Source organism: Ranitomeya imitator, chromosome 7, assembly GCF_032444005.1.
Source record: "Ranitomeya imitator isolate aRanImi1 chromosome 7, aRanImi1.pri, whole genome shotgun sequence".
In the NCBI taxonomy this organism is placed as follows: domain Eukaryota; kingdom Metazoa; phylum Chordata; class Amphibia; order Anura; family Dendrobatidae; genus Ranitomeya; species Ranitomeya imitator.
The window spans coordinates 22,006,903-23,086,902 of NC_091288.1; the positions used below are offsets into that span (position 1 = coordinate 22,006,903).

At 42.2% G+C, this 1,080,000-nt stretch overlaps 3 protein-coding genes across 6 annotated transcripts in view; 2 read left to right on the forward strand and 1 right to left on the reverse strand.

Moving 5' to 3' along the window:
• The first annotated feature begins 83,415 nt into the window (after positions 1–83,415).
• KYNU (kynureninase) lies at positions 83,416–159,700 on the forward strand. 3 transcript variants are annotated; one of them, XM_069735344.1, is made up of 14 exons: positions 83,416–83,494; positions 86,994–87,206; positions 90,902–91,022; positions 95,562–95,644; positions 107,087–107,148; positions 111,075–111,146; positions 113,041–113,115; positions 117,060–117,206; positions 136,685–136,783; positions 138,071–138,144; positions 141,204–141,256; positions 145,097–145,182; positions 155,876–156,106; positions 159,454–159,700. In XM_069735344.1, exons 2-14 carry the CDS (start codon positions 87,038–87,040, stop codon positions 159,598–159,600), a joined length of 1,419 nt encoding a protein of 472 aa, XP_069591445.1. In that variant the 5' UTR covers positions 83,416–83,494; positions 86,994–87,037; the 3' UTR covers positions 159,601–159,700. The 3 variants fall into 3 exon arrangements, with proteins under 3 accessions (XP_069591445.1, XP_069591447.1, XP_069591446.1); XM_069735346.1 differs by having other exon boundaries at positions 83,431–83,494; positions 86,981–87,206; XM_069735345.1 differs by having other exon boundaries at positions 83,453–83,489.
• Positions 159,701–168,871: 9,171 nt separating this feature from the next.
• On the forward strand, positions 168,872–865,088 carry ARHGAP15 (Rho GTPase activating protein 15). Its single transcript, XM_069732881.1, has 15 exons — positions 168,872–169,016; positions 171,691–171,894; positions 185,810–185,959; positions 275,681–275,749; positions 302,249–302,313; positions 311,980–312,064; positions 317,489–317,578; positions 565,488–565,586; positions 568,325–568,439; positions 605,051–605,173; positions 619,694–619,792; positions 645,763–645,840; positions 725,362–725,496; positions 821,408–821,513; positions 864,846–865,088. The coding sequence occupies exons 2-15, from the start codon at positions 171,757–171,759 to the stop codon at positions 865,015–865,017; spliced, it is 1,524 nt and encodes a 507-aa protein (XP_069588982.1). The 5' UTR covers positions 168,872–169,016; positions 171,691–171,756; the 3' UTR covers positions 865,018–865,088.
• Positions 865,089–1,041,367: 176,279 nt separating this feature from the next.
• Positions 1,041,368–1,080,000, reverse strand: part of GTDC1 (glycosyltransferase like domain containing 1) — a 223,800-nt gene continuing 185,167 nt past the window's right edge. Inside the window, exons 8-12 of one of the 2 annotated variants that reach the window (XM_069732882.1) lie at positions 1,065,962–1,066,078; positions 1,065,814–1,065,861; positions 1,059,947–1,060,017; positions 1,059,120–1,059,211; positions 1,041,368–1,042,499 (exon numbers count right to left, since the gene is read on the reverse strand). In XM_069732882.1, the coding sequence (XP_069588983.1) occupies positions 1,042,416–1,042,499; positions 1,059,120–1,059,211; positions 1,059,947–1,060,017; positions 1,065,814–1,065,861; positions 1,065,962–1,066,078 (412 nt within the window). In that variant the 3' untranslated portion in view covers positions 1,041,368–1,042,415. The remainder of the gene's footprint in view (positions 1,042,500–1,059,119; positions 1,059,212–1,059,946; positions 1,060,018–1,065,813; positions 1,065,862–1,065,961; positions 1,066,079–1,080,000) is intronic. The other variant, XM_069732883.1, reaches the window with a different exon arrangement.

Consider the following 1,080,000-nt stretch of genomic DNA (forward strand, 5'->3'; position numbering starts at 1 on the left):
TGCGGGGGGCTCAGGGAAGCCCGCAGGGAGCCCCCTCCCTGCGCGGTGCTTCCCTGCACCGCCGGCACATCGCGATCATCTTTGATCGCGGTGTGCCAGGGGTTAATGTGCCGGGGGCGGTCCGTGACCGCTCCTGGCACATAGTGCCGGATGTCAGCTGCGATAAGCAGCTGACACCCGGCCGCGATCGGCCGCGCTCCCCCCGTGAGCGCGGCCGATCGGCTATGACGTACTATCCCGTCCAGGGTCAGATAAGCCCAGGGCACCTCGACGGGATAGTACGTCTAAGGTCACAGAGGGGTTAATATCAGCATTAAAAAACAAACAAACCGGATTTCATGATAATTTGTTGGGAGATGTTTAGGGTATGTGCACACGTATTCTTGAGGTCTGCGGATTTTTCGGCAGCGGATTTGTGAAAACCGCAGGTAGAAGGCACTGCATTTTACTGACGGATTTCCTGCGGAATTACCGCGGATTTACCGTGGTTTTTGTGTGGATTCCACTGCGGTTTTACACCTGCGGTTCTCTATTATGGAGCAGGTGTAAAACCGCTGCTGATTCCGCACAAAGAATAGACATGCTGCAGAATGTAAACCGCTGCGTTTCCGCACGGTTTTTCCGCAGCATGTGCACTGCGGATTGTGTTTCCCGTAGGTTTACATTGTACTGTAAACGCATGGGAAACTGCTGCAGACCCGCAGCTGCGGAAACGCTGCGGATCCGCAGCAAAATCCGCAGCGTGTGAACATAGCCTTATACTTTATGTGTTGATATGTGGCCCCTAATGGTGATGACGTGAAATGCCGCCTTGTCCATTTAGTATTTAACTCTTTTGAATTTATAGCATGAGAAACTGGAACCATTAGTAAGGTTTATGTAAATTTAAAGTAGTTGTTTGGGAAAAAGTGTCTTGTTACCCTGAGTGTTGGTTCCCGTAAAAATAATAAAATAAATCATATTCGCCTCCCGTCACCCTCATTGATTTACTGCAGGCCTCTCCATGGACATCGGAAGCAATGCCTGCGCCATTTAACCAGTCACAGGACTGCTGCAGCCCCTCAAAAGCTACATGTGATTTAATTTGCACATTATCAGGCCTATATCTCTGGAACCACATGATGGGTTCACAAAGAAATAAAAAAACTGATTACTCAGAGGATCAGCAATAATAAAATAAGTAAAAATTGTAAGTGCTAATTCACAGTGTAACAGTGCAGAGCGACCTAAATACACACCCACGAGGAATCCAACAGGTTACACCCCCATGGAATCCTATGAGCCTTGACTCCTCATTAAAGACCATAAACATAAAATAAAAAGTCCCAAATCTCTGGAACCGCATGACGAATTCATGAAAAACAAATGCCGGAATAGTCAGAGGAGCAACAATAATAAAACAAGTAAAACATGACAATTTTAGCTTGGTGATACTTTTTTTTTTAAGGTTGGACACATCTGTGATATTACTAATAATATTAACAATTATCGTAATAACAATAATAATGATACTAACAATAAAGATATAACTATATAATACAGTTCTTGCAGTGGCATAATGTTCTGAATGCCACCTTTACCTGTTCTTCAGCATCTTAGTCTAAATTAAGAGTTCTGGGTGCAAACTAATTTCGAAAAGTTCAGACCCTCCGGACAGTTGATATCGAACATACCTACAGGATATCATTATTTCTCCCCGGTAACATTGCTATTGCAAGCGATTTTTTAATTTTGTGAATTAAAAGGTGACTTATATGAATTGGACTCCTGCCGCTAATGACCAGGAGAGCAAAAAATGACAACTCCTCTCGGCGATCAGAATCCGTAAATTGAATCGAAACTGTAGACTCTGTCAGGGAAAAGAGATTTTCAGTCTCATTAATATTTTCTTATGAAAGGATTTTTGCCAAGTTCCTCATCCCTTGTTATGTCTTTTGTCACAGGATAAGGGTAATGTGATGTAATTACCTATTCCTCTTATTGTCAAGGCATTTGACAAATGGCAGAATAAGATTTATCATTAGCCATTGAAGGTTAAAGTATTTACGTAACTGGTAGAAAAAGACGGAATCGGAGCATAAAAGAACCTTGGCTTTATTTATATTTAATGAGAGCCGGTCTATAGATTTATCACTAAATTGGAGCAAAACCCATTTCCAGATATCTATTATCATAACAAACTTGGAGATGATGAGCTTTAGACCTGTCAGATAGATTGATCTGTCCATTTCCCTAATCCAATCCAGAAACCCTTTATGGAATTTCACTTTTCACAATTTTAATAATGTAAACTTTTACAAGAATCGGAGAAAGTTTATTGCAGAAGCCGTCTGCGGAAGATGACTCCAGTATGGTCATGAGCTTTTTAAGGCACCTTTATCTTTGAAGCATCAATATTATTAGTAATGTTGAATAAAGAATGATCTGGACTAAGGATAAATTAATCAATTCAAAATATCTGAATTTTTTGGGGGTAGTTCGATTTATCCAATTCGAGCAAAATGCCAGCAAGATAGGTGCCATTTTGCTGGATACGTAAGGGCTAGAAAGGGGTTAAAAAATTAAATATCATACTCACTTGTATTGAGCGAGGCCAGATACAGTCTAGTCTGCATGTGCAAATCACATACTTGTGGTCGCACCCCCTCTTCTCCCGGACGCCGGCACCAGAGAATCTTCACAGTGTGCAGTGTGCGCCATGTGAAGATCCTCAAGTCTGCAGTCACATACAGTATAATGACTGCAAAAATTTGTAATTTTATACTGGATAACCACTTTTAACAGCAGAAAGTTTGTGCATTTTCTAATAAACCTGATTTTTAAAGTGGGTTGAATCATTTGATTGTGCCGGTAGCTACAGGCAGGGGCATAACTGTTGCCATTCTTCACATATACAACACACCAGTATTAGAAATGCTAAGTACAGCTTTTAGACGCACATTAAGAATATGTTTCCTGAAAATGAATATCACTCACATCCATTGGTTACAATTCACACCTGTCTGTCTATTTTTGGTATATCCCTCGCTGTAACTGCAGAGTTGCTAGGTCAGCTGATGTGGGTGGTGGCCACTCCCACCATCCTTTACATGGTGACCTGATGCATCAGCTGACTGTTGGTGATAGAGTTATTTTATGGAGACCAGTCATGCAGTTGCAGGTCTTTGGTGTCAGCTACTTCTGGTGTTTGGAGTCCTGTTTCTGGGTCATCTGTGGTGTGGAACTTGGCAGCGGAGTCTGGAACCTAATTGTAGAGATTTTTCCTCATCTGTCTTGTGTTTGTCACTGTCCCCTTTGTTGTTCAACCTGCAGTGGTGATGCTAGTGCCCTTGCCAGCCAGTGCACTAGCCAGGGCAGTGTGAGGTGACAGCGAGGGATGAGGTTCCTGATGGCAGTGGGGGGGGAAGGACCCACTTAGGGTGTTAGGGGAGTGCAGGGACATGCTTGGGTTTGAGCTCAGGTGGTGGCCATCCTTCATCTTCTTATTGGTAGGGCCTTCCTCTCCCCTTTTCCATCCCATTGTGTGTTCATTGTGCCATCCCCTAACCGACCCCCCTGTTGGGTCGTTGTACATATCGTGACATCATCTCTCTTGATTTCAAAATTTCAAGTTTGCTATTTACTAATTGTTCCAGTGTTGGCTTCTAAGTGTTCAAAGTTTTCTTTCACTTGATTCTTTATGGTCTTTTTCTTCTCAGTATCGATGTTTGTGTAACTTAATTATTCAACAAGGCAAATCGGTCCTACATCCCAGCAGATACTTCTGATATATTCAAATCTGGCTTAGGGAGAGACCGTGTGCTGGGGAACGTGTGCTATATATTTCTAAGTCCAATATATTCGAAGTGTTTCACCAATTAAACATGGCATGCGGACAGTAGACAAGTAAGCTGTGCAAGATTTCTAACTAAACATGTTTCTTGTTCTGTTGTATTACACTATTTATTTTTCATATCTCTGCTTTATATGTGTTTTACCTGCTGCTGCTGCTTACTTTCACCTCTACTACCCTTTTACACAACCTATATCCTGTCTCCACATCAGCTTCTCCCTTCTCTCCGCTGCCTTGTACAACACTGAGGCTGTGCAGACATTTCTCATTCACTCCAATCCATCCACTACCACCATACAGTGCACAAAACACTCACACAAATCATTGAAGCACCTGCTCTTTCTCTTTTTTTTTCCTTCTCCCAGTCACTGGTGACATATTTCCAACCCATGCTCCTCTTCCACAAGTATATATAACTCTCATCCTGCAACACATAGAAACCCTGCCAATCTTAAAAACATTCAGTGCTTGCCTTCTCCTGTCTCTTTTAATTGTGCCCTTGTGACGGTTAGCGTGCAACAAACTCCTCTACATCCAAGATTTATTCCTTTCTAATTCCCTTGACCTTTTGGCTCTCACTGAAACCTGGATCCAGCAGTCTGACACCATCGTTTTTCTCTTGTAGGGTGGGCTACAATTTTCTCATACCCACAGAACTGAGAATAAACAGGTCTGGGGTTATGTTATGGTCTGCTCCTTTCATTGTAATTCCCCTGGTACCCTCACTTATGCTTCATTCCTTTGAAGTCTACACTTTTAGATTTGTTAAACCCTTCTCTTGCGAGTGGTGGTTGCATATTGTCCTCCAGTCTCTTCCCATCAATTTCTGGATCACTTTGCCACCTTCCTTCCACACTTTATATCCTGTGACATTCCCACTCTCATCATGAGGAACCTTACCAACCTAATTGATGATCATCTCTCCCCATCTGCCACTCATCTTCTTTCTCTATCTTCCTTCTTCAGCCTCTTACAGTTTAGTAACTCTTCTTTTAAGGGTGGCAGTCAAGGGCCTTTTTCTTCAGAGCCAATTTTTAACGGCGCTAAGAAATAAGAAAATAGCATCCACCAGTGTCAGAAAATCTCCGAAGTTTCAGCTACTGGAGGAGAGGGAGCTGAGACCCCGGAGGACACAATCAGGGTCGATCACATCAATGCCGTTATTAAACAAATAATGGTAATCACATTAAAAAAACATTAGTCCCATTTAAAATTAATTTCTCTCTCCTCTGACATGAACTAATATGTCAGAGGAGAGAGAAATTATGTCTCCAGGCCGCCCACGGTACGTTACCTTGGTACCGGAAGCGCCATCCTCCGGCCCTCCTCTTGTTCCCTAAGCAAAATGATGGGCAGATGTACAGTGCACAGGAATTATTCCTATTGGTTACTGACTTATAGACCCTATCACAGTGACCAAAAGGTCAATATTTGTCAGCCCCCTAGTCAAATTATTTCTGTCTTTCTTTGCCTTTAGCTAGAGTTAGGCTTTAGAGTTAGTCGTTAGGGTTATGCTTTAGGGTTAGATTTTAGGGTCAGGCTTTATGATTAGGCTTTAGGGTTAGGGTTAACGAAATGCTACAATGTTAGGGCTAGGCTTTAGGGTTTCTTTAAAAGTACAACTTTTTTTTAGAAAAAGTATAATAAAAAAAATACTACTGTTAGGCTTACACATGTTATATTTTATTTTTTTGGCATTCATATAAAATAATGGCCCAAAAATGTCCACTGCAGAGCACGCGTATATCCTGGTTTGCTTCTGCAGTTCCAGGTGTAAAACTAAATCTGCTTCTGAAGCAGAACAGTTTTCAGTGATGACTCCTCTTCCTATATAGGATCCCAATGATAGCAGTCAGCCATCACAGCTGAAGCGTTAGAGGCTAAGTTCTGCAGTCCAACCCACCATTGTGGAATCATGACATTGCACTTTCCCCTCAAATTCCTCCTTTTTCAGCAACCCCTGAAATAAAATTAGATGGCACCAATTTCTCTCCCTTTGAATTTTTCAAAATTGTTGTTACCCCAGAAGTCCTACGGTTAATTGACCATCAAACCAATTTATATGCCCAACAATATATTTCCTAAAAACCCACATCCTTTCATTCCCATTCATGGATCTCCACACATTTCACTGAAATTCTTTTAAATTTGAGTTTATTAAAAAAATCCACTCTTCGTTCCTACTAGGCAACAAAAACTGTCCACAGTGCCCTTGTATTTACAGCTGTGTTGACCTGAGCTTATTATGAAGCCCTAATAATACTGCATATTGGTCCATTCACCTGTCGGTATTGCCATTGACTATCGACGCTGAGGCCAGTGACGTGTATTGTGCCCCACATAACAACGTGTGGCCTGGTCAACAGCACGGAAAACGAAGAACAAAAAAAGTTAAAATGAGCCATCAATGGAATGGAACCAAACCAGAAGGTACCCTATGTCAACACTTGATGTAAGGGCACACAATTCTATGTGCACCCCAGATTAGAATGTTTATTTTTTTATTCTTCTGGACTGAAGGAGGAGACGTTATTATTTATATAGAGGGATGGAAGAGCGGAACACAGATCCAGCAGAGCGATGAAACAGCTGTCAGATTATAAGACCTCCTAGTTTATTTATACCGGCTGAACAATGTCTGTCTGAGTTCTGGCTCCATGTGCAGAGAGCTTAGTGAATATTACATATTGTTCTTTAATTTACACTGCAGGGTTGCTGCCAGGTGGAAAGCCTCAAAGCATTGTTTATTAAACTTTAAGAAAAAAACTTTTTATGAAAAGTCAGAAAACATTTTGATAGAATTGCGTATTGTCTGTATATAGACGGTAAGTACAGGGATGATAATGTAAGCTAACACCAGCCAGGACCTTGAAGCGTCTCTTTTTATGCAGGGATCTGGTAAGTGAAATAAATGTGTACTGTCCAAGCCTAATAAAGCGGTTGTCTAGTTTATCAAAATTATATTTGAAAGTGACACAATTTACTATTGTGTTTCTATTATCACAAGTACCTGGATCTACAGCTATCTCCTCTAGACCCTGGTCCCACCAGCTCCATTTCCAGCCCCATGCTTTGCATAGGAGACCATTTAATTTCTTGAAATCATAGCTCACTTCCCCTCTTTCCTCAGTGGTCACAATGCTCTCCCGTAAATTGAAATGAACACCTCCAGTATAATGATGTCTACTGTCCACATGGCAGATTTCAAGCATATCTAAAAATGCTGGTAACGGAAAATCAGTCAAGATGGCTGCCCTCATAATCATATAAAAAAAATAGAATATCAAAGTTCTACAATCAGAAAATAAAAGCATGCAATGTTAAAAATATAAAAACTTAACTTATATAGAAAGAATGTATTAAGAATTTTGGATACACATTCCTTTTAAAATCATAAAAAAATCGAATTTATTAAATTTTTTACCTTTTTAAAATACTAATTTATTATTTCCTTCATTTCTGTTTCATGGACATGGGAAATCCATTGCGGATTGCTACGAGTAAGGTCATTTATCAATTTTTCACACCTGACAGTAGAGCGATATTGACACATTATCTTCTTACTAAAATTCCTTGTTGGCAGCTGATGATTCTCAGACCCCATCTGTCTTGTGATGTTATCAAGGATCACGATGGGATTTTATGAAACAGCCGCTCATGCCGTAATGTCCCCGCGAACGAGCGGTGGGGAAATTACGAGATGGATTCTGATTTCAAAATAACACAATTGAGTAACAATTCCCGAATAACAACTTTTTTTCTCTTTACTTTTTTATTTTCTGGTAATTTAGTGACTGAGGCCGGTGGCTCTCCCCTGTGGAGGTGTTTCAGTGCTCAGCATTTAAGCAACGGGGTTAGAGATTCCATTATAATTGGACCACTTTTGCTTTTTCCTTTTGAAAACCGTGTTATTATTTTTTTTTATTATTTCTAAAAAGTGACCATTGTAAATTGATTGTGTGTATTAGACACAGATTAATCTAAAAGATGATGGTCTTTCTTTAATAATTTTTTTCCAGTTAATTTACAAGATGGTTAAAAGAACATTTAGCTAAAATGTAAAAAAAAAATCCTTTCAGATGGATAAGACTAGAAAATAACATTCTCAGCTACAATACCCTTAATGGGATGAAAAAGATAATGTTTTCCTTAGTGAATCATTAGTCTATTCATGATGAAAATCTTGCCGCTTTGTATTCCAGGAGGTGCAGCCGAGCTATGAAAAACATATTAAAAGTGACTGAAAAATGCCGATTTGGTAGAACGTTGCTTGAAGGCCACGTCTACAGCAAAAAAAAAAAATATTTGTTCAATGCTTTCAAGCCAAATGTTAATGATTACATATGTATCAGGTAGAACAACAAGGAATTGAGATGTCTAAAGATCGTCAACTGTATGCGCTTTCCAAAGACCTTGATAAACCAATAACTATAGAATTCATTTTTGTTCCTATTCTTTTTTTCAAAAACATCTGTTTAGAATAGAGTATGATACTTTTTTTTCTGCCTTGATGCAATGGCTGCAACTCATCAAGTGTTGGTGTCAGACGCTCCTGATTCTCGAAAAGGTGCCATTATTTAATAAATTTGCCAGGTCTAAAAAGTGGAATGCGCCTTTGTATGCGCCTCACCATAAATCTCTCTCCAGTAGTTGATGGGAGTAAAATTTGTGGAATAAGGGATGTTGCCACTCTCCATAACAAGTGGGGTTGCCTTGTCCCCTCCCTGCCAATTCATTATGTCAGAGCTGTGCTTCTAAAAAGGGCAGGAGAACCCCAAAGTTGCAAAATTTGGGGGCAGAAAGTTTTACTTCTTTTCATAGCTTTCTAGTTATGATCTTACAGGTTTTGATGTATTGAGCTCTATGTGTTATTGGTAACAATGTGTAGCAGAAAATCAAACAGGTTGACAAAAAAAAATGTTATAGAAGTGTGAAGGTGGTGTGAACAGGTTTCTACAGACTTGTTCACTGTGCAAGTAGCCGATGTGTTTTTGGTTCTATAATTGTTCTCTTGTTTCTACAAGACTGGGGAGTCCACCACTCCTCTGTGGGCCATTTGCACTAAATCTGTTCCATCCAGCATGTCCACATGGATATTTTCTCTCTGAACCCTGCTTATACAGGTACTATACAGATGATCAGGTTTTTAAATACATCAGATAGGGATTATATACATTAGATAGGACTGCTCTATTATGGGTATACCTTGGCGATTGGTGGAGCAGCTTAATATACATTTTTTTTGCAGAAAAACGTATTAACTAAATACCCTGTATTTTTTTTCATTTTTTGACTAGCACTTGCTCATTTACTGTGACTTCTTTACAACAGAGTATTTTTTACCTCACTGGGCTCTTTTTGTGTCTAGAAGTGTGAAGGAGTTGTCCCCATTCAAAAGATTTGTGTGGGTATAAGTTTCAGTAGTTATAAAGTAAACCCCAGACTATTACTTACTCTTTCTGGGTCCAGATTTGTGTCTCGATTGCTGCCCTGGTCTATGGTCTGCTGATATAATGCCTTTCCAATCATTGTTCTCATGCCATCTACATTGGCAGAGCCATTTAGCTTTTTAGTTAGCTGCCGCACTGCTGACGTGATTTCAGGGCTGCAGACAAACAGCAGAGACCGAGGCAGTGGTATAGACACAACTCCAGACCTGTGCAGGATAAGTAGTACTTGGTCTGTGTTTAAATACACGCTGAAGCTTATACCCAAATGTTTTCTGAGAGAAGACTACCCCATTCAGCTTTGGCTGTGTTGAAAAATTATGGTGGTCAGTTGAACCAAACATAACGTGTTGCATAAAATAGCAAAAAGAGAAAAGAAGGCACTTTCTTTGTGTAGTAACCTGGCTCAAAACTGTATTCAAGTGTATGCTCACGTTATCCATCTATGAAACATTTGATAGTCAATGTAGAGCAACTAGTGAAGATATGGAGTCGAAAACCATGTGATAGATGCATAAAGCCTCTTGGAGTCTCAAGGGTGCTTGAAGCCATAAATCTAAAAACGCTGGGAAACTTTTTGTGACAATACTCAAAGGAAACTCTGATTAGATAGATAAAATATGCACAATGTAGAACACGTTACAACCTCAAAATGAGATCTTCATCATGAACAATGGCAATTGTGAAAATTAAACATGTCTTCTGCCACTAAGTTTTGCATCATCACAGCAGCTTAGCTATGTGATTCTTCTTGAATCTAGTGCTATAAAATGATCATGTCACAGGCGGGTAGCCTAATTGACTCTCTATTTTTTCTGGACAGCTTTTCAAAAAATCAGGGACAGACAGTATTTATTGCGGACATATTGGAAAACCATAATAAATCATTATGATTATAAGGGATATCTATTTATAGTCTACAGCTGGACCCTTGCTTCCGAGTTATTGCAAAAATTGTGTTCTCTCACTATCTTACCAAGTGATTAGGTACCATAACACAGGGCCGCCATCAGGGCATTACTGCCCTCAATATAGTATGAGGCCCGATGAGCAGAAGCAAAGAGGGGGGCCCAGACACACTGGCAGCCCTGGTCCTTGGGTGACCCTATTTGCTTCTGCTCACTGGGCCTCAGGGGCAACAAAAATCAGGGATGCTGAGGTGCCGCACGCCAGGTGCATAGCAGCACTGCACAGTTAAAGCAACTATCGTGATATATAGATACTGGTACAGTTTTGTTAATGCGCCCATTGGCCGAAAATGGGTGCTGTACTTTAAAGTAGGGTTGAGCGAAATGGTTGGGACAAATTCAAAAATCGCCGACTTTCGGCAAAGTCGGATTTCATGAAACCCCACCCGATCCTAGTGTGGGATCGGCCATGAGGTCAGCGATCTTCGCGCCAAAGTCGCGTTTCATATGAAGCTTTCAGCGCCATTTTTCAGCCAATAAAGGAGGACGCAGAGTGTGGGCAGCGTGATGACATAGGTCTCGGTCCCCACCATCTTAGAGAAGGGCATTGCAGTGATTGGCTTGCTTTCTGCGGCATCACAGGGGCTGCAGGGACAGTGGAGTTTATATTTTTGTGCATCAGCTCTGTAGCTTATTAGGCTTCCTTATAAGGCTCCCTGATAGCTGCATTGCTGTGTGTACGCCGCTGTGCAAACCAACTGCTTTTTTAAAAGGAAAAAATCCTGTTGCTCCTTTCTGCACAGTTATCTTGTTTATTTGTCCACACTTTTGTGTGCAGCAGTCCTTTATATTGCTGCCATACTTTTCCTGAGACCATTGTAGGGAGATTGAAATTGTACTACAGTCCTTGTATTTTTTCATATATCTTCCAGCCACTTTCTGCCACTGCATCAATTCAAAGTGACAGGAGACAGCATTTGTCCACTATGGTTACGAACTACTTTTCCTCCCTTATCGATGTTCTCCCTCACAGGTCATTCCCCTTTGATTACTGGGCATCTAAAATAGACACCTGGCCTGAATTGGCAGAATATGCATTACAGGAGCTCGCTTGCCCTGGTTCTAGTGTGCTATCAGAAAGTCTTCAGTGCTGCTGGTTTGATACTGACCGAAAAAAGGACACGTCTGGCTACCCAGAATGTTGATGATCTAACCTTCATTAAAATGAACCAATCATGGATTTCAAATTATTTTGCCCCACCTTCCCCTGCTGACACGTAGCTTGCCTGAAAAATGTCTTGCTTTTGGCCTCCTCTTACTGACTTCTCCAATTCCGCCATTTGCAGCTGCTGAATGTCCACCATAGGCTATTTTTATACCTCCCTAAATGGGCTGACTCCACCCAAAGGGCCGTGGACACCACCTGGTGCAAGCACCCGTGCAAGTGCTGTTTGCCTGGACAGATGGGTGCGCCCACTCTTGGGCGACGGCACTGGCACACGGTCCCTCATAGTACAATGAAGTGTCTCTGACAGTGGTGGTGCACAACCAACGTCAGACACACCATCGTAATATGAGGGGCCCCTGTGCCAGTACCGCCGCCCATGAGAGAGTTTCCCCCCCCAGCTCGAACAGTGCTCTACCACTTGCAATACTTACCTCTCCCTGCTCCACCACAGTGTTGTCTGTGCTGTTAAATCCTTCAATGGCACTGCCAATACAAATTTGTTGAAATGATAGATCATAGTTAAAATATACAGGGGCCCTGGCCTCCATTTAGACCAGTTAATACTTTGCACGTACTACCACTGTCTGCTACTCAGCAGAGGAGCCCACCCCTGTACCTAGCTATGCCACCTGTTTAGTCCTGTTACCAATTTTGAACTGCATTTAGCCTACTTTTTTATTGTGGGCCTACAAACTGTGTCTGCGCCACTCATTACAGTTGTACTCCACTGAACAAAGCAATGCCGCCTGTTTAGTTATGTTACCAATTTTGAACTGCATTTAGACTACTTTATTTGGGCCTATATCTGTGTTTCCTCCTCATCCTGCCCATTGCCCAGCCACTGCTAGATAAGTCTGCTGGTACATTGACCCAGACCACTACATTCCCCTTGCACTCTACACAGCCTGAATCTGACCCTGCTGAAAGTCAGGTTCCCCTTCCCGCATACTATACCACCTTACACGGGCACAAAGAGGAAGGTGCAAATGAAAATGCAGGTTCCTTCATCAGGTGGGGGGGCATACTCATTGGCGACGTCACTGGCACAGGGCCCCTCATAGTACGCAAAAGTGTCTCTGGCAGTGGGAGGCGCCACCCGCCGTCAAACACACCGCCGTACTATGAGGGGCCCTGTGCCAGTGCCAAGTGCCAACGAGTGGGCCCCCATGCTTGATCAGGATCACAGCACTTGCAAAGTTGAAATACTTACCTCTCCCTGCTCCACTGCCGTGACATATTCCGCATTTCCTGGGCCCACAAAAATCTTGAGCCAGCCCTACCCCCACAACTTTAGCCAAATGACCCCCTGTTTTCAATGCCTAACTATTATTATAAAGTAAATTAAGATTGACAAGCTTAAGAAATAAGAATTGATGTTTGTGGCACTAAAATGGGCACTGTAGGTGTTTTCCTGTCCTCCACTCACTGCCGACTTTGATTCCCCATTGACTTGCATGGGGTTTCGTGTTTCGGTCGGCCCCCGACTTTTCAAAATAATCGTCCGATTTCACCCGACCCGACTTTTGACAAAGTCGGGTTTCGCGAAACCCGACTCGATCCTAAAAAAGTAAAAGTCGCTCAACTCTACTTTAAAGACATGGCCGGGTGCATCATGGTCCTTTCATAGCATGTTCACATGCCCATATTGATTTCGGACTTGGAGAAGCGTGTCGCATGAACAGTGTGGGAGAAAGGCGCCATTGGGGGCTGCAGCAACAGACAGTATGAGGAAGAGGCGCATGGACAGTGTGAGGAAGCGGTGGGTGGAAAGGGTGAGGAAGCATCAGATGGAGAGTGTGAGGAAGAGGCGGGTAGACAGTGTGTGGAAGAGGCAGGTGGGCAGTGTGGGGAGGCTGCTAAGGGCAGGCTGGGGAGGGGAAGTTGCTGAGAACAGGTTGCTGAGGGGAGGGTGGGGAGGGGAGGCTGCTAAGGTCAGGCTGAGGAGGGGAGGCTGCTGCGGGCAGGCTGGGGAGCGGAGGCTGCTGAGGGAAGACTGCAGAGGGAAGGCGGGGCATGCTGCTAAAGTCAGGGAGTGGAAGCTGTTGAGGGGAGGCAGTGGAGGGCAGGCTATGAAGGGTAGGCTGCAGAGAGGAGACTACACAGGGAAGGCTGCTGATGGCAATCTGAGGAGGGGAGGCTGCTGAGGGGAGGCAGCGGAGGGCAGACTGCGGAGGGTAGGCTGTGGATAGGAGGCTGCTGAAGGCAGGCTGGAGAGGGGAGGCTGCTGAGTATGGATGCTAGGGAAAGGTTGCTGAGAGGAGGCTGCTGAGGGAAAGCTGTGGAGGGCAGGCTGCGGAGGGTAGGCTGCGAAGGCGAGACTGCTGAGAGGAGGCTGCTGAGGCAAAGCTGTGGAGGACAAGCTGCTGAGGGGAAGCTGCTGAGGGCAGGCTGCTGAAGGGAGGCTGCAGCAGGCAGGATGAGGCTGATGAGGCAGCCGTTGGATTCTTCTTGACTGAACGACGGGCGTGGAGGTGCCACTGGCTGTGCGAGTAACTAACTTAAGTCCATTTATTAATTTGTACATCATTTCAGTACATGATTGTGTGATACAATCAATCCTTCCCCTCCCCCTTCAACCCCACAACCAAACTATATAAGATACTGGATGAGCACTCAGGATCATCCATTAGCTTATAAATTTTGGTTGGAGGATGGAATTGGAAAAGGGAGAGAATAATTGGTGCAATTGGGCATATATGTTTGGGAAATAGCTTTTTTACTATTATTATTATGGTAGTGTAATTATTGGGAGGGGCAAAATTGTCTACGCTTAGACTGCAGTGCAAGGACTGGAGGCTGATCTAGTAACCTGATCAGGTCAGAAGACCTGTGGCCAGTCAATGCACTGCTGTCCAGGCATAGACTGATATTCCTCGATGGCTGAATGAGCCTTAAAGGGGTTATCCAGCCTAATCCACAAACCTGCAGTCCCTCTATGTATAACTCTATGTGACTGCAGACTTGAGAATCCTCATATCGTACACACTATGCTGTTGTGAATTCTGTGGTCAAGCTCCCTCCTGTGGTCATGAGTGGTACTTCGGCTGGTTCTGTCTATGAGCTTCCTCTGGTGGATGTGAGTGGGGTTGCGGCTTCTGAGTTTCCTTCCTCAGGTGACGAGGTTAAGTCGTTAGGTGCTGCTCTATTTAACTCCACCTAGTTCTTTGTTCCTGGCCTCCAGTCAATGTTCCAGTATTGGTCTTCTGCTGCTGTGGAGGCTTTTCAAGAGTTGAAGCGTCGTTTTTCTTCTGCCCCTGTGTTGTGCCAACCAGATGTTTCGCTCCCGTTCCAGGTCGAGGTTGATGCTTCTGAGATTGGAGCAGGGGCTGTTATGTCTTTCTTTTCCCCTTTACATCAGGGTGGTTCAGAACACAGGTGTAGACATGGACAATCAAGGTCTGTCCTCTTTGATGGATAATCTCGCTATAAGTGTACAGAACATTCAAGATTTAGTGGTTCAGAATCCTATGTTAGAACCTAAAATTCCTATTCCTGAGTTATTTTCTGGAGATAGAGCTAAGTTTCTGAATTTCAAAAACAATTGTAAACTATTTCTGGCTTTGAAACCCCGCTCCTCTGGTGACCCAGTTCAACAAGTTAAGATCATTATTTCTTTGTTACGTGGCGACCCTCAAGACTGGGCATTTTCCCTTGCGCCAGGAGATCCTGCATTATGTGATATTGATGCGTTTTTTCTGGCGCTCGGGTTGCTTTATGATGAACCTAATTCAGTGGATCAGGCAGAGAAAATCTTGCTGGCTCTGTGTCAGGATCTGGATGAGGTAGAGATATATTGTCAGAAATTTAGGAAGTGGTCTGTGCTCACTCAATGGAATGAATGTGCTCTGGCAGCAATTTTCAGAAAGGGTCTCTCTGAAGCCCTTAAGGATGTCATGGTGGGATTTCCCATGCCTGCTGGTCTGAATGAGTCTATGTCTTTGGCCATTCAGATCGATCGACGCTTGCGTGAGCGTAAAACTGTGCACCATTTGGCGGTATTACCTGAGCATAAACCTGAGCCTATGCAATGTAATAGGACTTTGACCAGAGCTGAACGGCAAGAACACAGATGACGGAATGGACTGTGTTTTTACTGTGGTGATTCCACTCATGCTATCTCTGATTGTCCTAAGCGCATTAAGCGTTTCGCTAGGTCTGCCACCATTGGTACGGTACAGTCGAAATTTCTTTTGTCCGTTACTTTGATCTGCTCTTTGTCATCCTTTTCTGTCATGGCATTTGTGGATTCAGGCGCTGCCCTGAATTTGATGGACTTGGAGTTTGCTAGGCGCTGTGGGTTTTTCTTGGAGCCCTTGCAGCATCCTATTCCATTGAGAGGAATTGATGCTACGCCTTTGGCCAAGAATAAGCCTCAGTATTGGACCCAACTGACCATGTGCATGGCTCCTGCGCATCAGGAGGATATTCGCTTTTTGGTGTTGCAGAATCTGCATGATGTGGTCGTGTTGGGGTTGCCATGGCTACAAGTCCATAACCCAGTATTGGATTGGAAATCAATGTCTGTGTCCAGCTGGGGTTGTCAGGGGGTACATGGTAATGTTCCATTTCTGTCTATTTCATCATCCACCCCTTCTGAGGTCCCAGAGTTCTTGTCAGATTACCGGGAAAAAGAACCGTAAGCACTACCCTGTGAAGGTGCCCGGGTAGGATCCCACACCATATATCAATATAAAATAAACCCGGCACTCAACTTATGGTGAATCTCTTGGGATTTATTAACAAGAGAGAAGATAAACGTTTCGGCCAATATTGGCCTTCCTCAGGACCCTCGGACCCTGTGAGCCTGCTTCTATCTTCTTCCTGAACTCACAGCACTGGCAGAATTTCACTGCCTCACCTTTCACCGCTCCTATTGGCAGTACGTTACTGAGGAAGGCCAATATTGGCCGAAACGTTTATCTTCTCTCTTGTTAATAAATCCCAAGAGATTCACCATAAGTTGAGTGCCGGGTTTATTTTATCTTGTCAGATTACCGGGATGTATTTGATGAGCCCAAGTCCAGTGCCCTACCTCCGCATAGGGATTGCGATTGTGCTATCGATTTGATTCCTGGTAGTAAGTTTCCTAAAGGTCGACTGTTTAATTTGTCTGTACCTGAGCACGCCGCTATGCGGAGTTACGTAAAGGAATCCTTGTAGAAGGGTCATATTCGCCCCTCGTCGTCGCCATTGGGGGCAGGGTTCTTTTTTGTGGCCAAGAAGGATGGTTCGCCAAGATAGATCTTCGAGGAGTGGCGTCATTGGCTTGAAGGAGCTAAGTATCGTGTGGTGGTCTTGACTGATCACAAGAACTTGACTTATCTCGAGTCTGCCAAACGGTTGAATCCTAGACAGGCTCGTTGGTCGCTGTTTTTCTCCCGTTTTGACTTTGTGGTTTCGTACCTTCCGGGCTCTAAAAATTTGAAGGCGGATGCCCTGTCTAGGAGTTTTGTGCCCGACTCTCCGGGTTTGCCTGAGCCGGCGGGTATTCTCAAAGAGGGGGTAATTTTGTCTGCCATCTCCCCTGATTTGCGGCGGGTGCTGCAAAAATTTCAGGCTAATAGACCTGACCGTTGCCCAGCGGAGAAACTGTTTGTTCCTGATAACTGGACGAGTAGAGTTATCTCTGAGGTTCATTGTTCGGTGTTGGCTGGTCATCCTGGAATCTTTGGTACCAGAGATTTGGTGGCTAGATCCTTTTGGTGGCCGTCTCTGTCACGGGATGTGCGTTCGTTTGTGCAGTCCTGTGGGATTTGTGCTCGGGCTAAGCCCTGCTGTTCTCGTGCCAGTGGGTTGCTTTTGCCCTTGCCAGTCCTGAAGAGGCCCTGGACACATATCTCTATGGATTTTATTTCGGATCTCCCCGTCTCTCAAAAAATGTCGGTCATTTGGGTGGTTTGTGATCGCTTTTCTAAGATGGTCCATTTGGTACCCTTGTCTAAATTGCCTTCCTCTTCTGATTTAGTGCCATTGTTCTTCCAGCATGTGGTTCGTTTGCATGGCATTCCGGAGAACATCGTTTCTGACAGAGGTTCCCAGTTTGTTTCGAGGTTTTGGCGAGCCTTTTGTGCTAGGGTGGGCATTGATTTGTCTTTTTCCTCGGCTTTCCATCCTCAGACAAATGGCCAGACTGAACGAACCAATCAGACCCTGGAAACATATCTGAGATGTTTTGTTTCTGCTGATCAGGATGATTGGGTGTCCTTTTTGCCTTTGGCTGAGTTCGCCCTTAATAATCGGGCCAGCTCGGCTACTTTGGTTTCGCCGTTTTTCTGCAATTCTGGTTTCCATCCTCGTTTCTCGTCAGGGCAGGTTGAGTCTTCTGACTGTCCTGGTGTGGATACTGTGGTGGATAGGTTGCAGCAGATTTGGACTTATGTAGTGGACAGTTTGACATTGTCTCAGGAGAAGGCTCAACGTTTCGCTAACTGCAGGCGCTGTGTGGGTCCCCGACTTCGTGTTGGGGATTTGGTTTGGTTGTCATCTCGTTATATTCCTATGAAAGTTTCCTCTCCTAAATTTAAGCCTCGTTTCATTGGTCCGTATAGGATTTCTGAGGTTCTTAATCCTGTGTCTTTTCGTTTGACCCTTCCAGTTTCTTTTTCCATCCATAACGTATTCCATAGGTCATTGTTGCGGAGATACGTGGCACCTGTGGTTCCATCCGTTGATCCTCCTGCCCCGGTTTTGGTTGAGGGGGAGTTGGAGTATATAGTGGAGAAGATTTTGGATTCTCGTATTTCGAGATGGAAACTCCAGTACCTGGTTAAGTGGAAGGGTTATGGTCAGGAAGATAATTCCTGGGTCTTTGCCTCTGATGTTCATGCTGCTGATCTGGTTTGTGCCTTTCATTTGGCTCATCCTGGTTGGCTTGGGGGCTCTGGTGAGGGTTCGGTGACCCCTCCTAAAGGGGGGGTACTGTTGTGAATTCTGTGGACAAGCTCCCTCCTGTGGTTATGAGTGGTACTTCGGCTGGTTCTGTCTATGAGCTTCCTCTGGTGGATGTGAGTGGGGCTGCGGCTTTTGAGTTTCCTTCCTCAGGTGACGAGGTTAAGTCGTTAGGTGCTGCTCTATTTAACTCCACCTAGTTCTTTGTTCCTGGCCTCCAGTCAACGTTCCAGTATTGGTCTTGCTTTCTCCTGGATCGTTCTTGTGGCCTGTCTGCCCTGCATAAGCTAAGTTCTGCTTGTGTTATTTTTGTTTGCGATTTTTTCTGTCCAGCTTGCTATATTGGTTTGTCTTGCTTGCTGGAAGCTCTGGGACGCAGAGGAAGCACCTCCGTACCGTTAGTCGGTGCGGAGGGTCTTTTTGCGCCCTCTGCGTGGTTGTTTGTAGGTTTTTGTGCTGACCGCAAAGCTATCTTTCCTGTCCTCGGTCTATTTAGTAAGTCGGGCCTCACTTTGCTAAAATCTAATCTCTGTGTTTGTGTTTTCATCTTTGCTCACAGTCATTATATGTGGGGGGCTGCCTTTTCCTTTGGGGAATTTCTCTGAGGCAAGGTAGGCTTTATTTTTCTATCTTCAGGGCTAGCTAGTTTCTCAGGCTGTGCCCAAGGCGCCTAGGTCTGGTCAGGAGCGCTCCACGGCTACCTCTAGTGTGGTGTGATAGGATTAGGGATTGCGGTCAGCAGAGTTCCCACGTCTCAGAGCTCGTCCTATGTTATTAGCAACTATCAGGTCATTTTCTGTGCTCGTAACCACCAGGTCCATTGTGGTTCTGAATCACCTGTTCATAACACTATGCGCTGTGAGGATTTGCGAATGTCAGACCCAGGAATGGTGGTCATGTGTCTGCCAGGAAGCAATAAACGACATTTGTAAAACAGCTCATTGTAACAATGCACAAACCCCATCCAATTCTTAGTGGTATCCAAAGAATGGAAAACCCCCATCTGGGAAAAAGACATCTACTTTGAGAAATCCCATTTTGTTGACCGAAAGTCTTCAATTTCCTCCAGTACCACCAAAGGAGAACACATGCACTATATGGTGCTCAATGCAATCAATGGACGATTCCTGTAAATAATGGACAGGGTGGGCCTTCCAGAAAAATGGGTTCAATTTCTAGCAGCACCCTGGTTATTTGAATGATGTCCCAAATGAGGGTCTCCTAGATAATTGAACAATTTTAAGCCTAGCTAAATTAATTATTGACGGTTTCCTATTAATGTGTTGATTACAGTAAACAAGGAGATCAATTGCCATCTTTCATTATACATTGATCTAAGAAGATCTCTTGAAATGCCCCCTGGTTCACGCAATTTGGCAGTAGAGCATTAGTGGGCAACACAAACTTGCTGTTAAAAGCTTTAATATTGCACTTAGAAATGCTGCTAATTAGAATTGTCATTTGGTGATTGATTACCACCTCCTAAACTGCTACAGAAGCTACTACAAGTATGTGAGTATCTTATCTTAAGGGTACGAAACTGCAGCGTTCAGCTCCAAGCTGTCAGCAAGAATTCTCCAAATGAAGCCCATTTTATCACTACAGTCTGTTCAATAGCTCTTCGGAGAACATATATGGCATTTTAAGTATCACAGAGATTGCTGGGATAAAAAAAAATGTTACATCTTAAAGCTCCCTATAAATCTATAATACTTACTGTGAAATAAATCTAGTTTTTATGTGTGGACACATGTAGTGGTCGCTGCCCAGTTGTTGGCCAGATTTATCTACTTATGGTCTCAGCCAGCAAATAGATTATTTTGGTAGGAAAAATAGATGTATGTTTGGAAACTTGTATAAATCATTAAACTTCCACATTTTTGGGAGGACAAAAAATTACATTTTTTTTTTTCAATTTATTTTGGCTATTTATGATATTTTTAGAAATGTGGGTTATAAAAATGAAATCTAAATTTAAAAAAAAAAAAATTATGATCCAGGTTTTTGTATTGTTGTAAAGAGGAAGCCATTAAAGAAGTTTTCAGGGATTTTGCAAAAGTGGAAAAAGAATAGGGGACTTTATAAAAAAAGAGATTAGCATTACTTACCTTGTGAATCCCTGACTAGTACAGTGCTACCTCTTCAGTCTTCAGGTACCAGGCGATCCAGTGACGTACTTATCGTTCTCGCTGGTTGTTAGCTCCATGTAAAAACATTGCTGGCATCGTTGCTTTTGCTGTCAAACATGACGATACACGCCGACCTGACGACGAAATAAAGTTCTGGCCTTCTAGCTCCGACCAGCGATGGCGCAGCGGGATCCAGATCGCTGCTGCATGTCAAACACAACAAGATCGCTATCCAGGATGCGGCAACGTCACAGATCGTTGTTGTTCTCGTTGTAAAGTTGCTGAGTGTGAAGGTACCTTTCCCCATCAGTATTGATGTTATTACACTCCGCTTTGTCCTACATTTGTTGGCCCCATTGGGGCTTAGGTCCGAACTTCCTCACAAAATGGGATTCTGGCATAAGTGCTACCTGGCTAGTTGACCATATTGATGTCAATGGAGTCAACATGTGCTCTGTCCTTGATCACTTTCGGTCGTATACACCTAGTGGAGGTGGACCCCCAGATGTAGGCTACAACGTCTGAGTGCCCATCTCTAGTAGGTGTATGAAACACGGCAGAGCAAAAGTTGACCCCGCCAGTTTCATTGTAGTCAATGGCAGCATTGGTGCATACGTCCAAATGCTATTTTGCAGGGGGTTCAGACGTAAGCCCCAACAAGACCAATGAACGCAGTGTAAAATGGCCCTCTAACGATTCCACCTTTCTGTGTGTCATGATGCAGTGAATTACTGTCTGTCATCCAAATTAGAGCTGGAACATGCTGAGTTGTCAATATTTGATGGACAGCTCAGTTGCCTAATCAGATGCTGGGGCGGGCTGAGCTGTCAGTGTCTTGATAGACAGTTTAGCCGTCCAATTGGAGTTTGGGTGCTGCTTGAGCCTCATCCAGGTGTCTGGTTCAGGTAATAACCTGACTATTTAACCAGCTCTCTGCCCCAGACTAGTGCCAATTGTAGCTTCATACCTTCTTGCTCGGTACTCTGTGCTGCGGCCACTCTTTGGACCTCGCTCTAACCATCCATTTGCTTAGACCCTTTGATTTAGTAATTAGACCTCTTGACCGTGACCTGACTATTCTTTTGTCTCATCCCTCTGTTTATGATGTACCCTCCAGACTTCTGACCTTGGACCTTTTGATTACCCAACCTCTCAGCTTCCCCATGAGTAGTGACTAGCATCACAGGCTCTTAATGGTCACATGATATACAGTACATGCAAACATTATCACAGGGGCAAGTAATTGGCTGCACCGATGTGTATGATGGTCAGAATGTCATCACTTCTGATAACTGCGCATACCACCAAAATGATGACTGTGACATAGTGAGAGAATCAAGGGGTAAATTATAATTAATTCTTTATTTTATGACAGCTTTAAGACAAAATGTAAAAATTATATTTTGATCATTGGATCTAAATGGATTTAAATAAAGACTTTTTTTGTGTGGCATGCTGTAGCTTTTATTGGTGTCATTTTGTGGTACACATAATGTTTTTGACCACTTTTTATTGCAATTGTGGGGGAAGTTCTGTGATCAAAAATTACAATACTGTTTATTTTCATTTTTTTCTGATTTTTTTTAAAGCATTTACCATAAGGGTTAATTTTATTTAATATTTTTGACAGATTAAACTTTTATTTATTGTGCAAAATATGATTATTTTGACATTTCTTTATATTGGGAAAAGAGGGTAAACTTTTTTCTTTTATAGATTTTTGATTCGATTTATTATTTTTTACGCCTTCCTTTTTACTATTGCGTAATATAGAAAAAATATACTGCAGCTTCATTTCAAAGGTGTATAAAGATGATGTCATCAGGGACCATTTGTAGACCTCCAACTGCCAAGGAAAGCCATCAGCAATCCATGATTGCATGGCAAGGAGAATTGGTAGGTGCAGGAATGAACGCACCACTTAGGCCACAGCATTTACATGGTCTTGTCAGAGATTGAAAGTAATGTTTAAGGGCTCAGAGCCTGCACTTTATGGAGCGAGCTCAACTTCTGAACCCACTTTATGCACCTGCACCAAATGGCATGTAAGGAAGGGGTTAAAAGTAATTGTTTAAAAGAGGGTACGAGGGTTATATTAACTGCTAAAGAAAAAATATACTGAACTGTAACACATAGGGACAGGTGTTTATGCAAACATGTTTTTTTTTTACTAGAGACGAGCAAATAGTTTTGTCCAGAGTCGCTAAAGTGACCCAGTAGATTCAATTTGGTCAAAATCAACTTGGTCTGAATCGAAAGTGAGCATATTGCCATGGAAAGATGTTTATTATGCTCTGAGGTCTCTATAGACCTAATAAATGGAGGGTACAGAAGGGGTTAAAAATACAAAATAGTCAACTCTCCTAGGTCCTCACCAGTCTTACACCACCCTTACCACCGCAGCTCACCGGGCCTCTATGCTGGTCTTCAGTTCTAGTATTTTTGGAGCTGTGCGAAGGCCCTGTTCACAATCTAACGATCTATAAGGAAATAGGGGTGACACAAAAGATACCTAGTGCTTGGGGTGCATGGTCCAGCTATCATTATAATAAGTAGGGGGATTCACAAACCAGTTACCGGCCTTGGCACTGAAGACGAAGCACGGAAAGAACCAAAGACTGGCCAGTGGCTGTGATGATGGTGGTGGCAGTGGTACTGGTGTGCGTAAGATATTTTTTTATTTGAACTCCTTCCTGATCCTTAAAATAATCCAACAAGATGGCAGCCATTTTCATGCATTGCTGGAAAATTAACATTGATATACAATATCATTATTTACAAATTTATTCGCTCATCTCCACTTTTGAATCCACGTTTAGTTTTGATCTTAAAAAAATTGAACCAAAATCCTCTTATGTGATTCCAGCCTAGGATAGTCATACGCAGTCTCGGACTGGCCCATTGGGGAACAGATGAATCACCGGTGGGTCCCAGTGCAAAAATGGTGTACCCCACCCAAACTGTATATATGGGCAGTACATGGCTCAATACACTTGTTTCACTTTGTACAGCCACAAATAACATCTCATTATAGATAAACACTGCGCCCCAAAGTCAATGTTACTTATGGGCCTTTTGCTCCCAGGTCCAACATTGGTTATACATTTGTGCAAAATTTCTGATGTGCTCACATAATACCGTAAGCATATTTATCTTTGCGCCCTCAGCCAAGTGCAACACTGTAGTCGACAATTAGAACTCTGCAAATCATGTCAACAGTCAAAGCATCAGCTGTTCTTATGGCGACTGCAGAAATGGCCATGTTGTGCTCTATGCTAGGTAAGAACAAAGTCCTCACTGGACAGATATGCTCAGACGTCAGACTATAGTGAGAAAAATTAAGTTAATTATCTATTTCATTATATGAAATTCTAGAGGTTTTATATAATAGGTCCTGTAGATTATGTGCATATGTAAAAAATGTAATAGATTTTTTATTAGCGCTTGCTCTTCATTTCCTCAGATCTTTTCTTCCCATGACACTTCTTGTCGTTCTTTCTGCAGCTTGTCACAGTGAGTTTGTATGGATTTAAGTCATGTCCTGAATTGGTTGTCCTTAGTTTATGAATATAATTCCACTACAGTAACTACAATTACGATTGACACATATGCGGAGTGGTAATTGATAGGGAGGTTGTGCAGAACAATTTAGATATTTGAAGGTTTCTGGAGAATCTACAGTCATGGAGGTGACTGGATGAGGGATCATCATGGCAAAATAATTGGTGACACAATTGAATACTTAAGTATTCTTGAAATGTTTTCAGCAACTTTGCAGTAATCATATAATGTAGCCACCGACCACCAAAATTCACATGATAGTTAATATTTCAGCTCATCTTCATTAGTGATTTCCCAGTGACATGATTAATTTATTCTTCCGACTAGAGGTCCTTTCTGGCTTCTCCGCTGAACCTTTGAAATACGCATTTTGCAAGTTTGCAGTTTTCGAAGTTCAACTGACCTTTAAAGAGTTTATTTCTAGATTTCCATATTGGTCAAGGGGGCTAAGATCCCATACGAAACCCTCAAATGCTTGCTGCTGCTAGTCATTCTCCTCCTACGAGTCAAAAAAATATATAGTTACAGTGACCTTCACGTGACTTTCCCTATGATAAATTCTTGTGGCTGCCCTTTAAGGATACCCATTTGCATCTATTGGACAGTAGGGATGAGCAATATTCATCCTTTACATTAGTTAGTAAAGAACGACGGCCAGTCAGGATGATAAAAGATCAGCAAATTCTACGCAGATTAATTGCATGCCATGAATTTTCCTCTATGCAGACAGTAAGTAAAGTCCAAGGGTCTTGGGGAAGGAAAAATAAAGCTAATTATGCACGGGGCAACTCTTATAATACAAAGACGCTCGTTAGAGAAAAATCGACTCTTTCACGTTCTACAAATTAATTGGATATGGAGAGATCCATAAGAGCTTGGTAATTTATTTTATGTCCAACGTTAGATATGGCAACTAAAGTACAATAGAATATACGGTAATGTGCTCGGTCACCCTCGTACGTTGGAAACATTGGGATGAACGCTACTGTTGGAGAATATATGAGATTTAATACATGTAAAGCTGATGAATGAGTTTGGAGAGAAAAGCTTATTTTACTTCATTTATCAGAACAGTCACATCGCAAGAAGCGTCGAAACACAAAAGAGATTCTCTCCCGTGAAGCCATTGGGATTTTTTTTTTTTTGCCACAAAGTTGAAAATTTTCTTCCCGCAGCCGTCTTTTTTATAAATGAATCTCCATAAGCATATTGGATCCTACATGTGACATAATCCCACAAGCGATTGCATTAATTCAATATTTCGCAGAGTGACTTTGAAAGTTCCAGAGAGTATTTAACAAATGTATTTGGGCTCCTAATTAAAACAGAGCTTGGATCTCCCACAGGTGGATGCGTTCAATCTGCAAATCTCGCTTTGAATTTACATAAGAAATGAACTCCTTACATTGTACGCGACGCTCTGCAAATGAACTCCCCGACACATTTGTTATTCCGGTAGGCCTCTACTTGAATTATGCATGCAGCGAACATGTACTTGACTTTGTGCCTCGTCTAATTTGACAATTTCGAAATTATTAAAACAATATGCTCAATAATCTAATTAAAAAAACATTTTCCGTTCTTCTCCAAATAACAACTTGCTAACAAGAAGCGAAGATTTGTGCAGACATTAGTCGAGCACTGACTTATTTTGCTAGGATATTAATGCAATGGAGCTGTCTTATAGAATTACTGAACAGACGGATGATTTTCCCCGACAGACACAAAAGTTACGTAATTAGTATGTATGAATTGAAAAAGAAATTTATTACTGTCATCTGGGCTTTTTTTATTTGAAATATTTTAAATTAAATTAATGTATTTTTTGGAGCCAGGTAAGAATTTATAATACAATGACGTAAAATCTGCATAAGGGTCATGGATGTAAATGAGCTCAATGCCAACTTAAAGGGAATCTGTAGAATCAACCCTACTAAGTCATCAATATAGGCATATAGGGCAGAGAAAGTTGAATAAAATGATTCCTTGATATCTGTAATTTGATGCCTTATTCCAGAGAAATCCAAATTTTTCTCAATATTTAAGTGAGCTGTTAAGCTCTATGGGTCGGATATAGATCGCAATGAGGATCTGCCCTAATAGTTTATTTAAAATGAAAGTGCACCTTGCCAGTGTGAGACAGGTAGATCAGGAGAACAGACTGTCAGTCATTACATGTCTCACGCTGGTAACTCTCCCTTTCATTCACAATTAGCACCAGAGACAGATTCTTGGAGAGAGCTACGTCCGGCCCATAGAACTTAGCAGCACATTTACATATTAGGAAAAAAATGAATTTCTCTGGAATAAGACATATGGTGGCAAATATCAAAGTACATTTTTATTCAACTTTCTGTGACCTGAATGCCCATGCACACTACTTATAAGTAGGGATGGGCTGACACCTGGATGTTCAGGTCTGGCGGGTTCAGCCAAACAGTTACAAAAAGGGAGGGTTAGGGTACCAGAACAGTACCAAGACCCAAACCCGGACCCCATTCACTTGAATGGGGGCCATGACATCCAGTGTTTGCTGTGCTGTCATGTGCATGACAGCATGGCAAACACCGCTTCTGATCGAGAGTGAAACCATCCCCGCCAGTCAGAGAGACGCGGTTCCCACACTGTCAAAAGACAACGTGAGCACTCAGCTGTGATCGGAGGTATACAATTAACCTTCGGTCACTGGTGTCAGCTGATAGGACAACTGCTCCCATCATCCAATACCTGCTGCCACAAATAACAGAGCAGTAGCGATGAATGGGAGTATTCATCAGCCACTCCTGCGCTGTAAATAAATAATTAAAAAAAAAAAAACTGTCGTGGATTCCCCTGTATTTTTGCTAACCATCCAGGCAAAATTCAACCCTGCAACCCTCAGCTGTCAGCTTCAGCACGGCTAGTTATTAAGAATAGAGGGGTCCCCACGCCGTATTTATTAATTATTTAAATAATTAATTTAAAAAAAAAGTGTGTGGTCTGTTATGGACCTGGTGGTTAGGAGCACCCGGAACGACCTGATGGTTAAACTAACACAGGACAAGCTCTGGGAAGTGGGAGCTCTGCTGACCGCAACCCATAATCCTATCACACACACTAGAAATAGCCGTGGAGCGTACCTAACTCTGCCTAGATGCCTCTTCACAGCCTAAGAGCTAACTAGCCCTAGAGATAGAAAATAAAGCCTACCTTGCCTCAGAGAAATTCCCCAAAGGAAAAGGCAGCCCCCCACATATATTGACTGTGAGTTAAGATGAAAGTCACAAACACAGAAATGAAATAGGTTTCAGCAAAGGAGGCCAGACTTACTAAACAGACTGAGTATAGGAAAGGTATCTTTGCGGTCAGCACAAAAACTACAAAAAGACCACGCAGAGTGTGCAAAAAGACCTCCGCACCGACTCACGGTGCAGAGGTGCCACTCTGCATCCCAGAGCTTCCAGCTAGCAAGACAAAATCATGATAGCAAGCTGGACAAGAAAACAATGAACAAATAATTAACTAGCAGGGACTTAGCTTCTGCTGGAGTAGACAGGTCACCAGAAAGATCCAAGAGCGAACTGAACCAGTACAAGAACATTGACAGCTGGCATGGAGTAACGATCTGAGTGGAGTTAAATAGAGCAGGCAGCCAAAGAATAAACTAAGTCACCTGTGAAACCTCAGAACCAGCAGCTCCACTCACAGTCACCAGAGGGAGTCCATGGACAGAACTCGCCGAAGTACCATTCATGACCACAGGAGGGAGTTCGATAACAGAATTCACAACAGTGGTCCCCCCCATTTTTGACAACTAGACTTGCTAAAGCAGACAGATGGAGGGTATTCTCAGGCTGATAAAGGGCCATGGATATTGGTCCCCTCCCAGCCTAAAAGGAGCATCCCACAGCTGCCCTGAAAAAGCGCATCTACTAGATGCGCCAATTCTGGTGCTTTGCCCGGCTCTTCACTGATACAGGGCAAGTGGGGTTCATATTTGTGGGGTTGATGTCACCTTTGTATTGTCCGGTGACATCAAGCCCACGGCTCTGTAATGGAGAGACGTCTGTAAGACACCTATCCATTACTAATCCTATAGTTATTAAGTCCTTTATTAGAAATAAAACAAAACAGTTTTCCTTTTTTATTTAAAAATAACAAACAGTTATACTCACCAAATGCCTAATTCCACCGGAGCCCTCGTTCTCCTGTAATAAAACTAAAATAAAAAAAACAACAATATCCCTCACCTCTCCATCGTTCTGTCCCACGCAGTAATCCATGTCTGGGGGAAAAACAGCTTTCAACCTGGACGCTGCCAAAATGCGACCGTCCAGGCTGAGAACCACAGAGGAATGAGCTGCTGCAACAGCAGCCTCAGTGACTGGCGATGACTTCATCGAGGTTACCTCCGGTCACAGAGGCTCCATGCTCAGTCGGGCTGAACTGCCATGACCTCGGTGACATCTCCGCTAGCACCGTGAGAGTAAGTGCAAAAACGCGGCAGAAATGCAGGTGTTAGGTCTTGCAGTTTTTTTAATTAAAAATTGAAAGCTGAGTATTACAGTACCCGCAAAAGCAATGAGATTTCAGACATCTTATGCACACACATTGTTCTTTTTCCTAACTGAATTGGAAAGCAGCTGCTTTTTTTAAAACTGCAGCACGTCACGTCTTTCAGTGTTTTTACAGCGTTTTTGCAGGTTTTTTTCACCCATTGAACTCAATGCGTAAGTGCAAAGATGCTATTATCAGGTTTTGCTCATTTTTGGTTCAGAAATTGCAGGAACAACAGCGACTGAACTGTATCAGCATGCACAAGAGACAAATGTACCTGAAAAAAGCAGCAAATATTGCAGCAAAACCTACTTTTTTTAAGAAGCTCACGGCCTTAAATGAATTATTTTTATCTGGAGCTGGAATATTTTCATTTTTTTTTAATTAAGGATAGTTGTTTTCTGCCAGATACTGAGTATTGGTCATACATCTACTATATGAACTGTTTTCTTCTGTATTATAGTCGTTCATCTATGTGACTTGCTTCAATAAAGCCCCCAAATTCACTCTTCGGAAACAGTGATACAATTTCACTTGCTAATAGAAAAGTTTCAGAACATCATACTACTTATTTTCTTAACTAAAAGATTGATCATTGATCTTGGAAACTGATTTTCAAAATGTACCGTATTTTTCGGACTACAAGACGCACTTTTTCCCCCCCAAAAAAGGGGGAAAAATAGGGGGTGTGTCTAATAGTCGCAATGCAGGCTTACCGTGGCGGCAGAGGTCCGGTGGCAGAGGTGCAGCGGCAGAGGTGCGGCGGCAGAGGTGTGGGGGCAGAGGAGGCGTAGTAAGCAGGGTCCCTTTCTCCGGTGAGGTGATGCAGCAGCCCGGTATGCAGCAGAGCTGGGTGAATCCTGTTGTTATCGGTGGGCGCGGCCATTTTCCTGAGGCCGCGCGTGCGCAGATGAAGCGCTCTGCTTCCCGGGGCTTCAGGAAAATGGCCGCGGGAGGCCGCTCGTGCACAGATGGAGATCGCGGCGGCCATTTTCCTGAAGCCCCGGGAAGCAGAGCGCTCCATCTGCGCACGCGCGGCCTCAGGAAGATGGCCGTGCCCACCGATAACAACAGGATTCACCCGGCTCTGCTGCAGACCGGGCTGCTGCATCACCATACCGGGGAAAGGGACCCCGCTTACTGCGCCTCCTCTTCCGCTGCACCTCTGCCACCGCACCTCTGCCGCCACGGTAAGCCTGCATTGCCTGCACGGTAAGCCTGGGACCCCTCTCACGCTATACCTCTCACTGCACCTCCTGATCCCAGCACCTCCTGATCCCAGCACCTCCTGATCCCAGCACCTCCTGATCCCAGCACCTCCTCATCCCAGCACCTTCTCATCCCAGCACCTCCTCATCCCAGCACCTCCTGATCCCAGCACCTCCTGATCCCAGCACCTTCTCATCCCAGCACCTCCTGATCCCAGCACCTCCTGATCCCAGCACCTCCTGATCCCAGCACCTTCTCATCCCAGCACCTCCTCATCCCAGCATCACCCCACCTCTGCCGACACCTTGCCTCCTGTGGCCCTGCTCTGCCACCGCCAGCCTTCAGGTAAGATACTGTAAATTCGGACAATAAGACGGACCCCCATCTTATAAAAAATCTTTTTTTCTGCAATTTTCACCCCAAATTTTGGTGCGTCTTATGGTCCAGTGCGTCTTATAGTCCGAAAAATACGGTAGATAAAATATAAATTTTTTAAATAAATTACGCTGTGCCTCCCATCCTTCAGACCAAAGACCCCGACAGAGACATATGTGGGGGGACATAGGTGTGATGTGAACGTAGCCTTACTTACAGTATTTCAACATAAAAAAACTTATTGTAATCAGTTATAGGCAAAAACACAATTACCTTACTTATTGCTTGCATTTGAACTGAAGACTTGTGGCGCTATCGCATAAAGGATGATTAGCTGCAAAACAAAATCTAACGGTAACCCTCAGAGGAAAAAAAAAGTCACATAAAAGATAAAAGAAGTAAAATTTCCCTGGATACTGGTAACCAAGGTGAAAGCATACACGAACTCCAATTGTCGCCTTGAGTAATTATCAGATGATTTGCTGCCTAAAAGAATGAGCACACACTCGGAGACTCACAGCCATGGGATAAAGTTTCACATAAAAGGTGCATTTAATGGTTTATAGTGACCGGGAGTGGCAGGAAATAAATATGCAGTCCGTTTTTAATAGGTCATAACAGGGTAGGGGTCCCAAGCATATTCAACCCAATATTACAGTATTACGACCTGAGAAGTGGACCCTCTGGTCACGGCTATAGAGCCCCCAAAGGCGAGCGGACCAGATGGAGCCACCCCCTATACAGGGAGTGTTTGGGACAGGCCCAAGGAGGGTGAAGCCACAACTGCTGGTGCCAAAGGGAGGACTGAAGTAAGGACCAGAGATGGGTCAGAGGATAGGAGAGAGATGGTGTCACTGAGGCAAACAGATCAGAAGAGATACTGGACGGGCAGAGACTGCAGAGAAAATGTACTGACCGGTATGCAGGAGACACACGATAAGTGGGGAACGTCAGGAACACTGGACCGGCAGGGACGGCTGGAGCACAGGACTGGCAAGACGGCAGGAACACAGGACCCGCAAGACAGCAGGAACACAGGACTGGCAAGATGGCAGGAACACAGGACTGGCAAGACGGCAGGAACACAGGACTGGCAAGACGGCAGGAACACAGAACTGGCAAGAAGGCAGGAACACAGGACAGCAGGAACACAGGACTGGCAAGACGGCAGGAACACAGGACTGGCAAAATGGCAGGAACACAGGGCTGGTAAAACGGCAGGAACACAGGACCAGCAGGGATGGCTGGAACACGGGACTGGCAGGGATGACAGGAACTCAGGACTGGAAGGACGGCAGGAACACAGGACTGGCAAGGAAGACGAGAATGAGGCAGGAACCAAGACAGAGTAAATGCTAGTGGAGCCAAAGAAACTACAGGGATGCCAGCTAGAAGCAGACAAACACGATAGATGCAAAGGCGTCTAACCAGGGCGAATGCAGGAGTGAAATTCCCGATGGGCGCCACCATATTTGGGGCGGAGCCAATGGGTCACGACCTCCCAGAAGCTCCAGCGGTAAGAGGAGCCCGTCTGCGCATGCGCGGGCCAGCAAAGGGACGAGCACACAGGAAAGCAGACGCAGAGGAGCAAGGAGGAGCGTCGGGAGCGCGCCGGACGGAAAGGTAAGTATAAGGTGGTGTAACATACAGCACGTTACTAAAGTTTGAGTCAACTTAAGAAAACAACTTTAATTCTTTACATCAACCATAAACATCACTAACTTTATATACAGTATTAGAAAAAAGACTGTCATATTAATTTATTTGGGGAGATAGCTAATTTGCATAAGTTTTCCAGGGGTCCATTGCTTGACATATAAGTGTCCCTATGCCATTCACATGGGGTTCCCAAGTAGGAAGACTGCCCCCTATACTAAAATTAGATTGCTCCTGTGAGATACTTTTTACATATGGAAGAAGCAATATGTCTGTATAAATACTTGTCCTCCAATAAAAATTACACTTTTTTGTAGGGGTCTGATGTTTTAGTCATGAGAAATGTAGAATATAAGCCTTATGCAAATCAGGCTTTAAGTGCCCTGGGGGGGGGGGGTGTTAATGCACTTGGATTGCTTCTTAGTAGATTGATACAACCTCAGTGCACTTCCAACCTGCTTTGCATATGGCTAATATGTTAGATTTCTGACAACTGATCTCTACTAAGGATGAGCGAGCATTAAAATGCTTGGATGTTCGTTACAGGAACTAAGCAATTCCTAATGCTTGGATGCTTATTTCGAGTAATGAGTATAATGGGAGTCAATGGGAGAGCCAAACATTTTTCCCGCAGACCTTTCAAAGAGGTCTGGAAGGCAGTGAAAATGTTGTAATGGATGCACAAAATGCTAAATGGAAGGAGAACCCCTGGAATCAGCTCTGATTCCCAGATTGCCACTGAGAACAATGGGGTCACACTTCTACTCCACTTTAAGGACTGACAATTAAACATTCAAAATTGATGAGAATTTGTAGTTTACAGGAAAAAAGTTAAGAAACATTCTTTCAGTATAATTTTTAAAGGAAGCAAAAACTACCAAAAATATAATAGAAGAGGTTCTCAGATATACCCTTTGTTATACATAAAGGATGGCATCATACACATTCTGTTCAAATTGTCATGAAGTGGTAGTCCTAGACTCATCAAGGCTATGCACTAAGTGCAAAGGCTGCTAAAAATTACAAGCAAGGTCATCCATACACCCTTGAAAGCACCAATGTAGTGCCTCATTCAAATATTAAGAAAATGTAGTTGTAGTACTCTCACACTCATAAAAGGTATGCATACAGTTCAAAGCCAGAAAAAAATATAAGAAGCGTCATCCATGCACCCTTGAAGGCACCAACTGAAGTGCTTCATAAAAAAATAAGAAAGTGTAGTTGTGACACTTCTACACACAGTGCAAAACCAGGAAAAAAATAATAATAAGGATAATACCGTCATCCACAACCCTTGAAGGCAACAACTGGCGGGCCTCATTCACATATTTTGATAGTGTAGTTAATGTACTCCTACACTCATAAAGGCTTTTTAAAAAGTGCTAAGCCAAAAAAAATGTATAAGTATGGTTCTCCAGTCATCCATAGACATTTGAAGGCAATGATTCGTGGGCCTCATTCAAATATTGAAGGTCAAAAACAGTGTATGTGCTGCTGTCAACTGGTGGTGTGGAAAAGCCAGGTCTAATCCAGGCTTTCTTCATTTTTATCAGACTAAGCATGTCAGCATTTTCTGTTGACAGTCGAAAATGCCTATCTGTTATGACTCTCAATGGCACTAAAAACCTGCTTGGACAAGACGCTAGCAGCAGGGCAGCACAACACCTCCAAGGCATACAGGTGTTGTTGGCATAATTGAAGGTCTCAGAGAAATTATGAAGTATGCTTGGTTTGTAAGCCAGATATTGCCTGACCGCCTTTAAAAACTTTTCCCTCTTCATCAAGAATACCCGGTTATCAGGGCATGGACTATGGGATGGTGTCATGAAATTGGCCCAGGCCTTTGACAGTGCACCCCTGCCTTTGCTGTACCTCTTGTGTGTGTCTCCCTCACCTCTTCTCCTTGTTTGGCATGAAAGCTTGCCTCCTGTCCCTAGCATTGTCTGATGGGAAAGTTTTCAACATATTTTCCACAATATACTTCTGGTTTAGCACCATTTTAGTAGAGCTCTCCACCTCAGGAAGGAGAGATGCAAGGTTCTCTTTGTAGCTTGGGTATAGCAGGGTAAAAAACAGTACATTTTTTGGCCATGATAAATATAACGTGTCATGGAAAAGGCAGCAATACATTAAGTTGGTCATATGTCAAAAGCTCCATACAGCCAGCACTTCCCTGTCTCCATCAAGATAACTACTCTCCAAATCTTCCTCCTCCATCTCTTCCTCCTCATTCACCTCCTCAGCCCATCCACATAGAATAGGTGGGACAAAACTTGTGTAGGTACTAGCCTCTGTTGCACTAGCTACCAGCTCCTGTTCCTCCTCCTTTTCAGCCTCTACCTCCTCATTGTTAGTCAATCCGCACTGAGCAGGTGAGATGAGGCTGGGCTTGGTGGTATCTCCCTGTCTCATGTCTTCCTCCATCTCCACCTGGTATGCATACAAAGCTTCAGCTTTAATTGTGAACAGCGACTGTTTAAGTAGGCAGTAGGCACAAATATGGTTCATTGCACTGATTATGGCATCATTGCTGCTCACCATCTTTGTGCAGTTCTCAAAGTCTTGGAGAAAAGCACAAATATCATACATATATTCACTCTTCAGTGATTATGTGTAGAAGCTGCCCAGAATATTGGCTGGAGTGTTGAAGCTGAAATTATACAACTAATCTCTGTTGCTTACAAAGCCTTGCCAGCATGTGCAGTGTGGAGTTCCGGCATGTGGTGACCTTGCACACCAGTCGGTGAGCTGGCACCTGCGTGCGCTGCGGTAGCACTGCAAGAGTGTCAGCAACTGTAGTCAATCTGCAAAAATGGGTTCTGTGTAGTTTTTAAAAAATATAAACCACCATAATTTTACACAGAGCGTAATAAACTGTATGGATGACTACTTGAATCCAGAAAAAATATATGACCGCAATGTAACATTAATTACGCTAGACTCAGTGGAAAACTAATTGATTCTAGAAATAAAATGTGAACTTTTTTTGGAGTTTTACAGTATATACCACCATAATGTAACAGTAACCATGTTAAACTGTATAGATGACTAATTGAATCCATAAAAAAATTGAATGTTTTAATTGAATCCAGAAAAAAATTTGGAACTTTTTTTAAATTTTATATATGACTGTAATGTAACACTAACCATGTTAAACTCTATGGATAAATAATTGAATCCATAATAAAAATTTTAATATTTTTTTGGCGTTTTATATTCTACCATAATGTAACTCTGTTAAACTGCATGGATGACTAATTGAATCCAGAAAAAAATTGTTGAATGTTTCTTGGGAGTTTTATATACCAACGTAATGTAACAAGAATCATGTTAAACTGTATGGATGTCAATTTTTATCACCCCACAAAAACGATTGTGATCATTGTGCAGCAGTTATATTTATTTATTTTACTCACTTATGTATGTCACTTATGTAGTGACATTAATTCCACAGCGCTTTACAAACATTGTCGGCCCTGTTTCCATATGTCTTTGGAGTGTGGGAGGAAACCGGAGAACCTGGAAGAAATCCACGCAAACATAGGAAAAACTTGCAAACTCCTTGCAGACGTTTTGCTTGGTTGGATTGGAACCCAGGACCCCAGCGCTGCAAAGTAACAGTGCTAACCATTAAGCCATTGTGCTGCCCTCAACAGCTATATATTTAGTAATGAACTGCAAAGCCCTAAGCCCTGCCTAGAGGCTGTATTCTGCCACTCTCCCTGCTCCTGCAACTGTCCCTATTTAAAATGTAGACTGTATCTGATACAAACAGCAAAGCAAATGATTAGCCCTTAGAAGGACTGTTAGTATGATGGTTCAGCATCAGCACCAGTATCAACACTAGAGGACATTGATTGGTTAAACAGTGCACACTCAGGCCTGAATAACTGCTCTCTCTCTCCAATTACAACTGTCCCTGAGCTGTGCAATGAAATCAGTGATCTGATCGTGGCTGCGCCTGTCCTATCATAACCTCTGATGAGGTAATGTTGCCAGTAAATCACAGTAATGCCACTGCCAAGATGGCTACAGCATTACAATGACTTACAAGTAATCCCCACATGCTTAATGGCTGTGAAACAGGCACCGGACATACATGGAGGGGATTCAAGCTTCAATTACGAGCATTAGGTAATGCTTGCCAAGTGCCAAGCACATTCGAGCACCCAGATGTTCGAGTGATATCTGAGTGTCACCAAACATGTTCGCTGCTCCATAATCTGTACAAAGAAGGTATCTTTTTTTTTCAATTTTGTCTAACTGTTAAAACATCATACCTGCCATCTGTACCAATTGTTCCAAATGTAAAACAATTGCAGGGCTTATGTGAATCCTGCTGAAAAGAGGGCAGTCCTGAAGAATCAAGGACATTCCCATGAGAGCGTCGGGGAGGCATTAACATCCCAACATTTTTGATCCTAAGTATGGAAGGTATGACAATGCCTGTTTAACCCCTTTCTGACCTCGGACGGGATAGTACGTCCGAGGTCAGATCCCCTGCTTTGATGCAGGGCTCCGCGGTGAGCCCGCACCAAAGCCAGGACATGTCAGCTGTTTTGAACAGCTGACATGTGCCCGTAATAGGCGCGGGCAGAATCACGATCTGCCCGCACCTATTAACTAGTTAAATGCCGCTGTCAAACGCAGACAGCGGCATTTAACTACCGCATCCGGCAGGGCGGCCTGAAATGACGGCATCGCCGACCCCTGTCACATGATCGGAGGTCGGCGATGCTTGTATATTGTAACCTTAGAGGTCCTTGAGACCTCTATGGTTACTGATCACCGGTGGCTGTGAGCGCCACCCTGTGGTCGGCGCTCACAGCACACCTGATTTTCTGCTACATAGCAGCGAACATCAGATCGCTGCTATGTAGCAGAGGCGATCGTGTTGTGCCTGCTTCTAGCCTCCCATGGAGGCTATTGAAGCATGGCAAAAGTTAAAAAAAAAAGTTAAAAAAAATGTGAAAAAAATAAAAAAAAATATAAAAGTTGAAATCACCCCCCTTTCACCCCAATCAAAATAAATCAATAAAAAAAAATCAAATCTACACATATTTGGTATCACCGCATTCAGAATTGCCCGATCTATCAAATAAAAAAAAGCATTAACCTGATCGATGAACGGCGTAGCGAGAAAAAAATTTGAAACGCCAGAAGTACGTTTTTTTGGTTGCCTCAACATTGCATTAAAATGCAATAACGGGCAATCAAAATAACGTATCTGCACCAAAATGCTATCATTAAAAATGTCATGTCGGCATGCAAAAAATAAGCCCTCAACCGACCCCAGATCATGAAAAATGGAGACGCGACGAGTATCGGAAAATGGCGCAAATTTTTTTTTTTTTTTTAGCAAAGTTTGGAATTTTTTTTCACCACTTAGGTAAAAAATAACCTTGTCATGTTAGGTGTCTATGAACTCGTACTGACCTGGAGAATCTTAATGTCAGGTCAGTTTTAGCATTTAGTGAACCTAGAAAAAAAGCCAAACAAAAAACAAGTGTGGGACTGCACTTTTTTTGCAATTTCACCGCACTTGGAATTTTTTTCCCGTTTTCTAGTACACAACATGCTAAAACTAATGATGTCATTCAAAAGTACAACTCGTCCTGCAAAAAATAAGCCCTCACATGGCCAAATTGACGGAAAAATAAAAAAGTTATGGCTCTGGGAAGGAGGGGAGTGAAAAACGAACACGGAAAAACGAAAAATCCCAAGGTCATGAAGGGGTTAATTGTGCATCTGGTAAGTGATAATTAGTCTAAAATTATGTTTACGGACAGATCACACCTATATCTTTGGATATTTTGATGCAACTTTAGATACGACTGCATTTTCTTCCAAAATTAGGCACAAACTGAACATTACTACTAGACTTCAGTGTCAAGGGAGAGAAGGGAATAAAATCTCTAAATTACTAATTTAAAAAAATAATAATAATTTCTCTTTTGCTTAGGAAGACCAGAGTGCGCCCTTTAATTTCAGATTTCCTATCTCTTCACTGTGGCTTTATTACCGAAACTTTATAAATAATTAGGATTATTAGCACATTCGTGTCCATTGAGCTCTGTCCCCAAACCTCTGTGAATCCACTTCTAAAGCAATTTTTACTTGTCGTTGTTAGGCTCGTTGAAATGCCTACTACTGGCAATTAATATTACTATTTATTCCAGAAATCACAATGGAATACACAAGGCCAAAGCCAAAGTTTAATTTCGCAAAGTGGTGCTAATTATGTATCTGGATTTGAAAAAGCAAGACAAAGGGAAGAATTGTGGCTGTTGGATATTTGCAATGTAGATGTTCTATCAGTCTGTTAGCTCCTCCGTGTGGTTAACACCCAAAATGCATTACATGTATGCACCAAAAAAAGGGGGACAAGGTTTCTATGCGGAGATGCAATATACTAGTAGTACTAGAAGTATTACCAGGTATGATCGGAGGTGTAACTGGAAGCTGCTAAAGTAAAATCAATTCCATAGGGAAAAAGTGCTATGTACATATTATGCTGGTGTATTCAGCTGTGACAGTGCGAAAATTAACGGCCTACCAAAAGCAAAGTCTTCCACCTGCCCTCCGTTGGCAAATCTTAGAGAGAAAGAAGGGTTGAGCATATTGGATTTAAAGTGCCCAATCCTTTGGCTTCGGGGCCACTTATTCCCCTCTACCCAGCTAAACAGAGCATGCATGTGTATGGACGAGCGGGGAAAAATAGCTGGCAAAGTATAGTTGTATTGAAACTTAAAAGAGTACGAAGCAAGAAAAGAAAACAGTGCGGCACTCACCCTTGGGAAGCTGTGAAATCGTGCTCTTTATTGGAGATAGATATTTAAAACATCCGTTAGGACATCAGGTCTATGGGAGGGTGCGGGAGTGGAGTGTGGACGACGGCCGTTTCGCACTCTGTGTGCTTCAACGGGTCCAGATCTCCACTCCCGCACCCTCCCATAGACCTGATGTCCTAACGGATGTTTTAAATATCTATCTCCAATAAAGAGCACGATTTCACAGCTTCCCAAGGGTGAGTGCCGCACTGTTTTCTTTTCTTGCTTCGTTGAATTTACTGCTGGTTGTCTATCAGTGCAGAGCACCGTATACCCAGAGCTTTCGTGCCACCTGTGTTTTTTCGGACATTCTTTAAGGAGTCAAGGTTGTACTAATTTGTGCTCCTCTAGTGCCGTCCATTATTCACTCTTCATCTTTGTTGTATAAAACTTAAAAGAGTACCTATTACCTACAGTATCTGAGGTTGCCCTAAGAAAACAGCGGGTAGACGCAGACAGGTGATTTCACCAAATGGCATCAATTAGAAAAAATGCTGAGAAGTGCCCTCACTGCCGTCTTAAAGGACCTGACTTTCTAGGAAAAGTTTGGTCTGAACTTATGAATTGTGAAATACCATATCGGTCACCCTCCTTCACTGGCACAGCGCAAAAGTTCATATTTTAAATAAAACTGTACTATGGCATTATATACACAACAGGTAGCAATTGGTAACAGCTGTGTGCCTCATGTGCAGCACTGGTTTCGTTATAAGGGCTTTGGAGGATTGAGGTATACGAGAAGTTTGGACCTAACTTTTGCTACAAAGTCTGATTCTTTAGGTGCCATTAGAGAAGAGTTTCAACATTTTTTCAATTAAAGTTATTTACTAAAGTCAAAAGGGCAGCATCAGATATCTGACAGGTAGTCTTCAATTAAGCACTCCTCCTCCCAACAAAGCTTTTATCCTCTTAATATATTGCAGCCACATTCTATAGCATTGTGCACTTACAACTGCTCATTCTGCCTTTCTACACAGATAATTACTTGCTCTTCTCTGTTCTATGTAGAAAAGGAAGTCTCTTTTCCTTACATGAGTCATCACCTGCTTCAACTCCTGACCCAGCTGCTCCCTCCTCCCCCGCCAGGGACTTTTGCAGTGACTCATGACTCATACAGAGAAAATTGACCTCATGTTTCTATATAGAGCTTAAAAGGATTCAGCTCATCAGTTTTTAATCACGTGATGTCATAGACCTAATGGAAAAGAGAAGAATTAGCTGGGTAGAAATGCAAATTGAGCAATTGTAAGTACACAGATCTATGATAACTGTAATATATTAAGAGGATAAGAACTTTGATGGGAGGAGGAGGAGGAGGGCTTTTTAAGCCCCATCCCTCAAAGTATAAATCTTTGTGTTCCACTGCAACTTCTATACATCTTTTTCCCCCCGGGATATAATCTATTTGGTGCTGTCTCATTAAGAAGAATTTCATCCTAATGCTATAACTTCAGTAAAAATGTATAGAAACTAAAGGACAGCCACTAGAAATATGAGTTATTGAACATTCCTCTTCTGTAAATGCGCCACAAACAATGTCAAGTCAAATTATACTTCTGTCACTGAGTGACAACCAATATGGTTCCATTAACAAACGCAGGAGTGTTGCCACCTGCTATTCACAAATCATGGATGCCAAATTTTCTCCAGCACTCAAGAAAAGTAAAAAATGTTCCGATCCCCCTCAATTCCCATTTCAGCGCTTATCCAGTCTCATTTCAACACCCTAGGAATACCCATGCAGGTCACCTCTGCTGCCATTCATTGATTTGCTGGTCTTGGAAAGAGAGACCAGTAGAAACCAAGTAGGTGTGGGAACATGAGTAGCAGGGGATCTTTTAAGATAAGCATTGGTATGATTGCACCTGTGCACCCCTCATATCTTTACTGTTTTTGTGATTGGTCCTTGGGCGCTGTGTGAATAATAGTATGGTCAATTCAACGATGGAGACGGCCCATGTAGATGAGACAGCAGCATGCTATCTTCTAGAAGGAGACAGATATCTCAATTATAAATTTTACATCGGGGATTCTTTGCTCATCCTAATATTTGTCATTTACAGGGAACATAAGTCAGGTCTTGTAACCTTAGCATTAAATTATGTATGAAAACTGCATTACAATATTTAGCTACTCGAGCCGGACCGGAGTCGAACACATCAAACTTATTGAGAATTTCACAAGAACAACAATTTTGTGCTTGGTTTTAACATAACTTTATTCTTTAATGAGTTATTTACAAGTTTATGACCACTTATAAAATGTGTTGAAAGTGCTGCCTATTGTGTTGGATTGTCAATGCAACCCTCTTCACCTACTCTTGTCACACAGATAGCAACACCGCAGAAGTGCTGGCACAGGCTTCCAGTATCCGTTGTTTCAGATGCTGCACATCTCCTATCTTCACAGCATAGACAATTGCCTTCAGATCACCCCAAAGATAAAAGTCTAAGGGGGTCAGATCGGGAGACCTTGGTGGCCATTCATCTGGTCCACGACGACCAATCCACTTTCAAGGAAACTGTTCATGTAGGAATGCTTGGACCTGACACCCAAGATGGTGCACCACCACATTATAGGTGTCAGGTCCGAACATTCCTCTGCAGTACAACAACTAGTATGATGTCTACACCACCCGCTAGACTCATAATAATAGTCCACCCCACACAGTATGATACTTCCACACAAGCCTACTACTTGCCCGTGTGTCCTGCATCTATGCTGAACTGGTCTCGGCTGTGAAAATCAGGACTATTGCACTGAATATGGGACTGTTGGAAGGTAGGAGTTTGTGTTGGAGCATGTGGTGATAGATCCACTTTAACAGTCCCACAGATTTTGCTTATGAAATAAGGAATTTGAGGGTAAATGACACTTGCTAGAACACTGCATTATTTATTCTAGAGTTCAGAGGGGTCTTGTCTTATAGACCCCTATAAAAAAAAAACCCTGACAAAATTGAAAGACACCTTAGAAAATGTTTAATCAGGCACAGATCCTTTAATGTCTGTCTGAAGCAAGCTACACTGAAACCAAGAGAATACACGACTGTGAGAGGTTTCACCTTCAAATGACTTTTGTAGTTTTAGAAACCCTTCTGCAACTTTATGTAATTCTTCCATTTCTTTACATTTTTCACATATCTCTGCAGGAGCTGGCATGTGGTTTCAATGCAGTAGAATAGAATATATTCAGTCTGTACACAATTGACTGTTTACCGAGAAGAAGGCTGAGCCATGCTGTGTCCGAGAGCAATACCATGAATATTGCTGATGATATAGAAACATGGCTGAAGTGCAGAAAAAAATCACAATATTCAGAAAAATAAAAACAGTTATGGAATAGAATAGATCTATTAATGGTAAACTGACCATACATTCATATATTAGGGAATGGCAACAGTAATAATAACATAACTGATGACTGTGGAATTCGTAGTTTTGCAATATTTTAGATTCATAAAAAGAGAATCGGCTCTAACAGTAAAATATTGGGCACCAACAAGGGAAACAAAACTTGGCCTTTGCCACTCTCACCCACTGCCAGTGGCGCTGCTATAATGAAGCAAGTTGCGCACTTCGCCTCAAGCGGCATCCAGTCCCTCAAAACAGGGGGCAGCAGCGTGGCGCCGCCCCCTGTAGTCAGATGTGCCGCAGGGGGTGCTCTCCTGTGGGGGGGCTCTCCTGTGGTGTGGGGGCGGCGCTGTCCTGTGGGGTGGGGGGCGCTGTCCTGCAAGGTGGGGGGTCACTCTCCTGCGGGGGGTGCTGCAGTTCTGATTGGCCAGGGTGTTATAATATAGACGGTATGCCTCTATCACATGACCTGCCATCCGATCAGCTGTTTCCGGGTCACAGGTCACTTACTTTTCCCATCATGGCCGCCTCCATGTGCGACATGTTCTCCTTTTTGTGTGGAGCCGGTGTGGCAGGCGGTGGAGATCCGCTACATCAACAGCGGCAAGGCACCGGGATACGGAGCTAGGAGGACCGGAGGGCTGCTCCGATACACACACTCCATATGTCACCACCTGGCTGCCTCACACCAGCGCAGGACATAAATGTGTGGTCTGTGTGTATATATATATATATATACATATATATATATATATATACAGTGGGGCAAAAAAGTATTTAGTCAGTCAGCAATAGTGCAAGTTCCACCACTTAAAAAGATGAGAGGCGTCTGTAATTTACATCATAGGTAGACCTCAACTATGGGAGACAAACTGAGAAAAAAAAATCCAGAAAATCACATTGTCTGTTTTTTTAACAATTTATTTGCATATTATGGTGGAAAATAAGTATTTGGTCAGAAACAAACAATCAAGATTTCTGGCTCTCACAGACCTGTAACTTCTTCTTTAAGAGTCTCCTCTTTCCTCCACTCATTACCTGTAGTAATGGCACCTGTTTAAACTTGTTATCAGTATAAAAAGACACCTGTGCACACCCTCAAACAGTCTGACTCCAAACTCCACTATGGTGAAGACCAAAGAGCTGTCAAAGGACACCAGAAACAAAATTGTAGCCCTGCACCAGGCTGGGAAGACTGAATCTGCAATAGCCAACCAGCTTGGAGTGAAGAAATCAACAGTGGGAGCAATAATTAGAAAATGGAAGACATACAAGACCACTGATAATCTCCCTCGATCTGGGGGCTCCACGCAAAATCCCACCCCGTGGGGTCAGAATGATCACAAGAACGGTGAGCAAAAATCCCAGAACCACACGGGGGGACCTAGTGAATGAACTGCAGAGAGCTGGGACCAATGTAACAAGGCCTACCATAAGTAACACACTACGCCACCATGGACTCAGATCCTGCAGTGCCAGACGTGTCCCACTGCTTAAGCCAGTACATGTTCAGGCCCGTCTGAAGTTTGCTAGAGAGCATTTGGATGATCCAGAGGAGTTTTGGGAGAATGTCCTATGGTCTGATGAAACCAAACTGGAACTGTTTGGTAGAAACACAACTTGTCGTGTTTGGAGGAAAACGAATACTGAGTTGCATCCATCAAACACCATACCTACTGTAAAGCATGGTGGTGGAAACATCATGCTTTGGGGCTGTTTCTCTGCAAAGGGGCCAGGACGACTGATCCGGGTACATGAAAGAATGAATAGGGCCATGTATCGTGAGATTTTGAGTGCAAACCTCCTTCCATCAGCAAGGGCATTGAAGATGAAACGTGGCTGGGTCTTTCAACATGACAATGATCCAAAGCACACCGCCAGGGCAACGAAGGAGTGGCTTCGTAAGAAGCATTTCAAGGCCCTGGAGTGGCCTAGCCAGTCTCCAGATCTCAACCCTATAGAAAACCTTTGGAGGGAGTTGAAAGTCCGTGTTGCCAAGCGAAAAGCCAAAAACATCACTGCTCTAGAGGAGATCTGCATGGAGGAATGGGCCAACATACCAACAACAGTGTGTGGCAACCTTGTGAAGACTTACAGAAAACGTTTGACCTCTGTCATTGCCAACAAAGGATATATTACAAAGTATTGAGATGAAATTTTGTTTCTGACCAAATACTTATTTTCCACCATAATATGCAAATAAATTGTTATAAAAACAGACAATGTGATTTTCTGGATTTTTTTTTCTCAGTTTGTCTCCCATAGTTGAGGTCTACCTATGATGTAAATTACAGACGCCTCTCATCTTTTTAAGTGGTGGAACTTGCACTATTGCTGACTGACTAAATACTTTTTTGCCCCACTGTATATATATATATATATATATATATATATATAAGAAAAAAATGAGCAGCACCACCAGTTTACTGGGAATCGGGCATAGTCTGTACTTGGTGTTATCAGGAGCCCTCCTTCGGATATTGGGTGCTCGCATAGAAAAAAACAATGTATCAATCCATGTGAAAGAAAAAATGCGGCGGCACTCACCAATCCATGAAGTAATGTGGTTCCTTTATTCAATCATGATAAAAAAGCTTTTCACGGCTCAGGGGTGTGCATGATGGACAAGAGTGTGCAGGTGCTGACGACGGCCGTTTCGTGCTAAGTGTAGTTCTTCTACTGGTCAATGTACGGCATTGACCCGTAGAAGCGCTACAATCAGCACGAAACGGCTGTCGTCAGCACCTGCAAACTCTTGTCTATTATGCACACCCCGAGCCGTGAAAAGCTTTTTTTATCATGATTGAATAAAGGAACCACATTACTTCAAGGATTGTGTGTGTATATAGTGCTGTATATATATATATATATATATATATATATATATATATATATAGTGTGCGCTGTGTGTATATATAGTGTGTGTGTATTAAGGTGAAAAATAAATCCAAACCTTCGGGTCCCACGCGGCGACTCGAGTATAGTATTCGAGCACACTGAATTGCTTGATTACCATTTGAGCATGCTTAGATAACACTTTATCCGGGCACACTTGCTCCTCGTCAGTTATGAAGCCATTTCTAGAGCTTTAGGACTCCAGCGAACCAAAGCGGGAGCCATTATCTATAAATGGCAAAAACATGGAACAGTGGGGAACATTCCCAGGAGTGTCAGGCCGACCAAAATCACCCCAAGAGCAGTTCAACAACTCATCCAAGAGGTCTCAAAAAACCCCGCAACAACATCAAATAACTGCCGGCCTCAGTTAAGGTCAGTGTTCATGACTCCATCATAAGAAAGAGACTGGGCAAAAATGGCCCGCATGGCAAAGTTCCAAGATGAAAACCACTGCTGAGCAATAAGAACAGAGGAGAAACTCTTTACAAAAACTACAGCCAGAAACATTCTACAGGGCAGCTGCCAGGACACCTTGGCTCCATCAAGAGGGACACAGACTTGACATTCTTCAGGATGCCAGCTTAGGAGACTATGGCACCAGCAAAACGAATACAAATATCCTACATTGACCATCACAAAACCAATGTAGATGTTCAGAGAAGCCAGGTTGAGACCCACCGGTAACCTGGCTCCATGACGACGTTAATATAAGCTAGATTGAGACCCACTGGTTGTCTGAGCCCCATGTAGATGTTCAGAGAAGTCAGATTGGGACCCACCAGTCATCTGGCTCCATGATGACATTCGGATAAGCCAGATTGAGACCCACTGGTTGCCTGAGCCCCATGTAGATTTTCAGAGAAGTCAGATTGGGACCCACCGCTCATCTGGCTCCATGATGACATTCGGATAAGCCAGATTGAGACCCACTGGTCACCTGAGCCCCATGTAGATGTTCAGAGAAGTCAGATTGACACCCACTGGTCACCTGAGCCCCATGTAGATGTTCAGAGAAGTCAGATTGAGAACCACTGGTCACCTGAGCTCCATGTAGATGTTCAGAGAAGTCCGATTGAGACACACCAGGGGCGCTGCTATCATGAAGCAAGTTGAATACTTTACCTCAGGCAGCGGAGCATCCTTAAAGACAGGGAGCGGCAGTCAGAACACATGGTGCCGACTCTCCCTGTAATCCCTGCTCTGACACTTGCTGTTAGTGTAGTGTCACAACAACCTAACGTGCTGCGTGCCTGGCAGGTGACTGTTACTTAACCGGGCTGAGGTGCAGAGGCGGTGCCCAGTCTCCTGACCTGCTGGGACACACACATTGCTGGGAGTCAGACTAGTTGCAGAGCAGTAACCGGCAGTAAGAAACTGTAAAAAAAACATCACCCGCCCCCTCCCACCGGCCCCACATCCTGCTGCACAGCTCTGTCATGGTTCACTGCTTCCCTCCATCAGACTGTCAGAAGTAGATAAGCTATGTGAACCAGCTGGGGTTTTCAGATCTGAAAGCAGTAAGGAAGTGGGATATAGCAGAGTTGGTGTGTGTTACCCTATGTGGATGAGCTGAGGTTGTCAGATATAGTCCTGCTAAGACTTATTTGTACTGATTTTACTATGTGGGGGGCGCCGTTTTGCAGCTCGCCTCAGGCAGCAGAGAGGCTAGGTTCATCCCTGCCCACTGCAGCTTTAATGCATTCTTGACACCTTTTCTGGACCCACAAAAAAAATTAAATTACCCTTTCCATTCTCATTATAGTCCTGTGTTGCTATCACTGGCACCCAGGCCCATGTTTCCTGGAAAGATCAGTAAATACAACAGCAAAAAGGTCAAGTGCAGCTTAAAACATGGCAGGACACTGCTTAACCTTGGCATCTCCGCAGCCGTTACACTGCATTACAAGCTGGAGCTTCGACACTTATTTAGCATCCAGCAGAAATATTGGGAACAAAAAATAAGCTGCTGACTTGGGCTCTTTTTGGGCAAAATATTGAGATCTTCTGACACTCTGTGCGTACTGAAAGGCTTTATTTTTGCAAAGTATAGCCCTATGGGCAAGGCAGCGTGAACTATATGCAGTATTTGGATAATTCATGGGGTATAACAATTCAGTGTATGCTCTCAGTGGGAAAAACAAGATAACTTTGTAGTTAAACAGCAAAATAACAGTAGTTATGATTCCTTTTAATGAGTATTGTGAGCCCCATCGGGGACAGTGATGATAATGTGTGCAAAACTGTAAAGCGCTGCGGAATATGTTAGCGCTATATAAAAATAAAGATTATTATTATTATTCCTTTTAATGAGTAACAAAAATAAAATAAATGATCTTACAAAGCAGGCTTTACAGACTTTTTAGGGCAGAGACAGCCTGCACAGAATGTGGTCACCTCTCCTGACCTGAGGGTGACATCTTGATGTATTTCTATGCAGCTGTTAAGCTCAGGTCAGGAGACCAGACAGCCAGCACAAGGTTTACCATGTGATCCTTGCAGAACAAATACAGCAGCTAGTCTCTGCCCTAAGGCCTCTTTCACATTTCCGTCGGTGCGGGGCCGTCGCAAACCGTCGGCCCGACGTACTGATGGACGTTGTGCAAAATAGTGCACAACGTGGGCAGCGGATGCAGTTTTCAGACGCATCCGCTGCCCATTATGAGGTCCGGGGAGGAGAGGGCGGAGTTTTGGCCGGGCATGTGCGGCCGAAAATGGCGGACGCGTCGCACAAAAAAAAGTTACATTGAACTATGGTCAGCTGGGTCCTCTCTCTCCTGTAGAGAGTAAGATATTATGGTCAGCTTGGTCCTCTCTCTCTTTCTCTCTCTCTCCTGTAGCGTGTAAGATCTTATAATCAACAATGTCCTCTCTTTCTCTCTCTCTCTCTCTCTCTCTCTATATATATATATATATCTCCTGTAGCATGTAAGCTCTTATGGTCAGTAAGGTCTTCTCTCTGTCCTGTAGAGTGTAAGCTCTTATGGTCAGCAGGGTCCTCTCTCTCTCCTGGAGAGTGTAAGCTCTTATGGTCAGTGGGGTCCTCTCTCTCTCCTGTAGAGTGGAAGCTCCTATGGTCAGCGGGGTCCTCTCTCTCCTGTAGAGTGGAAGCTCCTATGGTCAGCGGGGTCCTCTCTCTCCTATAGAGTGTAAGCTCTTATGGTCAGTGGGATCCTCTCTCTCCTGTAGAGTGGAAGCTCCTATGGTCAGCGTGGTCCTCTCTCTCCTGTAGAGTGTAAGCTCTTATGGTCAGTGGGATCCTCTCTCTCCTGTAGAGTGGAAGCTCCTATGGTCAGCGGGGTCCTCTCTCTCTCTCTCTTTCTCTCTCTCTCCTGTAGAGTGTAAGCTCTTATGGTCAGCTTGGTCCTCTCTCTCTCTTTCTCTCTCTCTCCTCTGTAGAGTGTAAGCTCTTATGGTCAGTGGGGTCCTCTCTCTCCTGTAGAGTGTAAGCTCTTATGGTCAGTGGGGTCCTCTCTCTCTCCTGTAGAGTGGAAGCTCCTATGGTCAGCGGGGTCCTCTCTCTCCTGTAGATTGTAAGCTCTTATGGTCAGCGGGGTCCTCTCTCTCCTGTAGAGTGGAAGCTCCTATGGTCAGCGGGGTCCTCTCTCTCTCTTTCTCTCTCTCTCCTCTGTAGAGTGTAAGCTCCTATGGTCAGTGTGGTTCTCTCTCTCCTTTCCCCCACATGTATTTTGCGAGTAATTCTAATTTTCCAGTATTACTAGTCCTGAGAATTTACTCACGTGAAATCAAATTTTGAGGCGGGAAAATTCAGCGAATTTGGCGAATTACAATTTCAAAAGTTGCGCTTATTTCTAATTGTGACCTGCTCTTTCTCTAAGAAGCTTTTTGGGCAAGACACGAATATTGCTGACACTGTTAGTATGAAGTCACTGAATACATGATTTTACATTATTATTATTATTTTTATTATTATTATTATTATTATTATTATTAATAATGATTTGTATATAATCATTACGGACTTATCCATCTTCACCTTTCCGCGACGCTCATTAAAAATTCCAGTTTCTGAAAATACACATTCAAAACATTAACAGACACACAAGCAAAATCTCTTGACTGCACATTGGAGGTGTGTCTCTCACTGTTAAAGATTTCATCACGTGCAAAACGACACATGTGGTCTATGTGGTTTTATGTCGTTGTACGTCCTTCTATATTGGCAAGACCATTCGCCCTCTCTATGAGAGGTTCAGAGCGCATTACAACTCGATCGATTCAGGCAAGGGGGTTCCACGTTTGGTCAAACATGTCAGGGAATTCCATGGAGGAAACCCGGAGGTGCTTTCTTTTGCTGGCTTAGAAAGGGCGTCTCTTCCAGTGCAAGGAGAAGATCTGCACAAGCTTCTACTAAAAAGAGAGGCCGTATGGATTATGCGCACTCGAGCGCAAGAATCTGCTGGTTTGAATGATAGATTGGATATGTCCATTTTCCTGAAATAAGCCGGTTTTATTGTGTTTTTGTATTGTTTTCATTTGTTTTCTAAATGTATTTTAATTGTTGTGTATAGCTGCTGCACATGTGTTCAAGCATCGGGGGTGCGGTTTAGCTGCCTCCCTCTGTTAAAAGGTGATGTTGAAGCGCCACTGCAGTGTGAAACGGCTGTCGTTCATTCCACTTCTGCTCCCATCCTCCCGACGCCGATGTTTTATAGTATTAGAATGAAGAAGTTTTTAACCGGTGAGTGCCATCCATTTCTTTCAATTTTTGTATCTATTGTGGCTATTTTCTTCGGAGTGGCACCCCGACCTACGGCAATTACCTGTGCACTGAGTGGGCTTCCCCGCTGTGCGGATTACCACTTTGTTGGAGCTAATATCCCTTGATAGAATGATAGCGCACAGACACATAGTGTAAACTTCTCCTGACAGAGTATCACTAAATTATGAGATCCTGAATAAAGCTGGCCAACTAACGCCGCTCATCTTGGGGAAAGAAAGGTAAGGACTCGAATATTGGCTTTCTAAGTGAGTCCAGAATGATGGTCATCGTAAGATTCAGAACCTTTCTGCAATTTGTTGCTCATATCTGATACATCTTTGTGCAGAAAGTAATCAGTGAACATCACCCAAACCCGGAAATAGTATAAGGGAAGTATCTTCTTCATCCTATGGAAAATTCAGTGCATATTTCAGATTTCATTCAGAGAAATACGAGCAAGTGCTTTTTTTTCCCCATAAGGATTGGAGCAGTAACAGAGGTGAACAACATACAGACCTTCTATGGTATTAACCGTATGTTCTATGACCCTTGGACTCGTTACCTCATGGGACATTTACCATTTTCACTCTTATTTAAACATAACATCTACTTTGTCTCCTGTTAGCAAACATCATGAGGACAGGAGAGAGAGATAAAACATGTTACAAGTCACTACTGCATCTATCTATAGGTACACTTCAACTGTGAGAGACACAATCTAAAAACAATCCAGAAAAAAATCACATTGTAGGATTTTTACGTAATTAAATTGCATTTTATTTCCTGAAATAAGTATTTGATCACCGACCAATCAAGTCTAACGTTTTGCTCCCCCATCCATAGTGTGCAGTCCATGCGTGTAGCAGTAGAGGGGTAGGGATGGAGCAGTGATGACGCTGATGTGCGGTAGTGCAGTAGTGGAGTGCTTGTGCTCACAGACGTTCTTCAGGAGTCGTTCCTCGTGTTGCGTTGGTGGTTTGGCGTTGGTGACATTTCTGTGTAGTAATGGGGTGGTAGCGATGTTTTATTGGAACAGTTGTGGTGTGATAGCGGCACAATGTGTGTGTGGTAGTTGTACAGTGCTGGTCCAGTAGCGGTGAGATACTTGTGTAATGGTGCGGTAAGGGCGCAGTAAGATTGACATTAGTGTCACAGTGGTTATACAGTCTTCATATATAGTAGTGGTGCAGCAGAGAGGTCGAATGCTACCGAGAAAAATTAAGTTAATTTCCTCTCAGCAGTGATACTTTGCTCTGAATGTCTCTAAACTTCCTGTCACGCCTAGTGTTACGATTTCACCCAATGTGGAGTCCCACCCGCAAAGAGCTGCCCAGCAGAGAACACTGAGGACAACAGAACAGCGACCGGTATAGAATTGTGTAACTTCAGATGCAAAAAGTACATGGTAACAAAAAGTGTATGGTAACATATAACTCCTTGCAGCACTGTCACTTTGCAGCGCTGGGGTCCTGGGATTGAATCCCACCAAGGACGACGTCTGCAAGGAGTTTGTATGTTCTCCCCGTGTTTACGTGGGTTTCCTCCAGGATCTCCGGTTTCTTCCCACATTCCAAAGACATACTGATAGGGAATGTAGATTGTGGGCCCCAATGGGGACAGTGATGATGATGTGTGTAAAGTGCTGCGGAATAGAATGGCGCTATATAAGTAAGTAACATAGATAAAAAAAATTGCATAGCATCACACTTGCATAGCTAAACAAAGAAGTAAGACAGGCAATTAACAGTAAAAAGAAAGCATTTGCACTACTAAAGCAGGATGGCACCATTGAAGCTCTAAAAAACTATAGGGAGAAAAATACTTTATCTAAAAAACTAATTAAAGCTGCCAAAAAGGAAACAGAGAAGCACATTGCTAAGGAGAGTAAAACTAACCCCAAACTGTTCTTCAACTATATCAATAGTAAAAGAATAAAAACTGAAAATGTAGGCCCCTTAAAAAATAGTGAGGAAAGAATGGTTGTAGATGACGAGGAAAAAGCTAACATATTAAACACCTTCTTCTCCACGGTATTCACGGTGGAAAATGAAATGCTAGGTGAAATCCCAAGAAACAATGAAAACCCTATATTAAGGGTCACCAATCTAACCCAAGAAGAGGTGCGAAACCGGCTAAATAAGATTAAAATAGATAAATCTCCGGGTCCGGATGGCATACACCCACGAGTACTAAGAGAACTAAGTAATGTAATAGATAAACCATTATTTCTTATTTTTAGGGACTCTATAGCGACAGGGTCTGTTCCGCAGGACTGGCGCATAGCAAATGTGGTGCCAATATTCAAAAAGGGCTCTAAAAGTGAACCTGGAAATTATAGGCCAGTAAGTCTAACCTCTATTGTTGGTAAAATATTTGAAGGGTTTCTGAGGGATGTTATTCTGGATTATCTCAATGAGAATAACTGTTTAACTCCATATCAGCATGGGTTTATGAGAAATCGCTCCTGTCAAACCAATCTAATCAGTTTTTATGAAGAGGTAAGCTATAGGCTGGACCACGGTGAGTCATTGGACGTGGTATATCTCGATTTTTCCAAAGCGTTTGATACCGTGCCGCACAAGAGGTTGGTACACAAAATGAGAATGCTTGGTCTGGGGGAAAATGTGTGTAAATGGGTTAGTAACTGGCTTAGTGATAGAAAGCAGAGGGTGGTTATAAATGGTATAGTCTCTAACTGGGTCGCTGTGACCAGTGGGGTACCGCAGGGGTCAGTATTGGGACCTGTTCACTTCAACATATTCATTAATGATCTGGTAGAAGGTTTACACAGTAAAATATCGATATTTGCAGATGATACAAAACTATGTGAAGCAGTTAATACAAGAGAAGATAGTATTCTGCTACAGATGGATCTGGATAAGTTGGAAACTTGGGCTGAAAGGTGGCAGATGAGGTTTAACAATGATAAATGTAAGGTTATACACATGGGAAGAAGGAATCAATATCACCATTACACACTGAATGGGAAACCACTGGGTAAATCTGACAGGGAGAAGGACTTGGGGATCCTAGTTAATGATAAACTTACCTGGAGCAGCCAGTGCCAGGCAGCAGCTGCCAAGGCAAACAGGATCATGGGGTGCATTAAGAGAGGTCTGGATACACATGATGAGAGCATTATACTGCCTCTGCACAAATCCCTAGTTAGACCGCACATGGAGTACTGTGCCCAGTTTTTGGCACCAGTGCTCAGGAAGGATATAATGGAACTAGAGAGAGTACAAAGGAGGGCAACAAAATTAATAAAGGGGATGAGAGAACTACAATACCCAGATAGATTAGCGAAATTAGGATTATTTAGTCTAGAAAAAAGACGACTGAGGGGCGATCTAATAACCATGTATAAGTATATAAGGGGACAATACAAATATCTCGCTGAGGATCTGTTTATACCAAGGAAGGTGACGGGCACAAGGGGGCATTCTTTGCGTCTGGAGGAGAGAAGGTTTTTCCACCAACATAAAAGAGGATTCTTTACTGTTAGGGCAGTGAGAATCTGGAATTGCTTGCCTGAGGAGGTGGTGATGGCGAACTCAGTCGAGGGGTTCAAGAGAGGCCTGGATGTCTTCCTGGAGCAGAACAATATTGTATCATACAATTATTAGGTTCTGTAGAAGGACGTAGATCTGGGGATTTATTATGATGGAATATAGGCTGAACTGGATGGACAAATGTCTTTTTTCGGCCTTACTAACTATGTTACTATGTTACACTTCTGTTTTCTATCTATCTTTCTATCTATCTATCTATCTATCTATCTATCTATCAACCTTAAAAATGGAAGGCAGCACTCCAGGTTTTAGCAAAAATATAAGTGGACTTTATTGGGCCCACATGGCGTGATGCAACATTTCGGCATCCAAAAGCCTTTCTCAAGCTTTTGGAAGCTAAAATGTTGCACCACGCCATGTGTGCCCAATAAACTCCACTCATGTTTTTGCTAAAACCTGGAGTGCAGCTTTCCATTTTTTTGGTCCCTGTATATTTGGCAAGTATATGGATTAGTTTCTTGGAGGCCAGTGCACCCATTTAATTGTATGCGTTGTTCCATTTTTTCTATCTATCTATCTTGAGAAAGGCTCATTGTGAGCGAAACCTTGCCCAGACATGTGGGTCTGAATAAACAACACAGCTTTTTCACTTTGGATAATCATGGAGTGCTGCCTTCATTTTTTCTACTTTGTCTAATTTGGGCAAGTGTTGGACCATCTAGCCCAGGAGGCCTGGCACTCACCGGTGAGCATTGTGCTGTTCCATTTTTTCTTTCTATCTATCTATCTATCTATCTATCTATCTATCTATCTATCTATCTATCTATCTATCTATCTATCTACCTATCTATCTGTCTATCTATCTCTATCATCTATTTTTCCATCCCGTATATCGACCTTATCTAAATGTAAACCGTTACGTAAATGTTAAAATCAATTTATAATATATTTAAAAAAATGGCAGAGAATATCCCAATCTGAAAGCCAAATGTTTTACTTGCTGACCCTTCTCATACACAATTCTCTTGCACACAATTCTTGCTCTGAGCTCTCCAGGAAGCCACTGAAGAAAGGGCAGAGAATCACGTATCACTGGATATTCTCCTACTAACCCAAGTCTTTTTAAATTGGTTTCAAGCAGTCGCCTGTGAGTCACATTTTAATAAAGCATTAGTACATAGTTACAAGATAAAGATCGGCCATGGAAACCAAGAGTCATTTCAGTCAATTATATCTGAAAAAGTTCATAATAAGTTTTCACAGTAACAGAACCTAATGTCTGGATAATGATGTTTGACAGCCGACTGTGCGAGGTCCGTTATTACTCATCAGTGTTTATGGTCATGAACAGACTCCGCGTTGCCATTCACTTAGTAATGTGTCAAAAACAACTGTGACAAAAGGGATTTTTATACTTGTTTTTATTTCAGAATCAAAATATTTAGACATCAGATACAATGTTGCAGTAGACGACAATTTTTAACAGTTTATCTGTGCTTTAGATAATTAACCAAACTTTGAAACAACCACAAAAAAAAAAAGTTGTGCTCACAAATGTCAGAAGGAAGGGTTGGTGTAGGTGCTTAGTTTAATTTATAATTGAAATGCGATTGATTTCAAGCTGATGAGAGATTTGATTTGTTAATGAACTCAATAGTAATAAGAAAGACTAAGCAAAATAAAATGTTCTTCATCTATGGTTGAACTTAACTTAAAGGGGTAAGGATAGTCACTGAGTGTGGAGATTGGTAAGGACTAGAGGTGAGCAAACTTGACCTTAAAAGTTTAGCGTTTGTACTGGACAGTTAGTCTCCGGTGCTTAACGCCGAATATGGAATTGTTCTGGAAATCCATTCTAATGTTTGGAGTTCCGAGAGAGAATTTTGTAACTCAAAAGTCCGGGTCCCCATTCGTTTCAATGGGGTCTAGGTTCTGGTTCACGTTCGGGTGCTGTTCTCGTACCCAAACTTTTGAGTCAAGTTCTGGTCGGGAATCTGTAACCAAGCTTCCATGGGTCCGCTCATCCCTGGTAAGCATGCCTTGACAATGTTGCTCCAGTAATATTGAGAATATTGATGCCAACTATTTCGGCGTTCAAGGCTCCATTTAGTACTTTTAATTGAACCCAATAAAAAAATGGTGAATCCCTTTGAGACTATGATAAATTCCACCACCAGCATCCAAATGACCACGATGGATTCCACCAAGTCGGTCCAACGTTCAGTGGAAGGAATTGCCTCCGATGTTGATGTGATCAGAGCCTAAGACTATATCCAGTCTACAATGCCAGGATTAAGCAGGGCTCTCCTCCTCTACTGGATCTCTGAAACCTCATATCCACTCTCCTTTAGGTACAATAAAGGTACATTTATAAATATAAAAGATGACTACACAAAATGTAATACAAAAAAAGTTTATTAATACAAATAATCATAGTTTACATAATTTACAGACAATTAAAGCATATTATAAAGTGGGGAACTTCATCAAGGATAATTAGGAGGGTCAGACTAGAATGAGTCTGTAACTTCCACAATTAAAACTCCAATAAATACATGATTCTTTATGTTTTGCAAATAAATTAGACTGAGCAGAAAGATGTAGAGTGTTGGAGACAGAATTGATCAAAGTTATTAAATGATTACTAATCTGAAACCTTCGATATTTGTATAATTCATATATAATGAAAGTGTAAATTACATAGTAGCTGCAGATGGGACAAAGTCTCATGCCCAGTAATCATGATTAATACAGTGTAAGACGCCTTTTAGATACATAAAATAATGACGTGTAACCAGTAAAGTACAATTAATATTTCAAAGCATGATTCACAAATAGTAGTAAAGAGGGAGTACAGACTCGTAGACTGACACCACCTGATGCACGTTTTGCCGTTGCTTCTGCCTGGGGTTCACACAATTAAATAAAATTGCAACAGCTTTGCACACTTTCTATAGGACTAAAGCAGGGAAATTGTGAGATACCTGTCCACAAGCTATTGAAGGATCTGTAAACTGAGAATAGGAGAATTCAAGATCCCAAATGGAGGGACGCTCCCCAAAGCTTCCTAATACTGTAGTCCTGAAAAGAAAGCTGGAAACAACAGCTTCTTCTGCCAGCAAATTTGCACACTTCTTGGACAAACCTACTGGCAGACAAAATTCAACCCTTGAAATAGACCTGTCTTAAGTGAATTTCAAGGTAGTCTAAAGGTACCGTCACATTTAGCGACGCTGCAGCGATCTTGACAATGATCCCGATCGCTGCAGCGTCGCTGTGTGGTCGCTGGAAAGCTGTCACACAGACAGCTCTCCAGCGACCAACTATGCGAAGTCCACTGGTAACCAGGGTAAACATCGGGTTACTAAGCGCAGGGCCACGCTTAGTAACCCGATGTTTACCCTGGTTACCAGTGCTAATGTAAAAACAAACAAACACTACATACTTACATTCCGGTGTCTGTCCCCCGGCGCTGTGCTTTCCTGCACTGACTGTGAGCGCCGGCCGGCCGTAAAGCACAGCGGTGACGTCACCGCTGTAATCTGCTTTATGGCTGGCCGGCGCTGACACAGTGCAGGGAAGCAGAACACCGATGGACGCGACAGACACCGGAATGTAAGTATGTAATGTTTGGGTTTTTTTACATTTACACTGGTAACCAGGGTAAACATCGGGTTACTAAGCGTGGCCCTGCGCTTAGTAACCCGATGTTTACCCTGGTTACCAGTGAAGACATCGCTGAATCGGCGTCACACACGCCGATTCAGCGATGTCTGTGGGAGATCCAGCAACGAAATAAAGTTCTGGACTTTCTGCTCCGACCAACGATCTCACAGCAGGATCCAGATCGCTGCTGCATGTCAAACACAACGATATCGCTATCCAGGACGCTGCAACGTCACAGATCGCTAGCGATATCGTTGTGAAGTTGGTCAGTGTGAAGGTACCTTTAGTAGGAAACATGTTGCTTATATACCGTGAGAGCCAAAGAGTGTATATTGGTTTTCTCTTTTAGGTGTGTCTTCATATCTATCCATCTGTTGGTCATTCTATATATTATCTATCTATCTATTTATTATCGATCTATCCATATATGCATTTCTCTCTATATCTGTTTACGTATCTATCTGTTCACCCCTCTGTCTACCGTGTATCTTTTTTGATTAGTAATGACTGTAAAACTTCCAAAGTTTTGAATTTTGCAACTTGCTCAAATTAGGTCGTAAAATTTGTTTTGCATCAAATTATTTCAGTTTAAATAAATATGCATTATTATGGTCTGGAGTCTCTCATATGAAAAAAAAAATATACACACACACCTTCATCTATCCCACTGTGCAGCCCTGCTTAGGTATAGTCACCAATGAGGAGTTCACTGGGCCATCGTTTTTGTCTTCTGGTTCCATTGCCCTTATGTGGCGCTGCTTGAGTGCTGCTGTTGTCGGGGGGTCTACATTTCATTAATTTAAAAAATGTCAAAGGTTTTGGCGCTGCAGTGTGCTGCCTTATTTATTTGATTGTATATGAGTTGGTGACTCTAGATTAGCACCTGTTCACACCCAGTCTATGTTTGGATGTAATGGTCAGTTTTTTTTAAAATTTGTATTCATTAGCCTTCTAACGGAGCACTCCGACTCTTAGCTACAGGAGATTTTAATCACAGCAGGAGCACTATCCCTCCACAGAGATATAGATTTTAGTCTAAGAAAGGTTTAACAGGTTCCCATACAGATGAAAACTTTATTCTAAACGAGGATTGGCATTGTTAGGTCCTGGTAAACGAGAAATGCCTTATCATGGCTACCAGGTACACATGAATTGGCCAAAGTATGCGCTAAAACTTTTTAAATTTTTCATTTTTCTAGTGCAGAAATGCAATGCAATTTTCATTTTTCATGCTTGCAAGTTTTGGCGCTACAGAGTGCTGCCTTATTTATTTGATTACATTTCATTAATGGTATCATGAATCCACAGATGTTCTGCTCTATAGTGAATAAGAAGAAGCTGCATTCACTCCATGCCTTTGGTAGACGTGCACTTTTCCAACATGACAATAATCCAAAACACAGATATGCTCCATTTCTGAAGAAGAACAGAGTGAAAGTGATTCAGAGGCCAAGTGTTTCCTAATCTGACCCCAACCAAACACCTATGGGGAATCCTGAAGAGCCAAGTTGTCATTGCTCTCCATCCAGCACCCAGATTCTAAAAGACATCGTTATTGAAGAAAGGAAAAAGATAGATGTTGCAATATGACGCCAACTTGTTAATTCCAAGCCTAGAAAACTTGGTGTTGTCCTTAAAAATCATGAAGGTCACCCAAACTACTTGATGTGGTAATTTTTTGTAGTGGGGTGTACTTATTTTTGCATCAACCAATTTGAGCAAAACTGAAGATTTCGAAATGAAAGTTCTATTATTAACCTTACTTTCATGTTATGGGCTAAACAATGTTCCATGAAACTCAATCTTGTCAAAATTTTGGAAATTGTTCTTTTATTCAAAGAGATGTTGATTAAATTTTATTTTTCAAAATGGGTGTACTTATTTATGCCGAGCACTGTATGTAAAGCACAAATTAGTCACTTCTCCACCTACACTTCCCATTGCAAAAAATATATCTGCAGTTTATGAAAGCTCACTTCTTTTCTTTTTTTTTCCCATTTACGATTTTCTGATGAAAGCATAAGAAATCCCTTTCTGACGCAAATGAATAACCGTTTCAGGACACAAAAGAACGAGAAGCAGTTATTTACTCGCCGGATCAATAATTCATACACGGTCTCATTATTTCATTATGACATTGCACTGTGTGTTATCGCAGTGTTTAGAAATACATTGTACATTCTCTGGATTAATAGGAACAAGTCACATTTCTTGGTTAGAAAGCCCCTCAACAATTACTCAGGAAAGCGAAATCTCCGACCCTGGAATGTGGCGTCTCCATCCGCAGCCAAGTTATAAATTAACATTAAAAGTGAATCTATAAGTCCTAAGCGCTATAACTCATAACTGCTGATCTCTATTTGTTATCTGCTCCAGTAGATTTGCCAAGCAAACCATTAGTGTGAGGATTAATATAAATGTCTACTGTAATAATGAGGTAACACACATTTGCATTGATTGAAATTGCTGTAAAAAAAAAAAAGTGCAGCGGTACTAATTTAGCGAAAGTATCCAAACCGAGGAAGGCGCAGTCAAGTTATATATTAACAAAACCAAAGAAAAGACAAAATGTGCATATACCCTAATGAAAATAAATAAGTAAAAAAGCAAGTGCATTAAATAATTAGGTGACTCTCCGCCACTATTCCCACTAGGTAGGTTTTAACATTAGATAATGTAGTTACTGTCCTAATTGGGTACACCTTGTCGCAGCGGGACAGCTTTATGCTTTTTTTTAATCAAAAGCAGTGTTTACCAAGTACCCTTTGTTAATTATTTAATGCACTTGCTTTTTTACTTATTTATTTTCATTAGGGTATATGCACACTTAGGAAGGAGAAAAAAGGATCATCCCCGCGCTGCCGCAAGAAGAATTCCAAAAATTGTAGAGTTTTCAACGTGGTTTATTCTACGCGTTTCAGGGTTCATGTGACCCCTTCATCAGGACACACCACAAATATTGTACAAGAGTCATAGGTATACAGGGTTTAAGTACACGTCAGCATTTGGAAGCGACGCCCAATGGATCAAACCTCATGGTCTTAATGAAATTACTCAAGTTTTTATCTGATTTTTGCAGGCTTTTAATGCATGTGGGCTGACTATTTTTTCATATACAGTTAAGTCCATATATATTTGGACAGAGACATTTTTCTAATTTTGATTATAGACATTACCACAATGAATTTTAAACAAAACAATTCAGATGCAGTTGAAGTTCAGATTTTCAGCTTTCATTTGAGGGGGTCCACATTAAAATTGGATGAAGGGTTTGGGAGTTTCAGCTCCTTAACATGTGCCACCCTGTTTTTAAAGGAACCAAAAGTAATTGGACAATTGACTCCAAGGTTATTTCATGGACAGGTGTGGGCAATCCCAGCTTTATTCCATATGACTGGGGGAGCTTTTGTCCTCTGGGCTCTCCAGGAATTGATCAGATGTGCCCATTTTCTCTCACTCCTAGTGAAGTGATCTTCATTTGGTGTATGCTCCAGCGTTTTAACTCCCCGTTTCTTAATTATTTCTTTTTGTGGTATGACATACTCCCAAATAATTTGATAAACACATTTCCACTTTTAATATAAAAAAAAAATTATTTTAATATTTATTAATAAAAAAGTATTATAACTATGGTTCAACACTGGCAACCTGTGTTCTCCCAGAGTCTATCCTTCTAGCTCAGTAGATCAAAGTAAATGCTTCACCTCTGAATGTTTCATTTTTTTCCGATGTGAGTTCGGTTCCACTCTTAGTGAGACTGTGCTTCTCTTTTTTTTTTCTCTTTCTTTTCAATTTTTGTTATCCTATAAACAAAAATAAGGCTAAATGTGTAAAATATCAATTTGTATTTGTCCTTCCTTCAATCTCACCTGGTGAGTAGTTCTCTTGGTGGGCAACTTTGTGTAAGGTTTGATAAGACCCTATTTGCGCTTTTGTGTCTCCCTTTTTTCTCTCATTAGGGTATATGCACACGTTGTCTTTTCTTAGGTTTTTTTTGTTTCCATGGCCAATGTGAACACGATTCTACATCATGCATGTTTTCATTTCATACTCTAGCTCAGTTTTCTGCTTTTTTCAAGTTTATATATTGTGCATGAAGTTAGACAAATTACAAAAAAAAACTCTAAGGGCTTGTTTCCATTTGCGAGAAACACGTCCGTGTCTCGCATGTGAAAACCAAGCTCTGGTGCCGGCACTTGGGAGCGGAGAGTGCGGCCGCATAGCAACACATGGAGCTGCACGCTCCGCTCACAAGTGCCGGCGCCAGAGCTTTGTTTTCACATGCGAGACACGGACGTGTTTCTCGCAAATGGAAACAAGCCCTAAAAGTGATAAGGGTGATGTCCAAATGTGTTTCTCTATGAGTCACTTCTTGGGTAGTTTTGAAATGGAGATGAGAAAATGTGCCCAAATTTGACTTTGGCAGATTCGCTTGAATTCAGCCAGGAAATTCGATTTGCATATTTTATGGGTAATATTTTATATCTGGCTTTTATTAACATTTTTAAAAAAATGTATATTAACTTTTTCAACTTTAATAAACTTTGTTCATTTTTTATGTATGCGCAACGCAAAGTCACGTTTGTAAAAACAACAAGACAGGGTGTAAGTTTTCTATTTCCGAAAACTGGTCTAGACGTTGATTGGATTCATAAGTGTGGTTGTAATTTACTGGAATTTATGCGTGCTACTGTTATGTTGACCTTATACTCTTTTATGGTGTTACACCTTTATTTACGTCCTTTTTTCTACATTGGTAATAAAAAGCACGCTTGTCTGAGGATCCGGCAGACAGGTTTTGCACACAGACAGACGTGTATATTTCTGCTTTGTCTCCGATCGATAGATGCCCTGATTTGACCAACACTGGCAGAATTGGAGATCATTTGAGTCTCATTCCAAATGAGCTCTCCCGGGAAAGGGGTTACCGCAACACGTCAAATTGCCACTGATTGCAGTCTGGGAGGGAGTGAACCTTCAGTGTGGAAAAATTTGAAAATGCCATAATATACAGTATTAGCACTGTATGGTAGTTGAGTATTACGTACCTTTCATATGAAAATATTATCTCACCCCTATATGGTATGGTGGTATTGTGTAGGTGGAAAATATGAGAATAAACTGTCTAACATGACAAACCAGTGCGGAAAGGTGGCTTCTATCAGCTGGATAACCGGCCTCAAGTTAGAGAAAGTATAAAATTGAACCTTAATCTTCAATTAATTGTCATATGCATAAGGCCGGCGTCACAGTACCGTGTTTTACGGACGTAAGAGAGGAGCTGAAAATACGGATTGCATACCGTACAATGCTTCTCTATGCCCCTGCTCCTATCAGCTGTATTTTACTGATCCGTATTATACGGTCTTCTACGGCCGTAGAAAATCGCAGCATGCTGCGTTTGTCACCGTATTGTGCAAAAAATACGCCAATAAAAGTCTATGGGGGCGAGAAAAATACTGATTACACACGGACCAGCAGTGTGACTTGCGAGAAATACGCAGCGCTGTTAGAGAGAAAAGCCGGCAATTCAGTGCGGTGTACAGTAAAATCACACTGACAGCTTACAATAGAATAGGTAGAATAAATGTGTACACATAGAATAGGTATATATATACAGTGGGGCAAAAAAGTATTAGTCAGTCAGCAATAGTGCAAGTTCCACCACTTAAAAAGATGAGAGGCGTCTGTAATTTACATCATAGGTAGACCTCAACTATGGGAGACAAACTGAGAAAAAAAAATCCAGAAAATCACATTGTCTGTTTTTTTAACATTTTATTTGCATATTATGGTGGAAAATAAGTATTTGGTCAGAAACAAACAATCAAGATTTCTGGCTCTCACAGACCTGTAACTTCTTCTTTAAGAGTCTCCTCTTTCCTCCACTCATTACCTGTAGTAATGGCACCTGTTTAAACTTGTTATCAGTATAAAAAGACACCTGTGCACACCCTCAAACAGTCTGACTCCAAACTCCACTATGGTGAAGACCAAAGAGCTGTCAAAGGACACCAGAAACAAAATTGTAGCCCTGCACCAGGCTGGGAAGACTGAATCTGCAATAGCCAACCAGCTTGGAGTGAAGAAATCAACAGTGGGAGCAATAATTAGAAAATGGAAGACATACAAGACCACTGATAATCTCCCTCGATCTGGGGCTCCACGCAAAATCCCACCCCGTGGGGTCAGAATGATCACAAGAACGGTGAGCAAAAATCCCAGAACCACGCGGGGGGACCTAGTGAATGAACTGCAGAGAGCTGGGACCAATGTAACAAGGCCTACCATAAGTAACACACTACGCCACCATGGACTCGGATCCTGCAGTGCCAGACGTGTCCCACTGCTTAAGCCAGTACATGTCCGGGCCCGTCTGAAGTTTGCTAGACAGCATTTGGATGATCCAGAGGAGTTTTGGGAGAATGTCCTATGGTCTGATGAAACCAAACTGGAACTGTTTGGTAGAAACACAACTTGTCGTGTTTGGAGGAAAAAGAATACTGAGTTGCATCCATCAAACACCATACCTACTGTAAAGCATGGTGGTGGAAACATCATGCTTTGGGGCTGTTTCTCTGATCCGGGTACATGAAAGAATGAATGGGGCCATGTATCGTGAGATTTTGAGTGCAAACCTCCTTCCATCAGCAAGGGCATTGAAGATGAAACGTGGCTGGGTCTTTCAACATGACAATGATCCAAAGCACACTGCCAGGGCAACGAAGGAGTGGCTTTGTAAGAAGCATTTCAAGGTCCTGGAGTGGCCTAGCCAGTCTCCAGATCTCAACCCTATAGAAAACCTTTGGAGGGAGTTGAAAGTCCGTGTTGCCAAGTGAAAAGCCAAAAACATCACTGCTCTAGAGATCTGCATGGAGGAATGGGCCAACATACCAACAACAGTGTGTGGCAACCTTGTGAAGACTTACAGAAAACGTTTGACCTCTGTCATTGCCAACAAAGGATATATTACAAAGTATTGAGATGAAATTTTGTTTCTGACCAAAAACTTATTTTCCACCATAATTTGCAAATAAAATGTTAAAAAAACAGACAATGTGATATTCTGGATTTTTTTTTCTCAGTTTGTCTCCCATAGTTGAGTTCTACCTATGATGTAAAATACAGACGCCTCTCATCTTTTTAAGTGGTGGAACTTGCACTATTGCTGACTGACTAAATACATTTTTGCCCCACTGTATATATGTAATTGAGACACATATATATATATTTCATACAGTGCTAGATAGCTTAAAAGCCGGTAATCAATTGCCGGCTTTGCTATCTCCTTCCTAAACCCGACATGATATGAGACATGGTTTACATACAGTAAACCATCTCAGATGCCCATTTTTTTGCATATTCCACACTACTAATGTTAGTAGTGTGTATGTGCAAAATTTGGGCGCTCTATTAAATTAAAGGGTTAAATGGCGGAAAAAATTGGCGTGGGCTCCCGCGCAATTTTCTCTTCCAGAGTAGTAAAGCCAGTGATTGAGGGCAGATATTAATAGCCTGGAGAGGGTCCACGATTATTGGCCCCCCCTGGCTAAAAACATCTGCCCCCAGCCACCCCAGAAAAGGCACATCTGGAAGATGCGCCTATTCTGGCACTTGGCCACTCTCTTCCCATTCCCCTGTAGCAGTGGGATATGGGGTAATGAAGGGTTAATGTCACCTTGCTATTGTAAGATGACATTAAGCCAGATTAATAATGGAGAAGCGTCAATTCTGACACCTATCCATTATTAATCCAATAGCATGAAATGGTTAAAAAACACACACACATTATTACAAAGTATTTTAATGAAATAAACACACAGGTTGTTGTATTATTTTATTCCACTCTCAATCCACCTGAAGACCCTCGACCTGTAACAAATTAAAAATAATAAACCAACAATATCTCATACCTTCCATCGATATGTCCCACGATGTAAATCCATCTGAAGGGGTTAAATTATTTTTCAGGCAGGAGCTCTGCTAAAATGCAGCTGTGCTCATGCCTGTAAAACCCCCGGGGAATGCATGGTTTGTAGGTCAATGACCTGTAGTTTCCTTCATTCGCGGTGATGCGCCCTCTGCTGCTTGTCCTCATATGACCTCGAGCGTGGGAACTTTTTAGAATATTTTCCCAGCCTCGAGGTCATATGACTTACTGCTTGCGTGGTCTGCTGGCTCAAGCGGTGATTTTCAGAGGCATGCAGATAGTAAGTCCTGCCTGTACATTCTTAAAAACCCATAGGAATTTTTTTTTAAAAGTCTCTAATAACCCCTTTAACAACTACCAAGTTTGTTATTTGTGCAAATTTATAATTAATTGTCAGGTAATATTGCATTAAACTACTCAGTGAGTCCCCAGAATCAATGTCATTGGTGGGCCCTTGATACCACAGTCTGACACTGCACAAACAATAGAGATCACTGCTCCCCAGAGGAGTAGCTACAATAGGTGCAGAGGTTGCAATCGCAGCTGGAACCTGGAGCCTAAGGGGCTCCAAAAAATCCCTTTGGCCTATATGAAAAGATCAATACTAGTGTATAAGTCAATCCAGGTCTGATGTAAGATAAAATACTTAGCTTCAAGTTACACCACTGCTTCTCCCCTGTCTCTATGAAGCACATGTTTTATCATAGAGGAAATTATACAACAGTACTGAGCAGTGTAGAAGTCAATCCAGCTCTGATGTAAGATAAAACACTTACTAGAAAGCAACAGGAGCTGAGCCTCCCTCCCCATTCCATAGAGATCAACTGGCAGCTGTAAGCTGATCCCTCATTAAGTTGGAAGTCTGTTTTGCCTTGAGCAAGAAGGATTTCCGTTTTATTTTTGACTAAGCTCAGGATGCAGGAGGAGGAGAAGTGGCTCATAAATGGAAAAAGAACCATATTTCTCTGATGAGATATATTAGAAAGTTTTTTTTTATATATTCACTTGTACTATGGATTGATGCGAAGATTGATGATGACCATTTATGCAGATATAACTAAGAAATAGCTGACAGTAATTCCTACAACTTAAAGATAATGCAAGGTCTCACATTTACAGTTTGTTTCTTTTTGTTATTTTTTTAGATATAAAACATGTAAAAATAGTAAATAACAGCAAGTAGTTTTATCTAACAAGGTCGCAACGGCAAACTGAAACCCAGCGGAGAGAAATTCCCAAGCAAACAATAGACGTCCCCAAATAAAACAAATTAAACCCTTAAAATAAATGTGTACGTAAGGACAGCGCGGTCTGCCTTAAGATTTATTAGACCTGCACAAAAATGAGACATTATAAATAATACAGAGGTCGTATTAAGGTTTACATAAACATATCAAAGTACTTTAAAATGCACTATTAGCAAGAACAGCACGATTGCCAACATCTGCAAAGCTTCCAGTTACTGTATCATCACTCCGGATAAGTGGCAATGAGTCGCTTTCTTCCTAATCAGCATTTCCACAGGCAAGAGGTGAGCTGACCTGTATTAATCTTTACTTACTTAGCTTCTGTGCCCTACATAGCACATACAGTAATTTGCCTCTCAACTCTCAGTCCGCGCTGGCCAGATATATATATTCTACCTTCAAGGGTATCCATTAAGTACATTGCTAATTAGCGGACAATTAAATAGATGATTTCTGACGCTTGTTTTGTTTCTGTTTGGAAAATCGAGAAACTGTGTCAAGGACATATGGTCCGAGACGTCTCGCGTGCCCGATCGCTTTAACATCTCATAAAGGAACTAAAAAAAAATTCAAGGGATGTTAAGAAATGGAGCAGAAAAGTAACGCATGAAAAGCAGATGTCCTTCTAAGTCTGGTCCATCTGGTTCTTAAGAAGGCGTCGTTATGAGTTTAGATAATTATTCAACCCTTAAAGAAACAAGAAACTCAAAGCAATAGCTCATGGGTGTAAAGGAAAGATGCTCTTATCAGTAGTAGTGGAACTGTAGACATCTACAATGAGACGTGAACGGTCTACTAGAGATTGGTGGATCAAGTCGAGAGTCTCGGTTTCATCGGCCATGTCTGTAGTCTTTCCACCGGATGGGAGGTTCACGCAATTCATATCATAAACACTATGGTATTTCATTAACATTTCCCAACAGAGTATCACAAAATTATTAATTTTTTCAAAGTTTGTCATCTAGTCTCGACAAGTCAAACCATAATCAATGGTTAAAAAGGATTTATTTGTTGGCCAGTGGATGCTCGTCATCAATGAAAACAACATACTCTTAAAACTGGAAGTCATTATCACATTCATCTCAAGCCAATTGCAATAACTGCTCCACAGATTTTATTAAGTGTTTGATAAAGATAGGTCATCAATGTTTCCCCAGTAAGAGTCAGAGACCCCCGCAAGTCAACATAATTAGGCACCACATTGCCCTCATTATTTACACTGCTACAGAGGCTCATCGGTCAATAAATGTTCAATAAATTCTTCTTTACAGGGCTTCGAGCACAGTTTGTAATAGGCGCTCCTCTTATTTGGATCTTCTTCTATTAGCTTTAGTGGATACTGGCTACAAAGAATATTTCATATTCTAGACAACCTTCCCTGTCCTGCATTACACAGACGATCCACTGATTTGTGTAATACTCAATTTGCCCTGTGGTGGCGCTGCAGAGGGCTTAAAACTTATGGCTTGATTACGTATTGCACTTGAGCGTTTTTGTCTTGTTTTTAATGTTTTTTTGCCCATTTTTCATTCGCGACTTACTCTAATTTTAATTTGCACCATTTTAATGTCTATTTTTCACCTGTCCTGTTTTTGTTTTGTTTGTGATTGCGGGTGGGACTTGCAGTCTCCAAATGTTTTTGGCTGATTCATCAATTGCTACTTTTTAAAAAGTCACAACATTTTTGCCCATATAAACTTCAGTCCTCTGTATTTCAGGAACGTGTAAAGATTTGTGCAAAAAAATAAAAAGCATTTTTGCTTTTGCACAAACTCCATTTTGAAGAACTTTGCACAAAAAAAACAACAAAAAATAATGAAAAACAATCCCGAAGATGATGAATCATCGTTTACTACCATGCCCATAGGTTACAGATGACGACTTTGTGACCCTGCAGAGTTTTTGTGAAGGGTCCAATCCAATCAGAGAATTTTACAAAGTGGGCAACTACTTTAAGAATATTTCGCCACTTGTAGTAACAATGAGCCAGGAAGCCGGCAGTACCTCTCCATTCATTATGCAAAAACATTAAAGATTCCATAACTGTTTCCATGTTAGACTAATTAGACATTAACATGTACTGCTAATAAGCAAAGTGAAAAGAAACACATGTATAATTATTTTACAAAAAGCCAGGGTAATAACTTTGGAGAAGTCAATGGTGATTGTCTGCCAGTCAGAGGGGATTTACTATAATGAGGCGCGCAGGTAATCAGCGCGGACTTGCAAGAATATTTTGTCATGATTGCTTTCCAGGGGGATCTGATTAGGTAAAACATGAAGTCACTTTTTAAAAATTGCCGTTTTCCAGGCTTGTTCTAAAATCTTAACTAAGTTTCTTACAGAGAAACTCAATGCGGTTTTTCATTAAAGGAGCTCAGTCCCACTTAACATTTGGAAGGGTGTCAACAATTTGGCTTAACCGGATTGTGTAATTATATGTAATTGTGTGCCTAGGGAACATTTTGCAATGTCTTCCAATTCTTTAAGGAAAGTTAGCAAGACACATGCTAAAATAATCACTTATTGCAATTTTTATCATTAGTTACTTCTTATTAAAGGGGTTGTCCACTACTAGGACAACCCCTTCTTAAACTAAATGTTTGGCCCCTATAAAATAATGAAGCCTATACTCACCTCCCGTGCCGGCGTTGTTCCTGTTGTGTTGGCACTCGCTCTCCCCAGGGCTATGATGCGGTGTTATGACACATGACGCCGACATCACTGTCTCCAACTTTATATGAACTAAACATGAAGAGGAAGACAGGTCTGCAGCTCATCCCGGACTTCCTCTTCATGTTCAGTTTGTCCAAAGGCGGAGACAGTGACGCCAGCGCTGATTGGGCACCGGGCATCACGTGTCATTCCACTGCTTCACAGCCTCGGGACCGCGAGTGTCGACACAGCTGGAACACAGCCGGCACAGGAGGCGAGTATAGGCTTTATTATTTTATAGGGGCTGAAAATTTTGTTTGAGAATGGGTTGTCCTAGTAGTGGGTAAACCCTTTCACCAAGTGGCATAGAATCTCAATAACATACAATGTCGGTGACGGGTCACCTAGGGTTCAAAGACATTGTTATGCCGAGTGAGCAGGGCAGCCAATCAGTGGCCACTATTGGGCTGCTTCAATCACACTTCCTTCCATGAAGCCAAAGATGTCCAAAGGAAGTTTGAGAACTGCAGCCAATTTGCAGCCAATGTCACAGAAACCTGTCGCCGGCATTGCAAGAACAACGTCAGTGAAGAAGATGAGCATCCATTATTTTTGCTTTACATTGCTAAATATACGAAAAAATGGTTGTCTGAATAGCAGACAACTCCTTTTATATGACTCTGTTTTCTACCAGCAGGTTTAGTACATTGCCATATAGTGGACAACACTTTTAAATAAACAGAAGAACCTAATATGTGGAGAGGTTGTATTAGGAGAAAGGTTCTATGTTGAAAGCTACTTTAATCAAAACACATTTTGCAAGCGCTTTATCTAAATCTTTAAATCTTTTTCTATCAAGTTTTTTATTTTCCTTTATTTACATTTTCTGTAAAATTTAGTGATATTCTACTGACCAAAAAATGTGCATATGAGTAAGCTGAATACCGTAGTGTAAATTAATATCTAAATCATAGGTGTTGATAAGTAAGAGGTGGTCAAGGGTTCCTCAAAGTTGGGATATTACTTTAGTCATTTTTTTTACTTTTATAAGATATAATTTTATTTAAGACTAGTTCTCCATGTTAGTAGAGGAATAATGAAATTCATGGAAGAACCAGATCCTTTACATGCTGCCAACTCTAGTGGTGTCCTACAAACCCCAATAACTATACTGGGGTCTTAAGGATTTTATTGGGTAGAGCATTTCCCCAAACAAAATAGCTCAGTGATCTTCTTTATATTGTCTGATATTTTGGATAGATTGTGACTGATAGAGTCTTACTTTACTTCTTTAAATATGGAGGCATCTTACGTTTGATGGTTGCAGTCCTTCATAGCACAACGCAATGTTTATGATGGATGAGTTCACACAAAAGGGTTTCCGCAGGCACGTCACTGCCCTCTTCATCCTCCAGCTCACTCTCATTCTAACAATGAACAAGTCTAATTCGATCTCCAGCCCAAACTCAGTGTCAGACTGAAGAACATTAGGCCCACTGAAGGATTTGATTCTGAGGGCCCACCTTTTTCCCCCACTGAGGAGACCCATAGCAAATGCAAGGTTTGCACTATGAACTCTCCTGAAGGAGAAGCCAGGGCCCACCAGAGGATTCTCTGGTTCCCTGGTGGGCCAGTCCAACCCTGCATATCTTTATGGTGGACAAAGAGTGCATATGCCAACAAGAGGATCACTTGGCACATCGCGGAGTCTTCTCCCTTCTAATGACATCATATGACATTTTCCAATAGCTTTGAGGGACCTTCTGCAGATAGAGCATGGAACTGCCGCTACAGAGTATATTGGCTCCTGCCTTCTACAAAATCGGTTCACGAGGTGCTCAGATGTAGTGATAAAGCACGACAGAACACATTACACACATAAAGTACACATTGTAACACCAAGTAAATTGCAAACGAGAACTGTAAACATGATTACCCCATTACATATGTTATTTAGGCACTTACAGTGCTGAGGAAATGAGAAGAGAACACGGAGGGTGGAATGTAGAAGGTTGCAGGGGAAACGGCATGCCATGTAATGTTCTGCTTTATTTTTGTAAAGGAAGGAAAACATAAATGAGAATAGGTGTGACCTATTGGATGGGTTGGGTGCTATACAGTCTGTGCCTTTAAACTCACTCAAATCGGGAACTGTTGACAACCAGTATGGCCATTTTTACAGCTCCCATGAGATTTTCTGCCCGGATGATAAATTGCACAATTATACAATAATATTGGAAGAGAGGGTGAATTGTTGGTTCCTTTAAAAGACTAGAATATCTTGGTTGGAATGAGGGTAGTATCTCTGATGGCTGCTATATTGGTATCATTTCGTCACTTTCTTACTGAAGGCTTGTTATGACTAGGTAATAATTTGGATAGGTGTCCTATAACCTTTCCTGATCTAGAATCATTGGTGAACCTCTAATGGAGGCAGAACATGACCCACTCTCCACCCGGCCTCCCATTTCAGTCGTGTCTACAAATCATAATTGAATACACTGGTAGTACAGAGAACCACCATCTCCTTGCTTCACCATACAACCTGTGTGTCGAAGCTTTGATGTACCAGGCACGACAATGCCATTAGGATGTACCTGCTTATGCCAACATAGGAAAGGCCGAAGAAGTTTCCCTGGGGATAGGTGCAAGATTTTTTAAGCAGTAAGTGGAGTGGATGGACCGAATACTAGAGAGGCATTATAGAGACATCTTATTATGAGGCGGCACTGTAGAGACATCACAGTGTGTGGGGGCTCAGTGGGGAATCACACTGTGTAGACAGCTCTGTCGGGGCATCATACTTTGGGTGGGGACCTCATACTGTGTGGGGGGGCACTGTGGAGGCATCATAAAGTGTGGCGGCACCATAATATATGGGGGTACTGTGGGGGCATCGCACTGTGCTGGAAGCATTGTGAGACATTATAGTTTGAGGAGCCATTGTCAAGCCACAGAACTGTGCTGGGAGCACTTTGGGGGACATTATATGTGGGATCAGTGTGATACTATGGAGGGAATACATTTTGAGGACTAATACTATGGGGCAGCTAATTGTGAGTGGGGTGTACTGTGGGGGCAAATTATGCAGGGGAATGCAAATTTGGGGCATCCATTGTGCGGAGGAAGATCATGGAGGTAACATGCTACATGGTTAGGAATTATACTATATGGGGGCTACGAACAGGATATCATAGGAGGTGAGAAGAATAAAGTCTACACTAGGTGAAGTATTTCTGAGCAAACTCAGGAAAAAAAGCTGTTTTTGTGCCACAATATACAAGTCCTTCTCAAAAAATTAGCATATAGTGTTAAATTTCATTATTTACCATAATGTAATGATTACAATTAAACTTTCATATATTATAGATTCATTATCCACCAACTGAAATTTGTCAGGTCTTTTATTGTTTTAATACTGATGATTTTGGCATACAACTCCTGATAACCCAAAAAACCTGTCTCAATAAATTAGCATATCAAGAAAAGGTTCTCTAAACGACCTATTACCCTAATCTTCTGAATCAACTAATTAACTCTAAACACATGCAAAAGATACCTGAGGCTTTTATAAACTCCCTGCCTGGTTCATTACTCAAAACCCCCATCATGGGTAAGACTAGCGACCTGACAGATGTCAAGAAGGCCATCATTGACACCCTCAAGCAAGAGGGTAAAACCCAGAAAGAAATTTCTCAACAAATAGGCTGTTCCCAGAGTGCTGTATCAAGGCACCTCAATGGTAAGTCTGTTAGAAGGAAACAATGTGGCAGAAAACGCTGTACAACGAGAAGAGGAGACCGGACCCTGAGGAAGATTGTGGAGAAGGACCGATTCCAGACCTTGGGGAACCTGAGGAAGCAGTGGACTGAGTCTGGTGTGGAAACATCCAGAGCCACCGTGCACAGGCGTGTGCAGGAAATGGGCTACAGGTGCCGCATTCCCCAGGTAAAGCCACTTTTGAACCATAAACAGCGGCAGAGGCGCCTGACCTGGTCTACAGAGAAGCAGCACTGGACTGTTGCTAAGTGGTCCCAAGTACTTTTTTCTGATGAAAGCAAATTTTGCATGTCATTCGGAAATCAAGGTGCCAGAGTCTGGAGGAAGACTGGGGAGAAGGAAATGCCAAAATGCCTGAAGTCCAGTGTCAAGTACCCACAGTCAATGATGGTGTGGGGTGCCATGTCAGCTGCTGGTGTTGGTCCACTGTGTTTCATCAAGGGCAGGGTCAATGCAGCTAGCTATCAGGAGATTTTGGAGCACTTCATGCTTCCATCGGCTGAAATGCTTTATGGAGATGAAGATTTCATTTTTCAGCACGACCTGGCACCTGCTCACAGTGCCAAAACCACTGGTAAATGGTTTACTGACCATGGTATTACTGTGCTCAATTGGCCTGCCAACTCTCCTGACCTGAACCCCATAGAGAATCTGTGGGATATTGTGAAGAGAAAGTTGAGAGACGCAAGACCCAACACTCTGGATGAGCTTAAGGCCGCTATTGAAGCATCCTGGGCCTCCATAACATCTCAGCAGTGTCACAGGCTGATTGCCTCCATGCCACGCCGCATTGAAGCAGTCATTTCTGCCAAAGGATTCCCGACCAAGTATTGAGTGCATAACTGAACATTATTATTTGATGGTTTTTTTGTTTGTTATTAAAAAACACTTTTATTTGATTGGATGGGTGAAATATGCTAATTTATTGAGACAGGTTTTTTGGGTTATCAGGAGTTGTATGCCAAAATCATCAGTATTAAAACAATAAAAGACCTGACAAATTTCAGTTGGTGGATAATGAATCTATAATATATGAAAGTTTAATTGTAATCATTACATTATGGTAAATAATGAAATTTAACACTATATGCTAATTTTTTGAGAAGGACCTGTATGTCCTTTTTCTGTCTACAAAAGCTGGGGGGTTTATTACAGCTCAAACATCCGGTGACCCGCCTGACCCAAGCCAATATTTACATTTTTTATGTGCCCAAATTGGACTTTTTCTAGGTAGACCATGATTTTTATGTATGCTCCTGACTAGAATTTTACTCGTACATATTGGAGCTGAATTAAACACTTGTACATGCTTCAGAGCAGAACTCGTCCAGCATTTTTCACTTTATTTTAATCTGTCCGGAATATTCTCTTAATAGTTTACCAAATTCGAAAGTGTAACCTTTACACCAAATGTTCTACTAAAATCTAATGGAGAAAAAACAATGCCTCCATAAATACAGCTTTGGAGTATATTACAGACTTTAGCAGTACAAAGTATAAGGTTTTATACCCCCCCCCAGGAATATGCAAGCACATATACGGTTGTTGCCACAGGAAGGGTTAACACGCAGCTTCCATTTTGTGCTGATTGCCGTATTGCCGTTCAGCCTTTTATCCAGCCGAATTCGAAACCTCTTCATCATGGGAGACAGGTGAACACTTTGGGCAGCTCAGTGTACAAAATGTTCTGGTAGCATTATTGCCTTTCATAGCTTAAGGTGGAGAGCTGAACTAGACCCAGGGTATTACAATTAAAATAAAAGTGCAGACATTTTGCCTTAATGCTAAATGAGACTTGCGGTGGCAATCCCTCAGACGGCCGTTACCGCTACCATTGCTGGGAGAATCGCATCCTTCCTATATTTCTGCCTGATTCTGCAGGAATAATTGCGCAGCCTCCCCCTGTTGTAATTGAGCAGATTTTCATTCCTAATGGTAAACATAATGTTTGGGAAAATTGCTCAGAATATTCTCTCTCGGGTGCCATGTGCGACATTCTCTCAGTCTTTAACCATTTCTGAGCAAATATTCTACTTTTTTATTATAGCATTATATCTGTTAAAGGCAAAGTATCAAAAAGACATGAAAAACTTACGTTATGGCGCTGAAGGGCACAATTTCATTTATGCTGTGTATTCCATGCATTTTATATGGAGGCTAATGTTTAAGAGGCATTCCATAATTGATGTTCAACACGTTAATTGACTGTTTAATAAAAACCCAACCACTTTACGTACTGCTCAATTACATGGCTTGTGGAAACCTCACACCTTTATGGCTCGGTGCATCCCCAAATTTGTCAGGATTGTATGCTATTATTGACACTCTCTATTGAGAGAACAGGAATCCGTATTTGCTGGTTATTGCATAGAGTTTGTGGAGCGCCCCATCAGGGCAAGGGAGTTCTCGGAATCGGGTCCAGTGTTCACAGGGGGATGTCACTGTGGCTGACCCGGACCGTGGCCATGGGATGTCCGTGTAAAAGGGGAAGGTCTTTTAAGGGGAAAAGTCTATGTTCGTGACGCCACCTGTGGTATTCAGTCAGGGTGACCAACGCTGCTTTAAGGGGTCCACTGGGGTGATGTTATGGCAGCTAGATGGTATACCTTCCCACAGGTGAAATGTATCCCCAGGGCTTCCCGGAGTGTAGATGGTGGATGGTGAACGGCGCAGTGAAGAACGAGGACACAAGGTTGCAGTCTCTTTACCTTTACTGAAGACTTCAGCATTCACAGTCCAGGGCACCAGACCACAGGGCAGGCAGAGTCCAGCCGGTTCAGAGGCAAGTCCAGAGTCCCCTTGTCCAGGTGGAAATCAATAGCCTTCCCTTGCGCTGTAGTGGTGTAGTCCTTTACTGCCTATGGCTTCACATAAGGGTCTCACAGATGTGGTGTTTCGTTCTCTCTGTCCCCTGTATAGGATAGGACAAAACCCGTATGACTGGTGACTTGAGCCTGTTTATAGGTTCTCTTAGATAACCCGGCTCTGTGGGTGTCACCGTGCCTCCTTGGTGTAGGTGCAGACAGGTAACCTGCAATTAGCTTTCCTGCTGGTCTCTGAAGTAAGGCGTAGAGGTCCTTACTACCTCGGTGCTCTGGCTACCGGAGTTCTGCGCCTCAGAAGGAGGCAGCCTGTTCGGGGCAGGTCCCCTTCTGGTATCCTTTCCTTTGCTATACTTTCCTTCACGCTCGCTGAAATATAATTCTACCTTCAAAATGTCTCTTTCTGGGAGCTACAGCTCTTAGGGCATGGACCCTCTGTCCTCCTCAGACTGCTGTCTGGAACTTTCTCTGCTGATTTTCTTTCCTTCTCAGTTTCCTCTTGCTGCCATGAGCTGCAGACCCCCACATCTGCTCAGCTATTCTCCTATCGTACCAGCTCCGCCTAGCTGATGCTGCTCGACAAGCTCCCTTCTGCAATCTCTTTCTCTAGTATAACTAATTCCAGACTCATATTGTGACCTTGACCAGTTGATTGGTCACTCTATAAACCTCCATATATATCAATACGTAAAAAAGGAGAAAAACATGGAGTTTGTTTAAAAATTATACAAAAAATCTTTAATTACATATACCAAAACACTAATACAAAAAATATATACAGTGGGGCAAAAAAGTATTTAGTCAGTCAGCAATAGTGCAAGTTCCACCACTTAAAAAGATGAGAGGCGTCTGTAATTTACATCATAGGTAGACCTCAACTATGGGAGACAAACTGAGAAAAAAAAATCCAGAAAATCACATTGTCTGTTTTTTTAACATTTTATTTGCATATTATGGTGGAAAATAAGTATTTGGTCAGAAACAAAATTTCATCTCAATACTTTGTAATATATCCTTTGTTGGCAATGACAGAGGTCAAACGTTTTCTGTAAGTCTTCACAAGGTTGCCACACACTGTTGTTGGTATGTTGGCCCATTCCTCCATGCAGATCTCCTCTAGAGCAGTGATGCTTTTGGCTTTTCGCTTGGCAACACGGACTTTCAACTCCCTCCAAAGGTTTTGTATAGGGTTGAGATCTGGAGACTGGCTAGGCCACTCCAGGACCTTGAAATGCTTCTTACGAAGCCACTCCTTCGTTGCCCTGGCGGTGTGCTTTGGATCATTGTCATGTTGAAAGACCCAGCCACGTTTCATCTTCAATGCCCTTGCTGATGGAAGGAGGTTTGCACTCAAAATCTCACGATACATGGCCCCATTCATTCTTTCATGTACCCGGATCAGTCGTCCTGGCCCCTTTGCAGAGAAACAGCCCCAAAGCATGATGTTTCCACCACCATGCTTTACAGTAGGTATGGTGTTTGATGGATGCAACTCAGTATTCTTTTTCCTCCAAACACGACAAGTTGTGTTTCTACCAAACAGTTCCAGTTTGGTTTCATCAGACCATAGGACATTCTCCCAAAACTCCTCTGGATCATCCAAATGCTCTCTAGCAAACCTCAGACGGGCCCGGACATGTACTGGCTTAAGCAGTGGGACACGTCTGGCACTGCAGGATCTGAGTCCATGGTGGCGTAGTGTGTTACTCATGGTAGGCCTTGTTACATTGGTTCCAGCTCTCTGCAGTTCATTCACTAGGTCCCCCCGCGTGGTTCTGGGATTTTTGCTCACCGTTCTTGTGATCATTCTGACCCCACGGGGTGGGATTTTGCGTGGAGCCCCAGATCGAGGAAGATTATCAGTGGTCTTGTATGTCTTCCATTTTCTAATTATTGCTCCCACTGTTGATTTATTCACTCCAAGCTGGTTGGCTATTGCAGATTCAGTCTTCCCAGCCTGGTGCAGGGCTACAATTTTGTTTATGGTGTCCTTTGACAGCTCTTTGGTCTTCACCATAGTGGAGTTTGGAGTCAGACTGTTTGAGGGTGTGCACAGGTGTCTTTTTATACTGATAACAAGTTTAAACAGGTGCCATTAATACAGGTAATGAGTGGAGGAAAGAGGAGACTCTTGAAGAAGAAGCTACAGGTCTGTGAGAGCCAGAAATCTTGATTGTTTGTTTCTGACCAAATACTTATTTTCCACCATAATATGCAAATAAAATGTTAAAAAAACAGACAATGTGATTTTCTGGATTTTTTTTTCTCAGTTTGTCTCCCATAGTTGAGGTCTACCTATGATGTAAATTACAGATGCCTCTCATCTTTTTAAGTGGTGGAACTTGCACTATTGCTGACTGACTAAATACTTTTTTGCCCCACTGTATATACTAACGAACAAACATGAAAGAAGATGATGTGTAGATGCCTAAAAACATGTACAGCGAGCCACATATCCATGAAATAGTATAACACATAATATATGGGAAGTGACACTTCCCCTTGAGAAAGCAGGGCTAAGAAGCGGCGAAACGCGCGTCGGGGACGTTCGGGCAGCGTGGCCACTGGTGAGGTGACATCCATACCTTCCTCCTTCTCCTACTTACACTCATTCCCCCGCTCTGGCTGTTACAATACGGTCTATGGAGACAGATCCCTGATTGAGGGGACTAGGTTCTTGGCAATGGAGCATGGACTAATTTATCAGAGGGGGTGATTCTGGTATTTTGATCTACTCTGGGAGTCATTAGGCGGGTTGGTGCTCCTGCACCTGTTGCTATATATTATGTGTTATACTATTTCATGGATATGTGGCTCGCTGTACATGTTTTTAGGCATCTACACATCATCTTCTTTCATGTTTGTTCGTTAGTATATATATATTTTTTGTATTAGTGTTTTGGTATATGTAATTAAAGATTTTTTGTATAATTTTTAAACAAACTCCATGTTTTTCTCCTTTTTTACGTAATCTCTTTCTCTAGCACATCTTTCTGCTTCCTTCCCCTCTGTCTCTCTGACAGGAGCGGACTGACTTTCCCTGCAGACTACCAGTTATATGTATATGGGGAGTTACCTAGTAAATAGGATCAGAAGCTCCCCCTGGTGGCCTGGAGTATGAAATGTGTTGCATGTTTGTGATACCTGGATGCAGTTATCCTTCCTTGCCTCTAAACGTAGCATCACTCTCCCCGTGAGGAAAACGACATTACTGCGACGACCAGGACCCTGGGGCGCCGCATTTGCTGCGGTGGGGAATCGGTTCACTTAATGTGAAGTTGGGGTCTACAACTACAACTATCAGGTATTTATGGTATATCCATATAATAAGGAGACAGAGTTGATGGCTATCTGTCCTTCCATTATTTACAGAGAGAGAGGACACAGTACTATCTGTGCATCCATTATTTACAGAGAGAATGAAAACACAGTACTATATGTGCCTCCATTATTTACAGAGAGAGATAGAGAGAAAGACACAGTACTGTCTGTGCCTTCATTATTTACAGAAAGAAAGAAGGACACAGTTCTGTCTGTGACTTCATTATTTACAGAGAGAGAATGAAACAGTTCTATCTGTGTCAACATTATTTACAGGGAGAGAGAAGGACACAGTAATATCTGTGCCTTCATTATTTACAGAGAGAGAAGGAAACAGTTTTATCTGTGCCTACATTATTTAAAGGAGAGAGAAGGACACTGTACTATCTGTGCCTCCATTATTCACAGAGAGGGAAGGCACAGTACTATCTGTGCCTCCATTATTTACAAGGAGAGAGAAGGAGACATTACTATCTGTGCCTTCATTATTTACATAGAGAGAGAAGGAAACAGTTTTATCTGTGCCTCCCTTACTTACAGGGAGAGAGAAGTACACAGTACTATCTGTGCCTATATTATTTACAAGGTGAGAGAAGGACCCAGTACTATCTGTGCCTCCATTATTTACAAGGAGAGAGAAAGAGACAGTACTATCTGTGCCATTATTATTTTCTAGGGCATAATGTTAACCGTGTAGACAAATTATTGGCAGATGATTTGCTGCTGCATTGATGTGATGCTTCCAATGGAAGTTAATCCCATCAGACAGACATGGAAAGCAGCATTAAATTCAGAGGACTTTATTTATTAAGATGTACATACCTCCTTAGGCAATATTCCCACTTTGCCACATGACAGCATGGTGGCTCAGTGGTTAGCACTGTATGGTGGCTCAGTGGTTAGCACAGTTACTTTTCAGCACTGGGGTTCTAGGTTTAAATCTCAGCAAGGACAATATCTCCAAGGAGTTTGTATGCTCTCCCCGTGTTTCCATGGGTTTCCTCCGGGTTCACTGGTTTCTGCCCACATTCCAAAGATATACTGATAGGGAATGTAGATTGTAACTCCCAATGGGGAGAGTGATGATGTCTGTAAAGCGTTGTGGAATATGATAGTGCTATATAAGTGAGCATAATATAATAAAAAAGCAAGCATAACTGCTGAGTGTTTTAGCTGCTGTTTTTAACATGAAAGTAATGTTAATAATAGAACTTTCATTGCAAAATCTTCAGGTTTACTCAAATTAGTTGTATCAAAAATAAGTACACCCCACATTAAAAACTACTACATCTAATAATTTATAGTTCCTGCATGATTTTTAGAGACAGCAACAATTGTTTTGGGCATGGAATGAACAAGTTGACGACATATTACAACGTCTATCTTTTTCCTTTCTTCAAGAATTACCTCTTTTAGAGCCTGGATGCTGGATAGAAAGTGATGACAACTTGTCTCTTCAGAATTTTCCATTGGTGTTCGGTTGGGTTGGGGTCAGACCAGGAGACATTTGGCCACTGAATCACTGTTTTTTCAGAAATGCAATAGATGTATGTTCTGGATCATTGCCATGTTGGAAAAGGGCATGTCTACCAAGGTCAGAGTGATGGCGACATCTTCTCTTTCACTATAGAGCAGTACATCTGTGAATTCATAAGATCATCAATAACACAATAGCATGTAGCTCTCCGATAACCAGCAGCGCTCATGCAGCCCCACATAAGGTCACTGCCTCCACCATGATTCCCTTTAGGCACCATGCATTTTTATTCCAGCAATTCAGAGAAAAATGTACATGTCTGTAATTGCACAACCAGGCTCTGATTCATGTTGCCTACAGTTTAGGCAGCATGAATCAGATGATATCTCCACCTTAAGAAACCCGCCTATTCTTTTGTGCAGTATTAAAAAAAAATGAACTGAGATATATACTGGTGTGCATGCAGCGTGTAAGCGCACGTTCACACTAGCCACTAAACAGAAAAAAAAATCAAAGACAGAAACATAATGATTAAATACCCTGCAGTAAATGAATAAATAGCATTGTGCATGAAAATAATTTACGGCATTTAGTTAACATGTTTTTTTATTTAAAAAAATGCAAAAAACATCCCGCCTTACAGTTTGTCAAGTGACATGCATGTAGATAAGGGATGAGAGGGAATGGGCCCATCTAGTGGACGCACAGCCATGGGGAACTACATCAATGATGCCCATTTCAAAGGAAAGGCAGGCCACATGTTTATATGCATAAGAAGCAAACAGACAGTATAAAAAAACAAAAAGCAAAAAGGTATGAACTGGGATATAAACTGTTGTGCATGCAGCGTGTAAGCGCACACTACAGAGGAGCCACTACACAGAGGACTATCCCAATTACATTCGCCGGGATGAGGTGGGATGGATTTCACATTTTTTTTATAAGGCAACATGCTTACTAAATACCGTATATTATTTTCATGCACTATGCCATTTACTTATTTACTGCAGGGTATTTGATCATTTTTTGTGCAGTCTTGTACACAACTTTGCCTGAAGGATTTTATCTTCTACCGTCTACATCAACATAGCTTCATATGTCTATTTACATCATTGTTCTATCAGCTGGTTGGCTGAAATGTCCTACCATTATTTATGTGCTGCCTCCACAACAGAGCTTGAAATAACGAGGCATCACAGAGTTGAGACAAGCAAAGCTCAGCTATGTTTGATGCCTGCTGCTGATAGATCAATGATACAAAACATCAAATGCTGCTCTGTTGATGTATGTGGCAGAAGATAATCCTCTGCCATGTCCTTCAGGTAGAGTTGTGTACAGGACCATACAGTGCACAGGGGAATATAGTGTATCCTAAATATAGAAGTGGTCACTGTTGGAAGCAGGGTATACAGTAACTGTGCTAGAAACTGAGTGTAAGGCTACTTTCACACTGGCGTTTTTTTCAATACGTCGCAATGCGTCGTTTAGGGGAAAAAACGCATCCTGCAAAGTTGTCTGCAGGATGCGTTTTTGCCCCATAGACTAACATTAGCGATGCATTGCGACGCATTGACATACGTTGCAACCGTCGTGCGACGGTTGCGCCGTTTTGTGGCAGTCCTCCGGGAGCAAAAAACGTTACATGTAATGTTTTTTGCTGCCGACGGTCCGTTTTTTCCGACCGCGCATGCGCGGCCGGAACTCCGCCCCCACCTTTCCGCACTTCACAATGGGGCAGCGGATGCGCTGGAAAAATGAATCCGCTGCCCCCGTTGTGCAACGCATTCACTGCTAGCGTCGGTAACCTCGGCCCGACGCTAGTGTGAAAGTAGCCTTACACAAGTCTGGAGTATCCTGGTCTACGCTTCCTTCTTCTGGGTCCGCTGCCTCTGTTGTGCTTCCTGTTGGGTCTTTTAAGTTGCCCAGCATGGATCAATGACATCATAAGCAGGTTCGGAAATGCAGTAATGCAGGGATTGCAGAACTATGCTGCATAACAATATTATTTGATTTTGAACAAAAGGATGAAACTGATCTCCTCGCAGGGAGTTAGTAATCATTAAACAAGAATCAAGGGGGTTAAAGAGTTAACGCGACAGTCTAATATTTAATCGGCACTTCTCGTCGTCTTTTCTGATCCTCATTCACATACAGTCTGATGGAAGTTGGAGTGGCGGCAACGGTGTCCTCAGATGAATGCCAAACAAAATCACGGTCCAGCTTCTGGCGGCAACTAGTGGTCACCGGTTTTGCCCGCTGAGCCCCTAGTCCATAAATCTGTGCAGCCAAAGTGGGGATCGCTACCAGAGTCCCTGTCCAAAACGGGTGCTGCTGTGCGTCTATCAGAAATGAGTAATGCACCTCAGGGTCCTGCACCTGTTCCTCCACGCAAGCACTGTACTCTGCTTAGCCAGGCGCACGGCGCTCTGCACACCCACTGTCTCACCGGAGTGTTCACGCAAGTTCTGCTGGGGTACATCACTACCTCTGAAACTGCGGAGCACGCAGCACACCTTCCTCTGCTCTCACCGCTGACGGGAAACTGAGACTTCTTTCCTGCGCTTCCTGTACACTACCCGGCTTAGTCACACCCTCTACCCAGGTGATGGGACTTGTCCGGTCCCCCATTCTTACCCCCAAGCAATGCTGGATGCAGCCTTGACAGTTCCGGACCCGGCATGACGTAGGTACCCGTAGCCCGGTCTTCCTCCTTACACCATCGTCCCCCTAGAGCTATTTAAGACCTATTTAGACACACACCTGAGTCTTGGAATTGAGTCTCTAGTCCTATGTTTGGAATGCTCCACCATCTTTGCCTTTTGTGTTTGTGCTTGCATCATCCCTGCTGGGTTCCACTTCATCCATCCTGTCGATACTGAGATTCCAGAGTCTGCCAAGTCCTCACTGCCCACGTGTCTTTCTGCTGGCTGCATCAATGCCCGTGACCCGTGTCTCCTCCCAGGCTTGAGGACCCATGTCACCTCATAAGCCAACAAAGAGACTCCACTGCACATACTCAACCAAGAGCACTGGAACTACAGCAGGACGGGCCCAAATATCCCTGGAGGGTAAAATGGCACAAATTAATAAAAATATATACCATTATTATAAAACCACATTGTCATTTTTCTTAATATGCTAAACCATTTGATAACCACCTAGCACCAGGTCAGGAATTTTAGGAAACTATTTGACCCCAGAATAATGATGTGAGTTTTGCTACAATTTACCACTGGAATTTTACTATTGTACTATTCCTACACAAAACGTGACTGTGCAAAACAAAGTGTTTACAAACTTCCAGCTTTCCTTGTGCCTCATTTTACAGACAAGAGTCTAGCAACCTTTGATACTGTGCAGGTATTTGCTGACGACTGGGGTGGGATTTAAAGAGCCATACCCATAAATGTTCTGCTAAGTGCAAATCATTAGGACAGGAAGAGATGTCTTGTATTTCCGCGCTGTGAGCTTTGCTACTTTGCTACTCTCCAGCTTTTCACACACCAAGAGTAAGGTTTGTGCAGACTTTTATAAACTATTACATGAAAGAGTCATTGCATTGAACGTATTGTTTTATAAGCCAGTAAATCCAGTAGACATATTTCTTAGATAAGGATACTACTAACAAGATATGTGCAGGATATAATTACAGTATGTATTTTACGTATCACTGCAGATATCTCAGCACGTACCTTTTGTTGTATCACAGGTTTTTTTTCACACCATACTTCAACTATCCATGTATTGAATGAGTGTTGTGCTAAGACAATAGCATAGGCAGGCTTCAATACATTTATGTATACATATTTATAAATATTTATAATAAAGCCACTGGTTGCTACAATGTTGTAACATACTGTAGCGGTAAAACAGGGAGTGAGACAGAAATTTGCAAAAAATAAAAAGATGTACGGTAGTTATTTGGTAACTGGTTATAATTAATCCGGCACTATATTAATATTTACTTATTTTTATTATTTTAAATGGAGCCGTTAAATATTAAACTGATTGGTGGTTTATTGAACAGCTCATCTGTTGAATGGTAGCCTGACTCTTCACAGCAGGAAACTATGGAAAACCTTTACTAACCAGACATTCACCTTTCGTCACCTTATGTACATGTAATGCATTGAAAGAAAGGACCCAATCAACACATGATTAAAGAGAAAGTCTCAAATATGGCTCAAAGAGGTGGAACTAGACCGGGAAACCCTCTTTTGTGCCATTCATATACATGTATGGGTGCATTAGGCAATCCTCTTAAGTAATGGAGTCAGAAACAGTGACGTACCGCCAATGTCCACAGGCCACGCTGCTATTGGGCCCGTGAACTTGGGGGATGGTGCCAGTGCCGACACGGCCCAGCCATCATCGCATGCTCAACTGTATCAGAATTCTGGAGGCTGATACAGTTGAAAGTAATGGTGATAGAGAGCGCGGAGCGTCAGCTGACGCTTCTTCCTCCATCACTCTCACTTGGTGTCTGATGTCTCAACACATAAGGTGCAATGATGTCGCTACATGGGGTGTGCAAGGGAAGGAAGAAAGCACTACTGTAAAAAATGCACACTTCTCCTGAAAATCATTAAAAAATTAGTGAAAAATCTTTATTTAGCACACAAAATAGCAAATGAAATAAAACGTAATTAAAAACAGATGTGGGTACACACAATCCATAGTCCTGAGAATATAAATAGAGGGAAAACAGCACATTGCAAGGTATGTGGCCCCATATACCGCAATATGTAAAGTATCATATGCTTATTATCATATACAATTTGGTACATTCAGGGGTAAGCAATGTCATATAACATATAATAAATGAGAAAACAATAAATGAAAAAGGAACAGCTTTTTCCCCTGACGAAGCCATACAAGTTACAGCGATACGCATGGGGCCGCTTCTGAGCCGTCCACTCTAGTCCTGGTTAACTGGGATTTGCTCCCATATCGGACCGATCCACACCAGTGTGAGTTTCCCTCAGGCTATTGGTTTTTTTTTTTGGTGACTGGCATTATTGCACCAACAGTTGTGATTACCTTTCCTTTCCACCATGTTCTGGGTTTGCTCACCATTGCCTACATGCTGGACATCATGCTTATGAGGGTCCCGGTGATCACTGTATTACCTGTACACTGACATTATACACAGACCTCCTGTGTATAATGTCACCGGGGTTCACGGTATTACCTGTACGCTGACACTATATACAGAGCTCCTGTGCATAATGTCACCGGTGATCCATGTATTACCTGTACACTGACACTATATACAGAGCTCCTGTGTATAATGTCACCGCTGATCACTGTATTACCTGTACACTGACACTATATACAGAGCTTCTGTGTATAATGTCACCGGTGATCACTGTATTACCTGTACACTGACACTATATACAGAGCTCCTGTGTATAATGTCACCGGTGATCACTGTATTACCTGTACACTGACACTATATACAGAGCTCCTGTGTATAATGTCACTGGTGATCACTGTATTACCTGTACACTGACACTATATACAGAGCTCCTGTCTATAATGTCACCGGTGATCACTGTATTACCTGTACACTGACATTATGCACAGAGCTTCTGTGTATAATGTCACCGGTGATCACTGTATTACCTGTACACTGACATTATACACAGAGCTTCTGTGTATAATGTCACCGATGATCACTGTATTACCTGTACACTGACACTATATACAGAGCTCCTGTGCATAATGTCACCGGTGATCACTGTATTACCTGTACACTGACATTATACACAGAGCTCCTGTTTATAATGTCACCTGTAATCACTGTATTACCTGTACACTGACACTATATACAGAGCTCCTGTGTATAATGTCACTGCTGATCACTGAATTACCTGTACGCTGACATTATACATAGAGCTCCTGTGTATAATGTCACTGGTGGTCACTGTATTCCCTGTACACTGACACTATATACAGAACTCCTGTGTATAATGTCACCGGTGATCACTGTAGTACCTGTACGCTGACATTATACACAGAGCTCCTGTGCATAATGTCACCGGTGATCACTGTATTACATCTACACTGACTCTATACAATGTGTACTATGTATAAAGCTCATGTGTATAATAGCACTTATAGCAATATTAGTATTGTGTTTTTTTGTTAATGAACAGTATTGTAATATTCATTCACTATGTGGTGGTAATATGTGACCTGGTCATGGTGTGATGGTATTTGTCTACTGTATGTGGTATTATTGGTCACTATGAGGTAGTAATATGTGATCTGGGCATGCTGTGGCAGTTTTTGTTCCTTGTATGTGGCATCATTCAGTCACTATGTTGTGGAAATATGTGGTCTGGTCATGGTGTGGTGGTATTTGTTCCTTGTATGTGCTATTATTTGGTAACTATGTGGTGGTAATATGTGGTCTGGTCATGGTGTGGGGGTAGTTGTTCCTTGTATGTGGTATTATTGATCACTATGTGGTGGTAATATGTGATCTGGTCATGGTGTGGTGGTATTTGTCACTTGTATATGGTATTATTGTTAATTTTAAAAAGTGTATGTGGCACATTCCCTTAAAGAAACATAAATAAAAATATATCTAAAAAGAGTATTAGATATTTTAACAAATGTTTAATAGGTTAGAGTAGAGAAGGGTCCGGCCAAAGAGTCTACTGTGTCATGTTGGTGGCTTAAAAAATATTTTGGCCAAAATAAAAGCTGCTGGCTATGTATGTGATCCGGCAGTAGATGGGAACTGTATATGTGTGATTGGTGAGGATGTTTCAAGAGTGAGCTCTGGGACTGTGGAAGGTTCAAGGGTTTGCAGGCGGAGCTGGGGGGGGGGGAGCCTGGGTGGAGTCTCAAGGGTGCCAAAAAATGTTGCCAGTATGGGGTCCTGAAATTCCTGGTGGGTCCCAATTAGAAATTCTGCTCTAGGGCCTCATAATTATATGTATATCATGCACTGAGTACATTTGCTCTGATATATTGAGTACGATGTGGGTAGTTTTGTATTTCAGGTCAGGTTTGCAGAGCTTTGTTGAGTCCAGTCCCTTCCATCATCATGAGTGCATCGAATCATATGTCACCTATAACAAGGTTAGAAAGCGTAGCGTCTCAGCTGGGATGCACTGTGCTGGATGAGGACTTCGCTCTCCACTTAGACAATGAAGATGAATTGAAGCACCTCAGACAATGTTTTCACATTCCAAAGATTATGGATTTGCCAACAAGTAAGACACATTATTAAGTTTTTTTTAAAGTCTTTGGCTTCTATTCTGCATATTTCTTTTATGAACTGGGTGAAAAGTAATCAGTAATAAGAACCTCCAGACATGCATTCATTGGAGCTGAGCCAGGAATAAAAATGGCAAATGTCATTGTCCCACCAAGACAGCGGATCGATTGTGACATTTACAATATAATGAAGTTTGCAAACTTATGCAACCACTTTTGTTTACTTTAGATGCATCTGAAAGAGAAAAGAGAAAAGGGATCAGCTTTGCAAATAGTCTTGATCAAAAGTGTTCCTATTATTTATCATTGTGTTATTATTATTATTGTATTTTATCACTTATTTATTAATATATTTATTACAATTTCTTATTATTCTTACACACCAGCTTTATACAGTTCCTCCTTTTCTTTTCCCATCTCTGATACATACAAATGTTTCCAATCAATCCTCGTGCCCCATTGATCTTTGTTATAAATGCCGTATATGCACTGTTGGTGTAGTATAATATAGCGCCACTTTCTGGTGGATTTGACAGTCGAATTGTTGCCTTTTAACATTCATTGCAATTAGGAGACAAGAGAATCTTCTGAACTTAGTTTCTGACAGATTTGCATGAATCGATAGGCACATTCAATTCAGCCCAAAATGAAAGTTACTCAATTGGTGTGAAAAGAGGTTTATTATACTTTGAGGTCTCTCCAGACGCTACGTGTTATGCCTATGTAGAAACTCACTAGGGAAAAAAAAGGTTATACACTAAAAAACTGCAACTGACCCTGTCGGTTTCTGCACAAACTTGGTAACCTGACTTTACAGTACCTAGTAGTGTCTGTGGGTACAGAGATAGCCCTAACAACAGACTAGGAAATGACAACACAGACCTAATTGCCTAAATGGCCATCAAATTTCTTCACGTTCCTCCAAAAGAACCAGAAGGCAGAGCAGAGTGGGAATTACCTACAAGAGGAGAAGTGTGCTGAACAAAGGAAAGATCCCAGAGTGAGTAAAGTAAATAACAAAATGTTAAAGAATAAAGCAAGTACTGTTAACAAATCTACTGCCTACTTCCTAAAGATAAACAGAATATATAAGCATAGGATAGCAAAGAAACAATAAAGCAAAAACCCTTAGTTGAAGTTTTACAAACTTGCTCCAAACATCAACAGAATGTCAAAACATCCAAATGAATCTATCACCAGCAGGAAAACACAGCTGGAGAACAGAATATAAAGCTGCACCCAAATGGTGATAGACACACAAATGCAAACACCTGTGTTAAGCTAAACAGACTGCAGCCAGAAAACAACCCAAACACCCAAGAAAAGGTATGTATCCTGTAACTTGGCGGAAAGAGAAGCCGACCACATGAGGAGTCAGATGATGTCCTAGAAGAACTGAATATCATGTGATTATCATTTTTTTCTTTACCTTTTTTATCACTGCCATGCAGATTTTCTGAACATCAAGTCCTCAAATTTTCAGATTTGGTGGAATCAAAAATTTTGGAAAAATTGGTAGCAATTTGATTAATTACCGGGTGATTCACTTATCTCCAATTACAATATTATCTGTTCGCCTCTTATCTGTACATCGCTCATCCTGATGAGATACACTTGTATACATCGAGGATAAATAAGACGTTGCATACCACAGTTTTTATTTATTCTGCCCTAGATCTTTCCTTTTGATTTTTCCCGGTGGCGTTGCGCTCTGTACACAGACTTCTGTCCCTGGGTATTGTACTCTGAATTCTTGTTCTAATTCGTGATCTTAGGTATTATTTGTAACTTTTGCCTTTGTGTTGCTGAACAAGACGTTTGCCTGCGGAATTTGGGGGAGATTTTAATAAAGGATAGAAAGGATTAAGTAGACATAGATTGATGGTTGTGCAACCATTGATTGGACGATCATGCGGCTGGTTGACCATTTTGCTGATACAGCCATCGAAGAACTGGAAGAGATCAGGAGCAGAGTCTTGCAGCATCCTTTCAGGAACATCACGGCTACTGTAACTGTAAAAATAAGGATTTCTTTTCCCTTCCTTTCGTGTGGAAGGATGACACAAAAATACTGTGTCTGTGCTGATAGGTTTCTGCTGTGCCAGCTATGGCAGCTTCTTACACCCCTCTATGCTGAGCCATGTAAATACAAGTGGGCCACATGCTGCTCGAATGCCCCTCGCTCTATCAAAGACCCCCTACTTTCTGCAGGACGCACATATGATCGTAAGGCTATATGGATCTTCATGAGTTAACAAGGTGCGTAGAGATGAGTGAATAAATTCACAGGACCCTGGTCCGGCCGACACGTCAGTTATTGAGCTTATCGAAACAAAACAATCGAATCATGAAAGGATTTGGCAAAAGCAGCTAACCTTCTTCTTGACTGTTTCCACTATAGTTAACCTTTTTACTGACTGTTTCCATAATAGCTAACCTTCAGATTGATGGTTTCCATAATAGCTAACCATCTTATTGACTGTTTCCACAGTAGCTAACTTTTGATTGAGTATGCCCACCGTAGCTAACCTCCCTATTGACTGTTTCCACTATAGGTACCCTTCTTACTGATGATTACCACAGAAGCGTACCATCTTAGTGATTATGTCCACAGTCGCTGACCTTCTTATCGACTGTTTCCATAAAAGCTAACCTTCAGATTGACGATTTCCTTAATAGCTAACTTCTGATTGAGTATGCCCACAGTAGCTAACCTCCCTGTTGACTGTTTCCACTATAGCTAACCTTCTTACTGACTGTTTCCATAAAAGCTAACCTTCAGATTGACTATTTCCATAATAGCTAACCTTCTTATTGACTGTTTCCACTGTAGCTAACTTCTGATTGAGTATTTCCACAGTAACTAACCTCCCAATTGACTGTTTCCACTATAGCTAACCTTCTCATCAATGATTACCACAGTAGCGTACCTTCTTATTGACTGTTTCCACAATTGCAAATTTTCTTATTAATGGCAATCACAGTAGCTATCCTTATTGACTGTTTACACACTAACTAAACTTCATTTTGACTGTTTCCACAGCAGCTAACTTTCTAGTTGTGTGTTTTCACTGTAGCTATCCTTCTTATTGACTGTTTCCACAACACCTAACCTTCATATTGACAGTTACCTCAGTAGCTATCCTTATTGACTGTTTCCACAATTGCTAATCTTCATCTTGATGGTAACCACAGTAGTTGTCCTTCTTATTGACTGTTTCCACACTACCTAACCTTCATGTGGATAGTAACCACAGTAGTTGTCCTTCTTATTGACTGTTTCCACGCTACCTAACCTTCATGTGGATGGCAACCACAGTAGCTATGCTTATTGACTGTTTCCACACTAGCTAACCTTCATGTGGATGGTAACCACAGTAGCTGTCCTTCTTATTGACTGTTTCCACAGTTGCCAGTCTTCATATTTACTGTTACTATAGTAGCTATCCTTCTCATCAATGGTTGCATGTAGCTGTATGTTGCTTTCTGAGTGATAATCAGCAGAAAATGATTACAATAACTAAAGATGTGATGAAGTCACCGAGATGAATTCTACATCTGACTCTCTGGCCATAATAAGTCTTCTAAGTGACAATGTAGGCGGAAGTTTCCATGCACGATATCAATGTTGTACAGAAGACTTTTCTATTATTACTTTATGGTTATTCTATGGTTTCTATATTTATTTCAGCTGACAAATCTCTTGTTAATGAAGAGGACGGGTGTGTATATTTTTGTGGGAACTCACTTGGGCTTTTGCCCAAAAATGTGAAATCCTATCTTGATGAAGAGCTGGACAAATGGGCAAAAATGTAGGTGCTGATTTCTTTTAATTTCTTTGTTTATATATAAAAATAGTTACAATTTTTTGCAGATTTAATTAATTAATTTTAAAGAAAAGGTAAACTGTTTTTCATTCATTTATTTTTGTTTAACGTATCCCTTAGGCATTGCAAAGTTAGGATTTAGGATATAGTTCCCATATAATACTGTAAATAACCTCAAATAATAACCATTAGCATACAATAGTACTTCCATTTAGCCATACAGCTTCAAGATAATACCGCCAAATATTATCTACAGAATTCAACCACATTGTGCCCAAAACAGTACACAGCATGGAAATATTTTTTCCTTAAATTGTCCTCATCATACTGCCAGACAATTCCCATATAATACTAATAATAACCACAAATAATACCTAGTGACATATAGTAGTACTTCCATTCAACCATATAATGGCAAGAAAATAGCGCCATATATATATACCACTTAAACAGAAATATCTTAAATATCTTTAAATTATCTACATAATACCGCCATATAGTTTCTATATTATACCACAATAAATCTAAATAATATTCACCAACATACTGTAGTACTTCTATACAACCGCATAGTGCCATTTATGGTCTAAAAAAAATACCACTACATAGTGACCAAATAATACAAAGTATCCAAATATTCTTAAATTGTTAATCGTGTCATATGGCTACTTTGTGACAAATATCGACATGTATCATTAAGTCGATGAGATCCTGAGTTCACCTTCACCATGAGAAATATTTACCATTTCTCTAAAATCCTCCGCGGTGACAAGGTCACGGCAAATGATCAAATGGATTCCTGGAACTGTGGGCAGAATTTACACACAAGAGGCTACGAGGATGATTCAAGCCATCAGAATCCTGAAGTGCCGAAACCCATTACCAGCACTTAGAGATCCAACTCCCCCCCGGCAGCAGCAATCCCTGCGCCACATAGTAATTAAACGTCTAATATTGAGAGGAGGAACAGAGGTGAAAGGCAGCGCTCATCCACAGCCACATTATCATTAGAATATTCCGGTACCCGATGGAAGCGATCGCATGATTCAATAGAAAAAAAATATCACATATTAGTGCGTAATGAATAATGGATGGCTATTAGGGGTAAAAGCAAATAGAAGCTCCGTATTAATTAATTATTGCTAATGGGAGACATGCAAACGCACAAATCAATAGAAGATACATTAATTAACGTCTAATAAAGAGAAGTTGTATAAACATAAGGGCATTTTAAATAATAAACAGGAGAATAAAAATGGAATATGGGGGCCCCAAGAAAAACATGGACCACAAACCTAGTCCGCATTGACCCGCTTCATTAAGTAATGGAGTTCGGAATATGAAATGTTTATGAAGATTTGTGATTTGTCATACCGTCTTTGCTTGTCAAGCAATTTGCATTTAATCCATCTTCCACTGGATGAATAGAGGTTGCTGGGTCCCATTATGGCTGCAATGCTGCTACCCTGGTAACTAGACATCTGCTAATAATGCTAAAAACAATGTAAAATATACTGTATTGGGGCTTACCTCGTTAAGGCACATTTTAATGGATCTTCTTAAAAATACAAGTTCTATAATGAAGGACTCTTGATTTATGACATTCCTGTGGGTTATAATACCTTTACTAGTGAAGATAGAACAGGCGCGAAAAGGTGTTCACGTAAAAGTATGTGAATATTTATATCCTGGAAGAATGTCTCTCTACTTATAGATATCCACTAGGAAGTCAATATTAGGCTTCTTTTACATTTGCCGTGTTTTTGCGGGACGTTTTTGCAGCCCCCATAGATTTCTATGGGGCCGCAAAACGGGCCGCAAAAATTTGTCAGAGCGCCGTACGGCCATGAAGGTCGTATTTACGGCCGTGAAAAAAATGCTTGATATTTTTCACGGCTTATGGACACGACCCCCATTAAAATGAATGGGGCCGCAAAAACAACGGAAGCATGTCCAGTGTGTTCATTTTGCGGTACACCGTGAAGACTGTATTTGCGGAATGCCGTATTTTTACTAGGACACTCCTAAATCTATTCCAAACCAGAAAAGCGGCGCTCCGAGAAGACTTTTGCTGCCCATTTTTGCGGCAGACCGTGAACATTATGGCAATACGGCCCGCAAAAATGGGCCTTAAACCCATGAAAAGGCCCGGAAAGATTTTGGGGGGATTTTACCTAAACTAGTTTTCCGCAAACAGCTGATTCTGGTTCCTTGTCAGTGCAAAGTAGACTTACAGGATAGCTACCTACAAGCGGCACTAGATAGACAGTTTCCTTTCTTCTGGGGGAGAGCTAACTGCATGACTACTTTCTTAGAATGCGCATGGTTTGGTAGCTCCACACTACATTGATCTCTACGTGGGTCAGAGTATAAAGAAAATTGAATTGCTGCTGCCCTTTACTCTCTCCCTGCTGAGGGTGAAAGTAAAGGACTTCAGTGATTCAAGTTGGAAGACATTTTCTTTATCTGCTTCACACGTCATTCATTTCAATATGGGTTAGAGAAGAAGGAGACTGGAATGACTGCAGTCCTTTACTTTCTCCCTGCTGATGGTAGATCAAGAAATAGCTAAAATGGCTTGTTGCATACAAGAGAATTGAAAGACAACTAAAAATGCCATTTTTTGCTATTGCCATTGATTGGGCACCGATGGTCCATAATTAATAGTTGCGCTATGTTGTAAAGAAAGCTTCTGTGGTTATAGAACTTTAAATTAAATGTACTGCTACCTGTATATGAGAAATAGTCGCTCCAATTCTTTGGTTCGTCAGGCATTGCTTTGCAGGGAAACACGGGTCTAACATTTATCCTTGTGGAGAGTGACAAGCCAGGCCTGGCATGTCAGAGTGAGGAGACTTATAATCCATGCATGCTCCTCTGGGAAATAAAATATGTAAATTGTCTCTTCAGAGAGAAAGAGGATTTGAACTCTAGCGCCACCTATTGGAAGCAGCGATCCTAAAAGACAATATCGAGCCTTTAACGAGCCTTGCAATATGACCTAGAATCAAAGTCAAACCAGAACCTCAATTTGCAGCTACGATGGTTTAGGGTGTTGCCCCTCACCAAGGAAAATAATTAGGGATTTAGAAGGTTAATACAAGACCTATTAAATGATGCCTTAAACAGGTCAGCCCGGATGACCCTTTTATCCCTTGATCTGTATGCGAGGTACATGCTGCCTCGTGCCTCCTCTATTATTACTCCACAAATAGTATTTATTCCCCCCTTATATACACATAGATCTCTCATTCCTCGATGCTCATTTATAACACCACAATTTGCTTAACTTTATAAAAGACATATTTTACTTTTCAGACATCTAGTTTTCTAACCATCTCAGCCGTTCCTACCGTTGTTTAGGATGCCATGCTTTATCCAGACTTTTAAAAAATCTATTTTCTCCTTATGAAAATGTTACGCTCCAGAATGTGGACCAGGGAAGCAGCAGCTATTTTTAAAGATGCGACATAAAGCAAAACTTTTACCCTCAAAGTTTCTTCAGCTACGTCAAAGTTCATTATTTCAATACCTAAAAAGTACGAGAAGAAGAGGGATTCTAAAATATCTGCATAGCATTTTACCGCAAACTGTAAATGTGAGAGGACATGGATATCCCGGTGCCAGCAGCAAAAGCACCATTATCTCAGCTGATTAGAATAAAGTATTCACTCGCCTCATTCGTGAGATCAGATTCTAAAAGCGTTCTCCAACAATCGTCTTGAGTCTGAAGGCTTTACGAATGTTTGCTTATCTTTAGGACTATTTTTTAGCCTATTGAGAATGTTACATCAGAAAATGACTAGTGATGAACGCACTAGTGGCTGTTCAGGTCCGGCAGGTTCAGGACAAAAATGTAAAGAAAAGTTCAGCTCACGTACTAAAACGGTACCTGAACCCAGACCCCATTCAGATGAATGGGGGGGCCTGAACATTGTTTGCCTTGATGACATCTGCGTGACAGCGCGGCAAACACAGGCTTTGATCACTGGCAAGATCATTACCGCCAGTCAGAGAGCTGCAGTTCCTACACCGTAAGTTGACAGCGTAAGCAAGCAGCTGTGACTGGCGGTAAAAAGGTTACCACCAGTCACAGGCATCGGCTGATGAGAGAGTACTCCTCCCCTCAGCCTATGCCTGCTGTCGCCGATAACAGCAAGAACAGACGCCGCTGATAGGAGTATTCATCAGCCAGTGCCTGTGCTATAAGTAAATAAATAACAAATGGTGTGGGATCTTTTCTATTTTTGATAACCAGAAACGACAGCTGCAGGTTGCAACCCTCCGCTGGTCACAGCTGCTGGCTCGCGCTGTCATCTGACAGCATGGGAATTGCAGCTCTCTGACCGGTGGTAATGATCTTACTGCCGATCAAAGCCTGTGTTGTTGTGCTGCCATGCAGATGACAGCATGGCAAACAAAGGATGTTCGGGGGGACGAACCCGAAGAGTAATACTGACTTCCTGGAAAAGTACGGACCCCGGATTTTACAGTTGATTTAATATTCACTTTTCTTTTTTTCAGGGGAGTTCATGGTCATTTCATAGGAAAGCGTCCGTGGGCCCTTGGTGATGAATGTATTGTGGACCTTATGGTTAAACTTGTCGGTATGTAAAATATGTTTAAATTGTTGTTTTTTTGTTAAAGTGATGAAGATCAACTAAAACTTTTTTTTTTAAATAATTTTGTCCAGCATAGTACATTCTGCAACTTGGAAAATCACTTTATTTGAGGATTTGACTTAGTTCCTGTAAAAAAAAATTGCATGCTAGTGATTACCAAACCCTGGATTGTTCCCGGTCTATTTGACCACAGTCAGCGTCATTTGTATCAGAACTCATTTATTTGGAGTACTGATGATGGCAGTGAAATGGTCAGTTTAGGATCTGTGTTTGGGGTCACTCACACCACCGTATAAATCAGATGGGTGCTATCCAAATTTTTTATTGGATTCCACCCGAACCAATGAGGCAGTGAAGATGGCCAATTTTTTTTTAATGACAAAATCCGTCAGCATGCTACGATTTCACTCCAAAATCAAATGGGTGCGAGAAAAAAATCGGATACCAGACAGAGACACAATACAGCATCTGATTTTTATGGAAACATTACATTTCTGTAACATTGGAAACTTTAAATGGTCCTGTAAATTATTAATAGCTGCTGAGTAAAAAAAAATCGGACCTGAGCTGACCCTTTCACTGCCATCATCTGTACTCCAAATGACATCAATGCAGCTGAAGACAGCTAAATACTGACGAGATAGAGAAGCAAGGGTCTGGAAGCCACTTACATGCAATGTACTTGCAGAAATCAAGACAAATTCCCTAGTTAAGTGACTTGTGAGGTTTCATACCTTTCGATAATAGACAAATTAATTTTGTTACTCTTTAAAGGGGTTTTCCCAAGAACAAATGTTGATTTTAGTTAATAGATTTTGGAATCATAATAATTTTCACAATTGGATGTGTTTAAATAAAATGTTCCTGTGCTGAGATAATCTTATAAATGTGGCCCCTGCTGTGTACTGTGTAATGGTCGTGTCTGACCGTGCAGGAACATGGTTGGATCATACCACATCTCCTGGGCAGGGGAGGAGACAAAATAGTATACAGACATTACAGCAGAGGTTCACAAATGATTCTTTCTTTGAAGTAAAACATTGTTTAAAAACAGGCAGGGAAAATTTTTACCTCTCAAAAAGAATCAGATGTGATTCCATGCTGTAATGTCTGCATACTCTCTTTTGCTTCCCCCCCGCCCAAGAGGTGTGGTATGATCAGACCTTGTTCCTGTACGGTCAGACACGACCATTACACAGTACACAGCAGGAGCACATTTATAAGATTATCTCAGCACATGAACATTTTATTTAACCACATCCAATTGTAGACATTTATTATTTCTAACCGTTTGTGCAGATACTTGAACATTTGTGGCCTGCTAGAGGTCATTTTGCAGGGCTCTGGCAGTGCTCCTCTGGTTCCTCCTTGCACAAAGGTGGAGGTAGCAGTCCTACTGCTGGGTTGTTGCCCTCCTACGGCCCCCTCCACACCTCCTTGTGTACTGGCCTGTCTTCTGGCAGTGCCTTCATCCTCTGGACACTACACTGACAGACACAGCAAGCCTTCTTGCCACAGCTCGCATTGATGTGCCATCCTGGATGAGCTGCACTACCTGAGCCACTTGTGTGGGTTGTAGAGTCCGTCTTATGCTACCACAAGTGTGAAAGCACAACCAACATTCAAAAGTGACCAAAACATCAGCCAGAAAGCATTGGTACTGGGATGTGGTCTGTGGTCCCCACCTGCAGAACCACTCCTGTATTGAGGGTGTCTTGATAATTGCCAATAATTTCCATCTGTTGTCTATTCCATTTGCACAACAGCATGTGGAATTGATTGTCAATCAGTGTTGCTTCCTAAGTGGACAGCTTGATTTCACAGAAGTTTGATTTGCTTGGAGTTATATTCTGTTGTTTAAGTGTTCCCTTTATTCTTTTGAGCAGTGTATATACATATATATGTGTGTCACTGACATCTATATATCCATGTATTCTATGTGTTTAAGTCTATTCTATCTATTCTAAACTGTCATGCTGTGATATTACTGTACGCGGCACATGAATTGCCAGCTTTTCAAATGTGATCAGTGAGTAAAAATCGGACAGCAGTCGCATGGTCCGAGTGCTGTGCAATTTATTTCTCACACCCATTGACTTCTATTGCGGAATGTGGTCTGATCCGAGCTGGAAAAAGAAACACAAGTGAACACATAATGATAGAGTAACACTGGTCCAAATGCAATCTGATTTTTATTCGGATTGCATTCGTCCAATTTCATTGCAAGTGGTCTAACATGTCGAAACTTCATATTATTTTTTTACAGTGACCCCTGGAATCCATTTTAAAGTTTTGAATAGAGTTGAGCGAATTGGTTTGGATTCGGTCGCCAAATCTGAATTTGTCATATTGGTAACCTATTCGTGTTGAATGTGTGTTTGATGATCGGTTCCGAACATATTCGGAAATTTTTACTCCCATTGACTCTAATGACGTTCGGCTGTGTTCGACGAATATTACAAAAACAGTATTCAATGCCGATCGTATTCAGAACCGAATCCAAACAAATTTGCTCAACTCTAGTTTTGAATAAGATTCTAACAGACATCATAAAAGTTAGGAAGAAGGGGTGAAGTGCTGATATTAACTTTGTGAAGTAGGCATATGCTGGTTCAGTGCTACAACGAGCTGATTCAGCAAAGAGCGGACACAACAGAGAGAGTTGAAGTGATGAAGTATATATGCAAAAGGCAAAGTGCATTTAAATTAGGATGATTGGACACTATTCATTACCACGGCGGAGGCTGATTTATACCGCACTATGTAAAGCCTTCTCCCAGCTCCTACCATTATTAGTTCTGTAACACTCGTCTTCTATTAATCATTCCATGGAGATCAAATAATCTTAAATCCTATCTGCATCAACTTTAGATCGAATTTCGAAGCCTGAAAATATTTAAACGTATCTCAAAAATTAAGAAAAGGGTACGAATGGAGAGGATGAGAAGTAGTTTAACTTTATCTACCAATGTCCTGTTTTTGGGGACGCCTAATCTTTTGCTTCTAGCAACTAAGATTTTATAGTTTTTATAATTAGGTCCAATTTATTGTGTTGTGTTTGTAAAATGAATGTTTTCAAAACAGGAAATCATGTCATTGTCATTTTTAATTGAATAGTGGAACGCCCTTTTCTGAAAAATCCGTACTTGTAAAAATGTGGCAAATTATGATTCTGATTCTTTAGGACCCAAAATCTGTTATTTAAAAAAAAAAATGAAAATTGCTAATTTGGCAAGTAATGGGTTAAGAAGTTTATCATCAGCGTAAATTTCCAATCACTGGGATTGCTGCAGATTTTCCATCATTAATAAAGTGGAAGCAAAGTGAGGGAGGATTCACCAAATCTCATCTGCACGCCGCGCACATTCTTTGCTTATTATTTGACATGCAATGCAAATTTTTTTTATTCTGTAGCGAGTCAATTCTTGTTGTAGAACGGTTACAAATTTGTTGCAGATTGTCTTCATTCAATGAAGAAGTAAAAACTCCAATAGTTACAAATTTTGCTGAAAGAAAGAACAAAAGAAACTTTTCTCAAAGTTAAAAATAATTCAGCGAAGAAGTAAAAACTCCAATAGTTACAAATTTTGCTGAAAAAAAAGAACAAAAGATACTTTTCTCAAAGTTAAAAATAATTCAACGAAGAAGTAAAAACTACAATAGTTACAAATTTTGCTGAAAAAAAAGAAAAAGATACTTTTCTCAAAGTTAAAAATAATTCAACGAAGAAGTAAAAACTCCAATAGTTACAAATTTTGCTGAAAAAAAGAACAAAAGAAACTTTTCTCAAAGTTAAAAATAATTCAACGAAGAAGTAAAAACTCCAATAGTTACAAATTTTGCTTAAAAAAAGAACAAAAGATACTTTTCTCAAAGTTAAAAATAATTCAACGAAGAAGTAAAAACTCCAATAGTTACAAATTTTGCTGAAAAAAAGAACAAAAGATACTTTTCTCAAAGTTAAAAATAATTCAACGAAGAAGTAAAAACTCCAATAGTTACAAATTTTGCTGAAAAAAAGATACTTTTCTCAAAGTTAAAAATACCTTTCTTATCAGTGTTGTTGTTGACAATGTGACGACCGGCCACTTTTAGGTGGAGTTTATGTAAACCCCATCACTTTGTGACCAGGACATCCCCCAAAAGTCCTGGTCACAAATAAACTTTCCGCTCTTCTCCTGGGATTTTTTTTTTTTTTACACTCTTGTCTGTTTTCCAAGAGGAAGTTGATGTGAATATTTTTCTGCCCAATGATGACTGAAGTATTCTAGGAATGATACCTTTATTGACTAACCAGAAAATAATATGTTTGCAGCTTTCAGAGCACAGTGGCTCCTTCTTCAGGCAAGATTACAAAGAAGAAGGAGCCACTGTGCTCTGAAAGCTGCAAACATATTATTTTCTGATTAGCCAATAAAGATATCACTCCTAGAATACTTCTGTCATCATTGGGCAGAAAAATATTCACATCGATTTTTCTGGCTAACACAGTACCACAATACAATTTGTTATTGTACACCAAGAGGAAGTTAAAACTTCAAATATAAGTTTCATTAACAGCACCTTCTATAGGCTGTTGTTAGTATTGCAGCTCAGCCTGAATTATTTGAAGCCGGCTGAGCTGCAATACCAGATGCAACCATAAGGCAAGAGGGGAGCTGTTTCTAGAAAAAAAAATATATATTTTTTGTAACTTTAATAAGTAAAAAAATAGGCGGCAATTCTTTAAACATGTTATTTAGTTTGGTGAGGCAGAATCAATGTGAAATAATACCATCCTCTGAAGTAGGCAAAGTCTACATGTAAACTAGTAGAAAAAAAAGCTGATATATTGTAAAGAATGTAAAAAAAAAATTCCTGGTTTTCTGGGAACGATCCTCAGCCTGGCAGAGCTAGTGTGTGATGATAACCATCTATATAAGTGGATGCATTACTTGCTGCTCTTAAAGAGCCAATAAACAGGATGCTAGCGCCATCACTACGTATTGTATATTATCATGCACTCTGAGCCATGTTAATTCATCTTTCCAAACTTTATGAATCCCTATGAAATCTTTAAACTTTCTTTTGCTTTAATAATGTACTTGAATGCCCCCATCCATCTGCCCTTATTATGAGGGGATATTAATCTGCTGTCGGAGCTCCAGCATGCCCTTTCCAGTATTGTGAAAGCATTAAAAATGCCTGAGTCCTGAATATATTAACAGAACTTCCAGTATAACACAAAAACAACACGCGGCAAGATCAGAACGTGAAAAGATCTTCTTCTACAATGACTTTGGTCTTAACTTCTTTTAAGATTCAACCTACCTGATAAATAAATGGAGTCTCTCCTGTGGCCCCTGTCTGAGAAATTTCTACTGTTCTCTAACTTACACAATATGTGTTTCATGATATTTATATTTATAGTGGTTTATATAGTCATTGACCCCTGGCATCTACGCACATTGAATTGCCGTGGATTTTGTAGGACAGCATATGGTGTACCTTCTAGTCATCTTGGCTTAACTTCACGCATGAAGATTTGTGAAGGTGGAATTGTCTACCTCGATTTCGAACTCCTTGGTCGACGATGAAGCCAATGTGGGATAATTAGTTCTTGCTGCATTGACTACAGACTATTGGAGCCATTGTCCTTGGTCTTCGACGAAAGCCCAGTGACCATTTCCAAAGAAACAGATTTGTGGATAGCATATCTTCAACTTACCATGGCTAGGACAAGCCACTGACTATGGTCAATATAGCATGCAGCTAGAGATTTCTTCAGGATGTCCTTGTATTTGATCTTCGGTGCTCCTTTGTCATGGCAGCCTGTGGCGAGATCCTAATAAAATGCTTTTCTAGGTAGGCAATGATCTTCCATCCTGGATTTGTGCCTTGCCCAGAACAACAGTTTTATTTAAAATGATGTTGATTCTGGTATCTCCTCCCTGTTGAAGAACTACAGTGTTGATGGCAAAATCTTTCCAAACAATATAAAGGATGGTATGGGGGCAGCGCTAATGGAGGTACCAGAGGAGTCGCAGGTGGTGGCAGTAGATATTATCTCATCTTGAACCCATACAGAAGATAATATGATGGCATTCTACACACTGACTTTTATGCATTTCTTCAGATGCTTGTTCTTCCAGACTCTTTTTTACTATCTAGCAAATGCATTGTATTGCCTTGTCAATCTGGTATCAACTTCGTTGTCAGCCTTAGCATCTGAGGAGACGATATATTCCAGGTGGTTGCCGGCTGAAACAAGACTTTTGTCTTCTTCAGACTAACTTCTAGTCTAAAGCATTTGGCAGCTTTTGCAAAACAAGATGTCTCCCCTATATGGGACACCATCACGTGTTTCTCAACGCAAGCAATAAATAGCCACGTATTTCAGTGCCTAGTAAAAGGACTATAAACAAGGATCAATGACCTCGGGGAGATCAAAACATCCAACACCGTGGAAACAGCTGTCTGTTGATGGATACCATGTTTTGGCATAGGTGGTTTTCCTTTTTGGATGCTGCCCTTCCCGTGGTTGTTCCTTCCCGGTGAAAGACCTGGCTATTTATTGCTTGCGTTGAGAAACACATGATGGTGTCTCCGCGATGTTGGATGTTTTGATCTCCCCGAGGTCATTCATCCTTATGTTTATATTCCCCTGTATAGGAGACAAGGGCAGCATCATCAACTAAGAGTCGCTCTCAAATGAGTTGTTTCAAGGTCTTGTCAATTAGTCACTTTAGGTAGAGCAGATTGCCATCAGTGTGGTATCAGATGTACGTAGATTCTGTCTAAATCTTCAAGATCTATTGCGGTTCTTTTAAGTATAATACTAAAGAAAATTATAAAAAGATTTTATGGAAGTACGTAGCCTATTATTTATTGGGATGGGTTCTGAAAGATCATTGGTATGAGTGACTTGACCAAGCTGGCCTTCATGTAGCTGAATGATCATGTTAAGGAACTTTGGAGGACATCTTAATAACTCCATGATGTGTCCAACCATTTCCTACTCACTGTGTCGGATGCTTTGCTGAGATCAACAAACGATACCTAATGTCCTTGATTTTATTCCCTGCATTTCTCTTGAGGCTGCATGGGTGCAAAAAAACATGTCAATGTTACTCCTGCTTTCTCCAAAGCCACACTAGATCTTTAAGAGCAATTCTTCCCTGATGATGGACAAGAGATTGGTTAGGCTCATTCTTGCTAGGAGTTTTTCCTGCAATAGAAAGTAGGGTTATCTAATGAGTTAGAGCAGTGTCACTTTTCTCATTTGTTGTTATATAGGGTGACTACTGTGAATGTCCTGTGATAGTTTGTCTTGTTCCCAGAAGCAGGCAAAGAGTTTACAAAGCTTTGTACTTAGTTCCAAACTTTAGATACCAGTTGGAAGAATTTAATCAACTCCTGCAGACTGACCCCTCTTCAGTTGGCTAAAAGCCTCAATAGTCTATTCAAGAGTAAGGATCTCATCCAATTCCATTTTCATTGACTGTTGTGGAGTGCAATGGATTTCTAAATCTTAGACAGTGTGTTTGTAGTCTAAAAGAGTCTATAAATGTTCCGTCCATCAGTTCAGGATGGACGCCCTTGCTGTGAGGTGCCTTTGACCTTTTGTACTGTGCAAAGGACTTTGGACTTGATGTGAATGACCATAATTTGGTTTTGGGCCTTCAAAAAACTCTCTGTAGTCACCGATGTCTGTGCAAAGATGAATGTTCTGTGTCAGGTTTACACACCGGTTGTTCTAGAACACATAAAGTTTGTGCTGGAGATTAGTGCACACAAGTGAGAAGGCTGATTTATTATCAAAGCAAGATTGCTGAATAAGGTGCGCTTGGTGGGCAGATCTTTTCTGTGCTAACAATTGCTATGTCTACTTGTTGTTTTGTCAAACAACTCTTTAATCTTCTTTGAGGAGAACCCTAGGACTTCTATGAAGGTCTGGAGGTTGCTGGCTTTTAAGTGTTTCCAGAATGCTTCTGCAGAGGAATCTATGGGACCACGGCCGGCTCCAGGTTTTTGAGGGCCCCGGGCGAAAGAGTCTCAGTGGGCCCCCCCTTTAACACATACCCCGATTCATGATCGCATATAAACACAGCCATGTAGTATATAACACTGCCCACGTAGTATATAGCAGCCCATGTAGTATATAGCAGCCCACGTAGTATATAGCACAGCCCACGTAGTATATAGCAGCGCAGCCCACGTAGTATATAGCAGCGCAGCCCACGTAGTATATAGCAGCGCAGCCCACGTAGTATATAGCAGCGCAGCCCACGTAGTATATAGCTGCGCAGCCCACGTAGTATATAGCAGCGAAGCCCACATAGTATATAGCAGCGCAGCCCACGTAGTATATAGCAGCGCAGCCCACGTAGTATATAGCAGCGCAGCCCACGTAGTATATAGCAGCGCAGCCCACATAGTATATAGCAGCGCAGCCCACGTAGTATATAGCAGTGCAGCCTACGTAGTATATAGCAGCGCAGCCCACGTAGTATATAGCAGGGCAGCCAACATAGTATATAGCAGCGCAGCCCACATAGTATATAGCAGCGCAGCCCACGTAGTATATAGCAGCACAGCCCACGTAGTATATAGCAGCGCACCCCACGTAGTATATAGCAGCGCCACTCACTCAGGCACTGGTAGGACTAGGAGCTCCTCCTGAATCTGCCTCATAACTTTAGCAGTACGGCAGCCAGCCAGAGGCGGAGAGCAGAGCAGAGAACGTGCTCTCTCCGCCCACAATGTCACACTGGCTGCCTTCTCTTAACCCCTATGTGCCTGCCTGGCTGCACTGACTGAGTGAGAAGATGCTTGTGTCAGAGCTGGCACATAGGGGTTAAGAGAACGCAGCCAGCAGTGACTTTGTGGGCGGAGAGAGCATGTTATCTCCTGCTCTGCTCTCCCAGCTGTATCTATGACAGCGTGAGTGGGCCCCCCTCTCTCCCCAGGGCCCCGGCATTTGCCCAGGTGCGCCGGGTGCTGACGCCGGCCCTGTATGGGACAACTGAGATCCAGAAATCTAGAATGAAGGTTTGGCAGGAACTTGGTTTTCCGCCCAGCTGACTGGAGTTCTTTTGATACTCTTCACTGCTCATTGACTTTGGTTTGATGTGCAATCTGAGATTATATCACTCAAAACGGTGAGTGTGACATTCTGAACTGGTCATCACTTGGGTGTGTAGGACATCTCATAGATCTATCTAGGCACTAAAATATAGTCTATGAGGTGCCAGTATTTGCATCTAGGATGCATCCAAGTTGTCTTCAGGCTGTCTTTCTACTGGAAGATGGTGTTAGTGATGGCAAATTGTTTCTTTGTGCATAACTCTAGAAAAATCGCAGTGCAGTTTCTGAAGTCGTATTTGCCAAATACTTCTATCCAGGCCATCAAATTTTTGCCTACTCTGGAGTTAAACTCACCATAAATGAGAACCATATCATCAGCAGGGGCATTATGGTTAGTCTATGCAAGATTGCAGAGAACGTGTCCTTATCTGCAGGGTCAGCTTGTTCCATAGTAGGAGGCAGATGGAAATTATGCAGTCAGAGTGTCCTGTTTGCATGGTGTCACGTTAGTGATAGCATGTGCACTTTACTTTCTATTTTATTTGCACTACATGAGTTTTTTTGCACCTTTACATTGCCTTATTGCACTGAGGCTCTTGTGCACTGGCACGTTATGTTTTTCATGGGACAACCTGTGCAATAGCTTCATACTTTATCTGATCAGTGTCATTGGGGTACTAGCTTATTATGCCCTTCTATTGGACAACTTATATAATGGCATTTATATCCATCTGACCACATGGGCTTGGACTCATCCCACCGAATGCCCGTAATCGTTTCCTGTGGGCAGAACAGAGCTCAGATAATGTAGGGTGACGGTACCACAGTTCACTCTGGTATAACTTTATTTGGTCACTAATAGTTAACAGTATATATGGTGCAAATCACAGAGTCTCATCCTTCTGCTCTCTTACCTGAGATAAGAACCTCCGTGATTTTGCGGCATCCAGGGCCAACTACACAACCAACAGCACCCCGCTTTGGCTGAGCACCCACTGAGAGGAGGTAGCATCAAGCATAGGCAGCGGACCAAGCACAGCAACATAAGTGACCAGGTGACCAGATTGTCTCAACCTGGATTAGCCAGACTAATTTGTGGACTCAGTGTTGGGCAGTGGAGCAGTTCTGTAATCCATCAGCTGAAATGACAGTCCCTAGGGTAAAGTCCCTTAGAATTACACCGGTGACAGGAGCAGGTCCCTTTTTATAATCCTGACCTCCCATTTCAGGGCATTGTGTCCCACAGGATTGAGGATAGATAATTAATCATGGCGGTTCTATCATTGTTCCCTTGTTCAATTAAACTGCATAATTGTCCTCCAAATGATGCAGACTAAGTACACCGCAGGGGGCTGATGCAATCCGTAATCAGCAGGCATTCCACAAATTAACAATCAAAAAGGGGCACCAGACAGACTCACTTGAAACAATGGCTTATGTCCCTTGATTTACTGAACAAGGGAATAGTTTGGCATAATTAAGAATAGCTCACCTCCTCACAAGTGGTCAGATTTTCCTCCTTGACGCTGAGTCGTCGCACAAAGTATTAATTAAATTTCAGTAAGCGAATTCAATACTTTTCCCTGTGTCATTTCTCTTTGTTACACGTGACTTAATTTATGGACATCTATGGTTTGATTTCTTTGCCTGTTTGGATTGTATGAGTTGTTAACGACATCTGGTGAGAATTTTATGTCAATAGCACCTTTTAAAAATATTATGTAGAAAATTAGATTCATTGACATCCATGAAGATACAACTGTGCATGTGCAGGATTTCAGAAAAGCTTGGGCGTGGATGACGACAAACTTGACTTCTAAGTACAGGATCTCCAACTCCTTGACTTTACCCCAGTGATTTACTCATGTCGTTGGCATCATTTAAGCATTTTTTAAATCAAAATTAGACCACCAATGGGGCTAGGAAACATTATTACAGAAAATACTAGTGCAGCACTGGATGGTAGTAAAGACTGTGCAGCACATCACTGCACACTGTGATAGATTGTAATATAATCAGAACCTTGTGATTACACGTGCCTCCATCTTGCTGTTGTCTTTGATTGGAATTCCTATTTCCATGTGTTCAACTTTGAAATGCAATTTGTATGAATTCAGCTGGAAAATAACGATAGCCATAAATCAGCCTCTCGTTCCCTGCGACTACTTCATTATCTGATCACCAAATGAGAGAAATAAATAGACTCTCGTTTTTATTCAGGTGGAACATTCAAATTGTGTTTACTTTCCCAGATTATGGAAAGTCATCGTCTCTTTCACTGTAGAATTTTTTTTTTTTTTTGTGCTAACCAAAATTATTGGACAATAAAATGGCTGAGATTTCATTCATGTTTCTTTGCAGGTGCCAAAGCCGGAGAGGTGGCGTTAATGAATGGACTAACTGTTAATTTGCATCTTCAGATGGTGAGTCCTTTCTCCTGAGCTCGGGTTTGTCTACTTTCCATTGCAGATTTCGCTTATCTATTATGCATGTTCGCACTAGGAACAGCATTACTTTCCCTTTCAAGAAATTGTTTTCTTGTAAATCATGAAGATGTGGAACAATAATCATCTCCATTCTCCGACGCTGCTGCTTTTGAGATTTTTCATACCCCAGCAAGTTTTCTCTGATACTGAAGACATTTTGCATACAATCCAAGCTACTTATAGCTTTTTGCAAATTTGTCCATTTTGTCTGCCAGTGAGCCATACCGCCCAAAATTGCAAAGCAAATCCAGTTTCATAATTTATCAAGAAGGATCTTTCTTCTCTGCTCTTTGTTGACCCCTTCTGAGTAATGAAATTTGCACAAATTTCCAAGAAGAAAGGGGGCAGGGAAATAACCAACTAATTTTGGGCTTCAAAAGTGTTTGGACAAAATCAACTTAAAAGTTAAATGCTATGCTGCTACCCAGGGAAAGCATCCAACATTCCCTACACAATATAGGGAGCCATCAGCTTACCAATGATAATGTGGCACCCCAGGAGTCCGGGTACCACAGTAGTGCTGTCTTCCTCACGGGGAGAAGAGTGCGATGTCTGGAGACAAGTGGGATGTCTTTTGGTAGGTTTACACACACAAAACACTTTCCATTTCCAGGCCAGGAGGGGGAGCTCAAAACCCTGTTTTAGGGCAGCTTCCCTCAATAAAGATCCTGGTTTGGAGGCGGAGGGAGGTCAGTTTGTAGCAGGAGTCTGTGTGCAAGGACAGACAGGAGTGGGGCACAGAGGAAAGAGAGAGCTCCAGAAGGCCATGAGCAGGCCTCTGAAGAGTACCAGTGCATGAATCCGGGTACCGGGAGCCCGAGGCTTTTGTGGATTATAAAACACAGAGCAGAACCGGAGGGTATTGTTCTACAAGGACTTCGCCCATAATTACCTGTGGCATAGCAGCACCTAGGAGCTTGGAGTCAACAAGAACAGACCCTAGTTCACACGGCCCGAGCTTTCTGCCATACAGGTACCTGTCCTAGGACAGCAGAACGATTAAAGACCTTGTTGAGACACTTAGTGGCAGCAGGGACTTAGAGACAGAAAGCGCAGAGTGGTAGGCTCCCACCAGACTTACCCACGGGTCGTAGCCTCCGTAACATCCCCCTGTGAATCGCAGGGCCCGGTAAAAAAATAATGGCTCCTCTATAAATGTAGACACTCACAATTGGTGTCACCTTTCAGTGTAAATATTATCTTCCTTTTTATTCTCTATCCTGGCCAGACCACCACGATGATGACCATCATTGGTTCCTCACATCTGCAACCCAGGAACGGATGAGCGCATGACCGCAAATTTGAGATTTGAATACATGCGGTCAAATGCCGACTAGACGTGCATGACTTCCACCAATACAAGTGAATTGAGTGAGGCTGGACACATCTAGTTTGAATGTGGTCGGAAGTATGAAAATCGCATACTTTACGTTGCGACTGTAGATTATTGCCCCAAACCTGGGCAACCCCTTTAAATTAATACAGACGCTTAAATATATGGAGACCCCCCAGATCAAACCCATAAATTAAACTCTGCAAACAATTGCAAACATTGGATCCACTAAGCCATTAAAATCCCAAGACAAGACCACTAAGCAAACACATACTCCAGAACTGACCCCAGACCAACCCCCTAAATAAGTACAGACCCCAGAGAAGAACCCTACACTTACACAGCCACTTATACTTTCCTCCTCTGCTGCTGTGCTCTGACTTTTGGACCCGTACAGAGATGATCATGCAGCCAAATGCCTGCAGGTCCTTCAGCGCAACAGTGGCAGGACCTGGACACATACGATGGTCATGCAACGTCATCTTTGCAGGGTTTAAGTAGTTTTGCTGCCCTTTATAAAAAGGTATTTATTTTGCAGTTATTAGTATCAAAATTTGTGACAATAATATAATGTGAATTACAGTAAATTGGTGGAACATGCTAAAGTTGCCTTCTTCTCTCTATGCCCCTATATGTATGAACGTAAAATTTGGAGCCCTATATCAGAAAAACAAAACCTGGAACACTATAAAGATATATTAATACATTGATCAGCACAGAATATAGTCTACATACTCCATAAAAATGGAAGAGAAAAATGTCCATCATACTCACATTTTAGGAAACACCTGTCTTTATTTTCCGGAGTGAAGTTCCAACACTGCTGACCAACCAGAAGTATCCAATGCAAGAGAAAGGTGGACGGGCACATCCAATAATAAAACATCTCCACGCTTTATTCCAAACATATATCTTTAAAAAATCCACACAAGGATGATGTGGTGCAGGCACCGCTCCGACATGACATGACTGAGCATGCTCTAAGCATGTCATACTCTATCACTAAGGGTGCAGTAGGCATAAGAAACGGGTTAGAGCGGTTCCTGCACCACATCATCCTTGTATGGATTTTTAAAGATATGTATTTGGAATAAAGCTAGAATATTTTTGTTATTGGATGTGCCTGTCCACCTATTTTTTGCACTGGATATTCTATATACATTATATATATATAGAATGCATTTGTCATTTTTAGATGGTTGGCATCCAGGTGATTGAGAGTTGGTGAACTGAGCATGGCGCTGAAAAAGTTCAGCCATACCCATGCCCTATTTGCAGAACCATGTCCCCTTCACAAATCATCTCTTTCGTTCCCTTCGTTCTCCATGTTTTCATCTCTGCCTCTTCATGTGGGAATAATCCATCCAGGTTTACTGAATTTTGTGTGGTCCTCAATGGTCCTGGAAGGTTTACAGATTCTCCTAGAAGCATGCAATCAATCAGAAATAAAGGTACACCAGGTCCGTATATATATATATATCAAAAGACATATCAAATTTTATTAGTTGCAATAATGGAAGAAGTATTTTAGTTGATAAACATACAAAAAAGTGGGAAACCACAAAATGGTATCACAATCCCAAAATGATGTGCAACAACAGATTTATATATGATAGTTTCAATCAATTCCACAAGTGTCTAGCATGTCCATCATCTGCTGGTATCCTAATTATAAACCATGTCATCATATAAAAAATGATCATCATATAGGAAAAGATAACCAGCAAAAGGTGCACTCATGAAATCATAGCAGAGGGAGCAATCTCAAATACATATCGTTACCTGGAATGTGTGGCCACAGCCCCGACGTACGTTTCGGCATGCTGTCTTCTTCCTAGATTTATGGGTGCTCCCTTTTTTTCCAGGAGTCTCTTGGATGATAGAAACTTGATTCCAGCTCACCCAGGTGCTCTATGCTCTTCCACCTGGGGCTCAGACACCGGCCTCGCCTTGGCCTCACATCAAGGAAAATAGAAAATATTGGAGTCTGTCTCAACAGGACTGAATTTTCCTTTTCTTTTTTTTTAAAAAAATATGGTGCATACAAAAGAAACATTTACATGGTCAACATGACCCAGTCGATGCGTTTTGACTGCACTCATGTCATGAGTAAGACTGCCTAGGGCAGTCAAAACACGTCAACTGGGTCTTGTCGACCATGTAAGGTTTTCTTTTGTATGCACCATATTTTCTTTTGAAAAATAAAAATAAAAGTAAAATCCAGTCCTGTTGAGCCGGACTCCAATTTTTGGATGATTGGGGGAGTTCACAAATATGGTTTAGAAGTCGCTACAAGGTTTAAAAATAATGAAATTTAACTTTACATATTTGTCCTGAAAATTACAAGGAATGTGAAATATCTTTATCCAGTTTTCTAACATTCTACGCAGAGTCGATGACATGTGAATTATTCAATCTGCATGATAACATGAACCATGTTTTTCAGATAGCCTTTAATGACGGCATTACTATGGATGCTGGATAAAATCTCGTGTATTCAGCATTTTTGTCTCGGGTTTGTGTTTTGCAGTTATCCTTTTACAAACCAACAAAAACTCGCCATAAGATTCTTCTTGAAGCTAAAGCCTTTCCGTCGGACCATGTAAGGAGCCACCTACCGATCTACTAATTAGCCATTATTGGACATATTTTTGTATAATTTCTGTGGTGATTATCTTCTTTTCATAGTAAATCCACCTTTCCATATTCTATAGGGCTCTATTTATTCCAGCTCAATAGAAAAGCACACATTACACATCACAATTGGATTTGCTCATTGATTTCAGGCTATTTCTCGAAGCCATTGGTAGCTGAGATCTGCACAAGTCGTACATTGCTGACAATTACTCATGATGTTTTTAATGCCCAATGTAAAATCAATACAGCGCGTGAGGGTTCAAAATGTCATCTATTTATACAGCAGCAAAACAATTGCCAGGCTCGCAGGTGAAAGCGCTCCTGGATCTGTCGATAGGAGTCTTTTCCTATATTTGGACTGCTGACTCTCGCTAGCTCAATTTTACAAGTGTTTTAAAGAAAATAAAAGAAATATTCCCATTCATCCATTGAACACACACACAGCTGACTTTTGTTTCATGCTTTCTGCACTTTTAAACTTTGCTGTATAGACTCGGACAGAATCAGCAGAGCAATCTCACTTTTCAAATCATTGTTCTGCTGAATGCCTGTATAAAGCTGGAAAGCAACAATATACCCACAGCTAAATCTCTGCCTGATGTGTAGAGTAAGAGTTTATTTTGGAACATGGGCTGGCTTGGATGTATACTATATTTTATCACATGGAGTTTTTCTCTCCTCTCCGCCCTCTCCAGGGTTGTCACATGTTTCCATATGTAAAAACAATGACGTCAGGTTAGAACTTTGCATTCTACTTACATAAAGCTGGACAAATCCTTTAGAAAGTGTCATGACTCTGGATGGGCTGGTTCTGGCTCCTTCCTGGTCAGGTCTGGGGTAAATTAGTCCACGTCTCTTTTGGTTCTGGGGCGGCTATTTAATGCTGGTAGTTCCTAGGTTCTGAGTCGGTTATACTTCCGTCTATTCGGTTTGAAATAGCTGACCCAGGTTATTTGTCTGTGATCGTTGTGCCTCTGTGCGTGTGCCTTGCTTTGTATGACCCAGTTTGCCCCCAGACTACTGCCTGATTTCTGCTTGGTACTTCTCTGTCTGTCCTGGCTTTTTGACCCTTTGGCTTGTCTCTGACTAATTTGCAATTTAATGCTGGTAGTTCCTGGGTTCTGAGTCGGTTATACTTCCGTCTATTCTGTTTGAGATAGCTGACCCAGGTTATTTGTCTGTAATCGTTGTGCCTCTGTGCGTGTGCCTTGCTTTGTATGACCTGGTTTGCCCCTGACTACTGCCCCTGTTTCCTGCTTGGTATTTCTCTGTCTGTCTTGGCTTTTTGACCCTTTGGCTTGTCTCTGACTAATTTGCTGATTTGCCCCTTAGTACTTCGCTCCCGTCTGGCTCCCGGCCCTTGGCTTGTCCTTTGACTACGTCTCTGTCTTAGTACTCTGTGTCCTGTGTTTTTTGGTAGATCCTCCATTCTCGAGCGGTAGCTCCGCTCCCTTCATCCCTGCAGTGATCACGTGACCTGCCTAGTTCAAGTCCTGTGGGCACTGCGGGCCTTATTCCTCCCTCTCCCTGCGCTCCCACTAGCGCCCCCTTAGGCTGCCTCTCTGTGACACCAGGCAGCATCATTACAGAAAGGAGGCCACGTCATAGCCTCCTTCCCATAGGAAACAGTCTCTGCTCACGTCTGATAGTTCGTTACTGTGTATCAGGAGCACAAATCTTCCCACTGTTCCAAAAATAAAGCAAATTTCGGGTATGTTATTCAGCGTAGATTCATTGTAGCTAACTTCATGAGTAAGACTGTTAGCGTAACGGAAGCTTATCTGTAGCTGCTTTATGTGGTAGCTAAAAGTTTTAGTTTGTTGCTCCATCTCTAAACGGAATATTGTGTCTTCTTGCAGTACGCTGTTGAATCCCAAATCCGGTTGCACGGGCTCGATGTGGAGACCAGCATGCTCCTAGTCCATCCCCGCAAGGTTTGAACCAAGAGACATTTTTATTTTTGTGTTTCTGTTCCGAAGTTTTAATTTATTCTTTATCTTTCATGTTTCTTTCTTTTTCGTTTATAGTTTTTTTTTAATATATTTATTTCAAAGGTTTGTATAAAATCAAGGGAACAAGCTAACAATGTAGCGTTTGATAGCCGAGGTCCGGATGAGCATAGTACACAGATGCGAGTCCCTTTGCGACTTACAAAAATGGATGCTATCATTATTATGCTGGGTTCCAAGTTAATTACACTCTGGGGAAAAATGAAAGCCTCGCGCTAAGGGAGAGCAGCACTTTACGTTTAATTATAACTCTTTTCAATGCCTTATAATTAGCAATCATATGAAAAAAGGATGTGGGCAAATGTCAAGGTGTCGTTTGAAGCGCGGCCTCCTACTACATTAAAACAATCTTTCATTTAAGAGAAACCTTTACTCTATCAGTGCTTCCGACTCGTACTCTAGTGCCCCTGAATGTCAAGACAGTTTTGTTTTTATAACCTAAGTCGCTCTAATATCTCTTTTTTTATATATATAATATAAGTAATTTCTTTTAAATCTTTATAGCGGACGACTCTTTGAATTTTTTTTTAAAAGAAGCTTCAAAATCCCTGCATAGACATAGAATTAAAAGCTAAAATTGAGTCTGCCTCCAGCCACCACTAGAGGGAGCATAAGAGTTTAATGTATACTGGTGCAGTATTGAGTTCTATGAAGAAGCAGTATACGATACGCTCTTCAGCCCCCTCTTGTGGTGACTGCTGGCGCACAAAATCATTATGATAATGCAGAATATTTAGAGTTCTGTATAAAGAAAGTAGAACCTTAACCGATGTAATGATATATGAATAAAATAATCATCACAAAATGTTAAATCTAAAAATGATCGGAGAGGAGCAAATATCCCATAATTTGATTTGGGCAGATTGGCTCAATTATGGCTGGCAAATTTATATTACTCCCAATAAATAAGATCCATATTGAGCCTGCCCCAATTTGAACTCACCTTTCGTCATATGTTCTGCTTCCTCTACCTCTGCCGGAGCACTGGACATCTTCTCTGGTGTTTTTTTTTTCATCCATGACCATTTGCTTTATTCTGGTGCTAAGGTTATTCTGTGGCTTTATATTGACATCACCCAGCCAGGTTGGAGGGGATAACACAGGTCATGACATATGTCAGTCCCAACGTCCATCATGAGTCAGTGACGCTAATCACAAGTCTTGGTATGGCTATTGTGTCTTAAAGGGAACCTGTCACCTGAATTTGGCGGGACAGGTTTGCGGTCATAGGGGCGGGGTTTTCAGGTGTTTGATTCACCCTTTCCTTATCCGCTGGCTGCATGCTGGATGCAATATTGGGTTGAAGTTCATGCTGTGTCCCCTGTAGTACACGCCTGCGCAAGGCAATCTTTACAGGTTCCCTTTAATGGAGCAATGGAAGAAAAGAGAACCACCTGCGTGGAAATGCAATCTCGTTGAAAATTGCAAAACAGCTCACAATAAACAGAATAAAGTTTTTTGGTTAGTTTTAATCCAAACTTATCGCCAAACCAGAGGACCCATAGAACTGCAAATACCCCTTTTAGAAAACTCGTCAATTCTTCCAATATGTCTGTTTTAGCCAATACATTCCCCACGAAATAACAATAATTGATCACATTTTTATAAAATTTTGCATTGTGCCGTTCCGGTGATACCCCTCCTGTAAATGTGTAAACTGACAACTTAGGCATTTGCTGAAACGCTCCGACACCGTCCATCGGAGTGTCACTGTGAACGGTGAATAATAACGCCCTGTTTTTCATTCCTTCATTCATTTCCAGGAGGGATAATAGAGGAGCCACACAAGACGTTCTAAGTAAAAAAAAAAACACTCCGACATTCTAATTTCACAGGATACGCAATTATTTAGTGAAACAAACAAGTCGGGGGAGCCGTAAGGACCTCTGTACCTTAGAAGGAAAAAGAAATGTAGCGCATGGTTCTAGAATGCGGCTTTTTCTTCCTGATAAAAAGCAACAATTTCTCACTATCGTCATCGTTAACATTTCAGAAGGTTACAATATACCCACCAGAACATACGGCACGATCCGTGCCATTTTATGTCGCTACATTTCTTTAAAGGCTACGTTCCGTAAACCTTTAACGATTGCATTAAACCGGTATAAATAACCATATACCGCCCGGCTAATTAGTCTCCCGGCACATAAACATTTTACTCCCTTTCTGCTTACGGAAGATTTACTATTTTTAAACAATTGAAACGTTGCAGTGCATCTCAGGTAAAGAGCGCACGTCCCCTCCCGGAAGATGACGACTCTGATCCAGAAAATTAGTTGCGATTTCTAAGAAAGTCAAAGCACATTCTATATTGGAGTTACGCCCTGCTCATTATCGCTAGGGATCTTTCATTTCTGCAGAGTATTTTGCTATCACTTTTTTAAAGATTGGTATTTTGTGCTGAAATCTGTAGCAGTCCGCTATTGCAAATTAATGCTGGTGAGGTGGGGGCGCTGTTGCATTGGCGAATATGTGTTTAGAGCCGTGGGGAAAAGTGGTACTGCAAGTGACCAATTATTACAATTACAACGCGAGGCTGCAAAGAACCAATTATTGTAATCGCCATTTAGAGACTTTTCCCCTAATATTCTATTTCCTATCAGTGGTACCAGAGCTCACACTTCCCCAAAGCAAATGTGAAAGGAGAACTACCAGAGGGTCTATGTTAAAACCCTTTCATTAGTTTTGAAGATCTTTCAAAATGTAACAATTTATCCCAAAGCGGCAGAAATCACGGCCCTCCTTATCAGTAGAGCTGCTGGACCTTGTCCCTATGACAAAACTTCTGTGTCAATCTCTTCTAGCAACTCTAATCTTTTCATAACAAAAATACTAAATACAACCACATTATATGTAAATAATTAATCTCTGCATATCTAATATCTAATCTATTATCTATCATCTATCTGTTATCTATCTCTCTGTTATCTATCTATTTATTATCTATCTATCTATCTATCTATTATCCATCTATCTATCTATTATCTATTTATCTTTCTATTATCTATCTATCATCTATCTATTATCTATCTATCATCTATCTATTATCTATCTATTATCTATCTATCTATTATCTATAATCTATCTATCTATTATCTATCTATTATTTATCTATTATCTATCTTTTATATATCTATAATCTACTATCTATCAATTATCATATATCTTTCTATTTATCTATTATCTATTATCTATCTATCCATCTATTATCTATCTATTATCTATTTATCTATCTTTTATCTATCTATCTATCTATCTATATCTATCTATCATCTATCTATTATCTATCTATCTATCATCTATCTATCTATATCTATCTATCATCTATCTATTATCTATCTATCTATCTATCTATCTATCATCTATCTATCTATCTATCTATCCATTATTTATCTATCTTTCTTTCTTTCTTTCTTTCTTTCTTTCTATCCATCTATTATCTATCTATTATCTATCTATCTATCTATCATCTATCTATCTATCTATCTATCTATCTATCCATTATTTATCTATCTTTCTTTCTTTCTATCCATCTATTATCTATCTATCTATCTATCTATCTTTCTATCTATCTATCATCTATTATCTTTCTATTATCTATCTATTATTTATCTTTCATCTATCTATCTATCTATCTATCTATCTATTATCTATCTATCTATTATCTATCTTTCTATCTATCTATCATCTATCTATTATCTTTCTATTATCTATCTATTATTTATCTTTCATCTATCTATCTATTATCTATCTATTATCTATCTATTATCTATCCATTATTTATCTATCTTTCTATCTATTTATCTATCTCATATAGATCTGTCTTTGTATTTTCACTATTTCTGATATTTTCCTTTCTTTCCCGTCAGGGTGAAGAGACTCTGAGGACTGAGGATATTCTGTCAGTGATAGAGCGAGAAGGAGACAGTATAGCGGTGATATTATTCAGCGGAGTACAATATTACACTGGACAATTGTTTGACCTCCCCAGAATCACAGCGGTGGGGCACAGGATGGTGAGTGCTGCACCCCCATGTGTCAGGGATCGGGGGGCGCCTTCTGCGCTAATATTGACTGTGCGCCCTGCAATCCTAGCTGCTTCCGCAGACCTTCCTCGATCCCCGCGGTGCTGACCGCAGCCTTTGTCGGCTCCTCATCCTGCACGAGGCGGATTCTCTACAATTCTGCCTCTTTATTTCTTATGATCGGCCTTCAGTGATTTGACCTTTCTGCTCTGGAGCCAAAGATAATTACGGACTAGTGACCTAGATTGGGAAAGAAAAAAAAATGTCTTTGTCGGTGCCGTGATTGCGCTGATTTATGGGCAGATGTAGCGGAGCTGAGTTTGTCACTGAAGTGTTGCTTTTGTGGATTAACCTAACTTGTGCAGCTGAAGTTCTGACTATGGTTTATAGGGCTGTTAAAGGGATTGTCCTATAAACAACATTTATTATTATCTTATAGGATCATTGGGGGTCTAAGTGCTGGGACCCCACAGATTCAGATAATTAGGAGCCCTAAGCCGTGTGACTTGTGAGCATGTGTGAACACCACTTTAGAAAGTGAGGGGTGGAGAGGTCGCACATGCTCACTACCACTCCATGTACATGGGACTTGGGGTGAGCGCCAGCTCCAGATTTATGGGGTCATTAGGCAGCAGCATCCCATTCCCTTTCCAGTTTTCTCCTAATAGCAATGTTATTTTTTTATTTTTTCTCAATAGAGTTTTATCTGTAATATCACAAAGTATTGTAAAATGATTGATCTCCTTGGAATCTACGGGCAGGACTTTGTAAACAACTTTGTTTCAAGCAAGTGATGCTCGTTCAAACTCACCTGTGGCAAGTAACAGGTGATGTTAATATGTAAATCACACCTGAAACCAGATAAAACAGGGAGAAGTTGACTCAATCTTTACATTCAAATAGAAAAAATAGAAACCGCGCTAGAGGACAGGCAGGGAAATAATGCAAGGGAGCATCAAGGACGCGATACTATCATTGGATATAACAAGCAGATTACTAGTAGGGATCATCAGATTGAGAACCCTAGGGGCTCCCATCCACCGTTAAGCAGTAATAAAAGGGTTAGAGGAGGTAAAATCCCAGCAGCAAATAGCACGTTTGGAAGGAACCCGAGAGGTCTCAAAGTACCATCTCACCGTCCCTCCATTAATCGGGATTTTTTCCGGGTAAGGTCAACAAATCAAAAAGAGATAGGAGGGGGGGGGAAACACCCCAAAAATAAAATAGAGGGTAAGGGAATTGGTAATGAGCAAAAAATATATAACTTGAGCGACCACCAATTATCAAAAAGTGAAATATCTCTATTGCAGAAGGGTTTGAAATTCTCACCTACATCTGCGCCTAATCCGTTTAATCTATATATTTCCATGAAGAAATTTCTACGTAATCTAGCTCTAAAAAAGTATTTTTTAAAAAGGGAGGGTACTACTATCAGCGATCCTAACGTATCCGGAGTTGGGTACATTCATACATCGTTATCTAATCCCTCCAAATTTACTCCTGTACAGGAGTTTTCTAACGCTTTCCGTACATTTGACACACTGGTCACGGCAGATATTCGAAAAATGGGCCGGAAAATAACTAAGAACGTACCCTATAACCTGACGGCGCAGGAAAGGACAGCTGTAAAAGCACTGCAAGATAATAATGACATTATAGTCCGACCGGCGGACAAGGGTGGGGGGATAGTGATACTAAAAAGATCTATGTATCGGGAGGAATCAATTAGACTCCTCAGCGATGAAATCACCTACAGTAAACTAAAAAACGATCCGACCACACATTTTGTTAAGAAATTAAACATCCTATGCTCTAGAGGGAAATCCATGGGTATTCTCAATAAGAAAGAGTTTGAGTTTGTGATGAACCGCACTCCGAGCATAGCGGTTTTTTACCACATCCCTAAATTGCACAAGAACCCGGTGTGCCCCCCAGGGAGACCAATTATCTCGGGCATTAACAACCTCACATCTAATCTCTCTAGGTATGTTGATATCCATCTGCAGAAATGCATGACTCTAATTCCGGCATACCTTAAAGATACAGGCCATGTACTGCAAGTCCTTGAAACTGTGAGTTGGAAACCCAATTACATTCTGGGCACACTGGATATTAAATCTCTGTATACGGTCATCAATCAGGACTTGGGTTGCCAGGTGGCAGGCAACTACCTTGAGCTATTGGGTATATACACGCAGACTCAGACCCAATTCATCCAGGAATGTATCCAGTTTATTTTACAACATAGCTACTTTTTATTTGAGGACCAATTTTTTGTACAAAAGTGGGGTACAGCTATGGGGACGATATTTGCCCCAAGCTACGCTAACCTGTATGTAGTCAAATGGGAGGAGTCACAGATATACCCGACAGGACAACTCCAAGAAGGCCTGATTTTTTGGCGTTGATTTATCGACAATATTGTGTTCATCTGGGAAGGCACCCAGGATGAACTCGATATATTTATATCCAGCTTAAATAAAAACGAATATGGCCTGGAGTTTACCCCCACAAGTAGCACGAACATCAACTTTTTGGACCTCAACATTTATGTGGAAGGAAACCAATTGCTCACCAGGTGTTACCACAAGGAAGTAGACGTGAACAGTTTCATTCATATAACCAGCTGCCACCTCCCTATATGGCTCACTAATATACCCAAGAGCCAGTTTATACGCATCAAACGTAACTGCACTAAGGAGGAGGATTATCATAGGGAGGCGGAGGCGCTGACACAGCAGTTCCTGGAGAAGGGGTATCCTAAAAATCTACTGGAACAAGCGAGAATGGAAATGGAATCCCTACCAAGAAACCAGCTAGTACACCCAGTTAAATCCCAAACTCTAGATATTGGTAACATCAGAAACCAAATAGGCCAATTGCCATTCATATCCCAGTTCCATGCAGGACACAGGTTTTTCAGAAGGATCATTGAGAAACACTGGACAGTCCTACGAGGCAACAAAATAGTGGGGGATCATCTACCCATTCGCCCAAGGTTCATTTATAGGAAAGCTCAATCTCTAGGCCACATGATTGCCCCTACCACCAAATTGACCATGGGTAATCGACCAAGAGGGTCGAGGATAACTACCCCACAAAATGGAGGGTTTGCACCTTGTGGCAGCTGCTTCAGCTGTATAAACACCAGTTTTAAAAAAACTCGACAAAACACGTTCAAGGATTCAAACGGAAACAGGGAATTTATAATTAAGGAAAGTTTCTCAACAGGGGTCATTTACCTGATCAAGTGTCCCTGCAATAAACTTTATGTGGGGCGAACAAAGCGGTGCCTTATGACACGGATCAGGGAACATCTGAAGAATATCCAGAAGGGCCACACGGGTCACCCTCTATCACGGCACTTTGTGGAGAAGCATAATAAATCCACCAAAGGGGTATTGTTTACTGGCATTCAACAGGTTCATAAAAACCCAAGAGGAGGGGACTTCATTGGGAATATGTCCAGGGTGGAAACACAGTGGATTTTCACATTGGACAGCTTGGCCCCTAGGGGCCTCAATCAAGAATTGGAACTGTTTGCATTTTAATAAAAAATTAATAATATAAAAAAACCTTTAAAAAGTCTTTTTATGAATATGGTACGGGGTCGAAAAAAGAAAAGGGGAGGGTCATTAGTATTCATAGGTCTTTGGAAGAGTAAAAAAAAAAAAAAAATCCATTTATCTTACCGAAACTACACCCTAGCGGTATAGCTGTGAATGCGGGAGTATTTTCATTTCTCCCCTCTTTTATGCTTCTTCTTTTTTCCCCCCCTTACGTATCCTTAGCGTAGTTTGTACGTTTTTTAACTTATTTTTAATCCATTATATCCTTAATGACCACATTGTTAGTACATCCCATTTACATAAGCCTGGTCGGCTACTGAGTTTAGACAGGATTTGTACTGCATGTGTATTCATATATGTGTTCTATTATATTTTAACGTGTGTGTTTATTTTATTTTATTTATGTGTTAGTACTATTAAACTTTATTGGTTTTATCAATATATACATACATGTTGCAAGTAGCAGCATGGGTGTAGTGACTGAATACAAACAGCAGCCGCTCCTGGCAGGAGATATGCTGGTTTTTATTTTGCACTTTCATATAGAGGGGTTGGCACTTACTGGGATGTCCGGGGTTAAAAGCATGGGAGGCGCCTAATCACGAGTGGAGTACATATAGAGCTTGGGAGTCAGAGCAGCGGTAACCCTGACGAAGAAGCGCGCAGTCGCTTTGAAACGCGTTGGTTGAATCTCTGTTTCTTTCCCCCTGGTTTTTTGAGCGGCTCAGCGCTCCATACTGAGTGACGTCACTAGTAGGAGGAGCTAGTCGGCCATTTTTTCTTCCATTCCTCGTGGTTCCCAGGACGCGCAACCGGCCGGAGCGCCCCTGGTCTCCACTTTGCACCTTACCACCGGGCACGGGCAGTGTTGTACCCCCTATCCACCGCCTACACCAGCATTCGTTCCACTACGACCCAGCAGTTCATCGCACGCTGCATCTTCCATCCCATATAGGTAAGCTGGCGGATATCGGTCATCTACTAGGTGCTAGCTGTTCCTATTTCTGTGCGGGGGGTGGTTGTATTCCAGTTCTATGATTGGTGCATGATCAGTTCATCAGGAAGATTGGTTTCGCTTCTTCTTTTTTGGGGCACTTATTTTTTAGGGGTACTGCATTTTATTTTATTTTATTTTATTGTATCAGTTCTGCATTATTTCCCTGCCTGTCCTCTAGCTCGGTTTCTATTTTTTCTATTTGAATTTTGTGTACATGGGTGGGCACAACCCTGTTTGATTCCAGCAGCTGAGGAGGTCGGACCTTCAGGGTGAGCGCCAGTGTTTTCTTAGTATCCAATCTTTACATTGTCTGTCTGTGTGTGCCACACTAAGCATGGAGAACAGAAAGAGGAGAAGAGAACTGTCTGAGGACTTAAGAACCAAAATTGTTGAACACTATCAACCATCTCAAGTTTACAAGTTCATCTCCAGAGATTTTGATGTTCCTTTGTCCACCGTGCTCACCATCATCAAGAAGTTTACAACGCATGGCACTCTAGCTAATCTCACTGGACGTGGATGGCAGAGAAAAATTGATGAAAGATTGTAAAGCAGGATAGTCCGGATGGTGGATAAGCAGCCACAAAGAAATTCAAGCTGTCCTGCAGGCTCAGGGTGCATCATTGTCAGCACAAACTATCTGTTCACATTGGAATGAGATGAAACGCTACGGCAGGAGATCCAGGAGGACCCCATTGTTGACACACAGACACAAAAAAGCTTGACTGCAGTTTGCCAAAATGTACATGAACAATCAAAAATACTTGTGGACAGATGAGACCAAAATAGAGCTTTTTGGTAAAGCACATCATTCTACTGTTTACTCAATGTGGCCTACAAAGAAACATGTACAGTCAAATATGGTAGAGGTTCAAAGAGGTTTTGGGGTTGTTTTACTGCCTGTAGCACCGGGTGCCTTGACTGTGAGCAAGGCACCATGAAATCTGAAGATCACCAAAGGATTTTGGGTGGCAATGTAGTGTCCAGTGTCAGAAAGCTGGGTTTGCGTCATGGGTCTTCCAGCAGGACAATAACCCCTAACATACATCAAGAAGCCCCCAGAGATGGATGGAAACAAAGCACTAGAGAATTTTGAAGTGGCCTCAATGAGTCCTGATCTAAATCCCATTGATCACCTATGGAGAGATCTTCAAATTGCTGTTGGGATAAGGCAAAATAAGAGAGACCTGGAGCAGTTTGTAAAAGACGAGTGGTCCAAAATTCCAGCTAAATATTAAGTTGTGTCGACAATTTTGTCCTGACCATTTTTGCAGTTTTGTGTGAAATTATGTCCAATGTGCCCTTTTTTCTGTTCTTTTGTGTTGTTCCAATACACACAAAGTAAATAAACATGTGTATAACAAAACATGTAATTGTAATAATTTACTGGGAGAAATACTTCATTTTATGGAACAATTTCAAGGGTGCCAACACTTTCAACCATGACTGTATGTTTGGCACCCCAGGAGTCCGGTTGCCACAGTAGCATTGCCTCCCTCACAGGGGGTGATGCCATGGTTGGAAGCAAGGAGGGACCCCCTTAGCAGATAAAACAAGGATCCAACAACTTTCATGCTCCAAACCAGAAGGGGGAGCTCTATCACCTGATTTATGGGGAGCTTCCCTATAAATTCTGGCCTGGAGGCGGAGTTAGTCAGTCAAGAGAGAGTCTGAGTCTGGGAAGCAGACAATAAAGGAGGAAGAGGCAAGTGAGGAGAACCTGGGGATTGGAGCTGCGACTGAGCTCATCCCAGGACTGAGCGCCAAAGACCGGACACTGGAGTCCATGGTTGTGTGGGAACTGCAGGCCCTACAACCCGGAGGGCAGGAGATTGCAAGTCTCCTGGCCCCAGCTGATACCCTGAGGCACAACAGCATACGATAGCTCGGAATCACCACGAGGGGGTGACAACTGGAACAGGCTCAAGCTGCCTGCCATGCGGGTAAATGTTCCATTTCATGGACCGACTGTAACAGGAATTTGGGGGGGTGAGCTTAAGGCACCAATGACATAGGGAGCAGCACAGAGGGGAAGGCCTCCAAATCCACCTGGCTACGTGGACCCTGAAATGCTTCCAGGCTGCCCGGATCTCCATGACCACCTGTCACTAGTGCCCCGGACTGCATCTGCCCTTCAAGATAAAATAAACTACAGTCTTTGTGTCCTCAAGTCCTTTTCCCACATCCTCAGTCCTGCACCCCAACATCCACAATCCCCTCACAAACTGGACCAGTACACCTGGGGCCCTGCACTACCTGTGGGGAACAGAACCATCCCAGCTGCATCACCATTGGCCCTAGTGGTCTCCTTAAGCAGCGTCGGCTATCCATTGCCGAACAACACAGGTGGCGTCACGTTAAAATCCCTTATAAACATTTCCTCATCACTTTTATTGCACGCCAAGGGTCACTGCTGCCATGACCATCCCTTTAAGAACCATCCGACCCGGTTCCAAGTACCTTGTGGCTCTAGCGGGCGTCGCGTACTGTATGTGCATAGCATAAAGTGTTATTAATGTGTCCTTAAAGATGGAAAGCTTATGGACGGTATGGCAGCACAATGTCTGTATCCTCCATAGTGACATTGTAATATAAACATTGATTCCTGTGCTAACAACCCCCCAAAAAAACTTGTGTTTACAGGAACTGTCCATCAAGAAATTGCTTACATTGCAGTTCCCTAATATTCTAGGTAAAGTGCCTTTATATAATGAGAATCCTCTCATTTCCCGCGCTATATTAAATATACGCAGAGTTTATGTCTCCATACGACCACATTTTGTCTTAATGCATTAGAAAAATGCATTTTGCTCCCTTTGCTGGGAATAAATTGAGTTTATTGTTCCGGCAGCTGAAGCTGCAGCGGGGCCGTATCAATGGATTAAAGTCACGGTACATTTTCTTACAAACACTCAACATGATCTGAGTGATTAACGGATTATCAGGGTGGATTTTACAAGGTTAATTACAAATAGGCTTTAAGAATCCTCCTCCTGTAGACAAGATAAGACCGGCGGTTCTGTGCTCAGCCACAAAGGATCGTTTTCTAGATGAAATGCCGGCTCTTTCCTTTCTGCATCATAAACCACTAGAAAGTATAAGAATAAGCATTTGTGCTGTAAAAGGCTGGAGACACACGTGCGGCAGCAGAGCCGCTCTGCCTCATGTTCAGGGCATTTTCTGCAGTGGTTGGGGGCATTTTTTTTTTGTTAAAATGGTCTTCCTTATTGATGGTGGAACCTGTCCATGTAGTGCATGGTGTGATAAATAATAAATGGCATTCTCATTGGCTTGGTTTGAATTCATCATTTCAAGATCTCTGCTTGCTTCCTCTAAATGGAACCAGCGGAGTTCATCGTGCAGGGATTGTGGGCGCTCTGACACATTGGAACAGTCAGTCAAGCAACTTTGTAATATAAATCATCAGAGAAGCCTGCTTATTTCTCAGCCAGGACTCATCATTCATTTTCAAAATTGTCAATTTTGGGGTAAAATCTGTATTCGGTGAAGACAGAATGTTACATTACTGAGATAGGAGATGACAGTTGTTACTGATAAGATTATATCCAGAGGTGAGGTGGTGAGGAACTAAAATCAGAGCTCCTCCTCCTCCTCCATATCCTTCCTCCTCCCTCCCTTAGCCTTTCTCTCTCATCCAGCCTCCATTATCAATCCTCCATATCCTCCCTGATTCTCCCAATCCTCCCTCATCCTTCCTCCCTCATCATTCCTCCCTCATCCTCTCTATCCTCCCTCATCCTTCCTTCCTCATCCTTTCTCCCTATCCTCCATCATCACTCATCCTTCCTCCCTCATCATTCCTCCCTAATCCTTCCTCCCTCATCCTTCTTCCCTCATACTCTCTATTGTCCCTCATCTTACCTCCCTCATCCTTCCTCCCTATCCTCCCTTATCATTCCTCCCTCATCCTTCCTCCCTATCCTCCCTCATCATTCCTCCTTTTTTCAGGCTTTAGGATTATTATATGATAAACCTAATTCGGTGGATCAAGCTGAGAAGACCTTGTTGGCTCTGTCTCAGGGTCAAGAGGCGGCAGAATTGTATTGTCAGAAATTTAGAAAATGGTCTGTGTTGACTAAATGGAATGATGATGCTTTGGCGGCAACTTTCAGAAAGGGTCTTTCTGAATCTGTTAAAGATGTTATGGTGGGGTTTGCCACGCCTTTCGGTCTGAGTGATTCTATGTCTCTGGCCATTCAGATTGATCGGCGCTTGCCGGAGCGCAGAACTGTGCGCGCTGTGGCGTTGTTCTCAGAGCAGATTCCTGAGCCTATGCAATGTGATAGGATTCTGTCTAGAATGGAACGACAAGGATTCAGACGTCAGAATAGGTTGTGTTATTATTGTGGCGACGCTTCCCATGTCATTTCAGTCTGCCCTAAGTGGACAAAGAGAATCGCTAGTTCTGTTACCATCAGTACTGTACAACCTAAATTTCTGTTATCTGTGTCCTTGATCTGCTCATTGTCATCATTTTCTGTCATGGCGTTTGTGGATTCAGGCGCCGCCTTGAACTTAATGGACTTTGAGTTTGACAGGCGTTGTGGTTTTCCCTTGCAGCCTTTGCAGAAGGTGATGAATGGAAAACTGCATTTAATACGCCCGAAGGCGATTTTGAATACCTTTTGATGCCATTCGGGCTCACTAATGCTCCATCTGTTTTTCAGTCCTTCATGCATGATATCTTCCGGACTTATATTGATAAGTTCTTGATTGTATATTTGGACCATATTTTGATTTTTTCCGATGATTGGGAGTCTCATGTGGAACAGGTCAGGATGGTATTTCAGATCCTTCGTGACAATGCCCTGTTTGTGAAAGGGTCTAAGTGTCTCTTTGGGGTGCAGAAAGTTTCTTTTTTGGGCTTCATTTTTTCTCCCTCATCTATAGAGATGGATCCGGTTAAGGTTCAGGCCATTCATGATTGGATTCAGCCCACATCCGTGAAGATCCTTCAGAAATTTTTGGGTTTTGAAAATTTTTATCGCCGTTTCATTGCTAATTTTTCCAGCGTGGTTAAACCCTTGACCGATTTGACAAAGAAAGGCGCTGATATGGCGAATTGGTCCTCTGAGGCTGTTGAGGCCTTTCAGGTGCTTAAACGTCGTTTTACTTCTGCTCCAGTGTTGTGCCAACCGGATGTTTCTCTTCCTTTTCAGGTTGAGGTTGACGCTTCTGAGATTGGGGCAGGGGCCGTTTTGTCCCAGAGGGATCCTGTTGGTTCCTTAATGAAACCGTGTGCCTTCTTTTCCCGTAAGTTTTCGCCTGCTGAACGCAATTATGATGTCAGCAATCGGGGGTTGTTGGCTATGAAGTGGGCGTTTGAGGAGTGGCGACATTGGCTTGAGGAAGCTAAGCACCGTATTTTGGTCTTGACCGATCATAAGAATCTGATTTACCTCGACTCTGCCAAACGGTTGAATCCTAGACAGGCTCGATGGTCCTTGTTTTTTTCCCGTTTTGATTTTGTAGTCTCGTACCTTCCGGGTTCTAAGAACATTAAGGCTGATGCCCTCTCTAGGAGTTTTTTGCCTGATTCTCCTGAGGTCTTGGAACCGGTCGGTATTCTGAAAGAAGGGGTGGTCCTTTCTGCCATTTCCCCTGATTTACGACGGGTTCTTCAGGAATTTCAGGCTGACAGACCTGACCGCTGTCCTGTGGGGAAACTGTTTGTTCCTGACAGATGGACTAGTAGAGTGATTTCTGAGGTTCACTGTTCCGTGTTGGCTGGTCATCCTGCCATTTTTGGTACCAGAGATTTGGTTGGTGGGTCCTTTTGGTGGCCTTCTTTGTCGCGTGATGTGCGTTTTTTTGTGCAGTCCTGTGGGACTTGTGCGCGGGCCAAGCCTTGTTGTTCCTGTGCTAGTGGGTTGCTTTTGCCATTGCCGGTCCCTGAGAGGCCCTGGACGCACATTTCTATGGATTTTATTTCGGATCTTTCGGTTTCCCAGAGGATGTCGGTTATCTGGGTTGTTTGCAACCGGTTCTCTAAGATGGTTCATTTGGTGCCTTTGCCTAAATTGCCTTCCTCTTCAGATTTGGTTCCGTTGTTTTTTCAGCATGTGGTCCGTTTGCATGGTATTCCGGAGAATATTGTGTCCGACAGAGGTTCCCAGTTTGTTTCTAGGTTTTGGCGGGCCTTTTGTGCTAGGCTGGGCATTGATTTGTCTTTTTCTTCTGCGTTTCATCCTCAGACAAATGGTCAGACCGAGCGAACTAATCAGACTTTGGAGACTTATTTGAGATGCTTTGTGTCTGCTGATCAGGATGATTGGGTGGATTTCTTGCCATTGGCCGAGTTTGCCCTTAATAATCGGGCTAGTTTGGCTACTTTGGTTTCACCTTTCTTTTGTAATTTTGGTTTTCATCCTCGTTTTTCTTCTGGGCAGGTTGAGCCTTCTGACTGTCCTGGTGTGGATTCTGTGGTTGACAGGTTGCAGCAGATTTGGGCTCATGTGGTAGACAATTTGGTGTTGTCTCAGGAGGAGGCTCAACGTTTTGCTAACCATCGTCGGTGTGTTGGTTCCCGGCTTCGGGTTGGGGATCTGGTCTGGTTGTCTTCCCGTCATGTTCCTATGAAGGTTTCTTCCCCTAAGTTTAAGCCTCGGTTTATTGGTCCTTACAGGATTTCTGAGATTATTAATCTGGTGTCTTTTCAACTGGCGCTTCCGGCCTCTTTTGCAATCCATAATGTCTTCCATAGATCTTTATTGCGGAAATATGTGGAGCTCGTTGTTCCCTCTGTTGATCCTCCGGCCCCTGTGTTGGTTGATGGGGAGTTGGAATATGTTGTTGAGAAGATTTTGGATTCCCGTTTTTCGAGGCGGAGGCTTCAGTACCTTGTCAAATGGAAGGGTTATGGCCAAGAGGATAATTCTTAGGTTTTTGCCTCTGATGTCCATGTCGCTGATTTGGTTCATGCCTTTCATCTGGCTCGTCCTGATCGGCCTAGGGGCTCTAGTGAGGGTTCGGTGACCCCTCTTCAAGGGGGGGGTACTGTTGTGAATTCTGCTTTTGGGCTCCCTCCAGTGGTTGTAGGTGGTAATGCAGTTGTCCCAGGGCTGCAGTCATGGTCAGGTGTTTCTGCTGATTGCAATTCTGACTGGTGTATTTAGGTTTGCAGGATTCATTAGTCCTTGCCAGTTGTCAATGGTTGTTGGGAGGTGTTGGACCTCTGTCTGGTTTCTCCTGCTTAGCTGCCAATTCAGCAAAGATAAGTGTCTGTTTTTTTCTATGGCACACATGCTGTGTGCTGGATTTTGTATTGTATTTCTGCTCTGTGTGTAGGATTTTCTGGAGTTGCAGATATATGTTCCACGTCTTTAGTTAGATGGAGGAATTTTTTGTATAATCTGCTGTGGATATTTTTAGAAGGGTTTTAATACTGACCGCACAGAACTCTGTCCTATCCTTTCCTATTTTAGCTAGAGTGGCCTCTATTGCTAAATCCTGTTTTCTCCCTACGTGTGTCTTTCCTCTCCTACTCACAGTCAATATTAGTGGGGGGCTGCCTATCCTTTGGGGTTCTGCTCTGAGGCAAGGTAGTATTCCTATTTCTATCTATAGGAGTATTTAGTCCTCCGGCTGTGACGAGGTGTCTAGGGTTTGTTAGGCACACCCCATGGCTACTTCTAGTTGCGGTGTCAGATCAGGATTTGCGGTCAGTACAGTTACCACCTACTCCAGTGAAAGTTATTCATGCGGCTCCAAGGTCACCGGATCATAACAGGTAAATGACTATTCTAGCTGCAGAAGTCTGGTTTGTAATGCAATATCTTCATAGGTGTATAGAGGCCCATTTCCAACAACCATCACTCCAGTGTTCTTATGCTACTTTGTGTTTGCTAACTGTGTAAGAAGGCTAATGGATGGTTAGAATACCCTTGAAAACCCTTGTGCAAGTATGTTAGCACAGCTGAAAACAGTTTGGCTGATTAGAGAACCTATAAACATGACCTTACTTTGAGCTAGATGAGAATCTGGAGCATTACATTTGTTGGTTCTATTAAACTCTCAAAATGGCCAGAAAAAAAGAACTTTCATGTGAAACTCGACAGTCTATTCTTGTTCTTAGAAATGAAGGCTATTCCATGCGAGAAATTGCCAAGAAACTGAAGATTTCCTACAATGGTGTGTACTACTCCCTTCAGAGGAGAGCACAAACAGGCTCTAACCAGACAAGTGGGAGGCCGCGCTGCACAACTGAGCCACAAGACAATACATTAGAGTCTGTAGTTTGAGAAATTGACGCCTCATAGGTCCTCAACTTGCAGCTTCATTAAATAGTACACGCAACACGCCAGTGTCAACGTCTACAGTGAAGAGGCGCCTCCGGGATGCCGGCCTTCAGGGCAGAGTGGCAAAGAAAAAGCCATATCTGAGACTGGCTAATTAAAGGAAAAGATTAATATGGGCAAAAGAACACAGACATTGGACAGAGGAAGATTTGAAAAAAGTGTTATGGACAGACGAATCCAGATTTGAGGTGTTTGGATCACACAGAAGAACATTTGTGAGACGCAGAACAACTGAAAAGATGCTGGAAGAGTGTGACGCCATCTGTCAAGCATGGTGGAGGTAATGTGATGGTCTGGGGCTGCTTTGGTGCTGGTAAAGTGGGAGATTTGTACAAGGTAAAAGGGATTTTGAGTAAGGAAGGCTATCACTCCATTTTGCGCCGCCATGCCATACCCTGTGGACAGCGCTTGACTGGAGCCAATTTCTTCCTACAACAGGACAATAACCCAAAGCACACCTCCAAATTATACAAGAACTATTTAGGGAAGAAGCAGGCAGCTGGTATCTATCTGTAATGGAGCGGCCAGCGCAGTCACCAGATCTCAGCCCCATTGAGTTGTTGTGGGAGCAGCTTGTCCGTACGGTGCAAAAAGTGCCGATCAGCCAAACGTACTTGTGTGAGGGGCTTCTGGAAGCATGGGGGGAAATATCTCCAGATTACCTCAGCATATTAACTGCTAGAATGCCAAAGGTCTGCAATGCTCGAATTGCTGCAAAGGAGCATTCTGTGACGAAAGCAAAGTTTGAAGGAGAAAATTATTATTTCAAATAGAAAATTTTATTTCGAACCTTGTCAATGTCTGGGCTAGATTTTACATTCATTTGGCAACTCATTTGATTAATAAAAGTAGGAGATTTCATGGAAAACACAAAATTGTCTGGGTGACCCGAAACTTTTGAACGGTACTGTATATATATATATATTTGACATGTGCTGGATTATCAAACGTGCTGATTTGCATGTACATACAGTACAGACCAAAAGTTTGGACACACCTTCTCATTTAAAGATTTTTCTGTATTTTCATGACTATGAAAATTGTACATTCACACTGAAGGCATCAAAACTATGAATTAACACATGTGGAATTATAGACTTAACAAAAAAGTGTGAAACAACTGAAATGATGTCTTATACTCTAGGATCTTCAAAGTAGCCACCTTTTGCTTTGATGACTGCTTTGCACACTCTTGGCATTCTCTTGATGAGCTTCAAGAGGTAGTCACCGGGAATGGTTTTCACTTCACAGGTGTGCGCTGTCAGGTTTAATAAGTGGGATTTCTTGCCTTATAAATGGGGTTGGGACCTTCAGTTGTGTTGTGCAGAAGTCTGGTGGATACACAGCTGATAGTCCTACTGAATAGACTGTTAGCATTTGTATTATGGCAAGAAAAAAGCAGCTAAGTAAAGACAAAAGAGTGGCCATCATTACTTTAAGAAATGAAGGTCACTCAGTCCGAGAAGGTGTGTCCAAACTTTTGCTTTGTACTGTGTATATATATATATATATATATACACACACACACACATTTTTCACTGTAAATGTAAAGAATTGCCAATGACGTGTAATCACCCTATAATCTGCAGCAGGATAAATTGCACACAACTAGCATTAGGCACTCAGGACATAAGAATCAGCAGTTAAGTGGAATATGCAGCAATTTATCATTATTTTCAGCTTTCTGAATGCTAGTATCTCTAAATAATTATACTTTGTCTGATATATTAATTTGTTGCTACGTAAAATGTCTCAGAAAGGAACACTATGTTTGGCCCTTAAGAAATGAGTCATTATTTTGCTTTTAAAGCTTCTAATCTGTCTCTGAGTCTTTTGCAGAAGAATGGATTTTTTAGTAGCTTGGTGCCATCTAGTGGCCATTATTGAGATTGATTATTTCAGAACATTCAGTGCAAAGTAACGGCAAATAGTGTGAATTTAGTGTATAAACAATAAATGTATACATATGGTACTGAGTACAAGTTTCAGAAAAGCATTACAAGAGCAAAGTAAGAATGCTTTCAAAAGTATAAGTGTTGTTAGTTGTGTTTTTGTTATAAAAATGCAAAGGAAATGAACAAAAGAGAAATTAAAATTAAATCAATATTTTTGCAACAGCCAATTGCCTTCATCAGCTCTTCTTGGTACTTGACACTTGAACACAATTTTATAAGGAACTCAGCAGAAAGTTACTCTAAAGACCTTGAAGAGGCTTGTATGGATCCTTCTGTCTCTTCATGTGATCCCAGGGAGACAGGATAATGTGAGATCAGGGATCTGTGTCATAGATCATCACTTCCAGAACTCCTCGTTCTTAATGACACTGGCTGGATGATAAAGGTACCGTCACATTTAGCGACGCTGCAGCGATCTAGACAATGATCCCGATCGTTGCAGCGTCGCTGTGTGGTTGCTGGAGAGCTGTCACACAACCAACTATGCGAAGTCCCCTGGTAACCAGGGTAAACATCGTGTTACTAAGCGCAGGGCCGTGCTTAGTAACCCGATTTTTACCCTGGTTACCAGTGCTAATGTAAAAAAAAAAAACACTACATACTTACATTCTTGTGTCTGTTCCCCGGCGCTGAGCTTTCCTGCACTGACTGTGAGCGCCGGCCAGCCGTAAAGCAGAGCGGTGACCTCACCGCTGTAATCTTCTTTACGGCTGGCCGGCGCTCACAGTGCAGGGAAGCAGAAGGCCGGGGGACGCGACAGACACCGGAATGTAAGTATGTAGTGTTTTTTTTTTTTTTACATTAGCACTGGTAACCAGGGTAAACATCGGGTTACTAAGAGCGGCCCTGCGCTTAGTAACCCGATATTTACCCTGGTTACCAGTGAAGACATCGCTGAATCGGCATCATACACGCCGATCCAGCGATGTCAGCGGGAGATCCAGCGACGAAATAAAGTTCTGGACTTTCTGCTCCGACCAACAATGTCACAGCAGGATCCAGATCGCTGCTGCCTGTCAAACACAACAATATCGCTATCCAGGATGCTGCAACGTCACGGATCACTAGCGATATCGTTATGAAGTTGGTCAGTGTGAAGGTACTTATAAGAGTTGTTGAAAATAATAAAGTCTCCTATGTGCCCTTCTGCCATCTATAGTACCGAGTGTCCCTACCATGTAATGATCATAAGTGCCCAATTAACATGAAATATTTGCTTGAGTTCTCCTCAAAGTAACTGACAACACTCTATAAAAAGTACAATGTAACCACAATATGTGATCTCACAGCTCACCTCCTCCTCCTGTACAATGACTGATAACACCTCTATATACAATAAATAACACAAGATCCACCATTCACAATAGGTGATGTCACAGCTCACCTCCTCCTCCTGTACAATGACTGATAACACCTCTATATACAGTAGATAACACAAGATCCACCAGTCACAATAGGTGATGTCACAGCTCACCTCCTCCTCCTGTACAATGACTGATAACACCTCTATATACAGTAGATAACACAGGATCCACCATTCACAATAGGTGATGTCACAGCTCTCCTCCTCCTCCTGTACAATAACTGATAACACTTCTATATACAATAAATAACACAGAATCCACCATTCACAATAGGTGATGTCACAGCTCACCTCCTCCTCCTGTACAATGTTTGATAACACCTCTATATATAGTAGATAACACAGGATCCACCATTCACAATAGATGATGTCACAGCTCACCTCTTCCTCTTGTACAATGACTGATAACATCTCTATATAAATTAGATAACACAGGATCCACCATTCACAATAGGTGATATCACAGCTCACCTCCTCCTACTGTACAATGACTGATAACACCTCTACGTACAGTAGATAACACAGGATCCACCATTCACAATAGGTGATATCACAGCGCACCTCCTCCTGTACAATGACTGATAACATCTCTATATACAGTAGATAACACAGGATCCACCATTGACAATAGGTGATATCACAGCTCACCTCCTCCTCCTGTACAATGACTGATAACATCTATATAGAGTAGATAACACAGGATCCACCATCCACAATAGGTGATGTCACAGCTCACCTCCTCCTGTACAATGACTGATAACATCTCTATATACAGTAGATAACACAGGATCCACCATCCACAATAGGTGATATCACTGCTCACCTCCTCCTCCTGTACAATGACTGATAACACCTCTATATACAGTAGATAACACAGGATCCACCATTCACAATTGGTGATGTCACAGCTCACCTCCTCCTCCTGTACAATGACCGATAACACCTCTATATACAGTAGATAACACATGATCCTCTATTCACATTAGGTGATATTACAGCTCACCTCCTCCTCCTGTACAATGACTGATAACACCTCTACATACAGTAGATAACACAGGATCCACCATTCACAATAGGTGATGTCACAGCTCACCTCCTCCTCCTGTACAATGACTGATAACACCTCTATATACAGTAGATAACACATGATCCTCTATTCACATTAGGTGATATTACAGCTCACCTCCTCCTCCTCCTGTACAATGACTGATAACACCTCTATATAAAGTAGATAACACAGGATCCACCATTCACAATAGGTGATGTCACAGCTCACCTCCTCCTGTACAATGACTGATAACACCTCTATATACAGTAGATAACACAGGATCCAGCTTTCACAATAGGTGATGTCACAGCTCACCTCCTCCTCCTGTACAATGACTGATAACACCTCTATATACAGCAGATAACACAGGATCCACCATTCACAATAGGTGATGTCACAGCTCACCTCCTCCTCCTGTACAATGACTGATAACACCTCTATATACAGTAGATAACATAGAATCCACCATTCACAATAGGTAATGTCACAACTCACCTCCTCCTCCTGTACAATGACTGATAACACCTCTATATACAGTAGATAACACAGGATCCACCATTCACAATAGATGATGTCACAGCTCACCTCCTCCTCCTGTACAATGACTGATAACACCTGTATATACATTAGATAACACAGGATCCACCATTCACAATAGGTGATGTCACAGCTCACCTCCTCCTTCCGTACAATGAGTGATAACACCTGTATATACAGTAGATAACACAGGATCCACCATTCACAATAGGTGATGTCACAGCTCACCTCCTCCTCCTGTACAATGACTGATAACACCTCTATATACAGTAGATAACACATGATCCTCTATTCACATTAGGTGATATTACAGCTCACCTCCTCCTCCTCCTGTACAATGACTGATAACACCTCTATATAAAGTAGATAACACAGGATCCACCATTCACAATAGGTGATGTCACAGCTCACCTCCTCCTGTACAATGACTGATAACACCTCTATATACAGTAGATAACACAGGATCCAGCTTTCACAATAGGTGATGTCACAGCTCACCTCCTCCTCCTGTACAATGACTGATAACACCTCTATATACAGCAGATAACACAGGATCCACCATTCACAATAGGTGATGTCACAGCTCACCTCCTCCTCCTGTACAATGACTGATAACACCTCTATATACAGTAGATAACATAGAATCCACCATTCACAATAGGTAATGTCACAACTCACCTCCTCCTCCTGTACAATGACTGATAACACCTCTATATACAGTAGATAACACAGGACCCACCATTCACAATAGGTGATGTCACAGCTCACCTCCTCCTCCTGTACAATGACTGATAACACCTCTATATACAGTAGATAACACAGGACCCACCATTCACAATAGGTGATGTCACAGCTCACCTCCTCCTTCCGTACAATGAGTGATAACACCTGTATATATAGTAGATAACACAGGGTCCACCATTCACTGTATTCTATTCTATGTAGATGGACGGGGGAGGGGGAGGGAGGAGCTCTGTCTCTAGCTCCTCCCCTCTCTACATACTGACTTTTGATAATGATCGCTCAATTTTGTCATAAAAGACATTTTTAGACTTTTCATCACCTCTTTTAACTTTTTTTTTCATTTTTTCACTTTTTTTTTTACTCTCCCTATTCCAAGAGCCATACATTTTTACTTTTTCCATCTACATGGTTTGTTTGTTTACAGGACTAGTTGTAGTTTTAAGTGACAGCATTCGTTTTACCATATAATGTACTGAAAAATAAAGAAGAAAGAAAACATAATTCCTCTTTTGTTTTTGAAGTTTTGTATTTTAAGTTGTTCCTTGTCCATTGAAAATGACCTGACGGTATGATTCTAAGGGTCAGCAGTCAGCACGATTATAAGTATACCCAATATATATATATATATATATATATATATATATATATATATATATATATATATATATATATATATATATATATATTATTTTTTTTTATTTATTTTTTTTATTTATATTGTTGTGGTTTAAAAAAAAAGTGGAAGTGATGAAAGTTTAGTTACTTTTATTCATTGAATGTTTATATTCGTTTCTCTACTGCCCTCTTGTGTTACTTTTTTGGAACTGCACTGCCATAAAATGATAACAAGTTTAAGCTCAAGAAACCATCGCTGAAACGATTTTCCAATTATTCTAATGAAATGTATAATTAATAAGGCAAATATATATTTTTTCTAGGGGTGCTACGTTGGCTTTGATTTGGCCCATGCTGTTGGTAATGTTGAACTTCGCTTACACGAGTGGGAGGTGGACTTCGCTTGTTGGTGTTCTTATAAGGTCCTTATTATTTTTTCTTATATATTTACTAAGTTTATGGAGCTTTGATATTTAGGGTAATTTGCAGAATCATTAGATTTCATTGCGGTGGTCCTGTTACTATGAGATTACTACAATATATATCATTAAAGAGGTATTCCCATCTTGTAAAGTGTTTGCCACTTAGACGGTCTGACCTGTAGGAATCTTACTAATCCTGAAAATGAAGGGAGTGCAGCACTTCCACATTCAAGTGAATAGAGTTAGACTCCTGCACGGCCGAGTGACCAGGACCACGGCTGTACAGGACACAACGCTACACCGGCAGCATGACGCCTTCATTCTAAGGATAAGTAATATACTATCATAATATACTTTTATTACAAGGTCCCTATTTAAATTAAAAGTTTCTTTTAAACAAGTGTTACCCTATCCATATAAGAGGGTATAACTTCCTAATCGCTGGGGGTCCGCATGCTCAATCTTCGCTCTACTCATTGTCTATGGGACTGCCGGGCATAGTGCTCAGCTACTTTCATCAGTCCCATAGACAATGAATGGAACGAATGTCACCTATGAAGGCTTCTGCTCTATTCATGAGCCCCCTTCTAAGGGTTCCAGAGCCCTGATCTCCCTTTTTGCATGGGTTCAAAGTGTTTGGACTCCCAGTGATCAGCAAGTTATACGCTATCCTCTGGATAGGGGATAACATGATCTTTTGGACTTAACCCTTTAATGCAGTGGTGGACATAGAGAAGGAACGCCCCTGAGCTAGACAATATATGAGCCCTTTGCAGTCCAAGAGTTGTCACTCAAATCCCCCATCTGGAATTCCCTGGGAATGATCCCAAATCTCCTATGACCCACAAAGGAACACCCACATTTGGACAGGGTTTACATAAACCCCAACCTTTTTTAATCTGGGGTGGCCCTAAATCTGCTTGGGCCGTATCTGAAAACTGTGGACAGTCAGCCCCTGTAACCACCTTAACGTGGACCCCCAACCTTGTGCATACTCTTATGTGCCATGTACCGAATGGTAGACGTTCCCTATATTTTGCTTTCCATGGTGGAATCACCAACTCTCCGCACTTTCCTGGTGAGTTTATTCTCGTAGACAGGAGCCCATCTGCCCATACCGGGCGGCAGTATAAAGCCCATTATCGGCCAGCGCTGAAGAATAAGGAGACAGGTGCTTGGCGGCAGATAATGCAGCGTGTTTTATGTGCCCGAGATCCACTTTAGCTCTATTTGATGCTTTTGCACATTGACGAAGTAATTAGTTGTTCTCTTTCTATTTGTTTGCAGTATCTGAACTCCGGGGCTGGAGGATTAGCCGGAGCTTTCATCCATGAGAAACATTCCAGCACTATTCAACCATCGTACGTAACGCTCTACTTTCCTATCAACTCATTAGTGTTTTTCTATGGGAAATTAGGTAAATTGTCCGGGCACCTAACCGGCACCACAGGGTCACATTCTTACTACTTGTTACAGGAATCAATGTCTTATGTGCGGGACCATCAGGGTGATGATGCTGGAAGCAGAACGTAGGGGAAAGGGTAGACATGGGATATACTCTCGTATATTGCTGGGATTGCCACCAACGTCCGATCGTAGGGTGACCGGACACTGCAGCCCAGTCACCGTTCCACTGTCTCCTGCCAGCTCTGCTCAGCTTTTATTACAGTGATCACCTGATTAGACATTGAGTATAATTAGCGACTAAATTATTCTCGAGAAAACAGCCGAGCAGAGAGGCACGATGGTATCCAAGGAAGTAGCCATTTGGCTCCACTCAAGACATTAGTGATGTATCAATATTGCAGAACCAGTAGGCATATTCTATTAAAAATGAATTTCACTCAGTATTGTGGGATGCGTTCTGGGGTATGTAAGAGAAAGCATGGTCTGACCCAGAGATTACATGAAGGTGGTCTCTCTGACACCCTGCTGAGGAAACGCAGGCAGTGTCTTGTGGTTTTTTGGCTCTCTAAAGACGTACATGCCTGGTATTATGTGGGGTACGTTTGTCACCTGCATGAGAACTATTACGGTAATGTATGGAATGATCCTGGCGCTGTATTGAGGTAATCTTTAGCACAGCATAAACGTCATCGTGGGGATGGAATATAGGTTTGGTAGGTGGAGATCCAGCAGAATCAGGGAGGAGGGACACTGAGGAGCCGTCAGGCAGAATAAGTGGGTGGAGATTCAGCAGAAGCATGGAGGAGGGACACTGAGGAGCCGTCAGGCAGGGTAGGTGGAGACTCAGCAGAAGCAGGGAGGAGGGACACTGAGGAGCCGTCAGACAGAGGAGATAGGTGGAGATTCAGCATAAGCAGGGAGGAGGGACACTGAGGAGCCGTCAGGCAGGGTAGGTGGAGACTCAGCAGAAGCAGGGAGGAGGGACACTGAGGAGCTGTCAGACAGAGGAGATAGGTGGAGATTCAGCATAAGCAGGGAGGAGGGACACTGAGGAGCCGTCAGACAGAGGAGATAGGTGGAGATTCAGCAGAAGCAGGGAGGAGGGACACTGAGGAGCCGTCAGGCAGGGTAGGTGGAGACTCAGCAGAAGCAGGGAGGAGGGACACTGAGGAGCCGTCAGACAGAGGAGATAGGTGGAGGTTCAGCATAAGCAGGGAGGAGGGACACTGAGGAGCCGTCAGACAGAGGAGATAGGTGGAGATTCAGCAGAAGCAGGGAGGAGGGACACTGAGGAGCTATCAGGCAGGGTAGTTAGGTAGAGACTCAGCAGAAGCAGGGAGGAGGGACACCAAGGAGCTATCAGGCAGGGTAGGTGGAGATACAGCAGAAGCAGGGAGGAGGGACACTGAGGAGCTATCAAGCAGGGTAGGTAGGTAGAGACTCAGCAGAAGCAGGGAGGAGGGACACCAAGGAGCTATCAGGCAGGGTAGGTGGAGATACAGCAGAAGCAGGGAGGAGGGACACTGAGGAGCCATCAGACAGAGTAGGTAGGTGGAGATTCAGCAGAAGCAGGGAGGAGGGACACTGAGGAGCCATCAGACAGAGTAGGTAGGTGGAGATTCAGCAGAAGCAGGGAGGAGGGACACTGAGGAGCTATCAGGCAGGGTAGGTAGGTAGAGACTCAGCAGAAGCAGGGAGGAGGGACACCAAGGAGCTATCAGGCAGGGTAGATGGAGATACAGCAGAAGCAGGGAGGAGGGACATTGAGGAGCTGTCGGGCAGGGTAGGTAGGTGGAGATTCAGCAGAAACAGGGAGGAGGGACACTGAGGAGCTATCAGGCAGGGTAGGTAGGTGGAGATTCAGCAGAAGCATGGAGGAGGGACACTGAGGAGCTATCAGGCAGGGTAGGTGGAGATACAGCAGAAGCAGGGAGGAGGGACATTGAGGAGCTATCAGGCAGGGTAGGTAGGTGGAGATTCAGCAGAAACAGGGAGGAGGGACACTGAGGAGCCATCAGGCAGGGTAGGTAGGTGGAGATTCAGCAGAAGCAGGGAGGAGGGACACTGAGGAGCTATCAGGCAGGGTAGGTGGAGATACAGCAGAAGCAGGGAGGAGGGACATTGAGGAGCTATCAGGCAGGGTAGGTGGAGATACAGCAGAAGCAGGGAGGAGGGACACTGAGGAGCTGTCGGGCAGGGTAGGTAGGTGGAGATACAGCATAAGCATGGAGGGGGGCCACTGAGGAGCCGTCAGACAGAGTAGGTAGGTGGAGATAGCTGTCAGTCATGTTAGATAAGTGGAGATTCAGCAGAAGCAGGGAGGAGGGACACTGAGGAGCTATCAGGCAGGGTAGGTAGGTGGATATTCAGCAGAAGCAGGGAGGAATGATGCTGAGGAGCTGTCAAACAGGCTAGATGGACAGAGATTTTTTTTTAAATTTCATATCAAATAAAACAGCCATTCGGACATGGATTTTCTAAGTATTCCAGCCTTATTAGGTAGAAAAAAACATATTTAATAATGTATGCAGTTTCATTTTTTTTAAATATGATGACAGATCTGCTTTGATTAGTTTAGTTATAGTTTAGTAAAAAAAAGGTTTACAAAAAGGATTAAAAATATTTCATACGCTGAATTTGCTACTTTAAGCTTTGCAGAGTGTATGTTCATTTCTTCATGGTTGGGAAGTTTATGATTCTCGTAGAGGGGCTCATTGAATATTGCAGCCTCTGTTTATAACTGCTCAGACTCGAGATTTGTGTACAGACTTCGGTCCTTCCGACCTTCACGGTGATACAATTCTTCTCCCATCTCTCTGGTCAGCAATGTTACATTCATGTCCCCCATTTTCTCACGCAGCGATATTTGATCTGAAGTCTCCAATCTCTGCCGGTCGCCCGCTGAGCTGACGAGCTGTATTCGACATACAGTTGTGCCGCGCTTTGCTGGCATTAGCTACTTCCGCGGCTGCTGTAATTGAACATAATGATTTTTATTTCCCTCTTGTTCCAGGTTGGTTGGCTGGTGGGGTCACGAGTTCAAATCCAGATTCAACATGGAGAACAGTACGTACTCGCATGGTGATAACACATCCGTAGGCTTTAATGCACCGGCGCCGTCTCCATAAAACAATGCGCTCAGCATTTCATTCGGCGCACAGCCAGGGCGACAATGACGGGCACGGAACTAATCCTTCATGATGTCCGGGATGAGCAGCGGACTCTACAGTTATGTTTTCTGCCTTGATCTTTAAATGGACCTGTCATTCCAAGATAGAAGACACATTGCTGTCTTTAAGACCTCAGACACGGATTTGTCTGTTTGCCGGTCTTGTCCATGGCTTCCTAGCATGACATCAATCCGGCACGTGTTACATTTAGTCTGATATATCCAGATGTAGCAGAGAAGAGTTTGCCATTTTCCATCCTTCTTCTTTCTGTTACAATGTGTTGCTATTTCTAGGAACACAGATACATACAGTACTTACTAACATATAGAATGTCAAATCCTTCATTTTTATGTCCCGCTCCCACAAACTTACTGATATGGCACAAAATTTCAACTTTTTCATGTTTTCGATGAAGCCTGTACATCTATTGGTCTGGCAAGCAGGATAATTAAGGCATAGTCAGCACTTTAGGCAAATATGCAGGTCAACTTATGGAGATTTTTAAAAGAAAAAATGTTACTTTCTTTAAAAACAGCACCAGTCATACGTTGTGATATAGAACTCAGTCATATGCATTTAGCTGAGACACAAGACATAATCCATGTGTGGTGCTGTTTTTGCAAAGAAGAAGCCAAAGACCATTAACCCTAATAAGAAACTCAAACTTTGTGATCTGTCTAGAAGAGTTCTCAGCATTCTCTTTATGATCACAGGCAAGATATCAATGACTGGTAACACCTCTATATACAGTAGATAACACAGGATCCACCATTCACAATAGGTGATGTCACAGCTCACCTCCTCCTCCTGTACAATGACTGATAACACCTCTATATACAGTAGATAACACAGTATCCACCATTCACAAAAGGTGATGTCACAGCTCACCTCCTCCTCATGTACAATGAATGATAACACCTCTATATACAGTAGATAACACAGGATCCACCATTCACAAAAGGTGATGTCACAGCTCACCTCCTCCTCCTGTACAATGAATGATAACACCTCTATATACAGTAGATAACACAGGATTCACCATTCACAATAGGTGATGTCACAGCTCACCTCCTCCTCCTGTACAATGACTGATAACACCTCTATATACAGCAGATAACACAGGACCCACCATTCACAATAGGTGATGTCACAGCTCACCTCCTCCTCCTGTACAATGAATGATAACACCTCTATATACAGTAGATAACACAGGATCCACCATTCACAATAGGTGATGTCACAGCTCACCTCCTCCTCCTGTACAATGACTGATAACACCTCTATATACAGCAGATAACACAGGACCCACCATTCACAATAGGTGATGTCACAGCTAACCTCTTCCTCCTGTACAATGACTGATAACACCTTTATATACAGCAGATAACACAGGACCCACCATTCACAATAGGTGTTGTCACAGCTCATCTCCTCCTGTACAATGACTGATAACACCTCAAAATACAGTAGATAATACAGAATCCATCATTCACAATAGATGATGTCACAGCTCACCTCCTCCTCCTGTACAATGACTGATAACACCTCTATATACAGTAGATAACACAGGATCTACAATTCACAATAGGTGATGTCACAGCTCACCTCCTCCTCCTATACAGACTGATAATACCTCTATATACAGTAAATAACACAGGATCCACCATTCACAATAGATGATGTCACAGCTCACCTCCTCCTCCTGTACAATGACTGATAACACCTCTATATACAGCAGATAACACAGGATCCACCATTCACAATAGGTGATGTCACAGCTAACTCTTCCTCCTGTACAATGACTGATAACACCTGTATATACAGTAGATAACACAGGATCCACCATTCACAATAGGTGATATCACAGCTCACGTCCTCCTGTACAATGACTGATAACACCTCTATATACAGTAGATAACACAGGATCCACCATTCACAATTGGTGATGTCACAGCTCACCTCCTCCTCCTGTACAATGACTGATAACACCTGTATATACAGTAGATAACACAGGATCCACCATTCACAATAGGTGATATCACAGCTCACCTCCTCCTCCTGTACAATGACTGATAACACCTGTATATACAGTAGATAACACAGGATCCACCATTCACAATAGGTGATGTCACAGCTAACCTCCTCCTCCTGTACAATGACTGATAACACCTCTATATACAGCAGATAACACAGGATCTGTTGTGAATTCTGCTCTTGGGCTCCCTCCGGTGGTTATGAGTGGTAGTGCTGCTGTCTTTGGATCGCAGCATTTATCAGGTGTGTCCACTTATTGCAATTTGGACTGGGCTATTTAGTCTTGCTTGATCCTTTAGTCAGTTGTCCATTGTTTTTGGAGGATTCTCATCCCTACCTGGTCTCTCCTGTTTTGCTGTTCTTTTCAACAAAGATAAGTTCTGGCTTTGTTTTTGCTGTCCTCATGCTGTGGACCTTATAGTTCAGTGCATTTTCATGTTTTGTCTAGTCCAGCTTTGTCTGTGTAAGGATTTTTTGCAGCCAAGCTGTATCTCTGGATATGCAGATATACCCTCCATGTCTTTAGTCAGATGTGGAGATTTGTATTTTCTGTGGTGGATATTTTCTAGTGTTTTAATACTGACCGCATAGTACTCTGTCCTATTCTTTCTTTTTAGCTAGAAAGGCCTCCTTTGCTAAATCCTGATTTCAGTCTGCGTATGTCATTTCCCTCTCCTCTCACAGTCAATATTTGTGGGGGGCTGTCTATCCTTTGGGGATTTTCTCTGAGGCAAGATAGTTTTCCCTTTTCTATCTTTAGGGGAAGTTAGTCCTTAGGCTGTGTCGAGGTGTCTAGGGAGTGTTAGGTACATCCCATGGCTACTTCTAGTTGCGGTGCTAAGTTCAGGGTCTGTGGTCAGTACAGGTACCACCTTCTCCAGAGTACGTCTCATGCTGCTCCTAGGCCACCAGATCATAACAAGAATCCATCATCCACAATAGGTGATGTCACAGCTCACCTCCTCCTGTACAATGACTGATAACACCTCTATATACAGTAGATAACACAGGATCCACCATTCACAGTAGGTGATGTCACAGTTCACCTCCTCCTCCTGTACAATGACTGATAACACCTCTATATATAGTAGATAACATAGGATCCACCATTCACAATAGGTGATGTCACAGCTCACCTTCTCCTCCTGTACAATGACTGATAACACCTTTATATACAGTAGATAACACATTATCCATTCACAATAGATGATGTCACAGCTCACCTCCTCCTCCTGTACAATGCCTGATAACACATCTATATACAGTAGATAACACATGATCCACCATTCACAGTAGGTGATGTCACAGCTCACCTCCTCCTCCTGTACTATGACTGATAACACCTCTATATACTGTAGATAACACAGGATCCACCTTTCACAATAGATGATGTCACAGCTCACCTCCTCCTCCTGTATAATGACTGATAACACCTCTATATACAGTAGATACCACAGGATCCACCATTCACAATAGATGATGTCACAGCTCACCTCCTCCTCTTGTACAATGACTGATAACACCTCTATATACAGCAGATAACACCGGATCCACCACTTACAATAAGTGATGTCACAGCTCACCTCCTCCGTCCCCTTTCAATGATTGATACCACCTCCTGTACAGTCCAGAAAGCAGATTTTTTGTTGCTTCCTCAGCACTACATAATTTATAGTAATAACTTTGTATTTTTATTCTTTAGAACTAAAATTGAGCCAAGGTGTGGATGGCTTCCGTCTGTCTAATCCCCCGATTTTTCTGGTGTGTTCCCTCCATGCAAGTTTGGAGGTAAGAATGATAGTGAAATGCACTATAGGATTTTTAAAGGGACACTGTCACCTGAATTTGGAGGGAACAATCTTCAGCCATGGAGGCGGGGTTTTTGGGTTTTTGATTCACCCTTTCCTTACCCGCTGGCTGCATGCTGGCTGCAATATTGGATTGAAGTTCATGGTCTGTCCTCCGTAGTACACGCCTGCACACCGCAATCTTGCCTTGCGCAGGCGTGTACTATGGAGGACAGAGAATGAACTTCAATCCAATATTGCAGCCAGCATGCAGCCAGCAGGTAAGGAAAGGGTGAATCAAAAACCCAAAAACCCCGCCTCCATGGCTGAAGATTGTTCCCTCCAAATTCAGGTGACAGTGTCCCTTTAATGCGACCACACGTCTCACAATAATGACACCGTAGCCAAGAAGGTGAGATTGATGAGGATTGATATGCAAAAATTATAAGATAAAGAATCATCTCAGAAATGCCACACATTGATCCTGCAGGAAGTTTCTCTTTCTTTGGAGTAACATTGTGTGCAGCAAGAAGACTGTCTGCTCACGTGTAAATTAGATTTTCTTTTCCAAAAACAGCACCACTTTTGTTGACAGGCTATGTCTGGTATTACAGTTCAGCTGAATTCACGCAAAAGAGGGATGAGCCTCGCTGGCAGCACAATACATGGATTTGTGAATAACTCATGTTGGGGAGCTCCCTGGCCCGCAGTCTCATAATGGCCCAATAGAAGGTACCAAACATGGAGACTGTGATTGGCACTATAACGGATAATTTGGTATTAAATCTAGTGATGAGAGAGTATACTCGTTACTCTGGTTTCACCCAGCACGCTCGGATGTTCTCTGAGTATTTCGATGTGCTCGGAGATTTAGTTTTCGTCGCTGCAGCTGTAAGATTTGCGGCTGCTAGACAGGCTGAATACATGTGGGGGTTGCCTGCTTGCTGCGGCTACGAAAACTAAATCTCCGAGCAGTCACAAATACTCTGAGATCACCCGAGCGTGCTCGTGGAAAGCCGAGTAACGAGTACACTCGCTCATCACTAATTATATCCTGACATGAGTGTGCTGTGTGGCAAACTGCATTATAGCAGATAACTGAGGGATGACTGAGGCCAACTGTCTTGTTGCAGATAACTGGGAGAGGCCAGAAATGGGGCCTTGTGTGAACCCTGAGTGGGGTGGAAATTAACCCAGGGAAATAAGGAGTGACGGAGGGTAGGGGAAGTGAAGTCCATAGAAAATGCATGGAAAAAAGGAAAATTAAAGGTGTTGCCACACAGCACACTCATTCACTGCACTCCCCCTTTCACTGTTAGAACCTATGTCCTCCACACTGTTTCCGTGTCCAGGATCATCGCTCCATAGCCTTTACTGCAGTTCCAGCGGTGAGCGCTCCATCCGGGCTTCCTGCTTTAGCGTTGCCGGGGCAATGCGTCTAGAGCGGCCTGGTCCCGCCTCCCTGCTCTGACGCGACGGCGACCTCTAGTTAAAAGTCGGGTTTCATTTTATATATATATATATATATATATTTATATATATATATATATATATATATATATATATATATATATGTCATTCAGACACATATATATATTTATATTAACTTCAGCGCGATATAGCAGAAAAGCCGGTAATTCAATTACCAGCTTTTCATTTCTCCTGTCAAAACCCGACATGATATGAGACCTAGTTTACATACAGTAAACCATCTCATATCCCCCATTTTTTTGCATATTCCACACTACTAATGTCAGTAGTGTGCATGTGCAAAATTTCAGCGCTCTAGCTCTTAAATTTAAGGGTTAAATCGCGGAAAAAATTGGCGTGGGCTCCCGCGCAATTTTCTCCGCCAGAGTAGTAAAGCCAGTGACTGAGGGCAGATATTAATAGCCTGGAGAGGGTCCACGGTTTTTGCCCCCCCTGGCTAAAAACACCTGCCCCCAGCCACCCCAGAAAAGGCACATCTGGAAGATGTGCCTATTCTGGCACTTGGCCACTCTCTTCCCATTCCCGTGTAGCGGTAGGATATGGGGTAATGAAGGGTTAATACCACCTTGCTATTGTAAGGTGACATTAAGCCAAATTAATAATGGAGAGGCGTCAATTATGACACTTATCCATTATTAATCCAATTGTATGAAAGAGTTAAAAAAAAACACACACACAATATTAAAAAGTATTTTAATGAAATAAACACACCGTTTGTTGTAATATTTTATTGTACGCTCAATCCACTCGCTGAAGACCCTCGCTCTGTAACAAATAAAAAATAATAAACCAACAATATACATACCTTCCGTAGATCTGTAACGTCCCACGTTGTAAATCCATCTGAAGGGGTTAAAATATTTTACAGCCAGGAGCTCTGCTAATGCAGCACTGTTCGTGGCTGTAAACCCCAGCAAATGAAGGTAATGTAGGTCAATGACCTGTAGTTACCTTCATTCGCGGTGATGCGCCCCCTGCTGGATGTCCCTGGAGCGTGGGAAAAGTTTCCAGGCTCGAGGTCATATGAGGACATCCAGCAGGGGGCGCATCACCGCGAATGAAGGTAACTATAGGTCCTGGCCACAGTCAAACAGCTATTTTAGTGACCATACTGAATAAAAACATAGAAAGCTATAAGTCTCAACACTCAGAGTTCACCTAGAATACGATAAATATAGCTTACAAATGTAAATTAATCAAGAAACAATGCATATCTAAATCAACTGTATATATTATTAATAATTTAAATTATAGTATTAAACGTACGGTAACTACTGACTGGTGGGTGAATTGAAATGTATATGTGTGGGTAGCACGATGGCTCAGTGATTAGCATTATTGACTTTCAACACTTCAAATATATCCTGATAGTGAATGTAGACTGGGCCCCAATGGAGACAATAATGAAAATGTCTGTACAGCGTTGTGGAATCTATTGGCACTACATAAGCAACAATAATAAATGATAACATCTATAATACCACTTTTCATCAACAGAGGGCAATAGATAGATAAACAAGCCAATTCTAATTCAGCGCAAAAGGGAAAAAAAATGCAATTCAGTTGTAAAACTAATGGAAAATTGAAAAATCTGCCTTCCATAGTACCACCACCCATAAGCCACAGATTGTCACATATTTACAATATTATTTAAGAGCAATTTATTCCTCAGTTAAAAAATATAAATAATGGTATTTACCATAGTAGGAAACTGCAGATAAATACTGTTTTGAACATGTGCAGGTGTCTGATAGGAAGACTAGCTACAGAGAGAAAACGAAAGCTATGTTTTCCCTGCAGCTGCTCGTTTCCAGTCATAAGGGTGGAGCTAGAGCTTAAGAGTCATCATTCACTAAGCAGCCACATATGTTGTAGAGTAGGATGTCATTCAGGTTATAGGGGGAGCGATTACAGCATGCTCACAGTGTAGTAACTGTTACAGCTCCTTGCATAACCCCGATGACTTAATTTTCTCCAGGTAGTCACAATTCTAATTATGCCTCCTTCAGATGTCCAATCTACACCTACGAGTGCTAAACATCATTTGCACGGATAGCACTCTGGCTCAGTGGTTAGCACGGCAGCCTTGCAGCACTGGAGTCCTGGGTTCAAGCCTCACCAAGGACAACATCTGCAAGGAGTTTGGATGCTCTCCCTGTGTTTGCGTGGGTTTCCTCCGGGTTCTCCGGTTTCCTCCCACATTTCAAAGACATACTGATAGGGAATTTAGATTGTGAGCCCCATCGGGGACAATGATGGTAATGTGTGCAACCTGTAAAGTGCTCCGGAATATGTTACCGCTATATCCGTTCATGGTCGGATAAAAATTGGCATCATAAGTCTATGGGTCAATGGGACCCAGTGCAGGTGGTCTGATGTTTTTTCATGGACTGTTGGAAAGAAAAAAGTGGAGAAAACTTTTTCATTTTTTTCTCCACGTACGAGAAAAACTGTTACGGATCTGCAGCTGAGGACTAGGGTAGAAGGGGGAACAGCTGACCCTGTACTAGGACTAGGCTGAAACCCTACGATGGAGTGGACGACCTATTCCTTGTGAATAGACCCACCGATGTTTCCTAGGCTAAACTCAAAACGAAGACCTACAGGTAGGGGGGAAGGGTATCCCTGAACGATCTAGGGACTGGGAACAAAAACAGGTAAACCTCCTAGTAGGAAAATACAGGAAACTGCAGAAACGAATGGAAAACCAAAAACAAAACTGGCAGAACTAGAGATCCCAGAACTGCACAATATCAAACACAGGAAGCTAACAAGGCACCAAGCCAGAACTCTAGCGGATTAACACTGCTGTCCAGCAAGGACTGGGAGGCAGGTGCTGGGTAATAAAGGGTGATGCGATCACCTGACCTAGGACAAACCCAGCAGCCTGAAAACCACAACAAGATGGCGGATGGTCAAAACGAAATAGATTCTAACAAAAACTGATTACATTCAGAACACACTCTGATCAGAGTCTGATCAAAATAATTGGTCCATTTGGAAAAAAAAAAAACGGACGACTGCATGAGGCCTAAAGCTGTTGCACGTTTAACACGATACTTGTTCCGCAGGCTGTAGGTAATAATTTTTATTTATTTTTTGCTGAAAATTTGCTTTCAATAATAAAGTTGTTATAATTGACCGATCTGCAGCAATTGTAGCAATTTCTCCGTGATTTCTAAGACGGACGTCCCGGCAGAGGCACTATAGAAATTTCAAGGACACAAGTCAAACAAATGAACTTTCTCTGCTCCGCGAGCCGAGCTTAGAAAGCTTTTAGAGCCGAGTCATTTATAACGTTCCCGAACGCTGATTGTTTGTATCATTTTCGACATCGTAACTTAATGCTTCATCTGTAACAACAGAAGCTGTTAAGCCAAATCCTGAAAGCTTTTTGCATGAATTTTCGCTGCTAAATTAGGCAAATTTGACCTGGGAATCTGAGTACAGATAGAAGATTTCACACCAGGGGCTCATTTGCACAAAGTACCTCACTGTAAAGACTCCATAAAAATCATATTTTCCTTTTTTTGGGGGGGTTTTAGTTCATCAATGTGAGACTACAGGGTTTTTCATTTATGAACTTATGTCACCACGTAGCTGCTATGTGTCTATGTCATTAAATCCGCTGCGGGGAGTCTCCAGCAATGAGTCGAGAGCTCAGTGATTCTCCTTTTTATGGCTGATTTTACCCTTTTTGGCACGGTGACTTAGGCTTTCCAAATGCTAATTGCTGCTGTAGAACCTCAGCAAAATGGATCTAACCGTTACTAGCTAAGTCCCAGCTCCCGATGCAATCAAGAAAATGGATCTACAATGCTTTAATGCTGTGAGGATGAATATACGAGCATTCAGGAAGGGCTTGGGAAGCTGCATTTTCAGGGACTTTTATGTGTTTATCCTATTGTCATTTTTTATTTACTTTCATGTGTAAATATTTACATTAAAATCTACTTTTACCTAGATAAGCTTTATTGGCTGACAGACACATCAAGGGTTAACCAATAAGAAGATGGGTGTCAATCCTTTTCTTCAGCGATATCTGGACTGCCTATGATGGAATAGCCTTTGAGTGTCACGCGCTTGCTAATAGATGAGCAAATCTTTTGAAATTCACTTTCACCAGCTTTGTCAAATTTTTCTTGAAAAATCCAATTTGCAGCAAATCAATTCCCTACAAATTGCAATGTTGCAAAGCTTCCAAAAAAGTGTGTAACACTCTGAGGTCTCCTAGGACAGTATCCAACCCCTTTCAGGTTCTTTGACATTATTAACTTTATATTTGCGTTAACATGACCTCAACATGTCTGGCTACGGGAAAAGGGATGGTAAATGTTCTGCACTGCTGTGTTGTCACACACACTGTCTGTAATGTTTATTCAGTGTTTTGTGGCTTAATCTCATTATCTTTATTGCTGAGCAGTGACATCTCACCATCCTGAATACCCTAACAATGCTGCTTCATTCCATGCCTCTGCTTTTATACAGCCTCTCCTGATTGTCTGTGCTATATCATGTAATGTTATAGTTATAAAGCATTATGGGGAGGCTCACATGGCAGCATCTGAGTTCATAAAAGCCTTCTCTTCCCAATGCAACCGTAAGGAGGTGGTGAACAGAAGATGGACTCAATTAGCGTAAGCAGGTAAACATCTGCTGTGTGAAATTGACAAACAGGAACTGAAGAATTGGATAGGTTTTTCCTGGAGGGAATAGTTTAGAAGAGACACAGGGTCAGGTGACAGATGTGTCACAGTTATTAAATATAAAAGGCCTGGCCAGGCCGAGCAGGGGGCAGTTGGCGCCAGAGTCTGCACCAGTCAGGTCTTGTGGCTGCGATGTGGGCTTACATGGACCATAGCCACAAAAGGGTCTGAGAGCGATCAGATCCTTAAGGGCTGAGCTAGACCTGAGCTGAGAGGAAGATTGATGACCTGAGCTGAGTGGAAGATTAGTACCAGATGGCCACAATGCCAGGAGCATATTTCCATCAAAATTTCCCCAATGTCAGTCAACCTAGAGGGGGCCCAATTATTCGACTGATGGCAGCCATCCTACTACCTATCTCTGTGACAGGTGTGGTAAGAATGGTGATAGATGCTTGTCTGTGGAAAGAATTTGGGAAAGAAGGGGATCGTACTGGTGAAAAGCCTCATCAGAAGTGGACCCATCGTGACTTATGGAACCAATGTCTTCAGTTGGGTAGCGCAAAGGGAAGGCCCCATCCATCATGACCATCGAAGAAACAAAGTCACAAATATTCATCCAGTCCTCCAAAGGTTACACCTACTGGAGGAAATGCCGCACTTGGAGGGTTTAGTCTGTGATGAGGAATGCCTGCCCCAGTAGGGCCAAGTGGAGAAACAAGGTCCACCCATTGCAGAGTGACCACAGAAAATGGGTGGAGATAAGGAAGAAACAGGATGTTGAGCTAAGAAGAATCTCATCCAACAGCAGGCGGAGCCATGGTGCAGGTTGACGAAGGGTAAGGGAGACAGCATCATTTGTCTGCAGGGAGATGCCTGCATTACCCTGATGCTTGAATGTGACTCGGGTGGAGCCGGTGGGCACCATGGAAGTTGAAGATGATGGTGAATCAAGGGAAAAGGTGAACATGTGACGCACACCTAATGCACAGTCAGGTGTTGGAGATGGTATGCTGATGCAACTGAAGGAGGTACCACGTTCAATGGTGTCACCCCATTTTCTGACTGCCATGGGGCTGGAAAGACCCAAGGCCTGCAGCCTGGTGGTGAAGTGTGGTCAGGTGGCCTGGTGGAGAAGGCTACTGAGTCCCATGAAGGAGAGCCAGAGATTGAACTTGCACATGGTGTACCTGAAGTTCCGAGTACTCCTGACAAGACAACTCAAGAAGGGCCTTGATAAACTGAGTGTGGCAACACAGGCGAGATATGCATAGGATGATTTCTTCTGACAATGCTTAGTGCAAGAGATGCAGGAATGTGCACAAATACTGTTGACATTGGGCCCACCTTCGAGGAACATTAAGGTACACAAAGACGCTTATCGTCCAAGGACTGAGTAGTTAAAAGAAAGGATGAATATAAGGAGGTGGTGAACGAAATGAAGAACAGTGACCTGAGAGGAAGATCTCTGACCTCAGTTGAGAGGAAAATTCATGACCCGAGCGGAGAAGATTGGTCACTTGAGCTGAGATGAAGACCTGTGTCGTGAACTAAGAGGAAGATAGGTGATTTGAGCTGAGCAGAAGACTGTGACCATGTGATGACCACTGTGATCCACGCAGGTAGAAGACAGTGACCAGATCTGAACCAGGCATGAAAGATGATCTGGCTGTAGCGGAGGACCATTCCGAAGCAGACATATGGTACTAGGAGTGGACTGGGACAGCACTTCAAGTAGCAAAGGTGACCAGTGAGTTGACAAGGTGACAAGGTGACAAGCGGTTAATGCCATGACTACTATTAGGGCTTGTGCACTGTTTTGTGGTGTTCAGATAGCTAGCAACAGTAACTTGTAGAGTGACACTCATGTAAAATAATGTTTACGGTGACCACTACTCAGACATAGGAATAATAATGTGCAAATAATACTGTGATTATATTTTGGATATCTGTGTTGCCAAATTCTGTATTGCAATAAAACCGGTTTTACTCTCTTTGCTTGTGCCATTTCTTAATTTCATACGTAAGGCACTAATCCTTGATCTGTATATATTAAATAAATCATTGTTGGTGCAATCTCCACTGTCTCCTCATTGTCTGCACCGTTGCATCCAAGTTACTTGCTTGAACTATCTTTTGCAATGTGAAACATGTCAGCAAGAATTTTTTTTGGCAATCCATGCGAATCAAATATCAAATTGTTTGAATTTGCCCGTTACTGCGAGTTTCTAAAATTTGACTCAAATTAGATGAGCATCTAATAAATGTACTCATCTTTATTGTTTATCTGTCACCAGGGCCGTATTTGCCACTAGGCACTCAAGGACACGGGCCTAGGGTGGCAACATTGCGGGGGGCGGCACCTGAGCAAGGGTTTTTTTTTTTTTTAGTCCCGGGTCACAAACCCGACCGACCGCCCCGCCCCCCCGCCTCCGAGTCCCTCCCACCCTCCTTGAAGACGATACTCACCCTGCTCCAGGGATGCCTGGTCTCAGCGTCTGTAGCGCGTCCTGAGTGAGCGGTCATGTGGTACCGCTCATTAAGGTCATGAATATGCGCAAATTCATGACCTTAATGAGCGGTACCACATGACCGCTCACTCAGGAAGAAGGCACTGCGCCAGTGCGCCGGGAGTCGGGACAGAGCCAGAGGGATGTCGGTGCGGCCGCGCGGTGTGGGACAGCTGACAGGTAAGTATGAGGGACAGGGGACGGGGGATGAAGGAGGAAGGTAAGCCGCCCGCGCCATGCAAGATGGGAGAAGGAGCGGGAGAAGGAGCGGGAGAAGGAGCGGGGGAGGGGGTGGAGAGATGAGCCATGCATACAGGGGGGAATTATGAGCCATGCATACGGGGGATTATGAGCCATCACTGTCACTGACACCTCACCAGCTTCCACTGCTGTCTGACACTGCCAATATTTTCCTTAGCACTGACAGTGAGGGAAGCAGTGCTGACTGGGTGCGAACAGCTCTGGGTGGTGCATATTCCACTCCTGGGGTAGACCAATTACTCAATAAGTTCAGCAGCCAATGTGCACCACTTCTTATTTAAACTCCTATAGTCACTTTTCAATTATCGTACTATACTACAGTTCTGGTACTGGTAGACTTCTATAGGATTGACCCTTTGTGTTCTGTTATAACTTTTGTTCCACATTTAATCTTTTGTTTGTTGGGAATTCAAACAGGCAATCCCTGCATGTGTTCAGGTTGTCTAACAGCCGCAAATCATGCAGCTGCGGGGACACAAACATAAGCTGCGAGCACGCCCAAGACACTCGGAGATCACCCGAGCGTGCTTAGAAATTTCGAGTAACGAGCACACTCGCTCATCACTACTCGAGGGCTGCTTTCTCTCTTTGTCAAATGTCTCTGCCTGATCCTGTGAACTTGAGCCCAGCTATCCCATAACTCCACTTTGTATATAATTTTGCTATAGCCTATCTCAGGTTCTTACCTGGAGTGGGGATACTTATTACCCTCAATCACTCGACTGACCAGCAGGTAATCCATGGATATAATCCAGAGGCGAGTGCATCTCATCCGGATATAGGAGTAAAAGGGTAAACACCAAGGAACCATTAGGACCTGCTATATGGGGTGGCTTGCAGCAGCGTTGAATGTATTGCTAAAGTGGTAGTGCGCAAGTTTGAACTCTGCTCCATTCACTTTACATAGGAGCATGGGTCATGCACGTGTACTATCCCATATAACCATAAAAGTGAGTGAATGGTTGGTTCATAAGAGAATTTAGATCACTGTCAGGATTCTCTGGTGCCGGAGCAGGTGATCATGTAGCAATTTGCATAATTCCAGCCACATTCCAACTAGACATATTCGATCTTGCTCAACACACTTGCAATGAGTGAGGCTGCGCACGTCTAGTTGGCATGCGACCACATGTATTAAAATCACAGACTTGTGGTCCACTGCCGAAATTGGAGAATCCTGACAGCGTGCACACAGCACGCAATATGAGGATTCATAAATATACAGTCACGTGGAGTGACAGCAGACTTGTAGCCGTAGACCGGACAACCCCTTTATGTTTACTCGCAGTCCTATGTAAAACCGTGAAGATGCATTGTTGCATCATAATGAGCCAAATAAAAAAAGTCAGCTCTTTTATAGCTCTAGTTTTTTGTCATTATGACACATTACTTTGCAAATGACATTTATTTCACCTCCTACCTGGGCAGCCATATTTTACTTTGTTTCATTTGTAACCCTCTATATGGCATGCAACAATAAAGGACCTTGGTCCGAAACGCGTCTGCAGTATTTTATTGCTTATGTGGTGGTGTACCATACAATGATTGTAATTTTTTACAACGATGGTGATAATATTTGTATCCTAGAAGACCCCGATGCTGGATTGGTACCTTGAAATAACCTTCTGCATAGTTACAAAGGTTAAAAAAAAGACACAGTTCCATCAAGTTCATCCTTTCACTTTTATTATTTGCAAATCCATAAACTACAAATGTCACTTTTCTGAGCGATTATTCTGTTTTATCCAATTACATGTTTAATGCCTCATTTTTTTTTCTTTCTAAGGTTTTCAATCAAACCAGCATGAAGGACTTACGGAAAAAGTCGATTTTACTGACTGGCTATTTGGAGTACTTAATTAAACATTATTACAGTGAAAATATGGCTGAACCCGAGAAACCTTATGCAAAAATAATCACACCCTCTCGTTTTGAAGATCGGGGATGTCAGCTCTCCCTGGCATTTTCTCTGCCCATAAAAGCTGTTTACAAAGAACTGGAAAAGCGAGGCGTCGCGGTACGTGATATTGTCCGTTTGTCATAGACGTGTTTGCAAATTAACAATGTCAATACTCGTTTTACTTAATAAAATTACACTTGACCCGGTAATCACATTAAGACATTACAAAGTTTTCCAAGCATTCCGCATTATGAGCGTTGACTTCCTTCTGCTACTTTGCAGGATGTCATCGCTCACGCCTGAATTCTTTATTTTCAATTAACTTCATACTTTTTATGTATAAAGATGGAGCAGCGGACATTAAAGCGAATGTGTTACGTATTTAAAGGAAAGGTTGTCAGGCATGTCATTTCGGTTAATTACATTTCAGTTTTTTAAAGAAAAATAATGTTTTTAGCATTTTTTTAAATCAACTATTTTTTGTAACTTTTGGAAATATTCTAAATGCGACCATATTGTAGAAGCAAAGAATAGAAGTTAATGACAGAGAAGATACCCACCATACATATTAGACTAATGTCATCCAAATCTGATAGTCAGCTGATCACATCAATACTATCTGATTGGTAAAGGGGCATACTGACTATCCACCAATGTATAATATCAGGGGAGAAAAGGATGGAATTCAACCACCCTTATGTTCTCGCGCGGGGTACTGTAAGCCGCTAGCACCGGTTTCCTCCATTCTCCCCCTAAACAACGCATGAATGCTTGAATGATCTATGTATAGGGAAGTGTGGAGACTTAGAGCTCAGCTAAAAGATGTTGTTAGGCTACGTTCACATTTGCGTTGTGCACCGCTGCGTCGGCGACGCAACGCACAACGCAAATAAAAACGCACGCAAAAACGTTTTTTGCCGAAATTTGGACGCAAGAAAAATGCAACTTTTTGCGTTTTCTTGGCCCGTTGCTTGCGGCAAAAAAAATGCATGCGTCGCACAACGCAGCACACAAAAACGCATGCGTCTTCCATGTTAAATATAGGGGCGCATGACGCATGCGTCGCCGCTGCGTCGCCCGACGCAAACCCGACGCAAACACGCATAACGCTAATGTGAAAGTAGCCTAAGATATCTATCCAACACTCAGCCTTCAGAAACAAAGCGCTGCCCAGTGGAGCTGTCATTTGACATTAAAACCTGCACCCTCTTATTATAGTGAGATGACTCTGCTGACGCTGTCTTAGCTCACACAGCAAAGCTGAAAAGAGAGCAGCAGAAACAAATAAGAAAATTCACCGCTCTTTATGTGTGCTCAAGTGACTAACCTGAGAAATGTTAGAATTTAGGATTTTCATGCTAAAATAAAGCAAAAAAATATATATTTTTTTGTAATAGAAAACAATGATGTTACTGGAAATTGAGTTTTTGCTGATCCTTCCCAAAATGAATGAGCTTTCTGAGAATAAAAAAATAACCCAGCTGAAAAATATTAAACTTTGTTGTATATTAAAGAGGTTGTCCACTAATTTTACATTGATGGTCTATCCTTAGAATAGGTCATTAATGTTTAGTTGGTGGGGGTGAGACACCTGGCACCCCCACCGATTAGCTATTCCCGATGTCAGCTGCCAACACCAGGAACAGCTGATGAATGGGGGTGCCGGTATCTCACCCTGACCAATTAGTCATCGATGACCGATCCAAAGGATAGGCCATTAATATTAAAGTACTGAAGAACCTCTTTAAGAAGGGAACAGGCTGCTTTCTTCCCAAAGAGTGCTGCAGCGGTCCAATGGTTGTGTTGGGTTTTGCTGCTCAGCTGTCTTAAAGTGAAGGTTGCTCGACTGCAATACCATAAACAACCTTTAGAAAGGTGTGGTGCTGTTTTGGAAGAAGGCAGCCATGGTTTATGTTCCTAGATGTAAACATCCACTAACCCCTTAAGGACTGGGCAATTTTTCATTCCAAAACTTTACGTTTTTATTCCTTTCTTCCAAAAGCCATGCAGTTTTTATCTCTCAGTCGATGTAGTAGTATGAGGTTTTAATTTCTGCAAGACAAGTTATAGTTTGAATGACCCCATTAATTGTCAGATCTAATATATTGAAAGGCGAGAAAAAATCCAAAAATAAAAACCGGCGTTCTCCCCCTCCTCTTTTTTTATTATGACATTTACTTTTTAGGTAAAAACATCCCGGTAACTTTATTCCAGAGATCAATGTGGTTATGGTGATACCAAACTCATACAGTATATGTTAACTACGATACTTAAAAAAAAATTCTTGTAAAAAAAAAGTTTGTCCTCAGTCACCATGATCTAGGAGCTATTAAAAATTTCTTTACTTTTTTTTTAGTGCTTTGCGTAGCAACTTTTTTTTTTTTCACAGAACAAGCTGTGGTTTTTATTCATATCATATTGGTGTCCATAGAACGTTCTCATCTCTTTTTATTCATCTTTTTATGGGAAGCAGAGTAGGAAAAAAAAATGCAATTTTTCCATTTTGAATTTTTTTTTGCATTTCGCAGTTTAGAATAAATATTTTAAATTTTATTTTAGTTTGGACTATTATGCACGCAGTGAAGTTATTGTGTTATTATTTTTACATTTTGCTAACTACTTTTGGGTGACATTTTTTGTTTGCTTCTTTATTTTTTTTTTTCAAATAGTTTAAAAAATTGGCAATATTTTTTTTTTCCATATGAACTTTTTTACAAAACAATATTAGGAACCTTGCAATGTTCACACTATCTACTGGGACTGTTTTAGACTCATACCTCACGTCCTTTCAAGAAAAGTTTTCAGCAGGCTCATTATCAACAGAGACAGGATTACAATGACACAACTAATTGCATAATATCCAACAATCCCAAAAGGCGATGTCACTGCTGACCTCTGCTCCTCCTCTCTTCACAAAGATCTTTGCACACGCTCATTAGATGCTTCAATGCGAAATCTAAGGTCACAACCTGACCAATGTGGCTAATGTACATGTGAATTTACAGATTTAGAAAGTTATAGTCTGAAAAGCCCCAACAGCCAGCGTAAAAAATGCAAGATATAACATTTCTTAATAAAGATTGAATTAGAGGGGAAAAAAAAATTGTAGTAATATAAATAAATAAATACAATATACATTTAACGCAAAAACCTGCTTCAAACAATAAGTCATTTTTTGAGGATAGCTTCCTTTTAAAGGATTACACTTTTGCAATTCGGAGTTAGCTTCCCGGCGGTTACGCTTGGGTGCGTAAAAAAAAAAAAAAATTTACTCCGTACATGGTGTAAGATTTGGTTGTAAAACAGACAAGAGTCCAAAAAAGCAAAAGTTTAGACTAGATATAGGTTTTGGTGTGGATGTACTGGTTTGATACTAGACCGGATTGCAATCGTAGTGGTTATAAGGTTAAAATTGACCTTCAGAGCTGGAAATGAAGCCTTACCATTACTATTTTCTCTTACAGTGCGATATGCGGGAGCCCAATGTTCTGCGGATCGCACCTGTTCCTCTCTATAACACGTTCCACGATGTCTTCAAGTTCGTTAAAATTTTGGGAGAAGCTTTGGCCGCCTTTGAAAGCTCAAAGAACACAGACGGGAAAGAAGAATAAAGATCAGATTGACTTAGTCTCGGGTGTTTCAAATAGTTGTGTCACAAATGTTTGATTTTTATATATACTGTATGTTGTAAAAAAAAAAAACAAAATAAATAAATAATATATTTTACGGCTCCGTATTATTAATCCACATTGATTATTTTTCATTGAGTTATTCAATAATATAAAAGTGGAGTAGATCTCACTATTCTGGGTGAAGGCTCCATGTGGTTGCACAACTCCTACCATCATCTCACACATACAAGTAAGCTCCTTCTTCAAGGCCAGAAGTCGATCCCTTATGGCATTTGCTGTCCGAGAATTGTCCTATAGGTCCAATTTATATATGTAAAAGAAAAGAAACACACAACTATATAAATTTGGTTTTGATTTAATTAAACGGACGTAAACAATGTGTTTCCAGGTCCTTCTTACTGCAAAATGAATGATTGCTTCCTTTAAATGTCAAGTTTGCCCAGAACAACTGTTTCCATGATCAAATCTGACAGATGTTGCTTTTTTTTATTGCTTTTGTACCCCCGCAATGACTTAACATTTATTGAGTAACTTCCTTACAAGCATAACCATGGAGGAGGAACCACACTGAGACAAAGATTTCGGTGGTGCTCAAAATACCATGAAGTTGTTAAAGATGGGAATAAGTAGGGAATAAGGTAAAAGATCAAAGAAGGAATGAAAGGTTGATATGAAAATAAAAAATATTGGTTTTGGGCCACGTTCATACCTTCCGGATCTGGTCAGTATTTTACAGCAGTATTTGGAAGCCACAACCGGGAGTGGGTGATAAATGCAGAAGTGGTGACTAGTGTTGAGCGATACCTTCCGATATTTGAAAGTATCGGTATCGGATGGTATCGGCCGATACCGGCAAAATATCGGATCTCGCCGATACCGATACCCGATACCAATACAAGTCAATGGGACACAAATATCGGAATGTATCCTCGATGGTTCCCAGGGTCTGAAGGAGAGGAAACTCTCCTTCAGGCCCTGGGATCCATATTAATGTAAAAAATAAAGAATAAAAATAAAAAATATGGCTATACTCACCCCTCCGAAGGACCCTGGCTGTCACCGCTGCAAGCGTCCGCCTCCGTTCCTGAGAATTGCAGAGAGTGAAGGACCTTCGATGATGTCGTGGTCAGGTGACCGGTCACCTGACCGCTCACATGACCGCGACGTCATCGAAGGTCCTTCACTCACTACATTCTCAGGAACGGAGGCGGACGCTTGCAGCGGTGACAGCCAGAGATCTTTGGAGGGGTGAGTATAGCCATATTTTTTATTTTTATTCTTTATTTTTTACATTAATTTGGATCCCAGGGCCTGAAGGAGAGTTTCCTCTCCTCCAGACCCTTGGAACCATACGCACCGAACACTCCGATACCGATTTCCGATATCACAAAAACATCGGAACTCGGTATCGGAATTCCGATACAGCAAATATCGGCCGATACCCGGTACTTGCAGTATCGGAATGCTCAACACTAGTGGTGACGTGTTTCTATTAGACACTTGGTTTTGGCTTAAAAATACTGATGTAAAATATTGACCAAATTCTAAGCGTGTGAATATGGCCTTAGATGTGGCATAAATCATCGTCTTCTACACAATCTTTCTTGTTTTTACTAAAGTTAATTGAACATTTGGAAGAAATATCATCAATCACTAAGAAAAATATCCACTGGCTAACACGGTACCAAGATATATTTCTTTCCTGTATCAATCACTAAGAGACATGCAATCATCTGTTAATGGAGGGGCTATAAAATTGTGTGTAACTCACATCATCTTTACTCTTGGATGGTCTTTTTCATGTGTTTATTGATGTTCCCAAGGAGTTAACGCTCTCTAACGCCCCTTTCACACATCCTGATGACACCAGTACTGGAAAAATTGAAAAAAAAATCACTACCAGTGTTATTAGTATTGTGTGACCTTGTGACTTGTACTTGTGTATGTGGGCGTCATCCATGCGGCATTTGTGTGGTGTCCATGTGGCATGTACCAAAATAAAATGCCTTGCAGAAAGTGATGATTTTTATGTGTTAAAGTTTGCAAATTTAGCAAATGTCCTTCATAGATAGAAAGATAGACATTTAATGTAACAACAACAGGACACGTTATAAAAAATGGCACCCTTTAGTGCCTTGTATGTTGACCTAATGTTATGACTATTAACCTAATAAATAAGCAAAAAAAATGGTGTGGGGTCCCCACAATATTTTTTTATAACCAGCAAGGGTAAAGCAGAGAGCTGACAGCTGATATTATCAGGCTGGGAAGGTCCATGCTAATTGGGCTCTTCTCAGCCTAATCTTACAAACACTCAGCCACCCCAGAAGTGGTGCATAACATAAAATGTGATCCAGTTGCGTCGCTTTTGCCTCACCTATTATGGATATCATGGTTCTTTGACAATCAGGGTAATGGTAGTTGGGGTTGATGTCACCTGTGAATTGTCCAAAAAAACACAGCTGGCATCAAGTTCTGGTGTTAATAATGGAGAGGTGTCTATCAGACACAATTATTACTAACCCAGTACTAAAATGAAAAAAAAAAAAAAAAAAAAAACATCAGAGAAAAATACATTATTTGAAAAAAACAGTCCCCAATTCTTTCCCTGGTTCACTAATTGATTTTATTTTTAAAATCCCACACAGGTCCGACGTAGTCCAGGGAAACCGATGCAATCCACAAATGGAAACCTAAAAAGCATAAAAAGTTAGTCCAGCTCTTTCCAAGACGTTTCCAAATCCGTTGTACAATCTGTTTTTTTTTATAAATTGGTGAACAAGGGAAAGAGTTGGGGAGTGTTTTTTTTTTAAATAAAGCATTTTTATGTGTGTTTTTCTTTTTAGCACTGGGTTAGTAATGGGGGTGTCCGATAGACACCTCTCCATTACTAATACCAGGGTTTGATGTCAGCTGTGTTTTTGGACAGTTCACCACTGACATCAACCCCAACTACCATTGCCCTGATAGCCACCGGACTAGGGTAATTGGGAAGAGTGAAAGCGAAGCACCAAAATTGTAGCATCTCATATGATGATCCACTTTGAGGGCAGCTGGGCTCCGGTATTTTTAAGGTGGGAAGGGCCCAATAACCAGGGACCTTTCCAGCCCATAAAATCAGTCCGCAGCTGTCTGCTTTATCTTTGCTGGTTGCTAAAAATACCAAGGTCCCATATAACATATTTACTTATTTATTAGCTTAACAGTAGTACAAATATAGTAAGCTACACAGGCAATCATTTTATATATCTCACTGATATCTATGTATCTGTCTTTCAATGATCTATTTGTCTATCTATGTAATCAATTGACCTCATATCTATCGATCTCAATTTTTGCACATCTTTAACACACAAAAATCTTTCATTTCTATTCTCCATTCTATTCCTGTACGAGTCACAGTGACAACACACGGATGTCACGCATATGTCATCTGTGTGCGCATATGTGCGATATGTATTGTCATTGATGCTGCCGGAAAAGAAAGGACATGTTTACGTGTGGGTCACTGTGAAATCACTGACATGTGCGCACTCTCTCTTTTCCCTTAACTTTATGCGTGTTGATTCCAGCACCCAATCAGGGCACAGAAACTATCCAGAACGTCATGACACAAGGTCTTCTGTGATTGGCTGCCAACGTCTCCTGTCCCTGGCATATAAAAAGCGGACATCTTGTTTTGCTGGCGCCATTGTTTCGGTGTCATGATGCGGAGAGGTCGCTCCTGTGCAAGTGCTGCTGCTGAAAGTTACCTTATTAGTAAGAAAGAAAAAAAAAGAAAAAAGGAAAGAAAATCACCCCCCTACATATAAGAGAGCTATAAAAAAGATGGAATCAGAAATAATGTTTACTGAAAAATGAATAAATAAAATGGCGATATCCACTGCATGTGACTTATTATCTTACTGTACTGAGACATTATCTAGGAACACAAGACAGATCTTTCAGAGATAATATCTCAGTGCTTCTTTTTTTCTGTTATACTAGCTTGAAGATTTCTGATATAGCAGAAAAAAAAATTGTCCGAGAGTGAAAACCATAAGACCCCAGTCTTCATGCACATGGTCATATTATGGCTCCATACAACCTCTGATATTGCTTCTAGCAGACAATGCTTTTTGCTTGGCTAGCAGATACAATCTTTTAAAGGGAACCTGTCACCAGAACGAACACTGTTATCCTGCAGATATGGGGTTAATCTGCAGATTAATAACCTTACTATACTGTATAACCTACAGAGACTAAGAAGAAGCTAAGTAATCCACCATTTCAAAAATTATCAATTTATTGAATCTGAAAATTCATCAGTACATAAAAACAGTAGACAACTAAGGTCACGACAATCAGTACGTGATAGATAATAACAACAGAAATACAGAAGCCAGAAAATATAGTGCACTCTAAAAACAGATACACACGTTCAAGCAAAAATAGTTCACGTAGGCGAAAATAGAGGCCATATAGAAGTTTAACTGCAGAGTCATGAAATATATCATATGATACAGGTATATATGAATTAGCCAACCTTATAGATATATAGGAAATAGTTAATAATAGAATACCGTATATACTCAAGCATAAGCCGAGATTTTCAGCCCATTTTTTTAGGCTGAAAGTGCCCCTCTCAGCTTATACTCGAGTCACTGTCCCAGGGGGTCGGCAGAGGAGGGGGAGCGGCAGCTGCCCATCATACTCACCTGCTCCCGGCACGATCTCTGCATGTCCCTGGCTCTCCGGCGCCCGCAGCTCTTCCTGTGTCCAGCGGTCACGTGGTACCGCTCATTAATGAATATGGCACCTGCAGCTCTTCCCGTGTTCAGTGGTCACGTGGTACCGCTCATTAATGAATATGGACACGACTCCACTCCCATAGGGGTGGAGCTGCATATTCATTACTTTAATGAACAGTACCAGTGACCGCTGAACATAGGAACAAGCTGCCGGCGCCATTGCATCGGAGAAGAAGGGACTGTGTCGGGAGGGTGAGTATAACGGGGGAGGTGAGCCATGCCATATTCACCTGTCTCCCCATTCCACCGCCGTGCGCCGCTCCGTCTTCCGTGTCCTCTGGCTGTGATGTTCAGGTCAGAGGGCGCGATGACGTGTTTAGTGTGCGCGCCGCCCTCTGCCTGAACAGTCACTTCAGAGAGACGGAAGACAGAGCGATGGAACGGGGACAGGTGAATATCGCAAGGGCCGGTGTCCCCACCTGGCCTGCTCAGGACAAGAGGTGAGTATGTCATTTTTTTTTAATCGCAGCAGCAGCATATGGGGCATAGTATTACATGGAGCATCTTATGGGGCCATAATCAACCTTTGTGCAGCATTATATGGGGAAAATGTTTCTATGGATCATCGTATGGGGCCATAATCAACCTTATAGGAGCATCATATGGGGCACATTTTCTATGGTGCATTTTATGGGGCCATAATCAGCATTTGTGCAGCATTATATGGAGCAAATGTTTCTATGGAGCATCTTATGGGGCCATAATCAACCTTTGTGCAGCATCATATGGGGCACATTTTCTATGGAGCATGTTATGGGGCCATAATCAACCTTCAAGGAGCATCATATGGGGCACATTTTCTATGGAGTATCTTATAATCAACCTTAATGCAGCATTATATGGGGCAAATGTTTCTATGGAGCATTTTATGGGGCCATAATCAACCTTTATGCAGCATCATATAGGGCACATTTTCTATAGAGCATCTTATGGGGCACATTTTCTATGGAGCATCTTATGGGGCCATAATCAACCTTTGTGCAGCATTATATGGGGCATATTTTTGTATGAAGCATCTTATGGGCCCATCATAAACTTTATGGAGCATTATATGGGGCTCCTGATTCACTATGGATATTCAAAAACACTTAACCTACTGATGTCTCAATTAATTTTACTTTTATTGGTATCTATCTTTATTTTTAAAATTTACCGGTAGCTGCTGCATTTCCCACCCTAGGCTTATACTCGAGTCATTAAGTTTTCCCAGTTTTTTGTGGCAAAATTAGGGGTCTCAGCTTATACTCGGGTCGGCTTATACTCGAGTATGTACGGTAAGTGCATACAAAGGCAGGAATTGATTTTAACTATAATAGTCTCCAAATCTATGTATACTGCCTCAACACCACAGATAATGCATGTATAAAATACTCCATGCTGATATATTATTAGTATAAACAGTAATTACTCATGGTCATGGTAAGAGGAATAGGCTGCTGCACACCTCGACGTGCGTTTCACCGCCATCTGTGGTTTCTATAGGAGGTCTTAAAGGGAACCTGTCACCCAAAAAACGCTATTAACCTGCAGATATGGGGATAGTCTGTAAATTAATAGCATTGCTAACCTGCCCAGTGCTGGCACTGCGGGGAGAAAATGAATTTTATTCCAAGGCAGCATTCCAGATTCTCTCATGGGGACGGCACCGGTGTTGGTTCAGTCACCACTCTGAGAGTACAGAGCGGTGACTGGAACCACACCCCTGGCCCTGACTGACAGCCAGCCCCAATGGAGAGCCAGTGTCAGTCAGTGCCAGGGGCACAGTTACAGCTGCCTCTCTTCATTCTCAGATCGATGACTGAACTCACACTGGTGCTGCCCCGTGACTTAAATCACACTGCTGACGAGGAGAGTAAAGTTATTTTTCCCTGCAGCGTTCAGCTATTTGCGGGCGTCGGGTAGGTTAGTGACCCTACTAACCTGCAGATTAACCCCATATCTGCAGGTTAATAGTGTTTTTACTGGTGAGAGGTTCCCTATAAGTCTCTGTTCACATAGATAGATAGATAGATAGATAGATAGATAGATAGATAGATAGATCGAAGATCCTTTAATGGGATTTAATAGGAGTTGATAGTATCAAATGCATATATGATTGACCAAATAGTGTGGACACCGAGTGAAGCAAATCCTTTTCCGTAACTATATATAGAGCATTTTCCTAGGTTCATATCACTGAAACTAATAACATCAGTGACACATATCTCCCCTTCAGTATACCACAATGTGGCTTCAAGTCAATCACACCTCTGTGTAATCAGCCTGTCCAGTTATGAAGCAACACCGGTTGTGAATGAATTTTTCCTGCCGTCGTGCAAATGGAACAGACAACAGGTGGAAATGATAGGCAATTACCAAGACAACCCCTATAAAAGGAGTGGCTCTATGGGAAGGGGGGGGGGACATAGACCATTTCTCAGTTCTCATGCTTTTTGGCTGTTTTTTTGGTCACTTTTGCATTTTGTCTTAGCTCTCACCTCTAGAGGTACAGTACAGTACCATGATAGAGTGTCTGCAACCCACAGAAGTTGCTCGGGTAGTGCAGCTCATCCAGGATGGCACATCAATGCGAACTGTGGCAAGAGCGGTAGCTGTGTCTGTCAGCACAATGTCCAGAGCATGGAGCAGATACCAGGAGACAGATTCATTCACCAGGAGACGTGGAGGGGGATGTAGAAAAGGCAACAACCCAGCTGCAGTACTGCTATCTCCTCCTTTGTACAAGGATGAAAGGGATGCCAGAGTCCTGCAAAATGACCTCCAGCAGGACACTAACATCCATGTGTCCTTCTCACAGGACCTGTGATGACGTCGCGGTCACATGACCGTGATGTCATGGCAAGTCCTTCTCGCAGGACCTGTGATGATGTCGCGGTCACATGACCGTGACGTCATGGCAGGTCCTTCTCACATACCATCCTTGCCACCGGAACCTGGCGCTTGCATGGAGCGGTCACCGGAGCGTCGCGAGGAGCGGGAAAGGCGGCGGAAGGTGAGTATATAATGATTTTTTATTTTTTTAATTATTTTTAGCATTAGATCTTTTTACTATTGATGTTGCATAGGCAGCATCAATAGTAAATATTTGGTCACACAGGGTTAATAGCAGCATTAATGGAGTGCATTACACCGTGGCATAATGCGGTCTGTTTGCGCTGCCATTAACCTTGTGTGAGCGCTGACTGGAGAGAATAATGGAGCGGGCACTGACTGCGGGGAGGAAGGAGCGGCCATTTTGACTGTGGCCGTTGCTGATTGGCTGTGGCTGTTTTGCCACGACCAAACAGCGAGTTGGATTTCCGTGACAGACAGAGGTCACGACCAATGAATATCCGGGATAGACAGACAGGCGGAAGTACCCCTTAGACAATTATATATATATACTGTATATATATATATATTTATACTCTGTATATATACGAAGATCAGGCATATATTTTACCTACTGAGAGACTGCTGTAGAGGTAAACATAAAAAATATGTACAACATACTGTATTTGACATAACTTTTGTTAGTATAAAACAAACAAAAAATGCGTATTATTTTAAATAAAATATTTAGTAATGCTTTAAGTCCAATTCATTGTAGTAGAAAAAAAAGAACAATAAGAGGAATGAACATACGGACAATAAAATACATAAATTTAGATGTTTATTCTGTTCATAACTTTAAACATTTAATAATAATTTTGAATTGATTCTGGTTCTCACAATGGCCATTAGAGCACATACAATAGCATGGCATTTCCTGTTTTTTACTATTTACATTTCAACTTTGCTGTGTAGAATGGATTAGAATCATCAGAGTCATCTTATTATCATTAGGGGATGGGTCTTTGAATGAAAGATGAGAAACACGTAGATAAGGATGGGAAAAAAAAAACACTATCTACAACGCTAACAAGTGTAACTTTGTATATCGTTACCCTGGGATTTTTCAGGACTTTGATACTGATGGGCTGTTTCTAGGCAATATTAGCAATACTAGATTGGTGGGGGTTTTTTTGCAACTCGCTTGAAAGGTGAATATATACAGCAAACAGAGTCGTACCTGTCGGACCCCCAACAATCTGTAAGTTGTCACCTATGAAATGCTGAATTCCATCTCTTACTGAAGGCTGTATTAGACTTTAGACACTTTTTTGACCCTTGTCTTTTTTGTTTATATGTGTGTTTGGTATTAGGCAATAACTTAATATATTACCGGACTTTGTGTTGATCTATTCATCATTTTTCTGCCAAGCAATCAAGAAGTGTCTCATCGGCCGGGTCCGGAGCCCCTTATAAACCTACAGGTGACATGGTAATACCGTACTCTATGTGAACACAGTTGTAAAGTCAGCAGCTAACCCCAATTAGTACAGCAACGAGTGTCTTGATCTTGAAAAACAGATAAAGTGGAAGTGAAATAGGCAAAGCCCCGAGCGAGCAGGAAGTGGTTGTGTTTGCATTTCGCCCTCGTACAGTAGAGCCTTCGCTACAACCAGTAACAGTTAGATATTCCTCTTGATTGTTTTCTACATGTGATGAGAGTGATTTCCTCTGTCACACAAAAACCACTCATTTTTCACGACGTTGGAAAGATAGGTCGATCAGCTTCCGAGGGTAAGTGGATACACAGTAGCGCATAGTATAAAGTTATGGCATTATATATATATATGGTGCAGGATATGCCATTCTCTGCAAACTTGTGCAGGTGCGGCGGGTTAGCCATGGAGTTTTTTTTTCTCATTTGGCTTATCTCCTTTTGTTGTCGTAATGAAATGTGTGATATTTTACATAGGACTGCCGATAAATCTACATGCTGAGTCATTTCATAAAATGAATAGTTCACAACAAACTAAACCATTCTATTTCTCTGCATTGTATTAAGAACTTTTATATAATGCAGTCTCACTGAATTTAGGTGACAAGGATATTAGATTTACTTGCAGTCCTATGTAAAATGACAGATCATGCCGTGTCAAAGCCCGCCTAGCTGTGTCATGTCACAATACACGCACAGCTCTTCTGCATCTGACAGATCATGCTACGATGCTTACTTTATGTAGGCGATGGATATTATGTAACATTCCATATGTGCACACTTCCTGTGTGAGTTATTTGGAGCTCCGTTGCTTCATTCTCGACAGTAATTCTGCTCTGAAGATTTTAGCTATTGGAAAGTGGAAATTACAATCAATATTTTGCACTTTAAATCTGGGTGATAACTCTTTAATTACAAGTTTTGAATTTATTCCCTATGCATAAGAGAAGGGAATAACTTACTATCGCTTTGACCACCGGCGGCTCTAAGAATGGGACTTTGCATCCTGAGATCACCCATAGGCAGAGCTCCATCTTGAATGGAGTGAAGTTGCATTTGCTAAAATTCTACAACATTTGTTGCTTATGGATTGTTGGTAGAACTGAGTACAGCGCTCAGCTTATTTGACCATCCCATAGACAATGAGTTGAGCTGAGGTGGAGCATGACCAACTTTTCTCAGGATCCAGATCCCTATTATTGGACTAACAAAAGTCAATAAGTTCTCTACTATCTTATACAATTTTCAGTTATAGGAATACCTGTCAGGCACAGTGTGGGAAGACTAAGTGCAACATGAGGGGAAGAGGGAGGGAGGAGTCCAAACACTAGAGAAGTGGGAAGTGGAGACCCCTAGGCAGATCTAAAATCATCCTATTTGCCCTAAACATCCCTATATAGGTTCTGCACCTATCGCTGAGCAGGAATCTGATCTCTGCCTAACCCTAGCAATTACAAGTCAGTGAACGTAGCGGTCCCTGGGGAGCTCCAGCAAAGCGGTGAAAGAGGTAAATTAAATTAATGAGCGGTCCAATGCAGCTCCAGACGTATACCTCCAATGGATGATGAAGACGGTTTACCATCGAAACGTGTTGTGGGCTTAAGAAATTACTACAGTGTCCTTGTGTTTTTTGCGCTCCTTTAACCGTTTTCTACATTGTCCCTAACCAAAGCGATTGGCACTGGTTAGGGAGGGGACAGGGTATACACTAGTCAGTCCCCACTACAACTAAAGACAGAGAGGGTAGACAAACAAGGGGAACAATTATCTTGAGCAGACTCAGAGAGGTAACACCAGACATCCTCCATCAGCACCAGAGAGGAAGATAGCCAACTGCTATAGCTCCAAGCCTTCCCCCTGGGAGAAATGTGAATATCACTGGAAATTCCCAGAAGCAGACTGGGAGTCTATAAACACCCAAGTCAAGTTGTGTCAATTAGAGCCGGAAGGAGGTTGCCACTGGGTCCAAGAGTCAGAAGGATTAAGACCTCTGCAAAGCCGATCGCAGAGACCATCTGCAGCCAGATGCAGAGCGACTGTCTGCAACATCTGACAAACCTGTGACAATACCCCTTTAATAAATTGCTATCTAGACTAGTATTTAGTACAGGGGTGTGATCCAGGGGTGGACATACCATTGATGCATCCTGGACAGCTGCACAGTAGCCCAAGAAGAAAAGAGGGACAAATTCCATCTCCAAATTAAATGGAGTTGTTCATTATGATGAGCTATTGGGCTGCAGAGTGCCCATATATTGTTCTTGCACAGGGGCCCTTTTCTGTCTGTGTCTGCACCTGATGTGATCCTTGCTCCTTTCGACCTAGTGCTGTGCATTAGACCATAACTCATTAAACAACTGGTCCAGAGCACAAATGTTAATTCCATGGGCGGACACAGTGCAATGTGGGTGCCTGTGCAAGAACAGTATATGGGCCCTTTACCATCCACTAGTTCATCATAATGCACCGCTTTATCTGTCTGTGACAGAAGCTGCTTTAGAGGTTGATGTGGCCCCCTTACCGGTTATCTCTTGTGCTGCACCAATAGTATGTCCCCCCTGGTTAATGCTAACCTATGCAAACAGCTATAAAAGTCTCATAAATGAGAATCATGAATAATCATAAAACTATTATGAAAGTTCTTCTTGGGTCTAAGAAGACCTCTGCATCATTCTTTGTCTATGGGACTGTCAGAGAAAGCCGAGTCCAAAGCTCAGCTTTCCTCATCAGTCCCACAGTCACGGAGCGCAGTTGCAGCGCACGTGCGCAACCTGTGATCAATTCAAATGGGAAATCCAAAACCCTGGTTTTCAAGCTCAGAGGAGGTCCCAGTGTTGTGGCCTCCAGTGATTAGGTACTCAGACAGCACCTATCACGTAGAGTTGTAATTGTAGGATATCACTTTTATGGAGCTTTGGTTAACTTCATGCTTGCTCCAGACGTATAATCTAACCTTCCATGTTTGTTTTCCAGCATTCACAGACTACCTAAAAGTTTTAACAAAAGCTGAAAGCTATCATCCTGGAGCCTCCAAGTCCCATGGGTTCCCCTGTCCAGATCCTGGACCAGTGGGAAGTATATGAAGACATATCTGGAAGGAAGTTTTATGTTAATACAATTAGCAAGGAAAGATCCTGGAAGCCTCCAAGGTCAATCCCACCGAAGACTGACATGAAGGTAATTAGATGCTATAAGGAATAGCAAAGTAGAGAAGAAGAGCTTCCTATTGGTGCCAATATAATAACATCTTGATAGTTCATACTAAGTACAAGCAAACATTAAGGCTCCTGATTCATCAAAACTGTGTTCTGGAGTAAAGATGCGCCTCGTAGGGGCGGTTTGACTCTTATCCTAAGTATATGACAAGGTTAGTTGAAGACTCGATATTGACTTTTAAGATTGGCATACATTTCTTTTGTAAGGTAGATGACTTTTTGTGGAATAAATTATGATAAATTATGATAATTTTGTTGGTTGTGCTTTGTACCGTCAAAGGCATTTTTCTAAAATTTGGTGGACCTAGGCGAGATTAACATAAAAATGCAACACTTTTTGCAACTTCAAGTTCAGTTGGATGCTAATATGGGGTTTTCCCATCCCAGTAAGTGATGACATATGACTTGGAAATGTCATCACGAATATGATCAGCGGGGGATCAACCTTTGGGACCACCACTAATTCTTGAGTAGAAGGGGCTGGAGTTGCACATATACTCTCCACCTGATGTTCACAGGGAGGTGAAACAAGGCCCATTCACCAGGACACCAGAACCTCCTTCATTGTTAGGATTGGTGGTACCCCAATTCTGATAGAGATTATTGACAACTCCCTCTTTGTACGGGGTAAGGAGAGACCTCTCAATCACCTGGAGTGGTGCTGGGAAGAGTCTAGTGGGGGCAGAGATGGACTTGTCTCTTCTCCAGCTGTGTTTTCCAGCCGGATCTTCAAGGTATATATTCTCCGAAAAGCTGGATCATTTCAGAGAGGAATAGATCTGGCTGCACTCGTGTAACCAGGTTGCAGTTCATGCCGCCCATGGTTATGGCAGCATGAATCACCTATCAGGTTCCTATTAAAGAATACTTCAAACACAAAAAAAACGCAAATTAGATCTCCATAATTCACCATCATTATAGATTCTTCTGAAAATGCAGAGAAGCAAACATGTTTCTACTCACTTTATAAGGTAGTGCAAAAAGATAAAGCCTCCATATAGTCCGATGAGTGTAGAGATGGTATTTAAGCCCTTCACGACCTATGATGTATATACACGTCATAGGTCGTGTTCCTGCACTCCATGCAGGCTCCGGCGCTCATCCTGCATGTTTTCCTATTTCATCAGGTGACATGCCCCTAACATCCGGGGGTGGAGTCGCGATTCACCCACTGCTGTTAGCATGTTAAATGCGCTGTCAATCTCCAACAGCGGCACTTAACATGGCCACGTCAGAATCGCATCACTAATCCTGCCCATGGGCGCCCATGTTACATGATCGGGATGGGTTGGCATGACAACCAGCAGTCTGCAGGAGACCCCTGTGGTTGTCATTGCCGTTCTTCTATGAGCACTGCCCAGTGGCCGGCGTTCATAGCAGACGAGTATTTTTGCTGCTAAGGCCGAGGTCACACCGGCGACTAAAACGGACGAGTGCAATGCGATTTAATCGCATTGCGCTTGGACCAATGTTACACTATGGGGCAGCTCCTAGCAGCCGATATTTTGTTGGCCGTTTTCCTCGGTCCGAGACAATCGCAGCATGCTGCGATGGTCACAGACACTCGGCCGACTCTATATAAGCCTATGGGTGCGAGTGAGACAACGCACATCACTCGGACATCATCATCATACGCTGACCGTGGCAATGGCGAGGTGGCAGCCTTGTATGTGTAAGACGAGAGAGCAGAAGAATTCAGCTTCAAGTCTCCTACGGTGACTATTGAGGCATGTAAAAAAAAAGTAGAAAAAAAAAGTTTTAAAAAATATTTAAAAAAATATATAAAAGTTTAAATTTATCCACTTTCGCCTCATTCCAAAACCCCCCCCAAAAAACACATATTTGGTGTTGCCGCATTCAGAAATGCCCAATCTATCAAAATATAAAAATAACTACGGTAATCCGATCAGTAAACAACATAACGAGAAAAAAAATCAAAGTGCCAGAATTACGTTTTTTGTTCACCGCAACATTGCAATAAAATGCAATAACAGCCCTCAGCCAGGCCCAGATGTCAAAAAATGAAGATGCTCCGGGTCTCTGGAAAATTGTGCCACTTTTTTTTTCTTAGCAAACTATGGATTGTTTTTTAATTGCCTAAATAAAAAAAATGAGCCTAATACATGTTTGGTATCTGAGAACTTGTAATGACCTGGAGAATCATAATGGTAGGTCAGTTTTAGCATTTAGTGAACATGGTAAAAGAAAAAAACAACAACTGTGGAATTGCATTTTTTTTTTGCAAATTCAGCACACTTTGATTTTTTTTCCATTTTCCAGTACATGATTTGGTATAACCAATGGTGTACACTAAAAGTACAACTCGTCCCACAAAAAAAAAAGAAGCCCTCACATGGCCATATTGACAGAAAAATAAAAAAAGTTCTAGATCTGGGAAGAAACGGAGCAAAAAACAGAAACACAAAAACAGAAAACCCCAAGGTCGTGAAGGGGTTAAAGGGGTTGTTCCATGAATAAAATACATTTTAATCAATGGATCTTAGAATAATAATAACTTCCACAATTGGATGTGATAAAAAAAAAAATGTTCCTGTGCTGAGATAATCTTATCAATTCGCCCCTGCTGTGTACTGTGTAATGGCCGTGACTGATCATGAAGGGACATGGTCTGAACATACCATATCTCCTGGGCGGGGGAGGATGCAAAAGAATATACAGATATTACAGCACGGGATCACAGCGGAATCATTGTGTGAGGCAAAACATCTCACTGCCTGTTATTAAGCCATGTTTTACCCCAAAGAAAGAATCAGCTCAATCCTGCGCTATCGGTATTCTCTCTTTTTCATCCTCCCCTACCCTGGAGCTGTGGTATGATCAGACCATATCACTGCAGGGTCAGACACGGCCATCACACAGCAGGGCCACATTAATAAGATTATCTCAGCACAGGAACATTTTTTTAAAACACATCCAATCGTGGAGCTTATTATTATTCAAAGATCTAGTCATTAAAATGTTAATTAAAATATAACTTTGCATGTGGCAAAATCCCTTTAAGGATTTTACATCCTTTATAGGAAATTAATAGATTACTTTTATACAGTGGATTTAGAGGTCAAATGAAAACTCAACAATTTAGTAATGAAAAATAAAATTTGAAAGGCTTTTTTCATTTTATATTAATCAGGTTCTCTGTTTTGCACAACACTGTTTTATTGGAAGGGTTTCCCAACAATAATGTTGTCATCATAAAATACAATTATTGGGCTCCTCAGTGATCGGCAGGAAGATCTCATCAGCCACAGGTGACTTTTGTATGCAGCGCCACTAGAGGACAAATAAAGTATTACACCGTTCTTATTAAAATCAATATGATGTCTATGAAATTCAGGGACCTGCGTTCCTAGCAGAGTATAATTGCTACAACTAAGAAACATTGACCCTTATGTCATAAAAAAACAATAAATAAAAAGTCTTCAGATGTAATTTACTACTAATATATCAACATGAAAATAGTATTTACATATAATAGTTGGCATGACTGCAGATGGCACCGCAGCATTATGGGCTGGTGAACCGTTCGGCATCTGGGCTCAGTGACCCTCGGTGATGCTTTTTTGTACCACACTCTGAATGCTACAAGGAAGAATGACACTTATTATGAATAATTCAGGAAGGAAATTAACAAAGTTTACTCACGCATGTAAGGAAGTACGGTATGTTCAGCAGGGTATTTTGGATTTTGTATGAGCACAGACGAGCTGAGAGCTTGTTCCATGCAGAGACCCCAGATTTTTTTTTTTAAAAGGGTGAGTCTGGGGGCTGATTTTCTTATATAAAAACCTTCTGCAAACTTTTCTACATTATGATATATGGTAATACTTAGGCCGGCTTCACACTTGCGAGTTTTACGGACGTAAGAGCGCAGAAACTACGTCCGTAAAACTCGCAAAAAATACGGCACAATTATTCTCTATGCCCCTGCTCCTATCTGCCGTATTTTACTGATCAGTATTATACTGGCTTCTACGGCCGTACAAAATCGCAGCATGCTGCGTTTGTCACCGTACTGCGCAAGAAATACGCCAATGAAAGTCTATGGAAGCGTGAAAAATACGGATTACACACGGACAAGCAGTGTGACTTGCGAGAAATACGCAGCGCTGTTAGAGAGAAAAGCCGGTAATTCAGTGCGGTGTACAGTAAAATCACACTGACAGCTTCCAGTCCAATAGGTAGAATAAATGTCTACACATAGAATAGGTATATATATATATATATATATATATATATATATATATATATATGTCAGTGAGACACATATATGTATATATATTAATATTTATTCCAGCGCTATACAGCTTGAAAGCCGGTAATTCAATTACCGGCTTTTTCTTTCTCCTTCCTAAAACCCGACATGATTTGAGACATGGTTTACATACAGTAAACCATGTCTTCTCTCCATTTTTTTTGCAGATTCCACACTACTAATGTCAGTAGTGTGTATCTGCAAAATTTGGCCGTTCTAGCTCTTAAAATAAAGGGTTAAATGGCGGAAAAAAATGGCGTGGGCTCCCGCGCAATTTTCTCCGCCAGAGTAGTAAAGCCAGTGACTGAGGGCAGATATTAATAGCCTGGAGAGGGTCCATGGTTATTGGCCCCCCCCTGGCTAAAAACACCTGCCCCCAGCCACCCCAGAAAAGGCACATCTGGAAGCTCCCAGGCTTTCTAGGAAAGTTCCCACGATCTATGAACATCCAGCAGAGGGCGCCTCACCGCAAATGAAGCTAAATATAGCTCATTGATCTATATTTAGCCTCATTCCCCGGGGTTTTGCAGCGAGGAGTAGCATTGCATTAGCAAAGCTCCTTGCTGCAAAATGTTTTAACCCCTTCAGAAGGATTTACATCGTTGGACGTTAAAGATCTGCGGAGGGTAAGTATATTGTTGGTTTATTATATTTTTTCTTTCACAGAACGAGGGTCTTCAGTGACTGGATTGGGCGTAGAATAAAATACTCCAACAACCATTGTTTTTATTTCATTAAAATAATTTAAAAAAATGTGTTTGTGTTTTATTTAACCCTTTACTACAATTGGATTAATAATGGATAGGTGTCATAATTGACGCCTCTCCATTATTAATTAGGCTTAATGTCACCTTACAATAGCAAGGTGGCATTAACCCTTCATTACCCCATATCCCACTGCTACACGGGAATGGGAAGAGAGTGGCCAAGTGCCAGAATAGGCGCATCTTCCAGATGTGCCTGTTCTGGGGTGGCTGGGGGCAGATATTTTTAGCCAGGGGGGGGCCAATAACCATGGACCCTCTCCAGGCTATTAATATCTGCCCTCAGTCACTGGCTTTACTACTCTGGCGGAGAAAATTGCGCGGAAGCCCACGCCAATTTTTTCCGCCATTTAACCCTTTATTTTAAGAGCTAGAACGGCCAAATTTTGCAGATACACACTACTGACATTAGTAGTGTGGAATCTGCAAAAAAAAAGGAGAGAAGACATGGTTTACTGTATGTAAACCATGTCTCAAATCATGTCGGGTTTTAGGAAGGAGAAAGAAAAAGCCGGTAATTGAATTACCGGCTTTCAAGCTGTATAGCGCTGGAAAAAATAGTAATATATATACATATATGTGTCTACTGACATATATATATATATATATATATATATATATATAGACAGTATATATATGTTTTTTTTTCTGTTTGAGACACATGGATCACTTCTATAGCGGTATGTTGGTTTTGCAAGCCTGCGAGAAAACCACGCAGTACGGATGCCATACGGATTACATACGGAGGATGCCATGCGCAAAAAACGCTGACACACCCTGCCTACGGAGGAGCTACGGACCACTATTTTCGGGACATTTCAGCGTATTACGGCCGTAATATACGGACCGTATTTTCATACGCTGAGTGTGAAGCCGGCCTAATGGGTTACAAGAGAAAACAAAATATGACAAACGGTGCATTTAAAAACTGGCAAGAGGGTCTACAATGAATGACCGGTAGTTGCTTTGCTTTCTGTTTAGCCATTGGCTGCTATTGAGTAATGCAACTTATTGTATTTGCAAAATGCAAAGTCTTCAACGAGGCCCCATGTACCACATTTTATTTATAGTTTTGGTGTCTCCTCACTTGGCTTTGTCCTTTCTCATGCTCCAGGATCCAGGTGCTTCTGGTGCTTCTCCACACTTTATCGCTTTGCTCCTGTCCTTCATTATGGTATCATTTAGGAGCTTGTTCCTGTGAGTCTATGAACCCCAATCATTTACCATGGAGAAACTCTTGGTTTCTAATTTTTCATCGCCAACTCTTGTAGAACATCTGGAAGAGCAATACCTGACTCCTGGAAGAGATGACAAATCTCCTTGGCACCGCACAAGCATTGCTCTCGAATCCTCCTGGATGGAAACACTTCCAGGAGATTTCTTGTGCATCAAGTGCTGCATTCAGCATTTCTCATGGACAAACATCCCAAAAAGTTGGCAAGTATGTTCTCATCTCAGGCAACCTCTACAAGGAGGGTCCATCATGGCTCAGATGGTTCTTTCCAATGCCCATTTCAGTTGCAATTGAGGACCATGACATTGATTGACACAGTGCCCTCATTATAGGGCCAACCACAGTGCCCTTACATAGTTCTAGTAAAAAGTTTGGCTAAACAGTATACTTTATTTATGGACGATATAAGAGGATTTCTCCACGGTTTCTCTGGCCTAGAGCATCATGATAAGACTCTGCCTACAGTCCCACCCCGGAACACGGGCATATCATTAACTGAAAACATCTAACACTAATTACACAAGAACCACAAGACAGATTTCTTCAGTCCAGGTATCATTTTAATCAGCAACATCAACCTGACAATGCCTGTAGTTTATTTATCAAAATCCTAACTACAGGTTTTCTTTAAAGAAGACATTAACCAGATGAAACATCCCATTAAAAAGGTTCTCTGATCAGTGCCACTGTAAATCCGGGACATTGTGGCATCTAAGGTTTTTAGTAAGTTGGCATATATTTTTCTTCCCAATTTTCTAATTGCCCACTACTAAACCAACCAAAGATCCCCTATTGAAGCAGCACTCCAGCAGGTTTTTTTTTATTCATTTGCCGGCGTGGTGCATAAAATCCAAGTCCCCTGCCCCGTGTCCGGAACTCACCTTCTGGCATTTTCATCTGTTTTTGCTGCCGCTTTGGTTTCCGGCAGTTTGTGACCTGTCGGCTGCTCCGGTGTTTCATAGAGCTTCGTGTAGGTCACTAATCAATGTAAATCTATGAGAGCCTCGTTCTGGTCTTGCTCTAACACGGAGCGGCCTTGAAACACAGTGAAGATGCTGAAGGTTGATTACATCACTGGGGACTTACATTTAAAGCACCATTCCAATGGTGAAAAATAAAAACTGCTGGAGTGGTGCTTAAAAGTACCAGTGATGGTGCCATTAACTGCTTCACGATAGGGACAATTTTCTTTTTGTGCTTTCGTTTTTTCTTCCCCTTTTGCCAAAGCCATAACTCTTTCAACTATTTTCCTGTCCACATAGACAAATTAGGGCTTGATTTTTGTGGGACAATTTTGTGGCACCCCATGAGTTCGGGTACCACAGTAGTGCTGCCTTCCTCTCGGGGAGGGTAGTGCTATGCCTGGAGATAAGTGGGATTTTCTTTGGCAGGTTATCACACACACAACACCTTCCAAATCCAGGCCAGGAGGGGGAGCTCAAAACCCTGTTTTAGGGCAGCTTCCCTGAATAAAGATCCTGGTTTGGAGGAGGAGTCAGACAGTTGGTCCAAGGAGACAGTTGGTCCCAGGAGACCAGTGAGTGCAGTTCAGTCTGTTCAAAAAGTCTGTGAGCGAGGACAGACAGGGACAGAGCACAGTGGAGATACAGGACTCCAGAAGGCTACGAGAAAGCCTCCACGGAGTCAGTGCACAGAATCCGGGTAAAGGGAGCCCGAGGCTTTTGTGGAGTATGAAGACACAGAAGAGAACAGGAGGGCATGGGATTACATGGACTTTGCCCATATTCACCTGCAGTACAGCAGCACCTTGGAGCCTGGAGTCTCTGTGAAAAGATCCCAGTAAGCAGGGCTCAAGCTGCTTACCATACAGGTACTTGTCCCAGGACAGGGGAACGAAGTAGGACTTTGCTGGGAACACTTAGTGGCAGCAGGGACCTCAGTTACAGCTAGTGCAGAGTGGAAGGCTTCTACCTGACCAGCCAAGGGGATTCCGCTTGTCTCTGGACTGCCTGGACTCCTAATTCACCTGTTGCCAGAGCCCTGGACTGTGGCCTGTCACCCATAGCAAACCAGTTAAAGACTTACAGCTTGTCTCCTCCATTTATTTACTGGCTATACCATCCACGCCCTACACCATAGGACCCCTGGGGACCCCGCTTCACCTGTGGGAAGTGTAACATCTGTGCTGCTGCTACACCCCCCAGGGGACCCCTTTAATGCAGCGTCGGTCCAACTACTGACTGAACTCCACAGGTGGCATCACAACAAACTTTGGACATTTTCCCCTTTAACGTTGAGGCCCAGGGCCACGGACCGGGTCGCAGCTACCGTGACATCACCCTTGCGACCAGACCCGGTACCGAGTACCCCACTGCCTTGTGGGCGACTCAACTTTTCTTTTTGAATGATTCCATTCACTTTACCACATAATGTGCTGGAAACCAGGAAAAAAATTCCAAGTGTGGAAAAATTGTGAAAAAAAAAAAACAATTCTGACATGGTTTTGGAGGAATTGGTTTTATGGTGTAAAAATTACCTCAAAATATGATTCTGCTTATCATTACGATTGCGGCAATACCAAACAAGTCCATTTTTATTTTTTGTTCAATAGAGTTGTGTGACGGGTTATTTTTTGCGGGGTGAGACTGTTTTTTTATTGATACCATTTTGGGATAGATGTGACATTTTGATCACTTGTCACAGCATTTTTTCTGGTATTGCTACATTGTTGTAGTTCCAGTGCCCCAATATTGGGATTGCTGATGGTTCCTGTGATCAGCAGGTTATCCCCTGTCCTGTAGATAAAGGGATAACTAGTTATTTTGGGAATAACCTTTTAAGGAATGCATAAATTGTGCAGCATAATATTGCAGTTGAATACACCATTCTGGGAGAGCAATATACACGATTGTCAAGGAGTGAGGTGCCATCCAACGCTGGAGAAATCACTATAGTCCATTACTGTAAAATGAGCATAGGAACTCAAAACCTATGAATATACAGTAATGCGGCACTAATACTCACCCCCCAATCAGTATAGCAAGGAGACTGCCAACCGCACTACTACACAACAATCCCAACCATCATCTCATTTACAGTGCCGTAACACCCCATAACTGTTTATTCTATAGTGCCAGACCAATAGCCCAAAACAGCCTGCTTTACAGTGCCAGACCAGTACCCCATAACTGTGTGTTTTACAGTGCCAGACCAGTATCCCATAACTGTCTCCTTTACGGCACCAGACCAGTACCCCATAACTGTGTGTTTTACAGTGCCAGACCAGTACCCCATAAGTGTCTCCTTTACGGCGTCAGACCAGTACCCCATAACTGTCTCCTTTACAGTGCCAGACCAGTACCCCATAACTGTCTCCTTTACAGTGCCAGACCAGTACCCCATAACTGTCTCCTTTACGGCGTCAGACCAGTACCCCATAACTGTCTCCTTTACGACGCCAGACCAGTACCTCATAACTGTCTCCTTTACGGCACCAGACCAGTACCCCATAACTGTGTGTTTTACAGTGCCAGACCAGTACCCCATAAGTGTCTCCTTTACGGCGTCAGACCAGTACCCCATAACTGTCTCCTTTACGGTGCCAGACCAGTACCCCATAAGTGTCTCCTTTACGGCGTCAGACCAGTACCCCATAACTGTCTCCTTTACAGTGCCAGACCAGTACCCCATAACTGTCTCCTTTACGGCGTCAGACCAGTACCCCATAACTGTCTCCTTTACGGTGCCAGACCAGTACCCCATAACTGTCTCCTTTACGGCGTCAGACCAGTACCCCATAACTGTCTCCTTTACGGCGCCAGACCAGTACCCCATAACTGTCTCCTTTACGGCGTCAGACCAGTAGCCCATAACTGTCTCCTTTACAGTGCCAGACCAGTACCCCATAACTGTCTCCTTTACGGCGTCAGACCAGTACCCCATAACTGTCTCCTTTACGGTGCCAGACCAGTATCCCATAACTGTCTCCTTTACGGCGTCAGACCAGTACCCCATAACTGTCTCCTTTACGGCGTCAGACCAGTACCCCATAACTGTCTCCTTTACAGTGCCAGACCAGTACCCCATAACTGTCTCCTTTACTGCGTCAGACCAGTACCCCATAACTGTCTCCTTTACGGCGCCAGACCAGTACCCCATAACTGTCTCCTTTACGGCGTCAGACCAGTACCCCATAACTGTCTCCTTTACAGTGCCAGACCAGTACCCCATAACTGTCTCCTTTACAGTGCCAGACCAGTACCCCATAACTGTCTCCTTTACGGTGTCAGACCAGTACCCCATAATTGTCTCCTTTACGGCACCAGACCAGTACCTCATAACTGTCTCCTTTACGGCGTCAGACCAGTACCCCATAACTGTTTCCTTTACAGCGCCAGACCAGTACCCCATAACTGTGTGTTTTACAGTGCCATACCAGTACCCCATAACTGTCTCCTTTACAGTGCCAGACCAGTACCCCATAACTGTCTCCTTTACAGCGTCAGACCAGTACCCCATAACTGTCTCCTTTACAGCGTCAGACCAGTACGCCATAACTGTCTCCTTTACAGTGCCAGACCAGTACCCCATAACTGTCTCCTTTACTGTGCCAGACCAGTACCCCATAACTGTCTCTCTGCAGTGCCAGACCAGTACCCCATAACTGTCTCCTTTACAGCGTCAGACCAGTACCCCATAACTGTCTCTCTGCAGTGCCAGACCAGTACCCCATAACTGTCTCCTTTACAGCGTCAGACCAGTACCCCATAACTGTCTCCTTTACAGCGTCAGACCAGTACCCCATAACAGTCTCTCTACAGTGCCAGACCAGTACCCCATAACTGTCTCTCTGCAGTGCCAGACCAGTACCCCATAACTGTCTCCTTTACAGCGTCAGACCAGTACCCCATAACTGTCTCTCTGCAGTGCCAGACCAGTACCCCATAACTGTCTCCTTTACAGCGTCAGACCAGTACCCCATAACTGTCTCCTTTACAGCGTCAGACCAGTACCCCATAACAGTCTTTCTACAGTGCCAGACCAGTACCCCATAACTGTCTCCTTTACAGTGTTAGACCAGTAATTCGTAAATGTCTCTCTGCAGTGCTAGACCAGTACCCCATAACTGTCTCTCTTGCAGTGCCAGACCAGTACCCCATATCAGTGCCAGTTGCAGCATTCTCAGATCGGCATCACGCACCATAGTCATAAAGTATTTGCATTATTTCCACTACATCCTCATCATTCAGCATGGCTGATACAGTTTTTGCCAATACGACACTAAAATATTTAATCTGTGCTGTAAAGTACCGAGATTATTCACCTATTACCTTTGCTACAAATGATGGCGCAATGAAGCAACAATAGAACGTTCACCAAAGGGTCAGGTCACCGTTATACGGGGTCTGTAATAAGAGTGAGAACACGACGAACAGGAGACCTGAACGGTTTAATGACTGAAAGTGAAACGATTTATCTAGTGAGACAGATATAAACGTATTTGTGGTGGCAAAAGTATCGTGACAAAGAGTGAAACTCTGCAAGCAGTGAGGCCGACATAAAGGCATCTCCACCTGAACCGCAAAAATGAGTCCAAATGAAGGTTGATGAGCGCGGTGCAATACAACAATATGAAGCCTCTGTCACCGTCATCCACTGTCGGAGGACAGATATAATGATTCCATCCCATAGGTTTATACATGCACAAATGTAACAGACCTGTGTAACTTATATCACAATATGTTTTCTGTGGTTACAAATAAAAGATAAAACGTTTTTACAATTTACCATGTTTTAAAAAAGAAACAATTCCTTAGCTCTGTTACATCTGCATTCATTTACGCTAGTTTTGGTTTGCAGTTTATATAGATCTGAAGGGTTATTATTCCAGACTTCTCACTTCCTCATCCGTGGTCTAAGGCGCTACTGATGTGGTCTGGTAAAGACCCCAAAAAAAAAGGAATGGACACCAGAGCTAAAAAGTAACAATTTTATTGAAAGACCATTAAAAAATTACATAAATACTGTAAATAGAAATCAGAATAAAAAAGATGCAATGAAAAAACGGAAAGGCGACACTAGTGCCACACACGGACGTTATACTAACTATGCTGCCCTCAGTGCGTGCATGGGCACAACTATTAAGGGAAGATCCCATATACATAGGTGGGTAAGAGCCATGCTAATGCTTTCTAAGTAATAGTAAGAGGCACAAAAAAAGTACCAACCTGCGGCCGTGTGTGGAAAGGGAGGCCCCGACGCGCGTTTCGCACAATGCTGCTTCCTCGCGTTTTCTTAATAGTTGTGCCCATGCACTGAGGGCAGCATAGTTATATGGGGTACCCTGCCATATTGTATCTGCACTAGGCACTTTAGCTGTATTCTTATATATATTTAGCATCTCCCTGCATCCGTTTATTATCTGAGAGCAAGTGTTTTCTTACTACTGGTTCCATACTGCCCGGTTGTCTATGTGCTATTACTGTTTATATGCATGTTACACTACTTTCATTATTGCTGAAACGTTATTTCTGTGTATATATAGATACACCCGTGGTAGGAGTATTATGGATACTTTCTTGCTCTTTGGCTTAGTATAACGTCCGTGTGTGGCACTAGTGTCGCCTTTCCGTTTTTTCATTGCATCTTTTTTATTCTGATTTCTATTTACAGTATTTATGTAATTTTTTAATGGTCTTTCAATAAAATTGTTACTTTTTAGCTCTGGTGTCCATTCCTTTTTTTTTGGGTCTTTATGATATTTATGATGGCGGAGCATTTACCCTCGGTGCCCTCTTTATAGGTTTACTGATGTGGTCTGGTGTCTACCGTGTGCCTGGCCGTTAGGGTGCATGTTTCTTATACTACTTAATAGGACCATGCATGAGACCCGTCAAGTGTCCGACCAACACCAAACCATTAAGCGGCACCTCTCACCTTCCACTGTCGAAAGTGAAATATACAGGATAATCAATCTCATCAAAAGGAGCCAATTTGGGGAAGTTGCAATCAGCCAGACAATGTAGTATTACTTGCTGGCCATGACATGAGGATATGGATAGCAGTTATACATTTTTTTAAGAATATCAACATAGTGGTGTGAAAGGCCCTAGATGTGCATTAGAGATGAACAATAAAACTTTGCAGCACATAGAAGATTGTATTAAAATAAAAGGATGTGCTGATGTGTTAGGAAGGATATTGGAAAACCTTAAGGGGCATGTTCGAGAGGTACTGACTCTCCTTGTAAAGATACAGCAGATTTATTGAATCTTATAGGTAACGCTTCCATCTAGAAGAATGAAAGCTATGTCTCCAGTTCTAGAAACATCTCACCCATAAAAAAAAACCTTTATTCTGACTCCAGATTTGCGCCAAGCCAGTTACACATCTATAGGCCGCTGTTTCAGTGTAGAACAGGACACCGGTTTATTTACATTCTTGGTTGTAGCTCTCGGTGGCAACGAATTCTGTTTTTTGAGGTCCAACTGGAAGAAGGAGTCTAAATGCAAATTATGGCTTCTTCTGAAGTGAGGAAACTGCTCTTTTCGTGCTTTTACCGCACTCATTCAACCTCTTTGCTATCCGTTTTCAAGAGTGATATTATATCATTGCTATTATTATATCTGTTTTTTTTAATCTGAAGGAACCACCGCAATCCCCACAAGAGAAGCCACCAACTGTACGAAATGCGGGTGCTGTACAGATGAGGATCAAAAGTGCCAATTTACAACATGAACGACTGAGCCAGAGCAAATCTATGGTCCTTATTGATCCCACAGAAGCCACAAAGCCGGTAAGAGCAAACATTGTTACTGATATACAGTATGCCCATATGTTGAGTTTGTGCAAAAAAAAAAATACATGTTTTACAAGGTGCACCAAATAAGGTCCCCAACAGTGACTTCTTGGATCTTGACATTATTGGACAGGACTGCATATCTTAGTCCAGCCAGAAGAGACAGGTGTCTAGTGCTTGTCCCCCAGCTGTACTGACCATGCTCAGGTCTACTTTTAGTGACTGTACATGTTTAACTAAAATCAAGGACTCCTGGTTTTCTCTATAGGTCAACAAGTTGCAGAACCCCATTGTGAGATTTCGGACTTAGCAAAGAATCTTCAGGGTTAGGGTTAGGATCCATTTAGGCTTAGGGTTAGGGTTAGGGTTATGATCCCTTTAGGGTTAGGGTTATGATCCCTGCCCCTAACCCTACCCCTAACCCTAACCCTAACCCTAACCCTAACTATTTCTGTTTATAGTGGGTTTTTTACTTTATTTTGATGATTGGCAGCTGTCACACATTTCTCAGCATGCGTTTAAAAAAGACAAACGCATGAAAAAACGCATGTAAACGCGTCAAAACGTCGCGTTTTTTTCACCACATGCAAAAACGCATGCGTCAAAAAAACACAGCGTTTGCACGCGTTTACATGTGTTTTTTCACCATGCGTTTTTTTTTAAACGCATGCGTTTTGAAATGCAAGTGTGAAACCAGCCTAAGCCTTATCACAATATGTTTTGCCAATGCGAATAAGTCCGCTATTTTCCGCCGTTATCACTGCTCTTACATTATCCTATGTACAGTGGGGCAAAAAAGTATTTAGTCAGTCAGCAATAGTGCAAGTTCCACCACTTAAAAAGATGAGAGGCATCTGTAATTTACATCATAGGTAGACCTCAACTATGGGAGACATACTGAGAAAAAAAAATCCAGAAAATCACATTGTCTGTTTTTTTATCATTTTTTTTGCATATTATGGTGGAAAATAAGTATTTGGTCAGAAACAAACAATCAAGATTTCTGGCTCTCACAGACCTGTAACTTCTTCTTTAAGAGTCTCCTCTTTCCTCCACTCATTACCTGTAGTAATGGCACCTGTTTAAACTTGTTATCAGTATAAAAAAGACACCTGTGCACACCCTCAAACAGTCTGACTCCAAACTCCACTATGGTGAAGACCAAAGAGCTGTCAAAGGACACCAGAAACAAAATTGTAGCCCTGCACCAGGCTGGGAAGACTGAATCTGCAATAGCCAACCAGCTTGGAGTGAAGAAATCAACAGTGGGAGCAATAATTAGAAAATGGAAGACATACAAGACCACTGATAATCTCCCTCGATCTGGGGCTCCACGCAAAATCCCACCCCGTGGGGTCAGAATGATCACAAGAACGGTGAGCAAAAATCCCAGAACCACGCGGGGGGACCTAGTGAATGAACTGCAGAGAGCTGGGACCAATGTAACAAGGCCTACCATAAGTAACACACTACGCCACCATGGACTCAGATCCTGCAGTGCCAGACGTGTCCCACTGCTTAAGCCAGTACATGTCCGGGCCCGTCTGAAGTTTGCTAGAGAGCATTTGGATGATCCAGAGGAGTTTTGGGAGAATGTCCTATGGTCTGATGAAACCAAACTGGAACTGTTTGGTAGAAACACAACTTGTCGTGTTTGGAGGAAAAAGAATACTGAGTTGCATCCATCAAACACCATACCTACTGTAAAGCATGGTGGTGGAAACATCATGCTTTGGGGCTGTTTCTCTGCAAAGGGGCCAGGACGACTGATCCGGGCACATGAAAGAATGAATGGGGCCATGCATCGTGAGATTTTGAGTGCAAACCTCCTTCCATCAGCAAGGGCATTGAAGATGAAACGTGGCTGGGTCTTTCAACATGACAATGATCCAAAGCACACCGCCAGGGCAACGAAGGAGTGGCTTCGTAAGAAGCATTTCAAGGTCCTGGAGTGGCCTAGCCAGTCTCCAGATCTCAACCCTATAGAAAACCTTTGGAGGGAGTTAAAAGTCCGTGTTGCCAAGCGAAAAGCCAAAAACATCACTGCTCTAGAGGAGATCTGCATGGAGGAATGGGCCAACATACCAACAACAGTGTGTGGCAACCTTGTGAAGACTTACAGAAAACGTTTGACCTCTGTCATTGCCAACAAAGGATATATTACAAAGTATTGAGATGAAATTTTGTTTCTGACCAAATACTTATTTTCCACCATAATATGCAAATAAAATGATAAAAAAAACAGACAATGTGATTTTCTGGATTTTTTTTCTCAGTTTGTCTCCCATAGTTGAGGTCTACCTATGATGTAAATTACAGACGCCTCTCATCTTTTTAAGTGGTGGAACTTGCACTATTGCTGACTGACTAAATACTTTTTTGCCCCACTGTATATAGTTTATGGCATTAATGTTACCTGTTACCCCTGGATGGCTCTGATGTACCAAAACCAAGGCAGAGGTGACATAATGGAGCTGATAGCAGGAAGTGTCCACAGTGTGTGGCTGAAGCCATATGTAGTACCAGGTTGTAGTGATCCCATGTGGCTCAGCAAAGAGACTGCCAGTGACAGTACATGGACTCCAATAAGTGAAAGTCAGACAAGACGTGTTAAGGAACAACTTCCCAGTCTCCCAAGGATGATGACACAACTTCCTCGGTGTAAGCTGCATTCACACATCCATGGAAGTATTATAAGTCCATGAGAAATGGACAATTTTTGCACAGATGTCTTTTTGGTTGCATCTTAGTTGCTTCCTACTTGCACCAATTTTTTTAATTACTTTTTTTCACTGAAGCAAATAGACTAGCTGAACTTTTTATACATTGAATCTTAAAGGGGATGTTCTCGAAGCATGCGCTATGAGCATTCTCCAGTGCTGGGAATGGCAGGTGTGTGACCACAAGTATACGACACGCATACATGTGGTCATTTGCCAACCAGACGTGCACAGCCTCACTCAATACAAGTGAATTGAGCGAGGGCGGACACATCTGGTCAGAATGTGGCGGGAAGTATACAAATTGCTTTCTTGCAGTCACATGACCACCCGGCATCGGTGAATCCTGAGAGCGTGCACTGTGTGAATTCGGTCACATAGAATTACTGACGAGTAGACTGTAACTCCAAGCCTGGACAACCCCTTTAACAATGTATCAGTAAAAATTTAATGAAGCATGGATGGAATATTCAATTACAAAGCCTGTCTCCCTAGTTTCATCCGTGTCTCATAGATCCCCATAGACTTTAATGGCCAAGTCGGACCCGTGAAACGGATGAGAATAGGACCTGCTCTGAGTCTCACAGACCAGAAACATGGATCCATTTTTAAAAGTGATGTATGTATGGAACTATGAAACACTATGGGTCAGTGTGCTGTCCAAGAAAAAAATAGACAGCACATGGATGGCCTTACTGCCAGCGACCCTACCACGCTTTCTTGCCATCTTCTTCTGAAGGGGAGCATTCGATGACCGTTACATTACATCTGAGCTGGAAGAGACTGGGTCTAGCTTCCCCTTCCAGTTCAGAAAGAAATGTATCCAGTGCGGCCAAAATAAGAGAAACTTCTAGCACCAGTACCGAACAGGATACCCAACTCGACTTTTTAATTTTTCTGTGCCGCTTATCAAAAAATCAGGGACAGACTATACTTTTTACAGACACATTGGAAAACCATAACAAAATGATTAAGGGATACAATTCTGCATCCCCAAATTTCTGATATTAAGACATTTGTAAACTGATCGAGATAATCTAGGAAAGTTTCTTCTGCATAAAAAAAAAATCACGTATAAATTTTTACGGGCAGAGCAACAAATTACTCTATTTTTACAGACAATCCTGGAATTTCTGGACGGTTCTGAGAAGTGTTGGGGGTCTGGATATGTTTTTTTTTTTTTTACAGAACCACCAAGGGTCCAATTTTAAAATAATTTTCACTATTGAACAACTTCTTCAAACACAACAGTTTCTGAATATAGAAAAAATTTGCCCAAATTTCCATTTTATGCTGGTTGTCGTTCAAGAATGCATTGTTACATTTTAATTGGCTGCTCGGATTTCGAGTCCGCCATTGTTCATTGCCATTTTCTATGTAGGTGTTACTCTTTTATTGACAGCAATAGTTGACCGGGACAAATACCTTAGAAAAAGTTGAAAAGTTAAGTATATTTAATGAAGCCAAACATATTTTATTGCCTGTGTTTAACAAAAGGCACCCGGCTGCCGTTGTTTTTTTGACAAGCATGAAAACATCACAGCGTGAGGCTGCAAAAAGGAATTATGTCGAGAAATTACAAGTGATCCATTTCGCAATGAATTATCCACCTCAATAGCCTGCAGAACTCAGCTACCAATTAACACCTACTTTATTACATGTTGGGATATACTTAATAACTTTCATGTGTTTCTGCACTATTACCTTGACGGATGCCTCTTGTACAATTAGGCATAATTGGCATATCAATATGCAAAAGTTAAAAAGATTAACCCTCTTAAAACTAATGAGCATTTCTGTATCCAGCTGCTAAATGAGACAAAATTAGCATTTTTCACTTTTGGATAGGATTTTATCATGCAGTTTTTCATTGTTGACATTACCTTGTTATATAAGCTCAGGTCTTTTTTTTTTTTTGGGCAAAATTTTCAGGATAATTAGAGGTAAATGAGCTTGAAGCTGCAAAGAAAAGAAAAAAAAAGTTATTTGCAACTAAGGAGTAGGGCAAAAAGGTTGTCGGCGTCCCCGTGATACCTGCGACATGACGGGAGATGGGACCGCTATGGAATTCCGCCAGTTGCATCGGAATAGCCGAACAGAAAGAAACTTGACGTGTTATTGCTGTATCGGATGGCAGATGTAATGCATATACTGTTTAATTATTTTTGGCAAATGCACAATGTATTTTTTTCTGTACAAATAGTCTGAGGTGGATTGCAGCAACAAGCATTAATACGGTACCACGCTGATTCCTAGCATAGATCAAAGATTGATGGGCGGCTGCTCCGGTTTTTAGGAGAACCCCCTGGTGTTGGCAGAGCTGTCACAGCGATTACTGAGAAGAGGACTAGGACAGTTGATGGCCTCGACAGTATGGCATAAATGTCATGTAGTAATTCTAAATGAGTATTAGGATTGCCGTCATAATTATTTATAACAGCCATTTTCTGCATTGCGGCACGGAGGAGATACATCACTAAAGAGGCTCAATCTCCGCAAAACACATTTAGATACATTTATAACAGATTTTCTTTTTCTGTCTTTTTTATTTTTTTCGTGGTGATGAATTATCAACTATGAAAAAATTTTCAATATTTTTAGGAGAACTATAGTTAACGGGAACGTACAATATTTCTGGGGTTCTCATCTCCCATCAGTCCGAATTGATTGCGGTAGTCATGCTTGGTAGATCTAGAGGGGATTTTGCCCCCTCCGGCAGAGGAGCAGTGCATAAAAGCTATAGGACATCATATGGCTCAGTGATTCCTCGTAGATCTGTTTTACAGCTCATGGCCTAAAGGACCAGACACAGATGTTGTGTAGCATGGTGGCGCAGTGGTTAGCACTGTTGCTTTGCAGTGCTGAGGTCCTGGGGTCATATCCCACATGACAACATCAAGCATGTAGTTTGTACGTTCTCTTCGTGTTTGCCTGGGTTGTCTGACTCCCTACCACACTGCAAAGACACGCTGATAGGAAATGTAGATTGTGAGCCCCAATGGGGACAGCGACGATAATATCTCTAAAGCGCTACGTAATATGATGGTGCTATATGAGTAAGCATGATAAATAACATGCTGAGAGTGTATTAGTTATTTCTAATAGAGCTTTATTAAAGCTGTCCGGGATCTCGGGAGTGCACTGTTAGCTCCTGCTCCAGGCCAGATTCAGTTTACAGTGTACAGTTTGGACCAGCAGTGCAATAATCCCTTTGGTCTGAGTAATCAATCATACAGAAGAGCCTGTGCCCCAGCAATCAGGAAGACATGTGGCTCTTCCTAAACAGTCATGGGACCAACCTTTTCATTTTCTAACATAAGAATAAAACCCCAGGAACATACAGCACAGACCAAAAGTTTGCACACACCTTGTTAGGACTGGCGGAACGCACCAAGTACAAGATGAAATGGAACTAGGTGCGTTCGCAGTCCGAGGTCCACCGTGCAGGTAAAAACCCTGCTGCTAGTAAGACGGACTATATGGCGGTACTACAAGTATACACGCACGGGTTAACTGCACCCTGCATGAAGAAAGCGATCCTGTTGCGTCACAGGACCGCGGTACCGCACATAGAGCGCGAGCAATAAGTCAGTGAACTCAACCCCAACTAGGATTGAAGTCCGATTAGACACTTGCTGGCACAACACCGCAACTGGGTGTGTAAGGAAACTATATAATAATACAAAGGCACAAGAGTTACGTGCGGTGCCGCACAGACGGACGCCACTAACCACCCAGGCTTGGGTCAGGAAAGCGCAGAGCAAGCGCACGGCGCCGTACAGGCGGACACAGCAACTGGTAGCTGTAATGTGTGTTACGTGCTGTTGGATAAGTCGGGCGCTAGATAGCAAACATACACCTTCCGCGAACAGACATTCAATAGGGAGGGTTATTTAAAGAGCGACTTTCACTCACAACACACACACATATTTACAAGACAATACTAGCGCATGGCCGTGCGGTCATGCGCAGTTTATATAGCTGCAGCACAGGAAACAGCTACAGAAGTTTTGCCCTTTCAGGACCTGCCAAAAGGACCAATGGGATGTGCTGCAGTACCTGAGCATGTGACCCTCGATCTCCAACAGGAGATCTTGCCCTGGGCATGCTCAGTGTGTGCAAATAAGGACTTAGATCCAGAAACGTCCACTCGCCGCTGCCCAGCACTGGCTTCAATGGCAGAAGCAGGAAAAGCAGCAGTAACTCTTCGCACAGAGTCAGACTGAGCGAGACGCTGGGATCGATGTCCCCGCTGAGCAGACTCCACTGCGGCTGGAGAAGAATGGGAGACCGCAGCGGAGACGGATCGAGATTCCCCCTGTGCAGCAGAGGAGACTCGACTCCTAACACACCTTCTCATTTAAAGATTTTTCTGTATTTTCATGACTATGAAAATTAAATTGTAAATTCACACTGAAGGCATCAAAACTATGAATTAACACGTTTGCCTTTCTGAATTCAATATGTTTGACAGGTCACCAGGGAAGATTCCTGCATTGTATCTGACCTTATTGTACATTTGGCCCGTGGTAAGAAAGTGCTCAAGGTCCTCCAACAAGCAATCTTGGCATAATGAACTTCTTCCTTGAAGGGAGATGTTTGTTGTTTCAGTGTCGGTTAAATGTAACACATCATATTAATTGACACAAAACAATGTTTTTCGTTTGTTTTGTCTTTTTTTTCCCCCGAGTTTGCCTTTTTTCACTTCTTTTTTAATTTTTTTTATTTCTATAACATGTTTGTTACTAATCAGAATAATTATAGCTGGGATTACGTGATGTGTCATGTGCTACTGAATCTTTAAAATTAGAATTGGTTCACCATGTAAGAACCTCGTTTGCTAAAAGTTATAAAAATAAGATATATACACAGCACAGATCAAACGTTTGGACACACCTCATTTAAAGATTTTTCTGTATTTTCATGACTATGAAAATTGTACATTCACACTGAAGGCATCAAAACTATAAATTAACACATGTGTAATTATATACTTAACAACAAAGTGTGAAACAACTGAAATTATGTCTTATATTCTACGTTCTTCAAAGTAGCCACCTTTTGCTTTGATGACTGCTTTGCACACTCTTGGCATTCTTTTGATGAGCTTCAGGAGGTAGTCATCATTCCCATTCCCGGTCTTCCAACAATCTTGAAGGAGTTCCCAGAGATGCTTCGCACTTGTTGGCCCTTTTGCCTTCACTCTGTGGTCCAGCTCACCCCAAACCATCTTGATTGGGTTCAGGTCTGGTGACTGTGGAGGCCAGGTCATCTGGCGTAGCACCCCATCACTCTCCTTCTTGGTCAAATAGCCCTTACACAGCCTGGAGGTGTGTTTGGGGTCATTGTCCTGTTGAAAAATAAATGATGGTCCAACTTAACGCAAACCGGATGGAATAGCATGCCGCTGCAAGATGCTGTGGTAGCCATGCTGGTTCAGTATGTCTTCAATTTTTAATAAATCCCCAACAGTGTCACCAGTGAGCCCCCCCCCCACCATCACACCTCCTCCTCCATGCTTCACAGTGTGAACCAGGCATGTAGAGTCCATCCGTTCATCATTTCTGCGTCGCACAAAGACGCGGTGGTTGGAACCAAAGATCTTAAATTTGGACTCATCACACAGATTTCCACTGGTCTAATGTCCATTCCTTGTGTTCTTTAGTCCAAACATGTCTCTTCTGCTTGTTGCCTGTTCTTAGCAGTGGTTTCCTAGCAGCTATTTTACCATGAAGGCCTGCTGCACAAAGTCTCCTCTTAACAGTTGTTGTAGAGATGTGTCTGATGCTAGAACTCTGTGTGGCATTGACCTGTTCTCTAATCTGAGCTGCTGTTAACCTGTGATTTCTGAGGCTGGTGACTGGGATAAACTTCTCCTCAGAAGCAGAGGTGACTCTTGGTCTTCCTTTCCTGGGGCGGTCCTCATGTGAGCCAGTTTCTCTGTAGCGCTTGATGGTTTTTGCAACTGCACTTGGGGACACTTTCAAAATTTTCCCAATTTTTCGGACTGACTGACCTTCATTTCTTAAAGTAATGATGGCCATTCGTTTTTCTTTACTTGGCTGCTTTTTTCTTGCCATAATACAAATTCTAACAGTCTATTCAGTAGGACTATCAGCTGTGTATCCACCAGACTTCTGCACAACACAACTGATGGTCCCAACCCCATTTATAAGGCAAGAAATCCCACTTATTAAACCTGACAGGGCACAGCTGTGAAGTGAAAACCATTCCCGGTGACTACCTCTTGAAGCTCATCAAGAGAATGCTAAGAGTGTGCAAAGCAGTCATCAAAGCAAAAGGTGGCTACTTTGAAGAACCTAGAATATAAGACATATTTTCAGTTGTTTCGCACTTTTTTTGTTAAGTATATAATTCCACATGTGTTAATTCATAGTTTTGATGCCTTCAGTGTGAATTTACAATTTTCATAGTCATGAAAATACAGAAAAATCTTTAAATGAGAAGGTGTGTCCAAACTTTTGGTCTGTACTGTAGGTGATTCCCTTTAAGAATTTTGAAAATATATATTTTTTCATTTGACTGGTCAATGCACTTATTGATTTTAGCAGCATTTAATGGCTTATTATGAATCTTGTATCTTTGGGGAATTGACATTCAATAGGAGTCTATGTAGTTCATCAATTTGGAAAACACATTTTCATGCATGCTATAAAAGAAGGGGGTTGTCTGATCAGGATTTTCATCTCTTGTACTGGCTGTGAAATGGAGACAAAAAGTTTCTCTCACTCTGGAGCCCCTATTCTGTCCTACATCACATGAACTAACTATAGATATGAATTTGCACTGTGTAAGTTCTACCTTCCCCTCTGGGGATGCTACAGGGAAATTCAAAACTTACCGTAAGGTTTCTCACAGATTACAACTAATAGTTGGAGGTCTGAACAAGGGGATACTTTGTTATTGTCTTTTAATCAAGGAATCTTTCCAAATCATGAATGTGTTACAGAACTGCCTCGGCTCAGCAGGACTTCATTACCTTTCCCTATGGCTGCTGGCCTCTGCTGTGCTCCATGCCGGGTTTTACTATATAAGGCCCACTAAAACACACCTCTGTGTCTTGGTATTAAGCATCTTGGTTCTGTTTCTTTTGCTGTGCAGCACTACCTGCTCTTGGCCAGCCACTTCCTGAATTGTCTTGGATTTTTAGTGCGTCCTGTCTGCCTGCAGCCTCCAGTGTTTAAAGCTCTTGCACCATACCTACTTTCCCCTCTCTTGTCTTCCTGCAGTCTCCAGTGTTTCAAGCTGTTTCAAGTCCTTGCACCATACCTACTTTCATCTCTCCTGTCTGCCTGCAGCCTCCAATGTTTCAAGTCCTTTTGCTATACCTACTTTTTCCTCTCCTGTCTGCCTGCAGCCTCCAGTGTTTCAAGCCCTTGCACCATACCTACTTTCCCCTCTCTTGTCTTCCTGCAGTCTCCAGTGTTTCAAGCTGTTTCATGTCCTTGCACCATACCTACTTTCATCTCTCCTGTCTGCCTGCAGCCTCCAATGTTTCAAGTCCTTGTGCTATATAACACAGCCCACGTAGCATATAACACAGCCCACGTAGCATATAGCACAGCCAAGTGTCAGGACAGAGCGACCGCCGGCCCGTAAGTGACTCGTATCCATGGTGATGGCGGCGCCGGTGGTGACTGGTGAGTATTGCAGCTGTGTGAAACACAGTCCCAGCAGCAGGCACGGCCTGGAAGTTACTCTGGCTGCGTATCCATGGTGACGGACGGTCCGGACTCCCGGAGGTGAGTATTCCAGCTGCAGCTGCACACCATAAATGGGCCCCCCCGTCTCGCCAGGGCCCCGACACTTGCCCGGGTACGCCGGGTGCTGACGCCGGCCCTGCTTGCGCCATACCTTCTTTCCTCTCTCCTGTCTGCCTGCATTCTCCAGTGTTTCAAGCTCTTGCACCATACCTACTTTCCCCTCTCTTGTCTTCCTGCAGTCTCCAGTGTTTCAAGCTGTTTCATGTCCTTGCACCATACCTACTTTCATCTCTCCTGTCTGCCTGGAGCCTCCAATGTTTCAAGTCCTTGTGCTATACCTACTTTTCCCTCTCCTGTCTACCCGCAGCCTCCAGTGTTTCAAGCCCTTGCACAATACCCACTTTCCTTTCTCCTGTCTGCCTGCAGCCTCCAGTGTTTCAAGTCCTTGTGCTATACCTACTTTCCTCTTTCTTGTCTGCCTGCAGCCTCCAGTGTTTCAAGCTCTTGTGCCATACCTACTTTCCGCTCTCCTGTGTCTGTGGATTCCAGTGCTTCAAAACCTTGCTCCATAAGTGCCTTCCAGCTGCTACATCAACACTCGGGATCCATGTTCCAATGTGAACCTGTGCTTACAGGATCCACCTCACAAGATTAGCTCTTAACAGAGTGATAGTCCAAAGAGTTGGACTTTAGAGTTAGCTCCAGGTAAAGCTCTGTCAAATGTCATACTTTAAGTAGCTGCTGTCTGGTAATGTCCCAGTGAACTTTCCAAATAATAATGTTTAACCCCTTAATCCCATTTGACGTACTATCCCATCAAGGTGACCTGGGACTTAATTCCCAGGGACGGGATGGCACGTCATAGCGATCGGCCATGCTCACAGGGGAGCGCAGCCGATGGCGGCCGGGTGTCAGCTGACTATCGCAGCTGACATCTGGCACTATGTACTGCCCCTGCACATTAACCCCTGGCAAACTGCGATCAAACATGATCGCAGTGTTCCGGCGGTATAGGGAAGCATCGCGCAGGGAGGGGTCTCCCTGCATGCTTCCCTGAGACTCTAGGAGCAAAATGATGTGATCACGTTGCTCTGAGGGCCTCCTACCTTCTTCTCCCTGCAGGCTCTGGATCCAAAATGGCTGCGGGGCTGCATCGGGGTCCTGCAGGGAGGTGGCTTACCAGTGCCTGCTCAGAGCAGGAGCTGGTAAGCCAGGAGCCCTGCATGTCAGATCGCTGATCTGATACAGTGCTCTGCAAAGTGTCAGATCAGCGATCTGACCTTATAACATGATGCCCCCCCAGGGCAATGTTATAAAGTAAAAAAAAAAAAAAAAAGTTGTGTAAAAAAAAAATAATCCTAAATAAAAAAAAAAAAAATTATTCCCATAAATCCATTTCTTTATCTAAATAAAGAATAAAACAATAAAAGTACACATATTTAGTATCGCCACGTCCGTAACGACCCCACCTATAAAACTATATCACTAGTTAAGCCCTTCAGTGAACATCATAAAAAAAAAACGAGGCAAAAAAACGTTTTATTATCATACCGCTGAACAAAAAGTGGAATAGCATGCGATCAAAAAGATGGATATAAATAACCATGGTACCTCTGAAAACGTCATCTTGTCCCGCAAAAAACGAGCCGCCATACAGCGTCATCAGTGAAAAATAAAAAAAGTTAGAGCCCTCAGAATAAAGTGATGCAAAAAGTAATTATTTTTTCTATAAAATAGTTTTTATCATATAAAAGCGCCAAAACATAAAAAATAATGTAAATGCGATATCGCTGTAATCGTACTGACCCGAAGAATAAAGCTGCTTTATGCATTTTACCAAACGTGGAGCGGTATAAACGCCTCCCCCAAAAGAAATTAATGAATAGCTGGTTTTTGGTTATACTGCCTCACAAAAATCGGAATAAAAAGAGATAAAAAAAAGTCACATGCGCGAAAATGTTACCAATAAAAACGTCAACTCGTCCCACAAAAAACAAGACCTCACATGACTCTGTGGACCAAAATATGGAAAAATTATAGCTCTCAAAATGTGGTAACGCAAAAAATTTTTTTTGCAATAAAAAGCGTCTTTTACTGTGTGACGGCTGCCAGTCATAAAAATCTGCTAAGAAACCTGCTATAAAAGTAAATCAAACCCCCTTTCATCACCCCCTTAATTAGGGAAAAATAAAAAAATTAAAAAAGTTATTTATTTCCATTTTCCCATTAGGGTTAGGGCTAGGGTTGGGGCTAGGGTTAGGGTTAGGGTTTGGATTACATTTACAGTTGGGATTAGGGTTAGGGGTGTGGTTGGGATTAGGGTTAGGGGTGTGTTAGAGTTGGGGTTAGGGCTAGGGTTAGGATTAGATTCAAGTGTGTTTGGATTAGAGTTTCAGTTATAATTGGGGGTTTCCACTGTTTAGGCACATCAGGGGGATCTCCAAACGCGACATGGCATCCGATCTCAATTCCAGCCAATTTTGCGTTGAAAAAGTAAAACAGTGCTCCTTCCCTTCCGAGCTCTGCCATGCGCCCAAACAGGGGTTTACCCCAACATGTGGGGTATCAGCGTACTCAGGACAAATTGGACAACAACTTTTGGGGTCAATATTCTCCTGTTACCCTTGGTAAAATAAAACAAATTGGAGCTGAATTAAATTTTTTGTGAAAAAAAGTTAAATGTTCATTTTTTCTTTAAACATTCCAAAAATTCCTGTGAAACACCTGAAGGGTTAATAAACTTCTTGAATATGGTTTTGAGCAACTTGAGGGGTGCAGTTTTTAGAATGGTGTCACACTTGGTTATTTTCTATCATATAGACCCCTCAAAATGACTTCAAATATGATGTGGTCCCTAAAAAAAATGGTTTTGTGAAAATGAGAAATTGCTGGTCAAATTTTAACCCTTATAACTCCCTAACAAAAAAAATGTTGGTTCCAAAATTGTGCTGATGTAAGGTAGACATGTGGGAAATGTTACTTATTAAGTATTTTGTGTGGCATATCTCTGTGATTTAAGGGCATAAAAATTAAAAGTTGGAAAAATTGCGAAATTTTCAAAATTGTCGCCAAATTTCCATTTTTTTCACAAATAAATGAAGGTAATATCAAAGAAATCTTACCACTATAATCAAGTACAATATGTCACGATAAAAAAATCACTGGGATCCATTGAAGCATTCCAGAATTATAACCTTATAAACGGACAGTGGTCAGAATTGTAAAAATTGGCCCGGTCAATAATGTGCAAGGGGTTAAAGAGTAACCGTTGTTTTAATTTTTTTACATCATAAACCAATAGTACACATGAAAATAAGTAACTTTATTATATATTTTATCAGCAGAATTAGTTTCTACTCCTGGATTCAATAAAGGATGGAGGAACTAGAGGCAGAAACAGACATTCTACTGCAAGTTCTCCTGAAATGACAGTTGCAGTTCAAAGTTTCTTATTTCCATATGTATTTATGTATTAATGATTTTGGAAAACATTAAAATAACAGTCATTCTGTAATTGTATCTTCTCTGGGCCCTCCTTTTACCTCCCTTCATTTTTGCCCTGATAAGTGCTTAGGGGAACCTTCTACAGTACAGACCAAAAGTTTGGACACACCTTTTCATTTAAAGATTTTTCTGTATTTTCACTATGAAAATTGTACATTCATACCGAAGGCATCAAAACTATGAATTAACACATGTGGGATTATATACTTAACAAAAAAGTGTGAAACAACTGACATTATGTCTTATATTCTAGGTTCTTCAAAGCAGCCACCTTTTGCTTTGGTGACTGCTTTGCACACTCTTGGCATTCTCTTGATGTGCTTCAAGAGGTAGTCACCAGGAATGGTTTTCAATTCACAGGTGTGCCCTGTCAGGTTTAATAAGTGGGATTTCTTGCCTTATAAATGGGGTTGGGACCATCAGTTGTGTTGTGCAGAAGTCTGGTGGATACACAGCTGATAGTCCTACTGAATAGACTGTTAGAATTTGTATTATGGCAAGAAAAAAGCAGCTAAGTAAAGAAAAATGAGTGGCCATCATTACTTTAAGAAAAAAGAAACTGGCTCACATAAGGAAAGGAAGACCAAGGGTCACCTCTGCTTCTGAGGATAAGTTTATCCGAGTCACCAGCCTCAGAAATCGCAGGTTAACAGCAGCTCAGATTAGAGACCAGGTCAATGCCACACAGAGTTCTAGCAGCAGACACATCTCTACAACAACTGTTAAGAGGAGACTTTGTGCAGCAGGCCTTCATGGTAAAATAGCTGCTAGGAAACCACTGCTAAGGACAGGCAACAAGCAGAAGAGACTTGTTTGGGCTAAAGAACACAAGGAATGGACATTAGATCAGTGGAAATCTGTGCTTTGGTCTGATGAGTCTAAATTTGAGATATTTGGTTCCAACCACTGTGTCTTTGTTCCCACCGTGAAGCATGGAAAAGGAGGTGTGATGGTGTGGGGGTGCTTTGCTGGGGACACTGTTGGGGATTTATTCAAAACTGAAGGCATACTGAATGAGCATGACTACCACAGCATCTTGCAGCGGCATCCTATTCCATCCGGTTTGCGTTTAGTTGGACCATCATTTTTTTTTTCAACAGGACAATGACCCCAAACACACCTCCAGGCTGTGTAAGGGCTATTTGACCAAGAAGGAGAGTGATGGGTGCTACTCCACAGTCACCAGACCTGAACCCAATCGAGATGGTTTGGGGTGAGCTGGACCGCAGAGTGAAGGCAAAAGGGCCAACAAGTGCTAAGCATCTCCGGGAACTCCTTCAAGATTGTTGGAAGACCATTCCTGATGACTACCTCTTGAAGCTCATCAAGAGAATGCCAAGACTGTGCAAAGCAGTTACCAAAGCAAAAGGTGGCTACTTTGAAGAACCTAGAATATAAGACATATTTTCAGTTGTTTCACACTTTTTTGTTAAGTATATAATTCCACATGTGTCAATTCATAGTTTTGATGCCTTCAGTGTGAATGTACAATTTTCATAGTCATGAAAATACAGAAAAATCTTTAAATGAGAAGGTGTGTCCAAACTTGAGGTCTGTACTGTATTTATTCAGTGCAAGAAAACAGAGAAAAGCAAAAAACCACACTATTCAGTAATGTTCCTGCCTCCACCTTAGGAAATGCAAGGAATTGTAGTTCTGTGTTTATATTATTGAGGAGAAAGGTCCTGGCAGGGCAGTGACTAGATCTTAAGTGTTCTATGTGTTTTAGTGTAGGATCAGTATAGGATCTGGAAGCTTAAAGGGGTTGTTAACCACCCGGATACCTGGCACCAACATTGCTGGAATGGTGCTGGCACAGGCTAATATTATTTTACATGGCAGAATATGGTTATCAAGAAAGGATTGTCCGAGTAGTGGACAAACTCTTTAAAATACAAGCTAGACATAGAATTTTCCATAAACAATCGTTACTTTCATCATATTCCTGTATTTTTTCGCTCTTAGTATTGGAATTTTCCAGCAAAATTTGACCTAAAACTACATCAGAATTTCACATAAGTTCTAAAAGTAGATAAAAAGATCAAAATAAAAAAAGAGTGAAAATTTGAAAAGGGAAAAAAAAAAGAAATTAGACTTTGTAATTTTTTTTATTAAGAAAAATGTTCCAATATCACATATCTGAGTGGCAAAAGTGTGTAAACCTTTAGGATTAGCAGATATTTTGAAGGTGAAATTAGAGTTTGATGATTTCAATCAATGAGATGACAATCAGTTGTGAATGGGTGACCTGTTTAGTTTAAAGAACAGGGATCTACCAAAATCTGATGACAACCATATGTTTATGGATAAGTCATTGCACTAATAAAGGGGATTTCTGAGGACTTCAAAATAAAAGTTTTTGACGCTTATCAGGCTGGAAAGAGTTATAAAACATTCTCTAAAGTGTTTGGATTCTAACAATCCACAGTCAGACAGATTGTGTACAATAGAGGATATTTATTACCCTCCCAGGAGTGGTCGACCAACAAAGATCATTCCAAGAGCAAAGTGGATAATTGTCCATGAGGTCACAAAGGAGCCCAAGGTAACCTGTCAGCAACTAAAGGCCTCGCTCATATTAGCTAATGGTAATGTTCAGGAGTCCATCATCAGAAGGATGCTGAACAATAATGATGTGCATGGCAGGATTGCACGGAGAAAGCCACTTTAATATTACAAAAGGATTTATGTAGCTGTAATCTGGAGGCTTGGGCTGAGAAATGTCAATTTCAATTTAATTTAGATAAATGTAAGGTTATGCATTTGGGTGGAGGAAATAAAATGTATAATTTTGTACTAAATTGTAAAACAATCAGTAAAACTGTAGCTGAAAAAAACTTGGGTGCATAAGTGGAAGGCAAACTCCTCTTTAGTGATCAATGTCAGGCAGCTGCTGTCAAGGGAAATAAAACAGTGGGATGCCATAAAAGAGGTGCAGATGATCATTATGAGAGCATAGTTTTGCCTCCATGCAAGTCACTAGTGCAGCCACACTTAGAATACTGTGCACAGTTCTGGTCTCCAGCGTATAAGAAAGACATAGCTGAACTAGAGCGGGTGCAGAGAAGAGCGACCAAGGTAATTAAAGGGAACCTGTCACCCCATTTTTTGAGATTGAGCTATAAATACTGTTAAATAGGGCCTGCGCTGTGTGTTCCTATAGTGTATGTAGTGTACCACGATTCCCCACCTATGCTGAGAAATAACTTACCAAAGACGCCGTTTTCGCCTGTCAATCAGGCTGGTCAGGTCGGGAGGGCGTGTTCACAGCGCTGGTTCTTCCTCAGCTTTACGTTGGTGGCGTAGTGGTGAACAAGCAGCGCGCGATCTGCGCTGTCATCCCTTTCGTCGGTGGGGGCGGCCATCTTCCTGGGGCCGCGCGTGCGCAGATCGAGTGCTCTGCTGCACGGGGCTTCAGGAAAATGGCCGCGGGATGCCGCGCGTGCGCATTAGAGATCGCGGCGGCCATTTTCCCAAAGCCGAGATGCAAACTCGGCTTTGGGAAAATGGCCACCGCGATCTCTAATGCGCACGCGCGGCATCCCGCGGCCATTTTCCTGAAGCCCCGTGCAGCAGAGCACTCGATCTGCGCACGCGCGGCCCCAGGAAGATGGCCGCCCCCACCGATGCAAGGGATTACAGCGTAGATCGCGCGCTGCTTGTTCACCACTACGCCACTACGCCACCAACGTAAGGCTGAGGAAGAACCAGCGCTGTGAACACGCCCTCCCGACCTGACCAGCCTGATTGACAGGCGAAAACGGCGACTTTGGTAAGTTATTTCTCAGCATAGGTGGGGAATCGGGGTACACTACATACACTATAGGAACACACAGCGCAGGCCCTATTTAACAGTATTTATAGCTCAATCTCAAAAAACGGGGTGACAGGTTCCCTTTAAGAGAATGGGTGGACTGCGATATCAAGATGGGTTACTCAGTTTGGTAAAACAAAAGCTTAGGGGAGATCTTTTTGAAATGTACAGATATATGAAGGAACGGTACAGAGATCTTTCTAATGTTCTTTTTACACAGATTCTTTACTGTAAGAGCAGTGAGACTGGAAGTCTCTGCCACATGATGTTGTAATTGTTGATTCACTGCAAAATTCAAGAAGGGTCTGGATGCCTTTCTTGATAAATATAACATTACAGGTTAAGGGTTTTAGATTCTGTGATTCTGCGTTGATCCAAGGAACTAGACTGATTGCAGTATTGTGGTGGGACGGAATTTTTTTACCCTAACATGGAGCTACTTGTGTCTGCCCCATGGGATTTTTGCTTTCCTTTGGATCAACCTTTTAGACTGTAGGTTAGACTTAAGTCTACCTTCAACCTTGTTTCATAGTTTTACTGATGTCTATCTGCAATTTGCTAAAGATCACCTGGACAAACCAGAAAGGTATTGGAGAAATGTTTTGTGGGTAGTTGAGACCAAATTAGAGGGTTTTGGATTAAACGAGAAACGTAACATTTAGAGAATGAAAACCACTGGATTACAGCATAAAAACCTTCTGCTCTCTGTGACATACCGTTTTAGGCCGGGGTCTCACTTGCGAGTGTGATGCGAGAAACTCGCACAAGTCTCTCGCATCAATACCCGGCACTGCCGCCGGCACTTGGGAGTGTGCGGCTGTATAGAAATACATGTAGCCGCACGCTCCGGTCCGAGCGCCGGTGGCAGGACCGGGTATTCATGCAAGAGACTCGTGAGAGTTTCTCGCATCACACTCGCAAGTGAGACCCGGCCTTAGTAGGATTATGGTTTGGGCTTGTTTGGCTGCACCTTGGCCAGGACGGTGCACATCATTAATGAAACAATGAAATGTGAATTTTATCTGCAAATTCTAAAGGGTAATGTCAGGCATCTATTTATCATCCAGCAAGACAAAGACTCAAAGAGCAAAAATCGTTCTGCAAAAGAATGGTTGAAGAAGAATAAAAGTAAAGTTTTGCAATGGCTTGACATTAATCCCATTGAAATATTGTGGAAGGACTTGAAGTGAGCAGTTCATGGTAGAAAAACCCACCAACATAAAAAAAGCTGGAGCTGTTTTGTAGGCAGGAATGAGCTAAAATTCCTTCAAGCCGTAATGTTTAGATGCTGTTTTTCCTGTACAAGGAGGTCACACTATATACTAAAAACAAAGGTTTGCCACTCACAAAAGTACTATTAGATCACTTTGCTCAATTAAAAATATAATAAAGTCTAATATTTCGGGCTCATGTAGATTTAGAAAAATCTGTTGGGATTTTAAGTAATGTTTATGCAGAAATATGGTAAATTCTCAAAGATTTACAAACTTTCAAGCACGATTTTACATACCCAATAGTCTTGATATTTCACATTTGAAATATCCTAAGGGTTCCCTTTATCTTGCTACAGTTGTTGTCCCACAATTAATAATACAAATTCATTTTCCAATGTGTGTGATACAATATTAATGAATGGAACAAATTTCACTGATTGAATTTTTTTTTTAATTTTAAAATAACCTTTCATATGTATTAATGGAGACTTAAGGATCACAATATGTTTAGCTTGGACATTTGATACCATCTTTTTAGGTGTAATTACTTGGGTTCATATTGTTCTTCTATTTTATGTTGGTCATCCCTTTTTCTTCACAAAAAGTCCAATTAAGAGTCGACATTGTCAGATTCGTTTCCTTTGCAACTCATATAATCTCGTATATGACAGTGGTCTACAATTGGTGGCTCTCCAGATGTGATGCATGTACAACTCCTGGTACATCGTGAAACTACACGTCTCCAAGCTGTTGCTCAATATTTTTGTCTTCCACAATTGGTATCTCACTTTTGTAAGCTGTAAAAAGTTCAACAGAATAGGAGCTGATGGCAGCTCATCATGGGGATGAGGAGTAATGGACCCCCAATGATCTAATATTGAGAATTAGAATAGGTCGTTAATGTTAGATCCACAGACAACCACTTCAAGCTTGGGACCACAGCTATCTAGCTTCTCTTATTATTGCTAACCTTTTACATCACAATTATAGATTTTACAACATGTCCATCATACATTTATTACTGGATAAATCTACAGATGTCTTCATCATTGCTAGAGCAATTTGATTTGTGATGTCATGGTCCACGATCCAGTTCTACAAATACCAAAAAAAGAAATCAGGTGTGTACAGGTGCAGACTATGAGTAACCATCTCCATATAGAAGTTACTAACAAAATAAAGTAGCTGTTATAAAATTGCAGCACAGAACTAGGAGAGATGGGGGAAAGCTGACCCTGCACTAAGACTAGGCTGAAACCCTACGATGGAGTGGGCAACCCGTTCCTTGCGAATAGACCCACCGACGATCCTAGTCTAAACTCAGCGAAGACCTATAGATAAGGGGAAGGAGGTCACTAAAACATCTAAGGACTGGGTACAAAAAAACAGGTCACCTCCTAGTAGGAAACACAGAGAAGGCTGCAGAAACAAACTGAAAACAGAAACAAAAGATAGCAGAACCAGAGATCCCAGAACTGCAAAATATCAAACACAGAAAGCTGTCTAAGCAACTAGCCAGAACTCTAGCGGATTAACACTATTGTCCAGCAAGGTATGGGAGGCAGGTGCTGGGTAATAAAGGGTGATACAATCCCCTGAATAAGACAACCCAGCACCAGGGGAAAAAGACCAGCGGCCAGAAAACCAAAACAAGATGGCGGATGGTAAAAACAAAACCCATTCTAACAGTAGCACTCTGTAGCGCTATAGCATGCAGACTTGAAATAAAGGAAGTTTGAATTGCATTACTGCTGGAGAAAATAGGAAAAATTGAGAATACTTAGCACCTAAATTGGCCAATTCATTTGAACCAGGCAGCCGCGATAAGGCAATTCTCGCGGCTGCCGGGTATACATAAACTGACTAATTTATGCGGTAAGTATTCTCAATTTATCATATATTATTTCATATATTTTCAATTTCATAAATTTGATGTTTGCATGCTATAGCGCTACAGGGTGCTACTTTTTTTTGTCAGCATCCAGTTCTGCCTCCATGGCAGCAGGTCTTCACTTCTGCTACCTATTCCTGGTCTTCTAGGACATCTACTATATGTTCCCTGTCTTCAAGGACCTCTGCTATCTGTTTCTGGTCATATGTCTGCCTGCAGCTTCCAGAACCTCTGCTTCCTATCCCCGGTCTTACAGTATCTATGTTGCCTGTTCCTGGTTTCCTGTCTGCTGGTGGCTTACACAGGACCTCTGTCTGTGGTCTCCAGGACCTCTGTTACCGGCCTGCGGTCTCCAGGACCTCTGTTACCGGCCTGTGGTCTCCAGGACCTCTGTTACCGGCCTGCAGTCTCCAGGACCTCTGTTACCGGCCTGTGGTCTCCAGGACCTCTGTTACTGGCCTGCAGTCTCCAGGACCTCTGTTACTGGCCTGCAGTCTCCAGGACCTCTGCTACCTGTTCCGGGATGCCTGTCTGTCTGCGATCTCCCGTATCTCTGCTGTCCGTTTCCATGTGCCTCAACTGCCTGACGCACTGAAACCCATGACCCATGTGCCCACCTGGACTTTGGGCTTTGAAGATCCACCTCACCTGCTGAAACTAACAGGTGCACAACCTAATAATCACCATAGGTGCCAAAGTGACAGGATGCCGGGTGCAGAAGTGAAGACTGAGGACTAGAGTGGACGTGGTGGATCAGGGCAATGCAAATTGAAATGCTCATCTCTAATCCAAAATCTTCTGAAAATATGTTAAAGACTCATTTTTTTAATACAAATTCAATACAATCTAACAACTTGCAAGCTAAAACCTTGACAGACTACAGTCCAACCACTACATAGCCACATAGACACATGTAGCATAAACAACTCCTAGCAGTAGTATCATTAAATCACAATTTTCAAAACCTTTTAATCTTTGCACAATGGTCTTGAGATAAATGAGGCAAAGAGAAAAAGTAAAGAAGGACACTTTGCTTTTTGTTGTTCCAACCAATGGATCTCTTACTTGTTTTTAAAATAGAACATTATGCATAAGGATAATAAAGAAAGTGCTGCTTCATTTGCAGAACTGCTAGCCGTGTGACAGTAAGAGAAATGTAGCAAGGCATTGCAGTCACCTATCTTGGCTGTGCTAGATGCAAAGCACTCCTTAGTACAGGGTATTTGTGACATAAGAAGAGTTGGTTCTCCACCCCATGCTGCACACATGCTTTTTCCGAAAAATGATTTTGCCAAGCGCTGTGTAAACTACTCCAGGAAGTCCAATAGAGAATTAATGGAGTGGTGGTTGGGTGTCCGACTTGCCATGTCATCTTGTATGGGGATAAAAGTACCCCAATCTGCCAATTGGTACAAGTTATAATGGTAGTAACTATTTTTAAAAAGTAAAACCCCTTAAATAAAAACTGTGGTATTGCAGGGTTCGAATATAGAATTTGTTTATAGTCAAAAGCCATAGGGACTAGTGATGAGTGAGTATACTTGTTGCTCGGGTTTCATCAAGCATGCTCGGGTGTCCTCCGAGTATTTTGGCGCTCTCGGAGATTATTTTTGTGTTGACGCAGCTGCATGATTTTTGGCTGCTAGACGGGCTGAATACATGTGGGGATTCTCTAACAAACAGCCAACCTCCACATGTATTCAGGCTGTCTAGCAGTCGCAAATCATGCAGCTGCGTCGACAAAAACTAAATCTTAGAGCACGCCAAAATAATCGGTGGACACCTGAGCATGCTCGGGAAAACCCGAGCAACGAGTATACTCGTTCATCACTAGTAGAGACTCATAGGTTGGCGTTGGAGATGTGGACACAAATCGGCAAAGTACATTTGAACATTTCCTGTTGCTGTCAAGTAAACATCTGCCCATCGACATGTATTGAATGGGTGCACAGACTTATTGAATGGTGACCACCCAAAAATTCACTTTAACCACATTAGAATCAATCTAATTTTTCACCTCCCTTGGGCAATCATGAGTGACGATGTTTTGGGAGCGGTGAAGAATGTTTTTGATGTCATGAGAAGACTGCCGTCGGAAGTCATCTTTCTACTACATCTTTCATCCTTCTTGATGACAATCCCCTAAGTTATAAAGTGATCCACATTTTGCAAGTCTGTCGTTTGTAGACCCGGGGTGGTCAATCACGAGACCTCCGCTGTGATATCTCATCATGGATGTGCACCTTAGATCAGGTAAATCTGCAGACAACATCATACCTGGCATACATCTGTTCCATTTTAATAAACAATTCGGAACGGCGTCTAGTGAGTGCTCTTCCTATCACATATTTCTTCAATTCTTTTTTTGCCCTCTTTATGATGAATTATAAAGAAGACTATAATAGTAATTTTATGCTAAACAAAAGCATAATTAAGCACTTAATATGAAAACCTAGTTACACCACGCAATTATAAAAGTAACGCTATCTGCCCACAGAAAGGAGATAAATGGGAGAAGACTAGCATAGCTGATGTTATCGCAAATTATTTTTTGTCAAATTTATTTTTAATACTCCCTGTTAAACGTTTTGTATCCCTAGTCTGCAATAAAAAATATTAAATACGTTCCTTAATCTGCTCTATATTGGTATTGTTTTATGGATCACTACTATGTGTCCTTTATAAGCAGGACAGAAAAATGATACTATTGTTTGAGAATATTAAACATCGCAAATGATGCAGTAACTCAATAAGTATCCAGCAGATGCCGGTAAGGAGCTTGGAGCACAATAAATAGAACAATCTCATTCCAGGGACTTGCTGGAAATCCAAAGTGATAGTTCCCGGACTACTCACACCTGATCGGTCGACAACCATTTTTCTATTCATCAGAGAAAATTAGTCCGATTATGCTGATCAAACTTTGATCTGGGTGTGATCCAATTTTTGTCAGAGGTGGAGTGAAAAAAAGAAAAAGTTTCTCGACCTTCTCCATTCTCTGTGAAAATCAGCCTGCACTCAGATGACATCCAAGTGCAGTCCAATTTTTTTACGGACCCACAGACTTGAATGGTCATGCGCCATCTGATCTTGAAGGCAAACAGGGCATGCTGCAGTTTCTTCCCTTGTACCACTGAGTCCGAGGAAACAAAATGGACATGTGCACGGCCATAGAAAAAGATAGGTGTGAGTGCTATCCAATAAACTCATGGATATCACTCATCTGATTTATAGAGTTGCCTGCATGAGACCCAAGGAAAAGTCATTAACATATTATTCCTGGACAGTCCCTTTAATTCTCATTTCTTTCCTGACTACTTTCCTAAATGAAAGTTAAAGGGATTTTCCACAACTGGACTCTCCCTCTACAACTACAAGGAGGGGAAAAATGGGATCCGAGCTGCAGTACCTGAGAATGGTCACTATAGAATGCACAGAAATGGGCTGCTCTGGCTTTACACACTGAACACGTACAGTGATCGCAGGACCTGGTAACAGCTGTGGTGATGAGTGTTGGGCCTGCAAAAATCTGATATTGATTACCTATTCTACAGATATTCAATAATGAACAATGTTGCAAATTAGTAGTCCGAACAACTAAAGCAATTGCTACCATCCACCTTTCGTGTCTCCCCTTTTCCTCATAGATTGTAAGCTTGCAAGCAGGGCCCTCATTCCTCTTGGTGTCTGTTGCTGTAATGTCTATTGTATGTACAAGTCCCCTCTAAAATGTAAAGGGAGGACAGGGAAGGAAAGAAAGGGAAGAAAGGAAGGAAGGGAGGAAAGAGTAGAAACGAAAGGGTAGGAAGTAAGGAAAAGGAAGAAAAGAAGGAAGAAAAGAAGGAAGGAAAGAAATGGAAGGAAGGAAGGAAGGAAGGAAGGGAAGGAAAGGAAGGAAAGGTAAGAAAGGAAGGAAAGGGAAGAAAGGAAGTGAGGAAAGGAAGTAAGGAAAGGGAAGGAATGAAAGGAAAGGGAGGAAAGGGAAGGAAGGAAGGAAAGGGTAGGAAGGAAGGAAGAAAATAGTAGGAAGGAAGGAAAGGGAAGAAAGGAAGGAAAGGGAAGGAAGGAAAGGAAGAAAGAATGGGAAAGAAGGAAAGGAAATGGAAGGAATGAAAGGGAAGAAAGGAAAGGGAAGAAAGGAAAGGGAATAAAGGAAGGAAAAAGAAGAGAGGAAGAAAAGGAAGGAAAGGGAATGAAGGAAAAGGGGAAAAGAGAAAGGGGAAAGAGGAAAAGGTAAAAGGGAAAGGGGAAAATGGAAAGGGAAAATGGAAAGGTGAAAAGGGAAAGGGGAAAATGGAAAGGGGGAAAAGGAAAGGAGAAAAGGGATAAAGGAAAAGGAAGGAAAGGGATGGAAAGAAAGGGATGAAATGAAGGAAAGGGCAGAAAGTAAGGAAATGGAAGAGAGGAAGGAAAATGAAGGAAGCAAAGGGAAGAAAGGAAGGAAAGGGAAGGCAGGAAAGGGAGGAAAAGAAGGAAAGGGAAGGAAGGAAAGGGAAGGAAAGAAGGAAAGGGAAGGAAGTAAGGGAGGAAGGAAGGAAGGGGAAGGAAAGTAAGGGAGGGGAGGACAGGGAAGGAAGGAAAGGGTAGGAAGGAAAGGGAAGGAAGGAAAGGGAAGGAAGGAAAAGAAGAAGAGGGAAGAAAGGAAAGAGAGGGAAGAAAGGAAAGGAAGTAAGGAAAGGGAAGGAATGAAAGGGAAAGGAGGTAAGGGAAGGAAGGAAGAAAGGAAAGGGTAGGAAGGAAGAAAATGGTAGGAAGGAAGGAAAGCGAAAAAAGGAAGGAAAGGGAAGAAAGTAAGGAAGGAAAGGAAAAAAGAATGGGAAAGAAGGAAAGGAAAGGGAAGGAATGAAAGGGAAGAAAGGAAAGGGAATAAAGGAAAGGGAATAAAGGAAGGAAAGGAGGAAGAAAAGGTAAGGGAAGGTAGGAAAGGAAAGGAAGGAAGGGAAGGAAAGGAAGGAAGGAAAGGGAACAAAGGAAGGGAAGGAAAGAAAGTAAGAAAAGGACAGAAGGAAAGGGAATGAAGGAAAAGGGGAAAGGGGAAAAGGAAAGGGGAAAAGGTAAAAGGTAAAGAGGAAAATGGAAAGGGAAAAGGGAAAATGGAAAGGGGAAAAGGAACGGAGAAATGGGAAAAGGAAAAGGAAGGAAAGGGAAGGAAAGAAAGGGAAGAAATGAAAGAAAGGGCAGAAAGGAAGGAAATGGAAGAGAAGAAGGAAAGGGAAGAAAGGAAGGAAAGGGAAGGAAGAAGGAAAGGGAAGGAAGAAAGGAAGGGAATGAAGGAAAGGAAAGGGAAGAAAGGAAGGAAAAGGAAGGAAAGGGAAGCAAAGGGAAGACAGGAAAGGGATGAAAGGAATGGAAGGGAAGAAAGGAAGGAAAGGGAAGGAAGGAAGAAAGCAAAGGGGAAGGAAAGGGAAGGAAAGGGAAGGAAGGAAAGGTAAAGGAAGTAAGGGAAGGAAGGAAAGGGTAGGAAGGAAAGAAAGGGAAGGGAAGAAAGAAAGGAAGGAAAGAGAAGGAAGGAAAGGGAAGGAAAGCGATAAAAGGAGGGAAAGGGAAGAAAGGAAGGAAAGGGAAGGAAAGAAAAAGAAGGAACAAAAGGGAAGAGAGGAAAGGGAAGGAAGGGACGGGTAGGAAGGAAGAAAAGGGTAGGAAGGAAGGAAAGTGAAAAAAGGAAGGAAAGGGAAGGAAAGAAAGGGAAGAAATAAAAGAAAGGGCAGAAAGGAAGGAAATGGAAGAGAAAAAGGAAAGGGAAGAAAGGAAGGAAAGGGAAGGAAGAAGGAAAGGGAAGGAAGAAAGGAAGGGAATGAAGGAAAGGAAAGGGAAGAAAGGAAGGAAAAGGAAGGAAAGGGAAGCAAAGGGAAGACAGGAAAGGGATGAAAGGAATGGAAGGGAAGAAAGGAAGGAAAGGGAAGGAAGGAAGAAAGCAAAGGGGAAGGAAAGGGAAGGAAAGGGTAGGAAGGAAAGAAAGGGAAGGGAAGAAAGAAAGGAAGGAAAGAGAAGGAAGGAAAGGGAAGGAAAGCGATAAAAGGAGGGAAAGGGAAGAAAGGAAGGAAAGGGAAGGAAAGAAAAAGAAGGAACAAAAGGGAAGAGAGGAAAGGGAAGGAAGGGACGGGTAGGAAGGAAGAAAAGGGTAGGAAGGAAGGAAAGTGAAAAAAGGAAGGAAAGGGAAGGAAAAAGCAAAGGAAAGGAACAAGAAAGAAAAGGAAAGGGAAGGAAGGAAAGGGAAGGATGGAAGGAAGGAAATGGAAGAAAGAAAGGAAAGGCAAGGAAGTAAAGAAAGGGAAATAAGGAAAGGGTAGGAAGGAAGAAAAGGGTAAGAAGGAAATGGAAGAACAGAAGGAAAGTGAAGGAATGAAGGAAAGGGAAGTAAGGAAAGGAAAGAGAAGGAATGAAATGGAAGGGAGGAAAGGGAAGGAAGAAAGGAAAGGGAAGGAAGAAAAGTGAAGTAAGGAAGTAAAGGAAAGGGAAGGGAGGTAGGAAAGGGAAGGGAGGAAAGAAAGGGATGGAAGGAAAGAAGAAAAAGGGGAATGGGGAGGAAGGAAGGAAAGGGAAGAAAGGTGGGAAAGGGAAGAAAGGAAGAAAAGGGAAGAAAGGAAGGAAGGAAATGGAAGGAGGAAAGGGAAGGGTAGGAATGAAGGAAGAAAATGGTAGGAAGGAAGGAAAGGGAAGAAAGGAAGGAAAGGGAAGGAAGAAGGAAAGGGAAGGAAGGAAAGGGAAGGATAGAAGGGAAGGGAAAGAAAGAAGAAAAGGAAAGGGAAGGCAGGAAAGGGAAGGAAGGAAGGAAGGAAGGGAAGGGAAGAAAGAAAGGAAAGGAAGAAAGGAAGGATAGAAAGGAAGAAAAGGGAAGAAAGAAAAGAAAGGAAAGAAAGTAAGGAAAGGAAGGAAGGAAAGGGAAGGAAGGAAGGAAGAAAAGGAAAGGGAAGGAAGGGAAGGTAGGGAAGGAAGTAAGGAAAGGGAAGGAAGGAAAGCAAAGGAAGGAAGAAAAGGGTAGGAAGGAAGGAAAGGGAAGAAAGGAAGGAAAGGAAGATAGGAAGGAAAGGGAAAGAATGAAGGAAAGGGAAGGAAGAAGGAAAGGGGAGGAAGGAAAGGAAAGAGAAGGAATGAAACGGAAGGGAGGAAAGGGAAGGAAAGTGAAGCAAGGAAGGAAAGGAAAGGGAAGGGAGGAAGGAAAGGGAAGGAAGGAAGGAAAGGGAAGGAAGGTGAACTAAACAAATGTGCAGTAAATTGTAAATTTCACCTTCCGATATGATTTTCCAGGTCAGTACAAATTCGCAGATACCAAGCATGTAGCAGGTTCTTTTTTAGTTTGTAAAAAATGATGCTATTTTCTGAGACCCAAAGAGTCTCCATTTTTCAGGATCTGAGGATGGTGATGGCTTATTTATTGCACGCCAAGCTGAAAATTTTATTGTTAATATCTTGGGGTAGATATGATGCTTTGATCACCTGTTATTGCAATGCCATGGCGAACAAAAAAACATAATTCTGGCATTTTTATTTTTTTTCTCATTACGTCATTTACCAATTAGATTAGTTTACTTTAAGTTTTGATAAATCTGACAATTTTAAACCCAGCAACAACAAATACTGTATGTTTATTTACTTTTTTTTATTGTTTTTTTTAATGGGGCAAAGGGAGGTGGTTTGAACTTTTATGTTTTTTTTTTCTTGAAGCTGCGATCGTCCGATGACCTTTGCTACACAGAAGTCACAATCTTGTATGAACACTGACCTTGGGCCGCCAATTACAGTAGATTTATAATGGCAGGCACAAGGGTTTCCTACAGAAACTTGGCTGTCATAACAACCTATAGACGCCCCGCAATCATGTGACAATGGCGCCGATGGGCATGTCTTATGACACACTTCCGGCCTGCGCAAGTTAAATGTTGTTGTTAGAGATTGACAGTGGTATTTAACTTGTTAACAGCCAGCTCTCAGATCAGCTGTCCTAAGCAGGCATAGATGCGGTCTCATCACCGGAGCCCACATCAAATGATGCAAGGAGACGACGTTTAAAGTCCCTCTGTGTCCAATGTCATAAAGGGGTGAATATAGCTTCTTGAAAAAGTTAATAAAACGTAATCTATAAAGTACATATACAGCAAAATGAAGCCACAGAAAAATAAAGTCCACTTGCAAAAATCAATCTTCTATCTGGTTACATCAACGGAAAAATAAATAAGTTAAGGAATTCACAAATTGTCAATTTAAAAAATAGAATAAAAAATAAAACCTGTGGCCTTCAAGCCAGAGTTAACCCAGTCATTAAGTTACTTTGTTACATTTTACTCAAAATATAATGAGGACAACCAGATACAATAATAGAAAATATTTAGCATTTTAGTTCCATTTTTGCCTTTTCTTTACATATATTTACAAATATAATCACGGAAATTAGCTTTGAACTCAAAGAGGAAGGAGTTTTTACTTTCACAAATTTTGAGCCACTTGTAGAAATGTGTTAGTTTGCTAACAAAATGCAAAAATGATTCCATTTTTGTGCATAGAATTACATACGGTGCACACAATTCAGAAAAAAAACCTGTTGTTTTGATGATGAAAATTTGCTGGAATTATTGCCCGATCCTACAATGTGAATATAATCTGACCTGGCATAATTTATTCTTTACAGTGACTTGGTGTTAGCACATATCCAGAATTTGGAGACATACATTTTTTTTTTGTGATTTGATTCAGTATTTTCCTGTTTTAAATGTCCCCACAGTAAAAGCCAATGAGTCGAGCTTCCCCGACTCACAAGCTTATTCAGCCTGTATAAGTTTTGCCTACGGAGAGAACTGTCAATCATTCTGTTTGGGCGGGGAAAGTGGGACTGAGGCTTTCACTGCAGAAACATGTGAACAACTTTCTAAAAGGAAAATACTGAATTAAATCATAGAAAACTATATATCCCTGAGCTCAGCGTCGCCCCCTCTATCTTTATCTATCTATTGGACATCAGAGAAAGCTTCTTTAAAATTAAAACCGTTTTCTACCCCAAAAAAGGAGCCAAATAATTTTAAGGAAATGTACAGAACCTTCAGACAGACACCGTAGGAAAGGCCATCTATATGATTAAAGTTTTCTAATTCATTGGAACCCAACTAATGGCATGAATAGGAGTTTGGGGTACTGTTTAAAAGTGCACATCATATGCTAAGTCCGACAACCTTCTTCCTGATTGGCTTAGAGGAGTCATGTGGTGGAGGTTGCAAGTCTGTAATGGGGACACAAGGGTGATCCGTCTGCGTCATTAATATGCAGGCAACGCTTCGGAACTGCAACACTAATTATAGGGGCAGTTTAGTGGATGCAATAGGAAAAAAAGGTTTCACGTCATGACACTAGAACTTTAAGGCCATGTTGACATGTTCAGTATTTCGTCAGTATTTTACATCAGTATTTGTAAGTCAAAAATCAAGAAAGGAACAATCAGAGGAAATATATAATAGAAACACTTCACCATGTCTGTATTTATCACCCACTCCTAAATTTGGCTTACAAATACTCATAAAAATACTGACCAAATATTGACTGTGTGAATGTGTCGTTAAAGGGATAGTCTAGTACCTTTTCTTAAGATCTAGTTGGATCAACACCCAGCAGATCTGGTAGTCTCTACCAGTCCATTCAGGTCCTCATTTACTTCTCTGTAGCATTGATGTGCCCTTCATGCCCATAACCACTACAGATATAAATAATCCTTAGTAATGTTTGTACAGACAGCACAAAGATAATGAGGCCAGTGATTGGCTGCAGCGGTCATATTCTGACTCTATAACTAGGCCTGCAAGTGTCGGGCACTTGGGACACCATATCAATGGCTGTTTCTATGTACCAGTACTCATACTAAGAGATTTCTTCCGATAGTTTGACTCAACTGCAGTGGCACACATCAAAAGTCAAAAGGAAGGTTTATTTTCAAGTTGAATTATTTTAATTAAAGACAATTACAGTAGGTAAAAAAAGTACCGTATTCTGAAGCAGAACTGCACAATATAAGATTCCTAAGATGGCAGACGTTCAGAGAATGAGGAAGAAGAAGGAACATCTGAGCTGAGGAGAGAGGGAGAGCAAACTTATAAAGGGCAAATCTTATTGCATAGCGCAACAGTAAAATTCAAGACAATACTGTATGATACCCAAGATGTGGGACATGACGTGCACAAGGATGTACAAAACTTCATGACTGCAAGAAAATAACTCAATAGAGGTGGGGATCACCAAAGCTCCAAGACATTGAATAGGTATCGATCATTTTTATTTTTTTCACATTTTGTGAAAATAAATCCAGTGCTTCTCCTTTTAATCCCAAAAAGTCATAACACAACACCGCTGCGTGGCAAAACCTCCAGTCGACATTCAGCCGTTCCGCGGTCACCTCTGCCGACGCGCCACCGCTGCTCATTCCATCTAATTTCTAATTACTTGCCTAGAAAAAGGTTTGAGCAGAACGAATTCCTTTTGTAATCTACTTCTGATTGAAAACTGTCTCTCCATTTGAACACAATAGAATTGATTTTTTTTATTTATTTGTTCAAGTTAGCCTCCGATAAGTAATTTAAATCAAAAAACTCCTAACCTTGTTAGCATCTGGACTGATTTCCATAATAACAACCCCTTCAGAACCTACAAAGTGATGAATAATTGACAACAAATGAAATGTTTTGATAGTTGTCGGCACAAAGCATGTTTAATGTTTTGTGTTGCTTCCTAGCTAATTATGTAGATGACACATTTGTCAGACCCTGACTGCCATTAGAAATGTGTTTCCAGAGGGGAGAGAAGCAGGCTATTCATGGAGTAATTAACTGCAATGCTCAATGACCTGTGAGAGATTCAAATGGCTGCCAGTTCAGACACTGTTTTGTTACAGAAGCGGAGGGGTAATTAAAATTCCGAATTACAGTGCGATGATGAAGCATTTGTTTGTTGACAGTATACTTTTCCCCTAGTTTGTTAATTCTTTTTTAAATGGCTTCTAATCCATTTTTATAGCTTTACGAGTTGTGTGTTTGAATATTTACTGACAGCTAATATTATGGTAAATGGGTTTTAGATGAAGCGCTACTTTTTTTTTTACAATAGCACAAGGTAGGTAGGGACAGGAATTAGCCTATTTAGCTCAGCCCTCATGCTGACAGACCAGCGGTTCCATTATTGTATCATGCCATTATCATTTTTGCTTCCGTCCTAAAGCAATATTGTTTAAGGGAGGAGGGCGACATGTGTGGTCTCAGGGCATTAACTGGTTAATTCCTGGCTTAGATGATGCATGTAGTGCAATCCCATACATGGTACAATACTACGCACTGCATGTTTATAACCATATATTTAGTATAAATGATGGCACCATATGCCAGACATGTAATACTACCATATAGTTGCCTAAACAATGATCATATACAGTGCCATCATTATATAACACTGCAAATAGAATATATTACACAGTACCTAAAGCTACATGCCCATAATTAACTTTTGGTGCAGATTTTCTGCACCCATTAATTAAAACAGGTTACTTGCATTTTTTTTTTAGAAAATATGCAGCATCAAAAACTCATCCTGGGAATGTAGCCTAGGAGTTCATTCACAATCATTCAAATAGGGCTGGAACTGTAGTACCCACCGCAACCACTACAAAGTTGATGGAGCTGTGCTGTTCAGTTTCGCAGCTGTTAAGTTAACATCTGACCAAGAACAGCTGATTGGGGTCTTTGTGTGTCAGACCCTCAACAATCTGATATAGGTCATTAGTATGAAAGTAGTAAAGAAATTATTTTAGGGTGTGTGCATACGTTGCAGATTCGGAGCGTTTGTCATGTGTTTCTGCGCGGATTTGTGGCTAAACCTGACGCCAGGAGCGTGAATGAGAAACCTGACGTGTCATGCACACGTTGACTATTTTTGACTTGCAGATTAGTCGCAGAAAATAATCTGCAGCTCGTCAATTTCCTGTGCTTTTTTTGCCTGCGTTTTTCACCCATCGAATGCACTTTACAAAAAAATGCATCAAAAACTCAACGTTTTTGTGGCTGTGTTTTCCTGCCAGGAGATGCGGGAATGGTGCAGAAATTTCTGTAATCAAATACTCAGTGTGCGCATACCCTAAGCATGGTCTACCTGTTTATAGTGATTAAAAGGGTTGTCCTCTTTTAGGACAACCACTTCTTGAACTAAATGTTTTGCCCCGATAAAATAAAAAGACCTATACTCAACTCCCGTACCAGCGCCGTTCCAGCGGTGTAAGCACTCGCGGAACCTCTCCTGAGGTTTTGTGACACGTGGTGCCCGGCAGCCAATCAACGCTGGCATCACTGTCTCCACCTTCGTGCGGGTTAAACATAAAGAGGAAGTCCGGGCTGCAGCTGATCTCTGACTTCCTCTTCATGCTGACGCCGCTGAAACGGCGCCGGTACGGGAGGTGAGTATAGGTTTTTTATTTTATCGGAGCCAAACATTTAGTTCAAGAAGGGGTTGTGCTAGTAGTGGACAACCCCTTTAAGGTGTTTCTCCAGTACTTTTCGACCTCTATTAATCCGTTAGTGACCAAGCCAATTTTGATCTTAATGACCAAGCCAAATGTTACAGTTCTGACAAATGTCACTTTATGAGAAAATAACTCTGGAACTCTGGTATTCCACTGATTCTGAGAATGTTTTTCATGGCATATTGTACTCCATGATAGCGGTAACATTTCTTCTATATAACTTGCGTTTAATTGTGAAAAAAATGGAAATTTGGCATATATGTTGAAGATTTTGCAATTTTTATGCCATTAAATCACAGAGATATGTCACACAAAACAGTTAATAAATAACATTTCCCACATGTCTACTTTACATCAGCACAGTTTTTGAAAAATAAATGTTGGGAAGTTAGAAGGGTTAAAAGTTGACAAACGATTTCTCATTTTTCCAACAAAATTTAGAAAACCATTTTTTTAGGGACCACATCACATTTGAAGTGACGTTGGGGGGGGCATAAATGACAGAAAATACCCACATGTGACACCACTCAAAAAACTGCACCCCTCAAGGTGCTCAAAACCACACTCAAGAAGATTATTAACCCTTCAGGTGCATCACAGGAACTGAAGTAATGTTGAAAAAAAAAATGAAAATGTATTTTTTTCATAAACAAATTATTTAGACCCAAACTTTTTTATTTTCACAAGAATAACAGGAGAAAATGGACCACAAAATGTGTTGTGCAATTTCTCCTGAGTATGCAGATACCTTATTTGTCTGGGAAATCTACTGTTTGGGCGCACGGCAGGGTTTGGAAGGGAAGGAGCGCCATTTGACTTTTTGAATGTAAAATTTGATGGAATAATTAGCAGACTCCATGCCACGAATGTAGAGCCCCTGATACCCTGAAACAGTGGAACCCCACCACAAGTGACTCCCTTTTTTAAGCCACACCCCTCAAGAATTTTACCCAGGGGTATAATGAGCATTTTGAACCCACAGGTACAACACAGAATTTGATAACATTAGGTCATATTGAACATGTTGTCATTAGTATTGAGCGTAAGTATTCGCTACTCCAGTTTGCATCATGTGCTCGAATGTGCACTGAGTATCACTGGTGCTCAAGTCATATGCTTTTGTACCCTCCCCACATGGTTCGCAGCTGTTAGACACCCAAAAACACACACAGAGATTTGCGATACTCTGTGCATACCCGAGCACCCGATGCAAACTTGAGTAGCGAGCACTAGTGCTCTATACTAGCCCTAATCCCAACCCCAACTGCAAAGAATGGAAAACAGAAAAATACAATTCTTTTATCATTTTTATCTAACTAAGAGAGTGACAAACGGGGATTTGATTTACTATTTTTTTTTTTTATCACTGTGATAGGTTCTATCACAGTGATCAAAAGAAACCAACAGGAAAAAATGTCTATTCTTGCTGGGTACATTTGTTTTTGTGATTTGTTTCTATTGATTCCAAGTGCAGTTTAATTAAATTACTGATTTGTTAAAGTAAACAATGCTCAACCAACTCAATGCCCTACCAATGTGGTAAGTAAACAATGTCCGACCAACTCAATGCCATACCAATGTGGTAAATAAACAATGCCCGACCAACTCAATGCCCTACCAATGTGGTAAATAAACAATGCCCGACCAACTCAATGCCCTACCAATGTGGTAAATAAACAATGTCCGACCAACTCAATGCCCTACCAATGTGGTAAATAAACAATGCCCAACCAACTCAATGCCCTACCAATGTGGTAAATAAACAATGCCCGACCAACTCAATGCCCTATCAATGTGGTAAATAAACAATGCCCGACCAACTCAATGCTCTACCAATGTGGTAAATAAACAATGTCCGACCAACTCCATGCCCTACCAATGTGGTAAATAAACAATGTCCGACCAACTCCATGCCCTACCAATGTGGTAAATAAACAATGTCCGACCAAATTAGTGCCCCACCAATGTGGTAGGTAAACAATGTCCAACCAACTCCATGCCCTACCAATGTGGTAGGTAAACAATGTCCGACCAACTCAATGCCCTACCAATGTGGTAAATAAACAATGTCTGACCAACTCAATGCCATACCAATGTGGTAAATAAACAATGCCTGACCAACTCAATGCCCTACCAATGTGGTAAATAAACAATGTCCGACCAACTCCATGCCCTACCAATGTGGTAGGTAAACAATGTCCGACCAACTCAATGCCCTACCAATGTGGTAAATAAACAATGCCCGACCAAGTTAATGCCCTACCAATGTGGTAAATAAACAATGCCTGACCAACTCAATGCCCTACCAATGTGGTAAATAAACAATGCCCGACCAACTCAATGCCCTATCAATGTAGTAAATAAACAATGCCCGACCAACTCAATGCCCTATCAATGTAGTAAATAAACAATGCCCGACCAACTCAATGCCCTACCAATGTGGTAAATAAACAATGTCCGACCAACTCAATGCCCTACCAATGTGGTAAATAAACAATGCCCAACCAACTCAATGCCCTACCAATGTGGTAAATAAACAATGCCCAACCAACTCAATGCCCTATTAATGTGGTAAATAAACAATGCCCGACCAACTCAATGCTCTACCAATGTGGTAAATAAACAATGCCTGACCAACTCAATGCCCTACCAATGTGGTAAATAAACAATGCCTGACCAACTCAATGCCCTATCAATGTGGTAAATAAACAATGCCTGACCAACTCAATGCCCTACCAATGTGGTAAATAAACAATGTCCGACCAACTCAATGCCCTACCAATGTGGTAAATAAACAATGTCCGACCAACTCAATGCCCTACCAATGTGGTAAATAAACAATGCCCGACCAACTTAATGCCCTACCAATGTGGTAAATAAACAATGCCTGACCAACTCAATGCCCTACCAATGTGGTAAATAAACAATGCCCGACCAACTCAATGCCCTATCAATGTGGTAAATAAACAATGCCTGACCAACTCAATGCCCTACCAATGTGGTAAATAAACAATGTCCGACCAACTCAATGCTCTACCAATGTGATAAATAAACAATGCCCAACCAACTCAATGCCCTACCAATGTGGTAAATAAACAATGCCCGACCAACTCAATGCCCTATTTATGTGGTAAATAAACAATGCCCGACCAACTCAATGCTCTACCAATGTGGTAAATAAACAATGTCCGACCAACTCCATGCCCTACCAATGTGGTAAATAAACAATGTCCGACCAACTCCATGCCCTACCAATGTGGTAGGTAAACAATGTCCGACCAACTCAATGCCCTACCAATGTGGTAAATAAACAATGTCCGACCAACTCCATGCCCTACCAATGTGGTAGGTAAACAATGTCCGACCAACTCAATGCCCTACCAATGTGGTAAATAAACAATGTCTGACCAACTCCATGCCCTACCAATGTGGTAGGTAAACAATGTCCGACCAACTCAATGCCCTACCAATGTGGTAAATAAACAATGTCCGACCAACTCAATGCCATACCAATGTGGTAAATAAACAATGCCTGACCAACTCAATGCCCTACCAATGTGGTAAATAAACAATGTCCGACCAACTCCATGCCCTACCAATGTGGTAGGTAAACAATGTCCGACCAACTCAATGCCCTACCAATGTGGTAAATAAACAATGCCCGACCAACTCAATGCCCTATCAATGTGGTAAATAAACAATGCCTGACCAACTCAATGCCCTACCAATGTGGTAAATAAACAATGTTCGACCAACTCAATGCTCTACCAATGTGATAAATAAACAATGCCCAACCAACTCAATGCCCTACCAATGTGGTAAATAAACAATGCCCGACCAACTCAATGCCCTATTTATGTGGTAAATAAACAATGCCCGACCAACTCAATGCTCTACAAATGTGGTAAATAAACAATGTCCGACCAACTCCATGCCCTACCAATGTGGTAAATAAACAATGTCCGACCAACTCCATGCCCTACCAATGTGGTAGGTAAACAATGTCCGACCAACTCAATGCCCTACCAATGTGGTAAATAAACAATGTCCGACCAACTCCATGCCCTACCAATGTGGTAGGTAAACAATGTCCGACCAACTCAATGCCCTACCAATGTGGTAAATAAACAATGTCCGACCAACTCCATGCCCTACCAATGTGGTAGGTAAACAATGTCCGACCAACTCAATGCCCTACCAATGTGGTAAATAAACAATGTCCGACCAACTCAATGCCATACCAATGTGGTAAATAAACAATGCCTGACCAACTCAATGCCCTACCAATGTGGTAAATAAACAATGTCCGACCAACTCCATGCCCTACCAATGTGGTAGGTAAACAATGTCCGACCAACTCAATGCCCTACCAATGTGGTAAATAAACAATGCCCAACCAACTTAATGCCCTACCAATGTGGTAAATAAACAATGCCTGACCAACTCAATGCCCTACCAATGTGGTAAATAAACAATGCCCGACCAACTCCATGCCCTACCAAAGTGGTAAATAAACAATGTCCGACCAACTCCATGCCCTACCAATGTGGTAAGTAAACAATGCCCTACCAGTTCAACTTCTTCCAGCTGTTTTTCATTTGCAATTGTGTATTTTTTCATGAACTCATATAACCTTACTTCATGGCTGCATTTCATACATGAATGTTTTCACATACGACTTGCATTGGTGGCCTAACAGATTGTATTGTTTATGTTTGCAAGGTGGTAGCAAAGTTTATCTTTGGAATCCTGAAAAACGCAGCAAGAACTCAGCATAAAGGGCAGGAAAACCTGTGTTTAGGTTTTGGCTGCAGACTTAGACTATGCTCATAATGAAAAGCAGATCCCCTTTAAAATCGATATCAAAATCTGAAGCTCGCCCAAGCATGGGAGACATCTGAATAACCTGAGTTGTGTATACCTGTACATAATTGTTCACCTTATGATAATTATTTAACACCACTCGTTTCAAGTAATAAAAAAAAAATCTGCTTCAAATAGTCTTTGAATCCTCTTCCTATTGAGTTCAATAAGAAATCAATTGCATTTAAATTTTTTCCCTTTTTTCCCCAACAAGGTTTTAAAAACATTTTGGTGGCTCCAAACTTGACACTCTTAAGGCAAACAGCTGCAAAAAAAATGTTGAGAGTTATATTCAACTCATAACAGTGAGAGCAGATGGAGGCTGATGGGAGCATTGATCAGTTGCCACCTGTGCTATAAATAAGTGTAGGTATACCTATAACGTTAAGAATCCAATATATATAACATCAAAAAAATAATAATAAAGCCACAAAGTAAAATAAATGCTTTATTCTAATGATATTAAAAACATGTATAAATAAAAACCAGTGAGCACCACAAACAAACAACAATAGGTGGGACACCCGGACTGAACAAGAAAAAACACTCAGTGTTGTATATGACTCAAAGCAGTAACAAGAGGGATATCCAACACTCTATATATGAGAGAATGAGCAGGGGCAAAACATGCCTTATATACATAAATTGAACAACAGTAATCTCAAAAGGAGTGTATAGCATATGTGCAACATATAATTATGACCCAAATGTTCAACAAAAGTGATTGGCATAAACCCCATACTTAACAGAGTGATATACCCTACCTAATTGGCAATAGCAGTCCAGGCACCCACCACACCCGACGCACGTTTCGCATGAAATGCTTTGTCCAGGGGTGGACGAAGCATATCATGCAAAATGTGCGTCAGGTGTGGTGGGTGCCTGGACTGCTATTTAGGTAAGGTATGTGACTCTGTTAAGTATGGGGTATATGCCAATCACTTTTGTTGAACATCTGTGTCATAATTATATGTTTCACATATAGTATATACTCCTTTTGGGATTACTGTTGCTCTATTTATCTACACTGCTCAAAAAAATAAAGGGAACACTAAAATACCACATCCTAAATATCACTGAATGAAATATTTCAGTTGCAAATCTTTATTCATTACATAGTGGAATGTGTCGAGAACAATAAAACATGAAAATCTTCAATGTAAATCAAAATGAATATCCCATGGAGGTCTGGATTTGGAATGATGCTCAAAATCAAAATGGAAAATCAAATTACAGGCTGATCCAACTTCAGTTGAAATGCCTCAAGCAAAGAAAATGATGTTCAGTAGTGTCTGTGGCCTACACGTGCCTGTATGACCTCCCTACAATGCCTGAGCATGCTCCTGATGAAGCGGCAGATGGTCTCCTGAGGGATCTGCTCCCAGACCTGGACTAAAGCATCCATCAACCCCTGCACAGTCTGTGGTGCAACGTGATGTTGGTGGATGGTGCGAGACATGATGTCCCAGATGTGCTCAATTGGATTCAGGTCTGGGGAACGGGTGGGCCAGTCCATAGCTTCAATGCCTTTATCTTGCAGGAACTGCTGACACACTCCAGCCACATGAGGTTTCGCATTGTCCTGCATTAGGAGGAACCCAGGGCCAACCGCACCAGCATATGGTCTCACAAGGGGCCTAAGGATTTCATTGCGGTACCTAATGCCATTCAGGCTACATCTGGCGAGCACATGGGGGGCTGTGTGGTGCTCCAAAGAAATGCCACCCCACACCATTACTGACCCACTGCCAAACCGGTCATGCTGAAGGATGTTGCAGGCAGCAGATCGCTCTCCACAGCGTCTCCAGACTCTGTCACGTCTGTCACATGTGCTCAGTGTGAACCTGCTTTCATCTGTGAAGAGCACAGGGCGCCAGTGGCGAATTTTCCAATTCTGGTTTTCTGTGGCAAATGCTAATCGTCCTGCACAGTGTTGGGCTGGGAGCACAATCCCCATCAGTGGACATTGGGCACTGAGACCATCCTCATGGAGTAAGTTTCTAACTGTGCAGACACATGCATATTTGTGGCCTGCTGGAGGTCATTTTGCAGGGCTCTGTCAGTGCTCCTCCTGTTCCTCCTTGCACAAAGGTTGAGGTAGCTGTCCTACTGCTGGGTTGTTGCCCTCCTATGGCCCCCTTCATGTCTCCTGGTGTACTGGCCTGTCTTCTGCAAGCACCTCCAGCCTCTGGACACTACGCTCACAGACACAGCAAACCTTCTTGCTATAGCTTGCATTGATGTGCCATCCTGGATGAGCTGCACTACCTGAGCCACTTGTGTGGGTTGTAGAGTCGGTCTCATGCTACCATGAGTGTGAAAGCGCAACCAACATTCAAAAGTGACCAAAAAATCAGCAAGAAAGCATTGGTGCTGAGATGTGGTCTGTGGTCCCCACCTGCAGAACCACTCCTTTATTGAGGGTGTCTTGATAATTGCCAATAATTTCCGTCTGTTGTCTATTCCATTTGCACAACTGCCTCTGTACAAATCCCTAGTTAGACCGCACATGGAGTACTGTGTCCAGTTTTGGGCACCGGTGCTCAGGAAGGATATAATGGAACTAGAGAGAGTACAAAGGAGGGCAACAAAATTAATAAAGGGGATTGGAGAACTACAATACCCAGATAGATTAGCGAAATTAGGATTATTTAGTCTAGAAAAAAGACGACTGAGGGGCGATCTAATAACCATGTATAAGTATATAAGGGGACAATACAAATATCTCGCTGAGGATCTGTTTATACCAAGGAAGGTGACGGGCACAAGGGGGCATTCTTTGCGTCTGGAGGAGAGAAGGTTTTTCCACCAACATAGAAGAGGATTCTTTACTGTTAGGGCAGTGAGAATCTGGAATTGCTTGCCTGAGGAGGTGGTGATGGCGAACTCAGTCGAGGGGTTCAAGAGAGGCCTGGATGTCTTCCTGGAGCAGAACAATATTGTATCATATAATTATTAGGTTCTGTAGAAGGACGTAGATCTGGGGATTTATTATGATGGAATATAGGCTGAACTGGATGGACAAATGTCTTTTTTCGGCCTTACTAACTATGTTACTATGTTACTATGTGAAATTGATTGTCAACCAGTGTTGCTTCCTAAGTGGACAGTTTGATTTCACAGAAGTTTAATTTACTTAGAGTTATATTCTGTTGTTTAAGTGTTCCCTTCATTTTTTTGAGCAGTGTATATCACGCATGTTTTGCCCCTGCTCTTTCTCTCATAAATATAGAGTGTTTGCTATCACTCTTGTTACTGCCTTGAGTCATATACACACACAGTGTGTTTTTTCTTGTTCAGTCCAGGTGTCCCACCTATTGTTGTTTGTTTGTGGTGCTCACTGGTTTTTATTTCTACATGTATTTGATATTATTAAAATAAAGCATTTATTTTACTTTGTGGCTGTATTATTATCTTTTTGGTGTTATACTGTGCTATAAATAAATAAATAAAAAAAACAGCTTGGTTTCCCCTCTATTTTTGATAACCAGCCAGGCAAAACTGACAGATGCGGACTGCAGCCCTCAGCTGCCGGCTTTAGCAAAGCTGGTTATCAACAATAGAGGGGTCTCCAGACTGGTTTTTTTTGTTACTTAAATAAATTCTGGTGCTTTGCCCAGCTCTTCTTACTAGCCCTGTAGCTGTAGCAAGTGGGGTTCATATTTGTAGGGTTAATATCACCTTTGTATTGTCTGGTGATATCAAACCCATGGATTAAGGTACTGTCACACTAGACGATATCGCTAGCGATCCGTGATGTTGCAGCGTCCTCGCTAGCGATATCGTCCAGTGTGACAGGCAGCAGCGATCAGGCCCCTGCTGGGAGATCGCTGGTCGGGGAAGAAAGTCCAGAACTTTATTTCGTCGCTGGACTCCCCGTAGACATCGCTGAATCGGCGTGTGTGACACCGATTCAGCGATGTCTTTGCTGGTAACCAGGGTAAACATCGGGTAACTAAGCGCAGGGCCGCGCTTAGTAACCCGATGTTTACCCTGGTTACCATCCTAAAAGTAAAAAAACAAACAGTACATACTTACCTACAGCCATCTGTCCTCCAGCGCTGTGCTCTGCTCTCCTCCTGCTCTGGCTGTGAGCGTCGGTCAGCCGGAAACCAGAGCGGTGACGTCACCGCTCTGCTTTCCGGCTGCCCGGCGCTCACAGCCAGACCAGAGAAGCAGAGCGCCGAGGACAGACAGCGGTAGGTAAGTATGTAGCGTTTGTTTTTTTACTTTTTAGGATGGTAACCAGGGTAAACATCGGGTTACTAAGCGCGGCCCTGCGCTTAGTTACCCGATGTTTACCCTGGTTACCGGGGACCTCGGGATCGTTGGTCGCTGGAGAGCTGTCTGTGTGACAGCTCTCCAGCAACCAAACAGCGACGCTGCAGCGATCCGGATCGTTGTCGGTATCGCTGCAGCGTCGCTATGTGTGACGGTACCTTTAGTAATAGAGTGGCGTCTATAGGACACATATCCATTACTAATCCTAAATTAGTATTGTAAATAAATACACAGCAAGTATAACGTCTTTTATTTCAAATAAAAACAAAACACACTTAAAATTTTTATTTAAATATAACAAACAATTATATACTCACATAACGCTATTTCAATTGAAGTCCTTCTCTCCTGTAATAAAGCAAAAATAAAAAACAACCATATCCCTCACCTGTCCCTCATGCCGTAATACATGTCTGGGGATTAATAGTTTTCAACCTGAACGGTGCCAAGATGCAACCCTCCAGGCTGAGAATCACTGATGAATTATTTGCTACGAGCACTGCATCATTGAGCAGTGATGACATCATTGAGGATACCACTGTTCACTGAGGCTGCATTCCCAGCCTGACTTATCAGCAATGACTTCAGCACAGTGAGAATACAGTAGGGTGAGGATACAGTAGGTGAGGGTAGAGCTGCTTGTGCAGCAGTACTCTGAAGCTAGGTTGCTGCAGGTTGTAGGCTTATTGGAAGAGGTGTTTCTTTAGGTTCCTTTTGAAGGTTTCCATGGTATGCAAGAGTCTGATATTTGGGGTAGAGCATTCCAGAGTAGGGGGGATGCACGGGAGAAATCTTGTATGCAATTGTGGAAAGAGGAGATAAGAGGGGAGCAGAGAAGGAGATCTTGTGAGGATCGGAGGTTGCATGCAGGTAAGTACCGGAAGACAAGGTCACAGATGTAATGAGGAGACAGGTTGTGTATGGTTATGTATGTCATGGTTAGGGTATTGAACTGGAGTCTCTGGGTAATGGGGAGTGTTATCTTTGCTAATGACAGGTGTTATGAAGGCAATCCAGTGGGCTTAGCGATCAGAGCGCACACAGTGATCTGACAAATACCCAAAAATACAAGAACGAGCTCTGAGACGTGGAAACTCTGTAGACCGCACACCTGATCCTATCCTAAACACAACTAAAAGCGGCTGTGGATTGCGCCTAACAACTACCTAGGCAACTCGGCACAGCCTAAGAAACTAGCTAGCCTGAAGATAGAAAAATAGGCCTGACTTGCCCCAGAGAAATTCCCCAAAGGAAAAGGCAGCCCCCCACATATAATGACTGTGAGTAAGATGAAAAGACAAAACGTAGGGATGAAATAGATTCAGCAAAGTGGGGCCCGATATTCTAGGACAGAGCGAGGACAGTAAAGCGAACTTTGCAGTCTACAAAAAACCCTAAAGCAAAACCACGCAAAGGGGGCAAAAAAAAACCCACCGTGCCGAACTAACGGCACGGCGGTACACCCTTTGCGTCTCAGAGCTTCCAGCAAAACAAAAGACAAGCTGGACAGAAAAAAAGCAAAAAAAAAGCAAAAAGCACTTAGCTATACAGAGCAGCAGGTCACAGGAACAATCAGGAGAAGCTCAGATCCAACACTGAAACATTGACTAGGAGCAAGGATAGCAGCATCAGGCGGAGTTAAGTAATGAAGCAGTTAACGAGCTCACCAGAACACCTGAGGGAGGAAGCTCAGAAGCTGCAGTACCACTTGTGACCACAGGAGTGAATTCAGCCACAGAATTCACAACAGTACCCCCCCCCCTTGAGGAGGGGTCACCGAACCCTCACCAGAGCCCCCAGGCCGACCAGGATGAGCCGCATGAAAGGCACGAACAAGATCGGAAGCATGAACATCAGAGGCAAAAACCCAGGAATTATCTTCCTGAGCATAACCCTTCCACTTAACCAGATACTGGAGTTTCCGTCTAGAAACACGAGAATCCAAAATCTTCTCCACAATATACTCCAATTCCCCCTCCACCAAAACTGGGGCAGGAGGCTCAACAGATGGAACCATAGGTGCCACGTATCTCCGCAACAACGACCTATGGAATACATTATGTATGGAAAAGGAGTCTGGGAGGGTCAAACGAAAAGACACAGGATTGAGAACCTCAGAAATCCTATACGGACCAATAAAACGAGGTTTAAATTTAGGAGAGGAAACCTTCATAGGAATATGACGAGAAGATAACCAAACCAGATCCCCAACACGAAGTCGGGGACCCACACGGCGTCTGCGATTAGCGAAAAGTTGAGCTTTCTCCTGGGACAAGATCAAATTGTCCACTACCTGAGTCCAGATCTGCTGCAACCTATCCACCACAGAATCCACACCAGGACAGTCCGAAGACTCAACCTGTCCTGAAGAGAAACGAGGATGGAACCCAGAACTGCAAAAAAATGGAGAAACCAAGGTAGCCGAGCTGGCCCGATTATTAAGGGCGAACTCAGCCAACGGCAAAAAGGACACCCAATCATCCTGGTCTGCAGAAACAAAACATCTCAGATATGTTTCCAAGGTCTGATTAGTTCGTTCGGTCTGGCCATTAGTCTGAGGATGGAAAGCCGAGGAAAAGGATAGGTCAATGCCCATCCTACCACAAAAGGCTCGCCAAAACCTTGAAACAAACTGGGAACCTCTGTCAGAAACAATATTCTCAGGAATGCCATGCAACCGAACCACATGCTGAAAGAACAAAGGTACCAAATCAGAGGAGGAAGGCAATTTAGCCAAGGGCACCAGATGGACCATTTTAGAAAAGCGATCACAGACCACCCAAATGACTGACATCTTTTGAGAAACGGGAAGGTCAGAAATGAAATCCATCGAAATATGTGTCCAAGGCCTCTTTGGGACCGGCAAGGGCAAAAGCAACCCACTGGCACGAGAACAGCAGGGCTTAGCCCTAGCACAAATCCCACAGGACTGCACAAAAGTACGTACATCCCGTGACAGAGATGGCCACCAGAAGGATCTAGCCACTAACTCTCTGGTACCAAAGATTCCAGGATGACCAGCCAACACCGAACAATGAAGTTCAGAGATAAGTTTATTAGTCCACCTATCAGGGACGAACAGTTTCTCTGCTGGACAACGATCAGGTTTATTCGCCTGAAATTTTTGCAGCACCCGCCGCAAATCAGGGGAGATGGCAGACACAATGACTCCTTCCTTGAGGATACCCGCTGGCTCAGATAAACCCGGAGAGTCGGGCACAAAACTCCTAGACAGAGCATCCGCCTTCACATTTTTAGAGCCCGGAAGGTACGAAATCACAAAGTCGAAGCGGGCAAAAAATAACGACCAACGGGCCTGTCTAGGATTCAAGCGCTTGGCAGACTCGAGATAAGTCAAGTTCTTATGATCAGTCAATACCACCACGCGATGCTTAGCTCCTTCAAGCCAATGACGCCACTCCTCGAATGCCCACTTCATGGCCAGCAACTCTCGATTGCCCACATCATAATTACGCTCAGCGGGCGAAAACTTCCTGGAAAAGAAAGCACATGGTTTCATCACTGAGCAATCAGAACCTCTCTGTGACAAAACCGCCCCTGCTCCAATCTCAGAAGCATCAACCTCGACCTGGAACGGAAGAGAAACATCTGGCTGACACAACACAGGGGCAGAACAAAAACGACGCTTCAACTCCTGAAAAGCTTCCACAGCAGCAGAAGACCAATTAACCAAATCAGCACCCTTCTTGGTCAAATCGGTCAATGGTTTGGCAATGCTAGAAAAATTACAGATGAAGCGACGATAAAAATTAGCAAAGCCCAGGAACTTTTGCAGACTTTTCAGAGATGTCGGCTGAATCCAATCCTGGATGGCTTGGACCTTACATAGTAACATAGTAACATAGTTAGTAAGGCCGAAAAAAGACATTTGTCCATCCAGTTCAGCCTATATTCCATCATAAAAAATCCCCAGATCTACGTCCTTCTACAGAACCTAATAATTGTATGATACAATATTGTTCTGCTCCAGGAAGACATCCAGGCCTCTCTTGAACCCCTCGACTGAGTTCGCCATAACCACCTCCTCAGGCAAGCAATTCCAGATTCTCACTGCCCTAACAGTAAAGAATCCTCTTCTATGTTGGTGGAAAAACCTTCTCTCCTCCAGACGCAAAGAATGCCCCCTTAACTGGATCCATCTCGATAGTAGAAGGGGTAAAGATGAACCCCAAAAATGAAACTTTCTGCACACCGAAGAGACACTTTGATCCCTTCACAAACAAAGAGTTAGCACGCAGGACCTGAAAAACCATTCTGACCTGCTTCACATGAGACTCCCAATCATCTGAGAAGATCAAAATGTCATCCAAGTAAACAATCAGGAATTTATCCAGATACTCACGGAAGATGTCATGCATAAAAGACTGAAACACAGATGGAGCATTGGCAAGTCCGAACGGCATCACTAGATACTCAAAATGACCCTCGGGCGTATTGAATGCAGTTTTCCATTCATCTCCTTGCCTGATTCTCACCAGATTATACGCACCACGAAGATCTATCTTAGTGAACCAACTAGCCCCCTTAATCCGAGCAAACAAGTCAGATAACAATGGCAAGGGATACTGAAATTTAACAGTGATCTTATTAAGAAGGCGGTAATCAATACACGGTCTCAGCGAACCATCCTTCTTGGCTACAAAGAAGAACCCTGCTCCCAGTGGTGATGACGATGGGCGAATATGTCCCTTCTCCAGGGATTCCTTCACATAACTGCGCATAGCGGCGTGTTCGGGCACGGATAAATTAAATAATCGACCTTTAGGGAATTTACTACCAGGAATCAAATTGATAACACAATCACAATCCCTATGCGGAGGTAGAGCATCGGACTTGGGCTCTTCAAATACATCCTGATAATCAGACAAGAACTCTGGGACCTCAGAAGGGGTGGATGACGAAATCGACAAAAATGGAACATCACCATGTACCCCCTGACAACCCCAGCTGGATACCGACATGGAATTCCAATCCAATACTGGATTATGGGTTTGTAGCCATGGCAACCCCAACACGACCACATCATGCAGATTATGCAACACCAGAAAGCGAATAACTTCCTGATGTGCAGGAGCCATGCACATGGTCAGCTGGGCCCAGTATTGAGGTTTATTCTTGGCCAAAGGTGTAGCATCAATTCCTCTCAATGGAATAGGACACCGCAAAGGCTCCAAGAAAAACCCACAACGTTTAGCATAATCCAAATCCATCAGATTCAGGGCAGCGCCCGAATCCACAAATGCCATGACAGAAAACGACGACAAAGAGCATATCAAGGTAATGGACAGAAGGAATTTGGACTGTACAGTACCAATGACGGCAGACCTAGCGGACCGCTTAGTGCGCTTAGGACAATCAGAAATAGCATGAGTGGAATCACCACAGTAGAAACAAAGACCATTCAGACGTCTGTATTCCTGCCGTTCAACTCTAGTCATAGTCCTATCGCACTGCATAGGCTCAGGTTTAACCTCAGGCAGTACCGCCAAATGGTGCACAGATTTACGCTCGCGCAAGCGTCGACCGATCTGAATGGCCAAAGACAAAGACTCATTCAAACCAGCAGGCATAGGAAATCCCACCATGACATCCTTAAGAGCCTCAGAGAGACCCTTTCTGAACAAAGCTGCCAGCGCAGATTCATTCCACTGAGTGAGTACTGACCATTTCCTAAATTTCTGACAATATACTTCTATATCATCCTGACCCTGGCACAAAGCCAGCAAATTTTTCTCAGCCTGATCCATTGAATTAGGCTCATCGTACAGCAATCCGAGCGCCAGGAAAAATGCATCGACACTACTCAATGCAGGGTCTCCTGGCGCAAGAGAAAATGCCCAGTCTTGAGGGTCGCCGCGCAAAAAAGAAATAATAATCAAAACCTGTTGAATAGGATTACCAGAAGAATGAGGTTTCAAGGCCAGAAATAGCTTACAATTATTTTTGAAACTTAGAAACTTAGTTCTATTTCCAAAAAACAAATCAGGAATAGGAATTCTTGGTTCTAACATAGATTTCTGATCAATAGTATCTTGAATCTTTTGTACATTTATAACGAGATTATCCATTGAAGAGCACAGACCCTGAATATCCATGTCCACACCTGTGTCCAGAATCACCCAAATGTCTAGGGGAAAAAAAAAAAAGTGAACACAGAGCAGAAAAAAAAAAAATGATGTCACAACTTTTTCTTTCCCTCTATTGAGAATCATTAGTTTGGCTCCTTGTACTATTATGTTTGCTAATGACAGGTGTTATGAAGGCAATCCAGAAACACAGTGTGCTTAGCGATCAGAGCGCACACAGTGATCTGACAAATACCCAAAAATACAAGAACAAGCTCTGAGACGTGGAAACTCTGTAGACCGCACACCTGATCCTATCCTAAACACAACTAAAAGCGGCTGTGGATTGCGCCTAACAACTACCTAGGCAACTCGGCACAGCCTAAGAAACTAGCTAGCCTGAAGATAGAAAAATAGGCCTGACTTGCCCCAGAGAAATTCCCCAAAGGAAAAGGCAGCCCCCCACATATAATGACTGTGAGTAAGATGAAAAGACAAAACGTAGGGATGAAATAGATTCAGCAAAGTGGGGCCCGATATTCTAGGACAGAGCGAGGACAGTAAAGCGAACTTTGCAGTCTACAAAAAACCCTAAAGCAAAACCACGCAAAGGGGGCAAAAAAAAACCCACCGTGCCGAACTAACGGCACGGCGGTACACCCTTTGCGTCTCAGAGCTTCCAGCAAAACAAAAGACAAGCTGGACAGAAAAAAAGCAAAAAAAAAGCAAAAAGCACTTAGCTATACAGAGCAGCAGGTCACAGGAACAATCAGGAGAAGCTCAGATCCAACACTGAAACATTGACTAGGAGCAAGGATAGCAGCATCAGGCGGACTTAAGTAATGAAGCAGTTAACGAGCTCACCAGAACACCTGAGGGAGGAAGCTCAGAAGCTGCAGTACCACTTGTGACCACAGGAGTGAATTCAGCCACAGAATTCACAACAGGGGAGCCAGTGAAGGGATTGACAAAGAGGAAAGGCTAGAGAATAATGGGAGAACAAGTGGATTAGTCGGGCAGCAGAGTTTAGGAAAGATTGGAGGGTTGCGAGAGTGTTAGATGGGAGGCCACAAAACAGGAGGTTGCAGTAGTCAAGGCGAGAGATGATGAGGACAGGCACTAGTGTTTTGAAGATTCTTGGTTAAGGAAAGTATGAATGTTTGGAAATATTCTTGATTTGGAGTCGACAGGAGGTAGAAAGGGATTGGATGTGTAGTTTGAAGGAAAGCAGAGTCCAGGGTTAACCCGAGGCAGCGAGCTTGTGGGACTGGGCAGAGTGAGTAGCCATTGACTTTGATGGGTAGGTTAGTTGGTGGGGTTGCGTGAGATGGGGAAATTCACATTTTTAAAAAATGTTTTGAGATCTGGAGGAAGATGTGGGAAGTTTCCTCTCAGTTCTGTTAAAAAAATTATTTCCTTCTCATTTAGACGCCGTTACAGCTGCCAAGTTTTCCCAGATAAATTGGCTTCAGGCTTACCACCCCAAAAATAAGCATCTTGTTTCTTTAACTGCTTCTTTGTTTCTGAACCCTGAAGTGGTTAAAAGTGACACAATTTTCATTATATGGGGCGATTTTGTGGCTCAGAACCTGAGGCAGGATTCATCTGACAAAGACATCATGTACACATATCCTTAAAGGGGTGTCCAGTCTGTTATTGTATGCAATGCTAGTGTCTTGTTGACGGCACTGCAGCCAGTAACTGAGCATCATGATTCTTCCCGAGTTGAGCAGCTGAGCTCAGACATTGGCTGCAGATCTATTGATGTGTGTCCATGGTCCGTAATCACGGCGCTTTGGACGAAGCGGAAAACCCGCTCCGCCCAATGCGCCGCCCCCTTCTGTTCGCCCGGTGATTCCGGATGTGTTCAGTGAGCACATCTGGAATCTCCGCACCCCATACATAGGGCCCTGTGATTTACCTTGCGGCGACAGACCATCACCGCAAGGTAAACAGACATGCTGCGTTCTAAAAAGACGAGCCGAATGTCCGTAAACGCAGGGCCGCCAAATGCGTGTTCGCACGCATAGTGGAGACGGGATTTCATAAAATCCCCTCCACTATGCTGTAATATCTGGACGCTGCGGGTTGAACACTGCGGCTGTACGCATCGTTCAATCCGCAGCTAATCCGGATGTAATACTGAAGGTGGACACATATCCTAACAGACACTGGAAGACTCAACACTGGACCTGGGAATGATGAGTAAATCAAAGTTTAGCTGTTGTTTTTAAAAAAAAAAAAAACTGCAGCTGTGTACAGAGTTTCCCAAATCCCATGTGAGCTAAGGAGAAAATTCCATACAACTTTATACAACTCACAAAAATCAGTCTATAAGCCAAATAGTTATAATGTTTCCAAATATTTTATGTGACTATTTGTGCTACTGATGGTCATATTTGAGAGAAGCATTTCGACTACAATCTTATGGATCATTTTTAGGCTTTTTACAATGCAAGAGGAGAGTTAAAGGGAACCTGTCAGCAGTATTGTTCACAGTAACCTACACACAGTGTCAGGTCGGTGCCGTTATACTGATTAAAATGATACCTTAGTTGATTAAATCTGTCTTATGGTTGTTCTTTAATCTTTATTTTCAGTTTTGCGCTAATGATATGATCATGCCCTCAGGCGGGCATGGAGAGGGGGTCTACATGTGGTGCTCTGATTAGATATTCATAGTACAGACTGCTGAGAGGCCACTGATCCCTCAATGACCTGCAGGAAAGATTGCATAATGAATATTTGTATACACTTAAAAAAAAAATCCTTCTGCAGGCGGGTGCCAGCTGTGACACCTGCTCTGCAGCATAATAGCATGTTTAGTGTGCCAATAATACATTTTATTCATGTTATTCAGCTTGTAGAAAAAATCAACTTAAAAATGGTGCATGCTGCGACTGCGCAGTAGCTGCCATCGGTGTCTAGCTGTGATCCGATAGCTGCTACTGTGCATCTAACTGGAGAAGAAAAAAAACATTTCTCCTCCATGATGCGCAGTAGCAGCTCAGAGATAGGTGACGGTAGAACTGCTTGTGCAGTGCTAGGGTGGAACAATGGTTACTGTAGGTTGTAGGCTTGTCGGAAAAGGTGGATCTTCAGGTTCCTTTAGAAGATTCCTATAGTAGGCGAGAGAATGATATGTTCGGGCAGAAAGTTCCAGAGTAGAGGGGATGTACAGGAGAAATCTAGTATGAAATTGTGGGAAGAGGAGATAACAGGGGAGTAGAGAAGGAGATATTGTAAGGATCGGAGGTTGCGTGCAGGTAAGTACCATGGGACTAGGTCACAGATGTATAGAGGACCCAGGTTGTAGATGGCTTTGAATGCCATTTTTAGGGTTTTGAACTGTAGTATCTGTGTAATAGGGAGCCAGTGAAGGCATTGACAGAGAGGGGAGTCCAGGGAATAGCAGAGGGATAGGTGGGCAGCAGAATTTAGGATAGATTGGAGGGGTGCAAGACTGTTAGAAGTGGGGGCACACAGCAGGAGCTTGCAGAATTTGAGTCAGTAGATGATGAGGGCATGGACTAAGGTTTTTGTAGATTCTTGATTAAGGAATGTACAGGTCTGGGAAATATTTTTGAGTTATAGTCGGCAGGAAATGGCATGGATAAGTGATTTGAAGGAGAGACCAGAGTTCAGGGTTACCCCAAGGCAGAGATCTTGCAGGGCACCCTCATCTACACCTTGTAGATGAGGGCCAGAAAGAATATGTGTTCCAGTTGATGGTAATCACTGCATCAAGTGAACTCTCCTCCACCTTAACATCACACAAAGTACAGTCCTCAGAGGTGGCACCATAATTACCCTTGTTTTCCCCCTCGTCACAACTCTCCAACCATCCAACTGACTTAAAAAATTGGCCAAAGTTTGGTAAATAACTGGGGTCACTAAGGGCTCTTTCAGACGTCAGTGTTTCCGGTAGCACCACAGGCCGCAAAACATCCTGCACATGTGCACACTGAAGACACACAGATGACATCTGGCTGTGTGTTTATCTACAATATAACTATAGGATTAGTAATGGATAGGTGTCTTAAAGTCGCATCTCCATTACTAAGCTGTGGGCTTAATGTCATCAGACAATACAAAGGTGACATCAACTCCAAAAATATGAACACCACTTCCCACTTGCCCTGTGGCAGTGGCAAGACCTAGGTAAAGCATCAGAATTGGTGCATCTAATAGATGCACCTTTTATGGGGCAGCTGCAGCCTGCTATTTTTAGGTTGAGGAGGCAAAATCCATGGCCCCTTACCAGCTTGAGAATACCATCCCACAGCTGTTAGCTTTAGCTTGGCTAGTTGTCAAAAATGGAGGGGGGCAAGCCATTATTTTAAATAGGGAATTGGGACCCATCGATTGTTGATAACCAGCCTTGCTGAGGCTGACAGTTGAGGGTTGCAGTCTGCAGCTGTCAGTTTTGCCTGCTTGTTTATCAAAAATCCAGGGGAACCCACTTCATTTTGGGGGGGTCACCCATTTTTATAACCAGGAAATGCTAACTATACAGTTGGGAGATGATATCAATAGCCTTGCAACCTCTATTAATATTGTCAATTTCCCAGAATATTATCATCAGCCCTCAGCTGCCCACTTTCCCTCAGCTGTTTATAAAAATTACAGGGAACCCCACTCCATTGTCTTCATTAATTTTCTTATTTATTAACAAGTACAGTAAAATACACACCCAGCGTAACCTTAGTTCACAGACTTCAGGTGTTCCAGCAGCTGGAAACTTTACTAACCTTAAAATGTCCTTCAAAGTTTCTTATGTGGTTTCCACCCCTGACAGCTGCCGGGAGGCCAAGAGGCTTTGAACTCTGGTAACCTGAAAAGTTACCCGAGTTGAAGTCACTGGGTCTCACGGTAGCTCCAGTACCGGACTGTTAAATGCCGGAGTGTCAAGTGCCGGACTCGCGGGAGTTCATCAATCCGGCACTGGCACTTGCAAAGCAAGAGAAAAAGCTGCTATGAAATCAGGTGACCTTACTGTTCTTGTAAGGGTGTACCCCGTAGTTTTCACATTCAGCAGAGGGAAAGTTGACGGCTGTGGTCTGATGTTTATATTCTGGGAAAGAGACAATATTCATAAAGGTTCCCAGGCTATTAATATCAGTTGACAGCTGTATACTTAGCCTTTCCTGGTTATTAAAATGGGGAACCCTCAAACAAATGATGTAGGGTCCCTCTATTTTTAATAACCAGCAAAGGCTATGCAGACAGATGCAGGCTGACACTAATAGCCTAGGAAGGTGCCATGGATGTTGGCCCTCTCCCAGACTAAAAACATCAGCTCTCATAGGCGCCAAGTCTGGCACTTAGCCTCGCTCTTCCCGCCTGTCCTGGTGTGGTCACAAGTGGGGTGATAGTTTGGGGGTTGATGTCACATTTGTGTTGTCAGTGACATCAAGCACCGAGGTTAGTAATGCAGAGGAGTCTATAAGATGTCCCCATTACTAAATCCATAGACATATTGTATAAAAAAAACACATCCAGAATAAAGTCCTTTAATTGAAAGAATGACACAGACTCCTTTATGAATCTAAAATAAAACCATACTCACATCATCGCCCAGTCTACAGAAGTCAATGTCTCCTGTAACAGAATATAATAAACAACAATATTCCTCACCTGTCTGCAGAGAAGATAATGATCCTTTTGTCACTTGACGGGTCTAGCTCTGCTGCTGTGTGACTTGTGCTAGCGCTTCTCAGTGTCTTGAGGTAAACTCCTAAGACCGGACTGACGTCACCACTGGACTGGAGAATCCAAATATTTAAAATAGATAAGCAGCTGCACTCACAAAATGTGTTTCAAATGATCCTTATTTTTATTTTAAATATTAAATGCAAAATTTAATTAATCATGGTGTTGACAATAACGATAGTTACAGTGATTAGCAGTTATGTTTCGAACCAGCCAGGGTCTTTTTCAAACTTCGCTGTGTCTACAAAGAGCAAGGTAGATGTGGTGCGTCACACTTTCTAAGCTGCTAGTTGTCAAGTAGCCTCTGTAGGGGTGTAATTGTTGGTGCCAGGATGAAGGGTGTAAGCGCAGCCAATGCTCATAGCTGGCTGGGTCGAAACATAACTACTAATCGCTGTGTCTATAGCTATTGTCAACACCATGGTGAATTAAATTTTGCATTTAATATTTAAAATAAAAATAAGGATTATTTGAAACATATCTTCACAAGGTCTTTTGTTTTTGTCCTTGTGTTCATATGAACATATCGGACCAAAGCACGTTCATCTCTGGGAGTAAGAAGCCGCCTCCTTCCTGAGCAGTATGATGGCTGGACATTACCATTTTGTTTGTACTTACGTATAATTGTTTGTACAGATGAATAAGGCACCTTCAGGTATCTTGAAATTGTACCCAAGGATGAGCCAGACTTGTACAAGTCCACAATTCTCGTCCTGATATCTTGTCTGATTTCTTTAGACTTTCCAATGATCTTATACAAAGAAGAAGTGTGATTCAGGTGTGCTTTAAAATACATCTACAGGTGTGTCTCTAATTAACTTAGATGTTGCCAAAAACAGAAGCTTCCAAACACGTGACATCATCATATGGGCAGTCCAGGCATAGTAATCTTACTGCATGTAAAGTTTTGTATTTGCAGTAAATAATAAATATGCCTTAAAAAATTCTCTCTTACTCATTATTATGCCATTTGGCATAGGCTTAGCCCCCTGCTGAGCTAGCTGCACACTGAAAAGAGTCTGGGTGTTCTGTTACAGCTGCATATTAGAAGGGGTTTTATAATCCCATGCCACCAAGGAGACAAATGTGTGGTGCCCCAGGGTCCTGGTCATCACAGTGACATTGCTTTCCTCACGGGGAGAGTGATGTTGTGCTTGGAAGCGATGAAGGAAATCTCTTTATCAGGTATCACAATGCACACAACATGATCACACTCCAGGCCACAAGGGTGAGCTTTTGATCCTATTCCTAGGTGACTCCCCCATATATATATATCATGGTTTGGAGGGAAAGTTAGTCAGATAGTGCCAGAGAGCACACTGGAGCAGTCTGAGGCAGGAAGAACGTATGAGGAGCTGTGCAGCCACGAGAAAGTGCTGCAGCTCCTGGACAGAGATACAGAAGGAAAGGACATCATTCAGTGAGCGTGAAGGAGAGCAAAGCACAGGAGAGTAATATCCAGGGAGATCACCTGCGAATGGGTTGCCTCCCTCTGAGGCGCATATCACCGGTAGCTGGAATACCAAGGTTGTAAGGGACTCTACGACTTACAGCAGAGACTGGCAGGACAGCTGAACTGCAAGTTACCTGTCCGCCTCAATACCCAGGAGGAACAATGACGCATAGAGCCCGGGTCATGATAGAGATCCTGTAAAAAGGCTCGAGTCACCTGTCATACGGGTTTGTGTCCTATCCTATAAGGGGGACAGAGAAGAACTGTGAGGACCTTATCAGAAGCCATAGGCAGTAAGGGACTACAACACCACCGTGCTAGAGGAAGGCTTTCATCTCCACCTGGTAAAGGGGAACTCTGGATTCGCTGCCAAGCCGGCCGGACTCTGCCTATCCTGTGCTCTGGTACCCTGAACTTTGGCTGCCTGAAGTCTTCAGTAAACCAGGTAAAGAGACTGCAAACCTGTGTCCTCCTTCTTTACTGCGCCATTCACCATCTTCCATCTACACACCGGGAGCCCTGGGGATATATTTCACCTGTGGGAAGTTATACCATCTAGTTGCCATAACATCCTCCCAGAGGACCCCTTAAAGCAGCGTCGGTCCCCACTGACCAAATACCACAGGTGGCGTCACGAACACATTCTATGCACCAAATCCCTTTAAAGACTTTCCCTTTTACATGGGCGCCCAGGGCCACAGACTGAATTGCTGCCACCGTGACATCCCCCTGTGAACGCTGGACCAGGTACCAAGTAGTCCACGGCCCAGGTGGGCGACTCAAATAGTTTACATTAAATTATATCTTCATATTCTTCACACCTACGCTACAACAAGAACTTTGCATCTCTCCTTCCTGAGGCGAAGAGGATCTTCTTAAATGTTGCTCCACCAGAAGGCCATTGTTGAACATATGTTAAAAAAATTCCAATCAGACAATGCTAGCAGCAGCAGACAAGCTTCCTCCTTGCCCAACCAAGGAGGAGAGGTGAGGGTGACACACAGCAGAGGCAGGGGTACACTGTCAAAGGCGTGGGCCAGTTTCATGAAACTATCCTAGCATCCAGGGCCTGATGACGATGGTATTTTTGACAAGGAGGGAAATGTTTTGAAAGATGGTCAAGCATTAACTGGGCGACTAGACCAGCGTACTCCCTAATTTCTCTAAGACTTTCAACTATTGGGTCTCAAAGCTCGACATCTGGCATGAGCTGTCCCTCTATGCCTTGGAGGCGTTGTGCCGCTAATGTCTTGTCTGAATAGGTTTTTAGTGCTGCCATGGGGTCATAATAGACAGGTGCTTTCACTTGTCAATAGAGAATGCTAACAGGCTCACACTGATCACCACCAGATGTAAGAAGCACATAACAGTGTTTTTAATGTTCAATATTTCAATGAAACCCTCCAGTTGTTGTCTTCAAGGGTGTATGAATGTCCCTCTTATAATGTTTTCCTGGCTTTGCTCTTTGTGCAAAGCCTTTATGAGTGCAGGAGTGCATCAACTATACTTTGTTAATGTTATTTATGAGGCACTACACTTGGAACTCTTAAGGTTGTATGGATGACCCTCCTTATAAGTTTTTCTTGGCTGTTGATGATCCTCCTTGTAATTTTTTCCTAACATTGCACTTTTCTTCAAAGTCTTTATGAATGTAGAAGTACATCAACTAGACTTTCAAACTATTTAAATTAAATACATTCTTCTAGATTCAGTTAGTCATTCATACAGTTGAATGTAGCTATTGTGACAATACGGTGGTATCTAAAATTGCAAAAAAGCATTGAAAAATATTTTTCGATTCAATTACTCAACCATGGAGTATTACATTCTTTTGGGTTAATTTTGGTAGTATATAACCCTCAAAAACCCATAACACTTATTTGGATTCAATTACTAATTTATATACTATTGCATGCTCTGGGGTATATTGCGGTGTTTGTATCCTCCAAAAAAAGTTAAAACATTTTTCTGGATTCTTTACTTTTCATCTACTATTCCGTGTTCTGGGGTACATTTCGGTGGTATCTCACCATAAAAAATTTTCAAAAATGTATCGGTATTATATTGCTAATCCATAGAGTAGTAGGTTTTCTTGGGTACATTTAGGTGGTATCTAAAACTCCCCCAAAAAATCTCAAAAATGTATCAGTATATTGCTCATCCATAGAGTATTTGAGTATATTTTGGTGGTATCTAACCCTCACAAAATCTGTTCAAAAATGTATTGGTACTATATTGCTCATCTACAGAGTATTACGTCTTCTTGGGTACATTTCTTTGGCATCTAATCCTCAAAAAAATTGTTCAAACTTTTTTAGGTATTATATTGTTCGTGCATAGAGTTAGAGTTATACATGTTCTTTGGTAGATTTTGCTGGTATAAACCTTGAAAACAAGTTGTTAATTTTTTCAGTATTATATTGCTCATCCATACTCCATTTTGCTCATCCATTTTGAACCAGTTACAGAAGAAGAAGTATTCAGGCTCCTTGCATCTTCTCGCCCGACCACTTGCACCAGTGACCCCATTCCGAAAATCTCCTCCAGTCCCTTTCCCCGGCTGTCACCTCTCACCTAACAAAAATTTTCAACCTTTCTCTCACTTCCGGGATTTTTCCCTCCCTCCTCATTTAAGCATGCCATCATACATCCATTACTTAAAAAACCATGCCTCGATCAAAACTGTGCCGCTAATTATAGACCTGCCTCTAATCTTCCCTTCATCTCTAAACTCCTCGAACGCCTGGTCCACTCCCGTCTTACCCGCTATCTCTCAGATAACTCTCTTCTCGACCCTCTTCAATCTGGTTTCCGCTCTTTACACTCTACTGAAACTGCCCTCACTAAAGTCTCTAATGACCTACTAACAGCTAAATCTAATGGTTACTACTCCATGCTAATTCTCTTGGATCTCTCTGCAGCATTCAACACTGTGGATCATCAGCTCCTCCTCACTATGCTCCGCTCCATCAGCCTCAAGGACACTGTTCTCTCCTGGTTCTCCTCCTATCTCTCTGACCGATCCTTCACTGTATCTTTTGCTGGTTCCTCCTCCTCTCACCTTCCCCTTACTGTTGGGGTTCCTCAAGGATCAGTCCTAGGCCCCCTCCTCTTCTCTTTGTATACTGCCCCTATTGAACAATCAGTAGATTTGGTTTCCAGTACCATCTCTATGCTGACGACACCCAATTATACACTTCTCCTATTATCATGCCGACCTTTTTAGAAAACACCAGTGATTGTCTTACCACTGTCTCTAACATCATGTCATCCCTCTATCTGAAACTGAACCTGTCAAAAACTGAACTCCTCATGTTTTCTCCCTCTATTAACCTACCTTTGCCTGACATTGCCATCTCGGTGTGCGATTCCACCATTACTCCAAAGCAACATGCCCGCTGCCTTGGGGTCATACTTGATTCTGAGCTTCAAAATTTCCAGTTTCATTTTGGTGACCAGCATCAGTCACAAACAATCATAGATACCTCCATATAGCTATCAAATGTGAATCAAGAGGACAAAATGGAGTTTTGTTAAAAAAGGTATACACAAAAACTTTATTAACAATGATACCACACATACAAACACGCACTCGTCATGTACTGACAGTGCAAACACAGACACAAACATTAAAAGACACCAGAGTAATGGGTCTACCGCATATAGGTAATGAACATATCACCACCCGGTATAAGGTAAAAAGGTGCAGGCAAAAAAGGTAAACCCCACTACAGATTCCCGCAATCCTAATCCTATATCGGATACTCCATAGGTATGGTGTGTAAATAGGCAGGGAATCTCGCCCATACTAAGTGCCTCACATCAGACACAATCAGAAGGGGGGAGGTAAAGGTAGAAAATGCCTCACCGTACTGCAAGTAGACCACTGTACACGCCCCGACGCGCGTTTCGCCTCGCTTTCTCAAGGGGTAGTATGCTCTTTTAGTGCCAATCCAGTCCTTAAATAGTGCACAAATTAAAAACAGATGTCCGGTCCCGTGTTGATGCCGTGAGCGTCCGGCGCATGCGCACGCTGCCCTCCGGGTCCACCCGCCCCCACCCGGACATATCCAGCCTCGGGAGTCGGCGGGCACCAGCTGGTCCCGCCTTCGCCCGCCGCAGGAAGTTGCCGGATGAAGGAGGGCGCACGCGCACCACGACAAGAGACTAGTGCGACCCGACTCCACCTCCCATATCATTTGCAGCCAAACAACGCTGCATGCGTAAATAAGGAGGCGTAACCCCGACATCACCAGCAAGGATCCATAATGTTAAATAGTCCATATCCATTCTATATCTTCATGTGAAGCATATGTGGGTACGCAAGCTGGAACTAGTATCGGGGGCATCTTCTCATAGATGATGGATGTACAATCGGATCCCACGATTCCCATGAGCGGCTGTGTATTATTCCATCTCCTCACTCCATATATAAATAGATACCGGTCACTAAATGCATGGTGCCAGATCGGAGAGAGGCATCAATCATCAGAGAAATAAACTAGTAAGCCTAGATATAAAAAGATAAGCATTAAAAACAACATAGATAACTAAAATGCAGGGACAAAGGGAGAAAGGGAGATAGGGAGACAAGAGATGGTAATTAACCCTAAATCCACATAAGTCATATTTTATAGATAAGGACCAAAATTAAGGGCTTCATTCAACCCAGCAGGTTTTATGGTCCCCAGTGTGACAATCCACATTAGTTCACGTTGTGCCAGTAGTTTCTTTATGTTGCCACCCCTAATGCCCGTGTGTATAACATCAATTCCTCTAACCTTAAATTCCTTGGGATCACTGTTGTGTACCAATCGGAAGTGCCTAGGGATGGTTTTGAGAGTTGACACATCCTCCACTGTTCTAGCTGCACAGATGTCCCTAACGTGCTCCCTGATCCGTGTCCTCAATTCTCGAGATGTTAATCCCCCGTATATGAGGGGGCAAGAACATGTGGCGTAATAGACTACATTCCTAGTACCACAGGAAATGTACTCTCTAATGTCAAATATTTTTTGGTCCACAGAACTGAAGGTGGAGGTTTGATGCGTATTAACGCATGCCACACAGTGACCGCACTTAAAGAAACCTTTTTTAGGGTGTGTGCCACCAAAGAAATTAGGGGTAGGAGCAACATAATGACTTTTAATAAGTAAGTCGCTGAGATTTTTAGAGCGACGGGGGGTCATGAGGGGTCTATCGGTGAGGAAGGGTCTCAGGGAGGGCTCAGCACTGAGGACAGGCCAATATTTGGTTAAGATGTGACGCATATTGTCCCACTCGTGGTTAAATACTGAAATAAATCGTATATTTTCATCCTTTCTGTCTCTTTGTCTCTTATGATATAATAATGAGTCCTGAGATACCGACTTTGCTCTATTGTAGCCATTTCTGATACATCTTTGGCTATAACCACGTTGTTCAAATCGTTTTTTCAGGTCTAATGCTTGATTTTCAAATTTTTGGTCTGTAGAGCAGATCCGCCTCACCCTTAGAAACTGTCCAACCGGGACGGCCCTAACTGTGGAATGGCTATGTGCAGTGGTGGCATGTATCAATGAATTGACTGATGTTTCCTTACGGAAGACATCAGTCTGGATGGTGGAAGAAGAGTCCACCTCCAGGCTGATGTCCAAGAAATCAATTTTCACTGCATCATATCTGTATGTCAATTTGATATTAAATCTGTTGTCATTAAGCATAGCCATGAACTCATCCAGCTGCTGCACTGTCCCCCGCCACAAAAATAAAACATCATCGATATAGCGTAACCAGCACAGCACATGGTCGGCGGCCCCCGCCCCCGAAACACCAAACACCAACCTCTCCCAGAAACCCAGGAAGAGGTTGGCGTACGCGGGGGCGCAGGCCGCACCCATGGCCGCGCCACGCTTCTGATGATAAAACTGGTTTTTGAAAGTAAAAAAATTATGTGTGAGGGTAAAGTGCAGCAGTTCCAGGATGAATTCACACAGTGGGCCGCCCAGGTTGGAGGTCTCCAAGAAGAAGCGGACCGCTCGAACCCCATCATCGTGACTGATGCACGTGTACAACGTCTCTACGTCTGCAGTCACGAGGATTGACTGATTGTGTCTGATGTGAGGCACTTAGTATGGGCGAGATTCCCTGCCTATTTACACACCATACCTATGGAGTATCCGATATAGGATTAGGATTGCGGGAATCTGTAGTGGGGTTTACCTTTTTTGCCTGCACCTTTTTACCTTATACCGGGTGGTGATATGTTCATTACCTATATGCGGTAGACCCATTACTCTGGTGTCTTTTAATGTTTGTGTCTGTGTTTGCACTGTCAGTACATGACAAGTGCGTGTTTGTATGTGTGGTATCATTGTTAATAAAGTTTTTGTGCATACCTTTTTTAACAAAACTCCATTTTGTCCTCTTGATTCACATTTGATTCTGAGCTTTCATTCACCCCCCACATCCAATCACTGGCTCGCTCTTCTTATCTGCATCTCAAAAACATTTCTAGAATTAGCCCTTTAATTACTTTTGACTCTGCAAAAGCTCTTACTGTTGCACTTATTCATTCTTTTCTGGACTATTGTAGCTCTCTACTAATCGGCCTCCCTCTTACCAAACTCCCCGCTCCAATATGTCCTGAATGCTGCAGCCAGGATCATATTCCTCATCAACCGTTACACCGATGCCTCTACCTTGTGCCAGTCATTACACTGGTTACCCATTCACTCAAGAATCCAGTACAAAACTACTACCCTCATCCACAAAGCACTCCATGGCTCAGCACCACCCTACATCTCCTCTCTGGTCTCAGTCTACCACCCCACCCGTGCCCTCCGCTACGCTAATGACCTCAGGTTAGCATCCTCAATTATCAGAACCTCGCACTCCCGTCTCCAAGACTTTACACGTGCTGCGCCGATTCTTTGGAATGCACTACCTAGGTTAATACGATTAATCCCCAATCCCCACAGTTTTAAGCGTGCCCTAAAAACTCATTTGTTCAGATTGGCCTACAGCCTCAACGCATTAAGCTAACTATCCCTGTGTGGCCCATTCAAAAAAGAAAACTTAAACCATAATCAGGTTCCTTGCATCATGTTCTCATACACTTTATGCAGTTAATAGCCCTCTGTGTCTGTACTGCTACATACTTAGGCAGTTAACTGGTTCATGCAGCTTTACAGGAACACCTGAGCCTTACACTATGGCTGGTCCGAATAACAAAAGCAATTGTTACCATCCACCTCTCATGTCTCCCCTTTTTTCTCATAGTTTCTAAGCTTGCGAGCAGGGCCCTCATTCCTCTTGGTATCTATTTTGAACTGTGATTTCTGTTATGCTGTAATGTCTATTGTCTGTACAAGTCCCCTCTATAATTTGCAAAGCGCTGCAGAATGTGTTGGCGCTATATAAATATTATTATTATTATACAGTATTATGTGCTCTTGGGTAGATTTTGGTAGTATATATATAACACTACAAAAATGCAGTGAGAAATTTTTATGGATTCAATTACTCATCCATAAAGTTTTAAATGTTTTGTGATACATTTTGGTGTTATATAAAACTCCAAAAACATTGAAACATTTTGCATTTATTCTGTTACTGATCCATACAGTATTGTGTGCTTTCTATTACATTTCAATGCTAAACTCACAAAATCCCTTCCAAAACTTTTTAGGCATTCAATGATTCATCCATATACCGTATGGCGGTTCTCGTTACATTTCACTGGTATATTAAACTCAAAAAAACTTTCCAAAACTTTTTATGGACTCATTGATTCATGCATACAGTTTAATGTGTTTTATGTAAAATTATGGTGGGTTAACATTTTTAATCACTGCTTGGCCTGGTACAGTTCACCAAATATTTTGGGTCAAAAAATTGACTATTGTCATATGTAATGCAAAATCTGCTTTGAGTGAGCTTCTGTTGGTTTGAAATAAAAACTAAAATTGGCCTGCTACAGGTCTACAGTGTACACTTTCTTAATATTTTAAAGAGGTGGTCCAATTGTTGCCTCTAAGGGTGTATAGATTAACCTGCTTGTAATTTTTGGCAGGCTTTGCGCTGTGCAGAACTTTTATGAGTGTAGGAGTACCACAATCATACATTGTTCACAATATTTGTATGAGGTACTATAGTTGGTGCCTTCAAGGGTGTATGGATGACCCTGCTTGCAATTTTTGGAAGGCTTTGCACTTAGTACATAGCCTTTATGAGTCTAGAAGCACCTCTACAAGAACAATTTGAACAGAATGTATTTGAGGCCCTCCTTTATGTCTAATACAGAGTGTATCTGAGTCCTTCTTACTTCACATTTTTGGCAGTTCTTGCTTCCTTCATAAATTATGCTGAAGTTTCCAATTTTTTTTACTAAAAAGGTCAATTTTGATTTACTTAAATTATTATTTTTCAAAAAATCCTTTTAAAATTTTGTCTCATTTAAAAGTCATTATACAGGAAAGAATGTTTCTTAACATTTTGTTCCTGTAAATTCCAATTTCATGTTGATTTTGAGTGTTTTATTGTCACTCCTTAAAGTCAAGTAAAAATGTGATACTATTGTTTTCAGTAGCGATCTGTAAGGGTACCGTCACACAGTGGCACTTTTGTTGCTACGACGGTACGATTCGTGACGTTCCAGCGGTATCCATACGATATCGCTGTGTCTGACACGCAGCAGAGATCAGGGACCCTGCTGAGAATCGTACGTTGTAGCAGATCGTTTGGAACATTCTTTCGTCACTGGATCTCCTGCTGTCATCGCTGGATCGGTGTGTGTGACACCGATCCAGCGATGCGTTCGCTTGTAACCAGGGTAAACATCGGGTTACTAAGCGCAGGGCCGCGCTTAGTAACCCGATGTTTATCCTGGTTACGATCGTAAATGTAAAAAAAAAAACCACTACATACTTACATTCCGGTGTCCGTCAGATCCCTTGCTGTCTGCTTCCCGCACTGAGTGACTGCCGGCCGTAAAGTGAAAGCAGAGCACAGCGGTGACGTCACCGCTGTGCTCTGCTTTCACTTTACGGCCGGCAGTCACTCAGTGCGGGAAGCAGACGGCAAGGGACAGACACCGGAATGTAAGTATGTACTGTTTGTTTTTTTTTATGCTGGTAACCAGGGTAAACATCGGGTTACTAAGCGCGGCCCTGCGCTTAGTAACCCGATGTTTACCCTGGTTACCCGGGGACCTCGGCATCGTTGGTCGCTGGAGAGCTGTCTGTGTGACAGCTCTCCAGCGACCACACAACGACTTACCAACAATCACGGCCAGGTCGTATTGCTGGTCGTGATCATTGGTAAATCGTATAGTGTAACGGTACCCTTAGTCAGAGATGCTTCCAGAGGTTTCTCCATGCTGTTCTCCTTCTGTTCACTTTTTCCATCCATTTCAACATTTTCACTGCCCCCCAGACCTCGTTGTAGTGTCTGCCAGAAAAAAGGGCGGCTTTCTCACTTTACTTGTCACTCAAAATGAGCATTCGAATATTAGGAATTGCTCGGTTTGAATAATGAGCATTTTAGTGTTCACTCATCTCTAGTAGAAAGTAATACTACTGCCTTTGTATAGAGATCTCTCACAGAAACTCCAGTATTAAGCAATTTGCCGAGCAGCGAGCAATGAACATAGTCCATTATTACTTGCTATAACCTGACATTACTGGTCTTTTACATTGTTTCTATTATAAATAACACATTTAAGATCTGCACTAAGTGACACAAAGGAAGCTATAAGGTGCGTTCGCAGCCCGGGGTCCACCGTGCAAAGATATTTCCTGCTGCTTGGCAATGGCAGATTGTATATGGCAGTATAAAAGAAATACACACGGGTTAGCTTCACTCGGTATGTATGGAGGCGAACCCTATTGCATCACAGGGCCGTGATACGGCAGAGTGAATGCTAGTGTGAGGTCACAGGACTCGGCCCCAAGGACACGGAGTTAGGGTCCCTCTAGCGCTCACCTTCGGTGCCAGGGGATCAACTAAATAAAAGATTTAGCTCACTGAGTGCACGCTGCGCTGCTTTGGCGGACGCCACTAACCGCCCTAGCTAGGGACCAGAAAGCACACTAGCTGCGCATGGTGCCATACTGGCGGACGCTGCTGAATTGACGCAGTAAGAATGTGCCTCGTGCTGGATGGCACTTAACTGGTGCTATGTCAGCTCCAAACACCCACACTCAGACAACAACGCTAGGGAAGGGGATCATTTAGGAGCTTTCACCAGAACATACGCACATACACACACGATTACAGTTTATACTAGCGCATTGTCCGAGAGGCTATGCAAACCTTTTATAGCTGCAGCCTTCCGGGACCTTCCCAGTTGTCCAATCAGAGTAACTTCAGGACCTGAGCATATGACCTCTGATGTCCAATAAGAGGTAGTCCCATGGGCATGCTCAGCAGACAAAAAGCAGGTCCCTGGAGCATCTGCTCCTCGCTGATTAATGGTGGTTACAATAGCTGAACCTGGAACAGCAACAGTAACCAGACACACAGCATCAGCTTGAGCAAGATGCTAGGACTGATGTCTCTGCTGAGCAGACTCCTCTGTGGCTGGGGAAGAATGGGAGACTGCAGAGGACATGGTTCAAGATTCTCTCTGTGCAGCGATGGGAACTCGACACCTAACAGTTGATGATTATGGCTTACAGCCAATGAAAACCCCAAAGTCATTATCTCAGTAAACTAGAATAATTAACAAAAAACACCTGCAAAGGCTTCCTAAATGTTTAGAAAGGTCCCTTAGTCTGTTTCAGTAGTTCCACAATCATGGGGAAGACTGCTGTCTTGACAGATGTCCAGAAGGCAGTCATTGACACACTCCACAAGGAGGGGAAGCCACAAAAGGTCATTGCTAAAGAAGCCGGCTGTTCACAGAGTGCTGTATCCAAGCATATTAATGGAAAGTTGAGTGGAAGGAAGAAGTGTGGTAGAAAAAGGTTCACAAGCAACCGGGATAACCGCAGCCTGGAAAGGATTGTTAAGAAATGGCCACTCAAAGATTTGGCGAAGATTCACAAGGAGCGGACTGCTGCTGGAGTTATTGCTTCAAGAGCCACCACACACAGACGTATCCAGGACATGAGCTACAAATGTTGCATTCCTTGTTTCAATTGTGAGGCAGTGACAGGTATTATATGCAAGTTTCCCTATGTATCTCCCAGGATGTGGACGGAGTCCTATTAGACCCACTGGAGAGCCTTGTGTCCACAGCAGGATGACTGTGAGTCAAAAGGCAAAATAAAAGTAAATGTAGACCTGGTCAAGCTATATGGCATAGGTAATTTTCAGGAAAACCCATTAAGGACTTTTATTTTTGGAGTGAACTACATAACTGTAGTGTGGCAGTTCATTCCCTACAAGCCAGGTCCTACAAGTGTCCCACAGCTACAGATTCCAGTTAAAAACCTTGCAGTAAGGGGTTTGGGTGTGTCAATGTTTGTTTGCAAGTGGAAGAGCAGGTGGCTCTCTAGCATTCAGCTTGTGAGGTAACACAAAGCCAAGAGCAGCGAACGCCTGACACCACGCAGCGTGATATGATGGTGCAGTCACCCTCGGCAATTGGTCTTGTATACGGACTGTTGTGATGCCCCAGCTGCGTTCCGGAGGATACCATGTGCTGTTCACTGTGTGAGTTGTTTTGACATTAAACACGTTTGCTGTGAACTTTCCTGTGGCCCCTGCCTATCTGTCACATTGCACCAACGCCGCTGCACTACATAAGCTACTCATGACCAATAGACAACGCCAGAAGCTTCTCACCTGGGCCAAGAAGAAAACTAACTGGACTGTTGCTCAGTGGTCCAAGGAGTGGTTTTCAGATGAAAGTAAATCTTGTATTTCATTTGGAAATTAAGGTCCCAGAGTCTGGAGGAAGAGTGGAGGCCACAATCCAAGCTGCTGGAGGTCTAGTGTGAAGTCTCCACAGTCAGTGATGGTTTGGGGAGCCATGTCATCTGCTGGTGTAGGTCCACTGTGTTTTATCAACACCAAAGTCAGCGCAGCCGTCTACCAGGAAATTTTAGAGCACTTCATGATTCCATCTGCTGACAAGCGTTTTGTAGACGGAAATGTCATTCTCCAGCAGGACTTGGCGCCTGTCTACACGACCAAAAGTACTAATACCTGGTTTACAAACAACAGTGTCACTGGGCTTGATTGGCAGCAAACTCGCCTGACCTTAACCCCATAGACTATGGGGTATTGTCAAGAGGAAGATGAGAAACACCAGACCCAACAATGCAGACGAGCTGAAGGCTGATATCAAAGCAACCTGGGCTTCCATAACCCCTCAGCAGTGCCAAAAGCCAATCGCCTCCATGCTACGCTGCACTGATGTAGTAATTGATGCAAAAGGAGCCCCGACCAAGTATTGAGTGCATTTACTAAACATACATTTCAGAGGGCCAACATTTCAGATTTTAAAATCATTTTTCAAGCTGGCGTTCTAAAGTATTCTAATTTACTGAGATGACTTTTGGGTTGTCATTGGCTGTAAGCCATAATCATCAACATTAACAGAAATAAACATGTGAAATAGATCACTCTGTAATGACTCTATAGAATATATGAGATTCACATGTGTGAAGCACATGTATCTATTTAGGTATTTAAAGGCATGTGCAGATGACCGTGTATTTTCCTTTCAAGAAAACTGATCCAATTATGCTAATCAGACTCTGATCAGAGTGGGATCCGTTTTTCTCAGAGAATTAAAAAAAAATAAAGTTGCTCCATTCTGTCGGCCTGTGAAATGTGGACAATGTTTGGATCTCATCCGAGTGCAGTACGATATTTACCAAGGACCCATAGACATTAATGGGCGAGTACCATCTGATTATCGGAGGCAAAGCAAGCATGTTCAGATTATTTTCCTCAGATCACTCTGTCAGAGGAAACAATCAGACATGTGCACGGCCTCATTGAAGAAGATTGGTCCGATGTTTCTACGGATCGCGCTTAGACCGAATCTACGGTCATCTAATATCTATATAATTTATCTCGTGTCTGTTTGTCTCATATCTATCTATCTAGAATCTAAAAATTGACAGAACTCTAGAAAATATTTCCAAAAATAGCTAACTTTATTAGTCCTTATGAGTCTTTCTCGTGCTTGTATTTTTTTAGCTGAAAATTTTTGATATACGGGCTATTAAAATTAGCTTTTTTTGGAAATATTTGATGGTATACTATCAATAATTTTGAGTTTAACGTATTGCAGCCTGTGGTTAGGGGATTGGAGACGTGCAACCGTGTAGATCATATACTTGTGCTGCTTTAATTCCTGGTCTATCTATTATCTATCTATTATCCATCTATCCCATATATATATTATCTATCTATTATCTATCATCTATCTATTATCTATCATCTATCTATTATCTATCATCTATCTATTATCTATCATCTATCTATTATCTATATATTATCTATCTATCATCTATCTATCTATCTATCTATTATCTATCATCTATCTATTATCTATCTATTATCTATCTATTATCTATCTAACATCTATTATCGATCATCTATCTACAGTATCTATCTTTATCTATCTATAATCTATCTGTAATATATCGCTATCTATTATCTATCTATTATCTATCTATCTTTCTATCTAATATCTATCCATCATCTATCTATATATCTATTATATATTTATCTATATATCTATTATCTATCCATTCATCTAATATCTATCCATTTATCTATTATCTATCTATCTATATCTTTGCATATTTCCGCTGTGTATTATCCATTGACAACTGCTATAACAATTATTTCTATAGGTTCCCCCTATAAATAATGTAAAGAGACATTCCCTGGGTGACAACATTCATATCCATGCACAAGTAACATGACGGATGCCTCATAACAGCAATTAATCACCCGTTGAGTGAAACGTTCAGTTATGTTGCCAAAAATCCGGAATCTGTGTTTCCATTAAAATTATATGACAAAGCGAACATTGATTTTGATTGGAGGGAAATGACAGCGGCATAGAGTGAGCGCTGATTATCCTGAAGACACTGTCATCTGGGATTGATTCCCTCTCTATTCCCGTCTATAACGACTCTTGTAATACAGATGACCCCAAATCATGTTACCTTGTCATGTCTCGGCATGGATCAAGAAGAGATGGGCTGAAAATAGCTCAACACTGACCTTGAACTTGACAGTAGTGAGAAGAAGCATTTGTGCAGTTAATATTTGGCGTTTATATGGCATTTAATGGAATTCTGCAGAGTGGCACAAGGGGGCAGGGCAGCACCATGTAACACACGGGTATGTGAGCGATACATTGCACAGGGGCTGCTCTATACAGTGGGCATCCTCTAACAGGAGCGTAACGGACACAACTTTCCTGCAAGCGCGATGGACGCTTCCTTTATACTCCTCAGTAAATTATATCATATGTGAATCTATCGTTATATTCAATTCTGGCATCAGAACAGCAGAGCAGCTGCTGTCGGATTTCTATATTATAGCGATGCGGAGATTAGTTGTGTTACATAACATCGTTATATATTTACATCTATATAGAAAGTACCATCACTCTGCAAAATATTTTCTTATCAGATTTTATTCCCGCCGTGACCCAGAGTATTAAGTCTTTTTCTTGTTTCTCATATTTGCAATATGGTTCCAGAGTTATGGGCCTTTTTCAGTGACGTAGATAGAGTCTGATGGGCAAAATTTTGCCAATTTACATGTTGGTCAGATGTTTTACCCTTGTATAAAAACATATGTGATCCCCCCATAATGTATAAGGTCATTTATCCTGGTCCCCTTTCTGATATAATATCCTCTATTCTGTGCCCCTTCCAGTAGTAATGTCCCCCATCCTAGTTTAATGTCCTCATCTTGGCCACTTTCAGTAACACATCCCTTCACTTGCTCCCCTTTACCCAGAGATTCTAGTTCAAAACCCCAACCATGACATACAAAGCCTGTGTCCTCCATACATCTGTGACCTCGTCTCCCGGTATTACCTGCACGCAACCTCTAATCCTCACAAGATCTCCTTCTCTACTCCCCTCTTATCTCCTCTTCACACAACCGCATCCAAGACTTCTCCCGTGCTTCCCCCCTACTCTGGAACCCTCTACCACAACACATCAGACTCTCGCCTACCATCGAAACCTTCAAGAAGAACCTGAAGACCTAAATCTTCCGACAAGCCTACAACCTGCAGTAACCACCGCTCGACCAAACCGCTGCACGACCAGCTCTATCCTCACCTACTGTATCCTCACCCATCCCTTGTAGATTGTGAGCCTTCGCGGGCAGGGTCCTCTCTCCTCCTGTACCAGTCGGTGATTTCTATTGTTTAAGATTACTGTACTCGCTTTTATTATGTCTAACCCTCCTCACATCTAAAGCCATGTTTCTTTTTTCCCCTCTTTCCCTAAACCAGGGTATTTCTAAAGGCTCACATGTAAAGCGTCATGGAATAAATGGTGCTATATTAATAACTAATAATGCATACCTCCCATCCTCGACACCGTGGCCTCCAGCACGGGCCCAATCACACCCTCTGTGACCGCAATCGTTAGGCCTTGGCCTCTTTGTGTTTGGCTAATTTGCATGGATTTTACCAAGCTGGTATTCTTAACACATGATGGATTTGGAAGGTTTGGAAATGTACAGTAGTGCCATATCTACAATGCTGAAGATATATGACCGCTCCTGTAAAACCCAACAAATACATTATCATTTAATAAGCACCATACAAAGACAATGCTGGAAGTGTTTGGAATAATGTAACAATATAGCGCTACTTTATTTATACGTTAAAAGATTTTCGCTAATTTTTGCAGACCAGGAACCGAAATGATGGAACTACAGAATAAACGTCTAAGAGACCATTACCTAAGGATAGTAACCATAAATAAAGTTATTATGTCCCAAATTCATGGAATATCTATATGTAAGACGTGGTCAGTGCTGGGTATCCAGTCACCACGTCTTACATATAGTTACATATAGTGTTTGACAAGAGTATGTAATGATGACAGTTCACGTATGCTGCACAATACATGTGACAATTAGTTCCCAGAACATGACACTATGTGCTTAGTGGTTGCAATGCAGCCTACAAAGAGGATTTACGATTGTTGGTTACTGATCATACTCGGTGGCACTGAACACTTAGAAATGTATAAAAGTCAGTCTCAATGATCTTTCACATACATCATGTTTTGCTCCAGACAGGTCGAGTAGTCTTGAGTCGACACTGAACACTTCCCTTAGCATTAAAAACTAGATAAAACACAAAAACTACTTTTACTAACTTTTCTAAAGAGACTTTTCTTAAGATCTCTCCGCGAGACAACCATTACTATGGTGCCATGCTGTTCCTTACATTGTAGAACTAAACCATTCAGAATTCTCCCTGCTCTTTAGTAATGGCCGTCACACTACAGTAGATGCTGTAACTACATGATACCATGAATGGAACTTCTCTCCTATGGGTTCAACACAAAAACATTAGGTGAACCACATTTTTACAGGTTCCGCTTTAATCGCTCTCAGCTCCAAGTTAGTATCTCTTCCTGAGTGGAAAATCCCAAGACTAACATTTTCATGTTTCATGTCACAACAGGTTCTCCAGGTGTCTTCTAAAATCTAAACCCACATACTGTATTCTCCTTCGGTAACAAAAACACTACTTTTGTCTACTCACTTTTTTGCTACTTTACAGTAATGCTGCGATGCAGTCCGACTCCTCCCCAATACTGGCACCTCCTGCTCCAGGCAAGGCATGATAGTACTAGCATACAGGTTGCTTATGCCATAGAAGGCACAATAACTCAGAAAGCTACACAACATTCTGTCGGCACATAAAATCATACAATCACAGAAGGGTCGGGACCTCCAGGGTCATCATATACAACCCCCTTCAAGGTGATATTGAAATAAACTTTTTGCAGAATGGGAACTTGGGAATATATACAGAGGATAGCAGCTACATATTCTTGTGAATATTTCCTTTCCAACGCTAAGCATTTTCAGTTTCCTTCCTTCATATTCTCTATGTCCACTGTTTTCACCACAACCAAGCTTTAACACTACAGTCCTACTCAGCCAGAGTCGTTTAGTTTTTCTACGATTCTGCATCTTGTTTTCCCTTTAGGGTGCCAGTATGGACGGTAAAACTGATGCTCTCAAACTCCTGCCTGGGACACTTTACTTGTCTCACCTATCAGTCCTGTACAGGCCTGTTATCTTCAAGCATCATAAGCTTCGGCTCTCGTGGCTAGGCCTCCTCTCCCAGGACCCATCTCTGGAAGGTCACTCTGTCTCTTAGTCACTTCTTTAGAAATACCCTGGTTTAGGGAAAGAGGGGAAAAAAAAAAAAAGAGACAAGTGCGGCGCTTCCTCTGAGCGTAATACGTTTTTACCAACAAGTTAAAAACATTTCTTTTATTTGTAGTTATGCTCACCTTCTATCGGTAAGAAATGCACGTTGAGATTCTCAAGGAATCAATTCTTTAGGCAACTCTTCTTCGTATGTTGTATAATCCAATAAGGTGTGCAGCTCACTTTGGAGAACTATGTGTTGATCCTGCTTCAGATCCACATAGGTGGCAATTTCAAAGAGAAAAAAAAAAAAAAAAAAAAAAAAAAAAAAAAAAAAAAAAAAAAAAAAAAAAAAAAAAAAAAAAAACTCCAAGTAAATGTGGCGCTAAGCACCTACGGATTTTTTTATGGATGAATTTAAAAAAATCCGTAGGTGCTTAGCGCCACATTTACTTGATCTTAGTCACTTCTGCTCCAGATATTGCTATCCTTTTTATTTCGGTCTCCTCTTGCTCAGGGGTATCCCGGGATGTTAGAGATACAGTAAAATCTCCCAGCAAAGCATCATGTGGCTACTACGACAGTGTACTGGCAATCCGGATGGAGGAGGGTGCTAGAAACCTCTATAGACCTAAAATAAGTCACATGTCCTGCCTTTGTGATAATTATATCACTGAGATTTACCTCACCTTGAGCACAAAGTGCCCTTTCCTGCAGAAATTGCCCCTAAGCAGAGGATTCTCCTTCCTGGTAGGAAATCCAGCCATGGCAGCATTGACTGCCAGCATTGGCCCAAAGTAGAAATGTTTTTTTTTCTTAAGTTTCTATTCTTACAAGAAATAATATAAACATTATTTTCATTCTATTATCTATAAACTATCATCTATTTCTTTTCTATCTCATATCTATCTATTATACGGTTTCCTGGAAAGTGGATTGGTCATCGTGGGCCAGTTGAATGGCCACCAAAGTCTCCTGTTCTGACCCTCTTCCCATTGGAAAAAATAAAGTTGGATCGAAAATGGGTGACTTCAAAATGGCCGACATGGTCACCACCCATCTTGAAAAGTTTTACCCTTCCCATATACTAATGTGCCACAAACAGGAAGTTGATATCACCAGCCATTCCCAATTTATTTAGGTGTATCCATACAATGGCCCTCCTATATATGCATATTATGTATAAGTTCCCCCTTTTGCATCATAATAATAGATAACGCAGCACCTCTTTGCGTTTCCAACTTATGCATCCAAGATAAAAATAGCAATTACTGATATTTCCATTTAAGACCTTTTTGTAGTTGAACTTGGCTGGAGATCACATGCCCCGGGCTAAACATACACACGTCTCCCAATTCACGTCTCTTGCAGATTCACATGGCTGCACCAATTCCTCAATTTGTTTTAGTACTGATTGGTTGGGGAAAGGCAGAGGTAGAATGTATCTCACTTTCTCAGTGAAAAAAAATATATTTTCCTTAAGGGAGTACTGAAATACACACTGCTTACCAGATACAAGCTGTTTGAAAAGGTGTTTGGCTGCTGAAATCCAATAAAACCAATTCAAAAAGGTATTCTCCGCTCTGGAGTCCTGAGATTGCGCTTATTGTTGCCATCTGTTAAACTGCCTTTCAGGTTTGCAATGCTAAACAATCACGGATTTCCTTAAAAGACACTTATACATTCCATGTGCTCCTGCAAAGCACATTAACCCAACACTAGGATTCTTCGGAGATGATTATATTTATCCTTGGTGTGACTCGTCTGCTAATTAACTCACTAAGTTGTCACTATGATCCCCATGACATAAGTGATGTGATCAGATTACGTTTTTATTGGAAGATGAACATATTTATGCGGAGTACTAAACAAGGCCCAATTTCCACGTCCGCATTTCATAGTCTGTAAACGGACCTCGATTTCCATCTTGGCCGCAATTCACCTGACCTTTACTCAACAGCCTTATGTATGTGCATGAGTCTGGGCTAGGTAATATGTGACCAGTCCAAAAATCATGGTCTGTATAGGGTCCATAAAGCTCGGATAGGTGAGACCACCTTCAGGAGGACATTCATGAGTATCTGGTAAATAATGTCTACCCCGTCCATTTGCAATGACCAAAATCCAAAAAGTGACCTCAAGATGGCCGCCTTAATGCTAGCAGATGTATGTGAATCAAAAACAATTATTGACCTTCCAATGGTGATTATTTTTGGATTGTAGTATCATCATGAATCACCAGAATGTGGGAATTACGCTTTGTGGTCTTCCCTGGTTCTTGCTTCGCTACATGTTTGTGGCCAGGAGGAGTTGAAGGAAACAACTTGTTGTGCATCTCCGCTTTGCCACCATGTGCCTAAAAGAAAGGTGATAATTTTGGGGTTGTAGGACCATCATTGCTTCTCAGAATATTAGACATATGTCTTGTGGTCTTCCTTGGTTCTTCCCTTGCTGCATGACTGTGGCCAGGAGAAATTGAAGGAATTGTTGTAAATCTCCCCTTTGCTGCCATCTTGTGCCTAAAGAAAAGGAGATACTTTTTGGTTTCAAATACCATCATTAATTGCCAGAATGTGGGACTTACGCCCTATTGACTTCCCTCGTTCTTCTCTGACTTTTTTGACCATGTCCAGATAGAGTTAAAGGAAGCAAAATTTTGTGTTGTGCATCTCCTCGTGGCTGCCATCTTGTGGCTATAGGAGAATAGGTAACAGTTCCCTGTTCGGGCTAGTGGAGAGAATTCTGAGGCTGCGACCGACACTGATTTAGCAATTATCATCTATTTATTTGATAGGTGCTAATTTTTGTAGACTGTAATTCTTTGAGAAGAGGCAGCAAACTAGCTACAAATAATAGATATCAAGAGCATCTCTACCTCTGGGAGACCTCGCATGTCTGGTCATTATATGGACATCACATTGATTTCAATTAACACTATGTAAAGCTTCATTTTACCTGTGGTGGTGCTGCAAGGAAACTCAATACATGTTACAACATTCCTAGGTTTCTAGAACAAAACTAAACAAATTTTGTTGAGTTAGAGCGAAAAACTGACACAAAAAAATCCCTTTAAATTTTTAGTAAGCACATTACACAAACAAACAAAATCATCCATCCCATCTCTCTCACGGTTTATCAGAAATGTAAATTATCTGACGTATACTTTTATTGGACTGCAAAGGGCTCAAATATTGTTCTTACGCAGGGACTGTCTTCTGTCTGGTGTAGACTGCCTGTTATGATGTATCTTGTACACAATTAAGTAAATAAGGCAGCACACTGCAGCGCTAGAACATACAAACTTGAAAAACGAAATTTGAACTGCATTACTGCACTAGAAATATGAAAAATGAGAGCGTTTAGCGCATAAAAATGACCAATTTTATGTGTACCTGGTAGCCCCTTTACGGCATCTCTCATATACCAGGTCCTACACTTGCCTTACCTCGCTGAGAATAAACGTCTCCATCTGAATGGGTGCATGTGAAACCTCTTCCTAGACTAAAATTTTCTCTCTCTGTGGAGGGGTATCGGACCTGCTGTAATTAAAACACCTGTGGCTAGGAGGCGGAGTGCACGATCAGAAGGCTAGAGAATACATTTCAAAAACCTGACCAGCACATCCAAACATAGACTCAGTGTGAACAGGTGCTGAACCTAGAGTCGCCAACTCGTATATAGTTAAGTAAATAAGGCAGCACACTGCAGCCATTGGCCATTTTTATGCGCTAAACGCTCTCATTTTTCATATTTCTAGTGCAGTAATGCAGTTCAAATTTCGTTTTTCAAGTTTGTATGTTCTAGCGCTGCAGTGTGCTGCCTTATTTACTTAACTATATACGAGTTGGCGACTCTAGGTTCAGCACCTGTTCACACTGACTCTATGTTTGGATGTGCCGGTCAGGTTTTTGAAATGTATTCTCTAGCCTTCTGATCGTGCACTCCGCCTTCTAGCCACAGGTGTTTTAATTACAGCAGGTCCAATACCCCTCCACAGAGAGAGGGAATTTTAGTCTAGGAAGAGGTTTCACATGTACCCATTCAGATGGAGACGTTTATTCTCAGCGAGGTAAGGCAAGCATAGGACCTGGTATAAGAGAGATGCCGTAAAGGGGCTACCAGGTACACATAAAATTGGCCATTTTTATGCGCTAAACGCTCTCATTTTTCATATTTCTAGTGCAGTAATGCAGTTCAAATTTCGTTTTTCAAGTTTGTAAGTTCTAGAGCTGCAGTGTGCTGACTTATTTACTTAACTATATACGAGTTGGCGACTCTAGGTTCAGCACCTGTTCACACTGAGTCTATGTTTGGATGTGTCGGTCAGGTTTTTGAAATGTAGTCTCTTGTACACAGTCACACAGACATTAGGGATTACTACTCTCCTGTCTCTATAGAACACATGATCAGAAGTCGAAGCAGCGTGGAGTACATAATTCAGCATTACTGAGCAGTGTAGCTGTGAATCCAGCTGTGAACTCTGGATTAAAAAAAAGCAGAAGCATCATCTGTATGCGTCTGTCTTCCTTTCTTTCACTTTGCGCTTTCCCATCTTCATGAATTTCAAAATCAGATTTAATGTGTAATCCTCTGTGAGATTACAGTCTGTTGTGTCAGATTGAAATAGTTTTACAGAGTGAAAGATGACTTGAGATGCCAAAGGAATACGTGGTTAATAACTAGATAAAGAGGCAAATTTCTCTGATAAGATATATTACAAAGTTTCTTATATATACTCGTAGATTAGTGTGAAGAAGTGAATTGTAAACTTCCCGGTAATCTAGAGTTGTAAAAGTGTAAATTCATAAAGTTCATGGGGTCTGATGTAGTAAAGGAGTTATTGTAACTCTTGGTTATATGCTATATAGTGAAGGAGTCAATTGTAAAGTTCCTGGTGGATCAGAGAAGTGAATAAGTACATTGTAAAGTTCCTGGAGATCTTGAGCAATAACGAAGTGGATTGTTAAGTTCTCAGTGGTCTAGAATAGTGAAAGAGTGTACCATGTCTATGCCTGATGAAGGGACCTGAGAGTCTCGAAAGGTTGCAATTTGTTACCATCTTTTCAGTTAGCCATTACAAGGGATCAACCACCGAGGACTCGGAGTGTACCATAGAGTCCCTGGTCATTTAGAGTAGTGAAGGGGTGGAATGTAAAGTCCCTGGTGATCCAAAGTATTGAATACATAAATTGTAAATTTCTTGGTCATCTAAAGTAGTGAAGAAGTGATTTTATAAAGCAGCTGGTGCTCTAGAATAACGAAGAAGAGGATTGTAAAGCTCTTGGTGGTTGGAGAAATGAAGGAGGGAATTGGCAAGTTCCCAGAGGTCTAGAGTAGAGAAGTAGTGGATTGTTAATTATTTGGTGGTCCAGAATAGTGAAAGAGAGCTTTGTAGAGTCCATGGTGGTTTTTGAATAGTGAAGTGGACTGTCAAATCCCTGGTGGTCTAGACCAATGAATAGGCAAAATTCTAAAGTTCTTGGTGTTCAGAATAATGAAGAAGAAAATTTGCTCTTCCAATGTAACGAAGGAGTGAAGTGTAAGTTCCCGGTGGTTTAGCGTAATGACGTAGTGAATTGTAAAGTTGTTGGTGCTTAGAGTAGTTAAGGAGTGAAGTGTAAAGTCCTTGGTGCTCTGGAGTAAAGAAGGAGATACTTTTTACTCATCTTTAGGTGACTGAGACATCCTACTGTCTTAAGGAGTTCATGTTGAGTCTCCTTTTTTTTTTCCTGTTCAGATCAACAAAATTCAGTTAATATGCCCTTTGGTGTCCAGTCCTTGTTAGTCCCTGCTCAGAAGTGAAGATCCAGGTCAATGGTCCAATTTTCTATCTAACGGACCGTTAGCGCTTACCACTTATTCTGTTTCTCTTACACCACTCCTTGTTCTCCTCATCTGTGTCAGTCATCCCTGCGTGTCAATCATAAGCCAAGAGGAAGAAGATGAGCCGCGATCTAAGTCTCTCCCAGGTAAAGACGTGAACCTGGACTGAGGTGAAACAATGAGAAGACTTATGTCATGTGGCACAATTTAATGGCAAACAATTAAGTGTAAATTTTGTTATAAAGTTGCAGACCTTTTCTTCATACAGTGATTAAACTTCAGGTAAAACCAGAATAGAAGTCTTCAGGTAGAACCAGAATGTTTATCATTTTGATGAATTCACATGTAGAGTCAGTACAACTGTTTTTCCAGCATTTAGCCCTGAATTTACATGTTTTACTCTTGGTATTTCTGACCGGCCAAGGCAGATAATTTGGCACTAAAACCTAGTCACTAGGGATATCAAAACTGGCATAGCAGAGCTTGTGTTGGCATGAGAATCCTGGCTGCAGCTCACATCACCTGAGCAACATAACAAGTCCTAGTATTCTACATATGTGTCTACAATTCCACCACGGACACTTCTGTCTGCATACATTCTGTTTATTCTCCGCTATATATTATATTCTGATGTGTGTAGGAATACATTTCTCACAACATCGAAGGTGTAGATTTTGTTGTGATGAAGAAAAGCTTCAAATACTTTCACGCCATTGATAGAGAATACGCAAGCTTTGGTGACATCAGAATTGATCAGCCAATACTATCTAATGGATAGGTGATATTATCGGCTTGGTCCCTAGGCACAATCCCATTGGTGACAGTCACACAGATTTGTCCTCCTCTTCTCGTTTTTTTTAAGATAGATGCTAACTATGAGAATAACAGTTTAAAACAGGATTTTGTGATACTCTGTAGAGAGTTGCTTACGTATTGTGTCTGCAAAAGCCCCAACATTGGTTGTGATGGGAAGTGCCGCCTCTGGAGTACTATGCTAGCATGTCACTATAATGTATTAACATAGTAACATAGTAACATAGTTAGTAAGGCCGAAAAAAGACATTTGTCCATCCAGTTCAGCCTATATTCCATCATAATAAATACCCAGATCTACGTCCTTCTACAGAACCTAATAATTGTATGATACAATATTGTTCTGCTCCAGGAAGACATCCAGGCCTCTCTTGAACCCCTCGACTGAGTTCGCCATCACCACCTCCTCAGGCAAGCAATTCCAGATTCTCACTGCCCTAACAGTAAAGAATCCTCTTCTATGTTGGTGGAAAAACCTTCTCTCCTCCAGACGCAAAGAATGCCCCCTTGTGCCCGTCACCTTCCTTGGTATAAACAGATCCTCAGCGAGATATTTGTATTGTCCCCTTATATACTTATACATGGTTATTAGATCGCCCCTCAGTCGTCTTTTTTCTAGACTAAATAATCCTAATTTCGCTAATCTATCTGGGTATTGTAGTTCTCCCATCCCCTTTATTAATTTTGTTGCCCTCCTTTGTACTCTCTCTAGTTCCATTATATCCTTCCTGAGCACCGGTGCCCAAAACTGGACACAGTACTCCATGTGCGGTCTAACTAGGGATTTGTACAGAGGCAGTATAATGCTCTCATCATGTGTATCCAGACCTCTTTTAATGCACCCCATGATCCTGTTTGCCTTGGCAGCTGCTGCCTGGCACTGGCTGCTCCAGGTAAGTTTATCATTAACTAGGATCCCCAAGTCCTTCTCCCTGTCAGATTTACCCAGTGGTTTCCCGTTCAGTGTGTAATGGTGATATTGATTCCCTCTTCCCATGTGTATAACCTTACATTTATCATTGTTAAACCTCATCTGCCACCTTTCAGCCCAAGTTTCCAACTTATCCAGATCCATCTGTAGCAGAATACTATCTTCTCTTGTATTAACTGCTTTACATAGTTTTGTATCATCTGTAAATATCGATATTTTACTGTGTAAACCTTCTACCAGATCATTAATGAATATGTTGAAGAGAACAGGTCCCAATACTGACCCCTGCGGTACCCCACTGGTCACAGCGACCCAGTTAGAGACTATACCATTTATAACCACCCTCTGCTTTCTATCACTAAGCCAGTTACTAACCCATTTACACACATTTTCCCCCAGACCAAGCATTCTCATTTTGTGTACCAACCTCTTGTGCGGCACGGTATCAAACGCTTTGGAAAAATCGAGATATACCACGTCCAATGACTCACCGTGGTCCAGTCTATAGCTTACCTCTTCATAAAAACTGATTAGATTGGTTTGACAGGAGCGATTTCTCATAAACCCATGCTGATATGGAGTTAAACAGTTATTCTCATTGAGATAATCCAGAATAGCATCCCTCAGAAACCCTTCAAATATTTTACCAACAATAGAGGTTAGACTTACTGGCCTATAATTTCCAGGTTCACTTTTAGAGCCCTTTTTGAATATTGGCACCACATTTGCTATGCGCCAGTCCTGCGGAACAGACCCTGTCGCTATAGAGTCACTAAAAATAAGAAATAATGGTTTATCTATTACGTTACTTAGTTCTCTTAGTACTCGTGGGTGTATGCCATCCGGACCCGGAGATTTATCTATTTTAATCTTATTTAGCCGGTTTCGCACCTCTTCTTGGGTTAGATTGGTGACCCTTAATATAGGGTTTTCATTGTTTCTTGGGATTTCACCTAGCATTTCATTTTCCACCGTGAATACCGTGGAGAAGAAGGTGTTTAATATGTTAGCTTTTTCCTCGTCATCTACAACCATTCTTTCCTCACTATTTTTTAAGGGGCCTACATTTTCAGTTTTTATTCTTTTACTATTGATATAGTTGAAGAACAGTTTGGGATTAGTTTTACTCTCCTTAGCAATGTGCTTCTCTGTTTCCTTTTTGGCAGCTTTAATTAGTTTTTTAGATAAAGTATTTTTCTCCCTATAGTTTTTTAGAGCTTCAATGGTGCCATCCTGCTTTAGTAGTGCAAATGCTTTCTTTTTACTGTTAATTGCCTGTCTTACTTCTTTGTTTAGCCACATTGGGTTTTTCCTATTTCTAGTCCTTTTATTCCCACAAGGTATAAACCGCTTACACTGCCTATTTAGGATGTTCTTAAACATTTCCCATTTATTATCTGTATTCTCATTTCTGAGGATATTGTCCCAGTCTACCAGATTAAGGGCATCTCTAAGCTGTTCAAACTTTGCCTTCCTAAAGTTCAATGTTTTTGTGACTCCCTGACAAGTCCCCCTAGTGAAAGACAGGTGAAACTGCACAATATTGTGGTCGCTATTTCCTAAATGCCCAGCCACCTGCAGATTTGTTATTCTGTCAGGTCTATTAGATAGTATTAGGTCTAAAAGTGCTGCTCCTCTGGTTGGATTCTGCACCAATTGTGAAAGATAATTTTTCTTGGTTATTAGCAGAAACCTGTTGCCTTTATGGGTTTCACAGGTTTCTGTTTCCCAGTTAATATCCGGGTAGTTAAAGTCCCCCATAACCAGGACCTCATTATGGGTTGCAGCTTCATCTATCTGCTTTAGAAGTAGACTTTCCATGCTTTCTGTTATATTTGGGGGTTTGTAACAGACCCCAATGAGAATTTTGTTACCATTTTTCCCTCCATGAATTTCAACCCATATGGACTCGACATCCTCATTCCCTTCGCTAATATCCTCCCTTAAAGTGGACTTTAGACAAGAATTTGGTTCTTGAAAGAACTTTTTAAGAATGGACAGTCACATTGTATAATCACATAAGGAGATCTCACCGCATAAATGAATGCTATTATATAATATACGGTATATGTGTTATATGGAATGACGCAATAATATGTGGTGGTGCTTCAGAAGATTGGGTATTAGGTTCTTGGCTTACTAATGTCTCGGACTTTAACATTGATAACCTGTCCTTAGGATAGGTCATCAATGTCTGTTCGGTGGAGGTGCAACATCCTGGACTCAGATGAGCTATTCTCGGTGTCAGTGGCAACCGGAATTGCTCAGCTGCGGTGCTGCACAGCACAACTCCGACAACTATGTCGTGGCCGCGGCTGAGTACTGCACATCCCCCCTCTATTGATTTGAATAAGGAAAGGATGTGCAGTACTCAGCTGCATCCATTATACAGTATGCGCAGCTGTGCAGCACCGTAATTGAGCAGTTCTGGCCCACTCCGAGAACAGCTAATTGGCCGGGGGGCGGTTGACGCAACCCTACAATCAGACATTGATGACCCATCCTAAGGACATGTAAAGAAGCTGCGGAGACACCATCACGTGTTTCTCGACGCAAGCAGTGAATAGCCAGGCCTTTCCCCAGGAAGGAACAACCACGGGAAGGGCAGCATCCTATGAAGGAAAGCCACCTATGCCAAGCATGTTATCCATCCACAGACAGCTGTTTCGGGGTTTTTGCCCCTCATCAGTGTGGAGTAGGAATCTGGCTATTAGGAGCAGTGCCTAGAAAAAAGGCTATAAAGGCACAGATGATTGGCCTCGGGGAGACCAAAACATCCAACACCGCGGAGACACCATCACGTGTTTCTCAACGCAGTGATTCCAGAACACTGCCCCCATCCCTTATGGGAAATATGCAGATGCATGTAAAGAAGCTGCGGAGACACCATCACGTGTTTCTCGACGCAAGCAGTGAATAGCCAGGCCTTTCCCCGGGAAGGAACAACCACGGGAAGGGCAGCATCCTATGAAGGAAAGCCACCTATGCCAAGCATGTTATCCATCCACAGACAGCTGTTTCGGGGTTTTTGCCCCTCATCAGTGTGGAGTAGGAATCTGGCTATTAGGAGCAGTGCCTAGTAAAAAGGCTATAAAGGCACAGATGATTGGCCTCGGGGAGACCAAAACATCCAACACCGCGGAGACACCATCACGTGTTTCTCAACGCAGTGATTCCAGAACACTGCCCCCATCCCTTATGGGAAATATGCAGATGCATGTAAAGAAGCTGCGGAGACACCATCACGTGTTTCTTGACGCAAGCAGTGAATAGCCAGGCCTTTCCCCGGGAAGGAACAACCACGGGAAGGGCAGCATCCTATGAAGGAAAGCCACCTATGCCAAGCATGGTATCCATCCACAGACAGCTGTTTTGGGGTTTTTGCCCCTCATCAGTGTGGAGTAGGAATCTGGCTATTAGGAGCAGTGCCTAGTAAAAAGGCTATAAAGGCACAGGTGATTGGCCTCGGGGAGACCAAAACATCCAACACCGCAGAGACACCTAAGGACAGGCCATCAATGTTAAAGTCCAAGACAACTCCTTTAAGTGACTTTGGGGGTAGGTTCTTGTTCATACACACAGGTTTCAGGAAATGATTCGGGTACCGCCAATGTGTCTACAGGGATTAGGTGCTTCCAAAGTGGCTTCAGGGTCACGTATAAACTACACAGGACTATGTGGACAGTACAGGAGAGGTGTCATGATACCTGGGTATAAATGCTGCAGGGGAAACTGCACCCAGCAGCAACGGAGCTGAACCAGAAACCGGGTAACTAACATGAACACCAACGGGACCTTTCACATGAGACAGAGTGACCAGGTAAAGCAGAAGGACCTACGATCATGTGACAGAGTGGGAGGCGATCAGGGGGCGGAGCCAGATGCCAGGGAAATAGAGAAGGAACAAGCATAAAAGAATAGTGAAACAAGCCGAGATCGTAGCCAGGAGATTACAAGATACCAAGAGGGAGAGTCAGAGAATAATCAGAAGCCAAGCCAGGGGTCAGTAATCCAGGAAAGCGAATAAAGCACATGACAGCAAGACACAAAGCAAGCCAGCACACACTACAGAGGTCAGGCATACAGACTGCAGAAAACCTATAGCTGACAAGGATACCAGGTTAGGAGCGAGTATAAATAGCCCTCCCATCTTGAAAGAGAGGCTAAGAACATTAGCCCTTGAGAGTACAAGACATAACCTTGTCCTAACCATGACAATAGGGAATTATCTATATTAGACTAAGGACAGGGGACCTAGCAACATACAGTTGCCCACACACACTACTACTAGCAAACTATAGAGGTTGCTCATACACCTCCATATTGGGGAGGGTACCTAAAAGGTGCCTCCCCGTTATTGGCTTGGGGCATTTTTACAGGTATGCACACTATCCCTTCAAGAGCAGGGAGCGCACGCACCACTAGGAGCGCCGTGAAAAGTCACTGTGTGACGTGCACAGGAGAAGGATGGAGAGGAAAGTGTGGACGTGGCCAGGGCAGTGAATATGTCAGAGTTCTTGCATGGAGAGCAGAGAAACCATGTGAGGATGCCGGCAATGGATGTTACATCTATATATGTTATGCCCGTGGTTGTGGAACCACTGTGCCATGGTTCTGGGAGAGCCTGGAGGGGCGTAACTACGCAAGCACCTGACTCTTTTGCTAGAGCCCCTGATGATGGGGTTAGACTTGGCTCCAAAGGCACATGGAGTGCTACACCAGGATGGACCCACAGAGCCCTGGCAGCTGACTACCACAGGGGACAGAGAAGCAGGACTAGCCAGTAACTGGTTAGCGAGATGAAACTTCACAAGCAGGACTGAAACAAGAACACATATGCAGGTTCTCAGGTGCAAGTTCAGGCTGGACAAGTAAGCGGCACAGGTACAGGTCAAACGGATCAGGATCAGGACTAGGGACAGGCAGGATAGATTGGGGTATGGGTACAGCAGGGTGGACCAGTACAAGAACAGACAGAGCAGGCCAGGTCAAGAGCACAGGGATCTTACTGCTAACTAGCAGGAAACACAGACAAGCTAAGTTGCTATGGCACCTCCCAATAGGGGAGAGTGCCTTATATACAAGAAGTTTGCCAGCTATTGACTGGGGATTTCTTTAGCAGCGCATGAGCTGGCCCTTGAAGAGTCAGGGAGCACGCATGCACCTAAACCTACTCTTAGGAGAGCTGCATGCTGGTTCTGGAAGCAGATGCCGAGGGAGCGCGAACGGGTTAGTACACACGCCGGAGTCTCTGCACGGAGGGAGGAGAGGACACGTGCAGAGGGCGCCAGAGGTGTTCCAACAATATATTAATATTCAACAAACGTTGGGCTCATGGTACAGTATAATAGATGCTAGAGCTGCTGCAGAACATCTTGTAAATAGAGATGGGCAGTAGAGGTTAGCCAATTAGAAGAAGTTTCATCAAAAGTGATCTGAGATAATTACTTTAGTTGGGAAGGTCAGCAGATTTGGCATCCGATAACTGAGAATGAGGAACAGAGGGCGAATCATTTCTGTAATGAAAGACTAAAGACTTTCTCAGAGCTTCCATATCAGCAGTTACAGGTTGCACTTTTTTTTTACATCTTTCATAAAATAAGTAAAGTTTTTATAGATTCCTACAATTCCTTTGTGCTGTTGGGGGAATTCATTGCTGAAATGGCCGGTTGAGCAGCCAAAGGGTTGCTTGGAAGTCTTTTCATTAAGTTTCCCCATTGTATCGTCTGCCCTAGATTCATATATGACTTGTGGTATTCTCTTTAAAATATGCAACGCTTTGTATACGTAACATCTAAATTTCTAAAATATTAATCACAGGATTGGTGGAAAAATAATGATCCTCTATAATAATGGGATGTTGTTCCTTTCATTTAAATCTTGCATTAATAATAAAAATGAAAGCTCGCAGATCTGTGAAGTTGTCTCCATAGCGTTGTGGAATCACACTCACTTACCCTACATGTTAATAACACGAGGAGCTGACACTCCAGAAAACAGGCCTGCAAAATAGAGAAAATAAGCTATGACATTTCCTTCCTTCCCCAAAGGAGTAACTGCCACCAACCAAAGTATTTTCATGAAAGCGCTTTTGCTTTAGATGCCGAATATTAAGGGAGCAAAACACTTCAGGACACAGTCTTGTCACCAGATGTTTTTTGCCTGTAATGTATTTGTTAAGTGGTGTTCTTTTAAATAGGTCATTTAAAGTTTTACATTGTGCCAGAGATGCCAGCTGGTATTTCTTTATATTTTTAATTTTATTTTATTTTATTTATTTATTTTAAATCAAAGTTACAAATATTCAAGCTGATTTGATACAATGTTGCAAAGTAAAAAAAATGGTTATTTTACATTTATTACAATTCACATTATCAGGATAAATCATATTTGTTGTCTTTTGCTTTTTAGAGACCAGCTTTCAAATCCTAATAATGGGAAAAGGGATTTTAATTAGATGTTTTGAAAGACATGTACATAACATATATTCTCCTAAACGAGTGGACACTTCCTCCTCTTTCTTAACACTTTCATGACAAGGCGATTTCCCCTTTATTTCCCGTTTTTTTTTTCCTCCCCTACTTCCAAGAGCCATAACATTTTTTATTTTTTCCTTCCACATTTTGATTGACACCGTTCATTTTATCATGTGATGCAGTGGAAAACAAAAAAGAAAAGTGCAAATGTGTTGAAATTGCAAATAAAGTGCAGTTCCATGATTGTTTTGGTTTCTTTTTTTATTGTTTACTGTGCTCAGTATATGGTAAAATTGATCTGACCATAAGATTCATCAGGTCAGTATGATTATGCAGGTACCAAACACGTATATATTTTATTCTTATTTAAATTGCGAACAAAAATTTGAAGTTTGTAAAAAAAAAAGCAAAAAAAAATTTCCTTTTGTTGCTCTGCACCACTCGCAACTGTTGCAGGCACATGATGGCTGATTAAATCAGCCATCATCTGTCGGGAAAAATGCAGGCTCGGCTGGCTAGCCCACATCAAAGGCGAGGGCATGACGTCAATATTTTTAGATAACATGGAACAACACTGAAGATCTGACAATTTGATGCAACGTAAAGTAGTCAGTGTACAGATTGTATAACAGTGTAAGTTTAATGTGGCTTCTAAATAACACACAACCAGTAATATCTAAAGCGCTAGCAACAAAAGTGAGTACACCCCTAAGTGAAAATGGCCAAATTGTGCCCAAAGTGCCAATATTATATGTGGCCACCATTGTTTTCTGAAGGGTAATACATACAGCTGACATTACTTATTACATCCGTCATGACTGGGTTTCTGAACTTAGTTACACTTAAAAAAAATACATACAATATACAGCGGCAAAATAATAGCCTCACTGGTAGCAGCCAAGGCCTTAAGTGCATAGATTTATGCACAAAGTTCTTAAATTTTTGTTTCCATTTTGTCATTTGCAGATCAGTAACATGTCTCTGTTCTGTGATTTCCATCACTCTTTGACGTTTCCTTCTTGATGTTGTTATTTCAATGATGAGTTCATGTCTGTGTATATAAGAGCAGTGTCACCACCATGATTCACTGTAGGCACTGTGCATTTAGAGAAATTAATTTAGAAAAAATCCTGGAGCCTTCAATGAAAAATGGCAGTGGCAGTGACCTTATGTGGGGCACATGAGTACTCCTCCTGGTATCTGGGAGCTACATCTCATTGATGGCATCATGAGCTCACAGATGTTCTATAGTGAAGTAGCAGATACTGCCATCACTCTGTGCCCTTGGCAGACGTCCACTTTTCCAACATGACAATGATCCATACGCACCTCTGTTGCTTTTCTGAAGAACAGGGTGAAACTGATTCAATGGTCAAGTGTCTCCTTATCTGACCCAAGCACACACCTGAAGAGGTGAATTCTGAAGAGATAAGTTGTCATCACTCTCCATCCAGTATCCAGACTCTAAAAGAGCTTTCTGGAAAGCTATCGATGTTGTAATATGTCGCCAACTTATTCATTCCATGTCTAGAAGACTTGGTGCTGTCCTAATTAATCATGGAGGTTACACAAATTATTAGAGGTAGTAGTTTTTCGTGTGGGGTGTACTCATTTTTGCATCAACTGATTTGAGTAAAACAGAAGGTTTTGTAATGAAAGTTATATTATTAATCTTACCTTCGTGTTATGGGTTACAACATGTTCAGTGAAACTCAGCCTTGTCAAAATTTTGGAAATTCTTTTTGAGTTGAGTGACATGTTGAATAAAATCTTACTTTTCAACGTGGGTGTACTCGTTTAGGGAACAGTCACTCTAGCTTAAAAAAAAAAAAAAAAAAATCGGTCCCATTCTCATCCAGAAAAGTTTGACTTTTTTTCTTTCCTATGTTTCCTATGTTACAGAAATGTAATGTATCCATTAAAATCGGATACCAAACTGGTGGTCTGTATGACATTCAATTTTTTTCTCTCACACCCATCCAATTTCGGAGTGCTGCGACATTTTTGGAGTGCTACCAGCTTTTGTTTTATCTCCATATCTTTCAACTGGATAATTGTGCCGCTTCATTCTTTTTATATAAAATATATTATATATATATATATATACTGTACATACAGTTTACAAGTAAATCTCTATATATATCAGTAACATTTCTATGCTTATGGAATTTAGGAGCTTTTCTCATAGTTTACTATATAGAAGATATCAGATTATTTACTCGCTAACTTACTAATTACTAGATTTGCCATCCCTCTTGTGTGCTACCTGGCCGGAGCTATTGTTTTTTTTTTATCATTAACTCCTTCTAATTAATGAATTCAGTCAAGACAACTGCAGGCAGAAACCTTACTGGGGACTTTGGGAATGGATCATCACGGACCTGTGGATGGGGCGGTATAAAGAAGGTCTAGGCATAAGTTATGGCTATAAATAACAGGTTGTCTTGCTGTTAATAGTCACTGCCTATAGGGTCAATTAGCAGCGGAAAGAAAGAACGTAATGAATTGTGAGTTTGCAGTTGGACATTAATTGGAAAACTTTTAGTAACCTTCATTTTGCTCAATTAGTGCTGTCTTTTGTTGTAATGAAGCTGAATCTTGCCTTCTCTTGTTTTTCAGATCTCTCGTCATCGAAGGAATCACTCGCAACACTATGTGACTGACCACCAAATCCATAAAGGTTTTTTAGTGAGTGATTATTGTAGAGGAGTTTAATGTTCTGAATGTGTTAATTGACTTCTAGCATAATACAGTAGGATTGTGCAGGCGCTAGTGTTGAGCGATACCTTCCGATATCGGAAAGTATCGGTATCGGTTGGGATCGGCCGATATTCAAAAAATATCGGATATCGCCGATACCGATACCCGATCCCAATGCAAGTCAATGGGACCAAAATATCGGAATTAAAATAAACCCTTTCTTTCCTTGTAGGTTCATTCTACATCAAGGAAAACAACTAAGAATAATGTAGGATGTATTGTGGGAGGTGGCGGAGACATTAAAGGCAATGAGGTTTAGCCCAATCAAATAGAATAGCATGTTTTTGTTTTTTTTTAAGACGTTCGGAGTGAAAAAGATATTGAGTATGTAAATTTTTTTTTATTTTGTCAGATATTGATGTTTCACTATTCCACGCCCTTCCCCTTCTTTTTTTTTCTTTTTTTTTTTTACTTTTCCCACACTTTCATCTTCATCATCATCAGCATCTTTGACATCAACTTCTTCTTCACCTTATTCATCTTCTTCTTCATCTTCTACCTATTTTTTTTTTTAATTACATTCTTCATATTCATTTTATTCAACTATTATTATTCTTCCTATTCTACATATTCTTTTTATTCCACTGTTATTATTCTTCCTATTCTACTTCTTCATCATATTCTCATTTGTGACAGGCATTCCCGTAGTTGTTATCTATAAAAGTTGGAAGATTACACCTTCCGTTCTGCCAGTCACAAAAGTTACATTTGTCCGCGTTCAGTTTGGCCTGCAGCATCAGGCTTTATCCAGGGGCACCACGAGGAGGAACGGACTCACCCCCATACACTGCTTAGTCTTCTTCTGCATATAATTTAGATAATATCTTTTGCTCTGATATTAAGTCTTATGCTTAATGTTCTTCTGCTCTTTGTTCTGCAGCCTCTTGTTCTTCTGCTTCTCGGTCTTCCATGTCGTCGTCTCCAGGGTCGTCGTCTCCAGTGTCGTCATCTCCGCCGTCGTCGTCTCAGCCGTCGTCGTCTCCGCCGTCGTCGTCATCGGGGTGGTCTTCCGGGTCGTCGTCGTCGTCATCGGGGTGGTCTTCCGGGTCGTCGACTTTAGGGTCTTCAACTTGGAAATGTAGCAGAAGGTACAAGAAGGCTGAGAAAATGCCAAGAACCAGCTGATGGAACTGGAACACGGATGGCTACCCGAAGGTTCAAGAGCCTATGGAACTACCGAGGACCAGCTGACGTTACTGGAACCCGGTTACTAAGCAGGAGGTACCCGTGCTAAAAAGCACTACCAAGGACCGCCTGACGTTGGCGGAACTCGGATACCCAGAAGGAGGCACCTAAGCCAAAGGCTCTGCCCGGAACCAGCTGACGGTACTGGAACCAGGATGGGGAGCAGAAGGTACAAGAGCAAAAGACACTGCCGAGAACCAGCTGACGGTACTGGAACCCGGATGGGTAGCCGAAGGTCCAAGAGCCAATGGAACTACCGAGGACCAGCTGACGTTACTGGAACCCGGTTACTAAGCAGGAGGTACCCGTGCCCGAAAGCACTACCAAGGACCACCTGACGTTGGTGGAACTTGGATACCCAGAAGGAGGCACCTAAGCCAAAGGCTCTGCCCGGAACCAGCTGACGGTACTGGAACCAGGATGGGGAGCAGAAGGTACAAGAGCAAAAGACACTGCCGAGAACCAGCTGACGGTGCTGGAACCAGGTGGTGGACCTGAAGGTCCACAGGAGAGGAGAGAACAGCTAGGCTGCAAGGCAGCCGCAGTTACCGAACCCCAACAGTCCTACAGGGGGAGCTGGGCCTACTGGCACTACAGAACCAGCCTTGACTACCAGTTCACGCAGCCCACATAGGAAGCTCCTAAACTGGAGGCACCCTGGAGTTGACTAACCCGACCGCACCACGACGGGGCAAGCATAGGCGTCTCAGTGAGCTTGACACAACCCGGAAACAGCTGGCGGTGCTGAAACCAGGCTTGGCACGAGGGAGTACCTGTGTCAAGAACACTGCCGAGAACCAGCTGGCGGTGCTGGAACCCAGATGCGTTGCCCCAGTGTGCAAGAGCCAATGGCACGACCGAGGACCAGCTGGCGGTGCTGGAACCCGGTTACTAAGCTGTAGGTGCCCGCGCTTAAAAGCACTACCAAGGACCGCCTGACGTTGGCGGAACTCGGATACCCAGGAGGAGGCACCTAAGCCAAAGGCTCGGCCCGGAACCAGCTGACGGTGCTGGAACCAGGTGGTGGACCCCAAGGCCCACAGGAGAGGAGAGAACAGCTAGGCCGCGAGGCAGCCGCAGTTACCGAACCCCAACAGTCCTACAGGGGGAGCTGGGCCTACTGGCACTACAGAACCAGCCTTGACTACCAGTTCACGCAGCCCACATAGGAAGCTCCTAAACTGGAGGCACCCTGGAGTTAGCTAACCCGACTGCAACACGACGGGGCAAACATAGGTGTCTCAGCGAGTTTGACACACCCCGGAAACAGCTGACGGTGCTGAAACCAGGTTTGGCACGAGGGAGTACCTGTGACAAAAACACTGCCGAGAACCAGCTGGCGGTGCTGGAACCCAGATGCGTTGCCCCAGTGTGCAAGAGCCAATGGCACGACCGAGGACCAGCTGACGGTGCTGGAACACGGTTACTAAGCTGTAGGTGCCCGCGCTTAAAAGCACTACCAAGGACCGCCTGACGTTGGCGGAACTCGGATACCCAGGAGGAGGCACCTAAGCCAAAGACTCGGCCCGGAACCAGCTGACGGTGCTGGAACCAGGTGGTGGACCCCAAGGCCCACAGGAGAGGAGAGAACAGCTAGGCCGCGAGGCAGCCGCAGTTACCGAACCCCAACAGTCCTACAGGGGGAGCTGGGCCTACTGGCACTACAGAACCAGCCTTGACTACCAGTTCACGCAGCCCACATAGGAAGCTCCTAAACTGGAGGCACCCTGGAGTTGGCTAACCCGACTGCAACACGACGGGGCAAACATAGGCGTCTCAGCGAGTTTGACACACCCCGGAAACAGCTGACGGTGCCGAAACCAGGTTTGGCACGAGGGAGTACCTGTGACAAAAACACTGCCGAGAACCAGCTGGCGGTGCTGGAACCCAGATGCGTTGCCCCAGTGTGCAAGAGCCAATGGCACGACCGAGGACCAGCTGGCGGTGCTGGAACACGGATACTAAGCTGTAGGTGCACGCGCTTAAAAGCACTACCAAGGACCACCTGACGTTGGCGGAACTCGGATACCCAGGAGGAGGCACCTAAGCCAAAGGCTCGGCCCGGAACCAGCTGACGGTGCTGGAACCAGGTGGTGGACCCCAAGGCCCACAGGAGAGGAGAGAACAGCTAGGCCGCGAGGCAGCCGCAGTTACCGAACCCCAACAGTCCTACAGGGGGAGCTGGGCCTACTGGCACTACAGAACCAGCCTTGACTACCAGTTCACGCAGCCCACATAGGAAGCTCCTAAACTGGAGGCACCCTGGAGTTGGCTAACCCGACCACACCACGACGGGGCAAGCATAGGCGTCTCAGTGAGCTTGACACAACCCAGAAACAGCTGACGGTGCTGAAACCAGGCTTGGCACGAGGGAGTACCTGTGACAAGAACACTGCCGAGAACCAGCTGGCGGTGCTGGAACCCAGATGCGTTGCCCCAGTGTGCAAGAGCCAATGGCACGACCGAGGACCAGCTGGCGGTGCTGGAACCCGGTTACTAAGCTGTAGGTGCCCGCGCTTAAAAGCACTACCAAGGACCGCCTGACGTTGGCGGAACTCGGATACCCAGGAGGAGGCACCTAAGCCAAAGGCTCGGCCTGGAACCAGCTGACGGTGCTGGAACCAGGTGGTGGACCCCAAGGCCCACAGGAGAGGAGAGAACAGCTAGGCCGCGAGGCAGCCGCAGTTACCGAACCCCAACAGTCCTACAGGGGGAGCTGGGCCTACTGGCACTACAGAACCAGCCTTGACTACCGCAGCCCACATAGGAAGCTCCTAAACTGGAGGCACCCTGGAGTTGGCTAACCCGACCGCACCACGACGGGGCAAGCATAGGCGTCTCAGTGAGCTTGACACAACCCGGAAACAGCTGACGGTGCTGAAACCAGGCTTGGCACGAGGGAGTACCTGTGACAAGAACACTGCCGAGAACCAGCTGGCGGTGCTGGAACCCAGATGCGTTGCCTATTAAAGATTGTCTTCCTAGAGCCCCAACTAGCGGTGTTGGAGCTAAGGGTAAGCAGGGGGAGCAGAGTGTAGGCCGAAGCCTGCACTGGAGGCAGCTTTGTGTCTGCGTTGCGTTTGCAGGACACTTTGCCGGCTACACAGTGGGGGAACAGCTGGCGTTGCTGAACCCCACTAACACAATGGCGTGTGTTTTTCTCTGTGCAGCTAGCACTTGCGGTCAAAAACTAGCGATGTTAGAGCCCGTGTTGAAGCAGGAGGAGGAGGAGAGGAGCAGAGTGTAGGCCGAAGCCTATTTGAACCAATTTCAAAGGAAACCTTTAACCCCCCCTCAGGTGTTACAAAGTACAAGAGACACACCTTGTGCAGTATTAATGCTGCACAAGTGAAAGGTTGCTCTATTAATTTGTCTACTTGCACACGCTGAATGAAAGACGTACACAATTTAGCCCATTCTACAGTCAAACTGTAGTGGATGCGTGACTTGGCTTTTTAAGGAGACGCAGCACAGGTGTCCCAAATAACGCCTTGGTGCTTGGCGCAGCTTCCTGAGCATTGTTATTTGCTGTACAAGAGTCTGCGCTCTTGTGCTATCCCTTGGCAATGCCCTGTTAGAGCTGCCCGTCTTATGACCTCATTTCATGTTGGCCGGTGCGGTTAATGATGGCCATAAATCCCAGACCCACAGTGCCTTTTCATAAAGTCACACTGCGGTGCTGTGATTCGTGGCCTTGAGCAGTAAATATTTTGGCCGCTCACACACGTCCTTACACCTGCTTCAGACTGGGCGGCCTCTGCTGATCCCTTCTCGCATGCCGCGGCCATGAGGCTGCACAGTCTGAAGAAGGCGGAAGGAGATGAGTTAAGACAGGTGAAGATATGCACTGCTCGTGCCCATCAATCACACCCTCGCAGTCAAAATAAGACAACGAGGAGCATTGTTTCAGGCAGGGCAGACGCACAGGCGCAACAAGCCAACCAATGATGACAAAAGACGGGAAGCGCTACCAAGGGGGGTGCTGCGTATCATTAGAAAGGAAAGTCACACCTCAGGGACAGTGGAATGGTCTCAATGAGACACATTTTGTACGTGTTGAGTTCCACGTGGGCAAGGAGAAAAAGTCAGCCACCTTGTACAAATGCAGCAGTACTGCTGTACTAGGTGGCTGTTATACATAGAAACACCTGGGGGTGGGGGGCAGGCTCCCTTCAATTTCAGTTCATGTACCTGCGTGGCGTTTGCAGGACACGTTGCCAGCTACACAGCAGGGGAACAGCTGGCGGTGCTGAACCCCACTAACACATTGGCTGGTGTTTTTCTCTGTGCAGCTAGCATGTCCGGGCAGAAACTGGCGTTGTTTGAGCCCAGGGTCAGCAGGAGGAGGAGAGGAGCAAAGTGTAGGCCGAAGCCTGCACTGGTGGCAGCTTTTGTTCAGTTGTGCCAGCGTGGCTTGTGCTGGACACGATGCCGACTACACAGCAGGGGAACAGCTGGCGGTGCTGAACCCCACTAACACATTGGCTGGTGTTTTTCTCTGTGCAGCTAGCATGTCCGGGCAGAAACTGGTGTTGTTTGAGCCCAGGGTCAGCAGGAGGAGGAGAGGAGCAAAGTGTAGGCCGAAGCCTGCACTGGTGGCAGCTTTTGTTCTGTTGTGCCAGCGTGGCTTGCGCTGGACACGTTGCCGACTACACAGCAGGGGAACAGCTGGCGTTGCTGAACCCCACTAACACATTGACTGGTGTTTTTCTCTGTGCAGCTAGCAGTTCCGGGCAAAAACTAGCGGTGTTTGAGCCCAGGGTCAGCAGGAGGAGTAGAGGAGCAGAGTGTAGGCCGAAGCCTAGTTGAACCAATTTCAAAGGTTACCTTTAACCCCCCCCCTCAGGTGTTGCAAGGTACAAGAGCCACACCTTGAACAGCATTAATGATGCACAAGTCAAAGGTTGCTCTATTTAATTTTGCTCCTTGCACACGCTGAATTAAACACGTACACTATTTAGCCCATTATACTGTCAAACAGTAGTGGAGGCGTGACTAGTCTACTAGTCATTTTAAGGAGACGCAGCACAGGTGTACAAATTTACACCTAGGTGCTGTGCGCAGATTCCTTACCGTTGTTATTTGCAGTACAGGAAACTGCGCTCTTGTGTTATCCCTTGGCAATACCCTGTTAGTGCAGGCCGTCTCATGACCTCATTTCATGTTGGCCGGTGCGGTTAACGATGGCCATAAATCCCAGACCCACAGTGGCTTTTCCTAAAGTCACACTGCGGTGCTGGGATTCGTGGCCTTGTGCAGTAAATATGTTCGCCGCTCACACATGTCCTTACACCTGCTTCAGACTGGGCGGCCTCAGCTGATCCCTTATCCCATGCCGCGGCCATGAGGCCGCACAGTCAGAAGAAGGCGGAAGGAGGGGAGTGAAGACAGGGGAACATATGCACTGCTCGTGCCCATCAATCACACCCTCGCAGTCAAAATATATGAGACAACGGGGGGCGTTGTGTCGGGCAGGGGGGACGCATAGGCACAGCCAGCCAACCAATGATGTCAGGAGACGGGCAGCGCTAACAATGGGGGTGCTGCGTGTCATTAAAAAGGAAAGTCACACCTCAGGGACATTGTAATGGTCTGTAATGAGACACATTTTGTACTTGTTGAGTTCCACGTGTGCAAGGAGAAAAAGTCAGCCACCTTGTACAAATGCAGCAGTACTGCTGTACAAGGTGGCTGTTGTACATAGAAACACCTGGGGGGGTGGGGGGCAGGCTCCCTTCAATTTCAGTTCATGTGCCTGCGTGGCGTTTGCAGGACACGTTGCCAGCTACACAGCAGGGGAACAGCTGGCGGTGCTGAACCCCACTAACACATTGGCTGGTGTTTTTCTCTGTGCAGCTAGCATGTCCGGGCAGAAACTGGCGTTGTTTGAGCCCAGGGTCAGCAGGAGGAGGAGAGGAGCAAAGTGTAGGCCGAAGCCTGCACTGGTGGCAGCTTTTGGTCAGTTGTGCCAGCGTGGCTTGTGCTGGACACGATGCCGACTACACAGCAGGGGAACAGCTGGCGGTGCTGAACCCCACTAACACATTGACTGGTGTTTTTCTCTGTGCAGCTAGCATGTCCGGGCAGAAACTGGCGGTGTTTGAGCCCGGGGTCAGCAGGAGGAGGAAAGGAGCAGAGTGTAGGCCGAAGCCTGCACTGGTGGCAGCTTTTGGTCGGTTGTGCCAGCGTGGCTTGTGCTGGACACGATGCCGACTACACAGCAGGGGAACAGCTGGCGGTGCTGAACCCCACTAACACATTGGCTGGTGTTTTTCTCTGTGCAGCTAGCATGTCTGGGCAGAAACTGGCGTTGTTTGAGCCCAGGGTCAGCAGGAGGAGTAGAGGAGCAGAGTGTAGGCCGAAGCCTAGTTGAACCAATTTCAAAGGTTACCTTTAACCCCCCCTCAGGTGTTGCAAGGCACAAGAGCCACACCTTGAACAGCATTAATGATGCACAAGTCAAAGGTTGCTCTATTTAATTTTGCTCCTTGCACACGCTGAATAAAACACGTACACTATTTAGCCCATTATACTGTCAAACAGTAGTGGAGGCGTGACTACTAGTCTTTTTAAGGAGATGCAGCACAGGTGTCAAAATTTACACCTAGCTGCTGTGCGCAGATTCCTGAGCGTTGTTATTTGCTGTACAGGAGTCTGCGCTATTGGGATCCCTTGGCCATGCGCTGTGAGCGCTTCCTGTCTTCTGACCTCATTTAATGTCGGCCGTTACGGTTAGCGATGGACATGAATCCCAGACCCACAGTGTGTTTTCAAAAAATCACACTGCGTGGCTGGGATTCGTGGCCTTGTTCAGTAAATATGTTTGACGCTCACACATGTCCTTACACCTGCTTCAGACTGGGCGGCCTCATCTGATCCCTTATCGCCTGCCGCGGCCATGAGGACACCCAGTCTGAAGAAGGCGGAAGGAGATGAGTGAACACAGGCAAACATATGCACTGCACATGCCCATCAATCACACCCTCGCTGTTCAAAAAAATAAGACACCGAGGGGCGTTGTTTCGAGCAGGGCAGACGCACAGGCGCAGCCAGCTAACCAATGATGTCAAAAGACGGGCAGCGCTAACAAGGGTGGTGCTGCGTATCATTAGAAAGGAAAGTCACACCTCAGGGACAGTGGAATGGTCTCAATGAGACACATTTTGTACGTGTTGAGTTCCACGTGGGCAAGGAGAAAAAGTCAGCCACCTTGTACAAATGCAGCAGTACTGCTGTACAAGGTGGCTGTTTTACATAGAAACACCTGGGGGTGGAGGGCAGGCTCCCTTCAATTTCAGTTCATGTGCCTGCGTGGCGTTTGCAGGTCACGTTGCAAGCTAAACAGCAGGGGAACAGCTGGCGGTGCTGAACCCCACTGACACATTGACTGGTGTTTTTCTCTGTGCAGCTCGCATGTCCGGGCAAAAACTGGCGGTGTTAGAGCCCAGGGTCAGCAGGAGGAGGAGAGGAGCAATGTGTAGGCCGAAGCCTGCACTGGTGGCAGCTTTTGGTCAGTTGTGCCAGCGTGGCTTGTGCTGGACACGATGCCGGCTACACAGCGGGGGAACAGCTGGCGGTGCTGAACCCCACTAACACATTGGCTGGTGTTTTTCTCTGTGCAGCTAGCACTTCCGGGCAGAAACTGGCGGTGTTTGAGCCCAGGGTCAGCAGGAGGAGGAGAGGAGCAGAGTGTAGGCCGAAGCCTGCACTGGTGGCAGCTTTTGGTCAGTTGTGCCAGCGTGGCTTGTGCTGGACACGATGCAGACTACACAGCAGGGGAACAACTGGCGGTGCTGAACCTCACTAACACATTGACTGGTGTTTTTCTCTGTGCAGCTAGCAGTTCCGGGCAAAAACTAGCGGTGTTTGAGCCCAGGGTCAGCAGGAGAGGAGCAGAGTGTAGGCCGAAGCCTAGTTGAACCAATTTCAAAGGTTACCTTTAACCCCCCTCAGGTGTTGCAAGGTACAAGAGCCACACCTTGTGCAGCATTAATGCTGCACAAGTAAAAGGTTGCTCTATTTGTTTTGCTCCTTGCACACGCTGACTAAAACACGTACACTATTTAGCCCATTATACTGTCAAACAGTTGTGGAGGCGTGACTTGTCTTTTTAAGGAGATGCAGCACAGGTGTCAAAATTTGCACCTAGGTACTGGGCGCAGATTCCTGAGCTTTGTTATTTGCTGTACAGGAGTCTGCGCTATTGTGATCCCTTGGCCATGCGCTGTGAGCGCTTCCTGTCTTCTGACCTCATTTCATTTCGGCCGTTGCGGTTAGCGATGGACATGAATCCCAGACCCACAGTGTGTTTTCAAAAAATCACACTGCGTGGCTGGGATTCGTGGCCTTGTGCAGTAAATAGGTTTGCCGCTTACACATGTCCTTACACCTGCTCCAGACTGGGCGGCCTCAGCTGATCCCTTATCGCCTACCACGGCCAGGAGGCCGCACAGTCTGAAGAAGGCGGAAGGAGATGAGTTAAGACAGGCGAACATATGCACTGCTCGTGCCCATAAACCACACCCTCGCTGACAAAATAAATATGACAACGAGGGGCGTTGTTTCTAGCAGGGCGGATGCACAGGCGCAGCCAGCTAACCATGATGACAAAAGACGGGAAACGCTACCAAGGGGGGTGCTGCGTATCATTAGAAAGGAAAGTCACACCTCAGGGACAGTGGAATGGTCTCAATGAGACACATTTTGTACGTGTTGAGTTCCACGTGGGCAAGGAGAAAAAGTCAGCCACCTTGTACAAATGCAGCAGTACTGCTGTACTAGGTGGCTGTTATACATAGAAACATCTGGGGGGGTGGGGCCAGGTTCCCTTTAATTTCAGTTCATGTGCCTGCGTGGCGTTTGCAGGTCACGTTGCCGGCTACACAGCAGGGGAACAGCTGGCGTTGCTGAACCCCACTAACACATTGGCTGGTGTTTTTCTCTGTGCAGCTATCACTTCCGGGCAAAAACTAGCGGTGTTTGAGCCCAGGGTCAGCAGGAGGAGGAGAGGAGCAGAGTGTAGGCCGAAGCCTGCACTGGTGGCAGCTTTTGTTCTGTTGTGCCAGCGTGGCTTGTGCTGGACACGTTGCCGACTACACAGCAGGGGAACAGCTGGCGGTGCTGAACCCCACTGACACATCACCTAGTGTTTTTTCTGTGTAGACAACACTTCCAGGTGGCAACTGACAGTGTTGAAACCCAGGGAATCAAAGAGGAGCAGAGTGTAGGCCGAAGCCTGCAGTGGAGCAAGTTGAAAGGGAACCTTTAACCCCCACCCCCCCAGGCATTTGTTGCTGAAAGAGCCATCTTGTACAGCAGTAATACTGCACATGGAAAATGGTGGCTCCGAAAATTATGCTCCTTGCAAACGCTGAAGTACACACTCATATAATGTGTCCCCTCACACCGTCAAACCATCCCGGAAGTGGGACTTTCCTTTGTAATGTGACACAGCACAGCCGTCATTCCAACCCCCTTGGTGCCGGGCGCCACCTCCTCAACGTTGTTTGGTTCTGTCACGGAGCCCGCGCTGTAATGTTATCCCTTGGCCATGCACAGTTAGCGGTGCCCGTCTTCTGACATCATGTAGGTGTCAGGCTGGCAGTGCCTGTGCGTCCAAGCTGCCCGAGATCCAACCTTGCAGTGTCATCTAATGTAGTCCCACTGCGGGCCAGGGATCCATGGGCATGCGCAGTGCATATCATCGCCTCTCACTCACCTCCTTCCTGCTTCTTCAGACTGTGCGGCGTCACGGCCGTGGCATGCTATTAGGGATCAGCTGACGCCGCCTAGTCTGAAGAAGCGTGAAGAAGGGGAGTGAGAGGCTAGTATATGCACTGCGCATGGCCATGGATACCAGGCCCACTGTGGGATCACATTAGACGACACTGCGAGGTGTGATTTCGGGCAGCGTGGACGCACAGGCGCAGCCAGGACGACAACAAATGATGTCAGAGGACGGGGCAGCGCAAACTGTGCATGGCCAAGGGATAACATAACAGCGCAGGGTCCATGACGGAATCAAACAACGCTAAGGAGGCAGCGCACGGTGCCAAGGGGGTAGCAATGACGGCTGTGCTGCGTCACATTACGAAGGAAAGTCCCACCTCCGGGACGGTTGGACGGTGTGAGGGGACACATTACATGAGTGTGTAGTTCAGCGTTTGCAAGGAGCATAATTTCAAGAGCGACCTTTCCCTTGTGCAGTATTAGTGCTGCACATGGTGGCTCTTTCAGTAACAAACGCCTAGGGGGGGGGGACAGGTCCCCTTACATTTTAGTTGTGCCAGCGTGGCGGTCGCATGACACGTTGCCGGATACACAGCTGGGGATCAGCTGACGTTACTGAACCCCAATAACAGAGGAGCAACTGTTGACTGTGCACACAGCACTTCCAGGCACCAACTGGCGGTGTTAGAGCCCAGGGACAGCAGGAGGAGCAGATTGGAGGTATTGCCGCACACACAGCTGGGGATCAGCTGACGTTACTGAACCCCAATAACAGAGGAGCGACTGTTGACTGTGCACACAGCACTTCCAGGCACCAACTGGCGGTGTTAGAGCCCAGGGACAGCAGGAGGAGCAGATTGGAGGTATTGCCGCACACAGCTGGGGATCAGCTGACGTTACTGAACCCCAATAACAGAGGAGCGACTGTTGACTGTGCACACAGCACTTCCAGGCACCAACTGGCGGTGTTAGAGCCCAGGGACAGCAGGAGGAGCAGATTGGAGGTATTGCCGCACACACAGCTGGGGATCAGCTGACGTTACTGAACCCCAATAACAGAGGAGCGACTGTTGACTGTGCACACAGCACTTCCAGGCACCAACTGGCGGTGTTAGAGCCCAGGGACAGCAGGAGGAGCAGAGGAACAGAGTGTAGGCCGAAGCCTGATTGGAGCAAGTTGAAAGGAAACCTTTAACCCCCCCCCCAAGACGTTTGTAGCTGAAAGAGCCATCTTGTGCAGCACTAAGGATGCAAAAGGAAAAGGTTGCTCTTTTAATTATGCTCCTTGCAAACACCGAAGTAAACACTAAAAATGTGTCCCTTTATACCGTTAAACCGTTCCGGAGGTGCGAATTTCCTTCGTAATGGGACACAGCACAGCTGTCATTCCTATCCCCTTGATGCCGTGCGCTGCCTCCTCAGCGTTGTTTTAAGCTGTCACGGAGCCTGCGCTGTTCTGTTAGCCCTTGGCCATGCCCAATTAGCGCTGCCTGTCTTCTGACATAATTTGGTGTCAGGCTGCCAGTGCCTGTGCGTCCACGCTGCTCCAGATCCCACCTCGCAGTCTCGTCTAACGTAATCCCACTGCGGGCCTTGGAACCATGGGCATGCACAGTGCATAACCTCGACTCTCACTCCCCTCCTTCCCTCTTCTTCAGACTGTGCGGTGTCACGGCCGTGGCATGCTAGGGATCAGCTGACGGCGCACAGTCTAAAGAAGGCGGAGGGAAATGAGCGAGAGCCCGAGGGGAAGATATGCACTGCGCATGCCCATGGATCCCAGGCCCGCAGTGTGACTCAATCAGAAGACACTGCGAGGCGGGATCTCGGGCAGCGCGGCCGCACAGGCGCAGCCAGCCTGACACCAAATTATGTCAGAAGACAGGCAGCGCAAATAGGGCATGCCCAAGGGATAACAGAACAGAACAGCGCAGGCTCCGTGACAGCTTAAAACAACGCTGAGGAGGCAGCGCATGGCACCAAGGGGGTAGGAATGACGGCTGTGCTGCGTCACATTACGAAGGAAAGTCCCAGCTCCGGGACGGTATAACGGTATCAGTGAACACATTTTATAAGTGTTAAGTTCTGCGTGTGCAAAGAGCTAAAAAAAAAGAGCTACCTTTTCCTTGTGCAGCATTACTGCTGCACAAGTTGGCTCTTTCAGTAACAAACGACGGGGGGGGGGACAGGTTCCCTTACATTTAGGTTGTTGTGCCAGCGTGGCGGTCGCAGGACACATTGCCGGCTACACAGCTGGGGATCAGCTGACGTTACTGAAACCCAATAACACTGGGTCGTATGTTTTTACTGTGCAGCCTGCACTTCTGAGCCGCAACTGGCGGTGTTGGAGCCCAGGAATAGCAGTTCAGGTGGTAGAAAGATGAACACAGCAGGAGACCTGGATGACACCCAATTACTTAATCAGGCAGAGGAGTGGCAAATTCCTGCGAGATCCAGGCCTGGTTCATTTTCAGGAAAGTAAGCCGGTCAACGTTATCGGAGGATAGTCGCATGCGACGGTCTGTTAGTACACCACCTGCGGCACTTAAGACACGTTCCGATAAGACACTAGCCGCAGGGCAAGCCAGCACCTCCAATGCATACTGGCTTAGCTCTGGCCATGTATCCAGCTTAGAGACCCAAAACTTGAACGGGGAAGAGCCGTCTGGGAGTACAGTAAGAGGGCAAGCCATGTAGTCTGTCACCATCTGACGGAACCGTTGCCTCCTGCTGACTGGAGCCGCCGGTGATGGTGTAGACATTTGGGGCGGGCACACAAAAGTGTGCCAGAGTTGTGCCATACTGGGCTTGCCTTGGGCAGAGGCACTGCTTCTGCTCCCTCTTTGGGCAGAGCCTCCCCCACTGCCTCGACGCACTGAGCTGCTTTGTAAAGCACTAGCAGCACTCCTCTCAGTTGGACAGGAGAAGATGATGGAATTCACTAGTGTGTCGTGGTACTCCCGCAATTTACGCTCCCGGGTCAACGCAGGGATGAGGTTTTGGACGTTGTACCGGTAGCGAGGATCGAGGAGGGTGAACACCCAATAATCAGGCATGTTGAGAAAGTGGTCGATGCGGCGGTCGTTTCTCAGGCACTGCAGCATGAAATCCACCATGTGCTGCAGAGTGCCAACTGGCCCAGAAACGCTGTCCCCTGCTTGAGACATGATCTCTGCCCGCTCGTCATCACCCCACCCTCGCTGTACACACTGACCACTGGACAATTGTGTCGCTCCCTCCTCTGGACGGAGCTCTTCCTCCTCCATTGACTCCTCCTCATCCTCCTCACAAATTGGCCCCTGCGTACCCCTTTGTGAGGAACCACGTGGCGCTGACTCTCCAGAAGCTGATGGAAAAGGTGACTCCTCATCCTCCACCTCTTCCACCACATCATCCCTTAACCCTTGCAAAGTTTGCTGAAGCAGGCAGATAAGGGGGACAGTCATGCTGACTAGTGCATCATCTGCACTTGCCATCCGCGTGGAATAATCAAAAGGACGCAAAACCTGGCAGACGTCCTTCATAGTGGCCCATTCTGTGGTTGTGAAGTCTGATCGGCGCTGACTGCGACTTCTTTGCGCCTGATGCAGCTGGTACTCCATAACTGCTTGCTGCTGCTCACACAACCGCTCCAACATATGTAACGTGGAATTCCACCGGGTAGGTAGGTCACATATGATGCGGTGTTCCGGAAGGCAATGCGGGATCTGGCCAAGCTGGAACGCCGCAAGTGAGCACACTCTAGGCGGACCTTGTGCAGCAGGGCATCAAGATCCGGATAGTCCCTCAGAAAACTCTGCACAACCAAATTGAGCACATGTGCCAGACATGGGATGTGAGTGAGGTTGCCAAGGGCCAAAGCTGCCACCAGATTTCGGCCATTGTCACACACTACCATGCCTGGCTGGAGATTCGCTGGCAGTAACCACACATCGCTCTCCTGCTTGATGGCATTCCAGAGCTCCTGCACTGTGTGGCTTCGATGCCCCAATAAAACTAGTTTCAAGACGGCCTGCTGACGTTTGGCCACGGCTATGCTCATGTCGGTCATAGGTAAACGTTCACGGGTCCATGTGGAGGTGGACTGTGACGGATCCTGCAGAGAGGAATCAGGAACTGGTGTAAGAGGAGGAGTCGATGCGTACAGACTGGATTCCTGCAATCCTTGGAGTGGGCAGGACACGTCCTGCGCCACTCGCACGATCTGTACCTGGCTCAACAACATTAACCCAATGGGCAGTGAGGGAAACATATCGCCCCTGTCCATGCTGACTGGTCCACGCATCGGTGGTGAGGTGGACCTTGCTACTGACGGCGTTCAGTAGCGCATGTTTTATGTTTGCCTCAATATGCCTGTGCAGGGCAGGGACAGCCTGCCTGCTGAAGTAAAAGCGGCTGGGCACCTTGTACTGTGGGACTGCCAATGCCATCAAGTCACGGAAGCTCTCAGTCTCCACCAGCCTGAACGAGAGCATTTCCAGGGACAACAGTTTGGCAATGCCTGCATTCAGAGCCTGTGCTCGGGGGTGGTTGGCCGAGAATGCCCGCCTTTTCTCCCATGCCTGGACTACCGATGGCTGTAGAGTAGACTGGGAGTGTGAGGATGACTGGGAAGGTGGTGCTGTGGGTGGAATTACACTAGGTCTCTGGACAACAGTGGAGGAAGAGGCAACACGACATGAAGAGGTGGTAGCTGCCGCTGTTGGTTGGCCTACGTCTTCACTGTGTTTCTGTAACTCCACCGCGTGCCTGTTCCGCACATGTTTCCACATATTTGTGGTATTGAGGTTGCTGACACTTTTACCTCTTTTTACTTTCTGATGACACAGCTTGCATTTGACAAAACAAATGTCATCTGCAACTGTGTCAAAAAAGGACCAGGCACTGCAAGTCTTGGGAGCGCCCTTTTTGGCTTTGGAAAGAGACAGGCTCCTAACGGGTGCCAAAGTGGAGGCTACAGGCTCCGCAGTCTTCCCCCTCCCTCTCCCTCTTTGGCCCGTAAGGGGAAGCTCTTCCTCAGAGCTGCTCCCACCACCTTCCTGTTCCTCACGCCACGATGGGTCAAGGACCTCATCATCTCCACTACCCTCTGCCACCAACTGCTCCTCCTGGGTAGTCTCGGCAGCACAGTACGCATCAGAAAGCGGCACCTGAGTTTCATCATCAGATGCGTACTGCGCTGTGGTCACCGGAGGCACTGGCCCACCTGCCTCTTCAGAGTCAGAGAGATAAAGCTTTTGGGCATCACTGCACACTGCCTCTTCTTCCATTTCTCCAATGCTGCTTGGCTGGCCCCCTGTTTCCAAGCCAAGAGATTCAGAGAACAGAAGTAGAGACGGCTCCTGTGCTGGGCTCTCTGACTGCCTGGCCAATTTGGCAGGTGGTGAAGAGACAGATGACTGCTCTCCAGTGCTCTGTGCCTGAGAGGATGTGGCACTAACTGAAGTCGATGCCGAGGCGTTAGCTGCCATCCACCCGACAACGGCTTCAATTTGGTCTTCACGTAGCAGCGGTGCACGGCGCTCTCCGACAAAGCTGCGCATGAAGGACTGTTCCCTGCTGAAACTGAGTGACGACGAGTCACCGGCGCCCGCAGCAGGCACAGAATCACCACGTCCTCTCCCTGCTCCTCTCCCTGCTCTGCGCCCACGCCCACGTGCCTTACTCCCTGCCCTCTTCATCTTGGTTGACAGATAAAGATAAGCAGAAAAGTACTAAGGCCTTAGTGTGCTTTTTCCTGAAATGCTCCTCCTAACAGGTGTAAGAAACACTAATGTTGTAAATTGTGGACTAAACTTTATTATTTTTCAAATGTGGCCTACACAAGTGTTAAGTTGTGTTTGGTGAACTTAACTTTTTTTTTGGTGCAGATCGGGCTACAGAGCTAGTTTAAATCACACGGAGACCGTGCAGACAGCCGTAAACGGCGCTGCAAGGCCAAAAAACCCTCCTCTCGGTTATCCTATATAGTGTTTTTCCACTATTTAGCTGGATACGAGTGGAAAGACACTAATAGGAATTTTTTTTTTCAAATTTTAAACTGGCTGCACTATTTGAAAAAAAGGAAATTGTTTTTCAAGGTATGAGGCAGTAACGCACCCTGAGCTGAATCCAACCGGCTATGGCTGCACACAGACTACAGGGCGAGCTGCGCTCACACAGAGACCGTGCAGACAGCCGTAAACGGCGCTGCAAGGCCAACAAACCCTCCTCTAGGTTATCCTATATAGTGTTTTTCCACTATTTAGCTGGATACGAGTGGAAAGACACTAATAGGAATTTTTTTTTTCAAATTTTAAACAGGCTGCACTATTTGAAAAAAAGTAAAATTTTTCTCTAGGTATGAGGCAGTAACGAACCCTGAGCTGAATCCAACCAGCTATGGCTGCACACAGACTACAGGGCGAGCTGGGCTCACACGGAGACCGTGCAGACAGCCGTAAACGGCGCTGCAAGGCCAAAAAAACCTCCTCTAGGTTATCCTATATAGTGTTTTTCCACTATTTAGCTGGATACGAGTGGAAAGACACTAATAGGAATTTTTTTTTTCAAATTTTAAACTGGCTGCACTATTTGAAAAAAAGGAAATTGTTTTTCAAGGTATGAGGCAGTAACGCACCCTGAGCTGAATCCAACCGGCTATGGCTGCACACAGACTACAGGGCGAGCTGCGCTCACACAGAGACCGTGCAGACAGCCGTAAACGGCGCTGCAAGGCCAAAAAACCCTCCTCTAGGTTATCCTATATAGTGTTTTTCCACTATTTAGCTGGATACGAGTGGAAAGACACTAATAGGAATTTTTGTTTTTCAAATTTTAAACAGGCTGCACTATTTGAAAAAAAGTAAAATTTTTCTCTAGGTATGAGCCAGTAACGAACCCTGAGCTGAATCCAACCGGCTATGGCTGCACACAGACTACAGGGCGAGCTGGGCTCACACGGAGACCGTGCAGACAGCCGTAAATGGCGCTGCAAGGCCAAAAAACCCTCCTCTAGGTTATCCTATATAGTGTTTTTCCACTATTTAGCTGGATACGAGTGGAAAGACACTAATAGGAATTTTTTTTTTCAAATTTTAAACAGGCTGCACTATTTGAAAAAAAGTAAAATTTTTCTCAAGGTATGAGCCAGTAACGAACCCTGAGCTGAATCCAACCGGCTATGGCTCCACACAGACTACAGGGCGAGCTGGGCTCACACGGAGACCGTGCAGACAGCCGTAAACGGCGCTGCAAGGCCCAAAAAACCCCCTCTAGGTTATCCTATGTAGTGTTTTTCCACAATAGAGCTGGAGACTGGTGGAAAAACACTAATAGGAAATTTGAGAAAAAATGTGCAGCAGGCTGCACTAAGAGCAAAAAAGGACAACTGTGTGAGGCAGTGTGAACCCCCCCTGAGCTGAATACAACCGGGTATATGGCTGCATACAGACTACAGAGTGAGCTGCACACACACACACACACAGAGACCTTGCAGAACGCTGTTAAAACAGTGCTGCAAGGCAAGAGCAAGGTGAACAGTGAAGAACACACAGCGTTTTGCTAAATTAGCCTTTGGAAAGGAAAATAAAGCAATTAGCTAGCTCGACTGGCCCTCAGTTAGAACACAGCGTCCTGTCCCTAACTGAAATCACAGCAGAGTGAGCGCAAAATGGCGCCAGCGTTTTTTATAGTGCAGAGTGACATCATTTCAGCAGCCAATCCAAGCCTTGCCAGTACTTACATGCCCACCATGCTAAACAGGATGTGCCCACACTTCCAATCATTCCTCATTGGCTGCTGCGTTCAGTTTGAATTCTGGGAACTTCCGATTCTGGTATCCGATATGCGGGAAGTATCGGAATTCGGTATCGGAATTCCGATACCGCAAATATCGGCCGATACCCGATACTTGCGGTATCGGAATGCTCAACACTAGCAGGCGCATAAAATTCATCCCATTCGCAGAAGGCCAATGAGTACAAATGTTTTTTTTTTTTATATATAGGCCACTGCTATGGGTGAGGGGATTTCTAGTCATTAGATGAGCCACGTCATGTGACCTTACACCTATTAGGTAATGTAGATCATTACATGTAAATTGGGTCCTCTATATACTGGAACAAAAAGGGGGTCCTAACCCTTGTTTGCAAACCAAATAGGCAACATGGAAGACTTAAAGAGCCCTCTGACTGGCTGCAGTGGTCACTATAGAACACCCGTTCCTCTGATTCAAATATGACCTAACTGCTGCAGTCAATCAGTGGCCTGTGGTTGGCTGCAGCAATCATTTCTAGAATTGGAAGCGAGGAGACAGGCGGGGGACACCTGCAGTATCAACGAGCAGCGGGGGTCTGGTAGATGAGTAATAAAGCACCATGGGCTCACTTTTAAACTATTAAAAAGTAATGGAGAAAGCCTTTAAGGGGAATCCCTTTCCCGCATGTACATGGCTCTCTCTTATGAACTCTATGGAAGTTACACCAGGAAATCTTTTATTTGTTCTTCTGACTAGATGGATGTCAAGGCTTTAGCAGGAAACATCCACCATTACAGGGATCTAACTGCTACGTATTTGACCAGTTGGCATTGAACCCAATTAAAACAATATAGCTGTAGTGCGATCCCTCAATAGAGAGTTTCAGGTGTCCACTAAAAGTGTCCTTCCTTACCTTTGTTTTTTGCTCAACATATCACAAGTTGAGTGAATTTAGATAACCATGGAAGAACAAGAAACCATGATTTTGTGATACTCTGTTGGGAGAAGTATATGCCATCAGTGTTTCTATGGGGTCATTCAGTGTGTGTGAAGTAGATTACAGCCTGATAAGGTTTTGCTGGCATGTCTGGATAATGTATTGAGTTTGCAATGTACAAAATTGGAGTCCTTACCAAAATTTCCATGAAGTTAAGAGTAGACACACTTAAAGCAATTCGGTGCATTCCCCTGTTGCACCAGGGAACCCTTAGCGCATGGGTGAAGCCTCCCACTGAATTCAATGTGAAGTTTGGTACATATCTTTTCCCGGCAGACTTAAAATCTGTCTTTTGGTAGATTGGATAAAACAAATCCGAATCTGTGGCATGTCAACTGAAGAGCCACAACACAAATACTGAGATTCAGCCTCCAATTTCTGCCATGGTTCTGTTGCAAATTTCCTGCACAATGAACTTTTTTGGTGAATATAGTCTAAGTGGCCACATGCCTTTCCTCTCTTTTTGGAGCATGAAAGGTATCTGGTAAAATGGACTTAATGAATTTGAGTCAAATCAAATTTGCTTTAATGGGATTTGCCGGAACTCGAAATTTTTTTTTTTTACTTGAATTGTAAATCTTTCTAGGGCCAGGGAAAAGTAAAAAATGAACTCCTCTTGCCCTTCACCTATCCTGGTGGCATAGCTCCTCACTCAGTGTTCCACTGGCTCGTTTACTCTCTCTGGAATCTGTCTTCAGTCTTCTTCACTCTTCAGCGTTGACTAGATCTCATGTAACATCTTGACGTAACGTCATGATATCATGTGAAAAGACTGGAGACAGAAGAGAAGGTTGGAGACAGGAAGGAATCGAGCAAGCAGAGGACAAGGTAGGGAGTTGTGGCACCAGGGCAGACGAGAATAATGTTTTTTTTATTTCCCTGGTTCTTAAGCCTAAGAGTCTGCTAAGACCCCCACAGTTGAAAAAACAGCTTTTACCAAATATTCGATTCACGTCCAATAAATTAAAATCAAATTTCCTTGTCGAGTTCAAAAGAATTTTGGTAATCGAATTTCTTCAGATTCGATAATACTTAAAATATTAGGATAATGTAAGACGAGCATAAGCAAATATGGATAAATAGGAGCCTAATAAAGAAGAACAAGGGACAAAAAATATGTATAACCCCCCATAACCCCATGGTCGTCTGCTACGAAAAGCATGACAAAGTTTATGATTTTTATGTTTTAAGAAAAATAGAAACATTTCGGACCTTAGGGCTCAAGCTATATCGTCGACACAAGAAGCAGTTCAACTGCAAATTCAACTCTTATACATCCATGAAAATGAATGCCTGGCGAACAAAATATTCACAGATAACTTTAATTATACAAATGAATTCTGGAGCTGTTCTCAAATTACTGGAAACAATTGAACTGTTTATTCTTCATATCTAATTGTTTCAGTGAAACATATCAGGTCGCCTTAAGGAGATATTTTCCTGGTTATTTTTTTTTAACCTTCCCTCAGCTGGAAAGATGCAAGTAGGGCAACAATTTAAAGAAATGATGCAGATTCTTCCAGGCAGGTTGAATGCTACACAAAAAAAAGAAGCACTGGAGAACATGTGCAGATTACTGACAATCCCAGCATCTGTCTAATGAAGCTCTGCCGGGCTATTTTGATACATTTTTAGATTCTAATAAAGGGGAACAAGACATGAACTGTGCTCTGTGGAAAGTGCGAATGTATCTCCAGGCAGCTCAGCAAAAATAAAAGTATTTAGTAGTTATTTTGCAACTCTAATAGAAAACATTGTTAGTTTGTTCTTGACAGGAATTTGCTGCGTAGGAAATATTGCACGAATCTGGGGGAATGTAGCTCATTATTTGGCCATTATGATGTCACGATGGCTCAAAGGGTATGACAACCATGCTGTTCTGGTGCACAGGTGAATGTTTATCTCTCACCTAGAGTAGAAGAGGACATTGTGTCTTAGACATATTGTCTACCTTTTACTATTTTGTCAAGAGAAGAGGTAGACAATATGTGCTAGAGGAGGGGTGGACTATATGTCCTAGACGAGAAGTGGACAGTATGACCTAAAGAAGACAATATGGATCAGAGAAAAAAGCACACAATATGGCCTAGAGAAGTGGTGGATATTTTGGCCAAGAAAAAAGGTGTACAAACATATTTATAGGGCCTAAATGAGTAGTGGAAAATATGAAGTAGAGAAGAGGGGAATAATGTGGCCTAGAGGAAAGATTGGCAATATGTCCTAGAGGAGAGGAGGACAATATGTGCTAGAGGACAGGTGGACAATATGTCATAGAGGAAAGGTGAACAATGCATCTGTGGCACCCCAGGAGTTTGGGTACCACAGTAGTGCTGTCTTCCTCATGGGGAGGAAAGTGCTATGTCTGGAGACAAGTGAGGTTTCCTTTGGTAGGTTTACACACACACACACACACACACACACAACACCTTCCACTTCCAGGCCAGGAGGGGGAGCACCAAGCCCTGTTTTAGGGCAGCTTCCCTCAATAAAGATCCTGGTTTAGAGGCGGAGACAGCTCAGTTTGTAGCAGAAGTCTGTGTGTGAGGACAGACAGGAGTGGAGCACAGAGGAAAGAGAGAGCTCCAGGAGGCCATGAGCAGGCCTCTGAAGAGTATCAGCGCAAGAATCCGGGTACCAGGAGCCCGAGGCTTTTGTGGATTATAAAACACAGAGCAGAACTAGAGGGTATTGTTCTAAAAGGACTTTGCCCATAATTACCTGTGGCACAGCAGCACCTAGGAGCCTGGAGTCAATGAGAACAGACCCCAGTTCTCACGGCCCGAGCTGCCTTCCATACAGATGCCTGTTCTAGGACAGCAGAATGATTAAAGACATTGATGAGACACTTAGTGGCAGCAGGGACTTAGAGACAGACAGCGCAGAGTGGTAGGCTCCCACCTGACTTACCCAGGGGAACATGCTTGTCTCTGGACTGCCTGGACTTCTCGGCCTTCCAGGGCCACGGACCGGGTCACAGCCACCGTGACATCCCCTTGTGAACACCGGACCCAGTACCGAGAACCCCTAGCCCGTGGGGCGACTCACATCCTAGAGGAGAAGCGGACAAAATGGCCTAAAGAAGAGATGGACAATATGTCCTAGAGGAGACATGGACAATATGGCCTATAATAAAAGTAGGATAAACAGAAGAAAAAAACAGCTCTCCTGTAGGAGCATGTGGTGTGAGGAAGCACAGGACTCATGTAGTTTCACGCGTGGCAAATCAGAAAAAAAAAAGTGAACCAGCTTCCAAGATAATTTTCTCCAAAGTTTATTGGTTCATTAATAAAACAGGATTAAGCAGGACATAGTTCACATGACCAGGAGTAGGAGCAACGCGTTTCAAACACACTAGGTGTTCTTTCTCAAAGCTCTGAGAAAGAACACCTATTGTGTTTGAAACGTATTGCTCCTACTCCCGGTCATGTGAACTATGTCCTGCCTGATCCTGTTTTTTATCCATGAACCAATAAACTTTGGAGAAAATTATCTTGGAAGCTAGTTCACTTTTTTCATAATAATATCAATTAGAGAGGAAGTGGACTATATGAGCTAAATGAGAGGTGGGCAAAATGACCTAGATGAGATACGGACAATATGTCATTGAGGAGAGGTTAACAATATGGATTAGAGGGGCAATTGAGAATATTTTCTAGAGAAGAGATAGACTATATGGCCTAAAGGAAAGGTGGATGATATTGATTAGAGAGGAGGTGGACAATGTGGCCTAGAAGACAGAAGGATGATGTGGCCTATAGGGCAGGTGGAGGATGTGTCCTTAAAAAATGAGGACTAAAGAAGAAACAGACAATCTAGCTTATAGGAGAGGTGAACAATGTTCCCTAGGTACAAGTCTTAAAAAAGAAGTACGGTAGATAACGTGTACTAGAGAAGTAGAGAATGTGGCCTAGAGAAAAGATAGGTAATGTGGTCTAGAGTAGAGATAGATAATGTGGCTTGAATGGTAAGTGCTAAATGTTACCTGGAGAATTTGACGTAGATATTGATGAGTGTTTAGTCCTAGAGGAGAGGTAGACAACTTGGCCTAACGAAAAGGTGGATAATGTGACCAAGATGATGGATATCCATGATGTTGTCTAAAGTTGTGTTTCTCAACCTCAGATCTAAACTACCCCAACATGGTCCAGAGAAGAGGTAGATAATGTGACATAGTGAGAAGGTTTGTGATATACTGATAGGACATGTGGACAATGTGGGCTAGAGAAAGGGTTGAAAATATAAGATGATGGAAATATGGCCTAGAAGAAAGGTAGGAAAAGGTGTGGTAGATAATGTTTCCTAGAAATGAAGTAGAAACAGTAGAATAGAGGAGAAGTTGACATTGTGTACATTAGAAATAGTGGACAATTTGAACAAAAATAAGCAGAGACATTGACAATGCGGCCTAGAGATAAATTGAATAATAAGTAGATAGAAAAAAAAGAGGCGAGAACATAGAGTTCCTTGCAGAATGGTGGTTAATGTGGCCTAAACAAGAGGTCATAAAAGTAGTGTTTGACAATATAGCCTATAAGTAGTAGAGAAAGAATGAACAATGTGTCTTGGAGAATTGGTGGCAATGTGGTCTAATGAAGATGAGAAGTGGATAATTTAGCCTACATGAGAAAGGTGGACAATGCAGCCTTAAAGAAGAAATTAAATGGAAAATGTGGCGTAGACAAGAAGAGTAGTGGACAATTTGTCCAAGGTAAAACCTGGATAATGAAGCCTAGATGATACGTGGGCAATTTACCCTACAGAATTAAATGATAAAGGTGACACATTGATACACTTACAGGAACAGTGCCGACTCAGCCGCATCACAGTACAGCAGACATGGCCACATGCAGTTCGCTATGCACGGCCCTGTCTCTTATACTGACATCACACAGCCTTCCCTGCGCTGCCTCCTTCCCAACAAAGAAGATCTTCCATCAACTATGTGGGCCAGACGGGAGACAAGAGACAAGCCAGGAGAAGCTGTGTTGTCCCCAAGCCTCATATGCAAAAACACCCCCAATTTGTGTGTATGTCTGTGTGCATAAATGATTGTGCACAACTACTTATGTATTTATATATTTATATGTTTGTGAATATGTCTTCAACTATGTATGTGCTTGTATATGTATATATTTGTGGAGAAAATGAGTATTTGATACACTGCCGATTTTGCAAGTTTCCCTCCTTTAAAGAATGCAGAGGTCTATAATTTTTATCATAAGTACACTTTAATTGTGACAGAATGTTAAAAAAAATCCAGAAAAATCACATTGTAAGATATTTGCATAATTAATTTGCATTTTATTGTACGAAATAAGTATTTGATACAATAAAAAAACAGAGCTTAATATTTGGTACAGAAACCTTTGTTTGTAATTACTGAGGTCAGAAGTTTCCAGTAGTTCTTGACAAAGTTTCCACACACTGTAGCAGGGATTTAGGAACACTCCTCCAGATCTTTCAAGTTTCGGGGCTGTCACTGGGCAACATTAAGTTTCAGCTCCCTCCAAATATTTTCTATTGGGTTCAGGTCTGGAGACTGGCTAGGCCACTCAAGGACCTTGAAATGCTTCTAACGGAGCAACTCCTTAGTTTCTTTGGTTTTGTGTTTCAGGTCATTGTTATGTTGTAAGACCCAGCCACGACTCTTCTTCAAGGCCATTAATGAGGGAAGGAGTTTGTTGGCCAAAATCTTTCGATATATTACCTCATCCATCCTCCTTTCAATATAGTGCACTCGTCCTGTCACCTTTGCTGAAAAGCACACACAAAGTATGAACTTTCCACCACCATTCTTCAAGGTTGGGATGGTGTTCTTGGGGTTGTTCTCATCCTTCTTCCTCAAAACATGTCGACTGAAGTGGATACTTAAAAGTTTTTAGGGTCTCATTTGACCACATGACCTACCCCACGCCCCCTCTGGATCATCCAGATGGTCATTGGCGAAATTCAAACAGGCCTGGACATGTGCTCGCATGAGCAGAGGGACCTTGCGTGCCCTGCAGGATCTTAATCCTTGATGGTTTAGTGTGTTACTAATGGTAAAGTTTGAGACTGTGGTTCTAGGTCTCTTCAAGTCATTGACCAGGTCCTCCTATGTAGTTCTGAGCTGATACCTGACCTTTCTCAGAAACATCCTTACCCCAGGAGGAAAGATGTTGCATGGAACCCCTGACTGAGGAAGCTTGACAGTCATCTTGTGTTTCTTCCATTTTCTAATAATTGTACCAACAGTTGTTGCCTTTGCACCAAGCTGCTTGCCTATTGTCCTGTAGCTCACCCCAGGCTTGTGCAGGTCTACAATTTTGGCCCCGGTTTTTTTAGACAGCTCTTTGGTCCTGGCCATGGTGGAGAGGTTGAAGTGTGACTGAGTGTGTAGACAGGTGTCCTTTATACAGGTAACAAGTTCAGACAGGTGTAATTAATACAGGTAATGAGTGCAGAGTAGGAAGGCCTCTTAAAGAAAAACAAACAGGTCTGTGAGAGCCAGAATTCTTGCTGGTTTGTAGGTGATTAAATACTTATTCCATGCAATAAAATGCAATTTAATTATTTTGAAATCATACAATGTGATTTTCTGCTTTTTTAATTTTTAGATTCTGTCTCTCACAGTTGACATGTACCTATGATAACAATTACAGACCTCTCCATTCTTTGTAGATGGGACAACTTGCGAAATCAGCAGTGTATGAAATACTTATTTTACCCACTATATTGTAAATATTGTATATTGTTTTATTGCATGGATAGATACTATAAATGCGTCTTGTATCAACAGATAAACCAGAACAAAGAAGGGATATTAAATAAAACCAAAATATCAGAAAAAGGAAAGAAATTAAGGTAAGAGCTGAACCCAATCAATCCCATTCCCTCTGGGATGTTTATGGCCGACTGGATTCAACTGCAATGATATAACTTGAATCAGCTTTCATAAAAAGACAATTAATATAAGGAATTATCATGCAATGCTCCTCGCATGTCATAAATGCACATTGTGGAGGAGCAGAGCCCTATATTCCTTCCTTTAAGGCCGGTTTCACACGTCCAGATAATTCCGGTACCGGAGAAATCAGTACCGGAGTTATCAATGTGTCGATGTGTCCGTGTGCTCATGTAGCACATCAGTGTGGCACACGTGCGGCAGCCGTGTGCCGCCCATGTGCTGACTGAGGACCACACGGACCGTGCAGGAGACAGCGCTACAGTTAAGCGCTGTCCCCTGCTTTTGGTGCTGAAGCCGGCATTCAGTCCTTCTCCCCAGCAGCATTTGCTGGAGAGAAGGAATGAAAAATCAAGGTTTTTTTTGTGTTAAAAATAAAGTTTGTGGTTCCCCTTCCACCTCCCATCCCCTGTGCGCCCGCCCGCTTCCCGAGAAATACTCACCCAGCTCCTGCGATGTTTGCTGTCAGCGCCGGCAGCAGGTCCTGTGTGAGCGGTCACATGGTACCGCTCATTACAGTGATGAATATGCGCATATTTATCACTGTAATGAGTGGTACCATGTGACTGCTCACACAGGACCTGCTGCCGGCGCTGAGAGCATACATTGCAGGAGCTGGGTGAGTATTTCTCGGCAAGCGGGCGGGCAACAGGGGATGGGAGGCGGAAGGGGAACCACAAACTTTATTTTTAACACAAAAAAAACCTTGATTTTTCATTCCTTCTCTCCAGCGAACACTGCTGGGGAGAAAGAATGAATGCCGGCTTCAGCACCACACGCAGGGGGGACAGCGCTTACTGTAGCACTGTCTCTCCTGCAGGCGGTTCTCCGTGTGCATGTGTGCGGGACGTATTGCGGTACGTGCTGCCGGAGAAAAGCAGACATGTCTCCGTGTTTTGTACACGGACACACGGTCCGTGAAAACACGGAGACATGTGCATAGCCCCATTTATTTGAATGGGTCTACGTGTGTCAGTGTCTCCGGTACGTGAGAAAACTGTCAGTACACGTACCGGAGACACTGACATGTGAAAGAGGCCTAAAAATGCAATCTTCATTCGCTTTGCACTTGGAGCTAGTCTAAAGTATTGGCATCTGTAAGATGTGACACTATAGGCCATGGACTCTTTCAGGAACTTTCATACGTGTATTTTGGTCTAAAAATAATTTTTGCAATTGAGTCTTGTTAAAATTTTGCAAAGTTTGGCTTTAACAAGCTTTTTATGTGCACATGTTGCATTTTGGCTGCATTTTTTCAGTGCAGATTTTTCTCAAAACCTGAAGGGTTTCCTGATGCCGGCAAAGCGAATGAGAACCTTGAAGTCTTGTGTACACGTTGCTTATTTGCTACTTTCAGATTTGGTGCAGGTTTAAATCCGTAACATGACAATTCTATCTGCAATTTTATTGCAGATTTCACCCATACTAAAGAGCGGGGAAAAATCTGCACCAAAAATACAATTCAAAAAACGCAACAAAAATGTGCGATTTTGCTGCTGCTTTTTTTTTGCCAAAAGATGCAGAAATTTTTAACGTGAGTACATACCCCGTCAGTGAGCTTTTTTCAGAAGGGAAATTTGTAACTTTTATGTGATTATTTTGTTCAAAAGTACAATTCTTCCCGCAAAACACAAGCCCTCACACGGCCATTTTGATGGAAAAATTAAAAAAAAAGTTATGGCTTTGGGAAAAACAAAAACACAAAAACGAAAATACCTCCGGTCACGAAGAGGTTAAGAAATACTTGTGTTATCAGTGATTTGAAGCCTGTGCTTTTGTGAAACTACAATTCCCAGCAGCCTTTGCAGTACAGTACCCGAGAAAGCAAAGATTGAAGAACTGATGGCAATTTATAAACCGAGCCCATAAATAAATATTTGCGTTGTATATAATGCATAATGTAAAGATTTTGCTTTCCCAATTTTTAAAATGTAACTTCATAATCATTGCTTAAAAATCCTTAAAATGATATAACAAATGTGATATCAAAAGATTAAACGTGATTTAAAAGACGCGTAATTACCGATGGGATCCATAAATACCGTCATACTGATTTATTCCCGGCCATAATCCGCTTCCTCTAAACATTACGGACAATGCACCTTGGTACTGATCTATCAAAGGTTGTATTTAACAGACAAAAAAAAAAGAGCCGATTTGCATAATGTTTGCATAATGACTCAATTTTGCCATATTAGATGCAGTGACATAACATTTTTTGATATCATAACGCTGGGTCATAAATTGACTCAATGTCATTATGCAAAATAATGCAAATGATATCATTTTTGTACAATGTTTGCTCGGGAGCTCAGCTCATGATGGAATGACCCTCATCACAGAGGGCAGTAAAAGGAAATACCTGAAATAAATGGCTTCATAAGACCACAAAGAGGAGAATTAGGCATGAATACGTTACCTTGGAGCCTCCAGATGATGCCTTAGCGCCGGAGTCGCGAGACGGAAGGGTCTGGGAACAGACTCCGGCCTCAGTCTGACGAGCGCTTATCATTCCTGATGTATTAGATTTATCCCAATAGCTATATTTGTCTTAAGGTCAATGTGCTAATATGGTGTAGAAAGATATAAATGTATCACATAATATATAGTAACATTACAATGAATAGTACAATTGGAAGAAAATGTAAAAATTTTGTAAAATATTCAGCTGTATCTAATTATCTCTCAAATATATGGACTGGATTCACTCTCTATGGCAGCGGTTTGAGGTAGGCACAGGCTTAAAGTTGTTTAGTGCAAAAGAGGTGGATTTATTGCAGTCCATAAGTCTTCACCCAAGAGAAACAGCCTTTCTCCGACAAAATGGTATAACATAAAATAAACAGTCCCCTGGACCCATTTCCAAAGGACTCCACACAAATCTGCACAGGATCACCAATCTTTCCACCTTCACATATACACCCTGAATGAGGCAGCTGAACTGCCTAAAATAGCCCGTTCCAAGTCCTGGAACTAGAGGTATAGGAACGCACGGTCCCACCCCGGTTTTCTCGCTGTTTCTAAAGCCTGGACCCAATATCCTGGTACATTAAAAATACTTCTCAGCATTGCTTCTCCAGGAACCTGCTGTAGAAGGCATTTGGTGTGCCTTCTAAATAGCTCAACACACAGCCATCAATGTCTAAACCGCTGGCAACAAGTGAGTACACCCCTGAGGGAAAATGGTCAAATTGTGCCCAAGGTGTCAATATTTTGTGCCCCCAACATTATTTTCAAGCATTGCCTTAACCTTCTCTGGGCATGGAGTTCACCAGAACTTCACAGTTTGCCACTGGAATCCTCTTCCACTCCTCCATTATGATACCACAGAGCTTGTGGATGTTGGAGACCTTGAACTCCTCCACCTTCTGTTTGAGGATGCCACACAAATGCTGAAATAAATGAAATACTGCCCTGCGACCCAGTTTCCGAAGGGAGGAGATCATGCTTTGCTTTAGTATGTCACAGTGCAGGTTGGCATTCATGGTTCCCTCAGTGAACTGTAGCTCCTCACAGCCAGCAGGACTCTTGCAGCCCCAAACCATGACACTCCCACCACCATGCTTGACTGTAGGCAAGACACAGTTGTCTTACTACTCCTCATCTGGTTACTGCCATACACTCTTGACACCATCTGAACCAAATAAGTTTATATTGGTCTAAACCACAGGACGAGGCTTTAGGAATCCATGTCCTTAGTCTACTTGTGTTCAACCAAGTGTTTGCGGCTTTCTTGTGCATGATCTTTAGAAGAGGCCTCATTCTGGAATGACAGCCATACAGACAAGTTTGATGCAGTGTGCGTTGTGTACTGTGAGCACTGACAGGCGGACCCCCTCACCCCTTTAAACATATGCAGCAATGTTGGCAGCGGATTTGACCGCTGCGGATCCACAGAAGTTTCCCATGAGTTTACAGTACAATGTAAACCTATGGGAAGCAAAAACCGCTGTGCACATGCTGCAGAAAAAAACGCGCGGAAACGCAGCGGATTACATTCCGCAGCATGTCACTTCTTTTCTGCGGATTTTCACCTGCTCCAATAGGAAACTGCAGATGAAAATCCGCAGAACAAACCGCAGTAAAAACCGCGATAAATCCGCAGTAAAAACCACGACGGGTTTTCACTGCGGATTTTGGAATTCTGCTGCGGAAAAATCCGCAGTGGAATCCGCAAAGTGTGAACTTAGCCTACAGCTGCAATAAATCAGATGGAAATCTGCTGGGAATCTGCAGGTAAAACGCAGGTCATTTTACCTGCGGATTCTGCAGAATCCGCATGGAAAAATCTGCAAACAAATCCTCAATGTGTGCACATACCACGTGCAGGAAACGCTGCGTGTCTGACGCTGCATAGAGCCGCAGCGTCAGACACGCAGCGTCCAGATGTTACAGCATAGTGGAGGGGATTTAATGAAATCCTGTCTCCACTATGCGTGGTAACACGCACGCGGCGGCCCTGCGACTCCGGACATGCTGCGCGTCTTTTCAGATCGCAGCATGTCCGTATATCTTGCGGCGACGCTGCGTCGCCGCAAGATATAGCACAGGGCCCTGTGGTGGGGAGCGATGATGCCGGATGTGTGCTGTGAACACATTTGGCATCATCGCGTCCCAGAAAGGGGGCGGAGCTTAGCGCAGAGCGGCTAAGCCGCTCCGGCGATACCGCCGGCCATCCTGAAAGTGGACACATACACTTAGTGGTTTTGCTGCAGATCTCACACATACTAATGTGTCGGGAAATTCTGCAATAAAAACAAAATGAGGCAAAAACACACGTATGTTATGCAGCATTTTTTCCTGCCAACACATCAGGATTTGCAGCAGAATTTTCTGCTGCAAATCTTAAATATATGCACCTAACCTAAAGCTATATTCACATGTTGCGTTGATGCAGCTTTTTTTTTTTTTTTTTTTTTGCTGCCTTTTAAACTAAGAACGTTTTTACAGTGACAGATAAAACTATGACATTTCAGATATCTTGTACACATGATCAATTTTGTTTCCTGACTGAATTGGAAAATTGTTGCTTTTTTGAAAACTGCAGCGTGTCAATCATTTCAGCGTTTATGCAGCATATTTTTCACCCATAGAAAGCAATGTGGTAGTGGGTCCTGGTTTTACTAGCAACCGAAAGAGCCAGTGCAGGTCTTGTGATGTCTGATTTATGGCACCTGGTGCTGTCTCACTGGGTCTGTGTGTGCAAGGTGAGGAGGCCTTACATGTGTAGCTCAGGCCGTGCTGGAGTCTGAAAGTGAAGCCCATGTGTTATATGGAGTGGAAATTTTCCATTAATAAACAACGAACTGAATCCTGTGTGTGAACCAGCGTCTACCACAGAGTCGCTCCAAGAGTTATTCAACTATGTGTGGGTGAGCTGTAAAATGGACGTACCCTTTAAAGCGGGTGGAAAGTTAAACCATTCATTCTGCATGACCGCGTCTCCGCTCATAAGCTGTTACCATCTTGTGTTCATTCTCCGCACTGCTTTGTCCTTGATACGTTGTTGCTGATTATTTTATTTTCATACACTTAACATATTCCCCCTGAGGTTCCAGCTTCCACCTTTCCTCCTGTTGTCACATTCCATTATCCGATCTGTTTCTGCTTTTCGTCATCCGCTCCTTCCATACACCAGTTATTTGCTTCCTCATTCTGCTTCTCTCTCCTTTGATCATTCTCTTCGGTCATTTTAATTGTCTTATAACAACAAGTTCAAAAGTATCTATAATTCCAAACGATGAAATAATCTACATTCTGAATGGGGCTTCTCTATTTGTATCATGTAACTTTCCTATACAGAGTTTGGCTGGGTTCACATTGCGTTAGTAGGTGTCCGCTAACGGAATCTGTTACATGGCGCAACTAACGCAATGTAACAGATCCGTTAGCGCACACATTGACCGCAATGTAACTAACGCATTGCTAACATATGCCATTTTCGGCATGCGTCAGCGATGTTCCGCTATTTTCTGACGGACCTCAAACACTGCTTGCAGCGTTCAGGGTCTGTTCTTCACTAGCGCAAATCAGGCATCTGCGCTAGCGGGATCGCTAAACGCAATCCCTTTTTGTACATTGCGTTAGCGCATTCCGTTAGCGTATGCGCTAAACGGATTGCACTAACGCAATGTGAACCTAGCCTTTCCTTTTTTATGCTTCAGAAAAACTCCACCCTTGTCCGTGGCTTGTGCCTGGTACTGCAACTAAACCTCATTAAAGTAAGATTTTTGAACCAAATAAGTAATAATAACTCCTCTAAAAATGTTCTCTAAGCTATAGTTACAAACAGTATGTAGTTTGTAACTATAGAAGAAGGCAATAAGAATACAAAAATGAGGCCAAAAAGGGAACAAAAAAAACCTTTGGGCAGATTAGTACCCAACTACTGACCCAATGCCTTTACCTTCTAACACCATTTATCAAATGACTTTTAACCCCTTCATGACCTTGGGATTTTTCGTTTTTCCGTGTTCGTTTTTCGCTCCCCTCCTTCCCAGAGCCATAACTTTATTTTTCCGTCAATTTGGCCATGCGAGGGCTTATTTTTTGCGGGACGAGTTGTATTTTTGAACGACATCATTGGTTTTAGCATGTCGTGTACTAGAAAACGGGAAAAAAATTACAAGTGCGGTGAAATTGCAAAAAAAGTGCAATCCCACACTTGTTTTTTGTTTGGCTTTTTTGCTAGGTTCACTAAATGCTAAAACTGACCTGACATTATGATTCTCCAGGTCAGTACGAGTTCATAGACACCTAACATGACTAGGTTGTTTTTTACCTAAGTGGTGAAAAAAAATTCCAAACTTTGCTAAAAAAAAAAAAAATAAAAAAAAAAAAGTGCCATTTTTCCGATACTCGTATCGTCTCCATTTTTCATGATCTGGGGTCGGTTGAGGGCTTATTTTTTGCGTGCCGAGATGAAGTTTTTAATGATAGAATTTTGGTGCAGATACGTTCTTTTGATAGCCCGGTATTGCATTTTAATGCAATGTCGCGGTGACCAAAAAAGTAATTTTGGCGTTTCGAATTTTTTTCTCGCTACGCTGTTTAGCGATCAGGTTAATGCTTTTTTTAATTGATTGGGCGATTCTGAGCACCGCGATACCAAATTTGTGTAGATTTGATTTTTTTTTTATTGATTTATTTTGATTGGGGCGAAAGGGGGGTGATTTAAACTTTTATATTTTTTTTTATTTTTTTCACATTTTTTTTTTTACTTTTGCCATGCTTCAATAGCCTCACACAGCACAATCGCCTCTGCTACATAGCAGCGATCTGCTGTTCCCTGCTATGTAGCAGAATTGCAGGTGTGCTGTGAGCGCCAACCACAGGGTGGCGCTCACAGCTACCAGCGATCAGTAACCATAGAGGTCTCAAGGACCTCTATAGTAACAATAGAGAAGCATCGCCGACCTCCGATCATGTGACAGGGGTCGGCGATGCCGTCATTTCCGGCCGCCCGGCCAAATGCGGTAGTTAAATGCCGCTGTCTAGTTAATAGGTGCGGGCAGATCGCGATTCTGCTCGCGCCTATTACGGGCACATGTCAGCTGTTCAAAACAGCTGACATGTCCCGGCTTTGATGCGGGCTCCCTGCCGGAGCCCGCATCAAAGCAGGGGATCTGACCTCAGACGTACTATCCCGTCCGAGGTCAGAAAGGGGTTAATAAAACCTTAAGGTCCCGACTATTTTTTAATTTCTGTTCTTTAATCTTTTTCTCTCCTTTGTCCAGGAGCCATAACTTTAACTTTTTTATTTTTCTATCAGCATGACCATATGAGGCCTTTGTTTTTTTTTTTTTAGCAAGATCCGTTGTAGCTTTGAATGTGCCCATTTAATTTTGCTATTCAATGTGCAGAAAAATAGGGGGAAAAAAAGGTAAAGTGGGTTGAAATAGTGTGTGTGCGGGATAATTAAATTCTGCCACTGTTTTGTTTTGAGAGTTTGTGAAAAAATACAGGGCAGTGCGAATACAGCAATACAAGACTGTGTTATTTTTCATTAGTTAAGTAACAAACAAAAAAAAGTAGCTTGTCAACATTTTTGCTTTTTTTTTTTTTAATGCAAACTTTAAACTGCTGATAAAAAGCAGTTTTTGTCAGGGTACATTTGTCTTTTGTCTTCAAAAACTTTCTGCAAAAACGCTGCAAGTGTGTGCAAGAGAGTTCAGAAATCTCATACTTTGCAGGTACTGTAAAACACTGCTGAAAAAAAGGCTATTTTCAAATACTGCATAAAAAAATGCAGAGTGTGAACATAGCCTTAAAGGGAACCTGTCACCTGAATTTGGTGGGTCCTTTTTTGGGTCATATGGGCGGTGTTTTCGGGTATTTTATCAACCCCTGCTTTGCCGCTGTGTTCCGGGACATAATGGTTTTCAGCTTTGCCCGCAGTTGGGCAAAGCATACTGCATGTGCGCATGGCAAGATTGCTTTGCGCACGCATTAATTAGGGAGGAAAGCGAATCAACAACAAGTCAATCTTGCGACCAGCGTGCGGCCAGCGGGAAAAAAGAGGTTAATAAAAGACCCGAAAACGCCACCAATATGACCCAAAAAAGGACCCACCAAATTGACAGGTTCCCTTTAATGAATCAGCAGGGTGCAGAGTGCCGTCTTGCTACAAAGCTTACTCTTGTCTGGGACTTGAGTAAGATTTGTGGTGTAAGGAAACCCACCGCTAGTTCTAACCACTTAGTTGCAACTGAGTGAAAATGACATGAAAATGCCAAAAAACGCAGAAAAAAATTGCGCAGCCTCATGGTGCACATAAATTTTGCAGCTTTGATAAATCGGGGCCGTAATTTTTTTTTTCACTTTTCCGTCAATTTAGCCAATTGGGAGTTTGTTTCTTGCATGATGACCTGTTGGTTTTATTGACCCCATCTTGGGGTACATACAATATTTTGATTGCTTTTTATTTTTTCAAGATGTTTGGTGACCACAAACTAAGTTCTGGCTCTTCACGCCGCATTCAGACTTCCATTTTTTTGCGTACAAGTGTAATCGGTGGTTTTCACAGGTAGCACTCATACCTGTGATAGTCAATGGAGCCATTCACATGTCAGCAGTTTTTTTTTTTTTGTAGACCAAGCTGTTCACGAAAAATCACCGAAACGTATGATTTTGATCAGAGAGACGGATCAAAATCGCCAAAGCAAGTCTATGGGTCACACACAATCATACTGCACTTGGTTTACATCTTAGTGTGGTCTATTTTTCTCGAGAGAAAAATGAAAGCCTCAGTTAGGCCTTAATTTTTTTATATGATTTAACGATACATTCAACTTTGTTTTAAAAATTTGAGAAAAATGTTTAGACTAAACATAAAGAGCATATTTGATTTTGCCCCAAATTCATGAAACTTGAGCCAATTTTGAAGAGTTTGGTGCAAAAAGATAAACAAATATCGCAAGACATAAAAAGAAGAAAAAAAAAACAAAACAGGCAAATGATTAATCAGGTTCTCAGTCTTTCTGTCTGTAAACTTTAACTATTGAAGTTGCTTTTCTTAATTTATACAAACTCATTGAGTGTGGACTCAACATCTTTTTATGTTCTAGGAAAAACTGGACTGCTACGTATGTCGTGCTTTCCGAAGAACGGCTGGAATTCTACAAGGACGCCAAGGAGCTGACAGCAAATATGGTCAGTGCATTCTAAAGACTTCTATAGTTTGGATCTAGTAGGCGATGGCGCTGACGTATCACTCTTTAGTTGGATAACATGACCTGTCCATTACAACTTTGAGAAGCCATGAGATCACTTTATGTTCAGTGGGGACCATACAGTCCTCAAAATGAAGGACAGTAGGACTAGTTAAGCAGTTTTTCATGCAAAGTGATGCTCCCATGTTATGCAGACAACTTTTTGAAGTGGTTTTTGCTTTTTTATCAACATCGACAGGCACCCCAATGGCTAGACCTCCACCAATCAGGAAATTATTTTTTTTAATTTTATTTAATAACACAACCCATCTGATTTTCTTGCATGACTTGACTTACTGCAGATTTTTGCTTCTGCAAACACCAATATGACGCATGTATATTTCCCAAGTGGTGCATGCATTGGCTAAAGAACTAAACATTGCATCTAGACTGCACAAGTCTTATGATGTTCCTTTGTCATTTTATTATTTTACTGTATTATAAGTGTAGAGGATCCATGATTCTTTCTGTCAAAGCATCATATAAGCCAAAGATCACTTTTTAAGGGGGCCTCATCAGTCACTGCCAAAGTCCATCGCATTGAAGATCCAGCACTGTGTTGTGGCTTCCACCTATTACTCAACCCATAAAAACAGATGTAATCTGACCCAAAAACTCCTAAAGATTAGAAAGTTATCCGATTGACAGTTTCATAAGAAATTATAACCGAAAAAAGGAGACATTTTTTTCCCAACTGTAGAGTGAAACTAAGGCTCGACTTTTCATTTTGTGATAAATTTGGGTTCCACCAAAATGTTTCTCTAATGGCGAAAAAAAATTATGCAAAGCCACTAGAATAATGTCCCTTAATTTATATTTTTACCCTACAGGGAAACATTGTGGTCAGATTACAATTGTGGAAAGCTATGATTTTATCTTAACCATAAATGTCCCCTATGGGGGGGGGAAATGAAAAACCCAAGGATTTGTATACCCTTGAAACTCTAATGATTGTCATTGGACCAGTCGTGATTATTTTTCCCTTTAGTAGAACATTACATTTGTGATTTTTACATGACTTTGATGCTTTTACCAACTCTTGAACAAAATTTCCAGTAGTTCATCCTTAGCCAAATGTAACCTCTTATAGAAAGGCATTGAATTCCAAAAATGCATTGCTTAAAGTGTTTCAAGAAGTAACTTAGAAATATTACGGGGACTCAATACTGCCCAAAACATTAAGTCCAAGTGCTAAAATATAAAAACAACTAATCTCTTACTGTTGATGAAAAGAAAATAAAATTACATAAAATGTAATAATAAGGGCAGAAATGCGAGTCTAGTATTGCGCATAAATTAGTAAAATGCGTGATTCCTGTCCTAGAAAGCCAACGGTAGCGCTCGCTATTTCTTCTATTGCAACTGTTACAGTTTTAGAAGCAAGCACTTGCAGCAAATTCCACTTTGTACTTTTTTTTTTTTTTCCACATTGTGCCCGAGGAGGGAGCATTGATCTTCGTTTTCCCAGATATGACAGATAAGTTGTTGAGACAAATCTGGCATGTATTCTTATAGCCTTAGATATAATGCTGTGAAAGTTTACAAACCTCTGTGTGGCAATAAAGGGAGAACAAGTCAATGAGAGGATGATGGTGCAGGGACATACAGAAACGCGTTTGACAGAGCCCCATTGTGAAGGATACCCAAGGCTGGATGAGACCTGCCATACCTTATTGGAATGATGGCTGCCCGAGAAGGTGATTTTCAAGCTGGAGTCACTTAGAATAAGCCATTTCCTCTTTTGGCAGGTGACAAAGATCAGTTTAGTCCTCGCTGCCAAGAGTATCTGTCATAACGTATCTCTTTCTAATAAATGAAGAAAATATGAAAAACAAAGCAGGAAGGAAAGTGATATTTTTTATTTGTCACTGACTCAAGCATGGAGAGGACAACTTGTTGTCACAAAGCAAAGTCAGTAGAAATGAACATCAGGCTGCGCCTCTTGACGGCAAATTCACCACTGTTGACCATCTAGGAATAACAGTGTATTAGAAAAAAAAACATTATAGGGTTTAAGACAGAGTTAAAAAATTGAGGAAAATTTTTTTCATTTGAAGAAGGCTAAACAATTTCTTTTTTTATGAAATCTTCTAGATTTCCCCCCAAAAATTTTGTGCTACATAATTATCTAGCGCAGAGTGAGCTTTAATGAGGTTGTCCATTCAATTAGAATTTTTTGAAAACAAAAAAAGATTTATAGACCATGGAATGCTCCTCTGGCTCTTTAAATATATAAGTAGCCTCTTCAGAAGGAAAAGGAGGCTTCTCACCCAGCCAAAGAATATATCTTGGTTTGCGCTGAGGAGCGGCAAACACCCTAAAACATACACTGTGTGCAGAATTATTAGGCAAGTTGTATTTTGATCACATGATACTTTTCATACATGTTGTCCTACTCCAAGCTGTTCAGGCTGAGAGCCAACTACCAATTAAGTAAATCAGGTGATGTGCATCTCTGTAATGAGGAGGGGTGTTGTGTAATGACATCAAAACCCTATATAAGGTGTGCTTAATTATTAGGCAACTTCCTTTCCTTTGGAAAAATGGGTCAGAAGAGAGATTTGACGGGCTCTGAAAAGTCCAAAATTGTGAGATGTCTTGCAGAGGGATGCAGCAGTGTTGAAATTGCCTAACTTTTGTTATGTGATCACCGAACAATCAATCGTTTCATGGCAAATAGCCAACAGGGTCGCAAGAAGCGTGTTGGGCAAAAAAGGCGCAAAATAACTGCCCATGAATTGAGGAAAATCAAGCGTGAAGCTGCCAAGATGCCATTTGCCACCAGTTTTGCCATATTTCAGAGCTGCAGCATTACTGGAGTAACAAAAAGCACAAGGTGTGGGATACTCAGGGACACGGCCAAGGGAAGGAAGGCTGAAAAACCACCACCTCTGAACAAGAAACATAAGATAAAACATCAAGACTGGGCCAAGAAATATCTTAAGGCTGACTTTTCAAAGGTTTTATGGACTGATGAAATGAGAGTGACTCTTGATGGGCCAGATGGATGGGCCAGAGGCAGGATCAGTAAAGGGCAGAGAGCTCCACTCCGACTCAGACGCCAGCAAGGTGGAGGTGGGGACTGGTATGGGCTGGGATCATCAAAGATGAACTGGTGGGACCTTTTCGGGTTGAGGATGGAGTGAAGCTCAACTCCCAGACCTACTGCCAGTTTCTGGAAGACAACTTCTTCAAGCAGTGGTACAGGAAGAAGCCGGTATCGTTCAAGAAAAACATGATTTTCATGCAGGACAATGCTCTATCACATGCCTCCAACTACTCCACAGCGTGGCTGGCCAGTAAAGGTCTCAAAGAAGAAAAAATAATGACATGGGCCCCTTGTTCCCCTGATCTGAACCCCATAGAGAACCTGTGGTCCCTCACAAAATGTGAGATCTACAGGGAGGGAGAACAGTCCACCTCTCGGAACAGTGTCTGGAGGCTGTGGTGGCTGCTGCACGCAATGTTCATCGTAACAGATCAAGCAACTAACAGAATCTATGGATGGAGGCTGCTGAGTGTCACCATAAAGAAAGGGGGCTATATTGGTCACTAATTTTTTGGGGGTTTTTTTTTTGCATGTCAGAAATGTTTATTTCTAAATTTTGTGCAGTTTATATTGGTTTACCTGGTGAAAATTAACAAGTGAGATGGGATTATATTTAGTTTTTATTAAGCTGCATAATAATTCTGCACAGTAATAGTTACCTGCACAAACAGATATCCTAAGATAGCCAAATCTAAAAAAGAAACCCACTCCAACTTCCAAAAATATTAAGCTTTGATATTTGAGCCTTTTGGGTTGATTGAGAACATAGTTGTTGATCAATAATAAAAAATAATCCTCTAAAATACAACTTGCCTAATAATTCTGCACATAGTGTGTGTCAGCAAATTTAGTTTCTGGTTTAGATTCTTATCCTAAGTTATGCGGCAAGGCTTGAAAAAGGGTGGTGCCAGAGATCAACTCATCTTCCTTCTGAAAAGGCTATATCCATATGAAAAAAGTTTATAATTAAACTATGAAAAGAAATGATACTTGCCTTACCAATTCCTTCCTGCTCTCATGCCGATGCTCTACTGGTCCTTTTGTAAGTCTTTGGACTCCTTTGTTCCAGGAAAGAAGTATCTTGCCTCGCCAAATCAGATCTTTTGCTTTGCACTGAGGAGGGGCAAACCCCCAGAAACACATGTCTACAAATGGAATTTCTGGTTTGGCTCCTTAACCCAAGTCATATGGCAACGCTCATTAAAGGGTCAATATTGACTTTTAGAATTGCTACCTCAATAGTTGGTGGCAGAGATCAAATGCTCATCCTTCCGAAAAAAAAAAAGGTTATAATTTTATAATGGGAGATTATAGCAAAATGATACTCCTCTTTTTTACTGTTAAACAGACCCTTGCTTCGCAGTTTAGTTTTTTTTTCAAAATATGCATTTTGGTAAATGTGGATATTTGTAATATTTGAGTAGAATTTAAATATGTATTTGCACATCTTTTCCACACTATGTAACATTAAGTGATTTGTAAAAAATAACATTTATATAAATAATTTTCAGCCCTAATAATATATATATATTAGGACCCTGTGCGCAATTTGCTGCTTCTTAACTCTCATCATTGTATCTATTAGCCCATGTACAATGACAATTTACGAAAACCGTCTCATTAGAGATCATAAAAGTCTATAAAATACTCCAGTTCTATCTGTGCCCATATATCTTTTCTTTCTGCAATGTTCATCCATGATTGAGTCTTCCTATAGGAAAAACATTTCTTTTCATCTGACTTTTATTTGGATAGTGATTTGCTTGTTAAATATTTCCACCTTCTGCTTTCGATATTACAGATTTTGTATCTTGTGTTTATAATTAGTGAAACTTTTTGATGGGTTAAAAAAAAAAATCTTTCAAAATTTGAAAATGGGTAAAGAAATCATAGAAATAAAAAGTTAGGAAAACTTCTCTAATTTTATATTTATTTTGTATAAATTGTGAAACAGGTAATATATCCGCAATGTTTGTGTTTATAAGTTTAGACACAATCGAAGGTCTAACATGTTCAGAGATCTTAATGAAGTGGTCAATGAGGGTACATAAACCAACAGTCGAGTGGAGTTGCACCTACTAAGGCCCATGATTGGCTGCAGTTGTCTGGAACTCTGATAACTCCCCATTCAAGTCACCCGACCGCTGCAGCCAATCATGGTAATTAGTCGTCAAGTGATCGAAGAATGGACCATCATTACTTCTGTACAGCTAGTGACCGCAAAAACAAACAGGTTTAGAGTAGATGAGTAAATATCACTTAATTGTTTTTTTAACTTATTTGTATCTAAAAGCAAATGTGTTTTCATGTTTCCAGAAATCCGGCACTAAATCTGAGTACATAGATCTACGGGGGGCGCTGATTGAGTGGACAAATGAGAAATCCAGTCGGAAAAATGTGTTCCAGGTAAAACAATATTTTCTTCAAATTTTAAGCTTGTGGTGACTTATTGCATCTAATCAAGACCATGAGAGGAGAACAATGCACAATGTTGCCGCATCAAATATTTCTCGATAGGGACATGTAGAACTGTCACCAAAATTCCCAATTCCATCTTAGACCTGATGAAGCTGGTGTACTTAGTTTGAAAGCCTATCGAAGCGATGTGTGTGTATATGTATGTCCATATGTGTGTGTGTGTATGTATGTATGTATGTATGTATATATATATATATATATATATATATATATATATATATATATATATATATATATATATATATATATCAGTACAGGCCAAAAGTTTGGACAAACCCTCTCATTTAAAGATTTTTCTGTATTTTCATGATTATGAAAATTGTACATTCACACTGAAGGCATCAAAACTATGAATTAGCACATGTGGAATTATATACTTAATTTCAGTTGTTTCACACTTTTTTGTTATGTCTCATATTCTAGGTTCTTCAAAGTAGCCACCTTTTGCTTTGATGACTGCTTTGCACACTCTTGGCATTCTCTTGATGAGCTTCAAGAGGTAGTCACCGGGAATGGTTTTCACTTCACAGGTGTGGCCTGTCAGGTTTAATAAGTGCCATTTCTTGCCTTATAAATGGTGTTGGGACCATCAGTTCTGTTGTGCAGAAGTCTGGTGGATACACAGCTGATAGTCCTACTGAATAGACTGTTAGAATTTGTATTATGTAAAGAAAAACGAGTGGCCATCATTACTTCAAGAAATGAAGGTCAGTCAGTCTGAAAAATTGGGCAAACTTTGAAAGTGTCCCCAAGTGCAGTGGCAAAAACCATCAAGCGCCACAAAGAAACTGCCTTACATGAGTACCGCCTTAGGAAAGGAAGACCAAGAGTCACCTCTGCTTCTGAGGATGAGTTTATCCGAGTCACCAGCTTCAGAAATCGCAGGTTAACAGCAGCTCAGATTAGAGTCCAGGTCAATGCCACACAGAGTTCTAGCAGCGGACACATCTCTACAACAACTGTTAAGAGGAGACTTTGTGCAGCAGGCCTTCATGGTAAAATAGCTGCTAGGAAACCACTGCCAAAGACAGGCAGCAAGCAGAAGAGACTTGTTTGGGTTAAAGAACACAAGGAATGGACATTAGACCAGTGGAAATCTGTGCTTTGGTCTGATGAGTCCAAAATTGAGATCTTTGGTTCCAACCACCGTGTCTTTGTGCGACGCAGGAAAGGTGAACAAATGGACTCTACATGCCTGGTTCCCACCGTGAAGCATGGAGGAGGAGGAGGTGTGATGGTGTGGGGGTGCTTTACTGGTGACACTGTTGGGGATTTATTAAAAACTGAAATGCAAACTGAACCAGCATGGCTACCACAGCATCTTGCAGTGGCATGCTGTTCCATACGGATTGCGTTTAGTTGGACCATCATTTATTTTTCAACAGGACAATGACCCCAAACACACCTCCAGGCTGTGTAAGGGCTATTTGACCAAGAAGGAGAGTGATGGTATGCTACGCCAGATGACCTGGCCTCCACAGTCACCAGACCTGAACCCAATAGAGATGGTTTGGGGTGAGCTGGACCGCAGAGTGAAGGCAAAAGGGCCAACAAGTGCTAAGCATCTCTAGGAACTCCTTCAAGATTGTTGGAAAACCATTCCCGGTGACGACCTCTTGAAGCTCATCAAGAGAATGCCAAGAGTGTGCAAAGCAGTCATCAAAGCAAAAGGTGGCTACTTTGAAGAACCTAGAATATAAGACATAATTTCAGTTGTTTCACACTTTTTTGTTAAGTATATAATTCCACATGTGTTAATTCATAGTTTTGATGCCTTCAGTGTGAATGTACAATTTTCAAAGTCATGAAAATACAGAAAAATCTTTAAATGAGAAGGTATGTCCAAACTTTTGCTCTGTACTGCATATATATTTACACACACGCAAAGTGTATGTATTGTGACAGTCACTGGCAGAGTAGTAGAAGAGATATGTGTCACTGCACTTTTTTTGTGTACAGATTGTCTGATCTGTGCCCATCGATGAAACATGGGGTCACAGATCTAAGTTGAGCACTTCTGTGTCAATACGAGGGGTTTTCCACAACTCGCTAGGTCAGAAGTGTTGACCATCACAATGACATGTCAAAGGTTTTCAATAATATCGGAAGCTCTTCCAATGTGTACGTTGAGGTTACGTCCAATAGATCTACAACCATCGGCAAAGCTGCCGTTATGGTAAACGGTCTTCAGACGGGATGACCTCTTTAATTGTAATACAATGCAAAGTAATAGCTGTCCTGGCTAATTGGTTATCTCATTGCTATCTTACAGTTGCCTCTTGCACATTGTGACAGCATTATACACTATGTAAAGAAACAAAACATCATTTTATGATCCCAAGAACATAAAGGTCAATGTAAAATGAAAACATTACGTCCCTTCTGGTCCATGGGCTTCGAGCGTGAGAAGAGGGAAGCAAAGCATTGTGTTATTGTTATTTATTTATTTTCATTACCTCTGGTATAATGAAAGGCCACACAGTGAAACGAGGCAATAATTAGCCCGGCTGATGTGTTCTCTTTAGAAATGTCAGTAAAAATTCCGTTGTCGAAATTAGCCTGAGTTTTCAATTTAAGACCATGAATTATTGATTGTATATGGAAAATGACCACTGAATAATTTGGATAAGAGGAATCAGTGAGACGAAATTATACCTGTTAGCAATGTTTACATTTAAAATCCATTATATCGGAGGGGAGATATTAATTACAGCCATATAATGAGACGGTTGCAGGTGCTTATGCCTGTATTATGTATTAGGGTTCGTAGAGCTGTTGGTTTTAATAATACGGAGAATTCATTGCTTATTATTTTCTGTTTAAATTAGCGCGAGCGGAGAAATGTTAAGGTGAAGCGGAGAACGAGCGGATGAAAAATAGACAGCGGGGACAATTACTTTCTCTTTAAACGCAATTACAAGTCTGTTTGGTGCCGTCAAGGAAGGTTAGGGCTTTCCATCACGGGCGATGCTGAAGGGGCGATTTATGGGAAGATCGCCTAGCTTGAAACATTTTTTGCTAAGTGCACTTTGGTGTTTGGACTGAAATTTAAGGCGCTGAGGATTAAAAGGATTACAATATAATCTTAAATAATCCTAACTGTCATTTACACAGAAATGGTGGTAATAACGAAATAAAACCGCATTAAGGACTGGCGCTCGGCTGATGAGGTTCTTGTTGTCCTGTGATTACCTCTTCTGAGAGTATGGAGGAATCAGATCTCTGTAGAGAGGTGGCAGAGCGGAGTTTGTTGGATGCAGCACAGCAAAGTCGGTCATTTTGCGTATTTCAACATTTTATCTTTTAGAGTCTCTGTTTATCACAGGACTATTGCACACTGCAAGATGAGTAACTGAGAGTAGTTGTGATCTGGATTTTTCTTTATCTTTCAAGTAACAGCTAGGAAAGGTGGTGATCGGCAATGAGCGAGTCTGCTGAAAGCCAGTTTGGCAAATCGGCTTCAATTTGTCCAAGAAATTCGAGTCACGTCAATTTTGTTTACTGAAAGTCAAAAGTTCTTTCCTATGCTCCAGAGCATAGTAAACATAGATTAAAAAAAATAAATTATAATTACTTTGCCTTAGCCCTCGTGTGTCCAGCTGCATTTACGCTTCCCGGTCCGGTCTGCCACAGCCGAGCTTCTTCGCAACTGACCAAACCTTTATGTCAAGATGTCGCACAAGACAGAGACAATGTCAAGGAGTAGAACTCCTGCAGTGTCATGACTTATGACAATACAAGTTGAAGTTGTGACATTTTGAGGTCTGGTCAAGCGCAGAGGAACCAAAGATACTGGGACACATCAGACTGGGTCAGATTGGATGCAGGAAAATAAGTCCAGAGTGGATAGAGGCTGCTGGACAAGTGATGGTGAATAGTGCTGAGCGAGTATACTCGTTGCTCGGGTGACCTCCGAGCATTATTTACTTTTCGTCACCTCAGCTGAATGATTTACAGCTACTAGCCAGGCTGAGTATATGTGGGAGTTGCTTGGTTGCTAGGGAATTCCCACATATAATCAAACTGTCTATCAGTCACAAATCATCCAGCTTCCGAGGGGGTGGGGACTAAATCTCTGAGCAGTCATAAAAACTTTGAGACCATCCGAGCGTGCTCGAGAACCTGAGCAACGAGTATACTCGCTCATCACTAATGGTGAAGTATTTTTTTTCTTTTTTTTCTTAGTTTAACTCCTTTTTGGCGCTGTACAATGAAATGAAATGAATTTGCACAAATCAAAATCAAAATAAAATATAGATTTACCTAAATCTATAAACTGTGGGAAATTCTAATTAAATTTAATTAGTTTAGAATTGATCTCTAGTGGCTCCCCTATAATTAAGTGTCCAACGCCGGACCCTTTTGGGCATAAATTCCAAGCCAGAAAGTTATCTACAGAAAGACTAGAGTCTCATAAGTCTGCCACTCCCTGGTCTTTACAGGTGATTTCTCAATAGTCATCTGATTATCATCACAGGTAGGGTTACAATGACAGGTACACATTCAATATAGGTAACACAGGGTACAGCATCAGTATTCAGAATAGGGGATGTCACAGCTCACCTCCTCCTCCTGTACAATGACTGATAATAGCTCTATATACAGTTGATAACACAGGATCCACCATTCACAATAGGTGAAGTCACAGCTCATCTCCTCCTCCTGTACAATGACTGATAACACCTCTATATACAGTAGATAACACAGGATCCACCATTCACAATAGGTGAAGTCACAGCTCACCTCCTCCTCCCTGCACAGTGACCTATGCACATTTCATAGAAAAGGCCCTCTTCACTTTTGTCAATGAGTCATTTCCATTCTGCAGGTTCCCATGGTCCATGTTGCTGCTGTAAATACTGTTAACAGTAACTCAAGTAAAGTGTTAAAGAAATGTACAACCTGAAAATAAAAGTAGACTTCCTTTACGGACAAGGGCCCCATGTACTGTTCTTAGACGGGTTCCCCATCTGTGTTCTATCTGATTCCTTCCATGAGTAACACAGCAGAACTTATGATAAGAATATTTGTTGATTCTCTCATTGGGAAATATTAAATTAGAACTGACTGATCTTTATTAATCTGCTCAACATGCAATCAAGTGTAGGAGACCAATGAAGAATCTTCCATATCCTTCCGTAATACAACCATTGAAGCATCTGTGACCCGATTAGCATAAAATAACCTAGATGCTCAATCTTTCATGCTTCCTAAACCTTACAAAGCCATGGCCGCTGCACATAAACTTCCTTACAATAGATTTTTTTATTTATTTGCCTACTTGGTCTTGTCTCAGCTGTTTGCCTTTCTGAATTCAATATGTTTGACAGGTCACCAGGGAAGATCCCTGCATTGTATCTGACCTTATTGTACATTTGGCCCGTGGTAAGAAAGTGCTCAAGGTCCTCCAACAAGCAATCTTGGCATAATGAACTTCTTCCTTGAAGGGAGATGTTTGTTGTTTCAGTGTCGGTTAAATGTAACACATCATATTAATTGACACAGAACAATGTTTTTCGTTTGTTTTGTCTTTTTTTCCCCGAGTTTGCCTTTTTTCACTTTTTTTATTTTTTTTATTTCTATAACATGTTTGTTACTAATCAGAATTATTATAGCTGGGATTATGTGATGTGTCATGTGCTACTGAATCTCTAACATTAGAATTGGTTCACCATGTAAGAACCTCGTTTGCTAAAAGTTATAAAAATAAGATATATACACAGTACAGATCAAACGTTTGGACACACCTCATTTAAAGATTTTTCTGTATTTTCATGACTATGAAAATTGTACATTCACACTGAAGGCATCAAAACTATGAATTAACACATGTGGAATTATATACTTAACAAAAAAGTGCGAAAAGCACCATTTCTCAGCCAATGAAGGTAAACGCAGAGTGTGGGCAGCGTGATGACATAGGTCCTGGTCCCCACCATCTTAGAGAAGGGCATTGCAGTGATTGGCTTGCTGTCTGCGGCGTCACAGGGGCTATAAAGGGGCGTTCCCGCCGACCGCCATGTTACTGCTGCTGATCTGAGCTTAGGGAGAGGTTGCTGCCGCTTCGTCAGAAGCAGGGATAGCGTTAGGCAGGGTCCATTAACCACAAAACCGCTTGTGCTGTAGCGATTTCCACTGCCCAACACCACCTTCGGTGTGCAGGGACAGTGGAAGCTACATTTTTTTTTTCCCCCTCAGCGCTGTAGCTCATTGGGCTGCCCTAGAAGGCTCCCTGATAGCTGCATTGCTGTGTGTACGCCGCTGTGCAAACCAACTGCTTTTTTCAAAGCACAAATCCTCTTGTTCCTTCCTTTCTGCACAGCTATCTTGTTTGTTTGTCCACACTTTTTATTTAATTTGTGCATCAGTCCACTCCTTATTGCTGCCTGCCATACCTGGCTGAGATTACTGCAGGGAGATAGTAATTGAAGGACAGTTCCTTTTTTTTTTTTTTTTTTTTTTTTGTGGGAGATTAAGATTGACATTTCTGCTAGTGCCATCCCTGTGTGTGCCATCTCTCACTCAGTGGGCCATAGAAAGCCTATTTATTTTTTTGCTTCATTTGGGTTATAAAATCTACCTGAAAAAATCACTACATCAATCAGTGGGAGAAAAATATTGGCCTCAGGGCTTGTTTGCCACTCCTGACTCCTGTGTGTGCCATCTCTCACTCAGTGGGCCATAGAAAACCTATTAATTTTTTTGCTTCATTTGGGTTCTAAAATCTACCTGAAAAAATCACTACATCAATCAGTGGGAGATTAATATTGGCCTTTGGGCTTGTGTGCCAGTCCTAAGCGTGCCATCTCTCTCACAAATAGTGGGCCATAGAAAGCCTATTTATTTTTTTTTTTTTTTGGTTTTATAAATTCTCCCTGAAAAAAAAAAAAGGGAGATTAATATTGGCCTTTGGGCTTGTGTGCCAGTCCTGAGCGTGCCATCTCTCTCACAAATAGTGGGCCATAGAAAGCCTATTTATTTTTTTGGTTGATTTGGGTTCTAAATTCTACCTGAAAAAATCACTAAATCAATCAGTGGGAGATAAATATTGGCCTCTGGGCTTGTGTGCCACTCCTGACTCCTGTGTGCGTCATCTCTCACTCAGTGGGCCATAGAAAGCCTATTTTTTGTTTTATTTGTTTTCTAAATTCTCCCTGAAAAATCATTTTATTTTATTTTGTTTCTAAAGTCTCCCTGAAAAAAAAAAAAAAACAAAACAGTGGGAGATTAATATTTACATTTGTGCTTCAGTGACAGTCCTGCGTGTGTGGCATCTCTCTCATTTGGTGCCACCAACAACAGAGTGTGTAACATTGTGCCTGATTTTCGTTGTGGTCTCACCCACCTGTAAAGAGGTAGCTAAATCATACTGAAGTTATAGCTCACCGTGGAAGTTGTGTGACAGCAACAAATACCGTTAGTTTGGTTACGTTTTTAAAACAATGAGGAAGTCTGGTGGAAGAGGTCGTGGCCGGGGGCGTTCATTGTCAGCTGGTAATGAGGGTAGTGGTAGTGGTGGAGCATCAGGTGGTCGTGGGAAAAAAAATATTGCACCTAAGTCTGGAGCTGTGGAGCCAGGTTCGTTGTCTGGCTACACAAGGCCTCGAACGCTCCCTTTTCTGGGAGTAGGAAAACCGCTTTTAAAGCCGGAGCAGCAAGAGCAAGTTTTGGCTTATCTTGCTGACTCAGCCTCTAGCTCTATTGCCTCCTCTCGTGAAACTGGTAAATGTCAAAGCAGCGCGTCGTTAGTGGATGTTCATGGTCAGGGACAAGTCGCTTCCTTGTCCTCTTCAGCAAAAACAACAACAGAGAAGAATGCAGCAGGCGACACAACGGGTTACTCCATGGAGCTCTTTACACATACCGTCCCTGGCTTAGAAAGTGAAGCAGTTAACAGTCCATGCCCATTACAAGTTGAATCTGACATGGAGTGCACTGATGCACAGCCACAGCCAGACTACTATGCTGGTCCTTTGACTCAGACCACAACATTGCCCTCGCAGGGTGCTGATCAAGAATCAGACCCTGATGAGACTATGTTGCCCCATCACGAACGCTATACCACCGACCGACACGGTGACACAGACGAAGTTGCACATGAGCTACAAGAAGAGGTAATAGATGACCCAGTTCTTGACCCCGATTGGCAGCCATTGGGGGAACAGGGTGCAGGCGGCAGCAGTTCTGAAGCGGAGGAGGAGGGGCCGCAGCAGGCATCAACATCGCAACAGGTTCCATCTGCCGGGCCCGTATCTTGCCCAAAACGCGTGGCAAAGCCAAAACCTGTTGGAGGACAGCGTGGCCATCCGGTTAAAGCTCAGTCTGCAATGCCTGAAAAGGTATCCGATGCTAGAAAGAGTGCAGTCTGGCATTTTTTTAAACAACATCCAATTGATCAGCGCAAAGTCATCTGTCAAAAATGTTCAACTACCTTAAGCAGAGGGCAGAATCTGAAAAGTCTCAATACAAGTTGCATGCATAGACATTTAACCACCATGCATTTGCAAGCTTGGACTAACTACCAAACATCCCTTAAAGGGACTCTGTCACATGAATTTGGCGGGACTGGTTTTGGGTCATATGGGCGGAGTTTTCGGGTGTTTGATTCACCCTTTCCTTACCCGTTGGCTGCATGCTGGCTGCAATATTGGATTGAAGTTCATTCTCTGTCCTGCATAGTACACGCCTGCGCAAAGCAATCTTGCCTTGTGCAGGCGTGTACTATGGAGGACAGAGAATGAACTTAAATCCAATATTGCAGCCAGCATGCAGCCAGCGGGTAAGGAAAGGGTGAATCAAACACCCAAAAACTCCGCCCATATGACCCAAAACCAGTCCCGCCAAATTCAGGTGACAGGTTCCCTTTAAGGTTGTAGCACCCTCGGCCAATGAAGCTAGTCATCAACGCAACATCCCTTCCGGCAGTGTAGGGCCACCATTTTCCGCACCACCTGCAGTATCTGTGCAGGTTTCTTTGCCAGGCCAAAGCAGTCAGGGTCAGGGAATCACCAGTTTCGTAGTAGGAAACACTGCATCTAGGGCACCGGCGGCAACAATACCATCTCCCACCGTCTCTCAGTCTGCCATGTCCACCGGCACCCCCGCTAGTTCCACGATCTCCAGCTCTCCAGTCCAGCTCACCCTACATGAGACTATGGTTAGAAAAAGGAAGTACTTAGCCTCGCATCCGCGTACACAGGGTTTGAACGCCCACATAGCTAGACTAATCTCGTTAGAGATGATGCCCTACCGGTTAGTTGAAAGCGAAGCTTTCAAAGCCCTGATGGACTACGCTGTACCACGTTACGAGCTACCCAGTCGACACTTTTTTTCCAGAAAAGCCATCCCAGCCCTCCACCAGCATGTTAAAGAGCGCATCGTCCATGCACTCAGGCAATCTGTGAGCACAAAGGTGCACCTGACAACAGATGCATGGACCAGTAGGCATGGCCAGGGACGTTACGTGTCCATCACGGCACACAGGGTGAATGTTGTGGATGCAGGGTCCACAGGGGACAGCAATTTTGGGACAGTTCTGCCTAGCCCACGGTCTAGGAAACAGTTGGCTGTAGCCGTTCGCACCCCCTCCTCCTCCTCTTCGTCCTCCTGCAGAAGCGAGAGCTCGTCCACAGACCGCAGTCGCACAACCACTCCATCCGCAGCTGCCACTGTTGCACACCAGGTCTCCCATTATGGGGCAGCTACTGGCAAACGTCAGCAGGCTGTATTGGCTATGAAGTGTTTGGGCGACAACAGCCACACCGCGGAAGATCTGTCCGAGTTCTTGCAGAAAGAAACGCAGTCGTGGCTGGGCACTGTAGATCTTGAGGCAGGCAAGGTAGTGAGTGATAACGGAAGGAATTTCATGGCTGCCATCTCCCTTTCCCAACTGAAACACATTCCTTGCCTGGCTCACACCTTAAACCTGGTGGTGCAGTGCTTCCTGAAAAGTTATCCGGGGTTATCCGACCTGCTCCTCAAAGTGCGTGGACTTTGCTCACATATCCGCCGTTCGCCCGTACACTCCAGCCGTATGCAGACCTATCAGCGTTCTTTGAACCTTCCCCAGCATCGCCTAATCATAGACGTTGCAACAAGGTGGAACTCAACACTGCACATGCTTCAGAGACTGTGTGAACAGAGGCGGGCTGTTATGTTTTTGTGGGAGGATACACATACACGGGCAGGCAGTAGGATGGCAGACATGGAGTTGTCAGGTGTGCAGTGGTCGAAGATTCAAGACATGTGTCAAGTCCTTCAGTGTTTTGAGGAATGCACACGGCTGGTTAGTGCAGACAACGCCATAATAAGCATGAGCATCCCCCTAATGCGTCTGCTGATGCAAAGTTTGACGCACATAAAGGATCAGGTGTCTGCAGCTGAGGAAGAGGAAAGCCTTGATGACAGTCAGCCATTGTCTGGCCAGGGCAGTGTACAGGACGAGGTAGCGGGCGAAGAGGAGGAGGAGGATGATGGGGATGATTATATTTTTAATGAGGAAGCTTTTCCGGGGCCACTGGAAATTGTTGGCGCGGCAAGGCCGGGTTCTGGTTTTTTGAGGGACACAAGTGACGTGGATTTGCCTGAAACTGCCCCTCAACCAAGCACAACCGCAGATTTGAGAACTGGAACTTTGGCCCACATGGCGGATTATGCCTTACGTATCCTCAAAAGGGACACACGCATTACTAAAATGATGAACGATGACGATTACTGGTTGGCCTGCCTCCTTGATCCTCGCTATAAAGGCAAATTGCAAAATATAATGCCACATGAGAACTTGGAACTAATATTAGCAACCAAACAATCAACTCTTGTTGACCGTTTGCTTCTGGCATTCCCTGCACACAGCGCCCGTGATCGTTCTCACACGAGCTGCAGGGGCCAGCAGACCAGAGGTGTTAGAGGGGCGGAAATCAGAAGTGGCGTTGGCCAGAGGGGTTTTCTGACCAGGTTGTGGAGTGATTTTGCTATGACCGCAGACAGGACAGGTACTGCAGCATCAATTCAAAGTGACAGGAGACAACATTTGTCCAGTATGGTTACAAACTATTTTTCATCCCTTATCGACGTTCTCCCTCAACCGTCATTCCCATTTGATTACTGGGCATCCAAATTAGACACCTGGCCAGAATTGGCAGAATATGCATTGCAGGAGCTTGCTTGCCCGGCAGCTAGTGTCCTATCAGAAAGAGTATTCAGTGCTGCAGGTTCAATACTAACAGAAAAAAGGACTCGTCTGGCTACCCAAAATGTAGATGATCTAACCTTCATTAAAATGAACCACAACTGGATTTCGAAATCTTTTGCCCCACCTTGCCCGGCTGACACCTAGCTTTCCTATGAAAAGGTCTTGCCTGTGGACTATTATGAATGACTTTTCCAATATCGTAATTTGCTGCACCTGATTGTCCAGCATACGACATGTTTACACCTCCCTAAATGGCCAAACTCCCCACACGGGGCCGTGGTATCGCCACTTGGCGCCAGCACCCGTGAGAGTGCTGTTTTTTTTTCTGAAGAGGTGGGTGTGCCCACTTTTGGTCGACGGCACTGCCACTGGGTCCCTCATAGTACAATAAAGTGTCTCTGGCGGTGGTGGTGCGCACCCAACGTCAGACACACCGTTGTAATATGAGGGGCCCTGGGCCTGTACCGCCGGCCACAAGACAGTTCCCCCCCCCAGCTCAAACAGTGCTCTACCACTTGCAAAATTATCTCTCACAGCTCCACCAATGTTTAGTCTATGCGCGGACATCCTTCAATGCCTGGCACTGACAATACCATTGTATTGACATTTTTGTTATGTTAGGCCTTCGAAGCCTTTCTGCGGTCCCTCCTTCCACTAGGCCTCCACTGAACATTGTACTGCTGCCCGTGTACCCCTGGAACCAATTTTAAATTGCCAGCAGCCCAATTTTGTTATGTTAGGCCTTCGAAGCCTGTCTGCAGTCCCTTCTTTCTAATACTACTACACTGACCAGACCACTGCTGCCCGTGTACCCCTGGAACCAATGTTAAATTGCCTGCACCCCTATTTTTGTTATGTTAGGCCTTCGAAGCCTGTCTGCGGTCCCTCCTTCCACTTGGCCTCCACTGACCATTGTACTGCTGCCCGTGTACCCCTGGAACCAATGTAAAAGTGCCTACAGCCTGTCCAATTTGTTATGTTAGGCCTTCGAAGCCTGTCTGCGGTCCCTTCTTTCTACTACAACTACACTGACCAGACCACTGCCGCCCGTGTACCCCTGTAACCTATTTTAAAGTGCATACAGCCAATTTTTATTCTCTATTTTACAATTATAAAGCCCAGATGGACTACGCTGTACCATGGTAAGAGCTACCCAGTCGTCACTTCTTTTGCGAGAAAAGCCATCCCAGCACTACAGCATCATGTAAAAATCTGCATTGTCCATGCTCTCTGGCTATCTAATAGTAGAAAGGTGCACCTGACAACAGATGCATGGACCAGTAGGCATGTCCACGAAAGGTTAGATGTCCATTACGGCGCACTGGGTTAATGTTGTGGATGCATGGTCCACAGGGGACAGCCTACAAAGTCTGTCTGCAGTCCCAAATATATCTCTGAACTAATCTCTCGATATCTTCCCTCATGTGACCTCCGGTCCTCCCAAGACCTCCTTCTCTCCTCCACACTTATTCGCTCCTCATCCAATCACCTCCAAGACTTCTCCTGAATATCCCCCATCCTCTGGAACTCTCTGCCCCAACACGTCCGACTATCAACCACAGTCGGATCCTTCAGACGGAACCTGAAAACTCATCTCTTCAGGAAAGCCTACAGCCTGCACTGACACCGCTGCTGCCTCATCACCAACGAAGCTACCGCCTCATCACCAACGAAGCTACCGCCTCACCAACACCAGAGCTACCGCCTCACCAACACCGGAGCTCCTGCAACCCTCAACCTACTGTCTCCTTCCCCATAATCCTGTAGAATGTAAGCCCGCAAGGGCAGGGTCCTCGCCCCTCTGTATCAGTCCGTCAATGTTAGTTTGTTTACTGTATATGATATTTGTAACTTGTATGTAACCCCTTCTCATGTACAGCATCATGGAATCAATGGTGCTATATAAATAAATAAATAAATAATAATAATAATAAATTGTCCTCCGCTTACCACACCAATGCTGCCTGTGTACCCCTGGAACATTTCATAAACTCCATTGACCAAAATTTGGGGTTTACAGCCTACTACCAGTGTCTGCCGCTCCAAGGTGTTCCCCGGGTTGCCTTTTCTGAGCTTTGATCTTCAGGCTCTTCTTAAGTAGTTGTTGAAAACAACACTGCATTCGGCCTACAAGTTGGGTCTGGGGTGTAGAGATGGTGTGTTCCACTCCAAGGTGTTCCCCAGGTTTCCTCGCCATTGCTGCGATCTTAATGCTCTCGTTTAGTAGTTGTTGGAAACTACACTGCATTAGGCTTACAAATTGGGTATGGGGTGTAGAGAGATGGTGTGTTCCACTCCAAGGTGTTCCCCAGGTTTCCTCGCCATTGCTGCGATCTTAATGCTCTCGTTTAGTAGTTGTTGGAAACTACACTGCATTAGGCCTACAAATTGGGTATGGGGTGTAGAGAGATGGTGTGTTCCACTCGAAGGTGTTCTCCAGGTTGCCTTTCCTGAGCTTCTATGTTCAGGCTCTCATTAAATTGTGGTTAAATGGAACAACTGCATTTGGCGTACTAGTTGGGTTGGGGCCTACTATCGGTGTCTGCCACTCCTTGCTGTTCTCCTCCACTGAACAAAGCTGTGCCGCCTGTTTACTACGGTTGCCAATTTTGAACTGCATTTCGACTACTTACTGATTTGGGCCTACTCTCTGTGTCAGCCTCTCATTCCAGTTGTCCTCCACTACAATGCCCCCTGGTTAGTCCTGTGTTACCAATTTTGAACTGCATTTAGCCCACTTTATTCTTCGGGCCTATATCTGTGTTTCCTCCTCATCCTGCCCATTGCCCAGCCAGTGATAGATCAGTCTGCTGGTACATTGACCCATAACGCTAAATTCCCCGTGCACGCTACACAGCAAGATTGTGACCCTGCTGAAAGTCAGGTTCCTCTTCCCGCATACCATACCACCTTACACGGGGACAAAGAGGAAGGTGCAGATGAAAGTGCAGGTTCCTTCATCAGGTGGGGGGAGGAATACTAGTTGGCGACGTCACTGGCACAGGGCCTCTCATAGTACGCAAAAGTGTTGCTGCCGGTGGGAGGCGCCCCCGCCGTGCAAACACACCGCTGTACTTTGAGGGGCCCTGTGCCAGTGCCAGTGCCAACGAGTGGGCCCCCCCTGCTTGCTCAGGATCACAGCACTTGCAAAGTTGAAATACTTACCTCTCCCTGCTCCACTGCCGTGACGTGGTCCAGATTTCCTGGGCCCACTAATTACTTGAACCAGCCCTACCCCCCACAACTTTAGCCAAATGACCCCCAATTTTAAATGCCTTCCAATTATTATAAGCTAAATTACGATTGACAAGCTTCAGTAAAAAGAATGGATGTTTTTTGCCATTAAAATGGGCAGTGTAGGTGTTTTCCTGGCCTCCACTCACTGCCGACTATGCTCCCCCATTGACTTGCATTGGGTTTCGTGTTTCGGGCGATACCCGACTTTTCGCGATAATCGGCCGATTCCACTCGACTCGACTTCTAAGATAGTCGGGTTTCGCGAAACACGACTCGACTCTAAAAAGGTCAAGGTCGCTCAACCCTATTATAAACATAATATGTAAAAAAAAATAAAAAATATCCTGATGCTTAGATTATCACTCTTTTTTTTTTCTGGTCCCTTCACTCCTCAGTGCCACCTGTCCAGCCTTTGTTGCATCTTCTGTTTCCGAGCATTGAAATCCCCGAGCTGCTTGACTATGTGATTTGCATACTTCTGGTCTCATGCCGACGAGATGGGCATGGCTTCACTCAATATAAATGTATCATGTGAGGCCGGACAGTGTGTAGTCAGAAAGTGGTTAGGAGTATACATATCGCATATGTGCAGACCTATGACCACCCAATCATCTTGCCTGCATCGGAGTATCCTGACAGCATGCAGCGCACGCGATATGAGGATTCGCAAGTCTGCAGTCAGGTACTGCAGACTTGTAGACTAGGGCCAAAACACCCCTATAAGCTTCCTCTTGTATCAACTATTTCTTCATTTGAAGGGGCTGTGCAGTAATTTTTTTCCAAATGCACCAGAAAATGTGAACTGACGATCCATAGTGCTGCCCTGGCTCCCTGATGGGCTCTCAGCATCTTCTTCCTCTGGCTGCAATTGTCGCATGATTTCACCAATCAGTGGTCACATCAGAGAGCACAAGACCGCTGCCCCAATGTGTGCCGTGCACATACTCGGAACAGAGCATAACATTTCCATCAAGGTTTCTTATAGCCAAGTCGGTTAAAAAAAAATGGAAAAAAGAAATTTTGATGGTCATAAAGGGTTTCTCCGTAGAGCCAGGGCACAGAATTGGTTTTATGTAGAAGACACTTTTTGACCTTGCAGTTTGTTCCCATAGATCGTTTACATCTCGTTCTTCGCAAACTACAAAGAAGAATTCTCCGAGTAAACTTTTCTGATTCGCTGTGACCTACAAAACTTTCGTCGAGCGCGCCGCCTGCCGGCCCTGGTGAGCACACGTGCACCCGAACACGTGCCTTTTGTAAAAATTATACGAATCATTTAGCTTTTGACAGTGACAGCGGAGCTCTCCGAAACCGCAGATGTTGTTTGTCCATCTGAAATAAAAATATTTATTTGGAGCCACAGGCAAGTTCTTTGTTTCAGAAAATAGAGCACAACTGCAGCTAATGCTTAATGTGCATATGAAGGCGATTTCGTCAAGGATGGCAGCCGTGAGATAAGCGCAGCCAAATAAATATCAGGGACTGTCACTATTGGGAAAATACAGAGGAGACGGCAGAATGTACCTGACTCTGCAGCCCGCTCCTCCTCGCTTCCACCTATTACAAGTGATTTTCTTCCGAGGAGGCAGATTTCGCTGCTGTTTTAGGTTATTTACTCACTTGGCGTTAGATTGTGCTTACGTTGTGCGGTCGCATCACTGCTGCCATCTTGTGGACCTAGAGATAATGATTGAAAGGTTTCTTAAGAAAAATAAAAGATTGATTCAGATTTAAAGATCTTAAAATGTATTTGTGGAATCTTGTGCAAAGATTTTGTTTTTATTTATTTTTTTATTTTTTTGACATTTTATCGGGGAAAAATGCATGCGAAAATGCCTGAATTATCACTTTGTTGTTTTTTTTTTCCATGGATGAGTTTTATTTTCTGCTTCTTTTGGTTGCAGTTTTTATAGTTGTGTTTTTACATTACAAGTCATGATAATTTCATTTCAAAAGTTCCTTTAGGCCCCATTTCCCAGGAGAAAAATCCATCAATTTTTACCAGGTTTTTTTTAATCCATTTTGCATTAGTTATTTTGGTCTGTGTCCTTTTCAACTATCGATTTGGCATTTGTATAGACAACAAAATCGAAAAAGTTCAAAACATTTCCTACCCATTAGTGTTCAGATAATCTTTTGTTCTTTCTTTTTTTTATTGTTGCGTTTTTACATTAGAGGCTTCCAATAGTTAATTTTGCCCCCATTCACATTTTTGCCTATGAGAAAAATCCACCTATTTTTCATCAGAGTATTTTTTTATTTTTTATTTTAATCCAGTTTTTATCTGTTTATTTTATTCTGTGTCCATTTCTACACATCAGTTTGGCGTTTGTTAAAAAAAAATAAAAATAGAAAACGAAACAGAAAAACCTTTTCTTACCCATTAGGGTGTGTTCAGATGATCACTTTTTCTATCCATGTGCGCTCCGTGTTGGTAATGGACAGCATTCATAGTCAATGTTAGCTAAAATGCATGTGTAAATTGGCAATCTGTCTCACGGACATCGGGTGATAGCAGCGCAGTGTCGAACTTCGGTGCCAAGGGCCCACCGGTAACCCCAACTCCAGGGCCCCACGTTTTGACTTTACTCTCATTCACAAATTTCTATAGCAATGTACTGGGTTAATTGTTACATGAATAAGTTGTCGCCTGTTTCTGTACATAGTGATTCATGTATATTGTGCCAAGTACTGCTCATATAAGAGGGTGCTGGACCACTCCTGCATGGGGGGCCCACCCGAGGATTCCCCTGTTCTCCCGTGGGCCAGTCCAAGCCTTATAGCAGGCACCTCCTGCAACCATCTGTGATACAGTTGGACACATGGAGCCGCACGCGGATACAGTCTTGTATGCAATCTGCAGATGTGGGAAGTCCGATAAATTCAGCAATTCGTGTAAACGGAGATGTAGACGGTAAAGAACGGACAGCGCTAGGCTGCACCACAGAAGGCGCGAGTGTGTCCATTTCATGCCGATACACAAATATTGAATGGCTTCTGTGCATGAATGACAAAGATCTAGCACTTATGTGTGATGCCCCAGGGTCCTGGTTGTCACAGTGGCATTGCTTTCCTCACGGGGAGAGTGATGTCATGCTTGGAAGCGGTGAAGGATTCCTTTTGACAGGTAACCAGCACATACAACACCGTGCTGACTCCAGGCCAGAAGGGGGAACTATAAACCCGACTTCAGGGGAGCTGCTCTCTCTGGTCCGGAGGAGGAGTTAGTTGCTAGGCAGTTAGGAAGAATTAGACAGTTGGTGCCAGACAGCAGATGGGAGCAGAAGGACGAGTGAGGGGCCGTACAGCCTGAGGTGCTGCAGCTCCTAGATAGCGAGATACAGAAGGAAGAACAGCTTGCAGCAAACATGCCGGAAAGTGAAGCACAGGAGAAGTGACAACAAGGGAAAATAGCAGCGACTGGGCTACCTCCCTGACATAGCGCAGATACCGGTATCTAGAAGATCGAGGTTGTGTCATACTCTAGGAGGCACAGCAGAAACCGGCAGGACAGCTGGACTACACATCACCTGTCCACCCTAACATCCAGGAGACACAGTGACACATAGAGCCCGGGTCGTGATAGAGACCCTGTAAAAAAGGCTTGAGTCACCTGTCATATGGGTTTGAGTCCTATCTGGTTAAAGGGGACTCTGAACTCGTTTCCAAGCCGGCCGGACCCTGCCTGTACCTGAGATCTGGTGCCCTGGACTAGGGCTGCCTGCTACCAAGAGTAAACCAGATAAAGAGACTGCAAACCTGTGTCCTCTGTTCTTTATCGCACCACTCACCATCTTCATCTACTACAGCGGGAGCCCTGGGGACCCAGCTTCAACCATCCCAGCTGCTATAACATCACCCCAATGGACCCCTTAAAGCAGCGTCGGTCATGCCTGACCGAATACCACAGGTGGTGTCAGGAACTCTTATTATTTCACAAATCATTTTAAAGACCGTCCCTTTTACATGGGCACCAAGGGCCAAGGACTGGGTCGCCGCCGCCGTGACACATCCTTTTAAGTACGGGACCTGGTACCGAGTACCCCACGGCCGTACAGGCGTTTCATATGCGAAAAACAGATGTGTGAATGGAACCTTAGTTATTTGGTGTCACATATGATCAGGGATCTATTTAAAGTCATTTTTGGAGTTGGAGACCAGTGACAAGTTCAAAATCATTTGGTTACTCTCCAAACTTACCAAATGCCACATGACCTTTATTAAATTTGGTGAAAATTTAACACAACCCTTTATTCTAGAACTCTTCCTCTAAGTTTTATGGAGTATTTTTGGGATCTTTTACAGCTGCAATTGATGAATCTTTCTAAAAACAGCTGGAAATTTAAACCACACTCACTTTAACCAAGTTTATAGAAATCTATCAGAAGAGCTAAAAACTAATAAAAATTTGTTCGCAATCGCAACGTGTTCAATAAATTTAATGCATGCCATAAATATCTTTTTAAAAAATCACATCATATTTCAATTAATTGGGGTAAAAACATTAACAACTGAGCCCTATAATAAATAAACTGCAACAATGAATGTCGACAAAAATTCCAAGACTAATTAAAAGAGTTGTCCTGAATTAGAAAAACACAGCATGGCTGCTTTTCTTTCCAAAACAGCGCCACTCTAGTCCATAGGTTTTGTGTAGTATTGCAGCTCCACCCGATTTGTGGCTAGGCGGCAATACCAGGGACTGCCCATGAACAATAATTTCTGGTAAAATGAAAAAAAGATATCGGAAACAGATATGTGCATAAATATTTCTTAATTTGACAAGTTGCTTTTTCCCCCCATAATATTCTATTGATACAAATGTATCCATTTCAATACATTTTTCAGAAAAAAATATATTTTTTGCAAAAAAAAAGAGCAAAAGCGTATAAAAAAAAGGGAACAAACCGATTGGAAAATACACTACGAGGAGCCTTCAAATGTTGTGTATGCCTACTAGTGGGTAAAGATCACTTGTGTACAATTACACGTTTCTTTGAGTTTGCAGAGCAGTAAAATGTCACTAATGCAAAGTTAGATTCTATATGCAGAATAATTTTCGAGGTAATTGCCTTAAGGACTCATTCAGACATTTGCTTCACATCCGTGTTCTCTCTATGATTTTCACAGACAGAACATGTACCCATTATATAAAGAATCCAGGTTTTCCCTGCTCTAACAGTAAAAGAATACGGTTCTCATTGCTCTTACAGTAAATAATCCCGTTCTCACTGCTCTTACAGTAAAGAATCCGGGTTCTCACTGCTCTAACAGTAAAGAATCCAGCGATGAGACAATATGCAAGATAAAACTACACATTTGCAGTATTGGTGTATTAAAATTGTGTCTCCATACACTTGAAAAACCAACGCGTTTCGGCTTACAAAGCTTTGCACATGAGCATGCAAATTGGCTGTTACCGAAAGAAAGAACTTTTTAATGCCATCTACTAGAGGTACGATAAGGAAAAAACTGGAAGGAGACATAGCGCAAAATCGGGCCTTATCTGGGTGACGATATTAAAAGAAATGCACAAATTGTGCTCACCTGGTTGGGTTGTGTGCACACAACCACTGATTGCATGTGCGGCTGCTGCAGACCCACGAGGAGATGAAAGCATAAAAAGGAAGAGCAAATGGGTTGTTCTATGAGAGAATGGAGGATACCAGCCCAATAGTAAGTGGTTTATTAGTCAAAGTATACAACTTCTTCATCAGGGCAGCCACAAAGGCGATCATGGTTGTCCTGATGAAGTTGTATACTTTGCAACCCATTTGTTCTTCCTTTTTATGCTTTCATCTGCTGGAGGTAGCCACCCTTTAACTCAATGTCCATCTCTTTGCGGGTGGCTGCAACATGGCTAGGAACATTCGATAACCCAGACATCCTTCTATGATACAAACATGTCATGTTGCAAGACTAATACCTCCAAAAGATGGCACCAGTGAACTTTTCCTTCCATGAGAGATCAAATTTGCATGTTTTTTTTTCCCCATGAGACATTGCAAAAAAAAAGACTTTATTCATTTGGTCTCCTAAAGGAAAACAACCAGTCCCTTCCTCCAAAATTTTGTAATATGAAAATTCAGAAGTTCTTACGTGGTCTGCACAAGTCGATGATATTTCAATAACAGCACACAGCCCTCATTACTCAGGAATGTGGAAACTGAGAGGGAACTGATCCCAGTAATAAGCAATTTAATGCACCTGTTTGCAGTCCGATGTCCTCCTGAAATCCCACGTTCTGACGACTTCATGTGTTTTTCTTCTTCAATGAAAACCATGGTAATTTTAAGGGTCATCTGGATTTCGAAAACCGATTTTTAAATAGTCTTTGACTTCCATTCATAATTCTTTATGCCTTTTACAATAGTGCGTTTTATATTGCGCTTTATTCATTGTTTGATTTGACACTTCATCCACATAACAGGATCCGCAATAGTGACCCTCGGCTAATACGTGGAAAAAGGACTTACATTTCTTCTAAATACTGGTAATCCTTTTATAAGTTTTTGATTGCTGGGGGTCCAATCCCTGGGTTCCCCACTGATTTCAAGAACTGGGTTCTAGAGACCCATTCTGAATGACACAAGTGTGCACATGCATGGACTCCATTCATTGTCTATAGGACAGCCGAGCAACGTGCTCAGCCATTTACATCAGTAGGGATAGAGTCTATTGCAGGGGTTTTACAGATGACACTGAGGGGGGTAGTGTGATACTCTTAGGGGTTTTATGGCTCGTACTTACGGTATAGTGTGATACCTTTTGGCTGATATTTGGGGGTAGTGTGATACATGTAGGGGTCGTGTGGCTGACACTTGGGTATTGTGAGGCTTGTGTGTCTGACATTTGGGGTGTAGTGTGATACATTTAGTCGTGGTGCGACTGACCCTTGGGGGTAGTGTGATCCTTGTATGGGTTGTATGACTCATATTTGGGGTGTAGTGTGATACTTTGGTTGACATTTGTGGATAGTGTGATTCATGTAGGAATGTTACGGCTGACGTTTGGGGTATAGGGTGATATTTGTAAAGGTTTTGTGGCTGACACTTGGGGTTATGTGATAGAGTACTTATAGGGGTTGGGTGGCTGACACTTGGGGTGTAGACTGATGCTTGTGAGGGTTGTGAGGCTGACACTTGGTGTGTATAGTGAGAGTTGTGTGGCCAACACTTGGGGTGTAGAGTGATGCTTGCGAGGGTTATGTGGCCGACACTTGGGGTGTAGAGTGAGGGTTATGTGGCTGACACTTGGGGTGTAGAATGAGGGTTGTGTGGCTGACACTTAAGGTGTAGAGTGATGCTTGCGAAGGTTGTTTTACCGAGACTTGGGGTGTAGAGTGATGCTTGTGAGGGTTGTGTGGCTGACACTTGGGTTGTAGAGTGAGGGTTGTGTGGCCGACACTTGGGGTGTAGAGTGATGCTTGTGAGGGTTGTGTGGCCGACACTTGGGTTGTGTGGCCAACACTTGGGGTGTAGAGTGATGCTTGTGAGGGTTGTGTGACCAACACTTGGGTTGTAGAGTGAGGGTTGTGTGGCCGACACTTGGGTTGTAGAGTGATGCTTGTGAGGGTTGTGTGGCCGACACTTGGGTTGTAGAGTGATGCTTGTGAGGGTTATGTGACCAACACTTGGGTTGTAGAGTGATGCTTGTGAGGGTTGTGTGGCCGACACTTGGGTTGTAGAGTGATGCTTGTGAGGGTTGTGTGGCCGACACTTGGGTTGTAGAGTGATGCTTGTGAGGGTTGTGTTGCCGACACTTGGGGTGTAGAGTGATGCTTGTGAGGGTTATGTGGCCGACACTTGGGGTGTAGATTGAGGGTTGTGTGGCTGACACTTGGGGTGTAGAATGAGGGTTGTGTGGCTGACACTTAGGGTGTAGAGTGATGCTTGCGAGGGTTGTTTGACCGACACTTGGGGTGTAGAGCGATGCTTGCGAGGGTTGTGTGGCCGATACTCGGAGGTTGTGTGATACTTGTGAATGTTGTGTGCCGTGTGGAGTTTGTGTGCCTTGCATTTCGGGGTGCAGCGTTTGCCTCTTATGGGGACGGTGTCCTCAGCTCATGTGAATAAAGCGCAGCTGTCATGGTTACAGGGTTTTGATTTTGGAGCATGTTGAATATTACCTGTTCCTTTTTGGTTTTAGTTAAATGAGATGCCCTCCACTGCTGTAACAAAGCCGCCATGTTCCTCTGTGATCTCACACTGATATGACCTGCAGAAAACTTTGGGCTCTCTGGGCAGTAAGACCCCAATGACAACGAGTTATAGAAATAAACCCTTGTCAGCCTTTGTCATTAGCTGTATATTCCCCTGTGCGATTATTCCCCTACATTGCTTTTTTCCGTCCGCCCTACCCCTTGCGATTCCGTCTCTAAATCTGATTTATAATAATTATAAATTACACAGTCGGCTGGCTGCTTGATATAAATACAGGTATAGCCTTACGTTGCTCACAGAGGCACAAATAAAATAAGTCAATCTGCAGTTTGCAGTGTTTTAGATTAAATCCGACCTGTTTGTCTGCTCATTTCCCTCCTATCTCTTTTGTTTATGATTCTTTGCTCTGCGGTGCATAGATGATTGAAGTATAAATGTAACACGTCTCTGACAGCGATGTCTCATCTCACCGGAAATAATCTGGTTAGTTAAGGACAATAAACTTAATTTAGGAAGCAATTATGTCACATAAAACAATCCTCTTGCACACATTACCTGTGTATGATGTTGTCTTGCTAACCCTATGCCTCATTGAGCATCAGCTGTTTGCAGGTTAACCAGACATATCCAAACTTCCGTGAAGGTGATTATTGCTTGAAACTACTATCGTGATAGAACTACTCCTATCATGCAGCTTAGAAGGTATATCTGAGGTTATCGAACATCTGTAGGAATAATATTGTTCAGTGCATATGTCATTCTTCCATGAAGGCCAGATATATGAAGCACACTACTTAGTTTTCCTGTGGACAGATTCTCCCACCTGAGCTGTGGATCTCTGCAGCTCCTCTGCAGTGATCATGGTCTTCTTTGCTGCTTCTCTAATTAGTACTCTCCTTGCTTGGGATGTTGGTTTAGGTGGACTGCCATGTCTTGGTAGGTGTGTAGTTGTGTCATGCTCCTTCCATTTTTGGATAATGGATTGAACAGTGTGAGATGTTCAGAGCTTGGGCTATTTTCTCTAGTCACCTTCCACGACGGCATATGGAGGTTGTCTCTTTGCCCTAATGGGGAACAGGAAACACAGAGAGGTTTAAAAGGACCTCCCACCTCCCACCTGCCAGTGTCTTTCCTGTTCCCCATGGGACAGGGAGAGGTCTCCAGGTGCTGTTGTGGCCGGCGACTGCGGTACCTTTGTGCAGGCTCTGCCTGTTGTAGCCGGGCAGCTGGTGGTCGCGTTCCGCCTCCTCCCCTGCTGCTCCCGTCGTCCTGCTATGCAGGTGCCTCAGGGACCCCCTCCCGGCCTTCCCGCGCCCCCACGAGGGCAAAGCAGGCCTGGGATCCCTCGCCGGGCTCCTCCATGAGCTGCTCGGCGTTCTCCCCCTCCATTGCCGGCTCGGCGTTCCGGATGTGACGTCGGCGGTCGCGCGCGTCACTTCCGGTCCTTCGTTCTCCTGGAGGCCGCTTCTTCCGGGTTCGCCGGCCGGCGTGTCGGACTGATGGCGTCCCCTCACATGGATCCCGGAGGGGGAGGGGGAACTGCTGATTGCTGGAGGCAGGTGCGGACAGCGTTCTTAAACCCTGCTGAACCACCACTGAGGTAAGACTAATTTTCCCAGTATGGATGGTTCCTTGTGCCCTGCATCTGCGGAGCCCAGGGCTACCCCTGCTACAGTAAGTGTTTTGCAGGGATAGGATCCGGGAGGTAGTACCTATAGGGGGTTTAATGTCCTCACTCCCCTCTCCCTTGTCATTTCAGGGAGAGAAGTCTGCCCCTAAAGCCGCTATTAAAAAGAAGTGCCCAGTCTGTTCTACTAAATTCCCTCTTAACTGGGACAAAAGACTCTGCCAGCCATGTACTGACAAGATTGTAAAAGCTGAGCAACCATCTCTGCTGGATGAAATTCGCTCCTTAGTAAAACAGGAGGTGCAATCTTCGTTAGCAGCTTTTACTACTCCTCCACCTCCACCTCCGCCGCCGCATTCCCCAGCTAAAAAGAGAAAAATTCAGGCGGTCGAATCAGACTCTGATTCAGACCTCTCCCATACTTCATCTGTGGGCTGGGAAGATCCTGTATCACCTAAAGCTGAGGTCAGGAAATACCTCTTTTCCTCAGATTACATTGAGGATTTAGTATCTGCTGTCCGTAATACTATGGGCCTAGAAGAGGAATATGAGCCACAGTCCGTACAGGATCAGATGTTTGGCGGACTCGGATCGGAGAAAAGAGTGGGGTTCCCGGTGCACGCTAACATTGTTAGTATGGTTAATCAGGAATGGGAACAGCCTGAGAAACGCCTCACTACCCCTGCAGAAATGAAGCATAGATTTCCTCTAGAGGGTGTAATCAAATTGGACATTCCAAAGGTGGATGTGCAGGTGGCTAGAGTCGCCAAAAGAACAGCACTCCCTTTTGAGGATTCCTCACAATTAAAGGATCCTATGGACAGAAAGATTGAAAGCCTCCTAAAAAAGTCTTGGGAAACTTCGTCTATCCTTAAGGCCAATGTCGCTTCCACTTGTGTTGCCAGGGCCCTCTCCTGCTGGTTGGAGAAATTAGAGTCTCATATATCTCAGGGTACCCCGAGAGGTGAATTATTAGATTCACTTCCCATCCTGCATAGAGCCTCTGGGTTTCTGGCTGACGCTTCTCTGGAATCTGTTAGAGTGGCCGCCAGATCTCTCGTACTCTCCAACTCTGCTAGAAGAGCCCTCTGGCTTAAAATATGGAGCGGTGATATCACTTCAAAAGCCAAGTTGTGTGCTATAGCTTTTAAGGGAGATTATGTTTTCGGTCCAGCCTTAGACGATATTCTTGACAAGGCTACTGACAAGAAAAAGGCACTCCCGGAGCAAAAACAACCGAGAAAACGGTTTTTTCGTGCCCCACAGTCTCAGCCCCCTCAAAGAGGGAAAGGCAAAACCGGCAGGTGGAGTTACGCCAAAGGTAGAGGGAAAAATATTTTTGTCCCCCAGCAGCTGCAGCAACAGTCCCAACAGGACAAGCAATGACTCCGACCCGGTAGGGGGGAGACTCTCAAAATATGTGGGTCAGTGGGAAAATATCACCAGTTCCCACTGGGTCCTCAATGTCATCAAGGAGGGCCTATTAATAGAGTTAATTTCTTCCCCCCCTCAGGGTCTGAAAGTTACTACCCTTACGTCTTCAAGAGATCACAATTTGTTGACATTGGGTCTCAGAGATCTTATGAAATCAAATGTGATCTCACCAGTTCCACATCTGGAACAAGGAAAAGGACATTATTCCCGTCTATTCTTAGTACCCAGACCCTCAGGGGACGTAAGAATTATTATAAACCTAAAAGGTCTAAACCGACATGTGAAATATCGCAAGTTCAAGATGGAGTCTGTAAGATCTGCAATTCCTCTGATAGGACATCAGTCCTTTATGGCAACCATCGACCTAAGGGATGCATATTTTCACATTCCTATCCACCCGAGACACAGAAAATACCTCAGGTTTGCGATACGGGGGAGTCATCGAGTGGAGCACTATCAGTATGGAGTCCTTCCCTTCGGCATTTCCTCAGCACCAAGGGTATTCTCCAAGATCATGGCAGAGGCAGTGTCATTTATCCGGAGTCAAGGTGTCTGTATAGTGCCCTACTTGGACGATCTCCTGATAGTAGCCCCCACCGAGATGACCCTGATGTCCCATGTGTCAACCACTTTGGAGATATTGAAGTCTCTGGGTTGGATTCCAAACATGAAGAAGTCTCAGCTTCAACCCTCAAGAACCAGAAAGTTCTTGGGGGTGGTTCTGGACACAACAAAACAGATGTCCTTTCTCCCAGACGATCACAGGCTACCATTAGTAGCAAAAGTCAGAAAATTCAAGGAGATGAGATGTCCTACTCTTCGAGAAGGAATGTCTCTCTTAGGCTCCATGACAGCCTGTATACAATCAGTGGCTTGGGCTCAAGCTCACTCCAGAATTCTCCAAACCCACATTCTAGACAGGTGGGATGGTCAACCTGGCACTCTAACAAGAAGGATTCACACACCAGGTCGAGTGAAAGCATCCTTAACATGGTGGATGAATTCCAGAAACCTCCTGAAGGGGGTGAGCTGGATTCAGCTCCCGATAACTACGATCAAGACAGATGCCAGCAGGAGAGGCTGGGGAGCCATAGTAAATCATGTTCCTTACCAAGGTCTTTGGAACCAGTCGATCAGCGAGAAATCGTCAAATTTCAGAGAACTCAAAGCTGTGGAAGAGGCCCTGTTAGCAGCAAGCCGTCAGATTTCCGGTCAACATGTCCAGATCTATTCAGACAACATGACCACGGTGGCGCATATCAGGCGTCAGGGCGGCACAAAATTCCTCAGTTTGAAAAAGATCTCCGCTCGAATTTTTTATTGGGCCGAGAAACACTTACTGTCACTGACAGCAATTCATCTAAAAGGGACTGCAAATATTCAAGCAGACTACCTGAGTTGCCAGGACATTCATCCTGGCGAGTGGAGCCTGGACCTTCAAACGTTCAATATGCTAGTACAAAAGTGGGGTCTTCCAGAAGTCGACCTCTTTGCCTCTCACCAGAACGCAAAAGTCAAAACCTTTTTTTCCTTGAACCCAAGAGGCAATCCCAGAGGAGTGGATGCCCTAGTCCAAGATTGGCACTTCCAGCTTGTCTACGCATTTCCACCAATCCCAATCCTGGCAAAGGTTCTAAGGAAGATACGAATAGAAGGAACTCCGACTATCCTGATAGCCCCTTTTTGGCCCAAGAGAAGTTGGTTCAACTTGATCATCCAACTACAAGTGGATGGACCAGTAATGTTACCTCTAAAAAACGATCTCCTCTCTCAGGGTCCTATTCTCCACGCAGACCCTCAGAAATGGAATTTAGCGGCGTGGTTACTGAAGCCCAGGTCTTGAAAGCAAAAGGACTATCGGACTCTGTCATAGCTACTCTCCAAAAATCGAGAAAGCCAGTAACCAACGCCATCTACAACAAAATCTGGAAAAAGTTTTCGTCTTTTTGTCTACCTAACCTTCCAGACCCTCTCAAGCCTAATATACCTAACATCTTAGATTTTTTGCAAAAAGGCTTAGGAATGGGTCTTAGGCCCAGTACTCTCAGAGTCCAGGTCTCGGCACTTAGCTCCTTTTTTGATCAAGATCTAGCAGGCCATCGCTGGATCAAAAGATTTTTAACATCAGCAACTAGGATGAATCCTAGAAAACAGATAATAGTTCCCCCATGGGATCTGAATGTGGTGCTTCAAGGTCTTACAGGCCCGCCTTTTGAACCTTTTTCCTCCTGCTCTCTTCAAAATCTTGCATACAAAACTGTGTTTTTGGTAGCCATAACTTCGGCTAGAAGAGTGGGTGAACTACAAGCCTTATCTATAAGAGAGCCGTATCTTCTAGTGAGAGATGACTCAATAGTACTTCGTCTAGATCCTTCTTTTCTTCCAAAGGTAGTCTCTGATTTTCATCGTTCCCAAGAGATTGTTCTACCAACCTTTTGCCATAATCCTGCAAATTCGGAAGAAAGAAGATTCAACACTCTGGACGTCCGACGTATTGTGCTGCAATACTTAGATCAGACCCGTGCTTTCAGAATCGATCATAACCTCTTTGTCCATCCCTCTGGGCAAAATAAGGGTAAAAAAGTAGCTAAAAGTACCATTGCTACATGGATCAAAAAGGCTATAACGGAAGCCTACCTTGCTCAAAACAAAATACCTCCAGTAGGGATCAAGGCCCATTCAACAAGATCTACGTCAGTCTCCTGGGCAGAAAGAGCAGGTGCATCCCCAGAGCAGATCTGCAGGGCAGCAACGTGGTCTTCACTTCATACTTTCTCTAAACATTACAGATTAGATGTATTGTCCAATAAGGACTTAGTCTTCGGCCGTAAAGTTCTGCAGGCCGTTGTCCCTCCCTAGTGCCAAATTAGTTGGTATTCCTCCATATGCCGTCGTGGAAGGTGACTAGAGAAAATAGAATTATTCTTACCGTTAATTCGGTTTCTAGGAACCTTCCACGACGGCACTAATTTCCCACCCGATATATATTCCTGGATTAGTTCTGGGATTCGGAAGGTAAACCGGTGCTATGGGTTCAGTTGTAAGTCACTGGCAGGTGGGAGGTGGGAGGTCCTTTTAAACCTCTCTGTGTTTCCTGTTCCCCATTAGGGCAAAGAGACAACCTCCATATGCCGTCGTGGAAGGTTCCTAGAAACCGAATTAACGGTAAGAATAATTCTATTTTTTTTTTTATAATCTAACCCTGTTTTATTCTTCTCAACAACTTTATCCTTGACTTGTCTGGTGGGTTCCTTGGTTTTCATGATGCTGTTTGATCCCTAATCTTCTTGCACAAACCTCTGCGGTCTTCGCAGAACAGCTGTCGTTATACTGAGAAGAAATTACACATAGGTGGACAAAATGTCCTAATTGTGACTTCTGGAGGCAATTTAGACAACTGGGGGCTGAATACAAATGCACCTCACAATATTCAAATGTATGTTTTTGAAATACTTAGAAAACCGTGTGTCATTTCCTTTACACTTGCTACTTTGTGTTGATATCACATAAAATCCACAAAAAATACATTGACGTTTGTGGGTGTAACATGAGAAAATGTGGGAAAGTTCAGACTTAGTGATGAGCGAGTGTACTCATTGCTCGGGTTTTCGAGAGCACGTTCAGGTGACCTCGGAGATTACGCTTTCATCGCGGCAGCTGAATGATTTACAGCTACTACCCAGCCTGAGTACATGTGGGGGTTGCCTGGTTGCTAGGGAATCCCCACATGTAATCAAGCTGGCTAGTTGCTGTAAATCATTCAGCTGACGCGATGAAAGCTTAATCTCACAGCAATTACAAATACTCGGAGGTCATACGAGCGTGCTCGGGAAAATCCGAGCAACGAGTACACTCGCTCATCATTATTCAGAGTATGGGTACTTTTTCAAGGCACTATATTAAGAAGGCTTCACTAATATGCCACATTCCCCCACATACAGGTGCTTCTCACAAAATTAGTATACCATCAAAAAGGTAATTTATTTCAGTTCTTCAATACAAAAAGTGAAACTCATGTATTATATAGAGTCATTACACACAGGATCTGTGGATCTCTGCTTGATATTAATCAGTTCTCAGCTTTGTCTGATTTGACTTTTTGATACTACCTGGGTCTCTTTTTTACTTTTAGCTACAGGAGAACGACAATATAGCTGCTCTTACGATGCAATTCATATACATTTTTTTATGGGTGGCATACTTGGTTCTTAGATCTTCTCCTGCTCTTTCACATTCACACCATATTTTTCATAATTGACTTCTCTTTCTCTACTTTGACCTTGTGGTGTTTGGAGTATATCTGCTTTATTGTTCTTTGCTATCATCATTCAGGTGCGTATGTAATGATGACTATATGCAGTGAATATGCAGTGTACCGCATTTATATGGTTTGATTATGCAAGGTATTTTTCTTTTTTGCAAATGTACTTATTTTAGCCTCATTTCTGTTCTCAATAATATGGTGCTCAGTTTTTCTCTTAAAAAAAATGGAAAATCACTTTATTTGGATTGCATTCTTTTGACTGTTGTGGTTGTTTGTAGTGATACATTTAGGCCTTGTTACATGGATTGTGGCTTTAGGGATTTAGTTTCACTATAAGACAAGCCTACAACCTGCAGTAACCACCGCTCGACCAAACCACTGCACGACCCAGCTCTATCCTCACCTACTGTATTCTCACCCATCCCTTGTAGATTGTGAGCCCTCGCGGGCAGGGTCCTCTCTCCTCCTGTACCAGTCGTGACTTGTATTGTTCAACATTATTGTACTTGTTTTTATTATGTATACCTCTCCTTACATGTAAAGCGCCATGGAATAAATGGCGCTATAATAATAATAAGACTAAGGTAAATAGATGGCTAGACGAGTCATTGAAGTCATTAGGTGTACTTTCAAGGTTGAAGAGGTTGTTCACTATTTGGTCATTTAAAATGACATGACATTTTAAGCCAAAACAAATTATTTAAGGAGGTTCCACAATTGGGCTTAGGCCCTTTATTAAAAAGCAAATGATATTTAGCCCCAGTGATAATGTACCCCCCAACAGCAAGATCATTATCAGTATAACTCCAGAAGATCAATAATCTGCCATACAAGATGATCCCATGATCAACCTGACCCAAGAGTTTGAGTAATCTGTCATGTGAAATGATCCTATGAGCAGCTAAATCCAAGAGCATTGGTAATCTGACATGAGATTATCCCATAATCATCCTAAATCCAATGTGTTATCTCATCTGACATGTGAGATGATCCCCTTACCCAATTTACCAGTGGATCATATAATCCCAAGATCAGCTTGACCCTAAAGATTACTAATCTGACCTGAGGGGAAATCCCATGTGCTGCCTGACCACAGAGGATTAGTAATCGGACAGGTAAGAAGATCCCGGTTAGCCTGACTGAGGATCAGTAATCTGACGGGCAAGATGATCCCATGAAGATTAATAATCTGACACGAAAGACTATTCCATGATCAAGCGGACTCCAGAAGATCAGTAATCTGACAGAATCCATCATCGCTACATTAACATTCTATCCACAACATTCCGAAGCCACAATATAAAGCAGAACCCTCCGAGCTGAGAGATTCACACGTTTCTTGTCGATCTTTTCACTGGTTACATAAATCTAACACCCGTTGGGCGGTCATGAGGTAAATATCGGATTTTAATAAAATCTGTTACTTCGCAGCCGATGTACCTGTAAACACCTGACACTTGTATTTCTGGCTATTGATTTGTTACAGAACATGCTGTTCCTCCATGTACATTGTTTATGAAGCTGAATTGCGCTATGTGCTGCAGATGTTTTTCTTTTCTATCGCTTCTATAAGGTGACGGAGAACCTGAAGCTCAAACGTTCATTATTGTCCTGTTCTCAGCCACCTACGACGTAAAGGCTCAATCCTGTCTCTGATGATAAAGGAAATGCTGAAAACTTGATGGGAGCAAAAAAAATTGCTGGAAGTGAAAAATGCCCCAATGGCCAGTATTAAAATTATTGGATTAATAATTAAATTTTTTTTTGTTGTTTTGACTCTGACCAAGAGGCTCAGTGCTGTCAGTCATCTGTGAGTGAGGAGGTAGAGCATGAAAAACCATTGGGCGGAATGGTGCGCTGGGTCTCGAGGCCATGCCAGTGGTCCACGGAGCAGCCTAATTAGCATATAGGATTAAACTTCAGCTTCTGCAGAACAGAGGCAATGAATAGAAGACTAAAGGCGCTATATCCACTCCACAAGGCTATGTGCTTCGTATATACAGCCAGTTTAGACTAATAGTCTCTTACTGCTGGAGCATCAATATTACAATTATTGTACACATCCAATTAAAGGCAAATATGGGGAAAGCATACATACTCAACTGTGGCATACGCTGCTTGTTCATGACATTTATGGTGATTATCTCTCATTTAGAAGACACAAAGTTGGGTAAGGGTCCTTTGATGTGGATGTAGGAGATAGTTTCTCTTTGTGGAAACCGCAATGAGTCTTCAAGGCAAGAAAGTGCTCCATCTGGTTAAAAAAAAGGTATAAAAATATGATCTCTCCCCCAGTATAAAGAAAGCTTGATTTGGTTCAAGGTGGGTTCTATGTTTGCTTGTGAGGATTGCTTCTCGGGGGGCGATAGCTAGGAGATCTAATTGATCAGGTAAGGCACCCTGGTAGAAAAGATATGCAAGTTGGCTCTCCTCGAGAAGAAAGCTTGATTTGTATCTAGGTGGGTTCTATGTTTCTTTGTGAAGATTACTCCTCATGGGAGGCAGCTAGGAAGTCTAATATGATCAGGTAATATCACCTGGGAGAAAAGAAATGCAAATTAGCCTTTCTCCAGAAGTTAAAACCTTGCCTCTTTAGTAGATGTAGTTAGTCTATAATTTTGATATCGGAGCATTACTACATGGCTTGATATTTGAGCAAACCAAAGTCTCCCACAAAAGAAATACACCTATTGCCGACAGCTGTTTTGGGTTTCTTGCCCCTCAGGATGGGTTGATTCTTGATGCCTTAACCCCTTGCCTTCCCACCATTGCCTGTGTCTAAACTGTTTAGAAGAATTGTATACATTTTACAGAAGGTGAAGCCCTTTGAAGGTTCAATGTGATCCCGATCTCCCTTGATTAAGGGTCAATTTAACCTTTTGGGAAGGTAAACTCAACTTTTACATAGTCCTATCTAGGACAAGAACAGGGTAGATGGATCCTCCATTTTTTTTTTGCGGAATGAGAGTGTTAAAGCTACTGTATGACACGCACTTCTTTGAATTCCATTTGAAAAATGGCCGTCTTCTGTGTTGACTACCCTGCCGATATTTAGAGGAACACGTGCATTGCGCCTGCGCCACCAAAAGTAATTATTTCTGCATTAATGATTATCACCGTATGAGAAGATGCTCCATCTCCAGACAGATCACGAAGCCGTTCCCTGCGAACACACTTAACAAGTTCTTCATAGTTGTTTGTGACAATGTGTAAACCGAAGTAAACAAAGTGTTTATGCAATGTGGTCCCAGAGCAGCTTGTTAAAATGTGAAATGTGCCACATCATTCTGGAACGGGTTGAGGAGCAAGTGAACCATTTTATCTATTGGTCCACAAGCCTCTTAAACCGCTAAACTTTAATTCCTCTGATCGTTCCGTGACAACTGGGATCCTTCATTAACAATGTTTGTATGTGATGAATATTGCAACATGTTATGGGCGCTGTCAGTTTCCTGTAATAATTGTAATAATAATCCTGACAGTAATTTCACATTAGTCGTTTTTCAGGTCATTTATCTAAGCGCAGGGGCTTGCAGATGGGATAGTGACGGCGAACGTAGAGAATAGCGCTAAACAATGTATCGTGTCGGTTTGTCATGTGGAAATCACTGAGGGTATTCCCATTATGTCAGTGGCTGCAATTTTCTACACCGCGTGTCACTTCACCCTGGAGGCGTCTTAATTACATCAAGACGATTCCAAAATATCAGCAATTTACACTATTTTCCCACTTCAGTTAAATAAATTGATGGCAGAATCTGCAACAAATGTAACATTTATCAAGTTTGGAATGTTGTGAAGAGATACAATATAAAACATGTCCTCTCCGGTCATCCATCATCATCGATCCAAGGAATGGAATTGACTATTTGATTATGTTCTTATTTTACTTTTGTGGTTCGGAATAGAGGTTTTATCCTTGTCTGAGAGTGAAACATTGTCTTCCGTTTCCCCTTGAAGCATATTTGTCTTTCAGCATTAAAAGCCAAAGAAAGGCATGTTCTTGGGGCCCTTGTGTCTCACAACAAGGTCAAACTTTTCTGTCCATCTATTAAGTCCAAGGACGATCCTACTCTGTATATTTTCTTCCCATTCTTTTGATGTGGGATGCTTCCCTTAATAAGATTTCTGCCAGCGCCATAGGTGCTAGAACTTCATTTCCTCTCTCTAACAACATTCATTGCAATTGTCCAGTGGCCAAAGCATTCTGAATTTCATGAAAAATAGAAATGGTCACAGATCTAATGCATGCCGACAACAACATTTACGGTATATAAAAAAAAGTGTGCCGTATATTACACACCTGTTAGGGCTCTGCTCCCTTCACCTCAGTCTGCTGCCCTCTGTTGTGCTCCACATTGAACTTTGCATTTTCCCCAGCATCTGACATCCTCTCTGTGAGCCTTTTAAGGCCCATTAGGATACAGACCTGTGTCTTAGGATTGTTATTGTTAGGCCGGGACCGGAGCATGCGGCTGCATATATTTCGATGCAGCTGAACGCTCCGGTCCGAACCGCCAGAGGCAGTGCTGGGTATTGAGGCGAGAGACTTAGTGGGTCCACCTCACCAGGTGAGCCATAGTGCCTCACTTGACAAGTTGTGAGAGTTTTTGAAGAGTGCAAGGACATCTAGTCTAACTCAGTCTTGACTAATACTATACTAAAAGTTGTTTATTGAAGTGCGTTACATATTTCCTAAAGGAAAGATGCAACCCAAAAACTTTTTTTCTTAAAAAAACAAAACAAAGCTGAAACTATCCCCAGGGTTGTGCACCCTACGTGTTTTAGACAAAGCTGCTGAGATCTTCCAGGTAAATGCACTTCAGGAAAATACTGTCGTTCCTTTTCCCGAGGCGGAATCGCTGATAGTTGTGCCATTACTTGCTCCACCGCCAGAGCCTTGTAGGCTATGTTCCCACGAGTTTTTTTACGCTGCGTATTTTCTCTATAATGCCATAAACCTATTTTATTTAATGGGCATAGAAATGGTGGAGAAAATCTGCAACATCAAAAGCTCACCATGGGAATGTAGCCTTACGCTATACTGATAAGTATGGAGAGAAGATGGCTTCTGAGTGGAAGCCTCCTGGAGAATGAGCAGGTGACTTCGTTAAGGGTACTTTCCCACCATCAGTTTTTGATGTTGCAGATTTTCTGCACCCACTAAATAAAATCGGTTACTTGTATTTTTTTTTTAAATATACAACGTAAAAACCTCAGTAAAAACTCATCATGGGAACGTAGCCTTAACCCCATCACTGTTTCCGAACCCTCATGCCACGTGCACACGTTGACTATTTGATGAGGTTTTTTACGCTGTGTCTTTTCGAACAAAATGCAAGCTAACTTATTTCACTTAATGGGTGTAAAAGTGGTGAAAATCTGCAACATCAAAACCTCATTGAGGGAATATGACCTAAGGCGACCCCTCCACGATGCGCTTTTGGTGAGATTTTGATGTTGCAGAATATCTGCACCTATTTAAATTGGGTTACTCGTGTTTTTAAATGAAATTATTTTTGTGTGTGCCTATTTTTACCTGCATTTTATTGCATTTTTAATGCACTTTTTCATCGCTTACTGGTATATCATGTTTTAAATAAAACCGATTTGATTTTAATACTTCCTAGTCTTTCAGTTTACCAAAACTTTATTTATACAGTCATGTATAAATTACTCGCATTTTTAGTGCGTTTCTGCCATGAAAATACATTGAAAACCCCTTTTTTGTTTTGTTTCTTTTACCTGCAGATTTTCCTTGTCTATAGGGAAAATTTGCGCATAAAACTCGGCTTACCTGCAGATAATATTGACATGTTGTGTATTTGAAACACACACCACGGGACAATTTATGGAGTGCAAAAAAGAAAAAAAAAGGGTCACAGTGATATCAGATTCCTAGAAATCCCATCCCCTTTACTGGAACTGTATGTGCACACGTTGAGTATTTGGTGCAAAAATATCTGCACCATTTCTGCATCTCTTGGCAGGAAAAACCCTGCATCACAGAGGCGCGTTTTGGATGCTTTTTTTTTTTTTGCATGAGTTTTTTGTGCAGATTTTTCCGTGCTGATAAGTATGAGTGAAATCTACAGTAAAATTTCTGAAAGAAGTAATCTGCAAGCCAAAAATAAGGACTGTGTGCATGAGATTTCAGGATTCTCATTCACTTTTCTGGCATCAGGTTTTGCACAAAAAAAAGCAACAAATCTGCAACATGTGCACAGGCCCAAGACGCTTGTGTTTTTTTTTTTGTTTTTGTTTTGCTTTTTTTTTGCCCAGCAAAAATCCGCAGCTTCAAAAACTTATCGGGGGAACTTAACCAGAGGGTTAGTGTAAAATCTACCTCTCGTTTTCATGAGTGCCTTGTGTTCCTCCACTATGCTTTACACCAGGGGTGTCAAACTGCATTCCTCGAGGGCTGCAAACAGGTCATGTTTTCAAGATTTCCTTGTACTGCACAGGTGATAATTTAATCACCAACTCATTATTTGTGTAGGTGATTAAATTGTCACCTGTGCAGTACAAGGAAATCCTGAAAACATGACCTGTTTGCAGCCCTCGAGGAATGCAGTTTGACACCCCTGCTTTACACTGCAGTCCAATTTTTACTTCTTCAAATTATTTCTATAAAGTAAAGGCTGCAAAATCACAAGTTTTTATTAGGCGACTGTTCGGTAAATACGGAAGCTAGGAAGCATCAATGGGATCAATCTGATTCAATAAAAAAAGAATATAAAGCAGTAATTTAAAGGTTTATTAAATTGTTGCTAACACAAGAGTTTATGATTTATTCGGATCAACGACAACCTTAAAGAGCCGACGATTAAACGAGCACCTCCAGAGTGATTTTCTATGGTCGATGGCTATTAAACAAAAATATTACAATGTATCAAGTTGACTGTTCCGTTCCGTTATTAATACAATATCTGCCACAATCATTGAGCGGGATGGGAATTTCCATCTAGCTATGCTCCACGTACCTGTCCCTCAATGTCCATGTCATGATTGTATCATCTCATCATGAGATATGACGGACCCCTAATGACTATTAACCTATTTGCCTCTCTGTATATGTAGCATAGATAAAGATTTGCAAACATTACGGCAAATATACTGGTATTAATGACCGCGAAGCCGCGTCTAATGTGATTGTCGCAATTCTTCTTAATTTCCAATTCATCGCTGGGAAATTAAATGCACCTGAGCCTTGAAGGGGATGTGTAAGGGCAGAGAAGCTCCGGAACCGCCGGGGACACAGACGGGAGGCACGGCCGGCACCAACTTCAGCTTTTTGTGTATTCGTAGGACATTAACGTTTGTCTTCCAGAACAAGTGGATTGTTTTCTAAATTTGGCACGTGATGGCCCTAAACAAAAATTGCAAATGAACTATAAGAAAGAATAGAACAGATGTGATCCATAATATCGTGTCCTGCAGCACCGAGCCCTTCTGTTTGTGTCGGCTTTAATATAAAAGGTTTTTAGACACTTGATTTCTCCACCACAGCCTTGTTTTACGTTTATTTTTAACTTTTATTTTTTTTTTTTTAATTCCTTAATTACTGTTAAGCCAAGTAAAACTAAATGACAAGGTATAACGATAAATGACAATACTATTCCTAAAGTGAATGGAGAAAAAAAAAATAAGAAGTTAGAGGCATATTCCCATTTGACACATTTGTGGCATATAGACAGGGCATGCCTTAAAGAGAATCTATTCGATGCAAATCAAATCGGTGATGAGTTTTTAGAAATTCGCTGAACTTGGCTAATACGAACAATTTTTGCGATATGCTTCGTGAAAATTGTGAAAAATGTCCACCACCATCTTATACATAAGCCAGAGAAGGATCATGTGATCTCGGCACAGCCTGTATAAAAGCAGAGGTAGGGAATGCAGTGGCCTATTTGTGGTGAAACTGGATAATCAGCGTTGGCAGCCATAAAACACAAAACTGATTGAACGCTCAGAAGTCAAGCAGGGTAGAGTGTGAGTAAAAGATAAGTGTCATGCCGTATTTTCAGAGTAATTGGAGGCTTTAGGTGTGACTCAATTTGTTTCAAATTTTGTCATAGAATAAGGCAACATTTCCACAATGAAATTTTGGTGAGTTTTTGTGCCGATTTTTCTGTACCCACTAAGTAAAATAGGTTACTTGCATTTTTTGTTTCTAAAATCTAAAGCGTGAAAAACTCGCCTAAAAAAATTTATCCTGGGGATAAAGGCTATTATAGTTTTTTCTTTTTATGTGGTTTCCATATTTCCCCATAGATTTTTGAGTTTATATAATTTCAGCATAGTGCTAATTGGAGTTTTCCATGTGCAAAAAAAGGAACAAGAAGGTTGAGCAAGATTTTAGATATTATAAAAAAAACTTTAAAAACTTAATTATTGTTCAGCATTTGAAAAGTTATGAACTTTTGGCATATATTTCTCAAACACTATGAAGCTGCTGTTTTAACTAACTAATTAATGCTCTTTTTGATGCTGCTTTGAACTGCTGCTGTGGCAAGAATCCATAATTAAATACTATTAACAAACAGTGGGTGAATGGTTACGTTTGGCCTGATGGAAGGGAGCAGAAAAGCATTTGTAAATAGTGTTTGAGTACAGATTCTTGCTAGAGCAGCAATTAAAAGCAGCTTCTAAAAGAGCATCAACTATTTAAAACAGCACTTTCAGCATGGTGCTTGAGAGAGATGGAAGAAAAAAAGGTACTGAAACACAAAGATTCACAACTTTGCAAAGACTGACCGATAATTATGTATCAAAAGCTTAGTTACACTTTAATCACATCTTTCTCTATAACAAACTGCTGATTTGAGAAAATGTATGCAAAAATGCTTTAAAAATAAAAACAATATATCAAAAATTAATAACGTGCTGTGTAAACCATTCCAAAATCTATATTCTGACTGCTTTCTATTTATACTATCAAAACTTATACACTGTCCTACAACAACCTCCATTTTAATTTTTTGGTAAACATGTTCATGGTTTGGCTAACAGCATGGTAAAGCATTCCAAATAAATCCAACTTGCACTAATTTGATTTTTTAGCAAATTAAATGGAAATAGTAACATTACTCTCTATTGATGCATAGAACTTATATTACTCCACCAAGTCCTATGTTTTGCCAACTTACTGGGTAAACATATCATGTAATGGATCTCAAGCTTACTCACTTGTGTTACATTCGAGTTGATGACTCTTTGTTGCCAGTCACAGTCCTAACCGAGTTACTTACTTGGATGGTATACAACTCAAGAATGATTGGCAGCCTCAAGAAATGCTAAATAGACGGTGCAAAAAAAAAATGGTCTCAATTTCTGACCTTTAGACTTCATAAAATTGAAAGCTGTAGCAACATTTACTGGGGATACTTTTTTATTTTATTAGCAAAAAGCAGATGCTTTTCACGAATATTGTGACATTTTTTTTTTTTTATATTTTTATATTTTATTTTGGAATTTTACGTATCTGTTGAAGTTATCCAACTTGAAGTTAACTAACTTTTTCTGTTTAACTTTCCTTTTTTTCACATTTTTATTACGAATGAGAAAATGGACGAAAAAAACGAGATTGTGGATAAATAGATGAGAATAAATATAAATTGTATCTGAAAAATGATCAAGCTGTATGCAGTGGGTATTCAACAATAACTGAAAAGGTAGCACACATCAAATACATAAAATGGCAGAGGATGTAGAGAAGTTGGATAGTATGCATCATGGGTAATTTCATTCTGATATACTATAAATACATAGAATATTGTTACTCACAAAGTGCAATTGTGCAGTATATATAGTATACATACAAATGGATCACCAACATGAATCAATGTGTGGGGTATGTTAACCTAATAAAATAAAGTCAAAGTGCAAGTAGATCCTTGTCATGATTAGAAGATCGGTAATCCAATAGGGGTGTCAGCTAGAGACCATGAGTCATACTATGTGCCCAGTTTTGCCTGGAAGGAAATGTACCTGGACCTCACAGGTCGCATGGCAAGGAGTGGTTTTTCTGCATCTTCTGTGTACGCATTCATTGCCCATCACCTCAGCTATCTCGCATTGCCCCTTGATGGCTCACTGTCAAAGGCACAGAGAAACACGCGTCGGGGTGGGCACATACCATGAATGCTGCTACTCATATCAATCCAAGTACATCTCCATAGTGTGGCATAGATCAAGCTACTACTTTATTGCAAAATATTATTTTATAAAGGAGGAATTTTTGTGCATGAGTGGGAGCTCTACGTGAGTTTGAGGAACTGGATTCAAATGAGAAGAACTTGTGTAATAGAAGTGGATATTCGTGCACCTATATATGTGCTTTGCTCTTGATTGCAGTTACCCATCATAAAGTATTTTACTTCTGGAACATTAAAAAGTGAAGGGATACTTGTAAATATAAATTATGAGTTCATACAAAGAAAAGAGTAGAGGCTGGAGATTGTCGTTGAAAATGGTAAATCAGAGGAGATCTGAGCTATCCAACTCACCGCATTTCTTGGAAATATCAACAATCCGAAGGAACAAGGGGAATAGCCCTCTCACATTTGCAAAACCACAGTGGATACAGTAAATATTTTAAGGAGTTTGTAAACATGAAAGATCTCATGAAGTAAGTTTAAAGAAGCACTCCTCCTCCTATCAAAAGTTTTATCCTTCCAAATATATTGCAGTCATCATATCATATATGAAATAAGCCCTCATACAACTATGCTGGTGGAATAAATAAAGATGTTACAGCTCTAGGAAGATGTGGAGGAAAAGTATGGAGGACATTTTTAGACCAAATAATCACCATTATTCTTAAACTTGGGAACTGTTCCTGTACTAATTTTAATGCATTTGCCCTTTAGTTCAGTTACGCAAGTAAAACAGGGTCAAACTTGCCCATCTATTGGAAACGTTGTATAGTATGAAATCCAACACGTAAAAAAGATGTATAAACGTTGACACTTCTGTCATACCTGTACGGCGTTTAGCCCAGAAACACCATGTGGCAAAAGGAATTAGAGGGCAACCAGATCTGGAGGTGCTCAGCCCAAATTGAATGCAGCTTTACAAAAAGTTAGAAAAAAGGAGCGGCACTCCCCACTGGTATGTGAAATAACAGCACTATATTCGGCCGTCACATGAGGAGAGGAGACAGAGGAATGATTGAGTGACAGCTGTGCACTCCAGAAGAAGCACAGTTCAAGCGAAACAGGTTTTGCTCAATCCTTCCTCTGTCTTCTCTCCCCACTTGACGACCTAATATAGTGCTGCTATTTCACACACTAGTGGGGAGTGCCACTATTTTTTTCTTTATTGTTTCTATCTTTTCCAAATTGCAGTCTCCATGTCAATCATTTTGTAATGCTATGGCTGTGTGCACGCTGTGTCTTTTAAGATGCCGATGCAGTTGTCGAGCTTTCCCTTGCAGAGCCACTTCACGCCATCCTTTGCCATCAGCATCTCTTTCTCTATACTGTGACGTACAAAGAATGGATCTATTCTTAGCGGAAACTGCCCATAGAGCGACCATGTCACTTCTTTTAACTGCGTTTCCAAACCCTGAAGCAGTTAAAAGTGACGTAAGATGGAACATGTGCACAGCAATGTCGTTTTTACATTGCTGTGCGTTATGTTCATTTTATGGGGCGCTTTTGCTGCATTTTTCAGGAGGATACCTGGCGGAATCCGCCTGAAAAAATGATTCCATGTCCAAAAAGCCAGTGACTGAATATCCTCTATTCTCGGTCTCTAAGTAAAATTATTGCCTTGTTCATCATCAATTCTAATTGACAATTTCACCGAGAATCGCCTGTTGTAGAAGAGCGAGTCACAAACCCCGGAAAGCGTCCTTCTCCCTACTTAGCAGGTGCGCTCGCCCTTTGAAAAGAGATTGTTAGCTGCGAATGGCTACAATCCAGTTCCGTTTGCACACTTGCGCTGATACACTTAGAGAAGCACGTATTATACTCAAGGGTGCTCCTCGGAGTGCCAAGAATTGTGTGCTTCAAAACCAGCACAAAATAAAAAGAGACACTTCAATGAAGATTCCCGTCCCTCGGAGTATAGAAATACGTTATTCATTATCCAGGGGTGTGCCTGCAATAAAGCGACCTGGGACGGCTGTCAGTGGCAAAGAAACAAACATAGGGAACAGCAAATCGAGCAGAATAAAATAGCAACTGAAATAATAATAATAATGCAATACAATAAATTAATTGAAATTTTCTTCCTTGCAGAATAGTAAGGATTAAAAATTGCTCAGGTTTTTTAAAAATTTTTTTTAGAAAAATTGCAACTTATGTACATGAGTTGTGATATTGCAGCTCTTGATTTTAGACCATCAATACCAGATGGGGTCATAATTGCGAGCACATGTCGATCATGAAGATAATGACGCTACAGCACAGTGCCACACTTTTCACAGAGGCTGTACCTGGTATTACAACTTACCGCAGCTCGATCTTATTTAAATAAATTGGGCTGCGCTGCAGTACCGGGAACAGCCACTATTAAAAATATGGAGCTGTGCCTACTAAATGGTTAAATTAAATACTGTTTGATCAGCAGGGCGCTGGCTGTCGAACCCTAAAGGTAGTCCATTAATTTAATAGTCTTGGATATATCCCTTAAAAGGGGTTGTCTGGGACTTTAACATTGTTAATTGTATTGTGCCATGGCCGGGTACTGCACGCATACTCCCTATTCAAACAGGGGGTGGATATGCAGTACCTTGCCACGGCCACTATTCCGTCTATGGAGCTGTGCAGCTCTGTAACTGAGTAGCTCCATCCGCTGCTGCCGGCATCGGGAACAGCTGATTGGTGGAGGTGCCTGGTGTCGCACCCACGTTGATCAGACACTGATTAGTTATCCTAAGCTTAGGCCATCAATGTTAAAATCCCGGACAATTGCTTTAAATGATAACATTTTGTCTGAAAAAATGTCACCACTAGAGGGAGCTTAATGCATAATCACTGGTAAAAAGAAAACCGCCATCTAAGCTAGATGTTATAATTTAAAGGGATTGTCCATTAAGAATAAAATCCTTTTAATGGACTATATAGTAACTTACATTTTTCTAGTATTCTTTAAAGGGAACCTGTCACCTGAATTTGGCGGGACCAGTTTTCGGTCATATGGGCGGAGTTTTCAGGTGTTTGATTCACCCTTTCCTTACCCGCTGCCTGCATGCTTCAATATTGGATTGAAGTTCATTCTCTGTCCTCTGTAGTACACGCCTGCACAAGGCAATGTTGCCTTGCGCACGCGCAGTATGCTTTGCCCAACTGCGGGCAAAGCCAAAAAGCATTAGTGCACATGTGCGGGCGCACTATGTCCCGGAAGTATTTCGCTGTGTTCCGGGACATAGTGCGCCGGCGCATGCACACTAATGCTTTTCGGCTTTGCCCGCAGTTGGGCAAAGCATACTGCGCATGCGCAAGGCAAGATTGCCTTGTGCAGGCGTGTACTACGGAGGACAGAGAATGAACTTCAATCCAATATTGTGGCCAGCATGTATTCAGGTGACAGGTTCCCTTTAATAATCAAAGTTGTCTTGATCAGACGATAGCCGTTCCAGTTCTGCTTTTGCCTGTTGTTAAAAACAGGAGCCAGTCAGGTCCTTTCAATCTAATATATAAAGGGGGCTGGATTAATGGCTCATTTCAATAACTTAGTGCCCTCCTCTGTTTGCATTGGCTGTGACAGAAAATTAGGCTGAGGAGCTATTGAACGTCAAAGGGCCCATATATTGTTCTTGAACGGGGGCCCACTTCTGTCTGTGTCCGCCAGTAGACTAAGGCATGTCTGTACATGGCTGTACAGTCTCTATACATCCTGTTCTGGCCGTTTACACCTGTGACTGATGCAACCAATCTCTGGCCACAGCATCCAGTGATTGGCTGTAGCTGTCACATGAGCATCTTGCCAGAAGTGGAAGGAGATCAATTGGTGGGCTACCAGTGCAGAAAAAAGTGTTCAGTGATTGGTGAGTTTTTTGGATTTTTTGGGTCCAGAAGTGGACAATTGGACAATCTCTGAAAGGATTTTTTTTTTACTGTTCAACCCCTTTAATTTAATGACACATGGGGAAAATAAGAGCAGAAAAATTAAAATCTGACTAGCAGAAAAGTAATTGGAGCAGAAATTTTTTTTTTCTTGATTTAGATGCTACTTGTAGGATGGGTCTTACTATATGTTTCCTTGTCATATGCTGTGGAAATACCTGTCCATGTGTTTATATCTAAAAGAATGAGACTGTCACCGGCGGCTGCAAGGTTCAACAATCTGTCAACCGCCTAGCCTGATAAAGACAGTGGAGAAAACTAGGTGACTCTGGAGACTCTTCTTAGTAACTGAGCAGTTTGCCTGCGAACAAAAAAGAAAAAAAAATATTTTCCCATGACTGCATCAGTTCAAGTGAAAATACGGGAAACCGAGTGAAAATCCAAAAATACATATATAAATATATAAGCCAGTATTAGTAAGCCGGGCTAGCATAACGTGATGGATCTGGACTGTGACAAAGAGAATTGGAAGCATTTCTCAGGGGAACGACAATAGTAGCTTGGAAGAAATGTTTCCCTTGATTTCTCGCTGTGAAGCCGATCGTTTTACTGTTAGATTGACTAGTCTGCTGCGTTTTTATATATTTTACAAATCACAAGCCGTGCAGCTTAAACGTGAAAAATGTAAACGTGTTCCGGAATTTCATGTATTGAAAGGTGTTTTGTGTTCCGGCGTGTCAGAATTAAATAAACATCTACTTTTTTTATTTCTTTATGTTTAACGTCGACTCTTACGGGAATTTTCCAGAGCAGCCGGATCGCTGAGAATCCTACTAGAGAAGCTTGCTCACTGTGAAACTAGAAAGAATACTGTAGGTTTTTAAACAGAAAAAGGAAAACTCGAAGAATAAAAAAAAAAAAATTGTAACTTTATAAGAGCATCGGTACATGACAACTTGTAATTGGTCATGTGCCGGTACGACACAGAGAACCGCCAAGGACTACCGGAGAATCTGTGTAAAGGATTGAAGTTATGGGCGCTGTTTTTCCTTTTATTTTAGAACATGTGCCTGTCCAATTTTTTTTTTTTTTTTTTTAACTTTTTTGATTTTGCTTTGTGATGGGGAACAAGACCATTCACCGAACATTGAAGGAATTTCAAGATAGGGTTGCTTGACTTAAAGGGAACCTGTCACTTCAAATTGGCGGGATATGTAAATGGCTTTTTTTCCGGTCTGATGGGCGGCGTTTCATCTTTATTTCTCCACCCCATCCATCCCTGTTGTCCGCAATATGTTTGAGAATTAGAGTACTTGTTCTCCATAGTTCGGGTGTGCGCAATGCAATCTTCGCTCGCGCATGCGCAGCATGCTTTGCCCAACTGAGGGCAAAGCCAAAAACCATTACTGCGCATGCGCCAGTGCACTATGTCCCAGAACACAGCAAAATACTTCCAGGACATAGTGCGCGGGCGGATGCGCAGTAATGGTTTTTGGCTTTGCCCGCAGTTGGGCAAAGCATACTGCGCGTGCACGAGCAAAGATTGCATTGCACACGCGAGAACTATGGAGGACAAGTACTCTAATTCTCTAACATATTGCAGACAACAGGGACGAATGGGGTGGAGAAATGAAGACGAAACGCCGCCCATCTGACCGGAAAAAAGATATTTACATATCCCGCCAATTTGAAGTGATAGGTTCCCTTTAAAAAGAAGCAACACAGTTGGTTGAACTCAAGGACAACCACAAGGGAAAATAACATGGGACGTCTCCCTTCAATGGTACAGACACTTCATCATACAGAAGTTCAGCTTTATGGTGCACAACTTTACGTGACACACTGGTAATTCTTGTCAGTCGTCGATCACACACCGGCGGTCTTTCTCAGCTTCCCGATTTCTAGGATATCGGGACAGTATTACACAGAACCTCCTTAATGGTGTTTTCTCATTGAGAAAGCTGAGGATCCCACTACTGAACATTTACTAGATTAGGGTCCATATAGCTCAGTTCTCCACACTGCCTCTAGAAATGAATGAAGCGACTTGTGCACTGACGCGTGCCATTCATTGTCTATGGGACTGGCATTTATGCAATGTAAAAGCTAAAAATCAAACCTGAGGGTAATAGGCAATGGATGTTTGGTGCAGTCAGTCAAGGATTTATCACCATTTATTGTGAGAAACCCTTTCTTAAAACAAAGGTTATCAATAACTTGCTTTAAAGGGGTTGTCCGGCCTTGGGCTACAGGTCTGCAGTCACTCTATGACTGCAGATTTGTGAATTCTCACAGCATGCGCACTGCGTGTTGTGAGGATTCGCCGATGCCGGGAGACGGCGTTCATGTACTGGAAGTATGCAATTTGGATACTTCCAGTCACAATCCGACTAGACATGTCCAGCCTCTCTCAATACACTTCTGTTGAGTGAGGTCATGTACCGCTAGTTGGCATGTGACTGCTTGTATGCAAATTGCGTACCTGCGGTGACATGGCTTTTGCTCCTGGTGCCAGAGAATCGCAGTGGCACATTTATAAGATTATCTCAGCACAGGAACGTATTTTTTTAAACACATCAAATTGTGGAAGTTATTATTTTTTCAAGATCTGATTGATTAAAATCCACTATTGTTCGTGGGAAAACCCCTTTAATAAAACTATCATTGAATAGTCTGACCATTTACCTTCTACAGTGCAGATTCACTTGAAGGTGTGCCAATGTATTGGTGGTATCTTGATTAGGCAGACAATGCAGCGAGTGCTACACAGGAGTGAGGTGCCGCTCCGCCATCTATGCTCCCCAATAATTCTGAAGAAGAGGAACCCACTGTAACTAAGGTTCGTATATATTGGGTATGTGGCATCTGATTCGTTGTACAGCACACCGATCCATATTCTATAGTGCTGCTCAGAAGAATGATTTTTATTTTTTTATTTCTTGGTCAGAATGTCCGTGAGAAAATACAATGGCGTCATGCCCTATATTCATCTAAGTCCCGGATGAGACTCACACATTCAAGTCTATGGGTGCAAGACTAAAATCTGATAGAGGGTGAAAGACACTCCAGATCAGAAAAATGCAGCTACGGGGCATGCTCAATGTAAAAAACAGGAATCGGTAGCCGGATTCACTCATTTCACCTCACGTTTCATGCGTTTTCAACCGGATCCGTTGCTGTACGCTTTTTCACCCGAGAGAAAAACGTTTCTCTGTACGTTTTCTCCGGCCCCTGGAAAACTAATTTTCTATGCATCCAGCAAAAAAACGGATGAAACGTGAAGCTAATACAAGTCTATGAGAAAAAAAAAAACAGATCCGAAGTCAAATTTTGCTGAATTCGTTTTTTTCAAAATTCGCCGGAACGTGCCAGACGGCGAAAACCTGATGTGTGAAAGTAGCCTTAGGAAACTTTATGCAATCATGTACATTTTTTAAGTAGTTGTATGAAAACGGATCTCACACTGACATAAAAAAAAAAGGCGCACACGGATGAAAACCTGATGAAAAATTAAAAATGTGTTTTCTGGATGATTTTTTCATAAGCTCGTTTGCAGGCACCCTAAAGAGGAGCCGGGTAATAATAAGGGTGAGAGAGCGGAAATGAGAAGTTTATTACGCTTGAAGCCGCATTCGTTCTCAGAGCCGAGATTTTTCTTTTTTCTCTAGAAGTGACAGTTACCCTTTAACGTTCTATCCGAAATGCAAACCCGTTCATTTTAATTGTATGTGTTCATGCTTTTCCTGAGAAAAAAAAAAAAGTTCTTTTGGGTTTGACGTTTACGACTTGAAAAATCAAGTTATTATGACAGTCGTGAAAGACGCCGGCGTGCAACGCTTGTCATCAGTCATCACCTTTTTTTCTCTCAGGCGTATTATTGGTTCCTGGACATTAATAACCATTTTTCAGCTACTCGGAGAAACTTGGGAGGTCAATTCCATCATTATTGTTTGTTCCTTGTGGCATTTTAATAGTCATTGAGCTCTTCGGAGAACTGAGACTAACAGTAATTTGAGATTTACAGTAGTGCCGTGGTGCCCGGAGGCCACTTTTTTTTTTTTTTTGAAGAAGGACTCGTTTATATAATGGAATGTGAGCAACTGCTGTAAACAACCGATACATCACTCCCAAAATGTGCACCAATTGCCATCGCCAACTTAATGCCGGTCACATGGGAATATTTGGCAGCGCAATAGAAAAATACATATACGTATTACTTATCTCTTGTATCTATGATGGAAAGGCAGCTCGGAGCAGAACTGGAAGATTGAATTACATCACGAGCAGCTGTTTTGGAGAAAAGACCATATTTTCTCACCACCACCTGTTCGCTTTTATTGTTCTAGTGTTGTAGGGTGGTGGGACAGCCCGTTGGAAGGGATGAGGCTCGGTGGCTGATTTGTGTGCAGAAATACCGAGTTTTTGGAACATTTTAGCACTCGGTGAGCTCAGTAAGATAACCCCTTGTGTATTCTATGGAGCAGCTGTTGTAAATGTGATCTTCAGACTTTCCTGCTTCTTTCTTCTATTTTTTTTAACCATACAAAAACTTAGATGTTCTCCATAAATGTACTTTATGTAGGTAGACCTCAAAAACCAACATTGCGATGCAGCATAAAGCAGAAAAAGTCATCATAAAGGATATGGTGCACTTAATTTAAGGACAGATGTATTCTTTCTTACATTTTATAAAAATCTCAAGATTTGAAGAGCAAGATGATCAGATTTGAAAAAGAAAAAAAAAAGGCATGATACTCTGCCAGGAGATGATTGTGCATTGGATCCTGTCGACGGTTTTGCTAGAATGTTGCGATAATGTAACCATTTTGTATCGTTATAACTTAAAAGGCATAAAGAGATTTGTGCAAGCGGCATGTCTGGACTTGAACCTGGCAATTCCCCTGCAGCAGCTGTTCTGGAAAGGTCTTTGCTATTTCAGATACCAGTACCTGTTCTTGATTGACACCACCTTGTGTTTTCCTGATTGGCTCCATCCTGAGATTTTTTGATTGGACACCCTATTTAAGACAGGCTTTTACACTTCCATCCTCATGAGACTGACCGCACAGCCTTTAATCTACCATGCGCTCCTGCTCCTCCTGTATAGTGTACTGACTTTTGGCTTTCCTCTGACTGTGCTACCTTCCTGTGCTACCCTTAGTGGTTGCAATAATAAGATTCCAATCCAGACCCGAATTGGTAAACAACAATGTGCAGGGAAATAAAAGAGCCTATAAAAACCAAAGGGTGCAACATTTTTACAGAAACCTAATTGCAAAAATAATTTTCAGCCCAGAATGCATGCATATAAAGGGCTGGTCCAAAATACAATTTAATTTTAAATCCTAGATCCCTATCTATTTAACGCCACAATCTAAACTATTTTCTAATATAGTTGAATTAAAAATTCCATATTCTTCCCTAACGACACTAACTCCCTTTCCTTTATTTTTTTTTGTTTTTTCTACAACTTACTCTTTGATGATGCTTTGTTTGAGGATCCTTGTGCATGCTGGAACACTCAAATGACGTGCCACCAGGAGGCAGAGGCTGCCATCACTGCCACAGCCTCTGCACCTTCCTTGAAACAAAGCGCCATCAGTGATGCTTGTTTCAGGGACTGGGCTAGTCACTGTGCGATGTGCACAATGACAGTGCACTCTCTCGCCTGCTCAGATCAATAGTACTGAGTCCGCACCACAGCTCACTCTTGGTGTGTGCTGTAAGACTACCCAGCATGCAGAGAGCAGCATCACCCAACATCAAGCTGGGTATTCATCTTACAACTTAAACTAAGGCCAGTTTCACATGTCTGTTTATTTCCGGTACCGGAAAAAAATCAGTACCGGAGATGAGTGTCCCATGTGTGTAATGCTAGCCGCAAATGTGTGACAACAGTGTGCTGCATCAGTACCACACGGACGAGCGCCAAGGAAGAAGCGCTACAGTAAGCGCTGTTCCCCGGCGCCGAGTCCTGAAGACGGCTTGCATCATTCTCCCCTGCTCTGCCGAAGGAATTTAGAATTAGAATTAAGTAAAAAAAAAAAAGAAAATTGACCCTCATGGTGTCCATATTCTTGATCTTCAGAGAACCTTATAGGAAATCAAATTTCGATCAATAAGTCAGTGGTGGGGGCCTGATATACATAAATCGGTGATTTGGGGAGAAATATGGTAACGGTTTCCTAAGGAAGTTTATTTATGACGCACATTATTACGATCAGCTTACTGTCTGGATATACCATTTACCATTATTAAAGAACTGAGTATTCCCTCATACAATTATGCAAAATATAAAGCAATTTGGCATCACGTCTGTTTCCAACAATATTACATTGTTAGCGCAGGAGCATAATGGCTGCCGTATCCATGAAATGCCGCGTTCTAGATAAGCCTCCCGTACGAGGGGACACTAACTCTTGGACGATTATAAATAATTGCGTTCTCTACAGCGGGATGTTATCATGAAGATTGGGAATCATTTCCTCTGGAATTGGGTGTTTGCTTTCTCAGCAATGTTTTAATTGAAATGAATTTGAATGAGAAACATCTCATTACTAACAACGTAGATGGAAGTCGGCGTACATTCTGTCTGGTGGTTTATATATGTTCTTCACAGATAACTTACATTTTATTTTGCTGTGCACCCTGAGAAAAAAAAATATATCTGACATCTGTTTAGATAGTTTAACTGGTTTATTGTTTGGCTTGGAAATGTTATGTGAGTGGATTTCAATTGGAAAGTGATTTTCTGTTTAGGTAGACTGTTTAGTACTAAAAGGGAAGATACTATGATGGAAGAACATTTCTGTGTTATATTACAGTGGATATAGGGATCTGGAAATATTACTTGCTGAGTAAATTTAAAGGCTGCAATTTTCCTCAAAGCCTGTGACAATTTACAATAATTTGGGTTACCTGCAGTACCGGTTTTCACCATTGTTAAAGTTTGAGATCTCCATAGAGAATAATGCAACAGCGCCCCCCAGCCATTATCTAGTGTAGATGATACATTGTATTTATATGAATCACTGTCTGTTCAGAACAGGGAATAACAGTGAGAGTGTGGAGGAGTATGAAACGCTTCAGGTCCTTCTACATAGAATCATAGAATGGTAGAGTTGGAAGGGACCTCCAGGGTCATCGTGTCCAACCCCCTGCTCAATGCAGGAGTCACTAAACCATCTCAGACAGATGTCTGCCCAGCCTCTGTTTGGAGACCTCCATTGAAGGAGAACTCACCACCTCTTGTGGCAGCCTGTTCCACTGAAGTAGTATCGGAAAAATAGGCATCACGTGGCATCAGCTTTCTAGACACCATGTCGATTATCAATCTAGACACCATATGGCACTATCAAAGCAATTTGGAGGGCAGGAGCCTCCACTTAAAAGAAACCTGTCACCCCCAAAATCAAAGGTGAGCTAAGCCCACCGGCATCAGGGGCTTATCTACAGCATTCTGTAATGCCGTAGATAAGCCCCCAATGTATCATGAAAGATGAGAAAAAGGGGTTAGATTATACTCACGCGGGCGGACCGATCCGATGGGCGTCGCGGTCCGGTCCGGGCCTCCCATCTACTTACGATGACATCCTCTTCTTGTCTTCATGCTGCGGCTCCAGCGCAGGCGTACTTTGTCTGCCCAGTTGAGAGCAGAGCAAAGTACTGCAGTGCGCAGGCGCCGGGCCTCTCTGACCTTTCCCTGCGCACTGCAGTACTTTGCTCTGCCCTCAACAGGTCAGACAAAGTACGCCAGCGCCGGAGCCGCAGCATGAAGACAAGAAGAGGACGTCATTGTAAGAAGATGGGAGGCCCTGGACCGGACCGCGATGCCCATCGGACCGCGATGCCCATCGGACCGCGATGCCCATCGGACCGGACTGCAGCGGGACCGCTCCTTGGTGAGTATAATATAACCTCTTTTTCTCATCTTTCAGGTTACATCGGGGGGCTTATCTACAGCATTACAGAATGCATTCCAGAATGCTGTAGATAAGCCCCTGATGCCGGTGGGCTTAGCTCACCTTCGATTTTGGGGGTGACAGGTTCCCTTTAATTGTCAGCTAAAATCTAAGATGTTGAGAAGGGGAAACGGTTTCATGGGTTCCTATTTGAGGACTTTCATCTAGGCAGATTGTGCAAGTTTAATTATTGCTGTAATAAATTTTTTTGTGCTTTTTCTTTTTTATACTCTAGCTTACGGCTTGTTCACACTTTGCTATTCTGGCATGGAATAAAGTCAATATTTTACTACCAAAGTGAAAGAGATTTTTGAAATTCCATTCACATGCTACTGATTATTTTTTTTTTGCAGATTTGATCCCTCAAAACGTTTTTTTCTTTTCACATCTGCAGCCTGTCAATTCTTTTGGCTTTCTTTGCAGCATTTTTCACCCATTCAATTGAATGGAGAAAAGTAAATTAAAAATAAAAAAATGGAAAAAAACACGTTTTCTTTATGCAGAGTTTTTCTTGACAACCCTGGCTTTTGAAGCAGAAAAATCTACAGCAAATAGTAAACGCGTGCTTATGGCTTTAAGGGCTCATTCACAGGTCCAGTTTTCTCACGTATGAGAAAACTGTCCGATTATTCCAATCACCCTTTGATCACAGTGTGCTCCAAGTGCCATTAGATTTTATCCTACTTGGAGAAAAAAACAATTCTCCATCTTTCTCCATTTTGACATTCGGTGAAAATCGGACCTCACTCGAATGTCATGTGAGTAAGGTCCAACCAATTTTTTCACGGACCCATGGACTTGTGTTGCCGATTTTGATCTGATGCTCTGATCAAAATCACACATGTCTCTGATATTTTCCGAGGACTACTCGGTCCCGGGAAAAATATCAAACACGTACAAAGCCTCATAAAATATCATAAGTACGACTGCAATCCATGAAACCACAGATAGCACTTGTACGAGAAAATCCGATGAGAGAATGAGCTCTTACTGTGTTTGTCTGTGTTTTTAGTTTACCATATTGTGCAGGGTTTGAAGATTCCAGATGTTTTTTTTTCTTGATTCATCAATTGTAGAGTTTTTTTTTTTGTCTTCAAATTTTTTAGCACATCTCCAGTCGCTCCTTGGACTGATTTTGTCTTTCCCCAAAACTTTTGTGCCATTTCGCAGAACGTGTGAATTTTTGGGCTCTACATAGTTGCAAAAAAAAGTAAAATAAAAAAAAAAATACAATTTTTGTTTCAAAATGTATAAAGAGCGTGCACTAATTTGGCCTTAAGTATTTAATAAACAGGCAGCAGCATCTCTATGTAGCAAGACAATTATTTGACTACCCTTAACCCGTTTCCTTAATTAGAAAGTTGGTTGTCAGTCATCTATAAAAATCAATCGACTCTTTCTGTGTAGGAATCTCATAAATGCTCAAACTAAATTTTCATTAAACTTTACCGTCTTCTATTTCCTGTACCGATTTGGTGATTCATCTTATTGTGGACCTTCCATCATGGACCTGTGCAGTAATCTAGTTCTCACGATACATACGAATCCTGAGTGTACGATATGTAAAGTACAGTATGTGACATATGTTTAATTTAAACACATACGTCTTTTCTTTTCCTGTTGTTTTTGCTAATATTTCTCAAACTCTTACTGACTAATTAATATCGTAGAAGGATGGAAGCCATCTGCCTGTAGGAAAGAGATTCTTATTCATTCTCCAACACACCAAACACAGGACATCTGTTGACGACTGCCCTATACATTTGGTTGAGTCCTTTTGTCCTTGCATTGTCAGATCATTAATATTCAGTAGTAATTCTATGATCTCCGAGAATATATAAAGACCGAGTCCTATGGCAAGGGTTGACTTGTCCATCGTGATACCCGAGAATGCCGGCTCTTTGATGATAATGGCCACTAAATGTCCAACAACTCCATTTGGATGAGACTTTTGAGCAAATCAGTTGCTAATCGTGTGTATTTCTTCATGGATGATTCACAAGTAATTCATTAGGCTTTATCAATGATGAATCCGTTATGTAATGGTTCCGTCAGCTTATAATGGGCTTCCATCGTCACTCGGCACTGGCTGCTGTTTTTGGCTAAATTTCGTTGGTATCCACTCCTACTGGGATCTTTACTTCACTGGCTCAAAGGCTAATTTTGCCGAGTAGTTGTTGATTTGTGGAGTGAGCTAAAGGGAGTCCTCAAACAAGCCAAGGTTAGAACAAGAGCTTCGCTAGTCAATGACTGAATCAGAGTTAAAGAATAAAGTCAGGGGTCAGAATTAAGAGGCAAGCATGAGTATTCAGTCGGTGGTCATCCAGAGTGGACATCCAATGGATCATCCAGAAGACCAATCAAGGAATATACAAACAATACAATACATATCACTAGTAATATGAAATAGGAGCCATCCATCTCATTACTCTACTGACTGGCTTCTCTAATTGGCTGGACAAAGCATCTATAACTGGCAGCAAGCACACAGCTCTTTTGCTGCCCAACCTCTCTGCCAGTTGCTACCACTTACGTTGCCTCCATGAAGAACAACACAGGAGGTTAGGATATTACATTGTATGTGCAATTAAAACAAGTCTATGTGCACGTTCCCTGTAAGATGAAACAAATTTCCTCATTGTGCCTCTAAAAAAAAAAAATGAAGAACACATCACAATTCAGCGGTCCTGATCATTAAGGAGGTTGTCCACTACTTTTACACTGATGATCTATCCATAGCATAGGTCATCAATGTCTGATTGGCCGGGGTCCGACACCCGGCATTCCCGCCAATAAGCTGTTATCTGTGCCGATGGCTGACAGTGCTCACTTGCCGAGCTGCTCCATCCATATAGTGGCCAGGGCTGGGTACTGCACATCTACCTCCTATTCAAATCATTAGGAGGTCAATGTGTAGTACTGTGCCACTACAAATAGATGGAGCAACTCGGTAAGTGAGTAATTCCGGGCGACGCCGATAACAGCTGATCAGCGGGGGGCGGGGTGTTGGACCCTGGCTGATTAGACATAGATGACCTATTCTAAAGGTAGGTCATCAATATAAAAGTAGTGGACAACCTCTTTAACATTGGCCTATCTCTATTCAAATAAATAGGGGGCGGATGCACAGTACTTGACAGCGGCCATTATACAGTAGATGGTGCTGCACTGTACAGCTCACAGCTGAGCAGTAGTGATGAACAAGTGTAATCGTTGCTCGGGTTTCCCGAGCACGCTCCGGTGATCTCCGAGTGTTTGTGAGTGTTCGGAGATTAAGTTTTCATCGCCGCAGCTGAATGATTTACAGCTACTAGCTAGGCTGAGTACATGGGGGGGATTCCCTAGCAACCAGGCAACCCCCACATGTACTCAGCCTGGCTAGTAGCTGTAAATCATTCAGTTGCGGTGATGAAAACTTAATCTCCGAACACTCACAAGTACTCGGAGATCACCAGACCGTGCTCGGGATAACCCGAGCAACGAGTATACTTGCTCATCACTACTGAGCAGTTCTGGTCGCTGCCGGTACCTAGAACAGCTGATTGGCGGGGATGCCGGGTGTCACAATCCCACCAATCACACATTGATGACCTAGTGTAACGGTAGACTATCAAAGTTAAAATAGTGGACAGCTTCTTTAATGCTGGCAGATGCAATATCAGTCTTAATAAATCGGGTCCAATGTTTTTGAAATTTCCCTCCCTTTACAAGTATATGCTAAATTGACTTTCGATGTTCCCATTGAATAGTACTTTATCATTCAGAGTAAGTGTTACTTTATTTTTTATTTTTCCATAACTGAACAGTGCACATGAAAATAACAACTTAATATCTTAATTACAAACATCTGCTTTTTTTTCCCCTCCAGGACTGAACATTCATTCTTAAAATTCTCAATAAGGCTACGTTCACATTTGCGGTGCGTCGGGCGCAACCACGGCAACGCATGCGCCATGCTCCCCTTTATTTAACATGGGGGGCGCATGAACATGCGTTGTGTTGCGTTTTGTGATGCATGCGTTTTTTGGGCGCAAGTGTCAGGGCGCAGAGGACGCTGCTTGTTGCATTTTTTTGCGCTATAAAAATGAATGCATGCGTCACAAAACGCAGCGTTTTGCATGCGTTTTTGCATGCGTTGTGCGTTGCGTCGCCGACGCAGCACACAACAACGCAAATGTGAACGTAGCCTTAACTGGTAAAATGCAGTCAATACAGATGATCCCATTACTGAGAGAGATGATGACGGTTAGTGCTTATAAAGTTCTATGGACAAATGTAACGGTCGTTTCAGTAGCACTTGCAGCAGAATGTCTGTCTCCGCCTCTAGCTCCTCCCTCTTCAGAGTTTTTATAGAACAAACTGTCATCTCCTATCTCAGTAATGGGAAAACCTGTCTTCGCTGTATGCAAATTTTACCCATGACCTGAGAATAAAAGATCTGTAAAAGGAGGAGAAAGAAGCAGATTTCTCTGATAATATATATTAGAAAGTTGTTTATTTTCATTTGCACTATTGATTTATGAATTAAAAATGAAAATGACGGTTATCCTTAAATCCATTGATCTTCCATAAGATGTCCACGCTTTTTCCTGGTTTTCGCACCTTGACTGTGAATATTACCTTGAATTCTGTAATATGATAAGAATCTTAAGTGTTAAGAATATTCTGTTGTAATTTTCAAAAAAATACTGGTGTGATTAAAAAAAATAAAATAAAATAGGACATAAAGTGGAAGATGATGGTTCTTTGTGTCCATTCATGCACAGAACTGGGACAAGTCTTATGTTGGAGTTTTGGGTCAATTATGGGACGGCACAATGGATTCATCTATAGATGATCGGAGTGATCATCAGGATTTCTGGTTTTATATTTTTACATCCCTGTTCTGATAACTTTCCTTCTAGGGACGACTCCGCTTCATTCCTATCCGGAACGATTGTGGTTCTTTAGTTTTGTATTTGCACATCTAGACTCCTTTCATTGTCTACTCTTGGGAATCCAGAGACAAAACTTTTTTTTTTGCCTCCAACGTATGCCTTGATTTCCAAACGTTAAACTTTTTTTTTTTTTTTGTAATAGTTTATGTTCTTGCCAATCTCAGCACAGCTCTACAAAGTAAAATATTTGGCAGCGAATTTATATTAACAGATGGAAGAAGAAATTAACACGTTTTTGCTTCGCTAATTCACAGTTCTTTTAGTACACTAATTCCAAATCACCTGTTCTGACTTTGTCAGGCTACAGACACCTGTTTGGGGTAATATTCCACAGCTAATTATTACATGAGAAATTTACTATCCAGCAGAAGGTTTTCTCTGTGAAATTGTCAGAGTTAACAAATTAGTAATACCAAACTCGTACATAACGTGTTTGCCGTTGTTAAAGCACCGCAGTTTAACCTTCTATGTCAGGGAAATTCTTCGGCTATTGTTCAAAGGTTTATTTCTTGATTATATCGTTATAAAGGCTTAAAATTAGTTTTGATAGGCATAAAAAAGTGAATAAAATAAGAAGATAAACTGTACAATAAATATTCAGATGATAATGCAGTAATAGCCCAGTTAGTACAAAATTATCTACATAATGGGAAAACTTAAGGAAGTTGGCAACTACTTTTTGATGACGAATCCATAGGATAGGTAGACCATTATCTCGTCACCCTGCACCCACCCTGATGTGCTATCATATCACCATTGATGTCGGCACAGCTCTACACCCTACTCTGTAGAGTGTAAGATTTTATGGCCAGTGGGCTTCTCTTTTTCTCCTGTAGAGTGTAAGCTCTTATGGTCAGTGGGGTCCTCTCCCCTGAAGGGTGTAAGTTCTTATGGTGAGCAGGGTCCTCTCTCCTGAAGGGTGTAAGCTCTTATGGTCAGTGGGGTCCTCTCTCATCAAGGGTGTAAGCTCTTATGGTCAGCGGGGTCTTCGCTTTCTCCTGTAGAGTGTAAGCTTTTATGGTCAGCGGGGTCCTCTCTCCTGAAGGGTGTAAGTTCTTATGGTCAGCAGGGTCCTCTCTCCTGAAGGGTGTAAGCTCTTATGGTCAGCGGGGTCCTCTCTTTCTTCTGTAGAATGTAAGCTCTTATGGTCAGTGGGGTCCTCTCTCTCTTGTAGAGTGTAAGCTCTTATGATCAGCGAGGTCCTGTCTCTTCTGTAGAGTGTAAGCTCTTATGATCAGCGGGGTCCTCTCTCTCTCCCTCTTCTGTAGAGTGTAAGCTCTTATAGTCAGAAAGGTCCTCTCTTTCGCCTGTAGAGTGTAAGCTCTTATGGTTAGTGAGGTTCTCTTTCTCTCCCCAACGTGCATTTTACAAGCAATTACAAGTTTTCCAGTATTGAATTCTACACAAATTTATTCACCGAAAAATGTTTAATTGTTGGGAATAGGGTTGAGCGACTTTTCTTTTTATAGGATCGGGTCGGGTTTCACGAAACCCGACTTTTTCAAAAGTCGGGTCGAGTGAAATCGGCCGATCCTATAGAAAAGTCGGGGTCGGCCGAAACACGAAACCCAATGCAGTGCATTGGGTTTCTAATGGTTCCCAGGGTCTGAAGGAGAGGAAACTCTCCTTCAGGCCCTGGGATCCATATTTAAGTGTAAAATAAAGAATCAAAATAAAAAATATTGATATACTTACCCTCGGACGCGCCCTGGTTCTCACCAGCAGACTTCCTTCCTAAGAATGAGCGCCTGAAGGACCTTCGATGACGTCGCGGCTTGTGATTGGTCGCGTGAGCGGTCACATGGGTGTCACATGACCAATCACAAGCCGCGACGTCATCTAAGGTCCTTCAGGCGCTGATTCTTAGGAAGGAAGGCTGCGGGTTGGAACCAGGGCGCGTCCGAGTGTGAGTATATACCTATTATTATACTCACCCTCGGACGCTTCCTTCCTAAGAATTAGCGCCTGAAGGACCTTAGATGACGTTGCGGCTTGTGATTGGTCGCGTGACGCCCATGTGACCGCTCATGCGACCAATCACAAGCCGCGACGTCATCGAAGGCCCTTCAGGCGCTCATTCTTAGGAAGGAAGGCTGCCGGTGAGAACCAGGGTGCGTCCGAGGGTGAGTATATCAATATTTTTTATTTTTATTCTTTATTTTACACTTAAATATGGATTCCGATACCGATTCCCGATATCACAAACATATCGGAACTCGGTATCGGAATTCCGATTCCAGATCAGAATATCACCGACCTCATGGCTGACCCCACACAGGGGTCGTGTCGGGTTTCATGAAACCCGACTTTGCCAAAAGTCGGTGACTTCTGAATCTGGCCGACCCGTTTCGCTCAACCCTAGTTGGGAACCTTGGAATAGAGAAATTCTTAAGAAGTATTGACAATAGATAGTGAACCATTGGGGCAAATTCTGAGTTCTGATTCTATACTGCAAATCCCCAACAATAATACATACAAACAGGACTTTGAATTTGAATATTCTTTCTATGTATCAGAGATTTTTTTTCAAATACACCTTGTGATCCTGTTGCAGAAATGCCATCTTTTTTTAGCAGATTCCCCCTCTTTAATTGCAATTGTATTCTAAAGATTTTACTATGAGAGGCCTGGATGTCTTCCTGGAGCAGAACAATATTGTATCATACAATTATTAGGTTCTGTAGAAGGACGTAGATCTGGGTATTTATTATGATGGAATATAGGCTGAACTGGATGGACAAATGTCTTTTTTCGGCCTTACTAACTATGTTACTATGTTACTAGAGGATCAGACAACATTCAAATCTGCCTGTTCGTGAGGCCTTGCCCAGGAAGTTTAAGTTAAGGATAAGTTATTCTTTGCAAATGTAATGTCTCTTTTTATGCTCCACGATTTAAGTAGAGGCCAGAGGAATATATATGCAAGATGTAAAAAATAACGAAATACTTATACGCATGTGCTGCTTTTTGCTCTAGGCCCCTCCTCTCCCCACATCATTCATCCAGTCCTCGTTGTATCTTCTGATCCCTCACCGATAATGCTGGATTCTCCGGGCCTCTTGTAAAGTGGCATGGGGAGGTAGATGTGGACTAGGTACACATTTCTTGCGCTTTTGCACAGTACATGAAAGTGGAGGTCCTGGCTGGGTGAGTGGACTTGTGCTGGGAAGGACCTATGCCAGTGCAGGCCGAATGTAGCTGATGACCGACTAGATGTTAGCCAGAATAAAGACCATCAGTTCTTCACAAACAAAACTTTACTAAACAGTAGTGTTGAGCATTCCGATACTGCAAGTATCGGGTATCGGCCGATATTTGCTGTATCGGAATTCCGATACCGAGTTCCGATATTTTTGTGATATCGGAAATCGGAATCGGCATGTGCGGTGCGTATGGTTCACCTGACCGCGACGTCATCAAAGGTCCTTCACTCTCTGCAATTCTCAGTAACGGAGGCAGACGCTCACAGCGGTGACAGCCAGGGTTCTTCGGAGGGGTGAGTATATCCATATTTATTATTTTTATTCTTTATTTTTTACATTAATATGGATCCCAGGGCCTGAAGGAGAGTTTACTCTCCTTCAGACCCTGGGAACCATCCAGGATACCTTCCGATATTTGTGTCCCATTGACTTGCATTGGTATCGGGGGTATCGGTATCGGCGAGATCCGACATTTTGCCGGTATCGGCCGATACCATCCGATACCGATACTTTCAAATATCGGAAGGTATCGCTCAACACTACTAAACAGTCATTGTGTGTCGACTATGTACACAGGATAGCGGGTATCCAACTTCTCCCACATTTTGTTCACTAATTCAGAGCATCTCAATACACAGTCTCATTACTTCCTCGGCCTCACACATTCCTGCCTCCACTGGTCTCATTTCCTTCTCCGCCACCAAGCTTACCACCACAGTACAGTCCATGAAATTAATTTCCTCTTATAGCGGTTCCACTTACGAATCTCCTCATAGAGGCGAGGGTTTGCCAGTATGGCCGAACTTGGCTTCAAGCTGTGTGATGCTTTTGGAACTTCTGCCTGGAACACTGACTTCATCTCATGTTCTATTCCTTCCCGGCACATTACCTTAAAGAGCTGTAAGCTACTCGGGGCCTTGCTGCTCGTGTACCTCCTCACTTGGTCATTTATTTCCACTCTAATTTATTCAATCATATCTAAATTGCACTAATTTGCGGCAAAATCCATAAGTGGTGATCCAAGGATCACAATCACATTGTACTATAACACCTAATCCACACCTTCATCTTTCCCGTATGTGTTCTGTCCATGTTTTCAATGGATAGAACAAGTTTTTGCATTTTTGTGAACCAATGACTCAAAAAAAAAAATGGAGACCTATCTGTTTTCAATTCATTTTTTACTGCTTAATGCCTTTTTTTACTTTTTTTTTTTTGCATACAATAAAAACTGGTGATGACACACTGATGGTAAAAATGAACAGGCAACTCAAAAATAAATGAAAATCGGATGCAGTAACATGATAAAAAAAAAATTTCTGTTTTTTTATGCAAAAAAATGGACATCTGAATATACTGTAACTTGTGTGTGTGTGTATATATATATATATATATATATATATATATATATATATATATATATATATATATATATATATATATATATATATATAATAAAAAAAATATTAAGTGATTTCGAATTCACATATTATTTCTAATAAGTAAATGTTGTAAATTACATGATTTACAAATAAGATTACTATATTCTTCCGGCCAATCTTGCATATAATGCTGGTCTAATACAAGGATGTTACGCTTAAGACGCTCTTGAATTAATGCCGTCTGATTTCTGACAGTCATTTACTGGCCAGAATGGACATTCTCATCTTCCATTTCCAAATCTCTCGAAGAAACCGGGAATTATCTTCGTATTTATATCTGTGATACCAATTAGAGTAGAATCGCACTTATCGTAAATAGGAACTGTCAGATATTGGGCTTCAAAACTGATAAACATAGTCTATCTGACAATTTGATGAATTCTCCACCTCGGTTATAGTTTGGAAATGGTTTTATTTGAATTCATGACTTAAGTACTTTTTCGGAGAGACGATGTTATAAAATGCTACAAATTGCAACAATTCCATACAATGAGGCTCCGGGTCATATGTGTCAACACAGCACAAAAAAATTTAATAGCGAAATGTATCATTTATTTTAGTGACGCTTTCTTTTCAGCCTGTTTTTTGTATTTCCTTTTTTATTACATCTTAGAATATTTTTATAAGAAAGTTCTTAGAGAAAATATTTTTTAAAAAGCAAAATATATTATTTTTTGCTATCCTTTAATGCTTCTCTTTAACTTCAAATTCATAATCTATAATTAGAGATGAGCAAACCTGAGCTTAAAAGTTCGAGGTTCGTACTGGACAGTTAGTGTCAGGTGCTAAACACCGAATATGAACTTCTCCCGGATGTTTATTGCAATGTTCGGAGTTCCCGGGGAAAGTCCGTTGCAGAGAGAGCGAAAAATATTTTTCAGCTCAAAAATTTGGGTCACCATCATTTTCAATGGGGTTCTGGTTCAAGTTTATATACAGCTCTGGTACCCCAACGGAACTTTGGAATAGTTAGCCGGGTAACAGAACCCAAACTTCCACTGGTTCGCTTATCCCTAGTTACAATATATTGTGATTTGGAAATTTTCCCGATCTAGAGAATGAGGCTCTCAAATGCACCAGTGGAATAAAGTGGCAACCACGTAAACAAGAAACCTCTCTATTCGCTGTCAATGGGACTGCTGGAGATAACGAAGTATAGCACTTGCCAAGTAGTACTATAGGCAATGAATGGAGCAGTGTCATGCATGCACGACTCTTTCAGTGTTCAGGTGGGGCATTTTAGTAGTTAGACCCAGAATGGTCAGCAAATTATCACCTACAACCCTTCACGTGAATAAGGTTCACAAACTAATATAAGAAAAAAATAATCCAAAACCAAAGTGAGGCAACACTCACTGGATTCTTTATCATGGAACTACTGGGAGACTGACATTCATGCAATAATGGTCTACTATACGCCTCAGTAATGGGAAAATCTGTCTTCGAACAGCAGGCGTCTCTTGCCCCAGTTAAAGTTCATACTCATGATTCCACCATAAGAAAGAGACGGGGCGAAACGGCCTGCATGGCAGGGCTCCAAGGCAAAAACCACTGCTGAACAGTAAGAACATAAAGCTTGTCTCAATTTTGTCAGAAAACATCTTGATGATCCCCAAGACTTTTGGGAGAATGCTCTGTGGATTGATGAAATGATAGTTGAACTTTTTGGAAGGTGTATGTCCCATTACTCCTGGCATAGAAGTAAAATAGCATTTCAGAAAAGGAACATCATGCCAACAGTAAAACATGGTGGTGATAGGGTGAGGGTCTGGGGCTGTTTGGCTGCTTCTGGACCTGTAAGACTTGGTGTGGTAAATGGAACCATGAATTCTGCTGTCTACCAACAAATCCTAAAGGAGAATGTCCGGCCATCTGTTTGTGATCTCAAGCTGAAGCGCACTTGTGTTATGCAGCAGGACAATGATCCAAAACACACCAGCAAGTCCACCTCTGAATGTCTTAAGAAAAACAAAATTAAGACTTTGAAGTGGCCTAGTCAAAGTCCTGACCTTAATCTAAATGAGAAGCTGTGGCTTAAATTTAAACAGGTGGATTCTGCTCTTAAAACTCCAATGTGAATGAATCACACCAATTCTGCAAAGAGGCACTCACTTGTTTTGCACAGGGCCTTGGATTTTTTTTTTCCCTTCATAATAAAAAAGCTTCATTTTAAAAACTACATTTTGTGTTTACATGTGTTTTCTTTGTCTAATATTTAATAATATTTAAATTAGTTTGGTGATCTGAAACATTTAAGTTTGACAAACATGCAAAAGAATAGGAAATCTGGAACGGGGCAAACACTTTTTCACACAACTGTGTCTGTATATGTATATACCACATAGTACTGATAATACAGTATATAATGTATAATTTGTACAAGTTCATTCATATACAGCCCTGGCAAAAATTAAGAGACCACTGCAAAATGTTCAGTTTGTCTGATTTTTCTCTTTATAGGTATTTTTTTGAGTAAAATGTAAATTGTTCTTTTATTCTATAAACTTCTGACAACATGTCTCCGAAGTTCCAAAGCAATAAATTTTGTATTTTTTTTTCAGACAAAGAAAAATAGCCAAAATTTTGTTAAAAAAACAGTGCTTTCAGACCTCAAATAATACAAAGAAAACAAGTTCATAATCGTTTGGAAACAACAATACTAATGTTTTAACTCAGGAAGAGTTCAGAAATCAATATTTTGTGGAATAACCATGATTTTTAATCACAGCTTTCATACGTCTTGGCATGCTTTCCACCAGTCTTTCACACTGCTACTGGCACAAAAATTTAACCAGTTCTTCTTTGTTTGATGGCTTGTGACTATCCATCATCCTCTTGATTACATTCCAGAGGATTTCAATGGGGTTCAGGTCTGGAGATTGGGCTGCCCATGACAGGGTTTTGATGTGGTGGTCTCTTCATTTTTGCCAGAGGTGTATAAAAAGTACACATGCCGAGAAAAACTTAGTGTTCATTTTATGGGAAAAACTGGACTTCCGAGATGATGGATATTCTTCCAACATTTTCTTTATTTTAAAATCACCATGTCTGTTACTTTTTATAGAAAATGCAATTAAAGCATTATGGATTTGCCAGGTGAGGTGAATTCTCTAAAATATAAGTCAGAAGGATAATGTAGGCAGGAGGCAATGGTGAAGTGCAGCTGGAATTGTCGGGAATATTCAAGGATCAGCAAGGACCAGTACAGTAGAGTATGTCAGATGGCAGAACCGGAAGCATTTGACAAAACAGAGGCAGATGTGCGGCTTGTACAGGAATAGTTGAGATTTATATGCAAACTGATAGGTTGCAGCAAGAGTCCGGTTACACTCAGATATAGATGAAAAGTATAGACAAATCTTGTAGGTGGGATGTGGTTGCACACAGGAACAGCAGAGAATCAAGCGTGCACCAGGATAGATGAGATGAGTTGATTACTAGGAAACTCCACACTCCTAAATTAATTGTATGGATGGCATCGGAATAGCAAAATTTAACTGATAATCGTGTACATTAATAGAGACACAGATATGAAAAATGCCAAAAATAGTTTAGAGTATTTGGTTATCTGGAATATCAGTTTGTCAGCGCTGTAGGTGTGGACAACACATACAGAGACTGGACTGAGCTTGGTAGTAAATACTGGTAGCTGGACAGAAGTCAGGAGTAGCTGAGGAGATAATTAGATACCTACCAGGAGCTGAGCCAAGCAAAAGGTGAAACTAAACTCCTGACTAATACCTGGTAGCAGAGTGCTATGCTAAAACAAAACTGTTATGATAGCATGGCGACTCACTCAGGAAAATAGATAACACACACTAAAAACTGCAACTGGCCCTGCCGGGTCCTGTACAGACTAGAGATCCAAACCTTACAGCCCCTAGCGGTTCCTGCGTGAGCTGAAATAGCCCTAACCCCAGACTAGACAATGGCAACTTGGACCTATGCTGCCTGAAATGCCGTCGATAGCTTTACATTCCTTCTAAGGAATCGGAGGGCAGAGCAAAGTGCAAATTACCTACGGAAGAGAAAGTGTGCTGAATTTAAGAGATGCCATAGTGAGTAAAACAAACCACAAAATACAAAATAAAGGATTAAGGTATGTAATTTTAGAGAATATGCCACATGCTTCCTAAAAAGAAACAGAAAATAAATGCAGAGTAACAACTATAAATAGCAGAAATAAAGAAACCCTAGCTGGTCTTTCACTGACTGGCTTAATCTACAGCAGTAGGGCTGGACATTCAAATAAGAGCAGGAAATACCAGCAGGGGGAAGTATATACAGACGAATCTGAAAGGTTATAGGGCAAACAAATGAATTAATAAAAACATCTCTTACCCTGAAAAGACTGAAGTAACAATAACAAAATAAACACCCAGAGAAAAGGTGTATCTGCTGTGGCTTGGAGTACGGAGAAGCCGATAATAAAGCACAGGCTCAAGGGTTTGAACCCAGACGTGTGACAAATACTTAGGCAGTTAATATTTGCATGTGCCATCGTTAAAAGGCCTTAGATGATGACATAAGAGGAGTATGCGATGTTACTACAGGAATCTCTTGTGGACTAGCAGAGAGGGAGCTGGCCAGGAAGGAAAAGAGCCAGGGCTGATGAGTAAGAAAAGGAAATGTTTAAAAAAATATCTGGGGCCTTAAAATTCAAATAAATGTTTGCCATTAAATCAAGCAAATGGGTTGGGAGTTGGTTCTAAAAAAAAAAAGAAATGATGTATTGGAATGGCACAGAAATTCCAGTACAGAACAGTGTATGTGTATGGATTTCGGGGGTCAGGAGGCATGTAGTTTTGTCAAAGGCTTGTTCAGCCAGCAGCTATCTTATGTGTATATCTCTGGTCAAGGGATACATGATGAATTACATTATGGTGAAGCCCCATTCCTGGCCAGGGATATCTTCTATTCCAGAGTCCTGTGCTCAGCATTTGTGGAGTCTCAATGGTCTGACCTCCACTGAACTGCAAGTTATCACCTATTCTTTGAAGAAGTAATAATTTTTAAAGTTAAGGTACCGTCACACACAACAATTTTGTTAACGATATCGTTGCTTTTTGTGACGTAGCAACGATATCGTTAACGAAATCGTTATGCATGACAGCGACCAACGATCAGGCCCCTGCTGGGAGATCGTTGGTCGCTGCGAATGATCAGGGCCTTTATTTGGTCTCTGAGCACCCGCTGTCATCGCTAGATCGGCGTGTGTGACGCCGATCCAGCGATGTGTTCACTGGTAACCAGGGTAAATATTGGGTTTCTAAGCGCAGGGCCGCGCTTAGTAACCCGATGGTTACCCTGGTTACCATTGTAAATGTAAAAAAAACAAAACACTCACATTCCTGTGTCTGTCACGTCCCCCGGCATCCGCTTCCCTGCACTCCTCCTGCATCCTGTGTCAGCGCTGGCCAGCTGTAAAGCAGAGCACAGCGGTGACGTCACCGCTCTGCTTTACGGCCAGCACTTACACAGGATGCAGGAGGAGTGCAGGGAAGCGGATGCCGGGGGACATGACAGACACAGGAATGTGAGTATGTAGTGTTTTTTTTTTTTTTTTACATTTACAATGGTAACCATGGTAAACATCGGGTTACTAAGCGCGGCCCTGCTAAGCGCTTAGTAACCTGATGTTTATCCTGGTTACCCGGGGACTTTGGCATTGTTGGTCGTTGGAGAGCTGTCTGTCTGACAGCTCTCCAGCGACCACACAACGACTTGCCAACAATCACGGCCAGGTCGTATCGCTGGTCGTGATCGTTGGTAAATTGTTTAGTGTAACGGTACCTTTAGGTATAACGCCTTAGATTGCAGGAGGGGAACTTTGTTATTTTAACCTGCATCTTTTGTTTGTTGTTTTTATTATTGCCAATATAAAATAGGTTAATATTATAATTTTATATCATGGATTTTTGTGGTGTTCCTCTTATTTATCTCCTTATACTTTCCTCTCTTCCACTATATTATGTAGTTTTGAAGCTATGGCTATATATTCTTTTTGCTCCAAGAAATTCCTTTGAGTTCTGTATTTTATTAGAACACAGCGACAGTAGTTCCATGGTAAGACTTATACCGCATACGATAAAATAAAATGTCAAACATCATTAGTCCAGCGGTGTAACTACTAATTTTTCGTTCAAGTGCACAGTGTGGATGGTAGGAGCTGGATTTCATCCAGGCAGCTTCACTATCATTTAGTTCTTAAAACCCAGGGTAGACATTTAAGCCCCCAACCCCTATATCTTCTCTGCAGGTGCATAGGAAGATGAACACTTTGCTTCTATTCTGGCAACTTCATCAGATGTGTTCTGTATAATTAAATAAGAAAGCATTTCCCCCCTAAAATTACAACATCTTATGTGCTCTTTGCAAATAACCAAGCAGGACAGAAAAGGAGAGAAAAAAAAGGTTTAAGTGTGATTAGCGCTCAAGTTTTTTTTATATATTATTAGAAATTTGTCTCCGGCTATAATTGTATTTTTTTTTCCTTTTTCTTTTAATTAATGCGGTTTCGCATTCATGTTATTAAATAGCACAAAAGTCTCTGTTTTAGTATTATTACCTTATTTGTATGTTCTACAGCTCGATCGTAATAGAAAATATGCAACTAATTCCTGGCTGTTTAGCAATTCCAACAGGGACTTTTGTCTTAATCAGTGTTATTGTAAGTAACATTATCATTATTTCTTTACAGCTGTGCCGAGAACATACGCTAAGTACATATCTGCTTGAAAAGACTTGTATTATGGTCTTATATAGAAGATCAGCCTTTGGCAGATAAATTATGATAGATAGACAAGAATGGCCCCAGTTGCTTTGTTCTGACGTGTTGCATGTATAGACTATTTAAGTCATCACTTTTATATTAAACTTCGTTGAAGTGTTGACCTTTTTTCTTGTGTTTTCATCTTTAAAAGATTTATAGCCAATGTCTTAAGACTTGGACTTTACAAAGCTATAATAAACGGTGCTCCTCAACTTTTCTACTTTAATTTTTCTTGATGAATGGATAGATGGGGAGGAGGTTGACAAATGAGGAGGAGGTTGATGGACGGGATGGGGAGGAGGTTGTTGGCCGGGATGGGAAAGAAGTTGACGGCCGGGATGGGGAGGAGATTGATGGATGGGATGGGGAGGAGGTTGATGGACGGGATGGGGAGGAGGTTGACGGCCGGGATGGGAAAGAAGTTGACGGCCGGGATGGGGAGGAGATTGATGGACGGGATGGGGAGGAGGTTGATGGACGGGATGGGGAGGAGGTTGATGGACGGGATGGGGAGGAGATTGATGGATGGGATGGGGAGGAGGTTGATGGACGGCATGGGGAGGAGGTTGATGGACGGGATGGGAAAGAAGTTGACGGCCGGGATGGGGAGGATATTGATGGATGGGATGGGGAGGAGGTTGATGGACGGCATGGGGAGGAGGTTGATGGACGGGATGGGGAGGAGGTTGACGGCCGGGATGGGGAGGAGGTTGACGGCCGGGATGGGAAAGAGGTTGACGGCCGGGATGGGGAGGAGATTGATGGATGGGATGGGGAGGAGGTTGATGGACAGGATGGGGAGGAGGTTTATGGACGGGATGGGGAGGAGTTTGATGGCCGGGATGGGGAGGAGGTTGATGGCCAGGATGGGGAGGTTGATGGCCGGGATGGGGAGGAGGTTGACAGACCGGGAGGAGTTTGATGGACAGATGGGGAGGAGGTTGATGGACAGATGGGGAGGAGGTTGATGGACGGGATGGGAAGGAGGTTGTTGCAGGATTGATAAGAGATTGATGGATGGGGAGGAGGTTGATGCTGGATTGATAAGAGATTGATGGATGGGGAAAAGGTTGACAGGAGATAGGAGATAGAAATGATAAATATTTAGAAATTTGGCAGCAAAGTTCAGCCATAAAATAAATGAACATCAAACAAGTATCATCCTTATAAATGTTGAAGATGCATGTCTACCAACTGTTCTAAATGGTGGCTTTATCAGCATTTCAATCAGATATACCTAAAATAATCCTAATATATGATAATGAATACTAATGGTTTTAGTGTTATTGTAGGCATTGCAGTTTTATTGTTCAGCAACCCATCAGTACGTGAAAGAAAAACATAGAAATTGTATTGGGGAAAGGTGGTTAAACATCTGCTCCAGAAATATAATTACGTAAATACTGATATACTGTATAAGGAACAAAGAGGGAAAAAAGATAGATAACATGTAGTGATAAATAGTGCCTGGGGCTAGAAAGTAATGAGACTGTTTTCCATGGAGAGTTTGGTCTGCTCTTCAAAATTCGTCTCTTGTCTTGATAAATCCTAAAAAGTGTAATTTACTTGTGAAAGTTGGAGAACAAAGACAACAACATTCTCTTGATAAGAGCACTTGTTAAGGTTGATAAGTTGGGTTTCAAATGTGTGAGAAAGAAAATGTGTCACAGTTTGTTTTAAGGTGACAACGTTAAGCATTCGGCAACTCGAAATTTCCTCTGTTAAAAACTAGCAGGCTTTTAAGAGCTCCTCGTGCATACTCCTTAGGAATGAAATGGCAAAAATAAAGACTTTGTTACATTTTTGACAGAAAAAAACTCTTTACACTTTATGAAATTCTGAAAATTAATTTTCTGTTTTGCTATCTATACTTTTTTTTCAGCCAATTTCTTCCTTTTTGCTTTTTTTTTCTAATGACTGTTATATTACCTGTAAATAAATGCATTTTCATTAAAGCTCAATTGCAGAAGTGAGAAATCATTAAAACAATTGCACAGTGAAAAAACAATGAATATTCTGCATTAACAGACCTATCCTATTCACCTTAACTATTTCACAGCCACATGGGTAAAATATAATGTGTAGCCACATCTTCAAAAACTATTTTCAGGAAGGCTGGACTTGCTGGAAAAAAAAACGGAATCAAAATTGCTGGATGAATCAACAATCCTAATTACGCAGACTATACAACATTGATATCCACAAGTGTGGACGGCGACAATATGGAAGTTGTAAACGACTTCAACCTACTCTGAAGAATGATCATTCAAGATTCATTGACGTCACTGGAAGTCAATAAGAGAATAGCTCTGGGCAAATCAACAATGAAGTCACTGAACAAGGTCTTCAAATCGAGGAACATTTCAGTTGCGATGAATACACAACACATACATAGTTTGGTCTTTTCTGTAGCAAATTATGAATGAAAAACTTGTACAGAAGAAAAGACATAAGGAGAATTGCTCCTTCAAGATATGGTGCTGAAGCAGGATGTTATCAATACCATGAATGGCAAGAAGAACAGATCAATCAGTTTTGGAGGAAATCATGCCAAGCATGTGACTCAAAGCAAGGATCACCAAGCTACAACTTGCCTATTTTGGACAACCTCAAATGAAGAGAGCAATCACTGGACAACATCATGGTCGGAAGAATAGAAGGAACAAGGTGAAAAGCACAACCAGCAACCTGATGGCTTGATACTATGATTATAATGACAAAAAAGTTCCTGGGCTTGCACAAGATCAATTTTCCAGCAGATTGCTCATTCATCAAGTCGCCATGGCTTGAGATCAAACTGAAGTCCATTAAAAAAAATGTAAAAAGCAACATACTCTTAGGATTGCTAATGGAATTGTCCACTTTATTTTAGGAGCATCTTCTGATAGCAAGGTTGCTGAGGTTTCTTTCTAATGGGACCAACAACAAACCAGCCATAGTTGGAGAGTCTACACAAAAAGCTCCATGTTTGCTTCAGTGCCACCTCCGGAAAACTGAAGCTAAGAAAACAGGTCTAATAGGAATCAGTGGGCTATGTGTGTAATGCTGGGAAATTGCTGTGTCTTCCAGAGTGAAATACTCTTCTTTAATAAGGCAACTATTTAATAAGGGGGATATAAGGGGGAAAATAAATTTAAATATCATACTCCTATCACCCCTCACCTGTATCGCTGCCACAGCTCCCTACCAGCACTCTGATTGCTCTTTAAGGCACCCACTCCAGCTTGGGTCTCCTCTTCACTTCATGACATTCATCAGTCCATGCAGTCACATCACTCTATAACGTCATGTTATAATGCCATGATGCCATAATGGGTATTCGTCATGGGAAGTGTCAGTTAAGAGCATCTAAGGCCTCTTTCACACTTCAGTCTTTTTGTTTGTCAAAATCCGTCGTTTTGGGAAAAAAAAATGGATCCAGCGAATTTGCCCACTGGATCCGGCTTTTTCTCATAGACTTGTATTTGCGACGGATTACGACGGATGGCCTCACATTTCGTCTGTCATACGCTGGATCCGTTGGGATTTGTTTATCCGTCGTCTGGAGAGGACGGACAAAGTAACATTTTTTTGTCTGCATGGAAAAGTCGAACAGCGATGGATCCAGCAGCGTCCGTCGTTGGCTAGAATGGAAGCCTATGGGCGAAGGATCCGTCACTGTCCGTCAAATGACGGAATCCAGCGACTGATTCCGTTTTTTTAGACTGAGCATGCTCCAAATCTGTATTTAGTAGCCAATTGGCCAGACAGCCCCAAATCTATATAAGCCTGCCATGTGGCTTCATTCCTCAATGTGCCAGCAAGAAGCATACAATCAAGAAGCCTGCCAGCAACCTGCCTGATGGATAGATGCATAGATGGTCACAATATTTGCTAGAACTTCTTCCATTTCTGCCACTCTACAACCTCTCTACAACCTCTCAAAGATAGGGTGTTAAAACACTCAATATATAGGTTTCCATTATTTTCCAGTAGCCAATCACGTTTGGGAGACTCCCATTTGGAGATATGAAAAAACGGATCCAATGAAAAAATGGATGCAAAGGATTTGTTTGTTTTTAACGGATCCGCTATACGGATCTGTTGGAAAAACAGATCCGCTGTTTCCATTTTTCACTATTTTTGATGGATCCGTGGCTCCGATGCGACGACAGATTTTGACTGACGCCAGAAGAATGAAGTGTGAAAGAGGCCTTAGATGGGTGAAAGGTAAGGTGACAATAATAGTTTTCAGGGTTTTTTTTTACCTCCTTTTGTATCCAAAATGAATCTAGCAAAATGGCTACCGACTGGCCACCATTTAACTGGATTCAATATGAATTGAATTCTCAAACATTCAGAATTGATAGAATGCATTAATTTTTGTAAATTCTAAATGATACATTTAGAACTGATTTACACATCCTTATTCCATAATAAAATAATTGAAAGTAGGTTTTCTAATCTAGGCCACACCTTGATTGTCACTAAAACGAAAGGCATGAGCTGAAAGATAAGTTGGTATACGCTCAATAAGTAGGAGCACGTTCACACTGTGGCCATTTAACAGACAAAACTAAAAGAAAAAAAGGCAAATACTCTATAGTAAGTAAATAAATAAACATCAATAGTACATGTAACTAACATAAGGTGCTTAGTTAACATTATTTAGATTTTAAAAAGGGTAAAAGTCATCCCAAAGCAACGAGGCATATCCAATCGGGACAGTTCAGTGTAGATGGGCAAGTAGCCAGAGACTGCTTTGTAGACCAACAATGCAACCTTCTTCAGGCTCCAGTTCATTGGTGGTCCAAGAGCTGGAATTCAATTTGACAGATCTGCTCAAATTTATTTTATGCTAATCGAATGTGCCTTATTATGTTGGAGACAATAGAAGCAGATATTAATTACTGGCTGCACGAAAATTCAATCACTCATAAAACTCTACAAATGTGTTACCAAACTTTTTGGATTGCTTTGTTTTGTCTATAGAAGTTATCCAAAAGTCATAAAGGAGTATTACAGTTCATTTTTGATCATTTCTCATGTATATAAATGGTAGAATGACAAGGACATTGCTATAGTTGCTATAAAGGTGGAAGTTCTGGATCTTGGAGTCTAAAGGCCCCTCTGCTGTGCAAGAAAACACCAGAAAAGGCTGTGATAGACCACAGATCTTGCATAGTGCCCCAGAAGTTACGCCTCTGATGATCTTTAACAAGCGGACCTCTTGGTAACATGACAAACTGTAAATATTCGACTACACAGTTTATGGTTTCATAAAGTTCTAGAACTTTCCAAAATCATCTAGTTTATCGTTCCCAGGCTTTACCTTACTTTGCTATGCCAACCGGAAAACTTTCCATTTTATAGTCTAATTAAAGAGACATGCAAATTCACTTTTGACACTTCCGAGCCGTGTATTTTGAGTTCAAACCTGAAAAAAGGGTGATTAACGTGAAGACACACCACGGTTGATGGAAGAAGCACTGTTTCTCTGCAGTCTAACACTCTGCAACAATTGTAATCTACATTTTATAGGAATGAGCAGTAAGTAAATCAATGTTTTGGAAGTGTTAGCTAAAACATTTTTGCTCTGTGATTTCAAAAAGTTGTGCCAACTATGTATGCATCAAAAATACAAGTCTCGAAACCTTGAACAGAAGATCCATTGAAACGGATAGTAAGGTTGGGTTATAATTGTAGAAATCTCATTATTTACTTTTTTTTTTTCTTCAACCCCAAGCAGGTTCAGAACCCGCATTCCCATATAATCACAAGACAACAGTCATTTTAGGTCCTATAGATGCTGTGGGCGTGTTTATGCAGATGACTGGCTTTAAGAACTGTGTTTAAAGCATGGAACATAAGAGAACCCTGTTGAGTGGATAGAGACAAAGGGTGTAACACAGTTAAGGTGCTCATCTGCATATCTCTGCCAACAATCCCTTTGTTAGGGATAATCACTGTTTTCTCTATCGCACCGTGGGAAATGAAGTTCTGAACTTGTTTGGAGCATGTTAATTCCTCTAATATGAAGGTTTTGTGTTCTCTGTGAAGTTAGACGACCATGACGTTGTGTCACCTTTCAACGCTTAAATGATCTGTTCTTTTAGTCCGATCAGTGGTGTCGACTCAACGAAAGAGCTATTGTTCACTCCTTAAGTGACAGCCTATAGTCGCTCTGGACTAACATATTAAGAAGCCCATTTCTGAGTCCAGCAGCCTCATTAAATAAATTAGACCTAAGGTATCTTGGGAAAAAAAAGTATAACTTGAAGTTTTGACTCATACATCCAATTTTTTCGCAATTGTTTTTTTTTTTTTTCTTTTAGAATTTTCTTTATCTTGAGGGTGGTCAAACTTTAAAAAAAATGGATACAAAAAATAAGGACAAATATCTTTCATTTGGGATTCATTATTAGCTGTAGCTTTTAAAGTTAAAAAAAAAAAAAAAAGTTGTACCAAAAACTCCATTCTTATTTTATCCTCGAGTAGGTTTTCAAATCGTGACCATTTAATAGACTTTTAATTCAACGCAGTGTTATTTTAGATTTATGAAAAATTTACATATGCAGATTTGCAGGTGGTCGGAAAGTTTCATTTTGGTAGATTATTTTGGAAAACAGTAGGTAACATTTTGCCAAAAAAACAAATGGGAACAAATTCAATTTAGATTTGCAGAACATGTTACAAAAAAATAATGTAACAAATTAAATATTAATGAGGAAAACTGTAGCAACTTAAGTATATTTTATGACTATTTTTAAGACTTTTAAATATCTACCAATGAATGGATTAGATATCTTCACACTTTTTAAGTGGACTTTAGTTAAAAAAAAAAAAAGATATAACTGAAAATTAATATACAATTCTATAGATTTTTCTACAGGGAATTTCATATTTTTACCTTATCAATACTTTTTGTTAATAGGTTTAATAATTATAGAAATGTTTAAACTTTTTGAATAAAATCTTTTCAAATTATTTCTTTAATGTATAAACAGTGCTAGGAAACACTTAGTAATTCCTAATTTCTTTTTTTTAAGCTGATGCTGTTTTTATTTCAGTTAGTATAATTTGAAATATTTTTTAACATTTTCAAAAATGTAGTGTCGAGGTGTTAAAAAAAAAAACAAAAGATAAAATTATTCAATCCTATATTATCCTTTTTATTATTCAGTTACAATACTTTGTCATGCATAATATTACGTGTGTTTGTTTGCAATCACAGTCAATGATTACGGGTTCCACTTCTGATAAACTTACAAACCTAGGCTGATTAACTCGATCTCAAAGGTTACATGGAGTACAATTAAGATTCTAATCATTTCCGAAGTTGCGCGTGAACGAGAGCAAACCTTTCAAACTCTCACAAAGATGTTCTGTAAAGAAATGTCATATTTTTCTTTTATTTTTAACACTGGTGTTTTTTTCCATTTGCAAATCAAAAAAAAAAAAAAGTTTAAAAAGAGCTAAAGATTAAAATACTTTGTAATGAGATACATGGTCTGTAAAAAATGTAATGTATGTTTCTGTCTTGTCCGTGGAGGGAAATTCCACTGGGCTGTGTCTATGATCTTCTTAGTTTGCCGGAGGGCGAAATAAGTCTGAAATCAAAATGTGATTTTTTTTTTTTTTTATTTCCTTTTCCGTGTTCTGTTTATCGTGGGATGTGATGTATAAATGAAGCATTGAACGTTGAGCGTTTTTTTTTTTTTTAAATGTATGTTTATCTCACCAGCTCACCTCTGAGGAAGCCCTTTTAGAAAGGGTTAAGTGACCAATGATCAATTATTATTGAGAACCAATCAATGGCGTAATCTCCATAATTGTGCGCATTTACACACAACGCACAAGCAAGAGAAACAAAGCCGCTCTTCTAGCTCTGCCTTGTTAGCAGTAATTTGTTAACACGACGTCTAAAAAAAGCAGCCGCAGCTGGTAGCACAAATGTGTTCTCAGTATTCAGGCCTTCACCGTGATTCGGTGATAAATGTATGGAATCAGATTCTTGCTAAAAACTACAATTACAGGTGATATACGGATCGAAATCACAGGGCTGGATTGTCGAAGAAAATTGTCCTAATGATGGGTTTTCGGAATGGGGATGCAGCTCTTTTCATTTTGTGTGACGGGTTCTGAGCGCAGCTGCACCTGCCGTGTGCCGTATTCTGCCGCACTTAATGATATCGGATGATATCATTAGGCAAAGTGTTCATAAACAGATGTTGAGCCTGTGCCTAAATGCTGTCAGACGAGCGCTTGCTGGCCTGAAACAGTATTATTTATATAGAACATTTACGTTTGTTATGTTAATAACCCCTCTATTAGCTCTCTAGATGTTACGATAGGAATGAAAATGCAGTTAATATGAATAACAGCCTCTTTACTCTTTGTACACTAGTTGAGTGCAACTTTTCCGGAGATAAACAGAAATCTTCTTCCCCACACCAAGACACTTGGAAAATATTTCTTGAGTGGCGTGATAATTTGCTTGACATTGTTGATTTTTTTTTTTTTCTGTTGTGAAGCCCAAAAGGGTCAATGTCTCCTTCAATGGTAGCCATATAGGGAGCACGTATAGTGTAAAGCACCAAAGTTTAGCATCAAGTACTAATTTTAATGGGTTTGGCAAAGATAGGCAGAAAATGTTTTTATGTATGGCCGAAAGTTGTAGAATTTTATTGTTGTGTCAAGCTTATTTCAAGACTATTGTTGACTTTCAACAGTATATTTTGTTGAAAGTGACAATCTGTTTCCAGAGAGTGTTCCTTTAGTGGATTGCTTCTCTACCCTTCAGTGTCTTAACAGTCACATTAAGTGATTGCCTAGCCATCTAAATGTTTCAAACACTACTTATGAACCCCATACAAATTAGGCAAACGTCGGCCAAACACACTGATATTTTGCCGTCTGTCGACAGTCTAAAGTGTGTGACTGCCCCTGACAGATGTTCACAGGGAACAAAAGGATCTGGAACATTGGACTGTCGATCATTTTGTTCTTTAAGACAAAAGCTGCCACCAGAGATGTCTATGATCAGCTCTCTTATAGAGAATACAGGCTAAGGACTCCTGAGTATGAGAAAACCAACATTTGTCAGACCGACGCCTATCTAAAGTTTATGGGGGGCTTAAGAATGCTAAAAACAACAAGAAAAACAATACTTACATTACCAAACTCACAATATTCTCATGTCGTTATCTGTTCTTTACCTCCAGTAATGCCATGTTAACAAAACTTGTAATCGCTGCAGATATCGCTTAATCATCACTTTGGCTGCAGTTAAGGACGAGTGATTCTGAAAAATTTAACGTTTCCTGACTTGCTTGAATTTATCCAGCAAATTCAACTTGCATTGAATGTATTAGATGTAAATTAAATGCAGAATATTATGCTCTGAGTTTTCTCCAGACCCCAAAGCATAATAAACAAAGGTAAAAAAATAAAGATTATACTTGCCCGAATCGCTTCTCTGGCTGAGCTGCATGTCCTTTCAGGGGAGGGCCGAGTGAGTATATTATTTTTTTTTATTTTTTTTGTATCTCAACTTTTCTCTTTGTTATTCAAGCAAAATGGATTATAAAGGATGTTCTTGAAGCAAATTGCCAAAATGTCTGGTACAAGCAAATTTTATTTTTTTTTTTAGTTGTAAAATTCAAGGCAAATTTGATTTGCCATGAATCGATTTGCTTGTTTCTAGCTGTAGCACATTGTGTGTTGACCAATCCACACTGGAGCCTGATGAACAGGGAACAGGGAGAGACTGGCGGAGCATTGGCTCAAGAGTAGAGAAGAATTGGTGAAGGGAGGATACAAAAATTAAAAATTGAATGTCACTGATTGTGTTCTGGGGTCTCTACAGACCCAAAAGCATAATAAATATAGCATGTAAAAGCTTAAAAATATGTTCCTTATTCTCACATCACCATTCACCTCTGTCCACTTCTGCTGCTCCCTGTCTGCTGTCCAGTCCTATGTGTCATTGTCCAGTCATATGTCTGGCTCGGTGCTCATCCTAGGTTGGAATTTTGTCTGTGAGTAGGCCCTTGAGCATGCTCTGTGAACTCCAAGGCCTGATCGCTGCCAGAAGCCCTGGCAGGGTAGGCACGAAAGACCAGAAAATGAGGATGGAGCAGCAAGGGTGAGCAGAAAGACATATGACTGGGAAGGTTAACAGGAAAAAAATATTCATACCTCAACGTTCATGTTTCCAAATGTCCCCTGCTGCTCCCTGCCTGCTGTTTGGTGCTCTGTGTCTTCTGGCTCATCGAATCTGTGGTCCAGGCCTTCAGTAATGAGTATACCCTGATGCATGGACAGAGAATTCCATAGTCTGCTTGAGGTCGGAAATCCCAGCCTAGAGTGAACGCTGGGCTGGAGATATGACGGAGGTAGGAGGATGGGACAGTGGGAAAGGAGCATCATGGATGGTTGGAGACGTGAACCATTAGATGAGTGTGTTTTTTTTATGTTTTTGACCTTTTTTCAAGCCCTTTACTTGTCAACAAGATGGCTGCCATTTGCTGAATTTCAAAAAATCTCAATGCTCCAGAATGACTATTTTTGAAAAATCTGAGTAGAATACTATTCCATTTAAATAAATTACCCCACCTCTAATTATAAAGTTAGATAATACCATAGTACTATATGTCCATAAACTGAAAGTGGCTACAGATAAAACTGCCTATACTCCCCTCCGGTGCCAACACCATTTCTTCGGTGACAGCATTCGCATTCCTGGTGCTCATGTGAGGTTAAGTCACACGAGCCCTGCACCCAATCAGTGCTGTCATTGCTGTCCCCACTTTCGAACAACTCTAACACGCAGCAGGTGCATCATTTTATGTGGTTACTTGCTGACGAAGTGTGATATACTTCGAAAAGTGTTGAATAAAAACTGGAAAAACACAAATCTTCCTTCTCAGATCTACAATTCGTCTGGTGACTCGTGGATCCATAACTTCTTTTCAAAGCGTATTTTTCTACTGCATCAGGTTAGCATATCCTGTTTTAATATAAATCAAGTGTGTTGGGAAAGACCCTATTTGCACAAGATGCATCTCTCAAAGCAAAGAGACTCAACTTCAGTCACCTAATATAGAATTGTATAGCAAACACCACGGTACATGGCGCAACTGTTAGAATTTAGTCTATAATATGACTTTCAATTTTCAGTTCGCAAAATTTATAAATCAAAAATATTCTTTAAATTGTTTTATTTAGGATCTTTAAATTATCCGCAATATCAAAGAGCCAGAGAGAAGGCACAAGTGATGGCATATTAATATTAATTGATAGTTTAGGTCTGAACCTCAACAATCCTCACAATTGAGCATCTCTACCCCTTCAGAATATTGTCTGGTTAACGGTGTTCCCAACCTTTTGGTTTTCTTGGAACTACACCAAACATTCGTTACCTGATTAATTAGACTAAAGTGATCTTTCTTCATTTGTGATCAGACACCAGTCGATCATAAAGTTATGGCTTATCTTTCCGTTCTACTGAAATATCAAATGGGAATACCCCTTCAAATTTGTCTCACATATATTGAAGTTTAAATTTAATAATACCCTTGTTTTTTTACTAATTAGTCCGAATTTCAGTATGCATGTATACCATCGTGTAAAGGCGAGAAAAGTGAGATTCTAGATATCGGACATAAAGATCCAAAGTGATGGTTACTTTTTTTTTTTTTATAGAAAAGTTTTACTTTAACCCTTTCACTTAAGGACATTTAAAGCTCATGCTTGAAGCTAAGGTGTCTGACCCAGACACAGCACAATTAGTGTCATCGGTGAACAATATAGTGTTCTGCCTCAGCACACACAGTTATATTATCCTCAGAGCTGGAACAGAAGACCATTAATCATCTGTATTAATAGAGGTAAATAGAGCGTAACCAGTCTGCTCTTCCTTTGCTCTGACATTTCTTTGTTTATTTCGTTATATAGCTATTTCTAATCAAAGCACTGGCATCAAACCTAGACAGATGCCTGGGTCCACCTTACAAGTCTAAAGAGTATGTGCCCAAATCAACTCTCAAAACTTATCGAGCCAAATGTGGACTAGACTGGGACTCACCACCAATGTCCCACATACACCTACAGCCCGTAAAGGGAGTAACCCTCATATTCCCAAACGAAGGTATTGTTGTTCAACATTTTTGTCCCTTACTGCCCAATATTGTAAGTGCCGTACTAACATTTTAGAATTTACAACACAAAGAGATTTTAGTTAAACCCATGCATGGCTGACACTTCGTTGATGCATGCTCAGAGTTTTGGACTAGACCATACTCATCGATGTCATCGTTGCTTGACAGTTGACACTGGCATCAGCCATAACTTCATTTATGGGCATATAACCCATTAGTTGTGATGACAAATAGTGACTAAAGCATCTAAGCAGTTATACAGCAGAAATGTCTATTTTTGCAACGTTGTAAGCCCAAAAGGTGCTCAATTAGGGATAAGCAAGCACTAAAATGCACCGGTGCTTGTTGCTCGAGCCAAGCAATTCCTAATACTCGCATGCTTGTATCGAGTAACAAGTATAATGAGAGTCAATGGAAAAGTCAAGCTTTTTATGGCAGACTCTACAAAGAGGTCTGAGGGGCAGTGAGAATGTTCAAATAGCTGGGAAGAGTGCTGAATGGAAGCAGAACAGCATGGGGAAGACAACTGGAAGCATCTGACTCCCAGATCGCGGCTGAGAACAGTGGTGTCACGGTGAAGCGCCCTCTGCGGGTTGTCCTCATATGAACTCGAGCCTGGGGGCTTTCCAGGAAAGTTCCCACGCTCGAGTTCATATGAGGACAACCAGCAGAGGGCGCATCACCGCGAATGAAGGTAACTACAGGTCATTGACCTACATTACCTTCATTCCCCAGGGTTTTACAGGCACGAGCACAGCTGCATTATAGCAGAGCTCCTGCCTGTAAAATATTTTAACCCCTTCAGAAGGATTTACATCGTGGGACGTTACAGGTCATCGGAAGGTATGTATATTGTTGGTTTATTATTTTTCCTTTGTTACAGAGCGAGGGTCTTCAGGTGCATTGAGAGGACAATAAAATATTCAAACAAACTGTGTGCTCATTTCATTAAAATAATTTTTAATAATGTGTTTTTTTAACTATTTCATGCTATTGGATTAATAATAGGTGTCAGAATTGACGCTTCTCCATTACTAATCTGGCTTAATGTCACCTTACAATAGCAAGGTGACATTAACCCTTCATTACCCCATATCCCACCGCTACACGGGAATGGGGAAGAGAGTGGCCAAGTGCCAGAATAGTCGCATCTTCCAGATGTGCCTTTTCTGGGGTGGCTGGGGGCAGATGTTTTTAGCCAGGGGGGGGCCAAAAACCGTAGACCCTCTCCAGGCTATTAATATCTGCCCTCAGTCACTGGCTTTACTACTCTGGTGGAGAAAATTGCGCGGGAGCCCATGCCAATTTTTTCCGCCATTTAACCCTTAAATTTAATAGCTAGAGCGCCCAAATATTGCACATACACACTACTAACATTAGTAGTGTGGAATATGCAAAAAAAATGGGGATATGAGATGGTTTACTGTATGTAAACCATGTCTCATATCATGTCGGGTTTAGGAAGGAGATGACAAAAGCCGGCAATTGAATTACCGGCTTTCTGCTATATCGCGCTGAAGTAAATATTAATATATATATATATATATATATATATATATATATATATATATATATATATATATATATATATATATATATATATATATATATATATATATATATACATACATATACATATACATATACATATATATATATATATATATATATATATATATATATATATATATATATAATTGCCTAGAATACTACTTCCTGCAATTTGTGCCAACTTCCGTGACTTTGTCCGGAGCTAATGTCCGGAGATTAATTGCCTAGAATACTACTTCCTGCAATTTGTGCCAACTTCCGTGGCTTTGTCCGGAGCTAATGTCCGGAGCTAATGTCCGGAGCTAATGTGCGGAGATAATGTCCGGAGATAAGTGACGTCAACAGTGTCCAGTGTCTGATTGGTTGCCGCCTGCTGCGAGCGACCAATCAGAAACGTGCCGTACTGTGACACACTCCGCCCGCCATTTTGGTGTGATTTTTGAATTTTTACCTCACAGCAAGTTTCTACTGCGTGGAGGCGGGCCCAGTGACGTTGCTCTTCAAGCTCCTGCCGAATTTCGTCAAAAAAATGATAATACCATTTACCAAAACTATATATATTTAGTTGTGAAGTGGTTCAGTGATTTTCACACCAATTTTGAACTTTTGTTTGGTGTTTTCTCCATATACTGCCTATTATTTTTGTTCTTTCTTACTATTATTTATTTATTAATTGTATTATTCTTACATTTGAATAAATAAAGTATATATGGATTCTAGACTCCCGATTCTTTAGAATCGGGCTGCCATCTAGTAATATATAATTGCCTAGAATACTACTTCCTGCAATTTGTGCCAACTTCCGTGGCTATGTCCGGAGCTAATGTGCGGAGATAATGTCCGGAGCTAATGTCCGGAGATAAGTGACGTCAACAGTGTCCAGTGTCTGATTGGTTGCCGCCTGCTGCGAGCGACCAATCAGAAATGTGCCATACTGTGACACACTCCGCCCGCCATTTTGGTGTGATTTTTGAATTTTTACCTCACAGCAAGTTTCTACTGCGTGGAGGCGGGCCCAGTGACGTTGCTCTTCAAGCTCCTGCCGAATTTCGTCAAAAAAATGATAATACCATTTACCAAAACTATATATATTTAGTTGTGAAGTGGTTCAGTGACATTTTCACACCAATTTTGAACTTTTGTTTGGTGTTTTCTCCATATACTGCCTATTATTTTTGTTCTTTCTTACTATTATTTATTAATTGTATTATTCTTACATGTGAATAAATAAAGTATATATGGATTCTAGACTCCCGATTCTTTAGAATCGGGCTGCCATCTAGTATGTGTATATATATATATATATATATATATATATATATATATATATATATATATATATATATATATATATATATATATATATATATATACATAGAAAAAAGGAACAGCACAATTTCAACTTATCTTCAGGTGCAGGGCCCCAGGATAACAGTCCATGTATCCAAATAATCTATACGTCAAAAAATGAGGCAGCACTCCATGTAGTCAATGTTCAACTTTGTAGGATTTAATCAACCCACTGTGCAGGGCGACGTTTCGGCTCAGACTGAGAAAGGCTTGAGAAAGGCTCAGTCTGAGCCGAAACGTCGCCCTGCACAGTGGGTTGATTAAATCCTACAAAGTTGAACATTGACTACATGGAGTGCTGCCTCATTTTTTGACGTGTGTGTATATATATATATATATATATATATATATATATATATATATATATATATATATATATATATATATATATATATGTATGTGTGTGTCTCAATGACATATATATATATATATATATATATATATCTCAAAAAATCATAAAAACATATATACTGTCTATATATATATATATATATATATATATATATATATATATATATATATATATATATATAGACAGTATATATGTTTTTATGATTTTTTTGAGAACATGGATCCATTGTATGTCGGTTTTGCAAGCCTGCAATAAAATCTCGCAGTACGGATGCCATACGGATTACATACAGAGGATGCCATGCGCAAAATACGCTGACACACCCTGCCTACGGATGACATACGGATCACTATTTTGGGGACTTTTCTGCGTATTACGGCCGTAAATTACGGACCGTATTTTCATACGCTGAGTGTGACGCCGGCCTCAAGGAGTGACAATAAAACATTCCAAACTAACGAGAAATTGCATTTTACATTAAAAGAAATGTTAAGAAACATCTTTTCCAGTATAATGAATTGTGTATAAGGCAACATTTTAAAAGGATTTAAAAATATATATATAATTTTTAAGTAAACCTAAATTGATTTTGTTACTAAATTAGACAGAAATTTCCTATGTTATGACGGAAACAAGAACTGCCAAAAATTAGGGACTCAGAGGGACTGAGTTACACCTTGTATTAGATAAAAGGGAGGTCTTCATACACATTCTGTTCATGTATTGGTCTCCTAGACTCATAAAGACTATGCACTTTTGAGGGTTATATACAAATTAAATGTACTCCAGACCACAGAATAGTCTATGGGTGAGTAATATAACACTGATGAGTATGTACACGTGTTAAGTAAAATTTTTGCACCATTTCTGCATCTCTTGGCAGGAAAAAAAAAAGCTGAGAAAACTGCATTGTTGCGTTTTTGACGTGTTTTTAATTGATTTGAGTGAGGTCAATGGTGAAAGGACAAAAACACACAGAGAATTGACATGCTGCAAATTATTTTCTGCACCTAATATGCAAATAAAAAATACTTAACGTGTGCATGACACTTTAGGATTCTCATTCACTTTGCTGGCATCAAACCGCACGTCCAAACTCTTGCCACCTCATGTCGCCTCCAACTCAAAAATATTGCCAGAATCCGTCCCTTCCTCAGCCCATAATCTACTAAAACTCCTGTGCAGGCCCTCATCTGCTGCCTCGATTACTGCAACACCCTCCTCTGTGGCCTCCCCGTTAACTCTCTTGCACCGCTCCAGTCTGTCCTCAACTCTGCTGCTCAGCTAATCCACCTCTCTCCTCGCTACTCCCCTGCTTCTCCCCTCTGCAAATCCCTCCATTGGCTCCCAATTCCCCAACAAATCCAGTGCAATCTACTAACACTGATCTACAAAGCCATCCACAACCTGCCCCCTCCCTATATCTCTGAACTAATCTCCCACTATCTTCCCTCACGTAATCTTCGATGCTCCCAAGACCTCCTACTCTCCTCCACGCTTATTCGTTCCTCACACAACCGCCTCCAAGATTTCTCCCTACCCATCCTCTGGAATTCCATGCCTCAACACGCCCGATTATCCACCACCCTTGGATCCTTCAGATGGAACCTGAAAACCCATCTCTTCAGGAAAGCCTACAGCCTGCAATAACCATTCTACCGCCTCCCCAACCACTCAAGCTGCCGCCTCACTAACAACCTGAGCTGCTGCCTCATCACCACCAGTGCTGCAGCACCCCTGTCCTCCTGTCTCTTCCTCATTACCCCGTAGAATGTAAGTCCGCAAGGACAGGGTCTCCCCTCCTTACCAGTCTATCATTGTAAATTTATTTTCTTTTAACGATATCTATAACCCTGTATTTAACCTCTTTTCTCATGTACAGCACCATGGAATTAATGGTGCTATTAAATAAATAATAATAATCAGGTTTTTTTGAGAAATCCATGCTGAAAAAAAAACAACAAAAATGCACCAATTCTGTAATGTTTTCGCACAGCCTAAAATTTTGAACAAGTTTTTTCAGGCTTCTATATCAACGAAATCTACCTAAGAATACATATAAAAGTCTGTGGATGAACAATATAATACCGATAAATTTTGAACAAGTTTTTGGAAGGTTATATACCAACAAAATGTACCCAAGAACACGTAATATTATGTGGCTGAGAAAGGTAAACTAGAAACAAAATTTTAATTTTTTTTATAGTGTTAAATATCACAAAAATGTAAACCAGAACCAGGAATAGTGTACGGGTAAGAAATGTAAACAAACAAACAACCAACATTTTCAAATGCTTTTTTGTACTGTTACAGTATATACCACCAAATTGTGCCCGAACGCACATAATACTCTATATAATACTCTATGGATGAATAATCTAATCCTGAAATATTTTTATATGCTTTTTGCAAGTTTTACATACCACTGTAATGCAACAATAACTCTGTTAAACTCTATGGATGAGTCATTGAATCCATTAAAAAATGAAAATGAAAATATATTGAAAGTGTAGTTGATGTACTTAGAGTCATAAAGGCTATGCAGAAAATGCAAAGCCAGAGAGAAATTATGAGGGTCATCTATAGAACCCTGAAAGCAACCATTGGCAGACCTCATTAAAATATGGAATATCACAGACACTTTATGTGCTGCGGTCATCTGGTGGTAAAGAAAATTGTGTGCTAATGCAAGCTTTGTTCATTTTTATGAGAGAGAACCTGTCTGCAATCTCTATTGAAAATCAAAAGTGCAACCCCCCTCCCTGGGGCACTAAAAAAACAACAGTTTCCTGCCTCCACCATGATGACAACTCTCCATCTCGTCCTCCTCATCTTCTTCCTTGTCCCTCTCTTCCTCTTCATTCCCATCCTCAGCCCATCCATGTAGGAGAGACAGGACAAAGGCTGTGTGGCTAGCCACCTCTGTTGCACTAGCCACCAGCTCCTGTTCCTTCTCTTCTTCCTCCTCAGCTTCCAACTCCTCATTGATACCCAATCCATGCTGAGCAGATGAGATGAGGCTAGGCAGTATCTCCGTCTCATGTCTTCCTCCATCCCCAGCTGTTCCATATGCAAAACTTCATGTTTTAATTGTGAGAATCGACTGTTTAAGTAGGCACAGGAGCGGGATAGTTGCATTTACTATGGCATCATCACCGCTCACCATCTTTGTGGAGCCCCCTTGGAGAACTGCACAAATGTTAGACATCGATGCCCACTCTTCAGTTGTTATATGCAGAGGCTGACCAGAATGCCGAAAAGCAAGTTGGAACTGATACTCAACCACTGGCCTCTTCTGCTCTCAACGCCTTGCCAACATGTGCAGTGGGGAGTTCCAGCACGTGGCGATGTCGCACACCATTTGGTGAGCTGGCACCAACATACATTGCTGCAACACAGCCAGTGCAGCGACAGCTGTAGCAGACCTGTGGAAATGGGTGCTGACGAAGCATACCTTGACTGGAAGTTCTGGAAAATCTGTATGTGTTTCAGAAACCGATGAACTACCAAGTTAAGTACATGTGCCAATCGTGTTACGTGTGTGAGCTTGCCAAGCTTCACACCACCACCAGGTTATGCTCATTATTACACACAACCATGACTGGTTGGAGGTTCAGCGGCAAAAACTAAAGATCTGCCTGGTCTGTTATTCCTTGAAGTAACTCTGCCGCAGTGTTCTGTTTGTCTCCTAGACAAATTAGCTGCAGCAGAGCCACTTTTCTGCCATAGTGCTGCTGAGCTTCCAGCTTCTGGCTGATGTGGATGACATGCTCTGACATAGTACACTGGAGATGGAGGGGGTGCAGGAACTGCTGTAGCAGGTGGAGGAAACTCAGATAAAAGTAGGGCCAGCAATCCTCAGTGTTGAGAGCACATGTGAAGTGCCAAGGTATGAGTCAGCCCCAGCCTCCAGAATGTTCACCCAGTGTGCCATCAGGGAAATGTAGCGTCCCTGTCAACAAGCACTTGTCCATGTGTCGGTCGTTAAGTGGACAATACCAGTAAGTGCATTGGTAAGAGCATGCGTGATATTACTGGACACAAGCTGGTACAAGGTGGGGATTACACACCGGAAGAAAAAAATGGAGGCTGGGGACTGAGTATCGAGAGTCGGCTGCCACCATGAGTCGGCAGAAATGCTCTGAGTCTACCAGCCTAAATTGCAACATTTCCACTGCAAGCAACTTGGAAATGTGCTTCATTTAACTTTTGGGCCTGTGAGTGGGTGGCTGGGAACTTTTGTTTTTGTTCCAAGGGATATGGTAGGGACAGCTGTAAGCTGTGCTGGGACAAGGATTTTGAAGTTCCGGTTGATGGTAAGTCAGAATGTCCAAGGATAGTTGCAGGGCAGGAGGCATCTGCACCAGTGTTCTGAACAGGGGATTGGGAAGCACCTAGCACAAGGGAAGAGGCAGTGGTGTCACTCAATGGCATCAATTGTGAATCGAAGCGTTTAGCCCACCGAGTTGGGTGGTTAGATGACTTGATTCTGATCATGCTGGTCGTGGTTAGGTTCTTTGTGGTCATGCCACTGCTGATCTTGTGATTGCACTGGTTGCAAATGGCCTTTTTGTTAGTCTCAGAATTCTCTTTAAACAGTCCCAAACTGGAGAACACCTAACTCTTTAACAGAGACATACACGAGTGTTGATGCTCTGTGGAAAAGTTTTCCGCCTTGTCCCTCTGGTCACCCCAGTACATCTTCCTGTCTGTTTTGGTGCTGCTGATCTCTCCCCCTCCACACTGTTGTCCTTGCTCTGAATGCCAGTTTCCAAAGTTGGGTCACTGACTCGGTTATCAACCACCTCATCTTCCACCACCACTCCCTGGTCCTCCTGACCTTGTGACTTAACAATAGCAAGACTTAACGGTAACTGTGTCTCATGAACCTCTTCCTCCTTGTCCCAAATTTGCCATTACCCACTGTCATGTTCTTGTGACCCTGGTTGCTCTAAGTTTAGTGAATCACTAAAGAGCATGTACTCCTGTCTCTCTTGGCGCATTGGAGCATACAGGATGAGGGGCCACAATAAAGAAATGATGTTGTAAAGAGCTCCTCGGAGTGTCCTAGTGTGGGCTCACTAGTCTCCTGGTACTCAACATGGCAGGAGCAAGGAGCATCAGGTGAGGATGAAGTGATCCAGACTTTAGGCTGCTGAGACTGGACCATATGGAAGACTGGGTGGTACTGCCAAGCTTGCAGGAAGCATTATTTGCTATCCAACTGACCACCTGTTCACACTGAAGTAATGTACCATGCCTCCCTGGAAAGTTGGACTGGAACCTATCTGTCATAGATGGGTGCTTTTCTTGTGCTCCAACAACAGGCGTAGGCGTAGTCGCAGTTGCCCCACATCTGCATGCACCATCATCAGCACTTCCACTTCCCCATTCCTTAATGCAAGCCTTTCACATTTTGTAATTGCTAGGTCTTTTGAAACCAACAACCTTTTAAATCAGATCTGCTCCCTCCCTGAAATCTGTGTGCTGTCTGTGGATTGGACGGATAGCGCTCATACCAATGTTATTCTATGGCGTCATGCACATGTCCAATTTTCCTGCAAGAATCCAATGGCACTCACCCATTCATGTCTATGCGTCCGTGAAAAAAATCAGACTGCACTCGGATGACATCCAGGTGCCACTTAATTTTCATGGACTGATTTAATCGAAAATGTGTCAAAACTTTTTTTATTTTATTTCTCTTCACCTCTAAGAAAATCTGATCCAACTCTGATCCCACTCAGATGGAGAGAAAAACGGTAGCAAGAACCTTCACATGGAGAGAGAGCTAAAGGTTGAGATTGATTTTTTTTAATCTAATTTGGAATGTGTTTTTGCCATTAATTTTAAATAACACGCGGTCATTATAATCCATTACATGCGAAACTAAACTTGCCGTTTCCACTAGTTTGGTTAAAAAAAAGAATGCAAGTGGAGAAACCAGTTTAATGAAATCCATTTTCAAAGAAAATTGAAGTATAAAGCATCTTTCCCCGAGAAGAGTATTTGATACCAAAATATTAAATGATAAACACAGATTGCTTTAAATCAGACAGGCCATTTAAAGAAAAGCATTTTAGCTCATGGTGATATGTAGCACCTTATTTAAATTAGGAGGTGTTAATTTGTGGCTTGAATAATATATTAATATAATATGTAAAGTGAATGGGATTGTTAATCACAGTTGCGCCTGAAACGACTTTGCTTCTGTGCACTGAATGTTAATTTTGCAAAACATTAATTTCAAAGATTTTGTAGCAGTGCTTTCGTAATTAAATATTAATGTCACATGTTATTGCGGTAGCATGTTTATAAAAGCCGTCAACACTTCACGTTAACTCAATTGTTTTATATTTATTCCTTCCGCATGTATAATCTCTCCCGTATCAAAATCTGAAAGCGTGCGCCATTTTGAAAAGTCTATTTTTCATTATAGACTTTTTTTTCCTGTTTATATCCAGACGTATAACATAGAATGTACTGACTTGAAATTGTACCCATCAACTGCACATATGTCCTTCTTACCTGTGCACTTGGCTTAACTGATGTCTAAACCAGCTGAAAAAAACCTCAGGATCTTGTGATATTTTGTTGCGTGATGTTTCCGCTATGTGTGTCAATATTGAGCCCCCAGTGTTGGTGATGTGAATTGCAGCCTGTCAAGTGTTATTTAGCATGTCCTGATAATATAATGAATATTACTTCATTAGAAATTGGAGTTTTGAACCTATTTCAAGAAAAGGGAAGGTTTGATATTTCTCTACTTGTTGGCAGCAACGCCAAAGCCTTTTGTGGGTCGAATGAGGGCTCATAAGGCTGCTGCCGATTTTACAAAAAACTGATAAAATCAATGAGTACAAGTCAGTTTTTCAGATTTCACAAACATAGTTTTATTCCTGGACCTTACTGCAAGAATTTAAAATTTCAATGACACGTCAAAGTTTCCTACCTACCATCAAGTAGAAATTCAATTGGCCATCCCTTCTTCCATAGGTCCACTTTGCCAATCATAATTTTTTAAAATTTTATACACGATTTTACCAAATGTGAATCTGCAACATTCCGAATGCATTTTGCAAAGCTGATAGCATGACAACGATGACAAAGGTGAGAAGAACGATTCAGGTTATAACCGGAGAGTGCCAACTCTCCCCTTCACAAACACTGATACATTTTCTTAAATCGACAATCTCTTGGTAAAACCATCAGCAAGAGTATCTTCTAACACTTGGGATGCTTTTCTGAAGAGAAACTCCCTGAAAGAAGTTTTCCAACGCCATATTTTTTCTTTTTACTTCCATGCAGTTATCTACTTGATTTCCCACCAATCATCTCTTTTTAATCTCATCCAGTCATGAGATGTTACCGCTATGCTTGAGCCATACACTGGCCACAGCTATGACTTTTGTGGCGTTGACACATTGTCAGTGTGGTCAGTGATTGTGTGTAGTCGTCATTAGGGTTGAGCGACTTTTACTTTTATAGGATCGGGTCGGGTTTCACGAAACCCGACTTTTTCAAAAGTCGGGTCGAGTGAAGTCGGCCGATCCTATAAAAAAGTCGGGGTCGGGGTCGGACGAAACTCGAAACCCAATGCAGTGCATTGGGTTTCCAATGGTTCCCAGGGTCTGAAGGAGAGGAAACTCTCCTTCAGGCCCTGCGATCCATATTTAAGTGTAAAATAAAGAATTAAAATAAAAAATATCGCTATACTCACCCTCGGACGCGCCCTGGTACTAACCGGGAACCTTCCTTCCTTCGAATCAGCGCTTGCAGGACCTTGCGGTGACGTCGCGGCTTGTGATTGGTCGCGCGACCGCCCATGTGACCGCTCGCGTGACCAATCACAAGCCGCGACATCACCGCAAGGGGTCTTGCAAGCGCTGATTCTTAGGAAGGAAGGCTGCCGGAAAGAAGCAGGGCGCGTCCGAGGGTGAGTATATTCCTATTAGGTATATACTCACCCTCGGACGTGCCCTGCTTCTTTCCGGCAGCCTTCCTTCCTAAGAATCAGCGCTTGCAGGACCTTGCGGTGACGTCGCGGCTTGTGAATGGTCGCGCGACCAATCACAAGCCGTGACATCACCGCAAGGTCCTGCAAGCGCTGATTCGAAGGAAGAAAGGCTGCCGGTTAGTACCAGGGCGCGTCAGAGGGTAAGTATAGCGATATTTTTTATTTTAATTCTTTATTTTACACTTAAATATGGATTCCGATACCGATTTCCGATATTGCAAACATATCGGAACTCGGGATCGGAATTCCGATACCAGATTCAGAAGATCGCCGACCTCATGGCCGACCCCACACAGGGGTCGGGTCAGGTTTCATGAAACCTGACTTTGCCAAAAGTCGGCGACTTCTGAAAATGGCCGACCCGTTTCGCTCAACCCTAGTCGTCATGTGTCAACAATCTCAAGGAGAAATGGGTGAACCTGAAAAGTGAAGTTCTGTATCCTTACCAGGAAAGATATATATCTTTGTACTGTGTTAGCCAGTTGATAAAAAAGAAAATATTTAGAATTGAGAGTCTTCAGTGGTTGATACTTTTTTAATGGCTAACTGATGGTAACAAATTGCAAGCTTTCGAGACTACTCAGGCCTCGTCATCAGGCATAGACTAAAAGAAATTCTGAAGCATCACATATTTATACACAACACAGCTCAGAGCTGTCATTATGGGAGAGTGATAAACAGTTGTCCATAAATATTGGAAAGTTCCTAGATAAGGAGTGAATGTTTTGTTGTTCTATGATGATTGGGGTCTGGCACTGTTATGATGCCCCATAAGGTCTGAGTACAAATTCCTTAATTGATGTAAGACGACATAAATCCATGCAACATATTCATTCCTGCATTAAGTGTGTCAAAGGTTGTCATAAATGTATACTCCTCATAACAGTGATGCTTCTTTTAGTCTACGCCTGATGAAGAGGCCTGAGTAGTCTCGAAAGCTTGCAATTTGTTACCATCTTTTCAGTTAGCCATTAAAAGGTATCAACCACTGAGGACTCTCAATTCTAAGTGTCCTTACCAAACAGTTATTGTCCATGCAGGAACCCTGAACACAGACTTCCCCAGGAAGTCTGGGTTACTGTTCAGATTCGACAACCCGGGCACCGGCTGTTTCCCAGGTTGTTATCTGTGTGACATCGAGAGAAACACTGACAGCTCTGAACAGAGATAAGTTAGTTACCTCTGGTCAGAGAACTGAGGTTCCCAAGCTGTCAAATGACAGCTTGAACCAGTAGGTAAAAAGGTCACCGCCAGTCACAGGCGTTAGCTGATAAGAATACTACTCCCATCAGCCTACGATTGCTGGCACTGATAACAGCAAGAGCAGACGCAGCAGATGGGATTACCGTATATACTCGAGTATAAGCCGAGATTTTCAGCCCACTTTTTTGGGCCGAAAGTCCCCCTCTCGGCTTATACTCGAGTCATATACCCGGGTGTCAGCAGAGGAGGGGGAGCGGGGGCTGTGTAGTCAGTTACCTGCTCCTGGCGCGGTCCCTGCAGTCCCTGGCTTCCCCCATAGGGGAGGAGCCGCATATTCATTGCTGTAAATGATCGGTGCCATGTGACCGCTCAATTACAGGAAGAAGCCGCAGCGCCGGGGAAGCCAGGGACTGCAGGGACCGCGCCGCAGCAGGTAAGGGGAGCGCAGCGCTATAATTACCTGCTCCTCGCTCCGGCTCCGTCTGCAGCGTCCTCTAGCAATGACGCTCAGGTTAGAGGGCGCTGTGACGTAGTCAGTGCGCGCCCTCTGCTGAGCGTCAGTGCTGGAGACGGAGCCGCAGAGGAGCAGGTAATTATTGAAAGCGCCGGCGTCCTGAGAAGAGAGGTGAGTATGTGATTTTTTATTTTTTTTATTGCAGCCGCATTCTATATGGCACAGCATTATAAGGAACACCTATGGGGCCATAATCAAAGGTGCAGAGCATATATAGCACAGCATTATAAGGGGCATCTATGGGGCCATAATCAAAGGTGCAGAGCATATATGGCACAGCATTATAAGGAGCATCTATGGGGCCATAAAGGTGCAGAGCATATATGGGGCACAGCATTATAAGGGGCATCTATGGGGCCATAAAGGTGCAGAGCATATATGGCACAGCATTATAAGGAGCACCTATGGGGCCATAATCAACGGTGCAGAGCATATATGGCACAGCATTATAAGGGGCACCTATGGGGCCATAATCAAAGGTGCAGAGCATATATGGGGCACAGCATTATAAGGGGCATCTATGGGGCCATAAAGGTGCAGAGCATATATAGCACAGCATTATAAGGGGCACCTATGGGGCCATAATCAAAGGTGCAGAGCATATATGGCACAGCATTATAAGGGGCACCTATGGGGCCATAATCAACGGTGCAGAGCATATATGGCACAGCATTATAAGGGGCACCTATGGGGCCATAATCAAAGGTGCAGAGCATATATGGCACAGCATTATAAGGGGCACCTATGGGGCCATAATCAAACGTGCAGAGCATATATGACACAGCATTATAAGGAGCATCTATAGGGCCATAATCAAAGGTGCAGAGCATATATGGCACAGCATTATAAGGAGCATCTATGGGGCCATAATCAAAGGTGCAGAGCATATATGGCACAGCATTATAAGGGGCACCTATGGGGCCATAATCAAAGGTGCAGAGCATATATGGCACAGCATTATAAGGGGCACCTATGGGGCCATAATCAAAGGTGCAGAGCATATATGGCACAGCATTATAAGGAGCATCTATGGCGCCATAATCAAAGGTGCAGAGCATATATGGCACAGCTTTATAAGGAGCATCTATGGGGCCATAATCAAAGGTGCAGAGCATTATATATGGCACAGCATTATAAGGAGCATCTATGGGGCCATAATCAAAGGTGCAGAGCATATATGGCACAGCATTATAAGGAGCATCTATGGGGCCATAATCAAAGGTGCAGAGCATATATAGCACAGCATTATAAGGAGCATCTATGGGGCCATAATCAAAGGTGCAGAGCATATATGGCACAGCATTATAAGGAGCATCTATGGGGCCATAATCAAAGGTGCAGAGCATATATGGCACAGCATTATAAGGAGCACCTATCGGGCCATAATAAAAGGTGCAGAGCATATATAGCACAGCATTATAAGGAGCATCTATGGGGCCATAATCAAAGGTGCAGAGCATATATGGCACAGCATTATAAGGAGCATCTATGGGGCCATAATCAAAGGTGCAGAGCATATATGGCACAGCATTATAAGGAGCACCTATGGGGCCATAATCAAAGGTGCAGAGCATATATGGCACAGCATTATAAGGAGCATCTATGGGGCCATAATCAAAGGTGCAGAGCATATATGGCACAGCATTATAAGGAGCATCTATGGGGCCATAATCAAAGGTGCAGAGCATATATGGCACAACATTATAAGGAGCATCTATGGGGCCATAATCAAAGGTGCAGAGCATATATGGCACAGCATTATAAGGAGCATCTATGGGGCCATAATCAAAGGTGCAGAGCATATATGGCACAGCATTATAAGGAGCATCTATGGGGCCATAATCAAAGGTGCAGAGCATATATAGCACAACATTATAAGGAGCATCTATGGGGCCATAATCAAAGGTGCAGAGCATATATAGCACAACATTATAAGGAGCATCTATGGGGCCATAATCAAAGGTGCAGAGCATATATAGCACAACATTATAAGGAGCATCTATGGGGCCATAATCAAAGGTGCAGAGCATATATGGCACAACATTATAAGGAGCATCTATGGGGCCATAATCAAAGGTGCAGAGCATATATAGCACAGCATTATAAGGGGCATCTATGGGGCCATAATCAAAGGTGCAGAGCATATATAGCACAGCATTATAAGGAGCATCTATGGGGCCATAATCAAAGGTGCAGAGCATATATGGCACAGCATTATAAGGGGCATCTATGGGGCCATAATCAAAGGTGCAGAGCATATATGGCACAGCATTATAAGGAGCATCTATGGGGCCATAATCAAAGGTGCAGAGCATATATGGCACAGCATTATAAGGAGCATCTATGGGGCCATAATCAAAGGTGCAGAGCATATATGGCACAGCATTATAAGGAGCACCTATCGGGCCATAATAAAAGGTGCAGAGCATATATAGCACAGCATTATAAGGAGCATCTATGGGGCCATAATCAAAGGTGCAGAGCATATATGGCACAGCATTATAAGGAGCATCTATGGGGCCATAATCAAAGGTGCAGAGCATATATGGCACAGCATTATAAGGAGCACCTATGGGGCCATAATCAAAGGTGCAGAGCATATATGGCACAGCATTATAAGGAGCATCTATGGGGCCATAATCAAAGGTGCAGAGCATATATAGCACAACATTATAAGGAGCATCTATGGGGCCATAATCAAAGGTGCAGAGCATATATGGCACAGCATTATAAGGAGCATATATGGGGCCATAATCAAAGGTGCAGAGCATATATGGCACAGCATTATAAGGAGCATCTATGGGGCCATAATCAAAGGTGCAGAGCATATATGGCACAGCATTATAAGGAGCATCTATGGGGCCATAATCAAAGGTGCAGAGCATATATGGCACAACATTATAAGGAGCACCTATGGGGCCATAATCAAAGGTGCAGAGCATATATGGCACAGCATTATAAGGAGCATCTATGGGGCCATAATCAAAGGTGCAGAGCATATATGGCACAGCATTATAAGGAGCATCTATGGGGCCATAATCAAAGGTGCAGAGCATATATAGCACAACATTATAAGGAGCATCTATGGGGCCATAATCAAAGGTGCAGAGCATATATGGCACAGCATTATAAGGAGCACCTATGGGGCCATAATCAAAGGTGCAGAGCATATATGGCACAGCATTATAAGGAGCATCTATGGGGCCATAATCAAAGGTGCAGAGCATATATGGCACAGCATTATAAGGAGCATCTATGGGGCCATAATCAAAGGTGCAGAGCATATATAGCACAACATTATAAGGAGCATCTATGGGGCCATAATCAAAGGTGCAGAGCATATATAGCACAGCATTACAAGGGGCATCTATGGGGCCATAATCAAAGGTGCAGAGCATATATGGCACAGCATTACAAGGAGCATCTATGGGGCCATAATCAAAGGTGCAGAGCATATATAGCACAGCATTACAAGGGGCATCTATGGGGCCATAATCAAAGGTGCAGAGCATATATGGCACAGCATTATAAGGAGCACCTATGGGGCCATAATCAAAGGTGCAGAGCATATATGGCACAGCATTATAAGGAGCACCTATGGGGCCATAATCAAAGGTGCAGAGCATATATGGCACAGCATTATAAGGAGCATCTATGGGGCCATAATCAAAGGTGCAGAGCATATATAGCACAACATTATAAGGAGCATCTATGGGGCCATAATCAAAGGTGCAGAGCATATATGGCACAACATTATAAGGAGCATCTATGGGGCCATAATCAAAGGTGCAGAGCATATATAGCACAGCATTATAAGGGGCATCTATGGGGCCATAATCAAAGGTGCAGAGCATATATAGCACAGCATTATAAGGAGCATCTATGGGGCCATAATCAAAGGTGCAGAGCATATATAGCACAGCATTATAAGGGGCATCTATGGGGCCATAATCAAAGGTGCAGAGCATATATGGCACAACATTATAAGGAGCATCTATGGGGCCATAATCAAAGGTGCAGAGCATATATGGCACAGCATTATAAGGGGCATCTATGGGGCCATAATCAAAGGTGCAGAGCATATATGGCACAGCATTATAAGGGACACCTATGGGGCCATAATCAAAGGTGCAGAGCATATATGGCACAACATTATAAGGGACACCTATGGGGCCATAATCAAAGGTGCAGAGCATATATGGCACAACATTATAAGGGGCATCTATGGGGCCATAATCAAAGGTGCAGAGCATATATGGCACAGCATTACAAGGGGCATCTATGGGGCCATAATCAAAGGTGCAGAGCATATATGGCACAACATTATAAGGAGCATCTATGGGGCCATAATCAAAGGTGCAGAGCATATATGGCACAGCATTATAAGGAGCACCTATGGGGCCATAATCAAAGGTGCAGAGCATATATGGCACAGCATTATAAGGAGCATCTATGGGGCCATAATCAAAGGTGCAGAGCATATATAGCACAGCATTATAAGGAGCATCTATGGGGCCATAATCAAAGGTGCAGAGCATTATATATGGCACAGCATTATAAGGAGCATCTATGGGGCCATAATCAAAGGTGCAGAGTATATATGGCACAGCATTATAAGGAGCATCTATGGGGCCATAATCAAAGGTGCAGCGCATATATGGCACAGCATTATAAGGAGCATCTATGGGGCCATAATCAAAGGTGCAGAGCATATATGGCACAGCATTACAAGGGGCATCTATGGGGCCATAATCAAAGGTGCAGAGCATATATAGCACAGCATTACAAGGGGCATCTATGGGGCCATAATCAAAGGTGCAGAGCATATATAGCACAGCATTACAAGGAGCATCTATGGGGCCATAATCAAAGGTGCAGAGCATATATAGCACAGCTTTATAAGGGGCATCTATGGGGCCATAATCAAAGGTGCAGAGCATATATGGCACAGCATTACAAGGGGCATCTATGGGGCCATAATCAAAGGTGCAGAGCATATATGGCACAGCATTACAAGGGGCATCTATGGGGCCATAATCAAAGGTGCAGAGCATATATGGCACAGCATTATAAGGAGCATCTATGGGGCCATAATCAAAGGTGCAGAGCATATATAGCACAGCATTATAAGGAGCATCTATGGGGCCATAATCAAAGGTGCAGAGCATTATATATGGCACAGCATTATAAGGAGCATCTATGGGGCCATAATCAAAGGTGCAGAGCATATATAGCACAGCATTATAAGGAGCATCTATGGGGCCATAATCAAAGGTGCAGCGCATATATGGCACAGCATTACAAGGGGCATCTATGGGGCCATAATCAAAGGTGCAGAGCATATATAGCACAGCATTATAAGGGGCATCTATGGGGCCATAATCAAAGGTGCAGAGCATATATGGCACAACATTATAAGGAGCATCTATGGGGCCATAATCAAAGGTGCAGAGCATATATAGCACAGCATTATAAGGGGCATCTATGGGGCCATAATCAAAGGTGCAGAGCATATATAGCACAGCATTACAAGGGGCATCTATGGGGCCATAATCAAAGGTGCAGAGCATATATGGCACAGCATTATAAGGAGCATCTATGGGGCCATAATCAAAGGTGCAGAGCATATATGGCACAGCATTATAAGGAGCATCTATGGGGCCATAATCAAAGGTGCAGAGCATATATAGCACAGCATTATAAGGGGCATCTATGGGGCCATAATCAAAGGTGCAGAGCATATATAGCACAGCATTACAAGGGGCATCTATGGGGCCATAATCAAAGGTGCAGAGCATATATGGCACAGCATTATAAGGAGCATCTATGGGGCCATAATCAAAGGTGCAGAGCATATATGGCACAACATTATAAGGAGCATCTATGGGGCCATAATCAAAGGTGCAGAGCATTATATATGGCACAGCATTATAAGGAGCATCTATGGGGCCATAATCAAAGGTGCAGAGCATATATAGCACAGCATTATAAGGAGCATCTATGGGGCCATAATCAAAGGTGCAGAGCATTATATATGGCACAGCATTATAAGGAGCATCTATGGGGCCATAATCAAAGGTGCAGAGCATATATGGCACAGCATTATAAGGGGCATCTATGGGGCCATAATCAAAGGTGCAGAGCATATATGGCACAGCATTATAAGGAGCATCTATGGGGCCATAATCAAAGGTGCAGCGCATATATGGCACAGCATTACAATGGGCATCTATGGGGCCATAATCAAAGGTGCAGAGTATATATAGCACAGCATTACAAGGGGCATCTATGGGGCCATAATCAAAGGTGCAGAGCATATATGGCACAGCATTACAAGGGGCATCTATGGGGCCATAATCAAAGGTGCAGAGCATATATGGCACAGCATTATAAGGAGCATCTATGGGGCCATAATCAAAGGTGCAGAGCATATATGGCACAGCATTATAAGGGGCATCTATGGGGCCATAATCAAAGGTGCAGAGCATATATGGCACAGCATTATAAGGAGCATCTATGGGGCCATAATCAAAGGTGCAGAGCATTATATATGGCACAGCATTATAAGGAGCATCTATGGGGCCATAATCAAAGGTGCAGAGCATTATATATGGCACAGCATTATAAGGAGCATCTATGGGGCCATAATCAAAGGTGCAGAGCATATATAGCACAGCATTATAAGGGGCATCTATGGGGCCATAATCAAAGGTGCAGAGCATATATAGCACAGCATTATAAGGGGCATCTATGGGGCCATAATCAAAGGTGCAGAGCATATATGGCACAGCATTATAAGGAGCATCTATGGGGCCATAATCAAAGGTGCAGAGCATATATGGCACAGCATTACAAGGGGCATCTATGGGGACATAATCAAAGGTGCAGAGCATATATGGCACAGCATTATAAGGAGCATCTATGGGCCATAATCAAAGGTGCAGAGCATTATATATGGCACAGCATTATAAGGAGCATCTATGGGGCCATAATCAAAGGTGCAGAGCATATATGGCACAGCATTATAAGGAGCATCTATGGGGCCATAATCAAAGGTGCAGAGCATATATAGCACAGCATTATAAGGGGCATCTATGGGGCCATAATCAAAGGTGCACAGCATTATAAGGAGCATCTATGGGGCCATAATCAAAGGTGCAGAGCATATATAGCACAGCATTATAAGGGGCATCTATGGGGCCATAATCAAAGGTGCAGAGCATATATGGCACAGCATTATAAGGAGCATCTATGGGGCCATAATCAAAGGTGCACAGCATATATGGCACAGCATTATAAGGGGCATCTATGGGGCCATAATCAAAGGTGCAGAGCATATATGCCACAACATTATAAGGGGCATCTATGGGGCCATAATCAAAGGTGCAGAACATATATGGCACAGCATTATAAGGAGCATCTATGGGGCCATAATCAAAGGTGCACAGCATATATGGCACAGCATTATAAGGGGCATCTATGGGGCCATAATCAAAGGTGCAGAGCATATATGGCACAGCATTATAAGGAGCATCTATGGGCCATAATCAAAGGTGCAGAGCATTATATATGGCACAGCATTATAAGGAGCATCTATGGGGCCATAATCAAAGGTGCAGAGCATATATGGCACAGCATTATAAGGGGCATCTATGGGGCCATAATCAAAGGTGCACAGCATTATAAGGAGCATCTATGGGGCCATAATCAAAGGTGCAGAGCATATATAGCACAGCATTATAAGGGGCATCTATGGGGCCATAATCAAAGGTGCAGAGCATATATGGCACAGCATTATAAGGAGCATCTATGGGGCCATAATCAAAGGTGCACAGCATATATGGCACAGCATTATAAGGGGCATCTATGGGGCCATAATCAAAGGTGCAGAGCATATATGCCACAACATTATAAGGGGCATCTATGGGGCCATAATCAAAGGTGCAGAACATATATGGCACAGCATTATAAGGAGCATCTATGGGGCCATAATCAAAGGTGCACAGCATATATGGCACAGCATTATAAGGGGCATCTATGGGGCCATAATCAAAGGTGCAGAGCATATATGCCACAACATTATAAGGGGCATCTATGGGGCCATAATCAAAGGTGCAGAGCATATATGCCACAACATTATAAGGGGCATCTATGGGGCCATAATCAAAGGTGCAGAGCATTATATATGGCACAGCATTATAAGGGGCATCTATGGGGCCATAATCAAAGGTGCAGAGCATATATAGCACAGCATTATAAGGGGCATCTATGGGGCCATAATCAAAGGTGCAGAGCATATATGGGGCACAGCATTATAAGGGGCATCTATGGGGCCATAATCAAAGGTGCAGAGCATATATGGGGCACAGCATTATAAGGAGCACCTATGGGGCCATAATCAAAGGTGCAGAGCATATATGGCACAGCATTATAAGGAGCATTTATGGGGCCATAATCAAAGGTGCAGAGCATATATGGCACAGCATTATAAGGAGCATTTATGGGGCCATAATCAAAGGTGCAGAGCATATATGGCACAGCATTATAAGGAGCATCTATGGGGCCATAAAGGTGCAGAGCATATATGGCACAACATTATAAGGAGCATCTATGGGGCCATAATCAAAGGTGCAGAGCATATATGGCACAGCATTATAAGGAGCATCTATGGGGCCATAATCAAAGGTGCAGAGCATATATGGCACAACATTATAAGGAGCATTTATGGGGCCATAATCAAAGGTGCAGAGCATATATGGCACAGCATTATAAGGAGCATCTATGGGGCCATAATCAAAGGTGCAGAGCATATATGGCACAGCATTATAAGGAGCATCTATGGGGCCATAAAGGTGCAGAGCATATATGGCACAACATTATAAGGGGCACCTATGGGGCCATAATCAGAGGTGCAGAGCATATATGGCACAGCATTATAAGGGGCATCTATGGGGCCATAATCAAAGGTGCAGAGCATATATGGCACAGCATTATAAGGAGCATCTATGGGGCCATAATCAAAGGTGCAGAGCATATATAGCACAACATTATAAGGGGCATCTATGGGGCCATAATCAAAGGTGCAGAGCATATATGGCACAGCATTATAAGGAGCACCTATGGGGCCATAATCAAACGTGCAGAGCATATATGGCACAGCATTATAAGGGGCATCTATGGGGCCATAATCAAAGGTGCAGAGCATATATGGCACAGCATTATAAGGGGCATCTATGGGGCCATAATCAAAGGTGCAGAGCATATATGGCACAGCATTATAAGGGGCATCAATGGGGCAAAAATCAAAGGTGCAGAGCATATATGGCACAGCATTATAATGAGCACCTATGGGGTCATAATCAAAGGTGCAGAGCATATATGGCACAGCATTATAAGGGACATCTATGGGGCCATAATCAAAGGTGCAGAGCATATATGGCACAGCATTATAAGGAGCATTTATGGGGCCATAATCAAAGGTGCAGAGCATATATGGCACAGCATTATAAGGGGCATCTATGGGGCCATAATCAAAGGTGCAGATCATATATGGCACAGCATTATAATGAGCACCTATGGGGTCATAATCAAAGGTGCAGAGCATATATGGCACAGCATTATAAGGGACATCTATGGGGCCATAATCAAAGGTGCAGAGCATATATGGCACAGCATTATAAGGGGCATCTATGGGGTCATAATCAAAGGTGCAGAGCATATATGGCACAGCATTATAAGGAGCATCTATGGGGCCATAATCAAAGGTGCAGAGCATATATGGCACATCATTATAAGGGGCACCTATGGGGCCATAATCAAAGGTGCAGAGCATATATGGCACAGCATTATAAGGGGCATCTATGGGGCCATAATCAAAGGTGCAGAGCATATATGGCACAGCATTATAAGGGGCATCTATGGGGCCATAATCAAAGGTGCAGAGCATATATGGCACAGCATTATAAGGAGCATCTATGGGGCCATAATCAAAGGTGCAGAGCATTATATATGGCACAGCATTATAAGGAGCATCTATGGGGCCATAATCAAAGGTGCAGAGCATATATGGCACAGCATTATAAGGAGCATCTATGGGGCCATAATCAAAGGTGCAGAGCATATATGGCACAGCATTATAAGGAGCACCTATGGGGCCATAATCAAAGGTGCAGAGCATATATAGCACAGCATTATAAGGAGCACCTATGGGGCCATAATCAAAGGTGCAGAGCATATATGGCACAGCATTATAAGGGGCATCTATGGGGCCATAATCAAAGGTGCAGAGCATATATGGCACAGCATTATAAGGGGCATCTATGGGGCCATAATCAAAGGTGCAGAGCATATATGGCACAGCAATATAAGGGGCATCTATGGGGCCATAAAGGTGCAGAGCATATATGGCACAACATTATAAGGAGCATTTATGGGGCCATAATCAAAGGTGCAGAGCATATATGGCACAGCATTATAAGGGGCATCTATGGGGCCATAATCAAAGGTGCAGAGCATATATGGCACAGCATTATAAGGAGCATTTATGGGGCCATAATCAAAGGTGCAGAGCATATATGGCACAGCATTATAAGGGGCATCTATGGGGTCATAATCAAAGGTGCAGAGCATATATGGCACAGCATTATAAGGAGCATCTATGGGGCCATAATCAAAGGTGCAGAGCATATATGGCACAGCATTATAAGGGGCATCTATGGGGTCATAATCAAAGGTGCAGAGCATATATGGCACAACATTATAAGGAGCATCTATGGGGCCATAATCAAAGGTGCAGAGCATATATGGCACAGCATTATAAGGGGCATATATGGGGTCATAATCAAAGGTGCAGAGCATATATGGCACAGCATTATAAGGAGCATCTATGGGGCCATAATCAAAGGTGCAGAGCATATATGGGGCACAGCATTATAAGGAGCACCTATGGGGCCATAATCAAAGGTGCAGAGCATATATGGCACAGCATTATAAGGAGCATCTATGGGGCCATAATCAAAGGTGCAGAGCATATATGGCACAGCATTATAAGGGGCATCTATGGGGCCATAATCAAAGGTGCAGAGCATATATGGCACAGCATTATAAGGGGCATCTATGGGGCCATAATCAAAGGTGCAGAGCATATATGGCACAGCATTATAAGGAGCATCTATGGGGCCATAATCAAAGGTGCAGAGCATATATGGCACAGCATTATAAGGAGCACCTATGGGGCCATAATCAAAGGTGCAGAGCATATATGGCACAGCATTATAATGAGCACCTATGGGGTCATAATCAAAGGTGCAGAGCATATATGGCACAGCATTATAAGGAGCATCTATGGGGCCATAATCAAAGGTGCAGAGCATATATGGCACAGCATTATAAGGAGCACCTATGGGGCCATAATCAAAGGTGCAGAGCATATATGGCACAGCATTATAATGAGCACCTATGGGGTCATAATCAAAGGTGCAGAGCATATATGGCACAGCATTATAAGGGGCATCTATGGGGCCATAATCAAAGGTGCAGAGCATATATGGCACAGCATTATAAGGAGCATCTATGGGGCCATAATCAAAGGTGCAGAGCATATATAGCACAGCATTATAAGGAGCACCTATGGGGCCATAATCAAAGGTGCAGAGCATATATGGCACAGCATTATAATGAGCACCTATGGGGTCATAATCAAAGGTGCAGAGCATATATGGCACAGCATTATAAGGGGCATCTATGGGGCCATAATCAAAGGTGCACAGCATATATAGCACAGCATTACAAGGGGCATCTATGGGGCCATAATCAAAGGTGCAGAGCATATATAGCACAGCATTATAAGGAGCATCTATGGGGCCATAATCAAAGGTGCAGAGCATTATATATGGCACAGCATTATAAGGGGCATCTATGGGGCCATAATCAAAGGTGCACAGCATATATAGCACAGCATTATAAGGAGCATCTATGGGGCCATAATCAAAGGTGCAGAGCATATATGGCACAGCATTATAAGGGGCATCTATGGGGCCATAATCAAAGGTGCAGAGCATATATGGCACAGCATTATAAGGAGCATCTATGGGGCCATAATCAAAGGTGCAGAGCATATATGGCACAACATTATAAGGAGCATCTATGGGGCCATAATCAAAGGTGCAGAGCATATATGGCACAGCATTATAAGGAGTATCTATGGGGACATAATCAAAGGTGCAGAGCATTATATATGGCACAGCATTATAAGGAGCATCTATGGGGCCATAATCAAAGGTGCAGAGTATATATGGCACAGCATTATAAGGAGTATCTATGGGGACATAATCAAAGGTGCAGAGCATTATATATGGCACAGCATTATAAGGAGCATCTATGGGGCCATAATCAAAGGTGCAGAGTATATATGGCACAGCATTATAAGGAGTATCTATGGGGACATAATCAAAGGTGCAGAGCATTATATATGGCACAGCTTTATAAGGAGCATCTATGGGGCCATAATCAAAGGTGCAGAGTATATATGGCACAGCATTATAAGGAGTATCTATGGGGACATAATCAAAGGTGCAGAGCATTATATATGGCACAGCATTATAAGGAGCATCTATGGGGCCATAATCAAAGGTGCAGAGCATTATATATGGCACAGCATTATAAGGAACATCTATGGGGCCATAAAGGTGCAGAGCATATATGGCACAGCATTATAAGGAGCATCTATGGGGCAATAATCAAAGGTGCAGAGCATTATATATGGCACAGCATTATAAGGAGCACCTATGGGGCCATAATCAAAGGTGCAGAGCATATATGGCACAGCATTATAAGGAGCACCTATGGGGCCATAATCAAAGGTGCAGAGCATATATAGCACAGCATTATAAGGAGCATCTATGGGGCCATAATCAAAGGTGCAGAGCATATATGGCACAGCATTATAAGGGGCATCTATGGGGCCATAATCAAAGGTGCAGAGCATATATGGCACAGCATTATAAGGAGCATCTATGGGGCCATAATCAAAGGTGCAGAGCATATATAGCACAGCATTATAAGGAGCATCTATGGGGCCATAATCAAAGGTGCAGAGCATATATGGCACAGCATTATAAGGGGCATCTATGGGGCCATAATCAAAGGTGCAGAGCATATATGGCACAACATTATAAGGAGCATCTATGGGGCCATAATCAAAGGTGCAGAGCATATATGGCACAGCATTATAAGGGGCATCTATGGGGTCATAATCAAAGGTGCACAGCATATATGGCACAGCATTATAAGGAGCATCTATGGGGCCATAAAGGTGCAGAGCATATATGGCACAACATTATAAGGAGCATTTATGGGGCCATAATCAAAGGTGCAGAGCATATATGGCACAGCATTATAAGGAGCATTTATGGGGCCATAATCAAAGGTGCAGAGCATATATGGCACAGCATTATAAGGGGCATCTATGGGGTCATAATCAAAGGTGCAGAGCATATATGGCACAGCATTATAAGGAGCATCTATGGGGCCATAAAGGTGCAGAGCATATATGGCACAACATTATAAGGAGCATTTATGGGGCCATAATCAAAGGTGCAGAGCATATATGGCACAGCATTATAAGGAGCATTTATGGGGCCATAATCAAAGGTGCAGAGCATATATGGCACAGCATTATAAGGGGCATCTATGGGGTCATAATCAAAGGTGCAGAGCATATATGGCACAGCATTATAAGGAGCATCTATGGGGCCATAATCAAAGGTGCAGAGCATATATGGCACAGCATTATAAGGGGCATCTATGGGGTCATAATCAAAGGTGCAGAGCATATATGGCACAGCATTATAAGGAGCACCTATGGGGCCATAATCAAAGGTGCAGAGCATATATGGCACAACATTATAAGGAGCACCTATGGGGCCATAATCAAAGGTGCAGAGCATATATGGCACAGCATTATAAGGAGCATCTATGGGGCCATAATCAAAGGTGCAGAGCATATATGGCACAGCATTATAAGGGGCATCTATGGGGCCATAATCAAAGGTGCAGAGCATATATGGCACAGCATTATAAGGGGCATCTATGGGGCCATAATCAAAGGTGCAGAGCATATATGGCACAGCATTATAAGGAGCATCTATGGGGCCATAATCAAAGGTGCAGAGCATATATGGCGCAGCATTATAAGGAGCACCTATGGGGCCATAATCAAAGGTGCAGAGCATATATGGCACAGCATTATAAGGAGCATCTATGGGGCCATAATCAAAGGTGCAGAGCATTATATATGGCACAGCATTATTAGGAGCATCTATGGGGCCATAATCAAAGGTGCAGAGCATATATGGCACAGCATTATAATGAGCACCTATGGGGTCATAATCAAAGGTGCAGAGCATATATGGCACAGCATTATAAGGAGCATCTATGGGGCCATAATCAAAGGTGCAGAGCATATATGGCACAGCATTATAAGGAGCACCTATGGGGCCATAATCAAAGGTGCAGAGCATATATGGCACAGCATTATAATGAGCACCTATGGGGTCATAATCAAAGGTGCAGAGCATATATGGCACAGCATTATAAGGAGCATCTATGGGGCCATAATCAAAGGTGCAGAGCATATATGGGGCACAGCATTATAAGGAGCATCTATGGGGCCATAATCAAAGGTGCAGAGCATATATGGCACAGCATTATAAGGAGCACCTATGGGGCCATAATCAAAGGTGCAGAGCATATATGGCACAGCATTATAAGGAGCATCTATGGGGCCATAATCAAAGGTGCAGAGCATATATGGGGCAGCATTATAAGGAGCACCTATGGGGCCATAATCAAAGGTGCAGAGCATATATGGCACAGCATTATAAGGAGCATCTATGGGGCCATAATCAAAGGTGCAGAGCATATATGGCACAGCATTATAAGGGGCATCTATGGGGCCATAATCAAAGGTGCAGAGCATATATAGCACAACATTATAAGGAGCATCTCTGGGGCCATAATCAAAGGTGCAGAGCATTATATATGGCACAGCATTATAAGGGGCATCTATGGGGCCATAATCAAAGGTGCACAGCATATATAGCACAGCATTATAAGGAGCATCTATGGGGCCATAATCAAAGGTGCAGAGCATATATGGCACAGCATTATAAGGGGCATCTATGGGGCCATAATCAAAGGTGCAGAGCATATATGGCACAGCATTATAAGGAGCATCTATGGGGCCATAATCAAAGGTGCAGAGCATATATGGCACAACATTATAAGGAGCATCTATGGGGCCATAATCAAAGGTGCAGAGCATATATGGCACAGCTTTATAAGGAGTATCTATGGGGACATAATCAAAGGTGCAGAGCATTATATATGGCACAGCATTATAAGGAGCATCTATGGGGCCATAATCAAAGGTGCAGAGTATATATGGCACAGCATTATAAGGAGTATCTATGGGGACATAATCAAAGGTGCAGAGCATTATATATGGCACAGCATTATAAGGAGCATCTATGGGGCCATAATCAAAGGTGCAGAGTATATATGGCACAGCATTATAAGGAGTATCTATGGGGACATAATCAAAGGTGCAGAGCATTATATATGGCACAGCATTATAAGGAGCATCTATGGGGCCATAATCAAAGGTGCAGAGTATATATGGCACAGCATTATAAGGAGTATCTATGGGGACATAATCAAAGGTGCAGAGTATATATGGCACAGCATTATAAGGAGCACCTATGGGGCCATAATCAAAGGTGCAGAGCATATATGGCACAGCATTATAAGGAGCACCTATAGGGCCATAATCAAAGGTGCAGAGCATATATAGCACAGCATTATAAGGAGCATCTATGGGGCCATAATCAAAGGTGCAGAGCATATATGGCACAGCATTATAAGGGGCATCTATGGGGCCATAATCAAAGGTGCAGAGCATATATGGCACAGCATTATAAGGAGCATCTATGGGGCCATAATCAAAGGTGCAGAGCATATATGGCACAGCATTATAAGGAGCATTTATGGGGCCATAATCAAAGGTGCAGAGCATATATGGCACAACATTATAAGGGGCATCTATGGGGCCATAATCAAAGGTGCAGAGCATATATGGCACAGCATTATAAGGAGCATTTATGGGGCCATAATCAAAGGTGCAGAGCATATATGGCACAACATTATAAGGGGCATCTATGGGGCCATAATCAAAGGTGCAGAGCATATATGGCACAGCATTATAAGGAGCATCTATGGGGCCATAATCAAAGGTGCAGAGCATATATGGCACAACATTATAAGGGGCATCTATGGGGCCATAATCAAAGGTGCAGAGCATATATGGCACAGCATTATAAGGGGCATCTATGGGGCCATAATCAAAGGTGCAGAGCATATATGGGGCACAGCATTATAAGGAGCACCTATGGGGCCATAATCAAAGGTGCAGAGCATATATGGCACAGCATTATAAGGAGCATCTATGGGGCCATAATCAAAGGTGCAGAGCATATATGGCACAACATTATAAGGAGCATCTATGGGGCCATAATCAAAGGTGCAGAGCATATATAGCACAGCATTATAAGGGGCATCTATGGGGCCATAATCAAAGGTGCAGAGCATATATGGGGCACAGCATTATAAGGAGCATCTATGGGGTCATAATCAAAGGTGCAGAGCATATATGGCACAGCATTATAAGGAGCATCTATGGGGTCATAATCAAAGGTGCAGAGCATATATGGCACAGCATTATAAGGAGCATCTATGGGGTCATAATCAAAGGTGCAGAGCATATATGGCACAACATTATAAGGAGCATCTATGGGGCCATAAAGGTGCAGAGCATATATAGCACAGCATTATAAGGAGCACCTATTGGGCCATAAAGGTGCAGAGCATATATGGCACAGCATTATAAGGAGCATCTATGGGGCCATAATCAAAGGTGCAGAGCATATATAGCACAGCATTATAAGGAGCACCTATGGGGTCATAATCAAAGGTGCAGAGCATATATGGCACAGCATTATAAGGAGCATCTATGGGGCCATAATCAAAGGTGCAGAGCATATATAGCACAGCATTATAAGGAGCATCTATGGGGCCATAATCAAAGGTGCAGAGCATATATGGCACAACATTATAAGGAGCATCTATGGGGCCATAATCAAAGGTGCAGAGCATATATAGCACAGCATTATAAGGGGCACCTATGGGGCCATAATCAAAGGTGCAGAGCATATATGGCACAGCATTATAATGAGCACCTATGGGGTCATAATCAAAGGTGCAGAGCATATATGGCACAGCATTATAATGAGCACCTATGGGGCCATAATCAAAGGTGCAGAGCATATATAGCACAGCATTATAAGGAGCACCTATGGGGCCATAATCAAAGGTGCAGAGCATATATAGCACAGCATTATAAGGAGCATCTATGGGGCCATAATCAAAGGTGCAGAGCATTATATATGGCACAGCATTATAAGGAGCATTTATGGGGCCATAATCAAAGGTGCAGAGCATATATGGCACAACATTATAAGGAGCATCTATGGGGCCATAATCAAAGGTGCAGAGCATATATGGCACAGCATTATAAGGAGCATTTATGGGGCCATAATCAAAGGTGCAGAGCATATATGGCACAACATTATAAGGAGCATCTATGGGGCCATAATCAAAGGTGCAGAGCATATATGGCAGAGCATTATAAGGAGCATTTATGGGGCCATAATCAAAGGTGCAGAGCATATATAGCACAGCATTATAAGGAGCACCTATGGGGCCATAATCAAAGGTGCAGAGCATATATGGCACAGCATTATAAGGAGCATCTATGGGGCCATAATCAAAGGTGCAGAGCATATATAGCACAGCATTATAAGGAGCATCTATGGGGCCATAATCAAAGGTGCAGAGCATATATAGCACAGCATTATAAGGAGCATCTATGGGGCCATAATCAATGGTGCAGAGCATATATAGCACAGCATTATAATGAGCATTTATGGGGCCATAATCAAAGGTGCAGAGCATATATGGCACAGCATTATAATGAGCATTTATGGGGCCATAATCAATGGTGCAGAGCATATATAGCACAGCATTATAAGGAGCATCTATGGGGCCATAATCAAAGGTGCAGAGCATATATGGCACAGCATTATAAGGGGCATCTATGGGGCCATAATCAATGGTGCAGAGCATATATAGCACAGCATTATAAGGAGCATCTATGGGGCCATAATCAATGGTGCAGAGCATATATAGCACAGCATTATAAGGGGCATCTATGGGGCCATAATCAAAGGTGCAGAGCATATATGGCACAGCATTATAAGGAGCACCTATGGGGCCATAATCAACGGTGCAGAGCATATATAGCACAGCATTATAAGGAGCATCTATGGGGCCATAATCAAAGGTGCAGAGCATATATGGCACAGCATTATAAGGGGCATCTATGGGGCCATAATCAACGGTGCAGAGCATATATAGCACAGCATTATAAGGAGCATTTATGGGGCCATAATCAACGGTGCAGAGCATATATAGCACAGCATTATAAGGAGCATCTATGGGGCCATAATCCAAGGTGCAGAGCATATATGGCACAGCATTATAAGGAGCACCTATGGGGCCATAATCAAAGGTGCAGAGCATATATGGCACAGCATTATAAGGGGCATCTATGGGGCCATAATCAATGGTGCAGAGCATATATAGCACAACATTATAAGGAGCACCTATGGGGCCATAATCAAAGGTGCAGAGCATATATGGCACAGCATTATAAGGGGCATCTATGGGGCCATAATCAAAGGTGCAGAGCATATATGGCACAGCATTATAAGGGGCATCTATGGGGCCATAATCAAAGGTGCAGAGCATATATAGCACAGCATTATAAGGAGCATCTATGGGGCCATAATCCAAGGTGCAGAGCATATATAGCACAGCATTATAAGGAGCACCTATGGGGCCATAATCAAAGGTGCAGAGCATATATGGCACAGCATTATAAGGAGCATCTATGGGGCCATAATCAAAGGTGCAGAGCATATATAGCACAGCATTATAAGGAGCACCTATGGGGCCATAATCAAAGGTGCAGAGCATATATGGCACAGCATTATAAGGGGCATCTATGGGGCCATAATCAAAGGTGCAGAGCATATATGGCACAGCATTATAAGGGGCATCTATGGGGCCATAATCAAAGGTGCAGAGCATATATGGCACAGCATTATAAGGGGCATCTATGGGGCCATAATCAATGGTGCAGAGCATATATAGCACAACATTATAAGGAGCACCTATGGGGCCATAATCAAAGGTGCAGAGCATATATGGCACAACATTATAAGGAGCATTTATTGGACCATAATCAAAGGTGCAGAGCATATATGGCACAGCATTATAAGGAGCATTTATGGGGCCATAATCAATGGTGCAGAGCATATATAGCACAGCATTATAAGGAGCACCTATGGGGCCATAATCAACGGTGCAGAGCATATATAGCACAGCATTATAAGGAGCATCTATGGGGCCATAATCAAAGGTGCAGAGCATATATGGCACAGCATTATAAGGGGCATCTATGGGGCCATAATCAATGGTGCAGAGCATATATAGCACAGCATTATAAGGAGCATCTATGGGGCCATAATCCAAGGTGCAGAGCATATATGGCACAGCATTATAAGGGGCATCTATGGGGCCATAATCAATGGTGCAGAGCATATATAGCACAACATTATAAGGAGCACCTATGGGGCCATAATCAAAGGTGCAGAGCATATATGGCACAACATTATAAGGAGCATTTATTGGACCATAATCAAAGGTGCAGAGCATATATAGCACAACATTATAAGGAGCATCTATGGGGCCATAATCAAAGGTGCAGAGCATATATGGCACAGCATTATAAGGGGCATCTATGGGGCCATAATCAAAGGTGCAGAGCATATATAGCACAGCATTATAAGGAGCATCTATGGGGCCATAATCCAAGGTGCAGAGCATATATGGCACAGCATTATAAGGGGCATCTATGGGGCCATAATCAATGGTGCAGAGCATATATAGCACAACATTATAAGGAGCACCTATGGGGCCATAATCAAAGGTGCAGAGCATATATGGCACAGCATTATAAGGGGCATCTATGGGGCCATAATCAATGGTGCAGAGCATATATGGCACAGCATTATAAGGGGCATCTATGGGGCCATAATCAATGGTGCAGAGCATATATAGCACAGCATTATAAGGAGCATCTATGGGGCCATAATCCAAGGTGCAGAGCATATATGGCACAGCATTATAAGGGGCATCTATGGGGCCATAATCAATGGTGCAGAGCATATATAGCACAGCATTATAAGGAGCATCTATGGGGCCATAATCCAAGGTGCAGAGCATATATGGCACAGCATTATAAGGGGCATCTATGGGGCCATAATCAATGGTGCAGAGCATATATAGCACAACATTATAAGGAGCACCTATGGGGCCATAATCAAAGGTGCAGAGCATATATGGCACAACATTATAAGGAGCATTTATTGGACCATAATCAAAGGTGCAGAGCATATATGGCACAGCATTATAAGGAGCATTTATGGGGCCATAATCAATGGTGCAGAGCATATATAGCACAGCATTATAAGGAGCACCTATGGGGCCATAATCAACGGTGCAGAGCATATATAGCACAGCATTATAAGGAGCATCTATGGGGCCATAATCCAAGGTGCAGAGCATATATGGCACAGCATTATAAGGGGCATCTATGGGGCCATAATCAATGGTGCAGAGCATATATAGCACAGCATTATAAGGAGCACCTATGGGGCCATAATCAACGGTGCAGAGCATATATAGCACAGCATTATAAGGAGCATCTATGGGGCCATAATCAAAGGTGCAGAGCATATATGGCACAGCATTATAAGGGGCATCTATGGGGCCATAATCAAAGGTGCAGAGCATATATGGCACAGCATTATAAGGGGCATCTATGGGGCCATAATCAAAGGTGCAGAGCATATATGGCACAGCATTATAAGGGGCATCTATGGGGCCATAATCAACGGTGCAGAGCATATATAGCACAGCATTATAAGGAGCATCTATGGGGCCATAATCAAAGGTGCAGAGCATATATGGCACAGCATTATAAGGAGCATCTATGGGGCCATTATCAAAGGTGCAGAGCATATATGGCACAGCATTATAAGGAGCATCTATGGGGCCATAATGAACGGTGCAGAGCATATATAGCACAGCATTATAAGGGGCATTTATGGGGCCATAATCAAAGGTGCAGAGCATATATGGCACAGCATTATAAGGAGCACCTATGGGGCCATAATCAACGGTGCAGAGCATATATGGCACAGCATTATAAGGAGCATCTATGGGGCCATAATCAACGGTGCAGAGCATATATAGCACAGCATTATAAGGAGCACCTATGGGGCCATAAAGGTGCAGAGCATATATGGCACAGCATTATAAGGGGCATTTATGGGGCCATAATGAAAGGTGCAGAGCATATATGGCACAACATTATAAGGGGCATCTATGGGGCCATAATCAAAGGTGCAGAGCATATATGGCACAGCATTATAAGGGGCATCTATGGGGCCATAATCAAAGGTGCAGAGCATATATGCCACAGCATTATAAGGGGCATCTTGGGGCCATAATCAAAGGTGCAGAGCATATATGGCACAGCATTATAAGGGGCATCTTGGGGCCATAATCAAAGGTGCAGAGCATATATGGCACAGCATTATAAGGAGCATCTATGGGGCCATAATCCAAGGTGCAGAGCATATATGGGGCACAGCATTATAAGGAGCATCTATGGGGTCATAATCCAAGGTGCAGAGCATATATGGCACAGCATTATAAGGGGCATCTATGGGGCCATAATCAAAGGTGCAGAGCATATATGGGGCACAGCATTATAAGGAGCACCTATGGGGCCATAATCAAAGGTGCAGAGCATATATGGGGCACAGCATTATAAGGAGCATCTATGGGGTCATAATCAAAGGTGCAGAGCATATAAGGGGCACAGCATTATAAGGAGCATCTATGGGGCCATAATCAAAGGTGCAGAGCATATATGGCACAGCATTATAAGGAGCATTTATGGGGCCATAATCAACGGTGCAGAGCATATATGGCACAGCATTATAAGGAGCATCTATGGGGCCATAATGAACGGTGCAGAGCATATATGGGGCAGCATTATAAGGAGCATCTATGGAGCCATAATCAAAGGTGCAGAGCATATATGGCACAGCATTATAAGGAGCACCTATGGGGCCATAAAGGTGCAGAGCATATATAGCACAGCATTATAAGGAGCATCTATGGGGCCATAATCCAAGGTGCAGAGCATATATAGCACAGCATTATAAGGAGCATCTATGGGGCAATAATCAAAGGTGCAGAGCATATATGGGGCACAGCATTATAAGGAGCATCTATGGGGCCATAAAGGTGCAGAGCATATAAGGGGCACAGCATTATAAGGAGCACCTATGGGGCCATAAAGGTGCAGAGCATATATAGCACAGCATTATAAGGAGCACCTATGGGGCCATAAAGGTGCAGAGCATATATGGCACAACATTATAAGGAGCACCTATGGGGCCATAATCAAAGGTGCAGAGCATATATGGCACAGCATTATAAGGAGCATCTATGGGGCAATAATCAAAGGTGCAGAGCATATATGGGGCACAGCATTATAAGGAGCATCTATGGGGCCATAAAGGTGCAGAGCATATAAGGGGCACAGCATTATAAGGAGCACCTATGGGGCCATAAAGGTGCAGAGCATATATAGCACAGCATTATAAGGAGCACCTATGGGGCCATAATCAAAGGTGCAGAGCATATATGGCACAGCATTATAAGGAGCACCTATGGGGCCATAATCAAAGGTGCAGAGCATATATGGCACAGCATTATAAGGAGCACCTATGGGGCCATAAAGGTGCAGAGCATATATGGCACAGCATTATAAGGAGCATCTATGGGGCCATAATCAAAGGTGCAGAGCATATATGGCACAGCATTATAAGGGGCATCTATGGGGCCATAAAGGTGCAGAGCATATATAGCACAGCATTATAAGGAGCATCTATGGGGCCATAATCAAAGGTGCAGAGCATATATGGCACAGCATTATAAGGAGCATCTCTGGGGCCATAATCAAAGGTGCAGAGCATATATAGCACAGCATTATAAGGAGCATCTATGGGGCCATAAAGGTGCAGAGCATATATAGCACAGCATTATAAGGAGCATCTCTGGGGCCATAATCAAAGGTGCAGAGCATATATGGCACAGCATTATAAGGGGCATCTATGGGGCCATAATCAAAGGTGCAGAGCATATATGGCACAGCATTATAAGGAGCATCTCTGGGGCCATAATCAAAGGTGCAGAGCATATATGGCACAACATTATAAGGAGCATCTATGGGGCCATAATCAAAGGTGCAGAGCATATATAGCACAGCATTATAAGGAGCACCTATGGGGCCATAATCAAAGGTGCAGAGCATATATGGCACAGCATTATAAGGAGCATCTCTGGGGCCATAATCAAAGGTGCAGAGCATATATGGCACAACATTATAAGGAGCATCTATGGGGCCATAATCAAAGGTGCAGAGCATATATGGCACAGCATTATAAGGAGCATCTCTGGGGCCATAATCAAAGGTGCAGAGCATATATGGCACAACATTATAAGGAGCATCTATGGGGCCATAATCAAAGGTGCAGAGCATATATGGCACAACATTATAAGGGGCACCTATGGGGCCATAATCAAAGGTGCAGAGCATATATGGCACAACATTATAAGGAGCATCTATGGGGCCATAATCAAAGGTGCAGAGCATATATGGCACAACATTATAAGGGGCACCTATGGGGCCATAATCAAAGGTGCAGAGCATATATAGCACAGCATTCTAAGGAGCATCTATGGGGCCATAAAGGTGCAGAGCATATATAGCACAGCATTATAAGGAGCACCTATGGGGCCATAAAGGTGCAGAGCATATATAGCACAGCATTATAAGGAGCACCTATGGGGCCATAATCAAAGGTGCAGAGCATATATGGCACAGCATTATAATGAGCACCTATGGGGCCATAATCAAAGGTGCAGAGCATATATGGCACAGCATTATAAGGAGCATCTCTGGGGCCATAAAGGTGCAGAGCATATATGGGGCACAGCATTATAAGGAGCGCCTATGGGGCCATAATCAAAGGTGCAGAGCATATATGGCACAGCATTAAAAGGGGCATCTATGGGGCCATAATCAAAGGTGCAGAGCATATATGGCACAGCATTAAAAGGGGCATCTATGGGGCCATATTCAAAGGTGCAGAGCATATATAGCACAGCATTATAAGGAGCATCTATGGGGCCATATTCAAAGGTGCAGAGCATATATGGCACAGCATTAAAAGGGGCATCTATGGGGCCATAATCAAAGGTGCAGAGCATATATAGCACAGCATTATAAGGAGCATCTATGGGGCCATATTCAAAGGTGCAGAGCATATATGGGGCACAGCATTATAAGGAGCATCTATGGGGCCATAATCAAAGGTGCAGAGCATATATGGCACAGCATTATAAGGAGCATCTATGGGGCCATATTCAAAGGTGCAGAGCATATATGGCACAGCATTATAAGGAGCACCTATGGGGCCATAATCAAAGGTGCAGAGCATATATGGCACAGCATTATAAGGAGCATCTATGGGGCCATAATCAAAGGTGCAGAGCATATATGGCACAACATTATAAGGGGCATCTATGGGGCCATAATCAAAGGTGCAGAGCATATATGGCACAGCATTATAAGGAGCATCTCTGGGGCCATAATCAAAGGTGCAGAGCATATATGGCACAGCATTATAAGGAGCACCTATGGGGCCATAATCAAAGGTGCAGAGCATATATGGCACAACATTATAAGGAGCATCTCTGGGGCCATAATCAAAGGTGCAGAGCATATATGGCACAGCATTATAAGGGGCATCTATGGGGCCATAATCAAAGGTGCAGAGCATATATAGCACAACATTATAAGGGGCACCTATGGGGCCATAATCAAAGGTGCAGAGCATATATGGGGCACAGCATTATAAGGAGCATCTATGGGGCCATAATCAAAGGTGCAGAGCATATATGGCACAGCATTATAAGGAGCATCTATGGGGCCATAATCAAAGGTGCAGAGCATATATGGCACAGCATTATAAGGAGCATCTCTGGGGCCATAATCAAAGGTGCAGAGCATATATGGGGCACAGCATTATAAGGGGCATCTATGGGGCCATAAAGGTGCACAGCATATATGGCACAGCATTATAAGGAGCATCTATGGGGCCATAATCAAAGGTGCAGAGCATATATGGGGCACAGCATTATAAGGAGCACCTATGGGGCCATAATCAAAGGTGCAGAGCATATATGGCACAGCATTATAAGGAGCACCTATGGGGCCATAATCAAAGGTGCAGAGCATATATAGCACAACATTATAAGGAGCATCTCTGGGGCCATAATCAAAGGTGCAGAGCATATATGGCACAACATTATAAGGAGCATCTCTGGGGCCATAATCAAAGGTGCAGAGCATATATGGCACAACATTATAAGGAGCATCTATGGGGCCATAATCAAAGGTGCAGAGCATATATAGCACAACATTATAAGGAGCATCTCTGGGGCCATAATCAAAGGTGCAGAGCATATATGGCACAGCATTATAAGGAGCATCTCTGGGGCCATAATCAAAGGTGCAGAGCATATATGGCACAACATTATAAGGAGCATCTATGGGGCCATAATCAAAGGTGCAGAGCATATATAGCACAACATTATAAGGGGCACCTATGGGGCCATAATCAAAGGTGCAGAGCATATATAGCACAACATTATAAGGAGCATCTCTGGGGCCATAATCAAAGGTGCAGAGCATATATGGCACAGCATTATAAGGAGCATCTCTGGGGCCATAATCAAAGGTGCAGAGCATATATGGCACAACATTATAAGGGGCATCTATGGGGCCATAATCAAAGGTGCAGAGCATATATAGCACAACATTATAAGGGGCACCTATGGGGCCATAATCAAAGGTGCAGAGCATATATAGCACAACATTATAAGGAGCATCTCTGGGGCCATAATCAAAGGTGCAGAGCATATATGGCACAGCATTATAAGGGGCATCTCTGGGGCCATAATCAAAGGTGCAGAGCATATATGGCACAACATTATAAGGGGCATCTATGGGGCCATAATCAAAGGTGCAGAGCATATATATATGGCACAGCATTATAAGGAGCACCTATGGGGCCATAATCAAAGGTGCAGAGTATATATGGCACAGCATTATAAGGAGTACCTATGGGGCCATAATCAAAGGTGCAGAGCATATATGGGGCACAGCATTATAAGGGGCATCTATGGGGCCATAATCAAAGGTGCAGAGCATATATGGCACAGCATTATAAGGGGCATCTATGGGGCCATAATCAAAGGTGCAGAGCAGTGGCGTATCTAGGGGGGGGCAGCCGGGGCATTTGCCCCGGGCGCAGCCGGCAGGGGGGCGCAGTCGGGCCGCCTAATTCGGCGGTCCGCAGTGTCTCCCCCAGCGGCTGCATTCTGCCGCCCCCCGCACTGGGAATCAGCTGTTCTCTGTGCCGACTGTCAAGCTGACAGCCGGCACAGAGAAGCTGCAGAGTGCCGGCTCCCAGTGTGTGCAGAGGGGGAGGGGAGCCCCTGCAGAGTGGCTGCGGCGGGCAGGGAGAAATCCCTGCAGCTCCACTGCCCAGCCGCACGATCTGTCTTCTTCCTGCTTCCTCTCACACAGACGCGCTGCTGGATGACGTCATCATTCAGCGGCCGGCTGTGTCAGAGGAAGGCGATGGAGCTGCTGTGCAGAGTGCGAGGAGAGGTGAGAGGAGTGTGTGTATGTGTGTGTGAGTGTGTGTATGTGTGTGTGAATGTATGTGTGTGTGTGAATGTGTATGTGTGTGAGTGTGTGTGAATGTGTGTGTGAATGTGTATGTGTGTGAGTGTGTGTGTGTGTGTGTGTGTGTATGTGAGTGTGTGCGTATGTGTGTGTCTCAGTATTGTGTGTGTGTGTGTATCGCGCTGCAGGGGAATGTGCAGAGAAGTGAATGGTGTGTGTGGGGGGGAGGAGAGGGCAATGATGGGGCTGACGGGGGGCATATGCCCTTGGAGGGGGGGGGGGGGCGCCAAAATGAATTCTTGCCCCGGGTGCCAGAAACGCTAGATACACCTCTGGTGCAGAGCATATATAGCACAACATTATAAGGGGCACCTATGGGGCCATAATCAAAGGTGCAGAGCATATATGGGGCACAGCATTATAAGGGGCATCTATGGGGCCATAATCAAAGGTGCAGAGTATATATGGCACAGCATTATAAGGAGCATCTCTGGGGCCATAATCAAAGGTGCAGAGCATATATGGCACAGCATTATAAGGGGCATCTATGGGGCCATAATCAAAGGTGCAGAGCATATATAGCACAGCATTATAAGGAGCATCTCTGGGGCCATAATCAAAGGTGCAGAGCATATATGGCACAGCATTATAAGGGGCATCTATGGGGCCATAATCAAAGGTGCAGAGCATATATAGCACAGCATTATAAGGAGCATCTCTGGGGCCATAATCAAAGGTGCAGAGCATATATGGCACAGCATTATAAGGGGCATCTCTGGGGCCATAATCAAAGGTGCAGAGCATATATGGCACAACATTATAAGGGGCATCTATGGGGCCATAATCAAAGGTGCAGAGCATATATATATGGCACAGCATTATAAGGAGCACCTATGGGGCCATAATCAAAGGTGCAGAGTATATATGGCACAGCATTATAAGGAGCATCTATGGGGCCATAATCAAAGGTGCAGAGCATATATGGGGCACAGCATTATAAGGGGCATCTATGGGGCCATAATCAAAGGTGCAGAGCATATATGGCACAGCATTATAAGGGGCATCTATGGGGCCATAATCAAAGGTGCAGAGCATATATAGCACAACATTATAAGGGGCACCTATGGGGCCATAATCAAAGGTGCAGAGCATATATGGGGCACAGCATTATAAGGGGCATCTATGGGGCCATAATCAAAGGTGCAGAGTATATATGGCACAGCATTATAAGGAGCATCTATGGGGCCATAATCAAAGGTGCAGAGCATATATAGCACAACATTATAAGGGGCACCTATGGGGCCATAATCAAAGGTGCAGAGCATATATGGGGCACAGCATTATAAGGGGCACCTATGGGGCCATAATCAAAGGTGCAGAGCATATATGGGGCACAGCATTATAAGGGGCATCTATGGGGCCATAATCAAAGGTGCAGAGCATATATGGCACAGCATTATAAGGGGCATCTATGGGGCCATAATCAAAGGTGCAGAGCATATATAGCACAGCATTATAAGGAGCATCTCTGGGGCCATAATCAAAGGTGCAGAGCATATATGGCACAGCATTATAAGGGGCATCTATGGGGCCATAATCAAAGGTGCAGAGCATATATAGCACAACATTATAAGGGGCACCTATGGGGCCATAATCAAAGGTGCAGAGCATATATAGCACAACATTATAAGGAGCATCTCTGGGGCCATAATCAAAGGTGCAGAGCATATATGGCACAGCATTATAAGGGGCATCTATGGGGCCATAATCAAAGGTGCAGAGCATATATAGCACAGCATTATAAGGAGCATCTCTGGGGCCATAATCAAAGGTGCAGAGCATATATGGCACAGCATTATAAGGGGCATCTATGGGGCCATAATCAAAGGTGCAGAGCATATATAGCACAGCATTATAAGGAGCATCTCTGGGGCCATAATCAAAGGTGCAGAGCATATTTGGCACAGCTTTATAAGGGGCATCTATGGGGCCATAATCAAAGGTGCAGAGCATATATGGCACAGCATTATAATGAGCACCTATGGGGCCATAATCAAAGGTGCAGAGCATATATGGCACAGCATTATAAGGAGCATCTATGGGGCCATAATCAAAGGTGCAGAGCATATATGGGGCACAGCATTATAAGGAGCACCTATGGGGCCATAATCAAAGGTGCAGAGCATATATAGCACAACATTATAAGGAGCATCTCTGGGGCCATAATCAAAGGTGCAGAGCATATTTGGCACAGCTTTATAAGGGGCATCTATGGGGCCATAATCAAAGGTGCAGAGCATATATGGCACAGCATTATAATGAGCACCTATGGGGCCATAATCAAAGGTGCAGAGCATATATGGCACAGCATTATAAGGAGCATCTATGGGGCCATAATCAAAGGTGCAGAGCATATATGGGGCACAGCATTATAAGGAGCACCTATGGGGCCATAATCAAAGGTGCAGAGCATATATGGGGCACAGCATTATAAGGGGCACCTATGGGGCCATAATCAAAGGTGCAGAGCATATATGGCACAGCATTATAAGGAGCATCTATGGGGCCATAATCAAAGGTGCAGAGCATATATGGCACAGCATTATAAGGAGCACCTATGGGGCCATAATCAAAGGTGCAGAGCATACAGTGGGGCAAAAAAGTATTTAGTCAGTCAGCAATAGTGCAAGTTCCACCACTTAAAAAGATGAGAGGCGTCTGTAATTTACATCATAGGTAGACCTCAACTATGGGAGACAAACTGAGAAAAAAAATCCAGAAAATCACATTGTCTGTTTTTTTTATCATTTTTTTTGCATATTATGGTGGAAAATAAGTATTTGGTCAGAAACAAACAATCAAGATTTCTGGCTCTCACAGACCTGTAACTTCTTCTTTAAGAGTCTCCTCTTTCCTCCACTCATTACCTGTAGTAATGACACCTGTTTAAACTTGTTATCAGTATAAAAAGACACCTGTGCACACCCTCAAACAGTCTGACTCCAAACTCCACTATGGTGAAGACCAAAGAGCTGTCAAAGGACACCAGAAACAAAATTGTAACCCTGCACCAGGCTGGGAAGACTGAATCTGCAATAGCCAACCAGCTTGGAGTGAAGAAATCAACAGTGGGAGCAATAATTAGAAAATGGAAGACATACAAGACCACTGATAATCTCCCTCGATCTGGGGCTCCACGCAAAATCCCACCCCGTGGGGTCAGAATGATCACAAGAACGGTGAGCAAAAATCCCAGAACCACGCGGGGGGACCTAGTGAATGAACTGCAGAGAGCTGGGACCAATGTAACAAGGCCTACCATAAGTAACACACTACGCCACCATGGACTCAGATCCTGCAGTGCCAGACGTGTCCCACTGCTTAAGCCAGTACATGTTCGGGCCCATCTGAAGTTTGCTAGAGAGCATTTGGATGATCCAGAGGAGTTTTGGGAGAATGTCCTATGGTCTGATGAAACCAAACTGGAACTGTTTGGTAGAAACACAACTTGTCGTGTTTGGAGGAAAAAGAATACTGAGTTGCATCCATCAAACACCATACCTACTGTAAAGCATGGTGGTGGAAACATCATGCTTTGGGGCTATTTCTCTGCAAAGGGGCCAGGACGACTGATCCGGGTACATGAAAGAATGAATGGGGCCATGTATCATGAGATTTTGAGTGCAAACCTCCTTCCATCAGCAAGGGCATTGAAGATGAAACGTGGCTGGGTCTTTCAACATGACAATGATCCAAAGCACACCGCCAGGGCAACGAAGGAGTGGCTTCGTAAGAAGCATTTCAAGGTCCTGGAGTGGCCTAGCCAGTCTCCAGATCTCAACCCTATAGAAAACCTTTGGAGGGAGTTGAAAGTCCGTGTTGCCAAGCGAAAAGCCAAAAACATCACTGCTCTAGAGGAGATGTGCATGGAGGAATGGGCCAACATACCAACAACAGTGTGTGGCAACCTTGTGAAGACTTACAGAAAACGTTTGACCTCTGGCATTGCCAACAAAGGATATATTACAAAGTATTGAGATGAAATTTTGTTTCTGACCAAATACTTATTTTCCACCATAACATGCAAATAAAATGTTAAAAAAACAGACAATGTGATTTTCTGGATTTTTTTTTCTCAGTTTGTCTCCCATAGTTGAGGTCTACCTATGATGTAAATTACAGACGCCTCTCATCTTTTTAAGTGGTGGAACTTGCACTATTGCTGACTGACTAAATACTTTTTTGCCCCACTGTATATGGCACAGCATTATAAGGAGCACCTATGGGGCCATAATCAAAGGTGCAGAGCATATATGGCACAGCATTATAAGGGGCACCTATGGGGCCATAATCAAAGGTGCAGAGCATATATGGCACAGCATTATAAGGAGCATCTATGGAGCCATAATCAAAGGTGCAGAGCATATATGGCACAGCATTATAAGGAGCATCTATGGAGCCATAATCAAAGGTGCAGAGCATATATGGCACAGCATTATAAGGAGCATCTATGGGGTCATAATCAAAGGTGCAGAGCATATATGGCACAGCATTATAAGGGGCACCTATGGGGCCATAATCAAAGGTGCAGAGCATATATAGCACAGCATTATAAGGAGCATCTATGGGGCCATAATCAAAGGTGCAGAGCATATATGGCACAGCATTATAAGGGGCACCTATGGGGCCATAATCAAAGGTGCAGAGCATATATGGCACAGCATTATAAGGAGCATCTATGGGGCCATAATCAAAGGTGCAGAGCATATATGGCACAACATTATAAGGAGCATCTATGGGGCCATAATCAAAGGTGCAGAGCATATATGGCACAACATTATAAGGAGCATCTATGGGGCCATAATCAAAGGTGCAGAGCATATATGGCACAGCATTATAAGGAGCATCTATGGGGCCATAATCAAAGGTGCAGAGCATATATGGCACAGCATTATAAGGGGCACCTATGGGGCCATAATCAAAGGTGCAGAGCATATATGGCACAGCATTATAAGGGGCACCTATGGGGCCATAATCAAAGGTGCAGAGCATATATGGCACAGCATTATAAGGGGCATCTATGGGGCCATAATCAAAGGTGCAGAGCATATATGGCACAGCATTATAAGGGGCACCTATGGGGCCATAATCAAAGGTGCAGAGCATATATGGCACAGCATTATAAGGGGCATCTATGGGGCCATAATCAAAGGTGCAGAGCATATATAGCACAGCATTATAAGGGGCACCTATGGGGCCATAATCAAAGGTGCAGAGCATATATGGCACAGCATTATAAGGGGCACCTATGGGGCCATAATCAAAGGTGCAGAGCATATATAGCACAGCATTATAAGGGGCATCTATGGGGCCATAATCAAAGGTGCAGAGCATATATAGCACAGCATTATAAGGAGCATCTATGGGGCCATAATCAAAGGTGCAGAGCATTATATATGGCACAGCATTATAAGGGGCATCTATGGGGCCATAATCAAAGGTGCAGAGCATATATGGCACAGCATTATAAGGAGCATCTATGGGCCATAATCAAAGGTGCAGAGCATTATATATGGCACAGCATTATAAGGGGCATCTATGGGGCCATAATCAAAGGTGCAGAGTATATATGGCACAGCATTATAAGGAGTATCTATGGGGCCATAATCAAAGGTGCAGAGCATTATATATGGCACAGCATTATAAGGAGCATCTATGGGGCAATAATCAAAGGTGCAGAGCATTATATATGGCACAGCATTATAAGGAGCACCTATGGGGCCATAATCAAAGGTGCAGAGCATATATAGCACAGCATTATAAGGAGCATCTATGGGGCCATAATCAAAGGTGCAGAGCATTATATATGGCACAGCATTATAAGGAGCACCTATGGGGCCATAATCAAAGGTGCAGAGCATATATAGCACAGCATTATAAGGAGCATCTATGGGGCCATAATCAAAGGTGCAGAGCATATATAGCACAGCATTATAAGGAGCATCTATGGGGCCATAATCAAAGGTGCAGAGCATTATATATGGCACAGCATTATAAGGAGCACCTATGGGGCCATAATCAAAGGTGCAGAGCATATATAGCACAGCATTATAAGGAGCATCTATGGGGCCATAATCAAAGGTGCAGAGCATATATGGCACAGCATTATAAGGAGCATCTATGGGGCCATAATCAAAGGTGCAGAGCATATATGGCACAACATTATAAGGAGCACCTATGGGGCCATAATCAAAGGTGCAGAGCATATATGGCACAGCATTATAAGGGGCACCTATGGGGCCATAATCAAAGGTGCAGAGCATATATAGCACAGCATTATAAGGAGCATCTATGGGGCCATAATCAAAGGTGCAGAGCATATATAGCACAGCATTATAAGGAGCATCTATGGGGCCATAATCAAAGGTGCAGAGCATATATGGCACAACATTATAAGGAGCACCTATGGGGCCATAATCAAAGGTGCAGAGCATATATGGCACAGCATTATAAGGGGCACCTATGGGGCCATAATCAAAGGTGCAGAGCATATATAGCACAGCATTATAAGGAGCATCTATGGGGCCATAATCAAAGGTGCAGAGTATATATGGCACAGCATTATAAGGAGTATCTATGGGGCCATAATCAAAGGTGCAGAGCATTATATATGGCACAGCATTATAAGGAGCATCTATGGGGCAATAATCAAAGGTGCAGAGCATTATATATGGCACAGCATTATAAGGAGCACCTATGGGGCCATAATCAAAGGTGCAGAGCATATATAGCACAGCATTATAAGGAGCATCTATGGGGCCATAATCAAAGGTGCAGAGCATTATATATGGCACAGCATTATAAGGAGCACCTATGGGGCCATAATCAAAGGTGCAGAGCATATATAGCACAGCATTATAAGGAGCACCTATGGGGCCATAATCAAAGGTGCAGAGCATATATAGCACAGCATTATAAGGAGCATCTATGGGGCCATAATCAAAGGTGCAGAGCATATATGGCACAGCATTATAAGGAGCATCTATGGGGCCATAATCAAAGGTGCAGAGCATATATAGCACAGCATTATAAGGAGGATCTATGGGGCCATAATCAAAGGTGCAGAGCATATATGGCACAGCATTATAAGGAGCACCTATGGGGCCATAAATGTGCACAGCATATATGGCACAGCATTATAAGGAGCACCTATGGGGCCATAATCAAAGGTGCAGAGCATATATGGCACAGCATTATAAGGAGCTTCTCTGGGGCCATAATCAAAGGTGCAGAGCATATATGGGGCACAACATTATAAGGGGCACCTATGGGGCCATTATCAAAGGTGCAGAGCATATATGGCACAGCTTTATAAGGAGCATCTATGGGGCCATAATCAAAGGTGCAGAGCATATATGGGGCACAGCATTATAAGGAGCATCTATGGGGCCATAATCAAAGGTGCAGAGCATATATGGCACAGCATTATAAGGGGCACCTATGGGGCCATTATCAAAGGTGCAGAGCATATATGGCACAGCTTTATAAGGAGCATCTATGGGGCCATAATCAAAGGTGCAGAGCATATATGGCACAGCATTATAAGGGGCATCTATGGGGCCATAATCAAAGGTGCAGAGCATATATGGCACAGCATTATAAGGAGCATCTATGGGGCCATAATCAAAGGTGCAGAGCATATATGGCACAGCATTATAAGGAGCACCTATGGGGCCATAAATGTGCACAGCATATATGGCACAGCATTATAAGGAGCACCTATGGGGCCATAATCAAAGGTGCAGAGCATATATAGCACAGCATTGTAAGGAGCATCTATGGGGCCATGATCAAAGGTGCAGAGCATTATATATGGCACAGCATTATAAGGGGCATCTATGGGGCCATAATCAAAGGTGCAGAGCATATATGGCACAGCATTATAAGGGGCATCTGTGGGGCCATAATCAAAGGTGCAGAGCATATATAGCACAACATTATAAGGGGCATCTATGGGGCCATAATCAAAGGTGCAGAGCATATATGGCACAACATTATAAGGGGCATCTATGGGGCCATAATCAAAGGTGCAGAGCATATATGGCACAGCATTATAAGGGGCATCTATGGGGCCATAATCAAAGGTGCAGAGCATATATGGCACAGCATTATAAGGAGCACCTATGGGGCCATAATCAAAGGTGCAGAGCATATATGGCACAGCATTATAAGGAGCATTTATGGGGCCATAATCAAAGGTGCAGAGCATATATGGCACAGCATTATAAGGGGCACCTATGGGGCCATAATCAAAGGTGCAGAGCATATATGGCACAGCATTATAAGGAGCACCTATGGGGCCATAATCAAAGGTGCAGAGCATATATGGCACAACATTATAAGGGGCATATATGGGGCCATAATCAAAGGTGCAGAGCATATATGGCACAGCATTATAAGGAGCATCTATGGGGCCATAATGAACGGTGCAGAGCATTCTATATGGCACAGCTTTCTATGGAGCATCTATGGGGACATAATGAATGGTATGTAGCATCTATTTTTATTTTTGAAATTCACCGGTAGCTGCTGCGTTTTCTACCCTAGGCTTATACTCGAGTCAATAAGTTTTCCCAGTTTTTTGTGGCAAAATTAGAGGGGTCGGCTTATACTCGGGTCGGCTTATACTCGAGTATATACGGTATTTATCAGCCTGTTCTATAAATAAAATACATTTTTTTACAATGACGGGCGTTCTCTTCTATTTTTGATAACCAGTGCAGGGAAAACTGACAGCTCAAGAATAGTGAAGTCCCACACCATTTTCTAAAATTATTTAAATAAATAATTTAAGAAATCCTGCCTGGGGTTCCTCCCATTTTTGACATCCAGCCAATCTAATGCAAAGGGAGGGAGAGAAAAAAACAAAAATCGATCATAGAGTCCAAAAGTTTAGAAGGTGATAACATCTTTATGTCTCCGTATGCCTTTTTATACAATAAACGTGACACATAGGAAACCATACAATGATGTATGCAGAGGCCACATGAAATCTACTGAGCAAAATTATATTCTACAGTACTGACTAGAGGTTTTCAGACATATTCTGGATATATATATCCCACAGGTATTATGCTGGTTGTAGCATTATATACACTGAGTCAATGGAAGAGGAAATGGGTATAAGGCTGTGGTCAGTCCTGCTATGTGGTACAACTACAAGCTTCATAGATATAACGGAGTATGATATCCTCCAAAACACAACCTGAATTGTAATGTGACAAGGTGTATAGCACCTATGCAAACGCAAGATATACACTATTGTTGGAGATAGTACAATACTAATAGATCTTAATACCTGTAAGGTAGCAGCAGCAGGGGCTCACCAGATCCGTGTATTCGCCCCAACATGCGTTTCTGATAGACAACTTCATCAGGGGCAATGGTCTAAAGCAGACAGCTGTAGGCTGGTATTCTCAGGTTGGTAAGGGCCATTGATATTGCCCCCCTAGCATAAAAAAGCAGCCCGTAGTCACCCCAGAATAAAAAGAATAAGCAGCCATATTTCTCACACGCCCAGCATGAAGATAATCCTCGGATGCCTCTGTCACCTGTAAAAGACAGAAAATAATAAAGAAGCTGTGGCAGTGACTTGGGGCAAGTGAGAATTTTTTATTTTAAAGTGGTTGTCTGGAACATTGACATTGATGGTCTATTGTTAGAATAGGTCATCAATATCTGATTGGGATGGGAATGCAACATCTGGCACCTCGGCCGATCAGGTATTCCTGTTGCCGATGGAACTGCCATCTATTGATTCAAATAGGGATGGAGAATAAGGGGAAAGTAGATGTGCCATACCCGGCCTCGGCCACTTGACAGTTGACGGAGTTCTGCTGTGCCGCTCCGTAACTGAGCACTTCCGCCCTCCGTGGCCACTACGAACAGCTTATAACTGTGGTGGAGGATGTTGGATGGCACATACACCCCCACCGATAGGAAATCGAAAATTCATATCAAATTTGATTAATTATGAATGGATTCCACCATCTCTAGCGATTATGGATTGGCAAATTTTAGTGATGAAGATGGCTTCTCTCGTGCTAGAGGTGAATATTATTGCAATGGTTTTTTTTTTTCATATTCTTACTCAATCCCTTTCCCAAAGTCTAGATTGTATTTTATACTCATGAATTTCCAACGCCTGTGCCAATGGTGAGACCTCCTCCTGTTGGCATGAATATATCAATAGCACCTGATGTTACTGATTATCAACAAATATATATTTTTTTGTCATTTTAAACAACATGAAGGAACTGGGGTGATGGGTTGGACAAGAGACAGAAACTACATTTCATAGCCATGATGGGTCTCTAACAATGCCATTTAAATATTATTTGTCACTGTTTAAAGTGAACCTTTCCCCTTTAAGCTTTTCCATTACGCTCATTTGCCCTGTCAATTTTGACAGGTTCTATGACTCGCGCACAAAAATGGTCATTAGTTACTGCATCTTCATCTTATTTAAGAAAAAAAAAAAAAGGGAAAGCATTCTGATGTCGTTAAAAGCCTGTAATTATTTTTATCCGAAGAGATAGTGTTGCTTGGAAGGTAATTTAATAACCTTTTGCATGTACCTGGGGAACGCTCCTCGGGGGAACTAAGGTGCTGACATGCCGTTTAGCCGTCAAAACATGACCTTTAATAGTTGCTTGGAGAAAAGTTAGCATGAAATCTAGGAATCGCCACCAAGCTAATTCTGTGTCATTATGCATGCAAAATAGAGGACAACACAACAAGCATTGTGGGAAAGATTCATAGGAACCGACCAGAGGAAAAAAAAAATGAAAACAAAAAAATAAAGAAAAAAAGACACTGCTGTAAAATTGTCATCTAAAAATAGTATTCTATATGAAACATTTTGTACCTAATAATTGCTGCCTCTTTCTTTATTCAAAGTCCAGCTGGGAAAGATACAATGAGGATATTATCCGCCTGAGATGTGAATACTGAGCCCTTATCAGTTGCTGTGATGAGGATTAATCACGCCATTGAATCGCAGACCTTTACAATCGTGAATGGGTCATTGTGCTATCACTTTGTGCTGACACACATCTGCAGGGACTGCGTGGAAGTAGCACTTACAGCAAAACCATGTGTAGACAATGTAGGAGATAACTTTTTGGTTGGGCGAGTTGGTCTTCTCGTAGGGCACCATTGTTTGATTATTTTACATATGTGGAAGGTTGTATTTTTATTAGCATAATTCATGTGAATATTTTGGTAAGGATTATACTATACAAATATTACATAAATATGCATGAAATAACCCGGCTGTTCATATTTTCTAAATTTCCCAATATGGGCTCTGATACCGTATGGTCCGAGAACCTATTTAGCGGCAATCAATTGTTGATGTGGATGTGTGCTGTTGATTGAAAGTACCACAAACTTGGCACCTTAAGATTATTTTTGCATGCTGAGCGTTCATATGCAAATTAGTTTGCATACTACAAATGCACCATGATGCTGCCGTGTGTTATTAACACTTACGCCATCTGAATAAAATGTAAGATTTTTTTTTGTATTTTTTTTAATAAATTTAAGTAAATCTAATGATAAATATTATTTTATTTTCAGTGTGTTTTTTTATTTTCTAAATGTAATTTTTTAAATTAATTTTTGATTTAGGAATGTTCTCATTTATGGTACATTAAGATTATTTTTGCATGCTGAGCATTCATATGCAAATTAGTTTGCATACTACAAATGCACCATGATACTGCCGTGTGGTACCTTAAGGTACCTTCACACTGAGCAACTTTAGAACAATAACGATAGCGATCCGTGATGTTGCAGCGTCCTGGATAGCGATATCGTTGTGTTTGAAAAGCAGCAGCGATCAGGATCCTGCTGTGACATCGCTGGTCAGAGCTAGAAGGCCAGAACTTTATTTCGTCGCTGAATCGGCGTGTGTGATGCCGATCCAGCGATGTCTTCACTTGTAACCAGGGTAAACATCGGGTTACTAAGCACAGGGCTGCGCTTAGTAACCCGATATTTACCCTGGTTACCATCGTAAATGTAAAAAGAAAAAAACACTACATACTTACATTCCCGTGTCTGTCGCGTCCCCCGGCGTCAGCTTCCCTGCACTGTGTCAGCGCCGGCCGGCCGTAAAGCAGAGCACAGCGGTGACATCACCGCTCTGCTTTACAGCCGGCACTTACACAGTGCAGGGAAGCTTTTTACTTTTACAATGGTAACCAGGGTAAACATCGGGTTACTAAGCGTGGCCCTGCGCTTAGTAACCCGATGTTTACCCTGGTTACCCGGGGACTTCGGCATCGTTGGTCGCTGGAGAGCTGTCTGTGTGACAGCTCTCTAGCGACCACACAACAACTAAACAGCGACGCTGCAGCGATTGGCATCGTTGTCTATTTCGCTGCAGCGTTGCTTAATGTGACGGTACCTTTACCGGAGTTGCTGTTAACAACATTAAGAGAAATGGATTACAATAGTCACATGGACCACTAGAATTTGAAGTTTCGAGATGTTTATTAACTTTCATGTTGTGGACATGCTGTGCGAACTGACATTGGAGTGGGGTCAGCTTTGAGATCACCTATTGTGAATGGTTGGGTTACGGACAAGAAGAACAGGAAACGGGAGAAGACACAGACCCAGTAATGTGGGTTTCACAGGAACTGCAAATATATAGACAGTCCAGGACTTGCAGGAAACAAATAGTTAAAGACACAATTGTTTGCGGACAGGTGGTCCTTGGCCGAGATATAGGTTGCAGTGATGAACAGTCAAACTGAATACTCGCTTGAAGAAATCATACACATTGTCACAACAAGGTTTGTAGTGTGAACAGTACCAGAGAAGAGTTCATTATCCATACAACAAATGAATGGTTAATGAGCAGGTCTGAGCCAGAAGTATATGCAGATAGCTGAGAGAAAAAAAGTTTGCTGGAGAGATGCAAAGAGTAACTGTATACAAAGCTGAATACTTAGAAGCACATAGCTGTCTAAGTTGGCCATAAAAGGCTTGGGGTGATGATGTCACAGGAGTGTGATGAGTGACTTGACAAACCTGGGGTGGACCACAGCAACAGAAGGTGGCAATAGTAGAAGGTAACAGGTCCCAGTCTTGGAGCTGAGTCAGATGAGTTACAATAAATTATACTTTTCAGGCCTCCACTTGTTCTGTGCAGCCCTACTCCTTTCTGTCATTTTCTTTAATCTTGTCACAATTGCCATATTGACTGGACCATAGTTGATGTCTTCCAGTGGCCAACATCTTTGGCGGTTTCTTACTAGGTAGTGGCCTGGTAAGTGTAGGAGATGCCAAGTGGCTGAGTGACTGGAACGTAGCAGACGACTGGACCACAACAGGGCTCCACAGCATGACAGGTGAGCCCCGGTTAAGTATTAATTTTAACCACTTCCCGGAGATTTTGAACCTCGCTAGATAGCAGTCTGTCATTTTGCTTTGGAATTTTACAAATCGAATTCCCCAAAAAATTGGACTTTGGCAAATCTACGTTATTCATAATATTCAAGATGAATTCAATTTGTCTCAAATCGATTCACTTATGTCTAATAGACATGTTAACCTTCATTATGGTCCGACTTGTAATGACAACGAGATGACTGTAGAGAAGTGAAAACCATCTCTACGGAACAAGAAGTGTTTTACTTTTTAGAGGTTTAAAATGAAAACTTCATGATTAGAATTTTTAAAGTAATTGTGAAATGCGATATAATAAAATATAACCAACATTCTTTAAAAATAACTTTAGCATAAAAAGTTGGTCCTAAATGGAAAAAGCAGCAAAACTTCCTTTATTGAAGAGCAAAATAGATATAGAGTTTTCTACTTAATAGATGCCCATTAATTTTTTGAGAATGCAACAGCAGATAATGAATGATCTAAAATTGTGGATTCGTCACATCACAGGCCAATTTTTATTCCCAGATTTTAAAAAAAAACATCATCTATCCATTGGATGAGGAGTACCTTAATGATCACTTTGGATCTAACCAGTGGTCCCAAAAATGGGCCTCGGGATCCTGGAAACCAGTGACATGGAGTATGCTAAGGCCTCGTTAAGACGTCTGATGTATGACTATGAGTGCTAGCCATGATTTTCGCAGACTATCACAGATTCGAGTGCTATAGGGCCATTCACATGTCCAACTTTTTCTTAGACTGTAATGTCCATGGAAAAATCATGGAAACATGTTAGATTTTAATCTGAGGTTCAGCTAACAATCGGCAATGCAATGGGTCCATGATAAAAATCAATCCTCACTCAGATGTCAACGATTGTCCGATTTTCACAGGCTATCAGAATAGAGGAGGTGGAAAATGTATTTTTTTTTTTTACTTTTTCCACAAACAAAAAAATTGGATGACTCTCGTATGATTCTCTGATCAGAATAATTAGTTCGATTTTCTAGTACTCTCGAAAAAAAATCGGATGTTTATAGAGGTACAATTCCCCCGAAAGAGAAAAAAAAGTTCAATGTATGTCCACACAGGGCATATGTTTCAGATTTTCTTCCGGAATTACAATATCTTACAATATGTCCAATGTAGATGAGATTTTCCAAAATTTCATCATCGCATTGTAGAGAAAATCAACCCTGAAAATTAAGGGGATCTGTGCATTTGGAATTGTTAATTTTATCCTATTGCAATAATTATTGTGGTAGATTTTCAACAGTTGCAAATTCACCCGTGGACTTGTCCTACGTTGGCAATCCTCAAACAAAAAAGGACTTGTGCACCAGAGTAATTATTAGCTACCATGTATAAGACACTTTGGGCATTGTTGTTGTGAATTCCGCTCTTGGGCTCCCTCCGGTGGTTGTAAGTGGCACTTTTGTGAGTTCTGCTCTTGGGCTCCCTCTTGTGGTTTCAAGTGGTATGGCTGCTCCTTGGAGTTAGCTGTCATCAGCTGCCTCCACTTATCGTCTCTTCTGCTCGGCTATTTAGGCCTGGCTGTTCCTTCAGCCAGTGCCACTTGTAAATGGCTCCTGGTTGGATTCGCATCTCTTTGGATTTCCCTGTTATCCTGACTAGTTCAGCAAAGCTAAGTTTTTGCTTGCACTTTTCTGTTCACAGATTGTGGACTTATCTGTTCTGTGCTTTCTATGTTTGTCCAGCGTTATCAGTATGAATTTATTCTGTCTTGCTGGAAGCTCTGGGAAGCAGATTTACCCTCCACACCTTTAGTCAGGTGTGGAGATTTTTTTGTAAACTCTGCGTGGATTTTTGTAGTGTTTTATACTGACCGCACAGTATTCCATCCTGTCCTATCTATCAAGCTAGACTGGCCTCCTGTGCTCATCCTGGTTTCATTCTGTGTATGTCTTTTTCCTCTCCACTCACAGTCATTATTTGTGGGGGGCTAATCTATCCTTTGGGGATTTTCTCTGAGGCAAGATAGTTTTCCTGCTTCTGTCTTTAGGGGTAGTTCGCTCTTAGGCTGTGACAAGATGCCTAGGGAGTGTTAGGAGCATTCCACGGCTACTTCTAGTGTTGTGTTGAGCTTAGGGACTGCGGTCAGTACAGTTACCACGTCCTTCAGAGCTCGTTCCATGTTGCTCCTAGACCACCGCATCATAACAATTGTATGGTATATCGGTAGGAGCGGGAGAGCAGAATTATGGAAATGTAAATATTTATATCTACAAGACACATACCATAAGGTACCTGATTACAGCCCATGCTTCCACCCCAAACCAATGAAATAAATGTTTCCCGCATCTTAATGCTGAAGGTGTCTTGTACTAAAGGTTCATTAAACAAATAATAAAAAGAGCTAATCCTTTATTCACTTTGTTGCCTGCTCTAACCACAGAAACAGATGCAAGGATCTGGAATGATAACTCCGACATATGCCATTTATCAATGTATTAGCAATGGACCTGCTCTAGTGATGCACGGCAGGAGCGATGTCCTTCTTGCTGCACTTGTCTTCCTTTAAAATGTCTTTAATCCTCACTTCACCTCTCTCAAGCAGTCGGCATTAAAGATTTATGCCGTGCTTTTCTGCGCCACACCTGAATATAGATTACTTAAATGGCTTGTAAATAATTCATTTCTGGGAATACGTCTCCATTACCGACTGATAATGTAACTTAATATACTGTTATATTCTGTAATAAAAGACTACAGATTGTTGACTCTTTATACAATCATCTTTTTGGACAGACAATGGATTAAAATAAAAGAAGTCTAGACATGAAAAGCTTCTGCAGAGCCGAAATCGCTGTGCTTAGAATTGTAGCAGCAAATAAACCCATTTAGAGCTTGGCTCCGGAGGCAATCGTAAAAAAAAAAATAGAGTAAATCAAAATGTTATAAATTGCAGGTAAATGATTGATGGGACAATATTTGTGCAACATGGAATAAAGATGCAATAAACATAATAAAAAGATGCAAGATCTTAGTATTCACCATTATTTCCTCTTCTCGCTCAATGATGATACAAGTTTGGTAGTTTACCGTCTAACCACGTGCGCAAGGAGACAGATCTGATTGTAGGAAGTGGGTTTATATTAAAGACATTTTGCTAGAATTATATGATGATTTTAGTTTTTAAGGTTCCTATGCACCGGATACAACTCATCCGAACATATTTGATTTTGGCGGGACTAGCTGCCCATCCGATGTGTATGGGGAACCCCTGACTCTTTCCGACCAGATGATGTTGGGAGCTCAAAGGATAGGACACGTTGACATTTAATGGTCCATTCTTATTCATAGTTGTGATTAGTCTTAAATATATCAAATCAAGCTCAGAAAATTGTGTCCACATTAAAATGTGGCTGGGCCTCGTAATTCTCACTTAAAATTAAGAATCGGCAGTGGCGCCAAAATTGACATAATTCTTGGTATGTTCGAGAGGAAAGGTCTTTAAAATCTCCATCTTAGCCATTGTGTTGATTAGAGAAAAGTCACTACAGGTGTCTGGCAGCAACTTAAAGGTGTTGCCCTTTTTTAGAGAAGTTTTTACCATACCTTGATAGGGTAGGTTAACACGACCTTTACCCCTCCATCCGAGAAAAATTGTCTAACTATGCTAATTAGATTCTGATTAGATTGGGATCTGTTTTTCTCGGAGTTGGAGTAAAAAAAAATAGTTTCCTCATGTTTTTCTGTTATGTCAGTCCATGAGAAGCGGACCACAGTCATATGTCATCTTAGTGATGTCCTATGTTTTTCACAGACCCATAGACTTGCATTGCTGATTTTGGTCTGACCCTCGAATCAAAATCTGACACCAATTGTTTCCTTGGACCGCTCGGTTCAATAAAAAAATCGGACATGTGCACAGCCTCTTAAAATAACATGAGTGCGAGTGCGATTCGTCAAAACCATAGATTTCACTCACCTGATTTAAACTGTCATGTGCACAAGCCCAAATACTCATAAAAACACAAACTGAGCATTTCTTATCCTCCCTGGGTTCACTGACAGATCTCTCCTGCAGGCACAGTCTCTCTTGTTTGGCTGTAGTGGTGATGTCACATCGACAGAGCTGCATTCAGTGATTGAGCTCAGCAGCTAATGCCGCTAAGAGCAGTGATTGGCTTCTGCACTGTCAACATGACGTCACCGCTAAGTTTGTGTCTCGATTCCATCACTTGCCTATGGGATTGAAGGCTGGCTCTGTGGTCAGGATTGTGAGTGGCAGCCCAACAGCACAATCTGTGGCAGAGGTGTGAGTATTGTGATTGGCAGCTCAGCCATCCTATTTGTCTTTGTCTGTGGGATCTCCTCTAGGTTTCATCCATTCTGGATGATTACAGGGCTATATAGCACTCTGACAATAGTCAGACCATTGCCAATTGTAGCTCTGCTCAAGTGTCTTGTATTTGCTCTGTGCTCAGAGTTGTATTCTGATCTTCATTGCTGACCTTGGATTTACCTTTGACCATTCGTTTAACTTACCCCTGTGTATTGATCCGCTACCTTCCTGATACGTCAACCTCAGACCGTTACCTGAGTATGCTTTTGTCTTTTCCCTTTTTTGATTATTATTATTTATTTATATAGCACCATTAATTCCATGGTGCTGTACATGTGAAAAGGGGTTACATACAGGGTTATAGATATCGTTAACAGTAAACAAATTTACAGTGACAGACTGGTACAGAGGGGAGAGGACCCTGTCCTTGCGGACTTACATTCTTCATGATAGTGGGGAAGAGACAGGAGGTTGGTGTGCTGCAGCACTGGTGGTGGTGAGGCGGCAGCTCGGGTGGTTGTGGCAGCAGCTCGGGTGGTCGTGGTGGCAGCTCGGGTGGTCGGTGACGTGGCGGCAGCTCGGGTGGTCGGTGATGTGGCGGCAGCTCGGGTGGCCGGTGACATGGCGGCAGCTCAGGCGGTCGGTGACATGGCGGCAGATCGGGTGGTCGGTGACATGGCGGCAGCTTGGGGGGTTGGTGAGGCGGCAGAATGGTTATTGCAGGCTGTAGGCTTTCCTGAAGAGATGGGTTTTCAGGTTCCGTCTGAAGGATCCGAGGGTGGTAGATAATCAGACATGTTGAGGCGTGGAATTCCAGAGGATGGGGGATATTCGGGAGAAATCTTGGAGGCGGTTGTGTGAGGAACGAATAAGTGTGGAGGAGAGAAGGAGGTCTTGGTAGGATTGAAGATTACGTGAGGGAAGATAGTGGGAGATTAGTTGGGTGATATAGGGAGGGGACAGGTTGTGGATGGCTTTGTAGATCAGTGTTAGTAGTTTGAACTGGATTCGTTGTGGAATTGGAGCCAGTGGAGAGATTTGCAGAGGGGTGAAGCAGGGGAGTAGCAAGGAGAGAGGTGGATTAGCCAAGCATCAGAGTTGAGGACAGACTGGAGTGGTTCAAGGGAGTTAGCGGGGAGGCCACAGAGGAGGGTGTTGCGGTAATCGAGGCGGGAGATGATGAGGGCATGCACAAGAGTTTTAGTAGATTGTGGGCTGAGGAAGGGACGGATTCTGGCAATATTTTTGAGTTGGAGGTAACAGGAGGTGGCAAGGGTTTGGACGTGCGGTTTGAAGGACAGGGCAGAATCGAGAGTTACCCCAAGGCAGCGGATTTCAGGTGGATTTCGATTATGTACTGAGCCTGGACCTTTTGACTATTCTGCCTCTTGGCAAGTCTGTGAGTAGTGAGTAGCATCACATTGAGTAGTGACCAGCTTCATTGTTTTTCTTTTTATAACTATATCAATGTATGGAAGAAACGTTTCTAAAAAAGGATGATTCTTTTAAGATTTGGCTGACTTCCATGTCTCCCGTTTCATCTATACACAACAACGCTTTGCTCAGCATAACATTTCTTTGTTCTCTATGAGAGAGCCACTGCCAAAATCATCTGGCAGTGGCTTATTTTCCTTCAGAACAGAATAATGGGGCTAAAGAATAGAAACAGCTCGCTCCTTATGTCTCCGAATATCATCTGTTGGGAGATAGTCAAGAGGCCCCTATGCACATAATATTGTCAGACAATCTCATTGAAATTGGTGGACTTGGCTGACTTTTATCTGTGTATGGAGGTGTACACTCTAAGAAATGTATGTTCTGATGGCACACACCTGTACCATAAAGGATCCCATCTTGTAGCATGACGTTTTGCAACTCTTGACACTAACGAGAAGATTTTAAGAGGTAATCCAACTTTTGAAAAAAAATAAACTTACCAGAAACACACGTAATTCAGACTGTATGAATAAAATTTTTGGCAAAGCCAAAAACAGGAAGTGTAAAAAAACACAGCAACTTTATTTAAAATATAACATTCCAGAAAGAGCTAAAAACTGCAAAAAAACAAAAACAAGATAAATGCATGTAAATAAATGCAGTAAAAAAACACAATGAAAATAACGCAAGTGACCTAATTTACCTAATAGTTGCAGAAATGATGCAGAAAACTTGCAACATAAAAAAACTCACCATTGACTCATCATGGGTACATAGCCTAAGGGACCGAAGTCAATGTTCTATTTGTAGATTCATACTGTATGTACACCCAGCGGTGAACCTAGCCACACTGCTGCCTGAGGCGAACTTCAAAACGGCGCCCCCCCAAACGCATATACAGTACAGCCCCCCTATAGGGCTCCAATCTCATATACAGTCTCCCCATACATTACATGAGTGATAACTATTGTACATTCTACAATAGGTCATAAATCAGACAATACAGTCCTCCATACAGTATTCTGGCCTCCACAGTGCTCCTTACAGAATAATATATATTACTCCATACAGTATAATGAGCCCCATATATTGCTCCATATAGTATTGTGGGCACTGCACAGCACCCCATACAGAATAACATGCCCCATATATTTCTCCATACAGTATAATGAGCCCCACATGATGCTCCATACTGTATAATGGCCACACAGTGCTCCATACTGTATAATGGCCACACGTGATTCTCCGTACTGTATAGTGGCCACTGGCCACATAGTGCTCCATACTGTATAGTGGCCACACAGTGCTCCATACTATATAATGGGCACACATAATGCTCCATACTGTATAATGGTCACACATGATGCTCCATGCTGTATAATGGCCTCACATGATGCTCCATACTGTATAATGGCCCACATGATGCTCCATACTGTATAATGGCCACACTTGATGCTCCATACTGTATAATGGGCCCACATGATGCTCCATACTGTATAATGGCCACACATAGTTACTCCTACACACAAGGATGCGCTCCGTACACCTTGCACACACAGCTCCACTCCAATCTCACGTGGCTCCACTCCATACACCTCATACACACACGGCTCCGCTCCGTACACCTCATACAAACACGGGTCCCCTCCATACACCCCATACACACACGGCTCCACTCCATACACCTCATACACACACGGATCCGCTCCATACACCTCGTACACACTCGTCTCTGCTCCATACACCTCATACACATTCAGCTCCGCTCCATACACCTCATACACACACGGATCCGCTCCATACACCTCATACACACATGGCTCCGCTCCATACACACTCAGTTCAGCTCCGTACACTTTATACACACATGGCTCCTCTCCATACACCTCATACACACACGGCTCTGCTCCATACACCTCATACAGACATGGCTCCGCTCCATACACCTCATACACAGCTGGCTCCGCTCCATACACCTCATACACACACGGCTCCGCTCCATACACCTCATACACACACGGCTCCGCTCCATACACCTCATACACACACGGCTCCGCTCCATACACCTCATACACACACGGCTCCGCTCCATACAACTCATACACACACCATGGCAACTAGCACAGCAGAGTCCTGCAATCCATGGAGGTCCCGATCATGTGACCTCTGATTCCTCCCCTCCAGTGACCTCATCACAGGTCCTGTTTGCACAGAGCAGCCAATATGTGGTGTGCTGCTCTGCGGGTGCAGGGATGACTGGCTGATATTGCACACCGTGGGTTGTGAGAAGGGGCGCGCGCACTGCACTAGTAACAGCACATGTCAGGGATTATGGAGAGTCGGCACCAGGTGTTCTGAGCGCCGCTCTGCTGCCTCCTGTCTTTCAGTGAGGACTGCCGCCTGAAGCAAAGGGCTCAGCTTGCCCCATGGTAGCGACGCCTCTGTGTACACCACTTTTCTAAGCTATGAGAATTAACCAGGAGAGGTTAAATGTGTAAATGGCAAAGGCATTAATATACATCAGAATTTTCGCAAATAAAATTTTCAGAATTATTGCTCTGTGGAACACAGTTGACTTTTGAGGAAAGTTACATTGTAAACAATTGTTTTCTCCTTCGAGGACAGTCCACAAAAGGAAGGTAACTTTTTAAAAGTGAATTCTGAAGTGATGGGAGAATAAAAAAATTGCAATTTTCCATTAATCTTAATTCGCCACACAAAATTAATTATAAATTAGTGCAATTGCGTTTATGAAATCACATGAGATAATAATTTAAAAAGGAATAATTTAAAAGATGAATTAAAAAAAAAAAAAAAAAAACAGAATCGGAAAAGGCCAATATAAACTTGGGAAAAAAACATGCTGAGAATAAAGTCTGTTAGATCTTGAAATAGGAGATCTACTAAATAATGCATAGTTTTATTTTTTTTTGTTTGATTTGCATAAACCTTAAGAGAGTATTTATTTATGTAAACTTAACTTGATGTACTGAGGAATTAGAATGGAGAGAATGGCATTCATGTTGTTTTCATTTTGGTATTTAGAACAAATATTCAGTTACATATGGACTGCTTAGACCTAATCATCTGATTCAATATGATGGGCTACTTGAGCCAGGTTGGAAAGGGCTGCATTGAACAAAGTGCCCCGGTCTTGCTGCAGGCTAGGCAGGTTGGCCCGAACTCTGCTGGGGAGCAGATGGCAAGCCAATGCTCCTAGCTACACTTACCTTCCTTACTAAATCCATAATCCCTAGCTGGACACAGAGCCAAGGCAGGCTTGGAGGCAGAAAGGAGGTTACAATCTGGACGCATGCATTGACTGCCAGGAATAAGGGAACAGTGCAGAAATTTCAAATGCCTAACAAGTTCGACGACTTGTTCCGGAGCCAATGCAGCATTTTTTTTTTTAGAAGTAATTAAGACATGATTGAAATTGTTTGAGCCATTTCAACACAAAAAAATAAACATCTTATAAAAATCTCCACAATGGACGTTAACGATGAATGGCACCATGATCACCCAAACTGTGAATTTAAGATCTTGTATCCAATGAACAGCCCTTTAATAGTAGTGCAAAAATGATTGTGTTTTCTTATTTTCAGCACGGATAGTCTGTGAGAAGACAGTTGCTGAAAATATCATTTGATTTTTCAGAATTATAGAAGAATCTGTAATTCACTGTATTTTACATGGGAAAGACTAGAAATGTTGGGCTGTATGACCTATAACATAGGGGAAGACTGATGAGTAAGGATGAGAGGACCCGTTGAAGTTCCGGTTCTGCTACCCAACCCAAACTTTAGTCCAAAGTATAGATCGAGTACCAGAACTATACCCGAACTTAAACCAAACCCGAACCCCACTGAAATGTATGGAGACCCAAACTTTGGAGCTGTAAAATTCTCGCTGACTTCCGCTAGAACTCTGGTCTTCCGAGAGAAGTCTTTGTTGACTGTTTAGCACCGGAAACTAACTGTCCTGTGTGAACTCCAAACTTTAATTTTTGGTTAGCTCAACTCTACTAGTTAGGAATGTGCCTGGACTAAATGGTAAATGATGCGCACTCTGCTTATATGTAGGTGCAGGCTGAACATGGACTGAGTCCAGTGATCACAACCAGGAGGAGGAACAGCCGCACTCAAAAAGTCTAATAGGTTGCAAAAAGAGAGAATCAATAGAAGGCTGGTATATATAGAAAAACAGAAGTCCCATCTGGGGCTTATTAACTTGTGGAGTAGGACACCGTCTGTGGTGATAGGTGCTTTAAACAAACAGAAGAAGATTTAAGTCGATTACCCTATTTTAATTTAACCTTTGTACAATTGGAAGTTAAAACAAGATTTTTTTTTCTGCCGTGTTTCAGAGCAGTTGCAAAGATTATATCTGTGCAGACCTCCAGTCCTGACCTGTATGACAATGATAATTGATTTGAAAGGTAAATATTTGGCCTTACACAATTTCCAGTGTTATTAAAAGGAGAAGTGCTTATCTTCCATTCTTGTACTGATCCTGTGTTACATCCTGTATTATACTCCAGAGCTGCACTCACTATTCTGCTGGTGCAGTCACTGTCTACATACATTACATTACTGATCCTGTTCTGATCCTGAGTTACATCCTGTATTATACTCCAGAGCTGCACTCACTATTCTGCAGGTGCAGTCACTGTGTACATACATTATATTACTGTTCCTGAGTTACATCCTGTATTATACTCCAGAGCTGCACTCACTATTCTGCTGGTGCAGTCACTGTGTATGTACATACATTACATAACTGATCCTGAGTTACATCCTGTATTATACTCCAGAGCTGCACTCACTATTCTGCTGGTGTAGTCACTGTGAACAATGTTCACTGAACATACATTAGTTACATTAATGATCCTGAGTTACATCCTGTATTATACTCCAGAGCTGCACTCACTATTCTGCTGGTGCAGTCACTGTGTACATACATTACATTACTGATCCTGAGTTACATCCTGTATTACAGGGGTCCCCAACTCCAGTCCTCAAGGCCCACCAACATGTCATGTTTTCAGGATTTCCTTAGTCTTGCCCAGGTAATAATTGCATCACCTGTGCAATGCAAAGGAAATCCTGAAAACATGACCTGTTGGTGGGCCTTGAGGACTGGAGTTGGGGACCTCTGCTGTATTATACCCCAGAGCTGCACTCACTATTCTGCTGGTGCAGTCACTGTGTACATGCATTACATTACTGATCCTGAGTTTCAACCTGTATTATACTCCAGAGCTGCACTCACTATTTTGCTGGTGTAGTCACTGTGAACAATGTTCACTGAACATACATTAGTTACATTAATGATCCTGAGTTACATCCTGTATTATACTCCAGAGCTGCACTCACTATTCTGCTGCTGCAGTCACTGTGTACATACATTACATTACTGATCCTGAGTTACATCCTGTATTATACCCCAGAGCTGCACTCACTATTCTGCTGGTGCAGTCACTGTGTACATGCATTACATTACTGATCCTGAGTTACATCCTGTATTATACTCCAGAGCTGCACTCACTTTTCTGGTGGTGCAGTCACTGTGTACATACATTACTGATCCTGAGTTACATCCTGTATTATACCCCAGAGCTGCACTCACTATTCTGCTGGTGCAGTCACTGTGTACATACATTACATTACTGATCCTGTTCTGATCCTGAGTTACATGCTGTATTATACTCCAGAGCTGCACTCGCTGTTCTGCTGGTGCATTCACTGTGTACATACATTACATTACTGATCCTGAGTTACATCCTACATTATACTCCAGAGCTGCACTCACTATTCTGCAGGTGCAGTCACTGTGAACTTACATGACATTGCTGATCCTGTACTGATCCTGAGTTACATCCTGTATTATATTCCAGAGCTGCACTCACTTTTCTGCTGGTGCAGTCAGTGTATATATACATTACATTACTGATCCTGAGTTACATCCTGTATTATACGCCAGAGCTGCACTCACTATTATAATAATAATAATAATAATTTTTATTTATATAGCGCCAACATATTCCGCAGCGCTTTACAAATTATAGAGGGGACTTGTACAGACAATAGACATTACAGCATAACAGAAATATAGTTCAATACAGATACCAGGAGGAGTGAGGGCCCTGCTGCTCGCAAGCTACAAACTATGAGGAAAAGGGGAGACACGAGAGGTGGATGGTAACAATTGCTTTAGTTATTCGGACCAGCTATAGTGTAAGGCTCGGGTGTTCATGTAAAGCTGCATGAACCAGTTACCTGCCTAAGTATGTAACAGTACAGACACAGAGGGCTATTAACTGCATAAAGTGAATGAGAATATGATACGAGGAACCTGATTTCTTTTTTTTTTTTTTTTTTATAAATAGGCCACACAGGGATCGTTAGGTTAATGTATTGAGGCGGTAGGCCAGTCTGAACAAATGAGTTTTTAGGGTACGCTTAAAACTGTGAGGATAGGGGATTAATCGCATTAACCTGGGTAGTGCATTCCAAAGAATCGGCGCAGCACGTGTAAAGTCTTGGAGACGGGAGTGGGAGGTTCTGATTATTGAGGATGCTAACCTGAGGTCATTAGCGGAGCGGAGGGCACGGGTAGGGTGGTAGACTGAGACCAGGGAGGAGATGTAGGGTGGTGCTGAGCCATGGAGTGCTTTGTGGATGAGGGTAGTAGTTTTGTACTGGATTCTGGAGTGGATGGGTAGCCAGTGTAATGACTGGCACAAGGTAGAGGCATCGGTGTAACGGTTGGTGAGGAATATGATCCTGGCTGCAGCATTCAGCACAGATTGGAGCGGGGAGAGTTTGGTAAGAGGGAGGCTGATTAGTAGAGAGTTACAATAGTCCAGACGAGAATGAATGAGTGAAACAGTCAGAGTTTTTGCAGAGTCGAAAGTAAGAAAAGGGCGAATTCTAGAAATGTTTTTGAGATGCAGATAAGAAGAGCGAGCCAGTGATCGGATGTGGGGGGTGAATGAAAGGTCAGAATCAAGGATGACCCCAAGGCAGCGGGCATGTTGCTTTGGAGTAATGGTGGAACCGCACACGGAGATGGCAATGTCAGGCAAAGGTAGGTTAGTAGAGGGAGAGAACACGAGGAGTTCAGTTTTTGACAGGTTTAGTTTCAGATAGAGGGAGGACATGATATTAGAGACAGCGGTAAGACTATTCTGCTGGTGCAGTCACTGTGTACATACATTACATTACTGATCCTGAGTTACATCCTGTATTATACTCCAGAGCTGCACTCACTATTCTGCTGGTGCAGTCACTGTGTACACACATTACATTACTGATCCTGAGTTACATCCTGTATTATACTCCAGAGCTGCACTCACTATTCTGCTTGTGCAGTCACTGTGTACATACATTACATTACTGATCCTGAGTTACATCCTGTATTATACTCCAGAGCTGCACTCACTATTCTGTTGGTGGAGTCACTCTGTGCATACATTACTTATCTTGAGGTGCTGGAATATTCTTATCTTATATGCCTTAACTAAAATGTTATTTCTCAGTTTCAGAGGTGATATCTCCCACCATAGCTTGTTTCAATGATTTGCAAATTGTAATTTTTACACCAGATGCTGTAAAGTAGCAATCAGATTTAGGAAAAACTGACTTCCCTCCTGCATTTGAGGATAGGAGAGTTCAGCTCTGAAGCATAATTCAGTCCATAACTCGGTGCATATTTAAGCTCATTATGATATAAATGTTCTTAATTGTGGCAAATTCCAAATTGAATATATTACTAAAATTTCTCCCCGGACTTCTGTTTATAGAAAGACACCAGGGAGATAAAAGTTCACTTTCCATTACGAATATTTCCTGTGCGACTTATATATGTTTGTGACGCTCGGGTGAGATGAATGCATGCATTAAAATGTGATGTTTGTTTCTTTAAGTGACAGCTCGTCTTAGGGGAGATGTTGCTGTGAGCGACTCAGTTTCTTTCTGGAGAACTAATTGTAGAAAATAAACAGCTGGTGATGTTCAATCTGCATGTGACTACGTGGTCCCCCCCTAAGGACTGCCGGGGCCGGGGCCATCACCGCACCACCACTAGTTTTAGGTTTACTTGTCTCAGATGCCTTTATTAACGTGCATGCTAATATGGAGAGGAATATATTTATTTATGGTTTTGTGTATTTAGGCTCAGGTGCGTAGACATTCCGGAATTACAATTAACGCTGTTTTTAGATGAAGTTTATATTCTGTATATTTGGTCATATAGTGGTCGTATTTCGCATCTATGTCCCTATTTGATTAGACTATTTTTCAAATATTCTTAAAAAAAAAAAAAGCTTGAGTATACAGCTTCAACACAGATTTATGGGTCTCCATGGTGACAGACTACAAATAAATCCATTATGTAGTCTGATTCTGCAGCCATGAATTACCCCGCATCCTGGAGTAACGATTGCACAGCCGCAGATCCTGTCTGCTTACAAACAGAGATGAGCAAACTGTTTCGAGCAAATTTGATTTTTCTTTGAGATTTGTTTAAAAAAAAATAATTCAGATGCTCAAGTGCCTAATAAAAAAGACCCTTTCGTAAGGAAATTAGAAAACTGAATATAGAATAGTTGATGGGAGGATCGGTAGTGGTCGCACTGCTATGAGGAGGACAGAAGAAGTGAGGATAACATTTTTTTTTTATACCCAATTTTCAGACAATTCAATGAATGTACTTGCTGCTCATTAAATTACCATATTTTTCAGACTATAAGACGCACTGGACCATAAGATGCACCCCAAATTTTCAGAAGCAAAATAGAGAAAAAAAATTAATGTGTCAAATGGGGGTCTGTCTTACAGTCCAAATTCAGCTTACCGAGGAGGATTGGCAGCGCTGGTGGAGCATGGTCCTTGTGTTCAGTGGTACAGTGATATGACTCCCATCCCGGACTGGTGTGGCAGGTTCGGTGGTTCTCTGTGGTGTGGGGGGTTACCACCAGCATTTTGTGAATGCCCGGAGACCCCCGCACATCCCCCTGCCTCTGGGAAAATGGCCACTGTGGGCAGCGCATGCTCAGATTGAGATATTGGTAATGAGATCTTGGCACCGAGCTCTTTCTTCTGCTTGAATAAGATGTCGCTTGCATATAGACGCATCTATATCTCCTGAAATGTTATGGTCCTGATTGATCATTGTTGTTTCTCCAGTTTTCTGAAGTAATTTCCTCTTATTTGTCCCTTTTAGTATTTAAGCCTTATTCTCTACATTTTTTTTTTACCACCTTTGAAGTTTTCTTGTTTTAAGTCTTTTATGATTTATCCTCAACAACTTTTCGGATCCAGAATGTTTTCGACAGATTCACGAAAATGCAAATTTTCCAAACGTTGCATTTCTTTGGAACATTTTTAATTTTTCACCAAATTAATGAAACAAATCCGCCATTTTGGTGTATTTGACCAAAAAAAAATCACAAGACGGGGAAAAAAATGACAAAAATTACAAATAATGAAATGGGGGCCCTATTTGTTTAATTTATACTCTGTTTTTATTGACAAACTCCTTTTTAAAGAGGACCTTTCAGCAATTTTTTATATTGAACTGGACACAATGTAATAGTGGCTGCAGAACAGAATAAAACGTCTTCCTTTTTTTAATGTTTTTTTAATTTCTTGTCTGTTGCTGAGATATTAGAAAAAAAAAGTATTTGGAACCTAATGATTTAACTTTTGTTAAGTTCAACTGGGTGTAATCAGAGTTTTTACTGGAAGGTTGTACTTCTTCTCCCTGTATGATGTTGCCCAAACAAAAGCAGGCAGTAGAATGAAGGACACGCCCCCACCATAGCTTAAAGCAGATTTCTCAGTATGTGAGATGTATGACACAAAGCCCTGGTCTTCTGGCCCAACCTCCTCGATGCTGTAGAAACCTTACTGAGGAGCTGCTTGGTCCGAGGTTTCAGCAGCAATTGGGAAATGTTCTAAATCTTCCTGGAATCCGGAAGGACCCACATTTTTTGGCAGGCTTCTGAAGATTTTTGGACCAATGGCAAATATGCAGGAAACTTGCTGGAAAGAAAAATTACCAAGGCAAGCTATGGCCGAACTTGAGCACAATTATGCCTGGCCCAGGGTTTAATTATAAGGGGTGAAGAGACTGAGGCAATGCTTGGATGCCAAAGCCAAAAAAGTTTTTCTGGCCCTTCTAAGATAACTAATATTGTTTATAATACATATTAATTGGGGTACTCTTTTGGGAGTAATTTGCTTTAGAGCCCAAGAACCCTTTTAGACTTGAGACTGAATTATATAAAACCTATAAGGTTGTGAACATATCACACAATGTCCGCCTGGAACCACCTGAAAGATCACTCATTAAGCCTTAAGAATAATGATCCTATGCACTGCCATGTCAAAAGAGTTTGCTGTGCACATGTTGTCTATTAACTTTTTTAACCACTTCATGCTGGTGACCTGGTCATTCTTAAGTATAATAAATTGGAAAGGTTACTGTGCACAATCCTGCTGACAGGTTCCCTTTAAAAGGACTCTGTCACATGAATTTGGAGGGAACAATTGCTTTGTGCAGGCGTGTACCACGGAGGACAGAGAATGAACTTCAATCCAATATTGCAGCCAGCATGCAGCCAGCGGGTAAGGAAAGGGTGAATCAAAAACCCGAAAACCCCGCCCCTATGGCTGAAAATTGTTCCCTCCACATTCAGGTGACAGAGTCCCTATAAGCTTGTGCTACTGAGTAGAGAGGAGTCATAAACCAATGGAGCCAGAAAGTTGATGGGGTACAAGTTTATCATCAACACATTTCCAAGTTACACCAAACTTCTTCTTCAGGACCAACCATAGATCTTCAAGAAGTGTTGACAATAAATTACATTTGTTCACCATCAAGTTTCTTGCGCCATTCGTCCACGATTCTCCACTTGGGAGCCAAGGTTTAACCCCTTCTTTCCTCGAAATCACTGGTTACTCTTCAGTCGTTCTTTTGGAAACTATCAATATGTTGCTAGTAGAATAAAAAAAAAAAACGAAGAAAAAACCCTCAAGCTGCATATTCACAACAAAAAATGACTACAAAGAAGGCAAACGAAGAAGCTTCAGGAAAAAATACTTCTTGCATTTTCCTAAAGCATCTTTTTCTTCAAAAACTGAATGGTACACTGGTGTGCACATATCTAAGCAAAGTTTTTAAAAATAACAAAAAAATCTGTATTGAGAAGAAACATTATGAAAATGACATCATGGCGGCTAAGCGGTCACAGGCTACATCAGCAAGGAGTTTTATGCTTTTCTGCATCCCAGAAGGTATACTGTCAGTTTAATTGACTTTCTATAAAACTAGTAGAAACTAAACTTTGAGGGACAAGGACTGATCTGACTGGGGACAATCTTTTTACAACTCTGCAGAATATGCTGGTGCTATACGAGAGTAACGGTGAATAAATGTGCGATCTACGTTCCCTCCAACCTTCAACTTTTTTTTCACATTCATTCACAGCCATTAAATATGTCTGTTTTGCTAATCACCATATTTGAGGAAAACAGGCATTAAATATTGAAAGCCGCTGAAATTAGGTCTATCCTCCGAGACTCTAATATAGACATTATGATTTGTCTAACTGTACGCCAGTCTATCTTGTTTTATGCCCTTGGTAGTATAATTTCATCTTCAGACTTCTTTAAATACTCGCACTTGTCTATCTCGTCATAAAAAAATAATTTTTCTTTAATACATAGAAAATGGGATTGTCATTGGCCCCGACAGGTGCCCCAACCGATTTCCGCTTAAGATGAAAGTTCACTCTCTAGAAAAGATATTAAAATTTATTACAATTTCAACTTTGATTTTAACTTTTTTTTTGTTAATATCAGCTCAGTGTTTACTTTTCTTTCAGAGTTTGTGCCACATATTTTACTGCGAAGTTGCTGCAAATTGAATCGAAATTTTATAATTGTTTAAAACATAGAAATAAAGCTAATACTGCGAAAATTAACACAGAGAATTCTAAAGAGTTATTCTATTAAGAGAACTATGAAAGTGCTGGGATAATATACATAGAACATAGGTCTAATGAGAGATGCCTCAACATAAGTTATGTTATATTCCCATTATGCAGCATCTCATAAGGCAATATGACAGGAGTGTCAGCTTCCAAAACAACAAGGCGTAATTAACATGTCAAGCAAGTTCTGTAAATGTCACAAAACAAACTATGCAAAAAAAAACCAACCTCAATATTTAACAGTGAAGAAAGATGGCAAAAGTGCAAGGAACGAGTTAACAGGAAGAAGTTTACTTGGTCATAATCACTGGTAGGGTAGGAATTCCCACAGAACTATCTATTTATCCATCCATCCATCCACCCATCTCAATTAAAATGGGTTTTATTTGAAGGCCTAAGTACATGTTAGCATTGCCAAAGCAAGTGGTAAAATAATGGGGGGATGGGGATAGGGACACATCTAGGGTGGGGTCCATGACATACTCATTGAATCCGGGTGGCAACGACAGAACTACAAGCCCCAAGAGAGCAGAATCTGCCAGCAGTGCCCCAGGAGGCTCCTTTTAGTTTGTGGCAGGAATTGACGTATTGCGTTGCTCTTTCATCTCCCCCCAGTAGTATAGGCAGTTTCTCTTCCTCCTCCATGGAGTTAAAGTATGGGATGAAATCAGACAGTCTCCTGAAGCGAGAGTCCTTCACTGCGGAGTATTTCAGGCACCTCAGTAAGAAGTGAACCTCCTCCTCCACAGCTTCCTGGGCCACTGCTGGCAGATTCTGCTCTCTTGGGGCTTGTAGTTCTGTCGTTGCCACCTGGATTCAATAATTGCTTCCCAGATGCGATGAGTAGGCTGTGGGCTCTTAGTCTATGCCAGCTCAGGATCTGTCACTCTATGGGGTTTGCTAGTTTCTTTAGATATGGGTACAATTTGTATTCCTTCTGTGCCTTGGGGTCATACTTGATTCCGAGCTTTCATTCACCCCCCACATCCAATCACTGGCTCGCTCTGCTTATTTGCATCTCAAAAACATTTCTAGAATTCGCCCTTTTCTTACTTTCGACTCTGCAAAAACTTTTACTGTTTCACTTATTCATTCTCGTCTGGACTATTGTAACTCTCTACTAATCAGCCTCCCTCTCACCAAACTCTCCCCGCTCCAATCTGTCCTGAATGCTGCAGCCAGGATCATATTCCTCACCAACCGTTACACCGGTGCCTCTACCTTGTGCCAGTCATTACACTGGTTACCCATCCAATCCAGAATCCAGTACAAAACTATTACCCTCATCCACAAAGCGCTCCATGGCTCAGCACCACCCTACCTCTCCTCCCTGGTATCAGTCTACCACCCTACCCGTGCCCTCCGCTCCGCTAATGACCTCAGGTTAGCATCCTCAATAAACAGAACCTCCCACTCCCGTCTCCAAGACTTTACACGTGCTGCACCAACTCTTTGGAATGCACTACCCAGGTTAATATGATTAATCCCCAATCCACACAGTTTTAAGCGTGCCCTAAAAACTCATTTGTTCAGATTGGCCTACCGCCTCAATGCATTATCTTAACTATCCCTGTGTGGCCCATTCAAAAAACAAAAACAAATTATTGGGTTCCTCGCATCATGTTCTCATACATTTTATGCAGTTAATATCCCTCTGTGTCTGTACTGCTACATACTTAGGCAGTTAACTGGTTCATGCAGCTTTACATGAACACCCGAGCCTTACACTATGGCCGGTCCGAATAACTAAAGCAATTGTTACCATCCACCTCTCGTGTCTCCCCTTTTCCTCATAGATTGTAAGCTTGCGAGCAGCAAGGCCCTCACTCCTCTTGGTATCTATTTTGAACTGTGATTTCTGTTATGCTGCAATGTCTATTGTCTGTACAAGACCCCTCTATAAATTGTAAAGCGCTGCAGAATGTGTTGGCGCTATATAAATAAAATTATTATTATTATTATAGGTTCTGATGTATCGTCAGTTTCTATGATTTGTTCATGGTGCTCCTCCAGACGATGAGATATTACTCTTTGCCTTTGTATAGAGTCTTTCAAATTTCGTCCTTGTCAGGCCATGCACATTGGTGGCTTGGTCAGACTGCTTTTGGGTGATTTGTGTGGGGGGCTTTGTTATCCTGGGGCTTCCTGGTGTTGCAAGCCTTTGTGATGGTAGGAGCTGGGACTACTACTCTGTAAATGAGCCTTGACTGATAGCGTCTTCTTCTGGATTGCAAGATGTAGTTGGAATCTGCCTAGCTCTGCTCTGCAGGTACTGTTTGATGTGCTGCGATGAGCCATGGAATAAATGGCGCTATAATAATAAATAATAATAATAACTTGGAGGAGGTTTTTGCAGAACTGGGTGGAATATTTCTGTTGGCTCAGCATCCCACATTGACCAGTTTGGGTATGAGACTGGACCCCAGACTTTGCTGCTGTAAAGATGGATTGGGGCAATGATGTTATCAAAGATTTTCTGCCAGACTGTTACATGTGCCTTGGGAGGGTACAGGTGTCTTCTGATAGCATAGTAGGCTTTGCATGCCATGTCTTTCAGCAACTCTATGGCTTGCTTAAGGCTCACTGAATGGCTAAGTTCTGGGCCCAAGTAGGTGTTTTTGTTGGTTTCTGTAAGTGGACAGCTGTCCCCTTATGAAGGGGGGATGGCCAGTTGGTTTCTGCTTTCTTTTCTTGAACACCATAATATTTTCTTCCGGTTGATTGGCAGTGCTCATGTAGTGCTGATGGTCTATAGGGTTTTCAGATTATCTTGGAAACCATTTCAGTTGGTGAGAACAGAGCAAGGTCAAAAGCATACAGCAGAAATTTCACCTCTTTGTCATGAAGGGTGAGTTGTGGTGCTGAGGAGGACTCCAGAGCCACCATCAGCTTGTTGATGTAAATGTTGATGAGCGTTGGACTGAGGCTGCAGCCCTGTGTCACTCCTTGGCTTTGTTGGAAATAGGCCATCCTCCTTTCATTTAGTATCTTCCAATATTTATCTATCTATCTACAGTGGGAAAAATAAGTATTTGATATACTGCCGATTTTGCAAGTTTTCCCACCTAAAAAGAATAGAGAGGTGTGCAATTTTTATCATAGGTACACTTCACCTGTGATAGACAAAATCTAAAAAAAAATCCAGAGAATTAGTCTGATTTTTACATACCGTATATACTCGAGTGTAAGCCGACCCGAGTATAAGCCGAGACCCCTAATTTTGCCACAAAAAACTGGGAAAACTCAATCACTCGAGTATAAGCCTAGGGTAGGAAACGCAGCAGCTACCGCTAAATGTCAAAAATGCAAATAGATACCAATAAAAGTAAAATTAATTGAGACATCAGTAGGTTAAGTGTTTTTGAATATCCATATTGAATCAGGAGCCCCATATAAAGCTCCAAAAAGTTTGATGGGCCCCATAAGATGCTCCATATTAAAATACGCCCCATATAATGCGGCACAAATGCAGATTATGGTCCCGTAAGATGCTCTATACAGACATTTGCCCCATATAATGATGCACAAATGTTGATTATGGCCCCATAAGATGCTCCATAAAGATATTTGCACCATATAAAGTTGCACAAACATTGATTATGGCCCCATAATATGCTCGATGTAGACATTTGCACCATATAAAGCTGCACAAACATTGATTATGGCCCCATAAGATGCTCCATGTAGACATTTGCCCCATATAAAGCTGCACAAACATTGATTATGCCCCATAAGATGCTCCATGTAGACTTTTGCCCCATATAATGCTGCACAAATGCTGATTATGGCCCCATAAGATGCTCCATAAAGATATTTGCCCCATATAAAGCTGCACAAACATTGATTATGCCCCTTAAGATGCTCCATGTAGACTTTTGCCTCATCTGCTGTTACTGCAACAAAAAAAATCACATAGCTCTCGTCGCAGAGGCCCCCGGCACTTGCTATACTCACTTTTCCCGTTCCACCACCGCCGGCTGCTGCTGCGTCTTCCCCGTCCTCTGGACTGACCGTTCAGGCAGAGGGTGGTGCGCACTAATCGCGTCATCGTGCCCTCTGACCTGAGCATCAGTGCAGAGGACAGGAAAGATGCAGTGGTGGCCGGTGATGGTGAAAAGGAGAGCAGGTGAATATCGCGCACTGCGTTCTACTCACCTTCTCCTGGCGCGGTTCCTGGTTCCCCGGCTTTGGCAGCTTCTTCCTGTAGTGAGCGGTCACATGGTACCGCTCATTACAGTAATGAATATGCGGCTCCACCCCTATGGGAGTGGTGTGGGGTCCAAATTCATTACTGTAATGAGCGGTACCATGTGACCGTTCACTACAGGAAGAAGCTACTGGTGCCAGGGAACCAGGGACTGCGCCAGGGGCAGGTGAGTATGATTACACAGCTGCTGCTCCACCTCTCCTGCCGACCCCTGGGTATGACTCGAGTATAAGCCAAGAGGGGCAATTTCAGACAATGAAAAAATCCGGCACTACAAATGAATTATTATATTTTATTAATTATTAATCCAGTTTTAACGTAACGTTTCGGTCAATCGTGACCTTCATCAGACTAGAACATAAATGAAAAAATATAGCAAAATATTACAAAAACATCAATCCATAATACATACAATCAAGATAAAAAAATAATTAAAAAAAAAATAATAAAAACAATCAGTACATAATGCTGCACAAAATTTGTCAAATATCATGGATCTTGTATCCTCTAAGTGATAATAGTATCATAAATTAACATTAATTATTCCAAGTACAGTTTAAGGAAGTGGTTTCTCCATAATAATAAACATAAATACATTCAATGTGGCCAATTATTCAAATAGCATTGCTATATTACTGGGACACCTCCATTACAATGACCTGCACCCTCGATGGTATATAATATCCAAGAAAAGAAAAAGCATATTGCCTCACCAAAAGAAAAAAATAAATAATAATGCGGGAACATTCTTAACATGGGCATCAATCAATCAATGTTAATTTATGATACTATTATCACTTAGAGGATACAAGATCCGTGATATTTGACAAATTGTGTGCAGCATTATGTACTGATTATTTTTATTATTTTTTTATTTTTTATCTTGATTGTATGTATTATGGATTGATGTTTTTGTAATATTTTTCTATATTTTTTCATTTATGTTCTAGTCTGATGAAGGTCACGATTGACCGAAACGTTACGTTAAAAATAATAATAATAATTAATAAAATATAATAATTCATTTGGAGTGCCGGATTTTTTCATTGTCTGGCTATAGGGGTGGCATCCCTTCTCTGAGCACCCTATTACAACTGAAGGAGGAGTGACGTGATAGAATTTTCGATTTCGAAGAGGGGCAATTTCAGCCTAATAAAATGAGCTGAAATTCTCGGCTTATACTCGAGTATATGCGGTAATTAATTTGCATTTTATTGCATGAAATAAGTATTTGATGCAATAGAAAAACAGAACTTAATATTTGGTACAGAAACCTTTGCTGCAATTACAGAGTTAAGACGTTTTGAGGTTTCAGGGCTGTCGCTAAACAACATTGAGTTTCAGTGCCCTCAAAAGATTTTCTATTGAGTTCAGGTCTTCAGACTGGCAAGGCCACTCTAGGATCTTGAAGTGCTTCTTACGGAGCCACTCATTAGTTGCCCTGGCTATTTGTTTCTGGTCATTGTCATGCTGGAAGACCCAGCTAGGACCCATCTTCACTGTTCTTACTGAGGGAAGGAAGTTGTTGACCAAAATCTAATGATACATGACCTCATCCATCCTCCCTTCAATATGGTGCACTCGCCCTGTCCCATATGCAGGAAACCACCCACAAATTATGATGTTTATCACCCCATGCTTCACTGTTGGAATTTTGTTTTGGAGGTTGTACTCATCCTTCTTCTTCCTCCAAACATGGTGAGACCAAAAATAGAACTTTATGTTATAAACTCCACTCATTTGACCACACAACCTTCTCCCATGCCTACTCTGGATCATCCAGATGGTCATTGGCAAACTTAAAACGGGCCTGGACATGTGCTGGTGTGAGCAGGGGGACCTTGCGTGCCCTACAGGATTTTAATCCATGACGGCGTAGTGTGTTACTAACGGTAATGTTTGAGACCGTGATTAGAGCTCTCTTCAGGTTATTAACCAGGTCCTACAGTGTAGTTCTGCACTGATTCCTGACCTTTCCCCACTTGGAGAGATTTTGCATGGAGCCCCAGAACGAGGAAGATAGACAGTCATCTTGTGGTTCTTCCATTTTCTAATAATTGCGCCAACTGTTGTTGCCTTCTCACTAAGCTGCTTTCATATTGTCCTGTAGCCCATCCCAGCCTTGTGCAGGTCTACAATTTTGTCCCTGGTGTCCTTACAGCTCTTTGGTCTTGGCCATGGTACAGAGGTTGGAGTGTGATTGAGTGTGTGGACAGATGTCTTATACATACTAGTTCAATCTATCTATCTTTGTCTAGAGACCTAATGATTACTCTTAATATCCATTTTGTAGTATCTTTGAACACTGGTCGCAACATATCACAGTTTACTACTGTCTGAGAAAAAATTGTAAAATTCTTTACATCATGAATAGTGTTGAGCATTCCGATACCGCAAGTATCGGGTATCGGCCGATACTTGCGGTATCGGAATTCCGATACCGAGATCCGATATTTTTGTGATATCGGGTATCGGTATCGGAAGTGTAAAATAAAGAATTAAAATAAAAAATATTGTTATATTCACCTCTCCGGCGGCCCCTGGACATCAGCGGGAGGATCCGGCGTCCGGCACGGCTTCTTTCTTCAAAATGCGCGCCTTCAGGACCTGTGGTATGACGTCCCGGCTTCTGATTGGTCGCGTGCCGCCCATGTGACCGCCACGCGACCAATCAGAAGCCGCGACGTCATTCCTCAGCTAAAGTCCTAGAATGAGCGCCTTTTAGGACCTGAGGAATGACGTCGCGGCTTCTGATTGGTCGCGTGGCGGTCACATGGGCGGCACGCGACCAATCAGAAGCCGGGACGTCATTCCACAGGTCCTGAAGGCGCGCATTTTGAAGAAAGAAGCCGTGCCGGACGCCGGATCCTCCCGCTGATGTCCAGGGGCCGCCGGAGAGGTGAATATAACAATATTTTTTATTTTAATTCTTTATTTTACACTTTAATATGGATCCCAGGGCCTGAAGGAGAGTTTCCTCTCCTTCAGACCCTGGGATCCATGAGGATACATTCCGATACTTGATGTCCCATTGACTTGTATTGGTATCGGATATCGGTATCGGCGATATCCGATATTTTTCGGGTATCGGCCGATACTATCCGATACCGATACTTTCAAGTATCGGACGGTATCGCTCAACACTAGTGATGAAAAACATTTTTTTTCGCACACCACATTCCTGGAAATCCTTACAACAACAACATCAATGAACAATGAAATTAACAAATTCTAATAGGATCAATTTTGCTACGAATTTCCCCTACAATTTGGATTCTGACTATTCCAAATTTTTGGCAATTCGATTTGCCGAATCAAGGACAGTCAGCCACAATTTTGCTATGTTTCTGGGAGGAATTAAAAACACAAACTATTATACTCTTCTCCCCTTGAGTGGCTCATCGCCACCACTCTGCTAGATAGGAAACTTTCAATGTTTTAATAACTTTCCGTAAATATTGTTAAAGACTAGATCTTGCTATAAAAAGCAATATATTATTGCAACAGGCTAGAAAAACCCTCAACAAGCTGCAATTAACATCATATCCACTGGACCCTTATAGCATACACTTCTCCCAACAGAGTATCTCAAAATCATGTTGTTGTTTTTTTTTAAGTTGGTAATCTGAAATTTCACATTTTGTGACATGAAAAGCTAAGTGTACAGTCCTCCAAACACATCAGATGGTTGTCAGACGATTGAAGGTTTGGCAGATTGCACAGTCGGCAGCCATCTCGGCTTTGTCTCCCACATACAGGGCCAGTTATTCAGCTGAGCACTCCTGTGTTCTTTATGAAGGAGCCATCGCCAGACATGTCTGATGGCAGCTCATCTCTGGGAGGACAGAATGATCCACAGTCCAAAATCGGAAATGCCTGATCGTCATCTCCTCTGAGTTGGCCAGTGCCGTCCTACTCATGAGCGTGCCGGCCGAATCCATGGAAATTGTGGGAAATTGTCTGACAGTAGTATGATATATATATAGGAAAGGAAATACTTTATGGTAGGGCTGATCTACACTAGCTTAGATAATACTCCGGCACAATTCCGGTGCTGTTTGTGCATTTCGATCTACAACACCCCCGGAACTTTATATACAAAGTAATATTGTGAGTATTCATAACCAAAGTTTAGTTTTCTTTGGACTTAAATTAGAAAAAAATGCCATTTATAAATGAGTTTTTCTTTAGCTTTCTACCATTCTAAATATATATAAAGATGTGAGGCAAAATGACCAGTTTTGGGGGGGAAAAAATTGTTACTCGTTGGGGGATGTTTCTACTACATGTGTCCGTGATGTGTACTGTCGCCTGTTAAGCATTAATAAGTCATTATTATTTTATTTATTTTGCTTTGCTTTTATAGCACCATGATTTTCCTCAGCGCTTTACATCATCATCATCATCGCTGCCCCAACTGGGGCTTAGTATATAAATTCCCTATCAGTATGTCTTTGCAGTATGGGAGGAAACAGGAGAACCTGGAGGAAACTCACGCAAACATGGGGAGAACATACAAACTCCTTGCAGAGGTTGTCCTTGGCGGGATTTGAACCCAGGACACCTGCACTGCAAAAGCAACTGTGCTAACCACTGAGCCACCGCGCTGCACATGTCACGATAATAAATTGCATCTGAACGATGCAAAATTTTGAGTCGTTATTCATTTTTGTCCTCAAATTTTATTACGATCACGTCTGTATTTACTGAATTTCCACTGTCCTCTATGACTCAAGTTGAAATCAAATCCACAACAGTCACTCTTTGTGTCTAAAAAAAAAAAAAAAAAAAAAACCTGATTATTGATACATAAGTATTGGAGCCTCCTAGACATGTTTTTTTTTCGTTCCTCATAGTTTCCGATGAGGAAGACTTCACCATAAAGTAATCAGAACATCTAGCGTAACCACCGAGTTTCCGGTGCACCCCCTGCCCGTTGCATCACCTTACAAATATGTAAAATACATATAGTAAAAAGTGAATATTTCTGTCTTTTACTCCAACTCTTAAAATATAAAAAAGACCTGAGACATCAGACACCGTCAGGCATATTATATTAAAATTTATGAACATCTTCATCAAAAACCACTTTTCCTTCTCGTTCACGGAGACAGATTTGTCCTGACATAAATGTTACATGGCTGGTTACTGCCTCAGATTAATGCGAGGGCTCCGGCGATTCCTTTTCCGACTTTATTTTATGGAATAATACCTGTCATCTGCTGCCTGATCCCAGAAAAGGGGGCAGGTTTTTCAGGTCACTCTACCATCTGTCAGCTACCGCTCATCTGTCCTTATGAATCAGCACCTGATCTGTGCTAACAGGCCGCGCTGGGACGCCAGCATTGTAGGTCCGGGGGGAGACGAAGGAAGGGACGTCACCTGCGATTCTGAGATTTAATTATCACTCCAGCGCTGAATGAGGACGAGCGCTGGTGCTGCTGGAACATCTCTTCTGTCCCTGGCATATGTTTGTTTTACAATACGCCGGGAAAAAAGCCACAGGTCTGCGGAAAGGAGAGAGGGAAAGTTTGCAAACGGCATGGAATTGTGCTGGGATAACTTTTCTTTACGGTGTAGAAAGCAAGGACGATTAGTTTATGCATACATATGAATATAAGCGACCATTAATAGACCTTCATATAGCCGCTATTAAAAGGGAACCAGAGACCCTGAGTCCAGTGATGTCACTTACTGGGCTGCTTGCTGCGGTTTATATAAAATCACTTATATCAGCAGGAGATTATCACTAGAGGATTAGTAAACCTGCTGCCGAGTAGTCAAACCCCGCCCCTAGCTCTGATTGGCAGCTTTTTGTCTGTGCACAGAAAGCGGCCAATCAGGGCTGTGGGTGGGGTTATGCAGAGCTCAGCATTCTGAGATCTGCAGCAGAGAAATAGTTTTTTTTTAATCAATACTGCAGCAAACAGTAAATTAGGTGACATATCACTGGAATCCGGGTCTCTGCCACTAGTTTATCCTGATCTCAGGTAGGGTAATAAAAACCTGGTGACCGATTCCCTTTGAAGGGAACCTGTCACCAAGCTTTCCCCATAAAAAATATGGCCGTCACGTTAAGGCCTCTTTTAAAACATACTAGAGTACTGTAAAATAGTCCCCAATCCCCTCTGAAGATCCCAAAAAAGACACCTCATTATATTCACTGGTGGGGTGGTCCAGCCCAATGGGCGTCTCTAGTCTTTATCTGGTGCCACTTCTCTTCTTAGGCCGGGCTCACACTGGTGAGAAACTCGCACGAGTCTTGCACCTCAATACCCGGCACTGCTGCCAGCACTCGGACCGGAGCGTTCAGCTGCATAGAAAAGCATGGAACTGCACACTCCAGTCCCGAGTGCCGGCGGTAGTGCCGGCCATTGAGGTGCAAGACTCGTGTGAGTTTCTCACAAGGGTGACCCCGGCGTTACAGTTGCAGTCCTACTTCTTGTGTTATCTGGATGACGCGTCCTACGTCATCCACACATTATCCCCCAATCGCTCTCCTGCACAAGCACACTTCTCTTTAGCCTAACGAGGGCAGAGTAAAGCACTGTAGTGTACATGTGCAGGTTTTCCTTCCGGGTCACCGGCACTCTTTGGCCTTTCCCAATGGATGTACGTTACATTAATTCGATCTGCCCGCGGCAGGGCAAAAAGAAGTTTCTCCTGCACAGGAGCCTGATGGGGTGGACACTGTGTGGATGACGTAGGACACGTTATCCACACAAGAAACAGCGAAGGAGGAAGAGAGGAGGTGCTGGATCGAGACCACAAACGCCCATCGAACTGGACTTAACCATATAAAAGGTCCCATAGAAGGTGTTTATTGGGATCTGCAGACTTTATTGGGGACTTGTTTACGGCATTCTATTATGCTGTAAAAGACGTAATGGTGCTGGTTGTTATTTATATGGGGAAAACCGCGCTATAAGTTACCTTTTTAAGGTTCTTATTCCAAACAGTTGTATTTTTAGATGATGAACGGACTCTTAGAAAAACAAAATTTACTAGGAGATGCAAAAACGGGGTGCAATGTTGTTCACGATTCATAGGTGACCAAAGTTAGTACGTGGCTTGTCGGCAGAGCCCGGTATGGTGAATCTGGAGTAACTTTCTAACTACAGTATATGTATATATTTCTACTTTTCTTATCACGCCGCCATCAGGGATGTGAGTATGATGTTTGCTGAGGTTTCCAGCCGTACAACCACTTCAATCGGCCTTTTATAGCGTTCCAGTCTTCGCATACGAATTTTAACACTCGGTTGGCGGCGGCTGCAGCGTACAGTTACCTGGGGCCAAATGCAAAGAGTAAGAACAGCGTGAGAGATGTACAGCGCTGAAATGAAAGGTAACCGCGAACACAGGGATTGACTGGACATCTGTGTCAATGCCGTTCTCTTATTCTCAGCGCATCAGCGATGTGCAGCAAAGTTAATACAGGTCTGGGCCTTTCTACTTCAAAGCTGCTTAGTCCGTATGTGGCATTAATTCCCTCTAGTACAAAAATGTAGTTGATAATCGCCAGGCTGAGGAAAGGATTTGAGACTAGAACAGCAGATTTCCTCACAGATTACAGACTAAAGCCGAGTTTCTTGGGATAAAAACAGGATAATTAACTCCTGTGAAATATGTTAGTTTTGTGTCTGTTTTAAAATAGATATTATGTGAAAATGGTAAATCAGAAATCAGATCTGTTCATTCATCGGGAAGTCCAGATAGGTCAGGACAGATGAAAGATCAAAGGGCGACGGTAGCGTGAAACTACAAATGCCAGCAGTCATAGCAATGATACCTTGTAGGTTGCAGAGGAAATATCGGCAACCATTCGAGCTTATGCAAATAAAGAAGAATTGTCGTGCAGCGAAAAAGCTAAGCCGTTTCAAGATCTCTGCCAAATGAAAACTTTTTTTTTTCCTTACTTGACCTAATCTTACCTTCATGCAGTTAGTTTGCTACAATGTATCAGAGCTTTTTTGCTTTTGTTTTTTAATGGAGACCCCTGGGAAGCAACTGAAGTAGAACACCCTCAACCAATTTTATCATTTGCAAATAAATCCTAATTATTTACTTAAATTATAAAAACTGTGAGAGTACAATTAGTTTTTTTTTTAAGTCCACTTCTCGAAACCCCTTCTAAAACACTATGTAATAAAATGATAACAATTTTACTCCCGGTTTTGGCAAAATTCCATTAGTTTCTGAACTGGCTCTCCCTGGGATCATGGCCAATCAGCATTGACTTCACTCTCCTCTTTTTTGGACAAATCACACCATCCGGAGGAAGTGAGAGGGCAGCTGCAGCTCTCCCTTCCTCTGGATATCAGTTATATCCATAAGAAAGAAGAGTGAAGCCAGCCCTGATTGGCAGCAGGGCTCTCGCAGCATAACAATTTCCCGTAATTCCTGGGATAGCCAGTGCCAACACCGCTGGAACGGTCCCGACACCGGAGTATAAGTGTTGATACTTTACTGGGGGAAACATAGAGATTCAGAAGGCATTGTCCGACTAGTGGACAAGCCCATCAATGTGTTAGATGCAGTAACAATGGTCAAGTGTTAGGGTCCTTTTACATGGACCGACCGGCAGCATGATACAACCGCCGATAAGTAGACTTTACCGATCGGTGGTCATTTAAATGTATTTTTACACAGGCTGACGATGGTAAATGATGACCACTGATTTATCTGTAATATATCTATACTAGAGCATATGCTGCCATAGTTCTCATCAACGTGAGTCCCCTTTATACTGTATGATGCACCGGTGAGAATGTTGTGTTGCCCAAAATATCATTTCACCCAATGAGCAATCTTTGGCAGCCTGTTTACACTGAAAGATTATAGTGGAATAAGTGTTTTTTAACAACTCTCATTTACACTTATCATCTTCATGCGTAAATGAAGCTTAACCCCTTCACTAATGTCGATGATATATAAACGTTGGCGCTTACTGGGTTTTGTGCTGTGCCAATGTTTGTGTATAGTTGGTGGTCTTGCCGAGATTGGAACCCAGACATACCTGCAAGCATTGGGACTAGTGCAGAACATTAACTGTGACCTTTGACCTCATTGAGACCTGACTATTTCAGGTTCTGGTGTCATCACCGTCATGCTAGCCAATGACCGCCATCGCTGGGAAAGTTTGTTGTAGTAACAAACTTTCCTATGCCAGGTGATTTGCCTAAGGCTACTTTCACACTTGCATCGGTACGGGCCCGTCGCAATGTGTCGGGCCGACGTACCGACGGACGTTGTGAAATTAACTGCACGACGTGGGCAGCGGATGCAGTTTTTCAACGCATCCGCTGCCCATTCTGCAGTCCGGGGAGGAGGAGGCGGAGTTTCAGCCGCGCATGTGCGATCGAAAATGGCGGACGTGACGCACAAAAAAAGTTCCATGGAACTTTTTTTGTGCCAACGGTCCGCCAAAACACAACGCATCCGTCGCACGACGGATGCGACGTGTGGCCATACGCCGCAATGCATCGCTAATGCAAGTCCATGGAGAAAAAACGCATCCTGCGGGCAACTTTGAAGGATGCGTTTTTTCTCCAAAACGACGCATTGCGACGGACAGCAAACGACGCAAGTGTGAAAGAGGCCTTATATAGAACACTGCTTCTCTCATGATCTTCTGTCAGTGAGCGATCAGAGGAGAAACATTGTGACATGAGCTTTGCCAGTGAAAAATCTTGTCATACTGTAAAAACACAAACAAATCAATCAATACCCCCCCGATTCCCAGTTAGTCCCATTATTTTATTAGTTAGCATAGAAGGTTAAATAGGGCAAGTGTTTATTATGGAAAAAATGTGTAAAAGAGTCAGATCACCAATCTCAGAAGTCCAACACATGGAGACCAACAGTGCCGCAGGATAAGTACGGAAAAAGGCAGAGGTGTGATAGTATAGTATACATCCATTAGATTAATATTAATTCATTAATATATTCATATTTTTCAAATGTTCTAATTAAACTAAATTATTAGGGTGAGGTAAGGGTTGATCGCAATGGTTTTGCCAAGTTTAGAAGTTCTGTCAATTATTTGGTTAATCAATTATGTTAATCAATTAGTTATGTTAATTAGTTACGGTAATCAGTTGTTCATTGGTTACATTAATCAATCAGATACATCAATCATTTAGTTGCATTAATTTATTCATTTTTGTGCTAATATGCACATACAAATACTACATACAATACTATAATACTAGGAGTCAGACCAGAACAAGAGAGGCAAATAGCAGAGAAACGTCTACAAATTAGTGAGCTATGCCCAGTACAAACATTCTTCTTAGCACTAGTGAATTGGCGCATTCCGACGGACAAGGGGCTTTGCCACTTGATGTAGCATTTCCTGATGGGAGGCTTCGGCTACTCCATTCCTCCCTGATTTTAATGCCATAGCTGGTATAAATGTGTAAGTGGAAGATTTGGATCAGGTAATTTTTTTTTTAATTTGTTTATGACGGATTGTTGGAGCATATTGTCCTACCAAACAAACTTATATGCTTCCGAATTTATCAGTCACAATCCACGATCCTATTACGCTAGGTCAAATATATGGATATCGACTAATCTTCCTGAAATGAAAACATTTTAAGGACTTACATTTGTCCTTGGGTTTTTTAAAAAAAACCAAAAAAACAAGCATTTGGTCTTGCTGGTCCAACCACCCTGTCCGTCACCTCTATGCTTTGCCATTCTTCCGAGGACCTGCTATGAAATGCTCATGAGATTTTGGCATTTTAACAACAATAGTCAATGCCTGCCCAGAAATGCCTCAAAACATGACAGACCATACAAAATCAGACCCATCATCAAACAGTTTACAGAAATGTTCTTAAGGTTCTACACCCCAACACAAAACATTTCTATCTGGTAAAATTCGACAGAAGACTGCACCTCAAGAAATTTATTCCATCTAAGGTGGCAAGGTTTGGAATAAAACTCTATAAAATGTGGGGGATTTCAACAGGATTCACATCAGCTTTTTGCATTTTTGAGGGGAAACATAGCCAACTAAACCCACGATGTTGGACTTATCTGGGGACCTCTTGAAAAATCATTTGCGAGCTGAAATGTCCACTTTTTACAAAAAGGCTATGTCCTGTATATAGACTATTATTCTCCAAAATGGCAAGTCTTGTAGGGTGTTTCCAGTTTGCACCTACCAACAGTGGTCTTTGGGTTATAGCCAAATAAGACTAATGTGTACTAATGTGTACTCTGTAATATCTGGTCCCAAAGTAGAACTAGTGTAGTACCCATTGGGGAAAGTGTTACTGGTGGATTTGACACAATATGATCAGGTCACAAAGAGCATTGCAGCTTGCTGTGGATAGTGCTGCATAGCCACAGACAAGTCAGAATACCCATGGGAAGGACAAAATTGTGGTTGAAAACTGAGACAAAAGTTATTGATGAGGTATTATGAAAAATGTACTGTAAAATAAAAAGTGACATTGCATGGCATAGCGTAAAATAAAATAAAACAACATAATATGGCATCTGGCAATAAGAATGTGATAGCTGCAAGCAGGAGCAGTACCTCTGCCACCACCACCACAGCCACCAGCTGTCAGGGAGTAGTACTATCAAGCACAGGCCATAAATGGCTTCCTTTATGTCTTGCAAGTATATTCCGGGAGAGGAAGCATGGCATGTTATGGAAAACATGGAATATCGCTCATCTATCACAGTAGGTTTGTGTTACCTCTGACAGCAACACGGTCAGTTTGAATCTATGTTCTGTACATTCCTGTACATGGCCTATCCCTGTAGTTGTCATTGTTTTTCACAGTGCACTCTGCCATCAGCAGCATCAATTACAGCCATGAACTTCATATGTTTTTCATGGTCCACTGAGTACATTTTTTGAATAATGGAGATGCACTATTGCAAATGACCCCAGGATTTCAGTGGTGACACTTCCATACAGGGTGACGATTATGCTCCTCATCCACATCCTCTTCAATGGACATCCTGCCATCACCAACAGCAGAAAAGAGCAGAACTTATCAAATTTCACAATGGATGGCTCCTATGCAACATAGTAAGCAACAATTCCAAAAACATCATGGCCGCAATGCCGACAAGCAAATTAACACATGCTCGCTGCATGACACTTGCCGTCAATTTTATTGTGCAACATTTTTAAACAAATATACTTGTTGGGGCAAGATATTGCTCATTGCCAGGAGAGGGTGTTGGTACATCAACCATTTTTATGATGCAAGGAATTGCTGCTAGAATTTTTAACGACTGCGGGGTATGACTGAGGTATCTGCTGACTTGGGACATTTTGTTTTAAGACACTATATGCACAATTCAAAAGTAATTTTAAGAAGTTGACAGCCATTTTAGAAGATATGACATTTAATATCATGATGAAAATAACCTAAGAACGCTTTTAGTAGTCTTGTAGAGTCAATGCATTGATGTGTCAAATTTCGTGTGTATTGTAGCAAAGACAGGTAGGACTGGGTTAATTCCTAGCACTGCAGGTCTTAGATTCACATGGCTAACTTTTACTAAGAACCAGGAAATGGGTTCATGTTGGGTCATTCTGCTGAATGAAGAGGAGTGGAATGTGTTGAAGGTGGTGAGTGACCAGTCAAAATGTGAGCTGTAGCTGGGAGAGAGACAAACCAGGCTTTCTCTGAATGGAGACTGAATGGGTCAGCTAGGAAATCTGAAATAGGACTGTAATCTGTTCAGGTGAGCCCGCAGTGACATATGTGCCTGCAGAATTAACTGTTAAGTTTTATGAAAGCAATAAAATATCACATTTTTACCATACCAAATTGCCTATGTGAACCTAATGGCTACCTGAGAGCGTGAATCCCTACAGACGCACACATCTAAGAAGTTGGACAGAGGGTCTACCTCACTGGTTTCCAAGTGATGAAAAAGCAGGGTTGGCCAAAAATTGTCATGACAGCTGGAGTGGAAGTCAAAAATAAATAAATTGTCATTTTTCCATCCATTAATTTTAAAAAAAATAATAACTTATGTGTATCCAAAATAGTACTACAGAAAAATAAAACTTGTTCCTAAAAAGTAGCTTACCTTAACATTATGGCTATCAAAAGAAGAAATGCTAATTTATTACAATATAGTTGTGTAAAAATATTAAAATGTATAGCAAAAAAAAATTCATATTCGGCATCGGGGTAAATAAAGCAACCAAAGGAATATAGTTCAAATGTTATTTGTCATCCAAAAAAAAAGTAATAGATGGAAAAAATAAAAAACTAAAATCTTTTGGAAAAAAATTCTTAAGGCCATGTAGACTGCATTTTGAAGGGGTTAATAGTAAAAAGAGCAAAACCTAAGGCAGAATATTTTTTTTATTGTCACATAGATATTTGCTCATAAAATAGCTTTTCGGCACAATACAATGCACTCACTAGATAAGTGGACTTTGGGAAATATTATACTGGCCCCATACTAGTATTTACTCATTTTTGGGGTACCCTTGAAGGTGAGTGAATATTTTTATTGCTGAGAAATGTTTCTCTCTGACTTTTTATGAAACTCCTACAGAAACAACAGATTAATTGGAGGCTGATTCACTGTTGAGCAGGCGTTAAAGACAGAAGGACCTTCTCACATTTTGTTCTGTCATCAGCGCTTGTAGCAGCTCACGTTGGCAACCAGATCTCAGATGGAACATTTGAAAAGCGAGCTGATAACATAACAGGTGCAAAACATGAGCACCAGCTATCCAAAATTAATTATGTTATTTCTGTCTGAATTTTTGCCTACCTTTTATGATTTCGATAGTCTGGATACAATGTTACTGGGAGCAATAATAGTACCCCGTCCCTTCCTGTTCTATACATCATAGCAAAGCAGAACGAGCAGCTCGGTTATTAAAGGTGTTGTGTTTTGATATAAAAAAAAAAATCATTTTGAAAGAAAAAGAAGAAGAGTATGTATGCCAGAGCAAAGAGCAACTATAAAAGTGTTGATTCCTCTGGAGGACTTACAAAAGTATTGACACCTCTGCAATTCTGTCAGATAATACTCAGTTTCCTGAAAATGATTGCAAACACAAATTATTTGGTATTATTATCTTCATTTAATTTGTCTTAAATGAAAAAACACAAAAATAATTTGTTAGGAGTAGAGTTCCCGTCGCTGCACAGGGGGAATCTCAAACCATGTCCGCTGCGGTCTCCCATTCTGCATCAGCCGCAGTGGAGTCTGCTCAGCAGAGACGTCAGTCCCAGCGTCTTGCTCAGTCTCACTCTATGCAAAGGGTTACTGCTGCCTTTCCAGCTTCTGCCATTGAACCCAGTGCTGGGCAGTGGCATGCAGACGCTTTTGGGACTAAGTCCTGCTTTTCTCTTTCTGAGCATGCCCAGGGCAAGATCTCCCGTTGGAGATCGAGGGTCACATGCTCAGATACTTCAGCAGATCCCATTGGTCCTCCAGGAAGGTCTTGAAAGTGCTCAACTTCTGTGGCAGCCTCCCTTTTGTCCTTCTGGGAAGGTCCTGTACATGCTGCAGCTATAAAAGGTTCGCATGACCGCACAGCCATGCGCTAGTGTAAATTATATATGTGCTCAGCGCCAGTGAGGTCGTGTGTGTGCAGTCAGGGACCCGGCTGAAATAAGCCCCTAGAATGCTGGCACCTCCGGCGAGGAGTTTCTTGTGTGTACATTCAGGGACCTGGCAGAAATAAGGCCATAGAAAGTTGGCACCTCCGGCGAGGAGTTTCAAGTGTGTGGATTCAGGGCTGGCTAATAGCCATTAGAATTCCGGCTCCACCGGAGAGGAGTTGCGTGTTTGCATTTGACTGCATGACCACTGTCGGCTCTACTAAGTAGCTGTGTTCCCCTGTGAGCCAAACAGGGCACAGCGTTCTCTTTGCTAACGGACTCTGTGAAGTAACAGAGTTCGTTTATACTAATATACTTCACCGCCTTACTTAGCAGCGGGTTTTTTCCTGCACGGTGGATCCCGGGTTGCGAAGGCACCTATTACTACTAATAAATATATTTGGTGCGTTCCGCCAACCCTAACATAATTGTCCTAAAGTCAAATTGGATATAATTCCACACCAAACATAAAAAGGGAGTGGACAAAAGTATTGGCACTGTTCGAAAAATCATGTGATGCTTCTCTAATTTGTGTAATTAACAGCACCTGTAACTTACCTGTGGCACCTAACAGGGGTTGGCAATAACTAAATCACACTTGCAGCCAGTTGACATGGATTAAAGTTGACTCAACCTCTGTCCTGTGTCCTTGTGTGTACCACATTGAGCATGGAGAAAAGAAAGAAGACCAAAGAACTGTCTGAGGACTTGAGAAACCAAATTGTGAGGAAGCATGAGCAATCTCAAGGCTACAAGTCCATCTCCAAAGACCTGAATGTTCCTGTGTCTAGCATGCGCAGTGTCATCAAGAAGTTTAAAGCCCATGGCACTGTGGCTAACCTCCTTAGATGTGGACGGGAAAGACAAATTGACAAGAGATTTCAATGCAAGATTGTGCAGATGTTGGATAAAGAACCTCGACTAACCTCGACTGCCCTGCAGTCCGAGGGTACAACAGTGTCAACCCGTACTATCCGTCGGCGTCTGAATGAAAAGGGACTGTATGGTAGGAGACTCAGGAAGACCCCACTTCTTACCCCGAGACATAAAAAAGCCAGGCTGGAGTTTGCCAAAACTTACCTGAAAAAGCCTTAAACGTTTTGGAAGAATGTTCTCTGGTCAGATGAGACAAAAGTAGAGCTTTTTGGGCAAAGGCATCAACATAGAGTTTACAGGAGAAAAAAAGAGGCATTCAAAGAAAAGAACACAATCCCTACAGTCAAACATGGCGAAGGTTCCCTGATGTTTTGGGGTTGCTTTGCTGCCTCTGACACTGGACTGCTTGACCGTGTGCATGGCATTATGAAGTCTGAAGACTACCAACAAATTTTACAGCATAATGTAGGGCCCAGTGTGAGAAAGCTGGGTCTCCCTCAGAGGTCATGGGTCTTCCAGCAGGACAATGACCCAAAACACACTTCAAAAAGCACTAGAAAATGGTTTGAGAGAAAGCACTGGAGACTTCTAAGGTGGCCAGCAATGAGTCCAGACCTGAATCCCATAGAACACCTGTGGAGAGATCTAAAAATGGCAGTTTGGAGAAGGCACCCTTCAAATATCAGGGACCTGGAGCAGTTTGCCAAAGAAGAATGGTCTGAAAAGTTCCAGTGAGCCGAATACTTTCGCAAGGCACTGTATCAACTGAAAATATAGAACTCACAAAATCTAACTGTAAAATAGTAAACTGATCTGTAGCTGAGCGGCAAAAAATCCATGTAAGGCAATATTATAATAGGGACATAGTGAGCACGTGACCTATTCCTGTAACCTGCAGTTATCCACTTCGAAGCGCGTTTCACTGCTCCTGCAACTTTGTCAGGAGGTGACAAAGAGGAAGGTGAGTATCAACCCCAGAACAAAGAGCAACTATAAAAAAAGTATAGCTTACTCTAGGAGACCTGTAATGTCAATGGGAATTATGTAATGCTTCAGTTCCCCTCTGGAGGCACTGTAAGGAAATGAAAAGCTAGAAGTAGACTCCCCAATAGATAACAGAGACTTTCTCCAGTGAGACATCCTTTCATCAGCTTACTGTTTTGTGACTGTTGTGACATACTTGGTAACTCTCTTTAGATGTTTAGGAGACTCCTAGAAATATAGGAGACTTCCAGGACTCGTGAAAGAGTCAGCACATTGTTTGCATCTTTTCTACACCGCACAGGAAATCAGCTGTTCTGGAAGGCTTCTTGTCCCTCAGGATCGCAAGGAGGTGGGATGGAGAAATGGAGGGGGATGAGACAGAGGCGTAGCTAGAGCTTTTGCCGCCCGGGGCTGTTCCCGAGCTTGGCGCCCCCCCCCCAGCAGGAATAAGACCTCATATGGAGAAGTTAAATTGTTTCGCCGGTGAATGTTACCATCACATGATCGGGACTGCAAAAAAAAAAACAAGTTCTGCTTACCTGACCGCGCTCCTGCTCTTTCCACGCAGCTGAAACGTCCACTCGCCGGCGACTGACAATGATGTCAGACGCCGGCGACATGCACACTGGGACTGACGTCAGCTGCCAGCCTCAGATTGGCTGGCGGCTGTTAACTATTGACGTGCGGGCGCGGGCCCGCACGTCAATAGCGTTAAACAGCTGCAGCGCCGGCCCAGTGACCCACCCCCAGGGCTGGCTCCAGGTTTTTGAGGGCCCCGGGCAAAAGAGTCTCAGTGGGTCCCCCCTTTAACACATACCACGATTCATGATGCCCAGATACGGCAGAGAAATCTAGGTATAGTACAATGCCAGATTTCACTTCTAACATGAGTGACAGCTATTGCAAATTCTACAGTGTATATATACAGGATAGGAGGAGAGGTACTGTGCAGTGTATATATACAGGAGGAGTGGTACTGTGCAGGGTATATATACAGGAGGAGTGGTACTGTGCAGTGTATATATACAGGAGGAGTGGTACTGTGCAGGGTATATATACAGGAGGAGTGGTACTGTGCAGTGTATATATACAGGACAGGAGGAGTGGTACTGTGCAGTGTATATATACAGGAGGAGTGGTCCTGTGCAGTGTATATATACAGGAGGAGTGGTACTGTGCAGGGTATATATACAGGACAGTGGTATTGTGCAGTGTATATATACAGGGCAGTGGTCCTGTGCAGTGTATATATACAGGGCAGTGGTCCTGTGCGGTGTATATATACAGGGCAGTGGTCCTGTGCAGTGTATATATACAGGGCAGTGGTACAGTGCAGTGTATATATACAGGGCAGTGGTACTGTGCAGTGTATATATACAGGAGGAGTGGTACTGTGCAGGGTATATATACAGGACTGTGGTACTGTGCAGTGTATATATACAGGGCAGTGGTCCTGTGCAGTGTATATATACAGGGCAGTGGTGCTGTGCAGTGTATATACAGGGCAGTGGTCCTGCGCAGTGTATATATATACAGGGCAGTGGTCCTGTGCAGTGTATATATACAGGGCAGTGGTCCTGTGCAGTGTATATATACAGGGCAGTGGTCCTGTGCAGTGTATATATACAGTGCAGTGTATATATACAGGGCAGTGGTACTGTGCAGGGTATATATATACAGGAGGAGTGGTACTGTGCAGGGTATATATACAGGACAGTGGTACTGTGCAGTGTATATATACAGGGCAGTGGTACAGTGCAGTGTATATATACAGGGCAGTGGTACTGTGCAGTGTATATATACAGGGCAGTGGTCCTGTGCAGTGTATATATACAGGAGCAGTGGTACTGTGCAGTGTATATATACAGGGCAGTGGTACTGTGCAGTGTATATATACAGGGCAGTGGTCCTGTGCAGTGTATATATACAGGGCAGTGGTGCTGTGCAGTGTATATACAGGGCAGTGGTCCTGTGCAGTGTATATATATACAGGGCAGTGGTGGTACTGTGCAGTGTATATATTTCAGCAGCCGCCCAGGCCCCCAGCACCTGTCCTGTATATATATATTATATATACTGTCATGCAGGCTGTACAGATACAGTATATACCCATACAGGACAGGTGCTGTGGGCCTGGGCGGCTGCTGAAGTATATATATATCAGCTGTGGCCACCCCAGGTCACCCAGACTGTCAGAATACAAAGATACATCGCACTCACTCAGGGCGGCAAGGAAGGAGCTCCTCATGAATCTGCCTGTCCTGATAAGTGTTCACTTCACAGCACCCAGCGAGGGGCGGTCGGGAGAGCAGAGCAGGAGAAGAGCTCTCTCCGCCCACAAACAGTCACGCTGCGTTCTTCTTAACCCCGATGTGCCTGCACTGCCTGGCCCTGCACTGAATGAAAAGATGCTTGTGCCAGCAGGGCTAGATGCCCGCCCCCCGCATTGTGCCGCCCGGGGCGGCCCGCCCCCCCCCCCGCACCCCCCTTCCTACGCCACTGGGATGAGAATAGTTTGGGAATGGGCATGGTCTCTTGAAGGAAAGGACTTTGGCCACAAATCTACAAACTACAATCAAAATACTACATCCATAACAACTACTCTGTAAGCTTTATATTATTAGCAGTGGATTTTGGACTAGGATAGACTCTAATTAACCATATACTTATATACAGTTAGGTCCATATATATTTGGACAGAGACAACATTTTTCTAATTTTGGTTATAGACATTACCACAATGAATTTTAAACAAAACAATTCAGATGCAGTTGAAGTTCAGACTTTCAGCTTTCATTTGAGGGTATCCACATTAAAATTGGATGAAGGGTTTAGGAGTTTCAGCTCCTTAACATGTGCCACCCTGTTTTTAAAGGGACCAAAAGTAATTGGACAATTGATTCCAAGGCTATTTCATGGACACGTGTGGGCAATCCCTTCGTTGTGTCATTCTCAATTAAGCAGATAAAAGGCCTGGAGTTGATTTGAGGTGTGGTGCTTGCATTTGGAAGGTTTTGCTGTGAAGTAAACATGAGGTCAAAGCAGCTCTCCATGCAGGTGAATCAAGCCATCCTTAAGCTGTGAAAACAGAAAAAACCCATCCGAGAAATTGCTAAAATGTTAGGAGTGGCAAAATCTACAGTTTGGTACATCCTCAGAAAGAAAGAAAGCACTGGTGAACTCATCAATGCTAAAAGACCTGGGCGCCCACAGAAGACAACAGTGGTGGATGATCGCAGAATAATCTCCATGGTGAAGAGAAACCCCTTCACAACAGCCAACCAAGTGACCAACACTCTCCAGGAGGTCGGCGATCAATATCCAAATCTACCATAAAGAGAAGACTGCATGAAAGTAACTACAGAGGGTTCACTGCACGGTGCAAGCCACTCATAAGCATCAAGAAGAAAAAGGCTAGACTGGACTTTGCTAAAAAACATCTAAAAAAGCCAGCACAGTTCTGGAAGAACATTCTTTGGACAGATTAAACCAAGATCAACCTCTACCAGAATGATGGAAAGAGAAAAGTATGGCGAAGGCGTGGTACAGCTCATGATCCAAAGCATACCACATCATCTGTAAAACATGGCGGAGGCAGTGTGATGGCTTGGGCATGCATGGCTGCCAGTGGCACTGGGTCACTAGTGTTTATTGATGATGTGACAGGACAGAAGCAGCCGAATGAATTCTGAGGTATTCAGAGCCGCCATACTGTGTGCTCAGATCCAGCCAAATGCAGCCAAACTGATTGGTCGTCGTATCATGCTACAGATGGACAATGACCCAAAACATAAAGCCAAAGCAACCCAGGAGTTTATTAAAGCAAAGAAGTGGAATATTCTTGAATGGCCACGTCAGTCACCTGATCTCAACCCAATTGAGCAGCATTTCACTTGTTAAAGACTAAACTTCAGACAGAGAGGCCACAAACAAACAGCAACTGAAAACCACCGCAGTGAAGGCCTGGCAGAGCATCAAAAAGGGGGAAACACGGCGTCTGGTGATGTCCATGAGTTCAAGACTTCAGGCAGTCATTGCCAACAAAGGGTTTTCAACCAAGTACTAGAAATGAACATTTTATTTAAAATTATTGAATCTGTCCAATTACTTTTGGTCCCTTTAAAAACAGGGTGGCACATGTTAAGGAGCTGAAACTCCTAAACCCTTCATTCAATTTTAATGTGGATACCCTCAAATGAAAGCTGAAAGTCTGAACTTCAACTGCATCTGAATTGTTTTGTTAAAAATTCATTGTGGTGATGTCTATAACCAAAATTAGAAAAATGTTGTCCCTGTCCAAATATATATGGCCCTAACTGTAGATAAGAGCCGCATATAAAATTAATGCAGAAAACTCCCAGAAATATATATATATAATTAGACAATTGGAGTCAAAAAACTGTTTTTAAGTGAAGGGATATAACATTTATTAAATAGCACAGTATAATTGGTACAGCAATAAAGGTTTTTTAGTACAAAATACACATAATCACTTAAGGGTCACTCTATAAGCAAACGATCCAGGTAAAGTATTCATGCATCCACACTAATATATTATAGTCCGACCAGAGGTTCAAGTTCACACACATGTAAAGTCTAAGTGATGGTAGTGAACACTAAATGTTCTACTAACAATTCGATCATGAAGGTATCTATAGGATTAAACGTCACCCATAGTAGTCGTAGTGTGCATGTGGAAACGCCAGCCCCTTCCGGGAAGCAGAGGGTGAAACGCGCGTCGGGGCGCCGGAGGAGGACATCCACTATACGGGCACTCATTTGGTAAGGTGTTGGCTGTTTATTTGACCGGATAGGGCTGTCACCATGTCATTATCTTGGCACTCATAGCGGTTCTCATCAGTTCATTTTCGTTTGAGATGCTGTTTTGCACTTATTATATAAAGATCTGATGGGTACTATAGGTGTGTGCCTATGTGATTTAGGCGTTCCAGTCCTGGCTAACTGTATGATACAGCTTTCCTTGCCAGTGGTTATTAATTTTCATTGATTTTTTGATCAATCCATATGTGCTGGCCTGTGGGTGGATGTTCCCCTCTGATTTGGGGCTATTGTTTGTGTTAAAGTATTCTTTAAGTGGTTATTTGGATCTTTTATATATTTCTAATAAATGTTAAATTTTAAATGACTTCATGATTGGTGAGCTTCATTGAGTTGACTACTTATTAGTGGTTACTCTAGTGTTATATGTATTTAGAAGTACCAATATCTTTGCATTTTGGGACACCTTGGTGATTTACATTTTTATTGCATGCCTGGACTGCAACATTCATACAAGCCAGCACTAAATTTACTTACACTGGAATGTTTAAAACTGTGCCCAACTTGTTGCTGTTAATATACAGTTAGGTCCATATATATTTGGACAGAGACATTTTTCTATTTTTTTTAATAGACAATACCACAATGAATTTTAAACAAAACAATTCAGATGCAGTTGAAGTTCAGACTTTCAGCTTTCATTTGAGGGTATCCACATTAAAATTGGATGACGGGTTTAGGAGATTCAGCTCCTTAACATGTGCCACCCTGTTTTTAAAAGGACCAAAAGTAATTGGACTATTGACTCCAAGGCTTTTTCATGGACAGGTGTGGGCAATCCCTTCGTTATGTCATTCTAAATTAAGCAGATAAAAGGCCTGTAGTTGATTTGAGGTGTGGTGCTTGCATTTGGAAGGTTTTGCTGTAAAGTAAACATGCGGTAAAGGAGCTCTCCATACAGGTGAAACAAGCCATCCTTAAGCTGTGAAAACAGAAAAAAACATCCGAGAATTTGCTACAATATTAGGAGTGGCAAAATCTACAGTTTGGTACATGCTGAGAAAGAATGAAAGCACTGGTGAACTCATCAATGCAAAAAGACTTGGGCGCCCACAGAAGACAACAGTGGTGGATGATCGCAGAATAATCTCCATGGTGAAGAGAAACCCCTTCACAACAGCCGACCAAGTGACCAACACTCTCCAGGAGGTCGGCGATCAATATCCAAATCTACCATAAAGAGAAGACTGCATGAAAGTAACTACAGAGGGTTCACTGCACGGTGCAGCCACTCATAAGCATCAAGAATAAAAAGGCTAAAAACATCTAAAAAAGCCGCACAGTTCTGGAAGAACATTCTTTGGACAGATGAAACCAAGATCAACCTCTACCAGAATGATGGAAAGAGAAAAGTATGGCGAAGGCGTGGTCCAGCTCATGACCCAAAGCATACCACATCATCTGTAAAACACGGCGGAGGCAGTGTGATGGCTTGGGCATGCATGGCTGCCAGTGGCACTGGGTCACTAGTGTTTATTGATGATGTGACGCAGGATAGAAGCAGCCGAATGAATTCTGAGGTCTTCAGAGCCGCCATACTGTGTGCTCAGATCCAGCCAAATGCAGCCAAACTGATTGGTCGTCATTTCATACTACAGATGGATAATGACCCAAAACATAAAGCCAAAGCAACCCAGGAGTTTATTAAAGCAAAGAAGTGGAATATTCTAGAATGGCCAAGTCAGTCACCTGATCTCAACCCAATTGAGCATACATTTCACTTGTTAAAGCCTAAACTTCAGACAAAAAGGCCACAAACAAACAGCAACTGAAAACCACCGCAGTGAAGGCCTGGCAGAGCATCAAAAAGGAGTAAACAGCGTCTGGTGATGTCCATGAGTTCAAGACTTCAGGCAGTCATTGCCAACAAAGGGTTTTCAACCGAGCACTAAAAATGAACATTTTATTTAAAATTATTGAATCTGTCCAATTACTTTTGGTCCCTTTTAAAAACAGGGTGGCACATGTTAAGGAGCTGAAACTCCTAAACCCTTCGTCCAATTTTAATGTGGATACCATCAAATGAAAGCTGAAAGTCTGAACTTCAACTGCATCTGAATTGTTTTGTTTAAAATTCATTGTGGTAATGTCTATTAAAAAAATGAGGAAAATGTTGTCTCTGTCCAAATATATATGGACCTAACTGTGTATATGTATATATATATGTATGTATTATTATTTATTGTTATAGCGCCATTTATTCCATGGCGCTTTACATGTGAGGAGGGGTATACATAATAAAAACAAGTACAATAATGTTGAACAATACAAGTCATAACTGGTACAGGAGGAATGAGGACCCTGCCCGTGAGGGCTCACAATCTACAAGGGATGGGTGAGAATACAGTAGGTGAGGGTAGAGCTGGTCATGCAGCGGTTTGGTCGATCGGTGGTTACTGCAGGTTGTAGGCTTGTCGGAAAAGGTGGGTCTTCAGGTTCTTTTTGAAGGTTTCGATGGTATGCGAGAGTCTGGTGTGTTGTGGTAGAGGGTTCCAGAGTAGGGGTGATACACGAGAGAAATCTTGTATACGATTGTGGGAAGTGGAGATAAGAGGGGAGTAGAGAAGGAGATCTTGTGAGGATCGGAGGTTGCGTGCAGGAAAGTACCGGGAGATGAGGTCACAGATGTATGGAGGAGACAGGTTGTGGATGGCTTTGTACGTCATGGTTAGGGTTTTGTACTGGAGTCTCTGGGCAATGGGGAGCCAGTGAAGGGATTGACAGAGGGGAGAGGCTGTGGAATAGCGCGGGGACAGGAGGATTAGTCGGGCAGCAGAGTTTAGTGGGGAGGCCACAGAGCAGGAGGTTACAGTAGTCAAGGCGAGAGATGATGAGGGCATGGACTAGGGTTTTTGCAGATTCTTGGTTGAGGAATGAACGGATTTGTGAAATATTTTTGAGTTGAAGTCGGCAGGAAGTGGAAAGGGCTTGGATATGTAGTTTGAACGAGAGAGATCAGCGTCAAGGATTACTCTGAGGCAGCGAGCTTGTGGGACCGGGGAGAGTGGGCAGCCATTTACTGTAATGGATAGATTCGTTAGGGGGGTCGCGTGAGATGGGGAAAGATGATGAATTCTGTTTTGTCCATGTTAAGTTTCAGAAATCTAGTGGAGAAGAAGGATGAAATAGCGGACAGACATTGAGGGATTCTGGTTAGAAGGGAGGTGATATCTGGTCCAGAGATGTAGAACTGTGATATTGATTGATATATATATATATATATATATATATATATATATATATATATATATATATATATATATATATATATATATAGGATCCTGCATTTAGCTAGCTATTATGCTACTCACTTTCAAATACTTTTTTTTACTCAATATTGATGCAAAAACTGTGATTTTTACCGCCATAATTTAATTAGAGTGTGATTTAATTCACAAGACTATTACAGATAATGTAATTAAATGGTTGCATGAAATGAATGTTAATTTGTATTAATAATCTATTTTGGTTACTATGTACTTACTTTTTTAAGTGTTTGCCAAACATAGTGGTAGCAGCCATATTAGAACAAGTACAGTCAGTAATAAAATGTCATTAATGTGTATACAGTATCAAAAGATGATAGAAGGTAGGGTGAGCTCTAGTAAACAATTTAATTTTTATATAAAATAATTAAAAAATGCATATAAAACATGTTGGAAAAAGAAAAAATACCTTAACTGTACCTAAAACTATATAGAGAATGCCTTAATTATATATATATATATATATATATATATATATATATATATATATATATATATATATATATATATATATATATATATATATATATATATATATATGCTATTGAACCCGTTCTACACCCGGGTGGCGAGCATTTATATTGGTATATGGTCTCCATCCTGTCATGTGCTGCTTCCATCCTGCACCCCCATCCTGTCATGTGCTGCTTCCATCCTGCGCCCCCATTCTGACATGTGCTGCTCCCATCCTGCGCCCCCATTCTGTCATGTGCTGCTTCCATCCTGCGCCCCCATTCTGACATGTGCTGCTCCCATCCTGCGCCCCCATTCTGTCATGTGCTGCTTCCATCCATATGCCCCATACACTGCTCCATAAAGGTTTATGGCCCCCATAAGATGCTCCATAGTATATGCCCCCGTACACTGCTCCATTATGGTTGATGGCCCATAAGATGCTCCATAGTATATGCCCCCGTACACTGCTCCATTATGGTTGATGGCCCCCATAAGATGCTCCATATTATATGCCCCGTACACTGCTCCATAAAGGTTTATAGCCCCCATAAGATGCTCCATAGTATATGCCCCCGTACACTGCTAAATTATGGTTGATGGCCCCATAAGATGCTCCATAGTATATGCCCCTGTACACTGCTCCACTATGGTTGATGGCCCCATAGGATGCTCCATAGTATATGCCCCCGTACACTGCTCCATTATGGTTGATGGCCCCCATAAAATGCTCCATAGTATATGCCCCCATACACTGCTCCATTATGGTTGACGGCCCCCATAAGATGCTCCATATTATATGCCCCCGTACACTGCTCCATTATGGTTTATGGCCCCCATAAGATGCTCCATATTATATGCCCCCGTACACTGCTCCATTATGGTTGATGGCCCCCATAAAATGCTCCATAATATATGCCCCCATACACTGCTCCATTATGGTTGATGGCCCCCATAAGATGCTCCATAATATATTCCCCATATGCTGCTGCGATATATAAAAAAAAAATACCATACTCACCTATCGTCGCTGGGCGCCGAGTGCTGGGGTGGCCTGAGCAGGCGGGGACACCAGCGCGCTGTGGGGGTCAGGTGCCGGTATCGCCGCCAGCTCAGGCCCCCCAGCACTTGCTATACTCACCTGTTTGTCCCGTTCCGGCTCCTCTGGCTGTGACTATTCAGTCAAAGGGCGGCGTGCATTAAGCGCATCATCGCGCCCTCTGAACTGTGAACGTCACAGGCAGAGGCCCGGGACACGGAGACGTGTGCGTTCAGTGTTTACGCATACCGCAATCTACTGGGAGCATCACTCTGTGGGGTCCAGACTGCGCTGGCGCTTGCGCAGTCTATAAAGGCTTCGGACAGAGTCACGCTCCCAGCGTTATATTTTATATATATATCTATATAGATAGATATATATATATATATATATATATATATATATATCTATCTATATAGATATATATATATATATATATATAGATAGATATATATATATATATATATATATATATATATATATATAGATATATATATATATCTATATATATATATCTATATATATATATTGAAAAAATGGAGGCAACACACCTGGTAAAGGTGAAAAAGAGTGCTATTTGATACCGCAGAATGGCAACGTTTCAGCTCAAGGTTGTGATCCTTTGCCAAGCTTTTTTCTCTTTATATATACATGTATGTATACAAATAAATTCTCTATTTTTATTTATTCATGTCCGATCTTTTTTTCCTTTAATGTTTTAATATACCACATATACTCGAGTGTAAGCCAACCCAAGTTTAAGCCGAGGCACCTAATTTTGCCACAAAATACTGGGTAAGCTTTTTGACTCAAGTATAAGCCAAGTATGCATTGTCCCCTTGTAAGGAGGAAGACTGGGCTGCAGGTGTTAGGTGTCGAGTTCCCGCCTCTGCACAGGGGGAATCTCAAACCATCTCTGCTGCAGTCTCCTATTCTTCTCCAGCCGCAGTGGAGTCTGCTTAGCGGAGACGTCGGTCCCAGCGTGTGGCTCAGTCTCACTCTCTGCATGGGATTACTGCTGCTTTTCCTGCTTCTGCCATTGAAGCCAGTGCTGGGCAGTGGTGAGCAGACACTTTTGGGACTAAGTCCTGCTTTTTCCCTTCTAAGGATGCCCAGGGTGAGATCTCCCGTTGGAGATCGAGGGTCACATGCTCAGATGCTGCAGCGGTTCCCATTGGTCCTCCTGGAAGGTCCTGAAGGTGCTAACTTCTGTGGCAGCTTCCCATTGGTCCTTTATTGGAAGGTTCTGAACGTGCTGCAGCTATATAAGCTTCGCATGACCGCACGGCCATGCGCTAGTGTACAATTGTAATCGTGTGTGTGTTGATGAGTGCAATCGTTCCTTGAAAAACCCATCCCTTGTGTATGACTGTTCGCGTAAGGTGTATGGCTGCAATCCAGCACCCGGCTGAACTCACAGCGTTAACACACGAAACAGTGTCTACTGCTGTGACCGCCAGTACGGTGCCACGCGCCATTAGAGCGCTTCTTTAACCCAAGTCAGGGTGGTTAGTGGCGTCCACCAGTACGGCACAGTTCGCACTCTCGTGCTTTTCAATTATTAGTTTTGTTACGTGCAGTACTGCGGCCCTGTGACTTAACAGGGTTCGCTTCCTTCACACATGGTGAAGTTAACCCGTGTGTGTACTCGCATTGTACCGCCATATAGTCCTCCATTACTTGGCAGCAGGTTCCATCTCTGCACGGTGGACCCCGGGCTGCGAACGCACCTTAATCTATCTTATTATTTTGTGCGTTCCGCTAGCCCTTACAGCGGGTACCTGTGCTGTTCTGGGTCCGGAACCGTCGAGACTGCATCTCAGGTTGCCCGGGGGAAAGGATATTGAGTCACACAGACCAGGTGACCTGGAGACAGGGGGCACGGCGCGACAGCAGACAGTTTTTGCAGGGAAAAGCAACGTGCAGCGGGGTGAGCAGCGTGCTCCATCCCTTAAGCATTGGCGCTGCGAATCATTGTGCCCACCGGCTCCCGCCACTACCAGCTGGACCGTGATAGAGCAACGTGCCGTGTGCCCAGTAACTGCCAGAGTGCGAGGTGCTGAGTACAGCGCACGTGCCGGTACTTTTAGCCACAGCCACCACTCCTGCCTCTGTGACCCGCTGCTCCGTCGCTCCCACGCCAACCCTCTGGGACAATTGACTCGTGAATAAGCTGAGGGGGCATTTTCAGCACAAAAAAAGTGCTGAAAAACTCGCCTTATACAAGAGTATATACGGAATGTATTTTTTTGTTATTTTTATAATTATTTACATATACTATTACACATATGGTGACTTTTATAATTATTTACATATATATTTTTTATAAATATATATATATATATATATATAAATCATTCTCTCTATAAATTTTTATCAATGTTCAGTCTCTTTTCCCTAATGTTTAACATGTATTATATGTTTTTTTTTTCTATTTTTTTATATTATGTATTGTTGATGTTCCACCTTTTTTCCTTTCCTTAATTTTATTTTAAGACGTATTTTTTTTAGTTTCTTAATTAAATAAATAAAAAAATTATATATATGTCATCGTTTTTATAATAGGAAAACTTTCCTCTCAAAAAAGGAGACATATTTTGTTCCATTTCAGGATCCGACGATCATTAAAATGTGAAACATGTAACATTTGTGTTTTTTTTTGAGTAATTGGCTTTTTTAAATAATAAGGTGCTTTGAACACTTGTTCTGTGGCTAGGTCTGATATTGCATTCCAGAAATCCATATGCCATACAGACAGTACAGAAGAGAGTTATTCACAGGCATGTCACAGATTGGACTAATGCAAGCCAAAAAAACCAAAGTGCAATGCCACTAACAATAGCACCAGATTTACTGTCACGACTGCAATCTGTGCTGTATCACAGACAGAAGGAGAACTTTTGGTAGGTAACACCTCAGAGTTTTTTAAATCTTTTTGGCAACTTTTCATTAATCATTATTTTTCCCTGTCATTTTTTTTTTCTTTAACTAAAGAAAGCATGAGCGATAAATAGACCTTCATTTAATAAATATTGTGAGCATTTTCTTATTATTTTATGATATTTAAATACTTTTTCCATGAAACTTAACTTACTAATCAGTTATTGCAACATTAATCTTGGACAATATTCATAATATATAACCAATATAAAGAAGCAAATACGTTGATGAATTAAAAAAAAATCATAAATGCGCAAGCAGTTAGAAAATTTATGAAAAGAGCAATAGTCTTCCCTCAGTGGGGGAAAATAAGTATTTGATACAGTACCGATTTTGAAAGTTTTCCCACCTACAAAGAATGGAGAGGTCTGTAATTTTTATCGTATGGACACTTCACCTGTGAGAGACAGAATCTAAAAAAAAATCTAGAAAATCATATTGTAAGATTTTTACATAATTAAATTGCATTGTATTGCATGAAATAAGTATTTGATCGCCTACCAACCAGCAAGAATTCTGGCTCTCACGGACTAACATTTTTCTTTGAAAAGTCCTCAGAGACGCTAGTCACTTCTCACGGCCAAGCTATGAGTCAGAATGGTCAGGGAGTCCAAGGTCAGAGGGTACGTCTTAAACAGAAGGAAGAGACAAAAGCGTGGTCAGGTAACATTCCGAGGTCAGAATACCAGGAGGATAGCGGATCAGGGCGGAAGGGGTTCAACAGTCGGATAGTCAGAATGACGTCCAAGGTCAGGCAACAAAAGATCAAGCATACAGGACTCAAGGCACAGGACGCATAAACCTCACTAGCTGAATGTACGTCTGGCAGAGGTCTGGGAGAAATGGCTCAGTTAAGTAGCATGGCAATCACCTGGGATAATGAATAGTGATAAGCGAGTATTCTCGTTGCTTGGGTTTTCCAGAGCACGCTCGGTTGATCTCCGAGTATTCCTGACTGCTCAGAGATTAAGTTTTCCTTGCCGCAGCTGAATGATTTACAGCTATTAGCCAGCTTGATTACATGTGGGGATTCCCTAGCAACCAGGCAACCCCCACATGTACTCAGGCTGGCTAGTAGCTGTAAATCATTAAGCTGCCGCAATGAAAGCTAAATCTCCGAACACTAACAAATACTCGGAGATCACCCGAGCGTGCTCAGGGAAAACCCGAGCAACGAGTATACTCGCTCATCACTAATAATGAACACTTGGAGACAGTCGACGCCTCCCAGTCTCAGATTGGATAGTCGAGCTGTCAATCAAACTACTGACAGCTTTAGCATGCCCCTATACTAAGTTGGACGGACAGCCGAGCTGTCAGTAACTGCATCCCAGACACTCTGAGGGGTGGAATTATGACACCCTCCTACTCTGCACTCACTACCTGTATTATTTGCACTTGTTTGAACTTGTTACCTGCATAAAAGACAACTGTCCATACACTCATTATGGGGATCCCACCTGGCAAAGCAAAATGACCTTAGCCTGCTCTCTGATGCTTCAGCAGTGTGGGAAATTGGGAAAGTTTTTTTCTTTTTTTTCAAACCGCAAATTGAATCTTAAAATGTTTGAATTGTCGTGAAACCAGGATTTTCAGGCAATATGGCTCAAATTCAAACCTCTTCAGATTGATCCGCTCATCATAATCTTGGGTACATGAGTTCAACAGCATTATTTCTGATGGCAATTCATCAAAAAATAAAGACTTTAATGGCATTGGCATTCAGGTACTTACTTTGAAGAAAACCATCTAGGACCATTTAAAATTTTGTCAGTGATTTCCCCCATGATAACTTCCTCAGGCAATGTCCAATAGTCATACTCCTCTTACACTAGAGAATCCTCTTCTATGCTGATTGTAGATCCTTCTCCAGTCTAGAGCAGGGGTGTGGAACCTCAGGCCCCAGGGCCATTTACGGCCTTCAATGTCCTTTTGTCAGGCCCCCAGGCAGATTTTCAGGGACCGCATTCTTGGTCAGGGACCTGCATTTTGATTGCCACCAGCTCATTAATTTCTTCTTGCTCTGTTAGCACACACATGCAGTGTTCGCTATTGAGCACTGAAGGGCATGCAATGAAAGATTACATCCTGACCCCAGTGCCAGAGTCAGGATGCACTTTGCGGGCAGAGTTTGTACGGCCCCCGAAGGATGGTATAAATATCCAAATGTTCCTTGGTAGATAAAAGATTTCACACCCCTGGTCTAGACGTAGGACATGCATGTCCCTTGCTACAGCCACAGATCTAAGTACAATAAGATCATGAGACAGATTTCTGTTTTGAGCTTTGATTGACACAGTTGTGTCCGCTCACTTTCCTCAGATGACTATTAGTCTTGGGGAGGGGGAGTGGGTAAATCTTTGTGTTCCTTAGAATACCAAACAATGGCACAAAAATATTTTTTTCAAAGTTGGTCACCTCTTGAAACGAGTCTCAGGATATTTTGTCCAAAAAGAAACATACATCATTTGTGCACCATGACCTGATCACCCCCAAAGCTTTCTTTTTTTTGCAAAACAAAATAATTCAGATTTTATAATAATCTACTTTGTTAAAGGGAACTTCCAGACATGCCCAGTTCGCTCCTCTGAAGTCGGGAAGTGTACACCTGGCTTCAGAGATGCAGTGACACTGTACCAATGACAAGCAGTCATGCGCGAGATTTGCATGATGCCACTAGTGCAAATTGTGTTATCATGCCCACAGGGGCATGTTAACCTTGAAAGAGGGCTGTCTAGTCTGGGGCAACTAACGCCCCATTGACTAGTCAAAGCCCTAATTAACATAGTAAACAGGGGACACTATAATGCATTTTTTAAACCTGATTTGTACATATAAATGTTACACAGGCATGGTTAGGCAGGGAATTTATTCATAAACTAGCTGAAGAGCCCGGCGTTGCCTGGGCATAGTAAATATCTGTGGTTAGTTATAGCACCTCACTTCTCTTATTTTCCCATCACGCCTCTCATTTTCCCAATCACATCTTTCATTTTCCCAATCACATCTCTCATTTTCTCCCTCACACCTCTCATTTTCTCCCTCACTCCTCTCATTCCCCCCTAACACTTGTCATTTCAACCTCACATCTGTCATTTTCTGATCACTCCACTATTTTTCCTCACTCCTCTCATTTTGCACTCACACCTTTTCATTTTCACCTCACACCTCTCATTTTCACCTCATCACCTCAGTATATACATGTTTGTCATCTCCCTTATATATAGTATACATCTGTATGTCATCTCCTGTATATAGTATATACCTGTATGTCATCTCCCCTGTATATAGTATATACCTGCTGTCATCTCCCCTATATATAGTATATACCTAAATGTCATCTCCTTCTATATATAGTATATACCTGTATGTCATCTCCTCCTGTATATAGTATATACCTGTGTGTCATCTCCCCTGTATATAGTATATATCTGAGTGTCATCTCCTCCTGCATATAGTATATACCTGCATGTCATCTTCTATATATAGCATATACCTGTATGTCATCTCCTCCTGTATATAGTATATACCTGTATGTCATCTCCTCCTGTATATATATGTACCTATGTCATCTCCTCCTCTATATAGTTTATACCTGTGTGTCATCTCTCCTGTATATAGTATATCTGTGTGTCATCTCCTCCTGTATTAGACCTCGTTCACACGTTATTTGCTCAGTATTTTTACCTCAGTATTTGTAAGCTAAATTGGCAGCCTGATAAATCCCCAGCCAACAGGAAGCCCTCCCCCTGGCAGTATATATTAGCTCACACATACACATAATAGACAGGTCATGTGACTGACAGCTGCCGTATTTCCTATATGGTACATTTGTTGTAGTTTGTCTGCTTATTAATCAGATTTTTATTTTTGAAGGCTAATACCAGACTTGTGTGTGTTTTAGGGCGAGTTTCGTTTGTCAAGTTGTGTGTGTTGAGTTGTGTGTGGCGACATGCATGTAGCGACTTTTGTGAGATGAGTTTTGTGTGGCAACATGCGTGTAGCAACTTTTTGTGTGTCGAGTTGCATGTGACAGGTTAGTGTAGCAAGTTGTGTGCAGCAAGTTTTGCGCATGGCGAGTTTTATGTGTGGTGCCTTTGGAGTATGTGCAAGTTTTGTGTGAGGCAACTTTTGCATGTGTTGCAACTTTTGTGCATGTGGCAATTTTTCCACGTGTGCAAGTTTTGCGTGTGGCTAGTTTTTCATGAGGAGAATTTTCCACTTGTGGCGAGTTTTGCAAGAGCCTAGTTTTTGCATGTGGCGAGTTCTGCGAGTGGCGAGTTTTGAGTGGCCACTTTTGTGTTTCGACTTTTATGTGGCGAGGTTGGTGTATTTGTGGTGAAATGTGTGCTGAGGGTAATATGTGTTCAATCACGTGGTAGTGTGTGGCGCTTTTTGTGTGTGTTCATATCCCCGTGTGTGGTGAGTATCCCATGTCGGGGCCCCACCTTAGCAACTGTACGGTATATACTCTTTGGCGCCATCGCTCTCATTCTTTAAGTCCCCCTTGTTCACATCTGGCAGCTGTCAATTTGCCTCCAACACTTTTCCTTTCACTTTTTCCCATTATGTAGATAGGGGCAAAATTGTTTGGTGAATTGGAAAGCGCGGGGTTAAAATTTTGCCTCACAATATAGCCTATGACGCTCTCGGGGTCCAGACGTGTGACTGTGCAAAATTTTGTGGCTGTAGCTGCGACGGTGCAGATGCCAATCCCGGACATACATACACACATACACACACACACACACATTCAGCTTTATATAGTAGATAAGTATATGCTGATGGTTTGTAGGGCAAGGGGCACCTGAGAGGTTCCCTTTAATCTATAAACACCTTCTCCATCTTTGCTTAGCATTTCTGTGCTCAACTAGTGATTTGTAAAATGGTAAAACTATATTATGACCAACTCTTTTGAAATTTAGATTTTCCAGATTGAAAATGTCATTCTTGGTAAATCAATTTGCTGCAAAACAAAAGTATTTCAAAGCCTCCAACAGCCCTAAAAAGCATGAATAACATTATTCTTTTTTCCTCACGCACTAATCTTTTCCACTACGGTGCTGTCATATACTATCCGTAATGTTTATTCAGTCTTTAAAACTTTGTCTTTTCATTTCTATGGCTGTGAGCTCTGACCTCCTGTCACTGCCAGATTGACTCCAAAAGTTGCTGCTGCATTCTCTACCTCTACTTTTATACAGGCTGTGATACATGCTTCTGATTGTTCAAATCTCAAAGTACACAGCTCGTAGGGAGAGACACAGCAGTGATGAGCACAGCCCCTGAAACGAATGTCACCAATGATGCTTTGTTTCAGGGAGGGGCAGGGGCTGTGACAGTGACCATAGCTTCAGCCCCCTACTTTGATGATGCTTTCTTGGAGTTTCCCAGGATACACTGGGATTCTCAAACAAACCGCCATCATACAGGAATTAGAAGACAAAATTACAATAGCAGTTAGATAGCATAGTTAGGGAGCGGTAAGGAATTTTTAATGCACGCATATTAGAATATAGTTTAGATCATGGCACTAAATAGATACGGGTTTAGGATGAAATTTTCCTTTGGACCACCCCTTTAAAGGAAATCTGTCACCTCATTTGACCTATCTAAACTATTAAATGGGCATACAGGTTATAATGTGTTGTTGCTGAGGAATCATCTTTTATCACTGTATATAAGTGACCTCTTACAAGCTCCGGGGAGGATGGAGCCTGGAGATAACTTTGCCTCCGGAGCTTGTTTTAAATATAAGGGGGAGTTACCACCGTTATGTGTAATGGCCGCTCTCTGCTCTCCTGATTTTACTACAGAGCTGTGTGTGATAACTGACACATCTGCATGTTCTTCTCAACTTCCATCTTGCAGGAAGACAGGGTTGTCAGAGAGCTGCACAAAATATGTTTACAAGAAGACAAATTTAATTTCTCCTGTACTGTGTTAGTTACTTGACTCACACTGGTATCTACCCCTTCATGTAAAATAAGCTCTGGAGGCAGAGTTATCTCCCAGGCACCATCCTGCCCCAGTGTCTTGAAGATGTAATTTATATAAATTGATAAAAGATGATTTCTCAACAACACATCTGATATGAGACACACAGGGAGGACTTTTTTCAGCATTTTATAACCTCTATGCCCATATTAATAGTTTACATAGGTCAAATGTGGTCACAGATTCCCCTTAAGTCTATATTGTTGTAACAACCAATTTTATCAAAGTAGGGCCTTGTTCATTGAGTATTACCTTAGAAACTGCCCCAGAAACATATAGTTTCTCCACTGGGCTCTTCATGCTATTTTGGAGGAGAAGAGGAAAACAAAGCTCCAATTCGACAAACATGGGCAGGCAGCATAAATTATTAGGTATGGTGACAATACAGATGGAGAATGGTAAGAAAATTGTCCCCAGATTTATATAGGGTACCTAAAGAGTTAAAGTACAGCCATCCCCATAAAGTAAAAAGTAAAAGTGGTGTAAATGAGAGGTGCATGCAAAGGAATACCTGTGCATATAGTATGATAATCCAATTCTATGTTGGCTTCCACCAATTCAATAATGCTGTCATCTGTGATTAAATACCCTGTCCTCTAATAATAATGAGATGACTCTTCTAGGCTTACCCAATCTATACAGTAAAGCTGAAAACTAAGCTGCAGAAACAGGAGTATGTCGGCCACTGGTTTAAAAACTGTAATACTTCAGGATAATTAAAATATATAATTTAAAGAAAAACTGAATAAATCATAATTTGTACATTTACTTGCATAAAATATCTCCAGTCACAAGGAAAAAAAACACACATCACACTGAGATACAACAATGAATTTTACCAAAAGAACAACTTGGCTTCAGAAGTCGGATTTGCTAGATCTATATCAAAATTCTATATAAACTTAATCATATTTTAAGATTTTAATCAAGACCATATTTGTGTTACTCTACGTAAAATAAGTTTATCTGCTTGTACATATGTCAAGTATCTTGCCAAATACTTGAGATATATATATAAAAAAAAAAGTAAGAAAAAGGGAAAGACTGCGCAGTAGTGACAAGACTCCTGCTGGGTCTACATAAAGAGACACCAGTGATTCGATGCACTTTGACAATGCCAGAACCCCCACAAATTCAATAAACATTAAGTTAAGTTTGGATAATCACTCAGAATTCAACATAATTTCCTGCGAAACGTCTACATGTTACGATTTTTTTTTCCTCTCTACAATTATTTTAATTTGAAACATGAGCTCTCTCCGTTTTTCAGCTTTGTTTGGCCAAAAAAAGGGGAAAATGATTGTGATTATTTTGTTGCGCTTCTATTCTGCCTTTCTACTAGGACTTAAGTTCTCCTGAATGAGTTTGATATTAAAGAGGAAAATATGTTTCTTTTGGAAACCAAACAAAGGCGCTCACTATTTTTTTTTTTTTAGTTGACATCTTGGATAATTCTTACAAAGTGTTGTATTCACTAAGACGTAATGGCCTGACAAGGGTGTTTAACAAGCCCTGGAAATGGAAGCCTTGAACCAACAACGCAGGGAAACAATAATCACATGCAGGGATATGTTATGTGCCTGGTGCAAAAAAAAAATACTCAGTCTTATCAGCTGACATTTGTAGAGGGCTTGTCCAAAAATTACAGCTACCAATTTGCAAACTTTGGCAACAGAGAATCTCTCATTATACAGTACTTGCAGTTTAGGGAGTCCTACAATGTTTAAAATCCTTACGAAAATTGCAACTGAGGGGCAATGGGGTACCTGATATAATGCTGCTTTGGGTATTGTACTGCGTAGAATACTATATGGCACTCTTGAAATGGTGGATGTGGTGCTCAAGTAGGGTGTGCAACCCGTACAAATATGGCGTCAAAAAAACACTTGGCGCTCACACGAGAAATCACTTTGAGAATTAGGTTTCCTTCTATTTTAGTTGGCATTCATTAGAAGTTTGAACGTTTTCGATCCTTTTAGGGATCTTCATCAGAACTGAATGCCTAATTGATGGGGAACTTCGGTAAGCCAGCGCATGTGTTTGGGTGAACTGCATCGTGTGGTAAAGCGCTTTACCATGTGACGCAGTTCGCCCAAACACATTCGCTGGCTTACAGAGGTTCAACATCAATTAGGCTTTGGGTGTTGTAGCTAGAAGTTACACGCAGAGGTGTAGCTAGAAATCCAGAACAATGGGGAGAAACACTTCTGAATGGGACCCCAAATCTTGTTAACCAAAAGAGGTGGACTCTAATTTAGTGGACACTTCAGCAGACGAGAATTCCGTTGCTCAATAAAAAAATCACTTTTCGAAGACCAAGACCAATATTACCCCAATTTATTGACTGTATAGTGGTAGATACCAGTTCTGCCGACCATGTAAGTGATTACTGATATTTATACGTAGTGGCAAAAACTGTAAAGTCAGGAAAAAAAAACTCTTCATTTGACCCAAATTCATGAACTGCATGAGCCCTATTGATGAATTTGGTGAATACCAGAAGATGAAAAAAGGAAAGTGCTTTGAAGGGAACCTGACAGTGGACACGTGCTGCCCAATTCTTTTTCAGCAGGTATCACACACTGGCTGTATGATTTCAGCCATGTATGTTTATCTCTGAAGTTCTACTGCGTTTCAGAAAGAAACATACTCTGAAAGCTGTCGGGGACTAGATTGAGAAGGCGAGTCCCTGGCAGCTTCTCATTGCCTTCTGCCAGTGACTCATAGGTCAAGCAGGGAGAGATCTGCCACTCAAGGTAAGTGGGTGGACCCGGCTTTATGACCAGTCTTCTGTCCGGCTCAGTCCTTAGCAACTTTTAAGGTTTGTTTTTTCCTCTGAAATGCAACAGTCTTACATGGCTGAAATCATACAGCCTGTGTCTGGTACATGCTGCCCGTGGATCGGGTCGCATTTATCAGCTGTCAGGTTCACTTTAAATGTTGAATCTGATCTATTGTCCCAAGAAAATGGTCCCCGTAATTATTGACATCTTTCAAGTCTTAATAAGGAGTCATTGTCGTTGTTGGCAGCCCTATTAATATACAAGAAGGAAAAAAAAATATTTTGCATTTTATATCTCATTTGATGTAAATATATTATTTCTGACGGGAGCCAAAAAGAAGCTTTTCCAAAATGTTCCCGTTGATAAATAGTGAGCAGGTTTTGCTTGATATTTAACTCTATACCACATACTGTTTTGTTTGGATACGTGCAATCATCTCTTGTCTTCTATGTATCATATTGTAAACTCATTTGTGAAATGTTAGGCATATTTTTAGCAGCAAGGCAAAAAAAATATGCTAATAAAAGGATTTTGCATATCTTGATACATTAATGATCCACTATTTAAACTGGGGACTAGAATGTTTTTGCAAATTTTGTCTGTGGCGCAAAATGTATAGAATAGAGTAGAGATGAGGGAACCTGAGCTTAAGTTCGGGGTTTGTACCGGACTGTTGGTATCCGGTGCTAATCTCCAAACACTGACTTCTCCCGGAAGTACGTTGTAATGTTCGGAGATCCGAGAGGAGAGAGAATATTTTCCAGCTCAAAAGTTCGGGTCCCCATTGTTTTTATTTGGGTTCAGGTTATGGTTCAAGTTCTGTTACCCAAACTAAACTTTGGAATAATTTTTGGGTCGGGTACCAGAACCCAAACTTCCACGGGTCCACTCATCTGTAGAATTGACTATCGCAATTGTTGCACATCCATGCCATTTGTTCTGCCATAAGTCCCATCAATATATTGTAGGAGTGACTTCCTTGAACACCTACTTCTTTTTGCATGCACATGCATTGTTGCTCTGAAAGGTTCAGTCTTAACGGGGTAATCCAACTATTTGCATTAAAAAAACACAAATGTTGCAAAAGATTTGCACAAAAGTTGCCCTCTTTGGCAATTTAGTGATGTTGCTTCTGCCTCATTCCAGCCTGGAAACTCCCATTTATGAGGTTGCTTTTTTTGAACCACATCGCCTTTTAGCTCCGGATGATACAAATTTGCCGAGACTGTTTTAAAAAAAAATCAATAGTTTGACAATAGACATATTTACTACACCGCTAACAGGAAGTCACATTTGAGCAGCCAATCAACAGCCACTTGTCTAACTTTTCTTCCTGTGCCAATCTCTGCAGTGACATATTAGTGGAAGAGAATTGTAAGTGCCCAGTAGTGTATCATGAAATCAGGACAAAATTGTGTCCGGTAGTCAACGCTATGTACAACCACATTAATGACACAATAAAGTACAGGACTAACATTTATGGGCTTAGGTACACAGATGTGTCTAAGCTATGTACCTACACAAGTGTCTGTTGTACATTTCCTGAATTTTGTTGAAGGAGATGTCCGGGCTTGGGGTTCAAGTCTGATGTCACTCTGTGAATCCTCACAGTGCATAGTGTGCACCCTGACAGGATTCTCCAGTGCCAGCAATTTGCCTACAAATGACAAGTGGCGGGAATGGAAGAAGGCTGGACACTACTAGTCGAAATGTGGCCGGAAGTATGCAAATCGCAAAACTGCGGCAATATGACCGCTCTCTTCCGGCACCGGAGAATCCTGACAGCATGCACTGTGGGCATTGTGAGGATTAGTTAGTTTGTAGTCACATAGAGTGACTGCAGAGTTGAGCCAGAGCCTGGTCAACCCATTGAAGGCGAGAGCGATACAGATTGAGTGTCTAAAGATAGCTCTATGCAGCTGCGACATTGCGGAATAAAGCAAGTAAATTGGGATGTGTTACGACCAGAATTTACTATAACCATGACAAACACCCCGGAAGCGGAAGAGGCAAAAGGGTAAAACGCGCGTCGGGGCGCGGAGTGTCACTAGCAGACCACAGACATCATTTTTTGCACTGACAAAGGAGTCACTCATGCATTTCCAATATAGATCTTTTTGTATAGGCTATTTTCTCTTCAATGTTTGAAGCATATTTTGTTTAAATGTTCACACTGGGATACAATGTGAATATATACGCATTAATTACCAAATCAACAAAATGGATGCTTTCAGCACCTAGTCAACCAGCTGATATTGCAATTCATATGTGAACGTATAGTTTGCATCTCATAAGAGACTAGCTGGATGTACGATAGTTTATTAACCCCTTAAATATAATTGAATGCTATCTGGTATTAATGGGTCTGTTAGTGTTGCCCTCTTTGGGGTACGTTCATGTATGTAATGGACATGTGGCCTTTTTATACAGGTTTTTAATTCTTTTCAATGAAAAATAATTAATTTTAATATTGATGGTTCGCTTCATTTAGGTGGTGGCATAATTTACTGCCCCTTTCGAGTTGTATTTGTCGTTCAGAAATGCCATTTAGTGTATTTTGGGACACTGATTAAAATTATAACCATGACAAGCATGTTGCAAAAAGTTGGAACTAGTTGGAATTCTGGCAACTTACCTGTTGTAGTATCTTGTGAATTACAGTGAGACCCCATTGACCAGCATAAACAACTCAACAGATTACTGGAAAACTGTGATTTGTTTTAATCAAAGCTGGCCATAGCTTACCGATCGTCTTTTTAGCTTTAAAACCATAAAGGCCCATTTTGTACCAAATTTTTCTCATACCGTGTGGCATAGTCCAGCAGATGATTATTACGAGGAAGCATTGCCTCTGGAGAAGAAACTGAGGAAGAGAAATAAAGACTCCATAACAGAAAACCGTAGACTTTGACCCCGATTCATCATTGACTTTGTGCCTATTTTTGCCAAGTTTTGTGTGTTTTCACCTCTTTTTTGTTTGCACCCAATCTACTATTCTATTTGTGCCTTTTTATCAAGGTTGTGTTATATGTGCTCGCTTGTGTTTTCTTTTTTTTTTCTTTCTTCTTTGTGGGCAAAGTACTCGTGATTCCAGCTGTTTTCACCTAATTCATCAATTGCGGGTTTTTAAAAAGTAAAAATTTTTTGCAAAACTCCACTCCAGTTTTCTCTGGCATGTTTTTAGTTTGCACATATTTTGGCACAATTTTTGCACCGTTTTTCCATGAGTTCAACTTATTGGGCTAATAAGCGGCAAGACACATGAAGTCAGAAAAAAAAGACAATTTTTACTTTTATTTTGTAGAATTTGTCACAAAAAAAGGCAACAGATACAACAAGACAAAAAGGACAATGACTTAAAAAAAACGCAAATGATAAATCGGGGCAAATATGTGTCCCCCATACATGGGGTCTTACTTATAAAAGTTGACTTTAGGGTCTTTTTATTGATAAATTACAATGATACTCCCCAATAAAGACTCAATACGGAGACAAACTTAGAAATAAGCTGACAGATGCAGAAAATTCTTTATAAATGGCATTACGGGATAGAATACATATGTATGCTTGATTCTCAGCCTTGTCTTACTGCTTTAATTTTTTTGGGGTGGGGGAGGGTTTTGGGGGATTATACAGTGTCATTCTTGACATTGGTGGATGAGAGACAAATCACACAGTACACTGTCTGCCATAAAGGGTTGATTCCTTTCAAACAAGCCGAAATTTCAGATGCTGATTAACTTTTAACCATGATTCTCTCTAAATTCCTGTCTATCAAAATATGACAAATGACACTCGGAAACCTGGATCCCATGCAAATACGTCTGTGCCGAGTGAAACCTAGCAGGTGTTCTCATTAGTGCGCGAAGACAAGAAACCATTTTTGAATGCATTTTTAATGCTCATAATTGGGGAGAAAATATCGAATGTTGCACAAAGATTTTTTTGTTTTCCAGGTGGCACCGGTTAAAGATTTATTAATACAAAATGTATATGAATATTAGCAATCTGTACTGAAACCTGCCTTGGCAAATGATTGACTGTAATGAGGGCTGGATGCTAATAATACCCTAGTGGAGGCTACTCATTATTACACCCCAGTCTCCGCCACTGACTTCAGATGAGGCGGCAGTATGTGTGATGGATGTCACCACCATTAGAAATTGACAGTTAATAAGAGAGAAATTAATGCAGAGAAGAACAACAATCAATAACATTAACAACCATTTATTTTCAAATGGCTAATGAGGGGCATATGGGAAGTGATAAATGGCAATGATGCCCCGCCGGCTTATTTAGTGTACAGTGCCGGAACATGTGGCAATCAGCCAAATTCGCTGTTTTTCCTAAGAGTTGTGTTTTATTACTGATATCTATCTATCTCCATATCTATCTATCATCTATCTATTTATCTATTATCTATCTATCAATCTATCTATTTTCTGTATTTTCATGACTATGAAAATTGTACATTCACACTGAAGGCATCAAAACTATAAATTAACACATGTAGAATTATATACTTAACAAAAAAGTGTGAAACAACTGAAATTAAATTATGTCTTATATTTTAGGTTCTTCAAAGTAGCCACCTTTTGCTTTGATGACTGCTTTGCACACTCTTGGCATTCTCATGATGAGCTTCAAGAGGTAGTCACCGGAATGGTCTTCCATCAATCTTGAAGGAGTTCCCAGAGATGCTTATCACTTGTTGGCCCTTTTGCCTTCGCTCTGCGGTCCAGCTCACCCCAAACCATCTCGATTGGGGTCAGGTCTGGTGACTGTGGAGGCCAGGTCATCTGGTGTAACAACCCATCACTCTCCTTCTTGGTAAAATAGCCCTTACACAGCCTGGAGGTGTGTTTGGGGTCATTGTCCTGTTGAAAAGTAAATGATGGTCCAACTAAACCCAAACCGGATGGAATAGCATGCCGCTGCAAGATGCTGTGGTAGCCATGCTGGTTCAGTATGCCTTCAATTTTGAATAAATCCCCAACAGTGTCACCAGCAAAGCCCCCCCACACCATCACACCTCCTCCTCCATGCTTCACGGTGGGAACCAGGCATGTAGAGTCCGTTCACCTTTTCTGCATCGCACAAAGACACGGTGGTTGGAAGCAAAGATCTCAAATTTGAACTCATCAGACCAAAGCACAGATTTCCACTGGTCTAATGTCCATTCCCTGTGTTCTTTAGCCCAAACAAGTCTCTTCTGCTTGCTGCCTGTCTTTGGCAGTGGTTTCCTAGCAGCTATTTTACCATGAAGGCCTGCTGCACAAAGTCTCCTCTTAACAGTTGTTGTAGAGATGTGTCTGCTGCTAGAACTCTGTGTGGCATTGACCTGGTCTCTAATCTGAGCTGCTGTTAACCTGCGATTTCTGAGGCTGGTGACTCGGATAAACTTATCCTCAGAAGCAGAGGTGACTCTTGGTCTTCCTTTCCTGGGGCGGTCCTCATGTGAGCCAGTTTCTTTGTAGCGCTTGATAGTTTTTGCCACTGCACTTGGGGACACTTTCAAAGTTTTCACAATTTTTCAGACTGACTGACCTTCATTTCTTAAAGTAATGATGGCCACTCGTTTTTCTTTACTTAGCTGCTTTTTTCTTGCCGTAATACAAATTCTAACAGTCTATTCAGTAGGACTATCAGCTGTGTATCCACCAGACTTCTGCACAACACAACTGATGGTCCCAACCCCATTTATAAGGCAAGAAATCCCACTTATTAAACCTGACAGGGCACACCTGTGAAGTGAAAACCATTCCCGGTGACTACCTCTTGAAGCTCATCAAGAGAATGCCAAGAGTGTGCAAAGCAGTCATCAAAGCAAAAGGTGGCTACTTTGAAGAACCTAGAATATAAGACATAATTTCAGTTGTTTCACGCTTTTTTGTCAAGTATATAATTCCACATGTGTTAATTCATAGTCTTGATGCCTTCAGTGTGAATGTACAATGAAAATACAGAAAAAAATTGAAATGAGGTGTGTCCAAACTTTTGGTCTGTACTGCATATGAAGCTGTCATACACTGGTTAGGAGACCTGCGGCCAGTCCATGCATTTCAGTCCATGCTCGGACTGATTTGCACAGATGTCTGAAACGGCCTTTAGACTGGTTGCTGCACTTTGGGTTGCTGCAGTTTTGCACTTTGCTTTTGCAGTTTTTGTGTATATATGCATAAACCATATTTTGGACTCTAAGATACACTCTTTAGCAAGAAAAAATCTTGCTAAAACTGTGTGCGTCTTATAGTCTGGAGACATACAGTTTCCTGTACTGTAACTGAGCTGTGTGTGTTGATGTAGCTGAGCTGCGCGTGTGTTGATGTAGCTGAGCTGTGTGAGTTGATGGAATTGTTTTAATACATGAACCATGTTATGTCTTGGTATATAAATCAAGGTCCATTTGAATGCCTCCAACTAATTTTAAAGGCCATTAACTCCCTTTTGGCTCTTAAAAAATGATTTTTTCACAAGTTTAGGGGTTGCCTTTTATTAAATAATAAAATTGCAATAAGTTCCCATTTGTAATTTTCTTTCATACGTCCGTTTTCAGATCCTCTAATTTGCAGTTTTCAAGCTGATACAAAATTTCAGGGGTTTTTTTTGTGAGTGGCTCTCCCAGAAATATAGGCTGGATTTAGGATCTGTGTTTACCCAGAGTGCTGCTGTCTTTGTTAACTCATATTCTATTTTAGCCTAGATTCTATCCTGCACTTATTTCCTCTTCACGCACAATTTTTCTTTTCTAGAGCCTGTTTTTCTACCCTCCCTGATACTGCAGATTCTTTCTCCCCTCTCCACTCATGACTCCCGTGAACAGCGCACTCCCTGCTATTATCCCTAACTCCGAGAGAAAGGATGGGGGATCAGAAACTCTTATGGATTTGTAACTGTTTTGCAAAGCATTTGGCTTGATAAAGAGTTTACAGACATTCTGCAAGAGCAAAATGGTACAAAATATTTAATGAATCTTATTTAGTAAGTTATTTAATTTTGCATTTAGCAAGCAAATGAGCTATAATAAAAAGGTTATGTGCAAAAGTTTACTTGGCCTATAAGTTTTCCATTTACACTCGCTCCTTTCTTTCCCTATATCTTTCTACGCCAGTAACATGTAGAAATGAACTTCCATGACTTTACAACTGTGTAACAAAAGAAACATCTCTCTAATGAGCAATATTATAGACAAGAATTCAGGACACTGAGTTCTTTAGTTTAAAAAAAAAAAATAAGGTGAATAAACTTTTAACCCTTCACAACCATTCATAAAGCGCTGCAGCTCGTGGTGACAGTAGGTGTCATGCATAATGCAAGCAACATCACAGGAGAGTGAAAAGTTAATATGTGGCACAAGCTAATTAGGAAATTGTTATTGTTATTGTTTATCACCATGAACCAGTGTAAGTTTTGCTTCCTTTGGTGCATTAATTAGGAACTGGCGTATGTATAACCTGCAGTTTATTATGTGCATAGTAAGAAGACACGTTCTAGAAAAGGTGCGGGCTGAAAAAATGTGTAAGGTCTAGACTTTATTAACTTTGTAATATATACATTGTATGAGGGCAAGACTATAATGAAGCTATGAGACCACTGCCTTAGGCAATGTGTAAGGAGAAATTTAGCACCAAGGTGGGGGATATGTCAGCAGCCCGTGTTATCTCCAATATTGTATTTATGCAGGCAGGATGTGCTGTAAATAAAGCAACGCAAAAATAATGGAACCGGTTACCGAGGAAGAGTCATATGTCCTAAGCATATTGCTCTTTCAAATTCACCTATTGCTTTCCTTCCATTGGCAAACACCGATAAAACCGTAATGTAGTAAGTCCAGCCTAATACCCAATAGCTGCACTTGATCTCATGCAGTTGCAAAGGAATAACGTGCATTCCAGTAAAAAAATCTGCAACAGTTCACTTCCTGCTATAAACTTACCAACATTACTTAGGGCGTTAAAGGTCCCATCCCTAACATTGCCAGTGTGCAAGTTGTCTCTTCAGAGAGGATGAGGACTTTACTAGTGCCACCTATTGGAAGTAACAATCCCAAAATTTAATATTGATCCTTTAATAAGCCTCGCCACATGAGTTAGGAGGATAAAAGCCAAAGCAGAATCTCAATTTGCAGAGACGTGTTTCGTGTTGTTTGCCCCTCATCAGTGCAAAGCAAGAGACCAGATTTGGCTGTATCAGAAGGGTCCAAGGGGTAAAGTTTCTTCAGGTGGAGAGTGACATTCCTAAGACCTGTTTGCAAATTGAGATTCTTGTTTGGCTTTTATCCCAAGTCATGTGGTAAGACTCATTGACTCTTAAAATTGCTACCTCCAATAGGTGGACACTAGAGCTCAAGTCTTCTTCCTCTCTGAAGTGACAATTTGCATATTTAATTTCTCTTGCATGTCACTCTCCACAAGGAGAAATATTACCCGTTAGGCCCCAGTATTGCCAGGGAACACTTCTAACATAACTCTATGGATGCTCCTTCCATGGGCAAAACTTTATTTTGGGGGGTGGGGGAGTTTGAATAAACACCTATTTTGGCCAGATACTTATGAAAATATTACATTAACATATCCCCCAAAGTTGTGACTGTCTTGCCAAATTAAGGATAACATGACACTGGGATATGACGGCACAAAAAGTGTAATTCAACACAACTTGACATCAGATAAATAAAAAATAGACACCATATACTTCACCTGTTTGACTATAATCCATATGTCCCACGATGCGCTCCAACTCTGCTACATCTGGATGCGGCAGTGGCATGATGCGACTGATCAGTCAAGAAATCCAGGAGACACTGAGGTGAGCCTGAGAACTCAAGAAGGGGAGCCAATTTTTTATTTTATTTATTTATTGCACAGGTGCCAGTTGTTGAATACTCTCATCATTGTTCGCCTGCTCTCGCTGCTATCAGTGAGACCTGGTGTACCATGATGAGTAGTACGCTCATCAGCCGACACCTGTGACTGGCGGTAATGTTTTTACTGCCGGTCACACCTGCTGGCTCACACATTTTCATCTGTATGGCATCGTGGGAACCGCAGCGCTTTGACCGGCGGTAACCTTTTTACCGCTGGTCACAGCTGCTGGTTCACACATTGTCATCTGTATGACAGCGTGGGATTGGACGCGCACTGACCGGCAGTAACAAACTTCCCGCCAATCAGAGCCAGTATTTCTCACCCTGTCACACATATGACTGCTTGGGAAACACCGGATGCTTGGGCTGCCGAATCAGAACAGTAACGCGGACTTCAGGGAGAAGTTCTTGTTCTGGATCCGTGCACCGACCTTAAGTGTTCGGTATGGACCCTGAACTTTAACTTTCAGGTTCGCCCATCCCTAACTGTAAGCATTCATTTTACTTATTTTGTTTGAGTAAGTTTCACAGCATCCAAATAAATTGCGGTCAAAGATGCATCAATGGAGCATTTTGCAGCCAGTGCCACACTATGAAGTCTACAGTCACTAGTTCCTCTGTTACATACTCATACATGGTAATGAATTCCTCTAACCAAAGGTATAATTACCAATTGTTTTGCAACTGAGAGGATCTGATAATGATGGGGTTTCCACCCTCTTTTCCACATTTTGGTGGACTGGAATCTCAATAATGAATTATAGGCAGCAGTTACTTTTTTACTGTTTTCTATGTAATCCCAAAATATCTGTAGACCTCAATACAAAGAAAACTACTAAAAGGCATAAAACCCCACTCACATATCACTAAAACTTTGCTTTTATTTGTTCTGCATTAAAACATGATTATTAGAAGTTCTGTACGTTTATGGATCGTGTAAGAATTAAAAGCTCAAAACACTTGGTTGATTTTATCATCATGAACATTATATCTAGCACCCGGCGTGTTTCAGTTGATTCAGGACAATGCTCCGTAATATCGTTCTGTTATTGGTAAATGCCTAACCCATATTGGTCACGTTATTGTCTCATCCCCTGATGAAGCTGAAACCTCGGTGAAACATTTAGAAGTGGATAATATTAGTGTGCGTCATTGTTGTTTTAGTAACAACTAGTGTTGAGCATTCCGATACTGCAAGTATCGGGTATCGGCCGATATTTTCTGTATCGGAATTCCGATACCGAGTTCCGATATTTCTGTGATATCGGAAATCGGTATCGGAGTGTGCGGTGCGTGTGGTTCCAAGGGTCTGAAGGAGATGAAACTCTCCTTCAGGCCCTGGAATCCATATTAATGTAACAAATAAAGAATAAAAATAAAAAATATGGCTATACTCACCCCTCCAAAGGACCCTGGCTGTCACCGCTGCGAGCGTCCGCCTCCGTTCCTGAGATTGTAGTGAGTGAAGGACCTTCTGTGACGTCACGGTCAGGTGAGCGGTCATGTGAGCGGTCACCTGACCGCGACGTCATCGAAGGTCCTTCACTCTCTGCAATTCTCAGGAACGGAAGCGGACGCTTGCAGCGGTGACAGCCAGGGTTCTTCGGAGGGGTGAGTATAGCCATATTTTTTTATTTTTATTCTTTATTTTTTACATTAATATGGATCCCAGGGCCTGAAGGAGAGTTTCCTCTCCTTCAAACCCTGGGAGCCATCGAGGATACATTCCGATATTTGTGTCCCATTGACTTGTATGGGTATCGGAACTCTGTATCGGCGAGATCCGATATTTTGCCGATATCGGCTGATACCATCCGATACCGATACTTTCAAATATCGGAAAGTATCGCTCAACACTAGTAACAACTGATGTGGATTGGACATTTAACAATAATATGATGGTATTCTGGAATATCAACTTAAATCAATCAAAGCACGCTAGGCACTATATATTACGCTCTTGATGATGAAAACTACCAAGTTTTTCATTAGTACCCGTTCCCTTTATGAACACAATTTCTACTAATCTTGTTTTAATGTGTGTATTTAATAAAAGTGACGTTTTAGCGATCTGTTAGAGAGAAACATTCCTGCCCTATGCCCTTTTATTAATTTTCTTTCTTATTCATTCAATTTCCAGATCAGCTTCTCTCTTTCCGAGTTATTTTTTATTTTTATTTTTATGTTTTAAGACCAGTATACCTAACAGATCATACATTTACGGATGCATTTAATAGATGGCCCATGCGGAATTCCTTCCGTGAAAGATATAGGGCAACAGTTATGGAGGAAAGGTCGTGTTTGCTCAAAATCGATTCTTGTTTTGTCTGACTTTATCCTGCTAATCATCAGATTTTCTGTGAGATCTGTTGACTCCTCAGGGGCAGGAATAGCAGTAACAGGTCCTCACACATAAATGATACCTTCCATATAAATTAGTCATTCAGAAAAGACAACATAGAGCCACAGTGAAAAAATAAAACAATATATGGGCCCATACTTCATAGATCTCCTGGGAATTTCTCATTAATTTGACAATCCACCAGTAATTCTTAGCCATGGGATGAATAATTAGCACAGTCGCCTGTGCATTCTAGTAGATAGCAGTGGAAGCATTTTTTTTAACTTTTTTTAATCATCTTTTTCAGACTAAAGCCAAAACTTCCAATCAGATAGTGGGTCTCCATCCAGAAACCCATAATAACCATCACCTATTATTTCCAGGAAAACCGGCGGAGGGTTTCCAGTAATAATCCAGTATTACATTCTACCCATTTGATCCACCATGTAGTTGTTGATCAACTCTTCTAGAACAAGAGTCTTTTTGCATTAGCACGTCCATTTTGGTTTAAAGAGCTTAAAAGTGACCCTCCATAGTCAGTGATTGGTTAAGCAGTCATTTACAGGTCCTTCTCAAAAAATTAGCATATAGTGTTAAATTTCATTATTTACCATAATGTAATGATTACAATTAAACTTTCATATATTATAGATTCATTATCCACCAACTGAAATTTGTCAGGTCTTTTATTGTTTTAATACTGATGATTTTGGCATACAACTCCTGATAACCCAAAAAACCTGTCTCAATAAAATAGCATATTTCACCCATCCAATCAAATAAAAGTGTTTTTAATAACAAACAAAAAAACCAACAAATAATAATGTTCAGTTATGCACTCAATACTTGGTCGGGAATCCTTTGGCAGAAATGACTGCTTCAATGCGGCGTGGCATGGAGGCAATCAGCCTGTGACACTGCTGAGATGTTATGGAGGCCCAGGATGCTTCAATAGCGGCCTTAAGCTCATCCAGAGTGTTGGGTCTTGCGTCTCTCAACTTTCTCTTCACAATATCCCACAGATTCTCTATGGGGTTCAGGTCAGGAGAGTTGGCAGGCCAATTGAGCACAGTAATACCATGGTCAGTAAACCATTTACCAGTGGTTTTGGCACTGTGAGCAGGTGCCAGGTCGTGCTGAAAAATGAAATCTTCATCTCCATAAAGCATTTTAGCCGATGGAAGCATGAAGTGCTCCAAAATCTCCTGATAGCTAGCTGCATTGACCCTGCCCTTGATGAAACACAGTGGACCAACACCAGCAGCTGACATGGCACCCCACACCATCACTGACTGTGGGTACTTGACACTGGACTTCAGGCATTTTGGCATTTCCTTCTCCCCAGTCTTCCTCCAGACTCTGGCACCTTGAGTTCCTAATGACATGCAAAATTTGCTTTCATCAGAAAAAAGTACTTGGGACCACTTAGCAACAGTCCAGTGCTGCTTCTCTGTAGCCCAGGTCAGGCGCCTCTGCCGCTGTTTATGGTTCAAAAGTGGCTTTACCTGGGGAATGCGGCACCTGTAGCCCATTTCCTGCACACGCCTGTGCACGGTGGCTCTGGATGTTTCCACACCAGACTCAGTCCACTGCTTCCTCAGGTTCCCCAAGGTCTGGAATCGGTCCTTCTCCACAATCTTCCTCAGGGTCCGGTCTCCTCTTCTCGTTGTACAGCGTTTTCTGCCACATTGTTTCCTTCCAACAGACTTACCATTGAGGTGCCTTGATACAGCACTCTGGGAACAGCCTATTTGTTGAGAAATTTCTTTCTGGGTCTTACCCTCTTGCTTGAGGGTGTCAATGATGGCCTTCTTGACATCTGTCAGGTCGCTAGTCTTACCCATGATGGGGGTTTTGAGTAATGAACCAGGCAGGGAGTTTATAAAAGCCTCAGGTATCTTTTGCATGTGTTTAGAGTTAATTAGTTGATTCAGAAGATTAGGGTAATAGGTCGTTTAGAGAACCTTTTCGTGATATGCTAATTTATTGAGACAGGTTTTTTGGGTTATCAGGAGTTGTATGCCAAAATCATCAGTATTAAAACAATAAAAGACCTGACAAATTTCAGTTGGTGGAAAATGAATCTATATTATATGAAAGTTTAATTGTAATCATTACATTATGGTAAATAATGAAATTTAACACTATATGCTAATTTTTTGAGAAGGACCTGTATATCCATTCCTGATATGTCGAGACAGGACTAGAACACATAGAGACCTGCCGGACTGGAGAAGTGTCTGAATGGGTATCGGTCAAGTTGAGTATAGTTAGTTTTCTTATTTTATGCTAACTTGTGCCCATTTAAATAATTTGTTATCCAAATGGGGACCCAGAGTCAAAATCACATCCCTGATCCATATAGAAGTGATAATGTTTAGATGATTAGATTGGTGGGGATGTGACCAATGGAACTGGTTTTTGCTGGGACATCCCTTCTAGAATTATGATTACTGTTAGTGAATATGGGCTCTTGGGCATCTTCCCCCTGTCATGCCTGCCGCACCTCCATCTCCTTCGCAGCATACTTACCAGTCGGGTCGCGCTTCTTCCTTTGCTGCCGCTTCGGCTGGTCCCTCCTCTGGCTCCCGGCATGTCCGTCCGCTCCTGCGTGCTCCTGGTCCGTCTGCTTGCTGCCGGGACTTTTCACTTCCGGTCTCCTCGCCGGCTCTTGGTTCCCGGTGGCGGCGCATGCGCACTCCTTCCTCCGGCTCCAGCAGCGCACGCGTACTTCCTCTGGTTGGCCTTCTCTCCCTCTGTCCCTCCTTTTCTTAATGCCAGTGGCTTCCTAACCCGGAAGTTCAAGGTACGCTTCCTTTATTAGCTTGCCTCTTCCTCTGACCTTTGCCTGCTTGTCTATTGTACTTCACGTTAGACTCGGGTCCCTCTCCTCTTTGAGCTTGCATGGTTCTCCATTAGTCTGTTCCGTATACTCCTTGACTCCATGCCCTGTGCTCTTCTTCCTAGGTTTCCTCTCTTTTTTCCCTTTTTGCCCTCAGTCCTACCGTGTCTATTCCCACTTTATTCCGTTTCTCCCTGCCTCTCCAGTTTGTTCTCCCTCTGTCTCCCACTTCCTGTGCCAGTTCAGTCTCCCCTGGTACCTCCAGCTTCCGCCACCTTTCTCCTTGCCTTCCCCTAGTGCTCCTCCTTCGTCCTGTCCCTGGGTATCAGCATCCATGGCAATAGTCTCCTTTGGGCCTGCCCCTGACACTTCCTGTATAAGGGGTTGGTCTACCAGGTCAGCTCACCCTGAGGAGGTTTGTTGCCGTGGTCTACCGGGTTCACCCTAGGAGTTCCGCTAATCCTTACACCCCCGACCAGTTGGCTTTTTACACTGCTGTAATTTTGGTACTTGTGACATGCCAATAAAAATTGTCGATCAGTAATAATGTAAGTCATGAAGACCATTGAAATACAGTGAAATATGAATATCTATTTGTGGGCTTTACTAATATTTCTTAAATCCAAGCCATGGGAAGAAACCACATGAAATGGTACAAACCACGTGAATAATAATAAAAATCAGGCAGTACGTCAGTGATATTATGAATGTCTTGTAAATTAATAGGCTCCCTACCGATTAATCCACATAATGACTGCCACCACTGTATTTAGACTCAACAATATATCTAAAGCAATGTGCAAATATATTAACTGATAATTAGCAGGACAAAGTCTAAGTTTCATGTTTTCTATGGAAACAGGCTTAGGACATTTGGCCTAGAACTACAGCTGTTTTGGTAATGGAAAAATCAACTAGATAGTGGCAGTAGCAGCAGAAGAAGAGCATGTCGATTTTGCTAAAAGCAGTGCCCTTTCTTAATTAACATAACATAGTAACATAGTTAGTAAGGCCGAAAAAAGACATCTGTCCATCCAGTTCAGCCTATATTCCATCATAATAAATCCCCAGATCTACGTCATTCTACAGAACCTAATAATTGTATGATACAATATTGTTCTGCTCCAGGAAGACATCCAGGCCTCTCTTGAACCCCTCGACTGAGTTCACCATCACCACCTCCTCAGGCAAGCAATTCCAGATTCTCACTGGGTGATTTAAATCGGTTTCATGCCCAAACTAACGTACTGCCATAATGCCGCATAATGCTGTCAGCTTGGGTTAGCAAACCCATGGCCAGGATGATGATATAAAGGTGCCCATATCATACTTTTGTAAAATCTGTGGATCAGGCAAAATTCAAATTTGCATCTTTTCCCAGGATCCAAGAAGTATTGTTTCTCCTTGTGGAGAGTGACATGTTAAGCATGTTGAGATGAGGAGACTTAAAGCCACAATGCTACTCTGGGAAATATGCAAATTGTCTCATCAGAGACCTATTGGAAGTAGCAATCCTAACAGTCAATGTCGACCCTTTAACGAGCCTTGTCATATGACTTAGGATAAGAGACAAAAGACTATTTGCATCTTTTCCCAGGAAATTTGATTCACTGATAGGTTATTCTCCATGAAATAAATGCCCCTTATTAGTCTGGAGTCTCTCCAGGGCACAAAGCATTAGAAATGTAATATATAAAAAAAAACTAAAAAAAAAACTTTATTCTTCCTTGACTTCTCACCTCCCCATCTACTCCACTCCTCAACATCACCCATCCGGTCTTCATAGTATCTTTTGACCACCACCACCAGGACTTCCAGTGCTGTTGATCCCCAGTAGGGTTCTAAATAAGTTCATGAAAGGTCATGACTCATGACATTAACCGTGACTTTGTGCGTGAACGTGTAGAATTATCCCCGGACTTTATCAGAGCTGGAAGTTACAACTCGGTGTAAGTGGCCCAGGAATTTTAGCGCGAGCAGCAGGGATCAGAAAATAGAATACACCGGCTGAATAGACTAGGGTGAGGAGCGGTAATGTAAGTATAAGGATTTTTTTTCTTTTACCTTTTGATGGTTTTTACAGTTCAGAAAATTGACAACAGCAGTCACCATTTTGATAAATTCGCACAGATGCAAAATACAAAAAAAAGTCGCATTTAGGCAAAATACGGATTTTTGTAAAATTTGAGGTCAATTCTACTCAAATTTAATTTGCTCATCTCTAAAATGCAGCCTTTGGTGTCAAGCTAATGTCAGAGCTTGTGAAAATCCTTTAAAGCTTCATATGGGGTCTTTATGGTTTCACACTATGGACAATCTCTACGCTGCCAAATGACATATCCCTGTATATAACTGTTTATTATGAGGTCTCCCTCATAATAAATGGATGGGCTAAAAAAACAATACAAATTCATAGTTGCCTGGTCCCTCACCAGTCCCTGCCACCGCAGCTCCATACTGGTGATCCATTGCCTTCATAGACCTTTGCTTGATATTAGCAACTTCAACAAGGCTTGGAACTAGGGTTGAGCGACTTTTACTTTTATAGGATCGGGTCGGGTTTCACGAAACCCGACTTTTTCAAAAGTCGGGTCGAGTGAAATCGGCCGATCCTATAAAAAGTCGGGGTCGGCCGAAACACGAAACCCAATGCAGTGCATTGGGTTTCCAATGGTTCCCAGGGTCTGAAGGAGAGGAAACTCTCCTTCAGGCCCTGGGATCCATATTTAAGTGTAAAATAAAGAATTAAAATAAAAAATATTGCTATACTCACCCTCTGACGCGCCCTGGTACTAACCGGCAGCCTTCCTTCCTTAGAATCAGCGCGTGAAGGGCCTTAGATGACGTCGCGGCTTGTGATTGGTCGCGCGATCGCCCATGTGACTGCTCGCGCGACCAATCACAAGCCGCGACATCACCGAAGGTCCTTGAAGCGCTGATTCTTAGGAAGGAAGGCTGCCGGAAAGAAGCAGGGCACGTCCGAGGGTGAGTATATTCCTATTAGGTTATTAACTGTTTAACTCCATATCAGCATGGGTTTATGAGAAATCGCTCCTGTCAAACCAATCTAATCAGTTTTTATGAAGAGGTAAGCTATAGACTGGACCACGGTGAGTCATTGGACGTGGTATATCTCGATTTTTCCAAAGCGTTTGATACCGTGCCGCACAAGAGGTTGGTACACAAAATGAGAATGCTTGGTCTGGGGGAAAATGTGTGTAAATGGGTTAGTAACTGGCTTAGTGATAGAAAGCAGAGGGTGGTTATAAATGGTATAGTCTCTAACTGGGTCGCTGTGACCAGTGGGGTACCGCAGGGGTCAGTATTGGGACCTGTTCTCTTCAACATATTCATTAATGATCTGGTAGAAGGTTTACACAGTAAAATATCGATATTTGCAGATGATACAAAACTATGTAAAGCAGTTAATACAAGAGAAGATAGTATTCTGCTACAGATGGATCTGGATAAGTTGGAAACTTGGGCTGAAAGGTGGCAGATGAGGTTTAACAATGATAAATGTAAGGTTATACACATGGGAAGAGGGAATCAATATCACCATTACACACTGAACGGGAAACCACTGGGTAAATCTGACAGGGAGAAGGACTTGGGGATCCTAGTTAATGATAAACTTACCTGGAGCAGCCAGTGCCAGGCAGCAGCTGCCAAGGCAAACAGGATCATGGGGTGCATTAAAAGAGGTCTGGATACACATGATGAGAGCATTATACTGCCTCTGTACAAATCCCTAGTTAGACCGCACATGGAGCACTGTGTCCAGTTTTGGGCACCGGTGCTCAGGAAGGATATAATGGAACTAGAGAGAGTACAAAGGAGGGCAACAAAATTAATAAAGGGGATGGGAGAACTACAATACCCAGATAGATTAGCGAAATTAGGATTATTTAGTCTAGAAAAAAGACGACTGAGGGGCGATCTAATAACCATGTATAAGTATATAAGGGGACAATACAAATATCTCGCTGAGGATCTGTTTATACCAAGGAAGGTGACGGGCACAAGGGGGCATTCTTTGCGTCTGGAGGAGAGAAGGTTTTTCCACCAACATAGAAGAAGATTCTTTACTGTTAGGGCAGTGAGAATCTGGAATTGCTTGCCTGAGGAGGTGGTGATGGCGAACTCAGTCGAGGGGTTCAAGAGAGGCCTGGATGTCTTCCTGGAGCAGAACAATATTGTATCATACAATTATTAGGTTCTGTAGAAGGACGTAGATCTGGGTATTTATTATGATGGAATATAGGCTGAACTGGATGGACAAATGTCTTTTTTCGGCCTTACTAACTATGTTACTATGTTACTATGTTACTATTTTACACTTAAATATGGATTCCGATACCGATTTCCGATATTGCAAACATATCAGAACTCGGTATCGGAATTCCGATACCAGATTCAGAAGATCGCCGACCTCATGGCCGACCCCACACAGGGGTCGGGTCGGGTTTCATGGCACCCGACTTTGCCAAAAGTCGGCGACTTCTGAAAATGGCCGACCCGTTTCGCTCAACCCTACTTGGAACCAGAAGCATCTGCAAAAAGTAAAGATGAAAGCAGAGCCAGAGTGGAGGGGGGCCTTAGTCTGATTATTTTTATTATTTTTTATATTATTAGTATTGTATTTTTAACACTTTGTTGCCATTTTGCCAAATTCATATGGTCTAGCACTTAGCGGAAGTTATCAGTTTGTCATTTGATTCAAAATTTCAGATGGCTCCCAAAAAAGTTAAATGTTGCAAAGTGTTTTTAGTTTTTGTTTTATTGTTTTTGTTTTTCAACAGTTTACAACCTATTCTGCCGTGTTATACAGATATTATCATAAATTATCCCCGATTAGGCTCACAATCTATTTTTCCCTTTCTCAAGCACTAGAGTTCGTGTAAAGTTTAAAAGTCTTGGAAATGAATGCAAGTGCAGGAAAAATATCCAAATTTTATGCAGAATTTGCACTTATTGGAATCAATCATAGTAGCATAGTAACATAGTTATTAAGGTTGAAGGAAGACTTTAAGTCCATCTAGTTCAGCCCATAGCCTAACCCAACATGCCCTAACATGTTGATCCAGAGGAAGGCAAAAAAAAACCATGTGGCAAAGAGTAAGCTCCACATTGGGGAAAAAAATTCCTTCCCGACATACGGCAATCAGACTAGTTCCCTGGATCAATGCCCTATCAAGGAACCTACTATATATACCCTGCAACATTATACTTTTCCAGAAAGGTATCCAGTCACCTCTTAAATTTAAGTAATGAATCACTCATTACAACATCATACGGCAGAGAGTTCCATAGTCTCACTGCTCTTACAGTAAAGAACCCGCGTCTGTTATTATGCTTAAACCTTCTTTCCTCCAGATGTAGAGGATGCCCCCTTGTCCTTGTCTCAGGTCTGTGATTAAAAAGATCATCAGAAAGGTCTTTGTACTGTCCCCTCATATATTTATACATTAAAATAAGATCACCCCTTAGTCTTCGTTTTTCCAAACTAAATAGCCCCAAGTGTAATAACCTATCTTGGTATTGCAGACCCCCCAGCCCTCTAATAACCTTGGTCGCTCTGTTCTGCACCCGCTCTAGTTCAGCCTCAGGATTCCAGTTTTGCTTGGCACTTGGGGTGCCCTGCTATCTGTAGTCATGGTTCATTGTGCACTTTGGGCGAGCGGTAAACTGTTCGGGTGCTCTGTACTTGAATCGAGCACTTTTAAATGGTCGGTTGAAGAAGTCGAGCATTTTTCCGGCAGATTTTTACTCAACGGATGAGGGAAGGAGAGAGAAAGAGTTTCTGGCTCAGGGACGCGATCACTTGAGCACCATGCGATACTCGCCACTGCTCAGTGCTCGATTCTCGAGTATCGAGCAGTGGCTCGCAGGCTCACCCAACACTGGTAACTAAATGTCACATGAAGCATCCATTAGGACATAAATTCAGATAAATAATGCTTTTATTTTGTTTTCTAAAACATGTATATGTTATAAACCTCCCAGAACAACAATGAAAACTACAATTTTAGAACTGTACATTTTGCACCCAAAACAAAATGGACATGTCCCATTGTTTAAGATTGCAGGCTGCAATTTCAGCTATATTCTTAAAGACATGTTATATTCTGGATGTAAAGTAAGGAAGAAAGTGTGGGGTTCTAAATAAAAGTAGTAAGGCTGTGACACTACTATATTATCTTGATGAGGACATACATATGTGAGTGCCAATTAAAACAAATATGGCTCCCCGGCGTCCTATTCTTCACACGATGGATAAAGTCTACTATTAGTGTCTTCAGCTAGCACCCAAGACGAGGCGTCCTCTCTTCAACCAACTTTCAAAAGTTTCATGATGTAAGCTATGATTACATTCCCTTAAGTGAAAGGGCAAATGCAATGTGTATGGATTCAATATAATGCACCCCTAACTATTCAGTTTTTTTTGTCTTTTTGTAAATCTACCATTTTGTACCGGAGACATGAACCTTTTTTGTGCTACTGTTAAAGGTATTTTCTAAGTAGACATGGCTTAGAGGTTCCTAGGGGGCGTGTCTTTAGGTTGCTCTGCATTATTACCCTGTGAGCACCGATTCCTTGGCAAGGACCACAAAAATGTTAACAAAATAAAAAGGTCCATATCTCTACTATCCTATAGCAGAGTTGGAAAAAGCAAACAGCGGAATACTCAGGGAAGTATTGGGAATAAAATCCTTAAGATATCAAATCAGTGGAGGTCCGGCATCCCCACCAATTAGTTGTTCTGATTTCCGCAGTTGTTATTCTCATATATGATATAATTGTCTAAGGGTCACTTCTGTCTGTCTGTCCTTCTGCTTGTCACGGTTATTCATTCGCTGATTGGTCTCGGCAGCTGCCTGTCATGGCTGCCGGGACCAATCGGTGACTGGCACAGTCCGGAAGAAAATGGCCGTTCCTAACTCCCCGCAGTCAGTGCCTGTCGCCCGCATACTCCCCTCTTATCACCGCTAACACAGGGTTAATGCCGGTGGTAACAGACCGCGTTATGCCGCGGGTAACGCACTCCGTTGCTGCCGCTATTAACCCTGTGTGTCCCCAACTTTTTACTATTGACGCTGCCTATGCGGCATCAATAGTAACAAATGTAATGTTAAAAATAATTTAAAAAAAATAAACCTGCTATACTCACCCTCTGTAGTCTCCCGCTGGCCGCCAACTTCCGCTGCAATTTCCGGTGGCAAAGATGGTATGGCAGAAGGACCTGCCATGACATCATGGTCACGTGACCGCGACATCATCACAGGCCCTGCGCGCCTGCGCTAGAAAGACCTGCCGTGACGTCACGGTCATGTGACCGCGACATCATCACAGGTCCTGCGTCCATACCAATGCTGGGACCGGAAGCTGCCATGGACTACAAGGGGCCTTTGGAAAGGTGAGTATATGTTTATTTTTTATTTTTTCACCTGTGACAAACCTGGCTACTACGTAGGTGGGCAATATACTACGTGACTGGCCAATATACTACGTGGCTCTGTGCTGTATACTACTTCGCTGTGCAATATACTATGTGGCTCTGTGCTGTATACTACGTCACTCGGCAATATACTACGTCACTGGGCAATATACTACGTTACTGGCCAATATATTATATGGCTCCGTGCTGTATACTATGTTGCTGTGCGATGTACTACGTCACTGGGCAATATACTACGTAACTGGGCAATATACTACGTGGCTGTGCAATATACTACGTGACTGGGCAATATACTACGTGGCTGGGCAATATACTACGTGGCTGGGCAATATACTACGTGGCTGGGCAATATACTACGTGACTGGGCAATATACTATGTGGCTGCGCAATGTACTTCGTCACTGGGCAATATACTACGTGGCTGGGCAATATACTTTGTGGCTGGCCAACATACTACGTGGCTGGGCAATATACTATGTGGCTGTGCAATATACTAGGTCTCTGGGCAATATACTACGTGGCTGGACAATATACTACGTCACTGGGCAATATATTACATGACTGGGCAATATACTACGTGGTTGGGCAATATACTACATGGCTGTGCAATATACTACGTGACTGGGCAATATACTACGTGGTTGGGCAATATACTACGTGACTGGGCAATATACTACGTCACTGGGCAATATACTACGTGGCTGGGCAATATACTACGTGGCTGAGCAATATACTACGTGGCAGGGCAATATACTACGTGGCTGGGCAATATACTATGTGGGCTGTGCAATATGCTACATGGCTGGGCAATATACTATGTGGGCTGTGCAATATACTATGTGGGCTGTGCAATATACTATGTGGCTGTGCATTATACTACGTTGCTGGGCAATATACTACGTGGCTGGGCAATATACTACGTGGGCTGTGCAATATACTACGTGGACATGCATATTCTAAAATACCGTTAGAATCGGGCCACCATCTAGTGTATCATAATCATAATCACTTCTGTAGTATCTAAGCTTTAACACCTGAGAACAGCCCCTACACAATGTGCTGATATGTTCTGCCCTGGAGCTGATAACATCTGGTCAGCAGGGGTGCAGGGGGATAGCCCATCAATACCAAAGTAGATGTCACACAGTGACAAGGGACTGTGGGCAACTACCTGATCCCTCAAAATAGGGACTCCCTAGACTATCCCTGTCATCCCAGGTAACCCCAGAAGGTGGAGATGTCAAAGTCTCATTCTTTCCTGTGCTCCTATCTTACCCATATCTATTCACTCCCCCACCCAGGCAGGTGTGAGGTCAAAGTGTATAGGCAAACACTAACCAGACAGCCAGGGATAAACAGACAGGGATAAAAGAAAGCTACAATCATACAAATACACTCACAAAACAACAGTGTGTGAAACAGGAGGAATTGGAAGAAAGAAACCAAATGGGAGAGTATAAGGATAAACATGTAAATCAACTACACGCAGCAATCTCATTAAAAACTTTCGAATTTCTTACTCCAAACACTGACCTCTCCTTCAACTCCAACCAGGTAGTTAAAACTATCACTGGCAAGGTCAGAAGCAGGGAAAAGGGCTCTTATGCCTGCTGGGAGTAACAAACTCAGATCAGCTGATACTACCCAAGACAGAAAACTCCAAGAGTCTAACTAAGCAGTATAACCTTTGCAGCACAATAGCAAAGAAAACCAGAACTCATAATTAGGACAGTGGAGCCATTCTAATTACCGCAGGTGTATGTATCACCAGACTCTATTGTCTGACCCAACTCTGTTGTGGTAACCCCGTGACAGTAGAACAGACAAAGAACAGCAGTAAAGCAGCCAAAAAAGCAAATGTAAAAGATAGAAAGTACACAAAACACAACTGAATACATGTGCTGATATGCAACATGAATGTGACCTGATGGATGCCAAATCATGAATGGCTATATATATACACACACTGCTCAAAAAAATAAAGGGAACACTAAAATCCCACATCCTAGATAACACTGAATGAAATATTCCAGTTTTAAATCTTTATTGATTACATAGTGGAATGTGTTGAGAACAATAAAACCTAAAAATGATCAGCGTAAATCACAAATAATATCCCACGGAGGTCTGGAGTTGAAATGATGCTCAAAATCAAAGAGGAAAGTAAAGTTACAGCCTGATCCAACTTCAGTGGAAATGCCTCAATACAAGGAAATTATGCTCAGTAGTGTGTATGGCCTCCACGTGCCTGTATGATCTCCCTACAATGCCTGGGCATGCTCCTGATGAGGTGGCGGATGGTCTCCTGAGGGATCTCCTCCCAGACGTGGACTAAAGCATCCGCCAACTCCAGGACAGTCTGTCGTGCAACGTGACCTTGGTGGATGGTGCAAGACATGAAATCCCAGATGTGTTCAATCAGATTCAGGTCTGGGGAAGGGACGAGCCAGTCCATAGCTTCAATGCCTTCATCTTGCAGGAACTGCTGACACACTCCAGCCACATGAGGTCTGGCATTGTCCTGCATTAGGAGGAACCCAGGGCCAACCGCACCAGCATATGGTCTTACAAAGGGTCTGAGGATCTCATCTCGGTACCTAATGGCAGTCAGGCTACCTCTGGCGAGCACATGGAGGGCTGTGTGGTTCTCCAAAGAAATGCTACCCCACACCATTACTGTCCCACTGCCAAAGTGGTCATACTGAAGGATGTTACAGGCAGCAGATCGCTCTCCACGGCATCTCCAGACTCTGTCACGTCTGTCACATGTGCTCAGTGTGAACCTGCTTTCATCTGTGAAGAGCACAGGACGCCAGTGGCGAATTTGCCAATCCTGGTGTTATGTGGCAAATGCCAAGTGTCCTGCACGGTGTTGGGCTGTGAGCACAACCCCTATCTGTGGATATCGGGGACTCAGACCATCCTCATGGAGTCAGTTTCTAACCGTTTGTGCAGATACTTGCACATATGTGGCCTGCTGGAGGTCATTTTGCAGGGCTCCGGCAGTGCTCCTCCTGTTCCTCCTTGCACAAAGGCTGAGGTAGCGGTCCTGCTGCTGGGTTGTTGCCCTCTTACAGTCTCATCTACGTCTCCTGGTGTACTGGCCTGTCTCCTGTTAGCGCCTCCAGCCTCTGGACACTACGCTGACAAACACAGCAAACCTTCTTGCCACAGCTCGCGTTGATGTGCCATCCTGGATGAGCTGCACTACCTGAGCCACTTGTGTGAGTTGTAGAGTCCATCTCACGCTACCACGAGTGTGAAAGCACAACCAAAATTCAAAAGTGACCAAAACATCAGCCAGAAAGCATTGGTACTGAGATGTGGTCTGTGGTCCCCACCTGCAGAACCACTCCTTTATATAGGGTGTCTTGATAATTGCCAATAATTTCCATCTGTTGTCTATTCCATTTGCACAACAGCATGTGGAATTGATTGTCAATCAGTGTTGCTTCCTAAGTGGACAGTTTGATTTCACAGAAGTTTGATTTACTTGGCGTTATGTTCTGTTAAGTGTTCCTTTTATTTTTTTGAGCAATGTATATTCATCAGCAAGAGAGGCCACAAAATGTATTGTCTTATTTATTTGTGTATTTATGTACTTATTTTTTTGCACCTATCATTTTGCTTTGATACATTTGATCACATAGCAAAGATCTATCCGCCATGGCTCCATTATAAATCAGCGCTTTAGAATAAGTAATTAAACAGCAACGTCCTCTATCGTGAGAATTTTCTTATGCCTACGTGAAGCGGCGGCAGCGATTATGATTTAGAGCCTTTGTGTTCATTTACAGAACGGAGAATAATATGGTGTGAAGGGTTATATAAGTGGAGCGCCTCTTATAAACACATTCTGAATGATTACTGCAGGTTTTTTTTTTCTTTTTTTTTTTGCACTGACTCGCCATACAGCCATTGAATTTTCAAGTGCCTCTGAAAGTGAAAGATTGTATCGCCTCTGGTAACTGTGAGCCGGCAATTCAGCAGCAGTTATTTGCTCAGTAACGTAGTTAGTAGCTCCATAGGTATTTATAATAGTGCCAGTTAAGCTGTGGTGGTATTAATTGAGAAAGAAACAATGTTGGCCAACATATCAGGGGTGTCCACTAGCCTTTAAAATGGTATAATAGGTCCTTTGACATCCAACTGAAAAATCAGAGAAAACACGCAGCGAAAACCTTGATTTAACATCTCATTAACATTTAATTGGAAAAAAAAAAGACATTTCCAAACTAATAGGAATAGTTTAAACCGTCACTAATGAAAGAGATGAGCTGAGCCTCTTTTTTTTTCTTTTCTTTGTCAACGGTGTCTCTTACTTACTGAGCCATATCAATAAGCATTAATGCGCGGTTAATAAATGATCAAACATATAATAAAAAAAAAATACCAAATTTCAATTTTTTTTTCAAAATTCTATTTAATAGAATTAAAGATAAAGATTTTTCTTTTGTTTTTTTTTCTTTTTTTTTAACAGTTTGCGCATAAACAGTCAGCAGAAGACATTGAGACAAAGGCTTTGATCTGCTAAGGATTTTTTTTTGGCAGAAATACAGGCATGTTACTAATCATAAAAGGCTTGAGATCGCAATTCAATGGGTGAGAATATTAATCCTTCACTGATACATGTGTGACTTCATGGACACAAACCGATCACTTAAAAGTGACCAGATTGTTAGCTTATTGTCAGCGCAAGACGCACAACCCAAGACCACAACAAACGCCCCGTCCTCTGCAAAACTCATCGGATGTCTATTCAAATAAAAGCTCAATATTTCTACATTTTGCTGTGTAAAGTATATTAGACATAAAAAAAATAAAACGTTTAAAAGTAAAATAAAAAAATGATAGTATAAAAAAGGCAGCTGATCATTTTATCTAAATAATAATAATAATAAAAAAAAAAAAAATTAATTTGCAGAGGACATGAAAATTACCGTAAGCATTAATTTCCAATAATCTATATTGGAATTCCAATTTATATAGGAACTAGCATTACATTATAAGACTTTAGGCCCGAATCATTGTTGTATTTGTGTCTTCATTTTGTCAAGTTTTTGGTCTTTTTCTCCAGTTGTTGATTTGTGCCAAATTTTTCTTTTAATTTGTGCCTTTTTTGTGCGTTCTGTTTTTTTTTTTCTGCTCACCATTGTGTGAGTGCTTTTGTTTAGTTTCGTTTTCCAGATGTTTGCAGCCAATTCATTAATTGCAACTTTTTTAACAAGTTTCAATTTTAGCAGAAGTGTTCTCCGTGCCCTCCCCAGATTGATTGCATGCACACCTGAATTTTTATTTTTTTATTTTGTTTTTGCAAATTTTGCAAGATTTTAACAAAAGTACCTTTTACACTAAAAGTCACCAAAAAGGGTAAAATATTAAACTAAAGGGCATTTTTCAGATTTTGCGCAAAATGAACCATGTGCTCCATTTTGAATAATTTGGCTCAAAAAAAAGTCAACTAAAAGTATTGGCGTTTGTGGCATGGAGGTATCTTGTAAGGTTGGAATAGTTGAATACCATTTGAAGCATTTTGGTCATTGTTCTGTAAAAATTACAGAAAAATATAATACTCGTGCAACATTATCTTTGCAGTGTTATGTACATGTTACTTTGCATCAGGCCAGCTAATCAAAAGAAGAGCTGTGGATGCTGAAGGGTAGGAGGTGATTCACAGAGCTCCTGTTCAGATTCCACAAAGGGCCGATGGACTGGGTTTTGCAAATTAATTTGAATAAATACTAGTAAAAAAAGTAAAAATTTCGTAAAATAAAAAACAGCACTAAAAATGCTTATTAAAAAATCGTTTAAAAAGAACATTTCAGAAAACACTATTTAGCTTCAGATATAAGGCTAATCTGCAGATAAATAGTATCCGATAAATAGCATTACAATTCAGTTCAGCTGTCTAACTGAAAGTGCGGCTAATGGAAGAAAATGAACTTATTTCCTCCCGGGAGCTGCTGGATTTCAGTCGTGGAGTGTGCACGGAGTGGTTACAGTCATCACTCACAGCACTGCCTCACTCATTATACTGAAAGCATACTCCTTCACTTTGACAGCCACACTGCAACTTATCTGTGTGCAGACCGAGCTGTCAATCAAAGGGTTGAGGGGTACTTGCAGTATAAGGAGCAGGGCAATGCTGTGAGTGGTGACTGTAACCATTTCCTGCCCCCCCCCATGACTGAAATCCGGCGATAACTCCCTGTAGATAATGAGTTAATTTTCTTCCAGCAGTAGTGCTTTCACAGGAAAGCTTCATATTACTACTAATCTATCTGCAGGTTGATAGAGTTTTAGGACATGACAGTTACTCTTTAAGAATTGGGTCTCGAAAAGAGTCGTAAATGAAAGGCTTATAGCTATACCTTATATAAATGCAGTATATGTACAGTCATGGCCAAAAGTGTTGGCACCCTTGAAACTGTTCTAAAAAAAAAAAGTATTGCAATTACACATGTTTTGCTATACACATTTATTTCCTTTGTGTGTATTGGATCAACACACAAAAAAAACTGAAGAAATGGCAAATTGGACATAAAATTTCAATTAAAAAATGGGCTGGTCAAAATTGTTGGCGCCCTGAATTTATTTGGTTGCACACGCTTTGGCATAAATAACTACAATCAATCGATTCCTATGACCATCAACAATCTTCTTACACCTCTCAACTGGAATTGGACCACTCTTTTGCAAACTGCTCCAGGTCTCTCATATTTGAAGGCGCCTTCTCCCAACTGTATTCTTTTCTTTGTAGGCCTTATTTAGTTTTAGGTAAGCAGTAAAATGATGTGATTTACCAAAAAGCTTTCTCCTTGTCTCATCTGTCCACAAGACGCTTTCCCAGAAGGATTTTGGCTTACTCACATACATTTTGGCAAACTGCAGTCTAGTTTTTTCAGCGATTGGGTCCTACTGGGTCTCCTGCCATAGCATTTAATTTCATTCAAATATTTACAGATAGTTTGCCCTGACACTGATGCACCCTGAGCCTACAGGATGGCTTGAATTTCTTTGGAACTTGATTGTGGCTGCTTATCCACCATCTGGACTTTCTTGTGTTGCAACCCTTCATCAATTATTCTCTCCAGTCCACGTCCAGACAGGTTAGCTACATTGCCATGGGTTGTAAACTTTTTGATTATGTTGCGGACCATGGGCAAAGGAGCATCAACATCTCTGAAGATGGACTTGTAACCTGGAGATTGTTTATATTTTTCAACAATTTTGTTTCTCAAGTCCTCGGACAGTTATCTTCTCCGTTCTCTATGCTTAGTGTGGCACACAGACACAAAATGCAAAGATTGAGTCAACTTATCCCCTTCATCTGGTTTCAGATGTGATTTTCATATTGCCCACACCTGTTACTTGCCACAAGTGAGCTTGAATGAGCATCACATGCTTGAAACAAGTTGCTTACCCACAATTTTGGAAAGGTGCCAACAATTTTGGAAAGGTGCCAACAATTTTGACAAGGCCCATTTTTGGGGATTTGTGTGAAATTGTCTATTTTGCCTTTTTTTCATTTCTTGTTTTCATGTTGTTCCAATACACACAAAGGAAATAAACGTGTAATTGCAATAACTTTCTAGGAGAAATACTTTATTTGTGGAACAATTTCAAGGGTACTAACACTGTCAGCCATGAGAGATAGATATATATATATATATATTGAATTATATTATATTATATCGTACATTTTTCTTTCTAAAGGTAGCACAGCACGAGTGGTGCAATATTATGCAACTGACAACATATGACCAATCCCATAAAGTATTTTTATTTATGATCTAACACAAGTTTCTTTTGTTATTGTTTTTTTAAACTACCGATGTCACTATAAGGCCGGGGTCACACTCGCGAGTTCAATGCGAGAAACTCGCGCATCAAGTCCCAGCACTGCTGCCAGCACCGGGAATGGAGCGTTCAGCTGCATAGAAATACATGCAGCCGCACTCTCCATCCCGAGTGCCAGCAGCAATGCTGGGACTTGATGCGAGAGACTTGCTTTGAACTCCCAAGTGTGACACCGGCCTGAGTGGCGCTAAACATTATGGATGTCTTGAACTGCTGTGTAGGTTTTGTGTTCATGAGGCTTAATAATTGAAACCCTGCCGGAATGGAGGATATTTGCCAGAATTCCAACAGAGTCCGCAAATATTCCCTGTATTTCTGAAACCTTCAGGAAAACATCGGTTTCTTGTATGTGTTGCAGAAATGTGCCGTTAACACAGACGGGGCAGATATTCTATTGGTGCAACATGTTCAGTAAGCACAAGGGCCAAAGAGGTGCGGGGCCACTCTACAACATCCAAAACAAGTGGAATTGTGCCTTATGTTGAGCTATTGGATTGAAAAAACCCATATATTATTCTTGCACGGCACTTCTCCTGTCTGTGTTTGACCCTGATCACGCTGGGTATGGGCTCTGGAAAGACGCGAGTGTGGAAGAGCCTGTAAAATTGAGGGAAAAAAATCTCCAATGGCCTAAGTGAATGGAAGAATCTGATATTTCTGTGATGAATTGCTGAAAAATGAATGATAGATGACTGATTAACTCATCAGCAAACAGCAAGTGATTTGCACATTTTCCAATGGTTCATTAACATATGAGCTACAACGAATAACTTGGGTGCTAAAAACATTGGAAAAAATTTAACTTTTATTTTCCACTTTTAGGGACTTTTAACAAAAAGGAGTGTACAATATGAGAAAAACATGGCCTCTTCTAAAACTTGCAGCACACCTGTCCATAGGTCCATACTTTACATTAAAGGGAATTGGACTGAGCTGAAATACCAGACGCAACCTGTGGACCGCCGCCGTGACACTCTTTTTTTAGGGGGGGAGAACACAGGCATGTTGACAGTCTTAGTCCTGTGCAAACAGATCAAGTAAATGTCCTTTTAGGAGTTTCCGTATAGTGAGCTGCGACTGCAAAACTTTATTCACCTAAAACCAAAAGGTGACTGATCATGACACAAAATACCCAGTGTTGATATGGCCACCTGAAAACGATACTGCTTCACCATCAATGTACTGACTGCAGGGAGACTATTATTTTGATTCATCTGGTACCATTTAATTTCGTATTAAGGAATTAAACAATAAAATATAATTATATATAGAATTCAACACAAGGATTTTTTCAGTTCGGGTTGTGGCTTATTTCAAGTTTTGCCAATTAATTTCTAGAATAAAACCTGGGCCGCGTGCTTCTAATTATAATTAGGATACCTATTGTTGTAAGAATGGAGCGCCAGGTGCTACAGATGTAACAGATCTGGCGCAGTTTGGACTGTTTGTGCCATTTCTCACTCCAAAAATGTTGCCAAATCCATATCCAAATACAACCCACAGTATGTACATTTTTGATAAACCTTTTGGTTGACCGGGTTTTGGACGCTATTAAATGGAATCCCAGATGGGGTCCATACATTTTACTGATTATTGATTTTTGGATATATTACATAAAATATCAGGTCAATCACATGGCGCATACCTGCTTTACATGGATTAAGTGAAGATAATAGAGATCAGATCGATCCGTGGAGAATTGTGGTAGAGTCAAATTTGCTAAAATTCATGCTTTCACGTGAATTCGTAAACTTTGAAATTCAATTCGAGGTTTGTAAAAATAAATTGTCTAAAGGTACCTTCACACTGAACGATATCGCTAGCGATCCGTGACGTTGCAGCGTCCTGGCTAGTGATATCGTTCAGTTTGACAGGCAGCAGCGATCAGGATCCTGCTGTGACATGGTTGGTCGGAGCAGAAAGTCCAGCACTTTATTTCGTCACTGGACCTCCTGCAGACATCGCTGAATTGGTGTGTGTGACGCCAATTCAGCGATGTCTTCACTGGTAACCAGGGAAAACATCGGGTTACTAAGCGCAGGGCCGCGCTTACTAACCCGATGTTTACCCTGGTTACCAGCGTAAAAGTAAAAAAAAAAAAACACTACATACTTACATTCCGCTGTCTGTCCCCCGCTGTGCTTCTCTGCACTGTGAGCGCCGGCCAGCCAGAAAGCAGAGCACAGCAGTGACGTCACCGCTCTGCTTTCCGGCCGCTACGCTTACACAGTGCAGAGAAGCAGAACGTCGGGGGACAGACAGCGGAAGGTAAGTATGTAGTGTTTTTTTATTTTTACTTTTACGCTGGTAACCAGGGTAAACATCGGGTTACTAAGCGTGGTCCTGCGCTTAGTAACCCGATGTTTACCCTGGTTACCGTCATCATTGGTCACTGGAGAGCTGTCTGTGTGACAGCTCTCCAGCGACCAAACAGCGACACTGCAGCGATCGGGATCGTTGTCTAGATCGCTGCAGCGTCGCTAAATGTGAAGGTACCTTAAGACCATTTCCCACCCTGCTGAAGCATCAGAGCCTGGGTTAATGTCTTTTTGCCTCCTGGCCTCCCCATGATTCCCTGCAGCTATGACTTCTAGCGGATTATTACACCTTGTACAGTGGTGATCAGTATCGGGGCCATCACAGATCAGTGACTCCCAGTGGAGACAGTTTGTATGACAGTGTCATTGGGTAAGTCTCTCTCTCTTGTAGAGTGTTAGCTCTTATGGTCAGCCTCATCCTCTCTCTCCTGTAGAGTGTTAGCTCTTATGGTCAGCCTCATCCTCTCTCTCCTGTAGAGTGTTAGCTCTTATGGTGAGCCCTGTCCTCTCTCTCCTGTAGAGTGTAAGCTCTTATGGTCAGCCTCATCCTCTCTCTCTCCTGTAGAGTGTTAGCTCTATACCTATTAGGTATATACTCACCCTCGGACGCGCCCTGCTTCTTTCCGACAGCCTTCCTTCCTAAGAATCAGTGCTTGAAGGACCTTCGGTGACGTCACGGCTTCTGATTGGTCGTGCGAGCGGTCATATGGGCGGCCGCGCGACCAATCACAAGCCGCGACGTCACCGCGAGGTCCTGGAAGCGCGGATTCGAAGGAGGAAAGTTCCCGGTTAGTACCAGGGCGCGTTAGAGGGTAAGTATAACGATATTTTTTATTTTAATTCTTTATTTTACATTAAAATATGGATCGCAGGGCCTGAAGGAGAGTTTCCTCTCCTTCAGACCCTGGGAACCATGGAAACCCAATGCACTGCATTGGGTTTCGGCCGACCCCGACCCCGACTTTTTTATAGGATCGGCCGATTTCACTCGACCCGACTTTTGAAAAAGTCGGGTTTCGTGAAACCCGACCCGATCCTATAAAAGTAAAGGTCGCTCAACCCTAGCTGGCACTTGGGAGCGGAGTGTGCGGCTCCATGTGTTGCTATGCGGCCGCACGCTCCGCTCTGCAGTGCCGGCACCACAGCTTGGTTTTCACATGCGAGACACGGACGTTTTTCTCGCAAGTGGAAACAAGCCTTAACTTTTTGAATCTTATATATCTACTTTGTACTCTGCAAAAATCTAAAACAATGGCTGCAAGTGTTATATTTGTGTTTGGGGGAAAGAAATAATACAGGTAAATGCATATAGGATTATTTCATATATATAATATATTTAGATCAGGTCTTTTCTTTTTTCCTCTCTTTTTTAGCTTTTCTTGGTTCATTCTGTTATAAACTGAAGGTGTCACTGTTGTTACTGTTCTTGATAAAGAGAATGCGTTTGTGTCTCCCATTTCTCCATAGGACTTACTACATGGAACTTTGGAATGTAATTCTGCACGTTATCAAAATATGTTAAATAAATTGACGTTTTTGCTCCTTCATGTGTCTTTTTACTCATCCTAGAGTTGATACAGTCGTAATGATTTTCTGTGATTAGTTACATGCAGATAATTGATCCCATATGTATGCACTACGGTATGTAGCCACATTGGAGCATGCATAACATACAGAATAATAACCAAAAAAAGGCAATAAAATAACTCATCCCGCACCCAATGTTTCACAGCTGATAATTATAAATTCTATTGTTGTTTTAAATTCCATATGAATATTGTTTTCACCAATTATTGGTATTTGCTTGGCTGAGCAGCAGTTGACATCCCAATGGATTTACCCCCTCTGCTTCAATGACATGTCGCTTTTCAGCGTGCTGTGAAACGATAGATATCCACATTAGCACTAATTAACTAATACAGTTGCCTATAGCTAAGAAAGGGGAACCAGATAATTGAGTGAAAGGAGCAAGTGATATCACCCAGTGAGGCCTGATGTCTATAGGAGACACAGTGGACCAATGCACGGAGGGATTTCGCATCACAAAACCGAGAAACAAACTGCAAAAAAAGAAAAATGTTTGTACGGTATTTGCAAGGTATGGACTGAACTTAAGTCAGAATCATGTAACTTTATCAAGAACATAGTTGCAATATATTTGGTATAATTGAATATACTTGGTTTAAGTGGGTTTCGCTTGAGTTATTTGTCAACTTTTTTCCCCATTCCTGGTACCCCTTCCTAAAACTTGGTGCATTTTTTCCATTTTAGGCTAGGTTCACCCCTTAGTTGAAGAGTACCAGGGATGATCTGACCCATATTTTTTTTAAATGTATGCCTATTAGAAGTGCATATGTTTAGTATTGTCTCTAAAAAAAAATACCAAAACACTTATTTTAGTAGTTTTATAAATCAGAACTAAACAAAGGTATACTAGCCAAGTGTTAGAAAATAGAAGAGGATGAGCGGATTTCGACCCATATGCAAAGTTGGAATTGTGTTTTCGTTCTTTTGAGACATGTTGGAAAAGGCTGAACTTTTTGGATTTTATAAAATGCGTAAACGATTTCTAATTTATAATCTTTGGCATATTTATCTTTATAAAATCTTGGTATAACATTGTTTAAAAATACATAAAGAATGTTCTCCGCAGAAAAACAAGATAATCTTGAGGTTGATACCTTTTAATGGCTAACAAAAACAAAATAAATTGTTACAAAATGAGATTTCGAGACTTCTTAGGTCTCTTTCTAAGAAGTCTCGAAAGCTTGCTTCGTAACATCATATTTTTTTGCCATTAAAAGGTTTTATAACTACAAGATTATTTTGTTTTTTGCACTCAGAGCATTCTTTTTTTTCAACTGGCTAAGGGTATGTGCACACGTTGCGGATTTGTGTGCGGATTTTTAATCGCAGATTCAGAAAAATCCGCAGGTAAAACGCAGGGCGTGGATATACCGCGTTTTTTTTGTGCGGATTTCACCTGCGTTTTTACACCTGTGGATTCCTATTAAGGAATAGGTGTAAAACGCTGCGGAATCCGCTCAAAGAATTGACATGCTGCGGAAAATAAACTACAACGTTTCCACGCGGAATTTTCCGCAGCATGTGCACTGCGGATTTGGTTTTCCATAGGTTTACATGGTACTGTACCCCTCATGGAAAACTGCTGCGGATCCGCAGCCAAATCCGCAGCGTGTGCACATAGCCTAACAGTGCACCAAACACCCTTTTTTTTGTCTTTTAACTGAAAATGCAATGAACACTCCATTTTTTTTATTGTAACAATTTCCCTGCTCTGTGGTTGTATTTCCCCACGTGGAAACCAAAATGACCTCCATCTGGAAGGTATGCATCTAGATACCCTTTGTTTTACTGTAGAAATATACAGCAGACTGCGCTTTCAAATGCAAAGGCCCACTGTAATTCCAATTACCATACAGAATGTATTTTACAATGAGTCTTTATGGTGGTCGCATGTCAAGTTATCCATCCGGACCATGGCCATTTCTGGGCGCATAGAATGTGTCCCCTTGACACTGAGCATTCTTGAGTCTGGTGTTTCTGAAAGTGGGTTCTGTGAAATCCTGAGATTCTCTGGTCAAGTGTCCAGGGTGCAGTTTTTCCCTTATGTGAGCTGTAGAATACAGGAAAATGCTTCTCGTCATTCTAAGTGATTGTGACCTCTTGTCGGCATGGCACCTGAGGATATAATTGATTTACCAGACAATTATGCACATCTTCTCTTGACATCACTGTCACATTGCTACAAAGTACCAGCGATTGTCCATTGTCTTTAACATTATGTCCTTCCTTTATATAAAACTAATTCTTTCTAAAACTGAACTTCTTGTGTTTCCTCCCTTTACCAACCTACTTACTGTATTTTTCCGACTATAAGATGCATCGGACCATAAGACGCGCCCCAAATTTTGGGATGGAAAATAGCAGAAAAAAGAGTTTTATAAGATGGGGGTTCGTTTTATTGTCCAAATATCTTGCCTGAAGGCAGGTGGTGGTAGAGCGGGGTCACAGGAGGCATGGTTCCTTTCTCAGGAAGCCTGCGGCAGCTGAAGTGGGGCAATACTGCAGGGACCGGGATATCACAGAGGTGCGATGCTATGAGTTCGGTGTCAGCGGTAAGGCAGAGTCCCTTCCTCTGTATGCAGAAATGTTGCGACGCCGCGGCCTGGGGTCAAAGGCGAGCAGAGCCGAGTGCATCACCAGTGTCTCGGAGGCCATCTTCCTGAGGCCACGCATGTGCAGATTCAGATCTCCGCGGCCCTCAGCTTCAGGAAAATGGCCGCTGAGATCTCAATTTGAGCACATGTGACCTCTGGCGACCATTTTCCTGAAGCTGAGGGCCCCCGAGATCTCAGGCCCACAGCCTCAGGAAAATGGAGTGCGAGAGGTCAGCCAAGATCTCAATCCACACACGTGCTGCCTCTGGCGGCCCACAGCTTCAGGAAGATTGCCGCAGGGAAACCAATGATGCACTCCGCACCACCCACCGCCGACACCGAGCCTCAGCATCACCACACCTCTGCCGCCGCTGGTTCCCTGAGGAAGGGACGCTGCTACAGCACTGTGTTTGGACTATAAGCCGCATCCCCCATTTTCCTTTCAAATCTGATATCATCCACATGGATGATTTTATAATAACCCCCAGGCAAGACGCTCGCTGCCTTTGAAACTCTTTCTGTTGCTTTGATTCATTCTCAATTGGACTACTCAAATCATCTACTAATTGGTCTCCCTCTTTATAAACTCTCCAGTCTATACAGAATGTGGCAGCTAGGGTCATAATTCTGTCCAGCCACTAAACCGATGCCTGTACCCTATGCCGGTGATTGCACTGGTTACCCATCTGCTACAAAGTACAATATTAACGTCACTCTCAACAGTTTTGCACTAATTTCTGTCCCACCATACCCATGTTCTCCATTCCACAAATGACATAATACTAACATCCTCTATAATCCAAACCTCCTACTCCCGTCTCCAGGACTTCTCTTGTGCTGCTTCAGTTATCTAGAATGCACTACCCTGGACAATATTAAGTTTGCTCTAAAAACGCATTTCTTTAGACTCCCTTGACTAATCTAGCTGTTCCCTAAGAATCTGGTCCTTTCTATCATTGGTTCCTACACTCTCCATGCAATCAGTAGCACTTTATGGCTATGTGCACATGCTGCGGATTTTGCTGCGGATCCGCAGCGCTTCCGTAGCTGTTCCCCATGCGTTTACAGTACAATGTAAACCTATGAGAAACGCAATCCGCAGTGCACATGCCTTTGAAAAAAACGCGCTGAAACGCAGCGGTTTACATTTCACAGCATGTCAATTCTTTGTGCGGAATCCGCAACGGTTTTACACCTGCTCCATAATTGAAAACCGCAGATGAAAAACCACAGTGGAATCCGCACAAAAAATACAGTAAATCCACAATAAATCCACAGAAAAAACGCAGTGTTTTTGCCCTGCGGATTTATCAAAATCCGCAGTGGACCATTCTACGTGTGCACATACCCTTTATTTGCACTTATACAGAAACTTGCTGTTGACCGATTCATGCACCATTATTTGAATACCCCTATCTATTGATGACTGAATCATACACAACAAATAGCTTTTTATCTTTTGTATCCCCCCTTATTCATTCATAGATTGAAAGCTTTGTGAGCAGGGCCATCATTCCTCTTGGTAATTGTTGAAACACATGTAAACTGCTGCAGAATATGCTGATCCTATAGAAATAAAAAAAAATATTATGGGGCATAAATTCTAGGAAAAAAAATACTAAATAAAAAAATAACAAAATTAAAAAATAAAAATTTAATCAACAGCCTTATACAAAAAAAAATTGGAAATCACTGCTCGAGTCTATAAGATTTTTTATATAAAATGTGATATTTGGATTAATAGTAAAAATCCAAAATTGCACGTAACCTTCCATTATAAACATTCTGCTGGCTGAATTCAGAGAACCGGAATACGATAGAAAGGAGGTTTACATTTCATAATCGCATATCTTTGTCATAAAGCTCTAATTAAAAAAAAAAGAAGTTTGTACCCCCTTTTCAATTTTTATCGCCCTACTTTTATTTTGCTAAAAATTTAAGATTGCAAAAAAAAAAAAAAAAGCCTATTTATGCCTCAAGTCCGACGTGTACTAAGAAGGGCTTTCAAAAGCAATTTAAGCAGCGGAGATCGTGATTGAAATCCAAGCTGACACTTCTGTGATGTCTCACATTCATGCACATTTGTTTTCCTGATATTTATGTAGCTCACCCAAGTACGGTCACAGAACGAGGCGCCCGAGCCTCTAGAACATTTCAAGGCTCCACTATTTGCTCTTGTTGTCAGTTATAGATCATTTACGTCTATGATCACAAATTGGTCAATCACAAGCTCAGACTCAAAAGCTAACAGCTTCCACTGAAGTCTTTCCCCAAGGGTGTTGAAATTTCCCTAGTACAAAGTGCAAATATGCTTTAGTGAACCGTTCCAAGGCTCATTTATCAGAGAAAACAGTAGAGTCAATATATAAAAGTAAGCTAAAGGAATCTAAACACTAAAGAAAAAAAAAAGAAAAAAGGGATTTAGCAGCCAAAAAAAAAATTAAAAAAAGCTACAGACCGGCTTTGACTGATACAAAGTGAATTACCATATGTAATTAAGAAGTGGAAGCTTTCAAACTGTAGAGAGCAGCAGCAGCCTTTAAAAGCTACGTTGAGGAAGAAGAGCGACACTTCAGATGTATAGGAAAGAAATGACGGCAATCCTTTAGAGTATACGGTCGCCGTTTGCATACGGTTTAACTCTGCTATGCCCGATCAAATCATTTTCAAATCAAAAGGGTTAATTTAAAATGACTCATACTTTATTTGCATAAGGTTGGGGGTTAGACGACCGTTTTCCCTCCATCCGAGCAAATAGGTTCGATCGTGCTAATCACACTCTGATCATATTTTCTCAAAGGTGGAGAGAAAGAAAAAAAAAAAGTTTTACACCTTCGTCTTTATATCAGTCCGTGAAAATCGAACTGTACTCGGATGTCATCTGTCCGATATTTTTACGCGGATCCATAAACATGAATCTGATTGTATCAAGCAAATCGTGGAAACTGTGATTTATTTTCTTTTTTGGGGCCGGGACCATTCAGTCGGAGAAAAAAGTCAGACGTGTGCACGGTTCCATAGAATAACATTGGTAAGAGTGCTAGCCTTCAGAAGCCATTAAAACGGGGTTGTCTCATTTTTGCTACCCAATTAGGGTTTATGGGCAACATAGAAAGGGTTAACTGCTCAGGGCATTTCTCTAAAAGCAAGAGTGAAGTGACGCTAATAACAAGTGGTGACTGTCATCCTGTTGGTCCCAGTCTTTCTATGTATTAGGCCAGTCTCACACGTCCAGATAATTCCGGTACCGGAAAAATCGGTACCGGAATTATCCGTGTCCGTGTGCTTACCGTCAACATCAGTGTGGCACACGTGTGGCAGCCGTGTGCCGCCCGTGTGCCAACTGGGTACCACACGAACCGTGCAGGAGACAGTGCTACAAGTAAGCGCTGTCCCCTGCATCTGGTGCTGAAGCCGCCATTCATATCTTCTCTCCAGCAGCGTTCGCTAGAGAGAAGATATGAAAAATCCTTTTTTTTTTTTTCGTGTTTAAAATAAAGATCCCTTTCCCTATGGGAGGTGGAGCCGCATATTCATGACTGTAATCGGCGGCACCACGTGACTGCTCATACAGGAGAAGCTGGTGCTAAGAGGACGCTGTGAGGAGCCGGGTGAGTATTTTATTAACAGCGGGCGGGCGCACAGGGGGTTGTAGGGGGGAGGGGACAGGGATCTTTATTTTAAACACGAAAAAAAAGGATTTTTCATATCTTCTCTCCAGCGAACGCTGCTGGAGAGAAGATATGAATGGCGGCTTCAGCACCACGCTGGGGGGGACAGCGCTTACTGTAGCGCTGTCTCCTGCACGGCACACGGACTGCACACGGACAGCGTCCATGTGCAGTACATGTTTTACATGGACCCATTGACTTTATTGGGTCCGTGTAATCCGTGCGCTCCCATGCACACTGACATGTCTCCGTGTTTTGCACACGGACACACGGTCCGTGAAAACACGCTGACATGTGCAGAGACACATTGATTTCAATGTGTCTACGTGAGTCAGTGTCTCCGGTATGTGAGGAAACTGTCACCTCACGTGCCGGAGCCAATGACGTGTGAAACCGGCCTTAAAGGGATTGTGCAATGAAGATAACTTATAGATTGGTCGGGACCGAGTACTGGGACCAGCACCAAGCAGCATGTTTATCCCCATTATATCGATTTAGAAAAAAGCACATGCCCAACCACCGTTCCACTCATTATCTATGAGGCTGCTAGAAAAAGCCATGCGCAATGCTCGGCAGCCACATAGGGAATGAATGGAGTGGCAGTCAATCATGTGCTCTGCTGCACTATCCTAAATGGTGATAAAAGTGAAACATTCTACAGATATGTCCTGGCAGACAGACCTGCGCCAGTCTATAAGTCATCAGGATAGTTTTTAACTCATCTGCACAACAATCCCTTTAAGTGAATGACCTTTTATATGATTGGCATTGTTATACCGTATTATTTGGTGTGGCCTCTGCAGGGGATATGGGCAGCCAGTGGGAATGTCTATGATAAAACGGCACCTTTATCGTCTTTTAATATTAATGAGATGACTACTGAAAAGTGATGTGTACAGAACAGGAAGTGTCAGCGTATTATGTGGCTCAGCAACCTCATTAAAAAACTGCAAGATTTCAGGACTTTGTGTTTTTTTGTTTTTTTTTAATATGGAGGAAAAGCAACAAAAAAATACCAAAAAATTAAAAATTCTTTTTTCTCATAGCACATTCTTGGGTTGTCTCATCCTCCTAATTAGGCAAAATGCTAGTAAAAACAAGTAACTTTGCAGTTTACTTTTTGCTCAAAATATTATTTTTAATTCTATGGTTTGCTGCTCATTTCCTAGGTTTTTGGCTCATCATCGTCTCCCAGGCAAGGAGCTCTTTGCTCCCGAGATGCTCTGAAGGAGGCCAGATCCTTGGATTTGGCCAGATGCCATGCTCTTGTGCTCTTCCCATTCTGCAGAGGCTGCAAGGTGCAAGCGGCATGTGAGCACGCACACTTCAGACCAGGAGCACAACCATGCTGCTTGATCTGAACTGTCAATTAGGGTTGAGCGAAACGGATCGTTCATTTTCAAAAGTCGAGAGAGAGAGAGAGAAAAAAATAAAAAATTCCCATTGACTTTGCATTGGGTTTCGTGTTTCGGTCGATCCCAGACTTTTCGCCATAATCGGCCGATTTCACCCGACTCGACTTTAGAGATAGTTGGGTTTCGCGAAATCCGCCTCGACCCTAAAAAAGTAAAAGTCGCTCAACCCTACTGTCAATCTTTAGGAGAGCACCAGAAAACAGGAAGCTGGCAGGCAAGGAAGCAGTTTGCTCCTGAAGACAACGCGAAACAAATAAATGGCAATCAGAGTGGGGGTTTTCAGCACTGGAGTGGCAAATTAGATGTAAGTCCCCTGTCATATACTCACCATCTGGCGTCTTCGGCATCGCTCCAGTCCATCTTCCGAGTGCAGCTTCTTACTGTCCGGAAGTCAGAAGTCAAATCACAAGCTCACTATCTTACCTATTCCGAGGAACTTTAATACTAGCCGGCTCTCTATAATGGTAAAGATGTGTCCATTGTTCATTAAAGCCTCCAAAATCTCAATACTAATTGATTATATTATTGTGATATCCTAGCAAAGCCCTGTAACTCCCATCACAACCACCGGGTGGCCATATAAAGACACATACAGCACAACCAACTCCCGACATAGTATCCCAAAATCATGTTTTTTTTCTACATTGGCAATTTTTACGTGGCTCATCTCAAGAAGTATTGAACCATGATAAAAGATATAGGAGGAGACATCTGTAGCTGATTCAACCACAATTTTACTATTTCACTCTAAGACCAAGTGAAGGTAAAAGGAACATTTGTAGCTCTATCTGTAAAAAACACACATCTGATATTATTATGGAGAACCAGATACCTTCTGAGTCTAAAGGCCCTCATATGCATTAGAGGCAAGTCTGCCTTGCCAGCCAGATAAGGTAGAACCAGCTGAGAATCAAATGCATATGGGGTCTCCCGAATCTGTCAGGAGAGTGATCAGGCAAGTGAAATTTGAATACTTTTATTCACTTGATTCCCAGTCCCAAATCAACCTTGCATTAGTTTGAGGGAGTCAATTAAAATGACTATCTACTGTAAGATCATGTGGCCAACAGTTATGTAAGATGCATTGCCTGCCCCCTTTTATTATGTACCTCTATTATTCCTTTGTGCCTCATGCTACTTAAATTGGTCCCATTGTTTTGTTTTGGGGCTTCAAGGTTACATTTTATACCCCTTGACCTCACTATGTGGTAAAATGACCTCGTTCGAGATCACAAAGTCTAACTGCAATAGTTTGTGACTAAATGAAACTTGGAGATGAGCTGATCGGACCGTGGAGGAATGTCTCTGTCTAATGTCCTGAAATTCACAGGTCCTCCTAAATTAGTGATTCAATTCTTGAGGATTGGCCCAAAAAAAAATTGCCTGCAACATTTCCCACATTTCTGAAGACTCGAGAACGTGCTAATGGCCAGCCAGGCAGGATTCCCAAAAAAGGTTTTGCAGCTATCACATCACATGGCCTTCCACAGCCAATCAGAAGGGGTATCAAAGCCAAACTAAAAGATGAGGTTAGGTCAAGGAGCAACATTGTATGTTTGCACAATGTCGTGATAGGAGGTCAGTGTGCACAGCTCATTCCACTTACGGGAAAAAAAGTACTATTCTGACTTTGGTGTACGACTTCAGTGATGCAGCAAACTTAAAATATAGTTAGTCTCAGTCTGTAAATAATAATCAAATAATCTATAGGAACTGCTGTAGCTGTATAGTCGCTCAAAATTACCGTAAATTGGTTGATTTGTGATATACTGCAGTAACAGAACCTGAATAGCATTTTTTTGTTTTATTCTTCACACACTGTAAAAAAGGAGGGGCGGTATTAAACCCCTCAGTGCTAATTTTGTCACTAAAACAAAATCCTGAAATCAAGGCTTGTGTATCACAGATACTGTGCTTCCTGCATGTAAGACAGACAAGCCATATATATTTTCTTTTTTCTTTTTTTTTTACATTCACAGGAGAAATTTCCACCACTACCACCACAACTGCGTACCACCAGTCAGATAGGTAGAAGTTAGTTGGACATTACTAAGGCTGTTTCATTGCATAGCTCAAAACAAATTCAATACAGTCCTCAGAGACCTCAGAGTGTTATGCACCTTTTTACTGGCGGTTGAAGATTTTTTAGTATCGCAATTTGCAGCAAATTTTTTCAATACAAATCAAATTCTTTGGGAAGATTAGTTGAAGCTGGTGAATTTGAATTTCAAATGATTTGCTCATCTCTAAATAAAACCAGTGTCGCCAGTAGCACTCCATATGACCTTGATGGATGCACATACAGTTAGGTCCATATATATTTGGACAGAGACAACATTTTTCTAATTTTGGTTACAGACATTACCACAATGAATTTAAAACAAAACAATTCAGATGCAGTTGAAGTTCAGACTTTCAGCTTTCATTTGAGGGTATCCACATTAAAATTGGATGAAGGGTTTTGGAGTTTCAGCTCCTTAACATGTGCCACCCTGTTTTTAAAGGGACCAAAAGTAATTGGACAATTGACTCCAAGGCTATTTCATGGACAGGTGTGGGCATTCCCTTCGTTATGTCATTCTCAATTAAGCAGATAAAAGGCCTGGAGTTGATTTGAGGTGTGGTGCTTGCTGTTGTGAATTCTGTGGCAGAGTTCACTCCTGTGGTCACAAGTGGTACTTCGGCTGATTCTCTCTGGGAGCTTCCGTTTGTGGAGGAAAGTGGTACTGCAGCTTCTGAGTTTCCTCCCTCAGGTGATCTGGTGAGGTCGTTAGCAGCTTCTCTACTTAACTCCACCTGATGCTTTGATCCATGCTTCCTGTCAATGTTCCAGTGTTGGACTTGTGTTTCTCTGGATCATTCCTGTGGCCTGCTGCTCTGCATAGCTAAGTGCTTCTTTGCTATTTGTTGCTATTTTTTCTGTCCAGCTTGTCTATTTGTTTTGCTGGAAGCTCTGGGACGCAAAGGGTGTACCTCCGTGCCGTTAGTTCGGTACGGAGGGTCTTTTTGCCCCCTTTGCGTGGTTTTCTTTAGGGTTTTGTGTAGACCGCAAAGTTATCTTTCCTATCCTCGTTCTGTCTAGAATATCGGGCCTCACTTTGCTGAATCTATTTCATCCCTACGTTTGTCTTTTCATCTTACTCACAGTCATTATATGTGGGGGCTGCCTTTTCCTTTGGGGTATTTCTCTGAGGCAAGGTAGGCTTATTTTTCTATCTTCAGGCTAGTTAGTTTCTCAGGCTGTGCCGAGTTGCATAGGGAGCGTTAGGCGCAATCCACAGCTGCCTCTAGTTGTGTTTGGAGAGGATCAGGAATTGCGGTCTACAGAGTTTCCACGTCTCAGAGCTCGTTCTATTATTTTGGGTTATTGTCAGATCACTGTATGTGCTCTGATCGCTATGTACATTGTGTTACTGAGTTGCCTTTCATAACAGTACAGGAAGCCATTAAGGATGTCATGGTGGGATTTCCTATGCCCGCTGGTTTGAATGAGTCTATGTCTTTGGCCATTCAGATCGGTCGACGCTTGCGTGAGCGTAAATCTGTGTACCATTTGGCGGTATTACCTGAGATTAAACCTGAGCCTATGCAGTGCGATAGGACTATGACCAGAGTTGAACGGCAAGAACACAGACGTCTGAATGGGCTGTGTTTCTACTGTGGTGATTCCACTCATGCTATCTCTGATTGTCCTAAGCGCACTAAGCAGTTCGCTAGGTCTGCCGCCATTGGTACTATACAGTCAAAATTTCTTCTGTCCGTTACCTTGATATGCTCCTTGTCATCGTATTCTGTCATGGCGTTTGTGGATTCAGGCGCTGCCCTGAATTTGATGGACTTGGATTATGCTAAACGTTGTGGGTTTTTATTGGAGCCCTTGCAGTGTCCTATTCCATTGAGAGGAATTGATACTACACCTTTGGCCAAGAATAAGCCTCAATACTGGACCCAGCTGACCATGTGCATGGCTCCTGCACATCAGGAGGTTATTCGCTTTCTGGTGTTGCATAATCTGCATGATGTGGTCGTGTTGGGGTTGCCATGGCTACAAGCCCATAATCCAGTATTGGATTGGAATTCCATGTTGGTGTCCAGCTGGGTTTGTCAGGGGGTACATGGTGATGTTCCATTTCTGTCAATTTCGTCATCCACCCCTTCTGAGGTTCCAGAGTTATTGTCTGATTACCGGGATGTATTTGATGAGCCCAAGTCCGATGCCCTGCCTCCGCATAGGGATTGTGATTGTGCTATCAATTTGATTCCTGGTAGTAAATTCCCAAAAGGTCGACTGTTTAATTTATCCGTGCCTGAGCACACCGCTATGCGCAGTTATGTGAAGGAATCCCTGGAGAAGGGGCATATTCGCCCGTCATCGTCGCCATTAGGAGCAGGGTTCTTTTTTGTAGCCAAGAAGGATGGTTCGCTGAGACCGTGTATAGATTACCGCCTTCTTAATAAGATCACTGTTAAATTTCAGTACCCCTTGCCATTGTTATCTGATTTGTTTGCTCGGATTAAGGGGGCTAGTTGGTTCACTAAGATAGATCTTCGTGGTGCGTATAATCTGGTGAGAATCAGGCAAGGCGATGAATGGAAAACTGCATTTAATACGCCCGAGGGTCATTTTGAGTATCTAGTGATGCCATTCGGACTTGCCAATGCTCCATCAGTGTTTCAATCCTTTATGCATGACATCTTCCGTGAGTACCTGGATAAATTCCTGATTGTGTACTTGGATGACATTTTGATCTTCTCGGATGATTGGGAGTCTCATGTGAAGCAGGTCAGAACGGTTTTTCAGGTCCTGCGTGCTAATTCTTTGTTTGTGAAGGGATCAAAGTGTCTCTTTGGTGTGCAGAAGGTTTCATTTTTGGGGTTCATCTTTTCCCCTTCTACTATCGAGATGGATCCGGTTAAGGTCCAAGCCATCCATGATTGGACTCAGCCGACATCTCTGAAAAGTCTGCAAAAGTTCCTGGGCTTTGCTAATTTTTATCGTCGCTTCATCTGCAATTTTTCTAGTGTTGCCAAACCATTGACCGATTTGACCAAGAAGGGTGCTGATTTGGTCAATTGGTCATCTGCTGCTGTGGAAGCTTTTCAAGAGTTGAAGCGTCATTTTTCTTCTGCCCCTGTGTTGTGTCAACCAGATGTTTCTCTTCCGTTCCAGGTCGAGGTTGATGCTTCTGAGATTGGAGCAGGGGCTGTTTTGTCACAGAGAGGTTCTGGTTGCTCAGTGATGAAACCATGCGCTTTCTTTTCCAGGAAGTTTTCGCCTGCTGAGCGAAATTATGATGTGGGCAACCGAGAGTTGCTGGCCATGAAGTGGGCATTCGAGGAGTGGCGTCATTGGCTTGAAGGAGCTAAGCATCGCGTGGTGCTATTGACTGATCATAAGAACTTGACTTATCTCGAGTCTGCCAAGCGCTTGAATCCTAGACAAGCTCGTTGGTCGTTGTTTTTTGCCCGTTTTGACTTTGTGATTTCGTACCTTCCGGGCTCTAAAAATGTGAAGGCGGATGCTCTGTCTAGGAGTTTTGTGCCCGACTCTCCGGGTTTATCTGAGCCGGCGGGTATCCTCAAGGAAGGAGTAATTGTGTCTGCCATCTCCCCTGATTTGCGGCGGGTGCTGCAAAAATTTCAGGCTAATAAACCTGATCGTTGCCCAGCGGAGAAACTGTTTGTCCCTGATAGGTGGACTAATAAACTTATCTCTGAACTTCATTGTTCGGTGTTGGCTGGTCATCCTGGAATCTTTGGTACCAGAGAGTTAGTGGCTAGATCCTTTTGGTGGCCCTCTCTGTCGCGGGATGTGCGTACTTTTGTGCAGTCCCGTGGGATTTGTGCTCGGGCTAAGCCCTGCTGTTCTCGTGCCAGTGGGTTGCTTTTGCCCTTGCCGGTCCCGAAGAGGCCTTGGACACATATCTCTATGGATTTTATTTCTGACCTTCCCGTTTCTCAAAAGATGTCAGTCATTTGGGTGGTCTGTGATCGCTTTTCTAAGATGGTCCATCTGGTACCCTTGTCTAAATTGCCTTCCTCCTCTGATTTGGTGCCTTTGTTCTTCCAGTATGTGGTTCGTTTGCATGGCATTCCAGAGAATATTGTTTCTGACAGAGGTTCCCAGTTTGTTTCGAGGTTTTGGCGAGCCTTTTGTGGTAGGATGGGCATTGACTTGTCTTTTTCCTCGGCTTTCCATCTTCAGACTAATGGCCAGACCGAACGAACCAATCAGACCTTGGAAACATATCTGAGATGCTTTGTTTCTGCTGATCAGGATGACTGGGTGTCCTTTTTGCCTTTGGCTGAGTTCGCCCTTAATAATCGGGCCAGCTCGGCTACCTTGGTTTCGCCGTTTTTCTGCAATTCTGGGTTCCATCCTCGTTTCTCTTCAGGACAGGTTGAGTCTTCGGATTGTCCTGGTGTGGATACTATGGTGGACAGGTTGCAGCAGATTTGGACTCAGGTAGTGGACAATTTGACCTTGTCCCAGGAGAAGGCTCAACTTTTCGCTAATCGCAGACGCCGTGTGGGTCCCCGACTTCGTGTTGGGGATCTGGTTTGGTTATCTTCTCGTCATATTCCTATGAAGGTTTCCTCTCCTAAGTTTAAACCTCGTTTTATTGGTCCATATAGGATTTCTGAGGTTCTTAATCCTGTGTCTTTTCGTCTGACCCTTCCAGATTCTTTTTCCAAACATAACGTATTCCATAGGTCATTGTTGCGGAGATACGTGGCACCTATGGTCCCATCTGTTGAGCCTCCTGCCCCGGTTTTGGTGGAGGGGGAGTTGGAGTATATTGTGGAGAAGATTTTGGATTCTCATGTTTCAAGACGGAAACTCCAGTATCTGGTTAAATGGAAGGGTTATGCTCAGGAAGATAATTCCTGGGTTTTTGCCTCTGATGTCCATGCTCCCGATCTTGTTCGTGCCTTTCATGTGGCTCATCCTGGTCGGCCTGGGGGCTCTGGTGAGGGTTCGGTGACCCCTCCTCAAGGGGGGGGGTACTGTTGTGAATTCTGTGGCAGAGTTCACTCCTGTGGTCACAAGTGGTACTTCGGCTGATTCTCTCTGGGAGCTTCCGTTTGTGGAGGAAAGTGGTACTGCAGCTTCTGAGTTTCCTCCCTCAGGTGATCTGGTGAGGTCGTTAGCTGCTTCTCTACTTAACTCCACCTGATGCTTTGATCCATGCTTCCTGTCAATGTTCCAGTGTTGGACTTGTGTTTCTCTGGATCATTCCTGTGGCCTGCTGCTCTGCATAGCTAAGTGCTTCTTTGCTATTTGTTGCTATTTTTTCTGTCCAGCTTGTCTATTTGTTTTGCTGGAAGCTCTGGGACGCAAAGGGTGTACCTCCGTGCCGTTAGTTCGGTACGGAGGGTCTTTTTGCCCCCTTTGCGTGGTTTTCTTTAGGGTTTTGTGTAGACCGCAAAGTTATCTTTCCTATCCTCGTTCTGTCTAAAATATCGGGCCTCACTTTGCTGAATCTATTTCATCCCTACGTTTGTCTTTTCATCTTACTCACAGTCATTATATGTGGGGGGCTGCCTTTTCCTTTGGGGTATTTCTCTGAGGCAAGGTAGGCTTATTTTTCTATCTTCAGGCTAGTTAGTTTCTCAGGCTGTGCCGAGTTGCATAGGGAGCGTTAGGCGCAATCCACAGCTGCCTCTAGTTGTGTTTGGAGAGGATCAGGAATTGCGGTCTACAGAGTTTCCACGTCTCAGAGCTCGTTCTATTATTTGGGGTTATTGTCAGATCACTGTATGTGCTCTGATCGCTATGTACATTGTGTTACTGAGTTGCCTTTCATAACAGCTTGCATTTGGAAGGTTTTGCTGTGAAGTAAACATGCGGTCAAAGGAGCTCTCCATGCAGGTGACACAAGCCATCCTTGAGCTGCAAAAACAGAAAAAACCCATCCGAGAAATTGCTACAATATTAGGAGTGGTAAAATCTACAGTTTGGTACATCCTGAGAAAGAAAGAAAGCACTGGTGAACTCATCAATGCAAAAAGACCTGGGCCCCCACGGAAGACAAGAGTGGTGGATGATCGCAGAATAATCTCCATGGTGAAGAGAAACCCCTTCACAACAGCCAACCAAGTGAACAACACTCTCCAGGAGGTTGGCGTATCACTATCCAAATCTACCATAAAGAGAAGACTGCATGAAAGTAAATACAGAGGGTTCACTGCACGGTGCAGCCACTCATAAGCATCAAGAATAAAAAGGCTAGACTGGACTTTGCTAAAAAACATCTAAAAAAGCCAGCACGGTTCTGGAAGAACATTCTTTGGACAGATGAAACCAAGATCAACCTCTACCAGAATGATGGAAAGAGAAAAGTATGGTGAAGGCGTGGTCCAGCTCATGATCCAAAGCATACCACATCATCTGTAAAACCCGGCGGAGGCAGTGTGATGGCTTGGGCATGCATGGCTGCCAGTGGCACTGGGTCACTAGTGTTTATTGATGATGTGACACAGGACAGAAGCAGCTTAATGAATTCTGAGGTATTCAGAGACATACTGTGTGTTCAGATCCAGCCAAATGCAGCCAAACTGACTGGTCGTCGTTTCATACTACAGATGGACAATGACCCAAAACATAAAGCCAAAGCAACCCAGGAGTTTATTAAGGCAAAGAAGTGGAATACTCTTGAATGGCCAAGTCAGTCACCTGATCTCAACCCAATTGAGCAGCATTTCACTTGTTAAAGACTAAACTTCAGACAGAAAGGCCCAAAAACAAACAGCAACTGAAAACCACCGCAGTGAAGGCCTGGCAGAGCATCAAAAAGGAGGAAACACAGCGTCTGGTGATGTCCATGAGTTCAAGACTTCAGGCAGTCATTGCCAACAAAGGGTTTTCAACCAAGTACTAAAAATAAACATTTTATTTAAAATTATTGAATCTGTCCAATTACTTTTGGTCCCTTTAAAAACAGGGTGGCACATGTTAAGGAGCTGAAACTCCTAAACCCTTCATCCAATTTTAATGTGGATACCCTCAAATGAAAGCTGAAAGTCTGAACTTCAACTGCATCTGAATCGTTTTGTTTCAAATTCATTGTGGTAATGTCTATAACCAAAATTAGAAAAATTTTGTCTCTGTCCAAATATATATGGACCTAACTGTATCATGAGATCTAGTTAGGCCAAAAACATCTAACACTCCTAGTGTTATAATCTCATGCGACCTTTTAAAAGTTTTTGTTTAATTTTTTTTTTTTTTTAAATAAATTTAAAATAAAAATACAGGTGCCAAATAGTAAGACAATGCAGCTATGCCAAGGACAGAGGCTTAAACCTTCCCATTTTATTCTATACTGTTAAATGGTCTACTGGCACGAGCCATTTCACAGTATAGCATGTTTGTATATTAACATATTTTTCTCCGACATGCCTGGTTTCCAGTATTACTACATTTGTGTTAATTTTAGCACTTAAAATATGGACTGACAGAGCTGTGATGTGATGGTACAATTAGGAGCCAAATTGAAAAGATAAAAATAGCATTGCGCAGCTAATCTGCGAGGAAGAGAGCGGAGACTGTCTGTATATTACAAAAGGTTTTATGTATCGATAGATAACCACGCTGCTCTTTGTAAGTGACTTCAAATCGTTTGCATATCTATGATTTTATTTTTCATTAGTATCATGATTATTGCTATCATTATCACATTTTATCTGGAAATGCTCAAGGGTTTATTTGCAAAAGATCATAAAGGCTGAAGATGAGGGAGTACAATGTCTTCTTAAGGCCTTTAAAGAGGATTTGCACCATTTTTTTTCCTAATATAGTAAACTTAGTGCAGGAAGCGAAGACTAGGGAGAATAACATTTAGGCAAAACACCATATTTACCCAAATTGGCCGTACACCGTAGAAATCTGTTGCCCAATTGAGTGCTTGGCTGACATCTAATTCTTCCACATGCTTGTTAGACATTTTAGATAGCTGGACCGTCAAACCAAAATTGGAAGATGTGGCAAACACTCATCGAATATGTATGGCCAGTTTAAACCCTGATGTGTCTGGGTAAAAAAAGGTGTGTGGCTGTATAGTAACAAAAAATTGTGACTTGGTCTGTGTTCATATCATGTTAATGGTCATACACAAAGTATTAAGGCAAAGTAGTTGGTGGCTATACATTAGAGTTGTTGATCAGGAGTGCACTGCTTCCCAGCCTCGAGACTTCCTGCATCTCAGTGGGTGGTGAACTCCTGATTAAGTGACATTTTTGGACATCCGGATGACCCATAGTTTACGCTCTACAATGTTGCAATCACAAGTAGCTTTGCCTTGGCATTATCTGTGGACCACAGGGGCACTGTGATCTGGCCAGCTTCAGAGCAACACTTACCAGCTATATAAATAACACATTATAATTAGAGTTGAGCGAATTTCTCCGGTTCCCTGTTTATTCGGCAAGCTATAGCGCTTGCCGAAAAAGCTGGAGAGGGAACCCAGATACATGGAGCGCACCGGCTGATTAGTTGATTGATCATTGCCGCAGCTGCATGTGTCGCGGCTGTGTCACTGTCACATCACATGCACGGAGAGCCTGTTTTTTGGGCTCTCTATGCATGTGCTATGACAATGACACAGCCGCGACACATGCAGCTGCGACGGCGATCAACTGATCAGCCGCACTGCTCCATGTATCCAGGTTCCCTCTGCAGCTTATTCAGCAAGCACTATAGCTTGCCAAATAAGCGAGGAACCTAAGAAATTTGCTCAACTCCAATTATAACCACTGCATACCTTGCCTAAGAGAACCACCACCCACAATAGACTGCAAAGGTGGCCAGTAACCCTAGAATGGAGATGTAACAAATCCCTCTGTTCTTGAGAATAGAAAGGATTATTAAAAAGAAGTAAAATGCAAAGTTGCTTACTTTAACAAGCACTTTGCAATTTTGACAATTTATGATGATAACACCATCTTAGAGCTTGGTAGGTATTAAATGGAATTGGTGCAAATAACCCCTTTAAAGCACCAATCCAGTGAGGGTTTTTTCAGCGCTGTAGTGGTTCTTCTACTCTAAGGCCCATGACTATAGACTTGCACTCTCTCTCCAGCGTGTTCACCTTTTTTTAGCACCGCTTTGGTCCCGCGGCACTATCTTGTGATAGCAACTTCTGACTGTCCGGAAGTCATAAGTTACGTCACAAGCTCTAAATGCAAGTCTATGAGAGCTAGAACAAGGCTTTCATAGATTTGGATTGAGATGTGACCTCCAATTCCCTCCAGGAAAACCCTGGAGTGATCTGGCAGGTCAACAACTGCCGGAGACCAACAGAAGCGATGGTGATAGAAGGGAAAGACTGCGGCAGGAAAAGAATGAGAGTAGGAGCAAGAACCTTAGTTTAGAAGCACCACTCCAGTGATATAATTTAAAAAAAAAACACTGTAGTGGTGCTTTAAAGAGAAAGAGAGTTGAGTCTCTATTGCCACTTATTGAAGGAAACAATCCTATAAGTCAATTTTGATCCTTTCAAGGTCTTTGCTACATGACTTCTCTAAAAGGAAAAGAGCTCCATCTGCAGACGCGTGTATCAGGTTCTTTTCCCCTTATCAAGTAGGATATTGGCTAGGTTGGTCAGAGACTTTTGACGGAGATCTAAGGCATAAACTTTGTTCTTGATGAAAGAAACAAGCTGACATTAGCATTGAGGCACAAAACATGGCGGTTGCACATCAGGGTTGAGATGCAGAACTTGAAGGTTACCAGCATCAACAAGAAAAGTCTTGTAACAATGTAATTCACAAATAGAGGAGGTTGGACTTAGCAGACAGGTTCAGCCACCTGTCTTAGTCATCTTGCCTTACAACTGACCACTAAACAGACAAGCTAAAAGGGGTTTGCAACTGCTTGCAATAGCTTTGCGGCCTGTTTCCCTGGGAGTTCACCTCAACAGTTTCTGGAGGTGCACAAGGCTATTTCATTATCTAGCAAGTCTTCATCTAGAACAGAAGACCAAACTTAAGATAAAAAAATGAACAAATAAAATGTAGTAAGTATATATGTAAATAGGAATAATGCATGTAAATAACAACGCAAACTTTGTCAACACTATTTTGACTAAAAAAGCATAAAGGCCATCCCACCATGACAAGGTGTACCCAATCAGGGCGGTCCTTTCTCAAATGTTAAACCGTTCTATGTGTCAGTAGACCTGAAACTAGATGGCAGAGCATGACCCAGACTCTATTGTTCAGACACCTGCCCATAGAAAGCTATAAGGACAAAATGCCCAGATAAAAAAATGGGAGCCACCCCATTTGTACAAAGTACAAAAAACTAAAGCAAAACCAAATGAGCCGGACCATATGTTGTTATAAGTGCGATGCGTAGCTGAACCCTTAACAGACAAGACCTAAAAAAAAGCGAAAATGAGCAAATACAATGTAGCAAGTAAATTAATAAATAGTAATAGTCCATGTAAATAACACAGGGTACTTGGTTAACACTATTTTGATTAAAAAGAAAGCATAAAAACCATTCCACCACGTCAAGGTGTACCCAACTGAGACAATTCTGTCTCTAGTATTAAACCTCTCTGTGTCAGCAGACCTCAAAGTAGAGCATGACCTATACCGAATTGTTCTGATACCTGCTCGTAGGAAGTAATAAAGGTGAGATGCCTGACTCAAAAAGGGGGCAACACCCACCTAAAACAGAACCTGTGCCAAACCATGCTCCAGTGTCCTTAAAGATACCGTACATGCAAGGAACTATATTTACGGATCTCCTTTCCACAAAACAGGACACTAATACAATAAATAGCAGGAAACACGGAGTGGTCCTTTTACAGAGTTTGCATTCTTTTTTTCTAAAAATGATAGTCTGAAATAATTTCTGATAAAAAGTAAACTAGTTATTTCTACAAATTCTACTGAGTCATGTGAGATTTCTGATTGTTTTTCAGGTTTCTTCCGGAAAGAATCATGCCAAAATATTAGTTTCTGAGCTATTTAATGCCAAATAAAATAAATGACACTGTATTATGTAATTGTCTTAGATCATGTTTAGATTTCTTTTGCACGTTTACGTTTAATTTACAAAGTTTCCACCCTTGACTTAGTATCATGACTGTAAGTAACTGCATTGATTTTCAAAGTGAAGGCTCCTTGGGCTTGTTAGTATGAAAGTAAAGAATTTCCCAGGCATTGGGCATGTTTGGTCTAAATAAATAATCTTTCAACAGTCCACTTGCTTACAATAAAATTTCTCCGCTCAGATCACAACAGAATCAGGAAATGAGTTTCTTCTACAGTCAGACGCAGACGTTACCATACAAGAATGGTTCTGTGCGATCCGGAATGCAATTGACAGCTTGGTATGTATTACTTTGTTACCTTTTTTCGAGAAAAGAGTTTTCAGAAGGACGGTGTGTTTATACAGTTTGGTGGATGGCTGAAATGACAGATATGCAGACAAAAACAAACAGCGTGAGCCGTCAATAATTAAATAATTAGGTCTTGATTATTTGGAGAATTAGTCATTTGCTTTTGACGTCCTGGGAAGGTTATGTTCTCTAGGTGACAGCTCTGGAACTTTTACAGAACAAAAAAAACACTTTTGTTCTTTGATTTGCATGCCGTCGTTTGTTTCAAGCACAAGAGAAAAAGTAGGGGTATTAAAGGGGGGTATATCAGATATTTAAAAAAAAATGTTGGAATCGTTTTATTTTTCATATCACATTGTGTATTAAAAGCAAAATGAGTAATCTTGCAATTTTCACATTGGCCACTGGGGGCTATTTAAGACTCGTACTTCCTGTCCTTACAGGAAGAATTTACAGCAGCTTCCTTATCATCAGAGACCGGATTCCAATGATGCGCGACACCCGTATACACAGCTGTATACACAGGTTCTACTCATCACAATAGGTTACTCTGCTCACCCTCCCTTCATAATGACCTGTACATTCGCTAATTAGATGTTTCGATACAAAAGATGGGTCAGAATCTGCTCATTGCAGGTTATTCATATGTTGATTCAAAGTCATAAAGAGAATTGCAAGTTTTTTTAACTTTTATTTTTAATTAGTGTTGAGCGATACCGTCCGATATTTGAAAGTATCGCTATCGGATGGTATCAGCCGATATCCGAAAAATATCGGATATCGCCGATACCGATATCCGATACCAATACAAGTCAATGGGACACAAATATCGGAAGGTATCCTCTATGGTTCCTAGAGTCTGAAGGAGAGGAAACTCTCCTTCAGGCCCTGGGATCCATATTCATGTGTAAAATAAAGAATAAAAATAAAAAATATTAATATACTTACCCTCAGACGCGCCCTGGTTGTCACCGCTGCAACCGCCATGCTTCCCTTTCTAAGAATGAGCGCGTTAAGGACTTTCGATGACGTCGCGGCTTGTGATTGGACCAATCACAAGCCGCGACGTCATCGAAAGTCCTTAACGCGCTCATACTTAAGAACGGAAGCATGGCGGTTGCAGCGGTGACAACCAGGGCGCGTCCGAGGGTAAGTATATCAATATTTTTTATTTTTATTCTTTATTTTACACATGAATCTTAATCCCGATACCAATTCCCGATATCACAAAAATATCGGAACTCGGTATCGGAATTCCGATACCGCAAATATCGGCCGATACCCGATACTTGCGGTATCGGAATGCTCAACACTATTTTTAATGCAAATTGTGATATGAAAAAAAATGTAATTTTTTAAAAAAATGCATTTAACACAAAAACCTAATTAAAATAATGTCATTTTTTGATGATGCATTCCCTCTAAAGGGAACCTGTCGCCAGAAAAAACACTATTAACCTGCAGACATGGCGTTGATCTTAATACCGTTGTTATGCTGCATGCAGCCAAATACAGAGGGGAGAAAATAAGCTTTATTTTCCCTGGCAGCGTTTCTTTTTCAGCCATGGGGGCGGCGCTGACGTGGGTTCAGTCAAAGCTCTGTCTTTGAGCGGCAGCTGGAAACCCGCCCCTAGCCCTGACTGACAGCCGGTTCTAATGTCAGCCCTCCGCCCCCACGGCTGAAACAGCACGCCCAGCCATGATTGACACTGGCTCTGCTTTGGGGTTGACTGTTGATATCATCTATTAAGGCATATTTGTTTATACGTGTCTCCACACACCTTTATGCAAATTTCTTTAAAGGCTCCAATATCTGAATCGAATATATTAGTCCAACAGGCTAGCAAAATCAATTTACATCACTTGCACTGGGCAACCACACACAGACACATATATCAGAAACCTCTCCCAGCAGAGTGTCCAAAAATCATGTTTTTTTCTTTTAAATATGGCTCTCTCTTATTATTTAAGAATATATTGATCCAAAAGTAAAAGTAATGAAGAAGACATCTGTAGACCCCAAAGAGCAGTTCACCTTTGTGGAGTTGTCGTAGCAAATGCATTTACCTTAGACGGATATGTTGAAAGTTTGGAAAATTTGTAATTCTTAGCGCTCCAGCCTTGTAACATCTGAGAAAGGTTCTTTTTTTTTTCATCGCAGAAAGGTCTAGAATTCACTTATATTGATTCTCTTTGCTATGGCTGTTGCTTGGCCAGAAGATGTGGTCTGGTCATAGCTTATCATTTCTGTTCTTTGAGATAAGTTTGTTCCTTTAAATGGGTTTTCCCATCACCAAAAATGCCTAAAATTGTAAAGTGCTAGTAAAATCCTTCATATTGGAGGGATTTATCTGTCGGAGGTGGCCAGTTTCCTAGCAAGGAGAGCAGGACTTGCAAACTGTTTGCTGTGAACCCAACATGGATTCCTCTGAAGTTGGCCACAATGTTGGATACTTTCAGCTTCAGTCTCCCATGCGCTTCTCCCATACTGCCGAGGTGGCAAACTTCAGGTCTGGAGTTGGAGCCACGCCGCTAGTTAATCCTACAGGAGTGCACCACCCTGCAGGCAAGCAGTGTGTCAGGAGGCAGAGGTTTGGTGCACTCATGAGGATAGCCATTGGACGAGTAAAATAATTCTCGTACCTGTGATTAAATCTGATTTTCTAAAAAAAAAAAAAATGAAAAAGAAATCTTTTAAGGCCTAAAAACATTTTGAATGTGTTTTTAAGGGAATGGTGCCTTTTTCAGCACTGAGCATTAATGTCCGGAAGTCTGCCAGCACGGAGATTTTATTTCCAGGAAATGAGCTAAAAGAGAAGAAAAATGAGCAAAGAAAATCACTGGGTATGTATTTTATATCATCTATCACTTTTCTGCTATGAATATGATCTCTTCTGCCGCTGCCCGTTCTTTGTGAATATTACCAAAAAAAGGGTTCACATTTCTGTTCTGACTTCTTTTTTTTTTTGTTGTTGCTATATTTATGGTGGTCGGGGCTCCTAATTATTATTATTTTTTTTTTACAAAGGTCCAGATCACTTGTAATAGAATTAAATTATAACATGATAATGGGATACTAGGCACTCACTGAACACTGATTTTTAAAGAGTTTCCTACTAGTAAAAAATGCAATTCGATTAATAAAATATATCTTTCAAATTCCCAGTTGCTCCAGCGGTCATTGTCACTGCTCTGTGATTTCTTGCCGGTCAGTGATAGTTGTAGTTGTACCTCTCTTGTATAGTACACCCCAACTTCACCGCTGAGGCTAATGATTGCTGTGATCACATGCGCATGGACAACATGTCATTCTTGCACAAAAATTTGCATAGATCTTCAGAAACCACCAAAGAGGTGGTGCTGGCTCAGTAGATAAAAGGATCTTGCCTGCAGGTTTTTAGACCCCAAAGCAACATCATCACAGTAGAGTATATGAAATGATAGTGTCTTCATACCTTTATATTACAAATCTGTGTCTCCGTTGTCTTGTAATCCGTTGGCAAATTGTTATGCAAATGACCTTGCAAGTGCAAGGGTTTGGTCTTAACTTACACCTCTCCGGCTTCGCTGGCCTCTTTCTCCTTCCAGAGCCAGCCTCCTGCTAGCGATTGACAAGTCACCCTTCTGTGACCTGCTCCCCTGGGCAGCATTACACGCAGGGGTCATCAATCCAGGGGCAGCATGTGTCAGTAACATCCTGATGACACTGAGTAAGACAAAATATCCATAGGCGCATGCGCCGACCCACCACCCGGGAATGATGATGCCTGCGCAATATCTCAGGCTGAGGAGCAGGTCACAATGACTGATAACTCACATAGGCGCCTTCATTTCCGGTGGCGGAACATGAGCAGATGGACATTCCTGCTCTCACACCATCATCAGCACGTTACTGTGCATGGGCCGCCCCCAGAATGATTGCGCTTGAGTGACATGTTAGCGGGTGGAGCAGGTCACAGTAATGAGTATCCTGTCAATCACTGGCAGGAGGCCTGGTGCTGGGAGGAGAAAGAGCATTCTGTGTCTGATGAAGGGACCGAAACATTACTACTATTCTTGGGGGATTATCCAAATAAAAATCAAATCTATCTTCATTTTGGAATGCCAGTTATCTTTATATTTTTCAACTGCAATACCCGGCATAGGTTCTGTACAAGACTGGCGCTGTTTACTGGCAAAAACAATTACGGTAAACCTCTTTTTCTAATCCCTGAAAAATCTTTAATTTTGGATTAATAAGGAATCTGCATCCAGAACTTTTTTTTACGTTTGCATTTCTCTACATGAAAAGCTAAGAGCAGCGCATCAAATTTATCATCAATGTACAGTATCAGGAGCATTAATGTTACAGTGTTCAGGCGTGAAAATAAAATAAATAGCTTTTTGGAATAATGTTTTAACGATCACACATCCGAGTCCAATGTCGTAGCAAGTACAGCGATGTGACGGAGCCAAAAGTGACTTCTGAATATTTGGCATCTAAACACACATGACACATTGTTAGCAATTAACAGGTGGCTCTTTCATTGTCCAGTTTGTCTACAGAGAATTCCAACAATTGGGATATTTTGAAATATTCATTTTTTAATGCTACAGATTTTCTACAGCCTACACATGTTATCTTCTTCAAGTAATGACTTGTTTATGTTGTAAAAATGAAAAATAATTCGGGAAAAGTAATTAAAATGCATATCGAATTGGTTATTGTGTGACATCATCTTCTCATGAGAATGCCAAAAAATAACTTTTTGGTATTATATTTTTTTTTATTAGCTGATTTTCACCAATCTGGAAAAACAAAACTGTACAAAAAATATCAAATTCACATGTGAAACTAAAAGGTGAAATTTCTATAAAGGGGTTGTCTAGTACTTTTAAATTAAAGGCCTTTTCTTAGGATAGATTATCAATATCAGATAAGTAGGGGTGCAATACCTGGCACCTCTGCCGATGAGCTGTTCCCGCTGGTGGCAGCGGCTGGTCTAATCGGTGGCGGAGCGGAACAGCACAGCTCTATCAACCGTATTGTGGCTGCACCTGAGTACTGCAGATCCACTTCCATTCATTTCAATAGGGGCGGTTGTGCAGAACCCATCCACGGGCAGTATACAGTTGAAGTAGCTGTGCTGCTCTCCTCTGCAACTGATCACATCCCACCAGCACTTGCACTATAAACAGCTGTTTGGCGGGGGTGCTGGGTGTCACACCGCCAATGATCTGATAATGTTAGTTGGAAGACTGTAGGTTCTCAATTTTTTTCTGATACTACAAAAACATACTCTAATGTGTAGGTAGGTGTGTGTGCGTAATGTGTGTTTACCTGTGTGCATGTGTGCGTGCCTGAAATGAAGAAATTACACTATAAAGACAAAGACTGATGTGAGTGTCGATAATCTTTGTCTTGCACCTTGGAATATGTTGGCGCCATATACCCACGTGACTTTTCACAGTGCCTATCCCCGCATAGTGCTCACTAGGGTTGAGATTCAGATTCAGAAGTCGCCGACTTTTGGCAAAGTCGGGTTTCATGAAACTCGACCCAACCCCTGTGTGGGGTCGGCCATGAGGTCGGCGATCTTCTGATCTGGAATCGGAATTCCGATACCGAGTTCCGATATGTTTAAGATATCAGGAATCGGTATCGGAATTCATATTTAAGTGTAAAATAAAGAATAAAAATAAAAATATTGATATACTCACCCTCGGACGCTCCCTGGTTCTCACCGGCAGCCTTCCTTCCTAAGAATGAGAGCCTGAAGGGCCTTCGATGACGTCGCGGCTTGTGATTGGTCGTGTGAGCGGTGACATGGGCGGTCACACGACCAATCACAAGCCGCGACGTCATCTAAGGTCCTTCAGGCGCTAATTCTTAGGAAGGAAGCGTCCGAGGGTGAGTATATTCCTAATAAATATATACTCACCCTCGGACGCGCCCTGGTTCTAACCCGCAGCCTTCCTTCCTAAGAATCAGTGCCTGAAGGACCTTAGATGACGTCACGGCTTGTGATTGGTCGCGTGACACCCATGTGACCGCTCACGCGACCAATCACAAGCCGCGACATCATCGAAGCTCCTTCAGGCGCTCATTCTTAGGAAGGAAGGTTGCCGGTGAGAACCAGGGCGCGTCCGAGGGTAAGTATATCAATATTTTTATTTTGATTCTTTATTTTACACTTAAATATGGATCCCAGGGTCTGAAGGAGAGTTTTCTCTCCTTCAGACCCTGGGAACCATTAGAAACCCAATGCACTGCATTGGGTTTCGTGTTTCGGCCGACCCCCGACCCCGACTTTTCTATAGGATCGGCCGATTTCACTCGACCCGACTTTTGAAAAAGTCGGGTTTCGTGAAACCCGACCCGATCCTATAAAAAGTCGCTCAACCCTAGTGCTCACGACTGCAACTTTTTCAGGATTTTCATGCCTCTACCGTAATCTCACAATGTGAACTTTGGCACCTCTGGAACCTGCTTTTTGGGAAGCCTTGATAGATCTTCTAGAATTCCTGCTCCCTTTTCCAGGAGCCTCCTGGACATTCTGGAAGATTGTACAAGTAAGCAGCATGAATGTTTCTTCTTCGGCATATTGACCTAGTAGCTTCCTTTCATATTTATCTGCTTTTAGGAATCCAGTATAATCTCTACAGTTATCAATTACTATAAATATAAACCTATAGAAAGCGAGGACTGTGATTGTAAAAATGCCGAGAATGGCAATAAATGAATGGAAAAATGCAATATTGTATTAAACTTCATTGCATTCATGAATGCTTCATTAAATCATAAGAAATCGTACTAACCCAAACCAGTTTACTTGTGTTTAATCCACTCCAGGAACTAAACATGCTGCTACCCAAAAAAACAGATCGCCCGTGTCCTCTGAAGTACTCCTCTATGAATGACATTTGTGATTGTGTGTGACTCACAGTACAAACAAAATCCCTGTGTTAACCAAAGACTTTTGGTTTGATGGGAAAAATCATAGGTTTGAAAAGTGCTGAACTCGTATAAATATAAATATACTTGTTTACCGGGTTTTGTTCTGGAGAATTGCAGCTTTCAAAATTGCTTGTGTTTGCTCAATACCACAGCGTCATCATCCAGCTCACGTGATGTTCACATGCCAAGACCGTGTAACCCTGTACGGTGAGGCTGCGAAAAGACTATGGGCTTGGTAGAGTGAAAAAACTTAGCAGTGGTTTGCATCCTACATGTGGGGCCCATACCTTGTTTGCATCCTACATGTGGGGCCCATACCTCATCTGACCCTTTATTGTACCCATAAAGGGAAGCGGAGCGCTGGTGGCCTTCTGCAGTGAAGACCATAGAAATATATAGGTCCAGCTGAACCATCAATTTTCTAAGATGTACAAAAATAACCACAGACATGGTTCCTGAGTGTTGACCTTTTTTGGGCCGGATAGGATCAGAGATTATGGGTGGTGGAAGCCTCCTAATTAGTGATGAGCGAGTGTACTCATTGCTCGGGTTTTCCCGAGCATGCTCGGGTGACCTCCGAGTATTTGTTAGTGTTCGGAGATTAAGTTTTCATCGCAGCAGTTGAATGGTTTACAGCTATTAGCCAGCTTGATTACATGTGGGGATTCCCTAGCAACCAGGCAACCCCCACATGTACTTAGCCTGGCTAATAGCTGTAAATTATTCAGCTGAGGCGATAAAAACGTAATCTCCGAACACTAACAAATACTCAGAGGTCACCCGAGCGTGCTCGGGAAAACCGGAGCAACGAGTATACTCGCTCATTACTACTCCTAATTCCACCAAAATTGTCAATGCACAAGAACATATGCCCTATGTTCCTTTCCTTTAATCCAGTCCTCAAAGAAGGTCATCATCCAATCACTTTCCTGCAAATGGATCTAGAACAGTCTATGAAATCAATCCCATCAAAACACATATATGATCGCGTTGGTCTTTCAAATGTAAATGCCTCTGGTGCTACATTTGCATTTTCATTCATTTATACATTAGGCAAAAGTGCTCAGGCATGACAGAGCACTTCCCAAGCCTCTGCCGCCTCCTGAGGTGGGTTCCCTGCCTAGTATGAGCCTCATTAGCTTCATTGATAGCTCACGGTCTTATTTCCTTGCCTGTTGTCACATGGAGAGTGAACAAGCTAAAGAGGCTGGTGCCGGGTGGGGAATCGGCCTGGGAAGGCAGAGGCTTGTCACTCCCAGAGCACTTAATAATTCATTTGCATATAAATTAAAGCATTAAACTCTCACTAATGCAGTAACAGATATAAGTGTAAGTTCATCAACCCCTTTATAACTTGTCTATTGCTGTATTCCTGAGAATTTTAGGCTTTAATTCAAATGCAAATCGCATGTTAAAAAGTGCTCTGGGCGTGACAGAGCACCTATCAAGCCTCTGCCTACACAGGCTGTTTCCCGGCCCAGAACGAGACTTTAGCTTGATTGATAGCTCACTGTGTGATGCCAGGAAAAGAAATCAGACAGTATGCTATCACTCAGGTTAAAGACTCAAGCACTGGGCAGGGACTATTCCCCTCCCATTAATGGGCTTGTACCTAACATTACCCATTCCTTATCTCTACAGCACATTACTGCTAATCCTTTCTTCCTTTTATCTATAAAACACTTATGTTTATACACTATCATGGGGTTTCCGCATTAGCACTGCTATTCTACAGATTACCATAACATAGGGATTACACACATACACAATAAATACATAAAGCGTGTAACACTGCCCACATTACACATATGCATATGGCGGTTGTCTTTAGGGTAGGAATGGGGTAAGACAGTCCACAGACTCACATTTCCGCCTTTTTAAATCCCGCCTATTCTGTATTTTTGTTTGTTCATATGTGATGATATGGTGCCTTTGTTATTATGTCACTTGTCAGACAGGAGAACCAGGGAATGGTGCTGTCTTTGCCTCCAAGAGAAACCAAAGTGCCGAAATTTCAGGTTGCTTGTAGATAAAATGTTATTCAAACTGATAAAAAACAAATAAAAACTATATACACAACTATATATACTATATATATAACTATATACACAAAAACAAATAAAAACTATATACACAACTATATATACTACATATATAACTATATACACAAAAACAAATAAAAACTATACACACAACTATATATACTATATATAACTGTATACACAAAAACAAATAAAAACTATACACACAACGCATTTCGGCTGTTTACAGGCTTCTTTTGGAAGGCAGCAAACAGCCGAAACGCTCTGTGATTGCAACTTCTGCACCCACTATAGAGACACTGCCTGATTATTAGCATTTCTGTAGTAATACGCTGTATAAATATTTCCACTTCAAGACTTGTTCAAGTGATGAAAATTCCTCATAACCTCAAATTTCAAATGTAGTCTGTAAACATCACAACGACATCTAATGACTTCTTCATTAATATGCATTCTGTCCCAGATCTCCAAAATTCTCTACGTGCTAATGACTGGGTCACAGTCTTTGAAATTAGTAATTTTGATCAATATTGTTTTAGGATTAATATTTTGACTTAAAGTTATATGATATATTCAATTAATTATCAAAATATACAATATTTTTGAAAAAAGAAATTGTCAAAGAATGAAGTTTGTTACCGCTTTTTGGCTCAATTTGGAAAATACTGAATGAGCCAAAGAGTATTGGCTGTGACAGTCCAATATGTCCCACAGCACAGATTGGCAAAATGTAATTGTGATTTATTTTATGTTGTTTTTTTTTTCCCTTTTGCAACAAAACACTGGTGACTAACTGTAGTGGGAATGATTTCTACCAGCATCTTGACACTGATAAATTGAAAAACATTTAATTATACAATGTGGTGCTAAACTGTTATGATGATGACAATTATTATTTATTATTTAGTAGTAGTTATGATAGTAGTAATAATTATAACAGTAGCAATAGTTATAATAGTAAGCAAAGTCGTATTAGTCATACTTGTTGCACCAGTAGGAATGATAATAACAGTAGTCATAGACGTTCTTCACTTGTAAAGCAACTTTTAGGGTATGTTCAAATGTTACGTTTTTTGCAGCGTTTTGGGGGCCACAACTCTGGTTTTTGGTGCAAAAAAAAAATTCTGTGAAAACACAATGTGTGAACATGCTGTAAACGTTGCTAAATGGGTGAGGGACTTGACTACTGATATTATCAAAATAAACAGCAAGAATGCTGCAAAAATGCCTCATGTGAACATACTCTTATTGTACTTTTTAAGGCTTACGTTACACTTTGAACCACTATTTGCTCATCCTCTATGTATAGCTCCCTTCAATTAAGGGTATTTAACCCCTTTCTGACATTAGACATAATCCGTCCATGTGACCTGTGTCTATCTGACCAGGGATGGATTATTACATCTGCACGGTCGCCCGCGCACACAGGTGGTGTGCGGGTGATCACCGCCGGGTGTCAGCTGATTCTGACACACTGCTCCCGGCACTTTAATCCCTGAAATGCTGCGATCGAAAGAGATTGCAGCATTTCAGGAGCCAGCAGAGGACTGACTATCCCTGTGCCTTTTGGATCGGAGACCCCGTGGCGTGACGAGAGGTCCTGATCGTTGCCATGGTGTTCTGATGTCATCATGAAGACATCCGGGGTGCCAGAGCTAGGAAATATGCTGATCATGCACAGTGTATGATCAGCAAGTTTCTTTGTCAGTTCAGAGCTGACAGTTTCTACAGCATGGGCATGCTGCTGCAACCCCATGTTGTACAAGCAATCGGCCTGCAAAAAATGACTGTCCCTTAGGGGGACTAAGCACAAAAGTGAAAAACATTTTTTTAAGTAATTGTAAATATTAAAATAAAAATAAAAAATAATAATAAAAAAATCAAGATATTGAATCTATAAATAAATATTTTAATGATACCAAATATTTGTACTTTTATTGTTTATATTTTTTATCCCCGCATCATAAAAAAAAGCAAGGCAAAAAACATTATCATCACACCATCGAACAGAAAGTAGAATAAAACAAAAATAAAAAAGACGGATATAAATAAACATGGTACAGCTGAAAACGTCATCTTGTCCAGCAAAAATGCAACCATCATGACCATCACCTCCATGAGCCGAAAAATAAAAAAGTTATTGCTCTCAGAATAAAGCGATGCAAAAATAATTATTTTGCCTATAAAATAGTTTTTGTGTAAAAGCGCCAAAACATAAAAAAAATATAAAATAAGGTATCACTGTCATCGCACTGACCTGAAAAATAAAACTGTCTTATTAATTTTACCACACACGGAACGGCATAACCCCTCCCCCCAAAAAAAAATCCTGAATTGCTGGTGTTTGTTCATTCTGCCTCACAAAAATCAGAATAGAAAGTGATCAAAAAATGTCATGTGCCCAAAAATGGTGCCAATAAAAACATCAACTCGCCCCTGCCGAAAAAAAGCCATCACATGACTCTGTGGGCCAAAATATGGAAAAATTATAGCTTTTCAAAATGTGGTGATACAAAAACTATTTTTTTTCAGTAAAATATAAAAGCCTGATATAAATCTGGTATTGCTGTAATCGCATCGACTCGAAGAATAAAGTCGCCTAATCAATTATACCACATGAGGAACAGCGCAAAAAATCAATAAAACCAATTCTTCACCTACTGTTGATTTTTTCATTCTACCTCCCAAAGATCGCAGTAAGGCTCGGCGCACATTTATCCTGCGCTCTGCGCTGAGCTCTTGCATCGGGGTTTCCGTGTAAATCTTTGAAATACATGATTCAGACAGAACCTCTGGCAGAAGATTCCCTATAATGAGGCAGATGAAGGCACTGTGGATGCCATCTGTCCTGGGATCTGGCGGTGCCCATATTTTTAGGATTGCATAAAAGTGCCATTGGCTACAGTTTTGTGCACTTCTGAGAAGAAGGTCACTGCTGAACAGAGGCCAGATGTAGTCTAGAGCAGAGGTCCCCAACTCCAGTCCTCAAGGCCCACCAACAGGTCATGTTTTCAGGATTTCCTTAGTCTTGCCCAGGTAATAATTACATCACCTGTGCAATGCAAAGGAAATCCTGAAAACATGACCTGTTGGTGGGCCTTGAGGACTGGAGTTGGGGACCTCTGGTCTAGAGTAACTCTGCTGCCTCATTTTAGTGAATGAATCCCTCAAGGGTTTCATCTGAATCACGTCAATCAGAGATTTAGATGGAAACCCAAAAGTAAGTGGTTAGCATAGAGCGTCAGATAACTGTGATCCAAAACATTATGTAAAATATTCCCAATAAAAGCTTCAACTCAATCCACAAAAAAAGGCAAGTCCCCACTCAGGTCTGTCATCTGTTAACGGAAATATAGAGGGCTTCCATGTTACTGGAGTACAAAGGCTCTGGAAATGCAAAATGGCTCCTCACTCGCCAAAAGAAATTCAGCAAATTCTGCACTCTCAAGTGCAAATGCCCCCTCCCTTCTGAGCCCCAGAGTGTACATAAACCACATATATCATCCACGTTTGGCATTTCTGAAGCTATGAGAGCACCCCTCGGGTGTAAAGGGGTTCAAATAAATTATTATTATTAGTAGTAGTAGTTAGAAATTACTATTTTTATAACATAGTAGTAGTCACTAGTTATTAGCAGTTAAATTTATCATACGTCAGAAGAAACTATTGCGAAACGCGCGTTGGGGTACCCTTACCTCCTCCAGGTTGTTAAAAGTTTACTATCAATTGATCTTGTGACTATTCTTTGTGCATTTATTACTGATATATTTTATGCTGTACCCACTATGGGATGTTATTGATGGATTCTGTTATGCCCATGTTTATGCTTTCCGTGGCCTCAGTATGATATGTAGCTTTGAGTCCTATATATTCTTTTAGTACTGCATTTTTTTTTACTTTTACCTGTTTTTTTGTCCTGGACCGATGGGATCATCTCTGTCACATTTCTTTCTCTCCTTTTTAACTTTTTTTTATCATGTTATATTAATTTCTAATAAAGGCCATTACTATGTGTTTAGCTGCATTTGTTTCTATTGCTTTTGGAATTTCATATATTTGTTGGAAGTGCCTATTATTTATTGAACGTCTCCCTCTTGGTTTTCAGTTATATTTACAGTTGCAGGAATTGTAGTATCAGTAACAGTTATAAGGAGTGTATAAAAATTCTGTACGATTTTCATCCAGAAGTGTGGAGCGATTGTTTTTGTTACTTTTCATCTGTATACAATCCATTTTATTACTTTATAGCTATTAATAATTTGTAAGACCGTTTACAGTTTCCTATGTTACAGAATTGTAATATATCTGGTAAAATCGTATCCTGTACAGTGTCTCTGCATGGCATCTGATTTTTTTTCTCGCACCCCTCTGATTTAGGCGTGAAATCGTAGAATGCAGTGATTTTTTTTCACAGGCAGATTCCGTTGGTGAAATAAATCGGTCATCAGCACTGCCTCATTGAATAACATTGGTCCGAGTACTATCCAATAAAAAATTGCATAGCACTCTTCCAATTTTATACTGTGATGTGAGCGAGCCCTTAGTGTAATAACAATGGAGTTATGTTGGTAGCACCATGTCTAATGGTTGTAGCCAATGTAGCATCATTAGTATTATTAATTGTAACTCATAGTGGTGGCACTAGCAATATTAATAAAACAGCAGTTGTAATAGTAAAAGTAGCAGTAATTAGAGATGAGCTGATCAATTCACAGAGGATGGAGTTTGAGTCGAATTTTTTGAAACTTTTGGATCGAACATACTGAGGTTCGATTCAGGGATCACCAAAAAAAAAAACTGTCCGGTCACCATTTCCTACACTGCTGAAGTATCGAATATAGAACTACTGTCTTTTTGCTTGGCTGCAAAATGTTTCCCGATATTATGACATCTAGCGGATTGTAACAGATCAGCTGTTCCCGGTGGAGCACAATTTGTACGGAAGAGTCATTTTCCATCTACAGAATCTCTGGGTACATCTTTCTTCGGTAGAGTGTAAGTTCTTATGATCAGTGGGGTCCTCACTCTTTTCCTTCTGTAGAGTGCAAGTTCTAATGGTCAGTGAGGTCTTCTCTATCTCTCCGCTAGAGCGTAAGCTCTAGAGTGTGGCGTCCGCATAAATCTATAGACCAGCAATAGGTGGGGGTCTCAGTACCTTTACTCATATAGATCCCAATCTCAGAAAGGAGAATATCAGAGTAGCTTTACCAAGGTCACCAGAAACTAACGGGACCAGGTCCATGTCACATCTCTCGCGGGAAGACAATATGTTTTACCACTCGAAGACTCGTTTGCCTTAATTCTGCCAGTTATTCAACTATATTAATGCGCTTTTGAAATAAAAGAAAACTATATCTATATAATGCAGAAGTCAATATGATAGAGAGGCTTAATTTCTTTTATATTCCTAGGCCTTTATTTTGCTAGCAGATGTTAAATTTGGTGCAGTCATATCACAGCTGTGTGGCTTCAAAGCTCAATCTGGGTTTGAGTATGCAAATAGGCACATGAATATACGCCTTGCTTCCGTTATTCCACAATCCAGAGCGCTAATATATATTGTAGATGCAGTATGTAAAAGAAGCTGATATTATTAAGATAATGCGGCCAAGTAAGTGAGGTAGGCGTATTTTCCAACTGGCGCACAAAAGAGGCAAGCGTTCTCCTTCACAATTTAGTTTACTAAACAAAGCTGAGATGCTCGTGGAGAATGCCGCTATATAGAACTTTCAATTCTGTTCTTTCAATCGTACTTCAAAACACAGCTGTGCTTGTCCTCACACCATTGTGTGCATTGGTATGCAAATCACTGGGATGCATGAGATATTCCACTTTCTTTCTTTAAAAGCTGCTCGATGTGATTGTTATAGATCATCTTTCATTGGCGCTCGGTGTCACACTGGTTTGGGATAGCGAGACAAACTTTTTAGTAGGATACATTATCATCGCACCTTGTATGTTTCCCCAAAGGAAAAGTTCAAAAAGTTTTCCAGTTCAAAGTGAATGTTGAGCCATTGAATTTAATTTTTAACATTCTTATATCCAACATTTAAAGGTTATCATCTATCGGCCAGATAGATGATTACTGTACGGATCATTGGGGGTCTGACCACTGGGACAGATGGAAACATATATAGGAAACCACCCTTGGTCTCCAAAGTCTTGAGTAGATCTAGTGTGGTGACATAAGGGCTACTTGCATATCTGCTTTTCAGAAGAATATAGCAACTGGCCTTTGTCTCAACAGATCACTCCATTTAGTGTCCATGGGATTGATTGCAATAGACTACTGCATCACTGTACTCGGCCATTTTCAGGAGTCCCACAGAGAATGAATGGAGCAATGGTCTGCATGCTTTGTCACTGCTCCATTGTGATGAAGCACTTCACTCCAAGAAATTAGAACCCAACAAATCATCAAGACATCACCTATCCTGCAGATGCATCAATAGATCCAGTTCGCACTCGTGAGTCTGGTGGTGCTCTCATCAAGAAAAGGTGTCACACTTAAAATCAAAAGCAAAAATAATTATAGTCGAATTTTTGTTTTACAAAAGCTGAGTTAGAGCGGAAATGGGTAATTTATGTTGTTACTGATGAAAAAATCTTTGAAACTACTTCAACTACGTGAGTGTTGGTCTTTCTGGTTTTCACTATTCTGTAAATACACATAGTTTTAAATGTTGAAACAGAAGCCGGCGATATGTTCTTGGGATAAACAAGGAAGCAGATATAGCAATGTGCTCTTATGTGACCACAAAATAGCTTGGAGATCAAAGGTGGTCTCCACAATCCTCTACTTTTGCTTTTCAGGTTCGCTTGTCTGATCAGCTATCATCGTCAAAGCATATGATCTCGTCATATGATGGCATCAACCAATAAGTGTGTTCTCAAGAATAATTTCCTCAATTGGTTCTAGCCTTAAATCTATTACAATTGATTGGCTGTTGATGGAGGAACATGTGACCATTCCTGCCCATTTTTCTCCTCCAATTGGAAAAAAATTACACACAGAAATGCTCTTTAACAATTTTAGGAGAGTGATGACAGGTCTTTCAGGTCTGGTCACGTGCTCCTCAGTTGCATCTACTTTGTGAATAGAAGAGCTGTGCAGTCTGCAAGGAAGGCTGCATTAACAAGAGAAGGAAGAAAATCTATAATATTTATTGGTAAGTGCTTGAGATGAACAAATTTGTTTGAGTGGAATTGAATTCTCCTTGAATTTTACAATAATATGTATTCTCCATAATATATATTTTGAACAATGTGTTCAACGTGAACTGAACAAAACTGCAGCCAGCTGTGGCCATCATTTTGCTCAACTGTAGACAACCAGGCTAACTGCTAAAAAAAGAAAATCATAATACTGACTTCACTGGTCACCTATTCCACCATTTGGTACTCCAAGCATCTTTTTTCCACTATGCCCATCATGTGGATCTTCTTGGCCCCATTTCACTTCATGCCATGGCTTCCATCACTGACTAGGTCTCTGACATCACTGTCTGCCTTGCTGTAGTGCATGTTGTGATGCTACGATGTGCATCGACCAAGACCTAGTCAATGTAGTCCCATCAAAGGTCTAGTCGGCGGCAAAAATGGCATGGAGCAAAGCGGCTGAAGAGGATATGGGAAAGGGGAGAAGAGGTGCATAGAACCAGATGGCAGGTTGCAAGGGTGGTGGGATAAGCTAGTCAACTGAACGAGCCAACTCACCAAGGTTTTTCAAGATCAAGGCTCATATGAGCACATGGTATTGCCACAAACCAGACCAGTACAGTGCCAGTGCAACCCAGGTTTATATGTATTGTGGCTAGTGGATCTTCTGGTAAGGCAAGGCTCTTTCAAAATAATTAGACTGGAAGGTCCAATAGAAGATAACCCCATTTGGTGATGACTTTGTAGAGAATCACTTACCACTAGAGTCTACTACTCATGGGTCTCAAGTAACCTATTAAACATTCTTATTTCTGATACAGTACATCCGGTGCATTCCATGATACCAATGAAAATGAGAAGGCACTTTAAAATGGACATGCACATTTTCTGTATGGAAGGAAGCTGGACCCTCATGACCATTTCCTTTGTTGGTTATAAGGAACCCCAGTCCAATATTCGCTAGAACATGCATTTTTCATTCTAACAAACCTTTACGTGCCTTTGCATGAAATTGGATGCATCCCAAGTAGTATACTTTTTGCTTGGGTTTTCCCGAGCATACTCGGGTGCCCTCCAAGTATTTCGTCATGCTAGGAGATTTAGTATTTGTTGACACAGCTGCATGATTTGTGGCTGCTGGACAGCCTGAATACATGTGGGGGTTGCCTGTCAGGGAATCCTCACATGTATTCATGCTGTCTAGCAGCCACAAATCATGCAGCTGCGGCAACTCAAACCTAATCTCCGAGCATGCCATAAATACTCGGAGACCACCCGAGCATGCTCAGGAAAACCCGAGTAATGAGCACACTCGCTCATCACTAATCCCAAGGTGTAGCATGGTCCTAACCTATATACTTCTAAGGCTGCTATTTTACGACTTCAAGCGAATATGGCCAAGTACATGACCCCTTAATCACATAAATAAGAAGTCCAATGCATTGTATCAATGTAAGATATTTTCCTTGGAGCCATAGGTATATACCGTGTGCCAAGGAGCTGAATTACAATCAGCTGGCAGCATAGTATATATATCGAGCCAGCCACATTGTTTCCATCCATTTCAATTCCCATTTTTCTTTTTTTTTTCAAAGCCCGGCATTTTAAAGCAGGTTATAGTCTCGGTGAAGCAATCATCGTCCATAAATCAAGTTACAGCAGAGAAATCATTTGCACATCATTTAAGGACTGTTTGCTTTGAAAGACTCACCTCAGGTCCTTTACTATAGCCTTTCCCTCTAAAGATTTCTATTATTTGTTTTGTTCTCTTTGCCTTAAAAGTCCCGGGTAAAATTCATTGCAGTTGTTTGAAGATTAATAAAACAAAATGCATATTTATTCAGCCGAGACTGAGAAAGCCCTTGTTAAGATGATCATATAGTTTTCCCCTGGGCGCGATATAATACAAAAATGTCTATCTAAAAGTCTCCGAAGAATTGTTCAAAACAGCTCAGAGAAGTGAAGTTCAAGGGACTGATCTCACATGTGACTTCTATAAACATTCAGCCTTTGTTGCCCAGAAAGGGGCCACTTCTGGAGAATAAACAGATAGTGTTCGCGTATTGTCCTTTTTTTAGGAGACATCTTGTAACGGAGATCAAAATGGGCTTTAAAGACCCCGCTATATAGCACAATAGGGGGGCAATTGTGAGCTCCTGTATCAATTTGTGTGTGACCCACTCCAAGCCCGTGAGAAAGTATCAAACTCAAAATATGGACTGTATTTATCATCGGACTGGGCCACTTTTCGAAAAAAAAGTGTTTAAGAAACCAGAATGTAGAGAAGACACTTTTACGGATGTGGAAATGGCAAATATTTGTATTTATTTACATTTTTAATGCTTTTTTAACCCTTTTAAGAGATATCCACCTTTTTCAACAGTTTTTTTTTCGCAAATGCTAAAAACTTATTTTAGTTTTTATTAAAACTGTTGCACCTTTGACTTTTATAGTCTGTCTTCTGCTGGGTGCAGAATAAGTAAACTAAAAATCCATCAGGCAACTAGTTCTAACAGGTCTGAGTTTGTAACATATTTAGTCATTTTCTAGCTCCTCTCAGCCAATTTACAATTACAGACCACTTCAAAGTTGAATGTGCAGGAAAAGAGCCTGTTCAAGCGAAATGGTGCAAAATTTTTAATGAAACCGTATTACAAAATTGACTTTTTAACCCTAAATACATTCATTTAAGTTAAAATATATAAAGTAAATAAAATTATCAAGCTCAAACCTGCAATCCTGTACTATTGCATTGCAATAAATTGTAAATAGAGATGATAGAATCTGTTGAAATTTGTATCTACAGGTTCGCTCAAATTTTGTGGGGAAATTTGATTTACATCAAATTTATTCTATACAAATCAAATTTGCTATCTAAAGACTTTTATTAGATGCTGAAACCTAAAGGCCACCTCAACAAATGTTGAAAAAATGATCCACCTCTCCCCATCCCTCATCGGTTCTCTAACCACTCCGGACACTCTTCAGGGCACTTCAGTGCCACCGGTGCTGACTATGACTGACAGTGTCATGAAGTAATGGAACGGTGCATATCATGACATTGTCCATTGCTCATCGATGTCATGGGCCAAGTCGGTGCAGGAGGCACAGGAGTGACCGTAACCAGAAGGAACTTTGTGGCAGGACCAGTGAGTATAAGTATCATTTTTTCTTTTTATGCCAAAAACATATCCAGCAAAAGGGCGGTTGGATGGCCAAGTAACATCCAGCTGAGGAAAAGCACAAAGAAAATCAGAAAAGTAAGATGTGAAACTGGCCAAATAGGGAAATTTAAATGTGTTTTTTAGGATAATATTTATGACTTAGCTACTTTTAATAAAAGAAGTTGAGGTGGTCTAAAAACTTCTTCCAGTCTCCAGATAGTGCTCTATCCATTTCCTGTAATATTCTCTGTCCTTGGTGGCCTTGCAGCTTTACACGGACAGGCTTAGCAACAGCTACTCCAACTATTAGGTCCTAGGGAAGTCCTGTCCTTCACCCTCGAACCCCTGTTCACTAGGGAGTGTTCCGAATGTCAGATAATATGAATGTAAATACTAGTAAAATAAACCTAAAATTATTGCAATTTATTACATTAAGACCAACAAATCAGTAGACATTCTATATTCACTTTGTGACATTAACCAACAGAGAAAAAGAAGCAGCATATAGTCCGGGGTATAAGTGTAGAAAAAGCTTTATTAATAATAATACCAGGTTAAAAAACGACAGGGGGAAATAATCCCCGTGCTATACTCAGCACGCACCTACACGAACAGGGGACAGGTGCCTACAATACAAATACATCCACATTGTAACCAAGACAGATGTCACAGAACAATCAGAAGATTGTGCAGGCGAATAAAGTGTAACTACATAGATTGGACACACAGGTCCAAATAAGTATATATAAAAACACATACACAATAGGTATCGCTGATATACATACCGGTCAGTGTGGAAGACAATCACTGCGTAGACTGGCACCTCACCCCTGTCCCCCCCCGTTGTGACATTATATAACAGAATTAAAGGGATTTTCCATCACTGTGATATTGATGATGATCTATCTTTAGAATAAGTCATCAATATCAAACATTTAGAGTGCAACACTCAGCACCCCCGACAATCATCTTTTCAGCTCAGATCCATTCACTGTTTACATCTGACCCCTGCTGAAAGTGATTGCAGATGATTAGTGGGGCTGCCGGGTACAGGACCCTCAGTGATCTTCAGTCATGAATATCAAAGTAGTGTTGAACCCCGTAAAACTGTATTTGGTTGTAATATCTGAACACTGCATAACAATTAGATGAGTAGAGATGGGCGATTCCGAACACCTACTGTAAGATCATTACTGCCAGTCAGAGCACTGCCGCTTCCATGATGCATCAACCCGCAACTCTGACCGGAGGTAAAAAGTTTACCTCTGGACACAGGCGTCGGTCGATGGAACTACTACTCCCATCAACCTATGCCTGATGCCGCTAATAGTAGCGAGAGCAAGCAGCGGCTGATGTGAGTATTCACCAGCTGGCACCTGTGCTATAAATAATACAGAAAATGATGTGGGGTTCCTGTGTGTTTTTGATAACCAGATAGGCAAAACTGACAGCTGCAGGCTGCAACCCTCAACTGGCAGCTTCATCAAGGCTAGTTATCAAGAATAGAAGGGTCCCCACACTTTCTTTTAAAATTATACATATATATATATATATATATATATATATATATATAAGAGCACAGCAGCACATGTATATGAATCTAGGCCATGTGAAAACAGACAAATGTTTGATATGAATCATGCTACTCAAGAATATTTTTTCATAAAAAAAATTTTCAAAAAACTTTTTTTCTTAAAACTTAGTTATAGATAAAATGAAGATTCTTAGCGCATAAATTGGCCAATTCATGTGTGCCCATCAACCACAGCAAGGTGATCTCCCCCTGATGGGTCCTACTCTACTGTACATACCACTCTTGGGCCACCAGCCTACAACTTTGGACAAACATGTCACTCTGGGCTAAACCTAGAATTTATGGGCAGGTAGAGTTGATTACCGCCACCTGCAAGGTCAATGGGAGGAGTGCAAGATCAGCCTGGATGCAGCCACATCCATACACTAAACAAAGAAAAAAAAAAGCCAACCAGCACTCCCAATGTGAACACATGCAAGCTGCTTGCAGCTTGCATGTGTTCACATTGGGAGTGCTGGTTGGCTTTTTTTTCTTTTTTTTTTCTTTCTATATATATATATATTTTTTTTTCTTTTTTTTTCTTTCTATATATATATAAACCAGTGTATGTTTGTGTGTGTATCGACGATGATGTCATAAAGGTTGCCATGGCAAAGAAGATGTCATAATGGTTGCCATGGTGACGATTATCTCATAATAGGTTGTAATAGAGACTTTGATGTCATAATGGTTGCCATGGTGATGATGATGTCATAATAGGTTGTAATGGTGACGGTTATGTCATAATGGTTGTCAAGGTGACCAGGATGTCATAATAAGTTGCCATGGCGACGATGTCAGAATGGTTGCCATGGTGAAGATGATGTCATAATAGGTATATGGGCATGGAACTGTGGGATGGAGGATGTGTGATGGTATATGAGCATGGGACTATGGGATGGAGGATGTGTGATGGGTATATGGGCAGGGGACTATGGGATGGAGGATATGTGATGGGTACATGGGCATGGAACTATGGGATGGAGGATGTGTGATGGGTCTATGGGCACGGGACTATGGAATGGAGGATGTGTGATGGTATGTGGGCATGGGACTATGGGATGGAGGATATGCATGATGGGTATATGGGCATGGGACAATGGGATGGAGGATGTGTATGATGGCTGTATGGATAAGGGAATATGGGATGGAGGATGTGTATGATGGGTATATGGGCACGGGACTATGGGATGTAGAATGTGTATGCTGGGTATATGGGCACGTGATTATGGCATGGAGGATGTGTATGATGGGTATATGGGCATGGGACTATGGGATGGAGGATAATCATTATAATTTGTTATAACTAACCACAGTTAGTTACTATGCCTGGGCAATGCCGGGCTCTTCAGCTAGTTTAAATAAATATTTTTTAAAAATGGCATGGGGTCCTCCATTTTTTACAACCAGTCAAGCTAAAGCAGAAAGCTGGGGGCTGCTATTCTCAGGCTGGTAAGGGGCCATGAATATTTACGCTTTACCCATCTCTTTCCACTTGTCCTGTAGCGGTGGCAAGTGGGATTCATATTTCTGGGGTTGATGTCACCTTTGTATTGTCTGGTGACATCAAGTCCACAGTTTAGTAATGGAGAGACGTCTATAACAGGGGTCCCCAACTCCAGTCCTCAAGGCCCACCAACAGGTCATGTTTTCAGGATTTCCTTTGCATTGCACAGGTGATGCAATTATTACCTGGGCAAGACTAAGGAAATCCTGAAAACATGACATGTTGGTGGGCCTTGAGGACTGGAGTTGGGGACCCCTGGTCTATAAGACATCATCCATTACTAATCCTATAGTTATATGATAAATAAAGACACAGCCAGAATAAAGTCCTTTATTTGAAATAAAAAGCACAATTTTACTTTTTTTATTAAAATGGCAAAAACAGTTATACTCACCGAACGCCCAATGCATTGAATCCCTCTTCTCCTTTTAACTGTTCGGTAGAACCCACTGGACCCAAACATCCAGGATTTCACCCATCACTAGAGATGAGGGAATCAGTCTGATGTGAATAGACTTCATGTTGAATTTTTAGGAATTTGCTGAACCAGGCAAATTCGAACAGTTTGCAATTCTTTTTAAATTGCCAAATTACCGAGGATGGATTCTGCAAATTTTACACATTGCAGATGATTGCATTCATGACCACAGATGTGGTCAGGCCATAATGTCTTGCAGCTATCACATCACATGATATAGCACAGTCAGTCAGGATGGACTATCAGCCTACATAAAAGTTGAAGCAGCTACAGTATTTTGTGATGAATCTAAATAGTGAGAGAATGTCACAGCTTAACTAGCAATAAGGATAGAAAACCATAAAACACTGAAGAAACATTACAGAAAGTGTGTGGCAGCACAGCCATCAAATTGATTAGTGTGTGAGGAACAGGCTGCTAGTTACCTTCTTCTGTTTACCCATAGCCATAAATGTGGAGGTCACTTTGACATTACTAATGCTGTTTTTGCATTAAATAGCTTACTAGGGGTTGGATACAGTCCTAGGAGACTTCTGAGTGTTCCACACATTCTTTAACCTTCGTCAGGCTGCATAATTTTACAACGTTAACAGGCTGCAGAGGTACAATTGTACCTTCATATATATTTTATTGAAATTTGGCCAATATATTCTGGACCAAAACTGCAGAGATGTCACGAAATTTCAGCCCTCAACGGCTTTTCGAAAAAAAAAGTTATTGCAATTTTAAAACGGAATAGTTACAATTGTACCTACTCAGCCGGACGAAGGTTAAGTTCAATTGGTCAGCATTGTAGTATATTTTTGGAAAAATTTGGCAAAAATGAAAAATATTTTTTCAGTACAGTGTAATGATGTAATGAATACTGTGTAAATGCTATATATACTGTACAGTTCATAGCAGCAGTCCCTATCAGATAGGACACATGGGTATATTAGCTACCACTCTGCTTGAGGCATATTATGCATCGTGGTTTTTACAGAGAGGCACATCACTTGAACAGTCTCTTTAGCAGGATGTTCAATGGCAATGTTGGCCATTCACAGCTCTTCCTTTTGGGTGCCAGACTGTCCTCTACCTTCCAACAGAAAACACTGAGCAACATGAAGGTCATGTCACGCACTCAGGCATCAACCCAACTCAGTCTGGTGGGAACGTGGTAATTTAATGAGGCACAAACCTTTTCTTGTGCCCCAATGGCTGACAATACTTTCTAGCCGGTATATAAGTTTGTAAAAAGGTTTGTATGTGATACAGGTAACGCCATATCTTCATGTTTCTCTGCCACGTCGGCACCATATTGGGCACCTCCCATGGCAGGAACCAGTCTGTAGCACTTTTCTCTCTATCAGGCTACTGCTACTTACCTGCTCTGCTCCAGCTTCTCTCCCTTAGACATCACTGGGCTGGTTCCTATATATCTCCTCACAGCTGCTTCCCTGCTGGTCTCTAGGCACTCCAAATGCTCTATGAACCAGTCTATCATGCTTATCTGCATTGTTCTACAGTCCTCTTCCACCACTATTAGGGAAATGTGTGCACTTACCCAGATGGGAGTATCTGCCTCATCTGACTCTTCCTGATCCGAGATAATACTGATATATAGCTCCTATTGTACTGTAGGCATGGGAGCAGCATGCAATTGGTCCCTTGGGTAACCACCTGTCTGGGAGTGTTCTTTGCCCCTATTGGCCAGCGTTGAACCACTGCCATTGACTCTGCTGTCTTCTGATCTTAAGTAGTAGGGTTTTCCCGAGCACGCTCAGGTGATCGGTTGCTTGGATGCTAGGGAACATGTGGGGAACATGTAATCAAGCTGGCTAGTAGTCACAAATCATTCAGCTGCCGCGATGAAAACTAAATCTCCGAACACTAACAAATACTCGGAGATCACCCGAGCGTGCTCGGGAAAACCTGAGCAACGAGTATACTCGCTCATCGCTAATCTTAAGCCTTCTGTGCTCCTCGGGGGCAAACTTATCCTCCCAGCACTTTCCTTTGGTAAGCACAACTGCTATAGCCATGTGCAGGGGTCTTACACTATCAAGCTTTCTTTAAGGGGCCCAACTACAGTCAGTCACCATCTACAATGATGACATTTTCCGCAAATAACTGCAAAAGCTTTAAACTGTCACAACTAACTGTACGACCAAAATGTGACCGTTCCCCTTTTCATTATAGACCCCAAACTCCTATCCTACAAATGCAATTCCTTAACTGCATTTCTACTTCTTTGCAAGACTTAAAAAAAAAATACATAAAATAAAAAGATTTAAAAAAAAATCTTTTCCTGGATGAGCACAAAACACGTGCAGTTTCAGCAGAAACTTTTTTTTTCCCTCCGATTTGTAAAGATGATTGCTACCTATTCACAGGGTTTCATAATACGGCACAATTAAGTCACAATGAATCCCTCGTCTGAATGGCGGGATGCAAAATAACAACACTGGTAAAGTAACGGAACGAAAAACAAATTTAAATTTCTTTAGATATTCTCTTTGGCAGACAATACGTCACCGTAAAGGCTAATTTATTCATCGGGTAAAAAGGAGCCGTATCCTTTTATTGATATTTTAAGCGTATTATACAACAGGTGATCGCAAAGTTACGTTTTTCGGTAATGGCAACACCTGCAGCGCTGTAGAAAAAAAAAAAAAAAAAAATGATGATTTGAGTCTGTCTACCGAAGCCTCTGGAAAAAAAAAATGGATTGGCTTTGTGTACGCGGCTCGCATAATTGCAGAAATGCTGCTCACTAAGAGATTTTATTTTGTGTTTTTGGAAAGAGTTCATTTTTTGGTTCGTTCGCTTGCGTGTTTATTTTTCTGTGATTTGAATTTAATTAATGACGATGGAAAGCAGCTGTGAGGAAGAGGCAGTGGGCACCGGGTAGCTCTGCTGATTTGGGGATTTGGGAAGAAGTATTCAGCCTGCTACCTTTTCAAGGCCAAGCAGATCAATGGCAATGATGTCTTCTTAATGAGTCTCTACACCTGTACCTTGATTTAACACTTGCGCGGTGACAAGCGGCGGCTGTGCCATTTTCTATCTTTATGGATGACTCTTTATTTTTATTTTTTTTTCTTCCTGTGATAGATCAATGCATGTTCAAATGCGGGACACCAGCCAAGCAGCCGCTTTTTATCTTCTATTACTGTGACACTTTACTGTAGTCGAGTGTCTTTTTCACAGCTAATGACTAAATATATCTAATCATAGATTATTCAGTGTTTATCTAGAGTCTCCGTGCCAGGTAGCCTTTGCATAAAGAGGTTTCACCTACACTAATGCTCCAAGCGCATGAAAAAACCCTGAATCATCCGAACGTTACTGTCAACAAAGGAGAGGGCAAAACGTTTCCCATCGGCAGCAAACAGGGTATTTTTTTAATGGTAGGAAGGATATTTGCTACAGTGAAATGGGTTCATATTATTTTATGGAAATGTTGAAAATAGATCTCGCATACGGCTTTAAGGCTACGTTCACACGTTGCGTTTTTTTGCCATTTTTATGCAAATTTTAAGCTGCATTTCGCAGTACCAGCAAAAGCTATGATTGATAATTCAGAAATCTCATGCACACACATTGGGTTTTTTCCCTGACCGAATTGGAAAATTACTGCATTTTTGAAAACTGCAGCATGTCACTTTTTTTCAGCGTTTTTGCATTTTTTCATCATAAAAAAACAATCAATGATTAAGTGCAAAAATGTAGTAAAAAATGTAGGTGTCAGGTTTTGCTACGTTTTTGGTGGGGGGAAAAAAGCATTATGTGAAACACATTTATTTTTGTGATTTTTCCCAAGTTTCAACCAAAATGTATTGGTCTCCTCACCTGATAATTGTAGTTAGTACAGTTTAATCCAATTAGTGATACTGTATGTGTATAGTAAACATTGGCCGACCAAAGTGTGAACTTGAATAATACCTGATCAACTCAAAGGCCGACCAAAGTGTGAAAGAAAACAGTGTCCTACAAACTCAATGCCCTGCAAATGTTTTAGGTAAACTATTCCTGACCAATTCTCCTCCCCTACTGTTACATTTGTAATTCTGTATTTTTTCATGAACTCATATAAACGTTTTTGTTCCGAATAGTCACTATTTTTTCAGACATATAAGACTTTTTCCACTAAATAATTTGATCAAATTGCTTTTTCTTTTTTCAAAATGGTTTTATGGTTTCACATATGTCTTGCATTGGTGACCGAACATCACCTTGCATTGTTCATGCTTCTGCGTGGCGAAAGCAAAAATAAACTTTTGAGATCCTGAAAAATGCAGCAAAAAAAGCAGCAAAACCTGCATTTTGTAAGCAGCTTCTTTTCTGTCAAAAGAGCAGGTTTTGCCTGCAGAAAAAAATGCAGAAAAAATGCAACGTGTGAGAATAGCCTTAGACACTGGGATTTACTGCATTATTTTTGCTGTAAGAAGATACTTTAAGAAAACGCAGGTGGTGTTTTTTTCTCAAGCACCTTTTTTTCCTCTTCAGGGGCGAACATATCATTGGTGTAACATGTGCAGGACCCAAGAGGTATTGTGGCCACTACCACCTCCAAAGCAATGTATAATTTTGCATTTTTGTGAGGGCCCATGCACTGTTTTTACATAAAGACACTTTTCTGCCTGGTGGGGTCCTCTTGAATGCCTTTTGCAGTGGCCTTGCCACTTGCATATTTTTTCACATTCTATGTATAAAATAGTGTCGGTTTCCACGCGGGAGAATGGAAAGTTCACTTCTTTTATTCGGGCTTTTGAAGCCTGAATCTATTAAAAGAAGTGACGGAAGACAAAGCATGTGCACAGCGAGTTGATTTGACCTTCCTGAGCATATGTTCATTCTTTTTGACGTTCTTTAGTGTTTTTTCAGGTGGGTTCCAGGTGGAACGCTCAATCTAGTCTTCTTGGCTGCTCCGGCTGGATGGCACATGTGCCGTGCTCTTGGCCACCTGGTATGGTCTAAGGATTGTCCCCTACTCTAAAAGCGATTGTCAGTGGTCCTAAGGAAGAGTAAGAAAAATTCTACACTCACCTGCAGTGATCACATGATGTTACCTCTAGTTGCAGAAGCCCTGAAACCGGTGGGAACTGATAGTGCTGCTCCTCTGTGCAGTACATTGTGTGGTGGAGCGGCAGAGGTCTGGGAGGGTAGTATTAAATTTTGCTTAATTAGTCTTATATGGGCCATTTGAATATAACTTTTAAAGTAGGACCGCTACCCCGGCCAATCGAGATGTATTGTTCACTAGTCAGTCAATGGCTGATTCACAATTTTTTTTGTATCTTGTGCCAGCAATTGTATTCTAAATCACACTATCTGGCGAGATATTCTGGACTCCTCTAGTGTTTTCCTAGACTCTGATCTCAGGTTCTGACCTGGCTGTTTCTTGACTAGTTTTCTGAATTAAAATTTGGATTCCAAGTCTGGTTTGATCATGGACCGTTTGACTATTCCTTTACTTTTGTGCTTTGCCTGAGTCTCCTAGACTCTGATCTCAGGTTCTGGCCAAGCTAGTTGAGATGAATTATTTCATCTCTCTCGAATAGGCAGTGAGGACCTGCAGATACAGTCTGGGAGACCATGTAACAAAATTCAGACCCCTGTTGAGATGCTAAAGGGTGAAGACTAAAGATTTCTTTAAACACTCCTAAATAGAAACCTGACTTTTGAAGCCTGTTTTGAGCTCATAGTTTTCTTACAATAACTCAGTTCTTAATTTTTGTTGTAATGTGTATTCTGGGAGTTGGAAATGCATGTTTTCCCCATGGAGTCTGTACAAAGGAAATCTCCAATTGTAAACCCAAACACTGAGCATATTTTTTTCTAAATTAGTAAAATATAGCTAAGATACCAGGAAAGTTTATTCTTCCAACCTGGAAAGTGTCAAAGTTTTACATAAAACTGTAAACTATAGACTCAGTTCATTACTGCATTTGTAGTTTTGTTTTCTTTTCTAGTTTCCAGTGTTTTTCCTGTTTTTGATTTGTCCAAAATTATTTTTAATCTGCACCTTTTATAAAGACAATTTTACCTGTGTTTGATTTTTTTTTTGTGTTCGTTATTGTGGGCTTTTTTGTTTTCCAGATATTTGTGTCTGATTCACAAATTGTGACTTTTGAAAAAGCCAAAAATTTTGCCACAAATGTACTCCAGTTCCCCATCGGAGTAATTTTTATGTAGTTTTGATTTTTTTTGCCAAATTTTGTGAAATTTTAGTGGTACATGGGAATGTTTGTGCTAAAAAGTCACAAATAAGTTTAAAGACAAAAAATAAAGAGCATTTTTCTATTTCATGAACTGCATGTGACATTTTGAAGAATTTGGTGTTAAAAAATTGTCAATGGATACCACAAGACCAAAAAAGATAAGTGACTTGAAAAAAATGCAAATGATGAATCTAGCTCTAAAGCTTTGTGAAATCCCATGGAAAAACTCCTGCTGCATGTAGAGCAGAAAATTCCAAAGTAAGGCCCCAATCACTGACATCATTCGGTGCTCTACAATTATTAGCTCGACTGAAATTGCTCATCACAGATATCCTTTTTGGCAACTGTTATCTGAAGCTGTACACCATCCCAAACTAGTACATCTGCTCCTGATGGAATCTGCTCCAAACTAGGCACTGTCCAATCAGATGTCGGCAGATGACGCTTAAGGGAAAACAAATCTTCCAAAATGCTTCAAAAACTCAACACTGCCTCAGAAAATGAAAAATGCCTTCAAAAACTCCCCATAGAAGGAGCATGTATTTAAAGCAGTTTCCACCAGAAAATTTGTCATTTTTGACCTCCTCCCAAAAAACTCTGTGAGCACATGTCTCATTTCCTTCTGTCAGTGTGTCAGGGCACAGTGAATAACAGTTCTGCTGTCCAATCCAGTGGCTTGCTGAGCTGTCATTATGGTGATTGACAGGTCAGCCTATGCAATTAGATGCTGGGGCGTGCTGAGCTGTCAGTATTTTGAGTGACAAGTTAGGCTACGTTCACATTTGCGTTGTTGGGTGCAGCATCGGCGACGTGACGCAACCAACAAAGCATGTGCACAACGCTGCGTTTTGCGACGCATGCGTTGTCATATGAAAGCACAGAGCAGGAATTTCGGCACAGGAAAAACGCTATAAGTAGCGTCCTCTGCGCCCTGTCTGTGTGTCTATATGACGCATGCATTGTAAAACGCAGTACAACGCATACCGGCGCATATCCATTTGCCCCCCATGTTAAACATAGGGGCGCATGACGCATGCGTCGGTATGCGTCGGTGATGCTGCGCCCAAAGGCGCAAATGTGAACGTAGCCTTAGTAGTCCAATCAGGACTAGGGTGTGCCACGGCTTCATTCATTTGTCTCTTGTTTAGAATAATTACCGGACTATTTAGCCAGCTCTCTGCCTCAGATTGTTGCCAAATGTAGCTTTGCTCAAGAGGTGTATGTTTGCTCTGTGCTCCTAGTCTTGTATTTTGATCTTGGCTGCTCGACCTTGGATTTGGCTTGAACTTCCATTTGTCTAACCCTTTTGCTATGATCCACTACCTTCTTGGAATTCTGATCCCGGACTGTGACCTGACTACGCCTTTTCTCACCCCTTTGTCTATGACATACCCTCTTGGCTTATGACCTCAGCTTGTCCGTGAGTAGTGACTAGAGTCACAGCACCACTATTAAGGAAGCATGACTCAAATTCTCTTGAACTGGAGTCTGTAGCTGCTCCTGCAGTGTGGTTCTCCATCCTGCCCCATAAATAGAAGTATAGTTGCACTAAACCAGCAGATATCACAAAAGTAATTAAAGAAAGATCGACTATTTCCATAATTGATGCATTTCTTTATGATTTTCATATACAACCATATTGTCCAATTTCCTAGAAAATGTTGCTTTTTTAGAAAATATATAAGTCTCCGCTGTATTAGCGTAGATAAGTCTGTAGAGAACTGGCTCTGAGACACATTCCAGGCAAGGTTCTTCAATTGATTTCATTAGTTCACCAGGTTAATATCAATAAGGTTGCAGGTGTCCAATGCGTCACAGTGATAATGACAATACCGGCCACTTAAACCATTAGGTTGTCGCATTACAGTAAAATTATTAGCCCGTACAAAGAATTAATGTCTCATTTTTTGTGTTTAGTCTCCAGTGGAGCTCGTCTGTCTTTCCCCAGGAACTTGCAGCTTACACAATAGAAAAGATATCTATCGCACTTCTCAGATAACAACGGCAAGATCACTTCCACACAGAAAAAAAAATAAAACACAAAAATAATAAAAACTCAATGACATCACATGACCCTATCCATCTGTGTCTGTAATGACATCACAAGAACGATCCCATCTGTTTGGATAAATTATGTAATGTTTCTAAAGTCTGTTCGATGCTCCCATCTGTCTGAATTTTCTTGGGACAGTCCTAATTTTTTAGATAATTTTATAAACTTTAAAAAATGTCTTTTTGTTTTTTTTAATAAAGTTGTTTCATGTAAAATTTTTAATTGAACATTTTTGGATATAGGGATCCTGTTACTGCAAAAATAAAGATAGGACTTTTTCATAGCAGGCTCAACTTTGGATAAAGCATACGATACCAATTTATCGTCAATTTACTTTGATCTATACTATGATGAGGGAAATTTACAGAAGATAATATAAATCAAATATGGAATCTACTTACAGAAACATGATACACACAGTTAATATAAATAATAGATGGGGGGTGACTTGCTACAAGTAGAATGTAATGTCGTACACATATGCCGGGAAATAGTTGCATGAAGCAGTTACATTTTTCCTAAAAACGTTCCGTATCTGCGATATGTTGGGATTCAATAACATTAAAATAAAAAACTATCTGAAAAGTAATTAAAAAATGTATATATAATTCCACATATCAAGTGATTACATTTTAGACCATTCTTTGTTGGCATGGGGCATAAAAAGGCAGAAAGAAATATTGGAGTGAGTGGTAACTGGTAGAAGAATTGTCTTAGTCCTCTTTCCAGATCAAAAAAAGTACATGAACTTAAAGGAGGTCATTTATCTTGGCTAGCTATCGGTACAATGCTCATTTGAGGGAGAAAAAATTGTCAATGGGGAGAAAGGAATAAGTCCATGTCCGGTGTTTCCATCAGCTACTTATCACTCATGAGAAAATAGGATTGGTCAAGCTGAATTGAAACATTTCCCAATCCTTGTTTCCCCTATAATTAGGTCAGAAAAGCTTGAACCTTCCCTATCGGCTGTTGCTTAGTCCCCTTGAAATTGTCAAGTTCAGCCAATGTTTATTATTCAATTTATTCTGGGATCTTTTAGGTGCATTCCCATCTCCAATATCCTATCCCAATATGTAGTAGGTGTAGTAATAATAATAATAATAATAATATTAGCAAATACCTCCATTTAGAAATGTAGTACAGTTCTTTTGATTGGCTATGTCACTTACCCCATGTGCAGAGCGTTGCAGTAGCTTAGGTATCCATGTTTATAACCACTAGCAACTAACTGGCACCACATGAACCACCATAACCAAGGATACCTAAGCTACTGTAATGCCCTGTACATGGGGTGAGTGACATAGCTAATCGGGAGAACAATACTACATTTCTAATTGTAGGTATTTGCTAATATTATTATTACATTTGCTACATATTGGGATAGGATCTTGGAAGGTTCATTTGAAGTGTGAATGAGCCACCGGTGTTGACGTTTTCTGGTCTTGATTGCTTCTCTATAACTATAGAGTTCCAAGATAACAATGTATGCATTTGCTAATAGACTAATTGCAATTCCAGAAAACTTTTTACATGTCTTGACAGAAGTTTTGAATCATGGTGGGCTTGGGCTGAGACCCCCAGTATCACTAAAAAGAAAGGGTAGAAGCTCTCGACTGAGCGGAGCTATTTTAGAAGACTGATGATGGACTTATAGAAAGTCTATTAATTCCATTTTCAGTCTTAGAAAAATTAATGCTTGGCTGAGTGCTACTTCCCTTATGTTTTAACGTTCAATCTCAGCACCGATTAACCATTTTGCCACCAGGTGCCAATGGAAGTGCGTCGGGAATCCACAGCTCTGTACACAGTGTAGTGGTCGTTCTCCGGTACTGCAGCCTAGCTTCCATTCACTTCAATAGGAGTTGTTCTGCAGTGCTTGAGAACAGCCACTACACAGTGCGTGAAGTTTTGGTGTTCCTACTCTACACGCCTTGTACTTCCAACAGCCATAGGACTTTGCCACAGCAGATTGGTGGGAGTGTTAGGTGTCGGACCCCTACTGACCTGATATTGATGACCTATCCTAAGAATAGGTCAATATTGTTGTTCTGGCTGTTATGACCTGGTGGTTAGGACAACAATGGACCTGGTGGTTAAGAGCACACAGAAAAAACCTGATAGTGACAAAAATACAGGACAAGCTCTGGGAAGTGGAAACTCTGCTGACCGCAATCCCTAATCCTATCGCAAACACTAGAAATAGCTGTGGATTGCGCCTAACGCTCCCTATGCAACTCGGCACAGCCTAAGAACTAGCTAGCCCTAAAGGAGGAAAACAAAGCCTACCTTGCCTCAGAGAAAATTCCCCAAAGGAAAAGGCAGCCCCCCACATATATTGACTGTGAAACAAGATGAAAATCACAAACACAGAGATGAAATAGATTTAGCAAAGAGAGGCCCGACTTACTGAACAGAGAGAGGATAGGAAAGGTAACTTTGCGGTCAACACAAAACCCTACAAAAAACCATGCCGAGGGTGCAAGACCTCCGCACCGACTCACGGGGCGAAGGCGCCCCCTCGGCGTCCCAGAGCTTCCAGCAAGCAGGACAAAAATCAAATAGCAAGCTGGACAGGAAAATAGCAAACAGTAAAATTCAAGCAGGAACTTAGCTTCTGATAGAGTAGACAGGTCACCAGCAAGATCCTGGAGCGGACTAGACCAATACTGAAACATTGACAGGTGGCATGGAGCAATGAACTAAGTGGAGTTAAATAGAGCTGCCAGTCAACGAATTAGCCTCGTCACCTGTGAAAGGAAACTCAGAAGCAGCAGCACCACTCACCGCCACCAAAGGAAGTTCATGGACAGAACTAGCCGAAGTACCATTCCTGACCACAGGAGGGAGCTTGACAACAGAATTCACAATATCTGGCTAGACACTTTAATTCTCCTTTGTCCTTCCTGCCACTGGGACACCAAAGATGTTGTGTTATAGGGCTTGTCTAGACGGCAGTATAACTCGGACGAGTGCTATCAGTCGTGCTTATGAGTACCACTCTTCCCCGTTTTATTCTATGGAGCCATATTTGGGCACAACTCCTAAAAATGTATGAAATAAATTGAATAGGTGCAACCGACCTGGTGTGCTGATGGAAATTCCTCCTAGGAACTTCTGGCAGTGTGTAAAGTGAAGGGTGCTCCCAATATAGCAGATATAATCGAATTGAAAAATGACCAAAAAAATGGCAGAAGAATAAAATAAAATAAGAGCCAATTTTATTTTACAACACAACGCGTTTCAGCTGTATCCAGCCTTCTTCAGTTGTCTGCCAGGTGGCTGGTTACAGCCGAAACGCGTTGTTCTTTAACACAATTTTCTATTCTTTTTGGTGATCTTTGGTGGTAATGTTTCCATTATATTAGTACATCTGCTATCGTATCTCCACCCTAGATAAAATATGAGATTGCGATGGACCCAGAATAGGGATCCCACCAATAGATATTACCGGGAAGCAGATTCCTACACACATAAAGTAGCTGGAGCTTTGAACTTTTTGATTCATTAACGTTAATCCTTTTCTGTAATGCATCCTATTCTATGACTTTGGTTATGATAAACTGATAGGAAGCCTGTTATAATGTATTTCAGTTAGGATGAAGCACTTGAAAGAAATTGGTTTTGCTATACACATGATGTGAAAAAATCAATAGTACTTTAGTCTGACAAGCTCTGTCAATAACCATTGTTACAGTTCAGAAAGTCGTTAATGGATAGTTCTTCCAAAAACCAATGCTTTCAACACATGTTAAAAGTACTCAAATGTACCCTGGCAGGAATTAATTATAGGTAACCCCATGGGATTATATACAAATGTTTTTTTTTATATATCGAGAGCGAAATAAAAGTCAGAGGAAGGTCTGAATTTTCCCCTGAGATCTTGAATAAGCGCGGCTGATGAGCCCACCTCGCGTTCATTTTGATATTGAATAATGTGGTTTTTCTAATAAGAAACTTGCTCACATTTCCAGAATTAACATAAAAAGATGTATAGTGTCTCTGGCCATTTTTCTCTTTTTTTTTTCCCGCTTACAATGATTTCCACTACTGTTGAGCAGCCGCTTGTTTTACACTATTGATTCCATTAAGGTGAATAGATAAAGGTAATAGGAAGCAGTTAATTATTGCCCATTTCTTCTTATTGATTGAATATAAAGGCAATTCCGACCCAAGGGTTTCATATGAAGACTTTATTCGCCCCTGGGAATAGATGTGTATTTCAGATGACAGACGATAGAGCAGATTTTATTTCATCCTAACCATTTTTTATATTCTCTCGAATATATTTAAGCCCATTAGAGCACAGGATGAACATAAAACCATCATCACCAAACATTCTGCGACAAATTCTTTGCAAAATCTGCACGTGGATTTTTTTCCGCAGGCGATACATTTCGGTAATACAAAGCTACGGTAATTTTGCATCTGTAATTCCGACCACAATAATTCACATTTCCGCTACATGTGAATGAATGTAGTCTTCCAAGATTGTTATTGAAAACAGCGCCACGTCTCTCTGCTGGTTGTTTGTAGTACTGCAGCTCAGCCCCAGTCCGGCGTCATTCTGCAAGGCTTCTTGAAGTATCGGACATTGACTTACAGGGAACTATAGTTGTGAGATTGCAATTTTACTTTTTTAGGGCATGTACAAACGTCACATTTTTGCCACATTTTTCTCGCGTTGCTTTGATGCGTTTTTGATGGGAAAATGCAGCACTTTACTAAAAGCCTGAGATTTCTGAAGTCTCATTCACACACAGATTATTTTTTCCTTGAAGATTTGAAGCGGTTACAAATCTGAAGCATGTGAGTTCTTTCAGCATTTTTGCAGTATTTTGAAAAGCACATGCAAAATGTGGGGGAAAAATGCTAACTTTTTTATGCAAAGAGACACGTCTTTGATGCAGAAGTATCTGCAGGAATTAGTTAACATGTGCACATACACTTATGGGGAATCAACTTACCGTATAAACTCGAGTATAAGCTGAGATTCGCAGCTTATTTTTTTTAGGCTGAATGTGCCCCTCTCGATTTATAGCGGAGCGGCAGCTGTCCATCATACTCACCTGTTCCCAGCGCATCTCTGCACGTCCCTGCTTCACCAGTGCCCGCAGCTCTTCCTGTGTTCAGCGGTCACGTGGTACCGCTCATTAATGAATATGGACACGACTCCACTCCCAGAGGGATGGAGCCGCATATTCATTACTTTAATGAGCAGTACCAGTGACCGCTGAACACAGGAACAAGTTGCTGGCGCCATCGCATCGGAGAAGCAGAGACCGCGCTGGGAGGGTGAGTATAACGTGGGAGGTGAGCCATGCCATATTCACCTGTCTCCCCTTTCCACCGCCACGCGCCGCTCCGTCTTCCGCGTCCTCTGGCTGTGACGTTCAGGTCCGAGGGCGTGATGATGTGTTTAGTGTGCGCGCTGCCCTCTGCCTGAACAGTCACTTCAGAGAGACGAAAGACAGAGTGTTGGAAAGGGGACAGGTGAATATCGCAAGTGCCGGTGTTTTTTTAATCACAGCAGCAGCATATGGGGCAAATTTTTCTATGGAGCATCTTATGGGCCCATAATCAACCTTAATGCAGCATTATATCGGGAAAAGATTGCCTTGCACAGGCATGTACTACGGAGGACAGAGAATGAACTTCAATCCAATATTGCGGCCAGCCTGCAGCCAGCGGGTAAGGAAAGGGTGAATCAAACACCTGAAAACTACGCCCATATGACCGGAAACCAGTCCCGCCAAATTCAGGTGACAGGTTCCCTTTAACTACAAATTAATCGTAAAGCACCAAAAAGTATTGAAAAAGAATACAGCATCAAGGGTTAAATTATTTAAGTAACTGCTTGCCTTATTATAATCTAGCTATAAATATAAGGCCCTCTTGGGGTATGCACTCTAGATGAGTTGTCTCCACTGGAATTATAGAAAGTGTTGCCTTTGACCAAGCGGTCGAATTAGCGTGAAGGGTGTTTTTGTAAAGGAATAGATTATTTGGTTAATGCATTTTTCAGCAGAGGCATCGTTTTTTTTTTTTCATGTGATGATTACAAGTTCATGAAAGTATTCGTGAGGTCAGCTGGTGTTGTGGGAAAAAGAGAAGCGTTCTATTAAATTCAGTAGTAAAACGACAGGCTCAGTATCCTCTTATTATCATGGGCATGTGTTTATATTTTACTTTCCTTAATTGGCTATCTTTTATTTACTTTAAATGAACAATTTGGCAAGTTTAGCTCCCTCGATATCAATGAGGCACAAAGTGTGTTAGAAGTTTGGATTATAAAGTCATACTTTCAAGGCTGGAAATCCAAACATCCCCAAGATACTCGAGAAATAATTGGCTAATGTAAATTAAAATTAGCTTGGTAAAGATAACTGTCCGTTTTATTCTGTCTCTCAGGAAACGAACGAGTTAACTTTAGGTTAGGTTTTTAACTTTGGTAAGTGCAGGAAATAGTCATGCCGCTTGATTTTTTTTTTTTTAATGGTGCTTTCATAAAAACAATATGTACCTGACCTACATTGGAATAAACATGTTAAATAAATATCTTCCTTTTCATTCTGGCCATCACGAGCCTAAAATATAAATTAATAAAACTTGGAGAATAGAAGGAACTTTGGATCATTGCTCAAAGTTTTGGAAGAAAAGCACTAATTGAAACTTTTTTTTTAAATAAAGTGAGATAGCTAAAAGAGTTTTTATTTTAAAAAAATCTTCCCACATGTCTTTGCTAAGTCCAAAGGTAACATTGGTTTGGGTTAAAGAGGTAGGAGATCCCTAGAATCCCATAACAATGTTCACTAGAAGTAATGCCAGCTCATACACCTCCATGAAAAGTTGTCTTCTGGCTTAGGCTTGAAAAAATATCTTTAAGGACATGTCATGTTTGGTCAACCTCTTCTTAAATCAGAGTTCTTAAAACAAGCTAATGAAATCTTAAACTATCTATTTTTATCAATGGTTGTCATTGTATGTACTGGGGCTCTCACGACCTAAAGGACTCTCTAAGGCAATACTCAAAGGCTTAAGATATATAGTAGATTAAAGTCTGCAAAACTATCACCATTTGATGTGATTCAGGGTCTCCCAACTCTTAAATCATCTGTTGGGAGGATAGCCATCGACAGTTTACCATCAGATATCTAATGGTGTTTTTACACTAGTTTTAGGCTCACCTGGTAAAGAGATTCTCAAAACCCAAGATCTAGGAGGTGGTCACAGGTGAGGCATGCAACAAAAATCTAACAGAGATACTGAAATCCGCAGACAGGAAGCAGAGGTACTGGAAGCTGCAGACAGAAAGGTTAACTGAGGTATTGGAAGCCATAGGCAGACAGGAAGCTGAGATACTGGAAGCAATAGGCATACAGGTAGCTGAGATCCTGGAAGTCACAGGCAGACAGGTTAGCTGAGGTACTGGAAGCCCGAAATCTGCCCGATGAGAGGCAAGTCATGAAAGCCTCATCATGGCATTGGCCATGGGGTCTCCAAACCAATCTCCGATTATCATTGCATCCAAGACAAAACCGGGACTCCTCACTGAAGAGCACAGACCTCCATTCTAACCTTCATTGCCATCTTGTTATGTATCATGATGGCCTTTGAAAGTGGTGATGTGCAGTTGAAGGAGCTCTTCTTAGTGCATATCTGTCTTGTAGCCCAGTGTCATGCAAACTCTTTTGATGGTTTGTGTATACACATCTGCATATCTTGGGCTCAGTATGTAATGTCCAATTTTACTTGCACCGAATGGATCAATACTAATCATGCTTAAAATCTGACATGCCCATGAAGGTGCCTTCACAGGGGAATGTCATACCAGTCCTAATCCTGGAATTATGGTGTGGGGTGGTATAATGTACAGTAGCAGGACCCCTCTAGTCTTCATTCCAAGTACACCAACAGCTTGGTGTTACAATGATTTGGTTGTGGATCCAGAGCTATGGCCATTTTTCCAAACTTTCGCAGGAGCCATTTTTTAACACAACAATCTCATCCTGCATGTTGCTCGTACAACTGTTGGTATATTGCATGGTGCAAATGTGCTACCATGGCCTGTAGAGTCTCTTGATTTGCATCCCATCGAGCACATCTAGGTTGGTCTTTCAGTGGTGATTACACAGGTGTTGCCAGCAGTGGATCTTGATGATTTTCATGATTTTTTTTTTTTATCTCAATGCTGAAGAATTATAGATCACTATATTATATTCAGAAAAATTAGTAATAAAAACAAAGAGGTTACATATCATAGGCAGTAAAATAAGCTAATCTGTAGTAAACACATCTGTAAAGACTTTTTCTAATAAATTTAGTTCTATTATTTTCCAGTTTTCAAATTAAACTATAGCGCTTCAGACACATCTGACAGAAACCGTGTGAAAACCAGACTCAAGAAGTTCATAATTCGTCGTCCCTCTTTGAAAACTCTACAGGAAAAAGGACTAATTAGAGGTATTACTAAAAACAATTATTTTATATTTTGATATTCTTCCAAAATTGTATTTTATTCCATTCTGCATGTCACCATCATTTTGAATGTACTATTAGATTTTATTTGTTACTGTTTTGTTAAAGTTTATCATTAGACAAAAAAAATGATTTTTTGTTTTTCTGCATAAGCAACAATCTTTCACCTTTCAAAATATTTTTTTTTTTAAAGCACATTGGGATTTTAGCATGTGGAGCTCGTCAAAGTTGAAAAGGGATCTGTTATTCTGGGGCTAAATGTCGCTGCATGGGCTAAATATGAAACAAAATTCTGAACCAAAGCAATGCATATACATCAACTAATTATTCTATATCTAAATAAGCATTGTGAATAGTGATATATATGTGCACAAGGAAGAATGGCAGACCATTCGGATCAAATAGTGAACCCAAAAGAAAAATTACCGAATAGAGGTCAAGGGGTGTATGCAAATAAAGGATAGGTGAAACAAGAGATTTTTACATTAAAACACCTTTATTAAAGAGACATGGTGAAGCGGTGGCATGACTAACTAAGGGGTGCCTAGTACATACATAGTAACATAGTAACATAGTAACATAGTTAGTAAGGCCGAAAAAAGACATTTGTCCATCCAGTTCAGCCTATATTCCATCATAATAAATACCCAGATCTACGTCCTTCTACAGAACCTAATAATTGTATGATACAATATTGTTCTGCTCCAGGAAGACATCCAGGCCTCTCTTGAACCCCTCGACTGAGTTCGCCATCACCACCTCCTCAGGCAAGCAATTCCAGATTCTCACTGCCCTAACAGTAAAGAATCCTCTTCTATGTTGGTGGAAAAACCTTCTCTCCTCCAGACGCAAAGAATGCCCCCTTGTGCCCGTCACCTTCCTTGGTATAAACAGATCCTCAGCGAGATATTTGTATTGTCCCCTTATAAACTTATACATGGTTATTAGATCGCCCCTCAGTCGTCTTTTTTCTAGACTAAATAATCCTAATTTCGCTAATCTATCTGGGTATTGTAGTTCTCCCATCCCCTTTATTAATTTTGTTGCCCTCCTTTGTACTCTCTCTAGTTCCATTATATCCTTCCTGAGCACCGGTGCCCAAAACTGGACACAGTACTCCATGTGCGGTCTAACTAGGGATTTGTACAGAGGCAGTATAATGCTCTCATCATGTGTATCCAGACCTCTTTTAATGCACCCCATGATCCTGTTTGCCTTGGCAGCTGCTGCCTGGCACTGGCTGCTCCAGGTAAGTTTATCATTAACTAGGATCCCCAAGTCCTTCTCCCTGTCAGATTTACCCAGTGGTTTCCCGTTCAGTGTGTAATGGTGATATTGATTCCCTCTTCCCATGTGTATAACCTTACATTTATCATTGTTAAACCTCATCTGCCACCTTTCAGCCCAAGTTTCCAACTTATCCAGATCCATCTGTAGCAGAATACTATCTTCTCTTGTATTAACTGCTTTACATAGTTTTGTATCATCTGCAAATATCGATATTTTACTGTGTAAACCTTCTACCAGATCATTAATGAATATGTTGAAGAGAACAGGTCCCAATACTGACCCCTGCGGTACCCCACTGGTCACAGCGACCCAGTTAGAGACTATACCATTTATAACCACCCTCTGCTTTCTATCACTAAGCCAGTTACTAACCCATTTACACACATTTTCCCCTAGACCAAGCATTCTCATTTTGTGTAGCAACCTCTTGTGCGGCACGGTATCAAACGCTTTGGAAAAATCGAGATATACCACGTCCAATGACTCACCGTGGCCCAGCCTATAGCTTACCTCTTCATAAAAACTGATTAGATTGGTTTGACAGGAGCGATTTCTCATAAACCCATGCTGATATGGAGTTAAACAGTTATTCTCATTGAGATAATCCAGAATAACATCCCTCAGAAACCCTTCAAATATTTTACCAACAATAGAGGTTAGACTTACTGGCCTATAATTTCCAGGTTCACTTTTAGAGCCCTTTTTGAATATTGGCACCACATTTGCTATGCGCCAGTCCTGCGGAACAGACCCTGTCGCTATAGAGTCACTAAAAATAAGAAATAATGGTTTATCTATTACATTACTTAGTTCTCTTAGTACTCGTGGGTGTATGCCATCCGGACCCGGAGGTTTATCTATTTTAATCTTATTTAGCCGGTTTCGCACCTCTTCTTGGGTTAGATTGGTGACCCTTAACATAGGGTTTTCATTGTTTCTTGGGATTTCACCTAGCATTTCATTTTCCACCGTGAATACCGTGGAGAAGAAGGTGTTTAATATGTTCGCTTTTTCCTCGTCATCTACAACCATTCTTTCCTCACTATTTTTTAAGGGGCCTACATTTTCAGTTTTTATTCTTTTACTATTGATATAGTTGAAGAACAGTTTGGGATTAGTTTTACTCTCCTTAGCAATGTGCTTCTCTGTTTCCTTTTTGGCAGCTTTAATTAGTTTTTTAGATAAAGTATTTTTCTCCCTATAGTTTTTTAGAGCTTCAATGGTGCCATCCTGCTTTAGTAGTGCAAATGCTTTCTTCTTACTGTTAATTGCCTGTCTTACTTCTTTGTTTAGCCACATTGGGTTTTTCCTATTTCTAGTCCTTTTATTCCCACAAGGTATAAACCGCTTACACTGCCTATTTAGGATGTTCTTAAACATTTCCCATTTATTATCTGTATTCTCATTTCTGAGGATATTGTCCCAGTCTACCAGATTAAGGGCATCTCTAAGCTGTTCAAACTTTGCCTTCCTAAAGTTCAATGTTTTTGTGACTCCCTGACAAGTCCCCCTAGTGAAAGACAGGTGAAACTGCACAATATTGTGGTCGCTATTTCCTAAATGCCCAACCACCTGCAGATTTGTTATTCTGTCAGGTCTATTAGACCTGTCTATACAAACAGCACGGATACATAATATGAGTCATATGTCATAAATACATTAATAAAAACCAAAGTAGTTACGATTTAAAATAGAAAAGACCAGGCAAAAAATATACAACAGGGAGGGTATAATATGCAAATGTCAGAGCAAATGGCTAAGGGGCAATAAATAAACAATTAAACATAAAGTGTTAAAGTGTTATATTATAACTGAAGTAATAGTGACACAGAACAAGGTGGTCATGCTAGGAGGAGTTCCACATATAAAGAGATTTAGTGCTCAAGTGTAGTAGCCACATGATACCCATGGCATTAGCCTGAACTTGGTGAGATACCAAGTCCAAAGCAAGGGAAGGGTATACAAAAGGTGTACAGTATTACCTGGTCGGCTGTGTATGAATGGCACACACCCCGACGCGCGTTTCGGACAAGTATACATATAAGATTGATTGATATTGGATAGATATAAGATAGATAGATATTAGATAAATGATGGCGAGATGGAGATATTGGATCAAAGATATGGGATAGATAGATAGATAGATAGATAGATAGATAGATAAATAGATAGATAGATATGGGATAGAAAGATGGCCGGATGGATATATATGGAAATAGATTACAGATAGATAATAGATACATATGGAGATACAGAGAGAGATGATAGATTTATCGATATTAGTTGTTTAGCTCAGTCACTGCCTGTGATTATATAATCAATGTAGTGGAGTATGGGGAGAGCATCTGAAACTTCAACTCAACCCATTTTTTAATAAAGTATATGTTTTCTATGACTAAGATCATACTACATGCTTGAAGCATATGTTTCTTTCCCATGCTCCATGTGCTCGATTTTTAAAAGATTTTTTAAGATTTTTTTTTTCTTCTGAAAATAAAGTGACTTTATCCATCTTCTGAATTTGTAAGACTCCTGAATTTCTCCTGTTTTTTTCCACAACCATTTTTATAGTTAATAAAAGAATAACAGAGCCAGATACTATAAAACTTATGAGGTACGGACCACCTTAAGAAGACGTCCACATCTCGCCCATTCCATGATTGGTGGTTACCACATTTCTATAGATTTGATATTCATTGAACACATTCCAACTTTTTCTATGTTCCAGTTTTAGCTGCACTTTTTACTTTCCCGTACATATGATTATTTTATAATTGCTATAATTTATTTACAAATACAGCTGGCTTCTCTCGCTACAATTAAATAATTCCAGAATGCTTGTTCGGAGAGCTAATATTAGTATAAAGCAGGCTCCACAACTTAAGAATAGGATCTGCAGCAAATGGTTTAAAGTTAATGATCATTTCCAGCTATAAGAATAAAAAGAGAAAAAAATATATATCAGTCCTAGAGTCATCTTTCGGTTCAGTTGGTAAAAATTCTGTAAAGTTATATTGGATTTCCGAAAATTGGGTTCCAATCAATATGAGCCTCATTGCTGATCCAAAAGAGATTGCTACCTGGCTTCCTCCTAAAGGCAAATAATTCTGGTTGCGGTAAACAATGAAATTCTACCAGTAAATTTTGTATAAAAAATAATTTCTCTCTTCACGATTCCCAAACCATAAGCATCATGAATCGAAGCTTGGTTGAGCGATTGCAGCCAGTTATGGTTTTTTGTGAAATGCTTCAGCATTTCAGAGAAATCATAGTTTATAGAATCAACCGGGGACCATAGGGAAAAACTAGACTTGTCTATCGACTCCCTGGCTGGCTTCTCCGTGAACGGCTCAACTTCATTGACAAGTTTCTTCGTATATACATACATAGGAGAAATCTGCTGGAGTGCAGAAAAGTCACCCGTCAGACCCGTCATACCTATTCTTATAGTCCCCGGATAGTTCTTCAAACCATGTTTCTCTGAATGGTTCTTGATTTTAAAAGTTTTGATTGGTAGGTGACTCAACACCTGGACCACAAAAAGTAAAACACACTGTGAGCTGAGTGTTATGAAAGGCAATTCAGAATCACAATGGACATGGAGGTCAGAACACATACAGTGATCTGACAATAACCCAAAAATAAAGAACGAGCTCTGAGACGTGGGAACTCTGCAGACCGCAATCCCTGATCCTATCAAACCACACTAAAGGTAGCCGTGGAGCGCTCCTGACCAGAACCTAGGCGCCTCGTCACAGCCTGAGAAACTAGCTATTCCTGAAGATAGAAAAATAAGCCTACCTTGCCTCAGAGAAATTCCCCAAAGGAAAAGGCAGCCCCCCACATATAATGACTGTGAGTAAGATGAAAACACAAACATAGAGATGAAACAGATTTAGCAAAGTGAGGCCCGACTAGCTGAATAGAACGAGGATAGAGAAGATAACTTTGCGGTCAGCACAAAAACCTATAAATAACCACGCAGAGGGGACAAAAAGACCCTCCGCACCGACTAACGGTACGGAGGTCGTCCCTCTGCGTCTCAGAGCTTCCAGCAGGCGAGAAAAACCAATTAAGCAAGCTGGACTGAAAAATAGCAACAAAATAACATAAGCAAAACATAGCTTTGCAGAGCAGCAGGCCACAGGAATGATCCAGGGAAAAAACCAGTCCAACACTGAAACATTGACAGGAAGCATAGATCAAAGCATCAGGTGGAGTTAAGTAGAGAAGAAGCCAACGAGCTCACCAGATCACCTGAGGGAGGAAACTCAGAAGCTGCAGTACCACTTTCCTCCACAAATGGAAGATCCCAAAGAGAATCAGCCGAAGTACCACTTGTGACCACAGGAGTGAACTCTGCCACAGAATTCACAACAGCTGAGACCTTCATTATGCTGATTGTTGGGGTTTTCTGGTGAACACCCTTGAAGGGGTTGTCTATTCTTAAACTACAAGTCTGCAGTCTCTCTATATGGTTGCAGACTTGTGAATCCTTACATACCGCGGTACTTTGAAGATTATCCGGCGCTGGGAACGAGTGGTCATATGACCATGGGTATGTGATATGCACTCTCCTGGTCATATTCTGATGGATGCAGCCTCGCTAAATTGTAGATTATTGAGAGAGGCTGGAAATAGTATAGTTGGAATGTGGCTGGGAGTATGCATATCACATACTTGTGGTCACATGACTGCCTCCTCCCGGCGCCGGAACTGGAGAATCCTCACTGTGCAGTGCATGCAATGTGAGGACTCGCAAGTCTGCAGTCACATATAGTGACTGTAGACTTGTAGTTTAAGACCTTTAAACTCCTATATAGGGATTTGGACTTCACTGCAAGAAAGGTTGCATCTACGGAGTAGGTGTTGATTGGTGCAGCAATCTGATGAGCAAAAAAGCAAGCAAGCTGGGCTCGGATAGTGGTGTAAAAAGTCAAATCAAGATGAGCATCCAAGGGTTAATCCAGAAGAATGGTCCCAGAACTTATGGGTCATAATAGGAAAGAGACATGGAAAATTCAATAGCTGAGACAGAGAGAAACAAAAAGGTTGTTAATTTTGATTGCTGGGACCACCAATTGGCATCTGAACCCACCCTGTGATTAGGTTACTGGTCCGCTTCCCCGATGGGCCGGTCAACCTGACACGTAATTGTAAGCCAAAGTAGCTGGTCGTAATGTGCACTGCTCATGTGCCGCATCTCCGAGAAGACCAAAGAGGTGAAGCTGGGTAGAGAACGTTAGGGAAGGAGTCCAGTATGATGTGTTTCTATTTTTTAATCTTTATGCATCTTTTTTTTTTAAGTTTAGGACCAAAATGCTTTTTAACTGTGAAACTCTTTTAAGTAACTTTCAAGTTTTCTTCAATTCGTCGCACCCCTTCCTTAAGTTTTCTAAAAAAACAATCACCGAAAGATTTACAATCCAGTTAACTTTTAAACGAAGGGACAATATTTACAAAAAGAAAACTCCTGCGTTTAGAATAGATTTTATGTAAAAGATAAGTAATGTGTAAATATATTGTCCCCGGTAAAAAATGGCGCTGTTTTTGTAAGTCTGCTATTGACTATCTGTCTGGTGCTTGATGGATGTTGTACAAACCTCATACAGACTTATGGTCCGAGATTAGCTCCCTACTTCTTCTCCGCAGCCAATTCACGAAAGCTACAGATGCCCCAAGATATTAAAATTGACTGTTCCTCTGAAGTCCGTGCAGGAGTTTTCATTGGTTTCATAATTGATAACAGCTGAATGAATGAGTGATGGTTGAGAAATACTGGCCCAGCGCTCAGACCCGACTCCGTGCGCCTGTGAACCAGCCGCTATGTATGGGAACTTTTGTAAACTTAATGAATTACCGTACATTTCCTTTCAACCTATGAGCACATTTTAATGATTAGTGATTGTTTTTGGAAGCTTGAAAACTTCTGATTTCCTGGGATGGTTCTCAACAACGCATTTTTATTCCACTTGTTAGGAGTAATTTAGAGGGGAAAAAATCCTCTGGAGTGATGACCTTTATGTATTACTCAGCTTTTCATTTTAAGGGGAACTAAGTGGCGTACTTATACCATCTGTAGAAAAATATGCAAAATATAGGAAAGCTAAATTACATAATGGATAGCGAGAATAGATACATATGGTAGACAGACAGATAAAATAGATATGGGATTTATTAATAGATGGATAGATAGATAACACATAAAGATTGATAATAGATGATGGATAATATATAAATAGATAATAGATAGATAGATAGATGATAGATAGATAGATAATAGATAGATAGATAATATATAAATAGATGATAGATAGGTAGATGATAGATAGATAGATAGATAGATAGATAGATAGATAGATAGATAGATAGATAGATATAGATAGATAATAAATTTATGGTAGATGGATAATAGATAGGTGAATAGATGATAGATTGATAGATAATAGATAATAAATAGAATGTGGAGATGAGCGAATACATTTTCAGGACCATGTTCCCTCATTCAGCTTAGTACTTGCATCCAGGCTGTTACTTTGATACAGTCCCTGTTTTCGCTGCTGCTGATCTTGCAGTTGTCACGATCCATTTTTGGATTTGTGGCAGCTTTGGTTGTACTCCAGTTTAAAACGTTTTTCCTTTTGGACCATCTGGGGTTAATGTCAGTTTTTCCCTCGCTGGCAATCTAGTGTTACTGCAGTGCTGCTGGGTCTGCTGATGCAGGTGGTGACCCCCAGGTCACCGGATGCATCAGCTGACTGTTGGTGATGCAGTTTCTTTCTGGAGACCAGACTAGCAGGAGCAGGTCTCTGGTGTCAGCCACGTCTGGATATTGGAGTCCAGTTGCTGTTGCTGTCTGCGGTGTGGAGCTTAGCAGCGGTGTTCTTAAGCTAAGTGTGGTGTTTTGTTATCTTTTCCCTTTGGTGTTTGTCACTTCCCCCTATGTGTATTATCTGCAGAGGTGAAGCTAGTGCTCCTTGCCAGCCAGTGCACAAGCCAGGGCAGTAATAGGTGACTACTAGTGACGAGGTATCCTGATGGCGGGGGGAAGGACTCACATAGGGTGTTAGGGGAGTGCAGGGTCAGGCTCAGATGGTGACCATTCCCCATTCCCTATGGGTAGGGCCCTCCTCTCACCTATACCATCCCCGTTGTATGTGTATCTTGCCGTTAGCTGATGACCATCCATTGGGTCGAGTAACACCGTGACAGCCATGCTTAGACTGCTGAGTTCTGTATAACCCCACCCACACCATTGATTGGAAGCTTTCTGTGTACACTATACAGTAGTACATAGACAGAAAGCTGAACGAGGAGGAACCAGAGGTAAAAAAAGATGGAAGGACAATAATTGTGAAGGATATAACATTAAGTTTATTGGGACAAAAGAGGTAAAAAGTGAACGCAATAAAATGTAAGATATGAGACAGTTACTAGATCAAAAAACAATGGACTGTGGATAAAAAGTGACAATGTATGAAAATATAATACAAAAAATCTGCTTTTTCGGGAGAAAAGCTATTTTGCATCGAAATGGGAGCAGTAGATTATTGCCTTGAAACGTTTTGATCTGCACTTTTCTTGTTCCGTAAAATAAAGTCACTTGACTCCTTTCATTTCAGAATAAAAGGAAAAAATGAGAAATGAGCAATTCGAGGTGCAGTCAAAGAAATCATCAATACTCATCCCGCTGCTGTCACTTGATGAATCTTCCCTTGCGTTAGCGATTCCGCAGCACCAGACATAATCCGGGAAAACATCACAGTCATTAACCTGCGCGCAATAAATAAAGGCTTCCAATGATTTGACATATTTATAGAAGCTAACACAATTACCATTACAGTCACCTTTCCATAATTTGTCACAATATGCCGCATACGAACAGGGCGAATACGCTCATTTTGAAATTGGTGAGATCTCACCTGATGTACCGCTATATTCTAAGGCGAGCAACATGTCGCGCGGAGGAGGCGAGCAAAAATAATTTCATGCTAAACTGTAATTCATTATTTAAATGAGATTAGACAATTAGCAGGTGGAGACACCGAAGCATCATACATCCTTCATACAGGGTGATATGTCATCGCAAATAGCAACAAACAGGAAATCGCCGACTTCTCACCTACAGCGGCTTTATTGAAAAACATTCATTTACGGAACACGGAAAAGAAAGAAGAAGAAAAAAAAAGCCACCGATCTGCCTGAGATTTATATTAGATTTAATTAGCATGTATTTCCACATCTTGACATGCAAGCAAGAGGTGTTTATGAATAATTACTATGTTAAGAGAAGAAATTAGTGCAGGGAGACTGTGACACGCAGGTAGAGAGCAGCTCAACAGCTCGGCTCCAAGGGAAAATAGAGATTTACTTGTTAATTTCTCCCGGAGATGTCTTTTTATTCCTAGAGGAGGGTAAATTGACTTTTCTTGGAATGTTGTGGTCTGGATAACTATAAAAAAAAAGGAATTTGGATGTTGTATTATCTATAAAGTCACAAAATATATCATCTAGTGGAAAAATTATACTAACCCATTTAAAGACATAATATAATATAAAGGCTTGAAATATAAAATATTGTATGGCCACATATTATTTTGAAAAAAATGTCGAACCATGCTAACCTTTCCACTTGACTTAATATGTTCTCCGATGACTAGAATGATTCAGCTTAGAAAATTAGAAACAGTAATTTTGCAATACTCTGTGGGGAGATGTTTCTGCTATAAGTAACTATTGGTAACCCAGTGGTTGTGATGTTAGCTGCAGCCTGTCCAGACCTTTGGTAAAATGTAGCTATAATGTGAGGAATTAGGGTCCTTAAAGGGCATCTGTTATTAGGATCCACTCTCTAAAGCCGTCTATATGGGCACGTAGGTCATAGAACGTTGAATAAAACGATACCTTGATATTTGCAAACCGATGTTTTATTCCACAGATATCCATCTTTTTCTTAATATGTAAATGAGCTGTTAAGATCTATGCACTTGGAATAGATCTCTCTTGGAATCCACCTCCAGAGCTGATATTAAATGAAAAGGGGGGCGTTACTAGAGTGAGACATGTAATGACTGACATTCAGCATTTCGGATCTACATGTCTCACTCTAGTAAAACCCCATTTTTTTATGTCATCTAAGCTCTGGAGGCAGATTCTTGGAGAGATCTACGTCTGGCCGATAGATCTTAACAGCTCATTTACATATTAAGAAAAACATATATTTCTCTGGAGTAAAACATCAGATCACAGACATCAGGGTATCATTTTATTCAGCTTCCTATGACCTACATGCTCACATAGATGGCTTAGAAGGGTGGATCCTACTGACAGATTCCTTTTAAAGGGGTTGCCCACTACTGGCCAACACTAACCTAATCAAGTCAAGACCCCAATTAAAATAAAAACAATCTAAACATACCTTCTGCAGTGATGCCCTTCATACTGTTCTCAGAGACGTGTCTTGTTGTTATTCCAAAGAGCGACCACTTATCAACTATAGCTCATTAATGTTGTGCCTGGGCGAGCGTCCACTTTGATGATATAGTAAAGGCTGCATGTGATGAGCGGCTGCGGTCACTCATTAGAACAACTGCAACAAATAATATCAGCTAAGGAGGGTAACCATTATAAAACATAACCTTTATTACTAAATAAATCTAAAATCATTGGAACCCAACAGCAACAGACACATACAAGAAACACAAAGTGCTCAAAAAGAACCAGTGCTCAAAAGTTAAAAAATTGGAACGGTCTCACCAATCAAGACGGACACATGGATATAGCAGATATTTTCAGCCTGTCAGGCTTAAGGAAGTGATGGTCCAGGGGAGTAGCAATGGGATGTGGTATATTGGTGCTATCTACCCTGTAATCCAGGGGTGTCAAACTGCATTCCTCGAGGGCTGCAAACAGGTCATGTTTTCAGGATTTCCTTGTACTGCACAGGTGATAATTTAATCACCAACTCATTATTTGTGTAGGTGATTAAATTATCACCTGTGCAGTACAAGGAAATCCTGAAAACATGACCTGTTTGCAGCCCTCGAGGAATGCAGTTTGACACCCCTGCTGTAATCCCTCTGTAACTTCTGTCCTGACAAGGACAGGCCCCAAATGGACCCTGCTATGGACAACCACCAGATCAATAAGTGTAGGTAAACAAGGTTCCTCTTCTCCCAACAACTGCAACAAGTAACATCACTCTCAGGGAATGTCGGCGCCAACATAGCCAGATTGGCGCCACTGCAAGGAGTGAGTTTACACTGTTTATATTGGTTGGGTTGATTAAGCTGGGGTTGACCAGTAGTGGACAACTCCTTTAATAAAATTTGCAAAATATCTGGATACATATGTAAATTTATAATGACATATATAGGCTAATATAGTGAGAAAATATAATATATAATCGTATTAAAAAGATATTCCCATCAACCCCCTATATGCAGGGTCATGGTTAACATCTGAACTCTGGGACCTCTACCAATCACCAAAAGAGGGGTCTTGAGCCTGGACTGAAGGAAAGGTTAAATGGAGCAGCAGTCAGTAGTGTCTATGGAACTATTAAAAACCTCTTAGAACAGCCCTTAGATAGTTCTATCTGGCCCATGGGCATTATTTTGAGTGGCCGGACACATGCTCGACCTGTGCTCTATTCAATCTCCTCACTGTGGTACTGAAGTGAGGAGGAACGGGGGCTCAGTACCTCCATTTTAGTTAAATATGTGGATTCCAGAGTTATCATGGTTAACCAGTTGTCCATAGGTAGGTGACAACTTCCAGATCCATGAGATTCTCACCTCTTCGACCAGCACCAATTGGCCGAATAGGGCACTTTTATCGCTGTTACAAAATGTGTTAAAAAGTGACATAATTTAAAAAAACAATACAAGGCTGCACATAACAATTCACCCTATAATATTTCTCTTTTACAACTATTATCCTTTATCTATGTGACCCAGACACCATAAGCAATACTGTGCTGAACATGTTTATTCACTCACATCTGTCCCTGCCCCAGTGGAGCTTGCAATCTAATTTTCCTACCACAGGCACAAAATATTAGCACGCACGAGGGACGGTTTAATCGGCGGCCAATTAACCTACCAGTATGCTTCTAGACTGTGGGAGGGAATCAAAGCACCTGGAGGTAACGGATACAGACATGGAGAGAATACGCATATTCCATGTGGACCGTGTCCTGATTGGATTCAGAACGCCGGCTCCGATGCAGCAGCGGTAACCAGTACGGCAGCATGGGTTTTTTTTTTCGCAAACTTAGAGATGGCAGGCCTCTAAAAATGTTTTGAGGTCAGAAAACTATATAGTGCTGGTGGTATCATCAGGTTTTTAAAAGTTTATAAACTTTTTGATTTAAAAAAAAAAAAAGAAAAGTTGATACAAATTACAAAATTAAACTTACAGCAAAATTTATGAATTTTTTGGTTATCAAAGCTCTCTAACTGGCATTCGAATAATCCTGCGCTGTACAGTCCAGACTAACAGACTACTCAAAGGGAGGTTCGAGTTTTGGCACCTGAAAGCTTATTTAGTGTAAAAGTTCAAAAACTTTCTTATTTCCATTCTTTTTCTTAATCTTACCGTACTCGTCTCTTCAGAAACTCTAACAGTAGTCGAGTGGTTAAATGATCTTTTGCTTCGATAAGATGAAAAACTGGTCATGTGATGATCAAACAATTGAAAATGTGTGTAATTTTTTTTCATTATTCATCAAATAAGCTTCACCAGATTCCCCAACGTTTCCCAGGTACTTAAATTAGTGATGAATCGATTTGCCTCAAATTAAAAGTATTCCAAAGTCGCTATTTGCCCTTAAAAACATATATGACACTCCTTTATTCTCCCATACAAACCTTCTTCATTCCTGTGCTGTTACACACTATACGTAACGTTTACTCAGTGCTTAAAAGGAACTTGCACTTAAAAAAAGCTATTAGCCTGAAGATATTAGGTTAATCTGCAGGTTATAACAGCATTCTGAACCTACCCAGTACTCGCATTTAGAGCACCGCTGCCTGGAGGAAATGATCTTTATTCCTCCCGGTAGCCTTCAGGTTTCAGTCATTGGGACAATTCCGGATTAAGTTACTGAGGAACTAATAGCATGATAATCTAAGGCCAGATTCACACACATCTAGATTTATATAAGGCTGACGAGTTCAGGTGAGGAGACCCAGGGTCGGTCAGTGCATTGCAATTCGAGTCCCTGGTGTGACATCGGTATCAGTGCCTGCCCTTCCTGCCTCTGCTTGTGTCGCCAGAAGGTGCTGTGCTCTTTGTGGGCAACAGTTCTTGTTTGTGGTCTCCAGGACTCGTAGTTTCATACATGTGACAGAAAAATGACTGGCACATCCAAACTAATGTGAATAGGTGCCTACCAGAGCAGCTACCTCCATATACAATATACAAAAAAAGGTTGCACTCTATCGTGCCAAAGCATGTCAAATATGAAATACATGAAATATGAATAGCAAAATGGCTTTTTAAACATTAGGAAAAATATTTGAGACGATTTGCACAGAATTTGGCCAAATAGTGTGAGCCCATCAACCATCGTCAAGGTGGCCTCATTAATCTGATGGGTCAGGGACCCATCAGATTAATGAGGCCACCTTGACGATGGTTGATGGTTGGAAGAATTGTGATTTTGATAATTTCATTTTGCATGTTTTAAAATTTTGGTTAAGTTTTAGACTTTTTAACAACTCCAAAAAAAAAACAATGGAAACTTCAAGAAATTTTGTGTCACTTTAAATATCTATTTCGACTATGGTCCTAGAAACCCAATAGGAACTTTGAGATTTTGCGTCATTTTACAGTAAAGAGCTGTCACGACTATGGTGCTATTATCCCAATAGGAACTTCAACGAATTTTGGGTCATTTTAAAGAGCTGTTGCGTCTATGGTGCTTATGTGTAAATTAGGTTATCTATGAAGAAAAACAAAATGTGTTACTCAAACTGTAAAGGTAAATTCCCACATAGTGACTATGGAGAGGTCAAAACTGTAGCAGTCATGCAGTTTAATGGTTGCATGATTTTACAGGGAAATTATCCCCAAAAATCAAGTGGCCATTTACAATCAATTTGAAAATCCACACTTTGGTGGCTACATGAGAATTTATCCAGAATGATCTTGAATTCTCATCATCATAGATAAACTTATCTTTATCTTGAATGTTGTCTCTTTTCCAATCAGATCAAGTATTCGGTTGTCACCTTGAGACTCTCTGCAAGCGGGAAAACTGTACAGTCCCTCACTTTGTACGGATGTGCATAGAGGCTGTAGAAAACAGAGGTAAGGCATCATACGAGATAACTCTGTCATATTATCAATGGAAATCGTCACACTCCATGTTCGCGCCACAAGGAGCAATTAATAAACTGAAGCACATGGAGGCGTTGCACCTCCCTATCCGACGCAACACTTCAATATGTTTCAAAGGCATAATGCCTCCTTTAAGAAGGCAATTTGAATGCATCATTACACCTATAGTAATGAATAATTGTCTTTTGTATATTATAGTGTAACCTTAGAACATAATGTACATGCAACTATAGCACATGCGCATTTTTTATTCCTTTTCTGGAAGGCAGCAATTCTGCCATTTTTATGTATTTATTCCACATATTTTAATATATTGCCTATATTCAGGTGCTAATATCAAACATGTTTATGCTACTTATCATTTGTATTATTTTACGTTACAAATGAAAAAAAAGTTTTACGTTTTCAGGGTTTTTGGGGGGTTTTTTGTTGCTTTTTTCTACATTTTTTATAGTTTCAACAAAGAAATAGAAACTGCGCATTCAATCGTCAGAAATGGAATTGATGCAAATTTATTTACGCGTACCATTGCATCAGCCAGGACAATGATTTGTGACACCTGCACAGAGCATGGAGTACCGCTTCTAACTTGGCAGTGTCAGGGGCTTCTTTTTTTTTGATTAGCCGTACTGGCATGACATCACATGTGCATCATGATGCAATGATGATGTAGAGCCAGGCCGGCTAATCAAAAGAAGAGCCAGGGGCACTAGCAGATAAGAAGCGGTACGCCTTCTCCAGTCCAGTGGCCGCAAACCACTATCATGACTGGTGGAGTGAGCCATGTTTACTTTCGGCATCATGGGTATCTTTACTGAAGGAGCTGTATGAGGGCTTTATTTTTTTCAGAGTTAGTTTCTAATATAACATTGCCGTCTGACCTAAATACCTGTTTCACTTTCTCATAATAGATTTGTGGTTCCAGATGCATGTATATGATGATATTCAAGATACAAGCCAAAAAAACTCCTTAAAGTAACAGTTGTTTCTGGGAGTGTTGGATCATTGTTCGATCATAGAGTTCTAGATTTTATTTATAGACTTAAATTTCTCTAGTTTCTTATGATTTTCCAAGGAACTCAATTTTTTTCCCCGATTGCGTTCATTTACTTATTATGATGTTTAGTTAAAACAATGTTGCTAAGACTTGGCATGGATTTTTGGATCAGACATAGAGCATGTGAAGAGTGACTTTAATATTTATGCAAGCTCCTGATGACATTTCATGCTGAAGAGAAAGCGTGTAGAGGTGCCAGAAATGCCTGAGGAAGGTTAGGGTTCGGGAGAACTAACATTTTCCTGGTAATGAACCTCGCTCTACCAAAGTGTCTGACACTACAATGTCATGGGAAACAGTTATTTTTCAACTATGGGAATCATCTTTGTTTAAAAATAATATCTGATGCGCTAGTTAGATGATTTGATGTGAAAAAAATTAAGATTTTTTTTTTCTAAAGAAAGAATGATATATTGATCTGGTAAAATGAAATGGAACATTAGGCTTCAGTGGTTTAATTTTACAGACTTGGCAAAATTTCCCATAATGAAGTTACATTTTTGACTCGGTTGTCAACATCTTGAGGATCAAGTAGAAGCTGAGGAAAGTTGGTTTTGTATCTCTCAGCTATTGAAATTATCCAATGAAATAAGTTTTTTTAGCGTGGACAATTGGACAGATGCTAATGTTCTCTTTTCTCTTGTTAAAGGTCATTTTAAACATTTTTGGTTGAGTTGAGAAAAACTTTTGTGAATATCATAGCTTTACTGTATGCCGGTAACATGCTGTACCTCCCAATCATTAACTGTACAACTATGGACATGTTTATTCAACCGGAACTGGACGTTGACTTGATGCTCATGCTTAGTCATATATAATGCATTCAAAGAAAGTCTGTATAGCATAACTTTAAGATTTGGATTTTATTTTGAGCTCCATTACAGCTTCTGCTTTGTGGTCATTATGTGAGATCCCAAGAAAGTCTACATACTTTGGATACGGAGTCTCTCTTAAAAATTGTTCTTGACGTGTTGGAGCTCAACCTAAAATCCATTTATGAAGTTGTGTAAAGTTCCAACCAATGTAAATTTGTTCCATTGGTCAAATCTATCTTTGGGTTGTTAAAAATTTGTCTTTGTTGCTAGTAAGGAAACTCTACTATTGTTCTTACATGCAAAAATGTATTAACGTCAATGAGTAAATTTATTTCCGCATGGACAAAGTTTCCGTGTAGAAAATGAATTCTGTTATTATGGATATATCATGAATTGCTGATATAATGTAATTTACACCTCGTTCATAACAATAATGATAAGTGATGGAGATCTGGTCAGATCAGACGAACATTGCTACAAGGTGTAGTCTTGGTTTGGCCAAACAGTTCAATAAGTTTTGCATCTATCTCCAGCCTCTTCTTTCTTAATTGACAGCTATACATATACAGGAGCCAGATGAAGGTGTAGTTAGATGGAAATGTGGTGGGTAGAAGGTTGTACTGAACTGTTTGGCCATGTCAAGGGTGCACTGAAAGCCTGTGCTTGGTTTGAATGGTAATTTTCTACTGACCCATCTGTGTATCTCTATAACCCTTAATATGTCAAGAACAAAAAATATCCAGCACAATATCTAGGTCAACAGCCCTTTACAACTTGTTTAGTGGTCATGGGTTTCTAGATTGTAGACTGCAAAGAGGAAGAGGACAAGAACTCTAGTGCTACCTATTGGAAGTAGCAATCCTAAAAGTCAATGTTGACACTCTTACAAGACTTGCCCTATCACCTGAGATAAAAAAAAAAACCTTAACCTCAATTTACAGACACTGTGTTTTGTGGTATTGCCCCTCATCAGTGCAGAGTGTGAGATCTGTTTTGGCTGGGTGAGAGGCGTCTAACTGGCATCCAAGGGTTACCTTTCTCCTTGCGGAGAGTGACATGTCAAGTCTGACATGCCAGGAAACGTTATACTTTGGATTCCGGTCAGACTCGTCTTAATCAGCTGATCCATATCTCATACATTGCATTGATAAGGGGCAGTACCCCGAAACACAGTGTCTGTAAAGTGAGATTATGATTTTGGCTGTTAACTCAAGTAATGTGGCAAGGCTTGCTATAGGGGCAATATTGACTTTTGGGATTGCTACTTCCTATAGGTAGCACCAGAGTTCTTGTCCTCTTCCTCTCTGAAGAGACAATTTGCATATTTCCCAGAGGAGCATTGCAAAGCCTAAGCTTGGCATTTCAGGCTTGACATGTCACTCTCCTCAAGAAGAAACATTAACCCTTGGATCTAGATTGTAGACTGTGACATGACATGAATTATAAGTGTCACACAAAGTGTTATGCTGAACAGTGCTAGTAAAATAACGTATACATCAAATATGTACTGCAGTAAAAATTAACAAACATTTCCATCATTCCTGTTTTGGACAATGCTCTAAATTGAACAGGATCACATTGGAATTTAGTCTAAATATAATATGCTCAGTGTTAGGGTTGGCAGAACGCACCTAGTATATATGTATAAATAGGTGCGTTCCGCCAACCCTAACATAATACTAGCGCATGGCCGTGCAGTCAGGCAAACCTTTTATAGCTGCAGCAGCTTCAGGACCTTCCTAGGGAACCAATGGAAGATGCTACAGTACCTGAGCAACTTCAGGACCTTCCTAGAGGACCAATGGGAGCTGCTGCAGTACCTCAGCATGTGACACCTGACCTCCAATGAGAGGTATTACATTGGGCATGCTCAGTGTGTGCAAGGCAGGACTTAGTTCCAGAAAAGCATGCTCGCCGCTGGCCAGTGCAGGCTACAACAGCAGAACCTGGAAAGGTGGCAGTAACCCTTTGCACAGTATCAGACTGAGCGAGACGCTGGGGCCGACGTCTCCACTGAGCAGGCTCCAATGTGGTCGATGTAGAATGGGAGACCGCAGCAGACATGGCTCGAGCTTCCTGCTGTGCAGCGGCGGGAGCTCGACTCCTAACACTCAGTTCACGTTATTCAGGGACATTTGCATCAAATACCAGAATGTGTTATATATGTAAATTATACTGTACACTGGTTTTGACACAATTGTCTATGGATACAACAATTTGTGATAAAGTGTGAATAAAATACATTTGCATCTTGGCATATTCAATTTGAGACTGGTCTAATTTGCATGGATGTTTAAATTAGCTTGAAGGTTGCAATAAATATTCACCTTCCTTAAAGGGCCATTAAGCATGAAATGCAAAGTAAAATGGAAATAGGGGAAACGGTCACAGATTGACGGCTTGTTATTATATAGGTTTATATTTGTATGAACGGATGTTTGGTTACATATACTTTTTGTTCATTTATACAAATAAAGGGGAAATATAAGTAGAAGGCGGCATTAGATATTGGTCCAGTGTCTGAAATCATGGTGGTAGCTATGGAAGAGAAATCAGGGTATATGCTTCAGGTGCTGCATGCCAGGAAAAACCTCAATGAAACCACTTTGCCTTGACCAACCACTACAACAGTGATCTGTCCAATTGTGAAAGAAAGTATAGCATTCAGCTATAGCTCTGCAGGAAGCAAACATTCCATCACCAATAAACAACAAGAGATTAGTTTGCTGATTATGTTGGAGAAAGGGACCAGTTCAATCTTGGGTGACTATAATATTAAAGAACCAGATTCCAAGGGTTGGAGGACACTCCAACATGAAACCTCCCAAAACAAATTTGTGGAATTGATCATGTGTCACCAACATGAAAGCTTCCAATAGAAATAAATTTGTGGAATTGATCAGAGTAGGAGCCTATTGATTCTGTAGAAGTCAATGACTTGAGATGGATCAGTTTCTGTTTTCCCCATAATGTCCTGCAGCTGTAAAATCTAGTGGATTACTCATACGTTGTACAGTGGTGGTCAGTACCGGGGAGATCACAGATCGGTGGTTCCCAGGCAGCACAGTTTGGACGGCAGAGTCATATTCCATCTCCAGGGTCACTGGGTAAGTCTCTCTCTCTCTCTTGTAGAGTGTAAGCTCTTATGGTCAATGAGATTCTCTTTATCTCTTGTTCTCTCTCTTTTACTCTTTCTTCTTCTTTCTTTCTCTCTTAGGCTAGGTTCACATTGCGTTAATGGGTGTTCGCTGGCAAACTCCGTTACATGGCGCAATTGTCGCAATTAACACCATGTAACGGATCCGTTAGCGCACCCATTGACTGCAATGTGCTAACGGATCTCTAGCGCATCGCTAGCGCATGCCATTTTTGGCATGCGCTAGCGATGTCCCATTAGTTTCGGACGGAACTCGGACGTTCCTCGCTAGTGCAAATCGGGTATTTGCGCTAGCGGGATCGCCAAACGCGATCCCTTTTGGGACATTGCGTTAGCGCAATCCGCTAGCGTATGTGATAAATGGATTGCCCTAACTCAATGTGAACCTAGCCTTAGACTGGGGTCACACTTGCGAGAAACTCATTCAAGTCTCGCACCTCAGTACCCGACACTGCTGCCGGCACTCGGGAACAGAGCGTGCGGCTGCATGTATTTCTATGCAGCTGAACACTCTCGTCAGAATGCCGAGGGCAGTGCCGGGTACTGAGGTGCGAGACTCAAGCGAGTTTCTCGCAAGTGTGACCCTGGCCTTACTCTTTTTCTCAGTATTGAGATTAGTGGAAATGTTTTTGCCGCAAACCTAATTTTGGGGGGAAAATTCTACGAAGTTGATGAACACAAATTTCAAAAGATCTTTTCATCTTCATTAGTGACCCATCTACTTCTATGATTACGGCACTCAGATTAGGTTTGCTTGGCATGTGGCAATGCTATGAAGAGACAAGGAATAGGAATCCCTATACCAATCAGTAAATGAGACTAATAACAGCAGCAGTGGAGGAGCATGTTGATTATGTAGAACTCACTGACTCATCTACTCCTTTAATTAGTGAGAATACGGTTGCGTGGTATGATGCCGCACCATCACATTTCAGCCCTGTGTTACAGCATTCTGGAACGCTGTATACAAGTCTCCAAGCTGCCTTGTATAACAAAAAAAAGACCTTTTATTATACTCATCTACAGGGCTGTCTGGTCCAATGTGCGGCACTGGTTTAGGTCCAGCACTCCACACTCCTTGCGATGCCATCCTCCTTCTCTGCATCATGTGGATGACACATTCCATGTCATCCACACAGTGCTCCAAATCATGCTCATTCGTTCTAGAACTGTAGTGCGCATGCGCCGGCACTCTTTAGCATTGCATGCATACTACAGTGCTTTGCTCTGCCTTCAGCAGGACAGAGAGAAGTGCATCTGTGTAGGAGCGTGATTTGGAAAACTCTGTGGATGATGTAGGACACGTCATGCACATAAAGCGGAGGAGGATGGCAAGCGCAAGAAGAAAGGAGGAGCTGGACCTAGACCATTAACTCCCATCCATAAAAGGCAAGTGTAATAATTAGAGATGAGTGAATCAATTTGATGCAAGTTGAAATTTTAGGAATTAGCCGAACCCGGTGAATTCGAACCGTTTGTAATTTGGTTCACAAAAAAGCCTAAAACGGCCTTACGTGTTGCAGAATATTACATCACCCAGAGAAGTGCCAAATGACCTTGAGGTGGGCTTCCCTATAATGTCCAGTTTTGGGCACCGGTGCTCAGGAAGGATATAATGGAACTAGAGAGAGTACAAAGGAGGGCAACAAAATTAATAAAGGGGATGGGAGAACTACAATACCCAGATAGATTAGCGAAATTAGGATTATTTAGTCTAGAAAAAAGATGACTGAGGGGCGATCTAATAACCATGTATAAGTATATAAGGGGACAATACAAATATCTCGCTGAGGATCTGTTTATACCAAGGAAGGTGACGGGCACAAGGGGGCATTCTTTGCGTCTGGAGGAGAGAAGGTTTTTCCACCAACATAGAAGAGGATTCTTTACTGTTAGGGCAGTGAGAATCTGGAATTGCTTGCCTGAGGAGGTGGTGATGGCGAACTCAGTCGAGGGGTTCAAGAGAGGCCTGGATGTCTTCCTGGAGCAGAACAATATTGTATCATACAATTATTAGGTTCTGTAGAAGGACGTAGATCTGGGTATTTATTATGATGGAATATAGGCTGAACTGGATGGACAAATGTCTTTTTTCGGCCTTACTAACTATGTTACTATGTATGTCTTTCAGCTATCATATCGCATATAGCATAGCCTGTATAAAAGCAGAAGCAGGGAATGCATCAGCCATTTTGTGGTGAATCTGAATAGTGAGAGGACGTCACAACTCACAATTTAGCCATATAGATAGAGAGGGGAAGCCATAAAACACTACAGTAACTGTAAAGATAGTATGTGACAACTCAACAGTGACACTGTGGGATAAGAGGCTAGTGTAAGGCACGCAGGCTTTCTAAGTATTTTTAATTCTAGGCAAATAAATTCACTGTAAATGTGATTATCTGAGGAAATTCGGCGAATCTGACTAATTTGAATTTTAAAAGATGTGCTCGTGTCTTGTAATAATAGGTGTGTATCCCCGACTAAACAGTCTATGAAAATTATTTGTGCAAAATATTCATTTAGCTTTTTTGGTAAATTATTTTTTTTAACAGTCTCTTTTTTTGCATGTTTGTGGAGAACAATAAAATAACGTTATAGCTTCTATATTTCGGTCTTATTGCAGGTTTTAGCATTCATTTTCTTGCAATTAAAAAGGTACATTATTTAATAACTGTGGGATACACATAATAGTGCAAACTTGATTCCGTGCCCAAAATGTCAGCCCGGAGCCTATGACTGTGCTCCAGGAATGAAAGAGGCCATTGGTCCCTTCCCTGAGAAGGGTCTCTGCACTTATTCCATTATCTTTCGAATGTAATTCTTAGCAGCTGTTATGTATTTTTTACTGTCGTTTGTTTGACAGGATCCAGTTATAGGTTCCGATGTCTGTTTAAAGAAACAAAGCGGTTGTTGGCTTGAAAAGTCGCTCTCTGCTTGTGTGATCAGCTTGTTCCCAGGGTTTTGCACAGGGTTTGCCAAGCAAAGGGACTGACCTTTTGTAGCAAACACTTTTTCATTTCTAAATGCTCACTTTGATTTTTGTTCCATTTTCATGCTCATTCCAAACTGTTTACAGCCCACGAAAATGACTGTGAATTATATGTTTATGTAATGGATTCCTTTTGTGGTCGCAGTGGAATGTTTACTTTCAGCAATTAGTTATCTTTGGTTAGATTACAGTGACCTGAAAAAAGCAAATTACTAAAATTATTACCTTAACTACTTTGTTATGATGTTGTGTTTTAGCCGTGCTATTCACAGGAAGCCGGGGGAGCTCGCCTTGTATTCGTACACATTGCTCCATCCTTCTTCTCTGTCATGTACTTAGTCTCTGCGGTTTGGGTATTTTCTATTGTGCGTAGCAATTCTGCATTACTTACTGTAAAGTTCCATCTAGAAAGGTATAGGGGATACCCCTCCAATTAACTGTAAAAGATTATTAAAGAAAATGCAAAGTTGCGAAAGGCTTTGAGGCATATCTATAAAGTCTGCCATTGTTGGACACCAATTTATATTGACCGCATTATTATTTAATAGAGGGTTATTTAACTTATCTTGGGGGTCAATTTGAGGGTTATTATCATGGCATAATGATAGGGCTTGCACTGGAGGTTATGGCTTGCCTGTGAGGCGGTTTCTCTAAGTCATAAGTCTGAGTGGGCAGCATGGATCAGAGGTGACAATGCAGCAGTGCAGTTCTTGATGAATGACATGGATTAGTGAGGACCAGGACAGCAGAGAAGGTAGCACCGATGAAGCATAGATAGGTGTGTGGGCATACACAGGAACAGTAGCAATATAGAAATCTAGTATTGTTCGGCAGTAAAGCAGATAATCACCGAAATGCAGAGTGGGCAAGGGTTAAACACAGCAGTAGATGCAGTTCCAGCAAGGCAATGGTTAATAGCAGGAATTCAATGATGTATAGACAAACTAGAGATTTACCAACCCAACCAGAAAAATGAAAGCAGAAAGTGTATAAATATCTACAGATAAAGAAATATACTTTATTGAAAAAACACACACTAGTTTTTAAGACATGAATAAAAACAGGAATTCAATGAAGTATAAACAAACTAGGGATTCATTTGAACAGATGTGTTACCTTGATTGAGGAGGCTAAGTGCAACCAATTGCATAAATTTGGTATTTTTCAGAAAGGGTGGTGCGGATGACCCCTAAGTAAACTGGATTGAGCTTGGAAATATCTATCGCTGTAGCATGGAAGTTAGGGGTAGATGAGATGACAGACATCTGGTTGGAACTCAGGCTTGAGAAGTAGCAGCAAACTCCTGACAAACTTGAGGTAATTGAAACAATGCTTCTTAATATCCAAGCACCTTACGTCTGCCAAAGCAGACCTTACAAGGCCTAGGGTGCTGATGTCCTGGGAGTTCACCAAATTACCTAAGAGACTCATGTTGGGTTAATCTGAGATGGTCAAATGAGAAAATCGCCTGGTGCTTGTGCCGGGACAGATGAGTGACAAAGGCTTAGAAAATTACAGCATAGAGTGTCTGTATCCCTGCAATAGATTGTGCACCAAACGGATATTGCCTGGACCCACCTATATACACGCACACTTAATTCACCTGAGCATGCAGATATGTTCAGTAGGGAGAGGAATGTTAGCCACTACTTGACACCTCCAGTGATTACTTATCTTACCTAAAAACAATAGGATTGGGCATTAGCATTCAATATTTATTGGGCAAAGATATGAGTGAATCCATTTTTAATTAAATTCCTTATGAATTTATAAAAAATATTACATATTTGCCAATATCCAAATTTTTGACGATTTGATTGCCACAAATCCAGCAAAATGTTGACAGGTTATACTCATCTTTTCTGCTGCCATAGTTCACTGCCCAGAGCTCTGCACTCCCTCTGGTCTTTGGATCTTCCAATGCTGACTAGCACTCATGCAGAGCACAATGCGTCGCTAATGTCAATGATGTGGTGCCATGCATCCCACTTGCCCCAGTAAATGATGCAGCTTGTTTAGTTGTTGCACCCCATGTAATCATCTGATGGCTAATCAGCAGTAGAATATCTGAAGACCAATGGTGGCGAAACAGATATTTGGACAGGTCAAGGACAGGTGAGTATAATGCTATATTACTTTTAAGCCTTTCCATCTCCTCTGTTTACTATGCTTTTGGGGTCTGGAGAGACGTCACACCATAATAAATGTCTGTCCAGGAAAATTTGAAATCAGACCAAAATAAATCTCATATTTCTAAAATCTCAAGTCCATATTTGCCATCTGGTTCAAAAATGTCAAGGAGGCTCTTAGAAAAGAAATGAGTCCACTTGGATTTCCCGAAGCTTGGTGGAACTCTAGGTAGCACACTGAAGCTTCATGAAACCTCTCAGAAAGAAGTCCTTGCTAAGGGATTCATGTGTGTAACTCTGGGATTGTCCATCAATGGGTTGAACATAATATCCAAATGTATTCAGAAAGAGCGGGAAAAAGGATGTAGAGGGGTGTGGGATGGTCGTCGTGACCTAAAAGGATGGGATTATGGCAAATATTGTTCCATCTGATATGTCACATACAAGATTCACCACGTAAGGATAAATACAAATAATGTATGCCAAATCCAAGGCCATTAACTAGCTTCATTAGGAAAGTAATGACATGATTGTATTAGGTCTTGTTGAGAATCCTTGAAGATAACATTTCATGATTTCAAGTTTTTTACTTTAAAGGACATATAAGTTTTCTGAGTGGTACAAAAAATAGACCCCATACAATATACACTGACTCACAATAAAGGATGGAACACGAGTAGATGAAATGGAAATAATTACTCATTGCCCTCTTGCATGAGCTGATCTAGGATACTCATGAATTTTGCTCATTCTTTGGGTGGTTGTTGGCCTGCTAGACACGCCAACAGTTGTGAATGAGTGTTCCTACAAATGCTGTTTTGCCATTTATTGGTTTGTTAAATCGGGATAATAGATTGAGAGGGTAGAAGTTAAGATTGAAGAAGCCCTCCTCCTCCTCCTCCCCCCATCAAAGTTATTTCCTCTCAATATATTGCAGTCATCATATTATATAGCACTATGCACTTACAATTGCTCATTTTGCCTTTCTACCAAGATAATTTTCTTTTCTCTCAGCCCAACGAAATCTCTTTTCACTGCATGAGTCATCCCCCACTTCAACTTCTGACCCTGCTTACAAGGATTTAGCTAGTCCGTTTTTAATCACGTGATGTCATAGACCTAATGGAAGAGAGAAGAATTAACTGGGTAGAAAAGCAAAATGAGCAATTGTAAGTACACAGTGCTATATAATATGATGACTGCAATATATTACAGGATGAAAATGTTGCATTTACAATTATCCAAGTTTTTGCAGTCAGGGATCACAGGAGACTGGCAGCAGCTTTCTATTTCTCACTTAGAGAACACTGAAATGCTCAGCAGAGCTCTCTGGGGAAAATAGCTGTCAAGCGATTGTGTAAGGGTACCGTCACACAGTGCCATTTCGATCGCTACGACGGTACGATTCGTGACGTTCCAGCGATATCGTTACGATATCGCTGTGTCTGACACGCAGCAGCGATCAGGGATCCTGCTGAGAATCATACGTCGTAGCAGATCGTTTGGAACTTTCTTTCGTCGCTGGATCTCCCGCTGTCATCGCTAGATCGGTGTGTGTGACACCGATCTAGCGATCTAGCGATGCAATCTAGCGATGCGTTCGCTTGTAACCAGAGTAAACATCGGGTTACTAAGCGCAGGGCCGCGCTTAGTAACCCGATGTTTACCCTGGTTACCAGCGTAAATGTAAAAAATAACAAACAGTACATACTTACATTCCGGTGTCCGTCAGGTCCCTTGCCGTCTGCTTCTCGCACTCACTGACTGCCGGCCGTAAAGTGAAAGCAGAGCACAGCGGTGACGTCACCGCTGTGCTCTGCTTTCACTTTACAGCCGGCAGTCAGTGAGTGCGGGAAGCAGACGGCAAGGGACAGACACCTGAATGTAAGTATGTAGTGTTTGTTTTTTTTTACGCTGGTAACCAGGGTAAACATCGGGTTACTAAGCGCGGTCCTGCGCTTAGTAACCCGATGTTTACCCTGGGTACCCGGGGCCCTCGGCATCGTTGGTCGCTGGAGAGCTGTCTGTGTGACAGCTCCCCAGCGACCACAGTACGATTTACCTACGATCACGGCCAGGTCGTATCGCTGGTCGTGATCGTAGGTAAATCATATAGTGTGACGGTACCCTAAGTGGAGCGTTACATTCTTGACACAAAATTTCCTGGTTCAACTATGGAGATATGATTTTCCAATACTCTGTTGGGAGGTGTTTATGCTATATGTGTTTATATGTGGCCACCCAGTGGTTATGATCTGGTTTGAAGCCTGTTGTGCAATCTTGCCTTGCGCAGGCGTGTACTATGGAGGACAGAGAATGAACTTCAATCCAATATTGCAGCCAGCATGCAGCCAGCGGGTAAGGAAAGGGTGAATCAAACACCAGAAAACCCCGCCCCTATGGCTGAAGATTGTTCCCTCCAAATTCAGGTGACAGAGTCCCTTTAATTAGATATTGGAGTCCTTTACCAAATTTAAGAATATTTAAGGCTGGATACATTTGTGCACAATACGTTGTGTGCATTTGGCCTTATGCGAAAATTAAATTATTTATAAAAGGATTAGAACAAATGAGTAAAACTTAAAATAAACACAACTGCAGATAATCTTGTAAACTTAAATGACACCTAGAAATTATGATATCTTCCTTGCCTTTAAAAAAACAATGTTATGCAACAACTCCAAACTAAATTGCATTAGTCTATTACAACATAGAAAAAAAAGGTTTATTTTGCTGTGTTTCTCTGTAAACACATTCTCATCAATTCATTATGAGCCGCGTAGATCCCAAGAGGCCTTTATTTTAACATGACAAGAACAACAGAACCAGAAAACATAACAAACAATAAAGTAAGTGAATTTCATCAGCAGGACTCCAACATTTTTTATCTTTACAGTAAACACTGAGGTTTTACTAACTTTCCTAAATACATTTTAATTGCAATAAAAAAAAATCCAGCCTCAAAGAAGTTTTACACTAAATATCAATACTTTTTAAGAAATATGATTAATATGGCTGCAACAGGGACTAAAACATTACCACACTGCGATCAACCAATTAGGAGCTGGCTACCAGTGTACAAATTCCCTGCAGTGCCTCCGCAGGAGAAATGGGGCATTACACGGTTATCAATGGAGTCAAATGGCTGTCTATGCAATTCCTGTACACGGAGGGTCCTCCAGACAGAGAGAGATGGATATAGTCACTTTTTGTCTTTCCACAGGTTTTATTTGATTACTAAGTCAAAATTTCCTAGTAGAGTATCTGAAAATGGGTTTTATAAACCAGGTAGATATTAGGGCATCACAAACAGATGAATAGACAACTATTCTTACCAACCACATCCATATACAAGCATACAGTTAGGTCCATATATATTTGGACAGAGACAACATATTTCTAATTTTGGTTATAGACATCACCACAATGAATTTTAAACAAAACAATTCAGATGCAGTTGAAGTTCAGACTTTCAGCTTTCATTTGAGGGTATCCACATTAAAATTGAATGAAGGGTTTAGGAGTTTCAGCTCCTTAACATGTGCCACCCTGTTTTTAAAGGGACCAAAAGTAATTGGACAGATTCAATAATTTTAAATAAAATGTTCATTTCTAGTACTTGGTTGAAAACCCTTTGTTGGCAATGACTGCCTGAAATCTTGAACACAAGGACATCACCAGACGCTGTGTTTCCTCCCTTTTGATGCTCTGCCAGGCCTTCACTGCGGTGGTTTTCAGTTGCTGTTTGTTTGTGGCCTTTCTGTCTGAAGTTTAGTCTTTAACAAGTGAAATGCATGCTCAATTGGGTGGAGATCAGGTGACTGACTTGGCCAATCAAGAATATTGCACTTCTTTGCTTTAATAAACTTCTGGGTTGCTTTGGCTTTATGTTTTGGGTCATTGTCCATCTGTTGTATGAAACGACGACCAATCAGTTTGGCTGCATTTGGCTGGATCTGAGCACACAGTTTGGCTCTGAATACCTCAGAATTCATTCGGCTGCTTCTGTCCGGTGTCACATCATCAATAATCACCAGTGACCCAGTGCCACTGGCAGCCATGCATGCCCGCGCCATCACACTGCCTCCGCCGTGTTTTACAGATGATGTGGTATGCTTTGGATCATGAGCTGTACCACGCCTTCACCATACTTTTCTCTTTCCATCATTCTGGTAGAGGTTGATCTTGGTTTCATCTGTCCAAAGAATGTTCTTCCAGAACTGTGCTGGCTTTTTTAGATGTTTTTTAGCAAAGTCCAGTCTAGCCTTTTTATTCTTGATGCTTATGAGTGTCTTGTACCGTGCAGTGAACCCTCTGTAGTTACTTTCATGCAGTCTTCTCTTTATGGTAGATTTGGATATTGATCCGCCGACCCCCTGGAGAGTGTTGGTCACTTGGTTGGCTGTTGTGAAGGGGTTTCTCTTCACCATGGAGATTATTCTGCGATCATCCACCACTGTTGTCTTCCGTGGGCGCCCAGGTCTTTTTGCATTGATGAGTTCCCCAGTGCTTTCTTTCTTTCTCAGTATGTATCAAACTGTAGCTTTTGCCACTCCTAATATTGTAGCAAATTCTCGGATGGGTTTTTTCTGTTTTCGCAGCTTAAGGATGGCTTGTTTCACCTGCATGGAGAGCTCCTTTACCGCATGTTTACTTCACAGCAAAACCTTCCAAATGCAAGCACCACACCTCAAATCAACGCCAGGCCTTTTATCTGCTTAATTGAGAATGAAATAACGAAGGGATTGCCCACACGTGTCCATGAAATAGCCTTGGAGTCAATTGTCCAATTACTTTTGGTCCCTTTAAAAACAGGATGGCACATGTTAAGGAGCTGATACTCCTAAACCCTTCATCCAATTTTAATGTGGATACCCTCAAATGAAAGCTGAAAGTCTGATCTTCAACTGCATCTGAATTGTTTTGTTTAAAATTCATTGTGGTAATGTCTATAACCAAAATTAGACAAATGTTGTCTCTGTCCAAATATATATGGACCTAACTGTATTTGGCTAAGTATACTGTTGTTCTCAATAGGGTGAAGGAAGGAGGCAAGTGCCTCGGGCGGCAGCTTATCTCGCGTCAGAACAAAGGACCTACAAAAAAAACCAACATGATGATTCTTGTGACCAACAGGACATCTGTTATTGGGGCAGAGTTGAAATACTCCCATATATATTAGATTATATCGCTCCTGATCACGGCGCCTTGCAGTTCCCCTATCCGCAGGCAGAAGCCCTCAATGGAAGCAACTTCTTCTGAAGATCCATCAGATTTCAGCCATTATTGGTCTTTGCATCCCTGAAAGTTGATATCTGTGATAAATTGGTTTACGTTATGGGGTAGACCTTTCTGGGATCATACAGTCATAGCAGCCACACTACAGCCGTGATGCCTAAAGACTCCCAAGAATCCTACAAGATATGATTCTGACTGTATGCCACCTCCATTTACCCTTTCTGGCCAAGTGTCAAATGTCCCGTGTCCTTACATGTGATGCCCCCTCTATGGCTTCAGTCTTTTCCAGAGTGGTCGTGAAAGCAATGTGACCTTCCTCCCCTTCCCCACCAAAAAAAAATAAAAAATGACAGAAAGAGAAACAAGTTCTACGGAAATACTATGTAATAACATTGGCATCATGCCATGCATAAAAAAATCCTAAAACATTTGTTCATGATAATGGGCATTTAACGAGAAAGTGAATTACTACACGGCTTTAAATATATCCATGAATGGAAGAAATATTTCCGAAGCCTCATGTTATATGACGTGACTGAAAAATGACGATTGTGATTCATGTCAAGCCAAAAACCGTGATTCTGATTTAAAGAGAAAAAGCTTTATTTTCTGTGCATCCAATTTTCAACTACAAGATTAACTGTTGTAATGGGGACAGAAAAATAGGGTCAAATTGGTAAATTGCAACCTTACACAAATTGTTAATGCACACTTGGAATGCTGATTTATAAGGTTATAGATCAACTTACTGGATGATTGATCACAGATCTGACATTTACACAATAGTATGTTTAACAGGAGCTTCTTAGCTTTGGTCGTGCCTTTTTTGGTACCCTCTAATGACATCTCAAGTGTATTTGGAATCAGTTACAATTGGAAAAAAGTCCAAACTTTATGGACAGAAACGTTGCAGTCGGCCAATAAAGTCTTCACTTTTTGCTATTGGAATCATTTTGGAGAGCTGCCTTCCTTTGTTTTTTTCAGTGCCCAAATATCTCCCTTAAGGCCATTTAAAATGTTTAGAACTAATTCAAAACAACCCGAGTTTCATTAGCAGAAACCAAACATGACAACTTTATAAAATTATTTTCTGGAAGATTTGATATATTTTTTTAATAGCCACATTTCTTTATTTTTGGCTGTTAGGTCCGTCTATGTCCAATTTCTGCCCCGTCAAAGTGCATTTGGACAAAGAAAATGTTCAAGGAGTGTTATACTTTAGGGGGTTTCTGAAGAACCCAGCATATTTCAAAATTCCTTCAAGAGTTTGGGAGCTGTCTCCTTATTCTGGTAGAGTTGGCACATTTATCAGGAATAATTTATCATTAATTTATAATTTATCTATAGATGACAAAGTGTATGTACGGTCATTTGTTTTTCCTAAACACCAGAATGAACTGGCCAGTGGGAGCAATAGGTTGAACAAGTTCTTAAATATATAAATTTACCCTGAAGTTGGTGACCTATAATTAGATCTATAATTGAGCAAATGCTCCAATATTCCAACATTTTTTGCACAGCACTTATAGGCGTCATACTACTTCAGGCCTCCATATTCAGAGGATATTTCATAAACACTCAATTCCACCTCTGTGAACCCCACCTACTTGGAGGAATAGGGATCTCCCCGTCTCACATTCTGCAAAGAAAGCTGGCCATGTGCATGGCTCTCTTAAAATAAACCAAACACCTTCGGTCTGACAAAACAGGCAGCCGAAAAAATGAAGACATCCGGAATACAATTAAAATAAGGCTTTATTTATGGAAAACATATCCCGTGCCATAGTGCACAAGCACCAAAACCAGAAATGGGAGGTGTTACGGCTAGCAGAACGCACCGAGTAATAGGTAGGTAGCTACAAGGTGCGTTCGCTGCCCAGGGTCCACCGTGCAGAGATATCTGCTGCTAAGTAATGGTGGATGGACTCTGAGCTCACACGTGGGTTAAGCTTCACCCCGTGTGAACTGGTAATGAACTCTGTTGCCTCACAGAGTCGCGCTGTACACAAAACTAATACCCTAACTAGGGTTGTGCTTGCTCTGGAACTCTTCTGTGCTAACCGCACACATGAAGGAACCAGATGCTAAGCCAAGGCTAATTGCCCCCACTGACGCTAGCTGCCTGCCTGAGTGTACAGTCCCAATGGTAACAGCTAAACACCACATAAGAACAGAGTGGTATAGTATCCACTGGCATAAGCCAAAACACATTTGATACTAGCGCATAGCCGTGCGGCCATGCGAGCCTTATATAGCTACAGCAAGTAAAAGACCTTTCCTAGAAGGACCAATGAGATACTGCCATACCTGAGCATGTGACCCTAAATCTCCACTGAGAGATCTTGCCCTGGGCATGCTCAGTGTGTGCAAAGCAGGACTTAGTCCTAGCACCTACAGGACCTTCCTGAAAGGACCAATGGACTTAGGTGCCGTATCTGACCATGTGACCCTTGATCTCCACTGAGAGATCTTACTCAGGGCATGCTCAGAACGAGAAAAGCAGGACTCAGTCCCAGAAACGTCTGCTCGCCGCTGCCCAGCACTGACTTCAATGGCAGAAGGAGGAAAAGCAGCAGTAACTCTTTGTACAGAGTGGGACTAAGCAAGACGCTGGGACTGACGTCTCCGCTGAGCAGACTCCACTGCGGCAGGAGAAGAATGGGAGACCGCAGCAGAGATGGCCCGAGATTCCCCCTGTGCAGAACTCGACCCCTAACAGGAAGCCACGTAATATAATTTGCTAAAAGCATATAATGCAGTGTAGTAAAAAGCAATGCCACACATAAATCCGGTATACTGCACTTTGGTGGCCTAAGCATACATACAGTGAAACCATTACAGATATGTGTCACATAACAAGACAATTGCAATAGCTACCTGCGGCTGACCCAGTGTCCCACCTCACCCCAACGTGCGTTTCGCAAACCAGCTTCTTTCGGGTTGCTTAGGCAACCAAAGTGCAATATACTAAATTTATGTGTGGCATTGCTTTTTACTACACTGCACTATATGCTTTTAGCAAATTATATTACGTGGCCTCCCACTTCTGGTTTTGGTGCTTGTGCACTATGGCACGGGATATGTTTTCCATAAATAAAGCCTTATTTTAATTGTATTCTGGATCTCTTCATTTTTTCGGCTGCCTGTTTTGTCAGACCGAAGGTGTTTGGTATATGTTAGGAAGTGCCAGTGGTATAATAGGGACAGTGGTGGTTTAACTCTCTTAAAATAAAGTATAAAATTGTAAAGAAAACGGTCTTCCTTGCCGTTCCCATTTTCACGATCGGTAGGGATCTGGAAATCATACCTGAGAAACAAATTCCTGTTTACTTGTGAAGGCATTAAGGAGGCTTCCCTGGATTAATAAACAAAATAGGCTAAAAAAGAATTGTACTTTCAACAAACTTTGCAGAAATCAATAGTATATGCAAATATTAAAAAAGGTGTAATATATCTTATAAGGATATTCTGCTTCTTTTTTATATTCTCAACTGATGAGCCACTTGCTCCCCTCTCGACTGTCATGCGCTGTGAAGAAGAACAGCTTGCTCAAGAGAAGGTAGTCTGCAACCACGTTGAGTTTACACTTTGATTCTCAATCCTCTTTCTCTAATGAGTATAAGTGTAAAAGACCGGCAGAGGAAGACACAAACATCATGGTGAGCGTTCTAACAAGTCTTTTACCTCACACCAGAACTGGATTCACATCTACATAGTTGAGAATGTGCTAACTAGGGAATGAAGAAAAAGAATCCTCCTATCTTGTAGATTGTGAGCCTTCGCGGGCAGGGTCCTCATTCCTCCTGTACCAGTTATGACTTGTATTGTTTAAGATTATTGTACTTGTTTTCATTATGTATACCCCTCCTCACATGTAAAGCGCCATGGAACAAATGGCGCTATAACAATAAATAATAATAATAATATCTGTGTGCTCTACTTTAGAGTCTACTGTCACCAGAAATCAAGCCTGTAGTTGGAAAAGTGATAGAAATGCAGGATGCAAGTCAAATAATGGCCGGGAATAGTGATTTTTTTCTCATGTACACAGAGGACAGATTATCTGGGGCAAGTTATTTAAAAGTATTTATTTATTTCACCTATATAGTTCCATCATTTTCCACAGTGTTTCACAGACATTGTTATCACTGTCCCAATTGGCACTCAAATTTTTAATACCCCATGAGTATCTCTTTGGAGTGTGTGAGGAAACAAGAGAACCTGGGGGAAATCTATGTAAACACTGGAAGAACATAAAAACGCCTGGGAGATGTTGCCCTTGGTGGGATTTAACCCAAGACCCCAGCATTACAAAAGCAACAGTGCTGATTACTGAGCCACCATGCTGCCAGTATGGAGAACAATTACCCTAAGGGCACTTTCAGATGTTCTTGATAATCGGTCCAATGTCGGATCTCAGTGTACAGAATGACCGCACATCTCTTGACCCGAGTGTCATAGCCTCATACGAAGCTATCAAGCACAGGTCAGGAGATTGTGCTGTCAGTCTGTGCATTGCGATCCGACATTGGACCGATTATCAAGGACATCTGAAAGAGTTATAAAGTCAGTAAATAGCAAAACCATAACAAAAGAGCCATTACTTACCTGATCAATTACCAGTGTCGCTGTTGTTTTGAAGCTACCCAACAGTGTCGGTTTATATCCTGTAGCGCTCACGTGTCCTCTACCCATATGATCACTACAGGCAATAACGAGTCTCATATTAACACCTAGTAAAGAGAGTAATAGCATAAATTATGGATTAGTAAATAGGTCAGCTAGAAATGTAAAGAAACATAATGGCACCTACAAAAAACGAGCACAAGACCGATAATGAAATATTAAAACAATCTTTAATTGAAAACAAATTGGACAATGCACATGAACTAAAACCATATACGACCAGACGGACAAGATAAAATAAATGAAAGTAGAGGAAAAAAGTGCAAAAATTATGATGTAAATATGCAGTAAAGAGTGACACAGACAAAATTATTAATCAGATAGAACATCCTATAGAACATGATAATCAAAAAGTGATTGGCTCTTGTTATCCCTATCTATAAACATGGTAGTCAAAGAAAGCAAAAATATGAATGTATAAATACAACAAATAAAGTGCCAGTGCATAATTAAAACATGCAGCACTTAATTCGTAAGCATGTAGAATTGAAATCATAATGAATGATGGAATACCAAAAATAGGTCACCTAAAGGTATTTGAAGTGCATAGATAAGGGGTCACATCAATGTAAGAATAATAAAAGGAATTACAAACCCATAGAGAGGCCTGGATGTCTTCCTGGAGCAGAACAATATTGCATCATACAATTATTAGGTTCTGTAGAAGGACGTAGATCTGGGGATTTATTATGATGGAATATAGGCTGAACTGGATGGACAAATGTCTTTTTTCGGCCTTACTAACTATGTTACTATGTTAATGCATTGCTTGTCCTCCACCTCACCCTCCAACGCACGTTTCGCAATGCTTCCTCAAGGAGTGATGAGGTGGAGGGGAGAACACACAGGTGAACACACACAGTAAGGTCAGCTGAGCCGCCCACTACACAGGCATACAGAAGCACACAGCGCAATCGCACTAAACCGTGATGGCCATTATAACAAAGGGATAAATGCCCACACGATAATAGTTATCAACAGAGACTTGTTCAGACCTGTGTCTTTTGACCTGTCTATTATGTTGCATGACCTTGGTCACAGATTTGCATGACTTTTACATAGAAAGTCGTCAATGGTTGATATTCGAGATTGAAGGCACAAACTGGAGATTCTCAGTACAAAGTCTGTACCACCACTGGTGCAGCCAGACTATATGGAACATTGACACATTTCGAATATTGTCTTGATGCTCCTGTCCACTGGCCTGATCATATGGTATTAGCTTGCACATATCCTAAATATTATATAATATTCTCCATAAATTCTTTTCCACAGTTTTCAGCTGCTTATTACTTTGTAATAAAGGATTAAAAGTTTGGTTTGGCTAAGTTTCCCTCCTTCTTTGGAGTCCATGGTTGTTATTATTGAGTTCTTTGAACATTATCCACCTTACACAATTTAATAAGAACATTTTGCTATTGCCAAGCTGGTACCAGACCATGCAGAGGAGAATTGTATAGTTTCTACCAACCACTATTTCCTGTGTAACAGCCTTGGACAGAAGTGGTTACAAGTACCATAGATTTAATTTCTTGATGTCATTTGTCTTCATTGAATGTCAGCGTCCTCGTGTTTCATGATTTTTGCTGTTTTTAGACGAAGGTGCCTTTAAAGTTGTTTTGATTGAAAAATGTTCACAGAATTGCAAGTTTGGAACTTTAAATAACTTTCTCTCTTCAAAGTTACGCTTGGCCTAATTGTGTTTCTAAAATAATATATCTGAGTTCCAGCAAGGGGAATGCGGTCACAAAGCTGATGCCCAATCCCTTCAATTTACGTTGCTTTGGCTTGGCTGAGCTTGAAAAGTTCTTGGAGAGGAGAACTGTGGCTCGCGAGCGTTATAATTGGGGGAATATTTCTGAGGCTTTAGAGATTGTATATGAACCGTGGTGAGATGATAATCAGTCAGGAGAGTGTGAAAAACGAGAGCAATATCAGCTTCTACACATTACTCTTTGTTTTGATACGTTGTGGTCATTGTTTTGTCATTTTGATCAGTGGAGGTCCAAGAACTAATGAACCACAAATCACTCAATTGAAAGGACCAAATAAGCAAGCCTATCCGAGAAAGATTTTGGTCTGTACACCATTCATCTTGTGCTTGAGGTCCACTGCTTGCTTAGGCCCTTGCATTTGAGGGATAGGTGGTTGTCCATGCCACCAATTAAATATGCAAATTGTCTCTTCAGAGAGGAAGATGAACTCTTTTACCAGCCATTGGAAGTCGCAATCCTACAAGTCAATGTCGACTCTTTAATAAGCCTTTCAATATGACATAGGATAAAAGCCAAATCAGAATCCCTTATGCCACCAATTAAAACTAATAAACATAGACTACGACTGATCAAAACTTTTGTAATAGTTGAGTTAATTTGTAGTGTCACTCTCCATTTCTATGGACACAGCAGCTATATTCTACTGACAGAACCTCCAAAAAAGTGGTAAGAAGCTTAATTTCTTGCTGAAATTTTTAATTCAATATACATAGGAAGATAAGCACCTTTACAAATACATTAGATTAGTTATACACAACTGATCTTGAGTTAAATCTTGTATTGTACTCCAGAGCTGACTATTCATTTCTGTTAAGTAGCGGCACACGTGACCACCGGCAGCAGCATGAAGCCGGTGGCTGATACTGCAAGCTATTACTGAAGAGCAATGAATAGTCACTGCTTTTTGTGCGCACGGTCCCGGTGAGTATTCCGGGAGCTGTGTTCTGCTTGTGAGCAGCACATGATGTCCCTGCCATGCGCTGCTTACAAGCATAAAGCAGTTGCTGGACGCTACGAGGGAGCGCCAGGTAGGTAAGTGTAATGTTTTTTTTTAATGTTTTCTGATGGGACCATGCATACCAGGATGGGGATGAGGATGGGGGCCAATTATAAGGATTGGGAAATGCATACCAGGACCGGGGTTGGGGGGAAATAATACCAAGATACTATTATTAAAGAGAAATGAATATTCATTGCTCTCCACGCCCATGGGCATGGAAGGCAGTGAATATTAATTTCTCTTTAGCATCAGGAACAATAGTTAGCTGCAGCCACCGGTTCCAGCCTCCTGTGACCCACTGCTTCGCCGATGCCGTTCCCCCACCTCCCCACCATAACTAGATATACCATACCCCACCGTACATCCAGACTATAAGACGCACCCCCATTTTCCTCCACATTTTTGGAGGAAAAAAGTGCATCTATTAGTCCGAAAAACACGGTATTTAGTAATTTATAAGCTGTAAATATGAGTCAAAGTAAAGTTAGAGGAAAGCATTTTAGTAATATTCTGAAATGAATTCCTGGTTTCGTTTTTTTCTTTTCTTTTCTTTGTCTTTAGTATACTTATTTTAAGAGAATTAGATCAGTGGAACTGAGCTACTGGGCATGTGAGACCAACAAAACGGGAAACAATAGTACATAAACGCTGGGGAGCTTCAAAGCAATCATGTAAAAGTAATCTCTAGACACAGGATGATTTCTAAATAATTTTAGTTTAAGCATTTGTGTTTTACCTGATCTAAAAGAAAGGAAAAGAACTGAATATTACATAGTGAGAAAACTCATAAAATTGTTAGAATAATCTGTCCTGCAAGTGTGTATGAGGAATAACCCTACTTCTGCCTATTATATGACTTGTATAATTTTTCACCAGTTTTACCCTCTGCAACCATTATTTCTAATTGCCAGTTGCCTCTGAACTAGTGGATCAGCTAGTTGCATAATCGTCTCCCACGCAGAGTACACACAGACATGAGGGATTTTTTTTTGTCTATGCTCCTCTGAGTATTATGGTTTTTTTATATTGTTAAAATCTGCCATATGGTTCCAGAGATATGGTTCTTTTTGTTTAGTATCGATTTTCATGGTCTATTCAAAGGGGCATGGCATAGTTCAGAGTAGCCTAAATGCACGCCTCCAGAGAATTCTGAGGACCATAAAAAGTAGTGCTAAATAAAAAAGTCTAAATTAAAAAATAAATTAAAAAGAGCGGAATCATCAGATGATCATGGACAAAAATAAAATAACAAAACTGGTGACTTTAGAACTAGTGACCTTGAACACTTAAGGCCCCTTCACATTAAGCGACGCTGCAGCGATACCGACAACGATCCGGATCGCTGCAGCGTCGCTGTTTGGTCGCTGGAGAGCTGTCACACAGACAGCTCTCCAGCGACCAACGATGCCGGTAACCAGGGTAAACATCGGGTAACTAAGTGCAGGGCCGCGCTTAGTAACCCGATGTTTACCCTGGATACCATGCTAAAAGTTAAAAAAAACAAACACTAGATACTTACCTACCGCTGTCTGTCCTCCAGCGCTGCGCTCTGCTTCTCTGCTCTCCTCCTGTACTGTCTGTGAGCCGGAAAGCAGAGCGGTGACGTCACCGCTCTGCTTTCCGGCTCACAGCCAGTACAGGAGGAGTGCAGAGGACAGACGGCTGTAGGTAAGTATGTAGTGTTTGTTTTTTTTAACTTTTAGCATGGTATCCAGGGTAAACATCGGGTTACTAAGTGCGGCCCTGCGCTTAGTTACCCGATGTTTACCATGGTTACCAGTGAAGACATCGCTGGATCGGTGTCACACACGCCGATCCAGCGATGTCTCCAGGGAGTCCAGCGACGAAATAAAGTTCTGGACTTTATTCAGCGACCAACGATCTCCCAGCAGGGGCCTGATCGTTGGTCGCTGTCACACAGAACGATTTAATTAACGATATCGTTGCTACGTCACAAATAGCAACGATATCGTTAACAATATCGTTATGTGTGAAGGTACCTTTACTTGATAGCACAGAACCATTTGTCAGGCTCTAAAGGTACCGTCACACATAGCGACGCTGCAGCGATACCGACAACGATCCGGATCGCTGCAGCGTCGCTGTTTGGTCGCTGGAGAGCTGTCACACAGACCGCTCTCCAGCGACCAACGATGCCGGTAACCAGGGTAAACATCGGGTAACTAAGCGCAGGGCCGCGCTTAGTAACCCGATGTTTACCCTGGTTACCATCCTAAAAAGTAAAAAAACAAACGCTACATACTTACCTACAGCTGTCTGTCCTCGGCGCTCTTCTTCTCTTGTCTGGCTGTGAGCGCCGGGCAGCCAGAAAGCAGAGCGGTGACGTCACCGCTCTGCTTTCCGGCTGACCGACGCTCACAGCCAGAGCAGGAGGAGTGCAGAGCACAGCGCTGGAGGACAGACAGCGGTAGGTAAGTATGTAGTGTTTGTTTTTTTACTTTTAGGATGGTAACCAGGGTAAACATCGGGTTACTAAGCGCGGCCCTGCGCTTAGTTACCCGATGTTTACCCTGGTTACCAGCAAAGACATCGCTGAATCGGTGTCACACACGCCGATTCAGCGATGTCTACGGGGAGTCCAGCGACGAAATAAAGTTCTGGACTTTCTTCCCCGACCAGCGATCTCCCAGCAGGGGCCTGATCGCTGCTGCCTGTCACACTGGACGATATCGCTAGCGAGGACGCTGCAACGTCACGTATCGCTAGCGATATCGTCTAGTGCGACAGTACCTTAAGTCTGCTCCTCCGTCCTCCAACCACATCCTCTCATTATACGTTACAATAGGCGTCTGTAATGTGATCCCTCAGTGTGTTGGTAGTACATATTATCTTGACCAGGAAAAATGTTGGCAGCTTTTTCATAGTGAATAATAAGTTCAGGAGTAGAAGTGGCTCATAAATGGATTTCTTTCATAAGTTACATTACAAAGTTTCCTCAATTGTATCCTATTGATTTTCGCGAAGTTTGTTTAGGCGGCAGTGATCATATAATATGTATCCCACACCACTTTACATGGACCTGTTCCTTCCCTATTGTTTACTAGTAACACAATTATTTTTTCCCTTCCAGGTTTAGATGCAGATGGCTTGTACAGAGTCAGCGGGAACCTGTCAACGATACAGAAGTTGCGATTTGTTGTGAACCAGGGTGAGTTAATCCTCATGTATGCAGACATGTTTTGACTTTTCCACGATGGAGCCTTGTTATTCCTGGAATATAGAATCTCATTCTCTTGTTCTGACTTTTTTCTTTTTTTTTTTGCGTTGCAATTTTGATCAATGTTTGGATTCTTGCATTAAGCCTTTGATGATAATGTGCGCAGCTTATCTGGAAATGAAAGGAGAAAAAAGTTTATTGGTGAGCGTTTGAACTTTTCTAAGGGATAATGGCCACAGGGGAAGACATTTCCTGGAAATTGATGATTGTCTTGTAGAGAGAACAAAAAGCCCGTGGCTGGGTCCGCTCTGTCATTAAGTTCAGGAAATGCCCATCCTAAAGGTCTGTCCAGCTTTTGTGATAATTTTCTGTCAATTATGCACGTTATGCCTTTTTTGGCCATTCTTTACAAACTTTATTGAATGGTTGAATGAAGAACGTTATTCGGTTTTGTGGTTTTTGCTTTTTTGTAGTTCCAATTGACATTTTGGCCACTTAACACTTCTAAAAATATAATATTTTCAATAATGACTTCCGATGGTGGACTTTCATGACCTGTAGTCCCAAGTTTTCTATGACTATGATTACATGTGTTTTTTATATTTACTCAAGTAGCATAGATGTATAATAAAGTTGTCTTATGTCGATTTGTGACAAGGTCGTGTAGTGGGCATTGTTATTACTACTGTGGCTTGTTGCCTAATTGAAGGAAATACTGCATTTCCTTAAAAGACCGATACAAATAGAAACGTGTGCCCATGAATTGGTTGCTCTAGATGTATGCTCATTCGGCTATCAAATTTACATCCCACTTTTTTTTAATAAAGCTTATCTCCTAGAAGAACAAAGTTATCAGTTTTTGTAATCCAAAATCCTCCATCCTTCAATGATGATGGAGAGAATCAGGAGGCTCCTATAACTATATAGTAGATAGCCGGTTGGTTTCCACCAAAATAGGCAAATTTTGTCGACGTTTCTCTTATGATGTCTAAGACTTTGGTCCAACTTTCAAGAATTACTAATTGGTAGGTAGACATACAAATTATATATCAAAATTAGATATGAGATCTATAGATAGATGAATGTAAAGGCAGCAATCAAATATTTTGATGTCAAAAAGTGAATTGTTTATTGGCCCATGTGGAAACGTGTCGGTCCCATTACAGAATCTTTCTCAAGCAACAAACAAGTATGCAATAAAAAATATATTTGAGCATAAATCAAGTTCAGAATTACAAATCCATTTGCTTTAAAATGCAAAAAATTCATAAACCAAACATACAAATCAAAGAGTAAGTGAATACATATATAATGTAACTTAAAGAACGAGGCTTCACATCCATTGATGGTCAACATGCGTTATTATGGCATCGGATATACAGAAACAGTGGCAACGTTTCAATCCCTAGTATACGTTTGGGACTATTTCAGGCTTGATAAAGACCCAGACTTAAACTAGGTGATCGAAATGTTGCTGCGTGTCTGTATTTGTGATGCCATAATAAAGCATGTTGATCATCGTTGTCAGGAAGAACATAAGCGAGATTACCACTGATCCCACCGGCTGCCACCAATTTGTCAGACAATTACGCAATTGACAGATGAATGATGGACGAGGCAGCAGCTGTTTCCCCTACTTGGCTCGTTAGTGGGGATTTTGCAGTAAGTGTATGGTATTTACTAGTGGTGAGCGAGTGTGCTCATTGCTCGGGTGATCTCCGAGTATTTCGGTGTGCTTGGAGATTTAGTTTATGTCAATGTAGCTGCATGATTTTTGACTGCTAGACAGGTTGAATACATGTGGGGGTTGCTTAACAAACAGGGAATCCCCACAGGTATTCAGGCTGTCAAGCAGCCGCAAATCATGCAGCTGCATCGACATAAACTAAATCTCCGAACACACTGAAATACTCGGAGACCGCCCGAGCATGCTCGGAGAAACCTGAGTACTGAGCATACTCGCTCATCACTAGTATGTACACCTCCGATTCCAACTCATGGAATATACATACAGGTCCTTCTAAAAAAATTAGCATATAGTGTTAAATTTCATTATTTACCATAATGTAATGATTACAATTAAACTTTCATATATTATAGATTCATTATCCACCAACTGAAAATTGTCAGGTCTTTTATTGTTTTAATACTGATGATTTTGGCATACAACTCCTGATAACCCAAAAAACCTGTCTCAATAAATTAGCATATTTCACCCATCCAATCAAATAAAAGTGTTTTTTAATAACAAACAAAAAAACCATCAAATAATAATGTTCAGTTATGCACTCAATACTTGGTCGGGAATCCTTTGGCAGAAATGACTGCTTCAATGCGGCGTGGCATGGAGGCAATCAGCCTGTGACACTGCTGAGATGTTATGGAGGCCCAGGATGCTTCAATAGCGGCCTTAAGCTCATCCAGAGTGTTGGGTCTTGCGTCTCTCAACTTTCTCTTCACAATATCCCACAGATTCTCTATGGGGTTCAGGTCAGGAGAGTTGGCAGGCCAATTGAGCACAGTAATACCATGGTCAGTAAACCATTTACCAGTGGTTTTGGCACTGTGAGCAGGTGCCAGGTCGTGCTGAAAAATGAAATCTTCATCTCCATAAAGCATTTCAGCCGATGGAAGCATGAAGTGCTCCAAAATCTCCTGATAGCTAGCTGCATTGACCCTGCCCTTGATGAAACACAGTGGACCAACACCAGCAGCTGACATGGCACCCCACACCATCACTGACTGTGGGTACTTGACACTGGACTTCAGGCATTTTGGCATTTCCTTCTCCCCAGTCTTCCTCCAGACTCTGGCACCTTGATTTCCGAATGACATGCAAAATTTGCTTTCATCAGAAAAAAGTACTTGGGACCACTTAGCAACAGTCCAGTGCTGCTTCTCTGTAGCCCAGGTCAGGCGCCTCTGCCGCTGTTTATGGTTCAAAAGTGGCTTTACCTGGGGAATGCGGCACCTGTAGCCCATTTCCTGCACACGCCTGTGCACGGTGGCTCTGGATGTTTCCACACCAGACTCAGTCCACTGCTTCCTCAGGTTCCCCAAGGTCTGGAATCGGTCCTTCTCCACAATCTTCCTCAGGGTCCGGTCTCCTCTTCTCGTTGTACAGCGTTTTCTGCCACATTGTTTCCTTCCAACAGACTTACCATTGAGGTGCCTTGATACAGCCCTCTGGGAACAGCCTATTTGTTGAGAAATTTCTTTCTGGGTCTTACCCTCTTGCTTGAGGGTGTCAATGATGGCCTTCTTGACATCTGTCAGGTCGCTAGTCTTACCCATGATGGGGGTTTTGAGTAATGAACCAGGCAGGGAGTTTATAAAAGCCTCAGGTATCTTTTGCATGTGTTTAGAGTTAATTAGTTGATTCAGAAGATTAGGGTAATAGGTCGTTTAGAGAACCTTTTCTTGATATGCTAATTTATTGAGACAGGTTTTTTGGGTTATCAGGAGTTGTATGCCAAAATCATCAGTATTAAAACAATGAAAGACCTGACAAATTTCAGTTGGTGGAAAATGAATCTATATTATATGAAAGTTTAATTGTAATCATTACATTATGGTAAATAATGAAATTTAACACTATATGCTAATTTTTTGAGAAGGACCTGTATATTCCCCCTTTATGGTTACTGCCAGCTCCATGATAACAAACTGCCACCATCAATTGTTTATACAGGCCAATTGGACACCTATTACAGGTAGCGTATGGCTTGAGGGGTGCAATTTAAAAAGCAAGAGATACAGAGCTAATAAATTGTATATTTAATCCAGATAAGTAAGCAGATAAGATAATACAAAATGGGACCAAAACAATATTGTATAAACAATCACATGCAACCAAAGGGATAAGAAAAGAAAATGTACTAAACCTGTGTCATGGAAATGACTCCGAGCTTAGCGGAGGGAGGTACTACTTTAGGAAACTGACAGAACCACAAAAAGCTGTACCTGTTAGGACTGAAAAATGACAAAAACCCAAACTCTGCTTTTATTACATCAAGGTTGCACCCAAATACGTCCCCTTCATGAGCTCATATGGGGGACTGGCTGTTGAATGTGCTGGGTCTTTTAGAAGTTTATGAGATCCCCAACTCCAGGATATCTTTACCCCTGTAGGTCCCAGGCGGGAGATATTATGCTTCCTATCACGATTTTACCTTTCTATAGAGCTGATATATGGCATGGATAGCATCATCCATCCATATTAAGTTGGAGGTGTTCGTCTGACCTTACGATGATGTTAGTGAGTGCATTATGTTTGGCCCTTTGCTGCGACACTGAAAATAGATCTTCCATAAATATCAGATCTATGCAAACCCTAATCACTGACCACGGTCTCCAGAGAGTCTGAGATAATTCCTTTGAACAGAGAAAGCCCCTGTACTTCTCCACTTCTGAATATATGGATCCTAGACTTGGTGGCCGATTCCCAGAGATATCTGCTGTAATTACCTGTTTACAACAGGAGGTCCTACTTCAATGGAAGTTAGAAGTGCTCTTTCTCATTTCCCCAGTTATAATTAATCCTATATATTCAATGTGAGGGTGATTTGTTCCCTCTCTGGAGGTGTCTTTATGGATTTTACAACTTTTCTATACGACAATCATTAAATGTGAGGCCACTTTCTTTTACTTGGATTTTGCTTGGGGAAAAAAAGGTATCATCCCAACGCTTGGCATTCGTGCATTTACCTGATATGGAAGTTTGATGCTGTCTCAACACTACTATTGTGTGTACAGTATATAATGTAGTAATATTTTAAAGTACATGAATACCCTCTAGCAATATCCTCACACTATGGTAGAATACAAAATTCATACATTATGTTCAAAGTGCCAAACTCTCCATTTTAGGGAACTTACTTTTTGCACGTCTAGATTAATTTTCACTATTGCACTAGGAAAAGATGAAGCCTACATCATGAGAATTCCGGGTTCGTGGGCCAATCAGCATTAGAATTGTAAGCGCCATCTTAACAAGGGAATCAATAGAATAGTATAGTAAAAGTAACTGGCGCATGCGCTGTACATCCCTAAAACATAAGCACCTTATTAAATAAGGGAACATCAGTTTTATATGGTAAGTATGCAACAAATTTAAAGGGAGCATCAAATATTATTATTGGAAAAGCAAAATTCATGTTATCCATATATTATTTCTAGATGGGTAGGCACACACAGATACATAGAAAGCTATGGATATTTCGAGTATGTTTTTTTTAAATGTAGTAGTAATTAATAAACATTATTTTATTACATTTTTTAAATAATTCAGACTAAAAAGGGAGTCGCTTCAACTGTATATATTTATTTTATAGTCTTATCATTTGCAGCTGATGATTTAGACCGGATTTCGATCTTTCGGACTAGCGTTATGGTTTAATGTTTTCTTTTATTCTTTTCTGCAGGGTTTTTCTGCACTAGAAGCCATTGATAATAATAAACTATATGGCTTACGTGAGATAAGATTATCTTACCGCAATGATTTATATTTTCTATTAAAGGTCTGAAATCACATGACCAAAAGTAAAAGTAGTGGCTCCAGTTACTCCGAACTTTTATCGTGTCTTTGCCTTGATTGAGTGAGCCTTTGTGTATTAGAACATTCCATGAGTAAGATTCGTTCACGTTACTGGGGATTTGGGGAAATTGCTTAAATTCAGTTTTTGTCTACAAAAACTAGGTATGTCTGATGATTTATATAGGTGATATATAGCAAACACAACAATGGAATGTCATGCATTCTAAAGTCTCATGCATAGTGAAAAAACAATAGTCAGGATAACTCTGCTTTAGATGAACCCAGGAGGCTTGAGGCCAGATCCTACTCCTTAACGAGCCGTATTTGTGTTTTATTTTATTTTTTGCATGTTATACATTATTTTCCAATATGGAGCCAATGGTAAGATTTCAGTTTGGAAACTTAAAGTAATACTTTCAATGGTGCAGTAGTTCGTATGTGGGCTGTCATGGAAGATTTTCAATGATAAAGGGCTAGGGAGCAGAGAAAAAGTGCAATAGGGTTTTATCCGATATAAATTTATAGAATAAAAAAGGTTATAAAAAAATCTGGTTTGGTTGTTCTCACACAACAAAGTTAAAGTATAGAATTTCGGCTTTCGCAAGTTCACAAATCATCAGACTAGATGCATACATGAAGAAAGGAATTGTGGATGTTGTGCGCTGCTGGTGGTTGGAGAAGGATTAGTCACAGCATCATGTCTCTATGACTAAGGGCATTTAGGGTAGGGTCTTTATTCCTAAGATTTTGTTTGCACATTTTTTGCACTTGTTCTCTGATGCTTGTACAGGGTGGAGCGCGGTAATTTGCTGATTTGGGAATGAAATAAAAAAATTATGATCATTAGAAAAATTTATTTTATATTTTAATTATACTTGAACAGTAATGGAATTTTTAAATTACATGGTTTTAAATAGTGTATCTGGCAAATGTCGACCTTCGCTATCCACACACTGCTGCATACGTTTTCTGAAGTTTTCATGAACTCTAACAAGCATGTCCACTGGTATTCTGCCAATTTCAGCTTCAATATTGTTCCTTAGGTCTTCCAAGGTGTTGGGAAGGTTGATATACACCTTAGACTTCAGGTAACCCCAAAGGAAAAAATCGCATGGGGTTAAATCTGGTGAGCGTGCTGGCCAGTTCACATCTCCCCTCAAAGAGATAAGCCGTCCAGGAAACATTTGCCTCAAACAATTCATGGTAACCCTCGCTGTGTGTGCAGTGGCACCATCCTGTTGGAACCATGTATCCTCTAGTTCCATTGCCTCAAGAGCCGGCTGAAAATAATCCTGTATCATAGACAAGTACCGTTCGGAGTTCACAGTTATGGCACGACCATTATCCTGAAAAAAGTAAGGACCAATGATGCCTACTCGTGATATGGCGCACCACACAGTGACGCGGTCCGAATGCAGAGGTCTCTCGTGAACTTCTCTGGGGTTTGTTTCACTCCAGTAACGCATATTTTGTTTGTTTACACACCCACTGAGGTGAAAATGTGCCTCATCAGAAAAAACACAATTGCGTCAGGGGGTATCGTTGCTAACATGTCTTCACAAGAGGTCCGCCGTGTCAAATAGTCCCATGCTGACAAATGTTGGACCACGCACATTTTATACGGGTGAAAATTCAGTTCATCATGAAGAATCCGGTGGAGAGAAAGTCTTGAAATGCCAAGAGCAAATGATTGCTTCCGAGCAGAGCGTTTCGGAGATTGCAGTACTGCTGCTCTAACTCTCTCGATGTTTTGTGGTGTTGTAATCCTTCTCTCCGGTCCCCTTTGTACACATGACACATTCCCTGCTGTTCTGAATGCATTCACCCAATTTACAATTGATTGCCGTCCAGGAACACGTCCGCGTGGAGGAACAGCGAATTGTAAACGAAAAGCACGCTGCACTGCCATGATCGAGTGGGCATTTGAAAAATACGCTTCAACACAAAATGACCTCTCCTCACGTGTCCACTGCATGATGGCAACTGAAAGGCAGAGGAATACAAATCTCCCATCAGCCACTGTAAGCCACATCCACTCTCCCCTCTCTTCGACCGACAGTGCCGCCACAGCATGCAGTGCAAAAAAGCAAATTACCGCGCTCCACCCTGTATATAGGTATATACTACATATGTGCTTTGGCCTCATTTTACAGGAGTATTTGGTTTGTTCTGTTATAGTCACTTCCTTTGATATTTACTTAAACCTTTTTTAATCTACAGTACAGACCAAAAGTTTGGACACACCTTCTCAATTAAATATTTTTCTGCATTTTCATGACTATGAAGATTGTACATTCACACTGAAGGCATCAAAACTATGAATTAACACATGTGGAATTATATACTTGACAAAAAAGTGTGAAACAACTGAAAATATGTCTTATATTCTAGGTTCTTCAAAGTAGCCACCTTTTGCTTTGATGACTGCTTTGCACACTCTTGGCATTCTCTTGATGAGCTTCAAGAGGTAGTCACCGGGAATGGTCTTCCAACAATCTTGAAGGAGTTCCCAGAGATGCTTAGCACTTGTTGGCCCTTTCGCCTTCACTCTGCGGTCCAGCTCACCCCAAACCATCTCGATTGGGTTCAGGTCTGGTGACTGTGGAGGCCAGGTCACCTGGCGTAGCACCCCATCACTCTCCTTCTTGGTCAAATAGCCCTTACATAGCCTGGAGGTGTGTTTGGGGTTATTGTCCTGTTGAAAAATAAATGATGGTCCAACTAAACGCAAACCGGATGGAATAGCATGCCGCTGAAAGATGCTGTGGTAGCCATGCTGGTTCAGTATGCCTTCAATTTGGAATAAATCCCCAACAGTGTCACCAGCAAAGCACCCCCACACAGTGATGTAACTACAAAGTTATGGGCCCCGGTGCGAACTTTCAAATGGGGCCCCCCCACCATGCCAAAATATTTTCCACCCAAATTCACATTTTCCCTATTAACACGTTGGGAGTCGGCGCAGAGAACAGCTGACTCCCAGTGCGGGGGGCAGCAGAATGCAGCCACTGGGGGAGACGCTGCAGACCACCACATTAGGCGGCCCGACTGCGCCCCCTGCCGGCTGCGCCCAGGGCACATGCCCCGGCTGCCCCCCTAGATACGCCACTGCCCTAGATACGCCTCCTTGCCTATTCCACCACTTCCATCATTTCCTCCTCCACCACCATCCCCATCCTTGCCCATTCCACCACCATCCCCATCCTTGCCCATTCCACCACTTCCATCATTTCCTCCTCCACCACCATCCCCATCCTTGCCCATTCCACCACCATCCCCATCATTGCCCATTCCACCACTTCCATCATTTCCTCCTCCACCACCATCCCCATTCTTGCCCATTCCACCACCATCCCCATCCTTGCCCATTCCACCACTTCCATCATTTCCTCCTCCACCACCATCCCCATCATTGCCCATTCCACCACCATCCCCATCCTTGCCCATTCCACCACTTCCATCATTTCCTCCTCCACCACCATCCCCATTCTTGCCCATTCCACCACCATCCCCATCCTTGCCCATTCCACCACTTCCATCATTTCCTCCTCCACCACCATCTCCATCCTTGCCCATTCCACCACCATTCCCATCCTTGCCCATTCCACCACTTCCATAATTTCCTCCTCCACCCCCATCCCCATCATTGCCCTCTCCTCCCCCTACACACACACACACCATTTACTTCTCTGCACGTTACCCTACAGAGCGCAACACACACACACCTTACCTCTCACCTCTCCTCGCGCTCTGCCGCAGCATCTCATCGCCTTCCTTTGACACAGCCGGCCGCTGAGAGGAAGCAACAAGAGGAAGCAGGAAGACAGATCGCTGGGCAGCGGAGCTGCAGCGATTTCTCCCTGCCTGCTGCAGCCACTCTGCAGGGGCTCCCTCTCCTCCTGCACTGCACCCTCTCATGCTGCACTGCACCCTCTCCTCCTGCACTGCACCCTCTCCTCCGGCACTGCATCCTCTCCTGCTGCACTGCACCCTCTCCTCCGACACTGCACCCTCTCCTCCTGCACTGCACCCTCTCCTCCGGCACTGCACCCTCTCCTCCGGCACTGCACCCTCTCCTCCTGTACTGCACCCTCTCCTCCTGCACTGCACCCTCTCCTCCGGCACTGCACCCTCTCCTCCGGCACTGCACCCTCTCCTCCTGCACTGCACCCTCTCCTCCGGCACTGCACCCTCTCCTCCGGCACTGCACCCTCTCCTCCGGCACTGCACCCTCTCCTCCGGCACTGCACCCTCTCCTCCGGCAGTGCACCCTCTCCTCCTGCACTGCACCCTCTCCTCCAGCAGTGCACCCTCTCCTCCTGCAATGCACCCTCTCCTGCTGCACTGCACCCTCTCCTGCTGCACTGCACCCTCTCCTGCTGCACTGCACCCTCTCCTGCTGCACTGCACCCTCTCCTCCTGCACTGCACCCTCTCCTCCTGCACTGCATCCTCTCCTGCTGCTGGTCCTGGATAGGCGGATGATGCCTTGCATTGAGCAGCAGCTGGCGGGGACGTGGTTGCATTGACTTCTGCAGGCGGCTATGATGAACGCTTTTCATTCAGACTTTGATCAATCCTTCCACCCGATGCCTGAAGACGAGGGGGGAATATATCCCCTGACTTTTCGGCGGTCGCCGGTCTGTCCGTCTCCATCACTCCAGCTCCTCCCTCGGCCAATCAGCGGCCACGGCTCCCGATCTTCCCTGAATACCTCCCCGCCATTCAGATTTAAATGCCGGTTGTGCATCATCCCCGCCACCTCCATCCCCAGACTCCGGCGTGAGACAACCGGGGAGGAAACACTGCAGTGATCGGCGGAGCTCGGGGGGCGCAGTGATCGGGGGGTGCAGTGATCGGTGGAGCTCTGGAGCTCGGGGGGCGCATTGATCGGGGGGTGCAGTGATCGGGGGGCGCAGTGATCGCCGGAGCTCGGGGGGCGCAGTGATCAGCGGGGCTCTGACACAGCCGGCCGCTGAATGATGACGTCATCCAGCGGCGCATCTGTGTGAGAGGAAGCAGGAAGACAGATCGCTGGGCAGCGGAGCTGCAGCGATTTCTCCCTGCCTGCCGCAGTCACTCTGCAGGGGCTCCCCTCCACCTCTGCACACGTTGGGAGTCGGCGCTCTGCAGCTTCTCTGTGCCGGCTGTCAGCTTGACAGTCGATGCAGAGAACAGCTGACTCCCAGTGCGGGGGCGGCAGAATGCCGCCGCCGGGGGAGACGCTGCGGATCGCCACATTAGGCGGCCAACTGCGCCCCCCTACCGGCTGCGCCCTGCCCCCCCAGATACGTTACTGCCCTAGATACACCTCGGACTGTTGCCGTGCGGGTGGGATCTCCTGCACTGCAACATGGTGTCGGGTGCCTCTGACCTGCCGGGCGCCGGGCCCCTGACCTGCCGGGCCCCGTCGCAGTGGCGACTTCTGCGACCGCGGTAGTTACGCCACTGCCCCCACACCATCACACCTCTTTCTCCATGCTTCACGGTGGAAGCCAGGCATGTAGAGTCATCCGTTCATCTTTTCTGCGTCACACAAAGACATGGTGGTTGGAACCAAAGATCTCAAATTTGGACTCATAAGACCAAAGCACAGATTTCCACTGGTCTAATGTCCATTCCTTGTGTTCTTTAGCCCAAACAAGTCTCTTCTGCTTGTTGCCTGTGGTTTCCTAGCAGCTATTTTACCATGATGGCCTGCTGCACAAAGTCTCCTCTTAACAGTTGTTGTAGAGATGTGTCTGCTGCTAGAACTCTGTGTGGCATTGACCTGATCTCTAATCTGAGCTGCTGTTAACCTGCGATTTCTGTGGCTGGTGACTCGGATAAACTTATCCTCAGAAGCAGAGGTGACTCTTGGTCTTCCTTTCCTGGGGCGGTCCTCATGTGAGCCAGTTTCTTTGTAGTGCTTGTTGGTTTTTGCCACTGCCTTTGGGGACACTTTCAAAGTTTTCCCAATTTTTTGGACTGACTGACCTTCATTTCTTAAAGTAATGATGGCCACTCGTTTTTCTTTATTTAGCTGCTTTTTCTTGCCGTAATACAAATTCTAACAGTCTATTCAATAGGACTATCAGCTGTGTATCCACCAGACTTCTGCACAACACAACTGATGGTCCCAACCCCATCTATAAGGCAAGAAATCTCACTTATTAAACCTGACAGGGCACACCTGTGATGTGAAAACCATTCCCGGTGACTACCACTTGAAGCTCATCAAGAGAATGCCAAGAGTGTGCAAAGCAGTCATCAAAGCAAAAGGTGGCTACTTTGAAGAACCTAGAATATAAGACATAATTTCAGTTGTTTCACACTATTTTGTTAAGTCTATAATTCCACATGTATTAGTTCATAGTTTTGATGCCTTCAGTGTGAATGTACAACTTTCATAGTCATGAAAATACAGAAAAAACTTTAAAGGAGAAGGTGTGTCCAAACTTTAGGTCTGTACTGTATATTAATAAAGTATTTACTTTGTGGGTTTTTATTGTAAAGCTTGTCTGGAAAGGGATGAGTTACAAATATAAATCAAGTTATGATCTAATCCTACAAACATCAATAAACGTGGACTATCAGAAATATTCGGTTAATTCATTTTGTAGCAAAAGACAAAAAAACGCAGCGCAATTCTGGTTATTTTTAGTAGAGCTACATGCAGCAAATATATGAACAATCTCAAGATATGTATTAACTAAATTACACATTGAAATAATTTAATAATAGGGAGAACGCGGCTTGATTAATTGTTGCAAAGTAAAATTTACAATAAACCTGTCTTGATGGGTTCCTCAGCGACGCTGTATTACTGTCTGTGCGGTTGTTTAACAAGAATTTAATTGAAAAGATAAGTGAATGCACATTTAAAAGTATTGTTAATTTGCTTTATAATCACCCCATCCTTCAAAGTATTGACAGCACCAGGCAAAATCCCTTTCTACTTTACCGTGTATTATTTTCCATATGTGCATCATAAATTACAGGGTTTTAATTGGAATATTTATGGATTCGATCTGAAAAAAAAAAATTGTTTTTATCTTCAACGACTTGGTAACAGATGATAAAATATATATTTTTTTATTTAGTCAACACAATCTTGTCCGGACATTTGTCCCAAGCAGAAGCGAAGGACACAAAATGTTTGCTTTTTCCCTAATTTAAGAGAAAGGAATGACTGCCTCTTTGGTGGATCCGATTAAAGAAGGTTTAGTTAGGGAATATCCACAGAAATTACAAATAAATCATCCAAAAAGCCGGGCAACCTCATCTACAGCATTAGGGATAAATACCCTTGCTACCATTTTGTGTCTACAGTTTCTGTGCAAACTTATGAGTTTCTTTGGTCACAGACTACAGATAAATTCGTGTCTACAGCTCCTATGCAGATCTATGTGTGTCCATGGTAACAGACTACAAACAAATTCTCTGTAGTCTGAGCCAACTGACAAGGTACTTTCTCTAGAACCAGGCGCCCCTCATATTCCTTCAACATTCCTGATCTCTTCTTTCACATATATCCAAAATCTAAAATGAGCTCAAGATTTCCTAAAACGCAAACTAATTTTCTGTTACCCATTACAAACCTATTTCCACAGTGATGACCTCTATTCTATCTGTCTATTACTTCTTTCTTACATGTATTTGGCAGTATTTTTGTGGAAAAGTATGATTGCAAAGTCAGACTACATAGTTTGTTTGTAGTCTGTAACCATAGAGACACATAGAATCTCCAGTGACTCTGTAGACAGGAGATAGTTATAGATTTTAGATACATTTTGCAGCAGTAAAATATTTCGGTTCCAAAAGAATATTTGCTTCTTAACAGTCCCATGTTGCTATAAACTTCTCAGAAGGTACAGCTGTTCAGAAGAAACTTCGCCAAGACTTTCCCATAAGATAATTTTTTTACTATGTTATGCCTAGCGATGAGCGAATTTATTTGAAGCAGAATTGAATTCTACTCTAAATCACTCCACTCAAATTCAGTAAGATTCAGCCATCATTTCTCCAAAGCGTAGAGTGCCATCAAAAGGTGGAAAAAAAACCCTAAATGAACTCAACTAATCACTCACTATTCTCGTCACCCCCATAGACTTCCCCATCATGTGCCTCCTTTGCTGCCTTCTTGACACAATGCCCGGGATTCCAATGCTGACTAAGCCTCTGATGTTAACGCACACAATGCTGTCATGTCATCATGACGTTATGAAGAGCATTGCTTGAGATCTAGTCAGTGCATCATGGGAAGCACATCATAGCACATCATGGTGTGCAGTGTTATCAAAAGGTCTAGTGGGCATGGGAGCCCCAGCAGCTGTTTCCCCTACTAGGCCCGTTAGTGGGGATTTTGCAGTGAGCGTATGGTATTTACTAGTGATGAGCGAGTGTGCTCGTTACTCGAGTTTTCCGAGCATGCTCGGGTGTTCTCCGAGTATCTTGGGCATGCTCGTAGATTATGTTTGAATCCCCACAGCTGCATGATTTGCGGCTGTTAGGCAATCTGAACACATGCAGGGATTGCCTGGTAGGGAATCCCCACATGTATTCAGGCTGTTTAGCAGCCGCAAATCATACAGCTGCAGGGACTCAAACATAATATACGAGCATGCCCAAGATACTCGGAAAACACCCAAGCATCCTCGGAAATCTTGAGTAGCGGGCAAACTCGCTCATAAATAAAACTCGCTCATCACTAGCGCAGAGTCAAGCAGCCAAAAAGGGATGGTGGGGAAGGCAAAAAAAGACACATTGTGGTCTGTAACTGGGCTGCTGGGGTGGTGGGATAAGCGGTTGGGTGACAATTATTTATGTATTCTACATTCTACATTTATTATGCGATGGCTCTTTCAAGACCCCACAGAATATTTCAGAACATTCAATTTGCAGTAAGTAACTTGCAAATCTACCATAATTCTCCTGTTAAATTTGCACGATTTGCTGAATTTTACTTTTTGCAGATTTTATCATCTCGATTTATGGCTGCTGGCCAAAATTGACTGTAAAAATGGTTACCTCTACCAATAGGTGCGCTTTGTTATCATACAATTTGGGCCATCAAGGGAAGAAGTGACAGTTACATGGCTGGAATTGTGTGATCGGATAGGAAGACGGAATGTAGACCGATAGTCATCAGTAGCCAGACAATGAGGTACCAAATTAATGGGTAATCTGGAAATGCCCAGTTGACAGAGATTTAGGAAGAACTCAAAGGACAATGAACAAAAAATGAGTAAGATTGAAACCAAATTGGCTAAAGATGAAGATAAATTGTATCACAAAGAGAGTGCACTCGAAGTGAAGCTTGAAATACAATAGGAGGACTATGCTATCGCTGTTATCATACCAGTGCTGGAAGATGGCCAGTTAAGTACATTAATCTAATTATTCCATAAATTATTCTGCCATATAGGAGGAACGCATCAGTGAAAATTAAATTGCCTAGAGATCTTTGTTGCTGTTTTCTGTTGGCCGAAATCAATTCCTTAATTCTCTCATTTGGACCTTAATCCCCGCCTTGCTATATGCAATAGGGTATTTGCATCTAATATTTTTTTTCAAAACTGAGATTGGAATTAAAAGGGTAAAAAAAAGAGACTAAAAAGGCAACAAAAGTGTTCAGTCATGGAGTCTGTTAGGGTAAAAATAATCATACCAGCATTGTCAAAATGCATGGTCTACTTTTCCCGAAATCATTTTTTTAATTGATATGCTAATTAGGTGCTTAATGCTGCATGGGCCGTCTTAGCAATTCTACCTGCTCATCCAACCACCCTACCCCTTCAGTGGTTGATATTGCTGGCTTCAGTTGGGCCAGTACGGTCTGGCCTGAAACCCAGTGCATGCACTAATAGGCTCACTTCTGATGGATGTACAGATGGAGCACATGACAAAACTCCAAAGTAGGCCCAGATGAGGTCAGAGATATCATTTAGTGCATGGGGAAGTAGCTGGGTGGTCAGAGCAACTGAGAGAAGAGTTTACGATGCACTGGGCATCTATTCAACATATCAGGTAAAAGGTCTTTTCTGGAACCACATATTTTGGATCTCAAGGCAAGCTGCCCTAAGTTCTGACATTCTTAGTTCGTAAGAGATTTCGCACTTTAATAACTAGGACTTGGAAATATATTTAATTTAGCTTGTAGAGTATTTTTTTTTTGGGGGGAGGGGTTGACAACTACATGGTTCCCGAATTGTTCGCCATGCCTCATCGGTTATATATATTTCATAATACCGCCATTGTATTTTCAGGATTGCTACATCTAATGGCTGGCACAGAGATCAGGTCCTCTTCCTTCTGAAGAGGCTATTTGCATATTTAAATTCCCAGTGGAGCACTGCATGGCCTATAAGTCTCCTTACACTCGCTTGGCACTCTCTGCTAAGAGAAACCTTCCGCCTTAGACAGGCAGTAAGTGGCCTCTCACCCAGCTTAATCAGATCTCCTGCTTTGCATGGAGGAGGGACAAAAACCCCAAAACATGTGTTTGCAAATGGAGTTTCTAACTTGGCTTCTTATCTTAAGCTGGATTGTCACTCTCCTCTGTGAGAAACATTCCACCTTACACCTACAATCAGAGGCCTCTCGCTCAGCCAAATCAGATTTCATGCTTTGCACTGAAGAGAGGGAAAAAACCCCAAACATGTGTCTGAAAATGGAGTTTCTGGTTTGGCTTATTATTCTGTCATGTAGCAAGGCTCGTTAAAAGCCTTTTAGGATTGCTGTGTCCTGAAGAGTAGGGTTGAGCGACCTTGACTTTTTTAGGGTCGAGTCGGGTTTCGCGAAACCCGACTATCTCAAAAGTCGAGTCGAGTGAAATCGGCCGATTATGGTGAAAAGTCGAGGATCGACCGAAACACGAAACCCAATGCAAAGTCAATGGGAATATTATTTATTTTTATTTTTTTCTCTCTCTCTCCCTCTCTCTCTCTCTCTCTCTCTCTCTCAACTGAAAAGCTGGTGTTACACATTGCAAATCGCTACAGCGCACAAGCGACAACATGGCGATAGGCGTCCACGCCCCTAAGACCTATGTCATCACTCTGCCCACGCTCCTTCATTGGCTGAAAAAAATGGCGCCAAGCGTGTCATACGAAACGCGACTTTGGCGCGAAAGTCGCGTACCGCATTGTCATGATCCCAATGGCAGGGGATCACAAAAGGACAAGCACAAAAAACAAAACAAGCTCTAGGGTGATGGAAACTGAGCTGACCGCGATCCTGAACCTAAACACACAACTAGCTGTAGCCGGGGAACGTGCCTACGATGATTCCTAGACGTCTCGCGCCAGCCGAAGGACTAACTTTCCCTATTAGAAGAAACACAGACCTCTCTTGCCTCCAGAGAAACACCCCACAGAAATAGCAGCCCCCCACATGTAATGACGGTGAAATGAGAGGAAAGCACATACGTAGTTATGAAAACAGATTCAGCAAAATGAGGCCCGCTAAAGCTAGATAGCAGAGGATACAAAAGTGAACTGCGCGGTCAGCGAAAAACCCTACAAAAAACCATCCTGAAATTACTTGAACTCATGTGCCAACTCATGGAACATGAGGAGTAATATCAGCCCACTAGAGCAACCAGCAAAAAGGAATCACATATCTGCAAGCTGGACTAAGACAAAAATTAAGCAAAACGTGGAACAGGAAAATCAAAAACTTAGCTTGTCCTGAAGATTACAGAAGCGGGAAGCAGAGGAAACAAGACACACTGATTACATTGATAGCCGGCGAGGAAATGACAAGAAAGCCAGGTTAAATAGGAAACTCCCATATCCTGATAGAACAGGTGGACACCAGAGACCGCAGAGAACACAAGTCACCCAGTACCATCTGTAACCACCAGAGGGAGCCCAAAAACAGAATCCACAACACCGCATGGCCGACCCCACACAGGGATCGGGTCGGGTTTCATGAAACCCGACTTTGCCAAAAATGGCGACTTTTGAAAATGAACGATCCGTTTCGCTCAACCCTACTGAAGAGGCTATTTGCACATCATATTTTAAGGCGATGAAGACTAATAAGATTTACTTCTGATACATTGACCATTATACTGATACAGGAAGTAAAGGGATGTAAGCGAGAACAATTGCAAAAGCTGGAAGCCACAATATTCCTAGAGAAGTTATTTAAGCAACAAAGTAACAAGCATTTACATTCTTCCTACGAGGGCCATCAAGTAGCTTAGTTGTGTTTTGATACGAAAGACTGGAGTATGTTGAAGAGTAATCAATGCTGGTAAATGGTTTGGTCAACCTCAGGTGGTTTACAAAACAATTATGGCTGCATAGAAAAGCCACATACATCATTAATAATGCTCTGTGGCTGAAATAGTTCAGGATGGGCTCTCTCACAATGTAGTGGAAACTGGATATTTCGTGTGGGATAAGTTTGACCTAATAATATGTCTATCTGTAATGAAAACTCCACTGTAGGCTGAACTAATGTTCTGAAAACCCCTTTATATACTGTACGTACTCCAGTCTGTAAATAAAAAATATATATTTAAAATATATATAAAATTATAGAATGTAAAGATTGAGTGCTCTTCTATGCTGTTTGCCTGCTCCATGCACTCGTAGACCATAGGCACAGCCCATTCATTAAAATACGAGGCAAATTAGAGGGAAATGTAAGTGACCTTTACTTCCTCCCTGCTGATAGTTGCAGATGCGAGTCACAGAACTAGATACTGTCTATAAAGGGGTAAGGAAAGAGGAGGGTGTCATGTACTGTATTCATCACTCTATAACGATGATGATGAGGCTAGCCAATCAAGAGTAGCTTGGGATGCCAGGAGGTTGAAGCCGATTTGTTGGTCTCCTGTTTGGCAGCTACGGAATACTGATGTAGCCACTGGACCAGGGGAGTCCTGCTAATTTTTTAGCTCATCTCTACTATAGATTAAATAACTTGACTATGCTGCCAAACAGAATTACAAGCTGTCTGTCTAAAATGAGAATATGTTAGTAAAGTTCTATGATTACAGCAGCCTTGGCATTGTTTCGAGAAGTACACACTGATATATCCTTCCTTACTTTTCTATTTGGGTTTTCATATCCTAAGATAAAGAATGGTGCAAGATGATTAGCTTTAAAAATATATATATATATATATATATATTTTGCACTACTTTTTCAGGAGAGGTTTTCGGTTTCTGAATAATTTTGCTAGTATGGCGCAATAATGTACCGAATCACAAAGTTTTCTCTGCAGCAGATCTAACAGAGTGTGAAATGTTGAGCTGTGTATAACCTCACTCACAACACGGGTGGCTTTTTGTGTACTTTCTATATGTACAAAAAGCTACTAATAAGTGGTGGAGGTGGGGTTGGACTAGGAGGCACCAGACACCTAGTCCTTTTAGTGATAATCTCCTGTTTATGAAACACAGATTTTTTTTTAAACAGCGAAACACCGCCTAGTAAGTGACACATCACTCGTTGTCAGGGTCTCTGCTCCAACATCATGCTGCTCTCAGATTACATCGCAAAAACCTAGTGACAGATTCGATTTAAAAGAGCTGTCTTATCACAGAAATTTCTGACATAGCCACAGGACATGCCATAATTTGTTTGCTAGATCCAAGTCCAATGGATGGAATTCAAATGTATCACCAAAAAACCTAAGGTCCCTTGATCCTCCATTTCAACTGGCGCCTTAGCCATTGCAACTGGAGAGATGGTTGAGCATGCACATTTACCTTTAGCTGCTTCTATAGGAGACCTGAAAACACCAGAGCCATCACAAGAAAGGAACACTATATAATTTAGGCTCCAACAATTAGGTTTAGGATCCAACCCCTCAGAGGAAGCTGTACATGAAAACGGCCGGAAGGTAGTGAGCGGCCCCGGAAGCAGATGCGGCCGGGAGTCAACGGGACGGGAGGACAGGTGAGTTTAATATTTATAACGCTTATTATTAACTAGATTGTGGCCCGATTCTACCGCATCGGGTATTCTACAATATGCATGTCCCCGTAGTATATGGACAATGATGATTCCAGAATTCGCGGCAGACTGTGCCCGTCGCTGATTGGTCAAGGCAACCTTTATGACATCATCGTCGCCATGGCAACCATTATGACATCATCGTCGATACTGTGCCCATCGCTGAATCAGAAACGTGGGATTTCTACGTCCCTTATGACATCATCGTCGCTGTGCCCGTTGCTGATTGGTCGAGGCCTGGCGGCCTCGACCAATCAGAGGCGTGGGATATCTACGTCCTGTATGACATCATCGTCGCTGTGCTCGTCGCTGATTGGTCGAGGCCTAGCGGCCTCGACCAATCAGAGACGCGGGATTTCTACGTCGATGCTGTGCCCATCGCTGATTGGTCGAGGCCTGGCGGCCTCGACCAATCTGAGAGGTGGGATTTCCAGGACAGACAGACAGACAGACAGACAGACAGACAGACAGACAGACAGACGGAAAAACCCTTAGACAATTATATATATATATAGATTTTATGTTTTCTTTTACAGGTGCCCTGGACTCGAACTGTAACACGGGTTTCCCATGGAAACCCATGTTCGGGACCTTGTGACCAAACACTATGTGTTCGGTACTGTCCCGAATTTTACAGTTCGGGTTCGCCCATCCCTATTTACTAATATATCATTCTTGAAAAAAAAAAAGTATGCTTAGCTTGATGTAGAATTTTTGTGCTTGGCAGGATTCTGTTCCATTGTGTTTTCTATTTCTATGATATATACCTGTGGGAAATTTGGTCTTTCTAAAAAAAAGTATCTTTTTGATGTGGTTTTTACCACCAATGAATTATGAACTTTTTTGATCATGGAGGAAGGTTTTTTTTTTTGTTGTGGCGTTGCTTATGTCTGATACTTACCCTTCAAAACAAATTATTTTTTTATTATTTTTTGATAACTGTTTAATAAAGATAATAATTTTTGAAAATTTGACTTGTACTCCTATACGTCTATATAATTTTGTTTCCAACATTTGGAAAATGTACTGGACTGAAAATCCGATATTGCAGAGCAGTCTGTGTACTGATACTGCCGCCTTTTTGCTTTTTTATTGACCTTGGGGCAGGTGCACTTCCGTTCCTCCCCTTTCCCCAGTTACGTCCCTCATCGTCTTTTTTTGTGAGGTTGTTGATCAATTATTTAATATAACTATTTACACAATATTGTGTAAATAGACTAAACATAAATTTCTAGCTCTTCTGCACAATAGACGGAAATGTAAAAGTACCAGAATCGTCCCGTATCTCGAGGCGTTCATTCCTCATGCATGTATCCTCCTCATTGGGTGGAAAATAATTTCAGAGGATGACTTTTTTTTTTTTTTTTTTTCCTTTTTACCAAATTCATTAAATAAATAAATTATTTAGCATTGGGCCTCAGCAAACTCTAACCAAACAATTTCATGCATCTTTAAAAAGAGTAAAGAAAGATCAAAGACGGAATTTTAAAAAAATAAAGTGGAAGTGTTAAATCTCATTTTCTTTCAACAGTACGAGGAATAAAAAATATTGTATTTATTTTGGATCTTTGTAGCCTAAAGCTTTCTGTTGTAGAGTTCAATTTGCTTCTGATGGCTGAGGGAAAGCCTAGCGTGCAGGTCATATATGTATGCATGCTGTATACCATATCGGAGCTTCATATATTTGCTAAAATTACATTTTGTAAAGGGAATTTTCTTTATAATTTTCATTCCTCCTGATTGTCACACCGGGGCGGAAGGTGGGGGCTGTGCCTTTTGTATCGCTAGAACGCGCTTAAAATTCCAGATTTGACCTATTTTTTTGTGGGTGAATTCATGTGGACTGAACTATATCTGTGTTTCATTGGGCAGATTTATCCAACAATACTTTGTATCTAAAAACAATGTGTATTTCCATGTAATTCTATTGATTTGTCAATAATGCGATGAGGTCAGTAGTGGACATTTCCTCTTACTTTCCTGAATTACTGTTGGCGGCCAAGTGATCGTAGTAATCGCAGCGTATGAGCAAAAATTATCACCGTATAGTGACTGAATAATACTAGCAAAAGTCAACGATAAAGTTCTATATGAAAACCAATGATAAAACCGTAGTTTTAAAAAATATCAGATTGCAGAGAACATACAAAAAATGTGGATCATAAACACGAACACAGCATTGACCAAACACAGGTGTAAAACACCAATAATAGTTAGTAATTCACAGATGAAGTTTTCTCTGATTTTAGTCCCTCACTTTTGTTTGCCGCCTGGCCCTGACCACTATAACGATGTCTCTTGATGACATCAGAATTTGCTAAGACATGTTTGACCCCTTTCTATTGCAGCCCATCCTTGTCATTAAAACAACACAAACTCCTGTTCTTCAACATTGCGACACTATCTGTCTGAGGAGACATATGCAAATTAACGCAGGTGTACAGATATAAAGTGATGGCCCCCATAGCAAACTTTTAGTTTCTTGAATTTAGCAGACCCCAGAAAGGAACTGAAAATTTCTATAAACCTGCAGATAAAATGGTCTAAATTAAACAGACCTCAGACCATACTCAACATTTATCACGCTCTATATTCAACCCCGGAAAACTCTAAACAGATGAGATCCCAGATCGGGCTCCTAAATTAATAAGACCCCATATCGTAATGCCAGGGTGCATTTCACCACAGACACTTGGACAGGTAAGCATGGACAAGGGCATTACATATCGTTGACTGGGAACTGGGTGACACTGGTGGCTGTAGCGGCAGGCACTGCTTGGAATTCCCAAGACTTGCAGGACTGAAGCAATTTCGGTGAGTCCTTTGACACTTTTTTTAGACCAGCTCGTGCACCAGCACAATAGAGTCCAAGTCTTACATGTGGTGAACGAATGGAGAGGAAGGTGCAGGATTTTCTAGAACTGAATATCAATACTATCATGGTTGGTTTGGACCGTTTCACATTTTGATCTTCCAAAATAGATGAGTGGCCTGAGCTCGTTTCACACGCTTTGGAGGTTTTATCATTCCCGGTAGCCAGCGTTCTCTCCAAACGTGTCTTCAGCGCTGCTGGTGGTGTCCTGATGGATAAGCGCAGCCGGATGTCCCCTGAAAGTGTTGACAGCCTAACTTTCATCAAGATGAACAAGTCATGGATCTGCAAGGACTTTTGCACCCCAATCGCTGACTGTACAGACTAAGCGATATTGCATTTTTTAGTGTGATGCATTAATGTCACGTAGCTGCACTCTGTGATATCTTTACTGTGGCTTCAGTGCCTGCTGTGGCTGCTGCTGCTAATGGTAACACAAATTTGTGGAAATGTGAATAGTCATGGTTGGTCTACATCTCCTGGGTTAGCTGTAGTGGAAGACCTGTCGGTCCCAATTACACTATTTCTACTCTCGTGAAATTGACGCCACTTTGGTGGTGTAAGGCCCTCATTTCATTAAATGTGAGCACTCCTGGTTGGGTGTCCATCTGCTGTATTGGATGCAGTGAAAGACCTGTCAGTCCCTATTCTACTATTTCTACTCTGGTGAAATTGATGCCACTTTTGTGATGTCTGCCAAGAATTTTTGGAATTGTGAACACTTATGGTTGGGTGTGCATCTGCTGGGTTGGGTGCAGTGGAAGACCTGTCGGTCGCTGTATTACTATTTATTCTGTGGTGAAATTGATGCCACTTTGGTACTTTCTGCCACTAATTTTTGGAAATGTGAACACTCCTGGTTGGGTCTCCTTCATGCGTGTTGCCTGTAGCAGTAGGCCTCCAAGACCATCAGGCCTCCACTTCTTTGGAGTCAACTACCCGGGTTACTATCCTTAGATTTTTCTGACAATAGTAGCCTATATGATATTTGTGCCACCTGAGTGTGGTTGAGCATGAAAGCAGGTAGAGGTGTTGCATGTGACATCAGGGCTCCCTGAAAACGAGGCCTACACCAATCTCTCACCCACCTCGTCTTATTGTGACGTTCAATTGAAAGCTGTAAATGCTGTCCCAAACCTCGATACCTCATGACTGGCTGATTGTTACACTCCCATGCTACAATCTGTACTGTGGATGAATTGAGGCCACTTTCCTGGTGGCTCACCATAATTTGATGTGTTTTGGCAGCTTCTGGGACCATTGTAAGGTGTTGTGCATGCGTTTGTTTAGCCTCCCATTGCCTTGAATGGCGTACGGCTATGTTTGTCGGATATTTGACGAATAAATTGGCGAATATTGCAAATTCGGCAATCGTAAACCAAACATTGAAATATTCGCTCATCTCTAGTCATGAGATCCTCAGGAGAGTCAGTGATGATGACACCGCTGGAACAGCGCCAGCACCGGAGGTTAGTATAAGTGTTACTATTTTACCGGGGAGAAAAATAGGGATTCAGAAGGGGGTGTCTGAGTAAAGGACAACTCCTTTAAATTCATCAGACCTCAAGCCAGATCTTATATATAATTGGAGTCCAGATTTAACCTTATAAATTAATCAGACCCTGGACCATACCTTGAGGACAGGACCGCACAATTAATCAGACCTCAGATTGGACCCTACAAATAGTCATATGCCATACCAGACCCCATAAGGTTATTAGACCCCCAACTATACCTTTGGCCAAACCCCTTAAATTAATCAGACCCCACAGGAAACCCCTTTATCAGACCCCGAACTAGATCCATGCTTTTGTCTTCGGTCTGGGGAGACCGATTTTGAACTTTGGTATTTTTTGGGGTGATCAAGATGCGGTTCTGAAACTTGTGGTTGATTGACTTAAATGAGGATGGGTCGGTCGGCCACGGGTTTCAGAGCCGCATCTTGAATATTTTAAAGAATATTGAAGTTCAAGGTCGGTCATTTTTGACCGAAATGAACAGCAGGGTTAAATTAATCAGATCTCGAAAATAAAATCCCAGTCCAAAATGAAAAAAAAAAATCTTGCTTATATTCTTTGCTCATTTCTTCCCAGACTTCAGCAGCTCCCAAAAAAAGCAATGTTTTTTTTTAACATTTTATAAACCTTGTGGATTGACCGCTTTACCTGTATGTTCCTATTTCACCATGAGAAATGCAGTCTCAGCAGAGAATTTGCCGGAATCCGGATCTGATCACTTTTCTCCATCTTATTTTAATTTTTAGACGGAAAATATAAGTAAACTTTAGATTACTCATTGTGTCAAGTAGGAAATATCCTTCCAGTGTAACTGTAGACATTAAATGTGTCAAGAGGCAAGCTGTAAAATAAATGTCTGGGGCACCTTCATAAACAAAAATCTTATTTCCATAATTCATACAGCTGGCTGCCATTTATTGGCACGTCAGGTGCAGCGGGGACATGGCAGAAACATTAACATGTACAGCATCATTTGTCAACAAAGAAACAATGTAAGCAAATCGTTCAGAACCGATACAGATTTACAGCTCTTTCTGCCAGCTGCTAATTACGATGTGCTCGGCCTATTTGGTATGGCGGCTTTTATTGGAAAATGACAAAAGGGGAACAGTATCCTGAATAAGAATATAAGGATATAGATGGAGCGCTAAGTAATAATAAATATACAAGTCAGGTACGGGAGACCAGAGGTCCTGTGCTTATTCTGACCGCCAGGGGCACTTATCTAAGGGGAAGCAAAGGAAAATCGTGGAGTTAAAACTTTGTTCTATGGTTTTACTATGATAGATGGATACAGATAATATAGATAGATGGATCAAAAGGGCTTCAATAACAGCAAACAAAAATTGTGTAATGCAGCCAATCCGATGCTAAAAGAGTGCAATGTGGTTGTGTTAAATTATTGCTGAAGCATGACATATAGATAGATAGATAGATAGATAATAGATAGATAGATAATAGATAGATAGATAATAGATAGATAGATAATAGATAATAGATAGATAGATGATAGATAATAGATAATAGATGATAGATGGATGATAGATAGATAGATAAATAGATATATGATAGATAGATGATAGATAGATAATAGATAGATGATAGATAGATGATAGATAATAGAGAGATAGATAGATAGATAGATAGATGATAGATAGATAGATATAGATAGATAGATAGATATAGATAGATAGATAGATAATAGATAGATAGATAGATAATAGATAGATAGATAGATAGATAGATGATAGATAGATGATAGATAGATGATAGATAGATGATAGATAGAGATAGATAGATAGATGATAGATAGATAGATGATAGATAGATCGATAGATAGATGATAGATAGATGATAGATAGATAAATAGATAGATGGATAGATAATGGATAGATAATAGATAGATAGATGATAGATAGATTAGATAGATAGATAATAGATAGATGATAGATAGATAGATAGATAGATGAAAGATAATATAGATGATAGATGGATAGATAGATAGAGAATAGATAGATGATAGATAGATAATAGATTAATAGATATTGGATGCATGATCGATATAGACAGGAGATGTAGAGATAGATACGTAGTATCACTAAAGATGAGTGCAAACCTCAGGATTCAGGTAAACAATCCTTACTTGATAAATCCACACAAAAAAAATATTTAGAATTGAGAGTCCTCAGTGGTTGATACCTTTTAATGGCTAACTGAAAAGATGGTAACAAAGTGCAAGCTTTCGGGACAACTCCGGTCCCTTCTTCAGGCAAAGACTAATACAAAATCTGAAGAGTCACATATTTATACACAACACATCACTGAAATAATGTCATAGATAAGACGAGTGACGTGAAGCAGAACTATCAGTATGGGAGAGGGATAAACAGTTGTATCCATAAATATTGGAACAGTTCATAGATAAGGCGTGTGAATGTTTTATTGTCCTCTGATTGGGGTCTGGTTCTGTGTTGTGATGCCCCCACAAGGTCTGAGGAGCAAATTCCTGAATTGATGAAGAAAGACATAAATCCATGAGACACATTCATTCCTGCACTGAGAGTGTCAAAGGTCGTCATCAGTTTATACTCCCAGACTCTTCTGTCTTTCTGAGATTTGAAATTACTCTTTAATACAACTAATCTCATGTTCATGATGCTGTGATACAAAAATGTATTGCCACAGGTAGATCCATTCTTTTTTCTCTTATTGTGTGGCAGGGAGAATTCATCCTTGTCCTCAGTTTTTGCCTTGTCTCCCTACATACTGACCAGGAATGTAATGCTCTAAAATTCTCTTTGAAAAAAGAACTTTATTAACTCAGAATGTGTTGTTTCTACTATTTCAAGCCACATTTTGGTATTGGAATTTTGTAGTGTTGCTGTTGTGTATTAAATAGATTTAGATATATGATAGATAAACAGATAGCTATGAGATACAGATAGATGATAGATAATAGATACATGATAGATAATAGATAGGATGTTAGATACAGTATATAGATGATAGATAATAGATAGATAGATGATACGTAATAGGTAGATAGAGAATAGATAGACACATGATAGATCTTTATTTTTATTTTATTTATTTTTTTTATATAGCACTAACATCTTCCGCAGCGCTTTACAGTTTTGTACACATTGTCATCGCTGTCCCCGATGGGGCTCATAATCTAAATTCCCTATCAGTATGTCTTTGGAATGTGGGAGGAAACTGGAGAACCCGGAGGAAACCCACGCAAACACGGATGTTGTCCTGAGCTGAACCCAGGACCCCAGCGCTGCAAGGCTACAGTGCTAACCACTGAGCCACCGTGCTTCCCCAGATAATAGATAATAGATGATAGATAGTAGATAATGGATAGATAATATATAGATGATAGATAGATGGTAGATAATAGATAAATGATAGATAATAGATGATTTATAGATAATAGATAGGTGATAGATAATAGATATATAATAGATAGATGATAGATAGATAATAGATAGATAATAGATAGATAGATGATAGATAATAGATAGATAGATAATAGATAGATGATAGATAGATGATACATAATAGAGATAGATAGATAATAGATAGATAGATAATAGATAATAGATAGATAATAGATAATAGATAGATGATAGCTAGATAGATAGATGATACATAATAGAGATAGATAGATAATAGATAGATAATAGATAGATAGATAATAGATAGATAATAGATAGATAGATAATAGATAGATAGATGATACATAATAGAGATAGATAGATAATAGATAGATAGATGATAGATAATAGATAGATGATAGATAGATGATAGATAGATAATAGATAATAGATAGATAGATAGATAATAGATAGATAGATAGATGATAGATAATAGATAGATAGATAGATAGATAATAGATAATAGATAGGTGATAGATAATAGATATATAATAGATGATAGATAGATAATAGATGATAGATAGATAGATAGATAGATAATAGATAGATAATAGATAGATAGATAGATGATAGATAGATGATAGAAAATAGATATTAGATGCTTATCCATCGTTGTAAATAATTCAACTATCGCCCCATCCAATAAGACATACACATAACATGAAGACACCCTCTGTACACATTAGCGGCTCATTGACTGGTATTGTTGAAAAAGCAAAACAAAACACAACAAACAGGTTTCCTGTTAGATGTCAGAGTTAATTTTGCCTCAGTCCAGTAAAAAAAAACCCATCTCTCAATATTATTTGTCATGGATGGGTTTGATTGCAGGTAATGGGTTGGAGGCGAGGTGAACATCGGGGCTCTGGAACCCATAACACTTTGTGCCGTCACGCCCCAGTCTGGCGCTGACCTTACGTGTCCATATGCGTCTGCCATTATTTGTCTAACTAATAGATTGAAGCCATAAAGTGATTTTCCTACAATGAGGCTGGTTGTCCGCTGAGCTCAGACCGGCTGGCACATGATGACTAATGTCCACACTCATCACTGTCATCGAAAATACTGTAAAATACTGCTGTCACTTCATCATTGGGTTTACACAGCCTGTAAATTGCTTAAGCCGGTCTCCCAAGATGCCGACTGAGAGCTTCACTCAGGATTTCTAGGGGTCTGACGGAACCTGACAACCCAAGTCACGCTGTGACGCCACTTTTGTGAAAACACCGGGGGGGAAAAGACCATTCTCCACTTACGTGTCACTGAAGCTTCATCATTCCGTGATCACAAGTTCTGCAAGTTTCTAATGTATCCTGTATTGCATGTCTTCTTCCTTTTCAATATCTCTGCTTGCTGGCGGAGAATAGAAGCAGGCTGGAAGTATTTGTGCCCGAAAAACGTTCTTCTACAATTGTGCAGCGGAGTGTCGCAATGGGCTGAATGTAGAGGTTTCCGCTCATTGACAGCAAGCAGAAATCTATAAACTCAGGATTGTGAAACACACAGTGAATAAGAACTTTTTAATTGAAAAAAATCCAAGTTGGACTGTCTGTACTAATTTTGGGAGATTTGACGACCTTCTGTGGAGTGTAAAAAACCCTACAAAAACGTGTAAAAAAAATCCACCTATTTTTCCTGCCAGGAGATGCAGAAAAGCTGTAAAAAAGTTCTGCTGCAAATGCTCACAGTGTGCACAAACCCTAAGTCTCTGTGCACGCACAGTTTTTGGAAGCGGTTAAAAAATGACAAGTTTTCTATTGGAAACTACTTCAGGAAATGTTTTTTCTCAAGGAGTTTTTGGAGGACGTTTTCTTTTTCCTGATTCAATTTTCGAGAGTTTTGGAAACGTTTTGAAAGAGTTTTTTTTTTCCCAGAAACATTTTTTTGCATTCTTCAGATTGAATCCGCTTTTACCTAACCAATCAGGATCCTCTTAAAAATAAAAAAGTGTCATGCATTTTTTTTTCTCCCACAAAGACATTTTTCAAAACTGAAAGAGGATGAAAACGCTGAAAAGACTGAAAATGTGGACAACAGCGTGGTTTTATAATAGAAACGGAGAGGAAGAATCTTCCAAAAGTTTTTGAGTGATTTTATAAGGTTTAACCCCTTCCCGACCTTTGACGCCACGTAGGCGTCATGAAAGTCGGTGCCAATCCGACCCATGACGCCTATGCGGCGTCATGGAAAGATCGCGTCCCTGCAGATCGGGTGAAAGGGTTAACTCCCATTTCACCCGATCTGCAGGGACAGGGGGAGTGGTAGTTTAGCCCAGGGGGGGTGGCTTCACCCCCTCGTGGCTACGATCGCTCTGATTGGCTGTTGAAAGTGAAACTGCCAATCAGAGCGATTTGTAATATTTCACCCATTATAACGGGTGAAATATTACAATCCAGCCATGGCCGATGCTGAAATATCATCGGCCATGGCTGGAAATACTAGTGTTCCCCCACCCCACCCCTCCGATCGCCCCCCCACCCCCCCGATCTGGCCGGTACACTGCTCCGGCTCCCCTCCGCCCTGTGCTCCGCTCCCCCCCGTGCTCGTGTCCGCTCCCCCCGTGCTCCAATCACCCCCCCGTGCTCCAATCACCCCCCCTGCACTCCGATCCACCCCCCCCCGTGCTCCGTTCCACCCCCCCGTGCTCCATTCCAGCCCCCCCGTGCTCCGTTCCACGCCCCCCGCGCTCCGTTCCACCCCTCCCGCGCTCCGATTCCCCCCCCCGTGCTCCGATCCCCCCCCCCGTGCTCCGATCCCCCCCCCCGTGGTCCCCCCCCACCCTATCATACTTACCGATCCAGCCGTGGTCCCGTCCGTCTTCTCCCGGGCGCCGCCATCTTCCAAAATGGCGGGCGCATGTGCAGTGCGCCCGCCGAATCTGCCGGCCGGCAGATTCGTTCCAAAGTGCATTTTGATCACTGAGATATAATCTATCTCAGTGATCAAAATAAAAAAAATAATAAATGACCCCCCCCCTTTGTCACCCCCATAGGTAGGGACAATAAAAAAATAAAGAAATTTTTTTTTTTCCACTAATGTTAGAATAGGGTTAGGGTTAGGGGTAGGGTTAGGGTTAGGGGTAGGGTTAGGGGTAGGGTTAGGGGTAGGGGTAGGGGTAGGGTTAGGGGTAGGGGTAGGGTTAGGGTTAGGGTTAGGGTTAGGGGTAGGGGTAGGGTTAGGGGTAGGGGTAGGGGTAGGGGTAGGGGTAGGGTTAGGGGTAGGGTTAGGGTTAGGGCTAGGGTTAGGGGTAGGGTTAGGGGTAGGGTTAGGGTTAGGAATGTGCACACGTATTCTGGTCCTCTGCGGATTTTTCCGCTGCGGATTTGATAAATCCGCAGTGCTAAACCGCTGCGGATTTATGGTGGATTTACCGCGTTTTTTTCTGCGCATTTCACTGCGGTTTTACAATTGCGATTTTCTATTGGAGCAGTTGTAAAACCGCTGCGGAATCCGCACAAAGAAGTGACATGCTGCGGAATGTAAACCGCTGCGTTTCCGTGCAGTTTTTCCGCAGCATGTGTACAGCGATTTTTGTTTCCCATAGGTTTACATTGAACTGTACACTCATGGGAAACTGCTGCGGATCCGCAGCGTTTTCCGCAGCGTGTGCACATACCTTTAGAATTAGGCTATGTGCACACGGTGCGGATTTGGCTGCGGATTCGCAGCAGTGTTCCATCAGGTTTACAGTACCATGTAAACATATGAAAAACCAAATCCGCTGTGCCCGTGATGCGGAAAATACCGCGCGGGAACGCTGCGTTGTATTTTCCGCAGCATGTGAATTCTTTGTGCGGATTCCGCAGCGTTTTACACCTGTTCCTCAATAGGAATCCGCAGGTGAAATCCGCACAAAAAACACTGGAAATCCGCGGAAAATCCGCAGGTAAAACACAGTGCCTTTTACCCGCAGATTTTTCAAAAATGGTGCGGAAATATCTCACACGAATCCGCAACGTGGGCACATAGCCTTAGGGTTAGGGTTGGAATTAGTGTTGTGGTTAGGGGTGTGTTGGGGTTAGGGTTGTGATTAGGGTTATGGCTACAGTTGGGATTAGGGTTAGGGGTGTGTTGGGGTTAGTGTTGGAGGTAGAATTGAGGGGTTACCACTGTTTAGGCACATCAGGGGTCTCCAAACGCAACATGGCGCCACCATTGATTCCAGCCAATCTCGTATTCAAAAAGTCAAATGGTGCTCCCTCACTTCCGAGCCCTGACGTGTGCCCAAACAGTGGTTTACCCCCACATATGGGGTACCAGCATACTCAGGACAAACTGCGCAACAATTACTGGGGTCCAATTTCTCCTGTTACCCTTGTGAATCTAAAAAAATGCTTGCTAAAACATAATTTTTGAGGAAAGAAAAATGATTTTTTATTTTCACGGATCTGTGTTGTAAACGTCTGTGAAGCACTTGGGGGTTCAAAGTGCTCACCACATATCTAGATAAGTTCCTTGGGGGGTCTAGTTTCTAAAATGGGGTCACTTGTGGGGGGTTTCTACTGTTTAGGCACACCAGGGGCTCTGCAAACGCAACGTGACACCCGCAGACCATTCCATCAAAGTCTGCATTTCAAAAGTCACTACTTCCCTTCTGAGCCCCGACGTGTGCCCAAACAGTGGTTTACCCCCACATATGGGGTATCAGCGTACTCAGGAGAAACTGGACAACAACTTTTGGGGTCCAATTTCTCCTGTAACCCTTGGGAAAATAAAAAATTCTGGGCTAAATAATTATTTTTGAGGAAAGAAAACGTATTTATTATTTTCACGGCTCTGCATTATAAACTTCTATGAAGCACTTGGGGGTTCAAAGTGCTCACCACACATCTAGATAAGTTCCTTTCAGGGTCTAGTTTCCAAAATGGGGTCACTTGTGGGGGGTTTCTACTGTTTAGGCACATCAGGGGCTCTGCAAACGCAACGTGACGCCCGCAGAGCATTCCATCAAAGTCTGCATTTCAAAACGTCACTACTTCAATTCCAAGCCCCGGCATGTGCCCAAACAGTAGTTTACCCCCACATATGGGGTATCACCGTACTCAGGAGAAACTGGACAACAAATATTGGGGTCAAATTTCTCCTGTTACCCTTGGGAAAAATAAAAAACTCTGGGCTAAATAATTATTTTTGAGGAAAGAAAACGTATTTATTATTTTCACGGCTCTGCATTATAAACTTCTATGAAGCACTTGGGGGTTCAAAGTGCTCACCACACATCTAGATAAGTTCCTTTGGGGGTCTAGTTTCCAAAATGGGGTCACTTGTGGGGGGTTTCTACTGTTAAGCCACATCAGGGGCTCTGCAAACGCAACGTGACGCCCACAGAGCATTCCATCAAAGTCTGCATTTCAAAACGTCACTACTTCACTTCCGAGCCCCGGCATGTGCCCAAACAGTGATTTACCCCCACATATGGGGTATCAGCGTACTCAGGAGAAACTGGACAACAACTTTTGGGGTCAAATTTCTCCTGTTACCCTTGGGAAAATAAAAAATTGCAGGCTAAAAGATCATTTTTGAGAAAATAATTTTTTTTTTTTTTTTCATGGCTCTGCGTTATAAACTTCTGTGAAGCACTTGGGGGTTCAAAGTCCTCACCACACATCTAGATTAGTTCCTTTGGGGGTCTAGTTTCTAAAATGGTGTCATTTCTGGGGGATCTCCAATGTTTAGGCACACAGGGGCTCTCCAAACGTGACATGGTGTCCGCTAATGATTGGAGCTAATTTTCCATTTAAAAAGCCAAATGGCGTGCCATCCCTTCCGAGCCCTGCCGTGCGCCCAAACAGTGGTTTACCCCCACATATGGGGTATCAGCGTACTCAGGACAAACTGGACAACAATATTTGGGGTCCAATTTCTCCTATTATCCTTGGCAAAATAGGAAATTCCAGGCTAAAAAATCATTTTTGAGGAAAGAAAAATTATTTTTTATTTTCATGGCTCTGCGTTATAAACTTCTGTGAAGCACCTGGGGGTTTAAAGTGCTCAATATGCATCTAGATAAGTTCCTTGGGGGGTCTAGTTTCCAAAATGGGGTCACTTGTGCGGGAGCTCCAATGTTTAGGCACACAGGGGCTCTCCAAACGCGACATGGTGTCCGCTAACAATTGGAGCTAATTTTCCATTCAAAAAGTCAAATGGCGCGCCTTCTCTTCCGAGCCCTGCCGAGTGCCCAAACAGTGGTTTACCCCCACATATGAGGTATCGGCGTACTCGGGAGAAATTGCCCAACAAATTTTATGATCCATTTTATCCTACTGCCCATGTGAAAATGAAAAAATTGAGGCGAAAAGAATTTTTTTGTGAAAAAAAAGTACTTTTTCATTTTTACAGATCAATTTGTGAAGCACCTGAGGGTTTAAAGTGCTCACTAGGCATCTAAATTAGTTCCTTGGGGGGTCTAGTTTCCAAAATGGGGTCACTTGTGGGGGAGCGCCAATGTTTAGGCACACAGGAGCTATCCAAACGCGACATGGTGTCCGCTAACGATGGAAATAATTTTTCATTCAAAAAGTCAAATGGCGCTCCTTCCCTTCCGAGCCTTACCATGTGCCCAAACAGTGGTTTACCTCCACATGTGAGGTATTGGTGTACTCAGGAGAAATTGCCCAACACATTTTAGGATCCATTTTATCCTGTTGCCCATGTGAAAATGAAAAAATTGAGGCTAAAAGAATTTTTTTGTGAAAAAAAAGTACTTTTTCATTTTTACGGATCAATTTGTGAAGCACCTGGGGGTTCAAAGTGCTCACTATGCATCTAGATAAGTTCCTTGGGGCGTCTAGTTTCCAAAATGGGGTCACTTGTGGGGGAGCTCCAATTTTTAGGCACACGGGGTCTCTCCAAACGTGACATGGTGTCCGCTAAAGAGTGGAGCCAATTTTTGATTCAAAAAGTCAAATGGCGCTCCTTCCCTTCCAAGCCCTGCCGTGCGCCAAAACAGTGGTTTACCCCCACATATGAGGTATCAGCGTACTCAGGACAAATTGGACAACAACTTTCGTGGTTCAGTTTCTCCTTTTACCATTGGGAAAATAAAAAAATTGTTGCTAAAAGATAATTTTTGTGACTAAAAAGTTAAATGTTCATTTTTTCCTTCCATGTTGCTTCTGCTGCTGTGAAGCACCTGAAGGGTTAATAAACTTCTTGAATGTGGTTTTGAGTACCTTGAGGGGTGCAGTTTTTAGAATGGTGTCACTTTTGGGTATTTTCAGCCATATAGACCCCTCAAACTGACTTCAAATGTGAGGTGGTCCCTAAAAAAAATGGTTTTGTAAATTTCGTTGTAAAAATGACAAATCGCTGGTCGAATTTTAACCCTTATAACTTCCTAACAAAAAAAAATTTTGTTTCCAAAATTGTGCTGATGTAAAGTAAACATGTGGGAAATGTTATTTATTAACTATTTTGTGTCACATATCTCTCTGGTTTAACAGAATAAAAATTCAAAATGTGAAAATTGCGAAATTTTCAAAATTTTCGCCAAATTTCCGTGTTTATCACAAATAAATGCAGAATTTATTGACCTAAATTTACCACTAACATGAAGCCCAATATGTCACGAAAAAACAATCTCAGAACCGCTAGGATCCGTTGAAGCGTTCCTGAGTTATTACCTCATAAAGGGACACTGGTCAGAATTGCAAAAAACGGCAAGGTCTTTAAGGTCAAAATAGGCTGGGTCTTGAAGGGGTTAAAGAGCGGCCATCATTTTAATTTTTATTTCCTAATTCGACAATACACATGAAAATAAGAAACTTTGTCATGTATCTTATCAGAGAAATCTGTTTTTTTTTCCTCCTAATGGACTGATCTTTCAATTTCAAAATTCTTAATTATTGGGTAAAATCAGTCTTAAGTGAACAAAGGTTTTTACATTACTCGGATACTAGATGGCAGTTGGTGCTCATAACATTCTATGCTCATAACATTCTATGCTCATAACATTCTATGCTCATAACATTCTATGCAGAGGGGGAAGGGAATCGGAGGAGCTATAGGCTGAGCTCCTCCCTCCTCCCCACGGAATCTTATAAAAACCAAGTGTCATCTCCTATCTCACTAATGTAACAATTTGTCTTCACTGCAGACAGATTTTACTGAGGAACTGAAAATTTTGAAAATGAAGAATCAGTCAAGGAGGAGAAAGAAACAGGTTTCTCTGATAAGACATAGTACAAAGTTTCTTAATTTCACATTTACTATTGAATTATAAGATATAAATTAAAAGGACTGTTACTCTTTAAGGACTAGCTTGGTTTTTGTACCAATACAATGTCCATGTAGCATGAAAGAAGCCTTATTGGAAATCGAAATGCTCAGATTATTTAACTGCTCCTGGATCTTCAACATCAGCTTGATAAAGGTTTGTCTCCTGGCACCTCTACCCAACAACATGGCAGTCTCCCCCTGGCGAGTGTTCGTGCTCTTTCTTGTTTACCAGACACAGCGCCATACGTTCTGTAGTGGTTGTCCATGATATTGCAGCTCACCTCCATTCAATTAAAGGCCACCTAAACTTCATTTTTTCATATAATTTCATATAATTTTGTCCAGCATCGAAAGTTATACAACTTATCAAATCACCTTGCTAGAAGATCTGTCTTATATCTTGTGCAAAAAAATAATAGTATTGAAGTGAGTTTGCTTCGAAATTCGCCCCCCTCCCCCCCCAAAAAAAAGAGTTGAGGAACGGTGAAATGTTAGTGTGTCTGTTCCTAAGGCTAGGGGCGCCCTAGCTCGGCCTGTTCTCAGGATTACTTCTGATGGTGAAAATGCCAGGGCCACATACCTTGCCTTAGCTCCTGAATCCACCCTCAGTCTGTACCCCTTCCCTCACCCAGGGAGCAGTAGTGTACTGTAATACTCCAACCAGACTAACAAGGTAATAGGAACAGGGATAAAGGAAAATACCAAATATACTCACATAAACAATAGAGGTATACACCGGGGAGTGGAGGAAGGGGAAAAAACAAAGTAGGAAAAGAAGTGGAATTATCACACACTCGAAACCTAGCAACAGTTGCAGATAAATCCACAAAACCTCTTCTCCAATAATAACTAACAACAATCTCCAGCCATGCAGCATAAGCTATCTCTGACAATGAGTGCTAGCCAGGACCCAGATTATATAGGAGATGGGAGTGGCTAACAGTGAACAGCTGAGAACCTTAATGCAGGAAAGGTTCCAGGAGATCTCAACTGAGCAGATTAACCCCTGGTTTGCTAAAATAAATTTACACTATTTAATTTGAAGGTGAAGTGCTGGTAATCAGTGCAGGAGTATGAGAAATCAGATGCTGCGGTCTTCTGGCTCCTCTCTGTCGCGGTAAAAGCATGATATAACCCATCTGTACAGAGTACTGTTTTGGGGATTTTGAACTTCATTGGTTTAGAAGCAAAAATACATAAAATGCCACACAATGGTTCACTTCTGATACTTTAATTTGGGCACTTGGCTCTAGCACCCAGTTACAATGTAACATTTACAATGTAACATTCCCAGTGTGATGTATCCGCTGGTGACAATATTAAGCCATGTTCATAAACATATCTCCCTTTCTGTGATGATCCATTGTCCTGATGCGTCTCGCAATCTTTATCAGACGGGATATTTTTTGCTTTTTTTTCTGTAACCTTCTGCTACCGTCCATAAAATCCATGTTTTGTGTAAGTAGGTTATAATAGCTACAAGCTGGCGCCTGGCCTGCAGGAGTCATGTGAAGTGGGCTTTTTGATACCATTTGTGTTCATGTTCAACTACTGAGACAAGAGGGCTTCTGTGTTGTCCGTGGCTCGGGGACATACCTCAGGCGATGGGAACAATGGGTCTGGAATACTAAATACACTTCCCTGAATACAGATAGGACTTTGTGCTTCAGCTCCTGGGAATCTGAAGTAACGTATAACCTGTTTACAGGAGGCTGCAGGCCACCTGTAGCTAAAAACAGCAAATTAAGAAGGGATCCTGCTGCTTCCTCGCAGTTTAAAGGGTCTTCAAACATTTCCTTTAATAGTTTGTACAGCAAATATATAAAAGTGCAAAACTTTGTTCTAGTCGTTCAGTCCATAGAGCACTAACGGGAAGTATCTCTCGGTTCAGGGTTCATTAGTAACTGTATCAATGCTGTGGTAAAAATCCAGACTTCTGATTAGCGAAAAAGAATATTCATTACTAGAGTTGAGCGACCTTGACCTTTTTAGAGTCGAGCCGGGTTTTGCGAAACCCGACTATGTCCAAAGTCGGGTCGAGTGAAATCGGCCGATTATGACGTAAAGTCGGGATCGACCGAAACACGAAACCCAATGCAAGTCAATGGGGCAGCATAGTCGGCAGTGAGTGGGGGCCAGGAAAACACCTAGAGTGGCCATTTTAATGTCAAAACCATCCATTCTTCTTAATGAAGCTTGTCAAGCGTAATTTACCTTATAATAATTGGAAGGCATTTGAAATTGGGGGTCATTTGGCTAAAGTTGTGGGGGGTAGGGCTGGTTCAAGTAATTAGTGGGCCCAGGAAATCTGGACCACGTCACGGCAGTGGAGCAGGGAGAGGTAAGTATTTCAACTTTGCAAGTGCTGTGAACCTGAGCAAGCAGGGGGGGCCCACTCGTTGGCATTGGCACTGGCACAGGGCCCCTCAAAGTACAGCGGTGTGTTTGCACGGCGGGGGCGCCTCCCACCGGCAGCAACACTTTTGCGTACTATGAGAGGCCCTGTGCCAGTGACGTCGCCAACTAGTATTCCTCCCCCCACCTGATGAAGGAACCTGCACTTTCATCTGCACCTTCCTCTTTGTCCCCGTGTAAGGTGGTATGGTATGCGGGAAGAGCAACCTGACTTTCAGCAGGGTCACAATGTTGTTGTGTAGCGTGCACGGGGAATGTTGCGTTATGGGTCAATGTACCAGCAGACTCATCTATCACTGGCTGGGCAATGGGCACGATGAAGTGGAAACACAGATATAGGCCCAAAGAAGAAAGTGGGCTAAATGCAGTTCAAAATTGGTAACACAGGAATAACCAGGGGGCATTGCAGTGGAGGACAACTGGAATGAGAGGCTGACACAGAGAGTAGGGCCAAATCAGTAAGTAGTCGAAATGCAGTTCAAAATTGGCAACCGTAGTAAACAGGCGGCACAGCTTTGTTCAGTGGAGGAGAACAGCAAGGAGTGGCAGACACCGATAGTAGGCCCCAAACCAACTAGTACGCCAAATGCAGTTGTTCCATTTAACCACAATTTAATGAGAGCCTGAAGATAGAAGCTCAGGAAAGGCAACCTGGGGAACACCTTGGAGTGTAACACACCATCTCTCTCCACCCCATACCCATTTTGTATGGCCTAATGCAGTGTACTTTTCTACAACTACTAAACGAGAGTCGGAAGACCGAAGCAATGGCAAGGAAACCTGGGGAACACCTTAGAGTGTAACACACCCTCTCTCTACACCCCATACCCAATTTGAAGGTCTAATGCAGTGTAGTTTCCAAGAACTACTAAACGAGAGCCGGAAGATCGAAGCTCAGGAAAGGCAACCTGGGGAACACCTTGGAGTGTAACACACCCTCTCTCTACACCCCATACCCAATTTGTAGGCCTAATGCAGCGTAGTTTCCGACAACTACTAAACGAGAGCCGGAATATCGAAGCTCAGGAAAGGCAACCTGGGGAACACCTTGGAGTGTAACACACCCTCTCTCTACACCCCATACCCAATTTGTAGGCCTAATGCAGCGTAGTTTCCGACAACTACTAAACGAGAGCCGGAATATCGAAGCTCAGGAAAGGCAACCTGGGGAACACCTTGGAGTGTAACACACCCTCTCTCTACACCCCATACCCAATTTGAAGGCCTAATGCAGTGTAGTTTCCAAGAACTACTAAACGAGAGCCGGAAGATCGAAGCTCAGGAAAGGCAACCTGGGGAACACCTTGGAGTGTAACACACCCTCTCGCTACACCCCATACCCAATTTGAAGGCCTAATGCAGCGTAGTTTCCAACAACTACTAAACGAGAGCCGGAAGATCGAAGCTCAGGAAAGGCAACCTGGGGAACACCTTGGAGTGTAACAAACCCTCTCTCTACACCCCATACCCAATTTGTAGGCCTAATGCAGCGTAGTTTCCGACAACTACTAAACGAGAGCATGAAGATCGAAGCTCAGGAAAGGCAACCTGGGGAACACCTTGGAGTGTAACACACCCTCTCTCTACACCCCATACCCAATTTGTAGGCCTAATGCAGCGTAGTTTCCGACAACTACTAAACGAGAGCCGGAATATCGAAGCTCAGGAAAGGCAACCTGGGGAACACCTTGGAGTGTAACACACCCTCTCTCTACACCCCATACCCAATTTGAAGGCCTAATGCAGTGTAGTTTCCAAGAACTACTAAACGAGAGCCGGAAGATCGAAGCTCAGGAAAGGCAACCTGGGGAACACCTTGGAGTGTAACACACCCTCTCGCTACACCCCATACCCAATTTGAAGGCCTAATGCAGCGTAGTTTCCAACAACTACTAAACGAGAGCCGGAAGATCGAAGCTCAGGAAAGGCAACCTGGGGAACACCTTGGAGTGTAACAAACCCTCTCTCTACACCCCATACCCAATTTGTAGGCCTAATGCAGCGTAGTTTCCGACAACTACTAAACGAGAGCATGAAGATCGAAGCTCAGGAAAGGCAACCTGGGGAACACCTTGGAGTGTAACACACCCTCTCTCTACACCCCATACCCAATTTGTAGGCCTAATGCAGCGTAGTTTCCGACAACTACTAAACGAGAGCCGGAATATCGAAGCTCAGGAAAGGCAACCTGGGGAACACCTTGGAGTGTAACACACCCTCTCTCTACGCCCCATACCCAATTTGTAGGCCTAATGCAGCGTAGTTTCCGACAACTACTAAACGAGAGCCGGAATATCGAAGCTCAGGAAAGGCAACCTGGGGAACACCTTGGAGTGTAACACACCCTCTCTCTACACCCCATACCCAATTTGAAGGCCTAATGCAGTGTAGTTTCCAAGAACTACTAAACGAGAGCCGGAAGATCGAAGCTCAGGAAAGGCAACCTGGGGAACACCTTGGAGTGTAACACACCCTCTCGCTACACCCCATACCCAATTTGAAGGCCTAATGCAGCGTAGTTTCCAACAACTACTAAACGAGAGCCGGAAGATCGAAGCTCAGGAAAGGCAACCTGGGGAACACCTTGGAGTGGAACACACCATCTCTCTACACCCCATACCCAATTTGAAGGCCTAATGCAGAGTAGTTTCCAAGAACTACTAAACGAGAGCCGGAAGATCGAAGCTCAGGAAAGGCAACCTGGGGAACACCTTGGAGTGTAACACAACGTCTCTCTACACGACGGAAGGGCTGATTCTTAGGAAGGAAGGCTGTTGGAAATAAGCATTGCGCGTCCGAGGGTGATTATATTCTTATTAGGTATATACTCACCCTCGGACGCGCCCTGCTTCTTTATTTGGAATGAATGTTTATTTGCAATGTGGTGTTGACTTTCTCTATTATTTTGGTAATTAATGATTTTATTATTTTCATTATTTTGCATCTTCTCGGCAATAATATAAAGAAGACGCGACAGGACAACACTCGGTGGATGCCATATGTGTGTTTTCAATTTAAAAAAACTTTCAGTTAACTACTTGCAGGAGAAAGTAATTGTAGCTGGTGGCCATTTTTAGTACTGTACCAGATTTTAGTTGTGTGTTTGTTTTTAATGTTAAAATGTCTGCATTTGATATCTCACCAGTATTTTCTTTTTTATAAGCAAAATACTTATTTTTATATTTTCTGATGTTGGTTCCAGGGGTACACGGCCAGCAGTGCCCTGGTCAGTGTAGTAGTAGTTGAAAGAATGGACCGCAGACAGGCATCGAAGGCCTAAAATAATAACACATGGCTGTAGGCAATTTTAAATTGGTTCCAGGGGTACACGGACAGCAGTGGTGTGGTCAGTGGAGGCCTAGTGGAAGGAGTGACCGCAGACAGGCATCGAAGGCCTAAAATAATAACACATGGCTGTAGGCAATTTTAAATTGGTTCCAGGGGTACACGGGCAGCAGTGACCTGGTCAGTGTAGTAGTAGTTGAAAGAATGGACCGCAGACAGGCATCGAAGGCCTAAAATAATAACACATGGCTGTAGGCAATTTTAAATTGGTTCCAGGGGTACACGGGCAGCAGTGGTCTGGTCAGTGGAAGTCTAGTGGAAGGAGTGACCGCAGACAGGCTTCGAAGGCCTAACATAACAAAATTGGGCTGGCTGTAGGCACTTTAAATTGGTTCCAGGGGTACATGGGCAGCAGTGTATGGTCAGTGGAAGTCTAGTGGAAGGAGTGACGGCAGACAGTCTTCGAAGGCCTAACATAACAAAATTGGGCTGACTGTAGGCACTTTTAAATTGGTTCCAGGGTAACACGGCCAGCAGTGGCCTGGTCAGTGTAGTAGTTGTAGAAAGAAGGGACCGCAGACAGGCTTCGAAGGCCTAACATAACAAAAATGTCAAAACAATGGTATTGTCAGTGCCAGGCATTGAAGGATGTCAGCGGCTAGACTACACATTGGTGAAGCTGTGAGAGATAATTTTGCTAGTGGTAGAGCACTGTTTGAGCTGGGGGGGGAACTGTCTTGTGGCCGGCGGTACAGGCACAGGGCCCCTCATATTACAACGGTGTGTCTGACGTTGGGTGCGCACCACCACCGCCAGAGACACTTTATTGTACTATGAGGGACCCAGTGGCAGTGCCGTCGACCAAAAGCGGCCACACCCACCTCTTCAGACAAACAGCACTCTCAAGGGTCCAAGCGCAAAGTGGCGATAGCACGGCCCCGTGTGGGGAGTTTGGCCATTTCGTGAGGTGGAAACATGTCGTATGCTGGACAATCAGGTGAAGAAAATTACGAGATTGGAAAAGTCATTCAGAATAGTCCACAGGCAAGACCTTTTCATAGGAAAGCTAGGTGTCAGCCGGGCAGGGTGGGGCAAAAGATTTTGAAATCCAGTTGTGGTTCATTTTAATGAAGGTTAGATCATCTACATTTTGGGTAGCCAGACGAGTCCTTTTTTCTGTTAGTATTGAACCTGCAGCACTGAATACTCTTTCTGATAGGACACTAGCTGCCGGGCAAGCAAGCTCCTGCAATGCATATTCTGCCAATTCTGGCCAGGTGTCTAATTTGGATGCCCAGTAATCAAATGGGAATGACGGTTGAGGGAGAACGTCGATAAGGGATGAAAAATAGTTTGTAACCATACTGGACAAATGTTGTCTCCTGTCACTTTGAATTGATGCTGCAGTACCTGTCCTGTCTGCGGTCATAGAAAAATCACTCCACAACCTGGTCAGAAAACCCCTCTGTCCAACGCCACTTCTGATTTCTGCCCCTCTAACACCTCTGGTCTGCTGGCCCCTGGAGCTCGTGTGAGAACGATCACGGGCGCTGTGTGCAGGGAATGCCAGAAGCAAACGGTCAACAAGAGTTGATTGTTTTGTTGCTAATATTAGTTCCAAGTTCTCATGTGGCATAATATTTTGCAATTTGCCTTTATAGCGAGGATCAAGGAGGCAGGCCAACCAGTAATCGTCATCGTTCATCATTTTTGTAATGCGTGTGTCCCTTTTGAGGATACGCAAGGCATAATCCGCCATGTGGGCCAAAGTTCCCGTTGTCAAATCTGCGGTTGTGCTTGGTTGAGGGGCAGTTGCAGGCAAATCTACGTCACTTGTGTCCCTCAAAAAACCAGAACCCGGCCTTGCCACGCCACCAATTTCCCGTGCCCCCGGGAAAGCTTCCTCATTAAAAATATACTCATCCCCATCATCCTCCTCATCCTCCACCTCCTCTTCGCCCGGTACCTCGTCATGTACACTGCCCTGACCAGACAATCGCTGACTGTCATCAAGGCTTTCCTCTTCCTCTGGTGCAGACGCCTGATCCTTTATGTGCGTCAAACTTTGCATCAGCAGACGCATTAGGGGGATGCTCATGCTTATTATGGCGTTGTCTGCACTAACCAGCCGTGTGCATTCCTCAAAACACTGAAGGACTTGACACATGTCTTGAATCTTCGACCACTGCACACCTGACAACTCCATGTCTGCCATCCTACTGCCTGCCCGTGTATGTGTATCCTCCCACAAAAACATAACAGCCCGCCTCTGTTCGCACAGTCTCTGAAGCATGTGCAGTGTTGAGTTCCACCTTGTTGCAACGTCTATGATTAGGCGATGCTGGGGAAGGTTCAAAGAACGCTGATAGGTCTGCATACGGCTGGAGTGTACAGGCGAACGGCGGATATGTGCGCAAAGTCCACGCACTTTGAGGAGCAGGTCGGATAACCCCGGATAACTTTTCAGGAAGCACTGCACCACCAGGTTTAAGGTGTGAGCCAGGCAAGGAATGTGTTTCAGTTGGGAAAGGGAGATGGCAGCCATGAAATTCCTTCCGTTATCACTCACTACCTTGCCTGCCTCAAGATCTACAGTGCCCAGCCACGACTGCGTTTCTTGCTGCAAGAACTCGGACAGAACTTCCGCGGTGTGTCTATTGTCGCCCAAACACTTCATAGCCAATACAGCCTGCTGACGTATGCCAGTAGCTGCCCCATAATGGGAGACCTGGTGTGCAACAGTGGCAGGTGCGGATGGAGTGTTTGTGCGACTGCGGTCTGTGGACGAGCTCTTGCTTCTGCAGGAGGACGAGGAGGAGGAGGAGGAGGGGGTGCGAACGGCTACAGACAACTGTTTACTAGACCGTGGGCTAGGCAGAACTGTCCCAAACTTGCTGTCCCCTGTGGACCCTGAATCCACCACATTTACCCAGTGTGCCGTGATGGACACGTAACGTCCCTGGCCATGCCTACTGGTCCATGCATCTGTTGTCAGGTGCACCTTTGTGCTCACAGATTGCCTGAGTGCATGGACGATGCGCTCTTTAACATGCTGGTGGAGGGCTGGGATGGCTTTTCTGGAAAAAAAGTGTCGACTGGGTAGCTCGTAGCGTGGTACAGCGTAGTCCATCAGGTCTTTGAAAGCTTCGCTTTCAACTAACCGGTAGGGCATCATCTCTAACGAGATTAGTCTAGCTATGTGGGCGTTCAAACCCTGTGTACGCGGATGCGAGGCTAAGTATTTCCTTTTTCTAACCATAGTCTCATGTAGGGTGAGCTGGACTGGAGAGCTGGAGATCGTGGAACTAGCGGGGGTGCCGGTGGACATGGCAGACTGAGAGACGGTGGGAGATGGTATTGTTGCCGCCGGTGCCCTAGATGCAGTGTTTCCTACTACGAAACTGGTGATTCCCTGACCCTGACTGCTTTGGCCTGGCAAAGATACCTGCACAGATACAGCAGGTGGTGCGCTAAATGGTGGTCCTACACTGCCGGAAGGGATGTTGCGTTGATGACTAGCTTCATTGGCCGAGGGTGCAACAACCTTAAGGGACGTTTGGTAGTTAGTCCAAGCTTTCAAATGCATGGTGGTTAAATGTCTATGCATGCAACTAGTATTGAGACTTTTCAGATTCTGACCTCTGCTTAAGGAAGTAGAACATTTTTGACAGATGACTTTGCGCTGATCAATTGGATGTTGTTTAAAAAAATGCCAGACTGCACTCTTTCTAGCATCGGATACCTTTTCAGGCATTGCAGACTGAGCTTTAACCGGATGGCCACGCTGTCCTCCACCAGGTTTTGGCTTTGCCACGCGTTTTGGGCAAGATACGGGCCCGGCAGATGGAACCTGTGGCGATGTTGATGCCTGCTGCGGCCCCTCCTCCTCCTCTGCTTCAGAACTGCTGCCGCCTGCACCCTGTTCCCCCAATGGCTGCCAATCGGGGTCAAGAACTGGGTCATCTAATAACTCTTCTTGTACCTCCTGCGCAACTTCGTCTGTGTCACCGTGTCGTTCGGTGGTATAGCGTTCGTGATGGGGCAACATAGTCTCATCAGGGTCTGATTCTTGATCAGCACCCTGCGAGGGCAATGTTGTGGTCTGAGTCAAAGGACCAGCATAGTAGTCTGGCTGTGGCTGTGCGTCAGTGCACTCCATGTCAGATTCAATTTGTAATGGGCATGGACTGTTAACTGCTTCACTTTCTAAGCCAGGGACGGTATGTGTAAAGAGCTCCATGGAGTAACCCGTTGTGTCGCCTGCTGCATTCTTCTCTGTTGTTGTTTTTGCTGAAGAGGACAAGGAAGTGACTTGTCCCTGACCGTGAACATCCACTAACGACGCGCTGCTTTTACTTTTACCAGTTTCACGAGATGAGGCAAAAGAGCTAGAGGCTGAGTCAGCAAGATAAGCCAAAACTTGCTCTTGCTGCTCCGGCTTTAAAAGCGGTTTTCCTAATCCCAGAAAAGGGAGCGTTCGAGGCCTTGTGTAGCCGGACGACGAACCTGGCTCCACAGCTCCAGACTTAGGTGCAATATTTTTTCCCCCACGACCACCTGATGCTCCACCACTACCACTACCCTCATTACCAGCTGACAATGAACGCCCCCGGCCACGACCTCTTCCACTAGACTTCCTCATTGTTTTAAAAACGTAACCAAACTAACGTTATTTGTTGCAGTCACACAACTTACACGGTGAGCTATAACTTCAGTATGATTTAGCTACCCCTTTACAGGTTGGTGAGACCACAGCGAAAATCAGGCCCAATGTTACACACTCTTTTTTTGGTGGCTGCAAATTAGAGAGATGCCCCACACGCAGGACTGTCACTGAAGCACAAATGTTAATATTAATGTCACACTATTATTTTTTTTTTATTTTTATTTTTTTCAGGAACACTTTAGAAACCCCCCAAAAAAAAAAAAATAGATTTTTGCAGGGAGAATTTAGAAAACAAATGTAACAAACTATATGCTTTCTATGGGCCACTGAGTGAGAGATGACGCACACAGGAATCAGGAGTGGCACACAAGCCCAGAGGCCAATATTTTTCTACCAATGATTGATGGAGTTATTTTCTCTGGTAGATTTTGGAACCCAAATCAAGGAAAAAAAATGTAGGCTTTCTATGGACCACAATTGGAGAGAGAGAGAGAGAGAGATGGCACACCCAGGAGTCAAGACTGGCACACAAGCAGAAAGGCCAATATTAATCTCCCACTGTTTTTTTTTTTTTTTTTTTTTTTTTTTTTCAGGGAGACTTTAGAAAAAAAAATAATAAAAAAAATATGATTTTATCAGGAAGAATTTAGAAACCAAATAAAATAAAATGATTTTTTCAGGGAGAATTTATAAAACAAATAAAAACAAAAATAGGCGTTCTATGGCCCAGTGACTGAGAGATGACGCACACAGGAGTCAGGAGTGGCACACAAACCCAGAGGCCAATATTTTTCTACCAATGATTGATGTAGTTATTTTCTCTGGTAGATTTTAGAACCCAAATCAAGGAAAAAAAATATAGGCTTTCTATGGACCACAATTGGAGAGAGAGAGAGAGAGAGAGAGAGAGAGAGAGAGAGAGAGAGATGGCACACCCAGGAGTCAAGACTGGCACACAAGCAGAAAGGCCAATATTAATCTCCCACTGTTTTTTTTGGTTGTTTTTTTTTTTTTTTTTTTCAGGGAGACTTTAGAAAAAAAAATAATAAAAAAAATATGATTTTATCAGGAAGAATTTAGAAACCAAATAAAATAAAATGATTTTTTCAGGGAGAATTTATAAAACAAATAAAACCAAAAATAGGCGTTCTATGGCCCACTGACTGAGAGATGACGCACCCAGGAGTCAAGACTGGCACACAAGCAGAAAGGCCAATATTAATCTCCCACTGTTTTTTTTGGTTGTTTTTTTTTTTTTTTTTTCAGGGAGACTTTAGAAAAAAAAAATAATAAAAAAAATATGATTTTATCAGGAAGAATTTAGAAACCAAATAAAATAAAATGATTTTTTCAGGGAGAATTTATAAAACAAATAAAACCAAAAATAGGCGTTCTATGGCCCACTGACTGAGAGATGACGCACCCAGGAGTCAAGACTGGCACACAAGCAGAAAGGCCAATATTAATCTCCCACTGTTTTTTTTTTTTTTTTTCAGGGAGACTTTAGAAAAAAAAATAATAAAAAAAATATGATTTTATCAGGAAGAATTTAGAAACCAAATAAAATAAAATGATTTTTTCAGGGAGAATTTAGAAAACAAATAAAACCAAAAATAGGCGTTCTATGGCCCACTGACTGAGAGATGACGCACACAGGAGTCAGGAGTGGCACACAAACCCAGAGGCCAATATTTTTCTACCAATGATTGATGTAGTTATTTTCTCTGGTAGATTTTAGAACCCAAATCAAGGAAAAAAAATATAGGCTTTCTATGGACCACAATTGGAGAGAGAGAGAGAGAGAGAGAGAGAGAGAGAGAGAGATGGCACACCCAGGAGTCAAGACTGGCACACAAGCAGAAAGGCCAATATTAATCTCCCACTGTTTTTTTGGTTGTTTTTTTTTTTTTTTTTTCAGGGAGACTTTAGAAATAAAAATAATAAAAAAAATATGATTTTATCAGGAAGAATTTAGAAACCAAATAAAATAAAATGATTTTTTCAGGGAGAATTTAGAAAACAAATAAAACCAAAAATATGCGTTCTATGGCCCACTGACTGAGAGAGAGAGAGAGATGGAACGCTTAGTACTGGCACACAAGCCCAAAGGGCAATATTAATCTCCCTTTTTTTTTCCAGGGAGAATTTCTGAAACCCAAAAAAAAAATAAAATAGGCTTTCTATGGCCCACTATTTGTGAGAGAGATGGGACGCTCAGGACTGGCACAGATGGCACGCTCAGGACTGGCACAGAAGCCCAGAGGCCAATATTAATCTCCCTTTTTTTCTGGGAGAATTTATAAAACCAAAAAAATATTTAAATAGGCTTTCTATGGCCCACTATTTGTGAGAGAGATGGCACGCTCAGGACTGGCACAGATGGCACGCTCACAACTGGCACACAAGCCCAGAGGCCAATATTAATCTCCCTTTTTTCAGGGAAAATTTATAAAACAAAAAAAAAAATTAAATAGGCTTTCTATGGCCCACTATTTGTGAGAGAGATGGCACGCTCAGGGCTGGCACAGATGGCACGCTCAGGACTGGCACACAAGCCCAGAGGCCAATATTAATCTCCCTTTTTTTCAGGGAGAATTTATAAAACCCCCAAAAAAAATAAAATAGGCTTTCTATGGCCCACTATTTGTGAGAGAGATGGGACGCTCAGGACTGGCACAGATGGCACGCTCAGGACTGGCACAGAAGCCCAGAGGCCAATATTAATCTCCCTTTTTTTCTGGGAGAATTTATAAAACCAAAAAAATATTTAAATAGGCTTTCTATGGCCCACTATTTGTGAGAGAGATGGCACGCTCAGGACTGGCACAGATGGCACGCTCACAACTGGCACACAAGCCCAGAGGCCAATATTAATCTCCCTTTTTTCAGGGAGAATTTCTAAAACCCAAAAAAAAAATAAAATAGGCTTTCTATGGCCCACTATTTGTGAGAGAGATGGGACGCTCAGGACTGGCACAGATGGCACGCTCAGGACTGGCACAGAAGCCCAGAGGCCAATATTAATCTCCCTTTTTTTCTGGGAGAATTTATAAAACCAAAAAAATATTTAAATAGGCTTTCTATGGCCCACTATTTGTGAGAGAGATGGCACGCTCAGGACTGGCACAGATGGCACGCTCACAACTGGCACACAAGCCCAGAGGCCAATATTAATCTCCCTTTTTTCAGGGAAAATTGATAAAACAAAAAAAAAAATTAAATAGGCTTTCTATGGCCCACTATTTGTGAGAGAGATGGCACGCTCAGGGCTGGCTGGCACAGATGGCACGCTCAGGACTGGCACACAAGCCCAGAGGCCAATATTAATCTCCCTTTTTTTCTGGGAGAATTTATAAAACCAAAAAAATATTTAAATAGGCTTTCTATGGCCCACTATTTGTGAGAGAGATGGCACGCTCAGGACTGGCACAGATGGCACGCTCACAACTGGCACACAAGCCCAGAGGCCAATATTAATCTCCCTTTTTTCAGGGAAAATTGATAAAACAAAAAAAAAAATTAAATAGGCTTTCTATGGCCCACTATTTGTGAGAGAGATGGCACGCTCAGGGCTGGCTGGCACAGATGGCACGCTCAGGACTGGCACACAAGCCCAGAGGCCAATATTAATCTCCCTTTTTTTCTGGGAGAATTTATAAAACCAAAAAAATATTTAAATAGGCTTTCTATGGCCCACTATTTGTGAGAGAGATGGCACGCTCAGGACTGGCACAGATGGCACGCTCACAACTGGCACACAAGCCCAGAGGCCAATATTAATCTCCCTTTTTTCAGGGAAAATTTATAAAACAAAAAAAAAAATTAAATAGGCTTTCTATGGCCCACTATTTGTGAGAGAGATGGCACGCTCAGGGCTGGCACAGATGGCACGCTCAGGACTGGCACACAAGCCCAGAGGCCAATATTAATCTCCCTTTTTTTCAGGGAGAATTTATAAAACCAAAAAAAAAAATAAATAGGCTTTCTATGGCCCACTATTTGTGAGAGAGATGGCACACTCAGGACTGGCACACAAGCCCAAAGGCCAATATTAATCTCCCACTGTATTTTTATCAGGGAGAATTTATACACCCCACAAAAAAAAATACAGAAAAATGAAAAGGCTTTCTATGGCCCACTATGTGAGAGAGATGGCACACACAGGGATGGCACTCTAGCAGAAATGCCAAATTGCCAATCTTAATCTCCCACCAAAAAAAAAAAAAAAAAAAAAACAGGGAATGTCCTACAATTACTATCTCCCTGCCTGCAGTAATCTCAGCCAGGTATGGCAGGCAGCTACTATCTCCCTGCCTGCAGTAATCTCAGCCAGGTATGGCAGGCAGCAATAAGGAGTGGACTGATGCACAAATGAAATAAAAAGTGTGGACAAACAAAAAAGATAGCTGTGCAGAAAGGAAGGAACAAGAGGATTTGTGCTTTGAAAAAAGCAGTTGGTTTGCACAGCGGCGTACACACAGCAATGCAGCTATCAGGGAGCCTTCTAGGGCAGCCCAATGAGCTACAGCGCTGAGGGGAAAAAAAAAAAAAAAAAAACTTCCACTGTCCCTGCACACCGAGGGTGGTGTTGGACAGTGCAAATCGCTGCAGCACAAGCGGTTTTGTGGTTAATGGACCCTGCCTAACGCTATCCCTGCTTCTGACAAAGCGGCAGCAACCTCTCCCTAAGCTCAGATCAGCAGCAGTAAGATGGCGGTCGGCGGGAACGCCTCTTTATAGCCCCTGTGACGTCGCAGACAGCAAGCCAATCACTGCAATGCCCTTCTCTAAGATGGTGGGGACCAGGACCTATGTCATCACGCTGCCCACACTCTGCGTTTACCTTCATTGGCTGAGAAATGGCGCTTTTCGCGTCATTGAAACGCGACTTTGGCGCGAAAGTCGCGTACCGCATGGCCGACCCCGCACAGGGGTCGGATCGGGTTTCATGAAACCCCGACTTAGCCAAAAGTCGGCGACTTTTGAAAATGTTCGACCCGTTTCGCTCAACCCTATTCATTACATTTCAGTGTTGCTTCTGATTCTGACTTGGGCCATGCTGACACAACACTTTCCTCATTAATTTTTTGTCATGAGATTGGGTTTTTTTGTACTTTGGGAAAATTAAGGCAGAAGAAAAAGTTCCTGACAAAAGCATGGTATGAAGACAGCCTTACTGGGACACATTGAAACATTTGAGGTTCAAAAAAGATCTCAATTTTTCTTTCCGTAAACAGCACTATTCTGTGGACTGTATGTGGTATTACAGGTCAGTCCACTAGAAACTGTTTTCTCATTAAATGTACTTATCATCTATTCACCTGATAAATATAAGATTGGTGGGGATCTGACCACTAGAATCCCAACCTATACCTATGCCGACGCCCCCCGGAAGAAGTAGGAGGCGAAACGCGCATCGGGGTGAGGGGACGCCATTCTTGCAAGGTATACTTACTTTTTCCACCTGACATGTTATAGGGATTGATGCTGGGTTCACTGTGAAGGATATCTTTGGCCACTTATATCTTTACTAATGCTGTTGCCTAGGTTTAAGCCACTCTGCTGAGTATTTCAATTGTTATGTAGGCAGCGAGTATATTATAACTTTATGTTTCATTTTTTTCTGTGATATCGCTAATTCGTGGTGTACGTGGCAATATTCCTCCACTGTAGCAGTCTAGATATCTACTAATTTGGTTTAGCAACTATTTAGTACTTATTATTATAGTCACTACCTTGTTATATGGTGTCCCCCTACGGTATATTTTGCTTTTTTATTTTGTTATTTTAAAATAATTATTTAATAAACATTGGTTTTAATTTTATGGGATCGCTTCTTCTTCCCATGTGTCCCGATGTGGGATTAGTGATATATAGTATTGTGAAGTGCCCTGGTACGGATGTAAACAGGTGTTGAATTAAAATACAGGGATCCCAAAGTCCCCTATGTTAATGGTGATACTCATGCTCCTCCACCATTCCATTCCCTCGTGTGACACTAATGGAGATAGCCATTCAGTCCATCCCAAATAAGTACCGTATTTTTCGGACTATAAGACGCACCGTACCATAAGACGCACCCCAAATTTGGGGTGAAAATTGCAGAAAAAAAGATTTTTTTATAAGATGGGGGTCCGTCTTATTGTCCAAATTTAAGATCTCTTACCTGAGGGCAGGCAGTGGCAGAGCAGGGTCACAGGAGGCATGGTGGTGGCAGAGGTGAGGTGATGCTGAGGTGCGGTGGGCGGAATGGCGTGCACCTGAGCAGGGTCCCATCCTGCTTAGGTGGGCGACGCCATGGCCTGGTGTCCATGGGGAGGTTGCGGCAGTGCTGTTGCGGCGGCAGATGTGTGGTCACATCCTCAGGTGGCGGCAGCCAGGGTCCCTTCCCCATGTGAGGTGACGCCACGGCAGTATTGAAGGAGAGCAGCAGAGCTGGGTGAGTCATGGTTTTCCTGGTGGCGGCGGGCTTACCGGCATTGTGGTGGCGACAGAGGTGCGGGGATGATGTGGCGCGGTGACCGGTATGGCATGAGCAGGGTCCCGTGCACATTTGAGGTGAATCCGTGGCCGGGTATTGAAGGAGAGCAGCAGAGCTGGGTGAGTTACGGTTTTCCCGGTGGCGGCGGCCATCTTCCTGAGGCCGCGCGTGCGCAGATTCAGTACTCTGCTTCCCAGGGCTTAAGGAAAATGGCCACGGGAGGCCGCGCGTGCGCAGATGGAGATCGCGGCGGCCATTTTCCTGAAGCCGAGATCTCAATCTGCGAACTCGGCTTCAGGAAAATGGCCACCGCGATCTCCATCTGCACACGCGCGGCCTCCCGCGGCCATTTTCCTAAAGTACGAGGAAGCAGAAAACTCAATCTGCGCACGCGCGGCCTCAGGAAGATGGCCGCCGCCACCGGGAAAACCGTAACTCACCCAGCTCTGCTGTTCTCCTTCAATACCGGGCCACAGATTCAGCTCAAATGTGCATGGGACCCTGCTCACGCCATACCGGTCACCGCGCCACATCATCCCCGCACCTCTGTCGCCACCACAATGCCGGTAAGCCTACGTTCCAACTATAAGACGCACCCCCCATTTTCCTCACAATTTTTTTGGGGAAAAAGTGCGTCTTATAGTCGGAAAAATACGGTAAATGGAAATGTGGTAGAGTGCGATATGATTGCTGGGCATCTAACTGCGAAGTCCTTCACCAATCCCAACAATGATGGTTCCCAAAGTCTTCTGTGTGAATGAAAGGGTGGTACACATGCTCAACCACTACTCCAATTCCTTCTATGAGACTGAACAGACAAGTATCACAATCCTGTAGCAGTGAATAAGTTGTCAAGCACGTGCTCCACTGCTCCATTTACAAAGGAGACTTTCTTGGGGACAGTGGGGGTCCAAGCAATTGTGACCCCACCGATCATTTACCAGCTTACTTGTGGACAGATAATGGAAATCTTTAATGGAAACACCTCTACGTGAATAAAAAACATGAGCTGCATAGAATACACAATCCATGGAGAAAAACAGATTTTCTTTCTAATGATGGAAAGCCAATGAGTGTCCTTACGTTACCGCTTGGAGCTTTTCACCATGGTCTGCCAGAAGACAAACATTAAAGTCTGTAAATATGCTGATTTCTTTTAGAATCGTGTATTTTTGTTTACTGTATAAGGACCACTAATATACCAGTTTATTGGAATAGTCATTAGAATAGTTGGAGTAGGACTAGGTGTGTAAAAATATCAGATGCAACGGAAAAGTTGGCTCGAAAAACAGTCTTACCAAGTGGTCTTCCTTGAAGTCTAGGTAAAGCTGTAGAGCACTGGTATAGTGTAGAGCATTCCGATACCGCAAGTATCAGGTATCGGCCGATACTTGCGGTATCGGAATTCCGATACCAAGATCCGATACTTTTGTGGTATCGGGTATCGGTATCGGATCCATAGTGAGGTGTAAAATAAAGAATTAAAATAAAAAAACATTGATATATTCACCTCTCCGGCGGCCCCTGGACATCATCGCGGGTAACCGGCAGGCTTCTTTGTTTAAAATGAGCGCGTAGGACTTGAGGAATGACGTCGCGGCTTCTGATTGGTCGCGTGCCGCCCATGTGACCGCGACGCGACCAATCGGAAGCCGCGACGTCATTCCTCAGGTCCTAAATTCCTAGAATGAGCGCGTTTAGGACCTGTGGAATGACGTTGCAGCTTCTGATTGGTCGCGTGCCGCCCATGTGACCGCGACGCGACCAATCAGAAGCCGCGACGTCATTCTCAGGCACTAAACTCCTCATTCTAGGAATTTAGGACCTGAGGAATGACGTCGCGGCTTCTGATTGGTCGCGTCACGGTCACATGGGCGGCACGCGACCAATCAGAAGCCGCGACGTCATTCCTCAGGTCCTAAACGCGCTCATTTTAAACAAAGAAGCCTGCCGGTTACCCGCGATGATGTCCAGGGGCCGCCGGAGAGGTGAATATATCAATATTTTTTATTTTAATTCTTTATTTTACACATTAATATGGATCCCCCTCACCTACTGTATCCTCACCCATCCCTTGTAGATTGTGAGCCCTCGCGGGCAGGGTCCTCTCTCCTCCTGTACCAGTCGTGACTTGTATTTTTCAAGATTATTGTACTTGTTTTATTATGTATACCCCTCCTCACATGTAAAGCGCCATGGAATAAATGGCGCTATAATAATAAATAATAATAATAATAATACTTACGATATTACAGATTTTATTTGAATGTTCCAAGCAATTGTGGCATGTCATATAGAGGTATCACACGAGGCACATAGACTGCCTATGACTTCCTACGATAAAGCCACAAGGCTCCCGGCACAGCTCCGGTTTAGCATTGCTCCTTACATTGACATATCTCGAATACTTCCAAGCCTATAGAGTTCCAAGAAGCAAATTATGATGAAATAAATATTTCTGAAGACGGAGGTAAATGGTGCAGGTTGCACATGTGTTCGATCAAGTTTTTGTCATTTGATCTGCATTTTTTTTTTTTTGTTTTCCGTGACATCGGACATCAGGTGTAAAATGAAATAGAACAGTCTCCTGAAATAATGGACATATGGGAGTGTATCCTGCCAGATATTCTGCCTTAATGCTCTATTGATCTTGCTTCCTCTGAGTCTCTCCTGTGTTTGAGATCAGATACTGCCGGGTAGAGGGTTGCCAGGAACGCAGTCTAGTGGAGCATCTGGCACAGTGTGGGGAAAAAAAAATCTAACAGACTTGGACCTGACTTGTAGCTGTGAACTGCACCCAAAAAGCAGGTGTCAAATGCGAAAACTCACAGAGCTGGCTCACTAACCTGAATATTGTTCATGGCTAAATTATCTGATTCAGCATCAAATTACAAAAAAAAAAGGTAATCTAAATTTCAAATCCTATTTTGTTATTTAAGGAAAATTGGGATTCCTTAGGTATCTTTAGCATCCTTTGTTTTTCTGTGTTTTTTATGTTGTATTTTATTTTCTAATTTACCCTTGAAGATGATATGACTACATCTAAATGGACGACTATCTTCCTTATATCTGTAAATGGATTTCTTTTATGTTCATTCACTCCATCATCTGTGCAACCTCCAAAGAGCGTATAACCAAGCTGACCACCCACCACTTTTTTTCTCGGACTAACGAATGTGCAAAAGACAATGAGCTATAGGGGAAAATAAAATATTGTCTTAAAAAGACTTTATATTGCACAAATTATACTCCATTTTGCTACATTCTCCTGTAGAATGGAGATTGCACACATTTTATTAAAAGTTTCAGTAGAAAGTCCAAATTGTCTCTTCGGAAAGGAAGAGGACTAGAATTCTAGTGCCACCTATAGGAAGTAACGATCCTAAAAGTCAATGTCGACCCTTTAACGAGCCTTGTCACATGACTTAGGATAAAAGTAAAAACCAGAATCTCTATTTGTAATAGAAAGTCCAAAAACAGATCTGCACTACCACTGCCAGCTCAGCTTAAGGGTCACACAACCGTACTTCTCTCAACCGAGATAATTTGGTCAATTATGCTAATTACACCCTGATCGAATTTTCTCAGATGAGGAAAAGATGAAAATAAAATATCTCCATCTTCTCCATTCTGTCAATCCATAAAAATCGGATGGCATCAAGTTTTCAACCGAGTGTGGTCCCATTTTTTTTTTTCATGTACTCATTGACTTGCATGGCTGAGTGCAATCAGAATATTGGATGAAAATTGTGCATACAGCATTTTTTTTCCCTTGGACAGATTCTGTCCAAGTGTGTATGGCCCCAGAGAATAATATTGATCCGGGTTCGATCCAATGATTTGTCGAATCGCACTCGGACTAAAAATACGGTCTGCCACACGAGCCCTCATATAGCTGATGTCCTTGATAATCATGTAGCTCATACTTAAAATTAAACCCGCTAACGAAGAAGTGGCACTCACCAGAATTTCAGTATTTCAAAACTTTTTGTCTCTAGGCGTCCGGGCGAAGGAGTGGAAGCTGTCAGAATCTAAAGGATCAAGTGATGTATGTTAAGACTTTTTTAAGTTCTGCAAGACAGGAGGTGCAAATTTATGGCCATTTTACATTGTATAACGCTTCCTCCAGGCTTTGACAGAGGCTACAAAAAGTGTACAAACAACACAAAATGACCATCACCATTTGGCCGGGGTCACACTTGCATGTGCAATGCGAGAAACTGACACGAGTCTCTCGCATCAATACCCGGCACAGCCACCGACTCTCGGGACCGGAGCGTTCAGTTGCATGTATTTCTACGCAGCCACACATTCCGGTCCAAGTGCCGGCGGCAGTTCCGGGAATTGATGTGAGAGACTCGTGCGAGTTTCTCACATTGCACACGCAAGTGTGACCCCGACCTTTATCTGCAACCCCCAATCCTCTGAACCACACCATCAAATATTATTTTATCATTTCACATCCTCAGAAATCATAAAATCTGATGGACAATAGTTCAATAAAAGTTGGATTTTTTGATCCTCATAACAACCAAATATTAAGGAACGTGGAAGAAACAATAGCAAATCTCGAATATCTTATAGCAGCCCTACTGTCCATCAGCTTTGCGAAGTCACATATAATATGTGGACTATAATCCCCATAATCTCCATAACTAGAAGAAATAGTGCAATATCGATCTGTGACATTTTGGAATTTTTAATGTAATGTTTACTGACGTACGGTCCAAATATGTTCTATTTTATTTTATATAATAAAAAAAAATATATATTTTTTTTTACCAATCTAGAAAAAACTACTATCTTCATTCAAAGTTTCATTGAAATAGATTCACTTCTTCCAAAATGTACCTTTTTCATATTTATAATCTTATTTTGATCCTAAAGTCTTGGGGGGGAAAAAAAAAGTCCTGACAAGGTCCTTTCAGTTCCTTCAATGGTTAAATCTGGCCAACAAGTTGCGTTTGAAAACCTTGGAATGTCGTCTTGCAATTTTAGAATAGATCTTATTTAGCTTCCCAGAAACTATTATGCCTTGAGGTGCTATTAGAACAAGTGACGCCTTGTTAACAATAAGGCACAGCAATAAAAAACAGCAAGCTAGTCTATGGGTATAAATCATAATTTCGACTCGCGGTAACAGTGAATCCATTCATTAGCATTCAGCACGGTCACATCTTATCAGTCATATTCCTGCCTTGTGACTAAGGAGGTTGTGGAAAGATGACATCATCAGCAATTAGGCGCTTTACCACCTTCTTCATTCCCGGTGTGTGGGAGCTAAATTGCGACCCATCCCGTACACTTCGGAAATAATACCTTTTTGTTTCCATGTGAAGGACCAAAGGCGGGAAATACCAGATTAGATGATGATGGATGGATTGTACCCTCTGACTTACCCTGAAAGCTATAGAATCTGTTCTGCATAGAAAATTGTGAAGGACCTTATAAGCAATAAGCAGAACAGTGGTGCCAGTTGGTGATGCTCATGGACTTCCTAAGAATCTTTGAGGGACCACATGACATCTTATGACCCCGTGTAAACAACGTGGCTATTTTTGTAACAAAAGTGTATGTATGTATATGTGTGTATATGTAGGCACGTTGTCAATGGTAACAAGGAACAATGATAGTACACTAAACTATGGCGCAACAAAATACAGTAAAGCAATAAAACAGGATATCTATATACAGCGATATACATATATATCTAATATATATACTGTATATACTCACACTCTGCTTTATATTTACAACTAAGGAACTGGTATCAATATTGGCTAGTCCTAAGTAGAGATGAGCGAACCTTTTAAGGTTCGGATTGGCTACGTTCGTCAAACTTCCTGATGTTCACCGAACAGTTCCCGAACAGCATTGAATTCAATGGGAGAGAAAACCAAATGTATACATAACACCTTCACGGGGCCCAAAAGCTGCCTAGTCTGCTCAAATAAGGGGCAGACACCAGGAAAAGTTATATCAATTGATCCATCAATTGCATTATAAATAAAAAATGTACATGGGACAGTATTATAGTAGTTATATTCTTGTACATAGGGACAGTATTATAGTAGTTATATTCTTGTACATAGGGACAGTATTATAGTAGTTATATTCTTGTACATAGGGGCAGTATTATAGTAGTTATATTCTTGTACATAGGGGCAGTATTATAGTAGTTATATTCTTGTACATAGGAGCAGTATTATAGTAGTTATATTCTTGTACATAGGGGCAGTATTATAGTAGTTATATTCTTGTACATAGGGGCAGTATTATAGTAGTTATATTCTTGTACATAGGGGCAGTATTATAGTAGTTATATTCTTGTATATAGGGGCAGTATTATAGTAGTTATATTCTTGTACATAGGAGCAGTATTATAGTAGTTATATTCTTGTACATAGGAGGAGTATTATAGTAGTTATATTCTTGTACATAGGGGCAGTATTATAGTAGTTATATTCTTGTACATAGGAGCAGTATTATAGTAGTTATATTCTTGTATATAGGGGCAGTATTATAGTATTTATATTCTTGTACATAGGAGCAGTATTATAGTAGTTATATTCTTGTACATAGGAGCAGTATTATAGTAGTTATATTCTTGTATATAGGGGCAGTATTATAGTAGTTATATTCTTGTACATAGGAGCAGTATTATAGTAGTTATATTCTTGTACATAGGAGCAGTATTATAGTAGTTATATTCTTGTACATAGGAGCAGTATTATAGTAGTTATATTCTTGTACATAGGGGCAGTATTATAGTAGTTATATTCTTGTATATAGGGGCAGTATTATAGTAGTTATATTCTTGTATATAGGGGCAGTATTATAGTAGTTATATTCTTGTACATAGGAGCAGTATTATAGTAGTTATATTCTTGTACATAGGAGCAGTATTATAGTAGTTATATTCTTGTATATAGGGGCAGTATTATAGTAGTTATATTCTTGTACATAGGAGCAGTATTATAGTAGTTATATTCTTGTACATAGGAGCAGTATTATAGTAGTTATATTCTTGTACATAGGGGCAGTATTATAGTAGTTATATTCTTGTACATAGGGGCAGTATTATAGTAGTTATATTCTTGTACATAGGGGCAGTATTATAGTAGTTATATTCTTGTATATAGGGGCAGTATTATAGTAGTTATATTCTTGTACATAGGAGCAGTATTATAGTAGTTATATTCTTGTACATAGGAGCAGTATTATAGTAGTTATATTCTTGTATATAGGGGCAGTATTATAGTATTTATATTCTTGTACATAGGAGCAGTATTATAGTAGTTATATTCTTGTACATAGGAGCAGTATTATAGTAGTTATATTCTTGTATATAGGGGCAGTATTATAGTAGTTATATTCTTGTACATAGGAGCAGTATTATAGTAGTTATATTCTTGTACATAGGAGCAGTATTATAGTAGTTATATTCTTGTACATAGGAGCAGTATTATAGTAGTTATATTCTTGTACATAGGAGCAGTATTATAGTAGTTATATTCCTTTATATAGGGGCAGTATTATAGTAGTTATATTCTTGTACATAGGAGCAGTATTATAATAGTTATATACTTGTACATAGGAACAGTATTATAGTAGTTATATTCTTGTACATAGGGACAGTATTATAGTAGTTATATTCTTGTACATAGGAGCAGTATTATAGTAGTTATATTCTTGTACATAGGGACAGTATTATAGTAGTTATATTCTTGTACATAGGGGCAGTATTATAGTAGTTATATTCTTGTATATAGGGGCAGTATTATAGTAGTTATATTGTTTTACATATAGGGCAGTTTCATAGAAGTTTTATTTTTGCACATGGAAGACACTATTATTATTATTATCATCATTCTTGAATTGTTTACAGTATTATTGCTGTTACTATCAATTATCAGTAGACTAACTCTTTAAGTGTCCATAAAATACTTATATACGTACAAAAGACAGATAAATACATTTTTTTTTGTTCAACTACCATTTTTCAGAAGTGGTTCCAGCACAGGATCATGGTTACATATTGCACGTGTGCCTGGCGATGGCCCCCTCTTATCTCTTGCAATGTGTGGTGTATACAGAGAGCAATTTGCGTGTTTAATATTGTATGCATGTGTCATATAACGCTCCTGTATCTTCATTGTGACATTCAAAGCATAAAATCCCCTCGGAGTCTGCTCCTCCTATAATCTTGTCTTTCAAGTTCAGAGCATGTAAACATGTGAACTGTTATGTCTTATCTCTCCTCGCTTGTCACAGCAGTTCTGCTTTACTCAGGGAATAATTCATTAGGTGCACTAGGAGCACTGCTATATATATATATACAGTGTATGTAAAAGGTCTACACACCTCTGTTAAAATGCCAAGGTTTTTGTCATGATAGAAAAAAAAATCATACCAAGAAGAATCATTTCAGAACTTTTTCCACCTTTAATGTCTCACATAATCTGTATAAACTGGTCATTTTGAGCAGGAAAATTAAAAATAAAACTAACATAATGTGGTTGTATAAGTCTGGGGATGTGGATGTGTTCAGATTAAGCCAATCTTATATAAACTCATGTTAAATAGTGGCCGTCATCATTTACAGAGTCTGATTAAACCCTTAGAAAGTTTTAGCTCTTCCACATTTTCTTAGTTGCATTTTACAGCAAAAGCCACTGTCCGTAAACAGCTGACAACACAGCCAAGGGATCTCAATGGTCAAAGTTATCAGTTAGGAAAAGGGTACAGAACAATATCCAACGTAATAGATAAACCATGGAGCACGATGAAGACGTCCTCAAAAAATTGCTTAAGTTGTGTCACAACAATGACACTACCTAGTACTGGATGTCACTCAAAAATTGATTTAAAATTGGTCGGGTATACTGCCAAAGGGCTAACAGTTAATTATAAACTTGTCACATTCTATATGGATGCAGTTGAAAAATGTAATAGAGTGCAGTACATACAGTAGACGTTTCGGTCACAACGACCTTCATGAAAGTACTAGAGTAGTGTACTGTATAGACTGGTGCTGGGGCAATATGTCCCCTAATTAAATAATGCTTGTTTTAGGGTGATTCTATGGATCGACCTCTGTATAGGGTGTGGGGTGAAGACTCGATATCCACCGCTTGTCACATTCGTAATTAACTTCACACGGATTGGGACCCTACTTGAGCACCACGAATAGATGTGCTAACGGCTTTCGTCTACAAGGGGCTAACAGTAACATGAAAGGAGCTGCAAGAATTTCTGGAAAGTACTTGTTGTGTACTGCATGTGACAACATTGTCCAGCATTCTTCATATTTCTGGGCTTTGGGGTAGGTTGGCAAGACAGAAGTCTTTTCTTGTCAAAACTTACATCAGATCTGACGAAAGCATGTGGTAAAATGTGTTCTATTCTGAAAAGACCAAAGTTGAACTTTTTTAGGCCATAATTCTAAAAGGTATGCTTGGTGGAAAGCGAACACTGCACACCACCTGAAGATCACTATACCCACAGTGAAGCATGATAGAGGCAGCATTAAACTTTGGGGCTGTTTTTTGACAGCAAGAACTGTGGCTTTAGTCAAGGTGGAGAGAATTATGAACAGTTTCAAATGTCAGTCAATTTTGCAATTAAACCTTCATGCCTGTGATGAAAAAAAAAAACAGAAGATGAAAAAGAATTTAACCATTCAGCACAACAACCTAAAAATCAATAAAATAATGGTATCACCGTACGAAGAGAGATGTGGAACCAAAACCCACACTTAATTGCTGTTAACCTTAAGAGGGCGCTATACCCAGGACATGCCCTCGCAATCTGACAGACGTGGAGCTACTGCATGGATGAGTGGGCAGAGATGGCGCAGAACAAAGTTACAGAAAGAGGACATCAATAAGTTTTCACCTAACCTTCGGATAATTTGTTTTAACCAGACAACGCCTTTAACTTTTATTAAAGAAATTACAACAAAAATAACATAAAATCACGGTATAAAAACTACCGTATATAATACCGTCTCGTCAGCATCCACACTTCTGCAATGGATAAAATGATATAACCATTACAATTCTGTATATTTTATATTTATTACTGGAACATGTGTGAATAAATGGAATTTTAATACGTGTTTTCTATTTAGTGCCTTCTTCTACATTAAATCATAAGTTATTTTTTTCCCCTCCCCGCTCGTCTGAAGTTTATGTACATTCCGAGAAAGCAGACAAACTAATTCATTAGCTAAGTACTAATTCCATAACTGTATTTTATATTTAAGAAGAGAGATACTTTTAATTAATATTTTTATTGGTGTGTTAGAAATGTTAATCCCCCCGCAGTACTCGCTGCAATCTTTGATTTTCTATCTGTCTCTTACATCGCACTTTCTCTGGATTTTTTTTTTTATCATAAGTTAATTATATTAAAACCCAAGAAATATTTATCAGCCTTTCAATGGAAAACTTCAACGCGAGGACACGAAAAAAACAGATTCTCCGACTGCTGCTGGCTACTTAGTTATGTGCCGCTTAAAAGCTTTCAATACGTGGTTGTATCGAAGGCGTTTGAAATCCTTGTACAGATGTAGCGGAGACGAGTTTTTCTTAACTTTTTGTGATTGCATAGTCCAAGAAAAAAGTAAATGATCAGGGGTACAACTTGGAGAATTTGCAATGGATCCCAAAAGATCCAACAATGTTCCCAACTCTAACAGGTCTTTGATAGAATTGGTCACTTCTTGCTGGTCAAAGGACCTTTTGGGCCACCCTAAGCTTTACAGCCCTGTTGCGGCTGCAACCCCTGCATCCTCTACAGCAGTGGTCCCCAACCTTTCTGACCTTGAGAGCAACATTCAGCTTGGAGAGAGGGTTGCGAGCCACATTCAGCACTGAGAGAGGGTTGCGAGCCACATCCAGCTCCCACCCCCTTCAAAGTAGTGTCAACCAAAGCCCCCATTAGAGGTATAATGATAACCAAAGCTTTTCCACAGAAATCACTCCAGAGCAGTACAATGATATCCAGGGGTTCCCACAATACCACCATTCAGTATTCTTCCAAAACACTGTCACATCCAGCTTTGAGCACCTCCTCTAACAGGTAGTACAAACCTCCAGCGTACCATACCTAAAACATCTCTAAACCCCTAAGACCAGTAAATGTGCATCCAGATCTGCAATTCTGTGCAGGGCTTTTCACAAAATTCACCATTTTGAGATGTGCTCTTCATACCTGTTTGCTAGACCTAGAACTAATGCATCAAGCTATCAGACAGTCGCAAGCCACAATTCATGGGACCGCGAGCCACATGTGGCTCCCGAGCTACAGGTTGGGGAGCCCTGCTCTATAGTTATGTTTCTGTATGTCATAAGTTTTGCCAGTTTAACGTTGCTAAATCTACAATCATGTATCTACCCTTCAGACAGACTTTAAAACTTCAATTGGCTTCATGGTTACTTCGGGGTCAGCGCTAAGCTGTTCCACCTTCTTCTTTTCCCAGCCATAGTATTTGTCTTCAGTTACCACTAGGAGGCGATCACTGTATACAAAAATCTGTATTCCGCAAGCTCCCCCTAGTGGTGGCTGCAGGCAAAATCTAATCATGTATCTCTGTATACAGGGAGCTCCCCCTAGTGGTGGCTGCAGGCAAACTCTAATCATGTATCTCTGTATACAGGGAGCCCTGTTGTGAATTCTGTGGCTGAATTCACTCCCGTGGTCACAAGTGGTACTGCAGCTTCTGAGCTTCCTCCCTCAGGTGTTCTGGTGAGCTCGTTAGCTGCTTCATTACTTAACTCCGCCTGATGCTGCTATCCTTGCTCCTTGTCAATGTTTCAGTGTTGGATCTGAGCTTCTCCTGATTGTTCCTGTGTCCTGCTGCTCTGTATAGCTAAGTGCTTTTTGCTTTTTTTGTTGCTTTTTTTCTGTCCAGCTTGTCTTTTGTTTTGCTGGAAGCTCTGAGACGCAAAGGGTGTACCGCCGTGCCGTTAGTTTGGCACGGTGGGTTTTTTTTGCCCCCTTTGCGTGGTTTTGCTTTAGGGTTTTTTGTAGACTGCAAAGTTCGCTTTACTGTCCTCGCTCTGTCCTAGAATATCGGGCCCCACTTTGCTGAATCTATTTCATCCCTACGTTTTGTCTTTTCATCTTACTCACAGTCATTATATGTGGGGGGCTGCCTTTTCCTTTGGGGAATTTCTCTGGGGCAAGTCAGGCCTATTTTTCTATCTTCAGGCTAGCTAGTTTCTTAGGCTGTGCCGAGTTGCCTAGGTAGTTGTTAGGCGCAATCCACAGCCGCTTTTAGTTGTGTTTAGGATAGGATCAGGTGTGCAGTCTACAGAGTTTCCACGTCTCAGAGCTCGTTCTTGTATTTTTGGGTATTTGTCAGATCACTGTGTGCGCTCTGATCGCTAAGCACACTGTGTTTCTGGATTGCCTTCATAACACCTGTCATTAGCAAACATAACAGTACAAGGAGCCAACTAATGATTCTCAATAGAGGGAAAGAAAAAGTTCTGACATCATTTTTTTTTTTTCCTCTGCTCTGTGTTCACTTTTTTTTTTTTCCCCTAGACATTTGGGTGATTCTGGACACAGGTGTGGACATGGATATTCAGGGTCTGTGCTCTTCAATGGATAATCTCGTTATAAATGTACAAAAAATTCAAGATACTGTTGATCAGAAATCTATGTTAGAACCAAGAATTCCTATTCCTGATTTGTTTTTTGGAGATAGAACTAAGTTTCTAAGTTTCAAAAATAATTGTAAGCTATTTCTGGCCTTGAAACCTCATTCTTCTGGTAATCCTATTCAACAGGTTTTGATTATTATTTCTTTTTTGCGCGGCGACCCTCAAGACTGGGCATTTTCTCTTGCGCCAGGAGACCCTGCATTGAGTAGTGTCGATGCGTTTTTCCTGGCGCTCGGATTGCTGTACGATGAGCCTAATTCAGTGGATCAGGCTGAGAAAAATTTGCTGGCTTTGTGCCAGGGTCAGGATGATATAGAAGTATATTGTCAGAAATTTAGGAAATGGTCAGTACTCACTCAGTGGAATGAATCTGCGCTGGCAGCTTTGTTCAGAAAGGGTCTCTCTGAGGCTCTTAAGGATGTCATGGTGGGATTTCCTATGCCTGCTGGTTTGAATGAGTCTTTGTCTTTGGCCATTCAGATCGGTCGACGCTTGCGCGAGCGTAAATCTGTGCACCATTTGGCGGTACTGCCTGAGGTTAAACCTGAGCCTATGCAGTGCGATAGGACTATGACTAGAGTTGAACGGCAGGAATACAGACGTCTGAATGGTCTGTGTTTCTACTGTGGTGATTCCACTCATGCTATTTCTGATTGTCCTAAGCGCACTAAGCGGTCCGCTAGGTCTGCCGTCATTGGTACTGTACAGTCCAAATTCCTTCTGTCCATTACCTTGATATGCTCTTTGTCGTCGTTTTCTGTCATGGCGTTTGTGGATTCGGGCGCTGCCCTGAATCTGATGGATTTGGATTATGCTAAACGTTGTGGGTTTTTCTTGGAGCCTTTGCGGTGTCCTATTCCATTGAGAGGAATTGATGCTACACCTTTGGCCAAGAATAAACCTCAATACTGGGCCCAGCTGACCATGTGCATGGCTCCTGCACATCAGGAAGTTATTCGCTTTCTGGTGTTGCATAATCTGCATGATATGGTCGTGTTGGGGTTGCCATGGCTACAAACCCATAATCCAGTATTGGATTGGAATTCCATGTCGGTATCCAGCTGGGGTTGTCAGGGGGTACATGGTGATGTTCCATTTTTGTCGATTTCGTCATCCACCCCTTCTGAGGTCCCAGAGTTCTTGTCTGATTATCAGGATGTATTTGAAGAGCCCAAGTCCGATGCTCTACCTCCGCATAGGGATTGTGATTGTGCTATCAATTTGATTCCTGGTAGTAAATTCTCTAAAGGTCGATTATTTAATTTATCCGTGCCCGAACACGCCGCTATGCGCAGTTATGTGAAGGAATCCCTGGAGAAGGGACATATTCGCCCATCGTCATCACCACTGGGAGCAGGGTTCTTCTTTGTAGCCAAGAAGGATGGTTCGCTGAGACCGTGTATTGATTACCGCCTTCTTAATAAGATCACTGTTAAATTTCAGTATCCCTTGCCATTGTTATCTGACTTGTTTGCTCGGATTAAGGGGGCTAGTTGGTTCACTAAGATAGATCTTCGTGGTGCGTATAATCTGGTGAGAATCAGGCAAGGAGATGAATGGAAAACTGCATTCAATACGCCCGAGGGTCATTTTGAGTATCTAGTGATGCCGTTCGGACTTGCCAATGCTCCATCTGTGTTTCAGTCTTTTATGCATGACATCTTCCGTGAGTATCTGGATAAATTCCTGATTGTTTACTTGGATGACATTTTGATCTTCTCAGATGACTGGGAGTCTCATGTGAAGCAGGTCAGAATGGTTTTTCAGGTCCTGCGTGCTAACTCTTTGTTTGTGAAGGGATCAAAGTGTCTCTTCGGTGTGCAGAAAGTTTCATTTTTGGGGTTCATCTTTACCCCTTCTACTATCGAGATGGATCCAGTTAAGGTCCAAGCCATCCAGGATTGGATTCAGCCGACATCTCTGAAAAGTCTCCAAAAGTTCCTGGGCTTTGCTAATTTTTATCGTCGCTTCATCTGTAATTTTTCTAGCATTGCCAAACCATTGACCGATTTGACCAAGAAGGGTGCTGATTTGGTTAATTGGTCTTCTGCTGCTGTGGAAGCTTTTCAGGAGTTGAAGCGTCGTTTTTGTTCTGCCCCTGTGTTGTCAGCCAGATGTTTCTCTTCCGTTCCAGGTCGAGGTTGATGCTTCTGAGATTGGAGCAGGGGCGGTTTTGTCACAGAGAGGTTCTGATTGCTCAGTGATGAAACCATGTGCTTTCTTTTCCAGGAAGTTTTCGCCGGCTGAGCGTAATTATGATGTGGGCAATCGAGAGTTGCTGGCCATGAAGTGGGCATTCGAGGAGTGGCGTCATTGGCTTGAAGGAGCTAAGCATCGCGTGGTGGTATTGACTGATCATAAGAACTTGACTTATCTCGAGTCTGCCAAGCGCTTGAATCCTAGGCAGGCCCGTTGGTCGTTATTTTTTGCCCGCTTCGACTTTGTGATTTCGTACCTTCCGGGCTCTAAAAATGTGAAGGCGGATGCTCTGTCTAGGAGTTTTGTGCCCGACTCTCCGGGTTTATCTGAGCCAGCGGGTATCCTCAAGGAAGGAGTCATTGTGTCTGCCATCTCCCCTGATTTGCGGCGGGTGCTGCAAAAATTTCAGGCGAATAAACCTGATCGTTGTCCAGCAGAGAAACTGTTCGTCCCTGATAGGTGGACTAATAAACTTATCTCTGAACTTCATTGTTCGGTGTTGGCTGGTCATCCTGGAATCTTTGGTACAAGAGAGTTAGTGGCTAGATCCTTCTGGTGGCCATCTCTGTCACGGGATGTACGTACTTTTGTGCAGTCCTGTGGGATTTGTGCTAGGGCTAAGCCCTGCTGTTCTCGTGCCAGTGGGTTGCTTTTGCCCTTGCCGGTCCCAAAGAGGCCTTGGACACATATTTCGATGGATTTCATTTCTGACCTTCCCGTTTCTCAAAAGATGTCAGTCATTTGGGTGGTCTGTGATCGCTTTTCTAAAATGGTCCATCTGGTGCCCTTGGCTAAATTGCCTTCCTCCTCTGATTTGGTACCTTTGTTCTTTCAGCATGTGGTTCGGTTGCATGGCATTCCTGAGAATATTGTTTCTGACAGAGGTTCCCAGTTTGTTTCAAGGTTTTGGCGAGCCTTTTGTGGTAGGATGGGCATTGACCTATTCTTTTCCTCGGCTTTCCATCCTCAGACTAATGGCCAGACCGAACGAACCAATCAGACCTTGGAAACATATCTGAGATGTTTTGTTTCTGCAGACCAGGATGATTGGGTGTCCTTTTTGCCGTTGGCTGAGTTCGCCCTTAATAATCGGGCCAGCTCGGCTACCTTGGTTTCTCCATTTTTTTGCAATTCTGGGTTCCATCCTCGTTTCTCTTCAGGACAGGTTGAGTCTTCGGACTGTCCTGGTGTGGATTCTGTGGTGGATAGGTTGCAGCAGATCTGGACTCAGGTAGTGGACAATTTGATCTTGTCCCAGGAGAAAGCTCAACTTTTCGCTAATCGCAGACGCCGTGTGGGTCCCCGACTTCGTGTTGGGGATCTGGTTTGGTTATCTTCTCGTCATATTCCTATGAAGGTTTTCTCTCCTAAATTTAAACCTCGTTTTATTGGTCCGTATAGGATTTCTGAGGTTCTCAATCCTGTGTCTTTTCGTTTGACCCTCCCAGACTCCTTTTCCATACATAATGTATTCCATAGGTCGTTGTTGCGGAGATACGTGGCACCTATGGTTCCATCTGTTGAGCCTCCTGCCCCGGTTTTGGTGGAGGGGGAATTGGAGTATATTGTGGAGAAGATTTTGGATTCTCGTGTTTCTAGACGGAAACTCCAGTATCTGGTTAAATGGAAGGGTTATGCTCAGGAAGATAATTCCTGGGTTTTTGCCTCTGATGTTCATGCTTCCGATCTTGTTCGTGCCTTTCATGCGGCTCATCCTGGTCGGCCTGGGGGCTCTGGTGAGGGTTCGGTGACCCCTCCTCAAGGGGGGGGGTACTGTTGTGAATTCTGTGGCTGAATTCACTCCTGTGGTCACAAGTGGTACTGCAGCTTCTGAGCTTCCTCCCTCAGGTGTCCTGGTGAGCTCGTTAGCTGCTTCATTACTTAACTCCGCCTGATGCTGCTATCCTTGCTCCTTGTCAATGTTTCAGTGTTGGATCTGAGCTTCTCCTGATTGTTCCTGTGTCCTGCTGCTCTGTATAGCTAAGTGCTTTTTGCTTTTTTTGTTGCTTTTTTTCTGTCCAGCTTGTCTTTTGTTTTGCTGGAAGCTCTGAGACGCAAAGGGTGTACCGCCGTGCCGTTAGTTCGGCACGGTGGGGTTTTTTTTGCCCCCTTTGCGTGGTTTTGCTTTAGGGTTTTTTGTAGACTGCAAAGTTCGCTTTACTGTCCTCGCTCTGTCCTAGAATATCGGGCCCCACTTTGCTGAATCTATTTCATCCCTACGTTTTGTCTTTTCATCTTACTCACAGTCATTATATGTGGGGGGCTGCCTTTTCCTTTGGGGAATTTCTCTGGGGCAAGTCAGGCCTATTTTTCTATCTTCAGGCTAGCTAGTTTCTTAGGCTGTGCCGAGTTGCCTAGGTAGTTGTTAGGCGCAATCCACAGCCACTTTTAGTTGTGTTTAGGATAGGATCAGGTGTGCAGTCTACAGAGTTTCCACGTCTCAGAGCTCGTTCTTGTATTTTTGGGTATTTGTCAGATCACTGTGTGCGCTCTGATCGCTAAGCACACTGTGTTTCTGGATTGCCTTCATAACACCTGTCATTAGCAAACATAACAGAGCTCCCCCTAGTGGTGGCTGCAGGCAAAATCTAATCATGTATCTCTGTGTACAGGGAGCTCCCCCTAGTGGTGGCTGCAGGCAAAATCTAATCATGTATCTCTGTATACAGGGAGCTCCCCCTAGTGGTGGCTGCAGGCAAAATCTAATCATGTATCTCTGTATACAGGGAGCTCCCCCTAGTGGTGGCTGCAGGCAAAATCTAATCATGTATCTCTGTATACAGGGAGCTCCCCCTAGTTGTGGCTGCAGGCAAAATCTAATCATGTATCTCTGTATGCAGAGAGCTTCCTCTAGTGTTGGCTACCTGCAGTTAAAATTTTAATATTTAGGGGTTGTTCAGAAAAAAAAAAGTTTTTTATTTCTGCAAATATATATATATATATATATATATATATATATATATATATATATATATATACTTAGCAATATAGTTCAGTTCCTTTTATTCAGTCTCTTTTCTTGCTTCTTGTTAATTCTCCAAAAAAATAAAACATTAACCCTTTTACGACCTATGAGGTATAGGCATATCATAGGTCGCCTCCCCGTCTTTAAAGTGGGCTCCGGCTCTGAGCCCACATCTTTTCAGGCACGTGACAGCTCATCTGATGGAATGAGTTGAGTCGCCATTCACCCTCGGCTGTTAACATGTTAAATGCCACTGTGAATATCTAATAGCGGCATTTAGCATGGACACCAGAATCCCATCACAAACTCCGCCCATCGGCGCCTCTTTCATATGATCGAGGGGCGCCGATGGGTTGGCACTTCCTGGTAGGGACTCAGAAAAGGAAGTACAGTGACAAGGTAAAGTTCAAGTGCAGTAGGTTTCTAGGGTCAGCATGTACCTATCATTTAAGGCAGTGGGAGACCATACTAGAATCCCATGCGGACATTCCGGCAAAATCAGGAGCTCAAGAGAGACCCAACATAGGGGCTAAAGGGCACATTGCGTCCTCTGGTTCACAGGGGAAGAGTGACACAGAACCATGTTAAAGGAAGGTGATGGACCACGGGTGAGCTGGGCAGTAAATCCCTGGATCCCGTGGGCTTTGGGATGGTACAGGAGGAATGAATGTTAGGGCTGAAGATGTGTTGTACTAAGGAAATAAGGAACAAGAAGTGCTGTGCCCTATCCCACATGCTACAGTCTGATGAACTTGGTGTCCCTGGAGTTGTGTGCGGCCGGCGACTCCTAAAGATGGAGTCCTGGAGACAGCGGATGCCTGGGGCATACAAGTGAGTGTGATGCACCCCACACCTGACAGCACACTGGGACATGGCCAGAGCGTTATGGAGCAGCAGCCCGGCCATGGCTACCGCCTGTGGTCACTTGACATTTGCATCATTCTCTAAGTTTCATTTAGATATTCCACCAATTGCTGCAACCAAGTCCATGCTATCCATATAGTTCCCTGAAGCACCTACATGGGCCTTCAGAGGAGTTAATTAAGATGGGTCCAGATCAGACAGTGCTTGACACACCTAAACTCCTAAATATCCGCAAGAGAAATTTAATTTTCTCTCTAAGAAATCATGAGAGATACCAGAGAAACATTTTTTTTCCTTTATTGAAACCATGCCTCTGCACCAGTGACATAAAGCCATTCATCTGGTGAATGGGATATGAAGTTTGCTACATTATGTTCTGACCTTTAGGCCCATGGGCCTGATGATCACAATGTGACCGCCATTTCTTGTAAGAAAGAAAGTAAATATCCACTTCTCAAGATCAGGTTTTCCCTATTTACCAATTAAAACAAATATTTTTTTTCGAAATTCTAAAATTTTAAAAACTTTTTTTCCATTTATATGGGTCATTTACTGGATAAAAAAGGAAAGGAAATAACAGGATTATATCTAATCTTTCTTTCTCCCCGCCATGTGTTTACCTTATCCTCCTGTCTCAGACAAAATCAGGAGGAAGTTCTTCATGTACGATTTGATCCAACAGAGTGATAAGTGTTTTCCCATGTGATAAAGAAAAAAAAAACCCTTTCAAACAAAATTACTTGCACATTTTTGCAAATTCAGCTGCATCACAAACATCACTTTGGTCTTTTTGAGTAATGACGGTCACACAAAGACTAATGAGAACCTTTCATGGTGGATCGGAAAAGACAACATGGTCAGACACTAGCAAATCCCTACATGTGATGACTTGTGCCAATGTGTTAATATGTTGTGATAATTTAAGTTATCATTTGTTTTGTGTTTTAATCTTCTGTTCAAGCATTTTGCATACAGTATATCTATGGAAGTTGTCCAAAATTCATGCCAATATCCACCACAGTCCCAACAGTTCCCATATGTTAATCGTTATATAACTATATAAGTGCATTTGAAGAGTTAATAAACCACAAATGAGACCCCTATTGACTCTGGAAATCCTTCTAAAGTGGGGAACTGTCAGCCGCTACCAAATGTAGGATCACGCCGGATTTTAGGATAGAGTTTGAAGCAGCAAGTAAAGCATTAGCTACAAGTAATGGGATATGGATAGCTCAGGGTGTTCCCTACATTGATTGATGGAATCATAGTGTGAGTGGATTATCACAAAGGAAAAAAGAAAACTATGAAAAAAAGTTTTGAATTACTACAAACAGTTTAAAAAATAATAGGGTGTCCAAGTCACAGAGGCTGGCCATGAGGCTATTGTTGAGCCCCATCACATAGGCTGCCCAATTTCCGCCTTTCTCCATAACCAGAGAAAAACTGAAGACACACAACTTCCACTTTAGTCCTAAAAAGCGAAAGAAGAAAAGAGCACAAATCGGTAAGGGGGCCGGTTGCACCAATATGTTGGGCTCCGGTGACATAAAACCATACCAAGAGACCATAAATTCCAGGACCGTCTGTATACATTTGAAGCTTTTTACCTGTATTTATTATAGCTGATATTTTTGGAGCTGCATAGGATATTGTGATAGTGATTAGTTTTGCGTAAGAGAGGTACGGTCCTGATGGTGTTGGGATTTTGGGCACTAACCAGGTCTGTAGAACTAGGGGTGCCATAGTCTATCCCTGTCCAATGGATAACTCCTGAACGTGGAGATGCCGGGTTCACGTACCTTGCTATGCTCCTATATCAAGAAGTTACTGTCACGATGGCATTGGGACTTTGGACGATAACCAGATCCCTAGAACTCGGGGTTCCCTAGTCTATCCCTGCTCCCCGGATAAGTCCTGAAGGTGGAGATTCCGGGTTCACATACCTTGGTATGTGTTGTGAATTCCGCTCTTGGGTTCCCTCCGGTGGTTGTAAGTGGCACTTTTGTGAGTTCTGCTCTTGGGCTCCCTCCGGTGGTTTTAAGTGGTATGGCTGCTCCTTGGATTTAGCAGTCTGCAGCTGCTTCCACTGATTGTCTTTCTGCTCGGCTATTTTTGCCTGGCTCTTCCCTTCAGCCAATGCCACTTGTCAATGGTTCCTGGTTGGATTCACATCTCTTTTGGGTTTCCCTGTTTTCCTGACCAGTTCAGCAAAGTTAAGTCCTTGCTTGCTATTTTCTGTCCACAGGTTGTGGACTTATCCGTTCTGTGCTTTCTATGTTTTGTCCAGCTTGTCAGTATGAATTAATTCAGTGAAGCTGGAAGCTCTGGGAAGCAGATTTACCCTCCACACCTTTAGTCAGGTGTGGAGATTTTTGTAAACTCTGTGGAATTTTTGCAGTGTTTTATACTGACCGCACAGTATTCCATCCTGTCCTATCTATCTAGCTAGACTGGCCTCCTGTGCTACATCCTGGTTTCATTCTGTGTATGTCTTTTCCCTCTCCACTCACAGTCATTACTTGTGGGGGGCTATCTATCCTTTGGGTATTTTCTCTGAGGCAAGATAGTTTTCCTGTTTCTATCTTTAGGGGTAGTTAGTTCTCAGGCTGTGACGAGTGCCTAGGGAGTGTCAGGAGCATCCCACGGCTACTTCTAGTGTTGTGTTGAGCTTAGGGACTGCGGTCAGTACAGGTACCACTTCCTTCAGAGCTCGTCCCATGTTGCTCCTAAACCACCAAAAAATTGAAAAATTTGCTACTCTGTAGGATAAAACTAATTATAGCCCATGAGATTGTCCAATATAAGGAAACTAGTTCTCTGTATGACACATAATAACTGACGGCCCCAAAGCTTCGAGTTACAGCTTGGTTCACAGGATTCCAGACTCTATGATTTAGCTGTTTTTTTTACATAAAGATGTGTATCTGACTGCAGTCATCACATGAGTGACAGATCGTATTCATCCCCAACCCAATAAACCCATTGATCAAGTCGCACATCGTTGTGCGCTTTCCCCCATTACGACATAGCTACTTTTGCATTTTCTAAATGTGTTTCAAGCAATAAATTGTACAACATTTTTTAGAACATGTGTTCAGCTATTTCTGTAGGAACGAAGCTCTTAACAAAACATAAGCCCTCTGCATGAGATCCTAGCTGCAAAGTGCTTAAAAGATAAAGTAAGAATTGGTGTCATGGGAAGAACGCCAGCTGTAGAGTACACAGGTCCATTATGAAAAGTATGGTAGTGGGAGAGGAGAAAATGATTTAATCAGGAGTAAAACCAATTTTATTATAAGGGCACGCAGGGGGTGTGGCGCCACGGCGAGAGGGACATTTCCAAATATCTGACACATTTTAACAATGCAAAGCCCTCGTTCTTTAAAGTGACAGTAAAGCCAACGGGTTCTTTGTCTATTCTTGTCATTGTTTCTTGGTGACTGGTACGTTCTTGTACGCTTGTGTCTTGTGTTCGGAGAGTGTTAAAAAGAACGAGGGGGAGCAGAAGGGAGCTGGTAATTGATCATGTCTAAACAATCAACTTGATTGCATGTAAAGGGAGGTCACTTGATGACCACCGCTCGTGCTGACACGCACATGAAGTTTATGGAGATGCTACTATGGGAAGCTTGGCCCCCTCCGTCGACATCTAAGTCAAAGTCTTTATTGACGTCAGTTGCGGAATTTGACACACAATGCAGCTGATGATCAATGAGAAGAAGTGGCTTTAAAGCAGTTTTGATGGGATATTCTCCAATTCAAACCCCAACAAAAGAAAATTGGATTTGATTTTGCCCTCACAGGCTTAGGTATTTGTCCTAGCAAGTTTTGTTACATTCAGTTATTACTTTTTTTTATGACTGCCCAGTCGTGACCATTGTTCTATCAGCCAGATGTTTAAGTTCTTGCATGCTGAATAAAAAAAAGTGGTGTGTGCAGCGGGACAGGAACTTTGTATTCTGGGTTATACTTTCTATATGTCTCTGACAGCAGGTTTTGTGAAGAGAGGACAAAAATTTGTCTTAAAAGGGCAGATCGGGCAACCTAATGAACAAGACCGCCAGATTTCTTCATACTGACTCTCTAGGCCTATGAATGCAGGTGAAGGCGCGATTCTTTCGGTACGGCTAGTTTTTGAATTGAATACATTTTGTCACAAGCACACTTCAATTTTGATGGAAAATGAGTTACATTTTGGAAAAACTTTGGCCTATACTTTTGCATCTGGTTGTAGTCCTATTTATCATGCACTTAAGATGCTCAGTTGGCAAGGGGTATTGTCTTGGATAAAAATTTGGTGTGGCTTAGAGCAAAGGGGTGTGGATTAAATTGTAACTTTAAGCACCAAATTTTAGAAGCAATAAAGTGGTGGGAAATTTTGTAGCATGAGCTACAATAATAACTTTAACACCATTTACTGCTAACTAATCTAAGTTTGCACTTAATAAATTTGGAGCAGGATTAGTAACATAGTAACATAGTTAGCAATCCTGAAAAAAGACATTTGTCCATCCAGTTCAGCCTATATTCCATCAGAATAAATCCCCAGATCTACGTCCTTCTAAAGAACCTAATAACTGTAAGATACAATATTGTTACTCTCCATGAAGACATCCAGGCCTCTCTTGAACCCCTCGACTGAGTTTGCTATCACCACCTCCTCAGGCAAGGAATTCCAGATTCTCACTGCCCTAACAGTAAAGAATCCTCATCTATGCTGGTGGAAAAACCTTCTCTCCTCCAGACGCAGAGAATGCCCCCTTGTGACCATCACATTAATTGGTATAACAGATCCTCAGAGAGATATTTGTATTGTGTTTTCCTCTTATATACTTACACATGGTTATTAGATCGCCTCTCAGTCTTCTTTTTTCTAGACTAAATAATCCTAATTTTGCTAATCTCTCTGGGTATTATAGCTCCCCCCATCCCCTTTATTAATTTTGTTGCCCTCCTTTGTACTCGCTCTAGTTCTATTATATCTTTCCTGAGCACCGGTGCCCAAAACGGTACACAGTACTCCATGTGCGGTCTAACTAGGGATTTGTACAGAGGCAGTATAATGCTCTCATCATGTGTATCCAGACCTCTTTTAATACACATGTTGAGAGCATTATACAACCTCTGTACAAATCCCTGGTTAGACCTGGTTAGTAACTTTGTCCTTTTGGAGGTGGTATAAATAAACGTCCTCTACAGTCTAGTCTCCAGGATTAACGGTCTCTGGTTTCTCAAAAGAATATTTATAAGCCCTTGTTTTAATTCTGGGCAATCATTCAGACTCTTTAATATGTTAAGAAAAGACTCCATAACTGCAAATTGATCTAAACATGCAATATTTGTAGCATCCTAAAGGGGTTGTTAAAAAGTATGTTAAATTAGGAGTATGGCACATTAAATTTCTTGCAAGAATTATTATAAAATGATAAACCGATCTGCACGGGTATTTGTGTACATTTTCTGCAACCAATCACTGGCCTCAACAGTGATGATGGGATGTGCGTCATGTGACCACTGAGGCCAGTGATTGGCTTCAGCAGCCATGGTACATTGGATATGTCATCACTGCATGACCAGAAATGACCGTCCAGGACCAACTGAGCATATGCACTAAATCTGACCGGTAAGTAATAATTGGTTTGTGATTTTACATCATTTCCTGCAGATAGTTCATTATATTACACTTTGGGACAATCCCTCTAAGAACTAGGAGCAGCGGAACATCTTCTTTGAGTTTATATGTTCTCTTAATTTGGGAGTTTGCAATAGAGAATGCAGAGCTAGCAGTCACGCCTGGGTCCCATAGTTTTAGATGTAGTTTACATATAATTTTTTGTAATTTGTAAATGGATTTTAACTTTGCAAATAAAAGGGAATTCTTTACATTGGTATTTTGTAAACCTTGAAGACTCGTGAATTTACTAAAAAGTGCTAATCTGTCTTTAGTTTATCCTATCACAGTCTTCTGTTCGGGATAGAATCTTAGAATGGTAGAGTTGGAAGGGACCTCCAGGGTCATCGTGACCCACCCCCTGCTCAATGCAGGAGTCACTAAACCATCTCAGACACATGTCTGTCCAGCCTCTGTTTGAAGACTTCCATTGAAGGAGAACTCACCACCTCTCGTAGCCGCCTGTTCCACTCACTGTAAAAAAGTTTTTTCTAATATTTCATCTGTATCTTCTCCCTTTCAGTTTCATCCCATTGCTTCTTGTGTTTCCATGTGCAAATGAGAATAAGGATGATCCCTCTACAATGTGACAGCCCTTCAGATATTTGTAGACAGCTATTAAGTCTCCTCTTATTATTATTTATTATTGTTATTGCACCATTTATTGCATTGCGCTTTACATAAAAGCGAACAGTAATCTTACAGAATAAAAGTAACGACTGGTAGAGTAGGAGAGAGGACCCTGCCCGCGAGGGCTCACAATCTACAAGGGATGGGTGAGTATACAGTGGTTTGGTGAATTGATAATTACTACAGGTTGCAGGTTTGTCGGAAGAGGTGGGTCTTCAGGTTCATTTTTTAGGTTTCCACAGTAGGTGAGAGTCTGATATGTTGGGGTAGAGAGTTCCAGAGTAGGGGGGAAGCACGGGAGAAGTCTTGTCTTGTATGCGATTGTCTTGTCGCAAAAAGAAGGCTAAGAGGAGACTTAATAGCGGTCTACAAATATGATCGAACCTGGTGAAATTTAATTCGCCAGACTTGCTCATGTTTGGTCAGGAAATTCAATTCACAGTGAATGCATTCAACGTGAATCAAATTGCTATTCAAAACTGATTATTATGTTATGAAGTCTCGCTAAAACACAATAAATGGAAGAGCAAGGAAATTCAGCTCTTTACTATTGCTGCACACAGACCATGTGATCCATGCACCTGCTGGTGAGTTAGCTGGATTTTGTGACAATAAATGGAATGATTTAAAAATAAAAAAAATTATACTCGACTTGCCCATCACTTGTCCAGGCACTGGAGCAATGTGCCCGATACTTCATTGGTTCACTAGCTCCCTCCAGCTTCATTTTTCTCTTCTGTCTTGAGTTTTCTGCACTCTTTGGAACTTCTGGTGCTCACTAGGTGTCACATGACATTAATGTGTTGGCCTCTTTTGACGGGAGCCATCGGAGGTGGGAAGCTTCAGCACCAGAGCAGGAGTAGGGTGAGGTACGCATAATGATTTTTTTTTAAAAAAAACTCCTTTCCAGCTCTAAAAACAATCAAGCAAACTTGAAGCCAGCAAAAAAAAATTAGGTCCAATCTATTTTTTAATTTTTCAAATGAAAATTTAAAGCAAATTGGATCGATTGTCTCATCTCCAGTTTTCTGTTCTACCTGAACTTTTTTTTTCTCTAAGCTTTGTATTCCAGCGTTACCGGCACTTCCACCTAACCTAATTAAATATACGGTTAGTATTAATTTCCCAACGTAACAATTACAAAAAGTTGTCACTGAGTAGCGAGGTGCGTGCGCCATCGTATAATTACTGCACGTTTGATGTTTTAGCAAATACAACCTGATAACGCCGAGCAATGGAGGATAATTATTTCATTCTTCCTAATTAAATATTGTATTTAAGTTCTCTCTTTTCTAATTTCGCAAAAAGATTCTCGGTTCAGGTTAGCATCAAACAAAACGTTCTCCTGTGTGTAACCGGCGACGGCTGGAAGAAGACTCGTTTTTTTTTGTGTGTGTCTGGCACGTTATCGTTCCTGACAGATTTGCACAGCCTAGGTAGACCAACAAGGGTCCGCCTAGCATTGTTGCTCCCGCCGTCTACCTTGCTGAGTTGAAAACGGAAACATTATTGAAATCATTAAAAAGAGGATTTGCACCCCCTCCTCCTCCTCCGCCTTCCCCTCTTGTGCACTTTCCTAGTTGATGTTGCTGTCAGCCACAAACAAATGTGACAATGCCTTTACCTATAATTCCCCAGCACATTGCACGGCCAGCATATGTAACGTAATAGCTTATTTTCTATTGCCGCACTTAGCATATGTCTCATGTTGGCTCCGTTAGGCCTTAGGTCGGTCCCTTGAGTTGCTCAGCTTTGGCAACGGAGCCCCTCGACCTCCTGAATAAAAAGCAAATGGCTTTGAATCATGTCGAGCTGTAATTCTAATTTCTATGCCGATGCATTATGGGAATAAATGTATCTGACATGTTATGTCAATGCCATGTCTCTTTGTATCTCCTGTAATTTTTTTTTTTCGTTAGCTGCATTCCTACAGATGGTATTTCATTGAATACGTTCCTTTTCTAGCGTTGGAAAAAAAAAAGAAAAAAAACAAGCACCGCACCAAACCTCTAGGTGCAGAAGGCTGTTAACGGTTGCTGATGATAGTAGGGAAACATTAACATAATAATTAGTGTCTTGTAATTGTTTCATTAAAACCAGTTGTTCCATTTCTCCTCGTGTTTTCCCAGAAGAGAAGCTGAATTTGGACGACAGCCAGTGGGAGGACATACACGTTGTCACTGGAGCACTCAAGATGTTTTTCCGAGAGCTGCCGGATCCTCTGTTCCCACATAGCTTCTTTGAGCAGTTTGTGGAAGCAATAAGTAAGTGCAATTTTTTTTTTTTAATTTTTTTTGAAAGTGCGAAAAAAAAATAAAGAATTCTTCTGCTACTTTTTATTTTATTATTACTTTCAAGGGATTATTTTTCCAATTGTAATAGTGGTCTTTTTATTTTTATTTTTTTTTTTTACAAATGGAAAAAACGAGCGGAATGTGACATCACATGATTTCACGCTAATAATTACTTTCCTCGGTTCCTTTTTAGAACCATTCTATTCAGGATTACGGATTTAAAGCAGTCGACGAATTTTAGTTTTTGCCTGCTTCGGTGAGATACAGGAAGTAAAATTTACCGGAGACGACAAGAATAGGGCGCAGTTGCAAGTTATTTACTGTTCAATACGGCTTTAGGGTATTACAGATATTTGGTTAATTTTTTTTACTTTATTTTTATTTTAATTTTCACCTTTTTAAGTTAAAATTTAATATTTTAGCTAATTTTGTAGTTTCTCTTCTGTCTGCTACTTTTTAAATGAATGGAAACCCAAAGAGGAGGAGTGTTCCTCTTACCTTATTGTTTTTAGAGTTGAGCGAATTTCTTAAAATTTGTTTTGGGTTCGATTTAGTTGGAATCAAAAGTGCCTCCAAAACACATTTGTTATGCTCTGAAGTGTTTCCAGACACAAGAACAAAATTAGTGGAGGGAAGAGAACGGGTTAGAAAATGATACTCACCTGTCTTCTAACTGCAGCTTCCGGACCGATTCTCCGGTCTTCACTTTGGATCTTCCTCTGGCCCCCAATCTTTGGTCTTCTCTTTGGGTCTTCCGGTGCTTACTAAGCTTCACGTGGTCTCGTAGGATGTGATGAATGGCAAACACATAAGTGCGTAAGGATTATTCAGCATCTGAACACCTAAAGAGAAGACCGGAGGCTGGAAGAAGTTGTGAGGATCGGAGTACCGAATGGCAGGTAGGGGAAGGATAGATGAGGGTTGTCAGGTCCACATACTTCACAGACAGTTATTTAATGGAATGGTGATATTTAAAGGGGTTGTCCAGGACTTTAACATTGATGGCCTATACTTAGGATAGGTCACAGATGTCTGATCGATGAGGTTGCAACACCCGGCACCTCTGCTGATCAAGAGTTTCCAGTGTTCTGTTGGCAGAATAATGGCCGTGGCGGGTTACTGAACGTCCGTCCCCTATTATATTGAATCGGGAGTGAATGTGCAGAGCCTGACCATGGCCACTATACAGTGGATTTAGCTGTGCTGAGCAGTTCCAGCAGCCATTGGCATTAGGAACAGCTGATCATGCGCAGGTGCCGGATGTTGTACCCCCTATCCTAGCCTGAGGAAAGGCCATCAATGTTAAAGTTCCGGACAACTTCATTAATTCTAAAGTTCCCCTGTAGCTACCAAAATCAGCTGTTTGTCAAGCAGTTTACCGAATAAAGATGCTTTATTTCATAAGACAACAGATTTATTGTACAAAAATATATTCACCTTTAACATGTTGTTACTGATTCCAATTTTTTCACAATATAAATTCATCACCTTATCATGGCGTGCTAGCAAAACCCTTGACCGGCTGCAACCCATATCAAAACCACTCGAAGACAACATATAGACCCATATAGCATAAACAGATGCAACGCACAACGCAAATGTGAACGCATGCACAACACAGCATTTTGCGACGCATGCGTTCATTTTTTCATGGTTTTTGGCGCAGAAAAAACTGCATCATGCAGCGTCCTCTGCGCCCTGACAGTTGCGCCATAGTGATGCATGTGTCACAAAACGCAAGAGCAACGCATGTCCATGCGTCCCCCATGTTAAATATATAGGGGAGCATGACGCATGCGTCGCCGCGGCTGCCCCCGACGCAACGCTAATGTGAACGTAGCCTAAAAGGTTAAATGTGGACAAAGATGGGCAATAGTTCAGCAGTACAAGGTACAGTTCTCAACCTATTTTTTGCATATGCTCCTAGAAGGAGTGGGGGAAGGAAACTGACAACTACTCATAGAAAATTTGTAACTCATAAATCAATTGTAACTTTTAAGTCACCTCAGTTGTACCTCTAACAAAATAAGCAAAGGAGGTACATTTTAATGGGTAGTGAATTGCAATCAGTAAAGATAGAGGCTGGTGTGTCAGGAGCAGACAATGAGGAAAGAGGCATAAGTGGCTTTCCTTATTGCTAATCGTCCCCGCGGGTTGTCATCAGAAAGCTCTAGAAATAACAAGAGTCATTTCGCTAAAGCTTAATGACTATATAATGAAAAGTTAGGCACCTGTCACATATACCATTTTTAAGTGCTGTAAAGCTGGACTTCAGGACAGGAACATGATGTGCACCAGATTGGCATAAAGAGGTTGTCCACTACTTTAACATTGATGGCCAGTCCTTAGGATAGGTCATTAGTGTCTGGTCAGTTGCGGTGTGACATCTGGCACCTCCACCGATCAGCTGTTATCAGTGTCAGCGATGGACAGAACTGCTCATTTACTGAGTTGCACGGCACAGCTCAGACTATGAAATAGTGGCAGTGGACGGGTAATGCATATCCGCCCACTATTGATTTGAAGAGGTGGCGGATGTGCAGCAACTGTGAATGGCCACTATGCAGGAGACAAACCTGCGCCGTGCAGCTCCGCAACTGGTCCACTCTGTCCGACACTGAGAACATGCCAGGTGTCAGACCCGCACTAAACAGACTTTGATGACTTATTCTCAGAATAGGTCTTCTTCAATGTTTAAGTAGTGGACAACCTATCTAAGTCTAATTTGATGACATAGACTGACACATTACATCGATTCCTCACCTAACTTAGTAGGACAAATCTAGAACAGTTTTTCACCCTTCAACAAGAGTGTTTTCATTCATTGATGGTAATCGGAGATCTTGAAAATAAAAAGTTATGATTACTAATATGGGTGAAGTGGTGTTTCTCCATGAAGTGACCAGCTGAGTATGGAGTTTTACAGTCAAAGCTCCATAGGAGAAAAGTAGGCAAACTGGCTTTCTCCTTGAAGAAGAGAAACTAAAGCCAGACTCTGATCGACACTGATGAGGGGCAATACCTCAAAATAGGCTGTCCGTAGATGAGTTTTTGGATTTGAAATTATTCCTGACCACATTGCAACTCTTTTTAAAGGGGTTGTCCAGTTATTTCCTCTCTACTGGATGGATGAGAACTTGCTGATCTTGGGAGACTAACCGCTGGGACCTGCACCGATCATCAGAACAGTGAATTTTTAACTCAAATGGAGTTTTTATCCCTTCATAATAAAATGGAGTGGCAAGTCGCCCGACCCCTGCTTCATTCATTGCTTATGGGGCTGCCATAAAAAGCCTAATGCAGAGCTTGGCAGCCTCATAGGGAATAAATGGATCAGTGGTCATCCATTCTAATGGGGAGAAAAGTGCCCTGTTCTGCCGATCAGTGCAGGTTTCAGTGGTCGGACCTCTACGATCAACTAGTTATCGCCTTTACTGCAAATAGCGGATTACTTGTTTTCGACAGACAACCCCTTTAAAGTATAAGACAGTTACAAATACCCAACCTAAACTTTTTGGAGCTCTTATTACCAAGTATAGTAAATTGCCAATTGAAGATGAAAAGGCGTCAAAACTGAATATGTTGGCAAGTTAGGCAGTGTAGTAATATTTCTATAAAAAGTCACCACTGATTACTTATTACGGCCACTGTATTATTATAAGGAGATACAATTTCAATAGAAATTATTGTAAAACGTCCCCACTGATGTGTCTCATGTTGTTTTATCGTGTATGAAACACTTTTTTGGAAACCTCACGAAAGTTGGATTAAGGTCATTGCGCTCCATTTCAGCACTTTACCTTTCTTTCAACATATTTTCCAAACATCCCACATCTGACATACATTTCTAAATGTTTTATTTTCCTGCTTTGGCAGAAAACGCTCCAATACTTATTTATGAAAAAAAATATTTGTGGTTTTTTTGTCTTGTTCGGCAATTGAAGTGTCAAAGTTATAGGTTACATACTGCGTAAAAGTTAGGTCCGTGGAGACGACGGAGAACATGACTTGAGATGTGAGATACCGATGGGACCAGTGCCCGGATCACGTGATTTCATGTGATCCTTGCCTCTAGAGATAAGTGTCCATTTTATATTGGCCATTTTATTGTGCACCATTGTTTGTGCTTTCATACAAATACTTGTTGTTCGCCCTGAAATATTATTCTTTATGCTTTTAATGTGCGTGGCTTTGCCAGATGACAAATGCCTATGTAACCTATACCTCTCGGCCTGAGCACTGCCAGCACAGTTGGGGTTTGGCTACGTCAGCTAGGAGCTCACTTTTTCAGATTTTGGCTTCCGATGTGTCCTAAATGGATGAGGTAAATCAATAGTCAGAATACAATAATGACTTTAATAACGGCAATTTCAGCTCTGAGTAACTAAGATCGCACCCGCTGTTTTCTCCGATAGGTTTCACGCCTTGTAATTTCAATAAGTTCCACATTTATTGTTTGATGTCTTCTGGATAGGCTGAAGGTTATGGTACTGTGGAATAGGATGCCTTCTTTTTTTTCAGCAGTTTTATGAGGTTAAAATATACACAGGATCATGGAATATTACCATTGGTTTCATCTAGCTATGTGGTATATTTTCTATTTTCATTCATTTTAGTGTTTTCCTTTCTTTGTTTTACAATGTGTCATTTGCAGGACACACGTATAACATATTGTGTGGCTAAATAGGGCTCGGAGATGAAAGATGATCAAATATCTCATTGATATTGATCAGGGGGTTGTGCATTGAGCAGGGGTTGGACACGACCACCCTGGAGGTCCCCTCCGACTGTAATATTCTAGGATTCTATGATCTCTCGCCACCTATCTGCCTCTCTCACTTTATGGCTGGGGTCACACTTAACATATGAAAAATCAGTCTGAGTCTCCCTGCCGAGAGTCACACAAGTGTTCTCCGTATGGCCATTCACGTGTAATGTGTTTGCAATGCGATGATGTGATTTCCTCGCATCTATGTGTCCGTATGACATCCGTATGGCTTTACACTTCTCACTGCTTTTCCCAAATGAATTTAATGGCTCAATGGGGTGAAATGAGGATAATGCGTGCGTGTTACGTAACCACTCAGCACTCAGAATATGTTGTGCAGTTATATGCATGTATAATAGGTTCCATGTGAGATGCATCAGCCCACAGGCTGCCCCCCTGGGCAGAGGGGACACAATATTCCCCTTCTGTCCGCCCCCCACATTTGTAATTCCCACAGTAAATATCGGCAGGCTCCGGCCACCTGCGGCTATTGTAATGTATGTCTGGCCTGCTGCTTTTCTATTGGCCTGCCCTCTGTATCTGTGTGATATATTCTGTGTCCTGTGAATAAAGTGTTGTCAGACTGGAAATACGTGGAGAAGCAGTGATCTTTTATATGCTCCCAGGTAACCAAGGAATTCCAGCCAGCGTCCTTCATTCAGACTCCAGCCAAAGCAGAGTGGACCTCCTGAAACACGGGGTGGTACTGAAAGAGGTACCCCAGCTTGGTAGACCCTGTCACAGTGCGTATTTCTCGCAATCTACACTGATGGTCCATGTGGTGTCCGATTTTTTTTCTCGCACCCATACACTTGCATTGGCGAGACTCAGGCGATATACGTGTAAAATCGCAGCATGCTGCTATTTCACTCGCACGCTGAATACACCTGAGGAAAAAGAACGATGATGTGAGCTGCCCCATAGATTATCACTGGTCCGAGTGCTATGCAATATTTTCTCGCATAACACTCGTCCTTCTTCTACTCTAGTGTGACTCCGGGCCTATCTCTCACTTTCTCACTTTCTATTGATCTTTTTCTATCTCTTTAACTCTCTCTTTTTATCTATCTCTCTTGCATTTTATCTTTCTCTCTTGCATTTTATCTTTCTCTCTATTTCTTTCTCTTTTCGCTATCTATCTCTCTCCTTCTCTCTCTCGCACAGTCTATATATCTTTCTCCATATTTATCTTTATCTCCCTCTCAATTACTTTATGTATCTCTTTATCTCTATATCTGCCTCTTTTTCTATCTCTTTATCTCTCTGTTTATCTCTCTATTTTATCTTTCTGTTTATCTTTCTATTTCTGTATCTTTTTCGCTATTTTTATACTTATCCCTCTCTATTCATTTCTTTACCTTTCTCTGTTCACCTCTCGCAATCTTTTTCTTTATCCATCTACCTCTTTAGCTCTCTCTTGCTATCTCTTTATCTCTATCGTTCTCTCTCTATCTCGCTATCTCTCTTCCTGACTATCTTTATATCTCTTTCTTTTTCTTTATCTCTCAGATTTGAAGCACCACTGTGCTGTACATGATTCAGGTCTAAGGCCACGTTCACACGTTCAGTATTTGGTCAGTATATTACATCAGTATTTGTAAGCCAAACCAGGAGTCAGTAAAAAATACAGAAGTGATGACGTGTTTATATTATACTTTTCCTCTGATTGTTCCACTCCTGATTTTGGTTTACAAATACTGACGTAAAATACTGACCAAATACTGATCGCATGAACGTGTTCCTTGCTTCATTTTCAAAAACTAGATAAGTTCTTTGCTGAATTTACTAGCGCTGACATTTCAATAAATGGGGGAAATGGCATTTTTCAGAAGATGGCTCGGTAAATCAGCCAAAATTTGTGCCCCTCCGATGACTCGAGCTAACGGTTTTACACACACAGAGGCAAGTTTTTAATCTATAACTATAGCAAACCCACAAAACATATAGTTTAGCTAAAAATATCATTGTAATTTTCAAGTCATTGCCTGCCGGCACATGGGGTTAGGTTAATAGGAGATTTTCTGATGTCAGGCTTCCTTTACGTGTTAACGCCACCCAGGTTGTTCTGTAGCTTCTACGCTTTCTGTCCCTGCTGAAGAGAGAAAAGTAAACTTTACATTGGTTTGAATTGTTTGCAACAGTTTTTTTTCTAAAAGGGAAATCTCAACCATAATCTTACACATATATAGATACATTACCAGTCGCAAGTTTGAGCACAACTCTTCAGGCAATTAATTTACTTTTACTTATCGAAATGTGCACATTATAGAGTCAGACTGAAGGCCGCAAAACTGCAAAGGAACACATATTTGAAAGGGAATAGAGAAAGCTTTTGAAACAAACCATAACATGTGTTAAACCTTAGAGTCCTCACATATACCCCCCAGATACTCTGATGACCAGTTTACACCTCTATGGCATTATTTCAAGATTCATCAGGTCTTCATTGGGAATGGCTTTCAATGAGATGTCATGAATTCAAAAAGTGTTTGCAACCATCAGCTGTGTCTTGCATGGAAAGAGTAGGTACCCAGGTAAATACATCGCTGAACCGTATTCCACAACTGTTCTTAGCCAGAAAATGGCAACAACCAGTCAACTAAGTGAGGAGAAATGAGAGTCCATCATTACTTAAAGACAGGAAACTCAATCAATAAAAAAAAATGCTAGAACCTTGAAGGTATCTTCAAATGCAATGTTGAAAACCATCAATCACTATGGTGAAACTAGCTCTCTTGAGGTCAGTGTCAGGAAAGGAAAACCAAATTATTGATCTGCTGAAGAGGATAAGTTCATCGAAAAAATGAAAATTGGCAGCACATCAGAAAACAGCCCTAATAAATGATGCACAGACTTCAAATGGCAGAAACATTTCAACATCCATTTTCAAAAGGACACTGAGAGAATCAGGACTTCATAGTCAAATTGCTGCGAAAAGAAAACTTTTGAAGAAAACAAAAAAGAAAAAGAGGCTTGTTTGGACCAATCCAAACAAGGAAAGGATATTAGATCAATGGAAATCTTTACTGTGGTCTGAAATGAAAGATTTTTGGTACCAACCACCAAGTTGAGCGAATGGTTTCTACATATATGGTGTCCGACTTGAAGAATGGAGGGGGAGGTAGGATGGCGTCCGGGTCCTTTGCTGGTGGTGGGGTTGGTGATTTATTCCAAAGTTAAGGCACATTTACCAAGCATGGTAACTACAGTATTCTCCAATGACCATAATCCAATATGGTTTGAACTTAGTGGAACCAACATTTCTCTTGCAACAGGACAATGACCAAAAACACCTTAAGGTCATACATGGGCTATGTGACCAAGAAGAAGGGATGGAGGCTACATCAGATGACCTGCTCTACATAATCACCTGATCTCAATCCAACTGAGATGATTTGGGATGAATTGGGTGCAGAGTGAATGCAAAACAGCCAACAAGTTCTCAACACCTCGGGAACTCATTCAAGACTGTTGGAAAGTAATTTCAGTTGACAACCTAATGAAACTGCTTGAGAGAATGCCAAGGGGCTATAAAGCAGTCATTGGAACACTAAGGTTTAATACATATTATGGTTTTCTTCATTCACATTTACGATATATGTATTACTTCATGATTTTGCTGCCTTCAGTCTGAATTTATAATGTGCATATTCCAATAAGAAGGAGGAAAACCGTTGCATGAACAGGGGGTCCAAACATTTGACTGGTACTGTACATTCTGAACAAAATATACAATAAGTACTCAACAGTATGGAGATCATCTCTTACCCCAATTTTCACACTCCATCACAGCAACACCTACACAAGTTAGCATTATTAGATGCTATCAAGACTGATTTGACAAAAGCAAATAGTGACCTCAAATTGAAAAAATGGCAAAGATACCAGCACCATATACCAAAAGTCCGCCTCAATTTCCTGTTACTTATGGATGTATTATTCCACCAGACAGTAGGAACCTGGGGTGCAACACCACAATAGAGTGAATCCAAAAATGTGCAAACATGGAAAAGAAAGGTGGCACTTACCATCCCTTGAAAGATCCTTTTATCAGCAAAAACTAAAACACGGATGCAAGAAAATTATGAACACATATTGGACGATGGCCGTTTTGCTCATTCCTGCTCTTCAACGTGTCGTAGAAATGAAAAGTCTGTCTTTCATTATGTCTTCATAACTCTCGTACATCAATGTTTTTATTTTTGCTGAATAAACAATTTTTCAAGGGATGGTGAGTGCAACCATTCTTTTCATGTTTCCGCATTTTAGGCCTCTTTCATATGTCCAGATAATTCCAGTACCGGAGAAATCGGTACCGGAATTATCCGTGTCCGTGGGCTTACGTAGCACATCAGTGTGGCACACGTGCGGCAGCCGTGTGCCGCCCATGTGCCGACTGAGGACCACACGGACCGTGCAGGTGACAGCGCTACAGTTAAGCGCTGTCCCCTGCGTGCCGTGCTGAAGCCGGTATTCATCCCTTCTTCCCAGCAGCGTTCGCTGGAGAGAAGGAATGAAAAATCTTTTTTTTTCCCTTAAAAATAAAGTTTGTGCGTCCCCTCCCGCCTCCCATCCCCTGTGTGCCCCTTTTCCCCCGCTTGCCAGGAAATACTCACCAACACCCAGCTCCTGCGATGTATGCTCTCAGCGCCGGCAGCCTGTCTTGTGTGAGCGGTCACATAGTCTTGCTCATTACAGTGATGAATATGCGCATATTCCTCACTGTAATGAGCAGGACCACGTGACCGCTCACACAGCACAGGCTGCCGGCGCTGAGAGGAGACATCGCTGGAGCTGGGGGGACAGCGCTTACTGTAGCACTGTCTCTCCTTCGGGCGGTACGTGCACACGGAGGAGAGTGCACACTGTTCTCCGTGTGCACGTGTGCGGGACGCTTTGCGTACCGTGTTGCCGGAGAAAAACTGACATGTCTCCGTGTTTTCAACACGGACACACGGTCCGTGAAAACACGGAGACATGTGCATAGACCCATTCATTTGAATGTGTCTATGTGTGTCAGTGTCTCCGGTACGTGAGAAAACTGTCACTACACGTACCGGAGACACTGACGTGTGAAAGAGGCCTTAGAGTGACATCAAATTGACAATTTTTTTTCAAAAATTTCCTAGAGTATAACGACGAGCGAACAGCCTAAATCAGAGTTTTGTTTTTTTTAAATGTTCCAATATTGCTAATATTATGGGGAATACAAGCAGATTCTAGAACAGACATGTCTGCAGGGCAAATGGGTGCTCTTTAAAGTGACAGCAGCTTTAATTTTATGCACCAGGCACATCTTCCCACAGCCATTATTACCTGGGATCGAGCAGAATGGATGCACATACACATATGGATGCTCAATGCAGAGAAATAGGCAGATTTCTACCTAATTAATTGCCATATGGGCCTTTTTATTTCCATTTTGTAAATGTCTTCATCCCCTGACATGTGCATAGTGTCATTATTCATATGAAAATGAAGAGATAATCCCATATTTGATGAACTTATAAAGACAGATTATCGCATATAAATGGAAACCCTTGTTATTTTTAGCACATTCTAAATTATTTTGAAAAAAAAAAAAATATATATATATATATATATATATATATATAGATATCTATATCTATATATATATATATATATATATATATATATATATATATATATTTGCTTTGAAATAACTGAGCCCATGATACAAAAAAAGCATTTGAATAAAGTATCGATAAATATTTTTTGAGAAACTTTATAATATTCACTGATATACCAAGCAGGCTGGTAACACTGAATTTTTCAGCATAATCGCAGACGGATTTTCACTAATTAACTAAAAATGATGACAGAAATTTCCCCCAGCTTGTTACTTAAATAAAGATCACTCACAGAACTACATATTTATAGAAAATATGTAGAATAATGCAAAAAAAAAGAACTAAAATTAAAAAATAGCAAAAAAGCTAAACCTGCAATTTCTCGTGTGATTTCATTTTTTTTTTCCCCATCCTAAATTTTCTTGCAGATGCTTGGCCTGTCTCCTAACTCATGCTAATTATATTCATAATTAAATGTTAAACAAGATTTGACGGAAGCCAACTGGCTTGCACAGGTGTCTTTGTGTATGAATGGCTTACTGCATATACAATAAATCTTTGTACCCCAATGGACCCTTACAAAGGAGTCACTGAAGGTGAAAGCCCGGGTTTGAGAGACAAATACATTGTACAGAACTTAAGGAGAAAGAAATGGATGAATAAAGAGGAAGCTGGGATGATTGGATGAACTGTGTGATTGTAGCAGTTTGCAACGTTGTAGCCACTGTGCTGTAGATACAATGTGACATTCTGCTGTTCTAAAGGTCATGTGATCAAACTGGGAGTCCGGTAATGGAAATCCATCGCTTTCGGCTAAAGTAGAGCTGTTTTCTTATGAGTGCTCAAAACAAGCTCAAAACCTTTATAGGGGTCTCAGTCCTAATTAAAAATTGCCCTTTTAGGGCCTGATTCATCAAGACTGGCATGGTTCATGGGGGGTGCGCTGGAGTCTGACACTCCTGATTCAGCCATTTGACTCCAGGAGCGTTAGTCTAGTGGTGTACACTTCTGTGTGTGGCTCACCACAAATCCTGCCACAAATGCCGCCACTCATCATGAATTTGATGGGCAACAGTCCCACCCCAGCTCCACCCATTTTGTCCAAACTGGTAGAAACCGGCGTGAAAACACCAAAAGTCACAAAAATTTGGCACAACTTTGAGTTGTGCCTAAATTTTGCATCTTTTCAAAAATTTTACGTCAGATTTCTGGAGTGAAAGCTTTGACGAATTGAGCCTCTAGTGTTTTAATCAATGAGCTGATCAATGCATTCTTTATGTGGCCAAGCAGTTTCGTCGACCTCTTTCTTGATTGACAGCACTGGCTTTACAGGCGCGAGCAGTGTCTCCATTGAAATCTTGTGCATGCGCTAATAGGTTGCGAGCCGGTGCATGAACAGAATGGCATGGAAGTAGCAGACATGAAAGCTTTTTCTTAGCATGCGCCTACGCTCTAGCCTGGCTGACATGACTTCTGCACAGTCCTCAAACTATCAATGCATTTGGAAGATCTCCTCTAAACCTGATGCTATCAATCAAGGAGGAAGGGGGCAGAGATACAGACATGGACAAAATTGTTGGTACCCTTCTGTTCAAGTAAGAAAAACCCATACTGGTCACTGAAAATAACTTGAAGCTGATAAGTCATTTTCAAATAAAATTAACTGAATATCAACTAATGGAAATTAGACTTTGCATTTTTGCTTTTTTAGTTTTGGTTCAACATAAAAATGTACAAAACAAACTAACGAAAATGGCATCTCGGCCTCACCAAAGGTGCATGAAGCCCATCATTAGCAGATGATGCAACAAGGAATTAAAACCCCAAAAGCATGATTTATAATAATGCTTCCATCTAGGAAATGTACCTATTGCCACAATTAGTAGTACCTGTAAATGTATTAAAAAATCCAGAAGATTTGGAACAGGGGAGGATGATTCTGCAATGACTCTGTAAAGTGGCTCTGTTCATGGTCGCTCTAAATATTGCTTCTATGGACAGGTTTTGCGCCAGTCACTCCATCTATCAGACAAAACTTAAGACAAAAACTAAATGAACATATATCCTGCTCTAAGTAAAAGCAACAGTACGTATAAATGACATAGGACACTAAGTGAAAATTCTTTATTAAAAAAAAAGGAATAAAAGCCATGCCACCAGCGTCAAGGTGTACCCAAATCGAGATGGTCCTAACCTTTAGTATTAAAACTTTACTATGTGTCAAAGTGATATCAATGTGAATAACGGCCGAGCAGAACCAGGTCCTGAATATGGATATCCAGCCATGGGAAGCTTTATAAATGTAGGGTCCAGCTCAAAGAAAGGGAGGCTGCACCCTTGCCTGCACTGAGTGCAGAAACCAGAAGTTCAAGTAAATGTGTGGCCATCCATTCTTTGAGCTGGAGATTACATTTATATAGATTCCAATTTGCTGGGTATCCATATTTCTGATGCAATCCTGGTCAGCCCTTATTCACATTAACATCACTTTGACACATAGAAAGGTTTTAATGCTAGAAATTAGCAGCAACCCGATTTGGGTACATCTTGACACTTAAGGGAGAGCTTTGTGAAGATCTGAGGTGGTTGGTTGTAATAATCACCTAGTTAGGTAAACGATGCAACTATTTTTTAGTCCACAAGATCCCATCCTGGGGCCAATAGTTCACTGCCCCTGTACCAGGCGATACTCACGGTCTCCCAACTTTTGGTTGGCCCACAGCTTTTTTATCTCCCTCCAGTATAGTCTGTAGTCACAGTCCATGCTTCATACCACAACCATAGCACGTCTCCCGCTCCAGCTGGCAATAATAATCCTTAAGATAGTTCCACACATCTAGGCAATAGATATCATGACCTCCCATATCCATAGGCCATCCACACAGGGTCACTGCACCACCAACTCACTAAACATGTGGTTTATCGTCCTCCCTCCCTACGGTCAGCCCCGTGAATGAAAGAAGTGTTCACACCCCCCCAAAGGTATCTGCTTTGGTGGAGGTATTTTCCTCAGACCAAGCCCCATCACCCAAGACTGCATGTGAGACCCCCTGTGGCGACGGCTCCACTGGGTTCACTATCACCATCCACACAATGGGACTAGTGACTGGGAGAACAATGGCTTGATGCCCCTGAGACACTGAGGAGAGTAATAAAAAGATGATTGCCTTACCAGATTACCAATCTTGGGTCTGGCCTTAAGGTACCGTTACACTAAACGATTTACCAACAATCACGACCAGCGGTACGACCAGGCCGTGATCGTTGGTAAGTCGTTGTGTGGTCGCTGGAGAGCTGTCACACAGACAGCTCTCTCCAGCGACCAACGATGCCGAAGTCCCCGGGTAACCAGGGTAAACATCAGGTTACTAAGCGCAGGACCGCGCTTAGTAACCCGATGTTTACCCTGGTTAGCATTGTAAATGTAAAAAAAAAAAAAACACTACATACTTACATTCCGGTGTCTGGTCAGGTCCCTCGTCGTCAGCTTCCCGCACTGACTGTGAGCGCCGGCCGTAAAGCAGAGCACAGCGGTGACGTCACACACGCCGATTCAGCGATGACAGCGGGTGATCCAGCGACCAAACAAAAGGTCCTGATCATTCGCAGCGACCAACGATCTCACAGCAGGGGCCTGATAGTTGGTCGCTGTCACACATAACGATTTTGTTAACGATATCGTTGCTACGTCATAAAAAGCAACGATATCGTTAAAGAAATCGTTATGTGTGACGGTACCATTATGTATGCCAAAGATCAGCCTGCAAGTCTTCCTCGGCTTACTGTCATTGAATGGAAACATTGATTCCTGAGGCTGAACTGACAGGCAAGGAAATCTCTAATGAAACACAGCAAGCAAATCTCCAGTAAAACACAACAATAAGATTAATATAACTGGTGCTCCATGCTGGAAAAAGTCTGCATCCCTTAGATCCGTGGACTCGGCTCTATGTGCATTGGTTCAATAGTCATTAGAACAAGGCCAGCTTTTTTTTTACTTATTTATGTACATACAACAGGGTATATGTTAATTTTGTTTCTGTCTTAGGTTTTGTCTGTCAGTGTGTACATGCTCCTATTTTTTTCGGTTAAACTTTATCCCTCATGTCTCAGGGGGACCCTGGCCTTCACCTTTAATCCAAGTACAGAGACATGGACCTAAACAAAAGCCCTGCTTTGAGTCCACATAGTACTGTTGGCCAGTGAAGCACTCTGGCAGGAATGATCAGATAATTGGTTCACATCTAGAGAGAGAATCTGGATGAGGGACAAAATTGTCACGCAAAAGAAGAGTCCCAAAATTAAAAAAAATGAGCAGTGGTCTGAAACTGGAATATTCACTGGAAGAAGAGAAGCTGAGAACAGGGGAGTGGACCAGGTAAGGCAGAACTTACAACTGGCAGTGGGAAACAGTGATTCAGGAATAATATAGTGAACTGCTCCACCCAGGGCTGACAGCAGAGAATAAATATTAAAATAAGGCCAGAATTAACCCCAAATCTCCCTGCCTAAATAGCATCACATGTGCCAAAGAATTAAACAAAGCTATCATATTATTGCTCTAGAATTCTGTAACAAACCCACAGTAGACAACCAAAAGTAAGGCAGAAATGATTGACTGACCGCAACTGGTGAAAAAACAAAATGCTAAGTTTTTTATAAAGTTTTATAAGTCTTAAATTACTGGTTGTATCACTATGGCATTTACGCTATATGAAAGGAAGGTGAATATCATTCCATTGCTTGGGTAGAGCCCCCGGCTCATGTGCAGCAGTCTCCAACTGTGTCAAATATTTTTTACATTAACACCATCCTTGGACACTGTTGAAGCTGGGAGCGGGGAGCTGAATGTTATACACTTGGGGGGCAATGGGGTCAGATATTATACACTGGGAGTCGGGGGCTGAATGTTATACACATAGGACGATGCGGTCAGATATTATACACTGGAGGTGGGGGGTTGAATGTTATACACTGGGGGCAATGGGGTTAGATATTATACATTGGGGCGGTGGGCTGAATGTTATACACTGGGGGCAATGGGGTCAGATATTATACACTGGGAGTGGGGGGGTTGAATGATATACACATAGGACGATGGGGTCAGATATTATACACTGGAGGTGCGGGCTGAATGTTATATACCCATTAAAATGAAGTTAGATATTATACATTGGCGCTGACTGTTATACACCCAGGACAATGGGGTTAGATATTATACACTAGGGGTAAGGGGCTGAATGTTATACATTGGGGGCAATGAGGTCAGATTTTATACACTGGGGCAATGGGGCCAGATGTTATACACCAGGGGGCAATAGGGTCATATGTTATACACTGTGTGCAATGGGGCTGGACGTTGTACACTGGGTGCAATGGGGTCGGATGTTATACAATGGGGGCATGGGGCCCGATGTTATACACCAGGGGTGAGCAGTCTGAGGTTATACACTGTGTGCTTAATTATTAGGCAAGTTGTAATTTAGAGGATTACTTTTATCATTGATCAACAACTATGTTCTCAATCAACCCAAAAGACTCATAAATATCAAAGCTTAATGTTTTTGTTAGTTGGAGTGGGGTTATTTTAGATTTGGCTATCTTAGGAGGATATCTGTTTTTGCAGGTAACTATTACTGTGCAGAATTATTAGGCAACTTAATAAAAACCAAATATATTCCCATCTCACTTGTTTATTTTCACCAGGTAAACCAATATAAACTGCACAATATTTAGAAATAAACATTTTTGACATGCAAAAACAAAACCCCAAAAAATTAGAGACCAATATAGCCACCTTTCTTTATGATGATACTCAGCAGCCTTCCATCCATAGATTCTGTCAGTTGCTTGATCTGTTTACGACCAACATTGCGTGCAGCAGCCACCACAGCCTCCAGACACTGCTCCGAGAGGTGGACTGTTTTCCATCTCTGTAGATCTCACATTTTATGAGGGATCACAGGTTCTCTATGGGGTTCAGATCAGGTGAACTAGGGGGCCATGTCATTATTTCTTCTTCTTTGAGACCTTTACTGGCCAGCTACGTGTGGAGTAGTTGGAGGCATGTGATGGAGCATTGTCCTGCATGAAAATCATGTTTTTCTTGAACGATACCCATTTCTTCCTGTACCACTGCTTGAAGAAGTTGTCTTCCAGAAACTGGCAGTAGGTCTGGGAGTTGAGCTTCACTCCATCCTCAACCCGAAAAGGTCCCACCAGTTCATCTTTGATGATACCAGCCCATACCAGTCCCCCACTTCCACCTTGCTGGCGTCTGAGTCGGAGTGGAGCTCTCTGCCCTTTACTGATCCAGCCTCCGGCCCATCCATCTGGCCTATCAAGAGTCGCTCTCATTTCATCAGTCCATAAAACCTTTGAAAAGTCAGTCTGAAGATATTTCTTGGCCCAGTCTTGACGTTTTATCTTACCGTACATACTCGAGTATAAGCCGAGATTTTCAGCCCATTTTTTTGGGCTGAAAGTCCCCCTCTCGGCTTATACTCGAGTCATACCCGGGGTCAGCAGGGGAGGGGCAGCGGGGGCTGTCTAGTTATACTTACCTACTCCCGGCGCGGTCACTGCAGTCCCTGCTTCTTCCAGCGCTGCATCTTTTTCCTGTATTGTGCGGTCACATGGTACCGCTCATTACAGAAATGTAAGTATACGGGGAGGGGAGCGCTGCACGATATTTACCTGCTCCTCGCTCCGATGCGGCTCTGTCTCTAGCGTCCTCTGGCAGTGACGCTCAGGTCAGAGGGCGCGGTGACGTAGTCAGTGCGCGCCCTCTGCTGAGCGTCAGTGCTGGAGACAGAGCCGCACGAGGAGCAGGTAAATATTGAAAGCGCCGGCGTCCTGAGCGAAGAGAGGTGAGTATGTGATTTTTTTTTTTATTGCAGCAGCAGCATTATATATGGCACAGCATTTTAAGGAGCAACTATGGGGCAATAATCAACGGTGCAGAGCATTCTATATGGCACAGCTTTATATGGAACATCTATGGGGCCATAATGAACGGTGCAGAGCATTATATATGGCACAGCTTTATAAGGAGCATCTATGGGGCCATAATGAACGGTGCAGAGCATCTATTTTTATTTTTGAAATTCACCGGTAGCTGCTGCATTTCCTACCCTAGGCTTATACTCGAGTCAATAAGTTTTCCCAGTTTTTTTGTGGCAAAATTAGGGGGTTGGCTTATACTCGGGTCGGCTTATACTCGAGTATATACGGTATGTTTCTTGTTCCAAGGTGGTCGTTTTTCAGCCTTCCTCACCTTGGCCGTGTCCCTGAGTATCGCACACCTTGTGCTTTTTGTTACTCCAGTAACGTTGCAGCTCTGAAATACGGCAAAACTGGTGGCAAATGGCATCTTGGCAGCTTCACGCTTGATTTTCCTCAATTCATGGGCAGTTATTTTGCGCCTTTTTTGTCCAACACGCTTCTTGCGGCCCTGTTGGCTATTTGCCAGGAAACGCTTGATTGTTCGGTGATCACCCTTCAAAAGTTTGGCAATTTCAAGACTGCTGCATCCCTCTGCAAGACATCTCACAAGTTTGGACTTTTCAGAGCCGTCAAATCTCTCTTCTGACCCCTTTTTCCAAAGGAAAGGAAGTTGCCTAATAATTAAGCACACCGTATATAGGGTGTAGATGTCATTAGACAACACCCCTCCTCATTACAGAGATGCACATCACCTGATTTACTGAATTGGTAGTTGGCTCTCAGCCTGAACAGCTTGGAGTAGGACAACGTGTATAAAAAGTATCATGGGATCAAAATACAACTTGCCTAATAATTCTGCACACAGTGTACAATGAAACTGAATAAAAAACCTGAATTCAATCATTAAGACACAACACTTCTCACAAAATAGTGTATATTTCTACATCATGGTAAGACTACATCTTGAGTATTTCTGGGAATAATCTTGATTCAGAAAGTTAACGTTTTTGTTTTTTTCGTTCCTGCGAATGCCACGCTTGTTCTCCCGTCCACCGCGCCATAATTTACAAAGACAATGTACTAACACAAAGGTGACGATGTCAATGGACGCCCGACGCATTGCCCGTTCACATCCAAACATGACAGAGAAAATCAATTCCGATTAACACATTGTGGTTGACCATGTAGATTACAGCGGTGAATACTGTTTGATAAAACATTAACACTTAGCACCGGGGAAATCCGAACTCTCTGCGCCAAGAACTTCATCCATATATTAATGAAACCTCTTGACTCACGGAACACTATTTATCAGATGAAAGTATTTAGAGGAGCGGCAGCTGGACGTCCTCTGCTTTATTAAAGAGAAATCAAAACTAACCTTTGGTAGAAAGAAAAAAAAGAAAAAAAAAAAAAAACATTTGTAAGAGTCAAAAGAATAAAGTATGTGAACGGCATTAAGGAAAATGAATGTCAAGGGATGGAGCGAGCCCCCCTAACAAGAGTGTAACCTCAATAGCCATGCATAAGGGAGCTGGCGCCAGGAATACTAGCATGAATTCAGTAGCAGATGTCAAGTTCTGCAGGATGTGTCCAGCAAGCTGAAATGCGCACATGTTCCTGAGCAGCTAAAATGAAGACTTTGTGTCATAATTTACAAGCAAATCAGCGCTAATAAATCACGGTCCTGTTCAAAGTCTTGTTGGTTTTATTCATCTCACTTAATATTCATGATCGCGAGTTTTTTTTTTTTTTTTTTATTTTTTTTATAGTTCCGTCTCGCTGTTATCTTCCATAACGCAACTTCAGGCAGCTTAAATAGAAGGTCACGTATCCCTATGTACAGTATTCTCCAGGCTAAGAGGCTGTTTTTCCTATACAAGTGCATGTTAAACAGTCACCTTTGCAATGCATTTTGTTGCAAAAAAGTCAGCCTACAATTTATTACATCGACTACTTTTTTTTTTTTTTCCCCCAGGTTGGGTTGGGTTGAGGTTGAGAGTAGTTCGATGTTTTAATCAGCAGATGTCAGTGTTGCAGAGACATATGGTCAGTGTACTGATTTCTCATCGCAGCGTCACCTACAGGCATTAAAAATATTTTAGCCAAAGCCATAGTTTCTGAAGTTTGGAAAAGCTCTGCCATAACTAATAAACTAATAAAATAATTTATCGTAATATTTGTTCTACAGAAAGTTGATGTATTTGTTCAAAGTCTAGCAAACGCAAAGGCAGAAACAAAATTATAGGCGCACATTTGCATAGCTCAGATTGACAACTGTATTCCTTATACAAACTACTAGGATACAGCACCCAATGAAGCAAATTATACGTCACATATAACCAATCAATGTGGACAAGAACAGAATCCTATAAACAAAAAAAGTACTATAAAGATACTGCCTGTGCTCATAAATTCATAAATAAAACTAATATTATTCTGCCTTTATGTAAAATAATATAAATACTATAATACTGCCCCTATGAGCAAGAATATAACTACTATAATACTGCTCCTATGTACAAGAATATAACTACTATAATACTGCTCCTATGTACAAGAGTATAACTACTATAATACTGCCCCTATGGGCAAGAATATAATTACTATAATACTGTCCCTTATGTACAAGAATATAGCTACTATAATACTGCTTCCTATGTACAAGAATATAGCTACTATAATACTGCTTCCTATGTACAAGAATATAAATACTATAATACTGCTCCTATGTATAAGAATATAACTACTATACTACTGCCCATATGTACAAGAATATAACTACCGGTACTATAATACTGCCCCTATATACAAGAATATAACTACTATAATACTGCTCCCTATGTACAAGAATATAACTACTATAATACTGCCCTATATACCAGAATATAACTACTATCATACTGCTCCCTACATGCAAGAATATAACTACTATAATACTGCTCCTATGTACAAGAATATAACTACTATAATACTGCCCCTGTATACAAGAATATAACTACTATAATACTGCTCCCTACATACAAGACTATAACTACTATAATACTGCTCCTATGTACAAGAATATAACTACTATAATACTGCCCCTATGTACAAGAATATAACTACTATAATACTGCCCCTGTATACAAGAATATAACTACTATAATACTGCTCCCTACATACAAGAATATAACTACTATAATACTGCTCCCTACATACAGGAATATAACTACTATAATACTGCTCCCTACATACAAGAATATAACTACTATAATACTGGTCCTATGCACAAGAATATAACTACTATAATACTGCCCCTATGTACAAGAATATAACTACTATAATACTGCCCCCATGTACAAGAATATAACTACTATAATACTGCCCCTATGTACAAGAATATAACTACTATAATACTGCTCCTATGTACAAGAATATAACGACTATAATACTGCCCCTATATACAAGAATATAACTACTATAATACTGCTCCATACATACAAGAATATAACTACTATAATACTGCTCCTATGTACAAGAATATAACTACTATAATACTGCCCCTATGTACAAGAATATAACTACTATAATACTGCTCCATACATACAAGAATATAACTACTATAATACTGCCCCTGTATACAAGAATATAACTACTATAATACTGCTCCATACATACAAGAATATAACTACTATAATACTGCTCCTATGTACAAGAATATAACTACTATAATACTGCCCCTATGTACAAGAATATAACTACTATAATACTGCTCCTATGTACAAGAATATAACTACTATAATACTGCCCCCTATATACAAGAAAATAACTACTATAATACTGCACCTATGTACAATAATATGACTACTATAATACTGCCCCTATGTACAAGAATATAAATACTATAATACTGCTCCTATGTATAAGAATATAACTACTATAATACTGCCCGTATGTACAAGAATATAACTACTGGTTCTATAATACTGCCCCTATATACAAGAATATAACTACTATAATACTGCTCCCTATGTACAAGAATATAAATACTATAATACTGCCCCTATGTACAAGAATATAACTACGGTACTATAATACTGCCCTATATACCAGAATATAACTACTATCATACTGCTCCCTACATGCAAGAATATAACTACTATAATACTGCTCCTATGTACAAGAATATAACTACTATAATACTGCCCCTGTATACAAGAATATAACTACTATAATACTGCTCCCTACATACAAGAATATAACTACTATAATACTGCCCCTATGTACAAGAATATAACTACTATAATACTGCCCCTGTATACAAGAATATAACTACTATAATACTGCTCCCTACATAGAAGAATATAACTACTATAATACTGCTCCTATGCACAAGAATATAACTACTATAATACTGCCCCTATGTACAAGAATATAACTACTATAATACTGCCCCTATGTACAAGAATATAACTACTATAATACTGCTCCCTACATACAAGAATATAACTACTATAATACTGCTCCTATGCACAAGAATATAACTACTATAATACTGCCCCTATGTACAAGAATATAACTACTATAATACTGCCCCTGTATACAAGAATATAACTACTATAATACTGCCCCTATGTACAAGAATATAACTACTATAATACTGCTCCTATGTACAAGAATATAACTACTATAATACTGCCCCTATGTACAAGAATATAACTACTATAATACTGCTCCTATGTACAAGAATATAACTACTATAATACTGCCCCCTATGTACAAGAAAATAACTACTATAATACTGCCCCTATGTACAAGAATATAACTACTATAATACTGCCCCTATGTATAAGAATATAACTACTATAATACTGCCCCTATGTACAAGAATATAACTACTATAATACTGCTCCTATGTACAAGAATATAACTACTATAATACTGCTCCTATGTACAAGAATATAACTACTATAATACTGCTCCTATGTACAAGAATATAACTACTATAATACTGCTCCTGTGTACAAGAATATAACTACTATAATACTGCCCCTGTATACAAGAATATAACTACTATAATACTGCTCCCTACATACAAGAATATAACTACTATAATACTGCCCCTATGTACAAGAATATAACTACTATAATACTGCTCCTATGTACAAGAATATAACTACTATAATACTGCCCCTATGTACAAGAATATAACTACTATAATACTGCTCCTATGTACAAGAATATAACTACTATAATACTGCCCCCTATGTACAAGAAAATAACTACTATAATACTGCCCCTATGTACAAGAATATAACTACTATAATACTGCTCCTATGTACAAGAATATAACTACTATAATACTGCTCCTGTGTACAAGAATATAACTACTATAATACTGCCCCTGTATACAAGAATATAACTACTATAATACTGCTCCCTACATACAAGAATATAACTACTATAATACTGCTCCTATGTACAAGAATATAACTACTATAATACTGCCCCTATGTACAAGAATATAACTACTCTAATACTGCCCCTGTATACAAGAATATAACTTTTATAATACTGCTCCTTACATACAAGAATATAACTACTATCATACTGCTCCCTACATACAAGAATATAACTACTATAATACTGCTCCTATGCACAAGAATATAACTACTATAATACTGCCACTATGTACAAGAATATAACTACTATAATACTGCCCCTGTATACAAGAATATAACTATTATAATACTGCTCCCTACATACAAGAATATAACTACTATAATACTGCTCCTATGTAGAAGAATATAACTACTATAATACTGCCCCCTATGTACAAGAAAATAACTACTATAATACTGCCCCTATGTACAATAATATGGCTACTATAATACTGCCCCTATGTACAAGAATATAACTACTATAATACTGCTCCTATGTATAAGAATATAACTACTATAATACTGCCCGTATGTACAAGAATATACAGTGCCTACAAGTAGTATTCAACCCCCTGCAGATTTAGCAGGTTTAATAAGATGCAAATAAGTTAGAGCCTTCAAACTTCAAACAAGAGCAGGATTTATTAACAGATGCATAAATCTTACAAACCAAAAAGTTTTGTTGCTCAGTTAAATTTTTATAAATTTTAAACATAAAAATGTGGGTCAATTATTATTCAACCCCTAGGTTTAATATTTTGTGGAATAACCTTTGTTTACAATTACAGCTAATAATCGTCGTTTATAAGACCTGATCAGGCCGGCACAGGTCTCTGGAGTTATCTTGGCCCACTCCTCCATGCAGATCTTCTCCAAGTTATCTTGGTTCTTTGGGTGTCTCATGTGGACTTTAATCTTGAGCTCCTTCCACAAGTTTTCAATTGGGTTAAGGTCAGGAGACTGACTAGGCCACTGCAACACCTTGATTTTTTGCCTCTTGAACCAGGCCTTGGTTTTCTTGGCTGTGTGCTTTGAGTCGTTGTCTTGTTGGAAGATGAAATGACGACCCATCTTAAGATCCTTGATGGAGGAGCGGAGGTTCTTGGCCAAAATCTCCAGGTAGGCCGTGCTATCCATCTTCCCATGGATGCGGACCAGATGGCCAGGCTCCTTCGCTGAGAAACAGCCCCACAGCATGATGCTGCCACCACCATGCTTGACTGTAGGGACGGTATTCTTGGGGTCGTATGCAGTGCCATCCAGTCTCCAAACGTCACGTGTGTGGTTGGCACCAAAGATCTCGATCTTGGTCTCATCAGACCAGAGAACCTTGAGCCAGTCAGTCTCAGAGTCCTCCAAGTGATCATGAGCAAACTGTAGACGAGCCTTGACATGACGCTTTGAAAGTAAAGGTACCTTACGGGCTCGTCTGGAACGGAGTACGTTACTTATGGTATTGACTGAAACCAATGTCCCCACTGCCATGAGATCTTCCCGGAGCTCCTTCCTTGTTGTCCTTGGGTTAGCCTTGACTCTTCGGACAAGCCTGGCCTCGGCACGGGAGGAAACTTTCAAAGGCTGTCTAGGCTGTGGAAGGGTAATAGTAGTTCCATAAGCCTTCCACTGCCGGATGATGCTCCCAACAGTGGAGACAGGTAGGCCCAACTCCTTGGAAAGGGTTTTGTACCCCTTGCCAGCCTTGTGACCCGCCACGATCTTGTCTCTGATGGCCTTGGAATGCTCCTTTGTCTTTCCCATGTTGACCATGTATGAGTGCTGTTCACAAGTTTGGGGAGGGTCTTAAATAGTCAGAAAAGGCTGGATAAAGAGATAATTAATCCAAACATGTGAAGCTCATTGTTCTTTGTGCCTGAACTACTTCTTAATACTTTAGGGGAACCAAACAGAATTCTGGTGGGTTGAGGGGTTGAATAATAAATGACCCTCTGAAAAAACTTTTCCCAATTTAAAAAAAAAAATAAACAAAGAAATAACATTCTTTTTTGCTGCAGTGCATTTCACACTTCCAGGCTGATCTACAGTCCAAATGTCACAATGCCAAGTTAATTCCAAATGTGTAAACCTGCTAAATCTGCAGGGGGTTGAATACTACTTGTAGGCACTGTAACTACCGGTTCTATAATACTGCCCCTATATACAAGAATATAACTACTATAATACTGCTCCCTATGTACAAGAATATAAATACTATAATACTGTCCCTATGTACAAGAATATAACTACTATAATACTGCCCTATATACCAGAATATAACTACTATCATACTGCTCCCTACATGCAAGAATATAACTACTATAATACTGCTCCTATGTACAAGAATATAACTACTATAATACTGCTCCCTACATACAAGAATATAACTACTATAATACTGCCCCTATGTACAATAATATAATTACTATAATACTGCCCCTGTATACAAGAATATAACTACTAAAATACTGCCCCCTATATACATGAATATAATTACTATAATACTGCTCCTATGTACAAGAATATAACTACTAAAATACTGCCCCTATGTACAAGAATATAACTACTATAATACTGCCCTATGTACAAGAATATAACTACTATAATACTGCCCCTATGTACAAGAATATAACTACTATAATACGGCTCCTATGTACAAGAATATAACTACTATAATACGGCTCCTATGTACAAGAATATAACTACTATAATACTGCCCCTATGTACAAGAATATAACTACTATAATACTGCTCCTATGTACAAGAATATAACTACTATAATACTGCTCTTATATAGACGAATATAACTACTATAATACTGCCCCTATGTACAAGAATATAACTACTATAATACTGCTCCTATGTACAAGAATATAACTACTATAATACTGCTCCCTATGTACATATAGGAGAACAATTATGGGGAGGGCCAATGATTTATGTGCCCTGGGGACTAAAGGGAAGCAGTATAATCCTTTTCATATATGTAAGTTCTGCACAATAATTGAATGGACCAAGTCAGTGATGTCACATTCTGTAGCATTAGAAATCAGGTTTAACATTATACCCTGAATTATAACCAGTGGTTTACACTGTGACCAGCACTAAGATTGAGCTAGTAGCCCTTTAAAAATCGAGACCAGATAAGATCTGTCACATGCACAGTAAGGTCTTCTAGAATTTTGTGTCATATTTTCCTCCTTTTTTCTCTATTTCTTTGTTGCCTTCTCTCTTAAATAACCTGCGCGGGAGTGAAGATATTTTCGGTGGTTGGTGTGAGTTGAATGATGCTGGCGTGCAGCAATTATTGTCTGTAACATTGACAAATTCCCCTCCAAATATCATCAAGTGAGTTCTGAAAATTGCTTTTATGATCTCGTCAGGATCTTTGCGCTGTATTAAAACCTAGTGAAAGCTGCAGACAGATTGTGTTCCTTTTTTTTGTTCAACGCTAACATAATATTACATTTTGTGATTATGTTCTGGGAGTGAATTGTAGAAAGTGTGGTCAGTGCATTTGTTTTATGTAGTTACTTTATGGCTGTGTTCGGTAGTGTTTATTTTGTGCTTTTTGTAACTTTTCTTACTAGAAAAAAAAGTCAATGATGTTAAAAAGCAGCAAAGTTAGAACATTAGGATTGAACATAGCACCACCAATGTGATCATCCAACACGTTTTCAGGTCAGCTCAGGTGGCTGCTGCTGCTTGCCACCTGAGTATTCTGGTAGTCGTGCATGCTGCTACCACATATTTCGCTGAATTTTGGCAACTCTTCCCAATTGGTTCCGCTCAAGCCAGTTATGTGATTATCTACTTGGGTACAACATGTCACTATCCAGCAGCCTTCTACTATTGTCAAGGTTAGTCTAGCTAATATTGATGTAGTGCAAACCTCATCTCCGCTATCAAGGTACCAGATAACCAAATCCTTTCAGCTATTCTTGACATCATCCACACCTTTGTCTCTATCAAGGTATGCAATAACCAACTTGTCCTAGCTATCTTGTTTCTGTCGCACCCTCAACTTGGCCATATCGAGTTATATAAGAAAAAAATTATCTTGGTTATCCTGTTGCTGTCCGCACTCAGAACTCTGCTGTTCCTGTGTTCTGCACTACTGCTACAAGTAGGGCCACCATCAGGGTATTACTGCCCTTACTGGCGTATTGGGCCTGATGAGCAGAAAGGCCCACTCTGTTCTGCTCACCGGGCCCCAGCGACAGGATCACCGGGTGCCAGCCGCTTCAGTAACTGATCGCGCGTCCTCCAACGCACGATCAGTTAAAATATGTTGCCGTGCAGGAGATTTCTCTCAGTTAACAGCCGTCAGCCAATCACAGGCCGGCAGCTGACGTCAGCACGCTTGTCGCCGACATACGACTTCACTATCATATGCTGGAATGACGCTGCATGTCTCAGCTGAGTCGGAGAGGAGGATACCGCTGAAGCTCGATCAGGTAAGGAAAAACTTTCTTTTTTTAAAGCTGTGGTATTATACCGGTATGGGTGTGCAGTATACCACTATGGGGGGAGGGAAAGGGGGTGCATTATACTGTGGGGTGCATTATACTGCTGTGGAGGGGCATTATACTGCTATGTGGGTGTATAATGCTATGGGGGTGCTTTATACTATGGATATGTACTATAGTACTATAGGGTGCATTGTACTGCTATGGGGTACATTGTACTGCTATGGCGGTGCATTATACTGCTATGGGGGTGCATTGTACTGCTATGGGGGTGCACTATACTGCTATGGAGGTGCATTATACTGCTATGTGGGTGCATTATACCATGGGGTGCTTTATACTATGGGGGTGCATTATAGTACTATACGGTGCATTATACTGCTATGGGGCTGCATTATACAGCAATGGGGTTGCATTATACTATGGGGACAATATGGAGAAACATGGGGGAAGTATGGAGAGACACGAGTCAGAATGGGAGGATACGTGAGGTCCAGAATGTGGGACATTATTACTGTAAGGGCTAATTAAAGGAGATTATTTTTGAGGATACTGTTTTCAGTGTGGGGAGAAGAGGTCCTGTTACTGTGCAGGGCAACATTGTCTCTTTTTTTCATCTGGCGTAGTGTAGAGATTGTGGAAAAATTGGGGAATGAGCTCTAGATAACTGTGTTTTTTTCTGCAAAGAAGAGTTCTGCCTGGAAGAACTGACGGCGGTATGTGCTGGATGAAGATGAAAAGCAAAGATGAAAAACTTCAACTAGAGATGTCACTGATGAGGCAGTGTGTTACCTGTACACTATACACTGTATACTATGTGCACTGCTCCTGTGTATAATGTCACTGGAGATCACTGTATTACATGTACACTATACATTATATACAAAGTGATCACAGTATTACCTGTACACTGACACTATATACAGAGCTCCTGTGTATAATGTCATTGGTGATCATTGTATTACCCTTACACTATATACAGAGCTCCTGTGTATGTCACCGGTAATCACTGTATTACTTGTACATTGACACTATATACAGAGCTCCTGTGTATAATGTCACTGGTTATCACTGTATTACCTGTACTTAGACACTGTATACGAAGTACAGATTTCCTGTGTATAGTGGCAGCATTGTAGTATTCGGTCACTATGTTGTGGTAATATGTGCTCTGGTCATGGTGTGGTGATATTTGCTCCTTGTATGTGGTATTATTTGGTCACTATGTGGTGGTAATTTGTGGTCTGGTCATTTTGTGGTAGCATTTGTTCCTTGTTTGTGATATTATTGGTCAATTTAAAAATTGAAAAATAAATAAAAATATACCTAAATTGTATTGGATATTTTAACAAATGTTTAGTAAGTTACAGTAGAGTAGGGCTCAGCCAAATGAGTCTACATTGTCATGGTGGCAGATTAAAAACATTTTGGGCCAAAACAAAAGCTGCTGGCTATGTATGTGGTGATGGGAACTGTAAATGTAACTAAAACAACAGAGAAAAAGGAGCCACCCATAGAGATGCACACCACAGAATAAATAAGCAGTAATATACAAAATATAACAACAGGTATATTTTATTAACAAACCACAACTTCAAAGACATAAAACATAATTAAAAACAATATTACATGAGTAATTTGGTCCATATATAAATATAGCATGTGAAATACAAATGCCTATTAAATAGGTCTGCACACCCTCGATTAACAGTGGGAAACCAACCCTCTGGCTCATGGGACTAGAAGCATCAGTATAGGCAAAATACAGACCCCTATGGCACATGTAAATCCCAGCCTGTAAGGGCTATGTACCGGGCACAAAAACGATGCCCTAATTATAGCATTCCAGGGTCAGACCGCCCAAATAGAATAGATGACAAAAAAAAAAAAAGCTTCCACCACCAAGGCTGGTACAGCCAGCAAGACATATGACCTAAAGATAGCAAGTGCCCATAATAAGGCAGCAGGAGCATGAAAATACCCACATGGCCGAAGCAAGAGGCGTGTGCAGACTGGTACGGACCAAGAGACCCAGCCCAACGCGTATCGCCCTGCAGAGAGGGCTTCGTCAGGGGAATCTCTCCCTGACGAAGCCTTCTCTGCAGGGCGATACGCGTTGGGCTGGGTCTCTTGGTCCGTACCAGTCTGCACACGCCTCTTGCTTCGGCCATGTGGGTATTTTCATGCTCCTGCTGCCTTATTATGGGCACTTGCTATCTTTAGGTCATATGTCTTGCTGGCTGTACCAGCCTTGGTGGTGGAAGCTTTTTTTTTTTGTCATCTATTCTATTTGGGCGGTCTGACCCTGGCATGCTAAAATTAGGGCATCGTTTTTGTGCCCGGTACATAGCCCTTACAGGCTGGGATTTACATGTGCCATAGGGGTCTGTATTTTGCCTATACTGATGCTTCTAGTCCCATGAGCCAGAGGGTTGGTTTCCCACTGTTAATCGAGGGTGTGCAGACCTATTTAATAGGCATTTGTATTTCACATGCTATATTTATATATGGACCAAATTACTCATGTAATATTGTTTTTAATTATGTTTTATGTCTTTGAAGTTGTGGTTTGTTAATATAATATACCTGTTGTTATATTTTGTATATTACTGCTTATTTATTCTGTGGTGTGCATCTCTATGGGTGGCTCCTTTTTCTCTGTTTTAGTTCTATTATATTGGCCGCTCGTTTGCACCCGGGTAGCATTTAGTATTGGATGACATTGGTAGTGCGCTCTTTACTCTTTTGTGCCGGGAACTGTAAATGTGTGATTGGTGATGATGTGGTGTAAGGGGCTCTAAAGACTGGTACACACCCCTACCCCTTTAAGAACTGACCCGGTTCTCAATGTAAAATGTGAATGCTATATTTGGTGGAAATTGCTGCTATGTTGCCGTATTTGATATGCCATATTATGTGCTCCTGTACGATGTGTATTGTTTTATTATAGGGAAAGTGCAGTACCTCAGATGAAACACTAGATAGGGCACAGTAGTATATATAGTTAACTAATAGGAGGAGTCTGCTGTGGGTAAGCAAGGTGTATTTCCTGACTAGAGCCAGGGAAGAGAGGGAGCTGAAGCAGCTCAGAGGGATCAGGGAGCCCCAGGCATCCTCCAGGGCTGTAGAGCCTGGGACAACTGTTGTGAATTCTGTTTTCGAACTCCCTCCTGTGGTCATGAATGGTACTTCGGCGAGTTCTGTCCATGGACTCCCTTTGGTGGCTGTGAGTGGAGCTGCTGCTTCTGAGGTTCCTTCCACAGTTGACGTAGTTTATTCTTTGGCTGGCTGTTCTATTTAACTCCACTCAGATCGTTACTCCATGCCAGCTGTCAATGTTCTTGTACTGGTTCAGTTCGCTCTAGGATCTTTCTGGTGACCTTTCTACTCCAGCAGAAGCTAAGTCCCTGCTAGTTATTTATTTGTTCATTGTTTTCTTGTCCAGTTGGCTATCATGATTTTGCTTTGCTAGCTGGAAGCTCTGGGATGCAGAGTGGCACCTCCGCACCGTGAGTCGGTGCGGAGGTCTTTTTGCACACTCTGCGTAGTCTTTTGCAGTTTTTTGTGCTGACCGCAAAGATACCTTTCCTATCCTCAGTCTGTTTAGTAAGTCTGGCCTCCCTTTGCTGAAACCTGTTTCATTTCTTTGTTTGTGACTTTCATCTTAACTCACAGTCAATATATGTGGGGGGCTGCCTTTCCTTTGGGGAATTTCTCTGAGGCAGGGTAGGCTTTATTTTCTATCTTTAGGGCTAGTTAGCTCTTAGGCTGTGAAAAGGCGTCTAGGTCGTGTTAGGTACGCTCCACGGCTATTTCTAGTTGAGTGATAGGATTAGGGGTTGCGGTCAGCAGAGCTCCCACTTCCCAGAGCTTGTCCTGTGTGAGTTTAACCATCAGGTCGTTCCGGGTGCTCCTAACCACCAGGTCCATAACAGACAACACAGCAGCTCCGCAACATTTCATAAAAAGGGCCCAGCCGTCCAGTGCCAGTGGGTCGGACGTCTAAAGCCAAAGAATTGCAGCATGAATAGGATTCAGATCACTCCAAGATGAGGCAACTTATCACATGTGCTGATGCCCCCAGATCCCCGGGGCAAAATGGCTGAGGGAACGTCCAAGCACAGGGAGTTTGGACAGGGAGGACGCTGCAGTACCGAACGGGTCGGTATGTCCCGGGGACACCCTGGGAGGAGTAAGTGAAGACACAGGAAAAGTAAAGGATGTGAATGATGTCCTACTCTGTGTTGATGATGCAACTGATGTGGATGTGCTGCAATTTGAATCCAGTAAAGTTCTTTGTTTCAAATTTGAATTGGACACTGTCTCTTTGGGCTCAACAACACCATGGGATCCTGATGGTGCAGAGGGTACAGCAGAAGGTATACAGGAAAAGGGACATTGTTTTTATGTGGCAGGAGGCCAGGTCACGCCTAACCAGATATACTCAGCCACGATTACGGCCCTGGCTCTCCCTCACAGTGGTACAGAAGTAGTTTTTCCAAGAGAGGGTAGTGGGACTGTGGACGGTTCGAGGGGTGTAGGTGTGGCTGGAGTGGAGGCTGGGCGGACTCTCAAGGGGGCCCTGAAATTTTTGCCAGTATGGTGGCGCGAAATTCCTAGTGGCAGCCCTGGCTACAAAGTATCAGATTGTCTGCACCAGTCTGCTGTTCCTGAGCTATACCCACTTTTGGCTCTGTAGCACCTAATGTTTCTAGCTCTGAAGATCCACCTGCTGTCCTGCATCTCTAACCCTACTGGTCCTCGTTGTTCCTGCAAGTCCAACTCTGGTGCATCATTACTTCTTGTCTGTGCTGCTCACCCTGACATATGGCTTAGCAAATCCACTTCCCCAGGTGAGCCCATAACCGAATACTCAGACCGAGGAGTCACATGCTCATCTGACACCAATGAGAAGAGGAGAGGATGGCATTAGTCATCTTGAACATGCAGTCCAATGTGTAGAACTGGAGCAGCTGAGCAGATTGACTTATAGTTTTGTGGGAAAGGATTTAGTAGAACTTGTCATTTTTATTTTTGAAATTCCTGCTCATTGTGGACCATTGGGCTGTCCTATCTGAGAATGACAGCATTTTTAGTATAATTGTATATACAGAGACAGATAGCTGTCAGTCACTGATTAGGGTCGCCCACTGGATTCCTATGCATAGAATGATCAGGAATTAAATGCAAAAAAATAAGATAAGATTATATCAAATCTTTCCCAAAAACCCATATATCTACTCAGCTCAACCTTCTCTAAATTGTACTGCCAACTGACCAGTCCGTATGTTCACTATGAGCTTTTGAGTCTTGAACGCTGTGAACTTTTGAATCTTGGACATTTCCATCAAGCCAAACTAAAGAAGTACTCCCTCAATCAATGTTGCAAAGTTTACAATGTTCCAGACGCTACTTTACGACAGGAGAAGCATAAATGAGCAGAGAAAAGTAGACGGTCACGGTTCCATTTAGGAAAAAAATTAGCCTCAAACTCCAGTGAAGCCATTCTTGGAACATTTGCAGGGTTTAGTGGTCATTGAGGGTGAACCGACGTTGAGCAGGGGTGCCAACCTTCGCGACTAGGTAGGGAAATAGTGAGACCTTTACTAGGGTCAACATCCCTTCCCACCAATACGTCTGACTTATCTCTGCTGTAGAGCCCTCCCTTTTTAATATAATTGGCTAATAAAGTTTTGTATATAGTAGGTGGGTCTTTTTTCAGTGTTGCGATATTTGGAAACGAGTTGAGTTAATGTTCTACTCAATAGTTCTAGTCTAAACTCTCCAAGTGGGAGTAGGAATGTTTTATAGCTTCTTTTTTTTTTTTTGCAGCATTTGTTTGCTTTCGTGATTCGATGAGCACCTCTTACATGAGACGTTGACTTCATTGCCCCTCTTCTGCCGCAGTTTAATGATGCGGTCATCATTTAGACATGTCTGTCAAACTATTAATTGGTTTAGTTCAGAAACCCAAGAAATCTACGGACCACTGAGCATAATGCATTTTATGGGTTTGTTTTTTCCAAGTATGTGACAGTGCGCCTGTGTTAGTGTTCTGTTCTGTGTGAATCCAGGCTCAGTCCTCAGGTGGATCTATGTAGTTCCTCTGCTCTCATTCTCAAAGCTGTTATTCTGGACGGGAATGGAGGCAGCTGTGTTTACAACTCAAGTCTTGGCATACATTTACCAGAATCTATTATTCATATCATTCAGTATCAGAGAGAGATCTCAGGCCACCTGTCTATCTAACAAATTCACCCTTTTGTGAGCTTTCCGTTCAGAGCAAATTATGCTCACATTGATGAATTGGGTTTTTATGAGCGATGCTAACGAACATTTTCACAGGGACACCAGGCAGCGAACGACTATGGTCCGCCGCAGAAAATCATACAAAGACACAAAAAATATTACGATTTTATTAAAAAAAAAAAATCTAATTTGCCGTTGAGCGCTAGGTATAACATTTGGCACCTCCGTGATCGGAATTGTAAACCTTCCATAAATGAAATGAAATGATTAACTTTTCAACAAACAAATTCCAAAAATATTGTTATTTTCTCAGAAGATTATATCCCCTCCCCCCCCGATAGGTAAACAATCAACAAGATTAACGCCGTCTATGTTCCAAACGGCGGTTACGTTCAATGTGTATTTTATTTGTACGATGATGAGCGAATGAAGATACCAATAATATTTATAATTCTAGAACTTATGATTGTTTTTGGTTCTTTTTTTTGTTTTATCTAACATTTTAAAAGTTTTCTAAACGTGAACATGAAACAAAAAAACATGGCGGATGTAATATTTAGGCTATGTAAAACGTAATTTCAGTAGTTTGTTTAAAGTTTCTTTGAGATCATTCTCGAGATACTGTATAAATATTCATTTTTTTATTAACTCCATTAAAACTTCTGTGATAAGTTTTGCATTGTAGAGGCATTCCTCCTGTAGTGTATCAGTGCCATCTCCTGAGGAGCAGAAGGCCCAGGGGCACGATTCCAGCTAGAAGAATTGGTGAAGGCCGGGACAATTCATATATTCTTCATTCTTCTTGCACTGGATACAACATTTTAAAGCCCCCAAAAAGTATCAGTAGGGTGTCAAGGGCCAAAGATGCAGGGGACGGGGGTTGGGACCTTATTACTTTTTATGCTACTTTTTGAGGGTGCATTGATTGATTATTTTTAAGGGTAGGTATTTGTTTCAAGGTTGCAATCAAGAGACTTGTCCTGCTCCAGGAGTTGGCACTGGTGAGATCAGCAGTGGTGGATTATCACTGCCAGCTGATGTTCCGGCCATGTCATGTGTTCTAGCGAAGCAATCTGACCACTGTTTTTCGCTCCAGTGATGCTTCATGCTGACAGCGCCGACGGTGGTTACTCTGAATGCGTTTCTCCTCTTTGTCACTGCTGCACCTTAGCACCTGGCTGCCTTTGATGGTGGTGACCCTGGTGACTTACTTTGCTTAGAATTTAAGGGTCATCCTTTATTTGGTTCCCTGTTCCTAGCAATGACCTTAAAGAAGCACTCTCCTCCAATCATCCTCTTAACATATTGCAGTCATCATATTATATAGCACTGTGTACTTACAATTGCTCATTTTGACTTTCTACCCAGATAATTCTGCTCTTTTCTCTTCTCTATGTAGAAACAGTAAGTCTCTTGTCCCTGCAGAAATCATTCCCATCTTTCACTTCTGACCCAGCTGTTCCTTCTTCCCCCTGCCCGGGATTTTTGTAGTGATGACTCATACAGGGATAATTGACCTCCTGTTTCTACATAGAGCTTAGAAGGATTCAACCAGTCCGTTTTTAATCACGTGATGTCATAGACCTAATGGAAAAGAGGAAAAGAGAAGAATTAGCTGGGTAGAAAGGCAAACTAAGCAATTGTAAGTACACAGTGCTATATAATGATGATTGCAATATATTATGAAGATTAAAAACCTTGATGAAAGTTCTTCATTATTGGATTCTGCTTTTGTTTTTATCCTTGGAATTGTCACCTTGCTTCTTAGTTCTGAGCCTCATCCCCTGACTGTGCCTCCACCTCATCCCCTGGCTAGTTGCTTCCTCGCCATTTTCCTTGTGAAGACACTAGGCTCCACTCCTCACTATATTACAGTATCTTCAGCGCACCTGCACGTAGTTGGTGACTGAGGCTATCACCCATTTGTAAATGATCTGGTATTTAAGATAAAAATGGATAAAAAAGAGAAAGAGAAGTTGCAAAATGGAAACAAAAGTTCCTGTTTTCCAGCGAATATATCTTTTAAAAAAAGTATCAGTCTAATAGTGGGCTCTTTGGTTTGAACTTTGCATTCATTTTTTTTCATGATTGTAAAGGTTTTTGTTTCCGAACACTTTTAGTATTCTGGGCATTTTCTAAATGCTAAAAAATTGATCCATCATGATCCGTTTTCCACAGACTTCAGTGCTAAAAAGTGGATCTGTCTTCTGTCCAATTACAAAAAATTTGTGATGCTTACGTTTTTATTTCAGGCTAAAAAACAGATAGCAGGTGGAAATGAGGCAAACAAAGGACATTTTGACACTTCTGTTCCCATTTAAATGGAAAGATCCCATACTGGGACATTTTATTTCTATTTTAACGATCCCAAAATGGATACAAAAATGTAAAGACCTTCTAGATGTTTGAGCACAGCGTAATCTGGTGACTAGTAACTCATAACAGGTGTTAGGAGTGTTGTGGAAACCCCTCTTTAGGGAGAGCTTTGGGGGAGACGCAAGAGGACTTGCACATTTGCCAGATCTGACCAAATTAATGCATTTGACCCTTCGGAGACAAATCATACACGGGAGTCTGTCTGTGTACAAAGCCTGTCATTTTAGATAGCGGAATTCATCACGATCACTGCTCATCTCTGGTAAAAGGCTTAACAGATTGATTATGGTTGTAATATGTTTAAAAGCACAAACTGTTCTGCTGCGGCCCCGGCGCCTGCGCTGTACGTTTTTTTTCGGGCATGAGCAGTTTGCGCTGCCCTTCGAACTTAGACGGCGCAGGCGCCGGGGCCGCAGCAGAACACACGGGCAACGGCTGCGTGTTGACTTCCTCAAAGTGGTCGCTGTTGTGGCTGCTGTTTCGACTGTGAAAGGTCGTTTGGGAAGCGAGGGATGCAATGCGGTGGTCACTGACAAGGCGGTAAATCCGGGAGCCCCCATGTGAGATGTTAATGAAGGTAGAGGAGGTGGAGCCCGGCGCGCAGAGTACTGAGTGATGGCTGGGAGGCGTTTGTGTCCGGGGGAAAAGACCTGCCCCCCGGACGAATTCGAGGTATCGGGGACAAATTATAAAAACGATTATTTTAGCGTTGAAAGGGACCACAACTAAAAGAGCCACCTAGACAAAATGCAGCATTAGTGCTGCACAAGGTGGCTCTTTCAGTTAAAACCGCCTGGGGGAAGTGACAGGTTCCCTTTAAAGACCATAATTACAGACACACGCACAGCCATTGCATTCAATGGTGGCACGCACGTCAGGTTTTTCACATGGACCGTGTGTTCGTGTGAAATACCCGCAGACATGTCCGTTTTTTACCAGCAACGTGGACGAAATGAAAGTGGAACAAGTGCACACTGATGACATCCGTGTGTCTTCCATGTGACATGACCGGTGCCTGGGAAAAGCAGTACAGTTTGCACTGTACCCAAGCGCTGGGTGCTGAAGGCAGCTCTGATCATTGCTGAATGGTCTCCCTGAGCTCAGTGGGACCATGCAACAATCATGGGCATTGTATTCAGCACTCACTGTGTACTTCATGTGTAAAATTAAGAAATAAATTTAAAAAAATGGTGTGGGCTCCCGTGTAATTTTGATAACCAGCACGGGGAAAGCTGACAGCTGGGGACTGCTGTTAATAATCTGGGAAAGGCTAAGATCTTCCAAAAGGCTCCCAGGCTATTAACAGCTCACATCTGTTTCAGGTGAGTTGCAGCCTGTCAAAAAATGTTGTTAATATGTTGTATAGTTAGAAAGTGTAGTCAATGGGGAGGACACATCTGAACTCCTAAACTTACCCTGAGAGCATAGATTTTTATTATTTATGTGCACGTTGTCTGTGCAGGGAATTTGGCGCTGTGTATCAGAAAACAGGACTACGATAAGTAAGGCTACTTTCACACTAGCGTTGGATTCGGCCCGTTGCATTGCGTCAGGCCGAGATTCCGATGCTAGCGTTTGATGCATTTATCCGGCGCATCCGCTGCCCCATTGTGAGGTGCGGGGAGGTGGGGGCGGACTTCCGGCCGTGCATGCGCGGTCGGAAAAAGCGCTCCGTCGGCAGCAAAAAACTTTACATTTAACGTTTTTTGCTCCCGGCGGTCCGCCACAACACGGCGCAACCGTCGCACAACAGTGTCAATAAGTCGCAATGCATCGGTAATGTTACTCTATGGGGCAAAAACGCATCCTGCAAACAACTTTGCAGGATGCGTGTTTTTTCCCCTAAACGACGCATTGCGACGAATTGCAAAAAAACGCCAGTGTGAAAGTAGCCTAAAAGGAAGTGAATCAACCCAGAAAGCTGGACCTAAAAACTACTCGTTAATGGTATTCAATAAACGTAAGACTCATTAGTGCTCAAGTTAGATGCATCCATTAGGGTATTGAGGTGATGGCTGTAAGGGACAACTCTGGGGACTTACTACAAAGCCAGAGCCGAGCTATTTCTGCACTGAATGTGTCCCAGGCACCGGAATAAGTTCCCGCCGCCTCTCCCAGCGACCGTACAGAACGGCGGCATTGTACTCACACCATCTTAATGTCACACAAGACGCAGAATTGTCCTAATCCGTGATGTAGGTTGGGGTTTTTTTTTAATGACATTTTCTGTTTGGTGTCCCAAACAATGTAAGATTCGTGGAGCTGCTTATTAGACGCCCAAAGAGCATGATGTATGCATTATTAATTAAAGAAGGTACGTTTGGCTAATTGTCATTTCTATACAGTAGCTCTGCACTAAGATACATTTTAACAATCTATAAATAATTGATATTTTTTTTTCTTTCATCTTCCTTAGTTTGCATAAAATTAATGACTTGGTAAATGTTACTCACTTCAAAATATTCTTCTGCGTCTGTGAAAATTAAACTAACACAGTAACCTTAGAAATGGAGGATCCGTTTTTTTTATACTTCTCTAGTTTTTTTTTTTTTTTTCTTTCTTTCTTTTGAAATTGGAGAAAAACTAAGAAATTTCCATCCAACCGACCTATATACCTGGAATGAAGAAGTGCAGAGAGCCATTGGGCGTCTTATTCTCTTCCTTAGTTCTTCGTCTTCTAAAGTTTGTCGTCTTATCTGCAACATTTGCAAGGCCCCCGGAATACTTTATCCAACCATTGGTCCTCAACATGTGGCTGTCACAGCATGCTGGGATTTGTAGTTTCCCAACAGCCAGAGAGCCACAAATTAGAGTCCAATGATCTACGCTAAAGAAGTGTTTACGGTGGGTGTTCTAAAGGGCCTTTTAAAAATAAGCTGATTACAGGACCAGCAGTAATCTATGACGGAAGCCAACTACGCATACAATGAAGAATTAAGTTATGCCTCTTACTATCAGTAGTGCATAATATTTTTAAGTCCAACGCTCTTTGTTCTAATTAATTGGGTCAGAAGTCAGGTTACAGCACAAATCCCATGTATTGAGCTACATGATAAAATTCTGCTCCCTTCGCCACCAGTAGATGGAGCTGAGGAGCTAACTGCATACAACTCCTGCCTGGAACTAAATAATTAAATAGTATGCGCTAAGATCCTAAGTTCCACCTGGTGGAGGCTAAAGACAATTACATATTTATGTAAAGCATGGGTGTCCGGGTCCTCTGGACATAGATAGCCCCTGAACTAGCACATTAATAATGGTCCAAAAGGAGCATCTCCCCGCTATTAAAGGGCTATATTCAAAATCACAATGTGATCTGATAATACTGTACATATATTTAGTCATTTGTGCCTATATAACCAATTTTTAAATTTGCCTCATTTTGCACCAAGTACCCCCCTAAGGATGACCCTCTTTGCTCTATTTACCATACAGATGCCATATATATATGATAGTTTTAGCCCATTCTGCAACTGTGTATCTAAATGTTGCCAACTAGTGGTTGTAATTTGTATTGCAGCTTAATTGAGGGTGGACATCTTTGGCTTGAATTATATTACAATAGCCTTGTCACTGCTCAGCCAAGAGTATGGGAACTGCGTGAGAATCATCACTGGTAATGTGGTATCATAGGTGATTTTCATCATGGTAATGTGGTATCAAACCAACAATGAAGTCACTGGACAAGGTCATCAAATTCAGGAACATTTCACTGGCATCGAAGACATGGCTCATACATAGTCTGGACTTTGGTAACATATGGATGCGAAACCTGGATGACATAAAAACAAGACAGAAGAAGAATCAAGGCCTTCAAAATGTGGTGATGGCAAGAAGAACAAACAAATGAATAAAACAAGCCCGCTATATCACCAAAACCGAGGATCACCAAGCTACGACTTGCCTACCTTGGACACATCATACATAGAAAGCAATCACTGGAGAAGGACATCCTGGTCGGAAGAATAGAACAAACAAGGTGAAGAAGACGACCAGCAACCCAATGGCTTGATACTATCAAGATAATGACAGAGAAGACCCTGGTGGACCTATCTAGGTTTGCACAAGATTGATGTCCCTACAGATCCTTCACCCATCAAACCACCAAGGCTCCATATCAAGCCAAAGGGTGTTGGAGAAAAAAAATGTAATGTCTTTTTGTGACAACCAACCCACCTGCTTCTGCCTGACTTGGTCTTCCCCTTGCTTTCAATGAGCACCATAAATCTAGGGTACAGAAATATGGTGCAAAATGCTTTGGAAACCTCACTCAGTTACTGCAACTTTAAGGCTATGTGTACACGTTGCGGATTGGGGTGCAGAATTTTCCGCACAAAATCTGCGTTTCCTGGCAGAAAACGCAGGTGCCGATTTGCCACGGATTTTATGCGGGTTTTGTGTGTTTGTGTTGCGGATTTTGATCCGGATTTTCTGCGTTTTTTACCCCTGCGGATTTCTATAATGGAAGGGGTCAGAAACGCTGCAGTTCCGCACAAAAGAAGTAGCATGCTACTTCTTTTGATCCGCAGCGGTTTTCATGCGGATTTTTCCGCACCTTTAGCACATCATTTTTTTTCTTCTATTGATTAACATTGATTAATCACTTTGCGGAACTGCAGCGTTTCTGCGCGGAAAAATACGCTGCGGATCCGCACTAATTCCGCATCGTGTGCACACAGCCGAAGAGCTTCCATGTAACTAAGACTTAAAGCTTTAGCGACAGCGGGGAAGATTTATGCTGGCTTTAATAAAAAAAAGTATTCTGGTGTAAGAAGCGCCTGATTTATTAACAATCGGATAGCACAGGCATAAACCATAATGTGGTGGTGCGAGTGGCCCTGCCCTTTTCAGCTAGTCTATGCCCACCTTCTGAAAAGTGACATGAGCGGTGGAGAAAGTCTAGAAAGTACAAGTTTTGAAACTTTTCTTTGCCAACTTTTGCCATATCCCAATAATGCACGTACTTCTTCTTAACTTACTTTTTACCCAACACCACTTCCTCTCACTTTCCAGCTTTAAACAAAGGGTTTATGTGTTCATCACTTATTATTTTCTTGATGCCAGCTCTGACTATGGGTTGGACAGTATGCGGAAATCACCTTGACCTTTCCTAATTCCCAAGGATGCCAGGCTGATTAATGACCCTTCTCTCATCACTCCTTGCCTTTGTCTGCTGCCCTTTCTGACCTCTACTCGTCTATCACTTATACCCTCACTACACTGATCTCTATCCATGCACCGTCTGACCACAAGTCCTGCCACAATTAGGTGTCCTCAGTCCTCCTACCGCACCCGCTGGTGCTCACAGAGATCACTCTCTTGGTTCCCTGTCAAAAATGTCCTACTCCTTTGTGAGGATTAAGGGTGAAGACATATGCCCCAATTCATCATTCTTTGTGCATCCTTTTTGAAGCAAATGTTTGGACTTTAATCATTTATGTTTTGTGCAATGTTTTGTTGCATTTTAAGGCTATGTTTTTAACCCTTGCCATCTTTTGGACTTGCTCTGCAATTTTGTTTGGATGGATTTCATTACCTAGATGCATTTGGCAAATTTATCTTCTTCAAACTTTGTAAGCGTTGTGGAATTTGTGCGCAATTGTTTTCTGCAAGGCAAAATCTAACTTTTTTTTCTCCAAAATTGTAAAATAACGTGAGATTTCAAAACTTTTTATAAGACTTGGACAACATTTAAAGGTGCAGACAAAGCAGAACAGCCGAAATAAACATCCTTGCATTGCTATAAATCAATCAGACGTCCTGCCACATTTTGAATTTGGCGCAACATCTGCCAGTACAAAAAATAAAGACAAAAATAAAAGTACTTAAAAAAAAAAAAAAGTTCACGACCCAGTGAGCCCACATCTCCCATTGGCCTCCTTCCAGATTCCTTGGCTTCATAGCTTAGGGCATGTGTTGGGGAAATGTGCATATAATGTACTTTTCAGGAAGATTCTGCCCAAAATCTACTTGGAAAAGCAACAAAAAAGACCCAAAAGAGTGAACCTATGCCCGGTAATATCAAAGCAACTTGCTGTGCCTAGGCTCCGTTTTTTGGTGATTTCTAACAGCTCCAAAAGTTGCAAAACGGCTAAAAGAAGTGACCTGTTCTGGTGGCTTCTGCTTGGAATCTGCCACTACGTTGTATATGGAATTTTAATAACGAATGCAAAAGAGATCTGAAAAGACATCAAAGAAGACATTTTAGGAAAAACACTGCCGGCATTTTCCTGAAACGTCTTCTCCTTGAAAGGTGATGCAGGTAGAGATAAGAGGACATTTTGAGAAACTCTGTTCCAGTAACTTAGTGGTACCTGACGGCTAGACGGGAGGCCTGCGAATCTCTTCTGGCGTCCCAAGTGCAGTATTTGATTTGATGGCTGGTGGAAACAAATAAATGTGGGCCCCTGTTCAAGAACAATATATGGGCACTTTATAGCCCAATAGCTTCTCATAATGCACAATTCTACCTGCTTTGGAGGTGGAAATGGCCCCTTTACCTCTTGTATGGTCGCATTACCTCTGGGGCCCCTGTTTGGTCCCACAGGCTGGACCAATGATATTGTATATCCACCCCTGGCTGGCCCAACGTCATCAGTGCATCATGATAAAAGACTAGACTAATAACGGCATGCACACCCGTGTGGGAGAACAAGGAGTCACCCAAAGTGCACGTAAGGGACAAAGAGTGATGCAACAAAGGAACGATGGTACAGGTCCTAAACATGATGAATAAGTGTAGACATCACTAACTTAGCACTGAACCAGGACCGGTCCACACGGGTTGGGGTGACGCACAACAAAGTCAATGGTCTTCAAAAATATCCAGTTCCCAGGTGATCCATGACAGAGTCCATGATCTTCTGAAGTCCTAATATGGTCCCTGAGGATATCCAGGTCGATGTACTTGAATGCTGCTGTTACCAAATAGGGCATCCAAAACCGTATGTCCGAATGGAGCATAGGTGACCCCTGAATGCACAGTGGACAAAAAACGGCCCTGAAAAAAAAATATTTTGTATTTACATTTGTGTAAGCAACTGTATTTCTCCTTTCAAATTATATTTGTGATTTATGCCTTGGTTATGTTACACTATGTATGACCTATGTAGGGGTGAGGGTCACTGGTCCTATACTTAGGCCTTTTAAATGGTTTTATTCTGTATCGGTCATTTCTTGAGGTGTAATAAAAATGTTTTTGATTTTTTCATATCCTTCATGGGTGTGCATGCCATTATTATTCTAGTCTTTTTTCTTTTGTGTTGTACCAGGTTTGCCCTACAGACTAGGTTTTGCACCCTGCATCACTATTGACATAGGGGTGCACCCCTTCTTCATATCCATAATCAGTGCATCATGACACACCTTAAATGGTTAATATTGACTATTACTAGAATTGAGCGACTTTTCTTTTTATAGGATTGGGTCGGGCTTCACGAAACCCGACTTTTTCAAAAGTCGGGTCGAGTGAAATCGGCCGATCCTATAGAAAAGTTGGGGCCGGGGTCGGCCGAAACACGAAACCCAATGCAGTGCATTGGGTTTCTAATGGTTCCCAGGGTCTGAAGGAGAGGAAATTCTCCTTCAGGCCCTGGGATCCATATTTAAGTGTAAAATAAAGAATCAAAATAAAAAATATTGATATACTTACCCTCAGACGCGCCCTGGTTCTCACCGGCAGACTTCCTTCCTAAGAATGAGCGCCTGAACGACCTTTGATGACGTCGCGGCTTGTGATTGATCGCGTGAGCGGTCACATGGGCGTCACGCGACCAATCACAAGCCGCAACGTCATCTAAGGTCCTTCAGGCGCTGATTCTTAGGAAGGAAGGCTGCGGGTTAGAACCAGGGCACGTCCGAGGGTGAGTATATACCTATTAGGAATATACTCACCCTCGGACGCGCCCTCGGACGCTTCCTTCCTAAGAATTAGCGCCTGAAGGACCTTAGATGACGTCGCGGCTTGTGATTGGTCGCGTGACCACCCATGTGACCGCTCACGCGACCAATCACAAGCCACAACTTCATCAAAGGCCCTTCAGGCGCTCATTCTTAGGAAGGAAGGCTGCCGGTGAGAACCAGGGCACGTCCGAGGGTAAGTATATCAATATTTTTTTATTATTTATTTTACACTTAAATATGAATTCCGATACCGATTCCCAACTTCTTAAACATATCGGAACTCGGTATCAAAATTCCGATTCCAGATCAGAAGATCGCCGACCTCATGGCCGACCCCCACAGGGGTCGGGTCGGGTTTCATGAAACCCGACTTTGCCAAAAGTCGGCGACTTCTGAATCTGGCCGACCCGTTTCGCTCAACCCTAACTATTACTATTGCTACTTCCAATGGAAGGGACTAAACTCCCTTTTTTCTTCCTCTCCCTAGCGTCCCTTTGTAATTTCTCGTAGTAGACATGCATTTGCGTATTTTCTTGATCTAAGTAAATAAATAAAATCTAGAGAGATGGCAAAATAGCAACGCCCCCTAGTGGGGGAAAAGAATGATTTGTTATAGATTCTCCGACTATTTATGCAAAATATTATGATTATCCTTCATACACACAACCACGATTATACACAAGCCTTGATGGGCCATTCGGTCTTCGCCATCAATATTCTGTTTCTCTATTCTCTAAGTACACGGAAGATGGTTTTATTATACCGGAGAGATAATCCAGTGTTAATAAACCTTCTATATTCCTGCGTGTGAGACAATCACAGATGATTATAATACAATAACATCCCAAGTAGCCCCAAAACGTAACCACTTAAGTCCCGACGTGTCACCGGCTCATGATACAGATGCCGTCAGTAATACGTTTACACATCCAGGAAGAAGTCGGCATTGACCTTTTATTTTCATTCTAACCCCCCGCTTATGTGTCACCCATGGCAAGGCCTAAACTGATTTTAATAGAGTTGATCCTATTATTCATTCAAATTGAGGTGCGGGAAGCACTTAGCCAAGGAAGAATTTGCATTCGGCAAATGAGGATTTGATGAGCAGAAATGATAAGATATATATTATGTAATCTGCGCTATTTTGCAAGCAAATAAACAGCTCTCGGAATTGATAAACTTAAGAATATTTTATCCTCAACTGTTTACACATAAATGATTAAAATGCATTAGCAGTTCTGCGTTACCGAAGCCGAGGAGATGGCGGAGAAGGAACATATTGCGGGGAAAAAAAAAAAGAGTGAAGTCGTGTTCCTTAAATTCGTAATTATGAAATTTACGGCTGGTTCTGTTCACTTGCTTAATATGCGGCATTCCGGAAGAGGAACATTAATACACAATGGCATGAAAAAAGCCAATTTTAAGACTTTAGTGAAATGAATGTCTTTTAACGCTCCGCGTTTGTCTTATCTGCATGCCACATTATTGTAATAAGTCCACTCAAGAATCATTTCCCTCCGCATATTTTTTTTTCTTTCTTACCATTCTCGCCCCTTATTTGCATGCAAGTAAGTTGTCAGCTTAAATCTTTGAAATGCAAAATATATCTCATTTCTATATTTCATCAAGGAGCCTTTCATGTTTAATAAATTACAACTTAGATCCTCCAAGACTTTGTTTTTCATTAACTAAAAGCAAAAAAAAAGGGGATACATTTAAAATCTTAATCACAACCTGAAAAGGGATATTTTGCATGCTGCTGATACTTGTAGTGACGGCCCGGGCCTGGAAACGTTCCGACAAACTAATTTGTACGACGAGGTTTTTAGAACAATAAGGACTGAGATGGGAAGTTACCGAAACTTTTTTTTTTCCGCCTGGTTTTCTCCCTCTGCCAGTGATACAGAAGAGTTCACTCATCCTCCAGCAGCTGCGTGATCAGTCGAAGAAACAGATTATGTAATCCGTCAATCTCACGGAATTACAGGAATTTTACATGGAAAAAAAGGAAGTCAGTGCATCCTCGGCCCGGACAGTCGGTCCCTTTTTTTTATATATTTTTTTTCATATGTTTTGGAACTTTTATGAATGTTTTTTGGAGCAATGAATGAATGAAGAATCGACAGTAATTTTGGATCATCTGCTTCATGTATGAATAGCAATTTTTTTAAATTAATTAATTAATTTTATTATTTTATTATGCATTCTCCATGCAGAAAGGTGGGGCTCTAATTCTGATACCCCTTAAAGAGATATTTCACTTGTGGCTCCCCATTTTAAATATTTATATTGCACTTTTCTAAGATGTTTGACCAATTTTTTGAACAAGGTTTATAATACTGCTCACCTTGCTCAGGAATAAAATACCAGAGCTGCAGTTAAGACTGACAAAGCATCAGAAGTAACGAAGCGGGTGGGAAAATGAAAGAATGAATCAATAAATGGTGTGTTTTTCCTAATTGAAGCCAGATAACAATAACTATTTTTCAAATTTCTCATCTGTTTTTAGTTTCTGACCATACATTTTTGGATTCAATGCCCTGCAGATTATTATAGGAGCGGTCATCTTGTCTGGGCTGTTGTTACAGCATTCAGATATCTGCTTTATACTGGCCATATGTGTCAAAGGATCCTGTAGACTAAAGATAACTCCATGGAGAATTGTGGACATGTTCAATGACCTGTATAGTGAAGGAAGGAGGAGGTGAGCTGTGACATCAGACATTCTGAATGATGGATTCTGTGTTACCTGCTGTATATAGAGGTGTTATCAGTCATTGTACAGGAGGAGGCGGTGAGCTGTGACATCACCTATTGTGAATGGTGGATCCTGTGTTATCTACTGTATATAGAGGTGTTATCAGTCATTGTACAGGAGGAGGAGGTGAGCTGTGACATCACCTATTGTGAATGCTGGATCCTGTGTTATCTACTGTATATAGAGGTGTTATCAGTCATTGTACAGGAGGAGGAGTTGAGCTGTGACATCACCTATTGTGAATGGTGGATCCTGTGTTATCTACTGTATATAGAGGTGTTATCAGTGATTGTACAGGAGGAGGAGGTGAGCTGTGACATCACCTATTGTGAATGGTGGATCCTGTGTTACCTACTGTATATAGAGGTTATCAGTCATTATACAGGAGGAGGAGGTGAGCTGTGACATCACCTATTGTGAATGGTGGATCCTGTGTTATCTACTGTATATAGAGGTTATCAGTCATTGTACAGGAGGAGGTGAGCTGTGACATCACCTATTGTGAATGGTGGATCCTATGTTACCTACTGTATATAGAGGTTATCAGTCATTATACAGGAGGAGGAGGTGAGCTGTGACATCACCTATTGTGAATGGTGGATCCTGTGTTATCTACTGTATATAGAGGTTATCAGTCATTATACAGGAGGAGGAGGTGAGCTGTGACATCACCTATTGTGAATGGTGGATCCTGTGTTATCTACTGTATATAGAGGTTATCAGTCATTGTACAGGAGGAGGTGAGCTGTGACATCACCTATTGTGAATGGTGGATCCTGTGTTATCTACTGTATATAGAGGTTATCAGTCATTATACAGGAGGAGGAGGTGAGCTGTGACATCACCTATTGTGAATGGTGGATCCTGTGTTCTCTACTGTATATAGAGATGTTATCAGTCATTGTACAGGAGGAGGTGAGCTGTGACATCACCTATTGTGAATGGTGGATCCTGTGTTATCTACTGTATATAGAGGTGTTATCAGTCATTGTACAGGAGGAGGTGAGCTGTGACATCACCTATTGTGAATGGTGGATCCTATGTTACCTACTGTATATAGAGGTTATCAGTCATTATACAGGAGGAGGATGCAACATACTAATGGCATTAGTAACAGAAGAATTTCTAAACTACTGAACGTTCCAGTGAGCCATGTTTGGGCCATAATCCAGAAGTGGAAAGAACATAATTTTACAATAAACCGGCCAAAACCAGGTGCGTCCAGCAACATTTCAGACAGGGGAGTGAAAATAATTATCTTAAGAGCTGTCCAAAAGCCATAAATCAGCTGTGGAGAGCTGCAGAAAGACCTGAAATCAGCAGGTAAAATTGTTTAAGAAAAACAAACAAACTATAACTAATGAACTCAATCTCCATGGCCTTTATGCATGAGCACCATGCATGACTTCATTGCTGTACAAAGTCTGTTTATGTGTGTTTAAAGTTTGCTGAACATCATTTAGACAGGCCTGTAAATTACTGGGAGAATATAGTCTGGTCAGATGAGACCAAAATTAAAGTCTTTAGATGGCATAATACACACCATGTTTGAAGGTCAAAAGGCACTGCATATCACCCCCCAAAAAACATACCAAAAGGAAAGATTTGGAGGTGGGAACATCAAGGTGTGGGGCTGTTTTTCAGCATACGGTACTTGCAAACTTCATAGAATTGGAGGAAGGATGAATGGACTAATTTACCAAGACATTCTAGATAAAAAATCTGCTGCCATCTACCAGGATGATGAAGATGAAACGAGGGTGGACATTTCATCAATACAATGATCCAAAACACACAGCCAAGGAAACGCTCAACTCGTTTCAGGGAAAATAAAGCTTCCAGAAAGGCCGAGCCGATCCCCGGACCTGAATCCAATAGAAAACGTATGGAGGGAAGTAAAGCTCAGAGTTCATAGAATAGATTTCTTTTTACGTGTGGATTGGATGGGTTACCAACATCTGGGGAGAATTTCATATCAATAGCAGCTTTAGAAATATATTTAATTAGAAAATTGGTGACATGTTCAATACTTATTTCAAAATCTGTAGGTGATAGCAATCATATTACAGGAGGAGGAGGTGAGCTGTTACCTCGCCTATCGTGGATAGTGAATCCAATGTTATCTAATGAGTATATAGAAATGTTATCGGGTCATTGTACAGGAGGAGGAGGGGAACTGTGCCCACTATCTGTTGTTAATGGATCCTGTGATATCTACTGTATATAAAGGTGCTATCAGTCATTGCACAGGAGGAGGAGGTGAGCTGTGACATCACATATTGTGAATGGTGGATCCTGTGATATCTACTGTATATAGAGGGGATATCAGTCATTGTTCAGGAGGAGGACGAGAAGAGCTGTGACATCACCTATTGTGAATGGTGGATCCGGTGTTATCTACTGTATATAGAGGTGTTATCAGTCATTGTACAGGAGGAGGTGAGCTGTGACATCACCTAATGTGAATGGTGGATCCTGTTATCTACTGTATATAGAGGTGTTATCAGTCATTGTACAGGAGGAGGAGGTGAGCTGTGACATCACCTATTGTGAATGGTGGATCCTGTGTTATCTACTGTATATAGAGGTGTTATCAGTCACTGTACAGAAGGAGGAGGTCAGCTGTGACAACACCTATTGTGAATGGTGGATCCTGTGTTATCTACTATATAGAAAGGTGTTATCAGTCACTGTACAGGAGGAGGAGGTCAGCTGTGACATCACCTATTGTGAATGGTGGATCCTGTGCTATCTACTGTATATAGAGGTGCTATCAGTCATTGTACAGGAGGAGGAGGTGAGCTGTGACATCACCTAGTGTGAATGATGGATCCTGTGTTGGCTACTGTATATAGAGGTGTTATCAGTCATTGTACAGGAGGAGGAGGTGAGCTGTGACATCACCTATTGTGAATGGTGGATCCTGTGTTATCTACTGTGTATAGAGGTGTTATCAGTCATTGTACAGGAGGAGGTGAGCTGTGACATCACCTATTGTGAATGGTGGATCCTGTGCTATCTACTGTATATAGAGGTGTTATCAGTCATTATACAGAAGAAGGCGGTGAGCTGTGACATCACCTATTGTGAATGGTGGAACCTGTGTTATCTACTGTATATAGAGGTGTTATCAGTCATTATACAGGGGGAGGGGGTGAGCTGTGACATCACCTATTGTGAATTGTGGATCCTGTGTTATCTACTGTATATAAAGGTGTTATCAGTCATTGTACAGGAGGAGGAGGAGGTGAGCTGTGACATCACCTATTGTGAATGGTGGATCCTGTGTCATCTACTGTATATAGAGGTGTTATCAGTCATTGTACAGGAGGAGGTGAGCTATGACATCACCTATTGTGAATGGTGGATCCTCTGTTGTCTACTGTATATAGAGGTGTTATCAGTCATTATACAGGGGGAGGAGGTGAGCTGTGACATCACCTATTGTGAATAGATCCTGTGATATCTACTGTATATAAAGGTGCTATCAGTCATTGCACAGGAGGAGGAGGTGAGCTGTGACATCACATATTGTGAATGGTGGATCCTGTGATATCTACTGTATATAGAGGGGATATCAGTCATTGCACAGGAGGAGGAGGTGAGCTGTGACATCACCTATTGTGAATGGTGGATCCGGTGTTATCTACTGTATATAGAGGTGTTATCAGTCATTGTACAGGAGGAGGTGAGCTGTGACATCACCTAATGTGAATGGTGGATCCGGTGTTATCTACTGTATATAGAGGTGTTATCAGTCATTGTACAGGAGGAGGAGGAGGTGAGCTGTGACATCACCTATTGTGAATGGTGGATTCGGTGTTATCTACTGTATATAGAGGTGTTATCAGTCATTGTACAGGAGGAGGTGAGCTGTGACATCACCTAATGTGAATGGTGGATCCGGTGTTATCTACTGTATATAGAGGTGTTATCAGTCATTGTACAGGAGGAGGAGGTGAGCTGTGACATCACCTATTGTGAATGGTGGATCCGGTGTTATCTACTGTATATAGAGGTGTTATCAGTCATTGTACAAGAGGTGGAGGTAAGCTGTGACATCACCTATTGTGAATTGTGGATCCTGTGTTATCTACTGTATATAGAGGTGTTATCAGTCATTGTACAGGAGGAGGAGGTGAGCTGTGACATCACCTATTGTGAATGGTGGATCCTGTGTTATCTACTGTATATAGAGGTGTTATCAGTCACTGTACAGAAGGAGGAGGTCAGCTGTGACAACACCTATTGTGAATGGTGGATCCTGTGTTATCTACTATATAGAAAGGTGTTATCAGTCACTGTACAGGAGGAGGAGGTCAGCTGTGACATCACCTATTGTGAATGGTGGATCCTGTGCTATCTACTGTATATAGAGGTGCTATCAGTCATTGTACAGGAGGAGGAGGTGAGCTGTGACATCACCTAGTGTGAATGATGGATCCTGTGTTGGCTACTGTATATAGAGGTGTTATCAGTCATTGTACAGGAGGAGGAGGTGAGCTGTGACATCACCTATTGTGAATGGTGGATCCTGTGTTATCTACTGTGTATAGAGGTGTTATCAGTCATTGTACAGGAGGAGGTGAGCTGTGACATCACCTATTGTGAATGGTGGATCCTGTGCTATCTACTGTATATAGAGGTGTTATCAGTCATTATACAGAAGAAGGCGGTGAGCTGTGACATCACCTATTGTGAATGGTGGAACCTGTGTTATCTACTGTATATCGAGGTGTTATCAGTCACTGTACAGGAGGAGGAGGTCAGCTGTGACATCACCTATTGTGAATGGTGGATCCTGTGTTGTCTACTGTATATAGAGGTGCTATCAGTCATTGTACAGGAGGAGGAGGTCAGCTGTGACATCACCTATTGTGAATGGTGGATCCTGTGTTGTCTACTGTATATAGAGGTGTTATCAGTCATTATACAGGGGGAGGGGGTGAGCTGTGACATCACCTATTGTGGATCCTGTGTTATCTACTGTATATAAAGGTGTTATCAGTCATTGTACAGGAGGAGGAGGAGGTGAGCTGTGACATCACCTATTGTGAATGGTGGATCCTGTGTCATCTACTGTATATAGAGGTGTTGTCAGTCATTGTACAGGAGGAGGTGAGCTATGACATCACCTATTGTGAATGGTGGATCCTCTGTTGTCTACTGTATATAGAGGTGTTATCAGTCATTATACAGAGGGAGGAGGTGAGCTGTGACATCACCTATTGTGAATGGTGGATCCTGTGTTATCTACTGTATATAGAGGTGTTATCAGTCATTATACAGAAGGAGGCGGTGAGCTGTGACATCACCTATTGTGAATGGTGGATCCTGTGTTATCCACTGTGTATAGAGGTGTTATCAGTCACTGTACAGGAGAAGGAGGTCAGCTGTGACATCACCTTTTGTGAATGGTGGATCCTGTGCTATCTACTGTATATAGAGGTGTTATCAGTCATTATACAGGAGGAGGAGGTAAGCTGTGACATCACCTATTGTGAATGGTGGATCCTGTGTTATCTACTGTATATAGAGGTGTTATCAGTCACTGTACAGAAGGAGGAGGTCAGCTGTGACATCACCTATTGTGAATGGTGGATCCTGTGCTATCTACTGTATATAGAGGTGCTATCAGTCATTGTACAGGAGGAGGAGGTGAGCTGTGACATCACCTAGTGTGAATGATGGATCCTGTGTTGGCTACTGTATATAGAGGTGTTATCAGTCATTGTACAGGAGGAGGAGGTGAGCTGTGACATCACCTATTGTGAATGGTGGATCCTGTGTTATCTACTGTGTATAGAGGTGTTATCAGTCATTATACAGGAGGAGGAGGTAAGCTGTGACATCACCTATTGTGAATGGTGGATCCTTTGTTATCCACTGTGTATAGAGGTGTTATCAGTCACTGTACAGGAGAAGGAGGTCAGCTGTGACATCACCTTTTGTGAATGGTGGATCCTGTGCTATCTACTGTATATAGAGGTGTTATCAGTCATTATACAGGAGGAGGAGGTAAGCTGTGACATCACCTATTGTGAATGGTGGATCCTGTGTTATCTACTGTATATAGAGGTGTTATCAGTCACTGTACAGAAGGAGGAGGTCAGCTGTGACAACACCTATTGTGAATGGTGGATCCTGTCTTATCTACTATATAGAAAGGTGTTATCAGTCACTGTACAGGAGGAGGAGGTCAGCTGTGACATCACCTATTGTGAATGGTGGATCCTGTGCTATCTACTGTATATAGAGGTGCTATCAGTCATTGTACAGGAGGAGGAGGTGAGCTGTGACATCACCTAGTGTGAATGATGGATCCTGTGTTGGCTACTGTATATAGAGGTGTTATCAGTCATTGTACAGGAGGAGGAGGTGAGCTGTGACATCACCTATTGTGAATGGTGGATCCTGTGTTATCTACTGTGTATAGAGGTGTTATCAGTCATTGTACAGGAGGAGGTGAGCTGTGACATCACCTATTGTGAATGGTGGATCCTGTGCTATCTACTGTATATAGAGGTGTTATCAGTCATTATACAGAAGAAGGCGGTGAGCTGTGACATCACATATTGTGAATGGTGGAACCTGTGTTATCTACTGTATATAGAGGTGTTATCAGTCATTATACAGGGGGATGGGGTGAGCTGTGACATCACCTATTGTGAATGGTGGATCCTGTGTTATCTACTGTATATAGAGGTGTTATCAGTCATTATACAGGGGGAGGAGGTCAGCTGTGACATCACCTTTTGTGAATGGTGGATCCTTTGTTATCCACTGTGTATAGAGGTGTTATCAGTCACTGTACAGGAGAAGGAGGTCAGCTGTGACATCACCTTTTGTGAATGGTGGATCCTGTGCTATCTACTGTATATAGAGGTGTTATCAATCATTGTAAAGGAGGAGGAGGTGAGCTGTGACATCATCTATTGTGAATGGTGGATCCTGTGTTATCTACTGTGCATAGAGGTGTTATCATTCATTATACAGAAGGAGGCGGTGAGCTGTGACATCACCTATTGTGAATGGTGGATCCTGTGTTATCTACTGTATATAGAGGTGTTATCAGTCATTATACAGGGGGAGGAAGTGAACTGTGACATCACCTTTTGCGAATGGTGGATCCTTTGTTATCTACTTTGTATAGTGGTGATATCAGTCACTGTACAGGAGGAGGAGGTCAGCTGTGACATCACCTATTGTGAATGGTGGATCCTGTGCTATCTACTGTGTATAGAGGTGTTATCAGTCACTGTACAGGAGGAGGAGGTGAGCTGTGACATCACCTATTGTGAATGGTGGATCCTGGGCTCTCTACTGTATATAGAGGTGCTATCAGTCATTGTACAGGAGGAGGTGAGCTGTGACATCACCTATTGTGAATGGTGGATCCTGTGTTATCTACTGTATATCGAGGTGTTATCAGTCACTGTACAGGAGGAGGAGGTCAGCTGTGACATCACCTATTGTGAATGGTGGATCCTGTGTTGTCTACTGTATATAGAGGTGCTATCAGTCATTGTACAGGAGGAGGAGGTAAGCTGTGACATCACCTATTGTGAATGGTGGATTCTGTGTTATCCACTGTGTATAGACGTGTTATCAGTCATTGTACAGGAGGAGGTGAGCTGTGACATCAGCTATTGTGAATGGTGGATCCTGTGTTATATACTGTATATAGAGGTGCTATCAGTCATTATACAGAAGGAGGCGGTGAGCTGTGACATCACCTATTGTGAATGGTGGATCCTGTGCTATCTACTGTATATAGAGGTGCTATCAGTCATTGTACAGGAGGAGGAGGTGAGCTGTGACATCACCTAGTGTGAATGATGGATCCTGTGTTGTCTACTGTATATAGAGGTGTTATCAGTCATTATACAGAAGGAGGCGGTGAGCTGTGACATCACCTATTGTGAATGGTGGATCCTGTGTTATCTACTGTGTATAGAGGTGTTATCAGTCATTGTACAGGAGGAAGTGAGCTGTGACATCACCTATTGTGAATGATGGATCCTGTGTTATCTACTGTATATAGAGGTGTTATCAGTCATTGTACAGGAGGAGGAGGTGAGCTGTGACATCACCTATTGTGAATTGTGGATCCTGTGTTATCTACTGTGTATAGAGGTGTTATCAGTCATTGTACAGGAGGAGGAGGTGAGCTGTGACATCACCTATTGTGAATGGTGGATCCTGTGTTATATACTGTATATAGAGGTGCTATCAGTCATTGTACAGGAGGAGGAGGTGAGCTGTGACATCACCTATTGTGGATGGTGGATCCCATGTTATCTACTGTATATAGAGGTATTATCAATCATTGTACAGGGGGAGGAGGTGAGCTGTGACATCACCTATTGTGAATGATGGATCCTGTGTTATCTATTGTGTATAGAGGTGTTATCAGTCATTGTACAGGAGGAGGAGGTGAGCTGTGACATCATCTATTGTGAATGGTGGATCCTGTTTTATCTACTGTATATAGAAGTGTTATCAGTCATTGTACAGGAGGAGGAGGTGAGCTGTGACATCTATTGTGAATGGTGGATCCTGTGTTATCTACTGTATATAGAAGTGTTATTAGTCATTGTACAGGAGGAGGAGGTGAGCTGTGACATCAGCTATTGTGAATGGTGGATCCTGTGTTATCTACTGTATATAGAGGTGTTATTATTCATTGTACAGGAGGAGGAGGTGAGCTGTGACATCAGCTATTGTAAATGGTGGATCCGGTGTTATCTACTGTATATAGAGGTGCTATCAGTCATTGTACAGGAGGAGGAGGAGGAGGTGAACTGTGACATCACCTATTGTGAATGGTGCATACTGTATTAAATGGAGCTGTTTTTGGACATGAAGAGGAAAAGGTGGACTGTACCAAACCTCCATCATTGTAAGTTGTGTATACGATGTTATGATTATACAGGAGGTGGAGGTGAGCTGTGACATCACCTATCATGAATGGAGGATCCTGTACTATTTATTATACAGTGTACATAGGTTTTACCATTATAATCTTACATGTGATAAGACTGCTAAAAAGTCATTTGAACAAACCAGGCAATGTCAGCCTATTATGAAGTTCAGAGTAAATACTGCAATATTTCAGGATTAAATCTATACACAGTACACATGTGAAACAAGCTAGAATATTCATTAAACCTCAGATTCCCCAAAAGTAACCCCTATTACTCTGACAGCTCTTTCCTTCATCAGACGCATTCGATCATCACTTGGAATGGTTTCCAACAGTCTTGAAGGTGTTTCCAGATGTGCTGAGCCCTTTCTGGTTATGTTGCCTTCACTTTGTGTGACACTCGTCCCAAACCAACTGACTTGTGTTGAGGTCGGATGATGGTGCCGGCCATCTAACCTGACGCAGTCTTCATCACTTCCTTATTGGTCACATTGCCCTTGCATCGCCTGATGGTGTTTTCGGTCGTAGTCTTGTGTTGAACACAAATAATGGACCCATTAAGTGAAAACCAGAAGGTATGACGGTCATTGCAGATTACTTTGGTCGCCATGCTGGATAAGTGTGCCTTGAATTTCGGAATTATTCACCAACATAATTGCCAGCAAATTGCCCCAACACCATCACATCCACCACTCCATGCTACACGGCGGACATCAGACATGTAGAAACTGTGCTCAGGTTTTCTACGCCCTACAAAAATATGGCGATTGGTACCAAAAATCTTTAATTATGACTAATCATGCCATAGTACAGATTCCACTAATCTAATGTCCACTCCTTGCATTGCTTGGTCAAAACAAATCTCACCTTTAGTGAGAACGCTCGGGTGATCTCCGAGTATTTATTAGTGTTCAGAGATTTAGTTTTTGTTGATTCAGCTGCTAGATTTACAGCTATTAGCCAGCCTAAGTACATGTGGGGGTTGCCTGGTTGCTAGGGAATCCCCACATGTAATCAAGCTGTCTAGTAGTCGCAATTCGTCTATCTGCGGCAAGGAAAACTAAATCTTCGAACACTAACAAATACTTGGAGACCACCCGAGCATGCTCGGGAAAACCCAAGCAATGAGTATATTCGTTCATCACTACTCATCTTCTTTCCGCTCCTCAGTAGCAGCTTCTTTGCAGCAATTTGACTATAAAGTTCTGATTCTCGCTGTCTCCTCTGGACAGGTGATGTTGTGATGTGTCTGATACTTGGTGTCTGTGGATAATTTATGCAGGCTGTTATTTGAGTTGTCAATTCGTCTTTGGAGTAGCTAGTAACTGATGAACTTATCCTCTGCAGCAGAGATAATTCTCTGTCTTTGTAAGAAAAAAGAAGAAAAAATGTCTACAAAAACAATTCACTAACTTGTTAGTGGTTGTGCTTCCCTGCTTGGTCTTACGATGTGGCCAGTGTGTACATGAGCATGCAAATATAGATTGTTGTTTATTCAGTTATCGGGGAAAAAACATTAAATTTATTAAAAGTGCATAAAAATTCTTTGTTTTCCTTTTTTGGCCAGCCCTCTTGAGTGATTTTCATTATAGCGATTGATGGTTTTCATGACTGCTTTTCAAAGGGTTGTCAAGTCTTGGGACTGAAGTCTGCAGTCACTCTATGTGACTGCAAAGTTGTGAATCCTGACAGCATGCACAGTGCATAGTGCTAGGATTTCCCAGGGCCAGTGCTGGGAGCTGATGGTCATGTGACCGCAACTATGCGATTTTCAATCTTCCTGCCACATTCTGACTAGATGTGTTAGGCCTCGCCCAATCCAATTGAATTGATCGAGGACTTTCATGTCTAGTCAACATGTGACCACATGTGTTATGACCTGGTGGTTAGGAGCACCTGGAATGACCTGATAGTTAAACCTCATACAGGACGAGCTCTGGGATGTGGGAACTCTGCTGACCGCAAGCCCTAATCCTATCACACACACTAGAAATAGCCGTGGAGCGCTCCTGACCAGACCTAGGCGCCTTGTCACAGCCTAAGAACTATCTAGCCCTAGAGATAGAAAATAAAGCCTACCTTGCCTCAGAGAAATTCCCCAAAAGGTAAAGGAAGCCCCCCACATATATTGACTGTGAGTAAAGATGAAAGTCCCAAACGCAGAAATGAAACAGGTTTCAGCAAAGGGAGGCCAGACTTACTAAATAGACAGAGGATAGGAAAGGTAACTTTGCGATCAGCACAAAAACCTACAAAAGACCACGCAGAGTGTGCAAAAAGACCTCCGCACCGACTCAAGGTGCGGAGGGGCCACTCTGCATCCCAGAGCTTCCAGCTAGCAAGACAAAATCATGAAAACCAGCTGGACAAGAAAACAGTGAACAAATAATGACTATCAGGAACTTAGCTTCTGCAGGAGAAGGCAGGTCACCAGAGAGATCCAGTAGCAAACTGAACAAATGCAAAAACATTGACAGCTGGCATGGAGTAACGATCTGAGAGGAGTTAAATAGAGCAGCCAACCAAAGGATAACCCACGTCACCTGTGTAAGGAACCTCAGAAGCAGCAGCTTCACTCACAGCCACCAGAGGGAGCCCATAGACAGAACTCGCCGAAGTACCATTCACGACCACAGGAGGGAGTTCAACAACAGAATTCACAACACACATGTATACAAATCACATACTTGTGGTCAGGCTTTGGCTCCGGTGCTGGAGCATTCTCCGACACCAGCACCGGAGAATTCTGACAGTGTACACTGTGCAAAACAAAATTAATTTTCTGCAATAATACAATGGAGCTATTTTAGACTCATATTTACTGTTTTTTCAGGAAAAGTTAACAGCACACTCATTACTGCAGAGACAGGATTACAATGGCAAGTGAAAGTTTATGCACAGCGGATAATACAGGACCCGCCAATAAAAGTTAGCGATGCCACAGTTCACCTACTTCCCCTCCCTTCACAATGACCTTTGCATAAGGTCATTAAATGCTTCAATACAAAAAAATAAGGTTCAGGAGTGTGTTCATTGTGGCCATATACACGTGTTGTTTCCTGAAACGACAAAAAGTTAAAGTCTAAAAAAAATCCCCACTGGTCAGTTTGAAAATTGCAAGATTTTTATTATTTATTTTTTAATACGGACTGTGATTATAAATAAGAAAATGTCCAACTTTTTCAAAAATGTAATACGAAAACCTGATTTTAACTATAGGTCGTTTTCTGATAATGACTTCCCATAAAGAGCTAATGTTTGTTACTGAATTGCTAAGTGTGACTCACTTCATTTCTAATTCTGATTATTACCTTCATGAATAGAACATTAAAACTACAGTAAAGACTGACACACCAGCGGAGACATATTAAATTAAAGGTCTGTATAACAACACAGATTTATTTCTGTTGAAACTTGAGTGACGACCCCCTTGGGCATTCTAATAGTGGCCGTTAATGGTTGTCATCCAGCATCTGCCATCTATGTAGGAGACTAAAGATGCCTTTTAAGTGGCATAATAAATCTGAAGTTAAGAAAAAAGTCTTTTTTTTTTGTTTGTTTTATGGTTTTATTTGTTTCATTGTTTTTATTTATTTATTGTTTCTTTTTATATCCAGGAGATTATTATTGTTTTGGGATAAAAAGTCCAGTTTTCGCCTCCCCTCTTCAATGCCGGTTATACATTTACAAATCATTAGTGATAATGGCCGGTTGGCAGATCTAATTGATCGATTTAATTGTAACCATTTTTTAATTTTTTTTTTTTTTTATCCCTTGTTTTGGTCATCTTAGCGTTTAGCTTTTTTTTTTGGTGGAGAGATATCAGAAAGCAGACGGGATCGGGGTGAGGGGCGTGTAAAAAAAAGAAATGAATCATTGTATTCTGAGGAACAGTAATCCTTGTTGAGGATTTTGGCTGATTGATATAAATAACATCGTCCCCACCATCTGTCCGAAGAGGGACCTTTCCAGTTAGTGTTAAGCTACAACGGCAGAATAATTAATGAATGGTGTCCTTTGTGCTAGTAATAAAGACAAGACGAATTATGTTATAATCCAACGGCTGCTCATTTGTCACAGCCAAATAAAATGTCAAATAAAAGTGAGGGGGCTACTGTGTTTGTTTAATAGACTACAAGCTACCTGTTTCCACGCCGGCAGCATCCAGGATAATTGCTGGGAATATAAAACTCTTTACAGCATCCATACTTGCTGTCTTGAGCGGCTGGCAGCTTTATCTCGAGGGTTGGGTGCCAACGAATGGTTTATGTAGTGCCCCCCCCCCCCCCCATCTATAATATCACTTAATATAAGCAGCTTTGTATAAATATGATATGGATGGATAGGTAGATAATAGATGATAAATAGATGATAGATAAAAAGATAATAGATAATAGATAGATAAGATAGATGATATAGATTGATAGATAGATAGATGATAGATAGATAGATAATAGATAGATAGATAGATAGATATGGGATAGATTGTTATGGGATAGGATAGATGTTCTGTAGATAGATAATGTCACAAGCTCCCTACATATTATAAACTTTCACCCTTTAGTGCCTCTCACATGTCACTAAAGGTTGTTTCACCTCATTTAACCTATTAAATAAATTTTAGAAAACAAAGTGGGATCCCCCTATTTTTTGATAACCAGCCAATGTAAAGCAGACAGCTGCGCCTTGATATTATCAGTCTGGGAAGGTCCCTGGTTATTCCCAGCCTAAAAATGCCAGCCAGCAGCCACCCCAGAAGTGGTGTATCACATGAGATGCACCAATCCTGGCTCATTCCCAGGTTCTTGATTGCTCTAGTGCTGTTGGGGTTGATGTCAGCTCTAATTTGTCAAAAAACACAGCTGCCATCAAGCCCTGGGGTTGGTAATAGAGAAGGATCTATCAGACATCCCCATTACTAACCCAGTAGTAAAAAATAAAAACACACACAAAAAAAATACTTTATTTGAATAAAGACTCCCCCACACTATCCCTCATTCACCAATTTATAAAAAAAAAATACAACCCATGCATGTCAGACGTAATCCACCGAAATTGTTAAAGTCCAGAAATGGGCACCTGAAAAAAACAGAAGCAAAAGCAGGAGACATTCTCTGCTTCACCAATTTATTAAAAATATTATTTGCACAAAGCTTCGATGTAGTCCACGTTTCCCAAATCTTGCTCCGGTGACTGTGAAGAGCAGTTACTGCTCTTCACAGGTGCTGGGTAGTGACAAAAACTCTCATCAGAGCCGCCAAGTCCTTATCTAACCTAAGACATCCAAAATCAGACCTTGGTAAGGAAGGAGAGATTAAGTATTTGATTTTGATGTTTTCTTTGGATACAAGGTAAAAGACAGGGAATATAATACATATGATTCACGATACCCTGGTCCAGTGGCCGTGTCCCTATTCCATGGCTACCAATCAGGAGCACTGCAGACCACCTCCTACTTCCCGACATCCATGGCTCTACGTTGACTAGCCGGCCTGGTGTGACAATGTTTGTTTATTACTACATAAAAGTGATGGTCCTGCTAATTAAATAAGGTACTGGGAATGCCAGGAAGTAGGAGGTGATTTGCAGAGCTCCTGACCAGCAGCCATGGAATACGGACCTGGCCACTGAACCTACGACTTGTCTATATGATATCCCCTATCGCATGCCTAAGAGTAGGTGCAGAAGACACTTCAAGAAAATGCAGATTGTGTTTTTCCCGAAATGTTTTTATGACGTCTCTCGTGGTGGTGCCGCCGGTATTTTTGTTTCTTATTCCACAAATAACACAATATTGAATTCCAAATGGAAGCCACCCAAAATATGGACTGGTCACTCTCTTTTTTTCTTTTTTAGCTACTTCACGTCTTTCGAAGCCTGAGAAAAGTCAGAACATGTGCACATCAAATAGTTAGAAATTGCAATGCATAGGTTCTTTCCTTTTAGGCATTATTTTTTTTAGTGCTTCTTCAGGTGATATCAGTCCAAATCCACCTGAAAAAGACATCATGTTCCCGTAACCTAATTTCTCCCTCCCTTCAGAAGATGTTTTGCAACAATTCGGATTCCCACGGCCTTTTTTTTGAAGATCCTTCTGCCACGTGGCGGACCACATATCCTCCCCCTTTGCCTTATTTTCTTCCTGACATCATAATCCCGGCGAAACATAAATTTCAGCTATACTTAGCTCTAAAATCGATTACCGTGCAAGTCTGGATTCGGCGTTACTAGGAGATGTGTAAACATGGCTGTACCTCCGGGAACTACCTAGGATGGAGGGCAGGGCTGCACTTCCTCGGAACATGCTCCGGCAGTAAAAATTCACAAACCTGGCATTTATACAGGCATCTGTCGCTGGCTCCAATGCCAGTTCATAGTATACACACAAACATCTGCTTCCTTACACAGAGGGATACAGAACGCCTGACAGGTCTGTGTTAGCAGGATTCACAATGCCAGGGATTTTTTTTTTTTTTTTTTATGCACACACACAAAAAAAAAAAAAATTCCTAATGCTTCCCGTCAAGCCATTAGAATTGATACAATCAGCCCAGGCCCCATTAAGTCATCAGTGTCCACCTGTGATAAAGATGGGCCATTTGTTTTCTTAAAGCTCACTTAATGTCTGCTTAACTCGATTTATCAGGAAATGTACAACAATTTCCTCACAGCCTGAAATTTGGTAGTGGTTCAAAGTCAAAAGGCCAGCGCTGGTATTATTCAGCTGCTACAATAAACAGTCATGAAGCCATGTCCACCCCCTAAACAAGGGTGTTGTGGCGTAAATAGCGGCTGCTCCGGGGGAGCTTAGATTGCACATAATTGCATTTATTGCAAGAAAGAAAACATTTTTCTCCACTACCTATAATGGATTTACTTGTTGTTGGAAACTATATAGATTTGGGTAGAAAGTGGAGCATTTAAGCAAATGGATGAGAACGTCCCAGGTGTCCGCACCGCATCGGGCTAAAATAAAAAAAATAAAATAAATAAACAATAAAAAAATATTTTGTTTGATTTATTTATTTTATTTTTTATTTGCTTTTTTTTCATTCAATTTCATACAAATGGACAGAAAGAAATGAATAAAAATGGTAGCATGCAGATTTTTCTAATTCTAATTACATGGATATTTTCCTTTAAATCAAAGTTGTAGAGGTTGCTCTAATGTAGAACGCAATATAAAAATGTAAATGTGTATTACAGCCGAGCAAAAAGATTCTCAATAGTTTGTCCAGTGTTCCGTCCAGTCTGGTCCATTGTGGCAGCCCTTACAACAGCATCATTGGCATGGTCATGATGTCACTGAACTTAGTCCATGCCAGAGGCGTCAATTATACTGGCCACAGAGGTGAAGATGGCCTTGGTTTGACGGCCATAGTGGACCACACATCCTATATTATACCCCAGAGCTGCACTCACTATTCTGCTGGTGAAGTCAATGTGTACATACAGTACATTACTGATCCTGAGTTACATCCTGTATTATACCCCAGAGCTGCACTCACTATTCTGCTGGTGCAGTCACTGTGTACATACACTACATTACTGATCCTGAGTTACATCCTGTATTATACTCCAGAGCTGCACTCACTATTCTGCTGGTGCAGTCACTGTGTACATACATTACATTACTGATCCTGAGTTACATCCTGTATTATACTCCAGAGCTGCACTCACTATTCTGCTGGTGCAGTCACTGGGTACATACATTACATTACTGATCCTGAGTTACATCCTGTATTATACTCCAGAGCTGCACTCACTATTCTGCTGGTGCAGTCACTGTGTACATACATTACATTACTGATCCTGAGTTACATCCTGTATTATACTCCAGAGCTGCACTCACTATTCTGCTGGTGCAGTCACTGTGTACATACAGTACATTACTGATCCTGAGTCACATCCTGTATTATACCCCAGAGCTGCACGCACTATTCTGCTGGTGCAGTCACTGTGTACATACATTACATTACTGATCCTGAGTTACATCCTGTATTATACTCCAGAGCTGCACTCACTATTCTGCTGGTGCAGTCACTGTGTACATACATTACATTACTGATCCTGAGTTACATCCTGTATTATACCCCAGAGCTGCACTCACTATTCTACTAGTGCAGTCACTGTGTACATACATTACATTACTGATCCTGAATTACATCCTGTATTATTCTCCAGAGCTGCACTCACTATTCTGCTGGTGCAGTTACTGTGTACATACATTACATTACTGATCCTGAGTTACATCCTGTATTTTTCTCCAGAGCTGCACTCACTATTCTGCTGGTGCAGTCACTGTGTACATACATTACATTACTGATCCCGAGTTACCTCCTGTATTATACCCCAGAGCTGCACTCACTATTCTGCTGGTGCAGTCACAGTGTGCATACATTACATTACAGATCCTGAGTTACATCCTGTATTATACCCCAGAGCTGCACTCACTATTCTGCTGGTGCAGTCACTGTGTGCATACAGTACATTACTGATCCTGAGTCACATCCTGTATTATACCCCAGAGCTGCACTCACTATTCTGCTGGTGCAGTCACTGGGTACATACATTACATTACTGATCCTGAGTTACATCCTGTATTATACCCCAGAGCTGCACTCACTATTCTGCTGGTGCAGTCACTGTGTGCATACAGTACATTACTGATCGCGAGTCACATCCTGTATTATACCCCAGAGCTGCACTCACTATTCTGCTGGTGCAGTCACTGTGTACATACATTACATTACAGATCCTGAGTTACATCCTGTATTAAACTCCAGAGCTGCACTCACTATTCTGCTGGTGCAGTCACTGTGTACATACATTACATTACTGATCCTGAGTTACATCCTGTATTATACCCCAGAGCTGCACTCACTATATTGCTAGTGCAGTCACGGTGTACATACATTACATTACTGATCCTGAATTACATCCTGTATTATTCTCCAGAGCTGCACTCACTATTCTGCTGGTGCAGTCACTGTGTACATACATTACATTACTGATCCTGAGTTACATCCTGTATTATTCTCCAGAGCTGCACTCACTATTCTGCTGGTGCAGTCACTGTGTACATACATTACATTACTGATCCCTAGTTACCTCCTGTATTATACCCCAGAGCTGCACTCACTATTCTACTGGTGCAGTCACTGTGTACATACATTACATTACTGATCCCGAGTCACATCCTGTATTATACCCCAGAGCTGCACTCACTATTCTGCTGGTGCAGTCACTGTGTATATACAGTACATTACTGATCCTGAGTCACATCCTGTATTATACTTCAGAGCTGCACTCACTATTCTGCTGGTGCAGTCACTGTGTACATACATTACATTACTGATCCTGAATTACATCCTGTATTATTCTCCAGAGCTGCACTCACTATTCTGCTGGTGCAGTCACTGTGTACATACATTACATTACTGATCCTGAGTTACATCCTGTATTATACCCCAGAGCTGCACTCACTATTCTGCTGGTGCAGTCACTGTGTACATACATTACATTACTGATCCTGAGTTACCTCCTGTATTATACCCCAGAGCTGCACTCACTATTCTGCTGGTGCAGTCACTGTGTACATTCATTACATTACTGATCCCGAGTCACATCCTGTATTATACCCCAGAGCTGCACTCACTATTCTGCTGGTGCAGTCACTGTGTACATACATTACATTACTGATCCCGAGTCACATCCTGTATTATACCCCAGAGCTGCACTCACTATTCTGCTGGTGCAGTCACTGTGTACATACATTACATTTCTGATCCTCAATTACATCCTGTATTATTCTCCAGAGCTGCACTCACTATTCGGCTGGTGCAGTAACTGTGTACATACATTACATTACTGATCCTGAGTTACATCCTGTATTATTCTCCAGAGCTGCACTCACTATTCTGCTGGTGCAGTCACTGTGTACATACATTACATTACTGATCCTGAGTTACCTCCTGTATTATACCCCAGAGCTGCACTCACTATTCTGCTGGTGCAGTCACTGTGTACATACATTACATTACTGATCCCGAGTCACATCCTGTATTATACCCCAGAGCTGCACTCACTATTCTGCTGGTGCAGTCACTGTGTACATACAGTACATTACTGATCCTGAGTCACATCCTGTATTATACTTCAGAGCTGCACTCACTATTCTGCTGGTGCAGTCACTGTGTACATACATTACATTACTGATCCTGAATTACATCCTGTATTATTCTCCAGAGCTGCACTCACTATTCTGCTGGTGCAGTCACTGTGTACATACATTACATTACTGATCCTGAGTTACCTCCTGTATTATACCCCAGAGCTGCACTCACTATTCTGCTGGTGCAGTCACTGTGTACATACATTACATTACTGATCCTGAGTTACCTCCTGTATTATACCCCAGAGCTGCACTCACTATTCTGCTGGTGCAGTCACTGTGTACATACAGTACATTACTGATCCTGAGTCACATCCTGTATTATACTTCAGAGCTGCACTCACTATTCTGCTGGTGCAGTCACTGTGTACATTCATTACATTACTGATCCTGAGTTACATCCTGTATTATACCCCAGAGCAGCACTCACTATTCTGCTGGTGCAGTCACTGTGTACATACATTACATTACTGATCCTGAGTTACATCCTGTATTATACCCCAGAGCTGCACTCACTATTCTGCTGGTGCAGTCACTGTGTACATACATTACATTACTGATCCTGAGTTACCTCCTGTATTATACCCCAGAACAGCACTCACTATTCTGCTGGTGCAGTCACTGTGTACATACATTACATTACTGATCCCGAGTCACATCCTGTATTATACCCCAGAGCTGCACTCACTATATTGCTAGTGCAGTCACGGTGTACATACATTACATTACTGATCCTGAATTACATCCTGTATTATTCTCCAGAGCTGCACTCACTATTCTGCTGGTGCAGTCACTGTGTACATACATTACATTACTGATCCTGAGTTACATCCTGTATTATTCTCCAGAGCTGCACTCACTATTCTGCTGGTGCAGTCACTGTGTACATACATTACATTACTGATCCCTAGTTACCTCCTGTATTATACCCCAGAGCTGCACTCACTATTCTACTGGTGCAGTCACTGTGTACATACATTACATTACTGATCCCGAGTCACATCCTGTATTATACCCCAGAGCTGCACTCACTATTCTGCTGGTGCAGTCACTGTGTATATACAGTACATTACTGATCCTGAGTCACATCCTGTATTATACTTCAGAGCTGCACTCACTATTCTGCTGGTGCAGTCACTGTGTACATACATTACATTACTGATCCTGAATTACATCCTGTATTATTCTCCAGAGCTGCACTCACTATTCTGCTGGTGCAGTCACTGTGTACATACATTACATTACTGATCCTGAGTTACATCCTGTATTATACCCCAGAGCTGCACTCACTATTCTGCTGGTGCAGTCACTGTGTACATTCATTACATTACTGATCCCGAGTCACATCCTGTATTATACCCCAGAGCTGCACTCACTATTCTGCTGGTGCAGTCACTGTGTACATACATTACATTACTGATCCCGAGTCACATCCTGTATTATACCCCAGAGCTGCACTCACTATTCTGCTGGTGCAGTCACTGTGTACATACATTACATTACTGATCCTCAATTACATCCTGTATTATTCTCCAGAGCTGCACTCACTATTCTGCTGGTGCAGTAACTGTGTACATACATTACATTACTGATCCTGAGTTACATCCTGTATTATACCCCAGAGCTGCACTCACTATTCTGCTGGTGCAGTCACTGTGTACATACATTACATTACTGATCCTCAATTACATCCTGTATTATTCTCCAGAGCTGCACTCACTATTCTGCTGGTGCAGTAACTGTGTACATACATTACATTACTGATCCTGAGTTACATCCTGTATTATACCCCAGAGCTGCACTCACTATTCTGCTGGTGCAGTCACTGTGTACATACATTACATTACTGATCCTCAATTACATCCTGTATTATTCTCCAGAGCTGCACTCACTATTCTGCTGGTGCAGTCACTGTGTACATACATTACATTACTGATCCTCAATTACATCCTGTATTATACCCCAGAGCTGCACTCACTATTCTGCTGGTGCAGTCACTGTGTACATACATTACATTACTGATCCTCAATTACATCCTGTATTATTCTCCAGAGCTGCACTCACTATTCTGCTGGTGCAGTCACTGTGTACATACAGTACATTACTGATCCTGAGTCACATCCTGTATTATACTTCAGAGCTGCACTCACTATTCTGCTGGTGCAGTCACTGTGTACATACATTACATTACTGATCCTGAATTACATCCTGTATTATTCTCCAGAGCTGCACTCACTATTCTGCTGGTGCAGTCACTGTGTACATACATTACATTACTGATCCTGAGTTACCTCCTGTATTATACCCCAGAGCTGCACTCACTATTCTGCTGGTGCAGTCACTGTGTACATACATTACATTACTGATCCTGAGTTACCTCCTGTATTATACCCCAGAGCTGCACTCACTATTCTGCTGGTGCAGTCACTGTGTACATTCATTACGTTACTGATCCTGAGTTACATCCTGTATTATACCCCAGAGCAGCACTCACTATTCTGCTGGTGCAGTCACTGTGTACATACATTACATTACTGATCCTGAGTTACATCCTGTATTATACCCCAGAGCTGCACTCACTATTCTGCTGGTGCAGTCACTGTGTACATACATTACATTACTGATCCTGAGTTACCTCCTGTATTATACCCCAGAACAGCACTCACTATTCTGCTGGTGCAGTCACTGTGTACATACATTACATTACTGATCCCGAGTCACATCCTGTATTATACCCCAGAGCTGCACTCACTATTCTGCTGGTGCAGTCACTGTGTACATACATTACATTACTGATCCCGAGTCACATCCTGTATTATACCCCAGAGCTGCACTCACTATTCTGCTAGTGCAGTCACTGTGTACATACATTACATTACTGATCCTGAATTACATCCTGTATTATTCTCCAGAGCTGCACTCACTATTCTGCTGGTGCAGTCACTGTGTACATACATTACTGATCCTGAGTTACCTCCTGTATTATACCCCAGAGCTGCACTCACTATTCTGCTGGTGCAGTCACTGTGCACATACATTACATTACTGATCCTGAGTTACATCCTGTATTATTCTCCAGAGCTGCACTCACTATTCTGTTGGTGCAGTCACTGTGTACATACATTACATTACTGATCCTGAGTTACATCCTGTATTATTCTCCAGAGCTGCACTCACTATTCTGCTGCTGCAGTCACTGTGTACATACATTACATTACTGATCCTGAGTTACATCCTGTATTATACCCCAGAGCTGCACTCACTATTCTGCTGCTGCAGTCACTGTGTACATACATTACATTACTGATCCCGAGTCACATCCTGTATTATACCCCAGAGCTGCACTCACTATTCTGCTGGTGCAGTCACTGTGTACATACATTACATTACTGATCCCGAGTCACATCCTGTATTATACCCCAGAGCTGCACTCACTATTCTGCTGGTGCAGTCACTGTGTACATACATTACATTACTGATCCTGAGTTACATCCTGTATTATACCCCAGAGCTGCACTCACTATTCTGCTGGTGCAGTCACTGTGTACATTCATTACATTACTGATCCTGAGTTACATCCTGTATTATACCCCAGAGCAGCACTCACTATTCTGCTGGTGCAGTCACTGTGTACATACATTACATTACTGATCCTGAGTTACATCCTGTATTATACCCCAGAGCTGCACTCACTATTCTGCTGGTGCAGTCACTGTGTACATACATTACATTACTGATCCTGAGTTACCTCCTGTATTATACCCCAGAACAGCACTCACTATTCTGCTGGTGCAGTCACTGTGTACATACATTACATTACTGATCCCGAGTCACATCCTGTATTATACCCCAGAGCTGCACTCACTATTCTGCTGGTGCAGTCACTGTGTACATACATTACATTACTGATCCCGAGTCACATCCTGTATTATACCCCAGAGCTGCACTCACTATTCTGCTAGTGCAGTCACTGTGTACATACATTACATTACTGATCCTGAATTACATCGTGTATTATTCTCCAGAGCTGCACTCACTATTCTGCTGGTGCAGTCACTGTGTACATACATTACTGATCCTGAGTTACCTCCTGTATTATACCCCAGAGCTGCACTCACTATTCTGCTGGTGCAGTCACTGTGCACATACATTACATTACTGATCCTGAGTTACATCCTGTATTATTCTCCAGAGCTGCACTCACTATTCTGTTGGTGCAGTCACTGTGTACATACATTACATTACTGATCCTGAGTTACATCCTGTATTATTCTCCAGAGCTGCACTCACTATTCTGCTGCTGCAGTCACTGTGTACATACATTACATTACTGATCCTGAGTTACATCCTGTATTATACCCCAGAGCTGCACTCACTATTCTGCTGGTGCAGTCACTGTGTACATACATTACATTACTGATCCCGAGTCACATCCTGTATTATACCCCAGAGCTGCACTCACTATTCTGCTGGTGCAGTCACTGTGTACATACATTACATTACTGATCCCGAGTCACATCCTGTATTATACCCCAGAGCTGCACTCACTATTCTGCTGGTGCAGTCACTGTGTACATACATTACATTACTGATCCTGAGTTACATCCTGTATTATACCCCAGAGCTGCACTCACTATTCTGCTGGTGCAGTCACTGTGTACATACATTACATTACTGATCCCGAGTCACATCCTGTATTATACCCCAGAGCTGCACTCACTATTCTGCTGGTGCAGTCACTGTGTACATACATTACATTACTGATCCCGAGTCACATCCTGTATTATACTCCAGAGCTGCACTCACTATTAGAGATGAGCGAACCCGAACAGTAAAGTTCTGCGTCCGTACCAAACACCTACTGTTCAGGCACGGACACCGAACACGGACTTTACCAGGAAGTCCTTGTTACTATTTGGGTTCGGCGTTTGTTGCGCTGTCATGTGCATGGCAGCGCGGCAAACACCATTTCTGATCGGCGGTGAAATCATCCCTGCCGGTCAGAGAGCCGCGGTTCCCATGCTGTCAAAAGACAGTGGGAGCACTCAGCTGTGATTGTAGATATAAAGTTTACCTCCAGTCACTGGTGTCAGCTGATGGGACTACTGATCTCATCATCCAACACCTGCTGCTGCTTATAACAGTGAGAGCAGGAGCGGCGGATTGGAGTATTCATCAGCCGCTTCTGCGCTGTAAATAAATAATTTAAATAAAAAGCGGCATGGTTCCCCTGTATTTTTGCTAACCAGCCAGGCACTCCTCAGCTGTCAGTGTCAGCAAGGCCAGTTATCAAGAATAGAGGGGTCCCCATGCCGTATTTTTTAATTATTAAAATAAATAATTTTAAAAAACGTTGTGGGGTCCCCCCCATTTTTGACAAACAGCCTTGCTAAAGCAGAGAGCTGGGGGCTGGTAATCTCAGGCTGGTAAGGGGGTATGGATATTGGCCCTCCAGCCTAAAAATAGCAGCCCACAGCTGCCCAGGAAAAGCACATCTATTAGATGCTCCAATTCTGGTGCTTTGCCCGGCTCTTCCCACTTGCGCTGTAGCGGTGACAAGTGGGCTTAATATTTGTGGGGTTGATGTCTCCTTTGTATTGTCAGGTGACCTCAAGCCTACGGCTTAGTAATGGAGAGGTGTCTATAAGACATCATCCATTACTAATCCTATAGTTATATGGTAAATGAAGACATAACCAGAATAAAGTCCATTAACTGAAAGAATGACACAGACTCCTTTAATATTAATTAATTAAACCATACTTCTGACATTGCATAATTCCACCAAAGCCCTCGATCTCCTGTAAGAAAACTAAAATAAAAAAAAACAATATATCATACCTGTCTGTCGCCGTTCTTTTCCACGCCATAATCCATGTCTAGAGGATAAACAGTTTTCAACCTGGACGGTGCCAAAATGCGACCGTCCAGGCTGGGAACCACTGGTGAATGAGCTGCTGAGAGTGGAGCTTCAGTGACCAGTGGTGACATCATTGAGGTTACATCCGGTCACTGCGGCTTCGTTCCCAGTTGTGCTGAACTGTGGTGACCTCAGTGAGATCCTCGCTAGCAGTGTGAGTTTTTACCCCACTAATCTTGTCCTGTTCTTGTTGAATGACAGGTCTCTTCTATGTGTGCATTTAGCAAGAGACATAACAAACAACTGGACTGGTGCTGGCAAAAGCCATCGAGGACGGTGCCTGAATAGTCTCCTTTCCAGCTATGGTCCCCATCCAGATCTTCAAACTATGCCCCAGAATTTACGAGAAAACCAGCAATATCTTACGATATTGACGTGGTTTGGGCAGCATAAAACAACTGACTGGAAAAAATTAAAGACCATCTCTACCATTGTAGAATTCAAAAAAATCATCTTAAAACAAGAAATGCCGGGAGATTGCCGCTCTGAGGACTGAAATCTTGTGAATGCCGATCTGGAGTATAATAAAGTCTGCAAATCGGAATCAATAAAAGCTACACAAAGGCAATAATTAAATATTTACCTATATCTAGATCTATAGAAATAATAAGATCTGTGCTCCTCGTGATGCATTTAGTTCACAGAAGATTGCTTTTCGACTGGAAGCCGTTCACCACTGGACCATGAGAATATTGACGTTTGTACGCGCTTAAACGTCTTGACGTAAGGATGAAGGTTCCATTTAATGGCAGCGAGCGGAGATCTTCAAAATGGCAAAGAACCATAATTCCGTTATACAATGATTAACCTTTAATTCGGGAATCAGAATGAGATGAATTCTTTGCATTCACGTTGGGCGCGACAATAATGACGAAACGGTTATGATGGATGGTGCTAATGCCCAACGCCATGCTGTTTAGTGGCCCACTATGTCTCCAGGACTCGGCACGCCTGTAGCACACAGGGCACCGAGTGCATGGCTCCATGGAAGAGGGAAACAACTAACGCTATGGAGTAACAAGAATCTTAGGTCTGCTCTGCAGCACTCGGAGATTGTTGACATCTGCTGAGGTTGAAGCGCTCAGTAAGCAGGAAATGGGGTGTCACTTTGAGTGGTAGTCTACCATTACCCTGGCATCCTAATGAAGTGACTGCAGTACACAGTGCTACGGGATGGCATCTTAACGCACGGATAAGCAAAAGCACTTTCCTCCTTGTCACTGTCATCCATCTGCCTGCACCCTACTGCAGCCAATGGGATGGAACCATGCTACAATGTGCTATAAGCCATTTAGAGTTGCATATTGCATAATCAGTGCCATTAAATATGTTAAAAAATGACTATTATTGGTTATTTCCCTCTGTCTCCGACACCTGGAGTTTGATACATTAGCGCTCAAGTTTTCCGAGAGCAGATTCACTTATTAATGTTATCTATGCAAAACATTGCAAGATTAAGCTAAGCATCTCAGTATAAAGAACAGTATTCACCGAGCACACACAGGCGGCGTAATGTGTTTAGTTCATTTATCAATTTACAATGCAAAATCGTTGCGGACAAGATCAACATCAAGAACACAAGTTTGTAGGCTTTGTATAATTCTCTGTGTTTTCTAAGTATGTTACGGCGCTGGATCGTTAGGATTTTATATCAGGGCTGCAAAAAAAAAAGAAACAATATATATTTGTATTTATTGTTGTTATTATTATACACAACTATTTTGTGTATTATTTATCATGATTATTGTAATAATTATCAATGTATTATTTTATATATTATTTTCATGCTACGTGCATATTGTACGTATATATTTTTTATGTTAAAAAAATAAAAAAGTTCTGTATTTAATGATACAGAGACCAATACATCAAAAAACACAGAAACGCCATGCTTATATATAGTTTAGGTTAGGGTCACACCAACGTATGTTCTCTCATCCGAGGGAATCGGACCGATTATGCCTATCTCACTTTGATCAGAGTTTGACCAGAATGTGATCCAATTCTCACGCATGAGGGGAAGATGGAGAAGAAAATGTCTTCAACTTCTCCAGTCTGTCATTCCATGAATCTAGTAGTCTTAGGCAAACTGAAGACCGCGCTCACGAGGTAGATTTAAGGTTTTTTATTGAAGCCTACGCGTTTCAAGAGCTTTCTTACTCTCTTCTTCAGGGCATATCCTAAGACTACTACCCTCAATATCCTTTTGGATTTTTTTGGAGATCTGCTGCTATGGTTTTGCTTTTATGGGAGTTGTGACCTTGGTTCACAACTGCAATAGGTGAGCACATTTCCTGCAAAAGAATTTTATTCTTTCATATATAGTGAGACACATTGGGGGCGCCTTGTTTTTTTCTTTTATTCCATGAATCTAGGATCGCACTCAGATGTCATCGAAGTGCAGTCCAATGGTTTCCATGGGCTCATTGACATGTAGAGCCAAGTGGGAGCCGAAGTTTTCTTTGATCACAGTAGGAACGAAAATATGTTGGTCTGCACAAGCCCCTAGTGTCATGATGGGGTTCATTAGGTTCATTAGGTGCCTGAGGACCACCCTCCATCAATATAGAACCCCAGTGGTAAGTGATTGTCTCCAGAGTCATAAAATGAGTTGTCTTCTGCTGGCTCACTATTGTGTTAAAGTTTTGTTTAACCTAAGAAACTTCAGTCTATTGGTTCCTCTGGGGTTGTTTTGCTTGCTGAGACAATTTATGAGAGTTGTCAGATGTAGCTCTGTAATGAATGGAAAAATACTCAGGCTCAAAAGTTTGTGTTGCTGCGCTATTAAGGAAAAATGCACCAAGAAAAACCAACCTGATAATTTTATATTTGATAATGCAGTCAATAATTTCCGTCGTTGGCCTTGAGAGTCCAGACAAGACCATGAATGTCGATCCAGTTCGAAAACCTCCATACACAGTATGGAGAACTCGGAGACAAATCGTCCATTTTACAACAAACTCTCCTGATTCCTCTGTACACATGAATGTTCGATTCCATCAAGCGCCCCTATCTCGAGAGCCACTAACAGATTCCTCTGGCGGCAGCTTATCTCTAGAAGAACAAAAGGATCAACCACTGAAATTCATTAGGATGGATCCTTCTCTCCCGTGACCTCATCTGTTGGGGAAGAACCAGAAGGACCCATACACATTGACACATCCCATTGATATTGGTGGGTTTCAGACGACTTTAGTCTCATGTGGGTCTTTAGGATGGTCGTAGTCCCAGTCATATTAAACATACAGATGTTTCCTTCCTTAACATCCCTTTTGTTCTAGAGATGAGTGACACAAAATAACCAGCTTTGAAAATAAATAAGCTAATTTTGTGTCACTCTGTCGAGAGATGTTTATGCTACAAGTATCTACACGTTGCCACTCGGTGACCGTGATTTGGATTGAAGCCTGTTGAAGCTTTTTGGATTGAAGCCTGTTGAAGCTTTTTCTAGTCTGACGACAAAATGAATTGAACTTGTAACGTGAGAGATTTTACAGAAAGGATGAACACATTTGTGTAATCAAGTCATAATATCGACTTAGAAAAGGTCGTGGTGCCAGTGTTCATTACATCATGGAGGTTATCCAGCCTGGCAAGTAGCAGCAAGGTGTTAAATCCTTGGGGAAATAAGGAGTATAACCCAATGCGGTCTTAATTGGGGAAAATAAAGTCTTCGAAGGAAAAAAAGCTAAAAAGTTCATCCATTGTTGTCTTGAGGACCATCAGCTTATCTCAACTTCCTATAATGTTTCCCGTCTTATCGAACCAATTCTACTCTACGGAGATGGACACTGATCGTATTTTGTTCCCAATAAAAGGACCAATTTACACTCCACAGTCCGAGACGGCGCAATCTGGAGACGGCGCTTAACAAGCCATGAAACTCCGGCACCGTACGTACTGCCTTGATGTCTCCATGATTAAACCATTTCTGATGTTCAAAATCCTAATCGAAGCATAAAAGACGCCATGATAGTTTACACATGAATAACTTAACTTTATCTGGGACCTCACAAGGTCATGGAAGGTCCAACACAAACACCTAGAAAAAAAAATGCATTTGTTCTTTTAGTATTTTTCTCGTTCTTATCCATTTTTGGATGGGCGTCAGGGAAGCTGAACCTCGTAAACTGTTCTAGCGCAGGAAGGCAAAGGTACATAGCGCCAGAGAAGGGGAAAAGAAATCATATTACGCTTTTTAGTGCATCAGTTCGCAATATTTTCTCCAGGCTTTAAAGAGCAAAGTGTGGCAAAAAATCCCGAGCTCAGCAGCTTTATGTAGCCGAATGGCGGAATGTGACTGCGTGATTTATAATGAGAAAAGGTATCTGCAACACACAATTTTCTACCTAGCTGCAAATAATAATTCATAGTGATGTCCCTCGCAGATAAAAGACCTTTTGTGTGTTAGGCCTATGAGGTAAAGTGATCATGATAAATGTCGGACCAGCGCAGGTAACGGCTTTACAAACCATTAAGATTAGCTGGGCCTTTCTTCAATGATAACGGTAGCCAAGCTGTGACTGTATGTGGTAATAATATTGCAGTCCTGATAAATGCCAGAGCCGGTGGAGGTGTTTATCATCGCCGGCTCAGGACTGCTGACTAAAGCTGCCACAAGTTGACTACTGGGGTTTTTTTTTCTCATTCTTTTCTTGTTTTACAATAGATTAGAAATAAACCACTACACAAAGAGTAATGAGGACAAGTCCAGGGGCGGACATACCACCGGCCCAACCTGTGCAGCCGCACCGGGACCCAACCGGCCAGGGGTCGTCTACATTTACCTACAACGAGGAAAGAAGCTTCAGTCTCACATTATTGGACTGCAAAGGGCCCATATACCCTTCTTGCCTAGGGGCCCCTTTCTGTCTGTATCCACCCCTGGACAAGTCATTGGTTCTTTTCTGGGTATGTGCAACTTCTAAGCATTACCCCACCTGTAAGGCTCTGCGTACCAGTTTGGCAATCTTGACTGGTAAGAACGGTATGCTCCTAGTTCTTTATCAGTGGCGGGACAGAAACCTCAGAAAAGCAGACAGGTATTTCCCCATCATGCTGGTCATCAGGAGAATATACTGGTGGATACCGGCTCCGAGGGTCACGCAGATGTGCTCCATTCCCACACTGTCTTTGAAATTTTAAGATAAGTCCTTTCTTCTCTGTATGGACCTAAGTCAGTATGTTCTCCTGATGAACCTCATGACGGGGAAACGCGTCGAGTAGACTGAACTCATCATAAGGATACTGGCTGGGAAATCCTGATATACTGTATTGATTTATCAATCTGATGGATATGGGCAATAATAATTGGTAACCAACTATTGATGCACACGGAAGAACTCTAGAGACGTTGAATATGAGGGCACCTCTCTTTGACTAATGGACCCCAAGGCTCAATCTGAAGTACATACTATGTTGGGGATTATGTGCAATATATGATAGGTATCTGTATAATCTCTTTCTTAGCTGCCGTATACTTACTCTTTAATATACCTCCCAGTATAACCGCTTATTTGATTTAATTATTCTGTCTGTATCCTCATTGTAAGGGCCCCCTCTCCTGATAAATTGTCAGAAATAGGGTACTACGTTGGCCTGATTACAAAGGGGAAATAAGTATTTGATCCCTTGCTGATTTTGTAAGTTTGCCCACTGACAAAGACATGAACAGTCTATAATTTTAAGGGTAGGTTAATTTTAACATTGAGAGATAGAATATCAAAAATAAAATCCAGAAAATCACATTGTATAAATTACATAAATTTATTTGCATTTTGCAGCGAGAAATAAGTATTTGATCCCCTACCAACCATTAAGAGTTCTGGCGTCTACAGACCAGTTAGATGCTCCTAATCAACTCGTTATCTGCATCAAAGACAGCTACAGTATCTTATATAGTCACCTTTATAAAACACTCCTGTCCACAGGCTCAATTAATCAGTCAGACTCTAACCTCTACAACATGGGCAAGACCAAACAGCTTTATAAGGATGTCAGGGACAAGATCATAGACCCACACAAAGCTGGAATGGGCTACAAAACCATAAATAAGATGCTGGGTGAGAAGGAGACAACTGTTGGTGCAATAGTAAGAAAATGGAAGAAATATAAAATGACTGTCAATCGACATCAATCTGGGGCACCATGCAACATCTCACCTCGTGGCTTATCCTTGATCATAAGGAAGGTGAGAGATGAGCCTAAAACCCACACGGAGGGGAACTTGTTAATGATCTCAAGGCAGCTGGGACCACAGACACCAAGAAAACCATTGGTAACACATTACGCCACAAAGGTTTAAAATCCTGCAGTACCCGCAAGGTCCCCCTGCTCAAGAAGGCACATGTGCAGGCCTGTCTGAAGTTTACCAATGAACACCTGGAAGATTCTGTGAGATGCTGTGGTCAGATGAGACAAAAATTGAGGTCTTTGGCATGAACTCAACTCCCCGTGTTTGGAGGAAGATAAATGCTGCTTATGACCCAAAGAACACCATCCCCACTGTCAAGCATGCAGGTGGAAACATTATGTTTTGGGGTGTTTCTCTGCTAAGGGCACAGGACTACTTCACCGCATCAATGGGAGAATGGATGGAGCCCTGTACCGTAAAATCCTGAGTGACATCCTCCTTCCCACCGCCAGGACATTAAAAATTGGTCATGGTTGGGTCTTCCAGCAAGACAATGACCCAAAACATGTCGCCAGGGCAACAAAGGAGTGGCTCAAAAATAAGCACATTAAGGTCATGGAGTGGCCTAGCCAGTGTCCAGACCTTAATCCCATAGAAAACTTATGGAAGGAGTTGAAGCTCCGAGTTGCCAAGAGACAGCCTCAAAATCTTAATGATTTAGAGATTACCTGCAAAGAAGAGTGGAGTATTTAGTGATTTACTTGCTCATTTTTCTTTTTATGTGGGTTATTTTTGGGTTTTGTGTGTGAAATGGCCATAGTGTGAACATGCTCTCACACTTTGCTTCTACACCAGCTTATAGCCCGGCTCATTTCTTTTGCTTTTAGCACAAATAGCCACATATTCTGGGGTGTGGGTGAACGGGGGGACTAAAGTACATTTGTGCATACATTTTTCATCATCTTAATAACGACATCACAATGACAAACAAAAACAAACAAAACGCGTAAATACATAATATAGACTAAAAAATAAGGCGCAAATGAAAAACAGGTGCACACACCACAAACTAGATAAAAAAAGATGAAAATGTGATAATGAATTGTCTCTTGTTTTTGCCAGTAACACATTTTTATAGAGGGTTTTTTAGAATTCGGGAACTAAAGTCTATTTGTTCTGTAAAGAAAAGTTCTTCAACGTTGCGTTTCTTCTTCTTCCCTTTGGATGGAATGTGAAGTCTGCAGACGATCTGAGTGACGTTTTGAGCAGAGAAAAATCCCATTAAATGTAAAGTTCACCAAAATGTTTTAGTCCAACGTCCAAGTAAAAAAGATGAGAAGATTAAGTATTTTTTTCAACTGCTAGGCATACAGGGTGTACAACTAAGATACAATGTGTAAAAGAAATGTAACAAAATAAAACAAGTCTGTGTTGTACAGAGAGACAGTGCATTATATAGCAACCTTATCTCCTTGGCAGGGGCATTCATTGCCACTACTCCCTGATCCTCTGGGGAGGGGACTGCTGCACTGGTTCTCTCCGCCCACGAGCATCAGTGAGATCGCCTGGGCCTTATTTTTGCCAGCACCTCATAGCAACTGTATGGTCTGCTTCAATGCTATGTACTGTATGCCCTATTTTGACACTTAGGAGATATCATTGGATTATTCACAGAGGAAAAAAATCACCATATACCATAAATTACAGACCAGAGGCGTAATCACAATTTAGACCACTGTCTTTAATAACAACCCAGAACTGCTACAGTGCAGAGACACTTTTTTTCTTTTGTAATATCAATATTTTATTATTTATTTACTCTGCCTTTCTCATATAGCGTCATCATATTCGTCAGCGCTTTACAGACATCATCACTGTCCCCAACAGTATGTCTTTGGAGTGTAGGAGGAAACCGGAGAACCCAAAGGAAACCCACGCAAACACGGGGAGAACATACAAACTCTCTGCAGATGTTGTCCAAGGTGGGTTTTGAGCCCAGGACGCAAGTGCTGCAAGGCTACAGTGCTAACCACTGAGCCATGTGCAATTAAGATTACACTTCACAAACTGCAAGGAATGTTGAGATTTTAGCTTCAGGTTTTCTTAAAATCTCGAGAATTTAGAATGCAGCTATGCATTATATTACATGCTGCAACTCTATATCAGTACAGAATAAGAAATGTAATGTATGTACAGAGTGACTGCACCAGCAGAATAGTGAGTGCAGCTCTGGGGTATAATACAGGATGTAACTCAGGATCAGTAATGTAATGTATGTACACAGTGACTGCACCAGCAGAATAGTGAGTGCAGCTCTGGAGTATAATACAGGAGGTAACTCAGGATCAGTAATGTAATGTACTGTATGTACACAGTGACTGCACCAGCAGAATAGTGAGTGCAGCTCTGGGGTATAATACAGGATGTAACTCAGGACCAGTAATGTAATGTATGCACACAGTGTGTCACGCCGTTTATGGTGATAAAGGGGCAGGACAGCGTACTGGGACCCGCACCTGTCCCTAACTCTATAAAGAGGCCCTGGCTTTCCCTTATCTCAGGGGTACCTATAATGGTTAGGAGGCCTGAGCCGCCAGCGTATCCCTGTCTCCAGTGCAGGCCCTCTCAGTGGCCCCCTCTCCCCCCCACAGGGAGGAGGACTGCACCAGTGTATTAATATGACAAATAAACAGGGTATGCAGACAAGGTAACTAAAATCTCAAACTCACCAAATGCTCACACAGCCACAGAGGAAACACAGAGAAGGGAAGAGGGGGGAAAAAAACTAGGAAGGGAAAGAGGTTTAACATGCAACCAAAACAGCAGACATCAATCTCTGTAGATAAACCGCCAACACCACGCTCCTTCCCACTTCAAGCCAGGCAGCAGAACTGATCACTGACAACAGTTGTAGTCAAAGCTGAGTCTATATATGAGAGGAGATTACAAAAACCAATTCAGCTGAGAGACCACGCTCTCAGCAACTTCAGCAACTAGGTTTAACTCCTGCCCTGCTGGCACAAGACAGCCAGGTCAGAATTCAGGAGAAGAGCTTCTGTTCATCGTGTGTGAATGAGGCCCAGAGTGCTGCGGTTCTCTGGAACCTCTCTGTCGCGGTAGCCCCGTGACACAGTGACTGCACCAGCAGAATAGTGAGTGCAGCTCTGGAGTATAATACAGGATATAACTCAGGATCAGTAATGTAATGTATGTACACAGTGACTGCACCAGCAGAATAGTGAGTGCAACTCTGGAGTATAATACAGGATGCAACTCAGGATCAGTAATGTAATGTATGTATACAGTGACTGCACCAGCAGAATAGTGAGTGCAACTCTGGAGTATAATACAGGATGTAACTCAGGATCAGTAATGTAATGTATGTACACAGTGACTGCACCAGCAGAAAAGTGAGTGCAGCTCTGGAGTATATACAGGATGTAACTCAGGATTAGTAATGTAATGTATGTACACAGTGACTGCACCAGCAGAATAGTGAGTGCAGCTCTGCTCAGCTGCTGCTCATTGTGCTAATTGTGGGTGCGGTCGCTGCTGAACCTGCAGTGTGCTCCTGAGCTCCAGAGAACCACCATCTCTCCACCTGGGGACCTGCTTTCTCTCTTACCCAGGGAGGGAGTGGGTTTCCTGGGATGAGTGAGGGAGCCAAGTCCCAGGCTTCTGCTTCCCGGACCAGGCTGGCGGGGGGCAGAAGGAACCAGCAACCAGCCTGCACATCAGAGGATTCGGGGGTGAGACGCTCCACCAGGAGTCGCAGCAATGTGGCTCCTACTCCCCCCAGGTCTGCAGAGACCCAGAGAAGCCGCAAGGCTTCCATGGAGGAGAAGCCTGCTAGTATGCAAGATGGCGGCCCTTCTGGAGGAAAGCTGAGTGCTCACGGAGGTGAGGCCGACCTCACCGAGGAGGGTTGGGCGCTGCAGGGTCCCCAGGAGTCTGTGACCACCTATGCCTCCCGGGTCATGAGCCACCTCCGTGAGTATGAAGATGCTAGCAAGAGACTGATGAGACTCCGGGAGGAGCTGCGCTGCACAAGCAACAAAGCTGCAAGTTCCTCCAAACCGAGGAAGAATCAGCTCCAGGCGGAGGTAAGGAGACTGAAAGTGGACATCAATGAGCTTGAAGTCAGAAAAGCTTTCATAAGAGAAAAAAGTGGACCGTTTAAGGAAAAACTTATTAATGAAGATCGATTCAGGGAAATGGCTGATAACAGAGAGCAAAGGCAGATGGGGCTGCAGCCTGAGTGCCAGGTGGATGATGATGATGATGAGGAGGAGGATGACCAGCAGAAAGCTCCACCTGGCAGCCCTCTTAGTCACTCAGAGGCCACATGCAGCGAGCTCCCTGCTGGACAGGCGACGATGACATCTCGTCGCAGTTCTGCTGGCTCTGGGGAGGACAGTGACATCGGCCAGGGAGGGGCGCTAATGGCAGAGATCAAGCTGCTGGAGTCCCCAGTGTGCCTTCAGAACTTCCATCTTGGTGATGATTTACCAGAGGAGGCACCTGGGGGCCAGAAGAAAAAGGTAAAGAAGATCAAACCTAAGCTGCAGGAAGCGGTAAGCTATGTACAGTGGGGCAAAAAAGTATTTAGTCAGTCAGCAATAGTGCAAGTTCCACCAATTAAAAAGATGAGATGCGTCTGTAATTTACATCATAGGTAGACCTCAACTATGGGAGACAAACTGAGAAAAAAAAATCCAGAAAATCACATTGTCTGTTTTTTTAACAATTTATTTGCATATTATGGTGGAAAATAAGTATTTGGTCAGAAACAAAATTTCATCTCAATACTTTGTAATATATCCTTTATTGGCAATGACAGAGGTCAAACGTTTTCTGTAAGTCTTCACAAGGTTGCCACACACTGTTGTTGGTATGTTGGCCCATTCCTCCATGCAGATCTCCTCTAGAGCAGTGATGTTTTTGGCTTTTCGCTTGGCAACACGGACTTTCAACTCCCTTCAAAGGTTTTCTATAGGGTTGAGATCTGGAGACTGGCTAGGCCACTCCAGGACCTTGAAATGCTTCTTACGAAGCCACTCCTTCGTTGCCCTGGCAGTGTGCTTTGGATCATTGTCATGTTGAAAGACCCAGCCACGTTTCATCTTCAATGCCCTTGCTGATGGAAGGAGGTTTGCACTCAAAATCTCACGATACATGGCCCCATTCATTCTTTCATGTACCCGGATCAGTCGTCCTGGCCCCTTTGCAGAGAAACAGCCCCAAAGCATGATGTTTCCACCACCATGCTTTACAGTAGGTATGGTGTTTGATGGATGCAACTCAGTATTCTTTTTCCTCCAAACACGACAAGTTGTGTTTCTACCAAACAGTTCCAGTTTGGTTTCATCAGACCATAGGACATTCTCCCAAAACTCCTCTGGATCATCCAAATGCTCTCTAGCAAACTTCAGACGGGCCCGGACATGTACTGGCTTAAGCAGTGGGACACGTCTGGCACTGCAGGATCTGAGTCCATGGTGGCGTAGTGTGTTACTTATGGTAGGCCTTGTTACATTGGTCCCAGCTCTCTGCAGTTCATTCACTAGGTCCCCCCGCGTGGTTCTGGGATTTTTGCTCACCGTTCTTGTGATCATTCTGACCCCACGGGGTGGGATTTTGCGTGGAGCCCCAGATCGAGGGAGATTATCAGTGGTCTTGTATGTCTTCCATTTTCTAATTATTGCTCCCACTGTTGATTTCTTCACTCCAAGCTGGTTGGCTATTGCAGATTCAGTCTTCCCAGCCTGGTGCAGGGCTACAATTTTGTTTCTGGTGTCCTTTGACAGCTCTTTGGTCTTCACCATAGTGGAGTTTGGAGTCAGACTGTTTGAGGGTGTGCACAGGTGTCTTTTTATACTGATAACATGTTTAAACAGGTGCCATTACTACAGGTAATGAGTGGAGGAAAGAGGAGACTCTTAAAGAAGAAGTTACAGGTCTGTGAGAGCCAGAAATCTTGATTGTTTGTTTCTGACCAAATACTTATTTTCCACCATAATATGCAAATAAATTGTTAAAAAAACAGACAATGTGATTTTCTGGATTTTTTTTTCTCAGTTTGTCTCCCATAGTTGAGGTCTACCTATGATGTAAATTACAGACGCCTCTCATCTTTTTAAGTGGTGGAACTTGCACTATTGCTGACTGACTAAATACTTTTTTGCCCCACTGTATATGCCCCCCTCCCTGTACCCCCTGAGTCGGCTGCAGGGTCAGCTCGCTGTATAAGCCCCATTGCCCAGCCCAGCCCGGGTTCTGCTGTGGATCCGGTGCAAAGGCGCGGGGAGATTACAGAGCACGGTAATGAGGCGCAGAGCTCCGTCTCTGCTTGTAGTAGCGGGGATGTAGCAGCAGGTGCATCAGCCAAGAGGCTGGACAGTGAGGGCGACCCGGCGGCGGGCAAACGATCAGGCCACGATGCTGTGGTGCACTCCTCAGTGGGAGGGGGGAGCGGCCCAGTGTCGGGGGCAGCTCCGGTAGCCTCGGTGCCCTTGAATGCTGTTGCCGCTGATCACTTAGTTGAGGAGCGGCGGCAGTGTGAGGGGGTTGCTGGGGCTGGGAGTTCCGGTCCTCCTCCCAAAGTCCTGTTCTGTGTTGGCGCTGCTGGTCAACAAGATGCTGACATAAAAGATCAGCGGCGCCCCACAGTGGCGAAAGATCAGCGGCGCCTGGTAACAGTAAAGCAGCGGAAAATATCATCTGATGACGCGGAGGGCACACGTAAGACCAGGGGTGAGGTCACCTCCATTTCTGTGGAGGAGAATCAGCCCCTTGTGCCTGATGATGCGGAGGTCAAAATGTCACCCCCTGTTGTCACTGGTCCAGCAGGAGTGAATGTGGTGGTGGGTATGGATGAGGAAAACTCTGTCTAGTGGTGTGGTTGCTGGTTTGGTAGAGGGTGAGGGGGTTATGGAGGTGGGTAATAGTGATGCTGTTGGTGTGGATGTGGTCACTGGTCCGGTTGCCCCCCCGGTGGTGGCAGCGCCTGTCAGGAGTTATGCCGCTGTCACCTCCGGGGGAAATAGGGCATCCTCCTCATCTCCGGGCTCTGGGGACGGCATGTTGCAACGGCATCTCCTGGAGGCTCTAAAGAAGGGGGAAAGATCACTAATGGTAGAGGGTCGAGAGGTTGATCTATCCTTCTGGATAGAGAGGCATGGCCTCGGGGCCTTCCGAGAGTAAAGAGGGGGGGATACAGTGTGGTCCCTCCCAACAGCCGGGCCGGGTAGTGTGCGTAGGAATGTGGTCCGTCTTCAGTGGGGGGGAATGATGCATGTCCTCCAAGGTCTAAAGTTGTGGAGCTCCTGCTGAGGATGGGCTTCAGTGCGATTGACATCTACGCCTTGATACATCCCTATTCCACACCTAATTTTGATGTCAGCTTTGTTCGGCCAGAGGGGCTGGAGCTCTTCTGGTCGAACTATGAGTTGGCAAAAAATTAGCCCGGCTGGCGAGACTTTGCCGTTCAGGTGGTGTCTCGCCAAAATCAAGTCAAGAAAGTGACCGTGATGACTTGTAACGAGTCACTTTCTTGTTATGACATCATGACGTGGCTTAGCCGGTATGGAGAGGTGGTAGAAATGCCAAAGAAAAACCGTGACGAGTTTGGTATCTGGTCAGGGGCCTGGACGTTTATGGTAAAACTTAAGCGTTCAGGTGGTACGGTTGCCCACATACCATCATCTGCCTTCCTGGGTAGGGATCGTATCCTGGTCTTCTACCAGGGGCAACCGAAGCTCTGCCACAAGTGCGGCGACCCCACACACTTCAGCGCAAACTGCACTGTGCAGAAGTGTGCACTGTGTGGGGATATCGGCCATCTTGCTGCATCTTGTGTGGAGATTAGGTGTCACCTGTGTGGTGACTTGGGTCACCCATTCAGCCGTTGTCCTCGCTCCTTCGCTAATGCAGTCGTGACCCCGGTGGGAGAAAGCCGTGAGGCTGATTCTGCTGGGGAAGGGACTAGCAGGGGTGAAGGAGCTGAGGGGCCAAGGAAGAAAAGCAATAAAAAGACGCCAGCCCAGCTAAGGCGTCTAGACAAGCGCAGACAGGATAGGGAGCTGGGCGAGCCTCGTACTACTGGGGCGGCCCCTGTTCTGGATGCCAGTCTTGCTGCTGAGGCCCCGAGGGATGATGAGTTGGATGAGGAGGTCAGGAGGATCCACAGGGAGGAAAGTGCCACTGCCTCAGAGTCCTCCCATTATGAAAGTATGGATGAGGATAATAGGCAGTGGCTAGAGGACAAGCGTAAGCTCGGCACCAAAAAGAAGAGAAAGAAGGGAGATAAAACATCTTCTCCCGCTCTGACCAAGGTACCTAAGGAAGGAAAAACCGACTCCCCTCTGGTTGGTCTTTCCAACCGGTTCCAAGCCCTTGAAAACATCTCTTCCTCTGAGGAGGAAGCTGAGGGTGAGGTTCTGGCTTCGGCGGGGCTCACAGGGGACGCCGAGTCTCCTCCTTCTGGGAATGTAAGATCCTTGGAGGGAGGGACTGGCCCAGAGTCCGGAGACGAGGACCAAAAAAATAAAAAACACGTGGGAATGGATACTTCATTGTCATTAAAGAGGGGGAAGGATTCCTCCTCTGAGGCAGAGGATAAGGGGAGTGGGAAAAAGAAAGCCATCTAACTCAATCACCAATGATGGCGGTACCCACTCCGTTGACGCTGGCGTCCATTAATGTCGCCAGCATAAAGTCAAATACAGCTAGATTTGCGGCCTTTGATTTTCTCAGCCGGGTTGAAGCTGACATTTTCTTTTTGCAAGAGACCAGGCTGCCAAACATGGCAGATGTGTTTAAAGCTAAGAGGGAGTGGAGACTCGGGCCCTCCTATTGGTCTCTTGCGGCCGAGCCGTATAGCGGAGTGGCGGTCCTTTTTACCGCACCGGTGGAATGCCGACGGGTTATTGAGTTAGAAATGGGGAGGTGCCTGATCTTAGATGTCCTCATGAAGGGACAAGAGCTCCGGCTCATTAACATCTATGGTCCCCAATCTAAGTGGGACCGGAAGTGTCTCTTTATGAGGATCAAGCCCTACCTTTTTACAAGTCGGCAGGTTGTCTTTGGAGGGGACTTCAATGCTGTCACGAGGCCCCGAGATAGAGGAGGTTCCAGAGACAAGCTGACTTATGATAGCGTCGCCCTTAATAGTATAGCTAGTGAGGCTCGCCTGGTGGATGTCCACATTCGGCACACCCCAGGCCACGAGGGGTTCACCTATCATAGAGGTAACTGTTGGTCCAGAATAGATAGGTTTTATTTAAAGGAGGAAGCTGTCTCTTCAGCAGTGTCTGTTGTTGAGGTGGAGTTCTCCGACCACTATTTAATTTTGTTTTCTCTGAATGTTACAGAGACCCTCCGGATGGGAAGAGGCTTTTGGAGGCTCAATTCATCTCTCTTGGAAGAAGCGGAGATAAGACAGTCCTTTGAGGATTTTCTTCAGAGCCAGGTACCATTACTGGATCTTTGTAGTAGTAAGTCAGAGTGGTGGGAGATGTTCAAGGAAAGGGTGGCGAGATTCTTCCGCCAGCTCTCGAGCCTCAGGAGTCTGAGCAGGTACCGCCTGTATCAGGGTCTGAGGAGGAAACTCGAGTATCTTGTCTCAACTGGAGGTAGCCGCGAGGAGATCTCCAGAGTGAAATCTTTGCTTATGAGGTGTCAGTACGATAGACACGCATCTTTGGTTTTTGAGAGGGATTACGGGAAGTACCGCTCACCCGACCCTTACAGAAACTGCAAGATGTCAGTGAATAGTAAAGTGGTTACAGGACTGGTCGACACTACGGGGTCCCTGAGGCGATCCAGATCAGGGATCCTGGAGGTTGTCAGATCCTTCTACTCGCACCTCTTGGGGAAGAGTGATCTTGATTGGGATGAGATGTCGGCTTTCCTGGCTGAAGCTGTCCCCGAACCAGGGGTAGACCCCTCTCTTGACGTTTTGACAGAAATGATCAGGGAAGAGGAAGTTCAGTTGGCGATTGAAGGGCTTGCCCCCAAAAAATCGCCTGGTCCAGATGGCTTAACATCTGAATTCTATAAGACCTTTAAGGACGTTTTGGTTCCCCTCTTGACTGAGGTATTCAATGAGTGTCTTTCCTCGGGCACTCTGCCGAAGTCAATGAGGAGGTCTGCTCTGATCATCTTGTCAAAGGGTAAGGACCCGTCTTGCATTGAGAACTGGCGTCCCATAGCGCTTCTCAATGCAGACAGGAAGGTTCTGGCAAAGGTGCTGTTTAATCGGCTGGTGAAATTTGCACCCCGACTCCTTTCGGGGGCCCAGCATTGCTCTGTTCCAGGCCGCAGCACATTTAGTGCTGTGCTCTGTGTCCGAGAGGCAGTGGAGCAGGGTAGGGCTGGTCACTGGAAGGGGTACATGCTGTCACTGGACCAGGCAAAAGCGTTTGATCGGGTTAATCATGAGTACCTCTGGTCCGTCCTTCTGAGATATGGCCTGCCGGGGGGGTTTGTTGATTGGCTTAAGACCTTGTACAGTGGGGCAGAGAGTTTCCCGCTTGTGAATGGTTGGATTGGCAGCTCTTTTGATGTTGGGTCCGGTGTTCGCCAGGGTTGTCCCTTGAGCCCGCTGCTGTATGTGTTTGCGATTGACCCTCTTCTTAGGAGGGTGGAGCGTGGACCGTTGGCCGGGATTGGGATGGACCAGGCAGCACCGGAAGCCACTCTGAGGGTGGTGGCGTATGCTGATGATGTCACTGTGTTTGTTTCCTCTCATGAGGAGGCAGGGTGGCTGATGTCAGAGGTAGATCGCTACTCGGAGGCATCCGGGTCCAAGATCAACCGGGATAAGTGTGAGAGTCTCTGGCTGGGAGGAGGAGATCCTGGTTTTGATCTCCCGGACACCCTTCCAGGACCCAAAGTCTCTGCAAAAGTCCTTGGCATCGAATTTGGCCAGGGGGATTACCCCAAACAAAATTGGGACAGCAGGCTAGAGATCGCCACTCAGAAGGTGAACCAATGGAAGGGTTGGTCTTTGACCCTAAGGGAAAGGGTAAACCTGATCAAAACTTACCTGCTCCCTTTACTGATTTATCTGGGCAGTGTATGCATCTTGCCGGAATCTCTCTGGACTCGGGTCTACAGTTTGTTCTTCCAACTGTTATGGGGGAATAGACTGAACCTGGTCAAGAGGGAGGTTACTTACCGTACGAGGAGACTAGGAGGGTTGGGTATGGTCAACCCTGTGGTATTCCTTGTGGATACCTTCATTAAGATCAATATCGCAAACCTCTGGAAAGAGAGGGCTCCTCCGTGGGTATTCTCCTGTAGGGGATGGTTTCAGCCTTTCTTCCAGGAATGGGAGACAGGAGGGCAAGTGAAGGATCTTCGCACACCGCATGGACATCTTCCGGCTTACGCTACCTTGGTTCTGAAGGTAATTCGTCGGTGGGGTCTGGGAATGTGGGAGATCAGGACTCTGCCAAGGAAACTCCTTGACAATAGGGTTCTGTTGACCCATTTCCAGAGGCCTCTGGCGCTCAGGGACTGCCCAAGTCGGGATCTTGGGGTGGGTCTGCATCTTTTGAATTCTATCAGGATCCCCTCGAAGTTTTGGGACTTGGCTTGGCGCTGCTTCCATGGGAAACTGTGTGTGAGGGACAATCTGAAGTGTAGGAGCTCTGAGGACCGGAATTGTCCTCGGGAGCATTGTGGTACCTTGCTGGAAAACATGGACCACTTCCTGCTTCATTGTCCCTTCAACACAGAGGTGTACAACAGGGTGGGCGCCTTCATTGGCTGGTCTCGGCTGGCCGGTCTCTCCTATGCGGAATGGGCCTATGGAGCATTCGGAGACCTTGGTGGTCGGGACCGCTGCACCTTATTTCTAGTTAGCGCAGTGGTTAGGTATCACACGTGGAACGCACGGTGCTTAGTATCGACGCAACGAAAAATCCTCCCAGTGGAAGATGTGTTTAGGACCATACTCGGTGACCTGGTGAAGGTGCGCTCTCTGGAGTATGGGAGACTGGGCGCACGGAGGGCCGCTCTCCTCTGGAGGGGCTTTTCTTTTAGTGTGCCTTAGTCTGGTCATCTCCTTTCCTGGTGGTGGGCTGATGCTGACACTGTAGATTTTTGTTTTGTTTGATCATTATACAGTGATGTAGGGCTGCAGGCGCCGAACTTGGGCTTCGTGATTTGTAATTATTGTGGTGTGTGCTGCTGTATATAATGTATATATTGTATATAGGGATATAGAATTGGGTGTAGGTGTTAGGTTGGGTGGTGGGAAAAGGGGGGAGGTGGGATTATCTTGTGGGACTATAGGACACTGGGTTGTTTGGAGGAAAACTGGCACTGCCTGATCTGGCCTATGGACGTTGGACCTGGACTGAGGCATGAGACGCAGGACCAGCTCTCAAGTCAGTGCGGGGGGTTGGGAATGAAGGATAGCTTAATATTGTATATATTTGTGTAATTTGTAGTTATTTTATTTAAAACTAAAAAAAAAAAAAAAAAAAAAAGTTCATGTATATAGTTTTTGTTTGCCATTGTTTATTTTATTTGTTATTATTATTTTGTTTGGTGACCGGACCAGAAGGTCAAAGTAGTTATTCTGTATATACTGTATAATATGTGTGAGAGGAGAGAATGAGCGGCTGGACCAGTGTTCAGTATACTGATTATTTTCTGGCTAATATTTTTGTTATGTTTTCTGCTATTATTATTGTTATGTTTTTCATTTTTATAATAAAAGATCTACAGGATGTAACTCAGGATCAGTAATGTAATGTATGTATACAGTGACTGCACCAGCAGAATAGTGAGTGCAGCTCTGGAGTATAATACAGGATGTAACTCGGGATCAGTAATGTAATGTATGTATACAGTGACTGCACCAGCAGAATAGTGAGTGCAGCTCTGGGGTATAATACAGGATGTAACTCAGGATCAGTAATGTAATGTATGTACACAGTGACTGCACCAGCAGAATAGTGAGTGCAGCTCTGGAGTATAATACAGGATGTAACTCGGGATCAGTAATGTAATGTATGTACACAGTGACTGCACCAGAAGAATAGTGAGTGCAGCTCTGGGGTATAATACAGTATGTAACTCAGGATCAGTAATGTAATGTATGTACACAGTGACTGCACCAGCAGAATAGTGAGTGCAACTCTGGAGTATAATACAGGATGTAACTCAGGATCAGTAATGTAATGTATGTACACAGTGACTGCACCAGCAGAATAGTGAGTGCAACTCTGGAGTATAATACAGGATGCAACTCAGGATCAGTAATGCAATGTATGTACACAGCGACTGCACCAGCAGAATAGTGAGTGCAGCTCTGGGGTATAATACAGTATGTAACTCAGGATCAGTAAAGTAATGTATGTATACAGTGACTGCACCAGCAGAATAGTGAGTGCAGCTCTGGAGAATAATACAGGATGCAACTCAGGATCAGTAATGTAATGTATATACACAGTGAATGCAGCAGCCCAATAGTGAGTGCAGCTCTGGAGCACAATACAAGATGTAGCTCAGGAACAGTAATGTACACAGTGACTCAAATATATATATATATATATATATATATATATATATATATATATATATATATATGTATATATATATATATACATATATATATTGTGTTTTATAGTGTAAAATCCGATCACATTTACTTTAATTCAGAAGCTGATGTTGCTCTTTCTATAAGTCGGTGTTAGACAGGAGGTAATAAGATAAATCGCGTTCACACCTCTGAAGCATATGTTTCCAGACTGTATTCCTACGGATAGGTACGTCTCTGGGAGTCAAGCCTCCTGCCTGAAGGGTGATTTTACGGCACATTAAAATTGTTATCAGATTTATGAAGTCATTGTTGCACGCAGGTTCTGGCAGACAAGTCGCACAGTGGGTTCTTGGAGAATGATTTATTCTGCGCTAGTGCCAACATGGACGGTGTCTTGTTTAATGGTTATCCGGACTCCCTCGCTGCGCCGGGAATGGTGCACGGATCTGATTGTCATTTGTGGAGAAGATTTGGTAAAATCCTGGCAATTGCGGCTTTTTTGGTGCGGTAAATATAGACACAAGGACATGTGAAGAGCAAACTCAAGCAAGTGATGTTGTTTCTGTTTGGGGAGTACGGCTTAATTGCTGCTCTTAATGTCCTATTAAGTGACTGAGTAAATTCCAGCTGTGAGCTTGTGATAAATCATTTCATGTTCAGCAAGAGGGACTTTCGCTGAAAAACGAAGAGATCCAGTAGGTTTTTTTTTTTTCTTAGCTGACCAAAGGATTTCTGGAAAGTAATAAAAGTTATGTAGGATTTGTGCTCACAGTAATATATAGGGCGACTATAAAAAGGACATGAGCACCTCCAGGTGACTGATATATGATGGCATGCTGCAAACATAATGCATTCAATAGGAAATAAATATAACTGCCATGTGTTAAAAATATTACCTGTCCTTTCACACAAATTGGCAGAAAAAGCATTGTCTTCCTGCCCTCACCACACAACAAGTCTAAGATGTCTGGGAACTGTCCCAATTTTCATGATGTTTAACTTGCCATACACCTGTTGCAGTGAACAGTTTCTCTTCATTAGTGTTTTGCCAGTGCTATAGGTGCTGGGACTTCCTTTCCCTCCCTTCTGTATGCATTACTCCAAATACTATCCAATGGCTTGCCTGCTTTAAACTGAGAACCCACCTCTCTGCTATGTCTCTCTGATATGCCTCTCTGCTATGAATCTCTGCTGTGCCCCTCTGCTAAGAATCTCTGCTGTGCCTCTCTGCTGTGTTTTTCTGCTATGCCTCTCTGCTGTGCCTCTCTGCTATGAATCTCTGCTGTGCCTCTCTGCTATGAATCTCCACTGTGCCTCTCTGCTATAAATCTCTGCTGTGCCTCTCTGCTATGCCTCTCTGCTATGAATCTCTGCTGTGCCTCTCTGCTATGCATCTCTGCTGTGCCTCTCTACTGTGCCTCTCTGCTATGAATCTCTGCTGTGCCTCTCTGCTATGAATCTCTGCTGTGCTTCTCTGCTATGCCTCTCTGCTATGAATCTCTGCTGTGCCTCTCTACAATGAATCTCTGCTGTGCCTCTCTGCTATGCCTCTCTACAATGAATCTCTGCTATGCCTCTCTGCTATGAATCTCTGCTGTGCCTCTCTGCTATGAATCTCTGCTGTGCTTCTCTGCTATGCCTCTCTGCTATGAATCTCTGCTGTGCCTCTCTGCTATGAATCTCTGCTGTACCTCTCTGCTGTGCCTCTCTACAATGAATCTCTGCTATGCCTCTCTGCTGTGCCTCTGCTATGAATCTGCTGTGCCTCTCTGCTATGAATCTTTGCTGTGCCTCTCTGCTATGACTCTTGCTGTGCCTCTGTGCTATGAATCTCTGCTATGCCTCTCTGCTGTGCCTCTCTGCAATGAATCTCTGCTGTGCCTCTCTGCAATGAATCTCTGCTGTGCCTCTCTACTATGAATCTCTGCTGTGCCTCACTGCCATGCCTCTTTGCTATGAATCTTTGCTATGCCTCTCTGCTATGAATCTCTGCTGTGCCTCACTGCCATGCCTCTTTGCTATGAATCTTTGCTATGCCTCTCTTCTGTGCCTCTCTGCTACGAATCTCTGCTATGCCTCTCTGCTATGAATCTCTGCTGTGCCTCTCTGCTGTGCCTCTCTGCTATGAATCTCTGCTGTGACTCTGCTGTGCCTCTCTGCTATGAATCTCTGCTGTGACTCTCTGCTGTGCCTCTCTGCTATGAATCTCTGCTGTGCCTCTCTGCTATGAATCTCTGCTGTGCCACTCTGCTATGCCTCTCTGCTATGAATCTCTGCTGTGCCGCTCTGCTATGAATCTCTGCTGTGCCTCTCTGCTATGAATCTCTGCTATGAATCTCTGCTGTGCCTCTCTGCTATGAATCTCTGCTGTGCCTCTCTGCTATGAATCTCTGCTGTGCCTCTCTGCTATGAATCTCTGCTATGCCTCTCTGCTGTGCCTCTCTGCTATGAATCTCTGCTGTGCCTCTCTACTATGAATCTCTGCTGTGCCTCTCTTCTGTGACCCTCTGCTATGAATCTCTGCTGTGACTCGCTGCTATGACTCGCTGCTATGAATCTCTGCTGTGACTCTCTGCTGTGCCTCTCTGCTATGAATCTCTGCTGTGCCTCTCTGCTATAAATGTCTGCTGTGCCTCTCTGCTATGAATCTCTGCTGTGCCTCTCTGCTATGAATCTCTGCTGTGCCTCTCTGCTATGAATCTCAGCTGTGCCTCTCTGCTGTGCCTCTCTGCTATGCCTCTCTGCTATGAATCTCTGCTGTGCCTCTCTTCTGTGACCCTCTGCTATGAATCTCTGCTGTGCCTCTCTGCTATGAATCTCTGCTGTGACTCTCTGCTATGAATCTCTGCTGTGACTCTCTGCTGTGCCTCTCTGCTATGAATCTCTGCTGTGCCTCTCTACTATGAATCTCTGCTGTGCCTCTCTGCTATGAATCTCTGCTGTGCCTCTCTGCTATGAATCTCAGCTGTGCCTCTCTGCTGTGCCTCTCTGCTATGCCTCTCTGCTATGAATCTCTGCTGTGCCTCTCTTCTGTGACCCTCTGCTATGAATCTCTGCTGTGCCTCTCTGCTGTGCCTCTCTGCCATGAATCTCTGCTATGAATCTCTGCTGTGCCTCTCTGCTGTGCCTCTCTGCTGTACCCCTCTGCTATGAATCTCTGCTGTGCCTCTCTGCTGTGCCTCTTTGCTATGAATCTCTGCTGTGCCTCTCTGCTGTGTCCCTCTGCTATGAATCTCTGCTGTGCCCCTCTGCTATGAATCTCTGCTGTGCCTCTCTGCTATGCCTCTCTGCTATGAATCTCTGCTGTGACTCTCTGCTATGAATCTCAGCTGTGCCTCTCTGCTGTGCCTCTCTGCTATGAATCTCTGCTGTGCCTCTCTTCTGTGACCCTCTGCTATGAATCTCTGCTGTGCCTCTCTGCTATGAATCTCTGCTGTGCCTCTCTGCTATGAATCTCTGCTATGAATCTCTGCTGTGCCTCTCTGCTATGAATCTCTGTTATGCCTCTCTGCTGTGCCTCTCTGCTGTACCCCTCTGCTATGAATCTCTGCTGTGCCGCTCTGCTGTGCCTCTTTGCTATGAATCTCTGCTGTGCCTCTCTGCTGTGTCCCTCTGCTATGAATCTCTGCTGTGCCTCTCTGCTATGCCTCTCTGCTATGAATCTCTGCTGTGACTCTCTGCTTTGAATCTCTGCTGTGACTCTCTGCTATGAATCTCTGCTGTGACTCTCTGCTGTGCCTCTCTGCTATGAATCTCTGCTGTGGCTCTCTTATGTGACCCTCTGCTATGAATCTCTGCTGTGCCTCTCTGCTATGAATCTCTGCTGTGCCTCTCTGCTATGAATCTCTGTTATGCCTCTCTGCTGTGCCTCTCTGCTGTGCCCCACTGCTATGAATCTCTGCTGTGCCTCTCTGCTGTGTCCCTCTGCTATGAAGCTCTGCTGTGCCCCTCTGCTATGAATCTCTGCTGTGCCTCTCTGATATGCCTCTCTGCTATGCCTCTCTGCTATGAATCTATGTTGTGCCTCTCTGCTGTGCCTCTCTGCTATGAATCTCTGCTGTGCCTCTCTGCTATGCCTGCTATGCCTCTCTGCTATGAATCTCTGCTGTGCCTCTCTGCTATGAATCTCTGCTGTGCCTCTCTGCTATGAATCTCTGCTGTGTCTCTCTGCTATGAATCTATGTTGTGCCTCTCTGCTGTGCCTCTCTGCTATGAATCTCTGCTGTGCCTCTCTGCTATGCCTGCTATGCCTCTCTGTTATGAATCTCTGCTGTGCCTCTCTGCTATGAATCTCTGCTGTGCCTCTCTGCTATGAATCTCTGCTGTGCCTCTCTGATATGCCTCTCTGCTATGCCTCTCTGCTATGAATCTATGTTGTGCCTCTCTGCTGTGCCTCTCTGCTATGAATCTCTGCTGTGCCTCTCTGCTATGAATCTCTGCTGTGCCTCTCTGCTATGAATCTCTGCTGTGTCTCTCTGCTATGAATCTCTGCTGTGCCTCTCTGCTTTGCATCGCCAGTAACTGTACAGATGAATCTGAGCTGCCTCTTATATTTATATAGACTTTCCCAAAAACAGACCTTTTATTTATTTTTTGAGGAAAAAATGTTTTTAAATAAGTTTTATTTTGTTTACTTTTACTTCTTTTGTTTTGTTGTTGTTTTTTTTCTTACTTTCTCTACTCTTCTATTTCCTACAGAACTTCCAGAAAGAGACCGTCAAATTAAAACGCTGAGGACGCTGGTGAAGCAGCTGCCGCCATGTAACCGAGATACCATGAAAGTTCTTTTTGAACACCTGAGAAAGTGAGTTGGAAGTTTTAAGGACATGTTTCTTGTTTGGTGTCTTAACTAACTGGTCCATGACAAATTTGTAAAATATACTCCAGGGAGCATCGCACTCACATACCAAAACGTCTCCTCGGCATCTATCGATCGCTCTACTACCCGGTCTATAAACAGCAGCAGGTTCCAATCAAAGTGTGGCTCGGCTCCATTCCCTCACAGGGCCACACTCTAATTGATCCCTGCTGTGGGCCATTTTGAAGGGAAATGAAAAAATCTACACGTGATTCCTGTAATGATTTTAGTTCCTCTTAAATAAATGTAACCCTCTGTTGTCTGAGAGTTAAAATTCACACTTAAAAAAAAAAAAAATTGGGGAAATGAATGTTTCTCACCAAGTGCTCCATCTGGGGCGTTCCAATGTCTTTTCCAGACCGGTGCCATTCCCTATCGATGTCGTGTCACATCACTTTTTGCTCGTGGTTGATACAGTTGGAGAACAAAATGCGTTCCAAGATACGTCACTCCCTTTTATTCTTATTTATGGTGTTAAATTTGTCATCACATGACATGCTGCATGGTGGGAACTATCTTGGAGATGTTACCTGGCGTTACGCTAACCTATCTGGATATCATGTCCAACCTATGCACCTTATTATTACATAGCTTCTAGATACGATTGTGGCACCTAAGTATTGGCATTCTGTATATATCTTTGACTAATTCATGAATTTATGATGAACTTACACAGAATGAACTCCTGAGGAAGCTATTTTGGGGAAACGGGTTGAGTACAGCATTCTTCGTACTAATTTGAGATTGGGTTGAATATGGTACATTATGTACATTTGGATCAGTTATTTTTCTAATATCGCACTTGTTATTATGAATATTATTACATTTTGTTGCATTACTTTGTCTGTTTGGCCTATAGTTATTTACCCTTTCACTTGACATTTTGGCAAATTGTGGATAAGGATTGGCACACCCCGTTGGTTCCCTGTAACATTTATTTGACCTCTACATGTAATTTTTGACGACTATTTTGGGTTCTACTACATGTTTTTTGCATTAGCCATTATGCTTGGATTGCCTCTAGACAAATAATATGTAAGAGGGGATATTAGGGCAAGTTGACCTTGAGTGGGGCGCCAATAGCATAATTCAGGGTGCCAACCTCCGTGGCTAGGTAGAGCCGACATTAGTCTAGTAATAGGGTAATTTTGGAAAAATTATTATTAGACAAAAATAGGTGAGAAAAAATGTTGCTACCAAAGGTGTCCAAATCCTATAAATGAGAACTGTACTTGAAATGAATTTTGCTTAAATCAACAGTATGGGCAAATCTAAAAAACATAATAAATCTTAACCCAAAAATTTAGGAAACTGAGGCTTCTGATTACACAACCTAGTATATTTAATAATGGGTTGGGAAGGAAGAATAAGAAGCAGAGTTAGAAGCCAGGCAGAAGTAGACATAGAAAGATTGTGTTGAGATTTCTAACAAGTCTTTTACCTCACCCAGTATTGTAGTAGTCACATCTGCACAGTTCAGTGCTGCTGTATAGCATCCTCCATGCTAATGCTGCTGCTTCCCTCTGCATGCAAAGGAATGAAGAGCAGGAGTCACTCGTGTCTGTATGATGTGTATGGGGACATCATGGCAGCTGGTTTCCCATCAGCTCAAAGTCAACTGCAAATTCACAGATAGAAGCTGCAGAAGAGAAAATGTGTGAAATGCAGAATAAATGTGATGCAATGGCCAGAAATAGTGTTATTCCTCATGTAAGACATAGGATAGCTTATTCTGAAAAGTAGCAACTTGTAGTTTCATAGTTTTAAAGGGAACCTGTCTTGAGAGTCATGCTTTTCAAACTACAGGATGATGCAGGATTGATGGGATTTTTTACGTTTATACACTAAGATTTTTCAGAGTGAACATACTTTGAAAAGCTGGGCAGGGACAGTAGAGAGAGACCTGACTAGTCTGATGTGTTCACCAGCTGGCATCTCTCCGCCCCCTACCATTTGATTGACAGGTTTCTCTCTATGTACATACATGCAAGACACCTGTCAATCAATTGGGGTGAGGCAGGAGAAGCACTCCAGGGACAGCATCAGCCTAGTCAGGTCTCTCCTTGGAGTGTTTCCACAAGTAGGAATAAGACTAGTTCTCTGGATCAACAACCCTTCTCCAAAATTTAGTTTTCTTAACCAGTGATATTCTATTTTTCAAGAAAGACATCCAGACACTCCTTGAACCTGTTCTAATAGTAATCTATTATCTCACCACTCTAACCGTAAAGAATCCAAAATATCACTTCTCTAACAGTAAAGAACCCATAATATCACTGCACTAACAGTAAAGAATCCATAATCTCATCACTCTAACCATAAAGAATCCATAATATCACTGCACTAACAGTAAAGAATCCATAATCTCACCGCTCTAACAGTAGAGGATCTATAATCTCACTGGTCTAGCAGTAAGGAATCTATTATATCAATTCTCTAACAGAAGAGGATCTATAACCTCACTGCTCTAACAGTAAAGAATCCATAATCTCACTGCTCTAACAGTAGAGGATCTATAATCTCACTGCTCTAACAGTAAAGAATCCATAATATCACTGCACTAACAGTAAAGAATCCATAATCTCACCACTCTAACAGTAGAGGATCTATAATCTCACTGGTCTAGCAGTAAGGAATCTATTATATCAATGCTCTAGCAGTAAAGAATTCAATATGTCACTGCTCGTACAGTGAATAATCTGTATCCTTCTTTCCTTTAATCATAGTTACAGGACAGTCACATTTGATATGACCAATATCTGCTGATAATTACCAAATATGCTTGAGCACCCGAAGAAAAGTTACTTCTGCATTGTTACATTTCAGTGTAAGCATTTGTATACTACACATATAATTGTATAATGGCAGCGGAATATCTCGGCTTGGTGGCAACATTTTGCAATGTAAACTCTTAGAAATACATATGGCATAAATAAAATATTCAGGTCATCGATAGTGAGATAAGCTAATGGTACTACTGACAGATTAGATGAGGATAAATAAACAGCTCCTGGCTGTACGGAACACTTCACACCTCGCCTGATAATCTGCTATTTTTACTATTACCTCCAGTGCAGGTAAATATGATTTCAGTGTCTGTAAATAGACCGTTTTCAAGCTGATTAGAAAGCTTTATAAAACACTCTTTCGCAGTGCTGTTAACATGTGAAGTCACGCTGTGACATTACTTATCGAGAGTAACATTACCTGGAGGGATTTGGGCTCTTCTGTTTGCAAGACGGGAATTAGAGTGTTGCACAAAATGTCACTGCCTTGACTTTTAAGGAGAAGTATGTGCTATTTATACACAGAACTGGTTACTTGTCAACCTGCAGCGTTATGGTGCAATTTATTTCGAGCAGCTTATGTGTCGCCTCGCTCAGTGCGGTTTCCATGTGATGGCTGATATGGAACTCACCCATAGTCCTTCGACATGTATACTTGGCCTATTAACAACTCTTATATCAGTAAGGGGATTGTCAACTTTTGGGGACTATTTATGTAATTATATACATGTATTTTAGACTGCAAATAATTTTTTTTGCAGTTGGCTTTCACTAAAAATGTTGCCTCGTTTTGCTTTTCTAAACTTTTTTTTCCCTTGCACTTTCAACTTTGATGTGGTTTGTGGCCATAAATCAGCTGAGAAGAGTTAGAAAAAAGACAGGTATAAGAGTTAAAAACTTCCCGTAAGACAGCCATAGTGCGGTGACTGACAGATCCTCAATTAAGTCATTCTGCCGCCAGCTCTAGAAAATACAACAGGCTAGAGAAGGCGAAACCTGCAACCATTTTTTATTAAACCCAATTGGAAAAATTATTTGAGCTCCAATTAAGTAAAAGAAGGCTCAAAACGTGGACAACCCCTTTAAAGAGGCAATTCAGACTCTCTTATGTCATGACTTTGTTGTTGGGTGACTAGGGACCAAGGGCTCCTTCTCTGTACCTAATGCTATGGGGCGCCCTAGCTCACCCAGTTTCCAGGGTTATTTCTGAAGGTGAAGATGCCGGGGCCACGTGCCTTGCCTTATCTCTTGAATCCACCCTCTGTCTGTACCCTTCCCCCACGAAAGAGGGGAGTAGTTGTGCACCATAGTACACCAACCAGACGAACAAGGTAACACGAACAGGGAAAACGGAAAATACGAGGCATACAAATATTCACTCATGTATAACAGAGGAATGCACCGGGGAGTGGAGGATGGGGAAAAACCAAAGTAGGAGAAGAAAGGGAATTATCACACTCACTAAACAAGGCAACAGTCACAGATATACCCACTTGTTCATATAACCACCAACTCCTATCCTCCCAGCCATGCAGCATAAGCTAGCTCTGACATGTGTGTCAGTCAGGACCCAGATTATATAGGGGATAGGAGCGGCTAACCAAGCTCAGCTGAGAGCTCAGACTCCCAGAGCTCCCAACATGGTTGATTAACCCCTGTACTGTCAAAATAAATCTACAGCATTAAAAAAAAGGTGAAGTGCTTCTATATAGTGCAGGACTAATCAGAAGCAATCAGACACTGTGGTCCTCTGGCTCCTCTCTGATGTGGTAACCCTGTGACATCTTACATGTATATTGAGAGGTAAGAGGCCCTGGTGAGGTTGCATCTGTTCCTAAATATCATGCACTCACTCGATGGTGCATGATACCTGCCAGGCAGGCTAAAAACTGTGCAATTGTCCGATGGATGCCACATCAGCAGCACCATTCACTTCCACGTGTATAACTCCTTTCAGATGTCGTTATTCAAGTGGAAGAGAAGGTTCACCAGATTTTTTTTTTTTAATCATAGCAATGCCTCTAAAATGAAAAATGAGGCAACTCTACGAATGTTTTTAATTAAAAATCCCCTATCATTTTGTCATTACAGCTACAAAAGTATTTGTGTCACCATGGTAACAGACAACAAACAAACTCTGCGTAGTCAGATTTTACAGGAAAATCCTTTTCTATCCGTCCTCTTTAGCTTGCTCATATACATTTAAGTATGTTGGGAAGATGAGAGATACAAATGTAAAAAAGTATGGCTACTTGGAAATGCATAAATATGGAATCGCGTGAATCTACATCGGAGATGTAGATACAAAACTCAGGATTTTTTTTCATTTAAATGGATCGGCATGAAAACAACTACCTGCAGCTCTTAAATATGGATTTGTAGGGATGGTTATCTCTGTTCTTATATGATCGTAGATTTTCTAGCCTTGCAAAGATGCAAAAAGGGGTCGTGCTCGCTGATCCAAGGGCAGAGTAAATGTCGAATAATTTTTATTCAGTATTTCAAAAACAAGAATAAACCATTGCCTGAGAATGGCCTTAATGTTATTTAGAGGTAGTTAACATGAGGGCAAAATAAGGATGAAAAACTATTCACTATGCCGGGCAAAATAAGGATGAAAAACTATTCACTATGCCAGTTCCATGGTGACATGCAGTGCATCACGACGACTAGTCACGGTGAAACTGTGAGAATGGCAGGCTCCTGTCTCTCTGCATTGTCCTTCCTTTAGGACAGTGTTCCCCAAGTCCGGTCCTCAAGAGCCACCAACAGGTCATGCTTTCAGGATTTCCTTAGTATTTCACAGTTGATAATTCCATCACCTGTGCAATACTGAGGAAATCCTGAAAACATGACCTGTTGGTGGCTCTTGAGGATCGGAGTTGGGGAACACTGCTTTAGAGCATGGTATCTTCTCCCCAACAAGCACTGTTCTCCTTATCCACACAGATCTGCTTTTGGCAGAACCTGTTTAGTAATATTCAACGTGTCTATTTGTCTGCTGCCTGCCCTGACCTTCACTAGTAATCTCCACCTATGTGGTCCAATGCACTGCCTGAATGATTTCTGTCTTTCACTTTGGTACCTTGTCCCGGCATCTGCTTCCTATCTATATGTTCTTCTTAGAGATTACACTGGAGTTGCAAACTGGGGATTTCCTTTGAAGAAGTTCACACCCTCTTGTTGGATTTAAGGAGGTTCCACCCTCAATCCTTAGTGACTCACAAGGTCCACACAAGGTCCACACCACCAGAATGCCATATTACGCATTTATTTTTCATAGTTCAGAATGAATCGAAGAGATTGGTGCGGAAGATGGCAGAAACTCTTCCCCATTATCTTCTTTTTTTTTAATGAAAATCGCTGAACCCAGATGTATACTTTTGATACACAACGAAAATCCTCCGCCAACCGCGGCATCTGGCTCATTGGCTCGTTCATCAGGCGAGTTGCTGTCGGAGTTTCGCCTCTGCGTGGTCAGCTGATTGCGTGGCACGTATCCTCGTGTTCTATTATCTTCATACAAAATTGTTTTGTTTTTTTTTCTCTGATTCATTTCATCTGTGTTGGGTTCCTCTTTGCTGGCAAATAAGGAGCAGATGTGTTTTCAGAGTTTTATTTAGTCATCAGATCACCCGTAAAAATATGTTTTCAAACATTACAGGCGACATCGTCATGATCTCATTAAATAAGGGCTTTTCCAATCTTTTGTTCTTTTTTTCATTCTCAATTTTTTTTCAAATATTTTTATATAATTTTTACAAGCGTATTTATGGCTTCTTTTTTTATTTAATTACATTTGTAATAATCAATTTCTGTTTTTTTTAATCTAATAATAAAATTATGGGAAAAATACCAGTTAAAAAATACTCTATCAAGAGCATAGTTATTGTGGTGCTAGAAATATTAATTTATTATAAAGTAAGACAAACCTGTACATATATAAAGACCTAATAAAAATTAAAAAAATATATATATTGAATTAACTAAAAATAACATGTTTAAAGTGTATAGTATAATTACATTTTATTACTAGTAGTAATAATGGAGTAGTTAGGCCTGATTCACATGTCAAAAATTCTTGTAGGTGCTCTGAATGTTTTTTTTTTTTCTTTTTACATGTGTACAATCGGTTCACTAATAAAAATTAAAATATGTACAAATTTTAAACAATTTTTGGATGAAAATGTCACATTCAAATCAATGAGATTGGGGGAAAAAATGGACATCACGCAGATGGCACCTGTGTATCGGGTAGGAAAAGTTTGAAAACTTTTCTCTTTTTTTTATCATAAACAACACATTATTGTAAGTCTACACTGATGGCAAAAATGGACAGATAGATTAAAAAAAATGGGTAAAAATTAGATAAAAAAAAACTGATCAGATAAAAAAAAAACCTATTCAAAATCAACATATCTATGAAAAAAAAAAGTGTGAATGAGGCCTTAGGGTAGAATTGGTGACCTATCACAAAGTAAAAATAAAACGCACAAATAATAAATCAAAATAAGGGTATGTGCACACGTCAGGATTTTTTCCTGGCAAAATCCTGAGAATTCTGCCAGAAATCCGCGTGCTTTTTTCGCGCGGAATTTGCGCGTTTTTGCGCGGATTTTTTTTGCGGATTTTTTGCGTTTTTTATTTTTATTTTCCGGAAGGTCCCTTTTGATAGGAAATCTGCAGAAAATCCGGAAAAAGATACAGCATGTCCGGATTTTTTGCGGGATGCGTTTTTTTTGCGGAAAAAAACGCTAACATATGCACAAAAAATGCGGAATGCATTCTAAAAGATAGGATGCATAATGTTAGCATTTTTTTTACCGGATTTATAGCGTTTTTATGGCGAAATTCCGCAAAAAAAAACGCTAAAAATCCTGACGTGTGCACATACCCTAGAAATATGTTTTACTACATATTGGTACTAAAGTTATTTGAAACTCATGACAGTTTTCGGGAAATTAAGCTTTATTTACTATGACCATAACGAAGCATATGCACACAAAATATTTACTGGAATCTTCATTTTCAGTTTTCAGATTTTCTTTTTTTCTTAAATAACTTCTGTCAATTTTTCCGAATTTAATTTCCTAACATCGCTCTACAATTACAACCTGTGAGCACTCTTTGAGCAAATAAATACATGAATGCCTAAGATTTTTTTTTTAATACAGTCAAATTTGAAATAAAAAAAAAAAGCAGGAAAAAAGGATTTAAAATGGTGTCGTCTGCGCAAAAAATAAAAACAATGTATCATTCTGTATTTTAATTAAAATACAATCGTGGCATCGCTCGTTTCATAATTACTACGGTGACAGCACATTGGCGAGCTCCAAGGAAGATCTGCAATTTTTTTTATAAACAAATGAGCACTTGTTAAAAAAAAAAAAATTTAAGGAGAGAATCGTAGACTGGAACGAGCCCCATTCTAATAGGAACAAATATCTGGCAGTTATATACAAGAAACTGCTAACTCACAACAGAGTGACCTACTTGGAGGACTTCGCCAAAGAGACAGCATTTCATGCAATCCTTCTGAAGTAGCGTCGTTATGTCTATACCATCTGCAGATTTATTATTGTGCCTTGAAAAAAAAAAAAATCAAAAAATTCTCCGCCTGAACAATATTGAACCCAACCCAAAGTAGAAGGCTCCAATATTGTGGGCGCCACACCCGCACCTACTGATGTGGTACAAGTTTTTTTTTTTTTTTATTATTCCCTTTCTTTCACTGAAAGCACCTAATTAAGAAATCCTGACTCATTTACATAGATCTTTTTGATCTAAATTACACTCCAAACCGCACCAAATTAGGAGCATCTGTGAATGTGAAGTGTTTGTTCCCCGCGTCTGCTCGAGAAGGGCCGGCTCTGGACAGCACATGTTTAAAGTGACGAAAAAAATTATTTAATAAGAACTTACCTCCAAGATGTGTTTTTCCACTAATAAGTCACAGTGAGAATAAGCAGCGCCTAAATGTTTATGATTATGTTTATGATTATTTCAGGCTGTGACACAAGATGTTAGGGGCTTGGAATGATGAGGGAGTGCAGACCACCTACCTAGTTCCTATCATTTAGGAAAGTACATTTTAATTGGCTTTTGTCAATGCAAACCTGTGTGTGCTGAGTAATAATAATAATGAAACGCGTCGGCCCCACACCTGACTGATAGCTAAATGGAGAAAAGCTAATCTCATCATTATGGGAGATTATCTGTAGGAGATCAAAGATGAATTGGGGAGGGGGCGATAAATTTCCTGAAAGGGTTATTATCACCCCCCAAAATAAAAAAAAAAGTTATTCTCAATCCAAAGGATAGGGAATAGCATACCTAGGGTCTGACCATTCCATGGGGATGCAGGTTAGTGATGGGCAAACACGTGGATGTTCGGGTCTGGGGAGTTCGGCCAAACATCTAGAAAAAAAAAAGGACGGGTGCCAGATGAATGGGGGGCCTGAACATCCGTTGTTTGCCACGCTGTCATCTGCATGACAGCACAGCAGACACGGGATCTGTTTTGCGGAAAGATCATTACCACCGGTCAAAGAGCTGTGGTTCCCACGCTGTCAGAGTGAGCTAGCCGCTGTGAAAAGCACTAAAATGGTTACCGCCGATCACAGGCAGCAACGGTGAAAGAGTACTACTCTCATCAGCCTACGCCTGCTATCGCTGATAACAGTGAGAGCAGGTGTCGCTGATGGGAGTATTCATCAGCTGGCCCCTGTGCTATAAATGAATACATTTTTGTAAAATTACATGGGATCTCTTCTATTTTTGATAACTAGTGGAGGCAAATCTCCGGTTGCAAGGTGCAACCATCATCTGTCAGCTTCTTCATAGCTGGTTATCAAGAATAGATGCCACACAGGTTTTTTTTTTAATGATTTAAATAAATAAGTTTTAAAAATGTTGTGGGTCCCCCTCATTTTGAGGGCTGATATTCTCAAACTGGTAAGGGCCATGGATATTGGCCCCCATAGACTAAAAATAGCAGCCAGCAGCCACCCCAGGAAAGGTGTATTTATTAATTCTGGTGCTTTGCCCGGCACTTCCCAATTACGTTGATGAGGTGGCAAGTGGAGTAAGGGTATGTTTCCACGTGCAGGAAACGCTGCGTGTCTGACGCTGCATAGAGCCGCAGCGTCAGACACACAGCGTCCAGATGTTACAGCATAGTGGAGGGGATTGAATGAAATCCCGTCTCCACTATGCGTGGTAACACGCACGCGGCGGCCCTGCGACTCCGGACATGCTGCGCGTCTTTTCAGATCGCAGCATGTCCGTATATCTTGCGGCGACGCTGCGTCGCCGCAAGATATAGCACATGGCCCTATGCGATGGGTGCGATGATGCCGGATGTGTGCTATGAACACATCCGGCATCATCGCGTCCCAGAAGGGGGCGGCGCTTACCACAGAGCGGCAAAGCCGCTCCGACGATACCGCCTGCCATTCTGAAAGTGGACACATACCCTAATAGTTGTGGGGTTGATATCAACTGTTTCATGGCTGCTGACATCAAACAAACTGGTTAGTAATGGAGAGGCGTCTATAAGACGCCTCCACTACTAACCCCTATATTCAGATTGTAAACAAAAAACACAGCCAGAATAAAATCCTTTAATTAAATTAATGACACAGACTCCTCTATTTAAAATAAAAAACAAAAAAGTGCCGTTATACTCAACTTTTCTCCTAATTCACTGAAGCCCATGTCCCTTGGAAAAAAACAGAAAATCATAAACAACCATATTTCTCACCTCTCCGATGTGAACATAATCCATACAGTCCCCAGGCGATTCAGATGATTTGGAGAGCAGTCACACCAGTGATCACTCTCCCTGCCAGCCAGCTCACAGTGACACAGGACCGTAGTCACATTCCTGCACTCTGAGGCGCTGAGCTCCAGTGAGAAAGTTCACCAAAGTTTATAGCTGATGAACCCACGGTGACCTCACTTATGGCATCATTCGCTGCATGAGAAAGTTCCACTATGAACTTCAGTGAACTTTTTCATGGTAGCTCAGCGCTAGATACTGCAGGAGTGTGATTATGCTCCTGTCTCAGTGTTAGCTGGCTGGTGAGGAGAGCGGTCACTGATGAGACTGCTCTCCAAATCATCTGGATCATCGTAGGACAGTATGGATTATCTTCACATCATGAGGGATATAGTTGTTTATTATTGTCTGTTTTTTTCCAGGGGACATGGACTTCAATGGAATAGGCATAGGTGAGTATAGCAATGTTTTTAGTTTTTTTTACTTTAAACAAAGTTTTCAGGGTATTTATTTCAATTAAATGACTTTTTCTGACTGTGTTTTTGTACAATCTAACCATGGGGTTAGTAATGGGGGCGTCTAATAGACACTTCTTTATTACTTACCTGTGGGCTTGATTTCAGGAGCCATAAAACAGCTGACATCAACCTCACAACTATTACCCCACTTGCCACCACAAGGTAAAGCCCGAAAATTGGTGTATCTATTAGATGGGCCTTTTCTAGAGCGACTGCGGGTTACTATTTTTAGGCTGAGGGGGCCAATATTCATGGCACATTACCAATCTGAATATACCAGCCCCCAGCTGTTTTGTTTAGCTTGGTTGGGTGTCAAAAATAAATATTTTTAAAAAATGGCGTGGGACCCCTCTATTATTGATAACCAGCCATGATAAAGCTGGCAGCTGAGGGTTGCTGCCCGCAGCTGTCAGTTTTGCCTGCGCTGGTTATCAAAAATAGAAGAGCCCCAATGTAATTTTTTTTAAACTTATTTATGTAAAGTATAGGTGCCGGCTGATAAATAATCACATCAGCTACACCTGCTGTCGCTGTTATCAGCGACAGCAGGTGTAGGCTGATGAGAGTAGTACTCTCTGATCAGCTGATGCCTGTGACAAGTAGTAACCTTTTTTATCACCAATCACAGCTGCTGGCTCATGCTGTCATCTGACAGCATGGGTACTGCAGCTCTCCGACCTGTGATAATGATCTTACCGTCATGCAGATAGCAGCGTAGAAAACGCGATGTTCCGGTTCCTGAACCCAAACAGTAACACAGACTTCCTGGAGAAGTCCGTGTTCATTCATGAACACTAGTTGTTCTGTACGGACCCCAAACTTTACTGTTCAGGTTCGCCCATCTCTAAACCAGATCCTAAGATCTGAACTTAAAGGACAGAGCTTTGCAGAGTCTTGTCTTTGATGCACAGCTCTCCCAGATCCGTACTTTGCTTCCCTTACCCTGGTCTGCTAAACTCTGTTGTGCTCCACATCAGGTTTTGCACTTGGCCTGGCGTGATCCCATGTAATAATTTGTCTAGACCCATATGAGACTCACCAAGACACACACATGTGTTTTGGTATTAAAACTTAAACTGTTCCTAAGACCTCATTTTTCTGTGTACCTTGATCAGCTCAGTTTCTTGTCTGTTGCCTTCAGGAATAGGAATGTGGAACATGCTTGGGAATATTTTGTTATCACTCGAGTATCATGGTGCTGGGATGCACTCGTTACTCAGCGAGTAATGGGCGGTGCGCTAAGTAAAACTCGAATCCCCACCCTGCACTTTTGGTTACACAGCCAATAAGCATGCAGGGAGTGCGTGCCTGTCACTGTAATGCTGTAGCCATCTTGGTTGTGGCATTACTGTGATTGACTGTGACATCATCAGGGGTTATAAAAGAAATGGCATCACACTGACGCCATTGCACAGCTCTGTGAAACTTCATATTGAAGGGAGATAGTGCACCTTTGTGTGCAAAGCGTGATGAATCAGAGGCCTGTAGTGTAGATCCTGGTGCTGAAGCTGAGCAAACATACTAACAGTCCTTCTAAGGGCTAATCATTTGCTTCACCATTTGTATCACATACAGTATGCATTTAGCCTAGGAGAAAGAGAGAGTTGCAGGAACAGGGAGAGTGACAAAATCCAGTCTTTAGACAGGGATTAGAGCTGTGCAGTTCATTGGAAAATTTATAGCTGCAATTTTTTTTTTTGGGGGGGGGGTGAAAAAATGTTATATTTTTTGATCCATAGTTTTACGTGATTTGTGTAACTTTCTTGTCTTATATAACACTTCAAAAAAATTGTTAAAAAATTTCCCTGGGTTAACCCCTTCCTGACCTCGGACAGGATAGTACGTCCGATGTCAGATCCCCTGCTTTGATGTGGGCTCCGGCGGTGAGCCCGCATCAAAGCCGGGATATGTCAGCTGTTTTGAACAGCTGACATGTGCCCGCAATAATGGCAGGTGGAATCGCGATTCACCCGCCACTAATAACTAGTTAAATGCCGCTGTCAAACGCTGACAGCGGCATTTAACTAGCGCTTCCTGCCATTGGGCCGGAAATGCTCGCATCACTGACTCCCCCTGGGGGTCAGCGATGCATTGGCATGACAACAGAGGTCTATTAAAGACCTCTATGGTTGTTGATGCCGGATTGCTGTGAGCGCCACCCTGCGGACAGCGCTAATAGCAATGCAGCAATTCTACTACATAGGAGCGGTCTGAGCTTTGCTCCTATGTAGTAGAGCTGATCAAGTTGTGCCAGCTTCTAGCCTCCTACAGAGGCTATTGAAGCATGACAAAAGTTAAAAAAAAATGTTTTAAAACAATATGAAAGAAATAAAAAAATATATAAAAGTTTAAATCACCCCCCTTTTGTCCCATTCAAAATAAAACAATAAAAAAATCAAATATACACATATTTGGTATTGCCACGTTCACAGTTGCCTGATTTATCAATAAAAAAAATTATTAACCTGATCGCCAAAACGGCCTAGCGAAAAAAAAATTTGATATGCCAGAAAAACTTTTTATGGTCACCACGACATTGCATTAAAATGCAATAACGGGTGATCAAAAGAATGTATCTGCACAAAAGTGGTATCATTAAAAACGTCAGCTCGGCAGTGGCACACAAAAAAATCCCTCACCTAATCCCAGATCACGAAAAATGGAGATGCTGCGGGTATCAGAATTTTTTTCGTTTTGTTTTTTTAGCAGAGTTTGGAATGTTTTTTCACCTCTTAGATAAAAGAGAACCTAGACATGTTTGGTGTCTGTGAACTTGTAATGACCTGGAGAATCATAATGGCAGGTCAGTTTTAGCATTTAGTGAACCTAGCAAAAAAGCCAAACAAAAAACAAGTGTGGGATTGCACTTTTTTTGCAATTTCACCGCACTTGGAATTTTTTTCCCGTTTTCTAGTACATGACATGCTAAAACCAATGATGTCATTCAAAAGTACAACTAAGCCCTCACATGGCCATATTGACGGAAAAATTAAAAAGTTATGGCTCTGGGAAGGAGGGAGCGAAAAATGAAAAAACGAAAATACCCCGGATCATGAAGGGGTTAAATTTCTTACCCATACTGTATTCTTTGTTCTGTTTGTTTTGGTATATATTTATATATCACTACAAAAAAAGCAATTAAAAATTTGCAGCTTAAATTTGTCACTCATACACCTATTCCGTAGTTTGGGAAACATTTCCTGTGATCTATAAAACTGAAAAAAAAAAGTTTAAAAATGTTGCAATCTTACATTTCTGAGGAGGAAGAACAGGAGCTGGTGGCTAGCGCTATAGACGCTAATAACCACACAACCTTTGTCCCGTCTCTTCTACGTGGATGTTGATGGGAATGAGTAAGGCCGGCGTCACACTAGCGAGATTTATGGATGCATGAGCGCATAAAATACGTCCGTAAAACACGCATTACACACGGCCCAATGCTTCTCTATGCCCCTGCTCCTATCTGCCGTATTTTACTGATCCGTATTATACGGCTTTCTACGGCCGTAGAAAATCGCAGCATGTTGCGTTTGTCACCGTATTGCGCAAAAAAAATCACCAATGAAAGTCTATGGGGGCCAGAAAAATACGGATTACACACGGACCAGCAGTGTGGCTTGTGAGAAATACGCAGCGCTGTTAGAGAGAAAAGCCGGCAATTCAGTGCGGTGTACAGTAAAATCACACTGACAGCTTACAGTAGAATAGGTAGAATAAATGTCTACACATAGAATAGGTATATATATGTCAGTGAGACACATATATGTATATATATATTAATATATCATACAGCGCGATATAGCAGAAAGCCGGTAATTCAATTGCCGGCTTTTGCTATCTCCTTCCTAAACCCGATATGATATGTGACATGGTTTACATACAGTAAACCATCTCATATCCCCATTTTTTTGGCATATTCCACACTAATGTTAGTAGTGTGTATGTGCAAAATTTGGGCGTTATAGCTCTTAAATTAAAGGGTTAAATGGCGGAAAAAATTGGCGTGGGCTCCCGCGCAATTTTCTCCGCCAGAGTAGTAAAGCCAGTGATTGAGGGCAGATATTAATAGCCTGGAGAGGGTCCACGGTTATTGGCCCCCCCTGGCTAAAAACATCTGCCCCCAGCCACCCCAGAAAAGGCACATCTGGAAGATGCGCCTATTCTGGCACTTGGCCACTCTCTTCACATTCCCGTGTAGTGGTGGGATATGGGGTAATGAAGGGTTAATATCACCTTGCTATTGTAAGGTGACATTAAGCCAGATTAATAATGGAGAGGCGTCAGTTATGACACCTATCCATTATTAATCCAATTGTATGAAAGGGTTAAAAAAACCCACACATTATTAAAAAGTCTTTTAATGAAATAAAAGCACAGGTTGTTTGAATATTTTACTATTCTGGTAATCCACCTGAAGACCCTCGCTCTGTAACAAAGAAAAAATAATAAACCAACAATATCCATACCTTCCGAGGATCTGTAACGTCCCACGTTGTAAATCCATCTGAAGGGGTTAAATTTATTTACAGGCAGGAGCTCTGCTATAATGCAGCTGTGCTCGTGGCTGTAAACCCCAGCGAATGAATGGAAACTAGGTCAATGACCTGTATTTACCTTCATTCGCTGTGAGGCACCCTCTGCTGGTTGTCCTCATATGAACTCGAGCCTGGGAACTTTTCTGATTTTTTCATCTTTTCTTCTGCTTCTTTCAAGAGCAATGACTTTTTTAATTATTTTTCTGCTTACAGAGCAGTATGGAGGCTTGATTTTTGTAGGACAATTTGTACTTTGAATGGCACTATTAATTTTATCACGTGATGCACTGGAAAGCAAGAATAAAACTACAAGTGTGTTGAAATTGCAAATAAAGTGCAATTTCATAATTTTTTATGTGTTTTGTTTTTTTTTTGGGGGGGGGGGGTCGGTGTGTTATTTACCATGTTCACTATATGGTAAAATCGACCTTGCATTATGATTCTCCAGGCCAGTACGATTACACAGATGCCTAACATGTACAGTTTTTTTTATATATATACATATATTTCTGCGGGGTGAAAGCAAATTTGGATATTTGTTGAAAAAAAACCTTTGCTTGTGTCGCCTTTTCTGAGACTTGTAACACTTTCAATTTTAAGGACATAGTGCTGTGCGAGGGCTTATTTTTGTGACCCGGGCTGATGCTTTTACCGATACCATTTTCTAGTAGATCCAATGGTTTGATCGCCTCTTGTTGCATTTTATTAAATTAGCCATCATCTGCTGGGAAAGATGTGGACTCGGTGGCGGGAGGCCGCATCGAAAGCAGCGATACAAAATATGACATAATTGTATGTCATATGTCATGAAGGAGTTAATATTTTTGCGTAGTGAAATGCAAACACTTTGCACTACCCAGACTGCTAGGTAGCCACGGAAGGGACGGTTTTTTGGCAAATTTGGGGGATCACACTTGATATCCACTCGTCTTTCACTACTGCAGGGATAATGGCAGCTGTTTAGAGTCAGAATAATGATGTAAACGGCCTCTGAAAACAAGTTTACTCTATGTAGACCAAACAATCGTGACCTGTCTTTCCAGTGTGAAGCCCTAGGAGGATTTAGCGTTGGTAAAGAACAGATACTACGACTGAAAGACGTGGGAACCGAGAAGTCCTAATTGTCAGTAGACAGCAGCAGTTTAAACTTTATATGAAAAAAGACATTGAAAAATCAGCACAGACCTAAAATAAAAGTTTTAAATGTATTGTAACACTTGAGAGAAAACGTAAGAGAAATTGTCTGCAACCTGTTACTCTCCAGCTATGGAAAAACTACAACTCCCAGCTTGTTTAGGGACCAAAACCATCTTAAAGCGACTCTGATGTCCCATTGTTGGACACATGGCAGTGTCTCTCTGGCCCTATAATAATTCCCATATGGCGGTATTGCTAAAGTACAAGTTACACAGTACTCAATACAGTGATATATATCCATATGTAAGAGCCTGACTTACCCAGATAGAGCAGATGTAGTAGAGAAGAGTTGCTCTTTGGCAACACATTACATAGGACGGGAAGGAAACATATTTTGCCAGCTCGTTATTATGATGCATAGACTGTAATCTTGAAAAGCTAATTCTAATATTAGTCACCTGTCCACCCCCAAGGGGTGTCACATTGCCACATATACACTGTCCTGATTCTATCTCCTTACTCTCATCACAGGGCTTGTCGCACAATGTTAAAGAGGTTTTCTAGGCTTAAAGGGGTTGTCCAGTCTCGGGGCTCTAGTCTGCAGTCACTCTATGTGGCTGCAGACTTGTGGATCCTCACAGTGTGCACACTGCTTGCTGTCAAAATTCTCCAACACAAGGAGAGGGAGATGTATGACTGCAAGTATGGGATTTGCATACGTACATGTTGTCACATGCCGACTAGATGTGACCACATTTATGCAGCACGGTGGCGCAGTGGATAGCACTACAGCCTTGCAGCGCTGGGGTCCTGGGTTCTAACCCCACCCAGGACAACATCTGCAAAGAGTTTGTATGTTCTCTCCGTGTTTGCGTGGGTTTCCTCCGGGTACTCCGGTTTCCTCCCACATTCCAAAGACATACTGATAGGAATTCAAGATTGTGAGCCCAATCGGGGACAGTGATGATAATGTGTGCAAAGTGTAAAGCGCTGCGGAATATGTTAGCGCTATATAAAAATAAAGATTATTATTATTATTATTATTATTCATTTATGTAGATGAGGCTGGACACGTCTAGTCGGAATGTGTCCAAAAGTATGAAAATTGCATACTTAAGGTCACATGACCTCCCACTCCCGGCGCTGGCATCAGAGAATCCCAAAAGCCCGCCCCAAGCCATGACAAGCCCTTTATGATACTGCTGACCTGTTTATAGGATAGCTCATTGTTGTCAAGTCGCTGAGGGCCCGACATTAAATACCCCCAGTGATCCCAGCGGTGACCAGATGTGTGAACAGCACAGCTCTGGTCCTTGTTGCTCGGCTCCTATATTTTTCTACAGCCTATAAAATAATAGTAATGGACCACGCAAACGTAGCCAAAACCAGGATGGTATGTGCTGCAGCTTGCAAAGTTTCACCCCATCCTGATTGTTGCCTCTAGACTGTTGCCAACTGGAGCAAGTTCAGAGAAGAGCGACCAGGATGGTGAGCGGACTGCAAACTATGTCCTACGAGGAACGGTTAAGGGATCTGGGAATGTTTAGCTTGAAAAAAGAAGGCTAATAGGAGACTTAATAGCTGTCTACAAATATCTGAAGGGCTGTCACAGTGTAGAGGGATCATCATTATTCTCATTTTCACGTGGAACCACAAGAAGCAATGGGATGAAACTGAAAGGGAGAAGATACAGATTAGATTTTAGAAAAAACTATTGACAAATACATTGCAAGTGTTTAGCTACATCTACATTTTACCTATATATTTTCCTATCATTGCTTCATGTAAAAATCAGCAACCAGCCGGACTCCGGCTAATCTTAAACTACAACTCCCAGAAAGCCCTGATGATCTGGGAGTATGAGGCCATGTTGGGATTTATAGTATCATAAAAAAAAGAGTGTCACAGATTGCTGTTCCTTTGGAAGAACGCAATACATGATAAAAAAAAACACGTGCTCCAGATAGTTTATCTATGTATCTGTCGAGTTTATTTGCTCAATTTAGGCAGAACAGGTAAGACCCAAATTTACAAGAAAAGCCGGGATGTCAGATGTAACCAAAGCCAATGTTTTAAGAAGTCTGTCAGAAAACATGGAGAGTAGAGTTGCTGCACTTTGTTGTGGCCGGCAGTGTTCCAGTGCGGAGCCAGCAGTCGTCCCCTCGTCTGCATGGCCTGGATTCAATAAGCCGTTATGTATGTGGATTATGACAATGCGGTCAAGTCCAGCAGATTTTTTCACTCTACCTTCTTATCCCGGGGAGCGCAGGATCTGGTGTTTATTTTTGCTGTCCTCATTCAGCATTTTAAAATATTCACAATTAGATTCAGGCTATGCTTATTTGATATGATTATTATAACTGCTCCGCGATAGACATAAGCAGAAGCGAAGTCAAAGGCAGGAATTCTCCCTGTATAACAATAACATCATTTACATACGGTGTTATAAATATAAGGAAGAATGTATAACAAATACATCGACGCTCGGCACCGGAACGCACGGATCCCGCCATTGCTTTAATCAGATGTCACACGCTCCAATGCACCCATATGAAGTTTACAAGAAGAGGTTGTAATATATGTTACAGTAAGAAGTAAAGACTAATGAATTAAATATAATGTCTGTACTCTATGTACCTAGAAGGATATTGACAACTGCCAGGCACAACAGGACACTTTGAGATGGATGACGACAAACTGGAAGTTGTAAAGGACTCAACCTACTCAGATCGATGATTGATCACTCAAGATGCAGCAATGACACCAGAAGTCAATAGAAGAGTAGCTATGGGCAAATCAACTATGAAGTCACTGGACAAGGTCTTCAAATTGAGGAACATTTCACTGGCGATGAAGACACGGCTCGTACATAGTTTGGTCTTTTCTGTAGTAACATACGGATGAGAACCCTGGGTGATAAACAAACAAGACAGAAGAAGAATCGACTCCTTCGAAATGTAGAATTGGAGAAGGATGGTGTCAATACCATGAATGGCAAGAAGAAACGACAAGTCATTTATGGAACAAATCAAGTCAGATATGTCACTCAAAGCAAGGATCACCAAGCTATGACTTGCCTACTTTGGACAAATTGAATGAAGAGAACAATCACTGAAGAAGGACATCATGGACGGAAGAGTAGAAGGAACATGGAACATGGCGAAGAGGAAAACCAGCAACCCAATGGCTTGATTCTATCAAGATAACATCTGAAAAGAACCTGGTGGACCCATCTAGTCTTGCAAGAGATAGATCTTCCTACAGATCCTTCATCCATCAAGACACCATGGCTTGAGATCGAGCCAAAGGTCATTAAAACAAAGTTGCATCTCTCTATCATTAAGAGTATTATTTATTTTTAGAGCACTATTGATTCAATGATGCTGTACATGGGTAGAGGTTACATACAAGATACAAATATAAAATACAGTGAACAAACTAACAATGACAGACTGGTACAGAAAGGCGAGGACCCTGCCCTTGTGTGTTTGCAGTCTACAGGATAATGGGGAAGGAGACAGTAGGGTGAGGGGTTGCATCAGCTCCAATGGTGGTGAGGTGGCTGCAGAGTTATTGCAGGTTGTAAGCTTTCTTGAAGAGATGCATTTTGAAGTTCCATATGAAAGTTCCAAATGTGGTGAATAAACAGATGTGTTGGAGCACAGAATTCCAGAGGATGGGAGATACTTGGGAGAAGTCTTGGAGGTGATTGGGTGATGAGATAGGGAGGTCATGGGAAGACATCAGATTACGTATTAAAAGATATCAGAAGATTAGTTCCGAGACTGATTATGGACAGCTTTGTCAATGTTAGTAGTTTGAACTTTATGCGTTGGGGAATTGGTAGACAATGATGGGATTTGTGGTGGGAGAAGCAGAGGAGTAGCGAGGCGAGCGGTAGATTAGCTAGGCAGCATAGTTAAGGACTGACTGGAGGAGAGAGCTGTTAGTAAGGTATAGAAAGACACACAGGAAAATATTGCAATAGTCAAGGCGGGAGATGATGAGGGCATGTACTAACTTTTTAGTAGATTCAGGGTTAAGGAAGGAATGAATTCTGAAAATAATTTTGAGTTGAATGTGGCAGGAGGTGGGAAGACCTTGGATGTGCGGTTTGTAGGACAGAGTCAAGAGTTATTCCGATAGACAGATTGGGTAGGGGAGTTAGGTGAGGTGGAGGAAAGATATCTATCTACCTGTGTATGTGTTTCTTATCGGCACATACTGTAGGTTATAACCCAACAAACAATGTTACAAATAAAAAAAATAGGTAGCACTCAAAAAAAGGGTGAATTATTGACCCAGGTCGCACATTTTTTAGGGATGTTACGTATTGGTCTAGTTACTTATAAAACAAGAAAACAAATCAGTGCAAGTATTTCAATGTTGCAAGTGGTGCCAGCTCACAAGTTGTTGTAACTAACCACCAATATAAATAGAAGGTACAAAAATGTAGGGAGTACTCCAAAAGTTGCATCATGCAAAAAAAAAATGCAAAAGCTTTTGGGCCCATGTGAAAAAGGCAACAGTGCAAAGCCTCCAAAGTTATCAGCAAGAACCTCTTAAAAATGGAAAATACCAAATAATGGGGGCAACTCTCTAAAGTCAGATGATGAAAACTTGAATTTTAATTAGGCATCAAGCTTGAGAAAGGCGCTGCCATTTTGTCCCGAAATGTCATCCCTAGTTTTTGGACTAATCTATATATCTGTAAAATTTTAATTAGAATTATTATTAGAAGTAAATACATTCGATGGAATGGTACAATTACACATAATCATAAAAAAAAATCATGATCCTTGAAGGTTATAGAAATATTAGATAACTTTATTATACTTACTAACTTATCATCATTACTATTGGCCATATTATATCTCTAGATTCCGATTTCATAGAGAAGAACACAGAGCTTTTTCTTCTTTTGTCATGCTCCATTAAATGCCATATTGTAGAACTATTGTGCATTTCTGTACTTTGGCCTCTCTAAATGACAAGATAGGCTCCTGGGTTCAAAGTGATAGTTTCATATTAATACATTTATATATATTTTATTAAAACTGGAAATAAATTCATTAAAACATTAAGGAAAAAGATTAAAATGGAAGGTTGGGAAGCTCCTGTTATTATAAAATGTGATCAAATGTTTGAGGATTTTATGTCAGATTGCATTTTATATTATTAACAGGAGCTTCCCAACCTTTCATTTTAATCTTTTTCCTTAATGTTTTAATTAATTTATTTATACTTTTAATTATATATATATATATATATATATATATATTAATAATCTATATTATAAGAATTATATGTTACATATGCATAACACCCACATGCTTCTGGATTAACTGTTTGAACTCTAGTCAGTCATATGCCCGGTTTGGCACGTTTTTTAAAAAAATTACTGCTTGTAAGATGAACTTATCCTGACTGCTATCCTTTTTGGTTTTTTGTCCTGGTGAAGAGGTCACGTAGAACGTTGAAACATGTTGACTTTTTAAAACCTGTAATGTTCAATTGTCCTGGCTGGGTAGGATCAATGCAGTTAAGATGGACCTCCTACCTCGTCTCTTATATTTTTTTCAAACAATCCCCCTATACCTACCAGCTTCCTTCTTTTCCCGCCTCAAACAAATAATTACTCGTTTTATTTGGTCTCATAATCGGGCACGTACAGTGGGGCAAAAAAGTATTTAGTCAGTCAGCAATAGTGCAAGTTCCACCACTTAAAAAGATGAGAGGCGTCTGTAATTTACATCATAGGTAGACCTCAACTATGGGAGACAAACTGTGAAAAAAAATCCAGAAAATCACATTGTCTGTTTTTTTAACATTTTATTTTCATATTATGGTGGAAAATAAGTATTTGGTCATAAACAAACAATCAAGATTTCTGGCTCTCACAGACCTGTAACTTCTTCTTTAAGTGTCTCCTCTTTCCTCCACACATTACCTGTAGTAATGGTACCTGTTTAAACTTGTTATCAGTATAAAAAGACACCTGTGCACACCCTCAAACAGTCTGACTCCAAACTCCACTGTGGTGAAGACCAAAGAGCTGTCAAAGGACAACAGAAACAAAATTGTAGCCCTGCACCCAGCTGGGAAGACTGAATCTGCAATAGCCAACCAGCTTGGAGTGAAGAAATCAACAGTGGGAGCAATAATTAGAAAATGGAAGACATACAAGACCACTGATAATCTCCCTCGATCTGGGGCTCCACGCAAAATCCCACCCCGTGGGGTCAGAATGATCACAAGAACGGTGAGCAAAAATCCCAGAACCACGCACGGGGACCTAGTGAATGAACTGCAGAGAGCTGGGACCAATGTAACAAGGCCTACCATAAGTAACACACTACGCCACCATGGACTCAGATCCTGCAGTGCCAGACGTGTCCCACTGCTTAAGCCAGTACATGTCCAGGCCCGTCTGAAGTTTGCTAGAGAGCATTTGGATGATCCAGAGGAGTTTTGGGAGAATGTCCTATGGTCTGATGAAACCAAACTGGAACTGTTTGGTAGAAACACAACTTGTCGTGTTTGGAGGAAAAAGAATACTGAGTTGCATCCATCAAACACCATACCTACTGTAAAGCATGGTGGTGGAAACATCATGCTTTGGGGCTGTTTCTCTGCAAAGGGGCCAGGACGACTGATCTGGGTACATGAAAGAATGAATGGGGCCATGTATCGTGAGATTTTGAGTGCAAACCTCCTTCCATCAGCAAGGGCATTGAAGATGAAACGTGGCTGGGTCTTTCAACATGACAATGATCCAAAGCACACCGCCAGGGCAACAAAGGAGTGGCTTCGTAAGAAGCATTTCAAGGTCCTGGAGTGGCCTAGCCAGTCTCCAGATCTCAACCCTATAGAAAACCTTTGGAGGGAGTTGAACGTCCGTGTTGCCAAGCGAAAAGCCAAAAACATCCCTGCTCTAGAGGAGATCTGCATGGAGGAATGGGCCAACATACCAACAACAGTGTGTGGCAACCTTGTGAAGACTTACAGAAAACGTTTGACCTCTGTCATTGCCAACAAAGGATATATTACAAAGTATTGAGATGAAATTTTGTTTCTGACCAAATACTTATTTTCCACCATAATATGCAAATAAAATGTTAAAAAAACAGACAATGTAATTTTCTGGATTTTTTTTTCTCAGTTTGTCTCCCATAGTTGAGGTCTACCTATGATGTAAATTACAGACGCCTCTCATCTTTTTAAGTGGTGGAACTTGCACTATTGCTGACTGACTAAATACTTTTTTGCCCCACTGTATTTCATATACAGCATTAAGTAGATCTAAACTGACAGGTGGATTGGGTCTCCCGGATCTCGCGATTTATAGTTATGCATCAATGGGAACTTGTATCCTAGACCTTTATCACAGTAAAAATAGCAAAAAGTGGGTAAACCTAGAAAACGATCTTAATGGATGCGACTCCCAAGTTGTTCTTTGGACAGGAGGCAGGGGGTGGGGCCAGACATCTATATACCCTTCCTTACACGAAACATATTGCTTCTTATTAAAAACCGAAACAAAGACCTTCAGATCACAACTCTCCCAGGCCCCTTAATTCCAATCTATGACAATTCTGCTTTTCCGGCGGGGCTGAATAGAGAGACATAGCTAAATAAGAGAAAAGATTCCAAACCCATCATCCACGACTACTTAAAAGAAACTGGGATGAAATCCCTTCGGGAACTATTCCCAGAGGAGGAATCATACTCTGTTGATTGGTTCTTCTATGAACAACTAAAAAGTTATATCCACTCAATCTCTAAACAAACCAATATTGGCAGGCCGCTAACTCCCTTTGAGATGCTATGCATATCAGCAAATCCCCCGGATCATACTGTCTCGCTGCTATATAAAATCTTCCAAGAGGGGAGGGCTCCGCTGCAGGGTTGGCCAATGTTTTTCTCGAAATGGGAGAGTGATCTGGGAAGACCCTTGTTATCTGAAGATAGGGAAAAAATTCTTCTCTTCTCGTTCAGATCGTCATTATGCGCGGTATCACAGGAGAGGAGCTATAACATTCTAGCAAGATGGTATAGATGCCCCTCCATGGTGCATGCGGTGTTCCCCACTACCCCTGACACCTGCTGGAGATGTCTAAAGGAGATAGGCTCTTACATGCATATCTGGTGGGACTGCCCCCCCATAAAGGATTTGTGGTTGGCCGTCTTTGAACTTCATAATAGGATGTCTATCACACAGATCCAACCTTCAGCAAGTCTAGCATTGTTGTCTTTGTGTAACCTGTCGATATCTAGGTTCAAGAGGGGCATCCTCAGACACTTTCTTACTGGAGTCAGGAATCTAATCCCACGTTTTTGGAAACAAGAAAAATTCCCTTCCCGTGCGGAATTTGTGGCAGAACTTAATGACATTTATAGAATGGAGCAGCTGATAAATCAGTCTACAGGTAATGCGGAAAAAACCTACAACACATGGGCTCCCTGGATTGCTTTTAGGGAAACCTCTGAATTAGATCGCTGGATTTCCAGAACTTGACGCATTATGTAACACATTCGCGTGCACTCTCGAGCCGTTTCTCGACCTGCGCTCTGGCCGCTGGAGCGGGTTGGCAGCCACACTTTTTTCCCACATTCCCTACTCCCCCATCTACTCCTCTCCTTCTTTCTACCCCTCTTTCTTTCCCTTATCTTACTTTGTGTGTCTTCCTCTTACCCAGTTTGAACATATATTATACTGTCAAATGATTACAAAGAAATGTAATAATGGCTATCTACTATCCCAGCTGTTTTTTATTATTAACTCCTCATAATTTTGGGATAACCAACAACATTATTTACCAGAAAGTTGAATTACAAGACCTAAACGTTGTCACAATGCCTTACTTGACTTACTTGTAACCATTGTTTATCATTGCACTGATTTACTAGTTTGTATTGTTTACCTTTACTCTTTATTGCAATGACCAATAAAAATGATTTATACAAAACCTGTAATGTTAAACTTTTTGGATTTTACCTCTGCCTTGAAATACACCACCGGCTTGCACTTCTATTTTTCTGGTCTCCAAAAGGGAGAGACACCCACTTGTAGATAGAGGTTTTGGGGTTCTTGTTTCATAACATTGCCACGTTGGATACAAGTTGACTGGGTAAGAAACCGTTGATGTGATTTAGTAAAAATTAGTTTCTGATGGAGATTGCCAGCTACTGTAGAGAGGCTTAAAGAAAATCTGTCTGGTTCTCCAAGGCCCTCAAACTGGCACCAGTGTAAGAACAAGCACTATTTCTGTGTTTTAATTGCGTGTGTGTTGTGAGAAAACTGTGGAGGCGTGAGCGGCAAAACAGTTTGGTTTCACCAATCATTATATGCAAAGATTAATCCGATGGGGCTTCTATTTCCCAGAATTAGTCTCATCCTCATCCACTCAGTGATTGACAACTTTTTCACTGTCCCCATCACAGTTTCAGTGCCGGAGGTCTTTAGGAGGTGCACAACGTCGGGCATTGAAGCTTTGACGTGGGAATTGAAGATGTCAATCACACCGAGAATAGTTAATGTGGTTTCTCCTGATGAAGAAGTTAGTCCAACTTCGAAACACTTTGAGAATAAACCACATTGCTTCCTACTTTATGTCCTCTGGATCCTTATTGAGAATTCTCCTCAGCAGCGCAGATCACCACTTCTATCTTCGAAACAAACGCTAACACGGCAGGACTCCTATCCAGATGGTGCTGTAGCAGCTGTTTCTTGATTCTATTCCTCAGTAGTCTGTTTCTCAACCCTAAAATCTGAGCAGTTACATGTTCCTTCACTTGTACTTGCCTACCGGATACGACCCTATTGTGCTTTTTGTCTCCCCCTTATCCAATCGCACCTAGAGGGCATGGTTACAGCACCCAAGGCTCGGACTTGCCCATGACAAATAGATGCTCCTCCAGATTAGTCCTGGTTAATTTTGTATATTATAAGCTGTAAAACAAAAATATTTCTGACACTAATAGCTGCAGAGTTTTATCACAATACAAATGTGATTAAAATGCGGGTATGTGATTCTGTATGATACTGGTGGCAATTTATGAACCTTGAGATACTTGACAAATTCCTACCAGCAATGCTCCCTGGAAAAAAGTGTTTGCCCTATTGGACTTTTGACTGCCCCATGGGGATGGCACCTGCCCCATGAGGTTTTTGGCTTTCTCTGGATCAACATGTTAGAAGGAAGGTTGACCTTAAATCTACCTTCAAGGTCAAAAACTATGAAATTAGCTCTCATTCAGAAGGAACAAAAAAATGTCTAGTGCCACCTATAGAACCCACATCATAGGTTTCCTACCCATCTTACCAATGCCATGTCTAGAGTGAAAATGGGCAAGAACCCAGAAATTGATATCTACAGGTGGTTGTCTCTATCTACAAGAGGAGACTCTGGTCTGGCTTATATTCTTAGTTGTGTTGCAATATATTGACTTATTGGCTAGCTACCTCCAATAAATGGCACTAGAGAAATACTTTTCTTCTGAAACACACTTAAATCTTTTTTTTTCTCCATCAGAGAGAACTCAGACCTTACCTGAGGCATGGCAAGTGAGCTCCCCATAATGCCCTCCTGATTGGCTCGGCCATATCAGAGCCTGTATAAAAGCATAGGCAAGAAATGCAGCGGCCGTTTTTTGGTGAATCAGGATAGTGAAAGAACGTCACAGCATAGCCATGAAGATAAGGGAAAAAAAGTCATAAAACATTGAATAAACTGTACAAATAACGTGTGACAGTGCAGCGGTGAAGAAGATGTGTGAAAGAGGAAGTCAAGAGTGTAATTCATATTTTTCTGAGAAATTGAAGGATCTGGAGTATTTTTGTATCAACACAAATTTGAACATATAAAGATTCGCTCATCTCTAATGAACATATTATTCTGCTATGGCTAGAGAATGTTGTAAAAATGGAAAGTGCTTTCTGATACTTTGGACCTGTGTTGTAGACAGTTATCTGTATGACAAGTGAATGCCACATAAGTTCAACTTCTTTCTCTGCTAAAATCCTTCAAGAAAGGAACGTTCAATTCTGGAGAAAAAGAAGAGAATTACGGTTTCATTCCCGGCTGCGAATGCCAGAGGCACTTAGGAGGGTGAAGGATATCTATCATGAAACGTCCAGCGCCGTGGCCCTCTGCCAATTTATTTACTGACCTTCAACACAACAGACATAAACCTGACCCTGTAAGATGGAGCCTAAGGGGAAATGGCACTGAACACCGATTCCTATATCCTGTTGTTCTGCGGTCTAAATTACGGGCTAATTAATTACCACTGGCATCTTTGGCATTGCCTGTCAAATTGGATTAAGTGTATCTCTTCACTGTTCACACACAAAAAAAAACCCTCATTTTTTTTTCGCCAGTCCTCATGCAGATCAATGGCGTCTCCGAGAGCAGGTAGCTTTTAAATAAAGAAAACAAGACTCGCAATTGTCACCGGTGATTTATGGACTTTCATTAGCTGCTCACCACCTGCAACTTCTGGCCCCTATCTGGAATCAATTAGTCAATTTAATATAATTTATTTTACAAATTTCTTCTTGTCTCGCAAAGACGCGTCTGAATCGTGAATCAGACGACGATTGGGCTAGAATATATTTTTAATGTGTCGGAGGAACTTTAGAAAAAGGAAATATTTCCCCTAGAATGAAGATCATTGCCTTATAGAGATCATTGCTTACAGTCAATGCTTCCTGGGAGAAAGTATGCAAATAATAACTCTTCCTGAAAAAGGAGGAAACTGTCTCCATAATGCCACCTATAGACAACTACTCTGTTAGTCAATGTCCAATTCATTAAAGGGGTTTTCCATGTAAAAAAAAAAGCAGCAACTTTAATTAGTAAGGTATAGAGTTGTTCAAAAAGATTTGCAGGGGCCTCATCAATAGTAAGTGGCTGCTAAGGCTACTTTCACACTAGCGTCGTACAACGCATGTCACAATGCGACGTTGCAACGTACCGATGCATACTGTGAATGCGCCGCACAATGGGGGCAGCGGATGCAGTTTTTCAACGCATCCGCTGCCCCATTCTGAGCTGCGGGGAGGAGGGAACGGAGTTCCGGCCGCGCATGCGCGGTCGGAAATGGCGGACACAACGCACCAAAAAACGTTACATGCAATGTTATTTGGTGTCGACGGTCCGCCACAACACGACGCAACCGTCGCACGATGGTTGCGATGTCTGGCAATGCGTCGCAATGCGTCACTAATACAAGCCTATGGAGAAAAAACACATCCTGCAGACAACTTTGCAGGATGCATTTTTTTCTGCAAAATGATGCATTGCGACGTGCGTCGTACGACACTAGTGTGAAAGTAGCCTAAACCAGAGCCCTGTGAACCTTCTCTTACCTGCCGGCATTGCCCGATGTCTCTTCTAATTAGTATACCCCATGATGTCATTACAATGCAGAGCCAACCTACTCATGAATTCATGAGGGCCTACTAATTTAAAGAGGCACATGGGATACCAAAGTGGTCACTGGACAAGTTCTTGAGCCAACTAATCTGTAACAAATCAAGTTCACTAAAACCTTACTAATATTTTTGGGATTCAATTTGCACAAATCCAGAAAAATGCCAGTCTGTCTTTTTTGAGGGTTGAGAAGGGGTAAGAATAATAGATATAATATACATTATTCCCACTTGTCCTAGACACTCAATTGTGTTTACAGTACCTCAGTCACTAGTGTAGCTCATCGGTCCTTCGCAGCGATCTTTGGTTCTTCCATTGCTCCATTCCGGGACTGAGGTCAGTGATTGCACTCACACTGTCATATTGGGGGGGTACTAAATGTCATTGAAGTCAATGATAAGCATTGCCCTTTCTTGTGAACTCATGAGGCCAATTACCAAAGACCGGTGAACCATTGAGAAAAGACCAATGCGGAGTACTGGTGAGCTATAGAAGTGGAGGAGCAGGAATAAGGAAAAGTGAGGACTTACGACAGGTGAGGATAATGTATTTTACTACTTCTTTACCCCTTCTTTCCCTTCTGTTTATTATACTTTGGGGAGTGTAGAGATTTCAGAACATAATAAATGTCTTTCAAACTATTTTCTGTTGAATTTTTCAAAATTGACTTGGCCTCGGTGCTCAATCTGCTGGTAGTCGCCTCGATCCCAGGTCCCTGCCTCTACACTTCCAATCTTTAACCAGGGGTCTGGCCTAGCCAATAAAAGAAACCAGTCAACAGTGAATTTCACACACACACGGTCTAGTGCCGACACAGGGAATGCTGTCTTGTGTTGGACACACACCCAGGACTAGACAACCTACCGGTGGTTCGGAGCAGAAGGTTCATGCAGACAAAATGCTCCACAATTGTTATTACACGTAGAATGCAAGTATTTACAATAAGTCTCGATTAATATGACTTTATAAAGAGGTCGTAGTTGTCAGCGATGATTCTGCAGCACTGGCTTCATTGTGCTTTTATCCAGATACGACCATTAAGGGACGGATCAGGCTCCGCTCATTGCGTTAGCCCACTTGGCTTCAGCACTTTGGCTTCATCTATCACACTTTGTCTCATTCCGTTTCGCACACTTATCATTTTGTCATGACAGAGCTCAATTGTCTTTTGACTTTAATGATATCAGTCAGTTTTGGACGCCATCGCGTTGTTCCTATCTGGCTCCACGAGAATAGTTCACACATGTACAGCGGGCGAGCTCCACAATATGACAATGTCTGTTTTTTTCCCATTTGTGCTTAAATCAAAATGATATCAAGCATTCGGTTTGGAATGAATTGCACGCTCGTCTCTTCTCTCCGCTGCCGTGGATAATTTTATTGTATGCATTGACATTTTACGTTGACATTGGATGTGACCTCAATGTATGTTTTATTCCAAAAGGAAGAATTTACACGACTGACACATCATATAAGCGTAATGCTTTCAGAAGTATCAGAACTTGTAGTGAAAGTAGCGGTAATGTCAATCGATGGAAAAGTAGACTTAGACAGGCCGGGACAGATTATTGGCATCATGAAGTCATGCTCACATTCCTTGCAGGCTTTGGGGGCAAATTTTGCAAGGAAAATTATGGTCCAGTACATGCTAGCAGGTTAACAAAACCCATAAACATGCAATGGGAACAAGTCTGCAAAGAATTTAGAGCATGTAACTAATGCAAAGTGTGAAAGCTGCCAGACTTAACTGCAGGCTCAAAATGTGCAATTAAAAGAACTCAACTGTGAGGCAATGAGGTCAGCCCATATTTTCTGCAGCCATGTCTTTATTGGGCGATTTCTTTAAATGTGTGAGGGTATCCTTTATTCATACTTGACAACCCTCCAGGAACATATAGGAGGCTTCCAGAAAAAAAGAGGAACATTTTTTAGTTGCCAAATACAGTGGGGCAAAAAAGTATTTAGTCAGTCAGCAATAGTGAAAGTTCCACCACTTAAAAAGATGAGAGGCGTCTGTAATTTACATCATAGGTAGACCTCAACTATGGGAGACAAACTGAGAAAAAAAAATCCAGAAAATCACATTGTCTGTTTTTTTAATATTTTATTTGCATATTATGGTGGAAAATAAGTATTTGGTCAGAAACAAACAATCAAGATTTCTGGCTCTCACAGACCTGTAACTTCTTCTTTAAGAGTCTCCTCTTTCCTCCACTCATTACCTGTAGTAATGGCACCTGTTTAAACTTGTTATCAGTATAAAAAGACACCTGTGCACACCCTCAAACAGTCTGACTCCAAACTCCACTATGGTGAAGACCAAAGAGCTGTCAAAGGACACCAGAAACAAAATTGTAGCCCTGCACCAGGCTGGGAAGACTGAATCTGCAATAGCCAACCAGCTTGGAGTGAAGAAATCAACAGTGGGAGCAATAATTAGAAAATGGAAGACATACAAGACCACTGATAATCTCCCTCGATCTGGGGCTCCACGCAAAATCCCACCCCGTGGGGTCAGAATGATCACAAGAATGGTGAGCAAAAATCCCAGAACCACGCGGGGGGACCTAGTGAATGAACTGCAGAGAGCTGGGACCAATGTAACAAGGCCTACCATAAGTAACACACTACGCCACCATGGACTCAGATCCTGCAGTGCCAGACGTGTCCCACTGCTTAAGCCAGTACATGTCCGGGCCCGTCTGAAGTTTGCTACAGAGCATTTGGATGATCCAGAGGAGTTTTGTGAGAATGTCCTATGGTCTGATGAAACCAAACTGGAACTGTTTGGTAGAAACACAACTTGTCGTGTTTGGAGGAAAAAGAATACTGAGTTGCATCCATCAAACACCATACCTACTGTAAAGCATGGTGGTGGAAACATCATGCTTTGGGGCTGTTTCTCTGCAAAGGGGCCAGGACGACTGATCCGGGTTCATGAAAGAATGAATGGGGCCATGTATCGTGAGATTTTGAGTGCAAACCTCCTTCCATCAGCAAGGGCATTGATGATGAAACATGGCTGGGTCTTTCAACATGACAATGATCCAAAGCACACCGCCAGGGCAACGAAGGAGTGGCTTCGTAAGAAGCATTTCAAGGTCCTGGAGTGGCCTAGCCAGTCTCCAGATCTCAACCCTATAGAAAACCTTTGGAGGGAGTTGAAAGTCCATGTTGCCAAGCGAAAAGCCAAAAACATCACTGCTCTAGAGGAGATCTGCATGGAGGAATGGGCCAACATACCAACAACAGTGTGTGGCAACCTTGTGAAGACTTACAGAAAACGTTTGACCTCTATCATTGCCAACAAAGGATATATTACAAAGTATTGAGATGAAATTTTGTTTCTGACCAAATACTTATTTTCCACCATAATATGCAAATAAAATATTAAAAAAACAGACAATGTGATTTTCTGGATTTTTTTTTCTCAGTTTGTCTCCCATAGTTGAGGTCTACCTATGATGTAAATTACAGACGCCTCTCATCTTTTTAAGTGGTGGAACTTGCACTATTGCTGACTGACTAAATACTTTTTTGCCCCACTGTATCATGATGAGCACCGTCAAAACCTTGCAGAAAGCATTGGTCCGGACGCTTTCTTGGGCGTAACAATAAGTTGCTTCACCAACAGGCAGAGTTCCAGAGTCAAAACTGGTTTGGAGGAGCTGTGGAAAGGGGAATTGACCAGAAAAAAAGGACAAGGCTCTAGGTAAAAATGTTTGCTCCCCACATAATGTGCAAGTAGCATAGTCTTCCCAGAAAGGAATTCATAAGAGTTGTGAACTAAGCCTTTAAAAACTTTATTAATGTTTGACTTGGTTCTTGTTTTGGTTTGTAGTTTTTCGTTCTCTTGATGCAGTGTGTGTTTATCCAGGGTTGTTGCAAATATCAAGCACTTCTTATTACTTGGATCTAGCTTTTCTATTAACCCATCTTACTACTTCGCCATGTTTACCTATGCCCCTACAGTGTTTGCTCCACTAGTCCTCTCTCTCCTTCGCTATCACAAATCCCAGCACTCCCTAACCTAATAATCATCTCCCCTTCCCTCTTACCTCCCCACCTGTCCTCCCCTGCTCCCTACCTCAAATCTGTCCAACAAACACATAAAACAAGTCGGCCACTCTCTTTCTCCCACCTGCTCTTTCTCTCTCTCCTTCTCCTCACTGCTGGAGACATATCTCCCATCCCTGGACCCCCACATCTCATACCTCCCATTACTACTCCCTCCTATCACTCCCTATTCAACATGAACTTCCGCAATCTTTCCAACATAAAACCCGTGCCCCTGACGCCCACCCCCCTGCTCCCTTTCTCTTGAGCACTCTGGAATGCCCGCTCAATCTGCAATAAGCTTCATGTGATTCACGACCTTTTTCTCTCCCGCAATCTTGCCTTCCTTGGCCTCACAGAAACATGGCTAACACCCTCTGACACCACCTCCCCTGCTGCGCTGTGTTACGGAGGCCTCCACTTCACCCACACCCCTCGACCCGGCAACAAACATGGTGGAGGAGTGGGTCTTCTCCTTTCATCAAACTGCACCTTTAACCCAATCCCACCTCTTCCCTCCCTTATCCTCCCCTCTTTTGAAGTCCATTCTGTCCGCATCTACTCTCCCTCCAACCTCCAAGTGGTCATCATATACCGACCTCCGGGCCCGGCCACTGCCTTTATTGACCAATTCTCCACCTGGCTTCTTCACTTTCTCTCTGTTGACACTCCCACCATCATCATGGGTGACTTCAACATCCCCATTGATACCCTTCAGTCAACAGCCTCCAAACTTCTGTCCCTTACCTCATCCTTTGGACTTACTCAGTGGTCCTCCGCAGCCACCCACACGGATGGGCATACACTAGACCTGGTATTCACCCGTCTCTGCTCTCTATCTAACTTCACCACCTCCCCTCTCCCTCTATCCGACCACCATCTGCTCACCTTCTCATCCCTGTCCTCCTCACCAATCATCCATATCCAGCAACATGCGCACCCACGCAGAAACCTTGCACACCTAGACACCCACACACTCTCTGACTCCATCCTACCACTGGCATCCATATCCTCACTCCACGACAAAGACAGTGCCGCTGCTTTCTACAATGCCACTCTCGCATCAGCTATTGACACGGTTGCCCCTCTCATCCATGGCAGAGCGCGACGTATCAATAGACAACCTTGGCATAATAACACCACCAAAAAGCTAAGGCAAGTGTCCAGGGTTGCGGAGCGGCGTTGGAAGAGAACACACTCGCAAGACGACTTCACTGTATTCAAACAAGCAACACTCGCTTTTAAATCTGCACTCACCTCTGCTAAACAGGCCTACTTCACAACCCTCGTATCTTCCCTATCCCACAACCCAAAACAGTTATTCAAAACATTTAACTCCCTCCTCCGCCCCCCACTGCCCCCTCCAACCTCCCTCATCTCTGCTGAGGACTTTGCCACACACTTTAAAAATAAGATCGACCAGACAAGGCAAGACTTTATTGTTCAACCAACACAACCCCTTTGTATACCAGACCAATGCCCAAACCCCATAACCTCCCTATCCAACATCACTTAAGGGGGACTTAATTGTCTCCTCTCCAAATCCCACCTCACCACCTGTGCGCTCGACCTCATCCCATCCCACCTCCTCCCCAACCTCACCACCACACTTATCCCATCCCTAACCCACCTCTTCAGCCTATCACTAACATCTGGCACCTTCCCCTCTGCGTTCAAACATGCCACAATCACGCCTATCCTTAAAAAGCCAACCCTCGATCCAACTGCTATGTCCAGCTATCGCCCAATATCGCTGCTCCCATTTGCTTCCAAACTCCTGGAGCAGCACGTCCATGCTGAACTCTCCTCCCACCTCTCATCTAACTTGTTGTACGACAATCTAAAATCTGGTTTCCGCCCCCATCACTCAACTGAGACTGCCCTGACCAAAATCACTAACGACCTACTTACCGCCAAAGCTACTGGACAATACTCTGTACTCCTCCTTCTAGACCTGTCCTCTGCTTTCGACACAGCTGACCACTGCCTCCTACTGCAGATGCTCTCCTCCTTTGGCATCAAAGACCTCGCCCTATCCTGGATCGCCTCGTACCTTTCCAACCGCACATTCAGCGTCTCCCACTCCCATACTACCTCCTCATCCCACCCTCTCTCTGTTGGAGTCCCCCAAGGCTCTGTTCTAGGACCCCTACTCTTCTCAATCTATACACTTGGCTTGGGACAACTCATAAAGTCCCATGGATTCCAGTACCACCTCTATGCTGACGACACTCAGATTTACCTCTCTGGCCCAGACGTCACCGCTCTGCTGTCCAGAATCCCAGAGTGCCTATCAGCCATATCCTCCTTCTTCTCCTCTCGCTTCCTCAAACTCAATGTGGACAAATCTGAACTCATCATCTTTCCTCCATCCCACAAATCTTCCTTACTTGACCTATCTATCGCAGTCAATGACATCATGCTTTCCCCTGTACCCGAAGTCCGCTGCCTCGGAGTAACCTTCGACTCTGCCCTGTCCTTCAAACCACACATCCAAGCTCTTTCCACCTCCTGTCGCCTCCAGCTCAAAAATATCTCCAGGATCCGTCCTTTCCTCAACCCCCAATCTACTAAAATGCTTGTGCATGCCCTCATCATTTCCCGCCTTGACTACTGCAACATCCTTTTCTGTGGCCTCCCTGCTAACACCCTTGCACCTCTCCAGTCCATCCTTAACTCTGCTGCCCGACTAATCCATCTCTCTCCTCGCTACTCCTCCGCTTCCCCCCTCTGCAAATCTCTTCACTGGCTCCCATTCCCTCAGCGTATCCAGTTCAAATTGCTAATACTGACCTACAAAGCCATCCACAACCTGTCTCCTCCATATATCTCTGAACTAATCTCTCGATATCTCCCCTCACGTGATCTCCGGTCCTCCCAAGACCTCCTTCTCTCCTCCACACTTATTCGCTCCTCATCCAATCGCCTCCAAGACTTCTCCCGAATATCCCCCATCCTCTGGAACTCTCTGCCCCAACACGTCCGACTATCAACCACAGTCGGATCCTTCAGACGGAACCTGAAAACTCATCTCTTCAGGAAAGCCTACAGCCTGCACTGACACCGCTGCTGCCTCATCACTATCGAAGCTACCGCCTCACCAACACCGGAGCTACCGCCTCACCAACACCGGAGCTACCGCCTCACCAACACCGGAGCTCCTGCAACCCTCAACCTACTGTCTCCTTCCCCATAATCCTGTAGAATGTAAGCCCGCAAGGGCAGGGTCCTCGCCCCTCTGTATCAGTCCGTCATTGTTAGTTTGTTTACTGTATGTGATATTTGTAACTTGTATGTAACCCCTTCTCATGTACAGCACCATGGAATCAATGGTGCTATATAAATAAATAATAATAATAATAATAATATCACAACATCCCTGGTCATCAGAAAATGAGGTTTCCTACCTCCCAATCAAATGGAAAAGAACCCTGGTTGCAATGTAGGACTAGGCAAAGCATGGCTCTCATGCAGGGGCAACATGGCGGTGCAGAGAGAAACAACCAGGAGGCGGTTACATGTACTAGTGATATAAAAAGGTGGTGCCATGAAGTGAGGGTAGTAAGTCTCAGACTGTTTGTATAGTACCCCATCTACCCACCACAAGAGGTGCCAAAGACAAGTGAGAGGGTCTGATTCCCTGAGGACAAACTTTAGAGAGGACTTCGATCTACAGACAGAGTCTGTTATTTAAGACTGAAAGGATTTCAGTCTTGTAAAACGTCAGAACGTAGACCTCCTGTGGAAAGTCTACCAGTGAGGGCCAGTGAGATATGGACAATCCCCATTATTTTTTTACTTGCTGTGTAAAAGGCATATGGGCACCTTTAATCTTGGTTCACACTAGCATTATGGCTTTTGTTGATAATGAAGCCATGACATCTGGAATCTAAGCTTTATTCAAATAAGGCAATTAGTGCAGATGGGCAGCTGTCAATCACCTCTGCCTTCCCATGACGGATGTGATGGACCTGCACAATCACTCATGTACAGGGTGGGCCATTTATATGGATACACCTGGGTGGGCCATTTATAAAGTTGCATCCAAAATGGCCGACTTCAAAATGGCTGCCATGGTCAACACCCATCTTGAAAAGTTTTCCCCCTGCCATATATTAATGTGACATAAACAGGAGGTTGCTATTACCAACCATTTCCATTTTATTTAGGTGTATCCATATGCAAGGCCCACCCAGGCGTATCCATATAAGTGGCCCACCCTGTACTTGTATGGTTGAATACCCTTTCCACCAGGCACATGCATGTGATTTTTGTAGGAAATCATTCATATTACCATGTGTTTCATTTCCTGCTTTGGATTTGTGTGAGATTTCTGATCGTCCAACATACTGTGCTAGAATTTCCAGACTATCTGATGCCGGATGAAAAGAATATCACTGATCATGAAATGAATCCTTAGGGTGTAAAGTAAGCAGAATAAGTCAATTTCCTCAACCATTAAACAGCTGAATAGAAATTGGCCGGCGCTGAGTGTTTTGTTGTTACATAACAATAACAGCTCTTATTGGAAACATGGAATAAACCACAACTCCAGCTATGCTACCTCCTCTGCGTGCAGCCGCTGTGCTCTTATTGTTTTCATTCTTTAGAGAATTTGGCTTCTCGAAAAGTTGTCTCACCCCACATCTTCTAAGATACCGATCACTGAGATCAGCAACGTGTCACTTATTAAATATCCCAACGACACGTGATTCATGTAGATCCTATTTTACTTAGAAGCTGAAAAGTCAAGAGGAAAGACCACTTGAGGTAGCGGGCACAGCATGATCACCATCTGCAATTTATCTGTAATATTGAAGATATTTATGCAGTTTGTGTTTTGTCCCCGGTATCACGTCCTCTGTTTTCTTCCACTGGGTCTGCTGCCCTCTGCTATGCGCTGTGTCGGGTTTTGAAGGTTGTCCATAGTGGATCAGTGACATCATTTCTCTAGATCAGTGTTCCCCAACTCCGGTCCTCAAGAGCCACCAACAGGTCATGTTTTCAGGATTTCCTTAGTAGTGCACAGGTGACAATTGCATCACCTGCATAGGCAAGCATTCACTGACCTGTGTAATACTAAGGAAATCCTCAAAACATGACCTGTTGGTGGCTCTTGAGGACCGGATGTGGGGAACACTGCTCTAGACCTATCTATAAGGCCCACCTCTGTATTGGGATTGAGACTCTAAACTTCTGCTCCACTTTCTGTGCATACTGTGCTTCAACTTGCTTCCATCCCTTCACCCGTCCTGCTGCTCCTAAGATTCCTGTGTGTGCCATGTCCTCACTTATCACATGCCTTCCTGCTTGCTGCATTAATGCCCGGGGTCCATGTGCCTACCCAGACCTAAACAATTTGGTTCTTCTTCCAAAAATAGCTGCACTTACTGGAGAAATCACGGATAGATGGGCTTATTACTGTGTAGAGATGGGTAAATTACATGAAAGAAATAAATAAAAATGGATTCAGCAGGGTATAACTTGTAGTCTCTGGGCACCTAATGCAAAATCTGTAACAGGTGCTTCCTCACAAGCCATCAGCCATTTATATTATTGGTCTCTTCTTTGGACACAGTCAAATACCAGGGCCCTGATATAATTAATTCCTCCCTATCTCCACTTTCTGTAACCACGCCCATGAGGAACTCACAGGAAGCTTGTTATATGGAAATTAAAGTTAGAAAATGTCTTATTTCTAAAATATTTTTTTGCGTTGCCTATTTTTTTTATTAATGTCTAGTTATTTTGTCATATTCTGATTATTAAATAAAAAAAATAATACGGGTAATTTGTCATTTTTCAGTTTACATACTGGCTACTTTGGCTTTTTTTTTTTTAGACTTTTACCTCCGGTCCTTTCAGTAACAGTTTTCAGCAAGGGTTCTTATCATCAGACATAGAATATTGTTAACTTGTAACACCTGTACACACAGCTGATGACACAGGATCCACAATCACAATGGGCAATGTCACAGCTCACCTCACGTGTTTCTATTACCTTTCCCTCTTATTGTTCCTCTCCGGATTTTGGCTTAAAAATACTGATGTAAAATACTGACAAAACACTAAACGTGCAAACGTGGCCTTAGACTGATTTTTCTTTTCAAACGCATTTGCACTTATGGGAACTTTACTGACAGATGTGGATGATTACATGAAATAGAAAATTGAAAAGGGATTAAGCAGGGGCATAACTTGAGTCTAAAAAGCCATTATTCTAATTTTGCAACACTGCCCACCTCACCAACCAAAAACCATGTATAATTAATAACTAATATCTTCCAATGTGGCAGACAAGCCTATGGGCTCCTTTTAATCTTTCAATGGTATGATTACTTTCATTGCACCGTCTATAGCCACTCCCCTGAGGAACTCGCAAAAAAACTAGTTAAAGATAATGCTCCATAATAAAATTTACTGATTTCCATAAATAAATGATAACTTCAGGCCACTCACAGGATTCAGGCATCCCACAAAGGAAGTACTAATGTCCATGTAATAGCCAACATTCATCTCTAGGTCTTATATTAATATCATAGAGGTAATAAATCTGTGGAAAATAGCGATTAATTATGGAATGACATGCAATTAATGAAATATATAATTGAACACACTTAAAAAAAATATATATTAATTAATAAGAAATGTGTGTGTATTTGTAATTGTTAATAGAAACACAGTTATTCTGAATCTATTCCACAGCATGTAGATAACAAGTTCTAGATCTCTATTACATCATGTATCTTTTGATGTGTAATATAATCTAGACTTAAAAGATTATTATTTATGACCTATTTTTTGGGAGTGGAATTATTTATGACTCTCTTTCTTATTAAATTTCATTTCTAATTAAGTGGAAGTAATCTCATTACTAAGAAATGTACCATATGTATATATGATTCTGCAAATAATTCCATTAATGGGATTCAGCCAGGATGTGTGTACAGTATCTTAGGCTGATAAAACTTGTCTTAAAGGCTACTATCAATCAAATACTCCTACCTGGAAATGGCCATTTATTGCCTAAACAGGTGGGCAGTTAAAAAAAAAAAAAAATATGAGCTTCTCCTTGGTATAAGGTCTAGTGATGAACAAGTGTACTTGTTAGTCGGGTTTTCGGAGCATGCTCTGAGTATTTTGGACGTGCTTGTAGATTGTGTCCCCGCAGCTGCTAGACAGCCTGAACACATGCAGGGGTTACCTGTTTGTTAGGGAATCCTCACATGTATTCAGGATGTCTAGCAGCTGCAAATCATGCAGCCGTGGGGACTCAAGCATAATCTACGAGCACGCCAATACTCGAAAAACACCCAGCATGTTCGGAAAACCCGAGTAACGAGCACACTTGCTCATCACTAATAAGGTCCCATAAGCAGATCACAAAGACCCTCAGCGATCAGCTGTGGTGTTCGAATTAGCATAAAGTTTCCCTGCATCGCCATCAAAGGAAAGGATGAAAAATTACATAGTACTCACTCAAATCAATGGGTTGCCTGGGTACTGCAGGACAGGATGTCCAGGGCAAGAGGTGCTCTGTCATTTCTGTCCCATATCATAATGTTTGTAAAGCACTGTGGAATTAATGTGCTATATAAGTGAGTAAAATTACTTTAGAAAAAATGAAATATGGACTAGGCATGAGGATCTTATACAGAATTATTAAAATAAGATCCTAATAGATATATTTTTGGGGGCCCCTGCCTAATATATGTTAAAAGATTGCTGAATGTATTTATAAATATATTTATGTCCCTTGCTTCGGCTACGGGCAGATGACCGTATATTCTCTTATCCAAGAGAATCGGGTCGATTATGCAAATCAAACTGTGATCGCTGTGTGATCCAATTTTTCTCAAATGAGGAGAAGATGGAGAAAAAATGTCTCCATCTTCTCCATTGTGTCAGTCCATGGAAATCAGACTGCGCTCAGATGTCATCCGCTGGTTTCCAAGGACTCATCAACTTGCATGGTCAAGTGCGATTCGAATATTGGATCAAACTTGGGCATGCAGCAATTTTTTTTTTTTTTTCAACGGACCTGCTCTGTCCAAGGAAAAAATCGGACATGTGCACGGCCTCATAAAATAACATGGGGATCGGTGCTATTTGTCAAAACGAAGGATAGCACTAATGTGATTATTAGTCATCCACACGAACCCTTATATGGCGCCATCATATTCCACAGCGCTTTACAGACATCATCATCGCTGTCCCCATTGGGGCTCAAAATCAGTCTTTGGAGTGTGGGAGGAAACTGTAGAACCCGGAGAAAATTCGAGGAGAACATACAAACTCCTTGTAGATGATTTCCTTTTTGGGATTTTAACCTTGAAGAGCAGCACAGCAACACTAAGCCACCATCAAGTGCTACCCACTGAGCCATCGCGTTGCCCAAAGAGACGGATGGTTGGACAGACAGACTGATTATAAGATAGGTGCATGATACAGTCTGATATTGCTTTACCCAATATTGATGGAATGATTGGTTTCCATTTGGATTTATTGGAAGAAGTTTGGCTTATGCCTTGGATGCTTTGCATCTCCGGAATTATGTCTTAGGCTGGTTTCACATTTGCGTTTTTTGCCGTTGCGTTTCAGCGCAAAAAAACGCATGCATTTTTTTTCCTATACTTAACATTAAAAACGCATGCGTTTTTTTGCATGCGTTTTGCCGCCGCATGCGTCGTTTCTATGCATGCGTTGTGTTGCAGAAATGCAACATGTAGTAATTTTTAGCGACGTTTTTTGCGGCAAAAAAATGTATTGCTGTCTATGTAAACGCATGCGTTTTTAAGCACATGCGTTTGCATGCATTTTAATAGAAAAACACAAGAATACACACTGATAAGCCAACCCCCAACCCTAACCCTAACCATAAGGGATCCTAACCCTAAGGGATCCTAATCCTAACCATAACCCTAAGGGGGTTAGGGTTAGGATCCCTTAGGGTTAGGGTTTGGATCTGTTAGGGTTAGGATCCCTTAGGGTTAGGGTTAGGATCCCTTAGGGTTAGGGTTAGGATCCCTTAGGGTTTGGGTTAGGGTTAGAGTTAGGATCCCTTAGGGTTAGGGTTAGGATCCCTTAGGGTTAGGATCCCTTAGGGTTAGGGTTTGGGTTAGGGTTAGGGATAGGGTTAGGATCCCTAGGGTTACTAGGGATCCTAACCCTAACCCTAGCTATTTCTGTTTATAGTGGGTTTTCTTGTTGATTTTGATGATTGGCAGCTGTCACACACTTCTCATCATGCATTTCAAAAATGCAAACACAGGAAAAAACGCATGTAAATGCGTCAAAACGCCGCATTTGTATTAAAGCATGCAAAAACGCATGCGTCTAAAAAACGCAGCATTTAAACGCGTTTAAATGCATTTTTTCACCAAATGCATTTGCATTTAAAACGCTGCGTTTTTAAACGCAAATGTGAAACCAGCCTTATGCTACTTCGATTTTCCATTTTATTTAGAAGATAGAGAGACAGACTTACAGATAGATAGATAATAGATATGTACTTATTACAAATTAGTCTGTCGTCTTTAAAAATCTGTTTCATTTTAAAAGAAATTGGCTCCTTTTCCTGCACAAGAAAAAACATCGTCTTTGGCTAAAATTAACTATGCAGCCAGTAATGTGGCCTAGAATGGAATAATTATTAGCTACTTTTATATCCCATGAAACAATGTTTTATTTCAGGAAAGTAATAAGAATCTTCTGATTGTGGTTATTTTGATTGAGTCGTCGTAGAAAATACCGAAAGCAAGTGATTTCATCATTTTTTTTATTTCAAACGGGAAAATGATTAGAAATTAGATTTTTCCCGGCCAACATATCTAAGTGGCCTGTATTTAATTCCCCGCTTCAGAGAGAGATGTGAGACTACAATGCGCTTAGGAAACAGTGCCGCTAATTACTTGTTCTTTAGGTAACAACTTTTTATTCCCATGGGGACCTACATTTGTCAACATTAGGAATTTAACTCTAGAAGAAGTGGAGGAATGTAAACCAATGTGTCCTTGTGTTATTTTACAGGATTGTCGACAACGCCTCCGCGAACCTGATGTCAACACAGAGCTTGGGGATTGTTTTTGGACCGACCCTCCTGAGACCGGAAAGTGATTCGGGGAATATGGCAATCTGCATGGTTTATCAAAATCAAATAGTAGAGCTTATGATATTGGAATGCAAAGCTTTTTTTTGTTAAATTTAGTCAATATTTATGCAAAAAGTACAGTGCCTTGCGAAAATATTCGGCTCCTTTGAACTTTTCAACCTTTTTCCACATATCATGCTTCAATTATAAAGATACCAAATGTAAATTTTTGGTGAAGAATCAACAGCAAGTGGAACACAATTGTGAAGTTGAATGAAATTTATTGGTTATTTTAAATTTTTGTGGAAATTCAAAAACTGAAAAGTGGGGCGTGCAATATTATTCAGCCTCTTTATTTTCAGTGCAGCAAACTCACTCCAGAAGTTCATTGTGGATCTCTGAATGATCCAATGTTGTCCTAAATGCCTAATGATGATGAATATAATCCACCTGTGTGTAATCAAGTCTCCGTATAAATGCACCTGCTCTGTGATAGTCTCAGGGTTCTGTTTGAGGCACAGAGAGCATCATGAAGACCAAGGAACACAACAGGCAGGTCTGTGATACTGTTGTGGAGAAGTTAAGCCGGATTTGGATACAAAATGATTTCCAAAACTTTAAACATCCCAAGGAGCACTGTGCAAGCGATCATATTGAAATGGAAGGAGTATCATACCACGCAAATCTACCAAGACCCGGCCATCCCTCTAAACTTTCATCTCAAACAAGGAGAAGACTGATCAGAGATGCAGCCAAGAGGCCGAAGATCACTCTGGATGAAATGCAGAGATCTACAGCTGAGGTGGGACAGTCTGTCCATAGGACAACAATCAGTCATATACTGCACAAATCTGGCCTTTATGGAAGAGTGGCAAGAAGAAAGCCATTTCTCAAAGATATCCATAAAGTGTTGTTTAAAGTTTGCAACAAGCCACCTGAGAGACACCAAACATGTCGAAGAAAGTGCTCTGGTCAGATGAAACTACAATCGAACTTTTTGGCAACAATGCCAAACCATATGTTTGGCGTAAAGGCAACACAGCTCATCACCCTGAACACACCATCCCCACTGTCAAACATGGTGGTGGCAGCATCATGGTTTGGGCCTGCTTTTCTTCAGCAGGGACAGGGAAGATGGTTAAAATTGATGGGAAGATGGATGAAGCCAAATACAGGACCATTCTTGAAGAATACTTGTTGGAGTCTGCAAAAGACCTGAGTCTGGGACGGAGATTTGTCTTCCAACAAGACAATGATCCCAAACAAAGCAAAATCTACTATGGAATGGTTCACAAATAAATGTATCCAGGTGTTAGAATGGCCAAGTCACAGTCCAGACCTCAATCCAATCGAGAATCTGTGGAAAGAGCTGAAAACTGCTGTTCACAAACAATCCCCATCAAACCTCACTGTGCTCGAGCTGTTTGCCAAGGAAGAACAGGCAAGAATTTCAGTCTCTCGATGTACAAAACTGATAGAGATATACTCCCAGTGACTTGCAGCTGTAATTGCAGCAAAAGGTGGTGCAACAAGTATTAAGTTAAAGGGGCCGAATAATATTGCACGCCCCACTTTCAGTTTTTGAATTTCCACAAAAATTTAAAATAACCAATAAATTTCATTCAACTTCACAATTGTGTTCCACGTGTTGATTCTTCACCAAAAATTTACATTTGGTATCTTTATGTTTGAAGCATGATATGTGGGAAAAGGTTGAAAAGTTCCAGGGGGCCGAATACTTTCGCAAGGCACTGTAGATCACGGTCTATCAAATCCCAAATCTAGATTATACCCACATTTGTGTAGCCTCCAAATTAGTCCGAGATATTTTGGGTTTTCATAGGCAAAGGATATTTGTGCAATTGCTACCTGTACAGTCCCTAAATCTACTTGAAGGGATTATCCCACCAAAATATATCATCCATCCATAGGAGACATACTCAATATATGATTGGTAAAGGTCCAACCACTGGAAACCCAACAGATCTCAAAATCAGGAGTCCCGCGTGTGAGTGCTCACTCTTGACCACAGCTATATTCACCTTTTACACCAGGGACATCGAACCCCTTATCTCCTGATCAATTGGACTCCCACCATTCATACATTCATCACTTATCCTTATCCATGGGAAATGTTGATGAAATAACTCTTTTAATAAACCAGAGATGTCTTCTCCACCCAGAGGACCATTGGTGACCTTAAAAATATTCCGGTGAAGCATCATATTTGGTTCCCTGCAATGCTCATCAAAGCTGTAAGGGAGATCACCAATGGGCTTCTCCTTCGCTTCAGGAGCTAATTGTAGGGATCCCAGCAGTAAGGTCCTACACATGATGTCAACCAACTGATTCCTTAAGTGTCAGCTTATACCAAAGATAATGGATATATTATACGTACCCTTAACCATAGAAATAATTTGCTGCCTTAAGAAGAATGTGTCATCAAAAAATAACCTACTGTTCAAATCGAGGTTTTTTTTTATATTTAAAAGAAAATATAAAATTCATATTGTGTACAGAAGATTTTTCAACGGTTTCATTAACATCGCAGACAGGTTTACAATGACAGAACATCCCTACATGCAGTATATAACACAGGATCCACCAATCACAAAAGATGATGGCACAGATTACCCCTTTTTCCTGTCCAATGATATTTGCACAAGGCAGCAAGTAACGCTTAGGAGAGTAGATCTCTAAAATCTTCCTGTATGATATTTTCATCTTTAAGGTTACGTTTTTCAATCAATGTCCAGGTTTTAAAATTTTGTTAGGTCTAGGTCCAACTTACCGCGTTGATTAATACATCTCCATGGCAGCTCCAAATCCTCTGCACAGACAAAAGGGTTTTGTCTAGTGTCAAAGGGTTTTTTGGTGAAAAATTAAGTCACATATTCTTGGCACCTGCCATATTTTTTTTATTAAATCTGCAACTTTTTATTGCTTCTCAATACCTGTTATGGTGGATCGGTTGCAGATTTGTGATACATTTTTTTCCATTGAGTACAACAGAAAAGTTAAAGTTTCTACAAAACTTTTTTTGTTTCAGATTGTGTCCGAGAACGGCAGCAAAATCCACAAATCCTGAAAATTAATTTTAAGTTAAAAATAATAACAATAATAATAATAATCCGCTTATTCATCATGACTCATTTTCCTGTGTCTCTGAATATCTGGACCCGAAATTAATTTGCACATAATTTTTTTTAATTTAAAAAAATTATTATATTGTAAAAAGTAGACATTGATTTTACGATTTGGGTAGTGTAGGTAAACCCATGTCTTTCAGGGGAGGTGCACACAGTTTTTGTTTTTTGCACAGAGATACAATTTTAAGCCTTTTGTGGAGTTGTACATGTCTGTGCGTTTTCGACATGAATGTTAAGACGATCTACAAACACAGAAATGGTGGAAACGAGTATGAAATGTTTTTGAGTTTTTTACAGCATTGTTTTCCTGGGACCTTTAATATGACCGTTATGTGTTTCCTACAGTATGTGAACATCTGGAACCTTTATCATGTTATATTATTATATATCAGTTGTATTGCATTTGTTTTATATCGGTTATAAATAAAGAATATGTTTGAACTTTTTGGAAGTTCAAAAATAAAATCACAAAGGGGTCCCAATTTATTATTGAATTTGCGTCTGTCTTTTATTTAATTTTTAGTGTCGCAAACAGTAAATTTAAAATTTTCTTTCATGAATCAATAGTCCACATGAAATTAAGCAACTTTGTAATGTATCTTATCGGAGAAATCTGCTTATTTCTCCTCCTTATTGGAGAAATCTGCTTATTTCTCCTTATTGGAGAAATCTGCTTATTTCTCCTCCTTATTGGAGAAATCTGCTTATTTCTCCTCCTGGACTGATCGTTCATCTCTAAATTCATTGGTAAAATCTTTATTCATTGAAGACTCATTTCCAATACTGCGACAGGAGATGACAGTTGGTGCTTATAAAATTCAATGGAGAGGGAGGAGCTAGAGGCGGAGACAGACATTCACTGAGGAATTCAGAGAATGAGCGATCAGTCCAGGAGGATAAAGAAGCAGAATTCTCTGATAAGATACATTACAAAGTTTCCTATTTTCATGCGTACTATTGATTTATGAAAGAAACAATTAAAACAGCTCTTACTTTTTTAGCCTGTTTTAACCCCTTCATGACCCAGCCTATTTTGACCTTAAAGACCTTGCCGTTTTTTGCAATTCTGACCAGTGTCCCTTCATGAGCTAATAACTCAGGAACGCTTCAATGGATCCTAGCGGTTCTGAGATTGTTTTTTCGTGACATATTGGGCTTCATGTTAGTGGTAAATTTAGGTCAATAAATTCTGTGTTTATTTGTGATAAAAACGGAAATTTGGCGAAAATTTTGAAAATTTCGCAATTTTCACATTTTGAATTTTTATTCTGTTAAACCAGAGAGTTATGTGACACAAAATAGTTAATAAATAACATTTCCCACACGTCTACTTTACATCAGCACAATTTTGGAAACAAAATTTTCTTTTGCTAGAAAGTTATAAGGGTTAAAATTTGACCAGCGATTTCTCATTTTTACAACGAAATTTACAAAACCATTTTTTTTAGGGACCACCTCACATTTGAAGTCAGTTTGAGGGGTCTACATGGCTGAAAATACCCAAAAGTGACACCATTCTAAAAACTGCACCCCTCAAGGTGCACAAAACCACATTCAAGAAGTTTATTAACCCTTCAGTTGCTTCACAGCAGCAGAAGCAACATGGAAGGAAAAAATGAACATTTAACTTTTTAGTCACAAAAATGATTTTTCAGCAACAATTTTTTTATTTTCCCAATGGTAAAAGGAGAAACTGAACCACGTAAGTTGTTGTCCAATTTGTCCTGAGTACGCTGATACCTCATATGTGGGGGTAAACCACTGTTTGGGCGCACGGCCGGGCTTGGAAGGGAAGGAGCGCCATTTGACTTTTTGAATGAAAAATTGGCTGCACTCTTTAGCGGACACCATGTCACATTTGGAGAGCCCCCGTGTGCCTAAAAATTGGAGCTCCCCCACAAGTGACCCCATTTTGGAAACTAGACGCCCCAAGGAACTTATCTAGATGCATAGTGAGCCCTTTAAACCCCCAGGTGCTTCACAAATTGATCCGTAAAAATGAAAAAGTACTTTTTTTTCAGAAAAAAATTTTTTAGCCTCTATTTTTTCATTTTCACATGGACAACAGGATAAAATGGATCCTAAAATTTGTTTGGCAATTTCTCCTGAGTACACCGATACTTCACATGTGGGGGTAAACCACTGTTTGGGCACATGGTAAGGCTCGGAAGGGAAGGAGCGCCATTTGACTTTTTGAATGAAAAATTATCTCCATCGTTAGCGGACACCATGTCGCGTTTGGAGAGACCCTGTGTGCTTAGACATTGGAGCTCCCCCACAAGTGACCCCATTTTGGAAACTGGACCCCCCAAGGAACTTATCTAGATGCCTAGTGAGCACTTTAAACCCTCAGGTGCTTCGCAAATTGATCCGTAAAAATGAAAAAGTACTTTTTTTTCACAAAAAATTTATTTTCGCCTCAATTTTTTCATTTTCACATGGGCAATAGGATAAAATGGATCCTAAAATTTGTTGAGCAATTTCTCCCGAGTACGCCGATACCTCATATGTGGGGGTAAACCACTGTTTGGGCACACGGCAGGGCTCGGAAGGGAAGGCGCGCCTTTTAACTTTTTGAATGGAAAATTAGCTCCAATTGTTAGCGGACACCATGTCGCATTTGGAGAGCCCCTGTGTGCCTATGCAATGGAGCTCCCCCACAAGTGACCCCATTTTGGAAACTAGACCCCCCAAGGAACTTATCTAGATGCATACTGAGCACTTTAAACCCCCAGGTGCTTCACAGAAGTTTATAATGCAGAGCCATGAAAATAAAAAATAATTTTTCTTTTCTCAAAAATGATTTTTTAGCCTGGAATTTCCTATTTTGCCAATGGTAATAGGAGAAATTGGACCACAAATGTTGTTGTCCAGTTTGTCCTGAGTATGCAGATACCCCATATGTGGGGGTAAACCACTGTTTGGGCGCACGGCAGGGCTCAGAAGGGAAGGCACGCCATTTGGCTTTTTAAATGGAAAATTATCTCCAATCATTAGCGGACACCATGTCGCGTTTGGAGAGCCCCTGTGTGCCTAAACATTGGAGATCCCCCACAAATTACCCCATTTTGGAAACTAGACCCCCAAAGGAACTAATCTAGATGTGTAGTGAGCACTTTGAACCCTCAAGTGCTTCACAGAAGTTTATAACGCAGAGCCATGAAAATTAAAAAAAAAAATTATTTTCTCAAAAATGAATTTTAGCCCGCAATTTTTTATTTTCCCAAGGGTAACAGGAGAAATTTGCCCCCAAAAGTTGTTGTCCAGTTTCTCCTGAGTACGCTGATACCCCATATGTGGGGGTAAACCACTGTTTAGGCACATGCTGGGGCTCGGAAGTGAAGTAGTGACGTTTTGAAATGCAGACTTTGATGGAATGCTCTGCGGGCGTCACGTTGCGTTTGCAGAGCCCCTGATGTGGCTAAACAGTAGAAACCCCCCACAAGTGTCCCCATTTTGGAAACTAGACCCCGAAAGGAACTTATCTAGATGTGAGGTGAGCACTTTGAACCCCCAAGTGCTTCACAGAAGTTCATAACACAGAGCAGTGAAAATAATAAATACGTTTTCTTTCCTCAAAAATAATTTTTTAGCCCAGAATTTTTTATTTTCCCAAGGGTTACAGGAGAAATTGGACCACAAAAGTTGTTGTCCAGTTTCTCCTGAGTACGCTGATACCCCATGTGTGGGGGTAAACCACTGTTTGGGCACACGTGGGGGCTCAGAAGGGAAGTAGTGACTTTTGAAATGCAGACTTTGATGGAATGGTCTGCGGGCGTCACGTTGCGTTTGCAGAGCCCCTGGTGTGCCTAAACAGTAGAAACCCCCCACAAGTGACCCCATTTTGGAAACTAGACCCCCAAAGGAACTTATCTAGATGTGTGGTGAGCACTTTCAACCCCCAAGTGCTTTACAGAAGTTTATAACGCAGAGCCGTGAAAATAATAAATACGTTTTCTTTCCTCAAAAATAATTTTTTAGCCCAGAATTTTTTATTTTCCCAAGGGTTACAGGAGAAATTGGACCACAAAAGTTGTTGTCCAGTTTCTCCTGAGTACGCTGATGCCCCATGTGTGGGGGTAAACCACTGTTTGGGCACACGTGGGGGCTCAGAAGGGAAGTAGTGACTTTTGAAATGCAGACTTTGATGGAATGGTCTGCGGGCGTCACGTTGCGTTTGCAGAGCCCCTGGTGTGCCTAAACAGTAGAAACCCCCCACAAGTGACCCCATTTTGGAAACTAGACCCCACAAGGAACTTATCTAGATATGTGGTGAGCACTTTGAACCCCCAAGTGCTTCACAGACGTTTACAACGCAGAGCCGTGAAAATAAAAAATCATTTTTCTTTCCTCAAAAATGATGTTTTAGCAAGCAATTTTTTATTTTCTCAAGGGTAACAGGAGAAATTGGACCCCAGTAATTGTTGCGCAGTTTGTCCTGAGTATGCTGGTACCCCATATGTGGGGGTAAACCACTGTTTGGGCACACGTCGGAGTTCGGAAGTGAGGGAGCACCATTTGAATTTTTGAATACAAGATTGGCTGGAATCAATGGTGGCGCCATGTTGCGTTTGGAGACCCCCTGAAGTGCCTAAACAGTGGAAACCCCTCAATTCTACCTCCAACACTAACCCCAACACACCCCTAACCCTAATCCCAACTGTAGCCATAACCCTAATCACAACCCTAACCCCAACACACCCCTAACCACAACCCTAACCCCAACACACCCCTAACCCGAACCACAACCCTAATTCCAACCCAACCCTAAGGCTATGTGCCAACGTTGCGGATTCGTATGAGATTTTTCAGCACCATTTTTGAAAAATCCGCGGGTAAAAGGCACTACGTTTTACCTGCGGATTTTCCGCGGATTTCCAGTGTTTTTTGTGCGGATTTCACCTGCGGATTCCTATTGAGGAACAGGTGTAAAACGCTGCGGAATCCGCACAAAAAATTGGCATGCTGCGGAAAATACAACGCAGCGTTCCCGCGCGGTATTTTCCGCACCATGGGCACAGCGGATTTGGTTTTCCATATGTTTACATGGTACTGTAAACCTGATGGAACACTGCTGCGGATCCTCAGCCAAATCCGCACCGTGTGCACATAGCCTAATTCTAAAGGTATGTGCACACGCTGCAGAAAATGCTGCGGATCCGCAGCAGTTTCCCATGAGTTTACAGTTCAATGTGAACCTATGGGAACCAAAAATCGCTGTACACATGCTGCGGAAAAACTGCACGGAAACGCAGCGGTTTACATTCCGCAGCATGTCACTTCTTTCTGCGGATTCCGCAGCGGTTTTACAACTGCTCCAATAGAAAATCGCAGTTGTAAAACCGCAGTGAAATGCGCAGAAAAACCGCGGTAAATCCACGATAAATCGGCAACGGTTTAGCACTGTGGATTTTTCAAATCCGCTGCGGAAAAATCCGCATAGGACCAGAATATGTGTGCACATACCAAAACCCTAACCCTAACCCTACCCCTACCCCTACCCCTAACCCTACCCCTAACCCTAACCCTACCCCTAACCCTACCCCTAACCCTACCCCTACCCCTAACCCTAGTTCTTACCCCAACCTTAGTGAAAAAAAAAAAATTCTTTATTTTTTTTTATTGTCCCTATCTATGGGGGTGACAAAGGGGGGGGTCATTTACTATTTTTTTTATTTTGATCACTGAGATATAACCTATCTCAGTGATCAAAATTCACTCTGGAACGAATCTGCCGGCCGGCAGATTCGGCGGGCGCACTGCACATGCGCCCGCCATTTTGGAAGATGGCGGCGCCCAGGAAAGAAGACGGACGGACCTCGGGCGGCTAGGTAAGTATAAGGGGGGGGGCGTCAGAGCACGGGGGGGTGGATCGGAGCATGGGGGGGGTGGATCGGAACACGGGAGGGAGGATTGGAGCACGGGGGAGGATCAGAGCACGGGGTGAGGGATCGCTGTGCGGGGGGGGTGGATCGGAGCACGGGAGGGGGTCGCTGTGTGCGGGGGGGGATCGGAGTGCGGGGGGGTTTGATTGGAGCGCGGGGGGTGTGATTGGTGCACGGGGGAAGCGGACAGGAGGACGGGGGAGCGGAGCACAGGACGGAGGGGAGCGGACCACAGATCGGGGGGCTGGGGGGGCGATCGGAGGGGTGGGGTGGGTGCACATAAGTGTTTCCAGCCATGGCCGATGATATTGCAGCATCGGCCATGGCTGGATTGTAATATTTCACCATTTTTTTAGGTGAAATATTACAAATCGCTCTGATTGGCAGTTTCACTTTCAACAGCCAATCAGAGCGATCGTAGCCATGAGGGGGTGAAGCCACCCCCCCTGGGCTAAACTACCACTCCCCCTGTCCCTGCAGATCGGGTGAAATGGGAGTTAACCCTTTCACCCGGCCTGCAGGGACGCGATCTTTCCATGACGCATATGCTGCGTCATGGGTCGGAATGGCACCGACTTTCATGACGCAGCGTATGCGTCAAAGGTCGGGAAGGGGTTAATAAAGTCTGATTTTTAGCCTTTTTTAAGTCTACTTTGTGTTCAGTTAACGTGGGTTTTTTTTAATGTTTCCCGTTATGGGATTGATTTTTGTTTTCCATATGTTTGCAGCCGATTCATAAATTGCAACTTTTAAAACAGTCATTACATTTTCTTCAAAAATTTTCTCCAGTCCTGTTTTTTTTTTAATGTTTTTGTTTTTATAAGCCAGAACGTTTTTTTGCGAAAAACGGGTGTGACATTGTAACAGAGCATGTGACTGTTTAAAAAAAGGAAAAGACAAAAATAAAGAGCATTTTTTATTTTGTCTAAAATAAAAGAACCACGTGCGCCCCATTTTGAAGAATTTGGAGCACAAAGTGTCAGTGAATGCCATAAGACAAAAAAATGACTTGGGGGGGAAAAATTGCAAGTGATTAATTGGGCCCTAAATTCTTTACAAAATTGAATGTGAAAACAATATATTCTGTGTATAACGTTCAGTAGTAAGCTACTAGTAAAGTTATCATAGGACAGTGTGATCTTAAGGAACATAAGTGTAGCTGCATGGCTACTTTTACATCTTAGATAGTGGCACAATTATGGTTGTGGGCAAAACACTCAGATGTATTTGCTGCTGTGTCTTTCACTAAAACCATTCTGGAATGACCCTGTATATTCACATATTCACACAATGCCCACTCTCCCCAGTCCCCAGTCCCACAAGCCCGCTGTCTCGGGGTAATCCTTGACACTGATCTCTCCTTCAAACCACATATCCAAGCCCTTTCCACTTCCTGCCACCTTCAGCTCAAAAATATTTCACGGATCCGTACATTCCTAAACCAAGAATCTGCAAAAACCCTAGTCCATGCCCTCATCATGTCCCGCCTCGACTACTGTAACTTCCTACTCTGTGGCCTCCCCTCTAACACTCTTGCACCCCTCCAATCTATTCTAAACTCTGCTGCCCGGCTAATCCACCCATCCCCCTGCTATTCCCCGGCCTCTCCCCTCTTTCAATCCCTTCACTGGCTCCCCATCACCCAGAGACTCCAGTACAAAAGCCTAACCATGACGTACAAAGCCATCCACAACCTGTCTCCTCCATACATCTGTGACCTCGTCTCCCGGTACTTTCCTGCACGCAACCTCCGATCCTCACAAGATCTCCTTCTCTACTCCCCTCTTATCTCCTCTTCCCACAATTGCATACAAGATTTCTCTTGTGCATCCCCCCTACTCTGGAATTCTCTACCACAACATATCAGACTCTCACCTACCATTGAAACCTTCAAAAAGAACCTGAAGACCAACCTCTTCCGACAAGCCTACAACCTGCAGTAACCACCGATCGACCAAACCACTGCATGACCAGCTCTACCCTCACCTACTGTATCCTCACCCATCCCTTGTAGATTGTGAGCCCTCGCGGGCAGGGTCCTCTCTCCTCCTGTACCAGTTAGGACTTGTATTGTTCAAGATTATTGTACCTGTTTTTATTATGTATACCCCTCCTCACATGAAAAGCGCCATGGAATAAATGGCGCTATAATAATAAATAATAATAACGTATTTATGATTACCTATTTTGCTGCAAGTTTTTGAAAATAGAGTAAAACCGCGTTAATTGTGCCATATTATCACATAGGGAACGCATTGTGTGAACATCATATTTTTTTAGACGCGGTAATTTTTTAAACTGCTGTCAATCCTTGGTAAAAACCGTAACAATAAAGAGACATAGCGACTAAAAATGAGCAAATGAATTCAAGTGGAATTGAATTCTGGTCATATTTTACACAAAGCCGCATTCGCCAAAATGCAGACTTCTGCACAGATTCAGCAAAATGGCGATGACCACTAGCCGTCATTTTTTTTTTAACAGTCACAATGTTAAAGAATTTAAAAAAATTCTTATACACACCTTACTACTCACCTGTCCGGTCTCTACACGTCAACTTTCTGGTCATCGACCTCTTCAGATCATCACAGCACACAAGTGCAAAACCCTCCTGGGCCTCATCATGGAATGTTAGAGTTGGAAGGGACCTCCAGGATCATCGTGTCTTAAAAGCTTGGAAACAGATTTAAGCTCTATCAGATCAGATGATCCCTTACATTTTTAGAAAAATTACACCCCTGAACTTCTTAACTCCTCCCATGAAGATCCCAACCCTATTATTCCTATAAAATCTCTTTTTTACTGTTTTGAAATTAGGACAAATTGTTTTCGTCACTGGGAGAGATAACGGACAAAGATACAGCAGAGCAAATTTTTTATTCCCATCATTTCCAAATTTTAATTAAGAGCCTGTTGCATCGTAACTTTAAACACCAGTCTACAATGCAAAAATCTGTAAAACGAATACCACCTGCTACATATGATTTATAGCAGTAGCGTACTCTAACGTGACACATGGACCCTAATAGACACTACGGCCTGGTTTGAACTTTTTCCTATTCTCCCCCTATAATTAGGATAATATCTGCACCTACATATGCAAACAAATAATTATATAAAATGTTTTATTTGTGACAAGTTTCTCAAATTTCTCTGTCTAATTTGTGCCATTATTAAGTCTAATTAGGTGTGGCTAATTCTTGTCATTGAGATTCTAATAAGGGAAGTTTAATTAAGGATATCATGAAAGAAACATTTAGCTGTTTGCTCAATAATCTCTCTTATTGAATGGGTTAATTAAACTGCATTTAGATCCAAATTATCATCTTGTTTTTACATATCATAAGGTATCTATAAGAAAAAAGAATATTCAAAATTTGGAAGATTTGTTTTCAGTGTTCAAGTTGAACCTTTACCCACCTCTTATGATTCTAGAGATTTAGCAAACTTTTTATACAATGTGAGCCATCCCTAAGGCTTCTTTTGCACTTGCAGTGTTTTTGCGGCCCATTTTTGTGGGCCGTATTGCCGTAATTTTCACGGTCTGCCGCAAAAACGGGCAGCAAACAATACTGCAGATTGACATTTCTCTGGTTTAGAATACAAGGGAAAAAGTTGGGAAAAAAAAAAACCGAGATCTGCAAACACCGTCAACATGGTGCACCGAAAAAACAAGCTTCCATTATTTTTGCAGCCCCATTGATTTTCAATGGGTGCCATGCCATAAATACAGCCATCACGGCCATACGGTGTATGGTGCTCCGACGAATTGTTGCGGCCCATAGAAATCTATCATGGCTGCAAAAACGGGCCACATAAACGCGGCAAGTGTAAAAGAAGCCTTATTGATGAGGCACCACACCATTCTTAGGCTACTTTCACACTGGCATTTTTGCAATACGTCGCAATGCGTCGTTTATGGGAAAAAACGCATCCTGCAAAGTTGTTTGCAGGATGCGTTTTTGCCCCATAGATTAACATTAGCGACGCATTGTGATGCATTGACACACGTCGCAACCGTCGTGCGACGGTTGCGCCGTGTTGTGGCGGACCGCCGGGAGCAAAAAACTGCTCCACCCCCACCTCCCCGCACCTTACAATGGGGCAGCGGATGCGCAGGAAAAATGCATCCGCTGCCTCCTTTGTGCGGCGCATTCACTGCTAGTGTCGGAACCTCGGCCCGACGCAAGCTGGCATTTCTAATGATACCACTTTTGTGCAGATACGTTCTTTTAATCGCCTGTTATTACATTTTAATGCAATGTCACGGCGACCAAAAAAAACGTAATCTTGGCGTTTCAAATTTTTTTCTCGCTACGCCTTTAGTGATCAGGTTAATCCTTTTCTTTATAGATCGGGCGATTCTGAGCGCGGTGATACCAAATATGTGTACGTTTGATTTTTTTTATTGTATTATTTTGAATGGGGCGAAAGGGGGGTGATTTAAATTTTATATTTTTTTCATATTTTTTAAAACATATTTTTTTTACTTTTGCCATGCTTCAACAGCCTCCATGGGAGGCTAGAAGCTGGCACAACTGGATTGGCTCTCCTACATAGCAGCGATCATTAGATCTATGGTTACCATCCTGACGCTTCGCCGACCGCCGATCATGTGAACAAAACAGCTGACATGTCCCGGCTTTGAGGTGGGCTCAGCGCCAGAGCCCACATCAAAGCGAGGGACCCGAGCTCCGCAGTAATAGTACGGCGGAGGTCGGGAACGGGTTAAAAACCTTATCATGTATCAGAGATGACCTCAGTTTGCGAATACGGGCAGACAAAAGGATTGGGTCGCGACCCATGGACACCAGTCTTGGGAAGCCTTTAAATGTAATTTCTAGCTCAGGAGAGGGAGGCCACACCTCAGCTTGCACAGAAAAAATTGAGCTTGGTTTAGGTTGGTATACATGCAGCACATAAAAGCATGGTCTCATTCGCCATAAGGCATACAAAACCTACAAGAAGCAAAATGAGCAAAAACTCTGACATATGGCAAGGTTTTTACCATTAGACAGCGTAGGGCCATCCCGATCAGGGTCACCTTGTCTACAATGGGAAGGCTTTTATACTATTTTTGATCAAAAACAGTATTACGAAGAACCCTGTGTTATTTAAATGCACTTTTGCTTTTTACTTAGTTAGTTACAGCAGGGGTTTTGCACATTTTGCTTCCTCTAGGTTTTGTATGCCTTATGGCCAATGTGACCATGCGTTTATGTGCTGCATGTATACCAACTTAAACCAAGCTCAACTTTTATGTTTTCTCATTATTGAGGAAGACCTTGCCATGTATTTTGTGGAGGTCAAGTCAACATTTTTAAAATTTTTAGGTAGGTGGTGCATGTCACATCCACATGATGCAAGGACCAGGGTTTCCCTGCAGACTATTGCCCAGAGCCTTAATCGAGTTGCCTTCTTTCCATAGTGCAATTGAAAATTGAGACTGAAGGCACCAAAACCACAAACGCCACCATATGAAATCAAGGAGTAAAGAAATACATGTGAAACAACTGAGAATGTGTGTATAGCCTTAGATTCCTTAAAGTACTTCCCATTTACTCTGATGACAGCTTTACAGCCCCTTGGATTTCTCTCTGGTGATTTCATCAGATCATCCCCTGGAATTGCATCCACTAGTCTTAAAGGAGTTCCCAGAGGTTCTGAACATTTGTTGGCTGCTTTATCTTGATTCTGCATCCAACTTATCCCGAACCATCTCAGTTGGGTTAAAGTTGGGCGGTTGTGAAGAACATGTCCTCTGACACCGTTTCCATCCCTTTCCATCTAGGTCACTCAGCTCTTACAAAGTCTGGAAGTGTTTTGTGTCATTGTCCTGTTGCAACACAAATGATGGTTCCACTAATTGCAAACCAGCTGGGATGGTATGTCACTGGAAAATGCTGTTGTATCCATGCCAGATAAGTGTGCTTTGAATTTGGAATAAATCACCAACAGTGTCACTAGGAAATCACCCTGACAAAAATCATATGTCCCCTCCATGCATCACTGTGGACACCACACATATGAAAACCATCCCCTCACCTTTTATGCCTCTCATAATGACATGGAATTATTCAAAAAATGTCTAATTTTGACTCTCAGATCACAGTACATATTCCACTGATCTAATGTTCAATCCTTGTGATCGCTTCATCCAAACAAGTCTCTTCTTGTTTGTGGTCCTAATTAACGGCTTCTTTGCATCAATTTGACCACCAAGGTTGCTTCTCACAGTCTTTTCTATTCAGTTAATATTAAGATATGTCTTATACTTGATTTCTGTGCATAATTTATGAAGACTGTTATTTGAAGTGCTGTTAATTTGCGTTTTCTGAGGCTGAGAACTCTGATTGACTTATCCTCTGCAGCAAAGGCCATTCTTGGTCTTCCTTTTCTGGGGGGGTCCTCATGAGAGCCAATTTCATAATAGTGATTGATGGTTTTCATCACTGCACTTGATACCTTTAAGAGTCTAACAATTTTTCAGATTGAAGGATCTTCATGTCAAATTAATAATGGACTGATGTTTTTCTTCACTTAGTTGATTGCTTATTGCCATATTCTAGCTTAGAACTGTTGTGGAATAGGGCTCAGCACTCTATGGAGCTGTGTACAAACACTGCTTCTGCCAAACACACTTGATGGTTTCTAACACTTTTTGAACGCCGGAGATTTCACAAATGATCACTTGACAAGGTGATCTGTTCATTGGAAGCCACTCCAGGTGATAAGAACAAGGAAAACCAGTGTATGAACAGGTCCAAACTTTTGACTGGTACTGTAGATAGATAATACGAAAAAAGAAAACAAGCTCACCCAGGCTCTAGGTGTGTTGAAGCACGGAATCCAATGGCCAATTGTAGAAAATGTTTAGACAAAATCCAGCTTCTCAAAATTGCAAGATTTATTGAAAAAAATAGATACAAATTCAGTACGTGATATCCACATAAACAGCAATGCATTTGGAATGCACATGGAGCGCCCTATAGGGCCGCAGGGTACTCGGTACCGGGTCGGCACAGTTCTTAAAGGAGAAGTCACGGCAGCGGTGACCCGGACTGTGGCCCTGGGCGTCCAATAAGAGTGAGAGTGATGAAAGGGAATTAAAGTTTATAGAGGATTGTTCGTGCTGCCCCCCATGATGTTCGGTTATAATAACCAATGCTGCAGTCAGATCCTCCAGATCCAGATCCTCTGGAGCAATGGTGGTTCAGCAAAGATGGTGCAAGCTCTCCATGAGTAGAGCTAGCCTCAGGGCAGTTGTAGGGTTAAGTGTTAAGATGGCGGTTGAGGTTATGCCAGGCAGGTGACGCAGCAATAACTCGAAGGACACAGCAAGGTGCAGTTTCCACTTTTACTCACAGTTCTCCAGTCCGCAAATGCCAGCCGGGTGCTGTGTCCTCCCAGCAAACTCCCAGGTAAATTGGGGTGCACTTTTCCTGGACTCCTCTCATGTCTCTCTCTGGTTGTCTCACTACGGTGGCTTCCACCTCTCCAGCCCAGTGCCTCACCCACAGTGTTCCAAGCCAGCAGCCACAAACCTGGTCGGGCGATGTCCTCTGGGTCCCCTGGATTCTATACGACTGCCTTTTTAGCGAATTATGGGTAGTTGTGGCTGTGACACTTACAAATGCCACAGCATCTGGTTTCTTAGCTGAACCTTGAAGATTTCCACTAAATTGGGGCCGGTCCCCTGACTGCAACCTGGTCCCTCCACCTGACTACAGTCAGCGTGGATGTGGTCCCCATGAGTGGATTACTCGTCACCCGTGCCCCTAGGACCCCTACTGTCCTCCCGGGAGCTTCCTTCTGGCTCTCCCTCACACTTCTTTCCTCAGCTACGCTCTTCACTCCTCTTCCTTCGGTTTCCTTCGACCAACTCCCCACTGCACACCGTCCTTCTGACCTAATCCACTCCTCCCCTTTTTCCTACCTGCCCCACCCACTCCCACCACCCAGTTCTCTCCAGCCTGAGATGAGGCGATCCTCCCTAAGGGTACACCCAGGTGCCCTGACTGAAGTGGTGTGTGTTGGGTGTGAGTGTTAGAGTCCTGGATAGTGCCCCCTCCTTACCCGAGAGAGGGATACCACACCTCTGGATGAGGTGCAGTACCTCTGTGATGATTCAACCCTCAGGGGCGCAACACACACAGAGTTCTTTGTCAGCTCAGATAGATAGCGATATGAGATATAGATACTTAAAAATTACTTCAATAATAGCAAACAAAAGTTGTGTAATGCAGCCATTCCATTGCTAAAAGAGGGTTCTGCGGTTGTGTTAAATACTTCTGTAGATCTGAGAAGGAAGGATGGGAAGAAAAGAGAGAGAGAAAGAGAAAAAGAGAAAGCAGGAAAGAGAAAAAAAGAGAAAAAGGAAAGAGAGAAAGGCGAGAGAAAGGAAAGAGAAAGAAAGAGCAAGAGAAAGCAAAAACGTATCAGGTTGTTCTACAGACAATACTCTGGAGAAGCTGGATTATTCCTTAGGGTAAATAAAAAGGAAGAATCCTACATAATGAAGACAATTTCACAATAAAACCATGAAATCCATTAACCTATCATAAAAAGATAACATGCCCCATAAGAACATCTGGTTGTATCTTTCAACAATTTATTTTTGGATTCTGTATAATAAAATATATGATTTTCTTTCGGCCGTTACTTTGAAGATGTTGTTGAAAATTCCCCATCTGCGAGTCTTAACGAAATGTACTCTGTCTTCCCGATAATAAATATCTGACTGCCAGAAAGTCCAGGTGAGACCTAACACTAAACGCGAAAACGATGTACTTGGGATGCAAGAAGAAAATCGTCTGAGCGTCTCCCAGCTATCAGTTCTAAGGTCACAGTCAGCACAACTGGAAACTTCAAAATGACTTCAAAAACAGCAAACGCTAACTAGATTTCACACTGGATTTCATTTTACTTGGCATTACCGAAAGAATGCAGGTATTAAATGGACTGTTTCCTGCATACAATAAAGTTAATTAGCGGCATGGGATGGAAATCGGTGTAGACATAACTCTTTTGGACAGGTATCAAAGATAATCCCTGGTTACTTGCAACAAATAAATAAATAGAAAAAAAAATCTATCATCCCTCCTAAAAAAAAAAAAAATCTTCAAAAGAGCAAACTACTTAAGACGTTCTCCAGGTGCTCAAGACGTGGAGGCTTAAAGCTACAGCGCTGTGTGAATTCCTATCATTTCCATGATATGGCTCCCTCGGCCGCACTTAAATTAGCGAAGTACTCGAACGGGAGATTGGGATGGGAATCTAAAGGGTTTTCTTTACAAAGTATCAGAAGCAGCGGGGATGACTATAAGCAAGTCTATTTCGTGGAATCAATGAACCTTTAAGCTCCTTACCAATAAGGTTAATAAGGGTCTTTGCAATTTACCGATCACTGTGATGAATCGACTGTCATCTAGGTATAAAACAGGCCCTAAACTGATTCCCGACATTTCCTCCGAACTGATAAATTTAAGTCGTTTTGTCCCCATATCGCATTAAACTCCCTTCATTTATGAGTCATTTTGAGATCTGTATTCCTACCTGCCCCGGTTAAGCGGATTAATGGCTTTTTTTTTTTTGTATCTTTTCATCCAATGGAGTCTTAATTTAAGAAGGGCTTAGATGTATTTAAAATGTATTTCTACAAAAAAAAACTTCAATCTTCTCCTTATCCTCCAGATTCACTCTGTTATCCGGAGCCGTACGTTTGATATGAAAATTCTAAACTTCTCTGTATGATGACCAAAAAAAAACGCAATTTAAAAAAAAATGAAAATGTGCGCTATATCGAAAAAGGTGACAAGAGGGGGGAAGTAATTAGTGACTTTCGCTGAGTTCAGGGGAAAAAAAAAAGTTAAAATGAAGCAACACATTACTTTTTATGTTAAGATTTCACAAGACAAATCTTGCCTGTGTTTTAATTGCATGTGACCCCGGCTGTCCCACTCTGAAATGAAGTGCCGTAAAATTAAAGATGACAGACGCTCAAAACAAGTCTTCTGATCTTGATTAAACTACAAAGACCCCACTTTCTCTCTCTGCTGCAATTCAGATATGATGGTCGGTTTTATTTGGGGAATTGCTTCATTAATGTTTCTTTGACTCGACATGTTTATCATAAAATATACTGGATATAGTGAGATCGCGGAGGGCTAAATGCAGAGTAAAGACAAGTTCTGTAACACGGAGGCTTAATCGCTCCTGGAACAAATCTTTTTTTTTTTCCCCCTTTTTTAATATATAACTTTATTTGATGATTTATGGCATTGAACATACAGTGGTTTGCACTAATTAACATACATTTAGAAACAGAATACCCTTTGATGAGTTTCATGTAAAGTTGACTTGGGTCAAAAATTTTGTTCGTGACACAAGATGGCCAGTGGTGTTTAGCCAATGCTACCTATAATTGGTGAAACTGTGGAGGCAAAATGGGTAAATTTGCCATACGATGTGACTGTCTTGGTGTGACACGACCTGGCAGGTGGTCGGTCACAAAACGGCAAAACACTCAAGGGTACATCGGGGACACTTTAACAACAGTGGGCCCTGTCGGTAGGGAACGGGGAATGGGCACCTCCTGCACTCATTTGAGGCTGTGCCCTGATCTTGCTACCGTCCCTATACGAGTTCTTACAACCCATCGCCGACCAGGATACCTAGTCCCTCACTTGCCCTGCTCTAATCCCTATGTAGGGAACTGGCAGGTGAGAGCACTGGTCCCACCGCTGCACTTATACAACACTGGGAAAGTTACAAACAGCAAAGGGACAAAGAAACAATAACATCACACTTGGCTTTCTCTGCTGCAATGCACCGCACAGCAAAGTAAGGCACCAGGAATAAGTATTCAGCTGTAGAACAACAGCACTCAGCAAGCTCCTATTCCAGCAAGGTTGGTATCCAAAGGACCTGCATATCCAACCATCAGCTGATGCACCAGGTGACCTTTTAAAGGAAGGTGGGAGTGGTCACTACCCACAACAGCAGAAGAAGCTGCAATGGAATTACACCAGCGGCCACCGGGGAAAAACTGCATTAACCCCCAATGACCTGAAAGGAAAAAAGGTTTTAATCTGAAGGAAACCAGATCTGCCACAGATCCAAACATGGATAGTGTCAACCAGAATTTAAATTCAACAGACCCCAGAGAATAATAAAGTAGGATAAAAAAATTAGCGCTGCTCCTCACCTGTACCCCGCCACTGCAGTCCCCCAGCCAGTCTTCCGCATAGCTACATTCCGTACCATGCATGATGTCCTCTTTAGCTCTTCTTAGTAGAGGAGGATGTTATCACGTTGAACGGGCTCCGCTACGGTAAATGAGAAGTCTTTTATTTTCCAAAATGGTTATTATTCCAATGCATTTCGAAACCAGACTGGCGCTTTTATCAAGGAAAAAAAACAAGCTTCTCTCTTCCAGGGCTGTGTAGGCTTCTAACATCACAACTTTCACTCCTTGATGCTTCGTCACCACCTTGGGCAATGCAAAATCTTGAATACCAAGTGAAAATTCTAGAAGATCCAAAGTAGACATTATACATCTGAGAGGGAGCTGTGGTGGTGGGGAGAATGAATGCCAACATTTTTTTTGTAACAAAGAACTCCCATCAAAGTTTTTATCCTCACAATATGTTTCAATCATCATATTGCACTTACAATTGCTCATTTTGCTCTTGGACCCAGTTAATTATTCTTTTTTCCATTAGGTCTATGACATCACGTGATTAAAACTGACAAGTTTAATCCTTCTAAGCTCTATGTAGAAACAGGAGGTCAGTTTTTTCCGCATGAGTCATTACTGCAAAAGTCCCATGGTCGGAGCAGGAGGGGGCAGTTTGGTCAGTAGTTGAAGAGGGGAATGATTCATGCAGGGAAAAGAGACTTCCTGTTTCTACATAGAGAAAAGAGAGGAATTATCTGGGTAGCAATGTAAAATTAGCAATTGTGCTGTATAATATGATGAGTGTAATATATTAAGAGGATAAAAACTTTGATGAGAAAAGGAGGAGGAGGAGGACTGCTTCTTCAACCATTTTGCTCCATTTGATGGCCACCGTTTTGCTGACTTTGCCCAAAGCAAATAGCAAAACAATTTGATTCAGGGGAATCCTATTTTTTTTTGTAAAACATTGAAGCTAATTTAATTTGTCTTAAACCGAATCAGACTTGATGTCTTCTCCATTATTTGCCACTTCGTCCAACCCACAAAAAGAACATGGATTGTCTACCACAGTATGTTGTAATGGTAGAATTATGATGAGATCTGGGTGTCTTTTTTGAATCCTATAAGCCCTAATCCGTCATCGTTTTTGCACCTTTTAATCTGGAGTAAAAATTCTTCCAAGGCTATGGCTACATGGTGACATAAAAGCTGGGCTACAAAAACATCTGTGCAACTTGTACCGTGACCATTTTAGGGCTCTGGTTTTGCTGTAATATAAGCCAGCCAAGCTGTGACAATTTGCATGTTGCTTACGACTTGCATCGAAGCCTGTGGCAAGTGGGTTGCTGGCGACATGCAACAGAAAACCCAACATATTTGAGACTCTGCGTCGCAGTCACAGGATGTCACAAGTCACAATGCAAGACTATAGAAAATCACCATATGTCGCAATGCGATGCTGCAATTTCAATGTTGCACAATAAATGTTGCTATTTTACTCTAACCATATGTAAAAGACAAAATAAATGGCAACTTAAACTTGGCACAAAAGTTATGTACACTGGGCGCGATTTTAATTAGTTTGGTGGAAAACAAAGATGACAAGACAAATAAAAAAAAGTCCTTTCGGAAACCCTGCAAATATTGAACAGGCCCCATACTATTACATGTACTAAATTCTGGAAATTCGTTGTTTTTCCAAGGAATTATTTTGATATATGTGAATTCAAGAAAGAATGGAGGAGAATGTTTTACCATTAACATTACCAGTTGGTTATTACCACATGAGAAGCAGCTCTTAGTGGCAAGTTATCAGATCCTGAGTTGAGGTTGTCTTCTGCTGGAGCCTTGAGTCCCATAATTAGAGGTTTGACACTATGCTGGGTCCATCTGATACGGGTTATGTTTAGTGGAGGGCCTGAGAGTGTAAAGTATGACCGATGGATTCTTACTTTTGACATTCTGTTAATTCTTGGGTCGTGCACCAGGAACTTGCTGAATACTTGTGGTGCAGAACATTGACCTTAAATACAAGCCAGTTAATAATATGAACATCGCTCCTGGTCCTGTTGCGGATGTCGAACATATTATTCGAGCCCACCGAAGATACTTGGATAACACCCGAGCGTGCTTGGAAAACACGTTATTCCATCACTAATTGCCAGTAAATAAGTTTTGATATACACCTCAATCACTCTTCAATGAAATCTCGAACACTCCCAGACCCAATAATGAGAAACAAATGGGTAGACCTAATTTTGGAAATCATGTTTGGGTCAACCATCAAGTAGAATAAACTTTCAGACAGTTTGGGTTAGTTGTGTCATTTCACATTGTATTTCGAGATTGGGTCCAGACAATAATATTACCTATAACTGCTCTGTTTGATCTTCTCTATTTCTCAGTCTTTCTAACAGCAATAATCAGACAGAAGGATGAAAAGGCTGATTTTCAAGGAATTAACATGATAAGCAAGTACATAAAATCAATCCCGATCCTTGTGAGGCCGTCTCTGATTGCTTTGAACTGTCAAAAATGGCAGAATCAAATGGAAAATGCTTGAGGTTACAGGAGTGATTTGTTGAAGAAGAGATCGCTGAAGCAATTGACACAGCTCTTGAGACAATAATTGGGTTATCAAAGAGAAAACAGTTGCAAGTACCACAGGGGTGAAGACTTATTTGCATTGAATTTTCATACAGCCAGGCACACCTAGACGTAAGAGTATCCATTTTTTATATACTTGAAGATAAAAAGGACACGAAATTGCACCATTATCTTTTGCAAGTTTAGTTCTTAAAATATTACTTTTCATTAAACCAGTAAAACTTTCAAGCCATTATATGGAATCGCATTTTTTTTTCCCATTAATAAATAATTCATGAGCTCGGTGGCGATGGCAATTCTACCTTCATAGAGAATATGTGAATTGTTCCGAACTCCCAATGAATGGTTCTCTGTTTAACTATTTATTAAAGCTGGATACATTGATTAATCATATTAAATCCCCTATATAATGGGGAGTGATGGAGGCTTCATAAATCATGGATGCACGGTATATACAGATGGAGTGGCGCTGAATTTGCCATAGTATTATTTTGATGTGCCACGGGGTCCTCATGGGACTGCACATAATCCAACTGTTATGTTCGCACATAAAATAGATCTATATTACAAATTCAGCTCTACTGTATATGTACATGTAAAATGGGTTACACCTGTCATTTCACGCAAAACCTTTCAAAAATCATGGAATTGTTACCCTCATCTCCTACAAGGTAAAAATGCTTTTGGTGTGCACATTTCTGAGTCAGGGGTTAATCTTCCTGAGTATTCTCCTCACACTATAGGAGCTGGAACTTCCTTTCCATAACTTCCCCCCTCAATTTACTCATGTTATTGTCCAATACCTTTTTTGATCTAGTCTATGTGAATATTTTTCTGCCCAATGATGACAGAAGTATTCTAGGAGTGATACCTCTATTGGCTAACCAGAAATTATTTTCTGGTTAGCCAATAAAGGTATCACTCCTAGAATACTTCTGTCATCATTGGGCAGAAAAATATTCACATCGATTTTTTCGGGCTAACACGGTACCGCAATACAATTTGTTATTGTACATCTTGATCCAGTCTAGAAACCCAACTTTTTTTTAACCTGTATACAGGAGAACAAGAGCAGACAAAGACCTGCCACCAATTCCTGTAGAAAGGCAAAGACCTTCTGCCATTTCCTGTAGATGGACAAAGACCCACCCCCACTTTCTATAAAAAGATAAACACCCACCTCCACTTCCTATAAAAAGATAAAGTGTTGTCCCCACTTCCTGTAAAAAAGACATAGACCATCCCCAATTTCCTATAGAAAGACAAAGATCCTCCTCACTTCCTGTAGAGAGAAAAAGACCCACCTCCGTTTTCTGTAGAAAGACAAAGATCTGCCCCCATTTCCTCTAGAGACAAAGACCCCGCCCACCCATCCAACTTTTTGTACAGAGACAAAGACCTTGTAATGATCCAGTAGGAATTGGTAAAGAAAATGTGACCATAGACTAGTAATGCTCTCACAGGTGTAAGGTTCTGTACGCTCACAGTATGATTATCAGAGCTGTGTCTTCTAGTTGTCCAAAAACCTCTATCCATCACAGGACAGGTTTTTATCAAATGGAAGAAAACTATGAACATTCCTATTAAAAGAATACAAACCTAGATCTTGAATAACCATGATACTATGATAATAATAACCTTTATTTTTAGATAGCACTATCTTATTCTGCAGCGCTTTTCAGTTTGCACACATTACTATCGCTGTGCCCAATGGTGCTCACAATCTAAATTCCCTATCAGTATTTCTTTGGAATGTGGGAGGAAACTGGAGAACCCAGAGGAAACCTACACAAACAAGGGAGAACTTAAAAACACCTTGCAGATGTTGTCCTTGGTGGGATTTGAACCCAGGACTCCAGCGCTGCAAGGCTGCAGTTGTAAGCACTGAGCCACCGTGCTACCCATATGATGTATTGGAGTACATGTTGAAGACATGGTGAAATTGTGATGGTTAGATAACCGGGTCAAAAGTGCAGTTGGTGTGAGGTATTTGTGGTACACAGTGGCTAGCATCTAACAAAAGTGGGCCAAGGCAGAACTGGTGAACCGGCAACAGGGTCAAGGGGACATGGTCTCCCAAGGCTTATTGATGCATGCAGAGAAAGTTACTCTATCAGGTCTAATTATACAAAAGAACTACTGTAGTGCAAATTGGTATAAAAGACACTACTAGCTACAAAAGAAGCATGTCAGATCACATAAAAGATTGCAGCTTGTTGGGTATGGTGTTGTGTAGTCCCATAGTACACAATGTATGTAAATACCACAGGAGAGGAAACGGACATGAGGTGTAAAAAGAGGCTGCTTACACTGCTGTCCACCGTGTCTGTCTGATCTAATACTGGAGATAACATGGATGCTGAGGTAAAAAGAGACTGCGTACACGGTCTATCTGATCTAATACTGGAGATACCAAGAGGTGCTGAGGTAAGAAGAGGGTGCTCACACTCCTGTCCATCCGATCTAATACTGGAGATACCAGGAGGGCTGTGGTAAAACGAGGCTGCTCACACTGCTGTCCACCTTTTCTGTTTTACATAATACTGCAGATAACAGGAGTGCTGAGGCAGGATGAGGTAACTCACACTGCTGTTCACCCTGTCTATCTGATCAAATACTGGAAATACCAGGGAAGCCAACAGAAGAAAGGCTGCTCACATTGCTGTCCACCCTGTATATCTGATATAATACTGGAGATACAAGGGGTGCTGAGGTAAGAAGAGGCTGTCCACACTGTTGTCCACCCTGTTTATCTGATCTATTACTGGAGGTACCAGGGCTGCTGAATAGTGATGAGCGAGAATTCCGAGCATGCTCGGGTGTTCTCCAAGTATCTTGGGCGTACTTGTAGATTTAGTTTGTGTCGCCGCAGCTGCATGATTTGCGGCTGCTAGACAGTTGTTCCTGCACCCCGCCTCTTCCTCATTCTGTCTCTTTGAGTTGTCTTCTCAGACCACGTTGTCCATATCAGTCATGAGCTGGAAGCAGTGTTGCAACACTGCCTCAGTGAAGTGGGAACAGGCTAAGCTGAAACTAATTTGTTTAGGTGCAGAGTAGTTGAAAAGTTTAACAGACCTGACAGATCTGTGGCTCTTGCCACTGAACCTACAACCAGGCATGGTCGAGTGTGATAATGGCCGCAACCTGGTGATGGCTATTAAGCTTTGCAAGATCATACACATACCATGCCTGGCCCACGTGCTTAACTTTGTGATTCAGCGGTTTCTGAAATCCTACCCATATTTGTCTGAGCTACTGGTGAAGATATGCCTCTTGTGCACCCATTCCTACAAGTCAGCTACAGCTGCCACCGATACCACATGCTGGAACTCCACATAACATACTGTATGTTGGCAAGGCTTTGTAAGCATCAGAGGGCAATAGTTGAATACCAGCTATAATATGACCATTAGTATTATGTTAAGCCTCTGCATATAACAACCAATGAATGGGCATGGATGTCTGACATCTGTGCAGTTCTACAAAACCAAGATGGTGAGCAGTGATGATGCCATAATCTGCATAACTATCCTTCTTTTTTTTGTCTACTCAATTGCTCACTGCTCACAATGAAAGTGGAAGCTTTGTATGTGGATCAGGTGGAGATGAAGGAAGAAAGTATACAGGGTGATACTACCCAGACCAGCCTCAACTCATCTCAGTGAGGATTGTGATAATGAGGAGGAGGAGGATGGAACAGATGGTTGCCTGCGTTACAGAGTGTGCCACCCACATCAGCTTCATCCCATCTGTTCAGAGTGGATTGGTTGAAGAGGAAGAGAATATAGAGAGTTGTTGTGGTGGTTGGGACAGGGAAGTCCTGCCTGTTGGGAATCTGGCACACATGGCTGACTTTATGTCCCGCCGGCTTTCCAGTGACCCCCGCATTATACGCATTATTGCCAACACTGATTACTGGTTGATCACCCCTCTTGACCCACGCTACAAGGAGAACTTTCCATCTTTTCCTCCTGCTGCAGAGAGGGCTAGTAAAATAGTGCAATACCGAAAGGCCCCAGTTGAACAATTAATAAAACAAATTCCTATCTGACAACATTTGCAGCTGAGGTCATAGATCCTTGGGAAGCCAAGAAGGAAACATGAGGGAGACACACACCTGGTCCAACAGAGGCAGGGGAACATTATCAAAGGACAGGCACAGTTTGATCAGACCCTCCCAGCGCACATGCCCTGATACACTGGGTAGTCTGACAAGAAGGGAAAACTTTTTGAAGATGGTGAAGGAGTACCTAGCCGACGGTACCTGCGTCCTCCATACAACTATTGGGTATCCAAGCTGGACATGTGACATGAACTGTCCCTCTACACTTTGGAGGTGTTGGCCTGCCCTACCAGTAGCGTTTTGTCAGCGGGTTTTTAGTGTCGCTGGGGCATAATAACTGATAGGTGCATCTGCCTGTCAACTGAAAATGCTGACTGGCTGACTTTTATCAAAATGAACAGGGCCTGGATTGGCACAGACTTCTCAAATCCACTGGATGACCGCAGCGGAACATAAAGCCAATTCAAATGTTCCTTTTTTTCTGGTGTATTCCCATGCACCCCTTCCCACCCAAAAAAGGGTTCAGTTCATGGTTTCTTCTTTTTCCTCCTCCACCATATCAACAGGGTTATCATGCGGCTCTCACTAAAAATCTTTATAGGGTCAACAGGCAGCTCTCACTCAAAATCTTAATAGGTTCAACAAGCGTCCATCACTCAAAATATTTTTAGGGTCATCATGAGGCCCTCACTTAAAATGAATGATGCCTGGATTGTACCAGACTTCTCAACCCCACTGGGTGACAGCAGTGGAACATAATCCCAATTCAAATGTAGAGTCATCATGCGCCTCTCACTCCAAATTTTTAGAGTCATTATACGTCACTCTTTCCAAATATTTAGAAGGTTATATACACTGTGTGCAGAATTATTAGGCAAGTTGTATTTTAGAGGATTATTTTTATTATTGATCAACAACTATGTTCTCAATCAACCCAAAAGACTCATAAATATCAAAGCTTAATATTTTTGGAAGTTTGAGTGTTTTTTTTAGATTTGGCTATCTTAGGAGGATATCTGTTTGTGCAGGTAACTATTACTGTGCAGAATTATTAGGCAACTTAATAAAAACCAAATATATTCCCATCTCACTTGTTTATTTTCACCAGGTAAACCAATATAACTGCACCAAATATAGAAATAAACATTTCTGACATGCAAAAACAAAACCCCCCAAAATTAGTGACCAATATAGGCTTCTTTCTTTATGATGAAACTCAACAGCCTCCATCCATAGATTCTGTCAGTTGCTTGATCTGTTTACGATGAACATTGCGTGCAGCAGCCACCACAGCCTCCAGACACTGTTCCGAGAGGTGGACTGTTTTCCCTCCCTGTAGATCTCACATTTTATGAGGGACCACAGGTTCTCTATGGCAGAGGTCCCCAACTCCAGTCCTCAAGGCCCACCAACATGTCATGTTTTCAGGATTTCCTTAGTCTTGCCCAGGTAATAATTGCATCACCTGTGCAATGCAAAGGAAATCCTGAAAACATGACCTGTTGGTGGGCCTTGAGGACTGGAGTTGGGGACCTCTGCTCTATGGGGTTCAGATCAGGTGAACAAGGGGGCCATGTCATTATTTTTTCTTCTCTGAGACCTTTGCTGGCCAGCCACGCTGTGGAGTAGTTGGAGGCATGTGATGGAGCATTGTCCTGCATAAAAATCATGTTTTTCTTGAAGGATACCGACTTCTTCCTGTACCACTGCTTGAAGAAGTTGTCTTCCAGAAACTGGCAGTAGGTCTGGGAGTTGAGCTTCACTCCATCCTCAACCCGAAAAGGTCCCACCAGTTCATCTTTGATGATCCCAGCCCATACCAGTCCCCCACTTCCACCTTGCTGGCGTCTGAGTCAGAGTGGAGCTCTCTGTCCTTTACTGATCCAGCCTCCGGCCCATCCATCTGGCCCATCAAGAGTCACAATCATTTCATCCGTCCATAAAATATTTGAAATGTCTGTCTTAAGATATTTCTTGGCCCAGTCTTGACATTTTATCTTATGTTTCTTGTTCAAATGTGGACCTTTTTCAGCCTTCCTCACCTTGGCCGTGTCCCTGAGTATCGCACACCTTGTGCTTTTTGTTACTCCAGTAACGTTGCAGCTCTGAAATATGGCACAACTGGTGGCAAATGGCATCTTGGCAGCTTCACGCTTGATTTTCCTCAATTCATGGGCAGTTATTTTGCGCCTTTTTTGCCCAACATGCTTCTTGCAACCCTGTTGGCTATTTGCCATGAAACGCTTGATTGTTCGGTGATCACGCTTCAAAAGTTTGGCAATTTCAAGACTGCTGCATCCCTCTGCAAGACATCTCACAATTTTGGACTTTTCAGAGCCGTCAAATCTCTCTTCTGACCCATTTTGCCAAAGGAAAGGAAGTTGCCTAATAATTAAGCACACGTTACATAGGGTGATTATGTCAGTACACAACACCCCTCCTCATTACAGAGATGCACATCACCTGATTTACTGAATTGGTAGTTGGCTCTCAAACCTGAACAGCTTGGAGTAGGACAACATGTATAAAAAATATGATCAAAATACAACTCGCCTAATAATTCTGCACACAGTGTAAGTTACTCTATCCAAATTTTTAGAGGGACATTATGTGTCATTCTTTCCAAATTTTCAGAAGGTCATTATAAGTTACTCTCTACAAATATTTTAGAAGGCCATTATGGGTAACTTGTTCAAAATTGTTGTCTTCCAGGGTGTATTGCGGTCCCTCCTTGTAAATTTTGGCAGTCCTTGCACTTAGTGCACAGGCTTTATGAGTCTGGCAGTCCCACTACCTAACAATTTTAACAGAATGTGTATGATGCCCTCCTTTATGTCTAATACAGAGTGTATCGAAGTCCTTCTTAATTCTAGATTTTGGCAGTTCTTGCGTTGTGCGTATAGGTTTTGGGATTTAGAGAGTCTCTCTTTTGTAAATTAAGCAGGTTGTGTCTTACCATGTCATACACACCACATGCCCAGATAAGGTATAAAATGTTAAAATTACATTTCCCGGTGGGTGTTGTTTTATTTCCCCTCTCTACTATGTCATCTTTATTTCTCCATCTCAGCACCTTATTACACTCTGCACCTCATTTGCACCCAGTGCAGCTCTGTCTTCAGATAACTTGATTGCAGATTTCAATATGCTTTTTTTTCCATTCTGCTCTGCTACGAATCCCATGGTGCATCAGCACAGCATCACATGAGATCCTACCATAAATACCATCCTAGAGCAACAGTGTCTTTATCTTCTCCATATTCTCCTAAGTAAGCTAATATATTATAATTATACAATCAGGAGGCCGAAAACTGTCATCTCATCCATTACAACTGTGTGAAAAGAGCTGTGTAGTCATCAACAGTAACTGTGCTAACAGTTTGGGTCCTATCCTGTGGAGAATTTCTGTGGTACAATTTATGTAACTTCATCATGCAGGAAATATTGGTCCCTGAGAATGTGTTCTGCGTTGAAAAAATGTAAAGGAATACTGTTCGTAGATTGTGTGATAACACAATGACCCCTAAGGCTGCTTTCACACATCAGGTTTTTGGTTTCAGGCTAAATCCGGCAAATTTGAGAAAAAACGGATCCGGCGTAAATTGTGAAAAACTGATGCACCTGATCCGTTTTTTAGCTGGATCCGGCTCTCTGTATTGCGCATGGTTTTTGACTGCCTAGTGGGAGAGAGAGTGAGAGAGAGGGAAAGAGAGGGAGAGAGAGAAAAAAACAAAGCTTCTGAGCATGCTCAATGCGTAAAAACGGATTTCGTCGCCGGAAACGTTCATTCACACATCAGTTCCATGTGTTTATTGCCGGAAACGTCACTTCAGGCTTTTTCGCGGGACACAAAAACTTTGCAGGAGACGTTTTTTGTGTCCGGCAAAAAAGCCTGAAGGGACGGATCTGGCACAAAACGGATGAAACGCATGTCCTTCAGGAACAATCCGGCACTAATACAACTCTATGGGAAAAAAAACTGATCCGGCATAAGAAAAAAACGGATCCGGATTGTGCCTGAAACTGCCGGATTGTGCCTGAAAGAAAAAACCTGATGTGTGAAAGCAGCCTAACTGAGAAGAAGGTATATATGAGTTTTAAGAGAGAAAGGAACAAGTAAAAAAGTTTATTCTGAATAAATAATATGCATTGGCAGTCTACTTATATAATTTACCTAAAAAAGAAAATCATTGGACCTCAAATTAACTTAATGTAAGACATCAGATTTAGAGGGGGGTGTCTGACTTAGAAAATATATGTTCAAATGACCTATTAATTAATTTTAAAATAAGATGGGGGGGTGAGTAGTCTCTGTTCTTGAACTGTGACAAGTATGTTTGCAATGATGTAACTTTAAATTCCTGATCCCTCATGAGACTTTTTTTTATCCTCCTGTCTTTTGATCCTGGAAGAGACTGTCAGATGGGCCTTTGAGTCCTTTGGGCATTGGTTCCTGTTGTGATTGCTATCTCTGCATGCTCTATAGCAGTGTTCCCCAACTCCGGTCCTAAAGACCCACCAACAGGTCATGTTTTCAGGATTTCCTTAGTATTGCACAGGTGATGGAATTATTGCCTGTGCAGGTGATGCAATTATCACCTGTGCAATACTAAGGAAATCCTGAAAACATGACCTGTTGGTGGCTCTTGAGGATCGGAGTTGGGGAACACTGCTCTATGGCTACACCTCTATCGATCACAACCACACTTCTGCTGGGCTCAGATAACGGAATGATCACCATGATTTACATCACAATCCCTAAAAGCGATGAAGATGTGGGATATTTTAGGGGGGGGGGATGCATACAGTGTATATTTTCAACCCATAAGACAAAAACTATTTTTGCTCTCCCAGCAACTCCTGGGTTAAAATAAAATAAGTTTGACACTTGTATTTTTCCTCACCAAACCTATGGAGAAAACAAGGGCAGCGCCAGATAGTAGGCACATAACTGTATTTAAGGATGCAAGGAATATTCACTCTCGGCTTTACAACTACTTTTGTAGCAAATGGTTACGTATATATTTTATTTTTTTATTCCTGATAACAAATGTTAGCAAAAGAGCAGGAGGTTATGTATATAGAGCGAGCAAATAATTCAGACGCTTTTGGTTGAGGAGTGTTAGGGGAGTAATTAAAATTCCCTATTAGGATTGAAGATCCAACATTAAATCTCCGAGTCCTGCCGTGACATACAGAAGTGCTAACAATAGCTGAAATAAAGGTTACATCGAACCTAACTGTTCACTTCCTGGGAATTACAGCATGAAGTAAAACATAATAATACAGGTGGAAGACGGCGCTGAACTAAATAGCAGATTGCGGTGCAGCATTACTCACCTCTTGGAGGGGATGAGGTTCCGCCACTAGCAATCAGTGTGTCTGCTTCATGTCAGGGTGAAATGGAGAGGAAAGCTACATGCAGATTAACATACCGAGTGTTTGCAGATACCGGGGAAACATCAGCGAAAAACTACACAACATCTCAAGGGGATCTTTTGATCAGAGGAAGGGAAATCCAACCCTCCAAACTTTGGCTCTTAAATGTGACCCCCTCTGCTCCACCAAACTTCAGAGTTACATTTGTCAGGGTTATTCCCGGAAGTCCCCACCGATTCCAACATTTTATATTCTTTATCCTTAACACCGAATTTGCATGATCTCCCTTAGCCGGCTTGTCTGTCTCCTGAAGGAGAAACGTTACTCTTTAAAGCCTCCTCCACATGTCTTTCACCTAGCCTTTCTTCTACTTTGCACTGATGAGGGGCGAGAAACCTGAAACATCTGTGTGCAAATGGATATCCAGGTTCGGCTTTATAGCCTTAGTCATGTAGCTTTAAATAGTTGCTACTAGAAATGAGTGAATCAAACTATTGTAAAAAAATTTCTGGTATTCACAGGACACACCGAATTTAAAGAATTTGTGATTTATTTTGTGTTAATTGCCAAAAATGTCCAGCTCAATATGACACAATGTAGAGGATTTCATCCTTTAGGAAAGAATCGCATGTCCTCAGATGCCATGCAGCTATCACAGTACATAGTACAGCACAGACAATCGATAGAGACTATCAGAGGCTGTATAAAAGCCGAGGCAGGTTACGCAGCAGCCATTTTATGGTGAATCAGGATAACGAGAAGGCATCAAAGCTCATAGCTCAGCCATAGAGATAGGAAGAGATAGCCATAAAAACTGAATAAATTGTAACCATGTTGTGCTACAATTGTGACAAAAGAGCATGATTTTGCCATGATTTTTCAAAGTTTCAACAAAACTGTGGCAGCTCTAGTATGATCGTGGCAAAAGAATGCAATGTGAGAATGCAACCCGAAGATGTTGTTTGACAATACAGCAGTACAGAAGATTGTGAAATGTGTGAGGGAAAATGAACATTGTCCTTTAGATTTTTCAGGGCACTTGAAGGCTTAGATTATTTTTGAATCAACCCGAATTGAGTTTCCTGAGAAAGTTTGGAGGATCTGATGAATTTTAATTTTAAAAGATTCGCTCATTTCTACCTCTATGAAGAAGTAAATTTGCATATCTTACTTCCCAGAAAGTATTCCATGTCCTATAAGTTTCTCTTTTCACACATTGTCACCATCTCTGTCCCCATTGGGACTTACAATTTAAATTCCCTATCAGGATCACTTTGTAGTGTGGGAGAAAACCAGAGAACTCAGAGGAAACTGATGCAAACACGGGGAGAACATACAAACTACCCGCTGATGTTGTTCTTTGTGGGATTAGATGGTGGGATTCCAATTTTGCAAAGCAACAGTGCTAACCACTGAGCCACCATGCTGCCTGTATTTAGATACAGGTCTATTAAAGTCCTGTAGCTTTGAAATCCAGGGTTTGATTGGGATCAAGGACAACATCTGTATGAAGTTAGCATGGTCTTCAAGGGTGTATGTGTAAGGGGTCACAGAGACTGTTTTATACCCCAAGCACGTCCCGATTAAATGTTGTTATATGTTGCCAATTGTATATGTTTTAATACCTTATGCTGCTGTGTATATACATGAAGTATGAATAGGGAAAGTGCAGTATGTCAATTGGGACACTAGATGGTGATACTTTAGTACTATAGCTTTTATAGGAACAGTATCAGTTAACATAGGAGGGGCCAATGTGGATAAGATAGGAGTATTTCCTTGTTGGAGGCTAGTGGAGCTAGGGAGCTCAGACATACCAGGAGGGCCAGAGAGCCCAGGCAGTCCTGGAGGGCCCTAGAGCCCAGGGCAACACAGTGGGCCTTGTAACATTGGAATCTAGAAGCCCAGACATCCAAGGCCAGGAGATCAGGAATTGCAGCAGCACAGTAACACAGGTGGCTCTTTCATGTGGCATCTTACTACTTGGGTAGATGCCCTTTAATCTGGTGCGAAGCGGACAGGGGAACTCCTAAGAGTAGTGAAGCTGGACAGGGAGGATGCTGCGATACCGAACAAGATGGTACAATCCGGGAACGTGCTGAAGGATATGAGGGAGAGCACAGGAAAAGCGAAGGATGTAAACTATGTGGAACCCTATGTTGATGCTGCAATAGACTTGGATGTGCTGAGAGAAGAAGACAGTAAAGTTGTCTGTTTTAAGTTGAACTTGGACTCTGTCTCTTTATGCATAACAACACCAGCAGCAGAACTTCAGCAGCTCCGATGGGACCCTGATGGTGCAGAAGGTATGCTGAAAAGGGGACATTGTATTCATGTGACAGGGAACCAGGGCGCGATTGAGCAATATGTGTCAGCCACGACTACAGCCCTGGCACCCCTCACATATGCAAGAGGGTGCTCTGATTGGACTTGTTGGATCGCTGAACAATCTCCCTTCTCTTACGAATGTATCCTTGAACAACTGTAGACAGCTAGTGAAGAAACTAGTGGCCTTGGTCTTCTAGAGTTGTATCATGGTATGTTTGTATGTAGATAGGTGCTGGAATACTTTTTTTTTTTTCAGATGTTGCACCTTTAGGCTACTTTCACTCTAGCGTCGTACGACGCACGTTGCAATGCGTCGTTTTGGAAAAAAAACGCATCCTGCAAAATTGCTTGCAGGATGCATTTTTTCTCCATAGAAAAACATTAGTCGTGTTGCGTCGGACCGTCGAAACCAAAAAACGTTGCATGTAACTTTTTTGGTGCGTCGTGTCCGCCATTTCTTGCCATGCATGCGCGTTCGGAACTCCGCCCCCTCCTACCCGCAGCTCAGAGTGGGGCAGCGGATGCGTTGAAAAACTGCATCCGCTGCCCCCGTTGTGCGGCGCTTTCACAGTATGCGTCGGTACGTCGCAACGTCGCATTGCGACGTGCGTCGTATGACGCTAGTGTGAAAGTAGCCTTAATTTGTACTTTTTTTCTATGGCGCCTTTAATGCTGTAAGATGTATAGTAGCAGAATTTGGAAAGTTGGCTTGGCCAGAGGGTGTATCATTGTGTCGTTGTGCTTGGGCCCGGTGAGAGGATTAGTGGTACTCTGATCAGATGAGGTGGTTACAGATCGTCGTCTATGCTTTAGATGTTTTGCCATTAGGCCTGCAGGGATAAGCGCTCCATGGTAGGACTTATGGCAAGCGGTTATTAAGCAATCACACCTTGCTGCATATCCTATATAAACAATACAAGAGCGATCCGTGTGCTTCCAATATGGTCACCCCCAGGAAAGATTTAAAAACTCTAAAAAATACAAAGTTTCTACAACATTTAAGAAAAAACAAACAAAAACAATAATGTTTTTTTATAGACTTACATCTTAGCAATAACTCCAAAGCTGCTCACTGAGGACATGCCCTTTAAATTTTAAGGGGTGTTTGAATTAACCAATGAGCTTGGATTTGCCCTATTTCATTAACGGCTCCAGGAAAGTTTTGAAAAATCTAAAAAAATGCAAAGTTTCAACAACATTTTAATAAAAAATCAATAACTTTCTTTTATAGACATGCATCTTAGCAATGACACTACAACTGTACACTGTGGACATGCCATTTAAATTTAAAGGGGTGTTTGGACTAACAAATGAGTTTGGATTTGCCCTACCTCACTAAAGTCTCATTGAAACATCAGTGATTTTTCCGGTAAATAAAAAAGAATGGTTCTCGGTTCATCAGTGTTTTTGATCAGAGTTTGGTCTGTTTTTACTATCATTCTTGGGTCAAAGTTTCATCAGTTTTTTTTATCATGAAAAAAAAAACCGATGGAGGTTTCTCAAGCTTCTCCTATCAAACTGTCCGTGGAAAACGGATAGCATATAAATGAGATCTAAGTGGTGAACTTTTTTTTTTAGACCCCAAACTTGCATTGTTGTATTTGATCCAAGACTGATAATGATTGGGTGCAGACCACTCAGTCTGCAAAAATATACAAAGACAAGTGAACGGCTCCATAGACTATAATAGGCATGAGTTCTACCCATGAAAAAAATGGATAGACTTTGGACGAGAAAAACAGTCTTCGTCATGAGCCCTAATTAGCCAGTCCACCCCAACCACCCCATCGTGTGGACAACCACACACCCTTCATCCTTGGTACATATGAATCCATGCTGCAAACACAACCAATGCAAACCGTCCACAATCATCAGACCCACCTTATCGCTCAATCGCGGCTACCGTCACGTCTCATGTTTGTATTTTAATTGCTTTCCCCGTTTCCCAACCTGAACTTGGTAACAGTAATTAATATGGAAAAAAAGCACAAAGAGCAAATTGCTCATTTATTTAATCTATCATATGAAAACAGCAGATTTGTATTTATTTATTTATTTTATTTTATTTATTTTTTTTAGAAAATAAACTAAAAAAAAAAGTCTGTTATTGTGGCTTGATAGCACTATTTAATATGTATACTGTGGTCTTTTTGACAATTGTATTAATCCCTTTATAAAGTCTTCAGAAGTCCCATCATAGAGGCACGGATGCCGTTTTGATCTGTTTATTACTCTTAAGTGTTCAGAGAACTGTCCCTATTTTCTAATTAACACTTTTAAAGATAAAAGGCAATGTATTAAATCAATCTGAATGATGGTTGTTTGTGAATCCCACAAGATAAGGCAATTTGCATGTTCACTTTGTACTTACTAACAAAATCTGCTCATCTCCAAAGCCGCTCCTTATAACGTAAACCTTTTGTGAGTGTTTTCGACTTAAAAGTAAGTTCGTCCGGCTATTGAGGCAGTGCAAATTTTCTAAAGGACTTCTTTACCAAACATGATTAAGATACAAATTATGTGCAGAGGAATTGGAAGAACCTAAGAGAGAATTAATTACAGAGTGTTAAAATGCTGCGTGGCACATGGCTCCCCAAGTGCACTGATTTAGAGTATCGTTGGTATAAAGGTGAGTCCATTGAAAATTACTTGGGTTGTTAGGTTCTTGTAGTTGCCTTTGTTGTCGTTGTAGTTGCCTTTTTTGTTTTTTTTTTTTGTTTTTTTGCTTGTTTTCCTATTTAGTTACCAATCTATTAAAAGGAACCTGTCACCCCCAAAATCGATGGTGAGGTAATCCCACCGTCATCAGGGGGCATTCTGTAATGCTGTAGATAAGCCTCCGACGTTACCTGAAAGATGAGAAAAAGACGTTAGATTATACTCACCCAGGGGCGGTTCCGCTGCGGTCCTGCTCCGATGGGTGTCTCAGGTCCGGAACAGCGCCTCCCATCTTCATTCCATGACAACCTCTTCTGGTCTTCAGGCTGCGGCTCCGGCGCAGGCGTTCTTTGTGTGCCCTGTTGAGGGCAGAGCAAAGTACTGCAGTGCGCAGGCGCCGGAAAGGTTAGAGAGGCCCGGCGCCTGCGCACTGCAGTACTTTGCTCTGCCCTCAACAAGGCAGACAAAGTATGCCTGCGCCGAAGCCGTGGCGTGAAGACCAGAAGAGGACGTCATGGAATGAAGATAGGAGGCGCCGGAGGGGACCTGAGACACCCATTTGACCGGGCCAGCAGCGGGACCGCCCCTGGGTGAGTATAATCTAACCTCTTTTTCTCCTCTTTCAGGTAATATCGGGGGCTTATCTACAGCATTACGGAATGCTGTAGATAAGCCCCCAATGATGGTGAGCTTACCTCACCATCGATTTTGGGGGTGACAGGTTCCCTTTAAGTTCGACTGTTGATGCAACGGAAGACACCAAGGGCCAATTTCAACCCTTAACCCTTATACAACTATAAGTTAATTTACTTTTATCAATAGATATTATTTGTTGCCAAATATTATAATATCTAGCCCATTTTTAAAAAATCTGGCATTATATCTGACTTCATTACCAGTTTAGCTACTTTTATTGCTCTTACAATACAGAACCCTTTCCTGTTTTATTTGTCAATTACATTGTATTAATGAATGTATAGTTCTTTGGGTAAAAAGAAATCTTTTTTTCCTCCAAAATAAAACCCTCTTTTCTCTAGATTAGGTCTGGTATTAGAGCTGCAATATAAGATGCGACCATTGGGAAAGAGTGGTGCTGAAATAAAAACAGATTTTTTTGTTACCAATTTAATTTTATCTCCTGAGTCCTGACCCAAATTAACAGTATTCTCATGAGACTTGTAAATGGACCAGGAATTGTGCCCACTATATAGTTCTATGAAGTCCATATGTTTGGAGATTTTTTGTAACTTTTTTTTTTTTTTAACCCCTTCATGACCCAGCCTATTTTGACCTTAAAGACCTTGCCGTTTTTTGCAATTCTGACCAGTGTCCCTTCATGAGGTAATAACTCAGGAACGCTTCAACGGATCCTAGCGGTTCTGAGATTGTTTTTTCGTGACCTATTGGGCTTCATGTTAGTGGTAAATTTAGGTCAATAAATTCTGCGTTTATTTGTGATAAAAACGGAAATTTGGCGAAAATTTTGAAAATTTCGCAATTTTCACATTTTGAATTTTTATTCTGTTAAACCAGAGAGATATGTGACACAAAATAGTTAATAAATAACATTTCCCACATGTTTACTTTACATCAGCACAATTTTGGAAACAAAATTTTTTTTTGTTAGGAAGTTATAAGGGTTAAAATTTGACCAGCGATTTGTCATTTTCACAACGAAATTTACAAAACCATTTTTTTTAGGGACCACCTCACATTTGAAGTCAGTTTGAGGGGTCTATATGGCTGAAAATACCCAAAAGTGACACCATTCTAAAAACTGCACCCCTCAAGGTACTCAAAACCACATTCAAGAAGTTTATTAACCCTTCTGGTGCTTCACAGCAGCAGAAGCAACAAGGAAGGAAAAAATGAACATTTAACTTTTTAGTCACAAAAATTATCTTTTAGCCTCAATTTTTTCATTTTCACATGGGCAACAGGATAAAATGGATCCTAAAATATGTTGGGCAATTTCTCCTGAGTACACCAATACCTCACATGTGGGGGTAAACCACTGTTTGGGCGCACGGCAGGGCTCGGAAGGGATGGCATGCCATTTGGCTTTTTAAATGGAAAATTAGCTCCAATCATTAGCGGACACCATGTCACGTTTGGAGAGCCCCTGTGTGCCTAAACATTGGAGATCCCCCAGAAATGACCCAATTTTGGAAACTAGACCCCCAAAGGAACTAATCTAGATGTGTGGTGAGGACTTTGAACCCCCAAGTGCTTCACAGAAGTTTATAACGCAGAGCCATGAAAATAAAATAAAAAATTATTTTCTCAAAAATGATCTTTTAGCCTGCAGTTTTTTATTTTCCCAAGGGTAACAGGAGAAATTTGACCCCAAAAGTTGTTGTCCAGTTTCTCCTGAGTACGCTGATACCCCATGTGTGGGGGTAAACCACTGTTTGGGCACATGCCAGGGCTCGGAAGTGAAGTAGTGACGTTTTGAAATGCAGACTTTGATGGAATGCTCTGTGGGCGTCACGTTGCGTTTGCAGAGCCCCTGATGTGCCTAAACAGTAGAAACCCCCCACAAGTGACCCCATTTTGGAAACTAGACCCCCAAAGGAACTTATCTAGATGTGTGGTGAGCACTTTGAACCCCCAAGTGCTTCATAGAAGTTTATAATGCAGAGCCGTGAAAATAATAAATACGTTTTCTTTCCTCAAAAATGATGTTTTAGCAAGCATTTTTTTAGATTCACAAGGGTAACAGGAGAAATTGGACCCCAGTAATTGTTGCGCAGTTTATCCTGAGTACACTGATACCCCATATGTGGGGGTAAACCACTGTTTGGGCACACTTCAGGGCTCGGAAGTGAGGGAGCACCATTTGACTTTTTGAATACGAGATTGGCTGGAATCAATGGTGGCGCCATGTTGCGTTTGGAGACCCCTGATGTGCCTAAACAGTGGTAACCCCTCAATTCTACCTCCAACACTAACCCCCCCACACCCCTAACCCTAATCCCAACTGTAGCCATAACCCTAATCACAACCCTAACCACAACCCTAATTCCAACCCTAACCCTAAGGCTATGTGCCCACGTTGCGGATTCGTGTGAGATATTTCCGCACCATTTTTGAAAAATCCGCGGGTAAAAGGCACTGCGTTTTACCTGCGGATTTTCCGCGGATTTCCAGTGTTTTTTGTGCGGATTTCACCTGCGGATTCCTATTGAGGAACAGGTGTAAAAAGCCGCGGAATCCGCACAAAGAATTGACATGCTGCGGAAAATACAACGCAGCGTTTCCGCGCGGTATTTTCTGCACCATGGGCACAGCGGATTTGGTTTTTCATATGTTTACATGGTACTGTAAACCTGATGGAATACTGCTGCGAATCCGCAGCGGCCAATCCGCAGCCAAATCCGCACCGTGTGAACATAGCCTAATTCTAAAGGTATGTGCACACGCTGCGGAAAACGCTGCAGATCCGCAGCAGTTTCCCATGAGTTTACAGTTCAATGTAAACCTACGGGAAACAAAAATCGCTGTACACATGCTGCGGAAAAACTGCACGGAAACGCAGCGGTTTACATTCCGCAGCATGTCACTTCTTTGTGCGGATTCCGCAGCGGTTTTACAACTGCTCAAATAGAAAATCGCAATTGTAAAACCGCAGTGAAATGCGCAGAAAAAAACGCGGTAAATCCGCCATAAATCCGCAGCGGTTTAGCACTGCTGATTTATCAAATCCGAAGCGGAAAAATCCGCAGAGGACCAGAATACGTGTGCACATACCGAAACCCTAGCCCTAGCCCTAGCCCTACCCCTAACCCTAGCCCTACCCCTAACCCTAGCCCTACCCCTAACCCTAGCCCTACCCCTAACCCTAACCCTACCCCTAACCCTAACCCTATTCTAACATTAGTGGAAAAAATAAATTTTCTTTATTTTTTTATTGTCCCTACCTATAGGGGTGACAAAGGGGGGGGGGGTCATGTATTATTTTTTTTATTTTGATCACTGAGATATAATCTATCTCAGTGATCAAAGTGCACTTTGGAACGAATCTGCCAGCCGGCAGATTCGGCGGGCGCACTGCGCATGCGCCCGCCATTTTGGAAGATGGCGGCGCCCAGGGAGAAGACGGACGGGACCCCGGCTGGATCGGTAAGTATGATGGGGTGGGGGGGGACCACGGGGGGGATCGGAGCACGGGGGGGGAATCGGAGCGCGGCAGGCGTGGAATGGAGCACGGGGGGCGTGGAACGGAGCACGGGGGGCGTGGAACGGAGCACGGGGGGGCTGGAACGGAGCACGGGGGGGTGGAACGGAGCACGGGGGGGTGGATCTGAATGCAAGGGGGGGTGATTGGAGCACGGGGGGAGCGGACAAGAGCACGGGGGGAGCGGAGCACTGGATGGAGGGGAGCCGGAGCAGTGTACCGGCCAGATCGGGGGGCCGGGGGGGCGATCGGTGGGGTGGGGGCACACTAGTATTTCCAGCCATGGCCGATGATATTGCAGCATCGGCCATGGCTGGATTGTAATATTTCACCATTTTTTTAGGTGAAATATTACAAATCGCTCTGATTGGCAGTTTCACTTTCAACAGCCAATCAGAGCGATCGTAGCCACGAGGGGGTGAAGCCACCCCCCCTGGGCTAAACTACCACTCCCCCTGTCCCTGCAGATCGGGTGAAATGGGAGTTAACCCTTTCACCCGATCTGCAGGGACGCGATCTTTCTGTGACACAGCATATGCGTCACAGGTCGGATTGGCACCGACTTTCATGACGCATACGCTGTGTCACAGGTCGGGAAGGGGTTAACACTGCATAATCCTTTTTCTACAGCAACTATCACTGAACCGTTTCTCTGCTCGCTTCGGATCTCCCACTGTGTACTAGCTCTTAATGAAGAGACCGAGCTGCTATGGATTCTTACAGACAATGCTTTGCGGGAAGAAGGTGTGCAAATTGTCTCTCCTACAGATGAAGGAGGTTGCAGCCCTGTAAATCAAAATCTGATCCGTAGAAGAACTTTGAAACATGATTGTAGAATTTGGCCAGTAAAATAAAGAAAGTAAAGGAAAGTCTCCACATTGAAGAATTTTCTCCTTTCACAAAGACCTATCACCAAGTAAAAATTGGCCAGTCTCTGCTCTTATTTTACTCCTGCTGTTCCCCTGAGGAACCTGTTTTTGTTTTTTATTTAATTTGTCATGCAGTTCCATAGAAATGGGCTTTTTCTGGTATTTATGGGACAAGAGCTCATTGGATCCTCAGGGGCGTGTCTTTAGTCTGTTTTATATTATTACCCTGGGAGCTGCGCCCCCTTGGTAAAGAGTCTAAAGACCATAAACATTAGCACAAAATTAAAAGACCTATATGTCTGGATCTGTTTAGTGGCTCAACAAAAGTGGAATACTGAGGAGAGGGGAACAACATGAATAAACTAAGATAAAAAAAATAGCCACTCTAGATCCATTTACACCTCTAGAAGGCCAAACGCATATTAAAATCTGGTGAACCCGCTGTTTTTGGCAGGACTGGACGAGCATCCAATGTGAAGGAAATCTCCCAAATTTATATACCGGAGAGTCCCAACAATCACATGGTTGGCTGGTCACCCTAAAATCATGGGTTTGGCCAACTTTTCTCTTAAGGGTCATAGGGTACATACACATGCAGCTTTTTTGAGAAGGTCAAAAAAAAATTTCTACTGAAACGGCTTCAGAAAACGCTCCTGTTTTGGGATGTTTTTGGAAGAGTTTTTGTTTTCCAGAAGCAGAACCTGAAGTGGTTTTGAAGAGTTTTTTTTTTTTTTTTTAAGTTTGGAGGTGTTTTTTTTTTTTTTTTAAAGCATTTTTTTGAAGCCCTTTGATTGGACAGTGCCTAGTTTGGAGTAGATTCTATCAGGAAGCCCCTTCAAATATGTGACATGCACTTTATTTCCTCTTAACAGATGTTTTTCAAAACCTGAAGGAGAAAAAAACGCTCAAAGAACTGAACATATGAATAGTGAGGGTACGTACACACTGAGTTTTTTCGAAGAGTTTTTGTGGAAACTGAGCAGAAACTTTCCAAATCTCAAAACTTCAAAGAAAACCTTGGGAGTTTATGCTCAGTTTCTATTCCAAAAAACTCCACAAAAAAGACCCCGTGTAGACATAGCCTGAAGAGGATTTGGATAATTACTGGTGGAAAAAAAGTAAGAGTATGTCACTTCTTCAAAGTGGATCCATCAGAAAACCTCTTCAAGCTAGGCACTGTCCAATCAATAAGCTGCAAAAAAAAAAAAAACACTAAAGGAAAAAACTTTTCCAAAGTGTGAACATAGGGGCTAAAACTCTGGTAGGTTTGATTCTGCCATTGTGTCATGGCCGCCATCTAATACTATAAAATCCTCATGGCTGCAGCTTCCTCCAGCAATTTCAGCCGCGTGCTAAAGCTGGCTCCAGATGAAAGGGTTTGCCACGGATTAACTCATGGGGAGAAAAAGTTTTCTTCCGCTTTTTAGTGAACTTGCATGTTTTTAGAAAAAAATACGCAATTGATCTCATCACAGGGAAGCAAAAGGCGGATATGGATGATGATTGGCGGTCAAGTGCTGATTTTCCAGTTTTTCACTTAGCCTAATTGCATAATGTAATTAATGATAATTTGATTATTATGTTTTAAATTAAATAACACAGTCCCCAAGAACAGGACCCATCTAACTCGCTGACTTGGAACGGATTTAGGTTTTCTCGATTTAACACTTAATTACCCAATTAACTTTGCTGTATACATAGAAATATCTGAGATTGAATGTCGTTTTTTTTATTATTTTTTTTTACATGTTGCTATGGTGAGTAATAAAATGTCAGAATATTAAAAACACATTCATTAAAGTCACTTTACAGCCAGTAACTGGCAAAGATTGCAAAATATTATTTAATTCTGTTATTTGGGCTTTAATCACTTAAAAGTTAAATCCACCCTCGAACAATTCACCATTTATTGCGTGGATCATCCAATCCTTAGTTAATGAGTTATCCTAAATGTCAACTGAACAGTGACGAGAATTAAGAAACCTTTTGACCTTGTGACTATTTTACGTCCTCCTGATTTGAACAATATTTATGCAGTCATAAAAATGAATAAAATTGATAATGCTCCACCCCTAAAACCAGGCTTTCCGCCCCTGAGGACTAACAAAGCTTTTGGGCCCCAATGTAAGATTTTTACTATGGTTCCCTAACTATTACCCAATAGGTAATGTCCTCATATTGTGCATAGGGTCTTTTGTTCCCCCTCTTAGACTTTAAGGCTGAGAAATAACTGCAACTCCTTCACCACTTATTTACACCCCCGAGGACCTCCCACCTCCGAACAGCCACTCACCTTCCAATAAGCGCTTGCCTATTTTTCCTCTGTTTTCTCCCTTCTTTCCTTTCATTCTACCATTCTCAGTTCCCCACTTCCAAGCTCTATGTATCAGGTGTCTTTTTATCTGTAAGAAGACGACAGAAAACTTAAAATTTTTCTATCCTAAGTAAAAATGTAATTAACATAAATGTACAAATTTACAATTTTTGACCTTACCTCAATTACTATGAAATGGGTCGTACAGTCGATTAAACGAAGGAAAAAAAAACAAACTCCTCTACCAATTCCCTAACTCTCCTCTGTACAGCTGCTCAATTCCCCCATCTGTATCGTCCCTTCCGGTGGTGACAGTGCATGACGGCTGCAGCCAATCACTGGCCACAGAACTGACTTATCATCCTCTCCAAAAAGGAGGATGATGAAGAAAACGATATGAATTGGTTGATTGGTTGGTCAGTATGCTTTTTTTTTTCCTTTTAGACCTCCCTTAGGCCTATTTTAAAATAAAAAAAGGACTGAACAGCCCCTTTAAGGTCATCGATTTCACATAATACAAATTTAATGCTAAAAGTGACCTGTTAATATAAAACCCTTGAAAGGCTTCAATTTACATCACATAAACTGAGTAGGAAAATACAGACGCGTAGAGCATAAACATCTCCCAGCAGAGTATCACAAAATTATGCTTTGAATTTTTCATTCTGAGCCAATTGTTACAGAAGGATAGGACATAACTGTATAATAAATAAGGTATAGAATTCTTTAGAGTAATGTAATGGTGCCAAATTGATAACGATCAAATCACCGTAGAATAAAATAGATGAAACCTAGACCAGCCAGCAACCCCACAATAGTCGTACATTTATTTGGACATACAGTCATTTAATTCTCAAGACTTTCTAGCGATCTGGCAACCGAAAGTATCCCAACTGGTTTGGTTGCCGGTTATGAAGACTAAGGCTAAGTTCCCATAATGACTTTTTTTGGTGAGTTTTTGACACTACACATCTTCATTGTGTAAAATATGCAGCATCTTACATTTCCAGAAAAGTGCATGGGATTTATAGAAATCTCTTGCCCGCTGTGCTTATTTTTATGCAGCGTAAATTGACCGGCAGCGCGCGTTTGAAATCAGCAACATGTCAGTTTCTCTTGCAGTAAACATACGTTTTATTTGCAGAGCTTTATCAGAAACTTGGATGACATAAGGAAAATCCGCAGGTAAAAAACAAATGTATTCTGCATATGACATTATCAGTAAAGTTTTACCAAAGCCAAATATCAAGAAGTATAAAAAAACTAAGTCGTTTTTATTTAAACCATGACACTTCAAAAAGACAAAAACTGCAGCAGAAAAAAACGCGATAAAATTCTTTAAAAAAAACTCACTCAAAAACATAATGAAATAAAGCCAGTAACTTAAGTGGGCTAACCAGCACTATTGTATGGACTTTTTAGTTTATGTTTCACTTTGTGCCGGACAAAGGCTGCATTTAAGTTTTCCTGTGATGTGATTTATGACGGCTGAAATAAGCCAGCCAAACTTTTAAATAGAAAATATTCCTGTGATACCTCATATCGCTTCCAAGTAACATTTAAATATTGCTCTATACTAACTATGCATACTAAAACCCTGAAAACATACTATGGATTGCATGTCATAGGTAAAGTTTCTTATTATAAAGGCATAAAATGGGAAGAGTGAATAACAATATAAGAAAACAAGAAAATGACTGTCTGTATCCTCTATCCCCTTGGGTAGCAGAATATGCATCTCACATAGTGTCTTTTTTTAGCACAATGACTCAAAATTAATTTCTAAAACTCAAGTTTATGGCATTGAAGTGAATTTTCATGATCCTTTGTTTTTACACAGTGTCCCCATAATGTTCGTCTTGTCATTCACTAATTAGTCACTTACTATCTCGTCACTAAGTGAGAATCTCCAGCATCAGCATTAATGTAAAAGTGCCAGAGTGTTTTAGCATCACTGACCCCCAGTTCATGTTAATGTCAAGACAATTAATGGAATAATTATGAAAGCAATTCATTGCGTACACAATTAGGGCTTAAAATCAGCTTTTCTTATGGAGAGGTATGTGTCATCGTTCTAGAAAAAAAAAGACAGAAAAACAATTAAATGCTTCGGTGCTATGATATCTTTAGGGCTTCTTCCTATGAGCAGCATATATAGCCAAGATGATCTTAGTCTTGCATGATATCATTTTACTTTGCAGTTTTGGATTGTATTTTATTTTATTAAAAAAAACCTATCAATTATATGTTTTTAATGGTTTGAGCCCCAAATTTCCTGCACAGACATCCTGGTAGCCACTACTCAAGTACAGTAAGTTTAAAGCCAACAATTTGTTATGTAGCTGGAATTTATGGTCACATACATGCTGATTTTAAATTTGGGCATATGGTATTAAAAAGATGAATACACTACCAAAATTACAGAGATGAGTTTCATGATTACGTTCCGAGATGCATTCAGAATCTCAGAGATGAGTTCCATTTGGTTGGTTTTGGAGATGTGTTTGGATTCACGGACATGAGTTTCATGGTTGTGTTTTAACATGAGTCCTATGGTAGTGTTCGGGGTCTCGGAGGTGAGTTTCATGGTTGTGTTCAGAGATGTGTTCGAAAAAGAATTCAGAATCTCGGAGATGAATTCCATAGTTGCGTTCGGAGATGTGTTTGGAGTCACAGACATGAGTTCCATGGTTGTGTTTGGAGATGCATTTTGAGTCACATACTTGAGTTCCATTGTTGTGTTTAGAGTCTCGGAGATGAGTCCTTTGGCTGTGGTCAGGGTCTCGGAGGTGAGTTCCATGGTTGCGTTCAGAGTCTCAGAGATGAGTTTCATGGTTGCATTCAGAGATACTTACGGAGTCTTGGAGAGGAGTCTAATAGTTGAGTTCGGAGTCTCACAGATGAGTTTCATGGTTGCGTTCAGAGATGCATTCTTACTCTCAGAGATGAGTTCCATAGTTTCATTCGGAGATGCGTTTGAAGTCTCAAACATGAGTTCCATGGTTGTGTTCGGAGTCTCAGAGATGAGTTTCATGGTTGCATTCAGAGATGCGTTCTTAGTCTCAGAGATGAGTTCCATGGTTATGTTTGGAGATACTTTTGGAGTCCTATGGTTGCATGCAGAGTCTTGGAGATGAGTTTCATGGTTGCATTCAGAGATGTATTCAGAGTCTCAGAGGTGAGTTCCATGGTTGCGTTCGGAATCTCACAGATGAATTATATTGTTGTGTTTGGAGATGTGTTTGGAGTCTCGGAGAAGAGATTTATGGTTGCATTCAGAGTCTAGGAGAGGAGTTCCATGGTTGGTTCCATGTAAGTGCTGTACAACTTGTTTCACTAAATGTCTCCCATTTTGAATGGAGCAGACATAGAGAATGCCCACACCACTGCATTCACAAAATATATTTGTAACACCATTTCTTGCGATTAGTGGTATCTCAGTAGAAGCTTATCAATAGAGATGAGCAAATTGAATCTTAAGTCTCTGGTACAACGAACAAGACACTATTCCCTGTCCGCTAGATCAGAGACCTGTGAACAGCCCTCTACCTGTTGTGTCCCAGTTTCTTTTTTTTTTTTTCTTACTTGTTAGCTTAGTACAAAGTCATTGTTGTGATGTGACACACGCTGGACTGGATAGTCAAAGGTGAAGCCACTGATTTTGACAGGTAGAAGGTGATGTGGGGCTCATGTCAAGCCTTGGATTACTATAAACATAAGGATGAATGACCTCGAAGAGATCAAAACATCCAACACCGCGGAGACACCATCATATGTTTCTCAACGCAGTGATCCAGAACACTGCCCCCATCCCTTATGGGAAATATGCAAATGCATGTAGAAAAGCCACGGAGACACCATCACGTGTTTCTCAACGCAAGCAATAAATAGCCAGGTCTTTCACCAGGAAGGAACAACCACGGGAAGGGAAGCATCCAATAAAGGAAAACCACCTATGCCAAAACATGGTATCCATCCACAGACAGCTGTTTCGGGGTATTTGCCCCTCATCAGTGTGGAGTAGGAAACTGGCTATTAGGAGCAGTGCCTAGTAAAAGGACTATAAACATAAGGATGAATGACCTCGGAGAGATCAAAACATCCAACACCGCGGAGACACCATCACGCAGTGTTCCTTCCCGGGGAAAGACCTGGCTATTTATTGCTTGCGTTGAGAAACACGTGATGGTGTCTCCGCGGCTTTTCTACAAGCCTTGGATTACTGACCTGGCCACTGGATCAGGGTACTGTAAATCAATTTGATCAACACTGCTTATTACCTATCCTATGGATAGTAGCGTGTTAATTATGAGCTTCAGAGAGTAGTTCAGTGTTTGCACATGCACAATGTGCCGATAAAGCCAAGAACAGTTCTCATTGCTTCACAGTGCAAAGTGTCTCCTGTTTTTATGAGCTCTGCGCAAGCAGGGTACTAGGGATCCCCTTCTAATGATCAATAATGTCTGAGTAGTGGGCCCTTCACTATATGCTGCATTGGCTTGGAATGAGGCATCCTGGATTCCTGGTCTACGGGTCATCAGGGAAACCAAACTTGGCATGAGACTGCATGACTTATCCCCAGAATGCAGGTCGGGAAGGCTGACCTTGTGAGGATTTACCTGCACACATCTAAGGTCAAACTCTAGAAGCAATGAAGTAGTGACTCCGTCTTTACAAATCTCTCCCAGTACAGTTCTGATTAATAATTTACTGCTTAGTGAATGCAGCCCAATATATTCTAATATCCAAAACTAAATTTAAAAAAATAGTCAGTACATCGATGTAACTCACAACAGACTTTACACTTAAATGCAAAACACTTGGTACCTTCTCCAGAAATGAAGGATGGAGCGGAAAGCTCTGCCTGTGGTAGCCGCACATATGTTTTCTGCTTGGCTCCAGAGCTCAGTATAATCTGGCTGTGGGTGGATGGAGGAGACCCCTAGGTGGAGGCACACACACTGCTTGCTTCCACAGAAAGACTGAAAAAAGAGAAAATGTCATATACAGGAGCAGTTTTCTCTGATCTTTGATACATAGGGATCAATTTCAAGTCCACAGTTATAAATCGATTTATAAAATGTTGCGGCTTCTTCCAAACTTTCAGATGACTATATAGTTAAATAGGATCGTGAACATAATGTAGCATGATCTTTCTATTACATTACAGAAATTTCAATAGAATTTTATTACAGACTTTTACTTGTATTACATTTCTGGAATTCTGAACAATTTATTTTGTTTTGCTTTTATGTCATTTTTAATTTTTTTGTTTATATGCACTTTTTTGGAAGTTTTTATTGGTTTTTTTTTTCCTGTTCTTTATCATTTGTCCGTACATACAATTTTTTTTTTATGGACCTATTTTTGTATTTACTTTTTTTATCATTATTTAGTGTTTTTACTGTTTTGTTATCTTCCATATTGATTTAAGAGCATTTCTTACCCTATTGTTTACAAGTGACAATTCGAAGTATCCCCAAGTTATGAAGGAGTAGTAGTAGTGAATTTACGCCGTCTTTGGTCATTTGTGCTTTTCAAGAAATTTAATTATAGACGAGCGTTTGATCAAGCTAAAGTATAAAGCACTGTTTATCGTAGACTCTAATTAAAGATGACTTGTTGACAGATCAAAAGTGAATAGATTTTGCTTTTATTTTATTCCCGCTGCTCTCCTGAGTATTTCATTTTTTTTTTTAAATCCACTATACGGATCTACAGATATGGACCTTTTTAGTTAGTACCAATTTTTATTATCTGTACTAGGGGCGTGGCTCACTTGATTCTCTGGGGCGTGTCTTTAGACTGCTCTGCATTATTACCCTGTGAGTACCGCCCCCGAGGTGCAGGCAATGAAAATTAGCACTAAATAAAGATGCCTATATCTCTGGAAATAAATGGTGGATTTCGGAACAAACAAAAATATAATAGTCAGGGGAGAAGAGGGAATAAACTAAGAGCAAAAACTGGTCTCTTTTAACCTGGTGACAAACCTTCTACGAGTCCCAGAAAAGAGTTCTGATCATGATGGCTTTATGCACAGAATTGTGATTTTACTGCTAGAAACCACTGGCGTCATCTTAGGTCAAGTGAATTCTTTTTTTATAAGCTGTTTTTGACTTTTTCTTGGCAACTAAAAGGAGAATCGGGCAAACTGCCTTCACAAATGGGAATCACAATGCAATAAAGAACAGTATGAGAAATCCTTCACATATAATTATTTTAGCGATCAGCTGTAATCTGTAAGGAAACCTGGAGGTGTTCACTTTTCCTACAGCGCCACCTCAGGAAAAAATGAGGTAGTACAGTGTCCATTTAAATCAATGGGTTATCTGTATAATGGAGGATAGGACGGATCGCCTCTAGAGTGAGAGATGCTTTTTACATGTCCTCCCTGGCCAAAAGATGAGAATCCTGAGCAGAAAGTCCCCTTCTGTTAACTCATAATTCCCTGCTAGGGTGTATGACAATGGGTTTTCAAAATTAATACATGAGGGGTATAACTCGTATGTAAGATGATGATAGGAGCACATTTTTATATAAAAGCCATAGTCCTGACCTATTCTATAACATTACAATGTAACGTTAAACTCATGTTTATTCCTTGCATTAAATATAACGATCAGACAATAAATAAAGGGAAGGAATGTAGGTAGCTTTATTTCCCCATTCTGGAAACAGCTCGGATGATCCAACCTCGCCATTTGTTTCAATTCTTCCTTAAGGCGAACTGGCCAGCTGTACTCCTAGGTTTCTTAGTTATGGATTGTGAACCCCACCTGGCTAGATTTGTTTAGCTGACAGCTGGCAGAATTTAATAAAAAACAGAACAAAGTGCCTGAAAAAATAAAGATAAATTCTCCTTGGATGATATACCCATGGTTAATTCCAGTAGTTTCTTTCTGACTCATTTAATATAAGCAAGAAAATTAGTGTTTGGAATATTAGAATGCGGAATGTTACAGAACAAAAGGTCTGTAAGGCTACTTTCACACTAGCGTTTTCTGCAATCCGTCACAATGCGTCGTTTTGCAGAAAAAACGCATCCTGCAAAAGTGCTTGCAGGATGCGTTTTTTCCCCATAGACTTGTATTGACGACGCATTTGCGACGGATTGCCACACGTCGCATCCGTCGAGCGACGGATGCGTCGTGCTTTGGCGGACCGTCGGGAGCAAAAAATGCTACATGTAACGTTTTTGCTCCTGACGGACCGCTTTTTCCGACTGTGCATGCGCGGCCGGAACTCCGCCCCCACCTCCCCGCACCTTACAATGGGGCAGCGGATGCGCCGGAGAAATGCATCCGCTGCCTCCATTGTGCAATGCAGCAAACGCTAGCGTCGGGGAGATTCTAACGCTAGTGTGAAAGAAACCTTAAGACAGAAAGATACATAGATAGATGGATACACAGATAGACGGGTAGATACTGTAGATGACATATTGACAGATAGATGATAGATAGATAGATGCTGAGATATATAATAGATAGATAGTAGATAGATAGATAGATGTTAAGCCTGTTTTGCAAACTTTAAAATGGCCTCTGATTCCGTATGGCACCTGGACTTAATTCTGAAACTGCTGGAGAGCGGAATAGGAGGAATGACCTATGATGTCATCAAAAGCTCCTGCACCGAGAACCGCTGCAGCATGCGTATGAATGGTGGAAAAATGACTTATTTCCAGCAGAGCTGCAAAGTCAAACAGGGTTGCAGTCTAAAGGTACCGTCACACTGAACGATATCGCTAGTGATCCGTGACGTTGCAGCGTCCTGGCTAGCAATATCGTTGAGTTTGACAGGCAGCAGCGATCAGGATCCTGCTGTGACATCGTTGGTCGCTGCAGAAAGTCCAGAACTTTATTTCGTCGCTAGACTCCCTGCAGACATCGCTGAATCGGCATGTGTGTCGCCGATTCAGCGATGTCTTCACTGGTAACCAGGGTAAACATTGTGTTACTAAGCGCAGGGCCGCGCTTAGTAACCCGATGTTTACCCTGGTTACCAGCGTAAAAGTAAAAAAAACAAACACTACATACTTACCTTCCGCTGTCTGTCCCCGGCACTCTGCTTTCCTGCACTGGCTGTGAGCGCCGGCCAGCCGGAAAGCACAGTGGTGACGTCACCGCTGTGCTTTCCGGCCGCTGTGCTTACACAACGCAGAGAAGCAGAGCGCCGGAGGACAGACAGCAGAAGGTAAGTATGTAGTGTTTGTTTTTTTTTACTTTTACGCTGGTAACCAGGGTAAACATCGGGTTACTAAGCGCGGCCCTGCGCTTAGTAACCCGATGTTTATCCTGGTTACCAGGGAACCGGCATCATTGGTCGCTGGAGAGCTGTCTGTGTGACAGCTCTCCAGCGACCAGACATCGTTGTCGGTATCGCTGCAGCGTCGCTCAGTGTGAAGGTACCTTAAGTCCAATGCTCTTCAACATTTACATTAATGAGCTGGCAATCGCTCTGGAATCTTCCGTGGCAACAGGTCTCACACTCCATGACGCCCAGGTGAACTAATTGCTGTATGCAGATGACCTACTGCAGCTGTCACCAACCAAGAAAGGCCTCCAAGACAACCTGAAAATCTTGGAGAGTTTCAGCTCCACATGGGCACTACCGATCAACCCTGAGAAAATAAACTTCATGGTGTTCGAGAGAAGAAAACTAAGATCGAACCAGCATCCTTCATTTGTACTAAACTGTACTCTTAAAGTAATGGACAAATACACCTACCTGGGCTTGGAAATTCACCAGTCAGGGAGCTTCAAACAAGAAATGGAGACCCTAAAGGACAAGGCCTGCAAAACCTTCTATGCCATCCGAAGGAAACTCTACCACCTGAAGCCACCAGTGACGGTCTGGCTAAAAATCTTCAATGCCATCATCGTCCCAATCCTCCTCTATGGCAGCAACGTCTGGGGTCCTCACACATACCCAGACTGGTCAAAGTGGGATTCCAGCCCAACAGAAATATTCCACCAGGAGTTCTGTGAGCTCCATCTCCAGGTCCATCAGATCCCTCCAAAAGTGCCTGTTGGGCTGAGCTGGGCAGATTCCCTCTACACCTAGCAGATCTGAAGAGGAAACTGTTATTCTGGGTTCATATACACAGTATAAATTGAAGCTTCCATCACCATAAAGCCCTGCTACATATAGGTGGTCCACCTGAAAGAGGACCCTCGGGACAGCTCACCCAAACGCAACCGGATAAAAACACCAATCACAGCAGCCTGACAAGAAACAGAATTAAAAAGATAGTAGACGAGGAGCAGAGAGGTATGTCTGTGACTAGAGGAATTATATACTCACCTCACAGAAAATGACAATGTACCAGAGTCTACAGAGAGACTACAGACTGGCCCCATATCTGGAGAAACTCTCGGACCCCAGAGACTGCCAAATCCTGGGCCATCGAGTCCGGCTGGCACAGACAAAGCTACAAGCCCAAGGAGGACAGACTGTGCCCACACTGCGACCCAGAGGCCCTGGAGGATGAGTCCCACTTCCTGCTACACTGCACCAAATACTCAGCAGTGAGTGATACTCCCTTCAGGAGACTTTCCGATCTCTTCCAGGATTTCAACTCCATGAAGGAGGAAGAGAAAACATTTATCCTGCTGGGGGAAGAAGAGAGAGCAGTACAGTATATGAGCGTGTGAGAGAGCTGCGCAGGATGTGAACGTGGGAGAGAGCAGAGCAGTATGTGAGCATGGGGGAGAGAGCAGCGCAGTATGTGAGTGCATGCTATAGGCTGCGAGAAAGAGAACTATGATATGCCATGGACTTCCATAGACCCCACCCTGGATGTGTCCCCAGTCATCATTCCTACAGTCCCTATCCCTACTCCCTATTGTACACGTGCTTTTGCAAAACTAATGTTTATTTGGTCCTGCCAATAAAGCTTATTTGAATCCAATAGCTACTGAGATAGATAGATAAATAGAGAGATAGATAGAACAGATAAAAATTAAGTCATGTTAATAGTATGCACAAACAGAATTTTACTGCACTATGAACTGTGTAACACTTCATTTCTCCATTTCTCCTGTGGTGGTGCTGAAGAAATTGTGAGCACTTGCGGTTAAGCTTTCCCACAGATTACATCTGATTGCTTTGTTTGATGGCTACAAAACTCTTTGTGATCGCTATATTGTTGGGGTTTTCTTCTAAGCAAAACCGATTAATCAAGGCGTAAGACTCCTTCGGCTTTGCTGCCTTCAGTTTGAGCCATCCTAATAGTCACTACTGGAATCCTAAGTGCCTCCAGCATGATGCCAAGCATCCTGGCACTGGGCTCTGACTCGTGCACATTTTTTAAGGTAATTCTGCCTCAAAAAATGTATTTTATTAGATAGATGCCCCAACAATTAGGGTCTACTACAGAGTCAAGGCCATTCTACTGGCGTAATAAAAACTCCTTTTCTGGAGTGATGAATCATGTTTCACCAATATTTCTCAATCGATGGATATGTGTTTGCCAGATTTCGAAATGAAGCTTCCTGCTGTCTACAAGAGCATGCCAAACTGTTAGGTTTGGATTGACAGGAGCTGCTTTCCAAGGGTTCCAAGGAAGAGAAATCTTACTCTTACTCAATGACCTCACAATTGTGCTTTTAGCACCATGGATGTGTACATTGCTGTGTTCCAAATGTAGTAAAAAGCCTTTCTGGAAGAAGGGTGCTTGTTACAATGGTCACGGGAGAACCAACCATGTATTAATGTCCATGGTTTGGCATTAAGTTATTCAATCAATGGGTAGAATTATGTTGTCTAGCTGTCCATGTCACACCCATACACATACACCATTTAGAGTCGAATTCCCAAAATTGCCACAAATTATTTCCATTATCGTGACAAAACCCTGGACGGGCCGCAAACTACATCACAACCATTGGGTGGCCACAAATAGACATCTCCTGATAGAATATCACAAAATCATGTTTTTTTTTTTATTAAAGCTGTTCATCTTGTGTCATTCACCCAATGGTCAACCCAAGAAAAAAAGGTAAGGAGGGACACATCTGTATATTATGGCACTGAAAATTTATGACATAAGGAGTGGTCTTGTAAAGGCTTTTTTTTACTTTTTGAAGGTATAATCTGCAAACTGTATAATGAAGAGTATTCCTCTGAGAAAACCAACCTTGAAGACAGTAGACCAGATTTTTTGGAATATGCTATACCTTAACTTTAATATTATGTTCATCACCCACTTTTTTTAAAAGAAGACAATTTTTTGCTCTACTTTCTAGTGGTCGTCTCATAGAGTTCTTTTGATTTTGAAAGTGTTACACTGTATATAATGAAGACCACATCTCTATAGTAGACTATATTTTGTGTGATAGATCTTCTCTATCATCTTTTGTGCATCACCTCTTCGAGAAGACCACCCTTCTAGAAGACCATTTTTTACTCTACTTTCCAGTGGTCATTTCACAGAGGTTTTTTTTTAACTTTTAGAAGTGGTACACTGCATATACAGTAACAAGGAATACATCTCTGAGAAAAGCATTTCTAAAGTAGACCAGATTTATTTGTGATAGATCTTCCCTTTTATCTTGTGTATATTGGCCACCTCTTTGAGATGACAACTCCTTCGGAAAACCACTTTTTACCCTTCTTGGTTACAGCTATCTCAAAAAGGATTATTTTTCTTTTTAGAGGGGTTAAACTTTATATAATGAAGAGCTTGCCTCAGAAAAAAACAACCTTAAAGACTGTAGACTAGATGTTTTGGAATATGCTGTATGTTCCCTTGATAATATGTACATCGACCACTTTTTTATTTTACCTTCCATTGGTCATCTCATAGGTATTTTTTTGCTTAAAGTGTCACACTCTATATAATGAAGACCATATCTTTAACGTAGTCTAGATTTTTTTCTGATAGATCTGCTCTTTTACCTTATATATACTGTATATCGATCACTTCTTTGATAAAACCACCATTCTAGAAGACCAGTTTTTTCTCTACTTTCCAGTGGTCGTCTCATAAAGGTCTATTTTTTACTTTTAGAAGTTTTACATTGTATGTCATGAAGACAACATCTCTGAGAAAACCATCTCTACATCAGACCAGATTTGTTTTTGTGATATATCTTCCCTTTTATCTTATGTACATTGGTCACGTCTTTGAGAAGACCACCCTACTATAGCACAATATTTTACTCTACTCTACTTAACAGTGCTCATCTCATAGAGGGTATTTTTGCTTTTGGAAGTATTCCACTGTATGTACTGAAGACCACATCTCTGATTAAACCATCCCTAAAGTAGACTAGATTTATTTGTGATGGATCTTCCCTTTTATCTTATGTACATTGCCCACTTCTTTGAGAAGACCACCCTTCTTGAAGACCATCTTTGCATTGTTTTCCAGTGGTCACCTTTATGATGTCTCACCATGTATATACGTTGTAATAACATGTTTCGCAAGTTCCTTTCCGTTCAGATAAGACGTAGTTTAAATTATGGGAATGGCATTTTCTGCATCTGCTGCTCTAGCAAACCTATCAAATGTCTATTTTTTTGGCACTGCTGCCGGAGCGGAGAGTGGATGACATAAACCAGCTTTGTGGTTACATGTTTCATTTTTAATCTCATGGAAATGAAAATCAGCGCTGAATTGTCCCTGCGCATGTGACAATAAGCTGCTCTGTTCCAACTATTAAAGCAAAGGGGCGTCAGCATCTCCTGGCCGAATGTTCCGCATATGCAAAGCATCATGCATTTTATATGTCCAAAAAAAAAAAAAAAAAAAAGAGACAAACCTGTCTTTGGTTTAGCAAGCGGAACAATAGACAATAACCTCCGGAGCTTAGTTTTTACAATGTTCTGTAATTCTCAGACTATTCGAGATCCTAGATGTCTCCGAAATTGAAGCTTGTGTATAAAAAAAAAAAAAAAGAAAAAAAAATTGAGGTGGGACCTTGGCATTGCCCTACAAAAAGTTTCCAATATGTCCTTGTAAAACTCTACTTTTAAGGAAGAAATATAAAGCAATATACTAAGGAAAGCAGCACGAATAATGCTTATTGGGACGTAGACTAAAAACAATTAGGTTTGGCTATCGTCCTGATTGATGTAACGGCGTGGAAATGGACGCCAAATGTTCAGCAGGAAACGAGAGATGCTGGCGCCCTTCTTGAGGAGTGAATGAGAGCAGAGGGGACATCTTGCAGGAGATAAAGCCTCTACCCGTAAAACCTTATGTATGTTTTTTTGTGTGTGGTTTAACTCTCAAAGCCAATGGAAACAAAAAGGCATATTAAAATAAAAGGAGCCATGAAACGTATCAAACTCATTACATATTACTCGTTCTGAGAAAGAGTGTCGCTTGGCCCATCTCCACCGTGCCCATAATACATCTCAGAGGAAGCTAGACTGGCTGGTGCCTCCAGAGATATGTTCCCTTTGTAGACTTTTTTTTTTTTTCAACAAAAGCAAACACTGATATTAAGCTTCACACGCGGTAAGACGCTGATTCTTTCCAGCGAGGGATCCTGCCAGCACACAACTGTGGACACAAAACACTGATCATTTTCAGTGCATTTAGGAACTTCACAGGGTACATGAATTTTTGGTCTAATTTTTGAATGGATTCTCTAAGAATGCCACCAAGACGGGCTGTCTGCTCTCCAATAATTTTCCCCATCTATTTTCTATTGTTTTATATAGTGCCAAAATATTTCACCAGTCTCTACAAAAGACAGATTGGGTAAGGACACACAGCCGAATATTTCATTCACAGATTATGCTGCAAATGTGCAGAATCTGAAATACCCTTAGGATGCTAGATAGCCATTAGGTATGTTTCCAAGTGATGTAGGAAGAAAATGCAAACTCCATGCAGCCTGGACCTTGGTGCTACCTAATACTTGGTATTATTATTATTATTATTTATTTATATATATAGTACTATTAATTCCATGGTGTTGTACATGAGAAGGGGTTACACCAAAATACAAATATCACTTACAGTAAACAAACTAACAATGACAGACTAATACAGGGGATGGAGGACCCTGCCCTTGTGGGCTTACATTCTACAGGATTATGGGGAAGGAGACAGTAGGTCGGTGGTTGCAGTAGCTCCGATGGTGTTGAGGTGGTCGTGTGGTCTTTACAGGCTGTAAGCTTCCTTGAAGAGGTTTTCAGGTTTCGTTTGAAGGATCCAAATGTGGGAGATAACCGGATGTTTGGGGCACAGAATTCCAAAGGATGGGGGATAATCAGGAGAAGTCTTGCAGGTGATTGGGTGAGGAGTGAATAAGCATGGAGGAGAGGAGGAGGTCTTGGGAGGAACAGAGATTACATGAGGGAAGATATTGAGAGATTAGTTTGGAAATATACGGAGGAGAAAGGTTATGGATGGTTTTGTAGGTCAGTGTTAGTAGTTTAAACTGGATATGCTGGGAAATTGGGAGCCAGTGAAGGGATTTGCAAAGAGGGGAAGCAGGAGTGTAGCGAGGAGAGAGATTAATTAGTTGGGCAGCAGAGTTAAGGATGGACTGGAGGGGTGCGAGAGTGTTAGAAGGTAGGCCACAGAGGAGTATGTTGCAGTAGTCCAGGCGGGAGATGATTAGGGCATGCATGAGCATTTTGGTAGAGTGAGGGTTGAGGAAAGGACGGATTCTGAAAATATTTTTGAGCTGGAGGAGACAGTTGGTGGCGAGAGCTTGGATGTGCGGTTTGAAGGATAGGGCAGAGTCAAGGGTTACTCCGAGGCAGCGGAATTTGGAGACAGGGGAAAGTGTGATTTCATTTGTTTTGATAGATAGATCAGGTAGAGAAGATATGCGAGATGGCGGAAAGAATTAGTTCAGATTTGTCCACATTGAGCTTGAGGAAGCAAGAGGAGAAGAAAGAGGATATGGCTGATAGACACTCTGGGATTCTGGAGAGCAGGGATGTGACATCTGGGCCAGAGAGGTAGATCTGAGTGTCATCAGCGTATAGATGGTACTGGAAGCCATAGGACCTTATGAGTTGTCCCATGCCGAGTGTATAGATTGAGAAGAGTAAGGATCCTAGGACAGAGCCTTGAGGGACACCAACAGAGAGGGGACGAGATGAAGAGGTAGTATGGGAGAAGGAAAAGCTAAATGTGCTGTTGTAAAGGTATGAGGAGATCCAAGATAGGGCAAGGTCTTTGACACCAAAGGAAGAAAGGATCTGTAGTAGGAGGCAGTGGTCAACTGTGTCAAAGGCAGAGGACAGGTCTAGAAGGAGGAGAATAGAGAATTGTCTGTTAGCTTTGGCTGTAAGTAAGTCGTTAGTAGTTTTGGTCAGGGCAGTCTCAGTGGAATGGTGGGGACAGAAGCCAGATGGTATGTTGTCGAAGAGAGAGTTAGATGCAAAGTGAGAGGAAAGATTGCTGCTCAAGGAGTTTGGAAGCAAGTGGGAGCAAAGGTATGGGGCGATAGCTGGATATAGCGCTTGGGTCAAGGGATGGCTTTTTGAGGATACGTGTGATTGTGGCATGTTTGAAAGCAGAGGACAAGGTACTAGAAGTTAGTGATAGGTTGAAGAGATGGGTTAGCGATGGGATTAGTGTGGTGGTGAGGTTGCGGAGGAGGTGGGATGGGATGGGGTCAAGCGCACAAGTGGTGAGGTGTGATTTCGAGAAAAGATGAGCAAGCTCCCCTTCAGTGATTTTAGAGAGGGAAGTTATGGGGTTAGGGCATGAGTCTGGTATGCAAAGGGGTTGTGGTGGTTTGACAACAAAGACTTGCCTTCTTTGGTCTATCTTATTTTTGAAGTGCATGGCAAAGTCCTCGGCAATGATTAAGGAACTTGGAGGGGGCAGTGGTGGGCGGAGGAGGGAGTTAAAAGTGTTGAACAACTGTTTGGGGTTGTGGGATAAAGAAGATACGAGGGATGTAAAATAGACCTGTTTAGCAGAGGTGAGAGCTGATTTGAATGCGAGTGTTGCCTTGTTTGAGTGTCGTGAAATTATCTTGCGAATGCGTTTTCTTCCAATGCCGTTCTGAAATTCTGGATACTTGCCAAAGCTTTTTAGTGATGTTATTGTGCTAGGGTTGTCTATTGAATTGTCGCACTCTGCTATGCATGACAGGGGCGACTGAGTTGATGGCTGATGCAAGATTGGCATTGTAGGAACTAGTGGCAGTGTCTGTATCATGGAGGACAGTGGTGGAATAGAGTCAGAGAGTGTGCAAAGGTCTAGATGTATGAGGTTTCTGCGGGGGTGCACATGTTATTGGACATGGGTGACAGGTGAGGAGGACAGGGATGAGAAAGTGAGTAGATGGTGGTCAGATAGAGGAGCCAGGTGGAGAATTGGTCAATAAAGGCAGTGGTCAAGCCCGGAGCTCAGTATATGATAACCATTTGGAGATTGTAGGGGGAGTAGATGCAGACAGAGTGGACTTCAAAAGAGGGGAGGATAAGGGATGGTATAGGTGGGATTGGGTTAAAGGTACAGTTGGAAGAAAGGAGAACTTCAACTCCTCCACCATGTTTATTGCCAGAGAGAGGAGTGTTGGTGATGTGGAAGCCACCGTAACATAGTGCAGCAGGGGAGGCGATGTCAGAGGATGTCAGCCACGTTTTGGTGATGCCCAAAAAGGAAAGATAATGAGACGAAAAGAGGTCGTGAATATTGCAGATGGAGCGGGCATTCCATAGTGATCCAGAGAGAGGGTACAGGGGGGTGGGCGTCATGGGCACGGATTTGAAGTGAGCAAGATTTTGGGTGTTTATATTGGTTTGGGAGCGATAGGAGGGGGTAGTAATGAGAGGTATGAGCTGTGGGGGCCCAGGGTTGGAAGATATGTCGCCAGCAGTGAGGAGAAGCAGAGAGATACAGAGCAGATGGGAGAAGGAGAGTGGGCGGCTTGTTTGCTGTTTTATTAGGAGAGATCTGAGATTGAGGAGCAGGTCAGCAGAGGAGGTCAGGTAGGGAGGCAGGAGGGAAGGAGGGATTATTACTTGGCTAGAGGGTGCTGGGGTTTGGGGATAGTGAAGGAGAATGAGGAGTAATGGAGCCAAAACTTTTAGAGCGTATGTCAGCATGATGAGAATAAGTGTGGGGAAAAGTGAAAGAAATTTAGAACATTTATTAACAGTGTTAATCGTACCTTCTGCTCACTTCTGGCATATTTCTGTTATTATCCTTTTAGAGCCATCCTTATAGAGACAGACCGGTGATTCTGAATTTATAACAAGCTAAGTGCACATGAAATAAGCCAGATGTGATCAGGAGGAAAAAAAGGCAGCAGGAAGACTGGTCACAGACACAGGACGGGATTAATTAGAAGTCAGAAGCAAAAATACAAACAGGAAATAGTCAGATGCAAATGGACAGATAAAGCCAACTGTGTGTTGGCATCAAGAAATTAAGGTGAGAAAACATGCCGGGTAAGGAAAAAAAAACACAGTAATAGCAGCCAGCGGACATAGCAGGAATAGCAGACGGATACAGGGTGAGAAGGATCAGGAAAGTTGGGTGATGGTGATGGGATTGGTGACGTGATGGGATTGGTATCACTAAAGGGGGTTGTCCTGGTTCTATAAAAATTCCTGGTCTGAAATTATAAATGATGCTACACTCACCAGGGTAAAACCCCATAACCAATTCGAAAGCCAATCAAATGCTCTTTGTTTAAAGGGGTAATCCTAACTACTTTCCTTCAGTAGTGCACCCCTCCCGACACCTGGCTTTCTGTTTTAGTGTTTTTCCTGAAGATGGACAGTTTGAATCAATGCCAAGGTCTCACCACTGATCCAAACTGAGTGATCTCCCTTGCTGCTAGCAGAGGCAACTTGGCTTTAGTAACATCGGAAGAGCACAGAGCCACTGAGGCTAGTCACATCCAGCGATCCGGCCAGCTTCAGAGTGCCAGGCTGTAAAGCACAAAGCCCGCTTGCGGCAGAGGTGGCTGATAACCTAGACAATGAGCTGTACACTATAGCAGTGAAAATCCCTAAATTCTTGAAAACAGATGTTATGCAACTGCCCAAAATTTGGGCTTTGCTTTCCTATCCCCGGTACAGTAAACTTTGTTGTGCTGCATGTCCGACTTTGCAGATGACCCAGCATGATCTTATGTGATCATCAGCCTGTACCTATATAAGGTTCACCAAGACACACACCTGTGTTTACCCTTGTATTAAGACTTTAGTGTTCCTGAGTAGTGATGAGCGAAAGTGCTCAGATGAGGTGTTATCTGAGCATATTCGGGTGCTATCCAAGTATCTTGGACATGCTCGAGTAATATGTTCGAGTCACCGCAGCTGCATGTCTCGTGGCTGTTCAACAGCCACAACACATGCAGGCATTGCCTGTTTGTTAGAAAATCCCTGGATGTGTTGCAGCTGTCTGACAGGAGACATGCAGCCATGGGGACTCGAACATATTACTTGAGCACGCCGGAGTCACTCGGATAGCAGCCAAGTATGCTTGGATAACACATTATCTGAGCATGTTCACTAATCACTATTCTGAGTCCTGTGTACCTCTGCAGTCTGCCTGTGGCTTCCAAGACCTCTGCTATCTGTCCTCTGGCATCTGTCTGCTCTCTCCAGGATGTCTCCTGTCTGTTTGCAGCTTCCAGAACCCCTGCTACAGAACTCCTGTCTGCCTCCGGCTTCTACTACCTTTGCTACAGGTCTGCAGTCTCCAGGACATCTCCTGTCTCTCTGCTGCTTCCAGTACCTATGCTACCAGACTCCTGTCTGTCTAGGGCTTCCAGTATCTCTGCAATCTATCTGCAGTCTCCAGGATGACTCCTGTCTGTCTGCAGCTTCTAGCACCTATGCTAATGGACTCCTGTCTGCCTCCGGCTTCTACTACCTCTGCTACATGTCTGCAGTCTCCAGTACATCTCCTGTCTGTCTGCAGCTTCCAGCACCTATGCTACTGGACTCCTGTCTGCCTTGGGCTTCCAGTATCTCTGTAACCTATCTGCAGTCTCCAGGATGTCTCCTGTCTTTCCGCAGCTTCCAGTACCTATGCTACTGGACTCATGTCTGCCTAGGGCTTCCATTATCTCTGCAAGGTGTCTGCAGTGTCCAGAATGTCTCCTCTGTGCCTGCAGCTTCCAAGTACCTCAGCTACTCATCTTTTGCGCGCCTCACTTGTCTGCTGCACTGACACCTGTGGCCCGTGTGTCTACCCAGACCTTGGGTTTGAAGGATCTACCTCACCATGTGACCCTAACAACAGCGATGATTTTTAATACAAAGTAAATTGCAAAGTTGTTTGTTCTTACAAGCATTTTGTAACTGGAGCTACATAAGAATCATCACTTTAAGTTGCAGCTACAATGACACTGTCACTAGTCACTGTCCGATCAAAACTCTTCAAAATCTTTTCAGGAAAAGAAAAACTGCTCCAAAACCTACCCAACAGCTTCCTGCTTGAAAACAACTTTTTTGAACAACTGAAAAAAAACCCTGTTTGAACATAACCCAGGAGAATGCTTTTTTCCCCCAAAAAAGTATCAAGTCCGATCATGGGCTGTGCATAGTACTCAGTGCTTCAATTCAGTAATTCAATAAATTAGGGCTGACCTGCAATACCAGACATAGCCACTGAACAAATGTGGGGCTGTTGCTAAAGAAAAGACACCTTTTTTTCTAATCCTGAATTAGTCCTATAAAAATGTACAGTATATCATACCCATCATGTCTAGCTCCCTCTTAAAGGGGTTGTCCAGGATTAGAAGAACATTGTTGCCTTTTTTTTTCAGAAACCGCTCCACCCCTGACCATGGGTTGTGTCTGGTATTGCAAGTCACCCCATCGGAGTGAACAAATCAGAGCTGCAATATCACGCACAAACAAATGGTCAGAGGTGGCACTGTTTTTAAAAGAAAGCAGACGTGTTTTTGTAACCCTTTAGCTCCCTGCCAAATTACACATTGCTTTCTGCTGCATTCTTCAGGCACGATAACCAACACACCGAGCTTCAATGTATCGAATTAGAATACATAATTACATTTTTGTATGGAACCAGAATCTTAGAGTCTGGTGAAAACATTCAGGAAGTGTTGTCATGGGGACATAAATGCTATTCTCTAGTAAAGACAGCACAATAAAATAATGAATAAGTCAATACATATGGAAGCAATACTGGGAATATATTAATAAATGTCATTAGACGCAAAGTAACTGAACAGGAAAACTTATGTATTGGGGAGTTGGCCTGTACATGGCCACCGCTGCTGTATGCATCCTATCGCATTATGTGCAATCTATAGAGAAAAATAAACAAACGAACCGTCCCGAGACTAAAATAACTCCTACAAGTGGCAGCTAGGTTGCTTTGATCACAGTTAAGTGTTCCGTGTCTCAGAATTTCCTTCCATCTAACTACCTGTAGCTTTAATTCTTTCCTTCCTGCTGAGCAGCGGCTATACTGCACGATACAAATGGAGTCACTTCCCTTACAACAATATCTTCATCAAAGCTGTTTATTACTTTATTTATAGCTCCGCTTTCTTTGTTGCGCTTCTGTGACGGGGGGGAGAGGGGGAACAAAACTTTTTTTCTTCATTTTTTAAGCCAATTGTATCACACAACTATCAAGAGTTTTAGAATGTATGAAAATTAAAGGGGTCGTGTGGTCTGCAGCACTGACCACTGGTGATCACCCAGATGGAACAGGAAATATCGGAACCAGATTTACGCTCCCTGCTCGGTCTGGATGGCGACAAACGAGGACGCACTGGGCTGATGGTTTCTATATAGTCCACTGTCTAAGCCCGTATGGAACAATAATGATTAGACCGGCTACTAGAGGAGCAGGGGATGCTCTACCGGTTCAGGCGCCGGCACAGTAACGACCCCAAAAAGATCAAGCAGAAGACAATCCCACTTGGCTATTTCTTGACCACCAAGGATTATGTTTGCAAAAACCAAATTAGACCACCTAAGGAAAATATTTAGAATTGAGAGTCCTCAGTGGTTGATACCTTTTAATGGCTAACTGAAAAGATGGTAACAAATTGCAAGCTTTCGAGACTACACAGGTCTCTTCATCAGGCCAAGACAGGACCTGTGTAGCTCTGTTACAACAGGTATTCACCATTGAGTCAACTCTGCTACATCACTGTTCCAGCTCTGCTGCCATTTTTCTAGTTCGGCTATTTCAGTTGCTGTGTTCCAACTCTGCCCATGCTGCATTAAAACTTTTCCAAGTAATAAAAGGAGCTTTATTGATCCATTAGAAAATTATGAAAAATACTTAAGTTTAAAAACAGGACATCCTGCGATAGAATCCTATGCATTTAAACCCAGAAATATGTACAGTTCTTAGCCATGGTGAATTAAAACTGCTCCCTTGGACCAAGGACTTTGAGGGTCCTTCTCTCTAGGGGAGATTTACCAATTGTTTCTCCTACTATTCCAATGGTCCAGCCTACATTGCTTTGGATGCCTCATACAGACACATAAAGCATAAACGTCTCCCAACAGAGTATCACAAAATGACATCTGTGTGTGAATATTGCTAGCACATACTCTAGTATATAGTAAGGCACTGGCAGCATAATACGATCCCAGTGTAACCATTATGAGATCATGGGGAGGGTAGCAAAGCTAATATTAGCTAATAATAGAGTATTACAGAGATGATAGGGAATATAGGCTGCAGATCAGAGGGGGGAAATTAAAGCTTTTACCTTGCTCGGGGTTCTGTTTAGTCATGAACCGGCTATGCTGTGCGTAAAGAGAAAATAGGCTCCAAGCAAAAAATAAATAAATCTTAAAATGATATCTCCCCCTGAAGATGTTCTCCCCACGCTGACTTTCTGCAGACGGGGACTTACAACTTTCCTACTGTGAGATATAGAGGAAGGCAGCCCGAGGGAGAGGAAAGGCACAGGGATGACAAGACAAAAGACAACGCTGCGGCTTTTACATTGTATATCGCTCAGTCTTTTTTTTGCTTATAGAACTATACCGAGTACAATCTACAGGGTTTCAAGGATGTGTGAAAATATCAATTTATACTCAACTGGTAAATTCCCCGCAGCTCTAATGGTCCCTGTTAAGTAACAACATGCCCCACCTATACGTGACCACTGCAGCTAATCACTGGCCTAAACAGTGATTATGGCTGAGATTGTGAATGGCCATGGCTGGTAGATAGGACAATACTGTAAGGGGAATGTTGCATTGGGTTATTGTGGCGCTAGTTACTACTCACGGACAAGCCATGAGGCAGAGTAGTCAAAGGTTCCAGGCTCAGACACCAAGAGAGAAAATACTAAACTAAAGGGGAAAAGACAAAGGAGCAGTCAGGTCACGGTCCAAGGTCAGAATACCAGGAAGATAGCAGATCAGAGCAAAAGGGCTAGGCAAATGGATGGTCAGAACGAGGTCCAAGGTTAGGCAGCAATTGATCAAAAAAACAGAGCACAGGAATACAAGGCAAACATGCACCTCCGGGAAAATGTTACGTCTGGCAGAGATCTGGGACAGACAGCTTAGCTGAATAGCTGGGTAATCACTCAGAACAGGGCACTCCTGAAGAAAGATCAGCACCTACCAGTCTCAGATTGGAAGGCTGAGCTGTCAGCAACTGCATCCCAGACACACTGAGCAGAGGAATCGTGACAATTACTGTATTATTCGGGTGCTAAATGGTTAATTATTAGCAAGAGCAGGACATCCAGTGTGTCCACAGCAGGTACTGCGCAGGGCACCAGCCTATGTTACGGCTCTGTGCAGGAGAATTAGTGGAAATTAGGAAATACGTATTAATATAAAATGAATATAAAGTAAAATAAATAACTTTAAAACCCCTTAGCGACCGCCGATACGCCTTTTAACGGCGGCCGCTAAGGGTACTTAAACCACAGCGCCGTTAATTAACGGCGCTGTGGAAAAAGTCAATAGCGCCCCCCAGAGGCCGATTTTCTCTGGGGTCTCGGCTGCCGAGGGTAGCTGAGACCCCAGAGAACATGATTCGGGGGGTTTTTAACCCACCCCGCATTTGCGATCGCCGGTAATTAACCGTTTACCGGCGATCGCAAAAAAAAAAAAAAAAGCGATCTCTTTTTAATTTCTCTGTCCTCCGATGTGATCGCACATCGGAGGACAGAGAAAAGGGGTCCCAGGTGGCCCCCCAATACTCACCTAGCTCCCCCGATGCTCCTCGTGTCTCCCGGTGGGCGCCGCCATCTTCAAAATGGCGGGCGCATGCGCAGTGCGCCCGCCGGCCGGCACCGGGAGAATCTTTGGGGTCTCGGTTGCCGGGGGTAGCCGAGACCCCAAAGAGCATGATCGGGGTCGGTATTACCGACCCCTGTTTTGCGATCGCCGGTAATTAACTGTTTACCGGCGACCGCAAAAAAAAAAAAAAGTAAAGTGTAATTCTCTGTCCTCTGATGTGATCGCACATCAGAGGACAGAGAAATAGGGGGATTCGGGGACCCTAGCATACTCACCTAGGTCCCTGGATCCTCTTGCTGCTCCTCCTGGCCGCCGGCAGAAGAACATGGCGGACGCATGCCCAGTGCGCCCGCCATCTGTCTCCATCTGCCGGCCGGCAGGAGAACAGCAGTTGGGGCTAAAATTAGGGTTAGGGTTAGGGTTAGGGTTAGGGGTAGGGTTAGGGGTAGGGTTAGGGGTAGGGTTAGGGGTAGGGTTAGGGTTAGGGGTAGGGTTAGGGGTAGGGTTAAGGGTAGGGGTAGGGTTAGGGGTAGGGGTAGGGCTAGGGTTAGGGGTAGGGTTATGGTTAGGGGTAGGGTTAGGGGTAGGGTTAGGGGTAGGGGTAGGGTTAGGGGTAGGGTTAGGGGTAGGGGTAGGGTTAGGGCTAGGGTTGGGGCTAAATTTAGGGTTAGGGTTGGGGCTAAATTTAGGGTTAGGGTTGGGGCTAAATTTAGGGTTAGGCTTCTTTCACACTTACGTCGGTACGGGGCCGTCGCAATGCGTCGGCCCGACATACCGACGCACGTTGTGAAAATTGTGCACAACGTGGGCAGCAGCTGTAGTTTTTCAACGCATCCGCTGCCCAATCTATGTCCTGGGGAGGAGGGGGCGGAGTTACGGCCACGCATGCGCGGTCAGAAATGGCGGATGCGACGTACAAAAAAACGTTTCATTGAACGTTTTTTTGTGCCGACGCTCCGCCAAAACACAACTGATCCAGTGCACGACGGACGCGACGTGTGGCCATCCATCACGATCCGTCGGCAATACAAGTCTATGGGCAAAAAACGCATCCTGCGGGCACATTTGCAGGATCCGTTTCTTGTCCAAAACGACGGATTGCGACGGAATGCCAAACGATGCAAGTGTGAAAGTAGCCTTAGGGCTAGGGTTAGGGTTGGGGCTAAAGTTAGGGCTAGGGTTGGGGCTAAAGTTAGGGTTAGAGCTGGGATTAGGGTTAGGGTTTGGATTAGGGTTGGTATTAGGGTTAGGGTTGGCATTAGGGTTACGCTTGGGATTAGGGTTAGGTTTGGGATTAGGGTTAAGGTTAGGGTTCTGATTAGGGGTGTATTGGGATTAGGGTTAGGTTTGAGGTTAGGGTTGAGATTAGGATTAGGGGTGTGTTGGATTTAGGGTTTTGATTAGGGTTATGGTTAGGGTTGACATTAGGGTTGTTTTGGGGTAAGGGTTGTGATTATGGTTAGGGTTAGTGATTAGAATTATGGATCAGGTTGGGATTAGGGTTAGGGGTGTGTTGGGGTTAGGGTTGGAGCTAGAATTGGGGGGTTTCCACTGTTTAGGTACATCAGGGGGTCTCCAAACACGACAGCCAATTTTGCGCTCAAAAAGTCAAATGGTGCTCCCTCCCTTCTGAGCTCTGCCGTGCGCCCAAACAGTGGGTTACCCCCACATATGGGGCATCAGCGTACTCGGGATAAATTGGACAACAACTTCTGGGGTCCAATTTCTCTTGTTACCCTTGTGAAAATAAAAACTTGGGGGCTACAAAATCTTTTTTGTGAAAAAAAAAATACTTTTTATTTTCACGACTCTGCATTTTAAACTTCTGTGAAGCACTTGGGCATTCAAAGTTCTCACCACACATCTAGATAAGTTCCTTGGGGGGTCTAGTTTCCAAAATGGGGTCACTTGTGGGGGGTTACTACAGTTTAGGTACATCAGGGGCTCTGCAATCGCAACATAATGCCCACAGACCATTCTATCAAAGTCTGCATTCCAAAAAGGCGCTCCTTCCCTTCCGAGCTCTGCCGTGCGCCCAAACAGTGGTTTACCCCCACATATGGTGCATCAGCGTACTCAGGATAAATTGGACAACAACTATTGCAGTCCAATTTCTCCTGTTACCCTTGTGAAAATAAAAACTTGGGGGCTAAAAAATCTTTTTTGTGGAAAAAAAATATTTTTTATTTTCACGGCTCTGCATTATAAACTTCTGTGAAGCACTTGGGTATTCAAGGTTCTCACCACACATCAAGATAAGTTCCATGGGGGGTCTAGTTTCCAAAATGGGGTCACTTGTGGGGGATTTCTACTGTTTAGGCACATCAGGGGCTCTGCAATCGCAACATAATGCCCACAGACCATTCTATCAAAGTCTGCATTCCAAAAAGGCGCTCCTTCCCTTCCGAGCTCTGCCGTGCGCCCAAACAGTGGTTTACCCCCACATATGGGGCATCAGCGTACTCGGGATAAATTGGACAACAACTTCTGGGGTCCAATTTCTCTTGTTACCCTTGTGAAAATAAAAACTTGGGGGCTACAATATCTTTTTTGTGAAAAAAAAAATTTTTTATTTTCACGACTCTGCGTTCTAAACTTCTGTGAAGCACTTGGGCATTCAAAGTTCTCACCACACATCTAGATAAGTTCCTTAGGGGGTCTAGTTTCCAAAATGGGGTCACTTGTGGGGGGTTACTACAGTTTAGGTACATCAGGGGCTCTGCAATCGCAACATAATGCCCACAGACCATTCTATCAAAGTCTGCATTCCAAAAAGGCGCTCCTTCCCTTCCGAGCTCTGCCGTGCGCCCAAACAGTGGTTTACCCCCACATATGGCGCATCAGCGTACTCGGGATAAATTGGACAACAACTATTGCAGTCCAATTTCTCCTGTTACCCTTGTGAAAATAAAAACTTGGGGGCTAAAAAATCTTTTTTGTGGAAAAAAAAATATTTTTTATTTTCACGGCTCTGCATTATAAACTTCTGTGAAGCACTTGGGCATTCAAGGTTCTCACCACACATCTAGATAAGTTCCATTGGGGGTCTAGTTTCCAAAATGGGGTCACTTGTGGGGGATTTCTACTGTTTAGGCACATCAGGGGCTCTCCAAACGCGACATGGCGTCCGATCTCAATTCCAGCCAATTCTACATTGAAAAAGTAAAACGGCACTCTTTCTCTTCCAAGCTCTGCGGTGCGCCCAGTGGTTTATCCCCACATATTGGGTATCGATGTACTCAGGAGAAATTGCACAACAACTTTAGTGGTCTAATTTCTCCTGTTACCCTTGTGAAAATAAAAATTTGTGGGCAAAAAGATCATTTTTGTAGAAAAAATGCAATTTTTTTTTTCACGGCTCTACGTTATAAACTTCTGTGAAGCACATGGGGGTTCAAAGTGCTCGCCACACATCTAGATAAGTTCCTTAAGGGGTCTAGTTTCCAAAATGGTGTCACTTGTGGGGGGTTTCCACTGTTTAGGCACATCAGGGGCTCTCCAAACGCGACATGGCGTCCAATCTCAATTCCAGCCAATTCAACATTGAAAAAGTAAAACGGCACTCCTTCTCTTCCAAGCTCTGCGGTGCGCCCTAACAGTTGTTTACCCCCACATATTGGGTATCAGCGTACTCAGGAGAAATTGCACAACAACTTTTGTGCTCTAATTTCTCCTGTTACCCTTGTGAAAATGAAAATTTGTGGGCAAAAAGATCATTTTTGTAGAAAAAATGCGATTTTTTTTTTCACGGCTCTACGTTATAAACTTCTGTGAAGCACTTGGGGGTTCAAAGTGCTCGCCACACATCTAGATAAGTTCCTTAAGGGGTCTAGTTTCCAAAATGGTGTCACTTGTGGGGGGTTTCCACTGTTTAGGCACATCAGGGGCTCTCCAAACGCGACATGGCATCCAATCTCAATTCCAGCCAATTCAACATTGAAAAAGTAAAACGGCGCTTCTTCACTTCCAAGCTCTGCGGTGCGCCCAAACAGTGGTTTACCCTCACATATGGGGTATCGACGTATTCAGGAGAAATCGCACAACAACTTTTGTGGTCTAATTTCTCCTGTTACCCTTGTGAAAATAAGAATTTGTGGGCGAAAAGATCATTTTTGTGTAAACAAAAGCGATTTTTTTATTTTCACGGCTCTACGTTATAAACTTCTGTGAAGCACTTGGGGGTTCAAAGTGCTCACCACACATCTAGATAAGTTCCTTAAGGGGTCTAGTTTCCAAAATGGTGTCACTTGTGGGGGTTTCCACTGTTTAGGCACATCAGGGGCTCTCTAAACGTGACATGGTGTCCGATCTCAATTCCAGCCAATTCTGCATTGAAAAAGTCAAACGGCGCTCCTTCACTTCTAAGTTCTGCGGTGCGCCCTAACAGTGGTTTACCCCCACATATGGGGTATTGGCGTATTCAGGAGAAATTGCATAACAAAATTTATGGTTACATTTCTGTTTTTACACTTGTGAAAATAAAAAAAATGGTTCTGAATTAAGATGTTTGCAAAAAAAAGTTAAATGTTCATTTTTTCCTTCCACATTGTTTCAGTTCCTGTGAAGCATGTAAAGGGTTAATAAACTTCTTGAATGTGGTTTTGAGAACCTTGAGGGGTGTAGTTTTTAGAATGGTGTCACACTTCATTATTTTCTATCATATAGACCCCTCAAAATGACTTCAAATGTGATGTGGTCCCTAAAAAAAAATGGTGTTGTAAAAATGAGAAATTGCTGGTCAACTTTTAACCCTTATAACTCCCTAACAAAAAAAAATTTTGTTTCCAAAATTGTGCTGATGTAAAGTAGACATGTGGGAAATGTTGTTTATTAACTATTTTTCGTGACATATCTCTCTGATTTAAGGGCATAAAAATACAAAGTTTGAAAATTGCAAAATTTTAAAAATTTTTGCCATATTTCCGTTTTTTTCAGAAATAATCGCAAGTAATATCGAAGAAATGTTACCACTAACATGAAGTACAATATGTCACGAAAAAACAGTCTCAGAATCAGCGGGATCCGTTGAAGCGTTCCAGAGTTATAACCTCATAAAGTGACAGTGGTCAGAATTGCAAAAATTGGCCTGGTCATTAAGTACCAAATTGGCTCTGTCACTAAGGGGTTAATGTAAAATAAAAGAATACAATTCAAATAAAATACAAAATAAATGTAAAATAAGATAATAAATAAAATACTAAATAAACGTAAAGTAACAGAATGAATATAAGAAAGGTGAAGCAAAATTCATGTAAAATAAAAGAATAAACATAAATTACGGTATGTAAAAAAAAAGCTAATTGTAAAGTAAAATAAGAGACTGTGGAATAAATACAAAAATGAATGTAAAATAAATATCAAAATAACTTATAGTCACCGGGTAAATTCCCTGCTGTTCTGGTGGTCATGTCTTACCTATCTGCCCAGCAGTGACAATTTGCCCCACTCACATGTGACCACTGCAGCCAATCACTGGCCTTAACAGTGATTATGGCACCTGAATGTCAAAGTCAGTGATTGGTTGCTGCGGTCATGTGAAAGTTGGAAATACCAGAGGAACTTGACCAGAGCTGTGGGGGAATTACCGGATAACTTTCAAAATTAGTTTTTTTTACTTACCGTACATTTTTGTTATGTAACAATTTATAAAAAAATAATTTTTTTACTTTGCTATATTTATTATTTATGACTTAAAGGGGTTATTTTCTTAAAGGGCTTGTCTGCTCATTCAAAATTTGCTGAGAAATTGTACAGCAAGCACGAAGGAAAGCTTAGGAAATCACCTTTAACTCCTTAAAGGGATATTCCCAAAATTGAAAGTTACTTATCCTCGGTGATAACATTTTGATCGGTGGGGATTTGAGTGTTTGCACTTCCACAAAGCCTGAGAAAGTGGCTCCAAAATGTTTCCACTTGGCAACTTATAGAATCCAAAAGTGTCAGTTGCAACAGCTCAAAATTAGTGGGTTTTTATTGATTGATTGACTGATTCCAGAGAGACCCCTCCAAAAAGTTCTCTATGGAGCGGAGACTTGCCGGGGAAGCAATACATCCACTTCTAATTAATCAGGGAATCAATGCCGATCAGTGTGATTAACCTAACGAAGGGATCCTGCAACGTGTACTAGCCCCTGAAAAATATATTCATTATATAGACAGGACGATAAATAAATAATAATAATAGTAATAATTTAAAAAAGCAAAAACATAAAAAGATTATAAACTGTAAAATGTTAAATAAAAAAAATAAAGAAAAATAAAAGAATAAATGTAAAATAATTGTAAGAAAAGAATACAAAATAAATAAAAACTAAATGTAAAGTAGAACGTATATAGCATAAACGTAAACTAAAAGCATAAACATAAAGCAAATAATGTCAAAAAATGAAAAAAATAACTATAAAACGTAAAATAAAAGAATGAATATGAACCAACTGCAAAATCAATGTAAAATAAAAGATCATAGGTGTAAAATAAAGTAAAAGAAGAAATATAAAATAATTGTAAAGTAAATGAAGTAATAAATATAAAATGAAAATAAAAGAATACATAAAATAATTAAAAAATGAATGAAAATATATATATAAAATAAAATATAAAAGAGCATAAAATAATGTAAAAAAATGAAAGAAATAAGAGAATACATATAAAATGAATACAAAATAAATGCAACATGAAAGAACATAGCACAAGTGTAAAATAAAATAAAAGAATAAATCGCAAATAATTGTAAAATATTCGCAAAGTAAATAAAAATAAATAAATAAATGTAAAAGTCAAAATAAATTGGGATAAATTGTGTTCCTGTTGGTTTTCTATTGAAGTCCTGGACTGTTTGCCTGCACGTTGAGCTCACACCCTCCTACTATGCATCTGATAAGCAATCCAATAAACGCCTGTGCCCTTGTTTTCAATGGAATCTCTAGAACGACGCATAAAAATCACAATGTAATAAAGACATAAACGTGCACTTATTTTTATATACAGTTTAGGCCCGGGCTATTTTTATGGCTCCCGTCAGGGAGTTGAGGAATCTTTTTTTTATTATTCGGCTATAGATAAGGGTGGTGACGAGCGCGTTTTATTATTGCGTGTGGTCACTTTTCATTCTAACTATGCCGTCATTATGTATTCATTTAGTATTGATTTTAACAGCGCCGGTCATAAAGAATTAATTTGGCATTTCGAGTCGACGTCGTGGGCTCCTTCCATAGGAATCGCATTGTAATTCAGTATTAATTAAGATACTATTAAAATAAATTGTTATTGCTTTTCTCATTTCGACTTACGCCATAGATCATCCGAAATTAAATTTTACAGCTGTTCATACATTGGCTTCACAAACAATATACATTTTAGCGGCATGAAAATGAATATAGCCAAGCAATATTTAACGATTGCGGAAGACGGAAGCTGTTTTTTTTTTTTCATATTTTTTTTTTATTTCTCATCTAGAAAGTATCATAAACCATTTCTTTAAAAGTTGCCTATGGACAAGTATCTGCTCCGGATTCTCAAGCAGCTGGGTGTAATGGAGTCGCCACCTGCTTGCCGAGCCTGAGGTGAGCACCGGGGTGATTGAAAGCTTCTTATTCCCAGTTCTTACATGTGATCTTCTGTTCAGGTTGACGAAATGAAATCCATGCAAATGAGCACGGCCCTGTGAAGTCTAGACATGTCCCCCCGGATTGGATTACAGAAGGACGCGAGGCCCCTGGAGATTGAGACCTTGCAGATAGAGATGGGCCAAGAGCAGGTAGGCTCCCGTCTTATCCATACATGTCAGATTACCAGACATCAGACCTACAGTCTCAAAACAAAAGGGTAACGGATCTGGATGGGAGATTGAGGAGTGATCTGTGTTTAGGATTTCAGGATTACATTGGAAGGCAATTACCGACAGCGTGAAGACAGAAGAGAAGGAAGGAGCTGGGCTGGGAGGTCACCAGCCCCGGTGGATGTTCCACCAACACGTCATCGAATTGGTGAAATTCACCAAAACGGAATCAATAGATTTTTCCAGTCTTCCTCTTCTTATTGTCACCCAGCTGCGGTTTGTTACAATGTATCAGTGGATAGATGTGTAGGCTGGAGGACACATACAGAAGGGCTCAGACACATACAGTCCAGTAGCTCACCATACAACCTGCTGTGAAGTTGGAAATGGCCTTCTTACCGCTTGGGTCGCTGGTTGCACCAATGGTATGTCCACCCCTGGGTGAGGTTAGTCACAATGTTTGATTTGCAAACTGTGACACTCGGCCACTTAAGGGCTCATCCAGAAAAGTGAATGTGCAGGACATATGCAAAAGCAAAAGGACCGAAACACGTCAACGGTCCACAAGTGCAAAATGGCAGCATTCATGACCGCTATTTGGATGGCACAAGTGATGAGCGCAAGTGCTCCTTAGTCTGAGTAATGCAAGGATTGTCTGTGCTTGTCAGGCAATTCCCCATGTTTTTTGGCTGTCTAACAGCTATGAAACAAGCAGCCGCAGGGACTCAAACATGTCACTCGAGCACCCTCGATACTCTTTGGGTACCCGAACACTTGCGATACTCCATGCATACTCGAGCACCCTCGATACTCAGTGTGTACCCAAGCACCCGTGATACTCACTGCCTACCTGAGCACCCTCGATACTCAGTGTGTACCCAAGCCCCCTCGATATTCAGTGTGTATCCAAGCACCCTTGATACTCATTGTGTACCCGAACACTCGCGATACTCGATGCATACCCCCAACCTACTGTCTCCTTCCCCATAATCCTGTAGAATGTAAGCCCGCAAGGGCAGGGTCCTCTTCCCTCTGTACCAGTCTGTCATTGTTAGTTTGCTTACTGTAAGTGATATCTGTAACTTGTATGTAACCCCTTCTCATGTACAGCACCATGGAATCAATAGTGCTATATAAATAAATAATAATAATAATAATAAATAATAATAATACCCGAGCACCCTCAATACTCAGTGTGTACCCGAGCACCCGTGATACTCAGTGCATACCTGAGCACCCTCAATACTCAGTGTGTACCCGAGCACCCTCGATATTCATTGTGTACCCAAGCACCCTTGATACTCAGTGCATACCCAAGCACCATCGATGCTCATTGTGTACCCGAACACTCGCGATACTCGATGCATACCGGAGCACCCTCGATACGCAGTGTGCACCCGAGCACCCACGATACGCAGTGTGCACCCGAGCACCCACGATACGCAGTGTGCACCCGAGCACCCACGATACGCAGTGTGCACCCGAGCACCCACGATACGCAGTGTGCACCCGAGCACCCACGATACGCAGTGTGCACCCGAGCACCCACGATACGCAGTGTGCACCCGAGCACCCACAATACGCAGTGTGCACCCGAACACTCGCGATACTCGATGCATACCCGAGCACCCTCGATACGCAGTGTGTACCCGAGCACCCACGATACGCAGTGTGCACCCGAGCACCCACAATACGCAGTGTGCACCCGATCACCCACGATACGCAGTGTGCACCCGAGCACCCACGATACGCAGTGTGCACCCGAGCACCCACAATACGCAGTGTGCACCCGATCACCCACGATACGCAGTGTGCACCCGAGCACCCACAATACGCAGTGTGCACCCGATCACCCACGATACGCAGTGTGCACCCAAGCACCCACGATACGCAGTGTGCACCCGAGCACCCACGATACACAGTGTGCACCCGAGCACCCACGATACGCAGTGTGCACCCGAGCACCCACGATACGCATTGTGCACCCGAGCACCCAGGATACGCAGTGTGCACCCGAGCACCCACGATACGCAGTGCAGTGAATGTGACTATTCCTGTTATGTGATGGACACACAGAAGACGACGCTACACACGATGCGCTTATGTGTCCATTACATGAACACCATCAATTTTTAGGTCAGGGACAATTATTTTTTTCCCCCTTGATGGAGTTTCATTCACTGACAGCAAGCAGTAATGTTTAATGAGTCATCCGATGCCTTTTTTTTGGCATTGATGTCACAATAACAAGCGGAGGCACCCACCTTACGTCGCCCTGCGGACCCTTGGCTGCCCGCCTGGGTCGCACACCGTCCTGCTCTGGACATAACACAACACATCCATTTTAGTCAGAGTGCTCCTTTAATGAAAAAAACACAATAAAAACGTTAACATCTCGCACATTGAGGAAATCTGCCCATGAAAGGGTTAATGAAGAAAGCCGGAACAATCATGTGTTTTTTTTTTTGTCGTCTGCTATATCATTATTTGGCTCTTTATCCCTCTCTCCTTTCACATTGTAGCAAAATAATGATTTATTTCTGATAATGTGCAGTTACCATGAGCCCCATTGTTTTTCCGTCCATTGCAAAGAGTCTCAGGATCTCATTATTCTGCCACACGTATCAATATTAAACCTTTCTCTAAACAGGCGGCTAAATGAGCTATTATTATGGCAGCGTGTGAAATAGTATACCTTTCTTACTTCATTTATCAGTAACTAGGTATAGGCAATTGCACGGGGTATTGATCATAGCAGCCATGGCGGGAGCCGAGTACCTTTGTTCAAGGTCACCGCAGGGTCGAGTTATGATCAATATGAATTGAGCCGTCTGCAAATAAATTTAAGTAGCCGACATAATTGCAAGAGGTTCATTTCTAAATTAAGGTGGACCGCTGTGTGGAGAGCGCGGCGTCGGGAGTTCTCCATGTCAAGGATGAGCGCGGCCATAGGTGACCGTGTGTGAGCGGCTGCACGCCGAGAATATCCGGATACAAGAATCATCACTGAGGCAGGGAAAGAACAGGGAAATCATCAGAAAACCAACTAGTAACAGGACATCGAGTATTGTGGGGTCTACAGGCAAAAAAGCAGATACATGAGAAAGATGGCGACACGGAACACACGGGGGGCTAATTCTGTATATCCTGTCTTTTATCTATCTATTATCTATCATCAATCTATCTATCAACTATCTATTATCTATCTATTTATCTATCATCTATCTATTATCTATCTATCATCTATCTATTATCTATCATCTATTATCTATCTATCTATCAACTATCTATTATCTATTATCTATCTATCTATCAACTATCTATTATCTATCTATTTATCTATCATCTATCTATCTATCTATTATCTATCTATTTATCTATCATCTATCTATCTATCTATTATCTATCTATTTATCTATCATCTATCTATCTATCTATCTATCTATCTATCTATTATCTATCTATCATCTATCTATCTATCTATCTATCTATCTATCATCTATCTATCTATTATCTATCTATCATCTATCTATCTATCTATCATCTATCTATCTATCTATCTATCTATCTATCTATCTATCTATCTATCATCTATCTATCTATCTATCTATCATCTATCTATTATCTATCTATCTATCTAGCTATCATCTATCTATTAATCTATCTATCTATCTATCATCTATCTATCTATCTATCTATTATCTATCTATCATCTATCTATCTATCTATCATCTATTATCTATCTATTATCTATCTATCTATCTATCTATCTATCTACCATCTATTATCTATCTATCTATTATCTATCTATCTATCTATCTATCTATCATCTATTATCTATCTATCTATCTATCTATCTATCTATCTATCTATCTATCTATCTATCTATCTATCTATCTATCAATCATCTATTATCTATCTATTATCTATCTATCTATCTATCTATCTATCTATCTATCTATCTATCTACCATCTATTATCTATCTATCTATTATCTATCTATCTATCTATCCATCTATTATCTATCTATCTATCTATCTATTATCTATCTATATATTATCTATCTATTTATCTATCTATTATCTATCTATAATCTATTATATTATCTATCTATCTTTTTATCTATCATCTATCTATCTATCTATAATCTATTATATTATCTATCTATCTATCTATCTATCTATCTATCATCTATCTATTATCTATCATCTACAGTATCTATTATCTATCTATCTATCTATTATCTATCTATCTACTATCTATTATCTATTATCTATCTATCTATTATCTATCTATATATCTATCTATAATCTATTATATTATCTATCTTTTTATCTATCATCTATTATCTATCTATCATCTATTATCTATCATCTATTATCTATCTATCTATTATCTATCTATCTATCTATAATCTATTATATTATCTATCTATCTTTTTATCTATCATCTATTATCTATCTATCAATCAACTATTATATTATCTATCTATTATCTATCTCATGTCTATTATCTATCTTTTTTTCTTCTATATACTTCACATTCAACTCTTATCCTTCTCTTTCTTTCTCCTTTTCTTTCTGTCTTAATCTTTCTTTCTTTCTCTATTCATATAAACTATTTCATATTTGTCTTCAATCCTCCCTTTCTTTTTCTTTCTTCCTTACCTCCCACCTTGCCTCCTTCATTCCTTCTTTCCTTCCTTCCCTCCCTCTTGCCTTCTTTTTGCCTCCCTTCCTTCCCTCCTTCCTTTCTTTCCTCCCTCTTTCCTTCCTTCCCTCCTTCCTTTCTTTCCTCCTTCTTTCCTTCCTTCCCTCCTTCACTTCTTTCCTCACTCTTTCCTTCCTTCTTCTCTTTCCCCATAAAGTATCTTTACCCCATAACGTACAATCCCAGCAATGGCGTCTCTGGAGCGCCGGTATCAGCAGATAATGGCACAGACACTACAAGTGCCGGTTGCCCGGTATCGTCCCATCACGTCTTGGGCTCGCGGTTGCTCTCGCAATAATGTAATATTAAGATATGAGCGGTCAGACAGCGGCGGAGGACTGACGTATCTTCTGCGCAGTGATACGAGGGACTCTGGTGTCGCCGGTGCTCCGTCTCAGAGATGATTTCCACCTTAAGGAAATGAAATCATTGAGCAGCGGTAGGTAAGATGGTCAATGCAATTAGATCTAAAACCTGAGCGTATTGAACTTCTTAGCAATTATGCATGGGTCATCTCTGGACAATACGCTGCCATCTGCTACGTCTGTGCACTTCCCAATAATAGAGAGCTGGATATCGCCCCGGGCCACGGCGCGCAGCCCTCTGCGGGTCACATGATGTGCCGTTCAGCCATATTTAGGTCACAGTTTTAGGGGTCGCGGTGGAGACAACAGCAACAATAACGGAACAAATCGAATTCAAGGTCTGGATTGGTTTTACATCATTATCCGGATAAAAGATGAAACATAGGAGTGATTAATGGGAATAGTGGCAGAAAGCGCGTCACCTGTCAATACTGGTGCGAAGGTAGCAGAAATATTCGGAGAGAATATTATAACGACAGCAGGTAATGAAACGTCGCTCAATAAAGACACAATGATTTCTATTATTTGAGTTCTGGAGTCCTGCCGTTTTCATACTATACATATACAAGTAAGGAAAATAAGTATTCGATACGCTATCAATTTTGGAAATGTTCCCACCTACCAAGAATGGATGGAGAGGTCTGTGATTTTTATCGTAGGTGCACGTCACCTGTGAGAGGCAGAATCTAAAAAATAAAAACCAGAAAATCACATTGTATGATTTTTACATACCGTAACTAAATTGCATTTTATTCAATGACTGCACTGGAGCTACCACTGCGTGCTCATGTTGTAAAGCTGTATATGCTGACGACGTACCTGATTGCCCTCGTGTGTGATAGGTAGAAATGCAATTAATTTGCACTAAATACAATGAATGACACTGATATATGAATGAGTTTCACCAAGCTGCTTGACTATTTTCCTGAAGCCCATCCCAGCCTTGAGCAGGTCTACAATTTTGTCCCCGGTGTACTTTAGACAGCTCTTTGGTATTGGCCATGGTGGAGAGGTTGGAGTGTGATTGATTGAGTGTGCGGACAGGTGTCTTTTACACAGGTAACAAGTTCAAACAGGGATTCTTGACGTGTGTAGTGACGTCACTCAGACATAGGCGGCAGCTTTTCCCTTTTCAAGCAGGTGTCAGGATCAGCGCAGTCGTCAGGAACGCTGCTGACTCTGCATCATCCAGAACAGCGCGAATCCAGGACACGGTACAGCTTCATCACTGACTTGATCATCCCCTTAAGAGTATGTGTGCCCCACATATCTCTACCCAGCTACACAGGTCATCAGTGCCGTTCAGTGCATTTTGTGCATATCTACAGCATTCATTAAATTGCATTTTATTTATTGCATGAAATAAACATTTGATCAACGACCAACCAGCAAGAATTCCACCACTCACAGACCTGTTAGTTTTTCTTTAAGAAGCCTCCTACTCTGCACTCATTACTAGTGTTGAGCATTCCGATACCGCAAGTATCGGGTATCGGCCGATACTTGCGGTATCGGAATTCCGATACCGAGATCCAATACTTTTGTGGTATCGGGTATCGGTATCGGATCCATAGTGATGTGTAAAATAAAGAATTAAAATAAAAAATATTGATATATTCACCTCTCCGGCGGCCCCTGGACATCACGCTGGTAACCGGCAGGCTTCTTTGTTTAAAATGAGCGCATTTAGGACCTGCGAATGACGTCGCGGCTTCTGATTGGTCGCGTGCCGCTCATGTGACCGCCACGCGACCAATCAGAAGCCGTGACGTCATTCGCAGGTCCTAAATTCCTAGAATTAGGAGTTTAGTGAATGAGATTGACTTTGCGGCTTCTGATTGGTCGCGTGGCGGTCACATGAGCGGCACGCGACCAATCAGAAGCCGCGACGTCATTCGCAGGTCCTTAACGCGCTCATTTTAAACAAAGAAGCCTGCCGGTTACCCGCGGTGATGTCCAGGGGCCGCCGGAGAGGTGAATATATCAATATTTTTTATTTTAATTCTTTATTTTACACATTAATATGGATCCCAGGGCCTGAAGGAGAGTTTCCTCTCCTTCAGACCCTGGGAACCATCAGGATACCTTCCGATACTTGGTGTCCCATTGACTTGTATTGGTATCGGATATCGGTATCGGCGATATCCGATATTTTTCGGGTATCGGCCGATACTATCCGATACCGATACTTTCAAGTATCGGACGGTATCGCTCAACACTATTCATTACCTGTATTAATTGCACCTGTTTTAACTCGTTACCTGTATAAAAGACACCTGTTCACTCACTCAATCACACTCTAACCTCTCCACCATGGCCAAGACCAAAGAGCTGTCTAAGAACACCAGGGACAAAATTGTAGACCTGCACAAGGCTGGGATGGGCTACAGGACAATAGGCAGCAGCTTGGTGCAAAGGCAACAGCTGTTGGCACAATTATTAGAAAATGTAAGAAACACAAGATGACTGTCAATCTTCCTCGGTCTGGGGCGCCATGCTAGGTCTCTCCTCGTGGGGTAAGAATGATTCTGACAAAGGTCAGGAATCAGCCCTGAACTACACAGGAGTACCTGGTCAATTACCTAAAGAGAGCTGGGACCACAGTACGCCATCATGTATTAAACTCCAGCAGGGCATGCAAGTTCCCCTTACTCACGCCAGCACATGTCCAGGACCAATTGAAGTTCGGCAATGACCATCTGTATGATCCAGAGGAGGCATGGGAGAACATGAGACCAAAACAGAACTTTATGGTATCAACTCCACTCGCTGTGTTTGCAGGAAAAAGAAGGATGAGTACAACATCAAGAACACCATCCCAACTGTGAAGCATGGTGGGAGAAACATCATACTTTGGGGGTGCATTTCTGGATGCTAGAAATCACAGGCAGGCGGAAGACGTCTTGGAGACTGCAGACATCAACTGAGGGTATAATGGTGTATATAGAAAGGCAAGGTCAAGCAACACTAAAGTCTTAATACCTTTATAGGCAGATGATCACATGGGATCACTCCGGGCCATCTGCAAAGCCCGATGTCGAGTTCAGCAGACTGTGAAGAGGGAAGCAGAGCACCAATCCAGGACAGGTGTGTAAAAGATAAATAGATATGAGTTACATAGATAACAAAAAGAAGAATAGTGCAACACAAGCAATAGCAAAAATAGATAGATAGAACATAGATAGATAGATATAGATAATAGATAGATGATAGATAATAGATAGATAGATAGAACATAGATAGATAATAGATACATAATAGATAGATAATAGATAGATAGATAGAGATAGATAGATGATAGATAGATAGATAGATAGATAGATAGATAATAGATAGATAATATATAGATAGATAATAGATAGATAGATAGATAGATAATAGATAGATAGATAGATAGATAAATAGATAATAGATAGATAGATAAAAGATAGATAGATAATAGATAGATAGATAGATAGATAGATAGATAGATAGGAGATAGATAAATAGATAATAGATAGATAGATAATAGATAGATAGATAATAGATAGATAGATAGATAGATAGATAGATAGATAGATAATAGATAGATAGATAGATAGATAGATAGATAAATAGATAATAGATAGATAGATAAAAGATAGATAGATAATAGATAGATAGATAGATAGATAGATAGGAGATAGATAAATAGATAATAGATAGATAGATAATAGATAGATAGATAATAGATAGATAGATAATAGATAGATAATAGATAATAGATAGATAGATAGATAGATAATAGATATATGGATAGATAGATAGATAGATAATAGATAGGCAATAGATAGATTATAGATAATAGATAGATAATAGATAGATAGATAGATAGAACATAGATAGATAATAGATAGATAGATAGATAGATAGATAGATAGATAGATAGATAGATAGATAGATAGATAATTAGAACCAAGTAACATTTGGGTTCTTATTCACAATGTTGTAGATTGTCTTAACAATAAGAAGCTTTTGAATAACAGTAACATCATAAACACATAATAGTGCGTTAAAAAGAAATGAGTTACAATAAATCCCATTATAAAAAAAGCTTAGAATCTGCAAGTTATAAATGAAAGGCCAGATAGATTGAGAAAATAAAAATGGCAACAAGCTCATTACTACAGAGCACCCGTCTCACTTCCAGGCTTACTAAAATAAATTGTTCCCTCAGAAAAAAAAAAGAGAAAAATAATAATAAAACTGAATTTTAAGTTGGCAAATTGCGAGAGTTTAGAAGTCTCTTTATTGTGGAGTGTTCATTAAAGTTTATTTGGTGAGTGATCTATCCGTGAGGCCACCAGAACCGTCCTCCTGTTGTAATGTATAATAACGAACATTTTAAAAATGAGAATTTTCTGCAGTAAAATACCCGACTTTCCAGACTCTGTGTCTGCGGAGAATTTCTGTTTTTGATAGCAGATGCCAGAGAAGCAATTTGTAATGAAGGAATCGTTCTCATTATTTGCTCATGCGTCTGAGACACAATTGCTTACTTATGTTCTTATACAAGAATGATAAAAGCATGGTGGGGGGGATGCTGTGATTGGAAAAAAAAATAAAATATATTCAAAATCTAAAAAAAATAATTTTAGGAAGTTTTAGAACCTAAAAGGGGTCTCCTGTTCCAAAAAGTTGTCCATTCTGGAGAGGTGACTATGTACCGTAACTATAAACTGAATTCACTGGTGACCCACCTACTGGGGTCCTACTAAGGAATCCTAATCCTTCACTATGACTCCATCCCACTGATGGAGATACTAATATTTCATAGTTGTGGCCACCTAATAGTCCTGGCGATTGTGTGGGTGCGGAATCTGGAATGGCCAAGATCAGAGAAGTCTTTGATACCGGCCGTTTCACGCTTGAAATAACCTCCGATCCTCACAAGATCTCCTTCTCTACTCCCCTCTTATCTCCTCTTCCCACAATCGCATACAAGATTTCTCTTGCGTATAACCCCTACTCTGGAACCCTCTACCACAACACATCAGACTCTCGCCTACCATCGAAACCTTCAAAAAGAACCTGAAGACCAACCTCTTCCGACAAGCCTACAACCTGCAGTAACCACCGATCGACCAAACCGCTGCATGACCAGCTCTACCCTCGCCTACTGTATCCTCACCCATCCCTTGTAGATTGTGAGCCCTCGCGGGCAGGGTCCTCTCTCCTCCTGTACCAGTCGTGACTTGTATTGACTAAGATTATTGTACTTGTTTTTATTATGTATACCCCTCCTCACATGTAAAGCGCCATGGAATAAATGGTGCTATAATAATAAATAATAATAATAATAAGGAGGAGGCTCCCTCTATGGGGGTGGGCTAGTACCAAGACTGTGATGGGCGCATCCATTACCATGGTCTTATATGTGTTGCCACTGTGTCCACGAGATCCGTGGCAGGAGGGCTCCTGTTAAGCACACACAGAGAATGTGTATAAAGATGTTCCATGTCCTAAGAGAAACGTTCATGAAGTTGTGCACCCGCTATCTGCTGGAGATAATTACCATTAAGTTATTTTTCAGCAATATACAGTTTATCTATAAGTGGTGGCCTCCCTCATAGAACTTTGCAAGACCTGGTCCTGGCCAGCTGAAGTCAAGAGGGTAGCGCCTCCATAGCTAAATTGCACACACCCAGCCAGGACCCTTATTTTCATGTAGCGTGCCAGGGCGTAGAACAAGAGTACCTCATCCACGGCTACCACCCCGCGTCACATTTCACTAACATAGGATGTACAATTAGGTCCGATGTATGATGCAGCGGGCTCGGAAGCTGAGCCCATATTATATGAGGTGAGGGCTTTTTTAAGCAATCACAAGTCTCCAGTCACATAGAATGACTGCAAACTTGTTAGGACCAGACAACCCCTTTAAATTCAGCTGTCAATATCTGGGAACGGCATTTACGTAGTGTAAATCTGGTGTGGTATTCAGTTTATTATACAGGCAATGAAAGTCACAGGTTCAATATAGTAACGTTTCTCCTTATGGAGAGTGACATACCATCTCTGGCTTGTCAAGGTAAGGAGGCTTATTCACCGTGCAATGCTCCTCTGGGAAATTAAATATGCAAATTGCCTCTTCTGAGAAAAAGAGGACTTAAACTCTATAGCGCCACCTGTTGGAAGTAGCGATACTACAAGTCACAATCAACCCTTTAACGAGTCGTGCAATATGACTTAGGATAAAAGCCAAATCAGTATCTCAATTCTCAATTCTCAATTGAGATACTGATTTGGCTTTTATCCTAAGTCATATTGCACGACTCGTTAAAGGGTTGATTGTGACTTGTAGGATCGCTACTTCCAACAGGTGGCGCTATAGAGTTTAAGTCCTCTTTTTCTCAGAAGAGGCAATTTGCAGGTTCAATATAAAAATAGGTAGAGAGACCCAGCTCACCTATAGCAGTATTCGGCGTATTGAAGCACAGAACTCGTGTGGCCACAGGTGTGAGTAATCCAAGAAAATAGAGAAAATGGTTCCAGCTTCATAAAATCTGTTTTTATTTAAGCAAGGGAAATCAACCAGGCTACAAAATCACATCATGATCCATAATAACAACTCGTTTCAAATGCCAACAAGCGTCGCTCGTCAAGCTTGCTCCCCCATCCTTGTATGGACTAGAACTCTAGTGCCAACTATTCGAAGCAGAAACCTAAAAGTCAATATTGCCTCTTTAATGAGCCTTACAATATGACTTAGGATAAAAGCCAAACCAGAATCTCAGACGTGTTTCGGGGTATTGCCCCTCATCAGTGCAAAACATAAGATCTGATTTGACTAGGTGAAAGGCTCTGGTCTGGAGTCCAAGGGGTAACACTTCTCATTGTGGAGAGTGACAAACCAGGCCTGGCATGTTGGAGCTAGATTTATAAGCCATACATGCTCCTCTGGAAAATTAAATATGCAAATTCTCTCTTCAGAGAGGAAGAGGACTAGAACTTGAGTGCCAACTATTTGAAGCAGCAATCCTAAAAGTCAATAACGACTCTTTAACGAGCCTTGCAGTATGACTTGGGATAAAAGCCAAACCAGAATCTCAACTTGCAGACGCTGTGTTTTGGGGTGTTGACGCTCATCAGTGCAAAGCATGAGATCTGCTTTGATTAGGTGAGAGGCTCTACTGTGGACTGGGGTCTACAAGGTAACTTTTCTCCTTGTAGAAAGTGACACGCCAGGCCTGGCATGTCAGAGTGAGGAGACTTATAAGCCTTTCATGCTCCTCTGAGAAATTAAATATGCAAATTGTCTCTTCAGGGAAGGAGAGGACTAAAACTCTAGCTCCACCTATTGGAAAACGCACCTAAAAATTGGTCTTTTAATTTGGTTCTCCCGGGATTATAGATTAATCTCTAGTTTTTACCATTGTGGTAACGGCAAACCATGCACTTTTATCCTCTTCCTTCCCCGGACTAGATGGATCAGGGTACGAGAAGAACATGTGTAACTTTCTAATTATATTGTAACAAAGCAAACACAAGTGCAAAATAAATGGATCAGAAACGATGTGCGGTGAGCAGTAAAACCCCATTACATTAACTCGCTCATAACAAGAGCGATAGCTATTTCCCAAATAGCACCTTGGAAATGTATATAATACGACGCCATTCATTTAACAAAATGGAGTCTGTCCCGGGAACGCCGCGCAATATCAGAGATTGAAATGACATTAACTCATTATAAAGCCCGGATGAATTTATAATATAATCAGTTAATTGTGATCCTATAGCGGAGCCAGAAGCGCCTCTGCTCCCCCGTATGCGTGCGCTCTCTACCTGCGACACAACATTAGGCGATATTAATTCTGCTAAGCCTCTGATTTATGAACTTATTAATTCCGTCTAGCTTGAGAGTGGCCATAAAATAGCGACCTCTGCAGAATACCTATAATTTCACATAATTAGCGGAAATTTTGCTTATGTTTTTCTTTTATTTTAATAACAATAAGTCTATGATCATTAACAGGCCGTGTGTACGGCGTTACGCTCCGGGCTCTTATATGCAAATGAAATGTAATGGGTACAGGTTATCCGGTTAGAGAGGTAATTGCGAGACCATAGACCTATCATAAAGGCATCGAGCAGCTGTGTGACTAAGGTGGCTATAAATGCTCTAGAATTTATAGATATGCACACTATTTAGAATTGAGAGTCCTCAGTGGTTGATACCTTTTAATGACTAACTGAAAAGATGATAACAAATTGCAAGCTTTCGAGACTACACAGGTCTCTTCATCAGGCATCATTGCCTGATGAAGAGACCTGTGCAGTCTCGAAAGCTTGCAATTTGTTACCGTCTTTTCAGTTAGTCATTAAAAGGTATCAACCACTGAGGACTCTTAATTCTAACTATTTTTCTATCTACTGGCTAACACGGTACCAAGATATATTTCTTTCCTGTATCATAGATATGCACACGGACTTCTAACACCAACTTAAAGGAACATAACAGGAAGTGCCGATACGATGTGCTGCCTACCGCAGGAAGTGAGGTCGCACCATGACACCGATAGGTGAGAACTATTAACCCACTCTATCGATCCCATCCCACAGCCACTGTGGGTACGGCCAAAAATCAGCTTTCATCTAAATGGATATTTAAAAAAATGAAACCTATTGGAGCTTAGTAAATCTTTTGAAATTCAAATCTGCCAGTTTTTGCCAAATTTTTCACCCAAAAATTGATTTGCGGCAAATAATGTTTTGATTACACAGAAAAGACGTAATACTCTAGGTCTTCTACTACTGTATTCCACCATTTTTGAGTTCTATAATCTAAAAATACAGTGGCTTGCGAAAGTATTCCCCCTTTGGCTATTTTACCTATTTTGTTACATTACAACCTGTGTTTAAATATTTTTGTAATCCGATTTGCGTGATGCATCAGCATGGAATAGTCTAAGTTGGTGAAGTGAAGTGAGAAAAATATTGCCATAAATTAAATTTATGGGACCAAATAACTAAAAATTGGCATGTGCATATGTAATCACCCTATGAAGCCCCTGGTGTAAGCAATTCCCTTCATTAGTCCCATGCTTAGTGATAGGACGTCCACTGTGTCCCATGTCTGTCACTATGTACACTTTACCTTTTCTGAAAGGTCACAGAGGCTGCAACACCATTAACAAGAAGCACCACTAACCAAACAACACCATGGACCCTCCGTCAGGCGCACGTCTCGCACTCCCGAGTTCAGGCACAGTGCGCCTGACAGGCACAGGTTATAAAATCACACATAATATCTAATTATCTCAACTTCAGGACTCTAAAAGTAATCAGTGACCTTCGTAGGGGTTACATGTTCATCAGAAGAAACACAGTGTCACGGGGTTACCACGACAGAGAGGAAGCAGAAAACCGTAGGGTCTGATTGCTCCTACTCATGCCCTGAAAAGAAGTACTTCACCTTTTTAAACAGGGTAAATTTCTTTCGGCAATGTTGGGAGCTCTTGGAGTCTGGGCTCTCAGCTGAGCATGGTTATCCACTCCTATCCAATATATAATCTGGGTCCTGACTGACACACATCGTCAGAGCTAGCTTATGCTGCATGGCTGGGAGGATAGGAGTTAGTGGGTAAATGAGAAGGTGTATGGTGGGTTTATCAGCGCCTGTGTTATAGACCTGGTGGTTAGGAGCACCCGGAACGACCTGATGGTTAAACTCACACAGGACAAGCTCTGGGAAGTGGGAGCTCTGCTGACCGCAACCCCTAATCCTATCACACAACTAGAAATAGCCGTGGAGCGTACCTAACTAGGCCTAGACGCCTCTTCACAGCCTAAAAACTAACTAGCCCTAGAGACAGAAAATAAAGCCTACCTTGTCTCAGAGAAATTCCCCAAAGGAAAAGGCAGCCCCTCACATATATTGACTGTGAGTTAAGATGAAAGTCACAAACACAGAAATGAAACAGGTTTCAGCAAAGGGAGGCCAGACTTACTAAACAGACTGAGGATAGGAAAGGTATCTTTGCGATCAGCACAAAAAACTACAAAAAGACCACGCAGAGTGTGCAAAAAGACCTCCGCACCGACTCACGGTGCGGAGGTGCCACTCTGCATCCCAGAGATCCAGCTAGCGAGACAAAATCATGATAGCAAGCTGGACAAGGAAACAATGAACAAATAATTAACTAGCAGGGACTTAGCTTCTGCTGGAGTAGACAGGTCACCAGAAAGATCCAAGAGCGAACTGAACCAGTACAAGAACATAGACAGCTGGCATGGAGTAACGATCTGAGTGGAGTTAAATAGAGCAGCCAGCCAAAGACTAAACCACGTCACCTGTGGAAGGAACCTCAGAAGCAGCAGCTCCACTCACAGCCACCAGAGGGAGTCCATGGACAGAACTCGCCGAAGTACCATTCATGACCACAGGAGGGAGTTTGATAACAGAATTCACAACAGTACCCCCCTCTTGAGGAGGGGTCACCAAACCCTCACCAGAGCCCCCAGGCCGATCAGGATGAGCCAAATGAAAGGCACAAACTAGATCGGCAGCATGAACATCAGAGGCAAAAACCCAGGAATTATCTTCCTGACCATAACCCTTCCACTTGACCAGGTACTGGAGTTTCCGTCTCGAAATACGAGAATCCAAAATCTTCTCCACCACATACTCCAACTCCCCCTCGACCAACACCGGGGCAGGAGGATCAACGGGGGGGAACCATAGGCACCACGTATCTCCGCAATAACGACCTATGGAACACATTATGGATGGCAAAAGAAGCTGGAAGGGCCAAACGAAATGACACAGGATTGAGAACTTCAGAAATCTTATACGGAACAATGAAACGAGGCTTAAACTTAGGAGAGGAAACCTTCATAGGAACATAACGAGACGACAACCAAACCAAATCCCCAACACGAAGTCGGGGACCAACACAGCGCCGGCGGTTAGCGAAACGTTGAGCCTTCTCCTGGGACAATGTCAAATTGTCCACCACATGAGTCCAAATCTGCTGCAACCTGTCCACCACAGTATCCACACCAGGACAGTCCGAAGGCTCAACCTGCCCTGAAGAGAAACGAGGATGGAAACCAGAATTACAGAAAAAAGGTGAAACCAAAGTAGCCGAGCTGGCCCGATTATTAAGGGCGAACTCAGCCAAAGGCAAGAAGGACACCCAATCATCCTGATCAGCAGAAACAAAGCATCTCAGATATGTTTCCAAAAGTCTGATTAGTTCGTTCGGTTTGGCCATTTGTCTGAGGATGGAAAGCCGAAGAAAAAGACAAATCAATGCCCATCTTAGCACAAAAGGACCGCCAAAACCTCGAAACAAACTGAGAACCTCTGTCCGAGACGATGTTCTCCGGAATGCCATGCAAACGAACCACATGCTGGAAAAACAATGGCACCAAATCAGAGGAGGAAGGCAATTTAGACAAGGGTACCAAATGGACCATCTTAGAGAAGCGATCACAAACCACCCAAATGACCGACATCCTTTGAGAGACAGGGAGATCTGAAATAAAATCCATGGAAATATGCGTCCAGGGCCTCTTCGGGACCGGCAAGGGCAAAAGCAACCCACTGGCACGAGAACAGCAGGGCTTAGCCTGAGCACAAGTCCCACAGGACTGCACAAAAGAACGCACATCCCGTGACAAAGAAGGCCACCAAAAGGATCTAGCCACCAAATCTCTGGTACCAAAGATTCCAGGATGACCAGCCAACACCGAACAATGAACCTCAGAGATAACTCTACTAGTCCATCTATCAGGGACAAACAGTTTCTCCGCTGGACAACGGTCAGGTCTATCAGCCTGAAACTTCTGCAGCACCCGCCGCAAATCAGGGGAGATGGCAGACAAAATTACCCCCTCTTTGAGAATACCTGCCGGCTCAGGAACACCCGGAGAGTCAGGCACAAAACTCCTTGACAGGGCATCAGCCTTCACATTCTTAGAGCCCGGAAGGTACGAAACCACAAAATCAAAACGGGAGAAAAATAGCGACCATCGAGCCTGTCTAGGATTCAACCGTTTGGCAGACTCGAGATAAGTCAAATTCTTGTGATCCGTCAAGACCACCACGCGATGCTTGGCTCCTTCAAGACAATGTCGCCACTCCTCGAATGCCCACTTCATGGCCAACAACTCTCGATTGTCAACATCATAATTGCGCTCAGCAGGCGAGAATTTTCTAGAAAAGAAGGCACATGGTTTCATCACCAAGCCATCAGAACTTCTTTGCGACAAAACCGCCCCTGCTCCAATCTCAGAAGCATCAACCTCTACCTGAAACGGGAGCGAAACATCTGGCTGGCACAACACAGGGGCAGAAGAAAAACGACGCTTCAACTCCTGAAAAGCCTCTACATCCGCAGAGGACCAATTGACCACATCAGCACCTTTCTTGGTCAAATCAGTCAACGGTTTAGCAACACTAGAAAAATTAGCGATGAAGCAACGGTAAAAATTAGCAAAGCCCAGGAACTTCTGCAGGCTCTTCACCGATGTCAGCTGAGTCCAATCATAAATGGCCTGAACTTTAACAGGGTCCATCTCGACAGTAGAAGGGGAAAAAATGAAACCCAAAAATGAAACCTTCTGAACTCCAAAGAGACATTTAGACCCCTTCACAAACAAGGAATTCGCACGAAGAACCTGGAACACCATTCTGACCTGCTTCACATGAGACTCCCAATCATCCGAAAAGACCAAAATATCATCCAAATATACAATCATGAATCTATCCAGGTACTCTCGGAAGATGTCATGCATAAAGGACTGAAACACAGATGGAGCATTAGAAAGCCCGAATGGCATAACCAGGTACTCAAAATGGCCCTCGGGCGTATTAAATGCTGTTTTCCATTCATCGCCCTGTTTAATTCGCACAAGATTATACGCCCCTCGAAGATCTATCTTGGTGAACCAACTAGCCCCCTTAATCCGAGCAAACAAATCAGACAGCAGCAGCAAAGGGTATTGAAATTTGACTGTGATCTTATTAAGAAGGCGGTAATCAATACAAGGTCTCAAAGAACCATCCTTCTTGGCCACAAAAAAGAACCCTGCTCCCAACAGTGATGACGACGGGCGAATATGACCTTTCTCCAAGGATTCCTTTATATAACTCCGCATAGCGGCGTGCTCTGGCACAGATAAATTAAACAGTCGGGCCTTAGGAAACTTACTACCAGGATTCAAATTAATAGCACAATCGCAATCCCTATGAGGAGGTAGGGCACTGGATTTGGGCTCATCAAATACATCCCGGTAGTCTGACAAAAACTCAGGGACTTCAGAAGGAGTGGAAGGCGAAATTGACAGCAATGGAACATCACCATGTACCCCCTGACAACCCCAGCCGGACACAGACATAGATTTACAATCCAATACTGGATTATGGACCTGTAGCCATGGCAACCACAAAACGACAACATCATGCAGATTATGCAACACCAAAAAGCGAATATCCTCCTGATGTGCAGGAGCCATGCACATGGTCAATTGGGTCCAGTACTGAGGCTTATTCTTGGCCAAAGGCGTAGCATCAATTCCTCTCAATGGAATAGGATACTGCAAGGGCTCCAAGAAAAAACCACAGCGCCTGGCAAACTCCAAGTCCATCAAATTCAGGGCAGCACCTGAATCCACAAATGCCATAACAGAATAGGACGACAAAGAGCAAATCAAAGTAACGGACAAAAGAAATTTTGACTGTACCGTACCAATGGTGGCAGACCTAGCGAACCGCTTAGTGCGTTTAGGACAATCGGAGATCGCATGAGTGGAATCACCACAGTAAAAACACAGTCCATTCTGACGTCTGTGTTCTTGCCATTCAGCTCTGGTCAAAGTCCTATCACATTGCATAGGCTCAGGCCTATGCTCAGAGATTACCGCCAAATGGTGCACAGCGCCGATCGATCTGAATGGCCAAGGACATAGACTCATTCAGACCAGCAGGCGTGGGAAATCCCACCATGACATCCTTAAGGGCTTCAGAAAGACCCATTCTGAAAATTGCCGCCAGGGCACACTCATTCAACTGAGTAAGCACAGACCACTTTCTAAACTTCTGACAATACACCTCCGCTTCATCCTGACCCTGACACAAAGCCAGCAAGATTTTCTCTGCCTGATCCACTGAATTAGGTTCATCATAAAGCAATCCAAGCGCCAGAAAAAACGCATCTACATCACGCAATGCAGGATCTCCTGGCGCAAGGGAAAATGCCCAGTCTTGAGGGTCAACACGCAACAAAGAAATAATGATTTTTACTTGTTGAACGGGGTCACCAGAGGAGCGGGGTTTCAAAGCTAGAAACAGTTTACAATTATTTTTGAAATTCAGGAACTTAGATCTATCCCCAGAAAACAAATCAGGAATTGGAATTCTAGGCTCTAACATCGGATTCTGAACCACAAAATCTTGTATGTTTTGTACCCTTGCAGTGAGATGATCCACACAAGAGGACAGACCTTGAATGTCCATATCTACACCTGTGTCCCGAACCACCCAGAGGTTAAGGGGAAAAGAAAGACAAAACACACTGCAGAGAAAAAAAAATGGTCTCAGAACTTCTCTTATCCCTCTATTGAGATGCATTAATACTTTGGGCCAGCTGTACTGTTATGGACCTGGTGGTTAGGAGCACCCGGAACGACCTGATGGTTAAACTCACACAGGACAAGCTCTGGGAAGTGGGAGCTCCTCTGACCGCAACCCCTAATCCTATCACACAACTAGAAATAGCCGTGGAGCGTACCTAACTAGGCCTAGACGCTTCTTCACAGCCTAAGAGCTAACTAGCCCTAGAGACAGAAAATAAAGCCTACCTTGCCTCAGAGAAATTCCCCAAAGGAAAAGGCAGTCCCCCACATATATTGACTGTGAGTTAAGATGAAAATCACAAACACAGAAATGAAACAGGTTTCAGCAAAGGGAGGCCAGACTTACTAAACAGACTGAGGATAGGAAAGGTATCTTTGCGATCAGCACAAAAAACTACAAAAAGACCACGCAGAGTGTGCAAAAAGACCTCCGCACCGACTCACAGTGCGGAGGTGCCACTCTGCATCCCAGAGCTTCCAGCTAGCGAGACAAAATCATGATAGCAAACTGGACAAGGAAACAATGAACAAATAATTAACTAGCAGGGACTTAGCTTCTGCTGGAGTAGACAGGTCACCAGAAAGATCCAAGAGCGAACTGAACCAGTACAAGAACATAGACAGCTGGCATGGAGTAACGATCTGAGTGGAGTTAAATAGAGCAGCCAGCCAAAGACTAAACCACGTCACCTGTGGAAGGAACCTCAGAAGCAGCAGCTCCACTCACAGCCACCAGAGGGAGTCCATGGACAGAGCTCGCCGAAGTATCATTCATGACCAAAGGAGGGAGTTCGATAACAGAATTCACAACAGCCTGTTGCTTAGGTTTGTAAGTGTGATAATTCCCTTTCCTTCTCCTACTTTGGTTTTTCCCCCATTCTCCACTCCCCGGTGAATTCCTCTGTTATATGTGAGTGAATATTTGTATGCCTCGTATTTTCAGTTGCCCCTGTTCGTGTTGCCTTGTTCGTCTGGTTGGTGTATTGCGTTGCACGGCTGCTCCCCTCTTCCCTGGGTGGAGGAAGGGTACAGACAGAGTAAATACAGGAGATAAGGAAAGGTATGTGGCCCCGGCATCTTCACCTTCAGAATTAACCTGGGGAACAGGCCAAGCTAGGGAGCCCCCTAGCATTAGGGACAGGGAAGCAGTCTCTGGTCCCGGGTCACCCGACAACCGAGTTGGGACACACAATTACACTTAGAAAAGCAAGGTTGGCAGATCATATTTGCATGGGACAGGCAGATCGCGCTGTGACAATTTTTGCACTCATAATTTGACATCCTTCTGTCACCAGTTTCAATGGTGCAGAAGGTGCATCTACATTTTTGGAAGATGGGAGAGGTGATTGTTCTCGATCATCTTTGGGATTAAATCTTTTCAGCTGGACTTGCAGGTCAGAGAGGATTCCACTCGTCTTTGGACTTCTTCGGCGTAGCTCTCCACTCACCAGCTCATTAGCCAAGGTTTTCAGGTAAAACCTTCTACGCAGTGGTTCAAGGTAATTGTCAAAGTAAATAATTTGTGAATTGATACCACCCACATTTAACATCATGAAGAAGATGACCATTGGCCAGCGCTTGGTGTTTCAGCTAACTCTGTAAGTGGCTTTTTGCTCCACTCAGTCTTTTTTTATCTTTGCCCAAATCTAAGGTGTTATCTTTGTCTTGTTCATCTGTATCAGTCTCCTCACCATCCTGCTCTGTTCCGGATTCACTTTTACATTCTTCCACCTCATCTTGAGATGAAATGTCACTCTCGTCCCCTAAATTTTCACTCTGTGTGAGGTCTCCCTCATCATCATTTCATAGCAGACTCTTCATTTCTTCAACATCAAGGGGGTTAGATAAATCACACATTTTACTGGCCATGTCAGCAGAGAATCTGAAATTAGAGAAAGCATAAGTGTTAGGATGCAATGTGCCTTAGAGGCCGCCCTCATTTTTCTAAGAAAATAATACTTATTTCTAAAAACTTTACATTATTCATTCACAAAACAAACTAAATCTGATGAATAAAAAGAAGAAATACAATCCCTCAAATGTGGGATCAGGCGCAGTGAGCTTCAGAAGCCACAATGTGGCCAGGAATGAGCATACAAACATTTTTGGACGCCAAAGACAAGAAACAAGTGGTAAAGAGCTCCAGATATATATATATATTATTATTATTATTGTTATTATTTATTGTTATAGCGCCATTTATTCCATGGCGCTTTACATGTGAGTATATAAATATAACCATGTATGAATAGGTAGATGACAGAAAGTGACCAAGGTAAAGAGTAATTTTTGTGTGTAATTTGTTTGCACTATTTTTGAGCAATGTATTACATATCTAACATATGCACATATAGTGCTTCAACATAATCTCTCCGGCATTTGGTGACCCTGTTATCTGTTACCTATTGCTTTTGCGCTCTTATGAGGTTAGTTTTACCCTTTTCTGTTCCTTTCCATTATTTTTAAACGGTATGATTAAATAAATCATGTAATCAATAAATTATTGTTATTTTTCGTCTATCTGGCTGTGTATCATGTTTGTAGGCTCCATATTGTAAGTGCATATACAGTGATAAGCTACTCTATTTTTTTCTGTTTTTTTTTTACCATAATACATTAGTAGACCCTGCAGAGAAATGCAGGATGGCAGTAAACCAATTTTGCAAAAAATCCCAACCAATTTTAAGTAAGGCTAAGATGCAGTAAAGCAAGTAACAAATTCTAGTTCACGGTGCAGTAATATAAACTCATCTGTAGATGGCAGTAGAACATACAGGGTTTTTCATTTATTTAATTATTTTGGGGTCGAGTCCCAGACAGGACAGGCAAGAGTCCTCTGTTTTGTCCTCATAGTGCATTGCTTCCTACATTACTAAATGCTTTTTGGTTAGTTCTTCCAATGCAGATCTCCTCTGACGTGTGACTTAATTTGTCACACCAGGATTACACGCTGGGTTTCAAATCTCAATTATTTTTATGAAACAATTTTCAAAAATTGTTTCACAGCATTAATAATGCTCAGTTTTGCTTCCAGGAAGAGAAAGTAGGTTGAAGTCCCTGTTCCCCTGATGAAGCCAGCTTAACAGCGAAACATCAACACAACTAATGCAGATTGCAGTAATAGAAGCTCCTATACCCTTGATGAAGCCATCTTAATGGCAAAACATCTGCACAACTTATTCAGATCACAGTAATAGAAGCTCCTGCACCTTTGATGAAGCCAGCTTAAAGGCGAAACATCTACAAAACTAATGCAGACCACAGCAAAAGAAGCTCCTGTACCCCTGATCAAGCCAGCTTAACGGCAAAACATCTACACAACTAATGCAGATCACAGTAATAGAAGCCCCTGTACCCTTGATGAAGCCAGCTTAACGAAGAAACATCTACACAACTAATGCAGATCACAGCAAAAGCCCCTGTACCCTTGATGAAGCCGGCTTAAAAGCGAAACATCAACACAACTAATGCAGATTGCAGCAATAGAAACCCCTGTACCCTAGATGAAGCCAGCTTAAAAACAAAACATCAACACAACTAATGCAGATCGCAGCAAAAGCCTCTGTACCCTTGATGAAGCCAGCTTAACAGTGAAACATCTACTCAACTAATGCAGATTGCAGCACTAGATGCCCCTGTACCCTTGATGAAGCCAGCTTAACAGTGAAATATCTACACAACTAATGCAGATTGCAGCACTAGATGCCCCTGTACCCTTGATGAAGCCAGCTTAGCGACGAAACATCTACACAACTAATGCAGATCGCAGCAATAGAAGCCCCTGTACCCTAGATGAAGCCAGCTTAAAAGCGAAACATCAACACAACTAATGCAGATCGCAGCAATAGAAGCCCCTGTACCCTAGATGAAGCCAGCTTAAAAGCGAAACATCAACACAACTAATGCAGACCGCAGCAATAGAAGCCCCTGTACCCTTGATGAAGCCAGCTTAACGGCAAAACATCTACACAACTAATGCAGATCACAACAATAGAAGCCCCTGTGCCCTTGATGAAGCCAGCTTAACGGCGAAACATCTACACAACTAATGCAGATCGCAGCAATAGGTCAGTTGAGGAATATTGCTCTCAATTATGCAACAATATTGGAAAATAATTTGATTTAGATAATACCTAGTAAAAGTGATATTTAATAATGCCAGTTAATATATATATAGGAAAAAGGGTAATTGTCTTGTCTATAAAACCATTCCAGCGTCTGAAAATGTTGATTTTATCAATTCCGGGTGGAGTACCAGGTATCATGGGTTAAATGCCACCATTTCTATGGAATTTTATCTTTGCACTGTGACACTTAGTTGACATATTTGCTGTTTTCTCAGTTTATCTCGCTAACGATACAGATCAAAACGAGTCTCCCTGACATAATCTCTTACTTTTTAATGACATCCATAATTTTCTGCATACATAAGTAAATCCTCACAGACTCTCCTGCCTGATTAGCACTTCTGCTGGTAAAATCTCACATCCTAAATCAGCATCGACTGCAAAAAAACGAGAAAAAGAGAGTAAATTTCATACGCTCCGTACTCCTCCCTAGTCATTTGCATCAGACGGTCACATGGAGCACAATATGCAAACGACAACGTTCATAAAACGGCATTCTGGGTCACAAAGTGACATCACACAGCACAAAGTATTACTCCGCGCCACCAAATAATCTGCACCAAAAAAGTATCCAAAATAAAAACACTAAACAAAAGCAGAAAACAGATTCTTTCCGGATTTGGGGACTTCATGGAACAATTGAATGTTTTTCTTCAAGTCCTATACAGGCAGACATAAAAGTGAGTGCCCCTTTAAGAGTCTTTGGACGGACCCCAGTCAGAGGTCGGGGTCATTTACACTCACTTGGCACAATAACGCAGCAATATTAAAGAAATGTTCAATACTTCACATCAGAATTTCTAAAAGGTACTTTTTTTTCCCAGCTGGGCATCTAATAAAAAAAAATGGAAATATAGATTTTCACATTATGTTGACTTGGAAATACAAGCAGGGCTCATAAAATAACATTTACATTACAGGGTGCAGGAAAGTCACAAAGTGGAATCTTGGCGAATCTCCTCTTTAATGGCAGTCCGCCTAATAAGCTTCGCTTGCCAACACACAAAAATGTGTTTTCTAATTTTTGAGACCAGGACAGTCTTGATGTAAGCGATAAACTGCATCGTTAGGGTGGAGGGCGAAAAGTCTGGAAAATCTAATACTCCGGCATCACACAAATAAGAATGACACCAAATACATATATCAATCTACATTTACATCCTGTATTATACTCCAGAGCTGCACTCACTATTCTGCTGGTGCAGACACTGTGTACATACATTACATTACTGATCCTGAGTTACATCCTGTATTATACCCCAGAGCTGCACTCACTATTCTGCTGGTGCAGTCACTGTGTACATACATTACATTACTGATCCTTAGTTACATCCTGTATTATACTCCAGAGCTGCACTCACTATTCTGCTGGTGCAGTCACTATGTACATACATTACATTACTGATCCTGAGTTACATCCTGTATTATACCCCAGAGCTGCACTCAATATTCTGCTGGTGCAGTCACTGTGTACATACATTACATTACTGATCCTTAGTTACATCCTGTATTGTACCCTAGAGCTGCACTCACTATTCTGCTGGTGCGGTCACTGTGTACATACATTACATTACTGATCCTTAGTTACATCCTGTATTATACCCTAGAGCTGCACTCACTATTCTGCTGGTGCAGTCATTATGTGCATACATTATATTACTGATTCTGTGTTACATCCTGTATTATACCTCAGAGCTGCACTCACTATTCTGCTGGTGTAGACACTGTGTACATATATTAGATTACTGATCCTTAGTTACATCCTGTATTATACTCCAGAGCTGCACTCACTATTCTGCTGGTGCAGTCACTGTGTACATACATTACATTACTGACCCTGAGTTACATCCTGTATTATACTCCAGAGCTGTACTCACTATTCTGCTGGTGCAGTCACTGTACATACATTACATTACTGATCCTGAGTTACATCCTGTATTATACTCCAGAGCTGCACTCACTATTCTGCTGGTGCAGTCACTGTGTACATACATTACATTACTGATTCTGAGTTACCTCCTGTATTATACTCCAGAGCTGCACTCACTATTCTGCTGGTGCAGTCACTGTACATACATTACATTACTGACCCTGAGTTACATCCTGTATTATACCCTAGAGCTGCACTCACTACTCTGCTGGTGCAGTCACTATGCACATACATTACATTACTGATCCTGTGTTACATCCTGTATTATACCTCAGAGCTGCACTCACTATTCTGCTGGTGCAGTCACTGTATACATATATTACATTACTGATCCTGAGTTACATTCTGTATCATACGCCAGAACTGCACTCACTATTCTGCTGGTGCAGTCACTGTGTACATACATTACATTACTGATCCTGAGTTACATCCTGTATTATACTCCAGAGCTGCACTCACTATTCTGCTGGTGCAGTCACTGTACATTCATTACATTACTGATCCTGAGTTACATCCTGTATTATACTCCAAAGCTGCACTCACTATTCTGCTGGTGCAGTCACTGTGTACATACATTACATTACTGATCCTGAGTTACATCCTGTATTATACCCCAGAGCTGCACTCACTATTCTGCTGGTGCAGTCACTGTGTACATACATTACATTACTGATCCTGAGTTACATCCCGTATTATACCCCAGAGCTGCACTCACTATTCTGCTGGTGCAGTCACTGTGTACATACATTACATTACTGATCCTGAGTTACCTCCTGTATAATACTCCAGAGCTGCACTCACTATTCTGCTGGTGTAGTCACTGTGTACATACATTACATTACTGATCCTGAGTTACATCCTGTATTATACCCCAGAGCTGCACTCACTATTCTGCTGGTGCAGTCACTGTGTACATACATTACATTACTGATCCTGAGTTACATCCTGTATTATACTCCAGAGCTGCACTCACTATTCTGCTGGTGCAGTCACTGTACATTCATTACATTACTGATCCTGAGTTACACCCTGTATTATACCCCAGAGCTGCACTCAATATTCTGCTGGTGCAGTCACTGTGTACATACATTACATTACTGATCCTGAGTTACATCCTGTATTATACCCCAGAGCTGCACTCACTATTCTGCTGGTGCAGTCATTGTGTACATACATTACATTACTGATCCTGAGTTACCTCCTGTATAATACTCCAGAGCTGCACTCACTATTCTGCTGGTGTAGTCACTGTGTACATACATTACATTACTGATCCTGAGTTACCTCCTGTATAATACTCCAGAGCTGCACTCACTATTCTGCTGGTGTAGTCACTGTGTACATACATTACATTACTGATCCTGAGTTACATCCTGTATTATACCCCAGAGCTGCACTCACTATTCTGCTGGTGCAGTCACTGTGTACATACATTACATTACTGATCCTGAGTTACCTCCTGTATAATACTCCAGAGCTGCACTCACTATTCTGCTGGTGTAGTCACTGTGTACATACATTACATTACTGATCCTGAGTTACCTCCTGTATAATACTCCAGAGCTGCACTCACTATTCTGCTGGTGTAGTCACTGTGTACATACATTACATTACTGATCCTGAGTTACATCCTGTATTATACCCCAGAGCTGCACTCACTATTCTGCTGGTGCAGTCACTGTGTACATACATTACATTACTGATCCTGAGTTACCTCCTGTATAATACTCCAGAGCTGCACTCACTATTCTGCTGGTGCAGTCACAGTGTACATACATTACATTACTGATCCTGAGTTACATCCTGTATTATACTCCAGAGCTGCACTCACTATTCTGCTGGTGCAGTCACTGTGTACATGCATTACATTACTGGCCCTGAGTTACCTCCTGTATTATACCCCAGAGCTGCACTCACTATTCTGCTGGTGCAGTCACTGTGTACATACATTACTGATCCTGAGTTACATCCTGTATTATACTCCAGAGCTGCACTCACTATTCTGCTGGTGCAGTCACTGTGTACATGCATTACATTACTGGCCCTGAGTTACATCCTGTATTATACCCCAAAGCTGCACTCACTATTCTGCTGGTGCAGTCACTGTGTACATACATTACTGATCCTGAGTTACATCCTGTATTATACTCCAGAGCTGCACTCCCTATTCTGCTGGTGCAGTCACTGTGTACATGCATTACATTACTGGCCCTGAGTTACATCCTGTATTATACCCCAAAGCTGCACTCACTATTCTGCTGGTGAAGTCACTATATACAGTGCATACGGAAAGTATTCAGACCCCAAGGTGCTTCTACTAAATATTGAGCAAAGGGTCTGAATATTTATGACCATGTGATATTACAGTTTTTCTTTTTTAATAAATTTGCAAAAATTTCTACATTTTTTTTTTTCGGTCAAGATGGGGTGCAGAGTGTACATTAAAGAGGAAAAAATGAACTTTTTTGAATTTACCAAATGGCTGCAATGAAGCAAAGAATAAAAAATGTAAAGGGGTCTGAATACTTTCTGTACCCACTGTACATAGAGTACATTACTTCGCCTACAGTGTACATATGCTAAAGAGGAAAACCATGTAGTCCTGCAGTCAAATTGGTCTTTTCTGTGAGGAAGTCCTTGTCCTCTTTAGGAACTCATTAGTTAAGGACCAAGGATGTGTAACTGTGGGAATGGGGTGTGCGTCCTTCTATGTGCATTATTTCTTTCCTATACGTGTCACTGCTTTGGGGTCTGGATGAGTCAAATAGATTAAGGAAAAGAAATCTAGAGTATAGGGGCAGCGCAAGAGAAGACCCATATTTTTGTATAAAAGGAGATAATGAGAAACTAATCTATTGGAAAAATATACAGGTAATAACTTTCTGTTATTGAAAAACTAAAGAACTACAGGGGTTACGTGCCATAAAACTAACCCAATATTATCCTTTGTCTGCTGCTTGAGACTGAAGCCGGGAATGTTATGTAAAAAAAAAAAAAAAGAAAAAAATCACATTAAAAAAATAAAAAGAACGTTTCATGAGAAATAAAAGTCACCCAACATACTTTATGAATTTCATGGGGAATATTTCCTGTGATATTGAGCAGTTATCTAAAGTCAGTATTTTTATGGTGCCTTAATAGCAGATTCAGTGTCAAATTGCCCTTTTCTCAGCAGGGATTGCTAAACCCATCTATATTATACTTCCAGAGCACTCAGGAGCTGGAGTTGGGAGATAGAACATTTCCTTTGAAGTTAGAATTTTGTCTACACACTGGAATGAAATCAAGTTCCAGTCGACTCTGTAGTCGTACGCCACCGTCACTCAGGGACCTGGACGGAATGAAATATTGCACGATATCGCTAATTAGGACTGTGCCCTCTCCACAAGATTTTGTAAGACACGATTTTAATCTCTTTTTTTTGCCTCACTTCTCCGCAGTACTGTCTTCCATAACCTATTAACATTGAGGCTGACTACTGTATAAACAGTGAGAAATGAAAGTCCTGGGAAGGTTGATTTACATTTTTTTTTTTTGCTCAGCGGGGGCTCATTATTTGGGCACGGTGTCACGTTTTAGCCAAAGTCTACTCCGATAACATTTCCAGATAGTTGATAGACAGATTATTAACGGATAACAAGATATTAAAAATGTTCGAGATGCGGGGAAAGTGCCGGCTTTTGCTAGGTGGCTCCTTGGTCCTGGTGGCCCTCTCTGATGTGCCGGGGTAGGTACTGGCATACTATTTTAATTTGTGTCTGGTTGTACTTGGGTTTGGGTATTCCATGGCCATCTTCACACTGGGAAAATGTAGCAACATGTCAGAGCCCATTGGGTTTGGAGGATCATGTCAGGAGGAGCAGCTATGACCTCCTCCGGTTGGCAAGTCAAAGTTGTTGTAGGAAGAGGTGAGCGCAAACATTTGCCGACTTTAGTCCGGTGACCACTTTGGTACTCCTTGCGCTGTGCAAACACCCTCAGCCGGTAGTCCAATGGTGGCATCCGGCCTCCTCTTGTGATTACTAGACTCTCAAAACGTCATGATGTGCATATAGTAATCAAAAGAAGAGCCCAGGATGCTGACATTGGACAGCCGGTGGAAGGGGTTAGGACAGCGCAAGGAGTACCAAAGTGGTCCCCGGACTAAAGTCGTCAAATCTTTGTGCTCACCTCTGGCTACGATGATCTTGGCTTGCCAAGCAGAGGAGGTCATAGCTGCTCCACCTGACATGAGCCCCCAAATCCAGTGATCCACCTGTTGCGGAGAACCAAAGTGGATGCCAAGCCAAGGTAGGGCAAATTTTTTTGTCACCCAAGGGCCAACTTAAACCCAGAGAGACCAACAATGGTGTTGGTTTTTTAACTTTGCTTTGTTCTTGCCCCTTATTCTTCCAGAAACTTCCCCACATCCCATACACAACTGCCTACCTTGTGGGCAAGTTTTGTGTAAGCCTCAGCCCTCATCTCAGGAAAAATGTGGACAGTCCTATAGAATTCGGGACTGTTGGTAAGTATACATATACCTGGTGCCACCCTCACCTTTCAATGATTTTTGTCAAAATGTGAGTCGTTTTAATTTTTTTTTTCCATAAATTAATAGTACAAGTGAAAATAAGAAACTTTCGTAATATAGCTTATAAAAAAATCCACTTCTTTGTCCTCCGGGACTGATCTTTCATTCTCAAAATTGGGGTAAATCTGTCTTCATTAAATGTAAATCTTCCCTTTACTGTAGTAGGAGATGACGGTTGGTGCTCACAAAGTTCTACGCTGTTTCAGGAGAACACGTCCGCCTCTAGCTCCTCCCTCCACATAGAATTTTATGAGCACCAACTACGATATACAGATTTTATCAATGACTTGAGAGTAAAAGATCAGTCCAGGAGGAGAAAGAAGCAAATTTATTTGATTAAATAGATTACAAAGTTACTTCATTTACTTTATTCATGAAATAAAAATGAGAACAACGCTTACTCTTTTAAGGACTTCCACAAATTATATAAATTTGTAAAACCCTCAATAGGCAGCAATCCTCATCGCCACCACTGAGTGGCGTATACAGATACATACAGCATAAACGTCTCCCGACAGAGTATCACAAAATCAAGCTTTTTTTTTTCTTCTTTTTTTTAGAGCTGGTCATCTTACACTACTGATTTCTGGACAAGTCAAGCCAGGAAGAAAGGTAACGAAGGACACATGTGTATGAGTCCGCAGCGCCACATTAGCACCTGGCTAACTTTGGACTGTGCCAGGATTAGGGGTGCCAAGTCCATTAGCCTAAATCTGCTCCATTCATGTTCAGCCCTATGCGAAATGGGCAGGAGGAATTATTGGGACCTACAATTGTAACTATTTATGCTTTATGTGTTGTTTTTTTTGCTTTACGTGTACTCTTTGTGTATTATATATACTTTCTGTTGTCATTGTGAACTGTATGTGCGCTGTATGGAGGCGTAAGAACAATTTTATCATTTCTTGATAGAAAGCAGAGATCTATAAACTGGGGAGAAAATTAAACAGCAAAGTATTTTGGAAAGTTGCAAAACTTTTCTTTATACGGATATGAAGTTGGCAAGTAAAAGCTAAAATCGCCAACCGCACAGGTTCATGGTACAATTTTACAACCTGTCAATAATTATCGACAGGTTATAATAATTAATGTCTGCGTTCTGTAATCGCCTGTGTGTGCCGCCCTTACCCCCCTGCATAGATGTGAGAAACTGATGAGATCCCCCCCACTTCCAGCACCTTGGTAAAATGGACAACTTTTTCCCATCCCATCGCTCCGTCAGCGCAGCGCTTCTTTTATCCGAGACCTGTTGGAAGCACAAAAGCTCCAAGCGCGGAGCGAGGATTGAGTGGCACTTCAGACAGAGCCCCTTAAATTAAGTCATTGACCTGCAATTGTGATTAATACAAAACAAGGTGCCCCCTTCCTCACAAGTAATGAATATTCTTCAAACAGCAAGGGAGTGCAGGCGGCTGTTTGATGCTGATGACATTGAAAATTTAGAAGAGAAAAAAAAAATCCCATCATTTTTCATTTGTATGCAAATGTTTCTGTTCCAGAAATTAACCCCTGATCCTCAATGTCAGTTTTCATCTCAAGGAATTCTCCTCGTCCTTGTCCGCCGCGTTCTTATGTGACCAGACGTTTGTCAATACGGGTATCCTGTGTACATACCCCCCCCCTTCCCAAAAAAAAAAAAAGAAAAAAAGGAGCATAAAGAAAAAATAAAAGAAAGCAGTGGAACAGGAGTAAATTGTAAAATGCACATCTCACGCTGAGTCCTCTATCACTCCTGCCATTGAGATGCTAAACGCAGTTTTACCTCTTTGCGGCCACTAATCACTTGTGTTGAGTTTTAAGGTGAACCCCAGGACAATATACAAATCCTATTTACGCTTTCACCTAAATCTTCCATTCATGGAAAGTCTTCTTTTTTGTTTTTACGAGTTACCTTATACAAATGCTTCTATCTGCATGTGAAGGGGAAGGAGGAGATTCAGGGGTTTTGTACTGATGTAAATTTAATTATGCTGATTCCCTGGGTTGTAAAGTGTCCTCTTTTTATGGAGCCCTACAATGGTCCTAGTAAATACAGTACAGGTGTCCTGAGCACCGGGCGCTGCAGTAAAAGTGGAAAAGTGGTTATTAAACACCTGAAATAATAATGGAGAGGGTGGTATAAAGTACTGAAGGGGGATGATGGGACAATCAGCTGATGTCTGGACAATGCGGAACCTTTATGTACACCACGAGGTGACAGAGGACACATCTGCTTAAAGAGGTTTTTCAGTTTCAGAAAACCTCCGTCTTCAGTTTTGCTTAAAAAATAAAACAAATCTGAACTTTACTCTCCCTACCTTGGTCCAGCACTGAGTCTCTGTCGCTGCTCTCAGGGTCTGTTATTGTCTGCAGCGCTAACATAACATTAACAGTGCTGCAGCCAATCAGTTAGCACAACTGTTATGACCAGCTCCCGCTGTCAACTCTGGCAGACAATACCAGACACTGGACTCTCAACACTGGACCCGGGGAGGGTGCGTGTTTTTTTCTTTCTTTTTTTGCTAATTTTAAAAAAAATAAATAAACTTCAACATGGGGACTAGAGAACCCCTTTAAGGAAAATTAATGAAAAACAAAGGCATAAACTCCCGCCAGCATCCCCTGTAGATCCAGCACAGGATACTTCGAAGGGTAAGGTAGTGATGTCTGCTCTTTATGAAAATCACACTGAATGGTGTGATTGGCTGCAGCGGTCAGGTGACTAGCAGATGGGATGTCTATTTATGTTGATGATGCACGCTCTTCTAGACACCTGACTGCAGTCAATCACAGGCTTCAGCAATCCTGGTTTATTGTGCATGTGTTAAAGGCTTTGTGACGTCACCTGCAAGTCATGTGAAAAGTCCTGGTAAAATCCTTGATGCAGAAAACTTCAAATTTCAGAAAAAATGTTTACAGTCACTAGAAAGCAAAATATATTTATTTTTGAGATTCATTTCATGCACATGCAACAATCTGGCAGCCAGACGCCACTTTGCTGGATTAAAAAAAAAATTGGTAAGGGGTTAAAATAAATAAAAATAAGTAATACTCCCACGGCCCTCACCTTTTCTGTCCGGTCACCGATGTGGTCTAAACTGACCCAACTTTATGTCTCCCAGCATCTTTGGATTGGAGTTTCCTGCTTGTACTACTTTGCAACACCATGACGTACAACAAGCAGTAGCGTAGCCACCGGGCGGCAAAGGGGGCGGTCGCGCCAGGACCTGTGCTCTGATGGGCCCTCCTGGAGCTATGCTACTGATAACTGTATGGGCATGCACAGCACACCCATACAGTAGAAGTCTGCGCCAGAGCAGGGAGACTCGATCTCCCTGCACAGCCACCCAGCCGGTATTGGGGCCCGTGAGCAAGTTCAAATGGGCCCATCATCGCAAGTTCAACTGTTTCAGCTGGATGCCGATACAGTTGAAAGCAATTATGAGACATGGAGCCCATAATTCTGTGTCTGTTGTCACTAACAGCGGGCTCGATGATGTCATTACTTAGCACTGAGATGTGCGCGCACTCAGAGCAGAGGATGAGGCCTATGGAGGTGCATTATACTATATAGAGTCTGCCTATGGAGAGTGCATTATACTATATAGAGCCTGCCTATGGAGAGTGTATTATACTATATGGAGGTCTATGGGGATGCTTATACTATATAGAGTCTGCCTATGGGGAGTATATTATACTACATAGAGTCTGCCTATGAGGAGTGCATTATACTATATAGAGGCCTATGGAGAGTGCGTTATACTATATAGAGGCCTATGAGGAGTGCATTATACTATATAGAGGCCTATGGGGAGTGCATTATACTATATTGAGGACTATCTGGTGCATTATACTATATGTAGGATATTTAGGGGGCCATCATACAGTGAGGGGATTACAGTGTGGTGGCCATCATACAGTGTTGGAGCCATCAAACAGTTTGGGGGCTGCTAAGGGGTCAGTATACTGTGTGAGTGGTACTATACAGTGAGAGGGAATTTTACTATGTATAAGAGACCATCATACTGTGTAGAGGGGAGCTTTACAGGGGGGAGACTCCGGACATTATTGTAAAGTGGGCACTTATTGTTATAGGGTAACTCAGGTTATTGTAACTATCAAAAGAGCACACAGAGAGCTTTATTACTTTCTAGGTGGCAAAATATTAGCACTGTTTTAGGTCACTTGCACACTGCATTGCTATATTCTAGAGGATTGTTTTACCATCTAGAGAGCAGACAGTACCCCACAGTAGGTGAATGAGGAGGAGAGGTGAGTATTGTATTTTTTTTTTAAATTATGGAGAGTGCATTATACTGTATGGAGGCCTATGGAGGTGAATTATACTCTATACAGGTCTATGAGGAGTGCAATACACTATGTACAGTCTGCCTATGGGGAGTGCATTATATTATATGGAGTCTGCCTATGGAGAGTACATTATACTATTTAGAATCTGCGTACAGAGGGTGCATTATACTATATAGAGTGTGCCTATGGAGATGCATTATACTATATAGAGTCTGCCCATGGAGCGTGCATTATGCTATACAGAGTCTGCATATGTGGATGCATTATACAATACAGAGTCTGCCTATGGGGAGTGCATTATACTATATAGAGTCTGTCTATGGGGAGTGCATTATACTATATGAAGGCCTATGGAGGTGAATTATACTCTATACAGGTCTATGAGGAGTGCATTATATTATGTACAGTCTGCCTATGGGGAGTGCATTATATTATATGGAGTCAGCCTATGGAGAGTACATTATGCTATTTAGAGTCTGCGTATGGAGGGTGCATTATACTATATAGAGTGTGCCTATGGGGATACATTATACTATATAGAGTCTGCCCATGGAGTGTGCATTATACTATACAGAGTCTGCATATGTGGAGTGCATTATACCAGAGGTCCCCAATTCCAGTCCTCAAGGCCCACCAACAGGTCATGTTTTCAGGATTTCCTTTGCATTGCACAGGTGATGCAATTATTACCTGGGCAAGACTAAGGAAATCCTGAAAACATGACCTGTTGGTGGGCCTTGAGGACTGGAGTTGGGGACCTCTGCATTATACAATACAGAGTCTGCCTATGGGGAGTGCATTATACTATATAGAGTCTGCCCATGGGGGTGCATTATACTATATAGAGTCTGCCTATGTGGAGTGCATTATACAATATAGAGGCATATGGGGAGTGCGATATACTATATGGAGGCCAATGGGGGTGCGTTATACTATATATATACAAATATAGGGAGTGCATTATAATATATAGAGTATGCCTATTGGGAGTGTATTATATTATAGAGAGCCTGTCTATGGGGAGTGCATTATACTATATAGAGGCATATGGGAAGCGCAATATGCGATATAGAGGCCTATGGAGAGTGCATTTTACTATAGAGGCCTATAGGGTGTGCATTATACTACATGTAGACATATGGGGAGTGCATTATAATATACATAGGCATATGGGGAGTGCATTACACTTTAAAGAGGCCTATGGGGAGTGCATTATACCATACTGAGGACTATCATACAGTGTGGGGATTAAAGTGATGGAGCCATCACACAGTGTGTGAGACAGTGCAGGGTCTTTGCATAGTGTTGGAGCCATCGTGCAGTTTGGGGGCTACTAAGGGGTCAGAATACTGTGTGGGTACTATACAGTGGGGGGGCATATTATTATGTTAAAGAGTGCATGATACTGTGTATAGGGGAGCTGTGCAGGGGGAGACTCAAGACATTATTAAATGTTAAGTTAGCACTTATTGTTATAGGGGAACTCAGGTTATTGTGACTGTCAAAGGGGCACAAAGAGTATTATTACTTTTTAGGGGGCAAAATTGGGCACTGTTTACTAGGGCATGTGCACAGGGCATTACTATTTTCTAGACGGTAGTCTTACCATCTAGAGGCACATAGTAGATGCAGTAATAGGGACACATATGGCAGCAGCGGCTCAGTATTGGGGTATCAGGTGCAGTAATAGGGACTAGTGTTGAGCATTCCGATACCGCAAGTATCGGGTATCGGCCGATACTTGCGGTATCGGAATTCCGATACCGAGATCCGATATTTTTGTGATATCGGGTATCGGTATCGGAAGTGTAAAATAAAGAATTAAAATAAAAAATATTGTTATATTCACCTCTCCGGCGGCCCCTGGACATCAGCGGGAGGATCCGGCGTCCGGCACGGCTTCTTTCTTCAAAATGCGGGCCTTCAGGACCTGTGGAATGACGTCCCGGCTTCTGATTGGTCGCGTGCCGCCTATGTGACCGCCACGCGACCAATCAGAAGCCGCGACGTCATTCCTCAGCTAAAGTCCTAGAATGAGCGCCTTTTAGGACCTGAGGAATGACGTCGCGGCTTCTGATTGGTCGCGTGGCGGTCACATGGGCGGCACGCGACCAATCAGAAGCCGGGACGTCATTCCACAGGTCCTGAAGGCCCGCATTTTGAAGAAAGAAGCCGTGCCGGACGCCGGATCCTCCCGCTGATGTCCAGGGGCCGCCGGAGAGGTGAATAACACAATATTTTTTATTTTAATTCTTTATTTTACACTTTAATATGGATCCCAGGGCCTGAAGGAGAGTTTCCTCTCCTTCAGACCCTGGGATCCATGAGGATACATTCCGATACTTGATGTCCCATTGACTTGTATTGGTATCGGATATCGGTATCGGCGATATCCGATATTTTTCGGGTATCGGCCGATACTATCCGATACCGATACTTTCAAGTATCGGACGGTATCGCTCAACACTAATAGGGACACATACGGCAGCAGCGGCTCAGTATTGGGGTATCAGGGGCAGTAATAGGGACACATACAGCAGCAGCGGCTCAGTATTGTGGTATCAGGTGCAGTAATAGGGACACATACGGCAGCAGCGGCTCAGTATTGGTATCAGGGGCAGTAATAGGGACACATACGGCAGCAGTGGCTCAGTATTGGGGTATCAGGTGCAGTAATAGGGACACATACAGCAGCAGCGGCTCAGTATTGGTATCAGGGGCAGTAATAGGGACACATACGGCAGCAGTGGCTCAGTATTGGGGTATCAGGTGCAGTAATAGGGACACATACGGCAGCAGCGGCTCAGTATCGGGGTATCAGGTGCAGTAATAGGGACACATACGGCAGCAGCGGCTCAGTATTGGTATCAGGGGCAGTAATAGGGACACATACGGCAGCAGTGGCTCAGTATTGGGGTATCAGGTGCAGTAATAGGGACACATACGGCAGCAGCGGCTCAGTATCGGGGTATCAGGTGCAGTAATAGGGACACATACGGCAGCAGCGGCTCAGTATTGGGGTATCAGGTGCAGTAATAGGGACACATACGGCAGCAGCGGCTCAGTATTGGGGTATCAGGTGCAGTAATAAGGACACATACGGCAGCAGCGGCTCAGTATTGGGGTATCAGGGGCAGTAATAGGGACACATATGGCAGCAGCGGCTCAGTATTGGTATCAGGGGCAGTAATAGGGACACATACGGCAGCAGCGGCTCAGTATTGGGGTATCAGGTGCAGTAATAGGGACACATACGGCAGTAGTGGCTCAGTATTGGGGTATCAGGTGCAGTAATAGGGACACATACGGCAGCAGCCACTCAGTATCGGGGTATCAGGTGCAGTAATAGGGACACATACGGCAGCAGCGGCTCAGTATTGGGGTATCAAGTGCAGTAATAGGGACACATACGGCAGCAGCGGCTCAGTATTGGGGTATCAGGGGCAGTAATAAGGACACATATGGCAGCAGTGGCTCAGTATTGGGGTATCAGGGGCAGTAATAGGGACACATACGGCAGCAGCGGCTCAGTATTGGGGTATCAGGGGCAGTAATAAGGACACATACGGCAGCAGCGGCTCAGTATTTGGGTATCAGGTGCAGTAATAAGGACACATACAGCAGCAGCGGCTCAGTATTGGGGTATCAGGGGCAGTAATAGGGACACATATGGCAGCAGTGGCTCAGTATTGGGGTATCAGGGGCAGTAATAAGGACACATACGGCAGCAGCGGCTCAGTATTGGGGTATCAGGGGCAGTAATAGGGACACATACGGCAGCAGCGGCTCAGTATTGGGGTATCAGGTGCAGTAATAGGGACACATATGGCAGCAGCGGCTCAGTATTGGGGTATCAGGTGCAGTAATAAGGACACATACGGCAGCAGTGGCTCAGTATTGGGGTATCAGGGGCAGTAATAGGGACACATACGGCAGCAGCGGCTCAGTATTGGGGTATCAGGTGCAGTAATAGGGACACATACGGCAGCAGCGGCTCAGTATTGGGGTATCAGGGGCAGTAATAGGGTCACATTCGGCAGCAGCGGCTCAGTATTGGGGTATCAGCAGGATGAGGAATTTGTTCAGGTTGGGCATAGATGGAGCAAGAAATGTGAGAAGTCACATGTGTTTGTTGTAATCTCTGCAGCAGAGTCCTGGCTGGAGAAGTTGTCGTGTCGGTCTGGGCCAGATAGAAAATACAGGAAAAGTATAGAGATTATTTTCAGTAACAGCGCTGTTATCCACTGAGGGTCTCCTACATCCACTATTACACCATAGTTGTAATCAGGGTTACCTGATTAGAGGCTCCCTCAGAAGTTTTGCTGTTCCTGAATCAAAACCCTAGCGACGCCTCTGCATACATCACAGCATCATCAGTGCAGAAGACACCAAAAATGTTCAGCGCCAAAAACTGGCGAACATGGCTGAGAAAAGATCACTCCAGTGACCAGATCAGAGGATGTCTGGAGTGGGACTGTGACCTCCGGAAAGGTAAAGGCCGGGAGAAGATAATTTTTCTAATTTTTTTTACTTGTTTATTTTCTTCTTGGTTTTGCAGCGACCTCACATTATAATAATGTACATTCGAGTTGCACGCATTAAATTAGAAGCAAATTAAACTTTCTGGACACATTTGAGCGAATCTGCAGAATTCAAATTTCATCGGTTTCACTCATCACTAATCATTATCCATGTAGCATAAGTCTCTTCCATGACCCTGTGCGGGCAGATAGCCATCTCTAATATAAGAGGGATTAGCCTATCCTATCTGGGGCCCTATGGAAAACCCCAAAATATGTCGTAAATCTAACGCAGCTGCCTCTCGAGGGCGCTATTGTATTTAGAAGGCACAGGTCCAAGAGTTTATGGAAGATGGCACTAAGATTTTGTTGGGTCATTAATAAAAAAAAACATCTGCAAAGGCAAAAGCTTGGTGTGGGATAATTGAAGGACACAAGGGCTCAGTACTGGTCCTGGAGTGGCCTTCGAAGATGGGTGGTGTGGGCCGGTCTTCTACCATTTTCAATGGAACCCATAGGTTTGATATAACCACTAAATGTATAGTCCTGTGAATACAAGCTGGATTTGTGATAACTTTTTAATTGTTGGATGTTCGACTGCTGGGAGTGGCACCAATTTACGGAAAGGGGCAGTGGAGAATCAATGCGCATACTCGACTGCCGCTCCATTCTTTATGATGCTGCCGATTGCTGCTTTTGGCTTTTTTCAACAGTTCTGTAGAGAATGGAGTGGAAAACGAGCGTCCAATTTGCCACATCATTTTGTAATGAGAATAGTAGTTTCCCGTTAGTGATAAAAATTCCTCATTCTGCTGATCGGTGAGGGTCCCATCATTCAGCCCTCCACCGATCAGCACGTTCTCACCTATCCTGTGAATAGATTGTAACTAGTGATGAGCGAACTTGTTGCTCGAGTTTTAATGAGCATGCTTGGGTGGTCTCAGAGTATTTTGGCATGCTCAGAGATTTAGTTTTCTTCACCACAGCTGCATGATTTGTGGCTGCTAGACAGGCTGAATACATGTGGGAATTCCCTAACAAATAGCCAACCTCCACATGTATTCAGGCTGTCTAGCGGTCGCAAATCATGCAGCTGCGATGAGGAAAACTAAATCTCCGAGAAAGCCAAAATACTCGGAGGGCACCCGAGCATGCTCAGGAAAATGAGCAACGAGTATACTCGCTCATCACTATCTTGTTAACAACCTTTTAATTCATGGGTAGGGCACTTGCCCACCAAGATATATAATAAAATAAATGAAAATTCTAGACTTTAATTGGCTACACAATTCCCAGAGTCATGTAAAATCCGAATGCTCGACGTGAATTCACTATTGTATTACGTTAATGTGAAAAATACCTTGACGGGGCTCGGCTGACAGCGTCAGTTAGACTTGAAATCCCGCTCCTGCTGTGGTCCAGAATGGATCCAAAAAAACTCACCGGGCCGGCTGCCCAAAATGCCAACTGATCTTCAGCATATTCTTTCCAGCCTCGACACCTGACTTTTTGGCTCAGGTCTTTAAGTCCTTGTTCCTGGCTGCGCCCGTCGCTGGCTGTTGTGGCAGCTGTTAAATTGACGACTTTGGTGTTTGGTCAAATTTTCTGTTTGGACAACTTACTCATGTAAATGTCATGCGGGCCTGAGTCACACTTGTTTTTCGGGAGGTGGATGGGGGGGAGCGGAGAGGAATGTGATATTTTATATTATTAGGAGATTTTTGAAAACCGTTTCTTCTAATGCGGAACTGTGAAATACATTGCTGAAGTCAAATAGGCGCTCGGAGTATGGAATTAGACTCTCATACACTTTTCATGAACCGGGCAAGGAACATATATCAACAGTGGCAGCTAAGTGACAAACGTAATGTGATATTCAACAAGCTCGTACCGAGACTTTCCAGCGGTGGATCTGTAGCGTCTGTTTAGACGTCAGGTGGCGGACTAAGGAAATAAAACACAAGAGGCATTAAAAGGGTTAATTAAAACTTTTTCCATTTTGCCGCGGCACTCATTCATCAGGACTGGAGTTTTGTACACTGACCTTGATCAGAAGTACACTGGAGTAAGATGCCCAAAATTCAATAAGAGTGGACCTCTCAAAGGGGTATTAAGTTTAAAAGTTTCCCCTATCTGTTGGATGGGAGATAACTTCCTGATCGCTGCGGGTCTGACCATTGGGACCCCCACCAATCCAGAGAACCGGCCTTGTATGGCTGTCAATCAAGTGTACTGCTGCTCCATCCAGTATTTTGGGAGTGCCGAATACCATCTGAACTATCTCCAGCAGTGCCATTAAGGCTAGTGTCACTCAACTGTTCGTCTCTCGTCCGGGAAAAATCAGTCCGATAACGTTTCTCCGCCTATTCCATTTTGTCTGTCCGTGAAAATCGGACTGCACTCGGTGTCATCCAACTGCGGTACAATGTGTTCCATAGACTTGCATGGATGAGTGCGATCTGCTACTTTTTTCATGAGATCACTCGGTCAGAGCACAAAATTGGACATGTGGACGGCCTCATTGAATAAAAATGAGTACAAGTGGTACCCGTCAAAACTATGGATGGCACTCGTCCGACTTATACGGTTGTCTGCGCGAACCCGAAGAGTGTATGGACCAACAGTGCACTTGATTGATCAACACTCCATTCACACCGGGACTCTTCAGAGCCCTGATTCTCAAGATCAATGGAAGTCCCAAAGGTGGGATCGCCAGCAATGGAGAATTCATCCTATGGAAAGGGGATAACGTCCAAACTTGAGGATACTCCTTTAATAAATTTGGCACATCTTTGAGCTGTCACAAGAAATGGAGACAAGATGTGAAGTAGAAAACAGGCGTAATCTGGCGCAGAGGAGATCTGGGCCCGATTCATCCTTTGCATTATTTCTTAAGTTGCTTTACTTTCTTGTCTTTCCTCTTGTGGCATTCGTTGACATTTTTTGGCTCCAAGTTCTTCAAACGTGGTTTTGCGCAAAATAAAATATACGGTATTCTTTATTTTTGTCTTTAAACTCTTTTAGCGCAACAAGACCCACGTTCTGCTAAAACTTTGCAAAAATTGCACACAAAAAAAATAAAAAAAATAAGGCCTCTTCAGGGAGGACTAAAGTACATTTCCATGAAATTTTTATTTATTTCTTCTTCTTCTTATTATTATTATTATTATTAATAATAATAAATTATTATTAGGAAAAACATGTGGTAACTCCAAACCCTGCCTAAATTGATGAACATAAAAACAAAAGGCGGACACATGTAAAATATATTTACAATAAACAGCCCCCAAATTTAAAAAGTATAAGGCACCAATGAAAAGCTAGAGGGGATAAAAAGGTGCAAATGCAATAATGCTGCGTGTCATTTTTGAATATTTTAGAATTATGAATGCAGCTCTGGAGTATAATACTGGATGTAATTGCCTTTACTGTTGACCAGTCAAAGAAATACCAGGCAAAGTATGGCGTTGTGCCTGGTAAACAATAATGAGCATGTGAGTCCTTAATTAAGCAGATTGATTCGGGTGTCAGTAGTCTACCTCCACCGATTATATAATCCTGCCTATTAGCTAATGAACCAAAATTTTATGTACAGTGTCTTGTGAAAGTATTCACCCCCTTGGCTCTTTACCTATTTTGTTACATTACAACCTGTGTGCAAATATCTTTGTAATTAGATTTGTGTGTGATGCATCAGCACTGAATAGAAGTTAGTGAAGTGAGAAAAATGTAGGCATAAATTAAAATTATGGGGTCAAATGACTAAAAACTGGCATGTGCACATATATTCACACCTTTTGCTATGAAGCCCCTAAACATTTCTGGTGCAAGCAGTTCCCTTCAAAAGGGCTCCTACTCACTTGGGAGCAACTCGGATGAGTCTCGCAGGTTTAAAACCCGGCTCTGCACCCGGCACTCGCATCGGAGCATACGACCGCATAGGAATACATGCAGCCGCACACTTCGCTCCTCTGTGCCAGGTGCAGTGCCGGATATTGCCATGCGAAACTCATCCAAGTCTCACGCAAGTGAGTAGGAGTCCCATGCTTAGTGACAGGACGTCCACCTGTGTACAATCTAAGAGTGACATGTCTGTCAGTATATGCACTTTACCTTTTCTGAAAGGCCACAGAGGATGCAACACCATTAACAAGAAGCACCACTAACCCAACACCACCATGAAGACCAAGGAGATTTCCAAACACCACCATGAAGACCACAGAGATCTCCAACCACCACCATGAAGACCAAAGAGATCGCCAAACAACACCATGAAGACCAAGGAGATCTCCAAACAAGTCAGGGACAAAGTTGTTGAGAAGTACAAGTCGGAGTTGGGTTATAAAAAATATCCCAATCTCTGATGATCCCCCGAAGCACCATCAAATCTATTATTGTCAAATGAAAAGAACATGGTACCACAACAAACCTGCCAAAAGAGGGCTGCCCAACAAAACTGTCAGCCCGGGAAGGAGGGCATTAATCAGAGAGGCAGCAGAGAGACCAAAAGTAACCCTGAAGAAGCTGAAGAGTTCCCAAGCAGAGACTGGAGTATATGTCCATACGACCACAATAAGCCATACACTCCATAGAGGTGGCCTTTATAGAAGAGTGGGCAGATAAAAGCCTTTACTTACACACAAACATTGTAGGGCTCATTTTGAGTTTGTCATGGCATGTGGGAGACACCCCAAATATATGAAGGAAGGTGATGCGGTCAGATGAGACCAAAAACAGAACTTCTTGGCCACCAAGGTACATGCCATGCCTGACGCCATACAAACACAGCTCATCACCCCAAGAACACCATCCCAACAGTGAAACATCGTGGTGGCTGCAATATGCTGTTGGGATATTTTTCAGCAGCAGGGACAAGGAAAATTATCCGAGTTGAGGGGAAGATGGATGGTGCGAAATACAGGGACATTCTTGAGCAAAACCTGTTTCAGTTTGTCATTGATTTGAGACTGGGACAGAGGTTCACCTTCCAACGAGACAATGACCCAAAGCGTACTAATGGAGCAACACTCGAGTGGTTAAAGGGGAAACATGTAAATATTTTGGAGTGGCCTAGTCAAAGCCCAGACCTTAATTCAATTGAGAATCTGTGGTCAGACTTGAAGATCGATGTTCACCAGAGGAAACCATCTAACGTGAAGGAGCTGGAGCAGTGTTGCCTTGAGGAATGGACAAAAAAAAAATCGCAGTGGAAAGCTTATAGAGACGTATCCAAAGTGATTTACAGCTGCAATTGTTGCAAAGTACTGGCTTTAGGGGGGGAATAGTTATGCACATTGAAGTTTTTACTTATTTTGTCCTTTTTGTTGTTTGCTTCTCAATAAAAAAAGAAATCCAAACGTTCACAGTTGTACGCAGGTTCTTTACATGAACTGACCCCCCCAAAAAAACAGGTTGTGAGGTAACAAAACTCAAAAAATCCCAAGGGGGTGAACACTTTCACAAGTCACTGTATGTATCCTGCCTGGATAAGGGGGTTGTTGGGGTCTCCTTTTTTCCTAGAACAACGTCACCATTGTCCATTGGCTGCACTCAGAAATGCAGCTCAACCCCATTCGTTTGAATAGGACCAAGCTGCAATACCAAGCGCAACCTATGTAGAAAAGTGGCGCTGTTTCTGGATCTTTTTTTTATCTCTTCCAACCTTCTTCTGAAGGGTTAAAACCACTATTTGTACCTTAGTCCCTGCATCTGAAAGCTTCTTCTTAACACTTTCATCTCCAGATCGCTCGGAAAGGTCAACGTCGACGAGAAGGTTTGTGACTCAAGGTTGTTATTTTTTTTTATTATTTCTGATATTATTTGATTAATTTTTGGTATACACACAGCTCTGCAATATGTATATATTTAATGCATCCCATGACAGAGCTGTGATGTGAGGACAGACGGGATGCGCCGGAGAACATATGGCTGCAGAGGATTTTTACACATTTGCTTTATCACAGATTGAAAGCAGAGATCTCTACTGAAGAATATTACAAGTTGTCTCACAAGCAATGAGAAAATTGACATTCCCTGGAAATGAGAAAAGGAGGAAAAAAATAAATAAAAAATAGTGCATGGAAGGTTTCGGCATTGAGGGCAATCACTTTTTATGAGATTACACGCAGTTGTACTTGCTCGACCCTTAACGCCGTATCTACCTGATATTATCTCGGACCCCGCGCGTCTTCGCTACGAGCCTTAGAAATTCCAGATGAATATAAAGAAAGTCAAATCCACACAATGCAAACACTTTATGGCAATTCTGTAAAACTTTGTAAAAAAAATAAAATAAAATGGATTTTTGACTGCCATGTCCTTCATATACTGGCATGTTGTACAGCAATGCTGCACTACAGACACCTTGAAGGGATATTCCACCTTCGTGTGCAATTTTGTCTGCACAACTTGCACAAAATCTTTTGTACAGAAACAAACAGTGGTGCATTAGTTTGTGAACCCTTCAGAAATTTCCATATTTCTGCATGAATGTGACATAAAACTCCATGAGATTCTAAAAGTAGATAAACAACCAAATCAAAGAAAGGAAGTCACAAATCTCAGACTTTGACATTTTTTTATTGTGTGCCACAGATGGTATAAGTCTTCATACTGTAATGCAGTGTCTTTCTTTCTTCACATATAAGGCTACGATCCCACAATGAGTTTTTAGTAAGTTTTTGATGTTACAGATTTTTTGCATACATTCAGTAAAATAGGTTACTTGCATTTTTAAAAAAAATATGCAGCGTAAAAAAAACTCAATAGAAAACTCATTTTTGGAACTTTGCTTAACTTTTCTTGTTTAAATCAAAAAGATCTAATTTGTTCTGATACATCTGTAAAAAAATTTGTTCCAATATCCTTCTGACTTGTCTTGGTGATATTTAACAAACTGCAGACAGGCTATAATGTTTATTTTTGGAGAGCAGTGGGTTTCTCCATGCAATCCTGCCATGCACACCAGTGTTGTACATGCCTTCCTGATGGTGGACTCATGAATATTACGGTAGCTAAAGTGACAGAGGCCTTTAGTTGCTTAGATGTCATCTTGGGTATCTTTGAGATCTCACAGGTTATTGTAAGCCTTGGTCTTGAATTTCCTCCATTTACACACCATCTGTGTCATGCCGTAAGTGGCGTTAAAGGGGCAGGACGGCGTACTGGGACTCGCACCTGTCGCTACCACTTTAATGGGGCCCTGGCTTTCCCTTATCTCAGGGGTACCTATGATGGTTAGGAGGCCCGAGCCGCCAGCGTATCCCTGTCTCCTGTGCAGGCCCTATCAGTGGCCCCCTCTCCCCCCAAAGGAGGTGGACTGCACCAGTGTAATAATACAACAAATAACAGGGTATACAGACAAGGTAACTAAAAGTCTCAAACTCACCAAATGCTCACACAACCACAGAGGAAACACAGAGAAGGGAATACCGGGAATAAACTAGGAAGAAAAACAGGTTAAACATGCAACCAAAACCGCAGACACCAATCTCTGTAAATAAACCTCCAACACCAACACTACGCTCCTTCAACCTCCAAGCCAGGCAGTAGAACTGATCACTGACAATAGCTGAAGACAGGACTGGGTCTATATAGAGGATCAGATTACAAAATCCACTTCAGCTGAGACCCAGCTCTCAGCAACTCAGCAATAAGGTTAACTCCTGCACTGCTGGCACAAAGCAGCCAGGTCAGAATATAGGTGAAGAGCTTCTGTTCACTGCATGTGAACGAGGCCCAGAGCGCTGCGGTTCTCTGGAACCTCTCTGCCACGGTAGCCCGGTGACAATCTGTCTGACTGTTGTTTCGAGAACTTCAAACTCTTTAGAAATTGTTTTCTAAAGAAGAAACGTTTCCGGAGCACTTTTTGCCCCTGGTATTTTTTTTTTGTTTTTTTTCCAGCATTTGTGTCGGGTTTTTTTTTCCAACAATGATGTAACTGCTATCGGTTTTTGAAGCAAAAATACTAGCAAAAACGCTCAAAAAATATGCCCAGGCATCCTTTGAGCGTTGACTTCTATTATAAAGTCTAGAGCGTCCTCATAGAGGAAGCCGCCTGAACAATGGTGCGCTCACGTCTTTTACCAGATTGAAATCTTAAGAGGTTTAAAGACACTTAAAATCCAGAACAAATGAACAGCAAGTCGTTCTGACATAGAAATACAAGCGGTCGTTCATTTGAGCGTTTAGCTTGTGCTTTTTCAGGTGGTTTCTGGAGCAGATCCACCTGAAAAAGACTGTGTGTGCACATATCCTAAGGGTATGTTCACTCGTGTTGTTTTTGTAATGTTTTTTGCTGCATATTTTACGCAGTGTATTTGGTGCATAAAATATGTAGCGTTTCACAGTATCAGCATAATCGATGGGATGAAATCTCCTGTGCACGCTGGCTGGGCAGCACCGTGGTGCAGTGGTTAGCACAGCAGCCTTGCAGCGCTGGAGTCCTGGGTTCAAACCCCAGCAAGGACAACATCTGCAAAGAGTTTGTATGTTCTCTCCGTGTTTGCGTGGGTTTCCTCCGGGCACTCCGGTTTCCTCCCACATTCCAAAGACATACTGATAGGGAATCTAGATTGTGAGCCCCATTGGGGACAGCGATGATAATGTGTGCAAAACTGTAAAGCGCTGCGGAATATGTTAGCGCTATATAAAAATAAAGATTATTATTATTATTTTATTTTTATTTTTTTCGGTATGTTTTTTGAGCCCTGCCACGTTTTAGCCAAGGTGCAGCAAGTCATTTCTTTCAGTGTTTTTGGAGAAGTTTTCAATCAACAAGAATTAGTAAAAAATGGGCCTAAAAACATGACAAAAAAAAGCACTTACTGCAAAAACTATAAACATACTCAAGGCAAGTCCACTACAGTGGGGTGGTTTTGGCAGGTGCACTCAGCACCGGGGGGAACCATCCTGGATGACACCCATGTTCCCCAGTAGGGTTTCTCCTGATGCGTCGGCCCCTGTACGGCTCAGTATTGAGCCGCTATAACATGATCTCGTAGATGACTTATGTCTTACGTCCCGTAGAATTAACTAAAACCATTACTTTCTCCAGACATGTTTTCTCTAAGTAAAAATCCGATCCGCGGTTGTTTATCTGTGATAAATTGAGCTGACGGAGATTCCCGGAACTGAAATCATTTGTAACTATCAGAAAGCTAATGATTATTTCCCGTAAATGTACCTTTTAGACCAATATTACAGTATTTATTTACATGCGGCGTTTATCAGAGTTGAGAGGGGAAGACGGATTGACCGGGGAGATAGTGTCGTTCCGAGGCTCGGTGACCTCCTGTGCGACTTTATCAATGCCCTCTGGGCTATTGTAAAGCGGGAGAATGAGCGCAGCTCTGAAGCTTTTTAGTGAGGACAAGATTTACGAGCGTACATAAAGGAACAGAGTCGGCCTTATTTCTTAACGTTTACAATGGCAGAAATAAATGTTTTCTGTGTCACAACCAGAGGAATGGATCATAAATGTCTTTAATTAACGACGCCGCGGTTCATATTTGGGTTCCTTCACGAAGCTGCACGGAGGTAATAAAAAACCCGGGATCATTGCCGGAAATGGTTTAAAGGCAAATCGCCCACTGAAAATAACACCATATCTTGTCCTAATTGACCATTCTGGCAATGCTTAAAGGGGTAGTCCACTACTAGGATGACCTCTTCTAGATCAAAATGTTTGGCACCCATAAAATAATAAAGCTTGTACTATCCTCCCGTGCTGACGCCATTCTCACGGTGTCAGCACTCGCGGTCCCGGAGCTCTTGTGCGGTTACTGTGACACGTGACGCCGGCACCCAATCAGAGCTGGCGTCATTGTCCCCGCCTCCAGACAAATCAAACATGAAAAGGAAGTTTGGGCTGCAGCTAATCTCGGACTTCCTCTTCCTGCACAATTCAACAGGAGGCGGGGATAGTAACGCCAGCTCTGATTGGACGCCAGCATCACGTCACAATAACCGCACAAGAGCTCTGGGAGATGTGGTGCCAACACCACGGGAATAGCGCCAGCACCGGAGGTTAGTATAAACTTTATTATTTTATCTGAGACAAGTGTGGGGTATGAGAAGAAGTTGTCCAAGTAGTGGACAATCTCTTTAAAGGAGTTTTTTTGGTTTAAGAAAACCCTTGTCCAAAAATTGCAGTTTGATTAGAAGGCAAACGAATTGTTCTTTATTCATCCTCCCCAGCTCGAATCTTGAGTCTCTGCTATTGTCTTCAGGGCTGACAGATTGACAGCACTGCAGCCAATCACTTTGCTCAGTATCTCGTACAGTCAACCTTTGGCAGAGCTGCACAACTCACTGATTGGCTGCAGCACTGTCAACAGGCACTGGGAGCATTGTACTGCCGTGTCACTTCAACGGGTCCCGTTGAAGCGCTGACATAGGCGCGAAACGGCCGTCGTCACATCCTGCTCACCTCCTTTCCTGCTCCACCGTCCCGGGCCGTGAACGAGATGGCTTTTTAAACTGCAATAAAGAATTTGTACCACACTTGGATCGGTGAGTGTTGCCGTATTGTTCTTCACATTTCCTGATAGTTTACTTTTCTCTATACGAGCACCTCTACCGTGATGTCAGGTTCACGCTTATAACTGGAGGGACCGCTGTCAGTCCTTGATCCGGCAGCAGCTGTGTGGTCGTGCATTTTTTCTTCTTTTTGTGTTGTTGCCCATGCACATGCATGCTCGGATTAACAGAGGGTGCATGTGTTTTCAATGAAGCAACCTGCTGTCAGACAGAGAACAAAAGGATCGAGCTTTGAAATGAAACATTCCTCATTCTCATCTCTGACTAAGGCGGAATCGGAAGCCCCCGCAAACATTAGATAGCCCGTCGGTTCCTAGGAGCGCGTATTATAAACCTCATGAAAATGATTAGAGCTGAGAAATCCTCATAAATAATTGCATTTATTTTAATTCTACCTCCATTGTAAGGCAAAGAAAATTAATTGGAAAGAAATCAGAGTTTTACGTCGCGTTTCTTCCTCCGCCGCAGAATCAGTAACAGGTAACTAGTCCCAAAGAAATTTATGTTAATTTCACAAATTAGGAGAAACGTCTCCGAGTAATCAAGCTACAAGCCGACACAATAGGTTTACATCTTCAGATGCTGTAACAAGGTACAGCTTCTTCGTAGAGATAAAGGCAAAAAAAAAAAAACGAGAACGCACCGAGGTCGATTTCAGTTCTCTGTCTAAAATGCTAATTAATTTTATGGGTAAGAATTTTCTTTCTAGTCGTTGCTATGAAATCAGATTTAATTTTTTTTTTTTTTTTTGCGGTTTAAAGATTTGACATTTCAAGCAATCTGTAACTTATTATAAGCTTATTTCTAATGAAGAATATTTTAAAAAATATATATAAAAAATAAAATAAAAAATAGTTTGTAACGTAATTGGTGATTCGACCAAATGCATTGTAGTCGTCTTCGATGCAAGGCAATAAATTGAAATTTTAAGGGATGATAGAAATAGCTATAAAGGGTGGGGGTGGGGGGGAAAGAAGCCTTTAAAATCTAATTTGCTATGCACCACAGTAGGCCGATGGAAGCCATGGAAGACCCTTTATTGAGTTCCAATCTCCGAAAGGTATTTAGGTAGAAGAGGATGTTAAACAGACCCCCTGCGCTGATGCTCGGAGCAAAGACGACAGGAAACAGAGGATATGATTGTGTCCTCATTTTATTAACCAATCGAAAAGCCCACCTTAGGCTATGTGAGGCATGACAAAAATGACACCAAGCCCCCATCGTGACACAGTGGCGGGTGATGATCAGTAGTATGTATGGTTGGGGACAGAGAAACATATTCACTCCTCCAGGTGGACCTTTTCAAATTCCAATCAAGTGAGGCAACTGGAAAATTGGTACGGGATTTCACCAGATTCCAGAGGGATGGACATCAAAAGCCGGCATGAAATAAAGGCCAGTCAGGAGGCCCTAAAGCCTCAATTGTCATGGAGTTTTACACACAAAAAAGATCCCAAGAGTGAAACCTATGACATCCCCGCGGAGAAGATCAAAACTATAATCCACGGAGAAAGCCTTGAAAGGAAAGCAAAATTATTTAACAAATTCACAGTCGTAAAGAAAAACAAAAAAGTTGTTGGCCATTAGGAGAGTAACAAACACCACAACAACGTCATTAGCAACACAACAAAAAAACTCCCAGGCTCTGAAGGTAGGACCTCCGCTGAGAGCAATAAAGATCCTTTAATTGAAAGGAAGACCAAAAAAAACATGTTGGGGAAACAAGCAGGGAAATGGGTGGAAGAGTAATGCAGAATGTTATTCCATCTGGAATCAACAGTGTTTTCAATCCTCTGGATTATCGGAGGTTTGTAAAAAAATATGTTTTTTTGGGGGGATTGAGATAAAAATCTGGAAAACAATGCAAAACAAAATATTAGAAAATATTAATGGGGTTCACATCAATGACAGTAAAAATTAGAAATAGATCCCTCACGTGGTTCTCTATGGGGAAAAAAGCTCAATCCTGCTTGTAAATATTGCAAAAAACATTAGTTCATAATATTCGTTTTCTAGCTTGGTGGTCAAATGCCAAATTTGCAACCGGGGTACACCGACAGCACCAGTAACTTAAAGCAATTTTCTCAACTTGAGAACGCGGTTGTGGAATGCCCTGTAAGAATGGAGCAGAAGACGCAGATGTGTTTTATCGCTTCGTTTATTACCTAAGGAAATTCTGGAGATAGACAAGTGTACCCCACTATTTCCAACAATCCCACAGACACTAATATTAGTGGTGGCACACATGAACCGCCAATATTTCATTCCAATAAGGGACTTCAAAGCGCCCTATATATATGGAGCAGAACCGCGCATGTGCACCACCGCACTGTTTATGGTCTATGGGGATTATGGAGATAAACGAGTGTACCCTACTATTTCCAACAGACACTAATATTAGTGGTGGCACACATGAACCCTCAATATTTCATTGCAATAAGGGACTTCAAAGCGCCCTATATATATGGAGCAGAACCGCGCATGTGCACCACCGCACCGTTTATGGTCTATGGGGATTCTGGAGATAAACGAGTGTACCCCACTATTTTCGACAGACACTAATTTTAGTGGTGGCATACATGAACCCCCCCACTATTTCATTTCAAAAAGGGACTTCATAGCACCCTGTATATATGGAGCAGATCCGCACATGAGCACCACCGCACCGTTTATGGTCTATGGGAATTCTGGAGATAAACGAGTGTACCCCACAATTACTAATAGTCCACTTCTCGTGAGCTGCCACCACTCCATTCTAATAAGGAACTTCAGAGCCGCGTTCTTGGGATCTGTGAAGGTCCCAGCAATCAGACCCCGAACTATGACCAAGTGGGTAGATAATAACTTGCTAAAATGGGACACTCTCTTTAAAGTATTGCTCTCCTCTTAAGACTTTGTGCACTCCAGGCAGCATGATCCACTAGCTAAACCACTAATTCATTGTGCTTTTCCAACAATATTCTTAGTATGGATTATCAATGTATCATTGGAGGGGGACCAATCAGTGTAACCAGTGAGAAGCTGCAATGTTCCATAGCGCCACTTCCATACATGTGTCGGTGCCTGGTACTGCAGCTTCGTTTACTTGGATAGGGCTGAGCTGTAGGACCAGGCACAGTCACGTGTTGAAACGGCATTGTGTCCCGTGCAACAATGAAGGCTCCATAGTGCTCCTCCGAGTGCCATGGTCCTCACTTATTTCTTCATGGCCTATCTTTAGCATGAATGTGAGATAAGAGATAATGATATCTGTCTCATGCGTGAATCTCCCATGAGGACTGTACACAAAGCAGAATTACAAATGCTTCCACCTGTACCTTGTGCACCGCACCATCCATTACAGCCCAGCTAGGTAATCTCATCCATCCTGCATCCAACCTGGTCGGAGCTGGATTATTCCAATGAGCGTCACCATGCACCGAGCACGGGGACAAATGCACAGACCTAGTCATCCCTTCCCAACCACCTGAGATCAGCTGCTGATTTCATTGCTCGGGGATAACAGACCCCATGTGCAGAACGAGAGACCACCTCTATATCTCGCAGCATTATTATGAATACTAGAATAAACCGCAGCTGAGATTTGTCACATGTGCAGAGCAGTCAGAGATGGGACAGGAAAAGAGAATGCAAATAATAAGAGAAATATGCCCGGAATTGTTTGATACCACAACGGATCATTGCTAAATATAGTATTTGAAGGAAAACTTCACCAAAAAAAAAAAATCAAAGTTTGGCAATAGGAGGAGGTCAGATCACTGAAGATCCTTTTACTTAGACTGGAAGGGGTCTTCTCTCTTAGGACTCATGCACATGTCTGTATAATACCAATACTGGAAAAAATGGCACCAGTGTCATCAGTATTTTGGATCAGTGTGCCATCAGTGAGCCATCCGTGTATCATGAGTGAGCCATCAGCGAGCCACACATGCATCAGTGAGAGATCCGTGTTCCATCAATGAGCAATCCGTGTGCCATTCGTGTACCATCAGTGAGCTATCCGTGTACCATCAGTGAGCTATCCGTGTACCATCAGTGAGCTATCCGTGTACCATCAGTGAGCCATCCGTGTACCATCAGTGTTCCATCAATGAGCAATCCGTGTGCAATCCATGTGCCATCCGTGTACCATCAGTGTGCCATCCATGTACCATCAGTAAGCAATCCAGGTGCCATTTGTGTACCATTAGTGAGCTATCCATGTGCCATCCATGTACCATCCGTGTTCCATCAATGAGCAATCCATGTACCATCCGTGTTCCATCAATGAGCTATCCATGTGCCATCCATGTACCATCCGTGTTCCATCAGTGAGCTATCCGTGTGCCATTTGTGAACCATCAGTGAGCCATCCGTGTGCCATCCATTTGCCATCAGTGAGCTATCCGTGTGCCATCAGTGAGCTATCCGTGTGCCATCAGTGAGCTATCCATGTACCATACATGTGCCATCAGTGAGCTATCCGTGCGCCATCAGTGAGCTATCCGTGTGCCATCAGTGAGCTATCCGTGTGCCATCAGTGAGCTATCCATGTACCATACATGTGCCATCAGTGAGCTATCCGTGTGCCATCAGTGAGCTATCCGTGTACCATCCGTGTGCCATCAGTGAGCTATCCGTGTGAATAAACCACCCGAACATTTTACAAGTATATCTGGATCTATTATTTGTCGCAGCAGCATGGGTTTATGAGAAATCGCTCCTGTCAAACCAATCTAATCAGTTTTTATGAAGAGGTAAGCTATAGGCTGGACCACGGTGAGTCATTGGACGTGGTATATCTCGATTTTTCCAAAGCGTTTGATACCGTGCCGCACAAGAGGTTGGTACACAAAATGAGAATGCTTGGTCTGGGGGAAAATGTGTGTAAATGGGTTAGTAACTGGCTTAGTGATAGAAAGCAGAGGGTGGTTATAAATGGTATAGTCTCTAACTGGGTCGCTGTGACCAGTGGGGTACCGCAGGGGTCAGTATTGGGACCTGTTCTCTTCAACATATTCATTAATGATCTGGTAGAAGGTTTACACAGTAAAATATCGATATTTGCAGATGATACAAAACTATGTAAAGCAGTTAATACAAGAGAAGATAGTATTCTGCTACAGATGGATCTGGATAAGTTGGAAACTTGGGCTGAAAGGTGGCAGATGAGGTTTAACAATGATAAATGTAAGGTTATACACATGGGAAGAAGGAATCAATGTCACCATTACACACTGAATGGGAAACCACTGGGTAAATCTGACAGGGAGAAGGACTTGGGGATCCTAGTTAATGATAAACTTACCTGGAGCAGCCAGTGCCAGGCAGCAGCTGCCAAGGCAAACAGGATCATGGGGTGCATTAAAAGAGGTCTGGATACACATGATGAGAGCATTATACTGCCTCTGTACAAATCCCTAGTTAGACCGCACATGGAGTACTGTGTCCAGTTTTGGGCACCGGTGCTCAGGAAGGATATAATGGAACTAGAGAGAGTACAAGGAGGGCAACAAAATTAATAAAGGGGATGGGAGAACTACAATACCCAGATAGATTAGCGAAATTAGGATTATTTAGTCTAGAAAAAAGACGACTGAGGGGCGATCTAATAACCATGTATAAGTATATAAGGGGACAATACAAATATCTCGCTGAGGATCTGTTTATACCAAGGAAGGTGACGGGCACATGGGGGCATTCTTTGCGTCTGGAGGAGAGAAGGTTTTTCCACCAACATAGAAGAGGATTCTTTACTGTTAGGGCAGTGAGAATCTGGAATTGCTTGCCTGAGGAGGTGGTGATGGCGAACTCAGTCGAGGGGTTCAAGAGAGGCCTGGATGTCTTCCTGGAGCAGAACAATATTGTATCATACAATTATTAGGTTCTGTAGAAGGACGTAGATCTAGGGATTTATTATGATGGAATATAGGCTGAACTGGATGGACAAATGTCTTTTTTCGGCCTTACTAACTATGTTATGTTACTATGTTATGTTATGTAATCCACATTTCATCTATTATAACGGTACTTTTTAAGGAGGTAATGCTATTTTTTTTTTTGAAGAGGGATCTCAAGGGGCATTATTTTTCTCAAGGGGGCACTCAAGGGGTATTATTAGCCTCCTCCATTTTAACCATTTGAATGTAATTTTTTGGGGAATTGCTTAATTAGCAATGTGTCCATTTAATTACATCAACAACACCTGGTGAAAATGGGGATGAATTGAAAGTATGACTCTCCATCCATGCCGATGCCAAAACTGGACCATAACCCCTCAATAATGAGGCTTCAACTTGTTATGGTTAAAGCCTCATTCCGACATCCATGAAACATGGTCTGGGTAAGGACCGTGACGCACAGGCAGGCCGCGGGTCTCCTTACCCAAACATGACACCTCTTTTATATCTACTCGAACCGTGTTTCGTGGATGTCTGAACGAGGATTTAAATGTAGGACTTGTGCAGCGCCCCAGAGACCTGGTCGTTGCAGTAATGTCACTCTGCCACTAAGGGGAGTGAAGGTACGTCTGATGGCACTAAAGGAGTTCACCTGACCAGGTATCACCAGCACACATTACACTTCACACTCCGGCCACCAGGGGGAGCAAAAGGTTTTATTTATTAGGCCACTCCTCACACTGGTAAAACTAGGGGTTGGATAGGAAGTTAGAGAGAAGCTGACTGGGTTTTGTCCAGGCAACATCTCGTGGCAGGGGGTGTTGCGGGGAAGATTCAGGGGGGTCCCTATCAGGCGTGGGAACCTGGCAGGTACCTAGCGACAAGGCAGAACGTTACGGAGCCGCGCCTGCACTACCTTGCGGTGGCATCTAAAGAAAGGACACGAAGCGAAGGATATTGTGGACAGTGAGAAACGAGAACAAGCACAAAGGAGAGCCAGTAGGAGTCGTGCCTGGAGAACGCCAACATCCTACTGAGGCGCGTAGCCGGTGCCCGGAACACCGAAGAAGTAACTGACTCTATGCCTTACTTCAAATACCGCAGGACAGTTAATTATAGGTTGGCTGTCTACCTTACATCACCTAAGCAGACATAGGGGGCAACCGTGGAGAGTGGCGTTTCTAGGGTCCCGGAAGAGCTCCGAGCCTACCCGTCAAACGGGTGCGTCCTAGCCATAACAAACCTGGGGGACAGAGAATAGAAAGAACGAGAAAGAACTAGAAAGAACGAGAATAGAAGTTGTAAGGACTATCCCGAATGCTCAGCAGGGAAGGACTACAACACACAGGCGCTAGTGGTAGGCAACGATTTCCACCTGCAAAGGGAACTCTGGATGTGCCTTCGGACCGGCCGGTCTCAGATAGCCCTGTTAGCAGTGCTCTGGATTGAGGATCCTGAAGTCACCAGTAAAAGGTAAAGAGACTGCAACCCTGTGTCCTCGTTATTGACTGCACCTCACACCATCGCCACCTACACTACTGGGAAGCCCTGGGGACACACTTCACCTGTGGGAAGGTTTACCATCTAGCTGCCATCACATCACCCCAGTGGACCCCAAGCAGCATCGGTCACCCTGACCGAATACCACAGGCGGCGTCACGAAACCTTGACAGACTTGTTTCACCTTTTATTGGACACCCCTTAGCAGGGTCACGGACCTGGTCCAGCCACCGTGACAATCCCAGAACTAAGCCAGAGAGGACCGGTGCCGAGTAACCCGCGGCCCTGCGTCTGGGGGCGCTCCATTTGCTTAATAAAAGTGTTTTTAGCTAAGCAGTTGGTCAGTGGCCGGAGACTTTTCATACTTGATGGGGCTGAGATCACTCTTAAACCCTTGCAAACAGTTAATTTGGATACCTCCCTTTACATTTCGGGACACAAGCTGATGCCGCTCTTCACAAATCTGAAAAATCGCAAGCCATCCTTAAATTATGGGGGTTCATTGTCTTCAATGGACCCTCATAACTCTCCAAAACACTGAGCCTGGTTTTGAGAGAACTCTTGGCTCATAGAGGGGGAGGATCTCCTTTATCAAGTCAGCATATGGCTTCAAGGAGTTTATAAGTTTTTTGGACAGTGACACTTTTGTTCAAAAGGCCCATTAATGTCAATACTACCGAGTTTGCAATACCGGGCAAGACTTGGGGACAAGAGTGGCGCCGATTCTGGAAGAATGGAGCCTTGTTTTCCCAATCTCATACTACTGCTCTACATATATTTATGACCACTTCCTACTATAGTGAAGATGACCATGATATCCTAAGAACCACTACTGCTTCCGGCACTGGCGTTGGATGGGAAAATGGCCTCTGATGAGATGCAGCTGAGAATTTCCACGATCCACCCGGTCTGTACTTGTTACAGAGGATCTCTCAATAAATATATAGACACGGCTGCACATTATTTGCGTAGACGTTGCCTAAAAATAATAAACTCAAGCAGGTGCTAAACGCCTCGAGTTGTGCCGTCGGTACCTCGGCCATGCCGTCCCGTAAGACATGACAAATTGGCTTCTGATGAACGTATGGCCGTTCGGCTCCACCATTAATGTTCTGCAGTACGGAGACGGCATCGGACACGATACAAGGACTAACAAACCCGAGAAGTCTCGGTGCAGGTAGTAAACAGCAGTAATTAGAGGAAGGGATCTCTATAGGTCAGGCACTAACCCGAGCGCTGAATTCATGTAGATATGTATTGTATTTATCTAGTGTAATAAGAAGAATGTAACACCTTAAAGAAATAGCCATAAAGGTTAATGCAGTCAACTGTCTCAAGAATAACACAAGTGGCTATTATTTCCAGCGCGCTCCGCGGCCTCCCGAGACGTGGCCTTCGTTACCTGTTATGAAGGCACAGATGTTATAATGGGGAAGAATATGTAATGCGGAATAGACTAAAGACTGGAGAAATAACAGCAGATGGAAGAAATCATATATATAGATGATATAATGTAGCCGTAAATACTCCGAGAACAAATATTTGCTCCAAATATACATAAATATATCAGATTTTGCAAGTTTTGCAATAAAGTTACCTACATAAAACAAGAGCAAATGGGGCTTGTGCTTCCTTTTGGCTACAGAAATGTTCTTCTTATTTGACTTCTTGGCTAAAAACATGAGATGACCAGCTGTAAAAAAATAAAAAAAATGTATTATTCTGTCGGGAGAGGTTTATGCTCTATGGGTCAATTCAATATTGCGTTGTCTTATTTTTTCTAATTTTTGGTTCCTTATTCTTCATTTTATTTGTGCCTCTTTTAAAGTTTATTTTATATTTATTTGTCTGTTTTAGTTTTTTTTTATATTGGGCGGTTTAAGAGGCAGGATTTGGATTTTCCAGATGTTTACAGCAGATTCATCAATTGTATGTTTTTAAAGAGTGGCTAAATGATTGCGCAAATATCCTCCAACTCCTCGAAATCCCCCGACTCCGGAGCGATTTTATGTACGTTGGTAATATTTTCGTAACGTGAAATTTTGTACTAAACGGCTGAAGACAAAAGTAAAGAGCGATTTTTATTTTACTCAAAACTCATGAAAGCATGTGCACCATTTTTTTTTAAGAATTTGGGGGCAAAAATCATCAACAAATGAATAATGAGAAGTGAAAATTTAAAAAAAAAAAAATAGTTTGGTGAAAATTATAAACAGTAGCCAAACACCAAAAATTAAAAAAAAAGGCAAAACCTGAAGAGCAGTGCTACGACCCATGTGATGATATAATGCCAGTGTTTAAAAAATTCTGTGATTTTGTGTCCCAAAAATGTCACAATATCCAAAAATAACATCTGTAGCCATTCTGCAAATCAGAGCCACTATTCTCCTTAGAGAAGGAATGTCAAACTCAAATAGACAGAGGGTCAAAAAAAAAAAATTGGATGTGGCCCAACCTTGATATCTATTAAAAAAAAAGTCTACAATTGAGAAAGTTTTTACATATGATCAAATGTAACGATGAATGGTTTCATATGGAAACAAACTTAAAGAGATTGTCCCATAAGCAAAGTACATTTTAATTAACAGATCTTAAAATAAAATATACACATGATCTCAAATTACCTTAACACAGAACGATGCCCAACTGTGATCCCAATACAGCCCTCCACAAAGTATAATGGGGCCCCACATAGTCCTCCACACAGTATAATGAGCCCCACATAGTGCTCCATACAGTATAATGGGCCCCAGAGTCCTCAATAAAGAATAATGAACCCCACATAGTTCTCCACACAAAAATGGGCCCCACATAGTCCTCTCTACGGTATAATTGGCCCCACATAGTGCTCCATACAGAATAATGAACCCCACATAGTCCTCCACACAGTATAATTGGCCCTACATAGTGCTCCATACAGAATAATGAACCCCACATTGTCCTCCACACAGTATAATTGGCCCCACATAGTGCTCCATACAGTATAATGGGCCCCACGTAGTCTTTCATACAGTATAATGAGCCCTGCATAGTCCTCAATACAGAATTAGCCCCACATAGTCCTCCACACAAAATAATGGGTCCCACATCATCCTCCCAACAGTATAATGGTCCCCAAATATTCCTCCATACAGAATAATGGGTCCCACATAGTCCTCCATACAGTATAATGGTCTCACATAATCCTTCATACAGTATAATGGATGCCACATAGTCCTCCACACAGTATAATGGACTCCACATAGTGCTCCATACAGTGTAATGGGCCCCACATAGTCCTCCATACAGAATGAGCCCTTCATAGTCCCCATTATTTTATAATGAGCCCCACACAGTCCTCCATACAGTATAATGGGCCCCACACAGTCCTCCATACAGTATAATGTGGGTGTATAATCTCCATTTGGGCCAGATTTGGCCCGCGGGCCAGAGTTTGACATGTGTGCCTTAGAAGGACAAGCCCACTCTACTGATGACTAGATCATGGCCGATCCCATGCACCGACCCATAACAACAGGCCTAGCTCCTCATGGGTATTGTTTGAACTCTCCTAATTGGCATCAAACGCCTTCCTTCAATGGTCTCTCCACTGTCAGCATGGTGGCACAGTATCTAAAGGTCATTTTTTCTCTCCAACCGGCCCAAAACTCAACCAGTGCCTAGCCAGTCCCCTGTGCCTCATCATTTGGCAATTTTTAATTACATCTTTATAGCAGTTGACATTGTGAGATAAACTTCTGTCTGCCTACAGTCACCACTAGAGGGAGCTCACTGTGTACTGTTATATTATTGATTAGTACATTGAACTGTATGCAGTGAGCTCCTCAGCTCCCCCTAATGGTGGCTGCAGGAAGCTACAATTTTTATCATTTAGAGGATTTGGAGCTCTATATTAGAAAACAAGTCCTCCGGGTGCTATGAGGATGTACTAAGAATTGAATCAGACCAGAATGTTGAAGCTAAAGACAGCATTATAGATGAAAGATGAATTATCTTTAAGTAATAACCCACAAAAAAAATGGTCCTTTTCACACGTCAACAATCTGAGACACTTATGGGGCTTGCCAATACCATCTGTCTGAATGATCCTATAGAGAGCCTCCGCCCAATCGTTAGAACCGCGACCTCTCGTCTACACACTAAAGACATGGCGGGTTCCTAATACGGACCAGAGGTCTTCATAGTGACGGCTCGGTACCGCCACACAGCTCACATGTGTCTAATTGACGGTGTTTAGTTCTGAATAATAATAATAATAATCTTTTTTTTTTTTTTATATAGCGCTAACATATTCCGCAGCGCTTTACAGTTTGCACACATCATCATCACTGTCCCCGTTGGGGCTCACAATCTAAATTCCCTATCAGTATGTCTTTGGAATGTGGGAGGAAACTGGAGTGCCCGGAGGAAACCCACGCAAACACGGAGAGAACATACAAACTCTTTGCAGATGTTGTCCTTGAGTGGGGTTCAAACCCAGGACTCCAGCGCTGCAAGGCTGCTGTGCTAATCACTGCGCCGGCACGGTGGCGCAGTGGTTAGCACTGCTGCCTTGCAGCGCTGGAGTCCTGGGTTCGAACCCCACTCAAGGACAACATCTGCAAAGAGTTTGTATGTTCTCTCCGTGTTTGCGTGGGTTTCCTCCGGGCACTCCGGTTTCCTCCCACATTCCAAAGACATACTGATAGGGAATTTAGATTGTGAGCTCCAACGGGGACAGTGATGATGATGTGTGCAAACTGTAAAGCGCTGCGGAATATGTTAGCGCTATATAAAAAAAACAAAATAAAGATTATTATTATTATTATATTGTAATGAATTATAGTTCCCATAGAGATGAGCCGATAGTAGAATGTTCTAGATATATCACACGATAATAACATTTCCATGAAAACCATTGCTCACAGAGTGGAGATAGATTCCATCTAAATCCCGAAATATATGATTTTTTTTAGGGATATCATGAAGATTATATCAAGATTTCTACCTATCCTCCAAATCAGGTCACACACACCTTAAAGGGTTTGTCCAATCATTTTTTTTATTTTTTTTAAAAAGGCTCTGAGCAAAATAAATGAGAAAAAAAAGTGTCGTTCACCGCCACTGGTCCTGTTCAAATGCATCCAAGGGCCACACTGGTTTCTACTTCCTGGTACTGCCCCGAAATACAGGAAATGATTGCTCAGCCAATCACAGACCAGATTGGTGACCCGCCTCAGCCAGTGATTGGCTGAGTGAGATTTCCTACATGTGACCAGGAAGCAGAAACCAAAGGACACAGGGAGCATCAGAAGGAGATCGTGGAAGTGGTTGTTGCTTTTTTTCATGTTTTTTTTTCCCACTCAGAGTCTGATTAGCATAATCGGGCCATTTATGTCGGATGGAGAGAAAACGGTTGTGTGACCCTAGAATTTTAGCGATGGCAGCAGGGAGGGAGTTAAACACAGAGCTGGTGAGGAAAGAAGGAAAAGGATCTGGAAGAGCACAGAAAACAGACTATAGATAAGCAGATAAGCACAAAGAAAGGAAATCAGTGCAGGATAGAAGCTGATATATCAATGCAAGACAGACAAAGCCCAGCCTGTATTACTGAGAGAGAAATTCCTACAAGAGAAAATCTGAAACTTGGAACCGGCTGCAAACTGTCTATTAGGGGTCTGAAAATGAATAAAGGTGTCAAGTTTGTAGACTGCAATTTTATTAACTAAATGTTAAAACTCACTTGAATGAAGGTGTCAAGTTTGTAGACTGCAATTTTATTAACTAAATGTTAAAACTCACTTAGGTAAAAAAAAAAATGATTCCATCTCAAAGGTGCCCATGACTTTTATAGACATATAATACAACAATCGACAATATAAAATATTTCAGAAATATTTATGTTCCTTTAAAAGAATATTTTTTCGGAGGGTTCCCGTGTTTTATGCATCGATGCTAAAGTTACAAGTTATGTCCAAATTCCTTGTGAAATGTCACATCCAACATAGTGCAGCGTGTGTACATAGAACAGAATATGAACATAAGCTTAGAAATCAGATAATGAAAACAGGCTGTCTCTGATAATTCTTTATTTCAACAGGATGTTATATTAATGGCCCATTACTCGGAATAATGGCATGTCCTAAAAGGAATAGAGTTTATAGACCTGTTTATTGAGTAAACTTCAGGCGCGCCCATGTCCTAGAAAAGTAGATAAATGCATTTCCTAAAACTTGGCCACTGGGGGCACTGTTTCACTTTTGCCTATATATCAAATTTAAAGAGTATCTGCACTTTGCGGCATGAACGGCCCTGCAGATCGGTGAAGGTCAAGGACCTGAGAAATCCACCAATCTGCGGGCAACAAAAACAAATGTGTACTTATGCTTTAAGGAGCATAGACATATTCTAGGGTATTATTTTTTAAATTGAATGTATTATGGGCTAAAAAAAATATTTAATATTTGACTTAATTAAAAAGTTTATTTGTTTACGCTTTATATCCTGAAAACGAGTTAACTGATAATCTGTCAGTGAGCAGGTTCTGATGGAGAGTTTGTCACTTTAATCTTTTTCTGAACTCCTATTAGCTGACGTATGACCACATTAAAAGTTTAGCTCAACTTTGATGTGGTCCATCGTCATAAATCAGCACAGGGGCGTTCACAAAAAAGACTGATGAAAAGTTATACATTTCCAATCTGAAAGCGCTCATTGCCAGATTTTTAGTTATCTCATTCTGCAGCCAGCAATGTGCATTTAATCTGTCATTTTTTGGTCTTTTAACTCTTCTTAGGTGATTTATGGCCACATCAAAAGTTCAACTCAACTTTGATGTGGTCTGATTAAAAATTAACACAGAGGAGTTCAGAAAAAAAGACATTAAAAAAGTTATAAACTTTCAATCCAAAACAGCTCGCTGACAGATTCTTAGTTAACTCATTCTGCAGCCAACAACGTGCAAGGAAATAACATGTAAAAGACAAACCATGCAAAATGTTTAATGAAACCCAATAGCAAAAATTTATTTTAGCCAAAACTACATGTATTTATGGAAAAAAAATATCTTAAATAACAATGCTGAATTACTCTGCTACTGTCTGTATTTCCCCCACTGGGTTTGGGCACTCTATCAATACCAGAGCTCCTGGAAATTTGTGCAAAAAGGCTCCGCAAGAATCATGATCCGCATTTAGTAACAGGGTCCTCTTATTTGGTAGAGGGGATTTGGACCCTGTCAGTTACTAGTTGACTTCAACAGCTGTTACAGAACGACACCGGACAACAACTCCCAGCATGTCCTGACAACCCGCGGATCATATCCATAAGTTAAAACTGAAGTGTTCTCCTGGGACCTAAAAACAAGTCAATGTGTCATGGCTAGGCAGCGGGCAATACTAACTACGGTAGATAGGGCAGGCTGGGAGTTGTAGTTTGCCAACAGCTGGAGAGCTGCAGGTTCATCTCTCATCTCTTTTTTTTAGAAATTCAGAAGTTGAATTTACAAGGACCTTCGTGCCTGATGGTGCGCAAGTTAACAGGGCATGCTGAGAGATGTAGTTCTGCAAAAGATAGAGAGTGACAGATTAGGAAACAGTGCTTTAAAGGGATGTCTCATATCCATGCGATAGCTTAGTGATCGCTGGGGGTCTGACCTCTGGGACCCCCTCTGAAATCCAGGTACGCAGATCCCTATATTGTATGAAGAGAAAGTGCGCATGCTGCACCTCAGCTCCATTCTAGACCTGTCCTCTGCTTTCGACACAGTTGACCACTTCCTCCTACTACAGATCCTCTCCTCCTTTGGCATCAAAGACCTCGCCCTATCCTGGATCTCCTCCTACCTTGCCAACCGCACATTCAGCGTCTCCCACTCCCACACTACCTCCTCATCCCACCCTCTCTCTGTTGGAGTCCCCCAAAGCTCTGTTCTAGGACCCCTACTCTTCTCAATCTATTCACTTGGCTTGGGACAACTCATAAAGTCCCATGGATTCCAGTACCACCTCTATGCTGATGACACTCAGATCTACCTCTCTAGCCCAGACGTCACCGCTCTCCTGTCCAGAATCCCGGAGTGTCTATCAGCCATATCCTCCTTCTTCTCCTAAAGCTTCCTCAAACTCAATGTGGACAAATCTGAACTCATCATCTTTCCTCCATCCCACAAATCTTCCTTACCTGACCTACAGTTAGGGCCAGAAATATTTGGACAGTAACACAAGTTTTGTTATTTTAGCTGTTTACAAAAACATGTTCAGAAATACAATTATATATGTAATATGGGCTGAAAGTGCACACTCCCAGCTGCAATATGATAGTTTCCACATCCAAATCGGAGAAAGGGTTTAGGAATCATAGCTCTGTAATGCATAGCGTCCTCTTTTTCAAGGGACCAAAAGTAATTGGACAATGGACTCTAAGGGCTGCAATTAACTCTGAAGGCGTCTCCCTCGTTAACCTGTAATCAATGAAGTAGTTAAAAGGTCAGGGGTGGATTCCAGGTGTGTGGTTTTGCATTTGGAAGCTGTTGCTGTGAGCAGACAACATGCGGTCAAAGGAACTCTCAATTGAGGTGAAGCAGAACATCCTGAGGCTGAAAAAAAAGAAAAAATCCATCAGAGAGATAGCAGACATGCTTGGAGTAGCAAAATCAACAGTTGGGTACATTCTGAGAAAAAAGGAATTGACTGGTGAGCTTGGGAACTCAAAAAGGCCTGGGCGTCCACGGATGACAACAGTGGTGGATGATCGCCGCATACTTAATTTGGTGAAGAAGAACCCGTTCACAACATCAACTGAAGTCCAGAACACTCTCAGTGAAGTAGGTGTATCTGTCTCTAAATCAACAGTAAAGAGAAGACTCCATGACAGTAAATACAAAGGGTTCACATCTAGATGCAAACCATTCATCAATACCAAAAATAGACAGAAAAACACCTCAAGAAGCCAGCTCAGTTCTGGAAAAGTATTCTATGGACAGATGAGACAAAGATCAACCTGTACCAGAATGATGGGAAGAAAAAAGTTTGGAGAAGAAAGGGAACGGCACATGATCCAAGGCACACCACATCCTCTGTAAAACATGGTGGAGGCAACGTGATGGCATGGGCATGCATGGCTTTCAATGGCACTGGGTCACTTGTGTTTATTGATGACATAAGAGCAGACAAGAGTAGCCGGATGAATTCTGAAGTGTACCGGGATATACTTTCAGCCCAGATTCAGCCAAATGCTGCAAAGTTGATTGGACGGCGCTTCATAGTACAGATGGACAATGACCCCAAGCATACAGCCAAAGCTACCCAGGAGTTCATGAGTGCCAAAAAGTGGCACATTCTGCAATGGCCAAGTCAATCTCCAGATCTAAACCCAATTGAGCATGCATTTCACTTGCTCAAATCCAGACTTAAGACGGAAAGACCCACAAACAAGCAAGACCTGAAGGCTGCGGCTGTAAAGGCCTGGCAAAGCATCAAGAAGGAGGAAACCCAGCGTTTGGTGATGTCCATGGGTTCCAGACTTAAGGCAGTGATTGCCTCCAAAGGATTTGCAACAAAATATTGAAAATAAAAATATTTTGTTTGGGTTATGTTTATTTGTCCAATTACTTTTGACCTCCTAAAATGTGGAGTGTTTGTAAAGAAATGTGTACAATTCCTACATTTTCTATCAGATATTTTTGTTCAACCCTTCAAATTAAACGTTACAATCTGCACTTGAATTCTGTTGTAGAGGTTTCATTTCAAATCCAATGTGGTGGCATGCAGAGCCCAACTCGCGAAAATTGTGTCACTGTCCAAATATTTCTGGCCCTAACTGTATCTATCGCAGTCAATGACATCATGCTTTCCCCCGTACCGGAAGTCCACTGCCTCGGAGTAACCTTCGACTCTGCCCTGTCCTTCAAACCACACATCCAAGCTCTTTCCACCTCCTGTCGCCTCCAGCTCAAAAATATCTCCAGGATCCGTCCTTTCCTCAACCCCCAATCTACTAAAATGCTTGTGCATGCCCTCATCCTCTCCCGCCTTGACTACTGCAACATCCTTTTCTGTGGCCTCCCTGCTAACACCCTTGCACCTCTCCAGTCCATCCTTAACTCTGCTGCCTGACTAATCCATCTCTCTCCTCACTACTCCTCCGCTTCCCCCTCTGTAAATCCCTTCACTGGCTCCCATTCCCTCAGCATATCAAGTTCAAAATACTAATACTGACCTACAAAGCCATCCACAACCTGTCTCCTCCATATATCTCTGAACTAATCTCTCAATATCTTCCCTCACGTGACCTCCGGTCCTCCCAAGACCTCCTTCTCTCCTCCACACTTATTCGCTCCTCATCCAATCGCCTCTAAGACTTCTCCCGAATATCCCCCATCCTCTGGAACTCTCTGCCCCAACACGTCCGACTATCAACCACATTCGGATCCTTCAGATGGAACCTGAAAACACATCTCTTCAGGAAAGCCTACAGTCGGCACTGACACCGCTGCTGCCTCATCACTATCGAAGCTACCGCCTCACCAACACCGGAGCTACCGCCTCACCAACACCGGAGCTACCGCCTCACCAACACCGGAGCTACCGCCTCACCAACACCGGAGCTCCTGCAACCCTCAACCTACTGTCTCCTTCCCCATAATCCTGTAGAATGTAAGCCCGCAAGGGCAGGATCCTCGCCCCTCTGTATCAGTCCGTCATTGTTAGTTTGTTTACTGTGATATCTGTAACTTGTATTTAACCCCTTCTCTTGTACAGCACCATGGAATCAATGGTGCTATATAAATAAATAATAATAATAAATTAACTAGGGGACTGTCAGAGAAAGCTAAGCACTGTGCTCAGCTATTTCCATCAGTCCCATAGATAATGAATGCAGGGCCACCATCATGGCATTACTGCCCTCTCCTGCCCTCCGGGCCTCAGCAGCAGAATTTTGCTGGGTCAGTCAAAATCTTATTGCCGTGCAGGAGGCATCCCGCATTGTAATAGTTAACAGCCGTCAGCCGTCGTCGGCATGCACATCACCGGTGTATGACTTTACTGACATGTGCCAGCACGTCCACGCCTCAGACGGACACAGGAGAGGACGCCGCTGGACCACGGCTAGGTAAGGAGAAACTTTTCTTAAACTTTTTTGTAAAGCCGCAGTATGGGGACCAAATAGAGAGACATGGGGGCAGAATGGAGAGAAATTGGGGCGGAATGGAGACATGGGGGCAGAATGGAGAGACATGGGGCAGAAAGGAGACATGTCGGCAGAATGGAGAGACATGGGGGCAGAATGGAGAGACATGGGGGCAGAATGGAGAGACATGGGGCAGAATGGAGAGACATGGGGCAGAAGGGAGACATGTAGGCAGAACGTAGAGACATGGGGGCAGAATGGAGAGACTTGGGGCAGAATGGAGAGACATGGGGCAGAATGGAGAGACATGGGGCAGAATGGAGAGACATGGGGCAGAAGGGAGACATGTCGGCAGAATGGAGAGACATGGGGGCAGAATGGAGAGACATGGGGGCAGAATGGAGAGACATGGGGCAGAATGGAGAGACATGGGGCAGAAGGGAGACATGTCGGCAGAATGGAGAGACATGGGGCAGAATGGAGAGACATGGGGCAGAATGGAGAGACATGGGGCAGAATGGAGAGACATGGGGCAGAATGGAGAGACATGGGGCAGAATGGAGAGACATGGGGCAGAATGGAGAGACATGGGGCAGAATGGAGAGACATGGGGCAGAAGGGAGACATGTCGGCAGAATGGAGAAACATGGGGGCAGAATGGAGAGACATGGGGGCAGAATGGAGAGACATGGGGCAGAATGGAGAGACATGGGGCAGAATGGAGAGACATGGGGGCATAATGGATACATGGGGGCAGAATGGATATATGGGGGCAGAATGGAGAGACATGCCGGCAGAATGGAGAGACATGTTGTCAAAATGGAGAGACATGGGGCAGAATGGAGAGACATGGGAGCAGAATGGAGAGACATGTTGGCAGAATAGAGACATGGGGGCAGAATGGAGAGACATGGGAGCAGAATGGAGAGTCATGGGACAGAATGGAGAGACATGGGAGCAGAATGGAGAGACATGGGAGCAGAATGGAGAGTCATGGGACAGAATGGAGAGTCATGGGACAGAATGGAGAGACATGGGGCAGAATGGAGAAACATGGGGCAGAGTGGAGAAACATGGGGCAGAAAGGAGACATGGGCAGAATGGAGAGACATGGGGGCAGAATGAAGATACATGAGGGCAGAATGGAGAGACATGGGGGCTGCATAGGAGAACATATGGGGCCAGAATGGCAGAACACAAGGATGGAGTACATAAAGGGCAAGGAAAGGGAGAACACAAGGGGCAAGGAGAGGGAAAACACAAGGGGCTAAAAATGAGACATGCGGGGTCCAGACTAGAGTACATATGGGAGCAGGATGTGGGATATGCTGTTATGTATTTTATTTTTGAGGATACTGTTTTCAGTGGGGGTGAGGGAGGGCAACTTACTGTGCTGGGTGACACTGTCGCTTTTTTTTCTTCATTTGACGTAGTGTAGAAGTTAGGGAAAAATTGGGGAATGTACTCTAGATAACTGTGTTATATTCTGCAGACATGAATCCTGGCTGGAAGAAGTAATGGCGGTCTGTACTGGATGAAAAAGTAAAGATGAAGGATTTCAACTAGAGATGTCACTGGTAAGTCAGTGTGTTACCAGTACACTGACACTGTATACTATATACAGAGCTCCTGTGTATAATGTCTCTGTGATCACTGTATTATATGTATACTGACACTATATACAGAGCTCCTGTGTATAATGTCACTGTGATCACAGTATTACCTGTATGCTATATAGCATATACAGAGCTCCTGTATATAATGTCACTGTATTACCTGTATACTGAAACTGTATACTATATACAGAGCTCCTGTGTATAATGTCACTGGTGATCTCTGTATTACCTGTACACTATATACAGAGCTCCTGTGTATAGTGCCACTGGTGATCACTGTATTACCTGTACACTATACAGTATATACAGATCTACTGCGTATAATGTCACTGTATTACCTGTACACAGACTCTGTATACTATATACAGAGCTCCTGTGTATAACGTCACTGGTGATCTCTGCATTACCTGTACACTGTATACTATATACAGAGCTTGTGTGTAATGTCACTGGTGATCACTGTATTACCTGTACACTGACACTATACATTGTATACTATGTACAGAGCTCCTGAGTATAAAGGCACTTTTGGCAATATTATTGTGGATTTTTATTAATGATCAGAATTGTAGTATTCGGTCACTATGTTGTAGTAATATATGATCTGGTCATGGTGTGACGGTATTTATTCCCTGTACGTGGTATTATTCAGTCACAATGTGGTAGAGTAGAATAGGACCCGAACCAAAAAAGTCTACCTTTCATTCACCCCCTACATCCGATCACTGGCTCGCTCTTCTTACCTGCATCTCAAAAACATTTCTAGAATTCGCCCTTTTCTTAATTTCGACTCTGCAAAAACTCTGACTGTTTCACTTATTCATTCTCGTCTGGACTATTGTAACTCTCTACTAATCGGTCTCCCTCTTGCAAAACTCTCCCCGCTCCAATCTGTCCTGAATGCTGCAGCCAGGATCATATTCCTCACCAACCGTTACACCGATGCCTCTACCCTGTGCCAGTCATTACACTGGCTACCCATCCACTCCAGAATCCAGTACAAAACTACTACCCTCATCCACAAAGCACTCCATGGCTCAGCACCACCCTACATCTCCTCCCTGGTATCAGTCTACCACCCTACCCGTGCCCTCCGCTCCGCTAATGACCTCAGGTTAGCATCCTCAATAATCAGAACCTCCCACTCCCGTCTCCAAGACTTTACACGTGCTGCGCCGATTCTTTGGAATGCACTACCTAGGTTAATACGATTAATCCCCAATCCCCACAGTTTTAAGCGTGCCCTAAAAACTCATTTGTTCAGACTGGCCTACCGCCTCAATGCATTAACCTAACGATCCCTGTGTGGCCTATTTATAATAAAAAAAAAAAAAAAAAAAAGGTTCCTCGCATCATGTTCTCATACACTTTATGCAGTATTAGCCCTCTGTGTCTGTACTGCTACATACTTAGGCAGGTAACTGGTTCATGCAGCTTTACATGAACTCCTGAGCCTTACACTATGGCCGGTCCGAATAACTAAAGCAATTGTTACCATCCACCTCTCGTGTCTCCCCTTTTCCCCATAGTTTGTAAGCTTGCGAGCAGCAGGGCCCTCACTCCTCCTGGTATCTGTTTTGAACTGTATTTCTGTTATGCTGTAATGTCTATTGTCTGTACAAGTCCCCTCTATAATTTGTAAAGCGCTGCGGAATATGTTGGCGCTATATAAATAAAATTATTATTATTATTATTACCTTTTCATGGTGGCAGCTTAAAAAATATTTTCTCCAAAACGAAAGCTGCTGGCTATGCATGTGATAAGCTGTTCGATGGGAACCGTTAATGTGTGATTGGTGATGACGTGGTGCAGAAGAGGAGTTTTCCAAGAGTGGGCGGTGGGACTGTGGAAGGGTCGAGGGTTGGAGGTGTAGCAGGTGGGGAGGCAGAACTGGGGTGGCGCATGGGCGGAGTATCAAGAGGGCCCGAAAATCTTCCAGCATGGGTCCCTGAAATTTTTGATGGGAGCCCCGAATGAATGTAGCGGAGGATGAGCATGCGCACTCTCTCTCCATTTGTGATGGGGATGCAGAGATCATTGGAGAAGGGGGAGAAATCCCCAGCGGTCGGACCCCCAGCAATCAGTCAGTCATTCTTTATGTACAAAGATTGCTTGATGAACTGCAGTGAGTCAGGATATGCTGGGAGTTGTAGTTCTGCAAAAGCTGGAGAGCTACATGTCTACGTCCATTGTTCTAGAGAACCTGCAAAGGTGGTCCTTGGAGTCTAATGGGCTACAACTAAGTGAGGATATACTGTGAGTTGTAGTTCCCTAGCAGCTGGAAGGCCACAGTTTAGAGTCCACTGCCCTATAGTTGCACCTCTAGCCTTCACTATGGGCAGATCTCTAACTAAAAGAGCCGATTGTTAAGCTTTTTGTACAAACGACTTGCAAATAAAATAGTGGCATGTTTGACCAAAGCAGCCTGAAAAGTACACACATTTCCCGATGCATCATACTTATAAACAGATGGTATTTGGCCTCCCTCCTATTCTCGACATTTGGAATTTCTAAACTATGTGAATTAAACAATAATATTTTATAAACATACAGGGAAGGATTTCGCTCACTGCTTTGTTAGCACAGAAATTATACAATGCTGACATTTATTTAAATCTGATAAAATAAACAAATGTGTTACATTAAAATAAAACAAACTGTAAAATCAACAAAGAAAAGTCCACGTTATTACCGATAGAGCTGTCTGTCGTGTTAGGGGAACCGAGCGGATTATTATGTACGAAGGAAATGTGGCGGGGACAGGCTGGTTTAAAGGGAAATTACCCCACTTATTGCAACGGTTTATGTTAATCTCACAGACCAAGGTGGTCAGGGATACAGACGGAACCGGACGGCAATTGTATCATTCCGGTTTGTAAAAGTTAAAGTAACACTATTCAGTTGCGATCTAGCTTTATATAGGTTAAAATCAGAATTTTTAATTTTTTTTTAAAGAAATCTGATGTTCCAGTAATGATAAATGTAGAGTAGAAGCCATATGCAAATCAGGCTGGAAGTGCACCGGGGGCGTGTCATTGCACTTGGAAGAAGCAGCTTGACAAGCCCTTGATGCACTTCCAGCCCGATTTGCAAGGGGCTACCATGCTAGATTTCTCGTGAGTGGCACATCGGGTCCCTAAAAATAAAAAAACAGAGGTATTATATTTATCGTGGGAAAAATCATACCATTACTTCCATATGTAAAAACGTACACACAGGTTCCATTTTGGTTCAGCCTATAAGTCTACAGTATAAATTTTAAAAAAGGCTCAATTTCCCAAAATTTTGGGGAAAATTAATTTCCGACTTTATGCCAGAATAAATCGATGTTCAATCTCCTATAACCTGTAATTGAGCTATTCAAGAAGAAACAAGGTCCTTGATCTCTGAAGAGATCCATCATCACAACATAGAAGAGAAGTCTAAGCTCTCGCTGCTCTTACAGTGAAGAATCCAGATCTGTGATGAATGATGATGGCCAAACCTTCTTTTCTCTGGACACAGAGGATGTCCCAATTTATAAAGAAAAAAAAAAAAAAAACAGAAGTAAAAGAGATGGGCAAGATGGAGAAAGAAAAGACTGTTCAGGAGCAATCTAATCACTATGCTGGGGGGATTTATCAATTCTCACTGCAGTAGGACGGAGGATAGCTTACAAAGTTGAAAACCATCTCTAAATAGAAGTTACTCATAAATATCCACGCATGATAATAAATGGCACTTCCTAATATTAGAGATCAAAACAGCAAAGCAGACTAAGTGTAGAAAGATCCAGAATATTAAAATTATTTTTATTGAAACAAAATAAAAAAAACAATTAAAGCACAATGTCCTACTGGGGACGCTAGTGTGGCCAATAAAAAGTGATACATACAATCCAGAAAATACAGTCTCCTAATACATAGAGAATGCCAAGAGTGTGCAAAGCAGTCATCAAAGCAAAAGGTGGTTACTTTGAAGAACCTAGAATATAAGACATATTTTTAGTTGTTTCACACTTTTTTGTTAAGTATATAATTCCACATGTGTTAATTCATAGTTTTGATGCCTTCAGTGTGAATGTACCATTTTCATAGTCATGAAAATACAGAAAAATCTTTAAATGAGAAGGTGTGTCCAAACTTTTGGTCTATACTGTACATGGTGGAACTTTACATCTCTCCGTTCACCTACTTGTCCCCATGATTGCCTTTAACCCTTCCATTGTTGGGCCTACACTTACCTCAAGCACATGCTGTTACCTTGCTGTTCTTTTTACTTAAATGCTGTGTAGGAATCATAGGACTTGTTTTTGATGTTAGATGATTCCTCCTTCGATGCTAAGTTATACTGCTCATGTATCTCTTTGACACCTTTTATTAAGTGCTTTGCTCTTGATTTAGGATATCCGAGCACTTAATATAGATTTTTTCATAGATGGGGGGTCACAATACTTGAATTATTATAGTACCCCTTCTATGTATTTACAGTGCCTTGTGAAAGTATTCGGCCCCCTGGAACTTTTCAACTTTTTCCCACATATCATGCTTCAAACATAAAGATACCAAATGTAAATTTTTTGGTGAAGAATCAACAACAAGTGGAACACAATTGTGAAGTTGAACAAAATTTATTGGTTATTTTAAATTTTTGTGGAAATTCAAAAACTGAAAAGTGGGACGTGCAATATTATTCGGCCCCTGTAACTTAATACTTTGTTGCGCCACCTTTTGCTGCGATTACAAGTCGCTTGGGGTTTGTCTCTATCAGTTTTGTACATCGAGAGACTGAAATTCTTGCCCATTCTTCCTTGACAAACAGCTCAAGCTCAGTGAGGTTTGATGGAGATCGGTTGTGAACAGCAGTTTTCAGCTCTTTCCACAGATTCTCGATTGGATTGCGGTCTGAACTCTGACTTGGCCATTCTAACACCTGGATACGTTTATTTGTGAACCATTCCATTGTAGATTTTGCTTTAGGTTTGGGATCATTGTCTTGTTGGAAGACAAATCTCCGTCCCAGTCTCAGGTCTTTTGCAGACTCCAACAGGTTTTCTTCAGGAATGGTCCTGTATTTGGCTCCATCCATCTTCCCATCAATTTTAACCATCTTCCCTGTCCCTGCTGAAGAAAAGCAGGCCCAAACCATGATGCTGCCACCACCATGTTTGACAGTGGGGATGGTGTGTTCAGGGTGATGAGCTGTGTTGCCTTTACGCCAAGCATATCGTTTGGCATTGTTGCCAAAAAGTTCGATTTTGGTTTCATCTGACCAGAGCACCTTCTTCCACATGTTTGGTGTCTCCCAGGTGGCTTGTTGCTAACTTAAAACACGTTTTATGGATATCTTTGAGAAATGGCTTTCTTCATGCCACTCTTCCATAAAGGTCAGATTTGTGCAGTGTGCGACTGATTGTTGTCCTATGGACAGACGGTCCCACCTCAGCTGTAGATCTCTGCAGTTCATCCAGAGTGATCATGGGCCTCTTGGCTGCATCTCTGATCAGTCTTCTTGTTTGAGATGAAAGTTTAGAGGGACGGCCGGGTCTTGGTAGATTTGCAGTGGTATTATACTCCTTCCATCTCAATATGATCGCTTGCTCAGTGCTCCTTGGGATGTTCAAAGTTTTGGAAATCATTTTGTATCCAAATCCGGCTTTAACCCCTTTCTGCCATTAGACGTACTATTCCGTCCATGTGGGGTGGGCCCTACTTCCCAAGGATGGAATAGTACGTCCAGCGCAATCAGTCGCGCTCACAGGGAGAGTGCGGCCGATCGTGGCCGGGTGTCAGCTGACTATCGCAGCTGACATCCGGCACTACGTGCCAGGAGGGGGCTCCCTGCGTGCTTCCCTGAGACCCTCGGAGCAACGCGATGTGATCACGTTGCTGCGAGGGTCTCTTACCTCCACCTCCCTGCAGGCCAGGATCAAAAATGGCCGCGGGGCTGCATCCGGGTCCTGCAGGGAGGTGGCTTACCAGCGCCTGCTCAGAGCAAGCGCTGGTAAGCGCTCCTGCTGTGCCTGTGTGATTGCTGATCTGACACAGTGCACAGCAAAGTGTCAGATCAGCGATCTGTCAATAAAATGTGATGCTTCCCCCTGGGGCAAAGTAAAAAAAAAATGTTTTACATGTGTAAAAAACAAAATCCTAAAAAAAAAATATTATTCCAATAAAGATACAGGAAAGATATATATCTTGGTACCGTGTTAGCCAGTAGATAGAAAAATAGTGGCTTTTCCTTTTTTTTCTGTGCTATGTTGTGCATAAATATGTGATTCTTCAGAATTTCTTTTAGTCTTTGCCTGATGAAGAGACCTGTGTAGTCTCGAAAGCTTGCAATTTGTTACCATCTTTTCAGTTAGCCATTAAAAGGTATCAACCACTGAGGACTCTCAATTCTAAATATTATTCCAATAAATACATTTCTTTATCTAAATAAAAAAAAAACAATATAAGTACACATATTTAGTATCGCCACGTCCGTAACGACCCATCCTATAAAACTATCCCACTAGTTAACCCCTTCAGTGAACACTGTCAAAAAAAAAAGGCAAAAAAAACCAAAGCTTTATTATCATACCGCCGAACAAAAAGTGGAATAACACGCGATCAAAAAGACGGATATAAATAACCATGGTACCGCTGAAAACGTCATCTTGTCCCGCAAAAAACGAGCCACCATACAGCATCATCAGCGAAAAAATAAAAAAGTTATAGTCCTCAGAATAAAGCGATGCAAAAATAATTATTTTTTCTATAAAATAGTTTTTATCGTATAAAAGCACCAAAACATAAAAAAAAAGATAAATGAGGTGTCGCTGTAATCGTACTAACCCGAAGAATAAAACTGCTTTATCCATTTTACCAAACGTGGAACAGTATAAACGCCCCCCCCAATAGAAATTCATGAATAGCTGGTTTTTGGTCATTCTGCCTCACAAAAATCGGAATTAAAAGTGATCAAAAAATGTCACGTGCCCGAAAATGTTACCAATAAAAATGTTAACTTGTCCCGCAAAAAACAAGACCTCACATGACTCTGTGGATCAAAATATGGAAAAATTATAGCTCTCAAAATGTGGTAACGCAAAAAATATTTTTTGCAATAAAAAGCGTCTTTTAGAATGTGACAGCTGCCAATCATAAAAATCCGCTAAAAAACCCACTATAAATAGTAAATCAAACCCTCCTTCATCACCCCCTTAGTTAGGGAAAAATTTAAAAAATGTATTTATTTCAATTTTCCTATTAGGGCTAGGGTTAGGGTTAGGGCTAGCGTTAGGGTTGGGGCTAGGGTTAGGGTTAGGGCTAGCGTTACGGTTGGGACTAGGGTTAGGGCTACAGTTTGGGTTGGGGCTAAAGTTAGGGTTTGGATTACATTTATGGTTGGGAATAGGGTTGGGATTAGGGTTAGGGGTGTGGTTAGGGTTACCATTGAGATTAGGGTCAGGGGTGTGGTTGAGATTAGGGGTGTGTTTGGATTAGGGTTTCAGTTATAATTGTGGGGTTTCCACTGTTTAGGCACATCAGGGGCTCTCCAAACGCGACATGGCATCCAATCTTAATTCCAGCTAATTCTGCGTTGAAAAAGTAAAACAGTGCTCCTTCCCTTCCGAGCTCTCCCGTGTGCCCAAACAGGGGTTTACCCCAACATATGGGGTATCAGCGTACTCAGGACAAATTGGACAACAACTTTTGGGGTCCAATTTCTTCTCTTACCCTTGGGAAAATACAAAACTGGGGGCTAAAAAATAATTTTTGCGGAAAAAAAAGATTTTTTATTTTCACGGCTCTGCGTTATAAACTGTAGTGAAACACTTGGGGGTTCAAAGTTCTCACAACACATCTAGATAAGTTCCTTGGGGGGTCTAGTTTCCAACATGGGGTCACTTGTGGGGGTTTCTACTGTATCGATACAATTAATATAATAACAATAATATAATATAATAATAATAATAATAAAATATTAATACTATGGATCTCTTCAGTGCTCAGCCTTTTGTACACCTAGTCTGAGTTGGTGTTTGGATCTCTAAATATAAGTATTACATCTGTGGATGTGCAAAATGTATCAAGCATTGTGATACATTTCCTCCAATGTTTAAATATATGAATTGATGATACTGAGCTGTAATTACCTTTTTATATCGAAGTCTATAACAGGTAACAGGGAGACATCGTCTACATCTAAAGGAAAGATAGTTTGACCCTTATTACAGACAACGATTCTTTACAGTGCACGCGGTGAGAGAATGGATTTTTTTTTTACTATATGAGCAGTGAAACGTTGGATTCTTTACTGTAGAAGCAGTGAGGTTATGTCACGCCATGTTGTGATGTCTTTCTTGCAAAATAAAAAAATTACAGTCTATAATAATAATAATCTATAATCTTTTATTTTTATATAGCGCTAACATATTCCGCAGCGCTTTACAGTTTGCACACATTATCTACAGCAGTCTACAGCAGTGTTCCCCAACTCCGGTTCTAAAGAGCCACCAACAGGTCGTGTTTTCAGGATTTCCTTAGTATTGCACAGGTGATGGAATTGTTGCCTGTCCGGATGATGGGTCTCACTTGGGCAATACTAAGGAAATCCTGAAAACATGACCCATTGGTGGCTCTTGAGGACCGAACTTGGGGAACACTGGTTATAGAAATGGGATGTTGATGCAGGGAACCTCTCTGATTTGTTATATCTTGAGTCAAGAAGGAATTTTTTATTTTTCTCTATTTGGTATCTGGCTCATGACGTTCCCGGCCTTCCCCTGGATCAAAAAATTAACCAGATAGTTTATAGGTTGGACTCAATGGACACTCATGTAACTAGCTGGCAAAATTTGGACCCTGGCCACACTTCTCTGGGAGACTTTTATGTCATGGGAAAACACAGGATGGGGCATGCTGAAAGACAACACACCTAATTGTTCTATTCCACCGACATCTGCCATTGGGGGAGTGTTGGGCCATCCCAAAACGGATCATGGATGTACCCCAAATGGGGATGCCTGAAATTGGCCCCACAAAGGAGATGAAATGCTGCATGTCTCTGTATTCAATCGTGCACATAAACCAACTTCACATTCATCGCTTTGAGATTGTGTTTTTTTTGTTGGACACATTGGAGACAGTCAATCCACTCTGAGCTTGCACTCACCCGGGAGAGATCCTTACAGTGCTGCCTTCCTTCTACACATTACCTATACATATTAGATAGCTTGCTGACCCCCATACATTGGTGGGTTTAGACAATGTATCTAATGTGTACAAGCACCTATCCTGTAAATACATATGACTTCATAATTAGGTTTCCTCCTTAAGGAAAGCCAGTCCTAACCAAAGTTTCATCAAGGACATCTTATTTACCCAAACCCGGCTTTGGGGTGAAGTTCCCCAAGACAATTGTCTGGGCTTGGCAAATCCTCTTAGTCATAATCAAAGGCTTGTTAGAGGAATGGACATTAACCTACAGGGTAGCAAGCCCAATAGATGGCACTAGCAAAAAAACTTTTTTCCTACTACTAAGTAGGTCATTTGCGTTTTTCCCATTGAACTTTGCCACGGCAAGTTGGTCTCCATAAGGAAAGTCAGTCCCACTTGCCCAAAAGCAGAATTTATCAGAAAACTTCAAACACGCCCCACCCAATACATCCTAATGATGGTCAAGCAGGGAAATGGAAACATTAATTTGTTAACTCCATACGTAGCCAGTAAGGAAATACATTTCTATAATATGGAACCAAGGTGGATACAATGTCATCTTAGATCCAGGCACGGTCGGTTGTAGGACAATGAATCGCGTAGAACATTGTTTTGACCATTGGGTTTGTCCACTTCTGTGAGGTCTCGAGTGGTTTGGGTAAATTCATTTACAAAGACTTTTAAGTTTGTTATTCTTCACCGGCCCCAACGTAACTTTAGTTGGAGTTGCTGTGGCTTGCTTAAGAGTGATGTCCCATTATAACTGATACATAGAGCAACGTCTACATGACACACCATTTTTACGTTTGATTAATGTCCGCAGTAATTTTAAATATTATTCTGAGGTTTACCAGGATTTTGACTAAAAATTAAACATTCAGGCGCATACTTGAATTAGCTAATTATTTGTGAAAGCCAATTTCTTATTGTTTACTGAAAGAAAAACAACTTCCAAAACCAGTCACACACACAGAGCGAAGAGCCTGCACACACCCGTCCTCGGAGGATGAAGATACTCTCCTGTTCATCCAGAATCTAAGCCTTGGGGAGAGTTTTCAGCTCATAACTTTTTTCTCACAGCATTGTTTTGCTACATATTAATCAAATAAGTGGAAAAGAAGGACAACAAATATATATATATTTTATATAACTTTATTTTTTGAATGGGAAACAAAAATTCCTAGGGTCAAGTTTGTAAGATCTGTGTTACCTCATCTGACCTTTTGTTTCTCCAAACGGGTTACTTAAAGGGAACCTGTGACCCTCAAAATCGAAGGTGAGCTAAGCCCACCGGCATCAGAGGCTTATCTACAGCATTCTGTAATGCCGTAGATAAGCCCCCGATGTATCCCAAAAGATGAGAAAAAGAGGTTAGATTATGCCCACCTGGGGGGGCGGTCCGATCCGATGGGCGTCACGGTCCAGGGCCTCCCATCTTCATAGGATGACGTCCTCTTCTTGTCTTCATGCTCCAGCTCCGGCGCAGGTGTACTTTATCTGCCCTGTTGAGGGCAGAGCAAAGTACTGCAGTGCACAGGCGGCGGGCCTCTCTGACCTTTCCCGTCACCTGCACACTGCAGTACTTTGCTCTGCCCTCAACAGGGCAGACAAAGTACGCCTGCGCCGCAACCGCAGCGTGAAGACAAGAAGAGGACGTCATCATAAGAAGATGGGAGGCCCTGGACCGGACCGCGACGCCTGTCAGATCGGACCGCAGCGGGACAACCCCTTGGTGAGTATAATCTAACCTCTTTTTCTCATCTTTCAGGATACAGCGGGGGCTTTTCTACAGCATTACAGAATGCTGTAGATAAGACCCTGATGCCGGTGGGCTTAGCTCATCTCCGATTTTGGGGGTGACAGGTTCCCTTTAAAGCCCCTGGGTCCCAATGCAAAATCTTTAATAAAATTCCAACCTACTAGGTACCATTTATAATTCTGATGTTTCACTAGGATCAACAGGAGCCCTTGGACTCCCTCCCCATGGTATTAGGGCCCTTGTGCAACTGTTACTTTTGCACTTTCTACAGTTACACCACTGTTCAGTGCTATGCTTTCTTTGCATGTGTATTTAATATTTAAAGAAAGAGGTGGACATGCCCTTTAACATTACATATGGCCCCAGAGTTGTAAAATATGAGAAATAGCGTAAAATCAAATTCAGATTCCAGTTAGTCCAATGGTTGCGTTTTCTCCAATCTCCTTGCAGTTCTTCCGATGTGGCAAACATGTGACCAATGCATGGCGGCTGTCCAGCGTTGACCATGAAGATTTTAATAGGATCCTTATAAGAGTCAATCCCAAAGGGAGGCACAACAGAGGTTCAGAAAGTTAATATATACTATTTCTAATTTTTTTACTCCACTGGGGTCAGATGTAAAGCTAAGTAAAGGGTTGGAAAATTCCATACTCCTTCAATATTCCACTTCTTGGCTTCTCGATGGCTGTGATCTTTTGTCTGGTGACTCCAAGTTCACCATGGTTGTGATAATCTCTTTCCTGCTCCCCTGAGTCGCCATCATCTGACCAATGACTTTTCATTGACTTTACTTTTGTCTACTGGTTACTGTGGTGGAGTTACCATCACTCCGAGACTGGTCTAGAGAGCTCCAACTATTAATGACCATACCCCTATGAGTTGGTGATGGGTGAAGGAAAGAGCATCGTCCAACATGACACCTGTGCTGATCTGATAATGGGTCCATTGCCTGTAGCCATAACTTCTTTATTTCCAGACTTCACATCTTTGGACATGATGAGACTGAGTCACTAATGAAGGTTCCCATAGGTTCAGGCTGTGACATAATGATGGTAGTCGATAGAGTCCATGAGCTGTAGCCTCAGAGCCAAAGCTGGGGTTAGACAGGGTTGGGGCTCACATGTTTCCTCACCTGCATCATAGGAAGCTTAATTTAACCTACTGTATGTTTTTAAGGTTTTGCAGATGGATATCGAAGAGAGTCCAAGGGTATATACAGCTTCCATGGAAGTGTCATCATTGGCCGAATCTAAGTGTTATACCACGGTGCTGTAACAACAGTGCTAACCAGCGAGCCACCTCTCCACGACCGGTATTGGTCCCCTGGAAGAGCCTTAAATTGCTTATGTAGCCTATAAAACCTATTTTCAAATACGCTTTTAGCCAATTTGGGGTTACGGGGACAGAAAATACATTTATAATGTGTGACGATCCAACTACTGATGCCTACAGTTATTAACTGCCTCTCATGAAAGTGAACGGCACAGTAGTTACACATGTGCTCCCTGATTTCAATTATAAACATGTCATTCCTGCTTTCCCCTATTGAGGCGCTGCAGATAAACTGAGCACTTAACTCCTGGATTCCCACAAATAAATTCGATCACAAGAGGTTCCAAAAGCAACTTATCTAATAAAGTCACACCCTAGATTTTACCTATGGTGGAGGCAGTGGCAACAATTACAGTATATCAGAGGCTCCTTACTTTTCATTTTTTGACATTTCAAGGTTCATTTTGAGTTTTTACTGCTCAATTTGCTGAAGAAAAAAAAAAAATAGAAATCCCGATTTAGAAGACGCCTCAATAATGCTGCATTAATTGGCAGGCGTACGGTGCTGAATCTGTATAATCCACTGTCAATGTAATGGAATGTGTTTGTGTATGTTCATTGTGACAGAACCCAGGAACGCAAAGTCATTATCTGCTATTAATGATGCCAAATACACAACAAATGCATACATGTTAATAATATTTTATCTCTGCGACGTCCATCAAGGGTGCAGTAACCCGTGCCGTGTCCAAATTCAGCACAGTTAAACTTTGGAACAATTGCTGGATGATGTTTGCTTATCCCTGGAGGAATTTCTGATGTACCAGGTGTTCCGTCTCCAAAACCTTAAATCAAATAATATTTTCAGCAGGCTTAAAAGCTGTCGGCTGCCATACATATCATTACAGCCGGATGGGCTGTTGTATTTCTTAGAGGACACAAGCCTGACACCACTTCTTGGAGGACATTACTGCCCATACTAAGGGCTGTAGGAGGTGGTATAGGATTAGAAAATAAGATTAATTCTCCCCCCAGAAAGTGAGGAACTTTTGTCTTTAGGATGTGTGATATTGCTGTATGGACAAGTTGCCACACTGCCAACAACCTACAATGTGGCATAATGACCTCACCACAGCACAATATTCCAGAAAGAAGGCCTAAAACCTTTGTTTGTGGAAGGTTTGACACCAATTCTGACCTTCTATGTTACTCTTTACGATTTGTCATCAGAACTCCTGATTTTGACCCCTTGACCATCTACTGACTATGTCTAAGTCGCATTCTGACCACTATTCCAGTGACTACTAACCCTAATTTTGTACCTTACTTTAGCTTCTGCTCCAGATATTCCTAGCAAAATATCTTCTGTCAATTGGTAGCTACTTTTTGGACTGCAACTTGAGAAGTCTGCACATCCTGGTGGGGCTTGAAGGTGAAGAACAGTCAGATTCCTTATCACGGACCAGGGTTCAACCAAATGCGGTTCAAAAATCAATTTTTCCAGTGACAAATCCCAAATGTGAAACTAATGAAGTCCAAAAGGACAGAAGACAACACTAAACTCCAGGTGATGGGCACAGTAGAACCAACTGGACATGCAAAGGTTTATTCCATTCAATAGGCTGACCACTATACATACACAGGTGCTTATCACTAAATAAGAATATCATCAAAAATGTAATTTATTTCAGTTCTTCAATACATAAAGTGAAATTCATATTATATAGAGTCATTACACACAGAGTGATCTATTTCAACTGTTTATTTCTGGTAATGTTGATGATTATGGCTTACAGTCAATGAAAACCCAAAAGTCATTATCTCAGTAAGTTAGAATGATTAACAAAAAATACCTGCAAAGGCTTCCTAAGCGTTTATAAAGGTCCCTTAGTCTGTTTCAGTATTCTCCACAATCATGGGGAAGACTGCTGACTTGACAGATGTCCAGAAGGCAACATTGACACACTCCACAAGGAGGATAAGCCACAAAAGGTCATTGCTAAAGAAGCTGCCTATTCACAGAGTCCTGTGTCCAAGCATATTAATGGAAAGTTGAGTGGAAGGAAAAGTGTGGTAGAAAAAGGTTCACAAGCAACCAGGATAACCGTAGTCTTGAAAGGATTGTTAAGAAAAGGCCATTCAAAAATTTGGGGGAGATTCACAAGGAGTGGACTGCTGCTGGAGTCATTGCTTCAAGATCCACCACACAGATGTATCCAGGACATGAGCTACAAATGTCACATTCCTTGTGTCAAGCCACTCATGACCAATAGACAAGGCCAGAAGCGTCTTACCTGGGCCAAGGAGAAAAGAACTGGACTGTTGTCAGTGGTCCAAGGTGTTGTTTTCAGATGAAAGTAAATTTTGCATTTCATTTGGAAATCAAGGTCCCGGAGTCTGGAGGAAGAGTGGAGAGGCCACAATTCAAGCTGCTGGAGGTCTGGTGTGAGGTCTGGTTTGGGGAGCCATGTCATCTGCTGGTGTAGGTCCACTGTGTTTTATCAAGACCAAAGTCAGCGCAGCAATCTACCAGGAAATTTTAGAGCACTTCATGCTTCCCTCTGCCGACAAGCTTTTTGGAGATGGAAATGTCATTCCCCAGCAGGACTTGGCCCCTGTCCACACTGCCAAAAGTACCAATACCTGGTGTAAAAACAACAGTATCACTGTGCTTGATTGGCAGCAAACTCGCCTGACCTTAACTCCATAGAGAATCTATGGAGTATTGTCAAGAGGAAAATGAGAGACACCAGACCCAACAATGCAGACAAGCTAAAAGCTGCTATCAAATCAACCTGGGCTTCCAAAACACCTCAGCAGTGCCACAGGCTGATCGCCTCCATGCCACGCCGCATTGATGCAGTAATTGCTGCAAAAGGAGCCCTGACCAAGTATTGAGTGCATTTACTGAACATACATTTCAGGAGGCCAACATTACGGATTTTAAAATCATTTTTTAAGCTGGTGTTATAAAGTATTTTAATTTACCGAGATAATGACTTTTGGGTTTTCATTGGCTGTAAGCCATAATCATCAACATTAACAGAAATAAACGCTTGAAATAGATCACTCTGTTTGTAATGACTATACGAGTTTCACTTTTTACATTGAAGAACTGAAATAAATTAAGTTTTTGATGATATTGTAAGTTAGTGAGAAGCACCTGTATATGTGCTGTAGATACATATATATCTATATATACTAGATGGAGGCCCGATGCTATCACATCAGGAGGGCAGTAATGTCACGATGGGGGCAGGCATGTGGTGCTGTTGTTGCCTAATGGCCTCCTGTGATAACGTAACGACTTTTGCATCAGGGGACTCATGTGCTTGACGCCTACACTTATATGCATTGTTTTTGTCCCAGCGACGCTGTTGCTCTTCAAGAGTCTCATTTGCCCTCTGTTGTCTTCGAAGTTGATTTGCTGCTTTCCTTTCATTGTCATTGGCGTACTTTTCGGGGGGAGCCATGTTGGTATTGATATTTGCTTTTTAAAGGGGTTTTCCCATGAACAAAAGTTCATTTTAAAAATTATCTGTGTCTGAGAGTGTACCGAACCTTCCACAGCTCCTGGGCAAGGGAGGAAGCAAAAGACAATACTGACATTACCGCAGAAGATACATTTTGAGAGGTAAAATTTTTTTTAAAAGCAGTCAGTGAGATATTTTTCCTCACAAAATGAATCCACTGTGATCTCCTGCTGTAATGTCAGTATTGTCTTTTGCTTTCTCCCCTGCCTAGGAGCTGTGATATGCTCAGTACACTGTCAGACACAGATAATTTTTTAAATGATATTCGTTCCTGGAAAAACCCCTTTAATGTGACCGGCTTCCTTTGCCTGTAGACACGTTGTGCATCTGCCGGATCAGCCGAATGATTCACTGCACCTGCGCAGATAATTCAGGCAGGCACAGTAAATTAGACTGCCATCTTTGTGCAGACAGATAGTCGCGGTTACATTAAAACTGCACATGTGCTTCTCCTGTATAAAGATGGCGGCAGTCAGTGAATCATTCGGCTGATCCTGGCGGTGGCGCATTCATGACGGTGCTCCGCTGGTGGTACCGCGCAAAAGGCTGCGTATGGCGTGTGTTTGTGTGAGAGCGTGTGAGTGTGGTGCGTACGGCGTATAGTGTGTGTGGTGCGATGGTGTTCTGCTGGTGGTACAGCGCAATAGGTTGGTACCAGCAGCAGTTTCCATACTGAGACACCCATCACTTGGGTGTCCCAGTATGGCGGTCGGTGAACTTCCTCCGCTTGGAATTCTGGGATACGGTGACACCTGGACAGAACAGGAAATTAAAACATTACAAGGCAATTATATACATACTAGATGGTGGCCCGATTCTAACGCATCGGGTATTCTAGAATATGTATGTATATAGCAGCCACATAGTATATAGCACAGGCCACGTAGTATATAGGAGTACTACGTGGCCTGTGCTATATACTATGTGGCTGCTATATACATACATACATATTGTAGAGTGCCCGATGCGTTAATACAGGCCACGCAGTAAATAACACAGCCCACATAGTATATAACACAGTCCACGCAGTATATAGCAGCCACGCAGTATATAACACAGGACACGTAATATATAACACTGGCCACGTAATATATAGCACAGCACACATAGTATCTAACACTGGCCACGTAGTATATAGCACGCAGTATATAACACAGCCCACGTAGTATATTGCAGTGTGTGCACCATATCTCTGTTAAAAAAAAAATAATAAAAATAAAAAATAGTTATATACTCACCCTCCGGCGTCCACTGATGCACGCGCGGCTGCTGCCATCTTTCGCTCCCAGGATGCATTGCGAAATTACCCAGATGACTTAGCGGTCTCGCGAGACCGCTGTCTTCTGGTTAATTTTGCAATGCATCTCTGGGAACGGAAGATGGCGGCAGGTGCGAGCGCATCGTCGGATGACGGAAGGTGAGAATAGCAGGCTTTTTGTTTTTTGATTATTTTTAACATTAGATCTTTTTACTATTGATGTTGCATAGGCTGCATCAATAGTAAAAAGTTGGGGACACCTGACCGCTCACGTGACCGCGACGTCATCGAAGGTCCTTCACTCACTGCATTCTTAGGAACGGAGGCAGACGCTTGCACCGCTGAGAGCCAGGGTCCGTCGGAGGGGTGAGTATATCCATATTTTTTTTTTATTCTTTATTTTTTACATGAATATGGATCCCAGGGCCTGAAGGAGATTCTCCTCTCCTCCAGACCCAGGGAACCACACGCCGTATAAGATGACTGGGTGTATAAGATGACCCCCGTCTTATACGACGGGTATATCCCAAATTCCATATTTTATATGGAAAAGTTGGGGGTCGTCTTATACGCCCAGTCGTCTTATACACCAGAAAATACGGTATATATATACAGTGGGGCAAAAAAGTATTTAGTCAGTCAGCAATAGTGCAAGTTCCACCACTTAAAAAGATGAGAGGCGTCTGTAATTTACATCATAGGTAGACCTCAACTATGGGAGACAAACTGAGAAAAAAAAATCCAGAAAATCACATTGTCTGTTTTTTTATCATTTTTTGCATATTATAGTGGAAAATAAGTATTTGGTCAGAAACAATCAATCAAGATTTCTGGCTCTCACAGACCTGTAACTTCTTCTTTAAGAGTCTCCTCTTTCCTCCACTCATTACCTGTAGTAATGGCACCTGTTTAAACTTGTTATCAGTATAAAAAGACACCTGTGCACACCCTCAAACAGTCTGACTCCAAACTCCACTATGGTGAAGACCAAAGAGCTGTCAAAGGACACCAGAAACAAAATTGTAGCCCTGCACCAGGCTGGCAAGACTGAATCTGCAATAGCCAACCAGCTTGGAGTGAAGAAATCAACAGTGGGAGCAATAATTAGAAAATGGAAGACATACAAGACCACTGATAATCTCCCTCGATCTGGGGCTCCACGCAAAATCCCACCCCGTGGGGTCAGAATGATCACACCAGGGATGATGATGAATGATCAAACCAGGGATTCAAGCTTCAGGAGGCTAATTTGCATATTCCAGGTGCCTTCTGGGAGAAGCGAAGTCTCCCTAAGCTAGAAGATCGTTGGGTACAGCCGGGACCAGCTGCTTCGAAAGCATCACCAAACCAGGGATTCAAGCTTCAGGAGGCTAATTTGCATATTCCAGGTGCCTTCTGGGAGAAGCGAAGTCTCCCTAAGCTAGAAGATCGTTGGGTACAGCCGGGACCAGCTGCTTCGAAAGCATCACCAAACCAGGGATTCAAGCTTCAGGAGGCTAATTTGCATATTCCAGGTGCCTTCTGGGAGAAGCGAAGTCTCCCTAAGCTAGAAGATCGTTGGGTACAGCCGGGACCAGCTGCTTCGAAAGCATCACCAAACCAGGGATTCAAGCTTCAGGAGGCTAATTTGCATATTCCAGGTGCCTTCTGGGAGAAGCGAAGTCTCCCTAAGCTAGAAGATCGTTGGGTACAGCCGGGACCAGCTGCTTCGAAAGCATCACCAAACCAGGGATTCAAGCTTCAGGAGGCTAATTTGCATATTCCAGGTGCCTTCTGGGAGAAGCGAAGTCTCCCTAAGCTAGAAGATCGTTGGGTACAGCCGGGACCAGCTGCTTCGAAAGCATCACCAAACCAGGGATTCAAGCTTCAGGAGGCTAATTTGCATATTCCAGGTGCCTTCTGGGAGAAGCGAAGTCTCCCTAAGCTAGAAGATCGTTGGGTACAGCCGGGACCAGCTGCTTCGAAAGCATCACCAAACCAGGGATTCAAGCTTCAGGAGGCTAATTTGCATATTCCAGGTGCCTTCTGGGAGAAGCGAAGTCTCCCTAAGCTAGAAGATCGTTGGGTACAGCCGGGACCAGCTGCTTCGAAAGCATCACCAAACCAGGGATTCAAGCTTCAGGAGGCTAATTTGCATATTCCAGGTGCCTTCTGGGAGAAGCGAAGTCTCCCTAAGCTAGAAGATCGTTGGGTACAGCCGGGACCAGCTGCTTCGAAAGCATCACCAAACCGCGCGCCGTAATTTTTGCCTGTAGGACATTATTGCAAGAGAGCTTGGCTGAGTAGATTACACAAGAAGGAAAACACACAGCAAGTCAGCAGGATCTAGGAGCAACATGGCAGATGTGACAACCTACATGGTGAGCTGCAGCATGTGCTACATGTTCACAGATCGACCAGAAGAAGAATCCAATTTCACCTGTCAGAAGTGTAGACTAGTGGCCCTTTTAGAAGAAAAGGTGCGGGGTCTGGAAGAAAGAATAGCAACTTTGAAACTCATCAAAGAGAATGAAGACTTTCTAGACAGAACAGAAGCATCTCTACTGGTCACAGAAGGTGCAAAAAGTGTCAGAGAACCTCCAAAAGCAGATGAGTGGAAGCATGTGACCAAAAGAAGCAAGAAGACCATGGAGAAATCACCAACCACACAACTGAAGAACCGATATCAAATCTTTGTAGAGGATGAAGATGGCACACCTAAGAATGAAGCAATACCAGCAAGCAAAAAAGAAAAGGGCACACAGCAACAAGTGACAGCAAAAAGTACAGCCAAGAAGCAACGAAGAGTGGTGGTGGTGGGAGACTCACTACTGAGAGGCACCGAAGCAGCCATCTGCAGACCGGACATAACTGCAAGAGAAGTATGCTGCCTTCCAGGTGCGATGATCAAGGATGTGACCGATAGGATACCAAAGCTCTTCAGCTCCAAGGACGTCCACCCATTTCTTCTGATACATGTTGGCACCAATGACACGGCAAGGAAGGACCTACCGACAATCTGCAAGGACTTTGAAGAGTTGGGGAAGAAAGTAAAGGAACTGGATGCACAGGTAGTTTTTTCTTCTATCCTTCCAGTAGACGGGCATGGCACCAGGAGATGGAACAGGATCCTTGATGCAAACAACTGGCTAAGACGATGGTGCAGACAACAAGGATTTGGATTCCTGGACCACGGTGTGAATTACTGGTATGATGGACTCCTCGCCAGAGACGGACTACACCTCAACAAACCTGGGAAACACACATTCGCCAGAAGACTCGCTACACTCATCAGGAGGGCGTTAAACTAGAAGAAGAGGGGACGGGAAGAAAAACATTAGACTCGAACAAAGACGACCCAGGAAAACATACTCAGAAGGGAGGTAAGAACATTTCTAAAACAATCCACAGTGAGGAGATTGGAACAAAACAAAATCCTCTAAACTGCATGCTCGCAAACGCCAGAAGCCTGACAAACAAGATGGAAGAACTAGAAGCAGAAATATCTACAGGTAACTTTGACATAGTGGGAATAACCGAGACATGGTTAGATGAAAGCTATGACTGGGCAGTTAACTTACAGGGTTACAGTCTGTTTAGAAAGGATCGTAAAAATCGGAGAGGAGGAGGGGTTTGTCTCTATGTAAAGTCTTGTCTAAAATCCACTTTAAGGGAGGATATTAGCGAAGGGAATGTGGATGTCGAGTCCATATGGGTTGAAATTCATGGAGGGAAAAATGGTAACAAAATTCTCATTGGGGTCTGTTACAAACCCCCAAATATAACAGAAAGCATGGAAAGTCTACTTCTAAAGCAGATAGATGAAGCTGCAACCCATAATGAGGTCCTGGTTATGGGGGACTTTAACTACCCGGATATTAACTGGGAAACAGAAACCTGTGAAACCCATAAAGGCAACAGGTTTCTGCTAATAACCAAGAAAAATTATCTTTCACAATTGGTGCAGAATCCAACCAGAGGAGCAGCACTTTTAGACCTAATACTATCTAATAGACCTGACAGAATAACAAATCTGCAGGTGGTTGGGCATTTAGGAAATAGCGACCACAATATTGTGCAGTTTCACCTGTCTTTCACTAGGGGGACTTGTCAGGGAGTCACAAAAACATTGAACTTTAGGAAGGCAAAGTTTGAACAGCTTAGAGATGCCCTTAATCTGGTAGACTGGGACAATATCCTCAGAAATGAGAATACAGATAATAAATGGGAAATGTTTAAGAACATCCTAAATAGGCAGTGTAAGCGGTTTATACCTTGTGGGAATAAAAGGACTAGAAATAGGAAAAACCCAATGTGGCTAAACAAAGAAGTAAGACAGGCAATTAACAGTAAAAAGAAAGCATTTGCATTACTAAAGCAGGATGGCACCATTGAAGCTCTAAAAAACTATAGGGAGAAAAATACTTTATCTAAAAAACTAATTAAAGCTGCCAAAAAGGAAACAGAGAAGCACATTGCTAAGGAGAGTAAAACTAATCCCAAACTGTTCTTCAACTATATCAATAGTAAAAGAATAAAAACTGAAAATGTAGGCCCCTTAAAAAATAGTGAGGAAAGAATGGTTGTAGATGAAGAGGAAAAAGCTAACATATTAAACACCTTCTTCTCCACGGTATTCACGGTGGAAAATGAAATGCTAGGTGAAATCCCAAGAAACAATGAAAACCCTATATTAAGGGTCACCAATCTAACCCAAGAAGAGGTGCGAAACCGGCTAAATAAGATTAAAATAGATAAATCTCCGGGTCCGGATGGCATACACCCACGAGTACTAAGAGAACTAAGTAATGTAATAGATAAACCATTATTTCTTATTTTTAGTGACTCTATAGCGACAGGGTCTGTTCCGCAGGACTGGCGCATAGCAAATGTGGTGCCAATATTCAAAAAGGGCTCTAAAAGTGAACCTGGAAATTATAGGCCAGTAAGTCTAACCTCTATTGTTGGTAAAATATTTGAAGGGTTTCTGAGGGATGTTATTCTGGATTATCTCAATGAGAATAACTGTTTAACTCCATATCAGCATGGGTTTATGAGAAATCGCTCCTGTCAAACCAATCTAATCAGTTTTTATGAAGAGGTAAGCTATAGACTGGACCAAGGTGAGTCATTGGACGTGGTATATCTCGATTTTTCCAAAGCGTTTGATACCGTGCCGCACAAGAGGTTGGTACACAAAATGAGAATGCTTGGTCTGGGGGAAAACGTGTGTAAATGGGTTAGTAACTGGCTTAGTGATAGAAAGCAGAGGGTGGTTATAAATGGTATAGTCTCTAACTGGGTCGCTGTGACCAGTGGGGTACCGCAGGGGTCAGTATTGGGACCTGTTCTCTTCAACATATTCATTAATGATCTGGTAGAAGGTTTACACAGTAAAATATCGATATTTGCAGATGATACAAAACTATGTAAAGCAGTTAATACAAGAGAAGATAGTATTCTGCTACAGATGGATCTGGATAAGTTGGAAACTTGGGCTGAAAGGTGGCAGATGAGGTTTAACAATGATAAATGTAAGGTTATACACATGGGAAGAGGGAATCAATATCACCATTACACACTGAACGGGAAACCACTGGGTAAATCTGACAGGGAGAAGGACTTGGGGATCCTAGTTAATGATAAACTTACCTGGAGCAGCCAGTGCCAGGCAGCAGCTGCCAAGGCAAACAGGATCATGGGGTGCATTAAAAGAGGTCTGGATACACATGATGAGAGCATTATACTGCCTCTGTACAAATCCCTAGTTAGACCGCACATGGAGTACTGTGTCCAGTTTTGGGCACCGGTGCTCAGGAAGGATATAATGGAACTAGAGAGAGTACAAAGGAGGGCAACAAAATTAATAAAGGGGATGGGAGAACTACAATACCCAGATAGATTAGCGAAATTAGGATTATTTAGTCTAGAAAAAAGACGACTGAGGGGCGATCTAATAACCATGTATAAGTATATAAGGGGACAATACAAATATCTCGCTGAGGATCTGTTTATACCAAGGAAGGTGACGGGCACAAGGGGGCATTCTTTGCGTCTGGAGGAGAGAAGGTTTTTCCACCAACATAGAAGAGGATTCTTTACTGTTAGGGCAGTGAGAATCTGGAATTGCTTGCCTGAGGAGGTGGTGATGGCGAACTCAGTCGAGGGGTTCAAGAGAGGCCTGGATGTCTTCCTGGAGCAGAACAATATTGTATCATACAATTATTAGGTTCTGTAGAAGGACGTAGACCTGGGTATTTATTATGATGGAATATAGGCTGAACTGGATGGACAAATGTCTTTTTTCGGCCTTACTTACTAACTATGTTACAAGAACGGTGAGCAAAAATCCCAGAACCACGCGGGGGGACATAGTGAATGAACTGCAGAGAGCTGGGACTAATGTAACAAGGCCTACCATAAGTAACACACTACGCCAGTATGGACTCAGATCCTGCAGTGCCAGACGTGTCCCACTGCTTAAGCCAGTACATGTCCGGGCCCGTCTGAAGTCTGCTAGAGAGCATTTGGATGATCCAGAGGAGTTTTGGGAGAATGTCCTATGGTCTGATGAAACCAAACTGGAACTGTTTGGTAGAAACACAACTTGTCGTGTTTGGAGGAAAAAGAATACTGAGTTGTATCCATCAAACACCATACGTACTGTAAAGCATGGTGGTGGAAACATCATGCTTTGGGGCTGTTTCTCTGCAAAGGGGCCAGGACGACTGATCCGGGTACATGAAAGAATGAATGGGGCCATGTATCGTGAGATTTTGAGTGCAAACCTCCTTCCATCAGCAAGGGCATTGAAGATGAAACGTGGCTGGGTCTTTCAACATGACAATGATCCAAAGCACACCGCCAGGGCAACGCAGGAGTGGCTTCGTAATAAGCATTTCAAGGTCCTGGAGTGGCCTAGCCAGTCTCCAGATCTCAACCCTATAGAAAACCTTTGGAGGGAGTTGAAAGTCCGTGTTGCCAAGCGAAAAGCCAAAAACATCACTGCTCTAGAGGAGATCTGCATGGAGGAATGGGCCAACATACCAACAACAGTGTGTGGCAACCTTGTGAAGACTTACAGAAAACGTTTGACCTCTGTCATTGCCAACAAAGGATATATTACAAAGTATTGAGATGAAATTTTGTTTCTGACCAAATACTTATTTTCCACCATACTATGCAAATAAAATGTTAAAAAAACAGACAATGTGATTTTCTGGATTTTTTTTCTCAGTTTGTCTCCCATAGTTGAGGTCTACCTATGATGTAAATTACAGACGCCTCTCATCTTTTTAAGTGGTGGAACTTGCACTACTGCTGACTGACTAAATACTTTTTTGCCCCACTGTAGATAGATAGATAGATAGATATCAATCACTCATCTATTCCACATTGGATGCCTCATATCATATATTTGTACTTAGAATGTTACTTTAAATGTTTTATTTAGATACCATATCAAAAAGTTTCAAGAGTACTCATACCCTTTATAGGGGTTGTCCAAGATTTAGATCTAGTTTGCTTGAGAACGAAGGTGTCTTAAGCTGTTTTAAACACTGTCCCGCTAATGCGACCACTTAGCCCAGATCTCAGGGGCCACAGTTCTCCCTATACAAAATCAATATTTTGTCTCAGAGACCAAACTAACCTGGTGAATGCATTACAGGTTTTATTCTGAGGGCCATTAGTCAAATTCTGGAAAAGATCCCCAGAAAATTAAACAAAGATTCTTCAGATCAGTAAAGTATTAGGATTTTAGTTTTAGGATTTAATTTTTGATCATTCTTTTTGGTTTTACTTGAGAGACAGTATACTCATAGAGCATGCCAGTATACTGTGTATATGTGTGTAGTCTGCATCAGCTCTGGTTGTATATTTCAATAAATGAAGCTAAATAACAACACATAAAAAAGATGCTATTTGGCGAAGGTTATGTGATAGTTGGAGCAAAACATGAACATTGCACAAAAGGTCGTTGGATACGTAGACGAGAACATAATAAACCTGCATCTGCTGAGACAAACCCTCGCTCAGCCTACGTACCGAGCGTGGTGACTGCAGCTACACAGAGTACACAGTGTTATTATATAGATTATGTCTAAGGATTTGTGTAATATCTATCAAGGACCAAAAAGAGGGAGTACATGGGTCTATAGTGGTAGAGATCACCAGGAGTGCAGCTGAGGAGTTTGGAATAACATTGGCGGACTGGAAGATCATACCCAACACACAGGATTACAGAACTGCCTATTTTTCCTCGCCTACTGCATCTATCTATACATTACTGTATCTGTTTGTTGTATTGTATCTATGTATGGTGTAATCCTTGACACTGATCTCTCTTTCAAACCACACAAGCCCTTTCTACTTCCTGCCGACTTCAACTCAAAAATATTTCACGGATCCGTACAAACAAGAATCTGCAAAAACCCTAGTCAATGCCCTCATCATCTCCTGCCTTGACTACTGCAACCTCCTGCTCTGTGGCCTCCCCTCTAACACTCTCGCACCCCTCCAATCTATTGTAAACTCTGCTGCCCAACTAATCCACCTGTCCCCCCGCTATTCCCCGGCCTCTCCCCTCTGTCAATCCCTGCACTGGCTCCCCATTACCCAGAGACTCCAGTTCAAAACCCTAACCATGACGTACAAAGCCATCCACAACCTGTCTCCTCCATACATCTGTGACCTCGTCTCCCGGTACTTACCTGCACGCAACCTCCGATCCTGACAAGATCTCCTTCTCTACTCCCCTCTTATCTCCTCTGACCTGCTGGGCCAGCGCACACTTTGATAAAATGAGGCAGGATTAGTAACAGGAGTCAAACTAGCTGAGAATGAGCAGAGAAACAGGAGTGAACCAAGGTAAGTAGAACTTATAACTGGCAACTGGAAACAGGGATTAATGGCTTTGTAAAGTGTCTAACTCACCCAAAGTTTCCCAGAAGGGAGTTAATGAAAAACCATGTTCAGGAATTAAACCCATGCTACTTACCGGTAGCTGGACGGCACCACAATTCCCAGAATAGTAAACAGAATTGCTACATTGATGCCCAATGTGGTCTACAACAAAAGCGGCACCTGGTGACAGAAGGAACGAGTATAGACATGGATGTTACAGAATCTCTATCAAACTGGTCAAAAAAACGGATGAAGTGCATCAATTTTTTACAATTAGCACAGGATCCGTCTTTTCAAGACTTTGACGGATTGTGACCGATTCTAAAAAAACGGTAGTGTGAAAGAGGCCTAAGATGGCAGCAAGCATGGTATTCAGTTTCTCTGCAGCACCCCTAAAGGGTAAATGAAGTACTACACAGTTGCCAATGTAAAAAGACACATATACAATATATGCCTTGTAGATACAGTATTTCATATTGTTTCAACGTGACGACACAATAAGCGAATATGTGAACTGGAAACACAAAAAGGGATATGCCATAACTCAGGAGCTGATAATGGGACTACGAGGGCACAGTGCAGGACAGGAGGTTGTCAGCTGTCAGTATATCCTCTTGTCCTTCTGTTTATTTAGCTAATGTGCACAGAATGCGCTGACCCCATTCCCCGTCATTAGAAAGTATCTGGGAATGGAGCGACTAGTTATGTATCATCTGCGCTCTCCACCCTCCTCGCTTTCCCCCTACTCCTGTGTTATGGCAGCGCACATTTTCCTGGCCTCGTACCACGACTCTAGCGTTCCAGGGGCAAATGCCAACTGCGAGCAGCAGCCAGAGAACAGAAACCAACCAAGGGAATGTTATCAGAGACGATGACAGCACAACGGGCAGCGCCGCTTCCCAAGAACCCGAACCAGCATCAGAATGAGGCCGTAAATCGTACACAGCACCCCGCAACATTCCTCACTTCTGCATACAACACTATTTGAGGGTGACCCATAAAAGTGGGGGTAAAGTGCTGTAGCATGCTGGGATCTGGGATCTGAATAAATAAAAATCAGCTGCAAAAGACGACGCGACTTGTAGTGGATCCTGTAGAAAGCTGAAAATTCAGTTGATAGGGGGTCATAGCTGAAAATGAAGCATGTGAGTGATATGGTAATGAGCATGAGCGACCACTGCACCATATGCTGACTATTGGAGTGGAAGCCCCAGAGGTGCACTACAACTCCCATAGAGGCGCATGGAGTAGGGCTCCGTTTACACAGGAATTTAGGACTCAGATTCTCTGGATCAGTGAAGGTTCCCATATACATTAGAAGAACGTAAGCTGATCCCGCCATTATCAATGGGTTGTACTGACAGATGCTATTAGGGGACATAAGGATCCACCAGGTCTGATTAAAAGGGATATCTGGGACTATGTGAAACACAAAATATGTGCCTAAGCACTGTCGGGCAGGTAGTTGCCACTTACCTGCCTGTTGTGCTCAGCGCCGTTCATTTCCGGCACAGAGCAGTCACAGACGATCCTGCTGGCGATTCAGCTACCTCTGCTGAGGTCAAGTCGACAGAGCAGCGTTTTCTCTTCCCCTCCACTCTGTTGACAGGGAAGGACGTCTGACGTCATTCAGATTGACAACTGGATGCCTAATTGGTGGAGTCGACTGTGAATCAGAATGACAGAAGTCGCGCCCCGTCGACAGAGCAGGGCAGAAAGGAAGCAGCCGCTATGTCGACATGACATGAGCAGAGGCAGCTGAATCGCCGACTGGAGCGGTCTGTAACTGCTCTGTGCCGGGGAACAACGACGCTGTGCACAACAGGCAGGCAAGTAGGAATTACCTGCCTGTTATTAGTGCTTAGGCAGATTTTTTGTTTTTCACAAAATCCCGGATATACCCTTTCAAGACTGCTGATCCTTTTGTTCTCTAAGAGATCAGGCACCATCAGAGATGTTTGGCAGTGGATCTCTGATACTGTCCCTGAAACAGGTCCTGCAAATCAAATCGCGCCAACTCTGATTACAGCTTATCGCTAAATTTGTGGCAACTAGACCCAAAGGGCTCTGATAATGTGATTAACGAGAAGCATGTGATGTGTGATATTAAAATACACATTCACATGTCATAAAATTATTAATCCATGAACTATTCATGTGCTTCACACTTAATCAGCCGAGATTCCATCTTGCTTCATTCTGTAAAGAATATTATTTTAGGAGCCATTATATAAGCCCTCTGTGACATCATTGATGACATCACTTACTTTGTGGTTTTATGAATGATGTCATTGGCTACTTTGCATTCAACTACATCACCATTTCCTGCGTTCATAGTAAATTTAATCCAAACCACAGTTGCAATTCTGTTAGGTCACAAGTTCGCCGGAAAAGAGAGTATCATCTTCTATTAATACACCTACAATGGGGAATAAAGTATTTAATCAGCCACCAATTGTGCAAGCTCCCCACTTAAAAATATGAGAGAGGACTGTAGTTGACATCATAGGTAGACCACAACTATGAGTGTCAAAATGAGAGAACAAATCCAGAATATCACCTTGTCTGATTTGGTAAGATTTATTTTGCAAATTATGGTGGAAAATAAGTATTTGGTCATTAACAAAACTTCATCTCAATATTTTTTGTTATATATCCTTTGTTGGCAATGACAGAGGTCAAACGTTTTCTGTAAGTCTTCACAAGGTTGGCACACACTGTTGTTGGTATGTTGGCCCATTCCTCCATGCAGATCTCCTCTAGAGCAGTGATGTTTTGAGCCTGTCGCTGGGCAACACGGACTTTCAACTCCCTCCAAAGGTTTTCTATTGGGAGATCTGGAGACTGGCTAGGCCACTACAGGACCTTCATATGCTTCTTACGAAGCCACTCCTTCAGTGCCCTGGCAGTGTGCTTGGGATCATTATCATGCTGAAAGACTCATCCACGTTTCATCTTCAATCCCCTTGGTGATGGAAGGAGGTTTGCACTCAAAATCTCACGATACATGGCCCCATTCATTCTTTCATGTACACGGATCAGTCATCCTGGTCCCTTTGCAGAGAAACAGCCCTAAAGCATGATGTTGTCACCCCCATGCTTCACAGTAGGTATGCTGTTCTTTGGATGCAACTCAGCATTCTGTCTCCTCCAAACACAACAAGTTTTGTTTCTACCAAACAGTTCTACTTTGGTTTCATCAGACCATATGACATTCTCCCAATACTCTTCTGGAAAATCCTAATGCTCTCTAGCAAACATCAGATGGGCCCGGACATGTACTGGCTTAAGCAGTGGGACACGTCTGGCACTGCAGGATCTGAGTCCCTGGCGGCCTAGTGTGTTACTGATGGTAGCCTTTGTTACGGTTGTCCCAGCTCTATGCAGGTCATTCACATTTTTTTCTCACTGTTTTTGTGATCATTTTGACCCCTTGGGGTGAGATCTTGCCTAGAGCACCAGATTGAGGGAGATTATCAGTGGTCTTGTATGTCTTCCATTTTCTTATTATTGCTCTGACAGTTGATTTCTTCACACCAAGCTGCTTGCCTATTGCAGATTCAGTCTTCCCAGCCTGGTGCAGGGCTACAATTTTGTTTCTGGTGTCCTCCGACAGCTCTTTGGTCTTCATCATAGTGGAGTTTGGAGTCAGACTGTTCGAGATTGTGGACAGGTGTCTTTTATACTGACAACAAGTTCAAACAGGTGCCATTACTACAGGTAATGCGTGGAGGACAGAGGAGCTTCTTAAAGAAGAAGTTACAGGTCTGTGAGAACCAGAAATCTTGCATGTTTTTAGGTGATCAAATATTTATTTTCCATCATAATTTGCAAAATAAATCTTCCAAATCAGACAAGGGGATTTTCTGGATTTGCTTTCTCATTTTAACTCTCATAGTTGTGGTCTACCTATGATGTCAATTACAGGCCTATCTCATCTTTTTAAGTGGGAGAACTTCCACAATTGGTGGCTGACTAAATTCTTTTCCCCCCACTGTACATAAGAGCTATACCTTTAAAAAATTGTGTTACCGCTACTCGGAATATCATCTCCTGTTTAGGTCAAAGATTAATTTTTTTTTGTTTCTGGTGGTTGAACCTCCATTTGTCTAAGACAGAACTCCAAATACCCTGCATATTAAAAAGTTAAAGGATAACATTCATCCGCCACCACTAGGGGGAACAAATCTGTCTTCAGTAAACTGTTTAGCTCCCTCTAGAGGTGAATGGAGGAGGCAGCCAAATTAAATACCATGACACCGTGAAAAAAAAAAGCTAGGGATTCTGTCCTTGGCCATGTGGCCACTGAAAAATTCGAGTCATGAGCAGCAACACTTTCATAGAGCCACTATATCTGGGAGACCATTGACTCACAGCATTGGAACCCTCAGCGATGGTACCTCCATAAAGGGTTCTACCCAAATTAGAAGTTATCACCTATTTATCCCCACAGGATAGATGATAAATCTGAGCGTTGAGGGTCCAATCCCTTGTACCCTTACTTATCTTGAGAATCATAGCCTTAAATTCCCATATTAACGGGACTGTGCTGCTCATGCTCCATTCACACCTATGGGAGTGGTGCATGCTCATTACCGCTCAATTCACAATGGACCCCTGCTCTTGTGATCAATGGGTGTCCCAGCAGTTAGGTGATATCTTGCTAATTTCTGGAGGTCGACTGCTGGGACACCAACGATCTTAAGAACGGGGTGCCACAATGAATGGCCTTTCAGGGAATCAATCTTGGGATCAGTGAAGGTCCTAGCGGTTCCCCTTTTAGGAATCAGCTAAAATTCGGACTTACCTTTTAATAAACTTGACTAAGAAAACCTAGTTAAAGGGATCTGTTCACTTCAATCATTTTTCTCTGATCACAGTGTGTCTAGCGATCAGCCAAAGTCTGTAAGATAAGGCTGCCGTATGTGTTCAATTTCCCTGCAGCACTCCTATAGGGGAAATGAGGTATTACACAGTTCCATTTTAAATCAATGAGCAGTCTGTGTAATGCATATACATGCTAAGTCCTCCAGAGTTAGAGATAACTATATAACAGATTTATGATTGATATATAGGGGACTGGAATAGACGACGTTAAATATTTACTATTCCTTACGTTATAATATGCATAGCAGAAACAACAAAAAAAAGTAATAATACAAAATATATATATTCCATTCCATTAAAGCAATACAGATGTATTAAGACAATCTTTTCATTTATAGATATTGGGTCTTGCAGTCGTCGCCCCTTCGTCTCGATGCACACATGTAACAAATAAAGCCGCTCTGTCGACATTTGCATAAATCTCTTTATTGAGTTTGGGAGTCTTAAAACATTATGGTAATAAAAAAAAATAAAAATAAAAATCCCGCGATGATAAATAATCTGAAGATTCTGCTTATCTGGAAAGTGTTAGAAAAATAGATGTAAAGTCGCCCGTCCCCCCCCTTTTATCTGTTCACTCCAAAAACAAGTGTCTGAGCGGCGAGTTTATCGGATAGATGGCACTGTGCAGCAGATTTCCCCTGTTACTATGAATTACAGCTGTTTATCTTGCAGCCTTCTTTAAGATTAATTAAATGCAAATGTAACTCTGAGAATCATGGGAATACCTGCCAGACCTCTCATTAATACCTTCACTTAAAAACCACCGTGCCAGGGAGTCATTAATTTGCAAAAAAAAAAAAATGACGACACCGTTCCTGCGAAACAATTCATGGATGGCTGCCCCATTTAGCCTAGTCACACTCTGATCCTCCTTTTAGACCCTGTGGCCCTTTGAGGACACAATAAGGCTCCGACGATAACCTGGCAGCATAGGTAGAAATCCAGCCAAGTGCGAATGTTTGAAGCCGGAGCTTTGGCTGCCATCGAGTCGGCGAAAAACAAAAAAAACAAAAAAAAAAAAAGAAAGAAAGAATTCAGGCACCATGTCATCCAGTACGAAAGGATAAAAAGAGATTTATCCGGAAATTCAATGTGGCACCACATATGGGATACATGAGGGCCGTTATACAACAGGCCACAGAGATTCTTTTTTTTTGCATCATTTCTCTCCAGCATGTGAAGAAGCGGAAGACATGTGCAAGCATCCTGACGTTTGAAGGAATGTGGACGATGATGGTAGTAGTAGTGGTGGTGGTGGCCACACGTTTGTGGCAGATGGCTTTGTGTCGGCAGTGACAAGAAGCCAGGATCGGCTTCCTGTGCGGAATCTGGAGTTTTTTGTGTTTTTGTTTTTTCCCCTCTCCTCTGATCAGGTAAATATGGGCACACTCTGGAAAGTTTTGACTGATTCCGCCTGAGGATGCAAGTTTTTTTTGACTTCGCCCCATCTGTCACGGATCGTTCCTGGGTTCCGCTGTTAGGAGAGACCTGAATTCACCGCTCAGAGATGCCCAGGAATACCGAGCCGTCTCACCCTGCGGAGGGAAGAAGAAGAAAAAAAAAGATATTAACTGTTCGGTGACAAGTGGTTGAGCGGTGGGGGAGACTTTCATCCTGAAAAATGAACAATTTCTAAACATGACCATATTGCATTAGCGCAGATTTACAGTCTCCTTCTATAAATAATACATCGTTGTATCACCGGAGCCGTGAACAGCATATATTGTATACATACAGAAAGGCAAAACAGGAAAATATCCAAGAGTAAATACAAATACAATCACGTGCCTCTAATCCAGCACTGGATGATCCGGAATATCACATAAACCAGCACTCATTTCCCTGATCAGCTAGATCTATATATTCACGTATATGGAGGAATTATTTTTACTTCTTCTTGGCTTCTACAGTTGTCACTTTCAATTTCCAGGATAAAATTATAAAACTTTCTGGATAATGGAAATAAAATATATGTAAATATTTCAACCCAGGACCTCAGGAAACAATGTAAACCACTGATCCAACTGTATGACGCGTGCAAATATACAGGTCCTTCTCAAAAAATTAGCATATAGTGTTAAATTTCATTATTTACCATAATGTAATGATTACAATTAAACTTTCATACATTATAGATTCATTATCCACCAACTGAAATTTGTCAGGTCTTTTATTGTTTTAATACTGATGATTTTGGCATACAACTCCTGATAACCCAAAAAACCTGTCTCAATAAATTAGCATATCAAGAAAAGGTTCTCTAAACGACCTATTACCCTAATCTTCTGAATCAACTAATTAACTCTAAACACATGCAAAAGATACCTGAGGCTTTTATAAACTCCCTGCCTGGTTCATTACTCAAAACCCCCATCATGGGTAAGACTAGCGACCTGACAGATGTCAAGAAGGCCATCATTGACACCCTCAAGCAAGAGGGTAAGACCCAGAAAGAAATTTCTCAACAAATAGGCTGTTCCCAGAGTGCTGTATCAAGGCACCTCAATGGTAAGTCTGTTGGAAGGAAACAATGTGGCAGAAAACGCTGTACAACGAGAAGAGGAGACCGGACCCTGAGGAAGATTGTGGAGAAGGACCGATTCCAGACCTTGGGGAACCTGAGGAAGCAGTGGACTGAGTCTGGTGTGGAAACATCCAGAGCCACCGTGCACAGGCGTGTGCAGGAAATGGGCTACAGGTGCCGCGTTCCCCAGGTAAAGCCACTTTTGAGCTACAGAGAAGCAGCACTGGACTGTTGCTAAGTGGTCCCAAGTACTTTTTTCTGATGAAAGCAAATTTTGCATGTCATTCGGAAATCAAGGTGCCAGAGTCTGGAGGAAGACTGGGGAGAAGGAAATGCCAAAATGCCTGAAGTCCAGTGTCAAGTACCCACAGTCAGTGATGGTGTGGGGTGCCATGTCAGCTGCTGGTGTTGGTCCACTGTGTTTCATCAAGGGCAGGGTCAATGCAGCTAGCTATCAGGAGATTTTGGAGCACTTCATGCTTCCATCGGCTGAAATGCTTTATGGAGATGAAGATTTCATTTTTTCAGCACGACCTGGCACCTGCTCACAGTGCCAAAACCACTGGTAAATGGTTTACTGACCATGGTATTACTGTGCTCAATTGGCCTGCCAACTCTCCTGACCTGAACCCCATAGAGAATCTGTGGGATATTGTGAAGAGAAAGTTGAGAGACGCAAGACCCAACACTCTGGATGAGCTTAAGGCCGCTATTGAAGCATCCTGGGCCTCCATAACATCTCAGCAGTGTCACAGGCTGATTGCCTCCATGCCACGCCGCATTGAAGCAGTCATTTCTGCCAAAGGATTCCCGACCAAGTATTGAGTGCATAACTGAACATTATTATTTGATGGTTTTTTTGTTTGTTATTAAAAAACACTTTTATTTGATTGGATGGGTGAAATATGCTAATTTATTGAGACAGGTTTTTTGGGTTATCAGGAGTTGTATGCCAAAATCATCAGTATTAAAACAATAAAAGACCTGACAAATTTCAGTTGGTGGATAATGAATCTATAATATATGAAAGTTTAATTGTAATCATTACATTATGGTAAATAATGAAATTTAACACTATATGCTAATTTTTTGAGAAGGACCTGTATATACGCCTGGGTTCCAATCCCACCAAGCACGGTTTGTATGTTCTCCCCGTGTTTGCGCGGGTTTCCTCCGGGTTCTCCGGTTTCCTCCCACAATACAAAGACACACTGATAGGGAGTGTAGATTATGAGCCCCAATGGGGACACTGATGATGATGTCTGAGTTAGTATCAGAGTTATCATGGTGACAAAAGTCATTTTTTTCCCCATGTATTGAGATGTGTGTGGCGAGCTGACAGTTTTCTTGATACCAATTACGGGTACATACGACGATTGTTTTGCACTGTATTTTTTAGGGAGGAGTGGTGACTGAAAAAAAACTAAATTTCTGACTTTTTGATTTTTCTTTTGCTTTATGGGTTGACTTTCAGAGCACAGCAATATAAAATAGTTTCTTTTTCAATTCTTTATTTTTAACGGAAAAACCTTAAAAAAATTTTTTTAATTACCACTGATTTGAATTTTTTTTTAAATTATCTTTTACAACTTTTTTTTGCTTTATTTTTTTTAGTCTCCTTAGGGGACATAAACCTGTGTTCCTTTTATCACTTTTTGGATATACTTCAACACTACAGTATATTGTGTAAATCCAGTGAGGTTCAGCCCTTCAGTAGGCCACGACTGCCACTGTGACTCACTAACATCCCAGGCTGTTCCATTTAATTGTCACCGGCAGAGATGGACAGCAGCATCAAAATGAATTAACAGCAGCGATCGGAGCGAACTCTGGTTGCTGCTTTTCGAGATACATGCCAGCTGTGTAACATAACTAGCATTAGTTACATATGGGACAGACACTGGCTCTTGAGCCAACTCCAAACTTGCGAATCCCAGCATCCCATTCCACACTTGCAGACCTCAACAACCCATCTCCACACTTGTAGACGCAGTTCCCCCTTCACACTTGTGGACCCCTGCGCCCCCCTCCACACTTGCAGGTGCAGTGCCCCGTTTCACACTTGAGGACCCCCAGCACCACCCTCCACATTTGCGGACCTTAGCACCCCCTTCCACATTTCTGGACCCCAACTTCCACCACCACATTTGCAGAAACGCCCCCTCCACAATGGCAGACCCCAGCACCCCCTTCCACACTTGCAGATGCAGGGCCCCACTTCACACTTGCGGAGCCCAGTGCCCCCTCTACACTTGTAGAACCCATCTGTCCTCCACAAAAGCAGATGCAGTGCCCCATTCACATTTGTGGGCCCAAGCACTCCCTTCACAATTGCGGACCTCAGCACCCCCTCCACACTTGTGGACCCCAACATCCCTCACCACATTTGAGGAAACGCCCCATCCACACTTGTAGACCCCAGCTCCCACCTCCACATTAGTAGTGCACTAGTGCAGACACTAACATCGCCCTCCATATTTAAGGACCCCAGCATACCCTTCCACACTTGCAGAACCCATCACCATCCTCGACACTTGTGGGACCAGTGCCCCCCTCCACATTGACAGACCCCAGAACGTCCCTCCACACTGACAGACCCCAGAACCTCACTCCACACTGTCAGACCCCAGAACCTCCCACCACACTGACAGACACCAGCATCCCCCTCCACACTTGCGGACCTATGCAGCATCAATAGTAAAAAGATGTCATGTTAAAAATAATAAAAAAACAAAAAAACCTGCTATTCTCACCTTCCGTAGTCCCCCCAGGCGCGCGCTGCTGCCGCCAGCTTCCGTTCCCAGAGATGCATTGCGAAATTACCCAGAAGACTTAGCGGTCTCGCGAGACCGCTAAGTCATCTGGGTAATTTCGCAATGCATCCTGGGAACGGAAGATGGCGGCAGCCGTGCGCGCATCGGCACAGCTTCGCTGGATCCCGGCGGGTGAGTATATAACTATTTTTTATTTTAATTATTTTTTTATCAGGGATATGTATGGTGCCCACACTGCTAAATACTACGTGGGCTGTGTTATACTGTATACTGCGTGGCTGCTATATACTACCTGGCCAGTGTTAGATACTATGTGGGCTGTGCTATATTTTACGTGGCCAGTGTTATATACTATGTGGGCAGTGTTATATACTGTTTGGGCTGCGTTATATACTGCTTGGCCACTGTTATATACTGTGTGGCCTGTATTAACGCATCGGGTATTCTAGAATATGTATGTATGCATGTAAATAGCAGCCACATAGTATATAGTACAGGCCACGTAGTATTTGTCTGCTATATACTACATGGCTCCTATATACTATATGGCCTGTGCTATATACTATGTGGCTGCTACATACATACATAATCTAGAATACCCGATGCGTTAGAATCGGGCTACCATCTAGTTTCCACATATTACTGCAGTTCATTTCTCAAACCCCAGTTTACTGTCCCTTTAAACAAATAAAGGGGAGATTTACCTGAAGCGGTAATTATAGAAAACATTGAGAGAATGAAAGCGAGTGAAATGTGCAACCGCAAAGAAACATAAAAAAAATCTCAAAAAGAAACAGGAAGGAGATGAGCAATGAAGGTAAATATTAGAGTGAGACATGGAGACGCGGCTGATTCTAGTTCACAGGCCTCCGCTACGGCATGTGAAAGCTGGTCTTCATTAAGTGACAATGGTCGGGTCTTCAGAGCGATTGGGAAGCATCATTAGGACTCAGTGCGGTTTTGCTGCACATCAATGAGAATCAGCCTCGGCTGGTGGCAGAGACGACTCCGATATGTTTGTGCCTTCGGGCTGGAGACATTATTTGTACATGGATACCAGACTATATGATAAGTGGCTCATCATATCACAATGCAAACATGGCCTAATTAGCTTGAGGAGTGCTCCTCATTTCCAGACAGACACAGACGAGGCACAATCTGCAATTCTTGTGTTGCTGCCTTTCTCAAGCAATGGCTGTGTGATCTTAAAGTTCTCTATGGAGAAAGGATCAAGGAAATGACGCAAAGAGAGACAGAAAAAGAAAAAAACTAAATCAGAAAATTGTAGTCTTGCTGGAAGTTTCTTCGCCTTTGGAAGTCTTCACTATATTGGAGGATCATGGACAAGTCTACCATATTCAGAATAAAGGGGCAATAAACCATAAAATAGGTTTTCCGGGACTTTAAAAAAGACTTGGCCGAGAGTTGTGAACGTTATAAAATATAGGAGTAACTATTACTTCCCGGTAGAGTTGAGCAACAGGATTTGCAAGGCTCTGGTCCAGTTGCCATGTTAGTAATTTGTGACCAGTCTGGACCAGAGACCGGCGTACCTTGTCCCACCTGATGCCATCTTCTGATTAGCAGGTCCAGTACAACATCATAGTTACCACCTCCAGTTCAGATGTCCTATAAGGCCACTAAAGGTTGCACGTTTATGCAAAAATTGGTGGCCACATATTTAGATCACGTCATACTTTATTTCCCAGAAGTGTTCAGGCCCATTTTGATGGCAGTAGAGGTTAAGGAAACATTGATAGTCTATCTTTCGTATGGGTGAAGGTTCAACTATAGTGTATACTATGGATCTGCAGAATCAGTAAAAAAGTGGTGCTCTGCGGTCCTTCATTGCAGCACATGATACAGCACCATCCATGTGCATGTGGCCGTGTCTGGTACTGCAACTCATTCAAGTAAATAGGGTAGAGCAAGAGTACCAGAAGCAGCCGCATGGAAGAGGATTGGTTATGAAAAAGACGCGTAAGCTGCATGTGCATCATTGGGATAGATATACCATTGAAGATATCAACTAAGGCAGTGGTTCCCCAATTTTTTTTAATTTTTGGTTTTGGAGGCTAAACCAGCTACAGACCCTACTTAATATCCCCTTAAAGCACCACTCCAGCAGGTTTTTGTATATTGCCGCGCTGGAGTGGTGCTACTAATCTAAGTTGCCTGCCCCTAGTCTTATACCTACCAGCCCCCATCTACACATTTTATTGGCGCCATTCTGGTCTGTTTCCAGATTGCTGCAGTGTTTTCTGGATGATCCAGAAGTCACAACTAAATTTAAGTCTATAACAGCCAGAACGAGGCCAGAACGAGACCAGAACGAGGCCAGAACAAGGCTCATAGACTTGAATAGAGATCTTGTGACCATTACCTTTACTTTACGGTCAGGCAGAAGATGAGGTCGCAAGATGGCGGTGTGGGACTGGAACGGCGCCAAGAAGAGCTGATAACGATATCTGGTAAGTATAGAACTAGGTTCAGGGAACCACTTCAGCATTGTAAGAGGATAAAACCCACTGGAGTGGTTCTTTAAGGAGCTTGGGAAAAACCGTTAAATGAAGGCATTAGGTTTGAAGGAATGAAAAGGCAAACTCAATTGGAGATTTAATCTGATTGTCTAAGGGAACACATTCCAGAGAACTGATGCAGCTCTAGAGAAATCTTGGTGATGAGAGGGTTAGCTCTGGATTTTGAATGATGTCAGTCTTATGACCCCCTACCCATTACATAAAAGTTAGCAGAATGTGTCATGCCGATTTCAAAGGGGCCAGACCACCATCTAATGTGTAGAGGGACTTCCCTAAATTCTCCGATGGTTCATGGGTGGGGAATGAAGGATACGGCCTGATGACTTTATGTTTAACATGGAGCTAAGCCGCTGTCAGAGGACTCTAGCATCGGCTGTCTAATAAATAACACGGGAGCTCTGGTCTGAACCTGCTTCTTATGTGGGGGTGTGAGTGATTGGCCCACAGATGTCCTAAGTGTATGGCCAGATTTAGGTCCAGCTTTAGATCCATCTTTGTGAATGAGAGTTTTAAGAAAAAAAACAGGTGCAGCCCATAGCCCAAAGTGGTGCTGTTTCTGGGCAACAACCAAACCCTCTCATCTTGGACTATCCTTAAAAGTTGACATTAGACCAGTTTTTTTTTTACTTGCCATCTGCCTTACGCATAACGATGGACCTCCAAAATCGAAATGTCCCGATCGATACCCAACAGAAGATAAAATTTAAAGTAGAAATTCTGTTCAAAATTGCAACACAAGTGAAAGAAAATGTAATCCATGTATTGTCTCTACAAACCGTCCTTAAATTTGTCACTTTTGGTAAATACCAGAACGATGCCTCCCCACTGGTGGGAATGAGATCTGTGCAAACAAATTAAATCGGGAGATACTCAAATATTCTTCAAAAGGAAAAAAAAACCCAGGAGTAAAAAAAAAAATTCAATTTTTCTGTATCATTCAATATTGTATTTTTTAATCTCTCTGATCTTCCTTTTGCCAATAACTTGAAATACTCAAAACAAACATCATTTTCCTTCGGCTCCATCACTTGTTCCCTGTTTACAACCTAAAGGTCTCTCTTCCATTGTGTGTGTCATAAATTATAAATGGATGTGTACTTTCCTCTCACCAAATGTGTATCCATCTGCCACCTTATTTATCCGATCCCCTTATCGTGGTAACTACGTTTTTTTTTTCTATAAACATTTCTTTTCCCCTGCCATATTCTTCCACCCTGAAGAGAGCACACCGGCTGCTCGGAGGTTTTCTGTCTCCTGCAGTGAAGGGAGAGATGGCATTTTGCATTATCTAAATTGAAATAGGACGCAGAATTAGATCTCTGCTCTTGGAAGAGGCTTGAAGTACTACTGACACTAGTTATAAGTCATGGCATATGATAAGTTCCTAGCTTCGCTGGAAAAGCTAATTGTCCAGGAACCCCGCTGACTTTTTTTTTCAATGACTCCTGAAACTTAACAGGGCAGTAAAGTTACCGTGATCTTTTAGAAGCTTGCAAAAGTCACTTTTGAGTTTACGCTCACAAATAAAATGGCAGTAATATGCAAGGTTGGGCTCTTTAAAGTGAATGTAGTGAAGGTCTATCCCTGGTGATTCAATTCTTCATACATCTTTATAGCTTGAGGAACTCCGTTTTCTTTTCTCATAGAGAGATTGCTGCGCATGCGCGGCTCCTTCCGCTTCACTTCTCTGGAACACACTGGACATTTAGATTGTGAGTCCCATTGGGGACAGAAATAATAATGTATCTAAAGCGCAGCAGCATATGATAGCGCTATATAAGCAATGCATAATAAATAAAATAATAACTAGCCGAGCAAGAGTGCTGTGCTACGTTTAGAACTCCAAAGAAATGAATTGAGAGCGCCGCGCATGCACAGCCATTTCTCCATTTGTAACGGACACATGAACAGGCACAATAAGACTCCGTGGACTCTCGTTTTGTGTCTTTCTGAGGGTCTACGAGGCGGGACCCATGTTCATCAGCACAGTCATCACTGTAAACCAATCCAATGCAATCCTGCGCAAGTGCAAAAATAAAAAAGACTTTTGCCTGGAGCGGTCAGATTCAAAATTCTGTGCATTCAACAATACTGATGGGAATAGAAGCCATTGCCCTGTAATAGATCCATACAGTGGGACATCACTGATTTTAAGTGAAGTGTCTTGCGGTTTACTGGTATTTTTAAAGGCAAGAAAAAGGCTGAAGAATGATATATTCTTTCCATAAAAGATACTAGAAGGCTAATAAGTCTCTCAATGAAAGTGTGTACGCTGCGAATGGGTGTCTGTACTTGCAGAGTCTGCACATGCCTTCTCTGCGTATGTTATCTCTACGCATGCAGTCTACGTGCATGCCGTCTCTGCGCATGTCATCTCTGCGCATCCGCACCTCCTTATATTTACTTTTTTGGCAAAACGCCCATGGCGCTCTGAACACCTTTTTTGCATATTAATTTAAAGAATAATTTCTGGAAACTAAGTCCAGGGATTTTTCAATTAACAGTATGATCTTTCTTAGGACAAGGTCACCTCCAAAGACTGGAGCTTACTTTGATACTACATTATGCCCCGACAGACTCCCAAGCTTTTGAGGTGACCTTGCTTTGCTTTAAGAGGACATGCTGGGACTTATAGTTGAACAGGTTGTCTACCGCCAAATCAGGTGATCTTGTGTGTCATCTCTGAATGTCTCCGATGTCTTTTAAATGGATATAAACGCTACAGTGAGCGTAATTAGATGACATCTAGAATAAAAAAGTGTAACAAGAATTAGACAACAGAAGGTCTGTAACAGCTATGTCAGGCAATCTGTTGGAAGACAAACCGCAATTGCCCCCCTCCTGAGAACTCGAAAGTTTTCTGAGCAAGAAATATAATTTGTCTTGAGCTTAATGCAACCTACAAAATACTGGCTGGGGGCAGAATGTAAGGGAAGGTGTGAGGAGTAAATGTCCACGTCTAATGAGGAGAACACAGTGACCCGTCATTCATGGAGTATTGAAAAATAAACTAAAAATTCAGGCCGGCGCATTCTCAGCCTCATCCTCAGTAATTAGGATGGAGTGAAATAACATGGGTCAGGCTACCTCTACATTACCATATGACGGTACAATTGTCTAGGTCAGTAATCTACTGTTACATTTTTGTCTTGCACATTAACATGGCATTACTTCCGGGATTATTGGGAGGGTAAGGTACAGTTAGGTCCATATATATTTGGACAGAGACAACATTTTTCTAATTTTGGTTATATACATTACCACAATGAATTTTAAACAAAACAATTCAGATGCAGTTGAAGATCAGACTTTCAGCTTTCATTTGAGGGTATCCACATTAAAATTGGATGAAGGGTTTAGGAATTTCAGCTCCTTAACATGTGCCACCCTGTTTTTAAAGGGACCAAAAGTAATTGGACAATTGACTCCAAGGCTATTTCATGGACAGGTGTGGGCAATCCCTTCGCCATGTCATTCCCAATTAAGCAGATAAAAGGCCTGGAGTTGATTTGAGGTTTGGTGCTTGTATTTGGAAGGTTTTGCTGTGAAGTAAACATGAGGTCAAAGGAGCTCTCCATGCATGTGAAACAAGCCATCCTTACGCTGCGAAAACAGAAAAAACCCTTCCGAGAAATTGCTACAATATTAGGAGTGGCAAAATCTACAGTTTGGTACATCCTGAGAAAGAAAGAAAGCACTGGTGAACTCATCAATGCAAAAAGACCTGGGCGCCCACGGAAGACAACAGTGGTGGATGATCACAGAATTATCTCCATGGTGAAGAGAAACCCCTTCACAACAGCCAACCAAGTGAACAACACTCTCCAGGAGGTCGGCGTATCAATATCCAAATCTACCATAAAGAGAAGACTGCATGAAAGTAAATACAGAGGGATCACTGCACGGTGCAAGCCACTCACAAGATTCAAGAATAAAAAGGCTAGACTGGACTTTGCTAAAAAACATCTAAAAAAGCCGCACAGTTCTGGAAGAACATTCTTTGGACAGATGAAACCAAGATCAACTTCTACCAGAATGATGGAAAGAGAAAAGTATGGCGAAGGCGTGGTACAGCTCATGATCCAAAGCATACCACATCATCTGTAAAACACGGCAGAGGCAGTGTGATGGCGCGGGCATGCATGGCGGCCAGTGGCACTGGGTCACTAGTGTTTATTGATGATGTGACACTGGACAGAAGCAGCCGAATGAATTCTGAGGTATTCAGAGCCATACTGTGTGCTCAGATCCAGCCAAATGCAGCCAAACTGATTGGTCGTCGTTTCATACTACAGATGGACAATGACCCAAAACATAAAGCCAAAGCAACCAGGAGTTTATCAAAGCAAAGAAGTGGAATATTTTTGAATGGCCAAGTCAGTCATCTGATCTCAACCCAATTGAGCATGCATTTCACTGTTAAAGACTAAACTTCAGACAGGAAGGCCCACAAACAAACAGCAGCTGAAAACCACCGCAGTGGAGGCCTGGCAGAGCATCAAAACGGAGAAAACACAGCATCTGGTGATGTCCATGAGTTCAAGACTTCAGGCAGTCATTGCCAACCAAGTACTAAAAATGAACATTTTATTTAAAAATTATTGAATCTGTCCAATTACTTTTGGTCCTTTTAAAAACAGGGTGGCACATGCTAAGGAGCTGAAACTCCTAAACCCTTCATCCAATTTTATTGTGGATACCCTCAAATGAAAGCTGAAAGTCTGAACTTCAACTGCATCTGAATTGTTTTGTTTAAAATTCATTGTGGTAATGTCTATAACCAAAATTAGAAAAATGTTGTCTCTGTCCAAATATATATGGACCTAACTGTATATATTCAAGCTTTGGTTTCCTATCATTGGCTATACTTTTAGCAATGAGGACAAAATGCTATTTTTTGCATTGTTTTCCAGTCTGTTCAACTCTTTGTGTGTTACAAAAGATGGAAACCATCTATCTATAGATGGATGGATAGATAGGTAGGTAGATAGAAAGATAGATAAAAGATGAAATGATAGATAGGAAGATAACAGACACAAAGAGAGAAATGGGAATATAGAGAAGACAGAAAGATAAAAAATAGCAGATATATGGATATATCAGACAGAAAGATAGATAGATGGCTCACTTGTGAACGGTTGAATTGGCAGCTCTTTTGAGGTTGAGTGTGGAGCTCACCAGGGTTGTCCCTTGAGCCACTTCTTAGGAGGGTGGAACGTGGAAGGTTGGCCGGGATCGGGATAGACAACGCAATACCGAAAACCACTCTGAGGGTGGAGGCGAATGCAGATGATGTAACTGCTTTTGTTTCCTCTCATGAGGAGGCAGAGTGGCTGATGTCAGAGGTAGATCGCTACTCGGAGGCATCCGGGTCCAAGATCAACCAGGATAAGTGTGAGAGTCTCTGGCTGGGAGAAGGAGATCCCGATTTTGTTTTCCCGGACACTCTTGCCGTCCCCAAAGTCTCTGCAAAAGTCTGTGGCATCAAATTTGGCCAGGGGGATTACACCAAACAAAATTGGGGAAGCAGGCTAGAGATCACCACTCAGAAGGTGAACCAAAGAAGGGATGATCTGTGACCCTAAAGTGAAAGGGTAAACCTGATGAAAACTTACCGGCTTCCTTTACTGACTTATCTGGGCAGTGTGTGCATCATGCCAGAGGCTCTCTGGACTCGGTCTTGAGTTTGTTCTTCCAACTGTTATAGGGGAATAGACTGAACCTGGTCAAGAGGGAGGTAATGTTTTTGAGACCATATTTGGTGACCTGGTGAAGATGTGCTGTCTGGAGTATGAGAGACTGGGCACACGTAGGGCCGCTCTCCGCTGGAGGGCTTTTCTTTTAATGTGTCCTAGTCTGGTGGTCTCCTTTCCTGATGGTGGTTTGCTGCTGACACCGTAGAGTTTTGTTTTGATCAATATACAGTGATGTGCGACTGCAGGCGCCAAACTTGGGCATTAGTTGTGGTTATTGTAATGTCTGTTTCTGTATCTATTGTACATAGGGATATAGATTTGGGTGTAGGTGTTAAGTTGGGTGGTGGGAAAAGGGGTAAGTTTTATCTTGTGGAACTTTGGGACACTGGGGTGTTTGGGTGAAAAATGCCGATTTTACAGATCAAAGGCAATATTTGCCGCACTGTCATGTGAATGTGTCGTGTGCAAGAAACACCCGGTGTTTGGGGTGCCGAATCCTAACAGTAACATGGTCTTCCTGGTAAAGTCCTTGTTCAGGGTCCATGCCCGACCAGTAGAAGTTCGGAACGAACCTCAAACTTTACTGTTCGGGTTCCCCCATCTCTGCATACCACATCTTCTGGCCAGAGAAGTAAGCAAAACAGAGTAAACAGAGTATACAGACATTACAGCAGAAGATCGCAACTGATTCTTTTTGTGAGGTAAAACATTTCACCTCTCAGAATCATCTGTGATCATGTGCTGTAATGTCTATATACCTTCTTTTGCTTACTCCCCTGGCCAGGAGATATGGTATGATCAGACCATGTCCCTGTACGGTCAGACACAGCCATTACACAGTACACAGCATGGGCACATTTATAAGATTATCTCAGCACAGGAACATTTTATTTTAAACACATCCAATTGTGGACCTTATTATTACACCATGTTCTAAATTATTATGCAAATGATATTTTTCTCGGATTTCCCTAAATGGTCGGTGCAAATGACAGTCAGTCTAATAAAAGTCATCACTCGTTAGAGTATGCATAGAATTTTATAGAAGAAACCTCCCAATGATAACAGTATAATCTCCAAAACGAATAAAAACTCAAAATGCACTGTTCCAAATTATTAGGCACAGTAGAATTTCGAAACAAGAACTGAAAATGCTCATTAGTGGAATTTGCAGCATTAGGAGGTCACATTCACTGAACAAAAAAGCTATTTAACTCCAAAACCTCCTAACAGGCCAAGTTACATGGTAACATAGGACCATTTCTTTGACATCATCTTCACAATTCTTGCATCCATTGAACTTGTGAGTTTTTGGAGAGTTTCTGCTTGTGTTTCTTTGCCTCCCAGAGCCGCTGTTTTGATGTGAACGGCCTCCCACCCCCATAGATCTTTTGCTTGATGATCCTCCAAAGGTTCTCTGTACGGTTGAGGTCAGGGGAAGATGGTGGCCACACCATGAGTTTATCTCCTTTTATGCCCATAGCAGCCAATGACTCAGAGGTATTATTTGCAGCATGAGATGGGGCATTGTCAGCATGAAGATGATTTTGCTCCTGGTTTCTGCTTGTTAGACCATGGAAGAAAGTTGTCAGTCAGAAACTCTATATACTTTACAGAGGTCATTTTCACACTTTCAGGAACCTTAAAGGGCCCTACCAGCTGTTTCCCCATGATTCCGGCCCAAAACACGACTCCTCCACCTCCTTGCTGACGTCGCAGCCTTGTTGGGACATGGTGGCAATCCGCCAACCATCCACTACTCCATCCATCTGGACCATCCAGGGTTGCTCGACACTCATCAGTAAACAAGATTGTTTGAAAATTAGTTTTCATGTATGTCTGGGCCCACTGCAACTGTTTCTGCTTGTGAACACTGTTTAGGGGTGGCCGAATAGTAGGTTTATGAACCAAAGCAAGCCTTTTAAGTATCCTACACCTTGAGGTTCGAGGGACTCCAAAAGCACCAGCAGCTTCAAATATCTGTTTGTTGGTTTGTAATGGCTTTTTAGCAGCTGCTCTCTTAATCTGATGAACTTGCCTGGCAGAAACCTTCCTCATTATGCCTTTATCAGCACGAACACTTCTGTGATCAGATTCAGCTACAAATCTCTTAACAGTGCAATGATCACGCAGATGATCACGCTTAAGTTTTCGGCAAATATCTAATGTTTTCATCCCTTGACCAAGGCATTGCACTATTTGGTGCTTTTCGGCAGCAGAGAGATCCTTTTTCTTTCCCATGTTACTTGAAAACTGTGGCCTGCATAATAATGTGGAACATCATTTTTAAGTAGTTTTCCTTTAGTTCGAATCACCTGGAAAACTAATTATAACGTGTTTAAGATTGATTTCAGTGATCCATTGAGCCCTGAGACACAATACCATCCGAGTTTATTTGAAAAACAAAACAATTAAATCTTTATGACACTGAAATCCTATTTGCATAATAATTTGGAACACGGTGTATTCAAAGATCTATTGATTAAAATGTTGATTAAGATTAACTTTGTTCATGGGAAAACCCTATAATACAGACTCCATGCTGTCCTCACTGGATCTGTTTGGTTTGTAAAATGCTGGAACACACAGACTGCAGCAGAAAAAAAAAAAAAGAGGAAGGCGACCGAGGCCTGAGGGGTTCCACACATCATAAAGCTCCCTGCCTTCTGGGTGGGTTCCTTTACTTTTTTTTCATTACAGGTTAAAAGCTGTATGCAATTCTACTGGCTTGCAAAGCACTGCACACAGCATTGGAACTGTGCAGTCAGCATTTTAAACTATTATAGGCTACCTCCTGAACCATTGCCAAGTTAATAGACAATGAAAGATAATGAGCTTGAAATTGGGTGTTAAATTGCATTTTTTTGTTCCTATCTCTATTTTTTCTCCCATGCTTTAACTGTTTCCTACAGATGCACAATGGAGCTTTACATTGCACATACATCATCAAAATATCTGAGAAGAAACCAAACATTTCGCGGCCTCCTCCACAACTCCCCGTCACGCGTTTAAACTGGCGACGATAGGGTTAAAATCAAGCAAAATTAAATTCTCACACAGCTATCTTGCCATAGATAGCAGCCTGAAAAAGTCAAAATTATGTTTTTTTTTTAATCCAAAATAAGACTTTTTTTTTTTATTAAAAAAACGATATATTAAAAATTAAAATATTAAAAATATTTCAGAAATATTTTTCACTTTAAAATTAAAAAATAAAAATTACTTATTTTTTCAATCTAAAATAAGATTTTTCTTACTAAAAAAGATATATTAAAAATAAAAATATTACCGAAATATTTCGAAAATAGTTTTCAATTTCAGTTTTTTTTTAAATTACACCTTTTTAAATCTATTTTGCTTTACTAAAAAATGAGATATAAAAAATTAAAAAGTATATATTTTTCAATCTTTTAAAATTTAGAATATATATATATATATATATAAATATATATATATATATATATATATATATATATATATAAATATATATATATAAATATATATATATATATATATATATATATATATATATATATATATATATATATATATATATATATATATATATATATATATGTATGTATGTATATCTTCTGGCCAATTTTTTAAAACCAAATATTCACATAGGAATTTCTATACAGATTCGACGCTCCAGGGCATGAGAGGACACAGGGAGTCTTCCTTTTCATAATTCATAGAAAGAAAATAGATTTTATATATATATATATATATATATATATATATATATATATATATATATATATATATATATATATATATATATATATACATACACGTATATATATATACACCAGTATATATGTATATATATATATATATATATATATATACACACACACACACACATTGAGAATTAAATATAATAAAAATATTTTTTTTATTTTTTTTTAAATTACATTTTTTTTAAAAAATATATATATATTTGGTCCAATTTTGCAAAAGCAAATATTCATATAGGAATTTCTAGACATATCCTCCAATGCTCAAGGGCATGGAAGGACACGGGGGGGGGGAGGGTTCATTTTCATGACAATGCATAGAAAGAAAATAAATTAAAAAAATAAAATAAAAATGTCCGCACCTGATAATTTCTTGAATCTTCCCTCCCAGTTTTAAATAATATAATATTCTAATAGCAAAGTGAGCTTATCTTCATTAGTATAATTGTAAGATATTCCTTTCAACTTTCCTTTAAAGCTAATGAGCTGCATTAATCCAGGTTCATTTTTATAAGCCTCGTGGGTCCCAACGTACAGGACAGCCATTTTTTTTTTTCTTATTTCGAAAGCAATAAATTAAAAAAAGGGGAGATTCGGTATGCCTTAAGTGCAAGACTACCATCAGACCTATGGTAATACAGCTGCCGTGTACTTTAATTAATCCTTGTTAGCATAACAACTAATATTCCTGCAGAGATTGCTTCGTTTCGAAATAAACTACGCTAATTATACAGTCCCTTGCAACAGATTTCTTTTTTTTTTTTTTTCTTCTGAGTTGCAATCAATTTGTCACCAGAGGTTAAAAAAAAGTATATATATATATATATACAGTAAAAGTAGCACAAAAAAAAAGAAGAAGAAGCAATCTTTTGATCCTATACCTGAAACCGATGCCTCCTGACAATATCGGGCCTTTTGCAGAATTTCTGCAATTTTTTCAAAAGCTGTTCAGGTGTCGAATACAGATATTCCGCTGCAGGAAAAAAACAGATACATTTTTAATGAAACAAAGACCTCAAAGCACACACTCGATATTAGTCACTTTACTAATTAAAAATGCATATTGCTCTGTGCCGTCTCGTGTTTTACATTATTTAAGCCTGATTTTTATGAAGTTACCTTCCACTCGCAAAAAGGATGTTTAATGTTAAATAAGACCGTGTACTCGTTCTGTTTAGACATCTCCTCGGGGTGATTAAAATGCATTATTCTAATGTAACACAATACTAAGGGGAGAGGGATGTTTCGTCGTTGAGGATCGCAACGGAACGGCACAATTTTATTTTTCTTATGTCTTTTTAACGGTATCAATCATAAACTTATATCCTCTCTCTATACAATCAGTCCACTTCCGTCCCGTAAATATTTACCTATATGCGTGCGTGTATAAACGGCGCGAAGCCATCTGCGGATGTATGTATACATCCAATCGCAATAAGGTAGATGACAGCCCGCTATGTGCTATTCCGGCTCTGCCGTTTCGCCCCAGACTAATGCAAAAAAAAAAAATATTTTAAATCATCTTTTTATTTTGCTATTGTGAGAGAACAGATGGTATGTATAAACGCAGTCTAATGTATTGTATCACATTTTTTTTTTCTTCCTACATTAACATGACGGTTTGGCCAAATAAACAAATGCTCTTGCGTAACTTTCCCAGTTTTCAGACTTTAAGATAGGAAGCCCTGGATGTGGATGATGTGCCTACCTGGGAAGATCTCGGGGTACACCAAAGCTTTGGGGCACAGAGGGTAACAGCCACAGTGCACGGCTTCTAACCTGGAAGAAGAGAGAAGACGTGGGATCCATTAACGGTCACGGACCTTTTTACTTACTGACAGGTCAGCCCAGATCCTCCATAGTTTGCATACGTAACGACGTGAAAGCATCTCGCTTTATCCTTCAGAAATCCCTCTCCCTGTAAGAAACGCTCGGAGAACATTTTATGGATTATGTCTGAGTTATATATATAACAGAACATGTAGCATATGCTTGCTCGATGAATAAATCAAATCAGAGAACTGCTGTGTGTCTCGTTTTTTTTTTTTTTTTTTGGTCCTTTAAATGCTGCTCAACACATTTTTGTAATCACCAAATAAACACATGAAACAACACGGGGAAAGTATGGACAGATTTCCTTAATCATTCTGCAGAAAATAAGAATGTTCATTTGCAACGTATGGTCGGACGTTACAAAACAGATTCTCCGCTGCTGCAATGCGCATAATTCTCGGCAATCCTGTTAAGAGCCATTTCAATGTAGTTCTGACTTGTACGCCCGCTTTTTATGCTTACGTGAGAAAAACGGGTGTGAAAACGGAGTTTGTTTGGATTTTTTTTTTAAAGAGAATGCGTGCATTTTTCACTTTTTTAGTTTTGCATTATTTGCTTTTCGAATTGGTAATGTTTCACTTTTCACACATTTTGAGTTTTCTTGTCTTTTGGTTGTGCATTTTTTTTTTCATTTTTTACCTTTTACTTTTTTGGTGGGTAAGTCCTTTTTTTTCTTGTGGGTTGTGCATTTTTTTTCCCTTTTCTTCTTTTGATTTGCTCACATTCTATATTTTGTTGGAGGGGTCTTTTTACTTTTTTATTTTTACTTTTTTCTCTTATGGGTTGTCCATCTTTTACCCTTTATTTTTTTGTTGGATGTTATTTACTTGTTTTCTTTAGGGTGGTGCATATTATATTTTACTTTTTTTTTTCTTTTGGGTTATTCATTTTTGGGTGTGGGAGGCTTTCTTTCCAACTATTTTGGCTTTTGAATTGTTCATTATTTTTTTCTTTCAAGTTTTACTTTTTTCATGATAGAGTTAGCTTTTTTTAAAAATTTTATTTTATTTTTTTAGGGGTAGTGCATTTATTTACGAAGGTGCATTTTTTTTAAGCTTACATTTTTATGCTGGGCTTGAAATTCAAGCTGGATTTAGTTACCGCCTTAAAATAAAATGACCATGTCATGTCCTGAAGCTTTGTCTCACTACATAATGACAACAAACTGACATGTCCGTAGCATGTAAAAATATACTTTTATTTTTGTTGGCTTGTAAAAAAGCTAAGTGAAATTCAAAACAGGTCTTTAACTATGTTTATGTAAAATGGTTTTGAAATTCGGCCAAATAGGTTGACCATGGAAGGAATTGGGATTTCTGAACTTTTTTTTTTTTTACTGCTTTCTCCTTCAATACTATTTGAGGTCATACTTGCATTTTTATTTCTGCTTATTTTTAGTGACACAATATATACACTTTTTTTGACTGTGGCTTTTTTATTTTATATAACTATCATGTGTCAAATTAGACAATGTAAATAACGTTCCTCTTTCCATTGTAAGATATGAGTTTCCAAGTTTTCATGACCTTGCTGTATAAAGTTGTAATTTACCCTTTACCATAAAGGTTACTCAATGTGGTTTAGATTTTTTTAAGGCATTTTCTTGTGGTTTTGTTATATTTTTACAGTCTATTCATCAATAAGACTGATATGTTAGTAAACCCAAATGTCAAGGTAATTCATAAGCATGGTGGCGTATAAAGGCAACTGTGCGAAAGCAACTCTCCACTCCGAGACCTAACTATGACTAGGGTTGAGCGACTTTTACTTTTTTAGTGTCGAGTCGGGTTTCGCGAAACCCGACTATCTCTAAAGTCGAGTCGAGTGAAATCGGCCGATTATGGCGAAAAGTCGGGGATCGACCGAAACACGAAACCCAATGCAAAGTCAATGGGAATTTTTTATTTTTTTATTTATTTTTGTTTTATTTTATTTTATTTTTTTTCTCTTTCTCTCTCTCTCTCTCTCTCTCTCTTCCCTCCGTCCCTGAACAGAAAAGCTGGTGTTACACATTGCAAATCGCTACTTTGAACAATCGACAAGATGACGATAGGCGTCCACGCCCCTAAGACCTATGTCATCACTCTGCCCACGCTCCTTCATTGGCTGAAAAAATGGCGCCAAGCGCGTCATACGAAACGTGACTTTGGCGCGAAAGTCGCGTACCGCATGGCCGACCCCACACAGGGATCGGGCCGGGTTTCATGAAACCCGACTTTGCCAAAAGTCGGCGACTTTTGAAAATGAACGATCCGTTTCGCTCAACCCTAACTATGACCATACATTTCCCAGTATATAATCTTGACACTTGGTGTCTTCTGTTCTGCATTCACTACCTCGCTTAGTTCAGCAGTCCTTCTCATTTCCAAAATGGCCACAGCAGGGACATAAGGAGCACTTCTGAAAGTCTGAAATATTCCGCCCCACGCCTGTCCATTGGAAAGGGATGAATCAACCCCATTGACGAAAGTTTTGAGTTCATCCCATGGTAGAGAAAATGGAGGCGTGATAAAGACTTTCTTAAATGCTCTCCATGCCTTTGGAATGGCAATTTTGGAGAAGAGGAGAACATGGCACCAAACTGGAGAATGGAAGACACCAGGTCTCATGACAATACATCAGTAATGTATAGTTACTTTTAGATTTGTGGGTAGAGAATCGCTTTGGGAACTATTTACCCAAAATAAAGGAGGATTTTAGTTTAAATGATAATAGACAAGAAGTTTCCAAAATTTTGTGTTAATATTCATTGGAAATCAGTCAATACGTTAAATTTAGAGAACAAATGCCCCCAATAATATTATAGCGATAAAAAGCCAGAGGGTAAATCCTAAAATTTTAGCAGTCCACAACCAATCCGAAAACCTTACTGGTCAGGCCAAGGACCATACATGAAAGAAAAGAACAGTTCTAACAACTGGACTCAACGATTTTCGATCAAGCATTTCTACTCCTTTTTCTTGACTAATGGAATTTTGGCTTAACAGAAAATTATGGCCTATGAAATCAGACCGTACGCCATTCAAATCCCATATATCCCAGACTACTGTACTGCTCTTCTACATTGCTTCTACTTCACTATGATTGTAAGTAGGAGAGAATTTGCACAGATCTAGAAGCATCAATAATTAGATATCCTCCATTTCAATCAAGAAAACCCATTTTAACCTTAATAATTGCACCTTGCTATTTTCCCATGCACCAATGTAGGTCACTGGTATTGTTCTAGCACCTGATGCCGATGTTAAGAGTAGTTTCATGGATAGAGATGCAACCCAGGGAAACAGAGTCTGCAATATGCAATTTACTGCAACTAGAAGTCGAGCTCATGACGAATACCTACGGTCAATATGAGTATCTAATTGAACGATGGGATTTATACCAATTATAAATCGTTGGGCAAGCACAAATTAGCTGTAAATTCTCACTATACATCCCTAAATTTGAAAAAGTTCCTGACGTCTGTCACTAATGTATTCCATAGTAAAGATACCAATATAGTCCAATTCTAATACAAAAAAGGTATACCATATTGAATATACAATACTTTTTCTTTCCTTTTTTTTAGTATACCAATAGCAACTAGCTCGAGCTAGTTGGACACTCTTTTGTTGCTTATTGGGTGAATAGAGCTCTAAAGATGGCTGTCAATAGCTTCTTCATGTGCTAAATGGAGGGCCATAGCATAATAAGACATGTTAACATAAGTTATTTATATTGTAATAAGCTACAACTTTACAAAAAATGTTTTTCACTTCAAATGGTTTAAGATCGAAGAAAACAGGAACAAAATTCCAAGGTCAAAATGATCATATGCTTGAAGGACAAAATTATACAAAAATAATTTTATATCTAGCAATCATCTATAACTTTGATGAAAGGTGGAATGTCCCATGGCAGTGCCAGATGATCCTCTGTCATGCCCAGACTCTGAGAAACAGATGAGCCACAAATGGCCAATGTTACTCACCTGTTCCGGCTCCATGCCAGTGCTTGCTTCCTTCTCTTATGGCGGTCTCCCCTTGCAGAAGTCCACATTGGGTTTCTTAGGTAACCTGGCGAACTCCTTTAACATCACCATCCCAACGATTTTAAGGCTGGATCATGAATGCCAGCTATTTGGCTATTAAAGGGACACGGTCACCTGAATTTGGAGGGAACAATCTTCAGCCATGGAGGCTGGGTTTTTGGGTGTTTGATTCACCCTTTCCTTACCCGCTGGCTGCAATATTGGATTGAAGTTCATTCTCTGTCCTCCATAGTACACGCCTGCGCAAGGCAAGATTGCCTTGTGCAGGCATGTACTACGGAGGACAGAAAATGAACTTCAATCCAATATTGCAGCCAGCATGCAGCCAGCGGGTAAGGAAAGGGTGAATCAAAAACCCAAAAACCCAGCCTCCATGGCTGAAGATTGTTACCTCCAAATTCAGATGACAGTGTCCCTTTAAGTAGCACTGTCCAAAGTTCACTTAATTTGTTTAAGAGATTGCTTCAACTTCAATTATCTCAGCTCCAGACAGGTGTCTTCTCTAACTAGAATTATTTCCAAGCTAAGTCCAGCTTACTAGGTGTTGACATCTCAGCAAGCAAGTTACCAAATCATCCCAACTTTTCTCACCTAACCTCTGCAATCAAGGTAATGCACCTCTTTGAGCATATCTCCAGCTTGCTTATACTTCACTGCCTTCCTGCTGTTAACCATTTCCTTACTACAAGTCTCAATATGCATGCATTGTTGCAAATAACCATGGTTGGAAGATACTAGACTCCATTTACTTCATACCTTCTGGAAGATACAGGTTTCCTATAAATACAGTTACCATTCCCATATGTGTATCTGCACAAAACCTTCATCTTCATCTGTTGGTACCTACTCCACTTCTCTGTCACCCTCCATACGCTGCTGTCCAGGTCCTAGTGTCACGGGGCTACCGCGACACAGAGGTTTCAGAGAACTGCAGCACTCTGGGCCTCGTTCACACACAGTGAACAGAAGCTCTTCACCTATATTCTGACCTGGCTGCTTTGTGCCAGCAGTGCAGGAGTTAACCTTATTGCTGAGAGCTGGGTCTTTCTCAGCTGAAGTGGATTTTGTAATCTGATCCTCTATATAGACCCAGCCCTGACTTCAGCTATTGTCAGTGATCAGTTCTACTGCCTGGCTTGGAGGTTGAAGGAGCATAGTGTTGGTGTTGGAGGTTTATTTACAGAGATTGGTGTCTGCGGTTTTGGTTGCATGTTTAACCTGTTTTCCTTCCTAGTTTATTCCTTCTCTTCCCTTCTCTGTGTTTCCTCTGTGGTTGTGTGAGCATTTGGTGAGTTTGAAACTTTTAGTTACCGTGTCTGTTTACCCTGTTATTTGTTGTATTATTACACTGGTGCAGTCCACCTCCTTTGGGGGGAGAGGGGGCCACTGACAGGGCCTGCACAGGAAACAGGGATACGCTGGCGGCTCGGGCCTCCTAACCATCATAGGTACCCCCGAGATAAGGGAAAGCCAGGGCCCCATTAAAGTGGTAGGGACAGGTGTGGGTCCCAGTACGCCGTCCTGCCCCTTTAACGCTGCTTACGGCATGACACCTAGCTGGTGAACGCCGTCTACTGTTAAAACCCGCTCAGCAGCACCATCAACTTAGGTCCATGCTGCTCATTCAAGCCTACAGCTTAGCACCAGGTGAGCCCATAACTGCCAGCAGATGATAATGAAATTTGGAGGTGATTTTGGACTCAAGCACTTACCACAACAGTCTATTTCTTAAAGGATGATTCCAAATAACCTGGTATTTCCTGTGTGTACAATGATAATAAAGAAGGTGATGTAATCAAAAGTGTACATGAATGGGGACTGGACCTCATTATGATTTCCTAAGGGGTACCCAAGTCTTACATTTGCTGTGATGATTCGTATGCATGGCAATCTTGGACAAGACTCCAAAATCTGTCTTTAAGGATAGCTGAGACCTTTGCGGTTGGGACACCGGTCAATGAATAAAGGTTTTGCCAACTGGATAACAAACAATGCAAAATAATAAAATAGCTACTAGAGGACAATATGTAAATTAACAAGTTGTTTTCTCTAGAAAATGCTTCTGGGTAACCCCTTATATAATGAGCATTCCCAGAAGTCAATTCTCCTAATCACAGAAGGTTTCTTAGCACTACACCTATGTGCGCCTTATTCGTTAGCTGGCGGAACAAGGGCTGGGAATGTGTCATGGCTGACTGACGAGGTCCAGGACTGAATTTATAGCCTCAGTCTCTGGAAGGCCAATTTTCCTAACCACCCTACCTATGTCTCATGTTCTATTTATCTGAGAGCAATCAGGGCTGGATAAACTCCAGGAGACAGGTCTCCTAAAATGCAACTGCTGGCGCCTAATTCATTTCTATTTATTCCCTGTACTGTAATTGCATGTAATCATTAAGGGTATATAGAGCACTATGCGTCATCGTAAAAAGCACATAACCTTGTGTATATATACTCCTGCAATCTGTTGGCTTAAGAAATGCATGGCATCTTCATAAATATTAAAGGCAATTTAATATATGGCATAATTCGTCATTTAACAGGTATTACTCTGATCTCAGACAAGAGAGCGCCATCGTGCCACTTTGAATTCTTTTTGTCCTGTAGAAGTGACAAAGAAAAACATGGGAAACGAGGAATCAAGAGATTTTGTATATATCACAAAATGCCCACCAAGGTTGGATTTCTTTCGATGGTCACTCATGACTTCCAGACATTAAGGCTGAGCTAATTCAGCAATTTCACCATGATGAAACAGCACTTCAGCCTAAGGGTGCCATTTTTTCCCGTTAGTTACTAAATACACTGATCAGGCAGAACAAAACCTCCGACAGGGACTAAAATGTTATGTTGGCACCTGTAAGAGTGAGATATATTAGGCAGCAAGTGAACAGTCAGTTCTTGATTTTGATGAGTTTAAAGTATGGAAGATGGGCACGTGTATGAACATAAGGCCAAAATTATGATGGATAGATAACGGTGTCAGAACTTCTCCAAAATTGCAGGTCTTGCTGGATGTAACTAGTTAATGTTGGATCTTGTGGGATGTTCACAGGATATGGTGTTTTTTGTGGGGTGTTTAAAATGTACAGTGGGTCTTGTAGGGTGTTCACAGTATATGATGGATCTCGTAGGGTGCGTACAGTATATGGTGGATCTTGTAGGGTGCGTACAGTATATAATGGGTCTTGTAGGGTGTTCACAGTAGATGGTGGGTCTTGTAGGGTGTTCACAGTATATGGTGGGACTTGTATTGTGTTCATAGTATATGGTGGGTCTAGTAAGGTGTTCACAGTATATGGTGGGTCTTGTATGGTGTTCACAGTATATGGTGGGTCTTGTATGGTGTTCACAGTATGTAGCGGGTCTTGTAGGGTGTTCACAGTATATGGTGGGTCTTGTAGGGTGTTCACAATATATGATGGGTCTTGTAGAATGTTCACAGTATATGGTGGGTCTTGTATGGTGTTCACAATATATGATGGGTCTTGTAGGGTGTTCACAGTATGTAGCGGGTCTTGTAGGGTGTTCACAGTATATGGTGGGTCTTGTAGAATGTTCACAGTATATGGTGGGTCTTGTATGGTGTTCACAGTATGTAGCGGGTCTTGTAGGGTGTTCACAGTATATGGTGGGTCTTGTAGGGTGTTCCCAATATATGATGGGTCTTGTAGAATGTTCACAGTATATGGTGGGTCTTGTATGGTGTTCACAGTATGTAGCGGGTCTTGTAGGGTGTTCACAGTATATGGTGGGTCTTGTAGGGTGTTCACAATATATGATGGGTCTTGTAGAATGTTCACAGTATATGGTGGATCTTGTAGGGTGTTCACAGTAGATGGTGGGTCTTGTAGGGTGTTCACAGTATATGGTGGGTCTTGTAGAGTGATCACAGTATATGGTGGGTCTTGTAGGGTGTTCACAGTATGTAGCGGGTCTTGTAGGGTGTTCACAGTATATGGTGGGTCTTGTAGGGTGTTCACAGTATATGGTGGGTTTTGTAGGGTGTTCACAGTATGTAGCGGGTCTTGTAGGGTGTTCACAGTATATGGTGGGTCTTGTAGGGTGTTCACAATATATGATGGGTCTTGTAGAATGTTCACAGTATATGGTGGATCTTGTAGGGTGTTCACAGTAGATGGTGGGTCTTGTAGGGTGTTCACAGTATATGGTGGGTCTTGTAGAGTGATCACAGTATATGGTGGGTCTTGTACGGTATTCACAGTATATGGTGGGTCTTGTAGAGTGATCACAGTATATGGTGGGTCTTGTAGAGTGTTCACAGTATATGGTGGGTATTGTATGGTGTTCACAGTATATGGTGGGTCTTGTAGAGTGATCACAGTATATGGTGGGTCTTGTAGAGTGATCACAGTATATGGTGGGTCTTGTACGGTATTCACAGTATATGGTGGGTCTTGTAGAGTGATCACAGTATATGGTGGGTCTTGTACGGTATTCACAGTATATGGTGGGTCTTGTAGAGTGATCACAGTATATGGTGGGTCTTGTAGAGTGATCACAGTATATGGTGGGTCTTGTATGGTGTTCACAGTATATGGTGGGTCTTGTATGGTGTTCACAGTATATGGTGGATCTTGTATGGTGTTCACAGTATATGGTGGGTCTTGTAGGGTGTTCACAGTATATGGTGGGTCTTGTAGAGTGTTCACAGTATATGGTGGGTCTTGTACGGTGTTCACAGTATATGGTGGGTCTTGTACGGTGTTCACAGTTTACAATAATTAGTAGCTATGAAAATATGTCCAAAGAAGGACAACTGATGGAACAGGCAATAAGGTTATGGGAACCTAAAGCTCATTATTTTAAATGTAGCGTGAAGTTAACCCATCTGTATCACAGTAGCTACTGCAGTACAAATTGCTGGAGAAGGTCCTGCTAGCAATGACAGAAAAGTGTATAAATCTGTGTAACTGCAGACCAGTCAGAGTACCCCTGCTGTCCCCTATCCATCACCAAAAGTGCCAACAATCTGCACCTGAGCATCAGAACTCTGCAATGGAGTGGAAATAAGCGGGTTACACAAAATGTGATTTCTCCTCTTTGCGCTGAAATTTTATTCTCAGAGAGCTTATTCTCAATTAATATATTGTTCCTTATTGTGGTCTAGGACCTCTCCAGAACCAACAGCATAATAAATGCGAAATATAAAGATTAAAAAAAAATTCTTATACTCACCTTACCGCTAATCTCAACGTTCACTCTGCTCCTCATAATCACCAATCCGGTCCTCACCATAGCTTCTGATCACCGAAACTCACATTGAAATCCCGGGCCTCTTACCTTACCAGGAGGGTACTGAGCAAACAAATAAATGGTCATGGAGTTATGCCATCACAACATGCACTGTGACCCTGCTTGTGCACTCACAGAACCGTCCCAGGTCTTATCAGAGCCAGAATCCTGGCCTAGCGTGAGAAGCCGAGGGAGTTCAGTGCAGTTAGCGGCAATCAGAAGATGTGACAAGGACTGGACTGGTGAGGGTGAGGAGAAAAGGAGAGGGGCTGGAGAGGTGAGCAATAAAGTGAGTGTAAGGATTTTTTTTTCTTTTAAACCTTTTGATAGACCTTCACAGCTCAGGCGACAAGCGGTTGCCATTGTGCTGAATATGCATGGAAGCGAATAACAAAATCTACATTTTGGAGAATGCAGATATTTGTAAAATTCAAGCAGAATTCAATGCCACTTGAATATATTTGCTCCTCTCTACCATGGAGCAACGGAGGTTGGAGGTCTCATCTGATGAATCAGGTTTCTTTATCATGCAGATGGCTGGGTAAGTGTACCTAACTTACCTGAAGAAGAGATAGAATAATAAAATGTTGGAGTTGGAAGGGACCCGCAGGGTCATCGCGTCCAACCACCTGCTCAATGCAGGAGTCACTAAACTATCTCCAGCCTCTGCTTGAAGACTTCCATTGAAGGAGAACTCGCCAACTCTCGTGGCCGCCTGTTCCACTCATTGATCACCCTCACTCTCAAAAGGTTTTTTCTAATATCTAATGTGTATCTTCTCCCTTTCATTTTCATTCCATTGCTTCTCGTGTTTCCATGTGCAAATCAAAATCATGATCCATCTACAATGTGACAGCCCTTCAGATATTTATAGACAACTATTAAGTCTCCTCTTTGCCTTCTTTTTTTGCAATCTAAACATTCCCAGATCCTTTAACCATTCCTTGTAGGACATACTTTGCAGTCCGCTCATCATTCTGGTCGCTTTTCTTTGAACTTGCTCCAGTTTTTCAATGTCTATTTTAAAATGTGGCGCCCAGAACTGGACACGGTATTCCAGATGAGGCCTGACCAAGGAGAAGTAATGGGGGATAATTTTGTTCTTCTGTTTGGAGGTGCTGGTCAGTCTTTTTGATATTTGTGGCACACTCCCCCTCTGACTGAACACTCCTTCCATCAGCCTATGGCATTTGTTTTAATTAGAGCTGGATCCTACGTGCTCTTAAAATTGAAGATCTCATTTAGGCCCGCGAGAGGCCAACAAAGGGGTACGCCTCGTCGCTGGCTGTTAGGCTATCACGAATAGGCTAATTTGTGCACAAATTACATTCATTTTTAACGTATTTTCTATATCAGTGATGCAGTTCTATTTCATACATTCAATGATTGCATCTTATAACTTTTCAGTATACGGCTTTTTCGTGGGTTTATTCATTTAGTCACTCAGCCTGCATCTGTCCACTCTCGCCTTGTTCTGTTTGGAGGTGCTGGCTACTCTTTTCGATAATTGTAGAGCGGTTTTGAGTTGACTTGCACAATATTAAGTAGTTCTAACGTTATGGCTGTTTGGGTACATATAGAGAAATGATAGGTGTTGCAGTTAGTTATGAGTGAGTATACGGGTGGTCTCCGGGTATTTATGACTGCTCGGAGATTAAGTTTTCATCCCCGCAGCAGCATGATTTACAGCTATTAGCCAGCTTGATTACATGTGGGGATTACCTAGCTACCGGACGACCCCCACATGTACTCAGCCTGGCTAATAGCTGTAAATCATTCAGCTGCCGTGATGAAAACTAAATCTCTGAGCACTAAAAAAATACTCTAAGGTCAACCGAGCGTGCTCGGGGAAACCTGAGCAACAAGTATATTCGCTCATCACTAGTTGCCGTCAATTTGGGCATGGAGTGTAGCATGTTGTTATATGTCTGGAGAGCAAAGATTGTGGGCAATAATTGCAACAGTTGTAAAGTTGTGGGAGACCTTTACAGAAGTTGCATTTTGCACTTTTAGCTCAATTTTACGCCATACAGACCAAATGCCAAAATGATGGCAAAAGAAGCAAAAAGAGCATCTGCAGGGATCGCCATCTCCCTGCACCTGGCGAAAGAATGAAAATCAGGAATGGCTAAGGCTACTTTCACACTAGCGTCGGAATCTCCCCGTCGCAATGCGTCGGGGACAGATTCCGACGCTAGCGTTTGCTGCATTGCACAATGGGTGCAGCAGATGCATTTTCCGGCGCATCCGCTGCCCCATTGTAAGGTGCGGGGAGGTGGGGGCAGAAAAAGCGGTCCGTCAGGAGAAAAAAACGTTACATGTAGCGTTTTTTTCTCCCGAAGGTCCGCAAAAGCACGACGCATCCGTCGCTCGACGGAGGCGACGTGTGGCAATCCGTCGCAAATGCGTCGTCAATGCAAGTCTATGGGGAAAAAACGCATCCTGCAAGCACTTTTGCAGGATGCGTTTTTTCTGCAAAACGACGCATTGTGATGGATTGCAGAAAACGCTAGTGTGAAAGTAGCCTACACTGCATTTCCCGATGTGATAGGTGCAGTATGTTTTACCGTCATCATCTCGTACGGATGTCCTGCAATACGCTGGTGCTACAATGTCTCATTTATCCGAGTGCCGACACTTATTACTTGCTTATCTTCTGCTATGAAATAAAAAATCAAAGTGGGAGAAAAATCACTCGGTGACTTACGGGAGAGAAAAAAAGGCAGGAACGGTCGCTTATCAGGGAGGCCGTAACATTGCGCCTTGGAAGGAGAAGTGTCAGGCTCAGCATCAAGTGGGTTAAACAGCAAATGGAGAACACTTCATCTGTGCAATAAATGGCCATCAAATGACCTTTTTCATACCAATTAACAAATCATCTGCTAAATCTATGAATCTTAATATTCAGATCTATTCACTTCACTTCATACAATTTATCCCCCCTACTCTGGAATGCTCTACCACAACATATCAGACTCTCGCCTACCATCGAAACCTTCAAAAAGAACCTGAAGACCCACCTCTTCCGACAAGCCTACAACCTGCAGTAACCACCGATTGACCAAACCGCTGCACGGCCAGCTCTACCCTCACCTACTGTATCCTCACCCATCCCTTGTAGATTGTGAGCCCTCGCGGGCAGGGTCCTCTCTCCTCCTGTACCAGTTGTGACTTGTATTTTTCAAGATTATTGTACTTGTTTTATTATGTATACCCCTCCTCACATGTAAAGCGCCATGGAATAAATGGCGCTATAATAATAAATAATAATAATAATAATAATAATACAATTTATCTGCAAATACTTATTGGACTTTTGATTCTAAATATAATTAGCTGATAATTTTGCTTGGCTGAATTACTTTCCTGGAGGGCCTACGACGGCTCCGAGTCGCATTATCTGGTAATAATGAATCAGATAGGTAATTTTTTTTTTCTTTTTTTTTTCCTATAATGAGGATGAGACACAGTTGTGACACCTGAATCTGGTAATAACACTAGACTGCTAATTATCGACAGGAATTTTTTTTTTTTTTTTTAGATTTTGTGTGTGCGGAAAAGGAGGGGGGGGGGGGTGGAAATATATCCCTCATTATTAAAGAATAATAATAAAAAAAAAAGTTACAATTATAGGTGACACTGGAGGAGAGTAAATACAATGGATTGATTAAAACATTGCTGCTTTAAGGGTGTTTTTAATTAAATGCAAATGCTAATGTTGTCATACTTAGCAGATGGGATTAAAATTAGTTATTGTAGCTCATATTTTATGTTATGGCATTCGGCACTCAAAGAGCTGAAAGGGAAAGAAAGAAAGTAAAAATACAGACGTGAGATCTTTAAAGGGATGTTTAAACCTAGAAATGGAGTCCGTCAGCAAGGTTTTCTGCATGCTCCGAAGTCTTGGAGAACAAGGGACCCACTTGCCCCATCCTAGCAAGGGATGATGTTTAACATGTGGATAGATCTATTCCTGTAAGTCACTGATTGGCTAACTTAAAGGGAATTTGAAGCAGACTTTTTGCTGTGCAATCTGACAGCAGCATATTGTAGGGATGGAAATCCTAATTGGAGTGATGTATCACTTACTAGGCTGTGTGCTTTTGTTTCAGTTAAATCAGTGTTTTATCAGCAGGAGATTATCAATAAAGGACTAGGTGCCTCCTAGTCTAACCATACCCCCAGCACTGATTAGCCGCTTACTGTGAATATACATTGTACACAGAAAGTGGCCAATCAGAGGTGTGGGTGGGGTAATACACAGCTCAGCAGATTTTATCAAAAGTACTGCATCCAGTAAACTAAGTAATACATCGCTGGAATCAGGGTCTCTGCTCCTACAGTATGCTGCTGTCGGATTACATACCAAAAACCTGCTGATAGATTCCTTTAAGCCCATCCCCTAACCCAAACTCCTTTTTAGGCCTCATACACATGCACTTATTATAATTTCGTTCAGGTTCACAGCTGGGTGGTGCCATAATATAGAAGTCTATGAGCTCACACCGTATCTCTGTTAGCTTTCAATTTCATATAATTATGTGGATTTTTTCGTTTCCAGATTTTATTTGCATGAAGACAAAAAATTCAGCATTAAAGGGGTTGTCAATTACTGGGACAACCCCTTCTCAATCCGTTTGTTTCTCCCTTTTAAAATAACAACACTTATACTCGCCTGCAGTGCCAGCGCCAATCCAGCGGTGTCTCTCTAGGCGATGGCGTACCGGTGTGATGTCACATAAACCCTGCGGCCAATCAGTGGCCGCTTCTTTCTTCCCGCGGGGGAAGTGAGAGATCATCGGCTTCGGATGTAAGTTGTTTGTCCGGAGGAGGGGAGAGTGATTGGCCTTGGGGGTTTACATGATGCACAGGCCAAGTCAGTAGTCCTTGGTCGCCGGACCAGAGCCATATAAACCTCATAGTCCCTTACAACATCCCCAGTTCCTATGATTCATAGGCCGGGTTCAACGTCGTTGAGGTGTGACGCATGACATGGTGCCAATCCAACCAATCGAAGAGGCACCGGGGATACAGGCAGGTAGATGGAGGTTTACAAGTCTCGGGTCCAATGGCCACAGACTACCGACGTGGCAGCTAGACCAGGGTCCTGCGAATTATTCTGCTCACTCTAATGATTAGTTTTCCATAACCTTGACCGTCCTCTGGGCAATGGCTCTTGTTAGAGGTGGGATATATTAGGCAGCAAGTCCTTTAAGTTGATGTTTTGGAGGCAGGAAATGGCTAACGCTCCGAGCAATTCCGGCAAGGGCAAAATTGTGATGTCTACAAGTTTAGGTTAGAGCATTGCCAAACAGCAGTTATGGTTGTGAGTTCCCAGTTTCGTACTTACCAAAAGTGGTCTAAGGAAGGATAACCAGTGATCCAAAGGACTAATGTATGGGCGGTGAAGGCTAGCTCATCTGGTCCAACCCCACAGAAGAGATACTGTAGTACAAACTGCTGACAAAGTTACTGCTGAGTATGATACCAAAAAGTCAGATCAAACAGAGCATCACAGCTATGCCATCACAGAATTCCCTACCGCTGTCCATTGGCAAAAGTTTCTACAATGGGCAAGAAAGCATCCAAACTGGAGTATGGTCTGATGAATCATGATGTTTTTCCATCATGAGGATGGTCGGTTGCGAGTTCATACTTTACTTGAGGATGAGAAGGCAGGAAGATTCACTACGGGAAGAAGTCAAGTTGACGCAGGCAAGGTTCTTCTGGAAAATCTTGGGATCACATGGATGCGACATGTACCATCTACTTAGACACTACACACAACAACTACCCCCCTTCATGGCCGTATTTGTTCCCTGATGGTACTCTTCAGCAGAATAATGCCACTGCCACACTGCAAAAAAGTGTCCACGGTACATAGAACACCGGAACATGAGAAAAAGTTCTAGGTGTTGCCTTGACTCCAAATGTTCCAGATCACCATCTGACTGATCAGATCACATGTAAAATGAGCTGGAAAAGTATGTGTGATCCAAGGCGACAACAATCTGCTGGTGGCAGATTCCACAAGACACCTTCACGGGTCTCGTAGAGTCCATGCCTCGCGGATCAGAGCTGTTTAGGTGGCCTGAAGTAGACAGGTGTTTTCAATGTTCTGACCAATTGTTGTCAGTGGAGTCGTGAAGGCCAATACTGCTCTTATTCCCAGTTACTCTTATTTCCATTAGCTTACGCAGCGCAGGCGGTCATCCGCGGGGAGAAATGTGATGCCGAGAAAGTTGGCATATGCTCACAGGAACGCTGCTGACCACCCAACTCTGGATGATATTCTAAACCAAAACCTGAGATGTGGCGTGTAGTAACTGTGAATTAGGGGAAAAAAAAAAAGAAAGAAAACTAATTGCACACTTTCTTTTACTTTATTTGTGTAAAATTTTCCATCTGCTACATCTAAAGATGTCTAAACTGTTCGTATCAAACCTGCATTCAGCTGCCAGCTGTGCCCATTAAGGATTTCAAAACGCTGAGTAAATGAGGCGTCGTAAAAGCTGGTAGTGGAGGTCCATCTGCCCAGTACTGGTGGGATCCCCAATACCTGCTCTGTGCTGCACACATTACAATGGGAATTTGTTTATTTTTGCTAAACTTGAAGGATCTGGGAGCAGAATGGCTGCAGCTTCATCGTCAGGACATGCAGACTGCCGTGCATTACTAGTGGGCATGGACGTGGCCAGGTATACATCGGTGCAGCACTCTCCTGCTACACGAGGGGCGTTAAAAGGGAAAAGCATTATGTGCTATTCCTAAATATGAATTTATTACCTGCAGAGCTGGCGTCGCAATCTCTGCGCTGGGAAATCAAATGCACCATCGGTGGTCTTCGTGATGAACCGCTGGACCCTGCCGGAGGCTGTTGGTGACCACAATGCAAAGGATATTCGGCGAGAATTTGATTCCACATGTCTACCCTTCTATCATTCTGGACTTTTTCATGCTTACAGCAGAGGCAATCATGATCGTGAAACTGCACTGCGCATAACACATTACCGAAACGGGACCTCAAGGAGGAGACATTATTTTATTTCCACGTGGTTTACTAAATATCTGTATTCCCATGAACCCTGATCCAGGGGCCATATCGCTAGTCCTTGGTTGCCCAACCAAAACGCCTTGTACTTGCCGTCATCAGCGGCGGCTCTTCTGAATAGTAGGTCTGGTGCGGCATCATGGGTGCATCGCGCCACAATGACGATATTGTCCCAGGCTTACTAATCAGAAGAGGCGGCAAAAATGCTGCAGGTAGGAGGAGGGTCACAGGTCGAGGGTCTGATGGTCATGGACTACCGATGTGGCTGCTAGACCAAGGTCCTGCAAATAATACCGTTGTATCTTTTCCTAAAACTCTGCCATCCTCTGCCGTTTCTCCTGACGACTATGTGTTACCATTCCCTTTCTAAAAACGCTGGGTTGCTCTACTGTTAGCAGTGATCGGACAGTTCCAGACTGCACAGGGACTATGAACAGAGCGATTGGTAACGCCCTTTTGCTGATTTAGTCCAACATTTCCAGGGAATATACAAGAGAAACGACCAAGTATTAGGTCAGAGTCAGAAGGCCGCATAAATCAGAAAGCAGTGCACGGACTGGCTGGCTGGCGGCTCTCCCGACCAGAGAGTGACAACTGCACAGAAATACATTAAGCTGCCATGCTCGGGTCGGGAGAGCTACCAGCCAGTCCGTGCACTGCGTCCCAACCTCGCTCCGACTTATACACCCATCCGATATAAATCACTGATCTACATTCATCAAAACTGGAGTAATTTGCTCCAAACATATAGCGCACTTTAATTCCGTCACTCCATATTTATCGAATACTGGCCTATAATCATAAATGTGGTGCCAATTACACCAGCGCAGCATGGCAGCACACTTTCCAATGATTAATGCTCTGGGTGAAGTCATTTGATGCTAAATTTCTGCGTAAATTGTGACTTTCATGCATGTTAATATGTACATTTCCCAATGTTAGAAAACAGCAGGAGATCAAAGAGTCAAATGTCGCACCTTACAGTACAATTTGGTGCAAATTGCGACTCCGGCTTCCTGTTCATAAACAGTTGCAAAACAAATGTATATGTCCTATGTCATCTGTGACTTCTCTATACATTGTGACGTTTTTGTGACCTTTAAATATGTTGTGCTTCATGGCAAAAAGTGAATCGCGCTCCTTTTTCTTCTAATTTTTACATTTTTGTGAATATACTAAACACTGGTGTTGCAATTTGCATTGACATAATGCAAATTGTGCAAAAATTGTTGCACAAACATAATGATGACTGTCCCTCACTGCCACAATCATACTGAGCTTTGCCCCTGCCAACGTAATTAAAAAGGTCACTGCATCCCACAGGATCAGCACATTCTTCACCTTCTGCTCTCATCTATATAAAATCAGCTTCACCTATTTCGTGAAACGGCTCCCACAATGCGCATCCACGTCTTCATTGGCATATTTAAATAATTGAACAAGTCACTGCCTCCTACAAGATCAGCACACTCCGCTCCTGCTGCCAACAATCTTATCATCTGATCACTCTCACTGTTCTATCTCTCATCATGACACTGGCCCATAACACCCAAAGCTGTCCTCATTGACATAATCACATGATTCAACAGGTCACTGCCTCCCACAAGATCAGCATACTCCGCTCCTGCTGCTCTCATCACTATCTAAGCAGGTACATATTTCTAACTCCAGCCACCTAAAGACACTGCCCCCATAACACACATCCCTGTTCTCATTAGTACATTAACCAGAATGGAAAGGTCACTGCCTCCCACAAGATCAGTACACTCTGCTCCTGCTGCTGACATCATTTCCATTACTTTATTTCTGCAGTGTAAATGTAAATATTTTTAATATTTACAGTGATGTAAATATTTAATTAAAGAACACACCTTGATTTATTGTCATTAAAGGAAACGTGTCATCAGTAGTGATTAGCGAACGTGCTCGGATAACTCTGACCCTAATTGTTTGTATAGATATAGTATAAACTAGACATGTTGTTATCTGGATAAAGGTTACTGCAAAGGGAGAGGGAGGAGGTGAGCTGTGACATCACCTATTGTGAATGGTGGATCCTGTGTTATCTACTGTATATAGAGGAGTTACCAGTCATTGTACAGGAGGAGGAGGTGAGCTGTGACATCACCTATTGTGAATGGTGGATCCTGTGTTATCTACTGTATATAGAGGAGTTACCAGTCATTGTACAGGAGGAGGAGGTGAGCTGTGACATCACCTATTGTGAATGGTGGATAATGTGTTATCTAGTGTATATAGAGGTGTTATCAATCATTGTACAGGAGGAGGAGGTGAGCTGTGACATCACCTATTGTGAATGGTGGATCCTGTGTTATCTACTGTATATAGTGGTATTACCAGTCATTATACAGGAGGAGGTGAGCTGTGATATCAGCTGTTGTGAATGGTGGATCCTGTGTTATCTACGCTATATAGAGGTGTTATCAGTTATTGTACAGAAGGAGGAGGTGAGCTGTGACATCACCTATTGTGAATGGTGGCTCCTGTGTTATCTACTGTATATAGAGGTGTTGTCAGTCATTGTACGGGAGGAGGAGGTGAGCTGTGAAATCACCTATTGTGAATGGTGGATCCTGTGTTATCTATGCTATATAGAGGTGTTATCAGTTATTGTACAGGAGGAGGAGGTGAGCTGTGAAATCACCTATTGTGAATGGTGGATCCTGTGTTATCTACTGCATACAGAGGTATTATCAGTCATTGTACAGGAGGAGGAGGTGAGCTGTGATATCACCTATTGAGAATGGTGGATCCTATGTTATCTACTGTATATAGAGGTGTTATCAGTCATTGTACAGGAGGAGGAGGTGAGCTGTGACATCACCTATCGTTAATGGTGGATCCTTTGTTATCTACTGTATATAGAGGTGTTATCAGTCATTGTACAGGAGGAGGAGGTGAGCTGTGATATCACCTATTGAGAATGGTGGATCCTATGTTATCTACTGTATATAGAGGTGTTATCAGTCATTGTACAGGAGGAGGAGGTGAGCTGTGATATCACCTATTGTGAATGGTGGATCCTGCGTTATCTACTGTACATAGAGGTTGTTATCAGTCATTGTACAAAAAGAGGAGGAGGTGAGCTGTGATATCACCTATTGTGAATGGTGGATCCTGTGTTATCTACTGTATATAGAGGTGTTATCAGTCATTGTACAGGAGGAGGAGGTGAGCTGTGACATCACCTATTGTGAATGGTGGATCCTGTGTTATCTACTGTGTATAGAGGTGTTATCAGTCATTGTACAGGAGGAGGAGGTGAGCTGTGACATCACCTATTGTGAATGGTGGGTCCTGTGTTACCTACTGTATATAGAGGTGTTATCAGTCATTGTACAGGAGGAGGAGGTGAGCTGTGACATCACCTATTGTGAATGGTGGATCCTGTGTTATCTACTGTGTATAGAGGTGTTATCAGTCATTGTACAGGAGGAGGAGGTGAGCTGTGACATCACCTATTGTGAGTGATGGATCATGTGTTATCTACTGTATATAGAGGTGTTATCAGTCATTGTACAGGAGGAGGAGGTGAGCTGTGACATCACCTATTGTGAATGGTGGATCCTGT

Coding starts and splice junctions, on each gene's coding strand:
- KYNU (XM_069735344.1), top strand. CDS start 87,038: ATGAGTGCATCGAATCATATGTCACCTATAACAAGGTTAGAAAGCGTA. Junction 107,149..111,074: donor TTAATTTGCATCTTCAGATG/GTGAGTCCTTTC, acceptor TGTGTTTTGCAG/TTATCCTTTTACAAACCAAC. Junction 136,784..138,070: donor CTTGTTGGTGTTCTTATAAG/GTCCTTATTATT, acceptor ATTTGTTTGCAG/TATCTGAACTCCGGGGCTGG.
- ARHGAP15 (XM_069732881.1), top strand. CDS start 171,757: ATGGGTTCCCCTGTCCAGATCCTGGACCAGTGGGAAGTATATGAAGAC. Junction 605,174..619,693: donor GGAAAAAGGACTAATTAGAG/GTATTACTAAAA, acceptor TTTTCCAATCAG/ATCAAGTATTCGGTTGTCAC. Junction 725,497..821,407: donor GCAGTTTGTGGAAGCAATAA/GTAAGTGCAATT, acceptor TATTTCCTACAG/AACTTCCAGAAAGAGACCGT.